The sequence below is a fragment of the Gopherus evgoodei genome, chromosome 2, assembly GCF_007399415.2.
Source record: "Gopherus evgoodei ecotype Sinaloan lineage chromosome 2, rGopEvg1_v1.p, whole genome shotgun sequence".
Taxonomy (NCBI): domain Eukaryota; kingdom Metazoa; phylum Chordata; order Testudines; family Testudinidae; genus Gopherus; species Gopherus evgoodei.
The window spans coordinates 175117214-176243600 of record NC_044323.1 but is presented as its reverse complement, the minus strand read 5'-3'; the positions used below and the strand labels follow the sequence as shown (position 1 = coordinate 176243600).

The 1126387-nt window shown below is 42.5% G+C and overlaps 6 protein-coding genes across 14 annotated transcripts; 3 read left to right on the top strand and 3 right to left on the bottom strand.

Annotated features, from left to right (window-relative positions):
• The first annotated feature begins 52148 nt into the window (after window positions 1-52148).
• NRN1 (neuritin 1) lies at window positions 52149-66807 on the top strand. Its single transcript, XM_030552344.1, has 3 exons — window positions 52149-52381; window positions 56966-57110; window positions 60584-66807. The coding sequence occupies exons 1-3, from the start codon at window positions 52327-52329 to the stop codon at window positions 60813-60815; spliced, it is 432 nt and encodes a 143-aa protein (XP_030408204.1). The 5' UTR covers window positions 52149-52326; the 3' UTR covers window positions 60816-66807.
• A 128840-nt stretch (window positions 66808-195647) lies between these two features.
• On the bottom strand, window positions 195648-562188 carry FARS2 (phenylalanyl-tRNA synthetase 2, mitochondrial). Its single transcript, XM_030552343.1, has 10 exons — window positions 562104-562188; window positions 559702-559795; window positions 557083-557222; window positions 552371-552503; window positions 484025-484660; window positions 460786-460945; window positions 441790-441921; window positions 350787-350947; window positions 309180-309331; window positions 195648-197830 (listed from the first exon to the last, which is right to left on the bottom strand). Exons 4-10 carry the CDS (start codon window positions 552374-552376, stop codon window positions 197692-197694), a joined length of 1386 nt encoding a protein of 461 aa, XP_030408203.1. The 5' UTR covers window positions 552377-552503; window positions 557083-557222; window positions 559702-559795; window positions 562104-562188; the 3' UTR covers window positions 195648-197691.
• Window positions 562189-562286: 98 nt separating this feature from the next.
• On the top strand, window positions 562287-740140 carry LYRM4 (LYR motif containing 4). 6 transcript variants are annotated; one of them, XR_003999033.1, is made up of 5 exons: window positions 562291-562459; window positions 604561-604681; window positions 644118-644240; window positions 644765-644896; window positions 739759-739798. XR_003999033.1 is itself a non-coding variant. In XM_030552340.1 (4 exons), exons 1-3 carry the CDS (start codon window positions 562374-562376, stop codon window positions 737416-737418), a joined length of 246 nt encoding a protein of 81 aa, XP_030408200.1. In that variant the 5' UTR covers window positions 562287-562373; the 3' UTR covers window positions 737419-737431; window positions 739759-739841. The 6 variants fall into 6 exon arrangements, 4 of the variants coding, with proteins under 4 accessions (XP_030408200.1, XP_030408202.1, XP_030408201.1 ...); XM_030552340.1 differs by lacking the exons at window positions 644118-644240; window positions 644765-644896 and adding an exon at window positions 737380-737431 and having other exon boundaries at window positions 562287-562459; window positions 739759-739841; XR_003999032.1 differs by lacking the exon at window positions 644765-644896 and having other exon boundaries at window positions 739759-739836.
• Window positions 740141-749112: 8972 nt separating this feature from the next.
• PPP1R3G (protein phosphatase 1 regulatory subunit 3G) lies at window positions 749113-752050 on the bottom strand. Its single transcript, XM_030552338.1, has one exon. The coding sequence runs from the start codon at window positions 751734-751736 to the stop codon at window positions 750750-750752; it is 987 nt and encodes a 328-aa protein (XP_030408198.1). The 5' UTR covers window positions 751737-752050; the 3' UTR covers window positions 749113-750749.
• A 139-nt stretch (window positions 752051-752189) lies between these two features.
• Window positions 752190-802194, top strand: RPP40 (ribonuclease P/MRP subunit p40). 4 transcript variants are annotated; one of them, XM_030552336.1, is made up of 9 exons: window positions 752190-752474; window positions 758533-758679; window positions 791166-791310; window positions 794088-794156; window positions 795716-795811; window positions 797249-797374; window positions 799022-799220; window positions 799501-799635; window positions 801784-802194. In XM_030552336.1, exons 2-9 carry the CDS (start codon window positions 758674-758676, stop codon window positions 801980-801982), a joined length of 975 nt encoding a protein of 324 aa, XP_030408196.1. In that variant the 5' UTR covers window positions 752190-752474; window positions 758533-758673; the 3' UTR covers window positions 801983-802194. The 4 variants fall into 4 exon arrangements, with proteins under 4 accessions (XP_030408196.1, XP_030408195.1, XP_030408194.1 ...); XM_030552335.1 differs by lacking the exon at window positions 752190-752474 and having other exon boundaries at window positions 753748-758679; XM_030552333.1 differs by lacking the exons at window positions 752190-752474; window positions 758533-758679 and adding an exon at window positions 783909-784132.
• Window positions 802195-839115: 36921 nt separating this feature from the next.
• CDYL (chromodomain Y like) lies at window positions 839116-1031677 on the bottom strand. Its single transcript, XM_030552332.1, has 7 exons — window positions 1031393-1031677; window positions 942829-943495; window positions 855936-856192; window positions 855040-855212; window positions 846867-847077; window positions 842590-842733; window positions 839116-840748 (listed from the first exon to the last, which is right to left on the bottom strand). The coding sequence occupies exons 1-7, from the start codon at window positions 1031414-1031416 to the stop codon at window positions 840590-840592; spliced, it is 1635 nt and encodes a 544-aa protein (XP_030408192.1). The 5' UTR covers window positions 1031417-1031677; the 3' UTR covers window positions 839116-840589.
• Between the last annotated feature and the right edge of the window lie 94710 nt (window positions 1031678-1126387).

Genomic DNA, 1126387 nt, shown 5'->3' with positions numbered 1-1126387 from the left:
GTCTGACTTAAATGAGTAGAAAACTGTATTCAGGAACAAGGTTCAGATGATTTTTAATATTATGTTTTAGGAAAGCCCCTCCTAATATGAAAGGGTTAATATCAGGTACAATATGTGTGCACCTTTAATACAGTCACCAGCTACTGGTTTAAGATTTATTTGCTGTCTTTGAAAAGAGAAAGGGGAAAATTTTTAACAGTGCCTCATTCCTAGTTTGCAAAGTGATTTGATTTTCAAAAAGACTTTTAGGTTCCTTAGTAACTTTTGAAATTAGGATGGAGGCTCCAAAGTCATGAGCTATATTGACATTTTCTGAACAAAAAACAATTTGATATTAAAATGATTTAAAAATGAAAAATCAATGTTTTTCATGTCATGTTGTATTATACAACATTTTAAAAAGGCAAAATCAAGATGCAACATTCCAAGTGACCTGAAACAGATTTTCTTTAGGGTGGGGAGATGAACTTTCCTTTAGAGATGGGGAAACTGAGGCACAGAGAGGTGCAGAGATGGCCATTTCTGGGAGTGGCGTGGGGCCACTGGCTCTGGCATGCAGGCAGCCTGTCTACCTGATCCCTGCTGCACTGCTGGCCAGGACTCAGGAGCAGGTTGTCAGATATTTGTCCTGAATTTTGGGGGCCCTGCTGCTGTTGGGGGCCCTGTGCCACCGCATGGTTTTTTTCATGGTAAATACACTCCTGCCCGTAACTGCAGATGAGATGCTTCAGGTCAGCACACTGGGGTTTATTCCAGCTGCTCTGTGCTGCCCCCACCTGGCCTAGGCTGTGCACTTTCTGACCCCACAGTAGATGGACTGTCAGGGTGTTGCCAGGGGTAAGGGAGCATGGCTGGAGGGCTGATCTGGAAACCTCTAGCTGCAGAATGGCCCTTTGGGGCTGTGACAGCTGGTCCTAATTTAGAGTAGCCCTAAATCACACTGGAGACCAGGAGCAGCCATCCACCCGGCCACAGGGTTGGAGAAAAGCAAAAGTGACTTGCTCTTCCCACAGCCCCCAGGATTATAGAAGAGAGGAGAAGGCATAAAATGGCATTATGCCTCCTACATGCCCTTTGCCAGGTGTGCTGAGCATTGCCCAGCTGCACCTGGGGTTTGTGCCCTCCATGATTACATCTTTCTAAACTATGCACCAGCACTATGGGTCTCGCTGAATTAATGAAAGCCACATAACAGATGCAGCATGGCATAACAGTGAGATGGCATTGAGGCTCACTATTCCATGACAAAGTAAATAGTCTACTACCACCCCACAAGAAGCTGAGCATTATTTACTCATCACTAGTGTCTAATATTCTCTCTTTCCTTCAAAACAAATTTCCTGGTGTTGTCCCTGCATGTCAACAATTCAATATTTAGCATTCCAATACAGTAGCTTGCATTTTATGCTGCTCATTAACACAGACCATTCGCTATGTTCAATAGCTTTGGAACTGGGTGCGCAGTACTGCAACACTATATAGATCATTGCAATATTTGCCACTAAATATGAAACAACAAACCATACAATACACCACTCCCTGCCAGAAACAAAATAAACTGGGCAGCAGGTAGGAGGGGGCAAAACCAGCAACTGACAAGTCAGTTACGTTGCAGCTTCTTTTCTTTTGAGTGCTCTGTCAAAAACCACCTGCTGACTTTCATTTTTTTCATCCACTAGAAGCCCAGGTTAGGACTCGATCATGCCTGCCTGACCTGTGCAGGGAGGGGCCCTTCCCTATAAAGTCAAACCCCTGTCCCACTCGAGAAGTGGCTGAACCCCTCCTGCTAAGTCCCATTGCTCCCTCCTCCTTCTTCTCAACGGTGTGGAAGGTGTTTTATGCAGTTCGCATCTGCCCAGGAATCAAGGCAGGAATAGCTGGCAGAACCCTGAAGTTGGCTCAGAGCAGAACTGAATAGAAGCACCTCATTTGCAATAGCCTTGTGGGGATTACTAGGAAAGGAAGCATATCCTGCGGCAGTCTTGCTTTTCCCTCTTTCACAAGGAGGATTTCCCTTTAAGGGCATGTGTAGTGGGTTAGTGACCGTCCCTCCACCCCCGTTTCAGTAGGAGGCCACTCTGCCTCACTACATCTCTGGGGCACCGCCCTCTATCAGGGATTAGGGCTCCAGCCCTTAGGCAGGGCAGAGTAAACAAATGTTCTTGCAGCTCCGGCCCTCCGGCAGAGTGATGCAAACAACGGATAGTCTGACATCTTGGCTCTGGATGACAACAGACACACACAGGCCTTTTGGCCTAAGGGGAGGAGGCTGCCACTCCAGGGTGGAGTTGGGAGCAAAGGATAAGGGGCCCAGGCCCACCCTACTCCACCATGTCCCAGCCCAGGACCCTAACAGTGGCAGAGGGTTCCACCACCTGGATTCAGGCAACAACCCAACCTAACTATAGTCTAGTGTCCCCAGGTTGCTTCCTACTTTCCTACCATAATGTACCTGCAGCTCGGGGTTGTCCCCCATCTCTTCAGGGTATTTGGCAAGGGACAGTCCTGGCAGCTCTTCTCCTGGCTCAGGCTCCTCCAGGGACAGGGCATGGCACAGTGCAGATTCAGCTCCAGGGATCTGTAGTGGCCTGGAGAGATCAGTTTCCTTCCCTGGCTCAGACTCAACAGGGTTAGAGGCTCCACCTTTTATACGTCCTGTCCCTCCCCACAGCTTCTAGCAGGAGGGGCCAGGCAAGTGCTTATGGCCCAAATCCTCAGGGGCACCCGACCTGAACAGTGCTGCAATGCCATGCACCAGGTTGCAATGCCAGTCACTCAAATTTGGCCCAATTAGCCCTCCATCATGACAGAGGGCTGGCCAGCACTGCTTGGGGGGTTGTGTCCTCCACCAGGAGTCCCCGCCAGGGGCCTGCCCAGCCTCTGTGGCCCCTCTGCTCTGCCCGCAGGACTGGCTACAAGTACAGGGAGCTGCAGTGAGTGCCTAGATGGAAGAGCCAGCTAGAAGAGGAATGACAGGGAGTGCAGCAGGTGCCAGTCACTGACTGACCTGGCTAGGAGAGGGTTAACGTCCATACAGCAGGAAGCGAGAGGTGCTTGGGTTAACAGATCACTAGCACAGCTCTGCTGGCCAGGACAGAGTTAATATAAATTACTCCATACTGTGGGAGCCTCTAGTTTAGCTGGCCAGCAGAGAGGCCCAGATGTATACATTTGCCTAGGACCCAGCAATGGATTCATCCAGGCCTAGTTTTGAGCATTATATTAAAATGCACCAGGGAACTTTTATACAGCAGAGTCTACATGGACCAATTAATGCACAGCATATTAGTGCACTTTAGAAAGCACATCCCATACCACGCCTTGCTGCACCATGTAAACATGGTTTGATAGTAATAATACCTAGCTCTTATATAGCGCATTTCACCAATAGCCCTCAAGCTGCTTTACAAAAGGTGGGTACTATCATTATCCCCATTTTAGAGATGGGGAAACTGAGGCACAGAGAGGTGAAGTAACTAAAGATCACCCAGACAGCCAGTGGCAAAGCCAGGAATGGAGCTCAGGTCTCAGGAATCCCAGTTCAGTGCCATGCTGCCTCTTTAATGGGTCCCCATTGGCAACTGCTGGCTACAGAAGCCCTCGTAGCATAGATTAATTGGCCTCAAATGTCTAGGGAGCATTAAGGAGACAGTAGGGCTCTGGAGGGACTAGGTTGGCACGTGAAAGGCACTAGGATCTGCCAGATTTAGTTTTCTCCTCCCACTTAGCCCACCAATCTGCTGAGAAGGGCTATTCCAGACCTTCAGATTTTTTGGAGCCCAAAGGATCTGTAATGAGTTGCCCTTTGGAAATTCACTGATCAGACTTCCAAGAGGAATAATCTTCCATTTGAAACAACTAAAGGAATCCTGTCAGCAGGGGCATCTTTTGGACCATCAAAATGGAGTGAGGACTTTTCACAGATGAATTAGTCTGCCCCCAAAAACCTGGCTCTGGGTTCTCAAAGAAACCACACCAGTGCTGTTTAGTTTTATTTCAGTTTACCTGGACAGGTTTCTTCTTGCTGCTGAACTGAGGACGCCACTAATGACTATGTGGTAGGAATGCTGGGTAGAAGGAGCCCATGTAATCCATGAACAATGCGTTTGCTTCTCCAGCCTTTTAAACAGATCAACTACAAGCTTCTAGTCAGACACTGTCAGATACAGCTTGAGCTCACCAGAATGTCTGAGTGGCATCAGTCCCTATAATGCCAGCTATACTGCGCAGAGGGAGGTAGAAGTATTAAACCTTTGAGTGACAGCTATGAGGAGAGATAACTAACCCTGCTTCACCAGGCAAAAGATTTCAATGGTTAACAAGACACATAAGCACAGCAGAACCTAGATCAATGGATTTTGCTATACAGGTGGCCTCAAAGCCAGCGCCAAAAGAATGTATTTTCTATGAAACTTTTATAGCAGCTAATTATCCAAAAGCTTTTTCTTGCCAATTGTTTTGTATTGGCTTTCTCTAGCTGCTTTCCTTGATTTTAAATGAGACTGTACTGCAGAACATCTCTATTGGATTGTATTCATGTTGTTGTGATCTGTTTTGCCAATAACCCTTAAGATCTCAATTCTTCCACCACTGCTCATGCTGAGTAGCGTATTACTGCACGAGTGATTCAATGGACTTACTCATTGAATAAAGATGCTGCCAGATGTGAGCAAGGTTGCAAGAGCTGGGTCCTAAATGATCACTGAAAAGTAGTATTTAAGGGGTTTTCATTATGAGCCAACTGCTACATCACAGAAAAACCTTCAAAGCCATTTTGCAGTTCACATTTCTTAATTCTCTGCTACTGCGGATATCTGCAAGATGATTGTTCACATACCTATGCTGCCTATCCCAAAGGGGTGTGTGTGTGTGTGTGTGTGTGTGTGTGTGTGTGTGTGTGTGTGTGTGTGTGTGCACGTGCACGCTCATGAAGATCATCTCCTCATATATGCTGTATCATGTATTATCAGCAGGGCTGATGGCATCACCTATTATTAAAGTTGCCTGACTCTTCCCATTAGAAGACCTTGTTTTCAATGGCTTATAACTTTGCCAAACTTCAACCATTTGGGCTGAAATTTTGCATGCCAGGTGTCTGCCTCATGCAGAATTATTTTGGCAAATTTCAGCCAAAATGGTGTAGCCACTTCCAAGAATGAGGTTAGGGAAAAGTAGGTTGTTTTTGCCTATATTAAGAAAAATTCTGTCAACCTTTTCTTTCAGGAGCTGTAGTGCAGCAGGAATTGAAATGTGGCTGGGCAATGGCCTATGTGTAAATGATGTGCCTTTTGCTGTCCATGTAAAATCTACATACGTTTGGCCAAGTTGTAAGTCCTGAAAAAATTGCAGTTTGCACATACTCAGTAGAGCCTTCATAGATTTTTAGCAGCTAACCTCCTTGAAGATTCCATACAAACAAGGGAACAGGCATTAGCTTGGGACAAAGAGCCTTGGGGTGGGGGCAGGAGATTGGGACTGTGGCTCGGGAGGAAAGAGGGAAACTGGGACATGAGAGTTACTATGGTGTTTGACTTCTGCAGCCAAACCTCTGCTGAAAATTATATTTTAGGGTACTTACTTGTGAAATTCATTTTAACTCCACCCCAAGACTGTAGTTCTTGAGGGCTGCAGTGTTCATTAAAGTGCATGATTTTACAAAGATGGAAGAGTAAGCTTATATCTAGACTAGAGCAGTGGTATTCGTAGTTAGAAGCTATGTAGAGCATACAAATGTAGAGATGAGTTGTATGAATTTGAAGATATTTGTACTGTATTTCTATATACACTTGGATAGATCTAATACTGCCCCACTCCTTTCCCCTCTGCCCTGGTCCCCTCCTTCTGTTTTCTCCCTATTGATGTACATCTTCTACTTTATTACTGCAACACCCACCCTAACGTGTTTTGTCTATGCAGTGTTGTCTTGTATTTGTCTAACTGTGATGAGATCCCATGATGCATACAGTATTTGGGAACATACACAAGAAATGTCTTTTTCCTGTTTGTACTTTTTATTGCCTGTTTCTTTACAAAAATCAATAAAATAATCCCCCAAAAATGCACAACCTAAGGCGTTGGATTCTGGCCTGATTTATACCAGCTTTTCACCATTAAACTCCATGGACTTAACTGAAATTACTCCTGCTTTACATTGCTGTAAGAAAAATGATCGAGCTCATTGTTTGTTTTTTAATTTTTTTGTTTACATTCCAATAGAACAGTAAACACTGTGCATGGGGGGAAAAAAGACGTTGCTAATGATGTGGCATGAGAATAGCCGTTGTTTGAGGATGACATCACATTGATATCTGAATTTTACAGACCAGTGTAAAACTAAAAATGTTTTAATAGAAACATTCTAACATGACATTATAAAACCAACATGCCACAGTGTGATGCAAAGAAATCTGATTTTAGCAGTTCCATTGACAACTCATTTGTGCTCTGCTCCCATGTTTTCGTATCGCCAAGGATTATATCCTCATGCTACATAGCTGCTGTCAAGGCTGATTTCCCACTCTGGCACACCCTTGGGACCCAGGAAGACGCACTTAGGAATTCCTCCCTGTGGAAGGAGCTGAGAAAGAAAACAAAGGAAATCAGCTGTTTTGGTTTCGTGCACAAACCTCTTAGGACACAAAAACCCAATCCTGTTCTTAAAAAAGGTAAATTTTATTAAAAACAAAAAGAAAGAAAATACATCTGGAACTTAGGCTATTGCTAGATTTAAAAAAGGCAAATATAATAATTAAGCATCAAGAATGGTTTTCTTGAGGCCCAGCTTAATGGTTGCAAGCAAAACAAAAGCATTTGGGGGTTAGCACAGAGGAGTCCACAAGCCTAAAATAAATAAACCTAATCGCATCTTCCTAGACATTTCCTGATCTACGTGCATAGCTGGGGTTTTCAATAGTAGTTTCTAGGTATGACCTGATGATTTTTCATACCTAGCTTAAAGTTTTTTACAGCATAGTCCCAGCCCTGTCCCTGCTCTTCAGGAGAACAACCACAGACAGAGGGAAAGTTTTTTCCCACAATTTAAAAAAATTCTAGCTCTTCCATTGGCTCTTCTGGTCAGGTGCCCACTCCATTCCTTTTACCTATGGGCTTTTTTAACCCTTTACATGTAAAGCAAGTAGAGAACAGCTACTAATGGGAATTTTGTAGCTAACTTGCTGGCTGGGTGTCCATAAAAGGCCGCTACCCCCCTTCATTTATCACAGCTGCTTAGCTACTATTACTGTTATCTTTAATTCAAAGTCTTTTCTTGTTTTAATATAAACAGCTTCATTATATGAGGAATCTTCTGTTTCACAGGAGTTTTACAGCAAGCATCTTTAAATACATTTGTTTTGTCTGGCATTATGGGCCTGGTCCAATGACTATTGAAGTCAATGCGAACCTTATGTTGCCTAATTAAAGAGATGCATAAGGTAGCCAAAAATCTAAGCTTTGGAGAAACATTTGTTTGGCAAACTGTAACATTAACAGTTTAATATTCATGTTCTAAATGAAAAGGTTTTGGTTAAGTTTAAGTGTTCCCCTTCAGAGTTAGACAACTCCAAGATCACATCACTGCACTAGTGCATGAGAACTGTAACATGAACATGCTCAGAAACAAAAGTGAAGCTGACATTTCTTTAAAATGGTGAAATGCATGAACAGTGATAAGCAAATTAGATTGTTAAACGGTCAGATTCTTAGCTGAGATTAATTTGGTTTCAGTGGGGTTCTGCTGGCACACCAGCTGAGACTCTACCTCTTAAAATTTTCTCAGCAGTAATAAGGTCTTAGGTTGGCAAGACAAGAAAGTGAATTTTTTAAAAAAATATATTAACCTGACAGTGGCCCTTTAAACACACGATTCATAATCACAAGTGAGTGTCAGCTTCCCTTCCCATCCATGTCTTGAGGACAAATTCTTTGCTTCACAAAATTTTGGCAAATGCTTTTCTCCTTGGTATTACAAATGCTGTCTAATGGATGTGGGCACTGCAGATGATTCTGTTTGTTATGAATGAATACTGCTTTGTTTTTTTCTATTCGGGAAGTTTGGTACACTTTATCTATGAGTAAGAAAGCTCCATTCCTGCATCAGCATCTGCATTTTAATGGGACCCTGCTTGGATCTGCTTTAGTGATCCAGACACAGGATAGGGACTTATATATGTGAAAAGCAGCAATAGTCCAGTTACTCCTTCTCTGCCCCCTACTGGCCATGCCCTCACAAGGCGCACACTATCGTGTTTCAGTGATATGGTTTTGTCAGGCTTTCATTTGACTCAAATCACTGCTGCAGTGTTAATGCAAACTTTTGTTCCAGCCTATTGTATATCGATTCTTGTAATTATGCCCTTTCCCAAACTACATTACACACAATTATTGCTGGTTTAAAATGCTATTACACTGTATATTTTCCTGGTATCAGGAAAATAAATAAAGGAGACTCATTCTGGAGAGTGGCCTGTATTTCCAGGAAGGCCTTTTATGGATTAGAAAGACTGGCAGCATTTGTATTTTCTCATGTCACTGGTTAGCCTCTGAGGGGATCATTCTGAACATCATGCCAAATACTTACCCACCACAGCTACTCCTGTCCCGGATAACTCAGATTTTAAAGAGCAATGTATAGCAAGAGTCCAGTGTTCTAATCCCATTCTTCATTAATTGACTGGATTTATACACTGAACTCTTAGACCTTGTTTTGAAAAGGGAGGGTGAAATCCTGGCCCTACTGAAGTCAATGGGAGTTTTGTCATTGATTTCAATGGGGCCAGGATTTTACCCAGTGTGGGAGACAAGAGAAATGTTCCTCCATGGGAGCTAAGCTTACAGTTTCCTTAGATTCAGGAGAGTTGTCCTAGGTTTTTTTTTCCAGGTTAATTGGTTGTAATTTGTTTGATCAAATGCTGCTTTAACCCAGTTTGCCTGGAACCCAAGTGCAGTTTTTAGGATCCAATTCTGCAGTTCTTACTCAGCCTTGGGGAAACTCCCCCTCTGCAAAGGGTCAGTGTATGGCTTAAGCCCTTGAGTTCAATGAATGTAAGCAAGTGCCTTTGCCTTGTGTTGGCCTTCTGCACATGGGTGAATTTCACTCTCTTTACTCATGTAAAACTCCCATAGCCTTCAATGGTATTTCAGGCTGTACTTTCCCCAGCTTTATTCTGATCCATCAGGTATATAGCAAAGTCACACTCCAGTAAGCATAACGTTTTCATATGAACATAGTACCTAGAGTTTAAGATCTTGATTCGGCAAGGTCCTTAAGCATGGGCATCATGCTAAGAATGTGTTTCATTCTACTGAAATGTATGGAACTGCTTCCTGGCTAAAGTTAAGCAGGTGCTTAAGTGCCTGGCTGAATCAGGGCCTAGGTGCATATAAGGATCAGTGTAGCACTGTCCTCTGTAATGCAATGTGAAGTTCTTCCCTGTGCTAAATGGCTGGACTTTCTACCTTTCTACCTTTTGGTCCGATCCTGTGAGGAGCTGAACACCAGCAGCTCCCACTGACCACTCGGGATCAGGCCCTTTCTTCCTAGCACCTGCAATGTCAAATCTATCTTGTATCTGACTTGCTAGACGGGGGCACTGGGTGAGCACAGTTTGCATCACTGATAGTTCCTGCTGAGGAGGAGAGAGCGCAGAGGAGAAACAAGCCTGGAGTGCTCAGCTGCCAGCTGGACTGAGCCTTGTGGTTTAAAAATAAGCCCCCACCTGCCCCAGTTATCAATTTACTCTTTCCAATAGTGAAGATCATCCTGAAACTTCACAGTATCCTGTGTATATTATTAAGCAGTAAGAATAAAATTCACCCCTTCGCAGAAAGCCAGCACAAGTCCATTGTACTACCTACTCCTGGGGGCATTCTGTGCCAGAAAATTAAAAATTTGGTGCACTATGTTTTAAAATTCTGCAAATTTTATTTGGCAAAATAACACTACATAATCATGACAGTTCCATTCATTTTGGTAATTTATTTCAAAATACCTGTCATCAAGTATGTATTATATATAGAGAGAAATACCTATCTCATAGAGCTGGAAGGGACCCTGAAAGGTCATTGAATCTAGCCCCCTGCCTTCACTAGCAGGACAAAGTACTGATTTTGCCTCAAATGGTCCCCCTCAAGGATTGAGCTTACAACCCTGGGTTTAGCAAACCCATGCTCAAACCACTGAGCTATGTCTGTAACAATACAGACCTGCAAAAATTCCCCCAGGAGTAGAGAGTTAAAGAAACCTCTACGACAACCCAGTTCATAGACTCATAGACTTTAAGGCCAGAAAGGACCATCATGATCATCTAATCTGACCTCCTGCACATTGCAGGCCACAGAACCTCACCCACCTGCTCCTGTACTAGACCGCTAACCTCTGACTGAGCTACTGAAGTCCTCAAATCATGATATAAAGTCTTCAAGTTGCAGAGAATCTGCCATTTACACTTATTTAAACCTGCAAGTGATCTGTGCCTTTTGCAGAAGAAGGAAAACTGCCCTCCCTGCTATCATAACTCTAGTCCCAGATTTGGACCTTAGCGTCCAAAATATGGGGGTTAGCATGAAAACCTCCAAGCTTAGTTACCAGCTTGGACCTGGTACTTGCTGCCACCACCCAAAAAATTAGAGTGTTTTGGGGCACTCTGGTCCCCCTGGAAAACCTTCCCTGGGGACCCCAAGACCCAAATCCCTTGAGTCTCACAACAAAGGGAAATAATCCTTTTTCCCTTCCCCCCTCCAGGTGCTCCTGGAGAGATACACAGACACAAGCTCTGTGAATCCAAACAGAGTGACTCCCCCTCTCCGTTCCCAGTCCTGGAAACAAAAGCACTTTCCTCTGCACCCAGAGGGAATGCAAAATCAGGCTAGCAAATCCAACACACACAGGTCTCCCCTTGATTTCTTCCTCCCACCAATTCCCTGGTGAATACAGACTCAATTTCCCTGAAATTTCCCAATAAAGAAAACTTTAACAGGTTTTAAAAAGAAAGCTTTATATAAAAAAGAAAGAAAAATACATACAAATGGTCTCTCTGTATTAAGGTGACAAATACAGGGTTAATTGCTTAAAAGAAATATGAATAAACAGCCTTATTCAAAAATAATACAAATCAAAGCACTCCAGCACTTATATTCATGCAAATACCAAAGAAAAGAAACCATATAACTTACTATCTGATCTCTTTGTCCTTACACTTAGAAACAGAAGATTAGAAAGCAGAAACTACTTCTCCAAAGCTCAGAGAAAGCAGGCAGATAGACAACAAAGACTCAGACACAAACTTCCCTCCACCCAGAGTTGAAAAAATCCGGTTTCCTGATTGGTCCTCTGGTCAGGTGCTTCAGGTGAAAGAGACATTAACCCTTAGCTATCTGTTTATGACACCTGCCCCCCTCAGGTCTCTGCCAATTTGACCCAGGGGAAAATTCCTTCCTGACCACAAATATGGTGATCAGTTAGACCTTGAGCATGTGAGCATGATCCACTAGGAAGACACCTGGAAAAGAACTCTCTGTAGTAACTCAGAGCCCTCCCCATCTAGTGTCCCATCTCCAGCCATTGGGGATATTTGCTACTAGCAATCCCATGTCAGTTATATGCTACCGCAGGCAGTTTCATCACACCATCCTGTCCGTAAATTTATCAAGCTTGGTCTTGAAGCCAGTTAGGTTTTTTGCCCCCATTGCTCCCCCTTAGAGGCTGCTCCAGAACTTCACTTCTCTGGTAGTTAGAAAACTTTGTCTAATTTCAAGCCTAAACTTGCTGATGGCCAGTTTATAGCCATTTGTTCTTGTGTCAATGTTGGCACAATTTAAATAACTTCCTGTTTCTCTGCCCCCTTCTTCCACCCAGAGCCCAGCTAGGGGGGGCCAGACACCCACAACCCCTTCCCACAGGGCCCACCTGCAGAACCCCCCTGCCAATACACCCAAACACCCTGCCCCCCTCTTGCCTAGACACCTGCCCTCCTCCTCCCCCTGAGCCCAGGGATCCAGAAATAGAAACAGCCTGATGCTTGGTCCCATGCTTGCACAGTTTCCTGCACATCACTCTCGCCTTCCCTCAGAGCATACTGGGACATCCAGCTGCCAGGAACCCTCCAGCTCCCTCCTCCCCCGCCCCCAGCATTGTCTTCTATGGCCAAACTGGGCTCTGCTGAGTCCAGTGGCCCCTAGTGGTGACTAGCAGCACTGCAGCCCATTTATGTGGGAGAAAGGAAATTCTGCATGCACCATATTAATTTCTGCAAAATTCTGCATTGTGCAGTGGCACAGAATTTCCCCAGGAGTAACTACCCCAGTCTCACTGATATTCATCTGGTGGGTCTGTTCTCTGATTGGCTGGCTGCTGTATCCAACCAATGACAGCACACTTTTCAAACTGGCATTTATAACTCAACATTTGCACAATTGTCGGCTAGTTTTTTGATCAGTAATTCACCTTCAATTAATATTTATGCTTATAATGGGCTTAAGGGTTGGATCTAAAGCCCATCATGTCCATGGAGACTTTCCATTGACTTCAATGGACTTTGGATCAGGCCCTTGCTGATTATTCATGCTAGCACAGATCATTCACCAGAATATTCAATTAAATGAAAAAGGGTGCAAACCCATAAGAAGCGAATGCATGAACAATTTTGAATGAATATTCATATATCTTTTTCTGTATTCTTCCAGCACTAGTGCTTTCTACAGTAGCCGTTACTATAGTAGTGATAGAAGAGATTTCTGCATGCAAATAAACCATGTTGCAAATTCATTAGTGTAACTACTGCTTGGTTGCTAGCTGAGATGCTGGGTCTGATTTAGGACATTGTGACACTTAGCAACAAACTCAGCTTTACTGAGCAGGTGGCTGAGCCAAAATAGTACAGGAGTTAGCAGTTAACTGAAATAATAACAAGCAAAGAGCAGTCAGAATAGTCTTCTTTATTTATTTGTTAAAGCAGCCCCGGGGAAGATCACCTGTGAACCAGGTACTCCCACATGACATCAGATCAAAATATACTCAATCCAGATATCTTCCTCTGCACAGACAGGAAAGTATTCTCGTGTTATGGGAGTTTGACAAATAGACGAGTTACTTGTGGCACTGGAGAACTCATTTGTGTGTCTTGCCTGTTCAGTGGCTCTTTAACAATTCAATCCTCAAGTCCCACAGAAGCACTTGGGCCTCAGGCTGCCTACCACATCTGTTGCACTTGGTCTGCCCTCACTTTAAGGGCTGCAGTGCTGTGCTGTTCTTGTGGCGCAGGTTTTATGACTGACTGGGAGGCAGTGGCCTGCTTCTTAGGTTGGTCTGTGGGAGAGTTTGTACCCACTCTGTTATTCTGGGGGCCTCATTCCCCTCCTTCCCATCCACACAGATAAAATTCACCCCTGTGCAGAGAGGCAGCTAAGGGATGGGTTCAGAAAAAATCACCCCACTTTTGAGTGCTTAAGTGATATAGGGTCATTGTGCTTGTCCCCGGTCTAACAATGACTATTAGCTAGGCATGGTAACTTCTACACCCCAGCACAAAACATCTGGCAGAGAGCAGACAGCCTGAAGCTACCGTAGTGCTGTAAAATGCCCCAAAATGTCGCAGCCTTTATGTTCTCCCCAGGGGAAGATCGTGCTGCTCCTGCTAGAAAATGATCATCTGATGTGTTCTAGTAAAGAGAACTAGATTCAAGCAGTAGCAGAACCAGCATCTAATAACAAAGTTAAGCATTTCTGGTGCTATATATTCAGTTGTACACTGTCTTTGTTACTTGCTGTTTTATTTACAGTATTTGTTTCTGGGCTAAAGGTTAGAGGGGAATCAGAAGGTCTGGATTCAAATATCTGCTATTCAGTTATGTGCCTTGAGTAAGCCACTTACAACTTTTCTGTGCATCTGCAAAATGTGGATAGTAATGCATACTTGTCATGAAGATTAGCACTTGTGAGACTTAAAATATGTTTGTGAAGCACATCGGGATAACTGGCTGAAAGCTTAGTGATCACACAAAAGTGAGGGGGGATTGGTGCAGTAGCTAATACTGTTGTCTATGGTGATCTATACCCTTGGTGGTGAATTCTGACTGCCATGGAGATCCCCGGTGGAAAGCCTGTGTACCTGGCCTTTGTACTAGGCTCCAGGGTTAGGCCAAGTTTTTCATCCATGACTAGTGATTTTTGGGCACCCAGCTTGAGCCACCTGAAAGGGGCCTGATTTTTCAAGGGCAAGTGCTCAGCACTGTCTGAGAATCAGGACTTTTTTTAAAGGGGTCTCAAGTTGGGCATCCAAAATCACCAGCCACATTTGAAAATGTTGACCCTTTGCGTTTACAAAGTGCTGCATAAGTGCTAAGCATCATTATTATTTCCACAACAAATCAATTGTGATGACTCAGAAAATTATGATTTCAAGTAGGGAACAACAGCAGGAGCAGAGGAACACTTACCCATGCCATTATCCTTATCAGTATATCACAGGGAAGGCAAATATAGAAGACATGGCAAGGGTGAATAGTCTGCTTTGGTTATTTTAAGTTTTTCATAAGATGTAAGCAAGTCTTTAAACTCAGTCAGGCATCCACATCACATCCACCAGGGCAGGGAATTCAACAGATGAGCAGAGAATCCAAAGGGCCAAGTCCCAGGTGATGCGATGATTCACATCATGCAAGGAATATTCAAGTGTTCCATTGAAGCTGAGCACCGAGATCAGGCAGGGATACAGGCAGAAGCAGCATTCCTAAGAAAGCGGGAAGAAGGCAGTGCAAAGTCTCCTATAGGTATTAGGGATAATGGACCAAATTTGACCCTGCTGTAAGTGGAGATAGCATAATTTTGTTTACATCAGTGCTGCATTGGCCACTGCTAGCTATTCATTTGTATGGATTTTTAGCAGCAGCACTTTTTATTTTCAAAGTGCAATAAAAAAATTGCAGTTAGCCCTCACAACACCTATGTGAGGAAAGTGGGTATTATTCTCCCCAGAGTACAGAGGAGGGAGAAGAGGTAAGTGATGCATACAGCAGTTAAAGCCTATATTTTCAAAAGTGGCCTCTGATTTTGTGTTCTTCTGTTTTTGTGGCCCCCAAATAGAGACATCTTAAAGTGGCCTAAACTTAAGAGGACGAGTATGCAACACTCTCTGAAACTGATGCTCATTTCAGGTATCTCAAGATGGCTATCCAAAAATTGAAGCATGAGAAATTTAATTATATGGGTTACAAGAGTGCCTGGAGTCCTGAGGCAAGTCTGGGCCTGCATTGTGCTAAGCACTGTACTAACATCAAGCCCCAAAGAGCTTACAATCTAAAGAGATAAGACAAGGGCAAAGAGGCACAGAAAGATGAAGTGACTTGCCTGGGGTCAGACAGCAGGGCAGAGGAAGAGCAGAGAACAGAGCCCAGCTCTCCTGTGTCCCTGAGTAGTGCCCTGTCTGCGGCACCAGGATGACTCCAATTAATGGCTAGTCCTGAAAATGTCTAACTAAACACCTTGCTAAAGGCCATAATGGGCACGTTTAGACTGCAAAGAAAAAACCCGTGGCTCCAACTCTCAGAGCCCACGTCAATTGACTTGGGCTTTTGGGGTTTGGCTTGCTGGGCTTAAAATAGCAGTGTAGATGTTCCCAAATCTCCAGAAGAACGTATAGATTAATATTCAGAATCCATGATCAATAATGGATCTCACTCCACATATCATTTATTTCCACGTTGAAAACTTGTCTAGGTATTGATATTTCAAAATCAATGTTAATTTAAAAGAAAATCAATCTGTAAAACTTGAGAATCAGTACACTGAAAAACTGAGTGTAGTAGAGAGAGCCTGGAGCACTGGGCCTGATGCAATATCTGAGGACTGAACCAGAGGCTGTGAACCAAAGTTAGGCCACATCGTCAAGCAGATGCTGACAAGTTTATTGTCCAGTACATGAACTTGGCAAAGTTGTTGCTAGTGTACTAGGCACTAGATATTTACTTAAATATATTCCAGCTAATACACCTAACTTGAATGCAGACTTGTTCAAGGTAAATCCCAAGTTAACAGCATCTATTTGGCCCCTCTATTTACATCTGTCTGGGAAAGGGAAAAAGTGCCAGATCAGTGGGGTTACAGTGAAGTTACCCAGAGGTGAAAGTAAGCTGGCCCGGTCTGGTACGACGTACCGGCAAGAGCCAGTACACTGTGCCAGACCGCATCGGCTTCTATAGCGGGGATTTAAAGGGCTCTGCAGGGAGCCTCGAGCCCTTGAAATCCTGGCCCACAGCTCCGGTGGCCGGTCTGGGGCCGGCATTTAAAGCGCTCCTCTGAGCTTCCCGGTGTGGCAGGGAGCCCGGAGGATAGCTTTAAATCCTGGCCCCAGCCAGCTCTGGCGGAGCCCTTTAAAATGCCTGGTGAAGCCCTTTAAATGCTGGCCCCGGCCCGCAGCTCCGCATCGGCTTCTGTGGTGGGGATTTAAAGGACTCTGCGGGGGGGGGGGGGGGGGGCCTGAGCCCTTTAAATCCTGGCCCGCACCTCCAGCGGCCGGGCCATGGTGGGGAGCCCAGAGAAGCCCTTTAAATCCTGCCCACAGCTTTGGCAGCTGGGCTGGGGTCGGCATTTAAAGGGCTCGGAGCAAAACGGTGGCTGGAGGATCAGGCCCTTTAGTTTGCCCCGGGGGCTACCAGCCACCTCTGAGGCTGAGAGCCCCCTGCGTGATTTAAAGGCCCTGGGACTCCCAGCCACAGCTGGTGCCCCAGGGCCTTTAAATCTTGAGGCCCCACCTCTTCCGGTTGAGGCCACGCCTCTTCCAGATGAGGCCACCTCCCCCGGACTCCGGCCATACCAGTAAGTCCTGTGAGTTACTTTCACCCCTGAAGATACCAAAGAAAGGAACTCTCAGTGATTGTAATAACTGGCATGGTATCACACTTTTAGCTGTGCCAAGCCAAGTATTGTGTAAGATCATAGTCCAGCATATATCAGAGGCAGTTGGTAGCATTCTCAGAAAAGAGCAAGCTGGTTTTAGGAAAGGGTGTGGATGCACAGACCAGATCTTCACTCTACAAAACGTAATAGAGCAATGCTCAGAATGGCAAAGGCAACTCTACATAAACGTCATAGACTTTGAGAAGGCTTTTGATAGCATTCACAGGACCAGCCTATGGTGCATTCTGCAGGCATATGGAATCCCCCTCTGTATAATCAACATCATCAAAAGCTTCTATTCCAACTTTACATGCAGTGTTGATCACAGTGAGCTCAGTTTTGAAGTCAAAACAGTATGTCAGGGGTGTGTCATATCTGCAATCCTCTTCAACATTGCTATTGACTGGATAATGCAGGGTACAGCAGAACACATGCCAAGAGGCATTAAATAGACACCCTTCTCATCCCTTGAAAACATAGACTTTGCAGATGATCTTGATCTCCTATCACATACCCAACACCATATACAAGAAAAAAGCAACTCGATTCAACGCATTCAGCCAGCAAATTGGACTGAAAATCAACCGCAATAAGACAGATATCATGACCTTTAGTATTGCCTCATCATTACCAGTACAGATAGAGGATTATGTTCTTACCAATGTAGAAACATTTACATACTTGGGCAGCACCATCAGCCAGGATGGTGGAACAAGCCAGGACAGCCTGAACAAAATCAATAAAGCCTGGAACAACCTCAATAGCCTAAATACAGTCTTGAAATCATCAAAATACAACACCAAAACCAAACTCGAGATTTATCAGAGCTGCGTACTTTCAACATTACTTTATAGTGCAGAATGCTCGGGAATGAGAAAGTATGATATATCCAAACTGTCTTCATTCCATACAACCTGCCTCAGAAAAATCCTCCATATCTTTTGTCCCAGAACAATCTCAAACCAAGATCTATTGACACAGTGCAGCCAAGAGGATATGAGCATCATTGCTGGAGGTGTGGGAGATGGATTGGCCATGTGCTTTGGATGGAAATTGATTCCATCACCAGAGTAGCAATAAGATGGACACCTGACGGCAAGAGAAAATGAGGCTGCCCGAAAACAACATGGTGAAGAACTGTGGAAGCCGAGCTGAAAAACCTGAGGCACAGTTGGGGAACCATTGAAAAACTTGACTGAAAGTTTCATTGCTGCCCTCAATGTCAGAGGCGTAATGGGAACATGATGATGATGAGTACAGATACATCCCAATTTAGTACAAGATAAGATGGTTTGAGAAAATAATGAATAGGGATGTTTTATCCAAGATATCAGGAACAAGGAGTGGTAACAAACATGTAAGGTGGTGGGTAAGTTGTGTATTCCAGTTGTTTGGCTCAGCCTATAAATGTCAGGGTACTTCACCTTAATCCTTTGCCCAGCCTAGGCGGGCAGCAGAAAGTCCCACCACACACAGAGCTGAGACCATTGTAATAAGCATATATGTGTTAGCGTATCTCTAGACATTGACCCAGAGAGATAGCATTGTGCTTTGCTGACAATAAACCGGGCCAAACGCCCTCACCACCAAACCTTAACACTGAGGTCTTCTGAACTAACATGCTGCACTATCAACTAATATCTTGAGCTAATCCATAAATTAGCGAATTAATTTTAAAGTTTAATTTCTTATTATTTTCAGACTTTGGGTCACAGCCTCTGGTTCAGGCTTTGCACCAGGCCCAGTGCTCCAGACTTTCTCTGCTACATTGAGAACTAATAGAAAACCGCTAAGACTGGTGGGATAGGATAAAACAAATTAATCTGAGGTTTAGCATATGATGCAGAGATTTGCATGAAGTTTAAGGGGAATTAAAAATGTTTGGGGGAAATATAAGTCAAAAGTGTTCCAGGGACTAAAGCATAAGCAAAAATTTTCATCTCCTGCAGTGTAAGCATTGGTAGGAATATGGAAACATTCTTTCAGTATTCTAAGACATTTTGATGATCGATTGACGTACTTCTTACGTGAAATTTCTGAGTTAAAGATAACACAATAGTGTCTGAGTTGAGCTTCCACTGCTGGAATCAAATTAAATGTATCAAAGATATAGTTAGACATCTGGGTATTGATTCTGGGCTAATCAAATGCAGATATATTTTCTGTCATTTGGCTGGTACCGCTTAGTCAATAAAATGCAGGAGGCCAAATTCAGACCTGCCGTCAGCAGGTGTAAATCTGACTTCAGTGGAATTACAGGTTCTTGACTCGGGTCTGAATTAGGCCCATGATATTGTAGTCAATTTTTTTTATTTTATTTAAAAAAAAACGTTAATTTAGAAAGCATCATGTTAACCATGCTGTGTTATGCATTATGGATCTGAACTGGCTGGATGCTACGCACCTCTTGAGAGATTCTGGGGAATCCTCAGCTCTCTTCAAAGTCAACAGGAGTTGGGGGTGTTGATTGCTGCACCTTTCAGGAGGTGTTTATCACTTGGCTGGATTGGGTCTTAAAACAGCAACCACCTGACGGTGTTTAGTGCAGCTAGTGTATACAGACTAAAAGTGCATTACTTTACTTACCTACGTGTTCTAGAGAGAATTTTGTGACAATCTGTGCTAAGCTCTACAGGAGGCCAGGCCTAGATGATAACAATGATAACTTTTGGCCTTACAGTCCATGGATCTATGGAAGTGCAGTGGTGTTACTGAGACGGGGACTGGGCTGAATGTCCCTGTCACAAAGCTCTTACTGTTGCGAGTGTCTAATATAAAGCCATGCTTTCCACACTGTGAATTCTATGTAGCACAGGTTCCCTATAAGCCTGAAACAGAGTCAGTGTAGAATCTTCCCATTCTAATGCCTGGGAGCATATCGGTGCAGGAGCTCAGCAGATGTGGTGGGCCAGATTCTGCTCTCATTTACACCAATGTACAGCTAGAGTAACAAACTGGATTTTGTCAAAGGTACAGTTAGCGACATTCACATTTGAATTTGGGGCTGCAGACCCCCAGTTGACAGCTGTGTAAATGACAGCAGATTTTTATCCCTACATGTGTAGTGCTTGAGCCCTGTGTGGATGTAAAAACAGTTTGAATGCCCTTATAAATGGTGGCACTTGTATCACTAGATCTCACTGCCTCTCTTTATGGTCTATCACATCCCTGTAACATATAAGGTATTAGTGACACTTGACATCATTTTATTTAATGTGCTGTGTGAGTCAATCTTGTGGTCAAAGACTCTTTAGCTCCATCTAGTGGCAAGAGAACTGAGAAACATGCTGCATACCACAAGGGGGACCAAGAGGGACTAAGACCCCACCAGGGTCATAGGTAGTAAAGTAGGAAGCAATGATGCTTGATACTTTCCAGCAACTTGTATCTGAAACTCTGCTTTTTGGGGTGCAGGAGCCTGATCCTGTGGGGTGCTGAGCATCTTCAGTTAACACTGAACTGAAGCAAATAGTAGTCAAGGGTGCATTACTTTGTAGGATCAGCATGACAGAGTTCAGTGCATTTGGGTACATGGCAACTAAGGGAGCCAACAGTCACAAGAAAAGGGAGATTGTAAACTAGCTTTCTGTGAACTATGTGGCATATACAGAACCCATGATATGTTGTGTGCTACAAAAGTTTTATTGGTACATGCTTGGGATGAGCTGGGTAGCTCACTCAAGACTTTGCCACTCATGAATAAGTGTGGATTACCCCAAAGTCATGCTAGGAAAATCATTATACCACATAATCATCTAGTCTTCTGTGTAATTATGTATTTGCATGCAATGCTATATTAAAAGAACATGATTAAAGTTGCAATGTCAAGTCCTCCAAGTCAGAAAATGCCAAGCTTATGGTTGCCTATGACACTTTAATTCAGCCTCCTTGCATGTATGCCTTATGATACAGTCTTTAATTACATGATCACGTGTTATTTTTTCCACATGACTCTGACATCATTCTGTGCACAGAGTGGATAGTGCTCACTGAATGAACAGCACTTCAAAATAATATTTTCTCCTTATTGTTCAATGTGTGACCCCAGGCCTTATTTTTTGCACACTATTCAAACTCTGCTCTGAAGACAGAATTTTTAATATCTTCTCTGATGCTCATCACTAAACTATCTGAGTGATTCACAAATATTAATGAATTTATCTTCATAACTCCCTCCTCCAGGCGATGAAGGGAGTATTATTATTTCCATTTTACAGATGGGGAACTGAGGCACAGAGAGATTAAAGTCAAAAGTGTCCACTAATTTTGAGTGCCCATGTTGAAACACCTAAAACCTGATTTTTTTTCAGAGTCTTTAGCATATGTGGAACACTTATGTGTTCAAAGCACAGCTCCAACATTGACTTCAGTTGCACTCATAGCTGCATTCTTCAAATCTGACCCCAGGGTTTCAAGTCACACATTCAGAAAATTGGGAAAATGCAACTGGTGACTATCTGTGAAAAGCCTATTTTAAGTGACTTGCCCAGATCTGTGGCAGAGGCAGGGATAGAGTCAAGTTCTTCAGGGCAGTGTTCAACTGCAAGAACATCCTTCCCTCCACCTGCCCCCCCGACTCATTCACTGCTACCCACCTTCCAATTTCTGTAATAAATGAACCTGGGGCCCTACAGACAAGAGTTTCCTTCACTACACAACCCTGATTCATCCTCAGAGCAGGTCCATCCTGTAGGGGGGAAATAGCATGTGATCATGTAATTAAATATTGTCTTTAACGCCATTGGAGTCCCTGTCCAAGTCTCCCCCCAACCCCAGTCCTAGTGTCTTTACCCAGCCAGTCCTAGGTCTCGCCCCCAATCCTTACCTCTGAATCCTTTCCCAGCCAGTCCCAATTTCCTTTCTCCTGGCTCCTCATCCAATCTGTCTCTCTTCCCTGACCCCCAGTTGTCCTATCCCCATTCTCCATCCACACTGACTCCCAACCCCAGTCGCCCTCCTTGGGCTCCACATCCTGTCAAAGTGTCTTCTCCCCACCCCCAGCTGCTTGTCCCAGTCTCATTTCTTCCTCTCCATCAGCTCTGTTTCCTCTTCCTACTCAACTCCTTTCTCCCCACCTACTGGTTCTCAATTCCAGTCTTCTTGCCCAGTCAGTCACCGTCTCCCCTCTCCACCTGGCTTCCAATCCCAGTTGAATGAATTTCACAAGTAAGTACCCTAAAATATAATTTTCAGCAGAGGTTTGGCTCCAAAAGCTGCCTACTGTTGGATAGTCCCATGGTATATGCAACAGGGTCCCTTTTTTCTTTATTACAACACCAGACAGACATCAGAGAATTGAGCAGAGACATTTTTAACATGATGCAATATTCTCTGGGATTCTGTTACGGGCTGTGACCATCCCCTTCCCTAGCTTTTACAAAGAATGCCAGACTAATGGAGTTCCTTTTCATTAACAAAATATACAGAGTGGACACGGACCTGGAGAGTTCATTAAATGTTCCTAAAACTCACAGACGTTCTGGAGCCTCTGGCAGTCCTAGATGTCCAGACCAAGCTGATATTGTTAACAAGGGTCAGAGTATGTCTACACTTCAATCAGATATCTGCAGCTGGCCCATGCCAGCTGACACAGGCTCACAGGGTTTGGTCTAAAGGGCTGTTTAATTGCAGTGTAGACTTCCAGGCGAGGGCTGAACCATGGGCTCTAGGATCCTGTTGGGTGAGTAGGTCTCAGAGCTCAGACTTGCATCCCTAGCCCAGAAGTCTACCTGCAATTAAACATCCCTGCAGCCTGTGTCAGTGGGCACGGGCCAGCCATGGGGTTTTAATTGCAGTGTAAACATACCTTTAGTTGTAAATGCTGCCACTCTACTGTAGAAGAGGGACAAAGCCCTCACCATTGACTAATTGGGAAATCCAAATGCCACCTCTGCTCAGCTAATCCTTCCAAATTACAGGTTTGTTTCCAATTTCTATGTCTGGGTTGCCCAAAATAGGTGTTTCTGCATGAAGGCTAGAATGAAATCAATGCCTCTTAGCTAGGATAGTTCATACCTTTTGTGCAACCACCGCAAGTTATACCTACTTTAACAAATAGGTGTTATTATTTGTACATAGTTTTACATATACATTTTTAAGGCTAAATTAACATTTCAATATAAAATAATCTTGGCACTTTATAATTTCAGGCAAGCATCCTCCTGCTTCCTCCTACATGGGAGGAACATCCCATAAACACCTGCAAAGCCACCTCATTGTCCTCTTTCAATTCCCCCTTAAAACTCTCTTCTACCAGGATGCCAACAAACACCTTGACTGTGGTTAGGCTGCTTGTGTGTGCTGAGATCACAGACTATCATGCTGACCAATATTTTCTCATTTCCTTGTACTCCCCCATCTGTCTGCATCTACCTGGTGTCTCTTGCCTTATGCTTAGATTGTAAACTCTTCGGGGCAGGGAAACATATTTTTGTTCTCTGTTTTTACACCACTTAGCACATTGGGGCCCTGCTCCATGACTGGGGCCTGTAAGTGCGAAGGCAATAATAATCATTTCACCTGCCCTGAAGGAGATTGCCTGCTCTGTAGGCAAATTCCATTCCATCCAATCCTCATTCAAAAGCTGCAAGACATCTGCAGCTTGTAGAGCCTGTCAGCAGGTCAGCACTGTGACTGAAGTTCATTAACGGGGCTGACAAGGTTGCGATGTACTTTCTGAGCTAGCAGCATATCACAAGGTTTCTAATCAGGACCTCTTATTAATAACAACCCCTCTCTCCTGTGTTTATCTGTAGGAATGGTTGAGGGCATCGTAAATCCATAACTGAGCAATCCAAAGACTTAGGTTGGAATCCTCGGGTCAGAATCACAGGAGAACAGCTTTATAAGTATGTGCACATCCTGTGATTTTCCTGCTTTACTGTGACAGAGGTGCTGGTAAAAAGAGCATGTGATCTGAAGCACAAGAGAACTAGGTTACGTACCAGTAACTGGTGTTCTTAGAATACATTCCCTCCAGGGAGCCACACAATTAGAAACATGCAGCTGTAGTGCAGATCCTACCAGTTAAAAGGCACTTTGCCTCCCAAAAATAAATTGCTTTATTTATCGGATAGTGATGTTTGCCTCGGGTAACTCATTGGCACAAGTCATTTCCCTCTTTCTGCTGAGTGCAAGTCATAGAATGTTTTACTTTCATTCAGTGTGGGCTGCTGAGTAGAGGAAAGGACATATTTTAAAGCTAAGCTTTCACCCCTCTCCTCCCATCAAAGATCATCATTCAGTTTTATTAGATTTCCCCCTGGTCAAGTGTCTGGCATTTGGAAACTAATAATGATGCTTAGTATTAGTACCTATCGTGTTAAAAGAAATTAATTTTTTTATAGAGTTAGTCAGGTTGGAGAAATTACGGTTATCTAAAATCACCAGCTCTGATTATTGTATTTTAGCCAAGAAAATTTCCATCATTATGTTTCTTGGGTAGGGCATTACAAAAATAACAATAATTTCAGTGTTGTATGCTGCTATCTAATGTCTGATCCAGCTCCCACCAAGGTCCATGATAGTTTCTATTGACTTCAGTGGGAGTGGAATCAGGTGCTAAGAGACAAATCAGTCATCTATTCAGTTAGCGTGACAAGGCATAGCTCCATTGATTTCAATAGAGCTGCATCAGTTTACAGCAGCTGAGGATCTGGCACTGCATTTGCTGTTGGGTAGTTGTAAATTGCATTACAGCACGTTTGATTGCAGATTGAAATTAGAGTTTTTGGAGCCAAAACGGCAGGATTAGAGCTGGTCAAGGGAAAGTATTATGATTTTTAAAAAAAATTAGAAATATTTTCCATACATAAAATCTAAAAACAATATGTATACGTTTCAAAAATCACATTTTTAAATTTGAAAATTTGCAACCAGCTCTAAGCAGCTCAGGCAAGTGGCCTCATATCACGCATAGCTGCCAATATAGGACACCCCCAATTTAAACAGGAAAAAGCAATCTATTTGTCCTGCCAATGTTAATCTATCTGTCCTACGTGCTTTGAGGTTCAGTCTTCTTATCGGACGTGGAACTTGCCAAGTCAGTTTGTGGTGGCCTCGTCAGCGAAGTGCAGAGCCTTCAGACCACCAGCAATCTGTTCAGAGGGCAGTGGTGGTCAGTGATGTGTGACATCTGTCTTTGGCCCCAGCCACACATGGGATCCTCTCATTGGCCCCAGGTGTGAAGAGTGGCTGTGCATTGATTTTGTCCCACTTGAAATCAGTTCAGAAAGCCCCATGAACAAAGCTGGATGCATGGTCAGGTCTGTTTAGAAAGACTGGGTTCTGGCATCAGCTGCAGAATATTCTTCTGGGCACATCGACGTCACAGAAAAATCTTGGCAGAGCAAGAGGGCCCACAATGGCTGTCTTGGCAGCAAGCATGCGCTTGGTTGGTCAGAGAGATCTAGTATATGTAGGCTCAGGTTTGCCCTAATCTTCTTAGCTATTCTAGCCATAGTGTCCTCATGGCAGATGTTTGGAGGGGTGGTTTTGCTCAGTGAAACTGTTTTATTCTGGGTTTCCCATACATAGAGAAGTTGCATTTAGGAGGCTGGGTATGTATTTAAAAAGAGGATGGAGGGGATGGATGATTGAGATTAAAGCTTCTCTTTACTGCTCAACGGCTACTTTCTGTGATTAAAATAAGTCTAGCTAATTATCCAAATTCTAGTATAGCGGCCCACCAAATAATATCACATCCTTTAGAGGTGAAGTTCACTTCAAATAAGTTAGATGCACACTGGTACTGATACTGGTAGCTAACGAGAGGAGTGCTGTCAACAAATAGGATTCTATATGGATAGAATTAAGGTAAAGAAAAATTGCTTTGTAACCAACCATCAAGCACCACACACACACACACACACACACACACACACACACACACACACACACACAATAAATAAAATCAGTCAATCACAGAGCTCATTAAGAGGAAGGGAGTTTAGTCAGCCCATCAGGGTGATGATAATAATTCATTTCTCAACTGGGCTGAATTTCACCCAGATTCAATAATTAAACTGGATTTTTTAAAAGTCAAGATACTTACAGCCAAAATGAATGGTTCTTCCAGTTTAAGTGACAGGAAGACGTGTCAACATTCAGTACTCAGAGGCCTAATTACAGCTGCATCACGTAGCTGTCTACTTAGAGGCTAAAGATTCGGGACATCAGTTTTAGTGCTAAATAGAAGCCTTACGGCCAGATCCTGCCACTACTAGTCACAGTGAATAACAGTGCTTTGTCTTTCATATAGTGCCATTGATTGCAATGGGACTGCTTGCAAGCCAGGATATTACACACTGCGTAGAAGGAGAAACTAGCTACAATCTCAAATTGAGGAGAAACTGAGAGTTAACATTCCTAGCTCCTTTGAGATTATGCTTTTCATTGGCAGTTTATTGCAGTAAGTTCAGTTTGTGGATGTTGTGGGAAGGGTTTGCTTGAGGCTCCAGGGGCCATTTGGGCTCGGTTAATATGACCAGCGTATGTTTAGCAGCTGTGCTAGTTACCACAGGGAAGGGGCTGCAGTTACATTCTGGCTGTGTATCCCAGAGGATGTTATGGAGTGAAGAGCTAGGAGGCAGGGGTGAATGTTGAGGAGCCACAGAACTGGATGATGCGAGCCAGCTCAGTGAAAATAAAGGGATGCAAAACAATCCGCGCTGCAACCTTTGAGCTGTTCCCAATGCACTACTTTAGTGGTGTGCAGAGACTTCAGGGTTAAAAATATGGGCATGGGATGTCCTGCCAACCACTGCCTTCTGCTGGAAGTGTGTCACTGACAAACCTGGCCAGGTGTGTGGGATCATGTCATCCTCGAACGGCTCTGGGTGCTGACTGCAGAAGATATAAGCTTTTAAAAAAGGAAGGGGGTGAGAAGGAGAGAGATGAAGGGAAGAGGTGAGATGGGGAAGGAAGAAGTGTTGGAGAATGAAAGGAAAAGAGGATAAAGAGTGGGAGAGGGAGAATAAAGACGAGGAGGATGCGGACTACTTATGACATAATCTCACCAACTAAGCTAGCGTGCAAATAGTACCGGCAAGGAAAGAGTTAATTCTCCCATCCCTTTCTAAGCCAGGCTTTGTAAAATGGAGCAAGGGCAGTAATATGGAAGAAGGAATATGCAGGTGCAGGAGAGGGGGAAGATAATCAGAAAGCAGGGCCTCCTTCAGCATACCCAGGAAATGGCAGAGGAATGAGAGAAGCAAATGCTGGCGTTTGGCAGCTAGAGTGAAGGGCAATGTTATAGAATGTCAGGAGGAAAAAAAATTGCCACATTTTATGGTTTGTAATCCCTGCAGTATTCTCTTTATTAGATTAAAAGCCCATTTGGATAGGAGAACAAAGAGCAAATTGATGCCATGCAGCTCCTCTGCGGAGTGCAGAGATGTAGCAGCCAAATGGAGGTACCCTGAGGAATCCTGCCTACAGGGAGCGCTGGGGAGGAGTGTTCAGAAAGGTACAAAATGCTGTCCCACAGCAAGACACAGGCGGCTACAATGGAGGCAGGACCAGGGCCACATCCCCTTGGATTGCAGAGCTCCACTAGGAATGCTAGCTGGTCCCAAATTTAAAGCTACAGGGAGCCCTAGGGGGTTTGTCCTGGGGCTGGTTTTGTTTCAAGGCAATAACATTTTTGTTACCTCAGTGATTTCCCTGGAAGTGAACATAAAAACGGCCATACTGGGTCAGACCAAAAGTCCATCTAGCCCAGTATTCTGTCCTCTGACAGTGACCAATGCCAGGTGCCCCAGAGGGAATGAACAGAACAGGTAATCATCAAGTGATCTACCTCCTATTGCCCATTCCCAGCTTCTGGCAAACAGAGGCTAGGGACACCATCCCTGCCTGTCCTGGAATGGATGGACTGAACATCTCAGGGCATCAGCAATAGGATTCACAGATTTACCGTTCTGTATCACTGGTTCAAATCCATCCCAGGACAGAAGTGACTGAAAGGGCCTGCTACACTTAAAATGCTCCAGCGGCTCAGCTTCAGTGTAGACCAGGGGTCGGCAACCTTTCAGAAGTGGTGTGCCAAGTCTTCATTTATTCACTCTGATTTCTGATTTCGTGTGCCAGTCATACATTTTAATGTTTTTAGAAGGTCTCTTTCTATAAGTCTATAATATATAACTAAACTCTTGTTGTATGTTAAGTAAATAAGGTTTGTCAAATGTCTAAGATGCTTCATTTAAAATTAAATTAAAATGCAGAGCCCCCGGACCAGTGACCAGGACCCGAGTAGTGTGAGTGCCACTGAAAATCAGCTTGCGTGCGGCCTTCGGCACGCATGCCATTGGTTGCCTACCTCTGGTATAAACACTGCCTAAGCCAACAGGAGGGATTCTCCCATCCATGTAGGTAATCCACCTCCATAAGAGGGGAACGGATAGCTGAGGCACGTTGTGGAGCAAGCGAGAGGGGACAATGCTGGAAAGCTTGTGCTGTAGCTGCCTGAACCATCTCAACTGTGGGAATAGAGCACTTCAGTCTCCTGAGTTCTCAATGTGGTACTCTGCAAAAGCCTAAATTCACTTGCAATCCAGTTACATTCACTTTACAATGAATGTGTAAGCTTGATTTGTTTTACTGTCTAAAACAGGCCTGGAGGGAAGAGGCCCATGACTATTGGGAAACTCAAGACTGACAAGCTCAACATCAGTTAGACGGAGCCCACAATTATGGAGCATTTGATAGAAGAATTAGAAAGTTACTCCATGGCTGGAGTTGTATTTCATAGTTAAACTGGTGCAACTATGTGTTTAGACCACTCTTAATGTTCACATGTGGCTCATACTGGCTTCAGTGGAGAGGCTCCTGCTGAAATCACAGATTGACATGACAATAAGCTCAAGGACCTGAGAAACAGGAGCAAACATTTATAACTGAAATCACCAAAATGTGCTTTGATAAATTGGTTTGTGTTCACAGGATGAGGCTGCCACACTGGACGCTGTTTATCTGAAGGTCATTGAAAGAGTTTGGATGGACTGGAAAGAGCAAGCTTTACCATCATGGCTGACATTTCCTTGGACCCCAGAATCCCCCAAGATCATTTGGCCTTCTTCCTGACCCTGAAAGACATCCTAAAGTTTGTAATGATGGTTATTACAATGGGAGCAAGCCAGTGCTAACTCGATGCAAAATATTACAGTATACTTAACTATAGTCTTGTAACAGTAAACAAGGGTTTTATTAACATCTTAGGCTTTGTTGCCAACACATGTGCATCAACAGGCAAAATTTAGCTCAGGCTACATCTTTTTTTAATGACTCTGTGACACAGAGGTCCATTGGTGCTGACAGACAAAGGGTTCACTGTTCTTTACAAGCAACTCCTGTCTCAGACCTGACAAACTCACTACATCTAATACACCACTTCCATGATATTTATCCATGGAAGGTAGCATGTGAGATTGCTACTGAAAGCTTGTAACTTATCAGTACTCAATCATTGCGAGATGTGTGTACCGGTAATATTTAAGGAATAATGTAACTATATTAAATTACACCCTAATGGACTTGGAGTGAAAGTGAATCACCAGGGAATTATATGTCTGAGTGATGGCCTATTCAAGTGGGAGGGAGTTGTCACCCGTCCCTAGCTAGCCGATTACATAATGTATTACTCAGTTGTCCACTGTTGCAACAACCCAGAAAAGTCAATGGAAAGCCATCAAAGATAAACTATAAACACTGAACCCACTTGAAAGTAAAAAAGAATGATATAACAGACAGGGGATTGCCCTGTCTGGAAATAAAGACAAAAGACAGATTCAGTATATTACACAGTGGAGACAGATGTTCTGTATCCATTAACTGAGGAGACATCTTGTTGAGCAGGGATGCCATGAAAGATTGGATCCTGGTTTCTATGAAGCCAGCCAGCTCTACAACAGACTGAATTTTGGGGGAAATCTACTTTATTAGCTAGGAAAAGGTAACTATTAATAAGTGTAGGCCTAGTTCACATTTAATTATTTTATTTTGTATTGTAACCATCTGTTTCCATCATTCTCTTGTTTCTAGTGGAACTTTCATTCTTTCTTAACTAAAGCTTCTTTTGTTTTATTACAAGTGCTCCCAAGTACTGTATGTTATGCAGAAACAGTGATTTAAGATAAAACTGGGGTACACTGCTCCTTTGGGAGCAGAGGATCTAGGGCTTCTGTGAGCAGCCAGTGTCAGGTTCTGGATATCATAGGGGAACATTTCAAGGGGTCTCAGGGACTGAAGTGCCCCTATTGCTAATCTGCAAGGCCAGGGCAGGGCTGGCATAACCTGAAGGAGAGTGCTTAAATAGCTGACAGGCTGGTGGTTGCAGAGAGCTAACATTTAGCTACCACAAGCAAGGCCACGTCCACACTACAGAGTAAAATCGAAATTAATAAAATCGATTTTATAAAACAGATTTTATAAAATCGATTTTACGCATCCACACTAGGGCACATTACTTCGGTGGTGTGCGTCCATGGTCCCAGGCTACCATCGATTTCCGGAGCGGTGCACTCTGGGTAGCTCAGTAAAAGAATGGGACCAATAACTTCGATTTCTGTCCACACTAACCCTAAATCGATTTAGTAATATCGATTTTAGGGTTACTCCTTTCGTTTAGCTGGAGTACAGCTGGATTTTAAGACCCCTTAAAATCAATTTTAAGTGCCTTGTAGTGTGGACGGGTACAGCGTTAAATCGATTTAACGCTGTTTAAATCGATTTAACGCTGTAGTGTGGACCTGGCCCAAGACTCCCTCCTGCTAGCAGAAGAGTAACAGGGTGACTGACAGGCCTGGGTATCCCTAACTGTCACAGACCCTCCCTTCACTTTCACCTGCAAACATTATATTTTCTAACCACAGTTGCCAGAACAGCCTGCAGGGATTGGTGACCAATTTAGAACAGCTAATTTACATCAGGGACCAGACCAGCCCCTAAGAAGCCAAGGATCATGTTGGTGCATTTCCTCTCTTCTCAGACTTGTTTTTACCCTAACTTATCTGGCTGTTCCTACTCTGAATTTCTCCTTAAGAAATACCATTGGAATCCTAGGTGTTTACACAATTTTCTTCCCCTTTAAGTAAGGCTCAGTGTGTTAACTATCTATTTGGTACAAATTTCTCTTAGTGCCTCAAATGTTCAGAATGAGGTTCAGCATAAACTCTCTACTTCTGCCTAATTTTCCTCAGACCCAAGGAGTAATGAATGGTTTTACATCCCTCATCAGCTCTGTAACTCCTCAGTGGAATTCTCCACTCTGACTTTTTAAGTTCAATCACTTTCTCAGGAAGCAATTTCAGGCTAATAATACTAAGAGTACTTTACCTAGTGATTCCAGACAGTCATCTACATTCAAGGACCTAGATAGAATATACAAGAGATTTTGTATTTTGTGTGTGTATGTGTCACTTGCACTAAGTAATATCATAGCCTCAGAATCTTCTGTTATATTCATGCAACTGTTTCTGGATTGCTCTCTTTTAAATCTGTGTATCTACCGTAAGTTCATCATCATTTTTATGTACATTTCAGTGCTTACTACTTTAATTGCTTGACCTTCCCTACAAGGAAATGAACGCTGGTACTTCCCTTACTGATTGCCCTGGAAGAGTGCTTTGAGATCTCTGAATGAAAGATGATTCCTTTTAGCAGTACTGATGGGGCAGGTACTGAATCAAAGAGGAGAATCAGAGAGCAGTCCGTAGAGCGATGAACAGATGGAGCTGCCACGTGTCCCTATGGAAGACAGGTAGATGTGCGTCTGTGATGGTGTCAGCAGAGACAAGGAGGAACAGGAGATGGAAGCTCAGATGGCTAGCAGCTGTCACAGGAGGGAGCAGAACTGTGAAGAAGATTGAAGAAGATCTTCTAATAGCCCATGATAGTGAAAAAACCCAACTAAATGTTTCAGCCTTAACCATTAGAGAACACTGTTACAAGTTAGAACTGAAGCTGGTGGTCGAATAGATGCTCTTCATTCAGGGTAATGTAAGAAACAGTTAAGTTCCTTTTTCGAGTGACAGATGAAGCAATAGGAGTCACCACCCAAAACACAGCCACATGCAAGTGGGGTCAGAAACTGAGCTATGTGGGCGCAGGGGTTTCACGGGTATTGTTTGACGGAGGTTAATATGTCTGCGAACAGAAGCACTCAGAAGCAACTAAAGAACTGGCAGAGAAAAGCAGCCAAAAAAGCCAAGCAGACATCAAGAAAAGCACTGAAAACACAGTCCTGGGGGAAAGCAGAGATAGCATTTTACCCAAAAAATTCCCTGGCTGGAAAGAGGCTTGGAACTGTGAGCAGGAGCACTGTCTCCTACTGTTGGATTCCTCTGGGGTTCAGGGAAACAGAACTTTATATACTTTCCTTGTAATAAACAGCATTGCATTACAACAGTACCTGACTCCATGATCAATTTCTCCTTCTAATGGAAACAACTCACAAGACCCCAAAGTTTGGCTAACCATTTGAGTCAAAAGGGGTAACAATAGCATTGTAACAAAGAGGTCCAATGTGATACATGCTCTTCTGGATCTTCTAGCCTAAGAGCTGCAAGGGCTCAAGGAATACGGGGACAAAGGAAACCAAATACAAAGTAGAAAGGATGGTCGAGTGGGAAGGACACTAGACTGGGACTCAAAAAATCTGAGTTCAATTCAGACTTCCTGTGAGACCTTGGGTAAATCACATAATCTCTCTATGCCTCAGTTCCATATTGGTAAAATGGAGCTAGTACGTCTCTGATTCAAATGGATGTTGTGACAATAAAATCCATTAATAACTACAAGGCATTCAGATATTACGCTGACAGTGGCCATATACATACTGATCTAGAGTTAATTAGCAAAAAGAGAAAGAAACATAGAAAAAAAAGAAATCAGCTATATCTCTAAAATTGGGTCTCTTAATAGGTCTTAAGAGTCCTGCATGTCTTTTCCTCACCAGGACTTGCCCAATACTACTTTTTCATTTGCCCTCTTTTATTTTATATTCTGGTGAGGGTTTCCCAGCATGCTCTCCCCTTAAAGAGATAGCACTCTATCACAGCTAGAACCGTTATTTTTAAAATTGATGTCAGTAATTATGTAAACTTCCAACAGATTAAAAGCTCTGTCCAGAGCAGAGAAAGTTTCTAAAAGTTCAAATCATAGGAGATTAGGGTTGGAAGAGACCTCAGGAGATTATCTAGTCCAATCCCCTTCTCAAAACAGGACCAACACCAACTAAATCATCCCAGACAGGGCTTTATCAAGCTGGGTCTTAAAACCTCTAAGGATGGAGTTTCCACCACCTCCCTAGGTAACCCATTCCAGTGCTTCACCACCATCCTAGTGAAAAAGTTTTTCCTAATATCCAATCTAGACCACTCCCACTGCAACTTGAGACCATTGGTCCTTGTTCTGACATCTGCCACTACTGAGAACAGCCTAACTTAATCCTCTTTGGAACCCCTCTTCAGGTAGTTGAAGGCTGCTATCAAATTCCCCCTCATTCTTCTCTTCAGCAGACTAAATAAACCCAGTTCCCTCAGCCTCTCCCATAACACATGACTCTAACAATTAAAAAATATCCCTGATAAAAACAATCAAGGAGAATAAGTTTTTGTTAAGGAAACCTGAATAATCATATCCCAAGTTTCTACATCTAGACAATTTTGAGATAAGATGCTAAAAAAAAATAAAAAAACCCAAAACACTTTTCTCATTTTTAGAATTATCTCCAAGACTCCTTGTCAAGGTATTATTCCCACTTTGAACTTTAGTGTCCAGAAAGTGGGGACCTGCATGTACCCTTCTAAGCTTAATTCCTAGCTTAGATCTGATAGCACTGCCACCAACCAAAAATATAGTGTTTTGGTACACTTCCTGTCCCCCAAAACCTTCCCTGGGGGACCCAAGACCCAAACCCCTTGGGTCTTAAAACAACGAAAAATAAACCATTCCCCCTCCTAGACTTTCCCCTCCCTGGGTTACCCTGAGAGATCACTGTGATCCAAACTCCTTGAATCTTAAAACAGAGAGGAATTAACCTTCCCCCCACCCGTCTTTCCCCCCACCACTCCCTGTGAGTTCAGACCCAATCCCCTTGGGTCTTACATAAGGAAAAAATCAATCAGGTTCTTAAAAAGGAAAGCTTTTAATTAAAGAAAGAAAAAAATAAAAACTGTCTCTGTAAAACCAGGATGGAAAATGTTTACAAGGTCTTCAGCTATACATAGACTAGAGGGACTCCATCCCCCCTAGCCTAAGTTACAAGTTACAGCAAACAGAGGTATAATATCCTTCCAGCAAAATACACATTTGCAAATAAAGAAAACAAACAAAAGACTAATCCACCTTCTAGCTAGTACTTATTATTTTGAACATGAGAGACTGTTTCAGAAAGATTGGAGAAACCTGGTTGCACGTCTGGTCCCTCTTAGCCCCAAGAGAGAACAAAGAACAAAACAAACAGCCCAAACAAAGACTTCCCTCCACTAAGATTTGAAAGTACCTTGTCCCCCGATTGGTCCTTTGGTCAGGTGTCAGCCAGGTTCACTGAGCTTGTTAACCCTTTACAGGTAAAAGAGACATTAACCCTGAACTATCTGTTTATGACACTCCTTTTATAATTAACATCAGACTTTCCACACACAAAAATCCTCTTCTGGCAAGAGAAAATAATTGAGAAATTGCAGAGGGAAAGCAACTTCTTTTCAGAAAGTTAGAAAATTTGGGCTTACAATGGAAAACTAGTTGCAAACTTCACTGTGGAAACACTAGAGGTTCCATAACATATTGGACATTTTTATTTGTAAGCTCTCTGCCTCACCATTTCACTTTATTTCATTTCAAGACTGTCAAACTGCTAGACTTGTAGACACTATTGGTGATGTCACTGAGAGCTTCTTTTACAAGCGGTAGAGTGGAAACTGTTAGTTCTTTTAGTTCTGTTATGACTGAATACTGATCTGGCTTTTGAGATATGCAAGGTGGTTCTATCCCTTCATACAATAATTACGGACCATATTGAAAATACTGAAAACGTTAACAATAGAAAACATATTAGTTACAATAAAAGCAAAGTCAGTTTATGCAGGTAGGGGGAGAGTTTCAAAGGCACAAATGGGAGTTTAGCACCCCACTGCCATTGAAAGTCAATAGGAATTGGACTCAGCTCCTATTTGTGTCTTTGAAAACCTCTAAATTAGGGTCCAATCCACCTGCAGAGAAGTCAACAGAGTGACTCCCACTCAGAGTCAAATCCACTGTTGCAGAATGGCCAATATGCAGTGAAATGACTGTGAGGACTGTAGTTATGAAGATGGTTTTACTCTCTCTGATATCTCAGCAATGCCAATAGCTTGTAGGAAAATTCAGAGGGATACTACCCCTGTCACATGATGGGTCAGGAAAGAAAATCTGTTCATTTTATTTCTTGCTAGCAAAATTCTGATGATGCTGAGCATCCACAAAGCCAGGATTCCAGTTCCTTGCGTTGTCAGAGTGAGACAAAGCAGCCAATGTATTCTGGTTGAATGTAGCTCACCATGTATCGGAACGCTAGCCTCCTGCATGCCTTGGACCTCAGTCTCAAAGCAGCTTTCTCCCTGGGACCAAGGGATCTGAGCTGTGGAATGTGGCCAGGGAACAGACTGCAAACAACATAGATCTGCTGACCTTAATAAACCCTTCAGAACATGAAGTACACAGAGAATCGTGGCTGCTACTATAGTGAATGGCTGCCTGTCTGAGCAAATACTCAACACCCTGCCCCTGAATTCAGAGTGGGAAATTCCAGTCCTATTTAAACAATGTTGGTAGCCTGTACACTTGTAAATTTCACCCTTAGGACACTGAAATGTACTTCTGGCAATCATCAGATTAAAGCTTCAGAAAGAGTTTTCAAATGTATTGTCATCACTAATCATGTTTTCTCTTATTTGAATAGCAGAATTATTAAGCATTCAGGTTCAGTTAGGCTCAATTATCAAACAGCTCATGTTGACACTGTGTAAACTTCAGATCTGATTTTTTGTAAATGTTTTCCAAATGTAGACAGTTACCAGAAAAACAGTATGAAAGGTTTACACAAAGTGTTCAAGCCAGGTCTGTGTATCGTCATAGAAATGCCGGCAATAATATTACCATTCACTTGAATTTCAACTCTTTAATGACAAGTCCAATAGCTGAAAGTCTGTTTGAAATACAACCAGACGTAAAGTTCACCATACATTTTAAATAGCAAGTCTTCAGTGCATTTTCCCCCTTACATAGAGTGCATGCATCATAGCAACATGGCTATACAAACATACAGCATTACAACAGGAGATACTCCTTACAGTATCTGTGCGATGTTCATGAATTAGATTTACTATATATGAACCAGATCCGGCTCCCACTGAAGTCAATGACAAACTTCTATGACAGCAGATATGTGCTTTTTATCTACTTGACTACTTCTCAGATGGCAAGAAAACATCAACTGGAGAGAAATGTATGTTTCCCAAACTCTGCAGCACAGGCCAGATCTTGAGCCCAAGGCCCAACCCCAGTAGCAAGGTTGCTCTCAATTGCGCCCAACTGCCCATAGCTCCACAAAGCTGTTTTGGCAGCCAGGGATAACAGAGCCAGCATAGTGGATCTCTCTCTGTGCTAATGCTGGGAGTGGGTTGATGAGGAATTTCACACCACCTAGACATTCCTTTTGTTTACAGAGGGAAATCCTCAGGAGATTGGGTAGATCAGCTTTATGGTCCCTTTACACTGAGAACTCTGCTCATAGTCACTGCTAAAAGCATCTTAGGCCTGGTCTACACTATGAGTTTAGGTCAAATTTAGCAGCATTAAATCAAATTAACCTTGCACCCATCCACATGACAAAGCCATTTACTTCAACATAAAGGGCTCTTAAAATCGATTTATGTACTCCTCCCTGACAAGGGGATTAGTGCTGAAATCGATATCATCGGTTTGAATTAGGGTTAGTGTGGATGCAATTCAACAGTATTGGCCTCCAGAAGCTATCCCACAATGCACCATTGTGACCACTCTGGGCAGCACTTTAAACTCAGATGCACTGGCCAGGTGTACAGGAAAAGCCCCGGGGACTTTTGAATCTCATTTCCTGTTTGGCCAGTCGAGCTCATCAGCACAGGTGACCATGCAGAGCCCATCAGCACAGGTGACCATGCAGTCCAAGAATCGAAAAAGAGCTCCAGCATGGACCATTTGGGAGCTACTGGATCTGATCGCTGTATGGGGAGACAATTCCGTGCTATCAGAACTACGTTCCAAAAGACGAAATGCCAATACATTTGAAAAAGTCCCCAAAGGCATGATGGAGAGAGGCCACAGCAGAGACTCAACACAGTGCCACGTAAAAGTTAAGGAGCTCAGACACGCGTACCAGAAAACCAAAGAAGCAAATGGATGCTCCGGGGCAGAGCAACAGACGTGCCAGTTCTATGTGAAGCTGCAGGCAATTCTAGGGGGGGGGCCGCCACCACTACCCCACCCCTGACCGTGGATTCCGAGGAGGGGGTACTCTCAGCCATGCCTGGATTTTGCGGATGGGGAAGATGAGGAGGAGGGGGATGACGACCTTGAGGAGCGCATCGTTCTCCCCAACAGCCAGGATCTTTTTCTCACTCTGATTGAAATACCCTCCCAACCCTCCCAACGTGGTATCCCAGACCATGAAGCTGTAGAAGGGACCTCTGGTGAGTGTACCTTTGTATATATAGTACATGGTTTAAAAGCAAGCATTTTTTAATGATTAATTTTCCCTGAGGACTTGGGATGCATTCACGGCCAGTACAGTTACTGGAAAAGTCTGTTAATATGTCTGGGGATGGAACGGAAATCCTCCAGGAACATCTCCATGAAGCTTTTCTGGAGCTACTCCAAAAGCCTTTGCAGAAGGTTTCTGGGGAAGGCAGCGTTATTCCGTCCTCCATGGTAGGCCACTTTACAAAGCCCTGCTAGTAGCAAGTAATCTCGGATCACTGCATGACAAAGACTGGCAGCCTATGGTCCCGGTGTTTGCTGGCATTCAAGCAACATCCATTCTTTATCTCTCTGTTTATCCTCAGGAGAGTGATATTGTTCATGGTAACCTGGTTGAAATACGGGAATTTAATTAAGGGGACATTCAGAAGTGGCTGTTCCTACTGGGCTGTTTGCCCGTGGCTGAAAAGAAATCCTCTCCACGGTTAGCCAAGCCGGGGCGGGGCGGGGAGCACTGGCGCTGAGCTGTTCATGTTTGGCTAGCAGGGATCTATCCTGATACCAGCCGCACAGTGAGGGGAGCGATCATCCCAGAGAATTGGATGGGTGGGTTAGTTTGTGTTCTGCTGCTGCACGTTAACACGAAAACCGCAGCACTCAATGGGCTTTGCTTGGTATGGGAAAGGAGGGCGCTGCTTTTATGCAGGTTGCAGAAGCCGAAAGACTATGGCTTGCTATGGCCGCCTGCAAGCTGAATTCTGTTGCTCAGCCCTGCATCTGTGATCTCTAACACCAAAGTTACAGGCGCTCAATATAAGATGCAAAAAATGACCTTGTACCGAAATCACATGTGCCATGTAATGTGAAGTGTTCACCGTGAAAGAGTATACCCATTGTTCTGTAAAATGTATCTTTTAAAATATTTCTCCTCTTTTTTTCCCTCCTGCAGATGCAAATTTTTCAAGCCTCCCTCTTCTGCCCAAAGGCTACCTCAGATAAGGCGGTGAAAAAAAAAATGCACGCACAATGAAATGTTTTCTGAGATCATGCAGTCAACCTGCAATGAAAGAGTCCATCTGAATGTGTGGAAGGACACACTATCACAGTACAGGAAAGCGGCCAATGAACGTGAGGACAAGAGGGATGAACATGAGGACAGGAGGGATGATTGAGATGAGAGGTGGCAGCAGGAAGATCAGAGGAGGCATGAAGCAACGCTGGGGGTTACTATGGGATCAAACAGACATGCTCCAGCATCTGGTGGAGCTTCAGGAATGGCAGCAGGGTCACTGAGTGCCGCTGCAGCCCCTGTTTAACTGCCCTCCTCCCTCTTCAAGTTCCATAGCCTCCTCACCCAGACACCCAAGAATGCGAGGGGAGGCTCCGTGCACCCTGCCACTCCACCCCAGTGGACAGCCCAAGCAACAGAAGGCTGTCATTCAACAAGTTTTGAAGTGGCCTTTTCCTTCCCGCCTCCCCTCCTCCCATGCCCCACCCAGGCTACCTTGTCAGTTCTCTCCCTATTTTTATAATCAGTTAATAAAGAGTACATGTTTTTTAAATGATAGTGACTTTATTTCCTTTGCAAGCAAGCTGTGATCGAAGGGGGGAGGGTGGGTGGCTTACAGGGCATGAGTCAACCAAGGGGGCGGGTTTTCATCAAGGAGAAACAAACAGAACTGTCACACCATAGCCTGGCCAGTCATGAAACTGGTTTTCAAAGTTTCTCTGACGCGCAGCACTTCCTGGTGTGCTCTTCTAATCACCCTGGTGCCTGGCTGCGTGTAATCAGCGGCCAGGCGATTTGCCTCAACCTCCCACCCCACCATAAATGTCTCCCCCTTACTCTCACAGAGATTGTGAAGCACACAGCAAGAAGCAATAACAATAGGAATATTTGTTTCACTGAGGTCTGAGCGAGTCAGTAAAGTACACCAGTGTCCCTTTAAATGTCCAAATGCACATTCTACCACCATTCTGCACTTGCTCAGCCTGTGATTGAACAGTTCATGACTACTTTTCAGGCTGCCTGTGTATGGCTTCATGAGCCATGGCATTAAGGGGTACGCTGGGCCCCCAAGGATAACTATAGGAATGTCAACAACCCCAACTGTTATTTTCTGGTCAGGTCTGCTGCAGCAGTTTAAACATACTAGTGTTCCTGAAGACGCGAGCGTCATGAACCCTTCCCGGCCGTCAAAAGTTGATGTTGCTGAAACGTCCCTTGTGATCCACCAGTGCTTGCAGCACCATTGAAAAATACCCCTTGCGGTGCCAAGATAGGGATATGGGTTCCATCTATTGCCCCCCCACAGTTAGGGAATCCCATTGCAGCAAAGCCATCCACTATGACCTGCACAGTTCCCAGAGTCACTACCTTTGATAGCAGCAGCTCAGTGATTGCTTTGGCTACTTGCATCACAGCAGCCTCCACAGTAGATTTTCCCACTCCAAATTGATTCCCGACTGACCGGTAGCTGTCTGGAGTTGCAAGCTTCCACAGGGCTACGACCACTCGCTTCTCAACTGTGAGGGCTGCTCTCTTCTTGGTATTCTGGAGCTTCAAGGCAGGGGAAAGCAAGTCACAAAGTTCCATGAAAGTGCCCTTACGCATGCAAAAGTTTTGCAGCCACTAAGAATAGTTGCACATCTGCAACACTATATGGTCCCACCAGTCTATGCTTGTTTCCCAGGCCCAGAATTGGCGTTCCATGGCATGAACCTGCCCCATTAACACCATGACCTCCAAAGCACTGGGGCCCGTGCTTTAAGAGAATTCTGTGTCCATGTCCTCATTGCTCTTGTCACCACGCTGCCGTCGCATTCTCCTTGCCTGTTTTTTCAGGTTTTGGTTCTGCATAAACTGCACGATAATGCGTGAGGTGTTTACAGTGTTGATGACTGCTGCGTTGAGATAAGCGGACTCCATACTTGCAGTGGTATGGCGTCTGCACTGAAAAAAGGTGCGAAACAATTGTCTGACGTTTCTCTGATGCAGGGAGGGGCGACTGACGATATGGCTTACAGGAAATTAAAATCAACAAAGTGGGTGGCTTTGCATCAAGAAGAAACCCAAACAACTGTCACACAGAATGGCCCCCTCAAGGATTGAACTCAAAACCCTGGGTTTAGCAGGCCGGGATTTCACGGAGGGGGGAGCAAATGAATACAAAATAAATCGAGTCTATTTCTTGTTTTGATCCACTCCATCTATCTTTTACATCTTAGGCTGGTAGCAGATGGTGCAGTACGACTACTAGCCATCGTCATCTCCTGGGTGTTCAGCAGAAGATGGGAATGACCTGGCTGAGTCACTCCCATGTCTGCCCAGGTGCTCGTGACTGACCTCATCGAGGTCAGCTAAAAGAGCACCCAGGAGTAGGATGATGATGGCAACCAGGCATAATGCACCATCTGCTGCCAAAAGGCAATGAGCTGCTGCTGTGTAGCAATACAGTCCCACATCTGCCAGCACCCAGGAGACGTACGGTGATGGTGACCTGAGCGGGCTCCATGATTGCTGTGGTATGGCATCTGCACAGGTAACCCAGGAAAAAAGGCGTGAAATGACTGTCTGCCATTGATTTCATGGAGGAAGGGAGAGACAGGGGGGCCTGACGACATGTACCCAGAACCACTCATGACAATGTCTTTTGCTTCATCAGGCATTGAGCTCTCAACCCAGAATTCCAATGGGCGGGGCAGACTGTGGGAACTATGGGATAGCTATGGGATAGCTACCCACAGGGCAATGCTCCGGAAGTTGATGATAGCCTGGGTACTATGGACACACACCACTGAATTAATGTGCTTAGTATGGACGCATGCCCTCGACTATATACAATATGTTGCCAAAAATTGAATTCTGTAAGATCGGAGTAATTTTGTAGTGTAGACATACCCGTACAATCTGTGACATAAGAAACAAGACAAGCTGTGCTTTGTAAAGGACCTAAATCTTATGCTCAAATAAATTTGTTAGTCTCTAAGGTGCCACAGGTATTCCTGTTCTTTTTGTGTTGGGGTTGGAAGTTTTGATTTTGTAAAGTTCTCTGGGATGGATTTGCCAGAATATCCCAATGTTCTTCCTAAATTGTAATTAAAAAAACAACAAAGTTTCACTGGAGGACAAAATTAACCAAAAACTCCCCAATACTTGCTATATTGTTACAAATAACAGCAACAACATAATTATATTCTGTGGTGCATCTAACAAGTTGTATAGAAAATCACTAGCTGTTCAAATGTGCAATTGTGTGTTAACATACCTTCCTAACAAAGCAAAAAAAATGACAATGATTCAATTATCAAAGTATGGACTGTTTTCCTTTCCTGTTCCCTAAAGACTTGAGGCAGTTTATGCACCTTTATCTGTCTAGGTACAGAATGACCTTTTAGGAGCCCTTCAATAGTTTGGTAATTGTGTCATTTCACAACTTTCAACAAACAGATAAAGCTGAGAACAATTTCATTTCATGACCAGAAAAGTGTAAAGTAAGCTAGGATTTCTCACATAACCCGCTTCCTCGCTCTCCTGAAGCTGTTATTCTACAGGCAATGCTTTGCCATATTGATAGCTCCAAGCCCAGATAACTTACATCGTGTGTTCACCCATAATTGTAGCAAAAACAAAAATTTCATTTCTCTGCCCACTGTGCGACTTTGCTGGTTGGCATGAGCAGAGGGTGCTGAGCACTGTTGCTGTGAGCAGTGGGGAGAGTTGAAAAGAAAATCAATGGCATTTCTCGTTCAATTAAGTTCATTATGATGCAGAACCACCTCCTCACACTGCAGAGCCTGCAAGAGATCATTGCTGCAATCACTGCCTTTTAGCAGCTTGCCTCCCTCCGTCTGGACCTGCCCAAGCCACTCTCTGGCAGGGGATGGCAGTTTGCTCTGAAAAAGATTCCTGATAGCAACCAATGAAATATGCTGTCATAAATCACTGGCCTTCAGGTGAGGAGGTCAGAGTGAGGGGGAGGGGACTTAGAGCAGCTTTCAAAATGAGTCAGTTTATTTAGCTGTCAAAATTACTGCTGTCTTTTTTTACCCTTCAGTAAAAAGTTCTCTCTCCTTGGTGTCTCCCTGAGAAATAGCTGCAATACATATTTTGGTTTTTTGACCCTTTGGTCTTAGCAGCCAAATGGCCTGATTCAGATCCCATTGAAGTTGATAGAATGATTCTCACTGACTTGCCAGTCAGCTTTGGATCAGGCCCTAGTGTGCCTAGGAAGGAAAGCTCAGGGGAACAAAATGTTCATCGGTTCATGTCAACGTTTATTTTCCACATCTAGCTGTTTGATTGGCTGATTAGTCCTGGAAGGTGTGGAATGCTTCTCTCAGGTGAGGAGCACCCTCAACTCCTATGGCAGCACATCCTAGGGGTGCTCAGCACATTTCAGAGTAATACGTTTAGGACCTGTGAGCACATTTCCCACTAATGGCTGGCCTCAGCAACTACAAGATCCTTCTACTTTCTCACAGCTAAAGCAGATTTTACTTAGCTCAAGTGTGGAGGGGCTTATGGTTCACTGTGGCAAGTCCCAGGACTTAAACCCAAATGATGCACATGATGTTTAAAGGTGTATGTGGTCACAGTTTATTACAAAATCAGAAGACAAGAGAATGATCAGTGGCCTCAAAGACACCAAGGGATTTTTTTTTAACCTGTGGAAAGATCATTAATGCCCTTGGCGAAGGCAGCCATGGTCTTCGTGTGTGCATTAGCTCTTGGAAGTGATTAAATGCACAAAATTTAACAACAATCTCACAGCCCCCTTCCACCCATGTCTATGTTCATCCCTTCATAGCATTTCCACACTAATTCACTCCACAGGGCAAGATTCTAGGGGCAAGTCCCCAAAGAGGCTGTCTGACTATTTAGATGTCATACCCATCTAGGAAAAAGAAGGGCATAATCCCACAGAAGTGTTCTTGACATTTCTGATTGCAACCTACTAAGCAGCAGCTGCCATGGGTTCACTATGATGTTTCAAGAAACTCTTGGTTAGCCAGAAACAAGGATAGAGAGATGCTGGAGAGGGAGAAAAGATTTTGACATGTACATGATTAGTAAATGTGTGCATGACTGACTCCATGGAATATCTAGCTGAGAGAGAGAATACAAGGTGATAGTGATCAACAACTACCCTCTCTTAGACTGATGACCTTCCTTTCTGAACTGTTGAGTCATGCACCTTTAGTACTGCATCACTGAACAAGTAGCACAGTATGCTGACACTTTTTGCCTACACAACTGCATACTCATTTAGTCCAGTCGTTGTTCCACATCAAACATAGAATAACTTACCCAAATATAGTTTCTGAACAATGATTGTTTTTGGTAGAGTAACAAAGAAGGACCTTTACAGTTTCGAAGGAATGTCCACTTTTGATCAAGCCACACTCACTTGGAGCTTCATCCAACTTCTATTCAAGTCAATGAGAGCCTTTCCATTGACTTAATTGGGACCCAGATATGTCTCTTTATGAGTTCTAGCTTCCTACACATGTCTGAAGCCAATGGCAGCTGCTACAGAACTCAACACCTCTGAAAATCAGGTTATTAGAGCTCTTCCAGATCGATTCCCAGAGAAGATAATTCTAGAGAGCATCACACACTGCAGATCATTTACTCGTCTCTTTCAAGATGTGCATTAGTGCAGTACAGGGCAAAATTTTACCTTATATATTTTTCCTCCCTAGATTTAGCACTTTTCTGGCAATGACTATCTCATTTAAGTTCTTTGAGATGCACACATGTGAATCTAAATTGCCTGTGCTCTCTTCAAACTACACATAACTAATTAACACATAGATATTTTTTTCCCAGCTCTGAAGTTCCTTTGTAACTTTGGTTATGTTACTGAGGGCTGATGAAGTGAAAAATTAAAATGTAGAAGAGCATAAGTGTAGGTTTTCATGACAGCTGGCATCAGATAAAGCTGGTTATTTTCATTTGTTTCTAGAAGGAATCATATTGACTTTTGTAAAGAAAACTCAGAATGGAATTTCAGTTGCTGAATTCCTATTTTAACTGAAGGCCAATAGCTGCTATGGCAATAGACAGTCTTCAAATCAATAAAATAAATAAATGAAACCCAATTCTAATCCACTAAGGGATCCCTGTTCCCACTGTAGTCAATAGGAGTTTGGCCATTGACCTCAGTGGAAGCAGCAGCAAGCCCTGTGTGGGATTGTTATTGATATATAGTGCAGTTACAGACCTTGTGCAACTAGCTCCTGTAATGCAAATGTCATTGTGGGCCAGAGTCTGACCACAGTTACTCTACCATAAATCTGAAGTAACTCCAATGGAGCTACCCCAGAGTTACACTCAAGTGATTGAGATCTGTAGCTGGCCCACACGATCTATTCAGAATGGCAGAAGGATATCAAACTGAGGCAGGATGTGTTCAACTCACCAAATTTCCATATCCTATACCCTACCTGGATTTGGCTGAATAAATCAAAATATCCAGTTTGGGATCTCAGTTCTTTCCCAGCCCCATCTATGCCATTCAGGTCTGTGATAAAAGCACTGCAGTTCACCTCATCCATAGATCCTTTATATTCTTATCCATGGTATATGCACCTTGAAAGAAAACACCCATCTAGGGTGACAGAGACACAGTTTTCCAATGGGACAGCTTTTCTGAAATCAGTCCACTCCTAGCAATGTCCATGGGCACCTGAAACAATATCTTCTGTGCCAAACATAATGGAAGTGGGTGTGTAATCCATCTGGATGGAACACTGTGGGCTCACATTTCATTTCTGAGCTCAGTTGGGCTCATCAATACTCTCATTACAACAGCTTATTACGAAGTGGCTGAGCTGGTGAGAAGCAACATCCTTCAGATAACAAAATTAACAATCCCTGTTTGGAATTTTCTGTTTTCCACATGTATCAACGAGGATTGCTGATTGGCTGTGAATGATCATATTTTTAAGAGAGACATTGTTTTCCTTACAATCATGGCTGGCAAAAATTTTATGGTGGTCAAGTGAGATTTTGTAAGTCAACATTTCTTTTCAAAAGACATTTAAAAAAGGACAAACATACATGTAGGCTGAGCTTTCCCAAGGAGCCTAATGGAGTTAGGTGCTCAGGCACAGCTCCTCAAAGATATTTAGGTGCCTAACTCTCATTGAACTAGTTTATTTAAATGGAAATAAGACGCCTAAATACCTTTCAGGAGCTTGTCCTTCAGATCTTTATCACTTTGATCATCCCAGGCATAGAGAAAAAAGATTTCAATATTTCACTCACTTGGTAAACTTCAATTAAATCATTAGATCAACTATTTTGCAAAAGACTTTATCCAATAGCCTTATATTTTAAAAACATTCTGTAACACTATCCCAATACTCTATATTCTACTCTTGGTCCTCAGTTCCCCACTGCCTTCCCTAGCTTTGCATTTTGAATCATCACAACAGTTTACATTCAGAAGAATTAATTTGGCTAACAATTATTCACATTTGTATGGTTTACAGTTTATACACACACACAGCAATTTTATAATGTGACACAACTTTAATGCAGATTAGGGTCAAATTGTTCCCTCAGATGCACATGCCTGCCTGACTCCTGTTCAATACAAGTCATATACATCCAAGGGTAAAACTAGATCTGTGGTTAACCAGGACTTTCAATTAACTTTCTGAAGATTGGACAGTAACATAAATCCTAAAATATGTGACCAGACAATTCCACTGCACCCCCAATCTAGAAAGTGTTCCTTAAACCCCACCTGTCACATTTTCAGTGTGTTCATGCTCATTTTCTACTTAAATAAAGTCTTCAGGATCTCACAATCGATTGGGGTAATTTCAACTGGGCATCAATATTGGTTTGTATTTTCTGTCTCTGGTCATCTTCCTCTAACAACAGAACTAGCTGGAGGTTATGAGCCTCACTATCTATGGCTTGCTGTCAACAGATATGTCCTTTCTAGACTGTGTAATCCAGTACAGAATGCAATTAGTAATAGTATTTCATTCAGTTAGAGTTGTCAACCAGCGTAGCTTTTTGTAACAGAGATAAAGATGGATTCCTGACCTGAGGAGCTTCCAGTCTAAGGGCTAGATCATACCTCTATGGCACATGTCAGAAACAAGGCTACACAAGGAACAATAGAAAGCAGAATTCCTCCTTGACCTCCACAGCACGCAGAGGGTCTGCAGCTACACTTCTCCCCCGATATAACGCTGTCCTCAGGAGCCAAAAAATCTTACCGCGTTATACGTGAAACTGCATTATATTGAACTTGCTTTGATCCACTGGAGTGCCCGCCCCCCGGAGCATTGCTTTACTGTGTTATATCCAAATTCGTGTTATATCGGCTCACATTATATCAGCGTAGAGGTGTATTACTAAACCACTTTACAGGGTACAGTTTCTTCCCCCGCCACGAGCATTGATCCCACTCACAGAGCAATTTGTATAAGGTGTCAGAATCATGGCACCTATTCATGTTTGTTCTAGTCTTCTTCTAGGGCCAGATTTTGTCATTGCAATGGGTAGAAAGAAATGCTGAAAAGATCTTTACTCTGAGAAACACTGGAAAGAGTTGTTGATAATGAAAATGTCCTAAGACAGTGGTTCAGTCACAGCCAGGGGTCCAGAGCCCCCTGGGGGGGCCACAAGCAGGTTTGAGGGGGTCCATCACAATAAACCAGAGAGCAGCATTAGACTCACTGGGACCCAGGGCAAAAAGCTGAAGTCTGAGCCCTGCCGCCTGGGGCTGAAACTGAAGCCCAGAAAACTTAGTTTTGCAGGGCCCCCTGTGGTGTGGGCCCTGGGCAATTGCCCTGCTTGCTACCCCTAATGCCAGATGAATGATCTGGACTGGATACAATCAGAATACCCTTGCTTCGATCTTTGACCATTTTTAGAATCTGAAAGTCAGAAGTCTTCAAACACTGTTTGATTGTGCTTTTTTTTTAAATGTTCACATGGCCTCACACTTCCAGGTTCCAACCCGAACTGGAAGCACTGGAATTAGAAATGGCCTGAGCCATGAAGTTCAGATCTGAATCTATATTTGGAAGGGTCTGAAGCTGCAGTTTGGTCCATTATAATAATAAAGTGCAAACAGAATATTCAGATACAACTGAACTTCCCCAAAATTCAAGGCTATCCAGAGGTGGTTTGGTTTAGGATAATTTCTAGCTGGAACACTATGAAACCCGCTGCTCTTGTGTTCCAGAAACAGAAATGTCAGATATCTCACAGAAAAGCCTGCTCTCAAGAGAGTTTTGACAGAGGTGCAGATAGCTCTGAACTGTTAAACATGGATCTGAAATTTTAAACAAATCAGAACTCTATAATCTGTTTGATTTGCATGTTGAAAATTGTCATATAGTCATTTTCAAAGCAAGTTTTACATGTGCTATGGTCAAAAGTAAGTTCAAGACAAGACACTTCATACTAGCTAAGCCCTAACCTGCATCCAGACCTTGTTTACCCTTAGGAAAAAGTAGGAGATACAAGTATGATAAAAAAAAAAAAAAAACAACCCAACAACCACAAACCTTTGTCAGTGTGGCATGGGAGTGAAAATGAAAATTCCTCCTGCTGCAGCTCTCTCAGTCCTTGTACTCTTGAACTTGTCACTTCCCTTCAATCCTGGTGCTTTTCCAAGGGTGCTTTTACACACTGACCAAAATACAAGCAGCCCAGCTGCAGGTTGACCATCATGTATAACGGTTTCCATTCAAGCACCATGAGCCTACAGCCCATCCATCCATCCATCCCCTTTTATTTGCTCTATTGCACTAACTCAAATATACAAAAGACCTACCTGACTGATCTTTGCAGGAACAATGGCAGAATTCTACCCTCTGTCTAGTGACAGTATTTCTAGAGCAGCCATTACCACAACATTTGAATGTCAGATACTGAATTAGCTTTTTTGCCTTAAATCCAGTTTAGATTCAAATATCACTACTGGAGGGAGTTTCTACCACTTCCCTTGAGAGACTATGTAAAATCTTGAGAGTATACCTGTGACGTAGGGACTTCAGCTTTCCCCAGCAGTCTAGAGACCTGATTCTATTCTTAATTCTGCCATGAAATCACTTTGGGACCTGACAAAAGACACTTTACCCTACAGTGTCCCTATCTGGAAAGTAGGGGTAATGCTGCTTATCTACCTCTGTTAATCAGTTTGAGGTCTATGGATAAAAAGGTGTTGTATAAATGCAATAGGTTAATTGCATGTTAGTATTATTGTATTAACAGATCTCACCATCAAGAGTTTTTGTATCTTGCTCTTGATTTCACATAATTGCTCCTAGTTGTACTGACTCACTTAACCCTAAATAATCCCTCTCCCTTCTTGGTGACCTTCAGACCCTTGTAGACTGTCATGCCTCCCACCCTCTTACCTACTTATAAGCATATTGCTTAGTCCTCTTCCATTAAGGCCATGGGGAAGTGAAGGGCTGTTCTTTCTAAAATGATGCTTCTCGGGAATTGCTGGTATAAGGAACTGCACTATGCAGCACTCACTGCTGCTAGAGTAAAACTACTTAATTATATTTACTCATTAGGAGGAGGGGGATTCAAAATCAACAGCAGCCCTCACATTGCCTATATCAGCCAGCCTGCAACTAGCTGCTGAAATGGGTGGGAGGAGCTGATTTGGGGGGAGTAATTTTGTGGTGTGTGGATCTGACTGAAGGGTAGTAATTATGGTGGTAAAGGAGTGGCTAATCTGTGGGAAGAGGAGCTGAGCGGAGGGGTCCTTTTGAATGCCAGGATGTGGGTGGGCACAAGCTCGCCCACTGCTAAAAGCCCCTCCTCCAGCCTAGGGAGGAGCTACTGAACCCAGAACCGAACCAATTTCGGGGACAACAAAGGCAATAAGGGGAACAGTGTGGGGGTCAAAGGGCCAAAACTAAGGACCCAGAAGGAGACACCAAGCAGAGAAACCCTAAGGGAAGGCTTGGTAAGAAGACATGACATGGGGTTGGTAATTTTGTGGTGTAGCACCTGAGTCGCTACTTTGTGGTGGGGAGAAGCTAGGTGGGAGCTGGTAACTACAAGCAAGTGAAATCCTTAGCGTCGCTGTGTTCAGTGTGGCTACACAAAGTGCAATGCAGCAGAACATCTCCATGAGCTGCTTGTGTTTTCTCCCTCAGCAGACACAGGCTTTCAGTTTGCATTAGCCAGAGCCAGCACTAGCTCTTTTGGCACCCTAGGGCTACTGCTACCTGTGGGTAAGTGGGCCACATTTAAAAGGAAAACACTCCCTGTAGAGAAGCTGCCCCAGCTGGTAGGAAGGTGGCCAGGTGGGAGCATCACCTAACAATTAAATGCCCTAGGCAGGTACCTATGTAGCCTACCCCAGCGCCGGCAGCAGGTCCCCCTCTCCCTTAGGGGAAGATACCTGTGTAATCCCCCAGGATCAAGTGTGTGTTATACACCCCCCATTTTGGGCCTAGTCCACAGAGCGGCTTTTTAGGTCAAGCTGTGGAGCTTGGTGTTTTCAGCTCCTGGGTTCAGTCCTCAGTATGTTAGCCAAGATAGCAATATACACGCTCTACTGAGCTGAGCCAGAGCTCAAACCCTTGCCTAGGCAGGGGTGCTGACAGATTCGCACCAAATGTGCCTTCTCCCTTGGCCTCACGCCTTGAGCCTCACACCTGGGGTGGTGAGGGCAGCACTGCCTACAGGACCCCAGGAGAGGGTGGGGATGGGGAGGAAAGGGTGGCACTGCAAGGGCACTGGTTTGCCTGGACAGCTCCCTTATTGTCTGGCAGGGGCATCCCTCTGCCTGACAGGAAAGCCCCAGCCCCCAGAAGGATGGAATAAGGAGCTGGTCAGAACAGGACCCGCAGGATCCACTTCTGTTTGTGCAGCCCCTAGCTCTGATTTGCCTCAGGCCCCAGCCACTGTCCTAATACACACAGTAGGAAAGAAAAAGGCAGATCCGGCAGGCAGGCCCTGGTCTCCCTCAGGATTCAAGGCAGGCAGCCTGGCAGAGGTTAACCAGCTCAGCAGTCCCTCCCATCCTCATCCAGGTGACGTGATAGGGGAGGGATGGGGGAGACTCCTGAATCCTCCGCCCACTCCTCACTGCAGGGGCCAACCCGGACAGACCCAGCAAAAGCCAGGCTCCCCCCCACCCCGCTGCTGCAGCGAGGGGGAAGGCGAGGAGGGGGAGGGGGGTTTTCTTCAGTGCTATCCCCACCCACGCAGGAGGGAGAGAAACTCTTCCGCAGCAGAATATACTCCTACTTTCCCCCCCCCCTCCCTTCTGTCTCCTGGAGCCCTGCAAACCTCTCCACAGCCTTTCGGGCCCCTTCAATATCCTCACTTGGTAACAAATCGATGGCTAGATCTCTCCCTAGCCGCTCCTGTTGCTTTGCAGGAGAGAGGGATCGATGGATAGACAGGTTCCCTGTTTGCAAACACCTCCCTCATTGGATCTGCATGCCTTAGAAAGTATTATTTTTGCATCTCTTGGATAAAAAGAGGAAACACACGCATGCCCCTCCCAGCTAAAATAATATTGGAGGCTTTGTGCCAGCAGCCTGCCGTCCCCAGAAAGCCCCAACTGTCCTGGACAGAGATCAGATTTAATGTTGGGGTCTAACTACTTCTCCTGTCCCAATCTATTTGCCAGTTCCAGCCCCGTCCATTATGTAACAAAGCAGCAATGCAGCGGCATCGATTCAGGAAGCACAAGGGGCAGGTATTTCATAATACGTTAAAAAAAAACAAAACTCAGAGGGCTGGAGAGCGCGTTAAAATCATGTGGAGAGATTATTCCAAAATAAAAAGACGGGGGTGGGGGGGAGAGCGCGGCAATTTTGCAGCCCACTCCTCAGCAATGCCCTCGGCAGAGCACTGCAAGTGATTTGCGGCTGTTTCTATACCAGGGCTATTTGTTCTGACTTAGCTTAGGCTCAGCACAAAAGAGCCAGGCCAGCCTCCTGGCAGCCTGTTCAAGGCCCAGCTTTGGCCCCCACGCTGTCTCCTGTTGCGCTTGAGGAGCCGGCCAGCCCTGCAGGGTGAGGACAGGCCCGCGAGGATCACAGCTAGAGGTCGGTGCGTGCCATACACACAGAGTGTGAGGCGGGAGGCTGGACGCAGCTGTTTAGTGGGGGAGAGCGCGGGGGAGAGACACGCACACGCCAGGCTTAACAGCAGCTGCCCTGCTTGTCAGGCGCTTGCTGCCGCGTTTGGCCATGGGGACGTGTTGCTAAAGATGGCAGGAGTTGAGTTCCTCACGGGCCGGCTCCTTCTGGGGGAGGTTGGTTTGTTATCGGCGCTGTTGCAGGCGCGTGGAGAATCCAGGGCTCCCCTAAAGTCCTGCGGGGTCACACCAGCAGCCAGCAGCCCGGGGGAATTTCACCTGGGGGAGGAGATTTCGTGGCGATTAATGGCAGAGAGCGGGCTAAATCCAGCCTGGATGCCTATAAATGGCGTTTCTCCTTCCAAGGTGCACATAAAAAAAAGAATCCGTCAGTGTCATTCCCCCACGTCAGGGCTGGTGGTGGGCGTGAGGCTGTACTTCCTCCGCCCCCTGCTAATGGAGTGAACCATTCCCAGCTCTCCCTTCTCCCTCTTTCTCCATCTCCCCCTCGTCCGCAAAGTCTCCGTTGCTGGGAACTTGTTGGCAATGCCTGTTTTTCAGCTTTCCCCCACGTTTTCCAGAGTAACTATTTAAAGATCTGCAGTCGCAAATGGTTTTACTAAATGTAGGATGGGACTTAAGTTGAACGGCAGATATATTTCTCTGATCCTTGCTGTACAGATAGGTAAGTGGACCACCAAATTGTGTCTCAGGTTGTCTGCACCAAACCCCATTTGATGCATGCAGAAACGGGATGTCTAAATAACCTGAAATGATTGGCATGATTCGTGGCGAAGAGACCAGGCTGTGCACTCTCCTCGCCCGCTCTTTTTAATGGCATTTTCGTGTTTATTCAGGATGCCAGGTGCTGAAAGAACAGCTTTTCCTCGGGAAAGGGAACGAATTCTTATTCCTCTTGAAGCACCTTTGCTCTTTCTTATTGCAAACCAGACGGACGAAATGCTCGTTAATGGTTAGGTTGCTTTCCTTTTCCTTCCCTCCTCCCCGGGAACGATTACATGCATATTTGTTTCCAGATATATGCCACCGACAATTCAGTGGTTCCAATGCTAAGACGTTTATTTCTTCCCTAGAGGGGCAGAGAGAGATGAGAAATGGAACAAAATGGCTAGAGAGAGGTCTAACTGGAAAGTTTATTTGCAGGCAACCAGGGACATGCAAAGGGGTCGCAATGCTGTCTTTTGGGATGTTAGGGCTCTCCCAGCTGCGGTGAAAGTAAACAAAAACAAAATCTAAATCTTATTGCCTGAGCATTAATTTTGTGTATACACTAAAGCACAGGTGCAAAATGCCTATTCTTTGGGAGTTACTTAAAATAGCACAGGTTTCCCTCCACCCTGGTTTGTGTGTGTGAGTGTGTATATGTGTGTGTGTGTATATATTTATACACACACACACACACACACGTGTGTGTATTTCTTCTTGCTGTTGTTTGGGATTTTGTTGTTGCTAGGTTTGTTTATTAGATAAATTTTGTTCAATGTTTCCGACTAAAATATTTTCACCGTTACAAATATTAAAACAGCTTTAAAGTTAAAGCAACTCCTTTCATTCTGCATAAGGAACTAATAACCAAAAAAAAACCCAAAAGAAATTCCCTAGCATTATCAAAAAATGATCTTGGATTAGAAAATAATTAAAATATATCTTTTATCGATACATTGACAGATTACAAGAGAAACCCTTGAAAAGATTTTCTGCAAAGGAATTCTGTCATAATAAAAATGCTCAGATTTGCTGCTTAAAAATCATTTTGCTCTGTCTCTTTCCTCGCTAGCCGATCTCTGCAGCATTGGGGCGGGGGGACCGTGGAGAAAAGGCAAAACGCGATGAAAATAAATTTCGCATCGATGGGGGGGGAGGAAACCCTTGAGACGAAACATTGAACTCGGGAAAAGGTGGCTAGAATTTGCAAACCTCAAAATTCATTTCATTATTTCAAACAATCAGAATAATTTCAAAGGATGCTGAACGCTTTGCAAAACCATTTTTTCAGGACACAGGGCTTTTTAAAAACGACATCTCTTTTTTTTAATGTATTTATTTCTTTATTTATTTGGAGATTGGAGGAAGATGTGAAGATAGGAAATTTTACCAAGAGAGGCATATATTCGCCGTGAATTTTACATGTTTTTGGCACTTTATGTGCACTAGATCGTTCGAAAGCGTGCAGGATTTTCGAAAGTTCAGCTAAAACCAGTGCTGCAGACCTCAAATATTACTAAAGTGTAGATATTTTGGGGGTAGTGAGGAAAGGGATGAATTTTCGGATATTATAGTCTCTTCGGAGAGCAGTTTGGTTTTATTTTACTCCGAAGAATTTATTACCGTTTTGAAATGAGGTGCCACCTCTGTTTTGTAAAGAGAATAAATGCCACATCCAGTGTAGACGTATATTTACCTCTTCTGGTGAATTACTGAAGGGTTCGTATGAAACGGAAGTTTGTCGCATTAGTTTGGTGCCCCACAAATGTGTGTCCATCTTTGCACCAATGCCTTGGTCCTTATGAATGGCTGGAAGCTCCCCGAACCCACTGACATTTTGACAAGAAAGGTGGCTGAGGGAGGGAAGCGGGGGTTGCAGGAGCTTGGAAGGAAGGTGAGACAGAAAGACAGATGATGCGGGGAGTAGACGGAGCTAAAGAGCGTGTTAAATGTGGAGAATAAGCAGCAAAATTAAGGAATGCCAAAAAAAGGATCAATGATGGATGGATCCTTTCGCCCTTATGCGTTGCTGACGGGCTACACTTTTCCCTTTCTCTTTCAAACGACCTAGTTAAAGAGCAGTCCCATTGTTGTGTAACTCGGGAGAAACCCTGCCTCGCTTCTTAAAGCACAGTTGCCCCCCAAGCCGAGGACAGTGCCAGCATGCTAACACTGCAATTAATTGTACGTCATTTCGCTCACGCGCCCGCGTGTGCTGCGAGCAGGCCTCTCCTGCCCAGCCCGGAGGCAGGACAATGGGGCACTTACGAATGATTATTGTTGCCATCGCATCCTGGCGCCCGGGAGGAGTCGATTCATGGGGCAGATCATTTGGGAGCCTGTATTTTTAAGAGTGACTTGTAGCATTTTTCCGCTGGGAAGTGGCGTTTTCGCCCTCCTCGTTCGCTTGCCTGAGCCTTAATCGCAATGGCTTTTATAGGACTTTCTCTCTCTCTCTCTCGGGATGTTCTCGGCTCTACTATTTGTTTGCATGTTTTGTACCGTAGCCAATGTCTCCACCCCCCGCCCCTCCCCGCCTGTTTTGACGTGCGGGTGGGCGGCGGTGGTGAGGGGTGTGGTTACTAAATCAGGTTAATGATGAATCAAACGGGGAGGGGTGACGGGGTTTCTGAGTTGAAACGAAGCCTTTTGGAGCCAGCCGTTTACTTGGTAATTTGAGCGCCTTAAAAATAAGCAGCCACGCTCCCCACGGGAATCTCTAGGGTAGAGTTTCTTACGGTTGCAATCCCAGGCTCCCAACCCAGTGTGTGCCCCCAGCATTTGGGGCAGGCTCCTGAAAGCAGCATGTGAAAATGGCAACTCCCTTAACCCGATTACTGTAGGTCGCTAAGATGCACTGCATGGGGAGGGGAGCAGCTGAGAGCCCTGAGCTCTGTTCTTCAGGATCAAGCCAGTGATCAATTAAACCAACAAGCCTCTAATTCCCTTTCATTTGCAGCGGGATTGATAGGGATAAATAGCCCGTATGCTAGCGAATCCCAGCCAGTCAGCCAGAAATTGTATCTGGTGGCGGTGTTTTTTCAAACAGACAAATCAATTGAGTCAGTCCTGACCATGCAAGCAAGCAGAAAGCGAGAGAGAGAGAGAGACCAAACCACAGTGACACCCCTACTTCCCTCAGCACCACTGCACCAGGAGAGAGAGGCTAGTGTCTGGGAGGGATTTTAGAGCTAACATCGTTTTAAAGATGTTTTCAAAAAATCTTCCCAGCAAGACAGACTGGCTTCCCCTTGCATGAAAATCCACTCTATCCCTCAGCACTCTGTGGATTTCACTGCAAGGGGAAGAGATCGAGAGGGGAGCACCTTCTTCCCAGCAGGGTCAGTTTTGTGTGTGGCTAGAGACAGAGCGCCTGGTTGATGGACTCAGCTGTAGCTAGACAGTTTTCAGAAACTTCTAGCCCTCTAGGCAGAGTGGTACATAGAGGAGCTGAGGTGAAGTGAGGTAAATTATGCTCTTGTGTCTCCACGTCGATCCATCTGGCTATGGACATGTCCACAGACACACAGTCTGACATATAAACCACAAGAGTCTCTCTGGCACCAATCTAGCTGCAAAACTACGACATAGGTGAGAAGTAATTTCACACACACACACACACATCCCCCTAGTCTGTGACTCTAGCACTCACTCCATCGGTGGATTACACAGGAGGGCATTTTCATTTTTTTTTCAAACAGTGGGAGCGTCTCAGTGTGTGCCAGTGAATAGCAAAATCCGAAAGGTGCAACATGGGACATATAACCAGGAAAAAACTTTAACTGTGGAAGAATTCATTTATCTTACTAGCGACTGCAACCCACACACTTTTCGTTCCCACCCCACGCTGTTGCACCATCGGAGGGAGAAATATACGTAAGCCGTAGCCCTTTGCGCGTTTTGTGAATGTTTTCCTCTAAGAGAGGTTTCATTTTCCGCAGCTATTTACCCAGTTGACACTGAAATAATGAAGTGCCCTTAACAAGAGCGTCCGTGTGTGTATAAACGTTCGGAAGCAGAATGTTATAACAATAAAACGCTTCCCGGGAAAGGAAAGAATTAAATTGAAAATTGCGTTTAATAAACAACCTAACGGTAATCCGGACTGTAGTGGGCCACGCTACTGTAAACTAGATTCAAATATCCAACGGGAGCGCGAGAGATGGAATAAGAAATGACGCGCGCACCCACAAATCAAAGGCACAAACCCACTCCCTGAATGCCTTTGACTCTAACCCTGTTGTTCTCAGCACACTTGCCCTCATTCAAAATTAATCCCGTCTGCTGGTGAAAGTGCCCGAACAGGAAAGCTGGCTTTGTGCGCTGAGAAAGAAGCAAGGCGGTTTGCAACCTGATGGGTGCACAAGAATGGCAGATCTTCCTGTCACGATCACGACTTTGATCCCTCGTGTATGGTGGGTGGGGGGAAGGGGAGGCTGGGGAGGGGTTGAATGTAGCTCACAGACATGTGGGGGTTGGGTGCTGTACAGTGTTACTGTGTTGGGATCTGTCCGGGCTGATGTGGTGCTGATCTGTTCCCCAGCGTACCTGGTGCAGGCGGTGAGAGCAGCGGGGAAGTGCGATGCGGTCTTTAGGGGCTTCTCGGACTGTTTGCTCAGGCTGGGCGATAACATGGCCAACTACCCGCAGGACCTGGACGACAAGAGAAATCTCCAAACGATCTGCTCGTAGGTCTTCCTCTTTCGTTGTTATTCCTCGTCCCGGATCGCCAGGGTTACATTCGGGGTGGTTATTTGAAAAGAAAATTTCATTGGCCGGCCTGGAAATCCCGCTCCGATGGCTGGTGTGCGTGTGCCTCTCTGCGTAAAAAGAAAGGGGTTTTATGGCGCTGCAAGGCGCTGCCTTATTTTCAGTTGTCCCTGCCCTGAGTTGCCCTGACCTCCGTCCTTTTTTCCCTGCAGTCTGAAGCGCTAATCAGAGCAAAACTGTACTCCGAGGAAAGATTTAACCTGCGCTCTAACCGGGCCATTCCGTTCGTTTCCCCGCTGACTCTTTTGGCTTATTTTTCCTTTTTCTTGCCCTCTGCATTTGTTTGTAACGCCGATGGTCCCTTCCCAGTTGATCTGTTCAAGGCCCCAAGTGTGACATCCAGCTTTAGTTGTCAATGCAAATAGTCATTGACATGGGTGGTGCTGTTGCCGATAAAAATGGAGGTCGGAAATCCAGCACTGGGTTGGCAACGTTTGGCTGGTACTGGCTCTTCTTAAAGGTCGCTTTTGTTGCTAACGAATTGCCTAAAACATGATCCTTTCTGCAAACCACCTAAGCAGCGAAATTCTAGGGCCACGTTTATTCTTTGTTGACTCCCCTGATGCTTTATTTCTTGCGGGTCGCGTTCTGATGTCCTTATTCTAGAAATATGAGACTGTTTTTTAAGTCAGCTGCTAAGCAACACGAGTAAAGAGATCAGAATCTGGCCTCGGAATTAAACCAAATAAATTAAGATGACAACAACGCAATCGAATGTACAGAGAAATAACAATAATAAATGGCACTTTGCTGCCGTATTAGAGAGAGTGATTTCTCCACCATCATTCAGATCTAGTTAGTTTTATTTTTAGAGTTAATCATATAATTGCTTAATAAGCTGTGGATAATGATTTGGTCTTGCAGAATAAATACTGATGCCCGAAGAGGGACTGGCACTGAAATGATCTCTGCAGACTGAGACACGGGAATGGTTTCGCTGCCAAACTTTCAGTCCTTGGGGAAGGAACACTAGGCCAGACCGGGCAGGGAGTGCTTAAGCACAAGTTTCTATTGAAGTCCTTGCAGAGTTTTACTTAGACTCCAGACTAGCGCCTGGGTAGGGATCCATTGCATAAGGAAATGTGAATCTTAATTTATTTCGCCCACATTAAAGAAGTGTTGTCTCCCATTGCTGACTCTTTACTGGGGACATCTGAAGGTTGTTGGTGAGACTAGGAGGATAAGAGCTAAAATGCTAATGTCAATTAAAGGGTTCTTTGACGAGAGTAACGCACCGTTTGCATTTTAATTTAATAAAAAAAATCCATTTATAGGATTTCCCTAATTGCTGTTTTCCTGCATAATCCTGAAATATCCGGGAAAAAAGCCATTGGAATGTAAAGTCTTTCTTGAAACATCAGAAAGGAGTCAGAAAACAATGTACATTAAACGGAAACATTTTTAAAATCAAGACATGTTAACCCAAAAGACAACGTTGTGAAACCCCTGTGGCTTCTCTTTCTGTCTATATATTTCTGAGAGACAGTAGGCTGCTATCTGCAGCGTCTGCAATGTCGGTACGTGGCTGCAGTGGCCAGCTGCAATGTACCTGCTGTGCTACATGTAGAATAAATACGTAAAGAAGGGCCCTAGCGTTCTAATGGGAAGGCTTTGTCCTGTTCAGGAGTTAGCTTCTTGTCCAGTGCCGCCGGCCTGCGCCTGATTTCTGTAAAGGTTTCTCTCCCCCTTTCTCTGTGCCAGTATGTGCATTGAAAGAAGATCAGGGAAGATTTAATTTTCCTTTGGGAGATGCAATTATAGCAGAAATACTGCAGGAGAGGCACACTCTCAGCCTTCTTGGCATCTCAATATCTCATTATTTATTACAAATGTAGCAAACACTGGAGTCTACAACCAGTGTAGAGTGCTCATAAATTAGAGTGCAGGACTGCTTTAGAAAATAACCGAAAACCGAGCGCCTGCCTGGAAAAAAACAAACAAACCAGAGAACAGTCACAGAGGCCACACTGATTTTAGATAACCGAGACCACTACACAGAGATCTGCCAGTCTCCTCTAAAATGAGACACTCCTGCTTGGAGTTTAGATTTAGCCTCGAAATCTGATTTTGGTTTGAGTGAGAAAATGGGAAAGCAGTTTAGGAATATTGGAAAATGTTCCGAGTGAGTCATTTCTTATTCTAAACACGGAAGGATCCTGGGCTCTCTTAAATCACTGGACAGACTTCCCCTTTGTCCCCAGTGGGGTTTTGGATCAGGTCAGGATTCTGAAATTCAAGGCATACTTTCCATGTCATTTCAGAATCACTGACCTGGCGCCTGCTCCAAACCCAGTCGGCATTCTGCAGAGAGGCGGCTGGTTTTCAGTGCAGCGAGGGCTCGATCTCAGGCTCTCTGGAGTCGGTGGAAGGTTTTCCTAGGTGGGATCACCAACGAACGCGGTGCTTTTCTGTGAAGTAACTTTGCTTTAGGATCTTTAAACTTTGGCCGATTCCATCGCTCTAGAAAAGTAAAATCAAAGCTCACCGCACAATAATACAGTTCATCAGCATCAAAAACAAAGAACACTCTCCAACAATAATCATGCTAGGCAATAAATAAATCTCTTCATAATCATTATAGCTAAGAAACACGCTCCTTAATAAAGTCCGACAGTTAAGGAGGGTTAATAATAGGCCCCTTGCTTTTTGTGGCTATTCCCCCCCGGAAGATGTCCATCTAGTCTGTGCATGCAAAAGGCGCACCTCCTGCCCCCCCCTATGATTTATGGAGCTATGCGCTGGACCCCAGCCGCAAAGGAAGAGATTTCGATTTCTGACTCCTTGCAAAAGCCTAAAACAGAACGTTAGCGAGTAAATACAAAATAAGCTGGGTATCGCCTCCTTGCCGGTTCAGAACGGAAGCAAGCAGCTTGCTTAGGGGGCGGTTGGGACTGGGGGGAATTGAGATCGCAGTCACTCTGGAGGAAATCCTGAAACAGCTGTTGCCTGAAGGCTTGATCCTGATCTCATTGAGATCAACGGCCCCACACCCTGGTTTTAACTGGGAGTAGGAGCAGAGCCTCACTGCAAAACGAGCCGCTTGTGCGCAGGGCTGCTGCTTCTAAGGTTGCAATTCTGAAGGCAAACAAGGGCCAAGGTTTTCAAAAAGCCACTGTTGACTTTAGGTGGCTCAATTTTGCAGCGCCCAAAGGGGGAAACTTCATGAAGGGGGCCTGATTTGCATAACTGGGGGGTTGGGCACCCAAACATCAAGGCACCCGTCATCGCTACACACATTTGAAGCTGCTGGGGGGGGGGGGGCGGAATCAGGACCCGGGCTGGAAGGGGAGCGTGCGGGTGGAGGGAAACGGGCGTGGGGCTGGTATGTTGTTCGGCTCTCTTGTGCAGCTAGTGACCTGGCGCTTGTCCCCTGTGTTTGCTCCTTCCCCAGGTACTGGGATGATTTCCACTCCTGCACCCTCACAGCCCTCACGGATTGCCAGGAAGGCGCGACAGATCTTTGGGAAAAACTGAAAAGGGAATCCAAAAACCTCGATTTTCAAGGCAGTTTATTTGAACTATGCGGAGGAAGCAACGGGTCAGCTCCTTCCTTACTCCTCCCTGCCTTCCCCCTGCTCCTGCTGGCTCTCTCTGCAGCGTTAGCGACCTGGTTCTCCTTCTAGGAGGTCTTTCCTGGTAGAACACACATACCCACTCCCACACACACTCTCCATATACTGGATTTATAGAGGAAGTGTCCATCCGTTTTTTGGGGACCGTTGTGATTGATTATCTGTGATGATGAAACATCCATATAGGATTGTGGAAACGTTCTCTCTCTTTATTTTGTGTTTTATTTGCCAAATGTTACCAAACAATGAGCAACAAACAGCCAAAATCGGACCTCAGCTTTAGTGTCTCTTCAAATAAAAATAACAAACCCGAGCCCTTTGTGCAAAAGAATCTCAGGAACGGCTTTGGGCCACCTAATATTAATAATCTTAATAAATAATAATAATAACAACAACAACAAAAGATGGGCTCCTGTTATAATATGAAAGAAAACGATGAGTTGAGAAAAAAAGGGCACTGGAAATGAATCCAAGATTGATATCCACGTGTGAAGCATATGGTGAATAACTCACAATCTATCATCTTTCCTCCAAAGTCGCTTGTTTTTTGGTCATTCCACTGCAAAAAAAAAATGTTTTTTCCTCGATGGGAAAAAAAGAAAGAAATGGACAGTTAAAAAAAAAGGAAGGAAGGAAAGAGATTGTATCTAATGACTGAAGGATTGAATGCTGCTAAGGTTGCTGAGAGTTTAGCTTTACTTGGTGTTGTCAAAGCATCTTTCCGAGTTCACTGCCTTTAATTTCCCTCCTCCTCTCTTGTTTTAGATGTTACACATACAGTAAAATACCTGAATATCCAACAGTATAGACCACAAAAAGGGGGCTTAAATGTAAACCTAAAAATACAGCATATTGATTTTGACAAAAAAGAACCTTGATTTTAAAAGAAAAGATGTAATTTAAAAAGAGTTTATTATAAAGCCAATTCAGCAAAAAAATTTGCTACAAGTATAGAAAGAAGTATAAAATAAAAAGTATTGTTTGAAATGAGGGTGTCGTTTTATTTGTAAAATATGCATGGTATATATCTATTTAACTGGACAGGCTTTTAATGTAATACCGCTAAAGGCAGAGCTGCTAAATTAATTAACATCGTCATCTTGGTGCAAAGAAATATAGAATTGCTAAACTAATTAACATAGCCTTTAAAAACTCATGCTATAAAACTCTCCCCTAAAAAAGGACACAATACTCCTTTTCTGAACTGTGGGGCTCATCTGCTGTGACTGCTTACAGAGGGAACCAGCCCAAGCCAGCTAGAGTGAGTGCCAGATTTCCGTGGGAACCCAGGGTGCCAGGGCAATGCAGGACGGGCTCCGAGGTCTAGCATTTTTGCATTTGCAGCAGTTTGTCAAAAATCCATCCGGTTATCCTTCCCTTCGTCACATGTGCGGGTTTTGCTGGCACAGCAATTGCAGGAGGCTTTATAGGCAGACGATTTACAACTATATTCTTTACATACGTATTTAGTGATTTCTTTAAAAACAATAAACCTATTTTGCTGAAAAGGGGACCATTTATAGCTATGGAAGGGAGAGAACGCAACCACCATTAAGATGCTGCAAAGGAGGGACAGAAAGCTGCTGCCTGAGATCAGATGAGTCCTTTCATAATTAATAAGACAGCTCAACTGAAATAGCCAGGAGACTGGGCCCTATTGATTTAGCAGCAGAAGCTGCTATAACCTTGTCTATTTATAGGATTTTGATGCCTTTATGGAGAGGTAAACATCAAGGAGTAAACACATCCTTTCTACCTATAAGACGAGAGTCCTGCTGAGACGGAGGAAGCTGAGGAGAAGGGGAGGAGGGGGTCAGAGTTTAATTTTGATTCTGCAATTCTAGTCATACATATTATTTATTCTGGTGCGGGAGGGGAATGTAATAATCCCCCTTCTCCAATATATCATTATTCTCTCTCTGTCTCCCCAAAGGTCTGTAAAGTCTGAAATGTAATGGGTAAGCAATAGCAAACGTAACAGTTCATAAATCAAACAGTGGGTTGCAATCCAATCTGCATTTCCCAAACGTATTGAATCCCAGCAACAAATGGGCCCCGGAACTGGAGCCAGCCGCCTTTAGCACTGGAAGCGATGTTGATTTTTAATGATAAAATACATTATGGGGGGTGGGGGGAGAGAGAGGAAATCACCAGTCTATGCAAAGCTCAGAATCATTTCCTGGGCATTTTTCCACCCTTCCCTTCCATTCTTTCCCACATTGGCACTGCCAGGGAACCGTGGGCTTTCTGCGAATGGCTTTTCCCAGTTGATCAAAATGTAGATTGCTATTAAAAATAATCATGACATCACACGTTGCTATTATTTTTTTTTAGCACAAACTAACAGCTGCAAGAGAGGGGGGAAAGAAATGGGAGAGTTCAGGCAAACCCTGCACTGCTTTAGCACCCGCTAGAGATCCCACCGAAGCGAACAGCAAAACTGTCATTGATTGCAGTGGCAGTAGAATCGGGTCCTTCTTCGGGCCAAACTCCCACTGAAATTTTGCCCCTTAAGGAGGATGGGTCTTTTTTTTACTGCTAGTAGTTAAATCCATTTCCGTCAGGAGCTAAATCCCGCTGGCTTTACATGCGGTCAAATCCTGTTAGCTGTAGCAAACCCACTGACTTTCTATCCTAAGCAGGATGTGGTCATGTGATTCTAGTTTAAAGTCCCCAGTCCTGTAGTTCTTACTCGATAAAACTGCCACTGAAATAAATAGATTGGATTCCACTGAGAGACAGAGAGAGAGAAAGAGAGAGAGGGAGAGAGGTTTTGACTGTATAAGGACTGCAGGACCAAACGCCAAAGATGTGCCATTCTGTTGCAGAAATACTAATTGAATCTGGATTAAAATGGCTTCTTATTTCTTTATATTTCCAGATTTTTTTTAAACAATAGTGGCTTAACTATACAAGGAAATCTCAAACTCTTTGATAAGGGGGACCGGTTTCCATCTCAGTACTGCGTTCAAGAGATTTTCGAATTAGAATGAATGAATAATAAATCATCTCTCTATATTTAGCAAATACACAGAGTAGTTCTACATGGCAACGAAACAGCAGACAGTGGGCTGGTGAAATAATAAGCATGGTTTTTGAAGTTAGTGATTAGTGAGCCAATGAGAGACTAGGATGCTGGGTTATTTTATTTGAATTTTTTTTCCTCCTGGGGTATTGCAAATTGTTTCGATTTTAATATCAATCTTCTTAGAATTTCAGAAGGGAAAGAATTTGTTCAATAGAAGCAAAATCTCATGGGAAATCTCCCATTCCGGTGTTATTTCCAAATGCACCAGCATGCAGATGTGCCTTTTTAATTGACAAACTCCTGCTTTCAGAAATCACTGTCTAAAGACAGGGTAATTCCAGGCAATAAGATGAACAAGGATGCATATGTTATACATAAATCTACATTGCATCGCCTATATTTATTTTTTATACAAAGCAAGCGGGTTATAAATAATGACTTACCCAGCTTTCTTTTCTATAAATGTATAAGCCACCCACACAACCTCCTGACAGAGAGAAGAAACAATAACCCAAATCAGAGAGAGGAGACTGAAAAATAAGCTAATAAAGAACCACCAAAGGCATCTACCGAAGTAGCATAGAATAAGGAATGGATTTTAATGACCATGTAACTATTCTTTCAAAATGGGATCTTCCCCCTGCTGAAGCCACTGGGAGTTTTTGACACTGATTTCAGTGGGAGCAAGATCAGCCTGTAACTTCACAGCCTAGACGGTTTCATTTGTTTTCCATTTAAAAGTAAAGAAAAGGTCAGGTGCAAGATGAGGAACTTCCCCTCTGATTTTCCAGGGATGTAGCTGGGAATTACTGTACTAGACATAGCTGTTGTCAGTTAAGGTGAGTAAATGAGGAGTTAAGGAGTTTGTAAATGAACTAGCAGCAGACCTTATTATAGAGAAAAATACTTAAGCTTCCATCTCTGTAACTGTCTTGAAGATAGGGGAGGAACTGCAGAACTGGATTTCAATCTCTTAATATTCTTATTGTAGCTATTTATTATTTGTATTGCAGTAGTGCCTGCTTTTGCACCAGTCGTTTGCTCCACAAATATTTGTTAGTTTCTTACAAAAAAAACTAAAAATTAGGAGGTGGGAACTGAATTTGACACTTTAAAATATAAATATTTTACATAATGTGTTAACACATGATCTCTGGCTTCATTTAATTACTGATTGCTGATCAAAACCCTGCTCTATGGAGCTCAAACAGCACAATATAGTCTCAAATTATAGTGGCAGGGCTAAAGCCTTCTCAGTGTTTAAGGTTATGAAAGTGTAAAGGGTCTTGAACTTCCTGGATGTTATTCTTCTATTTTCTCTTTGATTTTTAATCCAGAAATTACTGTACTGACATGTGTTTCCAGAGTTTTTCTCCTCAGCTGTGTCCAAACAGCGCAGGAAAATAACTGACCCAAACCCAGTGAAAAGGACTAAGCAAACCAGGTTTGTTTAACCTCATCTTTCTGTGCCCACCAGCTCGGGAAAGCTTTATGTTTATGAGAATAGAAATGATAAAAAGAGAAGACAGGAGAGACCAAGAAGAAACAAGCCATGCTCTCTGCTGCACTGGTCCCACTCCCCAATAAGCAGAGTGTTTTCAAAGCTGCAGGTGTCCAGTTCTCCAGAAACCTCACACCAGTTTCCAGCCCCTAGGCAAACAGGAGTTGGAAAATTTAACAAAGGCATTCAAATGCTCATTCAAAACTGAAAGGGACAGAAATAACCCAACAAGTGCCCTTCTTTGTTAAATTGGAAAGTAAATGAAGTTAGCAGAAGCTGGGGCCACTATTTTCATTGTCAGAGCAGATCTGCAGGCCCTAATCCTTGTCCTAGTTCAGTCTGTGAGCAACATCAGACCTGCAGGCTGCTGTCCCCTGAGACTCACTGAAGCTTGTCTCCTTCCTTATGAATTCTGGATAAACTCGTATTTAGTAACAGGCTGCTCTCACTGAATAATCCTTGCCAACCTCTGCCTTTTATCCAGCCACCTGAGCACTGGAAGTGAAGGCCGCACATTGCTTCCTACTCAGATTTGCCTCGATCACCTTTGAAAGATGGAAGATTGAGCCAAGTTAAAAAAAATGCATCGGTTACCTCTCCATCTGCTCCACTTCAAATCCCGTGCAGTGAAATGAGCATAATTTTGTACTGGTCGGCAACAAAGCCTTGTCGCATGATGCAAAGACAGAGAGAAAGATGGATGTGCAACATTGCAAAACATTGCTAGCACATGGGGAACGAATAGGGAAATGTGGTATATGTCCATTCCTCAGAATTAGAACATAAGAATGGCCATGCTGGGTCAGACCAGAGGTCCATCTAGACCAGAATCCTGTCTTCTGACAGTAGCCAATGCCAGGTGCTTCAGAGGGAATGAACAGACCAGGTAATCATCAACAACATTTGAATGCAAGGCTGTCTGAGTGTAGGGTACATTAACTTGTATGTACACAGTATTACTAATAATTAAGGCCTGGATTGTGCCCCCTCTTACTTACCTTACTTCCCACGTAGCCCTGTTTAAGTCAATAAGCTGTTGTCGTGCTCTGAGAACAGCCCTAGTGAAATCAGTGGAGCTTCAAGCAGAGGAAGGTACTAAGCAGCCTGAGTAAGAGTGGCAAAATCAGGCCTGTATTTATTAATTAATCCATATTATTATTTGTAAGCCAGTGGGGCCTAGAGGTCCCCACTGAAGGAAACTGAACATTTTAAGTTAAAAGGCCTGATTCACTACTGTGTAACTCCAGTCTTATGCTAATATGAGATCTCGAGTTTTAATGGAGCTACAAAGGTGTAAAGCTAGAGTAAAACAGTGATGAGTCCAGCCAAGCTTTCCAAATATGCAACCTCTTTTTGCCTCTGGCGCTTCCTTTTCTCTCTTGTTATCTGCAGCTCTCCTGCTTTAGCTGCTCTTCCTATTTGCAGGCAGTGCTTATTTTGTGCCAGGACTTGCTAGGGCTGAGCCCTGCCACCTCTAGGCTTGGCAGTTCATAGCTCCAGCATCTCTTGACTTGCCATGTCAGTTATGAAAGTAAAAAAATTGCTTGAGCCCTAGCACCCAATTGCTTGAGAGCCCCAGCACCTCTTTCATTACAAATTAAGCACAGCTTGCAGGAGGCTGGGGAGAGGCCTGTGTAGGGACACTAGAGGTAATAGCACCAGGAGGCATCAAGTTGTCATCTTCTTCCCAGTGAGGTGCAGAGTGAAAACACATTTTGATGGGGATGAGGAGTCATTAGTCTTGGGTAACCTAGCCTATTTACACTATATGAATCCAGAGCAATTTGAGGTGAGGAAGTGGGCTATGTTTCACCATCAGGGTTTGGTAACTGGGTGTGCCATAAGCACCTCAGCTGGAGTCAGTGGCCACCTGAGTGATGGTCACACCAGACCCTTAGAGCGGTTTTCCAGCAAGCAGTGCTGTATTATCTTTGGTCAGGTGTCCTTCTGCTCAGCTGGTGCCTTTGGCTTAACAGGAAGTAAGCCTCTGATGACAGAGTGTGAATGACGTGCATCTGCGCTGGAAAAAAAAAGGAGGCAACCAAGGGAAACAAACCAACAGTCATGATGTGTGCAATTCCCTCCTGTACAGAGGCCTACATAGGACCAGCAAAGAATCCTGTGGCACCTTATAGACTAACAGACGTTTTGGAGCATGAGCTTTCGTGGGTGAATACCCACTTCCTCAGATGCATGTGAGGATGCAGTCATGCATCTGAGGAAGTGGGTATTCACCCACGAAAGCTCATGCTCCAAAACGTCTGTTAGTCTATAAGGTGCCACAGGATTCTTTGCTGCTTTTACAGATCCAGACTAACACGGCTACCCTCTGATACCTACATAGGACCGATGCTCCCACTGAAATCCCACTTAAGCTCTGGAACTTCAGTGGTGCATGGGCCTTGTGCTGCACCTCTGTACATGGATGAATTCCACCTTGTGGGGATACAGCCCTACACCTGAAAATAGAGTACTTCAGTGACCTGTCTTGTAAACCATGTGTAAGACACCCGATTTTGTGGCTGTGATATTTCAACATGATTGAATAAAAAACCTGTAACATCATGATTTACAGTGTTATCTCTGACCCAATAAAATTACAAGACAGCATGTGTGTGTCTCTGTGAGAGGGAGAGAGATACAAGTGTGCCCTAATGAAGCTAAAGCCTGTTTACATCCTTGCTTAGAGACAAGCAGCATTAGAAACAGACCCATAACAGTCCCCAAACCAGGGTACTAAATAACAAGTACGAAGGCACTGAGCAGGGGATAAGTTGTGAAACATTTCTATGTTAACTTGCATTTTCTACCCTCACTGGTCCAATGGACAGACTGCCTGTCTTCCAACTGTTGAATGCATTGGGAATGTACTAGGTTTCAGAAGTTCTAATTCACAGGACTTTGATTGAAAAGTGCATCATTGGCATCTGAATCAATTGGTCTGGTGTTGTATTAATATTATGTGTCATCAGCATGTTGTCACCCTGATGATAAATTACTTAGACTAATACCAGCTGCCTAAATCATCACCTGGATATATCACTTACTGGACAGATTTTTAATGTCTGGGACATTTCATACTCAATATTTTGTTTTGGAAAATAGAAGAACTCATTTGCATGGCATGAATGGATAAAATGGACCACTCCAGATCACTATAACAGCCAGACAGCTGGTGGACAGAGTGAGGGAACAGCAAAGCAAAGGGAGTATGTCAGCAAGACAAAAATGGAATATGTTTTAACTGTTGGATAGTGGTTTCTCTACTAAATTGATAGACATCCTTCAATTCCCTGAAGCCTAATAAAGAAAAGGTAGTTGGAGTTGTTCATTGAGAGCAAAATTTACCTCAGGGTGAAATTCACCCCTGTGCAGAGGCCTACACACCACTAAACCCAAGGACATTCTATTGGGAGGTGCTAAGTGAGACATAAGTGCTGCATAGGTATCTCGTCCATTCTGCACAGGGATTAATTTTACCCACCAAAGCAGAAGGCCCCATGCATCCACATGAAGCATTTAATAAGTGGTGCATAGGGCCTTTGTATGGTCTGGACACACTGGGATGAATTTCACTTCCATTGTGATACAGAGAATGTGGTTAAAAAGTGTTTTATTTAAATGATAAAGGTCTGTGCCTCTTCCTGAGACAAAAGCAAGACAAGGGGAGTCATTGTCAACAGTTTCTGATGTCAACCTGAGACTATTAATTTGAGAAGATTGACTGCCTGCTGCATCAGACAATAGAGATTACTGCCCACAGGTGCTGTCTCTTGAGGCAGAAAGGGACTCAGAACTGCTGCAGCAATTAAGGGACAAATACTTATGTCCTTACCAAGCCCTTCCTCAGGCAAAACTTCCCATGAAGCCAATGTGAGTTTTGCCTATGTAAGTATTTAGAATTTGAGGTGTGGGAATTTTACCCAAGCTAAGACTCCAGGATCGGGAACCTCAATGTTTTAAATGTCTGTCGGTCCTTTGTACCTTTTCTATGATATTTGACCTCTAGGATTTAATTCCCTCATAAGTTATGTTACCGCTCCATTAGGTAACATGAAAAATGTGCAAAGAAGCACTTACTTATGTAATGAAGGTCAATTTTGTATTCATCAGGACAGGTTTCTTGCCAGGAAATGAGAGACTCTGACGTAGAATCAGCATGTGAGGAGAAGTGACAGTCCTTCAGCAATATCAAGCTAAGAACACTTTGGAAAATGTTGGATATGCAAAGTCACCACTCTGCTAGGCAGGGCTAAGCAACACCACCACCACCACCACCAAGACAGACACTAACCTGGGCAGTCATTTTTTCATCACAGTTAACTGTCCTTGAACCATCTCTTCGGTATAGATCCACCAACAGGCTTTTCTTCAGCATCTGATAGGTACAATATCTAGCCCCATCACATTTTTTTTCTTAAAAGGGCACCGTCATATCACGTATGTTTATAATACAACACCTGTCCTCATCTGTGATATTAGTAACCCCGGAGATTATTAAAAGTGAAAAAAATAGAATTGACTTTTCTGTATTTATGCTCTTTTTGCACGTCATTCAGATTGGCCACTAAAAAGAGTCTAGTAGTATCATAAACCTAGTCCCAGATTTGGCCCTTAGCGTCCAAAATATGGGGGTTAGCATGAAAACCTCCAAGCTTAGTTACCAGCTTGGACCTGGTAAAGCTGCCACCACCCAAAAAATTAGAGTGTTATGGGGCACTCTGATCCCCCCAAAACCCTTCCCTGGGGACCCCAAGACCCAAATCCCTTGAGTCTCACCACAAAGGGAAATAAACCTTTTCCCTTCCCCCCTCCAGGTGTTCCTGGAGAGACACACAGAAGCAAGCTCGGTGAATCTAAACAGAGGGATTCCACCCTCCCCATTCCCAGCCTTGGAAAACAGAAGTACCGAGAGCTAATCTCTCTTCCCCCCTCACCCAGAGGGAATGCAAAGTCAGGCTAGTAAATCTAACACACACAGATTTCCCCCTGACTTCTTCCTCCCACCAATTCCCTGGTGATCACAGACTCAATTCCCTGGAGTTCCCCACTAAAGAAAAACTCCAACAGGTCTTAAAAAGAAAGCTTTACGTAAAAAGAAAGAAAAATACATAAAAAATGGTCTCTCTGTATTAAGGTGACAAATACAGGGTCAATTGCTTAAAAGAAATATGAATAAACAGCCTTATTCAAAAAGAATACAATTCAAAACATTCCAGCAACTACATACATGTAAATACAAAAAAAAAACCTATCTTTGTACTCACAACTTGGAAACAGAAGATTAGAAAGCAGGAAATAGAAAAATCCTTCCCATAGCCGAGAGGGACAGATTCAAGACAAAGAACTCAGACACACACTTCCCTCCACCCAGACCTGAAAAAGTCTGGTTTCCTGATTGGTCCTCTGGTCAGGTGCTTCAGGTTACTTTTTTTTCAGGTGAAAGAGACATTAACCCTTAGCTATCTGTTTATGACACATTGCACTGTGACTTTAGGTCAGCTTCATTTGTTGGTTCTCCTGTACTAGCTGCTGCACTGCAAGGGAATGTTTCAAGCAAAACAATAACAATTCTCCCATTCCAACACCCCACCCCACCCCAAGCTAGGTTAGATCTAGATGAAAAAGGATTTAGTCATGAATTTATGTCTATGAATCATGAGTTTTGTAAAACTTTTGTTTCTTTAACAAAATTTAATTTTAGGATCTAACCTACCAGACAGCGTCCTGGTTGCAAATAATGCAAAGCAAATTCTGCTTTTCATTGATGCTTATGTTCCTCAATTTCCTTACCAGGTAGCAGGGAATGGTAGAAGGATGATTCTTGTTCCACTTTGACTTCAGCTCCCGTGTTCAATTCCCCATCTGTGAAATGGGATGATGGTACTTATCTCTTTGTAAAGTACTTTGAGATCTATGGATGAAAAGCCTATTTAAGAAGCTAGATATAGTTATTATTGTTAATTCTGCGTCAAGACTTGAACCTCCAGTTTCTTTTGATGCTGAAGGGGCACCAAGAAACAAAAGGTGAAGAATGCCTCTCATAGATTTTTTAAATCTTACTTGGTACCAAAACAGAAAACAATACAAGGCAATTTGAATGCTATTCACCCCTGTGCAGAAGACCAGCACAAGGGCCTATACCATTTGTATCTCATCAAAGTCTTAATTTGAAATTAAGTGAGGACATAGGTGTGGTGCTGGCCTTCAGCTCAGGGCTCAATTTCACCTTATGATATTGATTTGCTTACAAGAGACATATTGTGGCATCTTCTTACAGAGGACTCAATCCATCTTCAGAAATTTCATTTCACTATGGTGATCTCTTATTTGATTGGTATCAAGGTTACTTTATTTTTGAAAGTGCCAGTGATTGTGCTGTTTCAAGCCAATTCAGTGACTGGAAAGGGGAAAAAAGAAGACGCACAATATACACAGTGCCAGAAACATAACTGGTATGCCTGTTCCTTTCTTCATTTCAGCTGGGGTCAATTGTTTTTTTTCGAACTTGGGTGCCTTACACTAAGAAACATAAGCCCATTTAGACACCTATTAGAGTGACCTGATTTTAAGAAGTGCTGAGTATCTACTGCTGTTGCTGACTTCAGTAGGAGTTGCAAGTGCTCAGAATTTCTAAAAATCCAGCCACTCATTTAGGTATCTAAACAGGGATCAGGGTGCCTCATATTAAATATTTTAAAGCCATTGGCTTGGGGCATGGTCACAGTTTCAGGGTAACTACACCTGTATTCTTCCACATACACCCCTGCGGTCCACTCCAGGAGTTCTCAGTCAGGTCTCCAGCCAGCAACTGTCTCTGGGCAGGAACCTTTGTCCAACTCTCTTGTGATCTGGGTTTTTAAGGTTGCACATCTCCCTGCACTGTGATATTCCCAGCAAGCCAGTTTGCCAGAAGGCCAATACCTGCACTTTCCTTTCTCTCGGAGATGCTATGATCAGTGTATGGCCAGCAGTTACCAGTTACCACCCAGCTCTTTCTAAGCAAGCATGTTAATTCTTACAGTAAAGGTACCACAGAGAAAACATAAGAACATACCAGGCATCACTCATGTGCCCTAGTAGTCCAAAGTTCTTCCAACCCTTCTGTGAGGGTTGGGACCCCCTTGGAAAGAAGGTCTTGTCCATTTGCTGGATTAGAAAGATGGCCCTGGGTCAGTTCAAACACAGGCTTTTTAGTGCCAAAAGCCTTTCCTTTGTCTGTCTGTTCTCTGAAAACCCAGTCTGAACCACTAGATACAAGCCTCTCTAAGGTGTGATACCTCTCTGGAGGTGCTTATAACATAAGAGATTCGCCTTGATTTCTCTCTCTCATACACGCACAGACACACACACACTTTCTTTTTGGTTCTTGGAGCAGTCATGGCAACCCTCCCTTCCTGGAGTTGCATACAATCTCTAGCCCACAGTGATACATCAACTTAATGTGGGATTTCAATCTCTGTCACGTGCATAACGATGTCTCTACTTCTAGTATTAACAAGGAACCCAGTGTTCGGGGTCCTTAGACAGCTGAACAATTCATTTTGTTAAGCAGTTACAGCAAGAATAGCCAAGGACCAGCCCATGCACTGATTCACCCTATGCTTGTTCCTTATCTATGCTACAATTTACAATTGCATTAACGCATGCTGAAAGATAAGTAGTAAGTGTAATGTAGACAAAGCCTAACAAACTAAACCACAAATGCTTCAGGTGGTGTACATTGACTCTTGACTACAGTGGAGCTACACCAATTCACAGCTAGACCCTGCAGCTGGTCTAGATGCTGCAAATGGAGTCAGCACCCACATAGAGTCCCAATTAAATCAAGGGCTCTCTCCATGAACACAGAGGTGACAGTGGACACATCCATTTGTGAGAACTAGTAACTAGCTCTAATTTTGCTATATAGAAAGGGCATTAAACCCATTTCTCTTATTAAAATATACTACGGTGCCATCACTTCAGCAGCAAGAATTGGAAAATTGGGGCTAGGTGAGTTAATTTACCAGTTGGCAGAAAGATGGAGTTACCTGTTACAAAATGGCCACTTAAGGGCTGCAGAGCCTGGGCTCTGCCCAGTTTAGAGAACCTGCCCCACAAAGCTTGCTGAGAGAAACAATTCCTAGAAGATAGCAAGCCCTCACACAAAAGTTAGTAGGGACCCCAGGAATTCACTGAGAATAGTGCTGCATGTGTCACCACTCTCCCCCATAGGGATTCTCCAGTAATGCCTGCTACGGTTTATGATAGTGCTACAGTAGAGCTTGAAGCTATTACTTTGTGTACTACTGTAGTGTATTTTTAGAAGAGTTGGTATGTACTTGAATACCCAACAATGTATTCATGGCTGTATTGGGGCTCTTTTGGTCCTTGGTGTTTCTCAAAACTCCCTGCTCTTTAATTTTATATTATAAAATCCCTTAAGCAACTTTAGTGATTTTAATACCACTGCTTTACAAGTTCAATATTTGCCTTCCTGTGTTATTTTATATCTCATAATGTTTGCTACTGTCAAAAGTATTATAGTAGATATTATTAAAAACTGCTAGTTAGTATCAATAATGTAATGTCACTAATTGTACTTTTACACCTGATACAATTACTGTCATTTATTCTTCACTCATTCTTCCCCCCATTAAATTAATGCATATTGCAGATAAGAAAAAGAGGGCCAAAACGTTCACTGACTTGAAACGCTGGGTGTACAAGGAATGCAGGATCAATTCAAAAGCTGCTTGATTTTACTGTTTCATTTTTAGGATGCTTGGGACTTGATTTTCAAAGTATCAGAAGCTCAGAGACATGTACAGAAATTTATGGGTAACTGAATGCCTAATTTCTGTGAGCAGATGCTGAAGCATTGTCTACACACAAACTTGCAATGGTTTAATTAAACTGGTAAAAACCCCTACATAGATACTCGCAGTTTGGTTGTAGAGTGGTTTCTATCAGTTTAGCTTTAAAGCTGCTCCTAAAGGACTTCAAGTAAACCAAAATTAGCCTGGTTTAAACTGAAATAAGAGTGTCCAACACAGCCTTTTGCACCTGTTTAACTAAATTGGTTTAAAACTTGTACCTTAAGTTAAATTGGCTTAACGTTCTTGGGTAGACAACCCTGACTATGCATGCAAATCTCATACTTGCATGTACAAATGACCAATCAGGCATCTGGCCATTCATATACTCAGATTGAGTGGACCCAATCCCCACATGGTATAAATGGTGCAGCTCAATTTACACCAGCTGATGATGTAGCACAGTAACTGTGGGCAGAAATTAAGCAGACAATTGCACACTCATTTTTTTGCAGAGAGCCTCTGGTTTCTGATGTATCGAAAATCAAGTCCTTTTTATCATGTGCACTTGTTTGGAGTGAAGACCAAGGAGTTAAGGGCTTCCACAGAAATACTGCAGTGGAGGAAAAGCAAAAAATAACAGAAAAAGACCCTTCACTGAGGAGTCAAAATAATTCCATATTAATAAAATAAGAGTAACCTAAAGAAAAAAAGATTCCTACAGTTATTAATAGTACCAAAAATTATACAGGAGAACTCACCATCCCGTTTAAAGGCATAAGACTGTCATGTGCAGGAATGAAGAGAGTAATTTCCCTCTGATCATGTTTACATTCTCCACAGCTGAAGTTCTATCCCAACGTCTGTACTCAGACAAAATTCCTGTGAGGGACTTCCATGTGAAGAGAGATTGTGAAGTATAGGACAATTGTTTAGTGTATAGAGATGAATAATGGGAGATGACAGCTAGATATAAAATAATGAATGACATAGAGCAAGTAAACCAGGCACTTGTATTTCCCTCTACTGAATTACAAGGTCAATATTTATTTTTCCTGTTGTTTTTACATAATACATTTGGATTCACCACAACTCGGATGTTACAATGTATCTGGTCAGCTTTAATAACCAGGACCATCTGAAAAGCAGAGCACTAAGTGAAAGATGGCTGAGTTTCCTTTACAATAAAAAGTGATTAGAAATCAGCCAGGTATGAGAGACACCATGGAATGCACAATGGCAAAGTAAGGAAGAAAGGTAACAGGTTTCAGGACAGGTCAATCATTTCAGTTGATGGGGCAGTTCAGATTTTATTGTGAACTCTGAGCACTTTCATTTAAAAAAAAAAATAATGTCCTGAACTTCCTTTCAGATTCCCACTTCAAAGCAAAAGGCAAATATTTTCCTCACTGAGGGCTCAGACCTGCATTCCTTGCAGACTCAAACTCCCTGGAGGGCAACAATCATGTCTATAGGAACTTTAATGTTCACAAGGAGAACAAAATTAGGCCATGAATCAGAAACAGTTGTGGCATTTTCAAATAAGCTTTCGCAGTATTAGGAATTATATTTTTAAGGTAGTTGCCTTCGCAATAATTTCTATGTTCCATGATTAATTATTATAAATGTATTTGTAGCAGCACCGAGGCACCCGTTGTGCCGTGCACTGTCTAAGGGCTTGTTTTCACTACAGTCGCTACTGAAATTGACGCAGCAGAGGCCAATTTAGCAGGTCTTCATTTCGCTAAATTGATGGCAGAGTGCTCTCCAGTCGACCCCGGTACTTCAGCTCTCCAAGAAGAATAGGAAAAGTCGACTGGAGAGCATCTCCCATCAATGCAGCACAATGAAGACACCGGGGTAAATCGACCTAAGATACCTTGACTCCAGTTACGTTATTCACATAGCTGGAGTAGTGTAACTTAGGTCGACTTACCCCAGTAGTGAAGACAAGGCCTAAGAGTTGAAGCGGATATAATGTAGGACCCAAGTCTAACCAACCTGGCTATAGCCCCAGGGTTACGTATCAAACTTAACCAGATTTCTCCAACTTTAAGTGGGGCAGAAGCAGAATTATTACTTATGAATATAAATGTTCTCAAATTAGTTGCCAATGATGTTACTGGTATATGAACAGATAATAGAGTTTACTTAAGTAAAAGTTCTTTGAACAATAACAAATATGTCCCTTGAGTGGTTCATTATTCACATTGGAGGCTTGAGATAAATGTCTAAATGCTACGTGGCCAGTGAAGAGTCAGCAGATTTTTATCATGGATTGGAGCAAAGATTTGTACAAACTAAATACGTGTGTGTCTTTTTTGAGGATACTATGAACATTAATTAGGGGATGGAGTGATGAAAAAAAATAGTATTCTTCCCACAAGCCAGACACTGCTCAAAAAACTGGGACAGCTGGACATTTCAGCTGACATGATCAGTACTGAAATAGTTAATGTTGTCATTTAACTTGCCATGGTTAGGCTTCAGAGTCCACACCCCACTGACATGAATGGGAGAGATGTACACTTCTCAGACTTATTGCGCTAAATTCTCAGCTGTAGCCAATATATCCTAGGCACAGCCATGGGGCAGAGTGTGTGCACCAAAGAAGCCAGTCCTGAAGCTGGTCTCTGATATAGTTTAGAGCAGCCTAAGGTCAATTCTGAACTACAATGTCTGACTGTGGCCCCAAGGGGACATTATGCCAGTTGGGGATTGCAGGAGAAGAGTGGCACGCCAGCCTCCTTTCTCATGGCCACAGTTCCCACAGCAGAAGCCAAGAAGGAAGTGAAACAGAGAGCTGACATAACATGGGGACTCCTCTACCTCCAGTGAAACCCCGGCTGGCTGGATCCACTGGCTTTACAGAAAAGGAGCCACATATCACAGGGGAGAATCAGACTCATTGATTCTACCAACAGCTCTGCATTAAGGGCTTATTGCAAAGTTTATCTCAAATGAGGCTTTAGGAAGTTCATTTTTTTTAAACGAAAGCTCAAATTCTGCAGAAATGAGGGCATCACCAGAGAAATGAAAGCTCAAATTCTGCAGAAATGAGGGCATCACCAGAGAAAAACTGGCCCTGTCTGCCAGCTGCACAACCACTCCCTCCCTTAAGATGGGATGCAAGGATCTGACCCTGACTACTCTACATGGCAGCTAGACGCTGGGAGATGACATGAGAGGAGGCAGTGCCTTCCCCATTTTAAGTGAAGGATGAGTTCCTTCTTGTCTTCTTGCGGTGCCAGAACAGTCTCCAATCCCTTGACAATCTTTGATTTGTAAATTACACTCTGTACATGTGTTTATAAAACAATTTTCAGTTGACTCAAAGACCCCAATGCAAAAATCTGGCACTTGGGGCCATCCTGCAGCCTGGCAACGTTTCCTGCAGGACTTGGGAATCCACAAAAAGATGATTACAGTGCTGTGTAGCTGTAGTATTTTCACCTGACAGGTATATAATCTTAATCCTATATTTCTCAGATTACTTATGGTAACTGCTTCAGAAACCCGTGTGTGAGGGAACACAAGAGAAGAGCAATTGTTTATGCAGAATGTTTCCATCCACTGTATAGTAAAGCCATCTAGTGGCATACAGAGATCGGCCACAATTTCCAGTATAACTTTAGTGCCTTCGTGGCCAAGATGGAGTCTGCTCTGCAGGCAGCTCTGGCCAAGAGAAAGGGGGCGCAGGAATGCAGCAGGAGAAATCCCTTCCACCCCAGGAGCACCTGTTCCAAACCCCCTAGAGTGAACACACCCACCCACAGGAAAAGTACAATGAATATAAAAAAGGGAGGTATTTATTTACAGAGGGATGAGAGGAGAAAAACCACAAGGGTAAATATAGGGGGAGCAGTAAAACAGGGCTGCATCCAAACCAAGGCCCCACAGGCCCAGTGGTAGCACAGTCTAGAAGGGCAGACACTGAGCAATGTGTCTGCACACAGAGTTCAGGAGCCCTGAGCAAAGTTCCAGTCTAGTGATGAGTCTTGGGTGCTCCTGGTCGTCTTCGGTGCCAGTGAACTTTCCCCCAACAAACTCTTCCGTGCCCTCTTCTGCCGCTCTCTGCAAAGCCACACAGAGCAACCACCTCCCCACTTAACTATCTGACCACCTCCCTCTTTGTTCCCAGTGCAGAGTTACAAGCCCCAGTGCTCACAGCCCCATGCAGCTCTGGACAGCCATGATACTGGGTCCAGCTCCGGCCTGTCCTTCCCTGGCACAGGGTTCCTCTGGCTCCTGTCCTGGGGTGTCCCCGATCGGCCGCCCTGTCCTTCCCAGGCTTCAGGCAAGTTCTCTGCTGCTTCCTTTGCAAGGGCCTGCGGGCTGCTGCCTCTCCCTACCTCTGAGCTCCAGAGCCACCCCCTGGAGTTTCCCTCTTTTTTTCTCACTCTCCCCCTCCCCCTAGGAAAAAGATTTAAAGGAGTCATGCTCTCTAAACCCCAAAGGGGTTACACCAGTATAAACAGAATTTGGTTTTAAATGTTAATTCAGCAACTCACGCACTGAAGCTGTGGGCAAAATTGATTTAGCCACATTATATATTGGATATTCAGAGAATAAAGTCCTTGGGTCTACTCTGTGGAATGCTGAAATGTGGCATCATTTAGTTATTTAAGCACCTGGCAACCGTTTCTATAGCACATTTCAGTGCCATTGCTATGACAGAGCCGCCCAGAGGATTCAGGGGGTCTGGGGTCGTTGGCGGCAGGGAGCCCTCTCTTCGGCGGTAATTCGGCACCGGGGGGTCCTTTCACTCCAGGACCCACCACTGAAGTGCCCCAAAGACCTGTGGCGGGGGTCCCGCCAACAAATAACTGCCAAAGACCCAGCTCTTCAGCGGCGGGTCCTGGGGCGGAAGGACCCCCCCACCGCAGGTCTTCAGAGCACTTCGGTGGTGGGTCCCGGTGTGGAAGGACTCCCCACCAATGAATTACCGCCAAAGACCTGGAGCAGAAGAAGCTCCGAGGGCCTGGGCCCCGCGAGAGTTTTCCGGGGCCCACAGAGTGAGTGAAGGACCCTGCCCCAGGGGCCTTGAAAAACTCTCGTGGGGGCCCCTGTGGGGCCCAGGGCCTGGGGCAAATTGCCCCACTTGCCCCCCCACCTCCGGGCAGCCCTGTGCTATGATACTGTCCTAAAATAGAGTCAATCTCAAGAGCTACCTCTTTAAGCAAGTAGTGTAAGGAAAGTACTTGGGCTCATAAAAGTACAACCGTATGGTAGTGTATGTCAGGCTATATTATCAGAGAAATACACCTGTGGGGGATAAATTCTGAGCATAAGTTAATATTGATCATTCTGGGACTGGCCCATTGTGCAGATAGAGGTTAACTGCAAATTTTAGACCCAGACTCATAGTGTTCAAGGTCAGAAGGGACCATCGTGATCCTCTAGTCTGACCTCCTGCATCTTGCAGGCCACAGAACCTCATCCACCTCTGAATTTTTTCAAAATATGGCGATGTTTAGATTTGTGGAAAACGCATGGCTATTTCTGAAGCAGAATGAGTGTAAGAGTGTATTGACTGCACAGGGAAAAAAACCTGTGGGATATTATATTAGACCATTCTGGGAGGAAGAACTGGGGCTTTAATGCTCTTTCCAAATGTTGTGAAGATGAATAAACACTGATGCACATTTCCCTTCTCTTGGATATGAAGATATGCTTAATTATATCAAATATTATTTGATTTTTCAGGCAGCAGGTAGCTGTAGTCTAAAATACCTGTTGCTCTTCATTAGCTATTGTCCTAGCCAGATTCCTGTTGGTAGTTCTCTCTCCTTTGCAACTTCAGCCAAATGTGGACATAACTGCGTAGTAGACAGAGGAGCTTGCTTTGTCTTTCATTAAGCCAGCTGATAGGACCAAGTGTAAAATAGTCACTACTAAACCTGGTGAGACATTTTTCTTGCAGTGTTTGAACAAAAGATCAGAGACCTATTTCTGCTCACGTCTTTCCTTGTTAAGATATCCATTATTTTTAACTGCTTTGGGATATACCTAGAGCATGACAGTTATAGAAAAGCCAAATTCTATTCTTTTCTGAGTGCCATGCTCAAATGCATCTGTGAATCATAAGTACTACCCTTTGATGCGTTGTGAGTAGACAAAAATCAAAAGAGGCGAACTGCTTTGCCAGTCAAGTGTGAGGCTATGAAATGAAGGACACTCCTGGATGTATTGTTGAATATGTGCATTTATTGGTGGTAATTGCAGAATAAGGGCATTTTATCCTGCATATCATTTAAGAAACCAAAAAATAAATAAGATGAGGATTTCCAACCTGATAGGTGTTCTTTTGTATCTAAGTTGCCTAACAACTTGGACAAGCAGCAATATAATTACTGGTCACGTGAGATTATGGACAAGTCTGAACTAGCTTTTTGTTTTCATCTTTTCATTTGCAGCAGAAGTGGTATGTCAGATACATTTTAATTTGCTGACTTTCTCTCAAAACATACTAGGATTTATTTTTAGATGTTATCCAGCACCGGTGTGGTACGAATATATTTTTACCAATAATCTGATCATCATAACCATTATTTACCATTTCTCAAATCATGGCAGAAATTCAAAAAAAGATAGGAAACAAAGGTGAATAAATGGTCAGTTTTCAGAATGGAGAGAGGTTAATCGTGGTGTCTCCGCAGGTCTGTACTGGGACCAGTGCTATTCAACATATTCATAAATTATCTGGAAAAAAGGGGTAAACAGTGAGGTGGCAAAATTTGCAGATGACACAAAACTACTCAAGATAGTTAAGTCCAAAGCAGACTGCGAAGAGCTACAAAGTGATCTCACAAAACTGAGTGACTGGGCAACAAAATGGCAGATGGCAACAAAGAGTCCTGTGGCACCTTATAGATTAACAGAAGTATTGGAGCATGAGCTTTCGTGGGTGAATACCCACTTCGTCAGATGCAGATGAAATTCACCGTTGATAATTGCAAAGTAATGCACATTGGAAAACATAACTTCAACTATATATATAAAATGATGGGGTCTAAATTAGCTGTTACCACTCAAGAGAGAGATCTTGGAGTCATTGTAGATAGTTCTCTAAAAACATCCACTCAATGTGCAGCGGCAGTCAAAAAAAAGCTAAAAGAATTTTGGGAATCATTAAGAATAGTACACCGCTATCTTGATATAACACCACCTGATATAACATGAATTTGGATATAACACGGTAAAGCAGTGCTCCAGGGGGCGGGGCTGCGCACTCTGGTTGATCAAAGCAAGTTCAATATACACAGTTTCACCTATAACGTGGTAAGATTTTTTGGCTCCCAAGGACAGTATTATATCGAGGTAGAGGTGTATGACTGAAAATATCATATTGCCTCTATAGAAATCCATGGTATACCCACATCTTGAATATTGCACCCCATCTCAAAAAAGATATATTGGAATTAAAAGAGGTACAGAAAAGGGCAACAAAAATTATTACGGGTATGGCACAACTTCCATATGAGGAAAGATTAGAAAGGGCCTTTTCAGCTTAGAAAAGAGACAACAAAGGTGGAATATGATTGAGGTATATAAAATCATGCCTGGTGTGGAGAAAGTAAATAAGGAAGTGTTATTTACTCCATCTCATAATACAAGAACTAGGAGTCACCAAATGAAATTAATAGGCAGCTGGTTTAAACGAACAAAAGGAAGTATTTCTCCACACTACTCACAGTCAACCTGTGTAACTCTTTGCCAGTGGATGTTGCGAAGGCCAAGACTACAACAGGATTGAAAAAAGAACTAGATAAATTCATGGTGGATAGGTCCATCAATGGTTATTAGCCAAGACGGGCATGGATGTTGTCCCTAACCTCTGTTTGCCAGAGGCTGGGAATGGGTGACAGGGGATGGATCACTTGGTGATTGCCTGTTCTGTTCAGGGGCACCTGACATTGGCCTCTGTTGGAGGCAGAGTTGGCCCTAGAGTTTTTGCTGCTCCAAGCGGCAGGAAAAAAAAAAAGTCGCGATCGTGATCGGTGGCAGCTCCACCGCACCACTTTCTTCTTCAGCAGCAATTCGGTGTCAGGTCTTTCCCTCCGAGAGGGACCGAGGGACTCACCATCGAACTGCTGCTGAAGAGCTCGACGTGCCGCCCCTTCCCCTTGGCCGCCTCAAGCACCTGCTTGCTGAGCTGGTGCCTGGAGCTGTCCCTGGTCAGAAGACAGGATACTGGGATAGATGGACCTTTGGTCTGAGCCAATATGTCCGTTCTTATGTTCTTAATCTGTAAATTTCAAACCATTTTTAATAAGTTGCCATCATTTGCCCGAAATACCCTACTGCTATCAGCAGGAGTTGATCCTTTTGAGAAAAGGTTATGTGGCTTCTGCTGATTCACTGAGCAACAGTGACACACAGTTGTACCTGACTGACTCCATATGTAGACACTCCCTCCAGGGAATTATTCAGAAATAGCAATTGCACTTTAAATTCACATCCTATCTCCATCTTCATTAACCTTCAAGTGTAGACAAGCCCTGACATAGGACACTCATTACCCTAGCTTACATATATGGGAGTGGATCACTGTGGGAAATAGGATTTAAGGTGTGAGCTGAGCATTCCTAAGAGAGGAACCTACCACACAGACAAACCAGGGGAGACGGTTTGTGCTGAATTATTTATTAATTTAGTTAATGAAACCAAAGGCAAGGGGTACATTGGGGGTTTATATACTATGTAGATTGTATTTGTGGGAGGAGGTTGGGGAAAACACCTGTTTACATCATTGTTTCTGTAGATGGACTGTTGTAAAGCTCTGCGCCATCCTACTGACATCAGTTTCTACAGAAACATTGCATTTTAAAGGGGGAAAAGTGAAAGGAGACCAAAAGGGACAAATGAAGGGCCCAGTAATATAAACAGCCCAGTGCTCTATGTGTTTGTGTGATATGCAGGGATAGCTATAAATGCGCATGTGTATGTCTACAGTAGATATCGTTCAGATTAATGAATGAGAAAGAGCGATTACCAGGTTATAGATCCATCAGTGAAATTGAAGACAGTCTACCCACAAGTGTGATGGGGCAAGGCCAGATGGCTACAGTAAAGTAGTAAGGAACAGGTATGTTAGCCCCAGGCTAAACAAATCCCTAGTACCATGGTAACCAAATGGCAGTTGCTCCAGGTTAATCAAGACACCTGGGTCCAATTAAAATCTTTCTAGAAGGCAGTGGAGATAGCTACATTGATTGGGCCACCTGAAGCCAATCAAGGGCTGGCTGGAACTACTTAAAAGCCCCCCAGTTATTCAGTGAGATTTGTGTGTGAGGAGCTGGGAGCAAGAGATGCAAGGAGCTGAGAGAGAGAGAGAGAGAGAGAGAGAGAGAGAGAGAGAGAGAGAGAGTGAGTGTGAGTGTGAGTGAGTGAGTGAGTGAGTGTACTGCTGGACGATTGAGGAATACAAGCATTATGAGACACCAGGAGGAAGGTCCTGTGGTGAGGATAAGGAAGGTGTCTGGAGGAGGCCATGGGGAAGTAGCCCAGGGAGTTGTAGCTGTCATGCAGCTGTTACAGGAGGCACTATAGACAGCTGCAATCCACAGGGCCCTCGGCTGGAACCTGGAGTAGAGGGCGGGCCCGGGTTCCCCCCAAACCTCCCAACCCGACACAGGAGGAGTTGACCTAGACTGTGGGTTCCACCAGAGGGGAAGATCACTGAGGTGAGCAAATCCGCCAATAAGCGCAGGATTCATCAAGATAAAGGAGGAACTTTGTCACACAAGCAGTGAAGTAACTCTGGCTGGGCCCCGTGTCCTTTACTTCTACTTTCCATCCCCCCCACTTTCAAACCTGCACCATACAGAGGAGCAAATATCCAGAGAAAGCTTGGGGGGGGGGCATTGGGAAGGGGAGAGGAGCCGTTTGCAAAACATCTGTGTGGCTCAGGCCACACGGAAGAAGTAGGCTGGTAGAGGGACAGGATCTCCATTAAGCAATCAGCACCCCTCAAAACCACAGAGAAGTCACGCAATTAATGCGTCCACAGCATAAGTCATTGCTATTCTCTCTCTCTGTCTCTTTCTCTGTCCTCCTTTCACAGTCACAGAACAGAGAAGCCACCAGCAACATGGCTACTGGTTCTGCAGTGGCTAGAGTGTGCTGCAGTGGAGAACTAAGTGGCAGATACTGGCCAGAATCTCTGGAGGTGAATCCCCATAGCTTTTTGGCCTCCACTGCCGTTTTTTTTGGCCTTCCCCTCATGAGGACTAGGATAAGGAAAATGTGCCAATGCCACAGTTTCAAGGGAGCCAGAGAGTTCGTTGCAGTAATTTGTTCCCCTCTGCATCTTTTTTGTTCACACATGGACTGCTGTTTGCTTTCTTTACATTACAGTAACTCCCCACTTAAAGTCATGCGGGTTAACATTGTTTGGTTGTTATTTGTTATTTTGCTGATCAGTTAGGGAACTTGCCCATTTAAAGTTCTGCAATGCTCCCTTCTAACGTTCTTTGTCTACTGCTTGCAGGAAGAGCAGGGCTCAGCTAGCTGGTGGGGGCTTGGAACCAGGGTGGACCAGCAGCCCCCCTGTCAGCTCCCTGCTCCCTTAAGTTCCCTGTGCAGCAGCTTCCTGCAGTTCAGCTGTGTCCCTCCCTGCACTACCATGTGCTGCTTCTGTCCTCTGCCTTGGAGCTGCTCCCTGGGACTCCTGCTTGCTGTGCTGGGGAGGGGGATAGGGAAGGAAGCGGGGGGGGCTAATGTCAGGGTGTCCCCCTCCCTCCTGCTCCTGCACGCCGCTTACCCCATCTTCCATAGAGCAGTGGGGACAAACCAGGGCTCAAGACCGCAGCTGCCCTCTCAGCAAGCTGATCTAATTAACAAGGCAGTGTACTTAAGGGAAATGCGCATATCTCCCTCCATTCCTGCTGCCTTGTGTAGAGAGAGAGTTAACCTTTGAGGGCTCAGCCAATTGCTAGTTCATCATTTAGCAGTAAGGGAAATATCCCACCTTCTGACTCCTCCACCTCAACCAAGCTTCACAATCATCATAACTGTGTACCAGTATTAAATTGTTTGTTTAAAACTTATACTGTGTGTGTGTGTGTGTGTGTGTACATATATATATATCTTTTGTCTGGTGGAAAAATTTCCCTGGAACCTAACCCCCTCATTTACATTAATTCTTATGGGGAAATTGGATTCACTTAACATTGTTTTGCTTGAAGTTGCATTTTTCAGGAACATAACTACAATGTAAAGTGAGAAGTTACTGTATATAAATGAGAATTGCTATAGCTGTTTTTTGAGCGATGAGTGATGTTCAGAAATACTTTTCCACTCTAAAGGCTTGTCTACACTACAAAATTAAGTAAATTTTATCTAATTTGACCTCGACTTTTAATGTGGTTTATGGCAGGCTCATGTCAGGAGCAGAGGTAGCTAATCGAACAATGGCCCTTCCCCATAGCACCACAGGAAGTTGTTTACAAATGGGGTATGTGGGGGGGGGGAAGTTTTCACTCCCAAATTGCAGAATCTCTAATGCCCCAGTTCCCTATCAGCTACTTTAAACTACTTGCCAACCCATGCTGAGCACAGAAAAGGCACATTAGCTGCCGCATGGTGTGGCAATCCAGAAAGTGAGGGGATTGGGTGGGTCTATATGCCCTTTTTTTTCTTGTAAAATCACTTTTAATGAGAACTTTCCCTGTTTCCCCTAGGGGATCCTATGTGATATTAGTCTTCTGAGGGTAACAGAGGCGGAAAGGGAGGAGATGCTGCAAGCATCTGGGTATAGACCCAATCCTTATGCAGCTATGCTGTGTACCACAATGATGCCAGCAGAATTAATTCAGGAGTTGCATGGGAAAATGTCCTACCATGGTGAAAGAAATAAGACTGCCCTGCCCAGAAACCGTCTGGCAAAGGATTGCAGAGTACCTCTGTCATAAACAGATGGTTAAGGGTTAATGTCTCTTTTACCTGTAAAGGGTTAAGAAGCTCAGTAAACCTGGCTGACACCTGACCAGAGGCCCAATAGGGGGACAAGATACTTTCAAATCTTGGTGGAGGGAAGTCTTTGTTTGTGCTTTTTGTTTGGTTCATTGTTCGCTCTCGGGACTGAGAGGGACAAGACGTACACCCAGGTTTTCCCAATCTTTCTGAATCAGTCTTTCATGTTTCAAAATTGTAAGTATAGCCAGGCAAGGCGGATTAGTCTTATGTTTGTTTTCTTAACTTGTAAATGTGTCATTTTGCTGGAAGGATTTCTACCTCTGTTTGCTATAACTTTGAATCTCAGGCTGGGGGGTGGTCCCTCTAGTCTATATGAATCTAAGTACCCTGTAAAGCATTTTCCATCCTGATTTTACAGAGATAATTTTTACCTTTTCATTCTTTAATTAAAAGCTTTCTTTTTAAGAACCTGATTGATTTTTCCTTGTTTTAGAATCCAGAGGATTGAGTTGAAACTCACCAGGGATTGGGGGGAAAGGGGGGGTATAATTAATTCCTCCTTGTTTTAAGATCCAAGGAGTTTGAATTGGTATAAAGCTTCCCAAGGCAACCCAGGGAGGGGAGAGTCTGGGGGGAAATGGAGGGGATGGTTAATTTCTCCTTGTTTTAAGACCCAAGGGGTTTGGGTCTTGGGTTCCCCAGGGAAGGTTTTGGGGGAACAGAAGTGTGCCAGACACAGACTTCTGGCTGGTGGCAGTGTACCAGATCTAAGCTAGGAATTAAGTTTAGAAGGGTCCATGCAGGTCCCCCACATTTTTACTCTAAAGTTCAAAGTGGGGCAAAAAACCTTGACAACCTCCATGAAAGTTCCTAGAGATATCCATGGAGGATTCCCAGGCTATCCCAGTCCACATAAACACTCTTTTCCAGAGGCCACCCTCTGCGTAGCTGGAGCGGCCTTTTATAAACAGAGAACCACAGCACCTAGCTTTTTCTTGACAGTAAACATGCAATACCACCGAATGTGTGTGTCTGCTAAAGTTTAACTGGACTTTCAGTGTAACTGTATACTCACCAGAGGTGCCTTCCCTGGCATCACGGTTGACCACCATGTTATCCTGTGACCCACAGGGCTCCAGGGTTAAGAATATTTCCTGGCTCTCAGGGAGAATGAATGGATCCACCGCTCACCTGTCTCCCATTCTCCTCCTCCTCCTCTTTCTCATCCACCATATCATCCTCCTTGTTGTCCCTAGACTCATGTACCTGTGAGGTGTCCACATTGCTTGTAGGGGTGCTGGTAGGGTCACCCCCAAGAACCACATGCAGCTCGTTGTAGAACTGGCATGTGTGGGGCTCAGCACCAGAATGACTGTTCTCCTCCCTTGCCTTCTGGTATGCTTGGCAAAGTTCTTTTATTTTCACGCAGCACTGCTGTGTCCCCTTCGTGCAGTCCCTTTCCCCCATTCCACGAGCAATCTTTTCATAGATGTCAGTGTTTCTTCTGCTGGATCAGAGGTCTGCCTTCACAGACTCTTCTCCCCACACAGTGATGAGATCCACCACCTCTATCCTGCGCAGACCAGGCTGGAGCGCATTTGGGGCATGTAGTCTCCATGATCAGCTGTGCTCAAGCTGGCATGTTCCCAATGCTGATCAAACAGGAAATGAGAAATCAAAAATTCCTGGGGCTTTAGCAGGGGAGGGGCTGTTTACCTGTGTACCTGGCTGCAGTGCAGCAGAGTTGAGAATGATCTCCAGAGCAGTCACAGAAGAGCATTGTGGGACACCACCTGGAGGTCAATTAAGTCGAATTACACAATGCTGCATCTGCACTACCTTGCAGTTGACCCATGAAATTTGAATTAAGCACTATGCCTCTCACAGAGGTGGATGATAGAAGTCGACATTAGAGGAGACTTCGGTCGGCGTAAAGGACCCGGTATTGTAGACATGTACATTAACAGGTCAGCTTAAGGCACCTTCCTTTGACCTATTTTTCTAGTGTAGACCAGGCCTAAGTGTAATTCTGCATGGCACATTCTATGTTCCCAGGTAATGAACTTCCTTATGTCCTTTCACTATTTTCTCATCCCAGAGGGATATTGTGCTGCCAAAGATTTCTCCTTCAACTATCTCCATGCTTATTATATAGCCTGAAACCTTTAATGGACACCCACAGTTACAGTCCACACACTCACTCAGAGAGATTCGATGTCCCAATTATTTCATCAGGCACTACTGCTGCTTAAAAAAGTCAGGATATCCAACCAGGGAACTGAAACCAAACAATGTAACTTAGGTGACCATTGTTATAACTCAATCATCGAATTCCAAATACTGAATATTTAAAAGAACATTCACTACAAACACTCCATGAACGTGCTATAGCAGTGGTTTTCAAACTTCGTTTCTGGGGACCCGGCTGAAGAAAATTTTTGATGCCCGTGACCCAACAGAGCTGGGAATGAGGGGCTTGGGATGTGGGAGGGGCTCAGGGCTGGGGCAGAGGGTTAGGGTGCAGGAGTGAGGGCTGTGGGTTGGCCAGGAATGAGGGGTTCAAGGTGTGGGAGGGGGCTCTAGGCAGGGGGAGGAGAGTGGGGTATGGGAGGGGGTCAGGGCTTTGGGGTGGGGCTTGGAATGAGGGGTTTGGGGTGCAGGAGGGGCTCCGGCTTTGGGGAGGGCTCAGGGCTGGGACAGGGGATTGGGACACAGGGGTTGGGGCGTGGACTTACCTCTGGCAGCTCCTGGTCAGCAGTGCAGCTATGGTGCAGAGGCAGGCTTCCCACTTGTCCTGGCACCATGGACTGCACTGTGCCCCAGAAGCGGCCAGCAACAGGTCCGGCTCCTAGGTGGAGGTGTGCAAGAGCTTCACGCAACTCTCACCCACAGGCACGGCCCCCTACCTGCAACCGGCCAATGGGAGTGCAGAGCCGTTGCTCAGGGTGGGGGCAGAGTGCAGAGCCCTGTGCCCCCCTGCCTAAAAGCCAGACACGCTGCTGACCACTTCTGGGGCGTAGCACGGTGTCGGAAAAAGAAGGCACTAGCCTGCCTTAGCCGGGCAGCACCACCAATGGCACTTTTAATGGCCTGAGTAGAGCAAGGCCACTCAGTGCCTTACGTGCCATGACCCAGTATTGGGTCGCGACCCACGGTTTGAAAAACACTGTGCTATAGGCCCAATTATGTTGGTCAGGCCAAACAAGTTAGCTCATCCGGGCCAACTGACAAGGAGGGAAAAGGGACAAGTCCAATTTATCTAGTCAATATTATACTTCTCAGGGGGGTTTCAATGCTGAGGAAACAGAGTGTATTGTCCACAAACAAACAAGCAGAATTGATGGATGAGAAGCATATCAAGGGCTACATTATGCCACTATCTTTTAATCCTGTTTTTTTGCGTGTGGCTCTAGTAAGATTTGGTTTTTAATAATTCTGTTTAAAATGTGTTGACATAATATGGTCCCTGATCTTTAGAACTTTGCCATCTTCTCTCTTAGGTTGCTGGAGAGTAGAAGATGACGAAGACACTCTATCCCTCCACTGTAGAAAGTGGGTCTGTGTGGCATGTGGCTGCCAGGCAGATGAGTTCAGGTGCCATTTGTCCCTGCCTGCAGGTATATGGGATCTTGGGGAGCAATTACCACACAGGTGGGGTGCCAATTCATTTCTTTATTAAAGGAAAAAGGAAGTGGTGGGAATTTAACAATGAAATACGATGGGATGGGGTGTATAAGGTGTTTACAATAGATAATGATGGGGGGGTTCTTCTTATTGAACAGTGTACAGAGTTCTAATAGTGGGGTACAGTAAGTGGGGTTCAGCACAATGGGATACAGTACAGTCAATAAGAGTATCAAAAAGAAATGCAAAATAAACTGGTAGCTTCTATATAAAATGGTCAACAATCTTAGATAGAATATATTAAGTGGTTAGTGGCCTTATACACAATGTAACACAATGGTATCAATGCAAATACAAAGTATATCAGAAAAGTGGAAGCAACCAATGGGGTGTTATAATTACAAGTAAAATGTGAATCACAGTGCAATAATATAATACGGGTGATAAGTGAAATTATGCAATGTAACGGTATAAAAGAAAAGTAATGACTTAATTTGTGAGGCTAGGATAGCAGATAATCTGCAAGAGTGTACCTAAGGGCTGGGTCAAGGAACAGGAGGGGGGAGGGGAGTGAATGATTAGTGGCAACTGATGAGAGGAGAGTGCGGCTGGAAGCAGCGAGAGACTCTGAAGCCCTGCAGGGTAAGGACAACGGAGCAGTGTGATGGTGATCTTCGGTAGGGGAGGGGCAGCGGAGAAGCGTAAAGAAGGGCTAGACAGAGGTTTAAGCAACAAGCAGACACCAAAAACAAAGGGAAAAAAAGCGGCAAAGGATTTGGGAAGTTTCAGAGGGGGAGAAGCAGCAAGGGGTTTGGGAAATTCGGAGGGTGATGCAGACGGGGGGGGAAGCAGCAAGGGGTTTGGGAAGTTTGGAGAGAGTGCAGATGCGGGGGGAAAAGCAGCAAAGGGTTATAACAAGGAGACAGGGAGGAGCACACAGAGGGGGAGATTGGAGCGGGGGAAAAACGGACACGGGAAAGTTCAGGGGGAGATCGGGACAGCGGGAAGACGAATTTAAGCAGCAAAAACCTTATCTATCTTAACCAACGACTAGGCAAAACAACAAATATCACAATTCTAAGCAAAACTATAACAAGCAACTATACGGAGCAACAAAACAGTAAACTGTAACAAGGCAGGTGAACTTACAAGCTCTACAATCTTAACAAACTATGACTTATTAAACTAAAAAAACAAAACCCATGGTGCACCTTATGCTATGGGGAAGTCACAGAGGGCAGAGTGGTATGTGCCCAGGATCCAGCTCCCAAGGAAGCCAAGGGATGGTGGCTGCAGCAATGAATACAGCTGAAAGCAGGGAGCCCTGAGGCAAAGCCCACAGGAGCAGAGCTTAGCAGCGGCACAAACTTATTTTTTAGCGGCAAAGCGCCGCAGAGTTTAAGACAGGTGTTAAGACACAGACCAAGGTTTAGCTTGAGTCTGTGTGCTGGGGAAACAGAGCCAGCAGCTAAAATAATAAAATAAAAGTAGGGAAGGTTTCACAGAGGGATTCTTACCAGTCCCCAAGGCAGCAGCAAAGGCAGAAGCAGCAGCAACATCAGAAGAAGCAAGGAGAGCTCGGTACAGTCTCAATAATCAGGAGATCTCTCAGGTAGCAATTCATTCTTCGTGGGGGGGTGTTAAAAAACCAGGGGTACGCTCAAAAATAAAATGAAAGTGGAGAAAGGACCCCCCAAAACCCCTGGCTGATCAGACCAAGCAGCAATGCAGGAACCTTTCTGATGTTTGTTTCAAAAATGTCTGGTTTTAAAGGCAAACTTAGGCAGTTTCCCGCCAGTAATCCTGATAGGCTCCCTCTGTCACAGGGGAGGAGGCACAGGGAAAAACTGCAGGTGAGCACAGAAACATGTCTGGGCAGAGTCCTGTGCAATAGGTGACTCAAAAGCACACGAGGCCTATGACTCATGCCCAGGATCTTAAAAACACAATAGGTCTTGCAGCTCTGGACATTGCCTGCCCTACACCAAGCCCAGGTTCAATGAGGTGATAACAGGACTAACCCTTTGAACAGGGCAGTGGTCCCATTTAGCACACAGCACAAGTGGCCATCCCTTTGAGAAGGACAATGGCTCTTATTAAACAACTTAAGGGGCCCTCCCTTTGAGAAGGGCAGTGGCCCTGGTAAACAACTTAACAGGCAGGGAAGGGCAGCCACAGGAGGAGAACAAAAACAAAATGGAGTATGGGGACAGCTGTAAGAAACAAAATGGAATAGGGGGATAGCTGTAACAGACACCATTTATATTCCATTTCTGGATACTGTGTTACAAGACATTCATTGCACACACAACTTCCAAATACACCCCATTGCCACAGAAATTCTGAGAGACAAGGTAGGTGAGGTAATATCTTTTATTGGACCAGCTAATGCTGGTGAAGGAGCCCCATTTCTCTTCATCAAGATTAGTTGGTCCAATAAAAGATATTACTTCACCCACCTTGTCTCGCTAATATCCTGGGACTGACACTGCAAATAGAAATTCTGGAAAGGTTTCTGTGATAGTTACTGTTTACCCCACTGTTGTAGGGCTGTTGCTCTGCGCTCATGTTACAGTGGTAGGTGGAGCAGTTACACTGGGAACAAGACTCACTTCCACAGCATGAAAATCAGCGTAATTTGTGATGCCAGAAACAGCATTACTAATCTTTTTTAGTAAAATATCCTAGACCCACATATGACTTCTTTAATGTAACAGATGTCTGCCCTCCGCCACATGTTAAAATTTAGTTCAGCTCTGCTTATCGCATTGATGTAAAGTAAAACAAATTCTTGTTGTTTGAGAGTGTGACAAAGAAAGATTTGTGTTACTACACACTAGACTTTGTGTCCCAGTTAGTAACGTGTGAATTTTAAAAAGGCTCCACTTCCTTTATCTTCAAAATCAGCCACAAAAGAGAGAGAGAGAGAAATGGGGCTAATAAGAAACAAGCCTTGCAAGGGCCTTAGGGATCCTTAAAATGAGGTTCAGATGGCTGCACAGCGATGGAGGTTCCCTACAGCTCTCACTGTGAAGTGACTGCCAAGCGTTAGCAGCAGGCTCGTACATGCAGCATAATGTGAGCACACAAGAGGTATATTTCTACAATGGAAAAAACAGCGTCAGTCAGAGGAAGGTGGCCAATATGAAGATGGGGGAAGCAAGTGGAAATGGAGCAAGAATGGGAAGTCTCAGAAATGGGAGAGGGGGATGCTTTAGGCCAGATCATGGCTGTGAAGGAGCATAAGTGGGAGCAAGGCTCCCCAGCCCATATCCCTGCATAGCCACCTCCCTAATCCCTGGGTCTAGGAGTAAGTGGAAAGAGAAAAGGAGTGGACAGGGTCTTGGATCCAACCTCCCAACATACTGACCAGCACAGCTGAGCAGGGGCAGGGTTATAGGGGTGACGTTTATGGGAGCAATCTGTTACCAGTAGCATATGACTGGCCCTCCTCCTGCCAGAGCAAGAGAGGAGCAGGGAAGGATGATGTTAACTCAGGAGCTGCTGAATTTCTATCAGGAAGAATGATGTCTGGGGCACAAACATGTATGGTTTAAAAACACTAAACTGAGTACTAAAGCAAATACATTAATACTTTTCATGTATAAGGCAAAGATGTCTCAGGCTGGGTTGCCAGCCAAGGCTGATGGGTATTTTTGGCCGGGGTACTAATCGTAAGCAAACTTTTACTGACAATCAGTTTAAAAACAAAAAAAAGAAAACTGACCATCAGTACTTTTTTCAGCAAAAAAGGGCACACTTTGGGATGTCAGTTCATTTTGAGTGACTGCCTCGGGTATGTCTACACAGCACATTAAGCATGGGCTCTAAATCAGGTTTAAGCTCAAGTCCTCCTTTCATCCATATAGAAATTATCTGACCTAGGCCAGCACACCCCCTTCACTCAGGCCTGCAGACCCTGTTAGTGGGATGGTTCAGAGACTGAGTTTCTCTGCAATGTGAGTCAGAGCACAGGCATTTTCCAGTGTGGATGCAGCTCAAGTCCAGGTCGCCAGACTTGGATGTGGAGAGTTCTCCAACACTATCCTGCAATTGCCCTCCTATATAAACTGGATTTGTGTATGTATTGATGAATTTGATTTTTCATCATTAAGAATTTAGGAGTGGCTATATCCAGGAGCGCCGCCAACTTTTTTGCCACCCTAGGTGGCAGAAGATCCCGCCCCCAAAATGCCGCCCCCAACAGAGGCGGTGGAAGGTCCAGCCACCATGGTCACTGCCCCCCAAATGTTAGTGCCCTAGGCGACCATCTAGTCACCTAATAGGTTGCACCGGCCCTGGCTATATCATGTTGGTGGACAGCAAATGAGATTGACCTCCTGGTGGCACAAATACTGGTAGCTGAAGTGTTTGTAACTGCAACAAATCATATCATCAGAGAATTCTAGTAACAAACAACATCCTTCTAACTTGCATAAAGAAGCTTTATTCAGGCTGAAAATTCTAATGCTTAGTTTTAATCCAGCCTATGGATAGACAAATACTGCAACAAACTTACACAAATATTAAAATGATTGTTTTTAAATGAATGTACTGATTGCTATTTCATCCCTTTTGTGTTTGCTTTCTGAATGAAATTCATCCCTGTGTGGAGAGCCAGCAGAAGGTCTATGATCCATTAAAATAGGGTTTAAGAGGGACTTAAGATGTGCACAAGGGAGGATTTCACTCTGTGTGTGTACTCTGGGGTATAAATTTACTCCCAAGATTGTCTGCTGAAACAATTATTGTTAAATTTATATTTGTGGCTATTTCCAGAAATTGAACTTGGAATTAGTAATTGTGAGGATTCATACCAAAGGCCCGCTAATTGGTTCTTCCTTCACACAATCAATGAATAGAGATATATCATGTAGCCTGTGTCCAGTAAAAATAGCTCAAATTGCAAATATAATTAATTGCTCACAAACTTCTCACTGTTCACAAATTATTAACAGAAAATAAGGCAAAATGTCATATAACAAATTACTGATCTGAAATATTCTCCCTGACCCATCCAGGGGCAATGTTTGGGGGTCGAGGGGGGGAGAGACGAGCAGAGTCTCTAAAAACATCTGGCAAGAGGGTTTTGAATTATGAGGCTGTGGAAAAATCTGCATGTTTTTGTTTTGTAAAAACTGTTCTCTTCTTTTTCCTCTGCTCTCTTATAACCTCAAAACTAGCTCTCTTTTAAAAATTCACACATGCCGTATAGTTAATTTTCAGTGAGGACAAGTGCATGTGACATGGATTTGAAAAGTGCTGGTTTAGGAATGAGAAAGTTATTAACGATTAAATTCCTGAATTACTTAGTGGCATCAGCACACGCAGCTAGATATTATAAAATATAACTAGTGCTATGCATCGCTTAATTTTGGTCAGTATACCTGCTAGCTAATTTTTCTACTTGCTCCTGTAGTAGCTTTTAATTATTTTGGAGGGAATAGCAGGGTAGGTGAAATGGTGATTTTGATTAAGCATTCTTGAAGACCTCAATGCACCTAGGTAATATTAAAACCAATAAACCTACATTAAAAGAAAGTTAAGATTACGAAATCAAGTGCTCAAACGTTAGGAGATGTCAAAATTGATCTGGCTATCTTGTATATACATATTCTGATTAGAAATGGATGCAAAATTATTTAACTGAAACTTTTTTAGGCAAAAAGGGTAGATTTAGCTATGCCACAGCATTTTGCGAATTAACGTCGATTTCACCAAGGTGTTTTGGTTAAAAATAATCTGAAAAATTAAAATGCTTTGTTTCACCATTTTCAAAATGAAACTTTTGCATATGAAACTTCATTTAGAAATTTCCTTTGAATTTATTTATTTTTTAAAACATTTTTAAAAATGCTCAAAATTAAAATGAAATTCTTTGCGTCAGACAAAATAGGAATAAAATGAAACATTTCATTCAACCCAAAGCAATTTTTTAAAGAAAACTTTGATTCAACAAAACATTTGAAATAACTTCATTCTTGGGTCAACTCTAAACATTTTTTTTTAATTGCCAAACCCAAAAATCCATTATTTACCCAGCTGTAATTACAATAGTTTTTAATTACATGATCACATACTATTTTTTCCCCCGGACCTCCTCCTCATTCAGTGAAAGGGCCATTAATCAACATTTCTTTGAATGAAAATAAATAAGGCCCTAGGCCTTAATTAATGTACATCACTCAAATCCTGTACAGAACACAAAATTATTAACTTTTTCATGGGTGTTTCTATGCTACTCATCACTAGAGTCTGAGTGCTTCACAAATATTTAGCTTCACGATGCTCCTGTGAGAATAGGTGAGATTACTATTACCACTTTATAGATAAGGGAGTGAGGTACAGAGAGACTAAGGCCAAACTGTCAAATCTTCAATAATTTTGGATCTCCAACTTGAGGCATGTATGATCTGATTCTTCAGAGTACTTAATGCTTGTGTTCAAAGCCCAGCTCCAGTCAACTTCATTTGCTGCTGTGAGCGCTCAGCACTTCTGCAAATCTGGCCCCAGATGTCTCATGTTGGGCACCCAGAAAATGAAGAATGCACAATTAGTGACCACCTGGAAAAGTCTGGTTTAAATGACTTGCCCAAGCATCACATAGGAATTTCGTGGCAGAGACAGGGATACAATGCAATTACCCATGGCATCATTTAACAGCATGAACCATGAGACGACCCTTTCTCTTTCTGCTGTTCCCTGCTTCATTCACTACACACTTTCCAACTTCTGCAACAAATGAGGCAGCAATCTAACAGTCTCCTTCACTACAAAACCCTGATTCACCCAGAGAGCAGATTCAGCCTGTGCACTGAATGAGGAAGTGATCCTGTGGAAAAAATAGCATGTAATCGTATAATTAAAGATTGTATTATAATGCATAGACACAGAAAGGCCAAACTAAGGTTTGCACAAACTTTAATTCTGACTTTTGAGGGCTTGACTTTTCAACCTTAATGTTCTTTTAACAGAGTTTTTCAATGTAATTTCCTAATTAAAAAAAAAAATCAAAAAACAAATTTCAGGTCCCTGCTTCAAAGCATGTAGTGGCCAGAGCCTCTCAGTTAAATGATGTAAGAATATTTTTTAACAGGGGCAAAACAAGATATTTTCCCCTAATCTCCTATCAGAAATGGTTGGACCATTTTTTCTGAAACTTTCTGAAAGGATTCAGCTTGAGGAACACACTGGCATGGAAAATTTCAGACCTAACAAATTTTAGTAAAGTTATAAACATCTGAAAACAGGGTGAAAAAATGCAGTGCTATCAATTTTTCCTATAATACAGGTAATTATACACCGTTTAAAGAGCTTGGATCTTTACTCATGCTGATATCTGCTTAGAGATCAAGGGTTCCCACAGAAATCAAGACATCTATTAATTCAGGGAGCCAAACTCTATGCTCATTTCAAGGAGAAAGGCACAAAAATCCCACCCTTGAACAAAGTGGTTTCCACAAGTGGCAATGTGTATGGTGGGTTTTCATTTTATTTTATTTTTTTGTGACCTATACAATGTCAGGAACCGAGAAAACAAACCTGTTCAAAGATGTTACTCCTTTTGACCGGTCTTCAAGCCACTTGACGCTGTTCATATCAAACCTGTGTTGGATCAACTTTTCAATGAAGTAAATGTTTTACTGAGATATAAGTGTTTGACACCTACCACTTTCCTTTCCTCCACTAATTTTATAATTGTGCCAAAAAAGCAATCAAGCTTTAACAGTGTTGAAGCAGAAGAGTAGCACAGGCACAAATGCAGCTATCCTCTATATTTCTCTCAGCCATCAGTTGCCTTTACATCTCAGAGAACTGTCAGAAGTTTAGCTATTGCCAAGTCCCTTTTTTCAATCACTTACAATATTTTGAATGAGAAATCCATCAGAGTAAACATACTATCCTCCAAGACACATGTATGGAAAAATCAAAACAGCCTTCCAAGTATTATTAGCCAGGAAAGCAATGCACAGAGCCATTTGAAAATTCTATTTGAGTGTGTGCTACATCCATTTCCATTAACTAGTCCCAGGAATTGATGCAGTTACTATAGCCAGGATTAGCAATTCTTTCTAGGGACATCCTTCATAAAAGAAAATCCCTCAGCTTGAATGAATCTTTGTCCCAACAAATGAGGAATGCATTGCAGAGGTTTTCAAACTAGGGCCGCCGCTTGTTCAGGGAAAGCTCCTGGCAGGCTGGGCCTGTTTGTTTACCTGCCGCATCTGCAGGTTCGGCCGATCGCGGCTTCTGCTGGCCTTGGTTCACCGCTCCAAGCCAATGCAGGCTGTGGGAAGAGCGGCCAGCACATCCCTCGGCCCGCGCCACTTCCCGCAACCCCATTGGCCTGGAGTGGCAAACCACAGCCAGTGGGAGCCGCGATCGGCTGAACCTGCGGACGCAGCAGGTAAACAAAAGGGGCTTTTGTTTCCCTGCCACCAGGGGCTTTCTCTGAACAAGCGGCGGACTGGCTTTGAGAACCACTGTATTAAACTGCTGTGAGCTGTTAAAAAATGCCATGTTTCATCCTACAGGTGATGAGTGAAAGGATGCACGTATACAGCTTGCATATTGGTTTGCTTTGGTTTAAAACATTTGGGAACTCCTTTGAGATGAAAGATGTTATATGATTCATATGACTTCATATATGTATTTATTTATACTTTTCTCCACTGATGTGGGCCTGTAGTCAGAGTCACTGATAGCATGAGCAGCACTACTAGCTAGGAATAGTTTCACTTATCACCAGAGCTGAGTGGCACTGCAAACTCCACCACCCTATGCACAGTACAGGCAGAACTCTGCATCACATAAGAAAGCCCACACGGCAGCAAGGGAAGCTAATATTTGAAGCAGTTAAAGTAGCAGTTCAGTGACTCACCCATAAGTATCTTTCTCCAGGATTCAAAGGGATAACTTTCCAGCAAGGGATTCTGAGATTTAGCTGCATGGTTTTCATTAATTTTAATGGGAGCCAAGCACTTAATCCCCATGTGATGTGAATTGAATAATAGGGCTGTGACCCCAACAGAATCCCAATGCAAGACGGCAAGGGGCTCATCTGGTAGTGAGTTTCAGGTCATTGTACAACACCAACTCACTACAGTCATAACCTGTATCTAAAAGTGTCAGTTAAGGTATCAATAGACATCTAATAATACACTGATCATTAGTATTATTGCGTGTGTACGTATAGAGGACAAATTCAAAATTACAAACATACTGGGAATTATGTTCTTAAAATGTGCCTGCCAGACAGGGCTGAAGTTACCCCACCCTAGACAAAGGAATATGGCTCTGCCGCCATGAAGGTATTTCCAACATGCATTAAGAGACAATGGGAATGCAATTTCCATAAAAGGTAAACAAAACCATTGAGCCATCAAAGGGAGGAGATAACCACTCAGCATTGTGGTGGGAGGAAGAGGGAGGGAGGAGATTGCAGGAACCAGATCAGTTTTTATTTTTGCAAATACCAGCAGGGGAAGAAACTAGCATGGAACTTCCCTCACCAACAGATTCCATGTCTCCTTTCTCACAGCTTGAATGTGCTTTACTTTGAGCATTCAGAAGAATCCATTTCAAAGATTCACTGGACTATGAGAGAGAGGAGCAAAGAACCCCAAGTGATCTTTCATCTAAGGAGACAAAGAAACAAAGCACTTTGGGCTTTGTGGAAGATTCTGACCAGAGGGGTAGTCAATCCTCTTGCTGGAAGGAAGTTTGATAAGAATCTTACCTTGTCCCAAGACTATAGTTTTGTTACGTTTTGGTTTCTAGAAATTATTTTTCACTTTTATTTGCATGTAACCATTTCACTCCATCGTTTATCCTTGAATTCATCTAAAATCCCATCTCCTTTGGTTAATAAACCTGTTTCATTTTTAATCTAAACCAACCCAGTGCTGTGTTTGAATTGAAGTGATAGGTAAGGCCAGCTAAAATGATAAGCGGTTCAGGTTGTTTCTTGAGACACAAACAAACCTTATTCCTCTGAGTGGTCCAGGAGAGGGCTGGACTTTGCAAATTTTGGGAAAATTTGGGACTAGGGGGTGTTGGGGTCATTTTGCCTGGTGTAACCAAGTCTGAGGCCAGAGTATGGCTGTGGTATGACAACCAGCCTGCCGGAGTCAGAGCTGCTGGTCCAGTGTTGCTTGTCACACAGACACCCTGTGCATGCTCATACGCTGGCTGGGAGCATCCAGACAAGGGAGAGGCAGCAGCAGAGCATTACTCCAGCAGGGTTATTGGGCAGATGATGACAGAACCCTTCACTGGTCTGGACTGCATCCCAGCACATGAAAAGGACCAATCTAGTGAAAGCTTTACAAAAAATGGTGGGGGTACTGCCATGTTGTGTGTTTCACGTACAAATCCAGCTTTCTTGGCAGTGACTTTCTGCACAACTGTTTGTGGACAAAACAATCTACATGGGTTTAAGTCCTGATCCTCATTGTTCTCATTCCTGTGCATCTCAGAAGGAGTTGCGAGAGCTCAACATTATGTGGGATCAGGCCCCAGTTCACAACAGAACTTATGCACATGCTTAAGTGATGTCCTGAAAAAGCAATGGTGGGGGGTGTGGCTGACTGCACACACAAAAATCTTTCAACACCTGCTGCTGTCCAGTGACCTACCATAACATAAAATGAAACAGGAGAATGCCACCTGGTGGAATTGCCTGTTTATATGCTAAAGAAGCTACTGAAGCAGAGAAAAGAAAGATTAAATTAATATGTGATGTTATATGTAATTGGCAAGGCAGATGTACTTCACAATGGCATCTCAGTGAGAACTTAGTAACCATCCAGGAGCCATTTCAGGCAGCAAATTACTAAGTCAAGGCAGCGAGATCATGTCTCAGTTAAATCTTCCACAGTGATTGTAAATATTCCTGATGGATGTGCAATTCGAAGAGCAGGCTGTGAGAGTAAGAATGTTAAAATCGGCTACAGCTTTAAGAGCACTTAACTGCCATTCTGTGCCCTTTATTTTTCATTTGGGGTCAAATTCACCTTGATGCAAAGGGCCACATGAGACTCTCTTCACCCCTTAAGCCTCATTAAACAGCTTCCTGGGGTTGGGGGAGAGGTAGGCAACAGTGGATCAGTCACAACTGTGAGTTTCTTTGCACATCATATCTGCCACAGACTGAGTCTACAAATTAGCCCTACGTAAGCTGGCACAGAGCCTGGCGATGGGTGCAGGTCAGGGTAGGAGAATAGCTGTGGGAACTATGCTTATACTGGTGCAGTGACTCCCAACACCCTATGAAAGTGCAGAGGAATTGTAGCCATTATTCCAGTGGCAGGGGAGCTGCATTGCAGCTCTGCAGGCTGCAGCTGGATTATAGGAGTAGATTTCATTCCCACTCTTCCCCTATTTCCCTGCATTTTAGCCTACACACTTATTTGGCTTCTAGCTAGGGTGTAAAAGGATTAGATATTTATGATCTTTTCCAACAAGTAATCTTCAGGGGAGACATTGAGCTATCTCCACAAGCATTACTTCACATCATGCTAGAGGTCTCCCCCTTTGTTGACTGAGGGCAGTTTCTTAGCCTATTTCCATCTCCTCAAAAGGAATGGTTGGACTTTTGTTTTGTTCTGTTTTGTTTTTTTCTGCTGAAAAATCAAAATATTTTTTGTTGCTGAAAGATGGGGACAAAAGTCCAGACAACACCTGCACGTGGCAACACAAGTTATGGTGCAGAGCAAAATAGTCTGAGAGATTTACATTGCAGGGTTTGTCTTCCCATCTGTGGCATGTCCATTCATTCTCTTTCCTCTGTAAAAGAAAGTATTAAGTCCATCCACTGACTCTGAACTCTTTCTGGTAGCTGAAGGAGGGGCCTGGAAGAATACTCTTCAAACAACAGGCTAAGAAGATCAGTTAGTAACTTGCTGCCGTGACTTTGTGTGCTGTAGCAGTTTGTGTGAGTGGTCTCACTGACTGCACGTATGAGTATATACACACACAATGTCGATCTATATGTATATATACACATGTACATAGGTATATGAGCTAGTGCATGTGTGTGGGAGGGGTGTACATATAATAGATATGTATACACACAATATCAGTAGTCCCAGAGTCAATGATACAACCTATATCAGAGGTAGGCAACCTATGGCATGTGTGCCAAAGGCGGCACGCGAGCTGATTTTCAGTGGCAGTCACACTGCCCGGGTCCTGGCCACTGGTCTGGGGGGCTCTGCATTTTAATTTAATTTTAAATGAAGCTTCTTAAACATTTTAAAAACCTTATTTTCTTCACTTATAACAATAGCTTAGTTATATATTAGACCTTCTAAAAACATTAAAATGTATTACTGGCACGCGAAACCTTAAATTAGAGTGAATAAATGAAGACTCGGCACACCACTTCTGAAAGGTTGCTGATCCCTGAGCTATATTATATAATATAGATAGCTATCCATAGGCATATTTATGTGTGTGTGTGTGTATATATACACACAGGTATATACATAATTAGACTGCATCGATATAAAATAAATTATGAAATTGCTAGAAGCTGAAATAATCAGCGTATTGCTCTTCTTAGACAGAGAGTTGATGTGTTTTAATAGCTTAAACAGGAACAGAAGTGGGCAGCTTGTCCCAGCAGTATACTGTGGTTTCCTAGGTAACTGTACTTGAAATAAGGTGATGTCTGGAACTGGGTTGTAGCAAATCAATTTGTTGTAGGTGCATACATGGAAAAATGAAGCCACACAGAATCCTGCTGATTCTCAGCTCCTACATTGTATCACCTATTTATTTCAGTAATTGAAGATTTCAGTGAGTTTTAATGATCAGGAACACATTTTTCTTTTGTGGGGAGGGACACACAAAATATTATTATGCATATTATGTGTTACTGATACAGTGCCATAGCTCTGCCTTATGTTTTACAGACAAATGAAAAATGGCAGATCCCTGCCCTGAGGACTTTACAGTCAAAGCCCTGATCCTGCAAATCCTTGCTCATGTGCTTACGTTTACATGCATGAGTAGTCCCATTGATAGCAATACGACTACATCATTGACATTCATCTGACTATTCATGTGCATAAAGTCAAGCACATGCACAAACACTTGTGGAATTGGGGCCAAAGCTTGCTCCTTTTATGCCAGTAGTCCCACTGATTCATTACTGATGGGGATAAGGCGAGACAGATTTGGCCCTAAAATTAGACCTAGCATAGCAAGAGATGAAAACCATCAAACGATAGAGGTTAGCAGTTATGGGACAACCCAGTGATTAGGGCATTAGACTAGAACTTGAGAAACATAGATTCAAGTTCATCCCCCTCCCTTTCACACCAAAAACAAATCAAGGCATTCAAAACTCACCATCATATAAAGAAACATTTCATCTCTAAACAAAACTTGCTTCCCCTCTAGAACAGGGGTCCTCAGGCTGGAGGGTCATGACATCTGGGAGTGTCACAAACAGATGTCAGGAGGTTGTGACCATTCTTCCCCCCTAGAGATGAGGGGCAGAGGTTCCTTTACATTTTGAACTCCTCCTTTATCTCTTCATCAGTCCTTGCAAGTACCCAGCTGCTCATGCCCCACTACTCACCTCTTCACAAAGTGGTAGACAAACATACTAGCTAGATGATTCTGTAAATATGATCATTAATGAAAAAGCAGGGATGACTCTAAGTTTCAGAATCAACTCTATTAAGAAAATCAGATCAGTTTACATATCTGTGGACAGCTTGAACCAATAGTCCCTGAAGCAGGTGTCAACAGGCTGAGAGCAGCTGACACTCACATTGGGTGCCCACTGGCTGCTTTTTAAAAATCCAGAGCGAGGCGTGGTAAGTGGGGGAGTCTCTGTGATGTTTCAATATAAACTTCCTATAACAATCATTTTGGGAAACATGAGATTTTTGTTGGTCTCTTTTTCTTCATGTGAAATCCTTTCCTTTTAGGTTTTTTTTTTGGGGGGGAGGGGGAGGGGGTGGCAGAGAAATAAGGCATTTACCATGTTTGTTGGCTTTTAATACCCATTTGATAAAACTAAGCTCCTTTAACTCACACTTGGATTTTGTGGTCCTGTCTTTCCATATTAGGCCCTCTTCAGGCATCACTTACCTAGCAGAGGATACAGATTTTCACATCGTGTGGATGATACTGGTGAGTTCCACTGGTCTGTGACCGTGAACTTGGCACACATACAAGCAGGGCTGTGTATTCCAGAAGCTAGGCAAGGAGCCAGCAACAAAGAGTGAGAGTGGCCAAAGCAATCAAATTCAATGTGTTGTAGTCTGAAAAAATAAGAGAGAGAGAGAGGATGTCAAAGCAAAGCTCACAACAAGTTGTTGACTTGGGTAGCCCAGCTTATGGCTTCATTCCTATTCTTAACTCTTTCCTACTGCCAAATGTAATTAGATATCCCATTTCAAAACACAATAAAAGCAACTCAAAAAATTATACCCATGCTCCATAAGACATTTAAGATTTCTTTCTGGACAAAGGGTGACACTTTGTTAGCGCCCCAATATCTTATTATACAGTAGCACGTTTGGCCATGTCTGACTGAATACCAGCCAGTTAGGAAAAAAGACTAAGGCCTGGGCTACACTGGGGGGGAGGGGGAAATCAATCTAAGTTACCCAACTAACTTAGATCGACTTAGCATGGGGTCTTCATCGCAGTGAGTCAACTGCTGCTGCTCCCATCAACTTCACCCATGCCTCTCGCAGAGCTGGAGTACAAGAGTCAACGGAAGAGCACTCAGGGATCAATTTATCGTGTCTAGACTAAACACGACAAATCACTGCCCGGGTAGTGTAGACATACTCTAAAGGGAATCTTGGCCTGAAAGTGTTGTGCCCTTTCTTGGTTAATAGCTTTATTCTGGAGGTCAAACAAGAGTGCTTTGAACTATTCCTTGGTTTCTGCTTCCTATGGTATTGATGGGGAGGTGGAGGCCAATGGATGAAATGAAGAATTTTAGCTTGACTGACTACAAAATGGAGCTGTCACCCAGGGAAAAGTAAAGGGGGCATACAGGGTCAAAAGAGTTTAGAAACAAGAGCAGTTATCAGCAATGAATACCAGCTATTTTACGGCAAATAAAACTCATCCATCTGATAATTGTCCAAAATCCAACAGGCCCACTTCCCCCAAACACACAGAGGAGTGTTTCAAACCAAATTTTTGCTTCACAGCTACAAGTGATGGAAGAGAAAAGCATTTGAAGGATCTGGAAATGAAGTGTAGTGTATCACAGCAGAATACCTGCAGAATTCCTGGAATTTTTGTGATTTCTTATATGAGTCCATAGTAAGACTGCCTCTTGGCTAAACAAAATTATCTTCTCATACCTTCTAGGCAGGATTTCTTACAGTGGGAAATCTATAAGCCAGAGGTTTTCCTCTCAGCTGATACAAAATCCTTGATTATTTTGACTCAGATACATGATAAATTACACATTATATAGTTTTTACAAATCTGATGGTTTCACACAGTGCCCTTTAAACTAAACTGAAAGAAGTTTCTTTACCTTGCTTCTTTGGTGCTTCTTGTACCTTTTTTGACTAGTTACATTGTTCCATTTGGTTGGATTAATCTGGATACAATATTTCTTTGTTGGGTAACTACATGTTGTACATTCTGAATGTGCATATATATAATCAGTAGTTCTCAGCCTGAGAGACATTTGCAGAACAATCAGCACACAGCTGCAGCCCATGTAACATCCTCAGAGCCATAGAGGTGGTATATATATTGTGTGGATGCAGCCCACATAACACATAGAGATAGATAGATAGATAGATAGATAGATAGATAGATAGATAGATAGATAGATAGATAGATAGATAGAAGAAACATGCTACCACTGTAGGTGAATCAGGACAACAGAATTAGAATTCAATAACTGTCTTCCTTGCAGCCTGCCTTTGCAGGACACATGTCTCTACACCTCACCTACTCTATTCAACATCATTTTCACGATTACAGTACTTTCAGCAATGCCAACTACGGTATTCACAGCTGAGAAGCCAAAGAGTTTGAGAGACAACCCTGGAAGCGAGACACCCTCCTAACATCTCAGGAATGAATGACTGAGTGAGGACCTGATCCTGCAAGTTCCAGAGTGCCTCCTGGGGAACACTGAGCACTTTCAAAGCTCATTAACTTCAAAGACAGTTGAGATACCTCAGCATCTTGCAGGATCTGGACCTGAGTGAAGGATATTGGAAGAGTGACAGGGTGAGACATGAGAGAGGGGCTAGGCAGGTATTGATGCCACCTGTCATCTCTATGTGTAGTGTATATACATGGCCACATACAGGCAATCAGACACCATGCAGAACTTTAATGCCATTTAGCAGGAGTTCCACAGACCTGAACAGCTGCCTTCTTGTCCTGCTGTGCCTACTGATCGGAACCACTTAGCCCTGAATGCTGAATCACCACTTCCTGCTCTCCTGAGGTAAGCAAATGAGATGGTGACTGATAGTGAATGACTGAACACGTGTGAGTGAATAACTGAGTGAATGAGAAGAAACAGGAATGAAAATAGGAAGAGAGCTGGGTGAAATTTTTTGTCAGAAGCTTTTTTCGCTAAAAATGAATTCTGTCAACTGAAATATTTCATGAATTTGTGTTGAATTCACATCATCATTTTTGTTTAAAAAAAGAAAAAAATAGAAAAAATAGAAATAAAATGTTTCAATTTTTCAATTTGAAATGACTTTCAAATTCATTTTCAAAAAATAAATAAATGGCTTTTAAAAGCTCAAAAATGAAACAAAACTTTTCATTTCAGGTCATACAAAGATTTTCCCTTCTCCTTACTCTCTCCTTCCATCAGTTCTCAAAAAAAATTAAACATTTTTGTTTCCGGTTGACCCAAAATGATTTTTCATTTTCAAAACAGTCAGTGACCTGACAAATCAATTAGTCACACAGCTTTAAAGAGGAAACAGAGCAGGAGTGCATGAGAAAGAGAAAGCTACTGCACTCACAAGTATGAAGGGGTAGCAGCTTTGCCTTCATGGTAAAGCACTGGGCTGAGGGTCAGAAAACATGGGTTCTAATTTGTCTCTTACTGTGCTAGAAAATAGGGATAATAATATCTACCTACCTATTTCACAGGGAGGTTGTGAGGCTGACTTCATTAGTGTTCATTAAATTCTTTGAATTCCTAGGATCGAATGTGTAGAAAGTATTATTAGTACCTGGGGGGGAAATGGGAGGAAAACTTGGTTGGCCCCAATCCACATTATTCCTGCATTGTTCCACTTTATACAGTTTTATGAACTGTAAAAACAATGAGGAGTCTGATGGCACCTTAAAGACTAACATTTATTTTGGCATATGCTTTCATGGGTAAAAAACCCACTTCTTCAGATGTATGGCTAACATGGCTACCCTCTGATATTTGGTACAATGAACCGTAGATCAACTTGCAAGATTTTAAGGGACCCTAAAATAACTTTCTGGCCCCATATGTTGTCACTATGATGCAGCATTGCATTGTGTTATTAGGAAACCTCAACATCTCCTGAGCTAACTTTGGCAACACGTGTGTGACCTACCTAAGTTTTTCCTTCTTCCATCCATGCAAAGGCATATTTTATCTGTCAGTGGCAAATTCAACCCCTTTTATTCGTAGAAAGTTCCACAGTTCAGATCCATCACAGTAAAAAAAAATTCCTTCCAAAGTAAGATAAGAATACAGTGCAGCAGCTCTCCAATCCCATTCAATGGTCACCATTCCGTGGTCACCCACCTGAGAGTCATTAACTTTTCTGTCTCCAGGTCCTTTAACTGCAGTTCCAGGCCCCCATTCTCAAGACTATCTACCTGAGAGTTCCAAGACCCTGCTCTCCTGCAACTCATCTCCTGCAGCCCCAATCAGGTCTCCCACCAGAGGGCTCCCCTCAGTGTTCCATTCACCAGGATTCCTCACCTGTGAGTCCTGCCCCTTCTCAGGAGAACCTCTCTCTGGCACCAAGCCCTTGTTCCTGGGCTCCTCCTGCAGCCCTCACCATCAGCTCTTCTGCCAAAGAACTCACTGCAGCGTTACACTCCCTAGGCCTCTTTGACTGGGCATACTACACCTCACCCCAGAGTTAGCCCCTTGCTTCTGAGCCCAGCTTGTATTGACCAAGCTGATTTTTTCCCCCTCATTCTGAGAGGCCTCCACCCAAGCCAAACTCCACAGGGAACTCCAGCTCTAGCCAGTCCTCCTAAAACCTTTCCTCAGAATTTGTCACCAGCAGTTTCCAGTCACTGCTCTCCTTCAGGTCTCCTGCAGCCTTTACCCTCAGGCAGCTTTCAGGTGCTACTGACTAACTCTGACATTCACCTACACTGGACCCCACCACTTCTTCCTAAAGGGGCCAGTCACCCTGTGACACACTGGGGCTGCATTTGCAGCTAGTCAAAAATTTCCATCAAAACTTTTTGTTTCTTTGACTGAAAATTGGGTTTTGAACTCAACGGAAACTTTCACAGAGTCTGTTGTCTGCAGAAAAAATTGATTTCCTTTTGGTGAAAAATGTCTTTTAAAAAGTCAAAATTTTCTCTGCAAAATTGACAAACTGCCCCCTCCTCCAATTTTATTTAAATTTTCTGAGGGGGGGGACACCTATTTTTCAATGACCACATGAGACACAGAAAGATGTTCCTGTGTCATGACACAACACTCACAAGAAATAAGCCCACCCACACATTTTCATTTTACAAGACATGTATTTATTCTATGTAAAAATGAGGAATGTTTGCTTGTTTGGTCAAGCACACTGTAAACACATCTATGCTGGGTAACAGTGTGATCTTATTTCTGGGGGGCCCTGCCTCCCCTCCTCCCATTTGTTGCCCCTTCACTATATCTTCTGTGAAATCAGAATGCAAGCTCTTCAAAGCAAGGACCATGTGAAATTGATCAGCACTGTAAGGCACCCAGTGCATTTTGGGTCACTGTACAATAAAGATTTGTGCTACAGCAGCACTTAAAGCACAGACTGATTAAGTGACTTGCCCAAGGTCCCACAGGAAGTCTGTGGAGCAGCCATGTCCTTCCTCTGAATGAGATTTATATCTTGATATCACAATGCAGAAATTTGTTCATCAAAATAAACAGTTAAATCTGTCAACCCCTGTTTCCAGTCCTTACACATGACAATATACCCTGGGATATTTTCTTCTGCAACAAGCCTATAATTAGTGGCTTGTGTATATCAAGAGAATAATATAACTCCATAGACACACTTACGGCCTTTCAAGACACTTGCTTTGCTTTTACTGGTTAGATATATTGCATCCTTAAGGTACATTTATAAGGTGGGCATACTAGAGTGGTGAGAGGGCACAAGGAAGCTTCTCTCCCCTCAGCACAACAGTGCAGGTACAAAAACTAGTATCCTAGAAGGGGGTGTCCTAACGGTGTCACAATGGGGCCATGGCCCTGATACATCCTAATTACCACGATGGCTGAGCTTGGAAGACAAACTGGCTCCCTTTGTTGCAGAAGTAATGCAGAAGGAGCCTTTCCCTGCCTTCTCCCTTAGCTCAGCTCAGCCTCTCGGGAGCCATAACTGAGCCCCTCAGCCCTCACTTTCCCCTGAGAGTGATAACAGCACTGTAGCTATTTTTTGTTTTTAAAAAATCCACTATCAGCTTGATCAGGATCCAAACTCTGATACTGATAAATGTACTGCTGTCCTTCGCACTCTCCTTCCATTTTTCAGATTCTGGTGTGGATACTCCTGAATGGAGGCATCAATTTCCAGGACAACAACAATGGGTTTCAATCTCCGATTATTTAATGAGGAATTATAAATAAACAGTACTTCTTCAGAGAAGCTCTATTCAAAATCTCTGTGGAATCCTAAAGAACTCCAGAATTGAAATAACTCACTGACTCTACAGTCCTTAGTAAACAAAATTTAATCTAAGAATATCAAGACGTTCTGAAATGAAAAATAATCATTAACGCCACGTGGCACAATGTTTTAATGTATAGCATCAACAGACCTGGCTATGCCAAATTTAATTGAGGATTTTTATTTGCGGCAATAAATTATCATCCAAGGTAGAATAAAAGTTATTCCATTTGTTAGCATTCGGTTTCATTTAGGTGTACAATTAATGGATTTATCCTATTGCAAAATAATTCAGATAAGAAATCAGAGCACCAACAAAGAGTGCAACTGATTCTATTAACAATCTTCAAACACTAATTGGATACAGCTCTGGACAGGACATTTTATGTGTGTCATATTTCTCTCACACACACACACACACATAAATGTGTATAACCATTTAGTAGAAATGACTAGTTGAATGCTACTGTAATGCTACTAATAATAAAAGCAGTATTTTTTTTACAGACATCGCCAAGGGTATCCTTTAGTAAAGATGCAAAGAAAAAAAAAAGCTATAAAATCTTTTTTTCGAAAGAGACCATGCAGGAGCAATTTCTTCATTAGCCTCATGCTGGTTCCTTATGCTTTCTCAGTAACCAGGGACCAAAATGGATCACAAATATGGCACCCAAGTGGTCCTATTGCCAAGCATCTTTTCCCATTATTTAAACTAGTGGGCAATGTGGGTGTAAAATGCTACCACATTGTCAGCTGTAAGCAGACAGAAACTAATCTGTTGACAACAAAAAGCCAATTTGTGTATCACTGTCACATTTCCCTGGGGGATAACAGGTGTGTGATGGACTTTGCTATCACCTGCCCTTAGTGTGAGGAAGCCTTGTCTGTGCTTGCCAACTACAGGCAACATAAGCACTCCCCTCTAGGCCTAAGCAGGCCACACTCTGTCTCTCCAGGTTAGTGAGAGGCACACTTCAACCCCAAGCCCTCCAAGTGGCTCCCAGAGTGTGCAGTCCCTGTTCCATTGGACACTGATGGATTCACAGATTCACCGCTTCCAAAGAAGTACACCCCAGCTTACCACTCCCACCTCCAGTCACTGCTCTGCTTTACACAGAGATATGTTTATAGTGAAAACAAATAAAAGTTTATTTTTTATTCATTAGAGATTCAAGCAATAGAAAGTAGAAGTGTTGGAAACAAATGGCTACATATAAAATAATACCCATACCTAGACTTTACTTAACTAGATACTTTTCTTTCTAATAGAACAATACTCGCCCAAAATCCTTCCAGTGTTTTACAGCCAGGTTTGGCTGTGATCTTCCATTTATGAGACAGGTCACACTGTCAGTTAGCTTCCTTGGTGAAAGATCCAGTGTGTCTCTTGGTAGCCTTAGACAGGACAGTCCTTTGTTCTTCTCCATAATCTGGACACACCCTGCTTATTGGCTTCCTCTCTTGTCAGTTTTGCAATCTTTTTTTTAGCATCAGGCTCAATATGCAAACAGATTTACATTGTGAGATACATGATACACACATGACCAGCCAGTGAGATACACATCTATTACCCTTTGCTGGAAAGAAACCTGTTCAAGACAGCTCACCTCCTGGTTACCTCCCTTAACAACATAATTTTCAGTACAGACATATAACTCCTGAAATGTTACCTGTACATTCATTTCACAGTGATTATAATGACTTGCTTTAAGTAGAGCTCTCACCCTTTAGTGAATTATTATGCATATATCAAACTCTAAGCACTCTGCCAGTTGACACAATGAGGTTCCTGGGTCATAGTCAGGTACAGGGCACAATTCTGCAGATTTTATTCAGGAGATAAGACGGTTACTCACCTTTGTAACTGTTGTTCTTCGAGATGTGTTGCTCACATCCATTCCAGTTAGGTGTGCGCGCCGCGCGTGCACGTTCGTCGGAAACTTTTTTACCCTAGCAACTCCAGTGGGCCGGCAGGTCGCCCCCTATAGTGGCGCCGCCATGGCGCTCTATATATACCCCTGCCGGCCCGCCCGCTCCTCAGTTCCTTCTTGCCGGCTACTCCGACAGTGGGGAAGGAGGGCGGGTGTGGAATGGATGTGAGCAACACATCTCGAAGAACAACAGTTACAAAGGTGAGTAACCGTCTTTTCTTCTTCGAGTGATTGCTCACATCCATTCCAGTTAGGTGACTCCCAAGCCATACCTAGGCGGTGGGGTCAGAGTGAGAAGTCGCGGCCCGGAGCACTGCAGTTCCGAAGGCCGCATCCTCCCTCGACTGCTGGACCAGGGCGTAGTGGGAAGCAAAGGTGTGGACCGATGACCAGGTCGCTGCCCGACAGATTTCCTGGATGGGCACACGGGCTAGGAAAGCCAGCGACGACGCCTGCGCCCTGGTAGAATGCGCAGTCACACGGCCCGTAGGGACATGGGCCAAGTCATAACAAGTCCTGATACAGGACGTAACCCAAGAGGATATCCTCTGGGAGGAGATAGGAAGACCTTTCATACGGTCTGCTACCGCCACGAAAAGTTGGGGGGATTTTCGGAAGGGCTTAGTCCTCTCTATGTAGAACGCGAGAGCCCTACGGACATCCAGCGAGTGGAGCTGCTGCTCCCTGCCTGAGGAGTGAGGTTTTGGGAAAAAAACCGGAAGGAAAATCTCTTGGTTGATATGAAAGGCTGAGACCACCTTGGGCAGAAAAGCAGGGTGTGGCCTCAGCTGCACCTTATCCTTGTGGAAGACCGTATATGGGGGGTCTACCACCAGAGCTCGGAGCTCCGACACCCGTCTAGCTGAGGTGATAGCCACTAGAAAGGCAGTTTTCCAAGAGAGGTAGAGCAGGGAGCAAGTAGCTAACGGCTCAAAGGGGGGTCCCATGAGCCGGGACAACACCAGGTTAAGATCCCAGGTTGGAGCAGGGGGACGGACGTTAGGGAATAAACGTTCCAGCCCTTTAAGGAATCTCGACACCGTCGGGTGAGAAAAAACGGAGCGACCGTCCGCACCCGGGTGAAAGGTGGAGATAGCTGCTAGGTGGACTCGCAACGACGATAAGGCCAGACCTTGCCCTTTGAGGGACAAAACGTAGTCTAAGATTTCGGAAACCGAAACTTCCATAGGGCGGAGATTTCTCTCTACGCACCAACAGGAGAAGCGCTTCCATTTCGCTGAATATGTGGCTCTTGTGGACGGTTTCCTGCTGCTCAAGAGCACCTCTCTCACAGGCGTAGAGCAGCGCAGCTCTGAACCAGTCAGCCACGCAGGAGCCACGCCGCTAGGTGCAGCGACTGCAGGTCTGGGTGACAGAGGGTCCCGTGGTCCTGGGTAATCAGGTCCGGATGAAGGGGCAGGGGAACTGGGTCGGCTATGGCCAAGTCCAGCAGCATGGTGTACCAGTGCTGCCTGGGCCATGCCGGGGCCACCATGATCACGAGAGCCCTGTCCCTGCGCACCTTCAGGAGGACCTTGTGGACCAGAGGGAACGGGGGAAATGCATAGTACAGGTGGGTCGACCACTGGATGAGGAAGGCATCCGCTATCGACCCCGGCTCCCTGCCCTGAAAGGAGCAGAACGCTTGGCACTTCCTGTTCCCCTTGGACGCGAAGAGGTCCACCCGGGGATAACCCCACCTCCGGAAAATGGAGAGAGCGACGTCCGGGCGAAGGGACCACTCGTGTGACAGGAAGGATCTGCTCAATCGATCTGCCAGAGTGTTCCGTACTCCAGGGAGGAAGGAAGCCCTGAGGTGAATGGAGTGGGCTACGCAAAAGTCCCAGAGACGTATCGCCTCGTGGCACAGGGAGGAGGACCTGGTGCCGCCCTGCTTGTTGATATAGTACATGGTTGTCGTGTTGTCCGTAAACACGGCGACACAACGACCCTGAAGCTGATGACAAAACGCTTGACAAGCAAGGCGGACCGCTCTCAACTCCCGTATGTTGATGTGGAGCCCCACCTCCTCCTGGGACCACAGGCCCTGTGTCCGCAGGGTCCCTAGGTGGGCCCCCCAGCCTAGATCTGAGGCATCCGTTGTCAGGGATACCGATGGCTGAGAGGGGTGAAAGGGAAGACCCGCACATAATACGGACTGGTCTAACCACCAGCCGAGAGAATCTAAGACCTTCTGGGGGATTGTGACTAACATGTCTAAAGGTTGCCTTTGCGGCCTGTAACGACTGATAAGCCACAGCTGGAGAGGCCTCATGTGGAGCCGAGCGTAGCCGGTCACAAAAGTGCACGCCGCCATGTGGCCTAACAGGGTTAGACATGTCCTCACTGACGTCAATGGGGCTGACCGCAAACGTTGAACGATCGCCGCCATGGTCTGGAACCGTTGCAGAGGCAGCGAGGCCCTGCCCACAGTGGCATCCAAGACGGCCCCGATAAATTCCACCTTCTGCGTGGGCCTCAGAGTGGACTTGTCTGTGTTTATCAAGAGGCCCAGACTTGCAAATATGGCGGTGATCATGCGGACATGGCTGTTGACCTGCTGTTCCGACGTGCCCCGAATCAACCAGTCGTCCAGATAAGGGAACACGTGGACACGGTTGCGCCAAAGATGCGCCACGACAACTGCCATGCATTTTGTAAACACCCTCGGGGCCGTGGACAGGCCGAATGGGAGGACTGCAAACTGATAATGAAGAGCCCCCACAACGAAGCGGAGAAAGCGTCTGTGGCGCGGCCAAATGGCAATGTGGAAATACGCGTCCTGCATGTCGAGGGCGGCGTACCAGTCTCCCGGATCCAGGGATGGAATAATGGTCCCCAGGGATACCATGCGGAACTTCAACTTCACGAGGTATTTGTTGAGTTCTCGCAGGTCGAGGATAGGCCTGAGGCCCCCTTTGGCCTTGGGGATCAGAAAGTAGCGGGAATAAAACCCTTTGCCTTTCTCGTTTTCCGGAACCGCCTCTATGGCTCCTTTGCTGAGGAGCGTCTGCACCTCCTGCCGAAGGAATTGCTCGTGAGAGGGGTCCCTGAAGAGGGACGAGGAAGGAGGGCAGGAAGGAGGAAACGAAACAAACTGCAGGCGGTATCCCGTCTGCACCATACTTAAGACCCAGCGGTCCGATGTTATTTGGGACCACGCCGGGAGGAAAAACGAAAGGCGGTTTGAAAACGGGGGGAAAGGATCCATAGGGGAAACTGTTACCGCGCCCTCGGGCGCACCTTCAAAATGAAGGCTTAGGACCAGGCGGGGGTTTTGAGGAGCCTTGGTTCTGCCCCCCTTGGTTCCCAGACTGCCTGCGCCTGCCGTTCCTGCCGCGGCGCCTGTAAAGGTCCTGCCGCTGGCGGAACTGGGAAAACGGCCTACGTTGTTGCTGTTGTTGCGACCTAAAGGGTCTACGCTGCGTCACGGGGGTGTGCATCCCGAGGGACCGCATGATGACCCTGTTGTCTTTTAGACTCTTGAGTCTGGGGTCTGTCTTATCGGAAAACAGGCCCTGGCCTTCGAAAGGAAGGTCCTGTATAGTGTGCTGGAGCTCCGGCGGAAGGCCGGAAACCTGCAGCCAGGAGATGCGACGCATCGTAACTCCTGACGCGAGGGTACGGGCAGCCGAGTCCGCAGCGTCCAAGGAGGCTTGTAAGGCCGTGCGTGCGACCTTCTTGCCTTCGTCCAAGATGGCCGTAAACTCTTGGCGAGCATCCTGTGGCAGCAGCTCCTTAAATTTGTCCACTGCCACCCAGGAGTTAAAGGCGTATCTGCTCAGCAGGGCCTGCTGGTTAGAGACCCTGAGCTGCAGCGCCCCAGCCGAATACACCTTACGGCCAAGGAGGTCCATCCGCCTGGCCTCTCTGGACTTGGGGGCCGGAGCCTCCTGGCCATGACGCTCCCTATCGTTCACCGATTGCACTACCAGTGAACCGGGAGTCGGGTGAACATGTAGATATTCATAGCCCCTAGAAGGGGCCATGTACTTTCTCTCGACTCCTTTCGCTGTCGGAGGGATGGAGGCCGGGGACTGCCAGATAGTATTGGCATTGGCCTGGATGGTGGTCCGTATGAAGGGCAGGGCGACCCTGGTGGGAGCATCAGAAGAGAGGATGGTGACAATTGGGTCCTCTATCTCCGAGACCTCCTCTGCCTGCAGACTCAGGTTTTGAGCAAATCGCCTGAGGAGGTCCTGGTGCGCCCTGAGATCCAGCGGGGGGGGACTGTTGGAGGAGGTACCCGCCACCGCCTCATCCGGGGAGGAGGATGATGAGACCCCAGGCACGATAGTGTCCAACTGAGGGTCTTCCTCAGCCCTCGCCTCTGCCTCCGGAGCCACAGCGGAGTCCTGCTGTTTGGACCCTTCCTCCCCTTCCGGGGAGGGAGGGGGACGAGACAAGGAGGCTTCAGGGGCCCTACGCTCCGCAGTCGCCGGTCTAGCAGGGAGCTGCTGGGGGCCCTGGGCCTGATGGTATGCCCAGGGTGTCCAGAATCCCCACTGTTGTGGGCCTTGGTCTTGCAGCGGCGGATCCCCGAACAGCGCCGCCTGCCGGTCGGTGCCCAGCGCATACCCACTGTCCGTCTGGGAAGATACGGACGGCTGTCTCGAGGGCCACGGCGGGGCCGACCCCGGATGGTAAGGGTCTGCGCGTGCCGGCACGGAGGATCGTCTCGGTGCCGGGGACCGGTGCCGGGAGTCATATCGGTGCCGGGACTGGGATCGGGACCGGGATCTATCACGGTGCCGGGATCCTGATCGGTACCGGGTGCCGCTTCGGTACCGGGACCTGCCACCAGCTCGGTGCCGGGAGGTCGACCGGGACCTGCCACCAGCTCGGTGCCGGGAGGTCGACCGGGACCTACCACCAGCTCGGCGCCGGGAGGTCGACCGAGACCGGGACCTGCCACCAGCTCGGTGCCGGGAGGTCGACCGGTGCGGCGAGTAGCGTCGGGACCTGCTCCTGGAGTCGCGGTGCCGGTGTCGCCGACTGGAGCCTGACCGCGACCGTCTCGATGCCGACCGTTGCCGCGAGTGCGACCGGTACCGCTGAGGGGAGCGGTGCCGGGACTGCGAGCGGCGTCGGGATCTGGAGCGCCCAAGACGTCGGGACCTGGATGGCGAACGACTGTCTCCGGGCGGCGCCGACAGCATGGGCTTGCCTCTGGACACAACCCGCACCGGAGGTACCGGGGGTGGCAGCCGAGTGGGCTCAGTCAGGGCAATAAGGTCCCGAGCCGAGGCGAAGGTCTCCGGTGTGGATGGGACCACTATCTCAACCCCAGATCTCATGGGGGAGCTCGGCGGCACCGGACTCAACGGACCCGCCGGGCCCGGAGTCAACGGTGCTGACGGTGCCGGCGGCGCCGCGGCCGATGTCGAGGCCGGGCGCTCAAGCCGGGTCTGCCTGGCCGGAGTATCAGACTTCGACGGCCTTGGCTCTGATTCCGGTGCCGGAGAAGGTCGGTGCCGGGGAGTCTTCTCGGTGCCGGAGCGATCCGGTGCCGGTGCCGATACCACGGCCTGCGAAGCCGACGGGTCAAGTGCCGCCTCCATTAGGAGAGTTCGGAGCCTCTGATCCCTCTCCTTTTTTGTCCTCGGCTTAAAAGCCTTACAGATGCGGCACTTGTCAGATCTGTGTGATTCCCCGAGGCACTTCAGGCACGCTTCGTGGGGATCGCTGGTAGGCATGGGCTTCTTGCAGGCCGCACACTGCTTGAAGCCCGGCGAAACAGGCATGAGCCTGGCGCCGGGTGCCGGGAAGGGCTAAGCCCCCGGCAAAGAACTACTTAACAACTATTTAACTAAACTATCTACTTAACAAACTAATTAACAACTATATGGAACTAGAGATAAACGATAGACAAGCGATAGAGATACTAGGAGAGCTAGGGACGTGGAGGACAGCTAAGCCGCGCTCCACAGTTCCAACGACCGACACGGCGGTAAGAAGGAACTGAGGAGCGGGCGGGCCGGCAGGGGTATATATAGAGCGCCATGGCGGCGCCACTCTAGGGGGCGACCTGCCGGCCCACTGGAGTTGCTAGGGTAAAAAAGTTTCCGACGAACGTGCACGCGCGGCGCGCACACCTAACTGGAATGGATGTGAGCAATCACTCGAAGAAGAACTTAACATTCACCAAAAGCGAATCTCATCCCAAAACCATAGAGGTTATACTGGAAGGAGAGGTGAAAGTAAGATGGTACGCCCTGGTACGGTGTACCAGCAAGAGCTGGTGCGCTGTACAGAGGTGGCCCAGCTTCCCCAGATGGCAATTTAAAGGGCCTGGGGCTCGCTGCTGGGAGCCCCAGGCCCTTTAAATTGCCACCAGAGCCCTGCTGGCAGAGCTCTGGAGTAGCAGCGAGGCTTCGGGGGTTATTTATAGGGCTGGGGCTCCTGATGCCTCTATTGCCCTGGGCCCTTTAAAGAGCCACCAGATGTCCTGCCACCGCTACCCCAGGGCTCTGGGGGCTATTTAAAGGGCCTGGAGTAGCGGCGGGGCTCTGGGGCTATTTAAAGGGCCCGGGGTTCCCGCTGCCTCTACGGCCCTGGCAGAGCCCTGGGGTAGCAGTGTCAGCTGGGGGCTCCGGCAGCAGTTTAAAGGCCTAGGGTGGTAGCGGCGGCCGAGCGCTGGGCCCTTTAAACTGCTGCTGGAGCCCCCAGCTGCCACTGCTACCCTGGTGGCGGAGGGGGAGGGCACTTACCGGTACAGGGCGGACCGGGGCTGGCTCTGATCCCCAGCCCCTTCTGCCTAAGGTCCCGCCCCTTCTGGGGGCCAGAAACAGCCCCAACCCAGCCCTGTACTGGTAAGTCCCTATTTCAACTTTCACCTCTGGCTGGAAGAACTGCTACCTGTGTTCCCACTTTAAGTTTATTCATGTGCTGGTCCAGTGGTAGTTTCGCCTGAGTAATATTGGCAGGATAAGGCCCCTAGTACAGTATATAAAGTAGCAGGATAACCTACTGGGAAGTGAACTAGGGAAAAAAACATTTATGCGAAAAAATAAATTCAAAGGAAGAGATAATTGATGAAATTATGGTTGTACATGTGCTATTATTAACTGGAAGGACAACCAAATCTAATTCAACAGCAATAACAATTCTTTATTGCTACAATACTCTCTGCTTGAAGGCCTCTGGGTGCTAATCAAGCATAAAATTAAAATAAAATCTTAAAGATAAAAGGCTTGGAATCACATAATCAATAATAACATGGGGCCCAATCCTGCAAGTATTAGGTAGGGAAATAATTTTACTCAGATAAGATACACTATTGACCTCAGAAGGACTACTCACGGGAGTAAAGGTTCTAAAGGTGTTTGAGTGAAATACTGCCCTAGCTGAATTGCAAATCTCCCACTGACTTCATTGGGGCCAGGATTTCACCTTAAGTCTCTACAGATTACAGATGTACAAATATACAATAAATAAGCTGACTTCTCTCACCTCTTCATTGTCATTATTATTTGTATTATTATCTGTATTACAGTGGCTACAACTGAGATCAGGTCCCACTGCACTAGATATGCACAAACACATGGAATTTGAACCAGTCTCAGCTCTGAAGAGCACCTACAATCTAGATAGACTAAAAGAACAAATAGTGGCAGAAAGGGATTCAACATACAAAGCAGACGATTGGGAACCCAGACACAGAGATTAAATTACTTGCCCAAGATCACACAGGAGGTCTGTGGCAGAGCTGAGAATATAATATATGTCTCTCAACTTTCAGTACAGAAATAAAATGTATCCTTGTTAAATGTTTGGTATGTTTACTGCCCCTCCATCCCATTTCACAAGTCAATATAAAACTGTAAAATAAATAAAATATATTAAGCCTCACAGTAGCTCAGCCCACTCATTAAGCAAGTGGCTCCATCCTGTTAACGTCTTCCGAGCTTTCACTGATAGTCTGAGGTAGAGTTTGTAGCAGTAGTCTAGCACACAGGTTACAATGGTGTGGATGAAACAAGAAGAGCCTCTAGTCTCTTTGCCACTAGAGATGAAAGTCTCTTGGACATTTGAGGTACATCTGCACTGCAAAAATAATTTAAAAAACCCACAGCGACAAGTCTCAGAAGCTGGGTCTACAGACTCAGGCTCACACTTGGGTGCTAAAAATAACAGTGTGGACATTCTCGCTCATGCTGGAGCTCAGGGTCTGAACCACATGCCTCCCACTGGGTTTCAGAGCCAAAGCAGGACTGTCTACATGGCTATTTTTAGCACCATAGCATCAGCCCCACAAGCCCAACCTGGGTTCTAAGACTTGCTGTTGTGGGGTTTTTGTCTGAATTTTTTTTTTCTGGTAGCGTAGACATACCCATAGACGAGAACTGAAGTCTAGTGCAGGTGTTACTTAATGTAAGCAACATGTCTCACATATAAATTATGTGTGTTTTAAAAAGGACTTTTGTTGGTAAGGCAGTACCAACTAATGACAAAGGTAGATTGAATGTGTCATGAACATTGGAAGGGAAAATTGAGTAGGCCCAAGCTTTGACCAAGATAACTTTAATTAAAATAACTGTGTACAACGGGCAGGAGAAGAGAAAGAATGAAAAATGCCAGTCTTGAGAAATGAAATGTAACTGTAATCGCTAGAAGCCTTAACCGCAAAAGTACAACCTGATGATAAACAGGAAAGTTTGTTGCTTTTGTATTCCTAATAGGGAGCTGTTTTTCTGTTTAAAAGGATATTACAAATGAAAAGTGTGTTTGACTAAATGTGGTTTTAAGCTATATAAGCTTCCGTGTTCCTTTGTTAGACAGACCAGCTAGGCTGGCTGTGTCTCCCTGCATGCTTGTAATAAAGTGGGCCTCAAGCTGTTCTGATCCAAACACAACGCATGATTAATTTTTCCACCACAACATGATGCATTTTTGGCCAGGAGCTTACAGGAAATCTAAATGGTTTTAAATAACTTTGTTCAAATGTCCTGAGGTTTTTAATGGAGAATGAAAATGATAAGGGTCATATATTAGTATTTTACTGACTATAAGACAAAAAGGTTGTTTGTAAACATTTTAAACTTTCTACCTGATCAGACTTACCTTCCATTTGAGGATGTAACTCCCACTGTCATCAGCATACTGATGGGTGAAAAGGAGAACACATCCTTCTGCCCAGGAAAAGAGATTTTGGACCTTTCCATTTCCAAAATAATGAATAGAATGAATGGGTTTGGGGTTCTTGTGAATTGCAGCTTGTGCTCGTGACTTCATATTTTCTGCAAAAAATATTTTGGCAGGAAGGGTTTTCTTTCAAACATTCTCGTGGAACTTTTCCAGCTTTCCAAGAGATAAAAGGACCATTCAGATGAAAAAATAAAAATGTCCCATAATTTTTTTAAAGGTCATTTTCATAAAAAAGAAAAAAAAAAAGGTTGACCACATCCAATTAACATATCGACTCCTGATAACAGTGGGGTTATTAATGGTCTCAAATGATTAAGACCTCTGTTTTAAGTCTCTCCCCTCCCCTCACCCCCCAAAAGCCTCTCCCAGCAGCATAGTGCCAGCTAACACTATGTTGTAAGGAACTCTCCCCTTACCTGTTCTTTCCTGGAGAATCATGCCACTATTCTTAAAAGATTATTGTTGCTGTTGGTTGGCACGTCTCCTCCCTTATTAAATCATTCACCATGTAATTTACATCATATTGCTTAATTAAGGGGAAATTGTTTTGCTGAGGAGTCTGTTGGAGGATGAATAGAATCAATCAACTTTCTTAAAAGACTAGAATCTCCTTAAAAAACCATTCACTTCCAGGCTTACTTCTACAGAAACAATAAAATGAATGCTATTGTACTACCTGGAAAATGTGATGCTGCAGTGCATTTTAAATGCTTATGATAGGTATATTGTAAATGTTTATGATGGATATATTGTATATTTTTCATATCTCTGGTTAGAAAATAAAAGAGGTGTAACTTAATAAGCATCAAGTGCTTGAATTTGGGGCTGGAGTACTAATAGGTGGCTGTGCCATGCCACCATTTTCACGGGTCTCAGCTGATAAAAGGAAAAAGGAAGCATCACTTCTAGAGAGAGTGTCATCACTTTGCCCTCTAGCTTCCCCTCCCAGTTTGGCACTGCTAATAGGAGTTATGTGTGTGCATATCGACAGAATAAAAAAAACATCTCGGGCACACAAGTATAAAGTCAACTGCTGTGGTCTACTGCAGACCACTCATCATACTGGAGAACCTGAACCTAATTAATTTAAATCAGGCCCACCTTTGTTTTATTATAAGTAATAAGAATAATTTGTTTCTGTAGCATCAAGCATCTGCAATGGCTATTGTCTTCAGTGGTACTTAGTAGCTTGCAGGATCAGTATAATAGTTATAATTTACAGATAAGGGATGGGGAATTGGGAATGGTGACAAACCAAGTGACAGAGCAGCAGTTCTTGACATTTTTCATACCAGGACCTCCCACCCAGGTAGCCAAGATCTCACTCACACCACTTCCTTCCCATTTAGCAATATGGGAAGGGCAGGATGGTCATTGACCCCCGGTATCTGTTTGTGACCTCTAGCTTAAGAATTCCTGGGCTAAAGTACTAACATTAACCCCTGTCTGGTTGATTCCATGATTTTAGTTTAGATTTTCTATTTTAAAAGAAACTGAGGTACCGTCGTCCAAATGTCTGACCCACTATTCTCAAAACAAAGGAATGAACTGGTTGTAACACACAGCAATGATGATTCTGTGTGAGTATGTGTATGTGTAAGTAAGAGTGATAATGTCCATAACAGCAGCATCCACAAGGAGCTTCACGACTCTGCCTTATAATCATCATATGATCTTATATCATAGGCTTTATTTTTTTGAGTGTTTGCACTTACCCTGTAAAACATTTCTCCCAGACAGGTAAGGGATTTTTCCTGGCTTCCAGAAATGTAACTCCAATGGTAGATAATGTGGTTAATGCCACAGAAAACAAGATTTGTGTGGCCTAAAGACAAGCAGCAACTGTGATGGTCACTTGGTTTTCACGCTGAAGAGAATAAAAACATAAAGAGGGAAGGTTGAGTGAGGCTTCACTACCCACTAATACCTCACAGCAATTTTTTTCTTTGATAAATTAGCCCTAAACAAGCACTTGACTGTCAGCATGGAATTTTATTTTGTAGCTCCTATACGGGAGAATTGCTTGATAACTCAGCTAAGTGCTGTATACAGTATAAAGAGCAGAATATACTGAAAACAGATCCTACTGGATTAAACGCTGTTTGCTTTGTGTAGAGCAGATTCAAAGCAAATAATGACAGCTAATTTTTTTAAATCTTCAGGGCAAGACTAACATCTCATGGGTTTATTGCTTAAAAAGAGTTGTCACCCACTTGTCACAGCTGATCCTCATTTTTAAAGACCGTAAGATGTCACAATAACCCCTCATAACAAATGTTTCTGGGAAAAGGTATGAAAGGGAAGCAGAAAGACCGAATTAGTTCAAACAAAAGAGCCTCTTAATACAACTCAAAGCCTGTTTTAAGTTCATGCTTGGTAAACAAGAACAGCATGAGACCAGACATCGGTGAACCAAAATTGGAGTCAGAACCTAGACCTAACTGGTGGACAAAATAATGAGTGGATGGGCTATTCCACCTATAATTCCCTTTTGAGGTCCTAAAGAAAGGAACTTTGGGAGAAAAATTGTCTACTGTACCTACCTTCACCATTGTGGCTACCAACCCAACCATCTCCTGGGACCTCCGGCCTTTGTCATCCTGATCATGAGAGATGTGCTAACCAGACTGGGCCAGAGAGAGAGGGACCATTTCCAATAGCTCCAGCTAAATCCTGAACACTTCCTGGGACATGAGACTTTGTCTCTCCTCCCTGTGCCCCCTCATCTACATGTGTCCTTTTCCTTCCCCGCCTTATTTCTTCTCTTTCCTATCCCTCAACTTTTTCCATCTGTCTAACACGAGTCTGGCTTAGCCAGCCAAGATTTCATATTTTGCAACACTGCTGTGAGCCTGTGACCAGAATGAGGCAACTAAAAGCAATGTCCTAAACAGCCTGATACTGATATGTGTCTGCCAGGTCTCAGTGTGGTTGATAAAACCATTTGCTGTGCTGTGACAAGACCATTTCCAGCAGTGAGGTTGCAAGAGAGTCAATATCAGAGACAGAAGCTTCACTTTCTATCTTTGCTATTCTTTCCTCTCCCCCTTTGCATGTATTTGTTTTCTTCTGAGGAAATGGGATCAAACTTAAACACCCGCAACTCCAGCCCATCTCAACTAATGTCTTCTCTTTTCCTCAAAAGGACAGTTATTACCATCTTTAATACCACCTAAAAGACTGTCAAATAAGGGCTCTTTTCCTTCTAAAATCTCTCTCCAGCTAAAGCGAAAGGGAAAAAGGGATAACGTTAAAATGAAAGTCTTACTTAATACCTTACATTGCAAATGCTTCAATTGTTTTTTCCTTCTTTTCTGTATCTTTAATAAAAGGATTTGTAATGGTGTGGTTGCTAAGCTTTTAAGCAGACTGAAGTCTCTGTATACCAAACCCCAAATCTTGTTTAGAACTGTTTAATGGTGACAGCGACTGGGTTATGTTAACATCTTTGGCCCATATATTCCAGCTAAATTAATACAAGAAGTCTCATGATCTCTGGGTAAATCAGCCAATGAGAGTTTGAAGTGTAAGGCTCCAAAACTAGGCACAGATTGCCTACTCCCATGAAAAAAGATCTATGGGAGAAAATGAGGAAGCTCCCGTCTGTCTTTCTAAAGTCTCCCAGTGCTTTCAGAATGGTTTGAATATTTATCCTCACTTCTCCTGAACTGTTTTGAAGGATACAGTCCAGCTACACAGGGCTGTGCACATTTTCTGTGCACATTCCTCTGCAGTCTCTATATTTCAGGAGCGGCAGGGAGACAATTCCTAACTGGTTGAGTAATGCAGGTAGGGAGCCTCCTGACTGAAAGGCTGTACATAAATATAAAATATTATTAATTATTTTAATCATTCGATTTTCAAGTTTGTGAGAGAGGACCTCAAATTCAAGAGTCTGTTAGAATTAGAGATAGGCCCAAACTGCAAATGTTGGATCAAATCTGAGCTTCTACCAAGATTAGGCTTGTCTGGATCTGGGGTTTTGGTTTGGGCCCATCTTTGGTTGTAAAAGACTCTCCCCTGAGTCCATTACTCGGCTGGAAATTCTGTAATGCAGAATTCCCTCTCTTCCCTCTCTAAACTTGCCAGGTGTAGCCTGTAAGATATATAGTATAGTGAATGATCCTACCATAAGTGAGTCTCCACATTCTTGATAACTGTATTCTGTCAGGTGGTGTGTGAATTCCGAGGAAAAGAAAACTCTGCCTTGGGGAAATGTTCAAGTTAGCCTTTGGAGCTACAATATGATATACTGAACTTTAGATCAGTCTGATGAAATGCAGCACTGTACTGAATACACTGGACGAAAACCCCACACAATAACCCCCTAATCTATGTACATTTTTAATGTTTCTTACATTTTTCTCAGAGGTGTGGGTCCATTTCTGCACCCCTTTCTTTAGACCTGGGGTGGGCAAACTATGGCCCGTGGGCCGTTTCTGGCTGGGGAGCCATTTTAATCCAGCCCTTGAGCTCCCACTGCAGAGCGGGGTCTGGGGCTTGCCCTGCTCTGACGCTCCAGCCAGGGAGCAGGGTTGGGAGCTGCTCTGCACGGATTCCAGAAGCAGCAGCATGTCCCCTCTCTGGCTCCTATGCAAAGGGGCAACCAGGGGGCTCCGCTCCATACACTGCCCCCACCCCAAGTGCTGCCCACGCAGCTGTCATTGACTGGGAACCGTGATCAATGGGAGCTGCAGGGGTGGCACCTGCGGATGAGGCAGCATACAAAGCTGCCTGGTTGCGCTTCTGCATAGGAGCCAGAGAGGGGCATGCCACTGCTTCCGAGAAATGCTTGAGGTAAATGCTACTTGGAGCCTGCACCCCTGAGCCCCTCTAGTCCCCAAGCCCCTGCCTCAGCCCTGATCCCCCTCCCACCCTCTGAACCCCTCAGTCCTAGCCTGGAGCACCCTCCTACACCCCAAACCACTCATCCCCATCCCCAACCCAGAGCCTACACCCCCAGACAGATCCCTCACCCCCCTGTGCCCCAACCCCCTGCCCCAGCCCTGAACCCCCCTCCCATCCTCCGAACCCCTCGTTCCCAGCCCAGAGCACTGTCCTACGCCCCAAACCCCTCATACCCAGCCCCCCCAAGAGCCCACACCCCCAGTCGTAGCCCTTACTCCCTCCCCCCACACCCCACCCTCCCTTTCCCAGCCTGGAGTCCCATCCCGCACCCTGAACTCCTCATTTCTGGCCTTATCCCAGAGCCCATATCCCCAGCCGCAGCCTTCACCTCCTCCCTCCCCACAACCCCAATTTTGTGATCATTCATGGCCCGCCATACAATTTCTATACCCAGATGTGGCCTTCGAGCCAAAAAGTTTACCCACCCCTGCTTTAGACAGTATAGCGGTGATCATAGAAAAGTATGAAGAATTGTACATAGTGAGTTGATATATGTATCTATCTATATGTATGTAAGAAAGGATTTAATTACATCTTTAGATTGTCTGACGCAACACATTTTGCTGATTCAGACTCATAAGGCCTAAAATAATTTCCTACTGCTGCTCTATCTGCTGGACTGTTGTATTTTTAAACAATTAATGGGCCAGCAAATGCCTGGGAATAGGTCCCATGACACTGAACTAAAACAAAATAATTTTTGCACAGGGTAAATCTGGTGGTGCAGCAAATTTATGGCAAAAGACTCTATACTTGAGATATTAATGATAGGACCTGATCCCACAAAGATTTAGGAGGTCCTTAAGTTCACACACAGTGAATAGTCCCATTAACCTGGCCCTTATTCTGTATTTAGCCCAGAATTTTTGCTCACTACGTAATAAGGCCCTGAGCAATGGGATCATTATTTTTTCCTCCATAAAATATTATAATGGATCTGGGACTGAAATTCTGTGCTGCTGAGCTCCCCAGTAATACCCGCAACACGTGGTCCTGGAAAGGAGTCCTCAAGAGGCATAGGTTCAAGGACTACACAACATGCCATACAGTGATAGATTCAAGGAGCTTGATCTATTTAGCTTAACAAAGGGGTGATATTATTACATTCTATAAGTACCAACATGGGGAGCAAATATTGGCTCCTCAGTCTAGCAGAGAAAGGTATGACACAATCCACTGGCCGGAAGTTGAAGCTAGACGAATTCAGACTGGAAATAAAGTGTAAAGTTTTAACATGTGGGGATAATTAACCACTGGAACAATTTACCAAGGATTGTGGTGGATTTTCCATCACTGACAAGTTTTAAATCAGGACTGAATGTTTTTCTAAGATCAGCTCTAGGAATGATGTCGGGACAGTTCTCTGGCCTGTGCTAAACAGGAGGTCAGACAGGATGATCATGACGGTCCCCTCTGGCCTTGGAATCTATGAGTACCTATCTGCCAGGAAATACTTCCTGTGGTGGACCTGGGGGTTTTCAGGCCTCTTTTACATCACTCTGGCCCTTTTACACCACATAAAGGAGTGGGAGTGAGGGTCTCACTCTTGGTGAATTAAGCTTTGGACAAGATCATCCACTCAGATGGGCAAAGCTCATTTTATGAGCTTCCTGTGACTCTAGGGGTGGTGGGCTTGATGACTTGTTCCACTTAGTCTAAAAAATTGGGAGGCTTAAGAAGCGATAACAACTGCTATTCTATAAGTAGTGTAAGAGAAATACTGCACCTGCTTTTAGTTCCTGTCGCTAATATTTATTTCAATGTTTTGTTCTGAGGTTGGACATTATTAGATAAACCCACTGGAGTGTTCTTAAATTATTTTGGCTTCGTTTTGTTCTTACATTATTTTTCTTTCCTTTGTCAACAGTGCAGCTGAGAAACCTAAAAAGTATCAGAAGAGCAAGGCAACGTGCCCCAGATGGAAACACAGAAGCATAAAACAGTCTCTCTTCAATCTAGTGTCCTGAGTTGGTTAAAGAAGTGGTATTTGGTTATATGGAGCCATCAAGTTTTAAAAGAGCCACAGTATTAAAAAGTTTGGGAACCACGGGCCTAGAGGGACACATGACCCTACAGAGTTAAACAAAGATCTCAGCAGAGAAGAACTGAAGCTACAACACCACTGGAGCAAAAGACAATTTAAAGTGGTAAAATAAATGTATAGGTGAAAAATTAATTTAAAACATAGGTGCTTAAATTAGGCACAAATCCAAATCCAGACCCCGATTCTGCAGACTCTTACACATGAGAATAACCTTAAATAGGTGAGCAGTCCCATTGAACTCCGTAGGACTAAGCTTGTAGTTAATCATGTTTGCAAGATCAGGATCTTAACAGACTACTGATTGTTAAAGGTATTGATAAGCCAGGCACAACTCTCATTGACATAGCTGGGAGCTGTGGGTGCTCAACACCTCTGAAAATTGGTGCACTCACACCCCAGTCCTGTTCCCATCGTCTTCAATGGTGCATGATGGGGCTTTGATTTAAGTGCCTAATTCTCAGTTGCAGGGCTAGCTTCACCTCTGTCCTGTTTCTGGTATCTCTGGGTGCACACACTCAGCTGTTCAGCCTCTTGCCCCTACCTGCCTCAGGGTGGATTCTTGTGATTCTTCCACTCCTAAACCAGGACCCAGGTACAGCAACTGTGCTTCACCCGACAGGTCTTCTGGGATTTCAGACACCTGCATTTCCTCAACTCTAGAAGCTGTGGCCAGTGATACTGACCAACAGCCTTCTTAAAAAAAAGCATTTTTATTTAGTAGTTGGAACAAAGTATTGGAGGAAGAAAAGGATTTTAAAACACCACACCTTTTCCATTGCATACATAGTCTTGCCTAATCTTATACTTTGCTACAAGCTAAGTTAGATAGGCTTTCATCTTAAATACAGGAACAGAACAGAACCACCTTACATTCTCTCAGCAAAGCCCTGATCCTTCTGTATGTCTGTGGGACTTTGCAACTCTGTATCTCAAAGCAACACCCTGGAACTCCCATATATATCACAATTATACAACGGGGTGAATATTTCATACAACGTATGCCATGTAAGATATCATATGAAAAGTCATGATCCACTGAAACCTATTGTTCTGTCCAAATGTGTATATCGTTAGTGTGTATGAAGTAATAAGATTTTGCAATATGGTTATTACTGAAATAGGTTGTAGGTTTGAGAGTCTCTACTGCTGGTTTCCCAGGGACAACAAGAGTGGTGATCCACTCCCAGGAGTGTGTTAAGTGACCCTTAATCAGCAGGGGAGTTGTAAACAATGGATTTGTTTTCTAGGCACATGGACTGAGGATATAAAAGGGGAACAGTGGGCATCATGCTTTGGCCCTTATCCTCCCTCACATACACTGGAAGCAATAAGAACACTGGAAAGACAAAGACTTGAAATGAGGAGACTGATCCCAGGCTTAAGGAGGAAGCCTATATATACCTCTACCCTGATATAATGCTGTCCTCAAGAGCCAAAAAATCTTACTGCATGATAGGTGAAACTGCATTATATCAAACTTGCTTTGATCCACTGGAGTGCGCAGCCCTCCCATCCCGTGCACTGCTTTACCGTGTCATATCCGAATTCATGTTATATCGGGTCAAGTTATATCGGGGTAGAGGTGTATTAAGAACTGTAACATCTAGTGCTTGTCCAAATACTGCCCAGTCTAATAAGGTTTAAGATTTAGACTGTGTGCATATCTTTTATTTTCTTTGGTAACTATCTCTGACCTTTTGTCCTGCCACTTATAATCACTTAAAATCTATCTTTCTATAGTTAATAAATCTGTTTTATATTTTACATAAAACAGTGCATTTTTGTTGAAGAGCTTGGGAAATCTCAGCTCAGTTTACAAAGGCTAGTTTGTGTCCTCTCCACATCGAGGGAGAGGAGGACCAGGTAATAAACTTATACTGGTCAGGCTTCTGACCAGGGCAAGACTGTATATTCTGGGCGTGCAAGGCTGGTGGCTTAGGATATTTGCCGGTGCCTTCCCCTGTGTGATTTGTGAGTGGATCAGGTAGCATTCATGCAATTTAGCTGGGTGTGGGGTGCCACATGCTGTTGTACTGAGTGATAGCAGTGCCTGGAGGGGTTTGCTGCTTGTTATTAGCAAAGCAGTGTGAGAGACAGCCCAGGTTGGAGAGGTAAGAGGGCACAGTGGTTCCAGGTTGCACCCCAGGAATCCTGTCACAGGGTCTCAGGATAAAAGTTGATGCTGCAGTTCAGAACAAGCTGCCCAGCCCAGCACAGGTAGCCAGACATGAACTAGCTCTGCTCAAGGCAGCACACTAAAAATAGCAGTGTGGACGTTGCGGCACCAGTGAAGGTGCAGGCTAGCCAGCCAAACTTGGACAGTCCTGGTAGGTAAGTAACTTAGGAGCACAAGTCTTCTTGACTTTCAATGGGGCTTGTGCTCCAAAGTCATTTTGGTGCTTTTGAAAATCCCACCCTATTTTTATTTTACTATTCAAACAACTCATTTTCTAGAGTCAAGTTCTTTATTTACAAAAGTAAAATGCTGACTTAGAGAAAACCTGACATTTAATGAGCTGTCTTTTAAAAGTTTCTTTAAAAGCTATGGCATCCTTTTGTGGACTTAGGCAAGGAACAATAAAAAAAAAGAGAAAGAAAGAAAGAAAGCTCAGCTTTCAGTAACATCAATTAATCCTCACAAGGTCACACTTTACATAATTGTAATTAACATCTATTGAGTGTTGATGTTCACTTGCCAAATGGAAATATGTTCATTAAAATACACGTTAAATACCCCTGCTATAACATCAGTCGAGAATGTTAAACAGACAAGAGTTGGAATCACTGTTCTGAATGTTCTTGTCAGTGGTGTATGTGCTTAACTTTTTCAAACATTTTCCATTTCTCTCAGCCTGGATAAATGTACCGCAATGCATCTCCAAGGAGAGCTGTTTCCTGGCTAGCATTATAATTCTGCAAAGGGGAATTTTTATAAACTTAGAATTTACACCGTACTGGGTAGAATGAAATTTAAAATTAAAAAGCCATATTAAAATAGCATTAGCGCCCCCCTGGGAATTTATTTATTTGGTCCATTAATACATTTCTGACAGAGATGGAGCAAAGTGCTGTGGCTGGGCTAGGGGAGGGAAGCAGGATTTCTATTAAGCAGTAATGTGGTCTGGTGCGTTGCAGCAGTCTCAAGCTGTGAATCAGTGGACCAAGAGAATACACCATAACATTATCTTGGGGGACCCATTACTGAGTCACCTTGTTACCCACCATGACTCAGCAAGAGAGAGAGACTTGCTGGTGCTAAACTGGGTATCAGCTCCCTGTCACTCCAGCCTGTCAGCCACTCAAATCATCTCCTCAGAAGCTCTGCCAGCCTTTACTTTGCCTTGCAGGTTAACTTTATGTGCACCCCAATCACCAAACTGCGTTGAAGAGCGTTCCCCTGTCGTATCCAGCCTCACAACTGGACACTCACAGAAATTACCAAGCTCGCTGTCTCCAAAGCAACAGTGTGCATGTTAGCCTATTAGGTTCAGCTGAGGGATCACACTTTACTTACTAGTTCAGCACTGAGATTAATTTATAATAAAAGCAAGAATCAGTTTATTAATAAAGAAGAGAGGTTTAGGTGATATTGAGTAAGGATAGTGGAAACAGAATTGGTTACAAAAGAAAAACATGTTTCTAAGAGACTAACCATAACTTCATCAGGCCTCATTTCTTTGACTAAAGCAGTTTCTTCATCCTCCAGTCTATCTGCAGAGCCTGCTGGTTTTCAGTCGAAACCAGGATCCATAATGGTCATGAATCGCTCCCGTCTGCCAAGAGTGTTCCTCAGTGAAATAGATAACAAAATATTCTTTTGCTTCTCCTTATATTTCCCCAAAACTCATTGTTTTGACCCCAGAGACATGCCAAACCCTTGTGGTTTTAGCCTTTCGTGTCTTCTCATGCTGATTTCACTTCTCCTCTGGCAACCTGGCTTTTCCTGTTGTTTTACGTGTGTTTTGGCTTTTACACTGCTTGATTAACTTCAGAGATCTAGGCAGACAGGTAAATCAACATTCCTTTGTCTAGGACAAACTACTTTATCAATGCAGACTGGTCACATGGTTTAAACATATTTTTAGTACATACAAACAACTTCTTAATGATCACCTGTATATACATCACACACAATGCTTATATTAGGGCTACGATTTTGTCATAGAGGTCATGGAATCTGTGACTTCCGGAAACTTCAGTGACTTGAGCCTGGAGCACCTGGGAGCTGAAGGGTTCCCCCATCACCTGTGGTGGCTGGGAACTACAGGGCCCCCAGCTCCCAGCAATCACTCAGCTCAGAGCCACAATGGGCAGCTGGGACACCCCTGGAGCCTAGAGCGCTGCGGGCGGCCGGGTTGCTCCAGAGCTCTCGGCCGCCATGGGCCACCCTGCAGCTGGGAGCCATGGGTGGCGGGGATGCCCCGCAGCTCCCAGCTAGGGGCCCAAGGTGTGGTGTGAGGACCCCACAGCTCCCCATTTTGTCATGCATATTTTTAGTAAAAGTCACGGATAGGTCACAGGCTTCTGTGAATTTTTCATTATTGCCCGTGACCTGTCTGTGATTTGTACTAAAAATATGTGTGATAAAATCTTAGCCTTACTTATGATGACAAGTATAATATAAGCTTTCATTTGATACCTCACACGACCTTCTTTACAGAAAAATCCTATGACAGCAATGTGTTCAAAGCAGTGAGTTTGTTAGGCCTCATAGGAGTTGCTGACAACTCAAAACACTTAAAACTTAGGTCAACATAGCTACGGCACTCAGGGTCATGAAAGATCCACACTCATGAGTGCCTTAACTGTGCTGACCTAACCCCAGCGTAGACACAACTAGGTCGATGAAAGAATGCTTTTGTCGACCTAGCTGCCATCACCCAGGGAGGTGGAGTTCCTACAGAGATGGAAAAACCCCTTCCATTGCTGTAGTCTGCATCTATACTGTGAGGTTACAGCAGTGCCATAGCTATTCACTGTAGCACCCGTTGTGTAGATATGGCCTGAGAGGAACAATAGAAATAACATGCATTTATGTCATATAGAAACATGTCAATTATAGGGCACAACATTGACCTGGTATGGTCACTTTGGAGCCATCTCTTGTTTTATTTAAAAATAACAAAAGTGTTTACGTCTCATGAGAAATGCCTGACAGACTTGATGCCCAGAATTTACAGCAGTGAGCTCATTCCTCAGAAACAAAATGTAGCAAGGAACAGGATTTAGCTAACAGCCCTGCTGCCTTTTAAGCATTGGAGAACTAGTAGGTTTCTGACCTCAAAAATACCATGGAAATGCTACCTGATTTTCATTTAGACAGTTCAAAATTCTTTTATTTTTGCTCACACCTGTTTAACTTAAAACACTTAGGAGAAAGGCTATTTTTCATTAAGGATTCCACACTTTTGTCCCTTTAAAAAAACTAATGGCATAGAAAACCAGCAGTTCACATTTATATGCCATACAAATAATCTTCCAGCCAAAACAGGGAAAGCAGGACTTAATAGTCCAGATGTTTCTTAGGTAAAAAATCAAGCAGAAAAAACATTTTAAAAAAATTCAAGGGGTTTTTAATACATCATACACAAATAAAAAAGGGCACTACTTTTTTTTTTCTCTCTGAGTCACTTTTAAATATTAGAAGGCTTGAGTTTACTTGATTGTGTAATTAGATATGCTTTAAAAGAATATATCTTTGATATAGCATGCATTATTACACATTAGCATTTGTGAGAGATCTATTATTGGCAGTGGTATCTATAAAGCAATATGTGTTTTGGCTATATTTATAATGTGATCACATATTTCTAATGCCCACTATATGTTGTCATGCTGGACAGCATTCATGCAACAGCAGCTGGTTGAGAAGACATTCAGAGAAATGCTCCACCAACCACCTTACTTCAAAGAACAGTTCTAAGTATGGCTTAATTTTTGAAGAGATAGAGTCTGATACACAAGTGTTTGCCAGCTTCAACACTCATGGCCTGAAAGCTCTATGCTCTTCTTCCTCTAGGGTAAAAATTGCCTGCCTATAGAAAAGTTCTATCATAATTTCTCTCTTCTTTGTTTGAACTATCCTTCAGAATTGAATAGAAAATTAACCCATTCCTGCTGTGTAATTGTATGGGATGGTTAAAAATAGAACCCATAAAAAGTTTAGAATTTCTACAGGTTCCTAGAGTGATTTTTATTATACATTTCTGTAGAATCTTATGGATTTAAGACCTGATCCTGCACTGTTGAAGTTAATGGGAGCTTTGCCGTTGTAGTCAATGAGACTTTAATCACTATAAAATTTTATAGGACTTTTCCACAAGCATGAAGAAGTTAATCACTTTTTGGGTGCTGTCTGCTTCATATTATTTATCAGTTTAATTAATTATCAGTAGTTAACTCCCTGTGATGTGCATGATCCTGTAGAAGACACCAGCAAAAACAGTCCCTGCCCTGAGAAACTTACAATTTCTTCTTTTCTCTATAAAATGTGACAAAAAATAATAGTATTTTTCAATTACATGGTGCCTTATAAAATATATATAAAGTATAACCATATATCAAGGAGTGAGGACTCAGTGGCTCAGAGGGTTGATAGTGTATAGCACCTCTCTAGGTAGCTCTCAATATTGAACCACAGATGGCTGGTAAATATGCAACAAGAAATACATGTGCAGTCTCTGTTCAGTTTCTAGTGGTCATGCAGAAGAGCCACCTTCACAACCGGTGTCTTTGCTGGAAGTCTTGATTGACAAGTGAAAGACAGAATTGGGTGTGGGACTAAATGACCCTCTGGGCCCTAGAGGTGACTCCCTCAGCTCAGGAAGTTTGCACTGCTGCTGTCTGTGCTGCATCCATTCTGTGGTGCTAGATTAGCACTACCTGCACGGCAATTAAAAAAAAAATCTACTAGATTTTAACAAAAAAAAATTTCTTAATACACATATGAATTATTGCTAATTTGCATTGTAATCCGAGCTCCCAACCAAGGATCAGGATGCCATCATGCGATGTTCTATAGACACATGTCGTAAAAAGACAGCCTCTGCCCAAAAGAGTTTACAAGCTAAGCAAATTTCTAAATGTATGATGCTTCTGAGTCAACAAGAATGGGCACCCCAAAAGCCATTGGAAAAATATAGGTATCATTTTTGTGTCTCTGGAACTAGTAGCCAGCCCTGTTCTTTCAGACCTAGTAGGGCAAAATGGTATGCAGGATGGTAACAGCTCAGTGAAAACATGAGACCCAATACCAGTTAGGGATTTAACTGTTCGAATTATAACGTTAAGTTTAATCTGTGAATCTACAGGCAGAAAGCAAAAGTAGCAGGAAGATTTCCAATATTCCCACAGCCCAGGTACCCAGCTGTTGTTACGCCCTCTTGTTGGTCTTAACCCTTTTTTTCCCATGGCACTCAAGTGAATGCTGACAGCATCCACACCTTAAAACCATCTCTCTAATAAGATAGCTCTTCTGCACAATTAGGTATTAACTAAATTAAAAGAACAACATCCTAGGCCTTGTGCTTTTTTATAGCTGCTTCCAGGTTCAGTGCATCTGCAGAGTGAAGGCTGTAACCATTCACCACAATGCATACAGATCAGCAGACAACATAATGTTTAAAAGCAGCATTGTCCTAGTTACTGAGAACGCCTGGACTCAAATATTTTCACCAGAAAATCTTATTATATTTCTCATATTGTAACACAGTTGTTCATAACTTTCAAAATTCAGTCTGCATTGATAACACCAGCCAAACATTCCAGCAATATAAAAGTTCCTTATTGTTGACTGGGTAGCCTCTGTACATATTACTTTCCTTTGTACCACAGTAATCACACAAACAATGCAAAAGCTGTTTGTTAACTAAAAGTCTGGCTAACTAAAGCATTTTGAACCACAACTTTAGAAAATGGTAGTCCTTTTAAATCATGGTAACCCTTGTTCCAAAACCTAGTGGTTCTCAGCCTTTGGGGTATTAACTAGGGCTGTCAAGCAATTTAAAAAATTAATCACGATTAATCGCACTGTTAAACAACAATAGAATACCATTTATTTTAAATACTTTTGGATGTTTATTACATTTTCAAATATATTAATTTCAGTTACAACACAGAATACAAAGTGTACAGTGCTCATTTTATATTTATTTTTTATTACAATAATTTACACTGTAAAAAAATGATATTCTTCAATTCACCTCAGACAAGTACTGTAATGCAATCTCTTCATCATGAAAGTTGAACTTACAAATGTAGAATTGAGTACAAAAATAACAGCATTCAAAAATAAAACAATGTAAAATTTTAGAGCCTACAAGTCCACTCAGTCCTACTTCTTGGCAGGGCCGGCTCTAGCCATTTCACTGCCCCAAGCACGGCGGCACTCCGTGGGGGGGGGCACTCTGCGGCTCGCCAGTCCCACGGCTCCGGTGGACCTCCCGCAGGCATCCCTGCAGAGGGTCCGCTGGTCCCGCGGCTACAATGGACTTCCTGCAGGCGTGCAGAGCGCCCCCCGCGGCATGCCGCCCCAAGCATGTGCTTGGCGCGCTGGGGCCTGGAGCTGGCTCTGCTTCTTGGTCCAATCACTCAGACAAACAAGGTTGGTTACAATTTGCAGGAGATAATACTGCCTGCTTCTTGTTCACAGTGTCACCTGAAAGTGAGAACAGATGTTCATATGGCACTGTTATAGCTGTCATTGGAAGATACACTAAAGATTAATATGTTGCTTCATGCCTCAACCACCATTCCAGAAGACCTGCTTCCATGCTGATGATGGGCTCTGCTTGATAACAATCCAAAGCAGTGAGGGCTGACACATGTTCATTTTCATCATCTGAGTCAGATGCCACCAACAGAAGATTGATTTTCTTTTTTGATGGTTTGGATTCTGTAGTTTCTGCATCAGAATGTTGCTCTTTTAAGACTTCTGTAAGCATGCTCCACACCTCGTCCCTCTCAGATTTTGGATGGCACTTCAGATTCTTAAACCTTGGGTCGAGTGCTGTAGTTATTTTTAGAAATCTCACATCAGTACGTACTTTGCATTTTGTCAAATCTGTTGTAGAAGTGTTCTTAAAATGAAGATGTGCTGGGTCATCATCCAAGACTGCTAGAACATGAAATATATGCAGAATGCGGATAAAACAGAGCAGGAGACACCTGCCCCCACCCCCAAGGAGTACAGTCACAAATATAATTGATGCATTATTTTTTTAATTAGCATCATCAGCATGGAAGCATGTCCTCTGAAATGGTGGCCGGAACATGAAGGGGCATACGAATGTTTAACATATCTGGCATGTATATAGCTTGCAACAATGGCTACAAAAGTGCCCTGCAAATGTTCTAACTTTCTGGTGACATTGTAAATAAGAAGCAGGCAGCAGTATCTTCTGTCAATGTAAACAAATTTGTTTGTCTTAGTGATTGGCGGAATAAGAAGTAGGACTGAGTGGACTTGTAGGCACTAAAGTTTGACATTGTTTTGTTTTTGAGTGCAGTTACGTAACCAAAATAATCTGCATTTGTAAGTTACACTTTCGTGATAAAGACATTGCACTTTAGTATGTGTATGAGGTAAATTGAAAAATATTATTTCTTTTGTTTATAATTTTTACAGTGCAACTATTTGTAATAAAAATAATAATATAAAGTGGGCACTGTGCACTTTCTATTCTGTGTTGTAATTTAAATCAATATTGAAAATGTAGAAAAACATCCAAAAATATTTATTACATTTCAATCAGTATTCTCTTATCATAAGTGTGATTCATTGTAATTAATATTTTTAATCACAATTAATTTTTTTGAGTTAATCGCATGAGTTAACTGTGATTAATTGACAGCCCTAGCATTAACATCTTGTTCCCAACTAACTGGAATCCCCTCCCAAGAGCAACATGAGAAACGCACCTTCCTGACCTCTGCCCTGACAATCCCCTTGCAGATCTCGACCCCTAGTCTGAGAACCCATGGCATATGACAACTTATGCATTGTGTAATTATCCATGATATGTGACCCTTTCTTTGCATCTCTTCACGGGCTCCCTCTTCGCTGTTGCATCAAACATGAGTTACTTGTTTTCACTTTCAAGGCCTTTCACCTCAAACTCCTCCCCACTTATCTCTCATTCAGAATCAAAAGGTCAACTCTTGCCTCCAGTTGGCCCATGAAACCAGCCTCCATCACCCACCTATCAAATTTTCAAACAAATGTTGTGCTTTCTCCCATGCTGCCTTCATGCTTGGGAGGAGCTCCCCACAAAGCCACTTAACTGTTCTCCTTCAAATCCCTCCTAAAAACTATCCTTTGCAGTGAGGCCAATAAAAACTTGACAATCATTCAGCTGCTGATCTGCTAAGAGCGTAGCCTATCATGCTGACCAATATTGTCTTATTGTTTCCTTGTTCTCCCCCATCTGTCTGTATCCCTGTATCCACTTATCTTATACTTAGTCTATAAACTTGTTGGGGCCAGGGGCTGACTTTTATTCTGTGTTTAAACAAGACAGGTCCTGGTCCATGACTAGGGCTTCTAGCCCCTATGATAATACAAATAATAACTAATAATAATTGTTTTCAGAAAGGAAAAAAGTAGGAAGAAGATGACTGGGAAAAGGGAGAGGGGGAAAACCCAGAGGGATACAGAAAAGATGTCCAGGAGACGTGGAGAAACCAGGCGTAAGACCTCACAGTCCATGTATATCTCTGGTGATTATAAAGATTATGGGATCTGATGTCCAGTTCTTTTTACTAGTTACAGCAATCAAGAAATAAAGTAAAACTATTTTCAAGGTTAGGGGTCAGTTCTTTTTTTTGGTAAGCTACACTCTCCACTGATGCCAGACCATACAAATGGCACTATGGTAGTCTTCAGTCACTAGTGAATGATTTTCTTTGCTGTCAAAGTAGACCATTTTGCACAACAGCCTCCCTAGGAGCATAGGGGTACCTCACAGTAACAGGCAGCTTCGGGCTAATTCTGGTTCAGACTTTTCTCCAAAAGCCTCTTCATAACTGGGAGACTCCCACAGCATATGAAGGAGTTTCCCCTGTAGGGCTGACATCGTTGAAGTCCTTAATATCTCTTTTTGTGCATTTTATACCGATCCCAATAAAGCCAGAAATGTGTTGTTGTTGTTCTTGATCATACAGTTTGGAAGTCAAGAGATGACTAAGTGTAATCCAGAAGCCTGTCCCCTTAAAAGCCAGCCCTGTTCAATTAGCCTCATCCGTTCCATAATTAGATACCATTCAGCTTGAGGAGGTGGGACTAAGGGGGTCAGGTGTTAGAATGGCAAATGCCTGAGCCTCATAAAAAGGCTTGAGAAAATACTATTGGGAGGAAGGTGCTGTGGCAGAGGCTGCAGACTTCCACAGGGTGAAGGAACCACAAGGAGCAAATTAAGTTCCTGCTGGAGGTTGTGAGGTAGAGTCTGTAAGAAGAAAGGAAGTCCCGGGAGGAAGCTGCCAGAGGGAGGGGTGGCAGTGAGGGAACCTGTTAGGAAGAAAAGAGCCTCCAGGGAGAACCAGAGCCAACGACAGGGGGCTGCTGAAGTGGGAGAATCCCTGTGATGCCACATTCTGGTTTAAAGGTGTGCTCCTGTGGTGTGTTCTTTTTTCCCCCTCCCCCCACATTACACTGAGGAAGTTTAAGACTTATTCTAGTCCACTCCCTTGCTGTAAATATAGTGTCATTAAAAATTCCAGGCTTATCATTGCAGCCAACATGAGAAAAGAGTAAATGACTGGAAACAGATGTCTGGTAAAACTAGTAATTGAGACGCGGAGGAGGCTGCAAAGGACCCTTACTGAATAAGCCAAAGAGTTAACAGTTTCTAGAGATTAAGGTTACAGCAGTGTATTTCCTGCATTCCAGAGCCAAACTGACATGACAAACCTGGCCCCTTTTCACACCAGGACCAGACCCCAGTTACCTTTCCTAAGCATTATAAGAAGAGAGACCATCTGGTTTAAAGATGTATCTGTAAAGCTAGTTCAAAGAGTAAACAAGAAGAGAGGTTCTCTGCTGTCAAGAATAGAACAAATGAGTTTAGGTTGGAGAACAGACCAACTCCCTGGGTTTGGGTCCATTAACTCAAACAAATACAAAGGAATATCTAATATGGAAGGAAGAAATCCTGTGAGAGCAGGACAGGTTAGGGGAGTTTCCGCAACCAAAGCAATCAAGTGTGATTAAAGTCTGATACATCAGAAAACCAGTGGTAACAATAAAGAATGATACAAAATGCCAGATTATCCTGTACTAAGTGGCATCATGCCTTGATAAAATACATTAACGCAGTCTCAGTTTCTATATGACCTGGTCCATTTAGAGCAAATTACTATAAGGAACAACAACATGAATAGGATTTCATTGCCCACCATATTCACACAGCTATTGTAACTTCCCTCCCTGCTCCCTTTATGAACACTTATAGAATGAGTGTAAAAATTAGAAAGGGGAAGGGTATGGGAAAGTGTAGATTTGTCTGAAAAAAAAATACAGTATAATCAACACAACAAGATTGTTTGGCCACTATAGGCAGACAGACAAATGATAATCTTTAGCTCTTGGTCATGCACCCATTTAAAGGAGTGGGTACGTCGTCATTGACTTGAATGGATACAGGATTAGACTCGTATTGTGCATTTCATCTGCCCATCCCAATGTCCTTTACAAAGAATATTAAGTATGTAATTGCCAAATTTCAGATAAGGAGATATTTCTATCCAGTTCACATTGCATACTACACAGATGTAACCACAAGGGCATTAGCCTCCAAATTAGTGGCTTCTGTATCTATTCACACAAATTTTAAAGTATCTTTTAAAAGAATCTTTCCTATTTGTACCAGCTCTGGCTTATTTGAGGTTTACAAAAAATTTAGCAGGCTAGTCATGGGCCCTTCTAGTTAGCGCTCACTGATGTCATGTGAGAGGTTTTATTCTCAGGTCAAATATCTTACTCCCTAAGTCAATAGAGACTATGGGACCTGGCAGGGAAATATGCTCATTGTTATAATAATAATGATAGGCCTGATTCTGATTGTACGTACACTAGTTTTACACGGGAGTGACTCCATTGTTTTCAATGATTTTACTCCTGATTAAATTGGTATCAGATCAGAATCAGGACCAAATATCTTTCATTCAGCACATTTCAGCACAAAGGATTCCAAAACATTTTACTTACTATGGTCAACATTTTACCTACAACACCAATGTTCAGTAAACTGCATGGGACTTGATTTATCTACCTCAGAGAGGTAAAGGGTTTTGTTGACTCTGCCAGGATTCCCACCTCTAGTTCTAGTGAGTCTAAATATCTCTAGCTTCATGCTTAGGCCACTAAGCCATCCAACTGTAGCTGGGAGAAAGGAGGTAAACGTTTCAGGAGGATCTCCTGACAGGAATGGCATGCATCGGAGAAGGAGGGAAAGGGGTGTCTCCAGGACAGCTGGGTTTGGGAAGCTGGATGTTGCTGGAACTGAATGGTGAGGAAAAAAATCAAGATTTTCTGCTTTTCATAACCCAAACGGAGCCAAAGCTTTAAATAAATAGGGATGTTGGGAAGACACAGGAGGCATCTGCAGCAGGTTGACCTCTTTGTTGACCCACGAATTCCCGGGTTTGTCCAAACGTGCAAAGAGGTGACACAAACCAATGTGATTCTTCTCAAATCAATGTACCCTCCATGCTTTCTACAGCCACAGGAAGTTTCTACTCACACCCACTGATTTCTTTTGCTAACTATTCTCTACTAAAGCCCTGCCATATTCACCTCTGTAGCTTTTTTTCTGTCTTAGAGTCCACGTCACCCTCAATCCTATGAGGAAATTCAGCTGTACACCCCATGGAAGTAATTATTTCATAATGGAGTCAGAGCCTGCAATCGAGATGGTGTCAGGCCCCACCTAACTGACCCCATTTACAGAACCAGGCTTTGGCTGGGTGGCACAAAGTGATTTGTAATAGATAGGATGAATTCTAATGATCGGTGTGTCACAGTGCTTAGATAGCACTCAGATGACTACATCACCAGCACTTCACTAACACAGCTGTATGTTTTACAAAATCTATTTTGTCATAATATACTTGGACAGGTACGAAAAAATCAAGGGTTGGGATCTATATCTATCACAACTTCTGGACATCCTTCTGCTAATATCAGGTTGAGGGAAGCTGCTCTAATTGCCTTGCTTCCTACAGCCCCTCACATCCACCTGACACCGCTCAGTGACATTAAAACAGATTTTCAATCTCCTGCTCAGCGTATCATCCATGGTGGAGGAAATAAACCAAACCTTCTTCCAGTGGTGTCCGTGACAATGGAGATGACAGCATCAAGAGGTCAGCTCTATGCAGTACCAGGTCTGCTGCCACCATCACCTCAAGTACTCCTAGGATCTTGGTGATACCACCCAGATTTGCAGGTAGAATGTGGACTTGGCATGCTGGTATCACTGGACCGGCTTACAAACCCTCACATTCACTGATACACTGACCTCCACACCCGACCTCTAAACAACATTTACAATGATACTTGGCAGGACTTAAAACCAAAAGTGATGGATCCCAGAGCTCTCCCTCTCCCTGATTATGTGGCAATGCACCATGTGCTGCACTGTAAGGTCCCAGTTTATAGAAATTGGCCTAACTTGCGTGAGTTCAAAGGAGTTATGCTGACTACATCATTGAAGATCTAGGTAAATTTTCAAAAGTGTCTAAGTGACTTCAGAGCCTATGCCCCATTTTCAAGAGTGATTTAGAAAGTCAATGGGACTTGGGCTCCTAAATCACTTAGGCTACAGCTACACTTGCAGCTAGGGGTGTGATTCCCAGCTCATGTGGACTGGGGCTTGGGGTGGAATAAGCTATACTAACAAAAGCACAGTTGTGTCCAGGCAAGGAATGGTTTGCCAGTGTACTTACATTGGCCAAGTGCTTCTAGTGCAGACATGGCCTTAACTGAGCTTTCTCTTTTGTACTCTGTGTTTTGTTCCTTATTTAGAGTTTCTTTGGTACACATTATAACAGACCTATAGTACACCTGTTGGTCTTGGAGGGCTGATATCTCTAATGGGATCAGTGCTGTAGAAAGCTCTTTCTAAGCAGAAAGTGTGGAGGAATGAGATCAACCTGGGTAGAGAAATAGGGTACAGTTAACAGGGCCCATAAAAATAAATACATAAAAACAAAAGGTTGAGAAATCAAATAAAGTGAACTGGCGTAACAGAGCCCCTTAAAAAAAGATGCCTGAAAATAAAATTTCCTGTTTAATCCAATCTAACAAACGCTGCCCAAATGAAAGGAATAGAATGGTAAACCACAGTAGAAATTTCTCCATGGGAAATGTGAAAAGATGTACAAGCATCAGGGCTAAAAGACTGAAAACCAATGAACAAAGCATAATGTGTGGGCCAAATTACATAAATGGAGAATGGGCAGAAAGAAAAACAAAGATAAAATTTGAGGTTGAAAAGAGGAACAGTTTTAAAGAATTCAAAAAAAAAAACCCCATCATTGGTAATTCTATCACAACAAGTAAAGAAGAATGAGACATAAAATCTTTTACAACCAGAGTGGCCCAGTGCAAAGGCCACTGCACTGGGAGGCAGGAGATGTAGGATTTATTTCTACCTCTGCTATTGACTTGCTATATGTGCTTGGGCCCGCCATTCTGCTTTCTCTCTCAGTTTCCCCATTTGTATAATGATACTTAGTTTCCTTTGTAAATTGTGTGGAGATCTAAGGATGAGAAGCACTGTGTAAAATGGAAGTATTATTCTTCATGCAACAGTAGCATCTAAAATTAGAAATCACCTTTCCAAGTTAACTAGAACCTTCATCAGAGATGCCCTTCTCGCATAACAGCCAATGAGAAGCTCTAAGCTCCATTGAAAGATAAGACATACTTCATGGCTAACCAGTCTCTACACAAATCCTCTGGCATACATAAAAACCAGGATTTATTTGAAGGGAGGGTGAGACCCACACAGTCAAATACAGAGTACAAGTCCAAATGAAACAGCCAGTCCTCAAAAATAGAACAGACGGTAGCTTTTGGAGGTCACGTAGAATCCTCTTTCGCCCTCAAAACAGAACCTTCATCATTGCCTGAGAATTCAGTTAGGTACTTGTTTGCCGTGGATATTCTTCTGCTCATCAGATTAAGCTCTGGGCCAGATATACCCCTGCTATAATTCTGTTATCTTTGGTGGAATTGTACCAAGGATGTGATCTTCTCCCTTCAAGTGAACCGGGGTAGGCAACCTATGGCATGGGCGCCAAAGGAGGCACGCGAGCTGATTTTCAGAGGCAGTTGCACAGCCTGGGTCCAGGCCACCAGTCCGGGGGGCTCTGCATCTTAATTTAATTTTAAATGAAGCTTCTTAAACATTTTAAAAACCTTATTTACTTTACATACAACAATAGTTTAGTTATATATTATAGACTTATAGAAAGAGATGTTCTAAAAATGTTAAAATGTATTACTGGCACATGAAACCTTAAATTAGAGTGAATAAATGAAGACTTGGCACACCATTTCGGTAGGTTGCCGACCCCTGAAGTACACAGTGGAGTCGTTTTGCTTATATAAATCTGGCAGGTACACAGTTAAGATAGTACACATACAACATGTGAAGTCAGATTCTAGGCCTTGTGCAAAGCCAGATGTGTAAATCCTTTGGTAGACATAGGGCTTGGCTACACTTGCGAGTTACAGCACAATAAAGGAGACCCGGGCGACCTAGAGCACTACCTGTCCACACTGGCAAGGCACGTAGAGCGCTCTGACTCCGTGGCTACAGCACTGCCGGTACTCCACCTCGGCGACTGGAATAACGTTTGCTGCACCCCCGCTGGAGCGCCCCAGCGTCAGTATGGACAAGGTGTTACATTACTGCGCTCTGATCAGCCTCCGGAAACATCCCATAATCCCCTTAGGTCAAGTGGGCACTCTTGTCATTGTTTTGAATCACTGTAGGAATGCGGATAAGCTGTTTGAAACCTCCATTTCTGACAGCCGAGAATGCTGTGTGTGAGAGACAGAGGTGGGTGGGAGGGGGAGGTCTGCTGCTGTCTGAACTTACAAGACAGCATGCTGACATGCTCTCAGCCCCCAAAAACCCACTCTCTCTTCCCCCACATACACACAACACACTCCCTGTCACACTCCACGCCCCTCCTCTTTGAAAAGCACATTGTAGTCACTTGCATGCTGGGATCACTGCCCATAATGCACTCCTCCCAATGCCTCTGCAAGTGCCACAAATATGGTCATGCCAGTGCGCAAGCACTTTTCAATGTGGACAGACTGCAACGCTTTCCCTACTGCACTCTCCGAAGATGGGCTTAACTCACAGTGCTCTACATCTGCAAGTATAGCCAAGCCCATAGTTGAACTGCACCTGGGGCATGGTAGCAAACATTGGAAACAGGATGGGCACAGGGCTCGAGGTGATCATTGGGGATTTGGGCACCTACGGGAAGGTGTCAGGTTGTTTGTCACTGGAGAGATGAGGTGCTTGTCACTCAGTGATGAGCTGCCAAAATATTAACAACTGGTTCCCTCCTCCTCACCCCATGAGGGAGTCATACCCCTCCCGGGACTCCTGCCCCGTTCAACCCCCCACGTTCCTTGACAGCCCACCCCCCACAGACCCCTGCCCTATCCACCACCCTTCCTTCTCCCCTGACTGCCCCCTGCAGACCCATCCAACCCCTGCTCCTTCCTGACTGCACCCCCGGGACCCTTGCCCCCATTCAATCCACCTGTTCCCTGCCCTCTGACCGCCCCGACATTAATCCACCCCTCCAATTCCCCTGCCCTCTATCCAACACCCCCTCCATGCTCCCTTCCCCCTTACCACGCCGCCTGGAGATGGGGGCCAGATCAGACCGGGGCTGGGTTGGGCCACTCGGCCAGGGTTGGGACCGGAGCCGGTGCGCTCGGCCGGGGCCAGAGTCAGGGCACCGGCCAGGGACGGGCCAGAGCCACAACACACAGCTGGCCACCCAGGGGCCGGGCGGGAGCTGTGTCGCCCGGCTGGCCGCAGTTGGGACCGGGCCGGAGCTGCGCCACCTGGGAATGGGGTCGGGGACCAGGCCAAAGCCGTGCGGTGCCTGGATCCTTCCTCGCACCCTGACCCCCCTACCCCAGCTCACCTGCAGGAAGCTGCTGCTTCCTTCTCAGCTATCCCAGGCTGCCCACGTGAAAAGCTGATTCACGGGAAGCCAGGGATGGGCAGGAGAAGCCTCAAGAGCGTTCAGGGGAGGAGGCAGAGGTGGAGTATGGTGAGCTGGGGCTAGGGGAAGGGCAGGCAGATGCTGGGGCTTTTGTTAAAATTAAAAGCACTTTTCGAACCAGTTGTCCCTCGCGAGACAACTGGTTCTAAAAGGGTTTCTAAATTTAACAACTGGTTTCCGCGAACTGATGGGAACTGGCTCCAGCTCACCACTGTCTATGGGTAGGGAACTTGGAGCTAGGGTTAGGGTCCCTATGGGTAGGGCTTCCCACCCTAGGGATAGGGTTCCTATGGGTAGACCACTTGGTCCTAGGGTTAGGGTTCCAATGGGTAGTTTCCCACACCAGGGTTAGGGTTCCTAAGGGCAGGGCACTTGGAGCTACGGTTAGGGTTACTATGGGTAGGGCATTTGGAGCTAGGGTTAGGGTTACTGTTGGTAGGGCATCCCGTACTAGGGTTAGGGTTCCTAGGGGTAGGGCATTTGGAGCTAGGGTTAGGATTCATGAGGGTAGGGCACTTGGAGCTAGGATTAGGGTTCCCATAAGTAGGGCTTTCTACACTAGGGTTAGGGTTCCTATAGGTAGGACTCTAGGAGCTGGGGGTTAGGGTTCCTATTCGTAGGGCTTCCCACCACAGGCTTAGGATTGCTAAGGGAAGAGCACCTGGAGCTAGGTTTAGGGTTCCTATGGCTAGGGCTTCCAATCCTAGAGTTACGGATCCTAAGGGTAGGGCACTTGGAGCTAGGGTTACGGTTCCTATGGGTAGGACTTCCCACCCTAGGGTTAGGGTTCCTAAGGGTAGGGAACTTGGAACTAGGGTTAGGGTTCCTATGGGGAGGGCTTCCCACGCTAGGGATAGGGCAGCCCGTCCTAGGGTTAGGGTTCCTATGGGTAGGGCACTTGGACCTATGGAAAGAGTTCCGATGGGTAGCGCACTTCGAGCTAGGGTTAGGGTTCCATTTGGTACAGCACGTGGACCTAGGGTGAGGGTTCCTATGGGTACGGCTTCCCACCTTATGGTTAGGGTTCCTATAGGTAGGGCTTCCCGACATACTCTTAGGCTTCCTAAGGGTAGAGCACTTGGACCTAGGGTCAGGGTTCCTATAAGTAGGGCACTTGGAGCTAGGGATAGGCTGCCTATGAGTAGGGCATCCCGCCCTGCAATTAGGGTTCCTAAGGGTAGGGCATTTGGAGCAAAGGTTAGAGTTCCAATGGAGAGGGGTTCCCGCCCTAGGGTTAGGGTTTCTAAGGGTAGGGCACTTGGAGCTTGGGTTAGAGTTCCTAAGAGTAGGGCACTGAGAGCTCGGGTTAGGGTTCCTATGGGTAGGGCTTCCCATTCTAGAGTTAGAGTGCCTTGCAGCTAGGGATTGGGTTCCTATGGCTAGGACTTCCCGACCTAGGGTTAGGGTTCCTAAGAGTAGGGCCCTTGGAGCTAGGATTAGGGTTCCTATGGGTTGGGCACTTGGAGCTAGGTTTAGGATTCCCATGGGTAGGACACTTGGAGCTAGGGTTAGGGTTCCTATGGGTAAGACTTCTCGTCCTAGAGTTAGAGTGCCTAAGGATAGGGCACTTGGAGTTAGGGTTAGGATTTCCATCGGGAGGACTTCCCACCCTAGGGTTAGGTTTTGTATGGGTAGGAACTTGGAGCTTGGGTTAGGGTTCCTAAGAGTTGGGCACTTAGAGCTCGGGTTAGGGTTCCTATGGGTAGGGCTTCCTGTCCTAAGTTTGGGTTCTTAAGGGTAGGGCCCTTGGAGCTAGGGTTAGGGTTCCTATAGGTAGGGTTTTGGGCCCTATGGTTATGGTTCCTACGGGTAAGGCACTTCGAGCTAGGGTTAGGGTTCTTATGGCTAGGGCTTCCCGCCTTAGGGTTAGGGTTCCTATGGCTAGGGCACCTGGAGCTAGGGTTAAGGTTCCTATAGGTAGGGCACTTGGACCTAGGGATAGGGTTCCTATAAGTGGGGCATTCCGCCCTGCCGTTAGGGTTTCTAAGGATAGGGCACTGAGAGATAGGGTTAGGGTTCCTATGGCTAGGGCTTCCCAAACCAGGATTAGGGTTACTAAGGGTAGGGCACTAGGAGATAGTGTTAAGGTTGCTATGGGTATGGCTTCCCACCCTAGGTTAGGGTTCCTAAAGGTAGGTCCCTTGGAGCTAGGGTTAGGGTTTCTATGGGTAGGGCACTTGGAGCTAGGGTTTTGGTTCCTATGGGTAGGGCTTCTCATCTTAGGGTTAGAGTTCCTATGGGTAGGGCGCCCTGCCCTAAGGTTAGAGTACCTAAGGGTAGGGCACTTGGAGCTAGGGTTAGGGTTCCTATGGGTAGATGTTCCTGACCTAGGGTTAGGCTTCCTAACCGTAGGGCACTTGGAGATAGGGTTAGCGTTCCTGAGGGTAGGGAATTTGGAGCTAGGGTTAGGGTTCCTATGGGGATGGCTTTCTGTGCTAGGGATAGGGCATCCCACCCTAGGTTTAGGGTTCCTATGGGTAGGGCACTTGGACCTATGAAAAGAGTTCCTATGGGTAGTGCACTTCGAGCTAGGGTTACAATTCCTCTGCGTGCGGCACTTGGAGCTAGGGTTCCTATTGGTACATCACGTGGAGCTAGGGTTAGGGTTCCTAAGGGTAGGGCACTTGGTTCAAGGGTTAGGGTTCCTATCGGTAGGGCTTCCCACCCTTGGGTTAAGGTTCCAATGGGTAGAGCACTTGGAGCTATGGATAGAGTTCAAATGGTTAGGACTTCCCACCCAGGGGTTAGGGTTCCTAAGGGTAGGACACTTGGAGCTATGGTTAGGGTTCCCATGGGTAGGGCTTCCCACCCTAGAGTTAGGGTTCCTATGGGTAAGGCACTTAGAGCTAGAGTAAGGGTTCCTATGGCTAGGGCTTCCCGTCTTATGGTTAGGGTTCCTATAGGTAGGGCTTCCCAACCTAGGCTTAGGCTTCCTAAGGGTAGGGCACTTCGAGCCTGGCTTAAGGTTCCTATAGGTAGAGCACTTGTGTCATAAACAGATAGCTAAGGGTTAATGTCTCTTACACCTGGAAAGAAGTAAACTGAAACACCTGACCAGAGGACCAATCAGGAAACAAGACTTTTTCAAATCTGGGTGGAGGGTTTTTTGTGTGTGAGTCCTTTGTTTTTTTTCTTCTGCCTGTACTCTCTCAGCTACTGGAAGGATTTTTTATTTCCTGCTTTCTAATCTTCTGTTTCCAAGTTGTGAGTACAAAGATGGTTTTTTGTTTTGTATTTACATGTCCATAGTTGCTGGAGTGCTTTGAATTGTATTCTTTTTGAATAAGGCTGTTTATTCAATATTCTTTTAAGCAAATGACCCTGTATTTGTCACCTTAATAAAGAGAGACCATTTTTATGTATTTTTCTTTATTTTTATATAAAGCTTTCTTTTAAGACCTGTTGGAGTTTTCTTTAGTGGGGAACTCCAGGGAATTGAGTCTGCAGCTCACCAGGGAACTGGTGGGAGGAAGAAGTCAGGGGGAAATCTGTGTGTGTTAGATTTACTAGCCTGACTTTGCATTCCCTCTGGGTGAAGAGGGAAGTGCTTGTGTTTCCAGGACTGGAAATAGAGAGGGTGGACTCCCTCTGTTTAGATTCACGGAGTTTGCTTCTGTGTATCTCTCCAGGAACACCTGGAGGGGGGAAGGGAAAAGGTTTATTTCCCTTTGTTGTGAGACTCAAGGGATTTGGGTCTGGGGTCCCCAAGGAAGGTTTTTTGGGGGGACCAGAGTGCCCCAAAACACTCTAATTTTTTGGGTGGTGGCAGCTTTACCAGGTCCAAGCTGGTAACTAAGCTTGGAGGTTTTCATGCTAACCCCCATATTTTGGAAGCTAAGGTCCAAATCTGGGACTAGGTTATGATAACTTGGAACTAGGGATAGGGTTCCTATGAATAGGACATCCCGCCCTGCGATTAGGGTTCCTAAGGGTAGGGCATTTGGAGCTAAGGTTAGAGGTCCAATGGGGAGGGGTTCCCGCCCTAGGGTTAGGGATTCTAAGGGTAGGGTACTTGGAGCTGGGTTAGGGTTCCTATGGGTAAGGCTTCTCGTCCTAGAGTTAGAGTGCCTAAGGATAGGGCACTTGGAGTTAGGGTTAGGATATCTATCGGGAGGACCTCCCACCCTAGGGTTAAGTTTCATAAGGGTAGGACACTTGGAGCTTGGGTTAGAGTTCCTAAGAGTAGGGCACTTAGAGCTCAAGTTAGGGTTCCTATGGGTAGGGCTTTCCATTCTAGAGTTAGGGTGCCGAAAGTTAGGGCACTTGTAGCTAGGGATTGGGTTCCTATGGCTAGGACTTCCCGACCTAGGGTTAGGGTTCCTAAGAGTAGGGCCCTTGGAGCTAGGGTTAGAATTCCTATAGGTAGGGCACTTGGAGCTAGGATTAGGGTTCCTATGGGTTGGGGACTTGGAGCTAGTGTTAGGGTTCCTATGGTTAGGGTTCCTACGGGTAAGGCACTTAAAGCTAGGGTGAGGGTTCTTACGCCTAGGGCTTCCCGCCTTAGATTTAGGGTTCCTATTGCTAGGGCACTTGGAGCTAGGGTTAAGGTTTCTATAGGCAGGGCACTTGGACCTAGGAATAGGATTCCTATGAATACGGCATTCCACCCTGCGGTTAGGGTTCTTAAGGGCAGGGCACTGAGAGACAGGGTTAGGGTTCCTATGGCTAGGGCTTCCCAACCCAGAGTTAGGGTTACTAAGGGTAGGGCACTGGGAGCTAGTGTTAGGGTTCCTATGGGTAGGGCTTCCCGCCCTACGGTTTGGGTTCTTAAGGGTAGGGCACTTGGAGCTAGGGTTAGGGTTTCTATGGTTAGGGTTCCTACGGGTAAGGCACTTAAAGCTAGGGTGAGGGTTCTTATGGCTAGGGCTGCCCGCCTTAGGGTTAAGGTTCCTATGGCTAGGGCTTCCCAATCCCAGGGTTAGAGTTACTAAGGTTAGGGCACTAGGAGCTAGTGTTAGGGTTGCTATGGGTACGGCTTCCCGCCCTAGGTTAGGGTTCCTATAGGTAGGTCCCTTGGAGCTAGGGTTAGGGTTCCTATAGGTAGAGCTTCCCGCCTTAGGGTTAGGGCTTCTATTGGTACGGCACTTGGAGCTAGGGTTAGAGTTCCTATGGTTAGGGCACATGGAGCTAGGGTTAGAGTTCCTATGGGTAGGGTTTCCCGCCCTAGTGTTAGGGTTCTTAAGGGTATGGCACATAGGTCTTGGGTTAGAGTTCCTATGGGTTGGGCACTTGGAGCTACAGTTAGGCTTCCAATGGGTAGGGCTTCCCGCCCTAGCATTATGGTTCTTTTGTGTCATAAACAGATGGTTAAGGGTTAATGTCCCTATTACCTGTAGAGGGTTAAGAAGCTCAGTAAACCTGGCTGACACCTGACCAGAGAACCAATAGGGGGACAAGATACTTTCAAATCTTGGTGGAGGGAAGTCTTTGTTTGTGCTTTTTGTTTTGTTCGTTGTTCGCTCTCGGGACTGAGAGGGACGGGACATCATTCCAGGCTCTCCCAATCTTTCTGAATCAGTCTTTCATGTTTCAAAATTGTAAGTAATAGCCAGGCAAGACAGATTAGTCTTATGTTTGTTTTCTCAACTTGTAAAGGTTTCTTTTTGCTGGAAGGATTTTTACCTCTGTTTGCTGTAACTTTGAATCTAAGGCTGCGGGGGGCGGGGGGTGGTTCCCTCTGGTCTATATGAATCTAAGTACCCTGTAAAGCATTTTCCATCCTGATTTTACAGAGATAATTTTTACCTTTTTTTTCTTTAATTAAAAGCTTTCTTTTTAAGAACCTGATTGATTTTTTCCTTGTTTTAAGATCCAAGGGATTGGGTCTGAACTCACTAGGGAGTGGGGGGGCGGAAAGAAAGGGGGATGGTTAATTCCTCCTTGTTTTAAGATCCAAGGAGTCTGGATCTGTGTGAAGCCTCTCAAGACAACCCAGGGAGGGGAAAGTCTGGGGGGAAAAGGAGGGGTATGGTTAATATCTCCTTGTTTTAAGATCCAAGGGGTTGGATCTGGGTTCCCCAGGGAAGGTTTTGGGGGAACAGAAAGTGTGCCAGACACTAAATTCTGGCTGGTGTCAGCGTACCAGACCTAAGCTAGTAATTAAGCTTAGAAGTGTGCATGCAGGTCCCCACTTTTTGTACTTTAAAGTTCAAAGTGGGGAAAAAACATTGACACTTTGGTTAGTGCATTTGGAGTTAGGGTTCGGGCTTCTATGGGTAGGGGGTTCCACCCTAGGGTTCCTAAGAGTAGGGCACTTGCAGCTAGGGTTAGGATTCCTATGGGTAGGGCTTCACACCCTAGTGTTAGGGTTCTTAAGGGTAGGGCACTTAGAGCTAGGGTTAGGTTTACAATGGGTAGGGCACACCACCCTAGGGTTAGGGTTCCTATCGGTAGGGAACTTGGAGTTTGGTTTAGGGTTCCTATGGGTAGGGCACTTCAACCTAGGGTTGGGGTTCCTTTGGGTATGACACTTAGAGCTAAGGTGACGTTTCCTATGGGAAGAGCTTCCAGCGCTAGGAATAGGGATCCTAAGGATAGGCCACTTGGAGCTAGGCTGAGGGTTCCTATGGGTTGGGCACTTGGAGCTACAGTTAGGGTTCCTATGGGTAAGGCTTCCCGCCCTCGGGTTAGGGTTCCTTTGGGTAGCGCACTTGGAGCTAGGGTTAGGGTTCCTAAGGGTAGGGAACTTGAAGCTACGGTTAGGGTTCCTTGGGTAGGGAACCCAAACCTAGGGTTAGGATTCCTACGGGTAGGGCACTTGGAACTAGGGTCAGGATTCCTATCGGGAGGGATTCCTGCCCTAGGGTTACTGTTCCTAAGGGTGGGGAACTTGGAGCTAGGGTTAGGGTTCCTATGGGCACGGTTTCCCGCTCAAAGCTTAGGGTTCCTAAGCTTAGAGCACTTCGAGCTAGGGTTAGGGTTTCTATGGGAAGGGCTTTCCGCCCTAGGGTTATGGTTCGTAAGGGTAGGGCATTTGGAGCTAGAGTTACAGTTCTTATGGATAGGGCTTCCCACCCTCGGGTTAGGGATCCTAAGGGTAGGGCACTTGGAGCTAGGCTTAAGGTGCTTCCTGCCCTAGGGTAGGGGTTACTAACGGAAGGGCACTTTGAGCTAGGGATAGGGTTCCTAAGGGTAGGGCACTTGGAGCTAGGGTTAGGCTGCCTATAGGTAGGGCTTCCCGACTACCCGTTAGGGTTCCTAAGGGTAGGGCACTTTGAGTTAGGTTCAGGGTTCCTATGGGTAGGGCACCACACCCTAGGTTTAGGGTTCCTAAGGGTAGGGCACTTGGATCTGGGGTTACGGTTCCTATGGGTAGGATGCCAGGCCCTAGGGTTAGGGTTCCTCTGCGTAGGGAACCTGGAGCTAGGGTTAGAGTTCCTATGGGTAGGGCACCATGCCCTAGGGTTAGGGTTACTATGGGTAGGGTACTTGCAGCTAGGGTTTGGGATCTTCAGTGTAGGTCACTTGGAGCTAGGGTTACGGTTCCTATGGGGAGGGCTTCCTGCCCTAGGGTTAGGGTTCCTAAGGGTAGGACACTTGGAGCTAGGGTTAATGTTCCTATGGTAGGGCGCCCACCCCTAGGGTTAGAGTACCTATGGGTAGGGAACTTGGATCTAGGGTTAGAGTTGCTATGGGTAGGGCACTTCGAGCTAAGGTTAGGGTTCCTAAAGGTAGTGAACTTGTAGCTATGGTTAGGTTTCCCATGAGTAGGGCTTCCAGCCCTAGGGTTCAGGTTCCTATGGGTAGGGTGCCCCACGCTGGGTTCGGGTTACAATGGGTAGGGTACTTGGAGCTCCAGTTAGGGTTCCTATTGTTAGGGCTCCTGGAGCTGGGGTTATGGTTCCTATGGGGAGGGCTTCCCGCCCTAGGGTTAAGGATCCTAATGGTAGGGTACTTCAAGCTGGGGTTAGGGTTTCTATGGATAGGGGAGTTGGATCTAGGTTTACGGTTCCTATGGGTAGGGCTTTGCACCCTAGGGTTAGGGTTCCTATGGGTAGGACACTTGGAGCTAGGTTTAGGGCTCCTATGGGTTGGGCACTTGGAGTTAGGGTTAGGGTTCCTATGGGTAGGACTTCCCGCCCTAAGGTTACGGTTCCTAAGTGTAGGGCTTACCGCTCTAGGGTTAGGGTTCCTATGGGTATGGCACTTGGAACTAGGGTTAGGGTTCCTATGGGTAGGGCTTCTAGCCCTAGGGTTAGCGTTCCTATGCTTAGGGCACTTGGAGCTAGAATTAGGGTTCCTATAGATAGGGCTTCCCACCCAAGGGTTAGGGTTCCTATCAGTTGGGCACTTGGAGTTAGGATTAGGGTTCCAATGGGTAAGGCACTTGGAGCTAGGGTTCCTATGGGTAGAGCTTCCAGCCCTTGTGTTAGGGTTCCTAAGAGTAGAGCACTTGGAGGAAGGGTTAGGGTTCCTATGAGTAGGGCATCCCGCCCTAGTGTTAGGGTTCCTAAGGGTAGGGCACTTGTAGCTAGAGTTAGGGTTCCAATGTGTAGGGCGCCCCGCCCTAGAGTTAGGGTTCCTATTGGTAGGGCACTTAGAGCTAGGGTTAGGGTTCCTATGGGTCGGGTTTCCGGCCATAGGTTTAGGGTTCCTAAGGGTAGAAATCTTGGAGCTAGGGTTAGAGTTCCTATGGGTATAGCTTCCAGTCCTAGGGTTAGCGTTCTTAAGGGTAGAGCACTTGGTGCTATGGTTAGGGTTCCTATGGGTAGGGTGACCCACCCGAGGAATAGAGTTACTATGGGAAGGGTACTTGGAGCTAGGGTTAATGTTCTTATGGGCAGGGCACTTGTAGCTAGATTTAGGGTTCCAATGGGTACAGCGCCTCACCCTAGGGTTAGGGGTCCTATGGGTAGGGCACTTAGAGCTAGGGTTAGGGTTCCTATGGGTAGGGTTTTCGGCCCTAGGTTTAGGGTTCCTAAGGGTAGGGCACTTAGAGCTAGGTTTAGGGTTCCTATGGGTAAGGCTTCTCGCCCTAGTGTTAGGGTTCCTAAAGGTAGAGCACTTGGAGCTAGGGTTAGAGTTTCAATGGGTACGGCGCCCCGCAGTAGGTTTAGGGTTCCTAAGCATAGGGCACTTGGAGCTAGGGTTAGGGTTCCAATAGGTAGGACTGCTAGCCCTAGGGACAGGGGTACTATGCGTAGGCAACTTGGAGCTAAGGTTAGGGTTCCTATGGTTAGGGCACTTCTAGCTAGGGTTAGGCTTCCTAAGGCTAGAGCACATGGAGCTAGGGTTAGGGTTCCAATTGGTACAGCACCTCACCCTATGGTTAGGGTTCCTATAGGTAGGGCACTTGGAGCTAGAGTTAGGGTTCCTATGGGTAGGGCTTCCCTCCCTAGGGTTAGGGTTCCTAAGGTAGGGCAGTTGGATCTAGGTTTAGGGCTCCTATGGGTAGGGCTTCCCTCCCTAGGGTTAGGGTTCCAAAAGGTAGGGAACTTGGAAGTAACGCTAGGGTTCCTATGGGTAGGGCACTTGGAGCTAGGCTTAGAGTTCCTATGGGTAGGGCTCCCTATCCTAAGATTAGGGTTCCTATGGGTAGGGCACTTCGAGCAAGGGTTAGGGTTCCAAAGTGTAAGGCACTTGGAGCTAGTGTTAGGGTTCCTATGGGGAGTGTTTCCTGCCCTAGAATTAGAGTTCCTAAGGGTCGCGCACTTGGAGCTAGGGTTAGGGTTCCTATGGGTAGGATTTCCAACCGTAGGGTTAGGGTTCCTAAGGGTAGGGCACTTGGTGCTAGAGTTAGGGTTCCTGTGGGTAGGGCACTTCGAACTAGGGTTCGGCTTCCAAAGGGTAGAGTACTTGGTGCTAGGTTTAAGGCTCCTATGGGTAGGGCACCCTGCCCTAGGGTTAGGGTTCCTATGGGTAGGACACTTGGAGCTAGGGTTAGGGTTCCAAAGAGTATGGCACTTCGCGCAAGGGTTAGGACTCCTATGGGGAGGGCTTCTCGACCTAGGATTAGCATTCCTAAGGTTAGGGCACTTGGGCCTAGGGTTAGGGTTCCTAAGGGTAGGACACATCGAGCTAGGGTTAGTGTTTCTAAGTGTAGGGCACTTGGAGCTAGGGTTTGGGCTCCTATCGCTGGGGCTTCCCATCAAAGGGTTACGGTTCCTAAGGATAGAGTACATGGAGCTAGGGAGAGGGTTCCTATAGCTAGTGCTTCCCGCCCTGGGGTTAGGGTTCCTAAGTGTAAGGCACTTGGAGCTCAGATTACAGTTCCTATGAGTCAGGCGCCCCACCCTAGGGTTAGGGTTCCTATGGGTAGGGCACTTGGAGCTAGGATTACAGTTCCTATGAGTCGGGCACTCCACCCTGGGGTTAAGGTTCCTATGGGTAGGGCACTTGGAGTTAGGGTTAGGGTTCTTATGGGTAGGGTACAACACCCTAGGGTAAGGTTTTCTACGGGTAGGGTACTTTGAGCTAGGCTTAGGGTTCCTATGTGTAGGGCACTTCAAGCTATGTTACAATTCCTAAGAGTAGGGCACTTGGAGCTAGGGTTAGGGTTCCTCTGTGGAGGGTTTCCCGTCCTATTTTTAAGATTCCTAAAGGTAAGGAACTTGGAGCTAGGATTAGAGTTCCTATGGATAGGGCACACTTGGAGCTAGGGATAGGGTTCGTATGGGTAAGGCTTCCCACCATAATGTTAGGGTTCCTAAGGGTAAGCCACTTGGAGCTAGGGATAGGGTTCCTATGGGTAGGACATCCTGCCTTCGGCTTAGGGTTCCTATGGGTAGGGCACTTGTAGCTAGGGTTAGGGTTCCAATCGGTAGGGCACCCAGCCCTAGGGTTAGGGTTCCTATGTGTAGGGAACTTGGAGCTAGGGTTATTGTTCCTATGCGTAGGGCTTCTTGCCCTAAGCTTAGAGTTCCTAAGGGTAGGCCACTTGAAGCTAGGTGTAGGGTTCCTATTGGTGGGGCATCCCGCCTTCGGCTTAGGGTTCCTATGGGTAGGGCACTTCGAGCTAGGGTTAGGGTTCCCAAGGGTAGGGCTCTTGGGCCTAGGGTTAGAGTACCTATGGGTAGGACACTTGGAACTAGGGTTAAGATTCCAATTGGTAGGGCGCCCAACCCTTGGATTAAGGTTCCTAAGGGTAGGGCCCTTCGAGCTAGGGTTAGGGTTCCGATGAGTAGGGCACTTGGAGCTAGTATTATGGTTCCAATGAGTAAAGCATCCCATCCTAAGGTTAGGGATTGTAAGGGTAGGACACTTGTATCTAGGGTTAGGGTTCCTATTGGTAGGGCACTTGTATCTAGGGTTAGGGTTCCTATGAGTAGGGCATCCTGCCCGAGGGTTAGATTTCCTATGGGTAGGGCTTCCCACCCTAGAGTTAGGGTTCCTATGCAGACGGCTTTCTGCCCTATGGTTAGGGTTCCTAAGTGTAGGGTACTTGGAGCTAGGGTTAGGGTTCCTATTGGTAGGGCTCTTGGAGCTAGGGTTAGGGTTCCTATTGGTAGGGCTCTTGGAGCTAGGGTTATGGTTCCTATGGGTAGGGTTTCCAGCCCTAGGTGTAGGGTTCCTATGGGTAGGGTTTCCCGCCCTAGGTGTAGGGTTCCTATGGTATGGCACTTGGAGCTAGGGTTAGGATTCCTAAGGGTAGAGCACTTCAAGCTAGGGATACATTTCCTATGGGTATTGCACCCCACCCTGGGGTTAGGGTTCCTAAAGGCAGGCCTTTGGAGCTAGGGTTAGGGTTCCAATGTGTACGGTGCCCCACTCTAGGGTTAGGGTTCCTATGGGTAGGGCTTTCCGCCATAGGGTTAGTGTTCCTACTTGTAGAGTACTGGGAGCTAGGGTTAGGGTTCTTATGGGTAGCGCACTTGGCTATAGGGTTAGGGTTCCTATGGGTAGGGCACTTGGCTATAGTGTTAGGGTTCCTATGGGTAGAGAACTTGGAACTAGGGTTAGGGTTCCTATGGGTAGGTCTCCCTACGCTAAGGTTAGGGTTACTATGGGTAGGGCACTTCAAGCTAGTGTTAGGGTTCCAAAGGGTAGGACATTTGGAGCTACAGTTAGGGTTCCTGTGGGGATGGCTTCCTGCCCTAAGGTTAGAGTTCCTAAGGGTAGGGCACTTGGAGCTAGGGTTAAGGTTCCAATGAGTAGGGCTCCTTGCCGTAGGTTAGTGTTCCTGTGGGTAGAGCACTTAGAGCTATGGTAAGGGTTCCTATGGGTAGGGCGCCCCACCCTAGGTTAGGGTTACAATGGGTAAGGCACTTTGAGCTAGGGTTAGGTTTCCAATGGGTATGACTTCCCGCTGTGGCGTCAGGGTTCCTATGGGTAGCGCACTTGGAGCTAGTGTTAGGGTTCCTATGGGTAGAGCTTCCTGCCCTAGGGTTAGGGTTCTTAAGGGTAGGGCATTTGGAGCTAAGGTTAGGATTCCTATGGCTAGGACTCTCCACCCTAGGGTTAGGGTTCCTACGGGTAGGGCACTTTGAACTAGCGTTAGGGTTCCTATAGGTAGGGCTTCCTGCGCTAGGGTTAGGTTTCCTATGAGCAGGGCATCCTGCGGTAGGGTTAGGGTTCCTAAGAGTAAGGCACTTGGAACTAGGTTTAGGGTTCCAGTGGGTAGGGCACTTGGAGCTAGGGTTAGGGTTCTTATGGGTAGGGCACTTTGAGCTAGAGATAGGGTTCCTGTGGGTAGGGCACTTGAATCTACGGTTAGGGTTCCTATGGGTAGGGCTTCCCATCCTAGGGTTAGAGTTCCTAATGGTAGGCACTTGGAGCCAGGTTTAGGGTTCCTATGGGTAGTGATGAGCTGCCAAAATATTAACAACCGGTTCTCTCCTCCTCACCCCATGAGGGGGTCATGCCCCCCCCAGGACTTCTGCCCATCCAGCCCCCCACATTTCTTGACAGCCCCCCACAGATCCCTGCCCCATCCATCACTCTTCCCTGTTCCCTGGCTGCCCCCTGCCGACCCATCCAACCCCTGCTCCTTCCTGACTGCACCCCCGGGACCCTTGCCCCCATTCAATCCCCCTGTTCCCTGCTTCTGACCGCCCCGACACTAATCCATCCCTCTGTAAGCCAGTGGTGTTGGGGTTCGTCCCTCTCAGGCGCGGCGGGGAGCCAGGGCGCCTCCTTACATCCCCCAACTCCCTTGCCATCTATCCAACACCCCCTCTATGTTCCCTGCCCCTTACCACGCTGCTTGGAGATGGGGGCCGGGTCGGGCTGGGCCGCTCGGCTGGGTTTGGGACTGGAGCCGGGGCACTCTGCCAGGGCCGGAGTGGGGTTGCCCAGCTTGCCTGTGCCGGAGCCGCACCACCCGGCCAGCCGCGATCAGGACTGGGCTGGAGCTGCGCCGTCCGGGGATGGGGTCAGAGGCAGGCTGGAGCACTGTGGTGCCTGGAGCCCTCCTTTCACCCCCGCCCCTCTGCCCCAGTTCACCTGCGGGAAGCCACTGCTTCCTTCTCAGCTCTCCCAGGCTTCCCATGTGAACAGCTGATTCGCGGGAAGCCAGAGAGCGGGAGAAGAAGCCTCGGGAGCATTCAGGGGAGGAGGCAGAGGCAGAGTGAGGTGAGCTGGGGCCAGGGGAAGGGCAGGCAGCTGCTGGGGCTTTTGTTAAATTTAAAAGCCCTTTTCGAACCGGTTGTCCCACGATTCCTGCGAACCGGTGAGAACCGGCTCCAGCTCACCACTGTTGTTACTATGAATGCAAGAAGGTTTCAAGAGTTGAGGAATTAGGGCACTTGGAAACAGACAGTGTAAGAGCTTTCTTTTTCTTATGCAGTTGAAGGGGGCTGATACTTGTCGTTGGGGTCATGGGAGTGGGGGGGTTGGAAGTCACTGGAGGATATGGGAGAGATTTTCAGTTAGCTCAGTTGAAACCATAAGCAATTACTTACCTTCCAGTAACTTGTTCTTCAAGACGGTTTGCCTGTGTGAATCCCACTTATGGTGTGTATGCACACAAGTCATAGAATGTGCATGTGCAACATCAGGGGGATGCACACAGACAAAGTCTCAGTTTACAGTGCACAGTTACTCATCTGAATATCTCCTTTAAGAAGAACAAACCATTAGAGACACAGGACTGGGACTCAGGAGATCTTGGTTCAGTTTCCAGCTCTGACCAAAAAAAAAAGTCATCTGTGACTTTAGTCACTCTGTGTCTCAGTTTCCCACCTGTGGAATAATGGAAATAACCACACTGCCCTACCTCACAGCTGTGTTGTGAGGATAAATGCATTATGTGATTGTAAGGTGTTCAACCACTATGAGTGCTTAGATACCCAGACTTATATACAGTGGCCCTTGCAAAACACTATAAGCTATTTCTTACCCCTACATCCAGTACTTTGCAAGAGACACTTTGCTCCAGTATGGACAAGTTTAATATTTGCCAGCTGGCTCATAAACACCTCAAGTGACTGACACGCCCTGGCTACTGACCTGTATATGTCCACTTCAGCTCTGCAGAGAGTCCTGCGCCCTATTGCTGGTATGTGATGAGTACATAATGCAGCAGCACAAAACTATACACTTTAAATTGTACAACTTCTCAGTCATATTATTCACTCAGAAGGTACATGGTTAAAAACAATGCAAAGGACACATAGCACAGAGATATGAAGCTCCATAGTGCCAGTAGACCAGGAGAGCGGTAAAGGAAATGAAAGACTGCCAATAGGACAGGTGAGGAGACCTGGTTTGCATGTTCACTGAGCGAAGACAATAGAAAAGAAGTGGATTTTAATGTTTTAGAAAAGGGTGGGAATTCAGCAAGTTAGCCAGGATGGGTAAGGAATGGTGTCCCTAGCCTCTATTTGTCAGAGGTTAGAGATGGATGGAAGAAGAGAGATCACTTGATCATTACCTGTTGGATTCACTCCCTCAGGGACACTTGGCATTGGATGGACCTTTGGTCTGACCCAGTATGGCCATTCTTTTGTTCTTAAGTTCTTGTCTACACTGGAGATTTGCCCCAGTTACAGCCATTAATGGTCTGCCATTGGTGTAACTGCAACTTGCAGATCCTACTTTGAATGGGAAAAGCCGCTATTTGCACTGGTGAAGTGTATCCCACTTCCAGAGTTTATACTAGAGGTGTGAACTAGGGCAGCTCTGTTAGTGCTTGAATGGCTGGAAACATGGGAAATCCCCAGTGTAGACAAAACCTGAGGCACAGAATGATGCCATGTTTTATTGGATAGTTGGTACAGCAGCATTCAAGGATTAGGCCCTAACAAAGGCATGTATGTCAAACTCAGAGAAGCCAGGATACCTTGCTCACTAGTTCTTTGTGATTTAGAACAGACATGATGGGAAAATTCCCATTCTGATTTAGACAGAATTAAAAAAGAATGCAAGAGATTAATGGACAACAGGAAAGTGCATTGGAAATGTATAGCACTTTAGCACAGCTATTGTATTGACAAGCACCATGAGTCTCAGGTCCTAGCACTCAGCTCAGATAATGCTTCAAGGATTCTGAAGTACAATGGGACTTCTGAGGAAGTGCACCAGTACCCAGTGAGGTCCTTCTGATTAGTACATTACAATGAATAGTTAATGACGGGGCACTTATGCCAAACTGAATTACTCACTTCATTGTACGTGTTCCATTACATCATGGAAGGAATCCATTGTTCTCTGAAATTTCACCAGCCATACTGCTTTACTTTCCCTGCTGAGATGTCACTTGTTCTGCCAAAGGTACTGTTGGAACATGGCATCTGTTTCAATAGTCACTTAGGCAATTGCACGTGAAATATCTCATTTGCCCATTAAAAGCAGCAGGGCTGAAACCTCAGGTGGTTTTGCCCTTGCAATCTAACAGCTAATTTTAACCTTGGAAGATTTGATTTTTCCTCCCCTTAAATCCAGGCATTTACTCCTAGCTCAAGACACATAAATAGCTCTCTCTGGTTAATAAATAGCTCTTTATAGAAAATATTTAACATCTCAATGTTTGCTCTGAAGAAAGAACCCTTCAGCAGGAGGTAGAGATGATTATGCAACAACAGCACCAAAAACCCAGTGTGCCTTATAAAAAGAGATCAGTTGGCTAATCCTGTTAGCTCCCTAATAAATGCTCTGTTAGAGAGAGAGAACGTTAGGGCATGCAAGTGGGAGCAAGGACTGATACTGCAAATTTCTACTCTCATCACTTTGTTAAATGCAAGTACTTCACATCTAATACAACGGGCTGAAATTTAGGAGCCTATAGGCTTAGATTTTCAAAAGTGGCTAAGCAGCAGTTTTGGGTGAACTTGAGACCCTGGAAAGGGGCCTGATTTTCAGAGAACAAGTGCTCAGCACTTTCTGACTAGCAGGTTTAAGGTGTCTTAAATGTGACACCTAAAAATTGGGGCATACCAAAATCACTCATCACTTTTCCAAATTTTGGCCTATATTCCTTTTTGTATCACCTCTGTTTGAACAGAGCTGGGCCCTGCCCCCAGCCACACAGTCTGAATCCTAGGTTTGGGTGAATACAGTACTGGGATTTTGCTTTGGACCAACCTCTGGCACTGACATAATTCAGAGAGAATAAAGAATCGCAAAGGACAAGGTGTGGCTTTGACAAGCTTCAGGGGTGATGAAACAAACAGGATTTTTTGTTAATAATGCTGATTATGCTTCTGTCGTGAATTTTTCTAATAAGGAGAATTCCTCTGCGATTTCTTTTTATTTGTAACAGTAAGTACATAACTAATTACAGGTGAGAACAGCTGAGTCAAGGATCTAGAAAGCTGGCAATGCCATTTAATAGTTGGACTTGAAGTTAGAATGCTGCTCAGAGTCAAAGCTGAAGTAGCTGTCGTGAAACTTTGAAGAATGACACCAGAGGGCTTTGTAAATGTCCCTGAATTTGTGATGTTTCTTGCCAATGAATTACAGGATTATAAAGGACATTGTTCCTAACTAACTGTATGACAACTTACAGCCTCTCTCACTTAGTACTCTAAGCTTCAGGTATTTGAGGTGCCTCATAATTCACTCCAGCAGAATTTTACCAGCACACAAAATCATATCAACTAACAGCCTGAGCATCATTTTAAACTAAGTTCACACTGTTTTTTTAGCAATATTATTCCTCATGTAAATATTTACTTACAGATCCAGAAATTATCCAACCTTATTAAATATATCTTTTTGTGTGTGTGCATGTGCACACACACACACACACACACACACACACACACACACACCCCTACCTGATTCAGTAGAAAGATATGGGCAAAAGTAAAAACTTGAGGAAGCCAAGGATGAACCAAGGGCAGAATATGCTGGCATCAATTCACTCCCTCACAGTCATAGTGCCGTTACACACTGTAGCACTTTTTTGGCATGTGTATATAGTCTTCTCCAATAGCTCAGCTCGTGTTTTAACTCATAAAGCCAAATCAGATCTTATGACTTGGCTCCAACCTAGCTCTGCATTCAGTGTTTGTGGCTTATAACCTGCCTCTGGAAATAAGATAAAAGTGAACTTAAAAAAGCAGAACTGCAGTCTTAGCTTTATATCTCCTCCCACAGGAGTTTATATAAAATTCCTGCAGGTTTGTTGAAAGTAGCCCATAGAAACAGAGGACTTGGATGATTTGTATAAGGACATACAAGTATAATGTTGCCACAGCACTACTTATTTGGAATTTGGGAATGGGGCTGGCTTAATGAATACCTTTGACTTCTTTTGCTCTTAGGGGTATAGAGGCATCTTGATGGGAAAGAACTTGCATTAATGTTAATAGACCTTACTGACTTGCATGCTGATGAGAATAAACTCCTCCCGTCACAGCTAGCCAGGAACAATATTAAAACCTTAGGCAGACGATTTCCAGATTTCAAATTTTAAAATATTTTAAAATGTACTTTGGGGGAATTCAGAACTCAATGTAAAACTCTGCAGACAAAGAAAACAGCTATTCCAGAAAATGTCTATAATTTTCAGAGACTCCTTTTATTGCTGATTGAATCCAAATATTTCTGCCCTTGACTAAGGTTTTTCAGTTCCCTTGTGCCTCCCGGTAATCTCTGTAGAGGCTGAACAGAATTGCTTAAGAAAGAAGAAACTGCAGAAGCATAGACATAAAATCCCTCAGTTAATGAAGGAAGTTTCTTCACTCACAGATTGAGTACAAACAATGTTTCTTTTGGAGAATCACACCATACTGGATGGGTGCATGCGCTGAACAGAACCAAAAACCAGGAGAAGGGAAATGGAATCTCTAGCAAACAAAAGACAGTACCACGTACAAAATCTCACTCACGTGAGTGCAGTGTCCAAGTCCTAATTCCTTACCCATACTTTCTGTTCTTTTAAATTCATACAGTCATATTGCTGCTATTCATTATTTAGAGGGCTCTTGGTGTGTCTGGAGCTTTACAAACCACTTAGGGCTAGACTGTGTCCAGCTACTAAGTGGCTGTGTAAAAGGGTCAAGGCACCAGAAGGGTTATCTTCTTGTGTTCCCCTGCACAGCAACCACGACAATCACAGTCCCATACTCCCCGAAACTAAGAGACTGTTCCCTCCTCGTGCCTCTCTGGATATGCCTGTACTAGAGTTTTTTAACTTGAGTCAATAGGTGGCCAGTTACAACCCATACGAAGGCCAGCCTGGACACTTCCCAGATGTTTGTTACATAATGCAAACATCTATAATTTATTCCAAATAGATCCCTAGGATAAACATTTGTTGTCTGGTACCTCTGGGCTATGTCCATCCAAATCCAAAAGATGGGTTTAACCTGTGTTAACTAACATCAGTTACAATCCCAGTGTAGTCAGGGCAAATTGTATATTAACACTTCTTAGCTAGTAAGGTAAACCGTACGGGGGTGCCTAGGTTTACTTAAATCAGCTGACATATTTCAACTACGACTTGCCCTGTCTACACTAGGATGTCAAAACCTCTTATTGAGCTTTGTCTACACTAGTACTTTTGTCAGTATAACTTTTGTTGGTCAGAGGTGTGAAAAAAACAACCCCCCGACTGACAAAATTATCACCAACAAAAGCACTTTTGTGGATAGCGCTACTTCAGCAGGAGACGCTTTCCTGACAATATAGCTACAGTCGCTCGTTGGGGGAGGTCTAATTATGTTAACAGGAGAGCTCTCTCCTGCTGGCATAGAACAGCTACACGGGAGACCTTACAACAGCACAGCTGCAGCAGTACAGCTGTGCCAAAAGTCTGTAGTGTAGACACAGCCTTAGTTAATATGTTAAAAACACACTCTTTTTCCTAGTGACGATGAGGCCTGTGCAGACTACCCTTTACAAACATGTTAACTACCTCAAGTTAACTGACAATTAACTAAGTAAAGAAACTTCAATGAATATAGACTTCTGGGTGCTTAATGCACCAAAGACAGTGAGGAGGTTGGGCCAGGGTGTGTCTGTTTGCACAAATAGGGTTCCTTTTGTAGGCTCATACTGTACTGGATGGATACATGTACTAAAAACTAAAGCAAGATGGGAAATGGCCTCTCAGGAGAACAAAAGACGGTATCAAGACTAAAGTGTAAAAATCTTACATGAGTGAGGTGGTTTGGATCAGGTCCTAATTCTACACCCATTTCTTTCTATACTGGCCAGTGGAGCTGACTGTACAAGGGGGGTATACTGTACTCTTTGAAGGGGGTTAGGAGTGGCACACTTCCCCTTTGCACTGAGGAATTCGGTGACAGATTGCTCTTCTGTGAGGCACAACACCCCTCTATGTTCCAGCTGCGACAACATGGCTCTGCATTGATCCATACTCAGAGTTGTGCCTCTCCGGGGCAAAACTGAGCCCTTTAGAAGACAGGGACCTTGCTCCAAATCAATGCAGATGCACATGCTACACAGTACAGTTCAAATTGTGGAATTGATAGGGGCACTGATAATGGAGATGGCCATGTCAAAGGGCTACACAAAAGTAGGTGTTAGGAAGGCTTGGCGTGGAGAGGGGTGGGAAGGTGGGACTTTCAGTGGATGGGACGTGTGAAGCTATGCCAACTAGTCAAGGAGCTTGAATCATCTCTGTGACCTCAAGGCAGAACTTGTGCATAACTGGGATGGCTCAAGCCTTGAAGTCAAGGAAATGAATTCTCACACTGTTGTCACTCCTTTGAGACAGCCTAAGCCTTTGCTTTGCTGCTGGGTTAGCTCAGCCATTCATCAGCCAACTGAAGGCTGCATGTAGTGAGGCAGCTGTCTCTCCCCAGCAGAACCAGGGTTAAAAACAGCCCTGTACAGGACTGTGGCTGGGATCAAAGGAGTGAGAGCAGCTGAGGGAGTAGCTGACCACATGTGTGGCCAGCTCAGTTAGGGCACAGCTGCCCTGATAAGAGGGCTGGGGGGCAAGGAGCTGAAGGGAGTCTCACTCTAGCCCTGGAGTGGGAAGGGCTGGCTGCCTGAGAGCATGGTACCTGAAGTAGAGCAGAGCTGGGGAAAAGGGCAAGAGGAGCTGGGGAGCCCTAGCCTGGCAACTCCCCAGGCTGAGACCTTGGTTAAGGCCTAAAGAGATACTGGGGCTGCGGAGGTGTAGCGCAGGGTTAGGCAGAGGCAGCTAGTCCAACCCTCTTATCAATGATGAGTGGCCATTACAAACTGCAGTATGCCCCAGTGAACGGGGGCTAGATGATGACTGGCAGTAGCCACTGAGGCAAGGTGGGTTTAGAGAGTCGGGGGTTCCCTGGGGAGGGGAGACCCAGAGTAAGGGGGCACTGCTGGGGCAGAACCCCAAGGGAAAGGAGCACCGGGGTCCGGGAGGGACACAGGGCCTGAGGTGGGTGAGACACCAGCCACAAGGAGGTGCTCCAGGGCTGGAAAAGAGTTAATTCCCAGGACAGCAGGAGGCGCCACACCAGTGTGTCTCAGCCTCGCTACACTGCACTATGGTATTCTGTTGTTTATTGCACATCAAAATATCATCATTCAAAAAGTGCTGGGAAAAAATGGAAAGACTAGGGTTCAGAAGGATAAGCACGACACCTATTTTATGAATAACAGGCTATTAGAGGGCAACCAGAACTTCTAGATTTAGTCCTGACTTAAGTCAAGTCAATTTTAGTTATGTCTTTAAATGGCAGTATGATATATGAGCAAAGATGAAATCATTACAGGGATTTAATTTGAGGGCGAGGGGAAGAAGTTGAAGTGTGTTCTTATGAAAATACTGATTTGTTTATCATATATTTGTATATATGATAATTTAGCAATCAATTTGCAAACATCTAGAAGATAATAAGGTGATAAGTAGCAGTTAGCATGGATTTGTCAAGAATAAATGGTGTCAAACCAGCCTGATAGCTTTCTTTGATGGGGTAACAAACCTTGTGGATGGAGGGATGTGGTAGACGTGGTACATCTTGACTTTAGCAAAGCTTTTGATACTGTCTCACATGAACCTCTCATAAACAAACTAGGGAAATACAACCTAGATGGAGCTACTATAAGGTGGGTGCATAACTGGTTAGAAAAACGTTCCCAGAGAGTAGTTACCAGTGGTGCACAGTCATGCTGGAAGGGCATAATGAGTGGGGTCCCGCAGGGATCAGTTCTGGGTCCAGTTCTGTTCAATATCTTCATCAATGGTTTAGATAATGGCATAGAGAGTACACTTAGAAAGTTTGTGGATGATACCAAGCTAGGAGGGATTGCAAGTGCTTTGGAGGATAGGATTAAAATTCAAAACGATTTGGACAAACTGGAGAAATGGTTTGAAGTAAATAGGATGAAATTCAGTAAGGGCATATGCAAAGTACTTAGGAAGGAACAATCAGTTTTGCACATGCAAAATAGGAAATGACTGCCTAGGAAGGAGTGCTGTGGAAAGGGACCTGGGGGTCATAGTTGTTCACAAGCTAAATATGAGTCAACAGTGTAACACTGTTGCAAAAAAAAGCCAACATCATTCTGGAATGTATTAGCAGGAATGTTGTAAGCAAGACATGAGAAGTAATTCTTCCACTCTGATTAGGCCTCAACTGGAGTATTGTGTCCAGTTCTGGGAGCCACATTTCAGGAAAGATGTGAACAAATTGAAGAAAGTCCAGAGAAGAGCAAGAAAAATTATTAAAGATCTAGAAAACATGACCTATGAGGGAAGATTGAAAAAATTGGGTTTGCTTAGTCTGGAGAAGAGAAGACTGAGAGGAGACATGTCGTGGTATAATTCCCCACTCTGAACCTTAGCGTCCAAAAGATGGGGTACCAGCATGAATTCCTCTAAGCTCAATTACCAGCTTAGTACTTGTAGTGCTGCCAGCAACCAGGAATTCCAGTGCCTGGTACACTCCGGTCCCCCAAAAACCTTGCCCGGGGACCCCCCAAGACCCAGACCCTCTGGATCTTAATACAAGGAAAGTAAACCCTTTCCCTCACCGTTGCCTTTCCCAGGCTTCCCCTCCCTGGGTTACCCTGGAAGATCACTGTGATTCAAACTCCTTGAATCTTAAAACAGAGAGGAAAATCCACCTTCCCCCCTCCTTCTCTCTCCCCCTCCCAGACTCTCCCTGAGAGAGAAAGTAATCCTAACACAGAGAGAAAATTAACCTCTCTCCCCCCCTTCCCTCCTTTCTCCCCACCAATTCCCTGGTGAATCCAGACCCAGTCCCCTGAGGTCTCACCAGAATAAAAAAACAACCAGGTTCTTAAACAAGAAAAGCTTTTAATTAAAGAGGGAAAAACAGTAAAAATTATCTTTGTAAATTTAAGATGGAATATGTTACAGGGTCTTTCAGCTATAGACACTGGGAATACCCTCCCAGCCCAAGTATACAAGTACAAATAAAAATCCTTTCAGCAAAATACAAATTTGAACTCCTTCCAGCCAAATGCACATTTGAACTCCTCCCAGCCAAATACACATTTGCAAATAAAGAAAACAAACATAAGCCTAACTCATCTTATCACCTAGTATTTACTATTTTGAATCTATAAGAACCTGTATCAGGAAGATTGGAGAGAAACCTGGTTGCACGCTGGTCACTCTCAGAACCCAGAGAGAACAACCACCAAATTCTAACAGCACACACAAAAACTTCCCTCCTTCAAGATTTGAAAGTATCCTGTCCCCTTATCGGTCCTCTGGTCAGGTGACAGCCAGGCTCACTGATCTTGTTAACCCTTTACAGGCAAAAGAGACATGAAGTACTTCTGTTCTATTAACTCTTAACTATCCATTTATGACAAGACATGATAACAGTTTTCAAGTATATAAAAGGTTGCTACAAGGAGGAGGAAGAAAAATTGGTTTTCTTAACCTCTGAGGATAGGACAAGAAGCAATGGGCTTAAATTGCAGCAAGGGCAGTTAGGTTGGACATTAGGAAAAACTTCCTAACTGTCAGGGTTGTTAAGGACTGGAATAAATTGCCTAGGGAAGTTGTAGAATCTACATCACTGGAGATTTTTAAGAGCAGGTTAGACAAACACCTGTCAGGCATGGTCTTGGATACTTAGTCCTGCTATGAGTGCAGGGGACTGGACTAGATGACCTCTCAAAGTCCCTTCCAGTTCTATGATTCTATATCCATTCATCATATTCATTTCAGACAACATGGTATCTAGCATAGACTCCAGTAAACTATATAAACACATTGTGATTCCCCATACATGGTTCATGCATGCTGATACAGAAACTGACTTTAGGAGTCTGGTTACACTGGGAAAATTTTATAACGGGTTTTAAAACTGGTTAGAGCTGTAACATAGACCCAGTTTTAGTTCATTTTTACTGAACCAGTTTCCAAACCAGTTAGAGAATTTTCCATTGTAGATCTTCCTAAGGTGGCTAGGACTCAGATTGCTAGCTATTTTGGTTGAATCGTATGTTATCTAAGAATATCTAACATATATAATCAAATACAAACATTTTTAAAAACTGCATTCACACTGCAAGTGCTCAACCAGTTCTCCTTAGTATCTGCAGTGTATTTTTTCCTGAAAAAGCTAAGGTCCAGGGAATGCACTGTGTGCCAGTGGACAGGGTAGTGGAGTGGGATGCAGGAGCCCTGGGTTCTATTCCTGGCATGACTGACACTGATCGGCTACAGCACCTTGGGCAACTAATGTAATTTATCTGTGCCTCAGTTTCTCTACCTGTAAAGTAGCCATTCATAATATATTTGCAAGGCACTTTGCCTGACGTAAAGTGCTACATGAACCTTAAGTCTATTACAAAAAGGACAGGGCACAGGTGGAAGTACATGTTGTGCCCTTTCAAAGGCTAGCGGAGCTGTAACTACATACATGCAGACAAAGCCCTCACAGGAATTCTAGTTGAGTCTTTGGAATTCTGCCAGGGGCTCTTGCCATAGCATGGCTTACACACACAAACGCCCATAACATAGGCTATGACTGAAAGCCACAATGTGACCCAAAATTAAAGTTTAAAGGTGGGTATACAGATTGTACATAATCTTTCAAAATCTGAACTGTGTTCATGGGCATAAAATTGTAAGATCAAGACTTCAATTATGGCTTCTAAAATGATTTGAAGATGAAATGCTCAATGCAGTAGATGTCCTACTCTAAAGCCATGTCTATACTAAGCCTTTGGTCAATGCAAGTTACGCTGGTGTAAAGCCGCTGCAGTTAGTATATCACTTGTGTGCCTGCATACTGACTCCTTGTGCCAGCACTGTGCATAGTCACCAGAAGTGCTTGTCATGGGTAGGCATCCCAGTGTGCAACTTGCCATTGTATGGGAAATTTTGGCAACATATGGTGGGTCAGAATGAGTCATGCAGGGGTGAGTGCGAGCAAGGGGCCAAGTTCCCATCATGAAGCTTCTCTCTCCCATAATGCCATCCACATCCATAATTTTTGCATCTTTTTTGAAATCCCATGAACCCACGCAGCACTTCTCTTTGTCTGCTATCTCTGACGGAAGCATGGTGCCCTCACAGTGCTGCACTATTGTCATGAAAATTACAAACACAGGGTGAATGATCTTCTGGTATTTGTAATGCCACAAGAAGAACCACTGCAGTGGGGAATGTGAGGATTTAGTGGAGGACAGGTTGCTGTAGGACATAGCAAAAGCTGGTGGCATTCATGGAGCATATGGTGAACAGTTGCTTTTGGGCCTGAGAACAAGCATGGACTGGTGGGATCACATTGTAATGAAGGTTGGGAATGATGAGCAGTGGCTGCAGAACTTTTGGATGTGAAAGGTCATATTCCTTGCTCTGTGATTTGAGCTCACCCCAGCACTGCAGCACAGGGACACCAGAATGAGCACTGCACTGACAGTGGCGAAGCGAGTGGCAATCGCACTGTGGAAGCCTGTGATGCTGGATTGCTGCTCGTCACTGGGAAATCATTTTGGAGTTGGAAAATGCACGGTGTCATACAAATGTGCAGGGCAGTTAATTGTCTCTTGCTATGTAGGACTGTGATTCTCTGTAACGGGCAGGACGTAGTGGCTGGATTTGCAGCAATGAGATTACAGAACTGCTGTGGGGCGATACACGGAATGCATGTCCCTGTGTTGACACCAGACCGTCTTGCCACACAGTACACCAATAGAAAGGGCCACTTTTCTCTGGCTGTGCAAATGTTGAAAGATCACCAAGGAAGTTTCACTGACTTCAGAGTTGGCTTGTCAGGGAAGGTACATGACACACGTATCTTTAAGAACATAGGACTGTTCAGGAAGCTGCAAGCAGGGATATTCTCTTCCGACTGGCAGATTACCATTGGGAAAGTTGAAATTCCAGTCATGTTCCTGGGGCACCCAGCCTATCCCTGGCTCATGAAGCTGTACACCGGCCACTTTGACGGCATCAAGAAAAGATTCAATTATTGGCTCTGCAGAACGACAGTTGAATGTGCTTTTGGTAGATTGAAGGGACGCTGGAGTTGTTCACTCACAAGATTGGGTTATTTTTCTCATTGAGAGCTAATGGTTATAGCTGCCTGTTGTGCGCTGCATAATATCTGTGAGGCAAAGGGGAAAAAATTGCTGCCAGGGTGGAGATGGAGAGTCTGTCCACTGGATTTGAACAGCCAGACACAAGAGCTATTAGAAGAGCTCAGCACAGAGCTATGTGGCTGAAGTAGGCACTTCAGCAGTCAGTCACAGCAGTGTGGTGGTGTGGGCTGTGTTTACCTCACCCTGAAGTTGTTGTTTTTCCTTCTGGGGGGTGGACGGCTGTTAGGAATTGTATGGTGCTTAGTGTACATTTATGAATATAACACTGACAGTTAATGCACCTATTAATTGTTCAGTGCTTGCTGTACATGTATAATTACACTGGTCTACAGTTTTTGAGAAGTCGTCTGCTTCAGAGATAAAATGTGATATTTATTATGTATTTTGATGTGCTGAATTCAAATATGACAATTAAAACAACTGATTGGCTACTCTTTCTAAGATATTTAAGTTTTTACATTTTATGTCTATGTATATTGTGTAGATAGTAGAGTTTTAATCATAAATTGTAAATCTAGGTCTTTTCATGTGTTTATGGTTGCTTTACATGATAATATTTCACCTGTCCTGTTTATGTAACACTTTAAAAATCAGCAAAAGGGTTATATCAATAAAATTTATTATGAAACAAAAGGCAAAAAACTATTCTGTACATAGTTTAGTCCTATTCAGTGTCTACTCTGCGCTTCTTGGCTTGTCTCTTGTATTCATTAAATGGAGCATCTCTTGTCACTGTCCAGCAATAGTTTGCAAGCATTGATGGGCTCCATTTGCCATGATAGCCTGCCAGAAGATTCCACTGCTGTAGCCTGGAGCCCAACAGCTTTGCCTTACTCTTGGGTAGCTCCAAACCCCTGGTCATTCAGTTCACCTTGTGTTATGAGGCGTGGTTCAGAGGAGGAGGATGGGAGAAAATGTGGGTCCTGTGACATTGATGGTTCAGGACCAGAAGTTTCATCCTCTTCCTCTTCCTCATCTGACTCAAGTGAGAATGATTCTGGTGCATCAGGAACAGGCAGTCCTTCTCCTTGGGGTACTGGGCATATAGCTGATGGAATGTTTGGATAACGCACAGTCCACTTTTTCTTCTTTGACACATCTTTCCCAACTGGAGGCACCATGCAGAAGTAACAATTGCTGGTATGATCTGTTGGCTCTCTCCAAATCATTGGCACTGCAAAAGGCATACATTTCCTTTTCCCGTTCAACCACTGGCGAAGATTTGTTGCACAAGTGTTGCAGCATATGTGTGGGGCCCACCTCTTGTCCTGATCTCCAATTTTGCAGCCAAAATAAAGGTGACAGGCTTTCTTAACCATAGTGGTTATACTGCGCTTTTGTGATGCAAAAGTCACTTCACCACAAACATAGCAGAAGTTATCTGCACTGTTCACACAAGTACAAGGCATCTCTGCTCTCTTTGGCTAAACAGAAATGTGTCCCTTTGCAAAATCAAACACTGACAAAGAAGAGAGCACGACACTGTATGATTTCTAGAGCTGATATAGGGCAATTTGTTCAGCAGAGTGATGTAAGCTTCATTATGATTGCATCATCCATGACTTCTAGGAATAACATGATGCAATTCATATCATGTATGATGCAATACCAGCTTCAGATTGCATCATTCATTGTTTTGCCTAAAAAGCAAGTACTGTCCAAACCCAGTCATACATTTATTCATAGATCCAGTCAAAGATGTATTTTAGTCATTTCTGATTTAAACTGAGATCCCTTCTCTTTATAACTCACTTATCCTCCGCCATTCCCAAGTCAAGGGTCATATATACTGACCCAATATCATATCTTGAAAACTAGAGCCAATCAACAATTCTAAGCATCATTTTCGTTCTCAGTGACCCAGAATTAGTAAAGTTGGACTACATTTATTTCAGAAGCATTTTGGCTGTAGAACAGTGTGTTTGTCACTGTGTTTGTCACTGACCCTGTGCGTTCTGGAGTGCTAGGTGTTCTGCAGCATTTGTTGTGAAGTAATACAGATTAATCATTTTCCAAAAAACAGATTTTTATTGCCTACCAAAACCAGTGCAAAAAAAACCTATGTGCAATTAAAAAAAAATAAAAACTTCTGAAAGAAATTAATGGAGTAGAACTTAACAAGGGAACGGGTGGCAGGGGATGGATCACTTGATGATTACTTGTTCTGTTCATTCCCTCTGGGGCACCTGGCATTGGCCAAAGCAGGATACTGGGCTAGATGGACCTTTGGTCTGACCCAGTATGACTATTCTTATGTTCTTAAGGAGAAAGAACACTGAAGTCCATTTCAGTCCCTTTTGGCTACCCATATAGCAACTGCAGTTCTCACAGGCCCTTGTACGGGAAGCTGTGGTTGTCCTCACTGTCCCTTGGTGTGAAATGGTAGGGGGAGAGATGTGGCCTCTGATGCCATGTCGAATGTTGGGGGGAGGTGTAGGGAGATGATAAAATAAAGTTCTCCATTGATTGCAAAGGGAGGCAAGCTCGTGCTTGTTGAATGTGTAGGTCAACCAGAGTCTGCAGCATCTGTATTTGCTGCTGGTGCATCTCCCTCTCCTTTTCCTGCTGGGACTCCTGGGCCTTTCTCCTGTAGCTCTTGCCCTCCTGCATCGGACTGTGAACAGAGAGCTAGGCTTCTGAAATATTCACCCTCCAGGCCCTCTGTTCACTGTCCGATGCAGGAGTGGCTTGCAGGATCTCAGATAACATGTCCTCTCAAGTCTTTTTCTTTCTCCTTCTTATCATGGTCAGGCATTCCAGGGACGTAAAGAGGGAACCCCTCAAGGCCACAACAGCAGCAGAAAAAACACACAGAGGTACCATTGTATGTATAGTCACAACGGAAAGTGAAAGTTAAGCTTCAGAACTCCATTCCCTTGTCCCCCTAAAGTTTTAAACAAGATATGTTTACTGACATGTCAGCACTGCTCTCCAGTTACAGTCATAGTGAGTGTGGCCTGGCGAGGCAAGTGGGTGGGGAAATGAGAAAGGAATTATTTGCTTGCATGTAACAATAAAATGTTGGCCCCTATTTCCATGGGTACAAGTTTAGGGCACTAAATAGTGGCACTATTTTCCACAGGCGGTGGTGATTATAGCTAGCTCATTCCTGAGGGTAACAAGGCACAGAGAGCACAGCTGCTGCTGGTGTGCTGAAGCCGCCAGGATCCATATGCCCCTAGCCTGTTTATTGCAATGATATCTGCCAGAGACATCGTAGACTGATGTGGGAAAGTGTCCTGCTGTGGAGGAAGAAATAAGGCGGCCATCCCTAGAAACCTTCTGGAGAGGATTGAAGAGTACCTCCATGAAGCTGGTTACATAAACAAACTGCTCCTCTCCCTGCCCCCACCTGATCCCATAGGGAATGAAAAGCAGACAACAGCTCTATCTCTGTTTGTTGTCCCACTTCTAGTACAAGTAAATGAATGAAAAAACGATACCTGTGTCCTGCTAATTTGGGGTCAGGCACCACCTGTACATTTAAACATTGGAATGGAAAATGCATTCATACACTTACCTGAGGTTCTTTCCCTGGCATCGGGCTCACCCTGGCTCAGCTGCTGGGACTGACTGGACTGCAGTAGAATCTCAAACAAGTTCTGGTTTGTGGAATAGTTGGAACCCCCAAGTCACCTGTCCTCCATTCTCCAACTTCCTTGCTGTTCATGGCAGGGGTCTTTGTCTCACTCCTCAGCGGTATCCATGGTGCTCTGTGGGATGCTGGGGAGGTCGCCTCCAAGTATGGCTCATTGTAAAAGCAGTAGGTCTGTGGTTAGGCAGCAGATCTACAGTTGGCCTCCCTGGCCACATTTCCTTCGCATTCATGGGGCACTGCTGCTGGTTCCTGTTGTAGCCCCTCTCCTGCATTCCCCCGGCAATCTACAGCAACATTTCTATGGCTGGATTGGAGCTGTGCTGGCACAACCTCTTCTCCCCACAGGTCCAGGAGACCAAATATCTCCTGTCTACTCCAGGCAGGAGCACGTCTGGAGAGTGTAGCCGGCACGGCCAATTGGGCAGTTGCACACAACAAGGGAGAGCTGCTAGGTTTGCTCACCAGGTTGGGCAATTCATGGGACTTTTAAAGGGCGGGGTTTGGCTTCCAGTATCTGTGACCTGTGGGCAGTGAAGTTCACAATTGTGACTAGAACAGTGACTGTTGAGCATTATGGGACAGCTGCTGGGGACTGTAAGGGTCGACATAGGTAACACAGTGTCTACACTCATGCCACATCGACCTCAGCACATCTCCCATGGCTACATGCCACTCAGGGAGGTGGTGCGACCGTGTTGCCATAGCAAGACACTTACATTAGTGGGAGACAAGTTTAAGTGTAACTGCCTTTATACATAGGTCAATGAAAGGCTGCTAACTTAGTAGTGTAGACCAGGCCTATGTATTATTATTAATATCCTGCTCTGTGTACAGGAATCTTCCCAGAAAGGGACACTTCTATCTCTCTGCAGAAAAAGATAGTCCTAATAGTACTAAATTAAAGCCTTTCCCTATCTTTTAGCCAATACTCCTATAATCTTAAATTAACCAAATCCTTTCTTGTTGGTTACACACAGCATTCACAGGCTAGGCCAGACAAAATCAACACCAAAAATCCTTGCAGAATATAAATATAGCGAACCACAGTAAATTGGGAGCAGCCCCTCCCAGAATGGTGCAAAATACATAGGGGACACGGTTGCCATAGTAACTGGCATTACAGCTTGCTTCTGATAATTAATGGAGGGCTTTGCTATTACAGTATTCTTGAAATTTCACTTTCTCTGGTGCTCCACTGCAGAATGCAGTATCATTTCCCCATTCATAAATATTTCATTACCACAGTCAGTCATGTTTCATCATCACTGATACCACTCAGCCTAACTCACCCATAACTGAATTCATATAGCTCTGTCCCTACAGCAACTTTCATTCTCTCCGTACTCCTTTTACTTCTGCAGTCTCCGTTTTGCTTGCTTGATGTCTTTATGCTGCAGAGGTATTCTTTTGGACTAAGTTCAACACTTACTTTTTTTTTCCCCCCAACTAAAAAAATCAAGATAAGGTTGTAAAAAATATCATATAACTATAGTATATATATATATATATATATATATATATATACACATACACACAAATATACACAGATAAAATGTGTGTATAGCTATCTTTGTATAACACTGTTTAGAGAGATATACTGCAGATATACGCAGTAATTTACAGAAGGACATTGGCTCCAATCCAGCAAACCATGTGCATGTCTTTAAGCATGAGTGGTCCCATTGATATCAGCTCAGTGCCACACTAGTGTCACTGTGATCAATAGGATGTGCTAAAGGACTTTGCTGGATTGGGGCCTTATCATCCTCCATGAATAATGAGCTGGGTGGAGACTGTCCAAAGCATGGGGGCACACGGGGTTAAAGTGATACAGAAATAACCAGGGGAGAAAAGGAATTCTGCCAATTCCTTTCTTTAGTACCAAAACTTTTTATTTACAATAACTGACATAGGGATATTTCCAATGGCTCTCACCGACTGTACATGAGTAAGAGCATTTGAACATCCTTGTTCTTTATCACTTGACATACTAATTTTTGGTGCCTTTCTGTTGTTTTGTTATTATGGTGACTTTGAAAATATCCTGATAGCCAAAGGGCTCACAGAACCCAATCCACTTGTACAAATTCCATTTCTAACTAGAAATTGTAATTATTGTCTCTTGCATGCAAGAATTTCCTGACTGTTAAGGCCAGGCACAAATATAGCAACAGATTTTTTTTTGTCAGTGTGACTGGGACAGAGATGTAATGAAACAACTTTATTTTGGAATCAGCTGGTGGGCTATTTCTCATCAATATGTTAGGATGGAGAATTCAGGCTACTGGACTGACCAGAAGACATCAAAAAATAAGGAGTAGGCCTCAGCTCAGGTTTTCAGTGTGAAGCAAGTTGATTAAAATGCAGAGGTTTTGGCTCAATTTTGCTTTGAGTCATGAAGGGCAATCAAACAGAGCAAGGGCATCCAAGAAGATATTTTTAAAGATGGTCCTTGTGTTTCTGATCTTTCATTATGTAACAAATTAAAAACCAGTTTCGACTCTAGCATTACACCTTGAGAAATGCAAACTACAAAATTACAAGAGCAAAGCAAATACTAGAGCCACATCCAAATGGACTGATAGGTCTAAAATGAAACAATCCTACCCTCTAAGCAGCATTCCAACAATTAATATGATCCTAGGGTCATGGCAATACCATGCTGCAATACTGGTGCATACCGCAAGTATGTTCAGCCATCAGTCATCCAAAAAGTATGACAATAACCTACTAATTGACATCTTTGATGATCTATTGCTATTAGATTATTGCTCTTTAACTTAATTGCTTTTTAGCTTAAAAAAAAAAGTGTCAGTGAGTTTGGTGCAATATAGTCATCCATGGCCAAAATAAATTGCTAGCAAAATAAGAGAAAATAGCGCTGAAAAATAAAAGTTATGAAGACTGTTTCCCCACTATTTTGTACTATTTGCATAATATATATATATATATATATATATATATATATATATCTTTCTCATCAATTTAATCCTGTTTTTCTTATAAGATTCTCTAGACCCCACCCCTTTTGTAAAGGTGCCCTAAGCCCCACCTATTTTGTTAGGGTTGCCCAAACCCCTTCTCCCATTGTAAAGATAGGGCTTTGTCTGCAGTCTGGTTAAAAGAGCAGCAGCCATTAGCTGAGAAGCAGGAAGTCACATCCTCACATTCCATCTAAATTACATTAAAACAATGTAATAGGCTGTGAAGAAGGAGACCCAGTCCTAATAGCATCCTCTATCACCAGATAAAGAAGCAGATCTTAAAATGGTTAAAGAAATTAGTTTGATAGCATCCTGTCTGGCAAGAAATCCCTTATCAATAGTTGTGGTTGTGAAATCCTCATTTCTTTACTGTTTTGTCATGGTCCCCACTTCCCTATTGTTTGTCTGTATGATCTCTGTCTGGTTCTTTGATTGTTTCTGTCTGTTACATAACTAATTTTGCTAGGTGTAAATTAATTAAGACGGTGGAGTATGATTGGTTAGAGAATTTGGTTAGGATTGGTTAGTAAAATTTTAGTAAAATAATTGGTTAAAGGTATAGCTAAGCAGGACTCAAATTTCACTATATAAACTGGGGTCCAAAAAGGAGACCAGAAGAGAAGGAATGGAAGAATAATAAGAAGGAAAGACCTGGAAGAAGAACTCACCTCCAAGACACAGCGTAAGATCAGAGCTGCTAAGAATCCTCTGCACAACCATGACGTGCAGCAATCAGAATCCAGATGACACTGACCTTGCCTGGCCAACAGGGAAAGTTCACCTGCCTCATCAGGATTGGTGAGCACAGCATTGTATACTTAGCATATGTATTCTGCTTGGTAATTGTCAATAAACAGTGGGTGAAGATATTACTCTATGAGGCTCTTTCAGTAGTAAAAGGTCCTTCAAACCTGCAGAAAATTATGCCGAGCCCTAGGAACAGGGTAAGGGTGGGTGCCCTAGAGTGTAAGGTTACGCCTGAGCCCACAGAAGGGTAAGGCTGGGTGCCTAAATTAAGATGGTTATGCCTTGAGCCTTAGGGACTGGGTAAAGTGACCCTAGAGTGTGTGAGTGACAGAGAATTTTGTGTGGGTAACACCACCTTTCAAAACTTTAGTTACAGAAATCTGTGTTTCAGACACTCTCCCTGAAGTTTCTTTTGTAAAAATGAAGGCTCCAGTCCTGCAACCCACTGTGCATCCACACAGAGCCTCATTGAGTTCAATGGGAAACTGCCCATGCAAACCCTGTTGCAAGCTTGGGCCCTAAATTTGGCATGCAGATTTCAGATTAGTTTTCACTCTAGAAAGTGAAATAAAAGCAATGGAGAGCGTGACACTTTGGGGAGCATGAGCAAAAAATAGTCACTGTTTCTCTTTCAACCCCTCACTTTGCTCCCCACCCTCACCATGGCATCCCCAGGACTCTTCTCCAAAGGCAGTCGTTAACTCCTGTGTCATCCAACCTCAGAGCCCCACAATTTAACAGAAAAGACATCTGGATTTTTTTCCCCTCAATGATGACTTTCCATAGTGCCCTTCTGGGAGATTGTTCATGGCTGTGGCTTTTATGCTAACACTCGGCTGGCCAATCAGAATGCAGCACTGGACAATTATGACATCCTCAGCAAGAGTCTACTATTTTTTTTTCAATTCTAAAGAACAACCCCGGGGCTGATGATGCCTCAGTGTGAGTTCAGCAATAGTCTAGAATTGGAAGAGATCCAGCCTGAGAGATTAGGCTGATGTATAAGCACCAACACATCTATTGTGGGTGATGTAAATCGGAGACTCTGGGATGTCATTTTATGTCGTATGGGACACATGTAGCATTTAGTTTGGGGATTTGAAAGGCTCTGAAATCTTTTGACTGGTATCAACAGTTGTATGGCATGTTAAGTGTGTAGGCTTAAGACTTTATGTTTCTAGTTTTTATGCAGTCACAATATTCATCCTGTTATGACTCAGCCTGCTCTGTCATCAGGGCCCTGTTGAGTGCACAGCTGAGACATTTGACACTCCACAGGCTGCCTAGAATCAAGAGGAAAAATACGGGCATGCTTTTAAGTGAAAACAAGCTACCAAAGCCCAATACAAGAGGACGCTGACTACAAGGTACAGCTCTGATTCTAGAGTGTAGTAGTTAAATTGTCTTTTGAACCCTCTTTGAACTCTTGCCACCAATGTATCCAGCAGAAATTCATAGTTTTTTAATCAGTTACAGAGTGAAGTTTCCTTGGTAACTGCTGTATGTTTGATCAGGCCTTCAGCATTTGGTCTGCCATTGTTTGTAGTGTTCTCTCTGTGTGGAGGCACCCGATTTGAGATCCTGCCTACCCATGGCTGTTTCTCTCTTCGATATGGGACACATTCCTCGTGTTTAATCTGAGATTTGATTCTCTACAGGGCCAGATTGGGCACTTTGGACCCTGAGACACATCAGAGAATATGTGAAGTGGTACCACCCCATGGGTGGGAATTTGCTTCAGGAAGCCTATTTGCCCCTGGTGCACATGAAGCCTGACCCAAAGCCCACTGGAGTCAATTAAAAGACTCTTTATCAAGGTCAATCAATGGACTCTTTATCAAGTCCCTGGGAGCACACATACCACTGCATGCCTTAGGATGGTGCAACATAGCCTCTCTGTGTCTGACTAATTATACTGGCCAGGGCAGGGGAAGATGGGCTCCCTCCCTGCTTCCCCGTTGATGCTTTTGAGATAGTTTGTGCCCCAGGGTGGTTGGAAGGAGCAGTTCCTGCACATCCCAGAGAACAGGGCCTGAAATTGTGTTACAGGGGTGCTATATATCTGAATACATGTAAAGAGTTAGGCTCTGATCTGCAAAGGCACATAGGTTCTGAACTTCTGTTGAACTCGGTGGAAGTTAGGAGCCTAAATATCTTTGTGGATCTGAGCCTTAGTAAATAATGTGTCAGTAGATGAGGCTCATCAGCTCTTAACATCTGGCCCAAGGGGAGGAGGGAGGTGCTTAGTGAAGGGGAAGCTCCATAAGCTCCCTCTTTTTCATGGCACCCACAAAAGAATCAGAGACCATTCAGCCCATAGTGTTTCCTATTACACCCTATCATGAACTTTTATCTTCTAGAAGATATTTGTTCATCTTAGGTGAGATGGAGAAACAGAATTAAACCAAGGAAAACTGAGAGCTCGGCTATGTGTTTTGGTGTCACAGGAACCCAGAAAATCAGAGATGTTTCAAAGTGCAGCCTAGCTACAAAAAGTTATCCCTTGCACAATATATTGCTCTTCTCTCTTCTTGTGGCATTAATCTATGCTGTCACCATGGCAACCAGCTGAATTCAGGTGCCTGTTTCCCAAATAACCTTTCTCACAGTACTGTACCAGATATGGTAGTTTATACCTGTGATGTGCTGTGATGGTAATCACTGACCCGCCTCATTAATTGCATGGTAATAATTAACTCTTAGCTGGCAACATCTCACCTGAAGCTCTCTAAGTGCTTAACAAAGACAGGCAAGTATCGTTCAAAATGGGGGGGGAGAAAAATAAAAGCAAGTTGCCCAAGGTCACAGGCACCACTGGAGCAGAACCTCTGTCCCTTGACTCGCATTCCAGTGCCCTAACTCACTGGATCACACTGCTTACACAAGTGCTTAGAGCTCTTTTACCTGCTGGACACCTGACAACTGGACTTTACAATCACATCCCTCTACTTTTCTATACTGCACTTACCATTTAAGCTCTGACCTCTGTCCTATACTTGCCAAATACTCGAGGGCCCTTTCTTGTGGTTCCACTGCCAGATTCCTACTCAACGCACCTCCCCTTCCTCCCCCATCCATATTTCTCACATTAGTAGCAGCTTCCCAGAGAACATAGCTAAGGGATCTGTATCTTAGGTCTTGTCTACACTTAAAATGCTGCTGGGGTGCAGCTGCACTGCTATAGTGCTTCCATGGAGATGGGAGGGATTCTCCTGTCGGATTAGGGCCATGTCTACACTACAAAATGATGTTGGCCTAACTTACGTCAGCACACAGGCACCTCAGTTATAAAATTGCTCGTGTGCATGCACACTTGGCTCTTGGAGCTATCTTCACCAGAAGTGCATGTATTGATTGTATTGTCAGTGTGGGGCATTGTGGGACAGCTCCTGAAAGCCAGCAACAGTTGACGTAAGCAACGCAGTGTCTACATTGACACTGCACCAACCTAGCTGCATCGACCGTGACTCTACACTGCTTGGGGAGGTGGTGTTACTAAATGGGCATAGAGCAGCACTTATGCCAGCAGGAGTCAAATTTAAGTGAAGACAATTCCACAGCTAGGTCGACGCAAGGCAGTTTACATTAACCTAACCATGTAGCATAGACCAGGCCTAGGTAATGCACCTCCCCAAAGTGCAGTAGTCGAATCAAGTGTTCTTCCATTGACCTAGAGTGGGTCTACACTGGGGGGGGGGGTTGGTTGTATAGCTGCATCTCTCAGGGGTGTGGATTTTTCCCATCCCTGAGAGACAGAGCCATACTAAAGTAAATTCCTAGTGTAGACCAGGACTTAATGTCAGATCACATTCTTCTATCAAGCAAAGCAAATGTAGCCAGATTTTGCTTCCTATTAAAGCACTTAAGTGACTTCATAGCTTAAATCCTATTTTCAAAAGTCACTAAGGTATTTTGGGACCTGAATCCCATTGAAAGTAAAGTGCTAACCTAACGCTTAAGTGCTACAGCTGGTCAGAAATTTGCCAATGGAACATTTTCCCATCAGAACTATTAATGAGAATGCGTCTGTTCTGCCAGATCTTCTGACAGAAATCAGGCAGGTTGAGGGCTGCCACAGAGCAGTGACCCCAGGAGACCCATCATGGGCTGTGGTTGTCAGGGCCTCCAGGCTCCCTGCTTTTTGGTAGGCCGCCAGATGGGCAGCTGAAGCATGGGGAGCCTCAGCGATTTCATTTTTTAAAAGTCAAAATAAAAATTCTTGACTCCCCCCATTCCTCAGGAAATTACAGAAGTCCGAGCTTTCGTTCTGATGCAGAACAATTCATTTTCATTTCAGAATTTCCCGCCGAATGGAAATTCTGAGTTCTGACCAGCCCTACTAAGTACTTAAGTTCTACATTCACAGAAAATCAGAACTGGTTTGTGCATTATTTGATTAAAAAAAAGAGCTAAATCCAAAATGAATGTTATTTGTAATGAATAACGCAGCTAGTTCTGTTTACAAAGGGCCCAAGCAGCTTTAGTCATTCAAGATGCAATGGCGCTTCACACAAAAGTGAGGGCAGGTCATCTTCACTAGAAAATTAAATTGAGTTAAAATGCAATTTTTGAGGCATTGTGTTTAAGAACCTGATGCTAAACATGACTTTTCAATCAGTGTAGACAGAGACAAGTTGATTTTAACATCATGTCACATACTCATAAGGTTCACTCTCTGGTTCCAACAGTGTTTATTCATGAGCAGCTGACATGTTATATACATGATTGTCCCCTTCATGCTAGATGACACTTCTCACCTGAAGATCTCAAAGCACTAGGATGGGTTCTAACATTATCTAATTTCCTAGTGAGGACAAGCCTTAAGAGTATTGCAACCTCTGTGTCCTGGCCAATTTCCAACTCTTTATATTTTTGCCAACCCCAAGCATTCAAAAATGAAGAGTCAGGCTAAAATCATAAGATTGGCTTCCCAATACTAAGATTTAAAACAATAAAAAGTTTCAGATTCTTTTAATTAGCTTGTCTGTTTCTTTGAGACTTTATGGTTTACATGTTCAAGCTTTCCTCTGCAATCAAGAGGACTAGAAACTTGAAAGAAAAAAGATTCTCATGTAATCACATGACTCCAGGAGTTGAGGCTTTAAGAAAAACACAAGAGTTGTAATCAAATCATGAGGTGGCTGACTGTGTCTATAGCCGTCATCTCCAGTAATGTGGCATGCACCGCAATATAAACACAACTACTAATCTAAAATTGGAGTCAACACCTCAGAAAAATCAGATGCTACAATAAAAGAGAGAAATATCCAAAAGGAAAGAAGTTGTGAACAAAGTAGGCCACAGTAACCAAAGATGTATTGATTCAAATAGGATGACATCATACCAACCCTTTGAAGACAGTCACAGAAGGACACTCGGGATTATATTTAGGATCACGTTGGTTCAGAAGAACTCTCTCTTTCCCTAGCTCAGCCCTGAAGGAATCTCAGGAGGGAGCACAAGGCCAAGTACCAACTGTGTCAGCCTCAGAGAGATGCTCAAGAAACTCAATCAGTTTACCTAAAAGAGTTCCCACATAGTTTCAATTACGAGAGTTATTCTTCACTTCCCACCCTAAGCTGTTGTGTAGTGTTTCTGTTTCCTGTTAAACTATAGTTTTTAGACCAGAGGTTGCTGAATTTCGGTGATGGGTGAAGTAATTTCTACATTATATAAAAGCAGCAAAGAATCCTGTGGCACCTTATAGATTAACATACGTTTTGGAGCATGAGCTTTCGTGGGTGACTACCCACTTCGTCGGACATAGAGAGAGAGAGAGAGAGAGAGAGCCTGAAAAGCAGTCTGGGATCCTGCAGGCTGAAAACCAGTCTAGGATCCTTCAGGACAAAAGAAGCTCTATAAAAGTATGCTTTTATCTTAATCATTTTCAATGTAATGATTTTCACATTCCCATTTGCAATGCTATTTTTGAATAGCGTCACTGGCCTAAAGAACAGTCCAACCATGATGCTGTCAATCTGGAACTTTTTATGAGCATGACATTCACTTACAGGGCTTTTATTCTTCTCCATTGCTGAGCTTTTCTTTCAATTTTGTCTCCATTTCCCCCTCTGAGCTTAGAAATAGTCAAAACTCATTACAGAGAATATAATATCATAGACATTAGAAATGGAAAGGACCTATTAGATCACCAGTCCAGCTTCCTGCCAATTAAAGACTGTTCTCTAGAGTACATTTTCTAATGCTTTGTCCAGTCTAGTTTTAAAAAGGTCCAAGTAGCTGGGCTTCCACTGCTTCCCTTGGGAGACTATTCCACAGCCTAATACATCTCACTGCCAGCAAACTCTTCCTGCTATTCAGCCTTTTACTGTCACACCATTAGCTCTAGTTATTCCTGGTATATCGCACCAAACATTTCTCGCCGCTTGGTGTTTACACCCTTCAAAGATTTGCGCATGTTCATATCCCCACACACCCCTTGGTCAGCGCTTAGCAAAGCTGTATCTAGCTGTTACTTTGAACTGATCCGTCAAGCCCTTCTACCCCATGATTATATTTTCTGTTTTTCTCAAACGTCCTTCCAGCTTGTCAATAACTTTCTGGTATTGTGGGCCTAGCACTGATAGCAGGGGTTAGTGTGGGATTTATATCTGGCAGGGGTAGCGCTGACAACATTGAAACAGGGGATACCTAGCTAAGTGTGAGAAGGCAGGGGTGGGTCCCCATCTAGCGGCTAGAGTGTGTGGCAGCACTTCTGACTAGCAATAGAGGTAGGGGGAATCCAGGCCCTCTCACTCCACTGGGTTCTGACCAAGAAGACTTCTTGGGCACAGTAAGGAAGGCATCTTCTGTCTGTGGTCCAGCTAACACCCTCCATGGGTTTCTTCCTACTGCTCTGTCCCTCCTTGGGGCAACGTCGTGCCTTGTAGTTGGTCCCTTGCAACCTCTGCAGCCTGGGGAGTCCCAGCTTTGTGCCACAGTCCTCCTGTGGATAATCTCCTGGCATAACCCTTCCGTAGCAGCGAGTTCATGTCTGTCCTTCTCCGCTGCCACCCTGCTGTGCTAAAAGGCTCCCTGATAAACCCCCTCTCCAACTGGGGTACACTCAGCAGGCATGCTGGGGTGGGGCTTCCCATGCTCAGAGTTGTTGCTGCACCCTTCGCTCTCCAGTGTAGGCTTTATCCATCCCATCACACTACATAATGTTACTTCATTCACTGTTTTTTAAATGGTCTCACCAGCCATTCAAAGAGGATGTTTCTTTTAAGCATCCCTGTGAATCTTAGTTCTTGGGGCACCACAAAGAAGCACTTCAATTAATTATTCTCTCCTAGCAACATACACAGCCGCACTGTAACTCACCCTACAGCATAAGGAGAATGATCCATGTGAATAGAACCACAATAACTCTCTGCACAACCATGTACCAAGCTACATGCCTGGAGTTGCAAGAGTTATTGTTAAGCATTTTATTTCACTGCTTATAGTAGTTCCAAGGCTCCTAACAGGTCCTGGTTTGGAGCAGTAAATCTGCTGAAAGGCTGAGCATATTAAAGCCCCAGGCAGCAGTTGCTTGGCTCCTGATGTAGGTTTTGTTCATGCAACACAGGCGGAGGTCCTTGCCGAAACCACATCCATGGAGGAATAAAGATCTGTAAATATGCTGCCAACTGGCCCTTCTGTCCTCAGTCAGCATGTGCTTCAGGGGGAGGGGAGGGGAAACCTTGCAGAATCCCTCCATCCCCATCTATCTGCTCCCCAACCCCAAACTCTCAGACTCTTCTGTATTTCTGGTTTGATCTGAGGAGTTCCGGAGGGGAAAACACGCAGCATGATTTATTTAGTGTCGCTGCAATGCAGGGAAGTGGAACAGTGACAAAGAGCCCGATGCTGCAAGGTGGCGACTGTATCCTATGAGGTGCAGAGCGCCCTCTGCTTCCATTGGTCAGGATACCCAGCAGCTTGCAGGAGCCATCCCAAAGAAAGGGAGTCAATTCTAGCAGTTAGATCAAGGAACAGGGAATTAGGGTCCCTGGATTTAAGGTTTGCTGTTTGGCATTGGGCAAATCACTTTGCCCTCTGTTCCTCAGGGTATGGCTACACTTGAAACTTCAAAGCGCTCCCGTGGCAGTGCTTTGACGTGTGAGTGTGGTCGCGGCGCCAGCGCTGGGAGAGAGCTCTCCCAGTGCTGCACGTACTCCACATCCTCTACGGGTGTAGCTTGCAGCGCTGGGAACCGCACTCCCAGCGCTGTGGCACTGATTACACTGAGGCTTTCCAGCGCTGTATCTTGCAGCGCTCAGGGGGGTGGTTTTTTCACACCCCTGAGCGCGAAAGTTGCAGTGCTGTAAAGCACCAGTGTAGCCATGGCCCCAGTTTACCCCTCCGTTAAAAGAGTATAATAGCTGCATACCTCCCACGGATCTTAATTCTCATTAAGGTGCTTTGAGATCCTTAGATGAGAGGTGCTATCAAAGTGCAAGAAAGATCTCACATTTGCACAGCTAGGTCAATGATTCCATATAGTCTATTTTGAAAGGTGGCCAGTTAAAGAAGAAAAGAAGTCAGAAAAAATTATTACCAGGAAGACAGAAATATTGTAAGAAAGAAACACTCTTCAGTGAAATAAGGTCACCCTGTATTGCAATCTCAATTTTTTGGAGGGGAGGGACCAGTTTGACTTGTTGGTGTAAGATGTGATAACCTCACAGGTTCACCCTTTGTTAAAGATCAAAGTCATTTTCTAAAGATGTTGAGGGTGAGGGGTTAAACCTAAATTAGGGAGTTTGAGCAATAATTGTTTCTTGGAAAAAGTTGGGTTCTTTTGTATGTCACCTCTACTTCCAGGAGGAGGGAAAAGACCCTGATTGTTATCAGCAGGTATTCCAGAGTATTCTAAAAACAGATTCCAGAAAGTCTTTCATTTTCAGGCTGAAAGGAAAAAGCTCTTGAGTGGGAAAGGGAGATTTCTTGGCTAGAATTCGATAGCTCTTTGAAAGAGGAAGAATGTTCACAGGAGCGTCGGGTCTCAGACAGCAGGAAGCATCATAAAGTATTGAATTTCTCTCAGAAAAAAGATGATTCTCCTTGTATCAGAGCAAAGCTGCAAAAGAGATTAGTCTCTAATCATATCTAGTATAGGAAACAATGTCTTTACTTTCGCATCCAGGCCACATAAGTAAGGTTCTCATCCCTGTTTTGATCTATAGACATTTATTTTGAAAGAGATCACTGGAATTAGACAGATACGGAAGTGCGCAGCAATAACATAGAGGCACAATCCGGCAAGGAGCTAAACACCGAACTCTATTTTTCAGCATTCAGTATGTGGGGATGAATGAAAAAGGATGCAGGACACACAGCACACCAACCCTGCAGATTGCAGACACACACTGATATGTATAGAGCTGCTGATGTGCAATGAAGTTTTTCAAGAAAAATAGTTTTGTGTTAGCTTGTTGTAAGTGGGCAGCAGCGACAGGTGCTGGACTGTACGCTCAGATTCTCAAATAGGCTCCCTCGTTAAAGTGCTCCCTGGCTTGGCTTTCAGCCATTTTACACTCACTCGTTTAACAACACACATTACAATCACCTTCTCTTTTCTTTTTTGGCACTCAGAATTCTCACTCCCCACAGGAGGGCCTTGTAATGAGGGTGGAATATATTCTTAATTCGTTATTCAGGGGGCTGTTAGAAGTTCTCAGCCCAATCAATTCCTGTTGAGAACACGTGCCAGACTGCTGAACTCCCTGAAGTGGCATCAGGGTACAGAGCCAGATCCTCAACTGAGCTAAACCGGCATCGACTATGGCAGCTTTTCCAATTTATGCCAGTCCAGGATCGGGTCCAGAGAAGATAGTGAAGGTTTCGGATATGAGCAAACCTATTGATCGCAGAGAAAAGTACTTACATTGTCAAAGAGGTGTATTCAGTTCCTACAGCTGGATCAGCCTAAATGCAACTCTAAATTATTCTCACTTTTGCTGCTGTCCCTTGAGAAAGAGTTTGCACAGGAACAAGTAAACACCTTTATTAATAAATAATGATAATGAAAAATGAAAAATCCTGGACATGCAAGCTAATTATTTGTCATGTGCCTGCTCAAAGACATGCAGTGTAATTTACTTTGTATACAATACAACAGTCATATGGAACAGTGGGAGGCAGCATCGTCTAGTTAGTACTACCCATGGCTGGGAATCAGGAGCCATGAGTTCTCATCCCATCGCTACTATTCACTCACTGTGGGACCCATGGCATAACATAGGGGAGCTGACATATCTGCTCAGGCTAGTGGTCCATTTAGGCCGGTATCCTGTCTCTAATAGTGGCCAATACCAACTGCTTCAGAGGATGGGGCAAAAAAACTGAGGTAGGCAGTTATAACTTCTTTCCAATCACCCTCAATTCGGGCTTGGCGTATATCTTGAAGCAAGAGGTTATACTTTCCAGAACTCCTTACTATTGTAACTGAAGTCACTTAATCTCTCTGATCCTCAGTATTGTAATCTGTAAAATGGTGATGATAATACTGACTTGCAGCTGTAAAGTGCTTTGTGATTTTGGATGAAATTACTATGTAGGTGCCAAATTATTATAAGCAGCTCGCCAATGTGACAGGGTGGATCACAGAGACCCCCTTGGGACTGCCAACTGATGTGCCGAGACACTCTCTGAGCCCATTTTCCATGGCAGCTTGGGACTCCAGAACCCTGCCTGGTTGTGCCAGACACACTAGCCTGCTACAAACACAGATCCATGTCTGAACTGCATCCCACAAACTGAAGGCTTAACTGAAAATAGCTTAAGAAGTGCTTCTGTCTCCAATACTCAGGTATCCAGCTCCCAATGGGGTCCAAACCTCAAATAAATCCGTTTTACCCTGTGTAAAGCTCAAATTGTTCACCCTCTATAACACTGATAGAGAGATATGCACAGCTGTTTGCGCCCCCCCTCAGTTATTAATACATACTCTGGATTAATTAATAAGTAAAAAGTGATTTTATTAAATACAAAAAGTAGGATTTAAGTGGTTTCAAGTGATAACAGACAGAACAAAGTGAACTACCAAGCAAAATAAAATAAAACATGCAAGTCTCAACCTAATACAGTAAGAAAGTGATTACAGATGAAATCTCACTCAGAGATGTGCCAATAGGTTTCTTTTACAGACTAGCCTCCTTCTAGTCTGATCCAGCACACACACCCTTGTGGTTATTGTCCTTTGTTTCAGTTTCTTTCAGGTATCCTTTGGGGGTGGAGAGACCCTCTCTTTAGCCAGCTGAAGAAAAAATGGAGGGGTCTCCCAGGACTTAATATAGACTTTCTCTTGTAGGTGGAGACCCCTCCCTCTCCCTGTGTAAAATCCCAGCTACAAAATGGAGTTTTGGAGTCACATGGGCAAGTCATGTCCATGCATGACTCAGAACTTTTACAGGTGGCAGCCATTGCTCACATGCTACCTTGAACATTCCCAGGTAGATTCCTAACGTGCATTGGAGTCTTCCAAGGTTCCATTGTCCATTAAGTGTTTCTTGATTGGGCACTTAACTTGCAAATTCCTTTCTAAAGAAGCTGACCAAATGCCTTATTAAGGCTACTTAAAATCAAACAAGTACACAGCCAATATTCATAACTTTGAATACAAAAATGATATATGCAAACAAATAGGATGAATATATTCAGTAGATCGTGACCTTTACAGAGATGTGTTACATGGCATATGTAGCATAAAACATATTCCAGTTATGTCATATATATATATTTATAAGCATATTTCCATAAAGCATTATGGGGTGCAACGTCACAGCCAACATCTACATACAGTACATAATGACACAGAGAGTTATTGCTTGGGCTGGATTACATTGTGGCAGACACGGAAATCAAACTGAGTCACTGAAAAGAAAAGAGAACAATCTACTGTCCAGCTAATCAGCTCCTGCTCTGGGTTACTGCAGTACTGCCCATCAAATTAACATTCACTGAAAAGGGCAGAAAGAGAATTCCCTGAACTGCATGTTAATCATCTCCAGCCACCGGGTGACCACAAAGAGAAAGATCCCTGGCGGTACTATGGTGAGAATACAGGCCTGCTTTGCACAGAAAGCAAACCCATTTTATATACAGCACTTTCTCTCAGCAAAAACACACAGCAGGCAAAATATACACAACACCCTGAACTTTAAAAAAAATGCAGCTAAATGTTTAGTGGTAACAATTTACAGGGATGATTTAAGTAACATAAACAAGCAGGTCTGAAATACTTTGGGCTAAATCTTTAACATCACCCAGTTTACACTCTCTCACTGAATTTCAGGGGAACATTTGCATGTATGAAGTTACTCAAGTGTGTAAATGAAGCAGTTATAGGATAGCAGTCCATTTGTTTGGGGAAGGACAATAAAGTTATCCCAATATTAACTAAATAACTGATGCCGCTTTTCTGCTGCATTGTTTATTTTGTTTCCTCATTCTCCTACCCAATCCGCAGCATTTGTTTCTTTAGTCCACTTGCCATGTCCTGTCTGACACTATGTATACTGGCACTGACTCTGTGATTTTTTTTTAACTGATACAGAAGCCCTAGTGAAGACACAGTTATACTGGCATGAAAGTGATTTATATTTGTATGTTTATTCACCTTCCCTTACTGCATCCACACTCGGGGGGTTGTACCACCTTAACTATACCAGTCTAGTTAAAACACTAGGCCTTTTAAGTGTAGACAAGCACCTAGACTGTGAGCTCTCTGCAGCAGGGACTGTCTATGTTACTAATTGTCTTTACTGTGCCTAGCACAAGGGGGCCCTACTTCAATACTAACTCTGGATGGAAATATATTCTAGAATAGCTACTTCTGAACAGGGTTGTCACTGTTTCATTCTGGCCACGTCCAGACTAGGAATTAAAATCGATTTTAGATACGCAACTTCAGCTACGAGAATAACGTAGCTGAAGTCGAATTTCTAAAATCGAGGTACTCACCAGTCTGGACGGCGCTCCATCGATGTCCGCGGCTCTCCGTGTCGATTCCGGAACTCCGTTCGGATTGATGGAGTTCCGGAATCGATGTAAGCGCGCTCGGGGATCGATACACCGCGTCCAGACTAGACGCGATATATCGATCCCCGAGCAATCGATTTTAACCCGCCGATGCCGCGGGTTAGTCTGGACGAGGGCTAAGAAGAACTTGTTAAAGAAAATGCCTTGAAGGGTTAACGTGGTCTAGAGAGGAGACCGCTGAGGAAATGATGACTTGAGTTAAATATTAAACAGAACGAAGCCATTCGTTCCTAGACTAGAGTATATGACAAAGAGTTTCTGATCTCGTCCGCTTCCCAGTAAAAAAAAGAAAATCAATTCTAGTAACAATCAATACAACTACACAGAGTAGCAAGCAGATATAACTATGCTGAAAATAAGAACAGCCACCAATCTGTTACAGTGACTGAGGAAATCTGCTCTTTCCAATTGGGAGGTAAATGACCAAACCAGATTAATGAACTGCTGATTGCAGGTTGTCTGAACAAGGCTGTTTTCAGATTAGTACTACTGTTTTATCATTATTGGTAGTGTTAGTTTATGGGAGAGGTCACTGAAGTCTAAAGTGATTGCATGGCAATTTGCTGTTCAGACAATTCACAATAGTTTTCCATTGCAATGTGTTTACAACAAGCGAAAAAAACAGACCAATCAAACTGCACTGTAAATTTGCTATCAGCATGCTGGGAAGTCACAAATCTGGGTGTTAAAACAAAATCTCTGTAATCTCTTTAATCTCCAGAGTCAGGCATCCATGGTAATCATTCTGAAAAACAATGGGAACTGCAGTATACTGTCTCTGAAACGTTAAAATGGTACATATTGTTAAACCAAAAATAAAAATCCCCAACCAATCCCACATCCTAAACTTTTGATGCAACATGTTACAGGCAACGTTGTTTTTTAATAGTTACTGATCTAAAATCTAATGTCAGACAAAAATAAAGTACCAACAGGTGATCACAATGAAATGAATGGCCTGGTATATGCCACTTATCCTGCTGAATAAGTGCTATGCACACGCTAAGTATTGTTCTTAACCTAATACTGCTCCTCTTCAATTGTTTTTGCTTGGCTTTATTTAACTTGGGCATTTAGGAGATCACACTCTCTACTTTGCTTGAGGTCCCCCAGTTCAGTGATGACTGCTGTTATGGTGTAGCTCACAGCAACCTGGACCTACATGCTTTCTAAGAGCAAAATGATAGGCACAGATGCAGCCCTTTCTTTGGCAGTGTCGGACGGGGTTTTCCCTGTGGAGTCCTCTTTGGTAGGGTTTTCTACAGTACATGCATGCTGTAGCAGACCAGACTCTGAGGTTCTATTAGAATAATTTATCTTTGAACAGTAAAGTATATCTTGCACTATAATAATTTATTACATACAATTGCCAAATGCTATTTCTGTTGGCATCTGAGAGTCATGCAGCCTAAAACTAGATACTTTTGTCAATCTCTTTTGTTGATATGATTCTAAGAAGAGAGCAGAAGTACTGCTGCCTACAATGAACTTTTCCAAATTTATTTGTAAAAAATCAGGGATGGGAGACACAAAAATAAGGAAAGGGCAAGATTTCCAAAAGGTAGAAGTCTAAACATTTTACCCTATCGCTTCTGATGTGAGGTCTGCTTCTGTGAGAATGGGAAGTGCCACAGTCACCAGCAACAGCGAGTCCTTGCCTAAGAAGTTTTCCAGATCACATCTATACCAGAGTGTGCATGTAGGCCTATTTAATCTAAATCTATCTAAGCATTTATACCTTGCTGTCAGATAACCATGGCATCTGACAGCTTTACACAAGCCTCCTTCACATGATCTAATCTAGTTCTCTCCTGAAGACCTCTGAGTTCTTTTCCTGCAAGACATGCCACCCCCTTTCCATCTCCTTCTCCTTTCTTTTTTGTGGTGAAAAAACTCAGCTAAAAAAGTCAGTTTTGCATTTTGGTCTGAAAGCAACATGATCTAGTCATGCTCACCTCCACCCGAAGAAGTGTCCATAGTCTTGGGCAGCTTCAGAGAAAGCTCTGTCCTTTCCCACCTTTCCATATGAACCCCAAAGGTTGACAGTTTCAGACATCCTGTAGAATGTGGCTGCCCAGAGAGACTGTGGTCTCAGAGGGATGCAGACTCTTAGATAATTGGGCCAACACCATGGAGAGCCTCAAAGAGAACAAATGAGACCTTGAGCATGGCCTATACATCGTTAACATAGTGGGTGGATATATTCTTGCTAACTGGTACTGCTGAAGAGTTCGGATGCTGCAGACTGCACCACGGTTAACTTGCTCACTCCCAAGTATAATGAGAGGCAATAATGCAGCCTAGAGGTCATGAAGACATGGATCACTGTAGCCAAGTCATCCTTCAGCAAAGCAGGGCAAAGCTTTCTAGCCAGTCACAGATGGAAGAAGTCATTTTCAGAAGCCATACGACATGGAATGAGGTTCTTAGCATTAAGAACTTTGTCTTCTCATTGGAAGTTCTGAGTTTCTCTCATCCCTCATGAAATATTACTGCAGTATTTTACTGTAAGTGTCCAAAACACTGCAGCTTTTACAAGATACTCTTTTATTAAGGAACAAAATTCAAGACAGCAGTATTAGAAAATTTTTAAATGAAGAAACCAGATCAATAGTGAAGTGAAAACTGCTTATTGCTGGCAGTGGCACTCTGTAGAAGCATTTTCAAGAATTCACCTATCTTCCCATCCTTTTTCAAACACGAGGTTAGATGCTCTAAGGACTCTCTCTTCCCCCAACTCCCCTGCTGCTAAGTACAGACAGTTTGCAATCTGGATCATGCCAAGTACCATGTTAATGGCTAAAGAGCAGGCTAATTCAATAACATCTGGGTATCCTTGTTAAACCACTCAATTCACATCTTTGGCTGTGAGATCCGAGGTTCACGGCAGGGCTGCCCAGAGGATTCAGGGGGCCTGGGGCAAAGCAATTTCAGGGGCCCTTTCCATAAAAAAAGTTGCAATACTATAGAATACTATATTCTCATGGGGGCCCCTGTGGGGCACGGGGAGAATTGCCCCATTTGCCCTCCCCTAAGGGCAGCCCTGATTCACAGTCCAATTTTCTCCCCACTACCTTTCTTAAACTTCTGTTCCACACATATGGATGGATCAGTCCCATGGGAAAACCAATCTTGCCCTAAGAAATTGTGTGCATGGAGGGAGTGCGAGGGAGGAGGCAGAGTAAAGGGGTTTGGGAAGCAGTAGATGGAGGTTCCCCTATTGAATGATAGAGAGAATCTTGCAATGTGCCCAGGGCAGGTGCAAGGATGTTTCGCGCCGTAGGTGAAACTTCCACCTTGCACACCCCCCGAGCCCTGTGGCAGCCCTCTGCCCCCCCACAGCCTAAGGCACCCCCCGCATGGCAGCTCCCCACCCCACCCAGCCCTGACGCACCCCCCCACGGCAGCTCCCCATCCCCCCCTCCGCCCTGAGGTGCCCCTCCCGAGGCAGCTCCCCCTGGCCCAGGGAGCCATGCGGCAGTTCTCTGCCCCAGCTCACCTCTGCTCCGCCTCCTCCCCGAGCACGCCGTCGCCGCTCCACTTCTCCTGCCTCCCAGGCTTGCGGTGCCAATCAGCTGTTTGGTGCCGCAAGCCTGGGAGGAAGAGAAGTAGAGCGGGGCAGCGTGTTCAGGGGAAGAGGAGGAGCAGAGGTGAGCTGAGGTGGGGAGCGGTTCCCCTGCATGCCGCGCCACCCCTTACTTGCTGCACGCGGCTCTCCCCGCGCCCCATTGCCCCAGGTCCCTCCGCCTAAACGCCGACAACGACCAGGGCGGCTGAAGATCTGACCGCCGCCAAAGGACCCGAAATGCCGCCCCCCAAATGCTAGCGCCCTAGGCAACCACTTAGGTCACCTAATGGGTTGCACCAGCCCTGAATGTGCCCCAGCCAGGGTCATAATCAGAAATGAAATGTCATTTGTCCCCAAAAGGCTCTAGGTACTACCTCAGTGCTCTCACACAGTAGGAAGCAGCTTGTATTCCCCTCCTCATGCAATGTGATCGGTGAAAATCACACTACCCTTTCATCATGTAAGATTTGGGGTCCCCAGGTGGCAACATTGCCTGAACTTGGCTGTGCCAAGGACTAATTACCACTCTGGTGCAATTTTTGAAAAAGTCCTTTCATTGTAGTAGTGTCTAATGAGAATTCTAAAAGGGCGGGAGATTAAAAATAGGGTGGAATCAAATGAAATGGAAGACCATTAAGGACATCTGCTCTTTAAAAAGATATTTGTTTAAAGATCACCAACTAGGTTCTTCTGGCATATAAATGGTTCCTACTCTGTTTGCCTTATAGACAAAAATCGAGCATGCTGTCTTTATAATCAAGTTATTTAGATAGCGCAACAGTGATTTAGATTAAAATTTGTTTATACAGCTAAGTCTGTTGAATAATGAAATTACAATGAGCTCTCCGTTCATGTCCCATCTGTGCTAGCTGCTGGTTTCTTCTGGCTGAGTAAAGGTTAACTGCACAGTAGTCTCGTGATCGGGTATAAAGCAATGTTGGATGGTTCTTAGTGCATTGTTTTTACTGCTCCATTCCCTGGAGAAGGCAACGTTCCTTGCAAAGCCAACAAATTTGTAAGTTACCTGAAAGACCATATTAAATATCATTACAGGCAAGAAGAAGCGCTCGCACTACCGTCTCTGCATCTGAGTGCTTCATCAAGTATTTATCAGACCATTTGAAAATTTCCACAAGTCTCCAGTGTCATTCCACTGCCAAAATTTGCTTATTATAACCTGTCACGAAAGACGTAAGCATTCAACAAAGTGAATGAACTAGAAAGGGGTCCATCAAAGATCCACTTTCTCCCTCCTAGATCATGTCTTTCAGTGGATGACTTCTGTTAGGAAACACAACATAATGGGAGTTCAAATACCTGCTTATTTCTGCTTTTCATACTTCCCTCTTCCACCTCTAAGCAATATCAATCTTTGGCTGATGATGAGGGCTATGGACATTTTTGCCATAGTATACATGCTAGGAACACTGATTTGAAACAGACACTTTGCATGTGAAACACATGCATCTAGAAGTGTCAAGAGGAGATGCTCTCTTTGGCTTGGTCTGAGTACACCTCAGCCCACACCAGAGACCACATCCAAACACCCAGCACTCTGGAAAAGTTCTGATTTGCACCCAGAGTCACATTCAACATCTATCCCTTCCTTTAGAATAGGCCAAACCAAAATCCAAGAGCAATCAACTTGGGTCCAGATCCAAACTTCGCAGGTATATTTTATGAAAGTTTTTCTTGATGCAGAATGTGCCCTTTTTATAAGAAGGGGGAGAAAAGAAAGAGTGAACATTTTTTCTATTTAGTGCTAAAATGCGTTTCTGTTTTGCTTCACTCATTACGTGGACGGAAAACCCTGTCAACACAGAAATAATGCCAAGTGTTTACACTATAATGGAACCCAGGGACCAATTAACACCACAGAAAACCACCAGGCAGAGTATTTCTTAATGTAACAGGAGGGAAATCTTACATTACTGCTCCCCCACCCTCTTTCTTAAAATAAAGGACAAATGCTTTGTCAACAATTTCTCAATGGTAATCTTTATGATATGAAAGTTCTACCACTGCCCGTTTATCAAAAGGCTTCCAAACTCTACGCTTAGCCACAAAACCCCTTTATTTCTTTACAAATAACCGTCCACAGTAATTGTGACTGTCAAAGCAGAGATTTTAGAATCTACCCTCCACTCCCAGTTCTTGTACAGCCGATTCCTCTATGGCTCGGTGAAGGTGGTGCACCTCGAGCTGAGTCAGAGTCCTCTCCAAGTGCCGGTAAGTGATACGATAGCAATGGCTGACCTTCTTTGTCCTGGAAAATAAACAAAAAGAGGACTAATACACATTCATACACACACACCACAGCACAGTACCCCATCACAGCGTTTTTGTCTTGCCATCTTATTTTATTTTTACTGTTTAAATTATCAATGTAACACTAAAAAACATAATGCAGACAGTCAGGACTGAATGTAATTTAAATCTACACAGAAGATTTAAGTAAAATCCATTGCATAATCTCACTTGTTTCTCTGATGGATCATCACCTCACTACTGCCATTCTGCCATGTTGAAAAAGTGTTCTGGAGAAATTAAGGAAGTGTTATTTACTCCTTTGCATAACACAAGAACTAGGGGTCACCAAATGAAATTAAGAGGTAGCAGGTTTAAAACAAACAAAAGGAAGTATTACTTCACACAACTCACAGTCAACCTATGGAACACCTTGCCAGAGGATGTTGTGAAGGCCAAGACTATGACAGGGTTCAAAAAAGAACTAGATAAGTTCATGAAGGATATGTCCATCAATGGCTATTAGCCTGCATGAGCAGGAATGGTGTCCCCAGCCTCTGCTTGCCAGAAACTGGGAATGAGCAACAGGGGATGGATCACTTGATTACCTGTTCTGTTAATTCCCTCTGGGACATCTGGCATTGGCCACTGTTGGAAGACAGGATACTGGGTTAGATGGACATTTGGTCTGACCCAGTACGGCTGTTCTTATGTCCTTATGTACTTGACTGCTGAATAAAATATGTGTCATCTGGACACATGTCCTGTGTATGTCACTGTGCTGACTTTCCAATGGAAAATGAAGACAAAAGAACACGACAGTGTAAGGATTAACACCGACACCTAGGAAAACAAGGGGTTTCACTCACTATATCTCAGTCTAATATGTTTTGCAGTTTCAGAAGCAGGAGAACAACTGGCAATCCTACAGTGCTAGCAAGTAACACTGTCAGTCAGGGTGTGAGATGTTTCACAAATCTCTGCTCCATGATGCTTCAGCTCAGTTGTAGCAACCACTAGCAGCTTCAACTAGAAGGGGTGCTAGTGCTTTTCCAAACATAAAGAGCAAAACATGTATTTTTCAGTCCCAATTATTATTTTTATTTCAGATCACAGGAAAACAAAGAAAGAACAAATGTAAAGTCTCCACATGAGATTGTAGGACAGAGAAAGAAATGTGCCTAGCGAACCCTTACATTCTGTATCTTAACTGAAAAATAAAATGGTAGCTGCTTCACAGCTGCTTTTGTGAAGATTCCTTTGTATCTGAAGGTGCAGTACATAGAAAATAGAATGACATCTCATTTCATTTATGTCACTATCTACACCTTAGTAAGCATCAGTAGCACATATGGTCTTGAGATCATGTAGTACACAGCATACCTCCACAGCAGTGTACCATGTGTCCTTTGGTAGTTGGGCATGTCACCACCAATCCAGAGAGACTAAACAGCAGTTTACGATTACACTCTTGGAAAGGAATTGCAACAACGGAACTGACAGTATTATACATATCACCTAACAGCTTAAATTAAGCTCAAAGATATCAGAAAGTAGAAGAGGAAAGCATGTGAGCTTCCCCCAGTTTCAGAAGTTCCCACAGTTGTGAACAGGGGAAGAAAAGGAAAAAGAGGGGAAGAGGGAGCTGGGGGGATAAGACAGAATTCAGAAATATACTGTATGACAGAGGTTTTCAAACTGTGAGGTGTGTCTGAGGTTATCTAGGGAGGGGTGTGAGGACCCGACAGGGATGCACTGAAAGGCCAGGATCAGGAGAGGCCTCAGTCCACAGGGGAAGTGATAGGGGTTTCTGCAATCTCGCATTTTGCAACTTCAATAATAACTGTATGTAACGTGCTTCTGAGACCCTTGGCTGAAAGCTCTTTAAAAATGATGTAATTCTGGCCCTGATCCTGAGGCCTGGAAAATGTATCACATTAGAAAACATGTAACCATGTTTTAGCTAACATGATGTGATCACAACTTTGCCTTTAGCATGGAAAAGGGCAAGTGTTTAGAAGCGTAATTGGTCGTAGTTAACCCTCCTTATTTTGGATCCCATGTCCTTATGCTGTCCCCTCTCATGACTCAAGCTCCTCTCCCAATACAGACGAGCAGTTCTTTCATGACACAGAGACATGAAATAGGTCTGTAAATGGTGAGAATTAGTGTGGGAGAAATAGGAGAGGGGCTGAATTGTAGAGGAATCACAGTTAGTGTGGTTGATTTAAAAAACATTAAGATCAAACGATTCAAACAAAGAAGTAACTATTAAGATGTGACTAGTATCACACTGATAATTTTGCTTACATGTTACACTTTTTTCCCCCTCTTTTTAGCTGGGATTATTGGGAGATTGTTACTAACTAGGAGCAGAACGATTTTTAAAAAATGTTTATTCAATCGGAGATGCCTATAAATTTCAGAAAGCTGAGCCTCCTGCCTAATTAAGTCCACCCTGAATGCCATGCTGCAGCCAGCCTCATGTTAGAGTTTGAACGTCTATATTTCAAACAGCTAAAAATTTAAGCCACAGAACTGGGACAGCAGCTTTGCTAGGTAAACAAACATAGAGGATTAACACTGAGTGCAGTGGACATTATTTACCTAAACTGCACCTTCAGACAATCCCATATGGTTTACAATCACAGCCCCTTTCTCCTTTCATTAGGGTTTAATTGATCTGATTGTCACACTCAACTCTGCACCAGCCTGCAGCTGTCAGGTAACGAAGCACAATACATACAGCGAAGCACTGCTCAAAGGGAAGAAGTAGCAAGAAAACAGTGATGTATTCTAATGCCACAAGAGAAACCATGGATGCGTTCAATGAACAACACTGATGTGAGACGATATCTAATATATTTTCATGCATTTTTCGTGGGAACAGCTTTGCCTCATGGACGATGGCTTTTCAGGAACTGGAGTCCTCACAGTGTTACAGTCACAGGTTAGCTTCACTGCATGCAACCAACCTGAAGGTATATTACACACACACGCACGCACGCACGCATAGAGAGAGAGAGAGAAAAGGACCTGATTCTTCCCTTACTCACTCAGGAATAACCTTATTTAAGTCAATGTAAAACCAATGTTACATCAGAATCAGAGCAAAGGACTATCAAAACTTAGAATAAAAAAGCATCTTAGGCAATCAAAGCCAGCATTCATTCCCCTAATGTGGAGTCCCTGACACAGCTCCACTGAAGGACAGGCTAGAAAACTGTATCTGACCCAATAAGCCACCGACAGCAAAATATCTGCAATAACAGCAGCTGAATAACCTGACCCAGCTGTTAGACAAAAGTACAACACAGAGCGACCCAAAAAGACTGCAGAAAGAAGGAATGCCTGGGACTGGAGAAAGCACTGTTTTATCAACATGCAACACTGTAACAAGGAAAACCTCTCAGAAGTTTCAGATGGGTGGGTGCACAACAGTGAGCAGGGAAAAGTGTTTAACAACTGTATTCTACTTTCTTTTCAAAGTGCATCCACCTTAAATAAAGCAATTGGCGTGGAGAGTTCTGCAGCTACATTCAGACGGCTGTTGTGCACACCTGGGCATAGGCACTGGAGCACCTGCAGGAAAAAAATAGTGGATGCTCAGCATCTACCAGTCACAGCAGTTTGGCAAGGTCCTGCTGATCAGCTATTTGCCTGCTTGGGGAGGGGTTTGAGGGAGGGCGGAGAGCAGCGGGCAGGCAGGGACATAGGGGAGGGGGCGGAGTGGGGGCGGGAACAGGCGGATGGTGAGGTGGAGCCTCAGGGTGGAGTAGGGGTGGAGCACCCCCGGGGAAAAATAAAAGTCAGTACCTATGTACCTAGGACAGAGATAATACAGACATGGATATTTATCTAGACTGTCACATTTATTCTGGGAACAGGAAAGCAAGGAGGATAATCTCTCACACTGACAACAAAAGACCACTATTGTAATGCTACCTACTCACCACAGCCTCTGTCTTAAGCCCCTTCCTACACAGTATAATTGTGGAGGTGAATTCCCACTGACATCGAAGAAATGGGATATTTATTCCCACCAAAGGACTGATGACCAAATCAATGGGAAGTGTGTGTGTGCGTGCAGGCTGAATGCCTCTCAGGACCAGATTGTCCATCTCACCAAGAGCTCAGCTTGAAAGTGTTACTCAGCCTGGCCAAAGTTTCTTTCCCCACTCACTCTACTCACTTCTTATAGGGCTGGAGTGTAAAATACAAAAAATCAAACAAAGATACAGTATGAAACATCACAGACAATAGATAATTGTTCCTTCCACTCAGCTTCATGCTTTCAAATCACATACACCACAACCGTAGTATACATAACTAGTGTATGCCATATTATAAAATTTACAATTGACAAATAGCGCTCTTTGCTAGGAACAACATCATGGAAAATGGCAAAAGCCTTGTGTAATATACCATGCTGTCAACAGCAAATAATTCAATTACCATAGCAATATGGATGCAGAATACAAAAACCAGTAATTCGCTGAATAAAAGACCTTATCCAAAGATGTGCTCTCATCAGTCCTTTCAAATGTATATAGCCCATGTCACATTGTGTCCTATAGTGTATTTTGAAAAGTGACCACATTTTGGTTTATCTGAAGTGAACTTGATGCTAATGAAAGACCAGGACTGAGAGCTCTAGAATATAAAGTTTTCTATTAAATCCATAGAATGTACTGCATGGGGAATGGGCATGGAAGCTGCCATCGTACTGCCCTTCCAACATGGCAGCTCTCATCCAGGAGAAAAGTAGTCCTGTCTCCAAGGGTGTTCGTTCCACGGCAGCTTGGTTGAGGCTGCCAAATAAACTTGATCGTTGTGGTTGTAATTTTTTTTTAGTGAGGCAGATATTTATCTACGAGGACAGAGGTTCTCAAACTGGGGGGGGGATCCCCCTTGGGGGGACACAGAATGTATTGTGGGGGTGTGAGAGAAGCTGTAGGGGAAAAAAGAATTACACATTTTACCCACTGCAATGAATAAGTGGGGTCACAGAACATGGCAGGGTCATAGAATATCAGAGTTAGAAGGGACCTCAGAAGGTCATCTAATCCAGCCCCCTGCTCAAAGCAGGACCAATCCCCAAACAGATTTTTGCCCCAGATCCCTAAATGGCCCCCTCAAGGATTGAACTCACAACCCTGGGTTTAGCAGGCCAATGCTCAAGTAGCAAAGCTGATTTCTCCAGACAAACAGGTCTTCAGATGGTGCTGTACATTTTGATGGCTTTCTGTTAAGACTGCATAGCATTATACAAAGTCATTGCCATCCGTACGTTAATCTGTTTGCTATGAAATGGTACAGGCATTTAATTGTGAGCGTCAACCACAATCGCAGTTTTGCTTTTATTACAACGGATTGTTGACTCTGTTTGAATCAATAGCTTACTCTTTTTAATATTTAGTAGGAATTGCATGTTGATTTTTATTATTGGTATATGTACTTGTATGGCAGGAGGTAAATTTGAGAACCACTGTACTAGGAGCTAGACTGAGATTATTAACAATTTATTTCACAGCCTTTAGTCAGATAATGACTTTTTCCTCACTACTAACGTGGGCTAGATTTGAACTGGTGATCCAGAGATGAGTGTTCTATACCTCATTACCAATCTCCGAGCCTCCTAATCTCTCAGTTTAATTTTCTTTTAAATAAAGATCTTAATATAGAGCTAAATTTCAAATATTGTGCCATACATCAACAGGCTGGTTATTAAGAGACAGAAAGAAAGTATGTTACGGGTTCCAACAGCAAAACACATTTATGACTAGTGTTGTGTCTAGTGAAGCTAATGGGAACTAACCAAAAATTCCGAAACTTTTTAGCTTCTCAGCCACTAATAAACAAAACTTCTATATAGTCATAAAGATGGATCTGAACCACAATTTAGTATGGGAACATACTGAAGTTGAGGAAGTTTGGATCTAGACTTTCCATGTCTATGCAGCTGTAGCATTTAAGGAGTTAGATGTTGAAAGAAGAGACTTATAATAAAAAAGCCACTTTATGAGAACACCATACGTATGCCCTAGAGGAGAAAGACACTCAGCTGCCAGACTGATTCACTGAAAGTCTGGTGGAGCAATACAACCATCTGGTGTCCACAACCATTAATGCTTTGACCCCAAAACATAGATCACTCCGTCTCCATAGATCATCATGGTTTACGGAAACTCTGTCAGATGAAACAGGAAGGCAGACAGCTACATCATCATGGTGAAAAACCCATTCCAGAATACACAAACAAAAGCCAAAGGAATTATTGTAAACATGTACCAAGCTGTGCAAGAAGCTAAAAGAACCCTCTTTCTCCTTAGCATAATGATGACCACCTGATCTATACTGTGTAGAACACTAACTTATCAACCCCAATGCCTCAACCCATCCACACATCCGAGCACCTCGCTCTGTAAAGAGCTCTCATTCTTCTCTGCTGAAAAATTAACTGAATTCCCATAATCCCCATGATGGCCTTGCATGAATGAAGTAGACCTGACACAAAAAACAGAAACCATGCACTATGGAGGTTCACAGACTCTCAGAAATGTAGGGTTGGAAAGGACCTCAAGAGGTCACCTAGTCCATCTCCCCAGACTGAGGCAGGATTAGATAAATCTAGCCCCTCACTGACAGGTGTCTGCCCCCTCATATCAAAGGAAAATAATGAAAACTCTGAGGGATGATCAAGCCACTAACTTGGACACAGACCCTTGCCCATCATGGATGGCAAACGCCGGTGAAGAGCACTTACACTTGCTTCTGAATAAAATAACCAATCCTTCCACTGAAGGCAATCCACCAACCACCCTGAAGCAATACTTGGACCAGCTCTCAAGCAGCCAATGTTGAATTCTACAACCCACACCAGCTACCATCCATCTCCAATTTCCCTTTCCTAGGCAAGGTGTGATGCATGGCCAGAAAGGGTTAAGCATCCTGCAGGCTAAATGATACAGAGTCAACCTGTAGAGACATGTTAGAACAGTATATAAATGGCAATTAGGGCCATTCCATGGTAGATAGGCTATAACTTTGAAATGCAAACCTATATTGTTAGAAATTAGAGGTGATACTAATTGTATGTGTGTGCTCATATGTTAGCCATGTAAACAGACAGTTCCTTGTCTGTCACTATAGCTATTGATTCAGAGATCAAAAGGGAAAATTAACATTTAAATGAACTGTAAACATAGGATATCACTGTGTTCGTCTCTCTTTAAAATGTATAGCAAGTCACCTGAGAATGATGGAAAATGGGCAATTGTTTTATGTTAATCTGTGTAAATAATTACCAGTGATGCTTAAGAAATAGGTCCACTTCAAAGTCTCCATAATTGCCTATTGTTCGTCTAGGAACTCTGACCTGTCAAGAGAAGGCCTGGAATTGTATAAAAGACACTTGGGTTCTCATTCTGTCACCTCAGACCTGCTTGATGCTTCACGCAGGGGAAGCTTAAGTCATAAGGCTGAGATCCCAGTCCTAAACTGGAACACCCTGATCATGAAGATTGGACTATAACCTATGAACTAACTCTGAAAGAAGTCTTTGCAACTACAATGCTTGCCATCTCTAATATGAATTCAATCTCAAGAACTGTTCTCATGTCTGCATGTACACTGATCCTTTAACCAATACTCTCTCTTTTCTTCTTTTAATAAATTTTAGTTTATTTAATAAGAATCGGCTATAAAAGTGTATTTGGGTGAGAGCTGGAATATTCATTAACCTGGGAGATAATGTGTCTGATCCTTTGGGATTGGTAGAACTTTTTAATATGATGAATAAGATTTTAAGTAATCCTCATCATATTTGACTTGGGTGTCTTGGTGGAGGCCTAAAGCTGGGTTATTTTAAGGAAACGTGTTGTTGGCTTGTGGGTAACCAGGGAGGTACTATAGAAGCTGTTTTGTGCTGGCTTGGCAAATCTAAGTATTGGTACATCCACCAGCTCTGGGGATTGTTTGCCCCATTCTTTGCAGTTCACCCTAATTGAGTGACCTTCCTTGGCTCCCAGGAGACTCATGCTGATACCAAAGAGTCCATTGCATCTGGATTTACACTAGGATGTTGCTGAAATGAGATGGCCCCACTGGTTAACTTCAGGTCACTCTGAACTGGGCTGAGGAAGATCATCACTAGAAAACTCCAACATGAAGCACCTCCTTCGAAGGGAACAGAAGGGAAAGAAAGAAAGACAGAAAGAAAGAAAATATTACATTGGTATCCTGCAACCACACCATCCAATTCTGGACCCAGTTCAAAATCCTGGTCCTAATCTATAAATACTCACAATAGGATAGAATCTCAATACCTTAGAGGCTGTCTTTCCATCAGTAATTCATACTACTGTAACCATGAGACACTACAAAACTGAGGTAGAAACTGACACCTTCAGAAGCCAGCAGCAGAGAGTTTACAGTGAACAGCACTATGCTATGGAACTCACTTTCATAGAGATAAGCAGGGCCGTCCTTAGGCATAGGCAGAATAGGCAGCTGTGCAGGGCCTCACTCTGCCTGGGGGCAGCCCAGACAGTGTAGAAGCAGGGCTGCTGGGTCCTAGAGAGAGCCGAATGCAGCACAGTCTGAGGAATGGGATTGGCTGCTGGGGTCTCTGGGAAGGGGAGAGAGCTCACCTGTGAGTGTGACTCTTTCCCCCCAGCTGAGGTGAGGTGAGGCAGGCTCTGTGGCTCTGGAACCAGTATCCTTTGTTGTCCCCCATAACATCCATTCTTCTCCCCCGCCCCATGGAGCACCCCCTCCTTTCTCCCTCCTCCCCAGGAGCACCCCTCTCTCTCTCCTCCCTCCCCTCCGTCAGGGCTGGGTTGGGTGAGGTGCTGCGGCGGAGGGGAGGCTGGCTGGCTGCCTACTGAGGAATGAAAGTGAAAGTAACTCACTTCCTGGGCAGGCAGCCAGGATTGGAATGTCACACAGGGCTTGGCTGGGGTTAGCCAGATGTGTGAAAAATCAGGATAGGGGATTGGGGTACAGTGATCAGATATCCCTATTTTATAGGGACAGTCCCAATTTTGGGGTCTTTTTCTTATATAGGCTCCTTTTGCCCCCCCCCCCCCCAATCCCTGTCCTGATTTTTCACACTTTCTGTCTGGTCACTGTAGGTGGGGGTAATTGGTGCCTATATAAGACAAAGCCCCAAATATCGGGACTGGCCCTATAAAATCAGGACATCTGGATCTGGCCACCCTGGCTGGGGAGTGCCTCTCCCCTGGGCTGGCAGCTGCCAGCGATCCATCTCATCTGGGGGGAGCTGCACAGGGCAGGATGAGCTGCTGTGGCTCCATGGGTGCCCCATCCCTGAGATCAGATGCTGTGCTAACTTTACCATGGTCCGTAAGGCTGGTGGTGGTGCCCATTGGCGTGTGATTGGACCTGAGGGTTTGCTGCTGCTGTTGCCACTCTGCACCCCAAGAGGTGGATTTTGGGGTCCTGCAGTTTTCCACCTATCTCCTCCTCTACTGCAGCTGTTGGACCAGCACGCTGCGGGGTGAGCCAAGCATGAAAGCAGTACTGTGTTGCCATTTAGATTGTCATTGAACAACTTTGTTTGCCAAAAATTCTTGCTAACTAGCCTGAATCCAATTTCAATATTAAAAAAAAATCAATATCTTAGCCAAAAACAGAAAATTAAGTTGTTGACAATTATTAGTGACAGGTTTGGTTTGAGGCAGGGAGTGGGCCATTTTTCATCAGAGAAACAAAAAATGTTGACTGACTTTCCTATAGCCTGTTACTCCTGATAAGAGCCCTCCAACAACTGTAATATGCTCATCTCCTTACTAGTGTATAAAGCAGGGGTCGGCAACCTACGGCACACGTGTCAAAGGTGGCAGGTGAGCTGATTTTTGATGGTATGCAGCAGCAGGCTGAGCGGCTCAGCCCATCACTGCTCTGGGGTTCTGGCTGCTGCCCTATTGCCAGCTGGGATACCAGCCATCAGCCCCACTCAGCACCTGCTGCTGGCCTGGGGACCCCCAAGGAACCCCAGGCTGGCAGTGGGCTGAGCAGGCCAGCTGAACCACTCAACCTGCTGTCAACCTGGGGTTCCATTCACTCAGCCGGCAGTCGGCTGAATGGGCTGGTGGCGGGCTGAGCAGGGCCAGTGGGGGGTTGAGTGGCTCAGTCTGCTGCCAGTCTGGGGTGCCAGCAGCACTCAGCCTACTGCTACTCCGGGGTTCCGGCTGCCGGCCCCTTGCCAGTCAGGAGCTCAGCCGCCAGCCCCACTCTGCCTCCTACCAGCCTGGGTGAGCAGAATCCCAGGCTGGTAGCGGGCTGAAGGGGGGTTGGCGGCCGGGATACTGGCTGGCAGGAGTTGGTGGTCAGAACCCCAGACCAGCAGCGGGCTGAGCAGGGCCTGGGATCCTTGTCTAGCATTACAGTGTGCTTAATTAAGTTAAACTGGTTTTAATAACGTGAATGTGGCAGGTTTTCCAATACTGTAAGCTTATGTTTGTGTTGCTAAGAGCAGATCAGGCACAGGGGCACCAGTTTAATAATCTCGCCTAGGGCACCATAAATCCTAAGGCCGGCCCTGGAGATAAGGATGTGCCCAAGTCTGCTATGCTCAGAACATGATGTGAGGCCCAATCTTTCCTTCAAGCCTTTTCAAAATTACAGGGATGAAGCATTACAGTCCGTGTGACAGTAAAATAGAAAGAAGAAGAGAACTTTCCAACAAAAAAATACACATCACAATGTCCACAGGAATAACAGCATCTTTGTGGCAAATAGAGGAGTGTTCTTTGGTTAAAGTATTTGGGACCCTTAATTTTGCACTAAAACTAACATGATGACTGGATGTTGGGTGAGAGGGAGAGAGAAATGGGATGGGTGGAAAGACAGATCTACCATTCAGCTGCAGACAAAACAGAACAAGAAATTGTATGTGCAGCTCACAGTTTCATTGAGCATCACTTTTCCCTAGGGCTGGTAAAAAAGTATTTTGACTGAAAACTGGGTTTTCAGCAAAACTAAATTTGTTATGAAAAGCGTCTGCATGCTAAGAAAAAAAATGGATTTTTTTAAAATAAAAAACCCGAATATCTGAAATCTGAAAAATATTTGTTAAAGACAGAAGTATTCTGATTTTGGTACTGTGCTGCAGTGCCTCATGGAAGATGTGGTTCAGTTACTTTACGCTCTCGTTCTCCTGTCTAGTCCAGGCCCTTTCGGTGCACTACATCTCCCATGATGCACAGCCAGTTACTTCCATGGTACACCATCTCCTCTCTCCAAGAGGGGAGACTGTGGTGCGTCATGGCAGATGTAGTCCATGGCAGGAAGCCTAGCCATAGAATAAGAGCATGAACTATAACTCCCATGAGGCACACTGGCAGCATCCTGAATTCAAATACTTTGGGTTTTGGCCAAAACTTTTCTGTTTTAAATTTTCACAGAAAAATCAACATTTTCCATGGAGGGAAGGAACGACACCACTTTTTGGCACCTTTTCTCACTTCCCAGTTCTCGTTTTCTGTCACATTTCCCTCAGGTTCCTAAACCCCAACTAGTTACAGATTGGATGGTTGCATTTGCATGGAGGTCTATGACCCTCCTGGAAGCTCTGACAGGCATTGTGCTGCGTGCTGGTAGCGCACAACCACTTCACTACTCTAAGAGAGGATGCAGTGCCCACTCCTCTTTGTGTACAGCCAGTGCTGTTGGCTGGTACAGAGGTGGGGAAGGCTCACAACCCATCTGCAGAAGTTAGTGATGGCAGTTACACTAGCCCTGCAGAGTTCTTGCACTCCTTGAGCACATAGACACCACATTTACCTGTCTCCAGTTCAGGAGACGCATCGGACAGAAGGGGAGAAAGATGCCTTGTACCTTCTATCTCTACACACTTGTGCAGGGGACCAAACATGGTCTGATCTTGTGAAAATAGCAACAACAATTATCCTATCATTGGACATCAGGGCAGCTCAAAACTCTCCAAATGTTAACAAGTGAATTACCATCTACATGGACCCAAGAGTGACATGCTTTCTCAACAATCAGAACAAATCCTACACGAGAGATGGAACTGGACTCTTCTAAAAGCTGTATGAAGCATTTATAGTAAAAATGTGCAGTGGAATCCTTTTTCAGTCTGTTTCATAAAAGATCAAAGAAAAAAGGTATAAATATTTAGCAGGAGGTTGGGTTTTTTTTTGTCAACTACATGTTAATACTAAAGGCTACAAAAAGTATTACTAAAAATAATATGGCTGTCAAGTTAAAAATGTATCTGATAAAGGCCAAAAAAGGGAATTTATAAGAGGAGTGAAAACACTTCATCCTCCTCAGAAGCCAGGCTGAATCAGTATGACAGCAGGTGCTCAGGCATTTTCAATTAAACAAAACTCCATCACCTCATTAATCTTGGAAACCAAATTCCAAGCTTGAAGAGAATTCTGCCAAAAAGTGTCTTGTGGTAATAAATAAAAACAAAAGTTGGTTACGTCCAACAGTATACAAACAACAGATCTCTTGTGACAAGAAATGGGATGCCCGGCTTGATCAAAAATAGACAGTGACTGTTACAGGCATCACAGATGCACATCTTTTATGAAGTATCAGAGGGGTAGCCGTGTCAGTCTGGATCTGTAAAAGCAGCGAAGAGTCCTGTGGCACCTTATAGACTAACAGATGAATTGGAGCATGAGCTTTCGTGGGTGAATACCCACTTCGTCGGATGCATGTAGTGGAAATTTCCAGGGGCAAGTATATATATGCAAGCAAGAAGCAGGCTAGAGATAACGAAGTTAGTTCAATCAGGGAGGATGAGGCCTTCTTCTAGCCGTTGAGGTGTGAAAACCAAGGGAGGAGAAACTGCTTTTGTAGTTGGCAAGCCATTCACAGTCTTTGTTTAATCCTGAGCTGATGGCATCAAATTTGCAGATGAACTGAAGCTCAGCAGTTTCTCTTTGAAGTCTGGTCCTGAAGTTTTTTTGCTGCAGAATGGCTACCTTCCCTGATGATACCACAGCACAACTGGCTGCTCAGCTCTGTGCCTTTATCCTCATCCACAACTATTTCAAATTTGATGACAATATATATCTCCAGATCAGTGGCATCGCTATGGGCACCCGCATGGTCCCACAATATGCCAACATTTTATGGCTGACCTGGAACGCTTCCTCAGCTCTCGTCCCTCACGCACCTTCTCTACCTATGCTACATTGATGACATCTTCATCATCTGGACCCATGGGAAGGAGACTCTGGAAAAATTCCATCACGATTTCAACAGCTTCCACCCTACCATCAACCTCAGCCTGGACCAATCTACACGAGAGGTCCACTCCTAGACACCATGGTGCAAATAAGTGATGGTCACATTAATACCACCCAATACTGAAAACCTACCGACCGCTATGCCTACCTTCATGCCTCCAGCTTCCATCCCGGGCACAGCCAAGCACTGAGGTACAACTGCATCTGCTCCAACCCCTCAGACAGAGACCAACACCTACAAAATCTTCACCAAGCATTCTCAAAACTACAATATTTGCACAAGGAAATAAGGAAACAGATCAACAGAGCCAGACGTGTACCCAGAAGCCTCCTACTGCAAGACAAACCCAAGAAAGAAACCAACAGAACTCCACTGGCCATCACATACAGTCCCCAGCTAAAACCCCTCCGACGCATCATCAGGGATCTACAACCAATCCTGGACAATGATCCCTCACTTTCACAGGCCTTGGGTGGCAGGCCAGTCCTCGCCCACAGACAACCTGCCAACCTGAAGCATATTCTCACCAGTAACTGCACACCGCACCATAGTAACTCTAACTCAGGAACCAATCCATGCAACAAACCTCGATGCCAACTCTGTCCACATATCTACACAAATGACACCATCACAGGACCTAACCAGATCAGCCACACCATCACCAGTTCATTCATCTGCACGTCCACCAATGTAATATAAGTCATCATATGCCAGCAATGCCCCTATGCTATGTACATCAGCCAAACTGGACAGTCCCTACAAAAAAGGATAAATGGACACAAATCAGATATTAGGAATGGTAATATACAAAAACCTGTAGGAGAACACTTCAATCTCCCTGGACACACAATAGTATATTTAAAGGTAGCCATCTTGCAGCAAAAAAACTTCAGGACCAGACTTCAAAGAGAAACTGCTGAGCTTCAGTTCATCTGCAAATTTGACACCATCAGCTCAGGATTAAACAAAGACTGTGAATGGCTTGCCAACTACAAAAGCAGTTTCTCCTCCCTTGGTTTTCACACCTCAACGGCTAGAAGAGGGCCTCATCCTCCCTGACTGAACTAACGTCGTTATCTCTAGCCTGCTTCTTGCTTGCATATTTATATCTGCCCCTGGAAATTTCCACTACATGCATCCGATGAAGTGGGTATTCACCCATGAAAGCTCATGCTCCAATATGTCTGTTAGTCTATAAGGTGCCACAGGACTCTTTGTATCTTTTATGAAATAGGGATAGATAAGAAGGCAACTATGTTCAGATGCTACTGCAGAACAAAGTACTAAATGGCCAAACCATTCTTTGAGACCATCAGTAATGTGAACAGTAAGTGGAGAGCAGTAGTGCACACTAATACAAAAAGGGTATTTCGCACCAACCACAGCTTTGCTTGTGAATGACCTTAATGGGCTTTCCACTCCAGGGTCTTTGGGCACTTCTGCAATATAAATAATACCTAATCAGAAGAACTAGGTTTAATTAGACAAAATCTATCAGGATCAGGCCCCATAGTGCAAACCAGTGCACAAGAATTTAGGGAGAACTATCTATCTTAGGTACTTATACGACCCTCATTGCCAGAATATCTGACAACTCAGACCTGTAATGGATTTATTTCACAACACCTCTGTGAAGTGCTATGTCTCCCTCATTTTTTCTTTTTAAATCACATATTAGGAGGAACTAAGGACACAGAGACTAACTGACTTGCACAAGGTCACGCTGAAAGCAGGGACTTGAACGAAGGACTCCCAAGTCAAGGCTAGTGCCCTAACCACTGGACCATCCGTCCTTTCTGTCAGCTGTAAAGCATCTCATGAACAAAACAGGTTGCTGTGTAGGCATAGTCCACCCGTGTGCAATAGACCAGACAGCAAAAGGGACAAGGAAAGCGATATACTAATCAAATGTGTGATTTTTGCAAGTGTCATGCAAATTCCATTCTCAAAAATTGACCATAGGGGCAAATAGGGGCTGGTGGTGGTGGAGATGAAGGGCAAGATTAGCTAACATGAGCATGACAGTAGGGAGAGGAAGGAAGGGACTTGTGAAGTGAGGAAACACTTAGGGTACATCTATACAGCAAAAAAACCCACGCCAGCGAGTCTCAGAGTCACGGGCAGTTGACTTGGACTCACACTGAGAGGCTAAATATAGCAGTGTTGACAATTGGGCCCCGGCTCCAAGACTCTCCCTCTTGCTAGGTGTCAGATCAGGGCTTCAGCCCAAGCCTGAGTGTCTACACTGCTATTTGTAGACCTGCAGCGCAAGCCCCACAGGCCCAAGTCAGCTGATCCGGCTCTGAGACTCGCCGCCACAAGTCTTTTTTTGCCGTGTAGACGTACCCTTAGGTTAAAAAAAATTCCTTTGCTTTTTCTGATATAGAAATTACAGAACATATATGCAGCCAGGATATTTCCCCAGCTCCCCTCAGAGCATCTCACAGTGCTATAGGAAAGTCTATAAGATGTTTGTATTTATATTTTTTCCACCTGTCAACTTACTTTTTGGTTTCCAGTGAAACTGAGTGGAGATTTTCTAGCAAGGCATGTAATTACATGATGTTTCCAGCTGACTTTATTTATTATTTACTTGGTTTATTTTTTTTAAAAGCTCTCCCTTTTCCTCATAAAAGAAAATATTTTTTCAAAATGGGCATTTTTTTATGGCGATTAATCTTGCTCACCAGCTTTGGTTTTGAATTACAGAGATTCCTCTCCTTGATAATACTTTCCTTCCCTGAGGACAATTCTGTTCCACACAATCAGTCACAAGAAACTGGACCTCACTGTTTTTTTGACAGTCGATGCCTTGGGAAGATGACTCAGAAACAGTCCACAAGTAAGGAAGAGCCTGGGCCAGTAGGTTAGACCATTGCTAGTGCACAGCAAAACAGTGTCTAGCTGTTAAATATTCCTCCTGTTTATCCATTTACATGAGGCCATAGTTCCCAAGGGCAGATCTTCAGCTGGTGTAAACTGGCCTAACTCCTCTGAAGTGACAATTTATATCAGTTAAGGATCTGCTCAAAAATCTTGTGGGGTGCTTTAAAATTTAAATCACCACAAAATTCCCACTTCCATTGAGATTCTCAATTATTCATCCCAGGTACCACAGCTGTATTCACTCCTAGTGGGCTACTTGATGTCCTCATAATAGAAGAAAATTGAGGATGGGGAGAACTGACTGGTGTCAGCTGCTACAAAGGAAGAAAAGGGCAGCATGCAGGTGAGACAGTCTAAGGCTGCTAATGCATGCAACTTATCACTTGCTTCCACAGCTCATAACATACCACTTACATATCAAAACTTCCACTGTATGTCTCATTAATTTTAGTACTAATTGTCTGAATGAAAAGAAATTGTAAGGATTTCTTGTGCATATCGATATGACAATAAAACATGGTATTATAGTCTACAATGACCTTCATATATAGGTCTCAAAGCACTTAACAAAGGAGGTCAGTATCGAGATCTGCATTTTACATATGGAGAAATTGAGAAACAGAGAGTTAAAGTGACTTGGCCAATGTTACACTGTAGGTTAGCATCCAAGCTTGAAATAGAACCCAGATCTTCCAAGTCTAAATTCACTGCCCAATCCTCTCAGCCACACCGCCTTCTCCTTTCCCACTCTGTTGTGTTACAGCCACCTACTGTGTCTTTTCCATATTTATATTGTAGCTCTGAAGAAGGGACTGGCTTTCATTTTATGTTTATATATGCCTCACACATCAGAGAACGAGGTCTCTGTGCATTATTGAATACAAATAATTAACCTCTGCATATGTTTATATGATCATGCAAGTGTATATATGCACACACATGCTCATGCTTGCAAAGGCTATTTTGTATATTAACTCTAGCAATATTGCTTAGGTTAGCAAGACATTTTATAATACAGGTTATAGGCTAACAAGACATGAGTTTTGTTTGTTTCACACCCAGTTTTCCGAAAATTCAGATGTTTATTGAGTAACCATCGGGGTGAATGGGTCTTATAAAAGGTACATAACAGAAAGTGCCACTTCATACATTTTTTCTTGCACTTTCATTAAATTTGAAGTTACAGAGTATAGAATAAACTATTTCTGATGGGACCCTGTGTTGTAACAAATAGTATCTTAGTGGGGTCATGCTTTGTAAACTGATTGATTTGAGGGAGGTACATTATATTATTCCACAGACTGGAGAATGGATAGAGGAAGACTGTTAAATATAGTCTGGGAAATGCATTTTCTCTGTCTTTAAAAAAAAAAACTTAAACTCTTGGTGTGTGATTGGTTAACTCCTAACAGAGAATTATGGAAAGAGCTTGACATTCATCATGTACTAGATGAAGCATCTTGCAGGTTATGATGTTTGGCCTCACATACCAGGATCTCTGAAAGTGAGATTGCCATGAAAAGTGATGTGCTACAAAATGAAGAATAAGATCCTCTTTCTGAGATTACAGGTACATAACTGAACAACACTGAACCAAATGTAACCCTGGTGTAAGCCAATTAAAGTCAATGGAGGTTGCCCTCTACTTTTTCCTCAACGTACAATTATATACTACACACTTACTGCCACACTGGAAAGCTCAGTCTGAGGGGTTAAGGGTGCATTTGCATGTGCCTGTGGGGACTTGAGAGGAAGAGGAAATGTGAGGCTAATGACAGACTCATTAAGACAAAATTTACCTGATATTCCTTTAATTTAGAGATGGGCCGTAACCACAGAATGCTAAATTGGATCTGAACTTTCCCAACTTTGGGACATTTTTGGATTGAGGGGAGGAAGGGGTTGGTTTAGCTCACTTCAGAGATACAGGTCTTGATTTTGGTTTTGATTTTACCAGTGCAAACCCAGTGTAAATCAGATCCAGATACAAATTGTCCAAAGTTCACAATCTGGCCTATTCATCTGAGCCTATGTTTCTTTTCATTTACTCCCAAGATTGGTTGTGTTTGATGTAGTGGCTAGTAGCTGATAATCACATGCCAACAATTCCCTACATTCACATCAGAACTAAAACACAGCAAATCTCATTGTTCAAAAAGTTCACAGACAGAAAAACCAAACTACAAGTTTCAAACAAGATTTAGGAAAAATAGCCTTATGACCCCAAAACATAGTTGGTGTAAATTGATCTGTTTCCACTGAAGTCAATGGAGCTATGTCTATTTACACCAGCTGAGGAGCTGGTCGACTGTCTTCAAAACAAGAATGAGGACTCCCCCAATGGGAAAGTTTCTAAAATTAATTAGCAGAAGCAGCTAGTGAAATCTTATTTCTGTAAAATGATGATACACACGATTGGTTGGGAAATTAATAAATATGTGTAATTGGGCATAGACGGGGTGAGGAGTTAAAATAGCTATTGGCAGGCCTCAGCGGACAAAAATGAAATTCATAACAAGGCAGGGGGCTTGTGCTAGTTTCAACCTACCGCTTAAGCCCTATGTCAAGCCCTTTGTTAAGCAGGGTTTAAGTGATGTGTACATGGGCCCTCTGCACCAGAGTGAATTTCATTCTATGTGAGTGAAGATCTCCAATTTGATCTGTAATGCAGATATATCTTTCCAGGATCTGCAACTGAAAGCTCTCTCTTTCAGTATTTAATTGAATATAGCAGCAATGCATAAGAAATGACTTCCATTAAAAATGAATCTCTTCCAGATCATTGCTTTTAATACTCCCGCATGTCTCGAAACATTGACCTCGGCTGACTGTTTGGTTTTCGGGTATTAAGTGGAGTGGCCAGGGAGAGAGAGAAAAAGAAAAGCCTTCATAATAATAAGCTACACTGCTAATCAGTCATTTGCTGATAGAATGCAATGTCTGTGCTCTTTAATAAACAGGTAGATCGTGAATGTGAAATAATCAAAGTGAGGCTACTATGAAACTCAGCTATAAGATATTTTGAATAAGGAACTATAAAGCTGCTAATTGGATTCAGGAAGTTGTAGAGTCATTATCCTATAACACTGTGTTGCTTTGAATAGAATATGAAATCTATATTTCTAGAGACTGTGTTTTCCTTGTGATTAAAATGTAAAAGGAAACGAGCATGCATATATATGGATTTTCAAGAATAAAAATGAATAATTAAAAATTAACTCATTGCAATTATAAAGCATCCACAATAACATTATTTTGCCATTTATCTTTTAATTAAAGATGCCCCATGATTCAGATTTCATAGGCATGAAATTAGCATGGATTTTTAATGTTTGGAGAAAAACACAGAAGGTTCATTGCACTGATGTATCTGGTATGACACCATCTTGGTGTAAAATGAAGACGGGGAGAGGGATGCTGGGCACTACATATAAATCACTGATCTTTCACCTCGTAGGACAGTTTCACAATCAAATTGAGATGCTAAACGAGTTCAGCTTTTAATGTAAAAGGAGCCCAAATTACAAAAGCTCCATCATGTAAATAATTCATTCAGGAGCCACTGCTCAGGCAAAAGCTTAGGGCTGAATTAGTCTGAGGACTCTATTATCTTTTACCCGGCAAAAGGATGATTAGTGGGAGAAATGTCACATTTAGATTTTAAAAAAACCTTTCAAAGATGACTTGCATCCTTTGGCACAAACCAACTATCTTAAAAAATGGAGAGAGATTGAGTGTCCCCCGTTATGATTTCTAGCTCCTGTATCAGGGCACCAAGTTTACCCAGAATAATCAATAACGCAGTGCTTGGCACATCCCAGATGACTGTGCTGAATCGCCCTGCCATTGATCCACAGTCTAGCACACAGTGCCAAGTGTCCTTGAGGGAGGGGGCAGATCCCTCCAAGCAGTTATGCCTAGATTCTTAAGTCACAGCACCAGTGCAGTCTGCATATCTTAAGTGTCAACTCAACCGTCAGCAGAGTACAGCAACTAAAGAGCAGATACACTGTATAAGGAGCAGTGAGTAACAGCAGCTCACTCATCCCTCCTAGTGTGAAGGAGGAAATGTACTGCTTCAGCTATTTTATAAAATGTCAGAAAGGGTCACATTAACAAACAGGGTGGGACAAAATGGGAATGTACTAATAAATACACTTCTTTATAGATTTTCTACTAAAATAGAATTGGATGTTGTCATAAACAGATAGTTAAGGGTTAATGCCTCTTTTACCTGTAAAGGGTTAAGAAGCTCAGTAAACCTGGCTGACACCTGACTAGAGGACCAATAAGGGGACAAGATACTTTCAGATCTTGGTGGGGGGAAGTCTTTTGTTTGTGCTCTTTGTTTTGGGGGTTGTTTGCTCTTGGGACTAAGAGGGACCAGACGTCAATCCAGGCTCTCCAAATCTTTCTGAATCAGTCTCTCATGTTTCAAACTTGTAAGTAACAGCCAGGCAAGGCGTGTTAGTCTTGTTTTCTCAACTTGTAAATGTTCCTTTTTGCTGAGAGGATTTTACCTCTGTTTGAACCTAAGGCTAGAGGGGGTTCCTCTGGGCTATATGAATCTGATTACCCTGTAAAGTATTTGCCATCCTGATTTTACAGAGATGATTTTTACCTTTCTTTCTTTAATTAAAAGCTTTCTTTTTAAGAACCTGATTGATTTTCCCTTGTTTTAAGATTCAAGGGGATTGGATCTGGACTCACCAGGAATTGGTGGGGAAAAGGAGGGGGGGATGGTTAAATTCTCCTTGTGTTAAGATCCAAGGGGTTGGATCAGTGTTCACCAGGAACTTGGTGAAAAAGCCTCTCAAGGCTGCCCAGGGAGGGGAAGGTTTTGGGGGGACAGGAAGTGTTCCAGACACTGAAATTTCTGGATGGTGGCAGTGTTACCAGATCTAAGTTAGTAATTAGGCTTAGAAGTGTCCATGCAGGTCCCCACATCTGTACCCTAAAGTTCAGAGCGGGGGAGGAACCTTGACAGATGTATTCCCAGCATATAGTGTAGTTCATATAAAAGGAGAGTTTCCTTTGCAGGTATATTTGTGTGGTCATCAGTGGAAAAGGTTGATGTTTACTATTCTAGTAGTACCTCAGATGCCATAGCAATTGCAAGCCTGTGACTGATAACAGCTGCCATACCATTGTGGGTAAATGTTGACTTTTTAATGAAAACTACTGTAAATCTGCTTTTCTCATTAGCAGATCTACAGAATGCCTACTTGGTTGCTGTGTGTTTGACTTGCATCTGTTATGTCCTTATGCAATGCCAATGGAAATAAATCAAAGAACTCACACAAAGACTGCAGGAACTGGCCAAAGAAATCTTGGTCTCTGCTACTTGGCAAAAGGCAACTACTTCACGGAAAACACAGCTGCATCTTCCTGGAAAAGGAAGAGCTCCCAATAACAAATGAAGAAATCTGAGAGGAATCGTAATATTTCATCCTTACCCTAATCGCGCATTTTTGGCTTTTCTCTGAGATTAATATCAAGCAGACCTTAGGTGCTGCTTTGAATAACATATATATGCTTGTAAGGGGTCCAGGGAGATACTCAATACTACTGTGAGACGGGAGCCATGTAAGTACCTTAACAGAGACCACTACTTTACATCTGTTTTCAATCCTGGCAACTCTTATTCATTGCTGCACTCCATGTTCAAGGCTGGCAGCTCACACTGATTTCCATGGCACTGGAAGTGTAGTACAACTACTAGAAAGTGTATTCTAGTCTACAATCATTTGTGGTGTGAAAACAATGTGTATTCCTAACAATAAAAGGATGCATTCATTACTTACACTGTGTAGCAAGAGGGATGACGACTGATCTATAGTAATAGGTCTTTTCTTTAATTTACATCTATTTCTTTTGAGACATGGCCAGGCGGTTGCCTCTAACTTCTTCATAGTCCTAAAAATGCTCTTCATTTTGGTTTGCTCTCTGCTCCAATTGTTTCTTCTCCAGTCTCTTCATATGCTTTTCATGTTTTGAAGGCAAGCTTTTAGTGTCTATTCCATCTTCTGGGTGACTGCCCATATTTCTGATCCATATCTCATTTCTGGCAGGTCACAGATGTCAGATTTTTTCTAAAGAGGAATCTTAGTCTTCATGATGCTGTTCAGCCAGCCAAAGAACAAGGTTCAGCCTTGACTCTTCTCTAGACTTTATTGTCCCTTTTTGGAATATCACCTACAAATTGGCGAAGTTATAATACAGTTGCTCGAAAAGCAGCACATTGCAGACTGTAATCTGGAAGCTTTCGCTACTTCATTAGCACAAGATACTGTCCATATAGTTTTCCTTTACAGAAAAGGATTAATTGGAAATTATACCAATTGGGTTCTATAGCAGTTGAACAGGGTTCTATGGCAGTTATACAGAAATTAATAGAGAATACTCTATTTTGTATAAGTGTTTTCAAATACAATCCTATAGAATTTCATAGCAAGGTAATAATTTTCTATTAAAAATTCTATAGGTCTTTTTCAGAGGTCCTATTTTTCTACAGATAGTAACCCTTCTATTCGATTTGATGCAATACCACTCAAATTCTCATGGACAGCAAATAAATGCATAATGTACAACCACACAGTTTTAAAGAGAGTGGGAGATAAGGACAGCTTTATGACCTGGTAGGCCATCATGCTAGTCCCTGCTCAATGGCACTCTTATCTGGCTACAGTAGCTGTCAGAGAAAAAGCAGCATGGTCTAAAGGTTAAAGTACAGGCGAGGCTTAGCAGCTGGCGCTCTCTGGAGTGGAACTCCAGTAAATATTTTCAAACCCTAGAGGCGAGCCGCAGTGTGCCCAGAGGGGTTGAAGCCCTAAGATCCCCCGACCCCACAGCTGAAGCCCGGAGCCATGAATGGTGTGGGTTGGGGGCTCCAGGAAATAACATATGAGAATTTAAGCACTGAGTACAAGCCTAGGATTTTGGAAGTCTGCTGCTGACAAAGACTGGTTGTATGATCTTGAACAAGTAACTTTATCTTCCTGTGCCTCAGTAGGGATAAAGATACTTATTAACCAATTGTAGGCCTCGCTGGAGCCCTAAGCATAAGTAACAGTATGCACCAAAGACTATGAACCAGTGTAGGCCTGGTCTTGGCAAAATAGCAATGCATCAGATATTAGCTAATGCCGAATGAGCACCTTCCTGACTGGAGAGGATGGTACAGGAACACAAAGATCTCTCAAGTAATTACATAAATACATTTCAAAGAAATGGTACAAGAACATACTGACTCTTTGTAAAGATAAGGAGGGGATGACAGGATAACGGATAAGGATGTTTTGTTTGAACTAGCAGGTACAAGGTAAAAGGATGGTAACTAACAATATCTGGAGTGTCATACATAACTTATTTGTATCAATGTATAAAAGGAGAAGTCATAGGAGGGGCATATTTGTACTTGCTGAAGGGACAGAATCCTGGTGTGCTGACTGAGCAGGTACCATTGTTGCAGGCATACATGTGTTAGTGTACCTGTAGCTCCCATGGGGCGCTAATACTGTGCTTTGTTAACAATCACTCTAGCTGAGTGCCTTCATCACTAAACTGAGCCTGTGGTCTTTCTTATGAATAATACTGAGGTCTGCTGAATCGGTACGCTACACTCTCTACTCGTGCAGCTGACAACGGAGCTCCAAGAACAGCAGCACTGAGCAGCTGTAACAATTTAACAGCCTTAACAACTCTCCGCAGCACTACCACTACCTATCACAAAGACACTGAAAGCCTTTATAAGCTAGTGCGTGTAAAGAGCTTTGAGATCCTCAGATGGAATGAATTACAAGGTCTTTCAAATACTTAACACATGTGCCTAACTTTATGTGTGTGAGCAGTCCTAAAGCACCATTTTTGCAGGATCGGGTTCTAAGGCTAAGTATGATTTATTAATTATTATTACTATTATATTGCACAGCCTTCCAAAGTTAATTTGGGTGACATGCGGGTAACAGTGTACGCTGGAATAACATTTCTATTATGAAGCCTGAAAACTAAGAATAGTAAAATCTTGTCTATAAATGTTTTATAATATATTTATTGAAGTCATATGTTATATACTTAGTCTTTCCTTAATAAAATATGTCAATAAAGAGAAAGCAATTTCCAGTCCATTATGGAACTTATGAGCAGGATAAATGTGTAGTTTACTGGACCATAGAGAAGAGACTAGCAGTTGATCTGTCACCCTCTGTCAAACCTTAACAGGTAAGGATAGCTTGTCCACTTTGATCTGTCACAGTTATGATGCTCAGAAGAACAGTCAGTCCAATGACAAATATTATTATTTTAAACTACAACCTTTGATGTGACAACATCTATAAAGGTTATGGGCAAAAATGATGAAGTACTAATCAACTGTCCTGTACTTGTGACACAAACTGATGGTGTCCAAAGTGAACTTAAAATGCTGCTCTGTGACTTCTGTGCAGGTTATTCCACAAAGAGGTGGGGGATCTAGGATTTTTATTAGAAGATACTACAGTCTCTGCCTTGGCACCCATAAGGGCTATGCAGATTGTACTTCTAGAGCCCAATATGGCAACTTACTGAGAGCCATCTGACCTCCGTGGAAGTTGAGGAAATCAGCATTTCAAAGGACTGGGCTCATAAGAGTGAAGTTTACCTTAGGATATGACATTTTCACCTCTTTTCACCTGGCTTTAACATCAGATTTAGAGCCAAAATCTTGAAATTCTTACTCAGCCCTTATTCAGGCAAAGTCAGAGAGCTTTGTCTGAGTGAGTACATCACTATGAACAACTTCAATATGTGTTACTGAAATACACCAGATGCAGCTTCTTTTTTAACTACTTGGAAACAGATTAATTTTTTCCCAACCCACACAACCACAAAATCACCATCAGAAAGAATTCACTCTATGAATGAGAAACCCAATACACTGACTAAACCCCTTATAGTATCATATTTTGTGGCGAACAATGGGTTTTTGCATCTCTTTATCCCTTGCTATCATCCCCTCTTGTAGTGTTTTGTTCACTCTCTTTAATATCTCTAAAAACTGGGATTAATACAAATTGCCTGATGATAAAATGGATTCACCAGTGCACCTCAGAACAGACATTTGGGAAGCAAAACTTTTGCCATTCCTCTTACAATCACAAGTTCACTGGCTAATGTGAGTGGAGGTTTGTAGATGATTTGGCAGTTCGTTTAGTTGAAAGCATGGGAGACTGATTCATCAGAGACCCTTTTACAAATGTGTTTCTTGTTAGTAATGCAGAAACCACCAACACACCACACACCTTTACAAACAGTAGGACCAGATTGGGTCCCTGGGACATAGCTCTTCCTAAAAGGCAGAAGGGTGACATGCTGCTGCCTCCTTGAGCATAATCCCTTCTGTGCTGCCCCCTTGTTGAGACTAACTAGCTATGTCTACACTGCACTCTTAATCTGGGTCATTTACATCTGGGCTAGGCTAACCTGGGTGCTAACGTTCCCACAGCAAAGCTGATAATACAAATAATAATAATATCCAAGTTATTGTGTCTTCGTTGATTCTGCACTTCCCTGTGCGGGTCTGGGGATATATCCCCTGGCTCCTTGTGCTGCGACACTTGAGAATTTGTTCCCAGTCGATTTGGGAGAACTTGTCTGTCATATGGGGCGCACTGTAGGAAGGGTATTAGGGGACTATTGGCACTTGAGTGATTTATCCTTTGTCCTCCCTGCAATGTGGGTGAGTTCCAGCCTAAGTTAAAGCAGAGCCTGGGCTCTAAGCCATCCTCTTCCAGCTGGGTCAGCCAGTCCAGGCTTAAAGCACCTCCAAACCTGAGTCGGAAGTTCTTCTCTGGGGTCGGCACAGGAGTTAAAGATAAAATCTGGTGTGACAAAGTTCTTCTTCTACCTTGGTGGGTCCTGCACTTATTGGCAGATTTGTTCACCTCAGTGATCTTCCCCACAGTCTGGGTCAACTTCTCCTGTGTATGATCAGGAGTTGGGAGGTTTGGGGGGAACCTGGGCCTGCCCTCTACTCCAGGTTCCAGCCCAGGGCCCTGTGGATTGCAGCTGTCTATACTGCCTCTTGTAACAGCTGCATGACAGATACAACTCCCTGGGCTACTTCCCCACGGCCTCTTCCAAACACCTTCTTTATCCTCACCACAGGACCTTCCTTCTGGTGTCTGATAACGCTTGTACTCCTTAGTCCTCCAGCAGCACAGCCTCTCACTCTCAGCTCCTTGTGCCTCTTGCTCCCAGCTCCTCACACACATGTCCTCTTCTCTGGTTCCTCCTTGCCTGACTGGAGTGAGCTCCTTTTTAAACCCAGGTGCCCTGATTAGCCTGCCTTGATTGGCTGCAGATGATCTAATCAGCCTGCCTGCCTTAATTGGTTCTAGCAGGTTCCTGATTACTCTAGTGCAGCCCCTGCTCTGGTCACTCAGGGAACAGAAAACTACTCAGCCAGTGACCAGTACATTTGCCCTCTACCAGACTCCTGTACCCCACTGGCCTGGGTCTGTCACATATTCCTCCCCCTTGCTCAACACCAAGGGGTTGGGCAGCTTGGGATGCCAGACAGTGCACACGTGACAAGCCATCGGCATTACCATGACGGCTCCCTGCTCTGTGTTGCACACGGAACTGGAAAGGTCGGAGAGATAAGAACCACCTGGCCACCCTTGTGTTCTTCTCCTTGTTCCGCTGCATCCATTGAAGAGGGGCATGGTCGGTCATGAGGACAACTCTGCGCCCGAACAAGCAGTAGTGCAATGCTTCCATGGCCCATTTTACGGCGAGGCACTCTCTCTCCACCACTGCATATTTTTGTTCCCTTGAAAGGAGTTTCCTATTGAGATAGAGAATTGGGTGTTCCTCCTCCCCAACCATCTGTGACAGAACGGTCCCCAACCCTACTTCCGATGTATCTGTCTGCAGGATAAATTCCTTGGAGAAATCAGGGGCTATCAGTATGGGGCTACTGCAGAGGGCAGTCCGTAGGTCTGTGAATGCTTCCTCTGCTGCGTCAGACCATCTCACCAGATCAGGCCCATGGGCTTTTACTAGGTCTGTCAGGGGGCTTGCCCTGGTGGCAAAGTGGGGGATAAATCATCAGTAATACCCCACTACAACTAGGAATGCCCGGACTTGTTTCTTGCGACGTGGTCGGGGCCAATTTTGGATGGCCTCCAACTTGTTCACTTGGGGTTTTACCAGATCTTTTCCCACAACGTAGCCAAGATATTTGGGCTCTATAAACCCCACAGTGCACTTGGCAGGGTTTGCTGTAAGGCCAGCTCGCCTGAAGGTATCAAGGACTGCCTCCACCTTCTCTAGGTGGGTTTCCCAGTCTGGGGTATGAATGACCACATCGTCCAAGTAGGCAGCAGCATAACTGTTATGCGGGCGTAATAGCTTGTTCATGAGGCGCTGGAAAGTAGTTGGGGCCCCCTGTAGACCAAAAGGGAGGATAGTATATTGAAAAAGACCCTCTGGTGTAGAGAACGCAGTCTTTTCCTTTGCGTCTTCCGCAAGGGGAATCTGCCAGTACCCTTTTGTCAAGTCTAGGGCAGTCAAGTACCGGGCATTACCCAGACAATCCACTAGCTCATCTATGCGAGGTATGGAGTACGCGTCAAACTGGGATACTTCGTTTAGTCACCAGAAGTCGTTGCAAAACCTTGTGGTGCCATCAGGTTTGGGCACCAGCACGACTGGACTGGACCACTGACTGTGGGATTCTTCCATGATCCCCAACTCCAGCATTTTTTTTACTTCTGCTTTTATTTCCTCCCTTTTGGCCGCTGGCATCCGATAGGGCCTCACTGTTATTCTGGCCCCAGGGTACTTGATGAAGTGGTGATATGTCTCGGTTGTTCGAACTGGTTTTGTCGAGAACGCATCTTGGTTCCGGAAGATCATCTCAGACACCTCATTCTTCTGGTCTGATGTTAAATCGGGAGACACTCTCACCTGTTTGGAAGGCTTGTTTTCCTGGGTTAGGTCTTTTTGGACAGTTATGCGTGCCTCTTGTGCATGCCAGGGTTTCAGAAGGTTGATGTGATAAATCTGTTCTTGTTTTCAGCGTCCTGGCTGCCACACCTTGTAGGTTACTTCCCCCACGGGTTCAACCACCTCATAGGGCCCCTGCCATTGGGCCAGAAGCTTGCTTTCTGCTGTAGGTACCAACACCATCACCCGATCCCCTGATTGGAACTGTCAGACTTTTGCCTGGCGACGGTAATGGGTTCTCTGGGCCTCCTGTGCCTTTTCCAAATGTTCCCGTACAAGAGGGGTGACACGGGCTATCCGGTCTCGCATCTGTATTAAATGTTCTATTATATTTCTCCCCTCATTGGGTTCCTCTTCCCAAATCTCTTTGGCGATATCTAGTATGCCACGGGGGTGACGCCCGTATAATAACTCGAAGGGGGAAAACCCAGTTGAGGCCTGAGGCATCTCCCAGATAGTGAACATAAGGTAGGGCAGTAGGGTGTCCCAATCCTTCCTGTCCCGATTTACCACCTTCCTTATCATAGCCTTGAGGGTTCAGTTAAACCTTTCTACCATCAGTCTGCGGATGGTAGACTGAAGTTCTCAGGGTACGTATATGGAGCAGCGTACAGAGGTCCTTCATTAGCTTTGACATAAATGGGGTTCCTTGGTCTGTTAATATCTCCTTTGGTAGCCCCACTCGGGCAAAGATCCCCACCAGCTCTTTGGCTATCGTTTTAGAGGCTGTGTTCCGCAGGGGGACGGCTTCTGGGTAGCAAGTAGCATAGTTCAAAACAACAAGTATATATTGGTGGCCCCGAGCTGTCTTCTCCAGGGGTCCCACTAGGTCCATGGCTATTTGCTCAAAGGGGACCTCTATGATGGGAAGGGGTACTAAAGGTGCCCTCAGGTGGGGACGGGGACTGTGCAGCTGACACTCCAGGCAGGACGCACAGTACCTTCGCACTTCTTCATGTACTCCGGGCCAGAAGAACCGTCGTAGGACTCGTGCCAGGGCCTTCTCTACCCCCAAGTGCCCCCCCCAAAAAAGATGACTATGAGCAAGACTTAATACAGCGTTCTGGTGTTTTTGAGGTACTAGGATTTGCTGTACCTCCTGCCCCTGTACTGGTGCAATGTGGTATAAGAGATTCTTCATTATGAAGTACGGTCCTGGTCCCTCGGTTTTGCCTTCCATCTATTTCAGTCACCTCCTTTCTAATGTTGTCGTACCTTGGGTCTTCAGTCTGGTCCCATCCAAAATTTCCTCTTCCGGGGCTAATCTGCCCAAGATCTAGGGGCCCAGTCTCTGTTGCCTCTACTGGTTCAGAAGCGTTAGGGTGGTGGTCAGACTCGGGTGCTTCTTCCTCCTGGGTGGCCTCCTTTTAAGCTGCTCGGGTCCGCCTACCTACGAGAGCAACCCTCTGGCTTTGAGTCAGTTTTCGGATTCCCAAGGCCTTAGCTGCCCTCCTTTCCCTTTTTGACTTTCTACCCTGTCTGGGAATGGAAAATAAATCTGGGGATATTTCAGAGAAGACTGGGGGTTGACAGTTTACTGTGGATGCCTCACTAACCTCAGGGTTCCCCTCTTTCTCCAATCCTCCTACTGGGAGTAAGTCTTCAAACCCTGGGAAGTCCCTCCCTATGAGCACCGAGTATGGGAGTTTAGGGACTACACCTGCTGCTACCTCAGTAGTGTTCCCCTGAATCTCAATTTTTACTGGGATAGTGGGGTAATAACCGACTGTCCCATGGACACATGTTATCTCTATACGCTTAGCCCGCAGCAGCTGACTACATTTCATGAGCTTCCCCGAGACAAGCGTGATAGCACTCCCCGACTCAACTAGTGCCGTGGTCTCTACCCCATTTAGCTTTACTGGTCTGGTGTACATATGTGGGGTTAGTGAGACCCCCACAAGGTGGATTAGGGAGCATGGATCTGCCCAGTTCCCCAGGTTACACTGCATAGGCTCCTCCACATTGGGACACTGTGCAGCTTTATGTCCCCACTCCCCACAGGCATAACATCTGTATGGGGCCTTAGGCATTCCCCGGTTTCTTGGTTTGGGCAGTCTAACATCACGATCCTCTTCTCCCTCAGTGCTCCGACTCTTTGTGGCTTCTGGTGGGCCTTCAGCCCCTCTCTTTTTCCACCTGTAATCTCCTGGTTGCCCAGTCACCCGAGCTCTAGGGCTTGGTGCTGCTAGTTTAACCCGGGGTGTCTCTTCCTTAACTGGTCGGGTCAGCTCCCTCGCTGTCCTTCGCCTCTCTACCAGCACGACAACCTCATCAAAAGTGGAGGGTTCGTTCTGGCTTACCCAAGCACGAAGGTCTGACGGTAGCCTCATCATGTATCAGTCGATGACCAGAACCTCTAGTATCTCTTCCAGACTCTGGGATTCCGTTCGCAACCACCTTCGTGGGAGATGGATGAGGTCATACAACTGGGACTGCGGGGTTTTGTTTTCCTGGTACCTCCACTCATGATACTGCTGGGCCTGCACTGCAGTTGTTACCCCATATCTGGTCAGGATCTAGGCTTTCAGCTGGGGGTAGTCTGCTGCAGCCTCTTCAGGCAGATCATAGTAGGCCTTCTGGGCCTCCCCACACAGGAATAGGGCAAGGATGCCAGACCACTGATCTCGAGGCCAGGCCTCCTGTAGGGCTGTCCTCTCAAAGGCCAGAAGGTATGCCTCTACATCATCCTCCCGCATCATTTTCTGCAGCTAATGGCTGGCCTGTATGATCTGCGTTCCATCATGGCCGTGGTTCAGCTCTGTAAGGATCTTTACCTGGTTTACCAGTTCATGCAACATAGCTCGGTCTTGAGAAGCCTGGTCCATCAGCAGGCGATTTAGTCTCTTGCTGCAGCCACACTGCCCTCCTGTTGGGCGGCTGCCTGGATATGGGTAGCCTCCTGCTGGGCTGCCATAGCTTGTATCAATGCTCGTACTAAGTCATCCATAGTAGTGAAAAAAAACCAAACCCTCTTCTTTTTTTTTTTTTAATCACCCTCTTTCTTCCGCCACGCTGTGCACACCAGATCCCACTCCTGACACCAGTTGTGACAACGTTCCTCCTCTACCTTGGTGGGTTATTGACAGATTTGCTCACCTCAGTGATCTTCCCCACAGTCTGGGTCAACTTCTCCTGTGTATGATCAAGAGTTGGGAGGTTTGGGGGGAACCCGGGCCTGCCCTCTACTCCGGGTTCCAGCCCAGGGCCCTGTGGATTGCAGCTGTCTATACTGCCTCCTGTAGCAGCTGCATGACAGCTACAACTCCCTGGGCTACTTCCCCATGGCCTCTTCCAAACACCTTCTTTATCCTCACCACAGGACCTTCCTCCTGGTGTCTGATAACGCTTGTACTCCGTAGTCCTCCAGCAGCACAGCCTCTCACTCTCAGCGACTTGCGCCTCTTGCTCCCATCTCCTCACATGCACTTCCTCTCCTCTGGCTCTCCCCTGAGCTCCCTTTTAAACCCAGGTGACCTGATTAGCCTGCCTTGATTGGCTGCAGGTGTTCTAATCAGACTGTCTGCCTTAATTGGTTCTAGCAGGTTCCTGATTACTCTAGTGCAGCCCCTGCTCTGGTCACTCAGGGAACAGAAAACTACTTAGCCAGTGACCAGTATATTTGCCCTCTACCAGATTCCTGTACCCCACCGGCCTGTGTCTGTCACACTGGATAAGAGCCCAAGGTCACTGTGCAGTGTAGACATACCCTGAGTGAGTTAGCAGCACCTCCTAGAGTATTTCTTCATTGCAGTGTCAACCCAGGTTCTTACCTGGCTTTAGCCACTCCCTCCTACCATCCACACATAAAAACCTTTGACCAAGTGGCAGCGAGGCTTTGACACCAGGCTACATTACCCAGCTGGGGGTGTAGCTTTGTAGCCCAAGATCTGCTTTAACTCAAGCTGGAACCTGCCCACCTTGTGGTGCAGATGAAGCCTGTAACTCAGGTTACTTAAGTTGGATGTTGATAGTCCTCCAATGCCTTCCCACAATTCCTGCAGGGTAGTATATTCCTGCCCTTCTCCCTTCTTTTGCACCAGAAATCACCTACAAGTTTATACATGCCCATTCAGCATTTCAACCCCATTCCACGAGGCCTGCTACATTCTACTCAGCACCTGAACACAGATGCCCACCAATGTGCTCCTAGCTGACCACAGACTCATAGCATAGAACATTACAGTTTAGTGCAGTGCTAAGAACCATGTGATGTGTCCCAGAAGTCCTAGCACCTAACCTAGGTTAGTGCAGCACCAGTGTGGATATAGCTACATGGGTGTGACTTAAGCGTGGCTCAGAAGTGTGGAGGCTCACACTTGGCTTGGATAACTTATGTTCCCAGGCCCTGGAGCCTGGACTGAAGCACAGATATACTCCAGCAAAGATACACTCTTCTAAGGTGCCACAAGTACTCCTGTTCTTTTTACTTTTACCCCTGTATTTCCGGGCTCCAATCCTCACAATCTATCCCAATATTGTATAAATAAGGGAGGGAAATAAACACCTCCCTCAGGTTTTCCACCAGCCAGTGTTTACACTATACTTTTACTTTCCTTTAAATTACCGGCCAGTGTACAAAGACTAAACCATTGTACCACAAAGGTGGAAATGTAACCATGAGGATTATTGAACCCGAGTACCTCCAGCATATCACAATTACAGAGACACCTGTTCTCAATAACTTTGAGCTGAAATACCGAGAGAATATGCAGGGCTCGCTCAGTGGCTCTGAACAATTTTTTATTTTCTGTCTTGTGTGTGTGTGTATGTGCGTGTGAACAACAGATGCACATTGGATTGTGTGTGAAAGAGCACTGATTAGACCTCTTAAAGGGCTTTTGATGTAAACACACACCTTGTGAGGCAAAACACTGGTTACTTACCTTGTACAGTAGCTGAAGACCAGAAGATTTTTCATTAGCAGTGTCCTTTGGTCTGCGCTTGTGCCCTTCTCCTAATTCTCGGAAACAAGGGCATAAAGGGCAGCATGGACCAACTCTCTCTCCAGTTCCTTCGCTACTGCAAATAAATGTAGGATAAGGATCTCAAGCAGAGGAGAAGGGGTGGGTAATGGAATACACGTAGGGCCATACATCTCAGAGAACACCAGTTACTGTACATGGTAAGTAACCCATCCTTCTTCTTTGAGTGATGGTCCCTATGTGTATTCCACTCAAGGTGACTCACAAGCAGTATTCACTGAGGAGGAGGATGCAAGAAGCCCAGTTGTACCACAGATTAAAGGTCTGCTCTGCTGCAGAAGGTGTCAGCTGCAGAAGCCTGTACAGTACTAAGGGGTAACATCTTGCTAAGGCGTGCATAGAACCCCATGCTGTTGCTCTCCAGAAGAGGAATATTTCAAACTGAAGCTGTCAAGGCAGCCTGAGCTCTAGCCAAGTGAGCTCTCAGACTCTGTGAGGCAACATTATCTGTGAATTCATAGCAAAGCAGATGCAGCCCGAAATCCACCTAGAACATTCCTATTAGGTAACTGCTTCTCCTCTCATATGGTCAGTGAAGAGAACAAATTGCTTAGTGGATTTCTTGAAGAGTTTTGTCCTCTGTAAGTAGAAGGCCAAGGCTCATCAGACATCTGGAGAGTGGAGCTGCTTGTCCTCTCTGTAGGGATGGGGCTTCAGACAGAAGACAGGTAAGTGGACGATTTGGTTCAGATGGAATTCTGAGATCACCTTCGGACTGAATTTAGGATATAACCTTAGAGAAATTTTATCCTCATGGAAGACAGTATATGATTACTCATCTGGCTGAGGTGATTGCAACTAGAAAGGCAATGTTCATGGAAAGATAAGTGAAGGAACATGAGAGCAAAGGCTTAAATGGAGAATTTGCTGAGGTCCCACATCAGGATTACTTTCAGCATTGGAGGAAAGATTCTGACAAGACCCTTCAGAAAGCTTACTGTAATTGCACAGGCAAAGATAGTATAGTTGCTGTCTGGAGGGAGGGGGTGAAAAGTGCTAATAGCTCCCAAGTCCACTCATAAGAAGTTGAGGACAACCCCGATATTTTCAGAGAGACAAGGCTGTCCAGAACACTTGGTATCTCAGTTTTAAACAAGGTTGTAAATCATTTGATATTCTGTTTTATTGGGTACATTTATCCCAAGCTGCACATGTACATCTGTTATATGATACTGAGTTGTTAAACAGTGTTAAAGAAAATTACATGCTTCACTAGATACATAATCACATCAATAGTTTGGTATGTTAGCATCCTCTTTAATTATTTACAGAGCATTGCTAATAATTTTTGTTGCAACAATAATTTCCTTGCACATTGATCGCTCCTGTTAGACAACAAGAGCAAAATCACTTTCGCTGTGAAAATGATCAGTTTTACAATAGTCAAGTTATATTTAAAAACGATACTCTTCTGTCACTTAAGCTGGTGAAGCATTTATGCGTAAAAGACCAGTGATTTATTTGCGATGGGTGGGAAGGAAGCAGGAGAAATATATATTCCCTGGATGGGAAGTTATTGAGGGCCAGATTCTAATATCTTACCTATGCAGAGCAGTACGTTACTACTTGAGTGGTGCCTCTGAAGTCAGTGAGAGGACTCAGAGTGAGATCCTTCTCAATGTGAGTAAGGGAACAAGGATGTATCCTTGAATGTTCACAGTATTGAGGGAACAGATTAGAAGGAGTGGTTTTCTTGTAGGCCACTAAATAAATCACTCTAGAAGATCATGGGGAAAGTTCAGACATGCCGTAACTGGGGGCATATCTGCTGATTTTAACAGAGGGGAAAAGGTGCAAACTCCATTGGCTTTTTACATGGAGAGACTTCAGTGAGTAAGGGAGATGTGGGTGGCCTGAAGTGGTCAAAATTATGGGCCAAATCCTTCCTTCTGCGCACAGACCAAGTAATAGGGCTGTGTACAAGGAGGATATGCTTATGGGTGGTGGTGGTGTGCGGGGGGATGATCCTATCCCATCTTGTAGAGCAGCAGTGATGGGTGTTGTCTCCTCCTCTCACCTCATGCAGGGACGAGGAATGATTGAAAGACCTACACAGTTGTGGAGAAGCAGCAGAGCTGGTGGAGCCACAATTGAGCCTGCCCCATCCCCCTTTTCCTTATCAGCCCCTCTAGAGTAATTTTGTGGCATAAAAGGGGGGGGCAGGCGGGCCCTGTGCAGGCTCCCAGTGTACTTCTCCCTCCACCAATGCAGTGGAATCGTGTAATAGTTCCGCTGCAGGCACTGTGCTTTGTGATCACAGATGAAGGGGTCAGGTTTGCCCAGATAAGAAGTACAGCACATGAAAGGACTAATAAGGGCTTTTAAAAAAGATGAATAAATATTCTCTCGAAATTTTCCATTTAAATAAATTGGCATTCTTTTTAAAAAATGGGAGCCCATTTACACTATGTTCAGGCCCAAAACATGTGACCTGCACTTTCAGACACTAAATTACTTGAGTTACAGCTGATAACAACAAAATGCACCTGGGGTATCTAGGGGTATCATAGGCTTTGTCAAGCATTCCAGCTGAAGTAAGCTGTTTAATGAAGCATAGAAGGAAAACATGTTTTAGAGGCAATATAAGACCAAGCTCACGTTTAAAGCAGGAATTTGCCCATCCCGATTCAGCAAAGCAGCAGATTTTCATTTCATGGAGCAGAGAAGGGGGAATTGTTTGTCAGATGTATCTCCAGAAAAATGTGCTTATGGGAGCGTGTATGTTTGTGTGTGGAGAAGTTCTTGACCATTTTTGGGAGAAGGGTGTCCCCAGAAGGTTTCCAACATCTGTTCCAATGGGCTGCCCTGGAGATTTTTTATCTTTGGTTTGCCATATGAGAAGTCTGTGCAGCTAGCGCTGCACAGGTTTTCTTTCCACTAGGACCACTCTCTCTGTTGGAAAAAGGCAATACTGAATGCACTGGATCATTCTAATTTCACTGAAGACATGGGTTTAAACTACAGCAGGATGACACAGAGGCAGACATTTCAGGCAGCTCTTCCATTTTCTATCCAAGTGACCTTTTTTGAAGGCATAAATAAAACTGAGAAATTGAGGGCCCAATCCTTCAAAGTGGTCCTTCACTCTCAGCTCCCATCTGTCAGCACCTTGCAGAATTAGGCATGAAATTATATGACTCAAACAAAAAACCTATTGGGGTGAAAACAAAAAAATGGGAAAGGAAAGATGCACTGTGAGTGTGTGTCCAACATTTGTGAGCATTTCCTTCTACATGTGCGCTGTATCTCAAGGTTATTTTATTGCATTTTACGAAGTCCCCCTTACTTATTTAGCAGCACAACAGAATAAATAGTCTATAAAATCCATATTAACTGCTGGTAGCCATATGTATTGTAAACAGAGCCCCCTCCTGCTGTTTTGAATTCTATACCCTTTAGATGTACAATAGAGATCACTATTTATCCTGGAGAGGGAACTAAGTTAATATTGAAGAATTACAATTAAACCAAGACAGAAGTACTCCACACTTTTCTTCTGAAAAAAAGAGTAAACAAAATCGACGTTTACGAAGGTCTGAATACTTATATTTAACAGAGTTTTTTACACTAAAAATATGTACAAAGTTAGGATTTCCAGCAAGCAGTCAGACACCTTATTCGTGATTCAAATTTTCTGACCACTTTGATGTAAGCCCACTTGACATTATGTAGGCCTACACCAGAACTCAGTAATTAACCAAGATAATATTTTGATAGTGAAGGAGAAAGGTAAAAACTATTTTAATTAATAGTATTTGAAAGCTTACAGTCTGAATAATTTCTATGATGTACACTTTTGTCAGACATTCAGAAACTGAAATTGCATTGCCACCATTTCTTGGGAGGATGTGCATGAAAAAATGCTTTGGGGGGATACTGAAATTTATTTCCACTATGGACACTTTACTCAATAAGAACCTGATTCCTCCATTTGCTGATCACCTTAAGCTCTTTTTGAGGTCACTGGGAGTTGAGGGCACTCTTCAACTCACAGGATCATACTCTTCCTTGAGTTTGGAAAATTGCTGTGAAAACTGACCTATCCAGGTCCTTAGTTTACCTCTTTCTTGCTACTATAATGATTGACGATAATAAAAAACCCTAATGATGTTTTATTTGCCAATCAAAAAAAATAATTCACTATGGGCCAGCAGAATTTTGCAAAGTTGCAGTACATTTTTAGTGACTCCAATTAGAAATTAGAAATGATATTTTCAATTGATCTGTTGATTGGTTGCCATTCCAAGCAAAGCAGGAGAAAATCCCCTTTAAAGGAAAATGGGTAAGACTATAAGTTGCATTAAAATGAATAACTTCTATAACTAATTAGGCACAAATGTCTTTCTAATGAGGTTAGTGTTTATGAAAAAGTAATCTAACCACAATCAGATGAAAATCACTAGAGGATTTTTTTATTTTGGTTCCATTTTGTCTTTTTTGGGGGGTGGAGTGAGGAGGGGAGAAAAATCTTTCCTCTTGGATCCTTTTGAGAGCATTGAAAAATGCAGTATAATAGAACATCAAAAAAAGAACAACTTCAAAATGCCAGTGCTATTTTCAGAAGTTTCCTGTTGCTAGATGAAGTAGAAATGATTGTTTATGAGTGCACCAGATGGACCAAGGGGAAACCCCCACAGGAAACTTAACTTTAATCTACAAAGAAGACCAACTGGAAACTTTATCTATGTAATGAAATGAGGGGAACTAGTCTGTGATCTGAAGGAGATAAAGGTGTTACTGAAGACTTTTAAAACACTTCTATTCTTATTGTATAGAGCACCGTCTGTGTGCTCTGTGCCTGTATGCAGTCCCTTCAGGAAGAGAAAGCTCTGGTGTGTCATGCCCTTGGTTGTATTCTGTTTCTATAAGGAAATGACAAAGTTTCCTTTCAGTAAGCTAACAAAAAATGAAGGCCCAGACTTTCCCGTGTAACACGAATGCCCCTAGGCGGGTCATCAGCAGGTGGGAATGAAGTTGGGATCTACAGATCTTAGTGTCTGAGCATCTACAGCCTGAGGTAAAAAGACCACCACGTTTTAGCCAAGGCAGTATGTAGCAGGCTCATCAATCTCTAGTTGGCTTTAGACACCACCAGGAGGAAACACAGCACCACACCATGTGGGCATGGCTTAAACTTGTGATGTGGCCCCCTTTGTATCACACACCCAGGGGATACTGTACCTAAATCCTGGGTAGCCAGTCACAAAAAGACCACCCAAGTGGAGGAAGTGGGATTTTCCAGCAGCACAGAGATGGTTCTCTGGGTTTTATGATCGCAGCACAGGGGTGTGGCTGGGGAAGGAGGAGGCATAGCCAGGGTCCCTTGTGTCCTGGCGATCCCTGGCTGCAATTACAGCTCCCTTGGGACTATCAGCAGATGAACTAACACAGTGCTCTGGAGGCTGCTCTAACTTGCATCAGGAGAAATGTCCAGCACTCAGCTAGCCTGGGATTTCTAGAAGAGAGCAAAGGTAGCTTACAGACACTTTGGCATGTAAACACACCCACTCACTTCCTCCTGAGACGCACTGCACTATGGCCTAACAGTGCAGAAGATCCGGTTCAAAATGGTTTCACATGTATCGGTTAGGCTATGTGTCATATGGCTACAATCTACCCATTCTGTCTTAAAAATGTATCTTAAACCCATAACGTAGGTGGATAAATGTAATGGGTGTCACATGGCTACTCTGAAACTATATGCCCAAGTATCTAAAATGTAACATGTCACCAGAACAGTTTATAAACCTACATTTTATTATACACCTGCCAACTGTATACACAGAGTCCTGTGCATTTTGTGATTGCAGAATTTGCCATGGGATTTACTCCTTGCTGCAGAATTGTGCTCCAGAACCTCAGTATTCATTTTATAGATGTTAAGCTTCTAGCCCTAATGGGTATGAAGATAACGTCAAACAGATGTTCAAGTCTGCAAAGCTTGAAACAATGGCTCTGGAAGGTTAAATTGCCCCAGTCATCTCACTCAGAGCCTCATGGCTCATGTGATTGTGCAGCCATGGAATCTGGGATTTTTCCAAGATATTACAGAATTCAACATTTTTGCTGCAGAATCTGTATTTGTATGTGTGTTTGAGAGTAGCCAGATGAAAATGAAGGCTATTTCATGTTAATAAAAATGCTAATTCAAGTACATTCAATATATATATATGTAGATGAAAGCAACTGAAGGCCAAATTTTGCCTTTAACTTCAATGGCAGATGCACATGTATCTGGTGCCAGTGTTCAGCCTATATAACATATACCATTGTTTGCTGCCAATCAATGGATATCATAATGCTCTTATTCCAAGATTAGAACAGCATGGCAGCTGAGAGTCTATGCTTCCTTCAATTTGTATTACAATCTGCACCCGACTGTGTTTTCACAGAGGCTTCTCTTTTTCATTAATCTTTGGCTCTATATTTTGTACTTACATAGTAGAACATACCAGTGTAATTTTCCACTCGTGTAACTTATATTCATCAAACAGCTTTTAATTCTATATAAAAATAACCTTTTCTTAAACTATCTAAGCCCAATTAATCCCTTGTGCAATGCCAATGAGTACTGTAGAGTTACACCACAGTTGATCTTGGCTCTCGGGGTTTAATTTCAGCCAAGAAGAACTGTATGCTGCTTTGATCTTAAGGGTAATCATCTGCAAATCAGTTAAAAATTAATATTTCATTATTCCAAAGAAAGAAACTCAGATAGCATATATGAAATTTTGGAATTATATCTGATTTACTGATTTAATATAGGACTATAAGAACATTAGAACTAGCAAAATGGATAAGACCAATGGTCCATCTAGTCCAATATTCTCTCTCAGACAGTGACCGGTACCAGTTCACTCAGGGGAAGGTATACAAAACCCCATAAAGGACAAGTATGCAATATCTTGCCACTGGAGGAAGTTTCTTCCTAATTCCTGTCTGTTAGTGACTGGATTTGTGTCCTGAAGCACAAAGTCTGATATTTATTCAAACATCAATTTAATCTTAAAAATCCATGGAGCTCTTTGACTCAATATCATCTTGGGTAGGTAATTATTTATGACGTTTGTAAAAAAAATTCCTTTTATCAATTTTAAATGTATTTCCTTTTAATTGCATTGACTGTCTCCCTTATATTTGAGAACTAGTGAGTAGCAGCATGTAACCACCCTTCTCCTATGCTATTCATTATTTTTACTTTCCTCTGTCATTTCACCTCTCATTTGTCTCTTCCCTAAACTACATAGTCCTAATATTTTAATAATCTCCTCACTTGCCTCATGTTTCCATACCTCCGATAATTTTTATTCCCTTTCTCTGGACTTTCTCAGCTAAATGTTTTTCAGGACGTGGTGACCAGAAATGAACACACTTCTCAAAGTGTGGATGCACCATCAATGTATATAATGGCTTTTTAATATTTCCAGTATTATGGTTTATTCTTTCTTTAATGCATCTTAACCCCTTGTTTGTTTTTAGGACAATTCCCACTGAAATAAAAGATTGAGCTAGTAGATAGGGCACTGGGGTGGGACTCGGAAAATCTGGAGTCTACTTCCTACTGAGCCACAAATGGTGCGTTTCCAGGGTTTTTATTCCTAAATTTAATAAATTTAGAATGCATCAATGCATATGATTACCTCAGAATATTCCTACAGATGTGTATTACTTCCACTTAGGTCACATCCATCTACATATTTTATGGCTACTATTTCCAACCATTTTACTTTGTTCTGAAATGAGATTCACATGCATTTCGTTTCCAGCATCATTCTACCTTTTAAAAAATAGGTACAATATTTGTTACCCTCCTGGCTTCTGGTACAGTAGCTAAATTTAATAGAAGATTGAATTATTTTATTACCAGCCCAGTCACGTCATTCTCAAATTATTTCAGATTGTGTCCTGGTGATTTGCTGCAATTTAAATATTTGTTCTAGCACCAATTTCCTTCACACCTCTGCTTCTGACATGGTTTCATCTTTATTGTATGCCTCAGAGCTACTGTTTACAAGTCTGTTCCTACTGTCCCCTGTGGACAAGACTGATACAAAGAAATCATTTAGTTTCTCTGCAATATCCATATCATCCTTAATTGCTCCTTTTACTTCTTGGTAATCTAGAATAATTTAGCAGACTTCCTATTTCTGATATTCTTAAAGAAATTATTTGCTTTTATGTCTTTAGTAATTTGCTCTTCAAATTCCCTCTAAACTCTCATAATTTCCATCTCACATTTTGACTGCCATATAGTTTATGTTATAGACAGACATCATGGAGGAAATCAATATTCAAATCAATAGCAGAATCAAATCAAATCAATAGCAGAATTCCCATTGACTTGGGACTACGATTTCATCCCATCATTTAAAGAAAATGTTAAACATCACTTTATTTCTGTTTATCAAAAATTAGGTAGGATATTTAGTTTAAGCTTAAAAGTTTCATGTTGTATGAATCATTTTAAAGACATGACATGGGGAAAACCTTTTCCAACAAGCTTGTATTTTCTGACAAACAACAAAACTTTCCCAACTACAGTGTTGTTGTAGCCCAGAATAAGGGTCCAAGATATGAGAGAATGAGGTAGGTGAGGTAATATCTTTTATTGGACCAACTTCTGTTAGTGGAAAGTACAAGCTGGGGCTTGACGTGAAGAAGAGCTCTCTGTGTAGCTCAACACCCTTTACTATCCGCCAAGAGAAGCTAGTCCAATGAAAGATATTATCTCACCCATCTTGTCTCTCTCAAAAACCTTCTGAACAGCTAGGGAAACAGGCTCAGAAAGATTAATGGCCTGATTTTCAAAGGTGCTCAATATTCCCAGCTCCCACTGACTACAACAGAAGTCTTGGGTGCTAGGTACATCTGAAACCTGAGCCATAAGTGATTTGTCCAGGGCCCCACATGAGAGATGAGATTAGAAATCAGGAGTTCCTAGTCTGACTTCCAACATTTGGGCTCATTCCTCTACGCCACTGCCTTTGGTGTCTCATTCCAAAAATGGAAACTCCAACAGCACAATGTTCCCTGCATTGCATTGTTGTCACTCTGCTGTTGGTGAATTTTCTGTCGTGGGGGCCTGCAGCTTGTGTTCTCTCAGCAGAACCCTTGCAGTGAATCGGATCTATACATCTACATGAAGATATTGATATATAAAACCATGCTTTAGTTGTGATACATAAATGTGAATAGTCAAATATGTATGTCTAAAAATATTATTATACAGTGGTGATAGCAAATAGGAATGACAATAGACAAGTAACGGACACCATAGGTCCAAACTACTGGGTACTACTGTTCCCCCTCTGCCTCTCTCTGTGAGCTCAGGTGACAGTATTTATCCTGTCAGCCTCAATTAACTTATCCATGAAAGAAGGCTAACAAGATTTGCCTGCTTGGTGTGGACTGACTATAGTTTGTATTGAAAAGCACTTGGATGATGTGAAGAGTCATATAAGTGGTGGTGTTTTTTTATTAGTTTTTTTTAATTGAAGTACATCACACAGGGCTTAAATTCAGTCAGAGCTGTCCAAAGTTGAGCTCTGGTAAATATTTTAAAGCTCTGAGCCCCAGCGCCTCCCCTGGGGGGGGGGCTAAAGCCCCTGGGTGGAGAAGCAATGTGGGGGGGGGCAGTGGGCACCTACATGTCTTCTCCCATGTTAGCCCTCTCCATATGCTTCCTTCTTGCAGAGGAATGTAGGTGGGTGCGGGGAGAGGGCCAGCGGTGATCCAGCCAGGTGTTCTCTGCTAGCAGGTCAGTTCCCCCATGAGCAGTGTAATGGGAGGGTTTTCTAGGCTTCTGTGCAGCGGTGACAAGCCCAGGTGAGTGACTGAATTAGTCCTGGGGGAATTCTGCACTTCGCTCAGCTGCTAGTCTTGACTAGGCTGCGGGGGGTGGCTCACGTGCATCCAGGCCCCCCAACACATCCAGAAGCCCCCTCTGAGCCTCACCCCTGGCCCCTGGAATTTCTCTGCACCTGAACCCCCACCCCTCTGAGCCTCTCCCCCTTCATCTGGAGCCCTCTCACACCCAGACCCCCCACAAGTCTCACCCCCCACATCCAGTCCCCCCACCGAGCCTCACCCCCTCAAATATAGAAGTTGCCTATGCTGAAGCCCCTCCTCCTGGCACCTTCCACAGGGCTGAAGCCCTTCACACACCAGCGTCCCTTCGCCCCATGGGGCTAAAGCCCAGAGCCCTGCTGCCCCTCAGGGCAGAAGCCCCTAGCCCCACCACCCCGCTGCAAAGCAGAAGTCCATAGGCAGAAAAGGGGTGCTGTGTGGAGGGCTCCAGGAAATATTTCAAGAGAATTTAAGCTCTGACATCACATATAATTAATGCACCTCTGCAAATTATGCCAGTATCGACTAATCAAAACATAGGATTTTCTATGATGTTTTAGTTTTTAATATTTTCCCTAATCAATAAAAGTTGAGTAAATACATTTTTTGCTTAGCAGCCATGTCCAACATAGAGTTTTTCACCCTCTTCTTTTTCTGGCTCCCTTCGTCATCTCCTCGCACAACTCAACCCCTCTCTCTTGCACTGCTATGCTTCCCCTGTTCTTTTATGCTGCACTCTCACCTCTTTAGCTCCTACATCGTATCTTAATGTTCTGACTCCTGGCCCTAGTGGGCCATTTGGTCACAACTGTTTAGATGTACTATCAGCTGATCACACACACACACACACACACACACACACACACACACACACACACACACACACACACACACACACACACACACACACACACAAAAACTCTCCCATAGTCTGTGTCCCAAGGCTGCAGTGAATAAGGGTGAGGGACTGAAAATTCTTCTAATTTGTTCCCCTACATAAGGAACTTCCACTAAGAGCACTTGCTGGAAATGTTTATACATTGCTCCTGAAAAATACACTAAGCGTATCACAGTATAGCACCGTTTTCAGTGACTGTGCCAGTTGAAATGGCCAGGGGTAAAGTTCTCATATGGATATCCAGAGGTGGTCTCTGTCAGATAACCATTTGGAAAATACCAGGCACCTGGCACGACCTCATCCATTTTGACAGAAAAAAAAATCCTTTCCAAAATGTTTTTCAAGATCCAGGGATAAATTATCCTTGGCAGGAGTGATTTAGCGATATTGGAGAGGGGGTGAATGCTACCAGATACATGGAAATTACCCCAAATCTTCAATACAGTGGATGAATGTTAATCAGGTGCTCCTGCAAGCTCCATCATTGGACCTGTTTCAAGCAACTCACCTATGCAGAGCCACTGGAAGGGGGGAGGGGAGGAGAAGAATACTGCTTCTAAAAATAGAGTCCTGGCCCAGCAACTCAGCCCGTGTGTATGAGGAGGCATTCTCCAGGGAGGTTATGAGTGGAGAAGGCCTAGGCATTTTTCTCTCATCCATGTCCTTTTTCCTGCTTTCTACTTCTGTTGGCATTGCAGAGCCTGTGCGGCCACGGCAGAGCGAGAAGCATTCTATTGTGGCTTATCACCATCAACAGTATAGTTCATGTGCACCAGAGTCTGGCTGCACCAGTGCAAATCCAAAGTAACTCTGCTCAGGTCAATGGAGTTGTTCTGGAGTGAGTGAGATCAGAATCTGGGCCAGTATCTCAAATGCAGGGCAAATTCTACTTTTGGGTACACTGCCTTACACCATTGGAGAGGGGAGTGTCCCAGTGAGGGACAATAGGTCTAGTCCAAGCAGGTTCCACAATACTCAACTTCAATAGTATGATGTTTTCATGCAAGGAAAAGCAATTCAGAGTCCATTTTAAGAGGCTTCCATGGCTCCCTTTGAGACTTCTGCAGCTGGACCCCTAGTAATTCAGAGAACTTTTATATCCCTCCAGTTCCAGGCAGAAATGTACCAAACCCGACGAGGACATAACCAAACTCATGCAGACAAACATTATACCCTACATCATCATCATCATCATCTTCTCTGTATATAATTTACTAATTAGTTGGTAGCATGCTGTGATGGCCATATCCCTGTGGGATGACACCCCACTTCTGCACAGCTCAAGAATTCCAGAGCAGAGGAGACATCTCAGCTAGTTCTCTCACACAGAATTCCTGCATTGTGCAGATTATTATCTGGACTGTGGTAGCACTCAGAGACTCCAGTCAGGATCTGGTCTTCATTGTTATAGGCACTGTACAAACACACACTTTGCCTCTACAATATATAACTTAAATTCAGACATGACATGCAAACAATAGAGAGAGACCACAGGGAAGACAGGGGTTGTAGTAAAAGAACATATGATTACTCAGGTAAGTTATGTGCACACCTTGATAATACAGGAGGTTCTAGAGTGATAATGGACTCTTCTTCCTTTATTTTAAATACTAACTATGGGCCAGATCCTCAACTGATATAAATCAGTACATCTCAATTGATTTCAGAGAAAGATCTGCCCCTAAAACTCTTTTGGGGCAATTTATCATGTTTCCTCCTGCTCCCCCTGACCCTTTTCGTTCCATGTGATAAGAGTAAGAGAAGTGGCTACTGGATGTGAGAGTTGGAGAGATTCAATGGAGGGATGAGGTGGTCTGGGACAAAACATCAGGGAAGGTATGAGGAACAGAGAGGAAAGATGGGGAGAGAGTAAGGACTATGGGCGCATGCACAGATACAGGGAAGGGTGAGGAGGAGGAGTGATGAGTGGATGTGGTATGGAGAGCTAGGGAAATGGTAACAATGAAAAGACATTAAATGAACCAGATGGCAGCAAATCAGTAGATGATGGACTTTCCAATCCTACAGTTAGTGTTGAAGGACTAAGCTGGAGCATTGCAGCCTGTGAGGACTGTTGGGGAAAGGCACAGGAAGTAGCTGCCTGACATATTAAAAATCTTTAGTTTTCAGTACTTTAGTTTTGTGACATTAACACTCTGAAAAGTGTCAGACTGGCCACCCTGGAAACTGAGGGTGGGGACAGTGCTCAATGTTGGCCTAACTTTGCTCCCATCAAAGTCACCTGAAAACTCCCAGAGTTAGACCAAAGCTGAACACTTTTGAAAATCGCAGTGAATTCCTGTGTTTGTTAACAGAAGAGATACCACAATGGTAGTGCTAATGCAAGTGTTTCCCTACACTGCTCTGCCAGTATGACTCAACCCTAAGTTTGAGGGACTACCTTTGTGTGTAATAATCAGTTTTAACAGACAACCATTGGTGGCCCGCTGATACTTAACACAGGGACCAAGTGTGATGGTGGATTTTGAAATGTGGATTCTTGTCCGCTAGGCATTGGACAGAGGCCACTAAATCACTTCATACACAGCAGGCCAACAAACAGCCATCTGAGTGAAAATTCAGGAGGCATTTGAAAGGAGTTTGCTGGCTTCCTGTAAGTCCTCATTTGTTCACACCCCCAAATTTGCAGTAATTCGACATGGCAGCACTAGCAGCCTGTACAGAGACATCAGTGGACCTTTCACTAACCTAGCAGGTTTTTTAATATTGTATTTAGTGATTGGAAGTAACTTTTTACCTGCTGATCCACTTCCTCTCAAGTGCTGCCAGCCTATCTCCTGATCAGTGCAGCTCTAACAGTCGATTTCATTGCACAAAGCAAATTGCTTCAGTGGTCACAACAATTTTCATATTTTAGGATTTTAAACTATACAGTTACTGCTGTAGAACACCTCTGGGTGCAGTAGGCTTGTTTTCCTTCAGAGCAACCAAAATGTTGATTCTCATTGCTAAGTAAAATATAAAGACATTTACATTAAACTATAAAAACAGCACCAGATAAGAATTTTAAATCCTTAATGTACCTTCCCTCCAACCATGGTTTACATTCCCTTGAATGTGAGTTCTGACAGCTACGAGTTGGTACAGATTCCACAACAAAGGTTGTCCTTTTGAGGGAAGAGTGAGCTAGAAGAAAAAGAGAAGCATCTAGCTGTGCAACAGGCAAATGGCAGCTGCCAAAGAAAAAGCATCTGGTGTGGTAGCCTCCAGCACCTTTCATAGAATTGCCCTATTGATTCCTGCTATGTTGCTAGTTCAAATAACAACTGAAATGCAAAGAAGTGTACAGTATTAGAGACGGAGGAAATAATTAAAAGACGCAAAAGCCGTAGGCCTCCAAAGCCTTAGCAATCTCGGTTTTATATTTTCTTGAAAGGAAAGAGAACTGAATTATTCTGCTCAAACCTCAGTGATTATACAGCAGGGGCTGTTTAAAAAATCTATACATAAAATACAAAGGCATTTGACTTTATCACAGTATTCCCGTACTCCCTTGACTTAGCATAGGAAAGGCTATGTCAAATATCACAGCTCAGTAAATGTTGATTTTTTTTAAACAGTGCCAGCTATAAATCCTTTATATTAATGATGTTCTCTTAAGGAGGCTCTAAAGGAGAACTATGGGGGTCAGTTTTCAAATCACATTTTATAATATACTTGTGTAAATTTTACAATTTGCAAAGCGTTTGGTGGATGTACAGCCCACGCTGCACTTGGAAACTTAATTCTGAAAAGGCTGAGGAACCTGTGGCTGTATTTTAAGAGGTGCTCAATACCTGAAGCTTCCATTGTCATCAATGGTTTTAATGAGAGATGCTAGTGCTTGGCACCTCTGAAAATCAGGCAGCTAATGACTAACACATAGTTCCATTATACTGTAGTGCCCAGCTCACAAGTGACCTCTGAACTCTTGCATCTTATTCTAGTTGGGACTAAAAATGCCCTAGAGTTTGTACAATTAGCTGTCAGAGATGGCAGGATATGCCAAAGTTCAGTATTCCCTACAAATTGATTATGGATTGAGATTTCAGATTCATGGGAGAATGTTTGTTTATGATGCACAAAGGTGTTATAAGGTGAGGCGCATGATCAAAGCCGCTACTGTTATAAGGGAATTACATTCTGGGGAAGGTATCTGCAAATGACAAGACATCTGTTAGTCACTGCCTTGGGCAATGGAGAGTCAAAGGTCCCCTTAGTGCAGTGGTCCCCAATGCGGTGCTTATGGGCGCCATGGCGCCTGCCGGGGCATCTATGTGCGCCCGGGTACTGTCCGGAGGACGAGCATCTGCCGAAATGCCGCCGAGAAGCAGCTTCATCCAGAGGCGTTGCCACCAAAATGCCGCTATTTTTCGGCAACATTTTGGCAGCAACACCTATTGACGTTGCCACTTCTCGGCAGCATTTTGGCAGATGCTTGTCCGCCAGCCATGGTCCTCAGTGGCTCGTCGTCCGGTGCCCACCAGACAAAAAAGGTTGGGAACAATGCCTTAGTGTATGCCTTTGACAGATCAAGGAAAATCCCATATTTGGACAAAATCTTTGCCTCCATCAAAAAAAAACAAAAAACAGAGAGGGGAAGGTTCCCACCTTGCTAGATATTTTTTTGTCTTTTGCCTCTGATCATACTTCGTCTCTGTATCATATTCTTGTGATTTTAAAATGGTTTAGAGTACTAAATATTTTCACTTAAATTAACATCAGTCAGTCTGTGGATTTCTGTGTTTCTTTGAATTACACACATTTATGGAGCATCATGGATTTTATGATGCTATGTGTAATGCATTAGGTTTTCAGATTTTTGTGCATGTTTAAATTCTGAAGAGAAAAATTAGAGTGTTAATGTGCCTGTAGTGTACAGGGCAGCTACTTGGAAAATCTCCAGTGGTGGTTTCAGTTATAGTCACCGAATCAGTTTTTAAATTATGAATGGGGGGGAAAACGGGGAGAGGACATCAGAATTACATGAAAATGATCTCATAGGTATAACTGAAGTGGAAACGTTATTCCCAACACGAATTTCACCTTGCAATTTTGTGTGTTTATTTCAAAATGTAAATTGTGATCTCCAAATCAATATGTAGGGAGAGCCATCATGCATGGATCTGTTTCTTCCACTGCAGAATGCCTAGAGCACCATCGTTCGGTTCCCTGGACACTTTTCTATAAATATATTACAAAATACTTGCAGTCACTTACAGTTTACATATGCCAGCACAGTTAAAGTTAAGTGTGTAAGTTCAATATTTAACCCCTAGATTTAAACTCAATAGAGGGAAGGCCAGGTTCTAGAGGAAATTATTGGATATGGGGAAATATGGGAGATTCAAAGAATGTAAATGAATGCATTTTTGCAAGAGAATGTTAAGCATCATTGGCTAGGTAGAAGTGATGAGATTTCAGGAAATCCTTGTAGTATTGTAAAAATGTCTACCAGGCAAAACATTAATATTTCAGGTATGTATTACACCTGCATAAAACATGGTGTTTTCATTCATAGGGAGTTGTGTACAGCTTGTTCCCATTCACATGGGTTCATACCTTTTGAGTTTTGTGCAAAGAAACCCAAAAAAGCTCAAAGCGAATCTCAGCCAAAATCAAAACATTGAGTTTTTACCTGCTGTTCCCAATGCACAAACTAATGCAAATCTGCCCAAGATCTCTCAAAATTTAGCTTATGTTTACAGAAAGGTTTATGAATGTTGGTGATTCTTCGGCAAAACTGGCTCAAGTTTTGGGATTATAATGAAACTCCAAACCTGGTGAATTGCATTTTATTTCAGATTTAGCTTCAGACAACTACAGCGTATATGACTGTACTATATTGTCCACTGCTGTCTAGTTTCTAAGCTAAATAACTTGTCAATGAGTGAACACATTTAAGATGTTGGGTAAACTTTTCAAAAGTAATTTAGGCACTATTGAAAATTGTAGTCATTTTCTATCTTTTAATTTCACCAGTGTAAATCAGGGGTCAGTAGAGAAATGCCAGAATAGAATAATATCAGTATAGGCTAATACGAGTAATATCAAAACTGCCAGAGCAGAGGCAGACCCTATTATTCTTTCCCAATGAAACCCGCCTGTGCTCCATGTTGTGCATAGAGGAAGATGTGCAAGTACCAATGTTACATTAGACTGAGGGATAACCTATAAGGAACCAAAACTTGAATGCTTTGCTAAACCAACAAAACAGTTGTGATGACCTTGCCTCATTAAGGATTTCTGAACACTACCACATTATTTCTTAGCTGGCATCTCCCTGCTTTGCATGAGTTTGAAATGTGGGTATTTTCCAAAGCTAAAATGACTATGTCACTCTTGAAGAAAGAACAGCTTCTTCAAAATTATTGTTGATGTTGGCAGAAGAATTTGAAGCTATGTGACAAGCAATGTATGGTTTGTGAACGATCCTCTCGTGGTAACTGACATGAAATAGGTCATTGTGTGTCTAGCAGACAAATGTAACAGATATGCTTGAATTATAAAGAAGACCTCAGCACAAATACCACTCAAATGTATTTTTCAGAAGTCCCTTATCTTCCAAAAGAAAGGAAGTCCATGTTTAGAGCCCTCGACAAGAATTTAATGTCAGGCATGAAAAATCAGAGTTCTATCTATTTTTATTACAAGAATGTTGGAGAGCAGTAGAGAGGAAAAATCTACTGTGTTGAGACTGATGACTAAGTGCTGGCCTTGACAATTATAGACGCTGTATGTGTGGTGCACTTGAGTTTTCCTGCATCTCTAAGAAACTGCAGTGTTCATCCTGCAGGTGCCTGTTGTTCCATTTTTAAAAACTTAACTGAAAAGGGCACTTAAGGAGAGTAGACATATACTGTATTCAAAGGCAAAATAAATTTTGATACAGTATAAAAGGCAAGGCCTTGCTGATATTTTTGTTATTTATGACAGATGTAGGTGAAATTTCCTCAGAGGTAATCAAACATACAGCTTCTGCATTAATAAACAAGAAAAATATCGAATCTGGTAGAACTTTGTCAGCTCCATCTTAATTGTTATGGACTCTGACGTACAGTGATTTTGTAGGTGGAACGTTTTCCTACAAGTCAATGTTGAGCTAAGACTCCACAGTGTGCTCCCCCTTCAGGCACAGAGGGTAAGTAGGTAAGACTCTCTGTGATCCTTCAGATGTAAGGTGCTATAAAAATGTCAACTCTTATTATTATTATTAGTCCAGAATTTGATGCAAACACTGCTCAAAAAGTACAATAGGAAAAAAACCCATCACCAATTAATAGGATTTGTACACGTACACCACAGATTCCAGTGTATTTCTGCACAAACTTGGATTGTCTTACTCTTACGTACCATCTGTAATTAGCAATGTCAGGCAAATAGCCAAGCACACTTTTAAGCACATGGACTGAACTGCATTGTTTAGAAAAGCAAGTGAGAAAGAGCAATATGCTTTTGAATTCTGTTTTCTTGCCGTTTCATTCTCACAAGCCCCATGCTGCCACACTGGAGTCTAAAATTAAAAACTCACTGCACTGGGTTACAGGAGCACCGCTTCCCATCTCTCCAGTGGAGGGAGAGTTTAAACATCACATCCTGAGGGCACAAGAGCACACTAAAATGGTCATTCTCTCTGGATTCTCCTCGTCCCTTTTCCCAAACAGATCTATTTTTCTGGCCTTGTTGGATAGTTACATTAAAAGAGGTTAAATGAACACAGGCTTTATACATGCCTCCCATATCCGCCCCCAGAGGAAGCCAATAAAAAGAAGTACTGCCAAGCCTTCATAGTCTGCAGGAGAATGGAAAACATGAACAAGCAGCAGGAGTGAGATAGTCCTACACTAATGTGAATCCCTGCCAAGCCAAAACTTACTACCTCTGCATGTCTTTCAATCCTGATCTGAATGAGGATGCTGGCATCAAATTGCATCTTCCAATTAACAGTAAGGACTATGCACTCTGTTCCCACAATGGATTTATGTAATACTAGGGCTTGCCTATACAGGTATTTATCTGAGAATAGCCTTCCATTAACTACTCTGGATCAAATCCATGTGTGGAGCTCTTATTCCAGAATAAGAATGGTGCCTTATTCCAAATAAACTGGATTAAAATAATTTGGAATATGGCACTCTTATTCTGGAATAAGAGCATCCACACATGGTATTAATATGGAATAGTTAATCCGCTCTAAATTCAAAGCCTATTTTAAAATGGATTAATTTTCATTAATTTCTATTTTCATTCAATTAATTTCATGTGTAGACAAGCCCTTAAGATGATGTCAGTGTGAAATGTTAAGGGAAAGCTATAATGATGTGTTATAATACCTAAAATAATAAATTCATCTAGACAGACATATATTATGCTAGGGTTGATCATGATCACTAATATATTTTAAAAGAAGTTAAATTCGACCTACACTAGACGCTCAGTGGTCTTTAAAATCATTAGTAACATCATTTATGAAACTCCTTTTAATATTATTCTGACCAAGGTAAGAGTTTGTGAATTGGTTGGGAGGTTATGTGTATGTACTGAATTCACTTATGTATTCTGTTCCTGCTGGCAAGAAATTTTTCTCTCCTTGCTATTCTCTTCCTTGCCCAGTACATGTTCTCCTCAATTATACGAGTTATTGCCAGTTTGGCTTTCATGATTGTTTTTTGTTTTTGCCTTTTTTTGGGCGGGTGAGGGGTAAAGAGATTGGCCAAAGCCACAAACTTCAAATACATACTTTCCCAAGGGATTTGCGGGTTTTTTTACGTTTCAGTTCAGACCATTAAATAGATAAAGACAATCTGTAAATTTTGGATCTGGACCCAAAATTTACCAGAGTGTGAGAGAACTTGGATTTGAAGATTTAGTTTGGGCAGATCCTTGGGAGTTTGGGTTTTTTAAATTCAAAATGTTATAAGCATATTTATTTTGAGAAGGAAAACACACACAACAGCCCCAAACAATTAAGTTCCATGAAACCAAGTTCAGTTGCTTGCCAATAATATACTGGTACAACTACACCCAGACACCCCTTCAAAATGTATTTGCCTTTCCTCTGCTGAGAAACACATAAGTTTGGGCTTGTCTTCACTACCGGGAGATCAGTGCTGCTGCAATCAATGCAGCATGTGTTGATTTAGCAGGTCTAGTGAAGACCCACTAAATTGACGACAGAGTGGCTCTCTGGTCGATCCCAGTACTCCAGCTCCCCGAGAAGAGTAAGGGAAGTCAACTGGAGTGCGTCTCCCATCGATGCAGCACAGTGAAGACACCGGGGTAAGTAAACTTAAGTTATGTTGATCCAGCTACGGAGTACCATGACTTAGGTCAACTTACCCCAGGAGTGAAGAAAAGAATGGAACACAGGCTTCTTCCATACTAGGGTTAAGATCCTCCTTGCTTGAAGAACTTGTGGCATAAAGGATACAATTGCTTTGGTAACATTTGACACGTCCATCCACAACCTACAGTGCTTTTAATGTTCTCAAAATCACTTTTTCACTTAAAAAAGCAACAGCAAGAACAAATGGCTTCAGTGAACTGAAAACATCTCTAGGCCCCTCTGACTTTCTCCTGAAATAAACTTGTCCTGTAGCACAGTAGTAGATATGAAAGGTGCTGTCAGGTGACTTAATTGTCACTGACAAAAAATGAAAACAGCAGTGAATGCTTTTTTGCATTCTCTTGATGTTAACCCACTGACCTCAACCGATTTGAGGGTTGCTTTAAAGTTCATTGTAGAAACAAAAGACATATTTAGTTGCAGGAATCTGCTGTGTCCCAGAAGCTAACAGCAATACTTGGCCGCTTATGCAAGCTTTACATCTTCAACATGCTGTGCAAACATTAACTAATTAATTAATACTCTCCAGGTCTGTGAGGTACATCAGTAATATTGTATTGAGACAGACGGTTCAATGTTAAAATGTGCCTCTATTCTGAAAAGTGACTAGAAACAGTACCATGGGTCTTTCTGTTTATATATTAAAGATTTCAGACTAAAGTGTTCTTGGTTTACAAATAAAAAGATGTTAATTTTTCCTAACTGCCAGCCCTGCAAACTCAACCTACTCTTTGAGAGCCAAGATGGGCTCTTATTTCTCTTTTTCTAAGCATCATTACTAGTAATAAAAGTTATGCAGGTTACTTACATTTGTGCAGCCACATTGTCTTCAGATTATGCTCTCACCATCACCTGTGCAACCCCTTTCACTTCAATGGGTGAATGAGTTGCTGGATGCTTAGCATTTTTAAAAGTCAGGACACTTACATGAAACTTAGGGTTCTCATTTTAGAGGCTCAGGTTTGAAAATCTGGGCCAACAGTTTTATGTAAACAAAGATCTTGGGTCAGGCACATAAGGGGTGAGCATGTCACCTTTTAACTCACAATGTTTTATTCACACCTTAAGGGCAAATAATGCTGAAGTGCAGTTCTGCTTCAACCAGTGACTGTAAAATTACATTGTAAGATCCATGTTTTATTGTGGTTCATTGGTTTCTCTTCTCAAAAGTAAAAAGATTTTTCTAATTGACAGTGCCACAAACTCTTCCTTGGATCTGAAAGACATCTGTGTTCTTTTTCTTGTTCATACATCAATCTTGGTAATCCTGCAACTGGAGTTTATTTAATAATACTGATAAAGATGCCTGAGTCGGAACAGAATGCAACTCACTTTCCCCTTGCTGTGTTAATTGGAATAAAAACTACCCCTAAATCAGCAATTTCACTTTGAATGCATAGTATGAGGCCATCCATTGAGTGCCATTTTTAGATAATCACTTTTCTAACCTAATTACACGTTGTTAGTCCAGCTAGTAGGGGCAGCTGCACAAATAGCCAAAGCAGGAACCTTCAGACATTCAGAGAACTTTCTATACTTTTGCCTTGACTTTCTCAGCCCTAGGCTCCAGCTCTCCAGCTCCCTCAGAGACTCTTCACCTCAGCTTCAATTCACACCTGCCCCCTTACAGTCTTTTACTCTGCTCTGTCCCCCTCCTCCTCATTCCCTTCAATGTCCTCTCTCCTTTCACTTACTTTCTATTTAGCTGGTCCCATCTGTAAACTCTCTGGGGTAGATACTGTCTTCCAACAGGGGTGTACACTATTACATTTTTAGTGTCATTGCAATATCAATAATAAATCTCAAGTCCTAAATAAAATAACAACAACAAAAACACAAGAGCTGGAAAATATAAAACATATGTGAAGTGTTTTTTAAAAAAGGAGTGTTTTCAGTTTTCTAGATATAAACTGCTTCTTAAGTCTATAAAACCCACATATCTTCTGATACTGTGACTTCAAACAGAAGTAATAAATTCCATTTCAGACACTACATTTGGTTTCCATGTTAGCTCATTGTTTGATAGGTAATGGAAAGAGTGGGTTTCATGAGTGAAAGCTGCATGCATCCTGCATTGCTTGAGCTAGGCACATGCTGCTAACTCATGACAGGTTATTGACAGGAAACAGCTGTGACAGATTTGTTTCTCCAGCAGATATGGCTACAAGGTGATGATATCAAGCAGTCCCTAACACAGAGTAGCGAGGAAAACAAGAGAAGTAAAACAGAAAAAAATAAAACAACCTCAGAGTTTAGAAGTGCCAATGAGACCTGCACCAATTCTTCTTTTAGGGATTTTTATTTGATTTTTATTTATCCAAATGTTCAGGGTACAGATTTACTCAGCATTCATTATGGTTTCATTTTCTTTTACATGAGAGCAGGTCTCATGATAAATTGAATAGTTATCAAATTCTGGCATAGCTTCTGTAAGAACTGCTATATCCTGTGCTGAAATGCTAGTTTGTAATTTCTCCCAATGACACTACCTAATGAATCACCATCACTAGCCCTATGCATCCTCTGGTAACTGTACTAGGGAAGTGGCTGTCCATGTTTCCATATGGTGACTTCATTTTCCTTACTGAGATCCCCCTTTCACATAATTGGGATCCCACTCCCATTTAGTACCCTGACTCCTGTTCCTGATTCCCACACAGAGGACATCTGCTGAAAGGATTACTTTTCCCTCTCTTTCCCCAGAAGGACAGAGACGGACAGACAGACGGACACACACACACACACACAGCAGAGACAAGTCAGAATCAATTGGTTTAGATCTAGAGTCAATCTTCCGCAAATTAACTTTAATTCTGTTGCAAACGGGATCTAAAGAAGTCTCCTTATGGTTATATTCAAAACAACAAAACACTCCCATTTTCTAAACAAAAAGCTAACCACGCAATTTAACATTTTACCCAGTCAAAGCACAACAATGAAGGAATAGACTCTTGCCTGTGTTTTGAAAACATCAGAATGAAGAAGTTCAATAACTCATGTCTGGAACAGGGTAAAAGCCTTAATTCACCAAGCTAGACAGCATACATACAAAAACAGCAAACCAAAATCCATATGTTTTAAACCCTTTTTAAGGCTTTTCTGTAGAATGTGTTCACAAAGGGTGAATTTTAATCAGCTATGGAAGGCTGGTACAGGGCTCTCTGCATTACTTATGGCCCCCATAGAGGCTGAAGTGTTTGTCTATGGGCTGACCCCCTACATGCCGTGGAAAAGGTCTCAATGTTTGTTCTAGATAGACTGTTGTAAAATGCCACACGGGGTGGACTGGGAACAGTCCAAGAAATGAGTCTCAAATCCACAATTACATGGATCCAGTAGCTCAGGTAATGCAGATATCTGGTGTGGGCTGCTGAACAGCAATTCTGTACCTGGCTTGGAATGAAGGGTGCACCTCCCCTCCCCGCTTGTTGCACACCACCCTGAAAGAGGCTGAATACTTAAGCTCTGCAGGTGAAGTAGGACAAAGGACATAGACTATATCAAAAAGGAATAAAATTTGCAATGTGCCCAACCACAAAGTCTCATTTTGTCTCTTCAAGTGGGTTAAAATTCGGGGAAAAAGGGTAACAGATTAATTTATGCATTAACTCTAATGCTTCTTTGCTGCAATGCAGACATAACAGCCTTCTCTACTACAGTCTGTTCTAGTTAGAACTTGCTCAGCTTGAATTCACTATAGCTCAGCCACACAGTGTTCCAATATAGGAACAGCAATGTACCAAATCTTAATAATGTCTTTGCTAAATGTCACAAAACTTGCCACCCATCAAGGAACAGAGGTAATTCGTTATTGTGCGCAGGCTTGAATTAGACTTCCAATTCCCCTGCTCAAAATAGTGAAAAGCACATTATATATATATATATATGAAGGTAAATGTGTTGGAACTGAGAGTAAGTTAGATCTGCCAAGAGACAGAACTATTTACACGGTCAATTTTCCTGAGGTATTCCTTTAGTGTTTATTGTATTACTCAATAAAAATGAGTAACAAGCATAACAGCACCTCAACTGCTTGATGCAAATGACCCATTAAAATATGAAGCATCTTGTTAATAAAATGCAATCATCAAAATGCACTGTGAATTCCCACAAACCTGTGTACATTTAAGGTTAGTATATCTCTAATAATCATCAGCAATCCTTCACTTTCTTAAATGGCTATTATTGTACTACCTCCCTTAAAACTCTTTCCTCTCACAGATATTGTGGTTGCTAAAGGAAAGCAGGAGCAGGAGCTGCCAGATTATTCCAGGTTCTTACATGGGCATGTGGAGGGGAGGGGCACAAGCAGCATATTGCCCTGTCAGCTGCAATAGCCTTCACCTTGCGAGCCTGGGCGCAGGAAGGGTAATGGTATTACGAACAGCAGTAGGGCATGGGGGAAATGCAGAGGGTTTAGGAGGACAAATAAGGAGCTCAAATTTAGCCAGGCTCTGGGTGAATTGCTGGTGAGACGTTCAGGAAGAAAAGTCAAAGAAACTGAAGCCCATTCTGCTCTTTCCTCTCTTAGTGACTTTTCTAGGACAGGTTTGTAGCTTTAGCAAGAGGAAGAACATCTTGGATCTGCACCATGGCTAGCAGGGATCAGGTGAGCACTATTACATGCTTACTTCTACACTCCTGGGACTATGGACTTGATCCAAAGCCCACTGAAGTCAATGGAAAGACTCTCATTGACTTCAGTGGGTTTTAACCCAGGCCATCTCTGAACAGGGATGACTGATCATACTGTGTTTGCTGTGATTTAGCTATGTGGATAAATGTCCACTAGAGCCTGGGATGTGACCACAACACCCATTTGCATCTGAGTTCAAAACAAGATTTTAAACTGCAGAGAGGGCAGAACATTCAACCGTTGTGCCACTTACCCATTTTTACTGACATTCTAGCAGAGTTAAGAGAGTTTACAGTTGAAGAAGGGGTCAGGGAATGGATCCTGACACATAGCGTATGTGGTATTTAATCAATAAAACAGAGGCCTACAGTTCCATGATCTACCCTAGTCTTTTTTTAACCACATTCCACCAAGCGATGGCTCCATAGAGCAGCTTATTAAGGCAGCTTTACTCTGTACGCAGGAGAAAATTAAATTGGAAGTACCCTTGGACTAATTAAAGCCCAGTAGCTGATTGGAGTAAATGAAAATGGACACATTTGTTTCAGCGACGGTACTCAGTAAAGTTGTGTGTATACTCGCAACATGTGGATCTGGGACTCTCCGCTGGTATAACCCCATCAGTAGTAGCGACAGTGCTAAAAATGCCCACACTCAGTATACTTGCTGGGTTCCACCATTGCTACCACTGCCAGAGCTACACTGGCAAGGAATTACATTTCTATTTTTCTAGTATAGACATGGCCAGTGTGTTAACCAAGCCAAAAAGACAGAAAATGGTACTGACTGATTCCTCTGCCCGATCTAAGATAAGGTCTTTGCAGTACTGATCTGTGGCCTTACTAAGTAAAGTAAAAAACACTGTTGTGCCAAACAAAGTGCTACCCAGAGACAAGCAGCAGGCAAGATCTCATGCATTAGAACAGTCACATACATCAAGTTTTGTCATGGGGGCCAAATTCCACTCATCGGTACCAGTGAGGGATAGAGCAATAGCAGTGGCCAAGCACCTTGCCCTGCACTGAGTCTCCTCATTTTCTCCTTTAACTCTACTGAATTCAAACACTGGTGGAAAAGAGATAATTTGCTGGGGTATAAAGCTATTCAGTAAAGTTATTGAAAGGGGGCCCATGTGTATTCTCTCCTATTCATTAAAAAAAACATGCCATTGGGCGCATTATGGATTGTACTAAAGGAAATTTTTGTGTCAATGTAATTTGGTGAATTCCCAAGGCAAAATATTTGTTTTTTAGAAAGTGTATATTTTATATCTATATCACACACATACATAGCACCCCTCTCACATACATGGTGGTATCCATGTGATAAACTGCACTTAAGCCCCTTTCACTACATCACTTGCACTCAATCCAATAATCCATCTCCACCAGGACTATTTCTAATATTCCAAATCTTTAAGCAGCTTTCAAACAACCACCATTATTTTTTTTTTACAACAAACCAACCAACCAACCTCAAAACACTAGCACCTGCCATAAATCTTTCCCTCTTTACCCCGAAACAGTCTCTTCTTTCTCACTGGCTTCTGGTCCAAGAGGAGCAATATTGTTTAAGTCTCATTAGAAAAAAGGTACATAAAATCACATGGACTAGTGTCAGGTTAAATTATTAGACCTTAGAAAGTCAGTAATCAGCCTTATCCAGTGGTTTAAGGTACTTGTTCTCCTGGTAGATCTTTGAGATATTACACCTTAAATCTCCAATGTTATTATGGAGCAGACAGCTCCATAATAATTAACTCACCTGTGTTGTGATGCCTACAAAAGACTCAATAATGGCTAGGCAGCTAGCATGCTGTGACCATGGCTCATTACCTCACCACAGTCGCCATACTGTTCCCTTATGCTCCTGTCTGTTATATTCATTTGTAGTGATATATTTAAACTACGAGATTTTTGGGACATCTTCTTGTTATGTATATGTACAGTGCTTAGCACAATGGGGCCCTAACCCTTGTTTAGGGCTTCTAGACTTTATCACTGGGGGGTGGGAGGCAAAAGGGGCAGGGACGTTAAAGTGCTGCAGGGTCCTTTGCCGCAGCAGCACTTTAATGTGGGCTTGGTATGGGCTGGTGCAGGTTCCTACCAGCACGGAGTAACGGCCCGCATTGGCTCACTTTCACTTCTGCTGTTTTGAGCCCAATAACTTGTGGGTGAACTACAGCATATCTTTTAGAACTACATCTAGCCTTGAATATTCAACAGATCCTTTCTTCCAATGGTTTAATTGTGGTTTATAATAACAGTTTGTTAAGTATTCTGAATGAAAATCACTTCCCTTTTCAATCAATCTAGTTTCACTTGCTTGATATCTGATGATTTAATCCTACAGTAACTCCTCATTTAATGTTGTCCCACTTAAGATTGTTTCAATGTTACATCCTTGCTTAATTAGGGAACATGCTCGTTTAAAGTTGTACAATGCTCCCTTATAATGTCGTTTGGCTGCCTGCTTATAAGATTCTGTGGAAGAGCAGTGACTTTACAAGGGAGCATTGCACAAGTTCCGCGTCTCTGCCTCCTTCTCCTCCTTTGCCTCCTTCCCAGCGCTTGCCCCACAGCCAAACAGCTGTTTGGTGATGCTTAGGACTTTCTGGGAAGGAGCAGAGAAACGCCACGTCTCCACTCCTCCCCCTACCTCTCAGAAAGTCCTAAGCGCCACCAAACAGCTGTTTGGCAGTGCTTAGGACTTTGGGATGGGGGAGGGATGTGGCGTGCTCTGGAGAAGAGGTGGAATGGGGGTGGGAAGAGGTGGGCCTGGAATGGAGCGGGGACAGGAAGAGGTGGTATGGGCTGGTACGCGTACCGGTAAGAAGCCAGTACCAGCCTGTATGCAGCCATGGCAGCGCTTTAATGTTGCTGCCCCTTCCCTGTCGGCGGCCCTGCTGGTAGGGACCCTACCAGTAGGGATGCCAATGGGGGAGGCAAAAGAGGCAATGACGATAAAGCACTGCCGCAGCGCTTTAACATCATTGCCCCCCTCCCCGGGCTGCTGACAGGAGTGGGCAAAAGGGGCAGCTGCCCCGGAGCCAGCAATTTAAAAGGGCCCAGGGCTCCTGACCACCGCCCCGGACCCTTTTAAATCATTGACAGGGGCCAGGCAGCATGGATGAGCTGGCTGGTAGAGGCTGACTCCTCCAGCCCTGCCCCTTCCGGGGGCCAGAGCCGGCCCTTATACTGGTAAGAATTTAATATTACTTTCACCCCTGTCCCCGCCCCATAATTCCCTTTTCTCTTTTGGAGGGATGGGATGAATAGGCCATATGGGCTAGGAAACCCATCACTTTTTGGGCCCTCTTTATACACTGAAAAAAAGCAAAAATGAGCTCAAACTTTAGCAGATTATCTTTACTGCTGCTTTGAAATAACATGTGTGTGCTTGTGAGGGAGTCTCTTACAACTGTTTCCAGGTGCCATTCAGAATCTGGCCCTATCTAGATAATGGGTGCAAAATAAGACATCAGTATTTATCTTATCACAGCAAGATCTGTTCACCATGAGACTACACTGCAATTAAAGGAAAATGCTGAATTGTAATGTGACAGGCCGCACTTTTGTGTTGCACCACAGCACCATGCATACTTACACAAGGATCACAATGCACATGTATACCATGTCTTTTATCTGACTTAATTTAAGGAGTAATACAGTAGAAAAACAAAAAGTAAGGATTTTTTTAAAAGAATAGCTATGACTACCTTGCTTTAATAAAGCATTAATCCATTGGCAGGATACTTTTCTTTAATTCAGGTCAAACATGAATAGTATAAACCAGTTTCACTGAAGTATTTTGTATACCAAGGCAAAGAGCAGAGCAGGTCACATCGGCCAAACGACAAGCATTTTAAAAGTTTCCCTATAGAAAGTCAAGACATGGAAAAATCAAAAAGGAATAAAATTTTCAGTAAGGAGACCAGCTTTCCATGCTAATTTGTTTCATTATTAGGAATGAAACAGCTAAGTGACCAAGTATTTGTCATAAGTATCATTCTGCGGGCTAGACATTTTTCCGATGACTACACCTTCCCCAAATTTTACTAAGCCATGTGACCAATACAGAATTAGCTTTTTCTCCTCCCAACTAGCTGTGAAGGTAATGTGAGCTGCTAACAACAGTGCATTCTGACCAGTATCATCATCTACTTCTAGCAGTGCTAAAGTAGGACGTACTGTAACACGATATTCATTTATAAATTAGATTACACAGTGTTCATGTTGTAGAAAATCAGGGGTTCTCAAACTTTATTTTGCTGGGACCCCCTTATGAAAATATTTCAGGCTGGGATGATCCTATCCAAAAAAGTGATGATCTCCCCCCTCCCCCAATGTCACCCTTACTTCTGGCAGCAACACTGCCTTCAGAGCTGGGCGCCGGCCATCAGCCACACTCTCGTGGGTCCCCTACAATAGTCTTGCAACCCCCATTTGGGTCAGAAGCCCCAGCTTGAGAAACTCTGCTGGGGGCGAGAGAGATACAGTGAATCAGTGCAGCTGCCCTTGCAGACCCTTGGGGTGGGAAGTAGGGGGCATGCCATGTGCACACATACATAACTGTCTGTACAGGGCCGGCTCTCGGCATGTGTTTGGGGTGACACTTTTGACGGGGCGGCACTCCAGCTTTTTTTTTTTTTTTTAATTCGGAAGTGGCACTTAGGCTTTTTTTTTTTTTCCCTTTCTTGGGGAGGCAAAAAACCTAGAGCCGGCCCTGTTTCTGCAGGAGTTAATTTGACCTATTATCTTTCATTAACAAACCATAAATGTATCCTAACATCCAACTGTCGACAATTCCTCCAAAAGAGGGAATCTGGAGTAGAATCTATAAGAGATAGGGCAGATTCATCATAAACTTTGGTACTGAGTAAATTTAAGATTAACAAAAATTGTAATTTTATTGGTAGGGTATACAACTTCGTACCCTCTTTTCAAATGCAATCTTCTGATAATTCTAATTCCCTCCCTCCCAAAAATGCCTACATTAGACTTTCTAATATGGCACAATGTAATCAGTTCTGCAAAATGTAGGTCAATGCAAACACACAGTCAACATGCATACATAGTGTCTGAAACAGAACACGGCATGGAATAAACTAACCTGCTTCACAACACACATGATGAAAACTATATTCAAAAACTTATACAAATAATTTCCTTACCTAGTAACGCTTTGTTTATCAATCTATTGGTCTAAAACCTTAAAAAGGTTTATTTTCTGGAAACCTACTGTGTTCTTCTATAGTGAATTGCTTCGGCTTATATTAATACAAGCTATTTTGCAAATGCAAAGGATAAATGAATCTCCAAAGCACTGCAAAACTTCCACAGTAAAAATGTAAATGGATTATCCCTACATTAATATCTCACTAAACAGCAACACTTTAGAAGCGATCATTCATCTGTTGCTCACAACATAAAACCCACATGATATTTTCTCCATAAATCATCTGGCCATTATAAGATTAGTGTAGAAAGGGGCTGGGTCTATGCAGGGTTTTCCTATGAGGAAATAAAATATTTAGATAATCTTGCAAGTGGGTTTTCAGATGCCACATTTTCTCTGCCACACACTAAGGCACTACTTTTCAAAAAGCTAAGGTTGATGGTCAGGGTGAAAACTATGCATATGTACACCCACATTTGCTCATGTCACTATCCACTTACACGTGCACGAACTGATTTGCATACACAAACTTGGGTGCACACAGATCTTTGTCTCCACTATGAAATTTTGGTCCCATTTCTGTCCTACCACTTGCAATCCTTGATCATTTTTTCCATATGCTAATCATAATGCTGGGTAAAGCACTGAGGCATCAAGCTGCCTGGAGAGAAGTCACAGCAGTTTTATTAATTACACCAGCATGCAGCCCCGTCTGTGTGTGCTCAGGGTTTTTCAAATATCAGCATCATTACTCCTATGCTACCATCACATGTTTGGATCCTCATTTGTGATTGAGTTCTCAGCACAGCTTAGTAGAAAGGCATGAGGACAAAAGCAGATTTGAGCCACTTTTTCATTTCCCAACCCTGGGCTGGCCGTGTAATGGTCTGGTCCCCTAAGTTAGAGCAATCTGCAGGTTGCTCTAAGGTACACCCGCTGCCATTAGGTCTAAGCGGCAATTACAGCGGCCAAGAAGCCCAAGCTATGATCCCTTTCTCCTGGTTAGACCCCAAACACTGGCTGCAGGAAACACGGTGTATCACAGGAGTCATTAGGGTGGTTCTATGCTACCAGAGGATCCCACTACCCTGGGGTGACCTTCCCAGGCCTTTAAAATGACAGCAAGTTTAAAAGTGGCCCTAATGCAGTGGGTAATCTGGCTGATTATACCTATCCTTACTGAAGCAGCTAAGTTACCTCTTAGGTTTCCAATCTCTCCAGCCAAGATTGGAGTTTGTTTATGGTCAGAAAAGTGACCAAGTTTAAATAGCACCTATTTATTCAACATAACTGCTAGTCATATCTGTTTACTTGTCCAAGAAAGCCACATTTTATACTTGTTAACACTGCAGAACCCTATGAAACATTGCAGTTAGGCACAAGTGAGGTGGCTTTTACTCCTTCATACATCATTCACAAAATTGTCTGCTAAATTCTGATTACAAAATATTAATATTAATTGATATTAATAGATGACAGGTTGACTCTGCAGTGCTGGGAGTTAGAAATGCACTCTTCTTTTGATATGTAAACTGAGCAAATTTAATATGCAAATAACTGAAAGAGAACTCTACAATGTCATTTTTAGAGTCTCTTTTCTAAGTTTAATTAGACAACTACAGCAATTCTCCTTACACTGTATTATCTTTCATAAGAAATTTGAACATGGAAACCACAAAAGCTTCCAGGGAGAAATCATGTCTGGAAGTTTCTTCTCCTTGGGAACTCCTCCATTTTAGGAGCAGATCCCCTCTGACCTTAAAGTCTATGAGATCTGAAAGTCAAATTGCTGTAGCCATTTACTGGATTAGATTATGTCGATACTGTCTAATTGACCCTGTTCCCAAACCCAGCCATTTTACCACCAGATTCTGATGCTCTTAAAGGCTGAATAGAAAGAGGGCTACCTCTACTCTGCCTGATGCAACTTGGCTCTGTTTAAGATGCCTTAAGGGAGTAGCAATTTAAACAAAGCCTGCTGTTCAAGTCATGACTTATCATACAAAAAAAGAAAGGAGAAAAAGAATTAGCAATTGTTAGATTAGCAAAATAGAAAAAGAATACATGTATAGTTATCCCAGGTGATATTTAGCTGACACTCTCTACAAATTAAATAAAAGAAAAGTTTGCATCTGAATCAAGAACATACCAGTTGTGTAGTGGTGGATTAATCAGTTTGCAATACACAGTACTGTGCCACCCTTGAACGATGGACAAATTACTTGAAACACTGCTGTGGTTTTGAGAGATTCTGTTCCATTCTGAGATGCACCACTGAAATTACCCCATTCATATTTCAGCATTTTGGACTAGAGTTCTGCAGTTTTCAATAAAATGTCCATGCAACTACATGTGGGAAAATCCCCTCCAGGTCTGTGTGGCTGCACTGGTGAGGGAAGAGGATGGTGAGAAGGAAGATGCTCCCCTCCAGTAGAACTACACCAGCATCGAGGCCCAGTTATTGCGTTGATAGCCACAAGAGGACAATGATATGCTAGCTATGGAGTGTGGTCAGCCTCACCGAGTGTATGCTGTTGTGTGTTACTTATTAGGAGTGTTCCTCCCAAGGTTGCAGCAGTGTGTACCTCACCACACATTATCTTCACCCAGACTAGTAATTCCACCCTGTGCTATCATCATGGTTCTGCTAAGCATAGCACTGGCAGCACACATTTCCTCCACACTCGTTCCAGCATAGATCCAGCAAGTAAAGGCAGGATTTAGGCCTAAACTGGATCTCAAGAGAACTAAGATTCAGCAATATACTTTAGAATTCTAACATTAGCGACATGTCAGGCAGTTTAGATAAAAATTAAAAAAAAAACAAAAAACAAACAAAAACCCCCCCAGACCTGAACCTCCACCCTGAGCTCTTACAGAACCTTCCCTGAGAATCTGAGAAAGTTCAGCTTGGACCAGGAATATCATATAACAGCGAGAAAAGCTATTCCCATGGATTTACTAGATCAAGCAGATAAAGTACCAGAAATCTCTTAAGTCTTTTGCATAAGGAGAAGGTAAGAACTCAACTCCCCTGGCTCCCAGGCCTGTGAGCTCTAACCAGAGACTATCCCACTGGTACTGGACCTATTAACAGATCTCCCCCTCTCCATCCTTCATGATAAACATATCTACAAGGTGTACGTGGCTGTCATGCTAAGGCAGCTGGAGTTACGTGTCTGTGAGAAGGGTAAAAGGCAATGGAATTGCTAGGAAGGAGAGAGCCAAAAGACTGTGGGTATATGTCTTAAAAAAAAAAAGGAAATGAGAATCCAGATTGCAGCCGTGGTTCATTTTAAAGATTTGGTTTGTGTAACATGGCTTGTCCCTCAAGGGCTACTGTCCTGAGGTGAGCCAACACTGATTATTAAGGGGGGACACCTGAACAGGGATCACATGGCTCCCCTATAAAGAGCAGGAACTGGAGGAGTGGGACGAAGGAACGCTCAGTGAGATCAAAGGCTGCCAGGAGTGAATTGCCTCCAGCAGAGAGTTCTGGGCCTTGGGATTGAGACTACAGGCAGAAATGGCCTCGGAGGACCCCTAATAATAGGGGAAATACACGAACTTGAAGAGACTTGAAATAAAGCAGACTCCAGGGATGTAAGATGGAAAAGACTCCAGCCAGACAGAGCCTGGCAGTGGTCTGCCAAAGCAGGAAAAGCTGCAGGCAGGAAAAGGCCTATGAGTGGGAAGAGAAACTTTAGTTTGTGTTGACTTTTAGTGGACTTTAATTTAGGACTTTTTGACCTGAAAAAGCGTATGGGTGAAGTTTGCAGAGTAGTCCAAGTGGGGGAAACGAAGGCAAGGGGCACTTGCAAGACAATCTTAAGGTCACTAGAAGGTGCCTGGGAGGAGGCCACTCTATGACAGTTCGGAAAAAAAGTAATTCACCCATTTTTACTTAAATGTCTTTAATTCTTGCAAGGGAAACATGGAATCCTGAATTGAGGTCTGAAGCAGATAAATAGATGAGGTTCTTAGAACTAGGATTGGAGATGGGTTCAAACCACAAAATTTGAGTATGATTTGGGACACCAATATTCTCAAAATTCTGATCCAGACTTCAAACAACCCAATATTAATGGGTGCTTGGATCAGGCCCATCTTTAGAACTGACCATTTTTTATGTTATGTTTTCCACATGCAAACCGCAAAACAAATACAGTGAGTTTGATTCTTTTTTCTTACTTTTACACAAGTGTATGTCCATTGACTTCAACGGAGATACTCTGGTTTACAACAATAAATGAGAGGAGAATCAAGCCCTTGCCATAAACAGACAGTTAAGGGTTAATGTCTCTTTTACCTGTAAAGGGTTAACAAACAGTGAACCTGAAACACCTGACCAGAGGACCAATCAGGAGACAAGATACTTTCAAATCTCTGTGGAGGGAAGCCTATGTTTGTGTTTTTTGGGTTTTGTTTGTTCTCTCTAGGTCCTGAAAGGGACCAGACGTGCAACCAGGTTTCTTGCAAATCTCCCTGCTACAGTCTCTTATATATTCAGAATAGTGAGTATAAGTAGAAAAGGCAGTTATAGTCTTTTGATTGTTTTCTGTATTTGCAAATATGTATTTCGCTGGACGGATTTTGATTGGTATTTGTGCTGGGGGGAGACTTCTTTCTAGTGTTTATAAGCTGAAAGACCCTGTAATATTCCATCTTGATTTTACAGAGATCTCTTACTTTTTTCTTTCTTTTATTAAAAGCTTTTCTTTTTAAAAGACCAGATTAATTTTTTTCCCTTGTTAAGGCTCAAAGGAACTGAGTCTGTACTCACCAGGGAATTGGTGGGAGAAGGGAAGGAGGAGTGGGGGAGGAAAGGTGAATTTCCTCTGTGTTTTAGATTCACGGAGCTTGAATCTGTCTCTCTCTCCAGGATAGCCCCGGGAGGGAAAGCCTGGGAGGTGGAGAGAAGGGGGAGAAAAAACCTGATTTCTCTGTGTTGTGATTCAAGGAGTTTGAATCACGGTGATCTCCTAGTGTACCCAAGGCGGGAAAGATCTGGGAGGAAGAAAGGAGGGGGAGGAGAAATGGTTTATTCCCCTTTGTTGTGAGACTCAAGGAATTTGGGTCTTGGGGTCCCCAGGGAAAGTTTTTTGGGGGACCAGAGTGCCCCAAAACACTATATTTTTAAGTGGTGGCAGCCTATCAGATCTAAGCTGGTAATTAAGCTTAGAGGAATTCATGCTGGTACCCCATCTTTTGGACTCTAAGGTTCAGATTGGGGAATTATATCATGACAGCCCTGTCAATCTATATGAATGTTATATCATATGAGAGAGGGAGAGGGAGCACAGTGTGCGTTACTCATTCTTTCAGAGCCGTCACAACAGAACCCCCTTACAATTATAGGTGCAGTACAAAGAAAGAAGAGCCTGTCTCCGCTTACATTTACATCACTACATACACAGTTATCTTAAAATATAGTTATAGATGAGTGTGCTCTCACGCATTTACACAAATACATATATACACAAATGCATGCAAATAAGTGGGTGCAGAGTGGGTACACAAACACACATATAGCTTATTTTTATTTATATTTAATGCTTCTCAATACACTACTAGTAGCAGAGAGCTTCCTTTAAAGATAAGCAACATTGTTTTTCTCTTAGCACAGACTGCTTTGTCATCTTACAGTTAAACAGATGTGTTCTGTGGTCCATTAGAGGCAGATCAGTGTTTTGTTTTTTCAGGTGGATTTTCTATATTTTGGTGTTACAATTTAGACAATATTTGACCTAGGGCAAATGTGTCAATATTAACTGGAGGAAACCAAAGCAGTCCCAGAAGAAGTGATGTTACAATGTCAGTGTCCAAAGACAAAATCATCTAGGCCAGCTGGAATATATAAGTTTTAATAGGATCTTTGGGTTAATAAGATCTTCCCTTGTTAATGAAGAATAAAGGCAGGGGCTAAATCACATTAAGTGCTTCTAAAGAATTTAAGACAATTTAGCAAAATGAGATTTTCACAATCAGAAATATAGCTCCAATCAGAAAATTTGTACATGCTCTACTATAAAACTATACATAAATAATCTAATGCATGGTAATAAGACATACTGTTCTACCACTTGGTTCCCCAAGAATTCAGTCTAAACCTAATCTTTTCACCCAGGTTCCTTTATCTGGCATGTAACAAAGTTATGTTGAGTTGATCAGATTCAAGAGTCGGGGGAGGATATAGGGCGTACTACACATCCAAAGTTACACAGAAGACCTCTTCTTTGCAGTACATTTACACATTACCTTGCATTTGCTATACATTGCATTTCACATTTTGAAATTGGCTTGGTCACTTTGTAGGAACCAACCCCTGCCACAGCATGCTCAGTCCATGCACTGTCCATGTAGAATTTACTCTTTACCTCATCTTACGTTTCAGGCTTATTTTATCCATTGTTATCTTGTCCACTGTAAATGGTTTCCTGGGTGTTCCCCCTTATTTTAGCTAGTACAGACATTCTTGTTTTCAGCCTGCTGATCCCTTTATTTCCCAATCCGCCCAAGAAATGAGGCCTCACCCATGTCCAGTTACTCATGTCAAGCCAGGCCTACACTATATTCCCTAGAATTATTGTATTAAAATATTAATACAGATCCCAGAGATTAGGACAAATACTGGAGGGTGGAACTACTCAAATGAGTTATGTTACCCACATATATAACATCATCAAAACTGGACACACAGACCTCAATCCTGCAATAACTTATACATATGTTGAACTTTAAACTAGTAAGTAATCCTGTGATTAAAATGAAGAGTGTGCATAACTCTTTGCAGAAGCAGAGTGTGCATTTACACAGTGTGGGCTTTATTTTCTCTGTTATAGCAGTATATAGAGGGAGTAACTCCACTGAAGTTGCACAGTTTTCCATTTGAGCTTTGATCCCTCCATATTTTGTTGTGAATGAAGATAAGTGATTAGAAAGGAAATTTATGTAAAAACACAGATTCAAAAAAGGACATCAACAATGAACTAATATTGGGGGGAAACTGAATATCCTGAAGACAGATGCCACTGCAAAAGCCCGTAGGTATATAAAGCAGATGTTTTATGAAAAAGGAAATAAATGTGATAAGCTCTTGGCTCCAAAACTTAAAGGGATCCAAGAGCAACATATTATTCCACCAATTAAAGACAATCAGCAAAAGATAGTTACACACTCTAATGAAATATGTTTTACCTTTGCTTCTGCTTATAAAAACCTGTTTCTCAGATATTCCAAATTCTGAAGTTATTAAAAAATATCTGGAAGTAGCAGGCTTACTGAAGAGAAACAAAAGTGATGAAGAAAGGCTAGATAAAGAAATAACAGAAGTCGTCTTAGAGACAGTAGCGAGTATGAAAAGTTGTAAAGCTCCAGGAACTGATGGCTTTCCAGCTGAATTTTTAAGTATTTAAGGAGATATTAGTGGGTCCCTTGAGTGTACCTTCAATGGTATTCTGTTAAGGTAGGAACTTCCACAAGCTATGATAGAAATTATTATTGTTGCTCTCCCTAAAGTTGGAAAAGACCGTACCTCAAAGTTGGAAAAGACCGTACCTTTATACAGCTCTTATAGGTCCCTATCACTATTGAATCATGACAAAGATGTTAGTAAACAATACTACTAGCTGATTCAGTGCACACTCTCAGTTCATATACACCCAGATCAAACTGGATTCATTAAGGACACACAAATGTCAGGCACTATTCCAAGAGTACTTGGAATCATCCATAATGCCTTATAAAAAAAAAAGATAAATTTCTTTTATCATCACTTTACTTAGAGAAAACTTCTGATAAACTAGAGTAGAACTTTCTTCTTCAAATCCCATCCCACATGGACATTGGCCCCCAGTTCCTTAAACGGATACCAGCTCTTTATACCAGCCCAAAATGAACAGTGCAACTTAATGGGATTGAATCTCCCATGATTGAATTACACAGAGGGATGAAGGAGGCATTTCCATTATGTCCTTTGCTTTTTTCATTGGCCATGGAGCCTTTTGCACAGAAAATAAGGAATAATGACTATCATGGGAATAAAACTTGCAGGAACACATTAGAACATAGCTTTATATGCAGATAATGTAATATAATTTTTATCTAAACCAAATATTATCCTAAAATTTGAATCTAAAGACATTAATGACTTTGAAAAAGCATCTGGATTTAAAGTAATGTTTGCCAAATCTGACATGCTAACTATAAATGAGCTAGACTCTGAAATATTCCTCCAGAAGACATGTGGGTACAAACGAGTGACAAGTTGTATAAAATATTTGGAAATTCAAATCTCAAACAACCTAGAAGAGCTCTGTGATTTAAATATCAAACCACTATTTCATCAAATGAAAAAAAAATCTGGAATGCTAAGACAAGTATGCAGTTTCCTGGTTGGGAAGAACAGTCACAGTCAAAATGAATATTTGGCCAAGGAAATCTTTCTTGTTTCAAAATCGCCTTGTATTCACCCCAGATAAAATCCTTGCAGGAATACAGAAGATGTTAGAATTTATATGGAATAAGAAAAGACCAATAGTGAGTGCATATACTTTGTACAGACCCATTTAACAGGGTGATCTAGCTGTTCCAAATATTTGCTGGTACTATCAAGCCAGCTAGGTCAAAGCACTAGTGAATTGGGAGCCAAACACTGGGTATTTATTGAACAAGAAAATTGTGGCAGTGTAAACACTGACAGGCTACCTTGGATTCATTAAAAAAGTAAAGTAAGTTTAAAAGAAATCTGACAGGCTTCCTGGGGTGAGGTGGTGATATTCCAGAGAGAAAACTCTTGCACCATAAGAAAGCTCCCCCATAAAACAGTTTCTGCACATAGAGTCCTTGAAAACGAAAAGGAAGCAGAAGAACAGTAAAGGCGGTGACATTTTGATATATTTTTAAATGCGCTTAAAATGACTTTGAATGGTGACACTGTCCAATAAACAAGGAGCCCTTTAAAAACAACACCCTTCAGCTGTTAGTGAAAGCCTGTAACAACTGAGAAATAAATTTTGTATTTACATCAGTCATTTTTTCCCAATTGTTAAAAAGTTCAAATTTACTTGTCCCTAAATTTTTTTGCTCTGATGAGTACTTAGCTGATTTATCACATCAAACAAATAGAGTCATTAGTGTACTCAAAAGAAAACAAAAATCAATCTTGCCATCTGGTCATAATTTAGTGATTGAGGATTTAATTGTTAAGGAGTAATTCTTCATTTTTTATATTTATATAGTTTGCTAGCACAAATGGAAGAAAATTAAAGCTCTGTAATGTAGGGCCAAATTGTCTGCAGGAGTAAATTGGTACAGTTCTACTGAAGTCAACAGAACTGTGTCAATTTACACCAGTAGAGAATTTGGCCCATAACGTGCCAAGCACTAGAGTTTTGTTTGCAGCTATCATAGTACTCAGAAAGAATACAGCTGTGAATCTAGCAAGAAGCAATTAGGATTACATTTTCAAGTGTTGTCTAAAGGTTCACTCGTTAATTCTGTTTAAGTCAATGGAATTCATATGGATCAAGAAATCCACAATGCTTTGAAAACTTTCCTGGCAAGCATCTCTTTTATCTATGATGAAAATAGGCTCTGGCTAGTGTCTTCTTTTAGTACAGGAAAAGCAGGCACTTACAGAATCATTGCCATACTCTGGCAAAGTGTGTTATTCATATCCCATTAAACTATTATGCACTTTTTTTGGTTTCCGTTTAGCATCCTTGCTGTTTGGAAAGGTGTTTCACTAAACAGATACCATTCATGCTTCAACTCTTCTTATTCTTCCATTTACCAGCCTAATTCATTCAGTAATGCCACAACCCCAGTGTTTTTGATATCACAATTCAGAAACACCACTGAAGCGTCTTTAATCTCACAATTTCTAAGTTGGTGGTGTAACAGAATGACTCAGGCAGGAGAAGCAGGTTGATTGCAATGGGAAGAGCTTCTGTTTCAGTGCATACAAATATCAGCATTAAGGGCAAGGAAATATATAAGAATTACAAGATTAATGAGACATTAAGAGATGATTTGAGCAGTTTTTCTAGAAGTGCCCTGTACATAGCAATTGAAATTGCATCACCCATACACATAAATATGAGCAACTTCTCCTACCTTTTCAAAAGCTGAAAACAGCAATCACTGATTTGGTAAAAAGCACTTCCTGGGACCAATAACCAACTGAAAATCCAAGCTAGTTATTCAGAGCCAATCCTGCCAAATTTTACTCAGGTAAGTAGTTCCACTGATTTAAAGGATTGCAATATCTGGCCTTACTCGGGGAAGGTTTTGTACAAAGGCGTTTTTTGCTTATATGACAGTTCAATGAGGTTTCGTGAATGTGCATATTTCTAAGGTTTACTTAAATGTGACAATTATCATTTAACTCTACAGTTATTATTGCTAATCATTTATATTGGGCCCAGGAGCGGAGCTAGGGTTTTTGGCGCCCTAGGCGCAGGGCCAGGTCTAGCCATTTCGCCGCCCCAAGCACAGCAGCATGCCGCAGGGGGCGCTCTGCTGCTCGCTGGTCCCGCGGCTCCGGTGGACCTCCCACAGGCGTTCCTGCGGAAGGTCCGCTGGTCCCACGGCTCCGGGGGACCTGCTGCAGGCATGCCTACGGATGCTCCACTGGAGCCGCGGGACCAGTGCACCCTCCGCAGGCACACCTGCAGGAGGTCCACCGGAGCAGCCTGCCACCCTCCTGGCAAAATGCCGCCTCCCCAAATCCTGGTGCTCTAGGCGACTGCCTAGGTAGCCTAAATGGAAGCGCCGGCCCTGATTGGGCCATAAATAGTAGGTGACTTAAAAACAGGTAACAGGTCCCTGGCCTGAAAGGTTTACAACCGAAAGGCGCAAAAGACAACAGAAATAAGAAGACAGACAATTTACAGAGAACACGAAGTGTCCATTAGAGCCAAACACATCCTGGAAAAGGGATTTTATTTGAGTGTGTGGAGAGAAGGGGAGAGGTAGGAATCCTGGGGTATGTCTACACTACAGCCACTTCAGAATCACAGCTGCAGCTACGTTGCCGTAGCACTGTAGTGTAGACCTTTCCTATATTGATGGAAGGGTTTTCTAGGGGGCTGTCAAGCAATTAAAAAATTAATCGCATGATTAATCATGCTATTAAATAAATAATAGAATACTATTTAAATATTTTTGGATGTTTTCTACATTTTTAAATATATTGATTTCAATTACAAGACAGAATACCAAGTGTGCAGTGCTCACTATGTTTATTTTTTATTACAGATATTTGCACAGCAAAAAACAAAAGAAACAGTATATTTGAATATTGTATAAATATTTGAATAGTCACGGGACCAGAGAGAGTGAAAATGACTCTAATACAGTGGCTAGGGCACTCCACTGCAATGTGGGAGACCCTATTCCACACCACATCATACAAATGCAGATTTATGTAAAAAAAAACTGCATTAAAAATAAAACAATATAAAACTGTAGTGCCTACAAGTCCACTCAGTCCTACTTCTTGTTCAGCCAGTCACTCAGACAAACAATTTGTTCACATTTGCAGGAGATAATGCTGCCCACTTCTTATTTACAATGTCACCTGAAAGTTATTACAGGCATTCGCATGGCACTATTGTAGCCAGCATCACAAGATATTTACATGCCAGATGCGCTAAAGATTCATATGTCCCTTCATGTTTCAACCACCATTCCAGAGGACATGCTTCCATGTTGATGACAGGTTCTGCTTGATAACGATCCAAAGTAGTACGGACTGATGCATGTTCATTTTCATCATCTCAGTCAGATGCTACCAGCAGAAGGTGGATTTTATTTTTTTGTGGTACAGGTTCTATAGTTTCCACATTAGAGAGCTGTTGCTCTTTTAAGACTTCTGAAAGCATGCTCCACCCCTCATCCCTCCCAGATTTTGGAAGACACTTCAGGTTCTTAAATTTTGGGTTGAGTGCTATGACTATCTTTAGACATTTCAAATTGGTACTGTGACGGGTTGGATCACAGAAACCCCCTTGGAAGGCTGCCACCTGATGTGCCAAGACTACTTCTGCCCTGGCAGCTTAGGACTTCAGTGCCCTGCCTGGTTTCAGCCAGACTCGCTAGCCTGCTGCTAACCCAGACCCAGGGTCTGAATCACGTCCCCTAACAACTGTAGGCTTGACTGAAAGCAACTTAACAGAAGTGTTCTTGTCTTTAACACTCAGATGTTCAACTCCCAATGGGGTCCAAACCCCAAATAAATCCATTTTATCCTGTATAACGCTTATACGGGTAAACTCATAAATTGTTTGCCCTTTATAACACCGATAGAGAGATATGCACAGCTGTTTGCCTCCCCCCCAGGTATTAATGCATATTCTGAGTTAATTAAGTAAAAAGTGATTTTATTAAATACAGGAAGTAGGATTTCAGTGGTTCCAATAGTGACAGACAGAAGAAAGTGAATTACCAAATAAAATAAAATAGAACATGCAAGTCTATGTCTAGGAAACTGAATACAAATAAAACTTCAACAGTTCCAGTAAGCTTCCTTTTAGACATTAGACTCCTGCTCGTCTGGGTCCAGCAATCACTCACACCCCCTGTAGTTACTGTCCTTTGTTCTAGTTTCTTTCAGGTATCCTTGGGGAAGAGAGGCTCTCTCTGTAGCCAGCTGAAGACAAAATGGAAGGGTCTCCCAGGGGTTTAAATAGACTTTCTCTTGTGAGTGGAGACCCCCTCCTCACTCCTATGCAAAGTCCAGCTCCAAGAAGGAGTTTTGGAGTCACATGGGCAACCACATGTCCATGCATAAATCAGTTTTTATCAGCCAAGCCCCATTCCTGGGAAGGCTCAGATGTGGACTGGCATCTTCAAGTTCATTGTTGGCTTAAGTGGTTTTTGACTGGGCACTTAATTTGCACTTTTGTCAAGAAGCTGACCAAATGCTCTACTAGGCTAGTTAAAATCAAACCAGTACACAGCCAATATTCGTAACTTTGAATACAAAAATGATACATGCATACAAATAGGATGAATACATTCAGTAGATCGTAACCTTTACATAGATATTTTACATGGCACATGAAGCCATGTCACATATACATTCATAAGCATATTCCATAAAGCCTTATGGGGGTCACCGTCACAAGTATCTTCTTTGCATTTTGCCAAATCTACAGTGAAAGTGTTCTTAAAACAAACAACATATGCTGGGTCATCATCCGAGACTGCTATAACACGAAATATATGGCAGAATGCGGGTAAAACAGAGCAGGAGACATACAATTCTTCCCCAAGGAGTTCAGTCACAAATTTAATTAATGCAGGGGTTCTCAAACTGTGGGGAAGGACCCTAAAATGGGTGGAGACCTCATTTTAATGGAGTTGCCAGGGCTAGTGTTAGACTTGCTGTGGTACAGGACTAAAGCTGAAGCCTGAGCCCCACCACACGGGATCAAAACCAAAGCCCGAGAGCTTCAGCTCTGAGCAGTGGGACTCAGGTTACAGGCCCCCTGCCTGGAACTGAAGCTCTTGGGGAAAGGGAGGTGGGGCTTGAGCTTTGGCCCCCCTCATCTGAGGTGCTGGAGCTCAGGTGGACTCAGGCTTTGGTCCCCCATCCTGGGGTTGTGTAATAATTTTTGTTATCAGAAGGGTGTCACAGTGCAATGAAGTTTGAGAATTAAATTAACTGAATTAACACATTATTTTTTAATGAGTGTCGTCAGCATGGAAGCATGTCCTCTGGAATGGTGGCCAAACCATGAAGGGGCATATGAATATCCAGCATGTAAATACCTTGCAAGGCCAGCTACAAAAGTGCCGTGCAAACACCTGTTCTCACTTTCAGGTGACGTTGTAAATAAGAAGCGGGCAGCATTATCCCCTGTAAACTTGTCTGTCTTAGCAATTGGCTGAATAAAAAGGACTGAGTGGACTTGTGGGTTCTAAAGTTTTATCTATCACTGTGGATAGTTCTCTAAAAACATCCACTCAATGTGCAGCAGCAGTCAAAAAAGCAAACAGAATGCTGGGAATAATAAAGAAAGGGATAGATAATAAGACAGAAAATATCATGTTGCCTCTATATAAATCCATGGTATGCCCATATCTTGAATACTGTGTACAGATGTGGTCGCCCCATCTCAAAAAAGATATGTTGGAATTGGAAAAGGTTCAGAAAAGGGCAATAAAAATGATTAGGGGTATGGAACGGCTTCCGTACGAGGAGAGATTAATAAGACTTGGACTTTTCAGCTCGGAAAAGAGATGGCTAAGGGGAAATTTGATTGAGATCTATAAAATCATGACTGGTGCAGAGTAGATAAGGAAGTGTTGTTTACTACTTCTCAGAACACAAAAACTAGGGATCACCAAATGAAATTAATAGGCAGCAAATTTAAAACAAATAAAAGGAAGTATTTCTTCACAACGCACAGTCAATCTGTGGAACTCCTTGCCAGAGGATGTTGTGAAGGCCAAGACCATAACCAGTTTCAAAAAAGAACTAGATAAATTCATGGAGGATAGGTCCATCAATGGCTATGAGCCAGGATGGGCAGGAATGGTGTCCCTAGCCCCTGTTTGCCAGAAGCTAGGAATGAGCAACAGGGGATGGATCACTTGATGATTACCTGTTCTGTTCATTCCCTCTGGGACACTTGGCACTGGCCACTGTTAGAAGACGGGATACTGGGCTAGATGGACCTTTGGTCTGACCAAGTAGGGCCATTCTTATGCTTACATTGTTTTGAGTGTAGTTATGTAACAAAAAAAAAATCTACCTTCGTAAATTGCACTTTCACGATAAAGAGATTGTACTTGCATGAGGTGAGCTGAAAAATACTATTTCTTTTGTTTATCATTTTTACAGTGCCAATATTTGTAATCACAAATAATAATATAAAATGAGCACTGTGCATTTTGTGTTCTGTGTTGTAACTGAAATAGATATATTTGAAAATGTAAAAAAAATCCAAAATATTTAATAAATTTCAATTGGTATTCTATTGTTTAACAGTGGGATTAAAACTGTGATTAATCGTGAATAATTTTTTTAATCACGATTAATTTATTTGAGTTAGTTGCGTGAGTTAGCTGCGATTAATCAACAGCCCTAGTTTTTTCCATTGATGTAGGCAATCCATCTCTCTGAGAGGTGGTAGCAAGGTCGATGGAAGAATCCTTCCATTGATCCAGCCAGGTCTACACTGGAGGTTAAGTTGATTGAACTACACTGCTTAGGGTGCAAAATTTTTCACAGTCCTGAGCGATGTAACCAGGTTGTCCTAGGTTTTCAGTGCAGACCAGGCCTTGTCATATACAATTTGAAGAGTTAACAAAAGGAACAAAGGTACTATTATCTTTTGAATACTAAAATGTACTGAAATAATCTTGGATTCTTTAGGAAAACAAACTATAGAATAGTTTTAGGCATGAAGCAATCCAGTTTTACAGAATTTCACCAGGGTTCTACAGAATTTCACCAGGGTTCTACAGAATTTACACCAAAACCTTCCATAATTCAATACAAAGTGATATGGTTTCTATACAGTTTTAAGTCATACTACAGAACAAATATATCCTTGCTATAAAGTTCTACAGTTTGGCTCAAAAATTCTAGAAAAAGGTTATCATTCTCTAGGTAATTTTACAGGACTTTTCCATAAGTGTTTCTGTAAATTGTATTTTCTTCCTGCCCCATGACTGCATGATTTCCACTTACATAAGTCTGGCCAGTTTCAAAATATATATGCCACGTTTTCTTAAGCACTGAGTGGATCTCTATGGCTTTCTGTTTAACACTGGAAGGTGTTAATGGCTGCCATCACTCATAGACCTGGTTAAAGTCTATCGGTGTATTAAGCACCCTTCATTCAGGTTAAATAGAAGGAGCAATTAAATGCCCTTTTGTGTAGCAATAGCTGAAAAAATAGAAGCTACTACCCAAGGCACTGACTGGCATGGGTAGCCTGAACAGAAGCTAAAAGCCATGTTGGCTGAGGGAGTTTTCCTAGACACTGATTGCAAATGCAAGGTCTGGGGGATCGATTAGTTGTAGCTGTGTTTGTGAGAGGAAGAAAACCAAAACAAAACCAGCTAACAGCATGGCCCTGATTGGGAGCAGAGACAAGATCTTTGGGGCACAAGACTCACTGGAAAGACAGGTTTGGAAATTGTTCACCAGGAAAATTCCTGCTGAGCTCAAGGAAGTAGGACTTTGGGTACATTCTGTGTAAATAAACAGGACTGCACCAAAGACATATCTAATTTGTATCATCGTTTTCTCCTAATGGAAATAACTCGGTATGGCCTAAAATATTGGCTAACTGCTTGAGCCAAAAATGATCGAATCTTAAAATCTCATAGAATTAAAGCCATAAATTGTAAGAGTTAAAGATTCACTCAATGTTAGCATAAAACTGATATACTTTCTCATAGGCAGTCCATTGTACTCCGCCACTGACCAGTGACAACAGTGATATCCCCAAGTCAGAACTTGCTGGAAAATGAGCATGGAAATGAATAGTTAGTAATTTTAGGGGAACAAATATAGAAGTCTAAAAACATGGGGAGGAAAATGTAGGCTAATTTGTTTTTAAAGAAAATGCAGTACATTGGGGCATGAAATAGAATTGCCATGTCTCCGATCGAAAAGGGACCCTGGCGGCTCCAGTCGGCAGTCCTGCAGGGCTAAGGCAGGCTAGTTCCTACCTGTCCTGGCACCGTGCTGTGCCCAGAAGCTGCCAGCAGGTCTGGCTCCTAGGTGGGGAGGCCATGGGACTCTGCGTGCTGCTCCCGCCACAGCACTGGCTCCGCACTCCCATTAGCCAGGAACAGCAGCCAATAGGAGCTTGGGGTGGGAGGGCGGTGCCTGTGGGCAAGAGCAGCATGAGGACTCCACAGAGCCTCCCAACCCCCCCACCACCTAGGAGCTGGACCTGCAGCCCCCTCCCATATTCCGAATCCCTTGGCCCCATCGCCCAGCCTCGAGCCCCATCCTGCATCCCAAACCTGTCATCCCCAGCCCCACCCCAGAGCCCACCCTCCCAGCCGGAACCCTGAACCTGTCCTGCATTCCAACACCCTGCCCCAGACCATAGCCCCCTCCTACATCCTGAACTCCTCATTTCTGGCCCCACCCCAGAGCCCGCACCCCCAATTAGAGCCCTCACCCCCTCCCAGACTTCAATCCCCTGTCCCAGCCCAGTGAAAATGAGTGAGGGTGGGGGAGAGTGAGCCACCAAGGGAGGGGGAATGTAGAGAGTAGGGGGGCAGAGCCTCGGGGAAAGGGCGGGACGGGGTGGGACCTCGGAGAAGGGGCAGGGCTAGGGTGTTTGGTTTTGTGTGATTAGAAAGCTGGCAACCCTTGAACCCCACATGCAGAAGTGAACTGCAGTGGTAAGTCATTCTTAAAAAAAAAAAAAGGTTTCCATTCACCTTTCAAATATAATCTTAATAATAATAATAATTTAATCTTCTTCAATAGGTGCTACTATGTCACTGAACAGCAGGCTGCAAAGAGAGGTGAAGGGGGAGGATGGAGACACCTACTCACTGTTGTGACACCTATTGATCTTGAGAATACAGACATAACAGCTGTATATAACATATTTGGACTATGCAGTTCATCCATCATTTACTCCTCAATCTAATCTCCAACCATATTGCCATTACCCAGGTCCCATCAAGCTGCACTAAATTAATCTTTCCACAGAAGCCTATGGGGCATGACTTGCTCCTCCTTGCCTGCACCACGGACATATCTACCCTGATGGCTTTTTGAAGACATCCTCAATGTTCTCATAAACAACATTTCTCTTTGCCTCTGTACCCACTAGACAAGGTGGACAGCCAGAATACAGGAAACTGCTAACTGCAAATCAGCTGTGTTTCTAGTTACCCCCTCCTCCGCCACCTTCTTTTCATCCTCTTGCCTTTCTACCTTTACCACAGGCTGCCTCCTGATTGAATTCAGACAGACATTGGGAACCATTATCAAACACAATAGACCACAATGAACAATATGCTCTTGGCTTGAAAAAAACAAACAAACAATCTCAAGTCACTGTATCCTCATTGTTTCTCAATTAAAGGACTGCAAAGTAGATTTAAACACTCATTGTGTCTCTGCAGCAATTGCTTTTAATGCAATCAGGTTTTAGAGATACATTTTTTAAAGGTCAAACAGCTAATTTCAAATAGAAGAGCGGGGAAAAAAACAGCTAAGCCACCTGCAGGAGAGGCGCCCTTATGCCAAACCGCTGACACAAAATCCCTCTGAGTAATGTATACAAATTAAGGGCTAGATTGTGTCCTGCTCAGCTCAGGAGTGCAAGATCGGATCCCATGCAAGTGCAGGCAACACTGCAGTTGGGGAGTAGAGCCACAGCTTCCTATTTTTGCCACTGCTGGTGCTAGTTATCAAAATGGGACAAGGTGAATTTGGAGCCGTGGCTCCACCCCTCTTCTGCCCAGCCAGCACACTGGGAAAGAGAACACAGCATACCCATATCAAGGGCAGAGCTACTAGGGTGCTTTGCTTCCTGGGAGGAAGTCTGGCTCCTGCTGCTGTGCAGCCTCTATGCACTTTATCCAGTGCTCCTCCACCCCAAAGCACCCATGCATGCTTCAAAAATTCTTTATAGTCCAGAGGAGCAAAGCTGTGCATGCGTGTTTATACTTCTCCGAACTATGTATCTCTGTCTGCCTATATATCAGAAATCATGTTTATTTACTTCAAATATGAATCTCAATTATAGCACCAAATTATTCTGAGGGGGTAACAACAAAGATACTGCTTTCAGTCCAACATGGATTTATTTCAAAGCAGTTTTCAACATGCTCTAAGCAGCAGAAGCTGTAGAATTGTAAAACACAAGGCTGGCTGCCAAGACCAAGCTCTGCTGCAGCTGAGCAGGCAGCAGTTCAACATAAACAAAAATAATTGAAAATGAAAACCAAGAAAGGGATGAGGGGCTAGGCAGAAGAAGCAGCTGAAGCCAAGACTTAAAAAAAAAGACAAGAGGGTTTTCCAGGGGAAAGTATGGCTTTTTTTTTTTTTTAAATCCCCCTAAATATGCTTCTACCAGTGATTCCAGGAATCTGCATGGCCAGCAACAGATTTTGAATGTGATTGTAATCTGAATAAACTATTGTAATGAGATAGAAACTGGCTAAAAGACTTCAGAGAATAAGAGGTCAGTTTTCAGCATGGCCATAGGTACCCAAAGGATCAGTACCAGAACTGGAATTTTTAAATATATTTATTAATTTTTTTTTTTAAATTGACATTGAAAGAACATTTAGGTTGCAAAGTTAAACACTCAAAAGCTAGGAAATGCCATTTTACACTTGCAACCTTACTTCTATCCTCTAGTGCTTTGGTTTTCAAACTGGGGGTCATGGAATGTAAGGCACTGGGTCGCGGTGGCTCTGGTCAGCACTGCCAACCGGGTCGTTAAAAGTCCCATCAGCGGTGCTGCCTGACTAAGGGAGGCTAGTTCCTACCTGTTCCAACACCGTGCTGCACCCCAGAAGCAGCCAGCAGCAGGTGCTGCTCCTAGGCAGTGGAGCCATGGGGATCCGCGTGCTGCCTCCGCCCCGAGCACCAGCTCCGCAATCCTATCTGGGAACCAGCCAATGGGAGCTGGCAGGGGAGAGGGCAGTGCCTGTGGATGAGAACCGCACAGAGCTGCTTGCCCGCCTCCCCCTTCGAGCTGGACCTGCTGCTGGCTACTTCCAGGGCGCAGCGCAGTCTGCGGTGCCAGGAGAAGCAGGAAGCCTTCCTTAGAACCCCTGCTGCGCTGCTGACCAGGAGCTGCCTGAGGTAAGCCCACACCCCAACCCTGTGCCCCAGCCCTGAGCCCCCCCAAACCTGGAGCCTCTTCCTGCACCTCAAACCCCTCATCCCTGGCCCACCCCAGAGCTTGCACCCCCAGACTAGAGCCAACCCTCTCACACACCCCAATCCCCTGCCCCAGCCCTGAGCCCCCTCCCACACCCTTAATCCCTCATTCCTGGACCCAGCCCACAGCCCTCACCCCTGCACCCCAAACCTCTACCCCAGCCCTGTGCCCCTCACACACCCCAAACCTCTGATCCCCAGCTCCATTGGGTCATAGGCATCAACAATTTTCTTCAACTGGGTCACCAGAAAGAAAGTTTGAAAACCACTGTCCTAGTGCATCTGTCCTGAGCAGGGGCAGGGGGCCTGTAATTTCCTGGGGCTCATGTCATTTAAAACTATCATAATGCGTGTGCCCAAGGGGCAGAATTAAGATTCCACGAGCAGACTTTTGCATATCATTTCCTCATTATTTGTTTGCTTGTTTTACAGAAAAAGGTAAAAAACAATGATCTCTGCTCATGCATCATCAGCAGGATTTGAACCCTAACCCTTGAGCACATGCCTCTACTGCTTGTAGTACATGACCTAACGGATAGCAGAAGAAAGTTATCATCACAAAGATGGAGGTCCTAGGGCCATGTGCTGGGTCCAGGGGATGGGTTGGGAGAAAGCCTGGCTTTCTCTCCCCAAAGCCTCTACTATATCTGCTATGGCAGCTCCTAGGTGCGTTCCCAGTGAAATGTCATTGTTGTCTTCTGGTGCTGTGGCACTGGACTGGCCTTAGAATGTTCATGCTCCCAGAATTTTCCCGAGGAATGAAAGTGAAAAGGAAAATGGAAATTTGACAGTTTATACAATCTCAGCAAAATCTGAATGGAAAATCAGGGGACAGGCAACAAAGGCACTTCTCTAACCTAAGGGCTTTCCCCTGCTGAACTTCAAAGGCCTGCTGCAAATGGTAGAGGTGTCAGACCTTCTCAAAAAGATCACTAGAATTTATAATGGAAAATGTTACACAATGTAAAGACAGGAATTGCTATCAGTTCCACTAGTGATTTGGAATATGGAGTAAACCGTGAGGTGGCAAAATTTGCAGATGAAAAGTGTGCAGGAAAGAGAGACCTGGACATCATGAACAGCACAATGAAAAAAAATCTGCTAAATATGGAAGTGGTCCAAAAATACCAACAAACCAACCCCAAACAAAATGGTAGGATGTTCTCTAAGAATAGGATAGAAAATAACGCTGAAAATATTGTAATGCCTGTATAAAAATCAATGGTATGTCCTCATCCTGAACATAGAGTTTAATTCTGGTCACCACATCTAAAAATGTAACAGAAAACAAGGGGTCCAGAGAAGGGCAACAAAAATATTAGTCATGAAAACACTTTCTGCATGAGGAGAGATTAATGAGATTAGGTTTATTTGGTTTAGAAAGGAGATAAATAAGGAGGGGGCACGATAGAGTTATATAAGTAATGAATCGTACCGAGAAAAGAAGCTGAGAGCTCACACTCTTATAACACAAAGCAAAATGCAATGGAAAGAACCAATAAAAAGGAAATACATTTTTACACAACAGATAAATAACTGGTGGGACTCATTGCCACAAGACATCGTCAATGCCAAGAGCTTAGGAAGATTCAAACATGTTTAGATATCGATAATAAGAACATCCACACAGTTACATTAGATTTAAAGAAGCATGCATGGAATAAACCCTCATGATTCAGGACATAAACCAATTACTAACTGATGAGGATTAGGAAGAAATTCTCCTACAGGTAGATTATTTAATAATTGTCCATTATGGAGTTTCTTGCATCTTCGTCTGAAGCATCAGGTATTAGCCAATGTTGGATACATGACACTGGAGTAGATGGACCACTGATCTGACTGGTATAGCAATTCCTATGTTTCTGTCATACTTTTCAGCCAGCACTTACACCTAAGGACACCAAATGTTCATTATTACGCTGAAAGGAATGTGCTGGATTTTCTGAGCAACTTAGATTAGACCAAAAAAATAAAAATCAAATTTTTACAGCCACTGTGACAAACTCACTGTTATTTCACTTCCAATCTTCCTAATGCTTCAACTATCCCAAACTCCTTGTTCTCTTTGGGATTTTTTTGGGTGTTTGCTTTTCATTCTCCCATTTCATCTTTTAATACATATAAACATTTTAATCTTGTTAGTTTTTGAGCAGCCAGGAAAATATTGCAGGCAATAATAAAAGCAAGAACAGTGCATGTTAGTGCTGGTATGTATGGTCAAGTTTATGGAGCGCACTGCATTACAAATCTACAAATTTACTCTTTTTGAGAACAAGATTTTCTGAAGACAGCAGAGTTCGAAAGGAGGGCATTAGAGTTTCTGAAGAGGAAAATGCTGCCAACCATACCAATGCCTAAAGCAGTCAGTGACTTGCAAATAATACTCCAAGTAACCCCAGGCAAGAAATCTGTTAGCCATACAAAAAGAGAGCTCACAAAAACTTAGAATAAAGTCAATAAACATGCAAGTCTAGTTTGGCAGCACCAAAGCCTACAACGATGCTTCACCCAGTCCAAAATATTGTATTCTTGCAGTATACTGCTGGATATAAAATCATAATAAACACTAGATGAATTGCCATATCTGAAGGTAAATCTAGAAAGCTTAATGTGCCATTTCATACTCTGTACTTGATCAGGCAATCTGTGTAGTGAAGCAGGTGCAAAAAAACGATAACGAATCTGCCTTTCATTTCTGTGAGGCCATAGAAATTTGGACTCTTAGGCTTTCATACTGAAGAAGCTACTTTTGCAAGGCATGAAAAGAATGGAATTGGTGGCTAAGTAAAGGGCAGATACATACTACAGCAACTACATTTCATCTGTAGTTCCTCATTATGTGTAAAACCTAATGGCTGAGACCAGAAGCTACTGTAATGCAATTACTCATAAGTACTACTACTTATATTACTGCGCAAATAGCAGTGTGCCCCTCTTGACTAACAAATGTATTTTTATGACTATTATATTTCTTAGTGTGGTAGCAAGGAAGACCAGGATGCCACAAGAGAAATGACTGAATTAGTGCAGACAGATTAGGTTTTAGGAGGAAAGAAAATATTTAGGATATAATCCAAAACTTATTGAAGTCAGTGGAAAGACTTCTACTGATTTCAATGGCCTTTGGATGAAGTTCTTGGTGCTTGATCCTGCATTTCCTACACACAAATTCCACTTAAATCAACAGGAGGTTTGGGTGCCACCGAATGCAGGATGGGCCTTTAGACAACTACAATCATTGTCATAGCACCTTAATTTAACTGACATGGTAGTATCAGTAAGTAAAACACAACTTTATTTTGTGTATCACTTTTCCTACGACACTTATGAAATGCTTTGGACAGCTCAATAATACATGCACACAACAGCACAAAGAACAATTATAATTATTTCATATCTCATCATCATAAACACAAAGCTGAACATTTTGATATGCAATATCCACAAAGGTACTGGAAAGATTTGAGAGTTTGGACAAGCTCTCCAGAATACTGCATGGCTACACAGTCCTTAATTTTGGAATTGTGTCCAGAGATGTATGGAGAGAGTGTTAAGTCACTGTCTGGAATTGCTAAGGACAAAGCATCCTGAAAGCTTTCTCAACAATGCAGGTGAAGTGAAGGGAGATCTAACTTCTTTAAGAGAGTTGCTCTTACAGTTGTATTGTCATAGTGGATTTGAGGGGAAGTGGAAAACAAGGATCTGAATGGCAATATGACTAGATGAAAATGACCATCAACAGGAAAGATGGTAAAGACTGAGGGCCTGAGCCACCGCTGTTATCCAGCTTTACGCCATGTATATCCATAGGAGTTACACCAGTGTAAGACTGGGGGAAGGCAGTGGAAAAGCAGGTCACAACCTGTATGTCTAAAGAAAGAAATGATTGAAAGAGAATCTTATTTCTCACATTTGCTCAAAGTTCTCCTGTCAGGATATAGAACGCTGGCACTGATTAGTTTAATACAGACCTACAGGAGTGTGTGTGGGGACAAGTGGCACGGGTGCAGAATAAGAAATCTGACAATCTAACATCTTGTAGGAAGGTTATAGCAGGAGAATAAATCAGACTGAAATTTCTTTATTCTTTTTCCAAAGGAAGTTAACAACAACAAAGATATTAAATACTGCACTTAATCCAGGGTGGAAGTTCCAAAACTCTTTATTAATAGGAAGAAGCCCAACTGGTGATGATCAACTTCAAATGTCATCAAAAATCATGGCTATGTTGAGAATTGAAGGAAACTGTTGAGACAAATGAATATACTAGAATGGTGGCTCAACAAGAGTGACAGGTAATGTGTGCTTTTATTTTTTAATTAAAATCTCTCAGGCACAGCTTAAATGGCACAATATCTTAGCTCACCTGATAATTTCCCCCTACGATTGTGCTTCAACAAATTAGTTCTTAAAATTGTTGAATAAGGAAGTTACAGCACTCTGCTGTAAGTAAACTATGCAAACACAGTTAGGTCATCAAACATATGTTTCTTCTGAATTGTTTAATAACAGTTCATCCATTTGATCCTCTGATCAGCAGAGTCTACTGGATGGCTTTTAGCACATACCCTTCAAACTTGGAACAATTTTACTGATTTGGCTGTACTCACTTTTGTTTGTTTTCATATAGAGTCTGAGCATTCAACCTTATTCTTGTTATGCTTCTTTCCTAAATGTGCTTCTTTTTATGTATAATAATAAAATGAAATAATAATAAATAAATAATAATACAGTAATAATAAACGGCTATAGTGTGCTATATATATCAGCTTCCTCTCAACTAACAGAATTAATTAGTTAAGTACATCTGATTTCATTGCATATGTTAAAACTGATATTATATCTTGTAATTAGAATCCCAACAAAAACAAAACAAAACAATAATAAAACAATAGTAATGTATATCTAGTTTAGATTTGTAAGTATTTCAAACTGTTATATGATAATGAATTGGGTATCAGAGATAAGATAAAATCGGTGAGATGAAAGTAGAACTGTTTATATGTTGAATGTAACAAAAGAATATTGATAATGCATTTTCTAATGGCAAATTATGGTTGTGAGAAGTTATTTATGAGTCCCCAAAATATACCATCTCTGGGAGGCATGAATTAGCAGTATCTGGGGTGAGATTGATATGTATGAACTCCAATACAACTTACAGCTGTGATGGATGCTGTACAAACGCCCACACTGATAGCGTGATGAGAAAATTATCCCAAACCAATTCTTCAGCTTTGTGACAGAATTTTAACCTGAGGTTTCCAGAAGCCCTGGAAAGCCCAACTAGCCCCCCAACAACCCAATGCTTTGCATTACAAAACTGCCGCTTCTGAGTGGGGCTGAATTGCCCAGGAGATTCGTAATGGGATATAGAGCCTTTCACTGCTGTCTAGGTTACCAGTCCAAATGCAGCCCGCTGTCGTAGTGACTAAAATTGTTATCTAATAGTCTATGAGAAATTAGTTTGATGGTCTCATCCAGTTCCCAGTAGACCAAGGTCTAAATCATAAAAAACAATTACAAGTGACAGTCTTCTTGTAGAACTCAGGCCAGAGATTGCATGGGCAAAAGACACCCCCCCAACCTAGTGATGAGCTGCCATAATCTTAACAACCGGTTCCCTATAAAACGTTCTGATTAAAGGGATGTTCCACAGTATATATTTTGTGTACCTTTCTCCATAGCTTTCTTCCCCTCTCCCCCCATGTCCCTCTCCCCTCCTCCCCCCCTGTCCCCTGCAGGTCTCAGTGCCCCCATGGGTACCAGAGCCATGGAGGAGGGATGCCCAGGGTGCAGCAGGCATGGGGGATGCCAGCGCGGCCCTTGGGTGGCTGGGGCAGGTTCTTTGGGGTCTGCTTGGGGCTCTGAGAACTGCAACAGGCAGCTTGTTTGCAGAAAGTGACCTAGACGGAATGTGCAGATACTTGGACGGCTGCAACCATTTGCAAACTCCATAGCTAGTTGCTGCCAGCCAGCCCCAGATGGCTGCAGGGCACAGCACTGCCAAGTGCTACAGGGGCATAGGCTGCTCCATTTGGCTTACTCGGGGTAGGTAAGGGTGACCAGATGGCAAATGTGAAAAATCGGGATGGGGGTGGGGGGTAATAGGAGCCTATACAAGAAAAAGACCCCAAAATCGGGACTGTCCCTATAAAAATGGGACATCTGGTGACCCTAACCTGAGGGCAGGGACCCTGCCCCAATAGCCACCGCTTGCCTTACCAAATGCTGCTGCAGGAGAGATCTGAACCCACCCAGAGGCAGAACTGGGGGCTGACTCTCCCCTGGAGGATAAAAGGAGCTCCCCCTTCCCCACATACCCTGTCCTGGGTCCACCCTTCCTTCCTGCCCTCATCACACAGGTTTTTCCAGGAGCTGCAGCAAATTCCAGAGTCAGTGGAAAGTCTGAGTCCCCTTCGGAGGTTTATAAATTACAGCTCAGCAAACAAGCTGCTGGCTGCCAGGAGCCCTAGGAAGCCAACCCAAGGCATGACAGCTACTCAACCCCTTCACTGCATAACAGCCCCCATCTACACCACACTCAAAGAATCTGTTGTGCTGCAAGAACCCTGTGCAGGCCCAGCAGAGCATACAGCACCTCCAGCAACACAACCACAACACACTGTACACAGCCCTCCTCCCATACTATCCATAAGTGACCTGAACTGCACAACCCCAAGCATTATACATCCGTTCCCAGCGCACAACCCCCAGCCTTCACGCCCACCACTGTGCAGACCTTCTCCCAGCCACACAACTCCCCTGCTACACAGCCACCCTGCAACACACAACTCTGTTTGCACACACTATACACATGTCCCCACTACACAACACTCTGCACGCGGGGGGGTGGGAGGGAGGTGGGGGGGGAACGACACACCCGAGTTCTTTGCCCACCCGCCTGGCCCTTTAACAGCCGGTTCTACACCAGCATGTAATTTTAACAACCAGTTCTTGCGAACCGGTGGGAACTGGCTCCAGCTCACCACTGCCCCATCCCAGAGTAACCTCCTGCCAAATTTTAAGTCCTTGCTCGAAAGCATGGAGGAACTAGAGCTTCTCAGTGAAATGATTCCCAGAAATTTATTTTTTAACATGGGCAAACTGTTATCTTTCCCTAAGCTCATTGTGAGAAATGTCTGCGACATTTTAGTTGAAACTTAAATCTGCCCATAGCAGACATCCAGCATAGAAAATCTTAGCTTGCACAATTAAAGTTTGGCAAAGTTCTAAGCAACTGAAAACATGGTCTTATAATGGGAAGTGCTGGGCAACCTTAAAGATAAGAGCTGCCATCTGAGCCACCTATAAAGAGCTCTTATCTAAACACCACCACCAAAGAGAAGATTTTTATATATATTTTCATTAGCTTTAAAATACTGATAACTTGAAGCCTGTCAAATGGGCTGTGCTCCCACAGCCAGGCAAGGTGAAGCCTAATCAGTACTTGAATGGCAAACAACAAAGGAACAAACCAGGATGTACTGCTGATGGTTTAAGAGTTTGTACTGTACTCTACCTTTTGAGTCAGTACTGAACCAATGTCCTGGGCTAACACTAAGGGCTCTGTGCTGCAGGAAATGCAGTCTCAGATAAGACAATACCAAGGTCCTGAGTGTATGTATTAATGAAACATCCCGTGGCAATTTTTTCTTTTGGTTTTTAAAAATAATTAACGGGAGAGGGGAGATTACAATCAACTGAAAAAAATTTAATATGGTTACATCAAACTACTGAAATCATATTATAAATACAAATACTATCAATAGATATTAAATCCCATATGAGTCTTCACATAAAGCTACTATTACAGGACTGTTCATCTGAGATTTTAAAGTGATTTACAGCCATATCATCAGCTATATTTTACAAACAGAAAGTCTTAATATTTATGTAAGGTTACACAGCCAGTCACATGCAGAACTTGGAATAAAACTAAGATTCTCAACAAACTCTGTGCTGGAAAAGCAGAAGCTTCTGGAAAAATTGTAGTTTGGTATATTAGCCTTTGGACTAATAACCTACCTAAAATCCTGTCTGTAATTTCTGTATTATTACACATTTCCTTCTTCTATGTGTTAAGCAGATAGCATATTCCATCCCAGAAGGGTCTAAGTTCAGTGATGGATGCAGGTATCCTTGTATGTAATATAGATATTTGTTGTATTTGCAAGGCACTTTGAAGTGCTTTTGGGTGAAAAGCATGACTATAGAGATAAACACCTACATCTAAATTTTAGAGTAAAAATAACACATGTAAATTATTGTTCTCATAATAATCATCGGATACCCTTGATTTTTTTAATACATTTTGGCCAAGATTTGCAAAAGCAATGAGTGATCTTTGGTGCCTTCAGTTTTCACTACTCAAGTTGAGACACCTGAAAAGGGCCTAATTTTCACAGGAGTGGAGCATCACACTTCTAAGGCTCAGATTCCTTTAACGTGTCAAGTTGCCCCGCCCCCCAAAATCATTTGTCATGCTTGAAAATATTGGCTTATGTTTTAAATGCAACATTTATAAAAGGAAAAAAAAGTTACTCAGGACTGTACCTCCTTTCCCTGTTATCATCTGCATTTGCAGATTTTACTTTTTTTGATCATTCAGCTTTTGGAATCCAGCCCCAGTTTGAAAAATCCAACATGAGAAACAGTGCAGAATTACTTTAGACCTCTGATGCCAATTTCCTTGCAGACTGACTGATGGTAAAGGCAATATATAATCAACCAATCAGGAAAGAAAGACACAAATCTCTCCTCCCACTCTCAGCATTCTGAGAGACAGCATACAAATAACAATTCTTAATGGCTTGCCATCAAAGTCTGCGGTTTCCTTCAAACCACTGTATTCAGATCCATTTTGGGTCAGGCTATGTTCTGTTATGCAATCCAGGGCTCTTCTGAGAGTACACAACAAAAGACATTTTTCACTATTAGAAAAAAGTTAGTGTTAACAGGCTTCAGTAGGAGTCCCATCATTCTTCTTTGGTTGGAGGCTGGGAGCTAAGACATGATAACTTGTGGGAAGACTGGTACAGAAGAAAGAAAAAAAGATAAAGAGGAAACCACAGGATTCCATTAGGGGGAAAAAAACCAAACAAAACACCTGAAGTGTGACATATCACCAGTGATATTCCATTAAAAATGTAATCACCCTTCATGGGTAACCAGAACAGAAGAAACCTTAAGCCACATGAAGAACATGTGGACTCATTTATTCAGGCAAATGCAGAATATTGCTCTGTTATATAGAAAAGGGATAGCCAGAATCACACCGAATCTTTGTAAGAAGCTACAGCTGGAGAGTTTCACCTTTTTTTCACTATGTTATCCGGAAGTCAGTCCTTAACAATCAATCCTCAGACACATCCCAGAAACCTTTGCAAGAGTTCCCAAAGCACTTCACAGGAATTAGTACTGTGATTCATGGGATACTTTGAGCATGCAATGGGCTGGTGAAAAGTGGCTAAACAAATCAGCTACAACAGGACACAAGGGACAGAAGAAGACTCCAGCCTCCAGACAGTTGCAGGTGAGTGGCCCCCCTTATGGTCCACAGGCTGAGATCTAGTGTGCTACAGAATCTCCCCCAAGAGCTGTCTCCCACAGCACACAACTGTAGGCGTTATGGGAGTCTGAGAAGCATTATAGTGGATATGAATATGTTTGTGAAAAAATGAACTAGCAAAAGCCTTTGTAAGCAGATTCAGTGAGACAACACCCCTTGATAGTGTTATATTCAAAGCAATAAAGATGGAAACTCATTACATGCCATAGAGAATGGGAGGAGTGAGGAAATATTTTTCTGTCCGGTTTTGGATCTTTGTCCATAACTTTTTTATTTTTTAAAGTTAGCAGGATCAGCTGCTCTGTACAGTTTCCATTCTGCCCTTAAATTAAGTCTCTTGTTTAATGCATAATTTACTTATTTTGCCTTATATTAATTTAGCTCTGTGAAGTGGCTCAGTTACTTATCAGCAACACCTACTTTAAACCCCAAAGGTCTCAAGTTCCTCTTAAGTATATATTGAGAAAAATTCTACCCTTCCCTATGGGAGCTGCATGGCAAGGCAGGAATGAGGTGGTAGTACTGGTGTCAGACACTTCTCTGTCACAAAAATCATTCTACTCACGCAAGGAACAAGGATTCCAGTCAGAGAGCCACGGTACATTACCAAGGCCATGGCTACACTAGAGAGTTGCAGCGCTGGTGAGGGGGTTACAGCGCTGCAACTTAGGATGTGGGCACACTTGCAAAGCACGGCCAGCGCTGCAACTCCCTGGTTGCAGCGCTGGCTGTACACCCGGTCGAGCCTCGGGTGTAGCGATTCCAGTGCTGGTGATCCAGTGCTGGTCAGCAAGTGTGGACGCCCACCAGCGCTTTTATTGACCTCCGGGGTATAAGGAGGTATCCCAGCATACCTTAGAAGCCTCTCTGGTAATCATGCACACTCCACTGCCCTGGGCTCAGCTGACCGCACCTTTAAATGCCCCGGGAATTTTAAAAATCCCCTTCCTGTTTGCTCAGCCAGGTGTGGAGTGCAATCAATCATTCAACGACCATGGAACAATTTCGAGCTGCAGGACCTCATCAGTGTTTGGGGTGAGGAAGCTGTGCAAGCACAGCTGCGCTCCAGCCGGAGAAATTATGATACCTATGGGCAGATATCACAGTCCTTGCTGATAAGGGGCCATGAACGGGACGCGTTGCAGTGCAGGGTAAAAATTAAGGAGCTGCACAGTGCTTACTGCAAAGCACATGAGGGAAATCGCCGCTCAGGAGCTGCCCCCACGACCTGCCGTTTTTACAAGGAGCTGGATGCCATACTTGGGTGTGACCTCACTGCCAATCCTAGGAGCACGATGGAGAGTTCAGGGCAGGGAGAAGTGGGGGAGGGTGTAGAGGAAGCCGAGAGTGAGGCTACTGGGGTGGAGGGAGACACCCTGGAGTCCCAGGAGGCATGCAGCCAGGAGCTCTTCTCAAGCCAGGAGGAGGTTAGCCAGTCGCAGCAGCGGGAAGTTGCTGGTGAGGAAGAAGCTGAGGAGCGTGCTCGGGGAAAGCAGATTTTTATGTTTTGGGAGAGGACTGTTGGGGTTATGGCTGCCTGCATGCATGCCTAAACGTGGAATAGCCCATTGATTTGCTCTATCATGTCTCTGTAATCGGCCTCGGTAATCTCTTGAAAAGTTGCAGCCAGAATGTGGGCAATGTGCTTTCGCAAGTTTATAGGGAGAGCCACCGTGTTCCTTGTCCCGGTCAGGCTAACTTGTCCGATCCACTGTGCAGCGAGGGGTGGGGGGACCATGGCTGCACACAGGCAAGCTGCATAGGGGCCAGGGCAGAATCCACATTGCTGTAGAAGACCCTCCCTCTCTTCCCAGGTAACACGCAGCCGTGATATATCTGGCAGTAGGAAACCCTGTTGAGAATTTAGGGATACTTCAATGCAGGGCGCCAGGTTCGCGGTCCCCCCCCGCCAGCAGGTCGCGAGCACCGTGTTGCATTCCGGTCTCCCCACCCCCCTTGCAGCAGGTAGCCAGCACCGCGGTGCATTCCAGTCTCCCCACCCCCGCCAGCAGGTCGCCAGCACCGCTGTGCGTTCCAGTCTCCCTCCCCCCTCCCAGCAGGTAGCCAGCACTGAGGTGCGTTCCAGTCTCCCCACCCCCCTTGGAGCAGGTAGCCAGCACTGAGGTGCGTTCCAGTCTCCCCACCCCCCTTGGAGCAGGTAGCCAGCACTGAGGTGCGTTCCAGTCTCCCCACCCCCCTTGGAGCAGGTAGCCAGCACTGCGGTGCGTTCCGGTCTCTCCCCCCCTCCCTTTCAGCAGGTAGCCAGCACCGCGGTGCATTCCAGTCTCCCTACCCCCGCCAGCAGGTCGCCAGCACCGCTGTGCGTTCCGGTCTCCCCCCCCCCTCCTCCCAGCAGGTAGCCAGCACTGCGGTGCGTTCCGGTCTCCCCACCCCCCTTGCAGCAGGTAGCCAGCACCGCGGTGCGTTCCAGTCTCCCCCCCCCCTTCAGCAGGTAGCCAGCACCGCGGTGCGTTCTGGTCTCCCCACCCTCCTCCCAGCAGGTAGCCAGCACTGAGGTGCGTTCCGGTCTCCCCACCCCCCTTACAGCAGGTAGCCAGCACCGCGGTGCGTTCCAGTCTCCCCCCCCCCCTTTCAGCAGGTAGCCAGCACCGCGGTGCGTTCCGGTCTCCCCACCCCCCTTGCAGCAGGTAGCCAGCACCGCGGTGCGTTCCAGTCTCCCCCCCCCTTCCAGCAGGTAGCCAGCACCGCGGTGCGTTCCGGTCTCCCCACCCCCCTTCCAGCAGGTAGCCAGCACCGCGGTGCGTTCCAGTCTCCCCCCCCCCCCCTTCAGCAGGTAGCCAGCACCGCGGTGCGTTCTGGTCTCCCCATCCCCCTCCCAGCAGGTAGCCAGCACCGCGGTGCATTCCGGTCTCCCCACCCCCCTTGCAGCAGGTAGCCAGCACCACGGTGCGTTCCGGTCTCCCCCCCCGCCCCTTTCAGCAGGTAGCCAGCACCGCGGTGCATTCCGGTCTCCCCACCCCTCTTGCAGCAGGTAGCCAGCACCGCGGTGCGTTCCGGTCTCCCCACCCCCTTCCAGCAGGTAGCCAGCACCACGGTGCGTTCCGGTCTCCCCACCCCCCCTTCCAGCAGGTAGCCAGCACCGCGGTGCATTCCGGTCTCCCCACCCCCCTTCCAGCAGGTAGCCAGCACCGCGGTGCATTCCCCCCCCAGCAGGCCGGCAGTTCCGCCGACCGCCCCCGCCCCCCGCCAGCAGCTCGCCAGCTTCATGTTCCCTACTGTCCCCTGTGCAGGCCACCAGCTACCTCCTCTACCCAGTGCAGATAAACCCCAGTGAGCCATCAGTCAGTTCCCCCTCCCAGGTGAAGTCGGGGCAGAAACACTCACCCCATTGCTCGCCATGCCTTCGCTTCCCTGGCCTCTCTGTGTTATGTTAGGTATGTGGTAATGATGCTACAAAAAGTCTACAAACTCCTTCACTGTGTGATAATAAACAATGTAGCCTCTGTGTATTACATGTTTCTATCTATGTTTTTTTTAGTGACCTTGACTAATGCAGCCGGATCACCGGCCTCACGTCGCTTGCAGAACTTGAGAAAAAATCCGCGAAAATCAAAAGAAGAATTGATCAAAGCAGTTATGAATCACTACAACAGAGAAAGTAGGAAGACGCAGGAATGGAGAGAGAAAATGTATGAGTGGAGGCAAACACAAAGCAGGAGAAAGGAATTGGCTACCAAAAAAACCTCAAAGCACATGATAAGCCTCCTAACTCGCCAAACTGACTCTTTCGAGTTTCTCGTAGCCATGCAGGCAGATCTGTACCGTGGTAACCCACAACCCTCCCAAAGCTCTCTTTCTTGTTCCCCAGTATTTGCACAAAACACCTTTCTCCAGCAGCCAGTTTCTTATTACCACCAGCTGCCCCCAACACCTGTACGATCACCTACCAGCCCTGATAACTACAATCCTTACCCTGTGCACTCCACCCCCATTACTGTGCAGCATAGTAATCCTGAAGTGCAGCAGACATTGAACAGCAATCCAAACAGGACATATTCAAACCTCTGAATGTACAGTCCACCACCCTAACCCCCCTGGCCTTTTATGTACTGTACTTTGAATAAAGGATTTTATGGCTTTTACAATACTTTTTATTATTGCAGAAAGTGGTAAATACTGTACCCCAAGGTAGAAAGGAGCACAGCAAAGGCACCAAACATTACTGTTAGCTCTCAGCATCAAATTGCTCCCTTAAGGCATCCCTAATCCTTGAAGCCCTTTCCTGGGCCTCTCTAGTAGCCCTGCTCTCTGGCTGTGCAAATTCAGCCTCTAGGCGTCGAACCTCGGAGGTCCATTCCTCACTGAATCTTTCACCCTTCCCTTCACAAATATTATGGAGGGTACAGCACACGGATATAACAGTGGAGATGCTGCTTTCCCCCAAATCTAGCTTCCCATAAAGACACCTCCTGCGGGCTTTCAAACGGCCAAAAGCACACTCCACAGTCATTCTGCACCGGCTCAGCCTGTAGTTGAACCGGTCCTTGCTCCTGTCAAGCTTCCCTGTATACGGTTTCATGAGCCAAGGCATTAAGTGGTAAGCGGGGTCTCCAAGGATCACAGTGGGCATTTCGACGTCCCCTACTGTGATCTTGCGGTCTGGGAAAAAAGTCCCGGCCCTCAGCTTCCTGAACAGGGCACTGTTCCGAAAGATGCGTGCATCATGCACCTTTCCGGGCCATCCTGAGTAAATGTCAATGAAACGCCCACGGTGATCCACAAGTGCTTGCAGAACCATGGAGAAATACCCCTTGCGATTAACGTACTCTGATGCCAGGTGGGGTGGTGACAGAATAGGAATATGCGTCCCATCTATTGCCCCTCCACAGTTAGGGAAACCCATTTGTGCAAAGCCATCCACAATGTCCTGCACGTTCCCCAGAGTCACAGTTCTTCTTAGCAGGGTGCGATTAATGGCTGTGCAAACTTGCATCAGCACCATTCCAACGGTGGACTTTCCCACTCCAAACTGGTTTGCCACCGATCGGTAGCTGTCTGGAGTTGCCAGCTTCCAGATTGCAATAGCCACCCGCTTCTCCACTGGCAGGGCAGCTCTCAATCTCATGTCCCTGCGCCGCAGGGTAGGGGCGAGCTCAGCACACAGTCCCATGAAAGTGGCTTTTCTCATCTGAAAGTTCTGCAGCCACTGCTCGTCATCCCAGGCTTGTAGGACGATGTGATCCCACCACTCAGTGCTGGTTTCCCGAGCCCAAAGGCACCGTTCCACGGTGCTGAGCACGTCTGTTACTGCCACAAGCAATTGAGTGTCTTGAGCGTCAGGCGTTTCAATATCATCGTCTGACTCCTCACTGTCACTTTGCAGCTGAAGGAATAGCTCCACTGCCATGCGTGATGTGCTGGCAACATTCATCAGCAAGGTCCTCAGCAGCTCAGGCTCCATTTGTAACAGAAATCTCAGAAATCGCGCTGCAGACTCACAATGCCGCCAAACTGCTCGGAATGTGTAGCAAAGCACCACGGGGCGTTGGAACAGGAAGCGGAAAGACCCGCACACTTCCTTCCCCTTCCCACAAGCCACAGCGCCAAAATGGGACGAGGTGCTCTGTGGGATAGCTGCCCACAATGCACCACTCCCAACAGCGCTGCAAGTGCTGCAAATGTGGCCACACTGCAGCGCTGGTAGCTGTCAGTGTGGCCACACTGCAGCGCTGGCCCTACACAGCTGTACGAACACAGCTTAACTACCAGCGCTGCAGAACTGTAAGTGTAGTCATGGCCCAAGTAAATCTTTCACAAGGAGCACAGCAGTCTTTTGCTCCTGCATACCTTTTATCACAGTGTGACAGTTATGACAATATCCTGGGCAAACCTTATGGAGTTAAGTTAAACCTTATTGAATTACATTTAATACTTTAATATTGAAAATGTTTGTGTACTATTGTGTGATTCTATAGAGCTTCTTTAGCAGAAAGACAGAACTCATGCAATATCTTATTAGGAACTTTTCACGACCTTTGGGGACAGTGCATGTGTATTGTGCATTCCTAAGAATACTTAGGGGAATACAAATGACCCACTTCAAATTCGTCCTTTTGAAGCTACGCCCTGGGAAGAGAAACCAATTGTATACCGATTACCCACTCCTGAGAACTCCAGTTCAAAGACCTCTGAACTGTGTAAATGATGGACTAAACTTCTCATGAGTGTTCTTGTTCTGAGCAAAGAATATTTTTAATACGTTTTCTCTGTAGTCCTTTTACGTTAATAATTGTATATACTTGCTTAGAAGAATGGTGTGGTAGCTTAACTATGGGCAGTGACGCTGCTGTGAGTCTCTGAAGATAAAGCAAGCAGGTCTGCTTAGGCAGTTTGTCTGTGTCTAGGAATAAAACAGCGAAGACAGGAAGCTGTTTAGCACGGTGATATCTGGCCAGAAGGGAGAGAGACAAGTCTCCACCCAAGAAAGGCAATGGCTAGGGAACTGGAAGCCTGTGACAGTGTGCCCTTGATGAATCACTAAAGGAAAATACAGGTGCAGTTGCCCTGAATTACGACCTACAGTATATGTTATTGCCAGCTGGAGTACTGGGCTTCTGGTCTTACCTGCAGACCACGCTCCCTTGGAGCTGTGAAGTGCCAGTTGACATGGTAGCTAGGCACTTCTTAGATGGTTTTGAGGCTAGGAATAGACCCTATAATGCTATTTATATGGGAGGGAAGGGGAGAAAGTCCCGATGCCCCTCTTCACCCCTTACTGTAACTTCACAGAAGAGGGATGAATCTAGCACTAAATAATTAATTCTGCCCTTCATCTCTGATGGCTCCAGAACTAATTTTTGTAAGAAAAAAAACTCTCTATGGCTAGGAAGGATTTTTTAAAAGTTGATTCACTGCAATAAACAGCTGAAAGGTTAATTATCTCTATGCTGGAAAATGTTAACATTTAGACCAAAGAAATATGTTCTCGTAATTTCAGAACAAACAAATGTCAGCATTCCTGGAAGAGATCACAATGTTTTCAACTTGTTTGTTTTGTCCTTTTGGATATTCTATATACTAACAATCAATTTGTTTAAAGTTACCGGTCTATGAAAATGATTACCAAGTCCTGTAAGGTTCTGATCACCCTCATCTCCTGATGGCTAATGGGATTCAGGGCACTGACCACTCTTTAGAAGCTGTATGTTACAGAGATGGACCTGAGCTGCAAAGTTTGCATTTGGATCAAGACTTCTCTAAAGATCAAAACTCCTCTAAAATTTAGGTATCTCTAAGACAGTATGTTAATGTTAACATTACTGTCTGTGTTAGCCATTTGCAATTGATCCATGTTCGTAACTGTCTATTATTTACATTAGGCATAACACCTAAAAGCATGGCAAAGTACATTTTAAGTAATTTTGAGGGTGAAGGAAAATTGTGTATTTATACTTTTATACCAAAAATCTAAATAGAAAGACTACAGCTCACCAAAAAAATAAATGAAATTAAATTAAAAAAAGCAGTTTAAAAATATACAACCAGCATAAGCTGGAAGTAAATGTAGAGAGAAGAAACAGATGTCCATTTTATACCTTTTCTTTTAGTGTACTAATGTGATGAAAAATTACTTTTTCTAAGCAAATACCAAAGAGAGGCTATATAAAGACTAACTTATCAACCTAATTCTTTGCATTTACTTAACACCATTACAAGTGAGTATCTTAAAGCACTTTACAAACATTAATTAAGATATTATCACACTCATTTTGCAGATGGGGGAAAAAAAGAGACGTTAAGTGACTTGTCCAAAGTTTTACACAGCAAGTGTGTACTTCTAGTCCCAGATCTACTCAGAAAACTATCAGAGGTAGCACGTAGTAGTAGGGATGAATAGCGAGATGGTTCAAAATTAGTTAGGGTTTTCAAAACTAGGGAGGACTAAAGTACTCCAGGACCTCACAAAACATAGTAATGGTCAGATTCAGTTCAGCATTGCCAAGTGCAAGGTAATGCTGTAACCCCAGAATCTCTTGGTGTCACTGGCAGAGGGCATAAGGGTTACAAGGGATCCCTGGCTCTGGTATTTACATTGTAACTCATTAAAGAATGTCATGTAAGATTTTTACTTAAAGCCTGTGTCACATTGGGCATCACAATCTTTGCAAAATCTATGTGCAGATGATAATTTCCTATACATCTCCTTAAGTATGTCTTTAGGGCCCTGTAGTTAAACGCTGGTCATCCAGAGGTAACATGTCTTAAGACCATTTCCAGAAGGCCAGAGGTGGGAGACTCCTATCTACCTGGTTTAACGTTCTGTCTCTTACAACAGAAGTCTATTTGTGTACTCAGTCAAATACCAATGAAGAGATTGTGGGGCTTCAAGAGAAGAAATAAACAGGAAGAGGTGAACAGCAGGGGAGGGACCTCTGTTTTCAGGTAAAGGTATAATATATCTGTGGGTGCAGAAAGACGCCCTGGCATCCTTCATCTGCGAGAGACAAGCTGCCAGCAGGTTTGGTCTCATGAAAGAAGGATGTCAGCCATCCTGGTTGAAAAATGCTGCAAGAAGAACTTTGGGTAAGCAGCACCTTTTGAGAAAAGAGGGCATCTTGTTTGTTAAATTTAAGCTCGAGAATGTGTTATGATATTATTTTATACATAACTCTCTGTTTCCATTAGTCCTACTTGCTATCACATGAATCTCTGTTCTTTGATAAATAAATGCATTCTTATTTTCACTATAAACATATGTAAGTGCTGTGTATTAAGCAGAACTAAGGTCTATTCTATAGACAGGATATTGTACCAGATGGTGTCTTGGTGGTATACTCTGGTATGACAATTTCTATTTCTGTATTTTTAAATCCATACGATACCTACACTATCATAGGCTTCCTTTTTTATTGGATAATGTCCCCAGTGGACTTCAGTGTGTCATCTAAATATGAACTATAGTTATATGTACCAATTGTGAAAATGAATATTAATCCAGTAGATTATTACAATAGCTATTATGATCTATCGTGTAAATATGCTTTTAGACAGTTTTTAAGTGGTGGATAATTGATATTGTATATTTCAGCTTTTTTGGTCTTTTGACTGCTAGCCCAATTGCTGGGGATGGTTTTGAAGTAAATCCAGTTTCAACCCAGGGAGAATATTTTATGGCTGAGTTTTAAAGCTGAACTGATGGAAGTAGAGGGATGAGCCTCGCTAGTTTGAGGTTTTACTAACTGCACATATTTTGGGGTTCTCAAATCTATTTGAAGTTCATGCATATTGTCCCTATAATTTAAATCCATGCTTCCCCTCCCACACAAGGACAATTCAATTTTTTTTTAAAAAGTGATTTTCTAGATATCTGTTCTATAAATTTGAGATAGAACTCAACATTCTAGGTTAGCACAAAGTGGGTGACCTGTATATGACATATATAATGCCTACTTGTAGTTATTTATTACTTAATTAGATTTCTCTTCTCACCCTCATAGTCTAAAGATTTCAATCTTGTCTCCTCTGTGAACCAATTTCACTATGTTTCTCCGCACATGGATTTTATTCTCTACCACCATTCTGCTCTTTCTTCCCAATTTGCAATCTTTTCTACAGCAAGCAGAGTGCACATCCTATAGCAGGGGTTGGCAACCTCTGGCACGCGGCTCGCCAGGTTAAGCACCCTGGCGGGTTGGACCAGTTTGTTTACCTGCTGTGTCCACAGGTTCGGCCGACCACAGGTCCCACTGGCTGCGGTTCACTGCTCCAGGCCAATGGGGGCTGCAGGAAGTGGCAAAGGCTGAGGGATGTGCTGGCTGTGGCTTCCTGCCACCCCCATTGGCCAGGCACAGCAAACTGCGGCCAGTGGGAGCCGCAGTTGGCCGAACCTGCGGACGCAGCAGGTAAACAAACTGGCCCAACCCGCCAGGGTGCTTACCCTGGTGAGCCGCGTGCCAGAGATTGCCGATCCCTGCCCTATAGTGTTGAAGTCAGAGTTGAAATTTCAAACCCATGATATTCTCATATGTAAAAAACGAAGCAAACTGAGGGCTTGTCTTCACTAGGGGGTAGGTCCACCTAAGTTACAGCACATTTGTCAGGGCTACGTACTGCCTCTAACCAGAAAAATCACCTTGTGTGCTTGTATCCTTTACTGGAATTGCTGCCTCACAAGAGGGGCAATACTTAAAGCCAGGAGACTCCAACTTCTCTGATCAGAGAAGAAAAAATACAAAAAGTACAACTTCCAAAAGGCTGTCGGTTTACCTGCCAATGATAAAGTACCTAACTGATGCTAATACATTTATTATTCACAGCTAAGGAAAACAGAAGATGCGGACACTGAGGAGTTCGGTTTTGCAGCCATGGGTGGTGAGAAGGAACTGAGTGGCAGTTGGGCCTGCTCTTCTCTTTACATCCTCAGTCACAGGGGCGTAAGGATGCCCAGGACACAAACGTAACCTGAAAGGACACTGCTAGCCAAAAGACACTGATCTTTGGCATATGCATGCCAAGAGTGGAATGCCAATGGATGAGTGCTCTAAGAACTATCTTCATTATTAGCTTTTTTTTGGGTCATTTTGAGGGCTATGAGACAAAAGCGAAACATGGAGAGCTTCTCATTCACTGAAGAAAATAAGTTGTGGTATTTTGTGTGGGAGGAAGGGGAGAGGAGAAATGGGGCCTTCGCCGGCTTTTACAAACCACTGTGTAATCTTCAGAGGCTTGCTCGATTACCAGGGTTGATGAAAAGGGCCAGAAGCCAGCCAATAGTCTTAAAAAGACCCTGATATAAATTATTAATTTAATGCAGAAATATTAGTCTTCCGTTTATTTGACCAAAGAAATGAAAGCTCCAGAGCACTAAAGCACACAGCTCATTAAAAGGAGGCCTCTATCCTCTGACAGCTCTTGTCAAGCAGTCTCTGCTCTTCTGGTGATCTTTCCAGAGAAACAACTGGGACTCTGCCAGGTCAGCCGTTAAAGGTAATCTCAGAGAATCCCTCAGCAAACTGTAATGTACTCAGGATGAAGAACAAGGAGTTCAGGGACTGAACTAATTGTGTTTTAATTTGTGTAATACTAGCAGCAAACAGGGTTTCAGTGCTATACCATTGTAATTCACCTCTTGCAGAAGCAAAACTAAAACACAACAGAAAAAATCCCTGATAAAGAACCAAGCTCTAAAAATATTTCTGTACGCATTGCTTGATCTGTATTTTTTGTGGGGGGAGGAGGCAGGCGAAAGGAAGCACAGTATGGCAAGAAAAGAGAAAATAAGGGGATGTACCATACATTGGCTTTTATACAATCTAATCAGGAGGAATGGGAGCAATGTGACAGACTGTGGTAGAAGATGGGATCTGTTGACTTCTCCCTACACCACTACAAATCTGCCCCCTTTATCAATTAATATGGCTGGCAAAGAGGGGTGGAGAAAGGATAAGACAAGATACTGGCCATCTGATTATTCTATATCCAGGACATTTTGAAATGATGGCAATTCCTATTTTAGTATTTATACCAGGGGTGGGCAAATTTTTTGGCCTGAGGGCCACATCTCGGTATGGAAATTGTATGAAGGGCTGGCTGGGGCAGAGGATTGGGGCGCACAGGGAGGATGAGGGCTCCAGCTGGGTGTGCACACTCTGGGGTGGGGCTGGGGATGAGGGGTTTGGAGTGCAGGAGAGTGCTATGGGCTGGTATCAAAGGGTTTGGAGGGCGATCAGGGGTGCAGGATCTGGGCGGTGTTTACTTGAAACAGCGGCCTGTCCCCCCTCCAGAGGTGGGACCACACCGCTCTGCACATTGCCCCATCTGCAGGTACCGCCCCCGCAACTCCCATAGGCTGGGAACCAGGGCCAATGGGAGCTGCAGAATCGGTGCTTGGGGTCGGGGCAGCGTGCAGAGTCCCCTGGCTGCTTTTGCTTCTGGGAGCCGCATGGAGCAGAGTGAGGCAAGCCCCAGACCCTGCCCTCCAGCTGGAGCACCAGAGCAGGGAAAGCTCCCAACCGCGCTCCCTGGTGGAAGCTCGAGGGCTGGATTAAAAGGACCAACAGGCTGGATGCGGCCTGTGGGCTGTAGTTTGCCCATCCCGATTTACACATTTACAAATGTACAACTGTCTCCAGAAAGAAATTCATTCAAAGACAGGAACAACCTTCCTTCACTACTCCCTTGCCGTCTTTTTAACACTGCATGTGAAAAGCAGCAAAAGAAATTTTCCTGCTTATTCTTTCCCATACTGCCTTTTCAGGGTATTTTTAATTGTTCTGATTAAAATTTACTTTATTAAGTACCACTGCGAACACAGTTCATTTCTGGTTTCCAGTTTTATATATTTCTTTCACGTAACAGGACCTGAAGAAGAGCTTGGTATAAGTTCAAAAGCTTGTCTCTCACCAACAGAAGTTGGTCCAATAAAAGATATTACCTCACCCACCTAGTCTCCATGTAACAGGGTCGTAACCAGGTTGTTCTGCAATGCCTTGCCTTGATTTCCCTACTTGGACTCCTCAAAAACTCCAGATCACAGTCAAAAGGTAATTAAAACCACTCCCTTTCTGGGATCCAATGTATTTAGTTGTCATACAGGTCGGCATTCTAGGCATCAGCCCTAGTTCACTCTCTTTAGGTAGGGAGTCCCCAGGCTTCCTTCCCAGAGCTGGGTCTCAGTTCTTATACTCTTTGCAAGCCCCAAACTCCCGTGGTGTCAAGGTTCTCCCCGCAGGAGCCTCTCTCACACTCTTCAGTTTCCTGAGCTTTGTCCCTGTAAGGCCCAATGCTTCTCAAACCCTGAGCCTGCAGCAGATATCTCCATACTATCAACCAGCAGCAGCTATAACTAGCTCATACTCCACTATCCACAACACTATGTGGGCACAGAGTATGGCAAGTCCTGCCTCCAGGGGTCTGAGAGACAGCAGTCTCATGGCTCCTGATTGGCTCCCTGCCCTAAATAAACCCAAAGGACATTCCAGGAATTGTCCAGGCAACAGCCCATATCTCCTGTAGCTGCCCTGACCATTCCTGCTCCCTGTTCTTGAACCCTCGTCTTCGCCCTCGGCTTGATTTGGACCTTGTCTCTTGACCCACACACTGAAACCTGAACTGGACTCTGATCCTTGGTATTGACCCCAGCCTGGAACTTGATTGCAAACTCCTCTGCTACTCTAAGCCTCAGGTTTGATCCTTCTCTGACCCTTGATCCCAACTGCCCTTGCTAGGATTCTGACACTTCCCTCTCTGAAGCTTCTTGAGACTCTTATAGGGGAATCACCTGATCCCTGCTCAGGTGTGTCTATTTAGTTACTAGGGAAGGCTGGCTCTGCGGCCTCTAGCCTGTCATAAACAGATAATAAAGGGTTAACAAGTCCAGTAAACCTGGCTAACACCTGACCAGAGGACCAATCAGGAGAAAAAATACTTTCAACTCTCAGTGGAGAGAAGCCTTTGTTTTGTGCTGCTTTCGTTGTTCTCTCAGGGATCTAAGAGGGACCAGACAGGTATACAGACTCTCCAATCTTCTGTTCAATTTAGTAAGTACCAGTTAGAAAGGCGGTTTAGTCTTTTTTTGTTTGTTTTCTTTATTTGCAAATGTGTATTTTGCTGGAAGGACTGTATCTCTGTTGCAACTTGTATTTGTGCTAGGGGGAGGATTCTCCCTGGTGTCTATAAGCTGAAAGACCCTGTAACATTTTCCATCTTGATTTTACAGAGACAATTTTTACTTTTTCTTTCTTTTATTAAAAGCTTTTCTTTTAAAAAACCTGACTGATTTTTTCCCCTTTGTTAAGGCTCAAGGGAATTGAGTCTAAACTCACCAGGGAGTGGTGGGGGGAAAGGGGGGGGGGTGAAGGCGAATTTCCCTTTGTTTTAGATTCATGGAGCTTGAATCTGTCTATCTCTCCAGGATAGCCCAGGGAGGGAAAGCCTGGGAGAGGACACGGTGGGGGGAAGGGTTTATTTTCTCTTGTGTTAAGATTCAAGGAATTTGGATCTTGTTTCACCAGTGAGTTGGTGAAGCCTCTCCAGACAACCCAGGGAGGGAAAGTCTAAGAGGGGGAAAGGGGGGGGGATAGTCAGTTCTTCCTTGTTTTAAGATCCAGGGAGTCTGGGTCTTGGGGTCCCCTGGGAAGGTTTCACGGGGACCAGAGTGTACCAGGCACTGCGAGTCCTGGTTGGTGGCAGCGCTACAATTTCTAAGCTGGTAATTAAGCTTAGAGGAATTCATGCTGGTACCCCATCTAAGGTTCAGAGTCGGGGTGCATACCATGACATAGCCCTTAAAGGGGAAAGTCACCCTTTTACACTCCGTACCTTCCTACTAATCTCACAGGGAGAATTTTTGTGTCAAACTTAAAATTGGGGCCCAGATCCTGTACTGGAAAAATTTATCCACAAGCGATTGAACAAACTCTTCAGAACACATGATTCCATGGTGTCCTGCACCATTATGGAGTATGCAAAGGGACTGGGCTGAGATATGTTGCTCACACGGGAAAGTGCATGCAAAGGTGGCTTTAACCAGAGAAGTACAGAGACTTTGGACTTCTGGGTTCAATTCTAGATTCTGAAGGGAAGTGTGTTCTAGAGGTACAGATCCTTCTGCCCCTGTGCCTACAACCTGCCACCAACCTCTTCTCCACCTATCCACCCCTGCCATCAGGCCAAGAGGATGTTCCACCAATCATGGGCTGTCCTGGCCATACCCATTCCTCTCAAGACAGATCACTTGTACTAGGAGCTGCTACAATGGCTCTATGTCACCAGAGGAGGGATAGCTCAGTGGTTTGAACATTGGCCTGCTAACCTAGGGTTAGGAGTTCAATCCTTGAGGGGGCCATTTAGAGATCTAGGACAAAAATCTGTGTGGGAATTGGTCCTGCTTTGAGCAGGGGGTTGGATTAGATGATCTCCTGAGGTCCTTTCCAACTGTGATATCCTACGACTTCCCTGTTCAGATGCAATCCTCCAGAGGTGGATATGCTGGTGCACTTTCCAAACTACCACACTGTATTGGAGCCAATGTATTTAGTAACACTAGTTTAAAACTTTTAAGTCTAGAAAACACATTGCTGGTACAACCCATTTTCTAAAGATCAGCATTCAGTCACTTCTGTTTTAGAATAGAATCATAGAATATCAGGATTGGAAGGGACTCAGGAGGTCATCTAGTCCAACCCCATGCTCAAAGCAGGACCAATCCCTAGACAGTTTTGCCCCAGATCCAGTGGCGGATTAACAAATTTGGTGCCCCATGGCCCTCAAAAAATTGCCATCTCCCAGCGGTAAGCCCGGGGAGAAGGGGAGTTGTGGCACACTTGGGGAAGGTAGAGTGATAGTAAGCTGGGGGAGGGAGCGGTTCCCCCTACCCACCAAGAGTCACTCCCCGCGCCCTCCTGCCCCAGGTCACCTTCACTCCGTTTCCTCCAATCGCACCGCTACTCACTTCTCCCTCCCTCTCAGCGCTTTAGCGTGGCAAGCCCGGGACGGAGGGGGGAGTTGTGGCATGCTCGGGGGATGGTAGTGGTGGAGCAGAGGTGAGCTGGGGCAGGGAGGGGTTCTCAGGCCCCCCGGGTTACTCTCTGCACCCATGGGCCCCAACTCACCTCTGCTCTGCCTCCTCCAAGCGCACCGCTACTCCCTCCCTCCTTTCATGCGGCAAGCCTGGGGGGAGGTGGAAGGAAGGAAGCATGGTGCACCCTGGGAAGGAAGTGGGCTGGGGATTTGGGGAAGGGACGGAGTTGGGGAGGTGACACGAGCAAATTTGCAGCCCTAGGCCTTTTGGCCTAGACGATAATACGCCGCTATCCAGATCCCTAAATGGGCCCCTCAAGGACTGAACTCACAACCCTGGGTTTAGCAGGCCAACGCTCAAACCACTGAGCTATCCCTTTTAGGCACCTCTTTTAAACAGGAAGAATTTTTTACGTATTGCTCTCCTAACCTTTCCTTATTGTTACCTAGAATGATACAGGATAAAATTGAGAGGTTTTTTTTGTTCTAAACTGATTGTTTCACCCATGTCATGTCTTCTGGTTTTAAAATGAGACAGCACAGCTCATTTTCTATTTTTTTTATATATATATATAGTCAACTTTATTTCACTTTGTGGTCTCTGCTGGAAGTTTGGGCATTATTGATTGGTGTTTCTTTTATTATTTCAGGCATGTGCATTCTCATTATCTTCACTGGAATATCATCTCTGCATGAATGCATTACTTATATTAATGTCTCAGCAATTTCATATACTCCTTTTACTGGAATTTTTTGGACGGCAGCAATCTTGCTTACTTAGGAGAGGCATACATCTTTCCTCTATTTGCCTGCTTTTTGGACAACATTTTTTTCCTCCATGAAAACCCATTTCTTTTGCGAAATTAGCAAAGTCTTGACCATAAAAGCAGGACCACTTTCTGGTTTAACTATTGATGAAATTTCAAAAATATTGGATAGATTATCTTATACAACAAGTACTGAATTTATGGACGTGGATAGCACCATTGTTACTGCAGAACATCCGGAAATGTTTACCAACTGCTATCCACTCTGTAACGTTCCATAAAATTCTAAGTATTCACAACCTCTTTTCATTTTGAAAACATTTGCATGAAAATATTTTTGTTCACCAGCATGTTGGAGAAAAGGGAAAATGTAGAAATATGTATTAATGAAGTATTTGCACAGCCATCTTGAAAGCTCTTTACGGATATGTAAGTCATTCAGTCAGTTAGCAGAAACAATAATATAAGACTGAGGGGACTAGTCATAGCTCAATACGCAAAACAATATTCACAATGAATAGTTTTGCAAGCAATCCATTGAATAGACAAATATGTTCACATAAACTATTAATCAAGTAATTTTGAATTTCAAATAAATTCATAAAAATCTAAATGTGCTGCAGATAATTTACAAGCAGAAAAAGGATGGGGAAGGCTCTGATCCAATTAAACAGGACAAGGTGGGAGCAGCACCCATGGGGGGAAGGGACACCCTATGCAAGAACCTGCAGCCTTCACATGATCTCTGTAGCATCACCATCAAAGCTCCTACACCCTAGCATGCAAGAGTTCTACAGGGCAATAGGCTGGGAGGTCCTGGGACAAGGACAGCTGGGCCATGGCTAGGCCATGGTGCTTGAAGTGAGTGAACGTGCTGGGTGAGGGGACTACCGCAGCCTCAAAACAGAGGACTCTTCCATCCCCCAGCCTCTGTGGAGACCTTAGCTCACCTCCTGCTGCATGATGGGAATACAGAATTTTGCCCAAAGGGAATGGTTAGCAACAAAGGCAGTACCACATTTTTAATCACAGTATCCTGAGAAGAGGGCAACCAACATAAAATCTGTCAATGGAACAGACATTTTACCTAGAGTAAAAACACAGAATTAGCATATAGGAAGTTAGACTAGTTCTGGACAGGTCTTTCCCATTTTTACATAACTTTCTGATGCTTCTTTTATTGTATCAACATTGATATGAAGACTGGCAATTAAAATGTATTTTCAGCAACATCAGTGTGCCTAGTTTTCAGGTCTATGCATTGTCTTGTGATACCTGACAATACAGTGCTGCCCAAGCGGCAATAAAAAGAAAAAGCTGTGTGGGCTGCAACAAACTTATTCTTCACCGTCTCCATAGTTAATAATCCTATTTCTCTTTATGGTGAGGTGCACTAATTATCTGATCATAGCCTACATTGTTCTCCTGGACATTTGACTTTTCAGTTTAGAGGTATTAACTGAAAATCCTGTCCACAGCAGGAGACATCGCTTAAATGTTAGGAACGCTTAGGGACTAGAAATGCAGAGATTTTAGATGACTCCATAAATTCAAGTGGCATATCCATTTCTTTGCATAAATGAAATTCTGTTTCATACAACGCCAAGCCCACTTAAAGAAAATGCCAACAACCAATCAAAACTTATTCACCTGTTGAACCACAGTACCTACCAGGCCAGAAAAATAATTGATCCATTAAGCATACAATGTACAACAAATTCAAGAGAACAATGGTGTCAAATGTCTGATTGTGGTAGGAAAAGCCTGCAGTATCCAGGGCATAAACTGATTATCAGCTAGGTTTAGGTCAGAAATTTCCCTTCACCCCTGAGATAATATTGCACAATTAGATTCATAGCCCCATCAACCTACAAGAACAAAAAAGACCGAAAATAAATTATTTTTAAAACCCAATTTTTTAAATGGTTTCAGCTAATAACATTTTACCTCTCACCCTCCTTGAAAGGGCATACGGTAGTTTAAACTGTGTGAAGGATGATCTCAAAAATAGTTTTATCTGCAACATCTGGCATTTGTCACTGTTAGAGATAACAGACTATATTAGATGGACCACTCTTTTTTTTCCAGTATGATATTTTCTGTGCTCCTATTCTAACAAGAAGGAATTCTGATGCCTGGAAGTGTGAATTGTTCCAGTTACATGACTGGCTAATAGAAAAGAGAGCAAAATCTAATCTCCCTCCTCCCACACGCTAAATATAAACAACATTCTTATATGACCCAGTACTATTCTTGTGATGCACGTTCAGGATACGTGTGCGGACCAGACCACAAGAAAGGAAGGAGGGAAGAAACAAACAAATAGCAGTCATGGTTCAATAGTCTAGGACCAGGATGGGGATGTTGTGGGTGATGTACACTGGCAGATCTATGTGGGAAGTTGGTTTTCAGCCAGCACTATCCCTCCTTAGCATAAATTCAACATCCATGCAAAACTTTAAAAGGAAAATAAAGTTTTTATAAAATAAAACCCATTTTTGAAAACAGTGCTGTAGAAAACATTTTGGAGCCATGAAAATGTAAATGTACAGCCACTGTAATAACCAAGAATGTTTTTATACATTTTTCTAGATAACACAAATCATCATCTGACAATGGGGAAGAAATATTTCAAGAGCTTTACTTACTTGGGATGCGTGAATTCGTCAATGAGGGCAACCTTTTCCACCAAGTCTCCTCCAATGGTTCGGACTAAATCATAGAAGTCATTTTCAGAGTATTTCTCAGAGGGCAGCCAAAAGGAGATGTCATTTATCAAAGGAGGATATTTGCTGAGAGGCTAAAAAATAAAATATATATATACACACATCTATATAAATGTTTGAGTTGGATAGAGATACTTACAATTCTATTTTATGCTTGTAATAACATGTAAACTAAGCTTTCATAGAGTTAATTCCTTCAAATTTAGAAAACGTTGTACCCTGTTTTTAGAAGCACAAACTGAATTGTCAAGCAGCTAAAGTGCAGTTCTAAGCTGAAAAGCTAATCTCTCAAAATGGCATTGTGGGGTTCCAATGTTCATTGTCTCAGTGCCTCCTTTGCTCAGTGCACAAGTTAAAAGATATTTCTTCCAGCTGCCATTTCCACAAACATATTCAACCTTAATTCCTTCTTGCACATCACCACTAGTTAACAAGGCTCTGTAAGGCAAAAAATGCAGGTACACTGTGCAACCCTTCCCTATCTTTAATGAGATTGAACAGGCGTACTCAAAAAATAAAACATGGCTCTGCAGTTAGAATAAACATTAATTCTGCTAATTACTTGTGAGCAGGAATAGAATTCATCTGTCTCTTTCCTAGATGTGATGGTTCTGCAGGTCTAACAGCTCTAGGTCTAACTATATAAGAACAGGTGTACTTACTTAAGAGTAGTAAGAACTTATTTTTGTCACTTTAGTCAAAGTTTGTGACCTTTAAACACATAGATGGAGCTGATTTGTTCAATAAGAGGAGGCCATTTCATCACAATAATTTTCAAGGTAGAATCAGTTTAAAGATTTACACAGTTCTTTTCACATTGTAAAAAGATGCTTATCACATTCATGCATAACATTTCCATGTAGTTTATTTTACCATGTTTATCTCATTTATCTTCTGTAATGTTTATGTTTATCTTCTGCAATGTCCAATTTAATGTTAAAATGGTCTGATTTACAGTTCTTGGTGATTCTTATTTGTAGACAAAGCAAAGAACATGTTTAGACTAAAAAAATGGAGGTATCAGTTAATTTCCTCTATTGGTTTTAGTTACAATAAAAGCCTTAAGATTAAAAAAATACAGACTATTTTTAAGATAATTAATATTTTCATAATCATTACAATATGTTCTCTAAGCATGCAGTGGTAAATGTGTCACCTTTGCTGTTAGGGTGACCAGATGAGAGGAAGAAAATATTGGCCGGGGAGGTGTTTGCCGGTGGAGCAAAAAACAAAAACAAAACAGTGCTGCTGGCAGAGCGAAATATCAGGACAAATTGTGTTGCGACCAAAGATCGGTCGGGACAAGGGACAAACATCTAAATATTGAGATGGTCCCAATTTTATCGTGACGTCTGGTCACCCTATTTGCTGTAGACTAGAAGACCCTGTCTCGTGATCTAAGTAGTCAAGAGAGCATGCCCTGATATTGTCAAAATCATAGAGGGAGGAGAGGGAGGAACAAAATGAGGCCAAAGTTTACATGCACTGGACTTTTAAGCCCAAGCCAAAGCCCACTGAAGTAAACAGGCTTTGGATCTGGCCCTTAATGAGATTTTTTTCTTTAAGTAAATCCTTATTTTGAACAAAAACCAGAACCAGACAGCAGTATGGTCTTACTTTCTATGCTTAACTTTCTAATTATTTGTATTACCATAGCACTTAGCAGCCCCAGTCACAGACAGGATCCCATTGCGTTAGGTGATGTACAAACACAGAACAAAAAGACAGTCCTTGCCCAAGGGACTTACAATCTAAGTATAGGACAAGAGACAACAAACGGATACAGATAGAGGACTGCAAATAAACAGTGAGACAACACTGGTCAGCACGGTAAGTAGTGGTCTCTGTATACTAGCAGACAAACTGTTGTCAAGTTTAATGTCGGAATCAAGCAAAGGAGATTTTTGAGGATGAATTCAAAGGTGGATAATGAGGTAGCTTCACCGCTGTTTGCACGGAGCACTTCTAAAGCATCTCAGGCAACACGGGAGAAAGCACAAAGCTGTTTGTTTGAAAATGTAACAAATGGGCAGTGGAGGCTACCATCACAAGGTGATGGGAGGCAAGCATCTTATTTCCTGCCTTCCCAGGATGTTGCATCTTAATTAAGCACATGTATACAGGATCTTTGGGTACTACAAGAGTAAATTGCTTTTCTTAGTTTGTTTATACAAAGTCAACAATTCGTATGTAGGCACTGGTCCGTACAGTACATTGTCTCAATAAAAAATGTGTTCTCTGATTGGGAATGTTTTATGATAGAACAGTGAAATCCTAAGTGAATACCTGATAGAGCAATAAACCTGTTAGTAGGACAAATTTACAGTGCCCAGATTTATACAAATCCTGTTACGTACAGTGTAAACCTTTCAACGAATATCTGATAAGGAATATAGTGCAAGTTTTAAATTAATAACTCCTGTGAATCAAACTGTGAATCATAAATGATTATCCAACTTGTTACATGAATAAACTTGTCAAACAAATTCATCTCCTGTGCACCAATTTCAAAACTCCACAAATAAAGCCATCATACAGGAGCTCTTGAGACAATACCAACTCTAAATGAATAAAAGGAATACACCTCTTACACCACAGCCAGAGCTGTGAATGTTGGAGACACCCTAGACTTACTGTGTTAATATAAAGTTAACAAACATTATGTTGTTAAAGATACCAATGTGATAGGACTCCTGTTTTAATATATTTCTCTCTAACCCCGCAAGTTACATTACATTACATTTTCCACTACCACAGAACCTTAGCAACTTATTGAACTAATTTCAAAGTATTTAGGGACTAATTCAAAACTCACTGAAGTCACAACTCATTATCAGGTCCTTCACCTTGAAACAAGCAGGAGACTTGCCTGAAATAAATACGAACACAATCTGCAGCTAATCTAGATGGTAGCTATGTATTTCACTCTTAGAAGTATGATGTTAAATAGCGATACTGCAAAAAATACATATAAATGCCGTTCGTTAATGCCCTGAATCTGAAAGGTGCTGAGCACATCCAAGTCACGCTCAAATCTTTTGCCGTTGATTTCAGTGGAAGCAGGACTGGACTATTAATATGGAGCACTACTATTCCCAGCTAAACTCAGACCTACAAGGCCAGATCCTTCAAAAACACTTGAGAGTAACCTTACTCATGTGAGTAATGCTGCCAAACTCAATGAGACTACTAAGTACATAGTAAAGCTACTCATGGACATAAATATTTACAGGATCTGCATTACCAAGTCTCCAGGACAACTAAATGTATCCTAAATGTATCCTTGGAGAATTAATCAACCCATGAAATTACTGCCTTAGACTAACAAATGTATTATTATTTTTTTAAATAGCGCTTGAAAGAGTAATAGCCTTTTATCTCCAAACAGACAAATGTAGTTTAAACACTATCAAATAGTGAACAGATACCTCAATGCTCCTGAATATTTTGGTAAAACAGATACTTCAATGCTCCTTAATATTTTACTCAGACTTACAATATAGAAGACTCCTGTATGTTCAAAGATAAAGGGCAACAGTCTTATATTCTTGTCACTTTTTGCCACCTGACTGCAGTCAATGGCACTGGATAGGTAGGAAGTAAGTGGCCAATTTGGTTCTAAATGTGGACTACCTAGTTCAAAAGTGCAATTGGTTCAACAGTTGTAAAACTAGATGGTAGGCCACTATCCCCACCCACAAATGGTGGACATATAAAAGGGACAGTCCTAGATTTTTGAACTGGGAACCTAAAATTAGGCTCTTAAATCTATATTTAGACACCTAAGTAAGTAACCTGAATTTCAAAAGAGCTGAGAGCCCAGCAATTCCCAATAGCATCAATAGGCCCTGTTGCGTCCAGATGCGCAGGTTCATTAACTGAGATACCACAGAATCTCAAATCCCTGTTATTTTATGGGACTGTGGTTTTTGTGTGTGTGACTTAGCACAAAACCCTGAACTGGCTGGCAAATGGGTGGTTTCCTTTACTCCCCAAATACATGAGAGGAGGCCATCTAACCTGTTTTCCCTTTTACCTCCCCTCCCCTCAGTCCTTCAAGACCCAGGTGAGGAGCACAAATGAGCTTCACACCTCTTGAAAATGCTAGAGGGGAGCCATTCTTCCTCTTGCAAAAAGGCAACAAAATAAGCAGAGCTTTTCCTAAACCCAACATTCCTTCCATTTTCAGGTTTGAGGCAAACAATAGCCCCTAACTCTCTTTCCTCAAGGTTTAATAGAAATTGTCAGTTGTCTCAGTGGTTTTATCTGCAAACCCCTTGATGCTGCTGTTTGGCTGTTTGCTTCTTCCTCCTCCCTTTATATACTCCAGGCAGGTTTCCTCAGAAGCCAATGGGCTCCACTAGCTTCTGAGCTAAGCCCTGCTTGCTAAACCTTGCCTCTAAGTTTTAAATGCCAGGGTTTCTTGATGCAGTTTCTTCCTGACAGTCCCAGGGCACAGATAAGTACGAGGCCCTGCCACATACCCCACATATGAACTTTTTTTGTTTTTAAGATTTGAGAGTAACTTGAGATGCTTGAGAAACTGTAGAACCATTTGCAGAACATGGTCAGACATTCTTCAGGATTACTATACAGCTCTGGTGATGCACTGCAAACCACAGTTGCCAACTTTCATGTAGTAAATAAGGACCTCGACTTTCATAATAAGCCAAAAAATAAGCTAATCCCATTTCAGAACAAGGCCAAAACAAGCTAATCCCTAAGAACCCCAACACCCTATGTGACTAGATCCCCCTGGTGTGCAGTCTGGGACTGTGGTGGGCCCGCTGTGCATCCCTGACTCTCTCATCCTCTTGCCCCTGCTTGCCTCTGCCTGCCGGGAGCTTATTAAAAAAAAAGAAGCAACAAGCTACAACAAGCAACAAACTACAAGGAAAAACTAGGCAACAAGCAACTCACAAACCAATGAAGCCAAAACCAAGCCCAATTTCTGCATTTTTTTTTTTTTTGCGGGTTTGGCATGTCTGCTGCAAACGCTATGCTATTGCCTTTCCCCAGTCCACATTCTTCTACACAATGAGCTTTGTAGTTGTGCTATTTTCTACACATCTCCATTTTCAAATATTACAGCACATGTACCTTACACCAGTGTTTCTCAAACTTGGGAGGCCGCTTGTGTAGGGAAAGCCTCTGGCGAGCAGGTTTGTTTACCTGCTGCGTCCACAGGTCTGGCTGATTGCGGCTCCCACTCAGGGCCGTTCTTAGGCATAGGCAGAATAGGCAGCCGTGCAGGGCCTCACTCTGCCTGGGGGCACCACTCTGCAGGCAGCCCAGACAGTGTAGAAGCAGGGCTGCTGGGTCCTAGAGAGAGCCGAATGCAGCACAGTCTGAGGAATGGGATTGGTTGCTGGGGTCTCTGGGAAGGGGAGGGAGCTCACCTGTGAGTGTGACTCTTTCCCCCCAGCTGAGGTCAGGTGAGGCAGGCTCTGTGGCTCTGGAACCAGTATCCTTTGTTGTCCCCCATAACATCCATTCTTCTCCCCCGCCCCACGGAGCACACACTACTTTCTCCCTCCTCCCCAGGAGCATCCCTCTCTCTCTCCTCCCTCCCCTCCGTCAGGGCTGGGTTGGGTGAGGTGCTGGGGGATAGGTGGGGGGAGGGCTGGCTGCCTGCCTGCTGAGGAATGAAAGTGAAAGTAACTCACTTCCTCGGCAGGCAGCCAGGATTGGAATGTCACACAGGGCTTGGCTGGGGTTAGCCAGATGTGTGAAAAATCAGGATAGGGGATTGGGGTACAGTGAGCAGATATCCCTATTTTATAGGGACAGTCCCAATTTTGGGGTCTTTTTCTTATATAGGCTCCTTTTAACCCCCCCCCCATCCCTGTCCTGATTTTTCACACTTTCTGTCTGGTCACTCTAGGTGGGGGTAATTGGTGCCCATATAAGACAAAGCCCCAAATATCGGGACTGGCCCTATAAAATCAGGACATCTGGATCTGGCCACCCTAGCTGGGGAGCGCCTCTCCCCTGGGCTGGCAGCTGCCAGCGATCCATCTCATCTGGGGGGAGCTGCACAGGGCAGGATGAGCTGCTGTGGCTCCATGGGTGCCCTGTCCCTGAGATCAGATGCTGTGCTAACTTCACCATGGTCCGTAAGGCTGGTGGTGGTGCCCATTGGCGTGTGATTGGACCTGAGGATTTGTTGCTGCTGTTGCCACTCTGCACCCCAAGAGGTGGATTTTGGGGTCCTGCAGTTTTCCACCTATCTCCTCCTCTACTGCAGCTGTTGGACCAGCACGCTGCGGGGTGAGCCAAGCATGAAAGCAGTACTGTGTTGCCATTTAGATTGTCATTTAACAACTTTGTTTGCCAAAAATTCTTGCTAACAATCCTGAATCCAATTTCAATATTTTTTTAAATCAATATCTTAGCCAAAAACAGAAAATTAAGTTGTTGACAATTATTAGTGATAGGTTTGGTTTGAGGCAGGGAGTGGGCCAGTTTTCATCAGAGAAACAAAAAATGTTGACTGACTTTCCTATAGCCTGTTACGCCTGATAAGAGCCCTCCAACAACTGTAATATGCTCATCTCCTTACTAGTGTATAAAGCAGGGGTCGGCAACCTACGGCACACATGTCAAAGGTGGCAGGTGAGCTGATTTTTGATGGTATGCAGCAGCAGGCTGAGCGGCTCAGCCCATCACTGCTCTGGGGTTCCGGCTGCTGCCCTATTGCTAGCTGGGATACCAGCCATCGGCCCCACTCAGCACCTGCTGCTGGCCTGGGGACCCCCAAGGAACCCCAGGCTGGCAGTGGGCTAAGCAGGTCAGCTGAACCACTCAACCTGCTGTCAGCCTGGCATTCCATTCACTCAGCCGGCAGCGGGCTGAGTCGGCTGGTGGCGGGCTGGTGGCGGGCTGAGCAGGGCCGGTGGGGGGTTGAGTGGCTCCGTCTGCTGCCAGTCTGGGGTGCCAGCAGCACTCAGCCTACTGCTACTCCGGGGTTCCGGCTGCCGGCCCCTTGCCAGTCAGGAGCTCAGCCGCCAGCCCCCTTTGCCTCCTGCCAGCCTGGGTGAGCAGAATCCCAGGCTGGTAGCGGGCTGAGGGGGGGTTGGCGGCCGGGATACTGGCTGGCAGGAGTTGGTGGTCAGAACCCCAGACCAGCAGCGGGCTGAGCAGGGCCTGGGATCCTTGTCTAGCATTACAGTGTGCTTAATTAAGTTAAACTGGTTTTAATAACGTGAATGTGGCAAGTTTTCCAATACTGTAAGCTTATGTTTGTGTTGCTAAGAGCAGATCAGGCACAGGGGCACCAGTTTAATTATCTCGCCTAGGGCACCATAAATCCTAAGGCCGGCCCTGCTCCCACTGGCCGTGGTTCGATGCTCCAGGCCAATGGGAGCTACTGCAAGTGGCAGCCAGTACGTCCCTCGGCCCACACCTCTTCCAGCAGCTCCCATTGGCCTGGAGCATTGAACCGCGGCCAGTGGGAGCCATGATCGGCCGGACCTGCGGACAGGGCAGGTGAACAAACCGGCCCAGCCTGCCAGGGGCTTTCCCTAAACAAGTGGCGTCCCACGTTTGGGAAACACTGCCTTACACACTTTTCAGTAGTCTCAGAAAACTAGATAAAACTAGATCCATGACTACATTATCCACAAGGTATTTCCAAGGAATACTGCTAATACCTGAGAAAACATTATGTAACTAGCCAGGCAAAGTTGGAAAGTATTTAAGGGTGAGCACTGAATTACTAAATACAACAGACGCTTTTGAGGATCTATGCCCAATGATACACGTTTACAGTTAGAGATCAAGAATAACAATAAACCATAAATCATTTTCTGGCTGCCCTCTAATAAAAAATAAACAAAATGCATCTTAACACCGCAGCCATGGTGCATGGTACTTACTGTCATATGAAATGGGAAACTGGGCATCCTGCTCTGCCAACCTGTAAAGTATATCTACCTATACTTATTAGGTATATCTGATATACCTAAACACCTTGGCAACTAAGTACCAAATGCTAGTGCTTACAGCCTCTAATGTCACGAGATCTGCAGGAGAAACCTGGTGATGGATTCAGGCTACGGGAATCACGTGCTGATCACAAGGGTACTCTCTGCTTGTTTGAACAGAACAGGATCCGCCAACTAAACTGAATCAAGATTCCCCCCAGCCATATAAAAGAGAAGCCTCACAAGATACTACTTTACTTACAAAAGAGAAAGACCTGCATATGGTACCTTCCTGTCCTTGGGGAAAATGCTGTGTGAGAACGAAGAAGGATTAGTGCTAGGAGTGAAGATGATATGTCAGTACCAATACCCAATATTTCACCCTAACCCAAAACTCTAAAAAGCTGGTAGCACTGCACTATTTTTGCCCACTGCTTTTCACAAATATTTCACATTAGTGTGGTTTGTTTCTCCAAATACAGTGATCAAGCTGCAGCATGCTGAGGGGAACAGGAGAGGGACTTTTTGATATGGTGTTTCATGGTATTCATGGTATTCTCTCTCTCTGCTACTGCAGAGATAAAATGATACCACGAAAGAGTCACAATGAACTGTAAATTGAAAAAGTGGGAAAAAAGCTTAACTTGTATTTTGATAGCTATGACACAAATACGATTTTAATGAACCAAAAACTGGGTTAGCAATTCCACAACAGTTTAACTATTAAAAAAGCCAACTGTGTTTTACTGTCAACACTGTTCCAGCCAGAAAATAAATAAATGAAAACTATCAGCATTATTGCTGCCACAGCTTTAACAGTTCTGCATTGCCTGTATTTTGGAGAAATGTACATAAACTGCATAGGGTTTTAATGTGAAATAATATTCTCACGCCTGTAACAGATAACCCTTTCTCAATACATTCAGTGCTGAAGCTAAACCAATCCACTGTTATGGTTGGAAATTTACACACACAACAGACATGAAATTCAAATTTGCAACTGTAGCTTGATCCATTTGCACATACGGTAGTATTTTGTATTAGTGTATATGCTGTTAAATTTATGCTTTCATATTTATGCTCAATTTAGCCAATTTACAGTTGCTGCAGAAAGCATAACTTTGCATTTCTCGGCTGTCATGGGTGTAAATTCCGAGTCATAATGTTCCATTAAGGGTGGGTCCTCCCCCCATCAAATTTCACTTTCTTTTTTATATTCCAGTAAAGAGGTAAAAGTACAAAAAAGCAAAAAAAAATTTGATGTCACAGACAAATATATACAGGATGGCCCTGGTCCTGCAAAATACCTTCAATTCCCAGTAATACTCAGCACCTTGCAGGATCAGGCCATTTTCCAGCATACAACCTGAGTTATTTCGCTGACCACACGATTACCCATTCAAATCAATGCTTGAGAATACTGTGGACTAGACTGGAATTTAACCAACAGGCTGGATTTGGGGGTAGCACACTGCTTTACTCTCCCAGAAGGAGCTCTGGGAGAAACTGTGTTCTAGAGGAAGGATCCCACACTGAGGAACCCAGATGTAAGAGGAGCAGACATGATGTACTATCTTTGGATGGTGCAGTTTGTTCCCTCCTCAGCACACCTGTGCAGCTTTCCTTATAGCAATGGCTTTCCTTATAGCACAGCCAGGTACAACCTACCCTGTATTTGAAGGTCTGCTATATGTGGTACATGAATACCAAAGAAGTGTTTGAAAAACAAACAGCCTTTTTACTGTGCTCTGACAACTCCCCCGTAGCCAAAGGAAATTTCACCAATTTTGTCCAGTTTACTTCATTTTTCGGCCAAGAAAAAGCATAGTGAATGTAGTCTGGGCCAGGGAGCCGAGCCTACAGAGGAGAATAGGGGCACGGGGCACATGAACAACAACTTCTCGGAGGCTTGGCAGTCGTATTGTCAAGTCAAAATTTTCATTTTTTAATTTTTTGCTGAGAAGTTGAAAATTTCCATGGAGCCTCCCCCATTTTCAACCCAGCTCTGTTCATTACAAATGCCAGGGACCCTAGACATAGTTTTAGTACTTGGTGGCTGATCAGAACTTTTGATTCCTAAGCCGCATTTAACAACACACAAAAAATGCTGGCACTGCCCTTCTGTTTCAGATGACAACCCAAATTAAAGCCAGATCCCACCACAACAAACATTTGTCTGTTAATTCTATTACTGATTTGAATGCCAATATTCACCAACACATTGCATCAATCAAACAATATCCAGGTTTCCATTCCATTTATAACAGTTAATATCCCCCTCACTGGGGTGATACAGAGAAGGGAATGTCAGATTCCCCTCCTGAAATCAATACCATGAAGAACAATTGCACATTTGGCAGCAAGGGCTGATTTGTTTGTCAGCAGCAGTCCACACAATTAAAACAATGTTGGATTACAAATAGCTGCTGCTTCTGATCTTGGCAAACACTTCTTTTTCCCCCATTTTTCCCCTCTACATACACGAAAATATATGGAAATATTTTGTGGTCATGAATCAGCACTCAGTATCTTAGCCACAATACTGCCTGCTCCCCAGGTGAGGTAAATCTTAGCAGGAAAAGCTACCAGTTACAAGGATTTTTCAAAAGTAAGACTTGATAACATGATGATATCGTATATCAGGCTCCCTGGAGGTATAACACAGGAGAACATTTAAAAGTATGTGTTCTGTTCAGGCTCCTAGGTTTCCAACTAACGTCTTCCCATCCCATTCAGCCACCTACCTACTCCATTGCTGCTGAAATAATGACAAACAGCATGAAATACGTACACACTTGTTCTTTTGTCACAATGAAACCAAAACCTAACAACAGCAAACAGCACCCTTCCGGAACATTGATGCAGTTACGGTTCATTACAGAAGCAGCCACCTAGCTTAGAGGAGGTGGAAAGGGCAAGTGGTGTTCAATATGACATTGAAGGATTAACATGTGGAACAACTGAAGGGAAGTTCAAAGTGTTATAGATGAGCATATTTCAGCAGCTCCAGCCTGCCTGAACCACAGCAAGGACCGACAGAAGAATGGTGCTCTAGCAGAACTCAGATGTTTGGTCAGTGGGGCTGGTAAACACTGAAGAGGAGAGTGCAAAATGCACAAACCTATGAGATATCAGGGAGGGCTGCGTTCCTAAAACTGAAGGCTGTAGAGCTGAAACAATATCTTACTGTACTAAGCACCCGTGCATGTTTGTCATTCTAGACAGAACATAGGAAATATACTTTTTCAAATGGTGTGTTTAGATAATATTTTAACATGTGGCTATCTGGGAAAAAAGGTGACAAATTACAGAGATTGTCTGAGAAAAAATTGCTGCTGCCCGGCTGTCAACTAAGAGAGAAGTCACTCTTTCCTTGAAAATTCTGTATATTAAAAAATAGTAATAGCCCTCTCCCACATATAACCCACAACTGACCAGTCTCACACCCACGTATGAATCATCCTTTCTGATCCATGTTAAGCCATTTAATAACTTAAAATGTTTATGAGATTAATAATCATAACAACTGGAAAAGGAAGGTAAGGTTCAGTATTCATGCCACCACATGGACACAGGCACCCATGGACAAATGCTGTGCATCTTGGCAAGGCACAGCACAAAACAGAAATCTAAAACATTGTCTGACCTGGGAGCTTCTGTTTGGCATCGCAATTAATGTGTTTAATATTTTAAAAGTAAAACTGTACCCCAGCTGTCATTTCGGGGACCAGCAAAAACACACACACAAAATAATACAGAGGGGGGAACAATTCATACTTTTTACTGAAAAGTACATATTAAAAATCCTTACAGTATATTAATGTCAAGTTCATGTTGGCACAAGAGTAGAACATACAGAATTAAAGTTCAGTTATAATCTGAAAAGAGGCTAGGAAAATGGCATCGGGGCATTCCATAATTATTGTGCCTCTGACTCCAATTCAAAGTTGCTCAGCCTGCACATAAGAAAGATGGGTTTGCCAACTGCCATCCCTGCAAACTCAGCCTGGCATCTAGAAGTTCTTCCCTGCTTGTGCATTGTCAGCAAATTTAAAATATTCTGCAGGCCAAATTAGACCCCGTGTGACAGCTATGAACTGAATTCAATGGAGTTACTCCAGATTTACATCTGTAAATTGTTTGGTGTAAATAAAAGCAGATTTTGAGCCTATAAAGAGAATTTTTAAGAAGCTGGGCACTGAAAGTACATGGGTTGTGTTATATCCTGATTTGGCTTCAAGGAATTCATTATTAATAACAACAGAGACAATAGCAATAATACCACCTAGCCCTTCACCTAGCACCTACCACTTTTCAATTAAGAGTCACCCTTTCCTGATATTTAGAGATTCAAACTTTGGTACCATTAAGGGTCAACCACAAAGTGTAGGTATCGGTACAAAACCTAATAATTTTCTAAAATAAGGGCATGAACCCACAACTTTCTGCACAAGTGCAGTCCCACAGAAGTCAGTAGGATGAAGTCCTAATAGCCCAAACTCTTCACAAGATGTATCGACTTTCTGCAATGAGATCCTGGGCAACGGTCTAATCACACTCTCCTGTTACTTGTGGCTCTAAGAATGAGCTCAAATATGTGTTGAGAAAGTCCATTAATATTGCAGGCTATTGTGCCTTTCTAAAGTTAGTTGAAATAAACATAGTGCTCATATTCATTACACTATTTTAAACAATGATTTTGTTATTTTAAAAGTTAAATTTAATCCAACTTATTACTGTTTTACTTCTCTGAATGCAAAAAGCATCTTGCTTTTTAAATAGATCTCTAGGGTCAGATAATTCAAAAAGCTGGATGGACTTTATGGAACCTTCCACATAGAAAAAAATCACTTCTATTTCTACTACAAAGTAATTTTAATACTCTAGTAAGTTATAAACAATTGAAGGGGGAAGGGAATAGAGGGATATACATAAACGAAAGGACCAGTTTAACCTTAACTAAAGCATAAGTGTTATACTGTATACAGCACAGAAATACTCACATGCACAGCTGCAATATATAGACACAGTGCTCTTTAGGAAAACTTCCCAAGAGCAGTAGCCAACATGCAAAGTGTCACAGTTACACTACTAGTCAGAGGACATTTAGTGAAAGTAAAATTACTCTTTTGGAACACCAAGCAATGTTTCAGTTACAGATATTTTAACCCTATACTTTAAAAAAATGCAATCAGTTGTTGGGGCCAGTGTAAATGAACATCTTGATGTGAATGTAGGGGCACCAGCACGTTAATCACATTCACAGGTGACACTGAACTAGAAAGTGTTTGAATATCACTGAGGACAGAGGGGTTTCAAAGAGATTAGAAATATGGCCAGAAAAATCAAAAACAAAATAAGATTCAATTTGAAAATACGTCTGGAGGACAATAATTTGAAACACAGATAGTTCAATAAGAAAGAAATCTGGAAAGCAATAATGCAGAAAGAATCTTAGCGGGATAGTGGCCTGCAAACTATATACAAGTTTGAAATGTGAAACAGCTGTAAAAAAGGTCTGGTTCTATGCTTCATATCCAAGGGGGATACAGATACAGGGCAGGGAGGCGACAGTCCCTCTCTAGAATCACAAGTCAGAGTGCACTGGGTATACCACTAAGAGGTCAGTAGGCTGCTCAGTTACAGAAGGATACCAACAAACTGGAAGAAAAGGGAAGTAGAGATGGTTAGGAACCAGGAGGAACTGACTTCTGAGGAAAGGTTTAAAACTCAGCTGGTTACAGCACTATAAATTGTTCTGTATCTCCCTCTTCACAGCATATCCACAGTGTAGTGAATGTCTACTCAACTCCCTCTCAATGAAATTCCCTACTACAACCAGGAGCTCCTTTCTAACCTATGGCCCACCAACCACCATCCAAATTCAAATAAATAAATAACATTTTTAGTATTTGTTAATTACTGGTAATGTGCTCAGTACTGGGCAAGGCAAAAATAAACAGACCATGCCATGGGACAGACAAGACTAACAGAGAGACTTAGAAAAAGGTGCTAACTTAAAATTCCCTCCCCCATCTTCTGAGTTTCCTACAAACCTCTTGAAAATGTTGGGATGGAGAAGATGTTTGACAAGGGCTCCTCTGGCAACATTAACTCTACCACCTGAACATATACATTCTGTTCATGTCCCTTTCTCTTAGGCCTGTGGGTCCCAAACTGCAGTCGGAGGAGCACTTAACTAGCGGTCTGAAGAGCTAGTTGGTTATATGATGCTAGCTCTCCTCCTGGTTTCAAGCAGCTAAATATCATTAAGAGACAGCTACAAGCATATCCATACTTTTCTAATATTATTTGCCCATTTAAGCAATTGCTGTGGAAATCATATACAATCACAAGTGGCAGGAGGTGGCTTTCCCAGCAGGGACTTGGAAGGGGTATGAAATGGAATGGACTCTCTCTTTCTCAGAAGTTAATCTCTGGGGACAAATTCTGGTCCCCAAACATATCTAAGTAAATGGGATTTGCATATTGGAGAATAAATCATAGAGTCATAGGGTTAGAAGGGACCACAAGGGTCATCTAGCCTAATCCCTGCCAGGATGGAGGATTTGTTGTGACTAACCATCCAAGACAGATGGCTATCCAGCCTCTTTTGGAAAACTCCAACCAAGGAGCTATGACAACTTCCCTAGGCAGTGTGTTACATTGTCCTACTGTTCTTACAGCTAGGAAGTTTTTCCTGAGAATTAATCTAAATCTGCTATGCAATGAAACAGAATCCTTTTCCCACCTGGCTGAGTTGAGCATAAACTGCCCTGCAGCTGCTACTGAAGGAGCTCCATACCTACTGTTTCCCTGTCCATGGGAGTACTGACTAATGGCTAGAGATTGCTCTCTGCACATTGTTTCCACAGGCCGCCCCGCACAGAGAGAACTGCATTGGTTCCATTGCGATTGGGTAGAAGGCACCCACAGGTGGAAAAAGGTGCATAAAAAGCAAACAGTTAAGCTAGAAACATCATATACATATAATGTAAGTCTCAGACCTGGACTTTTCTAATAACTACTTAGCATACCTAGGGGGAGCTGGCAATACATTGATATACTCAGTAGAAACGCAATTTATCAGCAGATTCTACGGGCTGGAGTTTAAGAAGTGCTGAGGACCTGCAGCTTCTACCAAAGTCGATGGTAACCTGGGGCCAGCATCTCTCAGACTCAGATGTCATATTTTCTTGTTTTTCTTGTTTTGGTACCTACTTTTTCTTGCTATGCTTAATAACAACCCTGAGATCAATTGCTCAGTGGGATAAAGTATTTCACTTATCAACAATTCCCATCAGAGCTATATATATAAATAAAATAATAATAACTAAAAGTCTTAGAAAACTGACTTAAGCAACAGGAAGACATTCTTTTAAACAAAACAAAACAAAATAAACAAATCACATCCAACATTTTATTTTAATTCAGAAGAAAAATATCATTGGGCACATTCTGTTGATAACATTTCATTTTCCACTCATTATGTTCCACCAATTTGGAGAGCTGTTTTCTAAGCAGCAGCTTCTCCAGAACACCCAAGCGGGACTTGCACCAATAGTCCGTGGATATCCAAATACGCAGGAATTACTGCACTAAGAACCCTGTGGCCAAATGCAGCATGTGTAGAAGCTCCTCTATGCCCTCTAGCAAGCTGTAATGTTTAAAAAACAAACAGCAAAGAGATTTCCAAGTGATGGTGCAACGTGTTTCCTTGACAGATGCAGCTTTACACAATGTCTTGGACATTGCTGAAGCTCTAGTGGAATGAGCCTTTCTAGTAAATGGGAGGAAAATGCCCTCATCCCTGTAAGCCTCTCAGACACGAGCTGATCTGTATTGCTTAGGATATGTTACTATATATGGTGCCATAAGAGCTATGCTCCCTAAGGCTCATGGTCTGAGCATATCCGTGATGGCTCTGAAATACTAATGGAGATTTCCAGCGCCACTAGAATGGCTGTATTTCTTCCTCTGTTTGGGGGAAGCTTCAAAACTAATAGCAAAATGTTTGGTCTTTAAAAGAATGTCCAGCCTAAGAAGCTATATGTGAAGGAAAGCAACTAAACTGACAGTCTTTACATTTTTTCTCTTATTTAAAAGGTGGGGGGAAAGCCTTTCTAATTTCCTTTTAGAAGGAAAACAAACATTCCTAAAGCAATGTCTTTGTTTCTCTCAAAGTGACTATACTCAGATATAGAAATCGAGTCCTCTTAACCCAACAACAGACCAGGGCAAAAACGTGCATAAAATGAATAAAGTGTTTTTATGATCAACAGCAAAATCTAACAGAAGTATAAATGTTATGTGCTCCCTCCCCCCTTTATGAATAAAGAGAACCTCTGAATGCTAGAGCTTTGTCTTTTACAGGTTTTTCCATTCTACTTTTCAAAGCACCAATAGGAAAATGGGTTCAATATTACTGTATTAGGAGAATATGTTTAACCTGGAAACAAACATGCAAACTAGACTTTAAATCTGTGTGAAGGTGCTACAGGATGGAAGTAATCAATGGTAATTAATTAATTTATTTTTAAGTGAAATTGCAAACAATCCCTCTCCAGTCTACAAGATCTTATTATTATTATTTACATTTTGTTCCCTGCCGTGACTACTAAGTTTCACTTGTACCACATTCCAGAATGACAAAGGAAACAGGAAAAGGGTATTACAATATTGATATAGCTTCTTTTTTCCCCATACCGTGCCTTGTGTTTGGCTTTTCTCTGTAGCCTAATTCTTATTCTGATCAGAGAAATAGGAGCTGAAAACCAGATTTTTATTAACACCATATACATCCAATGGTGCTCATCCCCACACCTACATCCATACAAACATATGCACAATCCCCTCCCATTTTCTAACGACATCTTTCACAGCTGAGCTGCTGTGGCTAATTATGATGATTGAATGGGATTTATGGATGGATATTAGAGCACTCTTTATCAAAAGCTCTTTACAAGATGTATTTTTGTGTAAAATGCTTCCACAAATGTTAAAATGCCACCAAGTAAACTCATCTTTGATAGAATCCAAAATACCCTTCTCCCAGAGCATAGGTAAAAGGAACACAGAGTGGTATTAAAAACTCTCTCTCTTTCTATATTTTATAATGTATATACATGCACATACATACATCTAAATAAATTCTCTCTCTATATATATATGTTTATTCATAAATGAAATGTCTATGCATGCTCACATACATAAAATGTATCATTGACATTATTATTATTATTATTGTGGTAGCACTTATGGGCTCCAAACCAGAGATCAGGGTCCCATTGTGCTAGGCAATTTACAAAAACGAAACATAAAGAGCTTACAATTTAAAGTTACGTCTACACTTATGGCAGAGTGCACAGTACGCTCACTGCATGCCCAGCTAGCACAAGTATAAACAGCAGTATAGACGATAAAGCACAGCTTAGCAGAGGGCCCTACATGCCAGAACCTCAAGGTATATACCCAACACAGTTGTCTACACGCATAAGCAGTGCCTCCAATGTCCAACATTGTTATTTTTACGCCCACTCCCCCACACACACTGCCAGAGCCTTTCCCTGCCTAAGTGAAAGGCTCTGGTAGTGGGGTAAGGCTCTGCTAGTGGGGTAAGGCTCTGGCAGTGGGGAGGCAGCAGGGAAAGGTTCTGGTGTCTTTCTGCTGCCAGGGCCTTTCCCTGCTGCCACTCCCCCCGGCAGAGCCTTACCCTGCTGCAGTGAAAGGCTCCAGCAGTGAGAAATTGCCAGAGCCTTTCCCACTGCTGGAGCCTTTCCTTGCCATGCGTAACTACGCACCACAGTGACAAGCGTGGGCGCAGCCTGATATTCACCGTGGCATGCAGCTGTACTGTACATGCCATCGCAAGTGTAGACATTGCCGAAGTATAAGATCAGAGACAACAGGCAGATACAGAAAACAGATTGGGAGAACACAAGATAACAATGGGGCAATTACGAACAGGAGTGGAAACAGAAGCTCACAGAGGTGAAGTGACTTGCCCAAAGTCAAACAGCAGATCAATGACAGGGCTTGCAATAGAACCCAGATACTACACTGAATTCCGAGTGCAATCCCTTATCCACTAGACTGGAATTTATTCTAGTAAGAATTGACATAAAATGTTACAGGCCCACCAGTACCACAGCAGACTTTTCCACATACCCATTCCTTTATAGAGAGTAATGAATTTGTCCCTGAGAAGTGCTGAGCCCCTAACTCCCACTGAAATCAATAGTAATTGGTACTCAGTCTCTTGCAATCAGCCCTAATCTATTATTATTTTAAAACTCTATGTTTATCCCACCAGCTGATAGTAATTTAAAATGAGTTTTTAACATATCGCTGATGGAAATTGCTCCATGGTTTATTTAAGCACTTTGTCTAACCATTATTCTTCACTATTTAGGATGTTACAAAGATGGAGTTGATGCATTCTGCAGCAGAATTATTCATTTGTGAGCTATTTGTTTTAAAGAATCTCAACTAGTCAAACTATGAATGTATGAGGTTTAGAGATCACACAGCACTGCTGTACATTTAATTTTTAAAGCTCCTTTAAGCTTTTGCTAAGTATCCATTTACGAAGTAGCAGACGTACTGTTGTTTGGTTACATTTGCTTTCACCTTAAAAAAATACAAGTAGCAGAATTATATGACTGAAAATAAATCTGTCTATTGCATCATTCCATCTGCAATACTACAGTGAATGTGTCAGCTCTGGCAATTGTTAATTCCTTGGGTCAGTTTCTTCTGTTATTGTTCGAAAGTCCTTGTCAGGAATCTGGAGGGGATATGTACAGGATATTATACTTAGCTGCTAAGATCTGAAGCCAGCTATACTGCCCTGGCACCCCAAATATGGAGGACTATGGAGGCGCAGAAAAATATATAGTCAAACCTGTGTCCTGGGGTCTCCTCTGGCAGTTGCTGTGCTGGCCTTAGCTCCCCATAGTAGGTAGTACAACTATGACCCTTTTGATAGGGGTCAAAGAGAATGTAGTGGAAGTTTCTGCTGTTTGGAACAGGAGTAACTTACAAGTAGAGCCCTACAAATCCGTGGGTATCTGCTGTATAGCCGTGGACCATTTCTGTAGATAGCAGCGCGGATGAGGATACAAATTTTGTAGCCACGCAGGGCTCTGTTGGTAAGAGCCAGATGGGCAGCTATGTGGAACTGCAGCACGGATCCTTCACCTGCCTTGGGCAGGCAGGGACACTGGGCAGGGGGCTGCTTGGGCCCCATGCCTAGGGCAGTGGAGAGTCCGCCGTGGCTCCCCACAGCTGCCTGTCTGGCTCTTATCATGGAACTGGGTTGGGGAGAGCCAAACTGGCAGCTGTGGGGAGTCTGGGTCCCTCCTCCTGCCCTGGGTGGAGGGGCTGGGGGCAGGGACACTGGACGGAGAGCTAGGGGACAGGAACACAGGAAAAGGGCTGGGACACTAGGCGGCAGGGTGCTTGGGCCCCCGCCCAGGGCAAATAAAGGGTCCGCCGTGGCTCAGAGCTGGGTGGGAAGCTGAGTGGACCCTCCACCTGCCCTAGGTGGGAGGCCTGAGCAGCCCCCCAGGAAGCTCCATAAGTCTGCCCCCTTCCCCTGGCCAGGGTAGTGTGGAGCCCAGCCAAGGAGACATGGTGGATGCTCCACCTGCCCGCAGGATGGGGCAGGGTGGGGGGCTGAGAGCAGCCCCTGGCTGTGTTCTTGCCCGCCAGGCTGCTTGCCCAGCCAAGGGCAGGTGGAGGGTCCACAGCTGCGCATGGGCTACCCACAGTTGCCCACACAGCTGTCCCCAACCAGACTCTGGCAGGGGGGATGCCTCAGAGCCTAAGCGTGGCCTCCAGTGTAGAACCCTGCAAATCTGCTATCTGCAGATTATTTTTGGCACATTAATTGTGTGGAGGAATGATTGCAGCTACATGGTGCGGGAAGAGACATGGAATCGGATCCAAAATCCTTAAGCATCAATGGGAGCCTTTCTATTGACTTCAATGGGCTTTGGACCAGGCCCACAAAGCACAGGTGCATTTTTCCTCTGAAGGCCACTGTTAAGAATTGGGACCTGGGGTAGGGGGGTTCAAGACTTTCAGCGATGGAGGGTGACACCTGCATCTAAGTTTTCCCCCTTCTCCCCTTCCTCAGATTCTTCCCACCCATTCCACTTCCACAGGATTCTCTCTCTCTTCCATTCAGGCTTCCTCCTCAGAGGTTCTGAGTCCTCAAGATGGGGGAAGTGGGAGTGGAAGACTGAAGTATCTGGCCAGCAGACTTCTCTCTCTGCCCAGACTACTCATGGCCCTCACAGCTTTGTGACAACTCCCCTGCTGTGGTTTGTGCTGTTAAATAAGCAGAGGCAGAGATGGGGAGTAGTCACAAAGAAACGAAAGCACTGAGAGAACATGTTGGCTGAGGAGAAGGGTTTCAACTGCTGGTTTCTGGCTGACCAGCCAAGACAGAGAACAGCTCCTAGTATCAGGTGGGATGGAAAGATATTTTCTGTTGCAAGCTGTAAACAATCCTGGGATTTTGGCTGAGACTGTTAGCAAGTATGCAAAGGCAGGGGAGCATATGGCTGTTGGACTACAGGTTTTCATCACAGCAGAGAATTAAATTTCCTTAGTGAGAAAATATAGAAATTGGTCCAGCTTTTAGACCTACTTACAATTACAGCTGTTTTAACTCTGCAATATATTCTGACCTGAGGAGATGCACATAAAATGCAACGAAGGAAAGCAAGCAACTGGGAGAATGACACTGCTCCATTCAGATTCAGAGAATGTATTTTTTTTCTTCTAAAATGAAATGCCTAGCTGGGACATCAGAGCACAAAGCAAAGAACTCCGTGCATCTAGAAAGTACAGCCTACACCTTTAGTTTCCAGAGCTCAGTCACCAGCACTGCTATATAAATAACTAGAAACTGGAAAACCACTCTAGCTATTGACATGTGATAATTAAGCAGAGGGGATGGGAATACAAGAGTTTGTGACTATTTTAAGGTTGTAAATGACCAAGAATTATTTAGCATGTTTGTGAAGAACATGGGAGATTATCTGTATTTTTTAAATTAATGTATATTTACTATTGGTCTACTATCATGATATCTGTTACCTGGCTACAAGAGTTAATGTAGTCCAGGGGGGAGGGGTTACACTTCTGCAAGAAGGCAGCCAATGGATGTAGATAGCCCAATCATTGATATTTATCCAAACAGTAAAGGCATCAAGACCTGCTCCTGCCCTTTTTGTCCACGTTTAAGAGGGACACAACTGACATGATCCTGTTGTGCTGAAATTGCCAGCCAAAGGCTATTGACTTGATAATGACTCTGATCTAGGTAAGAAACACAGAGGACTGCTATGAATGGAAAAAAATCCCAGGGCAAAGACAAAAGTTAGAATCTGCTGTTAAAACTCTCCAGCAAGTGAATGCAGAAGACAAGACTGGGCAGCAGGAGCCGGAGGTGTAGAAGAATCTTAGACTCTATCCAAAGGATGCTCAGGAGGGGTGCGGAATCTGATTGAGGGTCTTGCACACAGATATTTGTTATTTTTCCATAGATCTGTATAACTCTGGTGCTTTGTCTGTGAGTACAGTTTGTGTGGCTAGAGGTGCCTTTGTTAAGTCTCTTTGGTACCTGCTTTAACTGTCCCCAAGTCCCCAAAGGATGAAACAGTAATTCAGAGTACACAGGAGGGTGGACCACTGGAGAGGCATGACTGAGACCATGGTGCGGAGAGGGATGGGGTGCGTGCACACGCAGCTAGGGCAGCTGGGCTACATCCTGAGATATTCCAGGAGCGGGAGTTAACAGCTATTCTAGGGCTGGTAGTTAGAGGCTCTTTACATCTTCTGTCCACACCGATTAGCATGTCTGCACAGGGCCAGACATAATTTGGTCCTTAGGTAATATAGAGACAGCATCAAGAACTGATAGCTGAGGGAAACCTCTGAGCTCAGGTCAGACTTCTTATACCTTCCACTCCATATCCAGTGGGAACCAGGAGCTAATAATATACAGAGAAAGAAAAGGGTTTTAAAGGTATTTGGAATGTTCATTAAATTGAAAGGTTGGATACAATTCCAGCAGGTATATTTTTGCACTACTGAACTTGTGGTTGTATGATACTGTAAATGGATGGCAGAGTTGCCATGGTAACTAATTTTTCAACACTAATCACTATTGGAATCATGCATAGTTTGTTAACATATAAGCTATTGGTCCCAGGTGATCTTGATTTAGCCCCTTTATTAAACTCCCATGTACCTTCACACCCAAAAATGCAAAACTAAATTTGCATGGTATATTTTTGAGTTCTGGAGCAAAGCATATACTATACCCTTCCTTCCCTCACTGTCTGAGCTGCAGACATTTTGGGGGAGATTATACCAATTTTAAGAGAGTAATCTATGTTACTCTAAATCAGACAACTTCTTTCCCTACTTGACTTGTGATGGGAGATGATACCTAAAAGGACAGGTTCTCCTTTTATGGCTTGCGACCTTGATTTTTGCGACCTCCCATTTGCACCTATGGACCCACATGCAAATGGGTCCATAGGTGCTAAAAATAGGGATCCTAGGAGTACTGCGGCATCCTCTGGCTTGAAGTGGTTTCTATCATATCCAGGGTTTACAGTGTGGTTCAATGGCTCTCAGCACCCTCACTATACAAATTGTTCCAGCACTCCTAAATAGGTCAGAACTGGATAAAGCCTGAGAAGATTTTCCAGTTTGTTTGTTTGTTTACTTACTAGAAACAGGGAAACTGCCAATATATCACAAAGTCAACTTTAAAAAAAAACCCTATTGCCTCTCTTTTTCATTCTATAGCTAAAATAATATTTTTGTCATTTCTTTCACTCTGTGTATTCTCTGGAATCCACTCTAGAAATGTTGCTTTTTTGCCTCTCACCTAATTTATTTTATCTTTCAATGTTATTTCTCACTTCTTTTCCCTTCTCGCCTCCATTTTTAAACCACCCTTTTCTTCCCTTCCCCCCCTCCAGCCGGCCCTCCCAATCCTCTATCCTTCTTTAACCACCCTTCATTAGTTAGGGCTGGAAGGCAGGTGCTGCACACTCTCCTCCAAAGGCCAGCTTGATGAAATACCTTTCCCTCATGCAGTTCAGTGATACCAAGTGGTTTCACAGGCTTTCAAATATCTGTTTTACATTTTTAAAGCATTAAACTGTCATGATTTTACTCAGGATCATTTAAAAACATTTTTCTGCTTACCAAGAGCTCAGTCCTGCAAGATGCTGAGCACTCAGTTCAATCTTGCAAAGTGCTGAGCTCTCTAGCCACGATCCAACAAGCATCCAACCCATTGAGGACATGCTTAACTTTCAGCACATGAGTAATCCTAGTGACTTCAGTGGGACTACGCATGACCTTAATGTTAAGCATGTGTTTAAGTGCTCTGCTGGACTGAGGCCAGAGAGCTCAGCATCTTGCGCCTACTGTCATGACTCATGATGCCAGAGGCCATGATGATTGACAGGCTTCTAGTCCAATGATAAGGCTGAGTGTGAGGTCTCCTTATTCTGAGCTGACAGTAGAAAGTGTCAGTGGTTCCCTTCCCCCACCCCCATTAGTGTGAGAAGAGAATGGAGTGTTCCATCCTCCCCTCCATCCCTCTCCCCAAAGATGATGTACAATACTCGATGGTGTGGGGTGGTGTAAAAATTTTATTGATACTCATTTGGGGTGATCTGCAAAACTCCCTCATAAGAAATGCAGCATTTCCAAATTTATGCCAATAAAATGTTTATGCTACACCATCACGTATTCTCTGTATGTATCTACAAACATGTGCTCTGTATACATCTTCAATTACAATAAAACTAATTAGCCAATAAGTCACATTTGAGGCTGTACCTCAAATGTTCAGACATCCAAGTTCAATTTACATACTAATGGTTGCATATTTGCCTTTAATAGATGTACTATTAGAAAGCAAACATAATAAATGGATAACCATTTAAGCATGGAGTTACCCTATCTTGATGAAAAATATCTGAAACCGCAACAACCAGTGAATCTATTTACTTTTTTTATTGGGAAATAATGCTAATCACAGACTAAGAAAATAAATGTAAATTATACAGAGCAGCATACTAATGGTGGATCATTAGACCCACCCCCTTCACAGTACGTAATCAGTTCAAATAGGATGAAATGGTTGGCTTGGACCTTAGATTTTATTTTTCTGAGACAGAACTAGCAACATACAGGCAAAGCTGCTTAAGTTTTGAAAATGTTTTCCCTTAGGCCTGTCAGTTTGTTCTATTTTTGGTCTCTCTGAGATTTCCAGAACAAGTCCTCTATCCAGGGGTGGCTCTAGGCACCAGCTAAACAAGCAGGTGCCTAGGGCAGTAAAATATATGGAGCGGCATAATGCTGGGGCCCCAGCTCATACCTGAAGCGGCATCCCGGGCGGTAACCAGCCTGTTGTTCTGCCGCTGGGTGCAGCAGGGCAGGGAGCCGGCTAAGTGAGGAACTTGTCCCCGCCACTCTCCTGTGGGTAGCGGTCACCCCCCACCCCCCAGGTGGGAGCCAATAGCATGGCCCTGCTTCAGCTGCAGAGGATGGGAGGAACATGGTGCCCGGGCGGGCCGCTCCTCCTTGGCTTGTCCTCGCCTCTGCCTCCTCCTTCTCCTTCCCTCTGCGCCACCTCCTGCCAAAGGATTAGAGCAGCAGCTCGTGCCAGGGCCAAGGCGAAGACCAAGAATGAGCGGGTATGGCATCCAGCAGCAGCCCCAACCCCTGGCCCTGAGAGTGGCAGTGACGGGAGATGAATCCACCTCGGGCCATATCTGCAGCAAGGTAAGAGTTGGGCTGGGCGGGAGGGTTTTGTTGAAATTAAATGTTAAAATTACTCTAGTAGGAAATTGTTTTATTTCACTAACTACAAATTCTCTGCTTTCATTTTTTTTAAATTGTAAACAGTCAAAACAAAACTGCAAAGTGAAAACATATAAAAGCTCAAAAAAAAAAAAAAGCCAGGGGCAGCCAAAAATTTTTTTGCTTGGGGCAGCAAAAAACCTAGAGCCGGCCCTGCCTCTATCTCCCAATGGCCTATCTCTCTCTCTAGCTCCTAAGGTATCAGGCTAGGGACATTTCACTTGTCTGAGGAAACTGATGACTACCCAGTGGTGAATGGGTAATGAGAGGTTTTAAACCTGCATGGTGTGGAGCAGCAAGAAACCTCAGGTGTGTAGTGAACAAGGTGCTAATTTGGTAAACAGAACTCTGTTGTGGATTATGGGCTTGATCCTGCAGTCATTACTCACACAAAACACTCAATGAAGACAAACAGGAGTAGGGGAGGTATACAGGAGCAGCAGCCACCAAGGGAGACAGGAAAGGAACACTGTATATTACAGAGGTATATTGTCAAGGATCCATAAACATTCTTACTCTTTTTTTTCCTTATTTTAGAGTCCGCACAACTTTAAAAACAGTAACAACCACCCCACAGGAAACCCAATATTGTTATGTCTTGACAATACAACACACCAAGAAACTGCATGGTCTTATGGTTAAGGCACTGAATTTGCACTCAAGAGATTTGGGTTAGATTCCTAGCTCAGCTACAGACTTCCTGTGTGATCTTCCCAAGTCACTTGTTCTCTCTGTCACATTAAACCCTCTGCAAAATGGGGATAACACCACCTTCATTCTTTCACTTTTTGTTGGCCTCTTCAAGTAAGGCTCTTAATAAGTGTCTATGCAATGCCTGGTGCTACGGGACCCTGATCTCAGGTGCACCCTAGGCTCTGCTGCAATAGAAATAAATAATGAAAAAAGCAGCCACTGCAAAATGTAACTCACTTTGTGCAGAAGAACAATACTCACACAAGACTGAAACAACATGCTGCTTAGTGTGGCAGTGAAACAACTGAGATTCCAGAAAACCGCCTTGGCAACAGAACCCATCTGTCAACACCTACAGGTGTGCAGCATTTTATATGAACCTCTCTCCTCTTCCCTCCCCAAATGTCATTTTATTTTTGTACCCTTCCCTGTGTGAGGTGCCAACATCTTAGGTCTTTTTCACAAGAACGCCAGCTCAGAACAATTCAGGAAGTGGTCATTATCTGTATGTGTAACTATGCTAGTTGCTCTGATGAATGGAGATATCACATAATATACTAGATCAAATCACACAGTTTCCCCATCTGTAAAATGGGGATGACGACTCTGGGTATGGCTACACTTAGAGCTGCACAGTGTTGCCGCAGGAGCGCTCCCACGGCAGCGCTTTGAAGTGCGAGTGTGGTCGCGGCGCCAGCGCTGGGAGAGAGCTCTCCCAGTGCTGCATGTACTCCACCTCTCCGTGGTGATTGGCTTACAGTGCTGGGGCAGTGTTTACACTGGCGCTTTGCAGTGCTGTAAAGCACCAGTGTAGCTAAGCCCTCTGATCTCCTTTGTAAAGCACTCTGAAATCTGCTGAGGAAAGATGCTATAGAAGAACTAGATATTTATTAATATTATTATAGACAGGTCCAAGTGATTTCCTTTAATTATAACATCATGTTCTTCAGGTGCTCAGTTTTTCCTGTCTTTTACATTCCAGGTTCTACCTCCCACCTGCTTTACAATCTGAACATAGGCAACAAATGCTAGTGATTGCAGGGCAACAACTTCCCATGATCCTCCATACTCCCGTGACATGACAAGTTATAGGCTGAACCATTTAGTTAATCCAGGTCAACACAGTACTCTCAGACTGCTGTGCCAGGTTAGCACAAAGGTATGTGAGTTGTCAGCTTCTGCCAGCAGCTTCTTGACACACACTGTTTGCATTCAAACACCAAATGACTGTGATGATAGAGTACAAGCCTGACAAATTCAGACTGTTAAAGTGTTCTTTACAGTATGTGTTTCTTGCATTAGTAAGTCCTGAGAATGCGTTCAAATTAAATTCCATCTTTGAACAAGAGCATATTCAACCCAGATAATATTAAAGGTTATTGCTTTCCAATGAGATGATCTTGTCTATTTGAAGAATGTTTTAATGAACAGTGGAGAAATATAATTTGAAAATTATGCACCACCATTTATAAGAATTGATAGAGTAAATTCCAAAGGTTCAAAAGTTTGGTTCAGTTAAGCACTGAAAGTATGAATCCATGCCTCCTGGAGTCTGCACAACTGGGCTGGGAAGTTTGTGAGGACAGGCTCTCAATATTTCTGTTGTACCTAGCTTCTTTTCACTTAGGCTGAAAATGCTACAGTGGCTTTCCTCTAATATCCATCCGAAAAATCATATAGGCCTCCACATTGGAAGGCCAGGTTTGCAGCCAGGCTACAACTTTTTTATGAAATTTTATATGAATTGGACAAATGATTCCTTAATGATGATATGCTAAAAGTAAGAGGGTTTATCAAAGTTAAAGTCTGCTAATTTGCTTTTGCCACTTAGTAGCAAAATGACAGAAAGAAGAGATAAAAATTAGTTTATTAGATTCCCCTAGTTGGGATCTAGACAACAGCACTATATATTACCTAATTACAGTCTCATCTGAACGGTTATTAACTCTTTAAAAAGGAGTATATGGGTTTTCAGCTCTTAATAGCTCAATATAAGAAAGGGTAGTTCAGCACTCATAGGGGAACACACCTCAAAGAATTCCAATTATTATACAAAATAAGTAACCTCTCTCTTTTCTTTGAGTATTGTTTCTATGGATGTTCCACCTCAGGAGACTCCCAAACAGTACCTCAATATGGAGGAGGCTGCCGAGGAGATAGATTCAGCACAGACTGTAGAACAGTGTCACCAAAAGCCATGTCAGATCTGGAAGCAGGCACAAGAGCATAGTGCCAGGAAAACATGTGCACTTAAGACCAGGTGACTGCCCTGCAGATGTATGAGATATGAAGCAGTTTTTCAGTGCAGCTGCAGAGGTAGATTGAGCCCCAATGGGCTCAATCATTCTGATAAGGCAAAACCCTGTTGTTTATAACAGATTAAGATCCATTCTGTTCATTCTTTGAGTACAAACCTGATGTCCTTTCATTCATTTCACAATTGAGATGAAAAACCATGGGGAAGCCCTAAAAGGGCTGAGTCCTGTGGAGGTAAAAGGCAAGAGCTCTTTTTATGTCCAGTGTATGGAGGTTTGTTTCTTCTCTTAAAGACTGAGGCATGGGATAAAACACCAGTATCTGAATCTCCTGATTAATGCAGAATTCTGAAGAAACAGTTAGGAAGCAAGGGTGTGGACACAGTGGTTTTCGCTACAGAACAGTGGTTTTCTATCTGGGGTCTGCAGACTATGTCTAAGATTTCCAAAGGAGTCCACATCTCCATTTGAAAATTTTTAGGGGTCTGCAAATGAAAAAAAGTTTGAAAACCACTGCTATAGGACAGTGCACAGGGGATCAGGCATCAAGGCTGCAAGTTCCCCGACACTTCTGACTGAGGTGAATGCTTTAGGGAATGAGGCATTACAGGACCAAAAAAGGAGGGAACATGTTCCCACGAGTTCAAACATGGATTTCCTCAGCACACTGAGAACCAAGTTGAGAGGTCCCATGATGAAGTTGGCTCCCTAAGAGGAGGATAGAGATTGAACAGACCTTTAATAAACCTCATAGTGGTTGGGTAGGTGAAGAAAGCCACTCGATAGGGCATGTGTGTGAAAAACTGTGATAGCAGTTAGGTGAACCTTAATGGAGCTCACCAATAAGCCTGTGATTTTTAAATTCAGGAGGTAATCAAGAATGTGTGTCAAATAGGACTCAAGAGGAGGTATAGATCAGTGGTTGCATGAAATCTGGAAGGTTTCCACTTCTTCAGGAGTTTTCCTTGTCAGGGGTTTTCTACTATGAAGCAGTACTGTTTATACCTCTGGGGAGCAGTCTTGTTCCATACCAGAGAGCCATTTTGAAGCCATGCGTTGAGGTGAAGCATCGAGAGGTTGGGGTGGATGATGGATCCTGACTCCAGGATGAGGAAGTTTGCTGTTAGAGGAAGGCAGAGAGGGTGGTTGCACAGATATGTAAACCAGCTCTAGGAACCACACCACTCTCAGCTATGATGGTGCTATGAGGATGGCTAAAACTTCCTCCTGTTTCAATTTTCTAGGACCTTGAGCAATAAAGGTAGCAGCGGATAAGCATGCAGCAATACACAAGGCCAGGAAATGACTAGGGCATCTCCTGTTGAAGTGGCTGTGCCCTCCTCTTGAGCAGAACCGTCTGCACTTCACATTGGATGGTGTCACAAAGAGATCTATCTGCAGATGACCTCACGTAGGACAGATCTCTTGGAATACGTCATTGTTCAGCCCACTCAAGGTTGATGTGTAAATGCCTGCTGAGGGATCCCGACACTGTGTGTGTAGTCCTATCAGATTGTCATAAACAGATAGTTAAGGGTTAATGTCTCTTTTACCTGTAAAGGGTTAACAAGCTCAGTGAACCTGGCTGACACCTGACCAAAGGACCAATCGGGAAACAAGATACTTTCAAATCTTGGTGGAGGGAAGTCTTTGTTTCGTGCTGTTTGTTCTGTTCTTTGTTCTCTCTTAGAATTAAGAGGAGCTAGACATGCAACCAGGTTTCTCCAATCTTTCTGAAACAGTCTCTCATGTTCTAACTAGTAAGTACTAGATAGAAGGTGAATTAGTCTTTATATTTGTTTTCTTGATTTGCAAATGTGTATTTTGCTGGAAAAATATTTTACCTCTGTTTGCTGTAACTTATACTTGTATTTTGCTGGAAGAATATTTGACCTCTGTTTGCTGCAACTTATACTTAGGCTAGGAGGGAGGGAGTCCCTCTGGTCTATGTAAAGCTGAGACCCTGTAAACATTTTTCTCTATTGATTTGAGAGAGATAATTTTTACTTTTTCTTTCTTTAATTAAAAGCTTTTCTTTTTAAGAACCTGATTGATTTTGTCCTTGTGTAAGACCCAAGGGGACTGGGTCTGAACTCACCAGGGATTGGTGGGGGGAAAGGAGAAGGGAGGAAGGTGAATTTCTCTCTGTTTTAAGATTCAAGGAGTTTGAATCACAGTAATCTCTCAGGGTAACCCAGGGAGGGGAAAGTCTGGGAGGGGAAAGGTAGGGGAATGATTTATTTCCCCTTGTTTTAAGACTCAAGGGGTTTGGGTCTTGGTCTCCCCAGGGAAGGTTTTGGGGGGACAAGGAGTGCACCAGACATTGAAATCTCTGGTTGGTGGCAGCGCTATAAGATCTAAACTAGGAATTAAGCTTAGAAGGGTACAGGCAGGTCCCTACTTTCTGGACGCTAAAGTTCAAAGTTGGAAAGAGACCCTGACACAGATAAACTGCTAAGTTCAGAATCCTGTGTGAAACATATCAGTTCCATAGTTTCACGGATTTGGTGTTTAAGGACTCAGATCTTGCTCCTCCTTGCTGATTGATATTATAAATTGCCGCTCTATTGTCCAGCATTACTCTGATCAGGTGGACCAAGACGTGTGGTAGGAAGTGCTGACAAACGTAACAAACCACTCTGCGTTCTAATATGTCGATAGGGAGGATTGTTTCCCAAGGAGTCCATTTGCCCTGAATGGTGAAGTTTTGGGAGTGTGCGCTCTAGAAAATCAAGGAGGCATCTGTAGTGATGGTTCTCGTGGGAAGAGGCTGCAGGAATGGAACTTCCATGCACATTCTTTGTGGATTCTTCCTCCAATTTAGAGAATCAAGGCCCCTCTGAGGTACAAATACTTGCTTGGATAGACTGGTTGTTGGGAGTAGAGACAGTTCTCAGCCACGCCTGAAGACACCGAGAGTGTAGTCTTGCTAACGGTGTCACAAACATACGAGCTACTATATATGTTTCAGGAGTTGCAGGCAAACCCTTGCTGTGGTTTGCAAGCTCTGTTGCAATGTTGTCATTCGGCTCTGATGGTGGTGGAGTCCACGGTGGCGTCAATGACGTTTGTGTGTTGAGTAGGTTTGAGGGTAAACTTTTCTGTGTTGAACTGGAGGACCAGTGAGTGGAATAGAGATAGGGTCTTACTGGTTGCAGTCAGTGCCTCAAGAAATGAGAGACTTTTCAGGAGGTGATCGTCTACGTAAGATAAAACAATTATTCCCAGCTGGTGAAGATGGGTTGCAACAGCTGAGAGGACTTTGAGACAGTGGAGAGGCCAAAGGGTAGGGCATGATATTGGTAGTGGTTCCTGACCACCATAAAACAAACAAACATCTGTGTCAGGGGTGCACAGCAATATGAAAATAAGCATAGCAAAGATCGAGGGAAACAAACCATCTCCTGGACCCAGAGAGGGAATCATCACTGCTGGGATTACTATTCTGAATGGCTGACAGCAAACAAAGGTGTTCAAAGTCCTGAGATCCAGAATTCGTCCCCACCCTCTATTTTATTCCTGGATCAAGAAGTCCTGGGAACAGAACCCTTTCCCAACAAAGTCTGGTGGAACAGGTTGTATCAACCCCACTGTTAGAAGGGATTGTACATCCTGTCCCAAAAAATTCTCACGAGAAGGCTTACTGAAGAGGGATGGTTGATGGGGGGCAGGCAGGTAAGGAGCTGCAACGGATGGAATAGCCTGTAGAAATCACCTCCAAGATCCATCTATCCCATGTGATGAGCTCCCAGGAAGTTAGGAAATGGGAGAGATGATCCCATTAAGGGTGAATGGGGGGAATAGATGCAGCATAGAACCTGGAGCAGAAGACAGGATATTGGGTTAGTTGGACCATTGGTCTGATGCAGTATGGCCATTCTTATGTTCGATGAAAAGGTGTGCCCTTCATGTCTGGCTACAGATGACAGTACTGGCAACAATTTCAGCTTGGCTTTGGAGACCTTATGTTTCAAAGGCACCAAGCCTGGTGCTGCTTTAGGTTGTTTACCTGACAGCTTCTCAGTATGTGGCATGGTATTCTTAGCCAATGCTGTGGTCTCTCTACTGGAAGGGAAGAGAGCCTTAGCAGTACCCAAATCAGGACACAAGGTCTCCTGAAACACAGACTGAGGTAGTGACTTTCCTCTTCTTTTATCCTGTTTTGGACAATGGGGTCTTCTCTTCTCTGAGAGTCTGGATGGTTCTGAAGGGCTTCCAGGGTTTTTGCTTATTGTTGCAGCGGATATGGTTGTTGGAGCTCTCTGAGCAACCAGATACACAATACAGAGGAGTGACTCAGACCCCATAAGTCTGTGAGGCTTCTCCATTAACAGGAATTTTAGTCTATCATAAGAACAGCTATACTGGGTCAGACCAATGGTCCACCTAGCCCAGTCTCCTGTCTCTGACAGTGGCTGATGCCAGATGCTTCAGAGGGAATAAACAGAACAGGGCAATTTCAAGTGATCTATCCCCTGTCGTTCAGTCCCAGTTTATGGCAGTCGGAAGTTTAGGGACACCCAGAGCACAGTTGTATCCCTGGCCATCTTGGTTAACAGAATTGATGAATCTAGGCTCCATGAACTTATCTAATTCTCTTTTTAACCCAGTTATACTTTTGGCCTTCAAAACATCCAATGGCAATGAGTTCCATAGGTTGATTGTGTGTTGTGTGAAGAAATACTTTCTTTTGTTTTAAACCTGCTGCCTATTAATTTCATCAGGTGAACCTGAGTTCTTATGTTATGTGAAGGGGTAAACAACACTGCCTTATCCACTTTCTCCGTATCATTTATGATTGTGTAGCCCTCTATCATAATTGTCTCTCTCTAAGCTGAATGGCCCCAGTCTTTTTAAGCTCTCCTTGTTTGGAAGCTATTCCATACCCCTAAATCCTTTTCACTGCCCTTCTCTGTACCGTTTCCAATTCTAGTATATCTTTTTGAGATGGGGCGACCAGAACTGCATGCAGTATTCAAGTTGTGGGCATACCATGGATTTATATAGTGGCATGATACTTTCTATTTTATTATCTATCCCTCAATTTCTTAGAGCTGCGTTTAAATCCTGCGCCTATCATACATTTGGAGGGAAAGTGAATCTATCTCAGGCAGCAAAGGCAGCTTGAATGCTTGTCGCTGTGGGAAAAGGACTTATGGCAGGTCTGGCAGGGTTTGGAGTCCAAATCTTGGGCATAACCCACACTCAAGGCTGCGGATCAAGGACTAAGGAACAAAAATAAAGGCTCAGAATGCACAAATGAAGAAGAGAAGGTGTTCTTAACAACAGAAAATTAAAAAAATGAAAAGAAAGGATTAAGCAAGAAAGGTAGCAAGCTGTGTAGCTAGCTAATAGGCACTGCAATGATCCATCTCAAGCTGCAAGTGGCTGAGAAGGAACTGGAGTGGTGGTGGGTCTTCTCCCTTCCTGTATACCTTTGTACTGGAGCACCAGGATGTCAAGGGCACAGACACTGCTGATGAAAATATCCGATCAAGAATGCATGGGCACGCGCACATCCTGATGCAGAGCAACCACAGGGATGCCATTCAAAGAAGAACCTCATAGCAAGCTTTCAGAGTCAAATCCTGACTGCTCACGAGACTCCTCAGAGACATTAGAACATAAGAACATAAGAATGGCCATACTGGGTCAGACCAAATGTCCATCCAGCCCAGTATCCTGTCTACCAACAGTGGCCAATGCCGGGTGCCCCAGAGGGAGTGAACCTAAGAGGTAATGATCAAGTGGTCTCTCTCCTGCCATCCATTACCACCCTCTGACAAACAGAGGCTAGGGACACCATTCCTTACCCATCCTGGCTAATAGCCATTAATAGACTTAACCTCCATGAATTTATCCAGTTCCTTTTTAAACATTGTTATAGTCCCAGCCTTCACAACCTCCTCAAGCAAGGAGTTCTACAGTTGACTGTGCGCTGTGTGAAGAACTTCCTTTTATTTGTTTTAAACCTGCTGCCCATTAATTTCATTTGGTGACCCCTAGTTCTTATATTATGGGAACAAGTAAATAACTTTTCTTTATTCACTTTCTCCACAGCACTCATGATTTTATATACCTCTATCATATCCCCCCTTAGTCTCCTCTTTTCCAAGCTGAAGAGTCCTAGCGTCTTTAGTCTCTCCTCATATGGGACCCATTCCAAACCCCTAATCATTTTAGTTGCCCTTCCCTAACATCAGTATATCTTTTTTTGAGATGAGGAGACCACATATGTACGCAGTATTCAAGATTTGGAGTGTACCTTTGATTTATATAAGGGCAATATTCTCAGTCTTATCCTCTATCCCCTTTTTAATGATTCCTAAGATCCTGTTTGCTTTTTTGACTGCCGCTGCACACTGTGTGGATGTCTTCAAAGAACTATCCATGAGGACGTCAAGATCTTTTCCCTGATTAGTTGTAGCTAAATTAGCCCCCATCATATTTTATGTATAGTTGGGGTTATTTTTCACAATATGCATTACTTTACTTTTATCCACATTAAATTTTATTTGCCATTTTGTTGCCCTTGAGGGATTTGGGGCAAAAATCTGTCCGGGGATTGGTCCTGCTTTGAGCAGGGGGTTGGACTAGATGATCTTCTAAGGTCCCTTCCAACTCTGATATTCTATGAATCTATCTTTTTGAAGTTCTTCACAGTCTGTTTTGGTCTTAACTATCTTGAGCAATTTAGTATCATCTGCAAACTTTGCCACCTCACTTTTTACCCCTTTTTCCAGATCATTTATGAATAAGTTGAATACGATTGGTCCTAGACTGACCCTTGCAGAACACCACTAGTTACCTCTCTCCATTCTGAAAATTTACCATTTATTCCTACCTTCTGTTCCCTGTCTTTTAACCAGTTCTCAATCCATGAAAGGATCTACCCTCTTATCCCATGACAGCTTAATTCACGTAAGAGCCTTTGGTGAGGGACCTTGTCAAAGGCTTTCTGGAAATCGAAGTATACTATGTCCACTGGATCCCCCTTGTCCACATGTTTGTTGACTCCTTCAAAGAACTCTAATAGATTAGTAAGACATGATTTCCCTTTACAGAAACCATGTTGACTTTTGCCCAACAATTTATGTTCTTCTATGTGTCTCACAATTTTATTCTTTACAATTGTTTCAACTAATTTGCCCGGAACTGACATTAGATTTACCAGTCTGTAATTGCCGGGATCACCTCTAGAGCCGTTTTTAAATATTGGCGTTACATTAGCTAACTTCCAGTCACTGGGTACAGAAGCCGATTTAAAGGACAGGTTACAAACCATAGTTAGTAGTCCCGCAATTTCACATTTGAGTTCTTTCAGAACTCTTGGGTGAATGCCATCTGGTCCTGGTGACTTGTTACTGTTAAGACCACCCCAAGTTACCAGAATTCCTAAAAGGAGTTTTAGTCCCTTAACAAACTCCTTCTTAAATTGTTTCGTTAGCTTTGTAAGAATTAAAAGGGTGCTTATCTCATAGACTAGGGACCCCTGAAAAGACATCCAGCAGCAACCCCACAAAGTGTAGCCGAAAACCAAATTTTACCTTATTACCCTGCCAACAAGCCCATTCTGGTTTGTTGAGCCTATTTTGGATCATTTGGGGCTGAGGGCCCTCAGGTGGGGAGGGAGGAACACAGTAAGGCTAGGGGAACCACCAAAGGCTAAAGGGGCAACGGCTAGGGAAGCTGTCATCTAGCCTCTCACAAAATTCACGGGGAAGGAAATAGAGATTCAAAAGTCAGTCTTCCAAAGAGCATCCTAAGGCTCAGGAGTGTAGAGGAGAGACCTCAATATTGGTGCAAAATGATATTAATAAAATAATTATATTTTTAAAAATATTAAATCACTAAACTTGCCTGTGCCTTTACTGAAGTTTATGATATATGTATCACTATCATCTACCTTATCTCCCAATGGCAAGCAAATATCAGGGAAGATGAACATTTATTTATAGCCATAAAATGTTTATTACCTCCAAATGTGTTTACACCAACTCTGGGATGCAGTTTTATAACTTCTATTTTGCTTTAACATTCTATACTATTTTCTTTTATACTATGTTTTGAAAGATTTATATACGTGTTAATTATTGTGCCTTGTATACAATGTAGATATGAGTCTGCACTTACAAATTGTAAACAGACTGCAAACAGTAAATTGTAAATCTAGAACCTATTTAGTCAAAAAAGTCAACAAACAAATTAGAGTTATCAAAGAATGAGACAAGTCTCCTGTGTATAAGATATTGGCTTGATACAAAGGCAATACTTATTTCAAGAAGACAAACCATATAAACATGCATGTTTTAGGAAGAGACCTGATTGTGAGCTAGAAAATGTAGGGTGTGTTATCATAGTAATAAATATAAGTAAGCCTATACAAAGAAGTCTAGAACTATCATCATTAAAATGAATTTTATAATTACTCTAAAAACTTATTCAGAAAACAGCCTCTAGAATAAACCTGTGTCATTGGAAGTATTTAAAACCTTTTGTTTATTTCTTAAATGTTGAAATGGCAAACACCTTTCTGAAATGCATACTTGCAAATATGTTAATTAAATGCAAAGCTCCTAATACCATTGCTATGTAAATAGTGAAATACTTCATGTACAAATATAGCAAGGTCATTTGATGTCATAACTGATTACTAATATAAGAAGCCATTTAAGTAAAGAAATATGCACATTAATTGGGAAACTAGTTACCTGATAATCCTTTAGCAATCCCTCATCAAATTTGTGAAGACAAGAACAACCTCTCCAAAAACAAGTAAAAAGAAAAGACAATACCCTCTCTGATAACACTTGAAGAATTTAATTTTAAAAGTCTACTTTGAGAGCTGACCTTAACAGAGAGAACTGGAGTGTTTGGACTCATTTGAAACAGAATTTCAACTTCAATTAAACTCTGATGAAACCAAAGGAATATCTTTGAAAATTGACTGAATATAAAGAAAGAGTTAAAACTAACTTTAAAAGTCATTTGATGCTTTTCTGACAGAAGAACAACAAAGGCAAGTCAAAAAAATGTTATTCGTTATTCAGACAGCACATTCAGGAGATGAGATGACCCAAGCCAACTCTGAAGGCATGAAGCAGTGAAAGAAGGACAGCAACTAACTTTAAATCTACATAAGACTGAAACAATAGGTGTGTTTTTTTACATTCATGGAAGTAGAAAGGAAAGAGTATAAAACCCCCCTCAGAAGTGAGCACCCCCTGTACACACACCCTCTGCTACCCTGCTTCAACAAGAACTCTACAACTCATCACCTCCTGTTCATCTCTACAAGCAAGCTGATACAGACAGATAAGAAAAACAGAAAAGACTCAAGAAACTAACTCAGGCAATAGCTTCCCAACACTTCAACATGGATTGATGAGAGGATGTTAACTAAGACACTTGTCAAGAGACTAGATTTAAAACTCTTGTAATGATTTTATTGGAATATGAAATTGCTATTGTAACTTAAAATACTAACAGTGTCTCTTGTTAATCACCAAGTGATTAGAGCAATGGTTCTCAACCAGGGGCACATGTACTCCTGGGGGTACGCAGAGGTCTTCCAAGGGGTACATCAACTCATCTAGATATTTGCCTATTTTTACAACAGGCTACATAAAAAATCAGTACAACAGTTTTACAACAGACTACTAGCAAAGTCAGTACAAACTAAAATTTCATACAACTTGTTTATATTGCTCTATATGCAATATACTGAAATGTAAATACAGTATTTATATTCCAATTGATTTATTTTATAAGTATATGGTAAAAATGAGACAGTAAGCAATGTTTCAGTCATAATATGGTGTAACACTTTTGCATTTTTATGTGTGATTTTGTAAGCAAGTAGTTTTTAAGCAATGTGAAACTTGGGGTGCAAAAGACAAATCAGACTCCTGAAAGGGGTACAGTAGTCTGGAAAGGTGGAGAGCAATTGGATTAGACCATATATTCCTGGAGAGGAGACAGGCTAAACTCTGGTAAACAGAGAAATAGCGAGATTTAATTGGATTTAAGATTCTTAATATTTGTAACTGGCCTTTCTCAAAGACAGCTCCTGATATGGCTTCTTCTAAGTAACCGACTTCAAATATTCCCTTCAATTTCATAGGATTTTGTTAAAATTACTTATTTTGCCCATTTATAAACTTATTTATTATTTATTATTATTATTATTAATAACTAGAGGGGACCCACCAGTCCTTAAATTCTTTTACCCAATCATAAACAGCCTTTAAGTATCTAATCAGACACTAAAACTAGTGTCACAATAATTTGGGGGAAACAATATACTTTGATCTTAATTAACCAAAGGGAAAGCAATCCTCAGAGGTTTTCACTCTGTGGGGTGTAATCTCTGTTAAAAGCTCTCCACAGAGAAACATACAGAAGAGATTGTAATGCAAGTAACGAGCTTGTCATTTGTGTTCAGTCACTCGTGTTGTTTGATGTCCTCTTTTCCTTTCTTTAATAGTAAAATAACACTGGCTAATAATCGTGATGATTTTGCTTGCTCTTGATCATGGTGTTCCCTAAGAAATGTTAAAGAACCCCTGTGACTGAAACAGTGGTGGGAGCCACACCCCGGAGTTCTCAGCAAGAGAAACAATTAATAACAGCTGGCCGACCATTCCTTGCTTCTCTAAGACAAATATTTTTAATAAAATTCCTCGGTGTCCAGAAATTTAAAATAATCCCTTTCTACCACACAGGAGGGACACACACCTACTCAGACTAAACAAGCACACCTGGGAAGTTCAGTGTCTGGTGAGCCTCCTAAGGCTTGCAGTAGGAAAGGTGCGGGGAGCCCAACTAACCTTATAAAACTAACAATACATGGAGGCTAAGGGCCTCCCGCTGAGCCTTCTCTAGAGCTTGTGGGAGCTGAGGGTTAGGGAGGCCCCTGAAAAGAGGCTTGAGTGGGGGTGGAGGGCTGCTAGTTTCCTTGTAGTCTCACAAGCCTCCAAAGACCTACAGAGATCGAGGCCTCATGATGAACCCCGACCAGTTCAGACACTTACTCTGGTAGATACTTCTCCTAGGTGCCTCCTAGGGGTTGCAGGATCTTAGAATGTGTGTATTAATAAGGCTTCCCAACTGCAGACATCAGGAAGGGAGGAATGCCCCTTTCTACACCCTCTCCCCTCCACCATTCCAAGTTAGCACTTTAAAAAAATAAGGAAATTCCGACATAAAATACTTCATCGAGGTGAAGTTAAGGTTTCTGTCTTTGGTTGGCATGCTTATTATCTTTCAGCTATATTAGAATCACACAAGAAATTAGAAGCCTAAGGAATTCAGTTAACAATGCAAACATTTTAAAGTATGGAAATTCACACAGTTAAGATAGCCAAATTGCCACGGTTTTGCCCCAGAAGAAATCACTGAATGTCTGAGAATTCACTTATAGAGGCAGAACTAAATATGCATTTTTTGTTATTCTAGGTTGGCTATCTGCTGACTTAGAGAACTATAACAATTTACAAGTATTAGAAGAGCACTAAGATGAGGAGAAAATTGTTTAAGGTGGTGCATGGTGGTAAAACTGGGAGCAATGGCATGAAACCGAGCAAAGAAAAAATTTCACAAGCTAGCAGGAAAATGTTTTTACTAAACTCTGCTGGGCTGTGAAATAGTCTGCCAGTGGATGTGGAAGACGGTCTGGCACTGGAGTATTTTAAAATGGACAGAATTTTGCCTAATACAGTCGAAGTCCTCTGAGATCCCTAATTTCTATGATTTCACATGGAGAACAACTTTTGACTGTTACTATAGGGACCAATTTCATCTATCTCAAGAGGAGAGAAAGTTTTTTTTTTTGGTGCTGGCATAGAGAAATTTGAAGGAATCGTCTGAGCATCACAGAAGTGTTACGTTTTATGTTTTGAAGAGCTTCATTTAATGATGGTAAAAGGAGAGCTGCTGTTAAATCTGGTCAAGGAAAGTAAAACACTTGTAATGAAATTCAAAGCTCTCAATAAACATTATTTTGTCATTCTAACTTCTGTATAAGCATGATGCTGATCAGAATTAAACTGAATGCTATGTGACAAGGTACCAGAAGAAATCAGGCAAATCCAGAGTCTGTCTATCTTTAGGAAACACTGCAAGGCCTTTCTCTTTGAGAAACTTTTCAGCCATATGTGACACACTCAATTCAAACACTCCTTTTTTCCTAAACCCTAGTAACTGCCCTCTCCAAAGGAAAACCGTACCCCAAGCAGAGTTTTGACCCCGTGAAAGGAGGGATACCCAAAGATTCATGAAGTCCAACAGGGACTTCCTATTCCTAATGATTAGACATGGAAGGTGCTCAGATACAACAATGATGGGTGACAGCATAACATTTTAAAATAGATTAGATTAGATAAGATAAATTTCATCACCTGGAGCCTCACATCCACAATAACATTAAGAGAGAAGAAAATAAAGTTGTTTTTTTTCACTAGGCTTTTCAGGTTTGACTGAGTTCTGTCAGTCATTTTCATGGTTTGCTTTGACTGGCTCCTCCTTCCTGGAAAGTTGGAGTTGTAAGTATGCATACTGTATTTGAATGGATGTCTGGGTATTTCAAACCTCCAGCTGGAGTTTGATCTTTGTGAACACACTGGAATATTTAGGTTTGCTCTTGTGTAGGTCCTTTTTACAGTATTTCACAGGATAACTGTGGAGGCCTTTCCCCAATCTAATATGCCAATGCATCTTCATTGCTAGGTGATTGTACAAATGTGAGAGCTGTTTCAACAGCTGATTCAGATTTATTGTAATTTTTCTTTTAATATTATATTTACTTTCAAAAATAAAAAAAAAACAAGTGGGTTCACAAATTAAGTGAGAGGAATAGTAAAGACACTAGTGTTTAAAGTTCACCTCTCCCACATTGACATAGTACTGCAACAATTATTATCTAATTTCTCCTACAGAGACACCTGGTAAAATTTCAGTAGCTAGTTTAACTTTTCAGTAACCCCTTCCAATGGAGAATGATGCCAGTTGACTTGACCCTCCCCATGCCAATGGTAAAGTATACTCTGAATGCTGCAGTGCCTTTCAATCAATTCATGTTCAGCTGCTGTATTACTGCAATGAGTGTGGCAGTCTGCCAGCTACAGAAACGTTAGAATGGTTTTGATGGCAGAGTTACTACAAAAGTGCTGCTGAAACTCCAGCTTGCAACTCACCCATAGAAGAGGCTGAGGAAAATGCTGCTGATATATTGGGGCAAAGGAAACTTGCACTTGTTAAGTATCATTAAAAGCTGTACCCACATACACATTGAAGATAGCAGGTCACATTTCCAAACTGTTTTGTAGAGGGTTCGCCAAGCAACTCCCAGTGACTTGAATGTACATAGCATGGCTGTAACACTAGGCAAAGATTTAGGAATTTATTACAGTATTTTTAGAGGCAGCTTCCATTCAAAGTAACACAGAATTACAACCCTCATTCAGGAAATCATGTAAGCACATTCTTGAATTCATCCCTATCCAGAAAAAACATGTAAGCATGTGCTTCAGTGCTGTCCTTAACAGAGATGATTTTCTGAATATCTAGAGCTCAATAAAAATGTTCCATCATTGATATAAATGTATGGTAATGACAGGATTTTACCACATCAGCTGAAATTTTATTATGATTTTATTATGTATTTTACTATTGAAAACAATTTTGATTATTTAACATCCCGTCTCCTTTGGTAATGATCAATCCCTCCTACAGACAGAAAATTTTATATATCTTACCTGAAAATGCACTTTTTGGTCAATGTGAGGCACACTAAACTGTTTCAGGAAGCGTTCGTCTTCACTCCAGAACAGGCGGATGTCAGGGATATCATAGAGGACCATGGCCAGCCTCTCTAATCCCAGGCCAAATGCCCAGCCAATTTTCTCCTCGGCACCAGCTGCAATAAACAAAGATAAAAATCCAAGGGCTTAAATGTGGCACATGAAAAATTGCTAATACAATGCCCATCTCTTTCCCAAGGAAGATGCTAAAGAAGCATGAAAGGAAAAAAGTCTCCAAGTAATTGTCAGATGATGGAGCTAAAGCCTGATCGTCGTCCCATCAAAGTCAGTGGCAAACATGATCGAGGAAGCATGACCGAGTTCAAAAGTAAGCAAGGCTTATGACCAGGAAGTCTTGCTCACTTGGCTCTCTGGCTGCAGTTAGACTTTGAAGACACAATTAGCAGAAGTGTATATTGCCTTTCTTTATATTACTCCTCTACTGTGCTTATAGGTTAAACACTTAATATTTTATTCAATTATGCTGTATAATACATACAAAAATTGGTTTACAATCCAAAGCATTTTAGTTGGGCTGATAGGCAAGGCCAGTGCAGAGTTAACACTGTCACTAGCATTTGGGAGGATCAGAACAGTCGCTTTCAAGGTTACAATAAGATCAGTTCAGACAAACTGTTTGCAGAACAAAGGGATTTAGGATACCGCCAGTGTTAATAACAAACAACACCTCTACCCAGACAGCTCTTAGATCAGCAGAGGCTTTTGCACCTGGAGAAAGCTGTTACTCCCAGATAAGCAAGGTTCTGTTATTATAGCAGTTAAATAATGATTAATAATTCTTTGTACTTATATAGCACTATGTATGTGAGGATCTCTCAGATCTTTGCAGAGGTTCATGACACAAGACCCCCGTCAAGAAGGTGAATAGTCTTATCCTCATTATTTACAGTAGCGTAAATTGAGGCACAAAGATATTAGAGTAAGTTTTTAAAAAAACGGAGCCTAAAGTTAGACTCCAAAATCCACATACAGACATCTGCCTAATTTTCAACAGTGCTAAGTTCTCAACAGCTCCCACTGAAGCTCAGCCCTTTTAAACAATCAAGCAATTGCCTAAATATGTATTTAAGCTTCCAGTTTTTAAAACCCTGGTCTAAGAAATGTGCCCCAGTTCACACAGGAAGCTGGTTATAGAATTCTGTTTCCTGATTTCTATCCCTGTTACCATCCATGGAAGGAAACTCCAGCAGGGAGCCCATGAGAGCCTTCCTGTAATTAGGGCAATTGCTACCGCCTAGAGGTGCACTGTCCCCATTAGTGCAGAAGAGGAACATCACATAGTCCTGGATTCTTGAAGGCAGACATAACAAGAATTAGAAAAGAAGCGTAATCATTGTTTTGATTTATTTAATTAACCTGAACTTCCTTATGTTATTTAGAATATTAGAGTCCCTCAGCAGGATTCCAGTGTCCTTTATTTGTGCTATCAACTGGCTCACGCTGCACTTTCCAGACATTGCAGTGGGAGATTAATCCATTTTATAAAGAATAATCCATAGCAGGGATAGTCAATAGGTGGACCGTGGGCCAAATCTGGACTGCCAGACACTTTTGAACAGACCGCAACATCTTTTTATTTACTTATTACCATTATTATTGTTTTTGTATTATTTTCTCTGGAGTCTGGACCTTGACAATACCTTGACCAAGAAATTTAGACCTTGGCAAAAAATAATTGATCACTCCTGATCCATAGGGTCAGAACTGTAAATATCCTGCTCTGTCCTCCATATGATGTTCTTGGGTACAGAGTGAAGTGTCCATTCAGGTTCTCTGAAAGCAGACAAGGTAAGAAGCAGTCTCTGCATATATGTCACACAAAAAAGGTTGGATTTTGCAAGGTTGGTTACCCAATTTTTATATCATATAAAGGGCAGATACAAAGACACAAGTGTCACCAAGTTACTTTTTTTTTTAAACTCATACTGAAAAAATAAAGGAAACTGAAAGCTAAGGTTGCTGCTAAGTTATCTGGAACCCACTACAAACAACTGTGTTAATTACCAAGACATCTAATGAAGTGGGTTTTAGCCTACAAAAGCTTATGCCCAAATAAATTTGTTAGTCTCAAAGGTGCCACAAGTACTCCTCACTCTTTTTGCAGATACAGACTAACATGGCTATCACTCTGAAACAAGACAAAATAGCGACGCCATAAAGTTGCACTGGGGTTTGTGCTTAGCACAAGGTTTTAAGCTTCTCTGCTTTGAACATGATAGTGTGCCCTCCCCAAATGCAAAGCACTTATTCTTTTAGTATAGAACTAATTTTTGGAGAATTTTCATGTAAGACTGTTGATAAGTTTAAAAGTTATAAGTATTTAAAAACTGAGAAATTTGTATAATCTACTCTCTCAGCAGACGGATGCTCCAGAATCCAAGTGTTCATGTACAAATAATTATGTTTGTAGTCCTTATGGATGTGAAGAAAAGATGAACCAGAGGAAAATCAGTGTTAAAGTTTGGTCTTCCTGAACTGTTTCCCTTTACTGTCTTGTCATTTGCCTCCTTAGATGATAAACTTTTTTTGGTCAGGGACCCAGATAGAATCCCAGCCATACTGAAGTCAATGACAAAACTCTCACTGACTTAAAAAAGGTCAGGATTTTACACCATATCACTGTACAGCGCCTAGCACAATGGAGCCATGATTTACCCTCAGAGCACTACTTCATACATAATAAAAACAGAAATAGACTGCCTGAGGCAATAGCTCTGAGAGCTATGACCTGCCACTGCTTGTCTCAACAGAGGAGATAACTCTGAAACCTAAAGATGCCAATTTAAATGCCAACAATGTTAACTGTTTCACTAATGCTCATTTGAGCAGAGAGAACTAACAAAGGTGACAAATTTATCTGATGACAAATGGAACTGATGACAGTGTATGTTCTTTGATATGTAAACATTAGCAGAAGGTCTTGATCTAGACTGTTTTTAAATGTTACTAATGGGCATAGTTTCATTTATGAACAATTTAATAACAACCATTTCTGTGTATTCTGCAAAGTTTAACAATATTCTTTGACCAATTAATTTGTCATACACTGTATTTTTACAGTGAATATTGTGCTTTCATGTCAGTTTATTTTTTAGAAGGAAGGGGTTCCATTGCATACTTCTACAGTATGCGCATGTGGTAGCCAAATGAGAAAGCATTCTTCATCCAAGCAACTACTTTGCAAGCTTAGCACTTCAATGGCTCACCTATCCACAAGGACCTGCTCCAAGAACTTGTCTTTTGGGTCTCCTGAACACTAGGAAGCCCACAGGTGGGAAACTGCTTTCCTGAAGACTTTCTGAATTTTAGGAGGCATACACAACAAGGTTCTCCTCAGCTGGCTGCCCTACAGAACTTGTCAAATCACTATACACCCTCAGAACACACCCCTCCTGCTGTGTCCCTTCCCTGCTGTTTCGTTTTCTACTTGTAAATTATAAGGCCCCTAGTCAGCAAAACATTTAAGCATGTGCTTAACATTAAGCATATGAATAGTCCCACTACAGTCACAAGACTAGAGCATATTCTTAAACGCTTGCTGAACGGGATTGCTAATATGCTTAAAGTACATGCTTAAGTGCTTGAATTGGGGTCAAAGCATATAAGCTTTTAAAAACAAATATTTCATGCAAGTACAACAGTTATCACTACAGAATTTATACATATGAAATCTACCTGAATAAAAAGCAAGCACCTATACTGACAAGAAATTAACTGCCTGGGGCAAGTGGGCAAGAGAAAGTGACGAGGGAGATGGAAGTGACTGCCACAGACTTAAAACTGGGATGGAGACAAGCTGAGGGCTCACGAGTGAATCTGGTTGGGCAGCAGGTTTAAGGGAACTGGGGAGCTGGTGAAGCATCATAGCTTCTCTGTTTAAAATGTCATAGGCCAATGGAGATAGCTTGAACATCTGTTAAAGCTTTCTCCAGCTTTCCAGGCTGCCAGGCTCTTGATGCTTCATGTGAAAAGATTTGACCATTCAGCAGAGGAGCATCACTGAAAGTTTCCTTGCCCCATACATAGTTTTAAAGGAGCCCTTCTTTCCAGCCCCATGGTCAGTCTCCGATCCTGGGTCCTCAGTCCTCATAGATAAATACATTATATATATTAAAAGAAAAATTCCCCCCACAACCACTCAAACACCGCCAAAAAATTCTCCATTACAAATCTTTGTTAACTTAGAATGAAGATTGCTCAAATGTATTTCAAACACAAACATGTGGACACTGAAACACCAAAGAAATCGTAAGTTAAGGAAAAATACATGACCAATACAACACCATTCTCCAGACTTTAGCCCACTACCCTCACACTGCTCACTCAACACTTTCTACTCGCTCAATTTCTGTACCAAACAACTACAAATAATTTAATCTTCTTTGGGCTGGACTAGAAGATTCTATACTCTAGTTGAGAGACATATCCTGACCTGCCGAAGCGCAGGGGTTAAAGCTACTGAATCCTTTATTACACCAATGGACAGAGATATACATTTTTCTCTGAGACAAGGACTTTTCTATAAGGTAAGATTTTTAAACTCTACTTTGTAATTAATTTTAGGATCAGGCTAACATTCTCTCATATGCATCTCAATCATGCTTATTTTTATACCTATGCTGCCTTTTATTATACAGTTTCCTAATTACTTCTGTTAAATTGCCAGTAAGGAATTATTTTATTCAAGACAACTGAACTGAGTCTTGGAACTATGAGAAGGGGCAGTTACTGAGAGGTGAGAGAAACTCAATCAGTGGTTCTCATCTTGCGGCCCAATCAGCACAGAGCTTCGGTTCCTGTGGGCCAAATAGGTAGTATTGGGTGTGGCCCACAATGGTAAAAAGGTTGAGAACCACTGAACTAAACTCTGATCTTAAGGTTGAACGGGGTTTCTCAAACAGGGGTCGCCGCTTGTGTAGGGAAAGTCCCTGGTGGGCCAGGCCGGTGTGTTTACCTGCCCCATCCACAGGTCCGGCTGATCATGGCTCCCACTGGCCACGGATCACTGCTCCCAGCTCCCATTGGCCCGGAGCAGCGATCCGTGGCCAGTGAGAGCTGCGATTGGCTGAACCTGCGGACGGGGCAGGTAAACACACTGGCCCAGCCCGCCTGCGGCTTTCCCTACACAAGCAGCGACCCCTGTTTGAGAAACCCTGAGGTTGAAGCAGTATCAGAAATGGAAAACAGCTTGGGCACAGTGTGTGCTGTAAATCAACAAATCCAAATCTGGCGGACTAAGGACTGGAGTGAGTTGATAAAGACCTGATTCCTCCCGTTTAAAGGTTGTTATTGACTGTTAGCTTGATTACCTTTACTGACTGAAACTGCAGGAAGAGATATGGACTTTCAATTAGCCAGGACCCAACTATTATGACGTAAATTCCACTCAAACTAATCTACAGCCAGAGAATACTACAGAACACAAGTGTAATGAGCTCTCTGCATGAAACATTGCTTAAAGTGTAGCCCCATGTTACAGTATTCTAATCTTGAGGTGAGAAATGCAAGGTAGGAATTAGAAAGAAAAGGATGCATTCTTCTTGCCAAGCATAGATGAGGAAAAACAGTCTTGGCTACAGCCGTCACCTAGTAGCAGGTGAAGATTTAATAAAACCTCCAAATTGTGAACGAGTGATAAATCACACACACACTTCCTCAATCAACAGGGCTGATATATTTCTCTGCCATTTCTCCTGGTTGCATCCCTGAATGTATAAGCATGATCCTAGTCTTATGTGCATTGACCCTCTGCCAGTCATCCTCATTCAAGCTCCAATTTCAGCCAAAGGCTCAGGGTCTGATTTACCACTGTGTTTCTTTTGAGTAATGGGTGTAAAATGCTATCAAATACGAAGTGGGTGTAAAATGCTATCAAATCAGAATGATAGAATCTTGCACTCTATTTACACCGGTGTAAAGGACTACACTGGTGTCAGGCAGTGAATAACTGCACCAACTGGAGTAGATCAGATGGAGACAGCGTTGAGAATAAAAACTGTTAAGATGATTCTTCTCAAATTCCTTTTTAATTTAAAGAAAGAGCTGTCCTCTTCAGGCTCAAATCTTGCATGCATGCCGATATTAATGTCTACAGCCTCAAACAAGGACCTGGGTCCATATTTTAAATGTGCTAAGGAATTGTTAATAAGCACTGGTTTTAAAATTTCTGAAAACAAGAGTTAAACAATGTTTGGCTAGTCAATATGGACTAAGATCCATATTCTAAATGAGGGCCACAGTGATCAGATAAAGTATGTTTAACCTATGTTAGAAAGAAATCATTATTAATCTAGTGTTTTAAAAAATGGTTTTCTGGTATGGGTAAAATGCCATTATGGTTTGGGGACAAAGGGTCCTATAATAGAAATGCCAATACAACAAAAGTCGCCAGTCTAATATAGATGCATATAGGAACAGGGTTAGAAAGCCATTCCATAATGAGGTCAGATGAATGGAATGTTAACCAACTGATGCTGAAAACTTATCAAAGTTCTGCTGAACTGATCTCTTCATCTAAAACAAAAATCAGAACTATTCATATTATCTTCTAACTCCTTTAAATTGATGCGTCAGGCTCCTGAGTGCAATCCAGTTTAAATTACCTCCTTAAACAAGGATGTGTCTTTCAGACTCTGCATGCTACATAAGCCACTCTTGAGGAACTCCAGAAAAGAAGTAAACATTCAATTATGCCTACCATATGAGGGGGAAAAAAACTGGGTTTTTTTAAAACTCATATTTGGAATAATTTTCTAACAGTAATAACTGCTTTGAGAACATAGCTTTGTCTCCTGGATCAGACTGATCTGTTCTGTTTGCTTCACTTGAAAACTAAGTAAAAGAACTTTAAAGGCTTTGACTGAGTTTTTAATATTTATGTTTATTTTTCTTCCATAATCAAAATAGCATTGTACACACTAAAAGTAGAGCCTATTTCAGAATAACTCCCAAGGGAAACAATCACTCCTATTAACTCTCTTCTAATAAGTAATTAACACATATCATACTTACTTGCCAATATTTCACCAGGCTAAATAGCTAAGTTGGAAAGGGGTCTTGCTTCTATAGAAGTTCTTGGGCAAGAAGAAATAGATAACTAGAACAGAAAAGAAGAGGAGAGGTAATGGCAAAAGGAGGGGTGGGGACAAGATGGCAGGAATGGGAAGAGGAGAAAATTCCCTTCTCCCTCCTACCCAATCATTTTTCCTTTTTATCTCCCTTCACTTTACCTTTTCCTTTCCCATGTCTTGATTTCTCCCTTCCCAAACCTCTCACCTTTTCCATCTTTCACATTCCAAAACTGATTCCACTTTCTCCCTTCTTCCCCCCCAAACTACCTTCTCTAAAGTCCTAGGATGAAACCCTGCCTCATTGAAGTCAGTGGCAAAACTCTCATTGACTTCAGTAAGGACCACGATTCTACCCAAATCTCAGAAAACTTTTCTAAGTTATATAAATGAACACTGCCATAAACTAAACTTTCTCAAGCTCCAGCATCTGGATTAAGTCTCCACTCAAATCTTACGTGCAATTCAAGATATTGGTTTTGAATCCAAAGACCTTAATGGTCTATGTCCTTAGAAATTGCCTTTCTCCTTGTATTTTACGCTAAAATTATGAACAGCTGGGATGCTCAAATTTTAAGTCCTTAGAATTGTATGTCTGGGGGTTGGACATCCCCAGTGGATAACACAGGGGAAGAAAATTCCACTCATCTGATAAAACCAAAAATGTGCTAACCTTCCAAGCATATTGCCCATCTATTTCCCAAGATTTTGCCTAAGGGGTCGAATGTTGCTTTATTTCAGCATGTGTATGTTGGGTTCCTTTTGCATTGCTAACATTTTGTCAACATAGGTAGCTCTGGGGGGTTTGTATGTTTTAAAGTGCCCATAGAGAGAGTGAATATATATATAGCCATTTGGCTGGAGAGAATGAGAGGAACTGCAGTGTTCAGAAATTCAATTATAAACCTCGTTTATCAGGGGTATAAACTACAGCTGGACAAATTCACTCCAAACAAGTTTATTGCCCAGATGCAAGTTTCTTGGCAAAATTTCACCATCATTAATTTGGGCTGTTTTGTGTTTTACTAGGGTGGTCTTCTCTAGATTTTCTCAAAGGGAAACAGGTACTGCGCAATGGCTAAATCCGAAAGAACATCACATTTTGATTCAATTACTGCTTGTATTTTATCCTTATATTAGATGTGGGCTATCAAAGTAGCTAACAGACTGAAATGCAACACTTTATACACACCACCTCACTGAATACTATTTAGCATGTGATTGAGATTTTCTTTCAAAATGAAAACATAAAAAAAATCTGTAAAACAGGTTATATATAATGAGTGCAAATTCTGATTAATGTATTTGGAGGCAACATGGTATATGGGTTAGAGCAGGGGACTGGATGTTGCAAGCTACTGATGATTCTCAGATGTTTGGGGCAGGGATCGTCCTGTGGCTCTGTCTTTGTACAACGCCTAGCATTGTGGGATTATGGTCCACGATTGGAACTCCTAGGCACCACTGTAATAAAACAAACAATAATCATAAATTCCAGGCTATACACAACTCTGCTACACACTCATTGTTGGTATTTGGAAAGTCATAATCTCCCTGTGCATCACTTTTTCCCTCTGTAAAATAATGCCCCATTTATAAAGGACTTTGTGACCCTTGGACAAAAGGCCCGACATATATGCAAAATATTATTAACATCTTCCTGCCACTACTTGCATACCACTCTGAAGGCAGCATTATAAAAGAAATTTCCATTCTGAAATGCTATTGCCCAGGCTCATAACTAGAGCTGGTGGGAAATTTTCCAGTGAAGTAGTTTTGTCAGAAAATACTGGTTTGTCAAATGCACAAAGCTGAGAACCTGAAAACCCTAGTTTTAACTGTGGCTCTGTACCACAGACCCTGGCAATCCTGGAAGATCAGGGTCTAGCTAGGGTTCTCAGGAACTAGGTTCCTGAGTCCACAGGAGGCCAGGCTCTCAGGGCTTCCAGGCTCCCTGATGTGGAGCTGGGAACCTGGAGGCCTTGGACAGGCTTCCATGGCCTGCAACTCCTGGACGTTTTGCAGACCTACCTTGGATTCACAAATCCTGGAATCCCAGCAGCCACTGACTGAAACTGACATACTTTTAGCACCAGTGAAACTGACAAGAATTTCAATTGCAGTCAGCAGTTGCCAGTCCTGCCCAGGACATTTTGTTTCAGAAACACCAGGGGTCAGTCTTGCTGAAACAAATTTTTTTCGGAATTTTGAGTTTGAGATAAATTTTGAAAAATTTGGTTTCAGTCCAATTTGGAACAAAACCAAATTTTGAAATGTCAAAATTTTTGGTAAATTGGAAATCCCAAGTTCTGACCAGCACTACTCATAACTATTGGAAGCGTTTGCGACATGATAGTAGGTCTATACTTGTACACCAATAAAATTAATTTATCTCTTGTAGAACGAAGTGTACAACCACATCTAAAGAACCAGTTATTCACTGTGTTCTGAAAAACCTCTGCTCAACAGCAGCTAACCCTGATCTTCTCTTTTTTCTCACCAGAGACATACTCCTTCAGTTCTTTCCCTAAACAACTATAACGGCTCTCCTAAGGGACCAGAGAAAGTATTATCGGCTTTTGAAGCTGTGTCCACATATTGATCTTCTGTCTAAAAAATTTCAACAGTTGTACACTTTTGGCCATAAACGTTTCTGTCAATAGGTCCCTTGTGTTATCCAAGGATCGAATTATTTTTAAAATATATCTCCATAAAATATGCATTATACGGGATTAGACTCTACAAGCTTTGAAAGAGAATTCTACTGAGTTCTACACCACATTCTACTGGGCTCTTTCAAAGATTGTTAGTGCAAACTTTACTCCAGGGTATCCAGTGGAAAGTGCTCACAGTTGGATTTCCATGGTTGACGAACTGCTTAAATTTCAACATTTATATCTACGAAACATACACGGAAACAGTACTGGACAGACTGTGTACCTTGAACACAGCCCTGAGTAAGGGGTAGTGTTGTTATAATAACTGGGCCTATTACATTTTATGAAATATTCCAATCACATATAATAATAAATGTTTCTGATAAAACATTCAAAAGGAAGACAGCAAGACTGAATTGATCAAACAAAAAGACCTGCTGATATAACCTAAGGACTGTGTTAAATTCATGCCTGGCAAATAAGCAAAGTGTGGGACTAGACATCAATTAACCAAAATGGGTGTCAGAAATTAGGCCTAATTGGTGGAAAAAATAATAAGCGGATGGACTATTCTGTCCATCACTCCCCTTTTTGAGGTCCTTAAAAATAAAAGATTTTTGGGAAATAATTGGAGGCTGCAGAAGAAGTAGCTGTCATACAACAAATCCTAGTCACCACCCTCACTGTCTCCTGGGGCCTCAGGATCTAACATGGCACCAGGCCTTCATCCTGATACCAAGAGGTGTCCTAACCAGACCATGCCAGAGGTAGGGACCCATAAGACATCTTCACCTCCACCAACTCTGGCTGAATCTCAATAATCACCTGGGATGTGAGACTTTCAGTCTGGCAAGGTAGGAGGATGTAAAATATTATTTTGCTGCTGGGACAGCTTGGCAAAGGGGGTATTGTAGGAGTTCTCAAAATTATCACTGTACCTTGTCAGGCACAGCTAGAGCAAAAGACAGGTGCTTTTTTTAGTCTTCATTTATAAATAGATTAATACATGATAACATATACAGCTTTCCTTCATAGACCTTTAGCGCAGAATTTCTCGTTCTTTCCAAAACACAATACATTAACACAAAATCATTAACAAAATAAAACAATATGACAAAAGAGAACTCTCATAATCTACATTTCAAAAAATCTGTACAATTTATATGTGCACCATATTATATTAAACCAACCTTTGGCTCAAATCTGTATTTAGTGTAGTATAGTTTGGTGTAAATTAATACAGAGAAACCATCAATATGCACATTAAAAGTGTAAAGGGGAAAAATAATAATTGAACATGCTGAGAGTGTAGCACTGAACATAGATTTGGCTCAGTTTGTTATGGCCCTGTTCATACTGATTGGCCTAACTCTTTTAAAGCACAGTTCAGCATCGCTGTGATTGAACTGTGATTGACCGGTGCTTAAAGAGGAGGATTTTTTAAGGTGCTCTGAGTTGACCTAACCCTATTTCCACTGAAGTCAAAGGTGATAATACTCCCATTGACTTCAATAGCAACTGAGGGCTGGTCTACACTGCGGGGGGAAATCGATCTTAGATATGCAACTTCAGCTACGTGAATAATGTAGCTGAAGTCGAATATCTAAGATCGGATTACTCACCCATCCTCACCGCGCAGGATCGATGTCCGCGGCTCCCCCTGTCAATTCAGCAACTCCGTTGGGGTTGGTGGAGTTCCGGAATCTATATAAGCACGCTTGAGGATAGATATATCACGTCTAGATGAGACGCGATATATCAATCCCCGAGTAATCGATTTTAACCCGCCGATGCGGCGGGTAGTCTAGACGTAGCCAGAGTTAGGTCTTCACTGAATCCTTTTTAAAATCCCACTGTAACACATAACACAACTTAACAGTTCCCCAAAACATCTCCGTGCTGAGTGCAGACAGTGCCTAAACCACCAACAGAGGATGAATTTCACACTTCCTGTAGATAAACGGGGAAAAGGAGCTGGATAGGCTTAATCTTTTAGGGGTAGGGATGCAAGAATGAGGGTGATTGCTGGAAAGTATTAGGAGGAGGCAAAGGAGGCAGAGAAGAAAAATATGTTACCCAGGGATTAGGAGTGAGAGATTGGAGTTCCCACTATGAGGAAGAGGGGGCACCGTGTGTCCATTTCAGGTTAAACTTTCATCCTGAAACAAGCACACACACCCCTACCATGAGGGGGAATTCCACTAAGAGTAAAGAAATCAACAGTAAGAGTCAACCCCCCACCTCCCGCCCCCAACATATTTAGTTTTTTTAATTCCTGTGATTTTTAAGCCAAATGCGTGCTTTTTGGTGGCATCTGTCAGGATTTTGGATTTCTCAGGTTTTGCAATACTGTGAAAATACTGCTTAAGTCCCTTTCTGCCTTCTCTCCTCATGCTCCACAAAGTGGTCTGTAGAGCTTTTTGCCTTTTTTGGTACAGCCCCTCCGCTATGGAGTGGAAGTCACATCCACCTTCTTTTCCTTGCTTAACAGAAGAGAGATAAGGTGGGTGAGGTAATATCTTTTATGGGATCAACTTCTGCTGGCAAGAGAGAGAAGCTTCAGAGCTCTTCCTCAGATTAGCTCTGTGTGGCTCAAAAGCCTCTCTAGTATCCTGGGACCGACATGTCTACAACTACCCCGCATACAACAACAGAAGTATATTTAGTCACAGACTGTTCTGCAAATTAATACAGCAGCACCACCACCAGCAGATAGAACCATGTGGCATGACATGTTTGGGATGGGAGGCCTGAATCTACCTGACTCCTCCAAGACTCAGTTGTAACTTCGAAATGGCTTGATCTGTTTTTCTTTCCTTTTCTTTTTTGTTTTCACCTTTGGGATATTTTTTTAATGCCCGGTGTCAGCCAGGAGCACATGGCTGATGGCTAAATTATAACTTCCTAACAAGAATGGAAATTTTGTAACATCTTGAAGTATAATCATACCAAGAGAACCACAAAATGAAAAACTAGCATCTTTTCTTGTGAGCCTCTATTATATTTCTTCCTCAAATGCAACATCAGGCTTGGACTTTGGCTTCAGCCCCGGACCCCAGCAAGTTTAACAACAGCCCTTGGGATCGCGACCCACAATTTGAGAACCGCTGGCTTAGTTCATTCAGGGAACTGCTATAACCCATATCGGCAAACCTTTTCTAATACCTTACTGTTTCTACAACCACTTCCATCAGAATTTATGTTCCCTATTAGATCACACATGCACACTGGTTATTATTTTACAATGAATTAATGATATAACAATGTTCCACTGGCATTGTACATGTGGGCTTATGCAAATTGAGTTGACAGTCAATAGGCAATCTCTCAACATTCTATTGGAATTACAACTGCATGCACGAGAAAGTGGAGAAGAATTACATTTTAACATGTGAGTATGTAGAGAATGTAACTGTAATACCGCACAGATGAGCAGAGGTTGGTGTTAAGGTAAAATTTTGACTATAAACAGAACTTCGTAAAGCAATGAGGTGACAAACTAGGGTTGCCAACTTCTAGTTGCACAAAACCGAACACCCTAGCCCCACCCCTGCCCGAGGCCCTGCCCCCGCTCACTACATTCCCCCTCCCTCAGTGGCTTGCTCTCCCCCACCCTCACTCACCGGGCTGGGGAAGGGGGTTGGGGTGCGGAAGGGGGTCAGGGCTCTAACTGGTGGTGCGGTCCAGAGTGGGGCTGGAAATGAGGGGTTCAGGGTGCGGGAGACGGCTCTGGGCTGGAGCAGGGAATTGGGGTGTGGGAGGGGGTGAGGGCTCCAGTTGGGGGTTCAGGCTCTGGGGTGCAGAAAGGGGCTCCAGGCTGAGGGCTGGGGCCAAGGGATTTGGAGTGCAGGAGGGAGCTGTGGTTTGATGCAGGGGTTGGGATGTGGGAGGGGCTCTGGGCTCTGGGCTGGTAGTACGGACTCTGGGGCTGAGGGGTTCAGGGGGTGGGAGGGAGCTCTGGGCTGGGGAAGGGGGTTGGAGTGCAGGGGGTTGAGGCTCTGGGCTGAGGATACGGGCTCTGGGGTGAGGTTGGGGATGAGGGGTTTGGGTGCAGGAGGATGCTCTGGGTTTGGGAGGGGGAGCTCAGGGCTGGGGCAGCGGGTTGGGACTCAGGGTTGGAGCACGGTCAGCGGCGCAGCAGGGGTGCTAAGGCAGCCTGCCTGCCTGCCTGTCCTGGCACTAGGCTGTGCACGCCCTGGAAGCAGCCAGCAGGTCTGGCTCCTGGGCGGTGGGAGGGGGGGAGGAAGCTCCACGTATAGCTCTTGCCTGCAGGCACCATCCCCCCTCCCCCAGCAGAGCTGGTGCTTGGGGCGGAGGCAGTGCGTAGAGCCCCATGGACCCCCTGCCTAAGAGCTAGATCTGCTGCCTGCTTCCAGGGCACACAGCCAGGACAGGTAGGGACTAGCCTGCCTTAGCACCGCAGCACCACTGACCGGACTTTTGACAGCCCAGTCGGCAGTGCTGACCGAAGCTTCCAGGGTCCCTTTTCGACTGGGTATTCCAGTTGAAAACCAGACACTTGGTCACTCCATAACATACATACTACCACTCTGGGTAGCTGCAGTCTGCAACTGCCCTGTCCTGTGCTGCTTTGTTCCTGCCTGCAGTAGGGAGAGTATCACAGGAAATCCAAAGATTGCCAAAGGATTGTACAGAAAGTGTGGCATCTCTACACATCCTGGGGGATTTATTTTATTGCACAGTAATCTGAAAAAGTGTGTACCAAAAGACGGTTCCATATAAACCCTGCCTCATTCTATTCAGTGTACACATCATGCAGGATGGCTTGTTCTGTTGTTTAGAAAATAGCAATGCAAGATAAAATTTATCTATTTTCTTCAAAAACAAAATTCCCAGAAAATTCCATAAAGAAGACACTAAAAGAATGTAAAAGTTGCAATGTGAAGCAATTAAAATTCTGGAAATGTCAGATTTCATGTTACTTGAACAATCTTGCATCTGCTACCTTGTTCATATGTATTGGAATAAAACTTTGAATTATATTACACACAAAAAACTACATCAAACATTATTAAGTTGAAAAGTGAAACCCTCGAAAGTAAAAAAATGCCAGAATTAAGGCTGCTTATATTATATTAATTAAGCTCCCTTGTGTCTGATATATATATATATATATATATATATATATATATATATATATATATATATATATATATATATAGTATTTAACTACATGATCACATATTACCTTTTCCACAGGACTCCTGCTTCATCCACTGCACAGGATGGATGGTGCTCACTTAATTAGCAACTATTCAATATTTTGTTTTCATCTCAGGCTTTATTTGCTGCACACTATCCAAACCTTGCTCAGAAGACAGAATTATTAATTTTCTCAAGAGCTTTTCCTTTCATCACTGAGTCATTCATAAATATTAATTTATTTCTACAACACTCGTGTCGATGATCATCCCCATTTTACAGATGGGGAACTGAGGCACAGAGACATTAAGGTCAAAAGTATCCATTAATTTGGGGTTCCCGATTCCTCTAGGGCCAGACTTTTCAGAGTACTGGGCACTATATATCACTTAATATGGTCAAAGTGCAGGTTCCACTCACTTCAGTTGCAGCTGAATTTCTGCAAATCAGATTCCCGAGTCTCAAGTCAGGCACCAAGAAAATGAGGAACACACAATCAGTGACCACCTGTGAAAAGTCTGATTTAAGCGATATGCTCAGAATCACATAGGAACCCTGTAGTGCAGACAAGAATGGAATCCAATTCTCCAGGGCAGCATTCAAATGCTTTAACCATGAGACTGTTTCTTCTGTTCCTACCGTCTCCTGCCTCATTCATTACACACCTTCCAAATTCTGCAACAAAAGAGTATGTGTGAACTGTGAATTTTCAAATGCTTACATGCTGACCAAATTTGTGTGGATTTTCACAGGGATGTGTGTAAAAGGCACCTCCCTGAAACTGAGGCCACACCTCTCCCCTTTCTCCACCAAATTTCAAGTCCCTGCTCCAAACCATCAGGGTGCTAGGGGTTTTCAAAGAAAAGATTGCCAGAATGTTTTTTAATATGGGAGAAACAATATACACCACTACCTCGATATAATGCGACCCAATATAACACGAATTTGGATATAACGTGGTAAAGCAGCACTCTGGGGGGGTAGGGCTGCACTCTCTGGTGGATCAAAGCAAGTTCAATATAATAAGGTTTCACCTATAACCTGGTAAGATTTTTTTTGGCTCCCCAGGACAGCGTTATATCGAAATAGAGGTGTATTTTTTCCCCCTCTATCATCATCATTGGAAACACCTCAAGCATTCCAGAAAAATTCAGCCTGAGGCAAACATGCAGCACAGAAAATGTCAGCTCAAATAGTTAGTTTGATTAAGTTATAAGCAATTGAAAGCAGTATCTTTTAGTGGGAAGCGTTGGGCAGATTTCATAAATAGACGGTGCTACCAGCCCTGCCTGTATTGACCACAAAAGAGAAAATTTTAATTCACGCTGAACTGTACCTTGTTCCATAAGCGCGGTCTCTTTGGGGAGAAAGATACCATTCGATGCGAGTACGGGTATCAGAATCTGGTCCTTACTATTTTTCCCCAGAACACCTGCCTCACTCAGTGAACAGGCTGGATGGTGAATGAGACAGGTTGAATAGTAAAGAAGAAGTTGGTTGTGCCTAGTGACTGAGGCAAAACTGGGCCCATACACTGGGCACCTGATCCAAAACCTAGTGAAGTCAATAGAAAGATCTGATTGACTTCCATGGGCTTTGAATAAGTTCCTAGACAGATGGACTAATGAAAAGCTGCCTTATTCACTGAGCAATGTCTATCCTTTGCACTGAATGAGGCAAGGATCCAGTGGAAAAAATAGTATGTGACCATGTATGCAATCAAAGAGTATATCCTAATACATACACACAAGGGGGCTAATTAAGGTTGCACAAGCAGCTTGAAATTTGGCATTTAGTGACTTTTGAGTACTTCACTTTGGAACCTTAACTACTTTTTAATAAGAGTTTTTGAATGGAAAAATTCCCAATGTATGTACAATGTAAGAGAAAGGTCAGTGCTTTCCTTATTTGGTTATTTCAATTCACTGCTAAAATATTTAAATAAATTAACAAGAAAGTCAATTAATCTTTTGTTCTTTGTGAGGAAAGAATATACACCTCTACCTTGATATAATGCTGTTCTCGGGAGCCAAAAAATCTTATTGCGTTATAGATGAAAGCGCGTTATGTCGAATTTGCTTTGATCCACCAGAGTGCACAGCCCTGCCCCTCCTTCTCCCCGGAGAGCTGCTTTACCTCATTATATCCGAATTTGTGTTATATTGAGTAGCATTGTATTGAGGTAGAGGTGTATTAATAAAATCATCTCTTGTTCAGCTGGAAAAGAATGCATTTTAGCATCCTTACCAAAAAGATTACTTTCTCAAAATAAGTTACTAATTCCCTGTTTCTTTTTACACAGTTGGTAATTAAGTTGATGCTGTTGTGAACAGAACTTAATTTAGAGTAAATAATGCCACTGTCACTTAAATACATGAATGACAACAAAAAATCAAACTCTAATTCTGCAATTCTGATGTAATGACAATTAATGAAATGCTATTTTCCACTAGGAATTATTTTAAGCATTAGATAAAGGAGTTATTGTTCCTTTTAAGATTTATTCTCATCATCAAACTGCATCTCTCTTATTATTATCTGAAATATAATTAAAAGAAGACTTTAAAAAAACATCCAGACAGTTCTTAATTACATCTTCTTTTCTATTCTTGTTTGACGGTTGACAACAATCACTACAGAAACTCATAGCTGTGTAGAACTGAGTGGACTTGTAGGCTCTAAAGTTTTACATTGTTTTATTTTTGAATGCAGTTATTTTCGGTACATAATTCTACATTTGTAATTTCAACTTTCATAATAAAGAGATTGCACTAGAGTACTTGTACTAGGTGAATTGAAAAATACTATTTCTTTTGTTTTTTTGTAGTGTAAATATTTGTAATAAAAATAAATATAAAGTGAGCACTGCACACTTTGTATTCTATGTTGTAATTGAAATTGAAATCAACATATGTGAAAATGTAGAAAATATCAAAAACTATTTAAATAAATGGTATTCTATTATTAACAGTGTGATTAATCACACAATTTTTTATCGCACCAGTAATCATGATTAATTTTTTCTATCGCTTGACAGCCCTACAAATCAGGCTATTACTAGTTTTTTTCTTTGTTACGTACAGAGGTAGCAATATAATAGAAACATTTAATTACTCTAGCCTCACTGTTGTGATATAACAGTATTACCGTGATTTTGCAGATGGTGAAATGGAGGCACACAAGTAATCTGCCAGGAGTCCTAAAGCATATCAATCCCCGAGTTAGCAATATATCCCAGAACTCCCGACTCCCAGACTGACGTTTTAACTGCTAGACCACACTTTTACAAAAGTCTAGGTTTATTAATGTTAACACAAGATGCAACTTTTACATTCCCTGAACGAGCTTAACTGCACATATACAGCACAACAGCATTACCAGTGTTCAGAAATGCTACATAATGCATGTCACATATGTAATGTGATCCAACTATGAAAACCTTTTAAATTCCCAGAATTATTGTATTAAAAATTTAAGCCATTATGTTGCATTAATACACTCTTTGCATAAAACAGTAATTATATAGTCTCAAATTACTTCATCTAATGAAGTTATTTGTAAGTAATTTGCTGCAACAAACTGTGAGAATAAAAGAATTAAGAACTCAATTCCTTAAAGTTCATTTTTGTCAAAATACACTGGGGGTGTTTCAAACAAGTAAAGCTATCCATAACTCTATACCTCTACAACTAGACATATATGAATAATAACATCCACAATTACATTAGATAAGAAATATGTATAAGGGATGTAAACTCTGCTCATGCTTTAAGGTTGGAAGAAGCTTTCCCTACGAGCAGATTATTCCGTACTTGTTTATTATTGGGTTTCTTACACTTTCCACTGAAGCACCTGTTACTGGCTATTATCAGACAGAACAATGCACCAAATGGACAACTGGTCTGATCCAGTACAGAACTTGCTATGTTCCTCTCAATTTCTTTTGCACAAACATGCTTTTCAGTTTACATATTTCTAAGGATGAAAATAGAGTCAAATCAATACAGTTACACATTTGACTTGGTACACATGTATTATTAACCCAACGAAGTCTTCGTCATCCTCTCAATTTCCTCTCCAGGTCCTATGATATATTGCATATCAATGGCTTGGTGGCAATACATGCAATTATGACAAGAGAGTTCCTCAATTATCAAGCATGGCTTTTACCTTTGTTTCCTGTTTTGCATGAACATCTTAAAATATGAGTCATCAAAACAAAACTAGATAAATAAAGATGCACCTGTGCAATTATCCCACACAGTAGGAGGTAGGAATTTACTACAAGTACTTTATCTACAATGTTTATTTAATCCATCTAGTCAGTAGTATCAAGACCGATGAGATCTGCTTTGATGCTTATTCATGCCTGACAGACCTAAAGCTTCATACTTGAACAAGCCATCCTGCAAGATATGCTACAATGAAACAGATGCTTTGATGCTGGAATCTGGGTGGCAGTGATATTTTTAAAAAAAAGTTCCAGCAAATGTTCATTTTGGTCCCCAAAAATCAAACGTAAATAGATAGGGTTTTACTAGGAAAGAACTTTGCCCCAGTATGTATGTGTAATTTTACTTTAATTTAAAGTAATAATTACTTCCTTTAAAGGAAAAAACTACAAGCACAAGTCCTGATTAAGATAACCTTTCTGCCCAACACCCCCACACTCCCACCCCGTAATTCAAACTAATAGGTTCCTTGATTCAAATAAAAAAATTGGATATGAAACAATCTTGTAATCTTCTTGTAACTACTGAACCGTACTGGTGCTTGTGCATGAGACAAAGAATGAACTACTAGTATTACAGGAGAGAAAACAGAGTGCAGGAGTACTAAAAGGAGAAAGGAAAGCTGTAAAACACTGGGCAAGATTGTCAGCTGGTATATATCAGTATACCTCCACCAACATCAATGGAGCTGCGCCAATTTACATCAGATAAGAATCCAGCCCACCACAGGGCCACCTTCACCGACAAAAGGGTCTGACTAAATGTTACATTGTTTTACAGAGGATATATTAATGCAGTGATTATGCTAAATTCAGTAAAATTGCCAGTTCATTTATTCATTTCTTTGTGTATGTTTTAGAAAGCCTTAGTCAATATTTACAATACATTCGGATGATCCCTTCAGCTGAAGTAAATAGTTCTTTATTATACCTGTTTTGTAGCTGGGGAAACTCAGGCACAGAAAGCTTTACTGATTGGCCCAAGGTCACAGAATGAGGAAGGGAGAGAAGCAGGACTGCATATGGAAGTGTGACCTCCCAGTGCACTGCTCTTAAAAAGTTGTTTTTTTTCTGAATCAGTGTAATATGTTGATGATTCCAAATTTCTGAGCTCAAGATTCACAGAATCACACAGAGATCCCAGTGTAAGAAATCTACAAGGTTAAATGGAAGATCTGAATTTACTGATCTTTTCTCTCTTTAAATCAACATAGGCCATGCAAGAAAGCATGGTCGATTTGCACAACTGTACATCAAGCATGGCACACTAATTAAATATTATGACTGATTACTGTCTGCACAGAAATCCTGGAGTACTGAACTAGTGATAACAGATCAGGAGATTTTTGGTTAGAAAAAAATCCCATGGAAACTCTTCAAAGAAAATACGCTGCCAAAAAACCAATCAACACTTTTCACTCTCCTTTCCCCCAAATAAAGCAGAAGGGGCCTTAGATCAGGGGTGGCCAACCTGTGTCCGAGAAGGAGCCAGAATTTGTCAATGTATATTGCCAAAGAGTCACAGTAATATGTCAGCAGCCCCCCTCAGCTCCCCTACCCTGCCTTTTTTAAATAATAAATGGAGATATCCTATCTCCTAGAACTGGAAGGGACCTTGAAAGGTCAAAAAGTCCAGCCCCCTGCCTTCACTAGCAGGACCAAGTACTGATTTTGCCCCAGATCCCTAAGTGGCCCCCTCAAGGATTAAACTCACAACCCTGGGTTTAGCAGGCCAATGCTCAAACCACTGAGCTATCCCTCCCTCCAACCTCCCTGCCTATCAGCACCTCCCCTCTCTCCCTGTGCCTCTCGCAGGATGGAGGAGGCTCTGGGGAACGAGGGCCCGGCAGGGAAGGAGGAGGGAAGGGACAGGGCCTTGGGGGATGGGGTAAAGTCGGGGCAGGGCTTGTGGCTGAGGCAGTGGTTGAACAGTGAGCATTGGAAAGTTGGCACCTGTAGCTCCAGCCCCAGAGTCAGTGCCTATGCAAGGAGCAGCATATTAATCTCTGAAGAGTAGCATGCGGCTCCGGAGCCACAGGTTGACCACCTCTGCTCTAGATCATCAGAACTCCATGTTCCATATGCTCTATGACAAAATAACTGCACTTGCCTAAATATGTTGGCAAGAAAGGAAGGCAGTGTTAGGAGTCTAACAAAGGAGAAAGGGTGTTACAGGACAGGAGGAATACTGGTTATACCCAGTCTGGCATAGTCTGGCTGTCTCAAGGATAATATACTACCATCATGGTTTAGGGGTGCTACTATATTTGCCCAGGTTGGTAAATTTTCTTAACTATTTTGCAACATTGTTTTACAGGGTTAATAAAAAGCAAGACAGGAAAAAGCATTCAATAAAGCACAGAGGTGAATCAACCCAGAAACTCATAATGATCTCTGTAGGTACCTGCGAGAACCAGCAGTAAACTCTCCTTTACTACTGTGGGTTTTATCAGTGAAAGGGAGGTATAATGCTATTGCTCTATTTATTAAATAGCACCCGTCAAAAGAAAGCTGGGTCTGATTATTTCAGGAGTAGCAGTTAAATCCATCTGATGCTCAGTGACCATCCAAAAAGCAGTTACAACCTTCAAAAGACCGAGTCACTAAGGCATATCTCAAGACCGATAATCATTAGTAATCAAATTTTATTTCATAAATAGTTGTTTTCTACCTTTCATGTTAAAGCTCAGCTGAGTGATAACTCTGCTGTTTTAGTAGATTTTTAACAAGATGGTGTAAGACACTACCATCCAGAAACAACAGTATACCATATTCACCTCTTACCATTCTACTTCCAATATGGCATGTTTTATTTTTATTGTCTAGTAAAATGTTTTTTCTACAACTGTGTGGGAGGGGGTGCAGATGCAGTTATGAGTGACTGCATCTCACAGAAGCTCCAAGACAGGGTGCCTTATGTTTCACAATTCAGCTGATTTTTACCAATCTAGCCCCTGATCCTGCAATGAGAACTAGGCAGCCAGAACCCTGCACCGAAGTGGAGCCTAACTGAGCTCCATGAAGGTGCAGAGGTTCACCCACATGGAGTGATTTGCTTTAACCATTAAGATCCAGTGAAGAACTGTTATACCTGAGACTTAAAATACATAAAAATTTAAAATGCCAAAACAGAACAAAAATGAAAAACAGAACTACTCTGCTCCACAGGCCCTATGCAGGCAGTCTGCCCAGAGCCATCTTTTTTTGACCACAATTCAGGATAATCTTGCAAAAATGTCAAGACACTGGAAAAGACTATGCTGCCTTGTCTCCGTGGGAAATCACAAATGCTAAACCTGATAAACTACAACCCAGACCTGAAGAAGAGCTCTATGTATCTCAAAAGCTTCTCTCTCTCACCAACAGAAGTTGGTCCAACAAAAGATATTGCCTCAAACACGTCTCTCTTACAACCTTTTGTCTCAAGCATAGAGGACAAAAAGGAAAATATGTCTATGCAACTCCTCAACCTGGACTCAAACATCAATGTTATTGAAAAGTGACTGCAAAGGAAGGTATAAATCAATAAGGAGCAAATACTGACTTCTGAAAGTCAAACAGAAATACTAGAGACTCAACTCCTTTCCTGGAATCTTTGGATATCTAGGATTCCAGCTGGAAACGAGAAAGAGGGTCCAATTACCTCTATGGAAAAAAAGACATGTCTGTCTGTCATAAACAGATAGCTAAGGGTTAATGTTCTTTTACCTATAAAGGGTTAACAAAGGGAATCAAACATCTGACCAGAGGACCAATCAGAAAACAAGATTTTTCAAATGTCAAGGGAGGGAAGTTGTTGGGTGGTTGTTCTTTGTCTCGGTTCGGTGACCCTCTCGGCTCTGAGAGTGATCTCTCTATCTCCAAGTTTTCTAATCTTCTGTTTCCAAGTTGTAAGTACAAGGATAGTAAGACAATAGGTTTATATTGTTTTTTTGTATTTACATGTGTGTAGTTGCTAGAATGTTTTAAATTGTATTCTTTTTGGATAAGGCTGTTTATTCATTTTTTTCTTTTAAGCAATTGACCCTGTATATTGTCACCTTGATACAGAGACCATTTTATGTCTTTTCCTTTATTTTTATATAAAGCTTTCTTTTTAAGACCTGTTGATTTTTTTTTTCTTTTTCAGAACATGAGAAACTAGCATGAAACCTCCAAACTTAATTACCAGCTTGGATCTGTATCGCTGTCAGCAGCCAGAATTCCAGTGTCTGGCTCACTCTGGTCTCCCCAAAACCTTCCCTGGGGAACCCCAAGACTCAGATGCCCTGAGTCTCACCACAAAGGGAAATAACCCACTTCCCTTCCCCCTCTTTACCTCCTCCCAGATTTCCCCGCCCTGGGTACTCTAGGAGATTCCCTGCTTCAAGTCCATGAAACACAAGTACCGAGAGATCAGTCTCTCTCTCCCCTCACCCAGAGGGTATGCAGAGTCAGGCTTGTAAATCTAACACAAAGAGATTCTCTCTTCCCCCCTGTCTTCTTCCTCCCACCAATTCCCTGGTGAGCTGCAGACGCAATCCCCTTGAGCCCCCACTAAAAAAAAAAATCCACAGGTCTTAAAAAGAAAGCTTTACATAAAAAGAAAGGAAAAGACATAAAATGGTCTCTGTATCAAGGTGACAATATACAGGGTCAATTGCTTAAAAGAAAAAATGAATAAACAGCCTTATCCAAAAAGAATACAATTTAAAACATTCCAGCAACTACACACATGTAAACACAAAAAAAACCAATATAAACCTATTGTCTTACTATCCTTGTACTTACAACTTGGAAACAGAAGATCAGAAAACTTGGAGATAGAGAGATCACTCTCCGAGCTGAGAGGGTCACCAAACCGAAACAAAGAACACCCACCCAACAACTTCCCTCCCTTGACATTTGAAAAATCTTGTTTTCTGATTGGTCCTCTGGTCAGGTGTTTGGTTCCCTTTGTTAACCCTTTACAGGTAAAAGAACATTAACCCTTAGCTATCTGTTTATGACACTGTCACCTTAGAATTAACTCTTAAAGAAGATCCAGTCTACATAAAGAAAAGCTATTGCATACCGCTACTTAGGAACCCTGATAACCCTAGACAGTGGTACTGCGATCTTCACACTGAGATTAAATCAGGCAGAATTTTGCAAGCAGCCAGACAAAAGCAAGATATCAATCTAGATGGGTTTTAGCTATTCCAGATATTAGTATTATTAACTCAAGGACACAGACAATTGAATATTGTTAAACAGTCCTTTCTGGAAGAAAATGCACAAACATGTTGTTATAACCTATTATGTTGTGGGTTCTCATAAAAATGAGTGAAATCTGTTTGGGGCAAGAGTGGGGGAAAGGAGAGTGAGGAAAATGATGGACTAATCTGTGGATGAACATGGCAATGTGGAGTCAGAAGCTATTGTTTAAACTTAGTGATAAATGTATTCTGATCGTTTATTTACTATATTTTGGATATATTTGCTACTATTGCGTAATATTAAATTTCCTGCAAGGAAAGGTCCTCTACTGGGACTCATAAAAAGCATTAATATTTTAGGAATTTACTATTATACTAAGAATAGGAAGAACATTTTCTTGGTCACAACTTTAGAATTAACAAAGTGAAAATGCAGGATGTTATGTAATAATGGAAGTCTCCCTAGAGCAGGGGTGGGCAAACTATGGCCCGGGGGCCACATTTGGCCCTCCAGTTGGTTTAATCCGGCCTTCGAGCTCCCGCTGGGGAGCGGGGGCAGAGGCCGCTCTGTGCGTGTGTGCTGAGGCTCCTGGAAGCAGCAGCTTGTCTCCACTCCAGCTTCTACTTTTAGCGGTAGCCAGAGGGCTCCACATGCTGCCCCCACCCCAAGCGCCACCCCCCTAGCTCCCATTGGTCAGGATCTGCAGCTAATAGAAGCTGCAGGGGCAGCGCCTGCAGACAGGCAACATGCAGAGACACCTGGCCGCACCTCAGCATAGGAGCCGGAGAGGAGAGACATGCTGCTGCTTCCAGGAGCTGCTTGAGGTAAGCGCCACTTGAAGTCTGCACCTCTGACACCCTCCTGTGTCCCAGCCTCCTGCCCCAGCCCTGATCCCTCTCCCGCATCCCACCCCCTGGCCCAGTCCAGTGTCCCCTCCTGCACCCTGAACTCCTCATTTCTGGCCCAACCTCAGAGCCCACATCCCCAGTCAGAGCCCTCACCCCCTCCTGAACTCCAAACCCAGTTTTGTAAGCATTCATGGCCCACCATACAATTTCCATACCTAGATGTGGCCCTCGGGCCAAAAAGTTTGCCCACCCTTGCCCTAGAGAGATCAAATAATCTAAAGCAGCAAGAGGTTTCTATAGTTTTGCATATAATTAGATAAGTCCATTTATTTTTTGTTATGTAAACTGCAATAGTTGACCTATTACTTAAATAGATGGGTCTCCAGCAGTTTTCAGGATATCATTGGAAAGGTGGCTTTATATACACTCTCCCTCATAAAAAGACTTATTTTAAGACAGTCATACTGTTCAGTTGCTCTGCTCATACCTAAGAGAGTAACACTTCTTTGTAAACTCCCCACCTAGTACCACTATCAATATAACAGTGCTCATCAGGATTTATAGTGAACACCAACTGTAAAGTAACCAAGAAAGTGGAAGTGAACGGTCCTCGTAAAAAATGTCATTCAATATAGTATCTTTAATATAAATTTCACAAAACATGGCTTAATTATTGTGACTTGGGAACCTCTTTGTGGCAACTGGGAGAACCCCACTGGTCATCATAATCATTGTTAAGGTTACAATTTAGTCTTGGGTATTTTTAGTAAAAGTCATGGACAGGTCACAGGCAATAAACAAAAATTCATGTCCTGTGTCCTATTCATGACCTTTATTATCCATACCCCTGACTAAATCTTAGCTGAGGGGGTCTGAGATGCTGCTGCTCTGGAGGGCCTCCATGACTCTGTTTCTTGGGCAGTCCCTGGGGCCAGCTGTGCAATGCAGAATTTGCACAGAATTAATGTTCCCTGCAAAATTCTATCTTTCCTGCAGAATTTGTGATTCCCACCAAAATGTTTCCTTTTGGAGGAAATCAAAAATTTTAGCCCCGTGTATGGCGGGGCTTGGGCTGCCAGCCCTGCACGAGGTGTCAGAGAGAGACCCAGACATAAATGTGGCTGGCAGAGGGGGCCCCAGCCATGCATAGGGCTGACAGCTGCGGCCCCAGCCAAGTGACATTTCCTGAATCTTTAGGTCCTGATTTGGGGCTTGCACCCCATTCTGCATCTGGTCATCTCTTTATAGCAAAGATACCAACTCTTGTTTCTTAAGATGAGCAGTTGGCAAAGCATACGTCCACAAAATGATCCTTCTTATGGATTTTATAATTCATGCTTGTTCTCCATCTTTCCCAAACAGTCTAAATAAAAGATCCACTCTGCTTTAGGCTGAAGTTTCCTTGTGAAAGCCTCCTTCAAAACTTTGCCCTCTGCCATACTGAATCCAAAGTTTCAAAGGAGGCTTTTGCATGGAAACCAATGTCATTACTTGACACTCCTTCAATCCCTCTGCATGGACATCAGTCTGTTGTGAATGGACTCAACTGCTGGATCCCACATGTTCCTAAGCCAACTGTATCTGGGCAGAGCCAAACTTCTAGCTCTGGGACTATAAGGCACATTCCCAGGCTGACCCCCCTTGCCTGAGCCTTTCCTTGCGAGATGGATCTCAACTGTCCTGTCATCCCCAGACCCTGGAACCAGTGTCTCAGACCTCCTGAGTCCCGTTTAGTTGTTTATAACATAGTCTCTCAGAGTTTCATGTAGGCTGTGGTCACTCTGGGATTCTAGTTTAACCCGTTCAGGGACAATATGACAGGAAGGCAAGGGGGAGAGATTTAGTAAAGAAATTTCTTAACCCCTGTTACTTTACTCTTAAAGAGGACTTGAGAGTTACAGTTATTTTTTTGATTTCACCCCACTTCTAGTCAAATCTAACCCCTTCTGAGAGTCCAAGGTCTTGTTAGCGTTTCAGACTGGGTCTCTCCTGCCTCCTGACTCTCTCTCTCTCAAGCCAGTTCTTCTTGCACATGGTGGAGGTTGGTTTCCTTTCAAACACGCCTCCTTAAACACTGTGTCTGCTCCCTTTTGCCATGTGCCCAGGTTAATAAACTCCAGTCCCTTCCCCCCACTCAGGCTTCTGTGCAGAGAGTTCATTGTTCCATGCTGTTGGGCCAGCAGTTGAGAGACAATGAAAGCTGAAGGCGCTGCCTAGATGGCTTCTCAGTCACAGTCATTCAACTAGGCATCAAGCATATTTCCTGGGCTGGGCATCTATCTGGAATGCAGCATAACAGACTGACCTGTCAAGATCAGGCTGGTTTTTCAAAACAGAATATAAAATGGCCAGCACACAAAATGGAAGACAGGGTACAAAAATAGAAGTCATAATCTGATACAGACATAACCCACTCCATCACAGGAAAGTTTAAATAAAATAGCAGTCAATTGTTCATTCCTCTGCAAGAAAAAAAGAACAATATTTCCAAACCTCTTCTTACACAAATACAAGCCTCTGGAGGAAAAAGGAAAGTGCTAGAGATAGAATCTCTAAAATAAGCTTTGAACAACCCATGTCTGGTTCCTTCTTTCTTCAGAGAAGGAGCGGGGGAAGTAAACCCTAACAGTCTTTCATAAACTCCCAAAGATTTAGAAGTATCTCCTCCTTGGACAGTTGTCTCCCTACAGCAAAACTATCAAGCTGTCCAGCCCCATAGGTCAATTTCCTCTTCCTTTTAATTTGGAGGATAAAGGACTCTAATTGTTTTAGGGCCAGGGTTCCTAATAACGCTTCCAACTTCACATACCCTAGAACAAGGATTCCTAATCCCTTTAAACTCCTGGTCTCACACAGGCATAGTATACAATCACATACACCCCATTTCTGTACTAACATGTTTTCCCCTTTATATTTGTGGGTCTCGGCTCAGCTTTTCAGCTGCTCCATAGATCTCTGGTTCAAAATAATCTTCAGGGGCAGAACTAAGCTGTTTCAAAGCTATAAGCGGGATGAAAGAAACTGACTACCCCATTACAATGTTGCCATATCTCATGATTTTATCATGAGTCCTGTGAAACTTGGTGTTTTTCTTAAAAACTCCAGCTCCCGAGGTTGTGAGAATTTCATCTTTCATATATTTAAAAATAACTTTCTAGCCCTTTTGATTTGGAGAAAAGCTGGACTATACGACTCAAGAATAACCAAAAGGCAGAAAAAAAGAAACCCACATTTACTATTTTAAAACATCTCATAATTTTCAAGCCAACTTCATAATTTTGGGGGGACCTGACAAATGCTTTTTGGCTGCTTAGGTTGGCAATACTGTCACTAAGTACAGATTTCACTGTTTCTGTACATTGCCAAAGTCAAAGCAATATAAAATATCCATATGGCCAAAGCTTTTAGCTTTAATTCACAAGTCCTCAAAAACAGCAAAAAGTTGAACAAAAACCAAGAATTACTTCCCTTCCACATTCTCAGCACCGAGTTTCAGAAGGGAGCAAATACTGGATTGCATAGCATATGTTAAAAAAAATAAGGTGGGATCTACATGAGATTTTATATTAAACACATACTCAAGTTTTTCATATTTTGTCAAATGAAAAACTATCTGAGCCAAGGAATTCTCTATTTTGAGTTTAGTTTTTCTAAAACATTACAGCCAACATTGCTGCATGTTTGGCAGATGCCTGGTGAAACAGGGAAGAGAAATTCACCACACACGTCATAACTGTGGAGTTACTTCAGAACTACCCCAAAGACACTCCTTCAATCCAGTGGCTAAAGTACAGTCCCATGGCTCCACACAACTCCCGCCACCGGAGGATCCCTCCATGACAGAATGCACCCCTGTATTCACACCCTACACACATTACAATAACTTTTGTACAAGGCATATCTTATGGGCATCATTTATAAACTCTTAATTTGCTGATCAATAATATCATGGCAAAATGCACGTAGCAGCGTTATATGTGAAATTATAAACACAAGCTGACATCCTGACTAAAAGCATGTTTTCCAGATAAGGCTGGGGAGTGGTCAAATTAGTTCCTCAGAGACAAAGGACAAGCTGACACCATCGGCAGGAGTAAAAAGGCGGATGCACCATTACCTGCTAAGTGGCCACTCTTCGGCAGGAAAGGGGACAGAAGCAAAAATCTACATTTCAGCAAAGAATGAGCATGGGGTTCCCTTCCAGACAGACTCCTTGCGACACTGCTCCCAGCTGGAAATGTTTCTTGAAGGGGGAAGAGGACTATAAAAAGGGGGGGCAGAGAGCACAAGACACCCCCACCTTCTCTCCCTGCCCATCACATTCACTGGCCCTGAAGAGACAAAAGAAGCAGTCATTGGATTGTGAGGGATGGGTCCTGACCTAAATTGTTTGGTCAGTAAGACTGCTGACAGTATGTGGTGAGAAAACTTTGCTTTGAATCTAATGTAGTTTGTCATGTTAGGCACCAGTAAAAAGTTTTACCTTTAATTTTCTTGTGACCATTTCTGACTTTGATGCCTCATTACTTGTACTCACTTAAAATCTCTCTCTATGTAGTTAGTAAACTTGTTTTAATATTTTATCTAATCCAGTACATTCAAATTGAAGTGTCTGGGTAACTCCACTTGGGGTAACAAGTTGTGTGCATGTTATTCCCTAACAATAATGGATCTTAATATACTTGTGCTGTTCAGGAGAGGGCAGGGCAGGGCAGGACAGCACATACATTTCTGGGGGAATATCCAGGCCTGGGGGTATATTGAGGTTCCCCTGCAGCATAACCAAAGCTGGTAAGAGACAAGATGTGGCTGGCTGGCTGCAGCACCCACACAGACATAGCTGGGAGTGACTTACATGTGGGAGGCTGTGAGCAGTCCAGGTTCGAGGCTACAGCAGCAAGACATTGTAAAGGGCAGATTATAGGGTAGGGGTGACACAGCTACTCATTAGTCTGGATTGTATCCTGGTATGTCACCCCCTCCGCGAGGCAGATTCCTTGGACAGGGTTCAGTGCCTTACCTAGGGTGCATAACTCCTCTGAAACAATTCCCCCTCAAATGGTCCCCTGCATGCAGAGTGGAACAGCACTGGTTTCACTGTTAGGGGACCTCGAAGAAGAGGGAGTCAGTATAGCCTAGTACACCATAAACTCATTTTACACCAGTTTTCTATTTCTTCATTCAGAGACATTTTGGGTCATGATAAAAGAAATGCTAAAGAAATTATATGTGGAGTCAAACAAATGTAGCACCTTCAGTGTGTAAGGAGAGTCCAATGGGCTTGAGAGATTTCAGTTTGTTGCAACAGATTCAGTTCCCAGGATCTGAAGTTCTAGGAGCAGGATACAGTATGTTGCTTGTGTATACAACACCCGATCTGCAGAGGTGGGATATGTGACGGTTTCTCCTCGGGGTGCCACCTAGAACTGGGGTACTACTGAGCCCTCTCACCCACCAGCCTGGGCTCCCTCTCACACTGTGCTGCTGTGACAAGCTGCAGACATGCTCCTGGTCTTACACTTACACACAGGTAGGGACACAACCAACTGCAGTTACATGCAGGATCTCTGACAAGCCACTGCATGTGAATCAAAAATAGAGACGCTACAGCCAAAATAACCACCAACTTCCCAGCGTAGAACCCCGGAGCTGTACGTCCTGCCCTGGTCCAAACCCCAATCAGTATGAATTTATTATCCAGTTCGCCTCCCCCTCAACGTGGGGAAGAATATGCAACAGCCTTTGCCCCTTGAGCTATGATTTCCCATGCACTTCACTCCAACTCATTGTTTTAGATCAAGTAAAAACAAGTTTATTAACTACACAAGGATAGATTTTAAGTGATCATAAGTGATGGCAAACAGATCAAAGCAGATTACCTAGCAAATAAACAAAAAAGCAAACTAAGTCTCAAATACTAGAAAAAACAGTTACCTGCGTCTTGTAACTGTTGTTCTTCAAGATGTGTTGCTCATGTCCATTCCAATAGGTGTCTGCGCGCGCCGCATGCACAATTGTTGGAAGGTTTTCTCCCTAGCAGTACCCTTCCGGTCGGCTGTGGAGAACACTGGACTGGCGCCTTTCTGGCAGTGTATATATGTCCCTGCTGACCCTCCGCCTGCTCAGTTCCTTCTTACCGCCAGTGATGATCGTTGGATCAGCTCAGTCTCTTGCATTCGCAAGTCCCTACTTAGTGGTTCTCTTTTCTAGTTGTTAATTCGTTAGATAAAAGTTTTCAGTTAGCAGGACTTACTTTGGGGGGCTTCCCCCTGCCCTAGTTTCCCCAGGCACCAAGGCATGCCTCGGCTGCAGGAGTTTAAGGCATGCGAGAGGTGTGCAAAATGTATGCTCACAGGCAATCTGCACACTGTCTGTCTCAAGTGTTTAGGAGAGGGCCACCAGTCAGATAAGTGCCCAATTTGCAGGAGCTTTAGACCCAGGAGTAAGAAAGAGCAGGACTGTCGTTAGAAGCTCCTCCTGATGGAGTCGGCCCTGCGCCCACAGCCAGCACCGGAAGCAGCACTGGCATCATCAGTGCACAGCACCCTGGCTCCAGTGCAGGATGTCCCAGCACCGAGGAAGGACTCCTCCAAGAAGCACCAGCACCTCTCCCCAACTGGTAAGGCCAGTGCCACCAGGCAGCACCGCTTGCAGTCCCTGGTGCCACATAAGACAAAGAAGGCGGACAGGGGTCATTCCCCCATCAAGAAACTGCGAGGGGACTCCAGCGGGGTGCGTACTCTGGCGGGACACCTATGGTCTGGACCTCAAGACCCAGCACCGTTTACTCTGGCCCCAACAGGAGGCCCGTCAAATCCAGTGCTGGTGGACTCCCTGACTCGGGAGGATCTGGAGGAAGAGCTCCAACTATCAAGCTGTCCAGCCCCAGAAGTCAATTTCCTCTTCCTTCTAATTTGGAGGATAAAGGACCCTGATTGTTTCCAGGCCAGAGTTCCTAATAACTCTTCCATCTTCACATACCCTGGAACAAGGATTCCTAATCTCTTTAAACTCCTGGCCTCACACAGGCATAGTACACAATCACATCTATGATTCTATGAAGAGCTCGACCTTCCTTCCATGCCGGACACTTATGAGGCAGTCCGGGATGTCATTGGCATGACGGCGCAGTCCCCAGCCCCATGGGTGCAGGCCCTGGCACCGTAAGCCCAAGCACCAGCAGCGGCACCAGCTGCAGCATCTATCCCGGCACCACATGTGGCACCGATGGTAGTGCCAACTCTGGTTCATCATCGTAGCAAGCCTATGATGTTACTGCGCTGCTCACTATCTTCCCAGTACCACTCCCCAGCACTGTCCGGCTCCGCCCCCTGTGTTTGGGTACAGACTACTCTTCCGAGTCAGATGCCAAGTCTTCTGTCTCTAGATGCAGCCACTACCACTCCTGGTCCTGGCACCGCAGACTGGTGGAACCAGTAGCACTGGCAGTCACCTGGCCACTCCAGTGGCAGGACCCAGTCCAATGGCCCTTTTGGACCCCTTGGGCCTACCATCAGGCTCAGGGTCAGGGCTCCAGGTGGAATTTGGTGACATCTGCACCCCATGCCCCCCCCCATCAGCAAAGTCACTGGCTCACCACACCCCCAGGGTTCCTGAGACCCTGCATGAGACAGGGACTCTGGGCTGTCATGCTCAGGCACAGCACCCAAACCAGCACCATCAGTGACACTAGAATCACCTCCAGTCACAGGAGGCTCCAAGGTACCTGACCCAGCCTCCAGAGAGCCAGAAGGGCAAGAAGACCCTGTCCCACTGGCCTCCTCCTCGACAGATGAAATGGTGGGCACCACCACCACCCTACTGGCGATGGACACCAAGGAACACCATGACCTCCTTAGGAGGGTGGCCCTAAACCTCAGTCTCCAGGCAGGAGGAGGTCATGGAGAAGTCTCACCCAATGGTGGACATTCTTGCACCTAAGGGTCCTTCTAGGGTGGCCTGGCACTTCATAAGAAAGGTCCAAAACACCACTGCCATTGCTTACAGGCTGGCCAAAATGCTCACAGGAAGGTTAAACTCTTCCACAGTTCACTGTCTTTGCTAATGGGCCATGAGCCCCATCTGGCTTCTTCATTGTTGTATCTGAAAGGCAGGCTGTGGGTGTTTTCCAGAGTAAGCCCATTTGAAATACAGATCCCTAGTCAATATTCATAACATCAGATACAAAAATCATACATGCATACAAATAAGAATCATATTCAGCAAATCAACTTTTCGAATGGCACCTCACATGACCCGTCTCATACAATATGCATTGTAATTATGCTATAATTATATTATAATAATATCACTGTGAAGAATATGGGGTGCAGTGTCACAGGATGGATGTTGTTCTCTCACATGTATGGTACTGCCTTTGGGTCACTGAGTAAAATGCTGCAATACCAAGTCATTGTTAAAGAGAGCCAAATCTGGTCAGTACTTGGCTGGGATTCCTGAGAAAATCCAGGTATTGCAGGAAATTACTTTTATTTGTATTACATCAGTGCCTGCAGGTTCCAGTGCTAGGCACTGAAGATACACACAGTAAGAGCTCTGAAGAGCTTACAACCTAAATAGACAAAACAGACAAAGGCCAGGAGAAAATAAGAACTATAAATCCCATTTTACAGATGAGGAACTGAGGCACAGAGAAATTAAATTATTTGCTCAAGGTCACGCACAGAAGTCATTAAGAGGGCTAGGAATTGAAGGCAAATCTCTCGAGTCCTCAGTCTTGTTTTGGGTTATGGTAATTAAGCAGATGGTATTTACATCTCAGTGTATACTGAAACAATATCCTAGTAAGGAATTAAGGAACACTATGTTTTGGAGGTACCATCATTGAGATGAGCTACAAACCAAGGTCCTGACTACTTATGGTGTTTAAAGATGTCATGATGCATTTCACCAACAGAAGGGATACTTTAAGCCAGTTTCCAGTTTGGTAATTACATTCTGTCCACTTGAATTCCCCATCTAGTTTCAGTTGGTTGTAACATTCTTTTGTTACTTCCTGTCCTAACACTTCCTATAATGCTGATCTGTGCTACTAAATAGCTCCAGCATTTCAGCTTAACTTTGGCTCCAATTAGCTGCATTTACAAACAGTTTAAAAATGTTTTAGGATCCTAAAGAACTATATAATTGCAACTTATTTGACTGTATCTCTCAATTTTGCATTGATTTCTCACATTTATATGAAAATGTAAACAATTCTAAAATATGTATTTATTTTGACTCATTTTTAAATGTGCTGAATTTTTAATAACAGTGGGACTGTTTCTCCTCTCACTTGTACTGCTTTAACGCTGGTTTCACTCCACTGATGTTACACTTGCTTTTTAAGGGATAAGTGAGAGGCTCCTGTGCGTCACTGAGTGCCTTGTTCCCTTCATTGCTACCACCATCCTCAATATTGTCATATATATCTACTTCGTCTGCTATTTTGATGCAACTTTAGTTCTTTATGACTTCAGCAAAATTCAGAAGAACAGTAGAAGAACAGTATACCGGCTTTTTAAAATCAAGCTGCAGTAAAAGACAGTTACCTTTTCTGTAACTGGTGTTTTATGAGATGTGTTGCTCATGTCTATTCCACAATAGGTGTGCATGCTCACTACGTGCACCAGTGCTGGAAGTTTTTCCCCTAGCAGTATCTATAGAGGAGCACCCCAGCGACTCCTGGAGCGGTGCCTCCATGGCACGGTATAAGGGGAGCTGCGTGCTCTCCCCACCCTCAGTTCCTTCTTGCCAGACAACTCTGACAGAAGGGAAAGAGGGTGGGATGTGGAATAGACATGAGCAACACATCTCGAAGAACACCAGTTATGGAAAAGGTAACTTTTCCATAAAAGCAGTCTTTTCTTCTTCGAGTGATTGCTCATGTGTATTCCACAATTCCAAGCTATATCTGTTGGAGGTGGGTAGGAGTTCATAAACTCTTAGGTCGGAGCACAGCCCAGTCGAACCTGGCATCTTCCCTGGTCTGGGAGACGATCATATAATGCAAGGTGAATGTGTGAACTGAAAACCAGGTGGCAGCCCTACAAATGTCCTGAATGGGGACATGGGCTAAAAAGGCAGCTGATGAGGCTTGTGCCCTAGTTGAGTGTGCCCACACAATTGACCGGGGAGAGATTCCCGCCAGATCATTACAGGCACGGATGCACGAGGTGATCCAGCTGGAGAGCCACTGAGTGGAGTTCGGCCAAGGCAATGAACCGCTACAAAGACTTCCTTAATGGCTTAGTCCACTCCAGGTAAAAAACCAGAGCCCACCTCACATCCAACATGTGGAGGCGGCAGTCCTCACTGGACACACGGTACCGGAGGATCCACCACTTGGTCACTCTCCGGGCACAGCACCGAAGATGCATGTCCCACTGATTTTTTTCTCGGAGGCTGGGACAGGGAGGCCGACTGCCGGCCCGAGGCTCCGGACACTGAGAGAGCCCCCACCGGGGCTGTGCTGGGGACCACAGGGCCCATTGGTACCACTGTGCCACCCACAGAGCCCAGTGCCACTGCACCTGCTGCAGCACCAGCAGAGCAGGCTGTTCAGCCTGACTGGCCTGTCTCATTGATTGACAACTACGAAGGGAGGCCAGGCTGGGAATGATGCAGACCACGAGACTGCGATCACAATGTGGAGGAATGATACCACTGGTAGCAACCGCTCTGTGATTGGCTCTGGTGGGTGGATCCGCGCTGGTGAAGTGCTGGCAATCGATGTCAGGAACTGTGGGAGCGGTGCTGTCGCGGGGTTCTGGGGCGAGATGACAAACAGGAATGGTGTTGACATTCATGTCACGACTGGCTACAGTAGCCCTTTGGAGATGTCCGTCTCGGTCTCAATGGGGCCCACTCCTCGAGGCGGAGCAGTGCCTGGGGCCCCTATCAGTCAGAACCTAGCCAGACAAACTGGTGGGGGTCGATGGTGACAGGCGTGGACTACGCATGGGGCAGTAACTGAGCGGTGAACGGCGAACGGCTTCAGGAACATTCCCTCAACCGTGAATGGTAACAACCTGCCTCTGAACCGTGGAGCCAGTGTTGGCCGTGTCCCTGGTACCGGCAGGGACGTAACGTCCTGGGCCACTTGCAGGGCCTCCAGCGTGGAGGGCATCCGTGGAAGCCGGCTCTGAATGGGCTGGGCTACTCCACTTAACCTGAGTCAGAGGCCTGGAGGCTGATGGAGACCAAGGACTGCCCAACAGGAGTCTAGCCTCTCCCCTGGTCTTGCTCCAGTGTCGAGGTGGAGAAGGCCTCTTCTTAGCCTTCTTGGCGTTCCCCGCGGACGGGGACTGGTGCTGACTGGACAAGATTCAAGTCCCATTGAGATGTTATCTTTGGAGGAGGGAGGAAAGTTATTATCAGGCCTTTCCAGATTAGACTTGTTAGCAGGTGTGCGAAAACAGAGTAGCCTTCAGCAGGGGGATGGAATGCACTGATACCTGCCAACTGGCCTCACAAAGAATAGAGGGATAGGCCCGATGTCTTCAAAGATAGGATATAGTGTAGGATGAGTGGGATACTCATAGCTTTCGGTAGAACGCCTCTCTGCTGCATCCAGGATGAGATGCATTTCCATTTAGATTGGTAACATTTCCTGGTGGAGTCCATTCTGCTATTAGAGAGGATGTCTCGCACGGCCGAGGAGCACACCTGTTCTAGGGCTGAGGACCATCTAAATACCACACCCTGAGGTGAAGCAGTAGTGGATTGTGATGTCTGATTCTGCCATTGCACTGGGTCAGGAGATCAGGGAATATTGGAATGGTAATTGGGGGATGAGAAAACAAGCGCAGAATGTTGGGGAACCAAAACTGTCTGGGCTAGAAAGGGAAGATCAGGATGACTGTCACCCTGTCCTGTTGGATCTTGCACAGAACTCATGGCAGAAACAATAGTGGAGGGAAGGCATAGTTCGACTGGTCTGACCAGGGAAGAAGGAGAGTGTCGCCTTGGGAGCAGTAACTTAGGGATCCCCTGGAGCGATATGTGGTACACTTGCTATTGGCCTAAAAAGCAAATAGATTCCTGGTTGGGGTCCCGGTTGGGTGAAAATATCATGAAACACTGGGTTGTAAAGTTCCTAGTTGTGGTCAATCACAAAGTCTCTGCTGATAGAGTCTGCAAACATATTCTGCATCCCCGGAAGGTAGGCTGCAGACAGGGTGATCTGTTTGCTGATGCACCAGTTCCAGAGATTGACTGCCTCTGCACACAGGAAGGCAGATCTTATTTCCCTCTGTTTTTTGATGTAGAAACCATCGTAGTATTATCTAACATTATGAGAACATGGTGAGAGAGGATAAAAGGAAGAAAGGATTCACATGTCTTCCATACCATCCATAGTTCCAGGATATTGATGTTCATTCTGGCCTCTCAAGATGTCCACGTTTCCTGTGCCATGTGGTTGCCCATATGGGTTCTCCAGCCTAGTAGGGACAAGTCCATAGTGATGATCTTGCCCAGTGAAGAGGGGAGAAAGGAGACCCCTACACACACATGATGAGGATTTGTCCTCCATAGGAGAGAAGACAGTGCCTTGGCAGGAACTGTCAGTGTGAGGTTCACAGAATGGAGGCTTTGGGAGTAACTAACTGTAGCCATGTTTGAAGGTAACAAAGGTGGAGTCTTGCGAATGGAGTGATGTAGTTGCACGAGTTCACATGGCCAAGCAGAGACAGAGATGTTTTGACCTTTACTTGAGGACTGCTTGTGATGTGAGCTATGATATTGTTCATGGTTCAGAAGCTGTCTGTGGGCAAATAGGCCCTTGTAGTGAGAGAGTTCAAGGTTGCCCTGACTAAGTTCAAAGACTGCATGGGAGTAAGAACAGATTTTTTGATGTTCTCACTGACTTCCAATGAGGAAAGGAGACAAAGCACCATAAAGGTTGACATTAAGGCTTCCTGGAGAGATTTGGTGGTGATGAGTCAGTCGTTAATAAATGGGAAGATGAGGCGGCCATGAGGTCTGACATGAGCTGCTAGATCAGAAAATACCTTGGTAAAGATTCAGGGGGCAGTAGCTATCCTGAATGGTAGTACTCTGTATTGGAAATGGTCGGAGCCCACCATGGATCTGAGAAATCATCTGTGGGCTGGATGAATATCGACATGATAGCATTCATCCTTCATATTGAAAGCAATGAATCGCATGCCATTTTTTAAAGACAGAATTATCGCTGCGAATGTGACCATGCAAAACTTTAGCTTGTGAATAAAGTGGCTGAAGTGGTGGAGGTTGAGAACTGGTCTCCCCACCCACCCTTCTTCTTGGGTATGAGGATGTAAACTGAGAAGAAAAACCTCTCTCTTGATATTGCGGAGGAATACATTCTATTGCTCCTTGGAATACAACAGGGACCACCACTCAAAAAAGAATTAGCTGTATTATCCCTAAGTTAGAGTTGACTTTGGTGGGGAGTAGGGAGAGGTAGGGAGGGAAAGCAATTTGTTTCCAAATGCAGCAATATAAAATACTTAATTGGATGGACAGATCTGTACATAATGCAGCAAGATGTTCATTAATTCAATGTTCTTGGGAGATACATTATACTATGGCAAAGTAAGCATTAAAATGAGCAATGTTCTCAAAGACTTTTTATGAACGCACATATAATATAATTCCTAAAACTACAAATCTTAGATGATCAAAAACATTCAGCTCAGCTTTTAAGAGATATTAAGCGAATGGCAAGAACTTATTTCAATGACATCAGTGACATTCATTTTCAATGTTAATGTCCTATTTACCATGATAGCAGCTTAATAACCTTTTAACTGACTAAATGAAATTATATTTCAATGATGCAATATTATTACCATTGTTGAAAACCAGAACAGACTGTTCCTTGTACTCATTGTTCTGATATTTTTATCCCACATTAGAGGGGTCACACTTAATGTTCAATTTCCCTTGCCCTTCCTCCTGTACACAATAAATGTTTCAGTCTATCTAAGCACCAGAGCTTGAAGAGAACTCACATTTCATTTATGAAACAAAATGTTTTAACTTGTCAAAAAATGTCCTCCAAACTCCAATAATGGCCTCTTCTGTTCAGATTTCCTTTGAAAATGATGCTGTACTCCCATGACAAGTTCCTTGACTCTCTTTTTACAGATAGAAGCTACTTTAGAACATACAATTGGGCAAAATTCTGCTGAGTCAGCTCTGCTTCAAAGGCAGAGACAGTTTAGATAACACTCCAAGATATGCCACTGACTCATGTGACCTTGAATGAATTATTTCACCTTTCCACATCTGTAAAATGGAAATCATAATTACCTTCTTTGTAAAGGACTTTGGAATCTCTGGATGAGAGCACTATACAAGTGCTAAGTACTATTATTAAGAGTTAACGCATATACAATATGCTGAAAACATACAAAATCACAATTGTAACAGTCATCATTAGGGCCAGAAGGATTCAATTCCTGCCACATGACAGGCATATAACCTGTAACCCTGACACATATCCCATGACTGGGGCCAGGATATAACGATCATATGTAAAAACATGCAGTTATTATAACAATTTTCTCTTATAAATTATTTATTACCCACACATCATATGGCATTAGTCACTAGGTCTAAAATACAGAAACAAAAACTACTGGAAAATAAAAGGATAAATTAAGAGCATATGCAGGCATTATCTCTCCTAGGTCTATAACCACTAAAAGAATTAAATTTTTACAGGTATTATTCTCATCATGTATAAGTCAATCAACATCTCTTTTCTGAATAAGCTTTCCTTGCTTTATTATGGCCATCTGTCCCTTAGCTGCCAATCTGAACTCAACTTGGAGTAAATATAGGGAACTCCCTTTTTTGAGGTCTACCTTATGCATGAAAGAACATTGCTCAACCCTCCACGCAAGAGAATATCCTTCTGCAAAAAACATTATATAGACTGCTGTCTTGTTCCATTTATTACAAACACTATTTGCCATGTCAATTATTCAGCATAGCTGAGCATGAATATTACATACATATTGAATCCCTGACAATTTTGTATGCCAGATATTGCTTTCAATTGAAAAAAAATCATGATTTGACTCTTCCATGAAGTTCTTAGACATGCTATTACATATTGTCTTTTCATTAAGGTTTTGGCAGCTATCTCATGAGTGACCTACTCTGGGTTAATTCAAATTGTTTAATAGCTGTATCTCAAATATTTTAAATATGATCACATGCATATCTGGATGTGAGTGAACTTAAAACATTTTTTTGTGCTACACAGATCTTTATCTATAGCAGTGGTGGGCAACCTGCGGCCCACTGGCCGCACATGGCCCATCAGAGTAATCTGATTGGAGGCCGCAAGACATTTTGCTGACACTAATGGTCCGCAGGCACACCCCCCCCGTCCCGCAGCTCCCAGTGGCCATGGTTTGTCGTTCCAAGCCAGTGGGAGCTGCGGGAACGGAGGGCTGCAGAGACGTGCTGGACGGCACTTCCAACAGATCCCATTGGCCGGGAATGGCGAACTGCGGCCTCTGGGAGCTGGGGGGAGCAGTTGTGCGTGCCTGCGGATGGTCAACTTCAGCAAAATGTCTCGTGGCCCACAATTGGATTACCCTGATGGGCCAGTTGCCTACCACTGATCTATAGTTACATAGGACTAAATTCATAGGTGATATGAATTGTGAAGTAACAATAAATAATAATAATAATACTTAGCTCTTATATAACTTTTTTCATCAGTAGATCTCAAAGCACTTTATAAAGAAGGTAAATATCATTATTCTCATTTTACAGATGAGGAAACTGAGGCACAAAGAGAAAAACTAACTTGTCCAAAGTCCCACAGCAGGCCACTGACAGAGCTGGGAATAGAATCCAGGTCTTTTCAGTACCTGTCCAGTGCTCTAGCTACAGGCAAGACCCTATGCTCTTTGTCTGGGTCCACAGTTTGAGAAGTAGTAGAGAGATCAAATTAAATATGAAATCCAGAGAGAACTTGTTTCAGGAAAGCTCTTGGGCACATGCAGAAGTCCATCCCTATTCAGGACAGCACTTAGGCATGGGCTTAAAGTTAAGCGCACGTTTAAGTGCTATCCTGAATAAGAATGCTTTCCTGAAACAGGGGCTTGGCCTGCCTAATATACAAGTACAGTCATTTCTCCAGTCTGAATTCATTTGGACTTCTCTTTTTACTCTATTTGCATGATGCTTCCCTTATGTTAGATTTTATGTATTTCTAATTTCTTACATCTGACAAGAAATAACTAAAGGTCAGAATGTTTCAGTGGGTTTCTAAAATGAGTTAGCGCTCATTGGAAAAGTTATCTGACTGGTGGAGCTTTGCTGAGAACTTACTAACAGTTCCTTTTCAGAAACTGATTTTGATTTTTTTTTGGTCTAAAAATGTATTTAGTAAAAGGTGTTCAGTAGACTACTATGGCTATGGACATCAGCTGTTTATCCAGAGAACAGACACAGCACAGACAACCACAGTGTAACTTCACCATACAACCTTGCTAAATTGTCTTCACTCTGTTCTTGGAAGAGTGCCTCTAGAGGTAAAAGAGGGCCCACTCACTTTTTGGAGCCTCTGCTGAGATTGCCAACGTATGGATCTCTGACAATTGTTCTGATGGGATTGGTGATATAAAGTGGCCTGAGAATACAAATCCATTTCACATAGGTCACTGAACAGACAATGACTTTTCATCACTACTAACCCAAGCCAGATTCAACCTGGCCATCTAGCAGTGAAAGGCTCTGAATTCCATTACTAATCCCCTGGGCTATCTACTCCCCCAGAGCCTTATTTGTCTTGTTCCTGATATTTACCACAGAACTGAAAGACACATCAGTAAGCTAAATAGAAATGGTGTGGATATTTCCAATTCAGTTTTAATTACAGAAAATAATTGGTGATGTTTCAAAGTGCCACATATACAGTATTACATTATTACTCCTCTAGTGTTTGGAGTTATATTCAGGAAAGAAAACTAAAATAGAATCACGTTTGTGAATTTTGAGAACACATATCATGAAACACCACAGATGCCTAGAAATTATATCTTTGCACCTTTGACTTGTATGCTTCATTGGATCAAAACGTAGCAATGTAAACTTGACAGTGCACTACAGCACCCTTGAAATTTTAACACTGTTTCAGACTGAACCTGGTGTAAATTGTATCAAATTTCAGACTTTCAATTTTCTGCTGAAGGGAAAATCTAGGTATCGCACTATTGAACAAGATAAGAGTTCCAACATACCTCTGTAACCTACCACCAAGGATCTCTTGGGGGGGGTATTTAATTCCCCATTATTAATGACACTGTGACTATCTCATTAACATGTAAAATATACACTTTTGTAACTATGACAAGAACACAGTAAGTTATTACTTTACCTGACAAGAACAAGTTAATTAATATAACCAATGACACATTATTAGACTTACAGACTATAAAAGACAGATGTGTCACAGGCTTAGGAAAATGAGTGTTTTCATTTTTAGAGCCAGACTGTGGCAAGCCATTATGCAGGTACACAAGGAGCTTTCCTCATGCTTGTGTCTCCCGTTCCTGGACCAGGCATGATTGCTGACTGTTATCCTCAAGAACTATTTATACCCTGCTACTAGAGGTATGTTAAGGAAAGAACCATGGCTTTGCAGCTCCAGACATTGTGAAGCCCAGGAAGGTTTGATCAAAGGACCAGCAGAGCACATGGGAGCCCTCCACAGAAACTGGGGCATAAGAAGGAGCACTGGTGTAGGAGAAGCCTACAGTGCAACTGCTTCCTCACTAATGCTTGACTCATGGAGGTCTGGTGGAGCAAGTCCCCTTTGTTACTTTGAGGGCTACCTCACTTCTGTCTTATGGCCCCTCTGCTGCTCACTACTGTTTATGTTAAAGCAAGCCACTTGACATTCAGGGCCGTCCCTACTTATTCTCATAATTCAAGCACTGTTCCCAACCCCGCTCCAATCTCAGTTTCTTCCCCCTCAGACTCTTAGCTGGTCAGCAGCAGTGGCTTCCCATGGAGGTTGGGTCCCCTCTGCAGATTGCCAGCACATAGATGAGGGGATAGCGCCACTATACCTTCTGCTTCCCTGCCCAGTCCAGTTGAACATCCCACTCACATCCCAGGTCCAAAGAGGGAGATCTGGCCTTATCTAAGCGTTGCTATTTTTCCTCAGGTTACATGCAGGAATCATTTCTCTGTGAGCAGCCAGCCCAGCCAGCATTTAAGTGCATCAGCCTACCATGAGTAATTTTGCCTCCTATCTATCCCTTCAGCCATAAGAAACTTCCTGCAGCCATAAGAAATGTCACTTTGTCATAGCAAGGCCAGCTCCAGTTCACAACAGCTAAAAAAAATAAGGCTATAAGAGAAGAGGCACCGAAGGAAGGGCCTTGAGGACACCCGGGAGGAAGAATAAGAGGAAGAAAACAGCGAGTGGTGGAGTGGGTGAAACAAGGACCAGAAGAGAAGAAGAAGGGAAAGGACAAATGACACAGGAGGAAGAAACCAGAGGTGAGGAGAAGAAAAGGGGACAGAGGCAAAGACTGGAGGGACAAGATATTTTAACAATATATTGAATAATGCACCCTTTGAAAATTACTGAAACTAAAATAAATGGTATTTCTTTTTTTTAACTGATTGTTACTAATAATACCGAAACCTTCCGTAAACAACAGATTTTGGGGAAAATACTTTGTTATTTTTCATTTTATTAGTCAGTCTCGCCTTTTTTGAGTATGAGGTCTTAAAATATAAGATAACATGATTCTGAAACCACAAAAAGCAGGCAAAGAGACTCAGAGTCAGCTGTAGTTCCAAAGGCTAATTTTAACTTTTTTTTTTAATTAAAATGACTAGTTTACACATTAAAAGTGTCATTTCATTTTTAAATTCTGTTGATCTGAAGAAACAACTCAAAGTTCATTCTCACGATTAATGGACCTCTTGATTGAACTGCAACTTTATAGTGGAAGTTGGAATGGGTATGTTATTCTTTATATTCGCACTAGTTTTAGGGGTGGGCGAGCAGGGTGGTTTCTCTGGGCACCAACTTCCAAAGGGCATCATACTGCTGCGCCACTCTGCTGCTGCTGTTGTGGGTTGTTGTTTTTTTTTGGTGGCTCAGCTACACAGGAGAAACAGACGTGAAACATTTTCCACACTAGCCAGCAATATAGTTAGGGTGACTTCCGTTTACACAAGAACCAAAAAACAAACTCTTTTGAAAGCCTTGAAAGTGGACTGGGGTATAACAGAGGGATATGTCACTGTTTCTAGAACCAAAAAATAGGGCTTTAACCACTAAACAAGTTACATAAGCACAAGGTTGCAAAAAAATAAATTGGTTTAGCTATTCAAGTTTTATCAGGTTAGAGTAAAGTATGTTTCCGGCTACACTCATTTGGGCTTCAATTATATCAATAAACGCACTGAAATAATTAAATTATGAAGCCCTGAAAGCATTTAATAATCACAAAAATGAAGCAGATGCACTAATAAAATTAACACTAATAAACTAGGTCAACACTGAGCTAAAGGAAAGAGCAATGACAAAGACAGAAAACTCTACATACAGAATGCTGGAACCTGCCCTCTCCAGGGTACCATTTTCAACACTGTATTCCACATATGGTACTGTGCATTGCACAGTATTGACTAAGGAGGAATGATACAGCTCTTTGACCTCTGTAACACAGGCATGGCTCACAGTGTCTCCACAGAATCTTTACTTGCTGCTGCTAGCATTCAAATGGCTACTTAATACAGACATGGGAAAAATGCTCATGGTACCAGTACTTTAGCAACGTCCTACAGTTAGAGGTATATTCTCCTCTAGCATGGAGAGATTGGTGTATGTACTCCACACAGGCTTATCTGCAGGGCAACATGATCTAGAAAGTTGAGCATAGGACTGGGAGTCAGGGGCTCCCAAATTCTAAACTCACTACTATCACTTATTTGGGCTTGGGCTTGACCTCTGTGCCTCTGTCTTCCTAATTCAAAATGAAGATACTTTTGCTTACCTTCCTCACAACGGTGTCGTGACAATTAAGTAGGGTCAGATTCTGCCACCCTTTCTCACTTGGAGTGGCATCTTCCTCTGGGAGTGATCTCATCAAAACCAAGGGAGTAACTTGCAGAGTAAGGTACTATGAGATGAAAATAAGGGTGGGTGGCAGAGTTTGGCTCTTAACGTTTACACAATCCATTGTATATGTAAAGCACTACATTCACTAAGAAGTAAGGAACCAAACCTTGAGGAGTTCTGAAGCACCAATAACTTCCACCAAACTCACGCAGTTTCAAGGATGCTCAGTCTGCCTCCAAATATGACCTATTATTGTTATAAAGCTGACACGTAAGTGATTAAAGTGATTATACAGGGGGGACTGAGAGTATGCAAACGCTAAGTATTATTGTTATTATAATACAGCTACACAAAAGATGATGAAGAGACTTAGGGATATGGCATTGACTTTTAGGTTTCTCAAGGGCTAGAACAACAAGGATCTCTGCTCAAAAGGAAGGAAGAAAAAAGAGGAGGTAGGGATAAATGCAGGCAAAGAGAATTATTCAGGAAGGAAAGAGAGAAATTCTACCTGTCTTTTTTTTTTTTTATACATTTCCTTGTTCACACTGAGAAAGCTCTAGCACAGCAGTAAAACAGCAGAGAAAGAAGAGCAAAGGAAAGAAAGAAACTAAACTGTTCATTAAAACTCAGGATTGGAAAGCGCTGACAAGCATTATAGTGCTGCAGAAAATCATTTCTCTCAAATCTCCATCACAGAAAAAACAGGCACAACCCTCATAAAAAATCAAGGACAAAGGAGCAAAGGAAGGGACAGACTCTGAAAAAGGGAGGGTGGTAATAAAGACACACTAAAGTGTACATGTAAGTGTTTTGAATTACAGACACACTTTAAAAGAAAGCCTAACTGTTGTTATAAATCCTGACATTAAAACTTCCACTTTTTAAATCCCACTCCTCAAATGAAGGTCAATGCCAGATTGCAGAGGCACTAGAAGAATATCTGATAAAAAAGCAGAGGCTTTGGAGATATATGCAGAGGATAAAGAAATAGTAAGAGGTCTAGAAAGTAATTCTAGGAACAGAGGCAGGTCTGTCATTTCACAACTAAGTGTGTGTCAGAGTAGAGAGAAAAAGGGCAAGGATGGACATAAAACAATGTAAAAATTAAAAATACAAAGCTTGCTCAAGATCATTCATCAAAAGCATGCTCAGAGGAATCTGCAGTATTAGCAAATAACCCCTGAAGAGCTGGTGAAAAGAAGTTAAGTATCCCCCCCACAGTCTTGCCCCTGCTCCCTCACAAGTAGATCAGTTTCTGGAGAAAGGGGAATAAACCAGCAAGGCTTCATCACTTATAAAGTGTGATAAAGCCTTTTATGCCACACATTACCATAATGCATTCAACATGGTCCATGGCACTGAACTGGGAATCAGGAGTTCTGAGTTTGGTCAAGTCACTGACCCTTTCTGTATCTCTCTTTCCTCTCACACCCTTTGACTGTTTTGTCAATTTAGAACAAAAGCTCTTTGGGCCAGAGACTGTCTCTAACTTTGTATTTGAGCATAACATACTGGAGCCCCATTCTCAACTGGGGCTTTGAGGCACTACCATAATACAAATAATAATAAATAATAATTTATTCCATCAGTCAATTTCTCTTCCTCTGTTCAATACAAATATTTATAAGTTAGAGGGCAGCAACGATAAAACACTGCCTGAAGATTGCAATACTTATTGGGATTATAGCTATAGTATGTTGCTTCAATGGGTCATAAACCCTTTCATGCAATATCATAAAATCTCAGAGGAACTATTTTAATTCTCAGGCAAGATTTTAGTACTGTTGCCCTTAAACCCATATACTCTTTGTCTCATATATATTGCATATACTAACACAAACATATTATTATTATTATACATTTCCAGCTCAACTTTAAATTTTCTGTTTGATAACTGATTTCAAAACAAGCCCTAAATAGCAGTTATATATATTTTAATATCAATGCGCCAAATTCTCTCCTCAGATGCATGCAAACAACCCTGGTCACTTGAACAGGATCACCATTAGGCAACAGATTTTGAGCCTTTTATCTTCTCACTGTCCTGACGGCTTCCTTTTCTCTTTGCTCCATCTCCTTTTCTGCTCCTTTCACATACGTGTAGGCTGATGGGTTCTCTCACCAACTCAAGAAAGAATGGTGCTACACCCGTCACACTTCAGGAGCTTGCGTGAGGGCGCTGTTTATTGCCCTCATGCAATGAATGAGTAACACAAAACAAAGCGATTCTCCTGACCAATAGCCTGCAGGGACTTGTCCCCTTGCTTGCTTCACTCAGGCTCTACCACAGAAGAGCGTGTCTCTCCTCTTTCCAGGCTTTTCCTGACTGAGCTGGCATGGCTTTAGACTCCCCAGCAGGCAGTCACATGACTCAGAGCCCTGACCCCTTTCATAGTTGGTTCAAATAACACACACTGCAAACTACCAATCCCAAACATATGACCTTAAACTAGCTAAGGGCTCCACCTGAGAATGGGACAGGCTGATCTCAGCCTTTTCTCTCCATCAACCCGGCCTCTAAAGGGGCAGATCTCCCTGTTACAATTTTATTCTAATTTTTCTCTTTATTTCTTCTTGATCAATTTTTTTTTTTTTTTTTTTTTGCATATCAGCTCATAGAACCTGATTTAACACCCAGTGAAGCTGATGGCCAGACTCCCACCAACTTCAAAGAGCTTTGAATAAGGGCCCATAGCTGACTGGACATTTGAAACACTCTGCTTACCAATTCATAAATTTTATAGTGTGATCATTTTGCACTGACTTGACTATTGGCTGAAATATACATTACTCCTCCATAATAGAGGAAACTGAAGCTCTAGTACGCACCATTCACATATGTTGCTTCCACTGGCTGAGGAATCCTAGACCTGTTGAGTATGGAGACTGATAGACAACACTGTAAGAAAGAGGAGATCTAGACCTTTCAATTACAGAGAGAAAAAAAGGAGTGCGTCATCTCAGAAATAGAAAAATGAACATAATTTATGAAGATGGGTGTGATGAAGTAGGGGCTGTCTGCATGGGGGATGGGAGAGCTGGGGATGTCTTTAGGTAAGGGATAGGATCTTTAAGCCTGTAACCTGAGCCAGGTAGGGGGGAAGGGGTTAGCACCTTGGCCCCGGAAGCTGGACAAAGGAATCGGCCAGCTGGAGGAGGGGCAGTTCAGTTTCGGTTTTGGGCTGGATGATGGGAATTCAGGGGATCCTATGCTGGGATCCAAGCGCCCTGAACCCCGAGGAGGACTCGATCGGGGGGGCCTGATTGGGCCTCCGGGCTATGCTGTAACCTGCAATCCTGTTGTCCAATAAACCTGTTTTACTGGCTGGCTGAGAGTCACTGTGGGTCCCAGGAAGAGGGGTGCAGGGCCAGACTCCCCCTCACTCCGTGACAATGGGACCCTAGCAACAAGTGGAAAGCAGGGACAAATGGAATGTAGAGGCATTTACTTCTTTCAGACTTGTCGTCTTTGGAGTTTAACTCTTGATTTGATGGCCAGCCCTTATATGTTGTTTCAAAGCTAGTTTCTTGTTTCCTTTCTCCCAGACCCACTGGGAGTAGAAGTTTGAAGAGACCTAATTTAGGGTCAGATTCTGAGCTCAGTTATTTGGGTATGAATCCAGTGTAACTTTACTGATCCCCATGAAATTATTCTGGATTAATGCTGGTGTTGTTTATGATCAAAAACTGGCCCCAAATTCTTATTAATGGCTACAGCAAATATCAAAATACAGGATAGCTGCAAGTTGGAATTAGCTTAAATATCCAACTAAAAAGGTGTGGTGTTGATTTCTACTACTTCTTCAAAGCATCATAATCTTGGATTTTGTCAAAATAGCGATGCTCTGAATAAAGCCTTAGTGAAATGAATTGGGTGTGTATGTGGAGGTATGAGGAAGGTGAGCAAGCACTTAAAGCATTGGTGATGTCCATCAGATCTGTATGAAAAATTAATGAAAAAAATAATAAATTGAGCACAAAGGCATAAGTATTTACAGGACCCAAGCCCAAATCTGTAATTAGATCTCTGTAACTATTATGTTAGTCTGACATGATCTTTAGGATACAATGCTGGGGATAATGGAAAGAAGTGTTTGCATGGAGGGAGGAGGAGGGTTGAGGGAAATCTGGAAAATTCTATAGTGACTTCCCCACCCAAAATCTAGAGTATTCTTGAACACAATATTATTTACATTATTCTGTTCTATTTGGCCTAACACTTGGATATCTTTGTAACACACAAGAAGAGTCATTAAAAAAATCATTAAATTATTAAACAAAACTACCTTCTTTTCTTTTGGAAAAGTTTTATAGAGTAGCAACAAGCTACATCATGGGAGTTCAACCATTACTTGCTACCAGCCATGTAAACATCTCTCCTACATCTGTTTTGAAGAACACTAGTCTGCATCAACATTATCTTACAAATCAAAATAATTTTTGATTATAAGAACTTTAAAAATATGAGCTTCATTCTTATAAGTTCTTTTGATGGAAGAGCTTTCAAATAACTGTGGCTGCATATGAAATACCCAAGTATTTAAGATGTTCCCAGACTCCTGGGTTTCTGGAAGATCTGCCAAACTATCCAAGTTTAAACATATCAGTTAACTGTGATAGGTTGACATGCATCTTTTTTAGATGGATGGAGCTATACAGAGTGCTGTGGATAGTGAAGTTATGGCCATTTGGCAAACTTTGTATTTCCACACTCTCCAACTTAATGTGTAACCTTAACTTTGATTTTCCTGGCTTTTGAGTTTTTTATTTATTATTAAATTACATTGTTTTATCAAGGGATTTTATTTCCCTCGTATTTACAAACTGAGCTCCTCTTAATAAAGATTTTGTCTAAATTTATTAGGTTATTTGGTTGGCCTGTAACATACCTTTCTCAGGTATTCTGATCAACAGAGTTTTATAATGGCCATTATTTTAGTAGCTCCTCTGCCTGTTCTTAAGATATAATATAATAAAACATCCCTTACTTCCTTTCTTCCTATTTCTTCTCCACAGAGGACATCCAAGAGATCGTGGAGGATAACATGAAATAGCAGGAAAGTTTGGCAAGATTATTGTTTTCTTTTAGAGATAATCCCAGATGACTGCTAACAATAACAGTTTAATTTATATTGCAACCCACCATCCACCATACCACAGAAACAATACTTGGGGCTTACATAGCACCTTACACCCCTACAAGTTAACTATTTCACTTAGTTGAAATAAAATCTCTGTTTCTTTCTAAGTATTCATACTGCATTCATCACTGCGGTATGTGAGCATGATAACAAGTGCTGACAAGCAACACAAGGAAAAACTGGATTTTACATACTCTTCTGTGGAGAAGACCGATAAATCAGAGAATCATGAAGTCTGTTTAACCTCCTGGATGAGAATGTCTGCTGATGTAAATGCACAGGGCTCCACTAAAGTCAATGGAGCTCTGCCAATGTATGCCAACTTGGGATCTGACCTGCTGAATCTACTGCTTAGTAGCCCAGTACTCTTCCCCTCCCAGCCCCCAAAAGTCATGCATATTATTATTAACATCACAGGAGACGCAGAACAAATATAAAAGGAAAAGAGGCTTTTTCTAGCAGCAACTTAGCTTCCAATGGCAGACTGAAGTGGATTTTGTGGATCAGCAGATCAGGAACCTGTGCCCTAAATCTCCTATCTCTTTAGAAGGATCTCCATGTTGCCGTGCCCCACTGGAAAAAGTGTGAGAGAGAGAGAGAGAGTGTGTGTGTGTGTCTGTTGGGTTTGATCCAAAGCCCACTGAAGTCAAAATAAAGTTATTCCCATAATTGGGAAGGTATTCAAGATGGTCCATCATTAAGAGTTAGCATACACATGTTATATTAAGGCATAGTTTTTGTTTTTACTGCATGCCTGAGCTTGAGATAGGCGTAAACAGCAGATGAATTAAATAATTCAACAATTCACCTTAATGTACCTTGGTAGCCTGAGTCTCCAAGACCTAGCAAATACAATGAGCTGGCTAAAACACTTGGAAGCACTCCACTGGAGAGAAACCTCGCTGGTAAACTAAAAAGAGAAGGCAGAACATTTAACATCAAAGCCCACAGCGCCATTTTTATTCAAGGCCTTTCTTTTTAAAGATTTCCTCCCTCTCCCCAAATGCGCCTAGCCAATGAAACAGCTTAAAAGAAAAGAAAAAAAAAACATGACCAAGGACTCTACCCTGGTGATGCTGAATGACTAGGGATATTTAGGATATGTCTACACGGCAGCTAGAAGCAAGCCTCTCAGTCCCGGTAGACAGACACATTCTAGTTCTGCTTGAGCTAATACATTAAAAACAGTAGTGTGGATGATGCAGTATAGGTGGTGGCATGGGCTAGCTGCCTGAATACAAGCCTGCCCAACTACCGGGGTTTGAGGTAGGGTGGCTAACCAGTGCCTCCACGCATACAACAAGGTCACCTGCTATTTTTAGCATACTAGATAACATGGAGTTAGCACATCTGTCTACCTGGACTGTAGCTCCTAGCTACAGTGCAGACATACCGTGAGGAGTCTGAAGCAAAGTCTTGGGTGGTGCACAGACACCAAGAGAGATTGCTTTGCACAGACTGAGCTATTAGTACAATATTGATACTTCTCATTTTAAAATCCATGTCTTGTTTGTTTTTCTTTATGCCTAAGCCCTACACACCCAGTGCCCAAAGGTAATAAAATACCAGCCCCTGCACTCGCAACTCATATTTAAACACATTTTGTAAATCCACTGAAAGCTAGTTATTTTATTAAAAGTACAGTGTGTGAGTAATCTCTCCTCCTAGTTGATCAGTTGTCTGTCTAACCTTAGCTTGTGAGATACTCAGGATAGGGACTGTTCCTTTAGATTGTTTAGTAAGTGCCTAGCTCTGAGTGGAAGCTACCATAAAAATATTAATAGGTTATTTATGCATCAATCAATATTAACTATCTTAATTCTTGCAGATTTAAATAACACTCTGCGTGTAGGGAAATCCATTTAGTTCAATTACAACATGTAAATCTTTTATTAAGTTTCTAATTATCAGCAGCATCCATAGACTTCAGAATATCCTTTCCTCTGGTAAGGACACATGAAGTACACCAACTACCCTCCACTATGCAAATTGTGAAATGTTTTTAAATAAACTTTTCATGCTCACTACCTCAGGAAAAATGTCCCCCATGACTAAACTAAACTCTTCAATATTTTTTGGCCCATGGAAAAGCAAACAAACAAACAAACAAAAAAAGAGCAGTGTGGGCAACAACTGAATATATGTCAAAAACTGACAAAATCAAGCATTTAACCCAAAAAGGAGAAGAGTTATAGATGATTTGATTGACAATATAGTGAACAGTGATCAATCCTCCTTCCTCTCTGTTCCATATTGTAAGTACAAGGGGGGACAATAAACTGAATTAGAGAACTGCACAGTCTGAAATTCCTGGAACAGGAACACACTGAGACATGAGTAAGAAAAGTGCTTCTAATGGGCCTTTCATGATCCAAGTGAGAAAAGATTATTAAGAGAGAAAGAGTGCGTGTCTGTGATGGGGAGGGAGTACCATCTTCTGAAACAACAGCCTTCTGGGGTTGCTGCAATGATCATTAATTCTGAGGCTATTGAGCAGAGAATGGTCTGCGGATTTGAGCGGTTATATTCATGGAGAGTATGGTTTAACCTATGGGATAAACAGTCAGGATATAGGATGGGCACCTACATTTATATATTATAAATGCAAACAAATTAATCAATTAAACAAACAGATACCAGCTACCTCCAGAGACAGGATACCATGGCAATTCCTGGGTTCCATTGGTTCAATTTTTTTAAAAATTATTATCTGTTTTATTTTTTAACCATTTCAGTTCAGTCATCTACTGTAGATCTAGGTCTTCTCTAACACCAGCACTTTATCCCTCATTCCTTCCCTCTAGCGACTTCATCGTTTGACTTAATTTATGTGTACCTTCCCAAAGTCCTTTCAACTGAATGTATCTGAAGTTTCAATGTCTCCTGTACATTCTGACAGTTGTAGGTGTTCTAGTTTAGAATTTTCCAAGTTGCTCCTCTGCTGCTATGCCCATAGAAGCATCTATGATTTACCAAAGTTTCTGATGCTTTGTTACAATATTAAAACACACTGGGCCAGATCCTAGCTCCGGTGACAGCCCCTTTGCACTGTCCCAGTGATGTATAGAGGCCATATAGGAAGAGCCTATGAGTCTATGAGTCTATGAGCAGTCCTACAGGGGATTCTTCCTGGCACAGAGGTGGTGTAGGGGTCTGCACTCTAGCAACTGCTGGCTGAAGAACAGCCCATGCACAGCTGGATTAAGGCAGCCCCTGCTCTAATTTACATGTAGATTATGGTGGCCGCTGCTCTAACTTACATGGAGGGCTTTGCTGGTGCCCAGAACACCCCAAAATCCAGGAGGTACAATGGGTGCTTAAAGCCACCTTCAACCCCACAACTCCTGAGAAGTGTAGCACAAAATCCAGACCCTTGATTTAACCCTAGCATGGTAAGAACCTCATTTTCAACACTGCAATTGTCATGAAAATGGTATTCCAACATCCTGTTAACTGATGTTTTCACCTGGATAACATGCTGTGTATGGGTATGCACAGGCATGTTTGTACCTGTTCACCAGGAAAGAGAGCGAAACACACCTGAGGGGGTCTATGTGCCTATATTTTGGCCTCCCAACACCACTATTACTTTCTATACAAGAAACAAAGCACAGTTGTCGCTCAGCAAGTAAGGGTACGTCTACACTACGGGATAATTCCGATTTTACATAAACCAGTTTTATAAAACAGATTGTATAAAGTCGAGTGCACGCGGCCACACTAAGCACATTAATTCGGCGGTGTGCGTCCATGGTCCGAGGCTAACTCGATTTCCGGAGCGTTGCACTGTGGGTAGCTATTCCGTAGCTATCCCACAGTTCCAGCAGTCTCCCCCGCCCCTTAGAATTCTGGGTTGAGAGCCCAGTGGCTGATGGGGCAAAAATCATTGTCGTGGGTGGTTCTGGGTAAATGTCGTCAGTCATTCCTTCCTCCGGGAAAGCAATCCCTCCTTTATGGTTTCTAAAAATAGAGTCAGTCCTGCCTAGAATTTGGGGCAAGTGTACTAGAGAAGCAGTGTATCAGAGAGTACAGCTGCTCCATGTCAGATCCCGCAGAAATGATGAGCTACATGCCATTCACGGGGCGTGCCCCTGCAACAACCCCACCCATTGCTTCCCTCCTCCCCCAGCCTTCCTGGGCTACCATGGCAGTGTCCCCCACATTTGTGTCATGACGTTATAAAGAATGCAGGAATAAGAAACAGTGACTTGTTAGTGAGATAAAATGAGGGGGAGGCAGCCTCTTCGTGCTATGACAGTCCAGGCAGGACATTGAGCGGTGCGGGGGAGAGGAGCCCAGCATCCTGCTGCTATGATAGTCCAGGCAGTACAGAATCTTTTCTTTACACAGGAAAGGGAGGGGGCTGATGGAGCTCAGCCCCCCATGGCTATGATGAAGACGGTTACCAGCCGTTCTGTATCATCTACTGGGAATGACCAGGAATCATTCCTTTTTTCACCCATGGGGCCCCTGAGGCCAGCCAGTGGTATTCAGCAGTTATCAAGCATGTACAGTCTGCCACCAGGGAGGGGAGAGGAGCGGATACTGCTCTTCACTGCTGCAGCATCGCGTCTACCAGCAGCATTCAGTAGACACAGGGTGACATTGAAAAAAGTCAAGAAATGATTCCTTTCCCTTTTCTTTCACGTGGCGGGGAGGGAGTAAATTGACGAGCTATTCCCTGAACCACGCCGGACAATGTGTTTGACCCTACAGGCATTGGGAGCTCAGCCAAGAATGCAAATACTTTTCTGAGACTGCTGTGGACTGTGGGATAGCTGGAGTCCTCAGTACCCCCTCCCTCCCTCCATGAGTGTTCGTTTGACTCTCTGGCTTCCCATTACGCTTGTCACGCAGCACTGCGTAGCCTGTAGATTTTTCTTTCAAACACCTTGGCATTTCGTCTTCTCTAATGGAGCTCTGATAGAACAGATTTGTTTCCCCATACAGATTCAGTATCTCCCGTACGGTCCATGCTGGAGCTCTTTTTGGATTTGGGACTGCATTGCCACCCATGCTGATCAGAGCTCCATGCTGGGCAAACAGGAAATGAAAATCAAAATTTCGCGGGGCTTTTCCTGTTTACCTGGCCACTGCAGCCGAGCTGAGATTGCTGTCCAGAGTGGTCACAGTAGTGCACTGTGGGATACCGCCTGGAGGCCAACCAATACCATCGATTTGCAGCCACACTAACTCTAATCCGATATGGTAATACCAATTTTAGTGCTACTCCTCTTGTTGGGGAGGAGTACAGAAACCGATATAAAGAGCCCTTTATATCAATATAAAGGGCCTCGTAGTGTGGACGGGTACAGCGCTAAATCGGTTTAACGCTGCTAAAATCGGTTTAAACGCGTAGTGTAGACCAGGCCTAAGATTCCATCCACACAAGGAGAAGCTAATCAATATAGCTCTGACTATAACCCCTTTATAAACAAAAGTAAAACAGTAATTTTTACTCTGAAATTCAGACTGTAGAATATTTTCCTTTGTGATCTGACCTTTCCCATCCCACCTTCTGGCTGAACAAATACTTCGGACTGATAGCTCAATGAATTATCACAGGATGAGTAATGTTTTAACAGCAACCTGAATATGATGTTAAGAAAGATGAGAGACATAAGTGACAGTCCAGTAATCTTCAAAGCAGTTTTGCATAGTAGCAGTCTAAAGAATTCAGGCCTCTCATGACTTGTCAGCTAATGACACAATCACTTCTGATTTTAATACAATGTAGTAGAACAAGCCAATCATTTATTCTGTAGTCTTCTTGCATAACTGCATAAACAACAGTATCCGTCCTCTGAATATGGTATTTTTATGTTTTCCGTGAATTAACTGAAATTCAAATTCAGGTGCTTTCTTCATGCACAGTTGGAATCTTGTCCTGTCTCTTAGTTAAGTCCTGCACAGCAGCAGCAGCCATACATAACCATGCTAAATCGTTGGATAAGCTGGGAAATAAATTACAAACGAATTATTTTCAAGGTTACCCACGCTGGTTTTATTTTTAGCAGGAGGAGATATTTATTATTTGATCCTTTAGTTGCAGACAAGTTTCATTACAAAATGAACTCATTTCAGCACACAACTACATATATTTCTTGCTATAAAGAAGAAAACACTTTTTACAAGGGAAAAACACTTGCAACTGTTAGCTAAGAGGCCATATAAAACATTATTAACAATACTGTTAAATCCCCACAGGATTACAATGATCAAATCAACAGGATTTTAGACAATAGCAAGCCACTTACAAAAACTCCTTTCCACCTCTTCATTATTGTGGGAAACACACCTTCAGTTTACTCCAGTGGTTCTCAAACTTTTGTCCTGGTGATCCCTTTCACATAGCAAGCCTCTGAGTGCAACCACCCTCATAAATGAAAAACACTTAAAAATATATTTAATACTATTATAAATGCTGGAGGCAAAGCAGGGTTTGGGGTGGAGGCTGATAGCTTGCAACCTCCCATGTAATAACCTCATTACCCCCGAGGGGTCCCAAACCCGTTTGAAAAACTCTACATCTTCTCCTCCCACCTCCCCACAGGCCCGTATCTTTTGTAGTGTACTCACAAGGTCACCAAATTGAGGTTATCTCAGACCAAGACAGGAAGCAAGATCCAGAGACTGGGAGTCCTCATAGAAAACACTCTGTCAGCTACCTTCTCTCTTGTATAATACGAGGGTCCACCTTGAGTGGCCCAGTTGTGGCAGTATAGCACAGGGAGAGAGATGATCTCTCAGGGAGGCAGGTCCCAGGCCAATTAGGTCATAACCAACAACTTACACTCCACCCAGAGACTGATGGGCAGGCACGGAAGACATCAGAACATGACAGGATGAGGAATGGAAAGAGTGGGAAGATGGCAGAGGGGCGGGGGAGGAGAAAGGATGGTATTAGTGAGGTTTTTTTTTTTTTTAATTTAAATTAGTTGTTACATTTGAGTATCAGAGGGGTAGCCATGTTAGTCTGGATCTATAAAAGCATCCGACGAAGTGGGTATTCACCCACGAAAGCTCATGCTCCAATACGTCTGTTAGTCTATAAGGTGCCACAGGACTCTTTGCTGTTGTTACATTTGAAATGTCTTATTTTGTGACTAGGAGTCTTTCATTATTATTTAAATCAAAATAAATAATTTAGGGCCTGCTTGTGCAATCTATCCCCCCATGCAGAGCCCCACTGAAATCAGCAGGACTCATCGTGCGAGCAAAAACTTCCCTGTATGGAACCAATTGCAGGTGTATGTGCACATATTGTAAATAAGGACCTCATCTTCTTATACATTTGCAAAATGCCATGCATACGTATGCCACTATACAAATAAACAGCAAAAGTATTCCGCACACATCTTACTAAACCATAGCTGAAATATAATCTATATTTAATTAGCTTGCAGTAGAATTTGATGTTATGTGTGAGGGCATACTGAGAGAGAGAGAGAGGATACAGGGCAGATCTTCAGCTGGTATAAATTGTCACTTGGGCCCACGACAATTTGCAACAGCTGAAGTTCTACCCAGACACATACCGGTTTTTATTTTAACCTCTCCTTGCAGATTTGCAACTTCTTACCAGACATGATGGACCATGACATATCAGATGAAAAAAATCTTTCCTTGATCGTGGATTAAACATAGTCTCTCTTTTGCCTTGAGTAATGTCATTTTTTGGGGGAACTCTTTCATGGGTAGGAAAAAAGGATGATTTTTTTTATAGAACTGTTTTATTTAAAAAAAAAGAAATAAATAAAACAAGGGAAGTTCTCTGCGAGGGATTTGAACAGACGTGTAGGTTCTTAGACATAGTCCCAGCAGAGATTAAATTAGTGGGTAGAGTGCAGATGAGGCAGTTAAAGATGCATGATGATAAATGCAGCGTATCACACAGCTCAACAATTTATCACACTGATATTGCCACTATTGTCCATTTGTCTTACCACTACACATAAACACACTTCATATCTATCTGTCCAGTTATATAGAAGTAAAGCACAGATCTGTGTATTCGATATAATTCCCAACTCATTGTGAAAATAAAAGCTACAGAAAATTCAGATAATTTCCTCTTTCACATCTCCCATACTCCCACAGAATGCACACCAAACAAAAGATTTCATAGTACAGAGAAAATTACCATCTTCCATGCCATTATCTATACCAAAAGCTTGTTGAAGTTATCAAAATCAGCTGCTGGCACTAGCAAATATTATCAACATGTTGGAGAAGAATTTTCTATTTCCTATCAAAAATAAAGACATACTTGTTTGAATGGTAGTAAATAGTTAAAAGACTCAGCTTTTGGTCCTCCTGTGTGATTTTTTTTTAAAAGGAAAAACTGTGCTAGTAATTACATCTTGCAGTTATGAGCCCAATTAAGAATACACAATATGTTCCACTTCTTTTATTCTCTACTGATGTAACACCACAGGCAGAATTAACTGTCTAATAAATAGGTGACTACTGCTTAAGACTTTGTAATGCTTCAGCACTTTCATTCACTCCAGGCAACAACGCCTTCTCTCCCTTGGCTATTAGCGGATCAGCCTGGCAGCATGAGGATGCTACCATGTGGTGTGACCAGGCACACCCGCACAGTCTTGTGACTCCCCTGGGCTATGAAAGGCAGGTGGCATATTCAGATTCTGAAAAGGAAGATGCACTAAGCTACCATATGAAGGTTTTTAAAACACTTTTTTCTAGCTAATTGACTGAAAAAAGGAGCAACTTTTACCTGGAAGGGTCTATGTTTGTATGTCAGCTTGACTAGAAGGAGCAAGTGCGTAAAGTAGGTTTAATATACTTTTATGCACTCAGTTCTAAATATTTCCTTTATGAGCACCAAATTTGATTTACACATATAGGCAAATACGAATTATAAGAAACATTGTAACAAATTCATCTATGCACAATATTTAACTGATTGTGGAAAATGGACATATTGAGCTCCTCTGTAATAAGGTAGGTAAAAGTTTAGCAGGCTTCATAAGCTATAACCTAAACTCACATGGCTAGTGCCTTCTAGCAAGGCTGCAATATTCAGTTATTTTTACAGCAAAGAGTAGAGAGTCACTCCAAAAAAGTCTATGCACATTACAAATTAAAAAGATACTAATGGCAATTCATGTACTCCTACGAACTGATTGATCTCTGTAGAGATCACCAGGATTTGAAAAAGAACACCACAATAATGACACACTATTTACATAAAATAAGGAATCAAGAACAACACAAACTTGGCTAGCTCTACATGGATATGGCCCAGTCAGGACTCACAAGCCCTCCCCCCAGCCTGTTTTGTCTACCAATAGCTTAAATCCTATGCAGCAGTGATTTTAGAATACTGCTACCATTTGCTGAAGAAGAACCAAAAGTACATATTGGCTTTGTTATTAGAGATTTGCAGTATGTAGTTATAAAATAAAATAAAAACAAACACATTCAAAAGATTACAAATCATTTCTTCACATGAATAAACAGGCCTTATCCATACAAATATATTACTGCACATGCATATATAAAGCAAGTAGATTAAAAATAAATAAAAGCATATATTAAATTGTTTCTATAACTTTAGAGAACTCTGATACAACAGTCTCTGACTTCATACCTGACTTTTCAAGCACAAATTAAATCAATACCCACAACCTTTTCCTATGTTTTAGCTGCAGTAAAATTTTCCACCACTTCGTCAGATTTGAAAAAAAAAAATTCATAAACATGCATTTCCACAACCAGTTCAGTTCAATTTTCCTAAGAAGTCTCACAGCTGACTCACAGAAAGCAATTGTCTCCTTTAGAAAAATAATGGTTTTAGAGTTCTACATTAATTCACTTGGTGGCACCTTTAAGAAACTTATTACTAAAACAGAGTGAACTAAAAATTACTAACACAGTATAAAGCATAAGTGAGAGATTTTTTCCCCATTCTTAGAAAGTCTGTAGGTGGAGAGCACTACAATCCTCCATAATGTACCAATTCAATTAGCATTTTCATAGTAAAGCAAAGAAAGATCTAAAGATTCTATTCCTACAGAAACACAAGCAAGTCTCAGCTATTTCATCCAGAGCCTACTCTCTATCTCACCCATCATGGAAAAAAAGAGTCATATCCTCAGCTGGTATAAATCACCATAGCATCATTAGAGTCAAAGGACCTAGCACTTTCATCTCTTTTTCTGGCTCACATTAAGCCAGCAACATCACCAGTATAAGTGTGACACTGTTGCTTCTAAAATGGTGGATGGGTTCTACTTCCAAATCAGTCTACAAATCCTTCAGCTGTATCCATAAATCCCTGCAAATTACCTATCCTTTGGGAATGAGATCCAAACTCTTGGAAACAGTTCTCTAGATAAAGAAGTCCATTAATTTAAACTGTTGAATTGTTTGTACTGCCCTTGATTGGAGGCAGTGGAACTTCCATCCTAGTCTCAGTGTCTCCACTCTGCAGTGCAAAACCTGCTCTTGGACTGGGAGATTCCTGTTTTTCAAAGTGATACAGCACTTTCTGCAAAAGACTCAACTCCATAAGGGGCACACAAAAAATCCCCAACAAATTCATCAACCGCTCAGCAAACCATTTCTGCTTCCTGGACCACATTTAGGGCCAGTCTGTGCTTGACGGTTGTGTGGATGCACATGAGAGAGTATGGAGAAGGGTGTCAGGAGCCAAGTAAAAACACACTTCATACTCTCTCTTGAGCATAGGGGCTGCTGGCTACCATTGCCCCATGGGTCAGCTGCATGGCTTCACCAGAACCTGTACTAGTAAGTGGAAGTAGCTGGTTACTGAGGAAACAGCATGCTGCCCCCTCCCAAGGCTGCACGCTTGGGAAGCAGAGAAATCTCTGGCAAGCAGAGAAATCTCTGGCAAGCAATGTTTGTCAACATACAAAGCCGCCCAGAGCTCTCCACAGGGTAGTGCAGTTCCCATCCAGGCAGGTACTTAATGTCACAAACAGGCCCTTTGCGTTCCTGTGTCTATGTTGCATAAAACGAATGTTAATATTGTGTTATCAATAGCATGGTATTTTTCCTGACTAGTGTTTAAATATTCTTTTTGTTGCTTTCATATGATCCTTTGGAGTGTATTTAATGTTCAGGTTCAGGATATGTGCAGCATTTTGCTGTTAAACACCAAGGAATAGAAAAGAAAACCTCAGTTCAGTCAAGAGGGGAGGAGAAGGTGTGAGCAAAGGCAAGGTGATGCTGTGTAACAATTTTCATAAGGCTTTTTTGGCTTTGGTTTTTTCACCTACACAGTACAAACAGCTGTCTGGACTAGAAGGTTCACTCTGAAAGGTGATGCATCTTAATGAATTCTCTTCTGCCTGTGATTGAAAATATTTTCACTTCCTGCATCGATCCGGGTTGACTTACTGAATTTAGCATTTGTGAAAAACAAAACAAGGCACACAAAAAATCCAGGCTATTTATTGATCCATCGCAGCTAATTTAACAGCAAGCAGCTGATAATGTTGAAAAATAAAATTATGATTAATAATAAAAAGAAACAAAAGAAAAGAAAATAAAACATTTAACTAATTTCTCATTGTTAGTATTTCATACCACTGAAATTCATATGTACAGCCAGTTTTTTACGTTGGTTGAATGGACATTATTATTCTCACTCCTCAGCATAGCTGGCAATCCTCTACTATGAATCTGCATTAAATGTAATATTTATTTGAACCCATTGCCTATAGGGCAGATCCTATGATTGATCCTCGTCACAATGCCAACAACTTCTCTCACAGGCTTCCATGGGTACTTTGTGTGCCAAATAATTGTCAAATCAGGCCTATCGTCTTATGTTACACTTCTGCCATCTGTCTTATCACACAGTGTCTGCGTATGGGGTTCCAGCCTTCAGCTCTCCCTGACCAACATATTTATGATGGTCACAGTTGTCTTGAAAATTTTCAGTAAAAAAATGTTAATAACCAAAATCAAACCAAGATCATATACGACATGAAATGACTGAAAGAAATAATAAAAAGAGAGCTACATTTCTGCTTCTTTAGTTCAGGCAACAACAGCTTTTACACTACAATAAATATTTTTTGACTTTTAAAAAAAAATATATTTCTGACTAAACAATATCTTTTTTGGCTAAGATCACAAGTAGTATCAATGATGATGAGACTGAGGTGCAAAGTCTTAACTCAGAATCTGACACAAACTTCCATAAAAGTCAGGAGTGTTTGGTTTCTAGGTTTTGATTTGGGACCATTTGGAGTCTGAGCTTGATACTAAACATGTCTTCTACCCAGAGACAATATTCTATCCCTGCAGATGGACAGACACACTGATCAAGAGAGCCTTGCACAGATACAAAATTTGTATCCACAACCAATCTGCAATCCACAAAAATGATCTGTGGGTAAAAAGAGGATATCCATGGAGTTGTGGGGCTTTAGATAAAAAATGTTGATCCGCATCCATCTGCAATCTGAAAAATGGTCCACGGATACCAACATCTGTGGATATCTGCGGATATAACGTGGATATTCGCAGATTTGCAGGGCTTTACTAATCTAACAGGACTTTCCCAGCTCTAACTTCTTCATCCTTCAGGGCTCAACATGGGAATGAATTTTGTGTCGTCTCTGGCAGCTTTTAAATTCTAAATGAGCAAAAACAATGGGTTTAAAGATGTTGCAAAAAGTTGTAATCAGTATGCTTGTTTTTGTGTTTTCAAGTTTTTGGCACACAATGTAGGGCTGACGTTTATTGTGGTGTGGAAAGTTTCTGAATTGAGGCCTGAACTTTCATCACTGAAATCAGTGACTTAAATGGAAACAGCATTGTATCTTTAAACAATTATGTTTAGGACTACAGTTAACTGTGTCCAATCTTATCATTAGGACTTTAAATGCAAGGGCATGCATGACGTCTAGACTGACAGTGCTAATGAGTTATAAGTGTTACAAATATATGATAAATCATAATGGCATCATGTAAAAAAATCAAATCTCCTTTTATAATGAGCCTATATACAAATCCAGGGGAGTCAACATGAAGATTGGGTTCATTTGGAAAACTAAAGGTTGAAAGTCCTTCCTTTAAAAGTAGCAAGTAATAACATCATAATGAATCATGAAGATGGGATGACACTGTATGGACAGAAGACGAGGGAGCACCCTGACTACAATGGGTGAAGTTAGAGAGGTGGTGGTCAAATCTAATTTATTGGAGATGCCACCTTATCAATATGGGAGTCTTCATAGGGGGCCAATCAGAACCATTGAGATCAAGCTATTTTTAAATGTACTATACCAAAAAGCCATACAGTGCAGTCTGAGTATTTTTTTTAATTATTCATCCAAGTAGTAAATAATATGAGCCAGATTCTCAACTCGCATAAAAGCATAGTGTTCAATGAACCTATGCCAATTTTCACAAGCTGAGGATCAGGCCTTAGGTTTGTAAAAATATCTCATTAGGCTTTTAACTGACCTGAAATGTGCATCTACAGAGCAATTTCTGCCAACTGGGTAAACTGAATACTTTCTCCTTCCATGAACATTTGTGTTTCTTGCTCTTTAAAAAATATCCCCATTCCCCAATTTGAAAGCCACCTTTTCCTTAAAACAAATCACTTGTACTTTCCATTTCCATTCATGACACCAACATATGCTATGGACAGAGTGAGAGTCCTGGGCTTCTGAAGTTCCTAGTTTATTCCATTTAGTGTCACAATCTCTAAGCATTATTTAAAGGTAGCTTTTGTCAGCAAATATGAAACCCAAGAACAAACATACTGTAGTATATGTGTACACATACACACAAGCAACAAAGTATATGTTACATAGAACATATATTTTTTATATACGGTATACACACACACACACGTGTATAGACAAACATAAGTGGAATTTTTCTCTGTTCAGGCAGAATATTGGCCAAACAAATATTTATTGAGAGTTACTCAGCTGTAATACATAAGGGGATTCATGACATGGTACATCTGGAGTCTTCTTAGTCTTTATGAGATAATTGCACCTTGGACCACTTAAAACAAGGCGTAACTAAAGGATTTGATTTTTAAATTTAAAAACATGAAACGGGCAGGAATTAAATCAGTCATGCCTCTCCACTGTTCATAAATGAAAGAGACTATAAATAAATGGGCAACAGAAATGGTACAATAAGAACAGGATTAATCTGAGTGTGATCAATTCAGTGTCAGATTAAAATGGATAGTGCCAGCTGTATCGGATCCTTTCTGCAGCATTATTCTTTCCTGTCACTTTTTGTCCACCCCCCTCCCATTCCAAAAATCACCTCCTTGGTAGATAAACCTGCAAGAGAGTTAATTGTCACATACATGGATTTAATCACATTGTCCACAGCGTTTGGGGGCCTTGCCTTCAGCGATCCATGACTAATTGTTGTGGTAATTTTTCAATCATTAACAGCAGCGCATATGCTGCAGACAAATCCCATGACACCCACCAAAGCCCAGTGGCAAGAGACATATATTCCTTCATAAAGGCCACCACACTCCCCCCTACACCTATTATACCCTCATTAATATATGCCAGTTTCCTTTGGATGGAGATGGGAGGGGTATACTTAGACTATATATTGATAGCTCAATAGTTTGTTTTTATTTTCTTTAAGGCATGATCTGGTGGGGATGCTGGGATAGGGGTGGAGGGGAAAGAGAAGGAAATTAAAACTCCATCTGGGACACTAGCTGAAGGCCTGCTCTACATTCTGCTTGTCCTTCATTCATTTTATGTTGAGCTTGTGTGCTTCAGCAAGTGCCCTTTCTTTGTGTTTCAGCTGTATTAGAGATTTCCATGGCAACTGCCGGTGCTCATCTGCTGCACCATACTGCAGCCTTTCTCAGCTCAATTCTCCAGTCGCCCCAGTGTCAGACAGGGCACACTATAGGCACTGGTGGGACAAGACCTTGCCTTAGGGAATCCTCCCGCTGATTGAAGCCCTGCTCTAATCACCTCATAATATAAGCGAACCAGATCACATAAAAACAATTTTCTTTTTGAGATTCTAGGAAATAAAACAAAAGAACAAAAATCCCTAGAGGTTCTTTGTTGCTCAAAAGCAAAAGAAAAACAGCACCCAGGATCGTGCAGTAGCAGAAGGGATTAGTTCCATAACAGTCTGGAAGGAACTGGGGGAAATACATAAAAGCATCTCTGCCAATCCAAGCTACATGACCTGCTCCTTTAGCTCAGCTGGCAGAGTGCTTGCCTGGGGAACAGGAGGCCCACATTTCAGTCACCTCTCTGACTTCTCCTTATAAATGAATTTATTCACTGGCACGCGGGCTAGTTTATGCTAAATGAGGTGTGTGGTGCCCTCCACTGGAGCCTATCTGCGCTCATAGAAAATGTCACATTCGGTACCCATTTTGCACCCTCTGGATGCACTCAGTGGGGTCATGTCCCTCCCCCCTTTTCCCTCTCTGAACGTTAATGTATTAACTGTCACATAGGCCTGTTTATAGGACACGTGCAGTAGGTCCTTCAGAAGAAGGCAAGCCCAGGAATGTGGAGGTCACGAGGCATCAGATCCAGAACTGCAGCATCACTCCTAGGAAAAGACCATTTTAAAACAGAGGTATAAAGAGCACCCAGAGGCTTTAGAAATGCAGATAAAATATTAGGTATCAGAGGGGTAGCCGTGTTAGTCTGTATCTGTAAAAAGCAACAAAGAGTCCTGTGGCACCTTATAGACTAACTGAAATATTGGAGCATGAGCTTTGTGGGTGAATACCCACTTCGTCAGATGCAAGGTCATGTATTCACCCACGAAAGCTCATGCTCCAATACGTCTGTTAGTCTATAAGGTGCCACAGACTCTTTGTCACTTTTTACAGATAAAATATTAGTTATTGATAGCAAGTAAATAATAATAATAATAGTGGAAAGATCCCCAAAGAAAGTAAATGAACAAACAAGAGCTTGTGGCAAAGGAAGAAGAGATTAAATAAAAGTAGAGCTCTCTCACTTCCTGGGCCTTCAATCTCAAAAACTTTTATTTAGTTTCTGGTTCTCATCACAAGGGAATGAAAAAAAAATCTTATTCTTTTGGCCTGTTTGTCACAGTCATGGCACCAGCTCTCTGATGTAAATGTTAGATAAGTTATGACAAGACCAATGCTTTATTTTCCTCTAGCATGGCTGTGAGCAGTGCTTCTGACATTCCCAGAGCCTCCTCTAAGCCAGTGGTTTTCAAACTGCAGGTCGTGACCCAGTACTGGGTCGCGGAATGTAAGACACTGGATCACGGTGCCTCTGGTCAGCACCACCGACTGGGCTGCTAAAAGTCCTGTCGGTGGTGTTGCCCATCTAAAGAAGGCTAGTCCCTACCTGTTCTGACACCACTTTGCACCTGCCAGCAGCAGGTCCAGCTCCTAGGCGGGGGGGCCACGGGGCTCCATGTGCTGCACCCGCCCCAAGCACTGGCTGCGGGAACCAGACACTGGGAGCTGGAGGGCGGTACCTGTGGGCGAGAGCCATGCAGAACCACTTGCACGCCTCCACCTATGAGCTGGGCCTGCTGCTGGCCACCTCCGGTGCGCAGTGTGATCATGGTGCCAGGACAGGCAGGAAGCCTACCTTAGCACCCTGCTGCACTGCTGACTGGAAGCTGCCTGATGTAAGCCCCCACCCCAATCCCACACTCCAGCCCCAACCCAGAGCCCCTCCAACACCCTGAACCCTTCATTCCCAGCCCCACCTCGCACCCCAACCCTGAGCTCCTCCCACACTCAAAACGTCTCATTCCCAGCTCCATTGGGTTGTGGGCATCAACAATTTTCTTCAACTGGGTCACCAGAAAAAAAGTTTGAAAACCACTGCTCTAAGCCATCATGCAGGACTGTCACGCTCATTCTTCCGTACAAGTCACAATGAGCCATGGTATACATTTACAAAATAGTCCTTCAAACTTTTATTATTTTTCAACAGCTCTCTCTCTCACAATCAAAAGTTTGTTTTGCCTGGGTGGTGGGAGGGAGAGGATTTAAGGAATACAACTGAAGCAACATTTTTTTTTCTTGCATGCTGTTCTCTTGGGGAGGGAGGGGAAGAAGGCAAAAACATGTAAACTGTTTCTTGATTAATTTCTGCAGGTGGTGGAGTCAGCGTTATTACCGTGCTGTACTGCGTCAGTGTCACAGACACGGGAACTGCACAAGTTCGGGGATCTGCCTTCTAAAGCCTACCAAACATGACAAAAAATAAAAAAAAATCCTGACACTGGCAGATGGCATGTGAATCACTGTAAAGGCAATTAGCAGCTCGCTGCCGGATTTTGACATGCTGGGGAGGAGAGAGGGGGTTTTCTCTGTTTGGAGCAGTTAGCACTAAAGGGGATGGAAATAGGGATTAATCTCACTTTGCTCCCACAACTGGTGCTGCTGACTTTGCGGCTGCTGTACCATAGGTGCCCCTAAGTCTCTGGTGCAGAAAGATTTGCAGCAGCAATAAAATTGCCATCTCGTTACTTTGATGACTACAAGTCACAGTTGGTGCAAAGAGAGGGGTGTTAAGCAGAATAAAGATCTGTGTAGCAAAGGAACACAGCCACCCAGCTAAGCACTGACAATGCTATGCAAAAACATTATGGAGCACTACTGAAAATATATCAAAACCCTCGAGTGTTTCTAAGAAACAACTATAAATGGATTTTTGAACTGTTAAAAAATTGGTTTTCTCTAAAAATGGTTCAGTGTGGCAGAAGGTGGTCTCAAATTTTGATCAGTTCAACTAAAACTGAATCCTGCAGCCTGATCCTTGTGGATGTGTTCCTCTTCAAATGATGCCAGTCAACAAGAAACTGAAAAGAGTAATAATACAAACTGCAATAATAAAATAATAGTTCCCATATATGGCCCCCTAGGATTCCACATGTCATGATGCTGCACATCCTGGTTACAATGAGAGCAGGAACAGAGCTCTGGCTAGACCAACTCTGACAGTTGATACCACCGTGACTGCTAACCTGTGCTACTGTCACCTTGTTCACCCATCAACCTCCCTCATATTTGTCACCTTCTTCACTGGTTATGTACTAGCTAAATCTTAGATTGTGAGATTTGTTGGTACAGTGTCAAGTACAATAAGACCCTAATCCCTGTTTGGGTTCCAAAAGCAGTGTGGCAACAGAAATAATAACTACAACAGCTCAGAGCCTCCTATTCTAAAAGCAGTCTCCTACCCTTTTTGCTAAAGAAGAATCTCCATTAGCTGTCTGAAACAGGGCCTATGATGCAAACAGTTTTGATTCGCTCAGCCGAGAGCAGCAGGAAACGTACACATTAGCTAGATCATTCAAATTCTTATAGACGGCTTCCATCTGAGACTCTAAGCGCATTTTGCAAATATTAATTAAGCCTTACAATGATGTGTCAAGTAGGTAAATTGTTATCCCAATTTTGCAATAGGTAAAGTGAAGAACACAGTAAAAAATGGCTATTGAATGACAAGCAGTTGTGGTTATGGTTTGTTTTTTTTAAGGAAATCCTGTTCTACAGTTTTAATGCAGATCTACGTTAACAGTTCAACGGAGTTATAAATGTTAATTGTGCAACTACTGCATGGAAACAAACAACAACCAACCAAAAGCAATTCCTACAATCAAGCAAGCCAGACCTTTCCCAAGTTCTAACCACTATTCAATACAAGAAATAACTATAACTTCCCAGTTAATACTGCATGTGTAGAACTACCATACTAATTGCTAGGACATGAAAAAAGATCACCGATACACTATGAAACTGCAGATCACTGTGCAGATAGAATAAAAGAAATACAAGATCAAACATTTAGAAGGCAGTCACTGGAGTACAGGAAATAATCAGCCCCGTGAGCACTGAGGTGAAGAGATAATCATTTTAAAGAACATATGAATTGCCATAGTAGATTTGATCAATGGTCTATCTACTCTGATATTTTGTGAGCTACAGAGACCACTACCAGAGGAAGTTGTAAACTCCATAAATCATAATTGTGCAATAACATGGCTATACGTGAAGTTTCTTCATCATCATCTCAGGCAGTAAATGACTGTCCTGAAGCATGAGGACTGGTAACATTTTTATCAAACCTAGTTTAGCTGCTGGTATTATTCATATTATTCATATTAATTGTAGGCCTGGTCTACACTACACGTTTATACCGATTTTAGCAGAGTTAAACCAATTTAACGCTGCACCCGTCCACACAACGAGGCCCTTTATATCGATATAAAGGGCTCTTTAAACCAGTTTCCGTATTCCTCCCCGACGAGAGGAGTAGCGCTGAAATAGGTATTACCATATCGGATTAGGGTTACTGTGGCTGTCATAAACAGATAGTTACGGGTTAATAGAACAGGAGTACTTCATGTCTCTTTTGACTGTAAAGGGTTAACAAGATCAGTGAGCCTGGCTGTCACCTGACCAGAGGACCAATCAGGGGACAGGATACTTTCAAATCTTGAGGGAGGGAAGTTTTTGTGTGTGCTGTTAGTTTTTGGTTGTTGTTCACTCTGGGGGCTCAGAGGGACCAGACGTGCAACCAGGTTTCTTTCTAATCTCTCTGATACAGTCTCTTATATGTCCAGAATAGTAAGTACTAGGTAGATAAGGTGAGTTAAGCTTATGTTTGTTTTCTTTATTTGCAAACGTGTATTTGGCTGGAAGGAGTTCAAATTTGTATTTTGCTGTAAGGATTTTAATTTGTACTTGTATACTTAGGCTGGGAGGGTATTCCCAGTGTCTATAGCTGAAAGACCCTGTAACATATTCCATCTTAAATTTACAAAGATAATTTTTAGTGTTTTTTCTTTCTTTAATTAAAAGCTTTTCTTGTTTAAGAACCTGATTGTTGTTTTTTTTTTAATTCTGGTGTGAGATCCCAGGGGACTGGGTCTGGATTCACCAGGGAATTGGTGGGGAGAAAGGAGGGAAGGGGGAGAGAAAGGTTAATTTCTCTCGGTGTTAGGATTACTTTCTCTCTCAGGGAGAGTCTGGGAGGGGGAGAGAGAAGGAGGGGGGAAGGTGGATTTTCCTCTCTGTTTTAAGATTCAAGGAGTTTGAATCACAGTAATCTTCCAGGGTAACCCAGGGAGGGGAAGCCTGGGAGAGGCAATGGTGAGGGAAAGGGTTTACTTTCCTTGTGTTAAGATCCAGAGGGACTTGTTCTTGGGGGACCCCGGGCAAGGGTTTGGGGGGACCAGAGTGTACCAGGCACTGGAATTCCTGGTTGGTGGCAGCACTACAAGTACTAAGCTGGTAACTGAGCTTAGAGGAATTCATGCTGGTACCTCATCTTTTGGACACTAAGGTTCAGAGTGGCGGTTTATACCATGACAATAGCCTCCGGGCGGTATACCACAGTGCACCACTATGACCGCTCTGGACAGCAATCTGAACTCGGATGCACTGGCCAGGTAGACAGGAAAAGCCCCGCGAATTTTTGAATTTCATTTCCTGTTTGGCCAGCATGTAGAGTTCACCAGCACAGGTGACCATGCAGAGCTCATCAGCACAGGTAACAATGCAGTCTCCTGAGAATCGAAAAAGAGCTCCAGCATGGACCGCACGGGAGGTACTGATTGCTGATCTGATCGCTATATGGGGAGAGGATTCTGTGCTAACAGAACTCTGTTCCAAAAGACGAAATGAAAAAACATTTGAAAAAATTTCCAAGGCTATGATGGAAAAAGGCCACACCAGGGACTCAGTGCAGTGCAGAGTGAAAGTAAAGGAGCTCAGACAAGCCTACCAGAAAACCAAAGAAGCAAATGGAAGGTCCGGGGCAGGGCTGAAAACATGCCACTTCTACGCTGAGCTGCATGCAATTCTAGGGGGGTCAGCAACTACTACCCAACCCCGTCCGTGGATTCCGAGGTGCGGGTGGTAATCTCAGCCATGGCTGAGGATTCTGCGGATGGGGAAGATGAGGAGGAGGAAAAGGAGGACGAGCTTGCAGACAGCACACAGCACTCCATTCTCCCCAACAGCCAGGAGCTTTTTCTCACTCAGACGGAATTACCCTCCCAGCCCTCCCAAGCCGGTAGCCCAGACAATGAAGCCATGGAAGCGACCTCTGGTTAGTGTACCTTTGTAAATATAAAACATGGTTTAAAAGCAAGCGTTTTTTAATGATTGATTTGCCCTGAGGACTTGGGATGCATTCGCGGCCAGTACAGTTATTGGAAAAGTTTGTTAACGTGTCTAGGGATGGAGCGGAAATCCTCCAGGGACAACTCCATGAAGCTTTCCTGGAGGTACTCCACAAGCCTTTGCAGGTTTCTGGGCAAGGCAGCCTTATTCCGTCCTCCATGGTAGGACACTTGACCACGCCATGCATACAGCAAGTAATCTGGTATCATTGCATGACAAAGCCTAGCTGCGTATGGTCCCAGTGATTGCTGGCATTCAAGCAACATCCGTTCTTTATCTCGCTGTGTTATCCTCAGGAGAGTGATACTGTTCATGGTAACTTCGTTGAAATTCAGGAATTTAATTAAGGGGACAGAGATGGCCATTCCTACTGGGCTGTTTGCCTGTTGCTTAAAAGAAATCCTTCCTTGCAGGTAGCCAAGCAGGGGGAGTGGAGGGGGGTAATGGCGCTGAGCTTTTTCATATTTGGCTAGCAGGGATCTTCCCTGCTACCAGTCACGCAGTGCGGGGGGAAAGGGGGTGATTAGCGTGATCTTCCATGATACCAGCCACGCGGTGGGGGGAGGGGTAAAGCGATCATCCCAGAGAATTGGATGGGGGGTGGTTTCTGCTGCTGCGTATTAACAGGAAAGAAGCAGCATTGAACGGCCTTTGCTTGCTATTTGAGAAAGGAGGGCACTGTGTACATGAAGGCTGCAGAAGCCGAAAGACAGTGGCTTACCATGGCCGCATGCAAGCTGAATTCTGATGCCTTGACCTACATCTGTGAGATCTTTGACACCAGAGTCGCAAGCACTCAATATTAAGATGCAATATGCGACCTTGTAGTGAAATCACATGTGCTATGTAAGGTGAATAATGTCGTTCACTGTGAAAGAGTATAACCATTGTTCTGTAAAATGTATCTTTTTAAATACTTCTCTCCCCTTTTTACCTCCCTCATGCAGCTGCAAATTTTTCAAGCCTCCCTACTCCATCCCAAAGGCTATCTCAGATAAGGCAGAGGAAAAAAACGACGCGAGATGAAATGTTCTCGGAAATCATGGAAGTAACCCGCAATGAAAGAGCTCATCTGAATGAGTGGAAGGACGTGGTAGCAAATTACAGGAAAGATGCCAGTGAATGTGAGGACAGGAGGGACCAACGTGAGGAGAAGAGAGATGCTCGAGATGAGAGGTGGTGGCAGGAAGATCAGAGGTGTAGGCAGGAAGATCAGTAGTGGGGGGATGCAACGCTGGGGCTGCTGCGTGATCATCCTCCGATGTCTGGTGGAGCTTCAGGAACAGCAGCACGGTCACAGAGTGCCGCTGTAGCCCCTGTGTAACCACCCTCACCACTCACCCCTGTGTAATATCCTCCTCACCCAGACGTGTAAGAACATGTGGGCGAAGGCTTCGTGCACCCACCCACTCCACCCCCGTGGACAGCCCAACCAAAAGGCTGTCATTACTTTGAAATATTTTTAGTGGCCTTTTCCTTCCCTCCTATCCTCCTCCCAAACCACACCTGGGATACCTTGTCAGTTCTCTCCCTCTTTTCATAATGACTTCTTAATAAAGAATACATGATTTTTAAACAATAGTGACTTTATTTCCTTAAGCAAGCTGTAATAGAAGTGGGAGGGTGGGTTGCTTACAGGGAAGGAGTCAATAAAGGGGAGGGGTTCATCAAGGGGAAACAAACACAACAGTCACACTGTACCCTGGCCCGTGATGAAACCCGTTTTCAAAGCTTCTCTGATGCGCACCGCTTCGTGGTGTGCTCTTCTAATCGCCCTGGTGTCTGGCTGCACGTAATCAGCGGCCAGGTGATTGGCCTCAGCCTCCCACCCCGCCATAAAGGTCTCCCCCTTACAGTCATAGAGATTGTGAAGCAGACAGCAAGCAGCAATAACAATGGGGACATTGGTTTGGCTGAGGTCTGAGCGAGTCAGTAATGTGCACCAGCGCACCTTTAAACGGCCAAATGCACATTCTACCACCATTCTGCACTCGCTCAGCCTGTAGTTGAACAGCTCCTGACTACTGTCCAGGCTGCCTGTGTATGGCTTCATGAGCCATGGCATCAAGGGGTAGGCTGGGTCACCCAGGATAACGACAGGCATTTCAACATCCCCAACTGTTATTTTCTGGTCTGGGAAGTAATTCCCTTGCTGCAGCCGTTTAAACAGAGTAGTGTTCCTGAAGATGCGAGCGTCATGAACCCTTCCTGGCCATCCCACATGGATGTTGGTGAAACGTCCCTTGTGATCCACCAGTGCTTGCAGCACCACTGAAAAGTACCTCTTGCGGTTTACATACTGGGTGCCCTGGTGCCAAGACAGGGATATGGGTTCCATCTATCACCCCCCCCCTACAGTTAGGGAATCCCATTGCACCAAAGCCATCCACTATGACCTGCACGTTTCCCAGAGACACAACCTTTCGTAGCAGCAGCTTAATGATTGCTTTGGCTACTTGCATCACAGCAGCCCCCACAGTGGATTTTCACACTCCAAATTGATTCCCAACTGACCGGTAGCTGTCTGGCGCTGCAAGCTTCCAGAGGGCTATTGCCACTCGCTTCTCAACTGTGAGGGCTGCTGTCATCTTGGTATTATGGAGTTTCAGGGCAGGGGAAAGCAAGTCACAAAGTTCCATGAAAGTGCCCTTACGCATGCGAAAGATTCGCAGCCACTGCGAATCGTCCCAAACCTGCAAAACTATGTGGTCCCACCAGTCTGTACTTGTTTCCCGCACCCAAAATTGGTGTTCAATGGCTAGAATCTGCCCCATTACCAGCAGGATCTCCAAAGTGCAGGAGCCCGCAGTTTGAGAGAATTCTATGTCCATGTCCTCATCACTCTCGTTGCCGCTCTGCTGTAGCCGCCTCCTCCTTGCCTGGCTTTGCAGGTCCTAGTTCAGCATAGAAAGCATGAGAATGCGCGAGGTGTTTACAATGTCCACGATTGCGGTCTTGATCTGAGCAGGGTCCATGCTTGCTGTGCTATGGCGTTTGCACAGTTCACCCAGGAAAAAAGGCGCGAAACGATTGTCTGCTGCTTTCACAGAGGGAGGGGTGAGGCTGTACCCAGAACCACCTGCAACAATGTTTTTTGCCCCATCAGGCACTGGGATCTCAACCCAGAATTCCAAGGGGCTGAGGAGACTGCGGCAACTATGGGATAGCTACGGACTAGCTACCCACAGTGCAATGCTCCGGAAATCGACACTAGCCTCGGTAAATGGACGCACACCGCCGAATTAATGTGCTTAGTGTGGCCGCGTGCACTAGACTTTATAGAATCTGTTTTACAAAACCAGTTTATGTAAAATTGGAATAATCTCGTAGTGTAGACATACCCGTAATGTAAACAGAAGTTTGCTCACCATGCAATTCCAAATGAGTTAATAAGAGATCATGGCTCATTTTGGTAATCCTCTTTGATACATCAGTTCATTCAGTACACAAAGCTAAGCCCTTGCCAGGCAGCAACTACTAAGTTAGCAGAAAAGTCTGTACAAAAGCAAAGAATTTGTTTTTTAAAACACACTCATGGTTTCAAGGAATATACACTTAACATTGAATAGTGCAACACGATGCTTTGTTTTCCCACCAAGTCAGACACTTTTGGGTAGAAGGACAAAACCTTAACACCAACATCTAACAAGTTTCTTGTGCCAAAGAAAATTTACCCCTTGAAGTAACGAAAGCAACGATATGATAGAAATCTAGATGCGAAGAAATACCCATTGCAAGTGGGAGTGAATGTTGAATTCCAAACAGAAAGTGCCAGTGTAACAGCTATTCCATCTAGATCAGTGTTATATGATTACTGAGAGTCAGGCCTACAGGAGGCAAGGCAATGTGACCCAGCGGAAAGAGCACTGGACTGGGACTCAAGAGACTGGGTTTCTATTTGTGGTCTGCCATTGTCCTGCTGGGTGACTGGGGCAAGCCATGTCACTGCTCTGTTCCTCAGTTCCGCCATCTGTAAAATGGGGATAATCCTTAACAGAAGACATCTAAACAAAATCACGCACCAACATGTCTCTCTGTTTTTTGAGAGTATCCAGAGACAGTGTTTCTCTAAGGACAAATAAGAGGTGCAACAAACATAGGCTGCAGTGCTTAAAGAGGCCACCATACTAGCATATCTAAGTTCTGAAACTATAGCACATGAAAAGATCAAAATTTAGTTTGGTGACCACACATCACACTTCTTAATATATTTATGTAACAGCCAAAACTGTGGTAGGAGCTTGACAGCGAAACAGGTCATTGCTCCAATAAGCTTATAGCCTAATAAGAAAATGTACAAACAAAGGAGTTGGAAAAGGGATGTAACTTTTTTCTAATTACATTAGTCTTTAATCCTCATTATATGGCTGCCAAGCCTTCAACCCTTAATTTAGTGTCAATTTTTTAATTTGTATTATATCAATTTTCTATTGATACTGTGATTTAAAAAAATAAATCTTGCCCAGTCCTCAAAGCTTTGCCCAATCACCAAATAATGCTTTTATTCTTTTCTACACTTAAATTTTCTAAGAATACATAACCTGCATTTTTCCATTTCTAACTACCAGCTGCACTCACATCTACCTATTTTTAATTCAAAGCATGATGCTACCAGAAGTCACTATGACTCCAAAACAGGAGTGAGATGCTGATTTTGCCTAGTTCTGGTGAAATGTTGAGAAGCAGAATTCTGAATAATCAACTGGCAGGAGCCCAGCCCTAGATTAACTCCACTCATATTTTATATAGCTGTTTTTACAGCTAACACATCTTTAGATGGGTAAACTGTACTCTTAATGTGTCATTTTGGATCAGACACAGCATATGCATTTTTATACACATAAACAGTACATAGGAACACATGCATTGCCATAATGGCTCAGCTCCATGTTCCATTTAATACAGTATCCTACCGCTGACGGGTGCAGGAAACCACACTGTAGGCAGAGATGGGATAATATGCCTCTTTCTCTCCATCCTCCCATTAAGGTTCCATCCTAATCTAGTAGGAATGTGCTTTTGCCTTGAAACATGAGATTTTATCTCTCCTCCAATGCTCTTTTTGTTAACATGGATAGCAAGTGCAAATATATACAGAATATAGTCTTTGGAACTCTCCCAATTAGTGTTCATGAAAGTGAGGAATTGTTATCCTGGTCTTGATTCTAAAAAATGGAGCTCAGATAATGTGCCTTAGCATAACTGGGAAATTCTAGTTAGTGCCATCAGTCTTACAGTAGTATCGTGAGAAGAATTCATTTAGTTGAGTTATAAGAAATTTCAGTCAGAGTTTATCTTTGACTGTCTCTAGTGAAAAGTGTGTGCTAATGAAGTCTGAACTAATCTGAAAGGATTCCCCTAAATCTATTTGTTCTTTTGGAATAATTCATTAGCTAAATACTTTTCAACTGTTACAATCAAAGAAGAATTCCTGACTGGAGCCTTATTTCAGTGGATTCCAGTAACTTTTCTAGTATTGCAGTCCCCAATTCTATCTTGCATCAATCAACGTTCTGAAACATAATTCAGTGACAGTCTCAGCCACTGATAGTAAGGAGATGAGATGATGCATGAAGAGCCCAGTTTCTGAATTAGGATGGTATCTATTCTCAGAAGTAGAAGAAAAAATGGTTACCTACCTTTCTTAACTGTTGTTCTTCGAGATGTGTTGCTCATGTCAATTCCATGCTAGATGTGTGCGCACCCACATACACAGTTGTCAGAGACTTTTGCCTAAACAGTATCCATAGGGCTGGCTGTGTCTCTCTTGAATGCCATGCTAACGCATCGGTATATTAGGTGCCACCAGCCCTACGCTCTCTCAGTTCCTTCTTACCAGCAACTCAGACAGCAGGGCAGGAGGGCGGGTAATGGACTGGACATGTGCAACATGTCTCGATGAACAACAGTTACACAAGATAGGTAACCATTTTTTCTTCTTCGAGTGTTTGCTCATGTCGATTCCATTCTAGGTGATTCACAAACAGTATTCCTGGAGGTGGGCTCTGAGTTCATGGTCATGCAGCTTGCAACACTGCTCTACCAAAGCCAGCATAGTCTTGGGCCTGCTGGGTAAGCATGTAATGAGATATAAATGTGTGGACGGATGACCAGGTGGCAGCCCTACAGATATCCTGGATCAGCACTTGAGCTAGGAAAGCTATTGAAGAGGCCTGCGCCCTAGTTGAATGGGTGGTCAAAATCGCTGGAGGAGGCACCTTTGTCTGATTGTAGCTGTAGTGGTTACAGGCAGTGATCCAAGACCAAATTCTCTGAGCAGACACTGGACATCCTTTCATCCTGTTGGCCACTGCGACAAACAACTGTATCATCTTACGAAACAGCTTGGTCTGCTTAATGTAAAAGGTTAGCGCCCTTCTGACGTCGAGAGAGTGCGTTGTAAAGATAAACACGTTACAGGGATGTTGTAAAGATAAACACATTAAAGATTGCCAAGCGCTCAGATATCATTGTGCAGGCCATTGAAGTACCTTAGATAGAGAGTCACTGGAGAAAAAGAGATTTTGTTTTCCACTAAAATATTTGTGATGGGGGTAACAGACTCAAGAGAGAGAGTTAAATTACTCTGGAAGCCTTGTTTGAGACATACAACTTTAATTCAGCATAACACTGGAGGTGTTTTATGTGTCCATGTGCTCAGACCATTGATATGCAATAGTAACCTTAACTTCACCTTAAAGCAGAGGTCCTCAAACTATGGATCATACCCTCCCATCCCCAGGGGATTGTGGAGAACGTTCAAGGGAGCATGGCTGGGGCAGGGAGGGAGCACCACCCAGCTCTACCCTTGGTCCCGCCCCCAGCTGTGGCCCCTGCCTTGGCCTCCTTACCCCTGTCCACGTCCCCTCAGCCCTGCTGCCCCACTCCCAGCCCCAGCTTTGGGGCGGGGGGTATGTGGCAGACAGCGGTAAGGGTGGGTGGCAAGGTAAAAAGTTTGGGCACCACTGACTTAAAGGTTTTGTAAGGATCTGATTATGTGTACTCCTCTCTATTATATCTATACATACATACATACACACATTTAAATACTTAAAGATTCCTGTAGTGTTAGTACTCAAAAGGATGTTAGGACAGGTAGAACATATTGAGCTTGCATATTGGATAGGCCATATGCACCATCTGTTGAAACATTTTAATGCAATTTATCAGGCAAGACCCAAAATAAAGAGCTGATGAGACATTAAATTTCCCATTCCCCCAAACTCCTTACCCTCCCACTGCTTGATATATAAATCAAAATCCTACATCTCTAAAATGTAACTCAGACTATATTAATAAATTAAACAAGTAAAACTTATTTTTAATTTATAATGCTGCCTTGTAAAACCCTACAAGGCAGCATTAACAAAGTTTTTCCATTAGCTACTAATTCACTGCTTATTAAGCATGATACTGAATTTGGATGTGTCAAAACCAGAGCTAAAACAACTGAATGGTTAAGAATCTGGAGCTGCCATTTTCCTTTAGAAAGCAGGTGTAAAAATAAACAAAATAATCAGATGTTTAGAGTGTTACAGCTAAGATTACACATTAAAATTTTTATTGTGCAGAAGATGGCAGCACTGGGCTCAGTAACACTTGAAGTACTGGAATTCAATACTGTAGCTAAGCTGTCAGTGTTTTAAAACAGGAAAAAAACAGACATTTTGAGGATTAGCATCTAACTTCCACCTCACACGATACTTTGTGGCAAATATGCTTCTGCCTTATAACCTCTCACACTCAGAGGAAGAGTTTGCTTCAGTGAAATTAGTTTAATTACTGCAAACTCTTTTCTTTGTGTTTCTCTGTCTTTGAGAAAGACACTTTATCATGCTCATTAGTCTTCGCTTAAAACAATCTTAGGACTGAATATATAAGGACTGACAACAATAAATTGTCAGCAAAAGTTCTTTCACTGTAACTTCAAGGTATTATACACAATCCTTTGAACCTCAGCACTGCACAGCAATGTTTGAACCTAGAACACAAACGAATGCAAACTGTGCACAGTGTCTCCATATTCTTGTCAAAGGCCTCATTCTGTCACTGACGTCGGAGCAATCCCCTTTCCTTCCATTTTAGCCAACTGACATTTTCCGTGCCAAACCCTCCTCATATCCACTGCATTCATCCTCAGCCTCAAAAAACAGGCAAATGGCCATCTCTGAGGGCTATAACAATGCTACTTTCTGAACTGGAGATACATCTACAGCAACAAGCCTTGCCAGCTCTCCCCACAAGCAGCTTCAGTACAGCAGCACTCATGATTTAGGCTAAGGTTTACTCATGGGGATTTTCAGTAAAAATCATGGACAGGTCACAGGCAATAAAAAAAATTCACGGCCGCTGCTTTGGTGGGTCTTGGGGACCAACGGCTGGCCCCTACTCTGGCGGCGAGGGCTGACTGGCCCCGGCTGCCTGCTGCTCTGAGGTCCTGAGGGATTGCTGCTCTGATGGTCCCTGGGGTGGTCCCTGAAACTGCTGCTGCACCGAGACTGCTGCTCTAGGGCTGCCCCAGGGACAGCAGCCCCAGCCGCTGCTTGGGCAGCCTTGGAGTCAGCCACACTGGTAGCTGCGGAAGTCCCAGAGGTCCCAGAATGTCACCAAATCCGTGATTTCCATGACAGACTTGCAGCCTTACTCATGGTTCACAAGCACTCGGTGTGAGATATCGGATAGCGTTTACATCTAGAGCTGGAACTACTGTTTTTCAAAAAGTCTTAATTACAAAAATATACATCCTACTAATTATTACTACTATGATTCATTATTATTTGTATTGCAGAAGAGCCTAGGGGCCCTCATCATGGATCAGAATCCCATTGTACTAGGAGCTGTACAAACACAAAACCAAAAGACCCCAAAGAGCTTATGTTGTGCTTAAAAGCTTCAATACTTCATTTTCTAATTGTTGAGTGTTAATTATAGTAACCAGAACTTTATATTAAAATGACTTTTATACATGAATTTTAATATAAATAATATTTAAATACACAGTTTTACTATTAGGAAAAACGCCCCACACAACATGAAATCTAAAAAAAATCTAGAACAAGATTTTATACTGATTATGATATAGAATTTCCTTCTATCTAGCTCTCTCTGTTTGCACTACAGCAAATTTCTAAAGATCTGCATCACTAACTTCAGCCTTAGGGGAACATGTAACTACATTCCTTACTCTGTGCCTTTGGAATAATACGAATTTTCTAAACAGTTGAAATAAATCTCTACACCATGGAAACAGGTGGAGTTTTTTCGGTTTTAGATAGATTAGATATGCTGCTAGAAATTAAGCCAGAAGGGACCATAAGATCATCAAGTTTGACCTGCTGTATCCTTCTGTATTACACAGACCTATAAATTTAACTCAATTTGATGACCAGATATCTTCCAGAAAGGTATCGAGTCTTGATCTGAAGACATCAAGAGACAGAGAATCCACTACTTCCCTTGGTTGTTTGTTCAATGATTAATCACTCTCATTGTTAGAAATTCGTGCCTTATTTCTAACTTGAATTTGTCTGGTTCAGCTTCCAACCATTGGTTATACCTTTTTCCACAAGATTAAAAAGCCCTTAGTACCCAGTATTCTCTCCCCATGAAGGTATTTATGCGCTGTAATCAAATCACCCCTTAATCTTCTTTTTCATAAATTCATAAAGCTCTATACATCTCTCATTATAAAGGACTTACTCGAGCCCTCCAATCATTTTTGTGGTTCTTTTCTGAACATTCTCTACTTTTTCAGCATCCTTGTTAAGCTGTGGTTACCAGACCTGTGTATGCAGTATTCCAGAAATGGTCTCACCAATGCCATACACAGAAATGCAAACACCTCCCTACTCACTTCTCCCCTTTTTATACAAGTCTGGACCACATTAGACCATTTTGACACATCTTCACGTAGGGAGCTCACACTGAGTTGATTATTTACTATAACCTCTACATTCTTTTCAGAGTCACTTCTTTCCAGGATACAGTTCCCCATTTTATAGGCATGACCTGCATTTCTTGTTCCTAGAGGCATAATTTTGCATTTGGCTGTATTAAGCACATTTTGTTCAAATGGGCCCAGTTTATCAAGCAACCCAGATGGCTCTGTATGACTGCCCTGTCTTCAGCATTATTTATCACTTCAAAACTAGTTACACAGGCAGGCCGAAGACCTGGAGACAAAGTTTGGCACCATATTCTCAGTGGGGTTATAAGAGTAGTCTTCCTAATCTATGCATTGCAATTTTCTTTTAAACAGTCAATAATCTTCCAATCTCTCCTCTCCCTTTCACACTTCAGGGTTTTTATTTTGGAATCAAACATCATCACAATGGGCACCCTGACTGACCTCAATACACAGACCAAGGTCTGAATGGGTATGAAGAATGAACAATCTCCATATCCCATCAAGGATAAGGCTCCAGGATAAGGCTGAGGTCAGCTGTAGAATCTTGGGTGAGGAAATCTGGCACAGTTTTTCTTAATATCAGAAGCAGCTGAACCTTTACAGTGAGGTATGACACTAAAACAACCCTATACAAGATAAAGCAATGAAATTTCAAATTAATGTTTGTTGTCTCTGTCATTTGGGTTCTTTGTAACACATTTTGAAGGTCAATGTCAGACACTGGAGACCTAGCAGGCTGAGAGTTATGCTGCAAGGAAAGACAGAAAAAGACTGTGGAATCTTTTTTTTTTAATATAAAAAGACAAACATAAATAAATAAATAAATAAATAAACAAACCCCAGATGACCAGGAAAGAGGGCAGTGAATGAAGCTAATAAAGCTTTTGCTCTTGCACAAATCTGACTGTTTTTAAGTACATATTCTTTTTAAAGGGGACTGAAATCAAAGAACGGTTTCTGTCACAGATGGTCCAAGTTTACTTTGTCCTGCCTCAGCGGAGGAGGTTGGACTTGATGACCTCCTTGGGTCACTTCCAGCTCTACATTTCTGTGATTCTCTGTAAAGAGAAGTGAGTATCAGAAGCATCTTCAGTAGAAGAGAGTAATTGGAAAACAATACTTTATCCCAGATTCCATAGAGCATTATAGCTACAATGGAATTCTTCACTCAAAACTAAATGTTCAAAACTGAAAATCTTAAATAATTTGGCAATATCATTTGAATTTGATACATCCTCAAGTTATCCACCAAGACACTGTATTAAGATATTACAAGCAGGAGAACTGTCATTGCAAGACCCATGCAGTGTTGTTGTAACTATGTCAGTCCCAGTATATCAGAGAGACAAGATGGGTGAGGGAATATATTTTACTGGACCAACTTCTTTTGGTGAGAGAGACAAGCTTTTGAGCTACAAAGAGCTCTTCTTCAGTTTTGGGAAAGGTACTAGGAGTGTCACAGCAAAACAGTTTAGCTTTAGAATAAGTAGTTAGCATATATTCTAAGGGACCATTCAAGGTAAAGTATTACTACTTAACTTCTAATGCCTAACAGCTTTGGGGCAGGGAACTTGTCTTTTAATCAGCCTATAAATCTCATCTATATTTCTGCCCAAATACATAAAAAAAATAATAATAGACAGCATAAAAATCATCCAATGTGTGGCATCCTCAAGGCCTCTTTAAAATATAGCCATAACAGAGCCCTGTGCACATGCAACTTAATTATGAGTGATAGCTTTTGGTAGTCTCACAAACAAACACTTCACATTTAAGCAATAATACAAAGGGGGGAAACGTAATTGTAGGTAAGGCTGTATTTTTTTCCCATGGAAAAGTGCTATTTTATATGGAAGAAAAAGGCAAATTTCACTGGGCAACATCAAATTTCATAAATAATGGCTCACATCAACCAAAAATGTGTTGTAAGGGGCTAGAAGTGTTTTGTTAGGAATAAGTAGTTTCTATTCATTGTTTACTAATTTGGAGCTTTACTTCAAAATTTTCAGTGTATCTAAGAAAACTTGGATATAAATTATTCAAAAAACATTTTAATAAAAGCAGCTTAAACACACATTCTAAAACTTTTACTGTAGGAAAGGTTTTGTTCATCTTAAGTTCATTCTGCTGCAGCATCCTGTATGAATGCAAACTCCCTTGTTTCTACTCTGGTCATCAGTTAGCAGTGCAGCATAACATGAAAAGGATGTTTTGGCACTTAGCTTGCTTTGTGTGCCAGTTCACAGGCTAACTGAAATATTCCCCAGCTGTGGCCTAGTCAGCCAAAAATGAATAATTTTTTTGTTTGTTTTCTTTTTAAATTCCATTCCATCCTACTGTGCTGAGTTCTAGAGTATCTCCCATGGAGATTCTGAGTTAGCATTTTTCACAAAAGTGAGCAACTGGTGGGAAATTTTAAATTCATGTTTTTCATAGAGCAGTCAATCTCATGTTTTCCATGTAATCTGTGACAACTGTGAAAATAATGTAGCTTCATTTATAGGCAAGTATGCTGGGTGAAGTTCTGAGGCACACAACGACAAAAACCATGTGGAAATTGTGGTGTTCGCTTCCCAGGAAAAGATGAAGATCTCTCCCGGCATATGGGCAGGATGATAAACAAAGTACTGTTCAAAGGTGCTGGAGAAGCATGAAACCCTATAAATAGGCTTGGTAGAATTATTTTTTTTCTTTTCACAATTTTTTTTCAAATTTTTAACCATTTTTATGTTTACAGTTGTGGGAAATTAAGGGGGAAGTAGGATTGGCGGTAGTACTAGGACACTGACAATGGGGCAGTAGGAGGATCCTTGTGCTACTGAGGGACCCAAAATACCCAGACACAGGATGCAGGGAAGGCTGCAGTTCAGGCCACCAGAGCACAGGCCTTTGACCAGGGCTGAAAGGAGGAAGATCAGTTCTCTGTCATGGGCGAGGCCACCCCACTGCTGAACAGTCCCTGCCTGGGGACAGCCCCCACACTCGTGACTAATGAGTGAGTGCAGGACTATGACAGCGGAGCCAGTGACACTGTATCGTTGCAGGTGCAAGGCAGGCTACGGTCCTAGCAGGGCAGACCAGAGACCTCCCTGGCTGGGACTGCAAGGAGGAGGAGAACAAGCCCCCGACTGTAGAGGGGGCCACTCTGCTGATGAATGGCTCTGTCCCCTACAGCTGAGAGCTCATCCTCCACCTTGCAGCCCTGGCCAAGGTTCTCTACTCTGCCCTGCCAGGACCATAGTCTTCCCCACAACCTCCGCCAGCAAGAATCCAGTGTCACTGGCCCTGCAGCTGTGCAGAGACCCCTCTGCAGCTCCACTGTCACAGACCCACTCCTTCTCTCCTGTGTGCAGGGCTGCAGAGGGTGAACTGTGCTGCTGCTGCTGCAGGGCCAGTGATACCCAGTTTCTACAGGCCCAAGCGGGAGGCTGCATTCACACTAACTTGTACGGATGAATATGCTTTTCACCAATTTCAGTGTGTCAGCTGAAATCAATGTATAACAACATCTATCAATTTAAATTGAGTCCTGCCAAGCCTTTATGCAGAGAGAAGAGACGGAATCATAAAAACAGTCCTCTGTGCACTATGGGATGGAGACTTTGGAAAGGAAGTTCCAGTCATCCCAGCAATTAAGATGAAGGAACTAGGAGGCACAATTTTGATTTCTAACAGCCATGAGAAGTACTTCCCTTCTGGTCATAGTGTCAGAGTAATACTAAGGATTCTGAGAATCTATGAATTTGAGTCATAATAATAAACAAGGCACCAGCATACATAAATGTTTAGTTGGCACTTTGGGGATATTCTGAAATCAGTGTGAATGAAACAGTAGCAACTAATATGTGTGTAGGCTACATCAAGTCATATGCAGTAATTACAAGCCACATTTTGTAAAAGACGGTTACTCACCTTTGTAACTGTTGTTCTTCGAGATGTGTTGCTCATATCCATTCCAGGTAGGTGTACGCGCCGCGCGTGCACGTCTGCCGGAAGCTTTTTACCCTAGCAACTCCAGTGGGCCGGCAGGTCGCCCCCTAGAGTGGCGCCAGTATGGCACCAGATATATACCCCTGCCGGCCCACCCGCTCCTCAGTTCCTTCTTGCCGGCTACTCCGACAGTGGGGAAGGAGGGCGGGCGTGGAATGGATATGAGCAACACATCTCGAAGAACAACAATTACAAAGGTGAGTAACCGTCTTTTCTTCTTCGAGTGATTGCTCATATCCATTCCAGGTAGGTGATTCCCAAGCCTTACCTAGGCGGTGGGGTCGGAGTGAGAGGTCATGGCCTGGAGTACTGCAGAGCCAAAGGCCGCATCATCTCTGGACTGCTGAACCAGGGCGTAATGGGAAGCGAATGTGTGGACCGATGACCAGGTCGCCGCTCTACAAATCTCTTGGATTGGCACGCGGGCAAGGAAAGCCAGCGATGATGCTTGTGCTCTGGTGGAGTGAGCAGTCACACGGCCCGTTGGAACGTGGGCCAGGTCGTAGCAGGTCCTGATGCAGGAGGTAACCCAGGAAGATAACCTCTGGGAGGAAATCGGCAGCCCCTTGACCCGGTCCGCTACCGCCACAAATAACTGGGGGGACTTGCGGAAGGGTTTGGTCCTGTCCACATAAAATGCTAGCGCCCGACGGACATCGAGCGAGTGGAGCTGTTGCTCCCTGCGGGACGAATGAGGCTTTGGGAAAAAGACTGGGAGGAAAATCTCTTGGTTAACATGGAAAGCTGAGACCACCTTGGGAAGAAAGGCAGGGTGAGGCCTCAGCTGTACCTTGTCTTTATGGAAGATGGTATACGGTGGGTCCACTGTGAGGGCCCTCAGCTCAGACACTCGTCTAGCTGAGGTAATGGCCACTAGGAAGGCGGTCTTCCACGAGAGGTAGAGCAGGGAGCAAGTAGCTAATGGCTCGAATGGAGGGCCCATGAGCCGAGTTAGGACCAGGTTGAGGTCCCATGAAGGGGCCGGAGGGCGGATTTGTGGATAGAGCCGCTCCAGTCCCTTCAGGAATCTCGCCACCATAGGGTGGGAGAAGACAGAACATCCGTCCATTCCAGGATGAAACGCAGAGATGGCCGCTAGATGGACCCGGAGGGACGACAACGCCAGACCCTGGGTCTTGAGGGACCAGATGTAGTCTAAAATAGTGGTGACGGGAGTCTCCATAGGGCGAAGAGCTTTCTCTGAACACCAGCAGGAGAAATGCTTCCACTTAGCTGAGTAAGTCGCCCTGGTGGAAGGCTTTCTACTGCCCATGAGAACCTCCCGAACCGGGGTAGAACAGCGCAACTCGGAGCCTGTCAACCACGCAGGAGCCATGCCGTAAGGTGTAGAGACGGAAGGTCCGGGTGACAGAGCCTGCCGTGGTCCTGGGTGATCAGGTCCCGATGTAGGGGCAGGGTAACTGGGTTGGCTACTGAGAGGTCCAGCAACATGGGGTACCAATGGTGTCTGGCCCATGCTGGAGCTATGAGAATCACCCGGGCTCTGTCTCTGCGCACCTTGAGGAGAACCCTGTGTATCAGCGGAACGGGAGGGAATGCGTAACACAGGTGGGCTGTCCATGGGATCAGGAATGCATCTGCTAGAGACCCTGGTTCCCGACCCTGGAAGGGTGCTAACGGAAGGATCTGCTCACCCGATCCGCTAGAGTGTTCCACACTCCCGGGAGATAGGAGGCGGAAAGGTGAACCGAATGGGCTATGCAAAACTCCCAGAGGCGCATTGCCTCGAGACACAGGGGAGAGGACCTGGTGCCGCCCTGCTTGTTGATGTAAAACATGGTCGTCGTGTTGTCGGTGAACACCGCGACACAATGACCTTGAAGGAGATGGACAAATGCTTGACAAGCAAGGCAGACCGCTCTCAGCTCTCGTATGCTGATATGGAGATTGATCTCTTGAGGTGTCCACAAGCCCTGAGTTCTCTGGGTGCCGCAGTGTGCCCCCCAGCCCAGATCTGAGGCGTCCGTGGTCAGGGATGCCGAGGGTTGGGGCGGATGGAACGGGAGTCCCGCACAGACTACGGACTGGTCCAGCCACCAGCGAAGAGAGTCCAGCACCCTCTGAGGAACGGTGACGACTGTGTCCAACGAATGTCTGGCCGGCCGATACTGCGCAATGAGTCATGATTGAAGAGGCCTCATGAGGAGTCGGGCATATGCCGTTACGAACGTACAGGCTGCCATGTGGCCTAGAAGGGCCAGACATGTTCGTAGAGAGGTCAGCGGGGCCGCCTGCAAACGTAGAATGATGGCCGACAGCGACTGGAACCTGGGCAAGGGTAGCAAGGCCCTGGCCAGGGTAGAGTCCAGAACGGCCCCGATGAACTCTATCCACTGCGTGGGGAGCAGAGTAGACTTGTCCACATTGATGACGAGGCCCAAGGCAGCAAAGAGGGTGCTGATCCTGTCGACATGGACGCGGACCTGCAGCTCCGATGTGCCTCGGATCAGCCAGTCGTCCAGGTAGGGGAAGACGTGAATGCGGCAACGTCGAAGGTGTGCGACGACGACTGCCATGCATTTTGTAAACATCCTCGGGGCCGTAGAGAGGCCAAACGGAAGGACCGCAAATTGATAATGTTGGCGGCCGACCACAAAGCGGAGGAAACGTCTGTGTTGGGGGGCAATGGAGATGTGAAAGTAAGCGTCCTGCATATCGAGGGCAGCGTACCAGTCTCCGGGATCCAGGGATGGGATGATGGTTCCAAGGGATACCATGCGGAACTTCAACTTCACGATATACTTGTTGAGTTCCCGCAGGTCGAGGATGGGCCTGAGGCCACCCTTGGATTTGGGGATTAGAAAGTAGCGGGAATAAAAACCCTTGCCCTTCTCGTTTTCCAGAACCGCCTCTATGGCTCCCTTGACAAGGAGTGCGTGTACCTCCTGATGGAGGAATTGCTCGTGAGAGGGGTCCCTGAAGAGGGACGGGGATGGAGGGGGGGAGAGGGGGGCGAAGAAAACTGCAGGCGATAACCGGCCTGCACCATACGCAAGACCCAACGGTCCGACGTTATTCGGGTCCACGCCGGGAGGAAAAAAGAAAGGCGGTTGGAAAACTGCGGGGAGGGATCCGTAGGGGAAACTGGTACTGCGCCCTCGGGCGCACCTTCAAAATGAAGGCTTAGACCCTGGAGGGGCCTTGGTTCTGCCCCGTTTGGCCACCGGACTGCCTACGGCGGTTGTTCCTGCTGCGGCGCCTAGAGAGATCCTGCTGGGGTGGAACTGAGGGTACGGCCGCCGCTGCTGCTGCTGGTGAACAAGTACAGGAGAGCTAGGGACGTGGAGGTCAGCAAGCCGCACTCCACAGTTCCAGCAACCGACACGGCGGTAAGAAGGAACTGAGGAGCGGGTGGGCCGGCAGGGGTATATATCTGGTGCCATACTGGCGCCACTCTAGGGGGCGACCTGCCGGCCCACTGGAGTTGCTAGGGTAAAAAGTTTCCGGCAGATGTGCACGCGCGGCGCGTACACCTACCTGGAATGGATATGAGCAATCACTCAAAGAAGAATAAATAAATAAATAACAAATTGGACATTTTGGTTTTGTCTGTATTAAATTTAGTACAAGGCCCTGTATATTTAATCTTTAACTAAACAACAAAAGAAAGTAAGAGAAGCTTTATAGTATTTCAATGGCTAGTATGTGTTTCATACTAGTGCTAAGCCTAGGCACTTCTATTTGCAAAGTGAAATCTGAACAAACTGGGGCAAGTGGAGGATTGAAAGCCTACTGCAACTTGAATCGCAAGTAAATAAGAAGACTCCTCAAACTAAAAACAAGCCTCCCACTACATCTCACCAGAGAAGTTAATACACTTTCAAGCTTTAAACTCTTTCACAGTTCCTACTTGTTTTTTCCAATCTGTAATATCCTCTGAGCAATCTCAAAATAAAATGTCTTCTTTTCTCAACAACTTTGTCTCTTTCTGTTTGACAAACTGATTCCTTCCTTTTTGTTCCCCACCTGCAATGCATTTTGTTTTGAATGACTGAAATTAACAGGACTCTTTTGGTCTGTACATCATCATCATCAACTGACCTGATGAGAAACTGTTTTCCCATCCCATTAAAACTCAAGATTTCAAAAATACTCCTGGTTAGTCCTCAGTGCAGAACGGAGTCCTTTCAAAGATTTTCAAGGAAAATGAGAGAGATGCCCCATCTGAATCTGGGCGAGACTTGAACCTGGGTCTCCCACATCCAAGGTGAGTGCCCTAAGCACTTGGGTATTAATTATTCTGGGATGATGCCCTCTCAATGTTTCCCATTGGAGCTGTCCCACTTTGCATAAATAATTAAATGTTCACTGGGCCAGAGACAGACTGACTCCATACTAGTGGTCAGGGCACTCACCTGGAATGTGAGAAACCCAGGTTAAAGCCTTACTTCAAAGAATATTTAAAAAGAGTCTACTAAAGATAGATGTATGTCTATATCAGAAACACAACCGTGGCCCAGCTCCAGCACTGCAGCTTGCACTGGTGTAGCATAGACAGTTACTGCAGCAACAGAAGGGGTTCTTCCATCACTGTAGGTAATCCACCTCTCTGAAAGGGGGTAGCGCTGTCTACACTCGGGTTTAGGTTGGCTTAACTACATCTCTCAGGGCTGCAAATGTTTCATATCCCTGAGCGATGTAGCTAGGTTGATCTAAGTTTTTGGTGTAGACCAGGCCAGAAATAACTTAAGAAAACTCATAGCAACAAAACACACTAAATATACCATAACAGGAACACCTGGAGGCAGCAGTCTTCCCCCTTTGCACAAAATACATGAGTAGTATTCCAAAGGACCATTGGTATGTAGTAAACGACAACTGCTGTTTATTCCGGAGGAGCTACAGGTTCCCATCCTCTCCAAAAATCAAGGCCATGAAATAGTGAATTTGAAAATACTTGAAAAGTAATCCCATTATCTTTTTCTTTCCTTTTTTGCAATCTTTAAAGGATAATTCATGTCAGGCAACCAACCATAGCTCTGTAATTTCAATTAGATTAATTGCTGTTGCTCTTGAAACAGTACATGATCATCAGTACAAATAAACAACATATAAAAGGAGAATATTTACCCAATTAACACATAGTGGCAGCTAAGATGCCACAATGTTCTATGTGTGTGCTGTTTTGCTAATAGCATTTTTTAATCATAACTATTTGAATAAATTAGGCTTGATTTGAAAGACAGGAGAATTTGTCTGTCAATTAATTAGTTTATCTTTTAAAATTAAGGGTCCTTCCTCTCCCCAAATTCCCCCCAAAAAAGACATGGTTTCAGTTTTTGAGCTCCAGCAAGCTGGCTAGCTTGGTACCCTCACAGCATGCAGCATGCATTCTGTCTGCAGTCTTTCTGCTTCTGCTGCTGCTAACAGAGATGTGTGCGCACACAGCACACTGTGAGGGAAAAAGGATTGGGAGAGTGTGAAACTGATTGTGCTGGAAGTGTTTGCTTATAGAGATGTCAATGAAGCAGAGAAGTTTCAGTACCTGAGTTAACTAGCTGCTGCTCCATGACCCCACAGCCCAGCACCTCCATCCATTCTCCTTGGAAGTTGATCTCCATCTCAAAGGAAGGGTGTGTAAATGGGAAGTAGCAGTCTACCCATCTAATTTCCAGTCCTGTATCATTGTTTAAAAATAAATAAATAAATAGAGTAAGTATTTAAGAGGCTACCCCCTTCAATCCTTTGTAAAACTTGTCCTTCAGTTAATGACACCAATTACTGCAATCCTGAGCAAATAAATAGCAAATAAACTAATTTGCCGCACTTTTGTGCAAGGTAATAAATCTAGAAACTTGTGAAAAAATGGCCATGTCTTTTCTAATATGAAAAACACTTTGTGCAGTTCAGGCACCCTTTGAAACCAAATCAATCACTTGTCAAATTCCAGAAACCACCTGGCAGAGAAGGAAAATGAGCCAAGATCATGGGATGGTAGGTAATTTTGTTATTCTCTGTAACAGAAAATGACTAAGCTCCTCAAATAAAGCTAACCTTTTTTGCTGTGTTTTTATTATTCTTATTATTTTACAATTTTAGTTATTACTTTAATGACAATTTAGGCAAATAAGTTCCCCCCCTTTTTTCCCCCCAAACATAGTAATCTTAATTTATTTAAAAAATAAAGCTATTTTTCCCTGTACATGTTTGTTTATGAATATTTTATCAGGTTTCAATACGAGAATATATGATGGTGCAATGTGGTGTAACACACAAGATATCAGTGGCATGAGTTTGGGATGACTTCAATATTCGTAAGCGGGGAATCCATAAGTGAGCTATGCATGCAGTGTTGCCAATTTTTGCCATTTTGTCATGACTCCATTTTGGTTCATGAAACATGAAAGGCTTAAGAGCCTTTTAATTTTTTTTTAAAATCTCATGACTGTTAAGATAATTTTATTATTTCTGCAAGCCTGACATGAATTTTGAATGTTTGAGTTTGGCCATATTATACATATCATCTCAAAACTGTGCCAATAAAACTTTTACAGCATACTACACCATCCTGATTACATTAGATGCCAAATATTTTATGGGGAAAAAAAAATGTTTAGCTTTGTTTTTGTTTGTTTGTTTGTTTATAGTTGTTGTTATTGTAAGCATCAGCATATATCAGGGCCAAACTGATCCCAATGTTAAATTCCAGTTTCTATTTAAATTCCCTCCCCATCACTTTTTCCATTACTAATAAACTATATGAAACAAATTATTTTAGGTTGAAATTTTCCACGTGTAGTTTAAGCCTCCCACCTTTTTTTTAAGCAAATACGATTCAGCCATTTTTGAGCAACACAAGCAGGGAACCTCCCAAACAACTTCCACAAATGTTCTGATGGAAATGTTTGCACTTACATTAATTAAAAATAGCGGAAACTAGAACCTTATTAATGTCTTATTAAAATGGCACCATAGAGGCTCCCCAGGTGAGATCATGGCCCTATTATACTAGGCACTGTACAAACATAGTTAACACAGTCCCTACCCAAAACAACTTACAATCTAGGGCCCTAATCCTACATTGTGATCCACATGGGTGCAACGTCCCATCCATGTGGATCACAATGCAGGATCAAGGCCTAAATAGACAAAACAGACTAAGTGTGGAAGTACTGTTATCCCATTTTATCACTGAGAGCTGATGCACAAAGAGATTCGGAGTAGGGTGACCAGATGTCCTGATTTTGTAGGGACAGTCCCAATTTTGGGGTCTTTTGCTTATATAGGTTCCTATTACCCCCCACCCCCTGTCCCGACTTTTCATATTTGCTGTCTGATCACCAGGGCCAGCTCTAGCCATTTCGCCGCCCCAAGCACGGCGCCATGCCGTGGGGGGCGCTCTGCTGCTCGCCGGTCCCGCGGCTCCGGTGGACCTCCTGCAGGCGTTCCTGCGGATGCTCCACCGGAGCCACAGGACCAGCGGACCCTCCACAGGCAAGCCTGTGGGAGGTCCACCGGAGCCGCCAGCAGCCCTCCTGGCAACTGGCAGAGCACCCCCCACGGCATGCCGCCCCAAGCACGCGCTTGGCGTGCTGGGCCCTGGAGTTGGCCCTGCTGGTCACCCTAATTCGAGGTCTCTCTTCACTGCAGAGTTTACTCGGTGTTGCCCTTCACCTCCTTCCCATGCACACAAGTTTAGTGGTGCTTTTAACTTGGGCTAACTGGCTCATTTGAGGCTATACGCTAAACCCCAAGTGAAGCTTTCACTCATGCTGATAACCTGCCCACTGCAGTGGGGATGCAAGCTAAACCACCTGAAGTAATGAAGCTAAGTTCAAACTTGATTTAATTCATGTTCACTAATGAGCAAGGGAAAGCAATACAAGTGCACTACCTAAAGAGGTGGTGGAATCTCCTTCCTCAGAGATTTTTAAGGTCAGGCTTGACAAAGCCCTGGCTGGGATGATTTAGTTGGGAACTGGTCCTGCTTTGAGCAGCGGGTTGGACTAGACGACCTCCTGAGGTCCCTTCCAAACCTGATATTCTATGATCCTATGATTCTACAGGACTGAATGAAGTTTGTTGGGGAGACATTATATATTTCCATGCGATAGATGATTTTTTAATTTTAAAGAGAAAACTTAACTTTGAATTTCCACAATTTATAACATTTGGTTTTTGGTTTTTTTTAAACTGTATTATTCTCTTACAGTCTTAGGTGATAGATTATTTCAGCCTTAGCTGCAGGCTAATGACATTTTTGCACGTAAATATTCATACACACACGTTACACTGTAACACATGCACGTGCACACAGACACAGCCAAAGCAGTAAATAAGTTCAACATTTAGGAAACACCACAACAGATTCTGTTGACCGACAGCCATTCAAACACATTAGCACTTGCATATTTTCTTTTTCGCTTTTAAAAATAAATCTCAAGAACTTATATGGATGAAGGTTAACTTTTTATTCATGTAAAATCAGAAAATTCAAAGTGATGATGATCAGAATGACCATATTTGTACAATTTTTTTTATTTATAGATATATACACACACACTATATGGTGATAATATATTTATATATGCATGAAGTCAGGATAGCTAAGTCTATACGAAATCAGTATATATATGCATGAAGACAGTAAAGTTATCCCCATATAGTGTAATAGAGAACACTACCTATATACAAAAGGGATCTACATATAGTCACTGTGGGAACCATAACTTTGAATCTCCTGATCTTTGTGCAATTAGAATCTTAACCCTAAGGCTGATATAAGACATCGCAATTTTTGTATACATATGCATATATGTGAATTTATTTTTCATTCAGATTGCACAATTTGCAATGGCAGTAAGAATTACATTGAATATTCAACTAACTTTGTACTTAATAAAAAGAAAGCTCCACTAGAATATATTTTTAATAATCTGCCTTTCAGATAATGTTCAGATATTTGATTTCTGTTATTAAGACTCATCGAATCACAGAAATGTAGGGCTGGATGGGACATCATTTCTACGATTCTTAATCAAGTAAATACAATTTCAGCACATTATCTGAAAGACAGATTATTAAGGACTGAATGAAAAGCAGGAAAATGAAAAAATGATTCTATTACATGAGGGGTTTGGGGGCGGAGAAGGTTGTTTTTTTAAATTTTGATCCGTTGTATGTAAATAAGTTTTTTTTGGTGTTCAACGAACACTCCCTTTGGGGTATGAGACACTATAGAATGCAGTTCCTTTGCATTAGGTTATACTGCATTATTTGTCACAGAGTTCATCATATTACCAAGTGTTCTGATCCACAGGGAGGCTCAAAGAGTTAGGACTGCTGTGAAAAATATATACAAATTACCTGTAATTTAGGATTAGTTAGAACACTAACCGAGTGTTTTGTAATATATATTCATTCTTTATTTATATTCAAAATTAAAGAAATAACATAAAAAGTACAGAAAACAGAGAAGGGATAGTAAAAAGAGAAGTACTGTATAAGAGAAACTGTATCAATATTGTATCAATCTTCATTTATTTATTTTATTAACTTTTGTTTCCGTTTCTCCAGTCCTATACCAAGATGGAGACACCTAACTTCATTTAAATACACATTGCTTATCCAGTAGGCTTAATTTCTTTTTAAATTATTATGATCAGAGATTACACATGAGAAATTTCAGGCATAAAGGATTATTTCCAAACATTTTTAAAAGGCTGAAGGCTTCAAAAATCAGACATACAATTCGCAAAAGTCCAGTAGGACTTTTCAGAACACAGAAGGTTAACCAAGCAATTGGTCCTTCAGACACTAACTACCAGATGTAGCCCCACTGATTTCATTATTTCAAAAGGGACTGTTCATAGTAATAATCCATTACTCACTGATGTCAATGGGAATCCTCTCATTGGGTACTGGATTGGGCCCCTTGTCCAGCTGTACACCTCTACCCTGATATAATGCAACCCGATATAATACGAATTCAGATATAACGCGGTAAAGCAGTGCTCCGGGGGCGGAGGGGGGGCAGGGCTGCGCACTTCGGTGGATCAAAGCAAGTTCGATATAGGGCGGTTTCACCTATAACGCAGTAAGATTTTTTGGCTCCCGAGGACAGCGTTACATTGGGATAGAGGTGTATCTAAATGATTAGGCCTCTAGTGAGTAAAAAGTAAATGGAGGATTATTCTTATTTTTGAGTAATGCATGACTGTAAGGAATTGCACAGATCATATTTGTATTCAACAGAGGTAGCATTGCTATATACTAAGTTAAAGGAAGAATCTGTCACTGGTAGACTAATTGAGTCCTGTAAGGAAATGTTTAGCCAAAGGCACTGAAAATAAAAATCATTAAGGCAACCCATTGCTGTGGTACTAGAAGGAATCAGAAAAAAAAGAGTACCAGACATTCTCCAGAGATTACACATCCATATACTGTTTTGTTCCTAATAGGATTATGTTTAGGAAAGGACTCTAGAAGAAAAGGAATATTCACAGAAGGAAACTACTGAGAACAGGAGTTGTTTAACCCTGTGTATGTAAAATTTACATCTCTTCTAAATTAAGCCTGCACTTCATTACTTCCTATTTTCCTTTGTAGCCTCGTCTCCAGAAAGATACGTTGGAATTGGAGGGGTTTTGGAGAGAGGCAACAAAGGTGATTGGGGGTATGGAACAGCTTCCACATAAGGAGAGATTAGTGGGACTGGGACTTTTCGGTTTAGAAGGGAGATGACTGAGGGGGGGGGGGGCGTATGATTGGGATCTATAGAGTCATGGCTGATGTGGAGAAGGTGGATGTGGGGGTGTTGTTTGCTTCTTCTCATGCCACGGGAACCAGGGGTCACCAAATGAAATTAGTGGGCAGTGAGAGGAGGTATTTTTTCACATGGCATGCAGTTGGCTAGTGGAGTTTCTTGCCGGGGGATGATGTGGGGGCCGGGACTATAGCAGGGTACATAAAGGAACTAGATAAATTCATGGAGAATAGGTCCATTGATGGCTATTAGCCAAGATGGGCAGGGATAGTGTCTCTAGCCTCTGTTTGCCAGAAGCTAGGAATGGGTGACAGGGGATCGATCACTTGATGATTGTCTGTTCTGTTCTTTCCCTCTGGGGCACCTGGCATTGGTCACTGTTGGAAGACAGGATACTGGGCTAGATGGACCTTTGGTCTGACCCAGTATGGCCATTCTTATGTTCTATTAATTCTGCTTGCGACAACTGGCAGAAATTGGGTGGACCAAAAATCTAATTTATCCTATGTTTTCTCAGAAATTACCACCAAATGAGATTTTTGTTAGAATGGTAAGAGATACACAAATTGGAAAGAGTCCAGAGGAGACCAAACAAAATGGTAGAGGTTTAGAAAACATGAACTATGAGGAAAGGTTGAAAGAACTGGGGACATTTAGTCTAGAGAACAAAAGACTGAGGGGGGACAGGAAAACAGTTTGAATAAGTAAGTTATGAACAGAACAGTGAACAATTGTTCTCTATGTCCACCCAGGGTAGGACAAGAAGTAATTGCCTTAGTTTGCAGCAAGGAATATTTAGGTTAGATATTAGGAAAAACTTTCTAACTATACAGATAATTAAGCACTGGAACCAGTAATCTAGGGGAAGTGGTGGAATCCCTGTCATTGGAGGTTTTTAAGAACAGGTTAGGAAAACCTGTAAGGGGTGATCTAAGGTATACTTAATCCTGCCTCAGCACAGAGGAATTGACTTTTGAGGTCCCTTCCAGCTCTACATTTCTATGAACAATAATTCTTAGCTCTTGTATAACTGTTTCATCTATAGATCTCAACGAACTTTCCAACGAAGTCTAGTTACAACAATGTTAGAAGAGAAGCAAGAAAAGAACAATGCATGTGGTATCAGGAGCCTCAAGGGCAGTGCAGTGAAAGAAACCACTTGGTTCCCACTTGGCTTTCCTATACTCTTTTACTGGTAAAAAGGTTCAAGAATTTGGTAAGTGAATATGATGTGTTTGAAAAATATCTGCAAGCTAATATATATTCTATGGAAGAGAATTGAATAATGTTGAGATAATTCAGAAGGGACCGCAATTACCATTTTGGACAGCCTGCCACCAAGAAAAAGAAAATTAAAGACTTACTAAATACGACATTGTGTTTTCCAATTACAGCCACATTCTTACTGAGGGACAGAAATTTAGCTAGTATACAGTAAATTGGTGTAACACCATTAACTTCAGTGGAGCTATGCAGATTTTTTACTAACAGAAAAGCCTGACCTTAAAGACTATTTATAGCAGGGTTAGACTTTGACATACCACACAAAATGAGCCTTTGACATACATCACACATTGATGTGCTAGCACATGTGAATGTGTAATATCTTTACTCAGCTTGCTATTATTTAGAACATCCTTGCTGACTCTCTTTCCATACTATCAGTGAGCCTAATTACGGAGTCCACAACTCTTATCAAACCAGTTAACAATAACTGATTAAAATCCCTTGCTGCTTCATCAGTGAAGGTGGCCTACCTTCAGAATAATCTGTCTATTTTTCAACACAATCACGTTCAGATCATTCCAGTTCTTCTGAATGGTAATGCTGGATGCAGCTAACAGGAGAGGCACAGCTGCGACTCTGTGTTTGGAGGTCATTTGCCATGGCAAGTGATGCATTTGGTCCATCTGTGCATTGTTTGACCATTTGTTTTCTGTGTAAGGGCTGCATAGCTAGGCCATGGGTAAACAGCTGATACAGGTCAGTTTGCTGGAGCTTCCATAAGAGGAGTGTGGCTCTGACTCTTGGTGCTTTGATCATCCCTGGCCTGGTCTTCACTGGGGGTGGAGAATAGCATAGCTGAAGTCAACATATCTTAGATCGACTTAGAATCACTTACTTCACGTCCTCACAGCGCAGGATCAATGGCCGCTGCTTCCCTGTCGACTCTGCTTCCGCCTCTCGCTGATCTGGAGTTCAGCAGTCAACGGGAGAGTGAACTGGGATCCATTTATCGCGTCTACACCACATGCAATAAAATCAATCCCCGATAGATCGATCGCAAGACGCCGATCCAGCGGGTAGTGTAGACATACCCTCTGAGTGGCTAATCACTCTCTGATGAGGAGAGGAAGAGATGAGCCTGGCTAAGCAGGGGGACTTGACATAAAAAAAAGACAGTTACCTTTTCTGTAACTGGCGTTCTGCAAGATGTTTTGCTCATGTCTATTCCACAATAGGTGCACGTGCTCACCATGTGCACCAGTGCCGGAAATTTTTCCCCTAGCAATACCCATAGGGGAGTGCCCTTAGCGACCCCTGGAGTGGCACCTCTATGGCATGGTATAAGGGGCACTGCGTGCTCCCCCCACCCTCAGTTGCTTCTTCCCAGACAACTCTGAAGAGGGGAAGAAGGGCAGGATGTGGAATAGATATGAGCAACCCATCTCGAAGAACACCAGTTATGGAAAAGGTAACTGTCTTTTCTTCTTCGAGTGATTGCTCAGGTGTATTCCACAATAGGTGATTCCAAGCTATATCTGTTGGAGGTGGGAAGGATTCACAAACTCTTAGGATGGAGCACAGCCCTGCCGAACCCAGCATCCTCCCTGGTCTGGGAGACAATTGCATAATGCGAGGTGAATGTGTGAACTGAAGACCATGTGGCAGCCCTACAAATGTCCTGCATGGGGACATGGGCTAAAAAGGCAGCCGATGAGGCTTGCTCCCTAATTGAGTGTGCCCTCACAATTGATGGTGAAGGATTCCCGCCAGATCATAACAGGTACGGATACACGAGGTTATCCAGCTGGAGAGCTGCTGAGTGGAGATTGGCCAACCCCTCATGCATTCGGCTGAGCCAATCTTGAAGGGCTTAGTCCGCTCCATGAAAAAAGCCAGAGCCCATCTCACATCCAGCGTGTGGAGGCAATGCTCCTCACTGGAAGCATGGGGCTTGGGGCAGAGGACTGGCAGAAAAATGTCCTCACCCATGTGGTAGGTAGGAGACCACCTTCGGGAGGAATGAAGGATGTGGGTAGAGCTGGGCCTTATCCTTATGGAACACTGTGTATGGGGGTTCGGAGGTCAGGGCCTGAGTTCTAAGACCAGTCTAGCAGATGTGATTGCAACCAGGGAAGGCTACCTTCCATGAGAGGTGCAACCAGGAGCATGTAGTTAACGGCTCAAAGAGGGGACCTGTCAACCAGGCCAGCACCAAGTTCAGGTCCCACTGCGGGACTGGGGCCTAACGCACAGGAAGAGACGATCCAATCCAATCCCTTTAAGGAATCGGGCAGTCATAGTATGGGAGAATATCGGGTGCCCCTGCACTGGCGGGTGGAAGGTCTATATGGCTGCCAAGTGCACCTTGACGGACGAGGGCACCAGGCCCTGGGCTCTAAGGTGAAGGAGATTGTGATACAGCATAGCCAGAGGACAGCAGGAGAGGGTTAGAAGTGAGCCTTATTGCTTGTAGAGGGAAGAAAGTTTGCTATAGATTAATTAAAGCACCTGAAGCCAATTAAAGCACCTGAAGCCAGTCACTTGATAAAAATCCCCCTGCTTCAGACAAGAGAAGGTGTTGGAGCAGAGAGCAGTTTGGAAGAGTTGGAGAAGAGTGAATTGGTGCTGGAGCAGAGAACAGTTTGGAGGGAAGCAGAGGAAAGTTTGGAGAAGTGCTGCGGTGGGCTAAGAAGATCAAGACCCTAGGTAAAGGGACACCTGGCTTGTGCAGAGGGAGGGCAGAAAGCCCTCACAAGCTGAAGGGCAGGAGAGGGAAGTAGTCCAGGGAGGGAACTGCTAGTTCAAGTGGTTTACCGCTATCCCCAGGGCCCCTGGGCTGGGACCCAGAGTAGAAGGCGGGCCCGGGTCCCTCCCTCTCCCCTCCCCTCCTCTAGAACACTAATGGGGCAGTTAATATCCCAGAAATGGTGCCCTGAAACCTCCCCCCGCCCCTCAAGAAGAGAAAGCGCGAGATCCATCATAGTAGTGCCGGCAATTTGCCACAGAGATAGTCTAAAATGAGCTGGATCGTGGCAGGCACGGAGGAAACGCCCCACTCAGCACCTCATCGGGAAAACCAAGACTACTTTGCCAAGTAGGCTCAAAGTGTGGAGGGTCGCCTGCTTTCCAAGAGGACATATGGAACCCCTTCCAAGCACATCCTTTCCTCCCGGCCTACCCATTGAGCAGCCATGCTGTGAGGTGGAGTGCCGCTAGGTTGGGGGTGGAGGAAGCGGCCCTGGTCCTGGGACAGCAGGTCCAGACGGGACGGCAATGGCCACGACGGGGCAACCGCCAGGCTCATGAGATCCTGTACCAGTGTTGCCTGGGCCATGACAGGGCAATCAGAAGGACCCAGGCCCTGTCTGTCTTTATCTTTTCCAGGATCTGCCAATAAGCGGGATCGGGGGGAAGGCATAGAGAAGCTGGCCTGACCAGGATAGGAGGAAGGCATTGGAGACAGTGCCCACTCCCAGCCTCCCCCGGAGAAGAACCAGGGACATTGGCAGTTCTGCCATGTCACGAACATGTCCACCTGGGGAGTTCCCCACTCTTGCACCACCTGTCATGCTGAGAGGAGAAGTCTAGGAACAGGAGATCCGCCCGTGGATCTGGGCACCTGGCAGATGGAAGGCTTGTAGGCAAATGACATGGGCTATACAGAAGTCCCACAGCCTGAGGACTTCCTGGCAGAGGACAGAAGAGCGTTCCCCGCCTTGCCTGCTGATGTAAAACATTGAGGCCATGTTGTCCATGAGAACCTTGACCACTTTGACCTCCAGGTGTGAGCAGAAGGCCCCACACGCCAGCCGGACTGCCCTGAGTTCCTTGACGTTTATATGCAAGGTAAAGTCCTGCGCAGACCACAGACCTTGGGTCTGAATGTCCCACCCGTGGATTCCCCACACCAGATCCAAAGCATGAGACTCCAGCTCCACCAATGGTGGCCTGCTCCTGAACAGGACCCTGCGGACCATGTTGCCTGGGGAGAACCACCATTGTAGGGAGGCAATCACAGGCTCGGTCACAGTGAGGACCTTGTCCATCCTGTCTCTGGACTGGAAAAACACTGAGACCAACCAGGGCTGGAGGGGCCTCATCCTGAGTCTGGTACGGCGAACCACATATGTGCACGTCGACATGTGACCCAGGAGCTGGAGACATGCTCTGGCTGTCGTCACGGGAAACTCTGTGACTGTGTCAATGAGTCCTTTCAGGGTCTTGAATCTGTCTGGTGGGAGGGAGACCTGGCCAACGTCGCATCCAGGACTGCCCTGATAAACTCTATGCGCTATACTGGGACTAACGTGGACTTGGTGTCGTTCACCAACAGGCCCAGAATGGTGCACGTGGACAGGAGGAGCACCACATGATCCTGCACCTGCGACCGGGAGCTGCCCTTGACCAACCAGTCATCCAGATAAGGGAAGATCTGGATCCCAGAACTTCTGAGGTATGCCGCCACCACAAACATGCACTTTGTGAATATCTTGGAAGCAGTGGACAGGCCAAACGGGAGGACTATAAATTGGTAGTGCTCCTGCCCAACCATGAAATGGAGGGAGCGCCTGTGCCCCTTGAATGTATGAGTGTGGAAGTACATGTCTTGCAGATCGAGGGCAGTGTACTAGTCCTCAGGATCTAGGAAAGAGATGATGGAGGCCAGAGAGACCATGCAAAGCTGGAGATTTACCATATACTGATTCAGGCCTGAGCCCCCCTATGGCTTTGAGGATAAGGAAATAGCAGGAGTAGTACCCCTTGCATTTGAGCTCCACTGGCACCACTTCCACCGTTCCTAAGCCAAAGTGTCGCCCCACCTCCTGTTCGAGAAGGGCCTCATGAGAGGGGTCCCCCAGGAGGGACGGGGATGGATGGTGGGTGGGTGGGGTAGAGCTAAACTGGAGGGTGTAGCCCCAGGAGATAGTGTTGAGGACCCATCGGTCTGAGGTCAGCAGCGATCACTCCAGGAGAAAAGCACACAACCAGTTGGAAAAGGGAAGTTTTATTGCGGATGGATCCCTGATGTGAACTGGTAGGTCGCCCCCGGGCACCCTCTCAAAACTGACGTTTCCCTGCCTGTTTACCCTTGGAGGACCCAGGCTAGGGGGCAGACTGGTACTGCATCTACAGGCGTTTCCTATAGTCACACAACTTTTTATAAGGGGGCTCATATTTAGAGTGGGTGGTCTGGGTGGGAGCCTGCTGCGGCTTAAACTTAGGTCTAACTGGAGCAGGAACAGAGGCCAAATGTCTTAAGTGTAGTGCGAGAATCTTTCAGGCTGTGCAGATTCATGTCCATCTGTTTCGCAAACAGGGCCTTGCCATCAAACAGGACATCCAGACAGCAGGAGCCACGACACTCTCCTCATGGACACCGCAGAGGCTATGGACTGTCCAGCTGTACCCACCACATCTGATGCTGCCTGCAGGGTTGCGCTGGCAGCTGCTGTACCCTCCTCCACCCGAGCTTTGAACTCCTTCCTGTCCTGGAGGGAGTTCTCGAATTTTGGTAGAGAGGCCCACAAATTGAACTCATACCAACCCAGGAGAGCCTGATAGGTTTATTTGTCCTCAAGTTTCTAGTTAAGAGTGGCAAACTTTCTCCCAAATAAGGCCAGCCTCCTTGAGTCTTTCTTTTTTGGAGCAGGGGCTGGTTGGACCTGCTGATCCCTGTGGTTGACTGACTCGATCACCAGGGAGTTACGGGCAGGGTAGGTGTACAGGTATTCATGCCCCTTGGCAGGCACAAAGTACTTCTTTCTGATCAGCCCTCTTCAAGATGGGGGGCAAGGAAGCCAGGGTTTGCCACAAGACATTTGAAATTTTTGCCACACCTTCGTGGAGTGGGAGAGCCACCCTGCCAGGTACCGAGGCCAATAGGACGTTGAAGACGGAGTCTGAGGGTTCCTCCACCTCCTCAGCTTAAAGGTTGAGGCTTGATGTCACCCTTTTCAATAGTTCCTCGTGGGCTTTAGAGTCCTCCCACGGGACAGAGGAAGGTGGGGCAATAATCTCCTAATCAGGGGAGAGTGAGGAGGCGGGAGCGGTACTCTGCGTACCCACCGGTACCGGGGGTCGCACCGTTTGGTCACCCTCCAGGCACGGAACTGAAGATGCACGTCCCATTGACTCCTTCCCAGGAGGCTAGGAAAGAGAGGCCGATGGCTGTTCTGAGGCTTTGGCCACTGAGCGAGCCCCCACCGGGGCCCATTGATACCACGGTGCCGGCCATGAAGCTGTTCAGCCTGAATGGCCTGTCCCATTGATCGACAGCTACCAAAGGAGGCCAGACTGTCATACAACCTGTCACTGTCCCTGGACCAGGAGCAGTGCCGGTGGTGGGAACAGTACCGACCAGAAGACTGTGATCCCGACACGGATGAATGGTACCACTGGTAGCAGTTGCTCTGCGATTGGCTCCAGCAGGCGGATCAGCAACAGCGAGGTGTCAGTGATTGATGCCCAGGACTGCGGGAGTGGTGTTGTGGCGGGGTCCTGGAGCGAGACAACGAACAGGAACGGCATCGACGTCCATGTCTTAATTGGCTACGGTAGCTCCTCAGAGAGGAGGACCTTCAGTGGCATCTGTCTCGGTCTCGAAAGGGCCCGCTCCTTGAGGCGGAGCCCCTCAGACAACCTGGTAAGGGTCAACAGTGGCTGGCGTGGACTATGCACAGGGCGGTCGCTGAGGAGCAAACAGTGTCAGGAACATTCCCTGAATCGCAAACGGTACCGAGCAGGGGGCGACTGCGGAGATTCCAGTGGTGGTTTGCCTCTGGACTGAGGAGCCAGCGTTGGCAGTGCCCCTGGTATTGCCAGGGACATAACGTCCCGGGCCACTTGCAGGGCCTCTGGCGTGGAGGGCATCCAGACATCTGAGAGAAGCCTGTTCCGAATGGGCCGGGCTACTCCGCTCGACCTGAGTCGGAGGCCTGGAGACTAATGGGGACCGAGGACCGCCTAACATGGGTCTAGCCTCTCCCCCGGTCTTGCTCTGGTGCCGTGGCAAAGAAGGCCTCTTCTTATCCTTCTTGGCATGCCCCGCGGACAGAAAGCAGTGCCGACTGGTAGATGGCACCGAGGGGTAGTCATGCACCGACACTGCAGTACCCAGTGCCAACTTGGAGTGGCGCACTGGAGTCGGGGTCAACGCCAACTCCATCAGGATAGCCCTGAGCCGAATGTTCCTTTCTTTCTTGGTCTGAGGCTTGAAAGACCTGCAACTCTTGCAGCGATTGCTCAGATGGGTTCCCCCAGACAGTGTAAAGAGAGAGAGGAAGTCAGAGCAGGCTTGGCCACTCACTGGCATCAGCCGCCTGCAAGTGTCGCACAGCATGCCCCGACCCAGGCACACTAAACTAATCTAACTACTTCAACTACAGGTACTACTACGATGAACGAAGAAGAGTTCTAGAGGAAAGCTGCAGACAAGCTGGAGCAGAGCAGTTCCAAAGCACCTTCACTGGCGGCAAGAAGGAACTGAGGGTGGGGGGAGCATGCAGCACCCCTTGTACCGTGCCATAAAGGTGCCACTCTGGGGGTTGCTAAGCACGCTTTCCTACGTGTACTGCTAGGGGAAAACTTCCCGGCACCAGTGCACAGTGAGCATGCACACCTATTGTGGACTACGCATGAGCAAGCACTCGAAGAAGAATAATTTGCTAGGTGAACTCAAGAGCTGCAAATGAAGGGAGTTAACACGGGAGCCTGGAGAGGGAGATTGGTCAGGGAGTGTGAGAGGCTTTCCTTCCAAGTCCAGATTTATGTGCAATTTCAAGATGGCCAGAACTGGAACAGTGGTGGTAGCCTAAAAGAGATGTGCTATGTTATACAAAAGTTTACAAAATGTATATAAAATGTAAATTTTAAAAATGTACAGAAAAATCTTAACTTTAAATGAACAAAAAAGTACTGTATTTTTTTACATTGTATTTTTCCTGCCTGAAGCTAGAAGGAACTTGCTGTGCATGAAGGGCAAGGTGGTGGGCTGTGCTGGAAGAAAAGGTTCTTGGATTGGAGGAGTAAGTATAGATGCTAGGGAGAATCAGAGAAGCTGATGAGTTTCTGGACAGCCAGGTTTGGGAAACATCTGTATCCTAGCTACAAGGAAAAAAGGAGGTGGTCATCAACGAGTCAGAGAGAGAGAGAAAGGAAGTCGGAGTAGGCTTGCCAGTTCATAACTCTGAAAGGGAAGAAGTGAAGCTGACATTTTGTTTGAGTAGAAAAAGATGAGGATGGGCAGGCTGTGCCCATCAGAGAGAAAAGGATCAGGAGAAATTCCACACAGCTTGAAATTTCCAATCCATACCAAGTCCAGGATCCAGCTCTTACTATCCAGTTGGTCTGAGGGAATGGAGAAATAAATAGGACACATGTCAATGGCAACTCAGTCCAACCTGTAAGAAAAATTAAGCTTCCAACGAAGAGATCTCCCACCCTCCAACGAAGACAGACAGTCCTTGTTGGGGATTCAATACTCAGAAGAATCAGAACATTCTGTAAGGGACAGACTAGAAGCAGGATGGTGTACTGTCTTCCCAGAGCCAAGCCACTCTAAGACTGGATAGGCTTTTGAAGTAAAAGAATAAGGGTCCTTTAGTGATGGTTCGTACCAGCACTAATGGCACTGCATCCCAAGATCTCTCAGAAAATAGATTGTTTCAGTGAGCTCTTCAGTCTAGCAGAGAAAAGTAGAACATGATCCAATGGTTGGAAGTTGAAGCAAGACACAAATTCAGAATGGAAATAAGATGTACATTTTTAACAGTGAGGATTACTAACCATTGAAACAGTTTGCAAAGAGTTGTGGTGGATTCTCCATATTTAAATAAAGATTGGATGTTTTTCTAAAAGATCTGCTCAAGAAATTATTTTGGAGGAGTTTTATGGCCTGTGCTATACGGGAGGTGAGACTAGGTGATCACAGTGGTCCCATCTGGCTTTGGAAACTATGAATTGACAGGTTTCAGAGTAACAGCTGTATTAGTCTGTATCTGCAAAAAGAACAGGAGTACTTGTGGCACCTTAGACTAAGACATTTATTTGAGCATAAGCTTTCATGGGCTACAGCCCACTTCATCAGATGCATAGAATGGAACATATAGTAAGAAGATATATATACATACAGAGAACATGAAAAAGTGGAAGTAGCCATACCAACTGTAAGAGGTTAATTAATTAAGATGAGCTATTATCAGCAGGAGAAAAAAAACTTTTGTGGTGATAATCAAGATGGCCCATTTCAGACAGTTAACAAGAAGGTGGGAGGATACTTAACATGGGGAAATAGATTCAACATGTGTAATGACCCAGCCGCTCCCAGTCTCTATTCAAACCCAAGTTAATGGTATCTACACATCTGATGATGTTGGCTGTAGCCCATGAAAGCTTATGCTCAAATAAATTTGTTAATCTCTAAGGTGCCACAAGTACTCCTGTTCTTTTTATGAACAGACAGGAAATGACTGCAGAAATGGCTATCCTGCAAAGAGAAATGGGCTGAACACCTTAGAGGCAGCATACCACACAACTGGAGGCATACCAAATATGCTCACCAGTATATTTAAATTGGCAGTTAGTCTCCACATGGGAGACACTTGCCCTCCACTACTGTTCATGAGCAGAACGCCAATTATGGTAGCCCATACTATAACCACTGTGGAAAACACCATGTAGCTAGCAGCCCAAGCAGAAATCAACACATTCATTTTCATCACCACCTGCTGTGGGGACAGGTGGCAGCTTCCCATGATGCTACAGGACCAAACTAGCATTGTCCTTGCCTGACATCTCATTTCTGCCTTCTGATGTGTCCAAACTCCCAGAAACATATGTTTCTACTATACTACAGGTACAGAAGCAAACATATTTTTGGACACAGGTCCTTTCATGTCCCTTATTAGTAAAATAAATTCTGCAGCCTCTAAAGAACTCTAAAGAATACATCTCTCTGTGGAGACTGGTGACAGGGGAACACCTGGACACTCTTGATCTGATTTGAATCACCTTGAGGACTGGTCAGACAATTATTCAAAAGGGCATACAAGTTGTACAGAATTCTTCCAAGTTTTGTATCTTTAAATGGGACTTTCTCCATAAGGATCACTCCATCCTCATGCAGGGGAGGGACATTTCTTCCATTGCAATGACAGGATTCCATTCATGCCAAAGTTTTCCATTTGTTGTTTCATATGTCTGCCCTGAATGAGCTGAATGTGCTAAACATTTTTCAACCCAAGGGTTGTTTTTAAAAGTCAGCATTTATGTAGGACCCACATAATCAGGATTGACTTGGAGAAAGACATTTGAGAGATGTTGAATGGGTCAGTATTAGATCAGTCTTACTTAACAACTTCACTAATTAGTCAGAAATGGTAGCAAACAACACTGATTATAATTAACTGGAAAGTTCTGCAAAGATTAGAGGTAATGTGAAGGGGCCTAGAGTGGTTAGAAATACAGGCAACACATAAAATGAGTGTTGGCTTAGGAAAATGCAATCTAACAGATCTCGCGAAAATAATCTGAAATAAAGATATTGAGTGAGGAAGGAATCTGCACAGGAATAAAGGTGAAAGTACTTGGCAGCAAATTAGTTATGAGTTTATAATGAGATGTGGCAACAAAAAGGGCCAATGAACTTTGAGCTATTTATGCAGAGCAACAAGTCACAGAGCAAAAAAATAATAATTCTTCTCTGGCCAGCCCCACTCCTGAAATACTGCTTTCAGCTCTGGACACCTCAGTGCCAAAAAGCTTCGGACAACTGAAGAGAGTTCAAAGGAAGGCAATAAAAAAGATCGGTAAGCAGGAGAGACTAATGTACTGCATGAGGAAAGATTAAAATAGCTTGATATGTAGTACTTGTAGCTTGGTGCAATGATGACTAAGTGGGCACACAACAATCTTCGAACATCTGAAGGGTATAAATGCAGCGGGAAAGAAGCTAATTACTGTATTACAAGAGGACATAAACAGTAACTAGAAGGAATGGAAGGAAATTAAGGAAGGGGAAATCTAGGCTGAATATCAGGAAAAGCTCCCTGACAGTGAGATCTATTGGAAGAGGTGGAAGGCACATCATTTGGGAAATATAAAATTTGACAAGACAAAACACTAGAAAATGTAACAAAGGGAACCATCATATATTGTCAAGGATGCAAACAATATGACTTAATATTCTAGGTCTTTTCCTACTCTACTATTTATGATTGTTTTGCCAGTGATCAATAAAACCAGAGGAAAAACTTGAAAACATAAACACTTGAAACAGTCATTTAGCTTCCACAAAAGGATGGACTTTAAGCAACTTATGTTATTTAAATGACATGTATGGCAGTAAGATACTTCAGAAGCTTGCTATAGCTTCAGTGCTTATGAACATGTTATCCCACTTGATAGACTGTATAACTCAACTGAGAGGTTTTGCCGACTCCATAATCTGTAAAGAATACAACCTAAGTGATTTATGAAAAGCAGCAATAATAAACAAAAATCTCAGAGAGAGAGAGAGAGAGGGGGAGAGAGAGAGCACATGCAACTAAATGTGGGACCTTACAGTATAATGCTATTTCAACAAAAAGAAAAATTACGTCATTTTTCCATAGAAGCAGCAGCAAAGCAAAATCCATTTCAAATTCAAAATTAAAATCTGAGGGACATTTTTGTTTCTGAGGCAGAAAAGTAAATAAAAAAATACCGTAAGTTGGACAGCAGAATAAAGATTCAGAGATAAATGCTGTGATAGATAGAATTTATTTGAACTTATCCCAAGATCTTTAGCACTGTGCCTATATTGTATGTCTACAGAGTAAACTGCACAGCACGGATTTTGTTCCTTTGGTGCCACCTTACTTTATTGTTCTGTTTTCACTGACAACTGAGCTGGAAGTAATCGGAGAAGAGCAGAAGAGTGAAAGACAGGAGTGAGGAAAAGGACTTAATTCTTATAAGTTCCTGACCATATAATTTGTCTTTATGTTCCTGAAAAATGGGGAGGGAGGGAGGTAGAAAGAGAACAACCTCACTGGTAGATCAAAATGAGTAGGGAATCTAGTAATTTAAAGTTTCAGACTGCAGGTTTAGCAACTGTTTATTTAAGAATGTTTTTTCTAATGTTCATCTGGCCCCCGCCTAACCTGCTACTGAATAAACTTCAGTATAGTAACTGTTATTAAAAATAATTCTTATTCACACACACACACTCTATAACCTTGAAACAGCAAATGGGGGACAGCCTCCACTCAGTTACAGTGTCTAGTTTATTAAGCTATGGGGAATTTTCATGTTACTTCATGGACAGAGTGGATGTAATAACACATACACACAATATGTAATTGTATCTAAAATTACTGATTATATCAAAAAGAGCAATCAATAGACTTTTTTAAAACAAATGCAGCTGTTTTAGTGCCATGACAGTTTCCAACAGCTCTCCCTGGTTCTCTCTCTTTTATTATGCTCCATAATTGTTCTCAAAAACTTGGATCCATGCCTGCCCACCAGTAGACTAGGTGAAAGGGTCTAACACCACACTGCAATACTTACCATCACCAAAGAGATGAGTCACAAGCTTTATGAGCACTTGTTTTAGATTGAATTCCACCAGCTGCACTGCCTCCAGGGTGTGTGTCTCCTGCTTGTGTGCTGTGCGATGCCCTTGCTCAAACAACTGTAAATTTTCTCCATCTTCAATGTTGCTGAACAACTAAACCAACAAAACAAAGCACATTGTTTTGTATTAGTGACTTTTTAATGAAGTTTTATTGACACTAGTAGGGATTTCAGCTGCTGAGTCTTCAGCATGAAATGGAAATTTAAAGATTATGGTTTTGTATTGATGTAATTGTGGGCATATTTTTTTTCCTGAAGAACCTTTATTATGGAGAATGATGCCAACAAATATACAAGAAAAAACCCAGCTTGACTCTCAGGACCCAGGTCGAGTTTGCAGGCATGGCAGTTAGAAAAACATCTATTTATTTATAGACTGAGCATATTCATTATGGAAATCAAGAGGCAATAAACACTGCATCTTAAAAATCACTTTCCAGAGCAGAGCCAAACACTTCAAAGCTGTAGCCAAAAGTAAGGAAAAATGTAAGAGAAGCTGGAGTTGTAGTTGAAAGATATACAATGTTTGAAACCTCACAGTTGTTTTTAATTTTTATTTAAAATTTGTTACAAATTCCATTCTTTAAGCAGTAAAATGAACTATCAAACATTCAATCAACTGAGCTTTACAACTTGATTCTGTACACTATGATTATTTATAGCTACTAATTACAGAAATCTATTTGTAGACAAGAGATTCATAAATCTATTTATAGTAACAAATTAAATCAATCTGTTTGGGATGGGAAATTCACAAATAAATTTTTAAACCGTTTTTTACTTCAGAAGTTATCATGATAAATAAGAATACCCAAAACAGATACACAATGTAGTACATCCAAGTTATATCACAATATTAAAATATAATAAAATTTGTTATACTTGAAAAAATTTTCAAAATTAAAACGCTCAATAAAAATCTACGAAAAAATTGTATAAATGAAAGACTATAAACATAAGCTAGCTTTGGAAACCCAAAAATAGTTTCAAACATCTCAAACTTTGTGTGACTGACCCATCCCTAATAAGAACACTCTGATTCTTCCCAAAGAGACCTGCAGTCCATGCTAGAATTCAAGCCACATTTAGAATAGCCACAATAGAATGTGCCTGCCCTTAATATTGCAGCTGTCTTCCAAAAGGATTAGCTAAAAATCTGCAGACCTCTCATGTGTATCACATAGTGGTTGAATCCAACTGTCTTCCATTGCACCACAAAGGAAGCAGGCGGGATGGGTGTTTGAGTGTGTATGAGAGACTCCCCTCCACGAAGTACTTTGTACCCTACGGGCAAGTGCACTCAGCTGAAAGCAAGAAGTTCAAATTTCACTTCTACTTACTGCTGTTTATATTTCTATACTTCACCACTCTTACTCTTCAGCATGGTTTATAAACATTTTAGAGGGCAGTCAATTTGCTTCCCCTGTTGTATGCATAAATTAACTGCAAGGCAGCACAAGGTCATTTCAGGCAGTGCTGAGAACAGAACCGCAGGTCTCTAACAGGGAAGACCCAAGACACATTGTGTTTCAAATTACTATGTCGAATCAGCATACTTGTCTATCTGGTCTATAGCCACTGTTCTAGCCACTACATAACACTCCTCTCCCAGAGCCAGGAACAGAATTCAGGAATCCAAATCTCAATATACTGCAGCTGCCTACCAAACAGCTGTGTAACCCAACTGCTAAATATGTGTAGTGTCCTTCTGGCATGCCTGGTCCACAACAAAAATAATATATTCTTTGTAGTTTGCATAACAGAAGGCTGTCCTGGGGATCTGAAAATCCAAGAATCATACCTTACCAATGACCTATTTATTATTCCAATTTTCTTTTTTTAAAACTAATTATTTACTTACTTTAAAACATACTTAAAACAAGATTTTAAAGTTAAAAACCATTAAAATCTCAATAAAAGTACACAAAGTGTAACCAACCACAGGTGATCTGTATATCTCTCATTTGTCAAACAATTTGACTGCCGGTGTCACACTGTGGAAGATCTGAAAGCTGAGAGGCATGACAATAATAAATATACGGGTATACGGGAGAAGAGAGGGCAACAAATTATACACATAAATCCTTGTGCACACAACCCCTCTCATCCAGCCTGATGATTCAGGTAATAAAGATTGATGGTAGATCCCTTGAACTTTTAACAGATGGAACAAGGGGAAACTTGGAGGTTAGCACTTTTCCTGGAACAGAAGTGTACATAATACAACATAATCATGCCCATAACAGCAGCTAGCTATGGAGTAGAGGCAGGACCACCAAGAGCGGGCTGTGGCTGCGTGAAAATTTTTTTTCGGGCCCCCCAACAATATTTACACCTTGTAAAATATTGCGTCCTCTACTCAGGGCCAACGAAGCCGGGCCCCGGGCTCCCTTCCGGACCGCTGGGCCCCAGTAATTTGTACCAGCTCTTCCCCTCCCCCTCGTCAGCCCTGAGTAGAGGATGCAATTTTAGCTCACTTCATGTAGACATGAAGCTGTTATACTGAAGAAGCCCAGTAGCAGAATGCAAACCCTTTCAAGTAGGGTAACAAACAGCCTTGTAAACATTGTGCATCATAACCAGTTTGCATGGATTCAAATCCCTGATGTCCAGAAGGTTTTCCCATGATCAATTCTTCTTGTAAATCCATAAGCAAATGTCAATGTTGACACTTTTCTGATATTTGCAGTGCTTGCTGTCTCACAAGAACTGGAAAAGAAGCAAGCTTCCGATGGAACAACATAAATTTCTCTGAGATCGAAGTTATTATAAAACTGTGCTATAATTATTACATGAACCAAAATATTAAACAAGATAGTTCACAATAAGCAGAGAATCATAGAAGGTAACCATGTACTAGGCAACTGCCTGCTAGAGTCAGAGACACACAGGGGCGAGCAGAAGTACTTCTTCCCATCTATTTGATTTTCCAGGTCAACCTCTCCCTTTGTGAAACCAAGTGAAAATGGCTTCTACTGACTACATTAAATATACTCAGCGGATCAAAGGCACAGAAAATACGCATTATGATTGGCCCATTTGATCTATCCCAGCAAACGTGTCTTGAACTCAAAATGTACTATGAACAGTACCATTAACAATTAACAGATGCCACAGAGTTAACAAAACAAAAACAAAAACAACTTGTAAAATGCTTTTTTAGACGTTCTAATAAACCACTGCTGATTTTCAAATGCAGGTCACAATTAATCAAGGCTAATTTCTAGCACAAATATCACAGATATACTGCAGAACAGGGGAAGTTTGAATTTAATTATTAGAAGCCAAGATTGGGAGAGTGAGTGGAAAAACACCCACTATGGTATCACATGAATTGGTCTAATATTACTAGTCAGGAGGTGACTTGGTTGGAAAACAGAAAAAAGAACCCAAAGTCAGATTCCTGTGTTGTCTTCAGCATGTCACAGAAAAAAAAGAAAAGAGGAAAAAAGAAAATAGCAAATAAAATGAGTACTCATCACTCTAAGAAAAAGAAAGGCAGCAGCTTTAAAAATTATTTATTGCACTTTGAAATAAGAACAAGAGGTTCATCTTGCAAGCGACCATTTGAAAGTTAAAAAATACTCTTTTCCCCACTGGCATTTTTTCTGCATTGCCCAAACAAAACAAATTGTCTCCACCACAGCATCCACTTGACCTTACCGCTAGCTGCACAGATCAATCATCTAAAACTCTATGGCTATGTCTACACTAAGAGCTAAGGTTGTGATTCCCAACTCACATAGAGCTAGAACACTAAAATTGTGGTATAATTTGGGGTCATTTAAACTAAGAGCTGCAGAGATATGAACCCAGGAGGAAGAACAAAAAAACAGCCATAAAAAAAGAAAGAAAAGAAAAGAAAAACCAAAACCAAAACCCAGCTGGGGAATTTTTTTGTGCAGAATTCAAGCTGCGTCTTTTCTTTTTCTTTTCTTTTTCTTCTTTGCACAGAGCACTTCATCAAGTAGTTGAAGTACCTACAAGAGGGGATGCCATTTTAGATTTGGTTTTGGTGAGCAGTGAGGACCTCGTAGAAGAAATGGTGGTAGGGGACAACCTTGATTCGAGTGATCATGAGCTGATTCAGTTCAAACTAGATGGAAGGAGAAACAAATGTAGATCTGGGATTAGGGTTTTCGACTTCTCGAGGGCTAATTTTAAAGAGTTAAGGAAATTAGTTGGGGAAGTGGATTGGACAGAGGAACTTGTGGATTTAAATGCGGAGGAGGCCTGGAATTACTTTAAGTCGCAACTGCGGAAATTGTCGGAAGCCTGCATCCCAAGAAAGGGGAAAAAAACCATGGGTAGGAGTTGTAGGCCAAGCTGGATGAGCAAGCAACTCAGAGAGGGGATTAGGAAAAAGCAGAAAGCTTACAGGGAGTGGAAGAAAGGCGGGATTAGCAAGGGAAGCTACCTTGGTGAGGTCAGAACATGTAGGGATAAAGTGAGGAAGGCTAAAAGCCGCATTGAACTGGACCTTGCAAAGGGAATCAAAACCAATAGTAAAAGGTTCTACAGCCACATAAATAAGAAGAAAACAAAGAAAGAAGAAGTGGGGCCGCTATACACTGAGGATGGAATGGAGGTTAAGGATAACCTAGGCATGGCCCAATATCTAAATAAGTACTTTGCCTCAGTTTTTAATAAGACTAGTGAGGAGTTTAGCGATGATGGAGGGATGATAAACGGGAATGTGGATATGGAGGTGGATATTACCGCAACTGAGGTAGAGGCCAAACTTGAACAGCTTAATGGGACAAAATCGGAGGGCCCAGACAATCTCCATCTGAGGATATTAAAGGAACTGGCGCGTGAAATTGCGAGCCCGTTAGCGAGAATTTTTAAGCAATCGATAAACTCAGGGGTTGTGCCGTACGACTGGAGAATTGCTAACGTAGTTCCTATTTTTAAGAAAGGGAATAAAAGTGATCCGGGTAATTATAGGCCTGTTAGCTTGACGTCTGTAGTATGTAAGGTCTTGGAAAAAATTTTAAGGGAGAAAGTAGTTAAGGACATAGAGGTCAATGGTAATTGGGACGAATTGCAACACGGATTTACTAAAGGTAGATCGTGTCAAACCAATCTGATCTCCTTCTTTGAGAAGGTGACGGATTACTTAGATAAAGGAAATGCGGTAGATCTAATTTACCTCGATTTCAGTAAGGCGTTTGACACGGTTCCACATGGGGAACTGTTAGTTAAATTGAAAAAGATGGGGATGAATATGAAAGTTGTAAGGTGGATAAGGAACTGGTTAAAGGGGAGACTCCAGCGGGTCATATTGAAGGGTGAACTGTCAGGCTGGAAGGAGGTTACTAGTGGAGTCCCTCAAGGATCGGTTTTGGGACCGATCTTATTTAACCTTTTTATTACTGACCTTGGCACAAAGAGCGGGAATGTGCTAATAAAGTTTGCGGATGACACAAAGCTGGGGGGTATTGCTAACACGGAGAAGGACAGGGATACTATTCAGGAAGATCTGGACCACCTTGTAAACTGGAGTAATAGTAATAGGATGAAATACAATAGTGAAAAGTGCAAGGTCATGCACTTAGGGATTAATAATAAGAATTTTAGATATACGTTGGGGACGCATCAGTTGGAAGTGACAGAGAAGGACCTTGGGGTATTGGTTGATAGCAGGATGACTATGAGCCGTCAATGTGATACGGCTGTTAAAAAAGCAAATGCGATTTTAGGATGCATCAGGCGAGGTATTTCCAGCAAGGATAAGGAGGTGTTAATACCGTTATATAAGGCGCTAGTGAGACCCCATCTGGAATATTGTGCGCAGTTCTGGTGTCCCATGTTCAAGAAGGATGAATTCAAACTGGAACAGGTCCAGAGACGGGCTACTAGGATGATCCGAGGAATGGAAAACCTGCCTTATGAAAGGAGACTCAAAGAGCTTGGCTTGTTTAGCCTGGCCAAAAGAAGGCTGCGGGGGGATATGCTTGCTCTATATAAATATATCAGGGGGGGTAACGTTAGGGAGGGAGAGGAATTATTTAAGTTTAGTATTAATGTAGGCACGAGGAGGAATGGGTACAAACTGGATATTAGGAAGTTAAGACTTGAAATTAGACGAAGGTTTCTAACCATTAGGGGAGTGAAGTTCTGGAACAGCCTTCTGAGGGAAGTAGTGGGGGCAAAAGACTTATCTGGCTTTAAGACTAAGCTTGATAAGTATATGGAGGGGATGTTATGATAGGATAGTTTAATTTGGGCAATCGATCTTGGATTATCACCAGATAAGTCTGCTCAATGGTCTGCGGGGAGATGTTGGATGGGATGGGAACTGAGTTACTGCAGAGAATTCCTTCTTGGGTGCTGGCTGGTGAGTCTTGCCCACATGCTCAGGGTTTAGCTGACCGCCATATTTGGGGTCGGGAAGGAATTTTCCTCCAGGGCGGATTGGCAGGGGCCCTGGAGGTTTTTTGCCTTCCCCTGCAGCGTGGGGCATGGGTCGCTTGCTGGTGGATTCTCTGCAGCTTGAGGTCTTCAAACCAATTTTGAGGATTTCAATAACTCAGTCCTGGGTTAGGGGTTGTTATAAAAGTGGACGGGGTAGGATTCTGTGGCCTGCCTTGTGCAGAAGATCAGACTAGATGATCATATTGGTCCTTTCTGACCTATGAGTCTATGAGCTCAAACTATTGATGTGATGTGGGTCAAAATGGTCTCAGTCTGTCAAGTTATACCCAAGGTAGTGCACGACACCACTAAATCTTTGTGGGACCCAAACTGATAATAGCATTTAAGAAAATACATAATTTTTTTTAATGCGTGTATGCACCAATATGGCTAGAGGATTCCATTCCTGACACTTTATATTCTTTAAAACTTGACTCTTGTAAGTGCTCTAAAATCCAAATGGTTACTCAGACTGCTTTGAAATTTGATGTGCCTCATCATGGAGGTGCAAGGTAGTATTAGGAATCCAAATTTGGGGGTCAACTGACCAAAGGTTTCCCAAGTTGCAGCCCCCCCCCCCCCGAAAAAAACAAACAAACAAAAAAAACCAGTTCTCTTCTGCTGCCCTATACTATTCAACTGAGAGGTACTAATAACTAGATGAATCTCAGACTTCCTGGATGAATGATTGTGATTAACCCTTCAATTATCATCATTTAGGATAAATTAATCATATGCTCTCACCTAAAACAGAAGGAGTTTTGGACTGAGTAACTGGAGGTCGCTACAATTGGTGAGTCATGGTGGGGGATATAATCTAGGTCTTTGGGGAAAAGTTAGACATGAATGCTTCCTGGGAGGAGGGGTGGAGTGGGGAAATAGAGGGAGTGGGTTTGGGGCTGCAGCAAAGAGAGGGGAGCTTTGGGAAGTGGAATAAATGGCGATGGGTGGTAGGAGAAACAGGTGGTACATTTCAGCAACTGTGGGGGTGGCAGAAAAAAGGTATATGTGTATTGGGGCATTGACGAAAAAGGGTAGAGTTAACTATGCAACCTTAACCGTGCATTTCCTGGTTTTCATAAGTTTGAGTTTTCCTCAACTCAACCTACTGCAAGGAGACAATATATCACCAAGCAACCTTAACTCTGCATTAATGTCATTTTTTGCCACTTTATTATTAATTCAGATGTAACATTAAAACATAGACTCATAGACTCATAGACTCTAGGACTGGAAGGGACCTCGAGAGGTCATCGAGTCCAGTCCCCTGCCCTCATGGCAGGACCAAATACTGTCTAGACCATCCCTGATATACATTTATCTAACCTACTCTTAAATATCTCCAGAGATGGAGATTCCACAACTTCCCTAGGCAATCTATTCCAGTGTTTAACTACCCTGACAGTTAGGAACTTTTTCCTAATGTCCAACCTAAATCTCCCTTGCTGCAGTTTAAGCCCATTGCTTCTTGTTCTATCATTGGAGGCTAAGGTGAACAAGTTTTCTCCCTCCTCCTGATGACACCCTTTTAGATACCTGAAAAATGTTCACGAACCTCTTAAAATACATAAATTCAATCATCCAGGAGCTCTGCAGTTTGATGGGATCTCTGGTGCCTAAGTCAGTTGGTTTACTCCTTCCAAGGGAATCACATGCAGCTCCAATAATTTAACTGGGGGGAAAAATCTTGTGTTCTGGCATATATGAAATGGATTAAATGTAGTTCTTGACTGGCAAGCTGCCATATTGCCAAATGCCACCATTAGGATATGCACTAATTAGCATCCTTGCTGGCATGTTCCACAGAAGCCTGATCTACACACAGTTCTCGTATCAGTATAAATATTTCACTAAGGCCCCAAGGGTGTGACTTTTTTGTAAACTGATATAGTTATATTGGTACAAGTCCTAATGTGGATTCAAGTTATATCATTACAAAAAATGCCTTATATTGGTATAGTTATTCCGTTATTCCCCTTCCTTTACCAGAATAAGCTATCCTGGTATAAGCACATTTTTACCAGTATAACTATGTTCACACTAGGAGGCTTGTACTGCTTTAATTATACCAGTATAAGTAAAGCAGTGCAACTTGTGTGTGTGTAAACAAGCCCAGGGAAGCCAACTACTGAATAGGATGGAGAATGACCTACAGTCTCACCCATTTTAGTGCCTATTCTAAACTTTTATGCCAGAGAACTTCTGCATCAGAACACATGGATATAGTTTAATAATTTCACAAAGAACATTAGCACGTCCAAGCTGCAGCCATGTCATGTGTGTTTACTCTTTCAGAGTAGATTGTGAAAAATAGACCATTTTATTATAACCCGTCCACTTAATTTTACAAGCAGAAGAATAAAGGTTTGGTTTAGTGATGTGATGAACAACTGTGACTAGATGGGAGAAGGGCTCAGAAGTTGAATTAGCCATGCTTATTGTGTGCTTACAAAGAGGGACTTCTCAGGTCAGAAGCCAATTCTAGTGGCAGGGATTTACAGTAGCCAATCAGAATGAAGGAATTTACATTATCCACACATGGTTATAGAGATTTTTTTTCACCAGCTGTATAGTGATTATGCAAATCCCTGTGTTAAGATTATGTAATAAGTACCTTCCACCAGTGAGAGTATAAAAAAAAAAATCAGTATTCTGTGGGTATGAGGTCTACACTGCAGCTGGGTGCGAGCCTCTCAGCCCAGGACTTGCACTAGTGGGGCTCAAGCTAGCAGCTAAAATAGCAATGTGGATGCTCTGGTTTAGAACAGAGCTCAGTCTCTGAAGGCCAGAGGTTGGATGGGCTTGAGAGGCTGAGCTTCCGCTCAAATCGGAATATCCACATTGCTATTTTTAGAGTGCTAATTTGAGTCCCATTACTGCAAGTGCATACCTTCCCAGCTGCAGTGTAGACATACCTTGTATGATTAACAAATAACCCGAGAACTGCCATTTATTCACAGTAGAGGGAGTTGTACAGTATCCCTTGTTCTAACTGAGTGAGAATTCCATTTCAGCATATTCACTCAAATCTCGAATGAGTCTAAGTTCTTTCTGAATACACTACTTAAGAATATTTACCGGTCACTTGGATGTTCAGATACCATGGTGATGAATCTGATATAAAAATCTAGATTAGACTAATTAGATAAATAGACACAATTTTGGAGCTCACCATCAATTTTTGACTTTTGTGAAAAATGTGACTCAGTTTTCCTTTTAAGAAAAACTTTCAGTTCCTTCCCCCCCACCAATTTCTGGTCAACTCTACATAGATTAGTAGACAACACCTAATTTATCATTGATGTTAGGATGGCAAAGATTAAGGAAACCCTGATTAAAAGGGGCACTGACAATGTCACAGTATTCTGCCTACTGTTCCTCTCCATTTTTAAATACATAACCAATTGGAAACTTAAAAACATCGTTTTCCTTACCAAATTTTCTACCATATTTACACCGATTTATTATTGAAAGGTTATTCAAACTTATTTTTGTGAAAGGAAAAAATCAAAAATGTTAAACTTCCTCCTATACAAAATTAGTTTTTTAAAAGACACAAGAAAAAAAATTGATTTATCAACCCGGACAAGATTCCTATAAATAAACAAGCAGCTGTACTCTAAATCCACTTACCAATATCAAAGCATTTTCATATTTTTTAAAATATACTGTATTTTATAAACTGATGGATTAGCAATGACATTTATCTGGAGCTGGTGCATCAACAAGAAAACTTCCTGCCATCCCAAGTAGTCTCTGACACAACAAAACTTGTGCAATCACACCCAATCTAAGCAGCATCAATCATTGAGAAGATGCATGAGCCAGTGTGTTAATAATGGAGTACTCTATGCTGCTTACTGACAAGCTTTTGGCTTGGGAAGAGAGCAAAAAAAATTATTTCAGACAGTAAGCCTGCTCAGCTTTCTTAATCTCTGGAAGCTTCAGTCTTCATTCCTCCAAATACTGCAATGTTTCTCAAACTGGGGTCGCCACTTGTGTAGGGAAAGACCCTGGCGGCTGGGCCGGTCTGTTTACCTGCCCCGTCCACAGGTGCGGCCAATCATAGCTCCCACTGGCCATAGTTCACCGCTGCAGGCCAGTGGGAGCTGCTGGAAGTGATGCGGGCCGAGGGACGTACTGGCCGCTGCTTCTAGCAGCTCCCATTGGCCTGGAGCAGCGAACTGCGGCCAGTGGGAGCTGCGATCGGCCGTACCTGTGGATGGGGCAAGTAAACAAACCGGCCTGGCCCACCAGGGACTTTCCCTACACAAGCGGCGATCCCAGTTTGAGAAACACTGAAATACAGGAAATTATTTATTTATTTATGTTATTTATTTATTTTTTTAATCTAGCAAAAATGTTTCTTTAAAGGAAGACTAAGCATGTTGCTTGGAATAACAGAAAAAGCTATCATGTTCAAAGGGTACCAGACTCACAATGATCAATTTCAAGTTCATAATGCTATAATTCTTCATTTCTTTAACAAAATAAACCTTTTCAAATACATCCATGGATGAAATTTGCTTTTTGTCTCCTGATTAAAGAAGCTGGTTTGATAAATTTGTCTTGAAATACATACTTTAATTTTGAACTGACTTCTGAGTAAGATGGGAGTTCCAAACATTTATTTTATTTATTTATATTTAAAATAATAAAGATGCCCACCCAAGCTCCTAGATGCTCTAACGTAATTAATCATTGTGACCCAGGGACCTCTTTATGCTAACTGGCAGAGGGCATAAACGATGCATAAGGGTTACACAGATCCCCATAGTCTGGTATTTACAGCTCACCAGACTATGGGGATCTGTGTAACATAATGTAAGGTCTCTAAGGAAAGCCTGTGTCATACTGTTTATCACAATCATTGTGAGATGTATGTACAGCTGATATCTAAGGAGTTATGTATCTGTACAAAAATTATGTTCTTAAAACAAGTAAAGTGACACCCCCCAGAATCGTTCCACCAGAAACATTTCTCTCTCTGGCTATGTGTAAATTAAGTATTGTAATCTTTGCAATGGAGGTCCATTTACATATTGAGTCAAAAGCTAATAAAGGGAAGACAAATCAGCATGAAAGAAGCACACGGGAAAAAAATAAATTGCAGGCAGGTTATCTTGTTTGCAAACTAAAACTATGATTTGGGGGACTATTTATAGGGGGCAGATGAACCCCCTGTGTTTCCTTCAATCTGGTGGGACAAACCGCAGTCAGGCTTGATCTTACAAGAAGAGGACTCAACCAAATTGGCTGCAAATGCTGGGGAAAGAACATGGGATAAGCTATCTTGTAGGAGACAGGGGAATGCCTTGTTAGTTAAGTTTAGTCTCTAGAAAGCATTTATGATGTTGTTTAATACGTAACCATTTGTTCCCATCTCTCATATTGGTTTTTATTTGAATCTCTATTCTTTCTTAAATAAATTTCCTTTTGTTTTATAATTAATACCCTACTTGAATCACAGGATGACTGTCAAATAATTGCAACTGAATTGCAGACAAGTCATAGAAATTGCAGATAAGTAATAATGGACCTTTATTAATTGTGGTAATTTGGAAAAGCAAGAGAAGACCTATTTCTTTAAGAAAAAATTGCTGGAATGATATAAACACTCAAGTATTATGCCTGCTCATTTTTTTTAATACTCAGACATTTCACTGCAACTATATTACAGTTATTAATGAGTGGGGATGACCACAGGAGTTCTGCTGCTGTCAGCTTGTATAAATGGGGTTCTACTGTACTAATGGGGAAAAAGTGTGGTTGCAAACCTCAAAATGTATGCAAAATTGTGGACTGTGCAAAGTAATTAAAATAAAAATTGTGGTGGAAGCTTAATATTGTGGGATCCACAGTATCACATATTAAGTGGGGCTTTATTTATAATTTAACTCAAGTGCTGTATGTAATACAGGGATAGTGCTGTAAGCTGCTCCTTTGGAAACAGAGGATCTGGGATTTCTGTGGGCATCCAGTAAACAGGAGCTGGATAGCACAGGGGGATACATTGAAAGGACTTGGGAGCTTGGGTGCATTTATTGTCAACTTGCAAGGCAAGGACAGGGCTGGCAGGGTTAGGGAGCTTACAGCTAGCTAGTATGAGCAGGACTTCCTTGTGCTGGAGGAAAGGTGTAACAAGGTGAGGCTCAACCTGCATGCCCCAAGAAGTGTGAAAATCATACAATATGTACAATTAAATTAAACCTCAGCCGCACTGAAATAAGTTCCACAGGAACCTGACCAGCCATTCACCTGCAGCACTTCATCATCTAGGAAGCACATCCTCAGCCTTCTCCAAGACCTTATCAGACAGGTGTCTTCTGCAGAGTGCCTGGAAAATTACCAGATTTTTGGCTATTTCAGACCAACGGGTGGGTTCAAGAATCTTGGACCCCACAGAGAATACCCTGCCAACCTGTGTTATAATAAGGGGACTCCAGTTTGGGTGCCCCTGCTGATCCTGGGATGCTGAACAATTATTCAAGTCGGGGTGCAACATCATGCTCTGACTGTTCCTAGCCTCTGTTTGTCAGAAGCTAGGAGTGGACAACAGGTGATGGATCACTCCATGATTGCCTGTTCTATTCATTCCCTCTGAAGCTCATGGCATTGACCATTGTTGGAAGATAGGATACCGGGCTAGATGGACCTTTGGTCTGACCCAGTATGGCTGTTCTTATGTTCACTTTCCGTTGGGAAGCTGGTACCAAATGAAGCCTATTTTTAAATCAGTCTTTTCATCCATTCTACCTCACAATAAGATAGATATTTTAGCCAAGACTTGCTAGCCTGGGAGAGGCACTCATTACAGAGGGAATGTCCACTGAAAACATTTTTCTTTCATGTCACTGCTCCTCTTTTATCTCCTCTCTTTCTGTTTCCTGTCCCTTCTCCCCAAGTCAGGAGATGCCACTCATGTGGATAAGAATGCATAGTCCAACCCGTGCCAATCATGACCATGCATTACATTTAACTGGTAGCCCTACATTACAAAATTGGCATTGACTGGAACCCTTGCTGGCAATCTTAACAGAGGCTCTTGATTGAGTGAGCAAGAAAAATAAATAAGTTTTAATCCCTTAAGAGCATCACTCCAGAACAAATTTGAGGACATTAAGAAAGCTGTACTGCTAATATCCTCTAATTGTTGTTGGGTTGTTTTTTTTTTTAGCTAAATGGCATGGCTCGGACAATGCCAGCCAGTCCTGCTCTCCACTCGCATCTGACGCTTACTGTGTTTCTGGATTTTGAGGTTCTTTGAGCAAGTGGGGTAGCAAACCTCATTCCCTTTATGAAAAAGGCAAGTTGAAATATTTACATTTCCTTATTCCTGTCATGCTTTCAATCACATGAACAGATTATTAAAAAAAAGTAACATTGTTAAAAAAAATTACTTAGAACGAAAACTAGACTTCTATGGGGTGCTCCATGTGGTCCCCAAACAACAGGGGTTGGAGTCTCCAAATTCTGAATTTCCTCTCTGATAACTCTATATAACTGTTTTGATCCTCCTCCTATAACACACTGGATGGACAACAAGAAGACATGTCTCAACTGCCCACACTTCGAACTGACACTCATGGACAAAATTAAGATTAACTATAACTTACTTTCTCCCTGACAGGCTTTGCTCTAAGGATCTGGAAAAAAAAGCCGATGTTGATGAAGGGCTGTATGAATATGAAGTGGCACAAAATCTCATCACAATTCAAATAATAGCAGTTCATATATCCCTATTTTTCCTGGGTAATAGATTCCAGAATAACTGAAGGTGTCTGATCATAAACCCACCTTAGCTACTGGTATTTTCAAATGATGTGCTTTGCAAAACCTCCATGTCAAAACATGAATTCCACGGAAAACCAGCTGAGAATCAGAAATCAAATACTGGGAAACTTCCACAGTAGAAATGCCTCTATTGATAATATTTAAATGTCTGGCCTCCCTTTTCTTCAATTCAAAACATATTCATTTTCCTAACTGGTATTTAGGTGGGGAGGGGAGAGAATCTGAATCTGAGAAACAAACCAGGTTGTTCCACATCTACCACTATCAGACACATAGACGAAACTGCTGGTGAGACTACCTAATCCCCATAAAGTTAAATGCCATTGATCCTGCGACCCATTCAGGTTGCTCTCAGGAATGTGGCCAGCCAGGAAAGCCCCCAGTATCATCAGCAGTGGGCTTGTTCCAAACCTCAATGTTTTTAGAACTCTGTTAAACACATTTTTTTTAAAAATCACAGACCCAGATATGCTGCTAAGTCCCTTAACCTACTCGTTAAGGGTCTTCCCACAAAATCCTGCTGTTGGAGCTATACAGGATAGTTGTGTTCTCAGTTAATTATGGCAGACAAACTGCTTATAGCCAAAAAAAATGAAAATGTACAGACTTCCTTCCCATCTATAACCTACTGTCTTGAAAGAAACCCTGAGGCCCTTCATGTATTTGAACATGAATTACATGAACAACAACATAGGTACAAGAAATCTCACAACACTCCCATGAGGAAGATATGGCCTTAATACAGATTGGGGGCGGTGAAGGGGGGAAGCAAATCACAACTGAAAAAAGAACAGATAAGGCCATCAATATTTTGGCCATGAGAAATGCCGCAATGTCACTGTATAACGCAATGGTGCATCTCACATGGAATGCTATATTCAACTTTGGTCACTTAAGCCACCATTTTTTAAAAAGCATGTGTGCTAAAGTTGGAGATTTGAGAGCACATGTTCCAATGAATGCACATAAACGCAGCTTGTGCACTTTTAGCAGCTGTTTCAGTGCGAGTCAGACACATGCAAAAGTATGTGCCCACTTTAGAAAATACAGGCCTCATTCTGTAAACTGACATCTGAGAGCTGAAACAGCTATGGTTCAGAAATGGGAAACAAAATATATTAGAGGCAGCATGGGGCTTTCATCTGATGAAAGTCTGAATTGACTCACAGGACTCAATTATCTGACACCCTTTGTACACTGGAGTAAATCCACAGATTTCAGAGAACTTACTGAGGTTTACATTGGCGTACTGAAAGGGAAAACAGAATTGGGCCTGCACTTTTTAATATGGCAAGGGAAAAACAAGAGGAGAGAAGAGAAAATAGAGATGTGTAGAAAATATAATTGTACAGAGAGGGCTAATTGGATGTTCCCATCTATCTCAATCTATAAAACAAAAACAGAAGGGTACTTGACTAAATTAGGAGATAACATTTAAAATAGATAAAAGGAAATGACTTTTTATATGATATATAATTAATATCATAGAATCATAGAATATCAGGGGTGGAAGGGACCTCAGGAGGTCATCTAGTCCAACTCCCTGCTCAAAGCAGGACCAATCCCCAACTAAATCATCCCAGCCAGGGCTTTGTCAAGCCAGGCCTTAAAAGCCTCTAAGGAAGGAGATTCCACCTCCCTAGGTAACCCATTCCAGTGCTTCACCACCCTCCTAGTGAAAAAGTTTTTCCTAATATCAAACCTAAACCTCCCCTACTGCAACTTGAGACCATTACTCCTTTTTCTGCATCTGTCACCACTGAGAACAGTTTAGATCCATCCTCCCTGGAACCTCCTTTCAGGTAGTTGAAAGCAGCTATCAAATCCTCCCTCATTCTTCTCTTCTGCAGACTAAACATTCCCTCAGTTCTAGTTCCCTCAGCCTCTCCTCATAAGTCATGTGTTCCAGCCCCCTAATCATTTTTGTTGCCCTCTACTGGACTCTCTCCAATTTTTCCACATCCTTCTTGTAGTGTGGGGCCCAAAACTGGACCCAGTACTCCAGATGAGGCCTCACCAATGTCAAATAGTGGGGAATGATCACGTCCCGCAATCTGCTGGCAGTGGCCCTACTTTTACAGCCCAAAATACCATTAGCCTTCTTGGCAAAAAGGGCACACTCTTGACTCTCATCCAGCTTCTTGTCCTCTGTAACCCCTAGGTTCTTTTCTGCAGAACTGCTGCCTAGCCATTCGGTCCTTAGCCTGTAGCAGTGCATGGGATTCTTCCGTCCTAAGTGCAGGACTCTGCACTTGTCCTTGCTGAACCTCATCAGATTTCTTTTGGCCCAATCCTCTAATTTGTCTAGGTCCCTCTGTATCGTATCCCTATCCTCCAGCATATCTACCACTCCTCCCAGTTTAGTGTCGTGGGATGTAATTACAATGAACACCTTAGTAAGATACCAAAAAAGTAGAGATTTTTCTATAAATAAGAATAGCCTCTGTAGTTATATTACCTGGGAAAACAGTTTTCATGCTTCAGGGTATACAAACCACCAGCTGGGGTCAGGACGTAATTCTCCCACAGTTATACAGAACTGCACAATTAGGAGCAATACATAGATGCCAACTGTCCCTGATCTGGAGAGAGAATCCCTATTTTTAGCAAAGTTTTAAAATTCTCCATTGTGTCTTAGCAACAAATTCACCATCTGCTCCAATACATTTCAATGGAGACTACAGTTGTATTCCTATTTTTCTCTCTAAATGTCCCTATCTATAGCCTTCAGATGTTAGCATCAGTGTGCTTTATGGGATTTTTACATCCTCTGGCCAATCTGACATTGACCACTGACGGAGCTAGGATATTGAACTAGAGGAACAATTACTACATATCCATGTCTATTCCCCACCAAAATTATACAGAGCTTGGTATAATCAAGAAAAAAATACTTTGAACTCTCTAAGACATGTAATTTTTAATTAGCATTTGTTGTCAATTGAAATGTTTTGTGATACTGAGTTTGTATTGGCTCCCTCTGGTGGCTAAATACATGAAACCTAGGGGGGTTTAAACAAACATTTCAGTATGTGTGGAATTGTACACATTGATCCCGGTACATCAAGGATTGCATCTCTCTTTCATTTTCATGTAGAAAAGTATGAATAAATCTTTGGGGATCAGAATTAAAAATGATCAGTTCTAGCCTTACTGCAGTTATGCTAAAGGGCAACAAAAAGTCCTGTGGCACCTTATAGACTAACAGACATATTGGAGCATAAACTGTTGCGGGTGAATACCCACTTCATCAGATGCATGTAGTGGAAATTTCAAGAGGGAGGTATAAATATGCAGGCAAGAATCATTCTAGAGATAACGAGGTTAGTTCAATTAGGGAAGATGGGGCCCTCTTCTAGCAGTTGAGGTGTGAACAACATGGGAGGAGAAACTGCTTTTGTAGTTGGCAAGCCATTCAGTCTTTGTTTAATCCTGAGCTGATGGTGTCAAATTTGCAAATGAACTGAAGTTCAGCAGTTTCTCTTTGAAGTCTGGTCCTGAAGTTTTTTTGCTGCAGGATGGCTACTTTAAATCTGCTATCGTGTGTCCAGGGAGGTTGAAGTGTTCTCCTACAGGTTTTTGTATATTGCCATTCCTAATATCTGACTTGTGTCCATTTATCCTTTTACGTAGGGACTTTCCAGTTTGTCCGATGTACATAGCAGAGGGGCATTGCTGGCACATGATGGTGTATATTACATTGGTGGATATGTAGGTAAATGAACCGGTGATGTTGTGGCTGATCTGGTTACATCCTGTGATGGTGTTGCTGGTGTAAATATGTGGGCAGAGTTGGCATCAAGGTTTGTTGCATGGATTGGTTCCTGAGTTAGAGTTACACTAATGTAGCTAATCCAAAGAGTTTGCAAATCACATGACAAATGGGAAATCATGAGATTTTATATATTTGTATATATAGATAAAAAAAGATAGGCGGAGACTCTATTCAGATTAGAGACATCTTCTCTGAGCCTGGTCTATACTACCTACTTATGTTATAGGGACTGAGCTCTTGGTGTAGAGAGCAGTATGTTGGCGGGAGGGCTTCTCCCATCAACATAGCTACCGGATCTCAGGGAGGTGGAGTACCTACATCAACGGTATAGGTAGTGTCTTCACTCAGTGCTACAGTTGCAGCGGTGCACCTGCACCACTGCAGTGCTCTGAGTGTAGACAACACACTGAGGTCCTTTTTTCAGAAAAGGAACAAACCATAATAAATTGTATTTTTAGTTTTATTTTCCCCTTCTCTGGGAAATGCCTTCCAATGAAACCCCACTACACACCAAACACCTCCTACCCTCCAACCCATAGCTGACTGCACACTGTTTGGAACAGAAACTGTTTCTTCTAGACTCTCAAACCCATCATTCTCTCTTACAGTATTCTAGTTCCTGCCATTTCTATTACCTCCCTTCATAAGCATTAATTCATACAATACTTTAGTCAAATATTAAAAAAAATAATGAACATGTTAGAATAAAATGCAAATGTGCTTTGATTGTGTCCATGACTGTTTCATAATTAGTTTTATGTGAACATTTCTATGAATATTTAAAAAATATTTTTAGAACAAGAATGTACTTGGAAAATGAGTCTCTAATATTTCTGTGAATGAGTAGTCATGGAAAGCTTCATAGTGGAGCTGGTTGCATGGCGATCTTGAAATCTCAGATTTCTCTCCTCTTAATTATAAAAGAATCACTCATCCTACCAGGGAGCAGACATAATGCCATGTAACTTGGGTGATCATTCACACACTATAAATAAGGATTAGCAAATAATCAAAGACATAACTGAACCAAATAGTCTGAACACATCAAAGTATGGTGAAATAAAGTATTCGTCAAGTAATGCTGAATAATGAACAACTTTATTAAAAAAAAATCAAATGGTTAATTTATGAACATAAAAAGGTAATTTTTTTTCAAATTAATAATAGTTCTCCCAGCTCTAATCCCCATTATTATTATTCTGACTAAGATATTTGGAAAGAGTGATGTGAATGTTTCACTCAAACAGCAGTACTATTTGAAATCCTCCTTGATTACAGTTTGACATGAGTTTGTGAAAAAGGTGGTTCATGAAATCTTTCTTATCCTGTCCAAAATGCCCATGGGGGAAGGGATAGCTCAGTGGTTTGAGCATTGGCCTGCTAAACCCAGGGTTGTGAGTTCAATCCCTGAGGGGGCCATTTGGGGATTGGCCCTGCTTTGAGCAGGGGGTTGGACTAGATGATCTCCTGAGGTCCCTTCCAACACTAATACTCTATGAACTGAATCTTTTTGCAAACATGTTTACTCTCTCTTGATATCAAATGATGGAGACCATTAGCTGTGTATTTTAAATTCAAAATGCTATGGGACCTTTGGCACTTCCTATTATCTGACTGCTCCCAGGTGGAAAGAGGACAAACAATGACTGTGGAAAGCTGAAAAGCAAAGTAGTATAACGAACTGGCTAGTGTGCTAAATGTGTATCGTTATTGCCTGCAGGAAATCAGATCTACTCAACTGCGCATCAGAGACCTTATTTCTAAACGTAAGGGTACATACCCAACTTGGCCTTAATGAATGGCAGAGGAACTGCAGCAGGGCGGGCGAGTCATTCAGTGCATATCCAGGGTCTGGAATGGGTTTGCATAGCCCACGCTGCTCTGGCTTCATTGTTATTAGTACTCAAGCTACCTACATCAAAGCTAGCTCACATGTGTCTACATATGCTCCAATCACACCCTATATGGCATCAATTGCACCGCACACATACTTTGTGAGCCAATGAAGCTTTTCATTTAGCTTAATTTGTAAGATCTTGTGCTCTAGCAGAAGGAAGAAGTGGATTCTATCCTCAATACTGTGACATTCCTGTTTGCCATGGTGTGCAGCAGAATGCCCTAGGGCAGTGATAGCATCCATTGGCATGCATGCTGCTTCTGTGGACTGTGGCAGCATTTATACACGCATGCCCAGACATATAGTGCATTTTCCCCCACATTTGTAACATCACTGCTTTTTACTCTTTTTCAAACTGACTAGCCCCTGTGTATTCATCCAAGGAGTGGGGACGCTTGACCTAGCAATTCTAAGATAGAACATGGAAAGGCCCAACCGACTACAGTGAAATCACTGAATTATTTTTTGGAATTAGAAGTCTCACGTTATTTTTGTGACGAAGTGTGTAATAAGTGTTATGTATTACAATGTACTGAGTCAATACTCATCATGAAATTCAAGAATAAAACAAAGTATTCGAATTCTGCAAGGTGAATTCTATGCAATCTTCCTCTCCACCAGCCCTACACTTTCTGTGTGCCACATAGTTATTAAGTGTTTGCTACTCTGAAAGTCTCCAACACAGGGAGAAAGTAACATTCTTACTAAAGGCTGCAATGAGGTGAATGGGAAATGGTATGGAGCTTTTCTTTCTCACCCTTCCTGACTTAAAAACAAAATTTAAAATAGCTCTGACACTTGTCAGAGAGATTGTGGAGGAAGAGATGCCTTTTTCAGTATCTCATAGCAGTGTCCAAATGTGGTCAAATTTTGGATCCTCATTTCAATGTCTGTAATCATGGGGTCTAGGATCTTGTCTGACCCTGCAACCTTCACTCAAACTTCTAAGACTTCCCATGATATAAAACTATCAATTGAAAACCCTGTTCTTATTGTTCATCTCTTTGGAGCAGTGAGATGCTCCATACCTGTCTACATGATACAGGAAAAACACACAGATACAGTTCTATGTGGAATTCTCTATAGTAAAACAATATTTATCAGTGCCTGTTAAAGGAGCAACTTCCAGTTATGAAAAACAATGGGGAAAAATTACCATTAATACTAAAAAAAGGTCTTCAAATGTAACCTGTACAAGATATCTGTGAAATTTTAATTCCATTATTAAGCTTATTCAGGAGAAAACCAATCTGAAAAATGGGTGCTACGTTTCTTAGAGGAATCATTCTTAAATTAATTTTAGTCCATAAATTAACCAATTTACTCAAATTCTCAGAAAATTCATTCTGTACTCAAATTGTAAATGTGGTAATTTTCAGTAAGATACGCTGTATTTTTCGTACATAACTAAGGCCTGGTCTACACTACAGAGTTAGATTGATGCAAGGCAGCTTATGTTGACATAACTAAGCAAGTGTCTACATTAAAATTTCGCTCCTGTTTACAGAACTGCTCTGCTATGTCAACTTAATAACTGCACCTCCATGAGAGGCGTAGACATTGCGTTGTGTAGACACTGCATTGTTTACATCAATTGTTACTGGCTTTCAGAAGCCATCCCACAACGTCCCACACAGACAGTACAATCAGCACAAGTGCTCCTGGTGAGGACGTGCACCACTGACACAAGTGTAGACCTGCACGAGCGATGTAATTACTGCAGTGGCTGTATGTCGATGTAAGGCAGAAGGACTTAATTTTGTTGCATAGACATGTCCTAAGTGGTTAATCAATTCTTTAAATGTTAAACTCAACTCAACCCAACCCAACCTTGACTGTGCAACTGCAAGTAGCACTTCCCTAATGCAAATATATACTTTTTATATGTGTGTCCCCACCTTATATGCACATTCATATTACCTCCTCAGCTAAGCAACCCCAATCACTATTCTACTCCAACGAGCAAACCGTTTCACATATTGGCATCCTTATAAGAATCTATTACTCATATCAATATATTGCTTATCAATGGCACTTAAGTATGCACAATGCGTATAAACTTTGCCAGTGAAATATATAAACTCAGGAATCTTGGACATTTGCTAAAGGCTCGCTGACTGGCATTTTTGCACCCTGCTGAGCTTACTGTATAAGCATCACAAGCTTGTATCAGCGTCAGCTGCACAGAGCCATCCTTAAAATGACTTTGGGATGAGACCACGCATAGAAAATTACAGTACAAAAGGAATTTTTCTGAGAAATTTAGAAGCAGCTGGAAAACGGTGATGATTAGAACAGAAAATGCATTTCAATTTTAGCTGCAACAATTACTGCCCTAAATTACTGACATATTGAGTGTGTGAATGAAACAAAGCAGATGGTAAAAAGATGTTCTCAACATGGGTTTGGCATGGATGAATTGAATTACACAGGTCATAAGTAAAGCTGGTTGCGCTTCTTTATTTTTTTTAATTTCCAAAGACCATTTCATTTTGCTAGTTTTCAAATAGGATTTTTTTTTCATTTTTCAAAATTTCATGTGGATTTTTTATTGACTGTTTCTATTTTTAAAAAATCTGAAATGTTTGAAAAAGGAATTTATTTCAAAATCAAAACTTTTTATCTAATTGTTTCAGTTCTGAAAAACTCTACCATGTGACTAGGCCGACTAATCAAAATTGGAAATACCAAAAAAAACCCACAACTTCAAACCCTGAAATTGAAAACTATAACTAAAACAGAAGGTTTGAAGAAAAAGATTTTCATGATTTTTTTTAAAAGACCATTTTTTGTTTTTTAAAAAAACTAACATTCTGGTTGTGAGTTATTCCAAGACAGTTTTGATAAAATCTTTATACCATACTAAGCTGGCATGTGTATGCCACATATCTTACAGAAACAACTATATTTAGAAATGTTCTTTAAAATATTTGTCGATATTGGTTTTTTTTTAACCTCTTCACCAGTAAAATAAGATTCCTTTGCCAAAATAAGATTCCTTTGGCACACAAACAAAAACTGAACAGCCTTGGAGGAAAACATTATAAATAATGCACTTTAGAAATCTCTACAAATTACCTGAGATAGCTTTTCCATATGTCATCATGGCATGGTAGTAAGGCCCACCATTTTGCAGTCTATGAGGGCTAGAAACAAGAACTCTTTGGAAAGGGGAAATTCCTTGACAGGCTGCAATTACAGGTACAAATAAAGTGATAGTAGCCAAATGGAGGGACCTGTGAAACTCCTTGCTTGTTAGAGTCACGCTAAGCATTGTGAATAGTGCCTACCTCATGATTGGAGAAGAGCCGCACTCCTTCCATCTGGTGAAAGATTGGGTAGTGGCTGCTATCAATCGTATCGCGGCGGTAGACATCTCCCACAACCAGAAAGGCATCCAGCCCTGAGTGCATCAAGTCCCACTGGTGAGCCGATGTGTGTGCTCTTAGCATGTGAGTGTGGTTCATGTAGTAGTTTTCCCCTTTCCTCCTGCTGGGGTGATCTTTTGGGATAAGCAATCTGTCAAAGTTCTGCTCCACTGTAACCACCGGGGACAGATCATCATAAACAGAAAAGAGTGGGGTCCCAAAGCGTCCTATATACTGCTTGTAAAAATGATCCTTTATTCGCTCTTTGATCAACCACAAAGGGTGGTACCTTTGGTTGTGCAAGTTCTTTCCCACCTTGGAGAGAATTTTCTCTGTGACATTGCTGTAGTCATCTCGAGGGTACGCTTTACCAAGAAGTTCCACTGTATTTGATGTCGGTGTTTTGGCAACAAAACTTGAAGTTATAGTCCTGGACCAGGCATGCCCAAAATCACTGGTGATTCCTCTTATCTGGACTCCCTGTGACAAAACAGTTTTGGAATAATGAACTACTCTCATGAAATTCCAAGATGCTGCCATCAAAATACCTCTGAGGCTCTAGAAAAAAGGAAAAAAAAATAGTCAAGATTTGCTGTAGGAATTGCAAACAGTCTAATGATCATGAAAAGCCAAACATCAATTCATTAAATAAGACAGAAGTCCAGTTTTTAGTCCACTACTTTACAGAAAAATCTTATGACACAATTCCAGCTAGATTATCTTCTTCAACCACCAACCCTGCCCTTGTATTAATGATTTGGGACCTGATTCTGTCCCCATTAAAGATGACGGTAGTCTTTGCAGTACAGGCCTTTTATTTAATATCTTTATATTCAATTTAACTCCACCCCCCAATAACTCAACATATTATACAGGAGAAATTATAGTAAATTTTAACATGTTTGTCAATCAGATATTCATTAATAACATTCCATGTGCTAAAAAATATTGTTGTTCATTCTCAAAACAAACTACAGGATTAAACAGCAGCAGCACAACAAACAAGAAGACAATGTAATATTTCGCATTGTTTATAACAAAATGTTGCCCCCATAAGGAGTCTAGAGATGAAACCTAGGTCATTTCACAGCATAGCATACAAAAACATATGCATTACAAACTATACTTTTGTAGATATTTTTTCTATTTAATAGAAAACAAAAAAGGCAGTCTGACCTTTCAAACAACTACGCAACTGTGTAAGGTCAGACAGCCAATCACAATACACATAAACCAACATATTAAATTCAAAAGAGAACACTATCTCAGGTTCTCTATACAAATTCCACATGGACAGAACTGGTCTTAGCATTTTTGGGAAAACCTGCAAATCAAGTTTCCAAACCCACTCTAATGCAAACGACTCTTATCCATGCTGATTATACCACTATGCAGAGCGTAGGCCTTAGGATTTTGGAGAAGGTCGGTGAAATGGAAGATTTTGCTGGGGGTGGGGGGTTTGGTGTTGGTGTCAAACATAAATGATTAAATCTATATAAAAGAGATATCATTGGCTATCCCTCAGATTCTCTGGTTGCAGTAGCAGAGCCTTATTGTGCTGGGTTCAGACATAACTGCTGTACGTTGAAGTGTTTAAAGAGAGAATTCCTGAACAATCAAGGATTCTGAGGGCTGTAATGCCTCTAGAGATTAAGCCCTGGTCTACACTATTAGTTCAGGTCAAATTTAGCAGCATTAGATCGATTTACCCTACACCCGTCCACATGACGAAGCCATTTTTGTCGACTTAAAGAGCTCTTAAAATTGATTTCTGTACTCCTCCCCCGACAAGGGGATTAGCGCTGAAATTGACCTTGCTGGGTCGAATTTGGGGTAGTGGACACAATTCAACGCTACTGGCCTCCGGGAGCTATCCCAGAGAGCTCCGTTGTGATGCACTGGCCAGGTAGATAGGAAAAGGCTTGCAAACTTTTGAATTTCTTTTCCTGTGTGCCCAGTGTGGCAAGCTCAGAGGTGACCGTGCAGATCTCATAAGCACGGGTGACTGCGGAGTCCGAGAATTGCAAAAGAGCTGCAGCATGGACCGAACGTGAAGTACTGGATCTGATCGCTGTATGGGGTGAGAAATCCATGTTATCAGAACTCCATTCCAAAAGACGAAATGCTAAAATATTTGAAAAATCTCCAGAGATCCACAGCAGTGCCGTGTAAAACTTAAGGAGCTCAGCCAAGCCTACCAAAGAACCAGAGAGGCAAACGACCACTCCGGGTCAGAGCCCAAGACATGCCGCTTCTATAATGAGCAGCATGCCATTCTAGGGGGTGCCCTACAACTACCCCAGCCCTGTGCGTGGACTTTGTCAATGGATTCTCACGCAACAGGTATGCGTATTTTGGGGACAAGGAAGATGAAGATGAGGAGGAGGTTGAAGATAGCGCACAACAAGCAAGAAGAGAAACCGTTTTCCCCTGACAGCCAGGAACTGTTTTTCACTCTGGATCTAGTACCCTCTCAACCCACCCAAGGCAGGCTCCTGGACCTAGAAGGTGGAGAAGGGACCTCTGGTGAGTGTACCTTTGTAAATATAATACATGGTTTAAAAGCTAGCATGTTTAATGATCAATTTGCCCTGAAGACTTGGGATGCATTCGCAGCTAGTACAGCTACTGGAAAAGTCTGTTAACATGCCTGGGGATGGAGGGGAAATCCTCCAGGGACATCTCAGTGAAGCTCTCCTGGATGTGCTCCCAAAGCCTGTTAGCCACGCAAGCAAAACAATAACAGTCTTGTAGTTGAAAAAAAGCTGTTGCTAGATCAGCTGTTCTGGCTGATGTGGAAGGAGAGGTGTCGAGGCCATCACACCCAGCCTGATTGTGAGTCTTGTTTATCAATCCCAGCTCTAATGATAATTCTTATCCCTGCTCGCTGACTAGTGCCTTGTGGCCATCCATGGCTTGTGGACACCAGCCCAGCTGTGACCACTTGGTCAGATCACCAATTCCCCAGTCCCTTACAGCTCCCTTTGACCTCACACTCTGTATGACCTGTCTTACAGCTTATGGCTACAGGAATACAGATGAGCCAATAAGTATATAAGCTCTGAGTACATGATAGACTTTAACCCAAAAATCTTTAAAGCTCTTTTATCCAGCCTCCTGTCCAAGAATATTTAATTAATGAAAATTTTGAAGTGCTATGGAAAATATTAGAAAAGTTGGACTGCCATCATCTTGTGATCTGACAGCTTTTGCGTACAGTATGTGTGGGGAGGGGAGTTCCACTAACACAGCATATGCTAAAACAAAAATTATAACATATGCTAGGTTGCTAAAATTGGACATTTACCAGTCCGCTTAGCAATTTAGCAAAGCCCTGCATTTTACTTTTGAAAACTGTGCAGGCATACAGCAGCAACTATCACTGTTTTAGCCATAACCATGTATGTATTTTTTCCCCACTGGTTACAATAGGACACCATGGAAGTGGTTTCATGCCGTAATATTAGCAATTTGAATGCTTTTTCAAACTAAACCCTGTGTTTAGAAAACAGACATTTTTTTAAACTCCAAAACAGGCCTGCAGTCCTACCACAAACATCAAATTTGTTATACAACAAGGACTTTTGAAATAGGCTGTACCTCATGCACACACTTAGGCTCCAATCTTATCAGGTGGTGAGCATCCTCAGATTCTACTGAGGACATCTAACATTTCCCATGGCCTTTCAAAAATCTATATTAAAGTCCTGGGAAGAAGGCAGGATAAAATGATTTTTAAAAAAGACTTTTAATTCTTTCATGTACTCAAGAGTTCATCTACTTCACAGCCTATGTATAGAAATTGCACCCATAAATTGTAAGGAACATACACAAAATCCCCTTTTTGCAGTTTCTGTAACCAAAACAAGATGCCGTAGGTTGATTTCTTGTCTGTTTTCCTATAGTGCCACATTAATCATGATGATACCACTGGAAACATTTGGAGGCTTGCAATATTGAAAGAGGAAAATAATAAAATATTTTCTTGGATAAAGTTAATCACCATCATATTTCTCCTTTCTGTTATGTGTAAGAACTGTTTAAAGTTTGGAACAGAATTAATAATCAAACCATCTCTTGTAACTAATCCAGTTGTCTAATAGCTTAGCAAAGTTTAGTATTTTTATGTCCTGTTTTACACACATCAAAACTGAGAGGCACAGAAAAAGCGGCCCATGTATCTCAAGCACGCTTTCCTTCACCATCATCCTCCTCAACTACAAGAAAGTTGCACCATGTGAGGTCAAACCCTATGGTGCAGTATCTCCTGCGAGAACAGAACATTGTTCTGCAAGAGCACTGCATGGACACCAATAGTTGTATATTAAAATGTTAAAGTGAGAAGTGCAAACTCCATATAATTTCAGGTATGATACTATAACTGATGACAATTCAAGTGTCCCCTTCATATCATATTGGATTATACTGCAGGTCCCATTATTTCGTTCCTGATGCTATCCACCAAGCATACCTAGGATTAACACCAGTTATTCACATCATTTAGGTGTTCTGGTTTATGCACAAATTAAAGCACATTAATTTAAATAGATAACATTTCTCAATTGTTCAGCTGAATTAAAATCCATTTCAGTGTGGTCAAAAGTTCCACAATTCTGCTATAACTCTAGCTGCATTAAATCTAGATTTCAAATATTGACACTGTTTGATTCTAAATGAATTACATGAGCTAAATAAAATATGTTTTAGCAGCTGGGAAAGTGGAGTGCCTGTACACTGGAATTTGTGTTCATCAAACTACACAGTCACATCTAATTTGTTGTACCATTTAGAGAGTGTCAAATTTGAAACAGAGGGCAAGGGGGGCACAGGAAGAAACTATCACCTTTCAAATGGCATCAGAAGTCAACCAGCAGATGGCCACAAATTCAAATTGTGCACACTCCAGCATCCAGTACAATAGAAAAAAGGCACCAAGCCCTATAGTTTGTGAAATTTAAAAATTTAGGCCTCAGCAGAAAGGCCCCAAAATCTTCAGGTCCCCTCCTGATGCAATATTTGAAATTGATGGAGAGAATTCAGAAGAGTAGAGCATTAATGCTGAAACTGGCTTAGATTTTCTCTTAAATAGGTTAAACTGTTAAGAAAAATCTCTTACCCCACATGCATAATAAGCGATGTTCTTTTGCCAAAAATGGGAATTATTCCTTGAATTTTTCCCTAAACTAAATAGAGACTGTTCTTCACTGAAGACTAGCTACATTCCAAGTTTGGAGCTTTAGATGGAGACTTTTCCTATATGATTTACATAAAAACCATTTGGTTTTGAATTATCTGAATATCAGAAATACCAATCCCAAAACTCCGAAATGGTTGAAAGTGAAGTGCGTATTTTAATGTTAAAATGTTTTACTATATAGCTATATTCTCGACATACATAATAGTATTACATATTCTCACACACTGATCTCATATCCAACAAGATGATTCATAAACGATTCCTATGCATTCTCAAACACATCTCGTGTCCTGCTTTTGATACATCACTCTTTCAAGAGACGCATCCTGAACAAGGCTAGCCCTTCATTCCTTGTCTGATGGGGGAGCATTGTCTTTCTAATACTTTACTATTATTCTCTTCACCAAACTTAATCCAAACGATATCTCAGGGGTCAACAGCCTTTCAGAAGTGGTGTGCTGAGTCTTAATTTATTCACTGTAATTTAAGGTTTCCCGTGCCGGTAATACATTTTAATGTTTTTTAGAAGGTTTCTCTCTATAAGTCTATATATTATATAACTAAACTATTGTTGTATTGTAAAATAAACAAGCTTTTCAAAATGTTTAAGAAGCTTCATTTAAAATTTAATTAAAATGTTGATCTTAAAGCCACCAGCCCGCTCAGCCCGCTGCCGGTCTGGGGTTCTGCTCACCTAGGCCGGCAGCAGGCTGAGCGGAGCCTGCGGCCGGGACTCCGGCTGGCAAGGGTCCGGTAGCCAGAATCCCAGACTGGCAGCAGACTGTGCAGGGCCGGTGGCCGGGACTCCAGACTGGAAGTGGGCTGAGCCCACTGCCACTCAGGAGTTCCATCCGCCAGCTCCTGCCAGCCAGGATCCCAGCTGCCGGACCCGCTCAGCCCGCTGCCGGTCTGGGGTCCCAGCCCTGGCCACATACAGTGGGTACCTACTTTCTTCCTGGTTCTGGCCCATTCTCTTCCTCTCTCTCTCTCACTGAGCTGAGGGTGGGAGTGCACTGAGCACAGGGCTGGGGGTGAAGGGTCTGGCCAGGAACTAGAATGAGGGAGGGGTCTTGGGGTTGGGGCGGGGGGTTGGGTGTGGGGCACTTACCTGGGCAGCTCCCATTTGGTGTGAGGGGTGCAGGTGGGAATATGGGGGGGCGGTGCAGGAGCTCCCGTTTTGTGCTCAGAGTGGGGGTGGGGATGTGGAGGGTGCAAGACTCAGAATGTGGGGGGTGCATGAGGTGTGAGGAGGCACAAGAGTCAGGGCAGAGGGCTGGGAGCATGAGAGGGGGGTGCAGGTGTCAGGGAAGGGGGGCTGTGTATGTGTGGGGGTGCCAGTGTCAGGGCTAGGGCCATGGGGGGAAGTGTGAAGGAGTCAAGCAGAGGTGTGGGTGTGTATGAGGGGGGTACGGAGCTCAGGGCAGGGGCCTGGGGTGTGTGCAGGGCTGCGGGCCTCAGGTCAGAGGGTTGGGTGTATGTGAGGGGCGGTCAGGGCAGGGGGCTGGAGAGGATATGCCCCTATTCCACACACTCCGTCCCCAAGGTCCTGCCCTCGCTTCTTCTCTGCCTCTGCTGGGAGCAGTGAGCACGCTGACTCTGCTCTTTCCCGACCCCCTCCCTTGCAAGGGCCATCAGCTGATAGGCAGGCAGAGAGGGAGGGATGAGAGGCAGAGGAGGGACAGGAACCCAGCACAATGGAAGAGGTGAGGGGGAGCGGAGGGCGGAGAAGAGCAGGCCAGGCCGGGCTCAGCTCAGCAGAATTTTTAATGTCATGCTGCTGCCTGCTGGGGCTTGCATGTCATCTTTGGCACGCGTGCCATAGATTGCCGACGCCTGCTATATCTAGTTTGCTCTCTTTGATTAAATATTCTTCAGATCTGAACTGGTATTTAGTAAATATGCAGCTGAAGTGGCCACAAAGTCTACCTGCAAAATTATCTTTTCAGGCACATTTTCTCAACATCTGAAATTCAACTATGTTATCCTGAAGTATCTGTTAAACAAAAAGAGTAAGTTTCCACTGTGAAGCATTTATATGGGCAAAAATTAATTTACTTTATTTAGGAATTAGACATTAGTAATCTCAACATGCAGTGGTATATTTCATTAATTTTCACTGCTTAAATATGTCATTTTTATAGATGTAACAAAGTCACATGACTGCCCACCTAACTTTAACAGTAGAAAGACAGTAGAAAAAAGTTGAATTTGTTGGAAGCCAGTAGTTCAGTATTTCCCAAACTTGTTCCGCCACTTGTGCAGGAAAAGCCCCTGGCAGTCAGGGCCAGTTTGTTTACCTGCCGCGTCTGCAGGTTCAGCCGATTGCACCTCTCACTGGCTGCAGTTTGCTGCTCCAGGCCAATGGGAGCTGCTGAAAGCGGCGGCCAGTACGTCCCTCGGCCCCTGCCATTTTCAGCATCTCCCATTGGCCTGGAGCAGCGAACAGCAGCCACTGGGAGCCGCAATCGGATGAACCTGCGGACACAGCAGGTACACAAACTGGCCCGGCTCGCCAGGGGCTTTCCCTGCAGAAGCGGCGGAACAAGTTTGGGAACCACTGCAGTAGTTAAACACAAGTTTAGGTGGGCATTAAAAATGCAAGGGACAGTAGAGGAAGAGTAAACAAAAAAGCACTGATGAATTCCACCATAGGCCACTCTGTGGGTGGTCCGGGGCTGGAGCACCCACAGGGAAAAAATAGTGGGTGCTGAGCACCCAACGGCAGCCCAGCTATCACCTCCCCCCCACCCCAGCGCCTCCGGCCTGCCATGATCAGCTGTTTTGCGGCATGCAGGAGGCTGGGAGGGAGTGGGGGAGGAAAGAAGATGTGGCACACTCAGGTGGGAAGAGGCGGGAAGGGGGAGTAGCAGGGGCAGAAAGAGGCAGGGTGGGGTGGGTCCTTGGGGGAAAGGGTGGAGTTGGGGCAGCACATGGGACAGTGCTGGGGGGGTCAAGCACCCTTAGGCACTTTGGAAAGTCGGTGCCTGTGAATTTCACAGTAATGGTCCAAAATACTATAGCACAAATTAGTAATTCTGCAGAGTGCTGAATAATTAATGTAGAATACTGTATTATTATACTGTAAAATATTCAAGGCTTTAACACTATATTTTACTTCAGGGAAAATCATTCTGCATGTTTGGAACTGTCTACATAAATATTAACAATAATTATTATTTCTATTTCAGTAGCATCTAAGATAACAGAATCAGAACCCCATACTGTAAAAAATACAAAAAAAAAAAAGACATACTCCCTGACTCTACAGAGTTTAGAATTTAAGGCCACATCTTATAAGCTGATATGTCAATCAGACTCTATTCAGGCACAGGGATTTTCCCTCATGGATCAATTTTCAGGATTGAGACCTAAGAAGAAAAGAAATCGGGAGAGAGATACAATCAAAATTTTAAAAAATCCTTATTACATTAATTTATAATAGACAGGAGAGGAGGACAACAAGAGGAGGACAGAGGTATCGTAAATGCCCCATAAAGCCTATCTTAGCCTTGCAAATACGTTGAGTCTCAGTTCTATTGTGATAATTAGGCTTACAAATTTACTCTAAGTATGAGCTCAACTTTAAAAAGTATGTGAAAGTTCATATATCATATCATAAAACTTATAATAACAAATGTTGATGGGAAAAGGTATCAAAAAGAGACAGAAAGGCTGAATTAGTCTAAACAAAAGTGACTACAGATATGGTACAAGGACTACATTAAAATCACGCATGGTAAAAACAGTTGATGTGGAACTGGAAATTAATGAATCAAAATTGATGTGTTGGATACTAGACCGCATTGGTAGACAAAATAATGAGGGGATCGGCTATTCCACCCATCGCTCCTATTTTGCGTCCTTAAAGAAAGACACTTTGGATGAGAAAACAGGAAAGAACAGACGGAGGCAACTGAAGCAAGCTTCGCCATCATGCCCGCCATTCTCACCATCTCATGGGACCCCGAGCCTTCATCACCCTAATTCTGAGAGATACTCTGATCAGACCAGAGCAGAAAGTAAGACCCAACCCACGTCCAGACTACCCCGCCGTATCGGCGGGTTAAAATCGATTGCTCGGGGATCGATATATCGCGTCTAGTCTAGACGCGATATATCGATCCCCGAGCGCGCTTACATCGATTCCGGAACTCCATCAACCCGAACGGAGTTCCGGAATCGACATGGAGAGCCGCAGACATCGATCCCGCGCCATCTGGACGGGTGAGTAATTCGATCTTAGATATTAGACTTCAGCTACGTTATTCACGTAGCTGAAGTTGCGTATCTAAGATCGATTTTCCTCCCCTAGTCTGGACGAGGCCCCAGATAACATCACCACCTCTACCAGCTCCAGCTGAATCCCAACCACCACATGGAATAAAATGGGAATGGATTTTAACGAGAGTTACAGCTCTAGTCCATCTCAACTAACTTCTCTTTTCCCCAAAAGGACAGTGATTGCCATCTTTAATACCATGTAAGAGACTGTCAAACAATGGGGTTTTGCTTGTAAAATCTTTCTCCAGCTAAGGGGAAAAGGAACAAGGGACGTTAAAATCAAAGCCTTATTTAATACTTTACTTTTCAAATGTTTCAACTGTTTTTTTCTTCTTTTCTTTATCTTTAATAAAAAGTTAAAAGGATGTTTAATGATGTGTTCACCATGATACTAAGCAGGCTGAGGTATCTATATAGCAAACCCCAGGCCCTGTTTAATGCTAATTAATGTTGGCTGGTGACAGAATTACATTAACACCTTTGGTCCATTTATTGAAACTACATTAATACAACATTTTCTATTTTGCAAAACATTATTTTTCAATTACATCGAGGTCTTTTTCCAAATCAGGGGTACTGTGACAGGTTGGTCTATGGGAATTTAGTCCACGATGGATTCACCTGCCTGAATAAAATTCATATACCTAGGAAATGAAATTTACCACAAAATCTGAAATGTAAAAAATAGTCTAGGCCAGTGTGACCCCCGAGACCTCTTGATGCCAAGTGGAAAGGTCATAAGGGATGCAGATGAGTTACAGGAATCCCCCAGGTCTGGTATGTACATTCTAATTCACCAAAGTGACTGTCATGTGCGGTCTCAAATGAAAGCTGGTGCCATTCTGGTCATCGATAACACTGCAAAAACCATGTATAGCTGCGTAAGAAGTTATGTATATATATGAGGCGGCCAAACTATGGCTTGTGAGCTGCATGCAGCTCTTTTACGGTCAGGGTGCGGCACATCCCTCACTGTCCACATAACAAACTTGGGGGAGGGGAGCTCGGGACCTCTGCCTTGCAGCAGTGTGGTGAGGAAGGAGCTTCTGCTTAGTGGGGAAGGGGGTCTTGGGGCTTCAGTCCCACCAGGTGCACCTACAGGGGCTCAGGGCTTCAGCAGGAGCAGGACTGAAGCTCCGAGCCCCAGCAAGCACATCCTGGCTTTCAAACATCTGAAGACTGTCATATGTGGCTTGGAGGGTCAGTAAGTTGGCCATTCCTGGTATATAGATTAAAAATTATGTTAAAGTCTGTGTATAGGAACCGGTCACCAGGAAAAGTGAAAAACAGTTTTTCTTTTAGGCACAAAATGTTTACTTATTCATCTGTTTATACATTAACTACATATTGTATGTTTCAAAATAGGCCTCCACTCCTGACTCTGAACCAACTGCTAATGAAGTATTGTGAAAACTTCAGAAAAAAACAAAAAGAGAAAAACAGCAGGGGTGAGGAAGAGCCCTATTTTGAGGTGCAGATCAAAGGTCTGTTCTGGTATATATGGGGGACAAAGAGGTCATTCTGGCATCCTTCACCTAGGAAGTAAACAGACAGACAGTTTGATTCATGAAAGAAGGGTCTCAGACAGATTTGCCTGAAAATGCTGGAGAGAATTTTGAGTAAGATAAGCTTCTTTAGACAGGGGACACTAGTCACTAGAAACCAAGCTACAATTTTGTTTTGTATGTAACCATTTGTTTCCAATATTCTTACTAGCACTTGAATCTCTGTTCAATAATATACATATCCTTGTTTTCACTATAAATATATCTAAGTGCTGTCGTGCTAACCAGAGAGGTGATGCTGAGTTGACTCTTGCAGCTGGTGTGTACTAATCCTTTGAGAATAGCAGATCTAGGAGTTTTGTGAGTGCTCAATGGAACGGGGGTTAAGCATGGCAGAGGGACACTTAGAGGATTCAGGAGTTGGTGTGTACCTATGAACTATCTGTACAGAGAGAGCAAGTAGGGCTGCCCAGAGGATTCAGGGGGCCTGGGGCAAAGCGGGGAAGCAGCGGTGGTCCGGGTCTTCGGCAGCATTTCGGTGGCGGGGGCCCGTCAGTCGCTCCGTGTCATCAGCAGCACTGAAGGGCCCCCCGCCGTTGAAATGCTGCCGAAGACCCAGAGCGACTGAAGGACTCCCTGCTGCTGAAATGCTGCTGAAGACTCGGACTGCCGCCATGCCAGTGCTTGCGGGGCATTTCGGAGAGGGGGGCTTCAGTCGCTCAGCGTCTTCGGCAGCACTGAAGGGTTCCCCACTGCTGAAATGCCAGCCCCACTTGCCCACCCCCCCGAGTGGCCCTGAGAGCAAGGCCTGCTGAGCTCCGGAGGGCAGATCCTCTGTTACCAGAGGCTAGTGATTTCAGAGAGCTGATCCACAGCAGACATAGACAAGGCTAAGGGCATGTGGTGGTGAGGTGCCTCACAACCATGGGTAACCCTGGTACAAGTCACACCCTACCCCAAACAAACCTAAAGTGCAGCTTAATTCAGCTGGGACAAAGTAGAGAGCCAGCTTTGCATGTATTCATCAAGTCTGCCAGGAACCTGAAGAAATGCCTCTGATTTTCTGTTAGCTCCTGCTCTCTCCCAAAAGCCTCCCAACTCACTCTCTCAGCTCCTAGTCTCTCTCAATTGCCTCCCAATTCACTCAGGCACCTGTGTGATCTATCATGATGGGGAATTAATTAACTCACAGCTGCCTCTGCCCCCCCCCATCCTACACACCAAGGCTTTAACCACACACATGCCAATATTATTTTCATAATATACAATTCTTAGAAGGAAGAGTTGAGCCAAAACTGAAATGTTCTATCTGAATTTCAAGTGGTGTCTAAATTCAAATCCCGGAATTTGGACCTGTCCCTTCAGCTCTGGCTCCTATTGGGATTTAAAACAGGAAGGGATCTATTCCCTGGTTCCTATTGGGATTCAGTCAAAACCTCATTAGAATACCCAGTCATTGTCAGATTTAAGCCCAGTTGTAGCTCAATGGGACAATTGTACCGTTTGAGCTCAATTGAGCAATTGTACCAATTGTATCAATTGAGCTCCTGCACTGCTGCCATTTTGAACAAAATCTCACCATTGAGCCAAACCTCAGCACTAGTGCTAATGCATCTTTGATCTCAACTTCCTAACTTTAACCCCTCCAACATTGCTCCTTTCTCCATCTCTATTATGGAAATAATGAAAATCTGTGAATGGACAGAGCATTTACTAGGACTGTGTGTATTTCAACAATCAATCAAAAAATAAAGACAAACATTTTTCTATGGATTTTATTTTAGAATCGATTAGTCTTCAGAGGAGAAGCAGCACACAACATGTAAACATTTGCAGCAGAGATGCTACTGCCGCTGCCAAGGTACAGTATCACCCAGTTAGTAAACGTACGATCACATATGCAAAAAATAGCCATCTTTAGTTTGAACAGTACCAGCCCTATTTATCTGTCATAGGTTCTGACAATGTGTTTAAAGAAAACATTAGAATGTTCTTCCAGAAGGAACTGTATTTCCCTGCCTGGGGCATACAGCTTCTATGGGTCGGTAAGAGTGGGACTGAAATATTAATGAGTAAGCCATTTGTCAAGAAAATTATGCAAGAATGCTTGGCAGTTGCACAAAGAGGCAAGCAATATGAGATAAAAAATCATGCACTATGATCTAAAAAATATCACTGACTGTCTGGTCTGTGTTCAGAAACTACTATCTTTGAAAAGAATGCTTTGGGAAAAGTAAATAAATAAATTAGTGAGAGACTTAAACAAGTGCATTCTAAATTCAGCATTTATAATTGCAGGTATTATCTACAAAAGAAAAGACCCCCACAACCCACTGACTCAGAATACACAGATGAGATTTCATAATCGATTCAATTAAGAAATGACTACTAATGATATTTTTGCAAATAAATTACTATACTATATTCCACAAATGTGAGATGAAAGATGTTTTGTCATGTCAAAACCCAAAGAACATAAGAAAAATATCCCATGATGGACAGAAATACAAATGGAAAAAATACCATTTTTGAAAGGTTTTCTCACAAATCATAATGAATTTGTACTAGGCAAAATGATGTCTGCTGTGTCAAATCAGAAGGTTAAAATCTGAAATTAAACAAATGCATATGGGAATTAAACTAGTTAGGAGCTTCAAAATATTATTTCTTTACAAGGAAAATTTACAAATGAGAAAGGACTTTGTGTTATCGGAAAAAAACAGATATGATATACCTTTCATGCAACCTTTCATTTTATAAAGAAAAAGATACTGCTGGAAGACAAAATGCATTAATGAATACCAGTTTATCCAGCCAAATGTAGCCACATTTGTGTGCAACTTAAACTGATCCCCGTGTCATATTCTGTAAAGATTCAAATGTGTGTTGCTTCACTGGTTTAATTCCCATTGATTGCAATGGGTGGTACTCACAGACATTATTTATGATCTCTTAGAGTATTATTATTATTAATAATAATACTTTGCACTTACATGGCACCTTTTGCCTGAGGATTTCAAAGTGCTTTGCAACCATTAACTAATTAAGCCTTGCAATGCCTTATGAGGAAAGTATATTATTTATACATCAGTTTCCAGTTCAGAAATATTGCATTTCATCATACATGAAGATGAGCTCTGCATAGCTCAAAAGCTTCTCTCTTTCACCAACAGAAGTTGGTCCAATGAAAGATATTACCTCACTCACCTTGTATTTCAACATGTCATTTTTCATTTGTTGTTCGTTTCCAATTGGTTTTCAATTAATTTCCTCTCTTTAAAATGCTCAGAATGTTTTTTCTTTAATCTTAAATGTCATTTTTATCACCCATTCATGTCAGCATTTTAAAAAAAAACTTCACAGTGAACCTAAATTTGAATGACTTTTTGACGAAATAGATTGCTTGGTTAATGAAAAATAATGATGTGAACAATCATCTAAAAGTATTTTAAACTAGAAACAAGTTAACAAGAATAATGGCTACTCAATGAAATTAAAGTGCTTTTTAAAGTACACCTCTACCTCGATATAACGCGACCCGATATAACACGAATTCGGATATAACCAGAGGTGAAAGTAAGCTGGTACGTGCCAGTACGGAGGACCGGTAAGAAAAGAAGACTGACTGAGGAAGGGGAAGAGAAGCCTGCTCCCTGCATAAGAATAGTTTAAACTCAGCTGTTCCCTGATGGTTCAGCCCCAGGGCTAGGTTTCTGGCCTCCTTGTTAATTTCACTCACAGTAGCTGGGGGGAGGGGGTTAAGGGGAGGGTGTGTTTGACCATGGCAGGGGCAGTCCCTGTCTGCCCCTGGGGATGAGGGGATCTCTTATACTAATATATACAACAAATACAAGCATTTGGCTGCACAGCTTAAATCCTGAGCTAATAAAAGCAGGTGGAAGGGGGAAACTCACTGTCACATTGGTTTCTCCTCTCCTCTCTCCCCCTCCTCCAGCCAGGCTGCAGACAAGGTTCTGAATTCCTCCCCATTCCCCCCAGCAGGGGTTTTCCTCTAGGCTCTAGCTTGCTGTAGACTGGCTGAGATGCCTGCTATTGCTGCCTGCAAAAAGAAGAGTTTAAACTCAGCTGTTCCCTGTGCAGTTCAGTGCCCAGAGTTAGAAGCCGTTTCCGGCGTCCTTGTTAATTTCACTTCCAGTTGTTGTTGGGTGTGTGTGACCATGGCAGGGGCAGTTCTTTTCTGCCCATGGAATGAGGGGATCTCCTAAACACAATCAAAATCAGGAACCATTTCCAAGTTCAAATCTATCCCATTCCCTCCCCAGCGGAGGATCATGGCTGTGATGTCCAAACTGCTTGCAGATCCTCTTTGAAATGTTAGTGTTTAAAAAAAACAGCAAAAAAACATGGAGAACATGGTGGAAAGATGTGTCATGATGATTAGGGTTTATTTTGGGCAAAGCAATTGTGCTAAAGCAACTAAAGATTTACAGGGAAAGCAAATAGCCCTCATAGACAAACCACAAAGGGATTGGAGAGGAAAACTTAATATTCAGCGAAATTATTGTGCCTCCTTTGAAAGAAATAGTAGTTTTCATTCCAATCCATTCTCTTTCTATATTGATTTAAACACCTGAAATGTCCTTAGGACAGCGGGTGCAATCTCAGATCTCTTTTTGTTTTATCCTGCCTGCAGAGTGCAGAGGCTGAAATTGATAAAACTTTCTTTAAATATCTTGTATATTTCATGAAGGCTATTCCAGTTGTCCTTCATTCACCCCTGACTTTCCCTTCCTCTCCTCCCTCCCTGGCTGGCTGGCTGTGGTTTTTGCCTTGGTTGCTTACTCCTTGGCAGATCCAGCCCAGCGACACCTGCTGGCTTTCTGCAGGCAGCAACCCACAGGGGCCGGTTGCTGGGGTCGCTGCTGGTCGGTGGCAGGCTGCAGCTGCATTGTGTGTGACACATTCATACACATACACATACATACTGTATGTATGTGTATGTGTATGAATGTGTGTGTCACAAACAATGCAGCTGCAGCCTGCTGCCGACTGCCTCGACTCCAACAACCGGCCCCTACTATTGTATTTTAGTAGTATTGGAGATCCGCTCATCCAGGGGGCAGAAAAGAACTGCCCCTGCCATGGTCACACACAGCCCCCCCCCCCCCCCCGCCTCCCCAACAACTGGGAGTGAAATTAACAAAGATGCCAGAAACCTCTCTAAACCCTGGGGGCTGAACCATCAGGGAACAACTGAGTTTAAACTGTTCTTATGCAGGAGGCAGTCTCCCTGCTGCGAGCTACAAGGAAGCCTCTGCAGCAGCTGCTGAGTGCCAGGCAGGGAGAAAGCACAGAGCCTAGCATCGGCAGCCTGGCTGGAGGAGGAGGGAAGACACAGATTAAAATGTGACAAGTGAGTTTTCACTTTTTCAGGCTTATTCCAATAGTAAAGTTTTATTACAGACAGTACTGGTAGTAGTAATAGTAGCTTTATTTTCTCTCTCTCTGTCATGCAATGGGAGGGATCCATGAAATACGTAGGAGAGGTGAGTGGGTTGCTTGCGATTGGACCATATGGGTAAGAAATATAAATTACTTTCACCCCTGCCCAAACCCCAGGAATTCCAGCCGCCTCTGCAGCTGGTAGCTCTGGGGTTAATTTAAAGGGCCTGGCTCCTAGCTTCAGCCAAATCCCTGAGCCCTTTAAATCCTGATTTAAAAGCCCCAGGATTTAAAGGCCACGCCTCTTCCAGTTGAGGCCCCTCCCCCTCCGCAGGACTCTGGAGTCCTGATAAGTCCTTTAAGTTACTTTCACCCCTGGATATAACGCAGTAAAGCAGTGCTCGGGGCGGGGGGAAGCTGCACACTGAGGCGGATCAAAGCAAGTTCGATATAACGCAGTTTCACCTATAACACTAAGATTTTTTGGCTCCCAAGGACAGCACTATATTGAGGAACAGGTGTAGCTTGACTAAGTTGACTATTAAGAACTGTGCTGAACAATTAGGGAATACTGCAATGTTATGGATGAAGCAGCCTTCCATGTACAAGCTCTTGCACTTAACATAATGTATTAGGCTTTATATAATATAATTTTTAAAGCTCAGTCATACATTCCTCAGGCAAGGCATGCAAGGACTTCAGGGTCAAACTCAAATTTCATCCCCCAAAATTCACAGACTTAAATTTTACTATTCTTATTGTTCACTTAGCACAGTCAAGAGACATGAGCTTGAGAAATAAATCAAAAGACACTTAAGTGAAAAAGAAATATGCTTTGATATGAGAAGTGAAGAGAGATGGAGAGCTGCTGAGGCAGATAGGTATAAGAAGGATATTCCAAGTTGATTATCTGCTGTGCAGAAGGCTTTCACATCAAGTATAGCAAAATTGCATGAAATGACAGAGGAGAACATTGCTAGTGTTATTTATGTCTCACTGAGTCTTTAACGCATGTGAAAACTAAAACCTGCCTCGCCTTTGCTAGAATTTTACCTCGCGTTACTGAACTCAAGTTAGCTAATTCAAGATGAGAACACTCCTGTTTTCCTGGTGTAGACACAGTCCAACCACGACCATAGGCTATCAGTGTTAGGGTTTGATCCCTCACGGTGCTCAGTATTCCGGCCTTGATCCAGCAGAGCAGGCTGAATGTGCTTAAGGGCTTTGATGGATTCGGGGCCAGAGTGCTCAGCAGTTTGCAAGATCAAGTCCTTTGGACTAAAATAAAGAAAACCCCAAACTGAACAAATGGAATTAAAGAGCGGAGAGTGTGACTCCTCTGCAAAAGATGCATTAACTCTGCCTCACAAAATCGCAACTGCTTCTGCATCCAGGCAGATTGCTTTAGAAATGTATATGTGTAGTACTGAGAGGATAAAATCATAACATTTACATACACTGTAGCTAGTGTAAATGAACAGAAGAAACTGGGAGAGTAGCAGAGAGAAGCATTTGTTGTTAGTGCTAAAAAAATACTAAGTAATAATCCTAACTAGGACCAGAGGATGAGGCGAGAACACATCTAGAGAGAGGTTTAAAAATAAGGTAGAACAATATTTAACTAAATCCTAAAATGAATGGGAAGCCCGTAAAGTTATGTGAGGATTGGCGAGATAATGGTTGCAGTTCCTTATATGTGTGAAAAGTCCAGCAATGGCATTCTGCCCATACTAGAAAGAAGAAAGCTGGGTCTTGGGAAACACACAGAAAATGTTGTTTTTAAACAAGGGGGAGGGGAGTGGACAGAATCTGGCACCCTCAATTATGATTAATCAGTAGGCTACAGTGGAGTGAGGTACTACTCAATGTGAGTAAGGGGTACAGAATCCAGACCAAGAAAGGAAAATATAATCATTGCCTAAACAACATGCAGCAATGCAGATTTTGACAGCGACAGGAATATGTACATTATAAACTCCTGAAGTTCCAAGCACTATTGCCTAGACCTATTACACTGAAGAGACATTTTAGAATTGTTTTACTCATTATACAGCTTGATTTATTAATTATAACCTACGCACAGGATACCATACTATAGACATATTTACGGTGAATGCTTTAAAATGTACTGCTTTTCCCTTCTCCTTGAAAGGCCTCTGTATGTGTATTGTCATCATCCTGTTTATTTTTTAAAAAATCATCTTCATTTTCATGCTGTTACACCATTATGTGTGTTCACAATAAATATTATATCAAAAGTATTAGAGAAAATTTGTGTAGTTCACTACTTGTTATAACAGCATCTGGGCCATCAAACGCATACTGTATCTTACACCTACAGGACATTGTCCAGCTATACTGGAAGAAGAACAAGAGATTCTAGATATGGTTTAATCAGGCTGAAACTTTATTATTAGATGTCTGGGACTACATGGCAGATAAAAGTGTACTGTGCAGGTAACTCCATGATCATTTCAAGATCTACCTGGGGGCTTCAGCCAGCCCCCTCTTTTTCCATTGGTCCCCAGCATTGCTGGGACCTTACCATCCCCCCACCTCAGATGAGGGTTCAGGTGAGCTATAAAAGAAGGCAGCCGGCAGGCTCCATGCTGCACCAGTCACAGGCATTCAGAACCACCACTCCCGCCTCTGTTCCACTCCTTTAACAGGCCATTTATCTGGTCCCTATGTCCTTTCCCTACAGAGTGCCTGCCCTGGACATCTGCCCTAAACTTACAGAATGAGTTGTGACATCACAGCCTAACGCTCTTCCCTGCTCACTGTAACAACCACTCCCTCGAACCTGTTGTGGGGAAGGTGACCCCCGCCCTCCACTCCATCTTGGCCAAACTGGCAGTGAAGGAAAAATTCCTTCTCAGCCCCCAAAGGAGCAGCTAGCGCAATGCCCACAGCAGATCCTGATCAAACCAGGTATTTTGCCACTTCCAACGCTGGGTGCTGCTCTTCTTGGCCCGGGGAAAATGAGCTTCTCCTACCGTGCTTGCCCTTTATCAAATCCCCAGCCCTTCTGGTCTCTGGGGTGTAAGTCTGTATTGCAATGCTGACCCACTCTGCTTTTGTACCAGCATTTGTGCCTCTCTCGCCTCCCCATCCTTAAAGCGATATACCCCTTCCCCCAGCAAGCCAGAAAACGCTCCTTCTTCCCCCCTCCCCCACTGGCTTGCGGTGCTGTAATTGTCAAGATACGAATCATGGGTGTTACTTTTCAAGTTAACTGAGAAAAAACACATAAATCCATTTTGTGTGCACCTAACTTATGGATGAAAATGCTGAATGTTCATATACAGGCTGAGAGTTTAGACAAGAACACATAACCAGACCTTCAAAGTTAGATATACACATTCTCAAATGTTTAACTTATGCATGCATATATTAGACAGGTACTTAATAATTGGGAATTTGTGAGCTCTCGAGTTATAGATATGCATATCTATATTTGCAAACTTGTTCCCATATTTTCAAAGCAATTTTATCTTTATTATTGAAGCAATTCAGATGATTAAACTTCCCCCCATCCCATTTTTAATTTAATGTACTTTTTTCACCATGTGGGCTTTAAACTAGGTTCGACGGGGACAGGTGAGCAAAGCCCACAGGTAAGTGGGGAACAAGACCTGGGAGATGGGTTGGAAACAGGAGGGAGCCCGGGCTATAATGGCAGAGAGGAAGGAGGGTCAGGGCAAAGCTGGGAGGCAAGATCAAACCAGTATCTTAGATGCCTTTATACAAGTGCAAGAAGTATGGGTAATAAGCAGGAAGAACTGGAAGTGCTAATAAATAAATACAACTATGACATTATTGGCATTACTGAAATTTGGTGGGATAATACACACGACTGGAATATTGGTGTGGATGGGTATAGTTTGCTCAGGAAGGATAGACAGGGGAAAAAGGGAGAAGGTGTTGCCTTATATATTAAAAATGTACACACTTGGACTGAGGTGGAGATGGACATAGGAGACGGAAGGGTGGAGAGTCTCTGGGTTAGGCTAAAAGGGGTAAAAAACACAGGTGATGTCGTGCTGGGAGTCTACTACAGGCCACCTAATCAGGCGGAAGAGGTGGATGAGGCTTTTTTCAAACAACTAACAAAATCATCCAAAGCCCAAGATTTGGTGGTGATGGGGGACTTCAACTATCCAGATATATGTTGGGAAAATAACACCGCGGGGCACAGACTATCCAATAAGTTCCTGGACTGCATTGCAGACAACTTTTTATTTCAGAAAGTTGAAAAAGCTACTGGGGGGAAGCTGATCTAGACTTGATTTTAACAAATAGGGAGGAACTTGTTGAGAATTTGAAAGTAGAAGGAAGCTTGGGTGAAAGTGATCATGAAATCATAGAATTTGCAATTCTAAGGAAGGGTAGAAGGGAGTACAGCAGAATAGAGACAATGGATTTCAGGAAGGCGGATTTTGGTAAGCTCAGAGAGCTGATAGGCAAGGTCCCATGGGAATTAAGACTGAGGGGAAAAACAACTGAGGAAAGTTGGCAGTTTTTCAAAGGGACGCTATTAAGGGCCCAAAAGCAAGTTATTCCGATGGTTAGGAAAGATAGAAAATGTGGCAAAAGACCACCTTGGCTTACCCTTGAGATCTTGCGTGACCTACAAAATAAAAAGGCGTCATATAAAAAATGGAAACTAGGTCAGATCACGAAGGATGAATATAGGCAAATAACACAGGAATGCAGAGGCAAGATTAGAAAAGCAAAGGCACAAAATGAACTCAAACTAGCTATGGGAATAAAGGGAAACAAGAAGACTTTTTATCAATACATTAGAAGCAAGACGAAGACTAAGGACAGGGTAGGCCCACTGCTCAATGAGGAGGGGGTAACAGTAACGGGAGACTTGGAAATGGCAGAGATGCTTAATGACTTCTTTGTTTCGGTCTTCACTGAGAAGTCTGAAGGAATGTCTAGTATAGTGAATGCTTACGGGAAGAGGGTAGGTTTAGAAGAGAAAATAAGGAAAGAGCAAGTAAAAAATCACTTAGAAAAGTTAGATGCCTGCAAGTCACCAAGGCCTGATGAAATGCATCCTAGAATACTCAAGGAGTTAATGGAAGAGGTATCTGAGCCTCTAGCTATTATCTTTGGGAAATCATGGGAGACAGGGGAGATTCCAGAAGACTGGAAGGGGGCAAATATAGTGCCCATCTATAAAAAGGGAAATAAAAACAACCCAGGAAACTACAGACCAGTTAGTTTAACTTCTGTGCCAGGGAAGATAATGGAGCAGGTAATCAAAGAAATCATCTGCAAACACTTGGAAGGTGGTAAGGTGATAGGGAATAGCCAGCATGGATTTGTAAAGAACAAATCGTGTCAAACTAATCTGATAGCGTTCTTTGATAGGATAACGAGCCTTGTGGATAAGGGAGAAGCGGTGGATGTGATATACCTAGACTTAGTAAGGCATTTGATACGGTCTCGCATGATATTCTTATAGATAAGCTAGGAAAGTACAATTTAGATGGGGCTACTATAAGGTGGGTGCATAACTGGCTGGCTAACTGTACTCAGAGAGTAGTTGCTAATGGCTCCCAATCCTGCTGGAAAGGTATAACAAGTGGGGTTCCGCAGGGTTCTGTTTTGGGACCGGTTCTGTTCAATATCTTCATCAACGATTTAGATGTTGGCATAGAAAGTACGCTTATTAAGTTTGCGGACGATATCAAACTGGGAGGGATTGCAACTGCTTTGGAGGACAGGGTCAAAATTCAAAATGATCTGGACAAGTTGGAGAAATGGTCTGAGGTAAACAGGATGAAGTTCAATAAAGATAAATGCAAAGTGCTCCACCTAGGAAGGAACAATCAGTTTCACACATACAGAATGGGAAGAGACTGTCTAGGAAGAAGTATGGCAGAAAGAGATCTAGGGGTCATAGTGGACCACAAGCTTAATATGAGTCAACAGTGTGATACTGTTGCAAAAAAAAGCAAACGTGATTCTGGGATGCATTAACAGGTGTGTTGTAAACAAGACACGAGAAGTCATTCTTCCGCTTTACTCTGCGCTGGTTAGGCCTCAACTGGAGTATTGTGTCCAGTTCTGGGCACCGCATTTCAAGAAAGATGTGAAGAAATTGGAGAGGGTCCAGAGAAGAGCATCAAGAATGATTAAAGGTCTTGAGAACATGACCTATGAAGGAAGGCTGAAGGAACTGGGTTTGTTTAGTTTGGAAAAGAGAAGACTGAGAGGGGACATGATAGCAGTTTTCAGGTATCTAAAAGGGTGTCATCAGGAGGAGGGAGAAAACTTGTTCACCTTAGCCTCCAATGATAGAACAAGAAGCAATGGGCTTAAACTGCAGCAGGGGAGATTTAGGTTGGACATTAGGAAAAAGTTCCTAACTGTCAGGGTAGTTAAACACTGGAATAGATTGCCTAGGGAAGTTGTGGAATCTCCATCTCTGGAGATATTTAAGAGTAGGTTACATAAATGTCTATCAGGGATGGTCTAGACAGTATTAGGTCCTGCCATGAGGGCAGGGGACTGGACTCGATGACCTCTCGAGGTCCCTTCCAGTCCTAGAGTCTATGAGTCTATGTAATGTATGCTCTTTGTTTACTTTTTTTCCACTTCACTCTGCTTGAATAGTGAAAGTAGACTTGTCACTAGTCTAGTCTATTTTCAAGAGTTCACTTTTATTAATAGCCATTTTTAATCAATAGTTTTTCCGTGCTACCACAGTGCTAATGCATTTGGATTTCCAACACTGTAGGGAAATAGTTAATTTTATTCAATGTTTTAAAGTTTTAACATGTCTATTAATATAATTTATTTTTTCAATATATTAGAGAATCTGTTATCAAAGTCTCTGGGCCCACATAGGATCAGATTCTGACAGATTCTGACACTGCTACCAATAGTGTAGCATTTTATTCTGTAAATAGTCCCACGTAAACAAAGGGGCCCAACTGTGAAGTAATGTACTACTCAATGGAAGGGCTTCAGAATCTGGTCCTAAATTACTACACTAGAAGGTGCTATGAGACAAACGCTACCAAGCTCAGTCCCATTGAAATCAGCAGGACTAATCAATCGTGTAAGATCTAATATGCTTGGTAAGAGGATGAATGTTTGCAGAATTCTGTTCTGTCTCATTCATGTTCTTACACCAGACCCCACACCATGACAGCTCAGTAACTGGGTAATTACATTTTATAATTTACTTTTGGTCATAAATTAGTTGGGGACGGATTATTAATCCCCTTAGAGACACTGGTAAGAAATTACTCATCTGAAGCCACTGGGCTACTTGAATTAATAATTCCTAACCAATGTAAATAAAGGATTAAAAATCTGGCTCTAAATTCCTAAATCTCTTGATCTAAATTATGAGAATATTTTCCCTATAATCACCCATAAAAGACTGCAGGTAGAATTGCTGTCTTTGTCATTTGTGTGGACATGGTCAGAGAATTTAATTCTGCTGGGAAATACTACAATAAAATAACTAAGATAATTAAAGCCCGAATGAAAGTCCAAGATGAAATGGTTGGAATATTTAAAGTTCAAGCCGCTTGCCTGCATCTTTATGGTATTTAATTTTCTGCCATTCTAATACATGCATACAAAATGGCATCTGAACTGAAAACTCTCTCCAATTCTTCTGTCACCTGATGAGACGCAGAATAAAGTAATTAGATTGACTAGAGACGTTGCTGATTGCTTTCAGTGTGTAGTTTACTCCCTGACTCCATTGAGAGAAGGCTTGCTAAATAATGATCAACAGACTAGATGAGCCTGTCTAAATCTGTTTCTACAAAGTTAAAAAGCAATGTTTGAAAATGAACTCTTCTCTTTTTTTTTTTTAAAAAGGCAAGTTATTTGAATAAAATGTTCAGTCAGCTATGGCATAATAAAGTTCAGAAGAGATATGTGCAGACTTTACAATTTAAGCAAAGTGGAGACTGATTCAATGCTCATCTCCTTTGTAGGCAATTTCTAAGAACCCAGCACAAGCTCAAAGGAAAAGACAGTAAAGAGACACGTTAACATTTCAGTGTCAGTTACAAAAAGAACTGGATCCAGGGAAGAAAATTTGAATCACAAACCAAAACATTGCAAAATGACCTCACACAAACCACCATTACAACTGGCACCTCATTCACAATCGTACTGGAGAAGCCAAACATGTATAGATAGAAAATTGAAGTAGGGTCTCATTCCCAGAGGTGATTCTACTTGCTCAGGCTATAAGTCCACAGGCAGGGTAAAGTGAGAAGCTTGCATTATTACTGTTCATGTTATACCCATTTCAGGCCTTCCGGTTTTTATAGTATTACGTTCATTTGAGAGAGAGGGTAATTCAAAAGAGTAAATAAGATCCACTAGTGCATAGGGCAGAAAGGAAATTATTATCCCATTGTTTTAAAAGTCAGTTTACTTTACATAGCAGATAACATTATTCCAATTGAAACTACAAACCACAACTTTCTCTTTTGTTAAATATTTTTAATATGTCAAATGTTTTCTATGTTCTTTCATTTACATCAATGTTATTTATATTGAAGCAAAGTGAAACATTTTGCAGGTAAAACAAAGGTACTTAAATTAGCCATTTACCCTGTTGTATTTTTGCTAAGCCTTTGCTAACTTGGCAGTAAATTGAGCATTAAAGTGTAGAAAGACAGGGCTTACCCGCAGGGCTAGTCACACAAGTGAAATCTATTCACCTAAGGATGAAATTCACCAACATGCAAAAATACAGCATCAGACCTATGCATCATTTTAGCTATCAGTATAGGATTTAGTGGCACAGACATCCTGCTGGTCCTCTGCACAGAGATGAATTTCACCTAGTATTAAGAGTTTGCAGGGTTTAGGCTCATAATTTGTATTCATATCTTCTGAAGAGTCACATTCTAAAATACTAAGTTCAAGGTACATTCACACATCATTGTTTAAAATACATTTAAGTTTCCATATAGTTCTCTTGAATGCAGTCGTGATTCAAAGAGTATCACACTAACCTCTGAAGGTGTACATACATCATATCTTCAAGTAAGTACCACCAAAGGTGTGGAGTCAGATTCAATATAATCAGTATAGTCTACCCAATGTTAACCCCTACCATATTTCTCAAAATTGCTAGTAAATTAACCAGCACTGTACTAGGTACATTACTGTAGTTACCAGCAGACTTTGAGTAGCATTTGTTTCAATGCCATTGGGTTTGGTGTGTGTGTGTGTGTGTGTGTGTGTGTGTGTGTGTGTGTGTGTGTGAGAGAGAGAGAGAGAGAGAGAGAGAGAGAGAGAGAAAGAGAACGCATGCACCATAGTGGTGCAACTGTATTTAGATTTAGCTCCTCCCACAATGAATGAAACATCACTGAATTGTAAATTATTCTTCATTACATAATTAAATATATAGAGAGTACAATTTAATGTACCCTACATCTTTTTTTTGGAGATCTGAATATTACATATTAAGCATACTTTATTACAATATATGACTGACAAGAGAGGGACCTCTGCCAAATCCCAGGAACTAAACAACCTCAAGCTCTGGAATCATTAAGACCTGTACCTGAGCTGTGTTCTCTCAAGCTGTTCTGATGCAAATTTTCAGAAGCATCCACTAAATGCTGTCCTTGCAATGACTGGCGCCTAATTTTCAGAATTGTTGGGCATCCATGAATCCCACTGACTTGAATGCTGACATAGTAGTATCAAACTGGGCACACAAAAATTGAGGTAGCCAGAATTAGTGGGCACTTCTGAAAGTTTTGGCTAACGGCATTCAAATAAATTGTAATGAAAATAATAAAAACAGAAAACAATAGAAACAAAAGATAACTGGGGAGAAAAAAGGGACAGAAGCACAAAATGAGTATAGAGCAGTAGTTCCCAAACTTTAACAACCTGTGAACCCCTTTCACTAAAATGTCAAGTCTCGCAAACACCCTTCTAAAACTGAATATTTCCAGGAATTTTCTCCTTTACCTGAATATAAATTATAAAAGCAGTGATCTTGGAAATATAAAATTTGTTTTTATGACATGCTTATTACACACTATTTCTTATTAATTATTATCTATCATTACAGTATTTTTATTACATTATGAAAACAGCAACACTCTTCCAAGATCTCACTTTCGTAGCTTATATCAATCTGAATAAGCCTGTTATAAAACAAGGCTCCTATGTTTCATCAAGGAGTGTCAGATATGAAACAGCATGAAGGTATTTAAGAAGCCATTTCGTATAAGGAGTCTTGAAAAACCATAGAGATCTCCTCAGTGTGATAGAGATGCTTGCATTGATCTGCTTAGCTCTTGGAAGTCCCAGGGGCTCCGGGCTTCTGGTCCCTTTCTCCGTACGGCCAGCTTTGTCCGCCATTAGGGATTTTTTCCCCAAGAACCCCCTATAACATTACATGAACCCCAGTTTGGGAACCACTGGGGAGAAAGTGTTAGGGGAAAAGGAGTGGGAAGAGATCAGACCACGATTATTGGAGATTCCTGCGCCTTAACGGCTGAGTCTTGTACTTTTCCATGGTGTGAAATCATTTCTCAATATTATAGTTCTACTCTGCATAAAGCAGTACTTGGAAAAAGAATCTCCTCATTTCTTCATGTATTGTTATATCTTAGCAAAGATTTTTTTCAAATCCTACTTTTAGCTTGCAGAGAACATATTGGAGAAAACCTGGCAACTCCATGAATTCAGGAGGATTTTCTACACACACACACACACACGCCCGGCCTCTTTTCCTCCCCTCCCCCTTCCTCGATAGCTCTAAGAAATCATTTAGAGGCCCCATATAACTATTGCCCTATCCTATCTACAAAAATTAATAAACTTTAATAGCATGCTACAAGGAAACACCTTTACTTATCTTAGTCAATAGTCCCTTTTTCAACAGAAATTCTAATGATGTCCATGGCACTCTGTGGACATAATGGGTGATACATTTGCTTATAGTCATTGCCATATATGTATTTTACTCATCTCAGCATTTACACAGTAAAGTGCCTTAATGTGCCAGAATACGGCAAGCAATATATAAAACATTATTTTCTATATTGTATTCCACTAGTTGACATTCTCCCTCTCAGCTTAACTGGTACCAGTACAAATATTCAGAGCTATACAAAAAATGTTGCTGAGCATTCAGTGCCCACCACAGTTCCTTGCATGTTATCTGTGCACCACATTCTATACTTTGGGGGAGCATCCTGTAACTCCCATATTCATTTTTAAATAATCATGATCCTACATATAACGCATGCCTTGTAAGGCATCAAGGGAAAGATTATGATCTGCTGAAAGTCATTTCTCTATCCATTTATGTATTTCATTAATGCATATGAAGTTATGAGAATTGTGTGGTATGGTTGTCACTAAAACATACTGTAAGTTGGGGATTCAGCCAGATATTAGCTCCCCAGAGGCAACAGCAAGGAAAGTAACGAACACCCAAGCGGGGTGTTAAACAACCCATCAACAAACACTGTCCAGCAAGGGAGCTACAATTCAGTGACTCACCTGCATGAGGCCACACCAGGGGAATTGCTCAACATTGCCTGGAGACTAGAGTATGTCTATACTGGCAGAGTTAAATCACCGGCAGTTACAGCGCCATTCAGAGAGCACTGAAGGGAAACCACTGTTGTGTTCTCACACTCACAGCTGTCTGCGTGTTCACACTTGCAACACTTGCAGCAGTATTTGGCGCGGTGCACTCTGAGCAGCTATCCCACAAAGCATCTCTTCCTCTTCTGCCGCTAAGACTTGTGGGAAGGCAGAGCGAGTCACAGTGCATCCTGGGTTCTGTCCCAATGCCCCATGATGCACTGCTTTGCATCCCGGCAATCCCCATGCTTCCATCCGCATATTGCACCATCTTTCAGCGGTTTGTGTACTGTGCGCTCTACCTCTTCAGTCTGCAGGAATGGATCCCACACTGTTGACCAATATACTGCCCACTCTTACTAACATGTCACAAGTAGTTGTGGAGTTATTCCTTAAACTACAAAGGCAAGAGCACTTTGACATTGATCTCGCCATGACACGAGATTCTTGTGGCATTCACGGAGGTGTTGACCACAGTGGAGTGCTGCTTTTGGGCTTGGGAAACAAGCACTGAGTGGTGGGATCACAACATCATGCATGTCTGGGATGACAAGCAGTGGCTGCAGAACTTTTGGATGAGGAAAGCCACATTCATGGGGCTATGTGATGAGCTCACCCTAGTCCTGCAGTGCAAGGACATGAGAATGAGAGCTGTCCTGCCACTGGAGAAGTGCGTAGCGATTACACTGTGGAAGCTGGTTACTCCAGACTGCTACTGATCGGTCGCTGACCACTTCGGAATGGGAAAGTTGACCATTGGACGGGTGTTGACGGAAGCGTGCAGGGCCATTAATCGCATCCTGCTCTGAAAGACTGTGACTCTGGGCAACGTGCATGACATTGTGGATGGCTTTACACAAATGGGCTGCCCTAACTGTGGCAATAGATGGCATGCATGTTCCAATTCTGGCACCAGACCACTTAGCCCCCAAGTACATTAATCTGAAGGGGTATTTCTCTATGGTTCTGCAGGCACTTGTTGATCACCATGGGCATTTCACGGACATTAACGCAGGCTGGTCCGTAAAGGTGCATGAAACACTTATCTTTCGGAACACTGGCCTGTTCAGGAAGCTGCAAGCAGGGACTTTCTTCCTAGGTCAGAAGATCACCATAGGGGAAGTCAAAATGCCCATTGTGATCCTGGGAGACCCTGCCTACCCCTGAATGCTGTGGCTTATTAAGCCATAAATGGGGAACCTTGACAGCAGCAAGGAGCAGATCAATAACAGGCTGAGCAAGCGCAGAATGACTGTTGAGTGTGCTTTGGGCCGTTTAAAGGACCGCTGGCGCTGCCTATATGGGAGGCTGGACCTGGCCGATGATAATATTCCTATGCTTATAGCCGTGTGCTGTACGCACCATAATATTTGTCACGGGAAGGGTGAATGCTTTACTCAGGGATGGACCGCTGAGGCTGAGCGCCTGGAGGCTGAATTTGAACAGCCAGAGACCAGAGCTATTAGAGGGGTGCAGAACGGGGCCATAAGGATCAGGGATGCCTTGAGGCAGCAATCTGAAGCTGAAAGCCACTAATATTTGCTGCTATGTTTGGGAGTGCAGTGCTTGTAATGCTAGGAGGTGATGGTGATTGGTGCAGATGATGCACTAGGATGATTTAAGAAAATTGCCTGTTGCTCTGCAGAGCTCAGTTTGCTTTCAGTTAATGGAATAAAGATTGTTTTCAAACCAACATAATTGTTTTAGTAAAAAACAACAACTGGAAGAGAGAGACAAAAAAACACATCAGCACTGTGGGGGATGGGGGAAGGGAGGGTCCCAGGAGGAGGTGGGGTCCCAGAATGGTTAAAGATTTGTGTATGCCCAGGTATCATATGCAACCTTGTCCTTTCGAGTACAGTGCAGCAGGGACTGTATTTCAGCAGAGCTAAGCAGCAGATGGACAGGCTGAGTGCAGTGGGTACTGGGAGTTGGCAGGGCTGGACTGTCCCGGGGCAGGAGTGGAATGCAACAGGTACAGCCTGAAGCCCGGAGGTTGATAAGAGTGTGTTGGCAATGGGGGGGCTCATGGGAAAGAGTTTTGCAACAGCGGCTGCAGGGGAGGGTGGGCACGGAGCTGCTCGGTTTGCAGTGCTAGTAGCTCCTGGAGCATGTCCGCTTGGCACTCCATAACATTTAAGAACCGCTCCATGGCTTCGTTCTGGTGCACCGCATTCTCCTTTCGGTCCCTCTTCTTGCTGTCTCCTGCCACTCCTTCAATTCTTGTTTTTCAGCCACAGACTGCAACATGACATCACACAGAAAATCCTCTTTAGTTCTTTGTGGCCATTTTCTAATTCTGTGCAGCCATTCAGCCAGTGATAACAAAAGAGGGAGGCTGGGCTCCGGTCATGTCTGCGAAGCCAAAATGCAACATTTTACAGAAGCATTACTGTTTGCAACACGCAGACCACAGATTCAGTGATTTAAAACATAGCCACTATTCACCACCTTCCCCCACGCTTCCCAGTGACAGCACAGTGGCACAGGAAAGTTACCATTAATGGGAAAAAAAGTATCCGCAGTGGAGGTGGGGTTGCCACCGAGTATCACGTCCAGCTCTTTGTAAAACTGGCAGCTTGTGGGTGCAGCACCAGAGCAGCAGTTTGCCTCCTGCGCATTGTGGTAGGTGTTCCACAGCTCCTTCACTTTGACCCTGCACTGCAGTGTGTTCCAGTCCTGGCCCCTTTCTGTCATGCATCGTGAAATCTGTCCGCTGGTATCATAATTCCTATGGCTGGAGTGCTGTTGGGACTGGACAGCCTCCTGTTCCCAAATGCTGATCAGGTCCAGCAGCTTGGCACTGCTCCAAGTGGGGGATCGCTGGTGCGTGGAGCAGGCATGGCCACCTGGAAAGTGGCATGGAGACCACTGCACGTGTCACTGAGCAAACAGGAAGGGGACTTTCAAAATTCCAAAGGAATTTACCGGGTGGGGATGATGGTTGGTCACCTGAGGAGAAGGGAGTAGAGATCATACCGATGATCAGAGAGGCGAAAACAGGCATTGTGGGACACCTCCCAGGGCCCAATAGCAGTGCTGTAATCTACCAGTGTGTTTACACTGGCACCATGGCACTGTAGCCCAGGCACAGAAAGCTCTATGCCTCTCATAAGGGTGAGGTTTGTTGCAGTTCTGCGCACTAAGTGACTTGGCAGTGTGTACACCTTGGGAGTTACACTGTAGAAAGCTGCTTTACTGCGCAGAAACTTGCCAGTGTACACAAAGCCTCAGTAATGCCCACCAGACATACCTGGACTTGTGTGTTCCTCAAGCACATGGAATTCAGGGTATAAAACTGAACACTGGGGGTCCAGGCTTGGCCTTTCTCCTGCCCTCACCTTTGTTGCGAGCAACAAAGACCCTCAGAAGAAGATAAGACTCCAACAGAGGAGATTGGCCCAGGTTTAAAGGATAAACCTGTATATTAAGGACTGCAATATCCAGTGGGGTGAAAAAAACTGCTTAATCTAGATGTTACTCAGTCTAATAGGGTTGAGAGTTTAAACTGCATGCTTATATTTTATTTTATTTTGGTAACTAACTCAGATTTTAAGTAATAGGCAAAAAGTCAATATTTTGCAGCAAATACATTTGTTTAACTGTTTATCTTTACCAGTGAGTTTGTCTGAAGTGTATGGTAAATCTGCTCAGGTTTTGCAAAGGCTGGTGTATATCTACTTTCCATTGATGAAGTGGTGAACCAATTAATAAATTTGCACTGCTCGTCTTGAGCAGTGCAAGACCGTATATTCCTGAGGTACAGTGCTGGGAGCTAGGGGGAATTTGGCTCTGGTGCCTTTCCTTGTGTGATTCATGAGTGGCTCTGGGAGCATTCATTCAATATAGCTGGGTGTGGGGCTCCACATGCGGTTATGCTGAGTGAACACAGCGCCTGGAAGGGTTTGCTGCTGGTCACTAGCAAGGCATTGTGAGAGACAGCTCAGGCTGGAGAGAGTTCAGGGGGCACAGCAGTACCACGGTCCCAGGCTGTACCCTGGGGAACCCGTCACACACAGAATACCAGAAAATAACATCACCTACCAAATCTAATACAGCAAGTGTCAACGGAGCAAGAAACATAACTGAAGACAAATTGCAATGAACATTCAAATGAGCAAAGTGCCACTGGCTAATTATATATTAGATTTTTAAAAAATATTTTATTAATTTTTGTTACTGATTCACTTCAAGAACCCTCTTCTTCTTGTAGTATGGACAGGATAAGCAGGAAAGCCAACTGGCTTGTGCTATCTCATTCATTACTTTAGCTAACTTTTGCTTAATTCCCTATGTGGACCCAATCCAACCCTCACTAAAATTAACTGAAAGGCTCTCATTAACTTCAGTGGGAGTTGAATCAATCCTGGAAAGAGAGCAGCACTATTATTATTCTCCTCCCCAAATGGCAATTATACTCCTAATTTTTGTTTTTAATTTCTTCTCATATGGCATTTGTCAACTCCAGTTATTGCTCTGAATATTTTGTTGTTGTTTTTCTCTGAACCATTCCTATTTCTGATAGTCCTCTTTTAAGATGATGAGAGCCAAACTGAACACAGTGTTCAAGATGAGTATGTATCATTGATGTATATGATAGCATCATTATTAATCTCTTTCATTCTTAATGCATCCTAACATCATGTTTCTTCTCTTTCTTTTTTTATTTTTATTTAAACAATAGTCTAGCTGGGCTCAATCCCTGGCTGCAATGGGATTATCCATATGCTTAAAGTTAAACATGTGCTTAAGTCCTTTGCTGAATCAGGGCCACAGTGTTCAGCATCTTGAAGCACTGAGGACCGTATGTATTCCTAATGTTTCTGTCACTGTAGCATTTAAGTACCACATAGATTTATGTATGATATTGTTTCTTTCTCAAAGGATCTAGTATGTGTTTTGTTCCTATAGTACCCACAAGCTGGATCAAATGAAGGTGCAAGAGGCTTAACATTCTTCTATTGCATTTTATCTAGATTTTAATTCATTCCCCACCACTATAGAATCTGAGTGGCACTGGGGACTGAATAGCTATTGCTGACACACAAGAGTACTCTATTTCAATGGTTCAGAACCACTGATGTACCATTACCATTCTGGTTTAGTAGTAAGAAGAGGAATTCCTAGAAATTAGGGTGCTTCCATAGAACACCTCTAAAAGGGAGAAGGAGGTAACTTCTTCTACTTCTGCATCTAGTATTTAAGAAATCCAATTTAGTTATTTTAACTTAACTAATGTTATATATAGCACTATCACAAGAGACAGATGTTACATAAATTGGCCTTGTTTCCATGCAAAAGGCAAATAAATGTAAGATACACAGCCATTTATTTTATTAATTAAAAAAGAAATATAACCAAAAGGCAACACTCAGATACTACAAAGATTAGATAGCTGAAATTTTGATATTTTTGTAATTTTACTGCAGCACATAATGTGGTGTGCTCAAAGAAAAGGCATTTCAAACTCTGTATGATTCCAGAATCAAGTAGCAGTTATATTTTAATTATTAGTTGGCTGTTGGCAGTCATGTGACCACTGTGAGCCATAAGAAGGGCTATGGGAGGGAGAGGGTGGAAAACAGCATAAATTCCCTAAAGGAAGGTTTTTATTGCTGTTTTTTCTTCAGGTAGATACATGATGCTATAAGAATGGGAAAATATAACAATATCCCAGCACTAAGAAGAGAAATAATACACAGTAAAGACAAGAGACTTCTTTGATGATTCTATTACAGTCTATCAACAAATAGTTATTTAGAAGGTTTTGCTGTTCTGTAATTTAAAAAAATATATAAACTTATTTAAAAATAAACAGTTGTACTCCTTTCACAAAGCAACTTTACTTTTGATAGAACTGTATCAAAAGGTGTCAGCATAGTTGCTGGGAAAAGAGAAGTTTAAACTTTGTTTCAAAATAGAGCAGAAAAGATCTATTGTGGTTGTATGTGAAACTGATTCAAGGAAGGAACAGCATTCAAAGGAAGAAAGATCTGGAGATAAAATATAATTTAATAAATGGCATTGCCTACACTCTCCCTTAAGGTACTGAATTAAGCCATTTCTACTGGAAACACGGAATGAACACCACCTCCTGGGTGTCATGAGGGTCACCTCCCTCATGATCTGGAACCTCCCCAAAAAGCACTGCCTCAGCCATATAAAAGACAGAGGGTATACTAAGCTGATAAAATGGACACCATCAAGAAACAATTGAAACAGAACTTCTCTCTTCACCAATTCCCTGAAGTAGGAAATCCCCTTTCAAGAGTCTCACAGGAAGATGACAGGTAAGCAATTACTTGACAAGAAGCAGCATCCTGACAGTTGATCCAATCTCCCTAGGCTGTACTCTTGTTTCCTCTAATTCTTCTTCTTTCCTAGGTACCTCCATCTTGATCATACAGACTGAAGACCTACTGAGGTAAAACTCCCTTTGAAGTCAATGATCTCAGTTACACCAGTGTGAATCACTGACATCAGAGTAGTTACTACAGATTTACGCTGGTGCAAGAGAGCACAGAATATCATTCTCGGGGAGTTCTGTCTAAGTAAACTTTGAATAAGTACTCTGGGATTTAGCTCTTTTTGGACAGAAACTCTGCCCAAGAAATATAAACAAAAACAGAACGTAGAAACAACAAGAAGATGCCTATTTTGACAACCAATTCAAACAAATTGGAAGCTGTGCCCCTTATTTTAAGGTGTAAGATATGCATCTAATGTTTTTAAATGTAAAAGTAAAAGGGTTTACTATAAAACTTTTTCATTTATACTTCTATACGCCTTGAGCAACTCAAACAATCGAAAATCCTACTTTTATATTTTCCCAGAGCTTCTAAACCCCACAGCGGTGTAAGCTAAAATCAGGCCTGCTCTACATTATAAAGTTAGTTCAAAATAAGCCCTCTTCTGTCAACCTAGTTGTGCACATGTCTACACTTAAATTTGTCTCCCACCAATATAAATGCCCTGTTACATTGACACAGTAACACCATCTCCCTGAGTGGCACTGAGCCATAGTTGATGTACTAAGGTTGACACCGCATGAGTGTAGACACTGCATTATTTACGTTGACTCTAACATCCTCCAGCTGCTGTCCCAAAATGCCCAATGCAGACTGCTCTCGTCACAGCTGTGAACTCCTCTTCCCAGGGTCACAGAGACAGAAAGATCCCCTCCCCTTTAAAGCCCCAGTGAATTGCTGAAATGCCTTACCCTGATTATCCAGCTTGGGGAGCACACATAGCGGTGCTCCCTTGTTGTGGCAACTTCCCAGTTGACTCTGTGTGCTACACACTCCAGACATGCTCCAGCTTGGAACAGACAGGAGATAAAGGATTTCCTGAGAAAAGGCTGTGCAAGCACAGCTACAGACCAGCTTCAGAAACATGGACATCTACGAGCAGACTGCACAGGGGATGCAGGAGAAGGGGTCTGATAGGGATCAGCAGCAGTGCCACATGAAAGTGAAAGAATTTCATCAGCAATATGAGAAGGCTAGGGAGACAACAGTCAATCCAGTGCTGAGCCGCAAACCTGCCGCTTTTACAAGAACTGCATGCCATGCTTGGGGGAGATCCCATCACCACGGATATCTCCTAGGAGCCTAAGCCACTGACCCCTTGCGTGAACAGTGAGGATAGGAGACATGCAACTGTGGGGAGGAGTCAAGCTATGCCAGGACCTGTTTGACACTTCACTGCAGTCTTGTCAGTCTCAGCAGTCAAGTGCAGGTGAGCACAATGCAGGGGAAGGAACCTCGGGTACATGTGTAATTGGATTTCCCATTACAATAATATACTGATGGCACCCCCAAGCTAAGAGGACACAGCTATTGATTTTTCATTAATTTACTTGTACTAGAAGAGGCAGTAGTACAACAAAGAGGAAGCGTCCTCATCTGCTTTTCATTCCCCTGTAAAGTTAGGCAAAGGGCATGGGCGGCATGTGAACTGCAGGTCTGGGGAGGCTAGCCAGCCGCTGGCCCCACCCCTTCTGCAGAAGGCCTCAACCCTTCTCTGCTAGATCCCCAAGCCCCCCACCATGGCTGGAGGAGTTCTGCCACAGCTACCTCGAGTCCAGCCCAGACCACCCCACCCAAGCTAGCCAGCCCCAGAGTGTGCACCAGCCCCAGCAACAGAGTGCTAGCCAACCCAGGCCGCCAGCTGGTCCCAACCAGCCTGAGCACAGGCCCCAGCTCCCCTAGGCTGCCAACTGGCCGGCCCTAGCCCTAGCCCCAGCCCACTTCAGAGAAGAGGAGCAGCCTTGACTGGGGCCACGGGGGGAAGAGTGGGAGGCAGGAGGTGGCCTCAGGTTGGAGTGTGGGCAGGCCCATGCCTGGCTGTTTGGTGAGGTTTAGCCTCCACTGGCCTGCGATATCAACTGCCCATAGCAAAGAGGTCCATGCGGAGTAGTTTGTTTATGTACCCAGGGATGTCCCTTGAATCCTCCTGAGAGATCTCGATGAAACTTTCAGGAAGGTACTCTGCAATCCTCTCCTGAAGGTTTCTAGCCATGGAAGCCTTATTTCTTCCTCCGCAGCAGGACACTTTCCCATGCCAGTCAGTAATAACTTCAGCAGACACCATTGCAGTACACAGGCTAGCAGCATACAGGTCTGGGTGGCTTTGGGACACCTCAGCAGCTGCTCTCTGTGCCTTTGTTACCCTCAGGAGTGAGATATCAGCTAAAATAACCTTCACCTTTGAAAAATGGTGCACAAGCAATCCAAAGCATAAGTGTCAATAAGCATGTCTTGTTTAAAAATTTAGGGGGAAAAGCAAAGGGAGTTCCGAGTCTCAACTTTCACTTTCCGTTGTGACTATACTGACTATGGCACTTCTGTGTTTTATTTGCAGCTGCTGCCGTTGCCTTGAGAGGTCCCTTTTCCACACCTACGGATCACCTGAATCAGATAAGGACAAAGAAGAAAACTCAGGATGACATTTTCAGTGAGATCCTGCAATTCAGTGCTGCATCAGACCGTGAGCAGAGGGCCTAGAGGGTGAACACTTTGGACAGCCTGGAGAAGGAAAGAGCAGACAGGAGAAAGGCCCAGGAGACCCAGAAGGAAGAGGAGAGGGAGATACACCAGGGCATAATAGGGCTTCTCTGGCAGCAAGCACAGATGCTGCAGCCTCTTGAGGATCTACATGTTCAGCCATCACAGGCTCACCTCCCTTTGCAGTTCATGGAGAACAGCATTACAGCACCTTTCTTCACCCGCCCTCAACATTCCATGTAGCATCAGGGGCTGCATCCCTACCCTACCACCCTATTCCTAGGGACATTAGGGACAACTACAGCTTCATATGCGCACTGACCTGTGAAAGCCACAGTTGCCGTATGTGTTGCTAAAAATGGACATGAACATTCTTTCCCCTTGTTCTGTTCCATTAATTTATTAAGGTTTTATTGTATTTGCTTTTAAATTGCACTGGTTTTGTTACTGAATAAAATCCTATTACCTATATTTTTAAAATGATTCATCTTTATTACTTCACCACATATGCTGCAGAGTGCCTAGCACTGCTGAAAGCACCCACTTACTTGTTACTGTACAGTTTGACACAACTTACAGGATCAGTGACAAACACAGTGTAATAATAATAAATTTACAGCAAGCACTTCAAAATTAATAGGTGCATGGACAGTGTTATATTCACCAATGTACACTAAGCACCACACAATTCTTAACAGGCCCCAAACAGCAAGGCCAGGTAGAGCACAATATAAAATGCATTACTGTGGCTCACTGTTAAAATGTTCTTTCAAAGGCTCCCTCAGCTGCATAAGCTCTTCTAATAATTCTTGTTTCTGGCTGTTGAAACTCAGCCAACAGCCGATCCTCCTCTGCCCTCCACCCCAACAGCAATTTTTCCCCGTTGGCTACACAGATATTATGCAGTACACAGCAGGCAGCTTTTATCATTGGGAGGCTTTCTCCACTGAGATCCAATTTTGTGAGTAAACAACATCAGCGTCCCTTCAACCGACCAAAAGCGCATTCAACAGTGACTCTGCGTGTGCTGAGCTGGCAGCTGAATCTTTCCTTGGTGATGTTGAGGTGGTGGTGTACAGCTTCATGAGCCAGGGGAGCAAGGAGTAGGTTGGGTCCCCCAAGATCACTACTGGCATTTCAACATTGCCAATGGTAATGCTCTGATCAGAAAAGAATGTCCCTGCTTGAAGCTTTCTGAACAGTCCAGTGTTCTTAAAGATACGAGCGTCATGCACCTTCCCTGACCAGCCCACATTGATGTTAGTGAAGCAACTGCAGTGATCTTTCAACGCTTACATAACCGTAGAAAAGTAGGCCTTTCTGTTTATGTATTCAGTGGCAAGGTACTTTGTCGCCAAAATAGGGATTTGTGTGCCATCTATTGTTCCACAGCAATTTGGGAACCCGATTGCTGCAAATCCATCCACTATGTGATCCACATTGCCAAGAGTCACGGTCTTACATAGCAGGAGACAATTAATGGCCCTGCATGCTTGCATGACAGTGGCCCCTCCAGTGGATTTCCCACAAAATGAGGAATTTCCTCCCAGTAACAGCATTGGCACTCACCTCTCGTGGGCGCCCTCTATCTGGTTGGGTGTGAGCCTGCTTTCCTTGCTGTTCTTACAATGGGGTAGCATCTGCCTCTCACGAGCACCCCCTGGCCGATGGTACTTCAGTGGGTCTCCAGTGACTCAGCACTCCGGTCAAGTCACACATACTGTCCTCACTTCCAGAGTATACAGTCACCTGGCATGGGGCTGTAGCACCAAGGCGTCCTACCCAGAGGCACAATAAGAGCCTATCATTGTACCCTCGGCTGGTGTCCTTTCGACAGCCCTTGCCTGCACTCAGACTTCAATCAGAACAGAGGGCCCATCATAGTACCCTTGCCTGGTCCGGCTAGGTTCTGTATTCAGTCCCCTTGGCTCAGCCTCCCTGCGGTGAGCTGTCCTCAGTCCTGATGCTCTTCCAGCCAGGTTGTCCCTCTTCAAGCTCCAGGAAGCAACTGACTGCTCTGTTTCTGCTGCTTCCTTTTCTATGGTCCTTCTGGCCCCTGATTGGCTGCCTGGAGGACTTCTCTTCTGCTCTTTTCTGGGGCAGGGTGAGGCAGGGCCACGAGGCCTCCAGAAGGGGGCCTCTGGACCTGGCCCATCCCATCACACTCCCCCAGAATTACCCTGGTCTGGATGCCAGGATGTGCAATATGCAGTAATGAATCTGTGACATGCTGACTCTGTAACATGCATCTCATAATGCTACTAGAAATAAAATATTTTTAAAGTTGGGGAATGGCTGCATTCTAAGCTTTCATTGAAACATACAGCACTTCTAACACCTGTAAATTTCCAAGACATTAGATCTTAAAATCAACATGTTTAGACATTGAAAAGTATTTGTGGTAATTTTTCAGAGGTTTCTATGGAGTATGTTATCATTTCTTCCTTTTTTCCATATACTACTGATCTCACAGTAACTAAAGGAGTCTGATTTACAAATGGAGGGAAATGAAAAATAGTACCAATTAAAAAGAATAAAACATTCTAAACTATTCATAAAATACTTTTTTACCTGTAAAATATATGTGGTATGCTTTACATAGAATATACGATAGTAGAGGTGTGGTATAAAGGTTTTATCAGCCAAAGTTTGTGATGGCCGCCTTGTCATAAACAGAGTGTTAAGGGTTAACGTCTCTTATACCTGTAAAGGGTTACAAGCAGGAAACTGGACACCTGACCAGAAGACCAATTAGAAGACAAGATACTTTTAAATTCGGGTGGAGGGAAGTTTGGGTGTGAGTTCTTTGTTCTTTGTTCTTCTCTTGGAGGGTCTGAGAGAGACCAGACATTACTACAGGCTCTCTAAGTTTCTTTTCATATAGTAAGTAAAACAGGTTTAGGCTTTTTAATTGTTTTATACTATTTGCATTTGTGGATCTGGCTGGTTAACTTTTATATGTGTAGTTGCGGGGAATATTTTGATTTGTATTGGTACTGGGGGGAAGGTCTCTTTCTGGTGTCTGTAAGCTATAGGACCCTGTAATAGTTACATCTTGAAGTTACAGAGAAAATTCTTTACTTTTTCCTTTCTTTTATTAAAAGATTTCTTTTTAGAGAACCTGATGGATTGTTTTTTCTCTGTTTCCCTTGTTTTATCCCAGGGGATTGGGATAACTCACCAGAACGGGTGGGGAGACGGGAGGGGGAGAGAGAAAATCTCTCTCTGTTTTCCTTGAATCTGTTTGCCTCTTTGTGGAAGGGAAGGGAGATGCTTCTCTGTATGGTAATTTAAGAGGTTAGATCAGTATCTCAGGATAGCCCAGGGAGGGAAGTTCTGAGAGGGGGAAGGTGGGGGAATGGTTTATTTCTCCTTGTTTTAAAAACCCAAGGGATCTGGGTTCGTGGGGTCCCCAGGGAAGGTTGGGGAGGTCAGAGTGCCCCAAAACACTATATTTTTGGGTGGTGGCAGCCTATTGGATCTAAGCTGGTAATTAAGCTTAGGGAAATTCATGCTAGTATCTCATTCCTGGACTCTAAGGTTCAGATTCGAGAAAGAATGCTATGACACACCTATTAGTCACAGATAGTGAAAGGTTCTTATGCTTATGCAAACTATTCCAAAAAAGCACCAATAAAACTTTTCTATCAAACCATATATACCATCTATCTATTCTACTCACTTATACTCTAAATGTTTTCATTATACATTCAAAAATGAACAGACATATGCATTGTTCTTCATGGCTGGAATTTCATATTGTACAACTAGAACTCTGCAGTTCTGGGATTTGAGCTCACAGGAGTTTATGTGGCCTAAACCCCTCTGAATTTCACTCTGATTTCTTTGTTTTTTGATTAACAACCTCTCTAAAAAACACAAAGCAAAACTAAGTTGAAACTGCCAAGTTTTGCCTGGCTTCAATTCAAAATGACTCAGTTTTACGCTGTCTCTCTCCAAAAACATAAACTGACAAAACTCAGTCTAGCATTTCAGATCTCTGTGAAGCTAGCCCCTCTGTCAGATTTGCAGCAAAGCCCAATACTGGGCAAGATTAGTCTGGCTGTCGGTTTCTCTACAAAAGCTTCATGTTGCTCAAGTACACAATTGACTAAGGTCCTAGGGAACCAGCTGGGGCCTCATTCAAAGCCCATGCCAATGAGAGTTTTTCCACTGATTTAAATGCATTGAAATCCATTCCTTGACTTGAGTGGAATTTAAGCACATGCTTGAAGCTCACCAAGTATTTCCTGAATAGGGATGTTTTCCTGAATTTCCTTCTGGAGCCTTAATCATGTGCGTAACTTTAATCATGTGAGTAGTCCAGTGGAAATCAATGATACTGCTTACATGCTTAAAGACATGCACACTTGTAAGTGCTTTACTGCATCAGGAGCTAAGCACATAATCTGGCTGCATGATAGAATTTTACTTTAAAAGTAGAGAAGGTCCATTCCACAAAGTTCAGATCCAGACAAAATTATCCCATAGTTGTGGGGGTATTTGAAACCACGGGTTTGGTTTGCCCACTAGAAAGACAGATGTCACTTAGAGTTCTGGTCCAGACCTGAATGACCTTCAAGTTTGGGAGGAGGTAGGGGGAAAACATATTCTTACCTGAGAATTTTGGTCAAAGACTACCTCAGTTTAAAATGCCTGACCCTGTTAACAGGTTTTCTACACAATGTGAGAAGTCATGACTGACATGGGTCAACTTCCTATAGCATTTCGACTTTTATAGCCAAAGCCTGCAGTCCTCAGCATGTTTAACAATCTTTGCAAGGAGAGCAGAGGATACTTAACCATGTCCCAGGCGACACTCAGCACTTTACGGGATGAAGCCTTTCATGAAGATAGAGGAGTTTTTTGTTTTTTGTTTTTTTTTTTGGGGGGGGGGTTGAGAAAGGAAATAATCTCTTATTTGTTAACTTAACTGGTACACAGACTTTGTGGGGTGGAGGACTGCTAGACAGGAGAATTCACAAAGGATTTTTCAATAACTGAAGTATTAGGCTTGCTTGCAATACTTAGAACGAAGTTTGATCAACACACATATTTTAGTGCTTCTCACACAGTAAAATCACATTAAACTCAGGGCAAGAAAATGAGAGAAGTAAAAGGAGATAAAATTCCATATAGATTCATCTAATTAATAAAACATTATACATACAAGTGCACACTGCGTCTTTTTCCTTTTGTCATATTTTCTCCCTCAGTCTGCATAGTCCTATTGACTTCAATGACATTACTGAAATGTGTAAAGCTAAAAGAATTTGGCCCTCCAATTATGTCAGACAACTGAAGCAGCAGTAGTAGCAATACTGCAGAACACTAACAGTTCACATTAAAAGATAAATAACGATCCGGTACTTGTCAATAAAAATGTTAATTTCTCTTTGCAAGTATTTGGTCAGAACTGTCAGAGCTGAGTTTAGAAAAGCCTTTCACCATCTCAATGACATCTGTTCATTTAATTAGATCAATTTTTCCTACATGTCAGCTTTGGCCACAGCAGTAACATCAATATTCAATATGCATGTGTAAGACACGAAGATTTACGTAGTATGGATTCATAAATACGCTCAGTAAAGCCAGAGAACATCTGATTGAAGAGGAAGCAACATGCATGAAGTTCTTACATAATGTAAATGCCACCTGTCAACAAATTTCTGAGAATAACTTCCCAAAGCAAGTCATCCTTTCCCTCAGTATCCTTTCCCTTCATTCCTATATACACAAACACACACAGAGGAGCAAGGTCACTCCGAAGTTAGTGAATTTGTGATCGCAAAGGGAAGGTGAGCTTCTGGTTTTTGAGAAAGTTTTCACTGTTTTGCTGACAACATTCAGCTTCAACAGCAATCACTAACTCACTAATTGTAAAACACATGTATTTAGACACGGAGCAGTGCTTCTGGTTGAAAGGGAAGGGTCAGTAACTGAACAGCCATATTTCCCTTTCCAGCCACCTATCATCCTACATTGCTACCTTGGAAGGCTATGAATAAGAGCATTCAATAACAAGATGAGAAAGGTACTCATCTTATGTATTCCAGAACCCGATATGAAATCCTTAGATTATCCATTTGATGTATTTTTGACCTAGATTCACAACATATAAGCCCTGAAAACCCGAAGAAGAGTTCTGTGTAAGATCAAAACTTGTCTCTGGCACCATTAGAACTTGGTCCAATAAAAGATATTACCTCACCCACCTTGTCTCTCTAACATACAAGTCCATAATTAGGTCCATACTAAATTCACTGTCCATTTTGGTCAGTTTCACTGTCACAGGATTTTAAAAATCATAAATTTCATGATTTCAGCTATTTAAATCTGAAATTTCACAGTGTTGCAATTGTAGGGGTCCCGACACAAACAGAGTTGGGGGGGTTGCAAAGTTATTGTAGAGGGGGCTGCGGTACCACTACCCTTATTTCTGCACCACTGCTGCTGGCAGAGGTGCTCGGCAGCTGGAGAGCGGAGGCTGCTGGCCGGGAGCCCAGCTCTGAAGGCAGAGCCGCCGTCAACAGCAGCGCAGAAGGATGGCACGGTATGGTATTGCAACCCAGACTTCTGCACTGCTGCCTGTAGAGCTGGGCCCTCAGTCAGTGGGTGCCACTCTCCAGCCACCCAGCTCTGAAGGCAGCAGCACAGAAGTAAGGGTGGCATGGTATGGTATTGCCACCCTGACTTCTGCACTGCTGCTGGTGGGGTGCTGCCTTCAGAGCTGGGTGCCCAGCCAACAGCCGCTGCTCTCCAGCCATGCAGCTCTGAAGGCAGCGCAGAAGTAAGGGTGGCAATAGTGAAACCCCCTAGAATAACCTTGCAACCCCCCTGCAACTCCCTTTGGGGTCAGGACCTCCAATTTGAGAAACGCTGGTCTCCCTCAGGAAATCTGTATAGTCTAGGGTAAAAGCACACAAAAGACCAGATTTCACGGGGGAGAGGCCAGATTTCACGGTCTGTGATATGTTTTTCATGGCCATGAATTCAGTAGGGCCCTACCCATAACGTGTCCAAAGTTTAGCAGATCATATTCTATAACTCTACTGAATGAATTAACTCATAGTAGCCACTTCACCATGTGAGCTGGCAAGGACTCTAGTAATTATTACATATTGTACTACCCTTCCAAACACTGTAAATACTCAGGATTAAATTTATTGTGTCATATGTTCATAATGTAGTCCATAATTCTTGATTTGCACCTCTGCAACATGGGCATAAGTGGATGAAACTCCACTGAAGTTAATGGAGTGATACCTGTAAGAATAACCATTTGAATCGATGATTACTGACTTCTGTGATGTGACAAACATATTAGCTTTTGTAACCGCTACCCAGGCCACCATAGGTGTGCCATACATATGTGACATAATAGCTTGTGGACAAATATTTAAATAAAAGTATAGATATGTACCCAAGGCATACTATGTGGCCTATATTCCTCACTTCACACAGAATAGTTTATTAGTATTATTATTTACATTACAATAATAGATAAAAGCCAAAACCTAGATCAAGGTCCCATTGTGCTAGGCACTATACATACATATAGTCCAAGCCCCAAAGATCTTATAATCTAAATAAACAAAAGAAATCAACAGAAGACAGCTAGAGGAAATCATTATATCCATTTTCCCCTCAGTCTTTTGACAATATGAGTTCATTTATTTTCAAGTATTATCTTTTTTAAATCTTCAGCACAAATCAGAACTGAAAGAAAGAAGCTGGGTTCCTTAACTGTTTACACAGCAAAACTGGTGTTTAACATCTGGGACTATTTAATTATTGAATAAATCACAGGTTTAGAACTGCTTTCTCCCAAAGCTTGGATTGGTGATATAAGCATGCATTGCACCATGTCAAAGATCAGAGGCCGCTGACTTCCATGGGGGCTACTTTAGCTACAACTAATCAGGAAAGAGATCTTGGAGTCACTGTGGATAGTTCTCTGAAGACATCCAAGCAGTGTGCAGCGGCAGTCGAAAAAGCAAACAGGATGTTAGGAATCATTAAAAAGGGGATAGAGAATAAGACGGAGAATATCATATTGCTCTTATATAAATCCATAGTACGCCCACATCTTGAATACTGCGTACAGATGTGGTCTCCTCATCTCAAAAAATATATACTGGCATTAGAAAAGGTTCAGAGAAGGGCAACTAAAATGATTAGGGGTTTGGAATGGGTCCCATAAGAGAAGAGATTAAAGAGGCTAGGACTTTTCAGCTTGGAAAAGAGGAGACTAAGGGAGGATATGATAGAACTAACATCACCAGACAGGCACTGCGGTGGAACCCTCAAGGCAAGCGGAAAAGAGGCCGTCCAAGAAACACTGGTGACGTGACCTTCAGGCTGATAGCAAAAAAATGGGCTATACCTGGTACCAGTTAGAACGAATGGCCCAGGATAGAGGTCTCTGGAGATCTGTTGTTGGCGGCCCATACCCTGATTGGGGTGACGGGCATGAGTGAGTGAGTGAGTGATATAAAATAATTAGTGGTGTGGAGAAAGTGAATAAGGAAAAGTTATTTACCTGCTCCCATAATATAAGAACTAGGGGCCACCAAATGAAATTAATGGGCAGCAGGTTTAAAACAAATAAAAGGAAGTTCTTCTTCACACAGTACACAGTCAACCTGTGGAACTCCTTGCCTGAGGAGGTTGTTAAGGCTAGGACTATAACAGCGTTTGAAAGAGAACTAGATAAATTCATGGAGGTTAAGTCCATTAATGGCTATTAGCCAGGATGGGTAAGGAATGATGTCCCTAGTCTCTGTTTGTCAGAGGGTGCAGACGGATGGCAGGAGAGAGATCATTTGATCACTACCTGTTAGGTTCACTCTCTCTGGGACACCTAGCATTAGCCACTGTCGGTAGACAGGATGCTGGGCTGGATAGAGCTTTGGACTGACCCAGTATGGCTGTTGTTATGTTCATGCATGACTTCCTCAGTAAAACTCTCTAAATGCCATGTCAAACTGGGAACAGTTGCACCTCCTTTTTTAGGAGACATTCATTTCAATTTTTGCTCACAGAAAGGTCGTGGTAGCCCTGATGAGGACAATAAGAGAAAGAGCCTCTTTCATCACCATAAGTCACGACATTGACAATCTACTGTAGAATAAGCAGCAGCCTTTTTCCATTCTCTCTAGCACTATTGCATTGTCTTATTTTCATGACCAGAGTGAAGACATGGTTGAGGTTCAGCTTGATGACATAGCAAGTACTTTACCTCATCTTATTGATTTCTCATGCACTCCCCCCATTCACCAAGTATGAATGCTTCTATTAGTGGCTTCCCCATCAACCTCCTCAAGGTGCTCCTCAAGATGATTGCACTGTAAAGCTCACAGTCTGGAGTTCTCATTTTCAATTAACCTGGGCTGAGGCTAGTTAAACAAGTGGAAGGAAAAAACAATTTCAAGCGCGGGTTCTGCACTCTTTTCATTTAGCTTCTCTCTCATATTCAATACCTCCTTAACCTTCACACAACTTCAGGGTCAAGACTTGACTAACATTTGGTAAATAAAATTCATGGTACAGTATTCTCACACTTGTAGCATCCAAATTAAAAGTACTTCTAGGAATATTTAAGCTAAAACTCATCAAACAAAGGACAAGCTAGAAACCTAAAGACACTGATTTGCTCTGTACTCTTTGCAAGCCATTTAACTCTCTATATTTCAGTTACTGCATCTGTGGAATGGGAATGGGAATAATAAATTTCATTGAGATCTGTGAATGAGAAGTACTATCTACCTTACTGCAGGATACTGTGGGTGCGGGTGTGTGTATATTACCACAGGTAAAGCAGGGTTTATTGGGTGACTAGGTGCTAACAACAGCAGAACACAGCTTTCTAGAGGTGCACTACATGAATAACCATATGTGGACAATTAAGCCTTCTTATGAGTGTGGATTCTATCTCTTGGTTTTGATACATGAGATTAACCAGTACCTTAAAAGGAATGCCTCACCCAGAAACAATGACAATCTGCACATTTGTTTCCCAAGGACACAGTATCACCATAAAAGAATGTGATCAATAGCTAGCAAACTAAGGGGAAAAAATATTGGGGTACTTTCATTCCCACACAGGACAGACCTGAATTAATAAATGTAGCAGAAAACAGTGATAATAGGAAATACCTGTTCATTATTTCCTGCAGCCCTGAGGCCTTACTCATAACAAGGAGCAATGGGAAATTTGGCATCAGTACTGTATTTATTTAAATTCTAATCTGAGATATATGCCAAGCATCGCTGAGTAGTTTGGGTAACACGCTGCTGCATCTATCTATATCCACCATACTAAAATACATAGGATAAGATTCTGCCCTGCTAGGGAGATAGTAATTACTAAGTGGTCATTTTCTATACTCCATTATACAGTGGGGAAAAATAAAACTTCAATAAAACTTACATAAATGTGATGCATCACTTACAGTGATCTGGAGACTGTGTTACTGTGATACTTTAATCAACCTTTCCCATAGCGTATGGTGTGTCCTGATCAATTGCTTGTCCAGTGGGGGGATGGGGAGGAGGAAGAGAATAGTCGTATTCCAAGCTTCCCCCATGCTGCTCTGTCAACAACATGGAGGGGTTGAAAGATGACACTACCGACTTCATTTTCCTGAAGAAAGGCTCAGCTTTCAGAAGTTTGGAAAATGCTATTGTAAATTATATAGATTTAAGTATCCATTTGCTCAACATACTAACCATGTATCACATGCCACAATGATGAGACACCACGATCTGAGCAAGAGGCCCAGTTCTGTCCTCAGTGAGAGTTTTGTCATCGTGTTCAACAGGAGCAGAGATAGACCCACAGTCTTATGAAAACGTTTGCATTAATGTGGTTGAGACATTATACTCCATATTCTTTATGAAAATATGCTTGTGGTAGGCTAACTAAGGTATGCTTTACGCAAGATAACATGTAAGGTATCATTGGAAAGGTTATAAATTACTGAATATGCTTATCCTATTTGAATGCATGTATCATTTCTGTATCTGAAATTAGGAATATTGCCTATGTATCTGTATTTCAACTATGCTACTTTGGGTGACACCCACTGCTAACACTTAAGGTACAGCAATGAAAAAGCTTGACAATGCTGATGGCCCATCAGCAAGAGACAATGGACTGTAAAACAGCTTACTCTTCCTGTGAACCTGTGGGTCAGCCTGTGAAGGATGGCTACAGGGGACCTACAGATGCTGGTGACCATGTCACCTGATACTGGAACCCGTCTTGAATTCTGTACTTTTCCACAAGAAGCTGGGGGGGGGGGGGGGCGAGGGGGCAAGGTAGGAAACAAAGGACTCCTGCCTTATGCAAATCCTATTTAAGGGTGGGGAGTGAGGAAATCCAGGTCTTCAATTCTCCCCTGCTACCCCACCCAAGATGACTGCTGGAAACAACTAAGACTGAACTGGGGGAAAGAACTGAACCCAGGCTGGAAGGGTGTCTGGTCTGTGAAAAAGATTATTAGAACCACATTTAGGGTGAGAACTTGCATGTAACCAGTTTCTTTAGTGTATTAAGCTTAGTTTGCGTGCTTCGTTTTATTTTCTTAGTATTACTAAGTATTTTCTTAGTAATCTGCCTTGTTCTCTCTATTTCCTTAACTACTTAAAATACACTTAAAACACTTATTTCTGGTTTACAATATAACCCAGTTTACGTGATTTTTAACTGAGGGGCAAGAAGTTGTGTGCACCCTCCTTCACATTGAGGGAAGAGGCGAATTTCATATAATTTTGGGTTTATACTCCAAAGGGGGTGGGGGTGGATATCTTCCCAGAGCTGATCTCTGACTCAATCTGCAGCTGGGTGTGGCCCTGCCTGTGTGCTTGGCTAGAAAAGGCTGGGGAGCCAGCAAGGCCAGATAAAGGGGACCCAGCCTAGCAGAACAGTCTGACTCAGTGGCATCCCAGCACACCAGGTGATGTCCCAAGGGTTCCAGCCCATCACAATAGTAATTCAGGATTCAACCTTTTCTGCTTGCGATCATTTACTCTGGAAATAATCATGCCTGGCTGGTGCAAGCATGTGCAATGTTATATTTAATCTAATCCAAAAGTGAAAAGAAGAAGCCTGTGCCCACGGTGTACTAAAGACTAAAGTGATAATGCCATATGTTATGTGGACTTCTGGAAGTTTTACAATACAATGTTTAAAGGGGTAGCTCTGAGCTAGTTAACTCCATCCCTTGTAAAATTCCTTTAACATGACTACTGCCTAGTAAATATTTTAAGTTAAGAGAAGAAAAACAAAATAATGCACTGAATCAATTTCCTGTTCTGGACTCAGAATCTGGCATATAACAAGCCACAAATACTGCCATGGTACACTCGGTTCCTAAACACAGAGGTGAGCCTTTACAACACTCAGCAGTTGCAACTGCTGCCAGATCAGGCATGGAATTAAAGTTTTCCTCAGGGTTGTATTCATTCTGCTTAACCAGAGAATGGTTGTGGTGATGTTAAACTGTGCTAGATTACTTAAGAACAGTGTGGAACTGAGGGCCTGAAGAACCTCTAACCACTATGCCCGGCCTTTGTGGCATACTCATAAACAAAGGACAAGTCACAGATTTTGTAATCCAACCAGATTCATCTTCCCTCAAAATGCCCTAACATGTGGTCAGCACTCCTTATGAAAAAAGGAGCTGTAGGATATGTGCTCAAGTAGCTGACCACCTGTTTCAAATGAGAGATAATATACCATTTTCTCCATGGCTGTATTTGGTTTCTCCATTTAAATGTTTGAATAAAACTAACTCAAACACCACCTACGTAGATGCCAACACGTTGTCATAGAAAACTGCCATACAGAATGTAAATCTTGAGTCACGTTAAGGAAAAAAAAAAAGCTCATCATGCTAGTGCCCCCACCCCCACCTCCACCCAGACAGTGTCAGCAAACAGTGCCAAAAGTGTGAATACGAATGAAGAAAACCCCACATTGCTCAACAAGGAGACAAACAGAGTCCTCATTTATTTCTACCAGACTTTCTACAAAGTAAAAACAAACACACTTTCTATGCTACCTCCTTTTTATTTTATTCTCTCTCCCCTATATCTTTATTATATATTCTTCCACAGACACATTTAAGTGTGTCTCCACACTGCTTTTCCCCTAAAATCTTTTTAATAATCAAATTCTCATTTAAGTTTTATTTGTTTCTCTTCTTTTATCATTTCTTTTCTCTTCAAAGTTTCAATTTTATGTGTGTTTCATAATTTTCCTTCCTCACCAGCCAGTAATCACACACACAGCTCACAATCTCTCAGATTCAGTTTTATTTTCTCACATAGCTAGCATCACCACTTTGCTGAACCTCTCTCTCTCTCTCTCTCTCTCTGTGGTCCACTTTACCCAAATTACCCTCTTTCCCTGATGACCTTCTTTGCTATCCACTCAAACATTGTGTAGGGTCTTCTTTTCCCTCTACTTTCTGCCACTTCCTAGTTCCTCCTTTCTGAAATGTCAAGCACTGTGGCACTGAATCATTTAAGCATGGGAGTAGTCCCATTGTGTTTTAAATTAAGCATATATTTAAGCTGCTTGCTGGATCAGGACCAGAGTGTTCAGCACCTTGCAGGACTGAGCCCTTCATTCTAGAATCTAAATAAGGGTTTTTTACCCAATTCTACTGAATTCCTATCTAAAACTATTCATTAAGTGTCAATGCACTCACTGAAAAAAAAAATTAGAAACAAGACATCACCAGAACGCACTCATTGGCCATTCTCACCTTGAAGACAAGACATCCTTTCCAGATTGACTTTTGCTGTTATTGTCCTCCCTCCCCAGTCAGCCCTTAAATAGGTATCACATACATCCCATAACTAGAGTGAACTTCACATTACTCCGTCTATTCTCCCAGTGTCATAAGACCTACTTTGGTTTGCTTCACTACCCATCTTGCAATTCCAGCTTAATTCTTGTTCTTTTTGTCATTTAACAAACTATGAAAAATCTGCAAGCAATCAGTGATTTCAGAAGAAATGAGAACGTGCAGTTACTTCTCATTCTTAAATAATATCCATGTCTAATGAACAGGTTTTCATTTTTCACCTCTCACATGGGCGGTACAAAAGCTGTAATGCTTTAACACTTCAAAAAGTGAATTGAAAACCATACAACCCATTTTATCTTCACATCATAAACTTTAATAGCAGTGTTTTACATTATAATACACATGTTTAAGTAGCTGTGCATGTACCCCATAACCTATCACTAATTATTTCAGAGAAAGTACCTCTAAGTCATAGAACTACAAAGTGTGCTGACACACACAAGATTTTGATAGAAGGTGAACTTCAAAGGTAAGAAAAATCAATTGGTTTGGGGCCCTTTTTTGCTTCTTTCTGGTGTATAAAAAAGATAAACAGAAAAAGTATTTTTAAAGAGGTTTTTTCCTACCACTTTTTTTAAACATTAGAAATATCAGGAATATAAATGTTTGCCTTCTCTGTTTTTCCTGGAGGTCTCACTAGAGGACCAGAAAATCAGGTGGGAGCTTGCTCAGCCCTCCATTGGGTCCTGATTCAGGAAAATACTTAAGCATGTAATTAACTCAATCCAGCACAAGCTTGAAGTTAAGCACATGCTTATGTGCTTCCTGTGTTGCCAGCTCTCATGATTTTACTGAGAGTCTCATAATATTTGGTGTTTTACTTAAATCCCCAGGTCCTGGAGTTACAGGATAACATGAGAATCTCATCTTAAGTCTGTTTTGGTTTTTTTTTAAGTTCTAGCCCTCAGCATTGTGAAGAAAGGCTTGAAATATGAACCCTAAATGTTCAAAAAGCAGAAGGCAAATAAGACGTCCCAAAATGTATTATTTTTTAAATCTCATGATTTTCAGGGGCTTGACTGATGATTTTTGAATGCTTGGGGTTTGTAAATTTGGGATACTTTCCTGAAATGGGACCTTGCCTTGAAAAATAAATAGGAATTACAATTTATAGCAGTCAGCAACATCAATCACTAGACATAAGGCTGTGTACTTGGACTTTCAGAAAACCTCTGACAAGGTTCCTCAGCAAAGGCTCATAAGCAAACTAAGCAGTCATGGGATAAGAGAGAAGGTCCTCCCATGGATCAGTAACAGGTTAAGAGATAAATGGTCAGTTTTCACAGTGGAGAGAGGTAAATAGTGCCTCTCACCCCCAGGACCAGTGCTGTTCAACATCTTCATAAATAATCTGGAAAAAAGAATACATAGTAAGGTGGAAAGTTTGCAGATGATACTAAATTACTCAAGATAGCTGGGTTCAAAGCTGGCTGTGAAGAGTTACAAAGGGGTCTCACTAAACTGGGTAACTGGGAAAGAAAATGGCAGATGAAATTCAATGTTGATAAATGCAATGTAATGCATAATGGAAAACATAATCTCAACTATACATACAAAATGATAGTTTCTAAATTAGCTGTTACCACTCAAGAAAGAGACCTCGGAGTCATAGTGGCAACTTCTCTGAAAACATCTGCTCAATGTGTAGCAGCAGTCAAATAAGCAAACAGAATGTTAGGAATCATTAGGAAAGGGATAGATAATAAGACAGAAAATATCATAATGCCACAATATAAATCCATTGTACGCCCACACCTTGAACACTGTGTGCAGTTCTGGTCGCCTCATCTCAAAAAAGATATATTAAAATTGGAAAAAGTACAGAGAAAGGTGCAACAAAAATGATTAGGGGAATAGAACAGCTTCCATATGAGGAGAGATAATAAAGACTGGGATTGTTCATCTTGGAAAAGAGATGACTGAGGGGAGATATGATAGAGAACTATAAAATCATCAATGGGGAGGAGAAACTGAATAAGGAAGTGTTATTTACCCCTTTATATAACACGAGCTAGGAGTCCTTAAATGAAATTAATATGCAACAGATTTAAAACAAACATAAGGAAGTACTTCTTCACACAACACACAGTCAACTGATGGAACTCATTGCCAGGGGATGTTGTGAAGGCCAAAAGTCTAAGTGAATACAAAAGAGAATTAGATAATTTCATGGAGGTTAGCTCAATCAACAGCTATTAGCCAAGATGGCTAGGGGTGCAATCTCATGCTCTGGTTGTCCCTAAACATCTGATTGCCAGAAGCTGGACTGGATCACAAAAGCTGGATCACTTGATGAAGTAAAAAATAAGACGTGATCCTTACTAGAGTTATAGGCTGCAAAGCTCAGATGTAAATAAAAAACCAAATGTTCTCAAAGATTCATGTAATGATTCTAGTTCAGACCCATTGCAGAGGTAGAGGCAAGTCAAAGTCTGAATCCAAACTTCTCCACAGTATACAAGTAGGCGGGAATACTTAGGGCATGGCTAAGCTTGCAGATGTAGAGCGCAGGAGTTAAACTAGCCCTCAGAGACAGCAGCAGGGAAAGCACAGCCATGTGTTTACATTGTCAGCTGCAAGTGCAGTGGCATGGCCACATTAGCAGCTCTTGCAACGACATGGAGAGCAGTGCATTTTGGTAGCTATCCCAGTATGTAAGTGGCTGCAGTGTGCTTTTCAAATTGGGTGGGGTGGAATGTGACAGGGAGTGTGTTGCGCTTATGTGGGGGAAGAGACTGTGTTTTAGGGAGCAGAGAGTGTGTCAGCATGCTGTCTTGTCAGTTCAGACAGCAGCAAGGGAAACCCAGACATCAGTTCCCACCCCCACACACACCCCTGCCTCAGCAGCAGCAGCATTCCACAGTAACGGTTTGCTTTGTCCCGGAACAGATAAGCATGCCGGTTGTCAGAAACGGTGCTTTGAAAGGGGATATCCGCACGCCTGCAGCCGAGTTCAGAACAATGACCAGAGCGGCCACTTGACTTCAAGGGATTATGGGACGTTTCCAGAGGCCAATCACAACGCAATAATGCAACGTCATCCACACTGACAGCCGGGCGTTTCAGCCAGGGTGCAGCAAGCTTTATGCTTCTTGTGGAGGGGGATTACCAGGAGTGCTGCAGCTGCAGAGTCCAGGCACTCTAAGTGTCTTGCCAGTGTGGACACCTCAGGACTTAGGAAGTCCCGGGCTGATTTAATGCGCTCTAACTTGCAAGTGTAGCCAAGGCCTTAGCAAACATGTTAGAAGAACTTACAGCAAACTCATTTAAGAACTAATCCTGAAATACTTAGGTATATGCTTGAGCAGTCTCACTGATATCAGTGGAACTATTCACATGCTTAAAGTTAAGCACATATATACATGTTTGCAGGTTCAGAGCTTTACTGTTTAAACCTGGGCTCATTTAACATTTCTCTCTTTATGGAAGTTTTTCTTGGAGGCAACGGAAAATGTACAGGAATTTGTTTGCACTGACATTGAGAAAAATACTACTGGAGATCAAGCTGAGTACAACTAAATTGTTATGGTTTTCCACCACAAATGATATACCATTGCAGTCAGTGCTGAAGTCTATTTACCATAGTTTAAACTCTCACACAACATAAGTATCAACGAAGCAGTCAAACAGAATGAGTTTGCAGAGAAAGACTCCGTTATTAGGAGTTCACAGGTAGAATACATCATTCACCAAGGGCAAATTGGTCTGCAGAAAAGTTGCAAAAACACAACAAAAACCTTCTAAAAGGTAAATATCTATAAATTTCACACTTGATTACCCAGTAGCTGTAACTGCTGACAACTTACTACGGTTTACATCAGTTCCCAAGGGTCTCAAGCCACTGCTGATTGAACAGATTACAGTGATCTACTGGTAGTATAAGCCCCTAGGTAGGCATTATCCTACTGTTAAAAAAACAAAACAAAAACCTGTAGAACTGTAATTCCACTGAACCCTTTATCTCTTCAACCCTGTCTTTTGACATATACAATAGCCATTTCTGCACTGCTGACAATGGCTATTTGTTAAAACATTGTAGCAGAAACAAACACCAGGATACATACGAAGAGAAGAATGAGTAACTGAATACAGCAAATGTGGTGGGGTGTATTGATCCAATTCTTGGAGTGGAATGGAAGGAGTTAACCCTTCTGCTGGCTGCAGTTGTTTGTAACCAGTGTGAAAGACAGGAGATGTCTTGTCTATGATCAAGGCAGGAAACAAAAGGCAAGTCTGTTACTCACTTTGGGGAGGCTAGGGGATGAGAAAGATCGGTTTAGGACTTTCCGTAGTTCTGAACTGGGACGAGGAGAAATGCCCAGAGGGACCTGGGGGCAAGATCCAAGAAAAGGGCTATTGGGAGACTTAGGAGAGAAACAGGAGAAGCAGGACATTCCAGACTCTCCCAGCAAGGTTCTAAAGAAATTTCAGGCATGAAAGAGCAAGTGTGTGTGTGTGCATATGGCTGGGAGCCCGAGAGAACTAGTACCTGAAGCCCTAACACAAAGGTAATTGGGAAGGAAGCCTGGGAAAGAGAGCAAATGGACTTCTTGACACAGGGGAAATTAAGATTTAAGAAGAACTAAAATGACCTAGGATACCCTGCTCTAATGTCAAGTGCTGAGTACCTATGTTCCAATAAACAGCCCCAAGAAAGAGGAAATACGCTGCAACGTATGGAGGGGGCACACTTTGTGGTACCAACAGAGAGGAAATTAAGAAGCTGACATTCAGACACAGAGTCAGGGTAAATCAACCATCACACACAACCTGAAGTGAGTCTGAGAGAAACTTCAAAATAAATTGTGTTATATATAAGCAACTAATAGATTAACACTTGTCCTGTTGAAGTCAATAGCAGAATTCCCATTGATTTCAATGGATGCAGGAACAGGACCCAAACTAACGCAGTCACAAGATTCATTTGGGAAAATAAGAAACCAAGGGTTAAGCAATCTACTTTACAAAGGTCATGGCAAAAGGGAGGATTGGCTTTGCCAAACATTAAGCACTATTACAAAAAAACAGTCAGACTAGAAACCTGATGGATAACACCAAATCCTAATTAGCACTCAGTAAAAATAGAACAGACTAGGCATTTAACCTGTTATCTCCCCATTGAAAATTTCTGCAATATTAAGCTTTTAACCTTTTTACTCCAATCTAGTTTCCTTATTTTAATATCTGAATTTCAAGTTTTATTTTGACTATCATTGAAGGGGTTTCTCCATCCTCAGTATTCAAAGAGTTTCCAAATTTCTTCATATCAGTCAATAGTTTGAAAGGAGTCACTCCCCTTCTGCCACCTTGCTATGGTAATTCTAGAAGGACTAGGAGATGAGTGATCAGTTCTGTAGGACTTTTATAAGAGACAGAGTTTTCAGGACAATCTAGTAAAAATACCAGGACAGATATTTGGATCTAAACATGAGATAATGAAAGACTTTAACAGATATCATCAACTGATATGAAAAAAGAGGGAGAAGAAGAGTAGGAGAGCATCAATCCCAATATGTGATCAAGACCACAAAGTTGAAGAAAGTGACTAGTAGCAAGCCTCCTCAATACAGCATTAGGGATTTACACAGACCAGTTTAGAATTGTGTGTTTGCATATATACCAAGTATTTTTATTTAAATTGTAAAACAAGGTTTATAAGATTTCTGTTTAAAAGAATGATCTTCATAAATAAAATCCAAAAAAGAAGAAAAATGAGTAATTCACATTTTCTGTTATATTTGAATAATAAACCCTGATTAAGAGGTCAACCCAATGTTAAATTGAGTCAACTAGACAATCCACTTTATGGACTATTTATTGAAAAGGCATGAAACTTTGTCTGAGAAAGAAAACTATTGACTTGGTTGAAAAATTCACACTCACAACTTTGAGAAAGGTGTGGGTTGATGCCATATCATATCATATATTCTGTATTTCTATATTGCACATTCACAATATTTGATTTTCTTAATAAATATGACTTTTTCCCTCAGATAAGAAATGCACTGTTGAATGGACTTATACAAGTGTCTTTAAATAATGTGTGGTACATCATTTTTGAATGAAAATCTGATATTTTCCTGTTGTCTTCTGACCACCAGCTAAAAGGTGAAAGTAAACCTGTAGAATGAATTTCAGTGCAGTTGAGTATCGTACATGACATCACAAGGGCGATCTCGGGCAGATAAACCCAGAAACAGAATGAGAATCACTCAAAAACAAGATCTCCATGTGTCCTATAAACACCGAGCACACAAAGACTCTACGTTAGTCTTCAGCAGAGGTCCCCTTTGTGACTTCAGAATGATGAGCACCCAAAGAACCTAGGCAGGCAGCAAAAAAAGCCAGCAGATGGTTCTAAATGAGAATAAAGACAGGTGACTAACTAGTCTGAGAGGAATAAAAGTAAAACTGGAGCACTGCCATGGTGTTATCATTTTTTGTAGAGCCACCTGGAGATGTTGCAGACTTATCTCTGAATGCCAAAAATGAGTAGTGCCCATCTGGCTAACCCTAATAAATTTCCTTCCTTCATTACAAGACTATAAAAGAATAGAATTCCCTTAGCTCTACTCACATGCTTTCAGCAGATCTATTTGTTTAAAATATTTATATGGGTCAGGCAGGGCTTCACAACAATTTCCTTTAAGTACAATAATGCCATAAGTTCACATTTGGAAGCACATACCATATCAGTAGCAATAATAACTAGTAACTGTAGGAAGCATCAACACTATTTTTTTTAAAACACAGAATTTTGGATTTATATTTCCAAAATGATTTTAGGAGGATATGGTTAGCCAGTTCAAAAGACTAATGGTAATTCCCTGCACTACTACATAGGATGCACAGCTGAGGAAATCTGCCACATTTATGAAGGAGGATGGACCATGTACAAACCAAGGGAAGAATGAGTCCATAAGAATGTATTGTTACTCAGTTCTCTACATTCCCTGCCTCCTATAAATCTTAGGAGAATTGATTGTATAATTTAAAACTATATATTTCTCCCAAGCAGTTTTCACTTGTGCAACTGACACTCACATAGAAGATGGCCATAAACGTCACTGATCTTAATGAATGGCGGGTGTTGCATTTCCACAAAGATAAATGTACTTTTCAACAAATTTTTCTTTTGTGTTGGACACATATAGATTTTTCACTGACTTTAAGCATGTGCTGTATGCCCTCTCTTTCCATTATATTTATGACCACGGCAAGGATGTTTCTAATCATAATTACTGCTGGAGTTCCCGTAGGTCTTCCTGAGAGTACCCCAGCAAAGTAAATCCTTACAATATGTAGTCTTGTTCTACAAAGGTTTCTGGTTATTAGAGCCCCCTTTCCCAATATCAGCCATACATCTGCTTTCTGGGTAAAATGTTAAGATTAGGGCCTTCTCCTGCTTAAATCAATGTCAAAACTCCCATTGACTTCAGTAATGCATGGTCACGTTCTTAGTACATTAATAATAAGAGAATGCCCTTGTTCCCTAACTCGGATATATCATTTTGGCACTAGAGGATGCAAAGATACCAGGGGCGGACAAGTCCCATTAATTAAATCACACATCAACCAAACATTCTATCTACAAGAGCAGGTCACAAATGGATTTTTGTGGGGTGGTTGGTTTTGTTTGTTTTTTCTCCCAAAGTGGCTTTCATTTTCATCAAAAGTTTACTACAATTGTTTGGATTTTCACTGAAAACCCCAAACCTGAGAATGTTTCAGATTTTGGTGCCAAACCCCGCCCTCCCCCTCTCCCTGCCAAAAAAATACGGTGGGGCGAGGTGGAATGGATGGGCAATTCCACAGGGATGACTTTTCCACCTGGGACAAATTACTTTTCTGAAAGGGGGAATAACCAATGCTTAAGCTGTACTGAATTTGTCCCATTAATTAATTAAGGTAACAATCATCATAATAATAGATATTTCAGTTATTCAATGATTTTCATGTGTTAATTCCAAAGCACTTTATAAAGGAAGGTAAGTATCATTGGGGGAAATTTTCAAAGGCACAAAGGGCAGTTAGGTGCATGACTCCTATCCCAATGGAAATTGGATGCCTACCTTCCACTTGTGCCTTTGAAAATCTTGTCAAGTATCAGAGGGTAGCCGTGTTAGTCTGGATCTGTAAAAGCAGCAAAGAATCCTGTGGCACCTTATAGACTAACAGACGTTTTGGAGCATGAGCTTTCGTGGGTGAATACCCACTTCCTCAGATGCATGTAATGCATCTGAGGAAGTGGGTATTCACCCACGAAAGCTCATGCTCCAAAACGTCTGTTAGTCTATAAGGTGCCACAGGATTCTTTGCTGCTTTTGAAAATCTTCTCTGTTATCTCCATCTCACAGCTGGAGAAACCAAAGCATGGGGAGGTGAAAAAGTTTGCCAAGGTAACACATTAGGTTAGTGACAGAGGCCAGAATAGAACACAGCTCCCCTTACTCCTACTGTCCTGTCCATTTGGCCACATTGCCTCAAGGTAGTCTCAAGGTAATACTTATAGCTCACTTCAGCACCTGCTAGAACCCCGTGAATTAAACAATTAAATAAAACAATATATTGCTGTTTTGTTTTATCCTCATCTATCACCCAAATATTGTACTGAAGGAAAGCACTCAAGTTCTCCCTTACTTCTCTACCTCATGCCTGACAGAAACAGAATTTTCAATTTAAAAAAGTTCATAATTTGCATTAAAGCATAAAAGCAAGTGAGAAATTAATAATTTGCCTGCCCTGCCCACCTCCTAAAAGCACATGCAGAACTAGGACCGATATAAGCTAATGAATCAGAATTCATAGAAAGGAGAGAGCAATTAAGTCACCTAATCTATCCTTCCTGCTAGTCCTAAATTATTCCCTAAAGTAGGGGTTCTCAACCTTTTTCCTTCTGAGACCCTCCCACAACATGCTATAAAAATTCCATGGCCACAACAACTGTTTTTCAGTAAATTAAAAGCCAGGGCCAGCATTAGGGGGTAGCAAGCAGAGCAACTGCTCAGGCCCGCATGCTGTAGGGGCCCCATGAAGCTAAGTTACTCGTCAGTGGGGCAGCAGATCTCAGGATTCGGCTTTCTGCCCTGGGCCCCAGTGAATCTAATGCTGGCCCTGCTCTCTGGTTTATTTTGACTGACTCCCAGAAACCTACTCGCAGCCCCAGGCGGGCTCAGACCCCTGGAGAGAACCACTGTCCTAAGCATGTGAAAATATATTTATGTTATCACATGCCCCTCAAAATCACTGCAAATGCTAGACATTCAAATATCATAGTGATTAGTGTGAATGTCTTTTTATTTTGAAAGATAACGTCTTCCTCAGAAATAGCATATGTTCCATGCTATATGGCAGTTAAGATTTTTTTTTTAAGTTGTCTCCTTAATTCAAACCAAACTACTCATCTTCCAAATGTGGTGTTATGTTGCTCAAGATAATCTAAATAAGAAACAGAAAAAAAGATTACAGCACTATGCAGAATAAATGTAACCTGCTCTCTGGTGAATGCACACGCAATACAATGGGCATTTTGTATTAGGGGACTTCCTTTTTACCCTTAGGCAAGAACATCACAGTATAAGTTATATTTAACTGTCAGCATTACTGTTTATAGTATGTATGTTGTTGCTTTGCTCTTGGATAAGGTTAATAAAACAGGGAACCATTTCAGCATCTTGAGACATGTCTCTTGGTTTAGAGTTGTTGTTTTCTTGAGAGGTCAGATCTAAGTTCAGTATGGAAAATTCCTAACTATTAATAAGTGGTCCAGAATAAAGTCACATTATTTAGCTGCCCCCTCCTTTAGCATAAAATAGCTCCTTGTGTCAGTGAAATATTGCCACATGTGACTTAATAGTCTCCCTGGTTAATATTTAATCAGCATGCAATACAAAAAATAGATGTAGACATACGCTAACCTAAATTTAAAGTAGGCACAACCGTAGGATATTTCCAGCTATGTTGTAATATCATAGGAATATAGATATGTTCCATTTAGAGTTGCCAGCCATTATTCCACCTACACAGATCGTATTTTCACCTTTAGTTGGGCCACCAGAGAAGAAATTTCCCAGCAAAGCAAAAGCTTGCCCCTAATTAAATCACATGTATAAGGGCCTCGTCCAAAGCCCATTGCAGTGAATGAAAAGACTATTATCTCAATTAAACTTTTAAAACACCACTGAATTCTATCATCTATTCAATTTTTATTCACACTAATTTTTCACATTTGGATTTTCATTAATGGTGACATAGGTTAAGAATCAAGACATCATCTAGTTTCAGAACCTTAAAAATAGGGGAGATTCAGTCTCATTGCTGTATTTCTGTGAGTTCGTCAGTTCTTGACATGGCTACCTGGTTACTTAGGCGAAGTCTACACTACCATGGGATCAACGCTGCTGTAATCAATGCACCAGGAGCTGATTTAGCAGGTCTAGTGAAGACCCACTAAATCGACAGCAGAGCACTCTCCGGTTGAATCCAGTACACTCCGCAGGGAGTGAGAGGAGTAAGGTAAGTCAACGGGAGAGCATCTCCCATCGACCTACCATGGTGTAGACACTGCAGTAAGTCAACCTAAGCTACGTCGACTCCAGCCACATTATTCATGTAGCTGGAGTAGCATAACTTAGGTCAACTTACCGTGGTAGTGGACATAGCCTTGGGTCTGAACCAATGCCTATTCAAGTCAACACAAAGGCTCTCATTGACTTGAATAGGAATTGGATTGAAACTCTAGTCAAATCTCTATTTAGGCATTCAGCACCACCAGTATCTGTTACCACCCAGCAGACAACAGTGTCAAAGCCTAATGAGCTTTGCATAGGAAATTCACACAAAAACACTGTTGTCTCTTAAATGAAACAAGAGACTTAGCTATGTGAGCCCAGCAATTGTCAACTTGTAACAGAAACGACCTTGTTGTCTAAAACCTTTTATTCCATCTACAGTAGCCATGATCTAAATTGAAAAAAAGCTGTTTAAATACACTTCCACCAAAACTTTATAAAACAGTTTGGCTGACCAGAGTGCGTCTCCTCGCATTCCAGAAAAATATGAAAAATGTTGAGTGGAAAAGAATGTCTTCTCTGTTGTATTGTCTCCTTATGATATATGGATGACTGTCAACTGGAACTCCGGAAAGGGTTGGAGGTGGAGCTGGGGGAAGGGTAAAAAACAGATGAGATGCTTCTTTCACCCGAGAACCCAGAGCACCAAGTGAAAAACTCAGGAGATAATACTGCTACATCCTGTATTATGTCACTCCTGGTCTCCTCTTCAGCATCTACTCAGAGGAACACAAGCCAATGGCTATGCAGCTGCAGTAAGGACAATACTGCCAGACAGACAGGCACTAGCAGAGAAGCAGCTGTTCCTAAAGGTTCCTGTCTCCATGAAGGAGGAAAGTGCTTTCATCAGAGATTCTTGAGATCCACAATGATAAAAAGTGAAGTGACTTCCAAACTCTGTTTCTCTCAATCCTCATCTCATGGCAAAGAGAATAGTGGTAGGAAAATTCTGAAAGAACCTTGCATTATTTTCCTCCTCAGCCCTCTGTCACAGAGTCACAGGTCTGATGCTCTGGAACTGCTCTGTATGAAGCCAGACAGGACTCTGGGGTAGAGCGACACCCATCAGGGCATGCTGTCCAGGGCAAGAAGCCTTTTCGGCTATGACCTTCCTGGACCTGACCTCAGAGCATTCAGCACCCCTGTTCTCACCATGCACTTCCTGCAGCAGGTCCACCTAGATGGGACCCCTAGGGAAACTGGAAGGGCTCTGCACCCCAACTTTGCAGTCAGCAGTGACTCTCAGCCACCATGTAAAACAGAAGGTTTATTAGTTGATAGGAACACAGTGTGGAACAGAGCCTATTAGAACAAAAAGCAGGAACGTTCACCAAAGACCATCTTGGGGGAACCCATGGCCTGGAGCCTCGTGGGCGCCCCCTCTGATTCCCGAACAGGATACTGACCACTTCCAGAGGCCCAACCTCTGACACGCCCATTGCATCTCTTCCAGTCTTTTTCTTGCTTCCTGGGCAATGTGTCACCTGGCCACATCCACCTCCTGGTTCTCAGGTTACGAAGGGCACTGTCTATTGCTTACATGCAGGAAACTTGAGCAGCCTCACCTGCCCCTGGGGGTCTCAGCAAAAGTCACACGCCTTTATTCCCACTACCTAGGCATTGGTGTAATACACCAGGAAACTGAGGTACATGCAGTATTCATGCAAAACAGTAAGACTCACATACACACAACACAACAAGAGAAAAAAAACCTTCATCACACCCTCTCCTGTGACTGTTTCTGCATGCAGAGGTGATCCAGCCCAACATTAAGGCCTTCTTTAAAAAGTGTGTTAGAAACTAATTATACTGAAATCAGGTTTAAACAGTTTTTAAACTCAGCTCCTAGCCCACTGTATATGAGGCTGTGGAACAATATTGAGTAAGGTGTAGATGAGCTATATACTATTGCTTAGGAATCATGAATGATTCCTGTAAGTTCATCCAGCCATGGTTGTTGCTATGATAAAGTCTGCATGACTCACCTAGTTTTTAACATGATGTTGGTTCACCCTCTGCTTAATAGAAGTCCATGTAGTTGAAACATTTAGAGTGGTGCCCATAACTTGTACTAAACAAATATATAGTCATAATTTTTAAATTAAATTTACTTTGACTTTTTTTTAACATAATACAAGAAGGCTTTAGTGTTTTAGCATAATTCCCCATTTTTGATACTGTGCCTCTTTTCTGTTGACTCGGTGAATTGAAAACTAATGCAATACTAGGTATGTCTTCTCCCATCAACATGCGAGTAATTCAGGCATTTGTCTTCCATTTCTTCTAATGAGAGGTACAAGCATAAAGAGCTCTCCATTCCACAAGGAAAAAAATCGAACCTGATGACTTACACAAATAGCGTATATACACAGTATGCTGAAGCAAAGTGGATCTATTTAAAGAGTCTCTATTGTAATTCATATTCCATCCCAAACTGCTAAACAGGCAGAGAAAATACCTTTGCAAGGGCAAATGTATTAATCCAAAGTGCAGTAGTCAGTGGTATATTGTAGGAGATAAGCAAGACAGGTTTTCCAACTGAGAGTTCATTCCACTTCCTTCCACCAGTATCAGAAGTTGGAAACATATAAAGATTCACAAGCAGTAAAATGGCTCTGTCAACAAGGCTCGAATAATCACAATATCTATTTCAATAAAGTTAGTCTCATGGCAATAAAAAACTTCACAAGGTAAGATAAAAACAAAATGAGATTCCACTGCTGCACGTTTCCAGTTTGTTTTCTTTTATTTCAGTCTTTTTAGTAAACTTATTTATCATGTTTCTCAACTACTCAGTTTATATTTCATTAGAACCTGCAATTTACAACAGGTTGGTGGGTGGTTGTACCTCCACAGAGCCCCATTGACTTTAATAACGTTCTGAACCAGTTAAGGAGTCTTCCCGTATGTTGTAAATTGCAGGATCAGGGCCTTAATATTCACTTTTTAAAAATAATTCAGAAAAGTATATCTTCATGCATTGTGTAAGCAATTTCCCATGAGCAAAATATAACAATTTCCCATAAAATGTTCCCCAGTTTTAAACTTTGATGGGGAAAACACAGTTATCAAAGATAGAGTAGCAGTGTTATAAATATTCTGTTTGGATTATTGAAATATTTGTCATGTTTGCATTAAAGAAACTGCAGAATTACACTTCTGGCCTATCTAGGGAGGATAAAAACTATAATAAGAAATACGATTTTCTTCAAATCAGAGAGTTCCCAAGTGGAAGTCATAACGTGGTGCAAGAAATTACGCTGTTGAGAAAAAGTCCATTGGGCATTTTATAAAATTATTCGAAGTAAAGTTCCATCTACACTATTAAACACAGGCCAAGATGTAATATGAATTGGTCTTACCTGGTTCAATGGGACCAAGTCTTGTTCTAATTACATGAAGCAACTGTATTTTTGTTCTAAAACAGGTTAAGGCTAGAGCATAGTGTGGTCTCATTCCTCCATGCAAGCTCAAACTGGTCATGACAATATTGTTTTTAAACATGTTTGAACACTATCAAACTTAACACGTTAAAGGGGTCTTATATCTCCTTAGTTTTCTCAAAGCAGGGCCAACCCAATGATGTATGAGGTCCCAACCAAAGTAGAGAAAGATTATAAGAAATAGGGCCACAAGTTGTTGGTCCTTCTGGTCCTGCTGTCAAAGGGTGTAGAAAAGTCTGAAGTAATTGCAATACAAATAATAATAATAGTTTCCTCTACCTTTGTATCTGCTATTGGAAAAAGATAATACATCTTAACATATGAGTTCCAAGACTCCCAAAATAGATGCTTATCTTATTTGTCTGTAATGCTAGTCCTGCATCAAACCCTATAGGGCTTGATAACACTGATTTGCTTCCTCCAAGAACAGCACAGAGAATGAAACACCCTAGAAGAACTTTTGCTTGAAAAGCTTCCAGAAAACACCACACTTAAATCATCTCAGAGAACTCTTCTGTGGCCCCAGATGCCAGAAAATAATATTTACTTTCAATGCCAGCATTAGTGAAACATATGAGAGGAACTCAACATACTTATCTTTACAAAAAAGCCACTGTACTTGGAGACATTTTCTTGACAAAACAAAAACAAAAAGAACACATTTCCAGCCAAGATAAATGTCCCTTGCTGGCTGACAAAAGATACAGTAGGCCAAGATAAGCAAGAAAATAACAAAGAATCCATGCTTTATTATTAATGAAGTGCACTTAGTGTCATTATGCCTTGGGCTCCCTATGATACAACTACAATCAATAAACATTGCATTTCTTTATGTACTAGGACAATCTGAGCTAAAGAGTAAGATTTGCCTCTTGCTTTTTCTTTATAACCATTTGGGGAACTGCAGTCTGTGGAATGTTTAAGAATCAACTTCCACATACAGCCTGCAGGCTCAATCACCAGGGGTTTTGAAATGAGAAGTGAGAACAATAAGGCAACCAGGGTCAAATGAACAGAGGAGATAATAAGGAAAAAAAGTAAATCACTTTGATAATAAGGAAAAAAAGTAAATCACTTTAATAAGGAGAAGTCAGACTTTGTAAGGCGTTAAACAGTATTCATTTTAAATCGATAAAAAATATTACACAGTGAGTCTGGGAAAGGAAATCAGAATAAGTATGTTTTCCTATCCTTAGTGCAAGTCTTAATTCAACCAATGGATTTTTCCGTTAATTATAGCTTGGATATTATAGTAATTGACTAAAAAAAGAACATGCATAAATAAAATGTCTATATCACAGTGAGAGAGAGCTTAGATTTCACCGGCCTTACTGAAAAAAGGACTGGATGGGGAAGGAAGAGAATAAACTATACTGTAAACACGAACAGCAAAAACACATAGAAATTCCCACCCAATCTTTTTTCACCAAGCAGCATCCCCCTGTTCATAATGCACTTCCTCCGTGATACCAAGGCTAACGTGCCAATGTAAGAAACAGGTAGCTTCTCATATTTAAAATAACTTCCATATAGATTAGATATTTGACCATTGCCTGGTCACCTCCTATTTTGAGATCTGCATGTTGTATCTGTCCATCTGTAGATCATGAACTCCACAAGGAAGGGACTCTGTCTTCTTTTATGTTTGTAATGGCTCAGTGCCCACTGACAGCCATTAATAAATTAAAATAAAAGTGAACGAATGCCAACATTTCTAGAAAGATATGCTTTACAATGAAAGTAAAAGAAAAAGCAATAAGCTATACAGTATGGTGCTTAGCAACTTTAGTGATGGAAGCACTGTAAATACCCTTCCAGACCCAAGAAATAAAAAAAAAAAAAGTTCAAAATGAAACACACAATTTTTATTGTAAACATGGATTAAAATTTTACAAAAAATCTTGAATTGGTTATTTTCACTCTGCATCTGATTTTGTATACTAAAAAACATAGACCATCACAAAGCAGCATCTCCAAATGAAATACAAGGGAAATAAGTGTGCAAATCACTTGCATAAAAATTGTAAGTTGTAGGTAAGAAAAATTCTAGGAAGCAAGGAGAAACAAAAGAAGTATAATACCAAACACTGATGTCAAGATAGATCTTGGAAGCATACTTGGGAAAAAAAATACCCCACACCCCAATGTTTCTGAAGCAGTAAGTCTCAGTTCTCTCCAATGTTCCCTAGAGAATCCTACATTAAATTCTAACTGCTGTATCTGTTACAGTTTGTCAATCAACCACTTAGAATAGGGGCGAGCAAACTTTTTGGCCTGAGGGCTGCATCGGGTTTCATAAATTGTATGGAGGGCCAGTTAGGGGAGGGGGTCATGGCCCTACCCCCAGCTCCTAACTGCCCACCCCGAGACTCCTGTCCCATCCAACCCCTCCTCTCATTCCTGATGGCCCCTCGGATCCCCTGCCCCATACCACCACCCCTTCTCCCTGTTCCCTGACTGCCCCCAGAACCCCTGCCCCTGACCGCCCCCTGCCGTCCCATCCAACTCCCCTCCTTCCTGACTGCCCCCTGGGCACCCCTGCCCCAATTCAACCCCATTTCCCCCCCAACCACCATCCACACCCCCACCCACTGACCACCACCCTAAACTCCCCTGCCCTCTATCCAATCCCCCTGCTCCCTGCCCCCTTATCATGCTGCCTGGATCACCAGTGACTGTCGGCGCTACAGCTGCGCCGCCCAGATGGAGCTGGGCCACGCTGCCGCCACTGCCACCACACAGCACAGAGCACTGGGTCAGGCTGGGCTCTGCAGCTGCACTGCCCCAGGAGCTCACAGCCACGCCGCCCAGAGCATTTCGCCGGCGGCGGAGTGAGAGAGCTGAGGCTGCGGGGAAGGGGACACCAGGGGAGGGGTCAGAGGCTAGCCTCCCAGGTCAGGAGCTTGAGGGCCAGGCAGGACAGTCCCGTGGGCTGGATGTGAACCCCGGGCTGTAGTTTGCCCAACTCTGACTTGGAACCAGATTCTGCTATCCTCTCTCATGTTGAGGAGTCACTTATTCATCAAGTAGTTCCTTTGATTTTAATGGAACCATTTGATGAGAATGATATAAATCAATACGAGTAAAAGTGGCACAATCTGTCCCTTACCAGTTTCTTGGTACTTCCACTACCCTGAATCCCATTACTTCCTTCGATAAAGTATTAGGGATGAAGAAATCATTAACGCTATATGAAGGCCAAAGGCAGGAGTCTGGCATGGCCCTCCAAATATGAAAACAGACTTAGTTTTCTATTTTAAAAGAAGAAGCTGAGAAGGTATGTTCCTGAAGGCAAGAATACTCATGCTAAATGGCTGATAGCTGAAAAAGGGGAGTAGTAGAAAGCTCAATTTCTGTGTGAAGTACTTACTTGCATCAAGAGGTGTTCTCGAATCAGTTCTAACTCCTTTTCTTTGTAAGTTTTGGTCAACCTACTGGTTCTGGTCTTGCCTTTCCTTCAGAAGGCTTGAGACACAAATTCAGTATCTTCTCCAGATAAAAGTCTAGGGAGAGAAGAAGAAAAGAAAAAGTTGTCCTTTTTGAGGTGATAGTGAATATATAGAGTATTACCTACACCTGTCTAGCCTTGTGCTTCTGAGAGACTTCCCAGACCCTCAGGAATTTCTACTAAATTGCAGGTCTTCCACTAATATCATGACTGTGGATTCTGCAGGTTCCATGGCCACAGGCATTGCAGCCATGAAAGGTGATATTGTATAGAATAGTGAAAGAATACTGATTCCAGAAAGACTGCAAATAAGTTATTGCTGGAAGTCTATTGCTATTATAATTCCCTGAATGCATGAAATACAATAGATTGCTGATTTTTTTTAAATAAAATTAAGTGTTGATCCTTTCCCCACCCCCAGACACTTCAAATAGCCGAGAGAAACCCAGATACTGGTTGTGGGTCAGATGACAGAAAAGTTATCACACTTTTTGATTTTCTCATTTTAGGTGGGCATAATACTGCCTGGTCTGCCTAGAGAATCACTGAATCGACTAGAGCATGAAAATATGGTCCCTGAAACTCATCAGCTACACCTATAGGAAATGGATGCCAACAAACAGGACAAAAGCCTGGAGAAAAACATATCACAGAGTAATGTCCATGGCAAAAGTGAAGCTTTTTTAAAAAAAATTTATAGCAAGAGTTTTTTTAAACTGCAATCACGGCAGCATTTTTTAAAGATTTCTGATCCTATTTGTGTTTGACCCCTAGGTTGGATATTCTGAGTGAGCCAAGAATAAAGTGGTGGCTCTGAGCCACAGCAAACTTCAAATACAGTCACTCTGAAATAAAGTATCTTTCCTCGTTTTCCAGAAATATAGTTTGCTTTCTGTGCTAAAATCTCAACATCAGCTATAATAGGAAGAAAAATGAAACTAACTAAATATGTTAGCTTGGCTGAATGACAACTATGGAAAAATATGATGAGAGCATAAATCACCAAGGAGAAAGAGAAATCGTTTATAGATTGTCTCTGAAGGCTATAACTAGGGGAAATGCGATTAAATTAGAAAAGGAGAAGGTTTAGGCTAAATATGAGAAAACATTCCCTAAAGGTGGGATCTATTATACAGGGGAATATTCTCCTCAAGGGAAGGGAAGGCTATTTATGACTGGACAAAACACTAAAAAGTATAACATAGAAAATGGTTCTGAATTGATGCAGTGACAGACTAGAACACCTAACAAGCCAAGTCCATCTCCGATTTCTATAGTTAAATTTGTCAACAAGATTTCATTATGCCAAATGACCAGGCAATGAAAATACTCTCACTGCTTGCAGGGTTTCTGTCCACAAAAAATATCTGAAACAATACCAGTATTAAGGTTAGTGGTATCTCTCAGGTTTGGAATAACTACTACAAAGTGAGCATCCTTAAGGATTACAAATACGCTAATTTATATCTTCTGATGTCCTGAGTACCAGTCTAATCCTTTCAGCACAAAACCATCTCTAGCACTTTTCACTCAAGGATTGCAAAGCACTTGACAGACATCAAGACCTCGTTAATTTCCTGCAGAAATGCCTGTGCCATGGGAAAACCTACTTTTGTGCAAGGTTTTAAGGGCCCAATCTTCAGCACATATTCACTTAAAAGAGACAGTGATGGTGGCTTCATGGTAGGAGTATGAGGCAGGGCCATGGAAGCTAGGAGTTCAAGCCCCTGCTCACAGCTTCCAATAGACAAATGCCAGCACTTTGAAAGGGATATAAAGCCTCGTGCTTCAGGCTGTAATCCCATTTTTGAAGATTAGGTTTTAGGGAGGAGATTTTGAAATAGTTGGTTTCATGGGAGGTGATTCTCCCACGTTTGACTTCTTTGGGGTTTCGCACATTTTCCTCTGAAGCTGGCCACTGTTGGAGCCAGTAAATTGAACAAGATGGACCACAAGTCTAACCCAGCATATTACTGAACAATTAAAAAATAAAAAAAAAAAACAAGGCAAGCAGGAAGAAGTGTATTGATATGTGATCAGCATCCTGCAATAGGATTCATACATAAATAGAACTTCTCCTGTGGGATCAGAGAGACGGAAGAGTTTTCTCTTGTTATTTCCTCCAATGTAAGGGTACGTCTACACTACAGGATAAATTGGAATTAGCTTAAATCGATTTTATAAAACAGATACTATAAAGTCGATTGTGCGCGTCCACACTAGAAACATTAATTCAGTGATGTGCGTCTGTGGTCCGAGGCTAGCGTCAATTTCTGGAGCGGTGCACTCTGGGTAGCTACTGTAAAAGAATGAGGCCAATAATGTCGATTTGCGTCCACACTAACCCTAAATCGATATAGTAATATCGATTTTAGCGTTACTCCTCTTGTTTTGTAGGAGTACAGAAATCGATTTAAAGAGCCCTTTAAATCGATATAAAGAGCAGTGTAGTGTGGACGGGTGCAGCGTTAAATCAATTTAACGCTGTTAAAATCGGTTTAACAGCGTAGCGTGGACCAGGCCTAAAACATTTAGGGAGGAATTTTCAGAAGTGTCTATGTGATTTAGAATCAAAACTACTATTGAAGCTCAAAGATGCTTGCGCTCCTAAGTCACTTAAGTGCTTCTGAAAGCCACCCCCGTTCAGTTCTGTTTCTGTAGGCAATTACAGGGATATAAAGAAATTACTAACTTTAGAAACAGAGTTATTCAGAACATGCATTTGTTATGATGAAATAATCCTACCCAGTGTGGGTAACAGAAAAACACTTTTTTAATTATAATCAACTATGATAATATTGGCTGAGAGCCAAATTCTGCCTTGATTTGCATTCCTAATTTTCAATGGGTGGTATAGAATCCAAACAAGAGCAGAACCTAACTCTGAGTGGAACTGTCTATCATTGCGATCAAGAAGCAAGAGTGGTTAAGATTAAGGAGAATCAGAGCAGCAGCAGGAGAGAAAAGAGGTTATCAAGTTTTTAGAAGTTGAAAAACAGTAATTAAAAAAGATGATAATATCATGACAATCAATTATCATTCCAACCCCAAAAGAAAAATAATCAACATGAATAACAACATAACAGGAAAGCACATGCTCTCTCAAAGTGTTGAGTGCCATGTCATAAAGCTGAAATGATATACCGAAAAGAATAATTTAGGCAGCATATGACAAAGCTACAAATATGCCCTGGAGAATGTAACAGCTGCTCCATTTCACACAGTTCTATAGTCTCGGCAGGTATTTTGTTCAAATTCATTTTTCTGCTACTACAGATTTAGAATATTATCAAGTACGCCAGATGCTTATGTTATTACATCATTCTCAAACTGCTCATTTATCTTAAGATATAAGGCAGAGAGAGGGCCAGCCATGTTTCTTTCTTCCAAATCTGAACACAAGCAGCAAACACTGCTGTCTAAATAATATATAACAATAAAACACCATCAAGGTATCAACCAACAACGTTCAGAAAACCTAGAAATCTGCCTAGGTTTTTTTATGCTAACCTTTTATGCACACCACTACATTCTCCCACATATTTGCACATAAACATGTAAGTAAGCAAAGCACAGTTTGTACAAACACACAACTGAACCAGTCCTGATCCCATTTAAAACTGTGAGCTGAGTAAGATAAGAATCAGGACCCATATGTTGAAAACAAGCAACACTTATTTTTGTGCATTGCTTTAAAGAAAAGCAAAAGCAAAACAAATCTATAAAATTAATCACTCTATCCAACAATACCATCAACTTAAAAAAAGAACACACACTTCTGTCTGAATTTTGTTCCTACTGCTTGATTCAAGCAATCTACAATTACTAATAACCAAAATAAAAGGGGGGAAATCGCCTTGTTTAGTTTACTTTTGCAGTTGACTGCACTTTGTGCATCATTTTCTTCTGATTTGTCTTTTGTTTGTTTTGCATATATGTGTGGCTTTCATACTGACACAGGAGAATGAAAAACATTTAAAAAATAGGGCATGTGCTTGTAAAACCACAAAAGGTATCAGTTGGACTCAGGAGCACAGGTAGTACCTAAAATTATTTTAAAATAATTTATTTAATAACTAGATTAGATTTCAAACTGACAGCATTCCTGTAAATAAGATTTGCTTTAACATATTTTGCCTTCTTCCTCATAATTCTTTCATATTTTGGAGCTCAATACAAGAGCAATGGAACCTCTAGTACAATGGTGCCCAAACTTTTCCTGGCTCACCCCTCCTACCCAAAATGGAATCTGTCCACACCCTCCTCCCCTTTACTTCACAGTTGGCTCAGCAGAGGAGCTTGGGCTGAAGGCAGAGCTGGAGGGAGAACTGAGGATGGGGGAAGAGCTGGGGCTAGAGGCAGAGCTGGCGTGGGGGTGGAGAAGGAATGAGGGCGGAGCTGGAGGAGAGGGAGCAGAGGACAGAGTAGAGCTGCAGCTGGGGCTGAGCTCCAGGTGGAGTGGAGCTGGGCTAGGTGATGTTCCCTCCTTGCATCCCCCAAAACATTCCTCTGTACCCCCGCAGGGGGAGCACACCCACAGCTTAGTGACCAATGCTCTAGTTCCAATGACTGAAAGAAAACTAAATTGAGATGGAGTCATCAGTACACTAGCCTGTAAATCTACTTTTACTTACCTAAGCTTTGCCAAGCCTTCCAAACTAAATTTTACTGGCTAAATGAAGACTGCAGGTTTTTTTATGATCCCTTAAATATATGAATGAAGAAACAAAAAGTGTGGTTGTCTCTGAGAATTTTAGGAAGAATGTTAAAGAATCTGCAAATAAAAAAGGAAAATTCCACTTTAATATGTGTTTAGTGTCCCTATTGCCCAGACCAGGAGACGTATAGGGCACAAAGACAATAAAAACCCTTAATTTCTTCTATTCATATTCCCTTAATTCATACAGTCAGCCTACAATGCCTCATTCTGTGACCTACAGCTACCAAGCAAGCCCCAAGGAGTATGGTGCTGGCCATGAATGTTCAGGTAATTGCATTTCTGTAGAACAATTTAAAGTTTCTTAGAACAATTTTAATTTTGTTTTTAACAAAGAAGAATGTTTGAGAAGGTGCTATATATAATTAAACAAAAATGAAATTTATTTTAAATTGCTTGCTTGCTTTTCACAAGACCCAAAGGATAGCCAAAATAAAACAACTTGTGTGTGTGCAGTGTATAAAGTATACACACACAGAGATTATTCTCCAGTCAATATTGTGGTATTTATCTGTATCATTTACACACACAGCATTATTTTATAAACACACTGTAAACTGGATCAGAAATGTAGCTGTTGGAATTAAAAACACACATTATCATAACTTAATAGATTCATGGAGGCTGAGGCCAGAAGGGATCATCCAATCATCTAATGCGATCTACTGCACATCACAGGCCATTACATTTCACCCAACCATCCCCATGTTAAGCCCAAAGAATGCATAGATTTCAAGGCCTGAAGGGACCATTCTGATCATCTAGTCTGACCTCCTGTACCACACAGGCCATAGAACTTCCCCAAAATAATTACTAGAACATACAGTTTAGAAAAACATCCAATCGTGATTTAAAAATTGTCTGTGATAGAGAATCCACTAGGACCCATGGTAAATTTCCCAATGGTTAATTACCCTCACTGCCAAAAATGTATACCTTATTTTCAGTCTGAAGTTGTCTAATTTTAACTTCCAGCCATTTGATCATGTTATATCTTTCTCTGCTAGCCTGAAGAGCCCATTATTAATTATTTGTTCCCTGTGTAGACACAGGCTGTAATCAACTTATTCCTTAACATTTTCTTAGTTAAGCTAAATAGATTAACAAATTTATTTCAGCATGAGCTTTCGTGAGTTACAGCTCACTTCTTCGGGTGCATAGAATGGAACACACAGACAGGAGATATTTATATATACAGAGAACATGTAAAGGTGGAAACATGCATACCAACAGGAAGAGATAATTAAGATGACCCATAGAAGGTGTGAGGAGAACTTAACATAGGTAAATAGATTCAATTAGCATAATGACTCAACCATTCCCAGTCTCTGTTTAAGCCTGAGTTAATTGTATCTAATTTGCATATTACTTCGAATTCAGCAGTCTCTCTTTGGAGACTGTTTTTGAAGTTATTTTGTTGCAAAATTGCCACCTTCAAGTCTGTCACTGAGTGGTTAGAGAGGCTGAAGTGTTCTCCCACTGGTTTTTGAATGTTATGATTCCTGATGTCAGATTTGTGTCCATTTATTCTTTTGCACAGAGACTGTCCGGTTTGGCCAATGTACATGGCAGAGGGTCATTGTTGGTACATGATGGCATATATCACGTTGGTAGATATAATTTTTTCTCCTGCTGATGATAGCTCATCTCAATTGATTAGACTCTTCCTGTTGGTATGCGTATTTTCACCATTTCATGTTCTCTGTAAGTATAAATATCTCCTGTCAGTGTGTTCCATTCTATGCATCCGAAGAAGTGAGCTGTAGTTCACGAAAGCTCATGTTGAAATAAATTTGTTAGTCTCTAAGGTGCCACAAATACTCCTGTTCTTTTTCAGATACAGATTAACATGGCTGCTACTCTTAAACCTGCTAAATAGATTGTGCTCTTTGACATAAAGGCATGTTTTCTAACCGTTTAATATTCTTGTGGCTCTTTTCTGAACCCTCTCCAATTTATCAATAACCTTGAATTGTGGGCACCAAAAATGGACACAGTATTCCAGCAGGGGTCATACGGTGCCAGATACAGCAGCAAAATAACCTCTATTCTATTCAAGATTCCCTGATTTATGCATCCCAGGATGCGCAACTTTGGTTAGACCGAAGCATTTAGGTCCTCATGAAACTAAACTGTGTGCAATAAACGGACAACAGGAGAGACCAAGGTGCCAGCAATGCCCAAAGGGCCCTGCAATAACAGCAAATTGATTAGGCGAGATATGACCAAATATGCCCATAATCTGTGGTGTTCCTACAATGTGGAGGCTTCCTGTGATTGTAGGTTTGGCAACATTGTCTGAATCAGCCACAGGCCTTTATGATTGAAAATTGGGAGCAGTTCAAAGAAGTACAAGTAATATTGGACTGATATTAGTTATTGACTCCAGGACCATCCTGCCCATCTCCTATCAACCTTTCAACTGCCCAACTTCTCCCTCTCACGTTGCCTTCTCAACTTCCACTTCAATAATCCCTTCCTTGCCCCAACTTCAACCCAAAGAGCCCCTTAAGGGTTTGCAATACAAAGAACTAACCTGACTTCTGGCTGCCAACACTCTGCCCATGTGGTTTGAATGTTACACCTTCTCCCCTGCCCTTTTTCAGGGTTTGTCTCTTAAGGACTCAAATCTGCAACCAATTAAAAACACAAGAAATTTTATGCATGACAGCAGTCTTATTAAATTCAACAGGGCTACTTATTTTCATAAAGTTATTCTGGTGTGCAGGTGTTTGCAGCATTGGAGCCTTAGGACAGTGGTTCTCAACCAGAGATGTGTGTACCTCTGAGGGTAAGCAGAGGTCTTCCAGAGGATACATCAATTCATCTAGATATTTGCCTAGTTTTACAACAGGATACATAAAAAGCACTAGTGAAGTCAGTACAAATTAAAATTTCATACAGACAATGACTTGTTTATACTGCTCTATATACTATATACTGAAATGTGAGTACAATATTTACATTTCAACTGATTTATTTTATAATTATATGGTAAAAATGAAAAAGTAAGCAATTTTTCAGTAACAGGGTACTGTGACACTTTTGTATTTTTATTTTTGATTTTTTAAGCAAGTACTTTTTAAGTGAGGTGAAATGTGGGGGGCACCCAAGGCAAATCAGATTCCTGAAAGGGGTACAGTAGTCTGGAAAGGTTGAGAGCCACTGCCTTAGGACATGTGTTTAACTTTAACAATTCTAAAAGTCTAATTAGGTTCAACTTTCCAAATGCAGGACACTGTGTTTTGGTTAAGAAGTATCCTTAAAATATGTGACAGAGAAGTCTATCACAAGCCATTTAAAGACACTGATTCTGCACTGAGAACCAAAGAGAGACACTTCTGTTGAGGTTAGTAGCAAAGGTGCTGGAAACATTTGTGTAGTGGAGCTGCTGAGTGCCATTGATCCAAACTGTAAACCCTGTATATGATGGAATCCACTGGCAACACCCCTGTACCCCTAGTTTCAGCACCTGTGGTCAGTGGAGGGCACAGGGGGTCAACCTGCCTGGTTCTCAATGCAGGACTGGGATCTAAGTGAGGGAATTTACAAATAATTATCATAGATTATTGGGGTTGGAAGGGACCTCAGGAGATCATTTAGTCCAACCCCCTGCTCAAAGCAGGACCAATTCCCTACTGATCCCCTCAAGAATTGAACTCACAACCTTGGGTTTAGCAGGCCAATGCTCAAACTACCAAGCTATCCCTCTCCCAATCTGCATGACTCAGGATTCAATCCTGCAAACATTTACACATATGTATAAATGTTTGCAAGATTGCCCCAATCCTGCAATCAGGTCTGCAGTCAGACTCTTGCTGAACCAAATTTAAAGCTGGCTTAATTTTTAAGGAAAGTTTCCTCACTATTGACAAGGCCTGTGGGCTTGATTGTGGGCTCCCACCAGTACAAATCAACAGTAGTATCACTAGAGTTACAGCAAAATAAAACTGATGCACATTAGTAAATAAGCAGTAAAAGCACAAAAATAGGGTGTTTTAGGACTCCAAAGATGTGCAGAGGAAAGTCTCTCTTTTCAGTATTTTGTTTGCAGGATTAATAATGTGCATGGGACAGAGAGTTCTGGTTTCTAAGGACTTAGCAAACACTATGTTACATTTCCTTAACAGAAACAGGAAGTGAACAATGGAGATTGTAGAGCTGGTTGAAAAATGGAAAGCTGGTTGAAAAATGGAAAAGATTTTATGTGATATTTTGAAATCTTCCATTTTGCAGGAACCAGTTTTTGAAACTTTGTTTCAAAAACCAAAACATATTTTTAGCCAAAATCTTGTTCAAAATAGTCATTGAACTTTTAGCAATCAAAATGTTAGGCAGCACCTTGAAACACAATTTCGACAGGAGCTATAATTTATAAAATGAATAAAAACATCATATTGCCTGAAAAAAAAAATAACAAAAAGGTCAAAGAGGTGACCAGTTTTTTTCCTGACTAGGTCCACTAGGGGAAGCAGGGGAGAGAGAGAAAGAGAGAGAATACGCTCACTATTCATCAGAAAACTTTTCACTTAACAGAAATACCAGAGGGGTAGCCCTGGTAGTCTGTATCCTCAAACACAACACAGCTTCCACCCACTTTAACGGTCTGGGAGGCAGGGGGCAGAGTAAAGGGTCTTTGTTCTGTTTGTGCAACCTGGGGCGAATACTCTTAGTCCCTAAATAAATCAAACAGGAACAGAGTAATATTCATAACGCGGGGTGGGGTGGCAGATTGGGGATATCTCCGGCCCAGAGCAGCCCCCCCAGGGGAGGCTGTGAACGCCCATCCCCGTGGCCGGGAGACTGCCCGCTAGAGGCAGGGGCTGCACACGGACAAACCACGCGGCGGCAGCAACTCTGGGAAGCGCCGCTGGCCTCTGCAGCGGCTCCCCGCGCCCGCACCGAATCCCCACGTGGGGGCCCCCAGCCGCCACTCACCGTCCCGCTCGGCTCTCTCGCCCCGCGGGCTCGCCGCTGTAGCTGCCCGAGCCCCGCCTGACAAGCCGCGAGCGGAGGCCGCCGGCCGGGACCGAGGCGCTGGGTGCCAAGCGGCGGAGCCAGAGCCGGGCAGGTGTGGGCCCCGGTCTCCGCCCCGCCCCGGGCTCCCCGCGTCCCCGCCCGGGCTGAGGAGGCCGCACTGAGCTCAGGCTCCTGCGCGGGCGGGAGAGCGAAGGGGTCTTCGCGGGAGGACCCGACTGTGCCAGCAACATGGCCGCGTCCAGCCGGGCCCAGGTGCTGCGGCTGTACCGGGCCCTGCTGCGGGAGAGCCAGCGCTTCACCGCCTACGGCTACAGGTGAGGCCCGGCCGGTGGGGACACGTGCCCGGGAACCTGCTGGGGGGTGGCGGAGGGCGAGGTCCCTCCAGGTCCCCTCGTTTTGGAGGGGCGGGACGGGGCCCCAGGCCCGGTTCTGTCTTAGCCCCCCCGATCTGTTTTCCGTGGCGGGGGGCACAGCTCAGGTTCCAGGGCTGGGGGAAGGGGGGTACAGGCCAATTCCCGCTCCCCCTCCATCCTTGTATGTTTTACTGGGGTGGTACAGGCCAGGCTCTCTTCCTCGGGCCTCCTGCACTAGGGTGGGACAAACCAGTTTCTCCTGTAGGTCCACTTAATTTTACTGGGTGTGGGGAGCACAGCCGGGTCCGAACTCAATCCCTCTTATTCCAAGGGGAGCCTCAGCCTTGCATTGCATGGGAGCAGAGGCCAGGTTCTCTCTCACACATCTGAGCTCCCTGTATTCCTCAGAGGAAGGACACACAGATGCGGAGTTGCATCCTTGGAGCCACTTTTTTTGCGCCCCAAGTGCTGGACATGTGGCCGTCCCCCCGCCCAAGCAATGGGGTTTATGGGAAGGGTTCACGGCAGGTCCCTCCGACGCTGACATTCCACCAAGAGGGCATGTCTAGATTACTAGTGCACCACTGGCTAACTGTATGCCTGATATTGCTTATAGTTATCCAGTTCACTTACTAAATACATGGGGTTGCTCCTCAGTAGTACTGATAAGACTATATAGCAATGATGATATGAAGCTCATTGGAGTTGCTTTATTTTAGATAAGACTTCCAGTTGTGGTCCTTCTTACTTTATTATATTAACCATTTTAAAGCATAGAAATTATAAGATGTGCACTTATATTGGATTCTTGGAAGTTTTCACGGAGAGATGAAATCTTTCCCTTTCTTCAGTGAAATGCCTTATAATAATGATTGGAGATATACCTATCTCCTAGAACTGGAAGGGATATTGAAAGGTCATCAATTCCAGCCCTCTGCCTTCACTTGCAGGACCAAGTACTGATTTTTGCCCCAGATCCCTAAGTGGCCCCCTCAAGGATTGAGCTCACAACCCTGGGTTTAGCAGGCTAATGCTCAAACCTCTGAGCTATCCCTCCTCCCAGTCTGTCTCTAAATACTGTAAAATGGGAAATATTGTCTAAATACAATTTTTGCTATATTTATGAATTTGAAAACACTAAAAGTAATGGCGACTTCTCGCAATATGCAAACACCAGCACCTGCCTGCAGACCATCTAGGAGCAAGAAAACAATTCTACCTGTTGGGGTGGTGGTTTTTTGTTTTTTTTTTTATAAGACACCCATCAATGACGTATATGAGCTGATAATGAGAATGAATATGTTGGTAGTCTCTTCTGTTCTAAGATAAACAGTTCTACAGCATTTTTAGGGCTCACATAATGTGATGTTGTGGTATCTTAGCACAAACTTCATAAGGAATTACATTTATTCTGAAGGGCAAAATGCTAAAAGTTAAACTCACTGTTTCATGAATGTAGTGGGTGGATTTTTAAGAACATATACTGTTGCTTATGAGTCTATGCATTGAGTATGAATCGTCTGCTGCTGTCTCCCTATTTTACAGTCGTCTTTTTTTTCTGAAATATTTACATTTAGAGTCAGACATGGAGTTGAAGATTTTTTTATTACTTCTATCTTGCCTATTTATGAATGGCAATGTAAATGTTTTCTTAAACATATTGTATACTTGGTCTCCCGATACCACAGTTCCTTCTTCCAATCCCAACAGATATTTTGCTGCCATCACTGTGAGGGGTAATGTTAGTTTCAGCATTACTGACCTCACTACTGATAGGCTTTAGAATAATAATGCACAAGATCAGTTCCAGAGTCTGGCAATAAAAACTGTAGAGCGCTCTGAAGCCCAGATGTGTGGACAATGTTTTAATAGTAGGAGAGAATTTAGTAAATAGTAAGTAATTTCATGTCTGCTAGTCTGCTCTATTACACATGCATGTGGTGTAAAGAATAAAGTGTGATTTAAGACAGTAGGGAAAGAATCAAGGTGGAAGATGATGTTGAGGTGTCTAATAGCAATACACTTAGTAGGAAGCATCTGGGTGTTTTTATTTGATAAATAACTTCTCTTGTTGCATAGGTGTTTTTTCTTGTGTTTTAAATAAAAAAATAAACATCAGTATTACAAAGGTCTCAGCAAACACTTGCAACAATTGTAAAATATAGTTTTTGATTTTAGTTCAGATTTGGATAAATTCAAGATCTGGAGAATCAGGGCTTACCTGTAGAGGAACAGGAAAACACTGAAGAACTAAAAATGTCTTAATTAACATAAAGATCTTATAAAAGAAAAACATTGTGCTTCCTGCCCTCCCCCTAAAAGTCTGGTCCTTTTTAGAAGGTGCCAAGGGTTAAATTGCTGCACTCTGAGACCGTTTGCAGGCATAAGACCAGAGTAAAAAGAGAGTAGTCCAAAGAAGCTGTTTACAGATTTTTGGGGCCCTGCATCCCAAAGTTCAGAAGGATCAGAGGGAAATGAAAGAGGAACTTGTTCATAGTTTATTACATTAAACTTCAGGTGGGTGTCCGTTTACTTTGTAAACATTTACAGAAATTATCAGCTGATATCATTATTTATTATTTTTATATTGCAAATTATGTACTGGGCTCCCTACAGATTAACATATTTTAAAAATTAATCTTGCTGAGAGGCTTTCTTATGTATGCCAAAAATAAAACAAAAGATCACACCTTTCCTGCCCAGTGTAGATGGGGAAAATGAGGGAAGGAAGTAGTCTTTGGTGGGGAATTTGAGAGTAGTTAAAGATTTACTGTGATCCCCAAATTGTGAAAAACAAATTATAAACAGCCTTCCACATGCACTTACTCAAGGAGGCTATCAGATTCTTCCAGCTAAGACACAGAATTGGGTGGTGTTAATAAATTGATCATACAGATTATATTTAAAAAAAAATCTTCTGTACTCTCTCAAATAACTAATAATCTTTTTTTTCATGCTATAGAAAAATGTTCTTATCAGAGAAAATTGTTATTGTACCATGCTGTTTGAATTTGGTTAAATCAATAATCTACCTCTGGTTGAATGTTCTAAAATTTATGATTTTGCTCCAAGCAAACTACCAGTTGTTTTAGTTCTTTTTGTGTTGTTTTGTTTTTTGAAACATTAGTAAGTTGTCAGATTTTGCATCTATTTTAATATCTCCACCTCCCCATTCCTCCTCCTTTCTTTGCGCTTCCAGCCTATCCTCCTGGTGTTTGTGTTATCCCTTTGCTCCTATCTGTAGCATCAGTGTCTGACATGTTTGCATGTTTTAGCAATTACTTTTTACTTTCTCCTCTCTTGGCTAGATACAAGTGTTACATACCTTGGTTTTATTCTGTTTTGTAACATAGTTTGATATAGACTAAAACTGATAATGCAAAAACAGAATGCCACAAGCTATATCTTGATCCATTGTTTATATGTAGTAAATCTTTCTGACCCTACATGAATAATGGGGATAAATTAAGTATCTAGACTCAGTCAATTATATCTCCTCTTGGTGAACACTTGGTATATCATTCAAGATAAATTGGAAAACTGGGACTTAGATTAAACAAGGGTGTGAGAGCAAAGAGAAAATCATTCTCTCTCTGGTGAAAATCTTTGTTTTCTCCATTATGTGGGTCAGCCTTGTCAATCAGTTTACCAAGATTTGATCTGCTAATCTTCAACTTTTTATTTTTTAAAAAGGATGATTTTATAATATCAAGAGATTAAACTGAGACTGTGTTTATGGACTTCCTCTGACCTGGGTGTTCTCTAGGTTTCTGATACATGGCAGGTTAGTGAAGTCAAGATCTCCAGGTTCTACTCCTAGTTCTTCCACTGATTCCAGTTTGGGGAGATTACTTAATTGTTTGTGCCTCAATTTACCCATTTCCAAAGGTGATATATTCACCTACTTCACCAGGATGTTGCGAGACTTGTATTTGGAAAGTAGAAGTTGTCATTCAGCTTTCTCCAATGTAAGTTTTGATTAGCTAGTGCCAGATCTCTTATGAATAAGGCTAATGTTCTTGAGTCGATCATGGAATGTTGCTTGTATCTAATGTATCACTGGGTCCCGTTTCAATGATGACATCAATTCTGTGTTGAAACAGCTGGTACGAGCACAATATGTCAATGATCCATCAACCTGTGCAGAAAAAAGGTGCTGAGAAATCATTGATATTTTTATCCTGCTTTCAATCCAGTAGCCAACAATGGAACTAGTTTAATTGAGCAGTTGACCATTTCTAGTGGCTGAAAGGCCTAACAAAAATTCTGGTGGTGTACAGAGCTGTGCATGTGCCTGTTCTCTTCTTTGGATTTAGGCTGAAAGACTTGCATATTTGGATAAGTGGCCTGGCCATCAATTTGTGTGTATCAGTGCACAAGCTCATGAATCTAATAAAACAGTGACCCTGTTTCTTTTCATGCGTCAACAAAATTGTAAGCCACAATAAGGACTACAATATCTTTATTCCTGGTTATATACAGAGCACTACCAAATTCACAGTCCATTTTGGTCAATGTCACAGTCATAGGATTTTAAAAAATATACATTTCATGATTTCAGCTATTTAAATCTGAAATTTCATGGTGGTGCAATTATAGGGGTCCTGACCCATAGAGGAGTTGGGGTGTATGACTGGGGTCTGAGTGGGGGCCAGCTGAGATCACTCAGGGCGAACTGCAAAGAAGGGAGTAGATAATCGTAGAACTGGAAGGGACCTCGAGAAGTCATCTAGTCCTGTCCTCTGCACTCAAGGCAGGACTAAGTATTATCCAGGCCATTCCTGATAGGTGCATGTCCAACCTGCTCTTAAAAATCCCCAATGATGGAGATTCCACAACCTTCCTGGGCAATTTATTCCAGTGTTTAACCACTCTGACAGTTAGGAAGTTTTTCCTAATGCCCAACCTAAACCGCCCTTGCAGCAATTGAAGCCCATTGCTGCTTGTCCTATCCTCAGAGGTTAAGAACAATTTTTCTCCCTCCTTGTAACAACCTTTTATGTACTTGAAAACTGTTATCGTGTCTCCTCTCAGTCTTCTCTTCTCCAGACTAAGCAAACCCAGTTTTTTCAATCTTCCCTCATAGGTCATGTTTTCTAGACCTTTAATCGTTTTTGTTGCTCTTATCTAGACTTTCTCCAATTTGTTCACATCTTTCCTGAAATGTGGCTCCCAGAACTGAACACGATACTCCATTTGAGGCCTAATCAGCACGGAGCAGAGTGGAAGAATTACTTCTTGTGTCTTGCTTACAATATTCCTGCTAATACATCCCAGAATGATGTTTTGGTTTTTTTGCAACAGCATTACACTGTTGACTCATCTTTAGCTTGTGATCCACTATGACCTCCAGATCCCTTTCCACAGTATTCCTTCCTAGGCAGTCATTTCCCATTTTGTATGTGTGCAACTGATTGTTCCTTCCTAAGTGGAGTACTTTGCATTTGTCCTTATTGAATTTCATCTTATTTACTTCAGACCATTTCTCCAGTTTGTCCAGATCATTTTGAATTTTAATCCTATCTTTCAAAGCACGTGCAACCCCTCCCAGCTTGGAATCGTCCACAAACTTTGTAAGTGTACTCTCTATGCCATTATCTAAGTCATTGATGAAGATATTGAAGAGAACCGGACCCAGAACCGATCCCTGCGGGACCCCGTTTGTTATGCCCTTCCAGCATGACTGTGAACCACTGATAACTACTCTCTGGGAATGATTTTCCAACCAGTTATGCACCCACCTTATAGTAGCTCCATTTAGGTTGTATTTCCCTAGTTTGTTTATGAGACAATCATTGGAGACAGTATCAAAAGCCTTACTAAAGTCAAGATATACCACATCTGCCGTTTCCCCCCTATCCACGAGGCTCTTTACCCTGTCAAAGAAAGCTGTCAGCTTGGTTTGACACAATTTGTTCTTGACAAATCTATGCTGACTGTTATTTATCACCTTATTATCTTCTAGGTGTTTGTAAATTGTTTGCTTAATTATTTGCTCCATTATCTTTCTGGGTACAGAAGTTAAACTCACCGGTCTGTAATTTCCCAGGTTGTCCTTATTTCCCTTTTTATAGATGGGCACTATATTTGCCCTTTTCCAGTCTTCTGGAATATCTCCCGTCTTCCATGACTTTTCAAAGATAATTGCTAATAGCTCAGATATCTCCTCAGTCAGTTCCTTGAATATTCTAGGATGCATTTCATCAGGCCCTGGTAATTTGAAGACATGTTATTGTCTAAATAATTTTTGTTCTTTCCCTATTTTAGACTCTGATCCTACCTCATTTTCACTGACATTCACTATGTTAGACGTCCAATTGCCACCAACCTTCTTGGTGTAAACTGAAACAAGGAAGTAATTAAGCACCTCTGCCATTTCTGCTATTGTCTTTCTCCCCTCATTGAGTAACAGGCGTACTGTGTCCTAGGTCTTCCTCTTGCTTCTCCAAAGCTGGTGGATATTTTAAATACTTGGATTTACCAAGACAGCATAAAACAGCTTCTTTATTAGCTCACTGGTTGCCCAGAAGGCAACAGCACAATTCCCTTGAAGTCACCCAGCCTCAGGCCTCCATCCAAGTACCCAAATCAAATATGATGAAGATTTCTGAAAATCCTATTTCATTATATAAAAGAAAAGGTTCTACTAATCCCAAAGGATCAGACACCTTACTTCCCAGGTTAATGAATGTTTCAGATCTTATCCAAATACATGCATACAGCCAGTTCTTATTAACTAAACTAAAATTTATTAAAAAGCGAGAGAGAGTATGGTTAAAATATCAGTATACATACAGACGTGAGTTCAGTTCTTGAGGTTCAGATTCATAGCAGAGGTGGTGAGCTTTGTAGTTGCAACGAGTTCTTTCAAAAATAGTCCATAGGTTATAGTACAATGTTTATATTTCAGAATGGTCCAATCAGAACTGGAATCTCAGTCCTTGTGGCTTAGGCTTCCCCTGCATGAAACCTCAGGCAGATCTGAGATAAAAAGGTTCAGGATCTTTTATACAATTTCAGGTCTTCTTTGACCAGTTGGAGTCTCTTGGGAAACAATAGGTGATCAGGGTGTCTTTGAAGTGGGTCCATCACCAGTACTTAGCTATACGAATTAACATAAGACAATTGCCTGTTCCTCCACCATTCACTGATGATTTGCTATACATTTCAAAGAGAGATGAATATAAAGCAGAGTGGATTTGATTTAAATCAAATTGATTTAAATCACTAGTCAGGAAGACTTGATTTAATCATGGATTTCTACATAAAAGTGCATTCTTGTTGGTTGTTATAATCTTAATACATATTCTTCATAACTCAGAGATAGATGAGACCCAAACTGGGTCTCTCTTACGGCCTGCTGCCATTATAGGTTTTCCCTTTTAGTGAGAGAATGGTATGGTAGATCTCAAATCAATGAGGGCTACACTCAGAAAGACCTCAAGACTTCTGGAATATGCTGTTCAAACAGTTTCACTTTTGGTTCTACTGCCTGTCCCTTCCTTCTCACATTTATCTCCAGACTACTTCTCCTTGTCCAGATCTATTCTGCCTCCAACTATCATCTATTCATTGAACTTTTTGAAACTTTGCACCTTTAGAGAGAGGTAAGAGACTGACTCAGTGTACACAAATTTACAGAGGGACAATAGGATTGAGGTCTGTTATTTCTCACCCCTATATATTTATTTATTTTAAAACATTTTTGCTGTTAACAAGCATGTTATCTCTGAAGATACAAACCCACAGTTTGAGAACTGCAAAACTAAGCATCTCTGATGGTATCTTCTAGACTTAGCACTGAGTCCAATTGGGTAGATAGAAAGATTAACCTAAATAATCTATATAGAAGCCCCTGAAACCCCATAAGATTGAGTTCCTAATCCATAAACTATTGGAACTCATTTACAAAACTTTTCTTGAACATTACATGAATATATTCTCATACTATAGAATTAGAATTTATAATCCCTATTCCATGATGAGATATCGTTAAACTATAATGTATCTTAATTAAAATCTCTTTAGATAGGTTTTTTCCTCAAAAAGCATTTTATCAAAAAAATTCAATTTAAATTAAAAAATCATTGATTTTTACCCACCCTGATACAGAGAGATCCTGTGTTTACAATTCATTTAAATGCTAGGATATTTTTTTGATCTCTGAATTATCAGAATACAGCATAGACAGGGACTGTTGATTACATTGTTGACCATTACCCATATATATGTAAATATACAAAAACACAAACATTATCTCCTCACATGTCTTTAAGGGTTGAATTTGAGTAATTTATTTTGCAGAAAGTTTAATCTTTTCTGGCCATGTGTCACAGGAGGTTCGCAAGATAATTGTAGGAGGGGTGCAGTATTGCTACCCTTACTTCTGTGCTGCAGCTGGCAGTGGTGCTGCCTTCGGAGCTGGGCAGCTGAAGGGTGGCAGTTGCTGGTCAGGACCCCAGCTCTGAAGGCAGAGCTGCTGCCAGCAACAGTGTATAAGTAAGGATGGTATGGTATGGTATGGTATTGCCACCCTTACTTGTGCGCTTCTACCTGTGGAGTTGGGCCTTCAGCAGCTGCCACTGTCCAGCCACCTAGCTCTGAAGGCAGCAGCGCAGACGTAAGGGTGGCATGATACAGTATTGCCACTCTTACATCTGTGCTGCTGTTGGTGAGGCACTGCCTTCAGAGCTAGGTGGCAATACCGCGACCACCTTAAAATAACCTTGTGACCCCCCTGCAACTCCCTTTGGGTCAGGAGAAACACTGGTCTCCTCCATTAAGTCTGTATGATATAGGTAAAAGCATACAAAAGACCAGATTTCATGATTCATGATGTGTTTTTCATGGCCGTGGATTTGGTAGAGCCCTAGTGATATTGATGTTTGCAGTGTTGTTCTAGTTGCATTGGTCCCAGAATATTAGAAACACAAAATGGATGAGGTAATCTTTTATTGCATCAACTTCTGTTGGTGAAAGAGACGGGCTTTTAAGCTACGCAGAGCTGAAGAAGATTGTTTTCTAGTCCTGGACCTCCTCACTCCCCAGATATCAATTCAACTCTAATAACTACTTTCGTAACAACTTGGCAATAAATTTCTGTCATAAAAGTTTAACGTATTCCCTTGGATAAACTTCAAACTATTGACTATGGATTTCAGTGGGGAAAAAAAAAAAAAAAGAGAGACAACAAGAGATCTAAGCCTGAATCACCTAAGCAGCTGAAGAGGGAGACTGAATGCCACAGCAGAATCTAGACCAGGATATCACAGCACTGAATGAATCCAGTTGGTTTGTGAAGAATTCTATCTCAAAAGAAATTTGTGGCCTCTCTAAAGATGTATGTGACATAGAATCCTGAATAGCTCACTTAGAAAATGAGTTACCAAAGACGGCAATTGAAATTCAGGGAAATTAAAGAAGAAACTACGTCCTTAATTCTTAGGCCTGGTCTACACTGGGGGAGGCGGGGTCAACGTAAGATATGCAACTGAAGTCGGATGTATCTTATATCAACTTACATCCCATCCTCACAGTATGGGATCGACAGCCGCAGCTCCCCCGTCTATTCCGCTTCTGTGCCTCACCCTGGTGGAGTTCCGGAGTCGACGGGGAGCGCATTCAGGGATCAATTTATTGCCTGTAGACGCGATAAATCGATCCCTGATAGATCTGTCGCTACTCGCCGATCCAGCGGGTAGTGTGGACATACCCTTAGACTATACCAACTGGAAGAAAAACAGAATGACCTAGAAAACAGATCCTGAAGAAACAACTTTCGTCTCTTAGGTATTGTTGAGGGTCTAGACGGGAAAGATATTATCAGTTTTCTTCAGAAACTGCTCCCTGACGTACTTAAATTGGACCCCCAGGTACCCCCATTAGATATTGAAAGGGCTTATTGAATGCCTGGTACTAGAAGGCAGGAGTCTGTCAAGCCCAGACCTATCTTGAAGCTGCTGAAGTGTAATGATAAAGTAATGTTAATGAATGCTGCCAGAAAGCTGAAACTCTGACCTACAAAGTCCACAAAAATTCTTTTTTTCTGACTTCTCAGCTGCGCTTAACAAAAAGAAGGCTGCATTCAGTGGCATAAAACAAATCCTGAAGGGGCCAATGTCAGATACAGCATCAAGTACCCCTCCACTTTCACAATGAATTTAGCAGGGGCCACAAGATTTTGCAAAACCCCCTCTGAAGCTTGGCAGACATTTCAAAGACAGATCAGATTTGACCAAAAATAGCAGTATGTTTTTTTTCATCATGAAAAGCATACCTCAATAAGTTGAAAAAACAATTTTTTCTATTCATCCTTGTAGATATGGTATTATATACTTATATAGTCTTCCCAGCTCCTAGCAGATAACCAGATAGATTGAACTCTTCTGTTGATCTCCTTTGAAACTGAGCAATACAATAACAACAACTGTTATAGTACTGCAATGCATAGAGTAACAGTTTAAAACCAAGCTGGGGTTTATAGCACCATCTACTGACTGAAGTATTAGCTGCACTAACCATCACAGCTTGCATAGACAGTCTCTTCACTAGCTCCATCTCTGATAGATTTTGTTTTGGTGACTGTAGGTCGTATGGAACAGTCAACATTCCTGATTTGTAGACTATAACCTAAATCTTAAATTGCACTAGTTTTTATTCAATTTGTGCAGGGCATTTGAAATACTATGAATATGATTTTTATATTGTATTTTTCATATTAAGATTTTTTACTAATTTATATTTGATTTAACAAATCAGTTGTAAACTTACATGTGATGAGTCTGTATGTATTTTCATATACATATCGGCAAATATACATAAAAACTTCTGCACGTAGGAATACATTATACATCTTCTAGACTACCTAATGGTATTTACAGGGTAATATTTGACTTAAAATATATTTGTATTTAGAGATGTTTAGACTATTATTTGATAATATAAGGAGAGGAGGAGCAAGTGGAACTGAAGCTATCAAGGATCTGAACATGCCCACACTGGCTTATTTTAAGTCTGTTAATTTTTGTGTGTGTTCTGTTGCAAATATACTGTGGAAGACATATGAAATTTAGTTAGATCTTTTTGTATACCTGACACTCATAGATGCTCAATTAAAGGCATAAAATCGTTCAAAACTAACTAGCATCTAATATTTATAAATACAGACCGTATCCTAGAGATGTGGTGTTAAATGTCCAATGAGGAAATATGTATCTTAAGGTTATATATCTTAATATATCTTTTTTAAATTGTGCCTTGAATGTTCTTAGTGTGTGCTCCTGGAATGTGAGGGGACTTAATCAATCTTCCAAAAGAATTAAAATCCTAAGACACCTCAGATCAGAAAAAAGTCTGAGGAAGATACGTTCGTCTTGAAGAAGGCTGTTTCAACTCAAGAGTTAATTCTAGAAAGCATGTATAATCAAAGTGAAGGTAATTCTGCATTTTTCAAAGACATTGCATACATTCTTTCTAATTAAAAAAAAGACATTTCTCTAATATGGGGAGGAGATTGGATTTATCCAGATGTCTATCTAGCACAGTATTCCAGTTATGTGATACCAAGTTCTCAAAACAGAATAGGCCAGCCCTCATGATTAATGAACGAACTTGATTTAAAAAGAGATACAGCAATCGAGACACCCTAAAGAGCATGACTATTCATCTTACTCCAGAATTGACTTTTTTGTGTGTCTTCAGAACTGATTCCATCGTGCCCAGAAGCAGTGCCTGATGATATATTAATTTCATATCATGCACCAATTATGCTTAACATAGATGCAGGTTACACATCATTAAAGTCTTCCAAGTGGAAGCTGAACACTGCTATTAAAAGATGCAAAGTTTTGTTCCAAGTTGATTAAGTCATCTCTAACTTTATACAAGAAAATAAGCACTGAGATACCTCAGATACCATCTTTTGAGTAGCTATTAAAGTTACTAGAAAGGGTGAATGTATAAAATATGTCTTCCTAAAAAGAAAGACAGACTCAAGTTACTAGAATCTCTGGATAAGGAAATAGATGAGTGCAGAGAAAGCGTAAGACTGACCTAAATAATGAAAACCTCCTACATTCTCTAATCAACGCAAAATATAAATATAATGAATGCTCATCCAGCCAAGTTGAATTTACACTCAACAGGATCAGTCAAAGATATTATGAATGGGGGATAAAGCAGGTAAATTACTTGCCAGAAGACTTATCATGGAACTAGCCAACAACAGTATTGAAGAATCCATTCTCATCAATCCCATCGTTATTGAATGCAGCTGATGTTTTTGGAAAGATCTCTGGTTTTTGCACTAACTGGGATAAATCACAAGCAATTAATATATTCAAAAGACCAGATCTCTCTTATTTTCAGAATTTTCCTGTTCAAATATGCAAGGAAATAACTTATTTGGGTGTTAAAATTTGTTCTAATCTTCTTGAAATTGTTTTGATAAATATGGACTATATATTAGAAAAACATGGTGGGCATGGTAATATCTTTTATTGGCCCAATTTCTGTTGGTGAGAGAGACAAGCTTTTGTCAAAAGCTTCTCTCTCTTAATCTTACCAGCAAAAGTGCCTCTTGTCTTTCAAAGTCTCTCCCTTTCTCTTTGCTCAAGTAAATGGGCTTATCATGCAGTTTATATGGGATAAAAAACAACTTTGCTTGTCACAGAAAGCCCTTAAAAATCCTGGGCAACTGGAGATGTGGGGTTGCCCAATTTGTGTCTATATTATCTAGTGTTCCAAATGCAGCCTATAGTAATGTGGTTCCCCTCCGGTAACTCTGTGTACGCCGGCCTGGTTTGAGATTAAAAAAAAAAAGGTTAGATATGCCATTTGGTTCCCCCTCTTCTTTTATATACCTTAAGATGCTACCTACACCACTAAGGAAAAAATCGAATCTTTGCATCTACATGGGACATACTGCAATGCATTAAGATGATTACAGCATCCACTGTAATTCTCTTATTGAATCACTATGGGATAACCCATGCCTCAGGATCAAAACCAGCCCTACACTTAAGATAATTTAGATAGAAAAAAGATTAACAAAAATATATATATAATACAAGATGATAGACTGGACTCCAATTACATATGCAAAAAAATCAGCTGCCACTGTGTGTCAGTTCCGTCTTTCAGCAGCTATGCTCAAAGATTCTTGCAAGGAGAGGGGGGCAAATTGGTCTCACCTCTAAATGAACTTGTTAAGAGATATTATAGAAGGCTTAATGCTTTGCGTTACCCACTGAATCTCAGTCGCAAAGGAAAATGGGGAAAATTACTTCACCTTGCTATCACAACAGAAACCTTGAAGGATATCTGGCTTACTGTGAAAGATTCCTCAAGTTCTTTATCCTTGCGATTCTTCCAGAACAAGATATTAAACAGGTATTACTGGAATCCAGGACATTTGTTTAAGGCGAGATTAGAAACACACAGTGAATGTTGGAAATGCAAACAGCCCTATGCCAACCTTTCACACATTCTCTATACCTGGCAAAAAATGTGTTTGTTCTGGAATACCATATGTAGTGCTCTCTCAAAAGCTTGAAGTGTTGCTATTTTTCCTTTTCCATGCTTGGGTATTTTAGGGGTACTGGATGAGTTGGTATTACCAGTTAACATGAAGAATTGCATTGCAGTAACTATTTTAGTAGCCAAAGAGTTATTTTGAGAAAATGGAAATCTGCAATTCCTCATACGCAGACTGTCTTAGTGAGCTCTGTACTGTTACCTTAACGGAAAAAAATGACCATCTAATAGAAATGGTTGGAAGAAATAGTATGTCTGATCACACATGAAACTGTTGCATACTCATAGGTTATGTTCTCACTTATTTTTATCTATTTAGTCACTTTAGCAATTGATGCTCTACATGACCTCTGTGGCTGCAGATTTTTGTTTATTTGTTTTTCCAGGTTTTACAAATAATGAACATTGAATTTTGCCAGGTATATAGTGGTTCCATCTTGTGTATGTATTTATATGTTTTGGTTGTGTTATATGTTTGTATTTTATCTAAAAACAAAAAAAGTGTGTATCCTTAAATTAAAAAAACAGCACAAGTTGGTCCAATAAAATAAATTACCTCAGCTCCTTTGTCTCTCTGGTTATATAGATTCAGAAAGATCGCAGTAAGTGCTTTTAGAGTCTAGACTGAGTTTAACTTCCTGCACTACAAATGTGCAATCTTTTTAACAAACTTGACTAGTAAAAAGAAATATGAAACAATTCCCCTTCCAGTTAGGAATTTGATAAACTCACTGAGAGCTGTTATACATTAGAATGGGCTTTAGATTCCTTAGCTTCTCTCTGCGGTCTAGTTGTCTTTTGGGCCTTGAGTGAGTTGAAACATCTGGAGTTCATGTGGAAAAAGAAAGAGCATGGAAGACTGGGGTCTGCTATAGTGTACAAGGATTTTATGCAAAGGTGAAGAGAGAGTCCAATGGTTATGGTGCCATATGGGGTCTTGGAAGACCTGAATTTGATTCATTGCTTTGCCACAGACTTCCTTTGTGACCTTGGGCATGCTGGTTCCCTGTGCAGCAGTTCCCTAACTATAAAATGGGGATAATATCTCTTGCTACCTTGCAGAGGTGTGGTGAAGATGAATACATTTAAGATTATGAGGCACTCAGATATTTATGTAGTATCTGACATATCTAGACAAATAAGAGCTATGACTGAGACCAGAAAATGGTGTTTAGACCTGGAAAGCTCATGTTCAGAACTGGTTCTGAACTTAGGGCTAAATCAGTTAATCACTGGTTCAGCAGCACCTGTTGTTAACACAATTATCATCAATTAGCAACTTTTCAAATGTACACAAGACCATAAGTTGGCAGATGATTATGCCTTTTCTGTGATGGGTGCTCGGATGTGCAAATCACTGCTGGCCTCCAACAAATCTCTTTCTACCTTTAAACAATCCTTCAAATAAACGTATATATTGTTTCAACAATACTGTGACATTGCTAGCCTGTTTATTACCTCGTTTCCCCCAATCCATTTCCCTTTTAAAAATAGTATTCAAATTGCATTTCATCCTCTCTACCCCCCAAGCTGTAAGATTTGATCAGCTAAAGTGAAACATCTTGTTAGGCAGTGACCCAAACTGGAAAAACTTTCATTTGTTCTTTTTCACCTTTTATCCCCAGTCTAGGGGCTTGTCTACATCAGAAAGTTGCAGCGCTGGTGAGGGAGTTACAGCGCTGCAACTTTGAAGGTGTACACATCTGCAGGGCATCACCAGCACTGCAACTCCCTGTTTGCAGCGCTGGCCGTACTCCCGTTTTGTCTCGGGTGTAGAGGATCCAGCGCTGGTGATCCAGCGCTGGTAATCCAATGTAAACACTTACCAGCGCTTTTCTTGACCTCCGTGGAAGGAGGAAGCCTCTGGTAATCAAGCTGGTCTCCTTCCCCAGCTTGCTCTCGCGTTCCCGGAACCCCGAGCAAGCAGGTCTCCTTCCCTGCGGTTTGCAGGGGGGTTCGGGAACGCGAGAGCAAACCGGGAAAGGAGACCAGCTTCGCCGCGGTTTGCTCTCCAGTTCCCCGAGCAAGCAGGTCTCCTTCCCTGCGGTTTGCAGGGTGGCTCCGGGAACGCGAGAGCAAACCGCGGCGAAGCGGGTCTCCTTTCCCGGTTTGCTCTCTAGTTCCCGGAGCCCCGAGCAAGCAGGTCTCCTTCCCTGCGGTTTGCTGGGTGGCTCCAGGAACGCGAGAGCAAACCGCGGCGAAGCGGGTCTCCTTTCCCGGTTTGCTCTCTAGTTCCCGGAGCCCCGAGCAAGCAGGTCTCCTTCCCTGCGGTTTGCTGGGTGGCTCCGGGAACGCGAGAGCAAACCGGGAAAGGAGACCAGCTTCGCCGCGGTTTGCTCTCCCGTTCCCCGAGCTAGCAGGTCTCCTTCCCTGCGGTTTGCAGGGGGTTCGGGAACGCGAGAGCAAACCGCGGCGAAGCGGGTCTCCTTTCCCGGTTTGCTCTCTCGTTCCCGGAGCCCCGAGCAAGCAGGTCTCCTTCCCTGCGGTTTGCAGGGGCTCCGGGAACGCGAGAGCAAACCGCGGCGAAGCGGGTCTCCTTTCCCGGTTTGCTCTCTAGTTCCCGGAGCCCCGAGCAAGCAGGTCTCCTTCCCTGCGGTTTGCAGAGGGGTTCGGGGAACGCGAGAGCAAACCGCGGCAAAGCTGGTCTCCTTTCCCGGTTTGCTCTCCCGTTCCCCGAACCCCCCCTTGAAGCCGCCCAACAGCGCTGCAGTGTGGCCACATCTAACACCACTTGCAGCGCTGGTTGCTGTAAGTGTGGCCACTCTGCAGCGCTGGCCCTATACAGCTGTACTAATACAGCTGTAACTACCAGCGCTGCAAAATTTTAGATGTAGACATGGCCTAGATTAACAACTGTGACACATCCCTGCTAGAGGAGTAGTGCTATACATTTTTCTTGCTGATTGTCCTAAATGGGATTGTGATTGGCAAGCTCTTCCCTGCTGTGAGCAGCATGTTGCATGATACTGTACATTTAGAACAAAATGTGATCCATGGAGATGTTAAACATTTATCTGAAACATGGCATTTTCAGGAATGTCTTGTAATGTGTCTTCAGGTACTCTTATAACTGAGTAAAGGAAGGTAGAAAGTGGGAAGTTATCAATTCTGCTCCCACAGCATTATTTTGACTTATCCACCCCAGAAATCTGGCTGTACCATGACAGTGAAATATTGTGATTTGATACTTTTCCTGTTGTTTTGAACTATTTGCAGTGCAATAAAGATAGGTAATCAGATGAGGGATGTGTGGTATTCTTTGTTTGTTTTCTTTAGTTTCCTTCTCTACATACATTGTTGCCTCTTTCCAAGCAGTGGTAGATTTTGGGGCCATCCAGGTCCTATACCCGTTTCGCACAGAAATCGTTGATGCAAACCTAGGTTATTCTTAGTGTAATTTGTTTAGTTACAAAATGTTCACGGCATATTTCCTTGAACAGAGGTGGTAACAAATTTTGCAGTCATTGCTCTTATACAGAAACCTTATGTAAGGCCCCACTGCCCGGTCCTAAGAAGACGCTGCTTGTTACAAAATCAGATAGATCCAACTGCTTAAACATGTTCCGTGTTGCTTTTCCTCCTCCAGCCCCTACGCTTTTCCAACAGTTCCATCAGTCTGTTTTACTCAGGACCCATTTTCTTGGACTTCAAGGCATCATTGAATGTCATTCTAATACCTTTATCCTTTCCTTGTAAAATTAAATACACCTCTACCCCGATATAACACTGTCCTCGGGAGCCAAAAAATCTTACCGCGTTATAGGTGAAACCACATTATATTGAACTTGCTTTGATCCACCGGAGTGAGGAGCCCCTCCACCCTAGAGTACTGCTTTACTGCGTTATATCTGAATTCGTGTTATATCGGGTCGTGTTATATCAGGGTAGAGGTGTATGGTTCTCTTTAAAAACCAAATGAAAACATATTCACACTTCTGCCTTGGCAGGTTTACAGAATTTCACTGGGACAGAGAGGAACCTAAAATATTTATGGTAGTAATTTGGAAAAACAAAATGGGATCCAAACTTTTGAAAAATAGAAATGGTTAGCTATAATTTGAAAACAATGAAGTGGGTTTTTCTCTGGGGACTGATAGTTGACTGTTATTTTAATAAGGCTCCCAAATTAAGGAAATCTGGTGTGTTTGTAATCTGAAACACTATTTACCTTCTTTACATAGCACAATGGAACAGACATTTTTGTTTTTTGTAAAATTTAATTACAGGTAGAGTTTGAGAACTAATGATGGCAATAGAAAATCACTGCTTTTGGCACAGATTTGTGTCAATAGCGATATCTATATAATTTCTAGTAGATGAGAAGTACTTTGTAATGTAGTAATAGTTCTGCAACATTGAAAGATCAACTTCACTCCCCTTCCTTACCCTGCATTCTTCTGTGGCATGTGGTTAGTTTTCATTTTCTCACTTTCAGAGCCTAAAGCTCCCCTTCTATATTCTGCTGCACGCAGAGAAAAATGATTGAACTGATTTACTTATTAAGCAGTGGGTATATCCTGATTCCAGGGATCTTCCTTAGATGATGAGACAGCTCATAATTCTCTGAAGAAGAAAAAAATTTGTCTATAGAGTCCAAACTGCTCAGTTAGCATGTTTAGATCCGTTAGAAAAGTAGGCAAACAGTAACTTGTGCCAGCATGCAAGATGGCAGATGGCACCAGGATTGGCCAACTATGGTCCTTTGCTCATTGGTTAGATCCAGTTCTGTCCCTTTGAACTCTAGCTACAAGAGAAGTACAACTCTGGTTAGTTATCTCCACCCATAGAAGCTGAGACGAGAAAAATGGAATTTTTTTTCTTGGTGTTCTTATGGGTATGAATATTTGGGCCGCCGTTGATTTGGCTTACACACAGGATACACGCTTTCTGCATTCTGTTTCGGGTACCATGATCTTCCCCACTTCCCGCTGCCCCAGCCTCAACTGAGGGGAAGGATGCTTTCTTGAGCCATTATATGAAGTTTAAGGGTATTTCACCCACTTCCCTTAATCTGATCCCTTGACAAGATCAGAATGAGGGAGCCAAAAATCAGTCTGAAGGTTCCCTTCTGGCAGAATTATCCCCAGTTTTTGGATCTATGAAAACTTGGCTTTTTTTCTGCTCTTTATTTTTTTTCCCACTACATTTTATTGCTTTTCCCCTCTCCCTTTTAAAAAGCTTTTATTAATTACTTTTTCAGAGCACAGTTTAGTGTTTAATATGATATAATGAAGGGATTGTATATACACCTATTTTCTGAAAACTGGTTGTCAGCAATTAAAAAACCTTAAAATAAACCTTAAGGAAATTTTAGATGGGCCCTGTGCAATGAATTGGCTGTGTCCCAGGGTTGGCTAGCATACATGGGCTAAGAATATATTAGGTATTGAAGGAAAGTCAGATAATGCTGGTTACGAAGTGATATGCAAGACTGTTTCCTTTATCATGTGTGTGGTGGTTTTTTGGTTGTTTTTTTTTTTGTATCTCTTTTCATAACTAGCAGTGGATAACAGTATTGTAGTCTACTAAATGAGAAGAGCCCAAATACAAAATAAAGTAGAATTTAAGTAGACTCATAGACTTTAGGGGCAGAAGGGACCAATGTGATCATCTAGTCTGACCTCCTGCACAAAGCAGGCTACAGAACCCTACCCCTCCACTTCTATAACAAACCCCTAACCTATGTCCGAGTTACTGAAGTCTTCAAATTGTGGTTTGAAGACCTCAAGCTGCAGAGAATCCACCAGCAAGCGACCCGTGCCCCATGCTGCAGAGGAAGGTGAAAAACCTCCAGGGCCTCTGCCAATCTGCCCTGGAGGAAAGTTCCTTCCCGACCCCAAATATGGCTATCAGCTAAACCCTGAGCATGTGGGCAAGACTCACCAGCCAGCACTCAAGAAAGAATTCTCTGCAGTAACTCAGATCCCATCCCATCCAATATCCCATCACCGCCCACTGGGCGTACTTATCTGCTGATAATCAAAGATCAATTGCCAAAATTAAGCTATCCCATCATACCATCCCTTCCATAAACTTATCAAGCTTAGTCTTAAAGCCAGATATGTCTTTTGCCCCCCAATACTCCCCTTGGAAGGCTGTACCAGAACTTCACTCCTCTAATGGTTAGAAACCTTCATCTAATTTCAAGTCTAAGCTTCCCAGTGTCCAGTTTATACCCATTTGTTCTTGTGTCTACATTGGTACTAAGCTTAAATTAATTCCTCTCCCTCCCTAATATTAATCCCTCTGATATATTTATAAAGAGCAAGCATATCCCCCTCAGCCTTCTTTTGGCTAGACTAAACAAGCCAAGCTCTTTGAGTCTCCTTTCATATGACAGGTTTTCCATTCCTCGGATCATCCTAGTAGCCCGTCTCTGAACCTGTTCCAGTTTGAATTCATCCTTCTTAAATATGGGAGACCAGAACTGCACACAGTATTCCAGGTGAGGTCTCACCAGTGCCTTATATAATGGTACTAACACCTCCTTATCTTTGCTGGAAATACCTCGCCTGATGCATCCTAAAACCGCATTAGCTATTTTAACGGCCATATCACATTGGCGGCTCATAGTAATCCTGTGATCAACCAATACTCCAAGGTGCACGTGTAAAAAATACAGTATCCAGAGGTCAAGGAATTTTCTTCTGACCTTTTCAAATTATTGTTCTATGAAAACTGCTGGTTAAATAGGTGGACAAATCAGTGTGGAAGATGGGATGTATCACAGCTTTGTTAGTATGACTTCTTGTGAATTAGTGTCTGTTGAGTTACACTGACGTGTCTTGAACTTAATGGAAAGATGATCTGGTTCATCTGTTTTTGTTTTAAGTTGACAGAAATTCAGAGTGGTTGTTTCTATGCACACTGGTACAGTGAAATGGCATTAAAATAATGCAATTTTGTAAATATTATATCGAGATAAGCCTGAGCTTCAAAATCTCTATATGGACATTGAGCACCCTAAAGTTTGAATATATTCAGATTGTGTTTTGATTGAATCCATTACAAAAATATGAATCATTTGCAAAATTCTTCTCTTGATGTGGGTTTGGATTCTGAATCCACCCACCCAGTTTTGGGGCTTTTCAGACCCATGATTTTGGTTCAGGCCCATTTCTAATTTATTAGCTCATACAGATGCATGATATCATCATTCCACAGCTGTTAAGATCATAGGTAGAGTATATGCTTTCTTAATAAGTACACCACTACCTCGATATAATGACACCCGATATAACACGAATTTGGATATAACGCGGTAAAGCAGTGCTCCGGGAGGGGAGGGGGCAAGGCTGCGCACTCCGGTGGATCAAAGCAAGTTCAATATAACACAGTTTCACCTATAACGCGGTAAGCTTTTTTGGCTGCCAGGGACAGCATTATAGCGAGGTAGAGGTGTATATACAGTCCAGAAGTGCACTATTCACTTGGTTATATAGGTATAATTTTTCTGCCACATTTCAACTAATTTTGTATAGGCATCACTATACAAAATCTGTGTCTTATTTTTATAAGTGATTGGTTTTTTTTTTCATTTAAGTTTTGGGTTCATTGTTTATCTGCAATGTGGCAGCAATATACGGAGAGGATGCTGTATATTCTTTGTTGCTTTTGTCTTTGATATCTGTAATATAATGCTTGTACTCCTTCAGGACTAATGAGTTCCTAAAGTTTTGATGTTAACTTTTAAAAAATTTATTTTAGAGAGTATCTTTAATAATGTAACAGAAGGCAGAAGTGTCCGTCCCCCACCCTCATACACTGAAAGTTAATTTGTTTTCTGTCTGTCTCAGACAATGGGTTTTTAATTATATTTTTCAGGTCTTCATTGCTTTAGAAAACCTCACGGTCCTCCCTGCAGCTGTTCTGTCTATAGTAGTATGCATAACTAAATTACTTGAAGTGACTGCTAACTTAATATTGTTGAAGTTCTTACAATCTCATTTATTTTTGAGACTTCATTTGGTTTGAATTACCTGTGAAAGTAACATGTTATGTACCTCTAAGGTTGAGCTCATCAGAGATGCCTTCTTCTCTGTTTCAGGCGTCCTTTTGCTCATATCCTCAAGGTTTTGATTTCTCCAGTTAAAAGTGTCTTGCAGGGTACACAGTCTCTTTCTTTGATTGACAATATTCTTTGGCTTTATTTATTAATCTAATAAACATATCTTATACAACATAACACACAAGTGAAATCACGGGAACTTATAAATATCAGTCTACTGTTTGCATAGGTAGGGGAAATCCACAATATAACTTGCTCAGAGCCTTGGTATTGCCTGCCCTCAGGCCCTAATTCAGCAGAACACGTAAGAACAGGCTTAAGAGCTGTGCTGAATTTGGCCCTAGGTTGAGAGGAAGTGCAAACATCTGTAGATGCTCTCTTTAGTTTATTAAAGTTTAAGTTCCAAAATTTTGCTGCTGTCTCTTGTAACCATGAATCATTGAGGTTGATCATTGCTTATCAACACATAGTGCCATTCACTTTCAATCTGTATTTTACTACTAAGCTATTAGTTCCTTCAGAATACTGCCCCAAATTTTGTTCGATTATAAACTTGATCATGCTGGGGGGCAAGAATAGTAGTTAACAATACTAATCTAACAGATGTTCAGAAATGGGACAGTTTTTTCCAAAGCATTCTCCCTACATGACACTTGTATTATTCTAACATCTCTTCTGAGCTTTCTAGCTGAGACTCGGTTTTCAATTTGTGTAGCATGTTTTGGACAGCAGTGTCTTCCAAGAGCATGTCCATTTCACCTTTTAATTATAAACTCATTTTGCCTATTTATAAAAACAGCAGCCTTCATTTCTTTTCAAAAAATCTTTCTTGATCTCTTCTCCAATATTGGGCTGCTCAATGTACATCTGGTGACATGAATTTTCTTCCTCTTTTCGAGACTCTCTAGCTGTTTGACTTGCTCTCTCAGTAACTGGTTTTTCTCAACCACATCTGCCGTTATGAGTTTGAAGGTACTACTACACTTACTTATCCCTGTATTTTTGTGCATTGTTATCTGGTAGCACCTGTCCAGTAGAATTGTCTTCTGCCAGGACCATTTGCTTGTATAGCTACACTGGCAAAATCTTTCTAGTGTAAACAAGGCCTTAGTATACCCAGTGATTTTTACACGTTCTCTGTCTGTTACATTAAAATGCTTTTCTGTAGACAGCATTTGAAGAGCATTGCGAGAGTAGCAGAAGGTTTGGAAGCTGTCATTTATTGGCATGGATTAATCACTTTTGAGAGCAGCCAATTCAAGTATCTTTTTTTTTTTCCCCCTACTAGGATATAGTTTTGATCTGAATCCCTATCTAGATTTTTTTGGGAAGAATCCTTTCATAAATGAGCATGTGTCTTCTCGTGTAATCAATATGGTTCATTTATCTAAGCTACCTTGGATTGCTTCCTTTCCAGAAAACATTTTAGGTCAATAAAGCTCAGATGAAGTGCTTAGGACATAGTACAAACCACAGTACTTCCTAGTGCATTTCAGCTTGAATTATGTTCTGGATGTCAGCAGGAAGCATCCTGAATTGATCTTGAAACTAATATCTGAAAGTGACAGTTTCAGGAAATATCTTGCAACTCACTGTCTTATCTAGATATTATAATACTTTTCTAGGCCAAGTAATTACTAGTAATTTTATAATAATATAAAATACATAGGTAGGGCTGTAAGAAAGTCATGACTTCTTGTTTCAAAAGATGTGACCACAGGTTGCTAAAGTTGTGGTTTTGGTGCAGTCAGTTCTAGTAACACAGACATATTTCATTTATTGAGTTGCTTTCAAAATGGATTCACAGTATCTATTCAAGAAAAAAAATGGAAAATACTAGAAAAAATGCCATAGACTATCAGAGCGTTTGTATAATTCAAAACAGCCCCTCCTTATCACAGTTTGGCAAGTAATCATTTGAAGTAAAACATTTTAGATACGTTGTATTGTTTGTGAAGAAATGCAGCAAAATATAAATGCATAATATACATGCAAAATGGGAGTTTTTCAAAAACTTCAGTCACAAAATTGAAGGTGAATGATGCTGCAACCCTGTGTGCCAGGTCAGAATACCTCTCACTCAAATTTGCCCTCCCCATCAATCCCTCTGAGGGGTGGCGGGGCCAAATTTGAGTGAGTGGCGTTTTGACCTGGCACATGGCTTCAAAATGCCACTCAAATTTGCAACAATTGTAAAAAGTTGCAGCGTGAGTTAAAAGTTGCGGGTTCCACGACAAAATCATGGCCCATGATTTTCCTAGAGCCATATATATATTTTCTTGAAGGTGAAATGTTTAATGAGAAATTACAATTATTATTTATTCATAATGTCTGTATAAACTAGGTGCCTTATAAAGATTATAGACATAATATCTTACCTGCCCTGAAAAATTTACAATGTGAAAATTTTCACAAATTATTGATTTACAGCAAAGATTAACATAAAAAAATTAGGCAAGATTTTCAGTAATGGGATCAGATGTAGGCATCTAAATAAGTGTCCCAACTTTCAAAAGTATTGACCATGCAACTCCCATTGAAATAGAGTTTTAAAAAAAAATCTTTGTTGTAATTCTTCTTCTTAATAATGTTGATAATCTGTGGATACGAATTTGAATGGTTAGCCCTTTTAGTCTGGATGTTCAGGGCGAGGGGGGGAGAGAGAGGGGCTAATGTCAGGGTGTCCCCCTTCGCTCTGCTCCTGCCCCCTGCTTATCCCTTCTTCATATAGAGCAGAGTGGGGACACAACAGAGAGAGCTTGCTGACCGCAGCTGCTGTCTCAACTTCCTGATCGACTTAAAAAGACAATGTACTTAGATTGGGGTCAGCATACTTAAAGGGGCAATGCGCATCTCTCTCTCTCTTCCCCTCCCTCCCCCCACAGAGTGTGTCTCTGCCTGCCATGCTGTCTCCCCTCCCTCCATTCGTGCTGCCTTGTAGAGTGTGAGGCTACATTAACAACAATGTGTTAACCGTTGAGGGCTCAGCTGAATGCTAGTTCAGCATTTAGCAGCAAGGCATTCCCTGGGAAATATCCCACCTACTCCCACCCTCTGACTTCACCACCTCAACCAAGCTTCACAATCATCATCGGTGTGTACAGTATTAAATTGTTTATTTAAAACACATACTGTGTGTGTGAATTTTTTTGTCTGGTGAAAAAAAATTCCCTGGACCCTAACCCGCTCATTTACATTAATTCTTGTTGGATTAGTTTACATCGTTTCGCTTAGAGTCGCTTTATTCAGGAACATAACTACAACATTAAGCGAGGAGTTACTGTAATGACCTTTTTGTGCTTCAGTTCTTCTGTCTGTAAAATACTTCCCTAACTTACATGGCTGGGGATAATTAGGGCTATCAATTAATTGCAGTTAGCTCATACGATTAACTTAAAAAAATTAATTGCAATTTAAAAAATTAATCACAGTTTTAATTATATTGTTAAACAATAGAATACCAATTGAAATTTATCAAATATTTTTGGATGTTTTTCTTTTTTCAAATATTGATTTAAATTACAGACTACAAAGTGTACAGTGCTTACTTCATATTATTTTTATTTAAAATATTTACACTGTAAAACTGAAACAAACGAAATAGTATTTTTCAATTCACCTCATACAAGTACTGTAATACAGTCTCTTTATCGTGAAAGTACAACTTACAAATGTAGATTTTTTTGTTACATAACTGCATTCAAAAAGAGCATTGTTTCTCAAACTGGGGTTGCCGCTTGTGTAGGGAAAGCCCCTGGCAGGGTGGGCCGGTTTGTTTACCTGCCCCGTCTGCAGGTCCGAGCGATCGTGGCTCCCACTGGCCATAGTTCACCACTGCAGGCCAGTGGGAGCTGCTGGAAGCGGCGGACAGTATGTCCCTCGGCCCACACTGCTTCCAGCAGCTCCCATTGGCCTGGAGCGGCGAACTGCAGCCAGCAGGAGCAGCGATCGGCCAGACCTGCGGACGTGGCAGGTAAACAAACTGGCCCGGCCCGCCAGGGGCTTTCCCTACACAAGCGGCGACCCCAGTTTGAGAGACACTGCTTTAGAGCCTACGAGTCCTACTTCTTGTTCAGCCAATTGCTAAGGTAAACGAGTTTATTTACATTTACAAGAGATAATGCTGCCTGCTTCTTATTTTCAGTGTCACCTGAAAGTGAGAACAGGTGATTGTATGGCACTTTTTTTTAGCTGGCATTGCCAGGTACTTATGTGCCAGATATGCTAAACATTCGTATGCTCCTTCATGCTTTGGCCACCATTCCAGAGGACCTGCTTCCATGCTGATGACACTTTTTTTTTTTTTTTTTTTTTAAACAAAAGCATTAATTAAATTTTGACTGAACTCCTTGGGGGAAGAATAGTATGTCTCCTGTTCTGTTTTACCTGCATTGTGCCATATATTTCATGTTATAGCAATCTTAGATGATGACCCTGCACATATTGTCCATTTTAAGAACACTTTCACTGCAGATTTGACAAAATACAAAGAAAGTACCAGTGTGAGATTTCTAAACCATTCAACCCAAGGTTTAAGAATCCAGAGTGCCTTCCAAAATCTGAGAGTGACGAGATGTGGAGCATGCTTTCAAAAGTCTCAAAAAAGGAACACACTGATGCGGGAACTAGAGAACCACCAAAAAAGAAAATCAACCTTCTGCTGGTGGCATCTGACTCAGATGATGAAAGCAAACATGCGTCGGTCTACCTTGCTTTGGATCATTACTGAGCAGAACCTGACATCAGCATGGACACACGTCCTCTGGAATGGTGGTTGAAGCATGAAGGGACATATGACTCTTTAGCACATCTGGCACATAAATATCTTGCAATGCCAACTACAAAACTGCCATGAGAATGCCTGTTCTCACTTTCAGGTGACATTGTAAACAAGAAGAGGGCAGCCTTATCTCCTGGAAATGTAAACAAACTTGTTTGAGTGAGTGACTGGCTGAACAAGAAGTAGGACTGAGTGGACTTGTAGGCTCTAAAGTCTAACGTTTGTTTTATATTTGAATGCAAGTTTTTTTTGTACATAGTTTTACATTTGTAAGTACAGCTTTCATGATAAAGAGATTGCACTATAGTACTTGTGTTAAATGAATTTAAAAATATTAATTATTTTGTTTTTTACAGCAGAAATATTTGTAATGAAAATAAAGTGAGCACTGTACTCTGTGTTATAATTGAAATCAATAAATTTGAAAATGTAGAAAACATCCAAAAATATTTAAATGATATTTTATTATTGTTTAACAGTGTGATTAATCACGATTAAATTTTTTTATTGCTTGACAGCCCTAGTGATTATTACTTGTAAAACACTTTGAGATCCTCAGAGGAAGCTGCTGTAACTGTGCAAAGTGTCAATCTATTACAGACCCAATCCTGCTGTGACCTCAGTGGGTGATTTGTCCTGAGCTAGGACAAATGAACCAAGCTCTGTGAAGTGAGAGGTCATTCTGTATATCAAGAGAAAGGTAATCTGTCCTATTGCATATTTAGAATTTTAAGCCAGAGGTTAAGCTCACATTCTGTTGTCACTACACTCATTTATGTCAATATTTGGTGTACAGTTTCTTCATTCACACATCAGAGGACTAAAAGTGCTTCCATCATTTATCACAGTTAAATATTTTTTTCGTGTGATTTTTAATTTCTTGCTAGCTTTTGAATTCTTTCTTTGTTCTTCTGTAGGAGATTACTGGATCAAAATACTAAAGCTCTCATGACTTTTAGATGCACTAGTCAATAACATTTTCAAGTCTGAAGGATGGTCTCTGATATTCTTTCCTCAGAGCTTGCCCATGAAAGAAAATTTTGGATGATTTATCTTCAAATTTGGAAAACTCCAAAAATCACTCATTTTTCACTCAGCTGCCTCTTGCATTTTTAACATCGGACCTAATTTTGTAGGCTGGATTTGATAATATAATAGTATTTTGTAATAATTTCTCCTCTTGGAAAAAATAACACCATGATATTAAAGATGAAGGTATCTAGAGGCTCTATTTAGCTCATGGGAAACACTTTGGTCACTATTGATGTAGCACATCAGTCTTGATGGACTTGGAGCCTCTTTCTATCTCAGGTTTGTTCTGTTACCAGCATGCAAAGCTTCTCTACTTCCATTTGTGTCAATGATGCCTTTAGAATACAAGTGGTGGTGATTAGTCCTTTCAAATCCTAATGTAGTGTACACAGCCCTGGCAGTTAATTTTGGTATGATGTGACCAAGATGTCTTAGGATGCTCAATAGTGTATGTTCTAGGTCTAGATCAGCTGTGCTCTTTTGAACCAAAATCCTCCTTTATGATATGATCTACATAAGAGGCAGTCAGAGAGCTTTAAAGAGCAAAGTATGTTTTCTTTTAAAGTTTTGCTTTTGATGATGGGTTTGTTCAACAGTTCCTCATCTCCTATCTTGTAAGGAGCTACTTCTAAACTTTCACGTAGATGAAGTGATCTCTAGGATTTGTACCCATTTCATCCTTAAAACAGTGCTCTGTTTTTATCTGAATTTGGATTTTCACCCTTCAGTTATGTTAATTTAGGTATTATCCTGTTAGGGTGGTGGTTAAAATTTCCATAGCCCTTAAGTGCGTAAACTGAAGAAGCTGTAAAAAGAAAAATCTGGTACACTTGACAATATGCTTTATGTAGCATTCAGAACACACAAAACAATCTTTTGGGGGGCAGACTCTGCCTGTGGCAGACTAATGGAGGCAGTCTGCATCCAAGCATCCTGAAACATTTCATATATTTTTTCTAAATGGATATATTTACAATCCCAAATGTCCAAAAATATTCTTTATTATTTTGTTGTAGTGTAGGACAGTGGTTTTATGTTGTACACTCCAAATAGATTTAGACTTTAGATTTGAGTAATATGCTTTGCATATAGTATAATTTTTTGTACTGTAAATATTGCATTGTAATTTAAAATATCCATCCTTGCTGTCCGTATTGATGTTGCAAATTTGTTAGGCTAAATATGCTATGCTTTGCTCTAAGTGAGAGATGGGTTGGGTGATTCATCCATTGGATGATGGGTGGGAAACAGAGGGTAGGATGAGGGGGGGAGGGGTAGGAGAAAGGAGTTTGAGGAGAAGTTCCCTTCCTCTAAATAAATTTTTGCATGGTGTCTGTGAGCAGACTATGAAATGTGTTATGTTGTTATTTTACATTACATAGTTCCTTTTATCCCAAAGTGCTTTACCAGCTATGTGATGTTCATAAATCACCGCTGAATTGCAGCCACCTCTACGATGGAGAAAGGCAGCTGGCGAGCACAGAGCATGCAACAGTGGAAGAGGAAAATTTTGTCTGACATCCGGGTAAAATTCGGGTCTTACAAATAGCATAATGGAATTTTTAATGACGATGTACAGCAGATTGGACCTCTGTTTTCAACAACTCATCAGAAAGATGAACATGCAAGCTGAATGATATTAATTCTTTTGCTTCAGAAGGATGAAATGATGAATCAGTCTTACCAGGATTAGAACTTGTAGTTCCAGGACTCTAGATATTCCAAACCTGATAATTAGACAACTAAGCTATCCCATGCCCTGTTAGCATCTGTGCCAATGAAACCTTATTTTGGAGCTATTTGTCACTTCAGGCCATAAGGACACTTTTCATCTGTGGCAAATTGTACTTCTAGCCCCTGCAGCATTTCCCAAACTGGTGCCTCATTAACTGAATGACATGTTCACTTGGGTCCTGTGCTGGTAAAGCATTTTTCTTTTCCACCTTTACAATACAAAGTTGCAGTAGCAACTCCAATTAAAATTAAAGGAGTCCTTCTATTCTTAAATCTTATTTCCTGCTTTCCTACTTTCTAGATTTAGCTTTCTCAAAAGCACTCTCTTTATGCTGAAACTTTTTATGCTTAGTCTTAGTTAAGTGATAATTTCACTCTTTAAAAATAATTAAGTATAGCAAACAACAGTTTGTTTTAGAGGTTGTTTCAGAGGATTGCCCATATGGGAGCAATCCAGGTATGAATAGAATGGGCAGTATTCATCAAATAGTATTTGGTGTTATCTTTATTGAAATTGAAAACAAGCAGCCATTTAGCCTAAAATATAGTCTTTCCCCTGGGTTCAGCAGGCAAAGGAATGAAACATAATAAAGTTACAAGATTTGCTTTAGAAATCAGAAGGTTTTTTTTTAGTTTTCAAATGGCTATTAGCCAGAATGGGCAGGGATGGTTTGCCAGAAGCTGGGAATGGGGGACAGGGGATGGATGATTACCTGTTCTGTTCATTCCCTCTGGGGCACTTGGCATTGGCCACTGTCAGAAGACAGGATACTAGGCTAGATGGACCTTTGGTCTGACCCAGTATGGCCGTTTTTATGTTCAAAATTGTTAGCATTTGCTACATAAATCCGGTCATATTGATGCACATTATGATCTATAGTGGGTCTCGATTTATGATGTAATGTGCATCAAATACATCTCTTAATATCCTATTGATCATCTAGTGTTTGATACTAGCTTACCATTAGAAAGAGAGAGGCTTTTTTTTTTTTTTTTTTTTTTTTTTTTTTTTGACCATTCTTTCAAATTATGTTCTGTAGACAGCTTCCACCATCAATCACCCAGAAGCAAGACATTTTAGGAGAGGTTTGGAGTTCTAAACTTACTGACCAGAATAGATTTAAAAGATGGAGGGAGGAAGATGCTGGGATGCCTACCAGGGTTCCCTCCCCCTCCAGCCTGGCCTTGGGGCTTTCTCTTTGATGTCTACCTCTGGCTGGTAGGTGTCTGAAAAACTAAATGCTTTGTTGCTCAAAGAATGAAGGAGAAAGTCTGTCACTTTTCTCCCACTCCATCTTTTGGCTGCTGTGAGGAATCAGGTATTCTCTGCTTTACCCTTTCCCCAGCCTGTTCTTCTATGAAATATTTGCAGTGCTTGTTTCTGCTGCTCCTCAGAACCTTCCCCAGCAGGAGCAGCAAAAAAAAAAAAAAAGTAAGTTTCTTGGCAGTTTCACTGCTGCTCATAGGGTTCAGTATACTAGCAGTGAAACTGACCAGTGGCTTGTTAGTTTAGTTGCTTGGGAAACCTATAAGCAAAATAGGCACTGAAGGTGCCATCTCTTAGTAAATTCAGGAGGGCTCTCCTGCATTGATTTACAGTCCACATTTTCAATCCACATATCTTCGCAATTACAAGGACTAGAAGCTGATGCTGATTTTATTTTAGATGAAAGCCCCAACTTTCCATGTAAATTTATCCACACACTGGTCAAAAGAGGATTTTTTCCCCAAGTCTTTGTTCAATGAGTAGACCTGGGCTTTTATGTTACAGCCAGATATCTTTACTGTATTGTAATTTGAGAGCCCCAGCACTGCTAGAAATTTGTCTAGTGTGGAAGCTTTGAGAGCTGGAGCTCTGCTAATAGTAAATAAAAACAAAACTACATTACACCTACACTATTCTATTTGCTCCTGGATTAAATTCCACAAGACACTAAGCCATCCCTAACTGTGAAGTGTGAATACTTAGGGGAGAACTAGATACTAGGTTACTGGCCTGACTAGGATTCTGTTTATATTCAGTTCTCAAATTTAACTTTACATTAAAGTGTCTGCATAGGGTAACTGTTATATTTGTTTGTTAAAAGTTTCTGTTTGATCCTTGCTGGTGACTTCTAATGAGACTTTAAAGAATTATGTAAAAGCAGCAAAGAATCCCATGGCACCTTATAGACTAACAGACGTTTTGGAGCATGAGCTTTCGTGGGTGAATACCCACTTCGTCAGATGCACTGACGAAGTGGGTATTCACCCACGAAAGCTCATGCTCCAAAACGTCTGTTAGTCTATAAGGTGCCACAGGATTCTTTGCTGCTTTTACAGATCCAGACTGACACAGCTACCCCTCTGATACTTAAAGAATTATGAAATATAAAACATATTAAAAAGAGAGATTGCTTTCCTTTGGAGTAATTCCTTATATTTCAAGTCTGCACTGATATCTGACCTAGCAATAGAAGTTTCAGGTAACTTAAAATGAATCTTCAGCTGACTTTTTATCCCTGAGGCTTTCAGTTTTTGAACTAGATGTTGTTCTAGAATGTAAATATAGCTGAGCAAATTCCCTCCAGTTCATGTTTTCCCCATATGAACTGAGATCCTGGCAGCTAGTAGTTTTAGTATATCAAGACCATAGGTATCAGTGAGGGGGGGAGGGAAGGGAAAGAGACTCAAACTATAAATGGAAGAAATTACCAGTCTTTTTTTTAGAAGGGAGACTTTTCTGAATTAGTAAATGTTTCATCCTTTCTGTACATCACACTGTGCCTCGTCCCCCTAAGTCAAAGCATGATAAAATTGGAAAACCTTTTTATTTCATAATTGTTCACCAGAGTGGATTTCCTATATGTGAGGTTCTACAGTACATAACTTATTATTCACCACAACTTTAGTTGATAGAAAAATGTAATTTTGTCCTCTCTTTTTTCTTATATTGATGAAGCCTTCAGTACTCTTTAACCTTCAGGTCTCTTCCCATGTGATCTGTCTCTTTTATTTGTTCGGATTCTGTATCACAGTTTACTGCTTCTGCCCCAGTGTTTTGGATCATCCTAAATAACAATCTGTAATAGCTGTGCCATTATCTTTAGCAGTCTGTTGGCTTATAACTGTGATATGCTCCATTAAGACATTATTTTTGTTCACAATAATAGATATGGGGAAATGTCAGCACATTTATAAGGCCTCCTTTGGTAGATGACTTAAACCATTAGCATGTTTTGGGTATTGATAAATGCAAAATGTTGAGACTCTCTAACACAGGGTTCCGCAACCTTTCAGAAGTGGTGTGACGAGTCTTCATTTATTCACTCTAATTTAAAGTTTTGCATGCCTGTCATACATTTTAATGTTTTTTAGAAGGTTTCTCTCTACAAGTCTATATATTATATAACTAAACTAGTGTTGTATTGTAAAATAAACAAGGTTTTCAAAATGTTTAAGAAGCTTAATTTAAAATTAAATTAAAATGTTGATCTTACGCCACCAGCCCGCTTAGCCCGCTGCTGGTCTGGGGTTCTGTTCATCTAGGCCGGCAGTGGGCTAAGTGAGACCTGTGGCTGGGACTCCAGCTAGGAAGGGTCTGGCAGCCAGAACCCCAGAGCAGCAGCGGACTGTGTGGGGCCAGCGGCCAGGACCCCAGACCGGCAGTGGGCTGAGTGGCTCAGCCCACTGCCGCTCAGGGGTTCCATCCTCCGGCTTCTGCCAGCCGGGATCCCAACTGCTGGACCCGCTCAGCCTGGTGCCGGTCTGGGATCCCAGCCCTGCCCACATACAGTGGGTACCTACCTTCTCCCTGGTTCTGGCCCATTCTCCTCCTCTCTCTGCACTGAGTTGAGGGTGGGAGTGGACTGAGCACAGGGCTGGGGGTGAAGGGTCTGACCAAGAGCTAGAATGAAGGAGGGAGCTCAGGGTTGGGGCAGGAGATTTGGGTGTGGGGGCACACATCTGGGCAGCTCCCATTTGGTGTAAGGGGTGCAGGTGGGAATGTGAGTGGTGGTGCAGGGGCTCCCGTTTGGTGCTCAGGGTGGGGATGGGGATGTGGGGGGGGCAGCTGGGGATGTGGGGGGTGCAAGAGTCAGGGCAGAGGGCTGGGGGTATGTGAGGGGGGTACAGGTGTCAGGGTAGGGGGGCTGGGTATGTGTGGGGGTGCCAGTCAGGGCTAGGGTCATGGGGGTGTGTGAAAGAGTCAACAGAGGGCTGGGTGGTACAGGGCTCAGGGGAGGTGCCTGGGGGTGTGTGGAGGTGCAGGGCTCAGGGCAGAGGGCTGGGGGGGGTCAGGGCTCAGGGCAGAGGGTTGAGTGACTGCCCCCCCCCCAGAACCCCCAACCCCCCGACTCCTTGTCCCGACTACCCCCTCCTGGGACCCCTGCCCCTTATCCCCTGACTGCCCCAACACTTATCCATACCCCTGCACCCAGATAGACCCCCTATCTAACCGCTCCCCACCCCCTGACAGAGCCCCCAGAACTCTGGACTCATACAACCCCCCCCCCCGCTCCCTGCCTGCTCCAACTCCTCTCCACACCCCTGCCTCCTGACAGGACCCCCCAGAAATCCCGACTCATCCAACCCCCCACAGCTCCTTGTCTCCTGACCACCCTCTCCAGAGACCCCCCACACCCTAAGTGCTCCCCCAGGACCCTCCTTGCTCCCAGTCCCCTGACTGCCCTGACCCCTATCCACCCCTCAAACAGACCCGGGGACTCCCATGCCCCATCCAACCCCCCTGCTCTCTGACCTCCCCCATCAGAGACCCCCAACCCTAACCACCCCCCCGGGATCCTACTCACCCTTCTCCCTGTCCCTTGACTGCCCCCAGCCCTTACCCAACCCCCCCGCCTCCCCCCCCGGTCCCCTTACCATGAGGCTCCCCGCTCATCCGGAGCCCTGCCGCCGCCGCCCCCGTGCACGTAGCCCTGCCCTGCCCTGCCCCTCAGAGTGCTGTGCACGCGGCAGCAGGGCTCCAGATGAGTGGGGTGCGTCTTTCCCTCCCCACGGAGCCAAACGCTGCCTTGCGGAGGCGCCTAGCCTCAGCCCCCAGAGTTCTGCGTGCGCGGCGGCAGGGCTCTAGGGGAAGGCGGGTGGGGCAGTGGAGGCTTGCTGTGCTTGGGCCGGCACTCTGGCCTCGAACCGCAGACCCCGCAGCTTGCCATGTCGGCAGGATTTTTAATGGCACGCGAAGTCTCAGCAGGCAGCCGCGTGCCTTTAAAAATTGGCTCGCATGCCATCGGTTGCCGACCCCTGCTCTAACATTATTACTTGGCCAGAATTATTTTGAAGGGAAAGTGCTGTGTAGTAAAAACAAGTGTGCCTATGCACAGTGTTTTCAACTTATTTTCTGCACTCCATTTTAACAAATAGTTTTTATCTTTTGTAACTAAGGCTTAAAGAAAAACTGCAGTGATTTTATCTATGTAAATTTGACCTTGCATAAGTATTTTCTAGTAAGAATATCTGAATCCCAGAACAGCAATTATTTTCTGATCTATACCTGTTGCAGTTTCAGTATTTCTATAGCAGGCAATGGTTCAGACTTCACTCTTTGGAAGCTGCTATTTTGGGAGGAATTGACACACAATAAAATTGAAGGACACTTGAGCTGCATTTTAGAGAATAAGAAAAGCAGAAGTATTAAAAGTTAGTTTTAAGGTAAATTTGTGTGCATTAAGAGAAAACTATTATTTTTACTACTGTTTTTGGCCAGTACTGTCCAAGATTTGAAAGTTTGTAGCTAGTGCCCATTGCCTATGACACTGTATCTTGAAATGCATTTGCACAGGAACTGGTTTCCACATTAACCCCAACCACCTTCGATGCTTTCTACTTAAGTGCAGCTGCTACCTGATTAACACCTTGAGTAACCATGTAGCTGCAGTGCCTTTGGCCTCAAATCTCTGTACTGAAACTATTAACCATCTACATCATACTTTCGGTTTAATTGGATGTTAATTGCATGACAGATGCAGATAAGCAGAGATCGCAGAAGGTGGTTCAGGGAAAGTGCGCATGCAGGATAGCACACAGTGATTACATTTAATACACATTTTTATTGTGATCACCAAATAACTGTATGTGTTGGACAATTCCAGACAATATCTGCAGTAAAGTAGATGTTAAAATTGTGCTACACTTGGATGATAGAATGATTTCAATAAGACACTGAAAAATATCCTGATAATTGCTTTCATAGTCTCCTACTTTTTCCCGTTCCTGGAAATGCAGATTGAGTTTCCGCTGCTACTGCTGGTGGTTGTTTGTTAGTAAATACTTGTCACTTATATAATAACTCTTTGTCAAGGATCTCAAAGAGCTATATGGAAATGGTTAAGGAAAAATTACATATGTTGTAATTCTGCTTCTCTGAAGAAATCTTTTTTCATAAGTCTCATTGCTTGGTCCTGACATCTTGGTGCAACTTTCCAGGCTCTGAAGGTTATTTTTAGTTAGTGGTGTGAGATAAGAGCATGAATTCTGGTAGTTATGCAGTACCCCAGTGCATAACCTTCCAATCAGTTCCTGATATGGCAGGAGACATCCCCAGGAAAACAGAATGGTTGACAAATGAATGCCTCAGAAAGGCAGAACAATAATCATCAAGATGTATGATAAATGCTCTCTCTGAAGGGCTCCCCAGCAAACCGTGAGGGGAAGTGAATGACTGAAATTTCTGCATGAAAATACCTTCTAATTCTGCATTGAAGTTATGTAATTTTTCCCTTCTGTGAGCATTAGAGCTGATTGAAATATTTTAACTGAAAACTTGTTTGTTTGTTTTACTTCAAAAACAAACCTTTTATGCAGGAAATTTTGAAAACAAAAACAAAAAAGTTTGAAATTTTCCACAAAAAATAATTGATATTTTCCAAACAGCTCTTCTAAATTGGCCATCTGTAGTGGAGATTTACTCCTGGAGAATAAGTAGCCCAAGGAGGGGGAGGAGGGAATGAGTTTCCCAAAGGTAAAAACATAATAAAATTGCAAGCAGTAACCAGGCAAAGAACAACAGTGTGAGTAGTAAGGCAGCATTGCTCCCCAAAGCATCAGGCTTAATATTTCAGTGGTCTGGAGGGCATGGGCAAAAATCAGAACTTTAAAAATCTGGCCATAAAGGACATCCCAGAAAGACCCTGGGGGCTGAAAATGCAGCCAAAGATCAGCGTACCCCGTCTTGACCATGCTCCCATTTCTCTGGTACACCAGCAGCAACAAGGATGTATGGTTTTTGAGTTTTTATGTTGGCACTTCCCACCATGTCTTTGCCCTGTCCTTCCCGGGCCAGTTAAACTGGCTTTCTTAACAGACTATGCTGGCTTTATAGATAGACTGAGCTGGCTGCTTTCTGTATGCAGTGTTTTGTAGCTGTCTTGGTCCCAGGATATTAGAGAGACAGGGTGGGTGAGGTAATATCTTTTACTGAACCAACTTTTGTTGGGGAGAGAGAGAGAAAAGCTTTCAAACTTGCATAGAGCTCTTCTTCAGCTCTATGAAACTTACTCATTACAGAATTGGCTACAAGCATTGTCTTTGGTGAGAGATCTAAGGTACAAATTGACCTGAGATAAGTGACTGATCTTTTGGGACTTGAAGCAACCTCAGTCTTATGTGATTTTTGGTGTTTAGCAAGCAGCTATTACTAAGTTCAGCTTGCCTGGGTGGCAAGATAGACTGGAATGCCCAAAGGAACTGTCTGACTCCGTGGTAAGACTGCTATAGTGCTTTAGGAGTTCACACTTGTTAGTGGGTTGGTGAAATTTAATTCTAGAACACACACCAGTTTCGGGTCTCTGCCCTGCTTCTTGACAGTCATGAACCACTCCACACAGTTTGACAATTGAACACCAGAGAAATAAGCAAGCCGTTCTTTCTTCAATTGTTTGATGTGACTTTTTTAAAAAAATGGTTTCAGACACTGCTGCTTTGCATAAGTAAAAGAAACCCAATAATAAAAGCAAGTCTGGATCGGGATGCTTCAGTTCTTTGAAACTAAGGATCAAGAAATGTGCCCTTTTATTCTGCTAAATTGGTTTATATTGTGAAAAATCTCATTTTGTAACAAAGTGTCTGCAGACTGAACTTTTAATCAGAATGGATTTGGATAATCTCAGATGTTGAATTGCACTTTGCAATATTGGAGTTTTCAGTGGTGCCTAAGTACAAGAACTGGAAGGTCAGCATGATGATTGCTTGGAAACAATTTGAAAGGCAAAAAAAAAAAAAGGGGGTAGATTTCTGCTTCATATGAAGCTGTCTTTGCCCTGGTGTACACTGCAAAGTTATGTAAGTGTAACTACATTGCTCACGGGTGTAAAAATGCATACCCCTGAGCAACATAGATATACCAGCCTTTCCCCACCTCCACCCCCCCCCACCCCACCCCCGTAGACAGTGTTATGTTGACGGGAGAACTTAGATGGTATTTTCATTAATAATATTAGTTTAAAAATATTCCAAGAGAGTTAAAATTCTGTCCTCGTGTAATTTACCTAGAAGAGACTCTCAGCAGTTGCTGTGGACAAATTCTGCCTTCCTCCCCTTCACACACACACCTCCACCGCCATTTTTTGTTTCTTGTTCTTCTGGCCTTTTGCATTAATTTGTTATAATGGTTTCAAATGCCTATTATGATAATTTTAATGCAAGAGATTGCACTGCAGTTAGCTTGCTATTTTTGTTGCAGTAACTGTATCATTTCTGAAACCTGCTTGCTCAGGCTGACAATGTAGCACATACTGCAAGACCCATTTGAATCAACAGGAGCAAAAGGTGTAAGATGTTATATCTGCAAATAACTATTATGCCCGAATGAGTTTATTTTTATTATTATTTATTAAAGGATATACAGATACTGTACACTCACTTGTAAATCCTGTACCAAATGAGATTACTGATGAATTTGTGCTGTGCTAAGAATCAATGATAATTAGTAGTCAGTCTGCAACTCACTATGAGCCAAACAAAGGGATTTCCTTGGAGCAACTATTCTCAAGAGAAAAACAAGTGTGTGCAAGAGAGGGTATATGCTATCCATGTTTCTGCATATTCTTGTTTCTTGCTATGTACAGTATGTGTGTTGCTATAATTTTAAGAGGACTCAGTTGTTTAGAGACCTGCAGAGGTACTGCAGCCATAGTCTTACTGGTGGATTTTTGTATGAGCATTGTTAAGCCCTAGAAGACTGAGAAGAGGATAAAGATTCAGAACTGAGGCTATACAAAACAATCAGTTTTTATCTTTTGTAGAAGATGTTACATTGAGAAGGGCTAAAATATATGTTAACGTTTTGTTTGTTTTTTTTAAACACAAATCTTGGAAGAGTAGACTAGGTTGGGTATGGAGACGATATTTACCTTATACCTCCCAAAAAGAAAGAAAGGGTGAGCTTACAGTTAACATACAGGATTGGATGTTAAGAGATACAGGTTCTGTACCTGGCTTTGCCACAGACTTCATGTGTGACTTAAGACAAGTCACCTCTGCTTCTGTTTCTCTAGTGCCTTACAGAGGTATTGTGAAGCTAACTAATTTTTGTAGAGTGCACTGAGATATAGCACTTTCTATCCAAGGATGTATAGAACGTTTTAATAATAGTAAATTGCAAAATTTTGTCTTCCTACTACAGGTATTTGCACATTTAGGTTAGGCCCCAATTTTGCAAATACTTAAGTACATGTTTAATTTTAAGCACGTGAATAGTCCAGTTTATTAATTGAAACTACTGACATGCTTACAGTTAAGCATGTCCATAAGTCTTTGCAGGACTGGGATATAAAATGGCGGCTAACAGATTTACAGGCTGATAGAAATTTGAGAAGGAAAAGATAACACTGTGTAATCATTGAGTCAAGTCTGCTCAGGGCCACCCCTACCTATTCAGGGGCCCTAAGCAGCCCCCCTGCAGGGAGGGGGGCAGGGCAGGCCTCCACAGGGGGTGGGGATGGCTTGGGGGGCAGGGGTGGGAGGCCTGGGGAAGAGGCGGGGGAGTGGCTGGAGCAGCACACAGCTGCGCAGGGCACCAGGAAATTTGGTGCTCCAAGTTTCCTGTCCCCTACACAGCTGCGTACTTTGCGTATGGGTAAGGATGGCCCTGAGTCTGCTGCCCATACATGTTTGTTTCTTGCCATACACAGTGTTTAGACAGTAAATGTGAACGGTTGTGTCAGTTCTTAAATACATCAATTTTCTTTCTAAACAACTGTGTTTGGTGTATTGAGTGAAAAACTAGAAAATGGATAATGAATCCATCATACATATAAAAGAGCAAAAGCAATCTGGGGCCAAACTGACAGACATACATGTGATTAGTCCCATTAAAATCACTGGGGCCTACTCACCTTGGTAGAGTCACTCACATGAGTGTTTGCAGAATAAAACTGGATAACGAACACCAGTTTTTTAAAAAAATAGAAAGTGTATGTTAGGATTGTATATCTTCCAGGAAAAAAACATTCCCAGAAAACCACTGAATATTTTGTTTTCCTTTTAAGAAATCGAGTATATTTAAACACACATGCACCCTGGATGAAGAGCATTTTCCTTATTCAGTCATTCATTATCAAGCAACAAAATTAAACTAAATCTCAACATTTTTTGGTTATGTCTGCCTCAGAATAACTAAGCAGCTTCCCCTCAAAATCTTGCTAGGACACCAGCTGCAAATAAGAATGAGCTTCCATATTTAATAAATTCTATTAACAACACACACATCCATGTCACATTATAGGTGAACAGGCCCTAATTAAAAGCACACACCATCTGCTGGTTTGTGGCAGCAGGGTAGCACTCCATAAGACCCCTGGTTCCTGTGACTGAAATGTGTTATTTATGAGCTCTTACAAAAATATGTCACTTACCTCATGGAAACTGCGTTAAGAGCTGGATGGCACCATCTAATGGTATGGTAGTGAAGCAGGTTGTTAATCTTTTTTCTTAAGTATATTCTCTTTGCTTTTTCTCTCTCTATATATATGGGGTGGAGGGAGGGGTTAGTGATAAGATTTCCAACAGTTTCATGCTGGACCTGAAGCTTGCATTTCACTTTTGTATGAGGTGAAAAGTAATCTTTGAAAATAGTAAGCTATTGGATGGTTTTCATTGTTTTATTCTTTCTGTGCAAAATGTTTAAGTTTGAGATAAATGTGTTTATTGGTGTGAGGCATTTTAAATGCGGATAGTAATGGTGTGCATTACAAAGATATCTGAAAAGGATCAGCATGCACCAAATACCTTTATAAGCTGGCCTCTTATAAAAATATCTAGTGGTCAGTTGGGAGTGTCTTTTAACAAAAATGAAATCCATCTCGTGTTTCTAAAGGGATTTATTGCATACTGTACAAAGATTATTTGTTGGCTTTTAAATGAGAGAAAATTCTAATCTGTTTCTAATGGTCCTTGAGACCTAAAGTTTTGAACACTTTTCTTGGGGGGCAGGGGCCACATCCTCTTTCCCACCTGTTAGTGGGACTAGGGGCACTGTTCCTCCAGTGCAAAACAAAATGCACATTGAAAAAAATAAAGCACCTTTTTGAATGGCTGATTCAAGAGCTCTCCTTTGGTGACTTCCAGGTTACAAATTATAGACTCATAGATTCTAGGATCAGAAGGGACCAATGTGATCATCTAGTCCGACTCCCTACACAAAGCAGGCCGCAGAAGCCTACCCATCCACTTCTATAACAAACTCCTAACCTATGTCCAAGTTATTGAAGTCTTCAAATTGTGGTTTGAAGACCTCAAGCTGCAGAGAATCCACCAGGAAGTGACCCATGCTCCACGCTGCAGAGGAAGGCGAAAAGCCTCCAGGGCCTCTGCCAATCTGCCCCTGAGGAAAATTCCCTCCCGACCCCAAATATGGCAATCAGCTAAACCCTGAGCATGTGGGCAAGACTCACCAGCCGGCACTCAGAAAAGAATTCTCTGCAGTAACTCAGATCCCATCCCATCCAACATCCCATCACCGACCACTGGGCATACTTATCTGCTGATAATCAAAGATCAATTGCCAAAATTAGGCTATCCCATCATACCATTCCTTCCATAAACTTATCAAGCTTAATCTTAAAGCCAGATATGTCTTTTGCCCCCACTACTCCCCTTGATGTATGCAATGGCTAGCATTCTGCCTGATGACCCTTGGAATGCTCAGAACAAGAATCAGTGCACTAATTCAAATCACTCTTGTGGTTCATGTGACAAGAAAAGAGATGATTGAAATATCCTTGTGCTCAGTAGCACTCATAACTAGCATCCAGCAGAAGTAGTGGGATTGTGCTACTTCAGGCTTTTTCTTTGTAGTGCCAAGCAGTGTTGCATCTTAATAGCAGTAACAGGCAGAGCAATAATGATTGGACTTTTCTTGTGACTACTTGCATTGTTACAAGGAGACCTTTGGTATTAAAAAACAGTAAACAGAGAGCATGTAATAAGACCCTCCAGATAGTTGTATTTAATTTTATTTAAAAAAAAATGCCTTGGTGAAGGAAGTTTAGACAACATGGGAACTTTCTGTGTTTCTCTTAGTATTGTTAATGATTCTGTTTATAGTGGTGAAACCATCATCTTTCTTTCCACACATTAGGTAAGGGTGTATAGAGGAGTAATTCTACAGTTTATTTGTGATTCCACCATATGTTTATAATCTACAATAATATTCCCAGTCTGTTGGCATAGAGAAATGTTTATACATGTGCACATGAAGAAAATTGAAGTATATGAGGCACAAAGTTCTTCCACATTAAGTTTTAGTAAAGCTGGTTCTACAGTTCAAGGCCCTCACCACTGCTTTATAGTATTTACTAGGGCATGATAGGATTTAACCTGAACAGAGAGAGAATATAAAGTTTGAAGCAAATAAATGGACGATTAGCGGGTACAACTGTTTGTAAATATCCTCAACAGCATTTACTGCAGTAGCCAAACACTTTAAAAATCGTTTTGATGTCAGAACACTTACGGATGCTTTTTTTTAATAATGTCTAGAACATATGCCATCAGAAGGATAAGAGATGCCTTCAGAGAAAACAAACATTTAAAGGATTCAGAAGAGATACAAACGCTAGTGAATAAAGCAAGAACAAACCTAGAGATTATTCATCGGCAGGTAAGCATACTTTAGTTCATATATTTTACTTAAGAATTGTAAAATGCTGAATGACATATTCTCCCCTAAGGGTGTAAGCCCCATGCCAGTTTAAGGAAGGGGAAGAGAGATCCTGTACAAGTATTATTGTTCACAAATGGAGGGGAGGTAGAATGAGGGAGTGAGTGACTGGCACAGTATTCAGTTCTCCTTGACCGGAAGGATTTAAACGTGAGTCCCATTAGCACTTATTGTTCTGCATACTGTTCTCTAAAATCCTTTGCTGTCCCTCTTTTTTCTGCTCTTCAGTCGTCTGCTGCCATGTGTTTGTCTTTGCTTTGTTGTGTTTTCTCCTGCTCTATGTCCATCTCCTCATCCCTTCTTCATCCCACTGGCATGTTAATATGCTCAGGGGAGTGCCAGTAGCTTAAGCTTCCTTTATTCTGTTTTTGCGCAATTTGAGGCACACTCCAGTAGGGTGTTGAAGCAGAAGCATATTCAGCTTTAACATTTTTTAATAAGTTCGTGAAAATATGTTTTGCCTGTTTGCGCCCCGGATATCATTGATTCCTGTCCAGTGTGTTCACACCCCTGTGCACAGGGCTAAGGAGGGTAACGAGAGGATTCTTTGGAACACACACAAAACTTAACTGATCAATTTTATACATAATGTATGTTAAGAAGTTTTATCTTTAAGTTCCCCCTAGCCTCTTACTTCAGAATTGGAGCCTAGCTTGCCATTTATTTTCAGTCTTCATGACTGTTTTACATTTGTTTACATTTTGTAGGCTTTCTTTGCAAGGAAAGAGGCTAGAAAGATTTTTATTTCAAGCAAAAGCTGAGATTGTTCTTCAAATTTATTTCTCCCACGTCAGGGAGGGTCTGAGGCTGTGGGCTTTATGGGGCCAAAGGACAGCTCTAAATTAAAAAGCTGGAAAGATGGCTTGCTAAGTGGAGTCAACCATTAACCATTTAATAACAACAGAAGAATATCTCTAATATTATTTGTTGAAAGAAGGTTTAGTCTTTAAAAGCATGAGGTGGGGGGAATGGTGTCCCACTCATATGACCTGCTCTTTGGCGCCAGCAAGCCGCAACTAGTTCAGATTCAAAAGTGTCTTCTAATTTTGGATGCCTTAACATTTAGGTATCCAACTTGACACATCTATGACCCAGCTTTCATTGGTCTCATTAACCTAAGTGGAACTGTTGGTGCTCAGGTCCTGCCTGTGTCAAGTTAAATATCCTCAAATTGAGGCAATTCTATTTAGAGGCCATGCTTGGGAAAATTTGTTCCTAAGAGTGCGTCTATACTACCCGCCGGATGAGCAGGTAGTGTTCGATGTATTGGGGATCGATTTATCGCATCGCGTCTGAACGCGATGAATCAATCTGCGAATCAACGCCCGTACTTCACCTTGGCAAGAGGAGTAATCAGAGTCAACGGGGGAGCCATGGCAGTCAGTTCGCCTCCGTGAGGATGGCCAGGTAAGTCAAACTAAGATACTTCAACTTCAGAAGTTGCGTATCTTAGTTTGAAACACACACACACGCTAGTGTAGCCCAGGCCTTCATGATTTGGTCCAAGCTATCACAGTATGTCTGTGACAGAGCTTGGAATAAAACCCATCTCTCCTTATTCTGAGTCCTGTACTTCAACCATATAATATTTATGTGACCAGTCCTCCAAAATCTCAATGGAACTTTGCAGAATTGGGTCTTGGGTCTTGTTTCATGTCAGTTGACATGGTGGGGAAAGGAAAAAAGCACTTTTTGTAACCTTGCTGATGAAAGAACATACACAATTGATTAGGCCTTCAAATGTGTGCTTTTGTTGTTTTGGTGCCTAGCCTTAAAAAAAATTAAGGATCAGGGAGATAACATTGGAAAGTTAGGTTAATCTCTGTTCTACATTCTCACTATCTCTTTTGGTTCCTATTTATAAAATAATAGAGACCTGGTAGCCACTAGCAAATACAGTTGTTATATTTTTTAAGTGACATTGTCACAACACGAACATCCAGACTTAGTTTGGATCTATGAAAACATAGGTGTTTAAAGTTTACTCAAAACATGGTCATGACTGTTGTCATGACATCAGCAAAACCATTTTAATCCATTAATTTTGTTCACCTTGTTGCTCTGAAGTATTCACAAAAAATGAATTTAATAAGAGGTAATCTCAGAATTGTCAATCTAGAAATAATCCTCTAGGGACATATTTTGCCTTCAGCTATGAACGTGCAAATTCCAGTGAAAATGGCTCAGGCATATAAAGACACAGTTCCACCTATAGGGTGACATTTCCAAAGTCACAGATGGCACATAGGTAAGGCTAAGATTTTGTCATGGATATTTTTAGTAAAAGTCTCAGATGGGCCACAGGCAAAAAAGAAAAATTCACAGAAGCCGTGACCTGTCCGTGACTTTTACTAAAAATATCCCTGACAAAATGGGGATCTGTAGGTCCCCACACTGCCTGAAGCAGGGCAGCTACACTGGGGCTGCAGAGTACCCTGCCACATAAATAAGAAGAAAACAAAGAAAGAAGAAGTGGGGCCGCTATACACTGAGGATGGAATGGAGGTTAAGGACAACGTAGGCATGGCCCAATATCTAAATAAGTACTTTGCCTCAGTTTTTAATAAGACTAGTGAGGAGTTTAGCGATGATGGAGGGATGATAAACGGGAATGTGGATTTGGAGGTGGATATTACCGCGACTGAGGTAGAGGCCAAACTTGAACAGCTTAATGGGACAAAATCGGAGGGCCCGGACAATCTCCATCCGAGGATATTAAAGGAACTGGCGCGTGAAATTGCGAGCCCGTTAGCGAGAATTTTTAAGCAATCTATAAACTCGGGGGTTGTGCTGTACGACTGGAGGATTGCTAACGTAGTCCCTATTTTTAAGAAAGGGAATAAAAGTGATCCAGGTAATTATAGGCCTGTTAGCTTGACCTCTGTAGTATGTAAGGTCTTGGAAAAAATTTTAAGGGAGAAAGTAGTCAAGGACATAGAGGTCAATGGTAATTGGGACAAATTGCAACATGGATTTACTAAAGGTAGATCGTGCCAAACCAATCTGATCTCCTTCTTTGAGAAGGTGACGGATTACTTAGATAAAGGAAATGCGGTAGATCTAATTTACCTCGATTTCAGTAAGGCGTTTGACACGGTTCCGCATGGGGAACTGTTAGTTAAATTGGAAAAGATGGGGATGAATATGAAAGTTGTAAGGTGGATAAGGAACTGGTTAAAGGGGAGACTCCAGCGGGTTGTATTGAAGGGTGAACTGTCAGGCTGGAAGGAGGTTACTAGTGGAGTCCCTCAAGGATCGGTTTTGGGACCGATCTTATTTAACCTTTTTATTACTGACCTTGGCACAAAGAGCGGGAATGTGCTAATAAAGTTTGCGGATGACACAAAGTTGGGGGGTATTGCTAACACGGAGAAGGACAGGGATACTATTCAGGCAGATCTGGACCACCTTGTAAACTGGAGTAATAGTAATAGGATGAAATACAATAGTGAAAAGTGCAAGGTCATGCACTTAGGGATTAATAATAAGAATTTTAGATATACGTTGGGGACGCATCAGCTGAAAGCGACGGAGGAGGAGAAGGACCTTGGGGTATTGGTCAATAGCAGGATGACTATGAGCCGCCAATGTGATACGGCTGTTAAAAAAGCAAATGCGATTTTAGGATGCATTAGGCGAGGTATTTCCAGCAAGGATAAGGAGGTACTGTTATATAAGGCGCTGGTGAGACCCCATCTGGAATATTGTGTGCAGTTCTGGTGTCCCATGTTCAAGAAGGATGAATTCAAACTGGAACAGGTCCAGAGACGGGCTACTAGGATGATCCAAGGAATGGAAAACCTGCCTTATGAAAGGAGACTCAAAGAGCTTGGCTTGTTTAACCTGGCCAAAAGAAGGCTGCGGGGGGATATGCTTGCTCTATATAAATATATCAGGGGGGTTAACGTTAGGGAGGGAGAGGAATTATTTAAGTTTAGTACTAATGTAGGCACGAGGACGAACGGGTACAAACTGGATATTAGGAAGTTTAGACTTGAAATTAGACGAAGGTTTCTAACCATTAGGGGAGTGAAGTTTTGGAACAGCCTTCCGAGGGAAGTAGTGGGGGCAAAAGACTTATCTGGCTTCAAGACTAAGCTGGATAAGTATATGGAGGGGATGTTATGATAGGATAGTTTAATTTGGGCAATTGATCTTGGATTATCACCAGATAAGTCTGCTCAATGGTCTGCGGGGAGATGTTGGATGGGATGGGAACTGAGTTACTGCAGAGAATTCCTTCTTGGGTACTGGCTGGTGAGTCTTGCCCACATGCTCAGGGTTTAGCTGATCGCCATATTTGGGATCGGGAAGGAATTTTCCTCCAGGGCGGATTGGCAGGGGCCCTGGAGGTTTTTCGCCTTCCTCTGCAGCGTAGGGCATGGGTCGCTTGCTGGTGGATTCTCTGCAGTTTGAGGTCTTCAAATCAGTTTTGAGGATTTCGATAACTCAGTCCAGGATTAGGGGTTGTATAAAAGTGGATGGGTAGGGTTCTGTGGCCTGCCTTGTGCAGGAGGTCAGACTAGATGATCATATTGGTCCCTTCTGACCTATGAGTCTATGAGTCTACAGCAGCTTGGAGCTCCACAGGCTGCCAGAGGCGGCAGGGGTACCTCGCAGCTCGATTACTCTGCGGGCAGTGACTTCTGCGACTAAATCGTAGCTTTAAACATTGACACTCAATTCCCACTGATTTTCAGCTTGGATTTTCATATTTGAAAATCTCCCTCTTTATATTCTTAATTTGTAATTGTTTGATACACATAACTTAAATGCATTGTAAATCAGCAAGATCATTTAGAGATCTATATTCTTCTCTTCTACAGAACCATTTGTCTGTTTCTCAATTTTGTTTTTTAATTTGTCTTGACTATCTTCACCTTTACATTTGCTATGGGAAGACCTAAGTCAGTTGCTAAGTCTATAGCTTTTAAGAGCTTTTATTCTCTAAGGGGTTTCTTTCATGTTCCAAGCCAACCTCCTGGTTCAGAAAAAGTCTGTAATTCGATTGCATTTTGAGATCACTCTGTGTAAAATTTCAGGGGAAAATATATTTTAAAAGCAGGGGATTTTGTAGAAATGGAAGGGAAAATTTTTGTCAGATATGGAATATTATCACTAATAGAAAGTGTTAATTTTATCTAAGCATTTCTTTAGTCACCCTTTTAGATTTTTTCTTCTTTCAGACAAGATAGAATCTCTCTAAGTCTGACTGTCAAACGGTGTATATGTATCTATATATAGATATATTTTTATTGGAGTAAAAATAATAGCAGATGGTATGTGGTGAGGCTTTTCTTTAAAAACATTATCTAATAGAAGGAAATGAGTTTAGCAAGTGAATTTCAGAGATGTCTGCGCTTTGGGGGGCTTTGAATGTTGATATTTGGAATAACTGAAGCTGAATTAGTCTCTATACCAAATGAAAAATGTATTTCTAAATAAGCCAAAGTAATTGTCAGTGTCCGTTTGCGGAACAAATTATATACTTCAGTGCTGGCAACACTTCATCTATAAAGCAAGCTCTAAATATTATGAAACAAGTCTCTGCCTTGTCCTAAAGTACACATGTAAATTAGGGTGAAAGTACAAGAGACCTAGCGTCTCTTCCATTCTGTGTTGCACTTACAATCATCTGTTCCATGAAAAACACAATTTTTGCATGACTCACGTTTCTCTAACATCTTGATTGTTTATTTTCAGTCTTATTTTAATTGAACAATTTAATTGCGTGAACTGACATAAAATAATGGGTTTATATTTAAAACCAATAGTAAAACATATATAAATTGTTTTAAGTTTTTTAACACAAAAGCAATGAAGCAAATATTAGATGTTGTGTGCATTTTTGTAAGTTTGAGGATTTATTATAATATAGCACATCTGGTGTTGCTGACTTTTTCATTGCATGTCGATAGAAATTAAATAATATCCCAGCTTGCTGACAATTTGTTGTTACTGTGAAATCAAATTTACATGCTAATTTATGGTTTAGTCATCAAAGTGACCACTGAAGTATAAGGTTCATAAATAACAATTGGAATCAGTCTCGTGGGAAATGTGAAATAGTGACAGATTACTGTCATTTCATGTCCGTTACCACAGTATTTTCCTGAATGTTTTAAAAGGAGCTTTATGAAGCTAAAAAGCATGAAGGAACATTAATCTCAACCTCTGTCTTCCCACACTTTCCAAGTTATTGGTTTGATTTGAAAATAGGATGCGTAAGGGAGGGAGCAGATCACAGATTCTTTTCTGCCCATAACGCATGATATAGAGGTTTTTCTTGTATCAGGTGTGCTAACAGCCGAAAAGGGCATTATACACTGTGATCAGCGTACTGTCGTCATTAAAAGAGGGGAAAAGTTGCAGTTTTTAATGCCAGCATACAGTCAGCTCTAGACGAGCAGGATAACTTTAATGTAAAATTCTTTATATGTGGTTATTGAGACAGAATGAGTTCTACTGTCACCACTAGTGTGATATGGTGTCTGCCACTTGCTTACCCAGACAGTTTCTATTTATGCTCCCATGACTTCTCTGAAGAACTATTACTACTGTTTGAACAGGAGGGGGATTGGAGAGGCTTCCCTGAAAAAATATTGCTTTTGTTTAGATTGAGAGTTTATACAAGCCACTTTGAAGGCTCATTTGTGTTGTGTGTGTTCAAGTCCTAGCTAGTTCTCTTCATGACATCACAACAGCCTTTGATTTTCACTGCACCAAAATGAAAATCTGTATGGGACCAGTGTGTTTTGGTTAAATGCCTGTTTTAATCCACAAATCTATTTATTATTACTTGTTTTCATCCTACAAAAGACTTCTTTTAGCCTTGGACTGAAACTGGAAGGCTTTAGTCTTTTAGCTCTATATTTAAGAAGGAATTATTCTGGATTTCCCAACAGATATGAAGACTACAGTACCAATTATTCTTGTTTTGACATCATATCACTGAAGTACCCTTTAGTAAAAAGGTTTTGACGCCTTATTGCTTTTATTTGTTCTTTCAAGTAGTCCAAACTGAGGAGAATTGTGCTTTATACAGAAGATTCTTTTGCAGAGTGACCAACAATACACCATAAACGTCTGGAGGAGTACTATGTGAGGGTTTCCCTGATTAGTGCTAACTTGTCTTCCTGGTATAGCCATGTTCAGAGTGAACAGATGGACGGTGATGACTCCTCTCTTTAATATCGTTTGAATTGTTTGACTTTCCTTTCTTATATATATGAATATGAACTGTAAGAAGAATGTTCATGAGCTATGACAATTCTGTTTAAGGGGCTGTGCTTATAATACTACGTACCAAATGCTTACAATATTTTTCACATTCACCGCGTATTATAAACCTCTTCTAATCCTTGCAGTATTCTTTGGGGTTGGTAAGCATTGTCCCCATTTCATTGAGATGAAAACTGAAGCAGTGTTGAGTGATACAGCCAAAGTCACTGTCAGATCTTGTATTAGAACTCAGGAGTTCCTGTCTCCCAGTCATGTGATTATGGTACACCTGTCTTAATCTTGTAACAGTCTTGGTTTTTCCATTGCAATTTACTGTAATTAGTTGGCAAGTATATTTTATGTTAGAACCTCTGTTTGTGCATTCTCTACCGTTAGAACAATTCTCCTGGATTAATAGTTTGGTTTTTGAGTTACATTCTATCCGATGTAGTAGGACATATCCAGAGTACTTGACCTTCTTGATGCAGTCATTGCCAATATGTCCCCTCAGCAGTGTTATGGATGCAAGCAACTGCTTGGTGGTACCAGAGGTTATGGCTGATGAATGTACTAGAACAGCACTAGTATTATTACGAATCAGTAATAATATATCTGCAGCATAAAAAATAAAGCATAGAATATTCTGAATCTTTTTGTTCTTTCAGCATCTCCTAAGTGGTTTGGTTAAATGGCATTCATTTAGTACTGTACGTGCTGTTGTATTCAACATTTTATTTTTAATGTTCACGGGTTTTTAGAAAATGTTAGAGGGGCACAGACAATTTGAAGTGTAGTCAGTTTGAAAAGCAAAAACTAAATTTTGCTTAGCTACTGCACTTGCTTTTGGATCCCACTGCCAATGTTTTTTTGGTTTTACCACCACATTTTCCTGTTGTTTTACACAAACGGGGCTGGCTGACTATTTGGGGGGAGCAATGGAATTGACTCATACAGACACAAACTAACATAATTGAGAAATAAGGGTTTTTTTTTCCCCTCTGATCTTTTCAGTTCTAATAATCTTAGTTTTACTTACAACCGTGGCAGGTAAAATAGTTTAGGAAGAAGTGGGCATGTACTTTTTAAGCATTCAGAGTGCTGGGTCCAGTCTACAAAATCTTTAACGGATTTGGAGTTCACCATCATATAGATCTTCTCACCCTCCAGGAAAGTTACTTAGACTACTAAGTGTTAGAGGCAGAATGCACTTAGCAGCAGAATCTTGACTATGAAACTTCTTGCTAGTAATGTTAATTTAAGGTTATAGATAAGATAAACATTAGGGGTTTTTTTTCCACTTGTTATTTGAGAGTTGCAAAATTATACAATATCTTTGGTTATGTAATGGCAATTCTGTAGCCAAGAACACAGCATAGTTGGAGAAAGCCTTGAACCCCACATTCATAAGATTGTTTGAACACCCACAACGTTCTTGAAAATTTTATACTGTTTACTGTTGATGCTGGGGGTCCATGAACCAAAAATCTGAACGTTTCTGTTCCTACTGACAGCAAATTATCTTTGTACACGAATGAGGTTTCTTTTTATCAGATTTGCTACTTGGAAAAAACATGTAAAGATGGCAAATAAATTTACTGCTTACTTCAACAGGCTCATCTGAATTGATTTTATTTTAACTTTTTAACTCTTGCACGTACATCTCTACCTCAATATAATGCTGTCCTTAGGAGCCAAACATTCTTACCGCGTTATAGGTGAAACTGTGTTATATCGAACTTGCTTTGATCCACCGGAGTGCGCAGCCCTGCTCCCCTTCTCCCCCCCAGAGCACTGCTTTACCGCGTTATATCCAATTTCATGTTATATCGGGTGGCGTTATATCGAGGTAGCGGTGTAATTCTAAACTGTACAAAGAAAAATATCTCAGAGTGCCTTTAATTATCTCCCTGGAATTTAAAAACTCCATGCAACATGAAGTGATAAGATTGCTAACATAAATTCTGTATCTCTGAATGGAAAACCTGCTTTCCCCTCTTATTCCAGATGATCTACAGTTTGGATGAAGTATATTTCCAGGGAAGGGAGTGGGCATTTGTTTGTTTATTTGTTTATTTTCTTCCAAGCTTGTTTGATTTTCATCGTTTCCCCTCTCCCTCTTTTTCTCTGCCCTTTCCTCAGAACCATGTATGTTGTTTATCTCCTTATGTGGAACCCAGAAACAAAAGCACATTGCTCTCTCCAGGAGCCTTTCTGCAAGTTAGTAAGCTTCCACCTTTTCCCTTGCGGGTGACTCAGCATATTTCCCTATCTCTGCTGGCCTGGGAAATGGAAGCCCCAAACTTCATCCTGAACCCAGCTCTCCTGCATACCGACATGCTAACCCATCCCTATCGGCTTTTTTTAAAGCCTAATATTGATCACTTTTTTCCGTTCTGTTCTTTTGGATAGCTCTCCCAGCCCTGTGGGTCTCAGTGGAGTTAAAAAAGTGTGTCTGCTTTTCTCCACTATATTTACTAATAATTTTCCTCTCTTGGCAGTTCATTACCATTTTACCTATGACTTTTTGTTGTCAGATATCTATTTATTTATTTATTTATTTGTATTACAGTAGAGACAGTCCCTGCGCCAAAGAGCTTACAGTATAAATAGACAAATCAATGGGGGGGATGACAATGTCCCCATTTCACAGAAGAGAAACTGAGATATTAAGAGACTTTCCCAAGGTCTTAGAGGAAGACTTTGGTAGAGCTGGGAGTTGAATCCAGCACTCTTGAGTCCCAGTCTAATGCTTTAATTGCAAGACCAATTTTCCCCTTGGTTTGCAATTAATGTGGCTCACCTGTCTTTAAATTTTTTTACATACTCAGGCTTGTGCTGATTTTTATCTTCCATTTGAAACTGAGCAAAACTTGTTTAATTCAAATTGCACTGAAGTTTGAGTTCATTTGAAAGAACTCGAAAGGTACAAAGCTGTCTGAAATATAACTGCCCTTGTTTTATGCAGGCACCCTAGAACAGGGGTTGGCAACCTTTCAGAAGTGGTGTGTCTTCATTTATTCACTCTAATTTAAGGTTTCATGTGCCAGTAATACGTTTTAATGTTTTTAAAAGGTCTCTTTCTGGAAGTCTAAAATATATGACTAAACTATTGTTGTATGTAAAGTAAATAAGGTATGTAAAATGTTTAAGAAGCTTAATTTAAAATTAAATTAAAATGCAGAGCCCCCGGACCAGTGGCCAGGACTTGGGCAGTGTGAGTGCCACTGAAAATCAGTTCGCGTGCCGCCTTTGGCACACGTGCCATAGGTTGCCTACCCCTCCCCTAAAAGCAGGGAGGCATAGCATGAAGAAATGACTAAAAGCCTTACCACGGCTAAATTTTCAAGTAGGTGTTCTCCTTGCTGACACTTAACACGGTGGTCAGTGAGGCGAGAAAGATCTAATTCTAGAATTTTGCAAGAGGAGAAAAGGGAAGTTAAAATTAAAATGATTAGATATATAGCTACAATAGTGTTTTGTATTATAATGTAAGAATATGCACATTTTTTTTGTCTTTTAGCTGGTCATAGCTTTGGAAAAAAGGGGTAGGGTGGGATAAAGGAAGTGAACTGAAGTAAGAGTAACTTTGAACACGCTTTGATAAATTTAAACAAAAATCCAGAGGGATTAATGTTTGGTCCGTCACAGGACATTATTAGCAAGGTGAGACCTACTTCCGACCAGTCTTCTCAGATAGTTTTTATCTTGGCATATGGTATAGTATTAGAGAATATGCAATATTGAACAGGTGCAAAAGCCCAGAGCTGTCACAACAGTTTAATTTCAAACATCTGAATGTGCAGGAAGTGTAATAGACATTATACCCCTCTTCAGGTGATATTGCTCACTAGGTTACACCTGTTCCAGTCTCCAGGGCAATGTTAGTCTTCAGGCTTTCAATCTAACACTCCTGATGGAAGACAAAGTTGTATTATCACAAATGAATTGCTGCAGTTTGCTCTGTGACTAATAACAAAGTGACAGATTCTATACGTAATTATTAAAAACAAAAACGGACCCTACATTGAAGTAACCTTTAGGTTGTGACACCAGCCATCAAAGACAAAGACAATTCAGAGTAAAAGGGTAAAATCCAGTCCATCCAGAATAAGTATTACAATGGAAATGCCTATTTTGAAAACAAGCACTTTACATCTTTACCAAGTATTTCTATGAAAAATGAGACTGTTTTTGCAGCAGCTGCTTGTAAAATTTATAATTCTGACCTTTTAAAAAAGATTATTTACAATAATATAGTGATTTGAACATTTTATGGATGTACACAACTTCTCTTACTAAGGTGACCAGATTTTCAAGGTGGTGGGGAGGGTACACATTCACAGAAGAGTTCAGCAAAGCCTAGTGGTGGTAGGTATGAGGGAGATGTACCAAGGAAAGTTTGGCTTTTGGGAGGTAGAGAGAAAATAAGGGGCCCACTACTCCACCTTTCCTCTCGCAGTCAAGATGTACAAAGCAATCTCGTCCTCCTTAAAACTCTCCTTGGCCATGGTGCCTGCCAAAAACAGGACCGTGGTTAAGCAGCAGGTGTGGCGAGAGTGCTGCCTGTCACGCAGACCACTGTTGTCTTTGGTTTACCTTGTGCTCCTCCATCTGTGTGTCTCAACTTTATACTTCAACGGTAAGATCATTGGGGCAAGCATCATTTTTCATATATGTTTCTACTTAGCTCAGTGGGCCTAGGACCTCTATGCGCTTCCACAATACAGATGAATAACAACAACATAGCAGTACACAGAGTCAGTGAGCCTTTGATTGTGTGTGTGGGAGAGGGCTATCTATTGGAAAGTGGCTCATTTAGGAGAGAGGAAGTGAGTTTGGCAGTGTGTTAGTGGAGGAAGTTCGTGTTGGTGCTAGAGGCACGCTTGCACTTAACCAGCTCTAAATTTCAGTAGCTCAGCAGACCAGTGGCTCTTTGAGATAGCTGGAATCTGTGGAGAATTCCATTTTTGTAAATTACAAGCAGGACAAGCCATGAAAATAGGCACATTTCTAATTTTTGGTGGTACGATTGTCTACCTGTTATCCCTTTGTGCTTCCTACTTAGCTGTATCCAGTGTCAAGATGCAGATAAATACAACTTCCAGCCGTTTGCTGCAGCAGCACTTCAGCTGGATTGCTTCCAAATGAAACCACCAGTGGGAGTTGCACTCATAACTCAATTTAAATATAACACTTTGCAGAGGAATCGTAGGTAGAAATAACTCCTGTTCATTACAGTTCCCTATGTTTGTACCATGTTTTAATCTGGCTATCCAGTTTTATGTTGGAATCGGTGGTTCTGATTTGTAAAGCTGAATTTCTAATGTTGAACTGTGTCCATATTAAATCTGAGCATTCTCGCCTTTTAATGCATGGTGTATGAGAGTGGCCAGCCCTGTAGCAGAGCAGAGTGTTTGAGAGAATTTTGGATTTATCAATCACAAGTCAACTCCCAAGAGTAGCCAAGAAGAAAGAGGTGGGGTGGTTGTGACAGGTTGGATCACAGAACCCTCTTTGGGAGCTGCTACCTGATGCACCAAGACTACTTTTGTCTCTGCCTTCCTTCTCTGTCAGCTTAGGACTTCAGTGCCCTGCCTGGTTTCAGCCAGACTTGCTAGCCGGCTGCAAACCCAGACCCAGGTCTGAATCACGTCCCCTAACAGCTGCAGGTTTACCTGACAACAGCTTACAGAAGTGTTCTTATCTTTAACACTCAGATGCTGAACTCCCAATGGGGTCTAAATCCAAATAAATCCGTTTTACCCTGTATAAAGCTTATACAGGGTAAACTTATAAACTCTTTGCCCTCTATAATACTGATAGAGAGATATGCACAGCTGTTTGCCCACCCAGGTATTAACACATACTCTGAGTTAATTAATAAGTAAAAAGTGATTTTATTAAATACAGAAAGTAGGATTTAAGTGGTTCCAAGTACTAACAGACAGAACAAAGTAAGTCACCCAGCAAAATAAAATAAAACATGCAAATCTAGTCAAACTGAATACAGATAATCTCACCCTTAGAGATGCTTCAGTAAGTTTTTTTTCTCAGACTGGACACCTTCCAGGCCTGGGCACAATTCTTTCCCCTGGTACAGCTCTTGTTCCAGCTCAGGTGGTAGCTAGGGGATTCTTCATGATGGCTCCCTTTTTTTCCTGTTCCACCCACTTATATATCTTTTGCATAAGGCGAGAATCCTTTGTCCCTCTAGGCTCCCACCCCTCCTCACTGGAAAAGCACCAGGTTAAAGATGGATACCAATTCAGGTGACATGATCACATGTCACTGTAAGACCTCAAGCCTTCATTCCTCCCAGCCTGACTCACAGGAAGGCCTGCCTGCCAATAGAGCCATCCACAGTCAATTGTCCTGGTTGATGGGAACCATCACAATTCCAAACCACCATTATTTGCCCACACTTTGCATACTGACAGTAGGCCCTCATAGTTCTATTTCTAGTTTTATATACAAGAGTGATATATTTATAGAAATAGGAGGAACACACTCAGTAGATTATGAGTTTTGTAAAGATAACTTACAAGAGACCTTTTGCGTGAAGCATATTCATTACATTATAGTCACTCACTAACATATTTTTATAAAATCATATAGACTGCAACGTAACACCAAGAGTAGCCAAGAAGAAAGAGATGGGGTGGTGATTTGTTTTTGTTGCTGATGGGGAAGAAAGCCTTTGCGCAAGGCTCACATTTATATTATAAGTTATATTCATATCTGAATATGAATCTGACCTGGTCATAATTTTTCAGTAATATATTTGGGGACAAAACATTGTATAAGTCCTTGCTGGAAAAATGGAACTTGCTATGTTTCTCTCCTGGTATGGTGGGGGAGGAGGGGGGTTTGGTTTGGTTTGGGGTTTTGTGAGGGGGAAAGTAGGGCTTGGTCTTTTTTTAAAATTGGTGATTGAAAGAAAGCAGGCTCAGGCTTGATGGTATCATAAACTGATCAAAGATGCTTCTTTCCAGAATCAGATTTAAAATGCATATCCAGGGCTTCAGATTTTCTGGGACAGTAATGTATCACTCTTGAACTTCAGTCTGTGAGATTCAGGCTGAAGTTGTCGACACAATCATTATCCCCCCAATCACCTAAGCTTGCAAACTTGGAGTGTTGTTTTTTTAATAACTTTCTTTTCTTTCTCCCGATACATTCAGGCATCCATCCTCCCAGCAGCTCAACATTACAACCTTTCCTCTCTGTTTTTATGGCTAAAAATGCTTATCCTTGTCTTAGTTCTCTCCCACCTCAATAGCGGTGCTCCTCTGTGGCCCCCTCAACTTCCATCTCGCTCCCCTCCAGTCCATCCAGAATACAATCGCTGAAATCCTTTTCTTCACTCTATTTGTTTCTCCTGTTGCTAACATAGCGAGTCCAAGAGTTTTAATCGTGCCTTCAAGGCTCTGCAGAAGTTCATTCTAATTACATCTCTTCTTACAACATCTCCCTTGCCTTGTTTGCATCATCAGTGAATCCAGCTTCACCCCTCCCTGTCTTGCCTTCTTATTTTCATGCCTTTGCTGCTTCCCCTTCTGCCTGGAACATCCTCCCTATCTCTGTATAGTAGGTGCCAATGCTTTTCTTTAACATCTCTATACAAAGCTAATTTCTTATATGAAACCCATAAACATTAACCAGTGTCAGTGTAAAAAAAAAAGTGGAGGGTGGAGTTGGGGGGCAGGATATGTAGTTAGTTAGATTTCGATTAAAAAGGGCTTTATTTTTGGCTGTGTTTTTCCATAAAAATCTGTCAGCCAACACATCCTCGCTTATCACCCTTCTTCATTGTAATTTTATAATTCATAAAATAATCCAAATGCTGTTTGAGCTCTGTCATTTGTTAGCAGTGGCTGTTCTAAAAGCACAGAAACCACAGAGAGTATGTGCTGCCTTACTAGTGGTAGGAAAGAAATCAAATGTGTTTTATCTGATGTTATATTGTGATGAAGGTAGAGGTCTGGAGAAGAAAGCCATCAGTTTTTAATATCTGTATGTCAGTCTCTCACCGTTGAAACTTTAACCAAGGAAGACTCTTTTCCAGATAACTTGTAGTGCAGGAGGAAGTTTAATTAATAGTTACACAATTTCCTGGATAATGCTGCACTGCTTCTCTCTTCAGCTCTGCATCTAGTGAGATGTGCTCTTTTTTTGATCATTACAAGCAATAGCTGAAATGCCCCTCATCTTGATGGAAGGCATTAAGTCAGTACCTTATTTCTAAAAGCAGGTAAAAAAACCCCAAAGAATAATGGAGTCCAAATTCATCTGGTCACATTTAAATTCTGTGTTGCTTGGGTCACATTCATGCATCTGTCAGGTATGTCAGATGTGCACATTTTTGTCCTGTATGTACACTGTATATATACATCATCTGAATGGTGAGTTCACATGAGGAATGAGAACAGTTAGTATTATTTCCCTGGCCAGCTAGATAATGTGTACATATGTACTGTCAGTATGTGTACATAATAAATGTAAATAGGGACATGAGCACACACACAATATGTGAAGATTGTATATCCAAATGCATTGATCTGAGTTATTTTAACCATTTTGTCAGGTAATATGTTTACTCAGAGCACCATATGACCTGACTAGTTAGCCTTTCATGTTAATACTACAGCACCTTGTTTGTGCTTTGTTTACTTTTAATTTTGACCCACCTTGTCTGTTTTAATGTTTTTAATTTTAATCAAAAGTACCTTGTCTCCCAGCAACCTCATTTCCCTGTGCATTTCTCAGTAGCAAATAGTTATTGATGGTCATTACTCTCTAACTGCTTGTGCCAGTGCACCTCTGGGAGGTTAATCAATCTTGTGCTTTTTTAATTGACATCAATAATGTGTTTACATTTATCAATATTTCTTAATTGTCAAGTTATAACAGTGGAACATCAATAATAAATCACGCCAATGGTGAACTTCACACATTAGACTTTTAAAAATCTCCTTAAGCAATTTAACATATTGTAAATTGCTCTGGTGTGATTTGTATGTGCTGTGTGGGAAGAGCTCCAAAAATTGGTATGTAAAGCCATGTACTGTAGAATAAATAACATTAAAGAACCAAACTATTGAACTGACAGTAGGATGGTTTTTGCCATATACATTATATACTGTTATGAGGAAGGAGGAAGCAAATCATTTAAGGCTAGCTTAACAGCCTCAACCAAGATTGTGAACCCATTGTGCTAAGTGCTGTACATAAACATAGTAAGAGAAAGTCCCTGCCTTGAAAAGCTTACAAACTAGGTGAGACAGAGGCTGGGGTAAAGGAATTATTATTCCTATTTTACACATGGGAAATAAGGCACAGAGAGATTAAGGACTGGATTCAAATAAGCACGTAAACACACGATTAACTTTAAACACATGAGATGTCTCATTTAAATGAATGAGACCATTCATGCTTATGATTAAGCATATACTTAAGTGCTTTCCTGTGTTGAGGCTTAAGTAACTTGCCTAAGGTCACATAAGAAGCTTCTGGCAAGGCTGAGAATTGAACCAAAATCTTCCACGTCCCAGTCTGGTATCTTAAGACCATCCATTCTCTTTCTTCTATCCCCACTAGCTTCATGCAGTAATAAGATGCACATATGACAATAATCTGAATGAGAGAGACCTGGCAAAATGCTGTCCTGAGGACAACTGCCAAATTGAAGACATGTCTAATGAGAATGGAAAAAACGAAATGGGGGGGGGGAAGGTGAAGAAGGTTGAACACTTGACAAGAAGATAACATGGAGCACCAAGTAGGAGGGGAAATAGCGCCAATGAAGCAGCTATTTACTTCCTTTCTAATGTTATGCTTCATGATTTTTTTATTTAGCTCCTGTGACTTTAAAGGTAAACGGCAGAGCTTTTAAGTTAAATATATACAAAAAAAATGTAAGATCCTAATCATTAACAGAATATGTTGTTATTAGACTTTAAAACTACAAACTTTAAAAAAAAAAATTATCCTTACGACTTAACTGCTAAGACCGGAGTTCAGGGTTCTCCGTGTCTCATAGAAGGTATTGTTCATTATTTTGTTATTTGTAAATCATTTATAGTGCTATGAATTTAAATGGTTCTTTACACAGAGCAAGAGAGAGGTAACCTTTAAATCAAACTAAAACAACAAATGCATAAGCCAGGACATGAGACAATGATTCAGGAGTGAAAGAAGGAGATTATTAATGATGACAAAAATGAGGGGAGAGGGTTGCATAAGGATCTCTTCTTTGAAGGAGCAGAGAAGGGGAGTGTACTGTGGATGAGGACAGGGAGACTGTTCTAGGCATGGTGGCAGCTTGATAAAAAGCACAAAGTTGAGTAGAAAAAGTGACAACGGGAAAGGAGTAAGATGAAAATATTGGAAAGAGTAGGAAATATCAAGATTATCTAGGTCCCTGTAGATGAGGTGAAGCTTTGAATTTGATTTAATAAGATGCAAAGAGGAAGTGAAGAATTTAGTGGGTGGTCAGAGCACACAGTGGCATTTTGGGTGAAAGTCACGGAGGGCAGAGAAGAGAGAGTTACACTTACCAGGGTGAGAGATGAGACACTCACTAGGGACAATTATTTTTATGGAAATCAGTGGCAGAGCTCCCACTGATTACAGTGATACAGGAACAGGTCCCCCAGGCTTTAATGGGCTTTGACTCAGTAACCATTGTAATTTTAGTTCCTCAAAATCCTGAAGTGTAACACCAAGGTTTTCTCATTTGAAAAATATTGATTTGAGATAGATTCTTTTTATTTACTAGTTTGAACATGTGTAAAAGAACAACCGAAACAACAACACAGCTGCCATCATTGTGAACTGAATATTATTGTGGGGGCCTGGCATGTTCCACCTATCATGATTGAATCAATGTGGAAACTGGGACTCCAGTTCCTGTATTCCATATTTTCTTCTAACTCTCTAAAGAATGACACACACAATCTACTCTGGGGAGAACAAGAGATTTTACTGTTAATGTGCTATAAAGTTAAAAGGTTTCTACTATCAAAAGAGGCTGTTAAATAGCATAAAGAACATAAGACTAAATGGTAAAAATCTTGTATAGTTCAGTTTACTATTCTGGCAGCCATTCTGCTGTCTTGTACTTTTACACAAATGTTGAAAGTAGTGAATAAAAAGAATCAGTCTGTTTCAAATGAGAGGACATTGGCAGGACAGCCTTCAAAGGAACTAAATGATAATGGTTAATGAATCAAAGCCCATTAAAACCTAGATATTTAATCAATCTTTTTATCAAGAGTAAAGTAAATCAGAAAGTAAAGGAGCTGACATTTACTGTGTCATGGCAGATTATGTACATTTCTTGACTGCACAGAAGGATGTGTTGTGTGGACTTTGTGTGGAGAAAGCATATCTAGAGTCAAAGGCATAGATTCATAGACTCTGGAACTGGAAGGGACCTCGAGAGGTCATCAAGTCCAGTCCCCTGCCCTCATGGCAGGACCAAATACTGTCTAGACCATCCCTGATAGACATTTATCTAACTTATTCTTAAATATCTCCAGAGATGGAGATTCCATAACCTCCCTAGGCAATTTATTCCAGTGTTTAACTACCCTGACAGGAACTTTTTCCTAATGTCCAACCTAAATCTCCTTTGCTGCAGTTTAAGCCCATTGCTTCTTGTTCTATCATTAGAGGCTAAGGTGACCAAGTTTTCTCCCTCCTCCTAATGACACCCTTTTAGATACCTGAAAACTGCTACCATGTCCCCTCTCAGTCTTCTCTTTTCCAAACTAAACAAACCCAGTTCTTTCAGCCTTCCTTCATAGGTCATGTTCTCAAGACCTTTAATCATTCTTGATGCTCTTCTCTGGACCCTCTCCAATTTCTCCACATCTTCCTTGAAATGCGGTGCCCAGAACTGGACACAATACTCCAGTTAAGGCATGCATCTCTTAGTGGACGGTGGGGACCTGTATTCACAGTAGGGCTCAAATAGTGTTTGCCAAATTGGTTTAAAACATGCTAAACCCTTCAGATTGACTCAGATTAAATGTGAGACCAGTTTAGATTAAACATGCTTTGTCTGGCTGGAATGAAGAAGGCAAAATCTTATTTAATCTGAGTTTAAAATTGAAAAGTTGAAAAGCAGTATTTCACACATTGGCCACCAAAGCACTGTTTAAAATCAAAGTAGCATGAACTTCGTTTTAAACCAGTTCAGCAAGCATGTTTTTCAGTACAGTATAGGCAGGGCCTAAATAATAACAATGGTTTCTGTTCCTAACATGTTTTGAAGCCCGAGTTAATCAGGTTAAGAAATATTGTGCTTGGACCTGGGTTTTTTTATTGTATTAAGAGATGACATAGAGGCTGCTGAGAAATGAAGATCTGTAACCAATATCTTTGCATACCGCCTTTCAGGCTAAGAAGTGAATGTGAGTCTCTTCCCCAAAGCGTGCTAGAAGCCATACATTGGTACTTACCCAGTATTGGTGCTTCATGCTTTTGAGTGAGATTTTCAGAAATGTCAGTCCTACTTTCAAAAGTGACTTGGGCACTTAGGAGCCCAAGTTACATTGAGAGTCAATATTTAACTTCCTAAATCACTTAGGCACGTGCACATTTTACCCTTTTCTTAGTAATACTCTAGGCCAGGGGTCGGCAACCTTTCAGAAGTGGTGTGCCAAGTCTTCATTTATTCACTTTAATGTAAAGTTTTGTGTGCCGGTAATATATTTTAATGTTTTTAGAAGGTTTCTCTCTATAAGTCTATATATTATATAACTAAACTAGTGTTGTATTGTAAAATAAAGGTTTTCAAAATGTTTAAGAAGCTTCATTTAAAATTAAATTAAAATGTTGATCTTACGCCGCCAGCCTGCTCAGCCCGCTGCTGGCCTGAGGTTCTGTTCACCTAGGCCAGCAGCAGGCTGAGCAGGGCCTGCGGCCGGGACCCCAGCTGGCAAAGGTCCGGCAGCCAGAACCCCAGACCATCAGCCCAGTGCCACTCAGGGGTTCTATCTGCTGGCTCCTGCTAGCCAGGATCCCGGCTGCCGGACCCGCTCAGCCCACTGCCGGTCTGGGGTCCCAGCCCTGCCCACATACAGTGGGTACCTATCTTCTCCCTGGTTCTGGCCCATTCTCTTCCTCTCTCTCTCACTGAGCTGAGGGTGGGAGTGCACTAAGCACAGGGCTGGGGGTGAAGGGTCTGGCCAGGAGCTAGAATGAGGGAGGGGGCTCAGGGTTGGGGCAGGAGGTTTGGGTGTGGGGCACTTACCTGGGCAGCTCCCATTTGGTGCGAGGGGTGCAGGTAGGAATATGGGGGTGGTGCAGGAGTTCCCATTAAGTGCTCAGGGTGGGAGTGGTGATGTGGGGGTTGCAAGAGTCATGTGGGGGGGAGGCTGGGGATATGGGGGGGTGCAAGAGTCAGGGCAGAGGGCTGGGGACATGTGAGAGGGTGGAGGTGTCAGGGCAGGGGGTGGGGAGGGGGCTGTGCATGTATGGGGGTGCCAGAGTCAGGGCTGGGGTCGTGAGAGGGGGGGTGAAGGAGTCAAGCAGAGGGCTGGGTGTGTATGAGGGGGGCACAGGGCATGGGCCTGGGAGTGTCTGTGAGGCTCAGGGCAGAGGGCTGGGGGTGTGTGAGGCGGGGTCAGGGCAGAGGGATGAGGGTGTGTGGGACAGGGGGGGGTCAGGGCAGGGGCCTGGAGAGGATATGTCCTTATTCTCTCTCTCTCTCTCTCTCTCTCTCTCACACACACACACACACACACACACACACACACACACACACACACACACACACACACACACACACACACACACACACACACACACCGCCCCAAAGCCCTGCCCCCGCTTCTTCTCTGCCTCCGCTGGGGGCAGGGAGCATGCTGACTCTGGCCTTTCCCGCCCCCCTCCCTTGAAAGAGCCATCAGCTGATTGGCGGGCAGGGAGGGAGGGACGGAGGCAGAGGAGGGGCAGACACCCAGCACACCGTGGGAAGAGACAGGGGAGCCGGCAGGACCAAGCTTCTGCCCCTTACCCCCCACCCCTGTGGAGGGGAGCAGGCCGGGCTGGGCAGGATTTTTAATAGAATGCTGCTGGCTGCCGGGACTCCAGCAGACAGCAGTGTGCCATTAAAAATTGGCTCGCATGCCATCTTTGGCACGCATGCCATAGGTTGCCGACTGCTGCGCTAGGCTTCCCTTCCTTACATTAATGATGAAGCCTCTGTGCTTGATTCAGTGTACCACCATTTCCCACTTTATTAATGCACACTCTCATTTGAAATGGAGTTGCACAATGTAACCACAGGCTTCTTCTTTCTCACCGCCTTTTGATACCCATTAATAAAAGCACAGACCATCTCTCTGTCTCTTCCATACTCTCAGGCTGAAAAGCTGAGTATTTTCTTTTCAAGTAAATACCCATCAGCCCTGCAGATCTATCAGCAGTAGTTGTTCTAGAGGGTAACATGTAAGCAGCCCAATACATGCATGACCTGAGAGAGGTTCTGAGTACCTGCAGCTCCCATCAGGATGTTGTGGGAGGTGATCCTATTTATTTGCATGGCAGTAACACATTGGAGTCACAGTCAGGGGCAAGAATATCATTGCGCTGGGTGCTGTACAGACACAGAACAAAAAGACAGTTCTTGTTCCAAACCTTTGAAAAACTAATATTCACAGACTTTTAATATACCTGTTCCCAACTTTTTTTTTTTGAGGGAGGGGGATGAGGTAATTGTACCAGTTTACCAGATAAAGAGTTTGATCTTTAGATTCAGTGAAGAGCATTTACTGTTCCTACTGAAGTCAACAGGGGTTTGACACGAGTGATATATAATAGTTTACTGAGCATACTGGAAGAACAATTCATTATTTATGGCCAGTTAATTGATTTAATTTTTTTTTAAAAACTGTGTACCTGAATAGCAGTAATGAATTCAGAGTACTGAAAGTGTTCATTTAGTTTCTTAATTTTTTCAGTTCTTATTTGCTGCTTGCTTGCTTAAGATTTCATTTGAAATTGTAAAAATTAGACTTATATATTTTACTTCCTGGCTCTTACTGTAAAACACGGACATTGATACTGTTTCTAATATAAAAATGTCATGAAACTTAGAGGGAGGGAGAGAGAGTTCTGACCTATTTTTGTAAAAGAAAACAAAGATAAGGAAGGGTAGAACACAGGAGCAGAGACCCAAAGTTTCCCACAGTATAGTAATAGATATGACCTTTAATATCGAGGCCTTTGGATCAAAGTTAAATTGGCATTAAAATTTTCTAATAAATTCCCTGCTGAATCTCAGGGTTTTTTCCCCTCAAAGTTAATTCAATAAGGTCACAATAAAGCGAGTGCTGTCTGTGTTATTGTAATTGCTCTCAGCAGGCTGGTAATATTATTGCACAGAAGTGCCAGCTACTGTGCTTTTATTTCTCTCTTCAACCACGCTCCTTCCTACATACTCCTTCCCCTCGTCTCTCAAGTCCACCCTAAATAGGAAATGAAGCTGTTTTAAATGCCATTTGCCTCTCGTTTAAAATGCTTTTACAGTGATGCATGAATCCTTTGCAGTGAAAGAAATAAAAGCTTAGTTAGATTTCTTGTGGAATAATTGGAGACTTTTATTTCCTTTCTTTAATTCTGCTCCAACCTTTAAGCACTGGATCCAGCCTTTAAGTTCCTAAGTAAAGGATATTATTTCTAAACACAAAGGGCTTGGTTCATCTCATGTTGGTTTGACTCTCTGAGGGTAGCAAATTGACAGATAGTTCAAGAGTTTCTGTAAGAGTATGGAGGATGGGATAATCATAGGAAGCCAGCTAACATAATAATGTGTTTCACAAACATTCTTCTGCATATCGTGAGAGACCCAGGCCAGTTGGGAACAGCAGAGTAGTAGAAGGGAGATATACTGGCCACAGGATAAGCAGTTTTCTGTTCCCAGAGTGACCAGAGCAGGGGCTGCTCCAGGCTTATGAAAACACCTGACTCCAATTAACCTGCTAAGAGGCAGGTGAGGCTGTTAAGCACCTGACTCTAATTAAGGCCCCTCTGATGGCTATAAAAGGGCTCACTCCAGTCAGGCCAAAGGGAGCCAGGAAGGAGGAAGTGCGGGTGAAGAACTGGGAGCAAGAGGTGTGCAAGAAGCTTGAGAGTGAGTGGGCATACTGCTGGAGGACTGAGAAGTACAAGCATTATCAGACATCAAGAGGAAGGTCCGGTGGTGAGGGCAAAGAAGGTGTTGGGAGGAAGCCATGGGGAAGTAGCCCAGGGAATTGTAGCTATCACGCAACTGTACCAGGAGGCACTCTAGACAGCTGCAGTCCATAGGACCCTGGGCTGGAACCCAGAGTAGAGGGCGGGCCCAGGTTCTTCCCAAACCTCCTAACTCCTGGTCTAACACAGGAGGAATTGACCTGGACTGTGGCTTCTACCAGAGGGGAAGGTATCTTGGCTGTTTCCTGACCCACAGGGTGAATCTGTGAGGCAAGCAAATCCGCCAGTAAGCGCAGGACCCACCAAGGTAGAGAAGGAACTTTGTCATAATATTTAGACATACCTGGTTGTCCTATTCCTGTAAATTATTGCTATCCATGCCCACCCTGGTTTCTTGAATAGAATAATTAATTTGATATTTCTTGTCCTGTGGAATGCAAGTTTATGTTTGACATTCATGAATCTACTAGTAGAATATTAGTCTGGGCATGGACCATTGCAGTGAATAAATGGCTGCACAGAAACACTGTGATCATTGCTCTTCGCATATGTTATACAACTGTAAGTTGATACATATGTGTTAACATGAATTTGGTTTCACTTATTTTTGTTTGTAGCTACTATTGTGTCCATAATCAGGGCACTGTTGTTTGGATCCTAGTTCCCAGATGCAGCTTGCTCCTCTCCTTCCTCAGGCATGCAGTCTTAAATAAACATACAGATTTGGTTGATATGAGTAACATGCAGTGTTGTGTGACAGGCTGCCCACGTTGTAACCAGCTTTTTTCATCTATTGCAGAAATTTTTTAAATACAATATCTGCATTATATTATGATTATTTTTTATTACAGTAGCACTTGGGACCTTCAATGAAATATCAGTCTCCCATTCTTCTAGGAATCAAACATAGTCATTTTACAAATACAATTCTCGATCCAAAATGCCTGCAATCTGTCCTCCCCTAACTGCACCTTTCATCTTTTAGAACCTCTTGGTGTTAACCAGATTCTGAATATGCAGTGAGTTTTGAAATTTAAAATAGAGGTTTTTGCATACACCACTGCATCACCCTTTTGTTAGTAGTAAGGAAAGAGCACACTTGTGTCACTTTTTCACCCTGTTTCTGTATTGCTTGTTATTTCTCTTCACCCTCCCACACACTTTTAAAAATTACTCTTGTCCCACATTCTTGGTCACGCATCATACCCTACTGGTACAAAGTGCACTGCAGTGCCTGCATGTTGGATGAACTCCCAGTGATCAAAATCATCACTTTCACCATGTTTGAAGTTTCTGCCAGCAAAGATACAAGCATCTTGAGGTCACTCCTGATCAATGACTGTTTTTTGCTCTTATTTGTGGCATACACATTTTAATTTATAATTCCTGTTGCTGCTTGGGGTTCTCATTTTTGATAGCAGAGATGTAATATGACTAGTAAAAGCAGTATGCCCCCAAGATGAAAGGACGCTACTGACCCAATACACTTCAAGAAGCTTGATTTGGAACGCTGCTGTGGTTGGAGTCTAAGACATGTTACGATTCCCCTGAATCAGCATGGCAGATGATCAAGTTGTTGCTTTGTGAATTTAATACTTAAGCATTGCTGTGACAGAATTTCTATTTAAATTAACATTTTTGGTTGATTCTGCACTTCAGAAGTTCAGTATTGAGATTACAGCAATATAGGCTAAAGAACTCACATTTTCCAAACCAGTTTTCCCTCTGGCTGAGTCGGGTCATTCTAAAGTAAACCTGAATGTTGAAAAATCCATTTGGACTACATACAGTAAAAGCTTTTTTAACGGGCATGCTGGGGGCATGGGGGATGCTGGTTAACTCAGAGAGAGGGGTTTGGAGTGGGGGGGGGCTGTGGGACACGGGTTCTGGGAGGGAGTTTGGGTCCGGGAGAAGGATTGGGGCATGGGAGGAGGCTAGGGTTCCAGATGGGGGGGCGCTCATCTCCAGTGGCTCCCTGCAAGCGGCTTCCCGTCCCTGCTGCTCGTGGCAGAGGCACGGACAGGTGGCTCTGCAAGCAGGCACGCTGCCTCTGTCTGCAGGAGCTGCCCCCTGTAGCTCCCATTGGTTGCAGTTCCCAGACAATGGGCTGGGAGCTGCAGCTTCAGCGCTCGAGGAGGGGGAGAGAGGCAGCATGCCTGCAGGGCCACCTGGCTGTGCCTCCATCAGTAACAGCGGAGACAGGGAGCTGCTTGCAGGGAACCACTGGCAGTGAGCGCCTCCTCCCCCCCCCCATCCGGCACCCAGAAGCCCCCGTGCCCTAGACCCCCTTCAGGACCCAAACTCCCTTCAAGAGCTCACTCCCCAGCCCCTGCCGGCCCCACACCAACCGCATTATAAACCAGACTTCCAGTGCAGATCAGAAATGTTGATTTATAGAGCTTGCCGGTTGGTGAAGTGCCAGATAAGAGAGCTTTTGCTGTATTAACCATAAAAATATCAATCATGTTGTTGTCCTTTGTTAAGCTAAACAAATTACTTGATTAAGATGCTATTTAGCACATACTGTTTTAAATAGTTTCCTGACAGGACCCTTCCTTCAACCCTCTTGCAGGATTTTAGATGATACATTTGTCCGTTATTCTGAGCTAGCTGTGTCTAATGTTTGACCTGAATGAAAACCACTCAGCACTTCTGAAAATTAGGCCACTTATTTAAATTTCTAAGTAAGGATTTAGGAGCCCAAGGTTCAACCCCAAATTTAAACAATCTAGACCTAGCCCCTGCACCTTGAGAGCTCAATATCTCAGTATCTTGCTTGCACATCTTCTTACAGATAGTTTGGTTAGTTCCTAAGTAGATCCTAAAAGGAGTTTTGACAATAAGGATAGATTGACTGTTGCATCCCAATCATAACAACTTATATATCTCTATCTTTATTCTGAAAATTCCCAAAGCATTATACAAATTCTAATAAGATCAGTGAAACACATCCTTCCTTTAGGTGGAAGGCCTGCCAATCATTTGTTTTATTTGCTTGGATTTAATATTTTAAAATGTCTGTCCAAGCTATAGGTATTCTCATAATTAAATTCAAACCCATAAAGGAATATGACCCTATATCTTCATACAAATATTATTCCTGGGGGAATTCTGTGCCAAAATTTTGGCAAATATTTTAAAATTCTGCAAATTTTATTTGTTAAAATAACACTATATAATCACACCAGTTTCAATTATTTTGGTAATTTCTTTCAAAATACCAGTCAATGTCCTTTTTTGGGGGGGTGGAATTCTGTGCACACATTAATTTCTGCAAAAATCTGTATTGCAAAGTGGCACAGAATTCCCTCAGGAGTAAAATATATGGCCCTTTGGAAAGAGGATAATTTAGCCAAAGTCACTGGGAGCAAATCCCTACTTTTATTAAATGTGTCATGGGATTTTTCCTGTTTACAAAATAGAGATGGGACCTTAGTTTTTAAGGCCCCGTCCAAAAGTCGGCATCTGATAAGCTGAAGGGAATTCCACCTATCTTCCTTAGGAAAAGGAAAAGCTGAATAGAGCCCGTCTAGATTTCAATCTGTGGTTTCAGTGACCATTGATGTTTCAATCTGATCCTTAAACTACTGAGCCCACATCTTTAGAAACCTGTGTTACTAGCATCCATCATGTGTATTTTATACTGCTAAAAGCTCAAGGTACGTCTACACTAGGAAATTAGGTCGAATTTATAGAAGTCGGTTTTTCAGAAATTGTTTTTATACAGTTGATTGTGTGTGTCCCCACACAAAATGTTCTAAATGCATTAAGTCAGCAGACTGCATCCACAGTATCAAGACTAGCGTTGACTTTCGGAGTGTTGCACTGTGGGTAGCTATCCCACAGTTTCTGCAGTCTCTGCTGCCCGTTGGAATTTTGGGTTGAGATCCCCAATGCCTGATGGGGCAAAAATAGTGTCACTGGTGATTCTGGGTACATGTTGTCAGACCCCCCTTCCTGTCTCTCCCCGTAAAAGCAACAGCAGACAATTTTTTTGCACCTTTTTTCCTGGGTTACCTGTGCAGACGCCATACTATAGCAAGCATGGAGCCCACACAGCTGACCGTCACCGTAAGTCTCCTGCGTGCTGGCAGACGCGGGACTGCATTGCTACACAGCAGCAGCTCATTGCCTTTTGGCAGCAGACAGTGTGTTACGACTGGTAGCCATCGTTGTCGTACTCCTGGGTGCTCTTTTAACCGACCTCAGTGAGGTCAGTCAGGGGTGCCTGGGCAGACATGGGAGTGACTCAGCCAGGTCATTCCCATCTTCTGCTGAGCACCCAGGAGATGACGATGGCTAGCAGTCGTGATGCAGCATCTTTTGCTGAGCACCCAGGAGATGATGATAGCTAGCAGTCGAACTGCACCATCTGCTGCCAGCCTAAGATGTAAAAGATAGATGGAGTGGATCAAAACAAGAAATAAACCCAATTTACCTTGTATTCATTTGCTTCCTCACTTCCTCCCTCTGTGTAATCAATGGCCTGCTAAACCCAAGGTTTTGCGTTCAGTCATAGAATCATAGATTATTAGGGTTGGAAGGGACCTCAGTAGATCATCTAGTCCAACCCCCTGCTCAAAGCAGGACCAATCCCCAACTGGCCCCCTCAAGGAGTGAACTCACAACCCTGGATTTAGCAGGCCAATGCTCAAGCCACTGAGCTATCCTTGAGGGGGCCATTTTGTGTGACAGTTGGTTGTGTTTCTCCTTGATGCAAAGCCACCCCTTTTGTTGAGTTTAATTCGCTGTAAGCCATGTCGTCAGTCCCCCCTCCCTCCGTCAGAGCAGACAATCGTTTCGTGCCTTTTTTCAGCACAGACTCCATAGCACTGGGATCATGGAGCCTGCTCAGATCACTGTGGCAATTATGAGCACTGTAAACACCACACACATTATACTGGAGAATATGCAGAACCAGAACCTGCCAAAGCAAAACCAGGCGAGGAGGCGATGGCAGCGCAGTGACAAGAGTGTTGAGGACATAGACATGGACACAGACTTCTCACGAAGTATGGGCCCTGGCAATTCGCACATCATGGTGTTAATGGGGCAGGTTCATGCTGTGGAACGCTGATTCTGGGTCGGGGAAACAAACACAGACTGGTGGGACTGCATAGTGTTGCAGGTCTGGGACGATTCCCAGTGGCTGCGAAACTTTCGCATGCGTAAGGGCACTTTCATGGAACTCTGTGATTTGCTTTCCCCTGCCCTGAAGCCCAGAATAACAAGATGAGAGCAGCCCTCACAGATGAGAAGCGAGTGGCAATAGCCCTCTGGAAGCTTGCAATGCCAGACAGCTACCGGTCAGTCAGGCATCAGTTTGGAGCAGGCAAATCTACTGTGGGGGCTGCTGTGATTCAAGTAGCCAACGCAATCAAAGAGCTGCTGCCATCAAGGGTAGTGACTCTGGGAAATGTGCAGGTCATAGTGGATGATTTTGTTGAAATGGGATTCCCTAACTGTGGTGGGACGATAGATGGAAACCATATCCCTGTCCTGGCACCGGAGCACCAGGCCAGCGAGTACATAAACCGAAAGGGGTACTTTTCAATGGTGCTGCAAGCACTGGTGGATCACAAGGGACGTTTCACCAACATCAGCTTGGTATGGCTGGGAAAGGTACATGATGCTCACGTCTTCAGGAGCTCTGTTCTGTTTCAAAAGCTGCAGGAAGGGACTTTCTTCTCAGACCAGAAAATAACAGTTGGGGATTTTAATGCCATGGCTCATGAAGCCATACACAGACAGCCTGGACTGTAGTCAAGAGCTATTCAACCATAGGCTGAGCAAGTGCAGGATGGTGGTAGAATGTGCATTTGGACGTTTAAAAGCGCACTGGTGCAGTTTACTGACTCGAATAGACCTCAGTGAAACCAGTATTCCCATTGTTATTGCTGCTTGCCGTGCACTCCACAATATCTGTGAGAGTAAGGAGGAGACGTTTATGGCGGGGTGGGAGGTTGAGAGAAATCGCCTGGCCGCTGATTATGTGCAGCCAGACACCAGGGCGGTTAGAAGAGTACAGGAGGGCACGGTGTGCATCAAAGAAGCTTTGAAAACCAGTTTAATGACTGGCCAGGCTACGGTGTGAAAGTTCTGTTTGTTTCTCCTTGATGAGCCTCCCCACCCCCTGCCCTTGATTCACTCTACTTCCCTGTAAGCTAGCCACCCTCCCCTCCCCCCTTCAATCTACGCTTGCAGAGACAATAAAATCATTGTTGCTTCACATTCATGTTTTCTTTATTAATTCATCGCACCAACGGGAATAACAGCAAAGGTAGCCCAGGAGGGGTGGGGGAGGAGCAAAGCATCGGGTGAGGTGGGGGAGGAGGGAAGGACAAGGCCACACTGCACTTTAAAACCTTAAAACTTACTAACTTTAAAACTTATTGTAGGCCAGCCTTCTGTTGCTTGGGCAATCCTCTGGGGTGGAGTGGCTGGGTGGCCTGAGGCCCCTGCACCACTTTCTTGGCCATCTGGGTGAGGAGGCTATGGAACTTGGGGAGGAGGGCTGTTAGTTACACAGGGGTTGTAGCAGCGGTCTGTGCTCCTGCTGGCTTTCCTGCAGCTCAGCCGTACACTGGAGCATATGAGTTTGATCTTCCTGCAGCCTGAGCATCGACTTTTGCCATATGTCAGCAAGCTCACACCACCTATCATCTTCAGCCCACCACTTACTCTCTTCCACCCACCACCTCTCCTTGTGTTCATATTGTGCTTTTCTGCACTCTGACATTGCCTGCCTCCATGCATTCTGTTGTGCTCTGTCAGTGTGGGAGGACAGCAGGAGCTCAGAGAATATTTCATGCTGAGTGCGTTTTTTTTTGCCTTCTAATCTTTGCTAGCCTCTGTGAAGGAGAAACATTTGCAGCTGGTGGAGTAAAAGGGAGAGTGATAGTTAAAAAGACACATTTTAGAGTACTGTGGGTACACTCTTTCATGTTAAACCTTGCTGTTCACATTATACAGCACATGTGCTTTCTTTACAAGGACGTATTTTGCCTCTTGTATTGAGAGCCTGCCAGTTTGGTGTGAGAGGTCTCTCACACTTCACTCCTCCCCCCACCACATGGCTAACAACGGGTAACATTTCTGTTCAGCCACATCCAAACAGCTGAGCAGGAACGGGCACCTCTGAATGTCCCCTTAATAAAATCACTCTATTTCAACCAGGTGAGCATGAATGATATCACTCTCCTGAGGATAACACAGCGAGATAAAGAACAGATGTTGTTTGAATGCCAGCAGACACCGGGACCATACACTGCCATGCTTTGTCATGCAATGATTCCCGAGTACATGCTACTGGCCTGGCATGGTAAAGTGTCCTACCATGGTGGATGGAATAAGGCTGCCCTCCCCAGAAACCTTTTGCAAAGGCTTTGGAAGTACATCCAGGAGAGTTTTATGGAGATGTCCCTAGACTCTAGAGGATTTCCGCTCCATCCCTATACACATAACAGACTTTTCCAGTAGCTGTACTATCCGCGAATGCCAGGGCAGATTAATCATTAAACACGCTTGCTTTTAAACCATGTGTAATATATTTACAAAGGTACACTCAGCAGAAGTCCCTTCTCCACCTTCAGGGTCTGGGACCCTGCCTTGGGTGGATCCGGGGGTTGATGGGTCCAGGTCTAGGGTGAGAAACATACCCTGGCTGTGGGAGAAACCAGTTTCTCTGCTTCCTTGCTGTGAGCTATCTTCAGTCTCTTCATCATCTTCCTCATCCCCCAAACCCGCTTCCATATTGCGTGATTCTCCATTGACCGAGTCAAAGCACAGGGTTGGGGTAGTGGTGGCTGCACCCTCTAGCATGGCATGCGGCTCAGCGTAGAAGCGGCATGTTCGGGGCTCTGATCCAGAATGGCCATTTGCCTCGCTATTTTTTTGGTAGGCTTGCCTTAGCTCCCTAATTTTCACGTGGCACTGCTTTGCGTCCCTGTTATGGACTCTGTCCTACATGCCCTTTGAGACTTTTTCTAATGTTTTGGTATTTCATTCATTGGAACGGAGTTCAGCTCGCACGGATTTGTCTCCCCATATGGCATTTGTTATGGGGATTTGTCTCCCCATAACAAATCTTGTGGATAAGGGAGAAGCGGTGGATGTGGTATACCTAGACTTTAGTAAGGCATTTGATACGGTCTCGCATGATATCCTTATCGATAAACTAGGCAAATACAATTTAGATGGGGCTGCTATAAGGTGGGTGCAATACTGGCTGGATAACCGTACTCAGAGAGTGATTATTAATGGCTCCCAATCCTGCTGGAAAGGTATAACAAGTGGGGTTCCGCAGGGGTCTGTTTTGGGACTGGCTCTGTTCAATATCTTCATCAACAACTTAGATGTTGGCATAGAAAGTACGCTTATTAAGCTTGCAGTCGATACCAAACTGGGAGGGATTGCAACTGCTTTGGAGGACAGGGTCAAAATTCAAAATGATCTGGACAAATTGGAGAAATGGTCTGAGGTAAACGGGATGAAGTTCAATAAAGACAAATGCAAAGTGCTCCACTTAGGAAGGAACAATCAGTTTCACACATAAACTGGGAATGGGAAGAGACTGTCTAGGAAGGAGTATGACAGAAAGAGATCTCGGGGTCATAGTGGACCACAAGCTAAATATGAGTCAACAGTGTGATACTGTTGCAAAAAAAAGCAAATGTGATTCTGGGGTGCATTAACAAGTGTGTTGTAAACAAGACATGAGAAGTCATTCTTCCGCTCTACTCTGCGCTGGTTAGGCCTCAACTGGAGTATTATGTCCAGTTCTGGGCACCGCATTTCAAGAAAGATGTGGAGAAATTGGAGAGGGTCCAGAGAAGAGCATCAAGAATGATTAAAGATCTTGAGAACATGACCTATGAAGGAAGGCTGAAAGAACTGCATTTATTTAGTTTGGAAAAGAGAAGACTGAGAGGGACATGATAGCAGTTTTCAGGTATCTAAAAGGGTGTCATCAGGAGGAGGGAGAAAACTTGTTCACTTTAGCCTCTAATGATAGAACAAGAAGCAATGGGCTTTAGGTTGGACATTAGGAGAAAGTTCCTAACTGTCAGGGTAGTTAAACACTGGAATAAATTGCCTAGGGAGGTTATGGAATCTCTATCTCTGGAGATATTTAAGAGTAGGTTAGATAAATGTCTATCAGGGATGGTCTAGACAGTATTTGGTCCTGCCATGAGGGCAGGGGACAGGACTTGATGACCTCTCGAGGTCCCTTCCAGTCCTAGAGTCTACGAATCTATGGCGAGCAAATCCCGTATCTTCTGTTTGATCCATGCTGGAGCTCTTTGGCGATCCTGGAACTCAATCATGGTCACCTCTGCTGATGAGATCTGCACTCACCTGCACCTTACCACGCTGCCAAACAGGAAATGAGATTCAAAAGTTTGCTGACCTTTTCCTGTCTACCTTGGCAGTGCATCTGAGTTGAGAGCGCTGTCCAGAGTGGTCACAATGAAGCACTCTGGGATAGCTCCCGAAGGCCAATACCTCGAATTGCGTCCACACCACCCCAGCAAGGCCGATTTCAGCGCTAATCCCCTCGTCGGAGGTGGAATAAAGAAATCGATTTAAAGAGTCGTTTAAGTCGAAAAAAAGGGTTTCGTCATGTGGACGGGTCCAGGCTTAAATCGAGGTAACGCTGCTAAATTCGACCTAAAATCATAGTGTAGACCAGGCCTTAGAGACCTTTGGACCTCCAGTGCTATTAAACATATTAATTAATTGTGTTCATTTTGGTAGTATTCCTGATAATTTAAGAACAATTCAGAGAACTCACTCCAATGAGGCCTTGAGGTTAAAAAATGCTTTTTAAGTAAATAATATTAAATATTTGATAGAGTCCCAACTAAAAATTTGGATGAACTGTGGTTTTGACCTCTTGATTTTGGTTAATTGAATCTTCCTTTAAAAATATTGTATCTTTAGATTAAAAATGAATGCAGTACAGGTAGTGTACTGCTTGAGAATTGCTTATTGATTAACAGAGCAGTCAATATAAATCAAAATTAGGAAAATTGCTATATATAATTGGAGTGCATTTAAATTATCTCTCTTATGAGAACAATCCTGTTAAAAGAATCAAGTGCAGTTATCACAAATAGTAAAATAAAATAGATCATTGGACTGGTGAAAGGAGGGCCAAATCCAAGTCCTGTAGAAGTCCACTGAAATTTTGTGTTGGTCTTTCATGGGATCATAATTCACCCTTTGATCAATTTAAAGGTGGACTGCAAATGAAATTGTGAAAATTCCATGTGCTTTAATGCAGCCCTCTGCTCCTACTAAAACTCAGAAAAGTCTGCATGTTCAAGAATTACATGCCTCAGGCCTGGTCTACACTACGCGTTTAAACCGATTTAACTGCACCCGTCCACACAACGAGGCCCTTTATATCGATATAAAGGGCTCTTTAAACTGGTTTCTTTGCTCCTCTGTGACGAGAGGAGTAGCGCTGAAATCGGTATTACCATGTCGGATTACGGTTAGTGTGGCCGCAAATCGATGATATTGGCCTCCGGGCGGTATCCCACAGTGCACCATTGTGACTGCTCTGGACAGCAATCCAAACTTGGATGCACTGGCCAGGTAAACAGGAAAAGCCCCATGAACTTTCAAATTTCATTTCCTGTTTGCCCAGCGTGGAGTTCTGATCAGTACGGGTGGCGATGCAGTCCCAAATCCAAAAAGAGCTCCAGCATGGGCCGTACGGGAGATACTGGATTTGATCGCTGTAGTGAGGTCGGCCGGGGCGCCTGGGCAAAAATAGGAATGACTCCCGGTCATTCCCAGTAGATGGTACAGAACGGCTGGTAACCGTCCTCATCATAGCAACTGGGGGCTGAGTTCCATCAGCGCCTCCCCCGTTCATGTCTAAAGAAAAGTTTCTGTACTGCCTGGACTATCATAGCAGCTGGAGGCTGCCTCCCCCTCATTTTATCTCACTAAAAAGTCAGTGTTTCTTATTCTTGCATTCTTTATTACTTCATCACACAAATGGGGGACACTGCCATGATAGCCCAGAAAGGTAGGGGGAGAAGGGAATCAACGGGTGAGGTTGTTGCAGGGGCACTCCCCTAGAATGGCATGCAGCTCATCTTTTCTGCGGGATCTGACACGGAGCGGCTGTGCTCTCTGGTTCTCTGATACACTGGTTCTCTAGTACACTTGCCCCATATTCTAGGCAGGACTGACTATTTTTAGATAAACCATAAAGAAGGAATTGACTCGGGGTGTCATTCCCATTTTTGTCTTTGCACCCCCGGCCGACCTCGGCTAAGGCCAGCCAAGAGCACTCATGACAGCAGCAGACGGTACAGAACGACTGATAGCCATCATCTCATCGCCAATTTACCTTGGCACAGCAGACGGTACAGAACGACTGGTAACCATCTCTGCTACCTTGCAATAGCAAATGAATGCTGCTGTGTAGCGCTGCAGTACTGCCTCTGTCAGCGGCATCCAGTACACATACAGTGACAGTGACAAAAGTCAAGACGGGCTCCATGGTTGCCATGCTAAGGCGTCTGCCAGGACAATCCAGGGAAAAAGGGCGCGAAATGATTGTCTGCCATTGCTTTCATGGAGGAAGGAATGAGTGACGACATTTACCCATAATCACCTGCGACACTGTTTTTGCACCATCATGCATTGGGATCTCAACCCAGAATTCTAATGGGCGGGGGAGACTGCAGGAACTATGGGATAGCTACGGGATAGCTACCCACAGTGCAACGCTCCGGAAATCGACACTAGCCTCGGTACATGGACGCACATGGCCGAATTAATGTGCTTAGTGTGGCCGCGTGCACTCGACTTTATACAATCTGTTTTACAAAACCGGTTTATGTAAAATCGGAATAATCCCGTAGTGTAGACATACCCTCAAAGAGCTACTTTTTCTGCCCTATCCACATGCCTAAATCATTGTACATATTCCTCTCCAACTCGGTGTTGTTTTCTTCTTTCTTCACTCTGTGCTGTGTATTAATTCACCCAGAGCCCCTTATGTATGGTCAGCCTTTTCTTTTTCTGTTTTCCTCCAAAATTTTCCATCCTCTAATCATTTTAGCTCAAGCCTGAAAAGACACAATACCCAAAAGTGGAAAATGGTAGCACTATTAGATGATACAGTTGTCGAAGAGTCTGCTCCCCTTTCTTCTCTTTAGGAAAGCATGATCTTATTATTCCTGAAGTCCAAATCTTAGAAAACAGACCCAAGAACTAAGGTTCAGAAACAATGCTCTAAGACGGAGTTCTCAGACTTTTGAACTGGTGACCCCTTTCACATAGCAAGCCTCTGAGTGTGACCCCCCCTTATACATTAAAAACACATTTGTATATATTTAACACCATTATAAATGCTGGAGGCAAAGTGGGGTTTGGGGTGGAGGCTGACAGCTCGCAACCCCCCATGTAATAATCTTGTGACCCCCTGAGGGGTCCTGACCCCCAGTTTGAGAACCCCTGCTCTAAGAGACAAATGGCTATAAGACCTGATAAAGCCACATCTGCCTCAATCCATTGGCAGTTTTTCCCAGCTTATGTCTCCAGGCCACATTTATATTGTTTGTGGACCTAACAGGGCAGCAACATACTTGGGGAGATTCAGGCCCTTAGAAGAGGAGTCTGACATGATGACACATTTGACATCAATATTCCTATGTTCTGTTATCATGTTCAGGAACCTGTGATTATAATCGTGGTGAGATGCTGTTTCCAAAACCGATGCTGTAGAAAACACGTACTCATAATAAAAACACTACAGAATACTGTTGCAAACTGAAGTTTGTGATCATTTTTTAGAAACACACTTTTTGTAGAAATCATATTCTACTTTTAGTACTTTGAGTTGAATTCAGGTTTTTGGTTTCTGGTTGTTGTTTTTTTACTCATCCATGTTTATTTGTGATTACATTAGCACATAGTAACTCTGCAGGGTGGGGAGGGAAGGTTTATTGGACTTCTGAAGGTTTATTTGGATTGTGACTGCATACAGTTGGGGATGAATCAGTGGATTAATTAGCAGTGAACTTCATACGTAAAAGAATGTTCCAGGAAAAAAAAATCCAGCAGTGTCAATTATTGTTTGCATTCTATCTTTCCATAGTGTGTAGCCACACAGGCTACTTTGCCTCCCTTCTACTATGGGCCACCAATAAGTGAACCAAAGAAAGCATAAATATGCAGTGATATAAGCAGAAAGCATGAACACCACATCAATTCTAAGTCACTTTAAAGAAACCTACCTGGACATTTTCTCTGTTTTCAGTCATCATTTTCTAAAACCAGATCTTGAAAAATTACAGTGGATAATGACTTCCTGGTTGGTTTTATTTAATCTGAAGTCATATTAACTAAACAGAGACACGTTTTCTACAGTAGTATTTTTGGACAATAAATCTGGCCAATATAATGCATCTTATTGGATAGTCATATGTATGTATACAAAGGGAAGAATTGGTGAGCAATAATACCTGTGTGCTTTAAATTTACTGCACCTCTTCCTGAGTATTCACAAAGGCTTTGGCAGTCTGTAAAATTGAGTTCATCATTTGCTTGTGGTCCCTTCCTCATCTGAATGTATTTCTTTCAAGGACCTTCCTGCTGCAGTAGAGAAATTGGTAAAGTAGTTCTGTGTTTATTTTTGGTAATTATTTTTCCATTTAGCATGTCTCTTGATTTTGTTTCATTCCTCTCCCACCCTCACCCCCTTTCCCCCAGTGGCTGAAGTAGCCCATGGCACAGTCTTCTGTCTTTTTATTAGGAATTCTGGAATCTGTGTACACCCAGTGGTCATATTCCTGAAGAAATCTGTGCTAAATCCCAATATAAAATAATAGATGCACAGAACACAATTGCCATTGCTAACAAATGAAAACCACTTAAAATAACTTTGATAAAATTAAGCTAGTGTTATGGATATCAAACTGATGCAATTTTCCTGCCACTTAATTCCTCTCTCTCCCCACAGTGGAAGCTCTGGCTACTTGAAATGATTATATTAGATTCACTTATTTATGCCAGGTGATTTAGTCAAAAGAAGGACTGGAAGTCTGACCAGCCAAGTTTTCATCTCAGCTTTGCCAGACTTTTGTGATGTTGAACAAGTTATTTGTTCTCTGTCTCGGTTGCTGTCTTTGTAAAACGGGGATAACCTATTTCACAGGATGCATTAAGGCTTAATACATGTTTGTGAACATGTATTAAGTAACTGCTATGTTTTTGTGGGTTTGGGGGGGAAGGTTGGTTGTTTTTGTTTTAAAGAAATGTCTTGTAGACTAAACTTTTTTTTAAGAGTTCATTCTGATATTGTCTTTTATTAGTATTGTATTAGACACCCACAAGCCTTGAGGCTGGGACACTATCTAAATGAAATTTTAATTCTTGCTGTGTCATCTTTGAACACATAAATAGTGTCAAAGGGGTACTCCTCTGGGAATTATGCACCAAAAAAATTAAAAATTCTGCCCACACTATTTGAAAATTTTGCAAAATTCTGCATCTTTTATTTGTCAAAATAACACAATATAAACATTCCAATTTCAATTATTTTGGTAATTTATTTCAAAATATCTGTCAGCAAGTATGTCTGTAACAATACAGACCAAAAAACAGATTCTGATAATTTTTTATTTTCTTTTTTTTACAAATAGATTCCTGACTAGACATATTAATACAGAACTTTTGTGAGTAATTCTTTTAAATTACAATACAGAGCTGTATTTCCTGCACCTGTCAGAAGCAGTGCAAAGGTTTGGGGGTCAGGGGTAACAGAGGAGCTGAGGGAGAGGGAAGGATCCTGAGAGTGAACCTGGAGGGTGGTAGGTGTGGGTGGGAGAAGTTTTTTTGGGGAGAGGGCTGGGTGCATTGTTAGGGAGTTGGGAAGCCTCCCCCATGCAGACCCTGGCTAACCCCAAGCCTCTCCCATTCAATTAGATACGTCTTCCCCATCCCCATTGGTCTCTGCAGCCTCCCTCCTCCCCAGACACCGTGCTGTCACCCCACTAGCTCCTGAGCCCAAGCCCCAGTCTGTCCCCCTACTATCCATTCTGAATTCCAGTCTGTGACCCCCTAGCAGCTCTATGTTCCCCATTCTGTCCTAACCTGGCTCCATGGGCAGGGAGCTGTGATGAATTTCTACTCCTGGGGGAATTTTGCAGCACTGGGCATGCACAGAATTTTTTCCCCACAGCACACAAAATACATTGGCCACGAAGTTCTGCAGTTCCTCGTTTTGCCCATCAGAGGCCGCTGTGGCTGTTCTGGCGCCACAGCAGACTGTGGTGGGCAAAAGGCAGAACTGCAGCACTTCTTGGACAGAATGTATTTTATGCTGGGGAAAAAAACAAAATTATGGGGGGCAGATGAATTATGCATATCTGCAGATGCAAAGAATTCCCTCAGGAGTTAAGGGGTCACTACAAAGAATCTTTCAGGTCAGAACACACTTAGATTTACAATCAAATTTTTTGGTAGCCCAGCTTATTTTTGACACCTTATTTTGATAGAATCTTCCCCTTAGATGAGATGTAGATAGATTAAAAATGAATGTATTGCAGTCATCAGACTGCTTGGTTTTGCTCTTTGGATCACTGGGAAACTTATAGCCACATCTCTTCGTGAATGGAGCTCACTTAAGAAAATGTTGCAGGAATTGTGTTGATTTAGAGAATAAACCTTTACTCTGCTTCACTAAAAGGAAAAATAAAACACTGAACTAATAAAAGTAGAATTATTCAAGGTGATCCACAAATGACATTGCTAAAATATCAACTTCAGTAATGTATGTGTGATGAATGCCCAGTTGTATTAATTTATAACTTATTCATTTTTTAATTTACAATTGAATTATTATAACAACCCCCAAGAATCCACCAGCTTATTCTTACTTTTTTTTTTTTTTTTAGAAGACCTTTATATATTTTTTTCCTTTTAGGTTACATGACATTCTTCATTGTCATATGACTGGTTCATTGGTCTACTCCAACACCCCAGCATGTAGCATGCTGGTGAGAGACAGATCTCTCTGAACTCTGTAAACTACGTTATGAGAGGTTAGGTAAGTGGCATTTTTCTTTATTATATTGGACAGCTTTTAATTGATTTCATATTCAACACCATATAAAATATTTAAAAAATAAATTTAGGGGGAAAAGTGCAATATAATATTAAAAATCCACTTATCAGACCTACTATACATGGAGTTGACTCCATGACCCAGGAGAATTGCATGGTACTTTTGGCATCATCCAGCACAATGCACACTGAGGCACCTAGCCGGGTATGGTGAGAACAGGACTTTAAAGAAAAAAGTTAGTTTGTATATAGAAGGGCTATTGCAAAATGAATTTATTTTTCATACTAGGGTTGTTCACACAACCAGAGCAAAGAAATGAGCTAGAAGTGGAATTCATCCTGCCATTGGTCAGTTTATGGAGTTGGTTGTTTATGAACATTGAGCTTTGCTGTTTCAGGTTATCAAAGGCCGTGTTAGTCCTGCTGAATGTAATACTACTGGGGGAATTCTGTATCACTGCATATGCACAGAATTCATGTGCTACATAGAATTTTTTTTCTCCACAGAAAATGTCAGAATGGTGCTGCAGTTTCTCTTTTTATCCACCAGGGGTCAGTGTGGTGCCAGAACAGAGAGCAGCTGGGGATAGGGAAAAGAAAGAGGCTGCCTTTCTCACAGCACCCTACCCATGGGGCCAGGTCAGGAGGCATATATGGGGGAATGGACAGCATGGTGCACCTGGGGCTGCTATAGGGTCACAAACTGGGTTTCAGAAGCAGTAGCATATCTGGGGGGGAGTAGGGAGAGTGGCTACTCCCCTGAGCACTTACCCGGCGCTTCCCAGAACATTCAGGTCTTCGGCGGCACTCAACTTTAAGCTCCACTGTGTGCATCTTGCAGCAGCGGCTCCTGCAGCCGGTGCTTCTCCTGCTCCCCCACCCTAGCTTTGTGGCAGCTGGGTGACACGCCTCACTGTGCCCGCTGGGGAGTGCCTGCTATCTTGCAGCTCCGGCTTCGCTTGGCTGAGGAGTAACCCAGCGCGGGTTTCCCACAGGCAGCTCTGGGTCTTCAGTGGCAATTTGGCGGTGGGTAATTCGGCGTGGCGAGTTCTTCAGTCTTCAGTGGCAAGACTGGTTTTTCTTTTTTTCCCCTTTCCTGCTTTGCAGTGGGTTGCACCTTTTTTTGTGTGTTCACTTCCCCTGCTCTTAGAACCTGGCTATGCCACTGTTCAGAAGGGCTAGTGTGGGGAGGCACAGACTGAAGCAGAGGCTGAATGGGAGTGGGGGTGCAGGGATACATGGGGGTGGGGGGATGCAGGGACATATGGGGATTGGAGAGGGGGTGATGGAATACATGGAGATGGGGTGAGGGAGGGTGGCTGAGTGGGGGTGCAAGGACACATAGGGATGGGGGGTGCAGGCAGGGGCACCGGAACTTGGGGGGGGAGGGCCCTCCCACTTTTTGCTGGAGCAGGGCCTGCCCTCTTCTCCCTGAGGTCCCACCCCCTGGCCAGGCCAGCATGGAGCCCGGGTAGATGTGGGAGCCCCGCACAGAGATCCTCCACCTTCCCGTGGTGCAGAGGGACTGAGAGCAGCCCCCACCCCGTGATCCCGCCTGGCCCAGGGCAAGTGGAGGGTCCGCAACTCCACGGCGGCTCCCCACAGCTGCCCACACTGCTCTCCCCAACCCAGCTCTGGGGGAGAAGAGAGCACCTCAGAGCCTCAGGGCAGCCACAGAAAGAGCCACGCTGCATGCACTGTGAGGAGCTGCTTACCCTCCACCTGCCCTGGGCGAGGAGGTGAGGACACAGCCTGGGGGCTGCTCGGAGGATCCGCCACGTCTCCCCACAGCTGCCCACGTGGCTCTTAGCGTGGCCAGGATTCGGCTCCAAGGCCACCCCATCCCTGGCCAGAGCTGAGTGAGCAGCTGTGGGGAGCCTTGGTTCCTCCACCTGCCCTGGGTGTGGGGTCTGCTTTTGGCCACCCCAGGTGGGAGGAGCAGGCTCCCCAACCCTGCTCCGGCTTCTGGCTTGGCTGAGGAGGGTGTCCGGGGGGGGGGAAAGGAGGGGCAAGGGCAGGGCCTCAGGAGGGTGGGGGGCCCCAGTCCCCCCATGTTTGGGAAGTCTCTGGCACCCTTGGGTGCAGGGACACATGGGGTCAGGGGCAGATGTGTCTAACTGAATGAAAGAGGTCAGGGGTCAGACAGGATCTGAATGGTAGAAGGTTCCCTAACAATCCCTCCCCACCTCAAAAAAAAAAAACAACTCTGTTCTCCCACCCACACCCAACAACCCTCCAAATTCATACCCAGACTCCTTCCAGCAATTACTTTCCTGTCCCTCTGTTCTTTCATTACTCCTGCCTCCCCCAAGCGTTTGCACTGCTTCTGAGAGGTCCGGGAAGTACAGTTCTCTATTGTAGTTTAAATGAATTATTACTCAGAGTTCTGTATTAATAAGCCTAGTAAGGAATCTGTTTGTCAAAAAACATTTCCTGGCTCTTTTTTGTTCTGTATTGTTACAGATATAGTTGCCGACAGGTATTTTGAAATAAATTATCAAAATAATTGAAACTGGCTTGATTATATTGTGTTATTTTGACAAATAAAATATGCAGAATTTTCAAAATTTTAAAATATTGTGAGCAGAATTTTTAATTTTTAGTGCAGAATTGCTCCTGGAATAATGTAATCTTCATCCTGTTGATGGCTGATCTGAAAATCTGAATCTACCTGACTCTGATTACTAGAATCACTGGGAATCACATCAAAAAGCATCATCAGCTATCTGGTGGTTAGAAGTGATGTACAGAGCTAAAACCTGCTCTTCTCAGCAATGCATTCAAATCAGTAGTATTAATGAAACTTTACTCAAGTGTTGAAAAATTATAGTATCATTATATTTAAAAAGAACAGGAGTACTTGTGGCACCTTAGAGACTAACAAATTTATTTCAGCATAATGGGGTGGCGCTTCACGCCCCAGCCTGACCGACCCAGCCCTTAGAGCCAATCAGCCTGGACGTGAGTCACGGCTGGACGAGGCGCCACCCTTCTATGCTGAAATAAATTTGTTAGTCTCTAAGATGCCACAAGTACGCCTGTTCTTTTTGCAGATACAGACAAACACAGCTGCTACTCTGAAACCTGTTATATTTAAAGTATACTTAAAATGCTTTTAAAGGGAAGATTTAACAGATGAGTTTTAAGTATTGGAAAAAGTTAATATGACACTTTCTAATGATAGGAATAAATGGGGGAAGAGGACTTATATGTATAGAAAATTTGAAGTATTAAATTTAGCTTAATACAAGGGATTATTGTTTAAGATGGCATTTTTTAAGACACCAGTGTGCAGGATCAAGTCTTGATTTGCATGATGTTGATGCAGTTAGCTCATGGTTTGTACAGGTGAATAAGGGGCTTTGACTCTTGATTCACCTGTCTTAGACATATAAAAGCAGAATATACTTAAATTGTCAGTGTCAGCTGTGTATACTGGTGATATACATAGTTATAATCATGTCATCTTATCAGCAGTAATGTTCAGAAAGCAACCTTGTAGCTTGGCATCTGTTGGCAATGTGGGTGAACACAATTGCCAAGAGCATGGAGAGAAGGTATTTCAGAGGCTTTTGCACATTAAGTTTATAGATAAATACTGATCAACAAAAATTTTAAAGTAATAGCATTAACTTAAATCAAATTTCTGACTTTTTTTTGCCTTTGTGACTGTTACAATTAAAATTACAAAGAAGTTAAAGAAAAATATTGTATATTATTTTAATGTTTTTCTTTCTGCGTTTGACAGTATTTTGTTTTCAGTTTCATTCAGTTGGCTTCCGGTGTTATTGTATGGATCTTTCACACAGCAACAACTGAGAGAGAGAAACTTAAAAAAAAAATAAAAGTATTATTTTTAAAATTGGCAGAGCAACTTAAGAGTAGTGCCTGGTATGGCTTTTAACTTTTTTAAAAACTGATTTCAAGTTGACAGTGTTCCTTTATTGTCATGTAATCAAATAAACAAACAAACTTCTCTTCTCCTTAAATGTAATTACATTGGAAAAAAGTTAGGTACATCAAGGTATTGAGATCACACACTCAACTTTTAGTACTGCCTGTTTTTTTAAAACATAGCTGTATTAATTTGTCCACATTGCACATCCAGTATATTCTATAGTACCTATTAATAACAAAGGGTAATACATTGAAGAGACATTTAACTAGTTCTCAGGGAGGATCTGTATACATGTCAAGTTTCATATTTCAACCATAATTGCTATAGTCTTTTGTTTTTTTTTTAAGTGTGGTTGCAAACTTTTAAATGGGGAAAGTGGTGTTCTATTGTTTGCTTTTTGTTCTTGCTGTATTTCGAAATGTCTGAATGGATCTTGCATAGACTTCCTGGGGAAAAAATATTTCTTTGAGAACAGATCAAATCTCAAAATTTCAACCAAAACGGTGAATATTTATGAAAGTTATTGGTGAGGGAGGAAGGGGAAGGGTTCTAATGAAACTATTCTGCAACTGTAACTACTGTATAACCAAGTGCCTGCTATAATAAATGCCAAAGTATATAACATGTATTCACTATCTAAGCACTGGTTTTATGTACCAGTAGATCCATCAGGTCACCCCTACCACATGTTGCAGCCCAGGAGTTTGGGGTTCAGAATCCATCTTTTCCACCCAATTCACCATTCATTCTGTTGAAACTACTAGAGAAGATGCCAGCTGGGACCCTACAGTTTGAAGGAAGTTGTGTATACATTATAGCAGTGCCAGGATGCCTTTGACAAGCTAACCAAGTTGATATTGTAGCACTTTCAATGCCACATATCACTGTCACAGCCAGGGCTATACCAGCGTGGTTGCTGCTTTTTCCCAGAACAAACCAGCCGGCTCCAGCTAGGCCCTATCTCAGTGAAATAAGTCGCACAAACACATACACTTTTCTCCTAGCATTTCAGAGTGCATGCTCAGTAAGCAGAAAAAACAGATTGGAGGTTTTAATTTCATGTTTTTCACCGACCTTTTGAAATGTCAAATTCAAATTTTCTACTTAAATACTTAACAAATACAAAGAAATAAAAGAGCTATATAAAAACCTAAGTATTATTAATTATCAAGCATAAAAACTAATTTCACCTCTCACACTGAGAGTTGGTTTCTCCAGATCAGCTTTATAAATACATTGTCAGGATAACGTGAATAATTTATGATGCTACTGCCAGTGGTATAATTATTCTGTGAATAAAAAGAGGCCTTCAGTCTCCAGGGATATAAAGCACCTTTCAAGAATACTAAATTAACGTAAAGCATTGATGAAAAGAGCAAATTAGAGAGCAATGGTTTATATCCTATCTAACTGGCCTACGTCCACGTTAACACCATTAAGTAATAGTTTTAGAGTATTCCTAAAATAACAGTAGGAATTTCCTTCTCGTTGTGCATATTTGTTCTTCCGCAGTTTAAACAAATATATTTAAGTTGGCATGATAAAACGTATTTGCTTATTTTACAATTACTTTCCATCTTCCCTCAGACTCTCCTACAAGTTGCAGTAATCAATGCTCTGTGTTGACTAGTGATAAATTACAATTTAATAATTCAGGGCTATGATCTCAACAAGATTATATTGAGTCAGATGGTTCTGATGTCAGAGACTTGAATTATTAGTTATCTCAAGGAGGAATTGAACTGATGAATCTTAACCATGGGGAGTAAATCTGCTTGCAAACTGTCAAACGTGGTCTCTATATCAAGTTGTAATTTAGTCATTCATGCATGGGAGAAGGAGTCAGGAATCAAACTGAGAGGCTGCACAGGGATGCGAGAGAAGCAACTGAGCTTACTGCTGAGGCCAAGTGTTTCCTATACTTTGGCCTGGTCCACACTACACTGTTAAACCGATTTTAACAGCGTTAAATTGATTCAATGCTGCACCCGTCCACACTACACTGCTCTTTATATCGACTTAAAGGGCTCTTTAAATCGATTTCTGTACTCCTACAAAACGAGAGGAGTAACGCTAAAATTGATATTACTATATCGATTTAGGGTTAGTGTGGACGCAAATCGACATTATTGGCCTCATTCTTTTACAGTAGCTACCCACAGTGCACTGCTCCAGAAATCGATGCTAGCCTCGGACCACGGGCGCACACCACCGAATTAATGTGCCTAGTGTGGACGCGCACAATCGACTTTATAATATCTGTTTTATAAAATCGGTTTAAGCTAATTCAAATTTATCCTGTAGTGTAGACGTACCCTTTGTGTCCTGTTACTGATTTTGGCTTAACGTTGCACTCATACTGGTCCATCAGCCTTTTAATTCAACATTGTAGAAGATATTCCACAGAGGAAGCTACTAATTCTGATAGATTTATGAACAGGTTTGGCTGCTGTGGTGGTGGTGGGAAATAAAAAGCAGATGGTTTGTGGACCCATGACAAAAATCATGCATCCAATGTCCATCCTTAAAAAGTTCCTCCAGATTGAAGGATTCTACCAATTGCAGAGATATTCCCTACCTTAAAAATAGGTAATTCCATTTCAAGCTGCAGGAACTTCTTGAAGGCGTCGCTCTACATTTTTCCTTTATCATCAGTCACATCTCTTTTATTGAACTGTGTATAAAATTGTATATATGGATACATTTTAGGAACAAAGGCTAAAAGGAAGGAAACTGAGGAATTGTTGTTTTTTGAAAATTATTATAAATTATTTCTTTATATAAACAGCTAGCTAACAATTTTGAATAGGCACCATGCAGACCACAAAGAAATGGAGGAGATAGGGTGCATCTGCAATATGATATTTTTTCATTCCTGTTTTCATTTGTTAAATATTTTTCCTTTCTTGACCTAGCCTACTTAGTCCATTTATGATTAACATTTATCATTCACTTGTTTGTTTAACTCATGCCCATTTGATTTTTCATTTATATGTTGTTTTTAGGACTCACCTGTGTCTATGTTCATGTATAATATATATAAATTGTATTTATCAGTTTAAAGTGTATTAAATAAAATGGTGAAAAAAACTTACAAAATAGCCATATCAATACATCTTCAAATGTTTTAAGAAGTCCTGAAAAATACTCCCAGCAAAACAGAAATAAAAGACAGATTTAACATCCTAAATATATATAATATAAATTTTGTGGGTTTTATTCATATTTTCAGTTTTTAATCTCCTGGTTTATTTTCACTTTTTAAATATTTAAACCTCTTATTTTATATTTTAATTTTTTTATCTTTCCAATTTTTTAATCTTGTTTAAAACTAAACATCAAATTCCATACTGAATAGGTCTAAATGGCAGCAATTATTAGATCTGACTGTCTTCATTTCACTTTGAATATTATTCCAATCTGTATTTCTAGCCAGTATTTAGCATCCATACTGAACTGTGTTTTGTTATCCTATACTGTGGGAGGGAAGGGGAAACACAACTCAACAAGAACACTGTTTTTTGCTGCTTTTCACCAGTTATACTTCATCTCCTGAGTCTCCTCTGTGCCTCAATAGCTGTAGAAAAGGAAACATTTGCTGCTTTTGACCAGAGGAGAGAAATGACAGTATAACTTCCTCTACAGCCAGTGCCAATCATATTCCTGAGCCTACCAGCAGAATGTGCACATCATTCTTTCTCTTCTCTCTTTCTGCATAGAGACCAAGCAGCTTGTCACCTTCACTAGTTCAGTTACAGAGAAGTGCAATTGCTTCCTAAAAATAGAATCTGCTCAGTCAGCCCCATAGTGTGGGAGCATCAGTCATTCATGTTTTTATTTCAACTTTAGGTTTTTTAGTTGAGACAGCGAGGACACCAGAAAATACAGCATTCTGTTAGTGTGACAGAATGTACCCGTGGAGCCACACCCTACACATTATTGTACTAATCTTTGTACAAATTATGCCTTGTGAGGTATCATTTCAAAACTCATAATTTGCTGGTCATTATTGTCTTGATTGAAATGTGTGTGGCAACATTGTATGTAAAGTCATAAGATTTCACCGTATGGTGTTCTTATCACTAAGAAGCATTCATTGTATTCTGGGGGGGGAGGAGTCCTGACTAGGGCTGCCAAGCAATTAAAAGAAATAATCGTGATTACTTGTGCGGTTAATCGTGCTGTTAAACAATAATAGAATACCATTTATTTAAATATTTTTGGGTGTTTTCTGCATTTTAAAATATATTGATTTCAATTACAACAGAGTACAAAGTGTACAGTGCTCACTCTGTTTATTTTTATTACAAATATTTGCACTGTAAATACAGAAGTAATAGTATTTTTCAGTTCACCTAATACAAGTATTGTAATGCAATCTCATAATCATGAAAGTTGAACTTACAAATGTAAAATTATGTACAAAAACGCAGCTTCATTCAAAAATAAAATAATGTAAAACTTTAGAGCCTACAAGTCTACTCAGTCCTACTTCTTGTTCAGCCAATCGCTCAGATAAAAAAGTTTGGTTATTTACAGGAGATAATGCAATTTGAAGGAGTTAATGCTGCCCGCTTTTTGTTTACAGTGTCACCTGAAAGTGAGAACAGGCATTCTCATGGCACTGTTGTAGCCAGCGTTGCAAGATATTTACATACAGGTACGCTAAAGATTCATATGTCCCTTCATGCTTCAGCCACCATTCCAGAGGATATGCTGATGAGGGGTTCTGCTCGATAACAAGCCAAAGCAGAGCAGACCTACGTATGTTTATTTTCATCAACTGAGTCAGATGCCACTGGCAGAAGGTTGATTTTCTTTTTTGGTGGTTCAAGTTCTGTAGTTTCCGCATCAGAGTGTTGCTCTTTTAAGATTTCTGAAAGTATGCTCTACACCTTGTCCTGCTCAGATTTTGGATGGCACTTCAGATTCTTAAACCTTGGATAGAGTGCTGTGCCCTTTGTCAAATCTGCAGTGAAAATGTTCTTAAAAAGAACATGTGCTGGGTCATCATCAGAGATTGCTATAACATGAAATATATGGCAGAATGCCGGCAAAACAGAGCAGGACACATACTATTCTCCCTCAAGGAGTTGAATCAAAATTTATTTAATGCATTTTGTTTTTTAACAAGTGTCATCAGCATGGAAGCATGTCCTCTGGAATGGTGGCCGAAGCATGAAGGGGCATACAAATATTTAACATATCTAGGACGTAAATACCATGCAAACACCTGTTCTCACTTTCAGGTGACATTGTAAATAAGAAGCAGGCAGCAGTGCCTCCCATAAATGTAAACAAACTAGTTTGTCTTCGTGATTGGCTGAACAAGAAGTAGGACTGAATGGACTCATGGACTTTAAAGTTTTACATTGTTTTATTTTTGAATGCAGTTTTTTTTTACATAATTTTACATTTTAAGTTCAACTTTCATGATTAAAAGATTGCACTACAGTACTTGTCTGAGGTGAATTGAAAAATACTATTTCTTTATCATTTTTACAGGGCAAATGTGTAATAAAAATAATATAAAGTGATCACTGTACACTTTGTAGTCTGTGTTGTAGTAGAAATCAATATATATTTGAAAATGTAGAAAAATATCCACAAATATTTAATAAATTTCAATTGATATTCTGTTGTCTCACAGTGCGATTAATTGCAATTAAATTTTTAAATCATGATTACGTTTTTTGAGTCAATTGCGTGAGTTAACTGCTATTACTCAACAGCCGTAGTCCTGACCTAAGAATTTTGGTCAGTAAGACTGCTGAAAGCATATACTGACAAATTTTATTTGAATCTGAGATTTGTTAAGTTAGGCACCAGCAGCATTTTAACTTAATTTCTTGTAACCATTTCTGACTTTTATGCTTCATTACTTGTACTCACTCAAAATCTGTGTCTTTGTAGTTAATAAACTTGCTTATTGTTTTATCTAATCCAGTGTGTGAAGCGTCTGGGAGGGCTGGCTTCTGGCACCAGCTGAGCAAGTTCGTGCTTGGGGCAGCATTCTGCCCAAACATAGGGCGGCACAGCCACTTTTTTTTTTTTTGTTCGCTGCTCCGGCTGCCCTTCTCTCCCCCCCCCCCCTTAGACCGGGCGCGCACTCTGCAGCACAGGGAGTCCCCTGGCACCGGCTGCCCTGTAGGGTTTTTTGTTTTGCTTTTCCCCTGCTTTGCCAGCCATGCCGTTGTTTCTCCTCCTGCCCCCCACACTTTCCTGCTCCAGCTGCGTCATTTTTGTGTTGTTCCCCCCCTGCTTTGCTACTCCAGCCGTGCCATTTGCTACTCCCCCTTTGCTGCTCCAGCTGCACCATTTTTTTTCCCCCGCTTTGCTGCTCTGGTGGCCCCTCCACCCCCTTTTTTTTTTTGCTTGGGGCAGCAAAAAAGTCAGAGCTGGCCCTGTGTCTGGGAAACGTCATTTGTGATAGCAAGTTATGAGCATATTATTTCTTTTAACACAATAATGGATATTATGTAATCTTGTCCTGTCCAGGTCAGGGTTGGGCAGTACATGAAATACATTTCTGGGGAATATTTAAGACTGGGAGTGTGTTGGGACCACCCTGCAGTATAACCGTGGCTGGTAGGAGCCAAGGTGTGGCTGGCTGGCTGCAGCACACACAGACATAGCTGGGTGTTATTTATATGCTGGAGGCTGTTTGTGAACAGTCCAGACTGAAGGCTAAAGCAGCAGGGCATTGTGATGGGAAGGTTATAGGGCAGGGGTGACACAGCTACTCGTTAGTCTGGATTGCACCCTGATATGTCACACTTAATGCTCAGCACAGATGATTGCTTCAAAAGCTTTTTAACTTTGGTTATATTTTTCAATTACTTATAAACAAATCTTCCTCATTTTCCTTTCCCTGTACAAAAAACGAAGAATAGTGTTTCAAGCGCTAGATAAAATCATGAGCGATGTCCAATAAGTAATCACACTGTTAGCTGCTTGATTTTCTTTTCTTGATTGTGAGGACAGTGGCTTTTGGATGTTAATGTCTTCAAAACAAAAACCTGTTACCTCAGACCTCCAAAAATAAGAATAAAAATTATATCCAGAGTCTGATTCTCCAGCACTTTTTACTTTGCATAGTCATTTACACCTATGGGGAATAGTGTAAAGAAACCTGCCTATATATGGGAAGAGAAGTCTGATTTGGTAGCCCACTTCATGTTCCAGCAAAGATGAGGAGGAAGTGTATCTAAGCATGCACAGAGAGGGAGCATGCTGAATCAATTACAGGACATGTCTACGCTAAAAGATTTTTCACTATAACATAAGGTGTGATTTTTAAAATGACATATTACTATTGATGTAACCTCTGTGTAGACAGTCTTATTCCGATATAAGAGTGCCTTTTTGTAGTTTAGCTTATATCGTCTGGAAAGGTGTTTGCGCTACCCACACTGGGAGGGGTAGGGGTAATGGATGGTCACTCTACTCACCTGGAAGATTGGCAGCCTCTAGGATCCACAAGAGAGCAGTTTGATCAGCTGCAAGAAGCAGGGAAGTTGTTGGCTTTTTATATACTTGTAAAGTACCATGCACAGCTGTCACACTGTATTAATAATAAATACTACTAATAGGCATCTCCCATTAGCCTACATCAAGACTCCCTTTACATCATTCCTAGTACTGTAGACAGTGCTCCAACTGCTGCTCTTTAGTTTCTGTTTTACCCCATTTTCATCCGATAACATGATTTTATTTCCAGTATACCATAAATTGAACTAAGAGGGTCATTTTGAGTTTTGCTTTAGTACTATCACAAAAGGGACACTTTCTGCCATTAATCAGAAGCAGATCTGTCACAGTAATGACAAACAACATAGCTGGCATGTTTTACATCAGCCAAGAAGGGGGAGAGGCGCATGGTGAGATCCCCTTCTCTTTGTTCCAAAGCAGTAAAGCTATGGAATTGCTGTCTGCACAATCATATCCTCATTTCAACAGTTTACCTTCCCAGCATAAAATGCACCACAGCTGAGGCTTTCAGCAGGCAGTCCTTACAAGATTACATGTGGGGCTTAGACTTCTGGACTCTCAATCATCTTTTTCTGACCCGGTGGTTTCCAGAGATGGACTTTTTTGCCACCAACAGGAAGTGCAGACAGTTTTGCTCAAGAGTGGAGTTTGGCCAAAGTCATACTAATAGTCCCAATGTGGCCCAGACAGGCCAGGTACCCTTACCTAATTCAGCGTGTCCTTTGTCCAGTGTTCAGTCTTCTGTCCATTCCTCATTCCCTCACACAAGATGCTGGTCGGACTCTCCATCCCAACCTGGGAATTGTCTCCCTCAAGGCTTAGTTCCTTGATGGTTCACAGAAATAGAGACTTCCTGTTCTGCAGAGATACAGCAGCTGCTGTGCAACAGTAAGAAAAATTCTACAAGGAACGCTTACCTTCAAGAATGGAAGAGATTCCACCATTGGTGTGACCAGTAGCATCTCTCATCTGCTCTTTCCTTTCTCTCTTTGCTGTCCTGCACTATCTATTGGAATTTAAAAAAAAAAAAAAATCAGGATTCTATGAGTTCTATCAGAGTTCACTTGATGGCTGTTACGGCTTTCCATTTCTTGGAGAAGGAATTCTCAGTATTTGCTCATCCCATGACAGTAATATTTACCAAAGGAGTTCAGAAACTGTTTTCCTCAGATTAGAGAACTCATCCCTGAATGGGATCTAATAAGACCTCCCTTTGAACTGATGGCTATGTATTCTCTTCTTAACCTATTCATTAAAACAGTCTTTTTGGGGCCATTACTTTTGCCAAAGAGTTAGGGAAAGGGGGGCTTTAATGAGAGACCCACCCTTTATGGAGATTTTCAAGGACAAGTTTGGTATATGTCCACAATCTAAATTTCTCCCTAAGTGTCGTCAGAATTTCACATCTGCCAAATCATCCAGATTTTTTTTCTGAAATCACATCAAACCTGTGAGGCGCTGCCTTACACACCTTGGACATCAGAAGATCATTACTTTTATATATGGACAGAACCAAGTCATTTAAAAAGTCTCCCAGATTGTTTATTTCAGTTGCTGACCGGTTCAAAGGGTCTGCGGTCTCTATCCAGGGACTCAACTGACGGCTTTCTGGATATGCTATTTCTTGCTTTGAATCTGCTGATATACAGCCTCCTCCTTGGGTGTCAGCTGATTTCACGGGGTCTTTTTCTGCTTCTGTGGCATTACTTAAGCATTGTTCCCATTGTGGAGATTTGCAAGGCTGCAACTTGAACTTCAGTACATAGCTTTACCAAACATCATATCATGGTTCATTTTTCTAGATCAAATGCTGCCTTTGGGAATGCACTCTTGTCTTCAGTTTTTGACTGCTCTGAAGCTCCCCCCTCTACAACTGAGGGTACTATTCAGTAATCACCTGAAGTGGAGCACCTAACAGGACACTACTCGAAGAAGGAGAGGTTACTCACTTTGTACAGTAACTGGAGTTCTTAGAAAGGGGTGTTCCACTACCTGCTTTCCTTCCCTTCTGCGTAGGAGTTTCCTCTAATGGACTTTGCGGTGGCTAAGGAACTGAGGGCAGTTCACCCACACAGCTCTATATAACCTAGGTGCATAGAACGAGGATGTGTGGGGTGTATGCATGGCCAAACAGGCACTGCTATCGAAAATCTCTGATCAAAGACTCCCAAAGGATGCACCTGAAATGAAGCCTCCACAAGGAGACACATCTTGAAGAACTCCTCTTACTGCATAAGGTGAATAATCTTGACTTTTCTAATATTCAGGGAGTGTACAGCTATTGATTACACCAGTTCTGTTTAATACATTAATTCTCTTATCCGCCCAGAATGTTCTTCGAAAAAGACTACAGTGAATACAAAAAAGTCAGTCTTGGCATAGATTTAGCATCCTAAAAATGTAATGTCCAGATTTCTCTTATAACTATAGATTTTTATAGTGTCTTTCACATAAAGAATCTCAAAGCATGTGTCAGATTGTGGGCCAAACTCTTGGAACATAAGCAGAAGTAAGGGAAAGCCTCTTCAAAGAGAGGAAGTGCAGCTGTTGTGCCCTGATGCTGGGGCCCTCACTAGTATTCAGTGTGAGAAAATTCTAACTTCTGCATCCAAAGAGAATTCGGTAAGGTGCAAAGATGTTTGGTATAGAGTATGGAAGGGGAGAAAAAATAGTGTAGCCAATTGTCCATTCAATAAATATTCCTTAGCCAGTAGTCCATTCCTGCAAATATTTATGAAGATGCTATGGCACCCTAAAGAAACTTGCTGTGTTTACTACCATTTGATTTCCCTTGGCACACCTGTAACACATCTCATACCCATACACACAGATTTTCCTAATGGTGCACAGGCCTTCACAGCACTGTTTTAGATTAGACATGCTTTGAGCAAGACTACGTACCATGTGCTCCTCCACCATGCCATTCTCCATTGCCAACGTGGTAGGGTGGATAAGGGTGACTGGCAGCTTTGAGATATTAATCAGCCATGCACTCAGTTATGTGTGTCATCTTTAGTTCTTAAACCGCAAAACAGATTCTTCTTTACAACATACATATCGCATTCTCATTAATTCTAATAGAATAATGCTCTGTGCCTAGAGACAAAAATACACACCATTGTATTTATTTTTGATGTTGTCTCCACAGCAGTACAGATATGTGGCCGTTTACGAACAACTGGGTCCCTACCCCTTGCTTTTAGACAATTAGTTCTGCTGAGACGATTCCTTGCTTTCTCCATGCATAACAACTCAAGGCTTCTCCTGTGGCTCAAATGTGTAGCTGACAAAGAACAATAAGTTTCCAACAAAATTAATCCTACCTGGCCCAGTCTTCCCATTATAATGCTGAACAGGCTAAATCTGAATGCACCAGGACCCAGTGAATCCATACAATGTTGACTTTTAAAGCCAACTTCTGTACTAGTGCTACATTAACACCTAATGATATCTGGGTAATTTTTTAGTTAATGGATAAAGTAACATGGTGAGTTCTAATGTGGCAGTTGGCAACAAACTCTAAAAAGTTTCTCCAGGCTTAAATAAAATACGCTTTAAACTGAGTGGGAGAGGGTTCAGGGAGCTGGAATGGCATGTTAAGATGCCTACAGTAAAACCTGCAAAGAATCCTGTGGCACTTTATAAACTAACAGACGCTTTGGAGCATGAGCTTTCGTGGGTGAATACCCACTTCGTCAGATGCATGTAGTGGAAATTTCCAGGGGCAGGAATATATATGCAGGCAAGCTAGAGATAATGAGGTAGTTCAATCAGGGAGGATGAGGCCCTGCTCTAGCAGTTGAGGTGTGAAAACCAAGGGAGGAGAAACTGGTTTTGTAATTGGCAAGCCATTCACAGTCTTTGTTTAATCCTGAGCTGATGGTGTCAAATTTGCAGATGAACTGAAGCTCAACAGTTTCTCTTTGATTCTCTCTTTGATTCTCAAAGAGAAACTGCTGAGCTTCAGTTCATCTGCAAATTTGACACCATCAGCTCAGGATTAAACAAAGACTGTGAATGGCTTGCCAATTACAAAACCAGTTTCTCCTCCCTTGGTTTTCACACCTCAACTGCTTGAGCAGGGCCTCATCCTCCCTGATTGAACTACCTCATTATCTCTAGCTTGCCTGCATATATATTCCTGCCCCTGGAAATTTCTACTACATGCATCTGACGAAGTGGGTATTCACCCACGAAAGCTCATGCTCCAAAGCGTCTGTTAGTCTATAAGGTGCCACAGGATTCTTTGCTGCTTTTACAGATCCAGACTAACACGGCTACCCCTCTGATGCAGTAAATCCTGTGATTGTTTCTGGATGTATATTAAACAAGCGTTCTTCACACTAATGGTCATCATGTTGGCATAAAAGTACTTGTGTGTCAGTGAATTGTGGTTGTAAAGCATCATCATGTTACTTCAAGAGGATCATTAGAGCTGAATGACCAAACCAAAAAATCCTAAACAAATTAAAGTGCTTCTGTAAGAGCTCTCTGTAAGGGCATCAGTCATTGCTGTATAAGCACTTTCATAGCCTAAGTAAGAAAACACTCTGCTGAAGTCCCAGAAGATAGATCAGAGGTGTAATTCTAGAGGAAGATGCAGAGGACTAGTTACCGGAAGACAAATGTAATATAAGATTTTACTGATTGAGTTTCTCTGAGTCCAACCTTCAGCACTATAAATAATTATTTTAGCAATGACTAACACTTAAAATGAGCACCTCTTATATCAGTAAAGGCACACATTGCAGGATCATATTCTTTCAAGTTTACTCCCTTCACTTTAAGACAATGTTTTCCTCACCCCCATATTTATCCTTCCTGTTCCAGACATAGCAATTATCTAAAGTTGTATAGAGAGGAATTTTTTTTCATTTTAAGATCACTAAGTAACTGAAAATTTGTCAAAATCATTGCAAAGAACTTATTCTTTAAGTATCTGATCAATCCCTTCTTGCATAGTGTGTGGGGGCGTGGGGATTATATGTTGTCAGTTGATGTTTTGTCATGAAACTTGGCAAAAATGTAAGATCGTAACTGGAAATAATGTTTAATGAATTTGGTGCTGAAGTCTGTTCACTGTGGGAAATGGATCAATATGGCCACAAAATAACTATACTAAACCCCAGATCCACATTTGTCCACTGATTAATATTTACAGTTTTATAGACCCTGCCTTTTTTTAAATTAAATAATAAAATATATTTTCTTTTCAGTATTTAAACAGGTATGACTTTTAACCTAATAAATAATATGAATATGTAGGGTATCTATCTGTTGCACAATGTGCTTTCAATGTACACCATGAAAGCAGAATGCTGAAGCATGCCCGGTATCACCGAATCTCTCTGGTCCTCCTGGCCTGCAACAAGGTGTTTTGAATCACAGTACCAGCACTTAAGGAATTGTAAGTCCTTGTTTAAAATTATAGAGAGAACAATGGAATTTGAAGTACTGTTTTGTACCATTGGACATCCATTAATGATTTCATGGTGGACTAGAGGTTACACATCGAATGAACGTGAGGGTGAAGTTGGGGAAGTCTGTGACACCCATATTGTCTCATCATTTGAACATTGTTAGATTTCAAAAGGTTTGTCCAGCCAGCTGCTTTTGAGGTAGTAAGAAGAGTATGGAGACACAGATGGACATTTATCAGGCAGTGAGTGGAGTCTGTTTATATTGCACCGTAAAGTCCATTTTCAGTTTTTTGTGCATGCAGAATTTCCTTTGATGTCAATGGGGTTCTCACACAAAGATCAAGGGTAAAATACGACCTAAACAATAGTGGAGGAAAATGCAGAATAGTGCTTGGTAAACATTTCATTCCTGTTGCATGTACTGGAAATAAACTATATTATATAGATAGATAGATATATTAGGATAACAAAATTAGTTGCAACTGCACTGAAAAACTAAAAACATGCAAAATGTTTAAGGTGCCTGATTTACATTGCTATTATAATCTTGACACTTGCATTTCTTGACTTACTGTGATTTTAACAATGCAATCTTAACATTGCATTTACAGTTGTTCTTCCATTTAATATAGATGAGAGCTTTCTCGACTAATGCATCTTACTCTGCTAGAATCAGAAGTCTGCTGACTCTCTTTCCATGTCAAATGGGAACAACAGTCTTTCTGACCTCCTGAGCCCTTTTATTATTAATTTCTAAACCTTCTTTGAGGCAGTACATAGCTAAACAACTCCATCCATCAACAATTTGGGTAATAAACTTCTGGCCAGATTCTCTTCTGAGCACAGAATTTCTTACAATATTAATAGTTGAAGCAAATGTATAGATATAATATATTCATAGTTTATGCCATCTTATAATACTGTGTCTCAAATTTTGACTTGAAAAAATAATTCATGTTGGCGTAGATCGGAACACTGTCCTATCTAAAAACTCCTTTAAAACCCATAAGCAAAAAGTAGTGGTAAATATCAATGCATTGAATTGGTGGAAAGTATTAGGGTGCATAAAACCCAGGGAAAAATGTGTTCTTGATACAGAGAGTTTAAAATATAAATAAATGAACAGCAGTAAACACACTAGGAGACAAGTGGAGAAGATTCTTACCTAGGTAGACCTCCCTTCTTCTCCCCTGCCTCTCATCGGATAGTTACAGCATTTTTACTAAAGTGAGTTAGTGTTTGTTGGAAAGAAGTCGTCAGATTTAGGGAGAGACTGAAAAAGAGGCAGTGGGTACCAAGGTTCCCTCTAATTTTTTCCATCCATGTGTGGAATGAATTTTATTATGTGCAGCACCGATATTGAGGTGATGTGCGCCATCACCTCCATACTTTCACAGCAGCCTTTATCTCACCAAGAGGTCACAGCTCCTACTGCTTGTACCTAGCTGGGTCTTAAGTAAGGTCTGTCTTCATGTGACGTCTGCGGTACCTATCTGTTCATTCCTACAGCCTCCTTCCACAAGGATCAGTACATGCTTTGCAAACTATACAGATAAATGCACCAATGAGATGCAGCCATCTCTGAGGAGGAAAGTCAGTAGCCAGCTAGACCAACAGCACGGAGAGCATTGTGCAGTAGTTTGGAAAAAGAAGGGGAATTTTGGATAGGAAGAATCTTTTCCTCTTATGCAAAATGCTTGAGATATTTAATGTTCAGACAGGGCTTCTTCATCTGTAAAGGTCTCATCTGAATGTAAAATATAGTACTGCAATATTTGAAATCAAAGTAAATGTTTCTTTTAAAATCAGGATGTTAAGGCTCAAAATCATTTTTAAAAAAACACTCAAATTCCCCTTACTACCATCATCTTGTATTAACAGGGCAAAGCACTTTAAAAGGTTTATAGATATATAGGTTTATATTTTTACTCTTGATCAGCTTGGACAACTAAAGTAGCATGGTCAAGTTCACCTTCAAATTCTCATGCACACATACAGTGTTCCAATGTCTTGGTGGTTATAGTGAAACACACATAGCCTTGTAAATTTATAAAGCACTTTACAAACTTTCACGACATGAAGTTCTCTCACTTCATTCCATGAGACCACTCACATGAGTAACAGCTACATGAATAATACTTTGCAGGATCGGGCCCCTAGATAAACCACATGTCTTCCTGCCCACAAAAATCTTTTCAAACACTGCTAGGGGAGGTTTAAATCCTTAACAGGGAATTGCTGTAATTGGAAATCAGAAAAAAAAAAAGTGTCACAAAAACATTTCCATTAGTCCTAGTTTTGGTAATTTCATTTTAAAACACAAATCTAAAAGCCAACAATATTTAGTGCTTTTCATTTATAAATCTCAAAGTGTTTTATAGAGGAACGTCAATATTTTTATTCCCATTTGGAAATAGGGAAACTGAGGCATAGTGTGGGTGTGGTGACTTCCCAAGGCCACACAAAAACTCAGTGGCAGAGCTGGAGAAAGAGCCAAAGTCTCTTGACTCCCAAGGACTCCCCGAGGCTGCGTCGGGGAGAGAGGACTCCCCTGCCACAGCCCCGAGGCTAAGGGAGAGAGGTGTCATTTCCCACTGTAGCCCTGCACCCTCAAGCTCCCCCATCACTGCCTCCCATCTTACCCCACTACCTCCACCCACCCCCTGTGGCTACGTCCCTGTATGCACACCTGCACTAATCAGCCTTTGATGATCTATTGTGCAGCCATGCAGGCTCGCAGCTTAGAGGGGATGCTGGTGGGTACCTGATGATTGTGATAAGGACAAAGCTCTGGAGATGGGGGACATAGTTGGAGGAAGAATGGAAGACAGAGGATAAGAAATTAAAACAGGGTACGGATGAGGTTGGATTAATTGGTAGAATGAAGTAAGCAGTGGTGATAAATGAGAGCAAAGAGAGGGGCAGGGATGGAAATGAAACATTCCACTGTAGTTTGACTTTCTCTGTAGTAATCCCATAACTGGTTTAAAAATAAATTGATCTTGGGGCCTAAAGATCTTTTGTATTTTTTATCATCACTGCATGCTATAAGACATTTCCCATGAATAGGGCTCTTTTCCCTTTAGCCTTTGCCTTTTAGTCATTGCTGTACATCAATATAAATTGAGTTTGTTTCGAGTAGCCTACTATACAAAACTCGTTAAGTTTTTATTACTTTCTCCTTTGTGAAATAACATGCTCTGTTCCTTTTGAAGCCAGGCATAAATCATGGATATATTATAGTTCAGAGTTCAGTGTAGCTATTAGATCATTCTGGTGCTATATAAATGCTATCCAACTGATGGAGGTAAAGGTGGGTGGTCAGAGCTGCATCAATTTCGGCCATCCTGGAATGGTTTAGAAGCTAGTAAAAGTGGTGTTTTTAAGCATGGGCCACAGAGAAACATTAGCTTCTGCTGCTTCATTTGCTGAGTTGAAAGAGGTGCACTTTTTCTTGGTTTTTCATGTTATTTCCATTAGTGTAGCTAAGGTTCCTATATTGACTTTACAGGTCAGCATTGTAGTGTTGATCAGTTATAGTGACAAAATGCATATGTAATGGTATGGCCTCTGTGAGAAACTAAGGAAAATTGGAATCCAAAATGTATATCCAATTAGCACTATTCCAATTATGAGAAATGTTCTGGTAAAGAAAAGCACGAAGCAATATATCTGCTTCCCAAGTAGAGATTTCATTTTTATTTTTAAGCAGAGCTCCTCATGAAAACTTCACTGAGTAGCACTTCACTTTGGCTTAATTCATTAACAGCGCAAGGTGATGCCAGAGAGAACCTTTCTTATTACAAATCTTGATAATTGATTTTAAAAAACTAAAGGGGGGGTGTGCTCAGGAGATTGGTGCTTGTATTTAAAGGTGAGGTTGCCATTAGTAACGCATTTGAACTTCTTGGTTGGAGAAGTCATTGTTCATTATTCACCTGAAGTGAAATGTTAATGGCCTGTGGTGATCTAAAGAAACCCTACAAAAATGCACAGGAAGCTCTAATGGCATTATACAATAGTCCTTTCCACACAGATCCCCCCCACACGTTAGAAGGCCACAGAATGTGGTTTTTGCTTTTAATTAATGTATGTTCCTCTAATTTCTAATTGGAATAGCAGAAAATGCAGAAGAGCATCTGTTACTGACTAAAAAGGACAACATTCACCAGGAGACAAGTATTGTCCATTACTTATCAGTATATGGGACATGGGCTGTCTGGAACCATTACAGTTTGGAACCGTTTCTGAAAGAAAAAACCTCATCGCATTAGAAGGAACTGTTCAGTTACTCTTATTCTTCTGTGTTACTGTCTATTGTTTCTGATTGCTTTTTAGAAGACTAAGAATTTTTGGTAAAATGATTTTTTCCTCTCATGGTTTGAACGGAGTTGAAATTAATAATACTACCTGATATAGCGCCTTTCCTCTCAAGGGATCCCAAAGCACTTTGCAGGCATAAAAAGAAATTTAATCTCTACATAGGGATCAATTAACTGACTGATGAAATGCACCTTTGGTGTGCAGGTCTTCAAGACAACTCAACAGTTCAGGACAGCTGCTCAGTCTGCCCAAGGAGGAGAAGGCTAGTTTTTGAGCATTGGTATAACAGATTACTCACTTATTAGATTGGTTAGACCTACCAAATAAACTAGACGGGTTCAAATATAAGTGATGGTAGAGAAAGGGGACTTTGCAACCCGATGAGCAGTAGGACCAAAAAAAAAAAATAGTTACTGGTAGCTGGAATCATTGGTGACCATCGACATAAGGAGAGGCTTTTTAGTTTTTCAGTAACACAAGGAGAATCACAAACTTTTATGTGTAAAAAGAGCAGCTTGATGGCTTGAAATGTGTTCTGAAATAGGTTAATTTGAGAGTCTTTTAAAGGTAGTGCTTGTACCCAATGTGGAAGAGTCTGAAGCACCAAATATAGATGCTAATCTCTGGTGAAAGATCCTGCTCTTTTGGGTTCAAGGAGGCAGTTTACTGGTGTGTGTGTGTGTATGCTTCTGGTTGGGAAGGCATTCTGACCTCTGGGGTAGAAGATGCTTTAATAATTTTGTGGCTAAAGTAGTATATGAATCTGGGAATTTTAGAATGGCATTTGAGTCTTTCAGCTTTTGTGGAGACTCCTGCTTTCCCACTGAACAGGTCTTGATGCTCAAATGATAAATCTTCACCTAACTTCTGTGCCTAAACTGGTAAGGTAGAAGCTCTCAGCCAAGAAGTTTGTGTCATGGCTGTTCATGCAAAGGAGCTGTATATCCCAAGAAAGGAAAGTGTACTTGGCAAGCACAGCTTAGTAACTATCTTTACACTTTTGAAGGGTAATGTGAGGGTTTACACCCTTCGTTGCAGGGTAGTCTGGCCCAGTGGCCAGAGTCCATAGAATTGCTCTCAGTTGCAGGGTAGCCTGGCCTAATGGCCAGAATCCATAGAATTGCCCCTGGTTGCCAGGCAGCACAGTCTAGTGGCTAGAGTCCATAGGTTCCAGCGCCGTAGGACCTTGCCACTGGCTCAGCGGGGAGCTCCTACCAAAACACGCTGAGGCTTACCGGGGGCAAGGTACCAGTCCATCTCACATACCCCTATCCTGGGTTGCTTCCTACCGTCTTGAGGGTTGGGGTCTCCCACGAATCTCCAGGTTCTCCGTGGGTCTCGGAGTCCGTCGCCTCCTCGGCTCCTCCCGCAGCAGGGCTTCATTCTGGCCAGGGGAAGCTTCAGATCCCAGCAAGTTCAAGGGTGGTGGCTGGTCGTCCGCAGGAGCTTCCTAGGTAAGTCCTTCACCTGTGGCCACCAGCCCAGACTGAGCTGAATTTCCTCCTTTTATACTCCCTGGGCACTTGGAGCATGCCCAGTATGAGCGGGGCAGGACTTCCGCTGCCAGATCTACTGGTCTGACACTGCTGGGGCTAGTGCAAGGCGGGGCTGACCCGTCACAGGTAACCAGACAGGAATTGTTTTACATTCAGGAGGGCCACGTATTTTGCCAATGAGTAAGGGGAACCAGCTTGTGACATGGGCTGCCAAGGCATTAAGAAAACTGTTACAGGAGAGTATGAAAGTACTTGTAGCCCTTGTGTGGGGGACCTAGTAGATATGCGGCTGTGGCACCTCTGATAATTCCAGGTCCAGAGCTTTGGTAAGTCCTCATCGTTCTTTAAATCACCGAAAGGAGAGACCACAGACTTGGTAACTGAGCCATCTAAAGGAGAGAATGATTGTGGTGGCCCTTTTAGAATGGCATCTTCCAAACTGTCAGCATCTTCATCTTCCAGGTAGATGATGGAAAAATCTATGGAGAAAGTTGCTAGGATGCAGCTGACATCATGGAAGTTTGTCTCTATCTCTGACACGTTGAGGTCACATCTTCTGGACCACAGACACAGTTGCATTTCAGGCTGCACTACACGTATGTTTTTGGCTGGGGTACAGGGACATAAGTAGTTTACAATCGCAGCACCATCCAGAAAGTTCCAAGCTCATGCCCCCTCTGTGCATGTATCTCATACGGTGAGAGCTCATGCAGGTAATCATTTTCAAGAAGATTTACCCTTTCTGACATGTATACTGTTAGATTACTAAAAATCCTGCTGTACAACTTTTTAAAAAAGCACTCAACATAGGCATTATTCAATTAACAAAAATTCCCAGTACTGTACATAATATAAACATGGGATTTTCCCTAGAAGACCATTGGTCCATCAAGTGCAGCATCTTGCCTGGTGCCTTATCCCCCCTTTACTCTTCCCCCACCCCAAAATACTCCCCCATAATATATAGTTCTTCTTCGAGTGCTTGCTCATATCCATTCCAGTAGGTGTGTGCACCGCGTGCACGTTCGTCAGAGACTTTTACCCTAGCAACACTCGGTGGGCCAGCAGGGCGCCCCCTGGAGTGGCGCCGCCATGGCGCCGGTTATATACCCCTGCCGGCCCGCCGCTCCTCAGTTCCTTCTTACCACCCGTGTCGGTCGTTGGAACTGTGGAGCGCAGCTTGCTGTTCTCCACCTCCCTAGCGATTCACTCATCTTCTCTTATATTGTATGTAGTTCGATCAACTGTAGTTAGTTATTGTTATTTAGTAGTTTTGTTTGTTGTATTGTAGATAGTTTAACGGGATTGGAGGTTAGCCCCTTCCCCGGTACCGGGCCCATGCCCGGCTCACCGGGCTTCAAACCGTGCGCGGTCTGTCATCGGCCGATGCCCACTGGTGACCCACACGACGCCTGTCTTAAGTGCTTGGGCGAGGCTCATTTGACAGATAAGTGCCGGATCTGTAAGGCTTTTAAGCCCCGAACTAAAAAAGAGCGGGATGTTCGCCTCAAGCAGTTACTGATGGAGGCGGCGCTGACTCCCTACTCCTTGGCACCGGCAACGAGAACAACTGCTTCGTCGGCACTGGAGCATACCTCTTCAGCGAAGACTCCGAGTCACTGACCTTCTCCGGCACCAGCTTCTGCCCGGCACCGCTCACTCTCACCTTTGAGCAAGAAGCGCAAGCCTCCTGCGGCTGCTATATCCGCACCGCAGTCAGAGCGCTTAGCCAGGCCGGACCGCCCAGCACTGCCGTCTGCCGCGGCACCGACTTCCACCACACTGTTGATTCCAGCCTCGGAAGAGCTGTCGAGTCCGGTGCCTACCAGCTCCCCGGCACGGGCCGTGGTTGAGCTTATCGTACCCTCCACTCCAGAGACGTTCTCCGTGGCACGGGACCTGATCGCCTTAATGGAGCCTGAGCTGCCTCGAACCCCGGCACCGCCGGTGCGGGTCCCTCAATCCACAGGCAAGCCGGCACTTGTAAGACCTTCTTCGCCCAGTACCATGGGACTTCGTCGCTCTCGGTCCAGGTCCTGCAGACACTCACAGTCCCGCCATCGATCTTGGTCCCGCGGCCGCTCGCAGTCCCGGTACCGTTCCCCGTCGCGGTACCGGTCATACTCACTGTACCGCTCGAAGTCCCGGTCGCCGTCCAGGTACTACCGCAACCGTTCCAGATCTCGTCATCACTTGCGGCACCGGGCTTCCCTCAGCTGATCTCGGCACGACGGCTCCTGGCACCGGTCGACCTCCCAGCACCGCGCCGGTCGCAGGTCCCTGTCGCAATCTCGGCACCATTGACGCTCTCGGCACCGCTCCCCGACACTGCGTAGGGACGGTTCCAGTGGATGCAGAGACCATCACTTCATGGTCTCCGCCCCGCCATGGCCATCTTGTCAGCCATCAATCTCCTCCCATGCCGGGTCGGCATCCTATGGTGAATCGGACAATCAGCAGGACCCTCATCAATGGTACTTTTGGACACCTTGGGCCTACCATCAGAGCCAAGGTGCCCCATATCCGCCGCCCCGCTCTGGCCCCTCCGAACATAAGGCACCAGAGGCCACGGTGAGCAGACCTCCTCCAGCGGGTACAGAACATCTCCCAGCGCAGGTCTTGGACTTGCAAGAACCACCTCAGGACGTTCCACAGGACCAGGAGTCACTTCAAGACCTATTGGTCCCCGGGGTCTCTTCCTCTTCTTCACCAGATGAGGCAGTAGCGGGGACGGCCACATCTGGACCGCCCCCAATCGACCTTCGGTTGCACCAGGACCTCCTCCGCCGTGTCGCTCTTAACATAAACCTACCCGTGGAGGAAGTTCCTGAAGTGGAAGACCCAGTGGTCACCATACTATCGGCGGAGGCTCCGACAAGGGTGGCCCTCCCCTTTATTCGCACCATACAGGCTCGGGCAGATACAATCTGGCAAACCCCGGCATCCATTTCACCTGCAGCCAAGGGTGTCGAATGCAAATATATGGTTCTATCCAAGAGGTACGAATACCTATACGTACACCCTCCTCCTAGTTCGTTAGTAGTCCAATCCGTCAACGAATGAGAGCGCCATGACCAACAAGCCCTTGCGCCTAAATCGAGGGAGGCCAGACGCATGGACTTGTTGGGAAGGAAGATCTACTCCGCGGGAGGCCTCCAGCTCAGGGTGGCGAATCAGCAAGCCCTCTTGAGTAGATACAATTATAACACCTGGGAGGCAATAGGGAAATTTGTAGCGCTGATCCCGCAGGATTCCCGCCAGGAGTTCTCAGCTCTCCTGGAGGAGGGGAAAAACGTTCCACGGACCTCCCTCCAGGCCTCGTTAGATGCCGCTAATTCGGCAGCTCGAACTGTCGCCTCCGGGATTGCTATGAGGCACATATCATGGCTGCAAGCATCGGGTCTGCCACCCGAGCTGCAGTATACCATATAGGACCTACCATTTGACGGTCAGGGCCTTTTTTCCCAAAAGACGGATCCTCGCCTCCAGAGTTTGAAGGACAACCGCGTGATTATGCGTTCGCTGGGAATGCATACGCCACAGACTCGGAGGCGATCTTTCCGCCCACAACCACAGCGCCCCTATCCCCCACCTCGGCCAAGACAGGACTTCTCCAGAAGGAGAGGCCGTACTTCCCGAAGACGCCAGTCTGGCCCACAAGGGAGTAATAACTCCGGCCCCACCAAACCGCCGGCGGGACTGAAGCCAAACTTTTGAGGGTGCGCCCGAGAGCACTGTACAAATTACCTCCCAGGATCCTTTTCAGTTCACCAACCGCCTTGTCGCATTCTTCCCTGCATGATCCCAGCTAACATCGGACCGCTGGGTTCTCAGCACGGTGGAGTGTGGCTACCGTCTTCAGTTTATTTCATCCCCTCCTTCCCACCCTCCCTCCCCATCCCTCTTCAGGGACCCTTCTCACGAGCAACTCCTTCTGCAGGAAGTTTCGAGGCTCCTTGCGTTGGGAGCTATAGAGGAGGTTCCAGAGGACCTAAGGGGAAGAGGGTTCTATTCCAGATTCTATTCCAGATACTTCCTAATTCCCAAGGCGAAAGGGGGCCTCCGGCCCATCCTGGACCTGCAAGCTCTGAACAAGTTCATCACGAAGTTCAAGTTCCGCATGGTATCCCTGGGAAACATTATACCCTCCCTGGATCCCGGAGATTGGTATGCTGCTCTCGAAATGAGGGACGCATATTTTCATATCACGATTTACCCCCCACACAGAAGGTTCCTTCGCTTCGTGATAAATCATCAACACTACCAATTGGCGGCCCTTCCCTTTGGCCTCTCCTCGGCCCCTCGAGTATTCACAAAGTGTATGGCAGTAGTCGCCACCTACCTCCGTCACCGTCGAATCCATGTTTTCCCATATCTCGACGACTGGCTTATTCGAGGGACCTCCAAGGCTCAGGTTATCGCACACGTAAACGTCATCAACGACCTATTCTGCCATCTAGGTCTGATCCTCAACCTAGACAAATCCATTCTGCTTCCTACGCAGAGAATAGAATTCATCAGGGCCATGCTGGACTCGAATCTTGCAACGACCAGTCTACCTCCACAGAGGTTCCAGGCTATAGTCTCCCTCATCCAGGGGCTACAAGCCTTTCCAACAACCTCTGTCCGTACCACCCTCGCTCTACTCGGCCACATGGCTGCGTGCACTTTCGTGACAAAGCACGCAAGACTCCGCATGCGCCCTCTCCAGACTTGGCTTGCCTCAGTTTATCGTCCGCGCAGAGGTGCCCTGGACATGATAGTCGCGATCTCACCAAAAGTGCTGGACTCCCTCAACTGGTGGCTGACACCCTCCCTAGTGTGTGCTGGTTGCCCGTTCCACCCACTGCAGCCTTCGGTGTCTCTAACGACGGACGCTTCATCCCTGGGCTGGGATGCACACTTAGGGCATCTTCACACCCAGAGCCTTTGGTCCTTGCAAGAACTGAGTCTGCATATCAATGTCCGCGAACTGAGAGCGGTCCGATTGGCGTGCCAGACCTTCCAACACCATCAACAGGGCCGTTGTGTTGCGATTTTCACGGACAACACAACGGCCATGTATTACATAAACAAACAAGGAGGCATACAGTCTTCCCCCCTTTGCCAAGAAGCGATGCGACTGTGGGACTTCTGTATAGCCCACTTGATAGACCTCATAGCCTCCTTCCTTCCGGGAGTCTAGAACTCTCTTGCGGATCACCTGAGCAGGTCCTTCCTGTCCCACGAATGGTCCATCCGTCCGGACATCCTTCTTTCTGTATTCCAGAAGCGGGGCTTTCCCCAAATAGACCTATTTCCCTCCAGGGAGAACAGGAAATGCCAGGTGTTCTGTTCCTTCAGGGCTGCTCCCCAGGCTCCCTGTCGGACGCGTTCCTGATCCCCTGGAAGGGACGTCTTCTCTATGCCTTTCCACCCTTTCCCCTAGTCCACAGAGTCCTGCTCAAGCTCCGCAGGGACAGGGCCAGACTGATCCTAATCGCTCCGGCATGGCCGAGGCAGCACTGGTATTCCATGCTGCTCGACCTATCCCTAACCACTCCGATACCATTGCCACTCTGCCTGGATCTTATAACGCAGGACTTCGGCAGGCTTCACCACGCAGACCTGCAGTCCCTGCACCTGACAGCGTGGCTGCTGTCTGGTTGAACCAATCCGAGCTCCGCTGCTCTGCCCAGGTTCAACGGGTCCTTTAGGGAAGCACAAAACCCTCCACAAGAGTGACATACCTCGCCAAGTGGAAGCAGTTTTCTCTTTGGTGTACACAGCGTTTCCTAGTTCCTGAGGCCGTTTCGGTCCCTATTGTCCTGGACTACTTGTGGTACCTCAAGGAACAAGGCTTGGCACTCTCTTCAATAAGGGTGCATTTAGCCACAATCTTCACCTTCCATCAGGGGGAGTCGAACAGTTCCACCTTTTCTCACCCGATAGTTTTGAGGTTCCTTAAGGGCTTGGAGCGCCTCTACCCGCCGGTTAAGACTCCTTCCCCTATCTGGGATCTCAACCTTGTCCTGACACGGCTCACAGCCCCACCCTTTGAGCCCTTAGCCACTTGCTTGCTGCTGTACCTGTCCTGGAAGACGGCCTTCCTGGTAGCTATCACATCGGCCAGACAGGTTTCGGAGCTCCGTGCTTTAATGGCAGACCCTCCATATACAATCTTCCACAAAGATAAGATACAGCTACGCCCACACCCGGCTTTTCTTTACAAAGTGGTCTCTGCCTTCCATATTAATCAGGATGTTTTTCTACCGGTCTTCTTCCTGAAGCCGCACGCATCACACAGGGACCAACAGCTTCACACCCTGGATGTCTGCCGAGCCCTCGCCTTTTACATCCAGAGGACAAAACCCTTCAGACGCTCGCCCCAGTTATTTATAGCAGTGGCGGAGCGTATGAAAGGTATGCCTGTGTCTTCTCAGAGGCTCTCATCATGGGTGACGTCCTGTATCCGGACGTGCTGCGACTTGGCCCATGTCCCGATTGGCCGTCTCACTGCCCACTCTACTCGGGCTCAAGCCTCGTCGACCGCCTTCCTGGCACACATTCCCATCCAGGAGATATGCCGCACAGCTATCTGGTCGTCAGTGCATACATTCACATCTCACTATGCGCTCGTGGCCCAATCAAGAGACGATGCCGCCTTTGGCTCAGCAGTTCTGCACTCCGCAACGTCTCACTCCAACCCCACCGCCTAGGTAAGGCTTGGGAATCACCTACTGGAATGGATATGAGCAAGCACTCGAAGAAGAAAAGATGGTTACTCACCTTTGTAACTGTTGTTCTTCGAGATGTGTTGCTCATATCCATTCCACACCCACCCTCCTTCCCCACTGTCAGAGTAGCCGGCAAGAAGGAACTGAGGAGCGGCGGGCCGGCAGGGGTATATAACCGGCGCCATGGCGGCGCCACTCCAGGGGGCGCCCTGCTGGCCCACCAAGTGTTGCTAGGGTAAAAGTCTCCGACGAACGTGCACGCGGCGCGTGCACACCTACTGGAATGGATATGAGCAACACATCTCGAAGAACAACAGTTACGAAGGTGAGTAACCGTCTTTTATGTACATTGTATAATTGATTAGACACATAGTGGCAGTGGGATTCTTTCAAGACTCCTACAGCATTAGATCTGAGCACTTGCTATTGTGAATTACAAAGTTCTCTTTTTGAAGAAATGAACTCTTATTAGTTTTAAATTCACCTGCCATTCAAGCTATTAAGTTATCTTATTATGGGACAGTGCAGAAATGAAGAACTGATCATTTTTAATTGTATCTTCTGTAAATGCCTCAATCTCTTGCCCTTTAACAGTTCTCCTTCCCAGGCTAACTAATCCTATCCTTCTGCAATGCAGAATTCATCATATGTAAATCCCAATACACCTCTGGCCATCTGTGTTATCCTTCTTTGGACCTTGTAATTCTCAGCTGTCTTATTTTTAGATAGGCAACTAAAATTGGATGCATTATTTCATATGAACATTGTTGATCTGGATAAACACATTTAAACCATGCTCTGTATTCTCTCTCTCTCTCTCTCTCTCTGTATTTGCTCTAACCGCTGTTCATTTTGTTCATCTGTTGAGGAACAAAAATCAGGAGGAATCGTGTGTCAGCTTCAGTTCACATGCAACCTGTCAGTCAGTCATGATCTGTTCCTATGGGGAAATCTCTACATTTTTCCTCTATGAACTATTCCTGGCAGTCTTATGGTTAAAATGTTGACCTTTGCTCTCATATTTGCGTGTATATTATGCCCAATTTTTCCTGCTCTTATCTGATTCAGATCCAGGACACCATAATCAGCATATTGTAAATCTATTTATCTTATATACTTACATGGCCCCACTATTTCAGCATTTGCTATTTTAATGTGTTTGTCCTCACAACACGCCAGTGCTGAAGGGAAGATCAGAGGGGGAAGTGAGGTACATAAAGATAAAGTGACTTGCTGAAGGTCTTAAAGGGAGTATAGGCCAGAGCAGGGAAGGGAATCGTACCCTGGCTCCTAATCACTTAGACATGCTTCCTCCTGAATCACCTTTATTACTAAAGAGAAAACCATGAGATTGATAAGGAGGATAGCCTAAGAGGATCTCACTGCCAGAAGACTCCAGTTTTCTACAGCTATATAAAAGACAGTTGTGTGTGTGCCTGCCAACATGATAGTTCAGCAGTCAGTATTTGTGACACCACTGATATGCTTAATTGGTGTGTTGGTATTAACAAACGTGTAATGGCATAAAGCACAGATAATTTTGTTACAGCTTTGGCAAACCTGTACTGAAAGAAAGAGTAGCACAGATGGCTGAAAATAGCAGTAAAATATTCCATTACATGTCTGCAAAAATCATTAGACAGCCACTGTAGATGTTATTAATGCATCAGATTCACTTGGGGAGTCACGTTTCTGTAATATGCATTAAAACAATGATACTTTTGTTTTTAAATGGAACTGTTGCCAAATACCAACATGTATTTCTGCAGTTATGAAATGAGGTTCTCAGCAATAAAGAAGATGCAATCCATGTTTACACATTTCTTCTCAATGGCGTTGTTTATCTTTTGCCAACTACCCACAGTAAGCAACTAGTAACACTACTGTTGTCTTTGGCCACCACTGCCAAAATGCAATCTTATTAAGTTATATCACAAACCCAATGTATTGATTCGGAGCATACAGTAAACCCAGATTAGCAGAGAATTTTTAGCTAGAAGACAAAAGTATCTGAATTTGACCTATTTCTGAGAAGCAAGAATAACTTATAAGAAGCAATTGGTTAAATACAGCCTTTTATAGTTAGTGAATAATATTTGAAACTCTTTTCATCCTGTGGTATGTGTGTGTTGTGTATTGCTTTCAACCTTGGGCTTAATTCAAGCATTCATGATTTACAGTCCATTATATTACTAGTTACTGATTAATTTTGGATAGATTTCTGAACGTTTCTTAAAGCTACCTTTATAACAAAGAAGTGAAAACTCCCTACATTTTGTCTGCAGGATTAAAAGGCTGACTATATTGCACTACATGGCAGAGCTATGTAGCAATGATCAGCCATCAGAATAATACATAGATGTTAAACTAAGTGAAGAAACGCAGTCTTATTGATTGAAACCCCTCCCCTTTCATGTTTAAGAACTCTTTTTATTAGTATGATTGTGACGGGGTTTCTTTATTTTGTAGTTGCTTTTTTTGGCTCTTCAAAAGTAGAGCTATAAACTGCCGCAAATAAGGAAGTTCCTAAATCAAAAACTTCCATATGAATTCTTCCTTGGATTACATTTATTTTCTAGGCACCTAGATATTTTTTGAAGTACACAGTTTGACTCAACTGAGGTGGATGTGTGCTTCTAGTAAACATGAGCCAAACAAGACAAGTTGAGTGATCACATATTGCTTTGCGGTTTTTCATCTATAAAACTTAACCAAAAATGATGTAAGAAATTAAAAACAAAAATCCATAACCAAATTAAAAATTAATTTAAAAAAGTCCATAACCAAAGCTTGCTCATTCTGAAGTCAGTGGTGGTTTTGTAGCTGACTTTAAGGGGGACAAGATTTGGCCTGTAGCTGAGTCTTCACTAGTAAAAGGACAAGTGGTAGTTTTACATTTGGGTTTTCCTCGACTAGCTATATTGAGATAAAACTACTACTTACCTTTTCTTGCTAGGATTTTACAAGATAGAGATCTTACGTTAGCTATCTCTTTAAAAAAACAAACAAACAAATCATTTTAACTATCAAGATGCAGCCAAAGTTGTAAATTAGGAGTCCAGTAGAGTTAAAACACAACTGATATTTGGGAGCTTTTGTCCAGTACACTCTCATTTCCTCACATGTTGCATTAGCAAACTATTGTTGCTTCCTTTTTCCATGATCAGCGCAATGGAATTTTGGCAATACTGACGAAAGCATCTTTAAAATAATGCACCTGACAGGTTTCAGGACCAGTAGCTGTGGAAGATGACCTTGGTAACTAATAAACTGAGTGAAATCTCCTATATGTGCACCTTAGGGCAGGGCTATTCTGATATTTGGTCAGTTAGAAAAACTGTATGTTTTCTGAAAAAAGTCACTTGGAAAAGAAAAGTGAAAAAGCCCACAAATGGATTCGTATGTTAGTAGGTCTACAGGGTGCCTTGTGTAAGCTGCTTGTTATATTTCAGCCAAAGACTTCTTCCTGCTAAGGGCAAATTTCAACGTACTTGTAATAGATAGATGCAGATGTAATCAATCTTCCTGAGTATTCTACCAGTGGGAAGCTTGTAGTAACAATCTCCCTTTTTAAATCAGCAGCCACAAAGCTGATTATGTCTGAGAGAGAATTTTTGAACTTTCACAGTGTGCTTGAGGATAGTTAAGTGTTAATTCTTTCTCAACAAAATTTAAATAGTGTGTGCTGAACAGCTAGACATCAGGATTTCAAGGTAAGTGCACTTGAGCAGTTCTCTCACTTTTTTTCACTTCCTGTTGATTGTCCGAGCAAATGATGAAGGCCTCCTTGTCATACTTTTTTCTTCATTTGTTTTTGGAAGGCATATGCAGTAACTTGGACATAATACTTAGCAGTTTTCAGAAAAAGTCAATAGCACTAGTTGGCAATGGCAGTTTTCCCTATAAGGGTTGTTATTAGCAGATCATTTTTCATATAGATGCTTATACTCATTAGCAGATTGCTTGTCATTTTTTGACTGTTTTCTTCAACCTACTAACATGTGAAGACTATCCACATTAGCTAGCTCATGTTTTAAGTAAGATGTTACCACATGTGAATTGCCACATTAGCTAGCACGTTTAAAAAAAAAAAAAATCTTTTTCCCTAGTGAAGTCAAGGCCTAGTTGTGGACCTGTGAGATTAAATCTCTCTGAAGCAGAATATCTAGTGTGAAGCGCTTCATGATTTCCTGAAATTGTTCATTATGTGCAGCATTGAAGCTGAAGTTATGATGAAATTCTTATCAAGTTTGAGGTAATTTTCTCATTGTTACCTAATAGTCATAACAAAAACTATAATTTTCTCATCACTTCCCTTTTATCTTTTTAAATTAAAGTTCACATACTATAATTAGTTTATAGTATTTTAAAAAGAACATCAACTACATGTTACATTCATGTAAATAATTCAGAGTAACAGAAATTATTGATAAAAACAGATTTTTCACAAGTTTGCCTTCGATAGGTGAGAGAGTTATTAAAACCAGATTGCCTATAGACACTATAATATTCCTATCAGACAATTTTCCCCCTCTCCTAGCCTTCATGTTTCATGGTCATTCTTCCACCAGTCTTAAATAGCATGCATTTTGTCTCCATACTATTTTATGGTCCCTCTCTTTCAGTTTTGATTTCCTACATAATCTTCCATCCTCTGATGGATGTAAAGATATTCATAATGAATAGTCTTCTCTTCACTCAATCTCCTCAGCCTATCACTCCTTTTTCTGCAGTACTCTGGTGGACTCCTAGCTGTTGCTCAACTTCCTTCTACTGTGCAATCTAAAAATGTACAAGCTGTTTCTGTGCTTTTTACAGAAGTGAAAAACGTTGTCCAGCATGGGAGTAACAGAATACTGTGATATTTTTTGCCACACCAACAGTGCAGACCAATAGAGGAGCGTTATTTTTGATTATACAGGATTTACTGTCTTATAGCAGGATGCACTGTGCCATTTTTATAGTCCGCACCAAAAAAAAAAAATAAGAATTACAAAGCAGGGCATAGATTTTTTAAAATGCTTGTCAAACTATAACTCCAGTAAATCATTTAAAAAAAATTCAGATCAAATTCTTGATCTTTCTGGCTTTAATTTTTTTTTTCTGCAGTATTAAGAAGACAGTAACTCTGATCTTGTTTGTTCTTTCCTACTTTCTTTCTGTGGGCTTGTCTACATCACAAAGTTGCAGCGCTGGTGAGGGGGTTACAGCGCTGCAACTTAGGAGGTGTACACATCTGCAGGGCATCACCAGCACTGCAACTCCCTGTTTGCAGCGCTGGCCGTACTCCCGTTTTGTCTCGGGTGTAGAGGATCCAGCGCTGGTGATCCAGCGCTGGTAATCAAGTGTAGACACTTATCAGCGCTTTTCTTGACCTCCGTGGAATAAGCAGGTATCGCAGCATACCTGAGGAAGCCTCTCTGGTAATCAAGCAGGTCTCCTTCCCCGGTTTGCTCTTGCGTTCCCCGAACCCCCGTGCAAGCAGGTCTCCTTCCCCGGTTTGCTCTCGCGTTCCCCGAACCCCCGTGCAAGCAGGTCTCCTTCCCTGCGGTTTGCAGGGGGGTTCGGGGAACGCGAGAACAAACCGCGGGGAAGCAGGTCTCCTTCCCCGGTTTGCTCTCGCGTTCCCCAAACCCCCGTGCAAGCAGGTCTCCTTCCCTGCAGTTTGCAGGGGGGTTCGGGGAACGCGAGAGCAAACCGCGGGGAAGCAGGTCTCCTTCCCCGGTTTGCTCTCGCGTTCCCCGAACCCCCCGTGCAAGCAGGTCTCCTTCCCTGCGGTTTGCTCTCGCGTTCGCTGAACCCCCCTTGAAGCCGCCCAACAGCGCTGCAGTGTGGCCACATCTAACACCACTTGCAGCGCTGGTTGCTGTAAGTGTGGCCACTCTGCAGCGCTGGCCCTATACAGCTGTACTAATACAGCTGTAACAACCAGCGCTGCAATATTGTAGATGTAGACATACCCTTAGTTACTATAATTCTTGGTCAGAAATGTCAAGTGTTTAAAGACAAATATCTATCTATGTACATTTCCTACATAATCCTTTCAAGGACAGGAATGAAATGCACAGCACTTCTACAGAGATGGATTTCCACAGAGAATGTGGAACAGAGCCAGCAAATAACAATCCACATAAACAAGTGTTCTTTCTTTATAAAAAGCAGTCTTTAAGAATGAAGACAGTAAAGAACATTTTTTGTTAGGTTATGGCAAGTGTATGGTATGAAGGCTCGGGACCAGAAATCTTAGAAACCATCCTGAAAACAGGAGGTACATTTTACTTATTGAAGGATATAAATCTTACAATTATGTCATTCTAGTAAATTTTGCTACTTGTTTAATGTATAGTACAAGATCCTTTCTTTCTATTTGGGATTAGATTAACCCATTCTTTTAAGAATCTATTAATTTCACTTTAAGAGAACTAGAGCAGCTACAAACATTTGCTGCCTCCATTACTGCTTGAGCTTATTTCAAACAGGTGTACTTAGAAGCAGCAGGAAAGCCCTAATTGTTACCAGAAGCACTATATCAGTTGTGTTTGAAGTGGCAGAATTCCTCGTTGTTCCTTTCAAAAAGACTTGTGCAAATTAAGGGCCTTAATGGTCACATTAGAATGAAGGAAGCAAGGTCTGTAAGAACTTGAACCAAAAAATCAATAAAAAAAAATCTTTTATATTTGCTGTGGCGGGCATGGCAGATCTAATAATATTACTTTATAAAATTATTAAACATTTCTGTACGTTCTGAAGCACTTGAGTTCATGATGATGTAATTATAGTGGTGTAACCTTTAGTATAGACTCTAAAATTGAACCTATAAATATGTAATTATATGGTAGAGCATATTCTTTTAAAAAATAATAATGCTGAACACTGATCCAATGTATTCAGAACCTGTGTAGTGATAACGACCCTATATTAACCATACAAAATTCAATTTGCTGTTTACTTTAGCTCCTCAAGTCAGTGTAAATCAGGAGGGTTACAAAATAATAACAGGACATGCTCTAGATGGATCTCAGAGAGCTGTCACTATTACATGAGAACAGGAATTTTCTGCATTGAATAGCCATTACAAAATAACATCTGGTCTATCAAGTTAACGATCTTATTGAATCATTTAGGTTTTCCCATATCTCTTGGACGACACAGTCTTAAAATGCATGAATCTAATATACACAAGCACTTCCACTGTTCCTGCCACTAGTGGAGTCCAGGTTTTGCTAGTGTAGGTTCAAAGGAGAAGCCTTATTAGACTTAACCAGTGCTTAATTTGTGCCAGGTCTGAGCCCTGGCATCTCTGGGCGTGCCAGGTCGGTTACCGGCAAGAGGCTCATGCTAGCCACAGAGCGCACTTTCTGCACGGGGGCTGCAGTCGCTTCCTTCTCAGGCTCCAGTTTCACCGCCTCGCCCACATACTCTGCGCAAGTCCAGCAGCTCACTGAGCCTGCCTGACACCCAGCGAGTGCAGCTGCGGCTAAATTGGCACAAGCTGAGTTCCCACGTCATGGACAGTGGAGTCCTTTGGGTCCAGGGATGCCACCCCCCAGCAGTGCTTCTGCCAGCACTAGCTCCCCCTTCACTTTGTGTGGGGCTCCCACAAGTAGGCTGCTGCCCCCTGGAAGCCCCAGGAAAGGCAGCAACTCCCCAGTGTTGGCAGTGAGGAGAGAGGTGAGGCATTAGGCACTGAGATAGTGACTATGCAGCCAGGGCACAATGCAGGACGGGGAGCTGGGCACCAAAGCAGGAGGGTAGCTCTAGGAGGCTGGCAGGGCCCCGCTGGGGGAGGCAGAGCAGTTGGAGTGGGGTGCACAAGATGCACCCAGCAGGAAGGCGGCACTGCGCTCCAGCCAGGGTTCGCTGTCTCCCATGGTGACCACAATCCTGGCTACCACAGCCCCCAGCAGCAGCTGTGCTTGGCAGGAGGGAGCTGCCTGGCCCGTCACCCTCAGGGGACCCTCACTAGGAGGAGGTGGGAGCTGGGCCCAATCCTAGACTCCCTTGCGTGAGGGGTGAGGTGCTCTTCCATAGGGGATTTCAGCTGGGCAGGTGCCCTGATCCAGGCCGAGAGCTGAGCAATCCAAGTTCAGGTGGCAGGGCCCACAGCCTTTTTGTACAGGAGTAATGGATTAGATGGGGCAGAAAATTCACAGACACACATGTCCACATTGAAAGAGCAATGGGAATAGCTGGGGTTGAGGAGGGCAGCACTGCTCTCCCACGTCCCCTGCTCCACTTGGAAACCAAAGCACCAGCCCACATCCTCTGGACATGGGGGTTTGTGGTGGAGCATGGGTTGGTGGGTATATGGGGGATAGGTAGGTTTGGGAGTGCGTGCAGGATGAGGAATAAGCAGGGTTGGGTGTATTGGTTGTGGGATAAGAGTGCATCAGTGCTTAATTTGTGCCTGGGCTGAACCCCGGCACCTCTTTCATTACAAATTAAGCACTGGTTTTAACAAATGCTAGATTTGGCCCAATGTGAGAAAATTAAATATTGTGGGTCATGTTTAATACTTCCCCTTATGTTCCATAAAGTATTCTCCCCTCCAGTTCTGTGTTTGGTTAATACATTCTGCATGTTGAGAGGAAGGCTAGGTAGAAGGTGGTTACAGTGACACAGAACTCAGAGTCAATAAATCTGGATTTTGCTCCCAGCTCTCCAAGAGTCTTCCTGTATCACCTTGGGCAGCATTTAACCTTTCTGAGACTCAGTTTCCCCATCTGTAAAACAAGGTGATCATGAGGAATGATTCATTAAAATTTGTAAATGGCTATGTGATTGCCTGGAAGATAATGTATAGCTGAAAAGTACTATTTATTTTAATTTAGAATAAAAAGCGTAATCGTCATTTTACAGTGGATTTCCTTTTGCTTAATTATGATTTTGACTTAGAAAACATGTTAATTTCAAAGTGCTAGATTTTTTTGTAACAAATTTTACTAAAATGCAAAAAAATTTCCAGCAGTAAGATGCCTTGACAAAATAACAGAGCCATGCATTAGTACCGCTTTATACAGCCAGCAATTACCTATTTGAGAGACTAATGAAAGCTTATATCAATAAATTCCAACCAAGACAGGTTATTTAATGACCAAATATCCAAAGTTGCCTATCTGGTTATGCGCACTAGTTCAAACATGCACATTTTCATACCCAAGAACTTGGATTTGAAGATGGAAATCTGGTAGTTAGATATCCAGCTGCTCCCTTTGCTTGTGTAAATGCTGCCTGGAAAAGTAGGTTTTCTGAGGCAGAACAGCTCCTCTGAGGTGATATGTTCCCTCAGTTCCTGTTGAACACAATTTTTACACTTGGATACCTACAGTTGGGAAATCTAAATAAGACTGCTTGATTTTTACAGGTGATGTGAATCCATAACTCTCTTTGACCACAGTAAGAGCTATGAGTATTCAATATCTTTGAAATCAGGCTCCTTGTGTAGGTGCTGAATATGGATTTAGGTGCCTAACTTTAGGCTCAAGTTTGTAAAATTTGGCCAGCATTTTGATGGGTTTATTCTCCTTTTGCATGTTTAATTGTTATTAATATGCAAGTTATTTGCATGTCGGGAGACAGTGTAACAGCATATAAATTAGAAATTTTTAGTCTCTCCTTTTGTTCATTTTCTGTACTATTGATCATGGACTAAGTGTACAGATGGAGTTGTAAGGACAAAATCCTCAATCAGTAATTATCGTTTTAGGAAAATTAATAACATTTCACCTTCATTTGTGTGTTCCTTGTGGTCCTCTGCTGCAGTTGTCAAACTGAATCTGTCTGCCCTGTGTTTCCTGACACTGTGACTGGAATAAGGATTTGATCAGCAGGAACTAAAAGTAGCTCATGATGCTGACGACATTCTTATCAATGTCAAGCAGACCTGCCTACTTAAAAGTTACTTTTTGTTTACGTGCAGGTCTTCAGGTTTTGTAAAGAAAGTTTATTGAGGAACAGTTAAAACGTTCTTATGTACTCCCCTACCTCACAGCATTATTATGAGGCAGGGCTAATTAATGATCAAGGCCCTTGGTACATTTTTGGTTTTTTACTGATTTTTACTGCAAAATTTCTGGGTTTTACAAAAACTGTGGTTTGGTTTTTTACAAGTTGTCGTCCCAGTTTTGGACCACTCAAGTATGTGAAAATACTCATTATATGTTAGAAAATCCAATACATTACATTAGGTCGCTGTTTATGTTAATAATAAATTAGTCTACGTGTAAGTGCAAGGCTGTCTGTCAAGGTTATGCAACGTAGTGGGAGATGCACACTTTCACACACAAGCATATGCATATGTGCACATCAGTGAACTCTCCAGACTCAGCTCCCCTCTCCAGGAGGACAGAAGGCAGCTTGGTAACCTGGGTGGCCAGAGTAACCAAGCTGCCATCTCTTCTTCTGGAGCAGGCTGGAAGCTGAAGACGTGGAGGAGGGAGCATGAGGAGATAGCACCTCACCTTCGCCGCCTCTTGTGGGACCAATCTGAAAGAAGAGAAGGTGGTTCAATAACCTGCGCTGCCCAGTTTGCTCAGCCACCATCTATCCTTCCAGAAAGAGGAGCTGGGTCAGAAGTGCACTTACTTTTCTCTATTGGTGTTTTTTTCTCCCTGTCTGCCAGTCCCCCCATATTAACTCTGATATTTACCCAGAAAACTCTGGAGTTAATTTTTGCATTAAATTTATACTGTTTTTTTTAATTTTTGTATTAAACATTGATAAATTCCCAGGAAACTTTAAACACAAGAAAAATTGAAAAAGTAGAGCCTTGTTAATATTGTAAAGTACATTAAAATCTTCTGATGAAAGATAATGTTGTAAAGCTGAGAAGTATTATTATTTTTCCAAATTATGAGTTTTTGAATTTTCTGTGTTGGCTGCTGCTGAAACTGGTAATGCTTGTTAAATGGCAAGTGTAGAAGATTAAGAAATATTTACATGTCAATGGCAAGCTAAAGCCTGTTTGTTTAGTAGATACTTTCATTTATTTTTATAACAAAGTAATGTATGATCTGGGTTTGCATTATTTGCTGGCTTAATTAGGTCCATGAAGATACATGTCCTACATATTAATTTCATGGTATATTCTACTAATTGAGATGCATAAGTTAGAGTTTCACTGGCAAATGGCTGTAAGATTCAATACAAGCAGCATGTTATATCCATTCAAATACAGCTATTAGGAGCTAAAGAGACAATTAGCAGCCTTAATGACTCCATTGCCAGGCCTAAAATGAACCCTGAAGGTATAAATCACATAGAGGAGCAAGGTCTTATAGGTCCAGCATACATAATTAACCTTCACAATGCAGTGAATAAAAAAGAGAGGGAAAAATATACTGAGGCCATGTCTACATCTAAAATTTTGCAGCGCTGGTTGTTACAGCTGTATTAGTACAGCTGTATAGGGCCAGCGCTGCAGAGTGGCCACACTTACAGCAACCAGCGCTGCAAGTGGTGTTAGATGTGGCCACACTGCAGCGCTGTTGGGCGGCTTCAAGGGGGGTTCCGGGACCGAGAGAGCAAACCGGGAAAGGAAACCAGCTTCGCCGCGGTTTGCTCTCTCGGTCCCGGAGCCAGCCAGCAAACCGCAGGGAAGGAGACCTGCTTGCTCGGGGTTCCGGGACCGAGAGAGCAAACCGGGAACGCCGCGGTTTGCTCTCTCGGTCCCGGAGCCAGCCAGCAAACCGCGGGGAAGGAGACCTGCTTGCTCGGGGTTCCGGGACCGAGAGAGCAAACCGGGAACGCCGCGGTTTGCTCTCTCGGTCCCGGAGCCAGCCAGCAAACCGCGGGGAAGGAGACCTGCTTGCTCGGGGTTCCGGGACCGAGAGAGCAAACCGGGAACGCCGCGGTTTGCTCTCTCGGTCCCGGAGCCAGCCAGCAAACCGCGGGGAAGGAGACCTGCTTGCTCGGGGTTCCGGGACCGAGAGAGCAAACCGGGAACGCCGCGGTTTGCTCTCTCGGTCCCGGAGCCAGCCAGCAAACCGCGGGGAAGGAGACCTGCTTGCTCGGGGTTCCGGGACCGAGAGAGCAAACCGGGAAAGGAAACCAGCTTCGCCGCGGTTTGCTCTCTCGGTCCCGGAACCCCGAGCAAGCAGGTCTCCTTCCCCGCGGTTTGCTGGCTGGCTCCGGGACCGAGAGAGCAAACCGCGGCGTTCCCGGTTTGCTCTCTCGGTCCCGGAACCCCGAGCAAGCAGGTCTCCTTCCCCGCGGTTTGCTGGCTGGCTCCGGGACCGAGAGAGCAAACCGCGGCGTTCCCGGTTTGCTCTCTCGGTCCCGGAACCCCGAGCAAGCAGGTCTCCTTCCCGCGGTTTGCTGGCTGGCTCCGGGACCGAGAGAGCAAACCGCGGCGTTCCCGGTTTGCTCTCTCGGTCCCGGAACCCCGAGCAAGCAGGTCTCCTTCCCCGCGGTTTGCTGGCTGGCTCCGGGACCGAGAGAGCAAACCGCGGCGTTCCCGGTTTGCTCTCTCGGTCCCGGAACCCCGAGCAAGCAGGTCTCCTTCCCCGCGGTTTGCTGGCTGGCTCCGGGACCGAGAGAGCAAACCGCGGCGTTCCCGGTTTGCTCTCTCGGTCCCGGAACCCCGAGCAAGCAGGTCTCCTTCCCTGCGGTTTGCTGGCTGGCTCCGGGACCGAGAGAGCAAACCGGGAAAGGAAACCAGCTTGATTACCAGAGGCTTCCTCCTTCCACGGAGGTCAAGAGAAGCGCTGGTGAGTGTCTACATTGCATTACCAGCGCTGGATCACCAGCGCTGGATCCTCTACACCCGAGACAAAACGGGAGTACGGCCAGCGCTGCAAACAGGGAGTTGCAGCGCTGGTGATGCCCTGCAGATGTGGACACTCTCAAAGTTGCAGCGCTGTAACTCCCTCACCAGCGCTGCAACTTTCTGATGTAGACAAGCCCTTAGAAGCAATTAAATAAAATTAAATACTGAAACAAGCCTGACAGAAGTGTTTGATGGTATCACATTGCTATCTTGCACTGTGACTTCAAGCACTGCTTCTAGGAAACCTGTCAAATGGCCATGTCTATGCTAGGGCTTTATATAAAAAAAAAAAAAAAAAAAAAGTTTCCCACTTTTGCCAACACTTGCTCAGTTTCACTATTGTTAGTAATACTGGGATCCCTGGTGTGCGTGAGACACTGACTACCACTTCTCACATAGCCCTGCTTAGGGGAGGTCCAGTCAAGCTGGTGTTTATAATAGCAACAGCAGCGCAGCCAGTGGCCCATTCAGGTGCCCAGCAGTGTTGCTAACACGAGTGAAATTGAATCAGCGTTGACAGTAGTGAGATATTTTTAGAAAATGCCATTCGTGTAGATAGGGCTGCCAGGTGTCCAGTTTTCAACTGGAACGCCCAGTCAAAAAGGGACCCTGATGACTCCAGTCAGCACTGCTGCCCTCAACTCAAAAGCCAACCACTAGACTCTACAAGTGATACTGTCATTTAAACACAAAATATTGTTTTGTACAATTGCCTGTGTTACTGTATGCAGAGGAGTCTAAGAATCAGTGGTCCTATTGTGTTCCCTCGGGGGTATTGAAGAATAATCTGAGAAGAATGAAAGCCTCTTTCAGGAGCAATGTTCCAATAAAAACGTTATGCCCTCTTATCAACTTGGACATAGCTGTGCTGGTTTTTAGATTAATTGTAATGACCACTACCTGTTGCACATACTGTTGTATATTCTAAAAGTGTTCTTTAGTCAAACATTTCAGTGAACTGTTTTCATTCTGTCATAATTTATTTTGTTGAGTGCTTTACCAAAAAATTAAGAGATCAGAAAAGAATGTCATGCATTCCAATAGAGGAAGGAAGTATTTTGGTGTAATGCACTTACTGGTTCTTGCCTGAAATATTGTTCTAGGACCCAACTGGCATTCCTTGTACACCCAACCGCTAACACTGCTCTACAGCCAAAATGCTTCCGAAATAAATGTAGTCCAACTTTACTAATTCTGGGTCACTGAGAACGAAAATGATGCTTAAAATTGTTGATTGGCTCTAGTTTTCAAGATATGCTATTGGGTCAGTATATACGATCCTTGACTTGGGAATGGCAGAGGATAAGTGAGTTATAAAGGGAAGGGATCTCAATTTAAACCAGAAATGACTAAAATACATCTTTGACTGGATCTATGAATAAATGTATGACTGGGTTTGGACAGTACTTGCTTTTTTGGCAAAACAATGAATGATGCAATCTGAAGCTGCTGTTGCGTCATACATGATATGAATTGCATCATGTTATTCCTAGAAGTCATGGATGATGCAATCATAACGAAGCTTACATCACTCTGCTGAACAAATTGCCCTATATCAGCTCTAGAAGTCATACAATGTCGTGCTCTCTTATTTGTCAGTGTTTGATTTTGCAAAGGGACACATTTCTGTTTAGCCAAAGTGAGCAGAGATGCCTCGTACTTGTGTGAAGAGTGCAGATAACTTCTGCTATGTTTGTGGTGAAGTGACTTTTGCATCACAAAAGTGCAGTATAATCACTATGGTTAAGAAAGCCTATCACCTTTCTTTTGGCTGCAAAATTGGATATCAGGACAAGAGGTGGGCTCCACACATATGCTGCAACATTTGTGCAACAAATCTTCGCCAGTGGTTGATCAGGAAAAGGAAATCTATGCCTTTTGCAGTGCCAGTGATTTGGAGAGAGCCAACAGATCATACCAGCAATTGTTACTTCTGCATGGTGCCTCCAGTTGGGAAAGGTGTGTCAAAGAAGAAAAAGTGGACTGTGCATTATCCAAACATTCCATCAGCTATACACCCAGTACCCCATGGAGAAGGACTGCCGGTTCCTGATGCACCAGAATCATTCTCACTTGAGTCAGATGAGGAAGAGGAAGAGGATGAAATTTCTGGTCCTGAACCGTCAATGTCACAGGACCCACATTTTCTCCTATCCTCCTCCTCTGAAGCACACCTCATAACACAAAGTAAACTGAATGACCTTGTCAGGGATTTGGAACTACCCAAGAGTAAGGCAGAGCTGTTAGGCTCCAGATTATAGCAGTGGAATCTCCTGGCAGGCTAACAGGGCAAATGGAGCCCATCAATGCTTGCAGACTATTGCTGGACAGTGACAAGAGATGCTCCATTTAATGAATACAAGAGACAAGCCAAGAAGCGCCGAGTAGACACTGAATAGGACTAAACTATGTACAGAATAGTTTTTTGCCTTTTGTTTCATAATCAATTTTATTGATATAACCCTTTTGCTGATTTTTAAAGTGTTACATAAACAGGACAGGTGAAATATGTAAAGCAACCATAAACACATGAAAAGACCTAGGTTTACAATTTATGATTAAAACTCTACTATCTACACAATAGACATAGACATAAAATGTAAAAACTTAAATATCTTAGAGTAGCCAATCAGTTGTTTTAATTGTCATATTTGAATTCAGCACATCAAAATACATAATAAATATCACATTTTATCTCTGAAGCAGACGACTTCTCAAAAATTGTAGACCAGTGTAATTGGCTTCACCAGGAGTTTCAGATGCACAAGGAATGCAGGCTTGTGTCCCTAATCAACTGTTAATGCCAAGATTTTCAAACATGGGTGCTTTAAAAGTTGGATCCTAAATTCATATTTAGGCATCTAAATAAACACTGTGTACTGAACTGAACACCCAATAGCTCCCATTAAGTTCAGTGGCTCAATACATTTGAAAATCAGGCTGTTTGTTTAGGTGCCAAAATAAGGACTTGAATCCTGTTTTTAAGCATCCACTGTTGACAATCGTGGCATTCATTATTTAATTTAACACTGTGGTTGTAAGTCTATTAGTATGTTTTAATTATTTTGGCTGCTGATTTTTAATCTCTAACAGTTGACATGCTGTCTGATGGTTTAGTAATCATGAGGCTTACAGTTTTCAAAGGTTATATTTTGCCATTATCATAGAACAGCAGTTTGGTGGTTCCATGCAGTATCTTGTCAAATATTAGCCAGGATTTTGGCACTTACTGTAAGTTCTTTACATAGGACTTATTTAAATCTAACTCATGCTTTCTTTTTCGCTCTACTGAAACTGAAAGATACATTCAGTTTCAAGCAGAGATGGCTCAGTATTTACCAAAGGTGGTTTTGACCAGGTAAAATCATGGTTCTTATCACCTTTGGAAAAATCAGTTAGTCTGGTTAAGGCATTTTCTATTTTAAAAATCATTTTGTTAATGCACACCACATTACACTTAGTTTTAGTTACAAATTCTAATTGTGATTACATAAGGCAGTCGATTCATAGATTAATTTAGGGTTGTGCAAATAAAAAGTAAAGCTGGTGTAGTGTAGTACTACACTATGTAATTCTAATACTGAAAATTGGAATGTCACATACATTTTGGTTTAGTATTTTCTAAAGGAAGCTATACATGTCATGACTCATTTCAGTTGTCAGTATTATATAAACAAAGTCAAACACATTTCAGTTTATGAAAATGACAATAAGGCTTAGTCATAGGCTTGAAGCATTAAGTAATCAGAGTGTGCAGAGTTGCAGATTACCAATCCAGGTCCATTTGGCCATGCCACATTCTGTAGCAGAAAATCAACTTTGATTTAGTGGATAGGCGGAGCCTGTTCCTCAGTTTTGAATGGATGTATCCAAAGTTTGAAAATTTCTTCTTTGCTTGCTGAATTTGTTGGACACTTTGTTATTTTTTGTAGTTTCCCATTTAAGCCAGTATTTACCAGAGCCCTGTCCTAAACTATCAGTGAGGTAGCCGTGTTAATCTGGATCTGAAAAAGCAACAAATTGTTCTGTGGCACCTTATAGACTAACAAGTGTATTGGAGAATGTCATGCATCCAGCGAAGTGGGTATTCACCCACAAAAGTTCATGCTCCAGTACATTTGTTAGTCTATAACAGGGATAGGCAACCTCTGGCATGGGTACCGAAGCTGATTTTCAGTGGCACTCATAGTGCCTGGGTCCAAGCCACTCATCTGGGGAGCTCTGCATTTTATTTAATTTTAAATTAAACATTTTAAAAACCTTGTTTACTTTACATACAACAATAGTGTAGTTATATATTATAGACTTATAGAAAGAGACCTTCTAAGAACGTTAAAATGTATTACTGGCACTCAAAACCTTAAATTAGCATGAATGAATGAAGACTCAGCATACCACTTTGTCATGGTATAATTCCCCACTCTGAACCTTAGCGTCCAAAAGATGGGGTACCAGCATGAATTCCTCTAAGCTCAATTACCAGCTTAGAACCTGTAGCACTGCCAGCAACCAGGAATTCCAGTGCCTGGTACACTCTGGTCCCCCCAAAACCTTTCCCGGGGACCCCCAAGACCCAGACCCTCTGGATCTTAACACAAGGAAAGTAAACCCTTTCCCTCACCGTTGCCTCTCCCAGGCTTCCCCTCCCTGGGTTACCCTGGAAGTTCACTGTAATTCAAACTCCTTGAATCTTAAAACAGAGAGGAAAATTCACCTTCCCCCCTCCTTCTCTCTCCCCAGAGTCTCCCTGAGAGAGAAAGTAATCCTGACAACAGAGAGAAAATTAACCTTTCTCTCCCCCTTCCCTCCTTTCTCCCCACCAGTTCCCTGGTGGATCCAGACCCAGTCCCCTGGGGTCTCACACCAGAATAAAAAAAAAATCAATCAGGTTCTTAAACAAGAAACTTTTAATTAAAGAGAGAAAAACAGTAAAAATTATCTTTGTAAATTTAAAAAAATGGAATAGGTACAGGGTCTTTCAGCTGTAGACACTGGGAATACCCTCCCAGCCTAAGTATACAAGTACAAATTAAAATCTTTTAATCAAAATACCAATTTGAACTCCTTCCAGCCAAATACACATTTGAACTCCTTCCAGCCAAATACACATTTGCAAATAAAGAAAACAAGCATAAGCCTAACTCGCTTTATCTACCTAGTACTCACTATTTTGAATCTATAAGAGCCTGTATCAGGGAGATTGGAGAGAAACCTGATTGCACGTCTGGTCCCTCTGAGCCCCAAGAGTGAACAACAACCAAAATCTAACAGCACACATGCAAACTTCCCTCTCTCAAAATTTGAAAGTATCCTGTCCCCTGATTGGTCCTCTGGTCAGCTGACAGCCTGGCTTACTCATCTTGTTAACCCTTCACAGGCAAAAGAGATATGAAGTACTTCTGTTCCATTAACTCTTAACTATCCGTTTATGACACACTTCTGAAAGGTTGCTGACCCCGGGTCTATAAGGTACCACAGAACTCTTTGCCGCTGTCCTAAACTAGTTTTTCCTGGCGAAAAAAACAACCCTAGTTTCAAGAAAGAACACATTAAATGTGTTTTTTATAAAATATGATCAGTCTTCACTAGTACTCTCTAAATATACTAAAATGCTGATCCATTAGAGAAATGGGGAGAAATATATTTTTAATTATTAAATGTGATTGAAAGACAACCTTTTTTTCTCGTTTCTAATACAGATAAAGAGTTGCAAATACAGCATTTCTAAAAGATATGCTATAGCTGAAACAGAAGCTATGGGTTTGTTGCAGGAATTTAGGGCCTCTGTTTTGAAGGACATCAGACTTTTGTTACATCTACACAGCCTGTGGCAGTGTGCCTCCTAACCCCAGGTTGACAGATTCAGGCTTGCACTGCCAGGCTAAAAATCGCTGTCTAGATGTTGCATCACAGGCTGGAGCTCGGGCTCTGAAGCCTTGTGAAGGGAGTGAGTTCAGAGCCCAAGTGCCAGCCTCAGCCACAACTTCAAAGTACTGTCTACACAGCTGTTTTTAGAGTGCTTTTGCAACCTGCAGAAACCCATCTCTGTTGACCTAGGCTAGGAGGCTTGCTGCCGGGGGCTGTGTAGATGTACCCTAGATGATCACAATGATCCTTTTTGACCTTCAAATCTATGAATTTGAATTTGTAACTGTTAATGTTGGGGAAGATTTTTTTTTAACTTTTTAACAGATAGCCACTTACTGCAAACAGTAGTGATTACACTTGTACTGTGAATTTACTATGTCTTCTAAGAATGTGAAGGCACTCAACATTTCCTATAAATGTAAAAGAGAAGAAGACGAGAGCTAGACAGTTCCAATACTATTGGATGAGTAATTGCAAACCATTATGGACAATATTTTGGTGTGTTCTGAGTAAACAGGGACTATCTTTCTATCATTTTTCCTAAAAATTGCATCCAGCCTAGGCTGCTTTACCTCTTGAAATGGAAGGACTGTCTAGGGTTGTCAATTTGGAGCATTTATCACATGGCAATCTTTAATTAAAGATTAGTCTTTAATTTCTGGAAACTCCAGGACAGTCCTGGAGGGTTGGTAACCCTAAGACAGTCATATCTTTTATCTTGTTTGCTTTACGCCATGACTCTGTTTATAGTCCAGGCAGCATATTTTGAACCAGGCAGTCTTCCTCAGTGGTGCCAATAAAACCATGTCATCTCAAGGAGCACTTTGTGGCTCATGTGGCAAGATAAGATACAATAAATGACTGGCTCAGCAAAACCCCAGCTAAATATTGAAATGTAGGTGTGGGAATACATTCTCCCTTTGTTGTTGTTGTGTTTTTTTTTGTTTTTTTAATATAGAGATATGCCTATCTCATAGAACTAGAAGGGACCTTGAAAGGTCATCAAGTCCAGCCCCCTACCTTCACTAGAATTAAAATGTGTGTGTGAATGGGTGAGTGGTCGTGGTGGGGTTAGTGCTAAGTTGATGGGCTCATATTTCATAAGCTCCTAAGATTGAATGATATAGGATAAAATCGATATTTCTGCTAATTAAGTTTTTTTGGGTGGTGGAAGGACCACATGGCCTTGTAAAGTCATTTCAAACTTTCATATGTATACTGACTAATATTATTGGCTTGAAGATTTGAAATCTCTAATATAGAGATTTTTCTTTTGTTTTATAGGAGAAGCAAAATACATTAGATGTTCTCTAAAAACTGATTCTCTTTATTTATGACACAAGGGAGATAGTTCTTGGTGGATATAAAATAATGGCATTAAGATTAATGTCAAATATTCTGAGCATTTAAGTGCAGTATTTTTTTTGCTACTGGTTAAACCCCTCCGCCCATTGGGTCCTCCTTTAAAGGATCTTCCTGATTTGGAATAGTGGGTCATTTCAAATTTAGTGGACATTTGCGCTGGTATCTTTTTATATCTTAATTTGTTTTAATTATCATTTGTTCTCTATTTTATTAAAACTTTGTCTACATTTCTCTTTTTAAAAATATTAATTATGTTTATACTTCTGGTTGTGCTAATAGACTTGTTGCTGAATAAGTGGTGTTGATAATTTGATGATGGTGCATTAAGTAAGCAACTGGGATTCTTCCTCTTCAGTCGTAGTTTCCCCTACTCCTCAAAATCCCTGCCTTTGTTTTTGTTCATGGAGAAATGTTTACCTAACTCATGGAGGCAGATGGGCCTTTGTTGTTATTGTTTAGACTCTACTGGCTTCATTTTTGCTTTAGGGTCCCTACTAAAGCAATCTAGGGCCCTCTAACACCCCATAGTGGTGTAATGTTGCTTCCATCTTGGCACACGTCCTTTATGAAGTCACTATTCAGATGTGTTGTAAGAGGATGAAACTTCGTGGACTGGGCTGCTGAGAGAGCGTACCACATAAAATAGTTCCTACCTGACTTTACCTCTCCTGACTGACTGATACCCTTTGTGCACGTGTGAAGAGTCAGTAGAGTTGCATCCAATTTTTCTAGGTCTGAATTTGGCCCAATGTCCTTGCAGTGCAGGAACATAACAGTTGTTAATATTTTATCAGGATTCTTTTTCAAGCTCCTTGTATAAATTATGTTGGCAAGAAAGCAAAGGAGCAGGAAAACATGCATAAAGAGCCCAAAACTTGCGCATGGGGAGAGTGATGGCTTTGTGACATGCTCCTCCATGACCCAATTCAAGACCAGTTTGCTTAAGACTCATTCTGTAGCCCTTCAGACATTTGATAGTGAAAGTGAACTTGACATTACTATAGACCTGAGTTGTCAATGCCAAGTTGGGGACAAGAAACCTCTCTTACCGAGGGTCCCAGAATAGCAGCCATGTTAGTCTGTATCCGCAAAAAGAACAGGAGTACTTGCGGCACCTTAGAGACTAACATTTATTTGAGCATAAGCTTTTGTGGGCTAAAACCCACTTCATCAGATACATGCAGTGGAAAATACAGTAGGATGATATATATATACACATAGAGAACATGAAACAATGGGTGTTACCATAACACTATAACAAGAGTGATCAGTTAAGGTGAGCTATTACCAGTAGAAGAGAAACAGAGAAGAAAAAAACTTTTTGTAGTGGTAATCAAAATGGCCAATTTCCAGCAGTTGACGAGAAGGTGTGAGGAACCAGAGGGGGGGAAATAAACATGGGAAAATAGTTTTACTTTGTGTAATGACGAATCCATTCCCAGTCTTTATTCAAACCTAATTTAATGGTGTCCCATTTGCAAATTAATTCCATTTCAGCAGTCTCTCGTTGGAGTCTGTTTTTGAAGTTTTGTTGTTGTAATATTGGGACTTTTAGATCTGTAATCGAGTGACCAGGGAGATTGAAGAGTTCTCCGACTGGGGAAAGCGCCGCTTCTCTCTGGCTGCGCAGCTGCCCCTGCTCCTCCTGAGTCCTCCAGCCCATGCTTGCAGGGCCGCATTCCAAAAGGGGCTTTAGAGCTGCAGGCCGGGGCCCCCTTAGCCCAGGGTCCTGCAGCTCCTAAAGCCCCTGCATTCCAGGTGGCCCTGCTTTCCGGGGGGTTGGGGGGCAGCTTCCCCACTCCCTCCCTCCCAGAAAGTCCTAAGTGCTGGAGTGGGGGGGGGGGCGGGCGGCAGAGAAAAGGAACTTGTGCAATGCTCCCTTGTAAAGTCAGCCAAATGACGTTATAAGGGAGCATTGCACACCTTTAAACGAGCATGTTCCCTAATGGAGCAATGACGTAACTTCGAAATAACATTAAGCGGGAGGATGTTAAGTGAGGAGTTACTGTATACTACTGTACAACATGCTTTGGGTACGCTCACTAGCTGAGTACGTCCAGTGCCAAGAAGTGTGAGTATACTAAAGGATAGACACATCAACATAGTTTATTTTAAAATTGTTCCTTATAGATCTGTAATTAAAGAAATATACCACACTAGAAAAAAAAGGATAAGAAAATAGTCAACTTTGTTTATGGCCTTTAAAAAGAATTCTGTCAATACAGTCTTTTTACTTCACAACACCATCATGCATTTGGTATATGCCACATATGTTATAGAGAAAGTAACTGACCAGTTTTAGATAACTTACACAAATTATTGGGGATTCTTTGCCTTGTTTACTATAGGTCCAACTGTAAGAGGGTCTCTGAAAGTAATTAAAACCCTCAAAAATTACCTAAAAAAGCATTTCTGTATTTAGAATTGACAATTTTATGGTCTCAATATCTTGGGTCTTGTATGGCTAGAAGTGTCCCCTTCTAGCCGCTGCAGAGCTGTTCCCTTCCCCCATATTCCCCATAAGAACCCCATTAGCCTTCATGCTGCTCTCCATGCTCCCAACCATTCACTGGGTCACATTTTCACCCCACCCTCAATATCCCTGCCCTCCTTGTTCCCTAATACAGCTTTTTAAATGTTGTGGTGTTAATTTTGAATGTTAAAATGGTTTCACTAGAGGAGTTAAAAAAAAAAAAAGATGGGGAAAAAGAAGGGCAAATTTTCAAAAACGGAGACCAGCTGTAGACAATCAAGTCTGTGAGGTTGGAGAGGGTAGGGATCTGATATGCACAGCTATTATTCCTTTTGAGAATGGAAACAAGTTGCTATCAGTGAGCTACCCTATCAGTGAGCATAGGATATCCTGGAACATGCTCTCCAGATTTCTCTTGCTGCTGGGAACCTGCGCAGATTGATGTAGGGTACCGGTGCTTGGATTTGGCCTCCCATGCACTAGACCCTTCCTCTCCTCATCCCTCTACTTTGTATCTTGCTTTCTCTTCTGATCCAGAAAATGAGCCTCTGGAAGAAAAAAAAAGAGTTAGAACCAGAGAACTAAGTGCTGACATCCATGCGTCCAGGAGAGGAGGCAAACCATACTGGAATAGGAAAGAATATTCCTTCTAGTTCTTCGAGTGATTGCTCATGTGCATTCCACAATAAGTGTGCATGCTTGCCACATGCACCGGTGCCGGAAGTTTTTCTCCTAGCAGTACCCATAGGGGAGCGTCCCTAGTGACTCCTGGAGTGTCACCGCCATGGCGCGGTATAAGGGGCGCTGTGTGCTCCCCCCACCCTCAGTTCCTTCTTGCTGCCAGTGAAGGTGCATCAGAACTGCTTTGCTCCAGCTTGGCTGTAGTTTCCCTCTTAGACTCTGTTAGTTCATAGTAGTACCTGTAGTTAGAAGTAGTTTAATTTAGAGTTAGTTTAGTGTGCCCAGGTCAGGGCATGCCCCATGCTCCGGGCTTTAAGTTGTGCGACACTTGCAATCAGCCGATGCCCGTGAGTGATCTGCATGTGGACTGTTTACACTGTCTGGGGGAAACCCATCTCAGCAATCGCAACATTTGCAGATCGTTCAAGCCTCAAACCAGGAAGGAGTGGGACATTCGGCTCAGCCCCAACACCATTGCGCTGCTCCGAGTTGGCACCAAGCTCCACAGCGTCGGTGTGCAGTGACCCCTTGGTGCCTTCCACCAGACAGCACCACTCTGCATCCACGGGAGACTCCAAAAAGGCTAACGAGGTCTTCTCCACCAAGACATCAGAGCAAGACCAGGGGAGAGAGTAGACCTGTGTTGGGCAGCTCTTGGTCTTCAGCGGCCACCTGGCCTCTGATTCAAGTTGAGCGGAGTAGCCCGGCCCACTCTGAGCCAACCTCCCTGAACGTTCAAGTGCCCTCCACGCTGGAGGCCCTGCAAGTGGCCCTGGATGTTATGTCTCTGCCGGTACCAGGGGCACTGTCACCGTTGTCCAGAGGCTAGCCACTGCTTGGATCCCCACAGTCGCTGCCTGGATGGTACCGTTCATGGTCTAGGGAAGGTTCCCAACACCATTCCCAGCTCAGCGACCTCCCCATGCGCAATCCGCATCAGTCCCTGTCGACCCCCACCAGGTTGTCTGGCTGGATACCGACTGGCAGGGGTTCCAGGCACCGCTCTTCCTTGAGGGACCGTAGATCTTGCAAGGAGAGCGTGCCCCGTCGAGACCAGGAGAGACGACACCGGAGCCACCAGACACCTTGTTTCTGAGAGGCTACCATAGCCCTTCTCAGTACGGGCATCGATTCTCCTCCCATTCTTTGTCTCGCTTGATGTCCTGCCACAGCACCATTCCTGCAGCCCCCGGGGTCGATCGCCAGCACCTCACCGTCATGCATCCACCTGTCGGAGCCAGTCACAGAGCAGCTGCTACTGCGGATACTCCTGCTCCTCCACACCAGGATCATGGTCTAGAGATCGGCACCATTCCCGACACCACCGCTCGTCCCAGTCCTGGGATAGCAGCAGATCATATGCCAGCCCAGCCTCCCTTCGCAGTTGTCAGAGGATGGACCAGGCTAGTCAGGCTGAACAGCCTACTCTGCCAATGCCACAGCTCGTTCAGTGGCTGGGGTTTTGGAGAGACTGTTGGCCTCCCTTTCTCGCTCCGAGGAAGGAATTGATGGAGTGTTCATCCCTGGTTCCGTGCCCGAAGGGGGACCAAGTGGTGGAACCTGTAGCACCAGTGGGTGCGCAGAGTACTGCACCCCTATCCTCATCCTCCCCAGATGAGGCAATCATTGCCCCTTCTCCGCCTGTCCCTTAGGAGGGTTCTAAAGCCCACCAGGAACTGTTGTAAAGGGTGGCATCAAGCCTCAACTTTCAAGCCAAGGAGGTGGAGGAATCCTCGGACTCCCTCTTCAATGTCCTCTCAGCTTTGGCACCGGGCAGGGTGGCGCTCTAACTCCATTAAGGGGTGGCAAAGTTCTTCGAGTGCTTGTTGACATACATTCCACATTAGGTGCGCGTGCGCTGCATGCATAGACGTTGGAAGCTTTTTCCCTTATCAGCTCCCATCGGGTCGGCGAGGGAGCCCCCTAGAGTGGCGCCTCTATGCTGATGCATATATACCCCTGCTGACCCGACCCCCCCACCCAGTTCCTTCTTACCGTACGTGGTGGCATTGGAACAAGTCTCTCTCTTGCTTGCGAGTGATCCCTTAGCACAGTTGTAGGAGTCATCAGTAGTTAATAGTTATCAGTAGTTAGCACTTCTTACATGCATCTGAGGAAGTGGGTATTCACCCACGAAAGCTCATGCTCCAAAACGTCTGTTAGTCTATAAGGTGCCACAGGATTCTTTGCTGCTTTTACAGATCCAGACTAACACGGCTACCCTCTGATACTTGACACTTCTTAATAGTAGATAGTTAAGCTTCCTTTGTTTTAGGTGTCTGGAAGTTGTTTCCGGCACCAGCCCTGGTGGCCTTGTGACAAACCCCAGCTTCCTTGCCCCCTGTCTCTAAGAGGGCAGAGCGGAAGTACTTCATGCCCACCAAGGGGCATGAATACCCATACAGCCACCCTGCCCCCAACTCCCTAGCGGTCGAGTTGGTCAACCACAGGGAGAGTCAAGGCCAACCAGCCCCTAGTCCTAAGAATAAGGACTTGAGGAGACTGGATCTATTCGGTAGAAAGGTTTATTAATCCTCAAGTTTCCAACTGAAGGTGGCGAGCCACCAAGCCCTGCTGGGGAGATGAAAGTTCAATTTGTGGGGCTCTCTGCCCAAATTCGAGCACTCCCTCCAAGATCATAACAAAAAAGAGTTCAAAGCTCTGGTGGAGAAGGGTAGAGCTGCTGCCAGAGTGGCCCTTCAGGCAGCCTCGGATGCCGCAGATATGGCTGCAATGTCTATGAGTGTCCATGAGTGTCTACAGTGTACATGAGGAGGGCGTCGTGGTTCCTGCTGTCTGGGTTGTCCAGCAAGGTGCAGAACTCCTTATAGTACTTCTGTTCGATGGCAAGACCTTTTTTGTTTGTGGAACAGACAGACGTGAAATTGCACGGCCTGAAAGATTCCCACACAACACTGAAGACCCTTGGTTTCTATGTCCTGGCCTCAGCCAAGACCAAGTTTAACCACAACAGGCTCCCACACAGGCCACCCACTCTAAATATGAATCCCCTTATAAAAAGTCGAGGAACTAAAAAAAAAACACCTGAAGGGTCAATCTTGGTCTGCACCCCAACCTGTGGCCTCCAAGGGTAAACAGGTGGAAAGCGTCAGTTTATACCAGGGATCCACCCACAATAAAGCTTCTCTTCTCCAGCTGGTTGTGTGCTTTTGTCCTGGAGTGGTCGTAGCTGACCTCGGAGCAAAGGGTCCTCAACACCGTCTCCCACGGTTACACCCTCCAGTTTACCTCTACCCCAGCCACCTTCCATTCCCATCCCTCCTCAGGGACCAGTCTCACGAGACCCTGCTCAAGCAGGAGGTGAGATGAGGCAAGGTGGCTCCTTGGCCTCGGATCAGTGGAGGTTGTACCAGCGGAGTTCAGACACAAGGGGTTCCACTCCCGCTACTTTCTTATCCCAAAGGCCTATCCTGGACCTGCGAGGCCTGAACCAGTACATAGTAAAGCTCAAGTTTCGCATGATCTCTGTGGCTTCCATCATCCCCTCCCTGGATCCCAGGGACTGGTACGCCGCCCTTGATCTGCAGGATGCATTCTTCCACATTCATATATTCAAGGGACACGGGTGTTTCCTCCATTTCATAGTTGGGCAGGAACACTACCAATTTACTGTCCTCCCGTTTGGCCTGTCCAGCGTCCCCAAGGTATTCACAAAGTGTATGTCTGTGATATTGGCCTACTTCAGACATTGGGATCCAGATCTTCCCCTATCTGGATGACTGGCTGGTCAAGGGCTGCTCCAGGTCGCAGGTATGGGATCACGTGGCACTTCTCCTGTCCACATGCGCCACTCTGGCCTGTTGGTAAACGATACCAAGTCCACGTTAGTCCTGGTGCAGCACATAGAGTTTATTGGGACGATTCTGGATGCAACATCGGCCAGGGCCTCCCTCACACCAGACAGGTTTGAAACCTTAAGGGAGCTCATCAGCACGGTCACAAGGTTCCCCATGACCATAGCCAGAGCATGCCTGCAGTTTCTGGGTCATATGTTGGCATGCACATATGTGGTTCTTCACGACAGACTCAGGATGCGGCCCCTCCAGCTCTGGTTGGCCTTAGTGTTCTCCCAGTCCAGAGAAAGGATGGAGAAAGTCCTTACTGTGCCCGAACCGGTGATCGCCTCTCTGTGGTGGTGGTCCTCCCTGGGGAGCATGCTCCACAGGGTTTTCAGGGACCGACCCCCGTCCGTGAAGCTGGTGTCCGACACATCGAACCTGGGGTGGGGAGCCCATGTGGGGAACATTCAGACCCAAGACTCATCACTTGGTTAATGCGCAACCTTTTAACTGAACTATATATATATATATATATATATAATATATAATATAATATAATATTGGTTCAACAGCAAATTCAGCTCCAGAATGTTCCTTCCTACGGTAATTAAAGTATAGTTACTTTCTATTTTTCTTATAGAGATGAACAAAGATATAGTTTCTCATGTTCTTGATACTAAAGTAAGTGAAGGTTAATACAATAATTTCACTTGAAATAGGCAGTAATTTTGATTTTGAAAGGATTACCTCATGATCATCACTGCAATCTGATTTGGGCTGAGTAATTACTGAAAGTTTCCTACTTCTCTGGGTGCTTCCCAGCCTGCTCATCTGAGGAGTTCTAACTTTCCACAATACATCTGTGTTTAGATTTGTGTAAATGTTTAGAAAAGTGAAAATGTAAAATTCTTATTTAGATGACAAGAATTGGGGAAGGAGCCACTTGTTCATCTACATTATTCCCTTGCTGTCTTGCTATGGGCTTGTCTACATCAGAAAGTTGCAGCGCTGGTGAGGGAGTTACAGCGCTGCAACTTAGGAGGTGTACACATCTGCAGGGCACCACCAGCGCTGCAACTCCCTGTTGGCAGCGCTGGCCGTACTCCCGTTTTGTCTCGGGTGTAGAGGATCCAGCGCTGGTGATCCAGCGCTGGTAATCAAGTATAGACACATACCAGCGCTTTTCTTGACCTCCGTGGAATAAGCAGGTATCCCAGCATCACCGAGGAAGCCTCTGGTAATCAAACTGGTCTCCTTCCCCAGCTTGCTCTTGCGTTCCCCGAACCCCGAGCAAGCAGGTCTCCTTCCCTGAGGTTTGCTGGGTGGTTCCGGGAACGCGAGAGCAAACCGCGGCGAAGCTGGTCTCCTTCCCTGGTTTGCTCTCGCGTTCCCCGAACAAGCAGGTCTCCTTCCCTACGGTTTGCAGGGTGGTTCGGGGAACGCGAGAGCAAACCGCAGCGAAGCTGGTCTCCTTCCCCGGTTTGCTCTCGCGTTCCCCGAACCCCGAGCAAGCAGGTCTCCTTCCCTGCGGTTTGCTGGGTGGTTCCGGGAACGCGAGAGCAAACCGCGGCGAAGCTGGTCTCCTTTCCCGGTTTGCTCTCGCGTTCCCGGAACCCCCGAGCAAGCAGGTCTCCTTCCCTGCGGTTTGCTGGGTGGTTCCGGGAACGCGAGAGCAAACCGCGGCGAAGCTGGTCTCCTTCCCCGGTTTGCTCTCGCGTTCCCCGAACCCCGAGCAAGCAGGTCTCCTTCCCTGCGGTTTGCTGGGTGGTTCCGGGAACGCAAGAGCAAACCGCGGCGAAGCTGGTCTCCTTTCCCGGTTTGCTCTCGCGTTCCCGGAACCCCGAGCAAGCAGGTCTCCTTCCCTGCGGTTTGCAGGGTGGTTCGGGGAACGCGAGAGCAAACCGCGGCGAAGCTGGTCTCCTTCCCCGGTTTGCTCTCGCGTTCCCCGAACCCCCCTTGAAGCCGCCCAACAGCGCTGCAGTGTGGCCACATCTAACACCACTTGCAGCGCTGGTTGCTGTAAGTGTGGCCACTCTGCAGCGCTGGCCCTATACAGCTGTACTAATACAGCTGTAACAACCAGCGCTGCAAAATTTTAGATGTAGACATGGCCTATATAAAACCTTCTTATCTATTTGCTTTCATATCACTGGTCCTCTCACAAGGCTGACTAAGAGCATTCCTGAGCCACAGACTTTATTTTATTTAATGCTGTGCCCTCTAATGTGCAAGCAAGGATGGATAGACCAGTTCAGATAATATTAGAATTGCCCCAAAACTTGAAGCAAACTTGTTCCTATGATTCTGTCGATGTTCGACCCATTTCTTATACACAAGGAACTTCCCCTGCAGGATCCAGTATGCAATTTTAGCTCATGACTTGTACACTCCCTACATGCACAAAAAGGAAGAAGAATGACTGGATAAGCATAGGTCTTTTGTACAGATACTCCATGTATATTTAAAGGCCTTGACTTTACTAATGCCTTTAGAGAAAACTGGAGTTCCAGAAGAGACTAGCAAGGGGGAAAGAACACCTCAAATAGGAACATTGGTGTCATTCGGGAATTCTTTCTGTATGACGTTAATAAACACATCAGTATTTCTTTCCTTTTAGGGTCCAAGCCTTCTCCCTTGAAACGCCATTCCCTTTACAGCAAATTATCAAATAGCAAATCATCATCTTTTCAAAAATGTGAATAATGTAAATCCTACATAGAATTGTCCTTGATGAAATTGCATATGGATGAGAAGATTCCTCTTTGGACACTGCTTAACATTGCCTTCATGAATCTCCTGCAAGTCAGGGATAAGTGTATAGTCTATAGATTCCAGAGTGGTAGCTGTGTTAGTCTGTATCAGCAAAAAGAACGAGTACTTGTGGCACCTTAGGCCTGGGCTACATTAGCGGGGTGGCGGGAAGCGGGAATTAAGATACACTAGCTGAAGTCGAAGTATCTTAGTTCAACTTACCTGGCCATCCTCACAGCGGCAAGTCAACTGCTGCGGCACCCCCATCGATTTACTCCTCCTGCCGAGGTGGAGTATGGGCGTCGATTAGCAGATCGATTTATCCCCAGTACACCAAACACTACCGCCGATCCGGTGGGTAGTATAGACGTGCCCTTAGAGACTAAGGCCATGGCTGTACTTGCAGCTGTAGAGCACTTTGGGTTAAACCAGCCTGCAGAGCGCACACTACAGAAAGCGCTCTAGTCTGTCCACACTGACAGCTGCAAGCGCACTGGCATGGCCACATTTGTGGCATTTGCAGTGGCATTGGGAGCAGTGCATTATGAGCAGCTATCCCGGCATTCAAGTGGCTGCAGCGTGCTTTTCAAATGTGGGAGGGTGTTGTTTGTATGTGGGGGGAGAGAGAGTGGGTTTTTGGAGTGCTGAGAGTGTGTCAGCACACTATCTTGTAAGTTCAGATCCCCCTAGTCCCCCCCCCCCGCCTCTCACTCAGTAATCATTTGCTTTGCCCCTTTGCAGATAAGCAGCCGTGGTCTGAAACAGAGCTCTGAAAAGGCATTTCCGCATTCCTCAGCCAATTTCACAACAAAGAGAAGAAAGGCCACTTGACTTAAGGGGCATTTCTGGAGATCAGTCAGAACACTGTAACTTAACTCCCCGTTTACACTGGCCCTGGGGCGTCTCAGCCAATATGCAACAGCCGTTATCACTCTCGTGGAGATAGAGTACTAGGAGCACTCTAGCCAGGGAGTCAGAGCGCTCTATGTGCCTTGCCATTATGGACGAGGAGTAAGGTAGAGCGCTCTAGGAGGCTTTATTGCAGTATAATGTGCCAGTGTAGCCAAGCCCTAACAAATTTATTTGAGCATAAGCTTTTGTGGACTAAAACCCACTTCATCAAATGCATGCAGTGGAAAATACAGTAGGAAGATATATATACACAGAAGACATGAAAAAATGGGTGTTGCTGTACTAACTATAACGAGGGTAATCAGTTAAGGTGGGCTATTATTAGCAGGAGAAAAAAAAAACTTGTAATGATAATCAGGATGGCCCATTTCCAACAGTTAACAAGAAGGTGTGAGTAACAGTAGGGGGAAAAATTAGCATGGGGAAATAGGTTTTACTTTGTGTAATGACCTATCCACTCCCAGTCTTTATTTAAGCCTAATTTAATGGTGTCCAGTTTGCAAATTAATTCCACTTTTGCAATTTCTTGTTGGAGTCTGTTTCTGAAGTTTTTTTGTTGAAGTATAGCAACTTTGAGGTCTGTAATTGAATGGCCAGAGAAGCTGAAGTGTTCTCCAACTGATTTTTTAATGTTATAATTCTTGATGTCTCATTTGTGTCCATTTATTCTTTTGCATAGAGACTGTCTGGTTTGGCCAAGGTACCTAGCAGCAGAGGGGCATTGCTGGCTCATGATGGCATATATCACATTGGTAGATTTGCAGGTGAATGAGCCTCTGATAGTGTGGCTGATGTGATTAGGTCATGTGGTGGTGTCCCCTGAATAGATATGTAGACAGAGTTGGCAACAGGCTTTGTTGGAAGGATAGGTTCCTGCGTTAGTGCTTTTGTTGTGTGGTGGCTGGTGAGTATTTGCTTCAGGTTGGGGGGCTGTCTATAAGCGAGGACTAGCCTATCTCCCAAGATCTGTGAGAATGAGGGATTGTCCTTCAGGATAGGTTGTAGATCCTTTATGAAGCGCTGGAGAAGTTTTAGTTGGGAGCTGAATGTGACAGCTAGTGGCTTTCTTTGTTGGGCCTGTCTTATAGTAGATGAGTTCTGGGTACTCTTCTGGCTCTGTCAATCTGTTTCTTCACTTCAGCAGGTCGGTATTGTAGTTGTAAGCTTGTATTGTAGCTTGATAGAGATCTTGTAGGTATTTGTCTGAGGGGTTGGAGCAAATGTGGTTGTACCTTAGAGCTTGGCTGTAGACAACGGATCCTGCAGTGTGGTTTGGATGAAAGCTGGAGGCATATTGGTAAGTATAGCAGTCAGTAGGTTTCCGGTATAGGGTGGTTGTGATGGGGCAGAGTGGCCCCGCACTGCTACCGCAGTGGTTAACCCTTCCTTCCTAGCAGAGGAAGCCACGCCCCGGAAGCTCTACTGGGCATGCTCCAACTGGAGAACAGGTATAAAAGCCTACAGACCAGCTCAGTCTGGGCGGACCACCGGAGAAGGACACACGCTGCTAGCTCCAGAGGAGAGAGCCTGCACACCAGGATCCCGGAGTCAGCCGAGCCGAGATACTCCCTGAGACCCCGACGGTAGATGTCCCAGGAGGGGAACAGACCTGAGGACCCCCCACGGCAGATGACCTGGCATTCATAGTAGGAAGTGACCGAGGGGATCTTTAAAGACAAACGGCGTTAGAGCTGCATTGACACTCGGCGTGTTGTGGGAAGATCCCCACCGAGCGAGTGGCATGGGGAGCTTGCCACTACTAGGGCCCTGGGTCGAGGCTTGGTGAAGAGAGCGGGCCCGAGTCCCCCTGCCACCTCACCTCCGAACCATGAGGAATACTAGAGACTCTGGCTGCTAGGCTGCGCTACCCCGCTCGTAAGTGGGGAAGGCCAAGAGGCAGTAACCGACCGACCACAGAGAGGCGGACTCAAGGACTCGAGAGTGGTGAGGTGTCGACTCCCCCATCCTACCCCTGCCACAAAGGGGCGCTGCGGTGCCAGGCCCGCAATTGTGTTGTTTATGTGACCATCGCTTATTAGCACTGTAGTGTCCAGGAAGTGAATCTCTTGTGTAGACTGGTCCAGGCTGAGGTTGATGATGGGATGGAAATTGTTGAAATCCTGGTGGAATTCCTCAAAGGCTTCTTTTCCATGGGACCAGATGTTGAAGATGTCATCAATGTAGCGCAAGTAGAGTAGGGGTGTTAGGGGATGAGAGCTGATATGGCACTAACTGAAGTCACTGGGGAGCTTCTGCATGTATCTGTGGGCAGAATTTGGCCAGTATTCTCTAAGTATTGCTGTCCTTGTTGGTATGGTGATTGATATACATCAAATGCTTCTTCCCTTCTCATTTGGGGAGATAATGCCTGCTGAAGTTTTTCCATAAGAAGTGCACTGATGCCACATTGAAATGAAGTTATTTTAATTTCTCCTTAGGCAGTTAATGGCAGAACTGGTCAGAGCAACTTCCAGGCAACCAAACTTCATTGGAATGGAAACACTTTGAAATAGGTCTATTTTGGCAGAATTTCTCTTCAGAAAAAAATTGAGAGAAGTACCAACAACGTCCAAATGAAACATTTTGAAAAGACTTTGTTTCAAAAAAATTTGTATGATAATACAAAATTTAAAAAATAGAAATTAAAACAACCTGTTTCAGCTGTGTCAAAGCAAAACATTTTGACCCAGAACAAAAATCATTTTCTGAATTTTCCTTCATGGAGAGTTTTGGAATATCTTGTTTTGTTCCTATCAGGGGAACAGAGCAAATTTTCTAAATCTTGAAATCCTTCATAAAATGGAACATCCATCTGCCTCAGACTTCTAGTGAATATTTTACCCCTTTCTTCCAAAACAAGAAAAAACAACAATAAGCCCAGACCAATGAATGGTCTAATTAGTTTGAAATCCAAGGTTCCTGGCTTTTAACAATTTTTAGTGGTGGGCTGTTTGTTTTAATGACTTCTTGTACTCCATAGAGGGCATTTTGTTGTCTGGGTATTGCTACCTTGGTGGAGGGGTTGCTGATTAATTTCAGCTTCAGGATAGCAGAATAAGTCATGCTTTCCTCCCCTGCTGCTGCTATTCATGTTGGCAGCACTTACCTCCTCCCCCAAAACAGGCACATAAATCCCACTTGTCACATTATCTGTCATAACATTAGGATGAAGCCCATGATATCTGACAAAATACTTGCAGACTAAATGACTCTAGTTCTTCTTCTTTGTAAGCTTCCAACAAGGTGAGAAAGATCCTATAGGAGATCTGTAGAAGATCCTGTGCATCAATTTACTAATTTTTCTTCAGTGGGTTGTTGTTTTTTTTAATAAACACCTTTTCTATCATTCTTGCTGAGCTGAGGGTTTTTGACTGGTGGGCTCTAGATGTTGCTGTCCTGGCATAGCATTGCTGTAGAGATGCCACAAAAATCTGACAAACTGCTTCAGAAGTGGTAGGAAGAAGTCAGTAATTCCATAATTTTATCTGCTAATTAATTGGAGTTATGGAGAAAATTGCAGATGCAATAGTTTCAAGATAACATGTTTTCTGAAAAACTACTGTTTGAATGTATCAGTGTGGAGCGTTTCAGCTCTAAAAAGCCACTGTTCAGAGCCAAAAAACACCTGTGATACAAACAAGGCCCCATATAGTCTGGAATTCCACAGTCAGGGATTACAGGTTTGGTTTATCTTTTGGGATCCATCAGCACAGTTTACATCTACCCAGCTGCCTGGTCAGAGAGAGGTATGGTCATGTTGTTAAAAAAGTCCTGGAACAAGTGGCAGTTTAATGCTTCTCCTGACTGGATTTTAGGGCTGCCCTCCCTTCACAGAACTATGGGATTAAATCTCTGCTCTGGTGCAGCTTCTCCTTCACTGCAAGTATGGGCAGAAGTTGTTCAATAGTTAAGATTGCTGCTGAGCTTCTGGTATAAGCCCAATTTTGGTCTCAGAATGGGAAGGTTAGATTGGTAGCTGAATTTTTCTTAAAAATGTAAAGCGAATTGAACAAGGAATGCCTGAATTACTATATTGTAAAATTAGCTCTTAAACACATTTGCAAAAGTCTAACTATATTTGCTACTTGTCACCAAAAAAATAAAAAGGAAGAAAGGAAGAGAGAGACGCTATTTTTACTGAAGTCTCCTAGCTAATGACAAGTGCCAAAATTTAGTTTATTAATATGAACTGACAGAAGTTATTAATACTTTTTTTAGCAACATCTCTAGGGAATGTCATTTCTGGCAAGCTTAGTATGGCATGTCAGATAACTGCTGGAAACCTAATAAGTAATTCTTGGGGGCCCAGATTTTTAAAGGTATTTGATCATTGCTACCCTCCATGTTGCAATGCCTAACTGATTTAGGAGCCTACATCTAATTTTCAAAAAGGTTTTAGGCGCTTAATAGCCTAAATTCCCTCAACAGTTGATGGAGTTTAGAATCCTAAGAGCCAGAATCCTTTTGAAAATTAGATTTAGGCTCCTAAATTACTTAGGTATTGCAATGCTGAGGGCAGCAACAACTATATACCTTTAAAAATCTGAGCCTCAGCCTTTGTCTGTCAGAGACAGAGTTCAAAACCTAACCCAGTCTACAGGGAGACTTATTGATGGGAGCAATGTCATTTTTCTATCCGAAGGTTTGCAAGGATGGCTGACAATCCTTCTAAGGGTACGTCTACACTACAGGATTATTCCGATTTTACATAAACTGGTTTTGTAAAACAGATTGTATAAAGTCGAGTGCATGTGGCCACACAAAACACAATAATTCAGTGGTATGCGTCCATGTACCGAGCCTAGCGTCAATTTCTGGAGCGTTGCACTGTGGGTAGCTATCCTGTAGCTATCCCATAGTTCCCGCAGTCTCCCTCGCCCATTGGAATTCTGGGTTGAGATCCCAATGCATGATGGTGCAAAAACAGTGTCGCGGATGATTCTGGGTAAATGTCGTCACTCATTCCTTCTTCCGTGAAAGCAACGGCAGACAATCATTTCACGCCCTTTTTCCCTGGATTGCCCTAGCAGACGCCTTAGCATGGCAACCATGGAACCCGTTTTGCCTTTTGTCACTGTCACCGTATGTGTACTGGATGCCGCTGACAGAGGCGGTACTGCAGCGCTACACAGCAGCATTCATTTGCCTTTGCAGGATAGCAGAGATGGTTATCAGTCGTTCTGTACCGTCTGCCGTGCCATTGTAAATTGGCAATGAGATGACGATTATCAGTTGTTCTGTACCATCTGCTGCTGTCATGAGTGCTCCTGGCTGACCTTCGCTGAGGTCGGCCGGGGGCGCAAAGACAAAAATGAGAGTGACTCCCTGGGTCATTCCCTCCTTTATGGTTTCTAAAAATAGAGTCAGTCCTGCCTAGATTATGGGGCAAGTGTACTAGAGAACCAGTGTATCAGAGAGCACAGCTGCTCTGTGTCAGATCCTGCAGAAATGATGAGCTACATGCCATTCACCGGGGAGTGTCCCTGCAACAACCCCACCCGTTGCTTCCCTTCTCCCCCAACCTTCCTGGGCTACCGTGGCAGTGTCCCCCCCCCCATTTGTGTCATGAAGTTATAAAGAATGCAGAAATAAGAAACAGTGACTTGTTAGTGAGATAAAATGAGGAAGTGGCAGCCTCCAGGTGCTATGACAGTCGAGGCAGGACATTAAGCTGTGCGGAGGAGAGGAGCCCAGCATTCCGCTGCTATGATAGTCCAGGCAGTACAGAATCTTTTCTTTAGACATGAAAGGGGGGGGCTGATAGAGCTCAGCCCCCAGTTGCTATGATGAGGATGGTTACCAGCTGTTCTGTACCATCTGCCGGGAATAACCGGGAGTCATTCCTATTTTTGCCCAGGCGCCCCCGGCCGACCTCACCTGAGGCCAGCCAGGAGCACTTACGGGATGATGATGAAGACCAATATCAGTCATATTGTACCGTCTGCCATCAGGAGGGGGATGCTGGTGTTCGGCGCTGCAGCACCCCATCTACCAGCAGCATGCAGTAGACATAGGGTGACTTTGAAAAAAGTCAAGAAACGATTTTTTTCCCTTTTATTTCATGGAGGGGAGGGGGAGTAAATTGACGAGATATACCCTGAACCACCCCGGACAATATGTTTGACCCTACAGGCATTGGAAGCTCAGCCAAGAATGCAAATACTTTTCGGAGACTGCGGAGACTGTGGGATAGCTGGAGTCCTCAGTCCCCCCTCCCTTCCTCCATGAGCGTCCATTTGATTCTTTGGCTTTCTGTTACGCTTGTCACACAGCTCTGTGCTGTGGACTCTGTGTCATAGCCTGGAGATTTTTTTCAAATGCTTTGGCATTTCGTCTTCTGTAACGGAGCTCTGATAGAACAGATTTGTCTCCCCATACAGCGATCAGATCCAGTATCTCCCATATGGTCCATGCTGGAGGTCTTTTTGGATTTGGGACTGCATCGCCACCCATGCTGTTCAGAGCTCCACGCTGGGCAAACAGGAAATGCAATTCAAAAGTTCGCGGGGCTTTTTCTGTCTACCTGGCCAGCGCATCCGAGTTCAGATTGTTTTCCAGAGCAGTCACAGTGATGCACTGTAGGATACTGTCCGGAGGCCGATACCATCGATTTGCGGCTACACTAACCCTAATCCGACATGGCAATACTGATTTCAGCGCTACTCCTCTTGTCGGGGAGGAGTACAGAAACCGGTTTTAAGAGCCCTTTATATCGATATAAAGGCCCTCGTTGTGTGGACGGGTGCAGGGTTAAATCAGTTTAATGCTACTAAAATCGGTTTAAACACGTAGTGTAGACCAGGCCCGAGACTCATAAAGGTGTGAGATCCCCAAGTGAGCCTGCTAGAGTTTTCTGGGTTTTTCCTCCTGCAGAACTGAGAGAGCCCGCTAGAAAGGAGGAGAAAGGTGTTCTCCTTCCCTAAGCCCAGCTGTCACCCAGTTCCACTTCCTAGAAGGTCTTCTGTGCTCCTCTGTTGGTTGCACTAGTTGCAACTACAGGTAGAAAAGAGAAGGGAAAGCTCACATCATACATTTCCTTTGCTCCTGCATACCATGTTACACCAATTTTAAAAAAACTAAGGAAATTCACTCACTAAAACCTTTGTTAAAGTAAAGTTAGCTGCAGGCACATACTGCGGTGTATTTGCATTACTTCTGAGAGAATTCTGCACAAAAAAATATTTTTTTTAATTCTCTATTGTCAAAGTTAGACTCAGGACTCACAGTTTGTCAGACCATTCTGTTTTATTAGCACAGCGCTCTGCTAATAACATCCAGATAATGTGAGCACCATGCAAGACACAAACTATCTTATTTATACAGATAAAAGAGTGGGAATTAGACAAAGGGACAAAGAAAGCAAAACAGTAAAATTCACCTGGGGTACAGCATGCATATCCTACTTCCTTACTAACTCTTATCGATCTAAGGCTAATACTTCACCAATTGCCCTTAAACGGTGCAATTGTTCTATGTTAATGTCTGTATTCCTGACACCTGGATTGCAGCATTCCAACAATTTTGCTTAAAGGTACAGACAGCATTTCTTTAATCCTTTCTGTTTTCACAATATAATTCATTCTATTTTCACACCATCAAAAAAATTAAAATTCTGCTCACAGTATTTTAAAATTCTGAAAATTTTATTTGTCAAAATAACACAATATAAAAATGCCAGTTTCAATTATTTTGGTAATTTATTTCAAAATACCTGTCACAAGTTTTTCTGTAACAATACAGACACACAAAAATTCCCCCAGAAGTAGAGAACTAAAGAAACCCCTACGACAACCCAGTTCCTGTTTCTCTGCCCCTTCTCCTTCCCCTGAGCCCAGTCGTGGGCCCACCCTGCTAATAAACATAAATTTCCTCCAGCCCCAGAACCCAGCTCTGGGCCCCCCTTAGCCCAGATACGCCATACCCCTCAGAGCTCAGGGATCCAGAGGGAGAAACACTCGGTCCCAAGCTTGTGTTGAGTTTCCTGCGTGCTGCCACCTCCTTCCCTCAGGGCATGCGGGGAACTGCAGCTGCCAGGAACCTTCTAGCTCTCCTCCTCTCCCCCCAGCAGTGTCTTCTATGTGTGAGCTAGGCTCTGCTGGGTCTAGTGGCCCCTAGTGGTGGCCAGAAGCTCTGCAGCCAATTTCTTTGGGGGAAAGGAAATTCTGCACGCAAATTAATTTCTACAAATTCTGTATTGTGCAGTGGCGCAGATTTCCCGCAGGATTATTGCATACATATTGCTTAGAATACATAGAATTTTTTAAAAGTCCAATGTTGAGAAACTAAGAAATTCAGAACTAAAGTTGAAATTCTCATTCAAGGAATCAAAACTACTTTAACTTTCCCCATGTAACAATGTCCTGAAAAAATCTGAAAAGCATACTACCACATCCATCCATAATCCACAGCTGAATTTTATCATTCCCTGCAATCCACCCTCTGAGGGGAAGAAAAAAAAAAAAATAACCACCAACCCAACTGCTTCAGTCTCATAGTGGTTGAGTTGCTTTATACCTTTCTTTGCTATGCTGCGAGAATTTTATAGATTTCTGAATAGACAAATTCCATACTGAAAGCAGACTTTCATCATGAGATACAGAGCTAGCAAATAATAAATATATATAAATATCACAGGCCATGAACATGCTATTAGAGCACTTGTGTGAAAAAAGCAAAAACTATTGTGATGACAAATTGTCACCATAGTATGGGGAAGACATATGAATGAAACAATACTCTGCATGCAAAAAAAACGAAGGTAGTGGGCTGGCATCATTAAGATGGGTGGAGTTAAGGTAACTAGTATCTTGCTGGAGAGGTACAACTTAATTCTGCATTCATTAGTTGTACAACATTTGAGGGCTTTTTGTTTTTTTCATGCTCCCATTCTTGAAAAATAATAGTCTAACCTCTGATCTATGTAATCTTAACATCAGTTTAATTAAGTTAGGAGTGTGCAGGGAGTATAATTAAATAAATAAAGCTGGTTTCCTGAATGTTTTCTTTTGTATCGCTTGCCACTATATAGTTTCATGAAGTTTGCTGCAGCTTTCAGTGCCATAAAAGTCAAAGAATCATAGAAGTATAGTACGAGAAGGGACCTCAATATTTTTTTAACTAATCATATGCTTTCTAGTATCTCCTTGCTGGATATGGGTCATGGGACATTAGTCATCAAATAAAGCACATCTTTTAAAACACAGGGTTGTAGAGCTGTGATGATCATGCAAATACACCTTGTATGTTTTATTTATTTGTTTGTGCATATGTAGCGATGAGCTATAACCAAATACATACATCAGTTATACAATAACCAGTAGGGTTGCCAGTGTTGGTGGGACTTATTCCTGGAGGTTTCCTCACATGATATAATCTTTAATTTAAAGATTAATCTTTAATTCCTTGGAGACTCCAGGTTACTCCTGGAGAATTGGTAAGCCTACTGACCAGTTAAACAGCTACCTACACTCTTATATTTCTAAGCAGGATTTGCTGGAATGACTTGGGAAGTGCCACACTGCCATCTACTGGCTAAGCCTTTTTATATTTTCCCCATTGGTGACTTTTGTTTGAGTATGTGCAGAGCTATGTAATGTTGTTAAATAGGTTTTAAGGTTGGATCAGTCCAGATTAACCAGGCTCTTAATGGGTCAGCCAGACATTTAATAGGTACCCATTTCCTTGCTAAGTATTTAAGTGTATTCCTTATATATAATTCCCTACACTGTGCCTAAATAGTTTAAAGAAACACCATAAAGTTGTGTCCAATAAATTTTAACCCTCTGTTGTAAGTAACACCAGAGATTACTAAAACTGAAAGAAATTAGAGGGAAAAAAATCTTCTGTTTATTTTGTGCATTTGACAGCATTTTGTTCATGGTCAGTTTACTATGTTATTTATGGGTGTTTTTTAAACGGGGGAGAGGGGAGAGAGCCATTTTAAAAAAAGAAAAACTAGGAGATGTGATTGTAAAGACATAAAAATTCGCAGCGGAGTCTGGGGCAGGTGTCTCTGAATCTACTTTAACCTTTTTTTAAAAAACATGTATCAGAGTCTCACTGCAAGTATATGTCTGTGTATGTATACAGGCATTGTGTTTTATTCTACACTGGGCCAAATTTTCTAAGTTAAATGCATTCCTATATTTGTAGTTCTCTAAGTTATCTATGCAACCCTAATTTGTGTTCATGTATTGAGTATGTGTGCATACATCAGGCATATGGAAATGTATGTGTATGCATACATTTGGGAAATTGTCCCCTAAATGTATGTATTCTGCATAGAGAATAAGGACGCATCTATTTAGAAAGAGAGAGAAATCTTTTATAGTATGAAGTCATTTTATATAGAACAGCTTCACTGTAGCCAGAATTGCAATTTGTACATTGACATAGTCTGCATATTTTTCCCTTTCACACTGCTATGAATAGAGTTAAATTATATATAGATTCCGTTGTTTATATACATTAAATAAATATGCACAGAGAAGCATTTGAATGTTGTGTTTTTCTGTATTACAATACACAGTATCTTGCAATAGCATCAGGGACTAATGTTTTCGAACACTAAGGTTTAGCCATATAATTTCTATGTATGTCAGTCAGTTATACAGATGAACAATACACACGGCTGTTTGAATATTTAAACCTATATGTTGTAGCTGATGTTGGGAGCAGTTACTGTTAGAGTGTATTTTGAATACTCTATGGTGTGCTTTTGTGATTACTCAGAACAGACTCCAAAGGTGCAGAATAAAAGCAAAGAAGAATAGAATGATGATAAATATTTTAAGAGGCCCTGTGACGTGCTTTTATTATTTTCTGATGTCAGACTGCTGATCAGTGGATTCACAAATTCTAATGATGTGAGGGTTATTATAATGTAAGATTTCTGAAGGGGTGTTTTGTTAGTCATACTATTTGGCCTCCGGCATAGGCTGTTTTTAATGTTAGTTGTGTCACATGCATATATCTTCAAATCTGATACTTGACATTAAACCACTGATATCACTGGAATAATAATTATACATATCTCTTATATAGAAAAATCATCGACAAATCTCAAAGCGCTTCACAATCTTTCATGTATTTATCCTCACAACGGCCCTGTGAGCAGGGAATGAGAACAGTTATGGGAAGTTTTGACTACTTAAACTGAGCACTTCCTCAAATATGTTTGACAAAACATGAGCTAAAGCAGCATTCGAGTCATGCTGGAATGCTGTTCCAGCACCTTTTTGGGAGCTGCTGTTCTGGTACTTCTGCTAATTCTAGCTGCTTCCCAGCTTCCGTGGGAGGAGTGGGGCCCTGATGCCAGTGCCCCTCTGAAGAGAGCTGGTCTGGGCCAGCCCCTTTCCTTCCCTGGCTGCAGAGCCTCCTCTGAGCCCTCAGGTGCTGATGCAGGGTTCAGGTGGGGGGCACTTGGCAGCAGATAAGCAAGGAGGGAGCTGGGGACACATGGGAAGGAGCTGGAGCCCGGTAGCAGGGACACAGACATCGTAGTCCCCCTCACACATACACACCAGGCACAGGTGCGGGGAGATGAGGATTGAAGGGGCTCTTCAGGGAGTTACCCCACTGCTCCCCGAGCCTCTCCCAGCTCCCCCACTGCACCTATATTCCTCCCAGTTCCCCCCACTAACTCTAGCTTGCCCTTGTCCCCTCAGCTCCCTCCTGAGGCCTCCCACTGCTCCCTCCAGTAGGCACCTCAGCCCTCCCCCACTCAGAGCAAGTTTCCCCCATCTCTGGAGTTTCAGCACTACTTCCTTTAAGACTCGAGCACAGGGCTAAAGTCACCATTTACATTGTCTATAGAAACAATCCTACATTCCATATGTTGCTGCCAAAAAAAACTCCATAAACACATAATCATTATGCATGTTTTCCTAAATAAGAAGAACTGTGGGTGTGAGAAAACCTATGCCCACTTACGCTTACAACTGCTTCTTTTCCTTAAGTTCAAACAAAGTTCCCCCCATTAATTGGCTAATTCATCTCTCTCCCAATTCCTTTTAAAGTACATGCCAAGTTTAGATTTTCATTCTTTTTTGTTTTTGTTTTGTTTTTTTGTTAACTTCCCTGTGGGTCATTTAATGGTACCCTCTCTCTCTGTCTCTGCCTTCCTATGGTAAAATTGGTGGCGGAGTGTGCGTGACATGTTTGTTAGACGTTGTATAGTGAGGGAGGGTTAATTGCCGATTGTATTGTTCCTGTAATAAATCCAAAGGGAGTGTGTTCTAAAAGCTCCAGCTGTTATTCCAGACTTTGTGTAGTGTGAGTAAATATAAAATGTCTGGGCCTTCGAGACCTTTTAACCTTTTATCTCACTGATATTGGGAAGGTCATGTGTATCCTGCAAGCCACACTTTTACTGCATAGTTAGGAATAAGGTTCATGATCGTCCAAAAGCCTAGTCCATTTAGCATGATATTACTGAAAGGTTTCTTCCTTAAAGCTAATTTTTAAGGTTTCTACTTAGATCTCATTTTGGGTTATTAGAGCCTGGTTGACACTCGGCATATTAAGAACAGTAATGTGTAAATGATCCTAGGTGGCAGCTGTAATGTAACTTATAAGAAGTCAACAATATTGTGTTCTTGAACCTGCCTCGTTACATTCAGACTTTTCAGTAATTTCCAAAGAATCCACTCACATCCCACCAGATGGGTGCACAGAAACAAAAACCCTCAGCAGCACTCCCACAATCATGTGGGAGTTTTTTCCAATTAGAATGCTTCATTATTTCCTGCATTGAATAAGATTATTTCCCAGCCTTACTCCAAATACTCACTAATCTCTCATTTTTAGTTGCAGCCTGCTCTGGGAAATACCAAAGCAGGTCTATATTCCAGTGTGAGACCAAGTATGGAAGAGTTGGGAAAACCAGTATAGTGAAGAGGGGAACCTTCATAAAAAGTCTTTCTCTGTGCTGTATTTATCTCTGACACAAGCCCTCCTCTTTCACCCTCTGTTATTCCAAAGAGAGGAAAGACTAATTAAACCAATCACTGAATGTTTCCCACCTACACTATCCAAAAGAACTCCTTGTACAGAATTAGCTCTAACCAGCTGTGTGAAACCCAGCAATTTAATTGCAGCCAAAAAATGAAGTAAAAGTGCTGTTATAGTTTATTCCAGTTAGTCATGTTAATATAATTTATACCCTATATCCACATAAACACTGGCATCTCTGTGCTCAAAAGCTGGAGGATTTGCAAATATTATTTTTTCCTCTCATTAATTTTTTTAATGTCCGTGCAAAGAGCTGGGAAGACAGCACTGGAAAATGAAGTAATCTATGCATGGAACAGATATAGAACAGGACAAGTGTAAGTTTCCCCCAGTGAAGAATAGTCCAATGGCTAGTTTGGTTCCCTGGAGCTAAGGACTCCAGGTTCATGGTCCGTGCCTTCACCACAGGCTTCCTTTGTGATCTTAGGCAAGTCTCTTAGTCTCTCTGTGCCTCAGTTTCCTATCTGTAAAATGGAGATAATATTCTCTTCCTCACAAAGGTGTTGTGAGGACATTGCAGCTTGTGGGTTCATATGAGTACCATAGATAGAAGATAGATAAATGCACAGGTGCCACCTCCCTGACCTGGAGTGTCTCAGGAAGTGAGAAGACAGTTCAGTTTCCATGTTGATCAAGTCATTGGCCTCTGCTGAGGCTGCCAATAAAGCATGGCAGTTGTAGTAATGCTTTCTGAGATGTGGGCATGTGTCTTTGGGAACTAGACAGAGACCAGCAAAATCATCTCACATCCTCCTGAGTACAGTCATCATATGGTGACAACTTTTAGTCTCTAATCCCAGTCTGGTTTTGAACTGATGTCCTGAGTTCTACAGATGTATCTTCTTTTCATAGTTCCTGAAGAATCTTACATATACAGATAACTTCTAGAAACCCCAGGCACTATTTTTTTCCTAATGGAAATACCAAATATTACAGTCTTTAGTTCCAAAAGGGTGAATGGGGTTACCTTAGTCTATGTCTATCTGAGGACATGAAAGTAAGGATATGGTCTATTTTCCAAAGTTTTACTCTCTAGTTCTGCCTGAAGAGCACATTTTGGCTCATGTCATTTTTCAGAAATAGGATTTAGTAATATTAAAATGAGAGTGAAAGATGAGCAAAGAAAATCAGCTGTCATACGTCATGCAAATCCAGATAAAGAAGAAAATTGGTCATGTGTGAATGTGTAGGGACCAGATGATCTGGGCTTGTTAATCTGTTAGGGTTTTCACAGAAAAAAGAAATCTGTTTTACACTGAAATTAAACTTGATTTCATTCCTAACATACTTGCAGATCAGCCAAATACTGTAGTGGCCACAACAGCAGTGATTTGATCTGAAAATATTTGAATGGACACACACACACACACACACACACACACACACACACACACACACACACACACACACACACACACACACACACACACACACACACACACACACACACACACACACACACACACACTTTTAAAGACATAAATCTGTCAGTCTACATGAGTTAACGCAAGCCTCTGCTTTGGAAAGAGGAAGATGGCTAAAGCCTGTATTTTCTTAAGACAACAATGCTAGTTGTTTTTTTTTTCTTTTTCTTTTTCTAATTTAATGTTGTAATATGTCGAGAGAGAATCTGAATCTGCATTGGGAAAAGCCCAAACTTGTAATTAAATATGAAAGGGACATTTGGTTTAGCAACATTACTCCAGAGAGAGTGAGACTGAAACTTTATAAGTAGTATTACGTATTAAAATCCAATTTAATCTCTGGCTCTATCCAGGCCCCTACTTTTCTGCAGAAAGGAAAAAGGGGAGTTTCTAATGCCCTAGATTTTGAAAAAGCCTGTATATTGTAGGAGGATTCTTGACTATTTTTTCTTTTAAACAAACTTTGAAAGTTTTTGTTACTCCTACATAGTGAGAAGCCTTTGTTGTGTGTCCTGGTAATAAATGGTAGTCTTATACTATAATAAAGTAGGCAGAAATGATCAGAGAGAACAATGTGAAGTTTTAAATGCATAACAAGCAGATTTTTTTAAGTGTATTTATTTAAAGAGATTTCATTATAGGTCTGTGTATCTTGCTCAGGATTTTATGCGTGTGCCCAAATTAATTTCTGGCAAACACACACATTTCTATAATAATTGACAGCTCATTGCATGTCGTTGTCCTCAAAGTATGCCATCATCAATATTGACACAAAATGTTTCTTGTGAAATATTCTAGGGGCTTAGATGCCAGTCATGAAAGACAGAGAATGTGAATTTCTAGCAATAAATAGTGGTTTCTTGGGCTGCCTGGATTTTATTCTTACCTTTTTATGTATAGTGAACTTGTCAGATAAGATTCAGGACAATTACAATTAAATCTAAATGTTTTTCTTTTTTTTTTTTAAATATATACTTCAGTTTAATTATTAAGTAATGACCTGCACCACCAGAAATAAAACTAGCAAACAGTTTCTTCTTGGAAAAAAATGTGTTTGCCTTAAATATGCTTATACTAGTTTTATTTAGAAGATGATTAAATAAAGGCAACATGAACCTATCATGATTGTTGAGTCAGCAGGTTTCACATACCCCCCTCCCCACCACCCTCGGGTAATCATTTTGTTTAACCATATAGAAATGTAACAATTCTGTATACAGTAGAACCTCAGAGTTAAGAACACTTCGGGAATGGAGCTTGTTCATAACTCTGAAATGTTTGTAACTCTGAACAAAACATTATGGTTCTTCTTTTAGAAGTTTACAACTGAACAGTGACTTAATACAGCTTGAAACTTTACTATGCAGAAGAAAAATGCTGCTCTCCCTTTATTTTTTTAGTAGTTTACACTTAACACAGTAGTGTACTGTATTTGCCTTTTTTTTTTTTTTTTCCCTTCGGTCTCTGCTGCTGCCTAATTCTGTACTTCCAGTTCCAAATGAGGTATCTGGTTGACTGGTCAGTTCGTAACTCTGGTGTTTGTAATTCTGAGGTTCTACTGTATTCTATATTTCTGTTACCTGTATGCTATTTATTGGATTATGGGTTTGATCCTTCAACGAGCTGAGTGCTTTCAACTCCCACTGACTTCAGTAAAAAGTGAGTGTGCGAATATGTTGGAGGATTACACCGAATATTATTTATGTGCTGTTTGAGCTTTCATTCCACTTTTTATGTATTTGTGGGGTTTTGTCTCACTGTACAGTTTTTTGTGTGTGTGATTGAGGGAGGGGATATACACAAGAACGTGTTCTAAGTACTGTAATTATCTGCTGTGAGAGCCATCAATATTAATGCCCCTCACTTCCTAAAAATGATGTGAAAATGAAATGAAAGTTCATTTTAATTCATATTGAATCAGAGAAGTCTGAATAAGCGTTGGCTCATCAGAACTCTTGTTGACTTCAATGACCGCCGGATTGGACCCAGATGATGAAGATATTTTATTGCTGTCATAAACGTGCTGCTATGCTGACCATATTTTTGAGGATAAACTGAATTTATTTGCTTGTAGTTGTCATAATCCATAAACTATGCCCAGATCTATTTGATGCAAGGTATTTGCAGATATTTATTGTTGGAATGGAAGTAAAGCAGCATTTCTGGATCGGGAAGAAACAGTTATTAAACGTATTTTAAAGTCTTTTATTGGTTGGGATAATCAGATTGTCCCATGTATTGTTGAATGAGGACACATTAAAACTTAAGGGAGCTATGATGTTACACAGTGAACAGTTCACCCATGTGGGTTCTGTGGAGACTTTCAAGGCCAGCCGTGTTTCATGAGTTGAGAAAGTTTGGCATAATCCCCTAAATGGGGTATTTTACAGACTTTTCCTGTAACTAGGCAGGGATGAATATAAATATAAGGCATCCAGTAAAATTAGGTAAGAAGAGAAATAAAACATAGTCATGAAAATGCCATGGATGACAGTGACTCCACACAAATCATCATGCAGACTGTTTTGCTGCGTGAATACACTTCATAGCTCAGGTTTGCAGCCCTCACCAGCAATCAGATTCCTCCTTTTATCACATAGAAGGGAGTGAGGAAAAGGATAGAGAAATTGATCCTTCCAGTATACTGCATTTCTAATATCTGACTTCAAATAGAAATGTTGTCAAAAGGAAGTCTTTAAATTTTGAGTGCTATTCACTGTGAAAGTGCCAGTTCCTTTCAGATCCATAGTGGCTCACAGTATGTGAATGCCTTTTAGTGCTATGAAATTACTTTCTCTCTCTTCTCCAAAAGCATGAGCATATTTATTATTTATTTACACAAATCCCCAAAGACTGGATTTTGTTCAGTGTTTCATTCCCAAATAGTCTCTCATAATTAATGATCTAGAGAGACATTACTTGGGGCTGAATCATCTTCCTGTTAGGATGCCAACTTAGGATGTGTATGTACTGTGACTGCAGTCTCATATAGTATTCAGCTAGTAACAGTGCAGAATACATTAGGGTGTATTTTACAATATATACAAATGTATTATTTGAATAAAATTATGAATAGGCAAATTCACAAAAGCAAGGCATCCCCATTGTCATTCATTAATCTTGTATTGGTATTCGAACACATAGGTTCCTCTGTAATATAATGTATCTAGGCATTTACATTACACTCCTCAGTTTTATCTGAGTACCTGTTATCCTGCATTCTTCATTGTGTTATCTGAGAGTTGCAAAGAGTGCTACCCCCAGCTACCATATTTTGTATAGTTTTTGCTATGCCCTGCTGCATAGCCAAGTGATTATTTTGTTCCATATTTTATATTCAGTGGATTGAAGCCTACCGTAAGCTGCTCCCTTTTCCCAGACGGGATTGGTCACTTAGTGACAGCCTGCCTATAACATGTTGTGGGTTTCTGAAGGAATTGAGCTGCTCTGTGAAGGCAGGCTTCACCCAGCTTCAGCTCTTTCATACAAAAATGAAAGAGAAGAGGGAGGGTGGTAACGTAGCAAATAGGAACAAAGAGGAGAGATATGGAAAGTGAAGAAGGGATGAAGAGATTTAATTTGAAGCAGAGGCCGTATCTCTGTGAGGATGCTAGCACATTTCTGGGTGCTTTAAAAAAGAAGTACTTCTCCATTTACAGCCTCTGTTTCTATGAAACAATCAATATTTCAGGGTAAAAGTCACTAATGTTCTACTTCACTATGTACGGATATTACATACGACTGTTCAGGTACAATAGTTGAACGATTTATTTGTTGTTACTGCAAAAGGTCTGATTCAAGTGTTAAATGGGTATTATGTAATTCAGCATCTGATTGATTGCCTCATGAAGGTTATAGCTGCTTAGGTGTCCTGTATAACTACGTAAATATAATACTTAGCACTTAAATAGCAAGTTTGGACTTGTTAGCCTGTTTACTTTCTTTCAGATCATTACATCTAGAAATTGGGAGAAAAATATTTTGGAGTAGTTCTTTTTAATGATAGTTTGTCCTACCTCTTGCAAGAAAGCTTTAAACAGTTTTTTTGCCTCCAAATGCCTGTATGTGCTTTTTGCAAGGAAGCCAGCATTTGTAGCGCTCAGCCTCAGCTACTAAAAACTTACAAGAGTTCTATTCTAACTTCTCTGCTTCTGGCTCTCCTTCACTTCTGTTTCCATTCCCACAGAAACAGAAATGGAATCACCGGAAACAGGGAAAAGGTCTTCCAGATTGTAAATGTTTCAGAAGTATTCTATTAAATTGGCATAACTTATGTATGCAAATGCCCACTCACACCTCTTCTGATAACATTTGGTTTTAGCTCAGGGATGTTTTTATTTGCTTAGCAAAGAAAAACAAGTCTGTATTTTTTAAACATATTTAACATCAACACAAACTGAAACTTGGCAAATCACTGAACAGTCTCTGCTGAACTTCTGGTTTGCTGCTTTTGGCCACGTTAGTGTGTGTTAAACTTAATGTGTATATCCTTCTTTTTCACGTCAGAAATGGATATTAAGTATGTAGAAAATTATTGCTTTCATCCAGTGAATACAGAATTACATTAAACAGACTTACAGAAATTGTGAGTAATATTCATTCTGAACATATATTTGTGCACAGTATATCTAATTTCAGGGAGGGAAAATAATACTTTGAATTATTATTACTTTTTTAAAAACAAATATGCAATGATAAAATCTATTGTCACATATGTTTTATATAAGCATTTGGCAAATACAGTCAAATAGGAGAGATACTGGGTATAAGTTATAAATAACTGTCTCGGGATCTTAAAAGTAAATAGATTATTCTGACGTGTCTTAGTAATTAGTTCATATATCAACTTTCATTGTACATTACTATTGTGTGTGTGGGAGAGAAGGAGAGAGATTTTTAATAAAAGAAAATTAGATTCTACATTAAATTTGGGGGGGATAATCTTTTTTATAGGAATTTTTTTTATATGAGACTTGGGGCCAAATTCACCAGTGCCATATGCAGGTGTAAGTGAACTGGCTTCAAGAGTTTTCCCTTTCAATTAAGTTTTAATTGTGTGATTCCTCTGATATAAATATCAGTTCTGTAATTATCTGTGGAGTCTCCTACAACTAGCAGAATAGACGAACCTGATTTTTTTAATGTAAAAAAAAAGTAAAAATCTGTTTTTAAATACACACCCTCATAAGGTCTTTTTATACATCATAAAGAGGCATAAAAGGCCATAAATTAAATGACCTTAGATTCTAGTACCAAGAGGAGGCTATCCTGCTTTTCCCGCTTTTGCTGCACATTTACTGTAGAGTTAAAAAGAAAAGGATTAAACGCTTTTGCATTTGAATGCAGAAAGAAGTGTTTGAATATGTTAAACCATCTGTTACTCATCAATTAATTTCAGCTCATCATCTGCAATTCATAGAAAAGATTGTTATCCCTCATAAGATGGCATTTTTCAGCAAAACAATTTCAGGAAATTGTTTTTAAAAATACAAAATCAGGAGAGCCAAAGGAAGTTATTTTCTTCTTCGAGTGCTTGCTCATGTTGATTCCATTCTTGGTGTGCGCGCATCAATGTGCACAGTTGTAAGAGATTTTTGCTTTAATGGTATCTGTAGGATCAGCTGTAGCACCCTCTTGAGTGCCATGCTCATGCGTTGGTATATTAGATGCTGCCGGCTCTACGCCCTCTCAGTTCCTTCTTACCGCCGGTGATGGTTGGTCGGAGCACCTTGTCTTGCACTGCAAAAATGTTAGTGGTTCTTACAGCCCATTGGTCTGTCTCCTTTGTTGTTAGTTGATAGGTACTTAGTCAGACCTTTAATTTATTTAGGAGTAAAAGTCCCAGCTGGGACTTCACCTCAGAGCAGGACATGCCCCATCCCTGTAGGGATATTAAAGAAGGTGCTAACAGTGAGTCCCCCAAGTGACAGTGACCCCCCAGTTTCACCAAGTACAAAAATCTTTTAGTTCTTCTGTTAAAATTTGTAAACTCGTATCTGCAGAAAACATTGATTGTCTCTGTCCTGTGAAAGATACTCTATTACTATGTAAAATTTACAAACAAGTTAATTGACTTTGTTCATGAAGTGAACACTGTGTTACCACCTTTGCTGTGAGCCTTAAGCCATTAGTTGACTCTACCTAAGATATGGAATGTATGTTGATGAATGCTTGATGTACGTGAATGGTTAGGGAGGTGCCAGCCTAGAAAGGATCCATCGGCTGAAGAATGTGTCAAGTGGACCACCAGACAACCCCCGGAGGGTAAACTGGGATCCACCCCAAACACCTGGAAGGAATGTGCCATTTTAAACAGTGTGGAGCCACCAGGAATGTGCCATCTGCTGATTGAGTCAGCAACAGCAGGATAAAACAACTCCCATAGACTAACATAGGAATTAATTCCTATGAGAATGAACTCCAAAAACTGAGGATTTTGAGTCTCTGGTTCTGCTGCCAGCCTCCAGGAGCATCAGGTGCATCTGACACAGACTCGGCTCCATCCTCATGACCAAGATACCTGGCCAGTAACTGGACATAAGCAACTTTTAGGCTTTTTACTATAACACCTGTACAGAACCTTAATGAATGAGTGTGTGTGTGTGTGTGTATAAGGAATAAGTAGTGATAAGAATAAGTAGTTAAACAACGTTGTTTATTTTATCTTTTGCTTTATATTTACAATAAATGTGGCATCTTTGCCTTACTCCTCTTAATAAGATTCTGCTGGTTTTTATTATATTGGTATAACATCCCCAGGCTTTAAGCCATGCTCATCGTGCCGCAGGCCGATATCCATTAGTCCCCACCACGAACAGTGACGGATTTACTGTGAAACAAACTGTGTGGTGGCACGAGGCCCCAGAATGCAAGACAAATCTGACAAATGGCTGAATATAATAAGCGTTGCAAGTCGTGAAGCGGTCCAGGCTTTCTGCTTTCAGTGAACTTATTCTGTGAACTGTGCTCTAAATGTGGTTTTTCGAAATAGTCTAGCAAAGAATTTTCCTTCGCCATTTTTTCACTGTCTCAGCGATAGCATAACAGCAACTAAGGGAAATCGTCATTTGCCAAGCAAAATCTGTCTGCTTGACCAACTATCCAATTGAACACAGATTGGTCCCTTCTGACCTATTAGTCTATGAGTCTATAAGTCTATGAACAAAAGCACCCTCCCCCACACTTTTCAACAATGCCCGTGATTTGTCACTAGTATGTAATGGTTCAAATTCCTGTTTTTACAGGGTCTGATAAAAATGCGGGATTAACTGCATTAAACCTAATTGGGTGGTCCCAAGCCCACCTGTGGCTACGCCGCTGCTCTTTCATACATTCTTCAGCTACCTAAAATCAAAGTCAGTTTTTTAGCAGTAATGAAGCAACACAATGAGTCTTGCAGTCAAAAAGACAAAGAAAACAAAGCTAAGTAAAAAGACAGTTTGTCACTTATTTTAAAAAGCTTGAAATATTGAATAGTGGACATTCATTACAAAGTATGGGCAAGGAAACATCTGAATTATCTGATCACTTGCTAAGTTATGGGGATACCACAACAACTGCAAAAGTTGAACAAGTGGACTCCAAAGTGACAATGGAACTAGAAAATATTGGTAATTTTGTCAAAGTAAGGAAAGAAACCTACCCTGAAGACATTGCATTATGGCCAAAATTTGTTTAATTGGATATGATAGCATATTTCTTAGTAAATAAACCAAAAAATGTAGGTAATGTGGAAAATTTGAGAAGAGAGTATGAGTTTGCAGGACGAAAGCAATTTAAAGGTCTTCATGAATCCCATTTTCTGAAGATGCAGAAAAATGGTACGATAGAAGTGAGAATTTGGTTGATTTTTTTTCGGAAACCATTAAGGCAGTCTGTTGTTATGTTTGCAAATTATTCCCTGACCATAGTAAAGGAAAACAAACATTTGTTAATGGGCACTCTAATTGGAGAAATGTTGCAAGACATATTGCTGATCGTGAAACTTCCAAAGCTCATATTAATGCTATGTGTAAGTTCGTTCAAAGGTGTAAATTATCTGGAAGAATTGATTCTGTGTTATGGGCTCAGTTTGAAAAGGCATGTTCTTATTGGAAGAAAGTGCTGAGACATGTTGTTGCCACGGTCAAACTGCTGTCTTCTTTGGGACTACCTGTAAGAAGATATGATAAGTCATTTTCAAATCAAAAAGGTAATTTTTTAACCTGCCTTGAATATTTTAGTGAATTTGATGATTTTCTCAAAGAACATTTGAAAAATTATCAGTATTATGGCTCAGGGAAGTCCAACTTTTTAACGCACCAAACCTACAATGAATTCATCACTATAATGGCAGAGCAGCTCAGAAACCAATTCACTGATGAAGTAAAGGATGCCAAGTACTATTCCGTAATTGGTGATTCAACACCAGATGTGAGACATGTAGACCAATTAACATTAATTTTAAGACATGTGACTGGCAATGGTGAGATTGTAGAGCAATTTCTTTGTTTTGTCCTGCTAAAATTCCCCAGTTCTGAATGTCTAGAGACAACTGTTTTAGAAATCATTGCAAATTTAGCTTTGGACATCAAAAGTTGTCTTGGCCAGAGCTTTGATAATGCCGCAAATATGGCAGGAAAATATTCAGGTCTACAGGCAATACTGAGCAATGCAAGCACTTCTGCTTTATTCGTACCATTTTCCAGCCATTCCTTAAATTTAATCTGCAATGCTGCAGCCGAATCTTGTGCAGGATCTACACATTTTTTTTACTCAGTTCAAAACATGTATGCCCTTTTTCGGTTTCCACACATCAGTGGAGTATGCTGCAATCACGCTTGGAGCAGACAAATTAAAAAACATTTGATAGTCGAAAGAATTTGTGACACCAGGTGGTCTGCTTGTGCACGTGCTATTTTGGCTTTGAAAATGAGCTATGATGATATAAAGAAAACCTTATTAGACATAGCCACATCAAATTCTGAAAAACAGCATGCAAAAACTGAAGCAAAATCCTTAGCAGAAGTTTGGAAAATACGGTATTGCTGTTTTTACTCTTTTGTGGAACTGTTTACTTCAAAGAATTAATGCCATCAGCAAATTGCTGCAAAAGGTTGATAAAAATTTATTGAATGCTGCGTAATTGTTAGCTTCGGTTAAAAGTTTGTCATGGAAGTTCAAAATGACTATAGCTCAGTGGAAGCAGAGGCACTAACATTAACAGAAAATATAGGTTTCTTTGCTATATCTGGTGAGAAGCATAAAAAAAGAAAGTTATTTTTCGATGAAACTAGAGACAATGAAATCAATTTAAAAGGGAAAGAGAAGATCGTTGTTGAGACCATCACTGTTATTTGTGACACAATAATAGTGCAATTGCAGAGTAGAGGTGAATCTCTAAAGAAAACGTGATTTATTTTGCGTCTTTTTTGACAGAAGTATGGACAAAAATGCGAAAAATCACTACAGTAAGAAATTAAGTGAATTCTGCTGAGAGAACATAGACACAAATCTTTTTGAAGATGAAGTGAAACATTTAATTTATTTTATTGAAAATGATGAGGTCTGTGCTTCAAGATCACCAGGTGATTTGTATAGACTTTTACGTGACAGTTTGCAGTCAATCTTTTCAAATCTAGAAACCATTCTGAAAATATTTCTTACGATACCTGTCACAGGCTTCTGGTGAACCTTCTTTTTCTGTATTGAAACAAGTTAAAAATTATTTAGAAATACAATGAGTCAGGAATATTTGACGAGTTCATCAATATTGACAATTGAAAGTACCTTTTTACAAAATATTACTTACGATGACTTACGTGACGATTTTGTAAAGAAAAGTGTAGAAACAAAGCTATCTGAATTTTTTTTTCAAATTGAATAAATTTCTTCACAGGAAGTTAATTTTTATTTTTCCATTCATGCATCATCTATACTTTTTATTTTTACACATTTTTCACATTACCGTAATGCAAATATAAGCTTTCATCTAGACCATAAGTTCTCAAACTGTGGTCCAAGAACTCCATTCAGGTGGACCGAGGAAAGGTTATTAAGGTTTGTTTTTTTTAATAAAGCGCTCTTATCCAAAGCACTTTACAATAGTTAGCTAATGATACAAACAACAATTGGAAAGATCACTAAGTGGTCCACCGAGACCCTCAGCAATTTTCAAGCAGTCTGTGAAAAAAAAGTTAGACTACAAAAACAGTCAAGGTACCTCACTTTATTTTCATTTACTTCATATTACTTAAATATAGGAGGAGGATGAAGAAAAAAAGAATGAAAAATGGGGGAGGGAGATAAGACAGAATGTTCTTTTTCTTGGCTGGGTCCTGAAGAGAGTGAAAATGAAGCTGCGCACAGGGCCCCACTAACTATAAATCCACCACTGCCCATGAGAGCTGTTTGGGGGAGTCCATAGAAGGGATCCGCAAAACTTTCACCCTCAGACTCCGAAGGAGCACGATATCTGCTTGGGGATCCTCCTCATGGAGGCTGCGTTTCATCCTACCTGAGAGCCCTCTCGATCAGACTCCACACACAGCACCTCTGCGGCAGTGCACAGCACATCACAAGCCGCGGAACCCACATGGCAGCGTTCCCCCTCCGTGGTGCCTAAGAAGCAGTTGAAGTCAACAGGCCCATCGGCATCACAGAAAAAGGGGGCTTCAGGCAAAAGATCTGTGTCAGGCCACATGCCTTCCCGGGAGCTGCTTGGGAGTACTGCTGCAGTCGGACCCCCTAGCCCAGCCAGGGATTCTCCTCCAACCCCTGGGAGCAGTATGGGGTCCCAGCCCTTAGTAGAGTCATCTGTGCCCGAAGCGGGCCCGGGAGCCAAAGAGCAAGTAGGCCGACCAGCACTGAAGATGCTAAGCCGGGCGACGGACCTGGCCAAGGCGCTAGACGTCAGGAGGGGTAGCCTTCTACATTGAAAGGATCAAGCCATTCCGCAATTTGGCGCAATTGTTTGTCATGGTGGCCAACAGGATGAAAGGTTGTCCAGTTTCTGCTCAAAGAATTTATTCTTAGATCACTGCCTGCCTTCGCTGCTGTTACAATCAGGCAAGGGTGCTACCTCCAGCGATTGTAATGACCCAGTCAACCAGGGCACCTCCTTGGCAGCTTTCCTAGCCCAAGTGGCCGTCCAGGTCATCTGTAGGGTGGCCACCTCGTTGTCCACCGTATGTTCACGTCCCATTATATACTTGTCCCAGGCCTGCTGGGTGATGCTGGCTTCAGTAGAGCATTACTGCAAGCTGCTAGACTGTGAACTCCAAGGCCACCTCCGAGGATACTGCTTGTGAGTCACCTAGAATGAAATCGACATAAGAGCACTTGAAGAATTAAAAACAGTTACCTACCTTTTCACAACTGTCCTTCGAGATGTTTTGCTCATCTCCATTCCATTACCCATCGTCCTATCCATCTGTCGGAGGTGCCGGCAACAAGGAACTGAGGGGACATAGGGTCGGCAGCACCTAATATACCAACGCATGAGCACGGCATTCAAGAGGGCGCTACAGCCAACCCTACGGATACCGCTAAGGCAAAAATCTCCAAGCGACTGTGTATATGAGCGCGCATACACGTAGAATGGAATGGACATGAGCAGCACATATCGAAAAACAACAGTTACAAAAAGGTAGGTAACCGTTTTTTCTTATGGCATGGTTCATATTTCTATACTGTTCTGCTCCTGTCCTCATTTAGTTAGTTGTCTTGACTAATAAAGTGACCCAGAGTTGATAATTCATGTATTTCCCTTCCCTGTATGCCCTCCCCTCTACTTGCCTATGCTTCAGAAATAACCATGTTTGAACACAACTGTAATAAGTGCCTGTTGTAATAAGGTTCCTTTTTGCCTGTGTGGACAGAAAGGAAACATTCTAACCATGTCTGGGAGTTATTTTTTAAATGCAATTTGTTTATTAATTAAGTAAAATATAAAGCAAATGTATCCATGTGTCTCAGATTCGATTACTTGCATTATTCCATAAGCAAATGGTTAGTTGTTTGGGGTGAGTTGATGTTGGGTTTTGGTTTTAAATTCCAGATATTCCATCCACAGTAAATCTTAGTATTCAAACCAAGTATGAATAACAAGTAGTAACATTTACAGGGAGAGAAACTTAATGGTTATTTCAAGTTATTTGATAGTCTTTGCTTTATTTTTCTTAATTTTAACAATACAATTTTAAAATGCTGTCTTATAAGGGAGTTTGGGGGAAAGGGGTTCCTTACCAGCCGTAGCTTGTTCTCCATAAATATTGGCTCCACAGAGCCCTGCTGTAGGTGCTGGACACATAGTCATATGGCCACAGAACCTCTTTGAGCAGTAGTTACCAGCTGGGGTAAAACACATGTCCCTCAAGCCCAGCTATCTGTAGACCAAGGGATTTAAGTGCCGTGGTCACTTCAATGGTCTGTTAATTCCTCACTCTCCATCTGTTGGCGGAGTCATGGAGCCAATCTTTCCTTTTCACATTGTTAGTTTTACATGTAGTTGTAAATAGTCCATGGGTAGATTAATAGTTATAGTATAAACTCAGAAGTCTTAGTTTATTGTTTGGAATGTCTGTTTCTGGGTCACTTTCAAAGTTGGCAGATCTGCTTGGGAAAATGCCAGAAGTTCCTCTTACATCGCTATGATCCTCACATCAGAGAAGAATAAAAAATACTTTCCATGTGTTAGGGAAGGGCACTCAGCCCAAGGCTGTGATGCCTTCAAGGCTTTGCCAAAAGGGCCCAGAAGAATTGAAAGACACTTCTCCCACACCATCTCCTCCATAGGGCTCTGGTAGTGCATGAGTTTGTATGCTTTCTCCCAGGAAGATCTCTCCACACATCAGTAATGTGGCCAGTAAACCCCTCTCAGTAGCAAACCCCGATACAAAATCCTAAACTGAAAAGGGTTAATGAACCCTGTACACACATGCTCTTAGCTAGCTCTCTCTGCTGTTTATTGAATCCTCATATCCTTTCCACGAATGGTTCCCTCTAAGTCTGGATGTCCTGTTTGTGTCCCCAGAGCTTTTTATTTCCCTTACCTTTCTATAGCAGCTGGTAACACCCAGAAACTGATGAGTCCCTCTCTCACTGTCTTAAGCAGGAGCAAAACATCTTTGAGTGCATTTGCATCAATTTAGCTGGGGACGAGATGGAAAATAAAGAGTGCTGGGGGATGCTGCAGGCAGGGAGATAGGCAATAAAAGAAATTAATCAGTGGGGAAAAGATATTTTCTTGTACTCCATTAAGTTTCCCAGGTATGGCTCTTAAAGGTATGATTTTGCTCTGAAAAGTGACTAAAAATGGCACTGTGCAGTTCTGTGTTTGTCAGCAGACTCAGTGGTTTCCATAAAAATGCACTCAGCTTACAAGTGAGATGTCTAATTTCCAACTCTGCAGTTTTGTCTCAAATCTGAGAGTCAAGCTGGGTAAATTTTTCTTCTCTCATACCATCAGCAGTAAGATAGATTCTACAGTCCAAGTTATATCTGTGACACCTGTGATGTTTTGCACAATTATTTCCTAAGTTCCAATCAGTTACAACTCTAATAAACAATAGAATCCAGTTATGTTGGCTCTGCAGAACTAAGAGAGTTAAAATGTTGTAATTACTAAAGTTAATGGACATTTTGAATACTACACAGGACTGTTGAGTAAGGTGCCATTTTTAAAGTAGTCACTTTTCAGAGAATTGCACCGTAAAGTGACTTTGGCAAAATTGGAATTAGAAACGTAATCATCTGACTTTCAGGTCCACAGTCTCACTAAACAAAACATCTCTTCCTTGGAATGGGTAGGGAGTTAAGGATATTGTTGGCACCTTAAACAGGTTTTCTGAATTTCTAGTTTTCAGAGTATTAAAAACTATAGCATTCTACTACTGTTGTTTTTAGTGACAATATATTTTTATACTTAACGCTGTTTTAAGAGACTTTTCTTCTAGAATTCTATTATTCTTGAGAAAAATTTATCCCACTAAACCTTTTTTATAGCTGTGAAACATTCCACACTAGGTTCTTCTCTTATCATTGCAGCCAGCTGTGATTGAGGGAGAGATCAGTGTTCAAGTGAACCAGGAATAGTAGGAAAGTTTCTTGCTTTTTTTCTGCTACACCCAAATGATCTGTGAATGGTTTGGGAGTAATAGGAAGGAGAGATTCAATCAGTGCTTACTGTTCAGCAACTTTCTTTCCTTTTCTTACTATCAATTTTGCCCATTGATAAAAGTCCATTTTACCCCAGCCCCATACTACTTATCTTACAGCACTTGCCAAATCTGCTGGTGTGAGGGAAAAATCAAGTTGGTTTCATACTATCTTATATCTGATCTGTCTTCTGTCAGGAACTATATTTTGCATGTGCAAGGGAAAGAACTTGATGCTGTAGATATTTTTCATCTCTAACTGCTGTGGTCATCCTTACTGATGTGTTTTTTCATTGATTAAACTGTTTCAAGAGAATATATCCCTCACACAAACTAACTACAAATATTTGTGGGTAAGAATAAAATAATCCTGTGTAATCACACTGAATGGTGGCCCAGTTCTATATTGTAAACTGTCTGGGTAGAGAGGCTGTCATCATACTTGTTGATAAAGTGCATAGCACATTATTGGCACTATATAAATATTTAAACATCAAGTAATTCATTCAGATCTGAAGTGTCCCTCTCCATCACTTTGGTCTTCTATTTCCACAGATACTTTCATAAATGTTTTTTATTCTATAACTTTTCTTGGAGGACTAAAGTGTAAATTATACCACCAGTTATACAAAGGGTAAGAAAAAAAAACTGAAGGGAGGTTTGTGGAGCAAATTGTAGGACTTTCTAGGCAAATATCGCTTGTGGTAAATGAACTGTGATGAAAATACTGTGACATTGACCTCTGTACATTGGCTTCCAGCCAGTTACCAAAAGAGTAAATGTCTCATTGTGTATAAATTACAAACATGCTTGGTGAAGAAAGAGCACAGTAAATAGCCATTTAACTCTTTCATGCTTTGTGAGAATCAGTGTGCGGTAATAACATAACACTAGTCAAACATTTTCATTAGAATTGGTGCCAACAGAATATCTTTGTAAAAGAAGTTATTGGGACCTTAGCAATTAATGAATTAAAACTGAAATGTTTAAACACTCTCTTGCAGTCCTGCTGGTATATTGGGGGAAGGTGAGCATCTTAATTTTTCTGCAACTATAAAAGGAATTTGTGTCTGTTCTGTCTAAAGTGTATGTGATCAGGGGATGTACAAAGCTTTAATCATCTTATTGGAAGTTCAAGGCTAACAGTGGTTGAAGAGCTGAGGTTTAGAAGTTTAACTCAAAATACTCTGAAATAAATTCTGGAACTACAAGAAAATCATACAAAGTGCAGGCAGATTATTGAAGATGCAGTGGCATAGTGTTTAGGGCTGAGTGCACACTATGTGTGTCTATGTTTATTGGAAAAATGAGTCAACGTGTATGTCTTTAATGGAGATTTTCATATATCCAAGTCAACCATTCCAACAGTGGATAACGTAACCTCTTAGCACAGGTGAATAGAAAATAACTACATTGACATTCTCCTCCTGCAAAGAAGCCTGCCCTGCCTGCACACACTATTTCACTCCCAAGCTCTAACAGGTAGAAGAACTTTGCTTAGCAGAAACATTGTTTTTTAACTTCTTAGTGAAATTTTTGTTTAAGCTTTAATTTATTAGCTTTCCTTATTCCCCAAGATAGTAGAGGGGGAATGCTGAATCTTAGGTCATGTATACATTGGGTATTTTCCTGAGTTGCTAGCCACCAGAATAGCACCACCAGTACAAATCCCTAGTGTTAGCAAAGGAAGCCGCAGCATGCCACAGTGGCACTCCTCTGGGGTGCCAATGAAAATCACAACTTCTCATCTCTACGTAAGAGTTTTCACCAGTGCAGTTACAACCATGGCTGGCCAGTGAGTGCTGGAAACAAAATATGCTCCATATGGCCAAAACCTTAGATCAGTGTTTCCCAAACTTGGGATGCCGCTTGTTTAGGGAAAGCCCCTGGCGGGCCGGGCCAGTTTGTTTACCTGCCAAGTCCGCAGGTCCGGCTGATCGCGGCTCCCATTGGCCACAGTTCAGTGCTCCAGGCCAATGGGGGCTGCAGGAAGTGGCACAGGCCAAGGGACATTGTACCTTTGTACAACCTGGATGGCGATGTCCCAAGGCTGAAACCTGAACTGCAACTTTTCCTTTGTTTCAAAGGAAGAGGCAGGGGAGGTTGAGCATCTTACTTCTGAATCAGGCAAACATCTAAGGCATACTGGCCGCCGCTTCCAGCAGCTTCCATTGGCCTGGAGCAGCAAACCGCGGCCAGTGGGAGCCGTGATCGGCTGGACCTGCGGACGCGGCAGGTAAACAAACCAGCCCGGCCCTCCAGGGGCTTTCCCTACACAAGCGGTGTCCCAAGTTTGGGAAACATTGCCTTAGATGTTTGCCTGATTCAGAAGTCAGATGCTCAACCTCTCCTGCCTCTTCCTTTGAAACAAAGGAAAAGCTGCAATTCAGGTTTCAGCCTTGGGACATCGCCATCCAGGTGTACAAAGATCTTGACAAAGTCCTCTAATAAAATGAGGGAAGAGGAAGGCCTGGTATCCAAATATAAGACACAAGTAGAAGAGGAATTAAGCTTTTTGAGAGGGAAAAAACAAGCTTTGCCTTGTATATAATAAGAGCCTTTAAATCCATGACAGTATACACAGATTATTTTAAAAATGCAGTGCAAGGTTTTAGATATGAGCTCAGAGAGACAGCAAATCTCATCTCAAAACCAGAACAGAAAATAAGTGATCTGTTGACAGTTTAAAAAAGAAGTTGTAATGGCTAAACCTGTGACCAAGCTATAATGAGAAATTCTTCTCCAGTTTATTTAACTAACCTCAAAAACATCTACTGCAGATTTGGCTGGGATTTAACAGTACATTCTCTCTTCCCCTTCCCCCACCTCCAAGTGATACAAACACAAATGTTAATATTTAAAGCTTCCCAGGCCGCTACTTTAAAACCAAACATCTCTTACAAAGCTGAATTGAACCATCTGGTAGAAGTCACTGACATAGCAGTAAGTGCTGCCTCTTGAAAACCTGATTCAGCAAAGTGGAGGGAAGGCTGAAATTAGTAGGGGGATTTGTGTCAACTGAGGAGGCCTCCAAAGCTGAAATTGCAGCACGGATCAGCTAGGAATTCATCCTCCTTGCTTTTCTTCATGGCAGGATGAAATCTCCATTCCCCAAAATTGACGTAAGTAAAAAACAGATTCTTTATACTGTCCTAGAACTTTAAAATTCCCCTGTTGTGCAAGGTGACAAGGTAGGTGAGATAGTATCTTTCATTGGACCAACTTTGTTGGACTGCCTGTTCTGCAGGATGGTTGCCAATAAACAACATTAAGTTCATGTAGAAAAGACTCTCCTTTCTTCCAGGATAGATCTGTTAGTTGCAAAACATTTTTTAAGGCTTGTTAGGTATTTAATTTCATGCTGATAAGCACATTGTAAATCAGCAGGAGCTGCTAAAAACAGGCCACTTAGTTGAGAGCCTAAATATAGATCTCAGAGCCTAATTTGGATAGCTCAGTGATTTGAGCATGGGCCTGCTAAACCCAGGGTTGTGAATTCAATCTTTGAGGGGGCCATTTAGGGATTTGGGGCAAAAATCTGTCTGGGAATTGGTCCTGCTTTGAGCAAGGGGTTGGACTAGATGACTTCCTGAGGTCCCTTCCAACCCTGAGATTCTGTGAAACCATCTATGAATATTTTGGCCTAAAATATTCAACTATATTAATTTAGTTAAATGTCATTGCATGGTTTATAATATAGCAATAATTACTACTCTGCAGCCTGCCACATAACCCACATGTTGTGTGGTCTGCCTGATATAAATTACATTTGTTGGAGGCCTATACTATTTTTTTCTTTTTGTGAAATAATATGGCTTTTCCTAAATTGTGTATACTATTTCTCTTTTCATATACTCTATATACTACATCTACTCCCTATTAATCAGTGTTGTCATGGGCTTTTGTTGACTTAATTCTGTATGCTAAGGGAGTGGAACATTTGCTGGCAAGAAACGCTGCTATTCCTTTAAGAACGACACATTAATCTTTCCTTCAGTGAATAGTCAGTCTAAAACCCAGTGCTTTACAAATTTCAGACCAGGCTGTTTATCAAGAGGAGACTGTTCATTTTTTTAGAAGGGCAACTTTATGCAAAGATGCATTTGTGACAGTATGGGGAGTGGATAGCAAAATGTAACTTAATAGCTGCTAGCTTTTTCTTTTTTAAGTAAGCCAATACAGGTTTAAAACATTGAATTTTGACTTTTATTATGCTCTCTAGATTCATGCTGCATTGAGGCACTGTCACAAGTAATGCAGTCAATTATACTTTGTAATATATCAGATTCTATGTAATACCCTCTACGTAAGTGTAAATAGTTTATATAAATTATGCCATCTTTTTCGTCCTATTTCAGTAACCACAAGCTGAGCTTTTTTTCCCCTACGTTAATAATTCAATGGGAGCTAATGAGTTCTCTTATGAAAACCAAGACACTTATTTAGTTGGCTGAATATGGATTTAGAAGCCAAACGTTAAACTCATTTTAAAAAGAATCTTGGCCTCCGTTACTTTCTTTAGCCTAAACTTCCTCTTCCTCTACCTCTTAACTGTTCTGTATGTCAGTTGGTTGCTACCCTCTGCCCCACAGGTGGCTGTGATTCACTGGGAGTGTACGCAGAGTTTCTAAAGCAAGCTCAAAGGTAATTAACACATAAAATAATACGGAGAAAATTTATTATTTGGATTACCGTAGCGGCTGGGAGTCCTGTTCATGGACCATGAACCCACTATGCTAGGTGCTGTACAAACACAGCCTGCACCCAAAGAGCTTATGGTCTAAGAATGAGAGAAGACAACATTTGGATAGAGACATACTGGAGAGTACAAGGAAACAAACAAACAATATTTACAGGCAGTGGTCTCAGTATATCAACAGCCTAACCATTGTGTAGGCATCATGGCAACACAGGGTTTGAAGGAGGATAATGTTGGCTTTGCTGATATTTTTTTTTTTTTTGGCGGGGCGTGTGGTTGAGGGAGGGAGGGTTTCATCCAAACATAACGGTCAGCATAGGAGAAAGCAAAGCTGCTTGTTCAAGAATTTAACAAGTGGGTGATGGAGGCTGGCACTGTGGGCCAGTCACAGGTGAGAGTTGACATCTCAATAGAGAATGAGAGATGATAGGGAGGGGCGGGGATAGGCCACGAACAGCCTTGAAAGTGATGACAAGTAGCTTGTGTTTGATGCAGTAGCGAAGAGGGGTCAGTGGAATGATGCAAAGGAGTCAAAACGGCAGGCTAGGAAAATGATCATTTCACCAACTTTTTTAATAGATCTGAGCAGGGCCTGGCTGCATTTGTCATTTGGATAGGGAAGGTTGTATTTTAGAGATGTTACGCAGACAGAATCAACAATATTTAGACATAGTCTGGAAGTGAGGACCCATAGAGAGGTGCTAGTCAAAGATGACACTCAGGTTACTGGCCTGAGTGACAGGCAAGATGGTAGTGTTGTCTATTGTGTTAGAGAAAAGAGGAAGCAGAGAACTACTAGGGGGGATAATTAAGAGCTTGGTTTTAGCCCTGTGGAGCTTGAGCTGACTACTAGACATCCATATGGAGATGTCAGAGGAATACGCCAAGATTTTATTTTGGACAGGGTAAGAGAGAGGGATCTGTTGAGTTGTCAGTATAGAGAAAATAGTTGAATTGGTGTTTATGGATAAGATCACCAACAGATAATGGCAGAGGGAGAAGAGAAAGGGAACCCAGGACAGAGCCCTGCAGAAGCACACAAAGTTGGAGGAGGGACAGTCCTCCCCAGGACACACTGAATAAGTGATTAGAGAGGTAGGAGAACGAGGAGAGAACAAAAATCACAGAAACCAAGGGAGGATGAGATTTCAAGATAATGACCATGGATGACTCTGTCAGAGGTGGCCAACAAGTTAAGGAAGATGAGGATGAAGAACTGGTTCTGAGATTTGGCTAGGAAAAGGTCATTGGAGACTTTGGCTAAAGTGATTTCAGTGGAGTGCAAGGGGTGGAGGATGGATTGGAGAGAGTCTAGGATGGAATTAGAGGAGAACTACTCCAAGCAGTGATTGTAAACAGCACATTCAATGAGCTTAGAGATGAGAAGGAGATGGGATTGTAGTTAGAGAAGCATATGGGGTCAAGGAGTATTTTTTTTCAGATGAGAGAAATTAAACTGTGCTTGTATTGTGAGGGAAAAGCTAGAGGAGAGGGGTAGGTTATAGAGAACAGTAAGGGAGATGAGTGTGGGTGTGACAGATCAGGGGATGGGACTGGATGGGGTCACTGGGAATAGGGAGCAATCAGGAAGGAGCAGATAGAGCTAGTGGGAATACTAGAGGGATGATGTTAACAAGAATGGGGGAAAGAGGAGGAGGAGGGCAGATGCTGTGTTGCAGAAGAGGGGTGTGGTGAGAGCTATGGGTGAGTGGCAGGTGGACAAAGTGCCACCCCCAATCAATTTAGCATTGTCTGTAATGTTTTAGTATTTGACTATAAAGTACAGAGATCCTGGGTAAGCATAGCATGTTATAAACAAGAAGTTATTTCTACCCATTATATGTTACTGATATACAAATTGTGCAGGGGACCCTATTCCCCTCAACTAATTTTAAGGCAAATTAATTTGTAAATACCAAGGGGGTGGGTAAACAACTACTGTGCATTATAAATTCTTATAATGTTCCCTTCTATTTGTCTAAGTATATTTTGCATTTCCTTTCTCTGTAGTTAATTGTATATATGTATGCATATCTTTTTCCTTACATTGTCAGTACTGCGTTGAGAATTTAAGTATGTGGCTGCTTTATGCATTATCATTTTTTGCTGCCTGGGTTGATGCTGATGAACAACGTTGTGGAAAGAATTTACAGACTACCTACTTTCACTTTTGTTCTCAGTTGTGCATTTTTACTTCCCTTACAGAACTGAAGCCATTCCCCATTGGCCCTCCAGGCCTGTCGTTTCTGAAATATTTTTTGTTTTATTTCAGGTTACCATTGGTCAACTCTATTCAACCCAGAAACTTGTTATTGAGAGTCCAGAAAACAGAGATAATCTGATCATCTAGCACCATGGGACCATCCTCAGCATTCTGTAGTGCTGCACATCCATAGCATATCCAACATAGTGTGTATGCATCCTGCCTGAGTTTGAAAAACTGATCTGTCTAGTAAAAGATAAAGCTTTTGAGATGCTCAGTTTTGGCAACCAAAACAGTCTAGAATTTCTCTTCTTATGGTTCATGCACTAAAATGTACTGCTAAGCCTACAATAGCATATGATGTATTCCTAATATCCCCATTGCTAGTATTTCATGTGTAATGAGACTGTTTCTTGGCCTTATTTGACAATAAAATTCCATGAACCAAATACTTGTAATCCGATATTTTCTTCTCCCAGTGATCTTGCTAACTTACCTGGCTCATAAAGGATACCAGTTATGTTTCAACCAATGATACAATTGTTTAAAATTATTTTTTACATTGAGTTAATATAGAAATATGCAGTTTACAGTGAATAAACTAAATAACTGAATTTGTATGGACCTGATGTGGGTAAATTCGTGTTAAATAATTTATTCATTAAAGCCATGTGAAATTTGACAGAGGCCTTTAAGTACAACAAAGATACTTTGTTATATCCTAGACCTCAACACCTACAAATATCAAAGGTTAGATTGTATGTTTTCATTTAAAGCACATTCTCTTTAAATTTCATAAATGACAGACAAACCTGACTAATTTTTGTTTTGTTAATGTGAAACTCAAACTTTCCTGGAAGCTTACCTGTCTCATCTCACTTCTCAGTTAATAGCTCAGTAATCAAATTTTAGCTTCATATTACTGAGACTTCAGAACTTTTAAAATAAAATTTCATCACTGTTCCTTATTTTAATATACTAAACTGCAACTGGCAATATAAAGGAACAAAGCATATTGTGCTATACAGAAATTTTGTATGTTACCCTTATTACAGATACTTGCAAACTTAGGTAACTGAGTGTGAATGGTAAAGTTGGTATACTTAATTCAGAATTCATACTAATATTTTCTCATTTCTGTTGAGTGTGCAAGTTTCTACACGCTGGCTTAGTGTCTCATGCCTGTTCTACAGGGACTATCTCTAGAGCCTGAAGGCAGTTCAGTCTTTATGCCTGTTCAGTACTGGATCCAGTGAAACTCCCAAGGTGGTTGCTTACTACATTCTAGTCACCTTCACTTACTTACAGCAGTGGTCTCCAAAGTGAGGTGCACAAGAGGATCCTACAGGGTGCGCGGCGGGAGTCTGAGTGGCTTTTTTTTTTTTAAGTGGCAAAAATGGTAGAGCCGGCCCTGCAGCGTGGCAGGGGATGCATTCTCAAAATTTTTTTTACTGATAGGGTAAAGTTTGGAGACCACTGACTTACAGTAATGCCACAAAAAAAGTGTTTTAAGAACATCCATTTGTTGAACTGACTAAATATAGCCAATAGCAAACAGACATTTCTAAAGCTTTCTATAATTATCTATGAGCCTCATTCAATGCACATGTTGAGTAGCATTTTGAAAGAGATGGGGTTTCTCATAAGCCACCAACTCAATAGCTTCACCTTAAGATTCCCCTTTCTTGCAATGTTCCTGAACTCTGCAGAAGAGAAAATTCTTGAACTGCTTTAAAATGCTTTTTTTTTTTATTTGAAAAGTAAATTACACCTGTTAAGACAGTGTGCAAAACAAGAATGGAATTTTTTTTTAAATCTAGTTTTATTCAATTCAGTGCTCTGAGTTCATTATGTTTTCCACTAGAATGTACAGAGAAATTACTGTGTAAAGCTTCAGCACATTGTACAGCGAGAGCTTTATATGAAGTAGACAGAACTTTAAACTAGGATCGTGTGTGTTACCCTTAAAGAAGCTGCATTTGTGGAAGCAAAGGGTCATACTTTCTATTTCTTTGTAAACTAAAGAGAGAGTATCAAACTGAAATGACAGAACTAAGCAATGAATGTATGTAAGTGATTAATTTAGAAGTACTAATTCCCAAAACTTATTTATAAAATTGTAGAATTTGTAGAATTACCTGTATTTTAATACAGCATTCTGTTAACTATGCAAAGAGTATCCAAAATAAAGTGCCACTACTGTATTTAAGGCTACAAACTTGCCTTAATACTGCTTTTCACATGGAAAGCAGATACTGTAGTATTTCTCCATTTGTTAGATACATAAAAACAGCAAATAGTTCACTTTGCTACAGCATTAATATCATTTTATTAAAATAGATTTTTTAAACTAGGCAGAATGCCATGTACTACAGTTTAAAAACAAGGCACTAACACTTTAAAATCCTAAAATACACCTAACCAAGCTAATTAAAACACTAGCGTTGATGGTAAAAGGCGGGGGGGGGGGATTTAAGTGCCACTAAAGCATTTAATAGCAGTAAGATGTTAATTTTATGTTTTCTTCAAATAAATTTTACAGAAGAAAATCATGGCAGGTCTAGCAGTTTGCATTGCTAATAAAAATTATACAAGTGTCTTCTGCGAGACACAGTATAGATACATGTATACTGTTACTACAGCCCTTCTAAGGGTATGTCTATACTGCAATTAAAACCCTCAAATGGCCCATGCTAGCTGAATTGGGGTCACGGGGCTCGTGCTAAGGGTCTTTTTAATTGCATTGTAGACCTTCTGGCTTGCTGGAACCCAGGCTCCAGGACCTTGCTAGGTGGGAGGGTCTCAGAGCTTGGGCTGCAGCCCAAACTTCTACACTGCAATTAAACAGCACCTTACCCTGAACCTTGTAAGCCTAAGTCAGCTGACACGGGCAAGCCGCAGGTGTCTAACTGCAATATAGACATACCATATGTCTCATCGGTCACATTTTCCTTAGCCTGCAAAGGGGCACTTGTAGTTTTAAGGATGCATATTGTACATATATGCCAAGCCAACTGAAAACAACATTAACAAAACGGAGGCCTCTGTGCATAGAAATATGTCATACAAAGTAAGTTGAGAAGGCTCATTTTATTTTCTCATTTGAGGGATCAATTACATAAGACTTCAAGAAGTTATCCATGGGCTTATACAGCATGGCTACATTGCTTAGTTTCTTAGCTTACCTAAGGACACTGTTCAGTCCTTAAGCACTAACCAACTTCAGTTATACAAAAGATATAAAATTACTGTATTTAATAAGGTGCAAAGTTAGAAAATGAAATAATCTTGAAATAATCTAGTACAATGATTACTTGTAAATTGCAACACAATTAGAGCATTTAAGGATGCTCCTTGGAGCAGGTGTATACAACAAGAATGTCTGTTTCCCGCACTGATGCACAGTATGTGTATCTTCTATTAATATTAATGATAGTAGCATGTGCAAATCTATTACACGTGACTGGAACAAGAGACCTATTATTCTCTGTTAATGCATAATGATTAATATTGCATTTGTTGAGATAACATATCCCCTGTATATAAAAACTATTGTCAAATACTTTATGAAAGTAATCCTATCAACTATGGAATGAAAATGTACTATTGTACTTCCCACTGCTCATTTAAAAATACCTTTTTTTGATATTCTTTTTTCACTGGTTATCCATGAAATTGTTTACTGGATTTGTCTGAGCAATGGAAACAATATAAATATGTGAACATTGTTGGTAAAAGAGTTCCCAGTGATTTAATGTAATGTCTTCCTATTCCAAAAGGGATATTTGTTTCTGATTTACAGCAGAAGAAAATGTTAAGAACTCTTACTAATTCTGTAATAATAATTCTTAAAATTACTTAGTAAGATACTTGTTTTTGTAGTATTACACTGAAAGATCATTTGCTTCACACATGTACCTTCAGCTGTCCCTGATCTCAGCAACCTTTGACTTTAGTGATTTGGAAATGATGTGGCTCAGTTATGCTCCAAAATTTAGCTGTTTACATATATCAAAGGTCAAATAAGAGCTTTTAATAGAAAAATGCAAACAATATTCTCAAAGAGCAGAAGACAACCTCTGAACTGCCCTAACATGAGTACTGTCTAAAGGACAGGCAGTTCTGCAACACTGTTGACATCTGATTAGATAATCCTACTACATTTAGAGGACCTATTTTAAAAGGCCTGGAAATACCAGCAGTATGGCCATAGTGAGGTGAAGCAGACGCAAGGTTACATACAAATGTTTTTACCTGCTGATCACATATACTGTTCTTATTTAAACATGCCATCAACATAGGGATGTTAAACTGACTCTGCTCTAGCAAAACTGTACGAACTCTTTCTAGCCTAGTGCGTCATTAACAGCATCACTTGTGCCTCCTAACATGTAAGACAAACAGGAGAGCATGTTTTTGTGGAAGGCTCAACAACACATTTCCTGCCACACACCCGTGCCTCCTTAACACTTTGCAGAAGCACCTCCACTAAACTTCTAGCAAGGATCTCCATTTCTCCACAGGTACATAGGACAGAACTGAAAGGGAGTGGTCAGCTAACCTCTGAAAGTTCCCCTGCTCATTCCAGAGATATCTAGGGTGAAATCGTAGCCTCGTTTAAGTCAGTGAAAAAATGCCCATTATCTGAAATGGTGCAGAATTTCACTCTTAGAGTGAACACTAATGCTACTGGAAGCAGCATTAGCACTTGTGAGCTCCACCTGGGGGTGGGGTCCTACTGTGCATCCACTAGGAAGGAAGAACCGTGTTGCCTGGAGCAGAAAGCTAGCAGGGCAGCTGAATCTCCACAGATCTTGGGAGAGCCATTAATTTAGGGCAGGAACCCCACTGGCCATTCCAGTGGAAGAAAATTCTTTCACCCAATTAGAATGTGTTGCTCAATCTGAGGGCAAAAGGGGAAATAAATCTACTTCCTCCTTAAAATGAACATATTCCACTAATCTAAAGAAAAGATTTGGAACTCTCAAAATTGTACAGTGCTTAGATACCACAGTGCTAGGTGCTTTAAAAATACCTAGGAGATTCCATAGGTGATGAAATATTAATATTTTAGAGGAAATGAATCTTCCTATTTTACTTTGCTATGCTATTTTTAAACCCACTAAGTACCGCAGTTTTATGAGTGAGAAATTGGGGGTTAAATTATGCATGCAAACAATTACTATTCTGCATTCAGAATAAGAACTATGAAGACCTGTAAGGAATTTACAAGACTTCTTTTGAAAAATAGTACATAAAATATTTATACCAGCGTTTGGAAATTCTTCTCACTGAGAACAAGCCTTTTCTTTTTTTTTTTTAAACAAGTAAAGATCTTTCATTATCGTGCTGAAAGGCAAGCAAATACATTTTGTGCTTGGACAGGTGAATTTTCATGACAAATTCTGTATTACCATAGACCTGCATTGGGGAGCAATTTTCAAATAGACCAAACAGGTAATCAAATTTTAACTAAGAATTCTGATCCAGATCATCTCCACTACCTTCATTCAATATACTGGTCCAGCTCCAGATCCCACTGATGTAAATAGGAGCAGAATCCAGCCTTAAGAGCAGATTGAAAGCCCAGGCCTTTCAAAATTGATACTTTAAAGGCAAGTGTTATTTACATGCAACTTTGTAGATCTTGACAGCACTAAATTATGTTTAACTTCACACTATCTTTCTACCTTCTATCAACCCATCTTGATCATGTATAACTATTAGTGAGAAGTTTCCTATTGTGTGTATTTAAATATACAAAGAAAGAATAATAACTGTTTCCTATATGCAGCAAAAATCAAATTGCTTAACAAATTTAGCATGTGTTAGTTTGGTTTCCTTCATGCCCAAGCAATTTAATCTAACCCTTTAAAAAAAAAAAAAAAGTTCTGATGCACTATTTGTTGTTTTACAAATGTCTATAAAAGCCTTTGGTTATAGTTCTTCCTTTGATCCTAGACAACCTTGTCTAAGCCACAGGGACCATAGAAATCTGCACATACTGAAGAGCCACAGAACTGGAGTTTTTCCAAACATTCTTGCAACCTTTAAGATTTCATGTTTTCAATTAGTTTTTTAGAAAATCTTCACATGATATCTTAAGGTGACACAATGTGTCAATACTGACGTTTAACCCCAGTTATCTTGCTTAGTCTCACCATCAGAGTTTATGGTGTTAGAAATACTTGATTTTTAATAAACATATCTGTCCAGTCTGAATTTATTACATATACCAGCAGCACTAACGTCCAGTGGATTACACATAGGTTCTAGCACTCAGACAGAGTCTAACTCTGGTTTTGACACTGACTTCTTGGGAAATCTTTAGCAAGTCGCTCTCTCTCTGTAGGCCTGTTACCTCATCTGTGAGAATGCGGAGAATCATGCTGATGCAATCTTTGAAAAGTGCTTTGAAATCTACAGCTGAAAGAAATGCAACATACTGTCTTGCTGAAAATTGTGAGAGAGTCAGTAGAGAGTGTCCCCATCCTATTTTTACTTTAAAAAAAAAAAAAAGCACTTTAGCATTTAATATTGAAAAAAGTGTCTTGTCCATTGCCAAAGCAGAAGGATTTATTTTTTTAAATAGTAGTGTCAGCAAGATTGTAGGTAGGTACAGATATGCTAGCTGTAATTTAAAAATTACATCTCACATCTTGAACTTTTAGACTGCTTGGCTAGGGTGGGGCGGTGTGGGAGGGAGGGGATTTTTACTCTAAAGGTGACCAGCAAAGGTAAAAGACCGCTTTCTTGACTTGGTCCTTTATGATGTTTAAAGGAAGACAAAAAGTCTCTGCGCTTTTTTGCCTTTTTTTTTTTTTAAACAGTTACACTCTATCCTGTTTTTCCTGAAAGGCTATATGGATGACTGTGCTACTGGTGAGCTCATATCACATATACCATGGATGTGAAACACCATTAATTTAGAGGGTAAGTCATTTATATTCATACGTTTTAAATGCTTGTTAATATCTATAACCTGTAACTCATTCAGCACCCTAACTGCTTTTCTGGGAGTTGAGACAGTTCTGTATCTGGAACCCCAGCAAAACCAGGGAAGAACAGATCAAGGAATACCTATCTTTTCCTATTTGAATAAGTATAAGGTATGGGATGTTAAGTTAATGTTCTGGAAAGTTCTGCCATTTTGGAGAGCAACTCTGCAAAACTTTGCCAGAGTTTGTTGCATACCAGAGAACATTCTGACCTGCTGTGAATAATACTGCCCTGACAGCAGGATTCTTGGACATAGCAGCTACCATCTCTGCTCGCCCCCCCTGACCCCCCCCTGCAGCCTGGGCTAGGTTTAACCTTTAATAGTCAGTTTAAAAATATATATTTTTAATTATTCTTTTGATGATGTAATTCAGTAAAGAATTGGGCTCAATACTTTAGCATCATACCTCAGCTGTAATGGCATAAATTTCAAGTAGTAACAATCTAATGTTTTATGCCTTTACCATCTTAAAAAACTAGATCAGCTCACATATTCCTATGTAGTATCCTGTTTATACTACATATTTTTACTATCCCCAATACATTAACTCCTTTAAACCATTTCACTATTTTCCTTTTTAAAATATATGGACTTGGTGCATATCGGGGGGGGGGGGAGGGAGAGTATATACTTAACTTGTAGAATTACTACTGGGATTTCTCTTTCAGTTTATATTTATATAACTTACTGTGTACAACCTCAAACACATTTTGAAGTACTGTACAGTATTACAATAATAAGTCGAGTATGAAACATTCCCAAGTAATTCCATTGAAAATTGGTGTTTTTGTTATGCTAAAAAGGCCTCATACACACTGAAAGTCTAATGCGTCATGCTAGGTACTTACAATATTGTAGTGCCCTAACATAGGTGAATCACGATTTATTCCTATATCTCAGACAGGATTAAACCATGTTTTAGCAATTAACCATGAATGCTGCTCACAGACCTGCAAAGTCCAAGGTTAGAGTGTGATTCACTAACAAGAGTCTGACCCTGTCTACGCTGCAAAATCAAACTGTGTTTTAATCTTTGGGGGCACTATCATGTTGTAATTGAGTATTCCATTAAGTTAGCTTTCCATAATGTAGACACGCCTTGGAGCATCCGGTTCTATAAATTACAGCTCCATGCACCTACACAACATATATCAGTCATCTAAATGTAAAAAGTCATACTTTTCCATACTACTTATCTTTTTACAAAACTTAGATGTTAGCGAATGGGGTGTCTTACAAATTTGTACTGACAAATGACCGAACACATGCTTTCATACTAAACAGAATAAGGTACTATAAATACCTACAGAAATGTGGCTATGAATATAGCATGAAGAGAGCTAAAGGAAACCATTTATTTTCACTCATTAGTAAGGACCATGGAAAACTAAGACCTGACTCTACTTCATAAAGACCATTCCTCAGGTAAAAGCAGCAAAGAATCCTGTGGCACCTTATAGACTAACAGACGTTTTGGAGCATGAGCTTTCGTGGGTGTTGCCACCCACGAAAGCTCATGCTCCAAAATGTCTGTTAGTCTATAAGGTGCCACAGGATTCTTTGCTGCTTTTATAGATCCAGACTAACACGGCTACCTCTCTGATACATTCCTCAGGTAGTCATCCCTAACAAAAATATTTACCCATGCCAAATTGTACAAAAATCCATGTAACAACTGGGCATCATACTATTGAAAATTTCACACTTGTGTGATGTAGTTAGGTCAACCTAACCACCTCTGTAGGCACAGCATGATTGACAGTAGAATTGTTTCATCAACCTACCTAGTACCTCTCAAGGGTGGTGGATTTACTACAGCAACAGAAACTCCTTCACTGTAGTGCCTACACAGGGGTGGCCAACCTGAGCCTGAGAAGGAGCCAGACTTTACCAATGTACATTGCCAAAGAGCCACAGTAATACAAGAGCAGCTCCCCATCAGCTCCCCAACCCCGCTCCCAACGCCTCCCACCCACCAGCAGCCCCCCTGATCACTGCCTCCCATTCCCTTCACACACCTCCAGATCAGCTGTTTCGTGTCATCCAGAAGGCTCTGGGGAGGCGCAAGGGCATGGCAGGCTGGGGGGACAGGGATAGGAAGGGGGGGAGGGTGGGCAGGGCCTGTGGCAGAGCCAGAGCTTGAGCAGTGAACACCCCTCCGCACATTGGAAAGTTGGCACCTGTAGCTCCAGCTCTGGAGTCAGTGCTATACAAGGAGCCATATATTAACCTCTGAAGAGCTCAATGTGGCTCTGGAGCCACAGGTTGGCCACCCTGTGGCCTACACTGTAGTGCTACAGAGGCGTGACTGCAGTGCTGCAACTGTGCTGCTCTAGTGCCTGTAGTGTAGACATACCGTTAGAAAAACCATCACTATTTTAAATTTCTAGATCTTTCATTATGAAAAAAAAGCAACGTGTGTGTGTGTGTGTTAGGCAAGACTCTATTTTAACAAAGATTAGCCAGAGCTATACATGAACTTTATGAAATAAGGCCGTGTTATGTGGGAACTGCATTAGCCATTGAACAGTGTCAAAGTGCACTAACTTACAAGGAAAAAAGGATATTTTCTGTCATTCGGGGCCTCCAAACCTACAGCAAAGGTGGGACACAAATAAACCATAAAGCGCTCACATATCAAAGTTATATTATGGACTCCATTGAATTAACAACAGAGTGGAAGACTGCTGTCATATTATGTTGTTTTTGGAAAGGGGTGAAAGAATTAAGCCCCTCATTTGAATGTGTGAAGACTACTGACTGAACTCAAGCCTTTACGTTCCTCCACGGTCTGGCAACAACATATGTGCTTGACTTTAAGTGCTTGAGTAGCCTTATTGACTACTCACGAGTAAAGTTAAGCATAAGAACAGCCATACTGGGTCAGACCAATAGTCCATCTAAAGCAGTATCCTCCTGTCTTTTGACAGCAGCCAATGCCAGGTGCGTCAGAGGGGATGAACTGAACAGGAATCAAGTAATCCATCCCGTGTCATCCACTCCCAGCTTCTGGCAATCAGAGGCTAGGGACATCCAAAGAGCCATTGATGGACCTATTTTCCATGAACTTATCCAATTCTTTTTTTAACCCATGTATTTGCAGAATCAAGACCTAAGAATTAAGAGGCGTTGCGGACTGACCCTCACCCATTTCTCCCTCTCAAAAAAGAGTTGGATTTCTGCAAGCCATAATGACAACTCTGTTTTTGCCTACATCTATCCCTGTTTCTAGGAAATGCCTACATACCCATAAAAGGAAAAGTGCATGCATTATCTGTCAGTCCAGAGAGAAATGCCTAATGCATAAGCATAGCACAGTCACAACACTGAATTTAAAGTTCTCTCCTTAAATTCAGTGTATTAAATAGGAAACTTCATATAAGGCACCATCATCTTCAAGTTAGACACTTTTTTTTAAAAAATAAATCACAAAAATATCTTGTTTCTAGTTCTCTTTAACCAACTTTAAAGAGAAAAGTACATGAGAGGAAACTCTGCGACTTCTTGCAGCTCCTGAGAGTTCATTTCCTTTACAAAAATGATGAATTAACAATACCAGAACCAACAGGTCAGACCTAACTTTGTCTACAACTTTAAGGCTGATGGTAAGAGGCCCCTGCCCCTGGATCAGTCAGCTCTTTAATTAAACAAAACAAGCCACAGTCTAATGGAAGGCTCAGAAACCAGTGACTATGCAGCAGGAACGTGGCACAGAGTTGTTCTAGGGTGCGAGGACAAGGAATGGGACACTGCAGTGGTTTCTGACAGCTAAGGCTTGGCTTGGCACAATGGTCGCTTTCTGCTCAAGGGCAGGACATTCATAGGCTGCTTGTTGCCACACCCTACCCACCGCAGGCTCGGCACGATGGGTGGGTGGAACCAGGCTCCCTGCAAGGCGCTAGCTGGCTGGCAGCTTATTTGCCCCCAAACTAGGCTCAGGCCTGGGGGCTGCTTTTGCTCCCAATCTGGGCAGGCTGGTTTGCTGCCGGGCTAAGCTGAAGGCAGGAGCGGCCCCAGGCTGGAGAGTGCTGGGGTGGTTCCCGGCGGTCCCAGGCGACGCTCAGTAGAGGGGTCCGGTGGGGTCTCCCTGGTCGGTGTCTGTGCTGGGCGCTGCGGGGAGCCCCCAGGGGGCGGGGCGGCAGCAGCGCAGGGTGTAGTTGCTGCCCCCGTTGTTGTCCCAGTACTCGCCCTGCTGGCTGCGGTAACAGACGGCGAAGTGCACGGCGGAGCCCTCCAGCAGGCCGGGCGGGGTGCACAGGCTGAAGTGGAAGCGCTCGGTAGGGGGGTCGCTCCCCTCGGGGCCGGACAGGGGCTGGGCCGCGGCGTCCAGGAAGGAGCGCCACTCGTTGAAGGTGTAGCGCACCGTCACCTCCTTGGGGCCCGGGCAGCTCAGCACCCGCACGGTGCCCCGCACGTCCAGGGCCGCCGCGGGCTGGCCCAGGCGCTCCAGACACACCCGCTCCCGCTGCAGCCGCTCGGCCGCCGCCACCTCCCCGGCGGGCTGGAAGTCGGGCACGAGCTCCAGGGGGGGAGGCGGCGGGCGGGCCCCGCAGCCCAGGCCGAGCGCGGCGCTGAACTCCTCCCGGGGCAGGCGCCGCAGGCGGGAGAGCACGGCGGGCGGCACCTGCGGCTCTTCCGCCGCGCTGAAGTGCTTCACGCTGGCCAGGTTCAGCCCCAGCGAGTCCGCGAACTGCACCCGCTTCTTGCACTTGGTGCAGCAGCCCCCGCTGCCCTCCTCCGGCGGCGGGAAGAGCCTGGCGGCCGCCAGGCTGGGGCTAGCGGGCAGCGACAGAGACCGCCCCCCGCGGCGGCGCAGCCCCAGCAGCAGCTCCCCATGCTCCGGCGGGGCAGAGGCTCCAGCCCGCTGCGGCTCGCCCCAGGTCTCCTGCAGAGGCAGCGCAGCCGCCGCCCCCTCTTGCTCTTGCTCTGCGGAGCTGCCTCGCCAGGGGTCCCGTGCGAGCAGCCGAGCCGTCCTCTCTTGCTGGCGGCCCCCGAAAGGCGCTAGCATTTGCTCCAAGCCCAGCAGTCCGGAGTCCCGGCCTTCCATGGCATGTCGCCCTCGCCCCCGGCCCCTCCCCGGGAGACTCCGCGGCTGCTGCTGGCCCTGTCCCGGCCGGGGCTTGCGCTGGCTAAGGCGGTGGGGTCGTTTTATCGCCTTTGCCTTGCAGCGGAGTCATGGTGGGGGGGGCGCAATACTATCCCCCCGGGGGCTCCTGGCGGCAGAGGTGGAGCCTCGGGAGAAATCAAACCGCGGGCTGCCCGCCACGTCCCCAGCCCTGCCAGAGCCAGGGGGCGAAGGGGCAGAGCGGACCCAGCGCCGCGGACAGGCTCGCAGAACTTTCCGTGCGCAGCGTGTTTGGCCGAACACGCCCACCTCGGCGGGAGGCGCTGCCCGCCCATCCGCGGCTTCCGAACCAGGGGAGGGCGCTGCCGTCTCCACAGCAGCAGCTACAGGAAGAGCCCAAAAGTGGTATCGGATAAAGGGAGGAGCGGCCCACCGAGTTGTCCCTGCAGGGTCCTGAGATGGCTTGTGATTTGCTTGGTGCTCCCAAGCACGAGCCCCTCTAGATCTGTCGGGGTCAGCCAGCAATGCCCTTCACCTCGCGCAGCTGCAATGCTATTGTCATTATTGCAATGCCTTAGGCCAGGGGTATGCAGGTCTCATCTACATATTTGGCAAGTTTTACAACAGGTTACATAAAAAAGGCCTAGTGAAGTCAGGCTTTCTAAAACTTCATACAGACAATGACTTGTTTATACTGCTTTATATACGATACACTGAAATGTAAGTACAATAGTTATATTCCAATTGATTTTTTAATATGATACAAATGTAGGCAATCTTTATGTATTAGTGCGGTGTCGCACTTGTAATTTTATGTCTGAGTTTGTAGGCAAGGAGTTTTTAAGTGTGGTGAAACTTGGGGGTATGCACGACAAATCATACTCCTGAAAGGGATACAGAAATCTGGAAAGGTTAAGAGCCACTGCCCTAGGCCATTGCTTGTATAAAAGCAGGGCACAATGGTCCAAGCTACCCCATAGTTAGTCTCACATTCCAGCTACCAGGTTTGATACTGCTTCAGGGAATCTATGATGCTTCCACAGGCAAAAGTAATTTAAGCCCTGGTCCCGCAACAGGCTCTCTGCATAGGTGATTGACCTCAATACAGTAAATACAGCAACTTCTTGGCAAAAAGCGTCTTGGCAAAAAGCGATTTAAAGATGTCTCTTTTTTGTCTTTGTGATACACAAAGGCCTAGGGGAAGGGATTTACTGTTACTGCTTTTTAAAGTTTTTGCTTCTGGTTTTTTTAATGTAGAAATATCAGGACAGGTACATCTAGTCTTCCTGATTTTGCCAGAGAACTCACTGGGGGTATTCGGATCTTTCTGCTGGCCTTAATTGAAGAGAGTGTTGAATCTTTAACAAAAACTTTGTCATCAGGCCATTTGAGTAAAAAAGAAATAGAATCAAAACATTTTAAACAGGTTTCCCACTTCAGTTAAGTTGTGGAATTTAACTTCTGTTACACATACTTCACTTCTGTGGAACACCGTCAGAATCCTATCAGTTCTCCACTAATGCTTGGGCCAGAATTTTTCAAAAGCGGCCTTTGATTTTGGGTGCCCTGCTGGAGATCTCTTGGGCCTGATTTTAAAAAGTGCCACACTCCAGGTCCAGTTGAAGTCTGTATGAGTAGCAGGTGCTTCCAGTACTGCCAACTTTTACCATTTTATCACAAGTCTCATGATATTTGATGATTTTCTTTTACACGGATGTGATTATATGAGAACCTCTGCTTTCATTTTTTTAAGAAAGTTTCTAGATTCTCATAATTAAAGAGAAATACTTGAAAACAAGAACCCTGAAGTCTCAAAAACTAAAAAAATCAAAATGAAAAGAATCCCAAAGGTACTAGTCTTTTAAAGTCACATGATTTTTAAGCCACTAGTTACTTTTTTCTTCTTCTTCTTCTTCTTCCTTTTTTTTTTTTTTTTTTTTTTTTTGCCAGACTTGTGATTTTTGAACACTGACCCAGACCCTTAAACATATTTAGGCTCCTAATTTCCACTGAAATCAATAGAAGTTAGGAGCCTCTGAAAAAATGAGCGTTAGTGTTGGCAATACTGTGCTCCTGTGAAAACTATGCCCAAGGAGTCTGAAGGTGCACAGGCCCCTTTTGAAAATCTAGTCATAGAGTTTTCTAAGTTATTTATAATGTTAAAAAAACACACACAGAAAAAGTTTGACTTCAGAAAAACCGTACAAACATTTTTTCCCTCTCTAGGCCATTTTTAGCTAACTACTGCATGTTAAATGATAGCACCACAATAAGGATTTTATTGTGGATTTTTTATTAGGATTCTTGGAGTCAATGCCCTTGCATATCTGGGAAGTTTTCCAAAATTAAACGGGTACTTAGTACATGTTACAGCTGTCATCTTTAGATAGTTCTGTTGGTGAAAGTACAATTCCTCTCCTCCACCTCACCTTTTTCAGGACAGAGATACTAGAAATCCATATGCAAGTAACATCACTTTCTGGAGATCTAGGTTCTCTCCATGGATCAAGATAATTTTCTGAAGAAATTAAGATTTATTTTTAATTAAATTTCATTTCAATTGCAAAAATAACCTTCCAAAGGTGAACTGATGAGATACTGTTCTACTGCGTGGGCAGCCTGTCTCTCAGAGAGAGGCAAACTGCTTCCATTCATCTCATCTGGTGTTAAAGACAAATGGACGCCATTGAAATATTAACTGTCTTTGCAGCAGTCATCTAGTATGGCTAGATAGTTCATTCATTTGAAAGAATATTTCCACAGGAATAAGGGTGCAAGCTTATGCTATTGAAGAGTAGAACCACTAATGTTGAGATAACAGTTATTTAAAATTTCCCAGTAACCTGATTCCTTCTGTAATTTCTGTCATTGTAATCAGCTTTTACCAATAACTAGTTCTGGAGCATGCAAGAAAGAAACTAATTTTCAACCTAGTCTTGTGTGATACACAGGAACTGGTTCAGAGAATAACTAGGAAAACAGATGGTCACTGTTGCTCAGGATACATTGTTTGGCTATCATGGATTAAGAATGGGAGTCAGCAATGGACAACACCTTAACATAAGAGTGGAGCTTTTTCTTCTGAAACGCTGATAAACTTAAAAAATAGGCTGAAAGGCAAACTAAAATACCTGAAATGATCAGGTTAAGTCGTATTGGTGCAAACACCAGTCTGCACCAATGCAGTTTATTTACCTTAAGGATTTATACAGTGTACTACTTGTGCAATTTCAGTGTAGTTACGCCATTGAAAATGTATCTAATTAAGACACACCTTTACACCCTGATCCTGAAAACACTTTCAGACATGCTTAACTTTACACACTTAAGAAGTCCCTCTGAAGTCAATGAAATAACTCTTGTGCACAAAGTTAAGCACATATGTAAATGCTTGCAGGATTGGGCCATAATTCATAGAATCTAGCTGAAGGCTATTCAAAAACACTATATATAAAACAATATTTCAATAGTGTCCATTTGTCTTTAACACCAGATGAGATGAATGGGAGCAACAAGGAGTGAATAAAATGTGTCTAAATAATGAGGTATGGAATATTCTAACTCTTGGATACTATACATATATTCAGTAAGGTCAGATCAATATAGCTTCTGTAAGGTCAAATTTGTGCTGATTTACTATGTTAGAATTCTCTGAAAGAGACGCATAAATAAAATACTGACTCTGTTGTTTGAATTTTCAAATAGCTTTTGACAAGGTCTCTCAAGAAAGGGAGACTGTTTCTGGGGAAAAACACCAGGATAAAGGAAAAATCCTATTGCAGTGTTGCCAACTGTCACAGTATTTGACGTTTTTTTCTTAAAATTCCAGCTTCTGGAGACATATGATAACGTAAGACTCTCAGCTTTCATTTTTAAACAAAAGTAAATTTCTAGATATCATGGTTATGGAGAAAAGTTCTAAACCATTATCTTTAAAGGTTCAAAAAAGTATTATCCCATTTTAGAGATGGTGAGATCCACAAAGATACTTAGGCACCCAGATTTAGGTGCCAAAATCTCTGGTGTTTTAGGCTCCAGTGCAATCCAGAAAACTCCTGCCAAACCCTGTAGGTGCCCAAGTTTTCAGGGTAAAAGTTTCCCCAGTGCCTATGTTTCTGTCTGTGAGCATGTGCACCGCCTCCTTACTGTAATTATCCAGATGTCTATCTCCTCCCAAGCCCCAGAGCAATTCACAAACTGGGAGAAGACAGACACATGCTGGGCCAGATCCGGTAGGAGTGTTCAGAGGCCACCTACTGGTTTGGGTTTCATTCACAATTTGGTCACCAGAGGAGGAGAAGGTGGTGGCAGTGCTACCCATCTTATAACTTTTAGCCCAATGGCTAGAACATTTCCTGGAATGTTGAAGACCCAGGTTCAATTCTCCCCTCTCAGCCAGAGAGGGAGAAAGACTGGGAGTCTCCTACCTCTTTGGAAATTGCTCCAACCAATGAGATATGGAATAGTCTGATATGAGACTCCCTCAGTATCTCCTGTTGAAGTGTTCCTCTATGAATAAGTAATGAAAGAGTGATTTGAGGAGGGGAACTGGACTCTGGGTTTCCCACTTCCCAAGTGGGTTCCTTAACCTCTGAACTACAGAGTCTCTCTCTTTGTGGCCCAATGACTGTTCCACTGTGGATAAATACTTAAATACTCATTTGTGGATCTGTGTCTGGACCTACCTCCCTAACTCCTCATTTTATGCTTGCTCCACAAAAGCATTCTGCCTCTGCTGTTAATGTTAATTAATATGTTTGTTAATGATTTGGTAGGGGAAGGAGCAGTGAAATTTGCTGATGACACAAAACTATTTAGATCAGTAAAAAAAATAGGATTGTAGGAAAAACCTCCAGAAAAATCTAACCAAACGCAGGATAGTACAACAGCAGCTGAATTTTAATTTTGATAAATGCAGGGTAATGCATATTGAAATGAATAATCTATATTTCTCCTAATAATATCCCCATGACTGTGCTAAATTGGTCTGCAAAGAGGATTGCCATTCATAAGAATTCTGTGCAAGGAATAAGGCAGTAGGAATTAATATTGGATCAAAATCTATTTAAGCATTAAATCAGGTAGTTATGGAGATCATGGGAATTTAAAAATTCTGAGGGCCAAGTAAATTGTTTGTTAGTATTTCCAAAGCAGGTGGAGTTTGAACTCTTAAGTCTAATTGTTATATCCTCAGCTGGTGTAAATTGTCATAGCTGCTGGAACTAGGAGGATCTGCCCCACGGCCTTTAATATGTTCTCTATTCAAAACACTTCCAAATGGACTCTCTGAAATAAAAGTTTTAAAAGTGACAGTTCACAAGACTAGATCGTTGAAGAGCATAAGCAAATCTGATCAATGGTTTTTCAAAGCCTACTCATTCATCAAGTTATTTTTGTAAAATCTTTGGTTCAGCTGGAGAATTTTTGTCATTGGAGGTGATTCATTTTTGTCTAATTATATGAACAATGTCATGGAGAGGTAATAGCAATGAGGGTTGCACTATGAAGTTTGAGAGGAAGAAGAGTCTTATGATTAATGAACTGGACTGAGTCTCAGGTGATCTTGATTCAGTTCCTGCCTCTGCTACAGACTTTGGGCAAGACATTTATCTGGCAGTGCCTCAGTTCTCCATCTGCAACATGGCAATAGCGAGATTTCCCTTGTCTTATCTGTTTAGGCCCTGATCTTGCAAACACTTACTTACATACTTCACTTGAAGCATTTGAGTCAAACATATGGTTAGTATTTATTGGATTGGGGCCTTAGACTAGAAGCTTGTCAGGGCAGGAACTCTCTCATACTCTGTACAATGCCCAGCACAGTGGAGCCCAACCTTGTTTGGAGGCTCCAGGCACTACTGAGGTACAAATAAATAATTATAATAAGGCTGATTCAGAACACAGTTTTCCTCCTCCTCCCTCTTTGGAAGTGAAATATAAAAACTCCTCATGCCTTTGCATTTTTCAAGTTGTCTCATTGGTAACTATTATATGTTCTTGGAAAAAACAAACTTAGTACTTTATGGCCCTGATTCAGCAAAGAAAGTAAACAACTGCTTAACTTTAATCCACTGAACATAGTGGGAAAATTCATGTGCTTAAGTGCAGTGCTGAATCATGGCCTTTGAGATTAAAAAACTTAAATTGGTTTATTTGGAAAATATTTGCAAACTAAGTCCCGCCAGTCCTGCAAACACTAAGGCACATGCTTAACTTTACTACCGTGAAGCAGGCCCACTGAAGTTAGGGATCAGGGCTTAATGTTTTTGTCTGTCCCTCTGTTGGCCCAACCAAATCACTTACCCGTAGAAAACCTGATGCGCTGGCAGTGGATTGTGACATTGTCTCTTGACTGCTCCAGTTTTCATGTTCAGGGATAGTAAAAATGTATCCAGTTCTCCATCAGTGAATCCAATGGAGAAAAGAAAATCATCTGAAAGTATTAAAGTGGGATAGGGGATTTCAGTGGGACCTAGCCATTGTGTTATACTAAGTTACTTAGTGGCTTTATTGCCAGCCTATTCAATGGAAATGTTATAGTATCTTGCAACATTTACTATTGCACTGGGGAAGGGAGAGGGAATCAATAAACCTTGGGGGGAAAAGTCTGGTAAACTTGCCTTAAGAGGGAAAATAATCTATAAACCCTTGGGGTGGGGGGTCTGGTAAACTTGCTTTAAGAAGCCCTTTCACAACTGGAGGGATGGACTCAAAATATCATATTCACTTCACCTTTCATTTATCTTATTGCCTCAATGTTCGTGTGTCTCTTTTCCAGGACAAAACTTATTTTGGTTTAGGACAAACAATGGAGGATAGAAACAGCCTGTTAATTGTCTGGAGTGGCTTCAGTTAATTCCCTCGTATTGTAGCCATCTCAGGACTAACATGTACCATACATTTTATTCCATACAACAGAATGAAGGTAATTTATATACTGATGAAAGGAAAATAAGAGAAGTTCTTTCATTTCAGAACTGTCACTAGGAATTCTATTTTCAGTAGCTCACAATGTTTGATTTCTGAATCGGTTACATTATTCCATGAAAATAAAACTTTATTGCAGATGCCCTGTCCAGAGGCTCAGTCCTTTGGGAGGCAGTGCTGCTGTTGGATGTGTGGTTTAACAAAGATAAATCTGTTTGAATCAGTAACCACCACATGAACAGAAAAGGAAGACAAAATTGTTTGTCTACAGTCATCCAGCTTCAAATCCCTGGAGAAGGGATGAGCTATATCTAGACTAGAAAATTAAATTTGCTTACTCAGTTGCCACTGTTTCAGATAACCATCCAATTTAATCAGGAATCAATTCAAGCAGCCTGTTGATTATTCCTCTATAACCATTTCGATCATGGCTTCAATCTCCACATCCTAAATTGACAGATTTCCCAGCAGTCCCAAGGAAGGTATTCTATTAATAAACATACAGGTTACAAAAACTCAAATCTCTTCAGTGACCTCACCAGTTCCCCCCTCACATCTTGTCTAAGGAAATCCCTAATGACAGAGGCTTATCAGAAAACATTCATGAGATAACTATTGTGTAATATTAACATAAATATCAGAGAAGTCCTGGTGAAGTGAACATGTGTGTATATATTAGAGAGAGAGAAACATCAGCAGTTTGTGCACAGAATGAATATTCAAATCTGACTTCAGATTACCATATCTCACTTCAGATTCTTCCAGCATTAGTTCTGAACTGTTTTTTTACCCATATTTAACTTAGTCTTGGGACTTAAACTTTGAAAATGCATGTTTTTGCATTAAGTTGGTTTTCCAGAGATAAAATTGTGTCATGAATACTCTTGTTTTCAGGACAGCTTATTTTAACAGATCTGTCATTCCTATGTAGATGGCATGTTGGGATATTAATATCCTCTTAAATTATTTTTAAACTATTAATACTTCATGTCCTTGGGGAATGTTATCTGCAAACATAGCATCTTTGTATCTTTGCTAAGATTTTAGGGTTTTAGTTTTATCAGTTTGTGAGGATTTCCAAGTATTGGATGTAAAGATTCCATCAGGTTATGAGTTCCTGCTATGTTCCAGTGTAAAACCTGTATCACAGATCTTTCCAGGTTATACTGTTTGATTAGAGTTTATTTAAATATATGCATATTCCTTCCTGTTTCAAAGCTTATACAGAGAGTTTATTAGACCATTTTCTTATTTTTAAACTAGTTTTCTTCTCTATTAAACAAAATTGAATAGCTTTAATCCATAAAGGCACAGATTAGTTTTGTTCTTGAAGAAGCTGGTATTGAACTTAAAAAGTGTTCAGTATGCCTTGAAAGGAATAGCAGAAACTATTACAGTTTCCAAAGGGACTGAGAGGGATTTAATCTGAATTTCTGCCAGATGTTCAGGAGACAAAACCTCATACGTTTTACTGGAGCCCTTCAGACAATGGCAGAAATCTCTCATCCTTCAGGGCTGCCAAGTATTATGAAGTGTTCCATCCATCTTTTAACTAGTGACTCACATCAACAATGATGTATGAGAAATGGAGATACTTTGAATTTATGAATATCCTATTTGTCTGATTCATGGCAATGATTGCGTTTCCCATGGTGATTGGTGATCAATGATTGGTGATTCTAAATCTTGTGTTATTTGTGCCATGTATGTGGCAATAGGGCAAGGAATCTCTTTATTTTGGGTGAAATCCTGACCCTCTTAAAGTCCGGTGGCATTTCTCTTTGTGTCTTGCGCAGAACTGAGCACACTGTTTGTGCTGAACAAATACATAATAAAAAAGGGAATTATCACATTATCCTTTGTTTCCCAAAAACAGTGTGCAAAAGATTCCAAGCACTTTGGGGGAAATTTAGACTGAGAACAGAGTTCGACTGAAATTTAACAAAAATAGCTTTTGCACAAATCTTAATTTGACTGTAATTTTATGCATATTTGGATTATTTTGTTGGTGTTAAATTGCAGTGTTATGCATCTGTGTTTTGGGAGATATTTATTTAAACTTTCCCATGTATGTAGTATATTAAAAACCTTATTTGTTAAAGTCATGCTTGTCAGACTTTTCAATCAGCTAATGTTATTGTGGTCAGAGAAACATCTATGTAAAAATGACTCCTTCTGGTGGAGAGTTGCAGCTGTGTTCATGAAGTTCTGTGCAAGTAGCAGGAGCCTTTGAAAAGGGCACAGCTCTATGACAAGGTCTGTCAGAGTGATTGGCAAAAAAAAAATATACTCAACTACTGAAAAAATGTTTTCAGCATAGGGGGATTTTTTTTAAAATGCTGCTTTCTGACATGCTGTCACAGAGCCACATCCATTCAAAGGCTCCCACTATTTACAAAGAACAGCAGCCACGGTAGTGGAACACTTTGAAGTAGAAACTACCTGCTGAGTCAGACAGCTCGGGGCAGAGCATCAAAGGGGGATGTGTTTGGACTCCGACCAGCTTGAACATTCAATTATTTAATTTTAAAGATATCATCTTCACCACCCACTCAACCCCTCAGTGAAGTTGGAGGTAGAATTTTGGATAGATTAATGGGTTTACATAGCCCGCATAGCGTATCGTGATAAATATGGGAGAAGATCTGTTGTCAATAGCCCATACGTTTCTAATGTGCAAAGAATTTATTTTAGAAAGTACGGTAACTATGATCAAGCTAGAATAATAACCTCAGCCATCCATGTTCTCTTCCCTTGCAAGGCCATGTCACAGCGGTCTCTATGTCCACACTAACTTGTGGTGATAGAGAGTTCAAAGAGAAGGTGACCTGTTTGAAGTGCTGTTGAAGGATCATAATCAGGATTTAGCTGGTGTGAGGATGAACAGTAATGGCCAGTTAAAGAAGCCAGACTAATAGGGGTGTAAAAATTCCCCTGTCCTCTCTTGTACAAGAGGTTGTAAGGGAGCAAGAACCAGTTTGGGGACAGAGATCCCCACCCATTCAGTTCTAAGATTGGGTTCCTTCCCCAGTGACAGCCTCTGAGAGGCAGAAGTATGCAACATGCCCAGTAAGAACTGTGGTGCTAGCACTGAGAGCTACTGTCATGGGCCCTTCTTTGATCATAAATAGTTTTTAGTGTAAGGAAAATCTCTCCCCAGGTAGTTTGCAAACCTAAGATGGGGAAAAGTATAAAAGAAAGGCATTAAATGGGAAATGTTTTGAGTAGCAGAAACATCTTGTTGAAATGGAAGTAGAATTCTAATATATGCTTGAAGATTCTTTCGCTGGCCTGGGACCCTCTTCAGAGAAATCACAGCTTTAAATGAAGCTATTTTATAAGGAAAGTTTAAATACCAAAGATTAATCTTAAATAGAAAGTGATGATCTACGCAGTGATATGTCCTCTGTTGGGTTACATATCTGCCCTTGTAGGTAGATGGACTCATTATTGTCTTTACATTTTAACTGCTATGATGCTTCACGGCCTTGGTAAACATGTATTCAATGTAAATGCACCTGTAATATATTTGTTGTATTATGTTTTGTAAATTTTCATTGACAGTAATACAGAAGAAAATATTGGGCCAAATTCTGCCCTCACTTATGCCAGTGCTCCTTAATGATTTCAGTGTGGGTGCACAGAGGTGTGATTGAGGGCAGTATTTGATGGATTATGGCAATAGAATATCATTGTGATTGTCTTCAGCAATAGATTATTCTAAGCAGCTTTTAACCCCAGAATCTCAGCAGTCACAGTACTCAATCCTAACCCAATTCTATCCACAAATCTCACTCTTTTCTTTGCTGCCTATCTCTAATTGGCCCCTTATCCCAGTCCCAGTCTCTTCACCTAGGCAGTCCCAGCCTTCATTCCTCGGACTTCTCATCACAGTCCTAGTCTCCTTGCCCAGCAAGTCCTAGCCTAACCCCTCCAGACTCCCAGTCTCCATCTCCCGGTCCTCATCTCCTTGCCCAGCTACTCCTAATCCCCCTGCCTGCCTTCCATCCCCACTGGCTCCCATTCCCCACTGACTAAACTATTTTAGCTGAAATTTTCCAAACAAAATCATCATGGGCCAGACAGCCACCATGGAACATTTTTCCCCACAGGTTAAAGTTTGTGAAGTAATAAGTAACTGAAAACAGGTCTATAATGGGAAGTATTGGACAATCTTAATAATAGGTTTTACTACCAGTCCCACCTACAATAACTTATTTATATCATAGTACCACTGAATGTCCCCAGTCAGAGTTAAGGCCCCTATTGTACTAGGCACTATAACAGTGTTTCTCAAACTGGGGTCACCGCTTGTGTAGGGAAAGCCCCTGGCGGGCCGGGCCAGTTTGTTTACCTGCCCCATCCACAGGTCTGGCCGATCGTGGCTCCCACTATCCGCGGTTCACTGCTCTATGTCAATGGGAGCTGATGGAAGTGGCGCGGGCCAAGGGACTTACTGGCCACCGCTTCCAGCAGCCCCCATTTGCCTGCAGCTGCAAGCCGCAACAGTGGGAGCCACGATCGGTCAGACTCTACAGAAGTGCAAAGTATTATGCATATACTAAACCTTTATTAGCCATATAGAGAGAAGATATATTTTACATTCGGTTTATATGTCTACAATAAGAATTTGATAATCTATTTTACAAAATATATTCCCCTTGCAGGTCCTGAGCTAATATTTTTCCCGCTTTTCTGCTTGCGTCTGAAAATTAGAATGCATTTTTGCACTGTAATGAGGGGGCGTGGCCTCTCTCCCAGACGGACGTTGCGAGTCCCCCTGGCGGGCAGAGCCAGGATACCCACACCTGCCCTTCTGGAAGCAGAGAGACGGGACAGGACCTGGAAATATAAAAGGTCAGCTCACCAGCTCAGCTGGAGAGGAGCTGCCAGAGGAGAACGACATCTCACCCACTGCTGGAGCTCAGACCCAGCAGCAACCACTGCAGCCCCCCGAGAGGGACTACTGGAGCTGCTGGTTGCTAGAGATGTTAAGGAGTTGCTGGGGCTGCTGTTAGCTGTTTATCCCAGCGAGGCAGACTGCGACCCTGGGACTCCTCTGAAATGGGAGTGTAGGAAGTAGCCCAGGGAACTCAATTATAGTTTAAATATAGACTGACAGCTGGCCAGCCTGTTGCGGCCAGTTTTCACTGCTTACCCAGTGGCAGACCACTCTGCCACAGTTAGGGCCCTAGGCTAGGATGCAGTGGAGTTGGGTGGGCATATGTCCCCCTATCCTGCTATCCCACCCCTGGCATGACAGCCTCCCCACCACAGACAAAGAGGCCTGCATTTTCAGTGGTCCATCAGAGCCAGGACCCTGACTATTTGCTGCTCCACCCTGTTTGAGAGTCTGCGCTTAGAGACTCGTTGCTCTGTCCTGAGTACAGGCCTGAGCTCCCTGACTTCGCTGCTCTGCCCTCATTGAGGGCCTAGGCTAATAGACTTGTTATTGCTCTGTCTTGAATACCGGCCAGAGCCGCCCAACTGCTTAGGTTGGTGCTCTGTCTGGTCAGAGGACCAGGGCCCCTAGGCTCAGCACTGTGTAACCCTGCCAAGTGGCAGAGCCCCCGATGCTAATTCCCCCCCTGAACTGTGCTCTTCCAGAGGACTTGCAGCGAGGGGGCGTGATCTCCCTTCCAGACGGACGAAGGGACAGCTGTGACCGCTGTACACACACCTAATTTAAAAAGAAAATACGATGCCAATATTTCTTCATATTTTTTACTTTAACTGATGAGACTAATAGCTGCAGCTGGTGCTGCAGTCATTCAGTACATTCTCTCTAATCTATCCATAATATATTAACATGACAGATTCCGAAATCTCCCTTATAAATGGAGCATACTTATGCCAAAACTAGTCTGTTTACCTTTTACCTGCTTTAAACAACAAGTAAGCCTGTTGTATTATAGGAATGTTTCAAAAAGAGGCCATAGTTTTTTCAAAGCAAGATAGCACACCAACAAGAAAAGTGACATGCCCCTCTCTGTCACACACACATAAATGCACACATTTTAGATGCATATGGAAATAGTTACAGTGAATGACTGGTTTGTTGGTTTTTGTTCTACAGTGACATGTTTGCAACATCAGAGGGCCATAGTCTACTCCAGTCATACTGATTTAAATCCTGAGTAACTCTCCTGACATTAACAGGGCTACTCCAGATTTACACAGTTGTAAATGAAAGCAGAACATGGCTGAGAGTCTTTTAATTAAAATAATAAACTGCAGAGTCCTTTGGCAACTGAATTGGCAGTTTCGACTCTGACAATTTGAGTATTATTTTAAGCAAGCCTGAAGCCAGCAATTTGATAGCACATTATTGATCACAAGTCTCTCTCTTCCTCACTCATCATGTATTTTTGTACTCAATCAAAAACTAATAGAATAAAAGGCAGTCACCATTTAAATTCTTCAGCAAATTATTGTCTATCATTAAACTACTGTTACTTATTTAGGTGTATAAGCCTGCTTGATAAAAGTATTTCCAATTTCCCTAACAAAGTTCCACTGTAACCTGTCTATATCTAGAATAGGGCTCTGCAATCTTTCAGAATTGGTATGCCGAGTGTTCATTTATTCACTCTAATGTAAGGTTTCATGTGCCAGTAATACATGTTAACGTTCTTAGAAAGTCTCTTTCTCTAAGTCTATAATATCTAACTAAACTGTTGTTGTATGTAAAGTAAATAAGGTTTTCAAAACATTTAAGAAGCTTCATTTAAAATTAAATTAAAATGCAGAGCCCCCCAGACCGGTGGCCAGGACCCAGGCAGTGTGAGTGCCACTGAAAATCAGCTTGCGTGCCATCTTTGGCATGTGTGCCATAGGTTGCCTACCCCTGATCTAGAATAACAGGGCTTGATTCTGCCATGCTTACTCATAATGAGTAGTTACTACTAGGGCTGTCAATTAATCACAGTTAACTCGTGATTATCTCAAAAAATTAATCACAATTAATAAAATCAATGGCAGTTTTAATCACATTGTTAAACAATAGAATACCAATTGAAATTTATTAAATATTTTGGATGTTCTACATTTTCATATATATTGTATTCTGTGTTGTAATTGAAATAAAAGTGTATATTTTTATTACAAATATTTGCACTGTAAAAATGATAAAAGTAATAGTATTTTTCAAGTTACCTCATACAAATACTATAGTGCAATCTCTTTGTTGTGAAAGTGCAACTTACAAATGTAAAACTTCAGTGCCTACAAGTCCACTCAGTCCTACTTTTTGTTCAGCCAATCACTAAGACGAACAAGTTTGTTTACATTTACAGAAGATAATGCTGCCCTCTGCTTATTTACAATGTCACCAGAATGTGAGAACAGGCATTTGCATGGCACTTTTGTAGCCAGCATTGCAAGGTATTTATGCACAAGATATGCTAAACATTCATATGTCCCTTCATGCTTCGGCCACCATTCCAGAAGACATGCTTCCATGCTGACAACACTCATTAAAAAAATATGTTAATTAAATTTGTGACTGAACTGCTTGGGGGAGAACTGTATGTCCCCTGCTCTGTTTTACCCACGTTCTGCCATATATTTCTTGTTATAGCTGTCTCGGATAATGACCTAGCACGTGTTGTTCATTTTAAGAACTCTTTCACTGCAGATTTGACAAAGCGCAAAGAAGGTACCAATGTGAAATTTCTAAAGATAGCTACATCACTTGACCCAAAGTTTAAGAATGTGAAGTGCCTTTCAAAATTTGAGAGGGACAAAGTGTGGAGCATGCTTTCAGAAGCCTTAAAAGAGCAACACTCCGATGTAGAAAATACAGAACCCAAACCACCAAAAAAGAAAATCAACCTTCTGCTGGTGGCATCTAACTCAGATAATGAAAATTAACATGTTGGTCTGCACTGCTTTGGATTGTTAGCGAGCAGAACCCGTCATCAGCATGGATGATGTCCCCCAGAATAGTGGTTAAAGCATGAAGGGACACATGAATCTTTAGCACATCTGGCACATAAATATCTTGTGACGCCGGCTACAACAGTGCCATGAGAATGCCTGTTCTCATTTTCAGGTGACACTGTAAATAAGATGCGGGCAGCATTAACTCCTGCAAATGTAAACAAACTTGTTTGTCTGAGAGAGTGGCTGAACAAGAAGTAGAACTGAGTGGATTTGCAGGGTCTAAAATTTTACATGTTTTATTTTTGAAGGCAGTTTTTTTGTACATAATTCTACATTTGTAAGTTCAACTTTCATAATAAAGAGATTGCACTACAGTACTTGTATTAGGTGAATCGAAAAATACTATATTTGTTTTTTTACAGTGCAAATACTTGTAATCAAAAATAAATATAAAGTGAGCACTGCACACTTTATATTGTGTGTTGTAATTGAAATCAACGTATTTGAAAATGTAGAAAATATCCAAAAATATTTAAATAAATAGTATTCTATTATTAGTTAACAGTTTGATTAATCGTGATTAATTTTTTTAATCGCGTAACAGTCCTAGTTACTACTTAAATAGTCCCTTTGAAATCTGTAGGGCTACTTGTGGAGCATGAGACAACTCAACGTGAGTAAGAGTAGTAAGTTTAGCGTCCTGCAACCAGATTGTGGAGCGCTCACTGATGTTGGTGAGCACTTATTTGTATGAGTAGTTCTTCTAAGTCACAGGGAGGGGCAGTTTAACAGTATGAGAGGCATCGTGCTCTTATTTACTGAGTAAAAGTCTGAGAGCAACGGACTAATCTCAGCTCCAGTTCTGTGGCTTTGCTCAAGGTAAGTAGCCAACATTTTTAGATGTTAGGTAACTGAATGTAGAGCTGAGTCCCAGCAACTTCCATTAACTTTAGTGGGAACATCAAGGGCTCAGCTCCTTTAAAAATCAGACCACTTTTATTTGGGTACCTAGGCTTATATGCCCATATTTGAAAATAATCACCTTAACCTCTCTGTACCTCAGTTTACCACATCTGTAAAATGGTGGATCTCCCTTATAGGTGGATTGTGACAATTAAACAACATTTTTGAAGTTCTGCATATGTCCTAAACCCCACCAGACAGCATAGAAAACCATCCAGTTTGTGCAGCTTCCATGACTCTCCAAACTCCATTTAATTTGAGAGTGCAGCAAATTTGCCCATGTGGCTGTGCTGGAGTGCACATTTTCTTCACTGTGCTATTACAGTAGCTTCTACAGACACTGCAGCACATTTTTTTAAATAAAGTTTGCTTTAAAAATTTATTTTCTCCATATCCATATCTGTCGAGCAGAATCATGTCTTCTCATTCCCATTTTTTCTTTGTGCCCTCTGTGCTCAAGATCTCATCTCATGTCATGACCATCTTTTCACTCCAGAAGACCAAATAGGCTTGCTTAATCTTAAATGCTACCTCTTAATTAGCTGTAGAAGTCACTGTTCAATGACACACACTAGACTTTTCACAGGAGATTAACATAATTACCAGCCCAATCTTCCTTATTCCCAATCCAAGAGCAAAAGTTTATCCTTGGTCTAACATAGAGCATTTCCACTAAGCTATAAGGCTGCCTTCCTTTCAAATTCAAAGATGCTTAATGCCTTCAGATCATATCAAACTCTACCTATGTTCTCTGCCACATTTTCAATGGGTTCTCTGATTATTCTGTTTCATCGGTTGATCCAAAGTGTCTGCCATTTCCCTATTTAATACTCTTGTTTCATTTTAAACAATAGAGAGGGACAAATTATTGGCACTGAATTGCAATGAGGTGTCAAACTTTACAATGTACCTGTACAATAGGTAAATACAGGAATATAGTGAATTTTCAACATTCCACTTAGATGATTCTGAATCTTCCCATTAAAATTCAAAAAGCTTATCTGAACTGCTGGATTTTGCTTTCATGAACTGGTGGATGGTGCAGTTCATTTCTTGTCTAGCTTCTTCATAAAACTAACAAACAAAAAAATCGTCTGGGCACATACAAAGAATTGCCTATTCCCCAAAATGTTTGGCCTGAAATAGCAAGATTGGCAAGAGGCTCATCAGAACACAGACTGTTAGCAGACAAAATGTGAGGACTCAGACTGTAAACACAGATACTAAATTTGCATCACATGCCAACTGGCAACTGTTTTGCCAGATTATGTTTCAAGGTCAGCTGATGTGGGAGCTGTGGGAGCCTCAGGTAAGGAGATGATTTATACAATCAGAGCTTCTATGCTATTGTTGTTCTCAGACAACGTTTTGCCATGGGAAATATCCTAGAGGAAATTTTGTGATTGACTCAGCTATTTGGACTAAATCCAATTACAGGAAACGTGTTTGTTCTAAGTACCCAAATTTACAAGTTGCTTGTTCTCAGGAAGAAGTGATTTTTTTAGTAGTTTAATCATCACTATAAACGGTATAAAGGGATAAGAGACACAAACACCATACATTCAAACTGGGAACAAATAGAAGTAAAATAAGACTGAAATAAAACTACAAATGCACACCCTCTGGATTTCTCTGCTGAAAGGGGTCAGAGAGTTAGGAAAACTCCGTAACAGTCCCCTCACATTATTTCTCACTAAGCATCCCCTAAGAGAAAGGAATTTGGGATGCTTCCTTGTCGGATAGATCTTGGGGATCGATGGGGCAGGGCAACCTAGCCCTGTGAATATAGGACCCTACCATCTGTGGGACTTCTGCAACTGCACTGCTCCATGGCTCCCTTCCCATGGCATCACAGTCCCTACAGAAGCTTTGCTTCCACAACTGGATCCTATGTGGCTACTCAGTGGCCTTGGGGGAGGGGGGCAGGTGAAATCAATACAATTCCTAGCTATATTAGTTATCTGCCACATTTCCACATGAAAATTCAGTGGCTCTACATGGGCCAATGCCATTAAATGTAGCCAGTCCTCTGTTCCTTATCCCTAAGTCCCAAATACCCATGGAACCCTTTCCTCACATAGGGAGGGGGTGACGGTGTTGTGCAGGCAGCACTCCCCTTACTTAAAAGCTGACAGCAGGAGATCTGTGCATAAAGGGTCCCTTTCAAGAACATGTGTGTATATAAGATGCTTTAAGCCTTAAACGTCAGTGGTTTTGTATACAGACCATGACCAACTTTTTTTTTTTCAAAGTTAGACTCCAAAGTTTAAGCACCTAAGGGTGGGATTTTAAAAAGTGCCCAACTGACTTAGAAACCCAAGTCCTAACATCAGTGGGGCTTGTGCTAAGTTACCTGGGGGGTTTTGAAAAATCCCACCCTTCAGTCCCTAAATACAGTAGTGAGGCTGAAGGCGTGACCACCCTGTCTGCCTCCAGTGAATTTCAGGTGTATGCGTGGTGTCTTTTCACACAGGGCAGGAGAGCAAGCCTTTCCTGCATTCCCGCAGCAGCATTGACTCCTATCCCATGGGGCTCGGCCCAATTCCCTGCTCTGGGTCACAGAACCATTCAGGTTTGACCCTAAGTCTAACTGAAAGTAAATAAGACATAAGTGCCTAAGATATGTTTGAAAAAGGGACTTAGGATCTTAAATCCATTAGGTGCTTTTGAAACCCTAAAATAGACTGGTAAAGTGTGGCTTTGCTCATCTTAGATGAGAGCCTGTTCCCCTAAATCAGGGGTTCTCAAATTGTGGGTCAGGACCCCATTTTGATGGGGTCTCCAGGGATGGTGTTAGACTTGCTGGGGCCCAGGACTGAGGCCGAAGCCTGAGGGCTTCAGCCCTAGGCAGGTGGACTAAGGTTACATGCTCCTTGCCCAGGGCAGAAGTCCTTGGGCTTCAGTTTTGGCCCCCCAGCCCAGGGTGGCAGGACTATGAGCTGGCTTGGGCTTCAGTCGCCCCTCCTGGGGTCATGCAGTAATTTTTGTTGTCAGAAGGGGGTCAGGGTGCAATGAAGTTTGAGAGCCACTGCTCTAAATTATTACAAGTTCTGGATTGCTTTGTAGTTATTTCGGATTTAAGGTTAACATGAAGAGAGATTACTGGAATTCAGGCCTCAAGAAACTCCGCAGCTATTGCTTTTTTAATATCTGGGCACCACATAGCCATGGACAGCAGGCGAGATAGCTCAGGAAAGCTGTGCATACCAATACTGAAATAACTAAGTCCAAAATACAAGTGTAAAGGTTTCTTATTGGCTAAGAAACCACTCTCCTCTGTCTCTATGGCTTTCTTACTCTGCTGGCAGCATTTTCAGTATTGCTCTGACAGAGATAAGCAGCAACATGATCTTGGCATTGGGTTGAAAAAGAGTATTTCAAAAACCCTGCTAAAATCTTTAGGCCAAATCCTGCAGTTCGTACTCATTCAAAATACCTCTCTTACACCAGTAGGAGCTTTGCACAAGAAAGAACTGCAGTAGTGGGTCTTTTATGAACAGCTAAATGTTTTTGGAATGTAACACAACAGTTTATTAAAGGAAAATGCCAGCATTTTTCTCAAAATATTTATTAAAAATAGATCTCAGCATAACAAGCATTATTAAAGCAATAGCTGCAGGAATTGCAACATTTTAATGGCATTAGATGACTTACTGGAAGCTGGTATCTTCCCTAAGCATGCTAAAAATGTGATTAACTGAGATGGAAAAGAACTCTTTCAGCAGGAAAAGCATGTAGTTTTGAATGTTGTTTACATTTGAACATGGATTTTAAAAATGTGTGCAGAGGAGGAAATGTAGCATTATTTTATTTTTGGTCTGCTTTGGGCTCCATTGTGCCATTTAAGGACTGCGTGTACTGCCCTGGTGGAACACCCGGAGGCATCTTACAGAATGTCTTTCAGAGCCCCCTGGTGTACAAGGGAAGCATAGCTGCTATTCCACCCCATTGTGGGATGCAGTACACTGCTCCCTGTGTGCTGATCCCAATCCCAAGGCAATGTGGAAGAATAGAGCCATGTTCCTACCTCCTCCCTACCTGCTTTGGGACAACTTGCATCTAAGGGCACATTGAAGGTGTGAGCTTGCCTGAGTGCAGGGACTGCATGCAACTGTGCTGTGAAAGGAAAGTGATTTGTAACTCTCTACCACCACTGTGATAAATAAAGGGGCAGAGGGGTTGCTCCCTTTGATTGACACCCAGCCAGCCAGTTAGCTGTTCTTTACTTGCTTTACCTGTAAAGGGTTAAAAAGTCCCCCAGGTAAAGAAAAAAAGTGGGCACCTGACCAAAAGAGCCATTGGGAAGGCTAGAACTTTATAAAATGGAAAAAGAAACTTCCCCTTTGTCTATTGGTCTCTCTGGGCTGCAGGGACATGGAGCAGCAATGCTATAAGCAGGAATGCTGTGTAAGGTTTAAACCAGGTATGAAAAATTATCTTCCATACCTAGCAAGACTTATTGGGATAGGGCAGGGGTGGCCAACCTGAGCCTGAGAAGAAGCCATAATTTACCAATGTACATTTCCAAAGAGCCACAGTAATACATTAGCAGTCACCCACCTGCAGCCCCGCCGATCAGCACCTCCTCCTCCCTCCTCGCACCTCCCGATCAGCTGTTTCGTGGTGTGCAGGAGGCTTTGGGTGGGAGGGGGGAGGTGCAGGCATGGCAGGCTCAGGGGACTGGAAGGGATGGAGTGGGGGCAGGGCCTGTGGCGGAACCAGGGGTTGATCAGTGAGCACCCTCTGGCACATTGGAATGTTGGCGCCTGTAGCTCCAGCCCCGGAGTCGGTGCCTATACAAGGAGCTGCATATTAACTTCTGAAGAGCTGCATGTGGCTCCAGAGCCACAGGTTGGCCTCACCTGGGATAGGGAATGTTTAGGTAGACCCGATCAGGGTTGTCTGTTTGTTTTTGGTTTTGGCTTGTGGATCTCCTCTGTGCTAACCCCAGATGCTTTTGTTTGCTTGTAACCTTTAAGCTGAATCCCAAAAAGCTATTTTGGGTGCTTAATTTTTGGAATTGCTCTTTTAAAATCTAGCAAAAGCCTAAGTTCCAAATGTTTTTTGTTTGTTTGTTTTTTAATAAAATTTACCCTTTTTAAGAACAGGATTGGATTTTTGGTGTCCTAAACGTTTTGTGTATATGTTGTTTAATTAGCTTGTGGCATCTGCTAATTTCCTTTGTTTTCTTTCTCAGCTCTTCCTGGGGGGGGAGGCAGGGGGAACTGGGTACCATTTATTTACATTGACCGTCCATAGGCCAGGCCACCTGCAGCTTCCAGTGGCTGCGGTTCGCCATTCCCAGCCAATGGGAGCTGTGGGAAGCGGCAGGCCAGCACATCCCTGTGGCCTGTGCCCCTTTCCACAGCTCCCATTGGCCAGGAATGGCAAACCGCAGCCACTGGGAGCTGCAGGCGGTTGTGCCTGTGGACAGTCAATGTAAACAAACAGTCTCATGGCCCGCCAGCGGATTACCCTGACAGGCTGCAGGTTGCCAGCCAGTGGTCTAGGGTCACAAGGTGAGAGTGAGAGGTTTCTTAGCCAGACAGCAACTTTCTCTTTATTCTAACTCCCAAGTCACAGTGAAATGAACAAAGGCTTCCCGGCTTGAGAAAATGTTTTTGTTGGCTTCAGCAAAAGTTCAAAAAATTATGGTTATTTACCAACACCTCTTAGGTTCCTTGAGTACATTAATTATAAAGATCCCAACTCTTTAGCATCAAGTTGGAACCTGCTAGAAAATGGTGAACAGTGAGGCCATTTTCACAATTTGTCACTGAGCTGAGCATTTGAGCCTCAGAGTATTAAAGGAAACCGTGGCTTAGCCATTTTTCAATTCCTCCCACTTACTCAAGAATTCCTAAAAATGCTTCTGAAAAAGTGAGTAAGGAGTCTGAAGAAAATGTACTATGATCGAGTGAAATGCCATTTTTCAGTTTCAAAAATCTCAAAAAGGAAAAAACAAAGATGGATTTTGCACATTTTATTCCTTGTAGCTAAAAGCCTTAGGCAGCCTGATGTATCGGTCTGTAACTGTTTTATGAAGTATAGCCGAGTTTATACAGAAATGCAAAACAAGATGTTTTCTTTAGAAACACCACTAATGATGGCCAAGATTAGAAGATTCAAGGCAACTTCCTTCCTTTTCTTTTTCAGTCAACAATATTTGAGAGAGAGAAAAACATTGACTGGAAGCAAAAATGTTTTGATGGCAGCTTAGAAACATACACCAAATTCAAAGTAAACATGGCAAATAATTTTTAAGGTTTAATTTTAGGATTTTTATATTTATATATATAAAATAATTAAATATCTGACTTTTGATCACAGAAGATACTCCAGAATGCACAGAAATTAAAAAGTGCATGTCACCTTTTAAACCAATTTTCTGTTCTGTATTGCAGCCTCACACATTCACTGTTCTCCAGCTTTGAAAAACCAAATAAAGATCTGTTTGCAAAGCTGAAAACATATATGGAAGAGGCAGTTGGCTTCTGCAACAAAAAAATGTTTTCTTATAATGTGAAGATTGGGCTTTTATTTCCAAATCCAGTCATCTTTATAGAAAATAGAATCAACTTTTCACCAGTGCCAGGCAACATTTCACAAATCCCACCTTACTCCAAGCTATTACCATGGATGTTGCCTCAAGGCATTTCCTCTTGCCTACATCCTATAATTTTCTTCAAACATAACAAATTGAATTGCTGTATAACTGTATTACCCAGTCTATGGATTGAGATCCCTCGGGAGATTGTTGTGTCTTTCTGGGTGTTGAGCGGTTTAAATTATTTAACTTTTAAGATAAGAATATGTCCATTTTCACAATATACAAAAACCTCACACTAATTAAATACAGAAATGCAGTAATAGCCATTAAAAAGTCAACATTTCTCACCAATTTCCATGCACTAATATAACCTGTCTAAGCATAGGTAAATACTATGGTATCTCGGAGAGCACTGTATGGTAACTGTTGCAAATACTGACTTTTTAATGCAGTCCATTTTGTCTGGTGAGCTGAGGGGAAAGGGAAAGACCCACAAGACTATGGGTTGTTTTGCAGATGGGTAGATTTCTCCTCTTCTGCAATGAGCTTATTTGACTCAGAGGCGTGAATTTTCATCTTTTCAACACTGCCCACGTCCATTGAACTTCATGGGATAATGTAAAGCCTATCTGTTCATGCAGGCTTTTGCTGTGGGGTTGATAATGGGCTATCTCTGTGCGTATAGTTGAATTCTACAACGGAGTCTCTCTATATAGTTGACATTAATAATCAACTATTTTTTGTATTTTTAAAAGACTTTGTGAATTAGCCAGCGACAAATGTAATTGGTACAATCTTTAAATTAGAAAACCCCTGTGATTACACATGCAAGTGGTTAGATACCTAAATATCCATTTTTTGTATAATTACAAAAATTGTACAAGCAATTGCAATAACTATACAGTCAATGTAGGTGCAAATCTCAGACTTGTTTTAAATATGTTGCTGAGCCACTGACCTGAGAGGTCTGTACCTTAACAAAAGCCTATCCAGCTAGATGGTCTGAGCACAGTGAGATCACAGCAGCCTCTGCCTTGTCATCAGACTAGCAAGATAATAGAAATTAGTGCCATAAAATCAACCTAGGAGGCCAGAGATGCTGAGCTAGTGACTTCACAGTGGTCTCTCCCTTGTCATTAGACCAGTAATCTAGGGTTCCTGTATTACAGACCTCACAAAAACCTGCCTCTTTACATCACCCAGCAAGCTGTAGTTGTTGAGCCAGTGATATCACAAGGAGGCTGGTGGCATCTTAAAGACTAACAGATTTATTTGGGCATAAGCTTTAAGTGAGGTTTTTTACCCACAAAAGCTTCTGCCCAAATAAATCTATTAGTCTTTAAGGTGCCACTGGACTCCTTGTTGTTTTTGTGGATACAGACTAACATGGCTACCTCCTGATACTTGAGTGATATCACAGAGACCTAGACATTACCATAAACACAGAACGTTCTAGCCTGACATAGTAATGGAGCACAGTCACTCATGTCACAGAGGGCTGAGGCTTGTTATAACTTCTGCAAGCTAAGAATGCTGAGCTACTAACCTTAAGGAGGGCTGAGCCTTGGCATCGGTGTGTCGTGCTATAGCTGATGAGTTAGTAATTTCAAAGAGACCTGAGCCTGCACATCAGTCCAACAGCTATAGATCCTGAGGTAGTTACCTCAAAGAAGTTTACGCATGGATATTAGTCCTGCTAGTTAATGGTGCTGAGCCAGGGATGTCACACAGGCCAACTTTTGACATGATACCAGTAAGCTAGAGGTGCTGAGCCAGTGACCCTAACAGAGTCCTGTATCTTGATACCAGCCCAGTACTGTAGAGCTGCACAGCCAGTCAGCTCCCAGAGGCCTATGCTTTGTCATCAGAATCCAGCAAGCTAGAGATGCTGAGCTAGTGAACTTAAAGAAACCTATTTACATCAGTCCAACAAGCTAAAGTTGGTGAACTAGTGAAATCTCAGAAACTTGGCCCTTTACATATATCCAGCACACTACAGCTGCTGAGCAAATAACATTAACTGTGGTCTGTGTCTTAAAATCGGTCCAGCAAGCTGAAGGAACTTTTCCCTTAGCCCAGATAAAGGGGCTGAGGAACCAATCTCATACAGTCCTGGCCTTGACAGTAGCCAAAAAAAGCCTGAGATGCTGAGCCCTGATCTTCACAGAGTAACAGCCCAGCATGCTAATGCTGCTAGACCAGTCATCTCACATATGCTTTTGGTTAGCTCAGGAGCTAGCGCTGTTGAACTGATATAAAAGCTCAGGCTTCGTCCAGACTCAGCTTTTACAGCCTACTGGACTTATGTCAAGACACGGTCTTCTGTCTCTTTCTGTTATTTTTATTGGAAAGCTCTGTGAGCCACTTTAAGTAAACAAAGCTATATACATTTGATAGCCTTGTGCATGCATAAACAGCAACAAGGTTGACTTGGTACCTATGGATATGGTCACATTTGCTATTTTGTACTGTTCCAAAGTGAATGAGCGCACAGCAAGCCAGGGGACAAGGGAGATACAGTGAGCAAGGATGAGCAGGGAGCAGATAGAAAAGGCAAGGTTTTTACATGTTCTCCATTATCAAAGGATCTAAAATAAGCCAAAACTGATGGCCTAATGCTGCAAACACTTGCCATCAAACACTGTGCTTACCATCTGAGTAATCCTATTGAGGATGTGAGACCAGGAAAATGGAAATGCATTGTTATTTGTAAAATCCTGCAAAAACTGGATGGATGTTAATACTCACAAAGTCCTGATAAGTTTCCACAGGATTCTAACACACCTGAACAGAGTCCCAGTGCATATTAGCCTGTCTCATGCAGTTCCAACACACTCAACAGCACCTTGGGATCCAGATACTTCCTCTGCGGGGTTGTGAGGTGTCTGCCACAGTGACAAGGGTGCTTGACACATCTCATTAGGTGCCCAACACATCCAGCAGGATCCTGAAACATCCCTATTTGCTTGACATATCCCTCAAGGCGTCCATAATCCCCAAAACATCCCAGATAGTGCCAGCACATGTTGCAAGTGCCTCACATGCCCACCGTTTGCTCAGCACTTCAGTGGGGTGCAGCCACATCCCTCAGGAGGCTGACTCTTCCCTGCAGAGCACCTGACAAGTGTCATATAGAATAAAAATACTTTTAAAATTATCCAGCCATTTTTACTGGCACATGGTGGGAATCCTGGGGGGGGAAGAGGGCAAAGCTGATAGAAGGCAACTGCCCAGATTAAGATTCTACAGCCAATTATCACTCCCCATTTGCTCTTTAGAACATATTGCTGCTGAGGGAGTTGTGCTGCAGGCTTCACTGCTATCAGTGTGTGTTTGGAGCAGGACTACTATGGAGCACTACTACTCTGCTTACTGCAGAGGAGTCTTTGAATCATGATTTGAAGATGTCAGTAACTCAGCCAGAGGTTATGGGTCTATTACAGGAGTGGGTGGGTGAGATTCTGTGGGCTGCAATGTGCAGCAGGTTAGATTGATCACGATGGTCTCTTCTGCCTTAAAGTCTATGAGCATAAGAGAGTGGGGGAACAGACTACCACTATCAGTGTAGAGAGAGAGGTTTCTATGTTCCTGTATCTGTGGGTTTCGGGGACAGCGGTTCTCAAACTTTAGCAACCCAAGGACCTTCATTTTTATTTAAAATATTCATGGACTTCCATGCTCAGCCCCAGGCCCCACCCTTGCCCCTCTCTTTCCTCCCTGAGACTGCCCCGTCCCCACTCCTCCCCCTCCCACCTAGTGCCTCCTGCATGCGGCTGAACAGCTGTTCCGTGGCTTGTAGGAGGCGCGGGGAGGGAGGGGGAAGAGTGGATCAGCAGGGCCAGTGGCGCTGGACATGACTCATGGACTCCCTGAAGTACCCTCACAGACCCCTGTCTGAGAAACTCTGCTATAGGATGCATTTAGTACCAGTGTGGCTTCCTGTGGATTGTACCATTATCAGTGTGTCTGAGGGTTTCCTAAATGCTATCATTGTATGTACGGGAGGACGGTTCCTATGGATTGTACCATTATCAATGCACATGTCTGTATGAGGTCAATTTCCTATGCAATGTATAGTTGTCAACAATGGGGATTTATATATGTGTGAAGGGGGAGTATATGACATGTACCACTATTAATAATGCATAGGGGGTGGGGTTCCACAATAACGCTCCTCAGTTATTTCCCACATATCCAATCTGTCATCAAGTGTCTGATCCATAGTCCTAGTGCTCTCTCTTCCTCTTTACACTTACCACTCCTTTGTCCATAGGTTCACCATCTCTCATAGCAGTGTTACGCTCCTTTGTTTCTCTCCATTTGCTGCTCCACTCTAGCTAAAATGCCACTTAACGTATCATCTTTCTCACCTCACTTTGTGTATCATTTCAGAGCTGTAACAATACAATTTTATGTCTGTGGGGCACAAAATAGGCACATTAGCCATTTGCTACACATTTTGGAGGCTTCAACTGTATATCCAATGTTTAGGAGGATGTAAATTGGAGGTGATAGTGATGTGGCCTAAATTTCCAGGGGCAGGTATATATATGTGTGCTAGCAAGCAAGCTAGAGATAACGAGGTCAGTTCAATCAGGGAGGAGGAGGCCCTGTTCTAGCAGTTGCGGTGTGAAAACCAAGAGAGGAGAAACTGGTTCTGTAATTGGCAAGCCATTCACAGTCTTTGTTCAATCCTGAGCTGATGGTGTCAAATTTGCAGATGAACTGAAGCTCAGCAGTTTCTCTTTGAAGTCTGGTCCTGAAGTTTTTTTGCTGCAGGATGGCCACCTTAAGGTCTGCTATAGTGTGGCCAGGGAGGTTGAAGTGCTCTCCTACAGGTTTTTGTATATTGCCATTCCTAATGTCTGATTTGTGTCCATTTATCCTTTTCCGTAGAGACTGTCCAGTTTGGCCGATGTACATAGCAGAGGGGCATTGCTGGCATATGATGGCGTATATTACATTGGTGGATGTGCAGGTGAATGAACCAGTGATGGTGTGGCTGATCTGGTTAGGTCCTGTGATGGTGTCGCTGGTGTAGATATGTGGGCAGAGTTGGCATCGAGGTTTGTTGCATGGATTGGTTCCTGAGCTAGAGTTATTATGGTGTGGTGTGCAGTTATTGGTGAGAATATGTTTCAGGTTGGCAGGTTGTCTGTGGGCAAGGATTGGCCTGCCACCCAAGGCCTGTGAAAGTGTGGGATCATAGTCCAGGATGGGTTGTAGATCCTTGATGATGCGTTGGAGGGGTTTTAGCTGGGGGCTGTATGTGATGGCCAGTGGAGTCCTGTTGGTTTCTCTCTTGGGTTTGTCTTGCAGTAGGAGGCTTCTGGGTACACGTCTGGCTCTGTTGATCTGTTTCCTTATTTCCTCATGCGGGTATTGTAGTTTTGAGAATGCTTGGTGGAGATTTTGTAGGTGTTGGTCTCTGTCTGAGGGGTTAGAGCAGATGCGGTTGTACCTCAGTGCTTGGCTGTAGACAATGGATCGTGTGATGTGCCCGGGATGGAAGCTGGAGGCATGAAGGTAGGCATAGCGCTCGGTGGGTTTTCGATATAGGGTGGTGTTAATGTGACCATCACTTATTTGCACCGTGGTGTCAAGAAAGTGGACCTCCCGTGTAGATTGGTCCAGGCTGAGGTTGATGGTGGGGTGGAAGCTGTTGAAATCATGGTGGAATTTTTCCAGAGTCTCCTTCCCATGGGTCCAGATGATGAAGATGTCATCAATGTAGCGTAGATAGAGAAGGGGTGTGAGTGGACGAGAGCTGAGGAAGCGTTGTTCCAGGTCGGCCATGAAGTTATTGGCATATTGTGGGGCCATGCTTCCGCCGGCGTGCACAGGCAGAAATCGTGGAACAACAACATCGCTTGCCTCACAACCTAAGTCGTGCAGAATGCAATGCCATCCACAGCCTCAGAAACCACCCTGACATTATCATCAAAGAGGCTGATAAAGGAGGTGCCGTTGTCATCATGAACAGGTCTGACTATCAAAAGGAGGCAGCCAGACAACTCTCCAATACCAAATTCTACAGGCCACTTCCCTCAGATCCCACTGAGGAATACACTAAGAAACTACAGCATCTACTCAGGACACTCCCTACACTAACACCAGAAGAAATCAACATACCCCTAGAGCCCCGACCAGGGTTATTCTATCTACTACCCAAGATCCACAAACCCGGAAATCCTGGACGCCCCATCATCTCAGGCATTGGCACTCTCACTGAAGGACTGTCTGGATATATGGACTCTCTACTCAGACCCTATGCCACCAGCACTCCCAGCTATCTCCGCGACACCACTGATTTCCTGAGGAAACTACAATGCATTGGTGACCTCCCAGAAAACACCATCCTAGCCACCATGGATGTAGAGGCTCTCTACACTAACATCCCACACACAGATGGAATACAAGCTGTCAGGAACACTATCCATGATGATGCCACAGCACAACTGGCTGCTGAGCTCTGTGCCTTTATACTTACAAACAACTATTTCAAATTTGATGACAATATATATCTCCAGATCAGTGGCACTGCTATGGGCACCCGCATGGCCCCACAATATGCCAATATCTTCATGGCCGACCTGGAACAACGCTTCCTCAGCTCTCGTCCACTCACACCCCTTCTCTATCTACGCTACATTGATGACATCTTCATCATCTGGACCCATGGGAAGGAGACTCTGGAAAAATTCCACCATGATTTCAACAGCTTCCACCCCACCATCAACCTCAGCCTGGACCAATCTACACGGGAGGTCCACTTTCTTGACACCACGGTGCAAATAAGTGATGGTCACATTAACACCACCCTATATCGAAAACCCACCGAGCGCTATGCCTACCTTCATGCCTCCAGCTTCCATCCCGGGCACATCACACGATCCATTGTCTACAGCCAAGCACTGAGGTACAACCGCATCTGCTCTAACCCCTCAGACAGAGACCAACACCTACAAAATCTCCACCAAGCATTCTCAAAACTACAATACCCGCATGAGGAAATAAGGAAACAGATCAACAGAGCCAGACGTGTACCCAGAAGCCTCCTACTGCAAGACAAACCCAAGAGAGAAACCAACAGGACTCCACTGGCCATCACATACAGCCCCCAGCTAAAACCCCTCCAACGCATCATCAAGGATCTACAACCCATCCTGGACTATGATCCCACACTTTCACAGGCCTTGGGTGGCAGGCCAATCCTTGCCCACAGACAACCTGCCAACCTGAAACATATTCTCACCAATAACTGCACACCACACCATAATAACTCTAGCTCAGGAACCAATCCATGCAACAAACCTCGATGCCAACTCTGCCCACATATCTACACCAGCGACACCATCACAGGACCTAACCAGATCAGCCACACCATCACTGGTTCATTCACCTGCACATCCACCAATGTAATATACGCCATCATATGCCAGCAATGCCCCTCTGCTATGTACATCGGCCAAACTGGACAGTCTCTACGGAAAAGGATAAATGGACACAAATCAGACATTAGGAATGGCAATATACAAAAACCTGTAGGAGAGCACTTCAACCTCCCTGGCCACACTATAGCAGACCTTAAGGTGGCCATCCTGCAGCAAAAAAACTTCAGGACCAGACTTCAAAGAGAAACTGCTGAGCTTCAGTTCATCTGCAAATTTGACACCATCAGCTCAGGATTGAACAAAGACTGTGAATGGCTTGCCAATTACAGAACCAGTTTCTCCTCTCTTGGTTTTCACACCGCAACTGCTAGAACAGGGCCTCATCCTCCCTGATTGAACTGACCTCGTTATCTCTAGCTTGCTTGCTAGCACACATATATATACCTGCCCCTGGATATTTCCATTACATGCATCTGAGGAAGTGGGTAGTCACCCACGAAAGCTCATGCTCCAAAACGTCTGTTAGTCTATAAGGTGCCACAGGATTCTTTGCTGCTTTTACAGATCCAGACTAACACGGCTACCCTCTGATACGTGGCCTAAATTGTCAGTGTAGCAGTCACTCATGCAGAGGACCTGCTTTTTCCTTTACCCCATACCATATGCAATGATTTACCCCACTGTGACATGAATGCAAAATTTATTATGGGACATCATAACACACCCACTTTGAATTCACATTGCACTGATATAAATAACTGCAGAAGGTGCAATGGAGAATCAGGCCTAAAAATACAAATGACACATTGATCATGGATGGACTTTGATGCATTGTCCCAGCAGCATCCCTTTCACTTTTCTGTTTTGCTTTGGTGAGACAATTAGCTTTTTGTCCCCTTTAAAACTGAGGACACAATTCTTTTAAACATCAAAACCACAGGTGAAAATGTTTAACTCTTTACTGAATCAACTCTTTAGCAGGTTGCTACAACCTGCTGTAATAATTTTATTGTGAGTCTTAAGATAGTTTGTGTTTTTCTTAAATCTTCAACTCCTGGTGTCAGTGATTAAGTGAAAATAGGTTTCAGTGGTAGCTGTGTTACTCTGTATCAGCAAAAACAAACAAAAAAAACCACTAGGAGTCCTTGTGGCACCTTAGAGACTAACAAATTTATTTGGGCATAAGCTTTCCTGGGCTAGAACCCACTTCATCAGATGTATGATGTAAAAAATACAGGAGCAGGTATAAATACATGAAAGGACCTAACACTTGGTAAAGCAACCCCATCCTTTCATGTATTTATACCTGCTCCTGTATTTTTTACTTCATACATCTGATGAAGTGGGTTATAGCCCACTAAAGTTTGTCAAAATAAATTTGTTAGTCTCTAAGGTACCACAAGGACTCGTTTTTTAAAGTGAAAATACTAATTCGTTTCCAATGCTTGCAATTTTTAATCACAACTTTTGCAATATTTTGAATTTTTCTTCTTAAACCTCCAGATGCTGGAGTCAAGTCATTTTGTGAAAATCCTAACTTTCATCTTGCAAAAAGGAAGTTTCTAAGGCTGATGGTTGCAAAGAAATCCTTGAAAACATGACCCAAGTCCACCTTAAAAGCTTACAAACCAGATGACAAATAAAAAGAACACCATTTTTTAAAAATAACAATCTCATGATTGTAAAGCAAATCTCATGATTCTTTCAACCTGTTGTGATTCTTAAATGCTAGTGGCTGGCAAGGCTGTAAACACCAACACCAGATCCAAAAATGTTTAACCCTTGGGGGACAGGTAGGACAGGCCCTGAATGGGCTCTTCAGCCAGCTGCTTCTGACACAGATTATCTAGGTCAGGTGTAGGCAACCTATGGCACACATTCTGAAGGCAGCATGTGAGCTGATTTTCAGTAGCACTCACACTGCCTGGGTCCTGGCTACCGGTCCAGGGGGCTCTGCATTTTAATTTAATTTTAAATGAAGCTTCTGAAAGATTTTAAAACCTTTATTTACTTTATATACAACAATAGTTTAGTTATATATTATAGACTTATAAAAAGAGACCTTCTAAAAATGTTAAAATGTATTACTGGCACGTGAAACCTTAAATTAGAGTGAATAAATGAAGATTCAACACAACACGTTTGAAAAGTTGCCAAGCCCTGACCTAGGTGTTCGGCTACATTGTGCCTTAAATGCCCAACCCTGTGTCAGTTACTACAGCTAAACACCCCAACCCTGATCCCCCTGTTCTGGGCCCTCTGCCCCTATTTTGTACATGGGGAGAATGGCAGCAGCGTCACCTGCTATTACTGCGCATGCTCGTCCTCTCGCTCACTAATTACATGGGTAGCAGGAGTTGAGGCTACACCGGAAACAGCTGCTCTACATCTGGGAGGCGGCCGGAAGTAGCCGCAATGCCCCCGCCTTCCTCCGCCTGCCTCCCTCCTCCCTCTGCGTGACGTGTGCGGGAGGGTGGGAGGTGCCCCCCGGCTGCTTCCTTATTGGCGGTTGTTGCGCGGCGCGCGGATTCGGGATGTCGGTTCCGCTGCGGCGGCTCCGCGAGACCCCGCGGCACCTGCTGGTGTGCGAGAAAAGCCACATGCGGCATGAGCGCTCCCGGCACGCGGCGCACGTGCGGAGCCACGCCTACAACTGCCGCGTGAGTGCGGGACGGTTGGTGGCCGTTGGGGTGCGGGGGTTCTCAGACAGCGAGCGAGCGGGAGCCGCTCACCGCCTGGCACGGTGTCTCCCTCCCAGCCCCGCTGCCTGTCAGGGGCCGAGGGCCTGCCCGCGCTGCCTGGCCCTTGGCTACAAACGTGCCCCGGTTTCATGGGCGCAGACTTAGAAGCCCCTTTGCCCTTGGTGTGGACGTGGCTCTGCTGCCACATCTGCGGCACAGGGCCTGTAGGGCTGGCGACTTCTATTATAAGGGGAGGCCAACATTAGGGGTCTTCCCCAGTTTAACCTGCTCAGAGTGGCACACGTTAGTCTGCGTCAGCAGAAACAGCCAGGAGCCCTTGGGGCATCTTAGAGACGAACAAATTAAAGCTGTTGCCCAGATAAATGTGTTAGCCTCTAAGATGCCACAAGGACTTCTCGCTGTTCCTGCTCCGTTTGTAAGGCTGCTCATGGGACTTCTCAAGTGTGGACAAGGTCTCAGGCCTGGATTGCACTTAAAATTTAGGGTGGTACTGTGTGAACAGTCCTGAGCCTATAGCTACACTGACCTAACCCCTGTGGAGACACTGCTGGGAAGGTGCCCATCAACCTAGTTCCTGTCCTGTGGGGTGATGGAGTTCCTGCACCAAAAGGAAAAACCCTTTCAGTTGGTGTTGGTTTCATTTATGTTACAGGTTATGCCAGCCTAGTTACAGTGACAACTATGTTGCTATATGACAGGTTTCAGAGCAGCAGCCGTGTTAGTCTGTATCCACAAAAAGAACAGGAGTACTTGTGGCACCTTAGGTACTAACAAATTTATTTCAACATAAGCTTTCGTGGGCTACAGCTCACTTCTTTGGATGCATAGAATGGAACACACAGACGGGAGATATTTATACATACAGAGGACATGAAAAGGTGGAAGTATGCATACTTCCACCTGGTATGCATACTTCCACCTTTTCATGTATGTATAAATATCCCCTGTCTGTGTGTTCCATTCTGTGCATCCGAAGAAGTGATCTGTAGTCCACGAAAGCTTATGGTGAAATAAATTTGTTAGTCTGTAAGGTACCACAAGTACTCCTGTTCTATGTTGCTATAGTCTCTGTAATGTAGACATGGCCTTAGACTGAAATACTAACAACCCAAAATCTACCAAGTGGTGTGTACACCATGATCTCTTTTCCCCTTCCACTTCAAAAACTAAAAAAAATCTAAAATTAAAATAGCTGAGCAACAGCCTCTTTTTTGCATAAAGGTTTGTATTGCCAATTTTTCCATGTACATCTGCTCCATTGATGATTTCAGTTCAGCATTTGGGACGCAGTTCTTCACAGATGGATGAAGAAAGTTGTGTGACTATTCCCCTCTCCCCCTTTTTTTTCTTTGCAGAGTGCTGGATTTTTAAAGCAAAGAGGGAAAACCCCCAAAACTTGATATTTTCAGTCTAGAGCAAAACACTTTTTTTCCCATCCAGTTACAATTTGTCAGTGGGATTGTAGATCATATTTTTAATTTAATCATGTCCTTTTAAAGTATCATTTGGATGAGGTGATGATAAATCAAGCTGGTAAAAACAAATAAAAATAATCTTATCACTTCTCTACTGGCACCTAAGGCTTTGTAACTGGTTATCCAACAAGATAATGTTGAAGGGGGAAGGAAGAGATCAGTGTTTACCAACTGCTAGATGTTTTGGTTGTTGGTATTTTAGTGTAAGGCCAGGTGTAAGCTCAGAAATTTGAATCTGTCACCAACAGAAGTTGGTGCAGTAAGAGATATTACCTTACTCACCTTATCGCTATAATTCTATGTCTGTATTTCTGAGATGTTTCTTTAAAGGACATGCAGTTGCTTCTAGAATGTCTCCTACACGGGGACTGTTAGTTTTAACCAAACTGGATCCATTATTGGTCTGCAAGTTGCTGTGTTTTAAAAACTCCAAAACTTAAATCACATTTAACAGCTATATTTGATGTATTGAACAAGGTGTCAAAAACAGATAAAGAAGCCAACAGCAGATAGGTAATGTGATGCTTTCTTGAGGTGGTCCAGAGCTGTAAGTTACCCTGTTATTCTTTCTGCCTTAGCAAAAGAAGACTTGGTTGGTATTACTCTGTGTGACAGCTCCCTGCCATCACAGTCTCCTGTTAGCTAGCCAAAAAAACTCCTTAGGATGCTGCCACCCCAAACTGTGCCTGGCAAATTAATCCTTGGTGCACTACAATTCTCAGACTCTCCCGAAGCATCTCTCTGCAGCATCCAGCCCCTGTCAATGGATGCTGAGAGAACTACCAACTCTGCTGCTGCCAAAAAGACAGACTACACACCTGCCTGCTGGTTCGGCTGAGGATGCACACCTCTCTTTTTATTATAACAGCACTGAGATGAATTTATAATAAAGCAAAAGTAGGTTTATTAAGACCAGAGATTTAAGTGAAATTAAGCAGAGATAATAGAAACAGAAAATGGTTACAAATGAAACAAAAGTATAACATGTTTGAGGCTATATATAACCTTAGCAGGCTCCATGCTTTGTCTAAAGCAGTTTTCTCACCTGCAGCTATTTCTCAGCATCATCAACTCATCTGGTTGGAGATCCACTGTTCATAGATGCAAAGAGCACTGACCTCTTTGTTCCCTCAGTTATGAGTAGCAAGATGTCTTTTTGCTGCTTATATTCCCCAAAGTTCATAGTGTTTGTCCCAAGAGTCAGGCTGACTCCCTGCAGTTCAGATTATGAGGTGTCCTCTGGTATGCTGATGTCATGCTGTTGCCTCATCCTCTTGATAACTGGTATTTACCTCAGATGCAAATGAAAGGTCCATCGTCTCTGGCATACCTGTGCTCGGTTTACATTAGACACAGGCACCTGGCATTAGCCACTGTTGGAAGGCAGGATACTGGGCTAGATGGATCTTTGGTCTGACCCAGTATGGCTGTTCTTTATGTCAGGCCTGATAGGAGTTGATCAAATCTGCCCCCAGAACTTATTGTAGAAACATATTTCCAGCACACTTGCATAACTCTTTATACTGCATCCATGCATCATCATGCAATTATATTAATGACTAGTGTGTCACTAGCTTTCACTTGATACTTCACACAACATTCTGCAGAAAATAACATGACAGTAATGTGGTAGATGTAATGAGTGTGTCATTGGAATTGGTATATTGGAATTGGAAAAGGTTAACAAAAATTATTAGGGGTATGGAACAGCTTCCATAGGAGGAGAGATTAAAAAGACTGAGACTTTTCAGCTTGGAAAAGAGATAACTAAGGGGGGAAATGATAGAGGTCTATAAAAGAATGACTGGTGTAGACAAAGTAAATAAGGAAGTGTTATTTACTCCTCATAACACAAGAACTAGGGGTCACCAAATGAAATTAAGAGGCAGCAGGTTTAAAACAAACAAAGGGAAGTATTTCTTCACACAATGCACAGTAAAACTGTGGAACTCCTTGCCAGAGGATGTTGTGAAGGCCAAGTCTATAACAGGGTTCAAAAAGGAACTAGATAAGTTCATAGAAGATAGATCCATCAGTGGCTATTAGCCTGGATGGACAGGAATGTTGTCTCAAGCCTCTATTTGCCTGAAGCTGGGAATGGGCAACGGGATCGATTGCTTGATGATTACCTGTTCATTCCCTCTGAAGCACCTGGCATTGGCCACTGTTGGAAGACAAGATACTGGGCTAGATGGATCTTTGGTCTGACCCAGTATGGCTGTTCTTTATGTCAGGCCTGATAGGAGTTACAGAACAGTGGGCCCTCTGCCATTGGCACTGAGTGCCTCTTAGGATCACAGTATAGTTTTTAGACTCATGTTTCAATTAGTGTGTAAGTTATTTGTAAATTAATCTTCCTGGCTGCAGCAGTACCTAAAGCCTAGATCCTGCAAACTGCTGCATACAGCCAGAACCCCATTAAAATCAGTGAAGCTCCATGTGGGTGTAAGGGTGCAGAATTGTGTCTGAAGATTAAAGGTACCAATCCTACAAATGACTCCTTGGGAGTGGACCCCATTGATCACATAGAGCATTTTCTGGAATGGAGCCTAAAATTGTATGCAAACATTTGTAACAAAAGATTGGAAAGAGAGAGCTTCTCTCTTAGAATCAAATTGAGTTGCATTTTGCAGCAGCAAGTAAGCAAGTTGTAGTTGAGTTTACTAAGCCTCCTCTTGTTTGGCTGCAAAATTAAATGATCACTTGCTTTTCTGGCAAAGTTTAGTAACCACAGTTAAACCGTCTGAATGTTGCTGAAAACCCCAAATCCACTCTGTTCCATCCCTTGTCACCACAGACTCCTGTGCGACCCTCAGTGCCAACTAGCAGAGAGCACAACATACCATAAGTCACATCAGGCCCGACACACTCATTGCCCCAACATACTGTGGTCATAATCTGTATCTAAATGGTATTGTGTGAAGTATCCTGTGCAAACTGTTAACATGTTGGTCCTGAAAATCATTGCATGATATATATATGGGGTGTGTACAAAGAGTTAGAAATGTGTGCTGAAAATATGTTTGTTTGGCAGGCAGCATATAAAGCCCAGCCTGCCCTAGACAAAGGAATATGTTTTCACTTGTCTGGCCAGCTTGATCACAGAGGACAATGAAAAATATATTTACATATAAGGTAAACAAAGCCATCAAACTAGCAAGTGGGGAGATGATCGCAGTGGGGGATGGAGTCTGTACCTTCCTGGCTCTTGAAACAGATACAATGAACTTTGGGGTAATATAAGGGAAACAAAGAGAGATTTGAGTCATCTGTCACTGAGGGAACTTAGGGTTCAGTGTCCTCCAAGCCTGTGAAAGCTCTCTTGGCCTAGAAGGCAACAGTAGCTGGAAACTGACTATAGGTGAGAAACCTGCTTAGAAAAGGGAGCTTTCTGAAATTAAGTTTGCCACAAGAAAGCATATTTAGTTTTGTTTTGTTTCACTTGTAACCATACCTGTTTTTTTATTTTTATTTATTATCACTTAAATTTATTCTTTGTTAACTTATTTTTGTTTTATTACAAAACCACGTCAGTGCTGTGTATTAAATTGGAGAGTGAATCTTCAGCTGACGTAACAGGCTAATATGCATGCAGTCTTTTTTGTAGGCAGCAAACTTGATAATTTCTGGGAGTGTCCAGTGAGAGGGACTGGATACGGCAAAGAGATGTCTCTGTGGAACTTGGGAATTGGGGTTCACTGGTTATTACATGCAAAGCCAGTTTTGGACTGGCAGAATCCTGTAGCGTTTGCTGGTGAAGAAGAAAAGCTGGTGTGCCAGGCCTCTGACACGTTCCTTAGCAGCAGCAAAGCTCTCGCTTGCTGGGTCTGAGAGGGGGTAACAACAAGATGGCGTATAGTTCTGGATACCCCAACAGAAGCATCACACCCTGATTAGGAAATTAATGGATAAAACATTTTAACTGAGGCTCAGGAATTCTCAAGAATACACGTCTCCCAAGTCTCACCCCCTTCCTTTTCCAAACCACTACTTTTGTGTTATTGTCAACAAGGTCTATCTCACTCTCTTCCGAAGGGCAGCTCAGTGCTGCCATGTCAGACTCAGTCTATTCCCAGCTCCTCTATATTCTGTTCTGTATGGGTTCTTATACTATGTTCATTACCTTAGTAGCTGAGGTCTATATGCACAAAGGTATGTAGACACCTAAACATCAGACTTTGGCACCTAAGTCCCAGTTTTAGGCTCTAATGCAATTCACAAAACTCCAGCCGAACCATGGAGGCATCTAATCTCACTCAGCACCTAAATTTTCAGGGAAAAAATTCATAGCTACTTACGTTTCTGCCTCTGGACCTGTGCACTGCTGCCTTGCTCTAACTGTCTGGAATCCTGTCTCCTGCCTAAGCTCCAGAGCAATTTATGAATGAGGGAAGATAGGTGTTCACCTGCCTAACTTACTGGTGGCGCTCGATCCAGTAGGTGTGCTCAGAGGCTGCTTACCAGATCGGATCCTATTCAAAATCTAGTGTTTGGTTGTAACTTTTAGCCTAGTGGTTAGAGCACTCACCCAGGAGGTGGAAGACCCAGCATCCAGTCCCCCTGCTCCTTTGACTCTTTCATTTAGCTGCAGTGAAACAGCTTCAGCATGAGAGATTGAGGAAGCGCTGTATCAGATTATCCCATAGCTCAGTGGTTAAAGCATTTGCCTGAGAAGTGGGAAACCCCTGTTAAATCCTGGTAGGAGGGGGAATTTTGAATCTGCGTCTCCCTCATCCTGTGAGTACTCTAACCACTGGTCACAAGGAAGACAGCTGCAGCAGCACCTCCTCCTTTGATTGTCTTGTGTAGCATTGAGAGCCGGCTTAGTTCATTCCCATAAGAAACACATTAGGCCCTAATCTGCTTGAATTTTGGAGAATAGCCAAACTACATTGAATGTACCTGATCTCATCTGAGTTTTTATGGATCAAGCTGGCTTTATTTTGGGGGTGAGAGGGGGTCTGTGTAAATCTGTGTGTTGCACCATGGAATGTATTCATTTTAAAAATGGACCAAATCCTACCCTAATTTCCATTCGTGCATGGGCATAACTAAGGACAGATTTAACCCATTATATGGTAAATGCCCCAAATAGCAGAGGTAAAAAGCATTCAGAACAGATTTTAAACTAACCTTTATTTTATCTTAAAATCATACCCTTTTCAAAACCATGCTGTGCAATAGTATCCCTTTCTGTAGTGCTTTAAATGGCACTGTACTGTGTATGAACTATGCAAAATAGAGAACCAAGTCCTAAAAATAAGGTTTGGTAATTGTGAAACTCAAGGGCATCTGGGGTAGGGCTGTCTTAAAATTAGTTATGTGCTGAATTCACCTCTTGCTATTTGGGGCACTCACTCATCTACAGATACTTTTAGCTCTTTAATTTTATATGCTGCTCTTTGAGGAGCTGAATTTTTGTTTGCTTATTTATTTTCTTCAGCCCTGTTTTGTAATTTCTATTATCTATGTTTATATGTGAGATCTAATTTGCATTACAAATATGGTCTGAATAGGTGTCATTTTTGATTCCTGAATGTGGAATTCTTCCAGAAGCACTGAAAAGTGTTATCACAGACATTGGAGAGTATTATTTGGTGAAGAATTTATCCCTTCATGAATTGGTTACGCATGAATTTATCAATACATTTGTGAAGAAAGGTAAGGGGGAGCTAAAAATACATACAGTGAATATGAGTTAAATGTCTTGCCAGTGCTTCCTGGAATAGTAAAAAGTGCTTTTTTTTCCCTATGAGTTTGTTGTACTGTGACATTCTTGGCATTTGGAAGAGAAGAACAAATGGAGAAGCCTGCATCACTATTCTCTCTGGTCTCTGGTAAATAGGCTATTATACCTGTTATAGTGCAGAGGAGAAAGGTTAGTGGTAGAAGAAATGGTAGAGGATGGACAGAAAATGTGGGGAGAGAGCAAGGTCACTGGGTTTGTTTGTTTTTTTAAGGCTGAGAAAACTTAACAAAGAGAATCCTGTAGTACACTCAGATCAGTTTATTCTCTTCCTTATTAGAGTTCTTGGACAAATGCCTGAAAATATACGCTGCTCCTGACAGCGTTTATCTTTACAACAGCTTTCCCCACATAATTCTTAACAGGAATGATCTCGTAAACCACTAGCTAGAGAGCAAAGCGTCAAACATTTGAAAGCAGTAATTCCAAGATTTCAGAATGATGTTCTTTGGATTCTAGCCCTACAGGGCTTGAGGTAACAGTTATTTAGGGTGTGTCTACAGTGCAAAAAAAAGTGTTCTTAACTTGGATTAGCCAACTGCAATAGCTAATTTGTGTGAAAATAGCAAAGACACAGCAGTTTGGCTTTTACTCAGGTTAGCGGCTCAAATTAAAATCTATAGGAAGAGGAGCCTAACTGCTAACCAAATTTAAAAGCCAAGTGCTATATCTTCACTGATATTTTAACACAAGTTAACTACCACAGGGTAACTAATCCAAGTTAAGAACACACCTTTTTTTGTAGTGTAGACATACACTATGGCAGTGTTTTTCAAACTGTGGGTTGTGACCCAGTACTGGGTCATGGCATGTAAGGCACTGGGTCGCCTTGCTGTGGTCAGCACTGCTGATGGTCATTAAAATTCCCGTCAGTGGTGCTTCCCAGCTAAGGCAGGCTAGTGCCTACTTTTTCCAACACCACACTGCGCCCCAGAAGGAGCCAGCAGCGGGTTGATCTTCTAGGCAGGAGGGCCATGGGGCTCTGCATGCTTCCCCAACCCCGAGCACCGGCTCCATACTCCCATTGGCCAGAAACTGGCCAATGGTAGCTGAGGGGGAGAGCGGGGATAGGTGCCTGTGGGTGAGAATCACGCGAAACCACTTGCGTGCCTCTACCTGGGAGCCAGACTTGTTGCTGGCTGCTTCTGGGGCACAGCACAGTCCACGGTGCCAAGACAGGTGGGAAGCCTGCCTCTGCACCCCAGCTACGCTGCTGACTGGGAGCTGCTGGAGGTAAGCCCGTGCCCCAACCCCATGCCCCAGCCTTGAGGCCCCCCCCAGAGCCCAGCCCTACCCCAGAGCCTGCACCCCCAGGCCTGAGCCCTGACCCCTTTCTGTGCCCCAAGCCCCTGCCCTGGGTTGCGAGCATCAACAGTTTTCTTCAACTGGATCCCCAGAAAAAAAGTTTGAAAACCACTGCACTAAGATGCATCAAACATTGAAGTGTGTTTGTACATGGGTGAAAGGGAGAAGCAAAATGTTAGAATCAGAAGCCTTATTAAGGTTTGTGATCTCCTGACCTATCAGGAATAGCAATAGGTGAATATGTGTCAGGCCTGTGGCATCCTTTATAGGAATGGAATGAAGGAAGGTTAGCCCTGGGGCTCTAGCTCAGTTCCCATCTGAGTAATTACAGTCTGCCTACCTGAATTCTCCTTGCAGTTTCAATTGGATGTGATTTATGCTTTGCTTTATGTCCTGAACTGTAGTGATATGTTGCTGTTATTGTTAAATCGCAGCTATCTTCCAGCCTAGAGGTAACTGCATTTCAGATATTAGTGACGTGATTCTTCTCCATATAGTTTATAATCATCTTGTGAAAGTTTTGGGTCTCTCGTTAAATGTCATTATAGAGATAGTAATTATGAATAAAATCTGCACGTTCCAAAGAGGGCATGTAAATCTGCACATAGAAATGGTTTCTCCCTCTGGTGTTTCTTCCATCTTGAACATCAAAGATAGAACAACCTGTCTCCTGCCTTTGATATTTAACACTCTGAAGAAAAGGCATGTTGGTGGCAGACATCCAGGGACATCCACCACTTTGTTGATGCCAAAAAGTTCCCTATCACTGAGGACTCAATCATGGAGCAAAGCATTTTTTCAAATGAGCTGATTTAAAAGGAAAGTAGTTAATCCTTGATGGAGGGACAATTACTTACTAAATTTAGGATCCTCTTTCTTGCTGCTCTTATTCTCTTGAATAGTACTAGTGCCAACAGTTCCTATTCAAGCAATGGGACCACTCATGCCAAGATTACAGGACTGGGCTCTTGATTTTAGAAGATGAAGGTGGTTGTGGGATATGACTGGGAAAAAATGTCCACAATAACAACATTGTTCTTTTTTTTTTTTCAATGTGACCCAATATCTGAAAAATGGTTGGACCAAATTTTTTTCTAATTTGGTGAAAAGAATCACTTCCTGGGTGAAATACAGTGTTTCAGTTTTGGGCCTGGAATGAATTTCATCTGGGTTATAAAACCCTGAAAATGTCGTTGTCAAATTTGTAGAGGCAACATGAAAGTACCATAGTGGGAGAAGGCTAGTTACTTTGAATTGCAGAAATCAAGCAGGATCTAAACAGCAGCTGACTGATTTATTTATCTTGAGATGAGTCTAACTTAAATATTGGCAGTATATTTTTTGAGAACTGTATAACCTCAGATTTTACTGTTCCTTTGTGTTAAAGGTTCATGCTATGCTCTTACATACAACACAAAAATTGATCAAGATAATGCTGCTGCTCTACTACCAACTGGTATGAATTCATACTATTCATTATGCACAGATATTGACTAATGCCTTTGATTGTTTTGTTTTTATTTGGGTTTTTGAAAGGGGTACCGTCAACTGGAAAAATCATGAGTACATTTCTTTACCTATACTTACTAGTAATTATTCAAGTGAAATATTAAAAAAAAGAAAGTTACTCTTTGTTCATTTGTGCAATTTATTTCATTTCTTACATCATGGACAGTAAACTCAATTAAGTCAGTTTCACTTTTACTTATTTCAAATGGTCAGTGCTGCAAACCTTGGGTTGCTAATGTTGTAGAGGAATGTTTGTGTAAAAACTGTTTTCATTGAATTAAAAAACAAGCTTTTCTGTTGGTCTGAAACTTTATTAAAGGCTGCTTCTTACAAACTCTAAAATCAAAACCATTTTAAGTTGACACTGCCCCCTTAAAAAATATGGATCAGGTGGTTTTAGTATATTTCTCAAAATACTATGATGAAATATTTAGTACTTAAAAGTACCTGAGTAATTCTTCTCTCAAAGTATAATTAAGCATTTCACATATGAGAGTAATGGAGAGCTTTGTTTTGTTTCACTGTTTTCCAAACATCTTGAGATTTCAACATATTATACAATACATATTACATCAATTACAGTAAAAATGTAAATCTTTTCATATCCTTTTATTTTTGGTCTCGTTTGCTAATTGTCATAACCCAGTTGTGCGCAAAAAAAAAAAAGCAAGCGTTTGGCAGAGCACAAGTAAACTGAAATTCTTCATGTAAGCTCTTTGCGGCAGTGATATCATCTTTTGTATGTATATACAGCCACTAACCCAATGGAAATCTGATCCTGATTGTGGTCTCTGGATGCTAGCAATGTGTAAATGTTTCAAAATAATATTCACAGCCATTCTGGAGTCCATGATTTAGGCACTGGGTGATATCACAGTTCAGTCCTTTTTGACCCTCAATATTATTATTTTGTGGTAGTGTCCAAAGACCCCAGTCAGGATCAAGGGCTCCATTGTGCTAAATGGTGTACAGCGGCAAAGGATGGCTCTGTGAATGCACTGAAGTGTTTTCAATCTAAGCTGCAAACTTCAGACACTTAAGTATGTGCTTAACTTCACTCACCTGAGTAGGCCCATTGAAGTCAATAAGTTTAAGCACAGCAACAGCTTTAAGCATATGCGAGTGTTTGCAGAATCAGGGCCTAACACAAGATTCAACAAATGAATATAACAAACACTAGGGAATAGCTGGGAGGAGGGAAGATATGGGTGACAGAAGTAACATGGCAAAGTTACATAGGGTAATTGCACAACTCAGGAATTATGTTATTTAGGGTTCACTCATGCTAATTCATAAGACATATTTTGACAACCAACAATAATCTACTGTTAAGATTTTCCAGGATTACTCTTTGTGATCCATTTAACTAGAACTGAAGAAGCCTGGATTACATTACTAACACCTAGTGATCCAGGTTTAACTTTATGCAGCATGAGACTCTCAAAAACTTAAAAGAGAGCTATGGAAGAGATAACTGCTATTAACAAAAATCCATTCTGTTCATAGGAAAACTAATTATATCAGTAGACAAGGACACGTATGAGGAGCTTGGACTACAAGGTCGTCCATCTCAGTATTCTGGTAAAAAAGTCATGAGATATAGTAAGTATTGTTTACACTTACAGCACCTATTCTAATAGTAATATCTATTTATAAAGGTTCTTAATAGGACACCAAACTATCTGAGTTTAAGCTTTGATTCCTCTAAATTCGGTTAATCTCTCGGATGTTTTCTCCCTGTGTACATACCACCATACACACACATTGAAATATGTAAACTACACAAGTAACAAGAAAAGCACATATAGAACATATACATTTAATATTTTGTTGATATTGTAAGAACTTAATTTCTGCATTTCTTGATTGATTTTTATTACATATCCCTTTTATTGCAGTAATGTAGGATGTGAGCATTTTTGCATTTTATATTCTGTATGCAATCTCTGTATCTTCACAGCAGAAAAAGAAAAACCCTAATCTTTTTTTTTTTTTTAAATGAAAGCTTACACCTTGTAGAATGCTGCAGAAACTGCAAAGAAAAAAAACTACATTTGAGGGACCCCTTTTGTTGAGAGAGAGAGAGAGAGAGAGAGAGAGAGAGAGATTGGATTTTGTTCTGTGTGTTTGTGACACAAAATCTTTCTCAGGCAAATTGTCCTTTCAGTAGCCTCCATGCCTTGCACACTGTAAAGAAAATTTGCAGTTCTTAGTGGATATCCTGTGGACATGCTTATGACTGATTTTTTACAAATCACTAACTCTCTTAGTTCATATCCTCCCCACACAAACCTAGAAGGGCTGTACATATTGAAAGCTAATTACAAGCAAAGATGAACTTTCAGAGTGCTGTTGATTTTAAGTTATCTGCTTAAAAACAACTGGTAGCAAAATAGGAAATAATGCTATTTCATCAAACTTAAAAATGGCTCAATAAAATTTCTTCAGTTTTTTTCAATATTCATCTTTGAACTGGGACCAATGGGTGTGGGAAAACAGGCTGATAATGGAAACAGTGCTGAAGCCATAAGTATGGCTTTTGCTGGTACTGTAAGCTATAGCTTTTTTCTTACATGCCAATGGTCTGTTAGTATTTTTTTAAAGCCACTATTTTGGCATGACAGCCCCCCTTTTCTTATTTCCCTCACAAAAGTGAGCTGCTCATTGCTAGTTTTTAGAAAGCAGTTAACCTTAACAAAAAACAAAAAACCACCAAACAAAATCCCACAACTTTCCCTTGATTTCTGCACAGTGAAGCTGAGACACAAGCAGAGAAGATAGCAAAAGGCAGCAGTTGTAACATCTTCTACATCAGAATAGAGAGAGAGAAATTTTCATGTGCAAAATGGAGAGCAACAGCTATATGACTAAGATTTTGAGAGAGTGCTAGAAGGCATGGAGGGTTAACTTAAAAGGAAAAACAAAGTGTATCCATAAAAAGTAGTTGACAATGTCTTCTAGTTCTCTGATAATTCTTACAGAATCTGAATATTAAAGCTGAGCTCTGTTGAGTAAAATTTGGCCTTTCATCTTTCACAGTTGTTACCATTGACTTGACTGACTCAGCCTTTGATCCTGATAGTAAGAAACATAAAAGAGTGCTTTGGGCCTTGAAAGAGAAGAAACCTTTAGAATTTGATTTCCTGCTGTCCTGGCATAACAAAGGTAATAAGAATGAACTGTAATATTAGAAGAATATTAGAATATTAACTATGGATGACATAAAATTAGATGGGTGAGGTTATATCTTTTATTGAACCAACTTCTGCTGGTGAGAGAGACAAGCTTTCTCAGGTCTGGGCTCTGTGAAGAGTTCTGTGTAAGCTAGAAAGCTTGTCTGTCTCACCAACGGAAGTTGGTCCAGTAAAAGATATTACCTCACCGAAGTTGTCTCTCTAATATCCTGGGACCAACAACACTGCATACACCAATAATTATATATCATTCTTATTTGGGTTGTAAACTTGTAATATAGTGGCATTTTGTTACTTGCAGAACAAACTCTTGTTGATGGCACCTCAAAGGTGCCGTGACATGAAGTAAAATTGGTCAGGAAGAAAACTGCAGTTGCTGTTTGATTTTGAAATTAATGTACAACCACTGTATGGCCTGCTATTGGGCTTTTGTAAGGCTGATTAAAAAATGTCCATTGAAACTATTTTTTGACAGTTTTTTTTTTCTTTTCATCAAAAAACCAAAACATTTTGATTTGGAAGTACTGCAGTGGTGCCTCAGAGGAGATGTAATTTGTTTGCCTCATGTCCCCATTTTCCTCTATAGGCCAGGCTCCTTGGCCTGGCTTCATCTGCCATGATCCACTGTCTCCCCTCTCCAAAAGGGGAAACTGTGGTACATTATAGGAGTTGTCCAACATCAGCCAGGAAGCCTGGCCTATAGAGGAGAATGAGAGCACAAGGCACTGCAGCAGTATTTCCAAGTCAAAATATTTTGGTTTCCACATAAATGTTTTTTGTTTTGAAATTTTCCATGGGGAAAAGTGGCCATTTTTCAAGCAGCTCTATGCTGTTCCTCTGACATGCAGAGTACAAGCTCTCTTGTTGGTGGCCTATATAGAACATCTCTTCAGAAACAGCCTGCCACTGTCTTTTTCAGAAGGAGACTTAGTATTGTTTTTCTCCTTTCATCCAAGGATCTCAAAGTGTAGGCAGGGACACTATAAAAATTGCTTTTTACCAATTGGATATCTTGCTTTTGAGTCTGTTAATATATCTTGAAGAGATGGTGTGGGAGAAAAGAGGAGAGACTCAAAACATAATGTTAGTGATAAACTGTATTCAGGTGATCATGTTCTCTTTGTAATAAACTGTCATCTAAGCCTCCAAATCTGTTTAACATTTCAGTGAGATGATCAGATTCTCCATTTGCATTCTTATAGAGAAAGAACAAGTGGAAAACATAATTTTTCCTTTCCTATGGCTATTTATTTGGAAACATTAAACACTCATCCTTGAAGATGTTCTGTAACACATGAGTTTAATTTTTTATTTTGCCTTAACTGTTGCTAATGACAAATTGAATTATACAAATATGGCTCAATAAGGTTTCTCTGTAGAGCTTGCTGGATCTGAAACTGTACTTCATTTCCAAGAAAAGAGGAGAAGATAAAAAAATCTAGGGCTCTGGCGCAGGTAGATAAATAGCATGTAAGCAGTTTTAATTTCAGTTCATCATATAGAGCATCTCGCACATCTTTCCTTTACAGATGCATGCAAAGGTTTCAGTTTAGTTTGATACTCAGTGTTCCTTTGTTGTTGCAGTTTTATAACAACTTTGTGTGGTCTGTGTTGTTAGGTGCAGAAGGATCAACACTGATGTCATACTTTTCCAAAAACCAAATACAAGCCCATCAGCCAAAAGCAACATTCAGCACATTAAGAAATTTGCAGTGTCCAGTGCTCCATAGTAATGAACTGCATGGAAAACTGGAAGAGTCATGCAGTGCGCAGGAACTGTTTGAATGGCTAGGTGCCGTTTGCAACAAAGTTGGTTTGTAAGTATCTGAACTTGCCTTGATCTTAAATATTTTAAAAAAACAACCATAAGCCATAATTTTCTACCTTTGATGCCTGACAGTAGGCACTTCAGTCTTTAGGTATCTTAAATAAGTGACTTGATTTTTCACGGTGCTCAGCACTTCTGAAAAACAGACTGTTTATTTAGAGGCCTAAATATGTATTTAGGTGCTTCATGGTTGATGCACAACTCTGAAAATGGTAGCGTTGGTGTAGAAAATTTGCAGTGTACTTCATCCAGATTATTTCTGTTTTCAGAGACAACAAGTCATTTAGCTTCTTATCAACCTGTTGCTGTCCTCAGCCCAGCACAGTAGTGGAGCAAGCCTATTTGTGCACAATCACTGGCTTTATACTCCCAGAGAAGATAATTCAGTTATTGGAACAGCTATGGTAAGGGCCATCAGAGGTACATTATAATAACATATCTACATTGTTAATACTTTTCCCCTTCAAAGTGTTTTACAAAGATTAATCTTCAGCACCCCACAGAGGTAAGTAAAGGTTATCACCCCCAATTACATACAGGGAAACTGAAGCAAAGAGGTTAAGGCCAAAATTATCAACAGAGACAACTGATTTTGACTACCTCAGCTTTGGGGGACCCAACTTTGAGATATTCTAGTCTTGTTGTTTGTTGTTTTTTTAGTGTTAAGCAGCCACAACTCTTGTTGAAGTTATGGTAGCTCTGGGAGCTCAGCATTTTTGAAAATCAGGCACACTGTTATGTCATATTGGACAACTCACAGCCAAATTTTCAACTTCTAAAGCAAGTCACACTGAGCTTTGATTAAACACAGATGTTCTGGCTCCCAGTCTTAAGACCACTGGACAATGCCTGGCCTTTATTAATATCAGTTTGATTTGTAGTCTGGTTCCCTTCTGATGGCCGCAGTACTAATCCACAAAAAGAGTCCGTTCACCAGATTTTCTTTCCATATGTCTTCCACTCTGACATTGGATTGTTCTATTATCCCAGGCACAAATAATGCCAATTCCCTGCAATATGGTGGCTGCCAGAGGCTGCTCAGAAAAGCTGGTTTTATTTAAAAAAACCAAGTATTTCTAATTAAAGTACAGCTCAGTTACATGTGTCAAAGTACATAATACAATATAAATCTTCAGGGGTGAAGTTCTGCATTGTGAAATGCCATTTGATGCCATTTTTTTTTGTTTTTCGTTCAGTTTTACATAATCAGTTAACATTAAAATATTTAAACTGAGCAGTCTCATAAATATTTTAATTTAAGACAATATTAAGGGTCTGAAGGAATGCTAGTGCCTCAGCAGGAAAACGACAACCCTTTGTGCCCTCCATATGTACCTTCTAAAATGATGTGACAGCAGTTGGAATTTCTCATATAAAACATTTGTTTTCAAATAAGATACTCATTACACTACTGGGTTTCCTACATTTCAGTAAACCCAAGAGTGATTTTTAACTCCTTAGTGCACCGCTATTTTGCCTGTGGAGACACCACTTTTAGTTGTGGCCCAGCCATGAGCCTCCTCTTATATCCAATGAGGGTTAGCCCTTAAGCAGCTGGCTGCTTCCACACAAGTTCTTTCTTATGATTGACACTTTGAGAGGCTTAATTATAATAAAAACAATTTTTTATTATTTATTCTTCCGATAATATCCAAACAATGACTAGTATTACAATAATTAACAATCCCATAATACTAATTCAATTAATTGTATCTATCTTTAAAATATCTATTGTCACAGCTGATCAGGCCGTGCGTTTTAATAATAACCTTACCTTTTTAGAATAAGCGCTTATATATGTCCCGTTATAGCAACAGGTTTTTGCTCTTTGAATTGCTTAAATGTAGCAAAGCTGAGTCCTCTGTTGCTCCTGTTTTGCCTGTATCCCCAATCGTCTGACGCCTCTGGTGGAACCAGATTCTCTCTTGGGTGGTCCGGGATCAATGCGAGATCTCCCTTGGTGGGGATGTGTCTCGAGACCCTTCCCAATCCCGCTCACTTGGGCTCTTGGCCGCCACTCAAGGCAGATCTCCCATGGTGGGGATGTGTCTGTCTGAGCTTAGGCCTTGTCTCCAAGGATTTCGAGATTCTCACGGCTACCAGTTGACTGCGATTTCCTTACGGTCCGTGGACCGGGCAGAGACCACGATTGGCACGTCCTTCACCGAGGATCAGGTACCCCAATGTGGCTCGCCCCGAATGTGTGTCTCCGAGCGTCTTTTATGCGATTTAGAAATACAGGCAAACACGTCAACAGCGCTTCTTATGCAAATTACATTTTGTCTTGCGCTTTGCGGTTAAGCGCATCCTGTTCAGCTATAGCGTATTTCATCCGCTGTTCTAAGAATCAGCGGAGGTCTCTTGCACAGCTGTTCTGCATAGCAACATATAAGGTATAGCAGCATATAAGGTCACAGGTCAGAGCAGGCCCAGCATTCACACTTAGTTATACATTTCAGTTAAGTAGTTGGGTCTTCAATTCCATTCTGGTGTACTTCAACATAATTTATTGTTCCGTTCTAATTAGCAGTTAACGTATTTTTCTTTTCCAGTTGCTATTTTGATGAACCGAAATTGGCTCAGTGGGTGACCTTAACCGTGCATGGCTTTGCAGACAGCCCTGTTTCCTGGAGAGAAAGTGAACATGGTTTCCAAAAGGGAGGAGAGAACTTGTACAATTTCGTTGTTTTTAGGAACCTGGACTATTGGCTTCAAATGGCTGTTGGAGCAAATGATGATTGCCCACCTTAAAAGTTCTGCCTGTAGGAAAGTTTCTTAAAAAGAATTATCTGAGATGTGCTTACAAAAATATCAGACAATTAATTAGCCATTGAAAGGATCTATGTATATAGATCATGTTAGCATCTTATTGCTTCCACATGACAACTGGAAAAGTCTTGTTTACTGGAATGTGTATTTTTGTCATATCTATTTTTAATAAAAAGTGAAACATCTGTTCCTTAGAAATCTTGTTACATATTCTACAAATGTGTAATCTTGACAAAATGATAAATGGTTTTCTAAATCATGGCCTTTTGTGTTTAAAAAAAACCAACAAACAAATGGCACACCTTCCACTGTTCAGATACCAGGAACAGAAATTCCACCTTCCAACACAGAAAGAAATTAAAGCCGCAGCAAGAGGGCTTGTCAGATAACCTTAGTCCCAGATTTGGACCTTAGCGTCCAAAATATGGGGGTTAGCATGAAAACCTCCAAGCTTAGTTACCAGCTTGGACCTGGTACTTGCTGCCACCACCCAAAAAATTAGAGTGTTTTGGGGCACTCTGGTCCCCCTGAAAAACCTTCCCTGGGGACCCCAAGACCCAAATCCCTTGAGTCTCACAACAAAGGGAAATAATCCTTTTCCCTTTCCTCCCTCCAGGTGCTCCTGGAGAGATACACAGACACAAGCTCTGCGAATCCAAACAGAGTGACTCCACCTCTCCGTTCCCAGTCCTGGAAACCAGAGTCAATCTCCCTTCCCCCCACCCCCAACCCAGAGGGTATGCAAAGTCAGGCGAACAAATCCAACACACACAGATCTCCCTCTGACTCCTTCCTCCCACCAATTCCCTGGTGAGTACAGACTCAACTTCCCTGAAGTTTCCCAGTAAAGAAAACTTCAACAGGTCTTAAAAGAAAGAAAAATACATACAAATAGTCTCTCTGCATTAAGGTGACAAATACAGGGTCAATTGCTTAAAAGAATATTGAATAAACAGCCTTATTCAAAAAGAATACAAATCAAAGCACTCCAGCACTATATTCATGTAAATACAAAAGAAACAAACTCTTTGGTACTCACAACTTGGAAACAGAAGATTAGAAAGCAGAAATACTTCTCCAAAGCTCAGAGAAAAGCAGGCAGACAGACAAAGACTCAGACACAAACTTCCCTCCACCCAGAGTTGAAAAAAAATCCTGTTTCCTGATTGGTCCTCTGGTCAGGTGCTTCAGGTGAAAGAGATATTAACCCTTAGCTATCTGTTTATGACAGGGCTGCAGTCTGGGAAAGTTCTTTGCTCCAATAAATATTGAATATGGCTGGCTCACTTGACAGAAGCTTTATTGGATGTTTTATTTTGTTATGCATCTGTGCAAACTGCTGCAGTTGTTGGATAAGTCTATCATGACCCTGCTTTATAAGTCTTTGTTTAGGACTAGGCCATGCCACATTTCAACTTTCACCTGTTTCTCTTGTCACAAAAGATTGCATTTTTCTTTAGTAGGAAAAGTATTTGTTTTTTCTTTGCCCTCTCCTTTAGTCAAGTGGCTAAAGGGATTTGGCTCAGGCCTTGCTGGAAAATTCATCTGCAGCAAGAGATCAAGCATAGAAAGGCTTAAGGGTAAGAGATCTTCTTGGAGAGTTACAAGCATTTGAAAAACAATGCTTAGCATGGAACATGTTTTGTGACTTCAGCTAGAAAGGCTGCTACCAAACCCTGCTCTGATATACATCTCAGAATTATTTCTTTCCAGTAACTGCCCACAGTGTGCTAATTATTTTCCAAATGAAAGAAAGGAATAGTCCCAGCCTTGAAGAGCTCTTACTGTTTGTTTTTTGTTTTTTTTAAACTGATGAAGGAAGAAATACAATGTATACAGACACGGTGGCTAAATATATAAATGTTAATGACTCAAACTCTCCATTAGCCATCAACTAGTTTTCCATAGGCATAACACCAGAGCCGGATCTGCAGGAAGGATCTGAATGGAGAAGGAAGTGGCTTTGCTGCTGATCTCAAGAGGGGAGGGGGGCATAGCTGTCAATCAGGTGGACCAGACTAGCATTGTGAGCAATGTAGAACAAGGATGGATAAGCTGTAGAAGCAGCATTATGCAGAGCTTACAATGGAAGTAAAACAACTTTGGAAGCACAGATCTGTTAACTCCCCTAATCTTCCACATAGACTCCAGGTTTTCAGACCCTTTTATGGTCTGCAGAGAAATTACCTTGAGATTGGCTCCAAGTTCTCCATACCCTTTAGCTGTGTAAACAAAGGACTGGGAGCACTACCAAAGCTCAGCCCTTTCTGCAGAGAGCCACTAGGGTGTGACTAATTCCTAGCTCCCCATCCCCTCTTTAGCCATTCTTACCATTCACTAGTGAAGATACTAGCACTGCTGACCCCACCCCAGTGCTGCTGGCCACACCAATCCCTCTCTGTGCTGCTGTAGCTGCCTTCCCACGGCACCTGACCACCACACACCCAGCTTGCTCCCTCTTACCATGGGAGTTTTCTGGAAGAAAAGAACTGATAGTATCCCCCCACACCCCTTCTGACATCTGCAGGTGTGGGTTGTTAGCCTCTGCCTCTCCCTCTCCTTTCAACCTTAAGGAATACCACTGAGGGAAACTACCTGCTTCCCCACCCCTCTAAAGCACTCAGCTCTTCAGGGGAAGAGGATTGCTAAGATCCTTGCCTGTCCAAAAGTGTCCTATGATAAATTGGGCTCAGGGAGACCCAACAACCTACCCACACACATATGAGGGGCTTGTGCCATCACATGGATAAGAAGCCCCACCCACTGGGTGGGTGTGTGACTTCTCCCTCGTTACCAGTTGGTCACTCTCTCCTGAGCTGTATCCAGGGCTAGCTTCAGGCACCAGTCCAGCAAGCAGGTGCTTGGAGAGGCCAATCAAGAGGGATGGCATGTCCGGCTCTTCGGTGGTGTGTCCCTCACTCCTCCTTAGAAAGAAGGCCCTGTAGCTAAATTGCCACCGAAGACTGAAGTGGCAACAGTAGAGCAGATCATGATTGTGGATTTTTTTTTCCTTTTTGCTGCTTGGGGTAGCAAAAACCTGACTGTGTCAGGCCTTGCTGCTGAGGGTGTGTGAAGGCAATGAGTGTTCCTTGCCCTGGAAATCCCAGTGCTCCAGCCAGTCTCCTGCTGAGGTGGGAGAGATCACTGGCACCCTCAGAAGACTCCTCTGGTAGGTGAGGGGCTGGAAAGGCATAGGGAGCAGGTTTGGGGGCAGTGGCATTTTGGGGAGTGGTCCATTGACGAATAGCTGGGTGACTAGGGTGACCAGACAGCAAGTGTGAAAAACTGGGATTGGGGGTAATAGCCTATATAAGAAAAAGACCCAAAAATTGGGACTGTCCCTGTAAAATTGAGACATCTGGTCACCCTATGTAGTAAAAGCAGCACAGAATCCTGTGGCAGCTTATAAACTAACAGACGTTTTGGAGCATGAGCTTTCCTGGGTGAATACCCACTTCGTGGGATGCATGTGCATCCCACGAAGTGGGTATTCACCCAGGAAAGCTCATGCTCCAAAACGTCTGTTAGTCTATAAGCTGCCACAGGATTCTTTGCTGCTTTTACAGATCCAGACTAACAGGGCTACCCCTCTGATACTTGACACCTATGTAGTAAGTTTCACTCCTAAGCTGCCCCTTATATGCGGGGCTGGGAGTGGAAGGACAGGTACTGCCGGTATTTTTCCCCCATCTCCAGAGTCCAGCCCTATAGGGAGGTGGTAAGAGAATGCGGAGCATGGGGAGGAGCTGGCTGCCAGGCACGGAACAGCTGCTGCGCTGAGAGCTCAGCGAGCGGTCGGGACTCGGGAGCGGTTTTCTGACCGCGGGAAGGGATGCCACATGGTTGACTGGTCTGATTCAAGCCTGGGAAGAATAGGCTGTATGAGGCACACGGGGCTTGTTTAGTAGGGAGAGGGAAGGTAGGCATAGGAGCCGGCAGGCAGGGGGTTTGGAGTGACTGAGAGGGGATAGGGACTCTGCATTCATGGAGCCTCCCCTTGTGAGCTCCGCTTATAATAGGAAGGCACGGGTACTTTCCCCTCTCTCTTGCAGCTGGGCGTAAGCGATGGGAGGGCTGGCTGCCTTGAGAGCCTCAGGCCATGTCTACATCTAAAATTTTGCAGCGCTGGTTGTTACAGCTGTATTAGTACAGCTGTATAGGGCCAGCGCTGCAGAGTGGCCACACTTACAGCAACCAGCGCTGCAAGTGGTGTTAGATGTGGCCACACTGCAGCGCTGTTGGGCGGCTTCAAGGGGGGTTCCGGGAACGCGAGAGCAAACCGGGAAAGGAGACCAGCTTTGCCGCGGTTTGCTCTCGCGTTCCCGGAGCCACCCAGCAAACCGCAGGGAAGGAGACCTGCTTGCTCGGGGTTCCGGGAACGAGAGAGCAAACCGGGAAAGGAGACCAGCTTCGCCGCGGTTTGCTCTCGCGTTCCCGGAGCCACCCAGCAAACCGCAGGGAAGGAGACCTGCTTGCTCGGGGTTCCGGGAACGAGAGAGCAAACCGGGAAAGGAGACCAGCTTCGCCGCGGTTTGCTCTCGCGTTCCCGGAGCCACCCAGCAAACCGCAGGGAAGGAGACCTGCTTGCTCGGGGTTCCGGGAACGAGAGAGCAAACCGGGAAAGGAGACCAGCTTCGCCGCGGTTTGCTCTCGCGTTCCCGGAGCCACCCAGCAAACCGCAGGGAAGGAGACCTGCTTGCTCGGGGTTCCGGGAATGAGAGAGCAAACCGGGAAAGGAGACCAGCTTCGCCGCGGTTTGCTCTCGCGTTCCCGGAGCCACCCAGCAAACCGCAGGGAAGGAGACCTGCTTGCTCGGGGTTCCGGGAACGAGAGAGCAAACCGGGAAAGGAGACCAGCTTCGCCGCGGTTTGCTCTCGCGTTCCCGGAGCCACCCAGCAAACCGCAGGGAAGGAGACCTGCTTGCTCGGGGTTCCGGGAACGAGAGAGCAAACTGGGAAAGGAGACCAGCTTCGCCGCGGTTTGCTCTCGCGTTCCCGGAGCCACCCAGCAAACCGCAGGGAAGGAGACCTGCTTGCTCGGGGTTCCGGGAACGAGAGAGCAAACCGGGAAAGGAGACCAGCTTGATTACCAGAGGCTTCCTCCTTCCACGGAGGTCAAGAAAAGCACTGGTAAGTGTCTACATTGGATTACCAGCGCTGGATCACCAGCGCTGGATCCTCTACACCCGAGACAAAACGGGAGTACAGCCAGCGCTGCAAACAGGGAGTTGCAGCGCTGGTGATGCCCTGCAGATGTGTACACCTTCAAAGTTGCAGCGCTGTAACTCCCTCACCAGCGCTGCAACTTTCTGATGTAGACAAGCCCTCAGTCGCTGAGCTGCATTTGGGGTTGATTGGAGGTGTGCAGAATGGGTGGGTGTGGTGAGGGCGGGAAGGAACGGCTGTGCACATTCAGCGCAATGTGGGTGGGGAATGAATGGGACTAGGAGCTGAGTAAGCGCTCTGAGTGGGACAGAGTAATAATAGGTGGGGTGGACTGAATGAAAGCTGGGGTGTAATGAGACTATCAGATAATGCCTTTTATGAACATGAATGCTAATAGAATGGACCAGGGTTTTGTTAGCAAGTATGAGAGCTAATGGAGAGTTTTAGTTGTAGTATTTGGTGTAGGGTGATGTGGGTATGGTATACATCAAAAAAGAGATGAACTGAAGAAAGTCTGTCCCTTCAGTAAAGACTCAAGACAGATGATGTAGAGGTAGAAGCAGCAGGATTTGGCATGGGTTGGATAGAGGGGGCAAGGGAAAGAGTAAAAGATACTCAACAAGTTATAGCAGTTAATTAGGGCAGGTGGGGGGTGATGTTGACTGTGACAGGAACCAGAGGTAACAGAGGATGTGGTAGAAAAGAAAACAAGTTTGGGTTTGTCCATATTAAATTTAAATTGATGGTGAGACATCCAGCAGATGTTGGAGAGATTGAATGAGATTCAGGGCTGAGTGGATGGAGAAGATTTCCAAGTCACTAGTATGGAGATGGTGGTAGTAAAACTGAGCTCAGTGATTGAAATTTCCCAAAGACAGGGTGTAGTAATCTTTTTCTGAAATAAGGCCTGTCCCCTTATTTTGCCCTATAGTAGGCTGCCCCCCTCCCTTTTTAATTTTTTTCCCCAGCTGCACAGCCTCTGGCAGCACATTTCAGAACCAGCCAAAACTTAGAGTCTATCAAAAATACTCTTTTGTGGTAAGCTAATGAACTGTTGTTTGTATTGTATTAACACTTGGAGGCCTAACCAAACAAACACACAGTAGGAGACAAGCATACAACATAAACAGGAAAGACAGACAAAGGGTGAAAAACAGAGGGGCACAGAGGTGAAGTGACTTTCCTAAGGTCAGTGGTGAAGTTGAAATTAAAACCAAGGTCTCATTACATGTAGTCCAGTGCCCTAGGTACAAATACTATCCTGCTTCTGATGATGATAATCATATTAACATAGGCTCTCAGCTCTATCATTACAATTTCTTTATGTTAAAGAAATAGTGGGACAAACTGAAGTGTTTTCCTTGACCTACTCAATACACATTCTCAGAATAGAGCTTGAGTGTTCTTCAAATGTTGGAGTATTTAAATATTTGGTCTTTGTGAATAGTAACAAGAACTTCAGAAAACCCCAGCATAAACTGTGGCAAGCTCTCAAAGATCATTTCTACTAGTAGAATAAACACTAGAAAATGGCTATTGCCTCTATTTATTCACCCTCTTTTGAAGTATGCTACCAAATGTTCCTAAAAAGATTTTAGTTTAAATTTACTAGTTTCATGTATTGGCACTAAAAGGGGAGCTAAAGCAAATTACAAAATTCTTCTGTCTCCCAGAGTGAAGATGGCATAACTGTAACAACTTTGTTAGCTAGCTGCTCAAACACAGTTGGGTCTCGATTGTTCCACTATAGGCATATAATAGTTATTCAATTGGAGAGTAGTCTAGCTTCTTAAATCTATCCTAGTGTGTGTTTGGTTTTTAAAAAGAAAAACAGAGCTCATATAATCTCCATTGTTAACATCTGGGCTAGATGCCTATATTCAGTGGAGACCAATAACCTAATATTGTGCCCCAGTATAGTTGCATCCAGAATCTCCAAGTGATGTAGGGGAAATTATTTCTTTTGTAGGTGGAAAACTGAGCATGTTCTTATGTTAACTGATTCACTGCATGGGCAGGAGTTTCTAATCTTCTCAGTCCCAGTTTTTTTTTGTTGCTGCTGTTGTACTACCAGATCAGCTATGTAATTTATAATAGGATGCTACTGAAGGATTTAAGTAATGAGTAAGGCTAATATTTCGCTGGAAAATATCTTCAGGAATATACACTGAAGCATCACATATCTGAACCAGGCCCTGAAACAAGAAATATACGCAACTGTAATTGGGCCACCATAGCTTACCCCAACACTTCCGGCATTGAAGTCAGGGCTGGCCTTATGGGTGGATAACCGCTCAGGGTACTGTGGTTGGGGGTCAAGAGGCAAGGAGCAGTGTAAGCCAGGGTTGCAAGCTGTGTAAGGGTGTAGGGAGGCAGCAGGGCCTGGGGGCAATGAGGTGGGGGGAGTCTGGGTTGTCAATGGGGCTTAGGGTGCCAAAATACAAGTGTGCCCAGAATGCTATTTTCCCTAAGGCTGTCCCTGTCTGAAGCATTGGAGTTGAGGGCACTCATTCCTACAAGGGGCTCACTCCAGAGTGAAGTAGAAACACTGCTGATTATAGGCTAACTCCTGATAGATGCTGAACCTTCACAGCTGGTATTGGATTCCAGTGGGACTGGTGAGAGCTCAGCAGCTAAGAACATCAGGCATTTTGGGAGAAAACTTGAAATACACAGGATGGCAGATCAGAGCAGCCATACAAACCCAAACTTGGATCTGCTAAGGCCGACCTGGCTATGGCTTATGCCCATGTCAGCTCCATTTAATTGGACACAAGCTTACACCAATATCTTCTTGAACTATGAAAGTACAAACTGGTGAGCCTGTTATCTGGCCATTAATGTCTGGGAAGGTGAATGTTCTCAGTATATTAGAACGCTGCCCTCTCTTCTCCCCTTCATCCCCTTAAAACAGTTAGCAAACTGTAATTATGTATGTAGAGAATTGCTCTTCACGAACAAAACAAAAATTGCTCTAATGAGCACGCTTGACTTGCCCAACAATGAGAGATCAATCTGTGCAGGTGCCTAGTGCAGGAGGGTCAAGGGGATGGAGAAACAAGTTTTCAAGATCTAAGGAATTATGAAATTACTTGAAAGGAAGCTAAAGGTGTCTTTCATAATTTAAAAATGTATTCACTTTCTATAACAAAAGTTTTCCTGCAAAAAAACTAGTTCTTGCTGTACTAACTGAACCAGGAAAGAACACAAACCGTAAACTGCTCCTGGATTAATGAGGAATTGCTAGTATGTCACTCTGAGCGTATTCCTGAAGTCTGAATGGGAGGTACAGCATGTGGATCGCGACAGAAGTCTTTTTGTTGAAAACTGAGTCCTAAGTCACAGTGATAATGAAACAGTTAAAGTTCCAGTAGGTGTACTGGGGCAGCACACTTATACAACAGAAGCATGTTCTGCTGATTTTAATATACTCCTTAGAATTTTATATATGGCATTTCAACTATGTCCTCTCTTAATCTGCTCTGATGGGAGTTTAGATTTACAGAAGCAGTATTGCCTAGTAGACAAGGCACTGGCCTTGTCAAGTCACTTTGTCTCTGTGCCTCTGTTTCCTCCTCTGTGAAATGGGCATAATGATACTTGCCTCTTTTGTAAAGGATTTTGAGGCCTACGGATCACTACTTATTTTTGACTCACAGAATTTACTTTTAGAACCTCAGGCAGCTAGTATTTTCCACTTAGGAACAGCTTAGTAACCATGTTTTGGAGGCTGCCAAACAAGGCTGGCCTGGATTCCATAATTTCACCACCCAGCTGAGGTTTTAGCTGTGTGGTGCCAATTGATATCAAGTGGAGAGAGAGGGCTAAATTCCCTTTTGCTGCTTTGTCAAAAGACACTTATAATATAAGCCATAATTAGTTGATAATGTCAGTCATGTTTAGTCTCAGTAGAAACTGATGTAGTTAGTATTAAGTTGCCAAGGCTCTATTCCTTGAAAGAAAGGGTCCTATCAATAGAAATTTCATGGGCTTTCAGGATTACACTCTTAGGGACAAGATCTCAGCTGTTTTCTGTCCTCTCTGCGCTGCTTGAAAATCTAGACCTTCTCTTTTTTTTTTTATCCCCATCTGCTCATCCATCCATGCCTTGTATTTGTAGAGAGCTATTCTACATAATATCCAGGCACTTAAATTCAGAAAAGTTAAGGTGACATCAGACCCAGATCAAAAGCCTAATCCCCTGCATAGAGGTTTGCAATTTGGAGCGGCAGGATTCAGTTGAGGTTAAAATAAAATCTGGAGAAAATATACAGGACTCAAGCCACCCCCTCTTAGTGCTTGCATCTCTGGCTTCTTTGTGCTAGAAACTGCCTTGGAGAGAAGCGCATGCATCTTTCAGTTATGAAACAACATACCTTTCATTGCCTTTTAGGTCCCTGAGGTACTGCTGAGCCTGGGAAGCCCTGTTTGCACAATTCCTATGGAATTGGGAGCTAGGTGCATAGCCATAGTGCTCCAGAGCCCTTGTGCAATCTGTCCATGTGAATGGCTCTGGCTTCTTCCTGACCATTGCAAGTTCTGGAGCAGAATTGCCACTCATTCTTCAATAAACCCCTCCATCCAGCAGAACAATTTGCTTTTGCGTAGCTTTCCTTCCCTCAGGTCTGAAAATGGACCTCACGCTATGTTTTAACTGAACTGGAGACAATCCTTTACTCCCTCAAATCCAAAAGGTTTAATCCTCCCATGAGTACACAGCCTGACTATCCGGGCTTTCCAGGAAGAATGGCTGAGGGAAGAAAGGAATGTTCATGAGGACTGTGAAATGGCCATGCAGACCCTCTCCATGGTCACCACTGCAACCTCAGAGATGCAGCAGGTTCTGTGTCTGTTGCTGCCTCGTCGCTCTATGTGACTGGGTGGGATTTGTTCAGTGGATTCAAATAACCATGGAGTCACCAGCCCTTTTCTAAACTTCCCTGCTGAGACAGAGGGAGTCCCTGTGGTGGTGATCTCTGCTGCATGTAAGTGACTTGTTGAATGGTGGTGGTGTTCATGTTTATTCCAACCAAGAATTGATGTCCCATTCACTAGGCACTGTACTAACACAGTAGTAAACGGTCCCTGCCATGAACAGCTCACAATTTAAACAGACATGGGGTGCAGGGAGGCATCTAACACACCAGCAGTATAAACCATGTGATTGCAGCAAATGTCTCAGTAGTTCTCCAATTTTGTTTTTTGGGTGAGTTTAGTTAGGCGGGGATATGCTGAATGGGGAGGCAAGGGAGATGAGGCAGGTGTGGTGACAAGCTGAGATGAAGAGACGTGTGGAGAGAGAGGGTTGCAGCAAACGGAAAATCAGCACAGGGCAGAGAAAGTCCAGATAAAACTGTAGAAAGTTCTCTGAATGTCCATGGTGTTAAACTTGGCAAAACAAATTCTTCCATCCTTAATGAGAACTGTGATTTAAATAACTCAGCTGGCCGAATTCCTAAATGCACCTTTTTGCTATAATTCCACATCCAGCCAAGATGGTGTGAAAGACACCAGTGGAGGGAATTGTTATGAACATCAGACCTGGGACTACCTGGAACCAGGATGGATAAAAATCAATGTGTTTTTTTATTTAAATCAGATTTTTTTGATGATTTTTTCCTCAAAAAGCATTTTATCTAAAGATATCTTAATTAAACTACACTATATCTCAAAGATACCTCATCATGGAATAGGAATTATAAATTCTGTTTCTATAGTATGAAACAATATATTCTTGGAACTCATTTACAAAACTTTTCTTAAGCATTACAATAGTTCATGGATTAGGGACCCAATCTTATGGCATTCCAGGGGCTTCCATATAGGTTATTTAGGTTAATTGTTCTATCTACCCAATGGGATCCAGTGCTCAGTTTAGAAGGTACCATCAAAGATGCTTAGTTCGGCAGTTCTCAAACTGTGGATTAGTCTCCAGAGATAACATGCTTGTTAACAGCAAAAATGTTTTAAAATAAATATATAGAGATGCGAAATTATGGACCTCAACCCTATTGTCCCTTTGCAAATTTGTGTATAGTGAGTCAATCCCTTACCTCTCTCAAAAAATGCAAAATTTTAGAAAGTTCAGTGAATAGAAGATTGTTGGGGGAGGAATAGATCTGGACAAGGAGAAGAAGTCTGGAGATAAATGTGAGAAGGGAGGGACAGGCAGTAGAAACAAAATGGAAACTGTTTGAGCAGCAGGTCTTCAGGTCTTTGAGTGGAGCCTGCATTGATTTGAGATCTACCATACCATTCTCTCCCTAGAAGGGAAAACCTATAATGGCAGCAGGCCATAAAGGAGTCCCAATTTGGGAATAAGAACCATTCAAGAAATATGTTTCTGATGATGTTTTAAAGAAAGTCACACCAGTGAACTGGTAGAAGTCACTTAAGCACTTGGATTCAGAGACTGTTGAGGTGATAATCTCACTTTTAACAGCAGTAGCTTCTTCTGCTGGGGTAGAAAGAAATATTATTTTTCCTTTTGGAGTAATTCATTCCAAACTGAGAAATCGTTTGGGACTTGGAAATGCAGGAAACTTGTTTTTCTTTTCCAGATTATGAACGAACAGGAAAAGGACAGTGAAGATGACTGAGTTCGCTGCAGAAGCCAGAGTTTTAAGTTTCTCATATTGACCTGGTGACATAGTCGATTGAATTTTTTAAAATTATTTTAACAAAAAACCAATTTAAAAAAAACTTGAATGTTTAACTAAATTCAAAATTCATATGCGTTACAAACATATGCTTGTTTTGTTAAAATGTTTTCTGTTGAAGAAAAGAATCCAGCATACATAATGTTGTTGTTTTAGTTAGACAGACATTTAAATTGCTTTATTTGTCTCCTCCTAATATAGCATGACAAGAAAATCCTCCAAATGTTAATGATTAAACTGTTCACTTCCCAATGACTTCATAAATATCTGCTTCAGTTACCTTTTGGTAAATGAAATAACAAAACAATCATTCATTTTCTGATATAGCTGTAAAACTAATCTGAAAGGTTTTCAAAATAAATCACTTAAAAATGTATAGTGTGTACCTTCTAAAAATGAAAGCTTCATCTATCTCTGAGTTGTGAAGAATAGGTATTAAGGTTATAACACCAATAAGAATGCACTTTTATGTAGAAATCCATGATTAAATAGAGTCTTCCTGACTAGTGACTTAAATCAAATCCACTCTGCCTGGAACTCATAGACTCATAGGTCAGAAGGGACCAATATGATCATCTAGTCTGACCTCCTGCACAAGGCAGGCCACAGAACCCCACCCATCCAATTTTATAACAACCCCTATCCCAGGACCGAGTTATTGAAATCCTCAAAATTGGTTTGAAGACCTCAAGCTGCAGAGAAACCACCAGCAAGCAACCCGTGCCCCACGCTGCAGGGGAAGGCGAAAAACCTCCAGGGCCCCTGCCAATCCGCCCTGGAGGAAAATTCCTTCCTGACCCCAAATATGGCGATCAGCTAAACCCTGAGCATGTGGGCAAGAGTCACCAGCCAGCACCCAAGAAGGAATTCTCTGCAGTAACTCAGTTCCCATCCCATCCAACATCTCCCCGCAGACCATTGAGCAGACCTATCTGGTGGTAATCCAAGATCAATTGCCCAAATTAACGATCCTATCATAACATCCCCTCCATATACTTATCAAGCTTTGTCTTAAAGCCAGGAAAGTCTTTTGCCCCCACTACTTCCCTCGGAAGGCTGTTCCAGAACTTCACTCCCCTAATGGTTAGAAACCTTCATCTAATTTCAAGTCTAAACTTCCTAATATCCAGTTTATACCCATTCGTCCTCGTGCCTACATTAGTACTAAACTTAAATAATTCCTCTCCCTCCCTAACGTTAACCCCCCTGATATATTTATATAGAGCAAGCATATCCCCCCGCAGCCTTCTTTTGGCCAGGCTAAACAAGCCAAGCTCTTTGAGTCTCCTTTCATAAGGCAGTTTTTCCATTCCTCGGATCATCCTTGTAGCCCGTCTCTGAACCTGTTCCAGTTTGAATTCATCCTTCTTGAACATGGGACACCAGAACTGCACACAGTATTCCAGATAGGGTCTCACCAACGCCTTATATAACGGTACTAACACCTCCTTATCTTTGCAGGAAATACCCCGCCTGATGCATCCCAAAATCGCATTTGCTTTTTTAACAGCTGTATCACATTGGCGACTCATAGTCATCCTGCTATCAACCAGTACCTCAAGGTCCTTCTCCTCCTCCGTCGCTTCCAACTGATGCGCCCCCAACGTATATCCAAAATTCTTATTATTAATTCCTAAATGCATGACCTTGCACTTTTCACTATTGTATTTCATCCTATTTCTATTACTCCAGTTTACAAGGTGGTTCAGATCTTCCTGAATAGTATCCCTGTCCTTCTCCGTGTTAGCAATACCCCCTAGCTTTGTGTCATCCGCAAACTTTATTAGCACATTCCCGCTCTTTGTGCCAAGGTCAGTAATAAAAAGGTTAAATAAGATCGGTCCCAAGACGGATCCTTGAGGGACTCCACTAGTGACCTCCTTCCAGCCTGACAGTTCACCTTTCAATACGACCCTCTGGAGTCTCCCCTTTAACCAGTTCCTTATCCACCTTACAACTTATATATTCATTCCCATCTTTTCCAATTTAACTAACAGTTCCCCGTGCGTAACCGTGTCGAACGCCTTACTGAAATCTAGGTAAATTATATCTACCGCATTTCCTTTATCTAAGTAATCCATCACCTTCTCAAAAAAGGAGATCAGATTGGTTTGACACGATCTACCTTTAGTAAATCCGTGTTGCAATTCGTCCCAATTACCATTGACCTCTACGTCCTTAACTACTTTCTCCCTTAAAATTTTTTCCAAGACCTTACATACTACAGACGTCAAGCTAACAGGCCTATAATTACCCAGATCGCTTTTATTCCCTCTCTTAAAAATAGGAACTACATTAGCAATCCTCCAGTCATACGGCACAACCCCCGAGTTTATCGATTGCTTAAAAATTCTCGCTAACGGGCTCGCAATTTCACGCGCCAGTTCCTTTAATATCCTCGGATGGAGATTGTCCGGGCCCTCCGACTTCGTCCCATCGAGCTGTTCAAGTACGGCCTCTACCTCAGTTGCGGTAATATCCACTTCCATATCCACATTCCCGTTTATCATCCCTCCATCATCGCAAGGTTCCTCACTAGTCTTATTAAAAACTGAGGCAAGTACTTGTTTAGATATTGGGCCATGCCTAGGTTATCCTTAACCTCCATTCCATCCTCAGTGTATAGCGGCCCCACTTCTTCTTTCTTTGTTTTCTTCTTATTTATGTGGCTGTAGAACCTTTTACTATTGGTTTTTATTCCCTTTGCAAGGTCCAGTTCAATGCAGCTTTTAGCCTTCCTCACTTTATCCCTACATGTTCTGACCTCACCAAGGTAGCTTTCCTTACTGATCCTGCCTTTCTTCCACTCCCTGTAAGCTTTCTGCTTTTGTCTAATCCCCTCCCTGAGTTGCTTGCTCATCCAGTTTGGCCTACAACTCCTGCCTATGATTTTTTTCCCCTTTCTTGGGATGCAGGCTTCCGACAGTCTCCGCAGGAGATCAAACTGCTGGTCAGCCTGTTAACCAGCTTTCCTCTTTCAGCCCAGACCAAAAAACAGAGCTCTTGGTAAATGCATCAGAAAGGTGAATGTCACCAGCCTAACACGTGTAGGGTTACCCTTATGTTATGGCTAAATATAATTTGAATGATATGTACTTGCAAGGAAGGATGGTCTTGTGGTTGAGGGACTGGACACAGACTTTCTGGTGACCTTCAGCAAGGGATGTGGGGCTAACTTTTGAAAAGAACTCTGTTCCCATTTAGGCACCAAATAAAGTAGCCAGATTTCAAAAAAGTCTCAGTGGTGTTGGGTGCTCAGCACCTGAATATCTGGCCCTTATCGTTCCATGCCTCAGTTTCCCATCTATAAAGTGAGGATAATATTACTTTTCCTGGCTTTTGTCGTGTTTATATCGACTTTGGCCAGGGTCTGACTTACTATATGTGTTTGTAGAGTGTTAATGCTTGCTGCCTATTAGCAGCAGGACTGTTGACATCAAAATTATCTAGAACTTTGCATCCTTAGAGATGCTGTAAACACGGTGGGGCTCAGTTCTCAGAATTTGGCTCTTCAAGGTGGTGATGCAAAATAAAAACACCCTGAAAACATTCATGAGTGAAGGAAGTAAAGTTTTGAAACAGGCAGAGCCAAATTCATCCTGGATGTAATTCCACTGGCTGCAGTGAAGTTATACCAGGAATTCATTTGTTCTGTTTTCATCTGAACAAAACAACTGACCACAGGCTTATGGATTTCTCCTATCTTTATATAGATTTAGGCCAATAATTTAAAATGATTACATTGCACTTTTTTTATTTAAATAATAATAATTGTCAAGGAGAAAGCATGAGTGGGAAGAAATGGACTAAATTCTGAAGTTAATTTATGCACATGTTTTCAGAGTTGGGTGCCTAAGACTGGGCATGGAAATGGCTTGACTTTCAGGAGTGCTAAGAATCACAGCTCCCATTGACTTCTCTGGGAATGGTGGCTACTCAGGATCTGTCTAAATCAGGCTACTTATTTGGGTGCCTAAATAGGAATCTAAGTGCTTAATTTTTGGAGAAAAGTTTTTAAAAATTGACCTTATTTCATGGTTGCATGTTTAGATTTGTTCTCATTGTTCTATACCCCCATTATTGCTTAGAGTATGTTATTACCAACAGAGCACTATAAATGACAACTGATGTACATTGCCAAAAGACGGTCATCTCTCTCATTTTTCCTTCTCCCCTAATGAAAGCATATAAATCACACTGTAGGCTTTACAGTCTATCAACCCTTTTGATCAACTGTGAATAATGATAAAGTTTTCAGATTATGAAAACCAGTTCCAAGGCATTGCAAAGACCAAGGAGAGATTTTCAGAGAGACTCAGAGCAAACAAGAGAGAATTGGAGTGTTTTATATTAATTAGCATGGAGTGAGGCTTCTGAAAGCAGAATGGATCTGTATCACCATATTGGCTCTAAAGCAAGAGAGAGCTGGCTGAAGCCCATTCATCTGCATGTAGTTTTACGATGAATTAAAGCTTTGAAAGCAAGGGGGTTTGCTGAAAAAATGATGTTTTGGAAGAAGCAAGTTGGCTGCTATGAATGTGAATGGCAGCAGAGCCAACATAAGCTCATGTTTCTTTTATTCTTGGACCACTATGAGGTCCAGATTTTCCAGCATGACCTGCTCATGCAAAATGACTCTGCAGAGAAATCTGCCAATTTTTAGTGAGAGGCAAATATGAAAATAAGTCATTAAGTTCTCTTATGTAAATATACTGCATGTGTCTAAAAGGCCAAGTTACTCAGACATGATGGGGTATGTGTATGCACTAGGAAAAGGTGTGGAGGTGAGAGTGGACAGAAAACACAAACCATTACTTCAGTGTTTGGCAGACGAGTAAATAAAGTATTGTGATGTAAAAAGGAAAAAACAGAGCAAAAGAGGTTATTAGAGTAGTATACAATGAACCAGTGAGACTAGAGCAGGGGCATCAGGATAAATTTGTGTGAGGGGTACAGCCGAGGGTATCAGGAATGATAAAGGGCCTGAAAGTTAAGGAGACAGACCAAAAAAATTATGCTGTGGTCCAGACACCTGTATAGATCAGATACAACTCAATGATAGTCAATAGCAGTAACTTGCAAAAGTTAGGCTAGAAAGGGGCCATATCTCTTAGACAAGAGGTTAATTAGATATGGGGATGTGACTGAGTTCTACACAGCTCTTAAGATACATAAGGTGGGTGCCAAAAACCTATCTGAGCAGCTAACAAGTTCATAAAGGAACACAAATGAAAGCAGAGAAGGTCCAAACTCAACAGCAATAGAATTACCTTTAATGTAAAGTGTCTTTATGCATGCAGGAAAAAAAAAACGATCAAAGCAGTAATAGTGGATGTAGTTTAAGAATTAAACTGACACTTAAAAGGAAGGAAACACTACAGGATAAGTAATGCTAGATAGGTGGATTGACCTAGACGGGCCTCCAGGCCTCCTTCAATCCCAAAATGTTGCTGTATCGGAGATTGCTGAGTTCACTGGATGTTGAGTAATTTTATATACTGTTGTGAAGAACTGCTCTGAGCAGGGACTCCTGTAGGATTCTGCTACCATGAGTTACAGATGTAGGTTAAAGATAACACAACAAAAGGGGGCAAATGGCATCACATTAATATAAATTAATAATATAGTTATTCAGATTACTTCAGTGCAGTCTGACGAGGGAATAAATATCCCAGCTAATAGACAGAGCAAATATTCAGGCTTAATTTTTAAGATGAGGCAAAACAGTTCAAATAAAAATAATGCTGAACTTTTGCATATCCCCACTTCCTATTTTAAACTGCTGAAAATGTAATTTTGAGGTTAGAATAAAGTACATCAAATAAATGCAATGGGAGGTGAGACCCCTATGCCAGTTGTGAAAATCTGAAAATCTCCCCATTGCCTGTAATCTTGGACCAAGATTTTTAGAAAGAGGAGCCCCGCTTTTTGGCATTCAAGTCTATTATTAGGTACCTAAGTCAGAGTTCTAATCTTCAGAGGTGTTGAATACCCACAAATCCCACTGAGATGGAAACAACATTAGCTCAGTGTGATGTGGATATAAAATTGTGCCTAAACTGAGATGTTTTACATAAGTAGAGTGACCATATTTTCCAAATGGAAAATGGGGTATCACGTAGGGCTAGCCTGAGCCCCCACCCCTGCCACACTTGGGGCTGGCCCAACCTGCTAGCCCTAGCTCCCTCCCCACAGGGCTGGTCCAAGCCACTCATTTGAGCCCCCCTCCCCACGTGGAGGTGGCATTGCTGCTCGTCCAAGCCCTGCATCCCCTCTGTTCAGGACTGGAGTCAGCACTTGCCCCTGCTCCCCGCATGTTCCTCCGCACCCCACTTTTCCACTTTTTTGTGGGTTTTTTTTGGTTTCTTTTGCAAAAGTGGGCATTTGTCCTGTTTGCTCTTGCCAATTGATAGTTGACAAGAGCAATGAGGACAAATGCCCACTTTTGCCAAAAAAGTCAGGATGGCCAAGACAGGGCTTAAAAAAGGGACTGTCCTAGCCAAAGTGGGATGTATGGTCACCCTAATAGTAAGGAATGGTTGGAAGGTTTGTTAGCAACACAATATTACTTAAGGGGTGGCATTTTCAGCAGCACCTAAAGAAGTTAGGGGCAAAATTTTGGAAAATGGTTGCATAAGCTGTCTGTGCAAATATACATGCAAGGATCACAAACAGGTAATTGTGCATTCAAAATTGGATGATACCACTACATATCTTGCACACACAACTCTTTATTTGCACACAATTTGTGTATTTAGCAGATACAAGCTGAAGTGTTTTGGTTTTTATTTTGAAATGTGGACCTTTTAGTGGGAGTTGGGTGTCTAACTCCCATAGGCATTTTTGAAAATTCCATCCTAAATTATAATGCTAGGGCTGCTTAGGTTTAATTAAATTTGTATTTAAATGAAAAAGGTAAAACATATGCTTTTTGCAAACTTTTTTTTAACACCTTCAAAATGACCCATTTCTTTTTGAATTGCTTCAGAAGGCTGTTTGCCTTCCAAATTGCAAACTATAATATGCTTGTCAGTTGAACTGACTCAGTGGTGTTTATCATCCTGGGCTTCTAGCCAGGCTAATCTTAAAAACTGCAATTACCATTGTTAGGAATAGTTACAGTTCTCATCCCATTTCCTCTGCATTCTTTCTTTTTTCCCCTCAAGGAGGTCCTCCATTTTCCTGTCAGAATCCTGAGCAGCCCCCTAATTTCTCCTTAGCGGGTTCCCACACTGCACTTCACAAACCTCAAGGGTGTGGTTGTAGTCACAGTGACTCCTTTTCCACCCAGCTCTTTTTGGCACCAATCTCACACTTCTGCTGGCACAGAGACCTGACTGAGAAGCAGTGTGAGGCACTCCTTTTCCCCCGGATTGAAATCCCCTTGCTGGCCTGAGGGGTTTTATATGGGGAACCAGGAGTGGACCCTACTGGTTTCCTGCAGAACAGGATATTATCATTAAGCACCTACCAGGTCAACACACTCCATCTGCCTGTGTAGCACCAGGGTTCTCAAACTTTTTTCATCTGATGTGAATCCATTTGTAATCACATGCGCCACCTACCCTCCCATTCATGATCATATAAGCAATTGCTGGAGTTGCTGCAGAAATGCTCATCAGGAAAAGTAATGCTAGAAAAACATATAATGTATCTGTAAGTGACCTTCTAATGTAGGTTAAGGGGAACGAGGAGGTGAGGGAAGAGCTAGTACCATGTCTGGTTACCACCTGACCAGTATTTGACAGGCCTGGCTGTTTGTTTTTTTTAAATAGATTTGCCAGTTGCCAGAAAAATAATTTAATCTGCCAGGTTTTTTTTGACATGGGTCTAAAGATTTGCATTATTAGGACAGTATACAGGGGTACCTAATGTTAAGTTTCCATGTCCAGCTAAAGATGCTGCTGTGTTCCCACTTCTGCAGTTTAAAGAAGAAAATGTTATCAATCTTATCTGTATGTGTTCTCTCTCTAGATACTATAAGTGACTGTTGAAGGGGGGCTTGCCTTGTGTGGGAAGGGAGGTGCTAGTTTATTTGCATTTTGAAGTTGGTAACCCTAGCACTGTGTGACCAGCCAGCTGTGTGTAGACCACGAACATGTGCTATGTGGGCCACAGTTTGAGGATCTGTGACCTAGCATGTAAGCAAGGTTCTGTTTGCTGCTGTGTATCTTGAGAGGATTGGAGAATAACACTCTCTTTAAATGTCCATTCAGTTCCACAGGGAAAAGACCACGTCTTTCTGTTAGTCTGCTAGAAAAGCCAACTCCAACTCTTCCAATGTGCGTGCATCATATCATTGTTGTAGCCACCAGGTAGACATACACATGAGAGTTACAGCACGCTGCGTGCTGGCTACCAGGCAGAGCATGTTGAATGTGAATTCTCTAGTGGACAGCCAAGTCAAGACATCACAGCTGGATTCATTAGAATGTCTGGAAGGCGGAGCTAGTGCATTGATCTATTGAATGAATTTGGTGTGCTGTAATTTTAGCTAAATTATGTGCTGGTATTTTATCATCAGTGATTTGCAGAGTTGATTATGGCAGTAATCCAGGAATAGGAAAAGTACAGCCTTCTCAATGAAGTCTTTAGAACAAAGCTTCTGTTTTATGCTATAGCACATACGAATGTAAAATGTCCTTAATCTCAACTGTCACCCTCAGGTCAGCAATGTCTTTTATGTTGTGAGATAGATAGGGTTGTGTATCTTTATGATTGTATGAGGAGCAGAATATATTCACCCAAAAAAGTTTTTCACTTTGTGAATTCCAGTCATGCTGCAAGAAAGTGAAAACCGTGGTTATCTTGTTAATGCCTCTTACTCTAAGGCTTGGTCTACACTACAGAGTTATGCTGACAAAAGGCATCTTATGTCTTCCTAACTATGTTGTTTGTCTACACTACACACTGGCAGGAGCAAGACTAAGGGCATGTCTACACTTATCTCTGGAGCGATTGATCCAGCAGGGGTCAATTTATCGCATCTAGTGAAGACGCGATAAATTCACTGCTGAGGGCTCTCCCATTGACTCTGGTTCTCCACCAGAGTGAGAGGCACAGGTGGAGTCAACGGGGGAGCGTCAGCAATCAACTTACCACAGTGAAGACACCGTGGTAAGTAGATCTAAGTACATCAACTTCAGCTACGTTATTCACATAGCTGAAGTTATGTAACTTAGATTGACATCTTCCCCCCGCACCCAGTGTAGACCAGGCTTGAGTGCCCTACTACCCCAACATAATAAATCCACCTCCACAAGCAGTGTAGGGCTTATGTTGGTGTAATTAGGGTGACACTTACATTGGCTATTGGCTGTCATATATGTCAATTTCACATTTCCAGCACAGTCATGAAATTGACAAGAAAGCTGACCCTAGCTGGGCTGCTGCTGGGTCTCTGCTCCAAGGTGGGCTGCCATCCCTGTCTCCCTGGGGTCCTAGCTCCCTGTTCTCTCCAGGGATCCCGGCAGCTGACTGGACTCCAGCCACAGATCTCTCTGCCAGAGGCAAAAAGCCATGGGCGGCTGCCCCCCACTCTTAGCTTGGAGCTGAGTGCTCTGGCTTCCCCTCCTCCACTGCCCTTCTTCATTCAGTTGAAGTGCTCCTGAGTAGGAGACACACCAGCGACAGAAGGAGGGTAGCGTGGACATCATAAGTCGACCTATCATAGGGCAACTTAAGACTGTGGCGTAGACATGCCCTTAGGCTGCTCAGTATCTTCATTGATGGGTTTCTGAGGAACATGTGGGGCTAGAACTTACAGTACTTCCACAAGCACTGTAAACCTGCTCATGTAGCAAATCCACAACAGCTCTAGGAATGTAGCGGAGAGCTGCTAGCAGATCAAGTCATATCAGTGTAAAGTAGCAGAGTCTAAAGGCAGATAGTGGCTAGCTGGCAGGCAAGCATGCAAACAAAGCTTGTTTTATTCTAATCCAATTGTCCTTTCCACACATGCTCTCTGGAATGCTTGTTGCATGGCTTATTACTCTAATAAAGTCAACAAATAACCACAAGGATATTTAGCAGTAGTGAAGGGCTCTTTGTTTCAAGAGCTTTACAAAGGTGTGTATAAGCATTACCACTACTTTACAGATGGGGAAAATTGAAGCACAGAGATAACTGACTTGCTAAAAATCAGTAACTCATCACTGATGAAAAGGGTGGATTAATTTAAATCAAGCTAAATAATCAATTTTAATCCACTTTCCGTTCACAGCAAACAGTAGCTGTGTTTGTTTTTTTGATAAGCAGCTCCGGGAGCCCGGAGTTCACAACAAAACGAAGAGAGTCATCACAACAAAACAAAGACAGTAATATTCACTTAAAAGGATTATGGGAAGCTTCAGGAGATCAGTCACAGCGTACTAAGATTATTCCCTATTTACACTGGCACCCCAGCACTGCAACAGCAACGCTATACTCTTTTTTCCTCTCATGGAGGTGGAGTACAAGCAGCGCTGTAGCCACGGAAATGCAGCGCTGTTTGTGCCTTGCCAGTGTGGACGGGGAGTGAGTTACAGCGCTATAAAGCCACCAACAGCGCTGTAACTCTCAAGTGTAGCCAAGGCCTTAGGCAAGTAGGAATATAATCTCCAGTCAGTTTCACTTATGCATTATTTTCTCAGGCAGATATGAAATAATCAGTTTCATTTACTGATAGTTAATCTCTCTGTTCCAAACATTTAAGGTTGTTTTGTTTAATCAAAATAATTTTCATATGCTGTTGTTTAAGTAAATTCCCGTTACCGTCCTAATGCAGCTTTATACAAATCAGCAAAATATTAATTATCTAGTCAATAAGCAGTATCTCATTCACCATTTTCTAACATACTAAAGATGTACAATTAATAAGAATCTGAAAATATTAAGCTACATAATTGCTTAAATGTATATATAGTTACAGGATACACTCCTAGGTAGCAAAAAAGATGTACCAAAGCTAATATAATTACTCTCTATTTAGCTGTAAATCAACCTATGTTAAGGGTTGTATCAACCAAGGAGAATGCACTTTTCTTTAGCAAATAACTGAAGTACAACTAGCAGGGGCTCCCTTTGGAACGTCCACAGCTAGTGTTTGCTTGAAGAGAGGGGGAAGGAGGGGGCTTGAGGAGAGAAGCAGCGTGGAGGGCAGGAGGTGGGGGGGGTCTGTTTCGGCGAGGCTGCTTATCTGGTCTGTGAGGGGAAAAATGCTGTTTGCTTTCAGTGAGTGCAAGAGGGGTGGGGGAGGGGGTCGGAACTTATAAGGCAGGGCACTGACACAGTGTTGGCTCCAAAAATCCACTCTCTCTCTCCCCTATGCTCCCTGTCACACTCCACCCCACGCCCCCCCTTTTGAAAAGCACGTTGCAGCCACTTGAATGCTGGGATAGCTGCCCATAATGCATCTCTTCCAATGCCGCTGCAGATGCTGCAAATGTGGCCACGATAGTGCGCTGGTAGCTGTCAGTGTGGCCAGACTGCAGCGCTTTCCCTACTCCGCTGTACGAAGACAGGTTTAACTCCCAGCGCTGTACAGCTGCAGGTGTAGCCCTACTCTGAGTCTCTGGAAAATGAGAGCCTACATAACTTAGGAGATTTCTATCCTGCAAACTTTAAAGACTAGTTGATCTTATTCCCTTCCTTGTTGTTTATTATTCATAGAATGGAAAGGAAAAGTTTTCCTGCCTTTTCCCCCCCCCCCAACTCCCAATCAATTTCTCAACATTGAGTGAATTAGTCCAAATGAAGACAATATTCTTTCTGTGCCTGTAGAAGATGCTACTGCTGTCAAAACTGGTTTAGCATGTCACAAACTCTGTTTCCAAGTGCTTAGCTAGTGATTTCCACCAATTCAGCGGTGTGACTTTCTTTAAAGTAACTGTAGTCAGCAAACAGGTACTGCTTGAATGGTTCATCTCCAGCACTGAAATTTATTATGGGTGACTAACAGATGGTCATGTCATAGCTGCAGCATCTTGTTCAGCAGTTAGGAATCCACCCTGGTACTTTGGGTTGAGAATATTGCCAAGAAAATGGGATAGAGTAAGTACTTGATCCAGCCGCTTCTGTACTGCTTGCAATGTAAAACTGTTATCGGGTATTTCTTTCTTCAGTGTCTTTGATGCTCTTGCCAAATTTCAACAGCATCAGCAATACAGCCGCAATCTTTCTACAGTTTGTCCAAGGCTATGGAAATAGGTTTCAGTATATTAGCATATCGTCTACTTTTCTCCTTAGTCTGAGTTGATTAGTTTGGTTGTGAAGTTCCATCTCAAAAGTTCTATTTTGTGATGATTTTCTTCACAAATTGTCATCAGAATAGGCCAGCTTTTAATAAATAGCTCAAAACAGTCAGCCACTTAATTCTATTATACGTCTTTGGGGCTAGTTAGTTTGGTTCCTCCTGTTTCCTTCAGCAAAGCTGAAATGAAGTGGCTGTTATGGAAAGATTTTTCAATTTCAACAGTAATTTCTTTTATTTCTGGAATTGTAGTTACATCTTTGGCTAAAGGGTGCATGAAATTAGCACTGCACTCCTCTGCTATAAGTTTCAGTTTCCCTTAATTATCTTTTTCTAGATTTCTTCTCACATTTATTACATTGGCAGTAGGACTGCCGATTAATCGCAGTTAACTCATGTGATTAACTAAAAAAATTAATCGTGAGTAAAAAAATTAATTGTGATTAATTGCAGTGTTAAACAATAGAATGCCAACTGAAATTTATTAAATATTTTGGACGTTTTTCTACATTTCATATATATTGTATTCTGTGTTGTAATTGAAATGAAAATGTATATTTTGGATTACAAATATTTGCACTGTAAAAATGACAAATAAAAGAAATAATATTTTTTAATTCACCTCAGACAAGTACTGTAGTGCAATCTCTTTGTTATGAAAGGGCAACAAGAAGTAGGACTGAGTGGACTTGCAGGCTCTAAAAGGTTATATTGTTTTATTTTTAATGCAGTTTTATTTGAACATAATTCTACATTTGTAAGTTCAACTTTCATGAGAAAGCAATTGCACTACAGTACTTGTATTAGGTGAATTTAAAAATACTATTGTAATTAATCATGGTTAATTTTTTAATTGCTTGACAGCCCTAATTTGCAGCATTATCCCTGACAAAGCTATTATTGTTTATAGTTTACCCCTTTTACTGCTACTACTTTTAAGTATTCTGCTGTATGAATGTAATTCTAAGAGCTTCTCAATATCAACTCATATTATTACTCACACAACTTTGGGGCTCCCACCCCCTTTCTAGGGCCCAATGGCCATCTACAGGTTAATGGGACTGTGTCCCAGTAAAGGAGCCTTTATCACAAGGAAAATATTCTTAAATATGCACATTTGTTTATTAGCAATTAACAATCAATCAACAGAATACACACATCAAGCGTCTAATACTCACCAATCCCCACAAAACAGACTGATGGTCTCCCAATGGGCAGTTACAATTTGATCCCGTCCAGGGCTCCAACTTCCACAGAATCTAGTCATGCAGGGGTTAAAAATCCTACCAGCTCTGGTCTTGAGCTATATCTCGGAGTTAAGTTCCAAGGAGCATGTTTTCTGATGCTCATTATATTGTTAAAATTGAGAGTTCTTCTTATCAATACCTTATCCAATTATTTTACTCAAAGCATATCTATGCAAAAACACTAACCAATCATTTTCACTATACAGGGGTTCACATGCCTGAGACAGCCTACTCATTAACTTTTGTATTTTTCATAGTTATTAAAATTTCTGAATTTATGCTTAGTTAGTGGAATATATTTGGAACAGCAAAGCCTTATGCTTTTTATTATCAGGAAGAAGCTGGAGAAACTCAAGGCTAGCTTTTCCAGTCTCATGACTTTGTGAATATATATCTAGCCCTGTTAGGAATGCTGCAGTGGATACTTTTCTATCTGCCTGCCTATGTCAGGGCCAAATTCTCCTGACTCAGTAGTTTTCTGTTTCCAGCTTATGGTGGCTGAACATAGCAGATGGTTGCAGGTTACGCTAAGTCTATAGGCTGAAAGTCATGTCAAGTCCAGACCTCTTATTACAATATCAGGCTTGACACGCTCACTATCCCCCCAACATTTTGCTGTCATAGGTATCCAAAAGATATCCTGTAAGGTATTGTACGTAAATTGGTGACATGCTGGTCCCAAATATCATTGCTTGATGAAAGAACATTTACATATGAGTAGGGCTGTCGATTAATCGCAGTTAACTCATGAGATTAACTAAAAAAAAATTAATCATGATTAAACAAATTAATCGTGATTAATCCCAGCTTTAATCAATAGAATACCAATTGAAACTTATTAAATATTTTGGATGTATTTCTATTATGGTTTAACATTCTATGTATTCTATTGTTTAACAGCACCATTAATAGCGATTGATTTTATTTAATCCCTTGGCAGCCCTACTTATGAGGTAAACACAGCAATCCTGTGTAAAAGAGTGAAGTGAGCACACCAGCGACAAGGGTCTGCACCCCCAAGATGTCTTCCTGGCTCTTGAGGCAAAGACTAGCGAGTATGGAGAAATAGAAGGAGAGCAAAAAGTTGGATCCCTGGGCCTGCAGGGCTAGAGACCTGGAATTTGGTGTAAATGAGAAAACTGTTCAGGCAAAGATTGTAAATTGCTAAAAATTTTACTCACTAGAAAGAGTGTGATGTTTTGTTTGTAACCATTCCTGTCCCTCTCACTCTTGCTTAGATCTGTTCTTTAATATACTTATTCTTAGTTCTACTAAGTTTTACTATAACTCATCTCAGTGCTGTTATATTGAAGTTCAAGAGTGAATCCTCGGCTAACCTAACAGGCAGGTGTGTACTCAGTCTCTTTGGAGACAGCACACTTAATTTCTGTGAGTGTCCAGTGAGAGAGACTGGACACTATAGAGAGACATTGCTGGGGAACTCAGGAACTGGGTGTTACTTGCAGGGCAAGGTTTAGAGTGGCAGAGGTTGGAGGAGTTTTGCTGGCAAGGCAGACAGGCTTGAGTGTCAGAGAGCTGACATGCAGCTTAGCAGCTGCAAAGCTCTCCCTTTGTGAGACTGAGGGTTAACACAATGGCTTGTGGTTCTGGGTTCTTTGAGGAAGTGTCACAGTGAGCGTTTCCAGATTTATGAATTGTTTCTGTAAGATAGACAACCCCGTCTTCTGTTGTCACACAAGCACTTACTGGATCGCTGTGTACACTGCTCTGTCAATATTCATTGATGAATTTCCTGTCAATGCTTTTTGCACATTTGTTCAATCTCCTTCGCATACACTTGTATCCAGCAAATGTCTGCTGTGCTCTTGGAGTGTAGCCTGATCGTAATGATTGAATCATGTCTATTAAATGTTTATTCTGGTTAAGACAAAAAGGAGAATTTGTTGCGTAAATTAACCAAAGGATCTTTTGTTTGTGGAGTCTTGCTGGAATTTGCTGGTCCTGATTAAAACCATGGATGAGTTCATACTGGATGATGATGATAATGAAAGTCTTTTGGATACAGGTAACTTACTGTGATGTTTAATTGCAGCACTTCTGGTGGTACCTGCAGATGACTCTGAAGTTGTAGACATTGTAGATGATAGACATTCATAACCCCATACATTAAGCTGGATCCTGACACACAATGGTAAGTTACTGACTCACTAAGTATTACTCAGTGCACTGCTTTAAAAAAAACTAGAAATTGTAAATGAAGGATTTATTCTACTACAGTTTGTGCTACAGTTTAAATGATAGTTTATTCTAAACCCAGTTTTATAGGGAAAATACAGATGCTTCCCGACTTATGCAAGTGTTCCATTTCGTAACGCCTTGCGTAAGTTGAATTTTGCATAAGTCAGGAACTTATCTCCGACAATTACACACACACACACACACAAAAAGAGCTTACAGAACTTTTTCCGTAAATACGGATTTCTGTAAATCAGGTTTGGGTAACCCGGGGAGTGTCTGTAATTAATAAATCATAAGAATTATCTAAATCTATTTAAACCATCTCGAGAGAGATACCAAACAGCTTGAAGAAAAAAAATTTAAAGTTAAAATTCATAAATGCCTAATACAACTTTTCTTATAAAGAGGAAATCTTCACCTTGGATGTTTGTCTATACTGAGCAATAAAAAATCATTTCAAAAGTGTAGCCATGTAACTGAGAAATGCTCCCACAACAAACTAACATGTCAATTAAATTCATAAGCAAGGCCATGAGTTGGTCACAGATTCTGATTTTACGTGACTGTGCCAAAATCTTAGCCTTATTCATTAGCAGTTCCCCCAGAACATGGCATGGAAGGCAGTCCACAAGAATGGTGCAATACTAAATTTACTAACCAGCTGATCCAGAATGTTCAGACATGTCCACAGTATCATTGTCAAAATCGCTGCCTTCTGAGGAGTGGTATTTCATTCCAACAACCAGTCCTGACATCTTTTTTGTTGCAATGTTTACATTTGGCACATGTTCCTTTTTTTTTCATTAACTCAGTACAAGAATTTCTTAACAATATTCCCAAATAGGATCTTTTTATGACCTGCAGCCAGAACAGTCCCCAGGTGTTGAAGTCAACACTAGAGGCTGCACTCTGATGAATGCTGTCCCTTCTTCCCACAGTGTCCTGCTTTGACACCAGTATTGCCTCCTTCTGGTTGCACACTCTCTGCTCCTTCTCTCTGGGTGTGTAACTCTCCTGCCCCCAGAAAAACAAAATAACAATCCAAGACTCCTGCTCCTGTAACTCACATGTCTTTTGTAGGGCAGTACTTCATTCATTTAGAGAGCGAGGAGAGGCAGGAGAGGAAACTCATGGATTTCTGTTTTGTTTGTATCTCTACGTACTCATGTAAGGAATTGGAGCAAGGCCATTTACTTGAAGGGTTCAGAACTATCCCGGAGTAAAGCTGGCAGTAACTGGGTGAGTCAGTGTTTTTCCATAAGATGGAGAGTAACTTTCCACGGTGGGCGGAGTCAAAATATTAATAATTTTGAGAACTGAGACAATCAGAGTTCAGGTAGAGAGAAGCTATAAACTAAGAGTATGAGACCATGCAGGTGGGCTCGGTAAATGATCCTGATGAGGTACATGGTGGTATCTCCTGTAATCGGAGGCTGGGTCGCACACGCAGTAGCATGGCCCCACAGAGTCAAGCCCTTAATAGAGTAAATGACATATCGTGCCATGTTTATAAACCTAAACCTCAGAAATTAAATGTTTTCCTCCTAATCCTTTCTTTATAGAGAAAAGCAGCCTTTGACTCGGTTTTTGATAGAGGCTTATGGACCCAGCAGATTTAAATTAAATATTTTAAAAGATTATAAGTAGTTTAGTCCTTAAAATATTTTGTATCAAATTCAGATTTCATGGTAAACAGGTTTATTTTTAAGAAGAAAAGTGAATATATTAAAAAAAAGCTGATTTGTAGCCTCTCTGGTACAGAGCCATAGATTGATTACTATTTCTGTAGGCTGAGAATTGTCTAGAGGGAACAAACACCACATATTTGACTTAATTTCAGCCTATTTTACTCAGAGTTACTGGGCTTGTTGCAGGAGCTTTGTGCTGGACCAGTTCTGCTCATGGGAAATATAACGGAAGAGTCTGCCTATCCTGGGAAACAAAGTGGCACTTTAAAGTGTGTTAACTAGAGCTGGTTTTATAAAAAGGAGAGGGGAAAAAAACTGTTTTTCCCTCCTGTCATCTTCAGGCTTTGAAAGGTTTAAATGATGGATTTTTCACAATTTGTGAATATTTAATATTAATATTTTGCATTAAGAAATCAAACCAGTTCTAGTGCTAACTAAACATATTTTAATTAGCACGTAATGTAGACACAGCCAGCCATCGCTGTTTTTGGTTTTTAATTTTTTTTTAAGTATGAACTGATTATGGTTATCCCTAAGTGGTATTTTAAGAAATTCTTAGTTAAGACATTTTAAAATGCCACTCATTTTAAGTGTAGAGAAACCCAAACAGGGAGGTTTGTTATAATTGGACTTGGCATGATTCTCTAGTAACTATGTAATTGGTGCTTTCAATGGCTAATACAAAGCTAGTAAGGTGGGGGATGTGATGGTGAAACTAGCAGAGTCCTCTTATTTTAGGGATGATGGAGACTACAAGAGCTCTGCTGAACTGGAGAACTGTAATGTTCATGTCACTAGCTCTATTTGGTTAGTGGGTCAGTGCGTATATTCTCTTGCACCACCACTGTTTGATTATACGATGTGCCTGTTTTCCAGAAAATAAGAAATATATCTGATTGAAGTAGGTGCTGGAAACTTTCCATTTTTATAATTGAAAAAATATCCCATTTTTGAAAAAACTGTGCTCTCCTTTTTGATACACCAAAACCCTCCAAGAGGTTGTGACCCACACATTTGGAATCACTGCTCTATAATATGTATACAGTCTATCTACAGGAGAAACGACCCTTAGCATTGTCTGATGGTTGGCTCATCTGATGCTCTCTCACTAAGTGTCAATAGAGGTGGTTGTGCTGATGGCAGGCAGCCACTTTTACCAGCAAATTAGTCTTCCTCAGGGGCCTGATGCTCTTAATCTGTTAACCACAAGCTACAGTGTAAAATCCAGCTATTTATTTACTCAAGCTGATACCTGAGGAATTGATGAGGGGTGTATTTTTAACTTTCATTCTGAGATTGAGTCAGTCTATTAATGTTGTGATACTGATCAATTTTGTATTGTCTAAAAATTAGTTTGTGAAACCAGCAAAAAATGTGATGGGTACACTTCAGGATATTACATCTCTGTCCATAGGTGGAGTGCAAGGTGCTGTACGTGGTGATTGTTGTTCATCATGCCTTTATACAGAAAAAGGTGTGCTATGCTGTTCCCTCTTCCGTTTTAAATAAAATACAGGCTCACACCGTGTGGCTTGCACATCCACATTTCTCACTGAAGCCAACATACCCTTGTTAATTAAATCATTTTGTAGTTCTTTGTCCAGCCTATTCCTGGATGGCTTATTCATGGAAATAGGTGTATTTGTTTGTTTTGGGACATTGCCTTAGCCCAGAAATTGTTAGAAGAATTTCTCTGAGGGAGTAGATCTTATCTGGATAGGATTTTCATGCTAAATATTATGTACTTTCAGATTAGTCATCTTCCCATCTTCAAGTGGCATTTAGTTGCTTAAAGGATTTTATTTGCAGTGGTTGCTGTCTCCCTGACTGTGGGTCATCTTATTTTGTCCCTTGTAATAAGGACAACTATCTGGCTGAAATGACATTCACAGCATGTGCATTCTCCTCTCATCCCCAACTTGTGTATCCATCTCAGACTATTTCCTTCTGACTGATGCAGCAGATGTCAGTGTGTTTAATGCATAAGTGTAACAGAGGCAGAGGTGAGGCTCATGTTTAAATACAAAAGTGCTGACAACCATTCACTTTACATGCACCTCCCTCAAAGCAGGTACAACCTGTGCTACAATTGTTTTGTGGAGACAACATGACCTCTCCGCTTCTACTGCCAGCAGCGCCTTTCAGAAGCATTAGATTGATTTGGAGTTAAGTGTTTGCTGGTTTCCAGGAATAGACTTTTATGAGCTGTCCAGATATGGATACAGGACAAAGGTAGGCCTAGCCCTGCTCTTTAGGAAATCACAGCTGTAAGGACCTTTTAGCAGCCTCTGTGAGACACTGAAAACAGTCCTGCTGGGAGACAAACCACATATGTTATATGTCCAGTCTTTCAAGGATCTGGAAACTTTTGTGCTTAGGAGCTGAAATTCCCTAAAGCAAGAGAGATTAAAGGAGCCAAATTCATGACCTGTGGAGTGCTTGTGCAGGCCATGGGGCTCAAGGAATACAGATGCTGGGTATCTTGCTTTAAAAATTGAAGTGGGGAGCAGAAAATCTTCTCAATTGGAGGTGCTGGCTCTGCTTCATTTATAGCCCAGCCTTCAGAAATTATTGATCAAATTGTTTGGGGTTGTTATAGATAGCGCACTTTAGAAGACTGAATGAATGTATTCAGGACCTTACAGTCCTAGACAGGAGAATGGTGACTTGCCGCCTCTAGCCCTTACTCCTGTGGTGTGGTGGTTACGGATGGTGGCTTTAAGAGCAACTGCTGCTCTAGAATATTGTCCTGCTCCTGCATCATCATCTCAGTGGTGCATTAAGCAAAGTCCAATGCTGAGTTGAGCCAGCTTTGATTGGGTATTTACGCTGTCCCCATAGCAGTGCAGCACGCTGTTGAGTCTGTGTTGGCAGCCAGGCACTAAATCAAAAATGGTACAAGGGTTTTTTAGTTCAATCCACAACATCACTTGTTGGTATCTACTAACTCCCCTCTTTTGTATCCCCCTCCCAACAAAAGAAAACCCCTGTCTTTAGGGCTAGATTGTAGCTGGCCCCTGCATAGTTGCCTAAGAGCAGGGGGTTGGGTTATGGAACAAACACCCAGTGCAAGCTTTTCACTGAGTAGTGGTGTGGATCCTACTCAAGATGTGCATTAGCCTCAGGCAGTCAAGATGGGAATCTTTGAACAGGTATGAAGTTGGGCAAGGCCTGCCCCCTGTGGATACAAAAGGCAGCTGCAACTGTCCTTTAATTCCCTCTAGCTGTGGTAGTGAGATAGAGCCAGAGTGTGTCTACCTGCTACCCCTTAGCACTTTGCTATACATTTTCATAACTAGGGTGAGTTCCCTATATATCACCCTCATGTTTTTCTTCTAAAAACTTTTCCTTAAACACCCCAAAAACCAAAACAACCCAATCTACACCTTTCCCCTCTGCTACAAGGTTAGCAATACCTATTAATGAAGACAGTTTGGAGCCAGCTAACAAACTTATTATCCTTGCCCCAACTAGCAAGCAAGCGCAAAACGGATCAAATGCTACAGAAGGGCATCTACATACATTCCGTGGATCTCTGCTGGTCTCTACAATCCAGGAGAAAGCTGGACAGCCCAGTCCATCAAAAGCTACTCTCTCAGATAAAGACCCTAAAAAGCTGGATCTCTGGGACAAAAGTTTACTCCCTGCTTCACTCCAGCTACATATCTTGAATTACCAATCACACCAAGGAGGGCTTCAGGCATAGGGTAGCTCCACCAGGGTACAAAATACTACAGAAGATCTACCCTTTGAGAACAGTGACCTATTAGGCAGCCACACAGAACAGGCCCTCCATTCCTTAAGAGACTCTAGGGCTACTTTGGGATCACTAGCATTGATAGCCTGAACTCAAGATAGAAGTCCTTCTGGTACCATTCTCAGCCCAAAGAAAGAAATAACAGTGATCATCCTTAGAAGAAGAGACCACCATCTTCTCAGTCACTACCACACTGCAATGTGATGGCCATACTAGAGCCATTCCTGAACCTTATCTTTGAATGCCATCTTTGCCTAGAATAATTGCTGCAAAATAGACATTAGAAGTTGTCTCCTCATGAGTACTCTAGTCATTTCCAGTCTTTGCCTCATGGCCCTTCCCCTATCCCTCCTGAGGGACGCTTTTCATGATAAACTGAAAAGGAACCTAGAGCAGGTACCTCTGCAATTCAGAAAATGATTTCTACTTCCCATATTTCCTTATTCCAAAGAAAAAAAGCAGATCTTTATCCTGAGAACACTGAACAAGTGTATACTCTCTCACATTCAGGATGGTGACAGTGTGAAAGCTGGCTAACTCTCCTTAATCGATCACAAGCGGCCAGTAGGTGGGAGGGGGTGGGTGGTGAGTACTGCTCATGGACACAGTAGCCTGAACTTTTGCACTCTCTCTTTTCCTCTGCCTCAAAGCAGGAAAATCCTGCTCCAAACCAGTTAGTACTACCCAGATAACAGGAGCATAAAATTTTATATTAACCAATCAAGTATTAACACGCAAGGGTCTTTGTCTAAATGTGTATAAAAGGTTTATGAAATTGGTGTAAGACAGAGTCTTTTGTACCAAGGTACAGGCTCTCCTTTTTCTGCAGAATAAAGCATTTTTCCTTATCCCTGTCAGGCTGTTAATTGGCTCTCAGCTAGGCAGACCTGATATTTCGGTAACAGTTAATTACACATTAGTGGCTGATGAGACCCTTCAATCCCACCTACCCGACTGCCATCTGCTTTCCCATCACCTGGAGTGGGATCCACACTAACGAAGAACAACAAAAAGTTACTTACCTTTGGAGTAACCATGGTTCTTTGAGATGTTGTCAGTGGGGATACCATGACCTGCCCGCCATCCCCATTCATTGGTTGTTTGTTGAAATTCAGAATTTCAGAGGGATGCAAGGGACTGTTGATCCACTCATGCCCTCAGGTAGCAGTTATGGGAGAGGTGGAGGGAGCAGGTTTGGCCCAAGAGACACTGATGTTCAGAGACTCCAAACTCAATGGAGGGGCGGGATAGCTCAGTGATTTGAGCACTGGCCTGCTATACCCAAGGTTGTGAGCTCAATCGTTGAGGGGGGGCCTCTTAGGGATCTGGGCCAAAAATCAGTACTTGATCCTGCTAGTGATGGCAGGGGGCTAGACTCAATGACCCGTCAAGGTCCCTTCCAGTTCTAGGAGATAGATAGGTATATCTCCAATTATTTTAAATGTGCATGAGGTATATGCACATCTGGAGTGAGCAAAACATTTCAAGAACAGCAGTTACTGCAAGCTACATAACCACTCTTTCTGTAGTTCACTGGGAGTGAAGCAAAACTTGAGTGTGGCCCACAGAAGCTAAATCTGAAGCTTCAGACTCAGGTAATTTATTGTTGTTTATCTACCACTATAAATACATACACAGCTTTACAAAAAGAGGTAAAACATATGCTAGGAAAAGAAGGCATCATTACCAAAAGAGGACTGCACGGAGAAAATTTAAAATATCTTGGTCACTTTTTACACTCTATGCCTGGTTTATGCAAACTAGGAGGATGTCTCTGTCCTCACACCTACTAGTTCACTATTTCTTTTTCTTTGCCGTGTTTTTTACACAGGAGAACAAACCCTGCTTGGTCAGCTTTATTAGATGGTATGAGTTTCTGAATGATTTGCTGTGGAGACTTGCTGGGAAATAAGCTAAGGTAGAGATTTTTCAGAATAGTTAAAGGTACAACTCTAGATTAGGCCATCTTGAATTCAAATACCTGCTGAGGAATACTGGCTGGAAAACTAACCTTGCAGATGTCTCCTTGCAAACAAAGAATGAATCAAACAATTCTTGCAGAAGGCGAGAAAACTCACGCATTATTGAAAATTCTCTCAAAGAAACACAGGTGTTCCTGGCAAACGCTCCATGCTAGTAGGGGCTGCGGGAAGCGGTGCAGGCCAAGGGATGTGCTGGCCGCTCTTCCCGCAGCCCCCATTATTTTGGAGCAGTGAACCACAGCCAGTGGGAGCCATGAGTGGCCAAATCTGCGGATACGGCAGGTAAACAAACTGGCCCGGCCCGCCAGGGGCTTTCCCTGAACAAGCGGCGGACCAGCTTTGAGCCCCAGTCCAGTTTTGTGAGGAACCGGTGACACTTCAGAAAAAACACATGCCTTGAAGTGTGTGTGTCAAATCCCCTCTGAGTGTTATTAAACAAACGGGGAAAGAAGTGTGCCGCTTCACTGGATATGACTTTGAATTTACATTAATTTAATAATTGAGGCACTTGTTATAAAGCACAAGGAGGAAAAGCTCAAGGTGTGTAAGTACCTACAAGCTTTTGATTTGGAGGCAAATGCACAAAAGAGGAACAAACCTATTTCTAAGCTGTAACTTTCCCCAAATCATTAATTTGCAAGCTTTTTCAAAAGTTAACCTTCAAAAAAAATAGTGTATCAAATTCCATTTTTGTAATAATTTGTTGATTCTTAGGAGGTAAATCTGCAGCGCCCAGCCTCTGTATACACATGCACTTATGTGTGTGCAGGTGTTAACATTTGCACATGCAAAACCTATGGGTCCAATAGGTTTTTAAAAAAAAGTTACTGACAAATTTAGTGCACTATCCAATACATACATATAGGGAGAAATCTACATCTAAATGTTAGAATGTGGGAGATACATTGCATCTGATTCTCCATTCTCTCCCAGGTTTTACATCAGCATAACTCCACAGGCTTTAATGCAGTTTCTCTTGACTTTCAAGGGAGAGAAGAATCAGCCTAGCAGAGAGCTTTTTTTCTATAGTTTGCTACATAGGCAACGTTATCTCAAAGTATAAAAGCATGTTTTTTTGATGACCCTTGAGAGTTTACCTCTAGGTGCTGCTTGTGACATTGAGTAGGAAGATTTTTGTAGGAATTGCCATAGTTACAGTATGAATGACTGGGGTAGAGTCCCTGCTGTTTATAAACAAACAGCCTAATAGCCAGAACCCATTAATCCCCAAACAGATATTGGAGAGCTGGATTTGAGCATCAATTTAATCTCACTTTAATTATTTTAATCACATCTCAATTTCAGGGTTTTCTTTTATGGGTCACGTTATATGATCATTCATTTACTTGTGGTTCTTAATAAAAAAAAAAAGGGACATGGGGTTAGAATATTATGAGGGTTCGGGGAGCATTCCACAGAACAAAAGGTCAAGTTTGTAATCGTATGCATGTGAAATGGGTTGTACAGATGACCAGCATGTTTAGATAAAGTTCTGCAGGCAGCCTGGTGAGTATGCGTGTGCCTGGGCATACAGAATGTTGATAGGTTGATCACCCTATGCAGCAGAGGTTGGGGCTTTTTTGAGTTCATTCGATTACTGTGGTGTAGCAAAAGTGGGATTCCTTTCCATTGGAATTGCCTGTGTGAGTACGGTGGAAGAATTACTGACCTGATTCTTATTTACATTAAGGCCCCTTTACAATGCCATAAAGGAGCGTGCAAGTGGATATAGGTGCAATATATACCCACCTTGAGGCTTATTAAGCATGAGAGAAGGGTATAATGAGTATCTGGCTGAAATTCTATAAATCAGAATCTGGTTTAGCATGCTCTGTTTCTTCTCTTCCTTCAATATGATCACTTCCAAACAAATTTCAGTTACTGGTTTGTAGAACTAGTGGGTTAAAACTGTATTCTACCCTTTTGAAATGCCTGGGAGGAGAACCTACCATAAACAGATTAGTCTTCTGGACACAGAATAGCTTCATGTATTCTTTTTTTCCTCTAAGAGAATGGTTTACAGTATAGACAACTTTCCACTTGACAGTGAGGGGAAACGGTAATAGATTAAAGCACTAACCTTTCATTGCTGTAAAACCATCACTTACAGAGTTTGTTAAAAAGGGGAGACTCCTTTATCTTGGAAGCTTATCTTTGAAAAAGAGGACTGAGAGAAACCCATTTAAAATGTGTTAAGAAATATTAGTTTTATTTTAACCAATTTTCACAGCTGAATATTTATTCTATAAAAACTTTACAGATTGTACAGTTTATATATAGTTCAAACTACTAGAACAAAAGTAGGTCCCACAGATGCAAAAATACTGTACCAATCCAAGGTAAAAGCAATTTACATACTGTACAGCTCTCCACTAGGAAGGGAGGTGGTCAGTTCCAAGTATAAACTTCAAAACTGTACAAAAATAAGGTTTGATTTTTCATTCTTCATAATACATTCAATAAGATTGCAAGCACAGATACCCAAGTAATAGTAGATATCTGCAGTCAGGAATCAGTAACCAGTCCTGAAAGGAATGCAAAATAGGTCTATTTACAGAGGGCACTCTTTTACACCATATTGTGTATATATAGTGTATATTTAAAATAATAAAAAAGCATAGACAAAGAACATTAAACATCTACTATAAGGTAGTTTTTTTTATAAAAGGAGTTTTTGTATGTAATAGTGTGCCAAAAGAATTTTAACTTATTTAAATAAAATATATTCTAAGTGAACCTAAAATGCATTTTTGGTGTAATACATCAATTAATCCAGCAAATAGAAAAAAAACCATACTGTGTAGAAAGTAGTATTCTCACCCAGCAACAGAAGCACTTATGTAGTTATTAAAAAAAAATCAAACTATTTAAAAAAAACCACTAAAACTAACTTATAACTTAGGATATTCATATACATAAGATATTCAGTGATTCACTAATACTGCAAAACAAGCTTTCCCCCCCCCTCATGAGACAGTGGTTTCTTTATGCTATCTAGGTAAGAATTAGACATGTTCGCCCCAAAAAAAGGGGTTGAGTGTTTTCTTAGCATAGCTCCTGAGCACACTCTTTTTGGGATATTTATCTAATTAAATCTTTCATTATAGGGTTTTATTCTCAAACAAAAAAAAATTAAAATGTTCCATTAGTTGAGGTATTTCAACCTTCTTCTCAGATCAAGACAATGCCTTATCTTAAGCCACTTGTTGGGCCGTGAAAGTAGGGACTGGCTAATACCCGTTTCAACTCTGTATTTTAGTGAAAGGGGGGAAGCATTATTCAGACTTCCCTGCCACATAGAAAATAATACAACACAATTCACTCTCCTCCCCACCCCATTCTTTCTGATACAGTACTAGCCAATGCTAACAAAAACTAGAGCCTCAAAGAGATGTTTGGTAGTGCACTCAATTATAATTTTTAGTTTGTGTATATAAAGATTATATATATACACAAACTATATATAGGGAGAGTTTTTTTTGTTCATTTCTTTAAGATACAGTACTTTACAACCCCTTGACAATAAGCGCGAGGGTCTTTCCAATCCCATCCCCAAGCTTTGCGCTATGGGTGACTTGGTAACAGGTTTTCAAAATAAAATTGGGGCATTTTTATGCCCCAGTTGTCCACGTAAATACAATTCCAGTGTCAGTGCACATCTCATCAGAATTCATCGATTTTCCTTTGCAGGTATTTTAACATAGAGTCCATCCCTTGTGCAGAGCCCCAGATTTTCTTTAAAGCTTCACACTCCTTGTCATTTGCTTGTTCTAAGTCCACCTTCATGATATTACGGACTAAAGCTTTGGATTCTTCAAGCACCTGTAGCACAAAAACCACAATTGATATTAGTAATCTGTGTGCTAAATGTTTGTTAGTAAAGTGGAATAGTCACCAATAGATGTATGTGGGCAAATCCCAATATTGCTAAGAGAAATTATACCCATGAATCTAAGGGACAATATGTTTCACATCGAGCAGTTACTTTTCCACAAAGTAACATAGGAGCTTCTTCATTCTGTGCAGATAAAAGCGGAAATATCTGAGTATGAACCAGACTTTATAGATGGTATTAAAGGGGATAGAAGTCATTATAACAACTTGGTAAATTCTGATCTCAACACTATTTTCCAGGATTGTCTGAATTATAACCTGGTAGATTTAAAAAACTGCTTTTTTAATTTTTAAGTAAAATTTCATAGGCTGCTTTTAAATGCTAAAGTTGATGATTTTTAGACAATTCATTTGTCCTCTCCGAAAACAAAGACTTCATAAGAGCAGAAACTGATGTTGATCTAGTAGTTTAAAATAAACTTTACATTTTGGTAAAACTCCAGCTGGCAGGAGTGCAACTGCCACCTGCATACAGGAACAGGAAGGCTCCTGTATCTTCTTACTATGTGCATCTCTGAGAGTTTAACCTAATTTAATGGAATGTCCAGAATTTTATACTCCTACTTCTTATGTACAGGTCTATTTATAATAGTTTCTTGATGTGTGATAAAATGTTGGTAAATATTTAAGTTACATTGTGTAAATGGTTCTTTGACGTGAAAGTGGTGGAGTCTGTTCTTTCTTTCTAGGGCAAATGAAGTGTTGACCCCAAAAGCTACTTTGAGCATGTATGTAATTAAGTGACTGAGATTGTCAGTACTTAACAGGGCCGCCCAGAGGATTCAGGGGGCCTGCGGTCTTCGGTGGTGGGGGGCCCCCACTTCGGTGGTAATTCGACAGCAGGGGGGTCCTTCCGCTCCGGGACCCCCCTGCCGAAGTGCCCCGAAGACCCGCGGCAGGGAGCCCCCCACTGCCAAATTGGCGCCGAAGACCCAGCACTTCAGCGGCGGGTCCCAGGGCGAAAGGACCCCCTGCCACTGAATTGCCGCCGAAGACCTGGAGCAGAAGAAGCTCCAGGTGCCCAGGCCCCGTGAGAGTTTTCCAGGGCCCCCGGAGCGAGTGAAGGACCCCGCTCCAGGGGCTCCGAAAAACTCTTGTGGGGGCCCCTGTGGGGCCCAGGGCAAATTGCCCCACTTGCCCCTCCCCGCTCCCCGAGTGGCCCTGGTACTTAACGATGGTTAAAAAAATCTCCTCCCCCCCACCCCACCCTGGTTTTATTAGTATTTATAGCAAGCTGTTGAAATGAAGGAAAAATCCTGGATTATTTTCCATCCAAATTTGGAAACTTCAGTGTTGTTTGTTTTTTGACTGATTTTATTGAACTACACTATTGCTACTGTTGAACACAGAGGAGTTAGCCACACTGCGGTGTTAAATCAAAGATTCTTCTCTTCTCTCCCCTCCCAATACACCTGCCATTCATTTCTGTATTTCTGCTCAGTTCTTACTGCAACTATTTCAATTTTTAATTTGGAGTGAGTTAGTATTAGTCTCTTTCTATGTGGAGTATACTATTAATAATTTAGAGTTTGCCTTGTGTTATTAATCCTAGAATCTATTACAGCGTGTGATAATTTGAGAGGTGTCTCTCTCCCTGATCTCTTTAATGATGAGCCTAATAATATTGGAATGTGTTATTAAAACTTTGTGCTCCAATTTACATAATTTATCTCAAGTATTCCATGCGAATTGTTTCTAGAAAGATGAGTGAATGATGTAGTTCATTATTAATCTATTCATAAAATGGAGGAAAATAAAATGAAACTTACAACTGAATTACATGTGACAAGTTCCTTAATTCGAACCATTACTTCCTGTGTGAATGTTCCCGGCCAAAACACTTGAGATACCAATCCTTTTGCACAAGCTTCCTGCGCAGTCAACTTCCTTCCACTGAATAACATTTCATTTGCCTGAGGGGATAAAAAGTTATTTCTGATATGAAATGTAATGACAAAAGAAAAGTTGAAAAGAAAATGTTAATAAATGCCTGCACTACTTGGGATGCTTGGTTGTACTATAGCTCTCCAATGTTAATCCAAATACATCAGTAATATATAAAAAGGAAGTAGATGTTAAAATTGTTGTGTTGCCAACTATCATAACTCAGTAGTTAATCAGAGATGCATTTGTGATTAAATAAGAAATCACCAGATAAATACTTGAGAAAAGTCACACTTTTTCCATTCATGAATGGTTAAGATGTAATTCACTTGAAGTAGAGTTATTTATAATTCATCCTAAAAATAAATCATAATTAGATTGCAAAAAATCTGGAAAATAGATGGAAGTCATTACAAATGGCAGTTTGATGCATCTCCTGTGTTTGATTAGTTTTAGTGATTTAATTTTGGCTTCTGCAGCACTAACAAACAGTAACATTCCTCCACAGATCACCATTCAGTTGACTCATTTTCTGCGTTGGAAGAAAGCATATTTAAGTCATGCAGCAACAGATTTTGCAGCTTAAAAATTTTACCACTGAGACTTCAAATATTTAAAATATGATATTCTTACAGGGCCTGATCCCAAAGTCCACTGAAGTCAGTAGGAGTTTTTACAGCAACTTGAATGAGCTTTTGATCTGGTTCATAGTATTTCCTCCTTTGTATTAAGCTCATACATATGTTGTTTTAATACTTAATTTAAAAACAGTTGTTTTGAGTAGGTGGATAGAGCTTCTGTTCTTTCTGAATCTTTGAGGCCTAGTTTTAAATAGTATTTTTATCAAATGGATTATAGGCATGGAATGAGAAAATATACTGGAGTGCAGGATAATTCTCTCATGCAGGAGTTAGTGCACTAATATAAATAATGTGTATTATTTTCTAATGTTAAATACACCTATGCTAATATGATAACATGTATTATCTGCCCTGTTAGGCCCTGATCCTGCAAACACAACTTTAAGCACAAATATTTCTAGCTTTTAACATTCTATTCTATTCTTAGTACCTGCTGCTTCGACAGTCTTTCTTTAATACTGAGTTGCTACTTTCTACATTAAAGGAAATCACAAGGCTATTCAGTAAATTTATTTGCAACTGAAACATTACTCAATGACAAGGCCATTGTATCAGAGCTCATAGAATACAGAGAAGAAACATGAGCCCGATCTGACAGATTTAGCATTTCTTAAGATAAGCAGTTGAATAATGCTTGGCACTTAGTCTTTCATCCAAGGATCTCAAATAACTTACAAATCACTATCCCCATTTTACAGATGGGGAAATTTAAGGCCCAGAGTGATTAAGTGACTTAATGATACTGTAAAATAAAAGATCTGAGTTCTTGCTAACAAATAAAGTTACTGATTCCCAGTCCACTAGACACACAGACTACACCGTGTATTGAGAGGTTTCATAGAATAGTTTCACTGTATTTGCAGATCCAAAGGAAGACACTGTAAATAGATTTCCATCTCAAGTTGCAGAAAGGAAGCTATGACTCATGTACAAAAAGAGAAAGTGTTGGGTACATCCACCTATTAATCCACCTTGGGTAAAAAGTTTATGAACCTGTTTGCAAAATTGGAAAGTATATTTGTGATAGCTGTTAATTGACAAAACTGTAGCTAAACAGAGTTATAAGAATGTTGCATCGTGGACTCTCTTATATGCACTTGATGTCAAGTGAACACATCAGGAAAAGGAAGTATCTTTTGCAAGAAGTACAAAGTGAAGAACTTCTGAACGAACACTGAGTTTACTTTTTGTAATTACAAATCTACTTGGGAATTTATAAATGTAATTTGTCTAATTATTTATCATCTGTAGGAATGTATGAATGCCAGAGTGACTTTTTATTCCTTTAGAACCTGATAGATCTGGCTGAGCTCTTTCAACAAGAAATATTATAAAGAACTGTAATGAAAATTTTTTTGGTCATCTTAAATCTCATTTACAAGCTACAAAACAGCAGAGCCTCTCCAACTTGAAGTAAGCACTCAGCTGTGTTATGGTTTGGCAGGTTTTGAAGGAGTGCTTTCTGCTATGGGCTGGCAATTAGCTCTTGATCTAGCTCCAATACATGCCAAAACGTTAACGGCAATTTGACCAGAGTCCTGCTGTCAACAATATTCTGCAACCAACACCTGTATTTCTGCTCTGAAAATTGACAGCGCTACTGGCCATTTCCCACTGAAATAGAATAAAATGAAAAAAGGAATAATACATTTCACTAACACTCTGAGTGGTAAGTTCTCTTTTGGGTATGTCTACACAGAACAAAACAAAACAAAAACAGCAGTGAGTCTGAGCCCAGGGCTCTAGACTCAGGTTCAAGCTATGGTGCTAAGAATAACTTTAGACGTTCAGGCTCAGGCTCTGAAAGCCCCTTTCTCCTCAAGATATAAAGCCCAAGCCCAAATGGCTACATCTCTATTTTTAGCATCATTGCGCAAGCCCCAGGCTGTAGAGCTGGGCTCTGAGATGTGCTGCCATGGGGCTTTTTTGTCATGTTTTGTCATGTTTCCTACTCATTCTATTCCAATTCCTCTATCCACTTTGTCCTTATTTTTAAAAAAATCCAATTAGCACGTGATCCCCTCTCCCAACAAGTTATAAACATGATTCTAGGGGACAATATGTTCTAGAAAGTGGTTATTTTTCAAAAAAAAATACAACAATATAGGAACCAATGGTCCATCTAGTCCCGTATTCAGTCTCTGGCTAGCCAGAACCAGCTGATTGAAGAATCGTTTTTGCTACAAGTAGAAAAATCAATACATTCCCCAAGGAACATGTAAAGTTCATGCAATCTAAACTCAAACTTTCTAAAAAATAATCAGTCACAAAGTTTCTCAAAACTAGAAACCAAATACAAATGGAAAGGAGTGACTGCTCACTTAGAGTAGACACCAGCATGAAAAAATTATTAATCTAACACATTTACATTTTTCTATTAAAGAACTGTATCCGACTGTCTCACAATGAAATCTGTTAATTAATTACACTAGTAAAATAAAAATGTAAAGTTCCTTCTAAATCAATCAGTAAGTGCATGGGGGGAGGGAGAGGGAGGGTTCTAGGAAAAAAAATAAGGCAGCTCTAGGCATTTGCTTCATGGAGCTGCTCATCAATTTCATACTGGCTTAGGCTGCGGGTCTAACATCAAATGGTGCTCAGAAGGATGCATATATATTATGAAATAAAATGCACAGTAGTATGAAGCAAAATGAAAAATAATGCAGATAACTGTGGCTTTTTTCAGCTTTTTCTAAACTTTTCCCCTTCACTTGATTATTTTTTTTAAGCTGTATGTAAATTCAGTTTCAGCAGTAAGAGGATATGGGAACATGTTTTTAACCTACTGATCCTACAGACTACACACTTCCCTGGCACAACACTTAGAAGTGATAAACAGAAGTGTCTTATTGGAACACTTGAGAACTAAAATATCAGGATATTAATATGTTAATATTAAACAAAGCCACTTCAACTGATATGTGCATCTTAGGAAAGTTTGACGAGGCTACTCGTGAGAGAAAGAGAGAAAACCCACACAACTTAAAATACATAGATATATTTTACACATTAAGGTAAGATTGTGGGAAGTAAGCAACTATAGTGGCAGCTAGAAACGCAATACTCCAGTATGGTTGTGCTTGATTTAGGCATTATGCCTTTAGGAGAACTGCGGGAACAGAGCAGTCTCTGCCTCATGCCTTTACAGGATGCAGCATGTAATCCCTGATGTGCTGGCCCAGATCTGCTGGCTAATATGGAGGGAGAGGAAGCATGTTTGTAGCCCAGTTTTCCCTTCTCCTTCCCTTTTGGGGAGACCTTTGCCACTACAACCAGTTAGCCTTGCACAAGCAGAAGGGTTATAATTAGCCCATGCACCCTCTCGCTCCTCTTTTGTATACCCATGGAGGCCTTGTCAGAGTCTAGTCAGAGTAGATAAGCTAAAAATATATTTATTTCTCATGAACCATTTTCATAAAACAATTACAATCCACGCACCAATGAAGACATGACAGGATCACTGTACATAAAGCACTAATGGGGAACAAAGCTGATTATTTATTTTTATTAAAGTTACTTACAGAAGCCAGGCCCATTATCCTAGGAAATGTGAGGGATGAACATCCATCTGGACTCTGTCCAAAAGTAGTGTACGGTGTCTGAAACCAAGCCTTCTCATTAGCCCAAACCACATCACAGAGAGATAATATTGATGCTCCAAGTCCAATGGCTGGGCCATTTACTGCTACAATGATGGGCTTCTTAAACTGAATAAAAGTATTCACAAAATTCCTGAAAAGAAACGAACACTCCATCACTACACATTTTAGCAGCAAAATGTATCAGCCGCTCAGCACTCAGTAATAAATAGTCTCCACAGCAACTAGTTGTAAACAACATTTCAAGAACCTGCTCTACTCCCTCACCCTCTGCAGAACACAACCACTGGGTATTTGCAGACCTCCCACGACCCTACCTGGTTCTTAACAGGTGGTTGTGTGTGGCAACTGACATCACTGGTAGCAGACCATTACTGAGTATGCTCAGACAGTATTCCCAGATTTATCTTAAAACAGAGAGGAAGGGGAGCCTTCCCTGAAAACACAAATCTGCTTTTTGGAAACAAGTGGGAAAAGATCCATCAATAACTTCAGCCCCATTATCAATCACAGATCTTTTAAACCTTCTCCCTTTCATCCCTGGATCTTCCATGTTAATCATGATCCTCAGAGGTCTAGGTGTCTTAAGGATAAGCAAACTCATCTTCCTTTAGCCACCCAGAACAACATCAGTTTATTTCAGTGCCCAATAGTGTCAAAAGCTCGGATAATGCACGTGTTTCCATGTGGAACTGTGGAGTTCAAATGTGTATCGTAAGTGCCATCTGGGTAAGACAGAAGCATGCAATCAATCACAGGAAAATGGCAATGAAGAGGAAATAAAATAGTGAGAGCCCGGGGGTGACAGTGGCCATTGAAATTTTTATATTTATAGTGTAACAGCTCAAAATACTTTTCAACATATCACAATTTGGATTTGGTGAAATTTTCTCTCTTCCTATATCAAAAGTTTATTCCAAACTTGATTACCTCACGAACACAAAGCATCTTCAAGCAACTATTATACTGAAATTTGTAGTATTTTTTGAGACCTAATTTAGAATTGGGAAGGGAAGATGGGGGACTATATTGTGGGGAGGGGGCAAGAGAGCCCCTGGCATGAGGGAGGGGCTGTAGGGAGTTCCTGAAATAGAGGGGAATGGGAGGATGACACACAGAGAACTTGTGGGAATGGGGGAGAAATGGAGGGATGCAAGGAGCCCCTCATATGTGCAACAAAGCATGCAACCCTCAAGTATGTAAACACCTCAGGACAACAGCCCTTTCTGTTTAGCTCGCTGATTCTGGCTTTACATTAAAAATTACTCCTAAGTGAGACGGTTTGGGATAGACTAGAAAACCCCGAGTAGTCTTGTCTGCAGTAGAGAACACCACCATCAAAACTTTCAAAGGTGTGACTGTCTGGGGTAGGAGTACTGGATGAAAGCACTATATTGCTGCAGCTTTCTGTTCACAATGGCCCTGCAATGGTGCTGGCTATCCTCATGCGCTATTGCCAAGGTGTGGTACAAGTACAGCAAACACTTCCAAAAGTGTTGGCATTGTTTACGCTAGAGAAATTCAGCAAAGTCAACATATTATTGTTTAATCAGGCCAAAAAGGATGGAGACAAAAATGAACATGATGAGACAAAAGGAAATAGGCTTGACTAGGCTGAAACCACAAATGTTTTGAAACAATGAAACATAGTAGTAACCTCCCTTGGTGACTGGCTACTTTCTGAAAAAAAGCAATTGCTTCAGTTGCAAAATAGTGGCAAATCAATTTCCACATCTGTATATAATCTTGCTTCTTTGAGTGATGGTCCATATATGGATTGTAACGTGGATGCGCAGGTGTGCCACGTACCAGAGCCAGAAGTTTTTCGTAGCAGTGCCCGTTGACCCACACGTGCACTGTGCATTCCCTCGTGTTTGCAGCTGAGGCTGTGTGGGTCAATGCCGCTCCAGTTCCCTCCTACTGCTTGCATGACTGGAGTTGGAACCCCTGTTCCGCTCCGCTGAGAGAGTGACCGTTGCCCTTTTATCTGTATTGTGACAAAGTTCCTCCTCTATCTTGGTGGGACCTGCGCTTATTGGTAGATTTGTTCACCTCAGAGGTTCACCATGTGGGTCAGTGAACAACCCAGAGACCTTCCCCTCTGGTGGGGCCGACAGTCCAGGTCAACTCCTCCTGTGTCTGTCAGGAGTTGGGAGGTTTGGGGGGAACCCGGCCTGCCCTCTACTCCGGGTTCCAGCCCAGGGCCCTGTGGACTGCAGCTGTCTAGAGTGCCTCCTGGTATAGCTGCACAACAGCTACAACTCACTGGGCTACTTCCCCATGGCCTCCTCCCAACACCTTCTTTATCCTAATCACAGGACCTTTCTCCTGGTGTCTGATCATGCTTGTACTCCTCAGTCCTCCAGCAATACGTCTTCTCATTCTCAGCTCCTAGTGCCTCTTGCTCCCAGCTCCTCGCCTGCATGCTACAAACTGAAGTGAGGACCTTTTTAAACTCAGGTGCCCTGATTAGCCTGCTTGCCTTAATTGGTTCCAGCAAGTTCATGCTTGTTCTGGAACTGCCCCTGTTACCTTACCCAGAGAAAAGGGATCTACTTAATCTGGGACTAATACATCTGCCTTCTAACACTCTCCTGTATCCACCTGGCCTCACTCTGTCACAGTATATAGTTGTAAATAGTTTGTTTTTCCTTGCAGTTAGTAGAGTTAGTGTAGTTTTCTCCCTCTTTGGAGGACAAACAGCCCCCCTCCCAATACAGGGACTATGCCCTGTCAGGCTGGCTGACTTCAATTGTGCCCATGCTCATTTTTGAGTGATGAGCAGTAACACTGCTTGTATTGCCTCAGAGAGGCCCATGTTGCCATTCATTGCAGCATTTGCAAAGTGTTCCAGGCCTGAATGCAAGGGGCTTGAGAACATCACCACAGGAAGTTCCTCATGGAGGAGGCCATGTGCCCGTGTGTGCATTCAGACCTGAAACTGGCAGAACTAGTGGTGCACACCTTCCCCGCAATAACCAGTGACCAGTGCTCCTCCAAGCACCAGATCCACTGCTACCCAGACTGTCGGAGAAGCCCCGCCACGAGGTGGAAAAGCACAACCATGGCCACAAGAGCAGATCCCCGACCAGGATGCAGTGTTCACTCCCTGAGCTGTGCCAAGTCGGCTGAGAAGTTGTGCGTTGACCTGGCCACTCTACCGCCTAAGGATCCCAGACTTGAGGGTAAGGCAAAGAAGAAACATGATCCAATGGTACTGTTGGTTCCACCAGGGCCCACGCCGGTGCCCTCCCCATTGCATTTACCACCCATCCCACCAGCTCACCTAATGCCGCCTGGACCCTCGAGGCCACCCCATGACACCCTACACCTCCGGTCGCCTAGATCCACTGCTCTCTACTGAGGTCACTGCTCCTCTCCACTCACCCATGGGACCTGCTGATAGGCAAAGACTCTTACTTTGGGCCTTATAGGCTGCCCTGTGATCCAAACTGGGACCGTAGAGCACCCATCTCAATGCCTATCACCCATCCCCACTACCCCTCCTGCAACCTCCATTTACGAGGAAGACAAACTAGACGTTGAACTGGTCCTGCTGGTCCTATGGCCTACTCTTCCCTGGATGAAGCGCTTATCCCTGCCTTGCTCTTCCCACCTGACAACTACTGTCAATACAGACGCTCCCCAACTTACGCAAGCGTCCCGTACCAGAATGCCTTGTGTAACTCAAATTTTGCATAAGTCAGAAACATATACCCAACAATTACGTAAAACAAACAAACAAACCCTCCTATTTCTAGCTTATGGAACTTTTCCCGTTAGGGTGGATTTGCGTAAGTTGGGTTTGTATAACCCTGGTGCATCTGTAGCAGGAACTGCTACAGCGGGTGGCAATGGCTCTGGGAATCCTGGAGGAGGAAGTCCAGGACACACGCCATCAATTACTGGACATCCTCCAACTGCAGAGACCCTCTTGCATGACCCTTCCTGTCAACGAGGCTATTTTACAGCCAGTTCAAATGGTCTGGCATACCCCTGCCTCCTGTGCTCCCACTTCCAACAGGGCTGAACAGAGATTCTTCATCCCTGCCAAGGGTGCAAACGTGCTCTTCACCCTCCCAACTCTCTAGTGATCTACGCAGCAATGGAGTGGGTCCACCAGCAACCCCAATGCTCCACTCCCACGGACAGACTGGCAAAAAAGATTGACCTGCTCAGCAGGAAGGTCTACTCTTCAGAGAGCTCCAATTTCACATCGCCAACTACCAAACCCTGCTTGCGAAATATGATTTTCGTAACTTCTCAAAACACACTGAGTTTAAAGATCAACTGCCAGCAGACAAGCAACAGCAGTTCCAAATTCTCTTGGATGAGGGGAAGCTCAAGGCAAAGTTGGCCTCCAAGTTGCTGTGGATGCGTCCGAGACAGCCTCTCAGGCATTGGCAACTGGGGTTGTGCTTCGCAGAGTTCTGTAGTTCTCTGGTTTCCCGCAAGAGGTCCAAACCACCACTGAAGACCTCCCTTTTGATACATGAAAATTATTCAGTGAGAAAAAATGGATGAATCCCTCCATTCCCTGAAGGATTCGTGAGCCATCCTCCACTTCCTCGGCATCTATGCCCCAGCCCTGAGGTGCAGGTAAAAACAATTGTTCTGCCCCTGACCACTCGCCCCCTACTCACCGTATTATCAGCAGTAACAGGAACCACAACGTTGATGTCAACAGTCACACATGCCACGACATATGGCCTCTGCCACAACTACCTCCTTGACCCAGCAGCAGTCAAAACAGCAGTTTTGACACACTAGTCAAGATTTACAAACCACTCCCGATCCCTACTGCGCCACCCCATATCATCTTAGGGGGCCATCTTGCCCCATTCTCCCACAATTGGGGCAAGATCACCACGGGTACTGGAGGTCATCTATCATGGAAACTCCACAGAATTCTTCTTGTTTCTTCCTCATTACCCTGAACCCCCTGGCTGGTCTCATCCCATCAATCCCTCCTGTAACAAGAAGCCGATGCTCTTCTCCTCAAGGGCACCATAAAGCTTGTCCTGTTTCACTACAGGGAATATGGCTTTTACTCTGCATACTTCCTCATCCTTCAGAAAGGCAGATGCAGTTATACACTGTGTTGTACTCCAGATCACACTTCCTCACACCCACCTCCATGCTGATCACTTACTTGTAACAGAAGGTTCTTTGAGAGGTGTGGTCTCTGTTTGGATTCCAATTCCCGGCCTCCATCCCCTCTTCTTTGGCCTAGACTACTTAATAGTAAGAGGGATACTGGAGTGGCATCGACTCACACATCCTATTATAGCCCTGGTTGCAAACATGAGGATGATGCATGATGCACATGTGGGTCAACGGGCACTGTTACGAAAACCTTCTAGCTCCGGCGCACCTACATTTGGAATCCAAAATGGGACCACACATTTCAAGGAACTTCCAGTTACAGGTAAGTAACCTCCTCTTTCTCAAAACAGAAGGGGGTCTGATATTAAAAGAATTCTGTGGAGAAACCTGCTGATATTAAAAAAGTTACTATATTTCCTTAGTTTGATTTTCTTTCCATTATAAAAATGAAAAAAAACTTTTCCTTCGAACAAAGGCCTAAGAGCCAAGAAGTAGGCAGCAAAGTGCCAAAGCTTTCTTTACGATGTTTTGGAATGCACAGACTGGGCTGTTACTCCTTTGCTGTCAGAAAGGGTGTTACTTGGTGAGTTTAAGACAGGATTTGAATCTCAGATATTTTCTAAAGCCTCCTCATCTCAGATGGAAAATATGAGGAAGGCAGCTTGGCATGGTAGGAAGAAGGAAGACCTTTTGGTCCAGTATGGTATCTCAGAATCTGATTAAGGTCTTGTCCTATCATATGGTGGTCCCTGACTGGTATGAACATCAGTACAAATTCTGAAGGAAAACACACTATTCTAGGCCATAAAACACTTCTCCTGGTCATTGTGTTGCTAGCTATCATGTTCATCAGAGGATTCAAAACTTAGTCACAAGTGAACCATCATCTTGTGTTATTGCTTTTAATTTGGCTTTCTTGGAGAAGCAAGGCATCTTAAAGTCAGTGAACTCAGCTGAAAACACTTTTGGCCATGTAACACATACTGACCACAACAGCTAGCCAATAGACTGGGCTCAGAAACAGTTTAACAGAAGAGTGTTTTAGAAGGCTGAGCCTATATGCCCCTTCCTCAGAACAAAAAATCACTATCCTAGAGGGAAGGGCAGAAAAACTGTCTTTTAGGGTTAGCATTTCTACCCCTTTTATCTAATTAGTCTGAGTCACATTGTGCTTAAAGTTCATGATTCCAGAACAAAAGTTGTAATAGATCTTATATGGGTTAAATAAGGCAGAATGGAGATTGCCCCCCTTCACCTCGATGGCTTTCTCCAATTTTCAGCTGGTAGAATTGTACAGGAGCTCCTTTTTGCTTCATAATTATAAAAACAAATGAAGATAAAAATGTTTGTAAAAATTTGAGAATTTGGGCCATAGCAACCGTGTTTCATCAACATAATGCAGTTGTTGGAAAACAACGAACAGTCCTACTGTAGTTAGGTTATAGTTAGCCTTCTATAACCTATTTTTCTTGTAATATTTTAATGCTAAGTAGGTAGTGAGTTCCTGTATTCTGACACCTTTTGTTTTCTCTTTGCATTTCTGTAGCTTCTTCTGCTTGCCCATTTAGAATAAACATTGTATTGAAACTTATTTCAGCTATTCAAAAATCTCAGAATAGCAGGCAGTATCAATTTTTTTCCTTACTGAAAGATAGAAGGGCAACCTTTAAAACCGATGGCCTGATTTAACATCCATTTAAGCAAATGAAAAGATTCCCACAGATTCTAATGGAAGATGGATCAGACCCAAACAGAGCTTAAGAATCTGGCATCAACAGTATTTTCTTAGGAAATGTTTTAAACTAAAAGAACTCACAAATACACCTACATTTGAAAGATCAGGTGTTCCCAGTGTTGAGTGATTTTTAACCACTGATGCTCCTGCTAGACAGAATTGTGGGAAAACTTTAGCACTACTGGTGAAACTGACAAAGAAACCCTATTTAAAAAGAAACTAGTTCTTGGAGAGTTAGGTGCTAAACAGCTTTGAGGAGTTGGGTTTAGAGCTCGTCTCCCGGGAAAACTGACAGGAATAGCTATTTCTATTAGACAATAAAATATGACCTGAAGTGGATTAAGTTAAAACTGGAAAAAGACACTTGTATTCTGGAATAAAAATGTCCAAACAGGGAGTAATTCTGGAACAGCTATCGCACTTTACATTCTCACTCGACCTTTTCTAGGCATAATTTCCCCATGCAGGCAAGCACTTATTAGCCACTTGGTTCAAATGGCTTCTCCACTTACATAACCAATGAACACATGAAACCTTTTATCTTTTTTCATGAAACCCAGGAGTGAATTATGAGCATTAGTTCTTCTATGTATATTTTTGGATATTTATGCTACATGTAAACATTCAGATAATCAAAATGTAATAGGAAACCAGTTTACAAGTTACATGGGGAAAAATATCCTTAAGATATTACAAGAGGTACACATTATATGCCTCTAATCCAGCACAGGCACAGTGTCCATCTCAGTGGTATGTTTCTTTCCTGAAAAATTATGCTGTATAAGACAATTAAGTTCATTTATTTGAATTTGACAGCTAGCTAGGATGTTGCTCACAAAGATTAAGCCGTCCGTTTAGAATGTCTGTCATTCTACCTTTTTTATATGGACTTTGTTCAATCTATTCTTTCAGCACATTTATATATTGTTTGTACTGCTTTTGAACAATACATTTAAAATAATCTTTGACAAGCATTTCTCAAGTCTGCATTGTTTCTATTAGGGACACTATCATGCTAAGTTTTTATCAGACACGGGCTCTAATTCAACATGGCAAAAATGGAGTAAAAAGCTATGAATAAAACGTAAACTTGAACAGAAAGGTACAAGTAATATAAACAAGTTACGCACACTGTATATTATCACAACTGAACATCTGACCACACTAAATTCCTACTAAGAAGAACAGTTAGATCTTTTATGAGATAAATTAAAAATAAACTAGTTTAGACAATGAAAAAACAATTTTACATACCTAATAGCTTCTGCCATCTTAGTGCTTTCCCTTTTTCTATCATCTGTTAAACGTCGTATAAAATAAATAAAATCAAGACCACAGCAGAAGACACTACCAACTGCGCTGAGCAGCACAAGTTTACTGTCATCTGCAGCTGCTGTATTCAGTGCACTTTGGACTTCCTTCATTACCTGAAAATCAGCAGGAATTAAATTCGTCAGACTCTTTGTATTGTGTTATTAAAAAGTAACAAACTGTTGTTCTTTTTTGTCAGGTCTGAATCTGAACTTTTACATTCCTGTGTATTCCCTAGTATCTGGGATACTTGCAAATTCTGCTGCAGTTGTTTGTTTAAACACATTCAAATTTTTCATTGTCCAAAGGAAAAGAGAGTCTAGTAATGTATGTTAAAAATGTACAGATCACAAATATGATTACACTGAGATAATGTAATCATTACGAAGAAATCCAGCAACCTGCATCTGTTGCTACAGCACTCGCTCAGTATTTCTGTAATTTGAACACCAGGTGGCATATGCAACCACTTCAGAAAAATGACTTGAATTTAGGCTGACGTTTATTTCAAGTCGCACTTAATAAACCACTCTGTTTAGTATGAAAGGCTGCAACTCTAAATATTCAGATAATGTTGTATATTGAACTGTATTAATAAATAAAACTGAAATATACTAAGATTCAGATTTTAAAAGGCAAGAAAGTATAATATTTACACATTTATAATACTTTAAATGCACTAGTATGACTTTTCTGGAAACTACTGAACTATCAGTTGTTTTTTCATATTTCTGTGATTAATAATAATACTGTAATTACAGCTGTTAAAATATTTGTACAACCACCCCCAAAAAGCAAGCAAGCAAACAAATCAAACCACGCAAAACAAACATTCTAACCTCTGGATTTAGTGAGTTGTTGTCAGATGATTTTGTTGATAGCAAAACATGTGTGAATCCGTCTTGTTTCCTGACAACAATGTCTCTATACCGGTAAGCACTTTCAGTTTGTCTCACGCTGAAACGTAGCCTCTTGTCAAAAGGCTGATCTCTCCTATCATCAATAAATCTCCGTTTGCTGGCTGTCACTCCTGTTACAGATGTTTGTATGTTGGTTGTACCGTTGGCTGCTAATGCTTCAATAAAGGTGGATGTACCTGTAAAGAGTTTGAAACAACAGTGTTCTATTAATTTAGTTCTATAGCTGGAAAATCTCTTATCATGGAGACATGTCAGTCAAAGCATACTATGACAACATACAAAAACAAGTGCCTTTGTTCTCTGCCATTTGGCAAACATTTAAAAAAATTGTACATGGAACCAAACCTGAAAGCAAAATACTGCAAAGGATGAAATACCTAAAGCATGAATTTTAAGGCTATGAGAAAAGACATTTTTAAATGGGATAAATTTTGCCCATTCTTCTTTTATCTGATTATTCCTAAAACTGGAAAACTCTTTACTTGGGGACCCTATCAGTAAAGCAATTAAGACATTTTTAGAAATATATTAAAATAAAAGAAATGACAAAGATGCACTACCTGAGGCAATTTGCTTTTTCCCTCCTCTAAGTGGCCTAAAATTTTCAAAACCATATACAAAAGAGAAAGTGAAGGGCTTTGTTTTAAACAAAAGTGGGAGCTCAAACTCCTGACCAAACTCATACCTTTGACAAAAATCAGATAAAAGAGTTGGGCTAACAAGACCATATAGAGTATATGAATGTTTACAGAAAGGTAGGAACAGGGAACACAGGACAGTCTTAGTGAGAAAGACGCAGAATCAATCTCTGAAGTGGAAGGGTACTGCTCTGAATCAATCTCTGAAGCGAACAGGAGCTGCTAACAGGGAGTTTTGCAAGGGAGTTTGGAAGGGGAGTAGGAAGGGAGAGGGGGTCCCTTGTCGGTCTCATCTGTGACCCATTGGTCCCCTGAACCTATAAACTGAGCCACATCCAAAACCTTTCTGTTTACAGCAGAGCAGAGCAGACAGGGAGCTGTAGACGGGAATTTGAGAGAGTTTGACAGAGGGAGGCTTACAATGGTGAGGAGGACCCGCAACACCTGTGCCAGCACTGCTTCTGTCGCCTCCACCTGCGCCTGTAGCCAGACAGAGCACCAAAGCATGGATGCTTTTACCCAGATTCTGGTGTGGGCTTGCAAAGACTGTAATTTGCAATTTCCACTTACTGATATCCAGGCTGGGGGTGGCATCCAATGTGAAAGGTGCCTACTGGTGGAGTCTCTCAGGCAGCAGGTGGGAGAGCTACAGGAGGAGGTGGCTAGGCTGAGGAACATCCATATCCATGAGCAATTCCTGGACAGTATCCATGTGGAGACAGCTGACGGTGCTGTCCCAGTTGACAGGACTACCGACACACCAGTGGAGGAGGAGATGCCTCAGGGTGTATCTGACACACCAGTGGAGGAGGAGGCTCAGGGTGGACACAGCCAGCTGGTTACTTCTAGCAGCAGGCAGTGCTCCACCGCTGCTGCGAACCCTCCTGCTGTGGTAAAAGATAACTGTTATGCTCTTCTTGATACAGGAGAGAAGGAATCACCCCCAACAGTTAAGGAGGTGAAGCCTCGTACCCCTAAGGCTGGGAGGTCTGCTGCCACCACTGATAAGAAACGTAGGGTAGTGGTGGTTGGAGACTCTCTGCTGAGGGGGACGGAGACACCCATCTGTCGCCCTGACCATTCATCCCGGGAGGTATGCTGCCTGCCAGGGGCCCGTATCCGAGATGTTACAGAGGCATTGTCGAGGATTATCCGGCCTTCTGACTACTACCCCATGCTACTCATCCATGTGGGCACAAATGATACTGCGAGGTGTGACACTGAGCAGATCAAGAGTGACTACAAGGCTCTGGGAGTACGGGTTAAGGAGTTTGGAGTGCAGGTGGTATTCTCTTCAATTCTTCCTGTTGAAGGTAGGGGTCCGGGCAGAGACAGATGCATCGTGGAGATGAATGCCTGGCTGCGAAGATGGTGTCGCCAGGAGGGCTTTGGCTTCCTCGACCACGGGATGCTATTCGAGGAAGGACTGCTAGGAACAGATGGCGTTCACCTTTTGAAGAGGGGAAAGGCCTTATTTGCGCACAGACTGGCTAACCTAGTAAGGAGGGCTTTAAACTAGGTTCGACGGGGACAGGTGAGCAAAGCCCACAGGTAAGTGGGGAACAAGACCTGTGAGATGGGTTGGAAACAGGAGGGAGCACGGGCTATAATGGCAGAGAGGAAGGAGGGTCAGGGCGAAGCTGGGAGGCAAGATCAAACCAGTATCTTAGATGCCTATATACAAATGCAAGAAGTATGGGTAATAAGCAGGAAGAACTGGAAGTGCTAATAAATAAATACAACTATGACATTATTGGCATTACTGAAACTTGGTGGGATAATACACACGACTGGAATGTTGGTGTGGATGGGTATAGTTTGCTCAGGAAGGATAGACAGGGGAAAAAGGGAGGAGGTGTTGCCTTATATATTAAAAATTTACACACTTGGACTGAGGTGGAGATGAACATAGGAGACGGAAGTGTGGAGAGTCTCTGGGTTAGGCTAAAAGGGGTAAAAAAACACGGGTGATGTTGTGCTGGGAGTCTACTACAGGCCACCTAATCAGGTGGAAGAGGTGGATGAGGCTTTTTTCAAACAACTAACAAAATCATCCAAAGCCCAAGATTTGGTGGTGATGGGGGACTTCAACTATCCAGATATATGTTGGGAAAATAACACCGCGGGGCACAGACTATCCAATAAGTTCCTGGACTGCATTGCAGACAACTTTTTATTTCAGAAAGTTGAAAAAGCTACTATGGGGGAAGCTGTTCTAGACTTGATTTTAACAAATAGGGAGGAACTTGTTGAGAATTTGAAAGTAGAAGGAAGCTTGGGTGAAAGTGATCATGAAATCATAGAATTTGCAATTCTAAGGAAGGGTAGAAGGGAGTACAGCAGAATAGAGACAATGGATTTCAGGAAGGCGGATTCTGGTAAGCTCAGAGAGCTGATAGGTAAGGTCCCATGGGAATTAAGACTGAGGGGAAAAACAACTGAGGAAAGTTGGCAGTTTTTCAAAGGGACGCTATTAAGGGCCCAAAAGCAAGTTATTCCGATGGTTAGGAAAGATAGAAAATGTGGCAAAAGACCACCTTGGCTTACCCTTGAGATCTTGCGTGACCTACAAAATAAAAAGGCGTCATATAAAAAATGGAAACTAGGTCAGATCACGAAGGATGAATATAGGCAAATAGCACAGGAATGCAGAAGCAAGATTAGAAAAGCAAAGGCACAAAATGAACTCAAACTAGCTATGGGAATAAAGGGAAACAAGAAGACTTTTTATCAATACATTAGAAGCAAGAGGAAGACTAAGGACAGGGTAGGCCCACTGCTCAATGAGGAGGGGGAAACAGTAACGGGAGACTTGGAAATGGCAGAGATGCTTAATGACTTCTTTGTTTCAGTCTTCACTGAGAAGTCTGAAGGAATGTCTAGTATAGTGAATGTTTACGGGAAGAGGGTAGGTTTAGAAGAGAAAATAAGAAAAGAGCAAGTAAAAAATCACTTAGAAAAGTTAGATGCCTGCAAGTCACCAGGGCCTGATGAAATGCATCCTAGAATACTCAAGGAGTTAATAGAAGAGGTATCTGAGCCTCTAGCTATTATCTTTGGGAAATCATGGGAGACGGGGGAGATTCCAGAAGACTGGAAGGGGGCAAATATAGTGCCCATCTATAAAAAGGGAAATAAAAACAACCCAGGAAACTACAGACCAGTTAGTTTAACTTCTGTGCCAGGGAAGATAATGGAGCAGGTAATCAAAGAAATCATCTGCAAACACTTGGAAGGTGGTAAGGTGATAGGGAATAGCCAGCATGGATTTGTAAAAAACAAATCATGTCAAACTAATCTGATAGCGTTCTTTGATAGGATAACGAACCTTGTGGATAAGGGAGAAGCGGTGGATGTGATATACCTAGACTTTAGTAAGGCATTTGATATGGTCTCGCATGATATTCTTATAGATAAACTAGGAAAGTACAATTTAGATGGGGCTACTATAAGGTGGGTGCATAACTGGCTGGATAACCATACTCAGAGAGTAGTTGTTAATGGCTCCCAATCCTGCTGGAAAGGTATAACAAGTGGGGTTCCGCAGGGGTCTGTTCTGGGACCGGTTCTGTTCAATATCTTCATCAACGATTTAGATGTTGGCATAGAAAGTACGCTTATTAAGTTTGCGGACGATACCAAACTGAGAGGGATTGCAACTGCTTTGGAGGACAGGGTCAAAATTCAAAATGATCTGGACAAATTGGAGAAATGGTCTGAGGTAAACAGGATGAAGTTCAATAAAGATAAATGCAAAGTGCTCCACCTAGGAAGGAACAATCAGTTTCACACATACAGAATGGGAAGAGACTGTCTAGGAAGGAGTATGGCAGAAAGAGATCTAGGGGTCATAGTAGACCACAAGCTTAATATGAGTCAACAGTGTGATACTGTTGCAAAAAAAGCAAACATGATTCTGGGATGCATTAACAGGTGTGTTGTAAACAAGACGCGAGAAGTCATTCTTCCGCTTTACTCTGCGCTGGTTAGGCCTCCACTGGAGTATTGTGTCCAGTTCTGGGCACCGCATTTCAAGAAAGATGTGGAGAAATTGGAGAGGGTCCAGAGAAGAGCAACAAGAATGATTAAAGGTCTTGAGAACATGACCTATGAAGGAAGGCTGAAGAAATTGAGTTTGTTTAGTTTGGAAAAGAGAAGACTGAGAGGGGACCTGATAGCAGTTTTCAGGTATCTAAAAGGGTGTCATCAGGAGGAGGGAGAAAACTTGTTCACCTTAGCCTCCAATGATAGAACGAGAAGCAATGGGCTTAAACTGCAGCAAGGGAGATTTAGGTTGGACATTAGGAAAAAGTTCCTAACTGTCAGGGTAGTTAAACACTGGAATAAATTGCCTAGGGAGGTTGTGGAATCTCCATCTCTGGAGATATTTAAGAGTAGGTTAGATAAATGTCTATTAGGGATGGTCTAGACAGTATTTGGTCCTGCCATGAGGGCAGGGGACTGGACTCGATGACCTCTTGAGGTCCCTTGCAGTCCTAGAGTCTATGAGTCTATAAGGGTATAATGGGAGACATGGAAATATGGCCCTTCTTGACCTACATAATTCTTTCCATTAATACTTTGCCTTTCTGATCTTGCTAAAAGTGATCTTAGCTTAACAAAGAGATTAACATGTGACTTGATTATAGTCAATTAGTACCTACATGGGAATAAAATATTTAATAATGGGGCTCTTCACCTAACAGGATACAATGGCGGGAAGCTGAAGCTGAAGACAAGTTCAAACTGGAACTAATGTGTACACAGGACTCGATGACCTCTCGAGGTCCCTTCCAGTCCTAGAGTCTATGAGTCTATAAGGGTATAATGGGAGACATGGAAATATGGCCCTTCTTGACCTACATAATTCTTTCCATTAATACTTTGCCTTTCTGATCTTGCTAAAAGTGATCTTAGCTTAACAAAGAGATTAACATGTGACTTGATTATAGTCAATTAGTACCTACATGGGAATAAAATATTTAATAATGGGGCTCTTCATCTAACAGGATACAATGGCGGGAAGCTGAAGCTGAAGACAAGTTCAAACTGGAACTAATGTGTACATTTTTAACAGTGAGAGTAATTAACCATTGGAACAACTTACCCAGGGTCGTGGTGGATTCTCCATCACTGACAATTTAAAAATCAGTATTGCTTGTTTTCCTAAAAGACCTGTTTTTTATATGGGGATTATTTTGGGGAAGTTTTATAGCCTGTGTGACACAGGAGATCAGCATAGATTATCACAATGGTCCCTGCTGGCCTTGGAATCTGAGAGTCTATGAAAATTTTAATCAGTGGAATTTCAAAGAATGCACGTGAACAAGCCACCCAGAGAGTCACAGAAAGTATCAGTTTTCTACATTCCATGTTGTGAATGTAATATTGTCTAAATTAACACTTATGGGAGATGCAAAGAACATTATGAGAGACATTCATGTCCAGTAGATAAAGGACAGAGCTGACACACCTTTCAAGATCCATGGGTCCCACACGTACCTATCACAGCATGTGGTGTACCCTCATCCAGCGCTCTAAATTTCCCAATAACAACTATGTGGGTGAAAACAATCACTATATTCTTGCAGGAATTCACACAGAAAAATGATAAGACAAAAACATTGTATCACCCATGGGCAAATGCTTTTCACAAAACGATCACTCCATAGCTGATCTCTCAGTCCTCGTCCTCAAAGAAACCCTGCACAACACCTTAAAAGATAAGCCTTAGAGCTTGAATTCATAACTTTGCTAAACACTAAAACTCATAGTCTTAATAAGGACACTGTGTTTATGACTTATTACAACAACCTTTAATCACTAACCTCCCTATTTTGTTCTATGGCAGCAGAGGTGTTAATGGGCCAGTTCATTTCGATTGGTCTCTGGCAATGTGTGTCAACGACTTATGCTAAACAATCTGTTCCATCTTTAGCTCACACTTTGAGTACTTTTCCCAGACCTGAAGAAGAGCTCTGTGCTGCTAGAAAGCGCATCTCTTTCATCAGCAGAAGGAGGTCCAATATATAGGTGTTGACTCCGTGCTCAGCACCTATAAGCGACAGCTGTTTGGTGGCTTGGGGAGGAGCTTAGGGGAGAGTAGAGAGTGATGGACGGGGACCTTGGGGAAGGGGTGGAGCGGGGGGGGGGAAGGGGTGGAGCGAGGACAGGGAAAGGGCAGGACTTGGGGCGGAGCACCCCCAAGGTAAACTAGAAGTTAGTGCCTGTGGTCCAATAAAAGATATTACCTCACCTACCTTGTCTCTCCAATAGATAAAGGGACATTTCTCAGTAGAGATTTGCATGTTGCCATCTGAAACCTGTGTAAAGCTGCAGTTCAAATATGAAGAGCAGAAACATTGGAAAGGTATACTACCAGCCGAACCACAGATCTGATTTTTTTTCATACTTTCATGTTTAACAAAAGATGAGAGCCCATTTGTCAAATAATTTAAAGATTAACTATAGCCCTGATCCCCCAATGGGATCCCCACAACCCATAATTGTACATATTATAGCTTAAAGATAGCTAAAATGAAACGTATAGACAAGCCTTAATAAAAAACAAAACAAAACAAAAAAAAACAGTGGTGGATCTTGCTTAATTACTGTAATTTCCCTTGGAATAATTCATCCTGTTTAGCTGAAGTAGCTACATGAGATATTTAAAAACTGTGACTAATGTATAGTGCTGTCACTTTAAGAGAGTATGTGTGGGAGACCTGTGGGTCCCATGAGGACATTATGTACATTTACCTAAATAGTTTGCTACACTATTACTGTAATTGGGATATTTACTTGTTATTTTTGGCCAGATTTGAATCAGGAATTATACTTCACTAATAAAAAGATATTTCAAATAAAATAAACCTTGAGAGCGCATCAGTTTCTCTAACATTTACTTTGTTACTTTTCTCTTTCACACAAACAGAACCCTTAAAAAAATAAATGCAGTACTTAGTATGTAATGTATTTGCAAAGAAAAGTACTCCTAATTAACAACCCTGTAAGATCATTAATTATGTAAATTGTCAATTTAATTGAAAGATTTTATTTTACTTTTTAATATCTTTTGTATCCTCTGAGTTATAGCATTAATAATCTACTGCTCTCTCTCTATCTTCTCCATACAACTTGTTATAAAGAGAATTCAAGGTTTTTCCACAGTCATTTAAAGGGAAGAGATTGAGAATGGTCCACAAACTGAATCCATTTTTTTTCAAAGAGGATAGAGGGAGGAAAGTAATGTGGAAGATTGATGTTATTTTATGTTGTCATAGAAGATTCACATTTGTTCCTATATTTTCCAGTTTATCAAATTCTCTTTCACTTCAGCAGAACAAATAAAACTTAATAATGAATACTAAATATGAAATTGCTTGCAGGAGTTCACATCAGATATTTTTCTCTTTTTAAAACACAACAGGGATGATCATAGTTCTATAGAACAAGGGGGCTCAACTTTTTTCTTTCTGAGGGCCCCCCCACCATGTTATAAAAATTCCGGGGGAGTGGGGAGGAAGGACTCAGAGCTTCAGCCGCAGGGGGTCTCCGGGCTTCAGTGAGGGGAGCGTGTGTGTGTGTGTGCGCAGGGGGCATCAGGGCTTCTGCCCTGTGGGACTCCAGCGCTCTGACATCCTACCCACAGGGTGCCAGTGCCTGGGGCTTCATCTGCAGGGTGCCAAGGCTCAGAGCTTCGGGCTTCATCTGCAGGACACCACAGCTTGGGCTCTGAGGTTTCTGCCCTGGTCCTCAGCCAATCTAACACTGATCCTGCTTGGCAGACCCCCTGGGGTCCTCAGACCTGCTGGGGTCCTCAGACCCGCAGTTAAGAACCGCTGCTAGAACACAGTATTCTGTTTTTCATTAGCAACTGAAGATGAAGTGGCATTAGCTTTTGCAATGGTTTGGTTTTCATTATGAAGGGTAAATCAGTACAATTCAAATCACCTCTACCTACTTTGAGACTTAGGAGGTCATGACAGAACAGCAAAACATTACAACATTCAGGAAAACTGTAGAGAACTTAGGTTTTTGCTCGTAACTTATACTACTAAAGATGTCCTCTTGTATCAAATAATTGCTTTAGAGATTTTAGAGGCAATGAGATACTTAACATATACCCTTGTTCCCCCCAAAAAACTCCCCAAACCTCAAGCCTTCTTTGTCAAGGTAGACCAAGATATAAAGGTCAAAGAGCAACTTCCCTGCTTATCGGACAACACACATGAGGAAGTGCACACATATATTACAGCACTGGATCGTAGGTATAGTTCAAAACCTCAGATAAAATACAACTGGGTAGCTACACTTAAATGGAAGGAGATCTATGGTTTATATCAGTGGTTCTCAAACTTGGGCTGTTGCTTGTTCAGGGAAAGCCCCTGGCAGGCCGGGCCAGTTTGTTTACCTGCTGCGTTGACAGGTTCAGCCGATTGCAGCTCCCACTGGCCGCGGTTCGCTGCTTCAGGCCAACAGGACTGCAGGAAGTGGCACGGGCTGAGGGATGTGCTGGTAGCCCTTCCCGCAGCCCCTACTGGCCTGGAGTGGTGAACCGTGGTTAGTGGGAGCTGTAATTGGCCGAACCTGCGGACGTGGCAGGTAAACAAACCAGCCGGGCCTGCCAGGGGCTCTCTCTGAACAAGCAGCAACTCAAGTTTGAGAACCACTGGTTTAAATAGTTGTCCACTTTTAATCTCTGAAAAACAAACAAACATTTTGACTCTATTAATGGACCAGGGCCACAGATTTGCTGACTTAAGAAAAAAGTGAATATTTTTCTTGCAAGGAATTTCAGCCAATTTCTTTTAATCCAAAAATTACATTCATAGATCAAGAATACTGGATCAGTATCTATTAATACATGTTGGTTATAGGACCACCACAGCACATACTGGACCTTGAAATTTAGTGCACAGTTTCTTGTGGCTTTTAGTCATAAAACTGAAGAAAAGAATTACAGAAATTCAATGTAAAGCAGTACATTATGTCACGTAAAAATGCACACGCATTAGTCAAGTTACACCACAGTCCTGAAGTAGTCTCAGATTTTTGTTACAGCAAATGAGCATAAAAGAATCAAACAAATATACCATGGACAAATCTTAGAATTGTATTTGCATAATTAAAATGAGATGTCAGTCACTTAGTTCCAAGTAATTTAATACCATAATAATATTTAAACCACAAATTCTGAATTTGTTTTTCACCAAAATGCAAACAGAAGGATATTCTCGCCACTTCAATTCTTTGAAAAATATATTAGAAAGCATTAAAAAAAAGCTACGAACCTCCACTAAAAATCAGGGCTTGAAATATTCATTTATCCAGGACCAGTATCAACATATAGAGAATTAAGTTTTCATTTAAAAAATTTCTAACCCTGATGAGTAAATGTAAATAGAGTGTTGCTTCAGTGCTGTCCCTGCAGCTTAAAGCTTTGAAATGCAAAGGCAGAGTGAAATTAAAAAGACCATCAGTTTCACAGCTACTGTTCAGAACTTAGGAGGTTCTTTACTGCTGCCAAGAATTACTGTTTTCATTCAGCTGCTGCTGCTGCTGACAGAAAAACTATGAGCATCAGCAAGGTCAGGCACAGGTGTTATTCATGGGGAAAGATGACCCAAAATACAGAAGTTGGAAGGGGACAGAGTAGCAGAGATCTCTTCCCCATTCCTTGCTCTTATTTTTACCATAGCCAAGACACTTTGAAGTAGGGACAAAAGAAAAAAACTCTCCCTTTGTGCTATCTAGAGGGATTGGCAATTGAAACACTTCAGATGCACCGCTACCTCAATATAACACGAATTTGGATATAACGCGGTAAAGCAGTACTCTGGAGGGGCGAGGCTGCTCACTCTGGTGGATCAACGCAAGTTCAATATAACACGTTTTCATCTATAACGTGGTAAGATTTTTTGGCTCCCAAGGACAGCGTTATATCAAGGTAGAGGTGTACCTGCTAGCCAGAGAGTGATACTGAAAATAAGAACCAAAAGAGGATGCCATGACAGTGCTCAAGGTAAAATCCCAGGACTTTCGTCCTTCATACCAGCCACTGGAAGCCCCTCGACCTTGCTGGTTTGGTGCCATCCCCTTTCATATCCATCTCTTGACTTGTAGGTTTACTTATATGGCTGGCTGGAGTCTAGTATTTTTCCCGTGATTAAAAGCAAATTAAGAACGTAAAAGAGGACACACATATAAATATACAGTAACACTGATAGCCAATCAATCTTTTTTTTCCACACAGTAATTTTCAGTACATACATACTGCAGAAACTAAAACTAAAGGTAACTGAAACAATTAAATCTGAATAAGGATTTTGTTAATCAGAAACCCTCTTTTTGAATAACTGAATTAAGAATCCAGGACAAACACCATCATCACTAAGCTTTTTAAAAAAGCTATTTACACAAATATAACTCTATTTCTGCTTGAAACTTGTGCAGTATTACCATATATACTTGTCCATAAGCCAAATATTTTTGGTAAAAAAGTGAAGCATCAAAGAGTGGGGGTCGGCTTATAAACGGGTCTACATCAAAATCTGATGATTTCAAACTCTATTGAATTGAATATCTAATACATTGTCGTTTTGTTTACCTGGAGCATCCTGGTGCCACTTCCTGCAGCTCCCATTGGCTGGGAACAGCAAACTGCGGCCACTGGGAGCTGAGGGGCTCCATGTCTGTGAACTCTCCAGGTAAACAAAACGTCCAGCCCACTAGCAGCTTACCCTAACGGGCCAGGAGCCAAAGTTTTCCAACCCTTGAAGTATAGGGTCGGCTTATGAAAGGGTCATATAGTTTATGCTATTTTTACCTATCCATCTTGTGGGGTCAGCTTATAAACAAACGGGCTAATGAACGAGTATATGTGGTACTTTTAAAGTAAATTATCTTAGTTTTCCAATGACTGCAAGAAAATCCAAGAAACCTGTGTAACTTTAAAGATGGGCATGTTTAAGCACAGATCAGCAGTTTTCCAAAGAAACAGAAACTGAGTGGTAGGCATGAAGGGCAGTTGTGAAAGACTGATGTAAAAAAAATTCAGTGTTAAAAATAATCCTTGTATTTTATGTTAAATGATTGTTTTGGGGGAACACAAACAAAAACAATTCTCTGTCTATACTTGTATCATTTTACAGCCCGAGTATATGAGACTCAAACACCCAGCTCTCCAATTCATGCTGCTGTTACTAATGCTCCTCTTCCTCCAAGAAAGTGTTCTTTTGCCCCAGGCCCGCATGCATCACCAATCCACAATTTTACTCAGGTCACCATTAAACCTTTTCCATTTTAGCCTTGGGTAACTAGATGTTGGTATCTGAAATATTCCCTAGACCTAGTATACAGAATTGCACAAGTACAGAGGTAACATGATCCAATCCCAGATTGGAAAGCATTATGGGTGACCACGGTGTGTACACGGACCACTTTCTTTCTTCCTTTTCCTGTCTTATCTATGTAGACCGAAAGATCTTCAGGTCAGGGACTCTCCCTTACTAAGTGTTTATACAGAGTTTAACCCAATGGGGCCTGATCTCAAAAGGTGCTATTGTAATGCAAATAAATAATAATATATCCCAGAGTTATCTTTCTGCCTATGCTTTCTTCAAAGTACTTGAATAAATTACAAAGTAAATACTTTTTTAATATAGTGGAATATTTGAATAGGTTCTAAGAATTCGCTCAGCTGGTTCCACAAACCACTCAAAAATATATCAGAAGCTATCAATACCTTGCACTTCCTAAGAAACCTTCATGGTAAGTCTGCAACATTTTTAGTCTAAGAAAGCCTCGTTATTTATAATGTTTAGTCACCAAATGTAACAGTTTTCCTTTAATATGCTATTACAAAGCAACTTGTGTAAGTGAAAACAAAATGAAATTATGTTTTTATTGTATATTTTTTTGGCAAAAATCAATGTTTTGTTCTGGAAGAGTGATCAGCAAAAGTTTGTCAGTCGTGTGCAAATACAGTTTGTACTAATACGTGTATAACAATACTGATATTGGCATAGTGCACAAAATACCTATACTACCAGTAATATTCTGCGGGAACCACGTGTTAAAATACAGCTACCAAACAGAGGAGAAGCTTGAGATGTTCATCCCAATCAACTCTGTCAAAGACAACTCACAAAAATACTCCTTCAAATTATACAAAGCTGAATATTGTATTACCCTGTCAATCCACACTCAGTATAGCTTTCAGAAACAAGGTGTAATGATGGGCAGCAAATGGATGTTTCCAAATTGTGTTGTCCCCTTCCTTAATTATATTTTTGAGAAAGTGTTTTTGTTTAAACCCTAATACACACCCTGGTCCCTCAGCCATTCTTTCTGCAAACATACCACCTAGAACCCCATACACTGGATCTGTTACAGAGTAAGCAAGAACATTTTGTGGGAGCACTTTATAAAAATAGCAGCAATTCCTAAGTAAATATTACACAATTAAGATAATCTTGCACTGGCTGGATGATTTAATTGGCCATTTCCATCTTAATTTCTATGGAATTGGTTTCCTCAGGAAACATTATGGAAATACACGCGACAGATTTCTTTTCTCTTCTGTATGTTCTGTATGGGTGTGAATTTTAAACAACATTACTGTGGAATAAAGTGTTTTCCAAAGTCTATATTTTTATAAAGTACTACTTTTGGAACTGGGTGAAGACAAAGTGAACCTTCTCTTACACCTACACTTAGAAATATTCTCCAGGCAGAGAATTCTGATTCATGTCCTGCACCAATTTTTATTTCGACTCTCATGCCATATTTAGAGTATTAGGTTCTGTAGCAGGATGCAATACACTAGTGTACAGACTCAATGTACAGGTGGGAAATTACTTTCTCTCTGATTACATCACAGTATCCATATAATATGTTCACAATTTTAATGATAGCAGCATTATTGCTTGCCTTTGCTATCAGTATCTTGTAGCCTATACTGCTGCATTTGCTGTTTGCTGTCATTCCTACTCAAAACAATAATGGGAGCTATGTGCATATTGTATAAATAAAAACAGTCTATTTCCACACATTTCTCTACCAGAAAGGAGGTTAACCAGAGCTTTCCTGAACACCCACAAGATGGTCATCTGGCAGAAGACGTACATCATTTCCTCACTTTAAATTTAGATCAGAGTTTGGGCATTTAAAATTACATTGGTGGAAATAACAGAATTGAAACAGTTACATACTTTTTGGTTTTAATTAAATTACCATACAGCATATTAGACAGACACTTAGTAGTATTATGCCCATAAAAACAGCAGGACTGATAGTATTAACACAGTTGGAGAATGAAGTTCTTAAAAATTGACCTGGAATAATTTTACTAACTCAGAAATAGAATTCTACATTTTCATGAATAAGCTACTTAATGACTTCTCTACAAGTTATTTTATATGAAAAATAAACACACCTCTAAGAATTGTGCCTGCTAGATTATCAAAATGTACCAATCACTCATTGTACGATTCATTTATTTTCAAATTTTAAAGAGAAAATAAGTAGTCCAAATTGTTCAAACCACAAGACTCTGCCCTTTACTAATGTCAGTAAGTCACATAGGCAATTTTTCACCTCTCTTTTGCTAGATTTTAGACTTACTGTTTGGCAATTTAGCTGAAACAAGAGATTTAGAACAGACATGCCAAACCTACGGAAAAAATGCAGAAATTGGGCTTGTTTTTGGCTTAATTGGCATGTGAGTTGCTTGTTGGGTAATTTTTGGCTTGTAGCTTGTTGGCCCCCCCTTTTTTGGGGGGGGAGGGGAGATAGGCTCCTGGCAAGCAGGGGCAACGGGGGAAGAGAGTCAGGGATACACAGCGGGCCCACCACAGTCCCAGAGTGCACGCTGGGGGGATCGAGTCACATAGTGTTGGGGTTCTTAGGGACTGGCTTGTTTTGGCCTTGTTTTGAAATGGGATTAGCTTGATTTTTGGCTTATTGTGAAAGTCACGGTTCTTATTTACCACGTGAAAGTTGGTAACTGTGATTTAGAACAACTATCAAAATACTACTGGCTATTCCAAAAAAGAGTGTATAATCATTACAAGACATCCCACCTGTATGCCACAGGTAAACACTTTTGGTCCATATCACAGTGTATTGTAACTACTTCTGACATTTGCTCTCCCAGGAACAAGAATTATACCAGGAGCTGTTTCTCATCGTATGGATAAGATTTTAATATAGAGACTATGAGTGAGATTCTCATGGTTGCTCCAGCCTCTGGGTAAGAAGCAGTTGTGAAGTGGCTCTAAAAGCCCTAATGTGCCTGGGAGAGAATTGTAGTGGGTGTGGCAGAGGGTGGGAGGGATGGTAAGGGGGGAACCACTGTTATTCCAAAGCAGCTGGGAACTGGCCCAGAACTGCTCAAGCCTCTGGAGCATCCCAGAAATGAAAGTCTTTAGTTCCTTAGCATTCCCTTCCCCACCAATCCTTGGGCTGCTCAGCACAGTTTCTCGCTGTGTGTCAAGGACATCTTCTCTTCTGTTCACAGTTGCACACATATGCCTGTGGCTACTACACAATAAAGAAATATTAAGAAAGTAATGAGTGTATTTTCAGCTATATTTTAATGTAATTTAGTAGCTGGAAACATAGGAGCAGCTAGCACTGTGTTACCAGTCAAGTCTCAGCAGATCAGAATCAGGGGCTCCATGGAGGACAGTTTAAGAATCTCTGCATTGTGCAATTGTAGGATTTTTAAATTCCAGTTTCTCAGGCTAGAACTTTGATATATGCAAGCATCTGTTCCTTAAGGAACTTGAATAGTAAATTATTCTAAAATGGATGGCACCTATGGATTAATAGTATTTGTGGTAGATTCAGACTGACTGTGTTACTATCTGTGTCCACAAGACTAGTAGGGATACACATTAAGAAACAAACAAAAAGATTTCAGTGCTAAAATAATGTAAAATTTAGAGAGAGATTTGGCAGTTAGGTCTAAAAGTTGAGTGGTAGTAGTTGTGATGAAATGCATCTCTATATTTACACCTTACATGCTATTGTAATAATCTCTGTACAAAACACACCTTCTGAGGTACCAATTGAAAACTAATATCAGCATGACAGCATGTGTACAGCAACATTATATGTAAAGTTATGAATTCCCCCAAATGATGATGGTCTTAAATTTACATATAAGTTATATATTGCTCCTCAGATAGCAAGAGGGAGAAGAGAGGAGACAAAAAAAATCTGCATTTCCGCAAACAGAGGTAAGAAGAAACAGCATGAAACCTCTTTTACCACCAGACACCATCTCCTTTACTCTTTGAATAAACTTTGCTGCTGGGTTATCTTCAGGAAAATGCATCTCAAAGACCGAATGGACTATAAAGGTGAGGGGCAAAAACACCCCAGGAGCTCTCCACCTAAGAAGACAAAAGAAACAGCCTACGGATTTTGGGAGAAAATCCTGACCTGAAACTTGGTCAGCAATGTTACTGGGAGTCTGGGGTAAGAATTTCACATTGTCCCAAGTCTAGTTTGTTAAGTTTAGAAAGTGTTTTATCTTTATTTCTTTTGTAACCATTTCTGACTTTAATGCCTTATACTTGTACTCATTTAAAATCTCTCTTTTTGTAGTTAATTAAGCTTGTTTTATTTTTTAATCAAAACTAATCCAGTGCTTTGAACTGTGGGTAACTCCATTTAGAGTAGAAAACTGTTGTATACTGATCCCCTTAGAGAGGCAACAAACCTAATATATCTGGACTATCTAGGACTGGGCTGGACAGTGCAGAAACACATTTTGCGGGGGAAACCTAGGACTGGGAGTGTGTTAGGATCACCCTGCAAGTAGTAACCAAGGCTACTGGAAGCCAAGGCGTGGCTGGTGTTTGCTGACATGATGCTGGGATCAGAGTTACTGGACCAGAGCTATAGCTACATACAGACACACAGGGTGTGGCCTGAATGCTGTTTGTGAAGAGCCCAGGTTGGGAGTTACAGCAGCAAAGAATTGTGAGTCACCCCAAATTGCAGGGCAGGTGGTAACACAGCCTCTCACTGGTCTGGATTGTACCCCAGAATATTAGAGTGGCTTAGTCTAAACAGGATTTATACACAGTTTGCTATTCTACATGAGATTTACACTTTAAGCACTGGTGTAACAGTTTCAAGTGAATCTCAAGTGTGCTGGCTGGGAACAAAGAAAGGTTAGTTTGTTGTTTTCTGCTTGCTTATTTCGGGCAAGGGAAATAGAAACAGTAAAGCTGTATATATGAGTGCCAACAAAGCAGCTATGTGGCTAGAACTGACCAGGTTGGAGCAAGAACATAAAAGACAAAGATTGTGAACACCAAAAGTGGCAAGCAGAGATGAGAGCCAAGGAGAGGGAGCCAGAAAGACAACAGCAGGAAGACACACACCAGTGAGCCACGAAGCTGAAAGACGAAGACGCCCTAAAAAAGAAAAGGAGAGAGAGTATATTTTGGACACGAAGGCAAGGGCAAATCCCAGAGTTTCCAGTCGCTCCCTTCATACAAGGAACACTTAATTGTGACAAGTTGTGGCCTGCATAAAAGGAAACAAATTGTACTGAAGAATATTTTACCACTTTTGAAAGGCTACGTGAGGTTCAAAAGGTTCCAGAGGACAAGAAATTCCCCAAACTGATTGCAAAACTCTCTGCTAAAGCTTTAAATGGATTTAATAAAATGCCAATTGAAGAGCTTTTGAAATATCCTGAATTTTAAACAGCTGTTTTGCAAAGGTTTCAAATTACCCCTGAAGTGTATAGGTTGAAATGTAGAAATCGCAGGAAAAGTGTTGGCATGTGTCACAGTATGTCTACAAAATGTGTGACAATGAAAAAATGGGCAAAGGGGGCTAAGAACTATGACTGATTGCTTTACCTTTTTGCTCAAGAACATTTCCTACGTGTATGTTCTGATGAGGTCGGAGATGCATAATGGGATAAATCTTTAAATTCTGTACAGAAAATGGCCATCCTGCCTGATTCCTTTGTGCAAGCCTGAATATCTAATGAGTGCAAGACACAGAAGGGGCCCCAAACCCAGTGAAAAGGGGGATACCATTTTTACCCCCAGGAAGGAGGGTGCTGGGAGCCCAGGCACATATCTCCCCAGAATTCTGCTCCTAGAAATCTCTCACAGACCTCTTATGCAAGAAAATGGTCTAAGAAGGTGTGATGCTGTCTAAAGGGGAAGGTGACCGTCTACTCTCACACGGTCACCACTTTTACAAAACTGTGATAAATCTTGTGTAAAGTATGCCTTGTGAGGTACTGGAAAAGTTGTAACCTGCTTAGTATTATTATCTGGTTATAATGTGTATATCGACATTGTACGCAGAATTATGAGATTTTGCTACGTTTGTAATTCAAACATATTGTGAGTCTGAGAAATGCCCGCAGGTTAGCTCTTCAAGGATAACAAAGGAACTGTAAACAAGAGCCTCTGCATATCATGTCCAAAGATACCTCAAATGGCACGTATGCAGAATGTGCAAGCAAAAATTTGCAATTCATATGAAGAACTGGTGGCAAAGTACGTACACTATGGGACTGCTTGCCCCCATGACACAGCAAGGATTTTTCCAGCAAAAAGGATCATGATATAAAGAGGGAGAACAAAGGCCCTGGCCACCTCTTCCCTATCCCATCTCTGGACTGATGAATTCTGACAGGAAATTTTGAACAAAAGGACTGAGGTTCCCCAAAACTATCTGGGCAACCCCAGATAAACTTTTAGAAAACTAGCAGATTTAACATCCTTGCTATCATTTTGGACTATCTACTTTGATCCAACTGTAATGTATTTTATTTGTTTTAACCTTTTAGTAACTAATCTCTTTTTCTTAGTTAATAAATCTTTAGTTAGTTTACTAAAGGATTGGCTACAGCATTGTCTTTGGTTTAAGGTCCTGAGAACCTGAGTAAGTGACTGGCCCCCTCGGGCTGGAAGAACTTAATGTGTGGTGATTTTTGGTTTTAATAACCTGTCATCACAGAAGTCCAGTTTGTCTGGGTGGTAAATATAGGCCAGAGTGTCTACGGGGATTCTCTGTCTCTCCATGTTAAGCGACTATAGCTATCCAGAAGCACACATTTGTTGTTTGTTTGGTTAAATCTAATTATAAAATATGCTACCAGAGTGGGGGAGTCTGCCCAGTTTTTTGATAGTCTGACCTGAGATTGGCCCTCTCCGCTATGATCCATACCAGGCATGGCGACAGAAGGTGCTTCTAGTATAACTTCACTGAGCACCTAAGAAATCATTGCTCTCAGGTAAAAAGAAATTAAGCCCACGTCTCATCCAGTCCAGACTGTCCTTAACTGAAGCAACTGTCCTTAACACACAACCCCAAAAGGTACCTGCAGGTGCTCTATTGAATTTTGTGAGGTCTGACCCTGAGGAGTAGATATGGAATTTATTAAAATCACCAAAGTTAATTGCAAAAAACATATAGGGTGGAGACACTGGTGCTCAAATCTCTCCGTCAGGGAAAGCGTGATCCAGAAGACTGACCTGTTATCTGATCAGGAGTTAGAGTTTCTGGCACTGGGGAAACAAAATTCCTTGAGCTTTAGGCTAAGGTTCATTTAGAATGGGAAGGCTTAGAGGGTGACTTGACATTCTGAATAGTATCCCTATGGAAATGCTCATGGGGAATGATATTTTGCATATGGCTAAGGCTGTTAATGTTTTAAGCCACAGCAAAAGGGAATAGTGTTCTGGGATTCCAGAGAAAAATGGTAAAGACCAAGATGGGTTAAGATAGATGGGGAAGGTCCTGCCACAATCTCTGCAGCAGTAGAAATCACTTTGTTTCCAGGTGTGGGATAGCTCAAGGTCAGCTTCTCTATGGCAGATGAAAGAAGCGTGTCCTCAATGCTGGGAACTGGGGGAAGAGGGAGTTAATCCTTGTTACTGAAGTTGTCAGCTGCCAGTGTTTTGCAGACCCCACTCTAGAGTGCATAAGAGGATATGTCTTAAAGGGTGCCCAAAAGAGGGGAAATGGGGAAGATTGTACAGGGAATCTCCCATGGAAAATTATAAGAGCCCTGGAAAATCCTACAAGCAGCTTGTTGTGCCTGCTCAGCACATGGGGAATTAGCAATGAGCACTGTGGGACCTATGGCATGTCCTACTCAAAGGAGGAAGAAACATATCAGTGTTTCTGCTCAGTGAAGTAGATTTTGCCACCAGATATCCTGAAGCAGTTGCTCTAACTAACACAGAAGCTGATTCTGGGGCAAGGGCCCTTTTCACTATTTATAGCAGCATCGGTTTCCCTAAAGAGATTTTATCTGACTGTAGGTTAAATCTCATGTTTCAGCTATTCAGTGAGTTATGGAAGTTGTGTGGAATGAAACAACTAAAAGCTGCCCCATATCACCCAGAGACAAATGGTCTGGTGAAAAGGTTCAATGAAACTCTAAAATCTATGCTGAAAATGTATGAAAATAAGAGAGTAAGACTGGGATGAAATATTACCATTTTGCTATTAGCTTGTAGAGAGGTGCCCCAAGAATCAATCAGCTTCTCTCCAACTCATCTTCTATCTGGAAGGAAAGTGAGGGACCCCTAGATTTCATCAGAGATTCACAGGAAAGGAACACTAAGGCAGTGGGAGAGCCAGTAACTGAATACATACAAGGAGTCTGGTGGCACCTTAAAGACTAAGGGATTTATTTGGTCATAAACTTTCATGGGTAAAGTATCAGAGGGGTAGCCGTGTCAGTCTGGATTTGTAAAAGCAGCAAAGAATCCTGTGGCACCTTATAGACTAACAGACGTTTTGGAGCATGAGCTTTCGTGGGTGACATGCATCTGACGAAGTGGGTATTCACCCAGGAAAGCTCATGCTCCAAAACGTCTGTTAGTCTATAAGGTGCCACAGGATTCTTTGCTGCTTTCATGGGTAAAAAATACCCATTTCTTCAGTTGCATGGAGTGAAAATTACAGATACAGGCATAAATATAATGGCACATGAAGAGCAGGGAGTATCAATGCTGACAAGGCCAATTCAGTCACGGTGAATGTGGTCCACTCCCTTGGTACTGACACCTCCTCATCAATTATTGAGAGTCAACCACATCCACCCTGACTGAACATACTTGCAACACTCTTTTGAAATAGGTGACTTGGTGTTAGTATTAAGGTCTGGGGGGAAAAAAATACAAAACGCAAAATTCCTGGGAATGAGCTTTTGAGGAGACAGAATCGGTGAATGAAGATACATATGTTTAAAAGCCTCATGGTAATGCTATCTCACAACTGGTACATGTAAACAGACCAAGCTTATCCTAGCCTAGAATCAATTATATGATGGATATCTTAAGCAAAGCTAAATATCTCAGTTCTTTTAATTTAGTTAAGAGGTACTGGCAGATACCTTTAGATGATGATGCATTGAAAAAAATTTGTTTTTGTTACTAATATGGGATTATATGAATTCAAAGTGTTACCATTTGGCTCAGTTAATGCAGGAGCCACTTTTCAGAGGCTGGTCCACCACATGTAGTTTACAGGACTTTGTGAGGGTCTATGTCAATGAGATACAGGTGTTCAGCAACACCCTTGGGAACTGCGTTGTAAAAGCTCAAAGAGGCAGGCCTGACTACAAAAGCCTCTATAAAATTGGAATAGCCAAAATTCTTTATTTGGGACACTGTGCAGGGAGATATGGAAATTGTGCATACAAAGGGAAAAGAAAACATGGTGGCAGATGCCTTATACAGGCTCTGACCCTCTGACCCTAAGTCAGCTAGTGGCTAACACTCCTGCAACTTTGCAAGGGGGGAGATGTGATGGAATGCACCCCGATATTCTCACCCTATACACTTTGTACAAAATATGCCTTCTGAGGCACCATCTGAAAACTAATAACTCTCTGGTCAATAATATCATGATGAAAAGTGTGTAGCAACATTCTACGTAAAGTTATGAATTCCATCTCAATGATAATTGTAGTGTGTTCAAATCCACATAGCCCTGATTAGGCAGAACCAAGCAAGCAGGTCTTAAACAAAGGAATGTGTGTTTACCTCAATTTACATATAAGTTGTAAATAGGGTCTTCAGGCAGAAAGAGGGGGAAGAAAGGAGACAAGGAAAATCTGCATTTCAGCAAACAGAGGTGAGAAGAAACAGCATGAAACCTCTTTCACCCTCAGACACGCTGTCTCCTTTATTGTTTGAATAAACTTTGATGAGGGGTAATCTTCAGGAAAATGCATCTCAAAGAGGGAACGGACTATAAAGATGAGGGTTAAAAACACCACCCGGGGCTCTCCCTATCCATCTCTCTCTTTTTCACCTAAGAAGATAAAAGAAACAGCCTATGGATTTTGGGAGAAGATCCTGACTTGGAAACTTGGTCAGCAATGTAACTGAGAACCTGGGGTAAGAATTTCACCTTGACCCAAGTCTCGTTTGTTAAGTTTAGAAAGCGTTTTATCTTTATTTCCCTTGTAACCATTTTTACTTTAATGTCTTATACTTGTATTCACTTAAAATCTCTCTCTTTGTAGTTAATTAAGCTTGTTTTTTTTTAAATCATAACTAATCCAGTGTTTTGAACTGCGTGGGTAACTCCACTTAGGGTAGCAAACTGCTGTACATTGATTCCCTTAGAGGGGCAACAAACCAAATATATCTGGACTGCTCAGGAGAGGGCTGGACAGTGCAGAAACACACAGTTTTGAGGGGGAAACACACTGGGAGTGTGTTACGGTCACCCTGAAAATAGTAACCAAGGCTGCTGGAAGCCAAAGTCTGGCCATTGTATGCTGACAGGCTGCTGGGGTCAGAGTTGCTGGCCCAGTGCTGTGGCTATACACAGACATTCAGGGTGCCAATGCTCTTTGGCTGTTTGTTGAAAGTTACATCGATGAAGCATTGTGAGGCATCCCAGGTTGCAGGGCAGGTATTAACAGCCCCTTACTGGTCTGGGCTCGACCCCAGAATGTCACAGTTGTGAAGAAGGAAAACAAGCCAAATGGGGGTTAAAAACACATACTGTAAATGAATGGCTAATTGAACAATAATGATAATATCTAATACTTGAAACATTTTATATCTTCAAAGTATTTTTCCAAACATTAATTAACTAGTCCTCACATCATCAGTTCTATTAATTCCAGATACAGAGATTATAACATTGGGCCACCTCACTCCCCACTCCAAATGGAAATCAGTAGAAGAGAACCAGGGGGAAGGAAAACTCCAGGAGCTTCCAGTCTTTGATTTTCCCCCACATCACTCCTTTGGGAGCGAGAGCAAAAATTAATCCCTATTACCACGTAAAGAGCAAAGAGGATCAGCCCCCAGAACCTGGCCTATCTGCATGGATGACAAGAGCTTTTACACTGGGTCCCATGGCCACCATACCATCAGTGGATTCATGCTGCAAAGGCCAGCTACTACCCTGACCCACATCCATCAAAGGTATGCAAGTCCATGTCGGGTCTACAGCTGAAAGAGAAATCTCTTCAGAAAAAACATTGTACAACTTAAGGGAATACTTTCTTCTTAGCCAATTCCTGCTTGGTGCCCAGCAGTGGAGGGGCTAGAGTAGAGAAATATATTGAGCACATCTACCCTGACACTGCATAGATACTGCAGTAATGGCTAAAACCCCCTTTCTTCAAGGAAACGAGGAGATACGGATCTAGTGGGATTGATCTCATACAGGTAGGACAAGGGTTACCATATGTCCATATTTTCCCGACATGTCCATTTTTTTAGTTGTTAATTGCTGTCCAGGAGGATTTTTTAAATATATAAAAATGTCCAGAAAATACGGACATACGATAACCCTACCCACTGCCCCTCTCTTCTCTAGGGGTGTCAGCTCTCTGCAGCCCACGGATTCCAACTCCCTCCTCCCCCTCAGTGCTGCTGCAACCCTGTGCCCCATGGCTAGGAGCGGTGGTATCTCTGCAGCCAGCTGCGGGTGAGGGGGACCCGCAGCCGCTTCTTCCTCCTCCAAGCATCCCCTGCAGCCCTGGCAGAGCCTCAGTTTCCCCCCTCTGCCCCGGCCGTGCAAGAAACCTCCCTGCCAGCTGTCTGCGCAGCTGGGGCTTCCTCCCTCCCCTGCGGAGCCGCACCCTGGGGGGAGGGTCCTGGCAAATGGGAAAGTTTCTCAACGTGTGGCGGCAGTTCCCGGGAGCCTGAGCTTTCTCCCCACCCTTCTCCCCTGCCCCGGGAAGGGCCTGCGCTGCAACACCTCCTGCAGCCGCCCGGCCTCAGCTGCTGCAGCCTGGCCAGGTCCAGCTGAAAGTGTGTGGAGGCCCCGCTAAGCCTGGGGGCAAGGCCTGGGCCACGCACGCAGCATTTCTCTGCTGAAGCCCAGCCAGAGAGGGAGCTCGCAGCTGGGATGCAGCCTTGCAGGTGGGAGCGTGTTGGGGCTGGGATGCCCAGCTCAGGGGGAGGCCCGGGGCCTGAAGCAACTTCCTGCCCCCCCTCCTTCCGGCTCCTGCTGTGTGGGGGAAGTGCCTGGCCAGGGGCGCACAGACTAGAAAGAGGCGGGAGCTGGGAAGGATGTGGCTGTTTTGTGTGGCTGGGAGGGAGGAGGAGGAATGTGGTGCGCTCAGGGGAGGAGGCAGGGCCAGGGTGGGGATTTGGGGAAGGGGTCCAATGGGGCAGAGAGGGGGCAGAGTTGGGGCAGGGACTTTGGGGAAGGGGTTAGAATGGGAGTGGGGAAGGGGCAGAGTTGGGGCAGGGCCAGGGGCCCCCGGAGTGTCCTCTTTTTTCAAATGTTCAAATAGGGTAAACCTAGGTAGGACTCAACAGATAACATGGTTTGAACCCTACTATGTTAACAAATGTGATGCCCCCTCTGAAATTCTACAGTATAAAACTGTCAATGTTCAAAGATCAAGTCAGTATCAAAGCCAGGATTAGACCTGTGGATGGCCCTGGTTCCTAATCCAATACACTACTCTTCTCCAGAAGCAGCTGTTGGTTTTGTGGACTACTGGAATAGTCTCCTGGAGTAAGAAACTGTATGCATCTAAATTAAATATACACCTACTGGAAATACTGAGACTGTATCGTTAGCCAATATGTATTTATAGTTGAAGAAACAGCAAGGAGATGACACAGGAACTACCCCCTTCCCCCTGACCAATGATATTTAAAGGGAATGTACTGTATTACACAATAATAATGAACTAAATAGAAATTATAGGGCTAAGTAGTACAATATTAAGAACATTACCAGTGAGTATCTCTGCAAGGTTAACAAGAAATTAGGGAAAAAACGATGCTAGAGAAAAAGAGGGGTTAGGGCAAATTCCCGAAAGATTGAAAACCAAGAAAAACAAAAGTTAACTCCTAAGACAGGGCTTAGGAGCCTATGGTGGTAGAGGTTTTAAACCCTGAGACAGGACTTAGCTACTACAAGACAAGCACTATATATAAACTCCCTGAGGGTCTGTGGAATAAAGTAGGTGAGCAGCAGCCTCAAAGAGACAGATGTCTGTAACTTGTATAGAATGTTTTTAGTTGGGGGTGGGAGGGTAAAGTTAATATGACCCTTTGAGCAGTGGAGCAGGAGCAATTTTTTCAAAGTGGGAATGGTACTGGTGCAACTGTCATTGGGAAACCAGAAAGTTTTGGCAGCTGGTACAGAGGTAGTTTTGGAGATCCTGTCACTGAGAGGCAAAGGAGGGTTTGGGTTCTTAATCTGATCATTTGAGATAGATGGGGAATCATGGCAGCCATCAAGTGAGTTCATAAAGGTCTATGTGGAGGTGGGAAGGGGGAGGTTATTCACAGAACAGGACCAGCAAAGCACAGGAATTGTGTAGCTGCACATTCAGTACATGGTTTCTGAGGATAGTCTCACCCTGAGAAACAGTTAAACTGATCTTAGCCAAGAAACCAAAACATTGATAGGGCCCTATCTAAAAGTGAGATATAAGAATTGCTATTTAATAGGATAAAAGTTGTACATGCACATATAACAAGACTGAGTATATGCATAATTGTTAGTCCAATTTTCATTTGGAATGCATTTCAAAATGTAGTATGGATGAGACAATGATAGATGAATTAAATGATTGCTTCCTGAAACTTGTCAAGGATCAGCCTGTCTAGATCAGTTTCCAAACACTGAAGAGAGCAGAATAAATAAATCAGAAATAGGACAATACTGTCAAGAGGCCACAATATGATTAAGTGTGATGTGGAAATCAAATTTAATTACTATCAGAAGAAAACTGTGCAATTTTAGGTAACTGTAGATGTGAAAGAATATTACACAAAAAGGTTCTAGACAAATAGATACTCCAGTCATAGGGGGAAAAAGGTCTGACTAAATGTAGATGGTAATTACAATATTTTCTTCAGAAGTCAGATGCAGCTTTAAAGAACTCCACATCGTTAAACAGGTCAATAAGAAACTGAGGGGGAAACAGAATATCCTACACTTACAAGAAAATAAGTAGTAAAGAACACTGGGAAGAATACAGGGAGATGCTAAAACAGATAAAGAGGAGTATTAGAAATGCAAAAACTTTGAAATATACATAGTTACAAATGCTAAAACACAATTTTTTTTCCAATGAAACAAAATAAGAGATAAGTGAAAGAAGATTGAGACAGAAAATAAGAATGAAAGTGAATACAAAAGTTACATATGGGGATTAAAAAAATAAAGAAAAAATGACATGCCCTAAGAAACCAAAAGGGATATACACTGAATAAAAATATATAGATACACACACACACACACACACAGAGTATATGCAAGCTACAATGCTGCAACATGGCAAAATTGCTTATTTATAGTAAGACTAGAAGCACACAAACATGATATCCTGCATGGAAAAAGCTTGTCCATCTTTGGTTAAGTAAAATAATTCAAGCTGCTGACAAGCAAGCTTGAAGGGTATCTTCTGTAATATAATTCTGATTAGGACAGATATAATTTCAGATAGAGTGGAGAAAGTACACTAAAAACTGCAGTTTATTTGTTTTCAAGACTGCGTTCATAAAAAGTCATGTTTAATAGAGCTCTATTAATATTAAGCCCTACTGGGTGCAGAAAAGTAATCAAGAGCAATATCCAAGACAGCCATCTTGGCTGGAGTGGAGAATTTTCATCCTTTTTCAACAGTTCATTTGCTATTTGTTGTTTATTTTCCTCAGTATTTGTGTAGTTTTATACCATTATATATGTGTATTAAATCAGAGTTTTCTATATGAAGAACATAAAGAACGGCCATACTGGGTCAGACCAAAGGTCCATCCAGCCCAGTATCCTGTCTTCCGACAGTGGCCAATGGCAGGTGCCCCAGAGGGAGTGAACCTAACAGATAATGATCAAGTGATCTCTCTCCTGCCATCCATCTCCACCCTCTGACAAACAGAGGTTAGGGACACCATTCCTTACCCATCCTGGCTAATAGTCATTAAGGGACTTAACCTCCACGAATTTATCTAGTTCTCTTTTAAACCTTGTTATAGTCCTAGCCTTAACAACCTCCCCAGGCAAGGAGTTCCACAGGTTGACTGTGCACTGTGTGAAGAACTTCCTTTTGTTTGTTTTAAACCTGCTGCCCATTAATTTCATTTGGTGGCCCCTAGTTCTTTCATTATGGGAACAATAACTTTTCCTCATTCACTTTCTCCATGCCATTCATGAACTTATATTAAATATTCCACACTTATCTCTGATATAGTTCAGTTTTTGTTTTTAAATGTCTTCAATTGAAAACTGCCCCTATTTTGCTCGGCACAGAAATCTGAAGTTATATGGCTAGAATATTAATTTGAATAAAATATGAAATCTGTTTGATAATGTAAAGTTTTAATAAATTAAACACACATCTTGCGCCTACTGCTCATGCTGGTAAACCTAATTACAAGTAACATAACTTTTGACAAAGGGGACAGATTTTGCAAAAGAGCCTGAGTACTTCAGAAAGTGCCTGACTTCAGTATGCAAATAGCCCATAAAACACATGCAGGCTGGGAATTGTGCATACGCACAGCTAGATTTTGCAGGGACCTCTGCAAAATAAGACCTGAATCCATTCCTTTTTCTCTCTGAGCTGTTTTTGTATTCCTACATTCATGGTTCTACACATACAAATCAATAGCATTTGGTGGATTCCCCTTCATGAGCACCACTAGAGCAAGACACTACAGTAAAAGGGGGACTATCTAACCAGAAATGACAAGTCTAATACTTCGGTCTGTTGACTTCACTTAGTTGAGCCAACCTGCTTCCCTACCTTTTGTTCCAGTAGCCTCGATCCCAACCAATTACACTTGAAGAAAATGTTAACACAATGTACAGACCAGCCCACACATTAGAAACATGACTAAGTTGGGAGGTAGGTCTGAATTTTCATATAGTGCTGCTCTGGGTCACAGCCATCAGACTTGTAGATTCATACCTGCATGTGAAGCCTTGAAAGCCACTGGTTTAGTCCTGCTGTTCTACAGTATTACTTCATCCACTAAAAAGTCAAATTCAGCCCTCTAAATTTCCCTGCTTTTATTGATTTTAATTAACTTAAGGAACTCACTGAACAAAGTCTAGAAAACCACAATTAATATATAGTAATATAAAATTAATCTAAGCATTACCATCATTTAGTATTTTAAAAGCACAGGAAAGCTAAAGATAACTATATACAAAATTCCAGGTTCAGAAAGGTAAAGGCAATGAGACAGATAACCCTTCAGTTTATATTATTAAAAAACGCACATTTAATAAGAGACTTTACTGAGTATGAAAATCTCACATTATGGACACTGTCAACTCAATTTACTATTAGTAGCCTAATGATGACAGCATAAAAAATTCAAAGCAGCTATCACACAGCAATTTTTTTTCATTTAGAGAATCTCAGATATTCCCAGTGAGGGAATGTGTGCGGTTTTTTTTTTTTTTTAAAGAATGAACACAGCAAAGTATGTAGAGTAACTAGAGATGTAGTAATGCTACACAGTAGCATAATTACCATTTCAAAAATACTGTATGGTTCAATGACGTTTACAAGATTAGTAACATTCACTTTTATTGAAAGTTTGATTCTACAGAGCATTACCAAACTCAGCATCACAGCTTTCCGATTCACATTCAGGGAATGTTCCTATGTCTCTACAAAATCACCAAATAATTCTGCAGCAAAGACTTCTCTTGCTTTTTTCTGTAAACTGAACTTAAAGAGAGACTTTCCACATAAAATACACTCTTTGTGCATGTAATTACATAGAAGTTCTTGTGAATACATAAATTGTCTATTGCTGCTCAACTGCACAACGAACAAAGACAAATTTCACTATATGACTGAATATCTCACCAAAAACAGGTTTCTGAGTAGCAGCCGTATTAGTCTGTATCTGCAAAAAGAACAGGAGTACCTGTGGCACCTTAGAGACTAACAAATTTATTTCAGCATGAGCTTTCGTGAGCTACAGCTTACTTCTATGCATCTGAAGAAGTGAGCTGTAGCTCACGAAAGCTCATGCTGAAATAAATTTGTTAGTCTCTAAGGTGCCACAAGCACTCCTGTTCTTTTTTTCACCAAAAACACTGCATTATCAAACTTATTTTCCCACAGCTCAGTTAAACTCTACTGAAAGCATACGAACTGCTTTGAAATCACAATGAATTGTTTTAAATCATTACAATCAACAAAACATAGTTGTTGAATTTCCCTTTCTCGCTCTCAAATTCATATGACATTTAATTATTTTGATATAGAAACCTTTTTTTCCTAGTTAAGAGATTGCTTTGCCATGAGCCCTGAGCAAGGAGCAGCAAACTGCTAGGAGGGCCCTGGAGCAGACCAGCACAGATTGCAACTCTGAGTCACAATCTGTTTTCTGTGTTTCCCCTCCCAGCAAGGGGGAAGTACCCTTCACCAGTTCTACACCCAAAGCAGCGTATTTCCATCAGCATGCTGGCATTGTTATACTAGCCGGCATGTTTCTGGATTCAGATAAGATTCCTTTCATTCTCCACAGTCCTGTCCACTTGGGCGGAAGGGGCAACGCTAGCCTTAAGGAGGCTGTTCTTCTCGCTGAGCTGCTGCCTGCAATCTAGGTAACCGGTGCAAGGGAGTAAAAGGGGATGTACAAACTGGGATACAACCTGGCCCTAAAGCAGTAATACAGTTTAAGGAAAGGGAAATTTGGGGGTGGAGGGATTGCTTGTAAATTTGGTCTCTTCTGTTGCAACACAAAACTAGAATAATTACTACAATTTAAATGGAAGAAAAACATGCCCATTGTATTGATGTCCTGACTTTTTGCCCCCATTTAACATTCTGATCCATAGCTGAGGAAAAAATTTAAAGGGGAAAAAATGATTTTGCCTTCTTCCTGCATTGGACCCATCATTCTGAACAGAAGTAATAATTTATGAAAAGTAGCAAGAAGTGGGTAATAAGAATGATCAAATGCAAAAATAGTCACTATAAATATATGTGACCAGGATTCAGACAAACTATCACTGAAAATCACTCACAGCCAGAATTAACCTGAGATTTAAAAGTGCTGTTAATACTGTACATTAGCTATGTACTGAAAAATAACAGCTTCCCATAAGCAATAATTTTTACACATTCTCTTTCTATATATACACACACAGATAATATACCATTTTTAATAATATACCTCTGCATTTTGAAACTCTGAGAACAGTCTGATAGGTTCAGAATTGTTGCCTGACAATTGCATCCAAATAGGATATCAACACATTTCTGTAATGCTTAAAGAATGTATTGATGACCAGTTAGCAGCTTTGTAAAATGTTTCTTCTTTAGAGAGATGATGCTTCTCCATGCAAAATGTTTCTCATATATTTATATATAAGCAAAATGAGCCCCAAAATCCCTAAGAAGATTCTGTGACTGCTTGGGAAATGGAAGCATTTCATTCCTCAGGCAAAAGTGGACTTTGAGTGTAACACTTTCATTTAACTGTCAAACAAAAACGTTATCAGACTTGTTCCACAGATTAGAATGTTTTAGATAAAAACATTGTCTGGACCTTTTTCCGAGATTTAAAATTGTATTTTTAAGATATGGAAGGCTTATGTCTGAAAAAGAAGCTTGAAAGCTTTAGGTGGAGTTCTGTGATCTAAGCAGGGAAGCCCAGAACGGATATGTGGACCACCTTATCCAGACTGTTGAAAGTAACAGTCTACAATTAAACAGACCTTAGGGAAATCGACAGAGTTGAGAAACAGACACATCATGGTTGCTGGGGTTATCATGTTGCTTTAGAAATCAGTGATCATGAGCTACACACTATAAAGAAGTGAGAAATATGATTAGAAAAGGGTGGGCTGCTGCTAGACTTGAATTTAAGGGCTAGGTCTTGTGATAAACATAGCACTGCTGGGGGGAGGGGTAATGGCTGACTATGCCATTAAAGAGATAAAGAGAAAAAAGTAACTTCGGTTGAATCAGTCACTGTTTCAAGAGAGAGTTACTCATGTTGGACATCCATGCCCAACTCATGAGAAGAGAACATGGTCAGTAAAGTCCTAATAGTAAGACCAAAGCCTGTCCTTTATGTATTCCAGAAAGGATGGGGGGATGAGAAAGGGGGAGGAGAAGGAAAGGAGAAACGCTCATAGTTGGAGCCCAACAAACTACAGACCCTAATCCATTGTAGATATCTAGGAAATCTGTGAATTTTGAAAACTGAGTAGTGAAACAGTTCTCCTTGGGATGCATCAGGAGAGGTATTTCCAGTAGAGATAAAAAGGTGTTAGTACCCTTATACAAGGCACTGGTGAGACCTCATCTGGAATAGTGTGTACAGTTCTGGTCTCCCATGTTTAAGGAGGATGAATTCAAACTGGAACAGGTAGAGAAGGGCTACTGCAATGATCCGAGGAATGGAAAACCTGTCATATGAAAGGAGACTCAAAGAGCTTGGCTTGTTTAGCCTAACCAAAAGGTGGCTGAGGGGAGATATGATTACTCTCTATAAATATATCAGAGAGAGAAATACCAGGGAGGGAGAGGAATTATTTAAGCTCAGTACCAATGTGGACACAAGAACAAACGGATATAAACTGTCCATCAGGAAGTTTAGACTTGAAATTAGACGAAGGTTTTAACCATCAGAGGAGTGAAGTTCTGGAACAGCCTTCCAAGGGGAGCAGTAGAGGCAAAAGACATATCTGGCTTCAAGACCAAGATTGATAAGTTTATGGAGGGGATGGTATGATGGGATAGCCTAATTTTGGCAATTAATTGATTTTTGCCTATTAGTGGTAAATATGCCCAATGGCCTGTGATGGGACACTACATATGGTGGGATCTGAGTTAAAACAGAGAATTCTTTCTTGGGTGTCTGACTGGTGAGTCTTGCCCACATGCTCAGGGTTTAGCTGATCACCATATTTGGGTTCGGGAAGGAATTTTCGTGCAGGACAGATTGGCAGAGGCCCTGGAGGTTTTTTGCCTTCCTCTGCAGTGTGGGGCTGGAGGATTCTCTGCACTTTGAAGTCTTTAAACCACAATTTGAGGACTTCAGTAGCTCGGACATAGGTCAGGAGTTTGTTACAGGAGTGGGGGGAGGGATAGCTCAGTGTTTTGAGCATTGGCCTGCTAAACCCAGGGTTGAGAGTTCAATCCTAGAGGGGGCTATTTAGGGATCTGGGGTAAAAATCTGTGTGGGGATTGGTCCTGCTTTGAGCAGGGGGTTGGACTAGATGACCTCCTGACCAACTCTGATATTCTATGATTCTATGGGTGGGTGAGATTCTGTGGCCTGCATTGTGCAGGAGGTCAGACTAGAAGATCATAATCATCCCTTCTGGCCTTAAAGTCTATGAGTCTATACTAGGGGAAAAGGTGTATTTGTATACATATGTTAAAATTCTAGTGTGGGCAAGTCAGTTGTATTTGTAACAGAGACCATAGAGTATCAGAGGGGTAGCCGTGTTAGTCTGGATCTGTAAAAGCAGCAAAGAATCCTGCGGCACCTTATAGACTAACAGACGTTTTGGAGTATGAGCTCTCGTGGGTGAATACCCACTTCCTCAGTTGCATGTAGTAGAAATTTCCAGGGGCAGGTAAATATATGCTAGAGACCATAGAGTTTACCTTGACCATACAAAAAATTAAAAATACACCTTTTTCTAGTAAAGACATCTCCAAGGGTAGGGTCTCAAGCCCCTTCCCTCTGCAAGATTAGTGACTGGCCAGAAGAGTTAATTAGGGACACCAGAAAAGGTCCTTGCTCTGTTCTCATCCAAGTTGTTATACTGTAGTATGAATTTGGCACCTATTTGGCAGCAAGCAAACATGCAGAGCAACTTTTAAGTACCACTGAATTAAAAAAACTGGTACCTCATGCCAGATATTTAAATTATGAGAGACCTCCCTATATATCTTCCTACCTAATTTAAAGCCTGCCTAATAAACCTTACTAGTTCTGAACCTAGGAGACTGGAATCACATATTTGCTTAAGTGTGACTGACAAATCCAAACAGCCATCTCTCAATCACAGCTGGCAATTCAATGCTCAAAACAATCCTTTTCCCTTCTACATTCTTCTTGAACTCCCTTGCTTGTTCTCGAAGAGATTTGGAGAAAAATTGTTTTTTTGCTTGAATGATCATCTCACATATATGGAACACAATAAATCTGAGAGAATTGGCAATTGCAGGTATAATCTCTCAACTCAAGTGTTCAAATATCTTCACTCTGTATTTCAAATGCAAAATCCCGTGTAATAACAATTCCTGAAGAGTCTAGCCTATCATTCCTCTTAGTTCTGGCTTTCACTTAATGGGTTAAGACTGAAACTTACTGCCTTGTGTAGTAATACAATAATTACATACACCAAAAAAACATGTTAACATGGTGTTTTAACCTTAGACACATCAATGTTAACTTTTACAGAGGACTCCAGAGACCTGATCAGCAAAACTGCAGAGAGTATTTGGGCTCATTTTCTCATTGTAATCAACATGCTGAATTCTTCCCTTCAGGAAACTCTTATTATGCAAATTCATGATAAACTAAAAGTATCTGAAAGGAAACTGGGTGTTAAAGTCACACTGATTCTGGAGTTATATTCCTTTTTTTTGACAATATTCCTGGACTCCAGTAAAATGGGACTCCATAAATGTAAAAGATTATGGAACACTTAAAGCCTTTATATCTTTGGAACTTCTTATTAAAATTAGAAAAGGTGAATATAAAGTGGATTTGTTAACTATTTGCACTTGAATATAATTTGGAAATTATAGAAAATGACAACTATATTAAATCACATACATGAAACAGAAAAGGAATATAGGTATGTGAATACATGTTCTAGTGAGGGAGTCGAGGGAGAAGTTAACACTTGATATTGTTGACCAAGTGAATAAGACTATAATCCCATACCATCCCACACAACTGTATGCAACAGGATTTTTGTGCTGGTAGGTAAGAAAATAAAATCACTCAAATTTAGTAGTACTGTAGAAACTTACTTCAAAGAGTACTACGCCACACCATGTGAGTAAAGAGAACTCACTGACAATATCAGAAACAGGGAATGGATTTTGAAGACAAGCTATTAATTTTATTATTATTATTAAATGTCATAGAAAAGTTATTTTAAAATCAGTTTATAAAGGCTTTAGCAAAACTCAATTTCTTTAGGAAGGGAAGAGGAGAATATGTTTGAAATGTATTTACTCAGAACGTATCAATGACAACAATCTGATTTACATGAGAACAGAGGTAATTTGGCAAGGTTTTCCATTTCAATTATTTTTTTTAAGAAATAGCTTTCTTCTTTACTATTTATGGCACACTGGCATCATAACGATGTCAGGCACAATATTTAAAAGATGTAAAGGGGAGTGAGTAAATAAGAGTTACAAGTTAGAACTTCTGAAGCAACAAGACGACATATTCCATTTTCTCTTTTTCCTGTTCCCTGCACCCCACCTGAACAAATGAAGGACTGCCTTGATTAAAATTATATCACATAGCTGCTACTGAATATTAACATAATAAGCTAAAATACCGCCTTTGGATAAAATTTTCACTAAGAAAGAAAAATCTGACAACCACTCTATATGGATTATATTACAAAGAAGCATTTTCAGGTAAAATTTCTGCAGCTAAGGTACAGTAATTCAAACAGACAAATAGGTTATGTATTACTATTACCATTCAAAGAGCAAGAGACATCCTTTGCAAATGAGACTCAGAACCGCAATACTTACTAAATGCCTGATCCTGAACCAATGAAGTCAACAAAAGTTTTGCCATTGACTACAAATGGTGCAAGATTGAGCCCTATGCAACTATAGCTTTAGATGCTTGGCGTCCTCCATGATACTTCAGAGGATAAACAGATGATAAAGGACCCTGCCTAGATTTTATTTCATTGCTCACCTAATGCCAGACATATTCCTTATTTGAAAATGGATGTGGACAAAAAATATTTCCTGGTTCAAACGGATATGAAAAGAAATGAACTGTGTATACTATAACCTTATTCTGGAAAAAAATCAAGAAAGGAGGTTGTGTGTCAACGTTTTAACTGACACTGTGAGCTGACAAAATAGCAATCAAGAAAATGATCTTGACAGTTAAGAATCAAAGAGCTTTTCTACACTTAGGCCATGTCTACACTAGAGACCTTACAGCAGCACAGCTGTGCCACTGTAAGATCTCCCGTGTAGCTGCTCTATGCCAACGAGAGAGAGCTCTCTCATCGGCATAATTAAATCACCCCCAGCAAGTGGCTGTAACTATGTTGGCAGGAGAGCGTCTTCCACTAACGTACTGCTGTTCACACCGGCCCACCTATCGATGTGACTTATGTCAGTCAGGGGTGTGGTTTTACTGCCAAAAGTGCTAGTAGACATAGCCATACAGTGCTACAGCTGCACCAGTGCAGCACTTAGTGAAGATGCCACCTATGCTGATGTGAGAGCTTCTCCCATTGGTGTAGGTACTCCACCTCTCCAAGAGACGGTAGCTATGTCGATGGGAGACGCCCTTCCCTCAACATAGTGCTGTCTACACCAGGAGTTAGATCCATATAATTGCACCACTTTGGATGTGGATTTTCTTCACCCCTGAGTGACACAGTTATACTGACTTAAGTTTGTAGTGTAGACCAGGGCTCAGTGACATAGACAAGTTTGAAAAAGAGGTGCATTACATTAACTCTCAACAGTACAATAGACCAAGCAAGATAATGTCACTTCTCTAAGCAATGTACTAGTGAAGAGATGGGTCTTCACTGGGTGCCTATTAATGGAGTCAAGGGGAAAGTGAAGTATTGTGGACCTAAATAATACGGAGGTATACTTAACCAGCCCTTCCTGCAGGAAGATCGACATTGAGTTATGAAGTCCTTTCTATGTTCCTAGGCTTATCAAAACAGAAAATATTTTTCTAAACGTAGGAATAAACTTTTAGTTAAATGTTCTTGCAGACTGAAATAACATACCCACAACCTCATCTCGCACCACCCTTGTCAACAGCTTACAGATTCAGATGACAGATTGGTTCCCTCAGACAGACTGTTTGGAAACTGTTGCAGCAGCCACATATTTCTGAAAGAGATTTGTACTTGACTGACATACCGAGCCAGTCAAGTACATGCTGGTTATACTACAATGACTCTGCATGGTCTACTTTATTTTTGATCCTTACCTTGTATCAAAAAAGGCTCAGAAGAGAAAATGTACGTTAAAACCTAGGACACACTAAGAGAAAAAGAACCTGTATGCTCTTTACCTGGAGCATGAGTCCTTATGAATTTTATGTGCAGTATTATGTGAATAACATGAGACACACTACTTACCTCCTCATATTTTTCTCAGGCTGCATATTTCATTTTCAAGTATTGCAAAGATTTTCAATACTGGCAATATAGTAAATCTTAAGGGCAAGTTTGTTCACCACTTACTCACATAGGTGAATGATTGCTCATGAGTATTTTCTTTGACGTTAATAAAACTAGTTATGTAACTTACTCACCAATGATTTGGGGATTCACAATATGGCCCTAAGATTGTTTCGTGAATTAAAGACCCACTGCCTGGGGATTCAAGGTAATATACTCTTGTTAAATGTTCTTGTTTCATGTCAGGCTGGTAATTTAATTCCAAGTTGCATTCACAATTTTGAATTCCTCTTTACTGAGCTGTCTGAAGTTATACACTTTCTCCCTTCCCTCATTGGTATATAACCCCTCACTCTTCCAAAGCGTGAATGTACTTGACATGTTATAAGTTAATAATTCTGAAACTGCCATAATGACCAAAAAGTTGCAAATGGACAGTTTACACACATAGCTACTACTCAAGTTTACTATCTTGAAGGCTAACTAGTAAAAAGGAGAATTGAAAAAATATACTGCTGGAAGTACGTACTATTTTTAACTCTTGAACCAAATGAAAAATTTAGGTCTGATGGTTGTGGGCATAGTTTTTCAATGGATCTTGATTTTAATGAACACTAGATCAGGTCCAGACACTGGATCAAGTAAGTTTTCATTTGTATTTTATTTATTATCATTAAATACTCCAATATTTACCTGTAAAACATTTTTCAAAACGGCTATAATACTTAAAAAATTAATCTAGAAAGAACTATATAAATGCATAAACTGTATAAAAGCACATACTTTATACAAAAGCATGAAAAAGAGTCAGTGGAGGATTTGCGAAACCTACATTATTTTTTTCAATCCAAGAAGCTTGTTATAAGGTTAGGATAGGACAGATGTTTATTTCTTTAAATGATAGCTAAACCAGTGGTTCTCAAGCAGGCCTGGGTTACACGCAGAGGTCTTCCAGGGGGTACATCAACTCATATAGGCAATTTGTCTCGTTTTACAACAGGCTACATAAAGAGCACTAGCAAAGTCAGTTTAAACTAAAGTTTTATACAATGACTTGTTTATACTGCTCTATATACTACGCATTGAAATGTAAGTACAATATTTATATTCAGATTTATTTTATTGTAAAAATGAGAAATTAAGCATTTTTCAGTAAGAGTGTGCTGTGACACTTTTGTATTGTTATGTCTGATTTTCTAAGCAAGTAGTTTTTAAGTGAGGTATGCAAGAAATGTTGGGTACGCAAGACAAATCAGACTGCTGAAAGGGATACAGTAGTTTGGAAAGGTTGAGAATCACTAATCTAGACAAGTCATCTACAGGTGATTTATTCTGAAGTAAATACCATACCATCTTTGTCATATCAGAGTGAATTTATAAGAATTAAAAAACAAAACAAAACAACCCCCCCCACAAAACAGCTGACATCACGTAGGCTCAAGAACACAACTCACCCGCATCATTACTTCTGACCACCCAATCCAATGATACTAAATATTCTCTCTGATGATAATCACATTCAGTCCCTCCCAACCAGCAAATAAGCCAAGGAATAAGATTGCATTACGTCATATACCAGCAATGCAGTGTGAAATAGTATGTTATTAGCAAAATACAGCCTCGAGAAATGAGTTTTAAGGCCCTGATCCAGTAAAGCACTAAGACAAGTGAATAGCGTTAACAGTCCCATTGAAGTGACTGTGCTTAATAGGTTTGTTAGGTCACGGCTTAAATGCAGTTCTACTGTAAAAAGTGACTGAACTGTGGAATTCCCAGTTTACTGCACCTCAATTATTTCTGTACCAAATATCCTTAGTCTACAAGTAACAGTTTTTTTCCTAACCTCCAGGCTCACAAACTCAATCTAGGCTCTAACAATCAAGCTGTATTGTTTCCATTTTGCACACTAGCACTAGTAACTGAAGGTTCAGCAGGCTAAATTATACCTTCAACACCACCTGTATAACAATGTTGTTTTCAATGGGATTTTCCTTCACTGAAATTTCTTTTCCAGTATCTTCCCGTTTGGTATCTCATCTCTTCTGCTGTTCCTGAAACATCTACTGGAGCAAACAGAATATTGTTGAATTTACTTACTGAATTTTCTGAAATCCCTTTTGCTACTTCAAAGAAACAAGGGAGAGATTCCTTCTGCTTTTCAGAATTCTCTGATCACAGTATTTAAGCATTTAAAAACAAAAGCCACTAGCCATCTGTTTTGTTAATTGGTCTACTGTATAGATATAGCACCACAGGTCACCAGATAACTACACTTGATATCGACCAGGAGGAGAACTGGACAATCAACAGTAGCATCTGCAATGAAAGATAATTCAAGTACTGTAAAGTAAGGTTTGTCTCTCTTTGTTCCTGGCTAGATGCATTTACCTTAGTTCCCTGCACCAAACTAGGGAAGCTCAAGCAAAAAGCTGAAGCAGACCACTGTACAGACTCATCTGCAGTTTCATAATTCCTCTGCAATGAGAATTCTGTTTTCTTATTCACTTGGTGAATCTCTTTGAGTGTAATGCATCTCAGATCTCAAACTACTAGCTGTCACCTATCTTGGGATGGAATCACATGATTCTCCCACTTTCAGTACAGGCCCTGGCTGCAGTCCTCTGGTACTAACCATGATTAGCTACACAGGCCTGATTCAGAGTCAGACTTTGGACTGTACTGACAGTGGGATTCAGTAACCAAACAGCCTTTTTAATGCAAAGTATTATTTATTTAGAGCCAAAGTATTTAAGAGAAAACAGATCTTAAAACAATAAGCAAACTGTGCACAGGTCTAGTTTATGAGGTGTCTAACCATATTCCACAAGCGGGCCCTGGTACATCTAATTTCCTATAGACTCCTCCATAAGCCTCTCTTTGTGTCAGCTTGTCTTCCTGGACAGCCCCTGGCAACTGACAATGACCTCTTTTCTCCTCCAAGAGCCTTAGACTGTTTCATTTCCCTTTGATCTGCAGGCTGCCAGCCTAACAAAACAAGGCGTGCATCTTTGCTGGAGACAGGATATAGGATCCTCCAAGTCAGTAGCTTTCCAAATTGTCTTTCAAGCGCGTGCCAGGATGTTCTTATCGGGGGAGCTCTTGTGTCGCCCTTCCGCACAGTCCCCACTGAATTAAAGCATTATAGGTATATAACAAACACTCCACTACCTCCAGTGTAAGTTATACCGTCACTCAATAATTAGGTTACATATTAGTACTCTTAGATTATAACACAGCAAGCTTCATGATGTCACACCTGACCATGCGTAAAATATCCTCTTCTGTGGGTACAGCTGATTCTTTTGCCTGAAGACCATTGACCACAACTGTATTAGGTACCCACACTTGGACTTTTTTCTGAAATGCACATTATCTTGTCTAAGGCACTTTCCTTTCGATTGTTGTTTTCATTCTGAACAGATCCCTTCTGCAATGCATGCAAATGGGGAAACCAGTTTCAGTTTTTGAGCTGGATGGAAAGTTTCCTAATTGGGAAACTGAATTCTGTGACCACGCCCCAAACTAGAATTACTCTCCTTGCTGTCGTTTCAAAATAATAGTGGGAAAATAGCTGTGCTCTGAGGAAACATCTCATTGATCAGATTCAGATTCTTAATTCCCCTCTCTCACAAGAGTCATTCATCAGAGGAAGGCAACAAGCACTTTCTTGCTCCCTCTCATGTAGGTTGTTGTTTTTTTTTTAAATAGCATTTTGACGTATCAGTATACTACTGGATGAATTCTGTGAGGATTCAGATGAAAAGGCTCAAGCCCTTTTATGTGACTCCTTTTTGGACTTCCCAAGCCAGCTTTTGACCTTGTTAATAATATAGGTGCTGGTGGAATGGTTCTCTGAGGCGACCTTCCCCAGACTCTGTGTTAGTCTGGAGTTTGGCAGGGGTGGAGCACTAGAGGTGAAGTTAGCCTCTTTCCCCCAAACCACTAACCAAATGAGGAGCACAGAGGAGGGAAAGCAGTTGTAACTGCTAGTGGGACAACAGCAAGGGGGGAAGGCTGAAGTTTATTAGCATCTAGTTATGCTAAAGGGGAAGCTGCCTTCCTGGACTTCCCCCTAAAGAGGAGGCTTTCCCTGGATTGGAGCGCTTTTTCCCCTTCTTGGGTTTCTGATGCTGCTGCTGCCTCCTTTCCCCCTCAGCACTGCTCTCTACCATTGTAGTAGCTCTGGCTCCTGCACTGACCTGCTCCTCCACAGTAAATTTTAGCAGACTACTAGTTTCTCCACAAGACTCAGCAACTGCAGCGCTAGTTCCCTCTTGGAAGGCTTCAAGTTGCTCCCTTTCCATCAGCTCAAGCAGTACTGTGTCAGGGGAGCTTCTCTGTGACCCAAAGCAGCATTCAGTAACTGAACAAGAGTTGAGGAAGGGTTCCTTGCACTGGCTATGCTTTGGGTCATCTACCATTTTGTAGATGCAGGCCTAAAACAGCAGGCAGAGGGTGGGAAATTCTGCTCTGTAGGAAAGGAAAAGAGGTGGGTGCATGAAGACATCACAGAAAAGTTGGCAAGGGAGCAGAGAAATAAAATATAAACAGAGTTCCTAGCTTCCTGCTATTGGAAGTAGACACAGCTGGTAGTAATCTGATGAGCAGTCCATTCCTCTTTACCCCATAACCCTAACTTGCCCAGAGCCAAAGCTCCAGGTGCCTCTGGTCCAATCAGTAGAGAGGCAGCAAATCAGAGGACATGCCCCTCCCAAAAAACAATCCTTACTACCAGGTGCAGTGCTTATATGTTGAGGAGCTTAATTACAATCAAGGGACTCATTCCTATACTGGTAGTTAGCATAACACATAGTAAACAGCTGCATGATCTGGCTTCGATGTATTAGTTAAAAAACGTTATTAAGGTTGCAAAGTCACTCTAAAGTTAGGAAATGCCAGAATTTAGGTTGACTTTGTAACCTTAATTCAGTTCCTCTGTGCCTATGCACTATGATACAGTCTTTAATTACATGATTACACAGTTTTTTTCATATTCAGTACACAGAATGGAAGGTGCTCACTTAATGAGCAGCTATTCAATATTTTGTTTTCATCTTGTGAGCCTTGCCTTATTTACAGCACTCTATTCAAACCCTGCTCTCAAGACAGAGTTAATAAATTTACTCCTGGGTTTTTCCATCAATATAGTATCTGAGTGATTCACAAATATTAATGAATTAATTTTCATAAACCTGTGAAATGAGGGGGAATTATTATCCCCATTTTATATGTTGAGAACTGAAACAGAGAGAGAGAGAGAAAGGTCAAAAGTACCTACTAATTTTAAGTGCTCAATATGAGCTATGCAGGACTTGATTTTCCAGACTGCTGAGCACTATATAGCATTTATATGTTCAAAGTGCACCTCCCACTGATTTCAGTTACAGTTGTGAGTGCTTAGTATTTCTACAAATCAGAACCCAGAGACTCAAGTCAGGCATCCAGAAAGTTAGGAATACTCAATTAGTGACAGCCTGAGCAAAGCTTAAATGACTTACCCTGTATCACAGAGCCAGGGGTAGAATCTAAATCTTTAGGGTGACATTCAACTGCCTTAACTGTGAGACCATCTTTCTCTTCCTGCGGTCCCCTGCCTCATTCCCTATACATGTTCCAGGACTCCTTAGATGCCTTTGAAGAGCAGTGGGAGCTGTCTGAGGTTCTCTGCTCACTGCCCTCTTCCGGGTTCCCTGATTTTTAACTCTCGATCCTCACTCCCTTTCCTGTTTTGTTTTGTATTTTTTTTAATTTGTTGCCCCAAGACATCAGTTGTGGACTGAGTTTTAGTGGTTCCTTCCCCTTGGGTGAGGGGGTGGCCCTTTACTTCTGGGAAGGCATAGGTCCATCCACTCCAGTATTCACAACTGGCAGACACTTTGCACCCCTCTCCATCTCCCTGACTCAGATTCACTCCACGCCCACCTCCTCTGTTTCCCAGATCTAGTTTTCTTAACCAGCCAGTCCCTGTCTCCACTAACCAAGGCTCATTGTCCCAATCACTTCACCTCATTTCCCGCTCTTGCAGGTCTGGCTCCAGAGGTGCTGGAACTAGGGGTGCTACCCCACTCCATGGCTTGAAGTGGTTTCCATTATATACTGGGTTTACAGCAGGGGTTGGCAACCTCTGAGGAGTGGCATGCCAAGTCTTCAGTAATTTAAGGTTTTGTGTGCCAGTAATAATTTTCCATTTACAGGGGCCCCCAACAGAACCCCAAACTGGCAGCAGACTGAGCAGCGCCGGTGTCAGGGACCCTGGCTGGCAGGGGCCAGCAGATGGAACCCCAGACCGGCAGCGGGCTGAGCATGCTGCCGGTCTGGGATTCTGTCTGCCACCCGTGCTGCTGGTCTGGGGTTTTGTCCGCTGGCCCCTGCCAGCCGGGGTCCTGGCTGCCGGCCCCGCTCAGTCCGCTGCCGGCCCAGGGTTCTGTCCAGCCAGGCTGGCAGCAGGCTGAACGGGGTCGAGACCCTGGCTGGCAAGGGGCCGGTCTGGGGTTCTGTCCGCTGGCTCCTGCCAGCCAGAGTCCTGGCCCCTGCTGCTGGCTAGCAAGGGGTGGGTGGCTAGAACCCTCGATCTGGAGCTGACAGTCTGGAGTTCTGGCTGCCGGCTCCTGCCAGCCAGGGCCCTGGCTGTTGGTCCCGCTCAGCCCACCGCTGGCCTAGGATTCCATTCACCCAGGCAGGCAGCGGGCTGAACCGGGCCTGTGGCCGGGATCCCAGCTGGCAGCAGCATGCCAGTAAAAATTGGCTTGTGTGCTGCCTCTGGCATGCATGCCATAGGTTGCCAACCTGGTTGATAGTTCGATTCAATGGCTCTCAGGACCCCCACTATACAAATTGTTTCAGCACCCCTGTCTGGCTCTTGTCCCCTCTGCATTTGAATCAGGCAGCTTCCATCTCCACAATGCATAGCGATCACTCAGAGCACAAGACAGAGACTGGCTTCCTGTTCTTGGTTCAGGCACACAGTCCCTGTCAAGTATTTCTGTCCACTTGAGAGATATGCTAAGTACAGAGTGTAAAACAATTTTGCTGTTGGTAGCAAGGATCATTTGTGGATTACTCTTATTCTTCAAGGTAATGACTAAGCAATGATTCAAATGACACTACTTTTTTTACACACACACACACACACACACACACACACACACACACACACACACACACACACACACACACACACACACACACACACACACACACTCTCTCTCTCTCATCCTCTAAGCTCAGATGCATTTGTGATTCAGGAGAGTCTGTTATACCCAATTCACTATTAGTTTTTATGTCAGTGTAATTGATTATTTTACCATGTGGACTTCGGTATTATCCCCTTTATGAAATCTTGCTAATTTCTATGTCTCTAATTTGCACACCCCATAATTTGTACTAAAAATGTCTTTTCCTCATTTCTCAGCAAATATTTAACAGGAAAGTGCAGTAATGTGATCACATTAAGACTTCATTCGTTTGACAAAATACAATACATATCTTCAATAATGTGAATCTGTGAGCCAAACTCACTACGTATTGTAGGCTGTGAGCATAGATCCTATGGGAGCCCTAATGTTGCAGTAGTGGACATGGAATAACTGTGCAAATATTCCAAAACCAAGGGATGAGCGGGGGGAGGAGTCTCCAGAGAAACACTGTGCAATGCCTGATAACTCAGACTTGTTACAGGGACAATAATATGTATCTAAGGAAATAAGTAACATTCAATGTACCCGGCCAAAGTTTCAAAAGGGTATCAAGCCAGTCTCTTATGTGGCAACCACAATATACAAGTACAAAATGAGAGGGTAGGTAGCATCCGTAGTGAAAATATACTCTTTTAAGTTATGAAGAAAATACAGTAAGTACTTGAACGAAAACAATTTACAAGTTGCACAATTCAGTTTGATCAGCTAAAAAGTCAACTTCCTACTGACACACTTTACACAGTAATTCTGTTACTTCTGTTTGCAATCATCGGAGGAAAACTAAAGAACCAAAATTGTGCATACGAATAATTCACCTAAAAGCCTTTTTGGACACCTAAACCGCTTGCCTGTAGAACTTTACTTCTTTAGTTTTATTCAAATGTACAATGCTTTAAGGAATTTAGGAAGTTACAGAAGATCAATTCATTTTAAGTTTAAAAAAGTACATGTTTTCTCTTTACCTGTAAATGTGGTTCACCAGTTTAAAACACCCCACAATAGCTGTAGCAAAAGCATCCAGAGAGGGAAGGAAAGAAAATAAGTGGAGATATACTAAAGAAAATTAAACATTTAAAACACTGAACTGCTGCCTGAAAGACCAAACTACCTTAGTTAAGGAAGAAACAGCTTCTTTATGATACTTTATGCTGGGATGACATGAAGCTCAGGATACTGCTCTGCAGATCTCATTAGATGATGCTCAATTCTTCTCTTCCCAAGAAGTTGAAATGGATCTTGGGGAATGAGATTTAATACCTTGAGGTGAAGATTTGCTAGATTTAAACATATACCTCTTTAACAAACTGCTCCTTACCGTTTTAGAGATTGTAGATTTTGAAGCTTTAGAACTCTTTTGAATGAGCTAGAAATAGAATGAAAAGAGCATCTAGTTTTCTGCAGATTTCACTTAGGCTAATACTATATAATAAAATAATAATTTATAAACTTTCACCTCTTGGAACCTGGGGAACTGGGTAACACAACAAATAAAAATGCAACATTAAAAACACACTTAGCATTAAAAAAAGCTTAATAAGAGGATCTAATAAAAAATAGGAGAAAGCATGAGATATTGGTTTTTGTAGTTGTTTTGTAGCGGAGAGATGAACTGTTGTGGGCAGTAATTACCATACCACAAGGGCCAACACAGTAAGGTGCCATGCCCTGCCTACCTGACACATAACGGTGGGATTCCTATAATGTGGTTAGGTATTAGAGCAGAAGTACCCATCAAAACAAGGCTCACAATCAGGTGGTCTTGAACAGTGAGAAGGCTAATGTCACTTAGAGTTTTCAAATCAACAGTATCAACTTCAAATCAGTGTGCCAGTGCAAAGAATTAAATACGGTATAATCTGATCACAATTTGTTCCAACCAATGAGCAAATAGGTTACTGAAGACTTTACCAGCAATAGGGCTGCCTCTCAAGCTCTGTAATTTCCTGTTTTGCGGTGAAAGAACTTTATGGTCAAAATGGCATGGGCTGTTGTGAGGTCATTTCTAGATAAAGAAGGGCGCAGGCTGTATAACTGAAAAAAAACCCCAAACCAAAAAGATTTTCCATTATACCTGACAGATGGTATTCCACGTAAGTTATGCAGCTGACATTTACTCTGAGCTTCTTGAGAGGAAAAGGTGATCTTGTTAAAGCACAGGACTGGGAATCAGGAAACCTAGATTCTATTCTCAATTAAAAAAAATTAAAGATGAGAACTTAACACTACCCCCTTCACAAAACAGAGAGAGAGAGATTGTGTTCTCACTGCGACTCTCCCAAATTATAAAACCTAAAACCCCAACCCCTTAAAATCTACCCAGTAAATCACACCAAACCATTTCTGGACACTATAATCTCTGTCAGAAGCATGACAGACAAAAACTAACTAAAATAAAAATTATGTCTTCTGTATTTGTTCCAGAAGTTAAGCAAAGCTTCATTAAAAAAATATGAAGGTACAGTAGCTCTCTAATAGGAAGAGGTCAGAGCATGGTGAGCCATCTACTTGACTGAAAAGAAACTAATACAAGAATAACAGCAACTTTAATAATTAGAAAGCACAAAACACCTGCCACTGACATGAATGTACACTCATTACATGGGATAGAATTATTCCCATTTAAAATTTCACTTCAAAAGATGATTAAAAGCCTTAAAGAAATAAACACACAAAAAAACCAAGCAACACGCAACTAGCAATGTCATTGTGAAAAAGCAATGTGGCCTGCATATTTGATTAGCTATAAATATCCAAAGAGAGAAACTTGAATCCTAAGAGTTCTAAAATTTAACCAATACTGCCGATTATCAGAAGAAATCTTATTAAATATTTAGAGTGCCAATTATGTGATCTGTGCTATAGAAAGAGAGGATGGCAATGCTCCGACCCCCAGGGGACAATCTGCATTCAGCATCTAATTAATCTAACTCCAGGACAGTCACTGGAGATATTTTGTGAGCAAACCATACGACAAGACATGAATCATCTGAAAAAGTTCATCCAGAAATAGTTGAGAAACTTTGGCCCTGGGACTTTTTTTAGACTACAGAAATCTTGTCGAACATTTTTCTTCTATCACCAAAACTTTCAAACCCAACGCCGCTGGTGTGGAGGAGAGTATGGAGAGATGATCAAATTTCTGTCATACAGGCATTTGGGCCGTATTCTCATTTACCAGTGTAAAGTGCTTAAGTGTAAATGAGATTCCAGACCTGCAGTCTCATGTGTTAGAAATGTAAGGGAGCAAACCCTGATAATTCTAATACTGGATTTTGTGGCTCACCCAGACTATTCTGACATAGTATCTGAAGATTAAAAGACTGAAAATAAATGTATTCAGATATTCAAACCAATTTATAAATGCTCTTTGCACTGAAATGTTAATATTTTGGAGGCACCAAAGTTACTTCCAGAGTCCTTAACATCCTGTAAAATAGGCTTTGGCAGGAGACAGAAGTGCCTGGTTAAAACCATGAAGATCTCAATGGGAGAAAAAAAGAATACATGGCAACAACACTCATTGGTCAGCAACTCGAATTATTCTTCAGTGACTGACGCACTCCTACTACCAAACTCTAAGAAATAAACAAAGCCTTTGCAGCATTCCCAGGCTTTGGCAGCCTGAGAACCCAGCTGGAACTTCAAATGGAACTTGGGTCTCTGACATGACCACACTGAGCACTATAAAGTAGGTTACTAGATTCACGGGTCCTTTTAAAGCAGATTTTCCATGCCATTGTACACAGCCTCCAAGGATTTTTACATGTAAACATGGTATTTTAGCAAGGGCAACATTAACAGAGAAAATGCAAAACTCTTGGCAGATGTACTAATTCTGGAGAGATCTCTTAGGGATTTTTTCCTTCTGAAGGAGGGTCCAAATAAAGTCCAAGGGAATATTATCTCTACCTCCAGAGATTTGCCAGAAATCCTTTACAGTGGATTCTGAAACTGGTTCTTCATAGACCAGGTAGAATATACCTTATTCTACAGCTTGGGCAGTTCATTCTATGGACAAATGCCTATTACACTGGGTATAAACAAAGTAGAAAAATGCTGAAAGGGAGAACATTTCATGTGACTCAGATAAAGAAAATGTAAGGACTTACTTTTAACCTTATCTTTTAGGGGGAAAACCACAAACACTCCACAGTCTGATTAGAGAAAAACCAAGGACCTTCAATGGGTTCCCATAGCAAAAGTCTCTCAAGTGAATGACTTCAAGGTCTTACCCACAACTGCAATACTGTGTGTGCACATATATCAACTATCAATAAAACAGAAACTTCTCCACAGAAAATTTACATTTCTTGCACAAAAATATGCCTTTTTCTACACAGGTACACTTGAAGGGGAAAGGAACCTTACCACATCACAGTGTACTTACACAGGACCAGGCATAATGTCTCCTGGAACTGGTGAGCACAAAGGGGGTGGACCAGCTAATATTGCCCACAACTAAGAAAAGCACTAGAATGGGTGCTTCTGGACAAACTGTGTGCTAGGATATGTCTCCTGTTTCCACAATAAGTTGGAATACCTTTGCTGGGACCTTCTTAAAAAGGTGTAGCAAGTCCCACTCTGCACTGAATTATTCTTAAGGTATAAAAAGCATATACCTTTTAAAGGAAAATTGCCTCGATATTGTGCCCTCCCTCTTTTCTAACAAGCCTCAGAAGGAAGTCTAAATTGCACTGTGTGGTCTACAAGCTGAAGAGTATATTTGTAATAATGTTTGACATTATATTGAATTATGCATCTTTATCTGTCGAAGAGCTGAAGAGTGACAAACATAATTGCAGTTGGGTGAGGTTTGCTGGGATTCGCACTAAAGCCTTCTCTCAAACATCTGCGAAGTTCCAAGTCTATTAACTACAACAGCTACCTTTCTCACAACATTTTTATTAGCATTTATATAACTGTACTGTTTCAGAACCACTAAAACCAGATCAGTATCTTGAACCAATAGCAGCAGACATGAAAAATTTAGAATGACAGAATGAACAGAAAATAGTATAAAACAAACAAATTACTAATGAGTTTGCCTGAGCAGTAATTTTATACTATACACTTGTCTACATGAACATTTAGTTTGCTCAAGCTGGAGTATAAACAAACTCCACAAAAGTTTGCTGCATACTAAGTGTCCATGTAGCCCCTGCTGCTGTGCATTACAAGCAGCATAGCATGCTTTAACATGCTCCACTTTAAAATGCAACTAGATCGAAGTGCATTAAGGAACTCTTAGTGAGCATCATCAGGGTCCACACACACAGCTAGTGGCTGGCAGGTTACTAAGGGTTGATTAACACTGTAGCTTGCGGCAAATGAAATGTTTGTGTACACGAGCCCTAAATTTCATCTTAATCCAGTATTTACAGATAAAAAACAAAGGTCAAATGAGTTTCTTACTTTCCTGAACATGGTTTTAGTTACTGTTACATTTATGTTTTGTATCTACAGAGGTTATTCATGAGGTCTTAACCTAGTGATTCATTGCTTAAGGCATTTCAGTAGGAAATACAATCATTACAATCATTACCATGCAGTTTTACATTGAAAAGGACTTCTGCTTTTGGGTCAAAAGTCAATAGGTTATGAGGATGTGTGTACTGTTTCTTTAAGTCTATAGCAGAAAGCCAGACAGAATACTGGTGGGAGAAGTTCTAGGCAGAAATTAATATAACTGAAACTACATCTATTTACAACAGATGAATCTGGTTTAATATGGTTTTTCCTATTCAAACAAAGTTCTTTATTCAGTCTTAGAAAAATGCAACTTTTTCTGCAATTCTTTACCAGTAACACATAATATGGTGCCAGAAGTTGTCTCATTTGGAATCAGTATAAAAGCAAAATTATGCTGAAGTTCATCCATCCACAAACTTTTCAAATATGATAAGCTCCTGGAACAGCCTGCGCAGAAGGAGTGCGTCCCAATATTCTGAATCACAAGAAATCTTAATATAGAGAAATTTGAAGTACTGGCCAAGTTACTAATTTATGCAATAGGGATTGAAACTGAAAATATTTATAAATCATTTACATTCACTGAGGAAGGAGACAAAAATAGCTATGGCAGCATTTCCTTCCAAAAAGGAATGTAGTAGGCAGTAGGCAAAGGAACATACTTTTACTAAAGGATGCACCAGCCTGGAGAAAGGATTCATATAGTAGTTTCTATGCTAACATATGTGAAAGAGAAAAGTATTGATATAAACAAGACAGAACTAATAAAAGACTGTCTAATCACTTGGATTTTAATCAAGAAACTTTCTGATAAATTACTGTTAATGTCTATGCCTCCTCTGGAACAGGCAGTGCTACTGACCCAGCAATGTGAGCTAATGAAAATGCAAGTCATGCAGCAAGGAAGTAAAATAGCCAAGTGCAAGACGTAGCAGCAAAAAAATCCCACAGGAAACAGAGAAGTAACATAACTAGTCCTATCACCGCCAAAAAAACCCCAAAACAAGACAAGACAAAGCAACAATCCCCACTCCACCCCAAAAACAAAACCCTAAGAATTGTGTTTCCTGGTCAAAATGTGAGAATAATGTGCTATAAAAGACACCCAAATGGATGATGTCTGCCTAGAAAGAGAAAGCACATATAGGAAACATCTATCTTGTAGACCTTGGAAAAAACTGTATTAGAGTTGTATGAAAAACAAGGACATATTTGTCCTACAGCCACTGGATTTCTAGAGCTGTAGAAATTCTATTTTTTTGTCATCTGGGGTTGACATGTAGGTCTACTGAAGTTAAAAAGACTCTTTTCTCATTGGTGCATTCCAGAAGAAAGTGTCACTGACCGCAGCCCACAGTTTGCCAGGTCTGAATTTCTACCTTTAGGGATGGAGTATAATTTCAAGCATATTACTTACAGCACTATCACTCACATGGGAATGGCTTACTGGAGAGAGAGCAGTCTTCTTCTTCCATATGGCTTGGGTAGGTAGGAACGATTACACATTTATATCTAGATTAGATAGCCAGCACATTGCCACAGCAGTGAGCTGGTGAATGTCCTTCAGGCCCCCAGATGAAAGAATGAAGAGGACACTCAGATATGATGTGCTCCATCATTTGTGCCTGGTGACCAGTTGTATACAAGTGTTTGCTTGATTTTCCATGTAAAGAGAGTTTGTCCACATCTCCCATTAGATGTCCTGATGTGATTCAATCTGCACCAGTCTCTCCAACATAAATCAAAACACAGTGGTTCCTCAGTAGGGTTAATAATAAGCTTCAGAGGGGTAGACGTGTTAGTCTGGATCTGTAAAAGCAGCAAAGAGTATTGGAGCATGAGCTTTCGTGGGTGAATACGCACGCATCCGACGAAGTAGGTATTCACCCACGAAAGCTCATGCTCCAGTATGTCTGTTAGTCTATAAGGTGCCACAGGACTCTTTGCTGCTTTTAATAATAAGCTTGGTTTTGAGAGCTCAAAACATTCCACGTGCCTCTCTATTGAGCCTCAGTGTCGAAGTTGAACGTAGGGGTCTTGATGAGGTTCCATAGAGGGTTGTGGGATTTTAATCTTGTCTTTGCCAGATTCTGCAGGTTGTTGTGCAACAGGATCCTCATGTATGCATTGACATGGTTGAGAAAGCAAGATGTCTGGGCAGCTCTTCCAATCTGTGGAGGCTGGATGTGCGAAAGGACGGGGAGCCAATCGACTGGAGTAGATTTTAGCATCCCTGACACTCTGCGCATGGTGTTATTGAGTTGAGTACCAAGGAGTTTAGTGTGACCACTGTGAGAACACACTGGCGCACAGTATTGAGCCGCAGAATATACCAAAGCAATGATTGTGGTTCGTAAGGTCCGTGGACTGGAGCCCCACCATGTTCCAGCCAATTTCCTGATAAGTGTGGCACAGGACCTCACCTTATCATGAGTGTTCTCAAGGTGTTGTCAAAAGGTCAAACTCCGGTCCAGTGTAACGCTGAGATACTTTAGTTAGAACAGGGGTAGGCAAACTTTTTGGCCCAAGGGCCACATCTGGATGGGGAAATTGCATGCAGGGCCATGAATGTAGGGCTGGGGCAGGGGTGCTGGAGGGAGTGCGGAGTGTGTGAGGGGGTGCAGTGTGCAGGAGGGGGTTCAGAGCAAGGGGTTGCAGTGAAGGTGGTGTGCGGGGTATACGAGGGGGCTCAGGGCAGGGGGTTGGGGTGCAGGAGGGGGTGCGGAGTCTGAGAGGGGGCTCAGGACGGGACTGAGGTGCAGCAGGGGTGCAGCAGGGGGCTCAGGGCACGAGGTTGGGGTGCAGGAGGGGGTGCGGAGTCTGAGAGGGGGCTCAGGACAGGGGACTGAGGTGCAGGAGGGGTGCAGCAGGGGGCTCAGGACACGAGGTTGGGGTGCGGGCTCCAGCCTGGCACTGCTTACCTGGAGCAGCTCCGGAGTGGCAGTGGCATGCAGCAGGGCTCAGGTAGGCTGCCTGCCTGTCCTGGCCCCGCACCGCTCCCGGAAGCAGCCAGCACCACGTCCCTGGGAAAGAGGGGACAGAGGGGACCATGTGCTGCCCTCGCCTGCGGGTACCTCCCCCGAAGCTCCCATTGGCCACAGTTCCCCGTTCCTGGCCAATGGGATCTGTAGGGGGCGGTGCCTGCAGGTGAAGGCAGCATGTGGAGCCCTCTGCACCCCGCCCAAGGGTCTTCAGGGATGTGGTGCTGGCCGATTCCAGGAGCGGTGTGAGGCCCACGATGCCATGGGGGTGGGAATCTTGCAGGCCGGATCCAAAGCCCTGATGGGCCAGATATGGTCCGTGGGCTGTAGTTTGCCCACTCATGAGTTAGAATCAGGGACATCATTTTAGTAAACATATACAAGCCATCTAATATCATGTGGCCTGATCCCATCTTCCCTTCCCTTCTTCATCCGGCCATCTACATAGGTGACTTTAACAGCCATCACGAAGACTGAGGATACTGCTCAAATGACACAGCCGGGGAACAGATCACAGAATGGAACTTCCTCAAAGATCTCCACCAGCTCCATGATCCAAAGCAATATAGATCTTTTCAGTCTCCAAGGTGGACAATGCATCACAACCCTGGCCTGTGTTTAGTGACCTGTAACAACACAGGTATCCTACTGGCCACAACAAGAACCATCTTGAGTCACTTCCTGCATAGCCAATGTGGCCCAATCATCCTCCAGATTGGCCTGGAAGTGCCTCTTCTGCAGTTGGTGCCAAAGCCTCTTTGGAATTTCCACAAGGCTGACTGACCTGCCTATGCTTCAGAAACAGAACATTGGACCCCAAAGCTCAAACCGATACCTAGAGACTTTGGCAGTTTTACAACATCCTAAAATTGACTGCTAAGAAGTATCCTGTGCAGTCATCACAAGGCTTTCATCCCCTACTGAACAAAAGAATCCAAGTCCCTTCTGAGGAAATATGAAAGAAGTGACAACCCAGATAAAGCCATTGTGCTGCTCGAGTTCTTGCATTCGGTGCACCTGGGAAGAGATTGTTAAAAGCCTTGATTTCACCCATTCAAGCTGCAAGGCATGGGCTATTTTGTGGCAACTTGGAGGATCCCAGCCAGTAATGCGAGTCCCTGCAAAGGTGACCACAAAATGCTGTCACCTCTCATCTTCTTTCTAATAGCAAGACGTTAACAAGATTACACACCGAGAGGTCCAGTGGAAATTCTGCAGAAACCTTCACCAATGCCTGGAGGAATCTCCACTCTCCTCTCTGTACTTTGTAGAGAAGATCAACATTGCATTGTTGGAAACCAACTCCTGCAGCTTTCCGGCTTTTGATGTAATTCCTCCAGAGTTTCTCAAGAACCTGGGGAGCTGGGGATGGGAATGGTGACAAGCAACAGTGATTGTCCTACTGAAGCCTGGGAAACTGCAGCCAGCTATCGTCCCATCGCTCTCCTCTCAACCACCAGAAAGTGCATAGAATGGGCACTGCTCCATTGTCTGTCTGACATTATCAAAGATATCCTCCCAGCGGAGCAGGCAGGATTTTGCCCAAAGAGGAACTGCTGTGATCAAGTAGCTTCACTCACCGGCCACACTGAGACAGAATTCTAACGTAAATTGAAGACAGAGATCACCCTTGTTGATTTGTCCTCGGCATATGCATCGTCTGGAGAGAGGCCTCCTCCTCAAAATCTCCTGTGTCATTTATTGCTGATGAACAATCCGTCTCTTGGCAGCTTTGCCCGGGGACTGCCACTTTAAGGTACACCTTAATGGCCAGATCAGTAGATGAACTCTTAACTCGGGCACTCCTCAGGGCTTTGTCCTGGCCCCGATACTTTTAAATCTATACACTGTGGATATACCACCGACAGAGTCGAAGAAATTCATGTATGTGGACAACATTGCCCTAGTTGTTCAGCACACAAGCTTCCAAACCATCAGCTGCACGCTAACCCAAGATCATAGCACAATGGCTTGATTATTTCCAACGCTGAAAAAAACCAAAAATATTGTCCATCTGAACAATAAAATGGCTAATACCAAACTCGACGTGCAATTCTGTGGTTAGAGTGTCAGCCATGAAAGAGAGAAGTACAGATTGCTACAATTCTACAACTAAAAGAACCTATGGGTATGTCTACGCTTTGAGCTGAGGATGTGACTCCTAGCTCAAGGAAGCATACTCATGCTAGCTCGCACCATGCTAAAAACAGACTGTAGCTGCAACACTAGGAGTGAGGGGATGGGCTAGCTGCCCTGAGAGTGTGCCTAGAGCCTCAGATGGATACATACGTGGGGTGGCAAGCCCATGCTGCTGCTCAATCTGCCACAGCTAGGCTATTTTTAGCATGGTAGTTCAATGAGAGCTAGCGCGGGTATGTCTCGAGCTGGGAATCACATCTCCAGCTTGAATGGTAGACACCCGCTATATTAGCTCAGCTGATCTATAGTGCAACTTTCACACTGGAGTAACCCCAGCTTAGTGGTTTGTGGGCTGATAGGTCAGAACAATGCTGTTTGCCCTGGAGGTAAATCTTCCGACATGAGTCTGCTTACACAGGAAAAGAGAAAGTATATGGGGGGCACAGAACAGAGATTTTAAGATTGGGTATCATTTCTTTAATTCTGTACCAGGAAGCGAGGCAGGAGGGGCTGAGAAAGATTCCAGAAAAAGCTGTACAGTGAGGTGAGAGCAGCAGTGTAGTGCTAGCCTATTGGGAGCCCTAAGCAAGAATGTCCCCCTTCTCCCCCAATCCTAAAACCAGCAAGTTCTTACAATAAGAAGTGAATAGGGGGGCCCCTCTGAGCTGCTCAGGGCCCTAAGTAATTGCTTACTCTGCTTATGCTTAGTGCCAACTCTGGGTGAGACAGAGACATCACTTTTTTCCTCATTCTAATAAAGTTCTTTGTTCAATGAAGAAACCAAATGACTTTAATATTCTTTACCACTTGGGAACTGGAGACAATGCTCTTGTGAGAGATGCTCAGAGGGGGGGAGGAAGAGCTTAGACGGGGACGGAGCATGGACTGGCGATCTTGGAGCAGCTGGAATGGTAGGGGCAGAAGTGCCTTAGAAAGCAAGGGGAGGCTATCAGTCCACGGTGAAGGCAACACAAATCCTATTTAAAGAGAATTTTCCCTTTTCTGACACTCCCTTGGCTCTCACTCCATTGGGGGTTCCAGGGTACTTTGCAGGCCTGCTTAAAATCCTCTGAGTACTATTTCATTTTCTCTGGAGGAGATTCTCAAAGCCTTATTGTCCCAGATCTCTTACTTCCACAAAGAGTGGTGTGGGCCAAGGAGGGACCCGGTGTAGACTCCTGCTTTGTATATAAAAACTTAGTAGCATGGGCACATCCTGGTTCTGAAGCCCCTGCAAGAATTGTTCAAGCTGCAGTCCTGGCTCAATGCATGTGGGACTGAAGGCCCATAAACTGCTGATGCCTCACATGATGCTTCAGAAGCAGCTGTACAAGTCCATGTTTTATACCATCAGAACTTCTCAGGTCTACTCCTCTTGCACTTCTAGAACTACTCCATTCTTCCTTTTATGCATGAGAGGGACAGCCCACAGACCGTAGGTGATGTGATGCTGCAAAGTTAACTGCACACCACGGTTTGCCTTGATATCTTCTGAGGTCTACTCCATTTTCTCCTCCATTCTGTTCTCTTTTCCTCAAATGAAAAGGGTTCTAATGCTCCATATCATGAAGAAAGAAACAGCTAATGGAGAAGGAAAGCCACTGTAGGAAATGACATCACCAGAAGTATCAATGTACAATTTCTCCGTGCTGGCAAAGAGGAATCATATCCAAGCATCTTGAAAGCTACAGAAGATGTTAAAGAAAAAAGTACTAAAATTTTAAAAAGGGCAGTCTCAGCTTTAAAAAGGCACATTTGATGGGCAAATCTCATGACTAGGACCCTACCAAATTCGTGGTCCATTTTGGTCAATTTCATGGTCATACGATTTAAAAAAATAGTAAATTTCATTATTTCAGCTATTTAAATTGGAAATTTCACAGTGCTGTACTTTTAGGGGTCCTGACCCATAAAGGAGCTGAGGGGAGGAGGGTTGCAAGGTTATTGTAGGGAGGGTTGCAGTACTACTACCCTTACTTCTGTGCTGCTGCTGGCGGCAGCGTTGCCTTAAGAGCTGGGCAGCTGGAGAGCACTGGCTGCTGGCCAGGAGCCCAGCTCTGAAGGCAGAGCCACTGCCTTCAGAGCTGGGTGTCCAGCTAACAGCCATCACTCTCCAACCACCCAGATCTGAAGGCAGTGCAGGAGTAAGGGTGGCAATACTATGATCCCACCTAAAATAATCCTGTGACCCTCATGCAACTCCCTTTTGGGTCAGGACCCCCCACTTGGAGAAATGCTGGTCTCCTCTGTGAAATCTGTACAGTATAGGGCAAGCGCACACAAAAGACCAGATTTCACAAGGGGAAACCAGATTTTCACGGTCCGTGACACGTTTTTCATGGCCGGGAATTTAGTAGGGCCCTACTTACAACCTAAGGTTAGTCAAAGTTGTGTTTCTCCATCAGGTGCAACTTTTTACACTTGTACCAGTGCAACTGAAGAGAAAGGAAAAAACAAAAAATAACCTATTCTTGTACATCAGTAATACTACTATGTAAATTACTTTGCTGCATGAACATGAATGTTGATAATTTTCATGTTTTCGTAGTATTCCGATTAGATCTAATGTCATTTTAACCCATAGGTATTGCCAAGTATAGGAAATAGATATAAAAATGTCATGACGGTCTTATGGAAAAAATGCTATTACTACACACAAGCAAAACACTTAATTTAAAAAGGAAATCAAATAGTTTCAGGAAGTCAAGCACCCTTGATCCTGCTCAACATCTTTACCACTTCCATGAGATGGTGTAATGTCTATTAAATCCAGCAGGAAGCAGTCTATTTTTAATTTTAAAAAATAAGTCACTATAAGCCGGCTGTGTCAGGGCTCGTCTCTCTCAGGCGCGGCGGGGAGCCAGGGCGCCTCCTTACACACAGCAGTCCGGGTAGGCCTAACCCCTCAGCAGGCGTGGAGGGAATAAAGGGTCTGCAACAAAGTATATCAGGCCAGGCCCCTGGGCAGGGCAGGGCAGCAAACAGTTCAAGCTCAGGCCTCCAGCAGGCTGAGCAAACAAAGTATATCAGTCCAGGCCCTTGGACAGGGCGGGGCAGTAGCAGTTCAGGCTCAGGCCTTCAGCAGGCTGAGCAAACAGTGTATATCAGCCCAGGCTCTTGGGCAGGGCGGGGCAGTAGCAGTTCAGGCTCAGGCCTTCAGCAGGCTGAGCAAACACAGTATCCCAGAAGTCTATATAGCAGGCCTCCTCAGGCCAGGGAGAGGGGGAGTCTGCCACCCTTGGTGGGGTGGCAGGAGGAACGCAGGCCCTCCCACTCCACTGCGTTCCAGCCCGGGGCCCTAGCAGCGGCAAAGGCACGCTGCTGTCAGTGGGGATCCTGCCGAAACACACTGACATGGGTTCAGGTTCTTCAGGAGCCAAACCAGGGTCGGCTACCCGCAGGCACTTCCGACCTCCCCCTCTCTGGGTACCTGTCTCTCGCCAGCTTCGTCTGGGGGGTCCCAGACCATGGGCTCCTCTGGGTACCGGTCGTAGGGAGGCTCAGGCCGCTCCTCGGGATACCGGTCACAAGGCAGGTCAGGCCGACGTTCCTCTGGGTACCGGGTATGAGGCAAGTCCGGCCAGCGTTCCTCTGGGTAGTGAGAGCGGGGCAGGTCAGGCCAGCGCTCCTCCGGATACCGAGTGCGAGGCAGGTCAGGCCAGCATTCCTCCGGGTAGTGAGCACAGGGTAGGCTGGGCCCGGCGGGAGCTCAGGCTCCAGCGTCTGTCCTCGCCGGCCGCCGGCCGCCAACTGAGCGCTTGGGCCGGGCTTTTATACTTCCTGTCCCGCCCCTTGACTTCTGGGGGTGGGGACAGGCGGCGGTGGTTCCACCCACTGAGGCACCTGCTCTGGCTCGTCCCTCTCAGGCGCGACGGGGAGCCAGGGCACCTCCTTACAGTCACATATATCCACGTGTTGATACAAAGAGATTTATTTATCACACAAAAGTATAATGGAGTGCACTACAAGTGAGTCATCCTTCCATTATACCCACATACAACACATAATTAAAATTGTAAGGAACTCCCACATATACCAAGTATTTCTATCGTTTCAGCTTGAAGAATGTGCATAGTTCTAATATTTCACAATTATTTAAGAATCTCTTGCTTATATTTTTATATGAAGGCATGCTAAGTTAATCAGTGTTAATTCAAATAATTTGTTTGTGATACAGTACACAATTAAAGATGGTCAAAAAGTTGTATCACATGATTTGTGATTACAACAATCGGCAGCCACAAGGAGACTTGTACAAAGAATCCTCAGTTTCTGTGATGATGACAAATGATTAAATCAACAAAATTCCCACTTGTGCTATAAGAAATTTCAATATCCATCATCTCAATGACCTCAATCAAACCACAAACCAACAAGTTTCTCCTCCTCCATTTTCTAAATAAACTTATAGAGAAAAAGAAAGTAAATATGTGAATCCTGCACTCCTTACACAGACAAAACTCACATTTGTGTCATTAGGAGTTTTGCCTGAATAAGGACTGAGGATTTGTGGTAAAATTTTCAGAAGTGCCTAAGTGACTATGACTACACTATGAATTACTTTGGTATAACTTACATTGCTCAGGGATGTGACTAATCCACACCCCTGAGTGACATAAGTTATATTGATGCAAGCACCAAACTTCTCCCGCCGACATAGATACTGACTCTCATGGAGGCATGAGTTAAGCCGACATGAAAGCTCTCTCCCGTCGGCTTAAAGCGTCTTCACAAGAAGCACTACAGCAGTGCAGCTGTGCTGCTATGGTGTAGACATAGCTTTAGACATAATTATCCACTGCAGAGTTAACTGAGAACTGCAGAATCTTGAATACACATGGATCAATATGCTAGCTAGCAAAATACAGGAGGGGCTATGGTGAAGGTCTGCTACAAACCTCAGTATCAAACTAGAAAACAGGATGAGTTACTTACTACTGTAGTTCACCTATCTGTAATGTGTGGAGAGAAAAAGTGTGCTGTTACATGCTAAGTATGTTATATTTCTTCATTTTGGTGGGAGACATATGCTGGAAATCTCATGCCTTGTGGATGTGGGGAAGAAGTATATGAGATATATCTTGACTTTAGTTAGGCTTTTTTGATAGTCTCACATGAACTTCTCATAACCAAACTAGGGAAATACAGCCTAAATGAACCTACAATAAGGTGGGTATATAAGATGTTGGAAAACCATACTCAGAGTAGTTATCAATAATTCACAATCAAATTGGAAGGGATATCTAGTGGGGTCCTGGATCTGGTTTTATTCAATATCTTCATAAATGATCTGCATAATGACAGAATATACTTATAAAGTTTTTCTGAATGACACCAAGCTGGGAGGGGTTGCAAGAGCTTTGTTGAACAGGATTAGAATTCAAAAGGTTCTTAAATTGAAAACATGGTCTAAAATAAATAGAATGAAAATCAATAAGGACAAATGCAAAGTACTACACTTTGGACAGATCATCAATTGCACAAATACAAAATGGGAAATTACTTCCTATGAAGGAGTACACCAGAAAAGAATTTGGGGGTTACAGTGGATCACAAACTAAATATGAGTCAATAAGGTAATACTGTTGCAAAAAAGTGAACATCATTGTGGAATGAATTTGCAGGAGTATTGCAAGCAAGACACAAAAAGTACCGTATACTTGATCATTAGCCAGTTTGTTTATAAGCCGACTCTCCCAGATGGATAAGTAAAAATGGAAAATTTTTATGACCCGTTCATAAGCTGACCCTATAATTCAGGGGTCAGCAAACTTTGGCTCCCGGGCCATCAGGATAAGCTGCTGGTGGGCCGAGATGGTTTGTTTACCTCGAGCGTCCACAGGCACAGAGGTAAACCTAAGTAAACGGGCCGGGACAGCTGGGAGTCAGGAGGGTAACCCCTGTGACCACCCCCTACATGACCCAACCCCTAGCCCGGGACCCCCGCACTCTCCCCACCCCATCCTTCCCACCTTATCTGGGGAGGGCCAAAGGAGGATGTCTCTGGTCTGGATGGAGTTGCTCCAGCAGGGTGGACAGCAGGGCCACAGCCTGTTCCGGCGGGCCAGACCAGGTGGCGTGGCTGCAGTATGTTCCAGCAGGCTTGGCCGGGCGGCATGGCCACAGCCTGCTCTGGGGGGTAGGGCCAAGCAGCACGGCTGCAGCCTTGGCACCCTGAAGCTGCAGCTGCTTTGGAGGCTGGGGGGAGAGCAACATGGCCAGAAGCAGAGAGACTCTGGCCCCGCCTCTTCCCTTCCAGCTCTGCTGCCTTTTCTTGCTCCCTCTGTTGGGGGCAGGGGCTGTGTCCCACCTCTCCCTCTCTATACTTGTTCATAAGCCGACCCTCTTCTCTGGTGCTTCCCTTTTTTTTTTTTTTTTTAAAGTAAAAATCGGCTTATGAACGAGTACATATGGTAATTCTCCCACTCTACTCATCACCGATAAGGCCTCAACTGGAGTACTGGGTCAAGTTCTGGGAAGATTAGGATAAATTGGAGAAAGTCCAAGAAAACATGATGTTCAAGGAAACACTGAAAAAATGGGTTTTAATCTGGAGAAGAGAACACTGATGGGGGACATGATAACAGTCTTCAAGTACATAAGTGGCTGTTACAATGGAGGAGAGTGAAATTTTTTTCTCCTTATCCATTAAAGACAGGACATGAAGTAATGGGCTTAAATTTCAGTAAGAGAGATTTAGGTTAGACATTAGGAAAAAAATCCTTCCTACCTGTAAGAGTACTGGAACAAATTACCTAGGAAGGTTGTGGAATCTCTGTCATTGGAGGTTTTTAAGAGCAGGTTAGACAAACACCGGTCAGGGATAGTCTAGAACAGGGGTAGGCAACCTATGGCACGAGTGCCAAAGGCGGCACACAAGCTGATTTTCAGTGGCACTCACACTGCCCAGGTCCTGGCCACCGGTCCAGGGGGCTCTGCATTTTAATTTAATTTTACATGAAGCTTCTTAAACATTTTAAAACCCTTATTTACTTTACACACAACAATAGTTTCATTATATATTATAGACTTATAGAAAGACACCTTCTAAAAACGTTAAAATGCATTACTGGCACGCGAAACCTTAAATTAGAGTGAATAAATGAAGACTCGGCACACCACTTCTGAAAGGTTGCCCACTCCTGGTCTAGAATAATAAATACTTAGTCCTGCCTCAGAGCAGGGACTTGATTAGATGACCTATAGAGGTCCTTCCAATCCGATATTTCTGATTCCTTCAAAGTCTCCTACTCGCTGTTGATCTGCAAGCTGCAGGCAGCCATTTCCCAACTTCACTCTCTCTATTGGTCCCTGACAAGGATGAGAGGCAGCCACTTCCGATGGCCAGCTGGTGAGCTTGCAGTTAAATTGGTGAAGAGAAATAACCTAAAATTCACTTTAATACTCTGTAAGTCACTTTGAAGATGAAAACCATTTCAATATCTATCTATGCAACATTTCAAGTAAGGTAAGGTCCTTATTTTACAGATGAAGAAAATAAGGGTTTGTCTACACTTACAGCAGTCCAGCGGTGCCACTTTAATTCTTAGCGAAGATGCTACATACCCTGATGGGAGAACTTCTCCCATCAGCATAGGTAATCCACCTTCCTAAGAAGCAGTAGATATGTCAACAGGAGAAGGCCTCCCATCCACGTAGCAGTGTTTACACTGGGGGTTAGATCAGATTTTCTACACCTGTGAGTTATGTAACTATACCAGTTATACTAACAACCACCCTACTTCTCTGACACAACATAATCTTACTTAATAGGTGATCGTTCTCTTTTTCTACTTCATTAGTATTGTGCTGATTGAAATGTAACCTTCTGATTGAACAAGATTGAATGTATTAGGTGGTTAGTAGTTGACACGTGAATCATTAAAGACAGGTCCATGGTTTATTAGATGTTTACAAAATATTTTATCGTAACTCCTTACTTAACCTTGTAGTGATGTTCCTGAAAATGCGACTTTTAAGCGAAACGATGTTAAACAAATCCAATTTTCCCATAAGATTTAATGTAAATGGGGGGGAGTTACGTTCCAAGGAATTTTTTTTTTGCCAGACAAAAGGCATTATATACATAAACAGTATAAGTTTTAAACAATTTTAAACAAGCAATTTAATACAGGTATAAGTTTTAAACAGTTTAAAACAAAAAATTTAAGACTATACTCAGCAATGATGCTTGTAAAAGCTCTTCCCCTCTCCCCTCCAGCCTCCTGAATGCTTGCAGAGTTCAGTCCCGGTGATGGTAAAAAATTAACAGGTGCTCTGCACTCACCGGCAGTGAAGCTCCTCCTACCCCCAGCGCGCCACATCCCTGCTCCTCCCCCTCCCTCCCAGAAAGTCCTAAGCACGGCCAAACAGCTGGTTGTCTTGGGAATTATCTCTCCAGCATATGGAGCGCCCTCTTCAGGCCAGTGTCTCGCCTGCTGCTGGCCCTGTGTCCCTCCCGGACCCCAGTGCCCTTTACTCATGGCTCTACCCCAACAGTATCCAACCATGCTCTGGGTTTCCCCTCCCAGAAGAACCCCCAGCCCTCTAAAACCCACCTTGCCTCAGTGGCTACTGCCAGTCATCATCTAGCCCCCGCTCACTGGGGCAGACTGCAGTCTGTGATTGGCCACTCATCACTGGCAAGTGGTTCGGACCAGCTGCCTTTGCCTGTCCTCAGGCTGCCCATCAGCAGCCCCAGTACCTTTCGGCCTCAAACAAGGTCTGCAGCCTGGGGTTTTTTTACCAGGCTGGAGCTCCCCAGCTCCCTTGCCCTATTCCCCAGCCCTGCTCTACTTTAGATACCTCACTGTCAGGCAGCTAGCCCGGCTCCCTCCAGGGCTAGAGTGAGACTCCTTCAGCTTCTGGCCCACAGCCCTCTTATCAGGGCCAGCTGGGCCCTAACTGAGCTGGCCACAGCTGTGGCTGCTACTCCAATCAGCCTAGCTTGGCTGTTTTAACTCCTGTTCTCCAGGCGTGGGGCAGTCACCCCACTACAGGGTGGGAAGAGGTGGAGAAGAGGAAGTTGTGCAATGCTCTCTTGTCAAGTCGCCAGAGAATCCTACAAGCAGTGGACAGAGCAGGTAGCCAAACGACATTATAAGAAAGCATTGCACAACTTTAAACAAGGCTTTTCTGTAATGGAGCAGGGATGTAACTTCAAAACAACGTTAAGTGGGAGGATGTTAAATGAGGAGTTACTGTACACATAACACAGAAGTTGTTTAACAGCATAGTAATTATGCAAGGTATGTATTTCATCAAGTGCAGAATTTTTTTCAATGGCATAATCATCTCATTTTAAAATAAATATATGTAAATCATATCTAAAAACGTAAGGTGAAATTGTCATAAACAGATAGCTAAGGGTTAATGTTCTTTTACCTGTAAAGGGTTAACAAAGGGAACCAAACACCTGACCAGAGGACCAATCAGAAAACAAGATTTTTCAAATGTCAAGGGAGGGAAGTTTTTGGGTGGGTGTTCTTTGTCTTGGTTCGGTGGCCCTGTCGGCTCAGGGAGTGATCTCTTTATCTCCAGGCTTTCTAATCTTCTGTTTCCAAGTTGTAAGTACAAGGATAATAAGACAATAGGTTTATATTGGTTTTTTTGTATTTACATGTGTGTAGTTGCTGGAATGTTTTAAACTGTATTCTATTTGGATAAGGCTGTTTATTCATTTTTTCTTTTAAGCAATTGACCCTGTATATTGTCACCTTGATACAGAGACCATTTTTATGTCTTTTTCTTTCTTTTTATATAAAGCTTTCTTTTTAAGATCTGTTTGAGTTTTTTCACTGGTTAAGGCTAAGGAACGAAGGAAGGGGGAAAATCTCTTTGTGTTAGATTTACTAAGCCTGACTTTGCATACTCTCTGGGTGAGGGGAGAGAGAGATTTGATCTCTCAGTACTTGTGTTTCAAGGACTTGAAGCAGGGAATATCCTAGAGTGCCCAGGGCGGGGAAATCTGGGAGGAGGTAAAGAGGGGGAAGGGAAGTGGGTTATTTCCCTTTGTGGTGAGACTCAGGGCATCTGAGTCTTGGGGTCCCCCAGGGAAGGTTTTGGGGAGACCAGAGTGAGCCAGACACTGGAATTTTCTGGCTGGTGGCAGCGATATCAGATCCAAGCTGGTAATTAAGTTTGGAGGTTTCATGCTAGCTTCTCATGTTCTGAACTCTAAGGTTCAGATCTGAGTAGGAAAGTTATGACATGAGTAGCAGTGGTGTGGAAAGATAAGAATCCAGAAGCCAGTAGGATTATTATTTTCTTTTTCTCTGCTAGGGCTTTTAAGCAGAGAGAAAGGGTTTGGTTTTAAAAGGAGCCAGAGAGAATTTTTTTTTTCTGTTCTCTCGTTGCAGTTTGGCTTGCATATTAAGCAAGGAACTATTAAGGTTGACAAAGGGTCTTTTGTTAAACTATAGCACTCCGATTGAGAGTCAAGTACCCAGCACAACACATATGCAAATAAAGTGGTTTTTCTGGTTTACTTTACATTTAAAAGATTAGCTAAAGGAAGAAAAAAAAACACTGTTGCTAGGCAAACCCCAGGAAACAACAGAGAGCCAGCAGTTCAAACAATAAACACCAGAGGGCACCCCAACACAAGAAAACAGGAACCATGACTTCCAAGGCAAAAATGGAGGCAGAGGTACAAATCAAAGAAGCGGACCACAGGCAACAAATGGTAAAAAGAGAAAAAGAGGTGGAGCTGAAAGAAAGGGAAGAAAACATCAAACTGGCAGCCCATAAAAGAGAACAAGAAGCCAAAGATGCAGCCCACTGAGAACTGGAAAAACAACAAAAACAGAGTGAAGAGAGGGAAAAAGAGAGAAAGCATGAAATGGACTTGGCGCGGGCCAGGCATGATGCTCCAGGCAATCCTAACAACCCTGCGCCAATGATTGTTCCACATCACAAGAAATTTCCCACCTACAAGGCAGGTGATGACACTGAGGCCTTCTTAGAAAATTCTGAACGAGCCTGTCTTGGGTACAGCATCCCTGAAGACCAGTACATGGTAGAGCTGAGGTCACAGCTCAGTGGATCCTTAGCAGAGGAGGCGGCTGAAATGCCAAAGGGCAGAATGAACGATTATAAACTGTTTCGAACCAAGGCCAGATTCAGAATCGAGATAACCCCAGATCATGCCCGTCGGCGTTTCAGAACCCAAAAGTGGAAACCAGATGTGTCATTTCCCGGACACGCCTACTACGCTGGGACAAATTATGAGGCCTGGATATCAGGAACCCATGTTAAATCCTTGGACGAACTGCACCTCCTCATACAAATGGAGCAGTTCTTGGATGGTGTTCCTGAGGACATAACACGGTACATACAAGATGGAAAACCCAAAAATCTCATCTCGACCCAGTGACCAGTCAGCTGGAAGATGCTTTAAGTGTAATGAACTGGGACATATCAAGGCCAACTGCCCAAAGAACCCCAACCGGGTGCAAGTCATTACACCACCATCACCCAAAAGATCCCCAGGCCCAGATGCCTCTCAAATACCCTTGGAGCGAAGAGAAAATTTGAGAGTGGGCGGAAAGAAGGTTACTGCGTGGAGAGACACGGGGGCACAAGTGTCAGCTATCCACCAATCCTTCCTGGACTCCAAATTCATCAACCCAGAGGCCCAAGTGACAATTTACCCCTTCATGTCACAAGCTGTAGACTTGCCTACAGCTCAACTGCCTGTCCAGTACAAAGGCTGGTCAGGAATGTGGACTTTTGCAGTCTATGACAATTATTCCATCCCCATGCTACTGGGGGAAGATTTGGCCAACCAGGTGAAGCGGGCCAAGAGAGTGGGAATGGTTACATGTAGCCAAACCAGGCAAGCTTCCAGACCCATTCCTTTTCCTGAGCCGTCCACAGGAAACCCATCTGTGCTACCAGAGACCCAGACAGAGGTAGTGGACCTGAATTCCCTGCAAACAATGGAAACAGCCACAGCACCTCCAGTCCCAGGCCCGGAACTGGAACAGCCCCCAAAACCAGCACCAGCGCCAGCAATTGCAACCACATCTTCAACCTCACCGCCAGAAGACGCCAGCGAGCCAGAACTGGCAGAAGCAACAGACAACCATACCGAAGAGGCTCAGCCAGAGCCTGAAATACCCCCAGGTGCACCACCGGAGAGCGGTTCACCAGCAACGGAAACAACCCCATCACCTACATCGCTTCCAGAGGGACCAAGCCCAAGTCCACAGTCTGAGGAAGAACTGGTGTCCCCAGCCTCGAGGAAACAGTTCCAGACAGAGCAGGAAGCAGATGACAGCCTTCAAAACTCTTGGGCGGCGGCACGGAGCACCCCACCGCCTCTCAGCTCTGCTCACCGATCCCGGTTTGTGATAGACCAAGGACTTTTATACAAGGAAATTCTTTCTGGTGGACACCGGGAAGAATGGCAGCCGCAAAAACAGTTGGTGGTTCCAACAAAGTACCGGGGAAAGCTCTTAAGCTTAGCCCATGATCATCCCAGTGGCCATGCTGGGGTGAACAGAACCAAAGACAGACTGGGGAAGTCCTTCCACTGGGAGGGGATGGGCAAGGACGTTGCCAAGTATGTCCGGTCTTGTGAGGTGTGCCAAAGAGTGGGAAAGCCCCAAGACCAGGTCAAGGCCCCTCTCCAGCCACTCCCCCTAATTGAGGTCCCATTTCAGCGAGTAGCTGTGGATATTCTGGGTCCTTTCCCAAAAAAGACACCCAGAGGAAAGCAGTACGTACTGACTTTCGTGGACTTTGCTACCCGATGGCCGGAAGCAGTAGCTCTAGGCAACACCAGGGCTAAAGTTGTGTGCCAGGCATTAACTGACATTTTTGCCAGGGTAGGTTGACCCTCCAACATCCTTACAGATTCAGGATCTAATTTCCCGGCAGGGACCATGAAAGAATTGTGGGAAACTCATGGGGTGAAGAATCACTTGGTTGCCACCTCGTACCACCATCAAACCAATGGCCTGGTGGAAAGGTTTAATGGAACTTTGGGGGCCATGATACGTAAATTCGTCAACGAACACTCCAATAATTGGGACCTAGTGTTGCAGCAGTTGCTTTCTGCCTACAGGGCTGTACCACATCCCAGTTTAGGGTTTTCACCATTTGAACTTGTGTATGGCCATGAGATTAAGGGGCCATTACAGTTGGTGAAGCAGCAATGGGAGGGGTTTACGCCTTCTCCAGGAACTAACATTCTGGTCTTTGTAAGCAACCTACAGAGCACCCTCCAACACTCTTTAGCGCTTGCTAATGAAAACCTAAAAAATGCTCAAGAAGAGCAAAAGGCCTGGTATGACAAACATACCAGAGAACGTTCCTTCAAGGTAGGAGACCAGGTTATGGTCTTGAAGGCGCAACAGGCCCATAAGATGGAAGCATCATGGGAAGGGCCATTCACGGTCCAAGAGCGCCTGGGAGCTGTTAACTACCTCATAGCTTTTCCCAATTCCTCTCTAAAACCCAGAGTGTACCATGTTAATTCTCTCCAGCCTTTCTATTCCAGAGACTTACAGGTTTGTCAGTTTACAGACCAGGGAGATGATGCTGAGTGGCCTGAAGGTGTCTACTACGAAGGGAAAAAAGATGGTGGCGTGGAAGAGGTGAACCTCTCCACAACCCTGGAACGTCTGCAGCGGCAACAAATCAAGGAGCTGTGCACTAGCTTCGCCCCATTGTTCTCAGCCACCCTAGGACGGACTGAACGGGCATACCACTCCATTCACAGAGGTAATGCTCACCCAATTAAAACCCCACCCTACCGGGTGTCTCCTCACGCTCAAGCTGCTATAGAACGGGAAACCCAGAACATGCTACAGATGGGTATAATACGCTCATCTACCAGTGCATGGGCATCTCCAGTGGTTCTGGTACCCAAACCAGATGGGGAAATATGCTTTTGCGTGGACTACCGTACGCTAAATGCGAAATACATGCTTAAAATTATTACCTGAACCAGGTCCATAATTTCTCCTTCCTTTTATTCAGCATACATAGTTTTGTATGTGTAAGTGGCATTTCAATTCCCATTGTATCGTCAGTACATCTAAGAACTGTATCCAGAACTTCTGGATATACATACATCCTCATATCAAGTGACAGAACGTATTTGCCTTTATATGGCACAATCTGAGATTTAGAGGTTTCTTTTTAATTTTTGCTAATTCAATTTTAATAATCTATGCCAAATCTAGTATTTTATATTGCATTATCACATATGAACACGTCATACCAGTGAGCCTATTTCATAGCCTATGTTCCTGTTTGTTTTTTGGTTTTACTATGCAGTATTGTTGTAGCTATGTTCGCCCCGGGATATTAGAGAGAGGAGGTGAGTAAGATAATATCTTTTATTGGATCAACTTCTGTTGGTGAGAGAAATAACCTGAAAGATATGATCTCACTCACCCTGTCTCTCTTTTTGGCTTCAGTAACATTTTGAATATTTTAGATATGGTGTGTGAAATCCTGATTCAAATGAAATCAATATTGCTTTCTAGATAGTTTATAGTTATTATCTAAATGATTTGAGAGCAATGTGTGTTCAATGTACATCTGAGAGGGAGAATACCACATTACAGGTCTGTCGCATCTTAGGCACATTTAACATGCGCAATTTCAGCTTTACACGGTTGGCAAAAACAAGAACCAAAAAAAGAAAAACAACAATAATTTAAATACTGTTTCTGTAGTGCAGGTGATTCCGCCCACCATTACACTCAATGTAATTTTGACTATACGTGATTTTTGCTTTACGCGCTGACTGAGGAACGTAACCCCAGCGTAAGATGAGACAGACCTGTAGAATGTACTGTAAATCAGAGGCCCAGTAAAACAATACTAGAAAACCCTGTGTCTACATATTTATATGAAAATATTTACCTGAATAGTTTTATATGGAGGTTTTCCCTTTTCACATAAGTTTAAATAGTTCATTTGTTTTGCTTAAAATATTTTCCTAATACTTGACAGGGCATATTTTGTAGTAAATTAATTGTTTGGAAAGCTCTCTTATTTTAATTATTGCTATCCTCTGTCATTTATTCAGAACTCTGTTTTTGATTATGATATTTTAAGTACTTAATTTATTTACACTATTCTCAAATAGGTATGAGTATAAAACACTAGAAAGACAGATGTGTTTTTAGGACCATTTAAAATATATATATTCCCTTTTTAGAAAAAAGCTTCAGTGGGAACTGTTGAGTGCCCAGGATTTATGAAAGCCATATGCCTTATTTGCATACCGAAACAGGAATTTAAGAAGTTAGCTTTAGACTTCATGGACTTGAAAATAGGCCCACATGTTTTGATACTTTAAAGAGAAAACTCCATGACACCAAGTCAAATATTTTTCCGTGTCTAATCTGACAATAGTATTAGACACCTTTTTGTCTAGATTTTCAGTTATAATATCATAAATGATGTACTTTGGAATGGCCTGTGTAAAATAAGCCTGCTGTGAGTGTACTGGCTTTGGCTTTAGAGGCCTTGCTACTACAATTTTGGCTAATATTTTAGTGTCTACATTTAGCAAGTATTTAGGTCTGTTTAACAAGAAATACATATGAGCTTTCCACCTGTTTTGGAGGACTATATTATATTATTACAGTTTTTTTGAATGTTTGAGTGTTTAATCTTTTCAGGTCTTTTTGTATACTTGAGAGAAATATAGGCTAATATATTTATGTATAGTTCATAAAATTTTATGGGTAGGTCATCTAGACTTCATGTTTTACTTACCTGAATCGTTTTAATTGCAGTTCTCATTTCTTCTTTCTCCTTCTCAAGCAGAATTTTAGTGTCTCCATCCATATATCCATGATCGTTAAGTATTTAATGAGTATCTATAGTAGTTACATTTTCTTTCAATATGAGGTATTATAATCATTAAAAGTATCATTGTATAGCTTACTAGCTATATAGCGTATTTAATTCCTTTTGTCTAATAGCTGTTATGCTTTTCACACCTTTTTCTCTGTTAGTAACCAGGCCACTATGCACCTTTGCTTGTCCCTCACTTCAGAGGTATTCCCAGATATTTTCAGATATTATTGAATTATACTCCAATCTTTTTATTAGCTAAGTTTGGTTGTTATGAAGGCTTTCTGCAGTGTGGGAGGAAAAGTTAGGGAGGTGTTAAGTTTATTTCTTATTGTGCTTTTGTTTTAATTAAAGCTTAGGTTCTGCAGAAAACAGAAGTTGTAAAGCCCTACAATTGATATAACAATGTTGTTGTGCTTGCAAATTTACTGGTACCATACAGCCCATTCACATTAGTCAGGCACAGTTAAGTGACAGTATTAATCAAATTACCAGATTAACTAAGCAGTTTCATTGTGATGGAGGAGGAAGAGTCGATTTACAGACTTCTTCACTGATTGGATTACTGAGAGTTCTATATATTCCAAGGGGCAGTGTCACTAACTGGAAAACTTGGAATAAAAATGTTCATGTGTTATAGTTCTCCTAATACAGGACGCCAAGAATATGGGAGTTGTGTAGCATTTTTTTTTAAACTATTATATGTCCGTCAGGTTATCCGTTTATATTAACCTGCCTCAATGCCCAGTTAAACCAAAGGAGTTTGTAAAGGGAGAAACTGACAGAAAATGAAATAATGGCAAAGATAAGGATCCTTGGGGAAACAATGTGGGGAAAGCTATCCATAGAACTCTGCAAATCTGCAGCGATCCACTTTATATTCATGGACCACGTTTGCAGATTCTGGATGGATACAGATCCAAATTTTATACGTAGAGCCCTGCAAATCGTAGAAGTCTGCTTTAAATCCATGGATGTGGCTATCCGTGGACCGCTTGTGGATCACAGATCACAGATCGAATGTGGATGTGAATTTTGTATCCACACAGGTCTTTAGCTATCAATGGGGGAATACCCCTTTTGGCTCCATTCAAGCTATAGAATGGCTTACTCTTCCCAAAGAGAAGTGAAGTGTTTTTACAGCAGACAAATTCCTGTTACAACCTCTGGAAAACAAAAATTAAAATAGCTCTCAGGAACTGCTAATGCATCAACATCACTGCAAATCTCTCTGTCACCTACTTGCTTTGCTAGGACTGTTTGTCTTGTCCAGTAATCTGAGTATCTGGCTATGTCTGAATTCAGATTCACCATAAATAAGATTACAACCGGGATAGGCAACCTATGGCACGCATGCCGAAGGTGGCATGAGAGCTGATTTTCAGTGACACTCACACTGCCCGGGTCCTGGCCACTGGTTGGGGCTGAGGCGGGAGGAGGGGCTTTGCATTTTAATTTACTTTTAAATGAAGCTTCTTAAACATTTTATTTACTTTACATACAACAATAGTTTCGTTATATATTATAGACTTATAGAAAGACCTTCTAAAATGTATTACTGGCATGAGAAACCTTAAATTAGAGTGAATAAATGAAGACTCGGCACACCACTTCTGAAAGGCTGCCGACCCCTGGATTACAACATACTTCGTAGAAGAAAATTTGGTAGATAATTTTACATTTTAAAAAATTTGCATCCTGATGCTTGTATGTTACACATATGCCCAAAGCCTTGGAAAGTGGACTGTCAATCAAAAGAGATGATTTTTTTCAGTCAGTCAAACAAATATGAAGAAAGTTATTCAGGACAACTCACAATGGCTGCAAATTCAATCTTCCCAGGTTAAATTATCTGTGCGTAGTCCCAGCCACAGTGAATAGTAATGGAAGATGTGAAGAAAATCTGTTCAGCCTCTCAGTTCATATTTGAGTTTAGAGAGGCTGAGGAAAAGTTGCCCACCTTCTTCATAAAACTGAATACAGCTATTTTAAATCAGAACTAAAAATTCTAATTGTGAAGAACATCCACAAGCAAGTGGTTTTAAAACAAATGGTATGATAATAGTGTAGAACACTTTTAAATTGACTTATGTTATTAGATAGCCGCTGACATATTTTTGTTTAGCAGAACCTAATGAAACTCCCTTATTCTTTATTACTCTGTAATGTCCATACTTCCTGCTCAGCCTGACAGGAAATGAGCTGCTGTCCTCCAAGCATTTTACTTGAGGGAGATAGCAATGACTCAGTGAAGCAAAAGGCATGACAAAATCATTACATACTGACCTAAGATCATATAAATGTTGCTGCATTCTGCAAATTCTAATTTTATTCGTAAAAAGCTTCTAACTTTTGCATATGCTATAGTCCAGATGTTACAATTCATGCTTTGTATTCACTGCTAAAAAGGTGTGGTTTTTACTTCAGGGTAGGGAGCACATGTGAACTATCCTGAAGTAAAAATACAATGAAACAAGGCATTCAATTTTACCACAAGGTCAACTCACAGAGGTCTGCCTTACAGATACTGTCTTACTTAGGTTACTTAAGATTGGAGAATACTGTTAAAAATTTCAGAAAAACTTAACTGAGCTAAAAGAACAGGAGTACTTGTGGCACCTTAGAGACTTAACAAATTTATTTCAGCATGAGCTTCCATGGGCTACAGCTCACTTCTTCGGATGCATAGAATGGAACACACAGACAGGAGATATTAATACATACAGAGAACATGAAAAGGTGGAAGTATGCATACCAACTGGAAGAGTCTAATCAATTGAGATGAGCTATCCTCAGCAGGAGGAAAAAAACCCTTTGAAGTGATAATTGAAATGACTCTTCCAGTTGGTATGCAAACTTCCACCTTTTCATGTTCTCTGTCTGTATAAATATCTTCTGACTGTGTGTTCCATTTTATGCATCCGAAGAAGTGAGCTGTAGCCCACGAAAGCTTATGCTGAAATAAATTTGTTAGTCTTTAAGGTGCCACAAATACTCCTGTTCTTTTTGAGGATACAGACTAACACGGCTACTACTCTGAAACCTGTTAACTGAGCTAGGTGGGTGAGCAACATAATGGAAGACGAAATTTAATGTTAAATTAAAAGTAATACACAACGGAGGAAATAATTTGAACTACTCATATACCTTTCTAGATTCTAAATTAACTCTCTGCTCAGGAAAATGACTAGACAACTCAATCAATACTTCTACTCAATATGCAACAGCAGTCATAAAAAGCAAACAAAATACAAGGTCTAGACAGATCAAGTCTACTGTTTCCGCCCACCCACTAAGCCTGTTATCCCACTTAAAAGTTAGACCGACACCTATTAGGGATAGTCTCAGTATATGTAATCCTGCCTCAGCACGAGGGGATGTATAAGAAAACCGACTGAGGTGCCTTCCAGTCCTACATTTCTGTGATTCCATAAGGATTGTGATGGAGATTGATATGGAAAATATGACACTAAATCAATGGTATTCCCTCACTTGGAACACTGTGTTCGTTTTGGTTACCCCATCTCAAAAAGGATATAGCAGGATTAGATGGCATTCAGAAATTGAACACTCTCTACACCAGTCCTGTGTGTGAGATCTCTGAATTGACTCCTAGATTAAAACATATTTGGAGAATCTAGGACAAGCCATTGGTCAGAGATGACAACAGGAATTATTGGGGTACGGAAAAACTTTTTATACAAGAGAAATTGAAAAGATCGCAATGGATTGCTTTAGAAAAGAGACAAATAAGAAGGGACATGACAAGAATGGTAGAGAGAAAGTAGATCAGAAGCTTCTATTTTGAATAAGGGTGAACAGGACAAGAGGCATTCAAGCAAACTGAAAGGTTCTCAATTCAAAACTCACAAAAAAAAATATTTTTTCCACACAGCTTTCAATTAGTCTCCAGAATTCATTACTACAGTATATCAGAGGCTAAGAGCACAGCAGGATTGAAAAAAGGCTCAGGCATTTATATGGATTTAAGAAAAAATTCCAAAGTTAAGAGTAGCAATTTCTTTAAAAGCATTTGGAAGGAATATAAATCCTTCATATTTCTTTAATTGTGGGGTTGCTTTGCACCCAGTTCAGTCTTCTACACCAGATGTCAACAGCCCCATGTCACTTTGAACATACACCCCTACGTCATCCTCAGAAGCAAGGGTTGGCATGAAAGCAGATTTATGGCAACTTTGTAAAAAGAATCCTCCTACATAGGGAAGATCTTCTCAGGGCAGATGTGCCCAATGTAGAACCATATTGCAGTTGTGGATTAATGGTAAGCAGTCAAAGCATGGTCCAGAATTGAGGCCTCTGACTGTCTAAAGTCTGCCAGATCTCTGAAATACTTAAAGCCTGTATATCCTGCCAACTCTGTGGCCCGGTCTACACTATGCGTTTATACCGAATTTAGCAGCGTTAAACCGATTTAACCCTGCACCCGTCCACACAACGAGGCCCTTTATATCGATATAAAGGCTCTTTAAAATGGTTTCTGTACTCCTCCCTGACGAGAGGAGTAGCGCTGAAATCGGTATTGCCATGTCGGATTAGGGTTAGTGTGGCTGCAAATCGACGGTATTGGCCTCCGGGCGGTATCCCACAGTGCACCATTGTGACCGCTCTGGAAAGCAATCTGAACTCAGATGCATTGGCCAGGTAGACAGGAAAAGCCCTGCAAACTTTTGAATTTCATTTCCCGTTTGCCCAGCGTGGAACTCTGATCAGCACAGGTGGCGATGCAGTCCCAAATCCAAAAAGAGCTCCAGCATGGACTGTACGGGAGATACTGGATCTGATCGCTATATGGGGAGACAAATCTGTTCTATCAGAGCTCCGTTACAGAAGATGAAATGACAAAGCATTTGAAAAAATCTCCAGGCTATGATAGACAGAGGCCACACCACAGTGCTGCGTGACAAGCGTAACGGAAAGCCAAAGAATCAAATAGACACTCATGGAGGGAGGGAGAGGGTACTGAGGACTCCAACAATCCCACAGTCCCCGCAGTCTCCGAAAAGTATTTGCATTCTTGGCTGAGCTCCCAATGCTTGAAGGGTCAAAAACATTGTCCGGGGTAGTTCAGGGTATATCTCATCAATTTACTCCCCTCCCCCCCGTGAAAGAAAAGGGAAAAAAATCATTTCTTGCCATTTTTCAATGTCACCATATGTCTACTGCATGCTGCTGGTAGACGCGGTGCTGCGGCAATGAACAGCAGCATCCCCTCCCCTTCCTTTCCTAATGGCAGCCGGTACAAAATGGTGGAAAACCGTCATCAGCCTGTGAGTGCTCCTGGCTGGCCTCGGTGAGGTCGGCCGGGGGTGCCTGGGTAAAAATGGGAATGAATCCCTGTCATTCCTGGCAGATGGTACAAAATGCTGGGTAACCGTCCTCGTCATAACAGCTGGAACCTGAGCTCCATCAGCCCCCTCAACCCACTTTCGTGTCTAAAGAAAAGATTCTGTACTCCCTGGACTATTATAGCAGCGGGTGGCTGCGATCCTCTCCCCACCCTTTAATGTCTTGCCTGGACTATCATAGCAGCTGGAGGCTGCCTCCCCCTCACTTTATGTCGCTAAAAAGTCAGTGTTTCTTATTCCTGCATTCTTTATTACTTCATCACACAAATGGGGGGACACTGCTATGGTAGCCCAGGAGGGTTGGGGGAGGACGGAAGCAACGGGTGAGTTTGTTGCAGGGGCACCCCCTAGAATGGCATGCAGGTCATCATTTCTGCAGGATCTCTGGGGCTCTGACACAGAGCGGCTTTGCTCTCTGGCTTTCTAGTAGACTTGCCCCATATTCTAGGCAGGACTGACTCTGTTTTTAGACAAAACAAAGAAAGGAATGACCCGGGGAGTCATTCCTATTTTTGTCCATGCGCCCCTGGCCGACCTCAGTGAGGCCAGCCAGGAGCACCCATGACAACAGCAGATGGTACAAAATGATTGATAACTGTCATCTCGTCACTAATTTACAATGGCAGACAGTGCAATAGGGATGGTAACCATCTCTGCTACCTTGCAAAGGCAAATGAATGCTGCTGTGTAGCACTGCAGTACCGCCTCTGTCAGCAGCATTCAGTACACATACAGTGACAGTGACAAAAGGCAAAATGGGCTCCATGGTTGCCATGCTATGGCATCTGCCAGGGGAATCCAGGGAAAACGGGCGTGAAATGATTGTCTGCCGTTGCTTTCATGGAGGAAGGACTGAGTGACGACATTTACCCAAAATTACCCGCGACACTGTTTTTGCCCGATCATGCATTGGGATCTCAACCCAGAATTCCAATGGGCGGGGGAGACTGCGGGAACTATAGGATAGCTACCCACAGTGCAACGCCACAGAAATCGATGCCAGCCTCGGTACATGGACGCACACCACCGAATTAATGTGCTCAGTGCGGCCGCGTGCACTTGACTTTATACAATCTGTTTTACAAAACTGGTTTATGTAAAATCGGAATAATCCCGTAGTGTAGACGTACCCTGAGTTTGTAGGTTCTGTAGAGACTGATGAACAGCTTTTAATATACTATTATAGGCTTCAATGGCAAACAAATTCTGAAATCTAACTTTATGGAGTGGGGAGGAGAGAAGGAGCTGGAAATTTGAATAAATTTATACAGTGTTGGAATTAAAGGCAGGTATCTAAACTCCAAGGAATTAACTCTGAAACTAAACACGTTAGGCTTTGCAAACTAGGTCTATGTATGGACCTTTTATCAGGCTCTTAGAAAAGAGAGTCTAAGACAAGCAAGTATCAGTGAAAGATGACCCAACAAAAAAGCACTGGAAGATTTTTTAAAAGCAAAAACCACCACTTACTTTCTTTTTTCCTTTTGTTATGTGTGTCATAACACGAAAATGCCTGCGAACAGATTCACTTCAAATTTGGGGGTGGGAGGGAACCCCCAAATCCCTCACATCCTTTCGAAAAAGAACATACTAAATTTCAAATGCAAAGAATCTTTTTTTGAAGAATACAGAGGTGGGCCAAAATCAGGCTAATAATGAGAAGCTGATTACAACCATATCTATGGCAAGATTAGTGTATTTCCATAATAACATTTGAATAGTTATTAAACATTTAGAAAAATTTATTCTGATGGGCACATATGGTGGGTTTTTCTTCCAAGATCAATGATCCTGAACTGCCTGAAGCACTTCTTTAGAATAAAAACAACCATCAATAGAAAGACTAGAAGCCTTTTTTTCTTAAGTTAATGTAAGGAAGAGAGTTTAATGTAATGAAGGTGAAAGTACTGGGATTTTAAACAATATTGTTTTTTGTTGTTGTTTTTCTTAAAACTACAAGTACAGGAGATTGCATAGTGTTCTTTGTTTGGGATTTCTATGTTTGCTTGTTGTTTTTCTTTTGCCAAACAACAGGTTAAATTTAAACTAGTAGTCCGGAGCTTTGAAGAACAGTGTATTACAAGAAAATTGACTTAAAGAATTATCCCTTTTCATTGTGTCTGTATATGTAAATGAGGGCTGTTAATTAATTACAGTTAACTCAAGTGATTAACACAAAACAAATTAACTAGATTAGAAAATAGTTAAGTATCAGAGGGGTAGCCGTGTTAGTCTGGATCTGTAAAAGCAGCAAAGAATCCTGTGGCACCTTATAGACTAACAGACGTTTTGGAGCATGAGCTTTCGTGGGTGAATACATGCAGCTGAGGAAGTGGGTATTCACCCACGAAAGCTCATGCTCCAAAACATCTGTTAGAAAATAGTTGTGATTCATCACGGTTTTAATCACACTATTAAACAATAATAGAATACCAATTAAAATTTATCATCAATATTTTTGGATGTTTTTCTACATTTTCAAATATATTGATTTCAATTACAACACAGAATACAAAGTGTACAGTGCTCACTTTATTGTTTTTTATTACAAATATTTGCACTGTAAAAAAGAACAAAAGAAACAATATTTTTCAATTCACCTCATACAAGTTCTGTAGTGCAATCTCTTTATCGTGAAAGTGCAACTTACAAATGTAGATTTTTGTTACATTACTGCACTAAAAACAAAACAATGTAAAACTTTAAAGCCTACAAGTCCACTCAGTCCTACTGCTTGTTCAGCCAATTGCTAAAGTAAACAAGTTTGTTTACATTTATGGGAGATAATGCTGCTAGCTTCTGTTTCACAAGATCATCTGAAAAAGAACAGGTATTTACATGGCATAGTTGTAGGCGACATTGCAAGATATTTACGTGGCATATATGCTAAACATTCATATGCCCTTTCATGCTTCAACCAACATTCCAGAGGACATGTTTCCATCCTGAATTTAAATTGGTATTCTATTATTGTTTAACAATGCAATTAAAACTGTGATTGTGACTTTTTTTAATCTTGCGATTTTTTAAAATCATTTGACAACACATTTATAAAGGTGCACCATCAATCTGAAAATCCTATTTGTTTGAAAATAATGTATCTAGTATAGCGTCAAGTTATAGTTATGATTAACACAACTGAATGGGATATATTTTCCCATTTCTTTACTTTGTGGATTTGACAGCACTTAGTGTATAGTCGGTTTCATTGTGTCCAGTATAATCAGGAAGTTTCTCCCTTGATGAAAGGACCTTTGTAAACAAACTGTAGAGCAGAAAACCCCTTTTAAAATATTTATTTAAAAAACATTTGGGGACATACTCTTTAACTGGTTATCAGAAACTGGATTTAATTTAGCATTTCTCTTTCATGAAAATAAACTTCAGTATAATCTTTCTGAATCTCTTTTTATTTACAATATGTATACAGTTCCTATTAATTTGTTGATCAAATTTGGATAAAAAACAGGGAAAGTAGCTGAAAAACTTACACCCCTCCACCCACCCACACATACACATACTTCCAGGATGCCAGCAAAACAAAACCTTCAGCAAGCCAGCCGTCTCCTCTTCAGATGCTGCTTCCAACTATTGTGCATCTCTGCCTTAACTGCTCTCATTAAATGCATGTGAAGGATAGCTTCAAGTTACCATACCCTTGACAAAGGCTCTCCTAAGAGGCACTTAGACCTTGGGTGAGACGTTAAATAACATTACATCCTGGATTAAAAACTGGTTAAAAAACAGAAAACAAACAGTTAATTTTCACTGTTAATTTAAAAATTATTTCTACATTGTTAATTTTCAGCATGACAGCGGCTGACTGTCCATGTTGTTAAATACATTTATTAATTAACTGAATCGTGAATGTGAACAGGGTGATGGCAACATTTCAGGACCACATTTTATTCTGGTTCAGAACAGAAAAAGCTGAAAAACTTCAGTGACCTAACAAAGACAGGTGAACGGACAAGCTTGATGGCAGATTTAAAATGTTGCAATACACTGCACACTGGAAGGAATAATTTGAACCAGTCAAACACATTGCTGGGTTCTAAATGAACTGCAACCACTCAGGAAGAAGACCTGGGCATCATTGTGGACTTTTGTTCATTCAGCTCTTGATGAATTAGTTACGTGCTATCACATAGACAACAGAGAGTACACAAGAGCACATACTATTATATTTTTGACAAAAATGGTGAAAGTAACAAACAAAACCAAGACACCTTTACTCAATAGATTTTAATTCAATTAATCACAGATGAAAAATCTGCCTAAACTACTTTATCATTAAATTGTTATATTGAGGCCAACCAGGTCAGAGCCCCACTGTACTGTACAAACAGAGAAAACGATAGTCCCAGCCCCCTAAAAATTTACAATCCAAAAAGAGACCATACTACTATAAATATATAAAATCTTCAATTAAAAGATATAATCACATTCTTAAATGAATAAATTAATTAGCCAAATATAATACAATAAACACTTTAAACTGAAGTAGTGATTTTCATCCAAGTATGTCAAAATGATTTACATATCATTCAGACTCACGACACACCAAACAGGTGGGGAAGAAGTTTAATCTTCTTATAATTGGGTAAATGGAGGTACAGTTAAATTAAATGACATCTTAAATTATATGACAAACTGGTGGCAGAGCAGGGAACAGAAATGAGACACTATTCAACATCTAATATGAAAACACTAGTAGTGCTGATAGACTCTCCTCATAATGGAAGCAAGATATGAAAAGCATGAAGAAAATACCGTATTTGTGAACAGTTCTTAGTGAAAAATTATGTATCTACTGTACATCTGAATGTACCTGCTTACTGTATACAGTTTATATGGATATGCAATAAGCGGACAATATTATTTATTAAAAATTGAAATTGTTTTTATTGTTATATGAATTCTCATCAATGAAACCTGAAATAAAACAAAAGCTTCTAGAGATTACTGGGTACAGAACACATTGCTTGGCTGTTTAAAGAATGAAATGATATCCACAAAAAACACATCTAGGGTCTGTTCCAAAGCTAATGGAGTCTTCCACTGACTTCAAAGGTCTTTTGATCAGGACCCTAGTGCATAGTAGATATAGTCATGAATCATAAAAATTAAGGAATGTTCAGATCTGGGATTTTGCTTTGGACTCATCAGTTACATATATTAATATTAAAAAAAAATAAAAGATTTGGATCAATTTGTATTTCTGAAGTAAGTGTGTTGCTTCAATTTTACATGATCATTTCTAAGAAAGAGGAAGGTGAACAATGACTCCCTTATCTAATATACTATACCATCTATAATTGCCTATTTTGTTTGAATTACTTACATAATATGTCACCCCAATATCTATTTCTAGTCCAACTTTACCAGATTTTCAAACATATTGCATCTAATATTTAATTTTGAAAATCAAAATATTGGGTTTTTTTAGCAAGTCATTTAAAGCATTTAAGGTAGTGGAGGTTTTCTATTACTTGTGTTACTACAAATAGAACCACACTGAAATAATAACTCAAAATGTCAAATTTAGTTATTGTAAGATGTCTGGAGCTGTTACCTAAATATCAAACTTAAAAAAATTCAGCACATTTTGCACACATTGAGAGAAATAAGGACTCCGTTTTCCTAGCCATTGTACCATTAAAGCACTAATGTCTGTACTAATGGGTGCAAACAAAATTTGTACCAGGTAAGCATTTTCAAAGAAGGGTGTAATCAGGTTGAAAATAAAATAACTTTGGAAAATATGGCAAAACAAAATAACTGAAGACAACTGCATAGTCTTGTATAGACATTTAAAGGGCAGTTTAGTCTGAGAAGATCTTGAAATTATAGTCTGGAACTTACTGGAAAATCGTTATGATATGTTGCCAATCTGTAGCACATCATCACCTATCTGAAAAATCTCTGTCTCCTTGTGAGACTAGGTAACGTTGGTCATCTGATGTGCATAAGAAGCCTCTGAATATTATTAAGCCTAGGTAACACTGAAAACTACTTCCCTGTCTTTACTTTCTATTGTTTCTTATGACACATCTATTGATTGGCAGAGATTGATGAATTGTGTATAGGGGAAAAAAAGTAATTCCGTATAAAGAGCAAAGAATACACTTATTTGCTGATATAGCCAAGGTTCCTCAAGCTTGGAGAAAAGTTACTTTTCTTCATGGTAATTTTATGTCTGTGCACTTTATCATGGCTGTCTTATTTCCTACTAAACTTAGACACTGTAAAGACAAGAGATTTTTATATATATAATTTTGCACTCAAAAGTCTCTTTATATCTCCCAGATTTATAACAATCTGGGAAAAGGGAAACTGATGCTGCCCTATTTGATTCTGTGATAGTCACATTGTGAGCTGTCGTCTGCAGCTGTTTTTTCTGCCTAGTGTAAAATAACTGACTTATGTTCTGGAATGTTTTGGTTTGGTACTGTTTAAGATGATTCTGCCTCCCTCTTTTCTAACTGTATGGAAGAGTGTCTTGCAGAAGTAGTGTAGGCTGTCTGCCTGTCTGTATCAGTAATTGTGTTGAGTCACCTTCAAGACCTGGGGTTGACAGAATTTTCTTTATCTTAGCGTTAAATAAGTAGAAAAGAATTAAGGCTAAAATTGCTTTCTGTACTGAAAACTGCAACCTAAATAATGTATGTTTACACTGCAATTGAGAGCGAACGGGGCTCAAGCTAGTTTTCTAAGAATACCAGTGACCTTGTGCTTTGGGCTGGAGCTTGGGCTATCAAGCTGAGGGGGGGGTCTGGTGGTCTTGAGAGCCTGAGCTGCAAAATCCACATTGCTATGTTTAGTGTGTTAGCTCAAGCCCCACTAGCACAAGTCTGTCTACCTGGGCTGGGAGACTCACTCCTAGCTGCAATATAGCCAAACACATACACTCTAAATTATACTTTTGACAATAGGTCCTCACAATTGCTGCTACTGTTTGCATCCCTAAATTATTTCAGCATTCATTAAAACCTTATTTCATAGTCAATATGATTGCCATTTGGAAATACTCCAACAGTTAGTATGGGCCATAGGAAATAAAGAAATTGACAGGAATTGTGCAATCACGTGTGTGGACAAATGCCAATTACTCAACAGGCAAGTTGGATGCCTCTAGGAAACAGCAGAGAGCAGACCAAGGCAACATGTCTGAAGGCTGCAAGGAAACAGAAATCTAGTGGGAGTTGAATAAATATGTTTTATCATTCAGTACCGTTTTCCTCTCTACTCTGTGAGGGAACCATGAAGGCACACAGCCAAACATTACACCTGCCTCCTTTCCCCAATAGACAATGAAGAGCCAGTTTGTCCATGAGATCCTCGGGAAGATTCTCCCTCTCATAGACTAACAGGCCAACATCCCAGACATTTCTGTCTGATATGGTTATCACAGATTTAAGGGGTTTTAGGAGGCTTTTCAGACTGTTTGTACTCTCCTTAATAGCTTCTTTTCATTACACACAATCAGTGAACATGTTCATATTATAAACAAAACTCACTGGGATGCCATGGGATGAACACAATTTCTATTGTTTATCACTTTTGTTAGTGACAGCTGGGACATTTGCCAAGATATCTCAGCCTCTCTCTGACTTCTGGTACATCAGTGTTGATGACTTTGACTGCTCTGAGCCCTCTCTTCTCTTTCTATGATTGATAGAAAAGATTAAAAATAGAAAGGAGCATAAACTCTGGCAAATGAAGTGTAAAAATATAATTAGGAAGGCCAAAAAAGAATTTGAAGAACAGTTAACCAAAGATTCAAAAAGTAATAGCAAAAAAAATTTAAAAAAAAAAATAGGGCACATGTCATTGGCCACTGTCAGAAGACAGGATACTAGGCTAGATGGACTTTGGTCTGACCCAATACGGCCATTCTTATGTTGATTCTCTCTCTTGATTCACTCTCCTTCACCCTTTTGCCCCTTTCCCACAACAAAGTCCTCCTTGCCAATCCCCAGCCCTAGGAAACCCCTAACATCTCCTCCTCCGCTCCTGCTCTCTCATTGCAGGATTGACAACAGCATGATTATTGGGTCAGATCTGAGTTTTATATTGACTTGGATATGTGGCTGATCTAGTGAGATTAGAAGAACCTGTTTGATGAAATTGGTTTTCAACAACCACACATCATTAAGTCTAGCGTCTGGATGTTAAAACAAAGGCTAGGATACCTAAAGAGACTGCATTTCTGACTTCTAGTTAATCACTGTCGTGAGACAGTAGTTTACTTTTGTTACTGGCTTGGTATATCTTATGGAAGAACCACCACCAGTTTGGGGTGGGTCTGCCCCATTCTCAGCAGTTTGTCCTAAATCTGGTATTCTCAGCTGTGACCCACTGAGGCACGGTGATAACGTGACAAATGCAATCTTGTCCCACTCATATCTATTTAGAATGCTGCTCCAAAGATCATTTTGCTAGCCTGTCTCTTTGATCACGTCGCCCCTCTTTGCATTCCTCCACCAGCTCTCTTTTTTATTGCACATCAAACAGGAGCTATTTGTCTTCACTTTCAAGGCCCTTTATAGACTTTCCCCACTATACCCATAATCTCTCACTTGCTACAGAGATATTGACTCTTGCCTTGGATGGTCCCACGATGCCAGCCTCCACTGCGCACTTATTAAATTTTCAAATGAGCATTATCGTGCTTCCTCGCATGCTATCCCTCATGCTTGGGAGGAACTGCCCATAAACAGTCACAAAGGTACCTCATTATCCCCCTTCACATCCCTCTCTCCTTTGTCCATAATGTCTACAAAAACTTGGTAACAGCTATGTTCTGAGACCACTTCCTATCATGCTGAGCAATATTGTCTCATTCTTTCCTCACACTTCCCCATTTGTCTGTATCCATCTGTTGTCTCTTGCCATATTCTTAGACTGTAAGCTCTCTGGCGTAGGGACCATCTTTTGTTCCGTGTTTGTACAGTGCCTAGCACAATGGGGCCCTGATCCATGACTAGTGATCCTAGCTGCTACAGTAATGCAAATAAATAAAATTATTAATAATAATGATCTAGACCCTAGGTTTTCTCTGCACATGCATTGTTTCAAGGCATGTACTCTCAATGTACATTAGATAAGTAGAGCTGGGTGGGTAGATGGTTTTCCCATCCCAAAAGGTCAAAATCTTGACGATTTTCATGAACTGATAATCTGAAAATTATTTTGGTATGAGTCAATCGAAATCTTTTGTGTCCATAATTTGGAACTATTTTATTTTTATTTCAGCCTAGTGATTTAATGTTTTACTATAATTAACTTAAATTTTAAAACTAAAAGTAGTTTTGAACTGAAAAAATTGAATGTTGTGTTTTGAAAAATGTCAAAACGTCCCATTCTGACAAATTTGAAACTTTTTTCCAAAAACTTTTTGAAACCAGATATTTGTTAAAAATTGACCATTTCTCACAGTTTCGTTTTCAATGATCTGGCATTTTCCAACAAAAAATGCTTTGTGGAAAAATTCCCAACCAGCTCTAATAATAAGTTTGTTTTGAAAATATCGCATGGTTTAAGTCCTCCTGACTACATTCCCCTCCCCACTTCCTTTTTGTCCTATTGTATCTGCATCTATGAAAAAATAGAGGAGAGCCCAAACATTTACACAGTGCCACAATCATAAGTGTTAATAGGCAGGCTTCTGAAGACATTCCTGAGAAGATGTTTTGTTGACATGACAGTATGTTGACTACCTGCCCAGTGTATCTACATCTTAAATGCATGACAGCAGTTGAGAGAAACAGTAACACCTTAGCAAATATACAGGTATATGCACCTGACACAATACCACTTATCCTGTACATAACTGAAGCTTCTTTCTCTGGATGCTAGGAGGCAACTACACTGAAGAGAGAGTACATTTGTCAGTTCAAAGTGGGCATCCATACAACACTTTCTCACCATATCAGTTATCACAAAACCATTGCATGTGCACACACCTCTAGTTCATCTACACCAGTGACTTACTGACAGTAAATTTCATACACTGCAGTCTCTCATGTTTATCTCCAGCTTCTGTTTGTGTCCTTTGAGATTCACATTCCACATTCACTCCAGGCACAGCAAGAGACAGTCCTGCCACCAAAGTGTGCATTAAAATGATTCCCTAGTTCATCTGAAGCACAGTGGATTGATTTGTGACCTGACACCACAGCTCCTAGAATGAGTTCCTCACTGCCCACCGCTTTCCGAACTCTCCTATTGTGTCTGGGTTTTCAGAAAATCTGAAGAGGAGCAACAATGTGTATGAGCTACAGGCAGAAGTGAAGTTCTCAGAACAATCTCTTTTGTGTCCATCAGTTGTGCCTGCCATGTTTGCAAGGGCTAATTCTTAGTTTCCAAAACATTTTTGTCACCTCTTCGGCCTCAAGATTTTGGCCTCTGCATCACATTTGCAGATGAAATTTTACACTTTTGAAAATGTAGCCCTAAAAGTGCACTCACAAGAATATTTACAATTGTACAGAACAGTCTAAATACGTTTACAGTTATTCTTCCCCATGAAAGAATAAAGACTTGGGAAATCAAAGGAGTGAACATGAAGTTTTTAAACAGGTTTCAATCATTAAAAAGCAGTTTGTCCTTTTATGGTGTTACAAGTTTTGTAAAACAACTTGAATAAATTCATAATAGGTCATTGAGATATTAGTAAATTTGGTCTTTAATCTAAAAGAACTTTCAATCTAAAGTGAATTATATACAGCCAAATACTGCTAAATTTAATCAAAATGCAAGACAGAATTCAGTTCAGAAAGAAAGTGCATATATCTGCCCAATTGGCTCAAATTTGCACAGAAACCAACCATAAAAACTTTATTATTTAAACCACATAATTCTGATGGCTTTATTCCAAGCAACAGTTAGGCAAAAAGATATGTAAACCAAGAGAGAGAACCACTGGAAAGAACCCCTACTAAAAATTACGTGACTATTTCCATCATTTATATTGCTAGCATTCATGACAAATTTGAGTCTCACCTATTTAGAGAAATTTAAAGCAATGATGTAATCTTTGGGAACGGTGCACTGATGTCAAGTCAAACACAGATGTATCTTATGTTGATTTTTAAAACACAAATGCCAATGGAATTCAGTGAAGAAAGCAAAAGCTGGCAAACCTCTCAAAGGCATCTGCAGTCTCAGTTATTTTAAAATAAAGCAATTGTGAAATTCTCCAGATTTGGTTTAGTACAGCAGTTATTCTCTCAATCAATCAATATACTGCTCAAGCAGGTCAGCTGAACAAGTAACTGTTTGCATATGACAAATAACAAAAGAGTCCAGTCAAAAGGATAATCTACATAAAAATGTCAAACGTATACACTTACCTTTTCCATTTATTGTTAATGCTGATGCAATTGTGGCTGTTACTGGCACTGGTAGCTGTGGCACTAATGGATGTATTCTTGGCCGGCTCCCCATCCTAGCACGCTCTGCACCAGGTCCTAGTAAAGCTCCCATTGGTTTTTCTGCTGCTACTTCTGGTGCTACAGAGTCTTCTTGATCCTGTTCTATGTGGTCCAATTTATCAGGGCTTTCATTTTGAAAGTCATCAACTGCTGTCCTGCTTTTAATAGGACTTTTGGGAACAAGGATTTTAATACCTGATTTTGCAAGGTCCATATTTTTCCTGCCAGAAAGAGATGGTGAATTGTTTTTCCGGAACTTCTGGGTGGCAGTAAACAATTGATTATTTTTTGACTCCTGGTCTTTGCCAATCACTAAAGATTTAGGTGACGTCTTTGAAAAAGAGCTATTGGTAGATCTAGAAATTTGTTTTCTGGCATTATTTGGAGAGGTCCTGTTTGTCCTGGTTAACGTGCTTTCTTTTTGCTTTTCATTGTGATGCCTATTAAATTCATGTATATATTCCTCACAATTTACAAGGTGCTGTTCAGGTTCCCAGGTGTCATCTTCACTCTCATATCCTTTCCATCGCACCAAATATTCTATTTTTCCCTTCTTGTTTTTCCTCTTGTCAACAATTCTCTCTACCTGTTGAAAGGAAAATTAAAAGTTAAACATGGATTTAGATGTAAAGAGGAATAAATATGAGAGAGCAATTGCACATGATATTAGATGCACATGGAACACTTTTACAGGAATATAGATTAAAATATTTTTATGATTCTACCGTGAGATTGTATTCTTCCACTGCTGACTGGTAATGCAGTTTAATGTATCTCAGCTCATTACTTCGATCTGATAAAAGCTGTTTGGAATATCAAAAATGTTCCGATACAGAAAATATTTTGTATGTTCATGAATCTGAATCTAGCATATCTCAGTTACCACTTTGAGTGAAATCTTGGCCTCACTAAAATCAAGAGATGTTTCGCCACTAACCTTGATGAGGCCAGAGTCCTTTTAACTTTAAGGAAAAAATGTCTTAATATGTTTAGACAGAATGTTTAGATAGCAAACTGTTTATTTTACAAAACATATTGGTTTAATATTGTTTGATAATCTATTTATTTAGCATGAGTCATGTGTGAAGTTTTTGGTCCTAACGATATATTCTTTGGTGATCAAGGACACGGTATAGCTCAGGAATCAAGGGAGGATATGTGCCATTACATGAGGAAGGCTTTTCTTCTGGCAAAGACAAATAACTGAGAACCAGGAGAACTGGTCCTCATTCTGGCTCTGCCAGACTTGTGTGTGTCCCTTAGCAAATCACTGTGCCTCAGTTATCTCTAAAATGGGAATGGATAGTATTATATCTTACTTTTATAGGCAATGAAAGAACAGCCACAGGATTATCAGTTTCTTCCATTCCACTTCCCCCACAGGAGATGCCTTTTGCTCACCCCTTCCATCCTATCCTATTTTTGTTATGATGCTCCTGCTGCTCCCCTTTCTTCCATGTTCTCCTTGTTTTTGTTTATGTTTTGTTTCTTAAAAGAGATTCTTACTTTACTGCTGCTCAGTGTTTTGACCCACCATGAGCAAGGGCTCCTATTTTATTACCATATTGAATGCATGTATCTAGGATTACCTCTGAAGGATACTTCTACACATCAAATTCACAAGTATGTGGTTAAGCTAAATTAATGTCTATAGAGTGATTAGAAGAATGGAGAGCAATATACAAGTGCAAACATTATTGTTGAATCATATTGCGGCTGACAACAAATTGTGTTAAATGTACCTCTTAGTTTTGAATTTATCTATTTAAAATTGCATGTTTGTGATTTGTATTGAACTTCAAATTTTTGTTTCATTTAGACTACATAATTATTTTAACTTCAGCTATAGTAAAATCTATATGATCTGCTATAACAGACCTTTGTGATAGACCGCAGGTACTCTACCATAAATATCCAGCCACCGGGATGTTAAAAAGGCCAAACGTATAACGGGGTTCAAAAAAGGATTTGGTAAGTTCATGGAGGACAGGTCCATCAATGGCTACTAGCCAAGATGGTCAGGGACGCAACTCCATGCTCTGCCTGTCCCTAAACTTCTGAATGACAAAAGCTGAGACTAGACAACAAGGGATGGATCACTCAATTTCCCTGTTCTGTTCATCTGCTCTGGTCTACATGGACCATTGGTCTGACCCAGCATGACCATTCTTACATATCTGCATTCAACTAAAGCTAATAGAAGCTTTTTACCAGAATTCCCTTAATAAACATTACTTTGCTGTTCAAATATATGGCACTACTATTTCAATACACTGAAACAAAATTTGTGAAAAATAAATTGTCAAAACATTTAACTGGTGACATTTTCTAATTGCTAAACAAAGAAAACTTGAAATATTTATAATTTATTTAAGAGCTGATTATATTACTCTTTTACATATTCATGGGACTGATGGAGAATGGGCTAGACATCAGACTATGAAATCAAGGCATTTGCTTTTCCATAAAACAATATATGGAAAACAGCCTGAACAAAAATGTTGTCTCAGAGTGAACGAATACAAAGTTTACCATATGGATGTAGGGAAGAACAAGCTATCAAGAACTACTGTTAAGAGACAGACTGCCTAGAAGTGCTTATCAGTGTAAACCAGAAATGTTAAATTAAAAGCAAGATGAAAGAACACAAAAACACCAGAATCTTGGACTTGTATTGTCAGAGAGTACTGGTGATGACTCTGTTTTCCTATCTCCATCTTTCTCTTGTACTTCTAAAACAAAGATAAAAAAAGCACTAATCTCAGAGAAGATGAGCTACAAATAGCGGTAAGGAAATTTATATTCTCTAACTCAAATCTTCATAATGAACACACCTAATAGGGGCTACATCTTTCAAGGATGACCAATTACTAAGTACATGCTCTTTTAAAGTAGTAGGCAATTACATCTGCATACAGAAAGACACCTCAGAGATATAACAGATAAACTGCTGAACAATAAATACAAAAAAGTTTCCTATCCAGATGATTTGTAGAGCAGACGCAGCAAAGGCATGAAAAGAACTCTGAACAAAATGTTATGTTTGCTCTTTCAAAAGTTTACAACTGAACATTGACTTAATACAGCTTTGAAACTGTACTATGCAGAAGAAAATGCTGCTTTTAACATCTCAATGTAAATGAAAACAAGCACAGAAACAGTTTTCTTACCTTGTAAAAAAATTTTTTTTAAACTTTATTTTTGAATAATTTATGTGTAACACAGCATTGTACTGTATTCGCTTTTAAAAATGTATTTTTAATCTCTGCTGCTGCCTGATTGCATAAGTCTGGTTCCAAACAAGGTGTGTGGTTGACCCATCAGTCATAATACTGGTGTTCATAACTCTGATGGTCTACCGTAGTTATATTATGATAATGCCTATAAATCTCAATCAAAGATCAGGGCACCATAAAGACAAGCAATAGAAAACAGTATCTACCTCAGAGAGCTTAATATCTTGATGCTGGACAAGCCATAGTAGGTGGACAAGACAGACAGACAGGATATGGGGGTACTGGGAAGAAGAGTTCAGACCTTGCGGCCCTTGCAGGCTGAGCTCATCACCTTTCTGCATCCTCTGTCCCCCTCACAATGTCCATGTGGGGTAGGACTCAGAATGAAGTGAATCCTGGGTGTAGAGTGAGGAGCGCCTACCTTGAGTTATGCGTTATATAGTTGGAGCCTTATAACCCCCACATGGAAACCACTTAAATGTCTAGTGTATGAAAGTATGGGTGATGGACGGATAGTACCCTTGCCCTGTGTTTAAGTTAATAAAAGTTGCAGCCTACTGCTTAAATGCGTCCATGTGTCTGTCCTCATTTCACCAGTGTGTCTGGATCAACGGAGCTGGGCAGAAAGGCAAAAGTCACAGTTCCCTACTTGCCTAACAAATGCTAGATCAGGGGTAGGCAACCTATGGCACGCATGTCAAAGGCAGCCCGCAAGCTGATCTTCAGGTCCTGGCCCTGGTCTGGAGGTCTCTGCATTTTAATTTAATTTTAAATGAAGCTTCTTAAACATTTTTAAAACCTTATTTACTTTATATATAACAACACTTTCGTTATATATTATATACATAGAAAGAGACCTTCTAAAAACATTAAAATGTATTACTGGCATGTGAAACCTTAAATTAGAGTGAATAAATGAAGACTCGGCATACCACTTCTGAAAGATTGCAGACCTCTGTGCTAAATGATCACAATTTGTAGGCTTCATGCCAGAGATGCTGGAAACAACTGGCTTTTGGCAACTACTGGATACTAGACAACCAGCCATCTTCTGCTACAGAATACATTATCCCTGGGTAATAGCTATTATTTAGATTGCTGTAGTGCCCAAAATGTGGTACCAAAGATTGGCTTCCAAACACCAAGTAGAAGATCCAGTCTTTGTGCTGAAAAGAATATATAGTCTAAAAAGACAAAGATAAACTAAAGGTCGGAGCAGGAAAGGTATGTATCAGACAAGCAACATTATGTGGATGGCAACAGGCACACTTCCTAGTTTTATTTATTTTTACACATATTAAATTATTCTTCCCCACCACTAACAATTCAGTTTCAGTTTGAGGTATTAATGTACATTGTGTATAAAGAGAGGATGTTCTAACAGCCAGAGCACAGGAACACCTGAGTTCTAATTCCAGCTCTGACAACACATATCTGTGGCTTTAGGCAGGCCACTTAACCTCTGTGTCGCAGTTTTCCCATCTGTAAACTTGGTTATAATATTGCCCTCCCTCCAGTGGATGTGGTGAGAATTAGTTAATGTTGGCCACTTTTTTCAAAGAGGTAAAAGCACTATGTAATGGCTAAGCATTATTAATGAAAGTAACTGAAGCAGATATAAATAAGAAAAACAGTTTATTGTACATTTCCAGAGCACCCCAACTATGGTATCTTAAAACCATTATCTTCAAGATCTGCAAACTGAAATAAACAGCACTGAAATTATACTAGCATGCAAGAAGCCTAATTCTTGTCTTGTTGTCAAAAAGCTGAAGAAAACAAATATTTAGACATCCACACACTTACTCGTTACACCAAACAAACAACATGGAACATTGGAACCCATTAATATGGGAGAATTATTTAAGGTGACAAACACTCAAGCTGCTCCTGACAGGAACAGAGATGGAAATATGTGGGATAACTACCAACAAATTGAATAGTTTTAGGATTCAGTGGGAATTGCAAGTGGAAAATAAGCAGCAACCATAATCTTTCAAGAGAGTGAAAAGACAAGAACTAGATTCCAGAAGCAACAGGAAAAATGGTTTCCTGTGTTGTAGTAGAAAGAAACAACACAAGCATAGACTGAAATAATGGCAAATAGTGGAAGGAGTACAGGATTTTGATCCTTTTTTAGGGTTAGTATTAATGTTAGGATGGGAAAGCAATTCAGAAACAGTGCCTAGCCAATAATGTTCAGAGACCCAAAGTAAACAATCAGCTGAATCATGAACAAACAAGGACTGGCTAACGGTGCAGTAACTAGTGTGCTGTGCACCATGTTTGAAGATGAAGAAAATATTTAAAAAGGTGAAATTTTATTTTACACCAGGGGAACAACTATGTTACTCTGCATTTCAACAGCAGCACACAGACATTGTAAGCTCACTCCAATGATTCTGTGTCCCCTTCAGAATAGAGCTCTTCACACCCACACCCTGTGTAACACTCCATCAATCCCATGTGACCAAAGCAGGATCTCAGATTTGCGTGATAGGAGGTCCCAATTTTTACCTCAGAGGTATTCAGTAAAAGACATTTTTAGTCACAGAATTCAACCTTGCTTGGGTGCTTCAGCCTACACCATGAAAAAAGTAATTATGTTCCCCCCAATTGCAAGTGCCAGTCACTAGACTTAGTACTTCTGGCTAAAGAAAGAAATTCCTAGTGAATACTTCCCTACACCTCAGACAAAAAAGGCTGCACACACAGTAGCACACTGCTACATCCAACTTGGGAGTTGAGCTTCTGGCTCCAACACTCTCAGTCAACTTGGGAAGCAGAATCTCATTACCAGCTGAATCCAGATCTCCTGCTTGACACTATTTACTTCAGCTTTTTAGGATGATCCTTAAATTCCTGTTTATGGTATAAATTAGTTGCGTAAGAAGTTCTTTAGGCAAAGGTACATAAACATAAGTCACTAAAGACCAACACAAATTTACAAAACAAAACAGTTGACAATTTACCTATTACAAATAATCTTGAAGAAATCCAAAATGATACGAATAACTCTGAGGTTGTATCAGCTCAAGCGGTTAGATAAATGAAATTTAATCACTGTGTCTTGCAAACTGCCAGGTCATTTTGGATCTCTACCAGCAACTTTTTGGCACTCCAGATCAACTTTCAGTCACTGAATCAGAATTTCACTACAATCAGACTTCTTAAAAGTTAAGCAGCAGAATGTTTTAATATTTGAAATTTAAATATTAATGCACCTTTTAAAAAGAGATTGCTTGCACAAGAAATATAAGCACAAGGATTCTAGGCCACATTTTAAGGACAGTATTTCAGGATGGACTGCAAAATGTTTTGTAAATTGTTCTGGATCCTTTTTTCCTAGTTTTTATGATGAAAATTTCCTCCTAACTGACAGACAGACAGACAGACTTCTCTCATCCCCATCCCTGCAAGGATTTTTTTTTTTTTAAAAAACCTTATAATAATCAAGAACGTCAAGTCTGCTTTCCCTTGAAGTGGTGGTTCTCAGCTCTCAAGGATGCTTATTGTGAGCTCTTGCTTGGTAACAGAAGGATGAAGCTGAACCTTTAACAAACAACTTCTCTAAAGCATTCACATTAATCATTTTAACTACATGATGTTAACAATAAACAAAACACGAAGACTCTGAAACAGTCTTATTAAAAAAAAACCCTTCCCTTCCTAAATTGCTTAGCTTTCCACCTTTTGATTTTCATCTAGTCTCCACAGCATTTACTTTACCTAGCACTTTCCCAGGAAATTTTATTCCGTTTAAATTGTTCCAACATAATTGTCAATAAATAGTTTGTGTGAAGAAATTTTAGCCTAAGTTTGTTTGCACATTGATCACTATGCAAATATTTGTCACCAAAGTGCACATAAAAAAAGCTTTTGGATGCGTTCACGACAGCACTTTTGCTTCAAATGATTACTAATATTTATTCAATGTGCTCAATAATACTGGCTGTTATCTATGCAAGAAAATACAAACTTGTTTCAGAATGGAAATCTAAGAGCTATGTATAATAGAATCAAGAAAGCAACCAGTCCTTCAACTGAGAAGACTGTCCCACTCAAATCTCTAAATGGAGACATCACATTGACAGAAACAGATGCAATGCTGGGTGGAATGTTGTCATGAACGCTATTAATGTGAAACCACTGTTTCTGAAGCAGTGCTAAAACATGATCCCAAAGTTCCGGATTGTGATATAGGAGCTCATGGGTGCCAACAGAGAAAGTGTTCACTGTTCTTTACAAGCAACTCCTGTCAGACCTGACGAACTCACTATACTTAATACTGCAATTTTATGGTATTTATCTGTGAAGGTAGCATGACAGGTCCCTACCACATGCTTGTAAGTAATCAATACACAATTATTATGAGGTGCGTGTATGGGTAATATTTAAGGAATTTTGACCAGGAGGTCAGTGAATGATCTTTCAGTCTCCAAAGCAGTGGCAATAGTTCATGTACACAGATAACAGTATACTGAACATGGATGACCATGTGAAGGTTTCCACCATCACTCCTTGCGAGCATCCTTCCCCCAACCATCCAGTGAGAGAGGACTATGTTGTGTGAGTACAAGAAAGCGATCGCTAACCAGGAGCTCCTGCTCCATGACAACCTCATTCACTCGCCTCACACCTGCCAACCATTCTGGACAGCTGGAGAAGCTCTTCTGTCGTCCAGCTTCAACCCAGAAGACACCTGGTAGGTGCAATGGGCAGGCTCTAATGTAAACAACAAGCACCTCATAGATGACCCTACTATCGAACTGCCAGGTTTCTTGCTCTGCTGAAGACAGTGGACAACCATCAACCATGTTAGGACGTTACATGGAAGAGGAGTACACATAACGCACAAATGGAGAATCAAGGATTTACCACAATGTGAACACGGAGACCTCCAAACCACCCAATACATTGTGAACCGAGCATCCTATCTTTTCATTTCCAGGAGATAGAGCTCTCAATTGGATTTCAACCTATTAATTTGTAAATGTTGCTATACGAAAGAAGATTTAAAGAATAATATAAAACTATACTGAAAACTATGCCTTATAGTCTGCCTTATAGTCTTGGATTAAAAGTTAGTTTCCAGGGAATCATATCTCGGTGGGTAACTGGGGACTGTCACACCCACTATTGAAGAGCTTAATGTATAACCGTCTATAAACAAACTTGAAAATGCAATTGTCACCCCACTCTGGCTAGCCAATTATGTAATGTATTATTCAATTGTCCACTGCTGCAACAACACAGAAAGGTCAATGGAAAACCATCAAAGATAAAGTACAAACATCAAAGCCACTTGCAGGTAAAAAGGAACACTCTACAGACAGCAGAGTGCCCTGTTTGGAAATAAAGACGAAAGACTGACTCACAGGTTAGGGAAAGACACTCCATCCATTCACTGAGGACACATCTTGATGAGCACGGGTGTTTCATAAAAGACTGGATTCTGGTTCCTGGGAACTGAAGTCTGGAGGGAAAACCTACTTTATTAGATTGGAAAGGTAATAATAATAAGTGTAGGTCCTAGTACACATTTTATGGTTTTGTTTCATATTGTAAAGTTCACATATCTCTCTCTTGTTTCTAATGGAACCTATCTTAAACTTTCTTTTGTTTTATGAAAAGTGCTCACAAGTGCTGTATGTTATACTGGAGTGACGATTTAAGGTAAAACAAATAAACTGGGATACACTACTCCTCTGGGAGCAGAGACTCTGGGATTTTTGAGTGTGTCAGGATCTGGATATCACAGGGAAATGCTTCAAGGGGTCTCATGTGCATCTCTTGTTAACCTGCAAGGCAAAGATAGCACTGGCATAGTCAAGAGGAGAGCGCTGGAATCGCTGACAGCTTGGCGGTGTCAGGGAGCTAACACTCTGCTACCACAGACAAGACTCCCTCTCACTGGAGGTAGGGGGTAACAAGGTGACTCTCAGTCCTGGATACCCAACTGTTACACAGACTATCAAAGAACTTAATACAGAACCATCTATAAACAAACTTGAAAAGGCAATTGTCTCCTAGCACCAGGAAAGGCCACAGGAAAAGATGGAATTCCAGCTAAAGCAAGAAGGATAGGTTGTGCTTAAACATCTGCACAATGTCCTCCTTCCCTGCTGCAGGAAAGGAGGAGTACTACAAGACATGACGGATGCCACCCTCATAACACTGTATAAAAACAAAGAAGGCTGAAGTGACTAATGACTACAGAAGAATCTCTCTTCTTAAAGTCGCTGGCAAAGCATTTGCACGGGTCATTCTCAAAAAACTGCAAGTTCTTGTCAAACGTCTGTAACCAGGGAGTCAGTGGGGCTTCTGAGATAGATGATCAACTATTGACATGGACTTTGCACTACGGCAACCAAAAAAAAAAAAAAAAAAAAAAAAAAAAAAAAAAAAAAGTGTCAAGAACAAGGAAAATCTCTCTACATGGCCTTCATAAATCTTACAAAGGCTTTTGACTTAGTCAGCACAAATGACATTTTCCCATTTCCCCTCCCCCTTTTCTCTCCCTGTATTTTCAGAGATTCATAGATTTTAAGACAAGACGAGACTGTTACATCTCTAGGCTGACCTCTTGCATACCAGAAGTCATTCAATTTTACCCCGTTACCTCATATTAAGCCCAATACACTGGGCTTGATTAAAGCATCTATCTTTCAGAAAGGCATTCTATCTTGACTTGAAGATATTAAGAAATATTAGAAAAGGGATGGAAAATAAGACTGAACTATCATAATGCCATTATATAAATCCATGGTGAGTCCACACCTTGAATACAGTGTCCAGTTCTCAAAACGCATACAGTAGAACTCAGAAAGGGTTCAGGGAAGAGAAACAAAGATGATCAAGGGTACAGGTTAGCTTCCAAATGAGGAGAGACTAAAAGGATTACAGCTGTTCAGCTTAGAAAAAAGACTCAGGGAGAATATGGTATAGTCTATAAAATCATTAATGGTGTAGAAAAAATGTTATTTATCTTTTCATAAAGCTAGGGGGTCACCCAACGAAATGAACAGGCAGCAGGTTTAATACAATCAAGAGGAAGTACTACTTCACACAACACACAATTAACCCGTGGAACTTCTTGTCTGGGATGCTGTGATGGCCAGAAGAACAACTAAGTTGAAAAAAGAACTTGGTAAGTTCATGGAGCATAGGCCCGTCAAAGATTATTAGCCAATATTATCAAGGATGCAATCTTATGCTCAGGGTGACCCTAAACCTCTGATTGTCAGACGCAAGGAAGGAAAGACCAGTTTGTCTTCTGTATTCTCCAATGGCCCTGTTCTGCACACTGTCCTTGAAGTTCTGGTATGGGTCACTGTTGGAGATAGGATACTGGGCTAGACGGAACATTGGTCTGACCCAGTATGGCCGTTCTTATGACAAAGGGTTCATCACTTCCCTTGGTAGCTTGTTCCAAGGGTTAATCACCTTCATTGTTAAAAACTTGTGCCTTATTTCTAATTTGAATTAGTCTGGTTTCAGCTTCCAACTTCATTGGTTCTTATTATGCCTTTCTCATCTAGATTAAAGAGCCCTTAAGTACCTAGTATTTTCTCCCTCTGAATGTACTTACACACTGTAATCAAGTTACATCTCAATCTTCTTTTTGATAAACTAAACAGACTGAGCCATTTAAGGGATTACTATAAGGTATTTTCTCCAGCCCTCAAATCATTTAGTGACTCTTTTCTGAACCTTCTCCAAATTTCAACGTCCTTTTGGAAAGGCAGATACCAGAACTGAATGCAGTATTCTAATATCGATCTCACCAATGCTGTATACAGAGGTAAAAAAATAACTTCCCTGTTCTTATTCACTACTCTCCTATTTATACATCCAAGGATCATATTAGCTCTTTTTTGTCACAGCGTCACCCTAGGAGTGCATGTTTAGATGTTTGTCCATTATGACTCCTGAATCCTTTCCATATAGTCCTTCATTCTATAGGCATGCCTTGCATTCTTTGTTCTTAGATGTATGACCAAGCATTTGGTGGTATTAAAGCAGTGTTTCTCAAATGCAGCCACCAGGGGCTTTTCTTGCAGCCACAGCCTCATGGGCTGTGATAGAGGGGGGAGGGCAAAGGAGAGACACTTCCCCCTCCCTGTTGCTCCTGGATGCTGGGGCCAACAGCAGCCTCTGGAATCATCTGGGGCACAATGCTGTTGGAGCAGGCAGTCAGCAAGTTCTCACCTTCTCATGGGTAGCAGAGCTCAGGCGTTGGGCTTCAGCCTTGGGGCAGCAGGGCAACAAGCTCTGTCCATGGGGCTTCAGGCTCCAGCCCTGGGCTCTGGCTGCGCAGTGGCAGGCTCCAGGCTCCAGCCACACAGCTTCAGGCTCAGTCCCTGGACCCCATTCTCCAGACATGGGGCTTTGGTCTCTGGCTGCAGGGCTCCAGCCCCCAACTGCCTCCCCCAGCCCCATCTCCCCTGGCCCCCACTGCCTCCCCCAACCCTCCATCAATGGCTTAATTTGTCCCCAGGCTTGCCAGGGCTGATTAAGTCTGCTGTGAAAAGTGATATTTGTATGTTTGTTAATATCACTTTTCAGAACAGACTTACTAGCTAGCAATAAATAAATTACAATGATTTGAAGGTGTATATGTGCATATTTATTTGGTTATCCTAAAGCTAATCAAGTATTTTAGGAAAATGTGAGAGAGCGGCCATCAGCAAGAGTTTGGTGGCCTCAGAGTGTGGCCACCAAAAATTGTCCTGAGAACCCCTGTATTAAAGTGCATATTGTTTGAACAGTCTAGCTTACCAACTGACCCAGACTGCTCTGTAGGACTGCCCTAACTTCATAATCATTTGCCACTCTGCCAATCTTTGTGTCACCTGCAAATATTATCCGCTGTGATTTTTCTATTTACTCCCAATATTTTTATCAATGATCTGAAGAACCTCACACTTAGAATCAATCTCTGCAGAACCCCACTAGAAACACTCCCATCAGTGAAGATTCCCCAGAGGTTTACCAGTTAGACAGTTCGTTCTTAGTCCATTTAATGTGCACTATATTGATATTGCATAGTACTAAATTTTTTTAAATAAGAATATAATGCGGTACTAAGTCAAATGCCTTACAAAAGTCTACATATATTACAGCTATGCAGTTCTCTCCCTGAACTGAACTTTTAATCTCATAAAAAAAAATGAGATCAGGTTTGCTTCTCAAGATGTATTTCAATAAAACCATGTCAACTGGCATTAATTATATTCCCATCCTTTAATTCTGTATTGATTTAATTAGATATAAGTTTATTAATAATTTCCCCCAGGACTGATGTCAGACTAACGAGCTATAATTGCCCAGGTCATCCCATTTGTCCTTTTTCAAATATCAGCACAACATTAGCACCCTTCCAATCTCGTGGAACTACCTTAGCAGACTATGACTTTTTAAAAATTCAAGTCAGCAGGCCAGAAACATCATCAGCCAATTATTTTAGTACTCTTAGGCAGAAGTTATCAGGACCTGTTGACTGAAAAATGTTTATAGCTAGTAAATCCTCATAAGCTGCTAATGGACTAAACAGTACTTCAACATCCTGCTTCTTTCCAAATACAGAACAAAAATATTTCTTGAACATTTTTGCATTTTCTGCATCATTATTAACAATTTTACCATCTCCTTCTAATAATGGGCCTACGCCATCAGGATTATTTTGTTCCTAATATAATTTAAAATCTTCTTTTTGTTCCTAGCCTTGCCAGCCATAGATTTCCCCCTGATGTCTTTAGCTTCCCTTATTAATTTTCTACACTTCAGAACTTTTAATTTATATTGATTTCTATCTACTTACCTCTTCGCCCCCCCCCCACCATTTAATATATATTTCTAAATGCTGTCTCCATTTCCCTACTGAACCAGGATGGGCTTTTACCCAAAGTTGTTCTCTTTCTGGATTGTGGAATCCTGGCTTTTTGGCTACCTAATACACTTTTTTTTTTTTAATAATTGCCAATTTTCATTAATATTTTTCTGTCCAAATTCCCAACAAGTTTTGCTCCAATTTTCCTCATGTTTAGGAAATTAGCCCTTTAAAGCACCAACTACATTATTACTGGGTGAGACTGTCTCCTGTTTGCTCATATTGAATGTAATCAGGTCAAGATCACTAGTCATACACCACCAACTTCCAGTGATTAATCCATCTTTATCTGTCACAATGAGGTCCAAAACAGAATCATTTCATGATGGGGGCAACCTCTTCTGCTAGACAATTGTTTATGATTACAAATGCTACTGTTTTACTACTGGCTGCATGAGACATCTAGCATATGTCTTCCACCAAAAACTGAAGTCCCATATAACACAATTTTTATTTCCACACATTACAGACAGGAGCTTAAGGAGCTATTCTCTAGTTTAATAGTGGTTTGCAGCAGACCTTCACCAGTACCCCTCCTGTGCTTTGCTAGCTAGCAATTAATCCATATGCATTCAAGATTCTGCAGTTTAGAGTTATAAGTACCTCTAAAACAGGTAATGATGTCTTTACCATGCAGTGCCACACAACCCCACCTCTTTTATCCACTCCATCCTTTCTAAGCAGGTTGTGCAACTAGTGATTAACATTCCAATCATGTGAATCATCCAACCATGTTTCAATAAAGCCAATTATACCAAACATTCTTATGAGAATTTCATATTCCTCTTGCTTATTACCCAGCATTAATATAGGAGTCAAAAATTTTCTTCTCTTCATATTCTTTGTCAGCTTGGTTCAGTTTTTTTCACAACACAGAGTTTGAGTTTCTGTTGCATGTGTCATGTTATCACTCTTCCCTTGAGTTGTTAGTTTTCTCTCTCTTCTTTGACTGCTCCAGTCACCCCACCCCCACCTGTGAGATGCAGGCTCTCCCTCTCTTCTAATAAAATGTGGCTAGTGTTCCACAAAACCTTCAGCTTCACACCAGTATTCTACACAACAGTTCATTTCCAGTATTTTATGCCTTTTCCGCCTCGTGGAACTGTGAGGAACTCCAGAAAGATTACTTGGCCTTTCCACTTCTTCAGCTCCTTTCAAGAACCCTGAAGTATTCAATTACCTGTGTAGTTCTGTGTCACGCTGTACCATTGGTTTCCATGCATATCGTTATCAATGGAGACGTTACAGCTCATGTCTTCACTCTAGGGAGAGAGCACAATGTTCTGCTGTCCTTATGTCCCTTGCTGAATTCTTGGTCTTTTCTTCTCAATATGGAGACACTGATGACTACTGCTTGCCTACATTAGACCACTGAAGAACCTCTCTTGCTACTTGCTTTGTACCAACAGTATCTCATCATATATGCTCCCAGTAGATGTCTGTTCCATTCCCCCCGGAAACAGGTTCCTCAGTAGCTGATTCACCGAATACCCGATAATGATTCAACACTTCTGGCAGGTTGAGCACCTTTTTATTCTTTCCCTTCTCGGTCACAAATCACCAGTCTGCTTCTTCATTTGTACTCGCTCAGGTTTCCTTATTACTGACCCTTCCCCTTATGGAATCTGTGGCAATGATTTCTGAATCTGGTTGTCCAAGAAGTCTTCATTCTCTTCTTGCACTTGCAGACCACACATCTTACCCCTCCAATACGAACATCAACTTGCACTTCATTTACCAAAAATCTCTCCTGTCTTCAGGCATGTGCAAGGCAGGTCACAACAGCTTCTCATCATCCATATCTGCAATAGAGCTATACCTAAAACAGAAGCAACCACATTCTCTCCAGTAAATGATCTCCAAAACACCACTGTTTGCCACTCCTGTTTGCTTGCTTACCTGTTTGGTTGGCAGTGAGGAGGTGGAGCTATGCATAGAGACTTAGGCCATGTCTACATCTAAAATTTTGCAGCGCTGGTTGTGGTTGTTACAGCTGTATTAGTACAGCTGTATAGGGCCAGCGCTGCAGAGTGGCCACACTTACAGCAACCAGCGCTGCAAGTGGTGTTAGATGTGGCCACACTGCAGCGCTGTTGGGCGGCTTCAAGGGGGGTTTGGGGAACGCGAGAGCAAACCGGGAAAGGAGACCAGCTTCGCCGCGGTTTGCTCTCGCGTTCCCCGAACCACCCTGCAAACCGCAGGGAAGGAGTCCTGCTTGTTCGGGGAATGCGAGAGCAAACCGCGGCGAAGCTGGTCTCCTTTCCCGGTTTGCTCTCTCGTTCCCCGAACCCCCGTGCAAGCAGGTCTCCTTCCCTGCGGTTTGCAGGGTGGTTCGGGGAACGCGAGAGCAAACCGCGGCGAAGCTGGTCTCCTTTCCCGGTTTGCTCTCGCGTTCCCTGAACCACCCTGCAAACCTCAGGGAAGGAGACCTGCTTGCACGGGGGTTCGGGGAACGAGAGAGCAAACCGGGAAAGGAGACCAGCTTCGCCGCGGTTTGCTCTCGTGTTCCCCGAACCACCCTGCAAACCGTAGGGAAGGAGACCTGCTTGTTCGGGGAACGCGACAGCAAACCAGGGAAGGAGACCAGCTTCGCCGCGGTTTGCTCTCGCGTTCCCGGAACCACCCAGCAAACCTCAGGGAAGGAGACCTGCTTGCTCAGGGTTCGGGGAACGCGAGAGCAAGCTGGGGAAGGAGACCAGTTTGATTACCAGAGGCTTCCTCAGGTATGCTGGGATACCTGCTTATTCCACGGAGGTCAAGAAAAGCGCTGGTAAGTGTCTATACTTGATTACCAGCGCTGGATCACCAGCGCTGGATCCTCTACACCCGAGACAAAACGGGAGTACGGCCAGCGCTGCAAACAGGGAGTTGCAGCGCTGGTGGTGCCCTGCAGATGTGTACACCTCCTAAGTTGCAGCGCTGTAACTCCCTCACCAGCGCTGCAACTTTCTGATGTAGACAAGCCCTCCGTACACAGTATAGTAGAGAGAGTGGGATTAACCACTCAAGGTATATCTACACTAAAAAAAAAAAGACCCCTGGTAGACTCAGAGCCCAGGTCAACAATCTTAGGCTCTCTGGGCTAGTGCTGGCTAAAAACAGCAGTGTAGATGTCGGGCCTGGGCAGGAACACAGGCTCTGACACCCAACTCCCATCACTGGGTTGCAGAGCCCAGGTTTTAGCCTGAGCATGAACATCTGCATGGATATCTCTAGCCTGAGCCCCATGAGCCTGAGTCAGTTGACTCATTGAGACTCCCTGCTGTGCGTTTTTTTGCTTTTGTTTTGGGTTTGTTTTTTTGTTTTCTGTAGTGTAGACATATCATCAGAGACTTTAAATACTCCGTTGGATTGAAGACCCCAGGGTTCCAGCCACAAGGTCCTCACAAAGAAACAAGCAGACATTTGTCATATGGCCAACCAGAGGCTCTAACCCCTAGCCCTATGGTCCTCCTGTAGACAAACAGGCAAACGCAGAACTCAACAAGTCCCTTTACCTACAAGCACAGGTTCTGCAGCTACTCCCTCCAAAACTTTCCTGTTTGCCACTCCTGTTCACCTATTCATTCAGTTCTAATCTGATGGCTATTGTCAAACATGCAGCTCACAGGACAAATCAGGTCTGCTTGATGCATCGATGTGGCCTGCATGAAAGATTCATATTCTGCAGAATCTATGTTTACTTTTTAAAAACCAAGATTTTAGATCTCCTGGTTGCAAAGATAAATGTGAATTGAGTATAAGCCAATGCAGTGAGGTCTGCCTGAATCTGCAAGGCAGCCTGAAATAATGGCTCTGAGAAATGTGATCAAACCCTGGCCCTTTAACCCAAATAGGGGTGTCAACTCTAAGACCCAACAGTTATACTTTAATATCAACTTTAACTATTTCATTGCAGATTATTTTAGTAGATGGAATGGAGGAGTAGGTAGGATTGAAAGCCAGGAGAAGTGAAAATTGGGTGCTACTGAAGGAAAGGAAAGGAAGATATAAAAACAGGGAACACAGACTAAAAAGGGGGAGAGAAATAAGGATGGGGAAGGAAGGGAAGAAAAGAATAGAAACAGCAGTGGTCTTATAGGGGAGCATATTTTCTGACTGACTGAAGCTGAACTTAACAATAAGGCACTGAACGAATTCCTATGATTTAGTCATGGAGGTTGTGGAAAACATGGAATCCGAGACTTCCAGTGACCTCCGTGACTTCAGCGGTAGGGAGCTGCAGGGTCCCCTGCTGCCCACGGGGAGCTGCAGGGTACCCCCCCTGCCTCTGGCAGTCCCCGCAACTCCTGGCCACTGGGGAAACTCTTGAGCTCCAGGGCGGCAGGGGAACCCCCAAGCTCCTGGCCTTCACAAGCGGTGGGGGAACTCCCTTGCTGGTGGGGGCAGCGGGGAATCCCCCAGTTCCCAGGGCCCCCCATAGCTTTGGGTGGTGGGGGTACCCCACAGCTCCTGGCCCCTGTGCAGTTGCCCCCCTTCAAGAGGTTTGAGGATCTGCACATCCCCATTTTTTCCTGGATATTTTTAGTAAAAGTCAGACAAATTCAGGAAAGTCGTGACCTTTCTTTTTTGCCAGTGACCTGTCCCAGATATTTTTAATAAAAGTCATGGACAAAATCTTAGCCTTAGTTACTACATGAAGGCCATACTCCACCACTGATTTCTGTGTAAGCCTCCCTACTACATCATGAGTACAAAGAACTTAAATCCAGAATGGCACTTCCTATCTACTTCAGTATCCTCTCTCTAGTAATGGCCAGTACCAGATATTTCTGAGGAAGGCACAAGAGCCTTGCAGCAAGCAACTGTGGAATAATCTCCCTCATCTTCCCAATACAGAGGTCTCCTCAAAATCCCTTATAGTTACAGATTGGTTTAAGACACGACACATGAGGTTTAATGTCCCAACCAACATTTTTTGTTAGCAACAACTATTACAATGCTTAATATTCTTCACAGTAAAAGTCAGAAAGGAACTGGACAGTTATATGGGTAAATTATTGGCCTCAAAGACATCCTGGGACAATGAGTTCCACAGGCTAATTGCCAGCTGCGTGAAAATATATTGCCTTCTATCAGTTTTAAATTTGCCACCTTTTGACTTCATTGAATGCCCCTTGTTTTTGTGTTATGAGAAAGGGAGAACAGAACTTCCTGATCCACTTTTCTAGACTATTATTTTATATACTTTTATGTTCCCTTTTATTCATCTCCCTTTTAATGTAAACTATCCCAGTCTTTTCAGTCTCTCTTAGTATGAGAGTTTTCCTCATCCCTCATCTTTCTCATCACCCATCTCTGACCCCCCTGTAATACTGGAATATACTTTTCCAGACAGTGTGACCAGTATTGTACATAGCATTCTAAGTGAAGCACACCACTGAATTATATAAGGATATTATATTTTCTATGTTGTTCTCCATCCCATCAACTTCTATCAACTGAAGTTCTACTGTGGATTGAGAGGGTTATGAAATCTTATATTTTATAGCCTGTACCACAGACCATAGCTATAATTTAAACTCAGCCCTCTTCACACATTTCAAACCCCTGATATAGATGCTTATAATGGACTTCATCACTGTAGAAACTGAGTGCCTGAGATGCCTGTCTCAGTCAAGTTTGTAGTGCACCATCACAATTGGGATCTGTTGGAGGTCTAAACAGAGATTATGGGACTATGTACTATTGTGCCCTCTCCCCCAGCATTAGTGCTCCCACCAGCACTGAAATCATAATTGAGGCCCACTGACAGATTGCCTGGCTGCTGCTCATGCTGCACCTGTTCTGTATATAGGTTGGGATTTTCAAAGTAGAGGGAGTTAGGCACCCGCTCTCACTGAATTTCAATGGACACCTAACTCCTTTAGGCTCCTCTGAAAATGCCAGCCATAATACGAGAAAAGTCTTTGGAAGCCTTTTGCAGGAAAGGCACACTAGAAACGCTAGAGAATGTAACAGAAACCTGTGGTAAAGTAACCATTCTTATTTAGTGAATCTCCTTATCGGGAAACATCCTTCCTCAACATTTACTCTTTTACAAGTCACCTTTTTAAACTCACATTAAATGTCTGCATGGCAGATAATCTTCCTGTTTAGGGTTAACATAGAAACTATCACTCAAAATTGTAGGGGCATAATTAAATGAAAACCTACTGCAGAATCATTTTATCAAGAAACTTACATTACCTGTATTTATCCAGATGTTCCTTTATGAACAAATACAACCTATTACTCTTCATTTTGCTGTTTGTGACTGATCTAACCCTCAGTTAGGAACAGTTCAAGCATATTTATTTACACAACAATGTAGCAAAAATAAATATGTTGTAAGATATAATCCTATAATATATGTAAAAGTGTATAGATAACAACTGAATACATTTCTACATATTTATATAATCAGCAATATATGGTAAACAATGGTACACTGTACAAAAAAAAGCTATGTATCATTTTATTCAATTAAAAATAAAGACAAAAAGGAAGACTGTTAAATTAGCATTAAATAAGCTTGATTTATTAAACTACAGTACTCTTATTAGAAGGAACTTCTTAAAATTACCAGTCTTCCCTTTCAGGTATACAGTAGGTTGGAGCAGACCAGAAGGCTTATGTATTAATGTGCTATATGCATTAAGTTATCAAGTTCGCTCACCGCCAGTTACCCAAGGATCTCATCACCAATATATAAAATCCCTCAGGAAATTCTACCCATCTTAAATTCAGTAGTGAAATCTGTCCTCCAGAGAACATAAGATGATTCAATTCACTTGGTTTTTTATTGCACAAAACACTAGTTGTTCTCTTCTTTCATAGGCAAATATTCTCTCTAAGGGTCAAAATCCTGCTGTTCCCACATTTCTCTACTGCAACATGGAGGGCTCAGGCCAGCACCCCAGAACAACCAAAACTGTTCCACTGGAAAAACAAACCAAACCAAACTGTATTGAAAAGTATAGTCTTGCAATACAGATGACCATGGTAACAAGAATCATAGATTCAAATAAGAGAAACTGCTGAGCTGGAATTGATATGCAAACTAGATACTATCAACTTAAGCTTAAACAGAGACTGGGAATGGCTGAGCCATTACACACATTGACTCTATTTCCCCCATGTTAAGTATCCTCACAGCTTCTTGTCAAACTATCTTAAATGGGCTATCTTGATTATCACTACAAAAGTTTTTTTTCTCCTGCTGACAACAGTTTATCTTAATTAAGTAATCTCTTCGAGTTGGTTGGGCAATTCCCACCTTTTCATTTTCTCTGTATGTATATATATCTCCTCACTATATGTTCCATTCTATGTGTCCGATGAAGTGGGCTGTAGCCTATGAAAGCTTATGCTCAAATAAATTTATTAGACTCTAATGTGCCACAAGTACTCCTGTTCTTTTTGCGGATACAGACTAACACTTATTTGAAACCTGTCAAATAAGTCTCGCTCTCAAGATGTGATGATTTGGTAACATTTGGTACATATATTAAAGCTGTCCCACAGACAGAAAAGACATCTTTAAACTACAAGACTTGAACTTACGTAAGAGATACTGTTAATAAAAAAAACTGTCATGGTCTCTTGCTGATAGAATAATGCTGAGAGGCAGCTGAAGAATTCATCAAAATCAAGTATCAAGATAAAGCAGACATTTGCTTCCAAAGCAAGAGACATTGACCCTTCAAGAATTTTTAAATACAATTACTATTTCTATAAAATCAAATGACTGATGCAGATTCAAAATATTTTCTCTAATTTGTACATTAAGGTGATCATGGTACAGTTGTTGACCTTCTGTTTTCTGAATGGCTTAGAAATAAAATCTGTGTACTTCAGTCGTGGTTAGGTACCCACAATAGTGGATTTTGGGTGGAGGTTTTGGTATGCTGTACTTCAAATTTACACACTCTTCCTCCCCCCAAACACACATTTTCGTTTATTATGGTCAACTGTCCAATAATATGACTGGCATGTATTGCAATGGTATAGAAAATGCATGGGTCCTTGGCAGAATTACTATAGGTATATTTTCACTTAAATTATCTGTTCCTTTAAAAGTTGCTGATATATTAGACACAATATAGGTTTTTTTACTCTTCAAAAATCAGTCACTCTCAAAATCAGTCATTCATGTCTTCTCATTTAATAGAATATTAATTATTATTCATTGCACTCAATATTAAAGATCCTGAATTACAAGGAAGTTCTGACGTCTACAGGATTTTTGTCTACCTTCTATCATTTTGGACATGTCCCTCTATATAACTTCATTGAAATGCAGCAGCTACATTTATTTTTCTTCTCCATCATCAGTTTACTTAGGGCGCAGCAGTTTTTGAAGGTTAACATCAGGATAATCAGTCTAGCTGGCAGATTATGCCCCGTCCCATCTCAAAATTGTGTGTGCATTGCCATCAGGAGTAAAGAATGTGACAGAAGTGTTTTTTGGACACAGGAAATGGCAGCTTCAGTAACAGCAGACTGTTTAGATAATTCTTCTACTTATTTTAAAAAAAGAAAGAGAGCTGAACAGAAAACTTTTTACATTAACAAAAAGTCTTGAAGAACGACTTCCTTAAATATGCTTCAGAGTAATCTTTTATTTATTAACATCACACATTCAATCCAGGTAAGGAACAAAAAACTGACTTGCCATAGACCTTAAATTTTCAGAATCAGGTACTTATTCTCTCCCCCTGTTGTACCCTTCCCACCTTCTTGTTTGAAAACAAGACCTCAGAGTTAGCCCTAGCACAAAGCAGCCACTGAAATCTGGAAAAATGTACGCAAAGGAGATGCAAGAATCCTACCACTGCAAGATCATGGTTGAAGTTTAAGGAAATGTTTCTTCAATTCTGTGATCTGTGCCACTGTCTATGACATTCAGAAGAAAAGTCTTGTCCTTCATATGCAAGTGGCTAAAGTCTTTGTTCAGGTTGAAACAATGTGATACTCTGACTCGACTTGTTAAAATCTGTTCCGGAGAAGGAAGTGGTCAACAATTTGCACACATGATGTTGTTTTACATTATCTTTTACTTACAGAATGTTTTGGTCTCTTGTTTACTTTCCCTCCTCCCACCCCCTCACAGGTGCCACCAGAGATGAACTCAGCTTTCTAACAGTTAGTATATCCAAGGTTATCTACTATTCCTGACTACACAAAAGCATTAGAATTATTTATGAACTTCCCTGTATGCTATTAATAAAGGTGCCATTTAAGACTTCATATTTCTATGTAAAAATATATATTTCTGTTCCCCATCCCCCGAAGACAGAGCTGATTACAGATACTTTTTCAGCCATTTAGGCATTTTTTCCATCTAAATTACAAACACAGACATTTCTTTCCTTTACATACAAACACTATTACATTCTTAAAAGGAGTCAGTAATTCCTGAACATCAATTAATAGTCTGGGAAGAAGTCTTAATAAAAATCTTCATATTATTCCAGAATTGCCCCATTTAATTCCTTAAGATTTGTTCTAAATTCTTTCACCTAGGGAATCTCAGAAATTTATTTTCTATTTAGTTGTCTGGTTTAAGAACAAACACAAAAAATACTGCCCCTTCCCTCCCACACACATTAGATGCCTCTAACTATTATTTGTCTGGAAGCATTCACTTTTATTTTCATATTAGCTCTTACTATGGCAGACGTGACAGTGAACACTACATTTAAAGATGCAAAACAATCTCTATTATAGTCAGCCATTTTCAGTTACTCTTAACCTCTTAAATCTCATCTTTCAAGATGAAATTTTCCAGGCTTGGTTACTGCCTGGAAGATTTTTTGTTTCATTTGAACAAATATGATTTAGCACGTTTTTTTAAGCAAGAGTGAGAACGTTTTCCCTACTTTCAAAAAAATAAAACACCTCCTGTTCCAACTTTTGCAACCTTATTTTGAACTAAACCCTCATTTCTTCACAGCCTAGTTTATTCAAGAAGGAGATGTTAAATACAAAGTTTTGATGAGCAATTTCATAATATAAACGGCATCCTCACCACACCAGCAAAGAACCTCATTAGTCAAAGGGATGGAGCTCATGTGAAATAGTACATACCTCTGCGCATATACAGATTGCTTCAAATGGAAAGGTTCCTCACAGAGGCCCGGTGAACAGCCTTCTGATGTAGATGGAGACCTTGTTGGGCAATATGGTGAGAGGTGGGGAGAAAATGGCAGTGTGGGCTGTGAACTGGATACCACGACTGCTTTATTAGCCTCAACCTATATGGAGTGTTAGAGCCTTTGAAACTTGGAAGGCACAATGAAAGATGTAAGCATCTAATTTATCAATGCTTTGGGATAAAAGGTGTCAGGTAAAATCAATTTCACAAAGACTACTGGACACTGGAAGGAGGCTTGTCTTCTCTACAAGTACACACTACACTTTCAAGTTGGTTTTGCCGGCTCCTCAACACAGGGGGAAAACATCATTCCCATAGTGCTGAACAGCAAAGAGGCACAATCCACGACATTTGCACTCTTTATGATCTTTTTTCTTGGAGAATTTGCCAACTTCTTCCACATTCCTGAGTGTAATGGTGCAAAAGTGTCCATTTCCAAGACAAGGAATATTAAAAGAGGCCAGTCTTTAGGGCACAAAAAATCTCTGATAAGTAGTTAGTTACTTTTACCCGACTGTCATTTTCAGAAAGAAACCCTGATTTCTGGATTACTGGAAAAAATATAATTTTTTTACAAATACCACCACTCCTTTATATTTGAGCGATGCAGAGATGTTTTGATGTTTTTTCCTCCAGCGTAGAAGGGGCAGAAATGGGTTCTGCCCATAATACAACGCCACCCAGCTGATTAAAAAAAATTACATTTGAACTATTTTAAAATATTTCTGGGAAAACTTCTCTCAGAGCCTCTCTCTGCTCCTCTACACAGCATCAAACCTTATTCAAAGCGAGACATAAGAAATGGTTAATTAAGAAAAACACATTTTAATTTTTTATTTCAAAAATCACACACCACATTATAAACTATTAAGCACAAAATTTTCTCCTAAACAGTGACATTTTGTGGTCATGGTTTACAATGCTTACTATGTTTACTAATTTTGATGCAACTAATGTACTATCATTTCCAAACTATAAAATCATTTAACTTTGAACACAGCTCAGAAACTGGAATTTCCATTTTCAAATTGACTGTCTTGATAATAATCCCTAAAAAAGAGATTGGAAGTTAAATTACATATTATACTTGCACCCAGAAGAAAACTTACATCCAAATGAAAACATTTTGATATATCCATTTTTAATTTGTGGAAAACATTAAGATACAGAATTATAGGACGGGAAGGGACCTTGAGAGGTCTTCTAGTTCAGTCCCCTACACTCAAGACAGGACTAAGTATTATCTAGACCATCCCTGACAGGAGTTTGTCTAACTTGCTCTAAAATCTCCAATGATGGAGATTCCACAACCTCCCTAGGCAATTTATTGCAGTGCTTAACCGCCATGAAAGTTACGTAGTTTTTCTTAATGTGCAACCTAAACTGCTCTTGCTGCTATTTAAGTCCATTGCTTCGTGTCCTATTCTCAGAGGTTAAGGAGAACAATTTTTCTCCCTCCTCCTTGTAACAACCTTTTATGAACTTGAAAACTGTTATCATTTCCCCTCTCTGTGTTCTTTTCCCCAGATTAAAGAAACCCAATTTTTTCCATCTTCCTTCGTAGGTCATGTTTTCTAGACCTTTAATCATTTTTGTTGCTCTCCTCTGGACTTTTTCCAATTTATTCACATCTTTCCTGAAATATGGCACCCAGAACTGGACACTGTACTCCAGTTGAGGCAATATCAGTGCTGAGTAGACCAGAAGAATTACCTCTGTGTCTTGCTTACAACACTCCTGCTAATACAGCTCAGAATGATGGTTGCTTTTTTTGCAACAGCGTTATACTGTTAACTCAGAATTAGCTTGTGATCCACTATGACCCTCTGATCCCGTTCTGCAGTTGTCTTTCCTAGGCAGTCATTTCCCATTTTTTGTACAATTGATTGTTCCTTGCTAAGTGGAGTACTTTGTATTTGTACTTATTGAATTTAACCCTATTTACTTCAGACCATTTCTCCAGTTTGTCCAGATTATTTTGAATTTTAATCCTAGCCTCCAGAGCACTTGCAACCCCTCCCAGCTTGGTATCATCCGCAAACTTTATAAGTGTACTCTCTATGCCATTATCTGAATCACTGATGAAGATATTGAACAGAACCGGATCCAAAACTGATCCCTATGGGACCCCACTCATTATGCCCTTCCAGTTTGACTGTGAACCACTGATAACTATTTCCTGGGAACAGTTTTCCAACCAGTTTTGCACTCATCTTATAGTAGTTCCACATAGATTACATTTCCCTAGTGTGTTTATGAAAAGATCATGCCAGATAGTATCAAAAGCTTTATGAAAATCAAGATATACCACATCCTCCCTATCCACAAGACTTGTTAGCCTGTCAAAGAAAGCTATTAGGTTGGTTTGACATGATTTGTTCTTGAGAAATTCATGCTGTTACTTATCTTATACTTCTAGGTCAGTGTCTCTCAACTTTTCCAGACTACTGTACCTTTTCAGGAGTCTGATTTGTCTTGCGTACCCCCAAGTTTAACCTCACTTAAAAACCACTTGCTTACAAAATACAAAAGTGTCCAGCACACTATACTGAAAAATTGTTTACTTTCTCATTTTTACCGTATAGTTATAAAAATCAATTGAAATATAAATGTTGTACTTACATTTCAGTGTATAGTATATAGAGCTGTATAAACAAGTCATTGTCTGTATGAAATTTTAATTTGTACTGTTTTTGCTAGTGCTTTTCATGTAGCCTGTTGTAAAACAAGGTTAATATGTAGATAAGTTGATTTACACCCTGGAAGACCTCTGCATACCCTCAGGGGTACTTGTATTCCTGGTTGAGAACCTGTTCTAGGTGTCGGCAAACTGACAGCTTAATTATTTGCTCCATTATCTTCTGGGTACTGAATTTAAACTGACTGGTCTGTAACCAGGGTGGATAAAAATAAATGATTTTGAAAAAATAATTTAAAAAAATCAGATTTTTATTTAAATCGGATTTTTTGATAAAAAGTTTTTTTCCCTCAAAAAGCAATCTAAAGATAGTTTTAATTAATATACATTATAGCTCAAAGATATCTCATCATGGAATAGGGACTATAAATTCTAATTCAATAGTATGAGACTATATTCATGTAATGTTTAAGAAAAGTTTTGTAAATGAGTTCCAATAGTTCATGGATTAGGGACTCAATCTTACGGGGTTCCAGCGGCTTCTGTATAGATTATTTGGGTAATCTTTCTATCTACCCAATGGGACTCAGTCTAGAAGATACCATCAGACATGCTTAGTTTTGCAGTTCTCAAACTGTGTATTTGTGTCTCCAGAGATAACATGCATTTAACGGCAAAATGTTTTAAAGTAAAAAATAATATATAGAGGTGAGAAATAACAGACCTCAACCCTATTGTCCCTCTGCAAATTTGTGTACACAGAGTCAATTCCTTACCTCTCTCTAAAAGTGCAAAGTTTCAAAAAGTTCAATGAATAGAAGATTGAAGGGGCGGAATAGATCTAGACAAGGAGAAGAAGTCTGGAGATGAATGTGAGAAGGGAGGGACAGGTAGTAGAAATAAAAATGAAACTGTTTGAGCAGCATATTCCAGAAGTCTTGAAGTCTTTCTGAGCATAGCCTTCATTGATCTGAGATCTATCATACCATTCTCTCCCTAGAAGGGAAAACCTATAATGGCAGCATGCCATAAAAGAGACCCAGTTTGGGAATATTTTAATGAAGTTCCTCTACCTGTGGGTAAGACAGGCATGCGTGCAAAATGCAAACAGGGCAACAAAAAACTGCAAGGCCTGGTTGCCCGAATGAAACAACATCATGAGAAGTGTTCCTTCTCAGGAGGAAGCTCCGATGAAGATGATGAAAGGAAGATGTCTGAACATGCTGAATCTTCAGGTTGGTAAACTTTTTATTTCATATATTTTTCTTAAGGACTGCCTGTCTTCCTTCTGGAATATTCTTGAATTCTCAAGTTTGAGCAGAAAATATAGTTGTTACTGTGATGCAGTAGGGACTGTCTGTGTGGGGAGTGGGAGAGCAGGGGAGAACTTTAGGGGATGGACGATGCCAGGGCCTGTAACCTGAGCTAGGTAAGGGAGGGGAAAGGTCAACACCTTTGCCCGGGAAGGGGACAAAGGAAGGGAGTGGCAAGAGGGAAGCAGTTTGAGTTTGGGCTTGGGGCTGTGTGGGCGGAATTCAGGGTATCCTAGCTAGGATCCAAGCACCCTGAAAGCCCAGAAGGACTCGAGGGAGGGGTCCTGACTGTGCCTGCAAGCTCTGCTGTAACCTGTGTTCCTGTTGTCCAATAAACCTTCTGTTTTACTGGCTGGCTAAGAGTCACTGTGGGTCCCCGGAAGAGGGGTGCAGGACTGGACTCCCCCACACTCCGTGACAACTGGTGGCAGCGATGGGAGATACTACAGGAAGTGTCATCCATGGGGTGCAGTAAGTGACTGGGGAGCAGTAAAACGAAGGGGTGATTAACCCCTGGGAGTGTGTGCCCAGTGAGAAGGACTTTGCAGTAACAGCGTCTCCCGGGGGATTGCAGCGAGCATTCCCAGGGGTGGAGGAGTCTGCAGCTCGACCCTGGCAGAGAGGTGGTGACCTCACGAAGGGCTGGTGCACTAGGGGTCCCCCTGGAAACCGTGGGGAGCGGCGAGCACCCCGGCCTGTGAGTAGCCAGCAGGAAGATGTATGCCAAGCGGCCCAAGTGCGACCTGCTGGAGCTGTGCAAGCAGAGGGGGCTGCGCCCGGGAAGACTCACCAAGGACCAGCTGATTGCCCAGCTGGAACAGGGAGACCACATGAATGAATGGAGCCCTGTCTCTGAGGGAAGCAGCCGGGAAGATGCAGCGCAGACACCAGTGTCTGTCCCCGCTGGGAGTGGTCAGCCGGCGGACGAGGGCTTCCCGAGACCACCCATTCCTAGGCCTAGGGGAAGGGCGAGGAGGAGCCCAGTGAATATCGAGGGCACCGTGACACCCCCAGCCAGCAGGGGATCCTCCCGGTGAAGCTCACCCCCCAGCAGGGGATCCTTCCGGCAACACTCGTCATCCGTGGAGCGGATGCGGCTGGAATATGAAAGGGAGCTGAAATCGGAGGAGCTCGAGTTAAAGAGGCAAGAGCTGGAGGAGAAGGCGAACCAGCGTAAACATGAGCTGGACCTGGCCCAGCTGAGGAGCAGTGAGGCCCTGGCTGCGGTGAGTGAGGGGGGACCCAAGCCTACAAAGAGCTTTGATAAGCACTTGCTGCCCCGGCGTAAGGAGGGGGAGGACATAGATACCTTCCTGACGGCCTTTGAGAATGCCTGCGAGCTGCACAGGGTTGACCCTGCAGACAGGATCGCAGTTCTCACCCCCTTACTGGACTCCACAGCCGTGGAGGTGTACAGCCGACTGAAAGGGGCGGAGGCAGGGGACTACGAACTGTTCAAACAGGCCCTGCTCCACGAGTTTGGGCTGACTCCTGAGATGTACCGGAAAAAGTTCCGGAGCCAGAGTAAAACCCGTGAGGTCACATACCTACAACTGGTCAACCGGGCGCAGGGGTATGCCCGCAAGTGGACAGCTGGGGCCCAAACTAAAGAGGACCTGCTTGACCTATTCATACTGGAGCACCTGTACGAGCAGTGCCCGTCCGACTTGAGGCTGTGGTTGATGGACCAGAAGCCGGAGAACCCACAGCACACAGGCCAGCTGGCCGACCAATTTGTGGACAGTCGGGCAGGGGATGGCAGGGAGGAGTCTCGAAGGAGCAGGCCTGCCTCAACGCAGAGAGTCATCATGGGACCTCCCAAAGGGGGCCTATGGAGAACCCCCCCAAAAGGGGAACATCCAGCGTCAGGTCCCTCCGACCCACTCAAGGGGACCCATGAGACATGGGCTGCTATCGCTGTGTCCAACGAGGCCACATACGGGCCCAGTGCCCCAAGCTCAGGGACAGACCAAGCAAACCCAACCCGCAGAGAGTGGACTGGGTAAAAACCCAATCGGAGGAGGAGCTACATTCCGAGGAAAGGGGGGCTGGCAACATACCACCTGTGGATGCTCCAGGCTCCGGGTTTTTGGTTTACCGGGTGGGCGCGGGGCTGCCCCTCCGGAAAGAGTGCATTGTTTCCCTGGAGGTAGATGGGAGGAAGGTCACTGGGTACTGGGACACGGGCGCAGAGGTGACGCTGGCCCGGCCCGAGGTGGTGGCCTCAGATCGGATGGTGCCCGACACCTACCTGACCCTGATGGGCGTGGGCGGGACCCCATTCAAGGTGCCCGTGGCAAGGGTACACCTGAAATGGGGGGCTAAGGAGGACCCCAAGGATGTGAGGGTACACCGATATTTGCCCACTGACGTGTTAATGGGAGGGGACCTCGAGGACTGGCCTAGTAACACCCAGAGTGCCCTGGTCATGACTTGTAGACAGAGTCAGCAAAGGGCACTGCACCCCGACAACGGAGAAGGTACTTGACCCGAGGTGCAGGACCCTAACCCAGGGAGCGGGGAACGCCCAGGGGCACGGTTCAGAGAGGCTGTGGCCTCAGACCCAGCCAGCAAGAGAGAGCCGGTCCCCATCCCTGTCCCAGCTGCTGAGTTCCAGGCCGAGTTGCAGAAAGATCCCTCCTTGCAGAAGCACAGGAACCGGGCTGACCTTAGCGTGGTACAGACCATGAGGAGAGGTTGCAAGGAGAGGTTCCTGTGGGAGAAGGGGTTCCTGTACCAAGAATGGGCTCCCCCAGGGGAAGCAGAATCATGGGGGATCAGGAGGCAGCTGGTGGTTCCCCAGAAGTTTCGTCACAAGCTGTTGTACCTGGCCCATGACATCCCTCTTGCAGGGCACCAGGGAATCCGGTGCACCAGGCAGAGGCTGCTACAGAACTTTTACTGGCCTGGGGTCTTTACCCATGTCCGACAGTACTGCCAATCCTGTGACCCCTGCCAGAGGGTGGGGAAGGCCCGGGACAAGGGAAAAGTGGCTTTGAGGCCTTTACCCATCATAGAAGAACCTTTCCAGAAGGTGGCCATGGACATAGTGGGACCCCTCAGCAAGACGACCCGGTCAGGGAAGAAACACATCCTGGTGGTGGTGGATTTTGCCACTCACTACCCCAAGGCGGTGGCCTTGTCCTCTATTGAAGCAGACACAGTGGCAGATGCGCTGCTGACAATTTTCAGCTGGGTGGGGGTCCCCAAGGAGGTCTTAACGGACCAGGGGTCCAACTTCATGTCGGCCCTGCTCCGATCCTTATGGCAGAAATGTGGGGTCCAGCACAACTGGGCCTCAGCGTATCACCTCCAGTCCAACGGGCTGGTACAAAGGTTCAACGGGACGCTGAAGATGATGCTAAAAACATTTATGAACCAGCACCCGCAGGATTGGGACAAGTACTTACCTCACCTGCTGTTCGCGTACAGGGAGGTACCCCAGGAATCTACCAGGTTTTCACCTTTCGAACTGTTGTATGGAAGGCGGGTAAGGGGGCCCCTAGACCTGATGAGGGACGAATGGGAGGGGAAGGCCGCTCCCGAGGGAGAGTCAGTGGTGGAGTATGTCCTGACCTTCCGGGAAAGACTGGCCGAGCTCATGGGCCTGGCCAGGGAGAATCTGGCCCGAGCCCAGAGGAGGCAGAAGGTCTGGTATGACCGCACGGCACGAGCCCGTGCCTTCGCCACCGGTGATCAGGTGATGGTTCTCATCCCCGTGAGGAGAAACAAACTCCAGGCCGCCTGGAAAGGGCCCTTCAAGGTTATCAAGCAACCTGAATGAGGTAAACTATGTGGTGGAGCTGTCAAACCGGGCACATCACTGTCGGGTGTACCATGTGAACATGATGAAGCCATACTATGACAGGGGGAATGTGGTGTTGGCCGTGTGTGGACATTGGGAGGGGCAGGGAGATGACCCCTTAGTAGATCTATTCCCTGGGACAAAAGCTGGTTCCCCCCTGGAGGCGATTCCCCTCTCTGATCAACTGACCCCGGGCCAGCACGCTGAGATCAGGGGGGTGCTGCATCTATACCGACAGCTGTTTTCCAACCAGCCTGGACGCACTAATTTGACTGTCCACCGGGTGGAGACCGGGTCACATCCCCCTATAAGATGCTCCCCTTTTCGGGTCACTGGTAAAACTGCCCAGGATCTTGAAAGAGAGGTCAGGGACATGCTGGCTTTGGGGGTGATCCAGCCGTCTTCCGGCCCTTGGGCCTCGCCAGTGGTGCTGGTTCCCAAGAAGGATGGATCAATCCGGTTCTGTGTGGACTATCGAAAGCTCAATGCCATCACCGTATCTGATGCCTACCCTATGCCCAGGCCTGACAAGCTCCTAGACAAGCTGGGAGGTGCTCAGTACCTCACCACTATGGATCTTACCAAAGGCTACTGGCAAGTGCCGCTGGACGCAGATGCCAGGCTAAAATCGGCCTTTATCACCCCTCTGGGGCTCTATGAGTTTCTGACCCTGCCCTTCGGCCTCAAGGGAGCGCCGGCCATCTTCCAGCGCCTGGTGGATCAGCTACTGCGGGGGATGGAGAGTTTTGCCGTGGCGTATATTGACGACATCTCCGTCTTCAGCCAGACCTGGGAGGACCACATGTCCCAGGTAAACAAGTCCTGGACCGACTCCGAAAGGCTGGGTTAACAGTAAAGGCTGAGAAGTGCAAGGTGGGGATGGCTGAAGTATCTTACCTGGGCCATCGGGTGGGAAGCAGCTGCCTGAAGCCGGAACCAGTCAAGGTGGAGGTGATCAGAGACTGGCCTGCTCCCCAAACCAAAAAGCAGGTCCAGGCCTTTATTGGGATGGCGGGGTACTATCGAAGGTTCGTGGCCCACTTTAGTGCCATAGCCGGCCCCATCACTGAACTGTGCAAAAAGGGGAAGCCAGACAAAGTGATCTGGACTGAGCAGTGCCTGGAGGCTTTCCGGGCGCTGAAGGAGGCTCTGGTTAGTGGCCCAGTTCTGGCAAACCCAGATTTTGACAAACCATTTATGGTGTTCACCGATGCCTCAGACACGGGACTGGGGGCGGTGTTAATGCAGGAGGATGAAAAGGGGGAGAGACATCCCATCGTGTACCTGAGTAAGAAGCTGCTACCCCGGGAACAAAGCTACGCGGCCATCGAGAAGGAATGCCTGGCCATGGTGTGGGCCCTTAAGAAGCTAGAGCCATATCTCTTTGGGCGACACTTCACCGTGTACACCGACCACTCTCCCCTGACCTGGCTGCACCAGATGAAAGGAGATAACGCCAAGCTCCTGAGGTGGAGCCTGCTCCTGCAGGACTATGACATGGACGTGGTGCATGTGAAGGGAAGTGTCAACCTGACAGCGGATGTGTTGTCCCGGAGAGGGGGCCCTGAACTTCCCCAGGTCACTAGGCAGAGTGACCCTGCTCAGTTCAGTCTCGAAGGGGGGAGAGATGTGATGCAAGGGACTGTCTGTGTGGGGAGTGGGAGAGCAGGGGAGGACTTTAGGGGATGGACGATGCCAGAGCCTGTAACCTGAGCTAGGTAAGGGAGGGGAAAGGTCAACACCTTTGCCTGGGAAGGGGACAAAGGAAGTGAGTGGCAAGAGGGAAGCAGTTTGAGTTTGGGCTTGGGGCTGTGTGGGCAGAATTCAGGGTATCCTAGCTAGGATCCAAGCACCCCGAAAGCCCAGAAGGACTCGAGGGAGGGGTCCTGACTGTGCCTGCAAGCTCTGCTGTAACCTGTGTTCCTGTTGTCCAATAAACCTTCTGTTTTACTGGCTGGCTAGGAGTCACTGTGGGTCCCCGGAAGAGGGGTGCAGGACCGGACTCCCCACACTCCATGACAGTTACTCTCTGGTACTATCATTTTAGATGCAGTTGTGATAAAAAATAAATAGCTGAAATAGGCAAATCTTCCTTTTACAATTTCTCCTTTAAAGTAGTACTGCGTGTCAATGAATGCAATGAGTAATACTAAATGAGCAGTATGGTAATAATAATTAAATAACTGCATTGACTTATTTTGTTTAGGAGAATCCATCCTCAACATACAGGATTCTGAAGACCATCCACCTTCAAGATCACCATTATTTCCTATAGTTTCAGAGTTATCAGCCAATGATTGTGTTTCAGTCACATCATGTATGTCATATAGCCACAGTATATCACCTGCAGCAAAAAGGTAAAAAAATCTCCATCATCCAGAAACAACCACAGATAAGTCTGTAATAAGAACCAGCAGATTACAAAAAGAGGTAATTGATGAAAAAATTGCCCGGTTTGTTTATGCAACAAACTCTCCTTTCAGTACGACTGAGAACCCACACTTGATTAACATGGTTCAGTCATTAAGACCAGGGTACAGTCCACCCAACAGAGTAGATGTCGCAGGCAAATCACTGACTAAAGTGTATGAAAGAGAAATTGAGCAGTGTACAAAAGTTCCAGAGGGTGAAATTATTAACCTGAGTCTTGATGGGTGGAGCAATGTCCCCAATGATCCTGTTGTATGTGCTTGTGTGACAACAGAAGAAGGGAATGTCCTCCTTACAGAAACAATTGATACGTCAGGAAATGCACACACAGAAGAACACTTACAAGTAGCAGTAAAAGCTATAACAAACTAGGGTGACCAGACATTGGGGGGTAATAGGAGCCTATATAAGAAAAAGACCCAAAAATCAGGACTGTCCCTATAAAATCAGGATATCTGGTCACCCTATAACAAACTGCGAAAAAAAAATTCAAATGTCTAGTATACAACTTGGTCACAGACAATGCTGCAAATGTATCCAGGATGAGAAGAAATTTAGAAGAGAGTCCCAAGCTAGTAACATACAGTTGCAGTGCTCATTTGATGCAACTCCTAGCCAAAGACTTCAGTGTTCCAGAAACAAAGGCTAATGTTGAAATTGCAAAATACTTCCATAACAACCACTTTGCAGCAGCTGCTCTGAAATAAGTGCGAGGAACCAAGCTAACTCTCCCACAAGACGTGCAATGGAACTTAGTAGCAGACTGTTTTGAGCACTATATCAAGAAGTGGGCTCATCTGATGTCACAGCCAAAGTTCTCAACATTGGGCTTAAAGAGAAATGTTGAACATATGCTGAAGCCTATTTCTGTAGCCTTGAACAAAATGCAGGGAAACAGCTGTTTTTGCTGACGCTGTTGAAATTTGAAAGGAACTGAGTGAGATCTTAAAAAGATAAATATGCAATGACAGCGTTAAATTACAAGCATTAAACAAAAAAAATCAGACAAGCACTATCTCCAGCTCATTTTCTTGCAAATATTCTCAATACTCGGTACCAAACCTTAACTGCTGAAGAAGAGGAGCTGGCTATGACATGGACATCCAGCAATCATCCCTCCATAATGCCAACTATAATAAACCATTCAAGAAATATATGTTTGCTGATGATGTTTTAAAGAAAGTCACAGCAGTGAACTGGTGAAAGTCACTTAAGCACTTGGATTCAGAGACTGTTGAAGTGATAATCTCACTTTTAACAGCAGTAGCTTCTTCTACCAGTGTAGAAAGAATATTTTCTTCCTTTGGACTAATTCATTCCAAATTGAGAAATGGTTTGGGACCTGAAAAAGCAGAAAAGCTTGTTTTTCTTGTCCTGATTATGACAAACAGGAAAATGAAGGCAAAGATGACTGAGTTAGCTTCAGAAGCCAATATTTTAAGTTTCTCATGTTGACCTAGCTGACATAGTCGATTGAATTTTTGTGTTTTAAAACAAATATTTCATTTACTATTTTAGTTAAAAACAATTTTAACAAAAACAAATCTGATTTTAAAAAACTTGAATGTTAAACTAAATTCAAAAATTCATATCCTTGTTTTGTTAAAATATTATATGTTTGCTGTTGAAGAAAAAGATCCAGAATAATATACAAGGTTTTTGTTTTAGTTAAATAAAACAATTTAAATGTCTGTCTGGGGATGTTCTCCTCCTAATACAGCATGGTAAGAAAATCCTCCCAACAGTAATGATAAACCTGTTGAATTGGAGATAGTTCACCTCCCAATGACTTCATAAATACTTCTTCAATTACCTTTGGTAATCAAATAACCAAACAATCATTCATTTTCTGATATAGCTGTAAAACTAATCTGAAAAGTTTTCAAAATAAATCACTTAAAAATGTATAGTGTGTACCATCTAAAAATGAAACCTACATCTATCTCTGAGTTGTGAAGAATATGTAGGAATGCACTTTTATGTAGAAATCCATGATTGAATCAATCTTCCTGACTAGTGATTTAAATCATGATTTAAATCAAATCCACCCTGTCTGTAACTCTATGGGTTGCCCTTATTCCTCTTTTTATAGATTGGCATTTAATTTGTCCTATATAATCTGCACAGAACATTTCTGCTGATATTTATTGTATAGGAGTAAGAATCCTTTTTACTCTTCTTTTTTAAAATAGTAGAAATCATGAAAATGGGATCTCTGTTCTTTTAACATTCAGGTATGGAATAAATAAATACACCTCTACCCCAATATAATGCGACCCGATATAAACACAAATTTGGATATAACATGGTAAAGCAGTGCTCCGGGGCAGGGGGAAAGTGGCTGTGCACTCTGGCGGATCAAAGCAAGTTCGATATAACACAGTTTCACCTATAATGGGGTAAGATTTTTTGGCTCCAGAGGACAGCGTTATATCAGGGTACAGATGTACTGGAGCAGATTAAGTCCTAACCCTTTGTTTTGATATCACAATAACCTCTCTCACAGCATTCAAGTGTGATATCCTAAACAAAGGACTATGATTTCAGGTAAACAGTTGAAGCACATGGACTAAAAAGAAAAAGTAATATAGAAATGTACCCAATCATAAGAATACACAACTCAAAATTCAGTTTTTCAAGTCTATCCATTCCATCTGAAGAGACAAAACCCTGCTACTCCCCAAAACAAAAATGCCAATTATGTTCAAAGTTGCCACATATTCTACAGGAGATTGTTTGGTTCAGGGTTTGTCTCTCAAAATCTGTGTCCTCTTTGAAAACATTTCTGCAACTAACTTTACAATAGATCTTTGGAAGCTTGTATCTGGGATTAGTTATCAGAAAGACCTTCCACATACTGACAACCTTGACTTGTTTCTCCCATTATAGGTGAAAAAGCAAAATCTTAATGTCATAGTCAATCAACTAAGCACCAGAGAACATACCCTGATCTCTTACCTGTGAGAAATTACCACTGATGCAAATAGTATGCTTTGCAAGAGAAAACCCCGAGTTTTGTGTTACTGAAGAAGCAATGTCTGGGATATGCAGAGTCATGGTCTGTGTGACAACGTATGGAAGTTTTGGTGTGGTCTCCAGTTATGACCTTTAAAATTTATGAATGCCTTGGAATGAATCTAAAATGCCTATTTGTTTTGGTGGCTAAATTCTGCTCTCATTTACTCTAGTGTAAAACTGAAGTTGTGTCAATGAAATCAGTGGAGTTGGTGTAAATTTTAAGTAACTCTACAGACTGGTGTTATTGAGAACAGTACTAAAACATAATAGAGCTAAAATATTAAATATTGTCATAAGTAATCACAAAGTAGTATCAAAAGTTACTGATATAGACAAACATTTTTTTAAAAGGTGTATTTGTTAAAAGTACGTCCAAATTATCCACTGATTATTTTGGACATACAAATAATTTTGGATATTTTTGAAAGATGACTGGATACTTTAGCAACACCTTCCAGATTGATTTTATTTTAAATAATTGTCAAAGAACTTGAAGTACAAAAGACAAAACGGCCCTTGTCTGAAGGAGCTTGCAATATAAATTGGCTGAATGCAATATAAATAGTTAGTAGGCAATGAGGGTAAGAATCAAAATGAGCAGAAAAGGGAAAAAAGTAGGCTTATGGAAATATTTGAAGCAAGAGATAGAGGATGCTTGGTGTATATTTGAACATTACTGTAACAATATACAACAGAACCTGAGTTATGAACATCTTGGGAATGGAGGTTGTTCCTAACTCTGAAATGTTTGTAACTCTAAACAAAATGTTATGGTTGTTCTTTGAAAAGTTTATAACTGAACATTGACTTAATACAGTTTTGAAACTTTACCATGCAGAAGAAAAATGCTGCTTTTAACTATCTTAATTTAAATGAAACAAGCACAAAAAGTTGCCTTACCCTCTCAAATCTTTTTTAAACTTTTCCTTTTTTAGTAGTTTACATTTAACACGTCACTGTACGGCATCTCTTGGCTCTCTCTCTCTTTTTTTTTTTTTGGGGGCGGGGGTCTCTGCTGCTGTCTGATCGCATACTTCCAGTTCAAAATGAGGTGGGTGGTTAACTGGTCAGTTCGTAACTCTGAGGTTCTACTGTACTAAGACAAAAGGAACATGTTGCAAGTTTCTAGGAATTAGGTTGTTTGTTTTTAAGTAAATTATCATTTTGTGTAGGTGGGAGTTTGTCATAAACAGATAGCTAAGGGTTAATGTCTCTTTCACCTGAAACACCTGACCAGAAAACCAATCAGGAAACCGGATTTTTTCAACTTTGGGGGGAGGGAAGTGTGTGTCTGAGTCTTTTGTCTGTCTGCCTGTTTCCTCTGAGCTTTGGAGAAGTAGTTCTATTTTCTAGTCTTCTGTTTCTAAGTGTAAGGACAAAGAGATCAGATAGTAAGTTCTATGGTTTCTTTTCTTTGGTATTTGCATGAATATAAGTGCTGGAGTGCTTTGATTTGTATTCTTTTTGAATAAGGCTGTTTATTCAATATTCTTTTAAGCAATTGACCCTGTGTTGTATCATCTTAATACAGAGAGAACATTTGTATTTTTTTTTTCTTTTTTATATAAAGCTTTCTTTTAAGACCTGTTGGAGTTTTTCTTTACTTCAGGGAAATTGAGTCTGTACTCACCAGGGAATTGGTGGGAGGAAGAAATCAGGGGAGGTCTGTGTGTGTTGAATTGGCTAGCCTGATTTTGCATTTCCTCTGGGTGAATGGGAAAGTCCTTTTTGTTCCCAGGACTGGGGAACGGAGAGGGGGAATCACTCTGTGTAGTTTCACAGAGCTTGTGTCTGTGCATCTCTCCAGGAGCACCTGGAGGGGGGAAGGGAAATAGGATTATTTCCCTTTGTTGTGAGACTCAAGGGATTTGGGTCTTGGGGTCCCCAGGGAAGGTTTTTCAGGGGGACCAGAGTGCCCCAAAACACTCTAATTTTTTGGGTGGTGGCAGCAGGTACCAGGTCCAAGCTGGTAACTAAGCTTGGAGGTTTTCATGCTAACCCCCATATTTTGGACGCTAAGGTCCAGATCTGGGAATAAGGTTATGTCAGAGTTAACAAGTTTGAAGTTTTGAAATAGCTACATGAAGAGTATCTGATCTTGCTTAAACTGATGTGACTGAGGAAACCCTGGTGCCAATTGGCAGAGGGCACAGGGTTTTACAAGAATCTTCTTGGTCAGATACAGGAACAATTCACTAATGGGTGGCATCTGAGGTCTCTAACAAGATCCAGTAGCTCACTGGTCAGCACAATGATAGTGAAATACATGTATGGATAATATTTAAGAAGTTATGTGTCTGTACTGAAAATCATGTTCTTAAGGCAAGTAATCTGGAGGTGACATGTCTCAGATAGGTTCTTTTCAGTCAGTGGTAACAAACACTTATCTCCCTGTTTGATCACTGTTTGTAATGTTTCTTATAATTTATGCCTATTTTCATACTGAGCCAGATGCTAATGGAAAGATTAAGACAACTACAAGAAAGGAATATACGGGAAAAACAACCTGGGGGTGGGGGGCAATCCTGCTTATGAATACGGCTGATGGATTGTTCTGCTATATCTGCGGCTGTAAGGAGAGACCAAGAATCTTCCACAGAGCAGGCAAACTGACAGTGTGACTTGTCTCCTGAACAGAAGATCACAGCCCAACCTGGCTGTAAAATGCTGGAAGGACTTTAGGTGAGCACTGCTTTACAAGAAACAAAAGTATCTAGTTACGTAAAATCTAGGTTCTAGCATGCATGTTATGATTTTTATATGTAACCATTTGTTTCAATACTTCTACTTGCTACCACTTGAAGTGAATCTCTATAGTTGGTTAAATAAACTTTTATTTGTTTTCACTAGAAACATATCTAAGTGCCATGTGTTAAGTGGAGCAGTGATCTGAGGTAAAACTGGTAAGCTGAGGTGTACTGCTTTTTTGGAAGCAACGAAACTGCGAATTCTGTGAGTGTCCAATGGAACAAGGGCTGGCCACTCCACGGAGAGGCTCAGAGGGCTTGTGGGGGTGGAGTGTGCCTATCACTAACCTGAAGAGAGAGATCAGGGCCTGATAGGCCTGAAGGGTAATGTTTATGTTGCTGGGAGGTTTTGTTTGTGGCTCTCTTTGTTTGTTCCCTCTCTGGACAGCGAGAGAGACCAGACAGGCACAACATCTCCTGAAAACATACCTGAAATGATCCATCTAAAATTACAAAAATTGTAAGTAAGGCAAGGAAATGCATTAGGTTATCTTTTGTTTTGGCTTGTGAATTTCCCTATGCTAAAGAGGTGGTTTCATTCCTGTTTTGTAACTGCAAAGCTGAGCCAGAGGGGAATCCTCTTTCTTTTAAATCTTTTTATTTACCCTGTAAAGTTACCTTCCATCCTGATTTTGCGGGTGTGATTATTTATAAAGAAAAAGTAGAAGGTCTTCTTTTAAGAACCTGATTGATTTTCAGTGTCCTAAAGACAAACGGTTTGGTCTGTGCTCACACTGCTAACCAGTTGGTTGGTATATTATTCTCAAGCATCCTCAGGAAAGGGGGTGAAGGAGTTTGAGGAGATATTTTGGGGGGATAGGGATTCCAAGTGACTCTCCCCTGATTTTTTGTGTAAATCACTTGGTGGTGGCAGTAATACTGTCCAAGGACAAGGAAAGGAATTTGTGCCTTGGGGAAGTTTTTAACTTAAGCTGGTAAAATATAAGCTATGGGGATCTTTCATGTGGGTCCCCACATCTGTACCCCAGAGTTCGGAGTGTGGAGGACGACCCTGACAGCCATTATGGAACATCATGATACAATGATTTGGCTAATAGCCCTCTCACACCGATGAAGGTGCTATCTGCAAGAAAGCCCATCCCATTGACGTGAGTGCTGGAACAAATGGATAAAACAGGGACACAAAAAAGTTCTCTCTGTCTCTTTTGCTCTTTGGACTCTCACAGGGCTGGAGCTAGGAAACAAACAGAAATCCCCAGGGTAAAACTGGATTAGCCTAAAAAATATTCAGTGATGACAGATTACTACAATTCTGTTATGTTTTGGAACCACAGACTGTATCTCATTTGTGTATATATGTTGCCAGCTTTAACCTGTAAATTACTCTCTCGTTTCTTTTTCCTAGTTAATAAATCTTTAATTAGTTTACTATAGGATTGGCTACAAACTTTGTCTCTGGTGTGAGATCTGAGGTACAAACTAACATGGGATAACTGACTAGTGACTGGTCTCTTGAAAGCAACCTGAATATTTTGTGAGCTTTGGTGTATGGCAACCAGCTATCACTAAGTCCAGCTTGCTTGGGTGGCAAGACAGAGTCTCAAGACTGCTATAGTGCTTCAGGAGTTCACATTTGTTACTGAGTTGTTGAAATCTAACCACAGAACATACCAACAGTTTGGGATCTCTGCCCTGCTTTTAGACAGTCAGCCCTAAGGCTGGCACTCATGGTCATGAATCATTCCAGCAGGTTGTAGCAAGATGCCTCAAAACCCTGGGTACCCCAGGAAGCATCACCACTGATCTTGGGTATACACTGAAATGGGAAGTATAATCTAAAATTTAAGAGCTTGCCTATGTGAGGAAGTTGACCAGAGCACCTATTGCAGAATACATGGAATATTCTGCAATAAAAGTAACGTTATTCCAGAAACAGATTATACAAATAAAAGGAAAAGGTATTCTTCCCAAATGTTAGCTGAGTCAAGACAAAGACCTTATTGTTGCTTTTGTGTCCTTTATCATTACTGGAATCAGATCTAGTTTTTGCTAAACAGAACTGTTCACTGGAATAGCAAACCTGCAGTTTCTGCTTGAACATTCCATGTCAGAGCCCCATAATCTCAACCTGAAACAGCACCTCTTGGTGACAGCCAATCGCCACTACATTTCCTGCAGCTCCTAAATAGTCTTAAAATACCCTTAAAGTAGGTCATGAAACATTTGACGCACTGTCACAATATTTTTGTCTCATGGACCTATTCCTCTGGCAAATGATTAATCAAAGAAAGCAAACTATCTTAGATGTGTAAGAATTGTATTTTAGGGTACATTTCTGTCCAACCCCTTGATCTGTTTAATACGCCTGACCCATTTAGAATATAAAAGCTTCTGAGAGACTTGCAGAGGTCATGTAATCTCATCAACTACCTAGTTTCTATTTTACTTAACTATCAGCATTAATCACCGCATCTCACTGTTCTGTAACAGTTTCATCCCTGGATAATTCAAGACCTCTTCAAACTATTTGAGCCTGGTGGCTCATGAGTCATCCAGCCACACCTTTTCTTTTACTTCCATTGGCAAAATATCTCTGGATAAAATTTATCAGCATTAGGTTTCTGACAGCTACCCACAGTGAAATACTTACTCCAAAATACACCATTTATTATGCCTTCTCACTTAACCTTAAAAGCCTGTTGAGATGTTAGCACATATATAAAAAAGATAAACACTGGCTAAAGTGAACTTGGACCAAATTCTCAATTAAAAACTTCAAGACATTTCAGTCATTCCTCCTGACCATTGTTGGGGATAAATTTATTTGCAACAGCTGTGACAGCTATTTAAATTGGGGGAATGAGAACTTTAACTAGGGAGGCACATTAAAGGGCAGCAGGTATCTCAAGTACAGTATATGTAAAGTTTAGTTTAAAAAAAACCCTGCTTTTTCAGACGCAAGGAAAAACATATGATTTGCTTCATTTATCAAGATAAAATGTACCTAATATTTGCCGATAGATTACTTCTAGTTCTAAACTTTATGTACACCTGTATTACACTGTACAAAGTTAACAATGCATTGACCTGATGCTGCAATTATCTGACTAAGTCTTCCAAAGTCTTAAAATGGGACCACTTGCATGAGTAAGCATTATTTACATAGATGACGGCTGCAGGATCAATTCTGTAGTTTTTATAGCCATAACAGAATTTTTGTATCTGGAACTATTTAGGAGGGCTCATTATGTTTGACTAGACTATAAAAGTTTTTCAGAGGCTTTTTAATAGCCTATTACACAGATCCAATTAGGGTTAAGACCTCTTTAAGAACAAAAATATTATGACATGACAAGTGTGAGAATAAAATGTTATGAGGATAAGTATTACAACAGTTCCTCACTAAATATTACATACTGAGGCGTAGTACAACCACCTTGACACTTCCTAATACTAACAAGCAATTGATTATCAATAGCTACTGGCTTATCAAAATCAGCATTTGCAGACCTCTTGTATGCTAGGTACCAAACTATAGAGAGTGAATGTTTTCACTCTGGTTAATATTAGTGCTTCTAAAGGCTACGCTATTTTTGCTCTTTATACTAAAAGTTTTAAAGTATTTTATTTGTGAATAAACAGCAGTTATATGTTTATATTTTACATTTTAATTTCCAATCAAATTCTATCAAACAAATAAAATAATATAGACCTTCCAGATGGTATGAACTGGTTTCAGTTATTTTTTTAAAAACAGACTATAAACAGTATTACTCTGCCAGGCCAGAGCTTTACTACCAGACAGGGGGGAGAAGTTTTATTCAAGGAAGTGGGGGGGAAGGAATATTTGCAGCAATGTTAAAGTTGTGCAATTAAACATTCAAGAGTTAGGTTACTTAGGTGGGGTTTCTGTGAATCCAATAAAGTGCTGCAGTTTGTAGCGCTGTAGGAAAAAATTACACAACTCCACAAAAAAATCTTACAACAAAGGAACATTACATTTGAGATTGTAAAGTTTTAAAAATTTAGAAATATGAAAAAATTAAAGTCTCTCATATTAAATACATAGATTCCAAGGCCAGAAGGGATCATTGTAATCATCTAGTGTAGGGGAGGACAAACTTTTTGGCCTGAGGGCAGCATGAGGTTTCATAAGTTGTATGGAGGGCCAGTTAGGGGAGAGGGTCATGGCACGACCGCCACCTCCTATCTGCTCCCCCCCGAGACTCCTGCCCCATCCAACCCCCCTGTTCCCTGACAGCCCCTCTGGGACCCTGCCTCATCTACACCCCCCCGCTCTCTGTCTCCTGACTGCCACCGGACCCCCGCTGCCTCATGCAACCCCTCCTCATTCCTGATGGTTCCCCTCAGGACCCCTGCCCCATCCAACCACCCCTTCTCCCTGTCCCCTGACTGCCCCCGGGACCCCTGCTCAACTGCCCCCTGCCACCCCATCCAATCCCTCCTCCTTCCTGACTGCCCCCCAGGACCCCTGCCTCCATTCAACCCCATTTCTCCCCCGAGCACCATCCACACCCCCATCCCAACCACCACCCCGAATTCCCCTGTCCCCTATCCAACACCCCCTGCTCCCTGCCCCCTTACCGCACTGCCTGGAGCACCGGTGGCTGGTGGCACTACGGCTGCGCTGCCCAGCTGGAGCCGGGCCACGCTGCCACCGCCGCCACTGCCACCATACAGCACAGAGCCCCAGGAGCTAACAGCTCTGCTGCCCAGAGCACCGCACTGGTGACGAAGCAAGCGAGCTGAGGCTGCGGGGGTGGGGAGACAGCAGGGGAGGGGACAGGGGCTAGTCTCCCGGGCCAGTAGCTTGGGGGCCGGGCAGGATGGTCCTGTGGGCCAGATGTGGCCCGCAGGCCGTAGTTTGCCCACCCCGATCTAGTGTCATCGCCTGTATAACACATTTCGTTCCTAGATGTATACATTTATACTTCACTAGAAACACACCTGTACAAAGATGATTACCCATTTACAATTACATTTTGAGACCTATCAGAGCTTGCTAGCTTTTAAAACACAAAGCACCAAGCATGGGAAGACGACAATGGACTTATTTAGGACATGCTTTCAGGATGCCAGCAACACAACTTCCACATGGTGGTATCATGGACACCATCTGGAGAAAAGAGAAAAGGAGAGCTACCTAGAGAAACAGTGTGCAGAACAACAGAGAAAGAAGCTAAATCCATCAACATGACACTTGAAAGCATGAAAAGACCAGCACAAGACAGAAATAAATGGTGGAAATTGGTGGATGTCTATGCACCTGAGGGTGCAGGAGGATAAAGAAAAAGGAATATGCAACATGGATAACATTAAGTTTTTCTGAGAACCTCAACTTTTGTATCCACTGACTTTTTATAATTCACAACGTATAACAGTAGATCAACATATGTTTTTGAATTTGATATCCAAATTTTATTACCAAAATCTAATTTCAGAACAGCTCTTGATTATCATCCAGTAACATGCATACTTTGTCAAGAACACCTGAAGGCTGTACTTGTTGCCTGCACCTACAGTATGTTAGCCATTGACCGCATCTGTCCTTTATTTTTAACTTGAACAATTAAAGAGTTAAATCAGGAGGATATTTAAAAATACAATCATCATCCTGAAATCAAAATGTTGTTTCCTCTCTGTCAATATGCAGCAGATGTCTAGGGATTTGTACGTTGGCTTCTCAGTGGAGAAGAAATCAGTGACATAGATTTTAGGCATATTCCAAGTGTAATCATTTTCATCTACCCATATAAACACAAACCTGGAACACAGGTTGTCACAAGCTGCATGCAGGTAATCCCTCCCTTGAAAAATCTCCCAACATCAATGCTCAGTTCCCAAAGAGTAAATCTGACTCAAGAATTGATTCCAGAGACCAAACTTTCCTGCTGTTCACACACCTTCTATACATAACCCTGCATAACAAAACTAACATAACATGCCTTCCCAACACTGAACAATTGCTCATGTGCTAAGAAAAAGAACTTGAAAGGCTATGATTACAGCATCACATGGTGACACCTACAACAACGATATATTCTCTACCTTTTTAGTGCCTGAGGGGCAAATACCTAGCTAGCACAGCAGCATCCTTGTGTTTTAACACCACCTACCAGCATCACAGGTAACAGTGCAAGAAGTGAAGCAGGCTCACCAGAACCACTGCATCCACTACCCCCGTGGGTGGGCGGGAAGCGACAGGAGTGGAAAGAGCCCTGCCACCCCTGGCTTCCCATTGGTGAGCACTTAATTACACAAGTAGCCCAAATGACTGAAGAAAACAAAAACTGGGGAGTGAGGGTGAGGAAAGAAGGAAGGGAAAGGAAGGACAGAGTGCCAGTAAAAAGGCTCACCAGATGTACTCACTGAGAAATGTAAAGGTCTTGCAAATAATTTATTCTTCTCCATCGCCACCCATCTTCAGCTCTCGAAGATGAAACAACAGATGTTATTTTTCATTTTTTGGAATTATCTGAATGAAACCAGGGTGGTAGCTTGGAAAACTGGATTAGAGGAAGATGTTCCAATCAGAAGGAAGGGAACCATGCAGACTTTCATGAAAGAAGCTAGCTAAAAGGAAATGGAGGTTGGTGCCACAGACCAAGCAGAGAAGCTAAAGAATACAAAAGGAGGCCATATCAGTTATATAAAAGGTTGCATGCATGAAGGATCTTAAAGGCAAGAAGTGGCAGTTTTCACTTGATGTTCAAAACAACACAGAGTTAGGGAACTGACTGAGGTTGGGGGTGACGTGTAACAGTTAAAAAAGGTAAGGAAAACGATTTTGGATGGGGGGGAAGGGTCAAGATTACTTAAGGGATAAAAACTGAGATACGAAGACTGCCATAGTTCAAGGCAGGAGAAGATTATAGTATGGGTACACAATTTGCCTGTCGGAACAGAATGAAAAAATATGGAGATTTAACTTATGCAAACTCAGATGTTGTATTTCCCTCATGATTATCCATTCACTATTTTAATTCTGTTAGTCATGTTTGTTTGTTTTTTTACCTCCTCTATGGTATGTTTATTCAGATAATCTTTTTCAACTTCTCTACTTTTTTTGTTTTAAATATGACACGGTATCAAAACATTTATTAACTCAAGATGAATTAATTCAACTGTATTTCTTTTGTCCAAAATCCCTTGTAGTTATATAAAAATATGATAATCTATTATGAACAATTGTTGCAACTTCCTCATGTTACTGTCCTCTGACTGGGAATAAATCTATAGATTCACTTCTTTAATTTGTTTGTTTTGGATCACCCTAGCTGTCATTTATATTTGTTTCTGTATGAGGATTCCCATTCTCCTTAAACTGAGAAGTTATGTCGCACTCTACCAATCCTTTTCAGTCTTTTTTCTTAATACATCTTATCCATGGACACTAACCACTAACGTTCTTAGTTTTCCAAAATTAGTTTTAATAAACGCAGAATCTTAGTTTACTCTCTTACTAACCTAAATTCAATAGTTAATTACAACTTTTCTCCAGAAAACTGCATACTTTCAGCTGTATTATTTCCTTTACATTGGTTGCTAACAGTCCAAGGCATATTTTCAGTATTCTGAAATAAGAGGTTATCCTCCAAAGATCTAACGAGTTTTCTGTGTTTGGCACTCATATCTTGGTAAATGAAATCGCTTATAAACACTAAATACTGTCCTTTCTCTAACAAATATTTCAGACAAATTCATCCCTAATATAGTTTCCTTGAGCAACAAAATTAACATTAGGGAAGAATTTGGCTCTTCATTTTTATTTTTTAGTCTGATTTCCTGGGTTAACAATAACTTGACTGTACATTTTTGCTTATTCCAACACACACAGTTTTTCCAGAAACCTCACCAAATCATAGTCAATATTGTGTATGCCCTAGAAAACCTAGGTGTCCCGATCAAAATTCCATAAAATTACTTCATATTTCAGACAAAAAAAAATGGTGAACTGCCTTGATGGATCATATGTGATATTCTGGTCACTGAAATAACAAATATTGTTTTCCTCTGAATCCTGATGCCTGGCGCCTTCCCTTGTTGATATCCAGTAACAACATAGTACTGGCATATCTTACCAGAAGATATTTATTACCCAATATGGTTTGCTACTGCTGCAAGACCATCAAGTTTGACTGCTTTCAGTGCCAAGAGATTTATATTCTGTGACCTTTCACTCCTAGCACGAGAGTCAGATAATCTGTAGTTCCCTCATCTTCACAAATTGACATCTATTTTGAGAGTCACCCTGATAAGAATCTGGAAAAGTTTCATTGGAATGTCTATTCCACAGTCTAATTAGAGAATCTGGATCACATTTTTCCTCCTGGAATGGGCTGGGCACCACTGTCAGAATAGATAATGCTGCCGTGCCTTCATTCTCCAGCAGTTCCAGGGTAGTATGTTGTGCAGCTCAACATACTACACCAAAACATTAAGAAATCCCTAATTTTTGCAGTCCAGAGTAGGCAAGGATCTGGTGTGAGGTGGCCTGGAGATCCTGGAACCTGTAAGGAGCCAGATATGCTCTTTCCGTGAGCGGATTACTACCCCCAGATGTGTTAGCTCCTTTGTCTGTTTCAGGTAACTATTCTGGTAATTTAAACAAAAATTAGTGAGAATTAGGTGGCTGCCTTTCTCTTCTGATAGTTGACATATTGACCGAATAACGTCATCAAGAACAACAACAAAAATCCCACCACAGTCTGGTGCTCTTTCAAAAGCTTGGCTGCATTTTAACTAATGACCAGAGCGGAATCAGGTAACTTCCAGCTAGAAAAAAGTTGGTTAAAAATGCTTGGAAAAACCACTAGAATCAACACTCTTGGATTGGGACATGGAAATTGATCCAGTTGGAACCACCATCCTGTTCTCTGAATCGTCTATGAGCTGAAACGAAGAAATCCTCAACTTTTCAAACTCCTGAAAGGAAATAGCCATCAAATTTCCCTCTGAAAGATCTACTGAACATGGTCTAAGACAACGGGCTCTCCTCTCTACCTAAATGGCTACCAATTGGCAGCTTTTCATTTCCTCCACTCACCTATGAATGCCCTATTCTATTTTCTTGTTCAAGAAAAGCCCCTGACGGTCTGGGCCAGTATGTTTACCTGCCGCGTCTGCAGGTTCGGCCAACCGCAGCTCCCACTGGCCATCCCAGGCCAATGGGGGCTGTGGGAAGCGGCGCAGGCCGAGGGATATGCTGGTCGCCCTTCCCGTAGCCCCCATTGGCCTGGAGTGGTGAACCGCGGCCCCTGATTGGCCGAACCTGCAGACCTGGCAGGTAACCGGCCTGGATCATCAGGGGCTTTCCCTGAACAAGCGGCAGCCCAACTTTGAGAAGGACTGATCTAGACCATCTCTGACAGGTGTTTGGCTAACCTCCTCTTAAAAATCTCCAATGATGGAGATTCCACAACTTTCCTAGGCAATTTATTCCAGTGCTTAATCACCCTGAAAGTTATGTCGTTTTTCCTAATATCCAACCTAACCTGACCTTGCTGCTATTTAAGCTCATTGATTCTTAACCTCAGAGGTTAAGAAGAACAATTTTTCTCCCTCCTCCTTGTAACCACCTTTTATGGACTTGAAAACTGTTATGTCCCCTCTCAGTCTTCTCTTTTCCAGACTAAATAAACCTAATTTTTTTACATCTTCCTTCAAAGGCTATGTTTTCTAGACCTTTAATCATTTTTGTCCCTCTTCTCTGGATTCTCCAATTTATTCACATCTTTCCTGAAATGCGGCACCCAGAACTGGACACACTACTCCAGCTGAGGCCATATCAATGCAGAGTAGAGTGGAAGAATTACTTCTCGTGTCATGCTTACAAAACTTCTGCTAATACAGCCCAGAGAAGGACGTTTGCTTTTTTTGCAACAGTGTTACACTGTTGACTCATATTTAGCTTGTGATCCACTATAACTACCAGATCTTTTTCCTCAATATTCCTCCCGAGGCAGGCATTTCCCATTTTGTATGTGTACAACTGACTGTTTCTTCCTAAGTGGAGTACTTGGCTTTTGTCCTTATTGAATTTCATCCTATTTACTTCAGACCATTTCTCCAGTTTGCCCAGATCATTTTGAATTTTAATCCTATCCTCCAAAGCACATGCAACCCCTCCCAGCTTGGTATCGTTCGCAAACTTTATGAGTGTACTCCTTATGCCATTATCTAAATCATTGATGAAGATATTGAACAGAACTGGACCCAGAAATGATCCCGCAGGACCCCACTAGATATGCCCTTCCAGCTTAACTGCGAACCACTGATAACTGCTCTCTGTGAATGATTTTCCAACCTGTTATGCATCCACCTTACGCGAACTCCATCCAGATTGTATTTCCCTAGTCCAGAGGTTCCCCTGGAAGTGGTGGGCAGTACGTCCCTCAGCCCGCGCCACTTCCTGCAACCCCCATTGGCCTGGAGCAGCGAACCACAGCCAGTGGGAGCCGCAATCGGCTGAACTTGTGGACATGGCAGGTAAACAAACTCGCCCAGCCCACCAGGGGCTTTCCCTGCATAAGCAGCAGAACAAGTTTGGGAACCACTGCCCTAGTTTGTTTGTGAAAGGATGATGCAAGATAGTATCAAATGTCTTTCTTACTTAAGTCAAGATATACTATATCTACCGTATTTCCCCCTCCCCCCTGCCCCTCCATCCACCAGGCTTGTTACCCTGTCAGCACTTGTTGCACTGCGGCGGAACAATGCAGCTCCGATTGGCTTAACCAGCCGGCAGCCATGCAGTCAGATGAAGGGACTGCAGGTCTGGGTGGTGTAGCCTGCCAAAGGCCTGTGTGATCAGGTCCGGGCAGAGTGGCAGGGGAATCGGGTCTGACAGAGACAGGTCGAGCAGCATGGTGTATCAATGCTGCCTCGGCCAAGCCGGAGCGATCAGGATAAGGCAGGCTTTGTCCTTGCGCATCTTGAGCAGAACTCAGTGGATGAGAGGAAATGGTGGGAAGGCATAACAGAAGTGGCCCGTCCATGGAAGGAGGAACGCGTCCGACAGGGAGCCCGGGGAGCGACCTTGCAGGGAGCAGAACACCTGGCATTTCCTGTTCTCCCTGGAGGCAAAGAGGTCTATTTGGGGAAAGCTCCACCTCCGGAAAACTGAATGGAGAATGTCCGGACGGATGGACCACTCGTGCATCAGGAAGGACCTGCTCAGATGATCTGCGAGTGTGTTCCGGACTCCTGGGAGGAAGGAGGTCACAAGGTCTATGGAGTGGGCTATGCAGAAGTCCCCCAGTTGGATCGCTTCCTGACACAAGGGGGAGGACTGTGTCCCCCCCGTTTGTTTATATAATACATGGCTGTTGTGTTGTCCGTGAAGACTGCAACACAACGGCCCTGTAGATGGCGCTGAAACACTTGGCACGCCAGCCGGACCGCTCTCAGCTCCCGGACGTTGATGTGTAGTGTCAACTCCTGGGACGACCAAAGGCCTTGGGTGTGCAGGTTCCCGAGGTGAGCTCCCCAGCCCAGGGAGGACGTGTCCGTTGTTAGGAACAGGGAGGGCTGGGGAGGATGGAACGGTTGTCCTGCACACACCCGGGAGGACATTCGCCACCAGTCGAGGGAGTCGAGAATGCTCGGCAGAATTGTCAGAATGAGGTCTATGGCGTCTCTGCACGGCCGATAGATGGAGGCGAGCCAGATTTGGAGAGGATGCATTCGCAGTCTGGCGTGTTTTGTGACAAATGTGCACGCAGCCATGTGACCGAGGAGACCAAGGTAAGTGCAGGCAGAGGTTGTTGGAAAACGCTGAAGACCTTGGACAAGTGAGACTATGGCCTGAAACCGATGGGGGGTAAACTGGCTGTCATAAGGCTGGAGTCCAGCATTGCCCTGATAAACTCTATTCTCTGCGTAGACACCAGAGTGGACTTGTCTAAGTTAATGATCAGGCCTAGATGCAGAAAGAGGTCCTTGATAATGGCCACATGGCTGATGACTTGCGCCTCGGAGGCCCCTCGGATAAGCCAGTTGTCGCGGTAAGGGAAGACGTGTATCCGACGACGGCATAGAGAAGCAGTGACAACCGCCATACACTTCATAAAGACGCGAGGGGCCGAGGAGAGGCCAAAGGGGAGGACAGTAAACTGGTAATGTCGATGGTTTACCACAAAGCACAGATACCTCCTGTGAGGGGATAAATTGCTATGTGGAAATATGCATCCTGCATATCAATAGCAGCGTACCAATCTCCGGGATCCAGGGAAGGAATAATGGTTCCCAGGGATACCATGCGGAACTTAAACTTTTTGATGAATCTGTTCAGTCCTAGCAGGTCTAGGATAGGCTGGAGGCCCCCTTTCACCTTGGGAATGAGAAAATAACGGGAATAAAACCCCTTGCCCCTTAACTCCACCGGAACCTCCTCTATAGCTCTGATTGAGAGGAGCTTGTGGACCTCCTGGATGAGGAGTTGCTCGTGAGAGGGGTCCCTGAAGAGGGACGAGGGGCGGGTGGGGGGAAACAAACTGAAGACGGTATCCAAGCTCCACCGTGAGCAGGACCCAACGATCTGACGTCAACTGAGACCCCGCCAGAAGGAACGGGGAAAGGTGGTTGTAGAACTGAAAGGGATCCAGGGAGGCAATTGGTACACTGCTCTCGGGCGCACCCTCAAAAGTTTGGTTTGGGTCCCGGAGTTGGTTTGGCGGGACCGGAATTGTTGCTCCCTTGAGGTCCAGACTGACGTCTGCGATTAGTGTGACTTCGTCTCCTGGCAAAGTCTTGCTGTAGCGGGGGGTAAGGGCGCTGCAGTTGGGAGCGGAAGGACCGTCTGAGTCCAGGGAGTTTGCATTCCCAACGAACGCATAATCACTCTATTGTCCTTGAGGCTCTGCAGTCTGGGGTCCGTCTTTTGTGAAAACAACCCTTGACCATCAAAAGGCAAGTCTTGCACCATATGTTGCAATTCAGGTGGCAGGCCGGACACTTGCAACCATGATATACGGCGCATGACTATGCCAGAAGCGACCGTTCTGGCTGCCGAATCGGCGGCATCTAACGAGGCTTGTAAGGTGGTCCTCGCAACCCTCTTTCCCTCCTCCAGGAGTGCTACAAATTCCTGGCGGGAATCCTGTGGAACCAACTCGGCAAACTTCTCGACAGCCTCCCAGGTATTGTAACTGTATCTGCCGAGGAGGGCCTGTTGGTTCGCTATGCGGAGCTGGAGACCTCCTGCAGATTAGATCTTTTGCCCCAACAAATCCATGCACCGGGCCTCCCTAGATTTAGGCGCGGGGGCTTGTTGGCCATGACGCTCCCGTTCGTTGACAGACTGTACCACCAATGAACAGGGAGCGGGGTGCACGTAGAAGTACTCATAACCCTTGGAATGCACCATGTACTTCCGTTCGACCCCCTTGGCTGTGGGTGGGATGGAACCCGGGGACTGCCAGATGGTGTCTGCTCTAGCCTGGATTGAATGGATGAATGGGAGTGTCACTCTGGTAGGTGTCTCTGCGGACAAGATGCTAAATCACCAGGTCCTCCACCTCTGGAACCTCTTCTACCGGCAGGTTGATATTCTGGGCGACATGCCGCAGAAAGTCCTGGTTCGACTGGAGGTCAATCAGAGGTGGTCCCGATGATGATGTCCCCGCTACTGCCTCATCTGGGGAAGAGGAGGATGACAGCCCCGGGACGAGTGGGTCCTGCACTGACGCCTGGTCCGGTGGGACCTCCGTCTCCAGAAGGTCAAGCGGTTCCGGTGCGTGTGCACTGGTTTCCTCTGTGTCAGCGGGGAGAGGCCGGCTGACGGTGGCCTCGGGCATGCGGTGCTCTGAGTGACCTGAGCGTGATGGGCCAGTCGGTTCGCCTTGGGCTTGATGATACGCCCAAGGTGTCCAAAAGGACCACTGATGAGGTCCATGGTCCTGGCCATGGGCATGCACATCCAAGTCCCCATAGGAGGCACTGTCCGCATGGTAGGAGACGGATGGGTGACACAGGGCCACGGAGGAGCCGAAGACCCTTGGACCAGGTCTCTGCGTCCATTGGACTCCTGTCTGCGCGGTACCGGCGAATGGCACCGAGAGTTGTAGCGGTGCCGGGAGCGGGACTGGGACCTGCAACCAGCGCGGTGCCGGGAGGTCGATTGGTGCCTCGCATCGCCGTGCCGAGATCGGCTGCGAGAGGTACGGCAGTGCCAGGATCTGGACCGGTGCCGAGAGTACCGTGATGGAGACCAGGATCTCGAGTGGTGCCACGAGTACGACCAGTACCGGGATGGAGAGTGGTACCAGGACTACGAGCAGCGCCGAGAGCGAGAGCGATGGCGGGACCGAGAGCGTCCACGGGACCTGGATCAGGACCAGCGGCGTCGCGTGGTGTCCGGCAAAGATGGCCTCATCATGGCGGGCTTGCCCAGTGACTAAACAACCCGCACCGGTGGTGCCGGGGGTTGGGGTAGCTAGGGCTCCGTCAGAGCAATTAGCTCCTGAGCCGTGGAGAAAGTCTCCGGCGTCGAAGGGACAACAAGCTCGACCATAACGTGTGCTGGAGAGCTGGCAGGCACCGGACTCGACGGTTCCTGAGAGACCGGAATCAACGATGCAGAGGCAAGCGGTGCCGCAGCAGTTGACAGTGCCGGGCGGTCCACTTTACATGTATGCTCCGACTGCGGCGTAGATACAGGTGCTGCAGGAGCCTTGTGCCTCTTGCCCCTCGGGGAGAGGGATCGGTGTCTGCCAGAGCATTGAGCCGGTGAAGGCTGGTGCCGAGGAGTCTTCACTGGAACCGTGCGTTCCGGTGCAGCGGAAGCACTCGGCCCCGGTGCCGGAGTCGGTGCCGAGAATGGAGGAGTTAGAGCTGCCTCCATCAAGAGTTGCTTGAGGCGAATGTCCCGCTCTTTCTTCGTTCGGGGTTTGAACGCCTTGCAGATTCGGCACTTGTCCACAAGGTGGGACTCTCCCAGGCACTGTAAACAGGAGTCGTGTGGATCTCCTGTGGATATCGGCCGATGACAGGCCGCACAAGGTTTGAAGCCCGGTGAACCGGGCATGGGCCCCAGTACCGGGGGAGGAGAAGGAGCTAGGCCCCGACCCTCTAACTATTTACACAACTACTATAAAACTACTACTAATACAAAAGTTAACTAGAACTATGGAGAAACTAACTATGCACACTAACTATATAAACGAGCGAAGAGCTAGGGAGGTGGAGATCAGCTAAGCCATGCTCCACTGTTCCAACGACCAACACGGGTGTAAGAAGGAACTGAGGAGTGGATGGGCCGGCAGGGGTATATATCAAGCGCAAGCAGCCAACTAACATCACCAGACAGGCACTGCGGTGGAACCCCCAAGGCAAGCAGAAAAGAGGCCGCTCAAGAAACACCTGGCGACGCGACCTTCAGGCTGATAGCAAAAAAATGGGCTATACCTGGAACCAGCTAGAGCGAATGGCCCAGGATAGAGGACTCTGGAGATCTGTGGTTGGCAGCCCATACCCTGATTGGGGTGACGGGCATGAGTAAGTGTGAGTGATGGCGGCGCCACTCCAGGGGGCGCCTGCCGGCCCTCCGAGTGTTGCTAGGGTAAAAATCTCCGACAAATGTGCACGCGGCTTGCGCACACCTAACTGGAATGGATATGAGCAAGCACTCGAAGAAGAATTAGTTTGTCTTTCATTTTTATATGCCCATACCAAGAAAGCTTCCAAAACCAAATCAGTGCCGATGGAAACAACTGCTGGGTTCGACTTTGAGTATCTTCGTTCCTGATCTTGTCCTGCTACCTGACATGGAGCAGCTGACAATGAGAATAAAAAATGTTAATCCAGTATTCTTTAGCCTTCCTCGGCACCCATATTTTCCTTCCATACAACAGAGTTGGTATAACTGTGGTTCATATAACTCCACAGCTTTGTAGCAAGACTGATGTCATGTCATCACAACAGAGGCCACTGACGGGGCCCGAAACATTGCAGCAGCTGCTGCTCTATCAGAGCCTGCATCTTTCAAACATCCTCCAGCATCACTGATGATGCAGCCCATGTATTTGACAGATTAATAACCCTGCTTCTTGCGTGACCAGAACTACAATTAACTGCACTGATTCAAACTAAACCAACAAGACGTCATCAGTGTATTCAAGATCTTGAAGAGGCGTAGTGTTCAGCTCGACGTCACTGACAGCGGTTTCCTCAAGCTTATCCATCAACTGATCAATGCCACTACTGAACAATGATGGTGACAGAACATCACCTTGCCGACCTCCTGTAGCAGTAGGAAATGATGCCGTGCATCTGCCACTGACTCAAATGCAGACTTCCATTCTATCAGCGGTCTTTTATAAATGACACTATCTTCCCAGGGATGCAGAGATGCCTCATCAGATTCCACAAACTTGCTCAATGCACTGACTCAAAGGCCCAGTGGAAGTCTATAATAAGTGCTGTGCATGGCTTAATAGCTTTTTGAGCGGTGGATGAATTTATCTGAAGGTAAAGTTCTGGTTGACAGTGGAAGTACTAGGTCTAGAGTTGCACTGAGTATCCTGACCTTTGCCTCTCATTGATTCGAGATGTTAACACACAAATAAAGTTCTTCCGAGACTCTAAATCAGGGGTCGACAACCTTTCAGAAGTGGTGCGCTAAGTCTTCATTTATTCACTCTAATTTAAGGTTTCACATGCCAGTCATACATTTTAACGTTTTTAGAAGGTCTCTTTCTATAAGTCTACAATATATAACTAAACTATTGTTGTATGTAAAGTAAATAAGGTTTTTTAAATGTTTAAGAAGCTTCATTTAAAAATTAAATTAAAATGCAGAACCCCCCCGGACCGGTGGCTAGGACCTGGGTAGTGTGAGTGCCACTGAAAATCAGCTCGTGTGCTGCCTTTGGCATGCGTGCCATGGGTTGCCTACCCCTGCTCTAAATCTAAATGGGATTCCTGAGAATCCAAATCATCCTTAACTAGGAGTGCCCTGAAAGAATGTGGATGACTAACCCAATGTGCAGCCTTGCTTCTCTGCTTCATAGAGAGACTTTGATGTGGGAAGTTTCCAAGGTTTGGAACATCAGTTCAGAACCGCCTTTGAACCTAAAGCCCACACATTGACACAAAGCAGTATTTTCACAAGGCAAACCACTGTTATGGATTTTAACATAAAAGGCACTGGCACAGAGCCCCTCCATGTAGATGAAGTGCTGAGGAGCTCCAGTCGTTTTATTAAGTCATTAAAGTGCATCAAGAGATTGATGCATTGTACACCTTTTATGTCTCAGAGCTCAAAACTCTCTTGCTAAGTGTACTATGTTCCTTCGTGATCATATAATGTGAGGTCCTGTATAACACAGGCCAGAGAACTTTCCCAAAATAATTCCTAGAACATATATTTTAGTAAAACAGCAAAATCTTGACTTAAACACTGTTGGTGAATGAAAATCCACTACGACCCTCAGCAAATTGTTCCAGTAGTTAATTATCATCATTGTTAAAAATGTATGCCTTATTTCTAATCTGAAGTTGTCTAGTTTCACTGCTTATAGCTTTCTCCGCTGGATTGAAGAAGCCGTTATTAAATATTTCCTCCTCATGTCAAGTCACGCTTTAAACTTCTCTTTCTTAAACGAAATAGATCGATTAAAGCATTAGAAAACATTCTTGTGGCTCTTCTCTGAACCATCTCCATTTTATTAATATCCTTTTTGAACTGTGGACACCAGAACTAGATCCAGCATTCCAGCAGCGGTTGCACCAGTGCTAAATACAGAGAGATAAAATAACCTCTGAACTCCTACTTGCAATTCTCCTATTTGTATGCCCAAGAATCACATTAGTCCTCCTGGCTACAGCATTGCACTGAGAGCTCATGTTCAGCTGATTATCCATCAAGACTCCCATATCTTTTTAAGAGTCAGGGATTCCCAGGATAGAGTCCTCCATCCTGTAAGTATGGCCTACATTCTTTGTTCCTAGATGTATACATTTGTATTTAACCATATTAAAACCCATATTGTTTGCTTGCGCTCAAGTTTAGTAAGTGATCCAGATCCCTCTGTATTGTTTGCTGTCCTCTTCATTATTTACCACTCCTCCATTTTTTATCATCTTCAACCTTTATCAGTGATAATTTTATGTTTTCTTCTAGGTAATTAACAAAAATGTTAAAGTAGCATAGGGCCAAGAACCAATCTCTACAGGACTCTTCCCCACCCCCCTCCTTAAAAACGTACCCATTCTATGATGATTCCCTACTTATGTCTCAAAATGCATTATATCGGTTAGCCAGCTTCTAGTCCATTTCATGTGTGCCATGTTAGTTTTATATCATTCTAGATTTTTTAATCAAATGCCATGCTGAACCAAGTCACTACACCAACACTATTACCTTTATCAACCAACCATGTAATCTCATTAAAAAAATCAAATTAGTTTGACAGGATTTATTTCCTTATATCAATGTTAATTGACCAGAGGCATTTACTGCATATGCATTCAACATTAACAGCTGTTCATTTATATATTAAGAAAAAAATCGGATTGAGAGCAACAGCCCTCCAAAAGAAAAGTTTTTCTGGATACTCTGAGGAAACGGTCTAAAGCTCTTCCTCTCAATTCCCTCAGGGTAAGCAAGAATTATTTTTACATTGGAACATGGCTTAAATTTATTGAATTGCACTGGGATTTTATCTAAATGCTAGATATGAGGTTATCCTACTTACGGATATTCTCTCAAAACAGTCCCTCAAGGAGGATATTCTTACAGACTGTTTTGGCCCTTTCCCAATGCTTTTATGATGTTTGATATAGTGAAGTCTTCTGGACCTCTTTGCAAGCAACTGGTCCAATGCCTGAGCTAGGGTTAATATGAAGGAATGCATTTCCTTCTGTATGTCTGCCTTGCAATACAATCCTTAAAATGTCTTTACCTGAGAATCACATGGATTTGCCGCTAGGTGTTTACACTTGTTCAATACTTCATCAAATACTCCCACATTCTGCTGCAAATAGAGATTTAGGAAGCTTCCATTAGACTTCTGGGCATATAAATCTGTCTCCTACAGTTTCTTTGTCCCTTCATGAAAGAGTCGATGAGTTTGTACTGACACCCTGGAGCATTTGAGTCTCTGGAAGTAGTAATCCAGGTATTATGGTATCTGTATAGAACGGACACTCGCCTCACTTGTAATTCCACTGCCCTGAAGGTGCTTATCTGGTTAGATTCACACTCACTTGTCTGCTTCTGCTCAGAGGCCCCAGTTCAGGAGGACAGTTAAGCACATACTTAACTTTAAGCACATCACCTCAATGGGACTACTCATAGGAGTAAAGATAAGCATGTGCTTAAGAACTTTACTAGATAGGGACCAAAGTTGGGAAAGGGATTAGAATTTACAGTGACTGATGCTTTTTGTGATGGTGTCACACTACTGTAGATACTCTCTGGACACCTGTTACACTTAGAATTTAAGGTGCTCTCTGCTCCTGCTCACCAAGGAACTGAAACAATATCCCAAAGGGAAGCAGCATGGAGATGCTGGTAGTTGGTTTCAGATGGAGCCAGCCTGTCTGTGCCTCAGAGCCAGACCTGGGGAACAGCCAGGTTCTCTTGGGCTGGGGGCAAAGACCAAGGTGCATGGATATCTTCAAGGGCAGCACAATTAGAAGCATGTAATTTCCATTTCCACCAGAGACTGCATTTTAAGAGTCTTAACCACATTCTTAATAAGGCTCCTCTCCTCAACTGAGACACTCCGGGGATACTGTAAACAAACAAGTTACTGATACAGACACTCCTTAGCTGTTTGTAGATAGAGCTACTGAAGCAGCATGGGGAGGAAGCTTTCTTGGGGAAGGTAGAGAAAGAAGGAATAAGACTCTGAGCCAGCCTTACAAACATCTGGTTGAGCAATGAAGTTACTTTAAGAGAAAAATACTCCTTACCCAAACTTGGAGGGAAGGAGGGGAGAGGGCCCTGGAAATCAGCCTTTGCCATGTCCCCATCCTTCTCTGTTGCCAAACTCTTTATTTAAAGGCTTCCTTTTAGCGGATGCTGTGCCTTTGACTGCAGACATCTAAGGATCTGCTACCCTGTACAAAGGGGAGAAGTAGCCTGGTGCTTTGATTCGACCCTATAAACATATGGATCTCTGATGTGCCTGGGAAAGTGTCATAGCAGGAGTACAGTTCAGTCCTATTTTCTTCTTTTAGGGGGTGAGGAGGCAAGTGATAAAAAATCCCCCTTTGTCATTGCTGGGGGTGGGGAGACAGCATGGAGGTCAAGAGTTGCAAACCAGTCTTGAGGATCTAACAAAGGAATTACGGATGCAAGTGCCACCATCCTGAACCTAAAATGACAGATAAACTTCTTGAGATGTCAAGTCCAGCATGGGAGACCAAACCCCCTTTCTCCTTTGGGATTAGAAAGTAATGTGAATAAACATCCCTGACCCTGAACTTCCAGGGCACCTTCTCCATTACTCCAACTTGTATGAGGGAGTCCACTTCGCAGTATCTCATGACACGGATCCCTGAAGAGAGACAGTGAAAGACAGGGTAAAGAGTAGACTGTAATTAGGTAGGAGCCTCTCTTTGTTTACATTTTCCAAGACCTACTGAATCCAAATCTGAGTCCAGGCTTCCCAAAGTGGGAGGGAGTGGTTGGAGGGAAGAGATCATCTAGAGGTTCCTCAACGCTCTGGTGGAAGACAGAGACTATACAACAGAAGAAGAAGAGGCAGAGAGCCATCATCGCTGGAATCTCTGTTTCTGTCTCAGGGGCTCAAAAGTCCTTTGGAGGCTGCTAATAGTACTAGGTAGAGGAATGCTGCTGAAAGCAATCCACAATCTCATTTGTTTCCTTCTTGTGTCCTGAGCATAGAGGTCCAGAGAACGTAGAGTCACCCTCGAGTCCTAAAGGAAGACAGTGGGCCTTATTTGTCTTTGAATTAAATGTTCATTGCCCTCAAAAAGGGAAGGTCCTCATTTGTTGTTTGGACTCCTCTGAACACTGGAACCAGATAGATCTTCTCATGGCCACCGATGTAGCCATAATATTCACCACTGTTTCAGACATGTCCAAACCATGTAGGCTATCAGATGTCATTTGGACATGATAATCTTTACCTCAACACCACCAAGAGAAGCTAACTTGTCAAACTGAGACAGTTTGTCATATGCAAATAAATGTAATTACACAGAAGAACTGAGTAATTAGCTACACATGTCTGGAGGTGGGCGGATGAACAGACTTCACACCCGAAAAAGTCCAGTCTCTTTGGGATTTTTCTCCCAAGGTATAGAATTGGGAGGCCTATGCTGCTTTGACCTCTCTTGGACCATAGCTACCAGAAGTGACTGTGGTACTGGGCGGGAATAAAAGTACTCAGCTTCCCTGGGAGGGACTTGATATATCCTGTCAGCTCACTTGGATGTGGCTGTAATGGACCCTGACTTGCCACAGCTCTTTAGCAGACTCCAAAAGTCCCTTATTCATAGGCATGACAATGCTTCCAAGCAGTTGTTTGTGAGGTTTCCCCTGAACCACTTCCAGAGGTATATCTCGAGTCTCTGCCGTGTTCTTGTAGAGGCTCTGGAAAGCCTGGAAGGTATTGAGGGATGTTCTTCCTCATCAGGAGAGGATGAGGAGATTGCAGTGGGAACAAGCTGTTCTTTCTCATCCCTCTCCTCCTTCTGCCCTTCCAGGATCTAAGGCTGCACTAGCTGACCTGGCTGAATCAGTTTATATTGCCTTTTTGTGGAGGGGGATTTAACCTTAGAGGGGGCAGATGATGGAGGCTTATATGAATTCAGCGGTACCACCAGTATGTCCATTAGGACCAATGTTGAGATTAGTATGGGTACTGAGGTGGGGGAACAGATGGGAGGATACCCTTCCTGGCACCCCCCCCCATGATCTCTAAGTCATTTTCTTCTGTCTCTTCCAGATCTCGCCCCAGAGCCTCTTCCTGACTCCCACTGTGCTATCCAAGGAGAGTGTGTAGGAGGAGAGAAGTGAAGAAAAGCAGTACACCTCTTCCACGGAAGAGGCCATCCTGTTAGAAGTACACTGGTGCTGAAGTCAGTACTACAGATACTTTCTTCATCTGCTGTATCAACAGCGCTGTAGCCCGGAGCTTAGTTATCACCACCCTCTACTTTGCTGGGTCTGACATTGTCTGTACAGAAGCATGGCGTAGCAAGGCACCAGGTACTGAGAGAGATGTGATCCACAGGTTTATTTGGTACCATCGCTGTTCTTGTAACAGTCAGTACTGGGGCACCAGAGGGACCCTTCTCAGGCTGGTGGGTGCCCCTCGACCGTTGAGCCAAGTGGGTGAGGTAATATATTTTATTGGACCAACATTGCTGATGAGAGAGACATGTGTTTGCATTTACACAGAGCTCTTCTTCAAGTCTGGGAAAAACTTACTCAGAGTCACAGCTAAATACAAGATGTTACTGATTGTTTTGCATAAGTAAACAACACATATTTCAAGGGACCATTCAAGGTGAAGGGACCCTTTAACACTCCTCCAGCCATGTGAAGGAAAGGAAGGGAGAGGGGGAAGCAGTTGGGGGGCAGGGAGGGGTAGGTTGTTTGTGGGTTAACAATCTATAGTCTGGTGAACTCCTAGCTCACGGTGCTGGAGAGGGACTGACCAAAGGACTGAGGTCTAAACTGTATAGTTCCTCTCAGTGTTTGAGGAATTTTGCAAAGAATGCTTCAAGGTGAACAATTTTAGGTTGGCTGTTCTCACTTTCTGAGTCTGCTTACAGAAGGAACAGCGTACAGAATATCACTCAGGAATCTGTCCCTCTCCTAACAAAATAAGCTCCTACATTGCCCATCATTAAGTGGCATTGAAGCTTCAAATGAGGGGCAGGCTTTAAACCTCCCAGAGATTTTGCTTCTGCTATTAGATCAGAACTCTGTACAAAAAGGGTGGAAGGAAGAGAGATTCTAGCCTAAAAACAGAACCTAAGAACTGTGTGTGTGTTGCCAATGGACAACAAGAATAATTAAACTAACAGTCAATAAGCACAGTGCAAAGAGAGCCAAGCAGACACTACGTGCATTCCATCTCATTGCCATGGGGATTGGGTGGTAAGAAGGAACTGAGGAATCAGTGGGTCCATTCGGCTCGGGGGGGGGGGGGGAGGGAGGGCATGAGCTCATCTAACGTGTAAGTGCAGTCCCAACAGACACCGCTGGCAAAAAGACTCTGATCTCATGCACATGTCACTAGTGCACCAAAAGTGGGATCAATGTGGACATTCACTTAAGAAGGGCCATATTTACTGTTGCAAGTAATTCCCCCTTCCCATTACCCCCTCTGCTTGCCAACCTGCCCATCAAGACAGGCACAGAAAAGGTAATAAGAAACTGTATATTTCCTCACTTGCCTCATTCTCAAAAACTGACAAAATTTGTTTTGCTCAAAACTTAACCAAAAATATTAACCTTCATGTTAGATATCTAAGTTTGGGAAAGTTTCAGAAAATAATGAGCAACTGAATATAAGGGTCAGGCTTTAAATGGGGGAAACTATAGAACTTGAACTTTACTGGTCACTAGTGTTTCTGCTACAATAGTAAACAGCTTTATTTTCTATACTTTTTAAACTGGAAATCAACAAAACAACAAAATTTCTAAAGGTGCAATTACTGGAGCATTTGCGGGGGGGAGGGTTTGCATTTTCATTCCAAGTAGAAAAGCACAGACCAAACTTCTTCTGGGGGAATTCACTTTAGCTGTTGCAAACTACATAAATATTGATTGGAATAATGTTTTTTTTTTCCACATTTCAAAATCAACAGATCAAATGTATATATCAGCATAAACTTGTATTTTATTTTAAAGAACTTTCATTACATTGGAGTAGGAGAACTGGAAGTGACCTCTTACATTTAGAATGTTTAACTTTTTCCGTAATAAAAGATTGTTGTGGCCTTTTCTGAAAAGCAGTAGCATCTTCACAGCTTGCAGCAGGCCTTTGAAATTCAGCAAGTAGAAAGTCCTGGGGCTAGAGACGTGCCTTTCACTTGTCTCATGTACTTCTATTCAGATTTGGCTGAATTGTAAACTTAAGAGTCACCATTTCATGCTTGCATTACTCAGGAAAGTTATGATTTGTCATTACAGACACTTGGTGGGACAACACCCATTATCGGAGTACCTGCATTGAGGGATATAGTTATTCCAAAAGGATAAGTATGGAAAAAAGGAGGTATTGCGCTGTACGTCAAGAATATATACATTTGCTCTGAGATTCAAGAGAAAGTGAGCAGCAGATCTCCTGAGAGTATCTGGGTGAGGATCAAAGGGAAAAAGAATAGCAGTGATGTTATGATGGGGGTCTATTGTAGACCACCAAATCAAGAAGAGAAAGTAGATAAGGCATTCTTCAAGCAGGCAACAAGATTAGCTACCACACGAGCTACTTTTAACAGGGGATTTTAACTTCCTTCATATCTGTTGGAAAACTAATATAGTAAAACATATGTCCTGCAAGTTTTTAGCATGTGTAGGGGACAACTTTCTGATTCAGAAAACAATGAGGGGGTCATCCATTTTGGATCTGGTTTTGACCAACAGGGATGAATTAGTTGCGAACATGAAGGTGGTAGGGAACTTGGGAGGAAGTGATCATGATCTGATAGAATTCAAGATCCTAAGGAAAAGAGGACACAAGAACAGCAAAACAAGGACACTAGACTTCAAAAAAAGGCAGATTTCAACCAACTCAGAGGAATAGTAGGAAAGATCCCATGGAGAAACTAATTAGGAAGAAAAGGAGTCAAAAGGGAAGGAATTAGCTAAAGAAATCTCAGAGCCACTCACAATAATAGGAAAATACAACCTAGATGGAGCTACTATAAGGTGGGTGCGTAACTCGTTGGAAAACCATTCCCAGAGAGTAGTTAGCAGTGATTCATAGTCAAGCTTGAAGGGCATATCGAGTGGGGTCCCACATGGATCAGTTCTGGGTTCAGTTCTGTTCAATATCTTCATCAATGACTCAAAGTTTGTGGACTATACCAAGCTAGGAGGGGTTGCAAGTGCTTTGGAGGACAGGATTAAAATTCAAAATGATCTGGACTAACTGGAGAAATGGTCTGAAGTAAACAACATGAAATTCAATAAGGACAAATGCAAAGTACTCCACTTAGGAAGGAACAATCAGTTGTACACATACAAAATGGGAAATGCCTGCCTCGGGTGGAATATTGAGGAAAAAGATCTGGTAGTTATAGTGGATCACAAGCTAAATATGAATCAACCGTGTAACACTGTTGCAAAAAAAGCAAACATCATTCTGGGCTGTGCTAACAGGAATGTCGTAAGCAAGACACGAGAGTAATTCTTCCACTCTACTGCATGCTGATTAGGCCTCAACCGGAATACTGTGTCCAGGTTTGGGTGCCACATTTCAGGAAAGATGTGGACAAATTCAAGAAACTCCAGAGGAGAGCAACAAAAATGATTAAAGATCTAGAAAACATGACCTATGAAAAAAGTTTGAAAAAATGTGTTTGTTTAGTCTAGAGAAGAGAAGATTGAGAGGAGACATGATAACAGTTTTCAAGTACATAATAGGCTGTTACAAGGAGGAGGGGGAAAAAAAATGTTGTCCTTAACTTCTGAGGATAAGACAAGAAGCAATGGGCTTAAATTGCAGTAAGGGCAGTTTAGGTTGGACATTAGGAAAAACTTCCTGTCGGAGTGATTAAGCACTGCCTAGGGAGGTTGTGGAATCTCCATCTTTGGAAATTTTTAAGAGCAAGTTAACCAAACACCTAGGAATAGTCTAGATAATACTTAGTCCTACCATGAATGCAGGGGGCTGGACTAGATGACCGCTCGAGGTCCCTTTCAGTCCTATGATTTGCAAACTCATGGATTACAGGAGACATCCTGGAAGACTGGAAAAGGACTAATGTCATGCGCATCTTTTAAAGGGGGGGGGGAAGAGCTAGGGACCTATAGACTAGTCAGCCTGACTTCAGTACCTGGGAAGCTACTAGAGCGATGTATAAAATATTCAATTTGCAAATACCTGAAGGATGAAGGGGTGATCACTAGCAGCCAGCATGGATATAAAATTTTTATTAAAGCTAATGTTAAAAAAATTATATAATACATAGTTTGAGAAAACAGTGTCTGTACATCTGGGTATAGTGCTTAGATTATCCACAGATACAAAGTTTCTTTTTAAAAGTCATATGATACATACAGTACATAATCCACAATAACCCAAAAGTGAATAGATTTAACAATACAGTTTCGATATTAGAATCCGAATACTTTGGTACATCACTCATGAAAAGTTGTGCAGAGATTTGATTATGGAAAGCAAAATATATCAGTGAGTGGAGATTGTCCCTCAGCAACTGAGAATTAAGTAGGCTGTCCATTTAGAAAATAGAGTCCACGAAGAAAGTACCTCAGTTACTTTCCTGACTGCGCTTTTTATCGGCACTCCAGCTCATCCCTCCTGGTATTGCCGACGTAAAAACAAATCATGCCAAACTAGCCTGATTTCCTTCTTTGACAAGGTAACTGGTTTGGTGGATAGGGGGAATGCAGTAGACATAATATACCTGGACTTTAGCAAGACTTTTCACACAGTCCCACACGACCTTTTCATAAGCAAGCTGGAGAAATGTGGGCTCAGTAATACTACCATTAAATGGATACATGAGTGGTTAAACAACTGCACATTAAGAGTAACTATTAATGGAATGGCGTCACAAGAGAGGTTCCACAGGGATCTGTTCTGGGTCCAGTGTTGTTTAACATCTTTATTAATCACCTGGATGTAGGAATAGAAAGAATAATCAAATTTGCTTATGACACAATACTAAAGGGAGTTGCAAACACTTTGAAAGATAGAGCTAAAATTCAAAGGGTGCTTGCTAAATTGGAGAACTGGGCTACAGACAACAAAATTAAATTCAACGAAGACAAATGTAAGATGCTACACTTAAGGAAGAAAAAACAAAATGCACAAATACAGAATGGGAGCACTGCTGAGAAGGATTGGAGAAAGTAGAGTAAAAGGAGGACATGATACTCTTCAAACACTTGAAAGGCTGCCATTAAAAAGATGGAGAAAAATTGCTCTCTCTTGCCACAGAAGGCAGGACACGAAGCAATGGGTTCAAACTACAGTATAGCAGGTTTAGAGTAAATCTGAGGAAAAACTTCCTAGCTGTAAGAACAGTAGGACAACGGAACAAATTGCTTAGGGAAGTCGTGGATGCTCCTTCACTATAGGTTTTCAAAAAGAAGCTAGATAGTCATCTGTCTTGGATGATTTAAACACAACAAATCCTGCATCTTGGCAGGGGGTTAGATTAGATGACTCTTGGGGTCCCTTCTAACCCCATGGTTCTATGATTCTAAATTCTGGCGGCATGTCAAAATGACAGCTGGGTGTGAATATTCTGAAGAGCCAGGCCCATATTACTGCCAAAAGCAGCAGCAGCAAAACAGCAGCAGCACACGTAATATTGGGAATGCCTGGGAATTGCCAGAGTTTTTGCAGAATGGAGAGGAGAGCAGACTCAAGCCAAACTCCCAGCCCACACTCAGCGAATGGCCTCAGCAACACATTCTCCCCTCTGGAGCACCACACTGTGGAGTGCCCCCCAACTCAAGAGAGAGGGGACAGAGAGAAAGAGCCTGACTGGGCTTGGCTTTCTTTAACCCCCTTGTGCAATGCATTATGATATGGTCTTTACTTATATGATAATTAGGGCCCTATCAAATTCACAGCCACATAGAACGTGTCATGGACCACAAAATCTGGTCTCCCCCATGATATCTGGTCTTTTGTGCACTTTTACTCTATACTATACAGATTTCACAGAGCAGACCACTGTTTCTCAAACTGGAGGTCCTGATCCAAAACGGGGTCATGGAGAAGAGGTCACAGTATTGCCACCCTTACTTCTGAGCTGCCATCAGGACTGGGTGGCCAGAGAGTGGCAGCTGCCGGCCGGGCGCCCAGCTCTGAAGGCAGCACCTCCCCAGCAGCAGTGCAGAAGTAAGGTTGGCAATACCATACCATGCCACCCTTACTTCTTGCTGCAGCCAGAGGCAGCGCTACCTTCACAACTGGGCTCCCAGCCAGCAGCCACTGCTCTTCGGCTACCCAGTTCTGAAAACAGTGCTGCCATCAGCAGTAGTGCAGAAGTAAAGATAGCAATACTACAACCCTCCTACAATAACCTTGTGGCACACCCCCCGCACCCAATCCCCTTTTGAGTCAGGACCCTACAGTTATAAAACCATGAAATTTCAGATTTAAATAATTGAAATCTTGAAATTTACAATTTTTAAAATCCTATGACCTTGAACTTGACCAAAATGGACCATGAATTTGGTAGGGTCCTAATGATAACATAGTATTTCCTCCCCCTCGTCCCCCCCAGACACCGACCTCATTGAGTGCACAAGATGGGTATACAAGGAGGCAGATTTAAGGTTGCACAGGCAACCTTCAACACGGCATTTCCTAACACACAGGAATTCTACATTAGACCTCGTCTTGATGAACAGAGGAAATGATCACAGAACTAAATATCAGTGGTAGCTTAGGTATAACTTATCATGAATTGACCACATCTGTATGTTCAAACAGAATAAAGTCTAGACTAGTAATTTATATATTTGGTGTCTTAAACAAGCCAATACAAATGATAATTGGGATGATCTAAAAAAAAGAACATTTTATCAGATGCCCAGAAAACCAGTCCAACAATTGAGAAAGAAGATCTCACAGGTTAAAAAAAAAAAAAAAAAACTAGTTTAAAGGAGAAGTAAAGGCAGTGATTAAAAAAAAAAATCCAACCCAAAATCAAAACCCACTGTGCGACAAATGGAAGAAGGGGGAAATTGATAGTAATTGTATAAAATTGATAAGGGAAGCAAAAGAAAACAAAGAGGCCACAGACTTAACTATAATAAGAATAAATTTTAAGTATATTAGGAACAAAAAAAATCCTAGAAATGGTAGTGGTCCATTACTAGATAGAAATGAGAGATTTGTCAATAATAATGCAGAAAAGGCAGATGTTTTTAATAATTTTTTTTTTCTGTGTTGCGGACAGGGGGGACAAATGATGTCGTCATAGTATATGAAAATGATGAAACACTTCTCATTCTAATAGTAACTCAGGAGAATGTTAAACAGCTGTTAATAAAGTGAGATTTTTGAATCAACAGGTCCAGATAATTTGCACCTAGGAGTTTTAAAAGAATTGGCCAAGACACTCACTAAACCATTAATGTTGATTTGTAATAACTCTTAGGAAAATGGGGACATTCCAAAAGACTGGAAGAAAGCTAATGTTCTGCCAATATTTATAAAGATAAACAGGATGACCGGGGTAATAATAAGTGTGTCAACATGGCATCAATCCTAGACAAGATAATGGAACAATGGATACAGGACATGATCAATATAATTAATGCCAATCAACATGAGTTTATGGAAAATAGATCCAGTCAAACTTTTTTCCCCCTCAAATGAGATTACATTTTTGGTTGATACAGGTAATAGAGTTCATGTACTATACTTACACTTCAGTCAGATATTTGATTTGATTCCGCATGACATTTTGGATTAAAAAACTACAATATAAAATTAACATGGCACACATTAAATGGATGAAAACTGACAGGTCTCAAAATATAATTGTAAATGGGGAATCATCATAAAAAAAGTGTGTTTCTAATGGGGTCCTGAAGGGATTAGTCCTTGACTCTATGCTATTTAATATTTTTATTATGACCTGGAAGAAAACATAAAAGTATCAGAGATAAAGTCTGCACATAACACAAAGAATATGGGTGGGATAAAAATAAAGAGGATAGCTAAGTGATACAGAGTGATCTGGATCATTTGACAAACTAGGCAAAAGCAAACAATGCGTGTTTTAATATGGCCAAATGTAAAAGTATACATCTAGGAATAAAGAATGTACGCCACACTTCCAAGATAGGAGCCTCTATCCTGGCAATCAGCAACTCAGAAAAGACTTGGGAACACAGTGGAATATCAATAAAACCTGAGTTCTCAGTGTGATGTAGCGGTCAAAAGGGCAAATGTGATCCTTGGCTTTATAAACAGGAGACTATCAAGTAGGAGTAGGGAGATTATATTACCTCTGTATTTGGCACTGGTGCATCTTCTACTAGAATACTGTGTCTAGTTCTGGTGTCCATAATTCAAGGGGGATGTTGATAAATTGGAGAGGGTTGAGAGAAGAGCCATCAGAATGATTAAAGGATAAGAAAACACTTTATAGTGAAAAACTGAAGGAGCTCAATCTATTCAGTTTAGCAAAGAGAAGGCTGCAGGTCATTTTGATCAGTCTTAGGTCATGTTTACATTACAAAATTATGTCAACCCAACTTAAGTCAGCATACAGCCACTGTAGTTATTAAATCACCTGTGTGTGTGCACACACTTGGCTCCTTTTGTCAGAAATGCACATCCTCATTGGGAGCACTTGTATCAATTGTACAGTCAGTGTGGGGCACTGTGGGATGACTCCTGAAAGCCAGTAACAGTCAATATAAGCAATGCAGTGTCTATACTGACACTGCATCCACCTACTTACATCAACCACGCCTCTATGCTGCTCAGGGAGGTGGTGTTATTAAGTGGATATAGAGAGGCACTTACGTTGGTGGGAGCCAAATTTAAGTGAAGACATTTCCACAGCTAGGTTGACGCAAGGCAGCTTACATCAACCTAACCCTGCAGTGCAGGTAGGTACCTAGGTGGGAACAAAAATTTGAAAATGAGTTGTTCAATCGAGCAAAAGGTATAACATGGTGAAAGTTGAAGCTAGACAAGTTCAAATTAGAAATAAGGTACAAATTTTTAGCTGAGGGTAATTAACCACTGGAAGAATTTACTAAGGTTTGTATTGGATTCTCCATCACTGGCAATTATTAAAATCAAGACTGGATGTTTTTCTAGAAGATATGCTGTAATTCAGAACAGGATATAATTCAGGGAAGTTCTTTGGCCTGCGTTATGCAGGAGGACAGACTAGACTAGAGGATGACAATGGTCCCTGCTGGTCTCAATCTATGAATCTATGACTTTTGAATGCTTGACTCTGCAACCTAAGTAATGGTCTTTTAACATTTTTTTTAAAATGTAATTTCGAGACTGAGGAGGATTGAGTGACAGAGACTTATATAAGGTCTCTGTTCTGAAAAGCTCATAATTCTGAAATTCACAGGCATATCAGTTTCTAAATTATACTGCAGAAGCAATGCAGTCAGACTATGTTGCTCTGCAGAAGCTTAGGGCTTGCCTACACTTGGAAATTAACTGAAATAGAATTCCAGAATAATGATTTTGGTATAAATTCTAGTGTGGACACTCATTCCACTTTGGTAATGAATTAAGCTAAATTGGGGGAGGGGGTAACTTTTCCTGTGGAATAATCATTTCAATAAATTTCCTAGTGTAGACATACCTTTAGTAAATGTGGTTGACTTGCAGGCAACAACAGGAAATAACCCATGCTGAAAATATCATTCCCCTAGTTTTAGTGCTGTTTGAGTTATAAGTATCTAAACATAAAAGGGTTTTTTGTGTTGTATTCTTGAACAAAACCTCTGAACTACTGTAGAGTAAACATTATAGAATAACTATGTCACAAGAGACTAACAGCAGTTTCAATTGCACTGAATTACTTTTTATGTTTATAATGACTAAAAAAAAAAAAATGTCAAATACACAGTTTCAAGAAAACTATTGTTTAAATTGTTTTAATATGATCTCCTGAGATGTTTCTCCAACATTAGTAACTTATATACTGAACATTTTGAAGGTTAACATTTTCAGTTGACTTCCTTGAATATTAGAGATAACACACATCTAATCTTCAACCTTCCCACTGAAATATGAATAATTAAAACAAAATATCACCAAATTTAATACAAGTAGATACTAAGGCTTGGTCTACCAATTTATGATGGTATCATTACATCGCTCCCGGGTGTGGACTCCCGGTGTAAAAAGCACTATGTTGGGCTTCTCCTGTCACCACAGCTGCTGACTCTTGAGGAGGTGGAGTATGTACACCGATGGGAGAAGCTCTCTCATTGGCATAGGCTGCTGAAGCACTCTACATATAGACAAGCCCTAAGAAGACATTAACCTTCTGTGTTTCCAGATACCTAATTTCCCCAACTACTTTAGTATGTGCTTTTAAAGGCAGGGGAATGGTGCAGAGGGCTGAGCACATCTTATTATTTAGTGACTGTAATTACCTTAGTTAAATAATTGTACACTAGAAAATTATCCATATTGATAAAGATGTTCAGGGAAAAAAAAGAAGTGCAGAACACCATCTGGGCCTTACCAAGGAAGGTAAAGGTGCATTAAACCCACAGCACAAGGGGGACAAATTTCAACCCATTAAGAGGCAATTAAACAAATCATCTTGTCTCACTTTTTTCCAATGGGTTGCATTATATACAGATGCATGCACACATATGCATAGGGAGTAAGCATTCATTTTATAGTGCACTGTAAGAAACAATTCCAAATAAATCTTTAGATTATAGCAACAGTATACAATCAGACCTCAATAAGCAGCAATCACAATAGTACACAATCACCACCACTTAAAATGTCATTTTGTACTCACATTGCACCTAAGAAAAATATTAAAGAATCATCTAAATCCATAATGCTGCCTACTAATATGTGCAATTTTAAATGCTAGGATGAACAGTTTCCTTTTAATACCATACATAGCCTTTGAGGTTGTGTCAAAACATGGCAAACATCTCTTGAAAATAGAACCTCATCCATCTACAGTTTGTTAATTTTTTTAAACTTGTAACAATGTTAACAAGCAGCCTAGTAATTTGAATAACGTTAACATGGAAGAGCAGCAAAGGGTCCTGTGACACCTTATAGACTAACAGATGTTTTGGAGCATGAGCTTTCGTGGGTGAATACCCACTTCGTCAGATGCATGTAGTGGAAATTTCCAGGGGCAGGTATACATATGCAGGCAAGCTAGAGATAATGAGGTAGTTCAATCAGGGAGGATGAGGCCCTGTTCTAGCAGTTGAGGTGTGAAAACCAAGGGAGGAGAAACTGGTTCTGTAATTGGCAAGCCATTCACAATCTTTGTTTAATCCTGAGCTGATGGTGTCAAATTTGCAGATGAACTGAAGCTCAGCAGTTTCTCTTTGATGTCTGGTCCTGAAGTTTTTTTGCTGCAGGATGGCCACCTTAAGGTCTGCTATAGTGTGGCCAGGGAGGTTGAAGTGTTCTCCTACAGGTTGTGTATATTGCCATTCCTAATATCTGATTTGTGTCCGTTTATCCTTTTCCGTAGCCCCTCTGCTATGTACATCGGCCAAACTGGACAGTCACTACAGATAGCAGAACTTATCAGCAAAAAAAGAGGACTATTTAATTTCTATTTTTCAGTCAGCTACTATCTGAAACTGGGAGGAAAATATTTGAAACCTATGTATAAATTCCAAACAACAAATTCCTTCTGGAGGCATGGACCTATGCACATCCAAGAAAATAGGGGTTAAACTTAAAAAACAGAAAGGTACTGTTACTACTAGAACTAACCTCTGACCCCAAAGGAAGCTTTCCTCACTCCACATGTAGAGCCAAATCTTGCCCTTAGTTACACCCATGTAAACTCATTGACTTGAATAAAGTTTCTCGAGTGTAACAGAATAGAATATGGCCTATGCTCAGCAATAAGACACAAAAATGATGTCTAATCCAATTAAAAATGAATAAGTAGCACAACATGCTATGCTTTCTGTGGGATTCTGCACAGAAAATGCAACCAAAACAGATTCTGATAATCCTGCGAAGAAAAGCTCTGTGCAGCTCAAAAGCATGTCTCTTTCACTAACAGAAGTTGGCCCAATAAAAGATATTACCTCACCCATTTTATCTTCCTAAAATCCTTTGGCAGACAGGTCTACAACTAAAATATTAAGACCTATTTTGAACTTTTTACACTGCTTATAAGGTAAATAAGGCTAGATGCAAAAACTGAGGTGGTTAAAATTAGCTATACAACTTAAATACTGCTGCTCACATTGCTACACAGGAAGAATTACTCTCCTGGTCAAAATATTTGCCTTTTCAATGAGGTGAACTATCAGGTCACCTGCTAACAATGTGGATTCTTTCCTGTCTGGAAGAAATGCATTGTCATCTCCCTTAACAAATAGCACCATATTGTTCCCAGCTGGTTACTAATTTATGCAATTGTTATGAGAAAATGTTTTCAAAATGATGTACAGAAGATGTACACTTTGGGGTATTCCATTTTCTTTAGTTTGAATACACACACTATAAAAATGCACACCCAAGTTTTTCCTCTCTCTATTTTATATGATTTTTATGTATATAGAATGCTATATTCAAATATATTTTACACATATACACCCCTTGACTAAACCTGGATGCATTAGATGCTGAAAGCACTTTGGCCAGTGTTGGTAGACAGCCTGTATTTTTCATAGGCTCATAAATTTTAATGCCAGAAGGGACTATTATGATTATCCCAATCTGTCCTCCTGCATAACAAAGGATACAGATATTACTGGGTGAAAAATCTGTATCAAACTCAGTGTCACTATTTAAATCAAGATTTCAAGCAATGGAGAACTCACCACATCCCCAGATATATTGTTCCAATGGTCAATTACCCTTCTTGTTAAACATTTTCACCATATTTCTAGTCTGAATTTGTCTCTGTTCCGCTTCCAGCCACTGGATTATGTTATGCCTTTGTCTGCTGTATTAAAGGGCTCTCTGGTATCAGAAATCATGTCCCCATGTATAGGCCACGATCTAGTCACCTCTTAACTTTCTCTTTCTTAAGATAAATAGATGAAGCTTCTTCTTCAGTCTCTCAGAGTAAGGCAGATTTTTCAGATTATTCTTCTAGTTCTTTTCTCAATCCTTTCCAATTTTTCAACATCCCATAGATTGTGTCACCAGGACTGGACACAACATTCTAACAATGGTCAGACTAATGCTGTAGACTGAGTAATAACATCATCTTCCCATTTCTAATTTTAAAAATCTCTGCTTACGCATCCAAGGATTGCACATGCGCTCTTACCCACCACATCACATAGCAACCTCACATTCAGTTGGGTTTCCATCATGATCCCTCAATTCTTTTTTGAGTTAGGGATTTCCAAATACAATCCCTCATTTTATAAGTGTGCTCTACAATCTTGGTTCCTGTATTAAAGCTGTATTAAAACACACATTCTTTCAATGAGCCTAGATTGCTTTTTTCCAGTTCACTGGAACTTTCCCGAATATTTCAAGTTTTGTTAAATATCAACAGTCAGAACTTCAGACTGCTCCTCGGCCAATTTTTAAAACTTCTGAATGCAAGCTATCTGGTCCCGTAGATTTTAAAGTGTTTAACTTTAGCAACTGCTGTTTACCATCCTCCCTAGTTACTGTTGGAATATAAATTATTTCCTTCCCACTGTAAACTGAATACATCTAGATTCCTTCTTAATGCAAAATAAAAATATTTATTGACTACTTCTGCTTTTTCTGCATCACTGACAATTTTATCATGCCTTTCTAGCAATGGACCTACACCAACACTAGGATTTCTTTTGTTCTTGATATAGTTTTTTAAAAAGCCCTCATTGTCCTTTACCCTATTGGCCATGGATTTTTCATTAATTCCTTTCACTTCCCTTATGAACTGTCTGCAATTCATGGGTGCTAATTTACAGCCATTGTTGTCACCTTCACATTTTGTATTTGTTATAGATTATTTTATTTTTCATTGCTGCTTTCACTTCCCTTCTTACTCAGGGTGAAGACTTCTGATAGCAGAATCGTGGTTTTGGGACCTCAAAGATTTTTTTTAAATCTCCCAATCATCATACACATTTAAAATTTAAATAAAATCAATTTTGCCCATTTTTGTTATTGTCAGCTTCTGGAAGTTGACCCTTTTTTAAAAAATGCCGGGGTGTGTGTGTGTTTAATTGGTCAGGACTAGTTTATCTTTGGACATAACAAATGTAACTAGGTCATGATCACTTTTATCCAGGCAATCACTAATTTTTCCTTCAGTGATTTCTCATTAGATTTCATCTTTGTCAAAAATGAGATCTAATATAGAATTACCTCGAGTAGGATGTAATACTTTTTGTGATAGAAAATCATCAAAATTTTAGAAACTCCACAGAAGTTTTACTAGTGTTTGTATAAGATCTCCAGTTTGAAAAGTGCAGTTTTTTCCACACATCAGAACTGTTTGCTAGTTTGATTTGGTAGTCTATAATGGATTCCAAACAGGACCCCATCTTGTGATTTGTCAGAATAGTTATCTATAAGCATACCAGCTCCTGCATTTCTGAACTGTCAATTATTCTAAAGCGTTTAATGGTAGTTTTGATATAGAACAACACCTGCTCTGTTTCTGTCTTCAGGATCCTTCTTAAATAGGAGTGTATTCAGAGATTTTAACATCCCAATCATGTGAATCCTCCCACCATGTAATATCTATTGTGTCAAATTTATTTTTAATAAATGAGCACTAGAAATCCTTTGTATTCATTACTCAGGCTTCCTTCATTGCTACACAGGCAATTAAAGATTTCTTTTCTCTATATCCCTTGAAACCGTGATTCTTTCCATTCATGAAACCTTGAGCCTGAATTATATTTTTGCCTAGTCTGAGAGAGCAGTGACCACTTCAAGACCACAGATACAGACATTAGTTCTACACTACACTGGAAAGTTGTATATCACTGGAAAGCTGGGTTTAACATATTTTTTATTCTGGGGCTTCATGAGAAATCAGAATTTCAAATCACATTCTGAATACACTTTTGCCTTTCCAACTCCATTCTTCAATTCAAATTTGATTTTACTTGCCACTATATTCTGAGAATGATTAGAGTTAAAAATTAATAGCTGTAATCCCAGTTTTCAAATGATATAAAACAATGATAATCCGAAGCTCAAACTACCAAAATGATGCTGGAAATGAATTGGAGGGGAAACGCAAGGTGGTAATTAGAACTACTTGTTTTTAGAATGTGGATCTACCCTGAAAAGTGAGTTAAAAAAAAGCATCATGGGATTCCACCTTCAGTATTTATCAGTGATTTTCATATCTAAGCATGACTAGCATTTAAGTAAAAAGGTGTTTTTAAACTGCCACCATGACCAATTCAGCTTGGGCTTGGAAAATCAAGCTGAGTTCTTTCCATCTTGCATATCACCACCTGTAACAGAGCCTCTATTGGGCAAACTGCACCATCAGTTACATCTGTGCAATCCAACGGTTTTCACCTTGGGTTTGCAGAGGTTTCTGAGTTCATAACTGGAACATAGTAGGATTTCACACGTCTGCAAAATTTATATTTCTGATAATCCTCTCCAAGAAGGGGAAAATCCAGAACTTTTAATAAACTAGATGATTACTATGCTTTAAACTTTATTTTCTAAAATGTTTGTGGTGAATGAATATTAATTATGTGTATCTCAATAGTTTCACACAAAATTCAGAGAAATGTTAATATTTATACGTCTCAGCTCTGAAAGGGTCAAAGACCACGAGTCCCGTGTAGTTGCTGAAAATTTCCAATTGTCACATGAAAGAGTGAAGTTACAGTGAAAGAAATAAATCAGTTTTAAGGGGGAAAATACAAGTCTTCACTGGGATGTGTAGTTCCTCTTGAACGTGCACTGCTACCTGTGATGGCACCATCAACATGGGACTCAATGTCCTCTCAGATTTTGTTAGGAGTTAGAACTAGTTGAGGGACAAATACCAAATTTTCTTAAAGTTTCCCAAAACTATTGAAGTTTAACCAACATTCAACTACAAAGAAAGATTTAAAAATATCAGTTAAGACTTTTTATCTCTTGCCAAGGCAAGGAAACATTTTGGTGGGATTAGGATGAATGCATTCATGACCCATTAATTTTATAGTAAGTTTCAGCACCACCAGCACTACTCAATTGCAATCATCCACTAATATCACCCACAGTCTCCAGGACCATGCCAGCAGTAGATAGAAGGGTGGATCATCCTGCACCAGATATGTGAAATAGAAGACATGGGCATTTGCCTTCATGTCAAATACCTAATTTCTCAGTGGCAGAAAGGGAGGAGAGAGAGAAAGGTAGGGAGGAGGCATTTCTATTGCGGCTTGTGCTTGTGATACAGTTTCCTTGCATGTGACCCAGGCAATCTGCCTCTGTACATGTGCATACATATACCATATTATTATTATAAATGTGACTGGTAGCACTGCCTGTTATTAAGGTTGCCCAACACCTTCCCATTATTAGACTCTGTTTTCAGTTGCTGATAACTCTAACTATTTGGACTGAGACATTCCAGGCAAGGCATCTACATCAGACTGATCTGAGGGGAGGAATTTCAGACAAAGCAGCTCAGCTACTTCCAAGAATGAGTCTGAGGGAAAATACATTGTTTTGTTTTGGTGAGGTTTTCTTTGACAAGCTCTAGTAACCCCAAACATTGGAACAAGAACTTGAAATTTGGCAGTGGGATGGCATGTGGAGCAAGGATGTACCTTTTGCCATCCCCATGAAATTCCACCCAAGTTTGGCCAACTTAAAATTTTCTGAAAAATTGCAATTTGCACTTGCTCCATAGAGACTTGATAGAGCTTTGTAGCTTCATTTCCCAAAGACTCCAACCTCACCAAGCATGTTCCAACCAATGGCTGTAGGAGGCCCAGAAGGACTTTCCCTATAATCACAATTCCTGATTACACCAGGGCAAGTCCAAGCCCGAGAAATGAGATCAGGGAGCCTGTCTCTCTGTGCTCTCAATGACCACCTCCTGTTGATGACCAGGTAGCATGGAAGAGGTAGCTGCCTGACTCAACTGCAGAGAAGACAAGACAAGAGTCAGACCTGAACTTGGGGGGAGGGGGAGGAAGGGGGAGAAATGGCTGGGCAAGGAAACTGGGACAAGAAGCCAGGAAGGGATGGATTCATTACGTTCAAATTAGCAATATTTTTCTATACTATACTTGATAAACAGGTTTTAGATGTATGGTTTTGAAAACATATGAAATAGTAGGTCTTTAGTATCACTATTCTTCTGCAGTCATGGACATAAACTGCCAAAGCAAACAACTTCTTGATACACTGACTTCCATATTTCAACAATCTTTCCGTCAACAGCCTCAGAACACCACGTCCCAAAGAAAAAGTCCTTCAGCACTTGAATTTATACCTTATCTCTTAAAATCAAATATTTTGTTAAGAACTTGAAGCCAAATAAGAGCATACCTTGAGAGATACAATGAGCCCAACATGACAGACAACAAAATAAAAACAAAATCCTGCAATATGAAGTAAAAGGCTATCTTTCTGACATAAGTTTTGCCAAGAGATATTTCTCTTACATGAGTAAAATACATTTTTATACTGATCCTTCAGAACAAAAAGATACTTATTTGCAATTTGTACCTTGGAATGCAATTCCCTTGCTCATATTGATCATCTGCAGCTTAGATTAAAATATAGTTTTTCAACATATTTATTCTGAAGCCATGCCTCCAGAAAACAAGAAGATGTTACACTAGCTGTGGGCTTCTAAAAATTTTGTCTTATCCAAGTATTTCCCATACTACACACAAAAAGCATACAATGAACCATGAGAATAAAAATTTCACTGCATCTAGTTTTTAAAACATGTTTCCAATCAGAGATCAAATTCTTTCCTGATCAATGATCCAAGACAAGCACTAGAAAAAACACACTGGTCCTGAAAACATTTGTACTGGTCTGCCAATGTGTTCCATGTTCTGGCTTCTAAATGGCAAAAAAAAAAAAGATGACTTTTCTTTTTAAAACCCAAACTGTAACAAACAAGGTTAATTTTTCATTTACCATTGTAGGCAAGGAAGACTAATTTACTGAAATATAAATAATAAAATCAAAGTTTATGGTTATCTACCATAGTGGTTGGAAGTTTCAAATACCCAGTAATAGATTCTGGAATTCATTACTACAATTTGTTTTACTGTAACCCCATGACCTTTTTCTTTCATTTTCTGATAGACATTTGTATGTTCTACGCCAAAAGTCCAGTCATACAAGCCAGCTAGATCTTATTTTTCTATACAGATCACATGTAAAATTTGCAGTTGAGACAAGATTAGTATAAGTCTTCACTGGGATTGTGAAGCTCTGCCCCTGAGTAGGTCACTGGCCGGGAATGAACCTAGAACATCTGCATCTAAAAGCGTGAACCTCTACTGCTTCAGCTAAAGGAGCAAGGAGGAAATCTTGGTTCCACTGAAGACAATGACAAAAATCCCACTGACTTCATTAGATCCAGCATTTTATACCAGATCTATTAGCTCAGAAGCAGTAACAGACACACAAACCTATATGTGGTCTAGTCTAGAGGTGGACAAGTGTTCTTAGCATTGAATACAATTGTGCACATTTAACTGCAGGCAGAATCTGCTTCTGCAGTTGCAGGTAGTTAACAACTCTAACAAGCAGCAGGCCAGAAAAAAATCCAACTCACTCTCTTGCAGCTGTTTTGACTCTGTAGGGCTAACTGTAGGAAAAGTTATTCCTGCCACTAAAGCAAGCAGCTATTACTTCAATAGACAACATTGTTATGAAGGTTTTATCATTATATTAATTTATGTAACTACTTTTCATAGGAGAACAACACTTTTAAAAACAAACAAAACACACATCTAAAGACACAGAATCTTGTTTCACCATAGTCAGCACATTACAACTTCAGAGTCTTTGTTTTTAAAATTTTTTATAGTTTAGGCTTAATGTAATCTGAAATGCATACCTATATAATATTTTTATGGACAAATTCTTGCTGAGATAAAACACCTTTTATAAGATATTTGATGAAACTGGACCTTAAATCATGACACTCTCTACAAAAGCCAAATCTGAAATATGCCATTAAATAAGTGATTTACACAAGCTAATCTTATCCCAGAAAACAAGCACTTGTATAACTGTTGATTACCAAAATAGTAAAAAGTATTTACCTTGTCTGCAAAAAAACCAAACAAAACACAAAATTCTGGACACCAGAAGCATAAAAGAAGTCATGTGGTTAAAAAAATTAGTGCTATCCCCACACAATATTTCAGAATAGTCTTGAGAAAAACTTAAATGGTCTCAATGTGTGTCTCAAAAGTAGGGAAATCTGGAAGTTAAGATGTTTCTTATTTTGAGGTTTGTTTCTTTTTTAAAAGGAACTGCATAGCTGTGTACTATGTAAATGTGGCTAGGCCACTTAAATTCAAAGCAACCTGGCCTTGAGGCAAGGAGAACCCTGACAGTTATTAACCCATTTCATCATTATATTTTATACAACAGGTTTTAAAATGTACAAAGTGTCAATGAAACATCACAAACAAATTGATATTTACAGTAATTATTTTGTTTCATTATTCAAGAGCAGTAGACAGTTAAACAGGTATTGGGTGAATATGCAAGTAGTTTTCTTTCACACTTTATACTAACAAAACGGCTATAAAAATCATTAAAAACAGAAACCTACCTTAGGTTAAAAGAATAGTTTTCATTTATATCCATATTTATATGTATTAATCCATCTTTACAAACATCTAATACAAAAGATCTACAGTAGTTCACCACTAAAGAGGCACATGCAAGTCTACTGAGGATGTTTACCAAAATAGTAAATACTCTTGTCTTCATAATGTATTGGACCAACTGGCATTAGAAAGTCTTATGCTAGTTTTGTTTTTCTATTAATACTGACAACAGATCAAAGAATATCAAATTGTTCTGTAAATATTAAGAAAAGTCCACCAAGAAAAAAAATTACACACAAAATTAAGTGTTATGGCTACTGAAACTACATTTGATCATGAAAAATACATAAATGACTAACAATATTCTAGGTCGAGATAAAGTGTGTACAAAATGTAAGATTATATACCAAAGGGAAACACTGGTCCATCTTTAGTATTAATTAGTGGAAAAAAAAAAGTTTAGTGACATTTTACACAGTAAAGGCAACGCACAAGCTATTCAACAAGAATAACATGCAACTGCAAGTGCCAAGTGAACAGGGGGTGGAGGGAGTGATAATAGAACCAACCTATAAAAAAGGAGATACAAGTGAGCACAAGAACCAAAGAGGAATCATCTGATTGAGCATTTCAAGAAAAAGCATTCATTCCCCTCTGCATCATCCTGGTGCAGAGGTATGTGGAAGCAGGACTTACAGAGGAACGGGTCGGATTCAGACCAGAATGAAGTATAACAGATCAGCTATTTTTGATAAGATAGATATTGGAGAAATATATAGAACACAACCAAACCTGTTACAACAATTCTGTAAGACTTCAAACAGGCTTTTGATAGCATTTTGTAGAAAGGGTAATGGCAAATCTTAAAAATGTATGGCATTCCTGAGCTGAAATTGACCAAGTCAATAGAAAACATCTACAGCAAGACCAGGAGTGTGGCAAGAGTAAACAAGAAGCTGAAGGATTGGTTCAGAATCACAGTAAGGAGTGAGACAAGGATGCATATCATCGCCAGATTTGTTCAACTTAGTATTGGAAGCAGTACTGTCTGTAGCACTGAGAGATGAAATGAGAAGACTTAGGCTAGGAAGGAGGACACTGAATAGTCTTAGATTCACAGATGATATTGACCTCATAGCATTGACCAAGGAGGATTTACAGAGAATAACCTCGTTCGGACCCATCGTCGCTGTGGAGTTGATGGACAGGAAGCAAAGAAAGAGAAAGAGAAAAGCGACAGTTAAGGTTGCGGCAAGACATCTCATTCACCCAAAATCTTAAAAGCAAAGAAAATAAGACGTTAATGGGAAACGTTTGTGCATTTCTTTCCACCCTCATATTATTGGCAGTGTGGAAAGCAACAAACCAACACTCCATAAGGTTTTCACTTCCATCGTGACAAGATACCCAAAAACAATACATAACCTCCCCATCCCATCAAATCTGTATTCTAACACAAAACCTTAAGAGTGACCTCATACGCTTTTATATCAACAGATCAGCACATCTGACTGCCACACATTCAGGAAGTTATTTTGTCTTAACACTGTTGAGGTAAATCTTAAGGTTTTGTCTGAGTGCAAATTGCTGAGGTTTGGTGTGTTGTGCTTTTGGATATCTATTTATGATGGAAGTGAAAGTCTTATGGAGCCTTGGAGTGTATCATCAGCAGTGCTGCAGGCAACTGGGAGGGTGGGGGTGGAAAGAAACACAAAAGTCTTTCCCCTTCAGCTTAAAAGCAGGGGGAAAAGTTTAGTGAAGATGGGGCACGTCTAGCCACAACCTGAACTACCACTAAACATAGGGTTTTTTTTCCCCACCCTAATTTCCTTGGGGTTGTTTGGTTTTAGGTACACCTTTGGTGTATCTCAATCGAAAGCTCCCACGAGTCAGGGAGAAGCAGAGCTGCATCTGTCTCCTAATCAGAGAAAGAAACTGAGCTGCTGAAGCTGCTCCTGACTACATCAACCCTCCTGAAGACCATGACAGGATGTGATGTGCTTCAGTAAATTGTGTGTGTCTAATATTTTATTCTGATTGAAAAGTTAATGCAAGTAAGTACAGCCAGAGCCATTCTCCATGATAAAAGAACCTATCAGCTGGAATGAACTTCTGTGAAGAGTCTATGTAATCTGCAAGCGTCATGGCCACCATCTTAACCAACACTGAACCAGTGACCTCCAGAACAAAAAACATGGAGACCTTACAACTTGAACTAAACAGCAAGAGCAGTCACAGACTCACATGCCCTGTGGACTGGGCACAAAGAGGGGCACATAACACATAGTAGGAGGTTACCAAAGGAAAATGTGTGACAAATTAAGAAAATGTGAAATGTGTACTTTGGCTATACACATCATGTACAGATTAACATTGTTTTCAAGTACAAAAACTGTTTTAACATTGTTTTTCCATTTTGTGATTCACATGCAACTATATCATCCTCCCACAGAGCAACAGCAGGAGTTGAATCCCTTGACCTTCAGAATCCTAGCTTAGGCCCTTTCCTATTTGAGGCACAGAAGTAACTGCTAGTGTCTTTCTAGGCTAACTACTTCAGAGCATGGCACATTTCCATAGTGGGTTGCAAAACTATTTAGTAGTCAGCAGTAGAATATTGGGGAACAGGAATCCTAGATTCCATCTTTTGTTCTGGGAGAGGAGGAGTGTGAATTATCATGGTTAGAGACTGGATAACCCAAACTGGTTTAGCCACTGTGTAGTACAGTAGATGCAGGTTTGTCATGTTTGAGATGTTACTGTTTACACAGAACCCACACTGTGTAAGTTCTTTGTTAACTTACTTTAAAAAAATGGAGGGAGGAATAGCTCTTCCATAACTATTTTCTAGGTTGGCTGTCTTCAATAAGGGTCGTTAATTACATGAGAATTTAAACAGCACTTAGCGGTGTCATTTGAACACCCTGTGTCTTCTTTGCAAGTTTGCGAATTGTTCTACTAGGCTACAGTGGTATCTGATTAGTTGAAGGATGGGAAAGCAAGTCTCTGCCCCCCCTTGGACATGAGAAATGGCAATTCCACCACAGCACATTTGTTGTCAAATAATATTTGACTGCTCTGTCATGGTGCACCATTATGCCAGTATGGCTAGAAGGTTGTAAACCACTTTACAGACAAACAATACCTAACTGATATTCTAGGAATCACAGCACATGTGGAGCAACAATGTGGCCAAAGGACAGGTGCCAGAGTATTTTATACTGCTTGCTAGAGGGGTGCAGAGAAAAAGAGAGACACTCCATTGAAGAAAAAAAAAATCACTCCAAATGGGGGATTGTAACTCATTCTCACTATCAATTCATTTTTCATCAAACCACCAAGAAAAATTTCAGTAGGACAAAGTTTATATTGTGTGTTTTGGTTTCTGCCATTTCCATGAGATTTTTTAATAAAATCAGAGGCTTAAATTTCCGGATAAAACAGATCAACTTGGACTATTGTCCAGATTCCAATGCACCACAATATATGGAAAGCCCCATGTGTTGAAGTAGGTATTTCCCATCAAGGAGGAAAAAATCAAAAAGTACTATTTTTGAAATAAGCACATGAGCAGTAGTTCAAGTATATTTTATGCCTAGGACCAAAATTGTATGCACGGTGTGTGATTTTTTCAGAGATTTTAAGGCTAGAAGGATAAGAAATCATATAGTCTGACCTCTTATATAACACAGGCCATAGTTACTCATGTAATGAGCCCCAACTTGTGATTTCACTAAGCCTGTGCAGATTTTTACTTGAGATTACATACTGTCTTTTTAAGTGAACTCTTACATATGTTCAAGAAATATATTAAGGATGAAAATATAATTTTAAAAGGCTCCTGAATACTGTTCTTTCCTTACTATAAGCATGAAAGTCAGCCTGAAAATGTGGACTACACTGGCTGAAACATGTACAACTTTAATATCTTTAATGGAAAAAGACTTGATATATGTTAAGTCATATGATGATCGGGTTTACGAACAATGACAAAGTGAAATATAAAATGAAAAGCAGGAATGGTACACATTGGCTAAATTCAGGTGGATTTGGTTTCTGCTGTTTCCTGATAAAACCCAAAAGCATTGGCTTAACAAAAGCAAAATCAGACCTGGACCATGTTTATTCATTTAGAGGAATTCATCCGATGGGACAAATCAAGAGCTGTAACATTAACAGAAATATTTATAGCCAGAACACTTTGTATCAAATCACACTACAGTCTCCAAAAGCCACAAAATAATTCACATCACTTCTACTGCACAAAGTCCACTGCACTAAAATTTAGAAATGAGTGCTTTCCAAACCCACTGCAACAAGTTGGGGAGGAGGGGCTGCCTACTAAATGCCAGACTTTTGCTGTTGTTGTTAAGATAGCAGTTAATATGCAATTGTACCCGAAACATTTAAACGGGATAACCTTTATGTTTCAGAAACAAATCTCTCACACCACCAACTATTTGGTATTATTTTAATCCCAATCACCACTACAGAGCTCTGCCAGAAGGGGTTAGGCAAACCACTACAAAGTACTTGCAACTTGCTTTGCAGTTGAGCTGTCTGGATACTTTGAGATCACTCCTTCCCCTGCTGACCCAACAAAAACTATTGATTATCATCTTGCAATAGGCAGGTGTCAGTAAGGCAATGAAAGTTGGTCAAGGTTTTTCATAAACACTGAAGAGATGAGAGTGAAATAAACCAAACTGGAGGAGAAACTAGTCCTAATGTTTGCTTAAACAGCTGCAAGTATGCATAGGAGTTTCTAAAAGGTGAGTGCATGGGAGGAGGGAGGGAGCGGAGATTCCATAAAAAAGAGCAAGTCAAACCCTCCCATGTGGACAAATTTGGGAAAAAGTGAGAGGAACCTTTCCGTCACTTGTCTTGTCCACCAACTGCCCCAGGTCCATCCCCAACTGTAATATCACTTGAAAAGTTAGGTAAGGTTTTTAAAAGGAAAAACACTTACTTGTCACAACCACAGATACAATCAAGATCACATCTTTGGTTTATTGTCCAGAAGAGAAGAGAAAAAATAAAGCAAAACAAACAAAACACAACTGATCTGAGGTCTCTCCTCAATGAATGCTTCAGATTTTCTTCTGATCATGCATTTTTTCTTTAGCAATTAGTTACCACTAAAAAGGCCCCTAACAATAGATCGGATCCATAGCTTGTCCAAAGTAATTCTTCCAAAGTTTTGGGGTCTTTCAAGTTGTCTGCATTTGAATTACAAATCTTGACTTTTAACCATTCTTCCAGTCTCCAGAGAAAATATGCTCAATAACAAGAGTAAAAATAAAATAAACCTTCAATACAGTGACTGAATGGCTAATGCTTCTGAATTTTTAATCTTACTTGCAACAAAATTCTCAATTCAGGTTTCTATTTTAGAAGAACCAGGGTCTTTTGACACCAGCATGTTTAACTGTCATTGGTAGACTGATTAACATTCTCAGATATTTGATTACTATCTCTTGACCAAAACACAGGATTAGACTGGAAAAACAGGGCTGTAATCACACTTCATAGGGTATGATTTTGGACTTCATATTACTGAATGCAAAGAATCATATAGCACCTTAATTAAAAGATAATTCACAAAAAAACAAAAATTAGAAGCAGAGTTAGAAGTACTCAGGCTATGCTGTTGCAGTTTAATGAGTTCCATTCAATATCTCATCTCTTCTGATGGTTCAGCATCAGGCACTGGTGGCATAGCCATGCAAATTCCTCCTCCAGAAGAAACTTGGCAAGACTGAACAGCAATTTTGTTTTTAAATTACAAAAAACAGTGACAGTTTGTCCATTTATAAGTCATGCAAGCTTTAAAATAAAAGTTTAGTTGCCTTATGCATATTCTGCACTTGTATAATTAAAGAATTAATTTTATTTTTAGATTAAGAATGACAAAAAGTAATCCATAATGATATGGTCCAACCACTTTTGGTGTTTTGAAAAAAGCAGGCTTTTGAGTAACAGGTGGAATAACTAGACTCCTCAGAGGACTGGCAATGAGATAGAGAGTCTTTCACTTAAGTCACCATTTTAAATACATTGTCTAGTGATCAAAATGTATTACTATCATTGTGGAGCTCAGTGGGCCCACTTGGTATGAATTTGTAGACTGGATGCAATTCCTAGTAGAATGCAATGGAGGGAGCAGGGGAAGTTGGTTGATTTTGACACCTATCAAAACTGGTACTCTATATGACAGTCTCAGGCATCAGATATTGGTATCAGACAGGATACCAGATTAGAAATGCTCATGCTCCAAAGAGGACAAACACTGTAATGAGAACAGAGTCTAAGGGCCGGATTCCACAAATCTGTTTACCAGCAGAACATCCACCAAAATCAATGTAAGTCTTGCACATAGAGGATTTCCCAAATTGATCCCTTAATTTATTTTCTTACTTCTAGAAATGACCCCTTCAAGTCTCAGCTGAGCCACATTAACAAGGTGGCAAAATTTGCAAAAACTATTAACTATGATTTATCTGACTTGGGAATAGAGGCCTTTGGTTTTCTGGTCTACCAATTCAGCACCACTAAAGCTCACTTATAAATTTAAGTGGACACAAGATACTTTTCATTGGTTTCTGTGTCTCTATTCTTCCATCATTGTATATATGTAATTCCATTAACAGGCGATTTTTATACTTGCACCAGCAGGAGAAAAAAAATATCTTTCTGTGCGCTCTTGTACAACTGATCTCAATGACACAAAATTCCAACCTCTGGTTACAAATAGTCTTATTTTTTTTAAAACCTGCCTTAAAATGTATTCTCCCAAGAGATAAAACCATCATTGTCTCAGGTGAATACATATTTATCAAAGAAATCAGAATGGCTCCAGAATAATGACTGTTTTACACTCCCAAGGATGGCTTCTTGTAAAAAATAAAAACAAGGAAGTTAAATCCAAGAGAAACCATACTGTTTTTCAATTAAGGTTAAGGATCTAAAATTGAGGCATCAAAAGACAGGAAATTCAAAGTTAAGGCTACCACCTCATCCTCTCCTCACCCCAAGACCCCAACTCATGCCATGACTGCTCCCTTCGAGCACTTCTCAAGAACCCAGTGAATGATGGTGTGTTAGAGGCTTAACTTTGGCTCTCATGGCTTCTCTTATAACCTTTAACCTTCTTGTTAAAGCATGTGGGGATGAGCAGTTTAAATTTTAATATTTTGCATCACCTGAGCTTGCTTGATGGCCAAGGCACAGGGTGGTACTTTGATACACACATTCACACAGAAGGAAACCCCCTCCACCCCCAACACATGCCATAACTCGGCTTTGCACACATTTTTGCACACTACCAAGCGTCAACACTTTTGTGTTGCTGTCAGCGCTACTCCCCACCATCCAGCAACCCTCCTCCCCGCCCCCCACCCCGTCCTCCCGCTGGAGTCAAAGTGTTGTTGGGGGAGCACAGGCCAATGGTAACACTCCACCGTCTCCACCTTTCAGTCATATTTCCGTCCTCCTCCAGCAAAACTGGGGAGGAAGGCGACGGGGAAGAAGGGGGGCCCCAGGGAACCCCGCACCCGCCGGGCCCTGCGGAGAAGGGGCAGCAGCAGGAGCAAGTGTGGTGACAAGCCTGCAGTGTTTCAAACAGCCCGAAAGAAGGGCGGGGGGTCGGGCAGTGTGTGTACGCACGGGGTGGGTGGGGGGGCAGGGCTGGTGCTCTGGGTCATTACCTCGTAGAGTTCCTCGGAAGCCATGCTGGGGAGTCTCACAAGGTGGAGTTGGGGGTTGGTTTGGAGATACTTTGTTTCAGTTGGTGTCTGTGTGGCCTCCCTCCTCCTCCTCCTTCTTCCTCCTCCTCCTCCTGCGCGCTGCTGCCTCTCGCTCCCCGGTGCAACTGGCCGCTGCTCCCCGCACGAAATGCCAGCGCTGCTGCGGCGGCGGGGGCTGCGCGCAGAGCAGCTGCGCAACTCGCTCGCACACTCACCCGGTCACACACACACACTCACCCACACGGCGGCTCCCCGCACCCCCACCCCTCTGTCCCCGGCTCGCTCCCCAGGATCACTAATCGAGCGCAGAGAGAGCGCCACACGCAACCCGCTCCGGCTCGACTTCAGCCGCCTCTCGCACCATCCTCCTCCTCCCCCCGCTTTGATCTCCCATTGTCTGGCGGCGCAGGGCACCGCGAGGCGGCGGCGGGCGAGAGGCGCGCGAGCTCCCTGCCCGGGCGCGGCACAGCGGCTAGGGGCTGGCTCGGCACTTTGAGGCGCCTGCCTGGCTCCAGCCCTGGAAAGAGTGTGTGCCCCATTGGCACGGTCCTGGGGAGGCACGGCCGGGCCGGGCAAAGGGGCTGCCACACTAAGCCAACCTGGGAGAGGAGGCAAAGCCATGTGGGGAGTCCCAGTGTTCACAGGAGGCGGGGCCCCAGCTAAATTCTGTCACCCTCCTATCCCCACAATGATCCCCATCCACTTACTCATCATCATCATCCTACCCATTGCCACCATGATCCCCATCCACCTACTCATCATCCTCCTCCTCTTACCCATCCCCGCAGTGATCCATCCACCTATTCATTCTGCTCCTACTCTTCCTACCCATCCTGACTGTGATCCTCATCCAACTATTCATCCTCCTCCTGCTCTTCCATCCCATCCAAACTATGATCCCAATCCACCTACTCATCCTCCTCCTGCTCTTCCATCCCATCCAAACTATGATCCCAATCCACCTACTCATCCTCCTCCTGCTCTTCCTACCCATCCACACCATGATCCCCATCCACCAACTCTTCATGCTCCTGTTTTTCAGACCCATCCCCACCATGATCCCCATCCACCTACCCATCATCTTCCTACTCCTCCTACTCATGCCCACCATGGTCGTCATCCACAGTCATCCTCCTCCTACTCATCCTGACTGTGATCCCCATCCACATACTCATCATCCTCCCCATCCCTACCATGATTCCCATTCACCTACTCATTATCTTCCTACTCATGCCCACCATGATTGTCATCCACATAGTCATCCTCCTACTCCTCCTACCCATCCCGACTGTGATCCCCATCCACATACTCATCATCCTCCTCATCCCCACCATGATCCCCATCCACCTACCCATCATCCTCCTGCTCCTCCTACCCATCCCCACATGATCCCCATTCACCCACTCCTCATCATCCTGCTCCTCCTACCCATCTTGACCACGATCGTCATCCACTTACTCATCTTCCTCCTGCTCCTCCTACCCATCTCCAAATGATCCCCATCCACTTCCTCATCCCCGCCATGATCCGCATCCTCCTACTCATCATCCTTCTGCTCCTCCTACCCATCCCCACAATGATCTACATCCACCTCCTCCTACCCATCCCCACCATGATTCCCAACCACCTACTCATCATCCTACTACTACTCCTACTCATGCCATGATACTCATCCACATATTTATCCTCCTCCTACCCCATCCCTACTGTGATCCCCATCCACCTACTCATCCTCCTTCCGCTCTTCCTACCCATCCCCACCATGATACCCACCAACTCTTCATGCTCTTTTCAGACCCATCCCCACCATGATCCCCATCAACCTACTCATCATCTTCCTGCTCCTCCTACCCATTCTGACCATGATCCCAATCCACGTACTCATCCTCCTCTCGTTCCTCCTACCCGTTCCTACCATGATCCCCATTCACCTACTTATCTTCCTGCTTTTCCTTCCCATCCTGACCCTGATCCTCATCCACCTACTCATCTTCCTCCTGCTCCTCCTACCCATCTCCAGTGATCCCCATCCACTTCCTCATCCCTGCCATGATCCGCATCCATCTACTCGTCATCCTCCTCCTACCATTCCCACCATGATCCCCATCCACCTACTCATGATCCCTCTGCTCCTCCTACTCATCCCCACTAGGATCCCCATTCACTACCCATCATGCTCCACCTGCTCCTTCTACCCATCCCCACCATGATCTCTATCCACATACTCATCCTCATCCTCCTTCCCATCCCCATTGTAATCCCCATCCACCTACTAATCATTCTCCCGCTCCTCCTACTCATCCCCACCATGATCCCCATCCTCCTACTCATCATGCTCCTACTCATGCGCACCATGATTCTCATCCACCTATAATGAAAATATATTGGAAGGACAGACTAGGTAGTGCAGGGGGAGGGGTAGTGGCACTATATGTGAAAGAAAATGTAGAATCAAATGAAGTAAAATTTTTAAGTGAATCCACATGTTCCATAGAATCTCTATGGACAGTAATTTCATGCTCTAATAAGAATATAACATTAGGGATCTATTATCAACCATCTGACCAGGACAGTGATAGTGATGATGAAATGCTAAGGGAAATTAGAAAGGCTATCAAAATAAGAACTCAATAATAGTGGGGGATTTCAATTATCCCCATATTGACTGGGAACATGTCACCTCAAGAAATGCAGAGACAAAATTTCTGGAGACTTTAAATGACTGCTTCTTGGAGCAGCTGGTACGGGAACCCACAAGGGGAGAGGCAACTCTAGATTTAGTCCTGAGTGGAGCGCAGGAGCTGGTCCAAGAAGTAACTATAATAGGACTGCTTGGAAATAGTGACCATAATATAACATTTAACATCCCTGTGGTGGGAAGAACATCTCAACAGCCCAACACTGTGGCATTTGATTTCCAAAAGGGGAACTATGCAAACATGAAAGGGTTAGTTAAACAGAAATTAAAAAGTACAGTAACTGAAGTGAAATCCCTGCAAGCTGCATGGGTGCTTTCTAAAGACATCATAATAGAAGCCCAACTTAAATGTATACCCCAAATTAAGAAACACAGTAAAAGAACTAAAAAAGAGCCACTGTGGCTTAACAAGCATGTAAAAGAAGTAGTGATAGATAAAAAGACTTCCTTTAAAAAGTGGAAGTCAAATCCTAGTGAGGTAAATAGAAAGGAGCATAAACACTGCCAAGTTAAGTGTAAAAATGTAATATGAAAAGCCAAAGAGGAGTTTGAAGAACAGCTAGCCAAAACCTCAAAAGGTAATAACAAAATGTTTTGTAAGTACATCAGAAGTAGGAAGTCTGCTAAACAGCCAGTGGGGCCCCTCGATGATCGAGACACAAAAGGAGCGCTTAAAGATGATAAAGTCATTGCTGAGAAACTAAATGGATTCTTTGCTTCAGTCTTCACAGCTGAGGATGTTAGGGAGATTCCCAAACCTGAGCTGGCTTTTGTAGGTGACAAATCTAAGTAACTGTCACAGATTGAAGGATCACTAGAGAAGGTTTTGTAATTCATTGATAAACTCAACATTAACAAGTCACTGGGACCCAATGGCATTCACCCAAGAGTTCTGAAAGAACTCAAATGTGAAGTGCGGAACTATTAACTAGGGTTTGTAACCTGTCCTTTAAATTGGCTTCGGTACTCAATGACTGGAAGTTAGCTAATGTAACGTCAATATTTAAAAAGGGCTCTAGAGGTGATCCCGGCAGTTACAGTCCAGTAAGTCTAATGTTGGTACCGGGCAAATTAGTCGAAACAATAGTAAAGAATAAAATTATCAGATACACAGAAGAACATAAATTGTTGGGCAAAAGTCAACATGGTTTCTGTAAAGGGAAATCGTGTCTTACTAATTTATTAGAGTTCTTTGAAGGGGTCAACAAACATGTGGACAAGGGGGATCCAGTGGACATAGTGTGCTTAGATTTCCAGAAAGCTCTTATGTAAATTAAATTGTCATGGGATAAGAGGGAAGGTCCTTTCATGGATTGAGAACTGGTTAAAAGATAGGGAACAAAGGGTAGGAATTAATGGTAAATTCTCAGAATAGAGAGGGGTAACTAGTGGTGTTCCGTGTTCCCCAAAGGTCAGTCCTAGGACCAATCCTATTCAACTTATTCCTAAATGGTCTGGAAAAAGGGGTAAAAAGTGAGGTGGCAAAGTTTGCAGATGATACTAAACTGATCAAGATAGTTAAAACCAAAGCAGACTGTGAAGAACTTCAAAAAGATCTCCCAAAACTAAATGATTTGGCAACAAAATGGCAAATGAAATGTAATGTGGATAAATGTAAAGGAATGCACATTGGAAAAAATAACTCCAACTATACATACAATATGATGGGGGCTAATTTAGCTACTATGAATCAGGAAAAAGAACTTGGAGTCATCGTGGATAGTTCTCTGAAGATGTCCACGCAGTGTGCAGAGGCGGTCAAAAAAGCAAACGGGATGTTAGGAATCATTAAAAAGGGGATAGAGAATAAGAAGAAGAATATATTATTGCCCTTATATAAATCGATGGTATGCCCACATCTTGAATACTGCGTACAGATGTGATCTCCTCATCTCAAAAAAGATATACTGGCATTAGAAAAGGTTCAGAGAAGGGCAACTAAAATGATTAGAGGTTTGGAACAGGTCCCATATGAGGAGAGATTAAAGAGGCTAGGACTTTTCAGCTTAGAAAAGAGGAGACTAAGGGAAGATATGTTAGAGGTATATAAAATCATAAGTGATGTGGAGAAAGTAGATAAGGAAAAGTTATTTACTTATTTCCATAATACAAGAACCAGGGGTCACAAATGAAATTAATGGGCAGCAGGTTTAAAACAAATAAAAGGAAGTTCTTCTTCATACAGGGCACCGTCAACTTGTGGAACTCCTTACCTGAGGAGGTTGTGAAGGCTAGGACTATAATAGTGTTTAAAAGAGAACTGGATACATTCATGGAGGTTAAGTTCATTAATAGCTATTAGCCAGGATGGGTAAGGAATGGTGTCCCTAGCCTCTGTTTGTCAGAGGGTGGAGATGGATGGCAGGAGAGAGATCACTTGATCATTTCCTGTTAGATTCACTCCCTCTGGGGCACCTGGCATTGGCCACTGTCGGCGGACAGGATACTGGGCTGGATGGACCTTTGGTCTGACCCAATACAGCCTGTCCTCTTATGTTCTTGTTCATCCTCCTCCTACTCTTCCTCCCCATTCCCATCATAATCCCCATCCACCTACTCATCATCCTCCTGCTCCTCCTACTCATACCCACCATGATCCACAACCATGTACTCATCTTCCTCCTCCTGCTCCTTCTGCCCATCCCCACTGTGATCCCCATCCACTTATTCATTATCCTCCTGCGCCTCCTCCTACCATACCCACCATGATTCCCATTCACCTACTCATCTTCCTACTACTCATACTCATGCCCACCATGATCCTCATCCACCTACTCATCCTCCTGCTCCTCCTACCAATCACCAGAGTGATCTCCATCCACATACTCATTATCCTCCTGCTCCTCCTCCCAATCCCTACCGTAATCCCCATCCACCTACTCATCATGCCTCTGCTTCTCCTACTGATCCCAACCATGATCTCCATCCACTTATTCATCATCTCTCTGCTCCTCCTACCAATCCCCACTGTGATCCCCATCCACCTATTCATCATTCATCTTCTCCTCTTACTAGGGCTGTCAATCACAGTTAACTCACGCTATTTACTCAAAAAAATTAATTGTGATAAAAAAACTAATTGTGATTAATTGCACTTAACAATTGAATACCAGTTTAAATTTATTAAATATTTTTGATCTTTTTCTATATTTGCAATACTAATTTCAGTTACAACACAGAATACAAAGTGCATAGGGCTCACTTTATATTTATTTTTATTGCAAATATTTGCACTGTAAAAACCAAAAAAAATGTATTTTTCAGTTCACCTGATAGAAGTATTGAAGTGCAAACTATCATGAAACTGTAACTTTCAAATGTAGATTTTTTTTAGTTACATAACTGCACTCAAAAATGAAACTGTGGAAAACTTTAGAGTCTACAAGTCCATTTAGCCGTACTCCTTATTCTGTCAATTGCTAAGACAAATTTGTTTACGTTGACGGGAGACAATGCTGCCTGCTTTTTTTTACAATGTCACCTGAAAGTGAGTACAGACATTCACATGGCACTTTTGTAGCTGGCATTGCAAGCTCTTTAGATTCGAGATATGCTATACATTTGTATGCCCCTTCATGCTTTGGCCACCATTCGAGAGGACATGCTTTCATGCTGACATGTGAACATGTCGCTCCGCACTGCTTTGGATCATTATTGAGCAGAACCCATCATCCGCATGGATGCATGTTCTCTGGAATGGTGGCTGAAGCATGAAGGGACAGATGAATCTTTAGCGCATCTGGCATGGAAATATCTTGCAATACCAGCTACAACAGTGCCATGTTCTCACTTTCAGGTGACACTATAGACAAGAAGTAGGCATCTCTGACAAATTGTAACCAACCTTGTTTGTCTGAGTGATTGGCGATCAAGAAGTAGGACTGAGTGGACTTGTAGGCTCTAAAGTTTTACGTTGTTCTATTTTTGAATGCAGTTATTTTTGTACATAATTCTACATTTGTAAGTTCAACTTTCATGGTAAAGATATTACACTACAGTACTTGTATGATGTGAATTGAAAAACACTTGTTTTTTTTACAGTACAAATATTTGTAATAAAAATAAATATAAATTGAGAACTGTGCACTTTCTAGTCTGTGTTGTAATTGAACCTAATATATTTGAAAATGTAGTAAACATCCAAAATATTTAAAATAAATGGTATTCTATTGTTGTTTAACAGCATAATTAATCGTGATTAATTTTTTAATTGCTTGACAGCCCTACCTCCTACCCATCTCCACCATAATCCCCATCCACCTACTCATCATCCTCCTGCTCCTCCTACTCATCCCCACCATGATCCTCATCCCCTATTCATCATCCTCCTGCTCCTCCCTACCCATCCCCACCAGGATCTCCATCCATCTACTCATCATCTGCTCTTCCTACTCATTCCCACCGCAAGCCCCCTTATCCACTCATCATTTTTCTGCTTCTCTTTCTCATTCCAACCACAATCTCTCTCCACCTCCTTCTCCTGCTCTTCCTGCCCATCGACACCATGGTCCCATTGTTCCTGCTTCCCCTCCCTACCATGAACCCCTCCATCTACTCATTATCCTGCTCCACCTCCTCATCTCTACATAAAAACATAGAAATGTAGGAGTGAAAGGGACCTAGACAGGCCATCAGGTTCAGTCCCCTGCATTGAGGCAAGACTAAGTATTATCTAGAGTCTGACAGGTGTTTGTCTAATATGTTCTTAAATCTGCCAATGATGAAGTTCTGGTGCTTAACTACCCTTACAGTTAGGAATTTTTCTCTAATGTCTAATCTAAATCTCCTTTGCTGCAATTTAAACTCATTACTCTTGTCCTGTTCTCAATGGATAAGAACAATTTTTCACCTTCCTCTTTATAACAGTGTTCTCCAGACTAAACAAACCCAGTTTTTGAAATCTTTTCTTACACATAGTGTTTTCTAGACCTTTAATCATTTTTGATGCTTGCCTCTGGACTTTCTCCAATTTGTCCTTATCTTTCCTGAAGTGTGGTGCCCAGAACTGGACACAATACTCCAGTTGAGGCCTTATCCGTGCTATGTAGAGTGGAAGAATTACTTCTCATGTCTTGCTTACAACACTCCTGCTAATACATCCCAGAATGATATTCATTTTTTTTGCAACAGTGTTACACTGTTGACTCACATTTAGTTTGTGATCCACTATCACCTCCAGATACTTTTCTTTAATATTCTTCCCTAGGCAGTCATTTCACATTTTGTATTTGTGCAATTGATTATTCTTTCCTAAGTGTAGGACTTTGCCTTTGTCCTTATTGAATTTCATTCTATTTAATTCAGACTATTTCTCCAGTTTGTCAAGATAATTTTGAATTCTAATCCTGTCCTCCAAAGCACTTGCAACCCACCCAGTTTGGTATCGTCTGCAGACTTTATAAGTATACTCTTCATACCATTATCTATGATCCCCCTCCAGCTCCCCATCCTCCTGGTTCTCCTACGCATCCTTCTCCTGCTCCTTGTACCCATCCCCACCACTATCCTCGTTCACCTCCACATGCTTCTTCTCCTCCAATTCATCCCCACCATCATTCTCCTGCTCCTTGTACCCATCCTCACCACCATCCCCCTTCTCCTTGTCCTCCTCCTCCTCTCTAACCCCCACATGATCCTCTCTATTTACTCATCTTCCATCTTCCCACCCTCCTCATTGTGATCCCCGTCCACCTCCTCATTTTCCTACTCCTCTTATAAAATTATTACTCTGATCTCCTCCCCTACTTCCTATCCCTTTGCCCTTCATACTTTTGCTTCTACCCTTCCTCAACCTCATCCTCCTCAATTTACTCATTTTTCTGACTCTTAGTCTGACTCCCCATCTAACTTCTCTTGGTCTTTCTCTTCATCCTCCCCCTCCACCTCTTTTCATATTCCTCTTGTGCTCTGTCTCCTCCTAAACTCTTCTCATTCTCTCACCTCACACCTTCTCTCAATGGTCAGGAGATGTTTAAAGTTAAAAATGAAGGAGAAAATATTTTTCATAACATTGCCAATATCTTTCCAACAGAGTAACAAGGGCTGTGCATTTTAAGATGCTCTTTGTGCAGCTTGAACAGGGGACCTTTGAAGTAAAAACAGCACGCGAGTTTGTAAATGGTTCCTTTACTCATATAGCAAAAATTTTCATCATCAGATGTGGAGACATTTGAACATTGCCCTTAAAATGAATCTCCAAATGAGTGAAACAGATAACGTTTGAGTAGAACTGCATAAATCTGACCCCAAAGTAGTATGTTAATCTGAGAGCATAATCAGGATGTACGTTTAAGAAAGTGAAAATAAAAGAATGGTAATTCTGGTTCCTCAACCAAGGACTGTACAATCTAAATCACATTACATCGAAAAAACTACTTTCAAAGAACATTAAGGTTGCAGAGTCAAGCACTCAAAAGTTAGGAAATGCCAGAATAAGATTGCCTGTGCATCTTAAATTTAGCCCCATTGTGCATAAGTAGTATGATACAGTCATCAATAACATGACTGCACAGTATTTTTTCCACAGGAACCTGGCTTACTGAGGGGTAACTATATATTGTTTCTTTTTATCCCCATCATTTAGTGTGTGGTCTCATGCCTCATTTACTGCACACCATCCAAGCCTTGCACACCATAAAGAATTACTGATTTCCTCATGGGCTTTTCCCTGGCACTCTCCTTTAGTATGTTACAGCTTGGCTATATAGGAACACTCAAGAAAATTAATTCAAATGAACTAAAGGTGTGAATTTACAATGGATTAATTAAACCGTATATCACAACCCCAGGTTTACTACAACCTGGTTTTTGCTACCTGCTGCCACCACTAAGTTTCTCACTGGAAATTTTCTCTCTAGGGACACTCCTCACCCCTTTGGTCCCTTGTTACAAAGACCTTATCCCCAAGCCACTGCAGAAATCACCATTCACCACAGGTCTACTCTGGACTGAATTAATAAACTTGTAATTTATTATTTACAATTAACATATGAATGAACGCCAGTACTGAACCACTGGGAGCGCTCACTATCCTTTTCAAGCCCTGGAAAGACTTATTTCCTACCCGGTTTAGGCTTCATTTTCAGAAGCCACAGGGTCTGATGTTCTCCCACTCTGGTCTCATCCTCTCAGCAGTCCAGACCTCCATCATCCCTGATGGACCAGTCTCGGGGGTCTGGAGAGACCTTTCTTAGCAAGATCAGCCAGCCCAGAACAAAGCACCTTCAGTGTCCATCCTCACCCCTCCAACCGCTGACTGTTGAACAAACATTCCAGATGGCTCCTAGCAACCCCCTGGGCCCTCACAGAGCCCTTAGGTTACAAACCACTATCTCACTTCCACCCACATATTTTACCTCTCATATACCCAAAATAGTATAAAACACAACACATACCCTAACGTTCTCCACACCTCACTAAATCCTTTTGTGGATGCTCTTATTCAAAATTTAAATGACCATAACTTCCTTTGCTTAATTCACATTGAATTAAGCTAAACATAACCAAGGCAACTTTCATTCTGAATAAAAGCATCTATGCAGAGATTTAATGTGGTTTAATTAATACACTTTGAAAGTTACTTTGGATTAACTTTCCTGACTGTACCCATATAGATGAGTCCTGATTTCTTTACAAACATTAATTAATGTGTCTTCACAACATGCCTGTAAGATAATATGGGGATAATACCACGTTACCACAAGGAGAACTGAGACACAAAGACTGAAGTAAGAAGTGTCAACTAATTTTGTGTGCCCAATTTGAGAAGCCTAGGGCCTGATTTTTAAAGTACTTGGCAGTCTATAGCACTTCATGTGTTCACAGCAGAGCCCCTATTGATCTCAGTTGCAGCTGAGTCCTCAGCACTTCTGCAAATCAGCCCTAAGTGTCTCAAGAAATGTGACACTTGTACCTAGAAAATAAGGAATACACACTAGCCATCTGTGAAAATTTTAAGTGACATGCCCAGCATCACACAGGAACTCTGCAGCAGAGGCCTGGGTAGAATCCAGTTCCCTAAGGCACCATTTAATTGCTTGATCTAGGAGGCCATCCTTTCTCTTACTGCAAGCCCCTGCCTCATTCACTGCACACATTCCAACTTCTGCAATAAATGAAGCAGAGGTCCTATAGACAACAGTATCCTCCATAACACAACCTTGATTCATCCCCAGAGTAGGTCCATCCTGTGCACTGAATGAGGCAAATGACTTGTGGAAAAGTCAGTATGTGATCATGTAATTAAGATTGAATCATAATACATATGCACAAGGGGACTAAATTCAGGTTGCACAGGCAACCTTAATTCTGGTATTTACTAACTTTTCAGGGCTTGACTTTGCAACTGTAATAATGTTCTTTTTACACAGTTTATTACGTGTAATTTCCTAAGTTTTTTGAAAACAAACATTGAAAAAAAAAACACAAAAATTTGATCCTGTGGGATCATATTGCCTCACTCCCCATGGGTCATTGGCAGGATCAGAATCTTTAGATCCAGAGCACAGTCCTGTACCACCTGAGCTAATGGAGTAACTGATAGAGTATCGGCCTATCTACTATGCAGACCAACCACTAGAAGGGGATGAGACACTTTGCCAGTGGGTTTCCACAGTTGTTAGCTAGAAAGCAAAGGGAAGTGGAGACTCAGAAATAATGGGTTCAATGCCAGGCTCTGGAGGGAAGTGAACTGTAGTTGTTACAGACCCTTCTGTCCTTGTCTTCCTGTCACCTTCTGTTCCTATCTCCATTTCCACAGTTCCTCTTCGTCCCCTTTCCTGCTGCTAACCATGCTCTATCTACTTCATGTTCCACGTTCCCCCATCCTTCTATATCCCTGGCTCCTACCCCTCTCTCCCTCCTTTCTTCCCCCCACATCTTTTGCCCCCATCTTCTGTGCTACTGCCACCCCTCTCCTAACTCCTGCTTCTAACTCTCCATACTCCTAGACTCTTAAACCCTCTCTTCCCCCATGCTTCTACCCGTGTCCCTGGCCACCATCTCTTCCCTTTCATGCACCCACTCCTCACTCCTCTGCATTGAAATCAGGCAGCTTCCTCCTTCTCCTATATACTGCTTAGCTGCCAATAGCACTGAGGACACAAGAGAGAATCTCTTGGTTCAGGGCCTGGTGCCACAGTGGCCTGGAACAGTTGTGAACAGCACCTGGAAGGAAAGTCTTGCTAAGTCCCTGCAACCCTGGACTGGAGCCTGCTCATTTGTTCTGTGGGGACAGTGCATGAACAGTCTGCCACCATATAGGAGCTGCCAGGTGTTGAAGTATGCTCAGTGCTAACAAAATCTGCAGAGAATTTAGCTGCCACACTGACAAGTCTCTAGTGAGCAAGTGCAAACAGATTTCTCAGACACTTATGAATTGGCCTAATTGGGGCACAATTTCACAGGGACAGCAAAAGCCACAGCCATGATACTATGATGTCTCTTCTGCCTTCTCAAGTCCCTGCTCCAAAGCATGGAGGTCCTAAAGTCTGTCCATTAAATGCTTTTTAATTGTTTAACCTGGTGTGACAAAGTTCCTCCTTTACCTTGGTGGGTCCTGCACTGATTGGCAGATTTGTTCACCTCAGTGATCTTCCCCTCTGGTGGAACCCACAGTTTGGGTCAACTCCTCCTGATCAGGAGTTGCAAGGTTTGGGGGGAACCTGGGCCCACCCTCTACTCCGGGTTCCAGCCCAGGGCCCTGTGAATTGCAACTGTCTATAGTGCCTCCTGTAACAGCTGCATGACAGCTACAACTCCCTGGGCTACTTCCCCATGGCCTCCTCCAAACACCTTCTTTATCCTCACCACAGGATCTTCCTCCTGGTGTCTGATAATACTTGATTGTCTGATAATTCCTCAATCCTTCAGTAGCGCACCCTCTCAGTTTCAGCTCCTTGCACCTCTTGCTCCCAGCTCCTCACACACACTTCCTCTCCTCTAGCTCTCCCCCACCTGACTGGAGTGAGCTCCTTTTTAAACCCAGGTGCCCTGATTAGCCTGCCTTGATTGGCTGCAGGTGTTCTAATCAATGTAGCTATCTCCACTACCTTCTAGAAAGATCTTAATTGGCCCCAGGTACCTTGATTAACCTGGAGCAACTGCCATTTAGTTACCATGGTCCTAGGGATTTGTTTAGCCTGGGGCTAACAAACCTGTTCCTCAGTACTTTACTGTAGCCATCTGGCCTTGCCCCATCACACTAGGCAAAATAAAATAATAAGAATAATACCTACCTCTCATATAGCATTTGTCATCAGTAGATCTCAAAGCATTTTACAAAGGAGGTCAGTATCATCACTCCTAATTTTACAGATGGGGATACTGAGGCACAGTGAGGCAAAGTAACTTGGCCAACATAGGTTACTGACCTGTAACTGGTGATCTTTGAACATTCACATTGCTGGGGTGCACTGATGATGCATCTTGAACAGTGGAACCTTCTCATAGCAGGGCCAGCTGCGAGCTCGCATGCCCTATCCAGTGCTTCCCTTACTGCACATTCTGAAGGCAACACTGTAACATGATCCTGTGCTTTGGCATCCTCAGTTCCTTTCACTACCTTTCCAGTGGAAATGGAACTTATGGAAATGGAAATTATGACTCTGATGAGGAAAAAGGAAGGAGGGTGGGGAGTGTGAATGTGCAGAGTCCATTCTGAAAAATTCCATTTCCAGGTATGTAACCTTCATTTCTTCTTTGAGTGGCATCTGCATATTCCCACTTTTGGGATAGTTTGATTAGCAGCCCTCCTGTCTATGGCTGCCGGGGTCTACTTCAACAGCAATTGTAATACTGCTTTACCAAAATGAGCATCCACTCCGAATACCAGATCCAGGAAATAGTGTTTTGAAATAGTATGAATTGAGCTCGATATAATTGCCTCTCTCTTTTTATTGTCCACATAAAAGATAAACAGCCTCAATGCTTTCCTGAATTTCTTATACCTATTCATATAAAATCTAATGCTCTTTTAGCCTCTAAAATGTATAACTTCCTTCACCTGGGAGAGAATGAAGTTGGGAAAAGATATTGGCAAGTTAATGGACTGATTGAGATGGAATTCTGTTACCGTCATGGGAAGAATTTAGGGTGTAGGTAGAGGGGGCCACTTCATCCTTGTGGAACACTGTAAATGGCAGGTTAGCCACACAAGCTTGTAGCTCGCTTACTTTTCTAGTGGATGTAATGGCCTGTCTTACATGAAAGGTGAAATAGGGAACATTCTTGCAAAGTTTCAAAGGGAGGTATCAGCTGAGTAGATACAAGTAAGAGATCCCATGCTGGTATAGGTTCTTTGACTAGAAGGTAGATGTTTATTAGTCAGTTCAGGATTCTTTTTCTCTGTAATGACTAAATGTAGTCTTATAGTCAATTAATATGTGGTGAATAGAGGCAGCTACAAGATGCACTCTTATGTACATTATAGAGAGCCCTAAGGATTTTAAATGAAATAGGCATGCCAATATAGATTGAATAGGAGGTGACAGTGAGTTAATATTATTAGCCAATAGAGAAAGCCCTTTCCACTTAACATCATGAGATCTGTGGGTTAACTGTTTCCTGGAGTTGAAGACTCTCCTGAACCTTTTTTGGGCAGGACATTTCCAGGTCAGTCAGAGTCTTATGACCTGTGCTGTCAAGTGAAGAGAGTGTGGGTATGTGTTCTGCTGTGTCAATACATCTATGATTACTAGGCTAGATTGATAGATCCCTTGTGATAACTGTAGAGGGTCTGAAAACCATTGTGGTCTCATCTAGATGGGAGCAATCAAAACAATCTTCGACTCATCTTGTGTTATCTTCTTGACGAATCTCTGAAAAGATATGGGGAGAATGCATAAACAAAGACTTATCCTCTTAGAGCAGTAGAAACGCATCCAGTATGGACTGGCTGTGTACTCTTGCTCTTGAGCAAAACCTTCAATATCTCAAATTATGTTCTCATCTTAAGGCAAGCACATTGGGTTTCATAAGTGGCCAAAGGTATGAGGCCTATCAGCTTGAAGAAGAACATCACTGTTTGGCAAACTTCTCCTGTAATACTGCTACTGCTGTAAGGATTCTTAGAAACCTTACTTCTGAGAGAAAAACTGCCTTGTTGAGAATTCAGATCTGCCTGTATAAAAGGTATAATCTGGGTAAGGACTATGTGCGACTTCAAGTTTATCTTGAGCCCTATTTCTTGGAATATGGTACATGTTTGTAGCATACCTCTTATTAGTTCCTTCTGTGAGGATGCCTCAATGAGACATCTAAGTACAGGTGTACATGGATATCTGTCACCCTTCTCAGTTCTTTGTTTACCATGGCCAGTAGTGTCTCCTATTCAGACCCCTCCCACCCCCTGCCAGATCTGCTGTTGTTTACACAATGCAATGCTAAATCAGGTCAAGACTGACCTGATTTTGTATCCTCCCCTTCCCTGATGAAAGGCAGATTGGGAACATACATCTTGTAGCAGAAGGGCCTGGAATGAGTTCTGTTGCTCGTTTCTGGATCTAGAGGTGAAAGTGCTGCATATGGAGCTGAGTGATGGAAAATAGCCTTCCTCCAAGCAGGCCAGACACAGTACATGAGTGTCTGAGAGGCAGGGAATACAGCAGGGAAAGAGGTATAACTCTTGAACCCTGGCTTCTCTTCCTCCAGTTCTACAATGGAAACCATGGATCCATGCTGAAGCATGAGATCCAATATTCATACTAGTTAAATTAATCCAAAAGGTAATAAATAAAATAAGATTATAAAATGTTCTAAAATCTAATCTAAACAAATGTGGAAAAACTAGCTTACTAAAGTGACATTGAGAACAATTCACTCTGATGAATCTGTGTTGGATTGACCCAGTAATGTTTCTGATCTGTCTGCTATCAGGGTTGGAAGGAACTGAGGTGGCCAAAGCACTCTACCCCCTTTATAGCCTCTCACTTGGAACATTCAGAAATAGTGAAGGAAGAGGCAGAGGCTGCATGAGAGCAGTCTGAAGAGCACTGCTATAAGAAGTGTCCACCGTACAGGATGTACTGTTGGTCTGGGAACGTACATAGGGTAACAGTCTAGTAAGACTTTACTGGAAATTGATATTGTTTTTCCCCAGCAAGGAAGGCTTAGCAAGGCAGCAATGCATAAGTTCACATTATAAAGGCTTTTTGCAGTGAGAAGAAAAATTAGAAAGGTTGGGTAGATTGTGTTTGGTTGTTTGTTTGTTTTTAAATGAAAAGTTTAAGTTCTGCAGAACACAGAAATTGTTCTGCTGTAAAATCCTAAATATGGAATCCACAATTCTTAGCTCATCTGGTCAAGTGTCAAAACCTGGGACTTCTGAGAAGTGTGCAAACACCGCCTTTTTTTTTTTTTAGAAGAGTATTGGAAATAGCAGAGAAGAGAAAATACTTAACCTTCATGCCATAAATTCCCTTCATCCTTTGGACACTAACATAGGCACATGTTGAAAATTCCTCTCAATCATCAGGACAGAAAAATAAAAATAACTACCTTATTCACTGTTACATTTTTACCATGAAGAATGTATTTGTCTTTCATATTAGAAAAAAAGATCCATGATGAAAGCAAAACAAGAACTTCTATAGAACAGAATATATTCTTGTTTGAAAAGAGGACTGTGATGGGGTCTATTGAATCTCACACTGACAGGGAAGGAGCTTGGGAGGCTCTGTGTGGTCAGCTAGCCCTGTCCCTCCAGCCCTGCCAAGTATGCATGGTAGAGAGGAGGGATTTCAAAGGAGGAAGCTGCAGTCTGCAAGGGGGGAGTTCAGAGAAGGGAGTGATTGAGGTGGATCCTGAAATATCAGAAGGAATCTTCAACCCAGAAACCCCTGGCTTTGCGAGGAATCCAGCAAACCTTAGGGGCAAGTCCAATAGGTAAAGACTGACTTGGCTACTCAGCAGTAAGGACTCCAACCAAGCAGCTATCTAGGCATCTCTGAATTAAGGTAGTGGCTCAGACATTTTTGCTTTTTATTGACCCCAGGATGGTCTTGCTTTGTGTTGAACATGCACCTTTATTCCCCCCCCCCCACCAATAAACCAAATAGACAGGTCCACATGGGTGGGGCCCACTACAAGGACTAAGAGGCTGTGGCCTTACTGGACTAAAGCTTTGGACATTCTTTTTGCAAAGACTCAACACCACCCTCTCTCTCTCTCTCTTACACACACAACGACAGTAACTATTACATCATTTCATCTCAGATGTGGAAGTATACTTAAAATCATGCCCTCCCCGAGTTGTCAGGAAGTAAATAAATATTTTAATGGTTAAATTTTATTATTTCTTGATATGACAACATTTCTTTATAAGATCAAATATGTTGGTTTTTAGCATGTCTTTGAATGCTGGGAAAATCTGAAATCATTTCAACCAATCCTCTCTGTTTAGGATTCAGGTGCCTTAATTTAATTTGTTTTTGCCAAAGTTTATGTTGTCTTCTAATGGCACTGAACAAAAATCTGACTGTGACAAATGCAGAAGTGTTCTTTAATACTGGTAACTATTAATGTTATATCTGGATCTGTGACTAGCATCGGTGTTTCTGTACTGTAAATGGGCTGAATATTTCAATCTTTGGGTCTAACTGGGTCAGAGAGCCTGCTTACCTAGGGAAAGAGAGAGGAGGCTCTTTCTAATAGTTAGCTAAATGTTTACACTTAATGGTTATCAAGAGAAAATGAAAAACAAAAAAGAAAAGAGAGCAGATAGTCTTAATGGTTTTTTGGGGAGCCCAAACACTAGTTTGAACAGGATGAGTCAAACTTTTGTCCTTGATATACCAGGGTGGAATTCACTATATCTTTGCACCTCAAAACAATATGTTTATATTGGCCACACTTGAAGAACAAAGGACAAAGTTTTCAGGTAGTTTCTTTCTAGTAACTATAGCTTATGGCTCCCTATACATTGAAGGTTGAGAGGCAGTAACAGTACTTTGGAGTTCAGCAACTTGGTCCACCAAGTTCTGGATCTACTGAGACAATTCCATTTCAGTATTCACTATCAACGCCTTGGGTGTCTGCATGGGTATTGCACTGGTTGATTTGGATGATTTTGCTCAATAAAGTCTGATTTTCTTCCGCTTCTCAGGCTTGTCTCAACAAAAGTCTGATGAAGAGTTCATCTTATTTTCCCTTAGAACTTGCACCAATCTAGCATGGGCTATTTGTTGAGATACCGTTCCATCCACAACAGCTTTCTGTAATAGTTTCTCCAACCTGTGTGTACCAGCTGAGAGCTTTTCCTCTTCCTGCTAATTATAGGAAAAATGAAATAGATATCCCCAGTGCTCTACATATTGCCAAATGTGTTGTCTAGGGCCACTTGATAATCATGCACACTGAACTTGGGGTTTCTGATTCTCAAAGTTCAAATAATATCTAAAGCTTAACTCTAGAGGCCTTGCTCTAGAACAGTGGTTTTCAAACTTTTTTTCTGGCAACCCAGTTGAAGAAAATTGTTGATGCCCGTGATCCAACGGAGCTGTGGATGAGAGGTTTGGGGTCTGGGAGGGGGCTCTGGGCTGGGGCAGGGGATTGGGGCATAGGTTAACCTTGAGTGGCTCCCGGTCAGCAGCGTAGCAGGGGTGCTAAGGCAGGCTTCCTGCTTGTCCTGGCACCACGGACCGTGCTGCGCCCCAGAAGAGGGCAGCAACAGGTCTGGCTCTTAGACAAAGGTGCGTGCAAACCACTCTGTGCAACTCTTGCCCGCAGACACTGCCCCCACCAGCTCACAATGGCCAGTTCCCAGCCAATGGGAGTGCGGAGGCGGTGCTTGGGGTGGGGGCAGTGTGTGGAGCCCCTGGCCTCTCCACCTAGGAGTCAGACCTGCTGCTGGCCACTTCCGGGGTACAGAGCAGTGTCAGAACTGATAGGGACTAGTCTGCCTTAGCTGGGCAGCACCGCCAATGGGACTTTTAATGGCCCAGTTGGCGGTGCTGACCAGAGCTGCCATGACCCAGTGCCTTACATTCTGCGACCCAGGACTGGGTCGTGACCCACTATTTGAAAACCACTGTGCTAGGAGCTTTCTTTTCTCTACATCTGGGATGTGCCACTGATGTAATCTTTTAAAGACATGTTCAAGCCATGTATCAAAGCCCTCTTCACGACGCAATGCAACAGCATACACTGTAAATATCCTCTACTGTGATAAGGCACAATCTCTGAATGGGACTGCATAACCTTCTCTAATGCTTTCCCCAGAGCCTTTGCCAACTTATCAGGTGACAGAGTAGCACCCAGGGATGGATCTGAAAATTAAAGATCAACAAGCCCTTCATAGCTGCCAGAATCTCAGAATCTTTGCCCCTCTTTCTCCAAGAGAGCCGACGTTTTCTTTAAAAATTCTATACCCGGATAAATGGGGGGCTGGGGAGGAGAGAGAAAAAGGGGGTTGGCATCCAGAGATTACAGATTTCCACAAGCTGTTTTCCCCTGCTTTCTCAGTGGAAACCTACAGGTGCTCCATGAAGGCTGGCAGCTCACACAGTGCTGTGTAATCCTCCTTCTCCCTTCTAAAGATGAACCCACACACCTTGCACTTGCCCAGGTACATTACAGCTACCTGCAAGGTGGTCTCAGCAGTGCCCTCATTGTAAGCTTCAGCTACATGCAGGCTAAAGGGCTTGCCTGGGATCTATGCATTCTTCTGTACCAATCTTCTAACACCTACTCTGCCATAATGCCAATATAAATTTCCCCAAATACAACAAAATGATCCTTTCCCTAATTAGTGGGCTAGCCCAAGACTCTACTTGCAAGGGTACTAACTCAGAGATCCCCAAAATGTAACCTTTCCACAGGGTGCCCATGGCAGCAACAAGGGCTGGATTCATTCTGTCTAGTGGTTATTTCTCTAAAAATAAATAACCCTATGGCTGGAGTTCCCACTTAGCATGATACTCTAATTTCAAACTCTGGGAAATTAAAATAAAACCTGGCTAGTCACCTTTGCAGGTGGTTCTACCCCACTCACAAGCATGCAGCAATCCCTTGGGAACAGGAAACACAAGTAACTTTTATTTGGGGAAGAGGGGAAATCCAAGGAACCTAAAAACCCTGATATTTTGACATAAAGAAAGTGGGCAACCCAAATCCAGCATCAACAGTTTGATTATCCCCTACAGTTCCAAATAAAATTTTTCCAGTTTATGAAGATTACCATTCTTAGTCCCACCACAACCTCCACTCACCTAAAATCCCACCCATGAGTCCACTTAGACTCAATGGTGGTAAAAGAGCATCAAGGGATGGCTTTCCTCTGCCTGTATGCTCTAGTCCAGAAAGAACCACACTGCCAGGACCTGCTCTTATGCGCAGCTTCTTGGTCCAATTTATGATATCATTTCTGCTTCTGGTGGGCTGGGGCACTGAAGGGGCATTTCAGTGCTGCTGCCATTTGTCAGACCTCACCATGAAATCAAATATGCATAACCATTCCAGTCAGACCTCACTGCAAAGTCAACTGTGCATCGCTGCTTCCACTGTGATCTGGTCCAGTCCCACAGATTCATTCCACAGAAAGTGCAGAATCTCCAAGTGGGGAACCCAGAGCAAAACTAGGTTCTTTAACTGGACCTCTAAACAGAATCCCTGCTCCTGGGACACAGTCCTTTTCCTCTACCTCTCTACAGAGCTTGGACTCCATTACCAAACCAAAGTCACCTTCAGGGTGGTCACCTCATTCCAGGACATATACTGCATAATTCCTTTACCTATTCATAAATACAGTAAAAATAATAATCTTATCATTTATACAATCAAAACAAACAAATTCCAATCAAAGCAACAAAAACTCTGTAGGTGGAATTATGGGTAAATAAAAGTATAGTCTCTGCGTAATTGAAGCTGGACAGTGCTGGCTTTCCCTGTCTCACCTATAGAGGAAAAGAGAGAATTGTGCCCAATCATGTCTTGTGGCACTGGAGCTTGCACAACTAATAAAATATTGCTAGGAGGGTTTTTTTTTGCTTTGCAGGTGTCAATTAGCAACATCAAGAGAACATTCAAGAGTCCTTTGCATGTTCAGAGTCTTAGTGAAGAGAAATTTTATGATGTTGTGTCTCTGACAATTGTCACATTGCTTGTAGACACAAACACACATATGCCTCTGCCTCCCTCATCCTTCCCAAAACATTTAAGCAAAATTGTCAAGCAACTTGCATACTGTTACATACACACACAAACTGTGTTAAAAGAACATTAAGGTTGCAAAGTCAAGTACTCAAAGTTAGAAAATGCCCAAATTAAGATGGCCTTCATTCAGTACTATTGTTATATGCATTGATACAATCTTTAATTTCACAATCACATATTTTTCCCACCCCTCCCCCAAAGGGCAACAATCATGCTGCCTGGGGGGCAAACTGTCAAGAAGCCCCGCAGAGACTCCAAACTGGGTCTATAATTAGATTTCACCAACCCAGTAACAAATACGAACTCCTAAACCACTAAAACATTCTTACCATGGAGTCACAGACAGTCTTCTTGGGCATTCCAGTCTACTTTACCACCCAGGCAAGCTGGATGTAGTGATGGTTGGTTGTCATACTACAAAGATCACAAAATATTCAGGTTGCTCCCAATCCCAAGAGATCAGTCACTTACTCCAGGTCACTTGGCTTTCACACCAATAGGGTTGCCACCTTTCTAATTGCTGGTAACCAGATCCCCGAGATCCCGTCCCCTGCCCTGCCTCTTTCCCCCAAGGCCCACCCCTGCCAAGCCTCTTCTCCCAGCTCCTGCCCCTTGTTCCAACTCTTTCCTCAAGGCCCTGTCTCCATCTCTTGCTCCTCTACCCACCTCCCCCCGTTGCTTGCTTGATCATCTCCATCCCCTCACCCCAGCTGGGCACCTTCTGCTCTGGAGCTAGGATGGGAGCTGCTGCAGCCTGTCAAAGAGCCTGCCTGCAGATAAGAAGTGGTCCTAACTGAGCAGGGCCTGGTGTGGGTTAATGATCTAGCGACTCCCCTGTCACACAGTAACCAGACTTTTGGTGTCAGTCAGTACACCTGACCAGACGCTCCCAGGTTCCCTTTTTGACTGGCGTTTCAGGTTGAAAACCAGGCATCTGGCAACCCTAAATGGCACCTGCAACACAGAAGCCAAAAACTGGAGTGTCTGGGTAAAATCCAGAAAGGTTGCAACCCTACACACCAAAGTCAATGCTTGCAGCCAATCCTATAGTAAACTAAGAAAAGAAATGACAGAGTTATTACAAGATTAAAGCAGGCAAACATATACACAGATGGTTTCAAAAGGTGACAAAGCTGCAGTAATCTGTTAGCTCTGAATGTCTTTTAGGACTAATCCAGGTTGACCATGGGTGATCTCTGCTTCCATTTCATAGCTCCGGCCCTGTGAAAGTCCAAACAGCAAAAGAGATGAAAAAATTTCTTGTTGGCTATTTTTATTTCCTTCTTCCAGAATTCAAGCTAATGGGACGAGCCCTTTTGCACATAGCCTCTTCATGGGCATAAGGGGCAATTAACAGTCTTTGTATTGTGATGTCCTACAACGATTCATTTAGTTTTGATAGGTCTTATTGAGGGGCAGGAGAGGATCTTTCCTGACTGGGCTCACAGTTTCAGAGCAAAACAATTTTTTTATAAGTGGGATTATTGCATGCAGCAATTTACAAGCATTTCATAGAGTCTCAACACTAAAGACATGACTGTAAATCCAGTACCCAACTGAACAGTACTAACACAGGTGAGCTGGACTGGCTTCCAGCAATGAATTTATCCGTGCTTGGCTGAGACCTAAAGCCTTGGCAAGAGCTGGCACCCGGACTGCCAGCATCACCACCACTATGTCATTCAGAGCACAGGATGGACAGTGCTCATTTAATGAGCTTTTCAGTATTTTGTTTTCTCCTCACAATACATGGGTGCTACTTGAGTTCAAGGGCTACAGCATGCCACCTTGAGCCATCCAGTTGCTCTGACACCACACTGCATGCAAATGCTCTGTCTTACAACAGAGCCCCAGTCCTGCTGCATGTGCGCAAATGACTCCCTCTGGCTCATCAGCTTGGCTGGAACCTCATTGCAGATCCAGTGAATAACTTTTCAAATATTTGTAAAAGCAGCAAAGAGTCCTGTGGCACTTTATAGACTAACAGACGTATTGGAGCTGAGCTTTCGTGGGTGAATACCCACTTCGTTGGATGCATGTCGGATGCTGCTTTTACAGATCCAGACTAACACGGCTACCCCACTGATACTTTTCAAATATTGCTTTCTCAAAATAGAGGCAGGAGTGCCAGGCACAAGCTGTGATCAATCCTGAACAGGTGATATCTGTTTGGGGAGGATTAGACCCATAGTTTGAACCCTAAGTGTGAACAAAAAATGTTATAAGAACCGTAAAAATAGATGTCACCTGACTTTTTTTATTTTTAGTATCTTAGCACGGTATCTTGGAAACCCCTTGCACAAACAACTTCAGATGTGGACCATTAACTCTGCCCCATATCCCCTTGAGGCATAGCAATCTGAGTAAGTTAGAATTGCAGTACATACTGCAATGGAAAACACAATAGGTATGTCTAATCAGCACAGTTTAATATTGTTATGCACATTCATCTGAGTCAGTTTATAATAGAGACAAACGTCACTTATTGTATCTGCTGTTTGAAGAGTTTTGAAAATCAGCACCATTACAATCTGATGCCATTTTAGCTATCTACTCATTATCCACCACTCCCACTTCAAGACCATCTGATTCCCCACCCCTTCCTGTTCTAGGAGAGTAGTGTGAGATGCTATGTGTGATACCCCATGAGACTCAAGCGCAGATCCATTGGTCCAGAACCAGAAGTCATATAGAGGTCTTAGTTACCCAGACTGAGTCCATGGTTGAAGGAGCATGCACAAAGGTTCACAGATTTGCAGATAATTCTTTCAGCCTGATCTGAGTTGAGTGAAAGAGGCCATTTTTGCTTTGAATGACAAGTAAGACGGCCAGCCTGCATCTCTGACAACAATAGCAGATGAAGTCACACTAATGGCTACCTGGTAGTTCCGGTTGGGTTTCTGAGACCTTGTCCTCTGGACAGATGTCTTGATAGTTCATGGACTTCATCCTCCATGTCTTTCTCCTCACTGGGAGGTATTCCATGTTGCACTGCTATATTATGAAGAATACAGCATGGCAAGAATATTTTATTAATCTTTCTAAAGCTATACTGTAACATGTCATCTGACAGATGGAGATACCTTCCCTGCATCATTAGGATGCCAAAGGCTTTCTCTATTACTGTTCTGGTGGATTTGTGAGCACCGTCATGAGGTCTTTGGATTGCACTGTAAGGGCAGACAATTGTTGTCATGATTTAGGGAGGGAAAGGGTATCTTCTATTTCCTGTGAGAAGCAAATGTAAGATAAGATCAGAATGTACATATCATTGAGGTTTATTGCAGCTAGGAGTGGAAGGGACTCTGCTAATTGGAGAATGGAGATCCTTTAATGGAGGAAAAGAATGCATTTCTTACCTTTCTAGCCACGAGTCCTGTGGGAGCTCCCCTACAATGATATGCCTGGAGGTGCCAGATGTAGGAGTCATGGCACAAGCCTGGGAACTTGGCCACCACATCCATGAATATCAAGCACACCTTGAGGCTAATCATCATGTTCACTGAGTAGATCCTATGCCTGTTGATGTAGGTGTCTGCATGGTCTGCCTGGATTCTTCAGGACAATATATGTGTCATCCACAACTCCCAGATACAATGGGATGCTTGCAATTTCATATTCCTCTTCTGAGTGTGCCTATCACTGGGGAAGTCTATGTAGTACAATGTGTCTCAGGTACCGAATACAGGAACTGTGAACTGACTGGCACGTCTAGTCTGTTCTATAACTCTCTTAAATGATCCAATGGCCAGGATTCCAAGTGCAGTGATGACCCTGAAGGGTACTGAAAGGGCATGGCTTCTTAGTGTCACAGATGTGAGCTCATCATTTAGTAGATCACAAAGGTTTTGAAATGAACTCCTGGTGGAGCCTGTACCTCTGTATGAAAACCTACTCAAAGAAGCTGAGGAAGCTGCTACAGGGCTGTTAGATGCAAAGGTGGATGTATTGGTATCTTCTTTGATTCACCACCTTGCACTTCCCTACATTCTCCTTCATCTCTATGATCTGCTCTATTACAAACTAATTCCACATGTCTTCCTGCTCGCCAGTCTCTCCCCACTTCTGCCCACAAGTAGCCCTCCCAGCACTCTGGCCTGCCTACCCAACTATCCCTGCTCCACCCTACCTACGCTGTCCCTATATTCTAACCTTATCTCTCTAACTGCTCCACTAACCTCCAGTCCATTATCCTGACAAGCTAACCTGCAATCTTCCTACTTATTTCTCTTGCTCTCTAAATGTCTGTCTTTCTAGCTCATGCTCCATCTCTTTGGCTCTCTCATATTTGCCATAGTTTCCTGTCCCATCATGCTCTCATTTGAAAGTGTATTATGCTGCTGGTCAACCAGTTGTATGTGGCTCTCCTGACGAAGGGCATAGCAGGTTAGGCATGGTGCTGACAGGCCTACTGTAATGCTCTGTACCTTGGGGGAAACACCGAGCACCGCCACGTTCATCCTTGTAAAATGATTGTGTGGTATCCAATGCAAAGTTTGTCATGTTGGGTGTCTTTGGAAGGCTCATGATGCACTGAGCATTATTGTTATAGTGACGTTACAGTAATGTTATAGGTTATAATTTCATGTATATAGTTATGAGGCTGAAAATGTGTCTTCACGGATTAAAATAAGATCAGGCAAAAACTCTCCAAGAGAAGAGAGGCAGTTCAGACCTTTTCAGGGCAGCAATGAGACAAACCCAGCCCAGCATCACAGGAACAAAGGACGATGGCCTAGGCAGCAACAAAAGAACCTGTTTGACTCTCGAGCGAGTCACCCCCCTTCCTTTGGTCAGTTTGGAACTGCGATAAGGTAATGCTCACCTGACTCTGAAGGGGGAGGACAAAGCCAAGAGGGAAGAAAGAACATGATAAAAGGGAGAAACCTTTGCCATACTCTCTCTCTCTTCCACTTACATCTACAGACACTACATCAAGCGACTGAAGTGCTGATCAAAGGGGAGAGCCTGGCTGAAATGCTACCAGCCATCCTTCAGTGAGAAGCATCTAAGTTCGTAAGGGCATTGAAAGTGTTAAGATCTACTTAGAATGTGTTTTGCTTTTATTTCATTTGACCAAATCTGACTTGTTATGCTTTGATTTATTTTCACTTAAAATCTGTCTTTCATAGTTAATACATTTGTTTGTTTATCCTACCTGAAGCAGTGCATTTGGTTTGAAGCATGTCAGAGGCTCCCCTTGGGATAACAAGCCTGTTACATATCAATTTCTTTGTTAAACTGATGAACTTATATAAACTTGCAGTGTCTAGCAGGCATAACTGGACACTGCAAGACAGAAGTTCCTACCGTTGTGTCTGGGACCGGAGATATTGGCTAGTGTTATTCCATTGCACAATCCAAGGAGCAGCTTACATGCTAGAGGCTGTGCGTGAACAGCTCAGGAGTTGGGGTTCTCACAGCAGAGCAGAGGATTGGAGTGACCTAGCAGATCATTGGTCCAGATCACACCAGAGGGGAACGTCACTCCTACATTTTAGGCTTATGCTAATGAGATAGGTGTGTCCATTCTTCCTTTGAAAATAATTCTGAATGAAGCTGTGGGAAAATCCAACTGTGACTTTGCACCCCACAGTGCTTTATGGGAATATGCTTATGAATGTACATATGACATAACTGGAGTACGTTTTATGCTACATATGCCATGTAACATATCTATGTAAAGGTTATGATCTACTGAATATATTCATCCTATTTGTATGTATGTGTCATTGTTGTATTTGAAGTTATGAATATTGGCTGTACACTTGTTTGATTTTAAATAGCCTTAGTAAGGCATTAGGTCAGCTTCTTTAGAGAGGAATTTGCAAGTTAAGTACCCAGTCAAGAAGCACTTAACAGACAACGGATCTTGAAAGGCTCCAATCCACATAGGAGCCAGGGGGGAAATCAGGCATGCAGTGAGCCCAAGGGAGGAGGCAGAGGCAGAGAGGAGGCGGAAGTGAGCTGGGATGCGGGAGTGGGGCGGGGACCTGCTGGTGGGTGCTAAGCACCCACCAATTTTTCCCCATGGATGCTTCAGCCCTGGAGCACCCATGGAGTCGGCGCCTATACCTGTAAATCCTGAGTCATGCATGGACATGTGACTTGCCCATGTGACTCCAAAACTCCATCTTGTATCTGGAATTCTACACAGGGGGGAGGGGTACCAATCACAAGAGAAAGTCTATTTAAACCCTTGGGAAAACCCTCCATTTTGTCTTCAGCTGGCTCAAGAGATAGTCTCTCCACCCCAAAGGATACCTGAAAGAAACTGGAACAAAGGGCAGTAAATACAGGTGGTGTGAGTGATTGCTGGACCAAGACTAAAGGGACACTAGTCTGTAAAAGGAAGCTTACTGGAACACCTCTGAGGGTGAGGTTTTATACAGTGCACAGCATTAGGCATAAACTTGTGTGTTCTATTTTATTTTGTTTGGTAATTCACTCTGTTCTGTTTGTTACTACTTGGAGCCACTTAAATCCTACTTTTTGTATTTAATAAAATCACTTTTCACTTATTATTTAACCCAGAGTATGCATTAATACTGGAGGGAGTGGGGAGCAAACATCTGTGCATATCTCACTATCAGTGTTACAGAGGGCAAACAATTTATGAGTTTACCCTGTATAAGCTTTTTGGATTTATTTGGGGTTTGGACCCCACTGGGAGTTGGGCATCTGATTGTTAAAGACAGGAACACTTCTTAAGCTCCTTTCAGTTAAGCCTGCAGCTGTTAGGGGACGTGGTTCAGACCTGGGTCTGGGTTTGCAGCAGGCTAGCGGGTCTGGCTCAAACCAGGCAGGGCACTGGAGTCCCAAGCTGCCAGGGCAAGAAAGCAGGGGCAGAAGTAGTCTCAACACATCAATTGGCAGTTCCCAGGGGGTTTCTGTGATCCAACCCGTCACACCAACATTCACTTTCATCCCAAATTTTGAAAAAAAATTGGTTTGGAAACTTGAAGCATTTCATTTCACACATTTGATTGAAATGAAACATTTCATTTCAGTTTTTGAACTAACCAGTTCAAACATTAAGCTGCTTTTACTCATTATGGCTTATTTCTTCATGGGAGTTGTAGTTTGGGAGCCTGGTGCCCCTATTCTCCCCCATGAACCAAGCTCCTTGTCTGGACCCCTTCTTCCATGATGCACCATGCAGAGCTTGCCCAGAGAAAAATCTGCATTACATTATGGAAGATGTGTTGCTTCAGGGAGCTCAGCCCATTGGAGAGAATGGGAGCCTGAACTACCATTCTCACAAAATAATGTGCTGATAGTGATATGCAGTTTAGTGTTTTATGGAACTGATTTGAAACAAAACACTTTTGGTCATGTCAACAAATGAACTATTCAGATTTGGGTCAAACTGACCAGAAATAAAATATTTCATTTCAATTTTTCTGATGAAAAAAATCATTTTTTTCAGGAAAACTAAGATTTTCATGTGGAAAATTTAAATTTGCAGAAACAACATATTCCATCGGAAAATCATTGTGATGGAAAACTCTTCACAAGCAATAATACTGAGTGATCTTAGTTCTGGCAAGTAGTCCAAAAAGTAGAGAGAACTTCCTTGCAGCTATTTCAATAGTAATGGCTAGGAATGAATCTATGTACAGAGCAGTGATCTTATTGACATAAAGAATGACAAGTACTTGTGGCACCTTAGAGACTAACAAATTTATTTGGGCATAAGCTTTCATGAGCTAAAACCCACTTCACTGGATGCATGCAGTAGAAAATATATTAGGAAGATATATATGTAACATGAACATGAAAAAAATGGGTGTTGCCATACCAAGTATAACAAGAGTAATCAATTAAAGTGGGCTATTAGGAGAAAAAAAACTTTTGTAGTGATAATCAGGATGGCCCATTTCCAACAGTTGACAAGAAGGTGTGTGCAACAGTAGGGGGACAATTAGCATGGGGAAACAGTTTTTACTTTATGTAACGACCCATCCACTCCCAGTCCTTATTCAAGCCTAATTTAATGGTATCCATTTTGCAAATTAATTCCAATTCTGCAGTTTCTTGTTGGAGTCTGTTTTTGAAGTTTTTTTGTTGGAGTATTGCGACTTTGAGGTCTGTAATTGAGTGACCAGGGAGGTTGAAGTGTTCTCTAGAGGAGGTTTTTGGAATTAATTGATAAACTCAACATTAACAAGTCACCAGGACCAGATGGCATTCACCCAAGAGTTCTGAAAGAACTCAAATGTGAAGTTGCAGAACTATTAACTAAGGTTTGTAACCTGTCCTTTAAATCGGCTTCAATACCCAATGACTGGAAGTTAGCTAATGTAATGCCAATATTTAAAAAGGGCTCTAGAGGTGATCCCGGCAATTACGGACCGGTAAGTCTAACGTCGGTACTGGGCAAATTAGTCGAAACAATAGTTAAAAATAAAATTGTCAGGCACATAGAAAAACAAACTGTTAAGCAATAATCAACATGGTTTCTGTAAAGGGAAATCATGTCTTACTAATCTATTAGAGTTCTTTGAAGGAGTCAACAAACATGTGGACAAGGGGGATCCAGTGGACTTAGTGTACTTAGATTTCCAGAAAGCCTTTGACAAGATCCCTTACCAAAGGCTCTTACATAAATTAAGCTGTCATGAGATAAAAGGGAAGGTCCTTTCATGGATTGAGAACTGGTTAAAAGACAGGGAACAAAGGGTAGGAATTAATGGTAAATTCTCAGAATGGAGAGGGGTAACTAGTGGTGTTCCCCAAAGGTCAGTCCTAGGACCAATCCTATTCAATTTATTCATAAATGATCTGGAGAAAGGGGTAAACAGTGAGGTGGCAAAGTTTGCAGATGATATTAAACTACTCAAGATAGTTAAGACCAAAGCAGATTGTGAAGAACTTCAAAAAGATCTCACAAAACTAAGTGATTGGGCAACGAAAGGGCAAATGAAATGTAATGTGGATAAATGTAAAGGAATGCACATTGGAAAAAATAACCCCAACTATACATACAATATGATGGGGGCTAATTTAGCTACTATGAATCAGGAAAAAGATCTTGGAGTCATCGTGGATAGTTCTCTGAAGATGTCCACGCAGTGTGCAGAGGCAGTCAAAAAAGCAAACAGGATGTTAGGAATCATTAAAAAGGGGATAGAGAATAAGACTGAGAATATATTATTGCCTTATATAAATCCATGGTATGCCCACATCTTGAATACTGTGTACAGATGTGGTCTCCTCACCTCAAAAAAGATATTCTAGCACTAGAAAGGTTCAGAAAAGAGCAACTAAAATGATTAGGGGTTTGGAGAGGGTCCCATATGAGGAGAGATTAAAGAGGCTAGGACTTTTCAGCTTAGAAAAGAGGAGACTAAGGGAAGATATGTTAGAGGTATATAAAATCATAAGTGATGTGGAGAAAGTAGATAAGGAAAAGTTATTTACTTATTTCCATAATACAAGAACTAGGGGTCACCAAATGAAATTAATGGGCAGCAGGTTTAAAACAAATAAAAGGAAGTTCTTCACACAGGGCACCGTCAACTTGAGGAACTCCTTACCTGAGGAGGTTGTGAAGGCTAGGACTATAACAGTGTTTAAAAGAGAACTGGATAAATTCATGGTGGTGAAGTCCATAAATGGCTATTAGCCAGGATGGGTAAGGAATGGTGTCCCTAGCCTCTGTTTGTCAGAGGATGGAGATGGATGGCAGGAGAGAGATCACTCGATCATTGCCTGCTACGTTCTCTCCCTCTGGGGCACCTGGCATTGGCCACTGTCGGTAGACATATACTGGGCTAGATGGACCTTTGATCTGATCCAGTACGGTAGTTCTTCTGTTCTTATGTTACGTTCTCTGACTGGTTTTTTAATGTTATAATTCTTGACATCTGATTTGTGTCCATTTATTCTTTTGCATAGGAACAGTGTGGTCTGGCCAATGTACATGGCAGAGGGGCATTGCTGGCACATGATGGCATATATCACATTGGTAGATGTGCAAGTGAACGAGCCTCTTATAGTGTGGCTGATGTGATTAGGTTCCATGGTGGTGTCCTTGAATAGATATGTGGACAGGGCTTTGTTGCAAGGATAGGTTCCTGGGCTAGTGTTTTTGTTGTGTGGTGTGTGGTTGCTGGTGAGTATTTGCTTCAGCTTGGGAGCTGTCTGTAAGTGAGGACTGGCCAGTCTCCCAAAATCTGTGAAAGTGAGAGATTGTCCTTCAGGATAGGTTGTAGATCCTTGATAATGTGCTGGAGAGGTTTTAGTTGGGGGCTAAGGGTGACAGCTAGTGGCGTTCTGTTCCTTTCTTTATTGGGCCTGTCCTGGAGTAGGTGACTTCTGGGTATTCTTCTGGCTCTGTCAGTCTGTTTCTTCACTTCAGCAGATGGGTATTGTAGTTTTAAGAATGCTTGATAGAGATCTTGTAGGTGTTTGTCTCTGTCTGAGGGTTTGGAGAAAATGTGGTTGTATCTTAGAGCCTGTCTGTAGACAATGGATCGTGTGATGTGGTCTGGATGAAAGCTGAAGGCATGTAGGTAAGTATAGCAGTCAGTAGATTTCCGGTATAGGGGAGTGTTTATGTGACCATTGCTTATTAGCACTGTAGTGTCCAGGAAGTGGATCTCTTATGTGGACTGGTTCAGCGTGAGGTTGATGGTGGGATGGAAATTGTTGAAATCCTGGTGGAATTCCTCAAGGGCTTCTTTTCCATGGGTACAGATGATGAAGATGTCATAAATGTAGCGCAAGTAGAGTAGGGGCGTTACAGGACAAGAGCTGAGGAAGCGTTGTTCTAAGTCAGCCATAAAAATGTTGGCATGCTGTGGTGCCATGCGGGTACCCATAGCAGTGCTGCTGACTTGAAGGTATACATTGTCCCCAAATGTGCAATAATTGTGGGTGAGGACAAAGTCACAAAGTTCAGCCACCAGGTTTGCCGTGACATTATCGGGGATACTGATCCTGACGGCTTGTAGTCCATCTTTGTATGGAATGTTGGTGTAGAGGACGTCTATATCCATAGCGGCCAGGATGGTGTTTTCTGGAAGATCACCAGTGGATTGTAGTTTCCTCAGGAAGTCAGTGATGTCTCAAAGATAGCTGGGAGTGCTGGTAGCGTAAGGCCTGAGGAGAGAGTCTACAGAGCCAGACAATCCTGCTGTCAGGGTGCCAATGCCTGAAAAGATGGGGCGTCCAGGATTTCCAGGTTTATGGATCTTGGGTAGCAGATAGAATACCCCTGGCTGGGATTCTAGAGGTGTGTCTGTGCAGTTTTGTTCCTGTGCTTTTTCAGAGAGTTCCTTGAGCAAATGGTGTAGTTTCTTTTGGTAACCCTCAGTGGGATCAGAGGGTAATGGCCTATGTGGTGTTAGAGACATAGTGTTATTTTATGGTGTTATTGACACAGTCATGTACAATAAAATGCTCATGGTGGTAAATAACTGGAAGATTGGTGCCTGAAAAAAAGGCACCTAAGGTGCATAGGCATGACAAGGCAGTGCCTATCATTCTAAAAGACAGCACCTAAATAGGGGCTTTAGGTACCTATCGGCGTTTTGAGCATCTCAATATCTTTGTGAATCTTTCCCTGGTCACTATATGCGGGATACTTTAGTAAAAGACTAGGTGAGGTTTCTGATCAAACAAAATAAAAATATATTTTCATCAAGTGAAAACAACTTCACCTTAATCTTCATGTGATTGTAATAGTGACTTCACCTTAGTTACAATGGTATGTTTGTTTTAATGATGTGATAGAATCCTTTGGACCAGTCTATCTGGGTGTTAGAATTATTGGTTCTCTTAGGCAACTGCCCTGACTAAAGGAAAAGACCATTTGCTTCCTCTCTTTCCCTTCTCCAAAAAAATTTTTTTTAAAGTGGGGTAAGGGTAGTAAGCCAGGCAGAAATAGATGTGTGGGTCTGCCCCTGGGTGGTAGGAGGGTAAGTCTGTCAACTGTGGTTCAGCAGAGTGATTAGGAGCAAATTCTGAGCTGATGCTCAGTTTTGTGCTCACTTTGTGGCTGGGAAGGGAGTGAGTTAGGGAGAACTTGGCAATAAGTCTGTGTCCAGATTAAATGGTGCATAGTGTGTATAATTTATCTGCAAGTCAGTGTGCTCTGGGTTACAGATCTTTTACATCTTTAAGATGACAGTTTTTGGGTCCTGATCCTATGTGGGCAGACCGTGGAGACCTATTGATGTTAGTGGGATTTCACACAGCCATAACAGTCCCCCTGCACAGATCTGCTTGTGGGATCAGGTCCTTAGTCAGCAGCAAAACTTAGAGTTGGAAACAGTCATTCTTCAGTAAGCAAGTATTTTGTCTTCCTAGCTGTAAGAATTTCTGAGCATCCTTCAGAGAATTCATCTATTGCCTGGAATGTGCTGAGTTCTAAGGCTGGCTATAAAATCTAAAAGTGCTAACTTCAAAAACAATTATAGAGATGATCTGAAAGTACAATTGCTGGAAAAGCTAATGGGCCATAGGGTGTTCTGTTCAGCAGAGCTGGTTGGCAAAATGTGTTTGTGCTGTTTCAATTGTTAATTAGGAGGAAAGAGTTTCTTGAGGATTAGATTCATTGTGGGCATTTAATTCAATACTGAGTCTTGCCAGTTTCCAAAGGGAGTGGAAACTGCTCTTTTGAAGTAATGCAGGGTGCCTGCTCTGCTTTTTGCCACCTTGTCACCTAGTCCTCTTTGGAAAGATTGTGACTTGTCAAGGTGACAGTGAGTAGGGCACAGTGCCATGAAAACAGGGCATGGTACTTTGACTATCAAAATATACAATGGACTCTTCAATCTACCAGAGAAAGGTATAATGGGATCTAGTGGCTGGAAGTCAAAACTAGACAAATTCAGACTGGAAATAAATAAGGCAGAGATTTTTAACAGAGAGGGTAATTCACCATTGGAACAATTTTCCAAGGGTTGTGACGGATTCTCCATTAATGGCCATTTTAAAATCAAAGTTGGATGTTTTTTCTAAAATATATGCTCTAGGAATTATTTTGAGGAAGTTCTTTGCCTTGTGTTATACAGTCAATCTATTCCCCTATTCCAAGGGTTCTCAGACTGGGGGTTGGGACGCCTCAGGGGGTCACGAGGTTATTAAATGGGGGGTCGCAAGCTGTCAGCCTCCACCCCAAATCCTGCTTTGCCTCCAGCATTTATAATGGTGTTAAATATAGAAAAAAGTGTTTTAATTGATAAGGGGGGGGGTCACACTCAGAGGCTTGCTATGTGAAAGGGTCACCAGTAAAAAGGGTTGAGAGCCACTGCCCTCTTCTATTAGATCACACTGCTTTCCCAAGATCATACTGTCCCTACATTAGTTGTGCTTTGGGGTTACTTCTCTATGGCTACAAGAATAGCTGCTCCCATCCTCAAAGTGACAAGACAAGTCAGTTTTGCTGCATTGTTCTCTGAGGATGATACTGAATATCTATTGCTATGAGTACTCATGACAGTAGATTTTCAATGTGTTTTTAGCAATTCTGGAGTAAAGCAGCATCACCCCTTTTTGGCTTGGTCAGCTAGTCAAAGTTAGGGGTTCTGGGAACATTCCAGTTGGGAGTAGAATTTGATGATGGAGTCTGGTATTTTCTTTGTTCGTTCCTTATAAATAAAGACTGCATCCAAGTGCTGATTCTCCGAATGGCAAAAGTAGTTTTTTAGCTTACAGGCCCACGCTTCTTTTCAGCCAGCACTCCCAGGCCAGAACCTCTCTCATTAAGATCTTGTCTACACTGCCACTTACAGCACTGAAACTTTCTTCACACAGGGGTGTGAAACCCCTCCCACCCCGAGCGATGCAAGTTTCAGTGCTGTGAAGTGGCAGCATAGACAGTGCTGGTAGCTATTCCCCTTGTGGAGGTGGTTTTATTACAGCGCTGGGAAAGCTCTCTCCCAGTGCTGGAGCCGCGACTACACAGCCACATTATAACGTTGGCTGTGTAGACATACCCTAGGTTACTCTCAGGGTCACACTGTGCTTATAGGCTGGTGTTTGTCTTTCTTGCTGTCTGCCTTTCGCTGGTTTTGTGTCCTTCCTTCCTTCCTTCCTTCCTTTAGTTTTAGGTGGGGAGCTCATTAGTTTATCCTTACAATTATGTTAATTGAAGGGTGTGTTCACACCCATTAGTCACACTGAGGTTCCCTCTGCCCCGTAACAAGGTCTCACCCAACTCTTAACACTCCCTGCCTCAGCTCAGTTTTGCTCATAGTCCAAAGGAGGCCTAAAATGGTCACACCGTCCCAGCAAGAAAAAAACTAATTTTACAAAATACAATTGATACAAGGTGTCTGTCCAGATGTTTTCACATCACCAGCGCAAATTGATTTTTATGCCCACCCAAATCCCTGTGGGACTGTTGCTTCCTGATGGTCTTTCAGTCACCAGTGAGGGGTCCCTTTCAATTAGCCCCTGAGGAATGCCTGTTGTTTCTGTGGAATTCGCTCTCTGAGGCAGACCCTGTCCATTGTTCTAATGTTCACCTCTAAAAAATTTCCAGCTTTGACTTTCAGATTGAGGGGAGTTGCAGAGTGCGTGGGGTGGGGAGTGGGGGCAGCAAAACTGAAAATCTGGCCCCGAACCATAAGCACTAGCATCTGTTTCCAATAGGAAAGAGGGTTTGAAATATGGATAGGCCAAGACTGGAGCAGTCACAATAGACTTTTTCAATTCTGCACATGCTATATCAGTCACATCCTGGTGTCTACTGAAATGGTTTCCCTTTCTCATTCTACCTACACTGTGGTTTTGCAATATTGGCAAACCCACCAATGAATCTTCTGTAATAGAAGCAGTCCCCTATAAATTTCTGTGAATCTTTAAGTGTCTGAGGAGTTGGTCAGCTTCTGTACAGTATCAATTTTCTTTTTTTCAGTGGAAATTCCCTCCTTACTAATTGTACGCCCTATGTAAATTACCTCTTCTTGAAACAACCCATATTTTTTTGGTTTCAGTTTCACATTGGCAGCCTTCAGCTTATCACAGAGCATTTGTAAATGTTTTAGTTCCAGCTCAAATGTTTTACATTGCACCCAGATATCATCTAGGTCATTAGTTTTCAACCTTTTTTCATTTTTGGACCCCTAACAAATTTTGAATGGAGGTGCGGACCCCTTTGGAAATCTTAGACATAGTCTGTGGGCCGCCAGGGTCCACAGACCACAGGTTGAAAACCACTGATCTAGGTATAACAGATAGGCTAAGAGGGGCATAACATGTAATTCTCTTTCCATTAGCCTCTCAGGTATGACTGGTGCATTGCAGAAGCCAAAAGCCATTACTTTAAATTGACACAACCCTTGTCCTGTTGTGAACGCAGTTTTTATCCTGTCTTTTGGATTCACTTCTCACTTTTAAGATACAGTGTGGAAAAAAACAGATGGAATGTGCTACCGCATCCAGGGTGTCATCTACTTGTGGTAATGGATAAGAATCTTTAAAGTGACTTAAATAATTTTCTTTCAGTAATTTTCTATAGTCCACACAGAATCCAGTGTTTCCATCCTCTTTCTTAACCAGAACTTCTTGATAAATTTCCCCAATGGTCTGTAGCGCCTCTTCCCTCTTTGCTACTGGTAAATTGTGATGTGGCCATTTAATGGGTTGGTTTTGCCCAGTATCAATCTTGTGCTGGACCAGTGCTGTACAACCTATATCTTTGTTGGTTTGGGAGAACAAGTCTTGATTCCTAATCAGAAAGTATTTTAGACAATCCTGCTCTTCCTCATTTAAGTATACAGCACTGCACTAGAACAGCTCCAGCAGAAACTCTGGGCACTCACCTTCACCCCCTTCCTCGTTGTAGTTTTTCTCGTGCTAGCATTTACCAGATCCACCAGTTCACATTCTGCAACCACGGTTCCTTTTGTTACTATTGCTTGTCAGAAACATTCAGCAAATGAACAGGGATCAGTTCTCATTTCAGATTCACGGGAGATTTACCAGCTAAGATTCCCCTGAAACCCTGGGTCTTAAAACTGGTTTCAGCCACTCCCCCTCTTTCCCTTGCTAGAAAGCTACCACAGAATGTGGCTGTTATAATGGTTTCTCCCCTGGGGGCAGGACAACTCGTACACTGCAAATCAATTGCCTACAAATAATTTGCCTCACCTGGGCCATATATTTAAAGGGAATTTCCACAGATGAATTCCTAAGACATCTTTCCTGACATTTATTGCACAGTTATTAGTCATAATTAAATCCAAGCCAGTTATGAGCTCAGCCACTATTCCAGAAGTCCAATCTTCAAACCTAATTTTCCCAAGTGTTGGATAGGTAACCTTACCCCAGACATTCTCCCCATTTGAGACCAATTAGGTTGTTCACTTTTGGACCACCGATTCCCTAGCCATTTTAGCGTGTCTAGGTTAACAATTTATGTCTGAGCCAGTGTCAATCACCACTGTGCATGTTAAAGATCCTGTTGTACACTCAACAACCAAACCACTTCTGTTGTTTAACTGCCACACCTAAACAAAAACTGTGGGGTTAATCCTTGTATCTGCAAACTTTGTCTCCTCAACTTTGTGTTTCCCCATTTCCTGACCTGGGAAAGCAGCTTTTCACTAGATACTTGCCACATTGTTTTGGCCTTCCTTAAATGTATAACAATCCTTTTTGTGGCAGGTTTCTCATAGTACCTGCACTAAATTGAACTGTTTTCTTTAATTTTTGCATTATTGCCAGCTTCCATTGTTTTGCAAACTAAATTAATCATTTGTTCTAGTCAAGCTATATGGTCATGAAGCAGATTAGAATCCCCTCTTTCATCATGCATGTAAGCCGGTCGTGTCGGGGCTCGTCCCCCTCAGGCGCGGCGGGGAGCCAGGGCGCCTCCTTACGCACTGCAGTCCGGGTCGGCTTAGCCCCTCGGCAGGTGTTGAGCGGGGTATAAGGTCTGTAAACAAGGTAGAGCCCTGGCCCTCTAGCCGGGGGCGGGGCTCTCAAAGTAAATAAGCCCCAGCCCTTGGACAGGGCGGGCAGTAATAGTTCAGGCTCAGACCTCTAGCAGGGGCTGAGCAAACACAGTATCAGCCCAGGCCCTTGGACAGGGCGGGCAGTAATAGTTCAGGCTCAGGCCTCTAGCAGGGGCTGAGCAAACACAGTATCAGCCCGGGCCCTTGGCTCGGGCAGGGCACCAAACACAAGTCTAATTAGCTCTGGCCCCTTGGGTCAGGGCAGAGCAGTGGCAAAGTCAATGGGGGGGGAAGAGGGGGAGTCTGCCACCCGGTTACGGGTGGCAGGGGGAACGCAGGCCCTCCCACTCCACTGCGTTCCAGCCCTGGGCCCTAGCTGCGGTCAGTGGGGATCCTGGCCGCAACACACTGACATGGGTTCGGGCTCTTCAGGAGCCAAACCAGGGTCAGCTATCCCCAGGCTACTTCCAACCTCCCCCTCTCTGGGTACCTGGTCCTTGCCGGTGTCGTCTGGGGGGTCCCAGACCATGGGCTCCTCCGGGTACTGGTCGTGGGGAAGCTCAGGCCACTCCTCGGGGAGTCGGGTACGCGGCAGGTCAGGCTGACGTTCCTCCGGGTACCGGGTCTGAGGCTAGTCCAGCCAGCACTCCTCTGGGTAGTGGGCACGGGGCAGGTCCGGCCAGCACTCCTCCAGGTAATGGGCGCGAGGCAGGTCCGGGCAGCGCTCCTCCGGGTAATGGGCACGGGGCAGGTCAGGCCAGCGCTCCTCTGGGTAGTGGGGGCAGGGCAGGGCAGGGCAGGGCAGGGCAGGGCAGGGCAGGGCAGGGCAGGGCAGGGCAGGAGCCCCGGCACCAGCGTCTGTCCTCTCCAGCAGCCTGCGCCCAACTGAGTGCTGGGGCCGGGCTTTTATACTTCCTGTCCCGCCCCTTGACTTCCGGGGGGCGGGGACAGGCCATGCTGACTCCGCCCACTGAGGCGCCTGCTCTGGCTCGTCCCTCTCAGGTGCAGCAGGGAGCCAGCGTGCCTCCTTACAATGCATATCTGTAAGATCCTTTTTTTCTCAGCATTTACTGATTCCCCCACCCCCCAAAATCCTAGGTTTTTGAAAAAGCCAGAATTCAGAGTTTACTAATTTCTCTTATCTGAAATTTTGGCTTTTTCAGGACCTGGGGATTTTTCTTCTGGGAAGCATGCTGAAGGACTGGTGGGTTCTGTCCAGCCTGGAGGACGGTACTTATGAGGTGCTGCCTTCTGCTCCCATGTTGAACCGAGCCTTTCAATACGGCCCTGTTCGCTTCCTCTGTTTGGGGGCAGGGTGAGCAAGAAGGGCAGGGAGCCAAGACCACCCAGATGCTGCAGGGAGTGGAAGGATTCCTCAGCTGCCACATGGTGAGTACTCCCCAGTTGCTGAGGGGATCAGGCACCCTCCCCTGCTCCTGGCCTCCATGAATACTAGGCATCTCCTATCCTTTATTTTCAGTTTTTAGAGATTTTTTGCCCATTTTTAAACAAAACCTGATAAATTCCCAGGAAATTAAAAATAAATAAATAAATAATGAAGGGCCTTATATATATTAGACACAGAGCTGTACTTACAGCACTTATGACAATCAACTTCCATCTTCCTCACCAGCAGCTGCTTTCTCTTCTGGTGAAGTGCTGTGACAAAAGATTCAAGTTCTGTGGTAAATTCCAGTGTCTCAGAGTGTCTTTGGCCTCCTTTCACTGATCAAGTCCAAGTCCAGTTGCGCAACTACAAATCTGTCCATCACCAATGTATCCCAAAATGCCCCAGGGGTATCTGAGAATGCCAGGAGCACAGGGTGCAGGTTTTTTCTTTTCCTCTCCTTCTAGATCTTAGCTGTGCACTCTCTAGCACAGACTGATGGCTAGTTCCAAACCACATTTCAAGATCTGGATAACTTAGTCTTTTTCCTGGGGATAAGTTCTTCAGGAAGGTCAGAGCTGGGCCATTTAAGCTGGCTGCTAGTAGTCTTCCTTTAGCGTCCATCTTCTCAGCCATTCGTCTGAGCTATAATGTTGAAACAAGACAAACAAGACTCCCAGGAAGTTTTCCCCTCAAACATTGTAGACTTTTGCATTATTTGAGCTGTAACATCCTGACCTTTCTCCCCTGGGTTACAAATGGGATAGAAAACTATTGTCAGTGTCTGGTCTTACCCAGGTTTTCTGGCTGGCTCAATGCCTCATCCAGACAGCTATCTTCCACTGTAGTCTGTGACCCTTTGGTTTCCTTCTGGAGCTGAATATTCATCTCTAAGTCCTAGCTGCAGCTCACCTCTATTAACAAGTTCCAAGTGGGCTGAAGTGCGCTTGATTTCCACTATTTTGTGGAAAACTTCTGGTCTATGGAAGTCATGTTGTTGGTCACCTAATCAATCCATTTTACCATTCTAGCCTGGGAGTTTGGCTGCTGGGATTTCTAGTCTGTCCAGAAGTTGTGTAGTTGTTACTCCAGCAGAAATTTCACCTCTTCCTGCAAGTCATCTCTGAGCTTTTTCTGGTACACCTCCAGATGCTGCTTTCATTCCTTTTGTGAAGTGTCCAGCTCTCCTTTCAGATCTTGTTTTAATCCCCATTTTCGATGTCTGAAAACATCCCTATTATTAGTTCCATCTTGGTTCAACAGGATTACCAGATTGCAATCTGTCCCCTCTGACCATGGATCCTGCTCCTTATACTGGTGTTACCCCTTTTTGACCCCAGTTGCTAGTCAAAGTTAGGAGCCCTGGGGATGTTGCAGTTGGGAGCAGAAATTAATGAAGGTGTCTGAGCTGGATGACGCAGTTTGATGCAGTCTTGTTTATTTATATATAAAGTCCTACTTCTTCAAATGCAGGAGGAACCAAAGGCAAAAGGAATAATTTCTTAATTTATAGGCCCAAGCTTTTTTTCAGTTAGCATCCCCGACTGAGAATCTCTTTCTCTAAGTTTTTCTCAGGGTCACACCATCCTTATAGGCTGCTGTTTGGCTTTCTTGCTGCCTCTGTCTCTCTCTGGTTGCATTCCTCTTTTGTACACACCATCGGACTCTTACCCAAAACAATACTTAGCAAAACCTCATCCTCCCACACAGTCTAAAACTCCTGAGGAGGTTCATATAGCCTTTTGTCTTAGATGGGAATTTTGATTAATTTATCCTTATTATTACATTAATTGAAGGATGCATTCATACTCATCAATCTCAGTGAGGCTTTAACTCAACCCATAAACAAGTTTTCACCAAGCTCATAACAGAAGCTTTGAAAGCTGACCTTCAAACTGAATACAAGTTGGAGCTGTGCTCTTTGATTACAATGAATAAGGTCTAAAAGTAGGATTTAAAAAAAAAAGACATGGGGTTTTGTTTGTTTTGTTTTTGATCATTTCTTTTTGCTTGCTTTACATAAAAAAATTCAGGTCCTATCTGTCCTGGAAAATTCTCACCGTTTTCACTAGTAAACAATTTTTTCCTAAAAAGTGACTTAGCTTAAAATTTTCAAAAGTATCTAACACCTTAGCCTTCAATTAAGGTACAAGAGTTAACTATGTACAACCACTAAGCTCACCAGCGGCCTTCCAGCACAACTAAGAAACAAAAAAATTGACATTTTTGATATACAGTGGAACCTCAGAGTTACGAGCACCGAAGTTACGAAATGACCGGTCAACCACACGCTCACTTGGAACTGGAAGCGCACCCCAGGTAACATCTGAGACAAAAAAATAAATACATAGATAAATAAATAAGGAAATACAGTACAGTATTGTGTTAAAAGTAAACTATTAAAATAATAAAGGGAAAGTTCAAAAAATATCTGACAAGGTAAGGAAACTGTTTCTGTGCTTGTTTCATTTAAATTAAGATGGTTAAAAGCAGCATTTTTCTTTTGTATCTTAAAGTTTCAAAGCTATATTAAGTCAATGGTCAGTTATAAATTTTTGAAAGAACAACCATAACATTTTGTTCAGAGTTACAAACTTTTCAGAGTTACGAACAAACTCCATTCCCAAGGTGTTTATAACTCTGAGGTTTTACTGTACCTAAAGTAAAATAGTAGCAGTAAAATATCCTTATGCCTTCTTTCTTCATCATAAAGAATAAAAAAACTAATACTTAAAATCTTTTCCAGACTAAATCTTTTTCAAAAAAGCCATAAGACTCCACACCTATGAGATCAGAGGTCCCCAAACTGTGGTGTGCGCCCCCATTGGAGTAACATTCAGGAATGTGTGGCTGGGGCCTGTCATAATATAGAGAGAAGGGTAGCATAAAATCCCTCCTGGGCAGATGTACTGAATCGCCTTACCTGTAAGAGGTTAAGTAGGTCAAATAACCTAGTTGGCACCTGACCAGAAAGACCAATGAGGAAAGAAGATACTTTCAAATCTAAGGGAGAAGCTTTTAGTTGTGCTCTCTCTTTTTTGTTCCCTCTCCGGACAGAGGGCGAGACTAAGCAGGTACAACCTCTCCTGAAAATATACCTGGAATAACATCTAAAACCACAGAAATTGTAAGTAGGCAAGGAAATGCATTAGATTATCTTTTGGTTTAGCTTGTGAATTTTCCTATGCTAGAGAGGTAGTTTTATTCCTTTTTTTGTAACTGTGAAGCTGAGCCAGGGGAGAATTCTCTGTGTTTTAAATCTTTTTATTTACCCTGTAAAGTAACCTTCCATCCTGATTTTGCCGGTGTGATTCTTTTTTTATAAAGAAAAAGTAAAAGTTCTTCTTTTAAGAACCTGATTGATTTTCAGCATCCTAAAGACAAAGGGTTTGGTCTGTGCTCACATTGCTAACCAGTTGGTTAGTATATTATTCTCAAGCATCCCCAGGAAAGGTGGTGAAGGGGTTTGAGGAGATATTTTGGGGGGATAGGAATTTCAAGTGACCCTCCCCTGAATTTTTGTGTAAATCACTTGATGGTGCCAGCACACCATCCAACGACAACGAAAGGAATTTGTGCCTTGTGGAAGTTTTTAACCTACGTTGGGAGAATATAAACTTAGAGAGTCTTTCATGCGGGGCCCCACATTTGTACCCCAGAGTACAGAGTGGGGGGAACCCTGAAAGCCAGGGTCAGCCCCCACCGGGGTTGGGCAGGGAGCACCACCTGCTCCACTCCTGGCCCCAGCCCCAGCTGCTGGCCCCACACCCCAAGCCCTAACTGTAGTCCCTGTGCTCAGGGCTCTGCTCTTGGGACCCTGGCTGCTGGCTCCCAGCCAGGGCTCTGCTTCTGGCCCTGCCTCCAGCTGTGGACCCAGGCCTCTGCCCCCTTACTCCTGTCTTTGCCCCGTCCATCCGTCCCCCAGATCCACAGCCCCGCTCTGGGCCTGGGTGGGAACGAACATGGACAAGGGTAAGTGGGGTGCAACTCTGGGAAGTTTGGGGACCACTGTATTTGATCCACTTTTCAAGTAATGTTTGTTTCACCATAAATAAACTCTATATTTAAGCTATTTTTAAAAAAGAAAGGAAGATACATTTAAGACTCCTAATTATAAAGACATTGGTAAATGTATATACCTTAGGAGAAAGTTTTTCTTCTAGACACAGGAAAACTTTATAATTAACTACTAAATACAATTCACCTTCTGATTTTACTATAAGAATTGGCTTTTTATAGCTTACCCTTGTTTTGTCTTTACTAGGTAGCAGGGAAGTTTTTATGTATTGTGCATGTGATTAGTATTAAAGGATGAATACTGGGTGATAGAAGCATAATATTAACTACTGTGACAAAGTTCCTCCTCTACCTTGGTGGGTCCTGCACTTATTTGGCAGATTTGCTCACCTCAGTGATCTTCCCCACAGTCTGGGTCAACTTCTCCTGTGTCTGATCAGGAGTTGGGAGGTTTGGGGGGAACCCGGGCCCGCCCTCTACTCCAGGTTCCAGCCGAGGGCCCTGTGGATTGCAACTGTCTATAGTGCCTCCTGTAACAGCTGCATGACAGCTACAACTCCCTGGGCTACTTCCCCATGGCCTCCTCCAAACACCTTCTTTATCCTCACCACTGGACCTTCCTCCTGGTGTCTGATAACGCTTGTACTCCTTAGTCCTCCAGCAGCACACCCTCTCATTCTCAGCTCCTTGCGCCTCTTGCTCCCAGCTACTCACACACACTTCCTCTCCTCTGGGCTCCCCCCATCCCTGACTGGAGTGAGCTCCTTTTTAAACCCAGAATAGCCTGCCTTGATTGGCTGCATGTGTTCTAATCAGCCTGTCTGCCTTAATTGGTTCTAGCAGGCTTCTGATTACTCTAGTGCAACCCCTGCTCTGGTCACTCAGGGAACAGAAAACTACTCATCCAGTGACTAGTATATTTGCCCTCTACCAGACTCCTGTACCCCCTGGCCTGGGTCTGCCACACTACTGTCTGTAACTGAAGAAGTTTGAGAAGTTTAAGAATAACTACCATTGTGTATTTAGAGATAACTTGTTTAAGTGTAGAACAGTCTGCAAGAATCCTGGATTTTGATTGGATGAGCCATTAACTAGTACTACCTCACAGTTCCGGTGTGTCTGTCCATTCTTTAACGCATCCATCATCAAAGCATCTACTATATACATGGTTACGAAAGTAAATTTCATCCAAAGGGGTCATACTTGGGTCATTCCTTGGGTCAGTTGAACTGGTGTTGGTATCAGCAGAAGTCCAAGCGTAGACAAGGTTCCAGCAGCTGGACTTGTTTTTATCACCATATGAAGATTAAGAGATAACTTGATCATGGTCTACAAGTACCTACATGGGAGGAGGTTTCTGATAAATAGCCCTTTAATTTAGTAGATCAAAGGTGTAAAAAGATCTCATATTTGGAAGCTGAAGCTAGAAAATTCTAACTAGAAATAGCACACATTTTTAACAGCACAGGTAATTAAACATGTGGTAGATTCTCCATCACTTGCAGCCTTTAAGCCATCAGCATAGAGATGGTACCTGAATTTTTGTTTGTGGATGAGATTACCCAGAGATAAAGTGTAGTGGGAGAAAACAAGGGGACCAAAGGATGGAGCCCCGTGGAACCACACAGAAAGTTGGAGGGGAAATGAGGAGGTTCCTCTGAAAGACACACCAAGGGAGTAATTACAGAGGTAGGAGGAGAAGGAGGAGAGAACAAGAGTCATGGAAGCCAATGTAGGACAAAATTTCAAGATGAAGAGCACAGCTGACTATATTGAATGTGGCTGACAGGTCAAGGAGGAGGATGGAGTACTCAATCTTGTCATAGCACTTCCGCCAGAGACACACTGCAGCATGAAAACAGGAGTGGAGAAAATGTATGTTGGGTGTGAGCCAGAGCTGGGGACTGGCAAGAAAGATCTTGCAATGGGAGAGAGAGTCAAAAGAGTTAAAGGTGGAGGAGAGTGAAGTTTGGAGAGACCTAACAACCATATACATGAATAAATAAGGGATGAGGACTGGGAGCAGATGAGGCATTCTCAAAGCTGATAGACTTGAAATCCCCAAAAGGTCAAGTGACAGATAGTACGGGTAGGTGTACAGATGGCTGACAGTGAAAGAGCAGTTAGAGAGGGGGAACTTAGCAACAGAAATATCAGAGAGCAGTGCTTGGGGAAGAGCAAGTCAAAGGAAACTGAGCATGGGAGTTGAACCAGGGCTGCAGTTTGAATGAAGACGTAAGGGGAGATGTACAGCTCAGAGGTCAACGTGAATGCTGAAGTTACTGAGGCCTGGTCTACACTATGCGTTTATATCGAATTTAGCAGAGTTAAACCGATTTAAGCCTGCACTCATCCACACAACGAAGCCCTTTATATCAATATAAAGGGCTCTTAAAACCGATTTCTGTCCTCTTCCCTGACGAAGGGAGTAGCGCTGAAATCGGTATTGCCATATCGGATTAGGGTTAGTGTGGCCGCAATTCGACAGTATTGGCCTCCAGGCGGTATCCCACAGTGCACCATTGTGACCACTCTGGAAAGCCATCTGAACTCCGATGCACTGCCCAGGTAGACAGGAAAAGCCCCACGAACTTTTGAATTTCATTTCCTGTTTCGCCAGCGTGGAGAGCTCACCAGCACAGGTGACTGCGCAGAGCTCATCAGCACAGGTAACAATGCAGTCTACTGAGAATCGAAAAAGAGCTCCAGCATGGACTGCACGGGAGGTACTGGATCTGATTGCTGTATGGGGAGAGGATTCTGTGCTAACAGAACTCCATTCCAAAAGACGAAATGAAAAAACATTTGAAAAAATTTCCAAGGCCATGATGCAGAGAGGCCACACCAGGGACTCAGTACAGTGCCGTGTGAAAGTTAAGGAGCTCAGACAAGCCTACCAGAAAACCAAAGAAGCAAACAGAAGGTCCGGGGCAGGGCTGAAAACATGCTGCTTCTACACTGAGCTGCATGGAATTCTAGGGGAGTCCGCAACCACTACCCCACTCCTGTTCGTGGATTCCGAGGTGGGGGTGGTAATCTCACCCATGGCTGAGGATTCTGCAGAAGGGGAAGATGAGGAGGAGAAAGAGGAGGACGAGCTTGCAGAGAGCACACAGCACTCCGTTCTCCCCAACAACCAGGAGCTTATTCTCACCCAGAAGGAATTACTCTCCCAGACCTCCCAAGCCACTATCCTATACAATGAAGCCATGGAAGGGACCTCTGGTGAGTGTACCTTTGTAAATATAAAACATGGTTTAAAAGCAAGCATTTTTTAATGATTAATTTGCCTGAGGACTTGGGATTCATTCGCGGCCAGTACAGTTACTGGAAAAGTCTGTTAACATGTCTGGGGATGGAGCGGAAATCCTCCAGGGACATCTCCATGAAGCGCTCCTGGAGGTACTCAAGAAGTCTTTTCAGAAGGTTTCTAGGCAAGGCAGCCTTATTCCGTCCTCCATGGTAGGACACTTGACTATGCCATGCATGTAGCAAGTAATCTGGTATCATTGCATGACAAAGCCTAGCTGCATATGATCATGGTGTTTGCTGGCATTCAAGCAATATCTGTTCTTTATCTTGCTGTGTTATCCTCAGGAGAGTGATATCGTTCATGGTAACCTGGCTGAAATTCAGGAATTTAATTAAGGGGACAGAGATGGCCATTCCTACTGGGCTGTTTGCCTGTTGCTTAAAAGAAATCCTTCCTTGCAGGTAGCCAAGCAGGAGGAAGGGGGGGGTGATTGGCGCTGAGCTTTTTCGCATTTGGCTAGCAGGGATCTTCCCTGCTACCAGCCATGCAGTAGGGGGTGTGAGGGGGTGTTTAGCAGTGATCTTCCATGATACCAGCCATGCGGTGGGGGGAGGGGTAAAGCGATCATCCCAGAGAATTGGATGCGGGGTTGGTTTCTGCTGCTGCATGTTAACAGGAAAGAAGCAGCACTGAACGGGCTTTGTTTGAGATTTGGGAAAGGAGGGCGCTGGATATATGAAGGCTGCAGAAGCCGAAAGACAATGGCTTACCATGGCTGCATGCAAGCCGAATTCTGCTGCCCGGACCTGCATCTGTGAGATTTCTAACACCAGAGCTGGAGGCACTCAATATTAAGATGCAAAATGCGACCTTGTAGTGAAATCACATGTGCTATGTAAGGTGAATAGTGTTGTTCACCGTGAAAGAGGATAAGCATTGTTCTGTAAAACATATCTTTTTAAATACTTCTCTCCCTTTTCTCCCTCCCTCATGCAGCTGCAAATTTTTCAAGCCTCCCTACTCCATCCCAAAGGCTATCTCAGATAAGGTAGCGGAAAAAAAAGACGCGAGACGAAATGTTCTCGGAAATCATGGAAGTGACCCGCAATGAATGAGCTCATCTGAATGAGTGGAAGGGCGTGGTATCAAATTACAGGAAAGATGCCAGTGAACGTGAGGACAGGAGGGATCCTTGAGATGAGAGGTGGCAGCAGGAAGATCAGAGGTGTAGGCAGGAAGATCAGCGGTGGCGGGATGCAACTCTGGGGCTGCTGCGTGATCAAACGGACATGCTCCGGCGTCTGGTGGAGCTTCAGGAACAGCAGCAGGATCACAGAGTGCCACTGCAGCCCCTGTATAACCACCCTCACCCCTCATCGTGTTCCACATCCTCCTCACCCAGACGTGTGAGAACGCGTGGGGGGAGGCTCCGTGCACCCTCCCACTCCACCCCTGTGGACAGCCCAACCAAAAGGCTGTCATTATTTTGAAAAATTTTTAGTGGCCTTTTCCTTCCCTGCTATCCTCCTCCCAAAACACACCTGGGCTACCTTGTCAGTTCTCTCCCTCTTTTTATAATGAATTAATAAAGAATACATGATTTTTAAACAATAGTGACTTTATTTCCTTAAGCAAGCTGTAATCGAAGGGGGAGGGTGGGTTGTTTACAGGGAAGGAGTCAATAAAGGGGGGGCGTTCATGAAGGGGAAACAAACACAGCAGTCACACAGTACCCTGGCCTGTGATGAAACTTGTTTTCAAAGCTTCTCTGATGAGCACCGCTTCCTGCTGTGCTCTTCTAATCACCCTGGTGTCTGGCTGCACGTAATCAGCAGCCAGGTGATTTGCCTTAGCCTCCCACCCCGCCATAAAGGTCTCCCCCTTACTCTGACAGAGATTGTGGAGCACACAGCAAGCAGCAATAACAAAGGAGACATTGGTTTGGTTGAGGTTTGAGTGAGTCAGTAATGTGCGCCAGTGCGCCTTTAAACGGCCAAATGCACATTCTATCACCATTCTGCACTTGCTCAGCCTGTAGTTGAACAGCTCCTGACTACTGTCCAGGCTGCCTGTGTATGGCTTCATGAGCCATGGCATCAAGGGGTAGGCTGGGTCACCCAGGATAACTACAGGCATTTCAACATCCCCAACTGTTATTTTCTGGGCTGAGAAGTAATTCCCTTGCTGCAGCCGTTTAAACAGAGTAGTGTTCCAGAAGATGCGAGCGTCACGAACCCTTCCTGGCCATCCCACGTGGATGTTGGTGAAACATCCCTTGTGATCCACCAGTGCTTGCAGCACCATTGAAGAGTACCCCTTGTGGTTTATGTACTGAGTGCCCTGGTGCTCCGGTGCTAAGATAGGGATATGGGTTCCATCTATCGCCTCCCTACAGTTAGGGAATCCCATTGCACCAAAGCCATCCACTATGACTTGCACATTTCCCAGAGTCACTACCTTTTGTAGCAGCAGCTTAATGATTGCTTTGGCTACTTGCATCACAGCAGCCCCCACAGTAGATTTTCCCACTCCAAACTGATTCCCGACTGACTGGTAGCTGTCTGGCGTTGCAAGCTTCCAGAGGGCTATTGCCACTCACTTCTCAACTGTGAGGGCTGCTGTCATTTTGGTATTCTGGCGTTTCAGGGCAGGGGAAAGCAAGTCACAAAGTTCCATGAAAATGTCCTTACGCATGCGGAAGTTTCGCAGCCACTGGGAATCGTCCCAAACCTGCCAAACTATGCGGTCCCAAGAGTCTGTGCTTGTTTCCCAGGCCCAAAATCGGCATTCAATGGCTAGAACCTGCCCCATTACCAGCAGAATCTCCAAAGCGCAGGGGCCCGCGGTTTGAGAGAATTCTGTGTCCATGTCCTAATCACTCTCATCACCGCGCTGCTGTAGCCGCCTCCTCCTCGCTTGGTTTTGCAGGTCCTGGTTCAGCATAGACTGCACGATAATGCGCGAGGTGTTTACAACGTCCATGATTGCTGTCTCGAGCTCAGCAGGGTCCATGCTTGCTGTGCTATGGCGTTTGCACAGTTCACCCAGGAAAAAAGGTGCGAAACAGTTGTCTGCTGATTTCATGGAGGGAGGGGTGAGGCTGTACCCAGAACCAACCGTGACAATGTTTTTTGCCCCATCAGGCACTGGGATCTCAACCCAGAATTCCAAGGGGCGGGGGAGACTGTGGGAACTATGGGATAGCTATGGGATAGCTACTCACAGTGCAATGTTCCGGAAATCGAAACCAGCCTCTGTACATGGACGCACACCGCCGAATTAATGTGCTTAGTGTGGCTGTGTGCACTTGACTTTATACAATCTGTTTTAAAAAAACGGTTTCTGCAAAATCGGTATAATCCAGTAGTGTAGACATACCCTGAGGATGAGTGCAGGAGACTGTGAGGTGAGGGAGTGAGAGAGCCAGGAGTCAAAAATCAGAGAGGAAGGCTGATGGTGAGGAATTGGGTGGATGGTAGATGACAGTAACAGAAAGGAGAGAGGAGAGAAGAGTCAATTACACTTCTGTCAAAACGAGAAACAGTGGGAAGGAGAAGGGGTTGGAAAAGGCAGAAGAGAAACCTAACACTCCCCTCCCACATGGACTGATTAAGGGCAGGGGATGTGTGAGAAAGAGAGGCCTTGGTAAGATATTTTTGTTTGACACAACCTATTTTCCATAAAACATGGTGAGTGGCATTAACTAAGCTACCATCTTTTACTTCTTTACTAATTCTTTTTCACAATTCTGTTTCCTTGACTTGTTCAAGGATCATAGGATTTAAGAAGACCTTGTGAAGGCTAGTAGGTCAAACACTTGATTTACTTTGGAACATAGGGGTTTAACTGCAGATACCTTCATGTGCCTGCTCCCACTTTATTGTAACGTGAAGACGTCAGCTTTTCGAAATGCTTAGTGCTTTTTTCTTTTTTTTTTTTAATTTCACTGTGGCCTTGGAATGGCACATCAAAGGAAACTTTGTGCGTATGTGCCTACAATCATGTTGGGGAAACTGGGCACAGACTAGCTACTGTAAGATCAAAACAAAGTGGTTATGTTTATATTAAAATAAGTCAGTGCTTTTTTAAAGCCGGGCAGCAGGAAGCTGTGACTGAATTACTGATGCAGCATTTAGAATGTAGATAATTTTGTCCTTCAAGCCTTGCTGTTTGTTTTTATAAAAAACACTAGCCAATTGTGTTTACAGTATTCCCTTAAGTGTAGTGCCATATGCTGATTGCTTCCAATAGTTAGGCAAAGAGGTGCATTTTCAATTAACTGAGAGCAACGAACAAGAGAGGCAAACAAGGGAGTTTCAAAGGGAGTGTGGAGAGGTAATGTGTGAGGTTTTCATTCTAGATACAGCTCTGCATTCAATAGTATGATGGCCAGTGATAGATCAGTGGTTGTCACCTGCAAAAGATGTGCCACATTTCTTTCCTGTCTGAAGCCAGAAAGGATTTTCTGTGTATGAATTGTAAATTGGTGGCTGTGCTGGAAGAAAAGGTTCTTAGTCTGGAAGAACAAATACAGACACTTTGGTATATCAGAGAGACTGAGGAGTTCTTAGAAAACCGGATTCAGGAAGCATCACTGTCTCAGATTCAAAGAAGAAAGGAAGTGACCACCAAGAAATCAAAGAGGAAATCAGAAGGGAGACTTGCTGTAACAACCAAAAACGAGAAGATGAGGCAGCATTCCACTTGGCTGCAACAGACAAATACGGGCAAGCTGTGACTACCAAGAGAAGAGGATCAGAAGAGGAGTTCATGAGGCTAGAAGTTTCACTTATTCCCAGGGCCTCAGTGTGGAAACTGTGGAAGATACCCCTGAAGTTCCAAATGGTCAAAGATTTGCTTTTTCCATGATGACCACACAAGAATTGAGCCAACAATTGAAAAAAATGTCCAGTTTTTGAGTCATCAGGACCTACATATGCCTGAATGAAGTAATCAAGTGACCTTCTTACTACAAATCCTTCACCACATCCCCTTCCTACTGTTTGTTATTCCACACTGATCCCATGATATCTAGCATTAGGCTCCAATTGATGGAGTGCAGGTACAGCAGTCTACCTGAGTTGTCAATTGAAGGACTGGAGCCTTAGACTGTAAACTCTTTGGGGCCAAAATAAGGGGTCAGATTCTTGGGAAGTGGAAATCTGTGTAGCTCCATTGACTACAGTGGATTTAGCAGTCACCTTTAAGGTGCTTAATATGGACAATAGCACATCACCAGTCAGGTTGTTGAAGCAAACTAAAACAAATATATCTGATATACTAAATAGATGCTGAATCCAGAGTCCTAGGATGAAAGTGCTGGATACATTTTACAAGGAGCTAGTTTGCATGTAACTAGAGCTGGTAACAAAAACAAACAAACAAAAAACACTGTAGGTATTTTTAGGAACTTTTCCTTCTTTAAAAATTTGGTCAATTCTAGAGTTGGTCCAAACTTCTGAATTCTCCACAGAGAAATCCACTGACCCATGCCAATGGGTTTTATCTCTGCTTGCAGTTCCTTGGAGGCAAAACCAGAGCTGTCAGTCAAGGCAGGCTGGGAATGGTCATGTCTCTGAAGACTCAGCCACCTCAATCTGTCTCCAAAAGCTGCCAGGCAGGTTCTCCCAGATCTCCTACTCAGAGCAATAACAACAAAAAGGGATATTTTGATCCTTAAATTTCAGCTTATGGGATTCTAAACTTGGGGCTCTGCAGGAAGGTAAGTGGAAATACCTCTTCAGATATCAAGGTTGCTGACAGAAGCAGCTTCTAGTGCAGCTTGTCTGGGTGGGCTTCAATGACTGCTACACTTCACAAATAACAAGAAGAATCAGGAAGTCTGCAGGAAAGGGTGTAGAAATGCCCAGGCAACATGGCCCCATCTCACCTGTTAGGGCTACCTACCTCCCACTCATGCACCACCATTTTCTCACCCCTGCCTCCATAAAGCAGATGGAGATGAAGAGCAGTTGAGCCATAGCAAAACAAGCAGACAGTGAGGGGAATCTATAAAGTTCCAGATACCACATAGGGAACATCTCAAGAAGCTTAATAAGTGAAAAAAGTTGGAGTCCTAAGTGAGCAAGAGAAATGTTTGGCATAACAAAATGTTAATATAAAGGAACCACCGTGTCATTGCAAACTGGGAAGATTTGAAGTAGATTGTGTTAATTAATTGAAATGAGCTAAGGTAACACCAATCAGTGTGAAAGTTTAGAAGTTGAAAAGTGCTTTTGAAATACTAACAAACCTGGACAAGCTAATAAATGAAATAAAAAGCAAGACCACCAGTGGATAAAATAAAAGGATAGACAGAAAGGGGAGTACAAGAAAATAATGAGACTTACGAGAATGAAACTGGTTGATATTCTTGAGAGCCTAAGAAATGGATTTTTAATTAACTGCCTAGAGCATTGCTTCATTTGATGGATGTGACTGTGATTTTAATAGTCTGTGTGACTTGGGCAAGCACTGAGTTGATAAGCATGTAAACAAAAGAAAGAATTCCCTTAACAATGGCATCCAGCAAGCTTGAGGAGGTCAATGAGGATAACGGCCCTATAAGTCAGGAATTCTGAATGCTATATTAGGTCCCTTAACATCTTCATTAACGTTCATCAATCTTCTGGAAGAGGAAGTGTGTAGCATTTCTGATGACATTTGCTGATGGTAATTTGAGAGATAGTGTGAACACCAATGAGGACAGAGACCATTACAAAGAAATAATGGTTCCGTGGGATTCAGCTTGGAGCCACACAAGGATAAGCCAGTGGAGGGTAGGGGGAAAGAATCAGAAACGTTAAGTGGGAGGAGAATCCGTCAGATATGCTCATACTGGAAGAAATGTGGGCTGACAGTAAGCAAATTAGTGAAGAGTTTACAAGGTGAGAGAGCAGCAAATCATGAAGCACGGAGATAAAAGACCTTTGCCAAAATGTTGACGAGTTCTGTTCTTTCATTGCTCCCATTATACTTCTGAGCACGTAGTTCTGGGCACCTCCTTGCCAGAAAGATGTAGACAAACTGAAGAATACTGGATGGTATTTTAAATTTTACTGAAGTTTCTCTTTTTAATCCCTTTGCCTACAAATCCAGCTATCTTCATTTCCTTCTGTTGGACTGTTTAAGGTGCAAAGGAAAAAGAAAATTGCCATTATTGGGTCAAATTTTGTGGTGTGACAAAGTTCCTCCTCTACCTTGATGGGTCCTGCGCTTATCTGGCAGATTTGTTCACCTCAGTGATCTTCCCCACAGTTTTCAGAGTAGCAGCTGTGTTAGTCTGTATCCGCAAAAAGAACAGGAGTACTTGTGGCACTTTAGAGACTAACAAATTTATTTCAACATGAGCTTTCATGAGCTACAGCTCACTTCTTCGGATGCATAGAATGGAACACACAGACAGGAGATATTTATACATACAGAGAACATGAAAAGGTGGAAGTATGCATACCAACAGGAAGAGTCCAATCAATTGAGATGAGCTATCATCAGCAGGAGAAAAAAAACTTTTGAAGTGATAATTAAGATGACCCATAGAAGGTGTGAGGAAACTTAGTTTAATAGTACTAATAGATTCAATTAGCGTAATAACCCAACCATTCCCAGTCTCTGTTTAGGCCTGAGTTAATTGTATCTAATTTGCATATTAATTCGAGTTCAGCAGTCTCTCTTTGGAGTCTGTTTTTGACTTTTTTTGTTGCAAAATTGCCACCTTCAAGTCTGTCATTGAGTGGTCAGAGAGGTTGAAGTGTTCTCCCACTGGTTTTTGAATGTTACGATTCCTAATGTCAGATTTGTGTCCATTTATTCTTTTGTGTAGAGACTGTCCGGTTTGGCCAATGTACATGGCAAAGGGGCATTGCTGGCACATGATGGCATATATCACGTTGGTAGATGTGCAGGTGAAGGAGACCCTGATGGCGTGGCTGATGTGATTAGTCCTATGATGGTGTAATTTGAATAGATATGTGGACAGAGCTAGCATCGGGCTTTGTTGCAAGGATAGGTTCCTGGGTTAGTGTTTATGTTGTATGGTGTGCTGTTGCTGGTGAGTATTTGCTTCAGGTTGGGAGGCTGTCTATAAGCGAGGACTGGCCTGTCTCCCAAGATCTGTGAGAGTGAGGGATCATCTTTAAGGATAGATTGTAGATCTTTGATGATGTGCTGGAGAGGTTTTAGTTGGGGCCTGTAGGTGATGGCTAGTGGAGTTCTGCTATTTTCTTTGTTGGGCCTGTCCTGTAGTAGGTGGCTTCTGGGTACTCTTCTGGCTCTGTCAATCTGTTTTTTCACTTCAGCAGGTGGGTATTGTAGTTTTAAGACTGCTTGATAGAGATCTTGTGGGTGTTTATCTCTGTCTGAGGGATTGGAGCAAATACGGTTGTATCTTAGAGCTTATATCTTAGAGCTTCCCCACAGTTTGGGTCAACTTCCCCTGTGTCTAATCAGGAGTTGGGAGGTTTGGAGGGAACCCAGGTCTGCCCTCTACTCCGGGTTCCAGCCCAGAGCCCTGTGGATTGCAGCTGTCTATAGTGCCTCCTGTAACAGCTGCATGACAGCTACAACTCCCTGGGCTACTTCCCCAGGGTCTCCTCCAAACACCTTCTTTATCCTCACCACTGGACCTTCCTCCTGGTGTCTGATAATGCTTGTCCTCCTTAGTCCTCCAGCAGCACACCCTCTCATTCTCAGCTCCTTGCGCCTCTTGATCCCAGCTCCTCACATGCACATCTTCTCCTCTGGCTCCCCCATCCCTGACTGGAGTGAGCTCCTTTTTAACCCAGGTGCCCTGATTAGCCTGTCTTGATTGGCTGCATGTGTTCTAATCAGCCTGTCTGCCTTAATTGGTTCTAGCAGGTTCCTGATTACTCTAGTGCAGCCCCTGCTCTGGTCACTCAGGAAACAGAAAACTACTCATCCAGTGACCAGTATATTTGCCCTCTACCAGACTCCTGTACCCCACTGGCCTGAGTCTGTCACATATCCCTCCCCCCTGCTCAACACCAAGGGGTTGGGCAGCTTGGGATGCCAGACGGTGCACACGTAACAAGCCATCGGCATTGCTGTGACGGCTCCCTGCTCTGTGTTGCACACGGAACTGTAAAGGTTGGAGGGATAAGAACCACTTGGTCACCCTTGTGTTCTTCTCCTTGTTCCACTGCATCCATTGAAGAGGGGCATGGTCGGTCACGAGGACAAATCTGCGCCCGAGCAAGTAGTAGCGCAATGCTTCCATAGCCCATTTTACGGTGAGGCACTCTCTCTCCACCACTGCATATTTATTTCCCTCGGAAGGAGTTTCCTACTGAGGTAGAGAATTGGGTGTTCCTCCTCCCCGACCATCTGTGATAGAACGGCCCCCAACCCTACTTCCGATGCATCTGTCTGCAGGATAAATTCCTTGGAGAAATCAGGGGCTATCAGTACGGGGTTACTGCAGAGGGCAGTTCGTAGGTCTGTGAATGCTTCCTCTGCTGCGTCAGACCATCTCACCAGATCAGGTCCACGGGCTTTGACTAGGTCTGTCAGGGGGCTTGTCCTTGTGGTAAAGTGGGGGATAAATCGTTGGTAATACCCCACGACACGTAGGAATGCCCAGACTTGTTTCTTGTGATGTGGTCGGGGCCAATTTTGGATGGCCTCCAACTTGTTCACTTGCGGTTTTACCAGACCTTTTCCCACAATGTAGCCAAGATATTTGGCCTTTGTAAACCCTACAGCGCACTTGGCAGGGTTTGCTGTAAGGCCAGCTCACCTGAAGGTATCAAGGACTGCTTCTACCTTCTCTAGGTGGGTTTCCCAGGTTGGGGTATGAATGACCACATCGTCCAAGTAGGCAGCAGCATAACTGTTATGCGGGCATAATAGCTTGTCTATGAGGTGTTGGAAAGTAGCTGGGCCCCATGTGGTCCAACAGGGAGGACAGTATATTGAAAAAGACCCTCTGGTGTAGAGAACGCAGTCTTTTCCTTTGCGTCTTCTGCAAGGGGAATCTGGCAGTACCCCTTTGTCAAGTGTAGGGTAGTCAAGTACCGGGCATTACCCAGACGGTCCATTAGCTCATCTATGCGAGGTATGGGGTACGCGTCGAACCGAGATACTTCGTTTAGTCGCCGGAAGCCGCTGCAGAACCTTGTGGTGCCATCAGGTTTGGGCACCAGCACGACTGGGCTGGACCACTGACTGTGGGATTCTTCAATGATCCCCAAATCCAGCATTTTTTTTACTTCTGCTTTTATTTCCTCCCTTTTGGCCGCTGGCACCCAATAGGGCCTCATTGTTATTCTGGCCCCAGGGTTCGTGATGATGTGGTGATATGTCTTGGTTGTTCGACCTGGTTTTGTCAAGAACACATCTTGGTTCTGGAAGACCATCTCAGACACCTCATTCTTCTGGTCTGATGTTAAATCGGGAGACACTCTCACCTGTTTAGAAGGCTTGTTTGCCTGGGTTAGGTCTTTTTGGACAGTTATGCACGCCTCTTGTGCATGCCAGGGTTTCAGAAGGTTGATGTGATAAATCTGTTCTTGTTTTCGGCGTCCTGGCTGCCGCACCTTGTAGGTTACTTTCCCCACGGTTTCAACCACCTCATAGGGCCCCTGCCATTGGGCCAGAAGCTTGCCTTCTTTTGTGGGTACCAACACCATCACCTGATCTCCTGGTTGGAACTGTCGGACTTTTGCCGGCAATGGTAATGGGTTCTCTGGGCCTCCTGTGCCTTTTCCAAATGTTCCCATACAAGAGGGGTGACACGGGCTATCCGGTCTCGCATCTGTATTAAATGTTCTATTATATTTCTCTCCTCATTGAGTTCCTCTTCCCATATCTCTTTGGCAATATCTAGTATGCCACGGGGGTGACGCCTGTATAATAACTTGAATGGGGAAAACCCAGTCGAGGCCTGAGGTACCTCCTGGATAGCGAACATAAGGTAGGGCAGTAGGGTGTCCCAATCCTTCCCGTCCCGACTTACCACCTTCCTTATCATAGCCTTGAGGGTTCGGTTAAACCTTTCTACCAACCCATCAGTCTGCGGATGGTACACTGAAGTTCTCAGGGTATGTATATGGAGCAGCATACAGAGGTCCTTCATTAGCTTTGACATAAATGGGATTCCTTGGTCTGTTAATATCTCCTTTGGTAGCCCCACTCGGGCAAAGATCCCCACCAGCTCTTTGGCTATCGTTTTAGAGACTGTGTTCCACAGGGGGACGGCTTCTGGGTAGCAAGTAGCATAGTCCAAAACAGCAAGTATATATTGGTGGCCCTGAGCCGTCTTTTTCAGGGGTCCCACTAGGTCCATGGCTATTCGCTCAAAGGGGACCTCTATGATGGGAAGGGGTACTAAAGGTGCCCTCAGGTGGGGACGGGGACTGTGCAGCTGACACTCCGGGCAGGACGCACAGTACCTCCATACTTCTTCGTGTACTCCGGGCCAGAAGAACCGTCGTAGGACTCATGCCAGGGCCTTCTCTACCCCCAAGTGCCCCCCCCAAAGATGACTATGAGCAAGACTTAATACAGCGTTCTGGTGTTTTTGAGGTACTAGGATCTGCTGTAGCTTCTGCCCCTGTACTGGTGCAACCCAGTATAAGAGATTCTTCTTCATTATGAAATAGGGTCCTGGTCCCTGGGTTTTCCCTTCCACAGGGACCCCATCTATTTCAGTCATCTCCTTTCTAATGTTGTCGTACCTTGAGTCTTCAGCCTGGTTCCGTCCAAAATTTCCTCTTCCGGGGCTAATCTGCCCAAGATCTAGGGGCCCAGTCTCTGTTGCCTCTGCTGGTTCAGAAACATTAGGATGGGGGTCAGACTCGGGTGCTTCTCCCTCCTGGGTGGCCTCCTTTTCAGCTGCTCGGGTTCGCCTACCTACGAGATCGACCCTCCGGCTTTGAGTCAGTATTCGGGTACCCAAGGCCTTAGCTGCCCTCCTTTCCCTTTTTGACTTTCCACCCTGTCTGGGAATGGAAAATAAATTTGGGGATATTTCAGAGAAGACTAGGGGTTGACAGTCTACTGTGGCTGCCTCACTAACTTCAGGGTTCCCCTCTTTCTCCAATCCTCCTACTGGGAGTAAGTCTCCAAACCCTGGGAAGTCCCTCCCTATGAGCACCGGGTACGGAAGTTTAGGGACTACACTTGCTGCTACCTCAGTAGTGTTCCCCTAAATCTTGATTTTTACTGGGATAGTGGGATAATAACCAACTGTCCCATGGACACATGTTATCCTTGTATGTTTAGCCCGCAGCAGCTGACTACACTTCATGAGCTTCCCCGAGACGAGCATAATAGCACTCCCCAAATCAACCATTTAGCTTTACTAGTCTGGTGTACATATGTGGGGTTAGTGAGACCCCCACAAGGTGGATTAGGGAGCATGGATCTGCCCAGTTCCCCAGGTTACACTGCATCGGCTCCACAGCATTGGGACACTGTGCAGCTATATGTCCCCACTCTCCACAGGCATAACACCTGTATGGGGCCTTAGGCATTCCCCGGTCTCTTGGTTTGGGCAGTCTAACATCACGATCCTCTTCTTCCTCAGTGCTCTGACTCTTTGTGGCTTCTGGTGGGCCTTCAGCCCCTCTCTTTTTCCACCTATGATCTCCTGGTTGTCCAGTCATCTGAGCTCTAAGGCTTGGTGCTGCTAGTTTAACCTGGGGTGCCTCTTCCTTAACTGGTCGGGTCAGCTCCCTCACTGTCCTTCGCCTGTCTACCAGTGCAACAACCTCATCATAGGTGGAGGGTTCGTTCTGGCTTACCCAAGCATGAAGGTCTGACGGTAGCCCCCTCATTTATCGGTTGATGACCAGAACCTCTAGTGTCTCTTCTGGACTCTGAGATTCCGTTTGCAACCACTTTCATGTGAGATGGATGAGGTCATACAATTGGGACCGGGGTTTTGTTTTCCTGGTACCTCCATTCGTGATACCGCTGGGCCCGCACTGCAGTTGTTACCCCAGATCTGGCCAGGATTACTGCTTTCAGCTGGGGGTAGTCTGCTGCAGGCTTTTCAGGCAGATCATAGTAGGCCTTCTGGGCCTCCCCACAGAGGAATGGGGCAAGGATGCCAGACCACCGATCTGGAGGCCAGGCATCCCATAGGGCTGTCCTCTCGAAGGCCAGAAGGTATGCCTCTACATCATCCTCCCGTGTCATTTTCTGCAGCCAATGGCTGGCCCGTATGATCTGCGTCCCATCATGGCCACGGTTCAGCTCTGTAAGGGTCTTTACCTGGTTTACCAGTTCCCGCAACATAGCTCGGTCTTGCTGCAGCCACACTGCCTTCTGTTGGGCGGCTGCCTGGACACGGGTAGCCTCCTGCTGGGCCGCCATAGCTTGTATCAATGCTCACACTAAATCATCCATTGTGGTGAAAAAAAAATATACCCTCTCCTTTTTTTTTTTAAACACCCTCCTTCTTCCGCCGCACTGTGCACACCAAATCCCACCTCTAACACCAGTTGTGACAAAGTTCCTCCTCTACCTTGGTGGGTCCTGTGCTTATTTGGCAGACTTGCTCATATCAGTGATCTTCCCCACAGTCTGGGTCAACTTCCCCTGTGTTTGATCAGGAGTTGGGAGGTTTGGGGGGAACCCAGGTCTGCCCTCTACTCCAGGTTCCAGCCCAGGGCCCTGTGGATTGCAACTGTCTATAGTGCCTCCTGTAACAGCTGCATGACAGCTACAACTCCCTGGGCTACTTCCCCATGGCCTCCTCCAAACACCTTCTTTATCCTCACCACTGGACCTTCCTCCTGGTGTCTGATAACGCTTGTACTCCTTAGTCCTCCAGCAGCACACCCTCTCATTCTCAGCTCCTTGTGCCTCTTGATCCCAGCTCCTCACACGCACTTCTTCTCCTCTGGCTCCCCCATCCCTGACTGGAGTGAGCTCCCTTTTTAATCCAGGTGCCATGATTAGCCTGTCTTGATTGGCTGCATGTGTTCTAATCAGCCTGTCTGCCTTAATTGGTTCTAGCAGGTTCCTAATTACTCTAGTGCAGCCCCTGCTTTGGTCACTCAGGGAACAGAAAATTACTCAGCCAGTGACCAGTATATTTGCTTTCTACCAGACTCCTGTACCCCATTGGCCTGGGTCTGTCACAGTGGGTATACATATGGAGTCAGTCTGCAGTAGAGTTATTTCTGTTTTACACCAGTATGAGAGAGCAATATTTGGTCCAGTAACACCTCCAAAAGTTACTTAAAATAGTTTTTCTAGATATACACGTCACTATATATAATCACATTGTTAAAGTGATACCTCTCTTTAGAATATCCTGAAAGGACAAGACTAAGGGAAGTTTTACATTACGACTACTGTTGATATCAGGATGTCCTTTATGGTCAGTCTGAATTCTCTGTATTCCTCAGCAAGTTTGTCGGAAATATATCTTTTCCAGAATGCGCACAGTCTGACTGTAGTAAAAGATAAACCTTACAGGATAGTACCTTACTGGACAAAAGAATTTCAGAGCTGGAGCCCTGGTAACATGAACTAAAGCAAGAGAGAGAGATGAAAAATATAAGACAAACCTCTTGTTCTTGACCGAGATTTTCTGAAGTGCCTAACTTGTGTAACCTTAAAGGGGCCCAGTTTTCACCTCTCTGAAAGCAGGGTCTCTTCAGGTGTCACATACTAGGCACCAAAAATTACTAGGTACTTTCAAAAATCTTGGCCCTCAAATATGTTCAAGATAATTTGTTATTCTTTAGAAGCTGGATTCACTCAATTGTATCACACTTTGGTGTTGTTAAATGGCACACATATAGTTCTCCAAGGGGCGATATCATAAGCAGTCAGTTTGTCTGGAGTTTTTTTGGTAAATATTCAGTGGATTTGACCTACTTATTGCATCTTTCTGGATACAAAATATTATGAATATTTTTCTAGGAGATTCTTATTCTTCCAGCAAGTCAAGAAGTAGCAAAATCAATATAATTCCTCTCCCTGCCCCAAATTATTCATCACATTCTGCATGAAAAATATACTATAGAGAACTCAGTTTATACACAAGTATATCTAAATTTCTGTCCCGAGAACTCAGACCCTAGAACTGTATGAAATAATTGAAAGAACATTGAGAACAGAATATGGCTTGCAAGTTAGTACAAGTCTCCCACGTTCTTCCAAAATTTCCTTACGTCCAGTAGTGCTTCAACAAGCAGAAACAGAGTTGAGGGCCCTATGCAGTTTACACTGAAATCAGTGGTAAAACTCTTGAGTGGGTACAGGAACAGGCATTTAGACAGAGATAGTATGGAACCCTGAGAGTTAATTTAATCAGGATAGTGTAATACACTGGCCACATTTAAGTAACCTAAATATATTAAACAATCTGCTACACTTAAAGCTATCCACAACTCTTGCCTGTAAAGCACAATGTAGTGTGGGCTAGAACTGCACATGGAAGCATATCCAAGTCTTTGAACTTGTTCATAGAATTCAGACACAGGTTCTAGTAAGAAATGACTGTGAAATGACACAGGGTTTTGCATGCAGACATGAAAATGAGCATCCAAGGTGTGATTGGATATCATGTTGCCTACCTTGCAGTCTATCTAAAACATTTCTTTACTTGTTTTTAATTTCATAGGGCTAGATCCTGAAAACCTTGCACAGTTTTTGCCCCTTCCCCTCCCCCCTGCCCCAACAGCAGCCCCAGAATCCAGGAATTTTTTTTGCTCCTTCTCCTCCAGGCTGCACCTTCTTAAGGGAAACTGCACAGAATCTCTTTATTTATATGGAGAGGCTGTGTTAGTAGAATCTCTTAATTCTACCCAGGACTGACACCCCCTCATGAAAAGTGGCATCTTGGAATTTTTAATAAACAGAAGTGGTTGAAAACTCTTATCTTCTATCTTATTCAAAGATAGCACCCCTGGCACCCCAGTGTCCGTCCCCCCAACACCAGATTAATGTATTGAATCAGTACTGACTCAAGGTAAAGATTGCTCGCTCAGTAAGTGGCAACACCACTTCCTGCATTACTTAGGCTCTCTTTGAGGTCTTTTAATCAAGTACTGATCTGGTTTGACCCTGCTTAGTTGGTAAGTGCTGATGAGATCACAGACTTATGTGGTACAACTACTAGCAAATGAAATGAAACATGAATACAAGTTTGGGATTTTTGGCTTGAAACAATGGTGCTTTAAGCAGAAGCAATAAATTTTATTTATTGTGTTTGAATTCTGCTTTCTTGGCCTTTTCTAATAAGACTCACTCTTATGAGCTAAGTATTTCCCCCAGCAACCATCATTGTATTAATAATAACTAACTCAATTTGGCTTGCTAGAGTAAGAGCTTTCCTTAATATGTAAGATTAGGTTCAAGTAACAGTCTTTCATGAATTCATGTATTATAAGGCTTTTCAAATAATTGGTCTCTAAGCATGTCATCAATCTTAACACCAAATTCACAAGGTTAGATGCTTGTTCCTTATTGCAAAGGCTAAGGCTCAGCTGAAGAGAGGAAAGACATTGATTTTATTGCTGCTTGATTGCCTATGAAATATGAATTGTGTACTATCAATGGTACACAGCACTAGGAATGAGAAAGAAGAGACAGGCATTTGCTGCATTTAGCAGAATGAAAATTCACCAGATTTATAGAACAGTGGAAGTTTAAATTTTTGGGTAATCCATGACCAAAAGTAACAAAATAATGACAGTGGGAGAACTCCTATAGTTTCTGGTCACTTTTTATTAAGGCAGCGCTCCCATTGAAATCAACCACTGAAAGATCTGGCGCTAGGCATGAAGTAAATATTTTGGCAATCATTAAATTACCCAGGAATGGTAATACAATGGTAATACAATAAATAGTATAATAAGGCAGAGTTATGGATCTGTTGTTAGGACAGAAATAGCTTGGTTAGCAGGACTAAAGTTAGTTTTAAAGATTTTTTTCAATTAATATAAATTGACCAATTTTCCTTTATATAATCGATGATAGCTATAGAACGGAAAGAAAATGCAAAAGCTCAGTCTTGAAAGACAAATGGCTTCCGTCTCTCTCTCTCTCTCTCTAAATATATATATATCTGTAAGCCTCTGTGCACGTATCTCTGATTGAAGATAAGGAATTATTTATCTTGATTACCACACTCCTAGGTTTGGGATTTCTGTGGGAGATGTGCGCCAAATGAAGATAGCCGAGAGCTATTTCTCAAACCTGCAAGTTTTTCTCCTTTATGACATCAAAATCTAAATTCTCATGGACAGCATGATGGAGATTCATTACACAGCTATTACAGGGGTGTGTTGGTGTAGCCAATTGTGTCAGAGAAAATTTCTGTTCATAAAGTTCAGTATCGTCATCGGATGGATCCAGTGTCTCATTTACCAGGGAAAGACGATGACTCTTCAAGCTGAGATTTCACTCAATAGTACAAGTGCTTAATCAAAGGTCACATCTTGTATTTTCTGTTTTCTACAAGTGGTTTAACCAGCTAAGTCTCTTCCCAGCAGGAATAACACACAATCTTTATGGTTGTGATTCAAGGACAAGCAAAACCTAACATTAATATTGCATTTCTTTTTTTGAATCAAAAGCAGGATCTTTGCTACATGTTCCCTCTGGTTCTGTTGAATTAGAAGAGCTTTTGAACATCAGCTAAATTGGTATCAAGTTGCTGTCACACACCAGGGTTGAAGATTGGCAGTTCGGACAGCATCAGAATGCTGTGTAGGATATTAAAAATTCTGCTTTCCAAACTACTGGATCTCCTGCCTCTGAGTTAAGATTGGCAGCTTGATTTGGCTTTGCATATCCAGATGCTTCTGGAGTCAGATCCAGAGATCAACAAGCCACTTTAGGCACACACCCAGGCCTCCTAGTCAACCTGGACAGATCGAGGGATGTTGATGATGAATGGATTCTTAAACTGATCTCGACTACCAGTCTGCCAGACTGAATCAATCGGGCCTGAAAAGCCTTCCCCATCAGTATGGCTGTGTCAGGCAGCTCTCCTGCTCTTGTGAGTCCAGACAAATCCTGTGCCAGACAGGCCTCTCATCTCTGAAGAAGTCTGATTGATTAACTGACAGTTAAACAAAATTATCCCCCAAAGGGAAGAGGAGGGAAAAAACAACAACCAGGGAAGTGCTGAGGATACTGCATGCGACCTGAGCTTGGTGCACCTGGGGAGTCTGGAACCTCTCTCCCTTTTCTACCCTTGGAATGCTCCAGGATGTGAAGGGCCCCAAAGGACACTGCTCTCCACAAGAATCCAGAGGCTTGTAGCACAGGTGCATTGGTCCCAACCAGTGTGAATATGCTGAGGTTCAGCTTGAAGAACTTCAGTTACAGGTGAGCAACCTTCATTTCTTCTTTCTTGGAAAGAGGCAAAACTTCCTTGTACTTCGACTTGTATTCTCATTTAAAGAGAGAGAGAGAGAAAGAGAAAACACCATTTCCCTATTTAGTATCACTGAATGCCTAGGTAATGTTTTAGTGACTATACCTGCAATTGCTAATTCAAATTAGAGCATTTTCATCTTTGCTAAAGAGAGGGGTGGATCAAGGCGATCCAGGCTTTTTACCAGCCACCTCCAGCTGTGATGTGAAGTAACTTGTATTCCACCATTTGTTTGATTTTTTTCTTTTGTAGGTGTCATTGATCACAGTGTCAATTTGTCCATTCAAAACCTACCCCATCCCTCAAATTTCTGGAAATACCTTAAGTCAGCATTATAACAACATGGTCCTGTTCTTAGTGGCCATGGGTGATTTGCCCCAGTTGTTTAATTTCTCAGGATTTAAGATCTTTTTTTAGAAAATAAGAGATTTTTGGTTAGTTGTACCCTACAAAATCCTTGGATCACTGGTCCTTCACTTCATGCAATCTCAAGAGTTTTACGAATCTGAGTCTCAAGTTTAATGTTGGTTCTCAGAAAAGTTGAATTAGATCTGTCCAGATGGACACTCTCACAGGTCTCCTTTCTAGGCGGGATTAATTGTATTAAAATATAAATATATATAAATATAAATATATTCTTCCATGCTTACACTGTCCACTTCAGGGATTCCTTTTTAATCTTTTGCAAAGTAGCATTAAAATAATTTCTGGTATTGATTAAGATTTACATTGAAATGCAGACACACCATTTTAGGCCCCAATTGCTGAGAGACAGTGAACCACGGATTTCCTTTCTTAGATTCAATCTCTGAGCCTATCAAATATGAACTAGTGAAATGTGGCTACACTAGTCACTTGAACACTATTATTAAAGGGAAATAAAGTCACCTCTTTGTGCCCAAGGAACTGGTTTTATTCTGTGATGAGGAAGTCTCTTACCTTAGATTCTAAGGCTTAGAACTAATGATTAGCTGATCAATATACCGGCTTAGGAGGAAGGTCTACAGAGGTTTCTGATTTTCCAGTTCATATAGGGTAAAATTCACTCCTATGCAGCACAAGGCTATGTATCACTTAAATCCCACTCAAGATAGGGTATAAACAGTGACTAACCTTTGGGCAGGGTCTTGGCACAGGGATGAATTTCTCCCATATTTCTTTGTGCTCTTCTGGGGTTCATTCATTTCTCTCTAGAATTGGAAGGCAGTATATATATATATATATATTTTTAATTAGAACAAATTATTTGGTGCACACCTGTTTGGGGTTCCTTTCTGATCAAAATATATGTGAAGACCAAAAAGCATATTAAAAATTCAGAATTATGGGCTGAACGGCAAAGAATGTTTTAGTTTATTGTTAATTTATCTTATATTGGGGCAAAGTAAATAGACACTTCTAAATGCAACTGTTAGTCTCAAAAGGGGGATTATCAAGTTTACAAAAATGTTAATCAGTTAAGAAACATAAATATATTGCTGAAACAATTCTTTGAGCTTGTTTCTGATTTTTGGCACAATGCTTTGGAATAAATATTTACTATTCACATTACCATGTAAAAATCCCCATGTAAGTGGAAATTAAATATGTACAGAAGTATTACAAAAACAGAAAAAGCATGCTGAAAAGACCAGGGTTAACAAAGAGCAGGAGACCAAATATAAGAATCATATTATACCTTACTCCAGGAAATTGATTTGTATTAGTAAAAACCTGATTGTTTCATGTCCTGTATTGTCTGTGATCCTCAGTGTTATTCTGTCTGTTTCTGCTGATAATGCACCCTCAAATGCATAAGCAAAAGCATTCTGCAGTGTGTTGTCGAGCAGCAAGAGAAGAGAATGACAGCAGCATGCAAATGCTGATCTGAGGAAGAGAATGAGAAAGCAGACACGGGGAAAAAGAAAAGTGAACAGGGACAGGGGGCAACTGAGTTTCATCATGCTGGACTTGAACACAGCAGTAGAGTTGGTTCAAAATGTTGGCACATTTTGTTCTCCTTTCAGAAAAGACCTCTAATAGAATAGACATCTAATACTACATAGCACTTGCTTAAGAAACCAGTTCTGATGCTGGCAAGCTCTCCAAATATTTCACTGTCTCCAATCTCCCTTCTTGGAGGAAGGCTATTGAGAGGCAACTCCACAGTATCTGGTCTCTTCGGGACTTATCTCCTACCTATCAACTGAATTTCAGGCCTGGATATGGTATAGAGAATGCAATTATATGGTGGTGCTGATTTATGATCTTCTGGTAATGAATAAGATGAAGTGTCTGAGATTATTTTTTTTTAGATCTGCATTTAATATGAATGACTAAGGTGTTCTTAACATAGCCCTTTCATTGCTGGTCAACATGTAAGTTCAGATGGTTTTGAGTAACTCCCTTTTCTTTGAGAAATCCCAATACGTAGTTTTAGATTTAATCAGTCACTACTCTAGGACTCACGCATATTATATTTGACAGAGTTCCACATCTCATTACCTCTCTTGGACAGAAAGGAGCCATTGTGGCCTTGAATTAAATCTTTCCTTTCTTTCAAGTTTTATTTCCTTTTACCTTTCATTTAATTCTGTCAGTGTTTGCTTAGTTTTCTTTATCAAGTAAAACAGATACCCCTGTGGCCCATGTACTTCTGGAAAATGCTAGGGCTCAGCTTTGGGGGAAAATGTGCCCGCACGCCTTTCTGCCCACTGAGGAATCATCATAAATAAAGTATCGCTGCACTACTTAGAAACATCCCTTCTTCAGATAGATGCAGTTAAGCCAACCTCCCTGAACTTTTGTGCTGCCTGGGTCTGGATCCTCATGGCTTGTCCCTGTCTCTATAATGATCTGAATCGAAATCCAAGAACTGATTATTATTAAACTTTGTGGATGTTTGGATTAGAGGTTTGCAGCTTCTCCTCTCAGCCTGCCATTCCTTTTCACAGCTAAAAATGTCCTTGCTCAAAGCAGCAATTCTTTCCTGACACGTATCCCAGGAAGGCTGGAAGAAAATGATGTGTTAATGTAAGCTTAGCTCACTGGTAGCCAAAGTGTAGCCTACAGACCAAATACAGCCCACACAGGTATAGTGTGGCTTAGAGCTTCCTTCATCTTTAATGTGGAGGTGTGGCCTGCGGAAAAACAGGTCCAAACATGTAGTGCCAATCTTCTTTCAAGTGGTATCACATGACAGGACTAGTCAAGGCCAGAGGCCATGCTTCATCATTAAAGAGGAGGGGACCTGCAATCTCGGCTCCATTTCATACAAATTAGCCATTGTTATCTTTGTGCTCTCTCCCTCATAAGGAAGGCAAAATTCTGACACCCTCATGAATATAAATTATGTACATACATTCCCATCCCTCCTCTCAAGCACACTGATAGAGCAGGTACTTCAGAGGATCCTGCTGTTTGCAGTGAAGTCTGGAGAGTTTTACAGACATCTTCCTCCCTTCTTACGGCAGTTCACTTTCTGACACTTGGCTAGAGGGGGCAGTTTCAGGAAAGCTCACTCCCCAGTCATCCTTCTTGAAAAGACATGGCCCTTCTTGTCATGTGACAAAGAAAATAGTCAGTATTCCTCAAAGCACACCAAACCCTCCTCTTTCTTTTCAAGGAGGCTGAACAAAGCACCTGGCGAGTGGGCATCAGGCTCTCCCATCCTAGGCCTTGCTACCTGGACATCACACACAGACAAGGGAAGCAGAACATGTGCTCCCACACATTAGACAGTGGATGAGAGGGAGTTGTGTGGTTACTCTCTTCTGTTATGTTGCTTCACATTCTATGAGTAGTAGTGGGTCTATAACATCACAAGTGGATGCTGGTAACTGTCCTGCTGTTTCCCCTTTCTCTCTCTAGAGTTAGGGTGGCAAACTTTAGGTCTGACAACTGAAAGTGAAGCACTTCCAGTTCTGAAAATAGTAACTGGGGATAAAAATAAGATTTAATGATTTTAAATAAGAAATTATTATTGTTTAAACACAACCTAATTTTAGCCTTGTATATGCTTAAGAATGATTTCATTTATTAATTAATTTGTTGTCTTTTCCCAATTTAGTATGTTTAAATAGAACATTTTACTAGTGTTAAATGCTATAAATACATTTAAGGATTTAGGTTTCTTAAATCCCTGAAAATTGCATCTTCCAACCTCATTCATGGTTGCATCTGTGTTCTGCTTCCTTTAACTGCAGCCCCATAAGCCTTCTGTAAAAGCGTACCTTCTTCTGCATCTTGGACATGACCGTACCATTGCAGTCGTCTTGTTATCAACTGATGCAAGACTGCAGCTTGCCAGGATTCTCTAAGTATCATCTTGTTTGTGACAAAATCAGACCAATGGATGTTGAAAATACACTAAAATTTGACACTGAAAACCCTTTAGTTTTCTCTCCTCAGCTATTTTTAGTGGCCGTATTTCTGCTCCATATAATCATTGTCATCACCACTGTATGGATCACTCATCTCTTAGCTGTCACAAAGACATCTCGCTGCCCAAACAGAAGCCTTTGAAAATGCAGAAATGCTATTGCCACATGGCCAATCTAAAGCATGACTTCTCTGGATACAGAACTTTCTGCTGTCAACTGACAACCCAGATTCATAAAACTATTCACCCGTTCAATATCATTCCGACTATATGCAGCATGGGCCAGCCACTTGTTTCTGTTGTATAGGAGGCATGCACAGCCTTGGTTTTATCACCACAGATTCTGCAGTTCTTTGCAGCTCTTCCATCATTAGCTGTAGCTGGTCAGTAGTGACTCCAAATACGACAATATCATCCGCTAACTTTTGTGAGGCACAAGTACTGTACAAAATGTGACTTCCTGCAAAACGTACTAGTTCATATTACAGAGAAGTCCAAAGGGACTCCCTTAGCCCTGGCAAATTTAGCCACTAAATATATGGGTTAACTTGGTGATAGTGAAACCTTTATTTATCTTGTTCCTCTCTTTAAAAGATCTACCGATTTGCAGTGTGTAGGATCCTGATTGCACTGGGATCAGAAATTTCCACAATCATATGGCGTACACAAGTTAAGTGTAGCTTAATATTTGGATTTCTATGCCTTACAAAATCATAGTACTTTGAGCTGAACACACAATGTGTGTGCGGGGGGGAAGTGCTTACAAAATGGAATGGAACTATGTGAAGAAAAATGTAGGAGAGAGATAATGAGAACAATTTTAAGATGTGAAGGGCCTAGTAGCTAAAAAAATCAAGACAAATGATAAGACATTAAAATTATGAGAAGTAGATAGTCTTTATTGTAGGTCAATCTGTAGGTATTTAACACTTGACTATTAAGAGGATAAAAGGCTAGCAGAAGAGGCTTTAATGGGGAAAATGAATATTTCACATCTTCCTTTGCTGATGCGGCTAGAGAGGATATTCCCAATCTGCTCTTACTTTTTATAAATAACCAAGACAAGACATTAGAAATAATGATTGTGAGCAATATTACTGGTTAGAGTAACTAGAGAAGTTAAAAAGTAGCAAATCCCTAAAGCCTATGCTATTCGTGCTAGAATTTCAAAGGAACTAAAATAAACAAAAAATAAGTAGCTGAACTACTAACTAGAGCTGGTTGAATGACTTTCACTGAAAACTTTTCAATAAAACTATAAATAAAACAACAACAACAACAATAAAAATAAAATATTTTTGGTGAACTTTTTGCATTTTCCCCACTCTACTAGGTATTATTAATATGATTACTAACCAAGATATGTACTACATGAATGGTTCTCAGCTTGTGGGTTGGAACTCCAGTGTGGGTTGCAACCCTATTTTAATGGGGTCACCAGGGCTGACTTAGACTTGCTGGGCCCCGGGACCAAAGCTGAAGCCTGAGCCCCACCACCCGGGGCTGAAGCTGAAGCTCAAGCCCTACTGCCTGGGGCCAAAGCCAAAGCCTAAGGGCTTCAGCCCAGGGCAGCGGGGTTCAGGTTATGGGCCCCCCTACCTGGGACTGAAGCCCTCAGGCTTCAGCTTTGGCATCCAGGGTGGCGGGGCTTGGGCAGGCTCAGGCTTCAGTCCCCTCTCCTGCGGTCATGTAGTAATTTTTGTTGTCAGAAGGGGGTCATGGTGCAATGAAGCTTGAGAACCCCTGTACTACATCTTTAGAAACAGGAACCATCTTAGAGGATTAGAAGTGGGCCAGTGTGGTGCCTATCCTAAAAAAAAAGAAAAAAAAGGAACGAACAATCTTGGTGATTACACACCTTTGAACCTTGTTTTAATAGGGGAAATTAGTTGAGAGCATCACAAAAAGCATATTAATAAACTACCCGGATAAATGTACTCAGATAGGAACAAACCAGCACTGTTTATGCTAGAATTCTTTGAGACGATAAATAAGTTAGAAGATAAGGAGGAACCATTCTGTGTAATTTATTTACATTTCCCCTTTTGACAAGGTCCCTCAATAGAAGCTTTAAAAGACATGTAGCAACCATAAAGCTAAAGGTAAAATCCTGCAGTAATAAATTTGTGACCATCTACTTTTATGGCAGGCACAATGGTTATCAACTAAACTATACGTATACTGAACAGGGAATAGACTGTTTCGGAACTTCTGCTCTTTATATCCAGGCCTCCTGCCAATGAGTTGAGGAAAATATCTGTTTGCTGCCAGACTTGTATTTTTCTTGTAGGCCAGACATTCAAGGCTAGATTTTCAAAAAAACTCAGTTCCTAGTCAGGCACCTAAGTGAACATGGCCAGTTTTCCCAAGTGCTTTATTAATATGTCTTTTGAGAAAAATGGTGGACGCTGAGCATTTTTCAAAATCTGGAGACTTCATTCAGGTGCAAGACATGCACACATTATCCAGCTTCTTTTCAAATACAGAATAGAAATATATATTGAATAGTATCAGAGGGGCAGCTGTGTTAGTCTGGATCTGTAAAAGCAGCAAAAAACTACGAAAGTAGTTTCTCCTCCCTTGGTGTTCACACCTCAACTGCTGGAAGAGGGCCTCATCCTCCCTGATTGAACTAACCTCGTTATATCTAGCCTGATTCTTGCTTGCATATTTATACCTGCCTCTGGAAATTGCCACTACGTGCATACGACAAAGTGGGTATTCGCCCACGAAAGCTCATGCTCCAATATGTCTGTTTGTCTATAAGGTGCCACAGGACTCTTTGCTGCATATATTGAACAGTTCCACCTTTTCTGCATAATTACTGACAATTTTAGTATCTCCATCCAGCAATGCACCTATATCATGTATACATTTTATTTTGTTCCTGATATATTTAAATAATTCCTTATTGTCCTTATGCCTACTAGGTATAGTTTTCATTGATACCTTTAGCTTTCCTTATCAATTGTCTCCATTTCATAACTTAGTCATTATTATCAACTTCCTCTTTCCCCCATTTCTCTTCTTAACCAGGATGGATTTTTGAATGAAATAAATTTCTATCATGATTACAGACCTGTGGTGTTTTTGAGCATATAATAAAATATTCTCGAACAGCTCCCAATTATCATTCATATTTTTGTTTAATTTTTCCCTCTCAATCAGTTTTGCTTTAAATTGTTTCAGCTTGATGAAATTTGCCCTTTTACAGTGCCAAGTAAATATATGTTTCTAGTCAGGAATATTGTTTGCACCTGTGACAGGGTACTGGGCAAAGGGCTGCTGATTCAGTCCTCTGTCAGGCCAGCTCCCATTTAGGGGAATATATTAGAGCTTTCCAGAGATAACCTGGCCCTAAATGGGGAAGCAGAGACAGCAGCTGTCTAATTAGCCTGGGGTTGTATAAAGGCTTCAGGGAAGGAAGCCAAGGGGTCAGCAGAAAGAAAGGGAAAAGGCAGGGAGTGGAAGCAAGGAGGTAGTGCTTCCCTTCTGCCTGCAGCTGGTGAAGGGCCAAATGTATATGGTGAAATGGTGGTGGGAACAAGTCTGTGAATAAACAGCACCAGTGGTTTCTAACCCCAGGATCTGACTTTGTGAACCTAGCAGAGGCAGGAGTCAAGGGGGCCCAGCCACGCACTGCTACAGCAGCTAATGATGTGATCACTTGTACCTAGCTAACTATTCATTTTTGGTTCTGTGGTATTATTTAACTTGGGACCAAATTCTGCCTTGAGATACTCTCACGCAACTTGCTCTGAAGATAACTGGAGTAGAAAGTGTGTATCTGAGGGCAGAATTTATCCCCATGTGATAGCCAAATTAAGGATATTCTCAAGGTGTAATGTTCTTTGAATTACTATTTTTCTCTAGTGCCATCAAAGATTTCTTAATAACAGTTAAGATATAACAACTGTAAAACAGTTTAACAGGATTATGATTTATAAATAAATTTGAAAAGGGATGTGAGGATGTTTGCTTGATTTATTTTTGATATCACAGTACCACTGGTGACAAGAAAGAGTGGTAGAGGATGGTTTTGAGCATTAAGCACTGGATTGGGATTCAGGTGATTTGGGTTCAGTTCATCTGTTCACCCAGGTCTACTACACTCAGCATGCAACTTAGGGCAAATCACTTAGCTTCGCTGGGCTTTAGCATCTCATGCAAAATAGGGATAAAATTCCTTATCTCACAGGGCTGTTGTGAAGATTAATGAATGAATTTATGTTTGTGAGGTGATCAGATACAACAGTGATGGAGGCCATATAAACACCTACAGAGATGATGGCTGACTGACATGAGATAGCATAATTCCTCCATTCAACAATGAAATGTTTATATGGCAACAAGCAATCGAAAGAGAACACAAAGGAAAAGGGAACAGAACATTACTATTTATGGCTGGCCTGGTACAGGCTATTCACTGGCTCACAAAAATATAACTATGGCTTTGTATAAATCAATGGTATAGTCACATCACAAATGTTGCATCTAGTTTTGTTGCTTTATGATAGCCTCTGACTCTTATTTCATCAGCCAGCCATGCAATACAACATAGAGGATCCTTTTATTAGAGGGTCTAATACGTATACTTTTTGCTGCCACCCAATTGAAATGTAATTAAGTATTTTAAGTTCTTCAGGGCTGAAGATTATCACCTGGATTCCTCTTTGAATATTGATTAATGTGTTTCTTAGGTTGCTGTTAGATTAGATTCTCTTCCCTCCACTATATCCCTCTAGCTGTTTAAAATAAATCACACTCTGCCAGGCAGATAAAACTAGATAAAGTGATAAATTTTATTTAGAGTCCAATACTATTATTGGGCCACATAAAAGGCTTCAAAAATAGAACAGGCAACTTGAAACAGGGTTGGAAAAAACAAACAATAAAACTATCAGATGAACTAATACTTCAGTAAAAATATGGGTATATCAAAACAAACGTAGGTTGAGCTAGAACCATTAACTCTTTCTTTATCATTCTAACTCTTGGGCTATTTTATTCTATATTCCTGGTGGAAGATTCCATGCGTGTAACTTACACAATCAAACAAATAATGTCAATCTGCCTTTCGCTCTCCAAGAGGGACAACTGAGCCTTTTCAGGCTAGCTACTCTGTGAGGGAGTTTCACCTGCTTAATTTAAATCAGTTTTAAAATCTATTTAGTTCAACCAGTGCAAACCACTGTGTAGACACACTTATTTAGTTTAGCATAAACCAATTCCTAATTGACTTAAGATAAACTAAAATAAGACTGGTTTAAACCAAAATAAGTGTCCACACAGCCTTTTGCACTAACTCTGTTTAAAATCACAACTTTAGTTAAATTGGTACAACCTGAGTAGATATGGCCTACAATTTTGCTTTTAATCTCAGTGAATGTTGCTCCCAGTTGAAATTTAGCTTCCTTTTTCTTTTCCAAGAGCAGTTAAAAATATACATACTGAATTTATATAGTGACAGCACGTGGCTAGTATTCTGTTGTATGGTACTGTCCCATTAAATTTCCAACGTTTCTTTAAAAAAAAAGAAAAAAAAGCATTGCTTAATCTGTAAACATCATGAAAATGGGTAACTGGAAGGCAAGGGATTTGCCTGCTTCATCCAGTCCAATAATACATAACATGGGGAAACTAAGAAAGTGATTTCATATTTAAAACTGGTAAGAAAACATGACTGATTATGCAACACACAGTAATAATAAGTAGTACTTTTCATTTATATAGTCCTTTTATATTAAAGGATCCTAAACACTTTAATAAATGTGAATGTTTTATAGACAGGGAAACTGAGGGACAGAGATGGGAACCTTCTTGTCCAAGGACGTTCAGCTAGCCAATGGCAGAGTTGAGAAGAGAACACAGGGAGCCTAATTTCCAGTCTTGTATTCTAATCGCTAGATCATGGCGTTCTTTGGAAAACATTGCTATGGGAAATCAGTGAAGCAACTTTCATTGGCTAAAAAGGAAGACTGGTATGGTAGCTTCTCTGTACTTGTATCCCAATAAACAATTTAACATAAGGAATGGCGTTCTGAATGCCAGTTGTTGCAATAATGATGGAAGCATTGCATTTATGTTGAAGTGCTCACAAAAAAAGCTACCACTTTCTTGGAACAAGATCCTTCCTCCAAACAACCAAACTTGACATTAGTATTAAAGCTGGCTGAAACCTGAAAACTTGTTTTTCCTATAATTTTCAAAAAACTTGATTTTTTTTGCATTTTTAAAATTAAAAATATGATTGAAATAATTATAAAACATTTTCATTTACTGAAAATCTGGGTTTTGGTGAACTAAAATTGTTGATAAGATTTTCAATATGCAATAAGCATTTTTAGGGGAAAAAGGAAAAATGTAAATTTTTGTGAGAAAATGGAAGTTTTTGACAATGATGACTTCTTTGCATTTTTAAAAAAGGCAATTTTGACAAATGTTTTCATTTTAAAATGTTAAAAGGCTCTTGAGTATCTGTTTGTATGAGGGAAGTCCTGCATGGACTCTGAGCTTTCAGACACATGTTGTCCTGTTATTCTGCCAGATCACAATGTTTGGCACCAGCAACTCCCTCACCCCACATGTTGGAAAGCTCTTGAGGAATGGGACTGGACAACAGCCGACCTGAATATTCAATCAAAATCTTCATGCTACTCCTCCTCCTCCTCAACCTGTTAGCTATCTTTGACACCTTTGATCAAGGAGGTGCTGCAGACTTGCCTACAAGATCTCACAGGGGCAGACGGGTACACTTTAGGTTGGCTTTGATCATTCCTAGCAGATGTATAGCCGCTTCTCTTGCCCATAGCTTTTAACCTTTCCTGTTCAACACCAGTGCAAGACTGCTGGGAGAAAATGTGTGACATCATGGACTACAATGCCAGCAATGTGCTAACCACACTCAGCTCTCTGTCTCTTTCCCATCCAGTTCTGATGTTGTTTCCCAGCTGTTTTAGTATCTGTAGGAAATGGGAAGCTGAGTGAATGGAAGCAAGCTGGTATGATGGACAACCTCTGATCCTTATCAACCAACCACACAATATAATTTGGTTGATCATGTCAGTAAAGGGTAAAATGAGTTATATTTTCACTGCCACCAAATTATCCTTTATTTTCAGTGTTTAAAAACCATGAGGACTAAGGACATTTCGCTGGGTCCTTTGATAACATTGAAAAACAGTCCTGTTGGTAGTCTTGTTTCACCCTGTTTCCTCACTTTTGCATAGTACTAATGTCATCTCAACTAAAATTGGATCTACTAAGTCCAGTAAAAGCAGATAAATAGAAATTATTTTCAGTCTAATACTCTGATAAGGGCTATATCAAGTACAAAAATAGGAAAGGAGAGTTGAAGCAGGCTGCAAAAATAACAATATCAAAATAAAATTTCTAAAAGAACCAACAAAAGTATATATAATAATAAACTATAATTTGTCTAAAATATAAAAATTAAATGTAGTCCTTGAAATCAATGGGATAATTGAAGTATAGGGTACTGCTCATTGTAAGAATATACAAATCTGACATTATATTCATAAAGTAGCTTCCCTTTTACCCCAATACTTGCCTTAGTGAACTGAAGAAACTTTTTGAAGAACTATTGCATCTTTAACCTATGTATTTAGACCCTCAGTGCACTCCCCTGAGGAGCCTGGATCCATCCAGATTTCTTTAATTCACATTTCTTCCCTTCCATGAAAACTTCTTGAATTTGCATCATATTCATTTTCCAGAATGGAGAGCCTAACCTTATGAGAGGGGCTAAGAGAGCTTGGTTTGTTTCACCTAGCAAAATGAAGGCTGAGCAGTGATATGATCTCTTTAAATATATCAGGGGGTTAAACACCAGGCAGGGTGAAGAGCTAAAGGACAATGTGTACACAAGAACAAATGGGAATAAACTGGCCATGAATAAATTTAGGCCGGAAATTAAGAGGTTTCTAACCATCAGAGGAGTGAGGCTCTGGACCAGCCTCCCAATAAGAGTTGTGGGGGCAAACAACTTAATTAGTTTAAGATAGAGCTTGGCAAATTTATATGTGGATTGTCTGATTGGGCGCAGGCTTCAGAAACCCTGCTGTTCCCTTCCGGTTCATGTCTAATGTTCTTAAAATCTCATCCTTCAGGTCTTTAGCCAGTCACCTGCAAGGGTTAGGAAGGGTCTTACCTCTCTTCCTGGCAATGTATACCGTGGGGTGGGGTGATGGGGTTGTTTGTTTTAATCTCCTTCTTCTGGAGATGACCATAGATGGAGATGGGACACTGAACAGGGTGGGCCAGTGCTCTGAGGTAGTACTGAGAATTCTTTGTCTCAGATGCTTGCCTGCCTGGTTCTTCCTCATATGCTCATTGTCAAATGGACCATCATATATGGGATGGGGAAGGAATTTTCACCTACGTCAGATTGACGGTGACCTTGGGGTTTTTTCACCTTTCTTCGCAGCATGGGGCGCTTCCTGGGATCATCTTGCCAATTTTAAGTCACATTGTAAGTCTCATCTGTCCTGGAGAACAAAATGATCAAGCAATGTTTTCCTGGAGAACAACCATCTGTGTGATCCTACTTAGACAGTACAGCAGTTATAACAAGTGAGGGTCAGAGCTGAGGTCCCTTTGCAGTTAAAATTAGATGTGCATGATGCCTAGATTCTATGATGATAATGAGTGCATTAGAAACACTTAAAGATTTGTAGTGGCCTTTTAGCTAATAGGGATACAATATATAGCCACAGACATAGTCAACTAATTTGCACTGGGTCATGAGAAAGATAATCACTTTATTACAAATGAGGCATACACAAGAAAGATCTATTTTTAAAATTTGATTGAAGATGGCAAAAGCTAATCCCACCTGACTAATTGTCTTGCTTCATCTGATCACGCTGAATCATTATGTGTTTCCATGTATCTACCTATGTTTTTATATGGCCTGTATAACCACTGTGTCTGAGCATCTCCATAAAATATAAAGTATACACATAGATATTTCTCTCTCTCCTTCCTCCCCTCAGGGCTGGTGCAAGGATGTTTCGAGCCCTAGGCAAAACGTCTGCCTTGCGCCCCACCCCCCGTGCCCGCACCCTGAGGCACCCCCCCGTGGCAGCTCCCTCGCTTCTCCCTGAGGCGCCCCCCTTGCGGCAGCTCCACCCTGAGGCACCCTCCCACCCCAGCTCACCCCTGCTCCATGCACGAGCACCCCGAGCATGCCGTTGCTGTTTCACTTCTCCCACCTCCCAGGCTTGCGGCGCCTAAGCTGATTGGTGCCGCAAGCCTGGGAGGCAGGAGAAGCGAAGCAGCTCACCCGTGCACCCAGCGTGCTCAGGGAGGAGGCAGGGCAGGGGTGAGCTGGGGCGGGGAGTTCCCCTGCATGCCGCCCCCTCCTTACTTGTTGCAAGTGGCCCTCCCCGCGCTCTCCTGCCCCAGCTCCCTCCTCCTAAATGCCGGCAGCGACTGCGGTGGCCGAAGATCCAGCCACCACGGTTGCTGCCGAAGAAAATGGCACCCCCCAAATCCCAGCACCCTAGGCGACCGCCTAGGTTGCCTAAATGGTTGCACCGGCTCTGCCTCCCCTTCTCTATAGACAGCAGAGTTTGCAGTCCACTTGTTTTGCATATATTTTTGTTTTGTTTTCCCTTTTCCTTTTCTGAAATAACATTATGTTATTGAAGGGTGGATCAGAAGGCAGGTCAGAGAAGTAGGATTTGCATTTTACTGTGAACATGCTCGTGTTCATGATCATCCTGATCTCTCCCATGAGCTCCAGATTAATTGGCAAGAATCTCTTTTTCCCAAGGCTGCCCAGAGGAGTCAAGGGGCCTGGGGTCTTCAGTGGCAGAGGACCCCCGCCGCCGAATTGCCACTGAAGACCTGGCACTTTGGTGGTGGGTCCCGGGGCGGAAGGACCCCCTGCCACGGGTCTTCGGGGCACTTCAGCAGTGGGTCCCGGAGCAGAAGGACCCCCCACCGCCAAAGACCCAGAGCGGAAGAAGATCCAGGGGCCTGGGCCCCACAAGAATTTTCTGGGGCCCACGGAGCGAGTGAAGGACCCCACTCCAGGGACCCCGAAAAACTCTCATGGGGGCCCCTCCGGGGCCTGGGGAAAATTCCCCCACTTGCTTTCCCCCCCCCCCCCGGGACGGCCCTGCTTTTTCCTGCCCATACAAGTTTGACTCTTGAGATTGACTGATTCATTGCTCCAGTGGGTTCTAGCTTTTGTGGGAAGTCATGATCATGCAAGGTGAGGTGCTATAGCTGGTACTTTGGGCCAATCCTATGGAGGGATTTGAAGATGAGGTCTGAAACCTGGAATCTGACCTAGTATTCACCTGAAAGCCACTTAAGCATGGAGCACAGAAAAGTTGTCTTTTCTGTGGTCTGCACTGCTGAGCAGATGGGTTACTGTGTCCTGAGCAACTTCAGCTTTTCAAGGTTGGTGTTTTCAGACTTAGATACAAAGAACTACAATAATCAAGCTTGGAGGCCACAAGTGAGTAGATCACCAGCCTAATTCCAAATCCAACAAAAAGGGTGCAGTCTTCTTTCCAGATATATTTAGAAAATCCCTTTTTGTAGCCACAGCTGTCAGAGAATCCAGAAGCAGTGAGGATTTGAGATAAACATCAAGACTGCAGTCTACCTTAATGATCTGAGGACAGATATCCTGAGTGGAGGGTGATGTTAGATTCAGCCAGCAGCTTTTCATCTAGCTTCTGAAGTTAGTCAAAATATTAGAGTTGGGAGATGGTTTGCAGCTGATATGAAGATGATGTAGAGATGGGTATAATCTCATTTGCACATTGCTGGCATTTTAGTCCATGCTGTTTCTGTCTCCTCTAGTGGCATCATAAAGATGTTCAAAGGAATGAGAGAGAGGATGGATCCTAGTGGAATTCCACAGGTGAGAAGGGGGGGAGGGTGTTGCTTCCAGATCTCTGATTGGTTTGGAGAAGTGTCGTGTGTTAGTTGTGCTTGTTGTTAATGAAGATCTTGGGCTTGGGAAGATGGCCATTGTATAGCAAGTTTGCTCCACACCTCTGGGTGCTGTGCTGTGGAAAAGGTCGAAGCTTTGTTCCCTAATAGAAGAAAGCAGGAGGCTTAAAAAAAATCTATTTACATAAGCAAAGGTTTTTGGTTGTTTCAAGGTGAGGCAAGGTGCAGCCTCTGGCCTCAGTTCATGCTGGTAGTTAGGGAGCACAAATGACATGGTGTGGGGAGGCAGAATTTCTCTGTGTTTTCAGTGTTTCTCATCAGCAGAAGGCAGTTATATCATTTTAAAGAGTTGCAGTGGTTGCGATGTCATTTGTTTACAGAAGCCACTCCTACCATGGGTCTGTTACTGCTGAAAGGAAACAGTAGGGAAATGTGACTGCAAAGCAGTCTTTCAAGCTCTCATTCAGGCTCCAGTTGCTGGGTGTTTCTGGTTCCCTGGCAGGGTGTGTCCTCTGCTGTGTCTGTGGTTGCTAAGAGGGACAGAGGAGAGAAATGGGATGGCAGGGGCCTTTTAAACTGTTGTTCAGGTGTAAGTGCTGCCTTTTTCTGGTTTCTTAGCAGGGATGTCCTTATGCTGGCTCTTTTCCTGATCCAGTATTTCTTAACCTATGCAAGGGAAGAATCTGAGTATTTTTTATCACCTCCTTTTTTTTTGGAAAGAATCTAAAATTTCAAAATGAAGATCGTCTTAATTATTTGTTAGAGGGACCTTTTACATAAATAAAATAATATTATATCTGATATTATTTGTTCTTCTTCCTAGGTGTATAGAAAATTTAGTTTCTTCATTTAAAGAATAAGCTTTCTGGCAATTTTTTGTTAATTTTATATTTTTCGTGCAGAGAAAGATCCTTATAGCCCTATGCTTAGATGCTGAAAAGATCCATTATAATATTTATTTTTAAAGACTATTTAGGTTGAGGATGTTAGTAGCTATAACTACCTCACCTCTGCCAGTAGAGAGGAGCATAACTTAAGAGTGAGGCAGTTTAATAGCTTTGGAACTTTAAGTAAGCTGAACTCCGTTATACGCAGCAAGTGCCTGGTTCAATTGTAAATTATAAATAAGATCTTTCTGATTGGTTGATCTCTGTCTCCTAGGTGTCATCTCCTGAAAGATATGTGCCATATTTCCTGTGACATCCATCAAATGGATACTGGTTGTAGCAAAAAAAGTTTACAAGACAGGATCCAACAACTTGACTCAGGTTCTAAAGAATATCCCCTTTCAAACTCCCAAAGAAATGCAGTATCACATCTGTTTGTGCATCACACCTACTTGGCATAGTACCAAGGATTCTCTTTTTCCAGGCAAGAAAGATGAAGTACTAGTTATCTTTTACATTATTACCCAGAGATTTAGAGAAGTAAGGCCAATATTGCATCTGAAGTGGCTAAACCTATATGCCACATTATGCCATTTCAAAATAATTCACAAATACAAAAATTATATAATGGTTCTGAAAATGTTAGTAACAGGGATCAGACAATGCAGCTGTACTAAAGAAATGTATCCTTGATATTTCAGCTGAATATTTACTAACAAATCTTCCATTTTTATTCAGCCTTTGAATATCATCTGTCAATAAAAAGTGAGAAGCATCTTCTGGTGTTTAATACACATATGTATATTTTGGCTCTCAAAATATCCAGCTCCATCTAGCCAGAATGTAATTTTAGCATTATAGGAAGGAGAGGAGGGCTGCTTGCATCTCCTTAACCCCCACATTAAGGACCCCTGCTTAACTGAACCTCTTGTTAAACAACAAAATGTCCTGATTACCTGCAAACACTTATGCATATGCTTAACTTTACTCATCTGAGCAGTCCCTGACTATGCATAAGCTTAAATTTAATCATATGCATAACTTCATGCAGGATCAAGGCCTGAGGTAGGTCAACTTTCTCACTAATCTTCACAGGCTCCTCTTAAAAAAAAAAAAAAGAGAGTAATCAAGGTACAACAAATCTCTGAAGCAACATATACACAACTTTTGTATCTTCTTTGAATAATAGGATGTAAGTGTCACGGAGTGTGGGGGAGACAAGGCCCTGCACCCCTGGCTTCCTGCGATTCACCATGACTCTCCGCCACCAGTAAAACAGAAGGTGTATTTAGACGACAGGAACACAGTCCAAAACAGGTCTTGCTGGTACAGACAACAGGACCCCCTTTAGTTAGGTCCATCTGAGGGCCCCAGGGAGGCCATCGCCCCATTGGGTAGCCCAAGCCCCATTGGGGCACCTCTCTCCATTTCCCAGCCAGCTCCAAACTGAAACTCTCTCCAGTCGTCTCACTCAGCCTCCCCCTCGCTTCTCCCCCAGCCTTGTGTCCTTTGTCCAGTTTCCCAGGCAGAGGTGCTACCTGGCCTCTAAGCCCCCCTCCTGGGTTCTCATTTTACATGCTCAGGTATCCTCCCTTCCCCAATGCAGGCAGTCCTAGCAAAACTCCCCTGCAACCTTCCCAGGCCAATACTCCCCACTCAGCATTCAAAGAACACATCAAGAACATTCCCACTTCGTCACAGTAAGCAAATAGCAATTGATGTCTTGTGGGCTGATGGAATCATCATTATTCTAGACAGTAGCTAAGAGAATTGTGAAGACTAGAGAATACCTTTTTAATCTGCAATTTTCTATTAAAGTCCTTCCAAATGCTCTTTTTTTAGATGATAATTTTGTGGCTGTACTGGGTATTTTATTATTGCCTTGTATGAATAGCTTTCTAAGCTTTACTATTTTTAGAATTGTGTATTGCCCCTCTCTGTCCTATCATCCTTACAATTTTTCTGGCAGTGGCATTTCCCTGTGTTTCCCCCATAGAGCAGCATAGTTTTCCAAGACTTAAAAAAACAAATAAAAAAGGAGTGGTACCTTTAAAGTGCTCTGCAGTGCAATTTGCTGAAGGTAGTGCTTCTGATAATCATCTTCATGCAGCAATATTGGTTTAATTCCTTTAGACAATTTTAAAGGTGAAAATGAGTCTTCCTGTAGAGGAAGAAAGAATAAATATTTTAGTTTGTTTAGTTTTCATTTTTCTTGTTTATGGTACAAGACAAGTATGGCTTCAGCTGTAAGTTTACAGAAGTGGCTTTTGAGGCTTTAATTCCCCCCTCCTCCAAAAGTGGGCAGGGGAGAACAGCAAATGCCTAACAATTAGGTGCCTTTTTATGATTGCAGGGAGGGGAAGTTTCTATAGTCACATAAACTGAGAGGACAAAATGCAACAACGGAATTGACTGTACTTTTTGTTACACATTATGCAAGTTGTTACATTTACAGCCTAATATTTACCTGGGCACCTGAATGGAATGTAATTTCTTTTCCCTAGTACTGAGACCTAGAAGTACTTAGAAAGCAAGCAGGTTCTGGACAATGTTCTTATACTCTCATAGAAGACAAGACATTATTGGTTCCTGGCCGGCTAAACTTCTTGATTGATAGTGGATCATATGATCCTAGTTTGAAGTTAAGAAACCTCCAGTTTCAATTAGTAGAGAGAGTTAATCTTAGTAGCTCTTGGTCCCTGCAATGCCTCAGACATTTTTACCACACTTAAGATGGTAGATTTGTACTAGCTATTCTGTTAAATGTTGTTTATTTTTTGAAGAGTTGTTCTATATTTCTTATATAATTGGAAATGTGTATACTTTCAATAGATCTCAAATATCTAGAAATTTTTTCATACATCCTAAAGAGCACAACTTTATAGTAGAAGTAAAATAAAAAGTTAACAGATCTCATTAACTACTGGAACCTACAGCTAAGGGCAGACAGTTAATTTTTTAAAAAATAAAAGGCAGCCCAGAAGCGTTTATAACTAAACTCAGTAATGTTTCTATAACAACATTGGTTATCCTTAAGTTTTAATTTATTTTATGGGAATTTAAGGGCCAGATTAGATGCACTTACTCACCCTGAATAGGAATTTACTCCATGGATCATCCCATTCAAGTCAATGGAACTACTAAAGGTGTAAGATACTATTCCATCTGCATACGTGTGGCAGATTTTGTCATTTTATGACTGTGGTTACAGTGTCTTTGAAAGTACTGTGCCATATTTCTTGAAGGCAAGGCACACAAGGAGGCCTTTGTTTCTATATCAGCCTTCTTGTTCGTATCCTGAAGCTCTACTTTCATTGAAGTAATAGTGTCTTGCAAGGATAACCATGCTTCATCAATTAACTCTTCATCATTGATTATAATATTAGTACATTTCTGGAATCCTTTGTGGGATCATGAAAAGAAGGCTGCCTGCTGCACTGTAGCTTTAATGACAGGAAGTTTATCTTGCATACTGTTTTCACTTTCAGCTTCATCTTTAGACATAATTAGGCTGCACCCATTTCCAGAGCTTAAATCCTGACTACTGTACTATGCTCCAGAAACCACAGTGACAAATGCAATGAAAAAAAGGAAAATTCATTGGAGCTGCAGAGCTTTAACAGTACACCTCCTACTCCAGCAACAGCTTGTTGATGTGTCCTCACCCAAACTCTGGTTTAAATATACTGGGATTGTAAATCAATTCCAAGTTTTCCAGTGACAATGAAAGCAGTATGTTAATACTTTGGATTAGTATTAATGTTTGATTTCAGCTGGTAAAGTATAGTGTATAATTTCTCCATAACAGTTGTTCCAAAACTATTTCTGTTCTGAGGTGAAGTGAGGTCTGGCAATTTGAGCCAGGCCAAAATACTACTGCTCTCACTTAAAATTTGAAAATCTGAACTATATTTGCAAATTCTTTGTAATGTGAGTAGGATGGTCCAGGATTTATTTGAAACCCAAACAATAACTGACATTTTTTTCTGACTTTTTAAAAATACACTCCAGGTGCCAGTATAGGATTGCTGTCAATTATAAATCTACGGGAACATTGAGAGTTAAGTCCTGCTTTCCTATTGGTTGCTGGACTGTCTCAATATTTAGGAAAAGACCAGAACTGCAAAAAGAGCACTGTATCCATGGCAATGGGCAGAGCATCTGTTCAACACACAATAAGAAAATTACTTTATTTTTTTCTTCACTGTTTTATTTTCACAGTTTATAGGAGGAATAATGACCTGCAGGGAATTCCAGTGAATTGGAGCCCAATTCAAAGCCTGTTGAACTCAATGGAAAAGCTCCCATTGAGCTCAATGGACTTTGACTCAGGCCTTACTGATCAGCTGAATGAAGGCCATCATCTTCACTTAAGGCACTACGCTCTTCCAAATTGACACTTTACTGCAATGGTATTTATTTATCATGGTATTGCCTTTACAACTGGATAATTTAGAATAGTTTCCCATTTAATAGGCACCAGTTTGACTCTATTAGCTATTTATTGAATCTATAGCATAAACTTAATTTAATATTGGTCTATATAATTGTAAGGATGGGTGGAATTGACTAAGCTGTTTCATTAGCATAAAAACAATATATTCTTCATCTCTAATTATACCAGAGAGACTTTTAATCTTCAGCAGTGTGGAGCATCTGCATCTTCTATTTGATTGGCATTATGGCAGCTCAGCACTTATAGAATCATAGAATAGATGGGACCTAAAGAGTTCATTTAGTCTGTCCTCCCCATGTTGAGGCTGGATCTAGTAAACCTAGACCACCCCTGACACGTTTGTCTAACCTGTTCCTAAAAACCTCCAATAACAGGGATTCTGCAACTTCACTAGGTAACATTTTCTAGTGCTTAGCTATCCTTCTAGTTAGAAAGTTTTTCTTAATGTCTAACCTAAATCTCCCTTGCTATAAATTAAGCAGAGTACTTATTGTCCTACAGTCAATGGCCATGGAGAACAATTGATCACTGTCTTCTTTATAACAACCTTTTATATATGTAACCCTTCTGCCAGATGGAACTGGCAGCAACCAGGATTGGGTTCAATATCTAGGGGTTCCTTTTCAACAATACAACACAGAATCAACTCGAGCCCCCACCCAATAACCTGGGAAAATTACACACCATCCGTGGGTGCCTCTGAGAGGCAATATTTCTCCACTTGCAAGCAAAGAGTCTGAGTGTAGAAAAGAAACTTCTAATAAAAGGAGGGAAGTCTCCTGAAATTAATTAGGGAAAATGCCACAAGCAGGATTCATAATCATAAAACTGTGAGCAGAGTGCATGGGGCAGTGTTTTCTGCCTCATGTTCTTGAGTTCTACAACCAAAAGTTCCTTTTATGTGCCACTCTCTGCTCTCTCACCAGACTCCACTCACAGTGGTTGTGCTTGGTCAGTGAGGACCCAGGGTTCAGAGGTGCATCTGTGCAGAGCTGCCCAGATGGCGGGGCAAGTGGGGCAATTTGACCCAGGTCTTGGGCCCAGCAGGGGCCCCCACGAGAATGTCGGAGGATCCCTTCCAGCCCCACTCCTGCCTCCACCTCCACCTTCCCCCATCCCCCTGCGCTTCAGCACACCGTGTCCAGGAGCAGCCCTGGACAGCGCTAAAGCAGCATGGCTCAGGTGGGGCCTGAGCTCCTCCCACTCAGAGCTGTGTGATAAGGGGGCAGGGCTGCTGCAGCACTATCTAGGGCCACTTCTGGATGTGGCGTGCTGAGGTTCCGGTCGAGGTGGGGCCAGGGGGGTTGGATAAGGGGCAGGGAGTCCCAGGGACAGTCAGGGCATAGGGAGGGGGCAGAGGTTCTGGGGGTGGGGGCAGTCAGGGGACGGGGAACAGGGGATTGGATCGTGGGCCTTCTGAGGGTCTGTCAGGACTCAACGGGTGTTGGATAGGGGTCAGGGCAGTCAAGGGACAGGGAGCAGGGGAGTTCGTGGGGGATGGGGTCCAGGGATGGTGGTTGGGGGGGGCTCCATGGGGTGGTCAGGGGACAAGGAGCAGGATGGGTCAGGGATTCTGAGGGGGGCATTCAGGGGGCAGGAAGTGGGTGGGGGTCAGATAGGGGGCAGGGCCAGGCTGTTTGGGGAGGCACAGTCTTCCCTACCCTAAAGCTCATTCAGCAGTTTGAGGCTTGCAGACAGCTATTTAACACAAAGAGCCAAGCTGTTATCTTTTCCCTTAGGGCTACCATCCCTTTCACTTCTCAAATGCCAAATTATAATCTACATTTAATTTCAGTGCCATACGGAGATTCATGTCAGGGATGGGTAGCTTCATTTAAAATTAGATTAACAATGATAGAGCCAAGAGAGACATGGGGGAGGGATCATATGAGAGGAGCAATATCCTACACCACCTACCTCCTTCCCAACCCTATCAAGGGAGACCCCCCCCCTGCATTCCCTGAGGTTCCAGAGGGGTTAATTCAGTGGTTCTCAAACTTTTGTACTGGTGATCCCTTTCACATAGAAAACTTCTGAGTTTGACCCCCCCTTATAAATTAAAAACACATTTTAACATATTTAACACTATTATAAATGCTGGAGGCAAAGCAGGGTTTGAGGTGGAGGCTGACAGCTTGTGACCCCCAGTAATAACCTCGTGACCCCCTGAGGGATCCCGATCCCCAATTTGAGACCCCCTGGATTAATTTAATTTTAGCACCCTGTGTCCATTCACATGCATGTGCTATTTTGAGCATTTCAGTTTTCACAACATAGGCTCATCCTAGATTTTGGAACAAGTTAAAATGCTCAGTTCATGGAGTATGTACATAAGCTATACTAAGACAAACCCACAGTAACCGTCTCCAGTTTGTGAGGGACCCCATGGAGCCAGTCTCTAGGAAACAGATAAATGCATGGAGGTTAAGTTCATTAATGTCTATTAGCCAGGACAGGTAAGGAATGGTGTCCCTATCCTCTGTTTGTCAGATGGTGGAGATGGATGGCAGGAGAGAGATCACTTGATCATTACCTGTTAGGTTCACTCCCTCTGGGGCACCTGGCATTGGCCACTGTCGGTAGACAAGATACTGGGTTGGATGGACCTTCTGTCTAATCCAGTGTGGCCATCCTTATGGTCCTTTGTTCTAACCTAAATGAACCCAAAGTTATGGAGACATATAGGAGTCAAGGAAGCCAGTAGAGTATCAGAAACCTGGAAAAATCTCTGACTGGATGGGCTCAAGAGTTTGGTCACAAGCTGAGGAGGTTCAAAAGTTTTGGATTTTTTTAAGCAGAATTTTTTTATTGTTTCTTTAAACAATCAAACACAGCAAGTAGCAAATATTTGGCCACACACTTCTGAAACCCCAAACTGCGTTCAAGTTTTGGCAGACTAATTTCAGCTTTTCAATTAAAAAAACCACAACAAATTTTGAAGGAAAGTAGACATTGTCCATGATTTTTTCTGCTTTTTAAAAACCCCTAGTTTTCGATCAAAAAAAAATGTTGATGGAAAACTTTTGTCCAATCCTTTTAATGAGCTTTAGTGCCTTTTAGCACTAGCTGATGCTGAGAACCAATGATACTTGTAAAGGTGACTTGAAAATAAGTTCTCTCAAAACTGGGTTTGTGCCAGGATGCGGAAGGTTTTAAAATGTTTATTTTTCCCATGGCGGCCTGGGGGTGGGGGGGTGGGGGGCAAGTGGGGCAATTTGCCCCAGACTCTGCAGGGGCCCTCACAAGAACATAGTATTCTATAGTATTGCAACTTTTTTTTATGGAAAGGCCCCCTGAAATTGCTTTGCCCCAGGCCCCCTGAATCCTCTGGGCAGCCCTGCATCTGTGTGAGTTCACCTCCCACCCAGGGAAGAAGGAACCTTGCTTGCTTTGCCATCTGAGCACTCACTCTGGCTGGCCACCACTCCAGCCACGGTTCCTCTCCACTGGCCACCCTGCCACCTGTTTATTCCACTCTGCTGGCCATCTTGCCAGCTGCCGTTCCACTCACTAGTCACCTTCTGCCAGCTGCCTCTCTTCTGTGACTTCGGCAGGTCAGTCTCCAGGTTCCACCAAGCTCTAGTGATTTTCAGCTCTGAGGCTGGGCAGAGATACAGTCCCACCACAAGTGATTGTCAGCTCTTTTAAGCACTTAAAATAACAAAAGACTCCTAATGGAGCCCAGTTAGCTCTATCTTTGAACAGTGAGGAGGAACAGGTTAAACCAGACCAGGGATCCTGAGGGAAAGCCCACACCTCCTGGCTGGGACCTCTATCTGCCCCTGTCTCCCCCTCCTTCACAGGGATCTGGCATTTGAGGTCCTTTCAGCTGAGAGTGACTCCTTCATTTGGGACAGGTTAAGCCAGAAGTAGGCAACCTATGGCACACATCCAAAGGTGGCACGTGAGCTGATTTTCAGTAGCACTCACACTGCCCGGGTCTGGCCACCGGTCCAGGGGGCTCTGCATTTTAGTTTAATTTTAAATGAAGCTTCTTAAACATTTTAAAAAACTTATTTACTTTACATACAATAATAGTTTAGTTCTATAATATAGATTTATAGAAAGAGACCTTCTAACAACATTAAAATGTATTACTGACACGCAAAACCTTAAATTAGAGTGACTAAATGAAGACTAGGCACATCACTTCTGAAAGGTTGCTGACCCCTGGGTTAAGCGAAGTTCTGCACCCCTTTACTCAGACAATAAAGACAACAACACTGATAACGTTTCACTACCCTTGCATACAGTACTAAAGTGATTTGTAACCCAACACCAGCCAAATTTGATCACTTGGAGCTACACAGCTCCTGTCTCCTAGATTCTTACGCCGAGTAGGTGTGTTCATGTAAATACAGTTTGCTCCTGAAGTCCCTCCCCAACTAGCTGTCTGGGGACAGTTCATTCAGATGCTGCTTACATATATTTGAAGACTGTTATATCCATCACTTCTATTGATGAATCCATTTATGTAACAGCTAGATCCAAGGCCAACAAAAGGGAGAATTAATGGAGAGGCTCATATGTGGTGTCTCTGAATAGGAAAACTGTTGAAAATCACTTGGTCAGCATTGCTACCTGATGGAATGATTATGGGCCTACACTAAAGCCCATTGAAGTCAATGGCAGTCTTTCCAGTGCTTTCAATGGGCTTTGAACCAAGTCCTTATAGAATCCAAGATACTCAGGGTGGGATTTTCTAAAGCACTCAGTGTTGGCCTAATTCTGCTCCACTGAAGGCAATGGAAGTTTTACTTACACTGTAAACTCTTCCGGGTAGGATCTGTCTTTTTATATGTTTCTTCAGTGTCTGGCACAATGAAGTTGGAATTTTTAGGTGCTCCTGCAATACAAGTAAATAAGAACAATGGGAACAGCGGTAGGCCAGTGTTGAATACTTTAGAAAATCTTACCCTCTAAATGGAAAGAGTAATGTTATTTTATATGTGACATGATAATAAATTGTATAAACTGATTTACATTTGTTTATAAAATTTTACAACTTTTGAGATATTATGAACACTGTCTTTTTTTATATTGTAAGTGAACCTTTGTAAGTTTTGAATACGTGGAAAAAATAACGGAATAACCTCTATAAAAAGAACAAAACAATAACAGGTGTAACAAAAATCATTTTATACCACTGCAAAATTGTTCTCTGATCACTCAAAATATAACCATAAATTCCTTGTCCTCCTTCAGATGCTGAATTTTCCTTTCCATGCACTTCCTGTAAGCAAAGTAGTTTAATGGAGTAGTGAACAAAGAGATAGTCAAATGATTGCAGATACATCCTTAATTAAAACTTAATTTAATTATTTATCCACAGAATAAGGATACTGTGGGTAGTATGATGAATGTTTTCCTACCAGCATACTGCAGCCATGAACAATGAGCAATATAGTTCTTTGCTTCTCCTCTGAAAGAGTCAAAAAATATGTTAATCTGTGCTAACATTAAAGTATTTTTTATGGTGTAAGTCAAGCAACTGAACCAAGATTACAACTCATTTCATATTGGGTAGTGACTTCAGTGATTGTAGACTTAGGATGGATTTGAATCAGTAACTCAGAAGTTAAAAGGACCTAACTCTCATTATCAATACCTTGAGCTATCTAGAGATAAACTGTTTTGCCAAACTAATGTGTGTATTGGATACATAAAACTATGGGTAACGAATATAGTTCTGTATTTTCAAAAGACGTTATCAATTACTAGTCCACACAAATATGGATGATCAGAGAATCTAGGTGGCTGACATTGCTTGTATGCCTAGTTTTTAAAGAAGTCTTCAGACACTGTGTGGAGTATTAGTCATTTTTTCTCAAGTCTTAGTTGCATACTTTCTATATGGATATGTTAGACTGGGGTCAGCAACCTTTCAGAAGTGGTGTGCTGAGTCTTCATTTATTCACTCTAATTTAAGGTTTCGCGTGCCAGTAATACATTTTAACATTTTTAGAAGGTCTCTTTCTATAAGTCTACAATATATAACTAAACTATTGTTGTATGTAAAGTAAATAAGTTTTTTAAAATGTTTAAGCAGCTTCATTTAAAATTAAATTAAAATGCAGAGCCCCCTGGACCGGTGGCCAGGCCCTGGCAGTGTGAGTGCCACTGAATATCAGCTTGCATGCCACCTTCGGCATGCGTGCCATACGTTGCCTATCCCATGTTAGACAATAGGTGTGGCAAGCCACTAGTTGTGGCTTCTGTAAATTGAGATCAGCATCTGGGTATAAGTGAACTGACTGGGCCACAACCCATATAAAATGGAAGTGACGCTTAAAAGCTGGGGAAAGCTATGCTCACATCTTATCAAAATGACTTGCAGACTCAAGATCTTTATTAGATTTGTTGCTGCTGCTAGTTTCTCAGGTAGAAGCAATGCCTTGTAGTGCTTCTCATCACCTCTGGCTGGCCATTCCTGTCTAACTGGGGTCCTTGTAAATGTCATCTACACGTTTGTTGATTCCAAGCAAAATTATTTCATTTCACTATAGTGACTAACTACCCAGAAACTTCAGCTAGTGCTCGCTTTGAGCTGGGAGGAGACAGAAAAGGCTTATACATTAACATCTATGCTCAAATATCTGCACTGGCTTCCTGTTCATGTCAAGGTGCAATTCAAGTCATTTGTGATACTGTTAAAGACCTTAAATGGCCTGCAGCCCAATTAGCTGAGACACCAGCTCTTGCTCAATTCCCCATTGTGACCGTTATATTTATCTCAGATGATCTTGTTAGCAGTTCCTAGGAGAGAACATGCCAGAACCAGCAGCAGGGCTCCCACAATTAAAGGCCCTGCCTTTGGGAATCGCCTCTTTTGTGGTTTTAGGGAAATATAAAAGGTATTTAGGGACAGACACTGAGTTTACTGTGAAAAATGTTTTCTCTCCCAATTTATGGGGCAGTAGAGGGTAATTTGTACATAACTTTAGATTTCTTTGTTTATAAATTATGTGTAGTAAAGTACATTATCCAAGCATGGCAGGGAGGTGAAGGTATGGTCTGTGAATGAGAACTGTATCTCAAGTGAAGCACATTAGCAATTTAGATAGGTAATTAAATTGTTTCCCTTAATCAGAGAAAGGCTGGTAGAGATAGCAGTGTCTTCTCCTATTCTGCAGTCAATTTATAACATGCTCTCTGATGGGAGTGAAGTTTATGAGGGGAAAAATTCTTCCTCTGTGTGGTATATTTGTGACAGGAATTTCAAGTGATGGGAATTCATTAGCAATTGCGTATCTAAAAAATCAGTTTCTTTTGTGGTTTACTATGGCTGGAGGAACTTTAAGGAAAATAACTCCAAATGTGAAAAAAAAAATGTATGTATGATCAATTCACTGAAATACATAAGAGAAACCTCAGACATGTGTTATATATATATATGTTTTATTCCAGCTTGTCTGCCTTCAAATGTTACATAAAACCGAAGTCATTACTGTGGTGTGCTGTGGATGGCTGATAGTAGGAATATTTCTAAGTACATCCAAAGTATGACATTTTAAATAATTTAATTCATAAGGATAGAAATGGTTGTCATATCCTGATATGTTTAGCATTGGGAAATTGATATAGGTTCACTCTACAGCTCCTGGAAATAATAGAATGTTTTTGAATCATGTGAAATTCATGCCGGGTTTGCAGCAGTAAATTAAGATTACAACTCATACAGTGACAGGTTATCTTTGGACTAGTATCTCTAATCTCATGATGTCTTTACTAAATTGCTTGCCTGGAAAGGCATGGATGATAAGACTTTTTTTTGTACATCAAAGTTAAATCACGGCTTTGGTGTGTTTGATCTCCATGTGCTCCTTTGAGATCTGTAACAGTCTATGGCAGAATGTACTTTTCTTAGAGCTGGTCAAAATGGTTTCATTTTTGGGGGGTCAAAAAATGGCCATTTTTCAAAATTGGAAATGTTAGTGCAAAAACCGGTTTCAGATTTTTCTTTTTTTGTTTCTTCAAAAAAACTGGAAAATCAAAAATTTAGGGTTTTTTTGGTTCATAAGTTTTCCTTCCATTTCTCCCCACCCCTTTTTAAAAGGCAAAGTGATAATAGGAGTGACATGAAAAAAAATTGCAGCAGGGGAGGAGGAGAATAAGAGGGGAAAGAAAAGCTATATTAACAAAAATCAAGTAAATAGAAATTGTTCCTTTTCAAAATCTGTGGAATGAAAATCACTTGAAACCATCAAATTTTTTCATGAAATGTTTATTTTTCTACCAGCGCAATATTTATTTACCCCTGCAGCTTTATAAGGTTTGAAAGGGACTAGTCACTATATAGACTACTCGTGGGACCTTGCCTTGTGAGTCTTCTAAGGCTCCACCTGCTGAGAACAGGTACGTCCAATCTTGCAATTCTATGGCTATGCAAGCGGAGGCATGATTGTAGCACAGGTAAGCATATCCATGTTCACTTTAGTTTACCTAACCCATTTAACAATAGTAGTGTAAATGTGGTGGCTATGCCATGCTGAAGCCTATTTTACTGCATTTACACTACTATTGTTACCCGTGCAAGCTAGACCAAAGCTAGCACATGTGTGCCTACCTGTGCTACCTTCGTGTGCAGCATGGATATATTCTAATGGGCAGACCCTCAAATGACATACTTTTTGCAAATAAACATTTGTGACTTTTTTTTAAACTGACATCCACGTTTGCTTGAATGTAAAATGTCCCTATAGATAAATAGAAATAGCTTGTTTTTTCAGTTTGTTAGCAGTAAAAACCTACAACGAATTAGCTTTTTCTTCACTCTGTAATTGTAGACTATAGTGAGAAGGTAGTAACAGGCTACAATTAGCTCTTGGCCATAGAAACCAACCCGCCAGATATGCAAAAGGAGTTAAGAGCAATGTAGGGACCTCATACATGTTTGAAGAAGGTCTGTAAAATCCTAAAACTGCTTCTGCCAGGCAATTTCCTAGGGACAGACCTTCAACAGGTGAACATCTGCATTACTCCACGATTCCAATGGAGCTGCTCCAGATACCAGCAGCTGAAGTGCTGGACTTTTATGTTTATTACCCTCTTTCTTAACTAGAGACAAGTAACACTTTGTACAGTCAGATTCAGGGCATATTGTATAAAATCTAGATGCATTCAATACGGGAGAGGGTAGATTTAGACCAGTAAACACATTATTTCCTTAAATCAAAGGTCTGTGAAGTGGACTTCTTCCTTCATAAGTTACAACTATAAGAAAAGAAACATGTCAAGACATCCATAAATTTTGTTTTGGAATTACTCTGTATTGAGCCTACTGTCTTCTGCCCTATGCAGTTTCGTAGTTCTGTCCCAAAGTGGAGAGAAATCCCTGGAAACTACATCCTTTTACTTACACTGATGCAAAAGAGTTATCTGTCATAAAAGGTAGGAGGAGACAAGTAAAGGCAATTCTGGTACCAGATTTCTTTCAAGGCTGGGAAACCTATCTCATTCACAATCTGTGAAATGAGCCAAGTTAGAGACACCTCCTCTTACAAAGGGTGGCTTTCACCCCATCTGTCCCGTTCCTCACTACCTCCCTT

What these genes read in the sequence shown, in the direction of transcription:
- NRN1 (XM_030552344.1), top strand. Translation starts at nt 52,327, where the DNA reads ATGGGACTTAAGTTGAACGGCAGATATATTTCTCTGATCCTTGCTGTA. An exon ending in GATCCTTGCTGTACAGATAG is followed by an intron (nt 52,382 to 56,965) that starts GTAAGTGGACCA and finishes TCTGTTCCCCAG; the next exon opens with CGTACCTGGTGCAGGCGGTG. An exon ending in AATCTCCAAACGATCTGCTC is followed by an intron (nt 57,111 to 60,583) that starts GTAGGTCTTCCT and finishes CTCCTTCCCCAG; the next exon opens with GTACTGGGATGATTTCCACT.
- FARS2 (XM_030552343.1), bottom strand. An exon ending in GACTCATCTCTTTGGTGATG is followed by an intron (nt 441,922 to 460,785) that starts GTAAGTATTGCA and finishes ACAATGATACAG; the next exon opens with GACTGGAAATTAGATGGGTA. An exon ending in GCAGCAGCTAGTTAACTCAG is followed by an intron (nt 350,948 to 441,789) that starts GTACTGAAACTT and finishes TGTTTATTGCAG; the next exon opens with CTGGTGCCGAGGAGAAAATT.
- LYRM4 (XM_030552339.1), top strand. Translation starts at nt 562,374, where the DNA reads ATGGCCGCGTCCAGCCGGGCCCAGGTGCTGCGGCTGTACCGGGCCCTG. An exon ending in TTCACCGCCTACGGCTACAG is followed by an intron (nt 562,460 to 604,560) that starts GTGAGGCCCGGC and finishes AATAATGTCTAG; the next exon opens with AACATATGCCATCAGAAGGA. An exon ending in TAGAGATTATTCATCGGCAG is followed by an intron (nt 604,682 to 739,758) that starts GTAAGCATACTT and finishes GTTTTATTTCAG; the next exon opens with GTTACCATTGGTCAACTCTA.
- PPP1R3G (XM_030552338.1), bottom strand. Translation starts at nt 751,736, where the DNA reads ATGGAAGGCCGGGACTCCGGACTGCTGGGCTTGGAGCAAATGCTAGCG.
- RPP40 (XM_030552333.1), top strand. Translation starts at nt 784,007, where the DNA reads ATGTCGGTTCCGCTGCGGCGGCTCCGCGAGACCCCGCGGCACCTGCTG. An exon ending in GCTGTCCTGGCATAACAAAG is followed by an intron (nt 797,375 to 799,021) that starts GTAATAAGAATG and finishes CTGTGTTGTTAG; the next exon opens with GTGCAGAAGGATCAACACTG. An exon ending in GTTTGCAACAAAGTTGGTTT is followed by an intron (nt 799,221 to 799,500) that starts GTAAGTATCTGA and finishes TTCTGTTTTCAG; the next exon opens with AGACAACAAGTCATTTAGCT.
- CDYL (XM_030552332.1), bottom strand. Translation starts at nt 1,031,416, where the DNA reads ATGGCTTCCGAGGAACTCTACGAG. An exon ending in ATTAACAATAAATGGAAAAG is followed by an intron (nt 856,193 to 942,828) that starts GTAAGTGTATAC and finishes AACTCTTTACAG; the next exon opens with GTACATCCACCTTTATTGAA. An exon ending in GGATAATGGGCCTGGCTTCT is followed by an intron (nt 842,734 to 846,866) that starts GTAAGTAACTTT and finishes TTATCCCCTCAG; the next exon opens with GCAAATGAAATGTTATTCAG.